At 44.0% G+C, this 1153433-nt stretch overlaps 13 protein-coding genes, 1 long non-coding RNA gene and 2 other non-coding genes across 23 annotated transcripts in view; 12 read left to right on the top strand and 4 right to left on the bottom strand.

Moving 5' to 3' along the window:
• Positions 1 to 25291, top strand: part of ascc1 (activating signal cointegrator 1 complex subunit 1) — a 46690-nt gene extending 21399 nt beyond the window's left edge. For all 3 annotated transcript variants that reach the window (XM_041176386.1, XM_041176388.1, XM_041176389.1), the window contains exons 7-10: positions 2016 to 2135; positions 10692 to 10816; positions 12553 to 12632; positions 24841 to 25291. In XM_041176386.1, coding sequence (XP_041032320.1) covers positions 2016 to 2135; positions 10692 to 10816; positions 12553 to 12632; positions 24841 to 24957 — 442 coding nt within the window. In that variant the 3' untranslated portion in view covers positions 24958 to 25291. The remainder of the gene's footprint in view (positions 1 to 2015; positions 2136 to 10691; positions 10817 to 12552; positions 12633 to 24840) is intronic.
• A 15083-nt stretch (positions 25292 to 40374) lies between these two features.
• On the top strand, positions 40375 to 108362 carry spock2 (SPARC (osteonectin), cwcv and kazal like domains proteoglycan 2). 2 transcript variants are annotated; one of them, XM_041176133.1, is made up of 11 exons: positions 40375 to 40625; positions 60032 to 60040; positions 71965 to 72007; positions 80903 to 81017; positions 86089 to 86194; positions 93467 to 93581; positions 99294 to 99410; positions 101149 to 101367; positions 102025 to 102087; positions 105972 to 106109; positions 107363 to 108362. In XM_041176133.1, the coding sequence occupies exons 1-11, from the start codon at positions 40455 to 40457 to the stop codon at positions 107506 to 107508; spliced, it is 1242 nt and encodes a 413-aa protein (XP_041032067.1). In that variant the 5' UTR covers positions 40375 to 40454; the 3' UTR covers positions 107509 to 108362. The 2 variants fall into 2 exon arrangements, with proteins under 2 accessions (XP_041032067.1, XP_041032068.1); XM_041176134.1 differs by lacking the exon at positions 60032 to 60040.
• A 39165-nt stretch (positions 108363 to 147527) lies between these two features.
• Positions 147528 to 153286, top strand: ddit4 (DNA-damage-inducible transcript 4). The gene is made up of 2 exons (XM_041176135.1): positions 147528 to 147784; positions 152384 to 153286. Exons 1-2 carry the CDS (start codon positions 147571 to 147573, stop codon positions 152863 to 152865), a joined length of 696 nt encoding a protein of 231 aa, XP_041032069.1. The 5' UTR covers positions 147528 to 147570; the 3' UTR covers positions 152866 to 153286.
• Positions 153287 to 156756: 3470 nt separating this feature from the next.
• On the bottom strand, positions 156757 to 175815 carry tysnd1 (trypsin like peroxisomal matrix peptidase 1). Of its 3 annotated transcripts, none has more exons than XM_041176131.1 (4): positions 174440 to 175814; positions 172656 to 172786; positions 159630 to 159815; positions 156757 to 157438 (listed from the first exon to the last, which is right to left on the bottom strand). In XM_041176131.1, the coding sequence occupies exons 1-4, from the start codon at positions 175774 to 175776 to the stop codon at positions 157299 to 157301; spliced, it is 1794 nt and encodes a 597-aa protein (XP_041032065.1). In that variant the 5' UTR covers positions 175777 to 175814; the 3' UTR covers positions 156757 to 157298. The 3 variants fall into 3 exon arrangements, with proteins under 3 accessions (XP_041032065.1, XP_041032064.1, XP_041032066.1); XM_041176130.1 differs by having other exon boundaries at positions 156757 to 157516; positions 174440 to 175810; XM_041176132.1 differs by lacking the exons at positions 156757 to 157438; positions 159630 to 159815 and adding an exon at positions 170692 to 172232 and having other exon boundaries at positions 174440 to 175815.
• A 5537-nt stretch (positions 175816 to 181352) lies between these two features.
• Positions 181353 to 201464, bottom strand: LOC121270750 (GTP-binding protein SAR1a). Its single transcript, XM_041176136.1, has 7 exons — positions 201381 to 201464; positions 196713 to 196787; positions 195439 to 195558; positions 193543 to 193608; positions 189456 to 189559; positions 188408 to 188539; positions 181353 to 183813 (listed from the first exon to the last, which is right to left on the bottom strand). Exons 2-7 carry the CDS (start codon positions 196768 to 196770, stop codon positions 183697 to 183699), a joined length of 597 nt encoding a protein of 198 aa, XP_041032070.1. The 5' UTR covers positions 196771 to 196787; positions 201381 to 201464; the 3' UTR covers positions 181353 to 183696.
• A 418-nt stretch (positions 201465 to 201882) lies between these two features.
• LOC121270751 (protein transport protein Sec24A-like) lies at positions 201883 to 252719 on the top strand. Its single transcript, XM_041176137.1, has 21 exons — positions 201883 to 202057; positions 208854 to 208971; positions 221846 to 221958; positions 223006 to 223178; positions 224652 to 224754; positions 226516 to 226642; positions 227878 to 227987; positions 230366 to 230478; positions 231392 to 231510; positions 233307 to 233362; positions 234494 to 234694; positions 236671 to 236794; positions 237930 to 238088; positions 238575 to 238748; positions 240280 to 240390; positions 243056 to 243231; positions 245800 to 245952; positions 246124 to 246228; positions 248634 to 248726; positions 250362 to 250465; positions 251750 to 252719. Exons 2-21 carry the CDS (start codon positions 208908 to 208910, stop codon positions 251862 to 251864), a joined length of 2493 nt encoding a protein of 830 aa, XP_041032071.1. The 5' UTR covers positions 201883 to 202057; positions 208854 to 208907; the 3' UTR covers positions 251865 to 252719.
• A 9420-nt stretch (positions 252720 to 262139) lies between these two features.
• LOC121270798 (heterogeneous nuclear ribonucleoprotein D-like) lies at positions 262140 to 291629 on the top strand. The gene is made up of 8 exons (XM_041176236.1): positions 262140 to 262477; positions 272922 to 273090; positions 283477 to 283635; positions 284289 to 284420; positions 284629 to 284713; positions 286513 to 286680; positions 289174 to 289285; positions 291254 to 291629. The coding sequence occupies exons 1-7, from the start codon at positions 262140 to 262142 to the stop codon at positions 289248 to 289250; spliced, it is 1128 nt and encodes a 375-aa protein (XP_041032170.1). The 3' UTR covers positions 289251 to 289285; positions 291254 to 291629.
• Positions 291630 to 295790: 4161 nt separating this feature from the next.
• Positions 295791 to 308313, top strand: bloc1s2 (biogenesis of lysosomal organelles complex-1, subunit 2). The gene is made up of 5 exons (XM_041176551.1): positions 295791 to 295936; positions 301199 to 301315; positions 301929 to 302048; positions 304566 to 304670; positions 305324 to 308313. Exons 2-5 carry the CDS (start codon positions 301273 to 301275, stop codon positions 305353 to 305355), a joined length of 300 nt encoding a protein of 99 aa, XP_041032485.1. The 5' UTR covers positions 295791 to 295936; positions 301199 to 301272; the 3' UTR covers positions 305356 to 308313.
• An 8192-nt stretch (positions 308314 to 316505) lies between these two features.
• On the top strand, positions 316506 to 335778 carry LOC121270884 (calcium-binding mitochondrial carrier protein SCaMC-1-like). 2 transcript variants are annotated; one of them, XM_041176447.1, is made up of 11 exons: positions 316506 to 316638; positions 317045 to 317214; positions 319236 to 319338; positions 320194 to 320281; positions 323235 to 323346; positions 324019 to 324174; positions 325531 to 325683; positions 327421 to 327528; positions 332551 to 332718; positions 333392 to 333542; positions 335526 to 335778. In XM_041176447.1, exons 2-11 carry the CDS (start codon positions 317056 to 317058, stop codon positions 335708 to 335710), a joined length of 1383 nt encoding a protein of 460 aa, XP_041032381.1. In that variant the 5' UTR covers positions 316506 to 316638; positions 317045 to 317055; the 3' UTR covers positions 335711 to 335778. The 2 variants fall into 2 exon arrangements, with proteins under 2 accessions (XP_041032381.1, XP_041032382.1); XM_041176448.1 differs by lacking the exon at positions 333392 to 333542 and having other exon boundaries at positions 332551 to 332627; positions 335526 to 335710.
• Positions 335779 to 341468: 5690 nt separating this feature from the next.
• Positions 341469 to 1045655, bottom strand: cdh23 (cadherin-related 23). The gene is made up of 68 exons (XM_041176120.1): positions 1045574 to 1045655; positions 1041395 to 1041475; positions 916050 to 916192; positions 911826 to 911873; positions 903897 to 903989; positions 873642 to 873836; positions 869328 to 869456; positions 850537 to 850615; positions 795069 to 795181; positions 776226 to 776414; positions 768274 to 768423; positions 753045 to 753203; positions 672184 to 672248; positions 658451 to 658688; positions 648214 to 648319; positions 645112 to 645239; positions 637864 to 637936; positions 636004 to 636120; positions 633957 to 634069; positions 626421 to 626528; positions 620720 to 620909; positions 617408 to 617553; positions 615749 to 615968; positions 611649 to 611801; positions 604521 to 604634; positions 598983 to 599131; positions 541526 to 541586; positions 538706 to 538854; positions 537683 to 537818; positions 535193 to 535581; positions 534053 to 534154; positions 532974 to 532976; positions 520324 to 520473; positions 519685 to 519813; positions 517849 to 517977; positions 511007 to 511234; positions 428411 to 428632; positions 427929 to 428048; positions 425664 to 425844; positions 423516 to 423649; positions 421641 to 421850; positions 419515 to 419622; positions 414928 to 415030; positions 412818 to 412943; positions 411028 to 411231; positions 408551 to 409012; positions 407925 to 408041; positions 405539 to 405763; positions 404876 to 405045; positions 401022 to 401159; positions 395650 to 395769; positions 381986 to 382163; positions 379824 to 380035; positions 378300 to 378491; positions 375805 to 375918; positions 366612 to 366738; positions 364599 to 364850; positions 362549 to 362710; positions 361149 to 361405; positions 360139 to 360236; positions 356872 to 356992; positions 353645 to 353724; positions 351540 to 351580; positions 347588 to 347648; positions 346700 to 346829; positions 345553 to 345675; positions 344858 to 344968; positions 341469 to 341871 (listed from the first exon to the last, which is right to left on the bottom strand). Exons 1-68 carry the CDS (start codon positions 1045635 to 1045637, stop codon positions 341548 to 341550), a joined length of 10062 nt encoding a protein of 3353 aa, XP_041032054.1. The 5' UTR covers positions 1045638 to 1045655; the 3' UTR covers positions 341469 to 341547.
• Positions 434824 to 444437, top strand: LOC121270742. Its single transcript, XR_005941599.1, has 3 exons — positions 434824 to 434959; positions 438700 to 438905; positions 444091 to 444437. It is a non-coding gene; the product is annotated as an uncharacterized LOC121270742 (long non-coding RNA).
• On the top strand, positions 444568 to 483543 carry vsir (V-set immunoregulatory receptor). Its single transcript, XM_041176121.1, has 7 exons — positions 444568 to 445222; positions 469330 to 469737; positions 472556 to 472624; positions 475058 to 475165; positions 477773 to 477800; positions 478833 to 479008; positions 482080 to 483543. The coding sequence occupies exons 1-7, from the start codon at positions 445126 to 445128 to the stop codon at positions 482103 to 482105; spliced, it is 912 nt and encodes a 303-aa protein (XP_041032055.1). The 5' UTR covers positions 444568 to 445125; the 3' UTR covers positions 482106 to 483543.
• On the top strand, positions 579615 to 580783 carry LOC121270741 (uncharacterized protein C10orf105-like). The gene has a single exon (XM_041176122.1). The coding sequence runs from the start codon at positions 579617 to 579619 to the stop codon at positions 580031 to 580033; it is 417 nt and encodes a 138-aa protein (XP_041032056.1). The 5' UTR covers positions 579615 to 579616; the 3' UTR covers positions 580034 to 580783.
• On the top strand, positions 856125 to 856226 carry LOC121270954. The gene has a single exon (XR_005941646.1). It is a non-coding gene; the product is annotated as a U6 spliceosomal RNA (small nuclear RNA).
• Positions 1045656 to 1050056: 4401 nt separating the features above from the next.
• On the top strand, positions 1050057 to 1050129 carry trnak-cuu. The gene has a single exon. It is a non-coding gene; the product is annotated as a tRNA-Lys (tRNA).
• A 55777-nt stretch (positions 1050130 to 1105906) lies between these two features.
• Positions 1105907 to 1131506, bottom strand: slc29a3 (solute carrier family 29 member 3). 2 transcript variants are annotated; one of them, XM_041176464.1, is made up of 6 exons: positions 1131420 to 1131506; positions 1116302 to 1116622; positions 1114590 to 1114672; positions 1110563 to 1110789; positions 1109505 to 1109667; positions 1105907 to 1107746 (listed from the first exon to the last, which is right to left on the bottom strand). In XM_041176464.1, exons 2-6 carry the CDS (start codon positions 1116554 to 1116556, stop codon positions 1107071 to 1107073), a joined length of 1404 nt encoding a protein of 467 aa, XP_041032398.1. In that variant the 5' UTR covers positions 1116557 to 1116622; positions 1131420 to 1131506; the 3' UTR covers positions 1105907 to 1107070. The 2 variants fall into 2 exon arrangements, with proteins under 2 accessions (XP_041032398.1, XP_041032397.1); XM_041176463.1 differs by lacking the exon at positions 1131420 to 1131506 and adding an exon at positions 1125117 to 1125228.
• Positions 1131507 to 1153433: the final 21927 nt, after the last annotated feature.

The raw sequence follows: 1153433 nt of genomic DNA, 5'->3' as shown, positions 1-1153433 counted from the left end.
CTGTAAGAAAGTTGAATCTACAGGAGCTTAAATGACTCAACATATCCAGGCGGTTTATATTCTGTATACACAATAACTGTTTAAAACTGTGAAAACAAAACTTTACAAACCTCCTATTTTCATGCTGTGTCATGCAGTGATGCTCCTATTGCGTGCAGTAATTTAATTTGTATAAGGACAAGTCGGTTTGGGTCCTTGTCCCATATGAATATTTCAGCAGCTGTGGTTTCTGTAGTGTTTTTATGTAGTATTTTGCTCTCGATCAGGAAGCAAAGATTACAACTGCATTTAAAGGGGAAATGAGACTGCCTTGAAATTGCCTTTGGAAATTTATGAACAGGTAATCAACATGACTCCTCAACTAAGAAACTATATAGTGCTATGGGAAAGGTTGAACATGTTGGACCTTTACCCATTTAATGTAATTTAATTTACCCATTGGAGTTTAGAAGAATTATCGAAACATATATAATCCTGGCAAGGGAGTCAAGGGTTATTGGAGGGCAGATAGGAAAGTAGAGTTAAGATCACAATCAGGTCAGCCATGATCTTACTGAATGGTGGAACAGGCTTGAAGGGCCAAATGGCCTACTCCTGCTCCTAAGTGCTATGTTACTATGAGACAGTGCAGGGGAACCCCTTAGGATTTCAACCACAATGTAGGCCATCACAGCGGTGGAAACACCTTGGTGGCCTTTCTGGTGATCTCACTCAATGTTTGCAGTGTAAGCACAAATTGACCAATTGAGCATATCAGGCCAATCTTTTAAAGGGAATTGGATAAGTATATGAACAGCAAGAATGTAATAAGGTTATAGAGAAAGGACAGCAAAATGTGATTAGAATTGACAAGGCCATTGAAGAGCTATCACCCGCTTTGTTGTAAGATAGATACCTTTGTGCTGTAAATTCTGTCATCCATAATAACTCGTAAAAGAATATGTTTCAAAGCATGCACATGTCTTTTGTACTTCGCATTGACTGCCACTCTTTTGAATAGCTGTATATGCATTGAAGAGAGTGAACTGAACTGCAATGAGCATGGCTTCAATTGCAAAGGGAAGGAGCTAAGAAGAAAGAGTAGACAACAATCTAATAAAGACAAAGAAAGAACTTGTATTAACATGACACTTTTCAAGATCTCAGTATATCCCAAAGTCAATGAATTACTTTTGAAATGTAGTCACTCATGCAATGTGGAAAACATGGCAGCCAATTTGTACATAGTAAGCTCCCACAAACAGCAATGCGATGACCTGATTACCTGCTTTTATGTGATGTTGGTTGAGGGATAAATCTTGTCCAGGACACTGGGGCGTACTCCCTGTTTTTCTTCAAATAGTGCCATTGGATCTTTCACTCCCTCTTGGAAGAGCAGATTGGGCCTTGGTTTAGCATCTCATCTGAAATATGACACCTCTAATAGTGCGGCACTCCCTTTGTACTGCATTGGAGTGTCAGCCTGGATTATGTGTTTAGATCTCTGGAGTGGGACCTGAACCCATAGATTTTTAACTCCGATGTGAAAGTGGTACCATTGTCCAAGGAAAGTTGAAGGGGTGAACCTCAGGCATATAAAGCATAAAATAGAGTTGGTGAGGGTAGCTTTGAATGCTATTCTGTTCAAGTCAAGTCTAGATCAACTCAATTATCTACCATTGAATAACTATTTTATAATATCCATTTTTATTTCATTTACACTAATTTAAATTTGCATGATCTACTGACTAATGAGTTGATCTACTAGGTAAGACAATGAAATCAAAGACATTGAAGTACAAATGGCCTTTTCTCATCCCTTATTCTTATTTTCTTGTGCCCCTGTTCAGATGAAGCTCATTAAACAGTTCATGGCTCGCTTTTGTAATTTTATGTATTTTGTTTTCTGATGCCTTTATGATGAGATTCTCTTGTTTAAATCTGATATCCCAGTCTTCGAGCAGTTGCTGTGGCTTTATCTGTGCTGAGTGCTTTACATGTCCTCTGACTGCCTTGTGTGATCCTCCTTCTTCCAGTAAACTTACTGATGGAAAGCCGCTCATTGTGAGGATGGAAGGGATTGAATACATGAATGATGACCCAAGTATGGTCGATGTTCTTTATGGAAAGATTCAAATGAAGAATGGAACAGACAAGTAAGTAATAAAGAACTTGACAGTTCATTCTACCACTATCTGGTTTCTGAGGAAAACTGAGAGTTGAGGTTAGTTCCCCTGTACACTGGAGATGGTAAAATAAATACACCCTCCCCTCTCCTTTCTCCCACCCAGTAATCAAACATCTAATTTCCTGTTCAACAGTCTTGCAGTAATCAATGGCTCAAAAAAAAACCCAGCTATTCATATTGTAGCTATTTGGAAACCTTGTTGTGCACAATTGTTTTTATGCAGCAAGTACTGGTCTGCAATGCCTGAAAGGGTGGTGGAAGCAGATCGAATAATAATTTGCCAGAGGGAAGGGGAAGGATTTGCAGGACTCTGGGGAAAGAGCAGGTGAGTGGGACTAATTGGATAGCTACCACAGATGTGCTGGATGGAAGACGGAATGGGTTACTCCTATGCTATGTAATTCTGTGATTCTGTGAAGTAGTGGCTGCGTTTTCCAGGTGACAGCCATTGCATTTCAAAGTAATTCATTTGGACTTTTCTGAGACCTTGGTGAAAGAAAGAAAAGAAAAAGAGTTGCATTTATATAGCATTTTTCACAACCACTGGATATCGCAAGCACTTTACGGCCCATTAATTACTTTTTTAAATGTGGACCCTGCTGTAATGCAGGATACCCAGCATCCACTTGTGCATAGAAAACTCTTACAAACAGCAATATGCTAATGACCAGATATTCTGTTTTTGTGATGTTGATGGATAAATATCGACCCAGGCACTATGAATAACCTCTGCTCTTCTTTGAAATAGTGTCATGCGATCTTGTACCTTCACCCGAGCAGGTGGATGGATGATGTGCAAGCTTCTCTTTATTTGCTGTTGTTTTCCCTTGTATTTTTCTGATTGATCCATCGTCATTTGCAAGGCTGTTGTTTTTCAGTTTTCACAGGGTTGGGGTTGTGGGGGGCACTGACAGCCGGAGCAGTGAAACATAATTTTTGGAACACTGGAAAAGTTCCCTGAATCCCGTGAAATTGAGACGGAGTAAAATCATAAAATGCTGGAAGTACTCAGCAGGTCAGTCAGCATCTGTGATGATAAAAAACAGTCTGACCCTTCTGATGAAGCCACGAACTTCCAGCATTTTCTGTTTTTACTATACACTCGTCGTTTCCTTTTCATCTTGCAGTAGATCATGGGCCTTTGGTTGTTTTCTTCATGGCTGTTGAGTGAAAGGCACTGAAACTGCAAAATGGCTAAAAGAAGGTCTTTAAACGAGTGAAATATACTAAAATGTGTTGCATACACATACTTAAACCAGGCTATCAACTGACTGCACAAAAATTAAGGGCAGTTAATTTAGAATTGGAATGCACAGAGCTGAAGAGTACCATAAGTCTGTAATTTACTGATGGGAACAAGACATCTGGAGATAGAGGATGAATCCCATGACTATTTCCTTTCCTATGGGATAATTCCTGGTCTGAAATATCTCTGCTTATGGTTGGAACCTCGTTAAGTCGGGAGACACTGCATCCATTCAGCTGGGTGAGATCCCAAATCCAAGAAGCATTCAGTCTGAATAACTGTTAAAATGGTGCTTGTAATGGTAAAAAGTCAAAGCTTAAGGCTCGTTATCTGAATGCATGCAGCACTTGTGACAAGATGGATGAGTTGAGGCACAAATAGAAATAAATGAATATGACTTGATAGCTATTACAGAGACATGGCTGCAGGTGACCAAGACTGAGAATTCAATATTCAAGGGTATTCAACGTTCTGGAAAAATAGGCAAAAAGGAAAAGGATTTGGGATAGCTTTGTTAATAAAGGAAGGTATCAGTGTGGTGGTGAGTAGTGATACAGGTGCAATAGATTGTGATGTGGAATCAGTTTGGGTGGAGATAAGGAATAGCAAGGGGAAGAAGTCATGGGTGGGAGTCACCTAAAGGCCCCCGAAGAGTTGCCTCACTGTAGGACAAAGTATAAATAGGGAAATTATGGAGGCGTGTAAGAAGGTTGCTACAATTTTCATGGGTGATTTTAATATTGACTAGACAAATCAGATTGGTGGAGTAACATTGAAGACGAATTTGTAGAGTGCGTCAGGGATTGTTTCTTAGAGCAAAACGTTGCAGAACCTACCCAGGAACAGGCTACTTTACGTCTAGTAATGTGTAATGAGGTGGGATTAATAAGCGATATTGTAGTTAAGATCCTCTAGGGGGTAGTGTTCATGGTAGAATTTCAAATTCAGTTTGAGGCGAGCAACTCGGGTCTCAAACCAGTGTCCTCAAATTAAATAAGGCCAATTTCAGAGGTATGAAGAAAGAGTTGCCTAAAGCGGGCTGGGAAAACAGACTAAGGAGAAGGTCAGTGGATGAGCAGTGGCAGACATTTAAGCAGATATCCCATAACAGCAAAAATTTATCTCTGTCAAAAAGGACTCGATGAGAAGGATGAACCACCTGTGGTTATAAAGGTGGTCAAGGAGAGTATCCAATCAAAAACTAAGGCATACAAAGTGGTGAAATCTAGTGATAAGCCAGAGGATTGGGAATGTTTTAGGAACCAGCAGCAGATGACTAAAAAGCTAATAAAGAGGAAGAAAATTGATTATGAAAGTAAATTGGCAAGAAATATAAAAACAAACAGCAAGAGCTTCTACATGTATATAAAAAGAAAGAGTAGCTAAATTGAGCATGGGATCCTTGGAGGATGCATCTGGAGAATTGATAATGGGGAGCAGGGAAATGGCAGGTAATTTAAGACAATGTTTTGCACCGGTCCTCACGATGGAGGACACTATAAACAATGCAAAGATATCAGATATGCAATGAGCTAATGGGAGGAAAGATCTTATAACGCTCTCTATCACGAGGGACAAAGTATTTGCGAAACTAATGGGACTAAAGGCAGACAAGTCACCAGGGCCTGATGGCCTGTATCCAAGGGTTTTAAAGGAAGTGACTGCAGAGATAGTGGAGGCATTGGTCAAAATATCCTAGAACTCACTGGATTCTGGGATGGTCCCAGCAGATTGGAAAACCGCTGATATGACACCTCTGTTCAAGAAGGGAGGGGGACAAAAAGCTGGAAACTATTGGCCAGTTGGCCTAACATCTGTAGTTGGGAAAATGCTAGAGTCCATTATTAAGGAAGAAATAACAGGACATTTGGAAAAGCTTAATGCAATCAAACAGAGTCAACATGGTTTTCTGAAAGGGAAATCATGTTTGATAAATTTGCTAGAGTCCTTTGAGGATACAACAAGCAGAGTTGATGAAGAGGAACCGGCGGATATAGTGTATTTGGGTTTCCAGAAAACATTCGATAAGGTGCCACATAAAAGGTTATTGCACAAGATAGGAGCTCACAGTATTGGGGTAATGTACTAGCATGGATTGATTCACACACACAAGACAAAGAGTCGGGATTAATGGGTCTTTTTCAGGTTGGAAAGATGTAACTATTGGAGTGCCATGAGGATCAGTCCTAGGGCCTCAATTATTTACTATCTATATTAATGACCTGGAGGAGGGGGCAGAGTGTAATGTATCCAAATTTTCTGACGATACAAAAATAGGTGGGGGGGGCATGTTGTGATGAGGCCATAAGGAATCTGCAAGGGGATATAGACAGGTTGAGTGAGTGAGTGGGCAAAAACTTGGCAGATGGAGTTTAATGTAGGAAAGTGTGAGGTCATGCACTTTGGTAGGAAGAATCAAAAGACAGACTATTATTTAAATGGAGAGAGACTCCCAAAAAAAATGCAGCACCGAGGGATCTGGGTGTTCTTGTGCATGAAACACAAAAGGTTAGCATGCAGGTGCAGCAAATAATTAAGAAAGCAAATGGGATTTTGGCCTGTATTGCTAAGGGGTTGGAGTTTAAAAATAGGGAAGTCCTGTTGCAACTGTACAGGGGGTTGGTGAGGCCGCACCTGGAGTATTGTGTACAGTTTCAGTCTCTGTATTTAGAAAGGATATACTGGCATTGGAGGCTGTTCAAAAGAGATTCACTAGACTGATTCCTGGGATGAAGGGGTTGACTTATCAAGAATGGCTAAACAGGTTAGACCTTTATTCATTAGAGCTTAGAAGAATGAGGGGTGATCTTATTGAAATGTACAAGATTCTGAGGGGTCTTGACAGGGTAGATGTTGAAAAGCTGTTTCCACTAGTGGGGAATCTCGAACTCAGGGACATAGTTACAGGATAAGGGGGCACTCATTTAAAACTGAGATGCGAAAGAATTTCTTCTCTCAGAGGGGAGTGAACAGAGGGACAGAGGTGGGAATCTGTTTGTGGAGCCAGAAGAAATGGGAGAGATACTAAATGAATACTTCTCATCAGTCTTCACCAAAGAGAAGGACTTAGCGGTCGATTTGTCTAGCGAAGAGTGTGTAGATAGCCTGGATCATGTGGAGATCAAAAAAGAGGAGGTGTTAGGCGTCTTGAAGAATATTAAGGTGGATAAGTCCCCAGGGCCAGATGGGATCTACCCCAGAGTACTGAGGGAGGCAAGGAAGGAGATTGCTGGGGCCTTGACAGAAATCTTTGTATCCTTACTGGCTACAGGTGAGGTCCCAGAGGACTGGAGAATGGCCAATTTGGTTCCATTGTTTAAGAAGGGTAGCAGGGATAATCCAGGAAATTACAGGCCGGTGAGCCTTACGTCAGTGGTAGGGAAATTATTGGAGAAGGTTCTTTGTGACAGGATTCACTACCATTTGGAAGCAAATGGGCGTATTAGTGAAAGGCAGCATGGTTTTGTGAAGGGGAAGCCGTGTCTCACTAACTTGATCGAGTTTTTCGAGAAAGTGACAAAGATGATCGATGATGGAAGGGCAGTGGATGTTATCTACATGGATTTCAGTAAGGCCTTTGATAAGGTCCCTCATGGCAGACTGGTACAGAAGGTAAAGTCGCACAGGATCAGAGGTGAGCTGGCAAAATGGATACAGAATTGGCTTGGTCATAGAAGACAGAGGGTAGCAGTGGAAGGGTGCTTTTCTGAATGGCGAGCTGTGACTAGTGGTGTTCCGCAGGGATCAGTGCTGGGACCTTTGCTGTTTGTAGTATACGTAAATGATTTGGAGGAAAATGTAACTGGGGTAATTAGTAAGTTTGCAGACGGCACTAAGGTTGGAGGAGTTGTAGATAGTGAAGAGGATTGTCAAAGGATACAACAGGATATAGAACAGTTGGAGACTTAGGTGGGGAAATAGCAGATGGAGTTTAATCCGGACAAATGCAAGGTAATGCATTTTGGAAGGTCTAATACAGGCAAGAATTATACAGTAAATGGCAGAACGCTTAAGTGCATTGACGGGCAGAGGGATCTGGGTGTATAGGTCCACAGGTCACTGAAAGTGGCTACGCAGGTGGATAAGGTAGTCAGAAAGGCATATGACATGCTTGCCTTCATTGGCAGGGGTATTGAGTATAAAAGCTGAGAAGTCATGCTGCAGCTGTATAGAACCTTGGTCAGGCATCTAAGAAACAATCCCTGGTGCACTCTACAAATTCGTCTTCAATGTTATCCACCAATCTGATTTGTCTAGTCAATATTAAAATCACCCATGAAAATTGTAGCATCTTGGAATATTGTGTGCAATTCTGGTCGCCACATTACCAGAAGGATATGGAGGCCTTGGTGAGGATGCAGAGGAGGTTTACCAGAATGCTGCCTGGTCTGGAGGTTATTAGCTATGAGGAGAAGTTGGAGAAACTCAGATTGTTCTCACTAGAGCAACGGAGATTGAGGGGCGTCTTGATAGAAGTTTACAAAATTATGAGTGGCATGGACAGAATAGATAGAAGCTTTTTCCCAGGGTGGAAGAATCAATCACTAAGGGACATAGATTTAAGGTGAGAGGAGAAAACTTTAGAGGAGATGTGTGGGGCAAGTTTTTTATGCAGGGGGTAGTGAGTGTCTGGAATTCGCTGCCAGAGGAGGTGGTGGAAGCAGGTACGATAGTGGTGTTTAAGAGGCAGCTTGACAAATACATGAATAGGATGGGAACAGAGGGATACGGACCCCGGAAGTGCAAAATGTTTTAGTTGACGGGCAATATGATCAGCGCAGGCTTGGAAGGCTGAAGGGCCTGTTCCTGTGCTGTACTTTTCTTTGTTCTTTGAATGTCTGGAATTCTTTACCCCAGAGAGTTGTGGAGGCTAAATCGCTGAAAATATTTCAAGGGGAGGTAGATCAATTTTTGAAATATCGGGGAGTTGAGGGCTATGAGGAGCTGGCACGAAAGAGGAGTTGAGGCCTGGAGCAGATCAGCCATGATCTTATTGAATGGCGGGGCAGGCATGAGGGGCCGAATGGCCTACTTCTCCTATTTCGTTTGTAATTTTGGTGGAGAAGTCACTCCTTGTGGTAGTTTAATGCTCCAACGCTGCATTACTGGACAGTGCAAAGATCTGTTTTAGCAATAGCTCCCCAGTGTAATGCAGTGAATTCTCGGTCAGGCACTGTTAAAGGCATCCTGTTTATAGTTGCTTATTTACATGGAAAATGGAAGTAATTCTCACCTACGCAGGGAACCTAATAACTATGCTGCTCTACATGCCTTACTGATCAGAATCTCTCCCTACTCCAGGGACTTCTGCATTGTGGCACTGTAAGTCAGATTGGCTGTGGTCTCTGGATCCCACATGGTTTTAGTAATGCTGCTTGCTGATCCTTGCAAGTCAGATGGTATGAGAGATTGCTGGGTTTCCGATTTGGGACTTGGAATTATTTGGGGACTGATCCTCCTGCTGTAGCTCATCGCAGTGTGACCATACCTTCTACCTTGCTTTGTCCACCTAAAGGATCAAGTTACAGACATCAATTGTACACAGTGTATTCCTACTGTGACCAGAGTTTCTGTGGGACAAGGCAAAGCCATTCTCTACTGAAAGCGACTTTACTCGTGTTGCTGGCGCACAGTTTTAGTCATGTCCTTTTGAATGTCTCTGAAATTGGAACTGTTTATAACAATTTATATTTATAAATTGCAGTGTATGTTTTTTTTTAATTCATTCATGGGTTGTGAGCATCGCTGGCAAGATCAGCATTTATTGCCCATTCCGAATTTACTTTGAAAAGCTACCTTCAACCAATGAAACCTCTGTGATATGGGTACCCACACTGCTGTTTGGGTGCAAGTTCCAGGATTTTGAACCAACAGCTGTGAAGGAACAGTGATATATTTCCAAGTCTGGATCGTGTGTGACATGGAGGAGAACTTGTAGGTGGGGGTGTCCCAAGCACCTGTTGCCCTTGTTCTTCTCAGTGGTAAGGCCATGGGTTTGGAGCATGCCCTCAAAGGAGCCTTGACGAATTTTTGCAGTGCACCTCCTAAATAATGCGCACTGCTGCCACTGTGCATTGGTGGTGGAGGGAGTGATTGCCTTACATTGGCTTTAAGGTATGATTCTGAGTGTATGACTATTATCAGGCTGTTGCTTGACAAGCCTGTGGGGGAGCTCTCCAAATTTTAATACAAGTCCCCAGATGTTATTGAGGTGGACTTTGCAAAGTTGGCTGGCCAGGGAGTCTTTTGTCATTTCTGTTGCCTAAGTCGATGTCAGGTGGACGTCCAGCTTTGGTCTTGTTGGAGTTTTCTATAGCGATTTGATACAACTGAATCAAACAGCCTAGGAAGTCAGCAGGCAGTAAAGAGTCATGGTCAGCCATGTGCTGGAAAGAACATTGGAGCCTTTACCTTCACTTTCCGTTCCTCCACACTACAACATGCATGTAAAAGTGCATGTTGCCGCAGCAACTTGGACTCCCTGAGTGAGCTGTAGCACACCAGCACCTTCTGGGCAATGGCACCATCCAATGTAGCAATGAACCCCATTGACTTAAAAAGCTCCTAAGTTTGATCGCCTGATATGTGCTGAATTAGCAATTAGGGGACTCAGTGCCCAGGACTATGAAGGGACAAAATCAGCCAATCTTTTACTAATCCCTATTGCAGATGGATTTTGGATGAAATAGGCTAGAGTGAGTAATGATGTACCTGAAGGAGAAATAACCCACCAACAAGTGCTATCTGGTACTGATGCTTTATAAAAATGAAATAAATGGGGAAGCCTGGAGGGAAATGATCATTATCTCAGAATGCAAACTGAGCTTACTAGGAGCAAATTGAGGAGACTGTAGACACAGAGTGTTTAAAAGGGAGATCCTTGTGAAACAATGATAATTCAAGGATTATGGAGAAAGGGCAGAGAGTTGTGGTTAAAAGGTTAGGCATGCCTTAATCAACAGAGTTGCAAGGAAGCCTTGACAGGCTCAACAGCTGATTCGCGTTCCTCTGTCTCAAGAAATGGGGGTTGAGCGTTTCCATACTTGCTAACAATACTAGCTCATAGGCTTTTAGGTGAGATAGACAATGGTTAGTTCCTTACTACCTTCTCTTTCCCACCTCCTCCTAGAGTAGGAAAAATAAAACACCTTGGAGCGAAAGCTGACCAAATACGATAGCAGGTGAGGTAGGCTGCTGTAAAACCACACATCTGTCATCTTCTGGCTTTTGTGCATGTTCCTATTTTTTTTATGTAATCTATTATTCCTCTGTGCCTAGATTGCAGCTGATTGCAGATGGACTGTTGGATCGATTTGTTGCCTCGGGGTTGATGGAGAAGGAATGGGACAAGGTGAAACTCCATGCTACTTTGATGAACACTCTTTTCAGAAGGGACCCAACAGGTACATGTGAAATGCTCATCCCATTCCACTCACCATACCCAATGCAATATCATTCCATGCCATCCACTCACACACAGCGTGACCAATACTCATCTATTCACCCAAAGAATCTTAACGTGCCAGCGTACAACATGCTGTATAGGCCATGATATTAACCCCTTAGATTTAAAGGTACAGGTATAAAGAAGCTTCCCAGCACTTGCATAACAGGTGTATCACATCTGCAGATCGAAAAGGCAAGTTAATGTTTCAAATATATATATCATGGAATAGTACAGCACAGAAGGAGGCCATTCAGCCCATTGAATCTGTGCCAAGTCTTTTGAAGAGCAATCTAGTTAGTCTCAATCCCTGGCTGCTTCTCCATATCCTAGCAATTTTCTTCTCCAATTTCCTATCAGGCAGTGCATTTCACTTCTCAATCACCCTTTAGTTCTGATATTGGGCTTACGCCTGAAATGTTCATCTGCTTCCTTAATGACTTACGTGTAGTGATGTTGCAACAAATGCGGAAATATTTTTTTAAAGTGTTTCGCGGTTTCATTAAAAATGCTGGAAAGGGGGAACCATTCCCGTTTTGCTCATCCAAATCCAGCATCTACTTTTTGCACTTCATTCATGCCTAAACTGGCTGAAGATCCACAACTTGTTTCACCTCCACCCTTGGTGTGATGCACAAGAGGTAATTCAAGAGGTACATTTATTAAGTAGGCTGACATGGTCCACTTCAAAATATGTACTTTCAGCAGCTCCTCCACTATGATATGTGCACATGAATACGGCACTAATCTAATTCTGTGGTTTGCTGGAGATGGCAAGGGGTGGAGGGCGGGGATGTTGAAACTGTGCAGCTGCGCAGGATGCTGATATCAGTCTTGAGCTGCCTATTTGTTTTAGGCCTCCAAGAAACAGATGAAATTTTAATCCCTTTTTATCTGGAATGAGACTTGTTTTCTGTTGGGTTTTTGATAAGATTAGTGTGTTCTTTCTCGGTCCCTCTTGAGGTTGTTCAGGGTGGTTTCAGAGTTCTGATAAGCCTGCACGGACATAAATTGCCAGTAAAGGATAGTCAGTTTGAGTGAGCAGCTGGAGGGTGGACAGCACCTGTGAAGCCATCCCCCAGCAGGTGCTGATGCCTGCAGAAGGCAGGGGGTGGGGGGGGGGGAGAAAGTTGGCACAGAAGTAAAGGTAGCTGGGACAGCAATACCAGTGTCTTCCAATGCAAAGAGCTTTCCTTGGCTGAGTTTTGCAGACATTCCAAGGTCCAGATCAACATGCTGAGGGGCACACTAAGGCTTGGGGCAGCTGCCACAAAGGCTCAATGTGGGAAAAGCCGCTATCTCAGGCTCTCCTGCCATAGTTTACTGAGGGGCTGGAAGCAATATTTTCAGCCTGTACGCTTTGTATGAAACGTACGTTGTAAATATAGGGCTGTATCTGAGGTGTCTCATTGCACTTAGAGTGCCACATACTGTAATGAAAGAAATTGCACTGTACTGCACTTTATGTAATCCAAAATTTAGACTGTTACCTATCTTTACAAGATTTATATATAAAATATGTTGTTGGGAAATGCGAAAGGTAGCTGGAATGTCAATACCAAAGTCACAGCATTTGAGTTTTGCACTAAAGCTAGGGATATTTCTGAGCAGTATTCATATGCTCTGTTTTTTTTGTGATTCCCGTTTGGGGGCTGTGATAATCTTTGTTTAACGCAAACCTTTGTCGGTCTTTAGTGGAAGGTCGAACCAGTGCCACTCCGGGGAAGCAGAACTTGCGTGAAAGAGAATCCTTTGATGCACGAAATGTATTAAAGGTCAGTAACTTGGTGTCAAGCTCCAATTAGGAAACCGAATCCTTGTTTACTTACCTCTTAGTACAATTATAGTATGTGAACTGCAATATGAAAAATACTCTGAGCAGCTCTCAATTGGGCCAGTGGCTATTTGCTCTTGCTGTTGCAATGGTGAGCCATACAAAAGCATTCCTGGTCTTTGCTGATTTTGGCTGTGGTTGGGGTTCAGCAATTGATCGCATTGCTTTTTTTTGCCACTGCAAATCTGTTAAGTATACAGGTGGAGCAGGCTTCTACTTATGGTGCAATTAGTCCAGTCTTCAATACTCAAAATTGTTTTTTCCCAAATATTTAGAAGTATGTGTCAATCATGGTTCAGTGGGAAGCACTTTTGCCTCCGAGTCAGAAGGTTGCGGGTTTAATTCCCGCTCCGGAGACTTGAGCTCAAGAAGTGCTCTGTTGTCGGAGGTTCCATCTTTCGGATTTTTAAAAAAGTTGTTAATGGGATGTAGTGTCGCTGGCTAGACCAGCATTTATTGCCCATCCCTAATTGCCCAATAAATGCTGGGATATTGGATGAGATGTCAAACCAAGGACCCCCTCAAGTGGACATGAAATATCCAATCACAATATTTTGTAGAAATGGAGGAGAGTTCTCCCCAGTGACCTGGCCAACATGTTATCATCCCAACACCCAGAAACACATTACCTGGCCATTACCACATTACCATTCGTGGGAGCTTGCTGTGTGCGAATTGAGTGGCACATTTCCAACATTACAACAGTGAATGCATTTCAATAGCACTTCATTGGCTGTAAAGTGCTTTAGGGAAGTTGTGAAGTTATGAAAGGTACTATATAAACATAAGTATTTCTTTATATATAAATTCAGAATAATTGCATTTTAGTAGCAGAACCATCTATGAACATCAGATCTGACGATGTGAACAGTGGAGGATGGTCCGTTTATTTCTAAAGGTCTTCTTGGCATGGTTGGCCTCGTCTCAGAGTCAAAGAGTTGAGAGTTTGAGCTGCACAGCAGGCTCTGAGCAGATACATTCAGCTGCTGTAATACTGAGGGAGTACTGTATTGTCAAAGATGCTTTTCTTCAAATAAGACAAATTGAGTTCCAGTTGCCTGTAACGTTGTATGTTAAAGATGCTAGATCACCATTCAAAGGGGAAAACTGAATTCTCCCAATTCCTGGTCAACATTGCTCTCTAAACTCATTTATCTTGTGAGATGCTTGTGGATTTAGTAAAGAATCACTGCATTATTTGCTTATCTAATAGTCTCTATACTAGTATAAAATACTAAAGGGATGTTTTGACACAAAAGCCTTGACATAAATACATTTTCTCAAAATGACCAAAGTGTTTTATTTCTGACTATCTCATGCTTCACTGTTTAATTTATTTTCTTTTAAGTTTCTCCCCTACGCTCTACTAGTCACCAGCTGAATGGGTGAACAGACAGCCTATTCTAATATTCCCTGATGTATAGTTGGCCACCAGGAAGTACATGAACGCAACCAGAGGATGGGAGGGATGGTGATGCTCCATTTGAGTATCTGAGCCAAGATTCTGAACTTGCTATATGGGAATTGTAAGAAGGATTCCCCTTTTAAGTCCTACTCCATAGAGCTCCTTATTGCTGAGGATTTTAGTGACAGGATAAATACTGAGAGGATGTTTCCATATGTAGGGGCATGCAGAACTAGAAGCACAGTTGAAAACTAAGAGGTCTCCCATTTAAGGCGGAGCTGAGGAAGATTCTTTTCTCTTAGACGTTCGTTAGTCTTTGGAATTCTCTTCCACAGAGAGCAGTGGAGGCTGGACCATTGAATATATTCAAGGCTGAGTTAGATAGATTTTGATTGACAAGTGAGTTAGGGGTTATGAGGGGTAGGCAGGAAAGTGAAGTTAAGGGCACAATCAGATCAGCTGTGACCTTATTGAATGCAAGAGCAGGCTGGGTGGACCAAATGGCCACCACCTGTTCCTATTTCTTATGAGGTACAGGGTCTTTCAAAGCCACTGGCTCACTCACCCCTATCAGGCAGCAGATTTGTACAGCAAATTGTTTTCAGACAGAAGAAAATGATTGAAATCTTTCATCCTGTGAAAGGTGAGCTAAGATTGCAGTTTCACTGCAGTGAAAAGTCATCATATTTGACGATGATGTCCTAATAAAAATAATTACAGCTCCTTTTTAAATGGTTAAAAACTGGAAAGTTTGAAATCAAGCTGTTCAGCAGACTTAGCAAGGAATTCTTACAAAGCCATAATCACATACCCTTTCCATAGCTAATTGGACCAGATGGTAAAAGTGGAGCATCAGCAATTATTTGTTAAAAGTCAAAACATTTTGGGAGCAACCTTGACACCAAATCAAGGGAAACACAAAAGCTTCTGAGCAGCAACGAAATGCCATCATTTATATTCTAAACAATATTATTCAAACAATTAAACAAAGCGCAGAGTCATTCTGAAGAAATTAAAAGATTATGTTACAGCTCCTGTTATTTTTCACTGGGACTAAGAAGTTGGGCTTGACAATAGATCCAAGATATAAGGGAAAATAATATTCTTCAAAAACAACCTGTCAATCACTCACTTTATTTTTAAAGATTAATATTTGGGCTGTGTGGCGTTTGAAACGACAAAGATGCTAGGGCATCGTTGGCATCCTTCCATCTGATGATGGACATGCAGGAAATCAAATCCGTTGGGGATGGGGTCACTTAATATGGCGCACTTCTGCCGATGGTGAAGAAACCAGCCCACGAGAGGCAGGTTCTGCCACAAGTGCCGTATATGAAATAGTTATCAGGTTGTTATTTTCAGTGTTGGTGCCTCTTGCCAAGCTGCTGTAGCCGCTAACCATCATGGTGGTACATGCCAGTCCACAGGTGATGACGTCATTTCCCTCTGTTGTCAGCTAGTTTCTTCCAGGTGCGAAAATTGATGTTTAGGGCCTTCAGGTCGCGCTTGCAAACATCCTTGAAGTGGAGCTTTGGGCATCCTACTTGTCTTCTGGCTTTGGCTACCTCGCCATACAGCAAATCGTTGGGTATATGTCCATCTTCCAACCTGCGGACAGGCCCAATCAGTGAAGGTGCCTCTGCTTGATGAATGCCAGCATACTTGGGACATTTGGCTTTGAGAAGACAGTGATGCGAAAAGTAACCTTAACCAGTTCAACCTTAATACAGATGTGCATTAGGCTATTCTATGCAGTGGGCTGTGCAATCCTGTTTGTGAGTCCTGCTAAGCATAAGAGACCTAGAAATTACTCTGAGGAATTGGGCAGAGAGCAGCTGCAAGATCAGGTAATGAGTATTGAAAAATGACAAGCTCTCCTGGGTAACATCCCTGTTATTTATCCTCTTGTGTATAGTTATTGCATTTGAAGGAAAGCTTTTATACTTCTATCTTAATACATAGTAAATGAGGCATTTTCTCCATAGAAGAGATATGAGGAGTGAGTTGTCCTTGGATTTAGGGCTTCAGATGTTGTTTACGCAGTGTGCAAGATTAGTTTATGATATACTGTTTATCCCTTTATTTTATAGCAATCTATAATATGTTAGCTATTTTACATTTGTGCACACTTTTGCCTGCACAACTTGACTTCTAATCATATTTTTGACGCAGTTTTTGTGTCAACGTTTTTCGGCAGCTTAAATTTCTCTGTCTCCATTCTCGGCTGGTTGTTTTCCCCAGTCTTGCAGTTATTTTTTTCAGTTTACTGCAGTGCCTATTAAATTGCTGAAAAATTATGAATTTTGGCAACCCGTGGAAAGCCGACTGTGATAATCTTCACCTCTCTCCCTCCAAGACAGTCGCGTCAATCAAGATGGTATCACAAGCCGATCAAAACGTTTGTCCCTGACTAACCCAACTGAGGCAATTTGCACATCAGCAAAGTTTTGTACTATGACGATGATTCAGAATGAGATTCACAGTGTGGTTTGTAATCTTCATTTTTGTCTTCAGGATATCTTCCAGAGTCCTTCACAGTTGTGCCTGTCTAAAGCAGGCTTGATGATTGCAAGCACTGAAGAGGGGCAACTGAATGTTTCACTTCCTGATTCAACAAAACCAGGAAGCTGATCCTTTCAATCATAAATATTTCCTCCACAAACATTTTACTTGTATTTTTTTTCTGGTAGACTGAACCATTTTAATTGTTCTACATGAATTTTTGCACTAGCTGCTAATTGACAGTCACTTCCAATCCCTCTCTTGCTTAATTACATTGTTGGTTCCATCAAGGCACAGTGAGCAAACAACAACCTTTTGCGAGCCAATCTTGAATTGTTCTGATATTTTTAGATATGCACTGGACCTTATCCTTCACAGTATTCTGACCAAGAGGCATTTCTGCTCCCCACTGCACTGCTTGATTTTGTCCTTGCCGGGGAAAGTCACTGAACAATGTGTCAGCACTACTCTGTGTAACACTCTTGATAAGTTCACCATCTGTGAGAGATTTGCCGTGCTTCAGAATGCAGCATGTCATTTTTGAAGCTTGCTGCTAACAGATAATGTGGTTTGTTTTGCTCACTGAATCCACTGGGCCAGCTACACTATAGCACAGCTCCTGTGCTAAGTATACTTTTCCTTGTTGCTTAACACATTCACAGTATTGTGGCTCATCACCAAAAATCATTTCAAGTTCTAGAAACAATGTAGATACAAAAGTTGTTTCCCTGCACTCAGTCATTCTGAACCTTTCTGCTCACTACACTTGAATTTCTTGCCACTATCGTAGGCATCGTCGAATTTTGATTTTTTACTTTGTTCGTTGCCAGCTGTTGTTTCTTCACAAGTGTCTGTGACCCAGTGAGCACATTGTTGTTTTAAATTTCAAACCTCCGATGTCTGGGAATTCTGCAGCGAGTAACTCACCCCCTGATTCCCCAAAGCCTGTCCACCATCTACAAACCATAAGTCAGGAGTGTGATGGAACATTCCCCACTTGCCTGGATGAGTTGCAGCTCCAGCAACACTCAAGAAACCCAACACCATTGAAGGCAAAGCAGCTCACTTGATTCGCACCCTATCCATCACCTTAAGCATTCACTCGGTGCACCACCACACAACATGACTGCAGTCTGTTTCACCTACAAGATGCACTGCAGCAATTTGCCAAGGCTCCTTCAACAGCACCTTCTAAACATGCAATCTCTACTACCTAGAAGGACAAGGGCAATAGATGCATGGAAACACCAGCACCTGCAAGTTTCCCTCCAGGTGCCCCTCCAAGTCATACACCATCCTCTCTAGGAAACTATGTCGCCATTCCTTCACTGTCACTGAAATCCTGGAACTCCCTCCCAAACGGCAGTCTGGGTGTACCTACACCTCACAGACTGCAGCGGTACAAGAAGACAGCTCACCACCATCTTCTGAAGGGCATTGAGGGATTGGCAATAAATGCTAGCCCTGCAAACGACATCCACATCCGGTGAAAGAATAAAAAAGCAAAACTGCTCACCCTCATTCAAGTGATACTGTCTTAAAAGGATCAGTAGTGTTATGTCAGTTGGAACTGTGATTAACCTGGTGTATAAGACCACAATGCTGAATTCCTATAAAATAGCACATAGTGGGAGCAGCATAGTGGGCTCTGAAGAAGAGTCATACAAACTCGAAATGTTAACTGTTTTTCTCTCCACAGATGCTGTTAGACCTGTTGCGTTTTTCCAGCATTTTCTGTTTTTGTTTCAGATTTCCAGCATCTGCAATATTTTGCTTTTAACATAGTGGGAGCAATTAGCTTTGTACTGATGTTTATGTAAGATGCTACTTGTCTATTCTAGGCCCCGTACTTGTTTGGTTGTGACTTCATGATTGACATTTGAGGCAGCCAGTTTAAAAGTGTGGCACTTTGAGATGTGACTGAAGCTCACGAGACACCAGACTTTTATAGGTAGATAGATAAACAGCATCCATGACAGTATCGGTAGGAGTGACCACTGCACAGTCCTTGTGGCAAAGAAGTCCTGTCTTCACACTGAGGATATCCTCCATCGTGTTGTGTGGCACTACCACCATACTAAATGGGGTAGATTTTGAACAGATCTAGCAATTCAAGACTGGGCAACCATGAGGCACTGTGAGTCATCATCAGCAGCAGAATTGTACTCATCCACAACCTGTAACCTCATGGCCTGGCATATCCCCCACACTGCCATCTCCATCAAGCCAGGGGATCAACCCTGGTTCAATGAAGAGTGCAGGAGGGCATGTCAGGAGCAGCACCAGGCAAACCTAACAATGAGGTGTCAACCTGATGAAGCTACAACACAGGACTACTTGCATGCCAAACAGCATAAGCAGCAAGTGATAGACAGAGCTAAGCAATCCCACAACCAACGGATCAGATCTAAGCTCTGCAGTCCTGCCACATCCATCGTGAATGGTGGTGGACAATTAAACAACTCACTGGAGGAGGAGGCTCCATAAGTATCTTCATATTCAATGATGGGGGAGCCCAGCATGCCAGTGCAAAAGATAAGGGTGAAGCACTTGCTACAATCTTCAGCCAGAAGTGCCCAATGGGTGAGCCATCTCGGCCTCCTCCAGAGGTCCCAGCATCACAGATGCCAGTCTTCAGCCAATTCAATTCACTCCACGTGATATCAAGAAATGGCTGAAGACCCTAGATACTGTAGAAGCTATGGGCCTTGAAAACATTCGGCAATTGTAATGAAGACTTGTGCTTCGGAACTTGCCGCGCCCCTAGCCAAGCTGTTCCAGTACAGCTACAACACTGGCATCTCCCCGGCTATGTGGAAAATTGCCCAGGTATGTCCTCAACACACAAATCAGGACAAATCCATCCTGGCCGATTACCACCCCATCAGCTTACTCTCAATCATTAGTGAAGTGATGGAAGGGTTCATCAACAGTACTATCCAGTGGTACTTGATTAACAATAACCTCACTGATCTTCAGTTTGGTTTCTGCCAGGGCCATTCAGCTCCTGACCTCATTACAGCCTTGGTTCAAACATGGACATAAGAGCTGACTTCCAGACCTGAAGTGAGAGTGACTACCCTTGATATCAAGACACCATTTAACCGAGTGTGGCATCAAGGAGACCTCGTAAAACTGGAGTCAACGGGAATCAGGGAGAAAACTCTCCACTGGTTGGAGTCATACCTAGCACAAAAGAAGATGGTTGTGGTTGTTGGAGGTCAGTCATCTCAGCTTCAGGACATCACTGCAGGAGTTCCTCAGGGTAATGTCCTAAGCCCAATTATCTTCAGCTCCTTCACCAATGACCTTCCCTCCATCATATGGTGAGAAGTAAGGATGCTCACTGATAATTGCACAATGTTCAGCACCATTTGCGACTCCTCAGATACTGAAGCAGTCCATGTCCAAAAGCAGCAAGACTTGGACAACATCCAGGCTTGGGCTGACAAGTGGCAAGTAACATTCACGCCACACAAGTGCCAGGCAATGATCATCTCCAACAAGATAGAATCTAACCATTGCCCCTTGACATTCAATGGCATTACCATTGATTTATCCCCCACTATCAACATTTTGGGGTTATCATTGACCAGAAACTGAACTAGACTAGCCATATAAATACTGTGGCTACAAGAGCAGACCAGGGGCTATGAATCCTGCACTGAATAACTCACCTCCTCACTCCCCAAAGCCTGCCTTCTACAAGGCACAAGTATGATAGAATACTCTCCACTTGCCTGGATGAGTGCAGCTCCAACAACACTGAAGAAGCTTTTCACCACCCAGGATAAAGCAGCCGCTTGATTGGCACCCCATCCACAAACATTGATTCCCTCCACCACTGACACACAGTAGCAGCAGTGTGCACCATGTACAAGATGCACTGCAGGAACTCATCATGGCTCTTTAGACAACATCTTCCAAACCCACGACCACTACCATCTAGAAGGACAAGGGCAGCAGATAGATAGGAACACCACCACCTGGAAGTTCCCCTCCAAGCCACTCACCATCCTGACTTGGAAATATATTGTCATTCCTTTGCTGTCACTGAGTCAAAATTCTGGAACTCCTCCCTAACTGCACTGTGAATGTATCTGCACAACATGGACTGCAGTGGTTCAGGAAGGCAGCTCACCACCACCTTCTCAAGGGCAACTAGGGATGGACAATAAATGCTGGCCTAGCCAGCAAAGCCCACACTCCTTGATTTAAAAAAAACACATTTTATCTTGTATGACATGCATTCACCATTGTGGTACTAGGCCAGCAGGAGAGTGAATGCTTTCACATCTAATGAGTATTCCATCAAATAAATTGCTGACATTAAAAACAAATGGACCTATTTGAGCTGTGTGAGAAAGGCCTGGTGATGAGGCTTCCTCTGGTGTGATATTTGCTATCCCCCATAGGTGGCCGAACACTGACTACATCGAACCTGGAGCAATCAGCTTTGGATTTGTTCAGAAAGCGCCATTGCGTTTTAAATGGTACTGAGCTGAAATAGCAGCTAAGGCAAAGAGTTCACTTCTTTCTCCTTCTGTGGTAGGTGAATCATATTAACTTGTGTTTTATATTTTTAAGAAACATACCCTCTGTCAATATAAAAGCAAAATACCGCGCATGTTGGAAATCTGAAGTTAAAACAGAAAATGCCGGACCTGCAGAGTTTTTCCAGCAACGTCCATGGAGAGTTAACGTTTCAAATCCGTATGACGTCTTCAGAGCTAAAGAGAAGTAGAAATGTGATGGAATTTAAACTGTTAAAGAGGGGGTGGAGCAGATGTAGCAAACTTGATAGGTGGGAGCTCAGGAGAGATTTACAAAGATGTCATGGACACAAGACAAAGGGAGTGTTAACGCTAGTGTTAAAGACTAAAGAAGGTGCTGATTGTTTCATAAAGATAAAATAGCAGAATGTGTTAACAACAGAACAACGGCCAGTGCTCTGTGAAAGCAAAACATAAGAACGAGTGACAGAAATGTTGGGGGAAAAAGACTTTAAAAATAGGAAAAAATGAATAAATAAAAATAATTTTAAAATAAATAAAAATTGGATTAAAGAATGCATAAAGATGGAGGCAAGAGTTCATGCTCTGAAGTTGTTGAATTCAGCGTTAAGTCTGGAAGTCTGTAAAGTGCCTAGTCGGAAAATGAGGTGCTGTTCCTCCAGTTTGTGTTGGGCTTCACTGCAACATTGCAGCAGACCAAGGACGGACATGTGGGCATGAGAGCAGGGTGGTGAGAGCAAGCGACAGGAAGGTCTGGGTCATGCTTGTGGACTGAGCGAAGGTCTTCCGTAAAGCTGTCAGCCACTCTTGCGTTTAGTCTCCCCAATGTAGAGGAGACCACTTTGGGAGCAGCGAATACTGTAGACCAAATTGAAGGAGGTGCAAGTGAAATGCTGCTTCACCAGAAAGGATTTTTTTGAAAGGAGTGATTGAGCCTCTGTCAACCTAGGAAAAGGGTACTGGATGAAATTGAGGTATTTACATGAAAGTACTCATGTAGATTGGATTGGAAACAAACAGTTTCACGGATGATATTAGTGCAGAAGAATATTTTGGAGTAGTGAAAGCTCGTTGGATCTAACAAGCCCTTCCCTTTTTCCAAAGATTCCAACTCCTTTCCCACTATATCCCTCATCCTCCAGAAGCTTATTCAATTACCATTTGAGATTAAGTATCCTTCCTTAATAGTTTTTGCTGAAGCTCTTAATACCCTTTAGGTGAGCAAGTTCCACCTGACCAATAGAGTCCTAAATTCCTCATTTTAACTTGGTATTTTACCTTCTCAGCACTATGAGCATTTTAACCATGATCGAACTTTCTATTTTCCAAAGAAACCTTCTCTCATAACTTAAATTCCTCTTGGTGCCGAATGCTTGTTGTATTTGCCAACATGATAATCTCTGTACTCTATAAAATTAATTTTGTGAAGTGCTTTGATCTGGTAACAAGATGCATAACAATAAATAGTATTATTTTATTATTGTTCTCTGGACTAAAATTACAAGTGCCCACTTCACTGAGCTTGTGTGACCATGGAGATTGCCAGGGATGGGCAATAAACGTTGGACTCACTAGGGACACCGATAACTGCAGAATAGTTTTGTTTTCAATAAGATTCATTGCTGACAGAGAGCCAATTTAGTCAGGAACGGCTGCCCAGGTAATGTCAATTTCTTTTGATTCTGAGAATTTATTGAACATCTTGTCAAATCCTTTTCACTATAACTGGCAGCTTTCACAATGTTGACTGTTACACCTCACCCACATTGTAAGATGTTCAGTTTTCCTGTGGTAAAGCTACTAGGCCATGGTTTCTGACTCTTGAGGTGTTCATTACAACATTACAAGTGAGTTGTTATAATGTGAGATACTTGGCTCTGAAGAATCTGTGATAGATTGAATGGAACTGTATCTTGTAACCGGCTAACCTGATTCAGCCCTTAACTGGTCAACTTCAGGGCTTTAAAAATGGTGTTATGAAGAGATTGCGCTCAAAGTAAGAGAGAAATTCTAACTAGAAAGAATGTGTTTCTCAAAATTCCCAAGGGGAATGTACTTTGTTTTAAATTACCAAGGGAGGCTAAAATAATTTGTTAAAATGTAAGTGATTGTGTCTTTTATTCCAAACCCCTTGCATTCAGTATTTCTTGTTCCATGATTTTTGCAAAGCTCCTATTTATTCAGAAGAGCACCATGTTATAATATTTTATGTGTAGGATTCGAAGAGTAGTTGTTCAGGGCATCTGATGTGTAAGAGTACAAGATTCCAGTTTAGCAGGATAAGGATCAAATCTCTAGTCACAGTAGTTGATGTGCAAATGAATGAGGTTCTTAGGGCACAGTGGTGTAATTGTTAAAGTTGAGATTTTTGTTTAAGGGATCCTCTGAAAATATTGACACATTCTTATGGACCTCCTAACCTCCCTTGCAAAAGGAATAAACAGCTACCCAAGATAAAACTGTGCTATCTTTATGAAATTCAATATTATTAGCAAATAGCAAAATAAATAACACTCTTGTAAATCAACAAATACAAGCAAAATACAAACTTCTGCAGACATTGTGCTCACCAATGTATCCGACATCAGAAAAATAGAAACCTGGTGACAGGATGAACCTCCAAGGACCATCATACGCACATGCATACAAACATATGGATTAGGATTAGGAATAGGCCATTCGAGCCTGCTCTGCCATTAAGTATGATCATGGCTGATCTGATTGTTAGCTCAGCTCCACATTCCTGCCTACCCCCGATAACCTTTCACCTCCTTGCTTATCAAGAATCTATCTACCTCTGCCTTTCAAGTATTCACAGACTCTGCTTCCATTGCTTTTTAAGGAAGAGAGTTCTCTTCATCTCTGTCCTAAATGGGTGACCCCTTATTTTTAAACTGTTGCCCCTAGTTCTAGATTCTCCCACAAGAGGAAACATCCTCGCCACATCAACCCTGTCAAGACCCCTCAGGATGTTATATGTTTCAATCAAGCCGCCTGTTACTCTTCTAAACTCCAGCAGATACAAGCCTAGTCTATCCAACTTTTCCTCATAAGACAAGCCGCCCAGTCCAGGTATTAGTTTAGTAAACCTTTTCTGAAGCCGCCTTTATCCTGTGGAGTTATGTATGAAAATCTAGGGTTAAAGTAACAGTCACAATATCTGGTGTGCAAACTATATGAGTTTTATTTATTCAACAACGTAAGAATTATAGAAAACAATTGATTTACATAGTGTCTTTCATGACCTCAGGACATCCTAAAGTGCTTTAAGTGTAGTCACTGTTGTAATGTAGGAAAGCAGCAGCCAGTTTGTGCATGGCAAGCTCTCACAAGATGCAGTGTGATAATGACCAGATAATCTGTTTTTAATAATCTTGATTGAAGGATAAAAGTTGGTCAGGGAACTTGGGATAACTTTCCTGCTCCTCTGGAAGAGACTTTTTATGTCCAACTGAGATTGCAGACCAGGCCCTTGGTTTAATGTTGCATCTGAATGAATGGCACCTCTGGGTGTACAGCGTTCCCTCGGTACTGCAATAGTGCCAAGTTGGTCTCCTGAGTGTTGATCATAGCACAGAGTTCCTGTTTAGCTGGGAATATTCCCGATTCCCACTGCCCCACTCCCCCGTTGAGTTGTACAAAACTTACGATAGTTTTAAGTGCACCCAAAAGACAAATGACCCTCCCTTCTGCAGGATGAAATATTAATACTTTGCTTTCCATTGCAGAAATGTGAAAATTACCGTTTTGGTGATGTGGAGCTGAATGCCGTGCACATCTCCCAGAGGTTTTCCACCGACAGCTCTGGGTTCTACTCTTCGTCTGGCGCCATTAACTTTTCGTAGTGTGTGGTAATGTTGGATCAACGGGTCTGCAGAATAACGCTCTACACCCACCCCAAAAAAATTACGGAAAGGTGAGTCTTGCTACAACACAGCAGGACAAACTCACCTGCTGGTCAACTCCAAATTCTCAATTGGGACCCTTGTTTCTTCTGGGGTAAAGGAGCTGAATTGAAGCAACCTTGCAAGAATATCCTGCTGGAACAGTGACGGTGATGCATGAGAGACTGTAGGAGAAGAGCTGTTTTCACATCAGATACCTCTACATGTCTTCAAAAATCATTCCAGCCTTTCACAGTCAAATATTTGCAATGATATATTAAACTGGGGGTGAATATTTCTTGACTCGGAGTGAGATGTTGATGTTGAAAAATGGAGCACTTTCCTATTTGCTCGAGCCAAGTATCCCCAGTTCAAGTATAGCATGGCCAAATGTAAAGTGAGGGTCCTCTTACTTTGTCTGAATGGTGCACCTCAGAAGAATACCTCTTACTGCATCAGTCTGACATTCCTTTCCATTCCCTGCCCCTGTTCTCTCTAGGTCAGGTTGCCATTTTATTTTTGACTTGGACTGAATTGAGACTGGCCACACGTATTTTGTGTTTGACCCTAGGGGGTCGACAGACAGGGGGAAGCTTCTTCAAGACCATTGTCAATCCAGACTAGATTCAGAACCAAATGCCAGAAGCCCAGTGCTCCACTCAGTCCCCTGATTGCTGTAAACTGTCCGTCGAACAGTTGCAGCAAGTATTTTGTTGCAGCAAGTTGTGATAAGTTAATAATGGAGCCTGGCAGATGTGGTTATCATGTAGCAAATAAATCACCGCAGACAAGCAAAGCCTAATGTAATTCCCTGCAGAGTATAGTCTGTTTTGGGATTTTTTTTTTTCCCCTTGTCCTACATCAGACACAGTTGTGAAAATCGAGGACAAGGTACAGGGTAACCGTTTGGAAATATGAACTCAACCCTGTACAGTACTGCAGATTCCCTGGAGGAGAAAGAAAGGAGTTAAATGGTGCATATTGTTTACCCAGGCAGGTCACTCCAAATGGCTTCAACTTCTTCCCACTCACCCTCTGAACCCCCTCCCCACACCCGACCAAACCCCATAAAGGGTTCTATTTGCACAATTCCTGTAGAGGAATTGTAGACTTAGTGTCACACTGTGGAGCTTTGTGTGTCACTAAAAATTCAAAACTCAAGCTGCAGGTACTAACCAATCAGGATTTATTCACCAAAAAAATGCAGCTGAAAAGAGCCCTTTCCAAAGCTCCAGACTCTCAAAATTTAAACTGGACAAAGTGAGTGCTAATAGAACAACCTTGCCTGACCTTTTTGCACTAGAATTGATGGGTATTCCCTTGGGTCACTGGTTACAGTTTGAACATCACCCTTTTGGGACAAGTCCTCTCACTGCCTTTCAAGTGGTTGGATTTATGAATATCAAAAGGAAATTGGAGCCAAACCCAAATCTGCTTTTTGATCCTTATTGTCAATTTATTCCAAAACACCTGGAGAGACTATAAAGAGAGAGACTGCAAATGCAGTGCCACAAGGATAAATGGCCATGAATGCCATGCAGTGGCTGCTGCCATGTTGCTTCCATACAGGCCACTGGAATGTGGCCTTTGCTGCATTGCTACTGGTCTGGCGATTCCTCAATTGTAGCATTCTCATCCTTGCTTCACCACTCCCTATCTCTGTAACCTTCTGAAGCCCTACAACACTCCCAAGATCTCTGTACTACTACGATTTTGCCTGTCATGCATACCCTATTTTAATCATCTATAGCCACTCTGTTTTCAGCTGCCTAACTTCTGGCAGTCCCTCCCTAAACCACTCGGCCTCCCTACCCTTCTCTCCTCCTTGAAGATGCTTCTTAAAATCTAACTCTGACCAAGTCTTTGGTCACCTATCTTGATATCTCCTCACATGGCTCGGTGTCAAACTCTGTCTGATAACACAGAGTGCCTTGGGCTTTTTAACCATGTTCAATGTATTATATAAATACAAGTTATTAATGCTATTTGGAGGCCTGGAGGGGGAAGTATAGTTCCAAATTGGGGGAGATGGTAGCATAGCAGTTATATCACTGAACGAGTAACCCAGAGGCCCCAGGCTAATGCTTGTGGGACATGGGTTCAGATCTTACTATGGCAATTGGTAGAGTTTAAATTCAATTAATAAGTCTGGAATATAAAGCTGTCTCAGTAATGGTGACCATGAAGCTGTCATCAATGGTTGTAAAGACCCATCTGGTTCGCTAATGTCCTTTAGGAAAGGAAATCTGCCATCCTTACCTGGTCTGGCCTACGTCTGCCTCCAGACCCACAGCAATGTGGCTGACTCTTAACTGTCCTCTGAAATGTTCAGATCAAGGACAATTAGGGATGGGCAACAAATGCTGGCTTTGCCAGCAACACCCCCATCCCATGAAAGAATAAAGGGAAAAAAAATCTCAACCACACGTGTCATTCTAGCTGCCATGGAGCCCTCATTGTGATATCAAAAGCGTGGTTTACACAGCACCAGGGGCCTGAGCCACTATTGCAGAACCAATTCTCGATGCAATTCTCCGTTTTAAATGCATCATTAGATCCAATTTGCAGCCAAGCCACCATCTGCTGGAGCATTTAAAATAAATGAGCTTTCTGCTGCTGTTACTAGCTGCCACACTGCCTCCCTCAGCAGTTCGATAAGTTCATACGAATTGAAGATAATTATCGTCATCACTGTCGCTCTGTCAGCAGCCAAGGGAAAAGTATTGGAAACAAAAACAAAATAATGCGGAGGCTGGAAATCGGAAATTAAAAACAAAAAATGCTGGAAAACACTCTGCAAGCAAGTCAATATTTCAGGCCAATGACTTTTCATCAGAACCAGAAAATGTTAAAGACAAAGAGCGTTTGAACAAGTGCAGAGAGAGGGAAAAGATATGGCGGAAGACAGAACTGATTAAATAAATGGTGCAAGGCAAATTAAGGTGATGACAGGACATAAGATGGGACCAGAGCGGTGCAAATGGTTGCAGAAGAATAGTAGAGAGGTTTGGAAATATTAACTAACTGGGCAAAGAGAAGGATCCGTGGCCAGGGAATGTGGTGGAGATAGTTGGGCAGTCCCCAGGAGTATGGACCATTCCAGCGACTGTGTACTAATTGGGTCCTATCCTGAGGATCTGTCCATATCTCTGCCATTCCCAGCGGCTCTTCTTCCATTACCAGCTATCTGAGAAAAAAATGGGACAGTTGGTTAAGGTCTAAATTTGTTAACTCTGATGTTACAGCTGAATGTCTGAGGTGCCTAGTGGAAAGATGTGTTATTCCTCAAGCTTGTGTTATGAAAATAATAAAATCCTTTTGAGTGATTCTACTCGTACCATTGCAGTGCTTCACTCACCTCCCTAGCCCACATAGGGCTACCTAAAACACTACCTAAAAAAAGATTAAATCCTTGATGAGAATGGATCTCAAACTCCCATTCTTCCAGATATAAATGCAGTAGTATACCGGCATTCAGGTAGCTGGCTGACTTTTGTGGGAGCTACTTTACCACACAGTCTTAAGTGGTTCAGGAAGGTTCATCACCCCCTTCTGAAGGCCTACCAGAGATGGGCAATAAATGGCCAGTGGCAACACATGCTGAGAATTAGTTTTTTTAAAAGCAGCCACAGTTGACTTTCAACTTTTGAATGAACCTGTGTTCAAATGGTTATAACGTTTTTCTGTGCCAGATGGTGGATGTTATTCTTTATTTGTTCTGGGGATGTGTCATGGTCACATTCATGAGCCACAAGGACAATTGATGAGTTTGCTAGTCTGCCTCATAAATTATTCATCAACCGTGTAGCTTGAGACTGAAGTCGTGCTAATGCCAGATCAAATTGGGGTGCATGTTCCCTTGCCTGAAAATGAGTTGGATGAACCAGTTGTGTTTTTATGATAACGTAGCTGGAGTCAGTCGGCCAGTTTATCAGATTTATTGAATTATAACTTGCTATGATGTGCTTTGGACTCCCAGTCTCTGAATTGCTAGTGCAGTATTATAACCACTACACTACTACCATACCTTGAGATAAGGATCACAATATTAAATTTATATTAGTGCGTCTCTATTACTTCTTTAGTGAATGAAGGTCACAGTCTGCCTGCAAAGTCCATCAGCCCTAGGGCAAACCCATAACATCTGCAAGAGTGTCTTCCTTACCATTTTGGTGTCAACATTAATTAATTCTGAGCAATTTCCACCATTTCAGCAGAGTAAAGTCTGTCTAACATATCTGTCTGACTCTGATGGAGCCAAGCGCTGCCTGTAGCTGTCTTCAGATCCGCAGTAATTGTTGAGCCAACTTAACTCCTGGAGCTCCATTAGCGTTTTCAGATTGATGTTTACTGGAATCAATTATGAAGATATTTAAATTGCCAGAGAAAATTGGCACGAAGAAAAAATATTAAGATGTTCTGCCTGAAGCTATCTGAAATATTCTCTGCACTGCACAAAAAATACATCTACACAAACTGAGATGTTGAGTTCTTTTTGTAAGAATAATAATTGTGTCTGCTTGCCTCAATTGTAGGCAATTTGGTCAGATTAAGAAATATTCCCACTCCAACATTTGAACTCATATGCTCCAGTGCATTACTGATGGAGGTGCTGCATTGTCTTAGGGACTGTCCTTCAGTTGAGGCATTAAACTGTGACCCAGCCTGTTAGGAATACAGTAAGAGTGGGCTATTTAGCCCCTCCAGCTTGCTCTGTCATTCAAGTAGATAGATTAAGGCTGATCTGCACCTTAGTACTATTTATCTGCCTTTTCTCTGTATCCCTTCATATTCGAATGAAACCCCTATCAATCTCATGCTTGAAACCACCCTTTGTCCTAGTGCACACAACAACAACTTGCATTTATATAGTGCCTTTAATGTAGTAAAACATCCCAAGGCGCTTCACAGGTGTTTTATATACTAAACTTGAAGCAACAAGGAGGTGAAAGGTTATTGGGGGTAGGCAGGAATGTGGAGTTGAAGTTACATTCAGATCAGCCGTGATCTTATTGAATGGTGGAACAGACTCGATGGTCCAAGTTGCTTACTCCTGCTCCTAATTCGTATGTTCATATAAGGAGATTTAGGACTTGGTCAAAGCGGTAGTTTTTAAGGGCAATCTTAAAGGAGAAAAGAGGTCCTCAACAGCTGAAGGCACAGCTGTCAATGCTGGAGTAAAATCGGGGAAGAACAGCAGCCTATTGGGGGAGAAGGTTCCATATTTCTATAACCCTGTTCAAATAGATGTGTCAGTATTTGAAGAAAAGCAAGGAAGTTCTCTTTTCCTAGCAAACACTCCTCACTGACAGAATAGCTACAACATTGGCATCTACCTGGCTACGTGGGAAATTGCCCAGGTATGTTCTGTACACAAAAATCAGGACAAATCCAACCCAACCAATTACCGCCCCATCTGTCTACTCTTAATCATCAGTAAAGTAATGGAAGGGGTCATCAACAGTGCTATCAAGTGCAATAACCTGCTCACTGACACTCAATTTGGGTTCCGCCAGGGGAGGCGATGGTGTAGTGGTATCGCTGGACTAGTAATCCAGAAACCTAAGCATAATGCCCTGGGGACCCTGGTTTGAATCCTGCCATGGTAGATAGTGTTTGAATTCAATAAAAATCTGGAATTAAAATGATGACCTGGTTCTAACCATCTGGTTAACCACCTAACCGTCACTGGGTCAAAATCCTGGAACTCCCTTCCTAACAGCAGTATGGGTGTACTACAACACATGGACTGCAGTGGTTCAAGAAGGCAGCTCATCACCACCTTCTCAAGGGCAATTAGGGATGGGCAATGCATGCTGGCCCAGCCAGCGATGATCACAACCCGTGAATGAATAAACAAGAACACCAAGGAAAAAAAGATGATCTTGTTGCAACTTTGATCTAGACGTAGACACAAGAGCTGAATACTAGAGGAGAGCTGACAGCGCTTTTGACATCAAGACAGTAACCAACCAGAGTTTGGCACCAAGGAACCCTCACAAAACTGAGCTCAACATTAAAATCCTCCAGTGGCTGGAGTTGTTTCTGACACGAAGGTAGATGGTTATGGTTGATGGCTAGTCATCACAGCCCCAGATTATCACTGGTGTTCCCCGAGGTCTTGCTCAGTCCAACCACCTTCATTTGTTTCCTCAGTGACCTTCCCTCTGTCAAAAGGTCAGAAGTGGAGTTGCTCATATGCTGCTACTATTTTTTGGTTGAGTATCCAGCTTGGCTTTCTTTCCCCTTTATTCATTCAGAGGATGTCGGCATTGGTGGTTAGGCCAGTGTTTATAGTCAGCACAGAGCGGCTTGCTGGGCAATTTTGCACACTGAGGGGACAGTTAAGAGTCAACCACATTGCCGTGGGCCTACAATTACACACAGGCCAACCAGGTAAGGACAGCAAATTTCCTTCCCTAAATGTGAGCCAAATGAGTCTTTATATTTAATAATTACACAGTCACCATTCCTAGCACTAGTCATTTATTCCAGATATATTTATTAACTAAATTTAAATTTCCCAGATGCCATATGGCATTTGAATTCCTGTCCCTGAATAATTTTTTGATTTGTTCATGGGTATCGCTAGGCCAGCATCTATTGCCCACCCCTAATTGCCCTTGAGAAGGTTGTGGGGAGCTGCCTTCTTGAACTGCTGCAGTCCATCTGTTATAGGAGCACCCAGAGTGTCGTTTGGAAGGGAGTTCCAGGGTTTTGACTCAGTGACAATGAAGGAACAGTGTTATAGTTCCAAGTCAGGATGGTGTGGCACTCAGAGGAGAACTTGCAGGTGGTGGTGTTCCCATACATCTGCTGCTCTTGTCCTTCTAAGTGGTAGATGTTGTGAGTTTGGAAGGTGTTGTCAAAGGAGCCTTGGTGAGTTGCTGCAGTGCATCTTGTAGATGGTACACACACTGCTGTCACTGTGCATCGGTGGTGGAGAGAGTGAATTGTTTATGGTGGCGGATGGGGTGTCAATCATGCGGCTGCTTTGTCCTGGATGGTGTTCAGCTTCTTCAGTGTTGTTGGAACTGCACTCTTCCAGGAAAGTGTGGAGCATTCCATCACATTAGTCCAGGCCCCTGGATTACAAATCAAGTAACATTACCACTATGCTAGTGTTTCTAATGGCTACAGTGGCCAGTAAGCTGGGTTTCACATTGCTGGACTGTATGGAATTTTGGTGTACACCTTCAGAGTCACTTTCCATTAATATGCACCAAATAGAATCAGGGCTCATTACCTGGACTTTGAAGGCTGGATTGGCCGGGAATGGGAGCTACATGTGGTCCCCAGGCCTCAATGTGGACATTCTTGGTGTACTCAATTAGTATGTTATGTATTAGTAATGTGTATATATGCATGAATCCCTTGCATTTATATAGTGTCTTGCACAAACACAGGACATCCCAAAGTGTTTTACAGCCAATGAAATACTTTTGAAATGTAGTCACTGTTGTAATGTGGGGAATGCTACAGCCAATTTGTGGACAGCAAACACAATGACATAATCACCAGATAGTCTAATTATAGTGATGTTCGTTATTGGTCAGGGTATCATGGATAACTCCCCTGTTCCTCCTTGAAATAGTGTCTTGGGAATCTTTTACATCCACCTGAGAGAACAGGTGGGGCCTCAGTTTAATGTCCCATCTGAAATATGGCACATACAACACAGTAGCACTCCCTCTGTACTGCACTGGAGTATCACATAATCACAGAAATATGACAGCACAGAAGGAAGCTATTCAGCTCATCGTGTCTGCACCAGCTCTCCGAATGAGCAATACACTTAGTGCCATTCTCCCTGTAACCCTGCACATTCTTCCTCATTAGATAACTGCCTAATTCCTTTTTGAATGCTTCAGTTGAAACTACCTCCATCACACTGTCAGGCAAAGCATTCCAAACCTCAACCACTTTGCTGTATGAAGGCGTTTTTGCTCATGTCACTTTTGCTTCTTCTATCAGGTTAGATATTGTGACCAAGTCTCTGGAGTGGGACCTAAACTCACTAACCTCTGATTCAGAGGCAAGAATGCTATCCACTGAGTCACTGCTGATACAAAACTACTTCCCACTCATTCCTCTTGCATAGAATAACAATGCACCTCACGGCTTTTTGGGTGCTGTAGAAAATAAATTTTAAATGGCTTCAAGATCTTGACGATTCCAATTGTGCAGTCCATTGGCGATGGACCAAGTAGCCTTTTAGCATTCACTATTTTCAAATGTTCTTAGACAGAAGACTAATTGCAACTTTAGTTCTGTGAAAAGATTGACTTCATGGCAGTCAACATCAGGTAGTGGTTGTGCTCTACATGAATCTTCCTGCCTGTTGCTGACATTGATGGAGTGTTTCTGCCTAACCTTGGATATAAAGTGTTTGTCTCCTAAGCTTTGCAAAGAAGACCTTCTGTTAAGGATTATACTCTCATGGTACAATTTTGTCAAACATGGAAGTTGCAGAATATATAAAAGAATGTGTTAGCCCTTCGTATCCTACAGCACCATTCTCCTTTAATATTCTAAATGCAGTCAATTCCGCTGCCAAATTTCACCCAGAATCAATTGCACATTAAAATTCTAATCCCTTCTGTGCAAAGTATATGTTTCTGTTTGGTACTATCTGTTGTTTTTGTACAGAATGGCTTTCTAAATGGATGCTAAATGAATTGTGGTGCAAAGATTTGCTAATTGACCAATTTTAGCTGAAGTTTATAGAGATTCTGATCCAACTGTCTCTTAGTGCCAAGAGCACATTGCATTTCTTGGCAAAGGGTCTGTGTGTTCATCAGGATTCAACAGTGCGATATTAATTTGAGTAATAATCAGAAACTCTTTTCAATCTTAGGAGTTTTGCCACACTTTTAAAAATGAGGAAGGTGCTTTTTTAACTTCCAAATGTGTTTTCTTTGTTTCAGCCAAGGTCAGAAATTTTATTTGCAAATGCAAAGATTTTTTAATTACTTAATAATTGTAGCCATTGTGATTAAAAGTGGCAGATTTCTTTTTTATTCATTGTCTGTGAGCATCACTGGCTAAGCCAGCATTTATTGCCCATCCCTAATTGCCCTTCAGAAGGCATTTAAGAGTCAATCATATTGTGGGTCTGGACTCACATGGAGGCCAGACCAGGTGAGGACAGCAGATTTCCTTCCCTAAAGGACATTAGTGAACCAGATGGGTTTCTATAATAATCGGCAGTGGTTTCATGGTCATCTTCAGACTTTTAATTCCAGATATTTATTGAATTCACATTTTACCATTTGCCCTGATGGGATTCAAACCCAGCTCCCCAGAGCATTACCCTGGGTCTCTGGATTACTAGCCAGTGACAATACCACTATGCCACCGTCTCCCCCATTGCCACCAATCGATCTCAGTTTTCCTGCGTTAAAATGGTACAGGGCCAATGATCGGACAGCATCTTGAGTATGGTGTCCAGTTTTGGTCACAGATAATACAGGAGAAACATTCAAGTCCTGGAGGCAGACACACAAGACTAATCCTTAGATGATTCAGATATGAAGATAGACTAAAGAAAATTGGATATTGAGTGGTATTGTCACTGCACTAGTATTGCAGAGACCCAAGGTAATGCTCTGGGGACCTGGGTTCAGATCCCACCATGGCAGATGGTCAAATTCAATAAAAATCTGGAATAAAAACTCTGATAATGACTGCAAAATGATTGTGATTTTTTAAATAACCCATCTGGTTCACTACTGCCCTTTAGGGAAGGAAACTTTCTTTACCTGGTCTAAATGTGGCTCCTGGCTCCAGACTCCAGACCCACAGCAATGTGGTTGACTCTTAAACAAGAACATGGGTAAAAATGCCCAGCCAGTGATGCCCATGTCCCAAGCACAAATAAAAAAAAAATTAGGAGTCTGGAGTTGGAGCATTTGAAGGCGATTATCGGACTGAAGGAGATTGGAGAGGTAGTGGGGTGTAAGGCCCATGGAGGGTTTTAATTTAATGTGTTGAGTAAAAATCAGCAAGGGTCCAGCGTGATAGGTGAGCAGGGTTTGTGCAACTGGAGAAATGGAGTTTTGGACATTTTGGAAGTTATAGCAGGAGTAGGGTTGCAAACCCTCCAGGATTGGCTTAGAGTCTCCAGGAATTGAAGATCAATCTCCAGGACACTGCCGTGTGCGACCCTGGAGAAAGATCATTAAAAATGATAGTTTTATTTTGTTTGAACATTTCACTTTACCAGATATAAAAATATTGAAAATGGGAGAGAAAAAAAAGGCTGTTTTGCTGACAGTCAATCATCATCCAATTGGGTAATGAGTCTTTTTGCTTTCCAATTGGTGTAGGAAGGTAGTACGTCACAAAGATGGGTGTGATGGCCGACTAATGCCTGGAGTGTGGGGGAAAGTCATGTGATGAAACCTCCAGGTTTCCATTTAATCACAGTTGGAAACCCTAAGAGGGAGAAGAATGATAAGTCAGCAAGGCAGAAGTAAGATATATATTATGAGGGTGTAGACAACAGAGGGGTCTAGATAGGGCTGGAGGCAGGTAAGATAGTGAAAGTGAAACTAAGTGATTGTAGTGATGGGTGCTCATGGTTAAAGAGGATGTGAACAGTACGGTTTGGCCTGAGAGAGTGCCTGTAGAGGGAATGGAGTTCATTATGAGGGCTGTTGACTGAGCTGGAGAAAATAGTGACTCATCTGAGGCTAAGTGTCAGGCAGGCAAGAATAGAAGCAGTTGGCAAGTCAAAAAAAGTGGTGAAGGGATCGAACTGTTTGTCACTAGCATTCAGATGGAATCCATCATTGTGTCGGCATGATGGATGGTTTTGCCAAGAAGCAGCACATATATCAAGAAAAGGAGAGGACAAATGATAGATCTTTGGAGGACTTCCCAGATGGAGATGTACAGGTTGCATTCAGATAGGTTGGAAAGCAACCATACAAGGGGTTGTCCACAGGATGGACAACAAAGGAGAGGCACTGGAGGAGAATGACTTGAGCAACCATCTTTAATGTTGCAGAAAGTACAAAGGGGAATAATACGCCACAGCTACAGAGGATGTTATCACGATTTGGGCTCTATGAAAAATGACTGCAGGTTCAAAACATAGCTGTAGGACTAATATCAGGGAGCTCTTTGTAGATAAAATGATCTTCATTAGGAATAGATTCCAAGTAGATTGGTAAAGCTAAACATCCTGGAATAATTTAAGGAACAGCTGGATTCTATTATAAGGGAACTGTAGATTTCTATTGGATTAGCCAGTTAATGTATCCTGAATGGCTCTTGAATGTGTGCTACCTTGTGAACTACACTTACAGCAGAAATCTGAAGTGGTGCATCCTCATTTTGTGGTCTGGGTGTCTCCGGTAGACTGTTCCAAACCTTTCTGTGTAAAAAGAAAGACTTGCATTTCAATAGTGCCCCTTATAATTTCAGGACATCCCCAAGTGCTTTACAGCCAATGAAGTACTTTTGAAGCATAGGCACTGTTGTAACGTAGGAAAGACAGCAACCAAGTTGCACACAGCAAGATCCCACAAATAGCAACGTGGAATGACCAGATTATCATTTTTTTAGTGATGTTGATTGAGCGATGAATGTTGGTCAGGAGGTTGGGGAAAGCTCCCTTATTCTTTTTCAAAATAGTGGCTCTTCTATGTCCACCTGAGAGGGCACATGAAGCCTCATTTAGGATCTCACTTGAAAGACAGCACCTCAAAAAGTGTAGTAATCCTTCAGTATTGCTCTGGAACATTCCAAAGAACAAAAAAAATCAAAACAGCTATGCAATTATTTTGATATTTTGCTGTTGTCATTTTCAATTACTGACCCCTCATCTCATGAAAGCACTAATTCAAGTTGGTGTTAAGGTTAGCATTAGGATTAGACCATTCCTCATGGGTATGCATGGATAGGGAGTCAGTGGGCTATTTGGCTTTGGAAGGAAGCACAGCTGATTCTCACCCTGCCCTCGCCCCTTGTGCGTAAACAGGCAATCATTTTAGCAGCAACCTCCGATCAGAAGCAGGAACCTAGTTTGAATGATTTTCTTCTTGAAATATATAAGCCTTACTTTATTCTCTTTTATGCTTGAAACTCCATAGAAGGTCAACTGCTTCCCATGTACACTTGACAGGCACCATATTTTTGTCTGCAATCATTCCTCAGCCAGTTGCGCACACTCACTCTGCTCTAGGCTTGAAAGAGTTTGGAGACGAGCGACAAGTATGATTCCAGGGGTTCGGGTTAGGATGATAGGCTCAGGCAACTGGCCTTAATTTTGCTGGAGAGGCGTGAAATCGGAACAAATAGGTTTGTTTAGTTTGAGAAGTGAGAAGAGAAATTGTTAATACAATCACAAAGTTCATAAGCTCTGAGCAGAGTTACGGAGAGTAGAATATTTTTTGCCAGCAGAAGCTGAGGAACAGATTCCTGAGAGAAGGAGTTAATTATGGGTCAACTGGCGCTATTAAAAGGAACTTGAAAAAGTCAGTTGAGAATTACAGAGACATTAATAGATCTGTTTTACTCACCTAGGGGTTAGCAAAAAAGTCTAGAGATATCTGCTGAGACGGAGGGCGGGGGGGATTTATGGTTGTGGTAATCAAATAGCAACAACTTCCATTTATATAGTGCCTTTAATGTATTAAAATGTCCCAGATGCTTCACCTGAACATTATAAAACATAATATGACACTGGAACACATAAGGCAACATTAGGGCAAGTGATCAAAAGCTTGGTCATAGAGGTAGGTTTTAAGGGTCATCTTAAAGGAGAAAAGAGGGGCCGAGAGCTTTAAGGAGGGAATTCCAGAGTGAAGGACCTAGGGCGGGATTTTCCATACCCTCCCGCTGCTGGGATCTTCCAGTCCCACCACAAGTCAATGGGCTTCTGGCTGGGGCACCACCTCACCCGCGGCGGGTCCCACCCGTGACAGGGCCAGAAAATCCCAGGCCCTAGGCAGCTGAAGGCACGGGCACCAATGGTGGGGCGATTAAAATCAAGGGTACTCAAGTGGCCAGAATTAGATGAGTGCACATATTTCAGAGGGTAGTGGGTGCTGAAGGAAGTATGGAAGGGTGAAGTAGGGGAGGTACGCAAGGATGAGAATTTTAAAATTGATGTGTTGCTTTGACCAGGAGCCAGTGTTGTTCAGTGAAATGTAATGTAACGTAAATACAATTAAGTTTTGGAATAGTACATTTTGCAAATCATGGTATCATTTTTCTGTAGTACTGGCTGCATTCAATGCCAGAGCAGATTGGCTGATATATAAATATAAAAGAGATATAATATAAAATAAAGGATACAATTTTAAGGGGGTGCAGGAGTAAAGGGACCTGGGTGTATATGTGCATAGATCATTGAAGGTGGCAGGATAGGTGGAGAAAGCATTTAATAAAGCATACAATATCCTGGGCTTTATTAATAGGGGCATAGAGTACAAGAGCAAGGAGGTTATGCTGAGCTATACAAGACATTAGTTAGACCTCAGCTGGAGTACTGTGTACAGCTCTGAGTGCCACACCATAGGAAGGATATGAACGCATTAGGAAGAGTGCAGAAGAGGTTTACAGGGTTGGTTCCAGGGATGAGAAACTTCAGTTATGAAGATAGATTGGAGAGGTTGGGACTGTTCTCCTTGGAGTGGAGAAGGCTAAACAGAGATTTGATAGAGGTGTTCAAAATCATTAGGGGGCTGGATAGAGTAGACGTTCCTGCTCGTTAAGGGTTCAAGAACGAGAGGGCACAGACTTAAAGTGATTTGCAAAAGAAGCAAATGCGATGTGAGAAAAACTTTTTCACACAGCGAGTGGTTCGAGTCTGTAATGCACTGTCTGGGAGTGTGGTGGGGGCAGGTTCATTCGATGCTTTAAAGGGCATTAGAACATCATTTGAATAGAAACAATGTGCAAGGGTACAGGGAAAAGGCAGGAGAATGGTACTAAGTCATAATGCTCAGCCGGAGGGCTGGTGCAGACACAATGGGCTGAATGGCCTCCTTCTGTGCCATAATAATTCTATGATATGTAATGTTGATACGAATGTTACTCATTCCTGATCAATGTAGGCACTGATTATAAGGTATTTTAGAGGGTATGTGTTAATGATTGGAATCTCTAACATAGTTGTCTTCACCTCTCTTCATCCTGTCTCCAAGTGAGACAAAAACATGAAGTTTGCATTTCTATATTACCTTTCACAGCCTCAGAACATCCCAAAGGGTTCTACAGCCAAGGGGATTGCAATGTAGGGAACACAGCAGTTCCCATAAACAGCAGCGTGATCATGAGCAGATCATCTGGTTTTGTGGCCTCAACTGAGAAATAACTTTTGGCCACAACATCAGGGGAAGCCCCTGGTCTTCTTCAAAAGAGCGCCACATCCACCTGAACAGGGCAGACAGAATTAACATCACATTCGAGAGATAGCACCTTCAACAGTGCAGCACTCCCTCAGTACTGCACTGCAGTGTCTGTCTTGATTTTTGTGTACAAGTGCTGGAGTGGGACTGAAACCACAGCCTCTTCACTCACAGACAGAATTAGGCAGATTTTTGAAAGACAAGGGAGTCAAGGGTTATGGGGGGGGAGAGGGTAGGCAGAAGGCAAAGTCGGGTAGGGACACAGCCAAGATCTCATTGAATGGTAGTGCAGGCTTGAAGGGCCAAATAGCTTACTCCTGCTTCTAAATCCGACATTCAGAGGCAAGGATGCTACCGACTGAATCAGAGCGAACCTCTTTAATAGCTGCTAATAATGGACCGGCAAGGAGATGGAGATCTTACTGGAGGCAGATAGTGATGAGCAACTCCATTCACTTCATCAACACTTCCACAGAATGGTCAATTGATTTATACACACACATTCCTGATTTTGCTGGAACATTTCTACAGGAATGCAAACAACTCTCCCAAAGAGCATTTTTATTCACCATTTCCTATGCTAATTAGCAATCGATATTGCAAATATAAAGAAGCCTTTGTTTTTATTTATAAAGTCTTTTTATGTTGCATGTATGATCTTAAAGCCAGTGTCCGAAAGTTAACACCTCTGTAGCGTTTTCCTCTAAGTTTCTCTTCTGATCTGAAGAAGCTGACAAAAAATACACCTTATTCACAAAATATCTGAAAGGGGATGACAAAACATTTCAAAATGGCCATGACAAAGTGTAATGATGTTCAAATTTTCTACATGGAGCATGTTGCACTCTTGAGGTGCTTCAATGAAATGAAATGAAGATGCTGGACTTGTACACGCGTGTGTCAAGAGTGTTTATGTGTGTGTGAGTTAGAGCGAGGTGCTGTGTATAATGTGACGCAGACTCGTACAGTCTCAGATTAAAAAGGAGGGGAGGGGGGGGTGGTGGTTGGTGGGTGGTGACAGTGCCTGGGAAATATAATCAGCTCACATTTCACAGCAACCAACCTGCGGGATAAGTCACATCACTGAGGCCTCGGACAATGCTGAAGGCGCTGAACTTTCTCCTTATCCCTCTGCTACTGGCTGGGGCAGCCGACAAGGACAATCCCGAAAAAGGGGGGAATAACGGGAATTTTTTGGAGGATGAGCAATGGCTGTCGGGCGTTTCTCAGTACAGCCAGCAGATCAGAGACTGGAACCGGTTCAGAGACGTGAGTTTCCCCACCTAGAATTTCAACCAGATGCATTGACGTGAAGACAAGAAACTGACCTATTCCCATTTGAAATACAGCAGAGAAATAGGGGGTTTAAAAAAAAACATTTTTTTAAAAAGAAAAAAAATCAAACCTGTTCAGAAAATGATTACAAACGGCAGATGGTTTGAGGAGCAGATGAATTTGTAGCGGGGAAGCTCATTGCTGCTAGAATAATGGGATTATTATGGAAATGCACCAATATTGTCTGTCTGTCTGAATTCACCTGTCGATAGTGAGAATATTGTCCATTGCACCATTTATATATAGAGGCGGAGCGGGGGTGGTGGGGGGGGGTTAGTTCGGTATAAATTCTTGGAGGATTCAAACCGATTTGTTTGCATCTGCCAATAGGTATATTAATGTTGTAACAGATGTTTATATTTATACTTTAGCATCAGAGAGTTCGTTTATCCTTTATCCCTGCATCTGTTGTGATAGGTTCTGGGGGTGGTTGGGGGGAGAAAACAATGTTTTTTTTTGGCTGTCGGGATTAAATGCTCGTATCTGCAATGAGACTCTTCTCCTCCCCCCCCCAGGGAATGAAACGCAAGCCTTGAAGGGAGCCACATAATGTTCGCCAGCATATCGGGCTCTTCCGAAGCTATGCTTGAGCTCAGTCCCGGCCATATCCCTGCGTCAATACATCCTCCTCCCCCAACCCCAGCGCACAGAACCGGCAGGTTTGAATCTGTTAATAAGCCCGATTGTCGTTACCCCACCCCTCAACCACTCCCGCCATTGTTTTATTTTTAATAACTTTAATGAAGATCGCAGAGGAGGCTAAAGTCTTTTAAGTAGGTCATCCGCAAGGCTCTGGTGGCTGCCTGGGAACAGTGGTCCCCTGCATGATGACATCTTCCAAGAATAGTGCTAGGTGTCGGGGTTGATACGCACTGTTTTTTTTCTTTAAAGGAATGGTATTAGAGGGTCGTCTCCCTTTTATTCTGTATGCTATTTCAGCCAGCCACCGTTCTTGAATTAGCAAAATGCTGGGACACAGCAGCTCAGTGCGAGCAGACAGGGTGTGTACCTTACTTTCAGCTGCTTCACGGTGCATACCTGAGGGATCAGAACTTGTCCCTTATCTGTGGGGATGGTGACTTACCTGCCGGCCAGTTCCCTTTCTTTTTTTGCAAAGGGAGGTCTTGTGGCGCAGTGGGTAAAATCTCCAAGTCAGAAGCTCCGGATTCGAGTCCCATCCCAAGGAAGGTGCGTCCATAATGGGGAGACTATTAAATAAGAGCAAAATACTGCAGATGCTGGAAATCTGAAGTGAAAACAGAAAGTGCTGGAAAAAAAAATTCTGCAGGCCTGGCAGCATGGGTGGAGAGAGAAGCAGAGTTAACGTTTCGAGTCCAATATGACTCTTCGGCGCAGAGTTTCGAAACGTTAACTGAGTTTCTCTACAGGTGCTGCCAGACAGGTTGAGTATCAGCCTTGCGCAAATCCTTTCCAACACACGCCAACGACAGGCGGTGAGAGCGGGCGAGATTCCTGGTCAGCCACATGATGGGAAGAACATTGGAGCCTCTACCATCACTGTCCATAGCTCCAGATGACAACACGCATGTAGAAGTGCATGTTGCCACAGCAACTCGGACTCCCTGAGTGCAGGGTAACACACCAGCACAGCTTATTAAATAGTTTGGGAACAGCCTCCCTCTGAAAAGTATTAAACACACTGTTTATTTTTTAAAAATCCTTGAACTTATAGATTGCCTTTCAAGAACTCGGGATGTCTCTTCACAGCCAATGAAGGACTTTTTTAAAAAAATACAATCACTATTGTAATGTAGGGAAACATATAATGTAGGCAGACAATTTATGCACAGCAAGGTCCCACAAACAGCCATGTGATCATAATCAAATAACCTGTTTTCACAATGTTGATTATCGAGTAATATTGGCCACAACATGAGTGAGAGCTCTTCAATGATCCCTCACATCCCAAAACACTCAAACCTCAAGAGAAGCAATTAGAAGTCAGAGCTAGTTTATTCCACTACTGACTATTCGCTACTAACGGAAAGGGGTTATTGATTCTGGATCACTTCATGCTTTTTTTAAAAAAAGAGGAACTGGCTCAATATGCATTTAGAAAAAAGGGTTAACAGTTATGCAAATGTCAATAGATCTGTTTAATTCACCATGTGACTAGGAAGGGAATCTCTAGGGTGGGGAAGGGATTGAGCCAGTTATCCATTGGAGTGTAAAAGGAGCCTGTTCGATGGGCTGAATGGCCTTTTCTTAGTGCAGATTTTATGTTTTCACTCTGGTCCCCAGTTGCCAAGTTTGGGATGCAGTTCTGTTTTCCATAATTGTGTCAAATTCATTCCCTACACACACAATGCTGTGATGCACCTTGCTGTAAGCCAAAACCATCTGTGCCCTTGTGCATGCAGACACCATTGGACAGCTTCACCAATCACAACTCGATGTCAGTGATGCCTAGTAGACGTGATTTGGCACACTGAGACTGCAACACATCCCTATGTTGAGCACATGTAAACTAATTCAATGCCCAATCACAATAATATTATGTTAAAAAAAGTTGCAGATGCAGGGAAACATCTGATTCCTGAAAGGGCCTGAGTGATAAGAAATCACCCACCCAACTACTGATACCTTAACTTTGAGCCAAACACACTGATCCTCTCTGCCTTGCTTTTTAAAAAGAGCAGCATTGCAAAAATTCACAAACGTGTAAACAACATGATAGTCTGGTAGGCAAATGCTCAGAATAGAATATTTCTCCAAGAAGTCCCCTTGACAGCAACACATTCACTTCAACCTGTGATCTGAGCTCTGTTTGTACATCAAGTTTCATTTAATTAAAATGGTTTAAGAAGATAGATATTCACGGCTTACAAACTTGTGATTGTGAGGCTGTCACAAAACATTAAAATAAAAAACTGAAACATGCATATGGTTCGTGCCACTTAGGACCCCAAAACACCTTACAGCCAATTAAGAACTCTTGAACTGTGAACACTGTTGTAATGTTCTGGCAACCACAACAGTGCAACACACTTGTGAATTGGTGCACACACTGTGAGTTTAAGGGCAACTTTCTCCCTCCTTCATCCATTCCTCCCCCCTCAGCAGGGAGTGAGCTATGACCCTTAGAAGCAAACCTGCATCTTCTGGATACAGTTAGCTGCATATCAGAGGCGATGCTGAGTGAGTGACTTGGTTTGAAGCACTTAACATACAAATCTTTTTGACAGTATTATTCCCAGAGCAGCCAAGATCAGTGATAATGACATAAGCTTAGAAATTACTGGAGCTGATATTGGTGGAGGAACACTTAACTCATTTGTGTGAAATTCTCCCACCTGCTATTTTAACAGGCATCACATCTTATGCATTAGTAGCTCCATCAGTTATCAGCAATAACTCAGCAATAGCAATGTCACTTCGGGGGAAGAAAGTTGTGGGTTCGAGACCCACTCCAGAAACTTAAGCGCTGAATCTGGGCTGACACTCCCAGTAGAGTACTGACAGAGTGCTGCACTGTTGGAGGTACTGCATTTCTGGTGAGACCTCAAATTATTTGTCCTCATAGGTGGATGTAAAAGATTGCACAGCCTCTATTTGAAGAAGACTGGGGGAGTTCTTTGCAGTGTTGTTGCAAATAATTATCCTTCAAACAACATTACTGAAGCCGATGATCCGATCATTATCACATTGCTGCTTGTGGAACTTTGCTGTGTTTGTATTAGCTGCTGCATTTCCTATATTTCAACTTTGTCTATATTTCATTACTGTTGCAGCATTTTTGGACATCCTGAGATCACGAAAGGTGCTATATAAATGCAAGTCGTCTTTGATTAAAGGAGTGTATAGAAAAATGGCATCACAATGGATCATTAATATCACCAATTAATTCCTATCCCCAAGTAGCAAATAATAATGATTGGTGAAAATGGCAGACACCTACCAGACTCTGAGGAACCTTTATAGTAAACGTGACTTCCATTAAATGTACTGAACTATCTAGTCATAACAGGGAACTTTGGAGAATTGTGCGAGATCCTTGAAGATCCACTTCAGAGACACTAGTGAGTCAGTGGGGGTTATTTTGATTTGGGTAGGGGGGTAAAATGGACAATGTCAATTCAGCCACACATTATACCTCTTTCCCAGTTTTCTTTTGATTGACTTTAAACAGAAGAGATATATATCGGGCAGCTGAATTAATATCGCCGAGTTACCCAAAGTCAAAATTAACCCCAATGGGATTTTGTTTCATTGAGATAAACTTGCATTTTTACACAGCAGCTTTTCATGTCTCGAGCATCGTGAGTGGTCAGGTGCTTTGAAGTGCAGTGATTGTGGCCTGGTAAGCAAATGTGGCTGTCGTATTTTGTGCACAGCAAGATCCCACAAAGAGCAATCTGATGAATGACTAATTAATCGCTTTCTGGATGGAATGTTGGGCAGGATACTGGGAGATTTCCCAGCTTTTGTTTTAATGTCATTTTGGGACCTTTATCACCAGGCAAGAGATTGTTTTAATTTCTCACTTCAAGGGTAGATCTAATGGATACAGATTCATTCTCTGTAGAGAATCAACAAAAGAACCAGGGGGAGATGAGAATTTCTTTTATGCGGGGAGTTGTTATGGTCTGGAGTGTGCTGTCTGAAAGGGTGGTGGAAGGAGATTCGATAGTAACTTCCCAAAAGATAATTGGATAAGTACTTGAAAAGAAAAATTTGCAGGGCTATGGGGAAAGAGCAGAGGGGTGGGACTGATTGGACACCTCTTTCACAGAGCTGGCACAGACACGATGGGTTGAACAGCCGCCTTTTGTGCTGTAAGATTCTGTGAATTCAGAGTGAAAGAGGGTAAGGGCTGGGCATTCTTCGTTCTGTCCTCAGTTCCAATGATTCCTACTTCTTTAGGAAAAGGGTCCAAGAAACTACATCTGTTGGGAAAATCATAGTAACCCATTTCTCCCAGAATGACAGAGGGATCGATTTTGGTTTCCTCAATATGCTCTTTCCTATTTCACCGTTGACCTGTACCCTTGCTTTCTATCACTGACGTTATCTATTTGATTGATCCTTTCTTGACTGTGAAAATGCTCCACTTGTTTCTTTCAAGCTCCACAGCTGCTGTCCTTTTGCCTCCTTCCTCAATTGTATTCAAAGGCTCATCTCACAACCTCTTGGTGAAGCACATTTATCTCAGGATTTTTTAATGTTGCTCAAATTTTAAATTTTTTTCCCCTGCTGTTACTTGTATATTAATTGTGTTTAATTATAGGCAGTTGGTGGGCATTAACTGGAGATTCACTTATGCCCCAGTAAGTAGACACAGACTGAAACTGTGCCAAGAAAGCAAAATACTGCAGCTGCTGGGAATCTGAAATAAAGATCAAAAAATGCTGGAAATACTCAGCAGGCCAAGCAACATCTCTGGAGAGAAAAATAATCAACATTTCAAATCAATGATCCTTCATCAGAACCGGTCCAAGACTGCGGTTGTTGGATGAGGAGGTTCTTGCTTGTAACCATGTAAATAAATGCTCCTAAAAGTGTGTAAGTCCAGTTACATCCTTCACCAAGGAGCTACCTGGAATATAACACCGACATGTTGACATCAAGCTTTTAAAATCCAAACTTGCAGTCAGCAAATGACTAGTTCTTGAGTTATCATTTATTGAAAATAGTTGTTTGGTAGCACAGGACTTGAGTATTGCTGAAAAAAAAGAGACATACCATCCAAGCTTTCATCTTGCACTCATCAGGACAGATAATGAGATTACCAACAGAAAAGGGAACAACAATTTATACTGCATAAGGGGAAAGTGCTGATTGGTAGTCTACCAATCAAAGTCCACTTGCCAATCAATCAGCACAATCCCCTCATGCAGTATAAATTGTTGTTCCCTTTACTATTGGCAATCTTGCGATCTGTCCTGATGAGTGCAAGATGAAAAGCTTGGACAGCATGTCTCCTTTTTTATTATTCATTCACGGGATGAGGGTTTCACTGGCTGGGCTAGCATTTATTGCCCATCCCTAGTTGCCCTTGAGAAGGTGCTGGTGAGCTGCTTTCTTGAACTACTGCAGTTCATGTGGTGCAGGTACACCCACAGTGCTGTTAGGAAGGGAGTTTCAGGATTTTGACCCAGTGACAGTGAAGGAACAGCGATATATTTCCAAGTCAAGATGGTGAGTAACTTGGAGGGGAGCTTCCAGATGGTGGTGTTCTTATCTATCTGCTGTCTTTGTCCTTCCAGATGGAAGTGGTCATGAGTTTGGAAGGTGCTGTCGAAGGACCATACTTATTTATTGCTACTTGAGTTAAACCGAGGACCCGTCTGCCCTCTAATATAAAGATCCCACGGCTTTATTTCAAAGAAGCCCAAAGGAATTATCCCTGTTGTCCTGACCAACATTTATCCCTCAATCAACATCACAAAAACGGATTATCTGGCTATTATAAATTTGCTGTATATGGGAGCTTGCTGTGCACAAATTGGCTGCCGCATTTCCTTCATTACAACAGTGGTTACACTTCAGAAGTACTTCATTGGCTGTAAAGCACTTAGGGGCATCCTGACGGGGTGAAATGCACTTTCTTGTCCCTAGTTTAGATTTCAGAATTTCATTTTGGTTTCTCAACAGAAGCATGCCTCAAATTGTTTTCTCTAAATCCCTTTCTAGTATAAGCCTATTGGATTGGAACAGCACCAGAGACTCTGGTTGATTTTCCACCCCCATCCTAGTCCAAGATCAGTGTAAAGGGCATTATTGTCACCTTGCCTAAGATTAGCAAGGTCAGCATAGATTCCCTGGAAGGTGCCATGTCAAGCCCTAAGAGCAATTCTCCAGTTTCCCTTCTCTGTCGGACTACAAGGTGACAGCTCCCCCTGGGAGTGTTTGAGGTCATGAGTGGAGCATGTTGGAGAGGCGACAGCCTTTGGCGTGACCCCATGTCCAGTCATTCTGTGCTGCTTTCACTCGGATCTATCCCGCCAAGGTCACATTGTTAGTGACGACACACTAACACGGCAGTCCATCTGGCTACAATGTGTAGAAATCCTTTTGGACTTCTTAAAATAAAATGACAAGTGCACAGCAGTGGCTCTTGAGTGAGTGCCAATCCTGACGTTTTGGAAATGAGTTGCAGGCAGCTCTCGCTATTGTTTCCACCCCCACTGTCTAACCCATTTCCATGGCAGCAAGCTGCACAAGCGTAGATCTCCTCTCTGCACAAGCTGCAGTGCCTGTGTACCTGAGCTCGGATGAACGCAGAAGCTGTTGTACCTGGACATTCTGCTGCCTTGTGTACTGAAAATGAATAAAAGCATCGCCTGGTGGGTTTTGGACATAACAAACTGTAGCCCCTTATCACAAATATTTCACAAATGCCCCAGAGCACTTTCACATGCAGTGAATTCCTTTGACGTGCTTGGGCTGTTTTAATGTGGCAGCCGCCTTGTGCACAGCAAGATCCCAACAATAACCGTGATACAAATCAGGGTTCTAAGTCAGCGGTATGTGGACCCCTGGGGGCCCATAGAAAATTTCCAGGCAGTTGCAAAATGATGCACAAGCTGAAGGTGGGAGTGGAGTGCAGCTGTTGTGTAGCAGCACAGAGTGGGTTGCCTGCCTCCTCAAAGAGGGGAGCATGTAGGGAGATAGGTGCACCGAGAGCAGCACAAAAGTAAATACCTGTTTTCTTAAAAGACCTTATTTAAACACTTGTCGGGTTCATAATTATAATTTCAATGGTGGTGGGGGTCTGTGATGACTAATCAGTTTGAAAAGAAACCCTTTCAACTGAAAAGAAGGTTGAGAACCACTGGTATAAAGGGTCAGTCAAACCATTTTTTGGCTTTGAGGGTTGAATGTTGGCCAGTGCACCCTGCACATAGTACCATTGGATCAGTGATATTCGCCTGAACCTCACTTGGTGAATAAGCAGCCATGTCGAAGCCAGCAATGCTGCCTCTCGCGTTGGTAAGTTTGAATGCTATGAATTTCCAGGATTGTGACTCTTGCAGGTTTCGGAGAAACATTGTTTTTGCAAAAACATCCTGTTAGAAAATGCAATGTGTGCAGCAGGTTACTGACCTGAGAGCTCAGTCAGACACACTGTGAGAAATGCAGGTTTTGGAGGCCTTATGGTGGAATGGATTTTTATGATTTGAAATTGTTATTGTCAGAAGTTTGTAGCCGTCTTTGTACGTTGATGTCAGGAGACATTTTGTCCACTGTGGCTATCTTGTGTTGATGGGATCATATCATAGGAACCTTAGGTTGACTGTCTCTGCCTATTTCGGAATGGTTAAGAGCTGCTTAGCCTGGGGAAACATTGAAATCTATTGATGTAGGGAACAAAAGCAACTCACGCTCTCATAATATAATGAGTGATTTGGTGTGCAAATAAGGCAGGGATAAAGCATAGACTATTAGAATGTTCTCAGAGTGAGACACATTCATTGTTACCACAAGGCCACTCAAGATTGTTCACCTCAAGTCTTGTGGATGTTAACAAGTTGTACCTGTCTTTAACTAACTGTCTTATAAGTAGAAATGCATTTTAACTTCTTGTATTATATCTTCTCTAATAACAGTAGTGAACATATATACTTTGGATAAAGCTTCCTATGATCTTTTGTGTATCGAAGCAAGAAAGTTATCTGTATCAAACACTGGTTGGTCTCACCTGGGGATATTGTGTGCAGTTCTGGGCACCACACTATTAGGAAGGATGTGAAGGCTTTAGAGAGGGTGCAGAAAAGACTCAAGAATGATTCTGGGGATGAGCAACTTCAGCTCTCTGGATAGATTGGAGAAGTTGGGACTGTTCTCCTTGGAGAAGAAAAGGTCCAGAGGAGTAAAAACAGAAAGTGCTGGAAAAACACAGTAGGCCAGGCAGTATCTGTGGAGATGGAATTGGACTCAATGTTAACTCTGTTTCTCTCTCCACAGATGCTGCTTGACCTGCTGAGGTTTCCCAGCATTTTCTGTTTTATTTCAGATTTCCAGCATCCGTAGTACTTTGCTTTTATTTTAAGGTGGAGAAGAGATTTGATAAAGGTGCTGAAAATTATGAGGGATCTGGACAGAGTAGGTGGGGAGAAAGTGTTCTCTTTGGTAAAGGATCAAAAACCAGAGAACACTGAATCAAAGTGATTTGGCAAAAGAAGCAACAGCAGCATCATAGCATTCCAAAAGTACTAAATAATCAAGGGGCAAAAGAGGGGGAGGAAACAAATACAATAACTATCACTCGAGAAAATGTATGAGGGAAACCAATGGAGCTAAAGGCCAATAAGTCCCCAGGACCTGATGGGTTGCATCCTAGGATATTAAAGGAAGTAGCTACATAAATATTGGATACACTGGTAGTAATCTTCTAAGAATCCTTAGATTCTGGAAAAGTCCCAGAGGATTGGAAAACTGCCAATGTAATGCCCTTATTCAGAAAGGGAGGGAAACAAAAACCAGGTAACTATAGACCAGTTAGCTTAACATCCATCACTGGGAAAATGTTAGCGTCTATTATAAAGGATGTAATAGCAGAGCATTTAGAAATGCATAATATAACCAAGCAGAGTCAGCATGGCTTCATGAAGGGGAAATCATGCCTGACAAGTTTATTAGAATTCTTTGAGGAGGTAAAAAGCAGGATGGATAAAGGGGAACCAGTAGATGTAATATATTTGGATTTCCAAAAGGTGCTCAATAAGGTACTGCACATAAGGCCACTTGATAAGATAAGAGCCCATGGTGTTGGGGGTAGTATATTAGCATGGATAGAGGATTGGCTAACTAATAGAAGACAGAGGGCAGAATTTTACATTCAGCATGCGGGGTCATGCCTGACATGCCGGAATGTAAAATGACACGTGATGATGTCAGGCGTGTGTTCTGACGTCATCGCGAACTCGCGGATATTTTGTTCAGTGGATACGCGCTAGAGTTGGCTGCATGCCCGCCGGTAATTGAAAGGCCTATTTAGACCATTAACTAGGTAATTAGGTTGGACGGGCAGCATAAAATTCAACTTAACGGTTGATGGGCAGGTGAAACAGCCAAGCAGCCTTTACAATTTTTAGGAAACCTCACCCACGAGCGGGATGAGGTTTCCTAGAGCTAATACTGATGAAATAAAAATTTTATTTTGAAAATAAAAGCACGTCCCATCTCATATGACACAGTCATATGAGGGGACACGTTTCATTTAATTTTTAATGTCCTTATATATTTTTTTAAAAAGCGTTTCAATCTCCGAGGCAGCTCCGTGCCTCAGGGTGATTGAAGCACTCATTCATGCACATGCGTGAAAGACAGCTGGATCCAACTCTCCCTCCTCCCCCCATCCGCACAGGTAACGCTCAGTGCTATTGCTTGCGATCCACGCAGGACAGGCCTTAATTGGCACGCCTGCATGGAATCGCAGTGCGGGGCCAATCGCAGGCGGCGGTCGGCTCCATGACCACTCCCACCGAGATCACCTGACGAGAGTTAGATAAGGGGGCCATTTTCAGGATGGCAACCTGTAACTAGTGGAGTACCACAGGGATCAGTGCTGGGACTTCAACTATTTACAATATACATTAATGATTTAGATGAGGAAAGTGAATGTACTATCGCCAAGTTTGTGGATGACACAAAAATAGGTGGGAAGGCAAGGGGTAAGGATGACACGAAGAGTCTACAAAGGGCAACAGACAGGTTAAGTGAGTGGGCAAAAATTTGGCAGATGGAATATCATGTGGGAAAATGTGAGGTTATGCACTTTGGAAGGAAGAATAGAGGAGCTGAATATTATTCACTTATTCACATGGAGAAAGACTGCAGAAAGCTGCAGCACAGAGGGATTTGGGGGTCCTTGTGCATGAATCCCAAAAAGCTAACATACAAGTTCAACAGATAATAGGGAAGGCAAATGGAATGTTGGTCTTTATTTCAAAGGGAATGGAGTATTAAAAATAGGGAAGCCTTGCTAAAACTATACAAGGCACTAGTTAGACCACACCTAGATTACTGTGAACAGTTTTGGTCCCCTGATCTAAGGAAAGATATACTGGCATTGGAGGCTGTCCAGAGAAGGTTCATCAGGTTGATCCTGGGTATGAAGGGATTTTCTTATGAGGAGAGGTTGTGTAGGTTGGGCCTGTGCTCATTGGAATTTAGAAGAATGAGAGGCAACCTTATGAAACATATAAGATTCTTAAGGGGCTTGACTGGGTAGATGCTGAGAGGTTGTTTCCCCTTGTGGGAAAGCCTAGGACCAGAGGGCATAATCCCAGAATAAGGGGTCACCCATTTAAAACAGAGATGAGGAGGAATATCCTCTCTGAGTGCAGTGAATCTGTGGAAATCTTTACCACAGAGGACTGTAGAGGTTGAGTTGTTAAGTATCTTCAAGGCTGAGATGGACAGATTTTTAATCAGTAAGGGAATCAAGGGTTACGGGGAAAAGGCAGGAAAGGGGAGTTGAGGATTATCAGATCAGCCATGATCTCATTGAATTGTGGAACAGACTCGATGGGCTGAATGACCTACATCTGCTCCTACGTCTTATGGTCTTATGAGGAAAAATCATTTTATGAAGTGACTGATTAGGATCTGGAATGCACTGCCTGGAAGTCTGGTGGAGGCAGGTTCAACTGTGACCTTCAAAAAAGAATGGGATATTACTTGGAGAGAAAAAGTTTTCAGAGCTACAGGGAAAAGATGGAGGAGTGGGATGAAGCGCTTTGCTCTTACAAAAAGCCAGCATGGAGGCTGAATGGCCTCCTCCTGTGCTGTAACCATTTTATGATTCTAAGACCAAATGTAATATAAATTAGGAAGGAGGCACACAAAACCAGTGCTCCTTGTGACTGGACATGAGTCACTGTCCATGGTGCCAAGTCTGTCTAGTATTAGTTGTGTAATTGATAGGGTAAGGGTTGGCAAAGGAGAAGCCTGTCCATTCTTCCAAGAGTGGTTTCCTACCCTGTCCTTTGGATTTGATGTTCAACATCTGCCTGCTCCTGTGGTACAGATGCCACTATTCAAATTTCAATGCGCCCAAAACTAGATTAACTGGTCATTCATTTCATTGTTACTCGCAGGATCTTGCCCCAACAATGACAGTGACCACATTTCAAAGTCTTTCATTGGCTATAAAACACTTTTGGAGCATCCTGAGGCTGTGAAAAACACAATAAAAATGCAAGTTATTTTATGCAGTTCCTGATTGTAGCATCAAGAGAAACATTTTACAAACAAAATGGATGCAGCAACATATTAATGGCAGGAAGCAAACCAATCGAAAGTTAAACATTTCCACAAGCAACTCTGTAGAGGAGCCCAAGGAAAAGATTGTCTTGGCTGAATCATAAGTATTCATCAAAGTCGAGGCATTCTTGTTCCAGAGACTGCTGGTGTAATAGATGCCTACTGTTGAGTCAGGCTCCCGTGACCTTAGTTCAGTGTACAACAGAAGCATTTCACACAATAGCTAATTGCTTTTGCTGAACTACATTAGTGTCTGAACCTAATTGTATGTAATGCTGCTGCAAGAAATTTAATTAAATGGTCCTTCACCTGCATAAATTTGCAATTTTCAATATCATGAAGCCAAATTATTTTGTACATCCTACCATCACATTGGCTGGGAGTATCTAATCAATGTGTCACCTTGTATCAAGGAACCTTGGGACCATGTTGAAGACTAAATCCGTGCTCCCATTAATTTCCACAAATTGCTCACACTATCAGACCTTTATATTCTCATTTAGGTTTACAAAGGAAAAGACTTGCATTTATCAAGCGCCTTTCACAACCTTAAGAGGTCATGAAATGCTTTGTAGCCAATGAAGTATTTCTTGAAGTGTAATCACTGTTGAAATGTGCCAGATAAATTGCACACAGCACAGATGAATGGCAACAAAAACAGCAATGAGATAATCTGTTTTGGTGATGCTGGTTAGGAGATAAACATTTTGTCAGGACTGAGGGGATAACTTCCCTGCCTTTTTTTGAATGGTGCCATTAGATCTTTTACATTCTCCTGAGAGGCCACACAGGCTATTAGTTTAAAGTCTCCTCCAAAAGGCAGTACCTTTGACAGTGCAACACTCCCACAGTACTGTGCAGGGATTGTTGATCTGGATTATAATTTGAAATCTCCGAAGTTGGCCTTGAACTCTAAAATTTCTGACACTGAATTGAGTGCGCTACCTACTGAAACACGGCTAAGATTTTGCGTTTCTGTTTTAGGTTTAGCCACTGATAAAGCCACAGTGGTTAAAAGGGGCCCTTTCTGAGCCTCCAGGAGGACGGAACTGGATACATCGGTAAATAACAGCTATCGGTGCAAAGAGCATTGAGTTGGTTGGTCTGCTGTGACTCCTGGGCCACAGGTGGCTCTCGGGCCTGCTGTAGGAGTAGTGGGCTGTTTAAAGCCCCTCTCACGTGAGACACCAGTGAGTATAGTTCATGTTCCGTCATGCTAGCCCATCCAGGCAGATCAGTGAAACATCACAGTCGTTACACAGCTGATGAAGTTGATTGTTGACACTGAGGCCTGTGTTAGCACTCCCTTGGTTGCTCCAGCTGTGCTGACTAATGAGACCAGCAACAACTAGTGTTTATATAGCACTTTTAACAAAGCAAAATATCCCAAGGTGCTTCACATAGAAATTGGCACCAAGCATAAGGGCAGGTGTCAAAGAAGTAGGTTTGAAGGGGAGGAAATTTCAGAGCTTAAGCCCTAAATGGCTGAAGACATGGCCGTCAACAGCGGAGAGAACCGAGGACATACTTCATCAATATATCTCAGTATCAGACCAAAGGGGCTCTTTCACCCTGGAACATAACATAAGAACATAAGAAATAGGAGCTGGAGTAAGCCGAGGCCATTAGGCTCCTGGAGTCTGTTCCACTGTTCAGCAAGGTCAGGCCTTACTGAGGTGAGAGTGACTGCCCTTGACATCAAGGCAGCATTTGACTGTGTGTGGCATCAAGGAGCCCTAGCAACACTGGAGTCAATGGGAATTGGTGGGGGGGCGGGGGGGGGGGGGGTGCTCCCTGCTGATTGGAGTAATACCTAGCACAAAGGAAGATGGTTGTGGTTGTCAGGGGTCAATCATCTCAGTTCCAGGACATCACAGCAAGAGTTCCTCAGAGTAGTGTCCAGGCCCAACCATCTTTCAGCTGCTTCATCAATGAGCTTCCTTCCATCATAAGGTCAGAAGTGGGGATGTTTGCTGATGATTGCACAATGTTCAGCACTATTCGCAACTCCTCAGATATTGAAGTAGTCCATGTCCAAATGCAGCAAGACCTGGACAATATCCAGGCTTGGGCTGACAAGTGGCATATAACATTCACTCCACACAAGTGCCAGGCAATGACCTAACAAGAGAGAATCTAACCATTACCCTTGAAATTCAATTTTTAAAAATTTATTCATGGGCTGTGGGTGTGGCTGGCTAGACCAGCATTTATTGCCCATCCCTAATTGTCCTTGAGAAGATGGTGGTGAGCTGCCTTCTTGAACCACTGCAGCCCATGTGGTGTAGGTACAGTGACAGTGTTGTTAGGGAGGGAGTTCCAGGATTTTGATCCAGCGACAGTGAAGGAACAGCGATATATTTCCAAATCAGGATGGTGAGTGACTTTGAGGGGAACTTCCAGGTGGCGGTGGTCCCATGTACCTGCTGCCCTTGTCCTTCTAGATGGTAGTGGTCATGGGTTTGGAAGATGCTGTCTAAGGAGCCCTGGTGTGTTTCTGCAGTGCATCTTGTAGAAGGTACACACTGCTGCAGCTGTGGGTTACCATTGACCAGAAACTGAACTGGACTAACCATATAAATACAGTGGCTACAAGAGCAAGTCAAAGGCTAGGAATCCTGTGATGAGTAACTCACCTCCTGACTCCACAAAGTCTGTCCACATCTACAAGGCACAAGTCAGGAGTGTGATGGAATACTCCCCACTTGCCTGGATGAGTGCAGCTCCCACAACACTCAAGAAGCTTGACACCATCCAGGACAAAGCAGCCTGCTTGATTGGTACCACATCTACAAACATTCAATCCCTCCACCACCGCCGCACAGTAGCAGCAGAGTGTACCATTTACAAGAGGCACTGCAGGAATTCACCAAGGCTCCTTAGACAGCACCTTCCAAACCCACAACCACTACCATCCATCAGGACAAGGGCAGCAGGTAGATGGCTCCATCACCACCTGTAAGTTCCAAGTCACTCACCATCTTGACTTGGAAGCATATCATTGTCAAAATCCTGGAACTCCCTCCCTAACAGCACTGTAGGTGTACCTACACCACAGGGACTGCATCAGTTCAAGAAGGCAGCTCACCACCACCTTCTCAAGGGCAACTAAGGATGGGCAATAAATGCTGGCCCAGCCAGTGAAGCTCACATCTAGTGAATTAATTTTTTAAAATGGCATTACAATCACTGAATCCCTCACTATCAACATCCTGGGGGTTACCATTGACCTGACACTGAACTGGACTAGCCATATAAATACTGTGGCTACAAGAGCAGGTCAGACGCTAGGAATTCTGCAGTGAGTAACTCACCTCCTGATTCCCCAAAGCCTGTCCACCATCTACAAGGCACAAGTCAGGAGTGTGATGGAATACTCCCCACTTGCCTGGATGATTGCAGCTCCAATAACACTCAAAAAGCTTGACACCATCCAGGACAAAGCAGTCCGCTTGATTGGTATCCCATCTTCAAACATTCACTCCTTCCACCATCAATGCACAGTAGCAGCAGTGTGTACCATCTACAAAATGCACTGTAGGAACTCACCAGGCCTCCTTAAACAGCACCTTCCAAACTCACAACCATTGCCATCTAGAAGGACAAGGACAGCAGACATATAGGAACAGCACCACCTGGAAGTTCCCCTCCAAGCCACTCACCATCCTGATTTGGAAATAATCACCATTCTTTCACTGTCACTGGGTCAAAATCCTGGGACTCCCTCCCTAACAGCACTATGAGTGTACCTGCTCCACATGGACTGCAGCGGCTCAAGAAGGCAGCTCACCACCACCATCTCAAGAGCGATTAGGGATGGGCAATAAATGCTGGCCCAGCCAGTGAAGCCTATATTCGTGAAAGAATTTTTTAAAAATCGGATTGTGGCCTTAACTTCAGTTTCCTGTCTGTCTCCACATAACCTTTGACTCCCTTGTTGATCAAAAATCTGTCTACCTCAACCTTGAGTTTATTCAATGAGCCACTGCTCCCCGGGATGGAGAATTTGAGAAATTAACCATCATTTGAGAGAAGAAATTCCTGCTCATTGCCATCTTGAATGGGAGACCCCTCATATTTAAACTGTGTTCCCTGGTTCTGGAATCCCCACAAAGGGAAGCATCTTCCCATTTACCCTTTCAAGCTCCCTCTGAATCTTATGTTTCAATAAGATCACCTCCTGAGTCTTCTAAACCCCAATGAGTATTGGCCCAAGGTGCTCAATCTTTCTTCATAAGAACATACGATTAAGAGCAGGAGTAGGCCATTCAGCCCCTCGAGCCTGCTCCACCAATCAATAAGATAATGGCTGATCTGACTGTGGCCTGAACTCCACATTCCACCTACCCCCAATAGCCTTTGACTCCTTTGTTAGTCAAGAATCTATCTACCTCTGCCTTAAAAATATTCAATGACCCTGTCTCCACCACTCTCCGGCGAAGAGAGTTCCAAAGATTCATAACCCTCTGAGAGAAAAAAATTCTTCTCTTCTCCGTCTTAAATGGGAGACCACTTCTTTTTAAACTGTGTCCTCTCGTTCTAGTCTCTCCCACCAGGGGAAATATCCTCTCAGCATCAACTCTGTCAAGTCCCCTCAGGATCTTGTTTCAATAGGATCACCTCTCAATCTCCTAAACTCCAATGGATACAGGCCCAGCCTATCCAACCTTTCCTCATGAGACAAGCCCTTTGTTCCAGGAATTGGTCTAGTGAACTTAGTGATCCTGAGCTGCTGGATTTTCAGGCAGGTAAAAGTGCCACCATCTCAGGGCAATGTTAAAGGTTGGACTCCCCATTTAACCTTTGCATTTGAAGCAAATGGACAAATAAGTAGCTAACAATGGGGAGATGCTTTTAACTGTTAGTATGAACAGTTCCTCACTTCCTCATGCTTTCACATGATGGCCAATCCTAGGTCTGAGATGCAAGGCTCTTTGATGGCTCACAAGAAACACACGGTAGTTGGGCCGGTCAAAATGCTCAACTTAAGCTGCCTTTAACCCTCCATGATCTCACTCGCTTCCCCACAAGTCACTAGGTGTCTCCATATTGCTATTCCACACAGGAAGAAATTGAACCCAAGCCCTAAAAACCCACAGCCCACAGTAAGGGGGAGATTCCTCCCATTCACGGTGCCACTTGAACAAGGTAATGGGTGAAATGGTTCTGGTAATTCAGGTTTATTGTGGGAAATTAAAAAAAGGACAATTAAAAATTAAATTAAAATTTAAAAATTAAAAATTTAAAAATCATTCGCCAATTGGCAAATTCTGTTTAGAAAGATTTCTGTTAAACATCGCCTCAAATCTCAAACCCTCTCAAACCATGTCAAATCTAATGAGCTACATGGAGGTGTAGTGGCTGCTGTTAAACGCAAATACAGCAGCCATTTTAAGCAAAGCAAGATCCCACTATTAGTGATGAATTACCATTAAATCTGTGTTTTTGGTGGAGTTGGTTGAGGGAGAAATGTTGGCCCTTTGGGATGTGAGGAAAACATAAGCCCTTGAACATCCTTTCCAAGCTCAGATTGAATATTAGTGTTAAGAAACAGATCAGACATAACAACAATCATTCTTCCATGGTGAGAGGCGCACCGTTTAACCGTTAATTTAGCATTCAAGGATTCATTTGAGATTTCATAAGCATACTTTAATAATGCAAAATTCAGCATGACCTTGGATATGCTGAGGAGGATTGCTTTGCCTGACAGCTCTCAGCTGAAGGTGAAATCGGCATTATTTTAAAACACAGACTTGAGACCTGGTTTCTTCATCAGAGATAAGTTCCTTAATTTGAGCAGCCTAATTCAGCGGCTGCTGCCTGGGTTCCCTCACGGCACAGAGGGTAAAGGGATCACATTGCGTTGTACTGAGCCTCACAGGACAGAATCGCCTTGGTTACAGTAGGGCGTAGGGAAGCTCAATCTTAAGATTAGAGCTCAGTTGTTCGGGAGTGAAATGTGGAAGCATTTTTTTCACACAAAGAGCCGTAGAAGTGGGGCAGCTCTCTTTCTCCACCTCCCCACTCCCACCACTCCAATCTCAAAGGGCTGGGGTTGAAAGAGATGGGGTCAAATGAAATTTTCAAGACTGGGGCTGACATTTTTATCCGGCAAGGGTATCAGGGATTTGGACTTGAGGTGCTGATTTGCCATAATTTAATAGATTGGTGGAACAGGTCGAAGGGGCTGAATAGCCTCCTCCTGTCCCGCCCTGATGTTCTAGTTGAGACATCACAACACAGGCGATTGGCAACACATATGTTGATTAAATGGATCCTGATTATGGGACTGGTATCAGTTTTATATTTATCCAGATACTAAGCTGTCATTGTGGCTCAATGCAGTCATTTCATTTCCTCAGTAACTATCTGCAGTAATAGTGAAATCATTAGTTAATCAAGTAGTTAACTGGTTTAAGCCCTGGGTGTATATCTCTGCCATCTTGTCTCTCCCCTCCCCTCCCCACCCCTGCCCAGCCTTTCCCTATCTCCCCCCCCCCCAACCAAACCACTTGGCACACCTCCTCATGACAAAGATGGGCTTCCATCTGCCATTCGCAAACTTCCAACCAATCTTCAAGGCAACAAACCAAGACCTGGGAGGGTGGGATTAGGCCATGGGTCAACTCATTGGGCAGCACTGACCTGGTGGAGCAGGTGGCCTCCTTCCGTACTGTAAATTTCTGTGATTCTGAGACTTGAAGGTGAGGGTGCAACCCACTGGACCAAGGCTGGCAATAGCCCAGGGGTTGCTGTAGATTGTTAGCGTACCACGGTGGAGAAACTGGACGCACTCCTTCTGGTCACGTCACACCACTATCGTAAGTCACTATCAGCAGTTGGATCTGGCTTAGTGTCGCTGTACCTGGTGATCATGTGCCTTTATTAAGGGGATTGCCTGCAATGGGCCCAAGCTTTAACCTTGATCTGTTGGAGGAACTGGACGCAGTCTGGCATATTTCCCATGAGGTGGGGTCCACTCATAGCCTGAATTGAAGGGATTGTCTTATATTGGTTTGACTTAGTGTAAATTTATTTCCTCCTAACTTACTAATTGTTTTATTTTTCTTTCCCACGCTTTCTCTCCATCTTGTGCTGCCGGTCAGGAAGTGGAGGTTAGTGGTTGTTCTACTCTAGTGAATTGCTAATTCGTGATTACCGTAAATATTCTAGTATATGGTTTAGTTCCTGATTACCACAAATACTCTTATTTCTGTTACTGTAATTCTGTAATACACCTTTTAATTACCATAAATACTGCTGTATTACAAAAGAGAAATAGAACCTTATTTAAATTCAAAACAGAGACATTTGAACAAAGAAGCTGTATTTAATTATGTCCGCCAGATCTTATTTCCAAAATGGCTGCTCATATTTCTTATGGATCTGGCCAGCAGATACAAACATGGTTACCTCTCAGTATTAGGCATCCACCCTGTGCAACCTAGGGCATCAGCTGTGGATCAATAGCTAGTACTGTTGCCTCTTGCCCAGGAGATTTTGAATTTAATGTCCACTGTAGAGATTTAAGTACAAAAGCTAGACTTACTGCAGTACTGAGGGAGTGCTGCGCTGTTGGAGGTACCATTTCTGGCTGAGTAGTTGAGTGAAGATCTGTTATACAAATGACTGCTGACGTCACTGTTACATCATGGCCTACATCAGTCATTACCATAACCATTCTATGAATCCATTACATCTCCCCTAAGTATGCTATCAGCTTTTTTAATAACTGTTACCTATTTTTCAAACTATTTATATTGCATTTACTTTAAACCATTTACATTGCATTGACTCTACCACCTCCTCCCCACAAAGTCAGGGGTTAAGCCTTTATGGTGCCTTCACCACTCTGCTGGACTGCATTGCTCTGACTGCTACATGGTGGTCCTGAAGTGGGTCTTTGGGTGGGTCAGCATCTCGCAAGCCGCTTGAAGTGTCCTTGGGGTCTCCATCACATGTCTTGCAGTAATCGAAGGCCTGTGTTCTCCTTAACACCAATGAAATCAGGGCTCTCCTGTTGCATTGGAAAGTACCAGATGCTGTTTGGAACAGGTATGACCTTGGTTGCTCCCATTCTTTGAAGGACCACACCTTCTGATTTCCAATCTCGGATCCAAACTCTTTGGTCCAATGTTGAGGGTGTTAGGGTCCTGGCCCTATATCTGGAGTTGTAGTTGTGTTTCTCACAGAGGCCAGTCTCCCTGTTCCTTACCCTCTTGTGGTTGGCATGGGCTACATTGGTTCGGAGGTTCCTTGCGTCTTTAAACCTCAGCCCATGAGCAGCGTAACTGGTGAGAATCCATTAGCTAGAGGTGTAGCATGGTGGTGCAACAGGGCTGAGTGCCAGGCTGAATTCTTGGTCATTAGGGCCTTGATGGTCCTCGCCACTCGTTCAGCCACCCGTTAGCTTGTGGATGGAGAGGGGGAACTAGTGACACAAGCGATCCCATTGTCATCAGCAAATTTCCTAAAGTGGTCATTGGCAAATTGTGGACCGTTATCGGAGACAGTTTCATCTGGAAATCTGTGTGTATAGAACATGGTCTGATCACCAATTCTGCTGTAGTGGCCACTTCCAACCACCTGGCGTAGTAACCTACAGCAACAAGGTATGTCTTGCCCTGATAATCAAAAGAGGTTGAGCCCCACTTTTTGCCACGGTCGGTGTGGGAAGCGGATTGATACCAGGGCCTCTGTGGATCTCTGGCTGTTAATTTTGTAGGTGTAGCAGGAGAGAATGAAATCTTGGCAGCCTGCCCAGCCACCACAGAGATTGCAGTGCTCGTGCTCCGCACTTTGCAATTTCCAAGCGGCCTCCATGGAGCCTTTCGAGGATCTCTTCTCACATGGACTTAGGAATGACCAGGCGGTGATCAAAAACCAAGAGGTCATCCACTATAGTTAAGTGTCTGCACTATTCATGGTATTTACAGAGGAGCTGGTCCACAGGACTATATTTAAACCAACCTTTCTGGCAGAGTTCACATACTTGGGCACATTCCACATCCTCTTTTTGTGCACTTTAGATGTTTTGCGGCTTTTTGGCAGTGATCGGCAAGAAGTTCATTATGGTCAAAGAGAATGCTTCTACTTGGGAGTCAAATGTGAAATCCTGGGCAGCAGCTTGGTCCACTGTAGCTCTGGAGAGAGTGGCAGCTGTGGTCTGCCACTTACTGTATACTGGTGACGCTTCAGCATCAACCGAAGGCAGAACCTTTGAATGCTTAGGGGCATTTTAACAATCTCTGTGGAATTCAAGAGGGTAATGAACAGTTTGTGATTGGTCTCTATGTGGAAGGGTAAGCCAATTAGGTAGTTGAAGAACCTCACTACTGCCCATGTGACTACCAGTGCTTCCTTTTCTATGGAGGCATAGAGTTGCTTTGTTTCTGTCAATGCCCTGGAGGCAAAGTGTGCAGGCTCCCTCTGGATTTGAATGAGAACAGCTCCAAGACTATTTGAAAATGCATCGGCAGCCACCACTGTGAGCAATGTTGGATCATAATGTACCAAGCACATTTGGAGAGACCAGTCTTTCCTGGACATGTCAAAATGCATTGGTTTGCTCTGTGTTGGCTTTTTTGTAGAAGATCCCTTCTGTGTTGGTGGCTAGGTTTGAGATAAGTTTGCCAACCTGATTTACCATTCCGAGGAACCTCTGGATGTCTGTAGCACACTTTGGTTGGGGGAAGTTGCTGATGACATTCGTTTTTTGATAGCCTTTAATTTGAATGATGTGCCCCAGAAATTTGATGGTGGTTTAGGCAAATTCGGCACTTCTCATTTAAAATGAGACCTGCCTCTTGTAGGGCCTTGAGAACCTCCCAAACCCCGTGGTCATGCTCCTCTCTGATGAACCCATCGGTAAGGACATCACCCATGTGACATACTATTCCTTGTTTACCTTCTAAGATACTGGACATGGTTCGCTCGGTATCTCTGGAGCTGATGAGATGCCAACGCGAAGGTAGTTAAAGTGTCCAAATGGCATGATAAAGGTTGTTAACAGCCTAGATTCCCAGTCAAGGGGTATTTGCCAAAACCTGCTATTAGCATCAAGTTTGGTGAAGGGGATGCCGTTGGCAAGCTATGCCAGGCTGTCGTCCACAGATGCCATTGGGTGGACTTCCCTCTGTTTAGTTGTGTGCGGTTAGCGCACAGCCTGAGCTGACTGTTCGTGGACTATTGCCCAAGCACCATCGGGATGGTTCCGTGACTGGGGATATGACGCTTCTGTGCAGCATGTGGTCAAGTTCCGCTTTGGTTCTCGGCAGTAGAGGATGCGGTACCCTCCTGGAGGTAAATGAGCACACCGACGTAGTTCTGGAAGCAGTGTAGTATGGTCTTTGTTTTTTCAGATTACCAAGCCCCTGGAAGAGTTGTGGGAATTCTCAGCAGAGTTCAGTCCCATTGTCTGGTTGAAATAAATGTATCCACTTTTCGTAGGATGTCCAGTTGCACGCATTCCTGCCAGGTAAAGAGACACTTTGATTGTACAAAATATAGAGGGTCTCTGATCTGTCGCCCATTGTGGCAAAGAGTGGCTGTGATCTGACCTTTCATCTGCAGATTCGTTCCCCTGGACCTTGAAGTTTAATATTTGATGGCTGGACAAGAACTATGTTGTGCCATGCTAAATGATCGGCCAGTATGGAAACACCAATGCCAGTACCAAGCTTAAAGCAGTTTTTAAAACCTTTACCTTCCAAAGTGATGGACCAGCAGTCTTATTGATGGTCTTGTACTACTCCCAGAAAATCTGAGATGGTGTTTGTTTGTGGCCCCTATTCTGCGTGACTTGTAAGTCGTAATTATTCCGTTTTCATATTTATTCTGCTGTTTTCTCCTCTTGTTGGATGTTTTGAATAAACTGAATTGCTGGAAGTGTCCTGACCTCCCACATCAGAAGCAGTCTGCACCCCCTGTTGGGCAGTCTCGCTGGCTGTGCCATCTCTTTGCAGCACAGTGTAAGCTCCTCAAGATGGCTGCTGTAGGGTTTCCCGCCCTTTTGGCAGGTGTGGTGAGCTTTTGCGTGCATGGGTTTTATGTCTTGAGCCCATGAGTTCATTAGTCGAGGAAACTCAAATTGCACGCCTTCATGTACACTTGTTAGTTGAAGCTCACTATCAACAATGGAGAGAGACCAACATAAGAACAAACTGTGATTGTTTATTGCAACAGAGGGCAGAGCACTCAATCCTTGCATGTTCCTACAACCACCTCCAGTTCTAGATTTACAGTTAACCAGTAGCCCATGATGTGTAGTGATTGGTCAGTACTGTTACATGGTTGGTCCACTTGCATTCTCTTAAAGGTACATGGTACTCCACTTTACCATATCCCTCCCCCTTTACTTAAAAAACACAGTTGACAAACTTAATAACATGTGAACTATTTACACTAATGACTATTTACAAATCGTCTCTCAAGAGGCTTTCTCAGACACGTTGAGAGTCGTAGTTCAATAACCTCAGCTGGTTTTTCCCAGATCCCCTTTTCAGGGGACAGTTGTCCACTAGGTTCCTCAGTGGATGATTTCACCATCTCCCGGGTGCTGTCACATTCACTCCTGCTGCCCCTCCTCTCAGAGCTGAAACAGATAAGGGACAACAAGCACAAAGCAACACAGAGAGAAAAGATTGTTTTTCTTTTCGAGGATTGTCAATAATTCCTCTTTTCCTTCCTGCGTGTCCTGTATCTTGGTCTTTTCTTTAATTTCGCTATTGGCTGGATTAGACTCAGGCGTGAGCTGCACATGAGTGAGCTCAGTAGTTGGGTTTTCCGACAGCTCTTCTGAGGACCCAGGGCCTTCTAGTTTTAAAACTTCATGGCTTTTATGCAGCTGCTGTTTCAGCTCTTTCAATTCTTTCCTATTCCCATTAATAGTTTCCTGGGGAATTTCATATCGTTGCCCCTTCTCAGCAAATTCGTGCCTTAGCTCGGCCAGAGACAGGTTTAACTCTTCCTTTTCTTCTTTATATCCTTTTAGTGCCACAAATTGGGATCTAATTGAATTTTGTAGCGCACGAAAGTCCTTTAAGAGTCTTTCCTTTTTTCAAAGGATGCTGACTTAAGATTGAACTGAAGCTTCCAGTCTTAAAGGATATTTCCTTTATTCAAGTATCTGAATGTATGTTCTCCAATGACGGACATCGACACTCCAGTGTCAACTTCCATCTAACCGGGTTGTCCATTGACTATAATGGCTTATTGGATTTGTTCGGTTCTACCCACTTTCAGGTTATATAATGAATGGGTGTTTGTCTGAATCTATTTCTTCTGGTTCTTTCATGAGAAATGTGTCACGATTTCTCCCTTTGTCTTTAAAATGCTGTCTCAGCCTACCTCTGCAGTGCTGTCTTATGTGACCATAGTGGTGGCAGTATAAATGTTCGGCTTGTTTGAATTGTCAATCGCCCACTGAATGCCTGGATGCATTTCTCTCATTCATTTTGTGGGTTTTCACTGTGGTACCGCTGTTTTTTACTGATCTGAACATAAGGGGCATTTCCCGTCTCTCTGTGGGGTCCAATGTTTTCGCACCTTGTAGTTGCTGGTCTGTCCCACCCACCAGATGGACGGCACCATTTTGTGCATTTCTTATAGCTTCCAAATTTCTAACAGCACTCTCCATGGCTGTGGCTAATTCTAATGCCTTATTGAAGTCTAGATTAGTTTTGGCTAGCAAACGTCTTTGAATAATATCATCTCCAATCCCGCATATCAGTCGGTCTCTCAACATATCACTAATGAAAGTTCCGAATTCGCAATGTTCAGTTAATGCCTTTAAAACAGCCACATAGTCAGCTATTGTCTCCCCCGGAAGCCCTGTTGCTTGAATTGAACTTGAAGCGCCGCATAGTAACTGAGGGATTTGGTCTCAGGTGGCTCTGAGTTTTTATTAACTCATCAAAAGTCTTCAAGTCTGGGACGCTGGGTGACGTGAGGCTGTGGATCAGCCCGTACGTTTTGCTCCCGCATGAGGACAAAAGAATCGGCCTCTTCTTCTCCCCCGCGATGTTAGCGGTAAAAAAGAACATGAGGCGTTCGACATACTGAAACCAGTCCTCTGAAATGGGATTGAATGGATCGACACGCCGGAACTGCGGCATCATGAATGACTGCAAGGGGACTGCGCTTCCCATGGCTTCCCAGTTAATGATGAATTCAGGTGTATAACTTACCGTGGCTTCCTTGACTGCCATCGGTCAATTCGTGTTTTGCCTTCCGCAGAGTTGCCTTCTCTCTGGGGTCTCTTTATAATTTTCCGCCCGTGGCTATTTTTCTTGCATGTACCCTTTTAAATGTATTGCCGCTTTAAGAGCAGTCACTTTTTTAACTCTGTCTCTGCAGTTGTCGGCTTTTCTGTGCTGGGTTTCCTGCTCTTTTCAAGTTTTTGGTGGGATCCCCGTGGTCGAGATTCTGCAGGGGTTTTTTCTTTTCTCTCTTCTTTTTAAATTTAAAACTGCAGCACTGCTTTCTACTCTGATTGCCATCTATTTTACAACGTAAGTACAGATTCTCTTTCTAATGTTTTGCTCATTCAGGGTGCTATGTTTTTTCCTCTTCGCCAGTTTTATGTCTTGAGCCCATGAGTTCACTAGTTGTGTAAACTCAAATTGCGCGCCATCATATACACTTGTGGCTGATGCTCGCTATCAAGAAAGGAGAGAGACCGACATAAGAACAAACTGTGATTTTCTTATTGCAACAGAGGGCAGAGCACTCAATCCTTGCATGTTCCTACAACCACCTCCAGCTCTAGACTTACAGCTAACCAGTAGCCCACGATGTGCAGTGATTGCTCAGTACTGTCACATGGTTAGTCCACTTGCATTCACTTAAAGGTACATGGCACTTCACTTCATCACAGTGGGGCTACCATGCTTGGGCCTAAATGGTGAGTGGACATCTCCGAAACCTTGGTGTGTTGGCCGGTGAGAGGCCAATTTCACTTGGTTGGTTCGGCCTGACTAGCACCGTGAAGTGGCCAATTGAGTGTGTGATTGTCCTTCAAGGCCTTATGTTAGCAACAACCAGCTACAGTGAACGAGTCAGTAAGGAGCGATTTGATGGATTCTCCTGGTTTGTGGGATCTGTGGTTGAAGCGCCCTCGCTCAGCACCGAAGTTCCATTTTGGAGTAAAAAAAAAACACGTCGAAGGCTTTTAAGACTGATTCAAAGTCTGTGGAACTTCTACCCCCTGCCTGAGATGGCTCTCACCAATGATAGGCTCTAGGGTGAAGTGGAATGAACTAGCCTGGTGCTTCTGCTCTTTGGTAAGGAGACCTGAGGCTGCTCAATACCTCCAGATGTTACCCTCACCTCATCTTCCCTGGTCCGCCCCTGTGCAGGTCCTCAAGACTTTCAAACAGGCGGGGTCGGGGAGTGACTTTGTTGAGTGCAGCCATTGCTTCCTATTGGCCTCCTGCTTAGGAACACATGCGGGCTGTTGTTCCGATCAGGGCTTGTTCCAGTTGCGGCCTGTGGGTAATCCATCAATGGTACCAATTCTGGGTTAGACTGGTGTCACCACCGCTGCTGCCATGTTTCATATACTGGCGGCATGGTGTATCTTATCCAGAGAGACTGTAGCCTGGCTCAGGTAGTTACCTCAAACTGGTTTATTTACATGATGAGCTACTGAGTAGGCACATCTCCGAGTGCTGCCTGCTCTGTCTGCTGTACAGAGCCTCTAGCACATGACTACTGACATCACTATTACATAATAGCCCATAGCACTCATTACCATAACTATTCTATTAACCCCTTACAGGCTATAATGGTAGCTAGTTGTTTTCTTCCCGTTCAGTCTGTGCATCGCTCTCCTGCACTGGTGGATCCTTGGTCACCCCCTCCCTCCTCTAGGTCCATATGATGCCTTTCCAGCAAATGGAAACTCAGTCTCGTCTGATTAGCAGAGAAAGCTCTGGCCCTCGCCCTCAAGATGCCTATCTTCACAGATCAGCAAACATGTGCAGGCTGTGGGTGGCATATCCCTCTCGCTTCTTTTTAATTAAAAAAACACCTCCTCCTCAATGGAACAAATTAACACTCAGATGCTGAAACAGCCCAGGGTGTTGTTCTCAAGCCTTTACAACACCAATTAGAGAGCTCAGTCCAGAAGCTTATATTTGTTTGTGGCGTCCATCGTATGGACCTCAGCAGCTAAAGTCAATGCAATGCAGCAGTATTGACTGATGGTGACCGAGGCTGTAACACACAAGATTGCAGTGCCAAGGGAGTACTGCACTGTTAGAGCTGTTGTGTTTCAGTTGAGACATTAAACGGAGACCCTGTCTGCTCTCTAAGGCGAACATAAAAGATACCATGGCACTATATCAAAGATGGGCAGGGGAGTTCCCCCCGATAACCAACATGGCTAAAGTAGATTATCTGATCATTATCACATTGATGTTTGTGAGAGCTTGCTATGCAATATTTGGTTGCTGCCTTTCCTATACTACAACAGTGACTACACATCAAAAAGTACTTCATTGGCTGTAAAGTCTTTTGGAACGTTCTGAGGTTGTGAAAATCGCTATAGAGACAAAAATCTTTTTTTTTATAACTGCCACACATATAAACATCAACAATTGAATAGACAATTACAAATATACTTAAGTAGCAAATAATGATTGTATGTGGTCTCAAGACATGCATTTAGTTAGTCTGAAGTATGTCTTTAGGGCGTTAATTCCAGGTGGATCTGCTGACTTAGGCTATGCTTCCACGGTTGATGACGTTATCTGAAGCGCTCGATTGAGTTACTGCATCATAAATCACTTCTCCCCATCAATTATTCTCTCTGTGGTGTCTGGTGCATTCTCTCCAGACAGAAAAATGATCAATAAACACACGCTTTCAGAGTTGTCTTAGCCCAGCAGCCCATTAGAGAAAGACTGCAGCAGCTTCAGCCCATTGATGGATTTCAGCTTCCCAGGAACAGAGTCGATAATGTCAGAAAAACAGGGCAATGCTCGGAACTGCAGCCTGGTGATGGCATTGAGCAAAATTGGACCAAACACATAAATGTGTTTGCAAGAGATTTCTTGGCCCATTACTTTAATGGGATATCAAACCCATTTATTTCAAAAGCATTAAAACTGCAAAAATTGGACTCATCAACATGAGTTAAGATTTCAATAGTTAATAACCCATCCCAAAAGTTCTGGGGTTATATACTTGAATACCAAACAAGCACATGTTGTTTCTAATTTAGTTAGCAATATATTGGTATCTCTAAAATGGATAAATTATATTTGCTAAAAATCTTGTATCGGCACATTTTTAATTGTCTTCACACCCAGCAATCACCCCATTGTAAACAACACTAAGTGAGATACAATAATGTAAGAGATTATTTATTTATATACTAATGTAATTTTACTTCTAAATGTTACTTTCCAATTTATTTTCTGACTGGTGAAAAGCTAGAAACAAGTGGAGGTCCAATGAGACTTGCAGGGCCAGGTACACAGCTTATTAAAATGTTATGAACGGCTACAGAAAATAATTAAAAAGGCTAATGGAATGTTGGCCTTCAGTAGTGAAACACACAAGGGGGTGGAAGTCATGCTTCAGTGATACAAAGCCCTGGTTAGACCTCACCTGGAGTTACTGTGAGCATTTTTGGGCACCACACCTTAGAAAGGGTATATTAGCCTTGAAGGGAGTGCAGCATGGATTTACCAGAATGCTACCTGGACTCCAAGAGTTAAACTACATGGAGAGATTAAACAAACTAGCATTATACTCCCTGGAATTTAAAAGGTTAATACGCGATTAGATCAAAGTTTTTGAGCTATTAAGGGGAACAGAGAGAGTAGATTGGGAGATTGGTGAAGTGTCTAGGAGTTAGAGGCAAAATTTACTGTAGGAAACACTTGCACCACTCCTTCATTGCATGTAGAAGTTTGGAACTCTCCCCTGTAAATGGCAATTCATGCTGGATCAATTAATTTTAAAACTGAGATTGATCAATTTTTTTTGTTAACTAAAGTTATTAAGGACAGTGGGGCAAAGGTGGATAAATGGAGTTAGGTTTCAGATTTGCCATGATCTCACGGAATGGCGGAACAGGCTCGATGGGCTGAATGGCCTCCTCCCATTCCTGCATTCCTAAATGACACTACACGCTGTACTTTAAACAATCATGACTCCTTTTTCTCAGTAATATATTGAGTCAGTTCTTTTGTACATACTTGCTTGCCCTTGTTCTGTGGTGGCCTATCTCTCCTTGTTTATTGTAAACCTATTGCTTTTAACAGTCAGTTAGCTTAAGCCCTGAAATTATTAGCCTTTGAAAGCTTGGTCCATTCATTTGAAATTCATCCCAGCTGTTATTTATTAGAGTGCACCTGTTTAAGTCGATCAGCATTTTGAAATACACTGAGTGTGTGCTGATATTGGCACAGCACGGTTTCAGGGGCTTAATATTAAGGTGTCAGGTCAGAGCACTGCTACACCAGTTCTGAGCCACTGGACATTTCGGGGACTCCTCTGGCCGGGTAATGTGGTCTAATTTCACTTTCTCTCTGGTTGCTGGCGTCATATGGTCTTTGGTCCCTTGGTGACCTTTTTGCTGATACCCCTATTTAATTTGCTTCTTTGCAGTGAGTGCCCTGAGGGGTAGTCCCCAGTTTGCATGGTTCCACTATTGGCCGTCATGCCCTCAGTCACCTGGGCCTTAAGCTCCGAAATTCCCTCTTCACCTCTCTCTCCCCTCCTTTTTTTAAGATGCTTCTTAAAACCCACCTCTTTGGCCTAGCCTCTGGCCAGTTGTCCTAATATCTCCTCATTTGGTTCAGTGTCGATTTTTTTGTACAGTTGCTCTCTTTAAAATGCTTTGGAATGTATTATTACGTTATAGGTCTATATAAATGCAAGTTGTTGTCTTCGCAGGAAGCATCATAATATACAGGATAGATCATAATATAACCTAGGGAGATCCTAGACATTGCTCCCTGTCCATTTACAGGCAGCTCTCCTGCGATTTGACCCTTGGTACCTTTCAAGTGTTCCAAACCTTGTGTTCACATTAACCTGGAACATATCTGGTAATGTAGATCTTATAAAGAAAGGAGGGAGTAGCATTTATAAAGTTTTTTTTTTTTGCAGGGCATCCCAAAGTGTTTCACAGCCAATTAATGAAGTTTCAAATGTTATCATCTAGTGTCATGTTGTCAAACTTATGCAATGCAGACAAGCCCTTGGATTAATGTTTCATGAAAAGAGGCATCTCCAACAATGGATCATTCCCTCAGTGCTGCACTGAATTAGCAACCTAAGTTATGTGGCAAAGTCCTAGAATGAGGCATGAACTGATGGACCTTCTGTCTTACATGCATGAATGCCATCACTGAGCCAATCAGATGGTCATGTAGTATGTAATATATTCTCCATCATGCCTCCACCAAAAAAGAATCTATAAACTGTACGGTTAATTGCATCAAGTGTTGAGTTGATGCTGTGGAGAAAATTAATATGGCTTGAGGAGATGCATCTGGCTTTGCAACATCAGTTCATTACAAGTATCAGTGAATAAGCAGAAATCTTCTCTTGTTTTGTGCTTTTCCTGGCGACAGGTGTGCATGGTGTCAGGGAAGTGGGAGGAATACAATTTCCGTCTTACTCCCATCCTTCCACCGTTGCAATCACTTTTAATTTGGTGTTCACACAGAAAACAGGTTAAAATTGAATCCAATAATTTGTGTGCTGGAGAATTGTTGAAAGAGTCAGAGCAATATCCTGGGATGATGTGGGAGGGAGAGAGGGATCTGTGGGCACAAGCCCAAAAAAATTAATTTCATATTTAAAATTATCAGGAGTAAAGAATGCAACAGTTGGTGAATGCAACAAGCTACTGAACTCCGAGAATAACGAATTGTCCCTGAGATTTGATAAGGTGTCACATGAATGCAAGTCTTGTATTGCTTTTAAAGTATGTCAGAGCTGCAGTAAGAGATAGTGGATTGATGGTGTATACATGATTAATATTCTCTTTGAATTACAATATCTTTCTCCTTTTGTGCAGGATGACTACATCAGAAGCTGGGATCAGAAGCCTTTTGATGAAGGTGAGTCCCTCTATTTAAGGGAGGATATACTTTACTTGCATTGGAGGCAGTACAGCGATTGTTCCTAAGATGAAAGGCTGAGTAAATTGGGCCTATATTCCCTGGAATTTAGAAGAATAAGAGGTGATCTCATTGAAACGCTTAAGATTCTTAAGGGGCTTGACAGGGTAGACACTGAGAGATGGTTTCCCTTGGCTGCGAATATAGAACACAGTCCAGGATAAGGATCCAGTAATTTAGGGCTGAGACTAGGAGAAATTTCTTTATGCAAAGACTTGTGAATCTTTGGAATCCTCTACCCAGAGGGTTGTGGAGGCTCCATCATTGACCATATTTAAGATTGGGATAGACAGCCTTTTTGTCTCGGGGAATCGAGGGATATGGGAAGTGGACGGGAAAGTGGAGTTGATCCAGAAGTCAGCCTTGATCATACTGAGTGGTAGAGCAGGCTTGAGAGGCTGTAAGATCTACTCCTGCTCTTATCTCTTGTGCCCTTATGCTCTGTGAATGTTGAGGAACCTTTTGGTGATTTTTGGGACCAAGGCCATGCCAGAATTTCATGAAACCTGGTTACTTAACAATTCTGTAGTTTTAGCACAGTGTCCTTCACTTCTAGTCCTGTACCTCAGTTGCAGGCTAGGCTGATGCTGTGTGTGCGTGTGTGTCTGCGTGCATATGTCTGTGTCTGTCTCTCTCTCTGCCTGTGTGTCTCTCTCTCTCTCTCTCTCTCTCTGCCTGTGTGTGTCTCTCTGTCTCTCTCTCTCTCTCTGTGTCTCACTCTCTCTCTGTGTCTCTCTATCTGTGTCTGTGTGTGTCTCTCTTTCTCTCTCTCTCTCTCTGCCTGTGTCTCTCGCTGCGTCTCTTGCTGCGTCTCTCTGTGTCTCTCGCTGCGTCTCTGTCATCTGTGAGTTCTCTCAATCGGCTAGGGGCATGAGTCAATGTTATGAAACCATGTCTTATTAATGACTATTAAGGTGGTAAGAGAGCAGCAAGTTGGATAATTACTCTGGAAAAGCAGAATGAGTTTGGTGTCAAATGCTCAGTGTAGGAAATGCAAGCTCCCTGTGCTTAGCTAAATCGGTCCTACAAATATCTAGGATCTGAGGGATCACCAGGGTAGGGTCTCTCCAATTACTTTGCCCCTATTGGAGCTTTTCTATCTGGTTTTGTTAGAATGTTAGATACTTTCAGGGCATCTCATGGATTCAAATGTATCACAGATCCAGCTTTAGCGACCAGCTGTTAGATTTGGCTCACCACTCTCATTTCAGGGAGGGCTGCTTGTGGATGTAGCATGAGATGGAGCTTTCTGAAATGCCACCCATCATCCTTCTATACCAAACATATAGTTGGGAGAACTGAGCCAGTGACAGAAGAACAAAATGTAGAAAAGGCCTATTAATGGCCACAGACAGCAATGGCCACAGACGGATAGTGGTACTGGTTGAGGGATAGGTATTGGTCCAGGACAGAATTCTGTCCTGTAACCCAGCACCAGACAAAGCAAGGTGATGAAATGCCTCCTGCGTGTGGCCAATCAGCTCTGAGTGGACAATGGAATTGTCAGAGAATGGCTCATCTAAGGAGTGACAGTATCAGATTGGTGGTTTTTCTTGGAGTCTCTCGCTAATCCTATTAACATGAGGGGTTCAGCCTGAGCAAAGAGGTGGGGCAGAGAATAAAGGGATAACAAGGAACGGTAGAATTCGCCGCACATCTCTGGCCTCCTCCACCCACCCCCAATCCCCCCCCCCCCACCCCCACCCCACATCGGTCTGCTGTTTCCTGCCATGACAGAGATTAACACAGCAACACGCAGCTGCCAGTGTTAAATGGATCAGTGCCTCAGCTGGTTGCTGGACAGCGTTGTGTAGCCTGGTGTTGGGACCTGCTTGTCCTTCTCAGCTATCGGAAATCAATTGTAAATGCACAAAATAAATCAGCTGAGCTTCACAGCCAGAGACGTGTGGGATGGTGCAGGGCTAAATGAGTGGAGGAGCCCTGCGAGAGAACTAAAGGTCGGTGTGAAGCACCTTAAACAGTCATTGATTATGCTGCAGAAGAGACAGACCCCACAGAGGGACTGGGGTGGGCTATAAAGTTGGGAGTTTTGGGGCCACAGACAGGCTCTCGACAGCATTAACGTTTCGGGTCCAATATGACTTCTTCTGAAGAAGCTTCATGTAGGACTCGAAACGTTAACTCTCTTTCTCTCTCCACAGATGCTGCCAGACCTGCTGAGTTTTTCCAGCATTTTCTGTTTTTATTACAGATCTGCAGCATCTGCTTTTATCTGGACAGGACTCTCGCTCTTAGTGAGACACAGCCATTTTATATTTGACCCGCAGCCAAACTCTGCTGAGCTGAAGCTTCAGAAACCCGGCTAGATTGGCATAATATAAGAACGCCTCCAAGATGCCTTTCGTGTTGGCTTTCGCTTATTGGTTAATACTGATGTCGCCCAACAGAAGGGTTTCATACAATCTGGTGCAAATCCATTTAGACTGAAGCTGACATGGTCTCCGCAGTTGCGATTGATTGGATGCCTCTGCCAAAGAGCTGACACAGGCACAACGGACCAAGTGGCCTCCCTCTGTGTTATATCATTCTATGCTGCCCCCCTCCAGCACTACTGTAGCCATTCTAGGGCCTGCCTTGAGTGGCATTTCCAGTTCGGCTGCTCTGTGTTATGGGACATGCCCTCCTATAAGCAGTGTTGAAACTGTCCTCATGGCCAGCAGACAGGGGGCTCTCTCATTCTAGGGCCAAGTGATTGGGCTGGGCATTTTACAACACTGATTACACTTCAAAGTCTGTAGATGGGATGATCTGGGAGATTAGATGTTGCGTAAATGTGACTCCCCGACACACTGCAAGCCTTTGGGAAGTCAAGTGATATGGTCACCTTTTGCCCTGTGTGTATTGCGTAGGTACCAGCAGTTAGCAGTTTGCTATACATTACCCAGATAGCAACTGATGTTGGTGAATTGTTAATTTTTACCCGAGGTGTAGTTTGTAGTTATGTGAATCATTACAGTGAGACCCATGGCCAAGAGCGGACATGAGTAATACGCTACCCTGGTGCTAGTATGCAGTGCGTATAAAGCAGTTGACACTGAGATGTGCATCAGTCCTACAGCCCTGCCATGAGTAGATAGGTGCGGTTTATTCCCTGTGTACTGAACACGTACAGCAGGTAACACTGAGATGTGAACTGTGAAGTCTCAGCCAGGAGGGAATGTTTAGCATTTAGCAGTCCTCCTGTCTACTTGGAAAATGGTGATTACTAATGGCCAGTTGAATCATAAAAATGGATAACTTGGCATGGAACAGAATACTTCATCAAAGCTATAGGGACTGTCATCCAGCAAATCAATTAGCAACGTCCTTATGGCAGCTAAAGGATAATATTTGTTGCTACTGGATGAGATTATGCTTGTATTGCAATGAACTTGTATTTTTTTTATATTGGATGCTTTGCTTATTTATAATTTCTCTTTTGTTTTCCCTCTCCTTTCTGGAATATTGTTGGCCCTTCCTGTTCCAGAGATGCCAGGCATTCTACACTGTATAGTCCAGAATGCCCAGTCTGTTAATAGCACTCTCACAATCTTCTAACGCAGAAATTACATAGTTACTTGGAAAAATTGTGAGACCACAAGGAAAGATTGGGGAAACAAGCCTACTAGATCGCTTTTCAAAAGAGCCGACACTGGCTTGATGGGCCAAGTGGCCTCCTTCTGTGCTGTGCTATTCCATGGTTCTGTGAAATTGCTTCAAACTAATCAGCATGAGTAGCACCAAGGGACTAAGGTTCAAACTCGTCACAGAAAATTTAGGTCTAGTGTCTCAAAATATTCTTCTTTGCGCAGAAAGTGATCGGCACTTGGAATGGATTCCTGATCGGGAAGCGGGCGGGAGAACATTTAAATCATCAACGTCATCAAATGAAAATAAAATGAGGTGCTGTGAAGTGGGGGAGAGTGGGGTCCTTCCAGATAGATGGATTACAATGGCCTAATTGGCCTTCCTCATCAAATTAATGTTGGTGACAATTTAAATTAGGTTTACTTATGATTAAAAACAATTATCCACCTTCACTAGCTGAGTCACTTAGTAAGAGGCAATTGAGCCGTTTAGTTGTCACACAGCAATTTGGGCACCCAGTTTGTGCACAGCAAGATCCCACAAAGAGCAACACGATGATGACCACGTGATTTGTTTCAGGTGTTGAATGAGGGATGAATGTTAGCCAGGATGCCGGGGAGAACACCCCTGTTCTTTTTCATAAGGGCAAAGGAAATAGAAGCAGGAGTAGACCATTTGGCCCATCGAGCCTGCTCCACCATTCAGTAAGATCATGGCTGGTCTAATTGTGGCTTTAACTCCACTTTCCTGCCTGTCCCCCCAAGCTTTAACCCTGTTGCCAATCATAAATCTGTCTAAGTCATTGAATATACGCAATTACCCAGCCTCCACTGCTCTCTGAGGGAGAGAATTCCAAACACTAATGACCCCCTGACAGAAGGAATTCCTCTTCATCTCCATCTTCATTGGGAGACCCCTTATCTTTATACTGTGCCCCCTAATTCCCCAAGAGAGGAAACATCCTCACAGCATCTACCCTGTCACAATCTGTTTCAGTAGGATTACCCCTCATTCTTCTAAACTGTAATGAGTATAGACTCAACCTTTCCTCGTAAAATATCCCCTTCATCCCAGGAATCAGTCTAGAGAACCTCCTCTGAACTACTTCCAATGCATGTATGTCCCTCCTTAAGTAAGGGAACCAAAACTATGCACAGTACTTTGTGTGGTCTCACCAATGCTCTGTACAGTTGTAGCAAGACTTCCCTACTTATACCCCATCCCCCTTGCTATAAAAACCAATTTTGAATAGTGACTTGGAGTCTTTCACCAGAGAGCAGGCTGTTTAACATCCATCCGTAGTATGGCTCCTCTGACATTGCAGCACTCCCTCGCCGCACTGGAGTGCTTGGATTATGTGCTCGACTTCCTGAAGTGGGGCTTGAATGCACATCTTCTGACTCAGAAGTGAGAGTGCTATCTCGTGATTGGTTACCACACCAAGGAAGACGATCTGATTTTCTGACCAATGAATGTTCCTGTGCACAGGGATATAAAAGGATTTGTATCCATGAAATACCATAAAACCTCTCAGCCGGGAAATATATTCCCAGTAACTTCTCTATTTAACTAGGCTTTAATGATTGTTTAATGAAGTCATTAAAGTTTAAGGACTCATATTTCTCACTGCCTTTTAGACAGCTCCTACATTCAGACATTTAGTGGCAGTAGTGGTTCAAGCTGTAACAATCCAACACAGCTCCTCTAAACACCATGAGCTAATTTACCATCCATACCACTGACTGCAGTGACCTTCCTTCCTCTGGTTGTTTAACAACAGCAATTTGCATTTGTATAGCATGTTTAACACAATAAACATGCCCCAAGCTGCTTCACAGAAACATTACCAGACAAGAAATAACTGACGCCACTCTAAAGCCACTCACCATCCTGACTTGGAAATATATCGCTGTTCCTTCACTGTCGCTGGGTCAAAATCCTGGAACTCCCTCCCTAACAGCACTGTGGGTGTACCTACACCACAGGGACTGCAGCAGTTCAAGAAGGCAGCTCACCACCATCTTCTCAAGGGCAACTAGGGATTGACAATAAATGCTGACCCAGCCAGTGACACTCACATCCCATGAATGAATGAGAAAAAAACTAGAACAGGCAGCAGAAAGCTTGGTCAAGGAGTAGGTTTTATGGGACATCTTAAAGAAGGAGAGAGAAGCAGAGAGTTTTAGGAAGGGAATTCTGGAGCTAAGGGCTGAGAAGGCTGAAGACATGGCCACCCATGGCAGGAAGATGGAAGTGGGGTGTGCAAGTGGCCAGAGTTAGACGAATGTAGAGTTCTTGAGGGTTGTTAGACTGGAGGATATTACAGAGATGGGGAGGAGCGAGGCCATGGGAGGATTTGAACACAAGGTTGAAATTTTTAAAATCGAGGCATTGTCCACACCAGGAGCCACTGTGTGTCAGTAAACACGGGGTAATGGGGAGTGGTGCGGTGGGGGAGGGTGGTGGGGTTTGATGAGTGAGCGCAGCTTGGTGTGAGTTAGGACACGGGGAGCAGAGTTTTGGAAGAGCTCAAATTTACAGAGGCTATCTGGATATTGGAGCATTCAAGTCCGGAGGCAATGAAGTCACAAACGAGGGTTTCACCAGCCGATGGACAGAGAGAGGTGAGGGCTGGCAGGGCATATTGGACAGACAGTGTTGGGACAGGGGAGGAGTTTTAATTCTGCCATTCCTGAGACTGTATTGCATGGAATCTGTTAAGTCCACCCATCGAACATTGTCAGACACACTGGAGGTTTCAATTGTATTTAAGAGGAGGCATTTTCAGGACATTGCCAAACTGAGAGGACAGGCATGGTACATCCTCCCAGGCATCTTTGCACAAGGCGGGTCTGAACGTAATGTGTCAGAGTCGTGTGTGACTGCGTAGGAATAAGGGCCTGATGCTACTTGGGCTCCCAATTCTGGTTGGACATATTCCTGGAGATGACATCACTTGACCTCCCCCCTCCAATTGCCCCCATGTTCCCACATTGGTCAGCTGACATGTCCAGATTCTCAAGCCACAGCCAATCAGGGAGTAAATAGACTCTCTATTAGCCAATTGGATGATTAAAACCAAAATGTTCAGATAATTTTTTTAAGAAACCATACTTTTTATTGCGCACATGGTATCTCTCCAGGGTGTTACTGGCAGCAGTGTCCTGGGGATTAATCTTTAATTACTGGAGACTCCAGGGCAATGATGGAAGGTTGGTAACCTTTGATTCTATTTTACGACATTCTCATTGATAAATGATTTCACTGCGGAAGAGAGGCTGACCTTAAAACCTTAGCCTGCCGCCATGCCTACGGTCCCTTTGCACTCGCGGTGTCATTGAGTGCCTGACACTCCAACGGAAGAATCGAGCTCCAAGTGAGGCCAAGGAAGAGCTTAGAACGTTCCAAAGAAAATCTGAAAAGAATGCAGGAACATTCGAAAAGCTGAAGCTGTTGCTTGTTTTTTTGGGCCATGCGTATGCTGTTGTATGGTTGTTGCATTATCTGATAGCAGTTCACTGGGAGCCCAGTAAAATCTCAGCATTAATACGGTGCAGCAGAATGTTGACTGTAGTCTTGGCTGCAATGCTTACACTCTCCCCTGCAGTGTCATGTTGAGCTTTCCAAATATGTGCTACAACAACAGCAACATTAATAGAACCATTCCAGAAGGAAGCAATTCAGGCTATTGAGCCTGTACTGGCCCTTTGAAAGAGCTACCCAATTAGCTCCACAGCCCACCACTCCCGGCTTGCTCTTTACCTCATAGCCCTGAATTGTTTTTTTTTCCCCCTTTCTGATTATTTATCCAATTCTCCTTTGAAAGTTGCTGTTGAATCTGCTTCCACTGCCCTTTCAGGCAGAACGTGCATTGTAATAAACAACATGCTGTGTTCTGAAAGAACTTTTCTACCCCCTGCCTTTTTTTTTTGCCAGCAACAAGTACTTGCGACATCCTCCTTAGCTCTGCTGACTGGATTGTGACTCAGACATCACAAGATCATTCTGAGACACAAAAGGATCAGGTTCCCACTCATTTGCAATCTTTAGGGAAAACCTCTGTGTTCTTAAACTTCTAGACCAGACTGTAGTCACTGCAGACATTAAACCTTGAACTTCAGATATTGTGAGTTCTCTCTGGAATGGGTGCCAGATGTTTACACTTAAGGCTCATTCCAGAACGTTCGTTCCTTCATCCAGGGCCCGTCTTTAAGTAGAGAATGCTGGTTTCTCTTTGTAAACCAAAACCAGAATCATCTGTAAGTGAGCCTTTGAAATGTGTGATTTCTCAGAGTGTGAGATTTCCAAAGCTTTTTAAAAAGAAAATACATTTCCCTCAATGAATAAACAGGACTGAATCTCATCCCCTAGGAAGAGCCAGAATTCTAGAAACCCCACCCTCGCCGCAGATCAGAAACCAGAATATTTAGCTGTCGGTTTTCTCATTGTTGACCCATGATGGGGACTGAGTTGTTGTCACCCCATCAGACCAATTTCAAAGCCCCAAGCTGGTTTGTCAACAGTTTCTGTCAATGAGACACAAGGGGATCATCCAAGCCAGGGAGTGGAGGGAGGAGCTGGGAGGGAGGGGAGAGTAGAGGGAAAGAGTGGAATGGGAGGGAGGGAAGAGGATCAGAGGGTGGAAGTGAGGATGGGGGAAACAGGAAAAATCACAAAAGCTAATCCTTGATATCAAAGAATTTGGTTTTGAGATTAGACGTAGGAACATAGGAGCAGAACTAGGCCATTCAGTTCCTCAAGCCTGCCCTGCCATTCAATTAGATCATGACTAATGTTCTACCTCAATGCCATTTTCCTGCACTATCTCCATATCCCTTAATATCTTGACTAACTAGAAATCTATCTATCTCTGCCTTGATGCTAAAGCATAGACTTTAGCCATGAAGGGAATGGTTGAGAGAAGATCATTTTACAGAGGTAAACAAGATTATATATGGAATAGAAAATTCTGATGGTGCTTTGTTTGAAATGAAGACTGCAGGACAAGGGCAATGGGTACAAACTGATAAAACCTAAATGATTGCATAGTTTTGAGGTCCTGGAGTAAAGTGAGTTTGAGTCGGAGAGTGAACTCATTTGAGTGTGGAGGATGGTGTGTTTGCATTTTAAGGGGATCCCTAACCAACAAGGTACTGACAGATAAAGAGGCATGGAAGGTCACAACTTAGAGATTGGCTGTGTCTTTATTCTCCCGTTTGTAAGTAACTTGTGCAATTTCCTCTGCAGCACTGGATCCCACCAAGGACCCCTGTCAAAAGGTGAAATGCAGTCGACACAAAGTGTGCGTCTCCCAGGGCCAGCTGAGGGCCATGTGCATTAGCCGCAAGAAACTACAGCACAGGTTAGACCCCGCGTGCAGCACACACCAACACATTCACTCGCTCACTGCAAGAAGCACTTGTACAGATGTGTTCTCATTATGTGCACTCCCTCAGACTCGGACACTGCTTTTTGAGCTGTGCAGAACTTGTGTAAAAATGACCCCTGATAATGAAACAGAATCCTTTTTAAAAGCAGACTGTATTGATTGTTCTTCATTATTAATGCGCTGTGTGTCTCCTCTGGGACTATAATTGTCCTTGAGTGTAGCAAATGTCTTGTTATGGTTGGAAATATGGGCAACATTGGAGATTTTCTTCCTTGTGTGCTGGGCTAAAGCAAAACTTATTTCTTTTGATTCACAGGATGGTGGGATGTGCTGGAACAGACTCCCAGAGGAGGTGTTTGATTCCGCCTCATTCGGGCTCTTAAAATGGAGTGAATAAGTTATGTGTTGATATAGGGGACTGAGGGTTATTGAGAAAATAATGTAGTATTTCTTTTTCGGTAAGACAGAGGAAGGGATTTAGATTTCTTACAATTGGAGAATTAATGCACTGGCCCCTGGGCAGCTTGTGAGTATCCTTCAAGGGTTGAACATTTCTTTAGTTTTCCCCTTGATGTGGAGGGGAACTGGCCTTTGGCAATCCTCCGCAGGCTCCAATAACAACTTGTATTTACACAGCATCTTTAATAAAATGTAAAGTAAAGGTGCTTCACAGGAGCATGGTAAAACAAAATATGACGCTGAGCCACATTTGGAGACATTAGGACAGATGACCAAAATCTGGGTTAACAAAGTGTCTTGAAGGAAGAAAGAGAGGTGGGGAGGGTTAGGGAAGGAATTCCTGAGCTTAGAGTCCAGGCAACTGAAGGCACGGCTGTCAATGGTGGAGCAGTAGAAATCTGGGATACTTGGTCAGAATTAGAGGAGCACAGATGTCTCGGAGGATTGTGGGGCTGGAGGAGATTACAGAGGTTGAGAGGGCTGAAGCCATGGAGGGATTTAAAAGCAAGAATCAGAATTTTTTAAAAATGAGGATGTTGCTTGACTGGGAGCCAATGTAGGTCAGTGAGCACAGGGCTGATAGAAGAGCAGGACCTGGCACGAGTCAAGACATGGCCAGCAGAGACTTGATCTCAGGTATACGGAGGGTAGAGTTGAGAGATCAGGCAAGAGTGCATTGGAACAGTTGAGTCCACAGGTAACGAAGGCATGGATGAGGGTTTCAGCAGCAGATGAGCTGAGACTGAGGCGAAGTTGGGCAAATGTTACAATAAATGATAACTGTGTGCTGAAGGATGATGCATGTCCTGCTAGACTCCACCGTCTTAATCTTTCTTGACAGCCTAGTCTCTCTTTTTTGGGTCCACTTAGCTCAGTGGTATTTGCTAGAAAATTAGTGAGGGCTGTATATGTGATATTGAAAAATTTTGATTTGCTGCCTGAGAGTGGAGGGGGGAGGGTGGGTAGAAGTGGGGGAAGAGTTGTCAGGGAGGAGAGTTGTGAGCGTAGGGTTGGGGGATTGCAAGAGTGGGGAGTGATGGTTTCTTTCAACAATCATTTTGCAGGCTCTTGGACGCAGTGGTACGGCCCTCGGAACTCATTCCCTTAGGCCGCGCCCTCTGAACCACGGCGAGGGGAAAAAAATCACACGCAGGCATGTCATGGGGTCTCGAGCCAACCTCAGAGTTGTCCCGTCAGAGAGTCTCTGCTTCCCAGTCGTTGCTTCGGAAGAAGAGGAGGAGCTCAAAATCTCAGTTGCTCATGGGTTCGCAACCCACAGCTTTGGGAACCTCAAGCTTAGGCAGTCAATTTATCATCATATTCCGGTACAAAAAACAGCCCTGGGAAATGTAGCGAGAAGGGCCGCAGGAAAGTCACGTGCGAGTTGCATGTGACCCAGGGACTGCAAAGTGAAGCCCAATACTTTCACTATTGGCTACCACACCACGAATCAGAACGTTGGCTCAAAATTGTATTAAACTAGTTCAGACCCTCGGTTAGACTCCCCTTGGAGTATCGTGCACACTTCTGGTCCCTATGGGCAGAATTTTCCCGTTGGCGTGTGGGGATGGGCCCCACATGCAGACGTGTAAAATAACGCGTGGTGACTCCTGGTGTGCGTCCCGATGTCACAGCTCGTCATTCAGACTTTCAGCCGACTTGGCTGCCCGCCTGCCAAACTGTCAAGGGCCTATTAGGGCCATTTAAATATTAATTAAAGTTATTAACCGAGCCCAGGCGGCCTTCGCATTTTTCATGGAGCCTCATCCACAGGTGGGATGAGATTCCATGAAGGGTTTGTAAATTAAATAAGTTTTTTCATTGATGTTCCTTGACACGTCCCAGCCCACGTGACACTGTCACATGAGGGGACATGTCTTAAAATAATTTCTTTTCTTTATTTAAACTTCTAAACCTTAAACTAATCTCCTTGAGGCGCAGAGGTGCCCCAGGAAGATTTCTGCACTATTTTGCGCGCGAGCGTGAAAGAGCGCAGGCCTCGACTCAGGGAATCCCCTCCACGCCCGCACAGGGAGCGCTGAGCGCTTCCAGGCGCACCTCATGCTGGGTGGGCCTTAATTGACCCGCCCACATAAAATGGCGGCGTGGACCCGATCAGGGTTGCCGATCAGGTTTGCGCCTGCTCCCATCTGTCCCCACATAATTCCCCCCCAACGAGGGGGAAATTCTCCCCATGTTATAAAAAGGATGTAGAAGCTCCTGAGAAGGTGAACAAAAGAGATTTGAAAAAATGATACCAGAGCTGAGAGGCTAGGGCTCTTTTTTTATCCTCTCAAAGAGAAGACTGAGAAGTGACCTGATCGAGGTTCTTGAAATTTATAAAGCGGTTTGGTAGAGTAGGCGTAGAAAAGTTGTTTCCATTTGTGGGAGGGTTCGAAACTAGGCCCAGTAGATATCATCACTGATAAATCCAAATAGGAATCAAGCGACACCTGTGTGTGAGGCTCGTGAAACTCGGGCTGGGTTTTCCAGCCCTGCCCATCGCGGGACCGCAAATTCCCACCCAAAGCCAACAGACCTTTGGCTGGTCTGTCACATTTTCCATCCCACCTGTGACAATTCCTGCTGCGGAAAATCCCAGCCCTGGAGTGTGGAACTCATCACCGCTTGGCATAGTGGAGGTGACTAGCAAAGGTTCATTAAAGAGGGTAGAAGGAATGGAAGAATATGTTGATCTCGGGGAGAAGGAATGGGAAAAGGCTCGTGTGGAGCATGAACACTAGCATAGATTGGTGGGGCCGAATGGCCTGTTTCTGTGCTGCACTTTCTATGTGGTGATTAAGTCTGAAGTGACTGCAGCTGTGTAAGTTTGAACGGCTGTAACTTCGGCAGAGAATTCGGCACATATTCAGCACTGTGGCCCTGTAAATTGCCACTATCTCTGGCAAAGACATCGGATAAAACCTCTTCAGCTTATGCCTGACACGTGATGGAGCAGTATTGGAAATTTAAGTGAACTGGGTTGCCCTATCCAGGTAGCCTGAATTTCTACAAAAGAGCTGTACAGATCTAAAGTCATCGCTGATTGATCAATAATTGCTCTAGATAGGAACATAGAATTGGTAGAAAAGAGCAGGCCAAGATCCACCCACTTCTCCTTCTACCACACTGATAAGTCGCTTGATTCAATGATAATGGAGCTGTTGACTAATCACCATAATCAGTCATTATCAATGAGTCCACAACAGACCCAGGCAGGAGCTACAGAAAACCCCTAATGGTGGAAAGCTTTGAAAACCTTAATTGACTTATCCCATTCAAAATTGCCACATTTACCTCATTTCGTGGCTCACATTGCATTGTGGAACACTATATATTAGTCATTTTCTGAAATCTTATCTAATTTGTATTTAAGTTGATCAATGCCATCAGATTTCCCCCATCTCCCTAGATAACCTGTTCCATAAGTTGGTCATTCACTGATGTGGTACTGGGCTGTAATAGGCCATGTTAAAGATTGCTACATCCTAGGGTTGCTAACCCTCCAGGACTGGCCTGGAGTCTCCAGGAATTGAAGGTCAATCTCCAGGACACTGCTGTGTGCGACCCTGGAAAAACATCATCGGGACGTTAAAAAAGAGTTTTAAAAAATTTTTCCTTGAATATTCCTCTTTACCAGATATAGAAGCATTGAAAATTGTGGGAGGGGTTGGGTGGGGGGGTCGGGGGAGGCTGTTTGGCTGACAGTCAATCATCATCCAATCAGGTAATGAGTCTTTTTGCTTTCCAATTGGTGGTGGAAGGCCGTGCGTCACAAGGATGGGTGTGCTGGCCGACTAATGACTGGAGTGTGGGGGCCAGTCATGTGATGAATCCTCCAGGAATACATTTAATTGCAATTGGCAACCCTACTACATTCCTACTCCTGCTTCCCACTTCATGCATTGTCCTCCGGGAGCTTTGCAAGCCTTTTGCCACAGGGATAACCTCCAGGCCGCCTATGCTGGGTGCTCCTGTCGGGGGCTAGCATTGAGAGGTTGCACGGTCTGAGGGGGTGGGAAGAATGTACGTTTTGCCAGCATGTATTCTCAGTGAGCACAGCTCTCTATCCTGGAAGATGATGCAGAAAATCTCCCTGCGTATTTTGAAATTCTGTATCCTCCAATATAAACAAGGATTCAGTCTTGGAATCTACGTACAGAAAGGGGCCATCTGACCCTTCATCCCTTTGCTAGATTCTTCACAATCTGATCCTTTTGCCTGTACTTGCTCCTGAATTCATTTTTAAATGATGCTCTAACCTCTGCCCCCTTTGCCATTTCTAACAACCCTGAGTGAATTTTTAAAAAAAATCTATTCTTAATTTTTCCTATGATAACAGCAATCCGATTGTTCTTGTTACGCATTTACCAATCTTGCACCATTTTACCCTCTTGAAACTTTTCAGAATTTTGAAAACCTCTGAGATTTTCTCCGCTTCTTGCAAACAGAATAGTCCCATAAGGAGGCTCAGTTACTCAGTCAAGCTGTCAAGGGGAAGGTTTGGCTCCTCCATGCGAGCGAGGGAGGGGTGTACCAGTGTTTCTGAATGTGCTTCTCACTGCTAAATATCTGTTTGTTTTAGAATCAAGCAGTCTTCTTTGGGGCATGAGGATAGCACCTGCAAACCATGCCAAGCAGTTCAAACATCCCCTGTGTGTGGCTCAGATGGGCACACTTACTCATCACAGGTAAGATTGGCAACCTGCAGCTCACAATGGCAGGAATGGTCTGGAAGGCGCTGCCTGAAAGGTGGGGGTGGTGCTGCAGAAGCAGATTCAATAATAACTTTCAAGGGGAACTTGGGTAAATGCTTGAAGGAGCTATGGGGCAACAGCTGAGAACGGAGACTAATTGGATAACTCTTTTCAAGAGTTGACACAGGTTTGATGGGTCAAGCGCCCTCTTTCTGTGCTGTGCCACTCTGACAGCACAAAGGCCCCGTTTGAAGTGGCATTGTGACTGGACTAGTATTCCAGAGACCCAGGGAATGCTCTGGGAACCCAGGTTCGAATCCCACCACAGCAGATGGTACAATTTAAATCCAATAAAAATCTGGAATTAAAAGTCTGATGATGACCACGAAACCATTGTCGATTGTCGTAAAAACCCATCTGGTTCGCTAATGTCCTTTAGGGAAAGAAATCTGCCATCCTTACCTGGTCTGACCTACATGTGACTCCAGATCCACAGCAATGTGGTCGATTCTTAAATGCCCTCCGAACAAGGGCAATTAGGGGTGGGCAATAATTGCTGGCCTAGCCAGTGAAATAAAAAATAGCCAGGCTAACTTTTTTTTTACACAGTTTTTAATAATGTAACCCTGGCAGCTAATTAGAAAGTATTTTGAGTTGCTGGGAAAGTTTTCCTGTACAGTTTTTTATTCATTGATGGGATGTGGGCATCACCAGTATTTATTGCCCATCCCTAATTGCCCTTGTTCAGAGGGCATTTAAGAGTCAATCACATTGCTGTGGGTCTGGAGTCACATGTAGGCCAGACCAGGTAAGGATGGCAGATTTCCTTCCCTAAAGGGCATTAATGAACCAGATTGGTTTTACAACAATCGGCAATAGTTTCATGGTCACCATCAGATCTTTCAATTCCAGATTTTTTTTAGTGAATTCAAATTTCACCATCTGCCATGGTGGGATTCGAACCCAGGTCCCCAGAACTTTACCCTGAGTCTCTGTGACAATCTCTGAGCCTTTAGATTTAATGGCATTGCTCATCTTGGAGTCTGGCCCTTTATCTGGCCCTGCAGATCAAGGGGAGTGGGGCATATCCATGTGACTGTGTATTCCTTCCCTCTTCTCTTGTTACTTATGTTTTAAGTGTCTCTTCTCTGCTCTGTTAAGTTTCTTTTCTCTTCTGTTTATTCTGCTTTGCTTTTGGAGCGTGGGTGGGTGGTTGGGTTGGGGGATGGATCTAGTTCATGGATCTTTTGCCAGGGGGAGGGTCAGTCTACATGCTCACAATTTCCTTTGTGCTTCCAATAAACATTGGTCTCCATTGGGAGATTGTATCACCCTTTATGCTCCTCATGCTTCTACTTCCTTCATTTAGTTTTGCTTTGTGTGTTGATAATAGCTGGTGCCCAAGTCAACCACTTGAATAGGAGCTCAAGTCACGAATAGGACACAGCAGGTTGGTGAGGGGGGAGTGTGGGGGGGGGGGGGTTTGGTGGTAGGTTCCTTCCCTGATGGATGTTAATGAGTCAAATTAGCAGATCAATTGAATTTAGTTCCATGGTTTAACGGGGTGGTATTTGAACTCCAGTGACTTGCTAATCCAGTCCTCCAACCACAGGGATACATTACCCTTAGGTTACTGGTCAACCTATTCAAAGGGCAAAGTTAAACGGCATTACATGTTGACCAGGTTGTCTGGGCTCTCTGAAGGAACTGGTATAATGTAGCCATCATGAGTGTTGGTACTTATGAGGTTGTATTAATATTAATATCGAAGGGTCATGAGGACTCGAAACGTCAACTCTTTTCTTCTCCGCCGATGCTGCCAGACCTGCTGAGTTTTTCCAGGTAATTCTGTTTTTGTTTTGGATTAATATTTGCTCCATAGCTGGTTCTTACGTTATCACATCTGTGATTATGATATTTTTAACAATTAGTGAGTTTTGTTTTTCATTCAGTGTGTGGCCATCGCTGGCTAGACCAGCATTTATTGCCCATCCCTAGTTGCCCTTGAGAAGCCTGAACGGCTGCAGTCCATGTGGTGTAGGTACACCCACAGTGCTGTTAGGGAGGGAGTGCCAGGATTTTGGCCCAGCGACACAGTAGGAACGGTGATATATTTCCAAGTCAGGATGGTGTGCGACTCGGAGGGGAACTTGCTGGTGGTGGTGTTCCCGTGTATCTGCTGCCCTTGTCCGTCCAGGTGGTAGAGGCTGTGGGCTCAGAAGGTGCTGTCAGAGGAGCCCTGTTGAGGACTTCACTCAATCCCATTTATCACAGGAAGGCTTGTGTGCTGTTTGTGAACGTCCTTTTTCACTTTTCCGTTTAAAGTCTGGCTCAAGGTTCTCCGTTTGTACTGATTTTAGTGTCCCTCCATGGCCATGCCTAACCTTAACCCTGCAACCTCCTCCAGCACCATGCCCCAGCTCAGTCCCTGTGCTTCCCAGCCACCCTTTGGTCTGTGGAGTCTTTGGTCATCGAGATCCTTTGCTGACTGGACATCTGTCACCACCTGCAAAACCCAGCTCTTCAACCCCACTGCCAGATGTCTCCTGTCATTTCCCTCCCACAACCAGCCCAGTCTCGTATGCCCCCCAACTTCTAAGAAAGAAAGCCTTGCATTTATAGAACGCCTTTCACACACCCAGGGCGTTCTAAACTGATTTACAACCAGCTAAATACTTTCTGAAGCGCAGTCACTGTTGTGGTATGGGAAACACAGCAGTTAATTTGTGCACCGCAAGCTCCCACAAACAGCAGCGTGAGAATGATCAGATTACCAGTTTTAGTGCTGTTGGTCGCAGGATTGTTATTGGTCAGGACACCACAGAGAAATCCTCTGCTCTTCTGTGAAATAGTGTTGTGGAATATTTGGCATCTACCTGAGAGGGTAGGCAGGGCTTTGGCCTTGATCACTGGGGAATGTTAGTCTTGATTTTGTGTTCAGCTCCCTGGAGTGGTGCTAGAAACCACAGCCTGTCATTCAGAGTGCAACATCCTGCTCATCAAGTCACAGCTAACACCTCAGTACCAAGCGTTGTGACACACATTGATTAGGCTCAGAGGTCAGCGTGGGAAGACTACGCAGACGGCAAATCACATGTGTTAATCTCAGTGTTTGATTTTCTGGACCGGAAATGTTAATACGTTCCGCCCTCTTAATTAGATTGGACCACTTCTTTTGCGTTAATGGTTTTGCTGCAAGGGTCACGTAGCAGTGTCTGTCATGATAGCTTTGGGTTTATGCCCAGTAGCACTCAATTGACCCAGAATTGAAATGACTTTCTGAAGGAGAAAAATGACAGGAGAGAATTGAAGGAAATGAATTAAAACCATAACTGCCGCATTTAATTAATTAGCCAACAACTCGTTCTCCAAAATGAACAATTTCACAAAGTAGATGCATTCAAATGAGATCATCCATTGATTGGTTCTATTTTCACTTTATCTCTTGCACTCTGTCTCTCTTTCTCTCTCCCCTGACCTCTGTCACCCGTCTCCCCCTAATCCCTCTTCCCACCCCCCTCTCCCCCACCCCCCCTCTCTCCCCTCCACTTTCTGCCCCCTCTCTCTCCCTCTCACTCTCACTCTCTCTTCCTCTCACTCTGTCTCTGCCTTACTCTCCTTCCCTCTCCAATCCACTCTCCCTCTCTCTCCCCCACTTTCTCTTTTTCCCCCAACTCTCTCTCACCCTCAATCCCTCTCTTCCCCCACTCTCTTTCTCTTGCCCCCACTCTCTCTCTCTTGCCCCCACTCTCTCTCTCTTGCCCCCACTCTCTCTCTCTCGCCCCACTCTCTCTCTCTTGCCCCACTCTCTCTCTCTCGCCCCACTCTCTCTCTCGCCCCACTCTCTCTCTCTCGCCCCACTCTCTCTCTCTCGCCCCACTCTCTCCCTCGGCCCCCCCTCTCTCTCTCTCGCCCCACTCTCTCTCTCTCGCCCCACTCTCTCTCTCGCCCCACTCTCTCTCTCTCGCCCCACTCTCTCTCTCTCGCCCCACTCTCTCTCTCTCGCCCCACTCTCTCTCTCGCCCCACTCTCTCTCTCGCCCCACTCTCTCTCTCTCGCCCCACTCTCTCTCTCTCGCCCCACTCTCTCTCTCTCGCCCCACTCTCTCTCTCGCCCCACTCTCTCTCTCGCCCCCCACTCTCTCTCTCTTGCCACCCCCACTCTCTCTCCCTCTCGCACCCCCCACTCTCTCTCTCGCCTCCCCCTCTCTCTCCCTCGGCCCCCCCTCTCTCTCTCTCGCCCCCCACTCTCTCTCTCGCTCTCTCTCGCCCCCACTCTCTCTCTCACCCCCCACTCTCTCTCTTGCCCCCCCACTGTCTCTCTCTCTCTCCCTCTCTCGCCCCCCCCCACTCTCTTTCCCTCACCCCCCACTCTCTCTCCCTCGCCCCCCCCACTCTCTCTCTCGCTCGCCCCCCCCACTCTCTCTCCCTGGCCCCCGCACTCTCTCTCCCTTGCCCCCCCCCCCACTCTCTCTTCCTCACCCCCCCCTCTCTCCCTCGTCCCCCGGCTCTCTCTCCCTCGCCCCCCACTCTCTCTCTCTCTCGCCCCCACTCTCTCCCTCTCTCGCACCCCCCACTCTCTCTCTTGCCACCCCCTCCCCCTCGCCCCCCCCCCTCTCTCCCTCGCCCCCCCCTCTCTCCCTCGCCCCCCGGCTCTCTCTCCCTCGCCCCCCCCTCTCTCCCTCGTCCCCCGGCTCTCTCTCCCTCGCCCCCCACTCTCTCCCTCTCTCGCACCCCCCACTCTCTCTCTTGCCACCCCCTCCCCCTCGCCCCCCCCCCTCTCTCCCTCGCCCCCCGGCTCTCTCTCCCTCGCCCCCCCCTCTCTCCCTCGCCCCCCGGCTCTCTCTCCCTCGTCCCCCCACTCTCTCTCCCTCGCCCCCCACTCTCTCTCCCTTGCCCCCCACTCTCTCTCTCTCGCCCCCACTCTCTCCCTCTCTCGCCACCCCCACTCTCTCTCTCTCGACCCCCCCCACACTCTCTCTCTCTCTCGCACCCCCCACTCTCTCTCCCTCTCGCACCTCCACTCTCTCTCTCGCCTCCCCCTCTCTCTCCCTCGGCCCCCCCTCTCTCTCTCTCGCCCCCCACTCTCTCTCTCTCTCGCACCCACTCTCTCTCTCTCGCCCCCCACTCTCTCTCTTGCCCCCCACTGTCCCTCTCTCTCCCTCTCTCGCCCCCCCCACTCTCTCTCCCTCGCTCCCCACTCTCTCTCCCTCGCACCCCCACTCTCTCTCTCGTCCCCCACTCTCTCTCTCTCTCTCGCCCCCCCACTCTCTCTCTCTCTCTCTCGCCCCCCACTCTCTCTCTTGCCCCCCACTGTCCCTCTCTCTCCCTCTCTCGCCCCCCCACTCTCTCTCCCTCGCTCCCCACTCTCTCTCCCTCGCACTCCCCACTCTCTCTCTCGTCCCCCACTCTCTCTCTCTCTCTCGCTCCCCCCACTCTCTCTCTCTCTCTCGCACCCCCACTCTCTCTCTCGTCCCCCACTCTCTCTCTCTCTCGCCCCCACTCTCTCTCTCTCGCCCCCCACTCTCTCTCTTGCCCCCCACTGTCCCTCTCTCTCCCTCTCTCGCCCCCCCACTCTCTCTCCCTCGCTCCCCACTCTCTCTCCCTCGCACCCCCACTCTCTCTCTCGTCCCCCACTCTCTCTCTCTCTCTCGCCCCCCCACTCTCTCTCTCTCCCTCGCACCCCCACTCTCTCTCTCGTCCCCCACTCTCTCTCTCTCCCTCGCACCCCCACTCTCTCTCTCGTCCCCCACTCTCTCTCTCTCTCGCCCCCCCACTCTCTCTCTTGCCACCCCCTCTCTCTCGCCACCCCCACTCTCTTTCTCGACCCCCCCCACACTCTCTCTTTCTCGCGCCCCCCACTCTCACTCCCTCTCGCACCCCCACTCTCTCTCTCTCATCCCCCACTCTCTCTCTCTCTCGTCCCCCACTCTCTCTCTCTCGCCCCCCACTCTCTCTCTCTCTCGCCCCCCATTCTCTCTCTCTCGCCCCCCCACTCTCTCTCTCTCTCGCCCCCCCACTGTCTCTCTCTCCCTCTCTCGCCCCCCCCACTCTCCCTCGCTCCCCACTCTCTCTCCCTCGCACCCCACTCTCTCTCCCTCGCACCCCGCTCTCTCTCCCTCGCACCCCGCTCTCTCTCCCTCGCACCCCGCTCTCTCTCCCTCGCACCCCCACTCTCTCTCCCTCGCCCCCCCACTCTCTCTCCCTCACCCCCCCACTCTCTCTCTCATCCCCCACTCTCTCTCTCTCTCTCTCTCCCACCCCCCACCCTCTCCCTCTCTCTCTCTATCGCCCCCACTCTCTCTCTCTCGCCCCCCACTCTCTCTCTCTCTCTCTTGCCCCCCACTCTCTCTCTCTCTGGCTCCCCACTCTCTCTCTCTCTCTCTCTCTCGCCCCCCCAACTCTCTCTCTCTCCCCCCCACTCTCTCTCTCCCCCCACTCTCTCTCTCTCTCCCCTACTCTCTCTCTCTCCCCCCACTCTCTCTCTCTCCCCCTACTCTCTCTCTCTCTCCCCCCCACTTTCTCTCTCTCCCCCCCACTCTCTCTCTCCCCCCCACTCTCTCTCTCTCTCCCCTACTCTCTCTCTCTCCCCCCACTCTCTCTCTCTCCCCCCACTTTCTCTCTCTCTCCCCCCCACTTTCTCTCTCTCCCCCCCACTCTCTCTCTCTCCCCCCTACTCTCTCTCTCTCTCCCCCCTACTCTCTCTCTCTCCCCCACTCTCTCTCTCTCCCCCCCACTTTCTCTCTCTCTCCCCCCCCACTTTCTCTCTCTCCCCCCCCACTCTCTCTCTCCCCCCCACTCTCTCTCTCCCCCCCCACTCTCTCTCTCCCCCCCCACTCTCTCTCTCCCCCCCCCACTCTCTCTCTCCCCCCCCCACTCTCTCTCTCCCCCCCACTCTCTCTCTCCCCCCCACTCGCTCTCCCCCTCCCTCCCTCCCTCTCTCTCTCTCTCGCCCTCCTTCTCTCCCTCTCTCTCCCTCTCTCCCTCTCTCTCCCTCTCTCTCTCTCGCCCTCCCTCTCTCCCTCTCTCTCTCGCCCTCCCTCTCTCTCTCTCGCCCTCCCTCTCTCTCTCTCGCCCTCTCTCTCTCTCTCTCTCTTTCTCTCTCGCCCTCCTTCTCTCTCTCTCTCTCGCCCTCCCCCTCTCTCTTGCCCTCCCTCTCTCTCTCTCGCCCTCCCTCCCCCTCCCTCTCTCTCTTGCCCTCCCTCCCTCTCCCTTGCTCCCTCACCCTCCCTCCCTCTCTCTCTCTCACTCTCCTCCCCTTCCACAGTGTAAGCTGGATCTACAGGTATGTCTGACTGGGAAACAGCTCAGCCAGCAGTGTGAAGGCAAATGTCCATGTCCAACAGACCGTACTCCGACCTCTGACCCCAGGAGCAAATCAGGTGAATGCCAGGCGCGGCTACATTAATAATAATGTCAATGACAGGCCTTGTCACAGTCAGACCAGCCGGGCACAAGCTCAGTGTCCGTTGACGGTTGTCATTGAGTCTACTCAAGAATGGGATTGATAGGTGTTTTTTTTGGACACTAAGGGAATCGAGGGATGTGGGGATAGGGCAGAAAAGGGGAGTTAATGTAAGAAATCAGTCATGATTGCATTGTATGGCAGAGCAAGTTAAGGCCTAATCCTGCTCCTTTTTAAAAAAAATTCTTAACCATTATTCAAAGTCCTAATATAGTTAAGCCAGAAAGTTATAGTTGAGGAAGATTAGTGTGTTAGAATGTCCTCATCGCTCCCCGGCCTTGATGGCTGAGATCAGGGTTTCACGCTGCAAGAGGATAAGCTGTAAAATCCAGCCCCATGTCACTGTCAACGGTAGCCTGACCGCGTAGTGAGAGCAGCCAATCCCTCATCTCACTCTCCGCCCACCATTTTTGCTGCTTCTGTGCGCTTGTCCTGAGTCGACCTTTTGAAGGAAGGTGCTAAAGTCAGAAAAAAGTCAACATCTCAGCTGCGCTTGTGAGGCACCCACTTCAGCTTTGGCGCAGTTTTGTGTATGTATATAAACGGGCCGCAATGTTCCCCTGCTCACCCACCGAAATAAATCTTAGCCCTGAATTTTACTCTTGTTGAGCCCAGGACCGGTCAGGATCAGCCCCCGATTGCGATGTCACACTGGCTGGCCAGTTAAGGCCCGTCTAGCATGAAACATGTCCTCCCAATGGTTGGGAAGGGCCGGGCGGGGTCGAGGTCCCGTAGGGTTCCGGGTCCAATGGCGACCCGGCGGCCGGTTTAAAAACGGCCCAGGCAGCCCCTTGAAGGCTGCCAGGGAAGAACATATCTTCTGCGTTCTGAACACCGAAGTTATGGCCTCAAGTGCGGCTGGAGACGCCAGGCGGGAGGGCAGGTGGGGAGGGCACTCACCGCACCCCCGGTTTCTCAGACGAGCGCCTCGCGGTCCTCCTGGAGGGGGTGGCTGCCAGGAGGGACACCCTTGTCCACAGAGACGGGAGGAGGAGGCCACCGCACCTCACCCAGAGGGCATGGGAGGAGGTGGCAGCCTGGGTGAGCAGCCATGACGTGGTGTGGTGCACCTGGGTCCAGTGCTGCAAAAGGTTTAACAACCTGCTGCAGTCAGGAAGGGTGAGTACCGTGTTGGTATGGATCAGCATGTTGAAGTGTTAAGGGCTGGTCATGTCCCCATGGAGATTAGGGGTCTTAGAGTCTGAGAGCCAACTGTCAATGGTGCCGGAGCTGGCCGAGGGGGTGAGCCCTGTCTGCTTGGACTGAGTGCCTTGTGGCTCGAGGGCCACGACTCGGATGTGCCCTGTGAGGTGTTCCTCAGCTGGGGTTGGCCAGGCTGCAGTGGCGCTGCAGGTAGAGGGTGGACTCATCAATGCCCCTCTGTCCTTTCAGGAGAAGACATCCCATAACAACATTGAGAGGTCACGGACAGGCAGAGGCCCCGCTAACCGCCTACTCCTAACAGGACACAAGCAGGACATCTTGGAGCTGGACAGGCGCTAAGCATCTCGGTCAGCCGGCCACAGAGAGGCTGGGGTGTCAGACGAAGGTCAGAGTGCAGTGCACAGAGGTGAGAGTTTCGGATGGTGCAAACATTCTTGTGTAGTCTCTTCACTGATGGGAGCCTGAAAACTGGATTCCCCATTGATCATTGAAAGAAGATGGCACCATGATGCAGATCTCCATTGTCTCACCAGGGTGCCTGGCATGCACAGTGTCAGTATGATGACTTAAATTAATGACGTGTCCTTGTTCTCCCTTAGATTCGCTCGCACCCAATCGCAGGACCCTGAAGACCCACCCCTGACACCAGAGGCCTTCCAGGCTTCAGTTACCCCTGCACCACACCCGCTCTCTGAACCAGGCACCAGCGCAGATACCAGCACCTTGGTGGGCATTAGACCCTTGGCTGGAATGTCGGAGCACAGCGGTGAGGGCACTTCACATTCGCTTGAGGTGCAGGCAGAGGTAGAGTGCCCAGGGTGCTGGCAGTCGGAGGACTGCTGGAGACCGGAATGAGGCTGAGTCGAAGGCAGATGAAGAGCCTCTGGAGTCATCCATTAGGAGGCAGATGCTGGATGTCCAGCAGGATGTGTGGAAGGATCTGGCAGAGATCTATGAGGGTATGCATGCCATGGACTCTAGTGGAGGAGTCCATGCAGAGCATCAGCACTGCATTGACCCTCATGGCTGAGCGCACTGCCTCCTCCATTGAGAGAGTGGGTGACTTTCATGGAGAGCCAGCTTCAGGGACAGAATGAGGGGTTCCTGGGGTTGTGCTCGGACCTGCAAGCCCTCACATAGGCAATGACCTCAGGTGTGGGAGATGGATGAGGCACCCAGTATCCCAGCTTGGTGCCCGCCCATCAATGGTGAGCAGAGAGCTCCAGAGTGACCTCACGTTGGCACAAGGTCTGCTTGTCTCTGTGGGCTCCTCTCAGAGCGCTCTGGTTGACAGCAGCAGCTCCTCCGTCCCTCTGCCAGTGACCGTGGCATCTGATGAGGGTGCAGTGACTGGGGAGATGTCAGCCATGGCACTGGCCGCTCCGTCCCAGGCGGGACCAGCACAGGCTCCACTGGCCAGAGGACGACTGCCAAGTTCATCAAGGCCAACAAGACGCCAGAGTCAGCAGGCTGTCTCCAATGTTGGTGCCAGCGAGGGGGATGGCACCAAGACATGGCACTCGCAAGTGTAAGTTTAGCACAAGAGCGACTGGCCACAGGTGATCTTCTGTTGTGTAAAGTTTTGTTTATCTTTACTGGTCAGGGAATGAAGACCAGAGAAGGTGATGTTAATTTTCTTGGATTGTCAAAATGAGATAAATTTTGGTTTCCTCCTAATGTCCTGAGTTTGCTTCAGCTTTTTATTTTTTTGGTGCTGGGTACGCCCGTATGTAATGCTGGACATGAGTGGCTCTAAACTTTATTGCACAGGCACTGTGTGGACTTTGGGGTCAAATGAAAGGGTCATTTCAGACATCCCGGGATGGAGGGAGCCGTTCTGGTGTGAGGTGGAAGCTGATCTTTGGCAGCCGAGCTGAAGGAGCGCTGGATCAAGGTGTCTCTGGTGTCCCTGCCTCTCTGGAGGTTACAGAGATCTGCCTTCCCTCAGCATTTTCCTCACTGTGCTCCTCTTCTGACTCACTACTGGATTCATCCTCTGGGGCCTGTGCAGCTGCTTCAACATCCTCTTCCTCCAGTGGTTCCCCCTTTGCCAGTGCCAGATTGTGGGGAGCACAGCAACGCAACCACTGTCAATGACACCCGCTCTGAGGAGTATTGTAGTGCTCCCCTGAACGGTCCAGGCATCGGAATCACATCTTCAGAAGACCTATGTTCCTCTCTATTACTGTGCTTGTGGAGGCCTGACTCCTGTTATACCGCTGCTCAACCTCTGTTCTTGGGTGGCAGAGAGGAGTCGTAAGCCACCTCTTCAAGGAATAACCCTTGTCACCCAGCAGCCATCCATCCAGTTGGGCTGGAGCACTGAAGAGCCTCGGCACCTGGGAGTGTCTCAGGATGTAAGTGTCATGGGAGTTGCCAGGGTACCTTGCACAGGCTTGTAGAATCAGCATCCTGTGGTCACACACTATCTGCATGTTCATGGAGTGAATCCTTTCCTGTTGACGAAGGCACCCGGCTGACCCACTGGCGCCTTGATGCCCACGTGTGTACAGTCGATGGCACCCTGGACGCAGGGGAACCCAGCAATCGCTGCAAAGCCTCTGGCTCACTCAGCCTGGCTGGCCTCGTCCGTATGGTAAAGAATTAAGATCAGTACCTGCCTGAACAGAGCTTCTGTCACCAGCTTCACACAACCGTGGACAGGTGATTGGGAGACTCCACAAAAATCCCCCGCTGACCCCTGGAAAGAGCTGGGGGCATAGAAGTTGAGGGCCATTGTGACCTTCAGAGCCACTGGCATGGAGTGTCCACCCACACAGTCAGAGCTGATCTCAGGCACAATCATCTGGCAGATGGAGGTCATGGTCTCCCTTAAGAGGCAGAGCCTCCTTCAGCACTGCACCTCAGACCTATTGAGGTAGCTGCATCGCCGCCTGTAAACCCTGGCAGCGGGATAGTGGTGTCTTCTGTGGCCCCTTCTGCCTTGCATTAGCTGCTGGCCCTGTGCCCCTTGTGTCTGCGCCTCTCCTCCCACAGATCCCTCCCCTGGAAGCTGCACTGGGACACCTGACCTCCTCTCCCTTCTTCCCCTCTCTTCCTCCTCAGAGGAGGTGCCTCCAGCGGAGACCACAATCCCCATTCCCAGGATAACAGAAGGCTGTCTGATATCTGAAAGGTATCCACACAGTCAAAGTCCTCTGGGAGCCTTGGAGACACCAATGAATCCTGAAATGAAGCCTGGAAATGCTAAAAATGAAGCTCAACTGTTCAAATGGCAACAAGCAGCAAACTAGCTCCTAAACTCCTCACTACTCACACTGGCAGTGCTGCTGAAACAATTTTATCCCTCCCTTAGATGAGGTTTTGCAAAGTGTGGGCTGCCCACCTGCCCGTTTTGCCCATGCGACGAGCACGAAGTCACACGGGCAACGTAAAATTGGGTTCAGTTGGGTTTTTAATGGCCTTAAGTGGCCTCTGAATTGATGGTGGATGCGGCTGAAACTCCTGCGTGTGCCCTCCGACCTGAAGATTGCGCGCGTGCAGGATGATGTCAGGATGCTCGCCCGATGTCTCCTCACGCTACTGTACACCTGATTGGGTCGGGTGTGTGCCAGCTCGCGAGGTGTAAAATTCTGCCCTTAATTTTACATCTTGTCTAAATCTCTAATTCAATTGAACTAACACTGGATCTGAGCAATAATTATGAATGTTTAACTATGTGGCTCCAAATCTCCAGGCTTTCTCACCCCAGGACTCGAATGCACAATGCAGGCTAATGTGGTTTGATTAAACACTTGTATTCCATATTCTTAAAATCATTTGGATGAAATAATTAATTCATCTCCCTTTTAATACTTCCAGTATTCTTCTAATATGCCCCTAGTTACTAATTGTGTAATCCATAGCTTTGGATTTGTCATTTGATTATTGGTGCATGAACAATTAGTGCAAATTTACTTTCCCTCTCTTTTAAATGTTAAGCTTTGGACATAAAAATTGGTAAATGAAACAAGATTCACTCCATCCACTTTGCCTTCCACCATCCTGGTAGTGAACAATGCAATGATAATGGAGTTGTTGACTGATTGCAGTGATCAACTTCTATTGGTTAGTCTACCACAGACTGAGATGAGGTGAGGAGAAGCTGAGTGGCAGAGAGTTTTGGAAACTTGAGGATGGTGAATGACATAGGCAGGAGATATTGCATTGATTGCCCATTTTACCGTCTGCATGATGTTCAGTTCCATTGACTTCAAAGAGCTAAGTGTCAGATATGTTGTATATCTAGTGACCAATGGACCTGTTTTGCTTTTCCCTCCCTCGCCCAATGTTCATTTTCAATCCTCATAGATGTAAAGTCCTTCTCAAGCACACAGCACTTGGAACACATCCTGTCTCAAACAGGCAACATGTTCAACATTCACATCCCAGCATCCCATAGCATCATTTCACACTTAACACTCCACAAAGTATTGTTTCATTTGCTCTCTCTTTCCCTCTCTAGCTGGCTGCACAGGCCAGGATCTGGCAGATCTCGGCGACCGACTAAGGGATTGGTTTCAACTACTGCATGAAAATGCCAAACAGAATAGTTCAGGGAGCCCTGGGAGCGTGTCTGATGGTGAGTTTCTGAGACATTCTCTAGTGGATAGAACAGGCAGAGAATTGTTGGTGCGTACATAACTAGACATGACTGGCACACTGTACCAGTGCACAGATTACACATGCCAACATATGCCGCACTCAGTACTGTGCCAGTGTGAGCATTGTGTGCACCTGTACTCAGACCTGAGACTAATACCAACGAGACCCACATTGATATTGATCCACGATTGCTACACACAGTAGCTGCACTGGTATTGTTGTGGGACTAATATACATTGTACCTAAAATAAAAGCAAAACGCTGGAGATCTGAAATAAAATCAGGAAGTGCTGGAAAAACTCAGCAAGTCTGGCAGTATCTGTGGAGAGAGAAAGAGTTTCGAGTCCAATATTCTTTGGAACTTCAGGCTTCTGATGAAGAGCCATAAACGTTGGCTCTGTACCTCTCTCTACAGGTAATGCCAGACCTGTTGAGTTTTTCCAGCATTTTCTGTTTTTACTGTACATTATACCTGTTCTGGCAGTGTACTGACACTGGGTACACTGTTCTGGGACTCATTTACACAATTGCCCAACAGCTCTAGCCTCCATTCCCCTACGTGGGCTGTTTGATGGCATACATTTAAGATGATTGGCAAAAGAACCAGGGGTGCTTTATGAAGAAGGATTTTACCTGAGGAGTGTTTAGGATTTAGAATGTACTGCCTGAAAGTTATTTTTATTCATTGGATGTGGGTGTCGCTGGCTAGGCCAGCATTTATTGCCCATCCCTAATTGCCCTTGTTCAGAAGGCATTTAAGTGTCACAGTGCTGTGGGTCTGGAGTCACATGTAGGCCAGACCAGGTAAGGACAGCAAAGTTTCCTCCCCTAAAAGGGTAAGTGAACCAGTTGGGTTTTTATGACAATCAACAATGGTTATCATTAGACTTTTAATTCTAGATTTTTTTTATTGAACTAAAATTCCCCCATCTGCCCTGGCAGGATTCAAACCCGGGTCCCCAGGGCATTACCCTGGCTCTCTGGATTGCCAGTCCAGTGACAATATAACTGCACCTTCGCCTCCCCTATTATAGATTCCGATAGATCCCCTATCGATTCAATACTAGCTTTAAAAAAAGAATTGGATAAATACTTGAAGGAGAAAAATTGCAGCGATTATGGGGAGGAACAGGGGCAGTGGGACTAATTGGATTGTTCTTCGAAAGAGCCAGTGAAGACTTGATGGAACAAATGGCTTCCTTCTATGTTATGTTATTCTATGATACCACAAGTGCTAAAATTCTCCAAGATCTTTAGAGTAAAGGGGAGGAGAATTCACAAACATTTCACCAATTAGGCTCCGAATTTTGGACTGGATTTGACCTGCATCTTCTCCAATTCCCAGCATCACCTCCAACGCCCATCCACCAACCCGAAACCACCAGAAAACAGATTAACTGGCCACTCATGGTATTGTGGGGTCTTGCTGTGTACAACCTGGCTGCGGTGCTGGCCAATTGCTACATTTTCATTCAGTGTGAAGTACTTTGAGACGTTTCACAGTCTGACACTTAAAGTGTTGGCAAGAGCAAATCCTTCCATATTCATTATGCGGCTGTGTTTCTGCCAAGTCCATCTGGAGATTGCATTATATCCAATCTTTCAGAAAATGTTTTTAATGGAAATAGTGCCTTGGTTGACCCAAGGTTTATAGTTATTTCGTAGTCATATCTGGCATTTCTCTCTTAGTCATAATCTCTGCTCTTTTTCTTTAGTGTTGGATAAAAGTATGGTGGCCAGCTGTAGAGATTCGATTGGATGGATGTTTTCCAAGCTGGATACAGATGTGGACCTATTCCTGGATGAGGCGGAGCTTGCAGCCATCAACCTGGACAAATACGAGGTCTGCGTGAGACCTTTCTTCAACTCCTGCGACACCTACAGGGATGGACACGTTTCCATGGCGGAGTGGTGCTTCTGTTTCTGGAGAGAAAGTAGGTTGTACGGTGATAATATGCTCGCGTTTGTGTACGGTCCCTTACTTACTTCAGCAAGTGTTCTGTCTGTGCAGACCAGTGAACAAACATATATTTAAAATTATATACACAAACTAAGCTCAGTGAGTAGATTTTCAACTTGCTGTTGCAGATCAAACCATTTCTAGCATCTGCCCAATTTTCGTTTGTGGTTACATAGCCCAAAACCACCTTCTTTTGCTATTGTCTTCCTCCTTTCAAAGCCTCCTCCGTCTTTTGGGTCAAACGTTCAGTCTCTCCCCTCAAATTCTTCTAGTTGCTGTTTTGTAGCCACCCGTTCGCAAGCTTTCAATCTTGGGATGTGGGTGTTGCTGCACTTCTCCAATTCCAATCTCTTGTGCATCTCCAATTTTAATTGCTCCACCATTGGTGGCCATGTCTTGAGCCACTTACCTAAGCTGTAGAATTCCTTCCCTACACCTCCCCAACTCTCCTCCTCTGAGAACCTCCTGAAAACCTCCCTCTTTATCCGCCCCGATATCCCCTTATGTGGCCCGGTGTCAAACTTTGTTTTGGGTAGTGCTCCTGTGAAGCGCCTAGGGACGTTTTGATGTGTTACTGGCGCTATGCAAATGCAAGTTGTTTTTGTTGAATGATCTCTTTGTGTTGCCACAGAGCCCCCCTGCCTGGCTGAGCTTGAGAGGATACAACTGCAAGAGGCAGTGCGGAAAGTGCCTGGTGAGTCTGAGCTGGAAACTGTAATTTTTCTCACACCCCCCACCCCCCCCCAGGGATTCAATAACTTACAGCCTCAAGATTTTGAATCTCAGCCAAATGAGCTCTTCTGTGCAAAAAAAGTATCTGAAGCACATCCCCTTTGCCTCAGAGTAGCAGATAGAATGATTAAATGCTTCAAAACTGCATGCTAGTGAAAAGCATTATACAAATGCAAGTTACCTTCTGATTTTGCAAATATAACCTAAGTATTGGATGCTGAGACAGGTACATTTTGAGGAAAGCTTGTGGAACTCAAAAAGGGTAAATAGGTGATCTCACAAATATCTTGACAATACTGCCTGACTAGGCTCGCATCGGATGAACAGGTCAGGTGTCTTCAGAGCTTCCCAGCACAGGGGTACAGATGACCATCGTCTGCTTGCTCAGTGGTTATGGTCCTGGACTAGCAACCTGGTTAAACTCACCATGACAAAGCTGTGATATCAAAGTCAGTAAGTCTGGCGGTTTATGGGCTTGCATCTGGAAAATGACACATGGAAGGCTGGTCATATTGTCCAAACCCAACTGGTTCATTAATGCCCTTGTCACACACTTAAAGAAAGAAGTTGCATTTATTTAGCACTTTTCATGACCTCTGGACAATGAAGCACCTCTTAAAATGTAGTCATTAAACTAATATGGGATCTCCCACAAGCAGCAATTAAATAATGACCAGATCATTTATTCTTTCATGGGATTTGGATGTCACTGGCAAGGTCCTTGAACTAAGTGGCTTGCCAGACCATTCAGAGGGCAGTTAAGAGTCAACCACATTGCTGGGAATCCAGAGTCACACACAGGCCAGACCAGGTAAGGATGGCAGATTTCTTTCTCCAAAGGACATTGGTGAACCAGATGGGTTTTTCTACAACAATCAATGATAGTTTCATGGTCACTATTACTGAGAGTAGCTTTGTACTCCAGATTTTATTAACTGAAATCAAATTTCACCAACTGCTATGTTGGGATTTGAACCTGTGTCCCCAAAGAATTAACCTTGGCCACTGGAATTGAGTGACATTGCCACTATGCCACTGTCATCTCAATTTAGCACTTAAGTATTGCATAGGACACTGGGGAGAACTCCTCCGTTCTTCTTCAAAATAGTGCCATGGGATCTTTCATACCACCAGAGAGGGCAAACGAGGCCTTGGTTTAACATGTCCTCCAATTGGAGGCAGCTCCTACAGTGCCTTAGTACCACACTGGAAGTGTCGGCCAAGTTTGCATGTTCATGTCTCTTGAGTGGGACTTACCAATGAAGTATCTAAACCAAAGGCCCACACTGATAAAGCGATGTCTGTTATCTCTAAAGTATGCTTCTGGGGACAAATAATGGCCAAGATTTTATGTAGGGGATATGGTCCCGCCCAACGACCAGAACATCAGGAGTCAAACGCTGGGTTTAAGGACAGTTGGAAGTGTAGTGGTAATATCATTGGACTAGTAATCCAGAGGTAGCTGGTGGAATTTAAATTCAATTAATTAAATTGAAATATAAAGCTAGCCTCAGTAATAGTGACCATGAAACTATCATCAATTGTTGTAAAAGTCCCTCTGGTTCACTAATGTCCTTGAGGGAAGGAAACCTGCCATCCTTACTTGGTCTGGCCTACATGTGACTCCAGACCCACAGCAATGTGGTTGACTATTAACTGCCCTCTGGCTGAGCAACAGCCACAGTTCAAGGGCAATTAGGGATGGACAACAAATGCTGACCTTGTCAGTGACACCCACATCCCATCAAAGACTCCAGCAGCCCTGATTGCCATGACCTAATTTTATGTTGTTCAGTTAATTAATTGCCTTGTAGGTGCCAGTGAGGAATTGTGGGGGGTGGGAATATTCTGACAGGGACTGCCCACCATGGGCCACGATCAGGAGAGACCCCAGCCCCTGAGCCCACGAAGGCAAAGTGCCCCCCTCCAGCAGCTGTGGAAAGAGGCCCTTAAGTGGCCATTAGTTGGTCACTTCGGGACCTCAATTGGCCTTTGGGTGTGCAGGCCAGCTGATACCTACTCCATCGCTGGTAAAATACCAGAGGAGGTAGGAAAGGGACGGCATGCTACCCCCTGCCATCCCACCCAATTTTGCATTCCTGCCCATCCTCAACCCTTCCTGCTAGCCCGCTCCCAGATAGAGCATGAAATTTAGACAAAAATCCAAATTCTGCATTTAGCCCTTGGATCTAGGGTGTCTTCAACATGCATCCCTCTCTTGGATTTCCCCTCAGTCTTTTTGGAGATGCCCAAATAACTTGTCTTGAATCATTAACTCAGTGGAAGATTGGGTTGAGTGTGTGCGCATGTGTGTGTGTGTGTGTGTGTGTGTGTGTGTGTGTGTGTGTATGTGTGGGGGCGTATGTGTGTTGCAGGGATGGGGGGAGGGTATTTTGGTTGTGAACCTGTATCCACTCTCCGTTATACTGCAACACACGATCCTCAGGCAGTGTACAAGGCTTTTCCATTTGCCCTGACATCTTGTGCAATGATATTTGGCTCAGGACTTCAGTTTGGAAAGTGTTCCAGCATCAATGTTTGCAAAAGCAAATCAGTTTATAGGCTGTTCAGCAGATAAGTGACGGTTAATGATTGGGACCATCAATTCAGAGAACTGGTTATTTGCGGTTTGAGAAGGTTTAAGCCACGGTAAACCAAGGAGTAGATTAGATTGTTTCTGTAGTTTATCTCTAAAACACATTAGCAAACATCAAAAAACACGTAACTCCGGCTTGTTTAGTAGAATGGCCTGTAAACTGGGATAGCCTTTACCTTGCAAAGCAGAAAGAGTTTGGTGAGCAGAATAGGTGAATAATTCTAGTTCTGTTTTTACTGAGTGGCCGATATTGAGTGGAGTATTGGGGAATACATCCTTCTAATACTGTCCACTTTCCCATGAAAACCAAGGAATTGTTCCTTTGATTGAACATACGGGATTGGTTTAAGACAACATAGATTTGAATTCCCTATTTGTGTTTGATGATCATCGCACTGCACAACCCCAATCAGTTTAAGTAGGTTGTGTTGTTAATTTTTGTGCCTTTGTAGCAGCTGTCATTCAAAAGTAATTTGTTGTTTACAAATTCATTGGCATTTAGACATATGTACTTGGCACTGGGTGTCAGCTGGGGCTCAGTGAGTAGCACTCTTGCCTCCTGTATCTGAAAGTTGTTGGTTCCATTCCTACTCCAGGCACTTGAGCATGTAATCTAGGCTGACACTCAGTGCAGTACTGGTGAGATGTTGAACTGAGGCCCTGTCTGCCCTCTGAGATAGACGTAAAAGATTTCCTGGCCTATTTTGAAAAAGGGCTGGGGAGTTATCTCAGATATCCCTCAACCAATCCCTCAATTCAAGTTATCCACTTTGAGGAATAATCATCACTATTTGTGGGTCTTGTGATTTTCATAATGATATAAAGGCACCAATCACTCAAGGGATTGTGTAAACATGTTGTGGGTTCATTTATTGAGATGAGGCACATGGGGACATGTTTACAAAGACATAAAGCTTGAAGCCACATCCGCAGCAGAGCTGTGTCTCTGTGTGTCTGCTCAAAAGCAAAAGTGAAACTAAAACTGGACCGCATGACACGCTTCCTTTCTAGTGATGTCATGCTGCAATTCCTTAATGGCATATTACAACAGTGGGAGCTTGCTGTGTGCAAATTGGCTGCTGCATTTCCTGCATTAGAACAGTGCTTGCACTTCAAAGGCATTTCATTGGCTGTGAAGTGGTTTGGAATGCTCTGAGGTCATGAGATGCGTTATGCAATGTAAATTCTTTAACTCTTTTAAAGCGTTGATGGCTAAGTTCCTGTCTGACTAACCCCTCTCTCTGCTTTAGGTACTTACATTCCCAGTTGCGATGAGGATGGTTACTATAGGAAGCTCCAGTGCAATACTTATTCTGGCGAGTGTTGGTGTGTTGACCAGCAAGGTGGTGAGGTGACAGGAACTCGGGTTAAAGGAGACCCTGACTGTGGTAATAACCTCATCTTCCATTTTGCTTTGATCTGATTCTTGCCATTCCACGACTCAGGGAAACCCATCTTGAACTTTGGGGCTGAAACATTTATTCGTTTCTGGCGGATTTTGGGGATAAATTGCTAGGCCAGGTACTGCAAACTGTTGCTGAAAGGTTGTCGACCTGAAACATTAACTCTGTTTTTCCCTCCACAGATGCTGCCTGACCTGCTGAGTATTTCTGGCAATCTCTGTTTTGATCTCATTAATTTGGGCTTGTGCCCCCATTTATTTAGAAGTTTGAGGAATGATCTAATGGAGGTTTTTAAAACGTTAATAGGTTTCGGTAGGGTAGATCGGGAGAAACCGTTTCTTTTAGAATCAAGAGTGAAGGGATATAATCTGAAAATTAAAGCCAGCCCCTTAAGGAGGGAAATCATGAAGTATTCATTCGCACAAAGGGTCATAAACTCAAGTCCCAAAAAGCTTTGAGACGCTGATGGTGAATTGGAGGTTTCAAAACCTGAGATCAGTAGATTCTTGTTTAAGAAGAGTATCCAAAGGTATGAATAAAGGTGGGTAAATGGATTAAGGTACACATCAGCTATGGTCTAATTGACTGACAGGGTGAATTTGAGGGGCAGAATGGCCTCCTCCTAATTCCTCAAGTTCCTATGTTGCTATCTTGTGCTATTTAAGGTGGCAAGGGATGTCAGTGTCGGGACAGTGAATACTTATTTTGGGCATGTTACCCTTGTGCGTGTCAGTTGCTCTTTCTAAAGATGTGAACCTTCCAGGATTGTCCGGGACTCCCTCCACAGAAACTAATCAGACTAGGAGGACAATCTTTAACCTCTTAGTGATAAGAAATATTGGAGATAGTAAAAAAAAAAGACTTTTTGACTGGCAGTCAGGAGTATTTAATTGGGTAATGAAGAGTTTGCTTGCTTACCAATTGGTGAGAAATGGAGGGGCTCCATGATGATTGACATCTTGGGCAACCAATGGCATGAGTATGGGGGTGGGGCAGTTGTGGTGAGAGATTACATGATGGAACCTCTGAAAACTTGTCCAACCTGAGCACCTCCTTTTCTCCCACCCCCCCCCCACCATTCTCTTTGTCCTGCCATTGTCTTTCCCTCCCTCTGTCCATCCCTTCTCTTCCTCCCCTTTCACACAGGTCCTACATACCTTGGCCTTATTGATATCTTTCCTCCACTGTGCGATGATCTGTGCCCTGTGACTAAACCTGATTTTCTGCCACTTTCACAGATGATTTGATCAGTTTCTCTGGTGATTTTGGCAGCGGAGTTGGTTGGGAGGATGAGGAAGAGAAAGAGGCAGACGAGACTGCAGAAGAAACAGAGGAGGAAGAGGGTGAAGCCGGGGAGATGGACGGTGGTGGTTACATTTGGTAAAGCAGCAACAGCAGTACGATAAGCACTGCTAAATATTTGGCCCTTGTTTTCCACCCTTCATGAAGCACCTTTACTCTTTCTGATTAACTCATCCTCTGTCACACAATGTACACTACCAGTTTCCAGTGACAACTAGTGAATATGTAATTCACACTACTCACTGCACCACTCGATATTGCTTTATCACACTGACACTAAGGGGCACAAAAAGTTACCGGCAGTGAGTGGCCAGGCTCCCCTGTGATGTTGCTGACCAGGACAAACATACCATTTTATACTTCACAGTACAGAATGCATCGCAGTCAAAGCAGAGGGACAGGGGGAGAGGTCTGAGGGAGTCATTGCTGTCGGAGACATTTGAGCATCAATACAGTGAAATCGAGAGGGAGGTGACAGCTGTTCATTCTAAAGTAACGTTAGTGGAAGGTGTAGTGAGCAATATCAGTTCCTCAACCCACCCTCCCTTCACCCACCACACCCTCACTCACCTCACCTACCCCCCCCTCACCCACCTGCCTCTCACCCACTGCACCATCAGTCACCATTCTTTTACCCACCATCCTGTCACCCACCATCCTCTTAGTCACTGCAGCCCTCATGCACTGTCTTACAATGTCAGTCCCTCGCCCAGTGCCCTTTCGACACCGCCCATCCGTGTGTGCCAGTAATTACGGCATTTCTATAAGTTTGCATTAAATTTGACGTGAAACTCTGATTACTTCCAAAGTGGGGAATAAATCACACTCCGCATGGTGCAACATTTCTGCTGAGTGTTTAATGTGGGAGAGGGAGCAGGGAGAGGCAGTGGTGTAGTGGTAGTGTCACTGGGCTACTATTCCAGAGACCAGGGTAAGTAATGGCAGATGGTGAGGCTTGCATTCAATAAAAATCTAGAATTGACCATGAAACCATTGTTGATTGTTATTAAAAACCCATTTAGTTCACTAATGCTGTCCTTACCTGGTCTACATGTGACTCTAGACCCACAGCAATGTGGTTGCCTCTTAACTGGCCAGGGGCCATTAGGAATGGGCAATAATTGCTGTCCTAGCCAGTGATGCCCACATCCCATGAATGAATAAAAAAAGTGGGAGAGCCTCCACAGGGATTCAAGTACATTTGTGAATGCAGTTTGCCAGCATCATCCACAGCCTTGGATACTTTGTGTGGGGAAATGCCACTTAACCCAACCTCTTTGAGGTAAAATCAGCAGTCCGGACACTTAGTGTAAAGTGCAGGTCTGTTTCCTGTCAACAGAGATACTCCCTCCAAACACTGGAGTGATATCAGTACCACTCTGGGGGGTTTGAGTATGAGGAATACACCCCAGGTTTAAAAGTGTCCAACTTTGAGTCAGAGACATGTTTAATACAATGTGCCCAGGACAGAATTGTCAAAGAGGCCTATTTAATATTTCAGTTTCAGAAACAGATTGTGTTTCTCTCTGGAAGCTATTTGCAGGACTGATTATAGCACTAAAAAGGTATGACTGAAAATAAACGCCTGAGTGAAACATTATCGTTAACAGAAGACTTGTCCTGTAGAACACTAACTGGGTGTTAGTAATTCCTGTTACTCAATCAGGCAGTGTGGATATACAAGTGTCAGTGGGAGTGATGGCCTGTTGCTATGAAACTAGTGATGCATAAGTTTGTATTCCTGCTCACACATGTGTTAAAGTTACATCCACTGTCCTCCCCACTATCTCACTAACCACTGGTTAAAAGGATGTCTGTGAATTTGAGATTATACACCCATGCATGATTACAATACTGTTGCTGAATTACTCCACAAGGGGAGCATGTGTGACTGATGCAGGAAGAGGGTACATATGCATGCATTCTGACACACATCATACACATGCACGGAGGTTCACATACATGTTCGTACAAACATTCAACATGTATACATGCACATTCTGACAACATGCACATTCACACACACATGTTCACACTCACATGTTTTCACGTGCACTTTCATACACAACACACATTCACACACATGCATGACATGCACACACACGTTCTTTTTCCAAAAATGTACTTTATTCGTAAAATTTGTAAAGGTGCATTAAAGAGCAGTTCAAAGTTCCCATTATATAAAGTGCAATACAGATCCGTTTTTGTCAGTACAGTATGTGACACTCTGAGGTGCCTCACTACACTTAACGTTTACAGTTTATAATTAGAATATTTATTTTGTGTCAAATATACAGTCGAAGTTTCCAGCCCCTCGGTATGCTATGACAGAAGAGCCTTAGACAGTGGCCTTTCCCATTTGAACCTTTGTGGTAGCTGTCCCAAGCTCTGGTGCATCCCTCAGCCCCTCATCCTGGACCTTGAGTAATGTGCCAGTCTGCAACTCTCGATCATGAACACCTCCTTGCACTGGAAGACCAGCAGGTTTCAGGCAGATCAAAGAGCGCCTTTCACCCAATTCACACTTCCTTGCACACATTCAAATTCACAGACACACATAATCCAACAAACCTACTCCATACACTCACACCAATCTCTTATTGTGGTGGTCATAACTTCCATTACTCAACTCACATTGACAGATGTAGGAGATGCAGGATTCACCACTAGATTGGTAGGAGGGAGAATTTAAGATCACAGAGAAGATCCAGATGATTTAACCTACCCCAATTGTCATTGGTGTTCATGGAAATTTCCTTCCTGGGTATTACTAGTGAAACCCTAAACAGGCTCTTTTGTAATGTTAGTGAATACCAGAGCAAATTCTCATAAACATCTTTAGAATATGCCAACAATCAGGGCAGAATAGTAACAGCTTTGCTCTGCATGAGTTCCTCCTATACCTGTCACAGGTACAAAGGAGTGAAGGACAGGTTCAGTACTGATGTCAGGAGGGACTTCACAGGGAGACCAATAGCAGCAACAATCTTGATGGCCACAAAGCTCTGGAGTTGCTCAAGGGAAAGTTAAGAGCTGCGATGGGATAGATTTTCAGCTTCCATCGGAAAGATGTGCTGAACTGTTTTCTTTGCCTTCATGCCGATCAGTGCTTGATGCCGTCTACAGATGAGATGAGTACAAAATTTTCCAGTCAAACACCACCCCCACCCCCTCTCACCTGCCTCACCTTTCAGGGAGTTGTTCACAAACTAAAGGAGTTACAGGGATGGTGCTTGTCCTGTACCTCAGTGGAGTCACAGACCTCCAGAGAAACCCACTCCCACACTGACCCCCAGAGAAACCCACTCCCACACTGATCCTCACACCAGCCCACATCTACACTGACCCTCACACCAGCCCACACCCACACTGATCCTCACACCAGCCCACACCTACACTGACCCTCACACCAGCCCACACCTACACTGACCCTCACGCATGAGCACACACACCAACCCATACAATGACCTACATGTACTGACCGTTCTGCACTAGCACACGCACACTAACGCACACCCACACTGACTGTCACATCAGCCCACACCCACTCTGACCCTCACACCAACCCACACCCACTCTGACCCTCACACCAACCCACACCCACTCTGACCCTCACACCAACCCACACTCACTCTGACCCTCACACCAACCCACACTCACTCTGACCCTCACACCAACCCACACCTGCACTGACCCTCACACCAACCCCACCCACTCTGACCCTCACACCAACCCACACCTGCACTGACCCTCATGCACTAGCACATGCACACCAATCTACAGTGACCCTCATGCACTAGCACACACACACCGACCACACGCACTGACCATCCCGCATTAGCACACGCACACCAGCCCACACCCACACTGACCCTTACAGTGAGCCACACAGTGACCCACACACCAACACACTCACAGCTCTTTTGCTGATGTTTAGGATAAGAGGCTACAGGTATTTGTTCTGGACTTTTCAAGGTGCTCTGACATCAGACACTCTGCAGAGTAATTTTCACTTTGGGGAATAGTGTAGGTTGCACAATATCACCTGTCCATTAACCATTGCCCACAATTTCATTGACTTCAATAGGAAGGAGAGTTAGCAGAGGGGTTTAACAGGTGAACCAATCTAGTGTCCATTTTACATGCTTCCCCCAAAGTTAAAATAGTTTGCGAAATACACTGAGGTAATGTTCCTGTGGAATGGTGCAAAAATAGCATCAAAGGTAACAGTGCATGGAATCATCAACAACTTGCATTTATATAGCACCTTTAATGTAATGATTCATATTAAGCCCCAGTCCAGGCCTATTCCTCAGGTGTGCAGTTCAAAGAGCACTAGGCAACCAGTGTAGGGCAACAGTATAAATTTCAGGAGGTAGTACTCTTGCTTAAGTCAGATAACCATGAGTTCAATTCCTGCTTCAGGGATTTGAGTGCATCGTCCAGGCTGACTGTCCGGTGTGGTACTGAGGGAGTGCTGCACTGTCAGTGGCATCATCTTTAAGGCAGGATGTATTTTCTATCTGTCCTCTTGTGTGGATGTGAAAGATCCCATGGCACTATTTGAAGAAGAGGAGGGGAGTTCTCCTCAATGTCCTGGTCAATATTTTCCCGTCAACCAACACCAAAAAACAGATAATCTGGTCATTATGATGTGGCTATGGGGCTTTGACTTGTAAAGGCTGGTAGTGCATTACTGGGATAGAGGATTTAATAACAAAATCTTGAAACTCTTTAAACACTGCACTGAAATTCTTTGCTGGTCATAATTACCTAAGCATCCTTCAGAGCTCTCGCCATGGAGAAGAGCTGCTTGATTGAGCTTCCTGTCATTCAGTGTGACCAGTTTGAATTGACCTTATACCTACACAGTTCTGCCCATCTTCCAGCTATTGTTCTCTAATTAGGTGACATTTGTAGCTTAGAGCACTGGGTACCAAGCAATTGGCCTCTTAATTGTAGCAGTCACTGCTTTCTCCAATTAATTACTCCAAACGCACTCAGTAATGTATATTATTTTTCTCGTCAGAGCAATCAATCACTTATTTGGATGTGACAGCCTTCATTTGTCTGTAAATGATGTAGTCAGAGTCTTAATTCTAGGCCCTGTGAATTAGATTTTTAATTTCCGGAGTGCAGATCATTTCGCAAGGACCAAGTGTTACTCGAGAAATGTGAGTCCATTGTGATGTCTATTCTTGTCCAACACGTTACTGAAGTTTGAAGAATGAACAAAAAGTGCTATACAGTACCTAATAATAGAGGTTAAAGAGTTTAGCACTGCTTGAGGTAATGGAAGGAATTTACATGTTTCTTAAATTTGCGGGGGGGGGGTCAACAAGTAGGAATGGGAGGGGAGGGTCTGTAATGGAATAATCAGACTTAAACACGGGATGGGACAAATATTTAACCTTGTGCTCTGAATTTTATTTTAAATTGTAAAGGGAGGGGTGAGTGATGCAATATGGCTGGACCATTAGGGTTTGGTTCTCCTTCAAACATACAAAACAAATCCTTTTTAATGTTAACGAACTCAAAGGCAAATCGAGCAATGGAGCCTCCATCTTAACATAAGTTTTGCCGCGTTGATATATAGTTTACAAGAAAGCTTTTAAGAAGTTTAGAGTAAAGTTGTGTTTGCATGCCCGTCTTTCATAGGAGCTAAAGTGCAATACATGTCCGCTTAAGTTGTATAAACGGAGTGCAGAGTAAAGTAGCAAATTAGAGGGTGCATTGTGAAACCATGGAGTAACTCCAAATAGAGAGCAATCCCATTCTTGCACAGTGCTGGAGATAGTTCGAGAGGTTGGGTGGGTTGAGGGAAGGTTGGAGGGACCCCCTCCATTGATGTCATATGATAGTAGTGAGGAGTTTTGACTTGATTCTCTCTGTGACAATGGACTTGTCTGTAATGCTCTAATAATCTGTATATGGATCAATCTCATTCCCATTTTTCACACACTGGGTAGATTAATGTATGCCTTCAGATCCATGGGACTTACTCAGAATGTATAAATCTTGTTGTACTGAATGTTAACTGCTTGGAGATGTCTTATTCTCAATATTTACATTGTATTTGATAATAAAATAACCCATTTATCTGAGCACTTTTGTGTTTTGTCACTGGGTATGCTTAACACAGGGTCTTGTCATCACGGTATCGCTGCTTCATTTCGCTAATTGCTGTTCCTTCTTTTATGTTCAAATTTTCCGTTCCAGCTATTCTAGTTGCACAGTTCCTTATTTTCAAATTCTTTAAATTTGATTGGCTGATGTGTAAATTTATTCCAGCCCTATTAGATTAATTCCAGTTTCAAGCCAGTTGTCTGAAATGCAAATTTACCAATTCTGATTTGAATCCATTCACTAATTCACCAATGGTCATCAAGACATTCCTCAGAAAACAGAAGGTTGAACCAATTAAATTACAAAAAATAAATTTGGAAACTTTTTTTGTGCCTCGATTACTTTCAGTCTACAGCAAAGAAACAGGCCATTCAGCTTAACTGGCTCTAAGCTGGTGTATATGCTCCATATTTTCATGTTATAATGATATAAGGCAGCAATCACAAAATATGTTGTAGGTTCACTTATTTGGAATAGGCGCAGAACAACAGCTATAGATAGGCAGAAAGCTTCAAGACAACAGCAGCAGAGCTACGTGTGTGTACTCTGCTCAAAGGCAAAAGTGAAACTAAGACGGGATCAAATGACATACTTCCCTTATAGTGATGTCATGCTGCTAACCCTTAAAGGTACAACACATATGAACCTCCTCCATTATTTCATCTCATCCTATCAACATATCTTTCTATTCCTTTCTCCCTCACATATTTACCTTAAATGCGAAAATGCTATTCACCTCATGTGGTTCTGGGTTTCACATTCTCACCACTCTCTGGGTAAATAAGTTTCTCCTGAATTCCCTGCTGGATTTATTAGCAACTATCTTATATCCATGGACCCCAGTTTTGGACTCGCTCACAAGTAGAAACTATTTTCCAATTTTTTCCATCTCAGCCAACTGACAACTATCTAAACATAAGACTGCAAACATCAAAGCAAGAATTCCATATTTGATACACCTTTACTCTGTCAAGTGCCCTCGTTAAAGTTTTTAATTAAAGGTCTCAGCTCTTCTCAATAACCAAGATCTGGCAGGTGATTGTTTTTTCCCACTCTGGTGCTTGCAGTTCTGGGGATGATGCAATCTGTGCATGTCAGAGTGATTCTGTGTACAGCACAAAGCATTTCTTTGTTAATACTGTAATGAGATTTCTGTGCTTATTTACTTTCCCAAATCTGCTAAATGGACTTTTACAGCTCCATTCTAGTAAAATTTCACATTCACACTATTATCAAACACCTTTCATTGTTGCATTGTGTATAGAATTGCATTACATGGAATTTGTTGCACAATAACAGCTCATTTGGTTTATGCTCGCATGAACCTCCTCCCACCCTATTTCATCTCATTCCAATATCCTTCTGTTACTTTCCTGCTCATCTGTTAATCTAGCTTCCCCTTAAATGCATCTATGCTATTTGTCCCAGCTACTGTGTGGTAGCCATTTCCACAATTTCGGCACACTCTACGTGAGCTGTTTTTGTTGAATTCCTTATTGGATTTATTCGTGCCTATCTTGTGGCCCCTCATTTTGAGCACCCCAACAAAAGAGGACACACCTCTACATCTGCCCTATTGAACCCTGTCACAACCTTAAAGCTTTCCATCTTTGTCCTCTGTTTTCTACAGGAGAGACCCCAAACTGTTCAACCTTTTCTGGTAGTTATAACCTCTCAGTTATGGTATCATCGTTGTAAACCATTTTTACACCTTCTCCAATACTTTTTTTTATCCTTTTCATTATACAGAGATCAGAATTGCAGAACAAAGATTCTTTATACGTTTGTAACATAACTTCACTGTTTTTCAATTCTACTCCTTTAGAAATGAACTCCACTGCAATATAATAGGAGAGCAACTTGCTCATATGTTTTAAGATATTGAGAAAGATATTAAGAGAAACAAGGGTTTTCTGCTCTTTTTCTCTGTCTCTGTAACTTCCTCTAGCCCTACAGCCCTCTCTGCGCTTGCCCAATTCTGGCCTCTTGCACATATCCGATTTGCATCACTGCATCACTGGCAACCGTAGCTTCAACTATCTAGGCCCTGAGCTCTGAAATTCCCTCTGTAAACTCTCTACCTCTCTCTACTTCTTTAAGAGGCTCGTTATAACCTACCTTGTTGGCCTGCCCTTACTCTGTGCCTTGGTTGTCAGGAAAGTAACAGAAATTTTGCTTGATAAAACTGCTCTAGTGTGCCTTGGAAGTTTGACTACACCAAAAGTGTCATAAAAGGTGTTGATCTTCTTAGCCTGACCTAGTACCAATCACTGCACGGGAGTTAGGGATTTACAAGGAGCTACCCATGTACAGAAATTTCATCTCCCTCTTTTGTACAGGACTACAGGAAGAATCTGAGCAAATAAATATGTTTAATGGGACAGTGCACGGTTAAACAGTGTCATCTTAGCAACCAACTATCATAGCTGCAGAATCTGGACTACCTGTAAACAATGGCACAGAAGGTCCACATTCTAGTAATATGTCCAGGCCAATATTCAACCCACACCCAACATTTCAATTATCATATTGCTGTTTGTGGGAGCTTGCTGTGCATTAATTGGCTGCCAAGTTCCTTACGCTGCCACAGTGGCTCCATTTCAAAAAGTGCTACATTGGCTGTGAAGTGCTTTGGGATCTCATTTGCTTGTGAAAGGTGCTATGTAAATGCAAGTATTACTTGCTTTATAGCACACAGTGCCATAATGGGCTACTTACTTCCTGTGATAAATTTCCTGACATTCCACACCACTGGAAAGAGCTGACCGGAAGCGGGCAGTTCATCTAAAAACAGCTCAGTTATCAAGGGAATTCATTTTACACATTTCACCAAGTGAGCTATAGGGAACGTGAATAAAGGGCACCTTGGGATCAAAGGGACAAGGGTACAGTTTGCTGGCCTAGCAATAAGACTTAGGTGCTTTCCAACAGCTAGTGATGCATGAGGCAGACAAAGCACATGCTTATGCCTGTTTCTATAGCTTGATTATCCCTGGAACAGGTCATTAGCCTGAAGATAGAGGCTATAGCTTGAGGGATGCCACTCGTTGCCAAGCACAGCTAACCAGGAGACTCTCCTGCTCTTACTGCCTGATGTGGGTGTATTGGAAGGATTTATAGGCTGACAATCAACTGGTTTGGCCACATTATGAACACACCTTCCACAGCTATCAAGTCCTGGGGTGGGACTCAAACCCAGAGAGTTTCTGGTTCAGAGGCAGGGGATGCTACCCATTCCACCATAAGACCATCCTAGCAAAAAGAGGTTGTATTAAAGAGTAAATTCAAGAGGGGAGAAAAAGGTCTACACATGAAAAAATTTATTTTTTTTATTCATAGGACGTGAGTGTTGCTGGCTAGGCCAGTATTTATTGCCCTTCAGAAGGTGGTGGCAGGCTGTCTTCTTGAAGCACTGCAATCCACATGGTGTAGGCCAGACCAGGGAAAGACAGCAGATTTCCTTCCCTAAAGGAGGCTACTGAACCAAGTGGGTTTTCACAACAATTGCTTCATGGTCATCATTAGCATTTTAATTCCAGATATTTGATTCAAATTCCACCATCTGCTGTGGTGGGATTTGGACCCAGGACTGCAGGAGACATTACTGTGGGTTTCCTGAGCCAGTGAAACCAGCCCTATACCACCACTATCTCCCCCTATACAAAGGAGCACTATGTACACCTCTACACCCTCCCTTTGTTAAGAGCAGGCACTAGGACCCAGTGAGACTGTTCGGTCTGGCTTGCTGCCTATAAAGCAGTCTCAGAGGCCAATGTTAGCTGAGCTGTGCTGCTCCTTCAGGCTCCGGACAGACAGTGGGGGGTGGAGGAAGAAGAAAACAAGAAAAACAAGTCATGTGCATCAACTAGTTCAATCCACTCGTTATAAAAAGAAACTTTTTAAACTCAGTGCGAACATGGCACAAGAAGAGGCTGAAAATAAACATTTATTCTTCCTTCCTTTAGGAACCAATCTATTTATTACCAAAGCATTCTGTGCACATATAATTTAAATAGCATTCACAGGGAAGTATAATCTCCTTTCTCCAGGGTTTCTATGGAACTGAAGTTCCTACAGATAATAGCTGGAGAAACTCTGGAATTTTTACCCCAGTATGTATAAAAGGAAAAAGTTGCATTTATATAGCACCTTTTGAAACCGCAGGGCGTTCCAAATTGCTTTACGGCCAATGAAGTACTTTTGAAGTGTATTTTAGAAAACACGGCAGCCAGTTTGCACACAGAGAGCTCCCACAAACAGTAACGGGACAATGACGAGATAATCTGTTTCCGTGTTGTTGATTGAGGGATAACCATTGGCCAGGAGTAGATTGGTCCCTGGGGTGAGGGGATTGTCCTGTGATGAAAGGCTGAGTAAATTTGGTTTATATCCCCTGGTGTTTAGAAGAGTCAGAAGCGATCTCATTGAAACACCTGAGATTCTGATGGGGCTTGACAGGGTAGACATTGAGGGGTTGTAGCCCCTGGCTGGGGAATCTAGGACACGGGGGGCACAGTCTCAGAATAAGGGGCCTATCATTTAGGACTGAGATGAGGAGAAATTTCTTCATTCAAAGGGTTGCAAACCTTCCTACCCCACAGGGGATGTGGATGTTCTCAGCAGCCAGGCTTGAATGTACAACCTGGCTGTCTCAGCAACTAGAGTGCTACCCTCTGACCTAATTTTGCTCATGTCAATGCTCGGAGCTGGAGATTTGAGGAAGAAACAGCTGTCCTGCCGTCCAAACTTCAGAAATAACCAATGTTAATCCTATCACATCAGACTCTGAGGTTCACTTTTCAATTCGTCTACCTCTCTGCTGGTGATAATGATGTGAAGATATGTAAGAGGGTTGTATGAGGAGACACTGAAGCATGTATATCCTTGGGCTCCTGGGTATGAAGTTAAGCACAGGATAGAAGCCGTGCTCTTTGATTCCCAGATGCCACAGCATAAAAGGTTAGGTATGAGATAGCAACCATGTGCCTGTAACCTTGAGTGTCAAGATTCGACATTTGATGCTTTGCGTGAAACTGAACTCAAAACAGCTCCCAGAAGTGTATGTGTTTCTGTACAACTGTGCGTGAGGTGTGTGTTGCATCCTCAGTGAGCCCTCTCTCTTCTGGATCGGTGATATGCCAGTTCCTGTCCTGAGCTGGAAGCCTTCTTATTTTCAAATTCTACCTCAGTCAGTCATCTTCAGCAATGAGGAGTGATTGGATAGGCTTAGAATAAGAACAGAAAATGCTGGAAAAACTCAGCAGGCTTGGCAGCATCTGTGAACTCTGAAGAAGAGTCATACGGATGTGAAACATTAACTCTCTTTCTCTCTCCAAAGATACTGCACGGCCTGCTGAGATTTTCCAGCATTTTCTGTTTTGATTTCAGATTTCCAACATTTGTAGTATTTTGCTTTTATTTTATTGGATAGGTTTGGGTTGTTTTCTTTGGAACAGAGGAGGCTAAGGGAGATTTAACTGAGGCCTGTAAATTAATGAGGGGTCTAGGTAGAGTGGATAAGAAGGACCTATTTTTCTTAGCAGAGAAGTCAATAACCAGGAGGCACAGATTTTAAAATATTTGGGAGTAAGTCAGAGGTGAGTTGATGAGGAATCTTTTCACCCAGAGAGTGGGTGGGGGTCTGGAGCTCACTGACTGAAAGGGTGATAGAGTGAGAAAGTCTCATCATAATTTAAAAATACTTAAATATGAACTTGTGGTGCTGTAACCTCCAGAGCTCCGGACCAAGAGCCGGAAGGTGGGATTAGCCTGGATAGCTCTTTCTCAGCTGACACTGATGTGATGGGCTGACTGGCCTCCCTCTGTGCCTTGAGGTTTCTATGTCTCTGTGTTTTTTTATTACAGGGCAGAAATTCCAATGACTTCACTCAACAACGAGCAAGAGAAGTGGAACTAATTGGATAGCTCTTCTGAAGAGCTGGAACTAATACGACAGGCTGAATGGCTTCCTTCTGTGCTGTATGATTCTATTGATATCAGTTGAATGCCACACTGAGATTCTTTCCAACCTGTCCTTTGCCCCAATGTCCATGGTTTGAAGTATCCTTGCACTTTTAGTCTTGGTGCAGTGATAATGCGCTTTCTTTGAAATCAGCAGATTGTGAGTTCAAACCACACGGAAGGACATGAGCATTCTCTAAGAGTGTATGGCATTGCTGCCTTTCAGGTGAGAAGTTAAACTGAGGCCCCCATCTACATGTTGGATATAAAAAATCCCAGGGTGCAGTTCGAAGGAGCAGCATGGGAGTTTCCCAAAGTCCTCATCTCTGATCAACATAATCAAAACACACCAACTGCTTATTTCTCTACTTGCTGTTTGTGGAACTTTGCTGTGTGCAATTTGGTGCCTGTATTTGCCAACAAAACAACGTTGACTATACTTAAAAACTTGTCTGTAATCAGGGAGGGCAATTTCTTTCCATTAATGTAGTAAAGTCAGTTATTACTGCTTGAGTGACAGTGGTCATATCAGTAAACATAAGTCATCCAGCATTGAGGTGAAGGGTGGAGTTCAGTAATGGAATGGTTTTGTTACTGGACTATTAATCCAAGGAACATAATTCAAATCTCATCATGGCAGATTGAATATTTAAATTCAGTTTACAAACGCTGGAATAAAAACTGGGATCAGTAAAAGTAACCATGAAGTTGTTGGATTGTTACAAAATCCCAACTGGTTCATTAATGTCCTTTAGGGAAGGAGATCTTCCATCTTTAATTAGTCTTGGTTTATACTGATGGTAGCATAATGGTAATGCCACTAGGCTTATAATCCAGGCTCATGCTTTAGGGACATGGATTCAAATCCTACCGTAGCAGCTGGTGGAATTTAAATTCAATTAATAAAAAAGTCTCAATTAAGGTAACTATGAAACTATCACCAATTATCATAAATTTCCATCTGGTTCACCAATGCCCCTTTAGGATGCATGTGCACTGGCCAAATGGTAAGGTGTTGGGCTTGTAAACCAGGACCTGTGGGTTCAAATCCTGTCAACATCCCTGTGACAAAGATGAAAAACAATGCCCTTTTAGGGAAGAAAATCTACCATCCTTACCCCAAAACTGACATGTGATTCCAAACCCACAACAATGTGGTTGCTCTTTGACATGGTCTGGTAAACTACTCAGTTCAAAGGCAATTAGGGATGGGTAACAAGTGTTGGCTTTGCTTGTGATGTCCTTATCCCATGCAAGAAAAAAAAATCTGATTCCAATTCCTGTACTAACAAAGATTGCTCTAATCCCAAGAATAAATTTTTAAAAAATGGTTTTGGTGGCAATTGTTTAAAGATGAATGTTATCTAAAGGGACTTCTTACCCTTTCTCAAATTATATCACGGGATGTTAACTGCCACTTAACCGGGCAGACAGGGTCTCATTAAAACACCTCATCCAAAGACAGTGCTGCACCCTCTCAGCACTGCACTGGAGTATTAGTTTGGATTGTCCAGAGTCTCAACATCTTGAGTTCTTTTTTACTCTTTCACGGGATGTGGGTATAGCTGGCTAGGCCAACATTTATTGCCCCTCCCTGATCTCCCTTCAGGAGATGGTGGTGAGCTGCCTTCTTGAACTGCTGCAGTCCATGTGGAATGTGTGAGGTGAACAATGGCCTTGACTGGAAAATGTGGGGAGCAACAACTTGCGTCCATATAGTGCCTTTAACCTGATAAAACATCCCAAAACACTTCACAGGAGCATTATCAAACAAAATTGAGCACCCTGCAAGCCACATAAGGAGATATTAACAAAAAGCTGGTCAAAAAAATAAGCTTTAAGGAATGTTGTTTTTACGTCTTGAGTCTATGAGTTCACTAGTTGAGTTGATGCTCGCTGTCAATAATGGAGAGAGACGGACAAAGGAACAAACTGTGATTGTTTATTGCAACAGAGAGCAGAGCACTCAATCCTTGCATGTTCCTACAACCACCTCCAACTCTAGACTTACAGTTAACCAGTAGCCCGTGCTGTACATTGATTGGTCAGTACTGTCACATAGTTAGTCCACTTGCATTCTCTTAAAGGTACATGGTACTCCACTTATGTAAGGGAGGAAAAATAAAGAGGTTTAGAGAGGAATGCCCAGAGCTTAGGGTCTAGACACCTGGTGAAGTCACTGGTGAAGTGATTAAAGTCGGGGAAGTGCAAGAAACCAGAATTGGAGGAATGCAGAGATCTTGGAAGGACTGGAGGAGGTTATAGAGATATACAGATGGATGGACTTGAGAATGAGGTTCAGATCAGAAGCCAATTCAGGTTAGCGAGCTGCATGAAATAGGCACATTGAATCCGTACTCTCATGTCTCTGTCTGGGAGTTGACTGCAGGAGATGCTTTAATTAACTGGCTTAGTGGTCTCCTGTTTCTTGCTGGTAGTATAGTTCAGCATCAGAGTTTCTGCAGGTGCAGAGAGACAGCTGCTAGAAATTAAACACCAAAAGCATGTTATGCCCAAATACAGAGAGCAACTAGTCTTTGAAATTCATCAGATTAGCTGGGGAAGAGACCGGAAGAGATCTGAAAATGGTAGACACAACACTGGCCATATTCAGTATCTGTTTGTGGCAGTCACCAAAACAGATGATGTGGGAATATAGCTTGGTTATTGGTTGTGGGATCTTAATGTATGCAAAATGGCTGTCACATTTGCCTATATAAGGACAGTGACCATGCTTCAAAAAGAATTTCACTGGTATTGCTGGAAAAAGAAAGACACTGTCAAAGCTTTTCATCTTGCACTCATCAGGACACACACAAGAATGCCAAATTTCAAAGGGAACAGCATGAAAGAAGAGTACTGATTGGTTGGCAAGTAGGCTCTGATTGGTCTAGGTGTTGGCATGGAGAATCCAACAGGGAACTATTGCCCCCAAGCTTTTGTTTAATTAAAAAACAAAAGTAATGCCTGAACATGTTCCGTTTGCCTGCAGAGGACAGGTCCCAGCTTATGAATATATGTTAGTTCTAGCAAACGTAAGTGAGCCATGCTGCAAATCATCTAAATTAATTGGTCGTAAAGAGCTTTGAGATGTTTTGAGGTTGTGAAAGGTGCTATATAAATGCAGGTTTTTCTTTTTTTCAAAGATAAATTAATTGGCTGCAAGCCACTTTGGGATGTCCTGAGGATGAAAAGGATGAAAAGATAAATGCAAGTTGTTTCTTTTTAAGCAGGAGCAGTTAAAATCTATATTTCTGTAGCATGCACCCGTTTAATCTGTATCTGCCTGGTGTACACTCGCTCTTATTATAAACACTAATATTAGAGGCACTGTTCTACCCATGGGAACATGTGTATGAAACTGAGCCATGTGCAATCCAGTGAGGTGTTATCAACTGCCAATCAAGTGGGCAGAAGCCTCTTCATTGCTCACCAACTGTCTGCTGCTCTCACATAACATCTCATGTGCCATCAAGTTTTGAACGAAGATCTTTCAGAAAGAAAATGAGCCCTCATTACAACAGATGGAGCAAGACTGGTGCCAATGTATATTAACTAATGCTCAGTCCCTGGCCTTGGGAGTTGATGCTACAAGGTCCAGAGTTGAAAAACAGGATATTCGCCACTTGGCTGCAGAAACACCATGGGATGCATTTACTTTCACTAACTGGGTGTAAAATTATCATGAAACTTTTAAAATGTTGATGCAATGCCAAGCCCAACTGGAAGCAAGATCAAAACTGAACAGATAACGATACGAAAATAGTTTTGGGGCAGCAAATTAGAAAGGATGGTTTTTGACATTGTTGCCTGTTGCAGCGGTGCCTGATCCGATATACAGTATCCCCTGCTTTAGACTTGCACCCAAAGTCAAATTGATGCCGTAAGAGAGGATGTTGTTCAGTGCAAAATCACAAAGTTAGGCCTGTCCTGTTACCGTGCCCAGGGTCTTGAATTGTTGAGAGTTTGAGATCCACTCTCGAAGCACATAATCTAGGCTGATGTGCCAATGCAGTACTGAGGGAGTGCTGTATTGTCAGAGAAGTAATCCTTTGGCTGAGACTTTGAAGCAAAGTTCCACATGCCTATTCAAATGGACATTGAAGATCCCATTGTATTATCCGAAGAGAAGGGAGTGTCCCAGCTATCATCTCTCCCTCACCCAAACCACTAGAAAAAGATTAACCATTTCATTGCTGGCATTTTATCCACAAGGTAACAGTCAGTGCATCACAAAGGAAAGAAAAGAACTTGCATCTGCATAGCCCCTTTCCCAACCTCAGGACATCCCAAAGCACTTTGCAGCCAACAAAGTAATCACTGTCGTCATTGTTACATCAATGCACATTCAATCAAGGAAGGAGCTGGAGCCAGTCTTTTTTAACATAGATTTATTCACAAAACGCACATACCATAGGTTCAGACTCCCTTTTCCTTCTATTCACTCCAGTCCCAGGTGGAAACCAGTTCTTATATATATTTAAGAATAATGCCTTAACTTTTCCCCAATTAGTAACATCTGCTCTCACTTACAACTAGAGCTTGCATTTAATTATCAATGGATTTGCAACATTAACAGTAATGTAGGGAATCGTAGTCACCATTTACACACAGCAAGATTCCACAATTAGCAATAATGACCAGATCAAGTGCTGTTTCTGGTATTGGTTGAGTGATAAATATTAGCCAGGACACTGTGGAGGAATCTACAGCACTTCTTCGAAATAGCGCCATGGGATCTTTTACATCCACCTGAGAGGACAGGCGAGGCCTCGGTTTTAACACTTCATCTGAACTATCCACCTGGATTTTGTGCTCATATCTCTCGAGTGGGGCTTTGACCCATGACTTTCTGTCTTAATAGGGGCAAGAGTGTTACCCACGTAGCTGATAGCTTGTCACCTGACAGCATGTGTTTAACGCTTTGAGATGGTTCTGGGGGATCTGATAACACACATTATAAAATCAAATCCACTTTTTCTTATTGCAGTACCCAAAGGGTTAAAGTGTTCCTATAACCAGTTCCAGCTGCTTCTTCGAGCTGAGCAGTATGTTATGTATTTACAGTGGGAGGATTCAATGCAGTTCTCAGACATCTGGATCTGAACTGAATGTGCATACTCAGCATTTTCACTCACCTCTGACCCTGATCTGGTTCACTGAGTTCAGGAGCCTGGCTGGTGTTGAATTACCTGCCAGTTTGCATGTGCTGTGAGTCTGAAAGAGACAAATAAGAGAGCTGCTGACTGCCACTCACGCCGCCTGTCAAGCAAAGTGTAGCAGCTTCCAATCAGTGGGGTATGTACAGTAGTTGCCAACAGCAAAAACAGCCATGGCTGAGTGGGAAACACTAATAGTGATTTAGACAGATTATGGATCCATGTTCCACTCCAGAGACACAAAATCTAAGCTAGCACTCCCCAGTACAATACTAAGGGAGTGCTGCACTGTCAGAGGTGCCCACTTTCATATGAGACTTTAAACTGTGGCTCCATCTGCCCTCTCAGATTATGTAAAAGATTCCATGGCCACTATTTCAAAGAAGAGCAGGGGAGATATCCCCAGTACCCAAGCCAATATAATATCCCTCAACCAACATCATTAACATAGATTATCTAATGTTATCTCATGGCTTTAGGTGGGACCTGTTTGTGAACAGTTTGTACTTGCTTACTTACACTGGTTTCCGGTCAAACAAGGCCTTGATTTTAAAATTGACATCCTTGTTTTTAAGTCCCTCGATGGTCTCAACCTCCTATCTCCAGCCCCACAAGCCCCACAAGACTCCAAGATAGCTGCGCTCCCCGGATTCTGGCCTTTTGAGCATTCCCTGATTTTAATTGCTGCACTATTGGTGGCCGTGCTTTCAGTTGCCTAGACCCCAACCTCTCCACCTCTCTTTCCTCCTTAAGACACTCTTTAATACCCACCTCTTTGACCAAAACTTTTGGGTATCTGACTTAATACCTCCAGATGGCTCAGTATCATATTTTGGTTTATAACACTCCTGTATACAGCTTGGGGCATTTCATGACTTTAAAGGTGTTATATAAATACAACCTTGTTGTTGTTGACCTTGTCTAGGGTCAATTTTCTGCTATTTTTCTTACATCATTTACACTTCATTGGCTCTGAAGTACAATGGGATGCCATGAAAGGCACTACATAAACGCAAGATTGTTTGTTCTTTTCTCCTCTCCTCTGAAGGTGTTGACTACTTGCCGTGGTCCCATTCCTCCGGCGCTGTTGGCCTTGAGCACTTCACACAAACAGTTACTATTCTAATGTGATCCTGGACTATGTGCATTGGCAGAAACCAACGACACAAGGGATATTGTAACTAGGCCCCTTCTTTCTCCCAGCCAAGTTCCCACCACACACACACCCATCTTCCCACCCACCCACCCATACACCCACTTTCCTGCAAGGGACAACAGCCGGAGCTGTTTCCGTTTTGGGTTTGGTGGTAAACCAAAAGCAGCAGTTCCCGAAGTAAACTTACTCTGTTTGCGAAGGCCTTTATGCTTTCAATCAGTTTGTTATTATGAACCTAACAAAAGGGAACAGAATCAGAGAATCATAGAATGGTTACAGCATAGGAGGAGGCCATTCAGTACCTCATACCTGTGCCAGCTCTCTGCAAGTGCAATATAGCTAGTCCCACTCCCCTGCCCGTTTCCCTGTAGCCCTGCAGCTTCTTTTCCCCTTTGGGTCCTTATCCAATTGCCTTTTCAACGCCATTATTCAATCTGCATCCACCACCCTTTAAGCAGTGGATAACCACTCGCTGTGTAAAAAAGAATCATAGAATGGTTACAGCACGGAAGAAGCTCATTTGGCTTCATGTCTGTGCCAGCTCCCGGAAGATTTTCCTTATGTCGCCCTTGGGTCTTTTGTCAATCACGTTAAAATCGGTGACCTCTGGCTATTGGCCCCTCTGCCACAATAAGAGCCATTTCTCTCTATCCTGGCCCCTAATGATTTTGAGCACCTCTATCAAATCCCTTCTCCTCTCCAAGGAGGATAACCCCAGCCTCTCCATGTAACTGAGGTCCCGTATCCCTGGAACCATTCTCAGGGATCTTTTCTGCACCTTCTCTGAAGTCTCCACATCCTTCCTAAAGATGAGGTAGGGAGTGGATTGTGTTCCAGTTGAATTTATGTTCCAATGAAGCAGATTAGATAGAACTAGGGGGTCACATTTTGATTTATACCAGGCCAGATCCATGTTCGACATCAGGAGGTATTTCTCTTCTTGGAGAAGAGTGGGCCCGTGGGATAGGCTGCCATCTCATTTGGTTGACACTGATTCACTGAATTCCCTTAAGCGAGAGCCGATCCTGTTTCTGACCTGGTGCAAAGATCACTTCGTACAAAAGGTAGATATGGCTGGGAATTGACAGGGCCAGAGGGATTTCCTGGACCAATTTTGATCACCTAACAGAGTCGGAGAGAAATTTCCTAAATTTCTTCACCCCCCGCCCCCCCAACACACACACACACCAGTAGACTTTTTTGTCTGGGTTTTTCACCACTCCCAGGAGATCAGGTAGTTTCGGGGCAGGGTGGAGAGCATATATATTGTCATTCACAAGGTTTGACAATTGTGTGGGACAAGCTGGGTGGACTGGAGCCTCTTTTCCGGTCTATTATTGCTTGTATGTTGGTAACAAGTTTAGTTTGGTAACAAACACAGGAAATAGTTCAAAATGCTGAGCAGTATCTGTGGGGAAACAGAAGTCTGTCAGGCCTAAGGTCTGAAGAGTAGAGTTGCCAACCCTCCAGGACTATCCTGGACTCTGTGGGAAATAAAGATTAAGCTCCTGGACACTGTTGTGATCAACACCCAAGGGAGACATCATGGGGGCATTAAAAATAAAGTGTGTTTCATTCACTCTGAATACTTTTTAGTTAGAAAAAGATTAAAGATGAGAAAAGTAAGTTGTAGAACTGCACAGGGGGTTTAAGGTCACATCATGAAACTTGCAGCAATATCGCCAACCACAATAAATGTGGATTAACTAAGGGTCTTTCGATCCAAAACATTGACTGTCTGCCTTCTGTTTCTTCATAGAAGTTGTCTGACCAGCTGAGTATTTCCAGCTTCTTCGGTTTTTCTATGTATTTCCATCATCTGCAATATTTTTTTTAACATTTTGTTAAAAAAGATTATTTTGTTCTGGAGCTAGTGTTATCAGATTGGCACCAGTGGTAGGAGTACAGTCTTAAGCGCACTTTGGACCCAGTCAATGAGCAGCATAAACCGAGGGCCTTCACCATTTGTTGGTGCAGCAGCACTGAGGCAATTTGCCCCCCTACAGCCAGCCCTAAATCCACGCTAACATTCCAGTGCCGTACTGAGGGAGTGTTAGTATCGGAGGTGCAGTATTTTGGATAACATTAAACGGAGGTCCCGTCTGCCTTCTCGGGTGGGTGTAGGGAGGGGAGATGGTGGTGCAGTGGTAATCCAGAGGCCCAGGCTAATGCTCTGAGACAAAATCCCACCATGGTAGCTGGTGGAATTTGAATTCAATGCATAAATCTGGAATATGAAGCTAGTCTCAGTAATGGTGACCATGAAACTATCATCAGTTATTGTAAAAACCCTTCTGGTTCACAAATGCCCTTTAGGGAAGGAAATCTGCCATCCTTAACCAGTCTGGCCTATATGTGACTCTAGATTCACAGCAATGTGGTTGACTCTTAACTGCCCTCTGAAATGGCCGAACAAGTTACTCAGTTCAAGGGAAATTGGGGATGGGCAACGAATGCTGGTCTTGCCAGTGACATCCACATCTCATGAAAGAATAACAAAGAAAAAAATGTGAAAGATTTCATGGCATTATTTCGAAGAAGAGCAAGGGGGACTTAACCCTGGTGTCTGAGCCAATATTGATCCCTGAACCAATATAATTGAAACAGATTAACCAGTCATTATCACATTGCTGTTTGTGGGAGCTTGCTGTGTGCAAATTGGATACTGTATTTCTTATATTACAACAGTGACTCCACTTCATTGGCCATAAAGCACTTCAAGATGTCGTGAGGTGGTGAAAGGTTCTGTCTAAATGCAAGCATTCCTTTTATCTTTCCTTGTGTTGACTGATATCAGACTATATCTGACAGAGGGATTTGGGAGTCCTTGTGCATGAATACCAAAAAGTTCAATAGGTAATAGGGAAGGCAAATGGAATGTTGGTCTTTATTTGCAGTGTGGCTAACTGGAATTGTCATGTAGATTGGCTACAAGTTGATGGTAATGGGATTTAAAATGGGGAGTCTAGGAATGAGCAATATTTTCAGCTCCTTGGCTGCCATAATGATTACTTTAATGTTAGAGTCTATTATAAAGGATGTAATAGCAGAGCATTTAGAATTACATAATCTAATCAAGCAGAGTCAGGATGGCTTCATGAAGGGGAAATCATACTTGACAAATTTATTGGAATTCTTTGAGAAGGTAACAAGCAGGATAGATAAAGGGGAACCAGTGGATATAATATATTTGGATTTCCAAAAGGCATTTGATAAGGTACCGCACATAAGGCTACTTAATAAGATAAGAGCCCATGGTATTGGAGATAGTGTATTAGCATGGATAGAGGATTGACTAACTTATAAAAGATAGAGTTGGGATAAGGGGGGCATTTTCAGGATGGTAACCTGTAACTAGTGGAGTGCCACAGGGATCAGTTCTGGGGCCACAATTATTTACAATATATATTAATGATTTAAATGAGGGAAGTGAATGTACTATCACCAAATTTGCGGATGATACAAAAATAGGTGGGAAGGCAAGTGTTGAGGATGACACAATGTGTCTACAGAGGGATATAGACAGGTTAAATGATTAGGCAAAAAAGTGGCAGATGGAATATAATGTGGGAAAATATGAGGTTATGCATTTTGGCAGGAAGAATAGAGGAGCTGAATATTATTTAAATGCAGAAAGACTGCAGAAAGCTACAGCACAGAGGGATTTGGGAGTCCTTGTGCATGAATCCCAAAAAGTTCAACAGGTAATAGGGAAGGCAAATGGAATGTTGGTCTTTATTTCAAAGGGAATGGAGTATAAAAATAGGAAAGTCTTGCTAAAACTATACAAGGCACTAGTTAGACCACACCTTATTTTGGTCCCCTTATTTGAGGAAAGATATACTGGCATTGGAGGCAGTCCAGAGAAGGTTCACTAGGTTGATCCTGGGTATGAAGGGATTTTCTTACAAGGAGAATTGAGTAGGTTGGGCCTGTGTTCATTGGAGTTTAGAAGAATGGGAGGCGACCTTATTGAAACATATAAGATTCTTAGGGGGCTTGACAGGGTAGATGCTGTGAGGTTGTTTCCCCTCGTGGGAAAGACTAGGACCAGAGGGCATAATCTCAGAGTCAGGGGTCACCCATTAAAAACAGAGATGAGGAGGAATTTCTTCTCACAGAGGGTAGTTAATCTGTGGACTTCTTTACCGCAGAGGGCTGTAGAAGTTGGGCCCTTAAATATACTCAAGGCGGAGGTGGACAGATTTTTAATCAGTAAGGGTTATGGGGAAAAGGCAGGAAAGTGGAGTTGAGGATTATCAGATCAGCTGTGATCTCATTGAATGGCAGAGCAGACTCGATGGGCCGAATGGCCTACTTCTGCTCCTACGTCTTATGGTCTTACAACCTGTGAAAAAGTGTTCTCAATGTTCTCCTTAAAGAAGCTTTTTTGCCACAATTAATGTGCTTTGATATGGCTCTTGTTAGTTAAACTCTAAATGATGACTGTCCTGAAACGTCTCAGTACCTTTAACTGATGTAACATTGCACTATGAGACACACCTGCCACCTCCCAGAAGCACAAGCATTGTATGGACTTGCTCAATATAAAAGCTGTTGAGACTTGCTAAAACTGGTTGCTGGGTAGACATATTTTTGGGCAGGGTTGGGGGCGATTGGAATGGGAGTTCCTGTGATGAAACCTCCAAGAATATTTGAAATCATAGTTGGCAACCTTGCCAGCTAAGAAGTTTTCCTTAGGGGAGAGGCTGACATAGTGGTAATGTCACTGGACTAGTAACCCAGAGATCTAGGCTAATGCCCAGGGGACACAGGTTCATATCCCACCACAACAGCTGATGGAATTTGAATTCAATTACTAAAATCTGGAATGTAGAGCTAGTCTCAGTAATGGTGACCATGAAACTATTATTGATTGTTGTTAAAAACCCTCCTGGTTCACTAGTGTCCTTTTAGGGAAAGGAAAGCTGCTGTCCTTATCTAGTTTGACCCACATGTGACTCCAGATCCACAGTTGACTCTTAACTGCCCTCTGAAATGGCCTAGTGAGCCATTCAGTTCAAGGGCAATTAGGGACAGGCAACAAATGCTGGCCGTGTCAGTGTCTCCCACACCCCATGAAAGAATAAAGAAAAAGGACTTGACTATGCTCAATGAGATGTTCAAAATTGAACATTTTTGTTACAGTAGATAAGAAAATGTTTCCACAGGCAGGAGGGTCAGTAACCAGAGGACACCGATTGAAGATAATTGGCAAAAGAACCAGAGAGGAGATGAGGAGGCTTTTTTGAAAAAAAAAATGCAGCTTTTGTTATGATTTGGAAAGTGCTGCCCGAGAGGGTGGTGGAAACAATTGTCATGTAGAGGATTAGAGAAATACTTTGCAGGCTCTCTGAAAGAGTGAGGTTGGGGGGCGGGTACTAATTAGATAGCTCTTTCAGAGAGGCAGCAGAGGCTCGATGTGCAGAATGGCTTCCTTTAGTGCAGTGGTCTGATATCCTGAGAGAGAGTTGAAAATGTTGAGCAACTGAAATCTGTTCCTCTATAGCTGCTGCCTGCCCTTATGGGTAGCCGAGTGCTGTGAGTGTTGCAATCAAAGCTGCAATCAGTTGCACAAATTCCCTGCATCTAGGAACTGACAGCAGTGACAGTGTCACGGGTTTTGTGCAATGGACCTAGAAAAATATCAAACGTCGCAGATCTTTCTGGTTCCAGCAGACAGTTATGGTGAAGTTACCTTCACCTTTCCTTGTACTTTTGTATTACACAGTGGAGCCCAGCCTTACTGACACCAGCTTAACCAGTTGTCTGAGGAACAGCACTTCATCTTTCAATTAGGCGCTTTACAACCTTCTGGACTCAACACTGAATTCAATAATAAAAGCAAAATATTGCAGATGCTGAAGATCTGAAATAAAAACAGAAAATGCTGGAAAACCTCAGCAGATCTGGCAGCATCTGTGGAGAGAGAAACAGAGTTAACATTTTGAGTCCAACATGACTCTTCTTCCATTTTTTAGTTATCTTCCAATTTTTATTATTGAGTCCAACAACTTTAGATCATAACTTCAACTCCCATTTTTCAGATGGCTTGTGTTGTGGCATTCACATGTCCTTTAGATCCATCTTTTTGTTTCTTCACTTGTTCCATTATCATCTCCTTTTGCCTTGCAAAATCACCCCCTTTGTCACTTAACTGCTCCTGTCTTCTACCCTCCTCGTCCTTCCACTATGTTGTTCTCTTCCCCCTTTCTCTGCCTCTCTGCTTGCTTATAAGTCACTTTTCTAATCTTCTTGCCAAAGTGGACAAGTTTTCACTTTCCAAATTGACAAATATTTGCCCACTCGTTTAACCAATCCAAATCCCTTCATAGACTCTTTATGGCTGCTTGACAACTTACTTTCCTATCTATCTTTGTGTTAAGTAATTTAATATTTTTCTTCCTCTGTTTGGCACAGTGGCTACATTTGAAAAGTATTTCATAGGCTATAAAGTGTTTTAAAACAACAGCTTGCGTTTATATAGCACCTTAAATCCCAAGGTACTTCACAGAAGTGTTTATTAAACAAAATTTAGCCCTGAAACACTTAAAGAGACTTTAGGATATAGCGAGGTACATTTCAAGGGGAGGGAGAAGGGAGTGGAGAGGTTTAGGGACAGAGTTCAAAGCTCATGGTTCAAGCAACTAAAGACAGATTGCTAATGGTTGAGCAATGAATTGGAGGAGTGTAGAGGCCTCAGAGAGTTGTAGGGCTAAAGGATACAGAGATAGGGAGAGGTGACCCCATGGAAGGATTTGAACACAAGGATGAGAATTTTAAATTGGAGGTGTTTGAAGACTAGGAGGCAATGTGCATCAGTGAGCACGTAGGTTACGGGTGCCTTGAGAATGTGGAAGACAATAAATAAATAAAGGCTTTCTTTTCTTGCAGTAAGTACTTAATTCAAGGAATCATGTGAAATCGATTGTCAGCACAATTTAATTGAATTTCTTAAGTGTTTAGCTCCTGGGTCTATAGGAAGTGATGTTTCACAACCTCACCTGATGCTGGTGTGATGATATGCACAATCTGATGCACCAGAGTGACTAACGTGACCAATGTCGTAGACAGGCCACAGAAACCACATTTTGCATGTTACATTGGTTCTGCTGTCTACTTTACAGTAACCAAACATGCCGCAATCAGACTGATGACTCATTGTGAATTACAGGCAGCTCCTAACTCACCCACTGAGTGTTTTATCTGTAGCATTAGTAATATTCCTGTTTACTAAGAACAGAGAGAGAAAGAGAGAGAGAGAGAGAGAGACAATGAGGTGATACTCTTACCTCTATCTACATTTGCAGATTTTTTGCTAAAGCTGGTTTTATTTTTTGCTCATGTTTCTGCTTCCTGACAAGAGTTTTTTATACAGTCTGTAGCAACAGTGGACTTAAACTTGCAAATGTAACTAAGGATCATGGCAGCAAAGACTTCATCTTTGCCTGTCGTGAACCCTGTAAGCTTGGTGTCCTAGTTGAACTCAGATTCTGACCACATATCACGACCAGCCAAGACCACCTACTTCAGACTCTGTAACTTCTCCCATCCCTCATCCTCCCTCAGCTCATAAAGGGCTGAACAGTCATCATACAATTGTTATCTCTAGACTCGTCCATTGCAATACTGACCTAACTGGCCACCCATATTCTATAACCATGAGCCAATCTGAAACTGTGCTGGCCATATCCTAACTTGCACCAAGTCCCATTTACCCATCAGACCTTTACTGGCTAACATAACATTGGCTCTTGGTTGTGCAACACTTCAAATTAAAAATTTTCATGCTTGTTTTCAAATCCCTCCATGCCCTCACCCTCCCTATCTCTGGAACCTCTCTCAGCTCTACAACCCTCCAAGATCCCTGTGCTGCTCCAATTCAGGCCTATGGTGCATCCTCCAATTCCTTTGCCTTTTAATGGTGATAATGTCTTCAGCTGCCTGGGTCCTAAACTCAGGAATTTCTTCCTAGACGTACCCACGTCTCTTGACCAAGCTTTGTGTCATCTGTCCTTATATGGCTCAGTTTCAAGTTATGCTCTTGGGAGCACCTTGGGATGTTTTATGTTAAAGGCACTAGTAAATACAAGTAATTGTTTGTTGTTGATGTTGATAGGGTTAAAAATAATGCTGCCATCTCATTTTTCACTCATTTTACACTATTGCATAAAGTTGAGAATTATCGCAATGTATTATTGTAATATCATGTGCTGGATCAGAAGCACCAATGTGCGATGTCACATCACACCATCCGATTATGTTCACACTGATTGGATGTTATGTGGTGGATCAATGGGTAGCACTCTTGACTCTGAGTCACAAGATCATTGAGTCAATGCTCCCAAGAGACTTAATCCCATAATCTAGGATGACAATGCAGTACCAAGAGAGTGTTGCACCATCAGAGATGCTACCTTTCCTGTATAAGATCCCATGGTGCTATCTGAAGAAGAACAGAGGAAGTTCTTTCTTGTGCATCCTGGACAATATTCATTCATCAACTAACATTCTCTAAGCAGATTATTTTATTATCACATCGCTGTTTTTGGGACCTTGTTCTGCGGAAACTGGTTTGCTAGGTTTTCTGATAGAATAACATTGACTATGTCTAAGTAACATGTTGTCTGTAAAGTATATTGTGAAATCCCAGGAATGTGAAAGATGCTATAGAAATTATTCTTTAATTCTCAATTCATGACAGTCTGAGTCATTGACCCTCCCTTCTTGCCTGAGTGAGAGGACAGGCTGGGGACCAGTTCTGGGGACCTTTCAGTGACATTTTTAGGGAAATTTTCTATCTTTATCCAATTGGGGAATTACTTTTCGAAAAGTATCAACCGTTATTGGGTAGTGATATGGGAGTTAGTTTATGTGGCAGAAAGGTCCCACGCATCAACCTGGTAAGTTACCAGTTAATCAGATCTCATTTCGATATTTATTGATGGAGAAATCTATTGCTCTGTCCTCTCAGGTCACTTACAATCTGGGGACATTTACCATCAGAGGCTATGTCTGCAAATCTGGCAGCAGTTCACTGGACACCAAGTTGATCTAGTTATTGTCATATTGCTGTTTGTGGTAGCTTCCCGTGCACAAATTAGCTGCTACTTTCTTAAAGCATCAACACTTCAAAAGAACTTCATTGGCTGTCAAGCACTTGGCATATCCTGAGATTGTGAAAAGTGCTATATAAATGCAAATTGTCCTTTTTGTTTTGTTTTACGAGTAAGTGCTTCTCTTCCATTTTAGAGACATGAGACAATGGCAGAAAGTCTTGTATTTATACTGCACTATCACATCTCTGGTAAACAACTTCAAGCACTTCATAATTAATGACTTTGAACTGCAGTGAATGGTTTTCTGTGTGCAAGCACAGCAGCAAATTTAGAACTAACAGATCTGTGATAATGCTCCTATGAAGTGCCTTGGAATGTTTTACTAATTAAGTCACTAGATAAATGCAAGGTGTTATTGTTCTGCACCAATCAGAAACTGCTCAAAACCAAAAACCACAGGTGGAAAGTTTTTTTCATTAAACCAGCCAATGAACAAGAATCTAAGATTCGAATGTGCCTATTTATCTGGGATCTTTAAAAAAAACACTTCAGTTTGCAAAAATTAACCGAGGAGTGTTTTGATACGTTGAACTTAATGTAATGTGGGACCTGTTATAATTATTAAAATATTGGTCAGTAAGAGCTAAAACACTGCAATTAAATGTGCATCTTAAAGATGTTGCATATCAAAGTGTTCCTGCACTGAGCAAAACAAGCTCTTTGCTCTCCTCTCAGGGGTGTCTGGACCCAAAGGATGTGGTTTTGTTCTGCAAAATATTGTACAAATGGGCCAAATTACACAACTCACTGCACCTGGGTCCTAGTGTCATTATCAGTTGACTCAGTTACGTCACTTGATTTCTAAACTGCATATATTTATTTATGTTTATGTTAAAGTCCAGAGTGTATTTTCCTCTCAATTTTCTTCCACATTCTCTTCTGAAGGCTCCTACACTGTGCAAATCACAGAACCTCCAAATATTATAAACATTACATAATATTTACAGTAAAGGAACAGGCTTAACAGATGCATGCATGCAGGTATGTGTGCTCCAACAGCCTCATCGTATTCCTCTTTGTATAAGCCCATCAATATGTCCTTCTATTCCTCTCTCGTTCATGTGATGATCCATCTTCCCCTTAAATGTATCTACACCATTCACCTCAACTACTCCTTGTGGTAACAAGTTTCACATTCACCACTCTCTGGAGAAAGATGTTTCTCTAGAATTCTCTATTTCACTTAATAGTGATAATCTTATATTCATAGGGCCTAGTTCAGGTCTCACCCACAAGCAGAACCATCTTCACTACTTCTATCTTGGTAAAAGCTTTCATAATCTTAAAGACCTATATCTGTCTACTCCTCCCCAGCCTGTGCAAACTTTCTTGATGGCTATAACCTCTAGGTTCTGGGATAACTCTAGTAAATCATGTTTGTACCTTCTCCAGTACCTCTATATCCTTTTTATGATATGGGGCCAGGATTGTTTAAAATACTCCAAGTGTGGTGTAACCAAGGTTCTGTACAAGTTTAAATAATTTCTCTGCTTTTCAACTCTATTCCTCTAGAAATAAGCTTAGTGCTTCATTTGCTTTTTTATGGCCTTATTAACGAGTACCCACTACTTTTTAATGGTTTGTGTACTGGTACTCCCAGATTTCTCTATTCCTTTATCCAATTTAGACACTTATTTTCCAAGGAGTATTGGGCCTCCTTATGCTTCCTACCAAAATGTACCACTTCATGCTATCTATGTTGCAGTTCATTGGTCAATTACATGCCTGTTCTGTAAATTTATTAAAGTCTTCTTGCATTTTTTCACTTTCATCTGCACATTTTGAAATTGTACTTCCAAATCCCAAGTCCAAATCATTGATGTAAGTGGTGAACAACAATGTTTTCAGATTTGATCCTTGTGGAGAACCGCATCCCACCATTTGCCAATGTAAATAACTACCTTTAACCTCTGCTCTCCATTTTCTGTTTTGTTGCTATGTATATTAAGTATGTAAGTTCATGAGTGTCACCTGGCTGTAATTGGTCATGGATGCATCACATATATCCTCAGCCAGTATCTAAACACATATTGGTGTACATAGGCTTCCAAAAGGCATTTGATAAAGTGCCAAATAACAAGCTTGTCACAAAGGCAACACCCATGAAATGAAAGGGACAGTAACAGTATGGATCCAAAGTTGGCTGAATGACAGGAGACAGAGAGTAGTGGTGAACAGTTGTTGCTCACACTTGGGCCAGGTATACAGTGGGGTTCCCCCAGGGGTCCCTGTTGGGATTCCTGCACTTCTTGATCTTTATTAATGACTTTCTGATGACACCAAACATGGAAGCACTGTGAAGTGGGAGGAGGACAGTGAAAAACCTCTGGAGGTCTTGGACTGACAGGTGGTATGGTGGACATGTGGCAGATGAAATTTAGTGCAGAGATGTGCAAAGTGATATATTTTAGTAGGAAGAATTAGGGAAGACAATATAAAATAAAGGATACAATTCTAAAACAGATGCAGGAGCAGAGGGACCTGGGGGTAACTGCACTAATTGTTGAAGGTGGCAGGGCAGGTTGAGAAAATATTTAATAAAGCATATGGGATCCTGGGCTTTATAAATAAAAGAAGAAAGTACAAAAGCAAGTAAGTTATAGTGAACCTTAATAAAGCACTTGTTTGGCCTCAACTGGAGTATCCCTATTTGTCGATAAGTGCAGCTCCAACAACACTCAAGGAGCTTAACATCATCCAGGACAAAGCAGTTCGCTTGATTGGCACCCCTTCCACAAACATTCACTCCCTCCGCCATCAACGCAGTGGCAGCAGTGTGTACCAACTACAAGATGCACTGCAGTGAGCCACCAAGGCTCTTTAGACAGCACCTTCCAAATCCACGACTGCTACCATCTAGGACAAGGGCAGCAGACACATGGGAACACCATCAGCTGGAAGTTCCCCTCCAAGCCACACACCATCCTGATTTGGAAATATATCGCTGTTCCTTCACTGTTGCTGGGTCAAATTCCTGGAACTTCTTCCGTAACAGTACTCTGGATGTACCTACACCACATGGACTGCAGCAGTTCAAGAAGGCAGCTGCACCACCACCTTCTCAAGGGCAGTTAGGGATGGGCAAAAATTGCTGGCCTAGCCAGCGATACTCATATCCCATAAATGAATTTAAAAAGTGTTCAATACTGAGCACCACACTTCAGGAAGGATGTGAAAGCAGTAGAGAGGGTGAGAAAAGATTTACGGGAATGGTTCCCAGAATGAGGGACTTCAGATAAGTGGATAGACAGGAAAAGCTGGGACTGTTAGACTATGGGCCAAGTGCTGGTAAATGGGATTAGGTAGGCAGGTCAGGTGTTTCTCACGTATCGGTGCAGACTCGATGGGCCAAAGGGCCTCTTCTGCACTGTGTGATTCTGTGACTCTGTTCTTCCAAGAGAAAAAGTTGAGAGGAGATTTGATTGAGATATTCAAATTCATGAGGGGCCTGGACAAAGTAGATAGAGAGAAACTGTTCCAATGGAAGTAAGGGCTGTGAGACTGGGGACAGGATTTAAAGTGATTGGCCAAAGAATCAATGGCAACATGAGGAAAAACATTTTTATCTAGCGAGTGGTCAGGATCTGGAATGTACTTGAAATTGTGGTGGAGGAAGATTCAATTGTACCTTTCAAAAAGGAATTGATAATTATCTCAAGAGAAAATATTTGCAGGACTATGGGGAAAGGGTGTGACTAGCGGTGTTGCTCTTGGAGAGAGCAAGCATGGACAGAAGGGCTGAATGTGTTGTAATTATTCTATAATTCTATATATATATAGCAGGATCACAGGATAAAGACCAGAAGTGGAAAATTGGGTAAACAGCTGCAATTTCACACCAGCTTGGGTCTTTCAGAGAGCTTTAAGTTTTAAAAAATATATAATTATCACCTTGTTAATAATGTTAAAGGCAATGTAATTCCTCTCTCTCAGATTTTCCCATGGTACATGGGGTCCTCATAATGTTGGTTGATTACCCTTCTCCATTCATATCGACCATCATTTTTGGATTTAGCGGGTAAATTTTACAGCCAGACGCCCTTCTTTCCCCTCCCCACCTTTCTTTATCCAGGCTAGGGGATACACACCAGCTTGTCTACGCTAGGGGCTGGGTTTTTCCCCTGTGGCTAACAAAGCCTGGAGTGGGATTCGTACGCAGAGCATTCTGACGCAGAGGCAGGGGTGCTACCGCCTGACCACAAGCCTCCAGGCAATATGATCAAAGAAAATAATTATATACTGACTGGATTATATGTCATATACACGAGTGAATGTATCAGCTTTAGTCACTAACCCCCTTTCTGCTTTCAAAAATGACCTTACAATAAAACCTTCGCTTCAACCAGGCTTTGGACCATCCCATTAACTTTTTTGTTTGTTTCTTTGTCGCTGCTACTGTGTTTGTGCTGTCAGTCTTCATTCCGTAATTGCGTTAGAAATGTACGTTAGTTCAAACAAATAAAAATTGTGAGGTGTAAGATTTTACCTGTAAACGAAACGGGAAGGGTCGCAATCCTATTTGAAACAGATCTTTATTTTTTTTTAATTAATAATGGAGACCAGGGAGTTTGCTGGAAAAAAAGTGTTCTGAATTATACAGAGCATGTGTGGACTGCACATTCGGGTGCGACTAAAATAGAAAATAGTACTAGGACCCGACGGCCAGCTTTTCCCCGTAAGCTGAATTGGTTTCGTGTGTTACTGTATGTGATTTGCATGTTCTGGGCTCTAGTCTCAAAGCAAGCTTACCCCTACACCCACCAACACCCTCCTTCCACTACCATTTATCTTCGATAGATTACCTTTGAACTTACTCAATACAACTCCTCAGGGACAAAAGAGAACAATTTAAACATTGCCGGGCTCAAAAACAATTGAATCTCTTTTAAGAAACAATGGTGAAAATGACTTGTAATCGTGGAGTAAATGAAGGCCTTGCCTAGGAAGCTGCCAGCACATGTAGAACAGTCAAAATGCACAAAATATGCTGCATTTATACAATGCTATACAGCACTACATCCCTGTGTTTATGTTTTAGCACAATACAAAGACTTGGATTTAAGGCTTAAGCTCATTCAAAACTCAGTTTACCATATCCTAACGCCTTGATTTAAAAAATATTTTTTTTCAAGTCCCTCATCCTTGGTCTCTCCCTATCTCTATAACCGGCTGCAGCCCGATCTCTGCACTCCTCCAGTTCTGCCCCCTTGCGAAACCCTGATTTTAATTGCCCCACCATTGGCGGCCGTACCTTCAGCTGCCTGGGCCCTAGACTCTAGAATTCCACCCCCTCCCCTAACTCTCTGCCTCTGTCTCCTTTAATCCTAAATTTTTGACCCTGTCCAAATATCTCATGTGGCTCAGTGATGTCAAATTTTGTTTGATAATGTTCCTATGGAGTTGGGGCATATAAATGCAAATTGTTGTTATGGTTTTTGATATAATGCGTTATCCTTATGGTGCATACACACTACATCTATAGCGATAAAAACAGCTGACATAATGCATGTAGGATATTTCTGATAAAGTGTTCACGCTACAAATTTAGAATCTGTGTAAAGCTGGTTTCCAATGTGACGTGAGTCTTCACTACCTCGCTGAATCTTTGTTGCACTATCAGGTCAGGTCCTTATTCCTATACCCCAGCACTGGGGAATAGTTCTGTGGAAGGGTCATGAGGACTCGAAACGTCAACTCTTTTCTTCTCCGCCGATGCTGCCAGACCTGCTGAGTTTTTCCAGGTAATTCTGTTTTTGTTTTACATCTATAGTGATGTTGTGTAATAGCATAATGTACTATTCCCCAGTGCTGGGGTATAGGAATAAGGTAAAAACAAAAAAACTGCGGATGCTGGAAATCCAAAACAAAAACAGAATTACCTGGAAAAACTCAGCAGGTCTGGCAGCATCGGCGGAGAAGAAAAGAGTTGACGTTTCGAGTCCTCATGACCCTTCGACAGAATAAGGACCTGACCTGATAGTGCAACAAAGATTCAGCAAGGTAGTGAAGACTCACTTCACATTGGAAACCAGCTTCACACAGACTCTAAACTTGTGGCGTGAACTCTTTATCAGAAATATCCTACATGCATTTCGTCAGCTGTCATGCAGTGATAACTTCTCTGAGTCAGAAGGTCATGGGTTCAAGTTCCGCTCCAGAGAATTGAGCACATCAACTACACTAACATTCGAGTGTAGTCCTGAGAGGGTGCTGCACTATCAGAGGTGTTATCTTTTAGATGTGATGTTAAACTGAGGTCCCGTTTGCCCTCTCAGCTGGTATTAAAAGATCTCAGATATTTGAAGAGGAAAGGAATTCTCCCTGGTGTCCTGGTCAATATTTCTCCCTCAACCAATACCTAAACATGGTGAATTATCACATTGCTATGTGTGGGAACTTGCTGTGTGCAAACTGGTTGCCATGCTTCCTGCATTACAACAGTGATAATGCTTCAAAAATGACTGAATTGGCTGTAAAGCACATTGAGATGTCCTGATGTGCTGTAAAATCCCATAAACTGTCCTGAACAGTGATACCAAGCTGGTATATATAAATACTATTTTGCACTGCTGTATTTGTAAAGCTTTTAAGACTGCCTTCTGTACCCTGCGCCCACACTCCCCTGCCACCAAGAGTTGAAGACATTGAATACATTGGTGCAATCTACAAGGGGTTTTCACCTTCTGGTACAATATGTGAGACGAATTGATAAGAGCCGTTGACCATGAAGAGAATCACAACAGTGCTTTGTCCTGTTATCACTTGACACTCCCATTCTTCACATAGCGTTCACAATTGCATTTACCAGCTGAAAGATATCCCTTCTCACCTATCACCTTAATAATCCTAGCTTCATGGTGCAGCTGATTAAGCAAAACCAAAGCCAGTATCACTAACACTGCACTTTACCTAATATAAATGCAGTTCCATACAACACAATATTCATATCCCACATAAGCATGTACAATATTATTGATATATTACTTTGCAAAGGAAGTATGGTATTGATATATATTATATATAATTGTTTGGGGGGGGTGTCTTGTGGTGTAGTGGCCCTGCCTCTGAGTCACAAACTCTGTGTTCAAGACCCATCCCAGGACTTCATAGTCATAACACAGCCAAACAGGTTGATTATCAACCTGCAAATCCTTCCAACAGAGGCCAATGGCAGGCGGTAAGAGCGGGAGAGATCCCTGGTCAGCCACATGATGGAAATAATGTTACAGCCTCCATCACTATCCATAGCTCCTGACTACAACATGCATATAAAAGTTGCCATAGCAACTTAGATTCCCTGAGTGAACTGTAACACACCATCATTATAGAATTGTTCCACTTTATAGATTACTGTATGTATAAACTGTGATTTCCGTACAATTAATGAAAATAGAAATCAGAATTCATCTCTTCTCCTAGTAAGAAACTAAATAGCAATTAATTATCATCCAGCCTTGCTTTCTTATCTGATTTGATACAAATCTGGGAACAATGATACCTTTGCTTCATCGGCAGTCTTTCTCTTTTTGCATGCAGCATCAGACTCGTTTGTGAATCCAGATTTACATTCTACATGGATCTTTACATTTCTACTATGCAAGCTGAAACTAATTTAAAAAAAAAGTTTATCCTAATTTACCTCTTGTAGGTTTATGACCTACCTTGTATAAGCGCCGATTTCATGTGAAACATGAGTAATACTGGAGTAATTGTGTCAATACTGTTTGTATAAATGTTACTGCAGCCTACCCAGTATGGATTTGATGCAAGATGTTGTTCTTTTACAGAATATCTGACGGGTATCTGTTTCCTGCAGCAAATCCTTTAACGGGCAAATAATTTTTGAGCAATTCCAATGTTGTCCCTTTTACAGGTTTGTTGCCAGGTGTTGTGACAGGCAAATTCACCACAAATGTTTAGACGTGTTCTAATTTTGAACATGCATACTAAGCTCCTTCAATGTTTCATATACCATGAAACTTCCCCCATCTCAAATCGCTCACTGCTTAATCTATTTTTTTGGACAATAATGTACTGCACATTAAACAATTATAGTCACCCACTTATGTTCCAGATATAATCCTAACAATAATGCCTCTTTACTGTTTTTAAGAAGGCCAGTTCATTTGCAAAAATCTTAGAATAAATTTAAGAAACACCCCCCCCCAGTCTGGTGAGTTGATTTTTTTGCTGAACTATATATTGTATAAATGCCTAGATTATTAATCCAGAGAATGTGCATTGGTTGAAGGAGTCTGGAAGGAGGTGTAAGATACAGGGTTAAGAACAAGATAAACTTCTTTACATGGAGGGTCTTGAGGGGGCTGGGTTCACTATCAGAAATAGTGATTGAAGAGATCATGTCAACATTTAAGAATATTTTAGATTGGTGGTTGAAGAAAGGAGAATGAAGGGGTATGACTCAAAGGATTAGGATGGACTACTGATTGTGTGGAGGCTAAACAGCAACAGAAACAGGTTAGGTTTAACATTGTACTTACTATGTAATGACCTATTCTGACAATTCAGTACTACACCGAGGGAATGCTGCATTATCCTAGGTGATATCTTTTGGATAAAGTTATTCAATGTGTGGTTGTTTTCCAAATCCCTGTCAATCTCTTCTGCAATTCCATGCTTGAATCACTCTGATCTGATTTTTGTCCCTGCCGCAGTATCAAAATTATTGAAACCAAAGTCTTTGTGACTTTGACCATGAGGTCATCTTTCCTTGAATTCTGCTGTAGCTTTCATTATTGTTGACCACATCATTCTCCTCCACCCTTTCTTCTTCTACTGTCTAGCTCGGTGGGACTAACCTTGATTGGTTCCATGCTTAACTCCAAACAAATCAGAGCCTTCCCTGCACTGTTACTTTACCCTCTCCTCTTTCTCATCAACATGCTACTCCTTGACGACATGGATTAGCTTCTACGTGTTTACTGATAAACACACATATCCATCTCTTTTAATTACCTCTCTCAAACCCTCCACTATTCCAGGGTTGGCAGGCTGTTTGTCCAGTATTGAATTCTGTAATTTTCTACAGCTATACATTAGGAGGACTGAGGCCATAATCCTGAGCAATCTCCCACCAACTTTGTGGTCCCTAACCACTGATTCCATTCTCCAACTAGTTATTGTCTCAGGCTGAACAAGACTCTTTGACACCAAGGGATCCTATTTGACCTGAAGCTCAGCTTCTGACCCCATAACATGTTCTTTTCAATGGCTGCCTACTTTCACATTCATATAACTTTACCGCTTGCCCTGACTATCAGCTGCTGAAATCCTCAAACATGCTTTTGCCAGATCCACATCTGACTCTCTTGGCTGGCCTTCAATCCTCCAAAAATTTCAGCTCATCGTAAACACTGCTACTGGTATCCTACTCACCTATCACTCCTCGCCTCACTGACCAATACTAGCTCCTGATGCCTCAGTATTTTAATTTGAAATTCTTACCTTACCTAAATTCCTTTATTGGCTCACTCTGGTTTATCTCTGATCTTCACCAGCTCAACAACCCCTCCACCAAACTCTCTGTCCTTCCCACTCCTGTGCATTGTCCCACGCTTTGCTCCACCACTGGCAGATATGCCTTCTGAAGTCCAGGCTGAACTAGAATTCCTTGCCTAAACCCCTCCATTCACTCTCCTCCTTTAAAAGGAGGAAAAACCTGCATTTATATATCGTCTTTCATGACCTCAGGACATCCCAAAGCACTTTGTTTTTGAAGGGTAGTCACTGTTGTAATATAGGAAGCACAACATCCAATTTGTAAACAGCAAGATCCCACAAACAGCATTGTGATAATGACCTAGTAATGTTAACTTTTTAGTGCTGTTGATTGAGGGATATATATTAATCAGGACACTGGGAAGAACTACCTTGCTTTCCTTTGCAATAGTTCCATGGGATCTTTAACTTCCACCTGAGTGGGCAAATGGGACCTCAGTTTTAACATAATTTCAATAGGCAGCACCTCTGGCAGTGCAGTACCCCCCTCACTAATGCATTGGGGTACAAAGCTATATTTTAAGTTTCTTGGAAGAGGGTCTTAGACCATAAGACATAGGAGCAGAAATTAGGTCATTCGGCCCCATTGAGTCTGCTCCGCCATTCAATCATGGCTGATAAGTTTCTCAACCCCATTCTCCTGCCTTCTCCCCGTAACCTTTGATTTCCTTACCAGTCAGGAACCTATCTATCTTGGTCTTAAATACACTCAATGACCTGGCCTCCACAGCCTTCTGTGGCAATGAATTCCATAGATTCACCACTCTCTGGCTAAAGAAGTTTCTCCTCATCTCTGTTCTAAAAGGTCTTCCCTTTACTCTGAGGCTGTGCCCTCGGGTCCTAGTCTCTCCTACTAGTGGAAACATCTTCCCCACGTCCACTGTATCCAGGCCTTTCAGTATTCTGTAAGTTTCAATCAGATCCCCCCTCATCCTTCTAAACTCCATCGAGTATAGACCCAGAGTCCTCAAACGTTCCTCATATGTTAAGCCTTTCATTCCTGGGATCATTCTTGTGAACCTCTTCTGGACCCTCTCCAGGGCCAGCACATCCTTCCTGAGATATGGGGCCCAAAATTGCTCACAATATTCTAATGTGTTCTGACCAGAGCCTTATAGAGCCTCAGCAGCACATCCCTGCTTTTATATTCTAGTCCTCTCGAATTAAATGCCAACATTGCATTTGCCTTCCTAACTACGACTCAACCTGCAAGTTAACCTTAAGAGAATCCTGGACTAGGACTCTCAAGTCCCTTTGCACTCCAGACTTCTAAATTCTCTCCCCATTTAGGAAATAGTCTATGATCTTCTGACTTACAAACAAGAGTACTACCCAGCGAACCACAGCTGACATTTGAAAATCTGCCTTAAATCCCACCTCTATGATCAATCTTTTACTCATCCATCCTAAATCCCTCCACGTCTCTGCGTTCGCAAAACCTTGATTACACCTCACTGAAGTACCTTGGGGCATTTTTCTATTTTAAAAGCGCTACTTAATTGCACGTTACTGTTGTTCAGATAACAAAACTGAGGTCCCACCTGCCTTTTCCTGGCACAAGGAGATGTTAAACAGCCTTCCGTTCTGTTGGAAGAGCAGGGAATTCTTATTGGCCAACATGCCCTCCTCAGCCAGCTTCAATGACAACTGATCGAACTAGTCATTGCTACTGATACAAAAACAAAAATAGCTGGAAAAACTCAGCAGGTCTGACAGCATCTGCGGAGAGGAACACGGTTAACGTTTCCAGTCCGCCAGAACTGATGCGTTTGTGCCGTGACAAGACGACTGGCAACTTGGTCTCCATCACAATGCCAGTGTTGCAAACGAATCGTTGTACCAAATGCTTGGAGATGCTTCAGCGATTTGATAACAACTCGCAGCATTTCTGAACTAACAGTGCAAACTGAAGTTAAAATGCAACTCAGCTGTAAATCCTATTCCAACAGATGGGGGTGGGGGGAGGCAGGCGGCATTTTGCCTTACAAAGGAAGGGGCGGGGGGGGGGGGAACTAAATCCGAAGATTGCAAATCAAAGTTTTCCCCCTTCACCTACTTCCCCACCCCCCTCCCCCCCCCCACTAATACATCTGCTTCGCATCACTTTGACATTACCATGCAGATTATGTTGTGAAGATTTCTGTAAACCCTCCCGCCCCCCCCTCCCTCCTCCAGGGAATGCATACTGTACCGAGCTGGATTGATTAATAACATGCCCGAACACAACCCTCCCCTTGCTGGCGCCATGCCAGTGACTCTTTGCACCCCCTCAACTCTCTCCTTCACACAAACTGTTCTATCTGCCGCTGGCTCCCAGCCCAGAGCAAACTGCGAAAAACAAAACACACCGCAAGTTGTTGCAAAACTGAAACAAAAGATACACACACAGACCCAGAGAAAAATACTGCAAAACCTTAGGCAGCACCTGTAGAGCCAAGCAAAGGTTATAAGTGAAAAGTTATAACTTGTTTTTTTTTTGTGTGTGTGTGCGTTGTTGTTTTCCAGGCGGTACACAGATGTTGTTGATACTGAGAGTTTCCTGTGTTCTGTGCCGCACGAGTTCCAGCACAAATTGTCCCCGGGACATAGACAGGCTGCTCTGCGCAGGCGCAGTGGGGACTGGGATGCGGGGGGGGGGGGGGGGGGGGGGTGGGGTGGGAAGGAAGGAGAGAGGCCTCAGCCGTGGTGGGCGGGGCCGAAGTAGGGATTCGGAACGTGGGGAACGTGCGGCGAGCGCTGATTGGCTGAGCCGCTCCCGTACATGGAGCGCGGCTCCTTATACAGAGCGGAGGGCGGGGCCGGGGCCGAGTGGGCGGGGCCGGGGGGGGGGGGGCAGACAGGCGGCCCTATATAAAGCTGGGAAGGCAGCCGGTTTTTTTTTTGTTGCTTTGGGTTCTCAGCTCCGAGGGCGGAAGGGAGGGAGGGAAGGAAGGAAGGAAGGAAGGAAGGGGAAGCGGCTGAGTTTGTGTCGGGCGTTCGGGGGGGGGGGGGGGGGGAGGAGGAGGCGACTTTGCCGGTCTCTCTTTTTATATTAAAACCACCCCCGCCCCCCCCACCCCCCCACCCCCCCACCCAATCCACCTTTTCCCCTTCTCCATTCAGCGATGTGCCACGGACGCGCTGCGGCTCCTCCACCCCCGCTGCTTCCTTCCCCCTGGGGGAAGCTGCTGCAGAAGATCGCCGACCTGACCGGCGGCTCCGTCCCTCCGGGCCAGCAGCACCACCAGCATCAGGCGGCGGCGGCGGCGGCGGCGGCGGCGGCAGCCCCGCACCATCACAAAGCGCCTGAGAGCGAGCCTGGGCTGGACGCGGACAGCGGTGAGTGGGGAGGTGGGGTGGGGTGGGGTGAGGTGGGGAGGGGTTGCAGGAGATCCAGCCCCATCGCCCCTGGAAACGTTAACTCTCTCCCTGTGCTACAGACGCTGCCCGAACGGGGTTTTGCAGCGTTTTCTGCCCTTTTTTTTTTAATTTCAGATACTTGGAGGGTCTTCACTAGCTCCCTTGCTCTGGATGCTTCCCAAACCCCTCACTGTCAAACTCCCTTTGAGCATTGCTTTTTGCCCCTACTTTATCCGTTTGACGGAACTTGCCATAAGTTTTCATCATCTTCTTCAATGTTATGCTGCTGCCCTCCGTCGTTAATCTCTGACCCAGTTCTCCTTATTAAATGTGTAAATCGCGTTTTAATGTGCTCTTCTCATTCCGTGTTAAGCTTGTCTTGTTTCTCATGAATTCCCTGTTGCTTTTTTTTTTTAAGTTTCTATCTAGTTTTAATGTGTCTGCAGATTACGAGAGTTTGTCCAGTGTAATGTCAATTTCTTGTTGCCTTTAGAGCTCTGGCCTGATTTTAATGTTTCTCTCTCCCTCTTTTTTTTTAATGTTTCTCTCTCCCTCTTTTTTTTTAATGTTTCTCTCTCCCTCTTTTTTTTTAATGTTTCTCTCTCCCTCTTTTTTTTTAATGTTTCTCTCTCCCTCTTTTTTTTTAATGTTTCTCTCTCCCTCTTTTTTTTAATGTTTCTCTCTCCCTCTTTTTTTTAATGTTTCTCTCTCCCTCTTTTTTAATGTTTCTCTCTCCCTCTTTTTTAATGTTTCTCTCTCCCTCTTTTTTAATGTTTCTCTCTCCCTCTTTTTTAATGTTTCTCTCTCCCTCTTTTTTAATGTTTCTCTCTCCCTCTTTTTTAATTTTTCTCTCTCCCTCTTTTTTAATGTTCTCTCTCCCTCTTTTTTAAATGTTTCTCTCTCCCTCTTTTTTATGTTTCTCTCTCCTCTTTTTTAATGTTTCTCTCTCCCTCTTTTTTATGTTTCTCTCTCCCTCTTTTTTAATGTTTCTCTCTCCCTCTTTTTTAATGTTTCTCTCTCCCTCTTTTTTAATGTTTCTCTCTCCCTCTTTTTTAATGTTTCTCTCTCCTCTTTTTAATGTTTCTCTCTCCCTCTTTTTTAATGTTTCTCTCTCCCTCTTTTTTAATGTTTCTCTCTCCCTCTTTTTTAATGTTTCTCTCTCCTCTTTTTTAATGTTTCTCTCTCCCTCTTTTTTAATGTTTCTCTCTCCCTCTTTTTTAATGTTTCTCTCTCCCTCTTTTTTAATGTTTCTCTCTCCCTCTTTTTTAATGTTTCTCTCTCCCTCTTTTTTAATGTTTCTCTCTCCCTCTTTTTTAATGTTTCTCTCTCCCTCTTTTTTAATGTTTCTCTCTCCCTCTTTTTTAATGTTTCTCTCTCCCTCTTTTTTAATGTTTCTCTCTCCCTCTTTTTTAATGTTTCTCTCTCCCTCTTTTTTAATGTTTCTCTCTCCCTCTTTTTTAATGTTTCTCTCTCCCTCTTTTTTAATGTTTCTCTCTCCCTCTTTTTTAATGTTTCTCTCTCCCTCTTTTTTAATGTTTCTCTCTCCCTCTTTTTTAATGTTTCTCTCTCCCTCTTTTTTAATGTTTCTCTCTCCCTCTTTTTTTAATGTTTCTCTCTCCCTCTTTTTTAATGTTTCTCTCTCCCTCTTTTTTAATGTTTCTCTCTCCCTCTTTTTTAATGTTTCTCTCTCCCTCTTTTTTTAATGTTTCTCTCTCCCTCTTTTTTAATGTTTCTCTCTCCCTCTTTTTTAATGTTTCTCTCTCCCTCTTTTTTAATGTTTCTCTCTCCCTCTTTTTTAATGTTTCTCTCTCCCTCTTTTTTAATGTTTCTCTCTCCCTCTTTTTTAATGTTTCTCTCTCCCTCTTTTTTAATGTTTCTCTCTCCCTCTTTTTTAATGTTTCTCTCTCCCTCTTTTTTAATGTTTCTCTCTCCCTCTTTTTTAATGTTTCTCTCTCCCTCTTTTTTAATGTTTCTCTCTCCCTCTTTTTTAATGTTTCTCTCTCCCTCTTTTTTAATGTTTCTCTCTCCCTCTTTTTTAATGTTTCTCTCTCCCTCTTTTTTAATGTTTCTCTCTCCCTCTTTTTTAATGTTTCTCTCTCCCTCTTTTTTAATGTTTCTCTCTCCCTCTTTTTTAATGTTTCTCTCTCCCTCTTTTTTAATGTTTCTCTCTCCCTCTTTTTTAATGTTTCTCTCTCCCTCTTTTTTAATGTTTCTCTCTCCCTCTTTTTTAATGTTTCTCTCTCCCTCTTTTTTAATGTTTCTCTCTCCCTCTTTTTTAATGTTTCTCTCTCCCTCTTTTTTAATGTTTCTCTCTCCCTCTTTTTTAATGTTTCTCTCTCCCTCTTTTTTAATGTTTCTCTCTCCCTCTTTTTTAATGTTTCTCTCTCCCTCTTTTTTAATGTTTCTCTCTCCCTCTTTTTTAATGTTTCTCTCTCCCTCTTTTTTAATGTTTCTCTCTCCCTCTTTTTTAATGTTTCTCTCTCCCTCTTTTTTAATGTTTCTCTCTCCCTCTTTTTTAATGTTTCTCTCTCCCTCTTTTTTAATGTTTCTCTCTCCCTCTTTTTTAATGTTTCTCTCTCCCTCTTTTTTAATGTTTCTCTCTCCCTCTTTTTTAATGTTTCTCTCTCCCTCTTTTTTAATGTTTCTCTCTCCCTCTTTTTTTAATGTTTCTCTCTCCCTCTTTTTTAATGTTTCTCTCTCCCTCTTTTTTAATGTTTCTCTCTCCCTCTTTTTTAATGTTTCTCTCTCCCTCTTTTTTAATGTTTCTCTCTCCCTCTTTTTTAATGTTTCTCTCTCCCTCTTTTTTAATGTTTCTCTCTCCCTCTTTTTTAATGTTTCTCTCTCCCTCTTTTTTAATGTTTCTCTCTCCCTCTTTTTTAATGTTTCTCTCTCCCTCTTTTTTAATGTTTCTCTCTCCCTCTTTTTTAATGTTTCTCTCTCCCTCTTTTTTAATGTTTCTCTCTCCCTCTTTTTTAATGTTTCTCTCTCCCTCTTTTTTAATGTTTCTCTCTCCCTCTTTTTTAATGTTTCTCTCTCCCTCTTTTTTAATGTTTCTCTCTCCCTCTTTTTTAATGTTTCTCTCTCCCTCTTTTTTAATGTTTCTCTCTCCCTCTTTTTTAATGTTTCTCTCTCCCTCTTTTTTTAATGTTTCTCTCTCCCTCTTTTTTAATGTTTCTCTCTCCCTCTTTTTTAATGTTTCTCTCTCCCTCTTTTTTAATGTTTCTCTCTCCCTCTTTTTTAATGTTTCTCTCTCCCTCTTTTTTTTAATGTTTCTCTCTCCCTCTTTTTTTTAATGTTTCTCTCTCCCTCTTTTTTTAATGTTTCTCTCTCCCTCTTTTTTTAATGTTTCTCTCTCCCTCTTTTTTAATGTTTCTCTCTCCCTCTTTTTTTAATGTTTCTCTCTCCCTCTTTTTTTAATGTTTCTCTCTCCCTCTTTTTTAATGTTTCTCTCTCCCTCTTTTTTTAATGTTTCTCTCTCCCTCTTTTTTTAATGTTTCTCTCTCCCTCTTTTTTTAATGTTTCTCTCTCCCTCTTTTTTTAATGTTTCTCTCTCCCTCTTTTTTTAATGTTTCTCTCTCCCTCTTTTTTTAATGTTTCTCTCCCTCTCTTTTTTTAATGTTTCTCTCCCTCTGTTTTTTAATGTTTCTCTCCCTCTGTTTTTTAATGTTTCTCTCCCTCTGTTTTTTAATGTTTCTCTCTCCCTCTTTTTTAATGTTTCTCTCTCCCTCTTTTTTTTTAATGTTTCTCTCTCCCTCTTTTTTTTTAATGTTTCTCTCTCCCTCTTTTTTTTTAATGTTTCTCTCTCCCTCTTTTTTTTTAATGTTTCTCTCTCCCTCTTTTTTTTTAATGTTTCTCTCTCCCTCTTTTTTTTTAATGTTTCTCTCTCCCTCTTTTTTTTTAATGTTTCTCTCTCCCTCTTTTTTTTTAATGTTTCTCTCTCCCTCTTTTTTTTTAATGTTTCTCTCTCCCTCTTTTTTTTTAATGTTTCTCTCTCCCTCTTTTTTTTAATGTTTCTCTCTCCCTCTTTTTTTTTAATGTTTCTCTCTCCCTCTTTTTTTTTAATGTTTCTCTCTCCCTCTTTTTTTTTAATGTTTCTCTCTCCCTCTTTTTTTTAATGTTTCTCTCTCCCTCTTTTTTTTTAATGTTTCTCTCTCCCTCTTTTTTTTTTAATGTTTCTCTCTCCCTCTTTTTTTTTAATGTTTCTCTCTCCCTCTTTTTTTTTAATGTTTCTCTCTCCCTCTTTTTTTTAATGTTTCTCTCTCCCTCTTTTTTTTTAATGTTTCTCTCTCCCTCTTTTTTTTTAATGTTTCTCTCTCCCTCTTTTTTTTTAATGTTTCTCTCTCCCTCTTTTTTTTAATGTTTCTCTCTCCCTCTTTTTTTTTAATGTTTCTCTCTCCCTCTTTTTTTTTAATGTTTCTCTCTCCCTCTTTTTTTTTAATGTTTCTCTCTCCCTCTTTTTTTTTAATGTTTCTCTCTCCCTCTTTTTTTTTAATGTTTCTCTCTCCCTCTTTTTTTTTAATGTTTCTCTCTCCCTCTTTTTTTTTAATGTTTCTCTCTCCCTCTTTTTTTTTGGTGCAGATTACGGGAGTTTTGATTCAGACAATGACTCGATCATTGACGATCCCTTCGAGGAGTTCCTGTGCGCCGACGTGATCCATTTGATCGAGCGGAGCCTGACCGAGGCCAAGCACGGCGCCCTTCACTGCTTCAAGCTCCTTATCCCGGACCAGTTGACCGCCCAGGTGGCCGACGAGTTGCTGCGGCTGGCGGCCAGCGAGCCGTGCGGGCTGCGGGGCGCAGTGCTGTACCTGAGTGTGGAGGACCAGGATGGCTGCAAGGAGGTGGATCGGATCGTGGTGGACAGCAGCCTGCCGCCCACCTTCGAGCTCACCCTGGTCCTGAGACTGGAAGCGGGCTTGTGGTCCAAAATCCAGGACCTCTTGAGCTCAGGCCCCTCGTTCACCCCCGGCTACAGCCAGGCCCTTCGGCTCAGCCCCCGATTCCGAATCATTAAGAGAAAACTGTACAGCTCCACTGAAGTCTTCATTGAAGAATGCTGAGAAGGTGAAGTGGATGGACACCGACAGGACAAAGACCAACCGGGCCAGAAACAAGGTCCCACCTGGACTGGAAAGACCTGATCCCGAGAAAAGGTCACTCATTAACCAGGTTTAACCCTGCACACCAGCTGAGAACTAAGTTAATGGATAGGAGCTGGTTCACAAGTTGCCTTTTCTTGAAGTGCAGTGTTAATCTCTGGAGCTAGTTCTGTACTGTCGAGGGGCTATTGCTGTCTCTGTCTGAAGGGCTTCAGTTACAGACATGGTGCTATGTGTGTTCACTAGTGGATGCCCCTAACTGGGGAACAAGTGGGTCTGCAGGGCAGTCTACCAGAAGGACAGATTTGTATACAATAACTTTTTTGATACTTTGTTCTTTCAGTATAGTTTGTACTCTTTAAATAAAAGAACCTCTCTTGGAGCTTTTTGTTGTTTAATTTGCTTAAGACTACGTCAGTGATGACATAGCATCAAATGCTAGTGGAAGTTGACTGGTTTTTTACTACCTCAAAGGATATGACTTCAAATTCTTGTGTAAACCTGTTCCTGGGGCTGGACATTTGGTTCAGATTAAGAATTGCATCAGCCATGTCTCTGTTACTGGTGTATGTGTCCTAGTGCTTGTAGCCTGAGGGTTTTAGACATTCCAATACTCTTACTGGTGATTCTGACTTTAAATCATAACACCAATTAATTGCAATAGCCCTGCCATTTAGATTATTTTCCACTTCTTCCTTGATGGTGAAACCAGTTTTTTTTTTCCTGTGTAAACTACTGGGTCTTCTGGCTGTCAACATTTGCTCATAGTCTTTGTTCCCTTGCCCCATGAATTCTCTTCAATGGCTCTTTTCCATCCTCCCTTCACCCTGCTCCACTAATATTTTCCCTCCAAGCTACTATATGGCCTGTACATTAGCTGAAATCTGAAGTGGATCATATTAAGTTTAGCCTTGTGCTGACAGGAGTAACAAGGTCTGGATATTGATGGAACCTGTGCCTGTCTCCTCACCTGTCTGCTTGAGTAGCTTTATATGGGATATTAGAACCACCCACCAAGAATTATCACAGCAGCCAGAGACATAAATGTCTGTAAAGTGCCTTAAAGATGGTTTTATAACATTAACAGTGCTATTTAAATGCAAGTTATGTAGATCCACTCTTTGGTCCTTTTGTGAACTGTTGGTCAGCATCTGATTGAGGCTAGCGTTCTATAGCCACAGACTGAAGTTCTAGTTTAACTTTGTACTAGTAGTACAATATAGTGTTAAATTACAATCACAAGCTATTTTTATGTTGGGAAAGCTTTTCTGGAGAAAAGCTAGTGGACTTAGTATTAAAATGTCTAATTGAATGAGCTCAATATACTTTGTTCCACAAAAACAGTACTAATACCTTTAACTTCACTGATTTATGAAGGGACTAGTGTTCTAATCTTTTTCCCAGGTCATTAATTTGTAATAGTTCATCAACCTAGTTTTTAACTCAGAATTGTTCACCAGTTTTAAAAAGAATCTATGGCATCTTGCATTCATAAATTGCTTTTATTGCAAAATAATCCCAAGCAGTTTAGAAAGATGCTAAATGGCATACTGAGATTATTGAAGTCTGTAACTCCACTATACAGACTGCTTGTGGTTAGAGCACTAGGGTAGGGAGAGGAAATCACTCATAACACACACTCCTGCTGTTGATACAGTCTCTACTGCAACATGTATAAATGGTGGTCATAACGTTAGGCTTGGCTGTGACTATTGACACCTCAATGATTCATTAAGCTTTTGGTCACCTATCCTGATATTTCCTTCAATATCTGTGACAAACTGATAATTGCACCTTGGGATATTATTACATTAACAGCATTATATAAATGCATGTTGTCCAGGCTTAACAATGGCTATGTGGGTGAGGAGGAAGAGAATGTTTTAAAAAAAAAAAAATAACAATGGTTGAGTTCCTTTTGGATGCAATAACCATGCAGTAGGTGTAACAAAAGCAATAAAATTATGCTGTTCCTTGAATATTCTGTCCAATATCTGATAATTTATGGAACTACAGGCAGATAAATAGTACAGCTGGGAGCTTGGATAGTTCTAATAGTGCAGATTAAAATTATGCTGTATGTAGTGAGAGATCATGTGACACCTTATCAAAGGAGGGAAGCAAATCATTGGTCCAAATGTTGCACTTGAGTCTATGGATCATCTAATTGGTTACTTTGTGTCTCTGACAAAATGGTTTCTGGGAGAAAGTTGATGCGTGCCAGACTGTTAAAAAGGAACCAGCTGTTCTGAAATGTGTGCTCTGCTATGCCCAAACATGGAACTAAACTATGAGCTTCCCTGATAGTGTAGTGGGTGAAGGCTGTGTCAGTTAACTCACCAAAAGATAACATTTCTGTAACCCTATAAGTTTATTTCCCTCAAGTCCCATCCAATTTCCTTTTGAAAGCATTGAGCATCTCCAACACCCTCGTAAACAGTGAGTTCCAGACCACTACCAGTGTGTTTTTTTAAAAAAAAACTTCCCCTCATTCCCCCTTGCATATCTTGCCCAAAATCTTAAATCTCTGTCCCCTTTTGTAGTCCTTGCGCCATCAGTCAATGGGAATAGCTTTTCTTTGTCTATCTTATCCAAACCTGTCATAATCTTGTACACTTCAATTATATCTCCCCTCAATCTTCTTTGCCTCAAGGAGAACAACTGCAATTTCTCCAGCCTAACCTTGTAGCTAAATCACCACCACCTCCCCAGCCTGCCCCTTCCACTCCTAGAAGCATTCTGGTAAATCTCGTCTGCACCCTCTCAAGGATCCTCACATCCTTCCTAAAGTGTGGTGACTGGAACTGGATACAATACTCTAGTTGTGGGCAAACCAGAGCTTTGTAAAATGCAGCATAACTCCCCTGTCTTTTTTTAATTCAATACTCCTACAGTGAAGTCCAACTCATGCTGGGTGGAGTATTTACCCATTGGAACCAATGACAGGGTTTTTGGGACACTGAATTGCTTTAAAATATTTCAGAAATAGTGTATATCAGATCTAATTTCTGGCTTGGATCCAAATTGGATGAATTACATATGTTGCTGATAATTTAAAGTTGTTTTCTTAATGCAAAACAAATGTAAGTTTCCAATAATTTGTCAGGAACAATGTAAAAAACACTGGGAATTTGGTGGTAGGGGGTTTTGTCTGAATTAAGAAACTTTGAACTGGGAGTAGATTATTTTCCTCCTATCTCTCAAAGTAAGAAAACGTGTACATTTACTTAGCACCCATGTCTCAGAACATCTCATTCAATACAATCATGGCTGATTTCCACCTCCACTTCACCTCCCCACACTATCCCTATATCCCTTAATTCCTCAAGTATCCAAAGATCTATCGATCTCTGACTTGATTGTACTCAACAACTGAGCATCCACAGCACTCTGGGTAGACGATTCCAAAGCTACACGAGCCACTGACTGAATATATTTCTTCTTAGTTCAATTCTGAGCCCTAATTCTGAGAGTGTGACCCCTAGTTCTGGATTCCCCAACCAGGGGAGACAGCCTGTCAGAACTACCCTGTCAAGTCCTTTTAAGAATTTTACATGTTTCAGCGAAATTACTTCTCATCCTTCTAAATTCCTGGTACGTAAAATACTCTTAGATCCCTTTTGCCCCACGTTGAGGAAGGAATAATATACCTGGGAGCTTGGACAATAATTAAAATGTGGTGGACTAACAACATTATACTGACGTTGTGTCCCCTGATGCTGTAGATCATTTTACTGTCAAGTACAACCTTATCAAAAGCTTTCTGAGACTCCTTGAGATCACACCTATTACATTTCCCCTATCAACCATATCTGTCACCTCCTCAAAAGAGCACCAGGACATGCAGGCACAAACCTTTGGTACGATTTATTCTGTTTAACTTTGTTTGAAAACACATTCTTCTGTACTCCCTGTTATGGTTTGAAACATGCTCATCAATTCCTTTTCTTTGGTCCTGTCATGTGATCAGAAGGAATACTTTATAATTTTACATCAGCAAACCACAGTTACAATGGAGTTAGCCCATGGAAAGACAGGGCGTCATATTGCTTAAGAGATTCATGACAGCATTTTATACAAAATAATCAGAACCCAAACAACAATCTTGTTGAAAGATTCAAGTCACATTGAAGACTAAGAAAGCAAAGTTCAAGTTTATAATCATCATCCAAGCATCAGAGATGGGATCACTGCCTTGCAATTATCTTCATGTTTCTTATATTTAAGACTTAATTTGCATCAGGTTATCTATAAACATTGGGTTCTAGTATAGTCCAGGTCATCTTGTGTGGAACCAGGGGAACCAAGCTCCTGTCTACTGGATTAATCTCCCAACAGTCTGGGACCTTTCACAATGAGGGGTCAAACCAATATCCTCGGTGACCTCCTCAGAATTACAGTTTGCTCTTCTGAGGAGCTGAGAAGCTGTCCTGGAGTTGCCAAACTGCACGCAGCCGATCACTCACTTTGTTCAGTCCCTCAAAGACTGTGGCATCCCTCGTTTGGTTGTAGACAGAAAGCAGAGGCCACAGGACTGTAATAGGAAGGCAGAAGTTAAGGTGGGGATAGGTGGCTCCTGCGCTGTTGTTTCGGGCATTGCTGGATACAATTCCTGGATGGAAAAATGACACAGGTTTGACACTGGAGGATACTAATACATTCAAATCAAGATGAAACTTTAAATGTGCCATCCATGCAAAAACTTACAACCTTGGGGGTGGGGATGGGTGGGTGGGTGAGTGGGAGGAGAAGGAAGGATGGTACAGCAAAATGAGGTGGCAACGTGGCATTTACCACTCAACAACAAAAATGACTTGCATTTGTACAGTGCCTTATCCAACCACAGGACGTTCCAAAGCACTTAACAGTCAAGGAAGAACTTCTGAACTGTAGATACTTTTGTAATGTAGGAAACGTGGCAGCCGAATACAGCAAGCCCCCATAAACAGCAATGAACAATGTTACCATCTCTGCAGAGACTGATAACTTATAAAAAGATATTTGAATTCAGTGACTGAAAAGATTGCACAAGATTTCAAGTTTCAAGTCTTTAACTGTAATAAGCCAACTAAAAGCAACATTGAGTAACACTAGCTTTGTTTTTTTTATTCACTCATGAGATATGGGCTTCGCTGGCTGGGCGAGCACTTATTGCCCATGCCTAGTTGCCCTTGAGATGGTGGTGGTGACCACTGCAGTCCATGAGGTTTGGGTACACCCACGGTGCTGTTTAGGAAGGAGTTCCAGGATTCTGACCCACTGACAGTGAAGGAACGGCGATATATTTCCAAGTCAGGATGGTGGGTGACTTGGAGGGGAACTTCCAGGTGGTGATGTTACATCTATCTGCTGCCCTTGTCCTTCTAGATGGCAGTAGTCGTGGGTTTGGAAGGTGCTGTTGAAGGAGCCTTGGTGAATTCCTGCAGTGCATCTTGTAGATGGGACACACTGCTGCTACTGTGTGCCGGTGGTGGAGGGAGTGAGCATTTGTAGATGTGGTGCCAATCAAGTGGGCTGCTTTGTCCTGGATGGTGTCAAGCTTCTTGAGTGTTGTGGGAGCTGCACTCATTCAGGCAAGTGGGGAGTATTCCTTCACACTTGTTTGTAGACAACTTATACTTTGAACTACAGAAAAGATCCTCCATATGACTTTTAATATGACCAACAATCCAACGTCACAACTGTACTTCACTCTGTTCCTTAAACGGTCACTTTGTTCTTTTGGAACCAGTCCAAAGCTATTCTCCACTCCTGATGGCCTGCTTCCTTTACCCTTTCCCAGTTAGGTAACTTCCAATCCCAGGACTGACTTTCACTATGAGGGTTGCACTGAAGATTCCTTCTCTCTAGCCCAGGCTAGATAAATCTACCTGTCTCCTTTAAATCCTCAAGAACTTGGTCTTTTCAATCTGCGTTCAGTGTGAGTCATCATTTTCTTGGTGAAGGACTGGCTGCCTCTATTTTTTTTTGCTCTCTCTCTCAGATTGACTTGGGTCTGTGAGATTCAGTGATAGCTTAGGGAACAAAACAAAAATAGCTGGAAAAACTCAGGTCTGACAGCATCTGTGGAGAGGAAGACAGAGTTAACGTTTCGAGTCTGTATGACTCTTCATCAGAACTGGCTTAAGGAACCCTGTAATCCGATACTACAATGACTTTCTATGGATTCTTCCCCTCCCAAAGCCTATCTCCATGACAATGTGAATCACATGGGCCTTATAACCATGTCGAAATGCTAAGTAGCTATCCTCTAAACCCTCAATTCTATTCTATCTTGGAATTAAACAGGCAGTTTAAAGTATAAAACCTGACATTCTTAACACCTTCCTGTGAGAAGTCTACCCACAGTCAGCACAGATGCTCTTGCCATTCATTGTCCACAGGCGTGAACATCAAGCATCTGCTCATCAATTCTCTTGACTTCGGCCTCTCTTGTCCCCATAGCAGCCAAGCCACTCAGGCTTGTTGTTGGTCAGAATTCAGAGCAGGTCACATGATCTCCTTCACTCCTCCATTTCACCTTAAATTAAAGATACAATCCCAAAACATAACAATCTTCTAAGCTTCATAATTAACAACAGATAATGTTTATTTTTTTAGTGACATTGACTGTGGGATAAATATTGGGCAGGAAACCAGGGATAACACCCCTACTCTGCTTCGAATAATTGACTAAAAGACGTCCTTCACAAACTCTAACCATTAAGCAATGAAAGCCAACCTACCCAGCAACTCTCCACTGCTCCTTCTGAAGACAGGCCCGCCACTGGCCCCAGCATGAACTGCACAGGTTGTCTGGAGCATCACAGGCTGGTTTTCCACAGTGATCACAGCAGACAGAACTCCAGCTGTCACCGAAGGTCCACAGCTTTGCCCAAACACCCCGTAGCCAATGACACAGACATCCTCTCCTGTTGGCAAAGAGACACAGCTTCACTGAAGGTATTACATAGAATGTACAGCACAGAAACAGGCCATTTGGCTCAACTGATGTTTATACTCCTCCAAACCTCCTTCCACCCCTACTTTAACCCAATCATCATATCCTATTCCCTATCACCTTATGAGTTTATCTAGTTTCCCCTTAAATGTATCTATGCTATTCACCTCAATCACTCCAGGTGGTAGCGAGTTCCACATTCTCACCACTTTCTGCACAAAGAAATTTCTCCTGATATCCTTGTTGAATTTATTAACCTCTACCTTGTATTTATCTTGTATTTGTCTTGTGTCTATCTTGTATTTGAAGAGGAGAGTGTTGAGAGGAGGACCCTGGGACAGGCAGTCAGCAGCATCTAGAGGAGAGCAGAGGAGCTATAAAAACAGTGTGCAAGAAATGGCGGGGAAGAGACCTTGATCACGGCTGCCTCTACATGTGAGTGTGTGTTGTTTTTGTTGGTATCATTTATTTGACTGGAGGTTTTCAGCAAAGGCTATGGCCCTTTTGCCCTTTGGTATTGGAAGCTCTTCTGTGGTTGTCTGTTCTCCTTTGAAGGGGATTCAGTGCCTAACATTGTGAACTTAAAGAGGGGATGGTTGCAACCAGTCGAACACCATACCAGGGGGTAGGTAACACTGTTAGAGTGGCTGTGAAAGATAGCGAAGGAGGTAACCCATTCTTCTTTAAGACAATCCTTTTGGAATCCTGTGGATTTGAAGCTGTGGAGAACTGCTGTCTGCACAACTTTCCCAGCGCTAAATATTTCTATATGGCCTTCAAGAATGTTGCTGCCTGCGTCAAGTTCCTGAAGGTGTTCAAGAAGAGAGACCAGCCACAGATGAAAATCCTCCCGGTGGAGCAACCCTTTCCTCTGCCGTTTGGTGACCGTGCACCTCTACAACCCCCATGTTCCTGTCTTTGATGTGCTCACCTTCCTCACCAGGTACGTCAACAAGGTTGGGAACTGCACCGAGGTCAAGGACACCTTCGGGATTTGGACCAGCAAACGCCAGGTCAAGGTCCCACTCAAGATGGACAGTGAGGGAGCAATCCTCCACCCTCCTTCCAGCTCCGCTATCGGGGGAAGCTGTGGCTACCTTGTCTACGTCGGGCAGCCCAAACTTTGTCGCTCGTGCGGCAAATCTGGTCATGTGGCGGCCAACTGCAGCGCCGCCCTCTGCAAGAACTGCGAACTGGAAGGGCACCAGACAAAGGACTGCAAACAGACTAAGTGCTGAAATCTGTGTGGCAAGGAGGGCCACCTCCACAGGACCTGCCCCAAACGCTGCCTCACTTACGCACAGGCGGCCAAAACCAACAAGGGGCAAGCAGACGAAACAGTAAGTGTCACCACCACCAAGGAGACTTGCAAACAACCACCCACCAAGGCCTCCAGCGAGCACAATGGGACAAAGGAGGACACAGAGAGAGAGACAGAGGAAGGAAAAGATTGAAGCAGCAGTCGGCCAAACAACTGCACCCTTTCCCGAAGAAGGGAACAAGCAATTCCTTAAACGGTTGGCAAGAGGTGACTCCCGTCCAACACGGATGACAGGGGCTGCTGCTCTTCGGACAAAGAAGGGCAAGGACCGCACCAACAGAAGCAGCAAAGCTCTAGGGAGCTGGGGGAGGAAACAGCCGAGCTCCAGAACATTGGAGACAATGAAGAGACCAGCACACCCCAACTTCAACCTCAACTGGAAAAGGCCATAGCACCCGAGCCCCAGGAAGATGGGAGCAGTGAAACGCTCAGCGCACCCCAGCCCCGGGAAGCAGGTTGCAGCAACCCCCCCCAGAAGGAGAATGGATTGGAGAGTCTTCTCCTGCAGAGAATAATTCAAACCTCGCTCCTTGCACGACCCAACCCACCTCCCCCACAACTCCCCCGATGTCACCTGAGCGGAACATCTCCAACGGAGCGGTTCAGGGCAGCTTCCTTATCCCATCCAAAGTGAGACAATTTGCGAACACTGGGTATGCAGGAGCAGACCAAAGGAGTGGAGCTATCAAAGACAACAGGTCTGGTAAGCAACAAAATGTTTTAAAAATGGGGATAAAGATTGGATCTATTAATGTGCGTAGTGGTAAAAGTACTACGCAATGTGTTGCGACCTTGGATTACCTTGCCAACGTCAAAGCTGACCTGCTGTCTCTGCAGGAATGTGTGATACTGCACCTCAGCTCCTACAGCCAATGGTCACAATGGTGGCCCCATGGGCCATCGATCTGGTCGGGAGGAAATGTATCACGTTCCTCTGGCCTGGGTATTCTGCTGCGGAGAGGCAACTGCATCATCTCCGAGGTTAAGGATGTAATGGGCGGGCGCCTCCTCGTATTGTACAAGAATGCTCCACTCCGGTTAATTAACATGTACGCTCTGGCTCAAAACAGCAAGTGACTGGCAGTCCTTCAGCAGCTCCCACTGCTGCTGGTGGCTTCCAGGCTGGTTATTTTGGGTGGTGACTTCAACTGACGGAAACAGTAAAGGATGCTAAGCTGCACGACGTCTTCAGCAACCCTGCAGATGGAGCGAAGCGGAGATACATCTGGTTGCAACCAGACTGGTCCATCCATTCCATGAGAGACTTCCTGTTTGCCTCCTGAGCATTCACAGTCAGATCCACTGATGTCAAGCCGGTGTTCTTCTCTGACCACTGCCTCCTACTGGCTGATAGTCACTTAAGGAAGACCAGTGGGTTGGCAGGGGGCATGAAAGCTGAACATACAACTGTTGATCCCAGAGCACATTGAGGAACTCAAGAGAGATTACAAAGATTGGAGAACCGTGAAGCCTCTCTTTGAGTCCCTGACACACGGTGGGAAGTGATTAAGAAGAACATCAAGAAGATTTTCATCCTCAAAGCTGTTCAGAAGGCTAGAAAGGAACAGAGGGAAATATCTCGACTCCAGAAAAACAGGCAGAACCTGCTGCAGCTGCAGTCAATGGGGGTCGATGTCAAGGAGGAACTCCAAGAGGTGAAGAGTCAGCAAGCCTCGCTCTTTGCCTCAGAGGCCTCCAAGATCACCTTCCAGTCCAGAGTCCGCTCTGTGGAGCAAGATGAGACATGTTCAGATTTCTTCTTCCAAAAGGTACACAGAGAGAGCTCTGTGATCAGCAGCCTGAAGGAAGAAGATGACTCAGTAAAGTCATCGCAGTCCGACATTTTGAGGATCAGCAAATTCCTTTGTGCCATATTGTATGACATGAAGCCCACAGAAAGCACAGCCTCCCAGTCCTTCCTGTCCTTTATCACGGAGGTCTTAGACGACAACACACGGGAGAGTCTGGACAAACTGCTAACTCCTGACGAACTGACTGAGGCCCTTGAGTCCTTCAAGAACAGTAAAACTCCCGGAAGTGATGGCTTACAGGCTGACTTGTATTCGGCTCTGTGGGACTGGATCGGCCCGGACCTGCTGGAAGTGTACGAGAGTATGCTCCTGGCCGGCAGCATGTCAGAATCCATGAGGAAAGGCATCATCACCCTCATCTACAAGCAGAAGGGGGAAAGGGAGGAAATTAGAAATTGGCAACCCGTCTCACTAATGCATGTGGACTATAAGATTCTGTCAAGGTCATCGTCAATCGGGTCAAATCTGCTCTGAAATTGGTGATCTATTCTGACCAGACCTGCGCTGTACACAGCAGGAAGATCTCTAACAGCCTTGCGCTACTCAGAGATGCGATTGTCTATGTACAGGACAGGGGTGTGGACACCTGCCTCATCAGCCTGGATCAGGAGAAGGCCCTTGACAGAGTATCGCACACCTACATGATGGATGTGCTCTCCAAAATGGGGTTTGGGGAGGGAATCCACAACTGGATCCAACTGCTCTACACTAACATCAGTAGTGCAGTTTCAATCAATGGGTGGGAATCAGAAAGCTTTCCTATTAAATCTGGAGTCAGGCAGGGCTGCCCTCTCTCCCGTCCTGTTCGTGTGTTGCATAGAACCCTTTGCTGAGTCCATCTGGAAGGATCGGGCATAGGAGGAGTGACAATACCAGGCAGTGGAGGCACTCAGGTCAAAGCGTCCCTGTACATGAACGATGTCACCGTCTTCTGCTCGGATCCCCTGTCGGTGCGCAGACTGAGCCCCATCAGCGACCAGTTCAAACTGGCCTCGAGAGCCAAGCTAAATCGTGGCAATAGTGAGGCCATATTCTTTGGGTGCTGGACTGACCGATCCTTTGTCCCTTTCACTGTCAGGGCTGACGGCCTGAAGGTGCTGGGGATATGGTTCAGAGGGACCAGGGCACGCGTTAGAAACTGGAAGGAGCGAGTGGCTTTGGTGAAAAGAAAACTGGGCATGTGGGAGCGACGCTCCCTCTCCATTGCGGGTAAGAACCTGGTCATCAGGTGTGAGGCACCCTCGGTGTTGCTGTACGTGGCGCAGGTCTGGCCCATTCCTCACTCCCGCGCTGTGGCGATCACCCGAGCCATCTTCCACATTGTCTGGAGGTTAAAAATGGATCATGTCCACAGGGACGCAACGTACAAGCCTCTAGATAAAGGGGGAAAAAATGTGCCCAACATCACCCTCACACTGATGGCCACCTTTGTGTGCGGCTGCATCAAGCTGTGCATAGACCCTCGGTACGCAAACACCAAGTGTCACTACGTGCTGAGGTTCTACCTGTCCCCGGTGTTGCGAAGGATGGGTCTGGCCATGCTGCTGCTGAACACTCCAAGTAGTTGGACCATCTATTCCCCCATGGAAAAGGTTTATATAGAAAAACACCTTTGACTACAAAGGTGGTCGGCACCTAATGTCTTAGAGGCCCTGCGGGAAAAGGAGAGGGTGGATCCTGTGGGATGGTTCCCCGAGCAGACAGACAAAGTCATTTGGCAGAATACCTCATCACCAGAACTTTCCAACAAGATGTAGCTTGGCTGGTGGTGAGAAAGGCCCTCCCCGTCAGATCCTTCCTACACGCCAGGAGTCTCACCCCCTCTGCACGTTGCCCTCGAGGTGGCTGTGGTGGGGAAGAGACCGTTGTTCACCTCCTTGTGGATTGTGCCTTTGCAACGAAGGTCTGGAGAGAGATGCAGTGGTTTCTGTCGAGGTTCATCCCGAGCAGTTCTGTGACACAGGACTCTGTGCTCTATGGACTGTTCCCAGGGACACACACCGAGACAAACATCAACTGCAGCTGGAGGATCATCAACTTGGTGAAAGACGCTCTTTGGTCTGCCCGAAACTTGTTGGTTTTCCAGTGCAAAGAGTTGTCCCCGACCGAGTGTTGCAGACTGGCACATTCCAAGGTCCAGGACTACGTGCTGAGGGACGCACTAAAGCTTGGGGCAGCCGCTGCAAAGGCCCAATGGGGAAGGGTCGCTGTCTAAGACCTTTCTGCCATAGTGCACCGAGGGGCTGGGAATTGTATAGACCCCCTTGGACTGTATGACTCCCATTGAATGTATGCAGTGAATATTACATGTATCACAACTGTATTGAAGCACGTCAGGGTGCAACATGATCGATGTAAACAACTTAAACACCATTGCACTGTCTGACTGACTGTTATGACCATTATCAAATGTCTATAATGTTCCTTGATTGTATTGAAGCACTTCAGGGTACGACATGATCTATGTGGAAAACCTGAATATGATTGCACTTTTTGTGATGTTCTTTCAGATATTTTATGAATAGAATATAGTTTTGCAAATAAAAAGAAGAAATGGCAAAGTTTGAGAGCGGAAGTGACTGAGGGAATTTGGGGTGGAGGGGGAAGGTGCTCCTTTCCTTTTCTACCTTTCCTCAGAAAGAAGAGCGGCAGCCTTGGTAAGTAGGACCTGGTGAGTAAATTAGAAAAGTGTAATATTTTTAAACAAGTGGCTATACCTGGTTTTAACTGAGAAGTGCCAGGAATAAGAGAAATTTAGGGCCAATATAATAAAGTAATATAAATAATCCAAAGTATAATAAAGTTAATGTAAGGGAAGTAGAGTTAAGACATGGCAGGGCAGCTCAGTTGAATGGAATGTGCGTCCTGTAATACGTGTGAAGTCATGGACACTACCGGTGACCTAGCCGATCATATGTGCAGGAAGTATCACCAGCTGCAGGAACTTGAGCTCCGGGTTTCAGAGCTCGAGCAGCGGCTGGGAGTCACTGTGGCGCTTCTCCGAGGCTGAGAGCTACGTGGATAGCACATTCAAAGAGGTGGTCACACCTCAGCTTAAGGGCTTGGAGACAGAGAGGGAATGGCTGACCACCAGGCAGTCCAAGAGAAGCAGACAGATTGTGCAGGAGTCCCCTGGGGTCCCGCTCACAAATCGGTTTTCCGTTTTGGAAGCTGGTGAGGGCACTGGTTCCTCAGAGGAGCGCAGTCAGAGCCAAGTTTGTGGCACCACGAGCGGCTCGGCTGTACAGGAGGGGAGGAAGAAGAAAGGAAGAGCTATAGCGATAGGGGATTCATTGGTTAGGGGAACAGACAGGCATTTCTGTGGCCATTGACGTGAATCCAGGATGGTACGTTGCCGCCCTGGTGCCAGGGTCAAGGATGTCACAGAGCGGCTGCAGGACATACTTCTGTGGGAGGGTGAACAGCCAGAGTTTGTGGTCTACATTGGTATGAATGACTTAGGTAGGAAGGGGAATGTGGTCCTGCAAACAGAGTTTGGGGAGCTAGGTAGAAGATAGCAAGCAGGACCTCAAATGTAGTGATCTCCGGATTGTTCCCAGTGCCACGTGCCAGGGAGTACAGAAAGAGGAGGATAAGGCGGATGAATGCGTGGCTGGAAAGATGGTGCAGAAGGAAGGGCTTTAGATTCCTGGGACACTGGGACTGGCTCTGGGGGAGATGGCACCTGTGCAAGCCAGACAGGTTGCACCTGAACAGAGAAGGGACTGAGTTCCTTGTGGGGTGTTCTGCCAATGCTGTTGGGAGGGCTTTAAACTAACTCACAGGGGTATGGGAACCAAGAGAAAACATTAGAGAGGAAAACCAGAGAGCACAAAATACTGGGAGGGACTGATAGCACAAGTATAGAGAATGGTAAGTTAATAGGTGAAGGCAGGCTGAGGGAGAAAGTAACAAAACCTAAATCAGGGTTACTATGCATGTATGTGAATGCATGGAGTATAGTAAATAAGACTGGGGAGTTACCATGTGGAAATGTAATGTTGTGGTGATAACAGAGACCGGGCTCAAGAAAGGGCAGAACTGGGTGTTAAATATTCCCAGGTACGAGGTGTTCAGAAGAGATAGGAAAGGAAGGAAAGGAAGTGGGATGGCGGTATTGGTTAAGGAGAGCATCACAGTGCCGGGGAAAGAGGACATCCCAGAGGGTTCAAGGGCAGAATCAATTTGGCTAGAGCTAAGGAACAAAAAGGATGCAATTACATTGCTCGATGTAGTTTATAGACTGCCAACTAGTGGGAAGGACGTAGAAGAAGAAATCTGCAGGGAAATTACAGAGAGATGCAAGCATTATAGAGTAGTTAAAACGGGGGACTTTAATTACCCAAATGTAGACTGGGACAGTGGTAGTGTAAAGGGCAGAGAGGAGCAAGAGTTCCTAGATTGTATGCGGGAAAACTTTCTACAGCAGTATGTGCCAATCCAACAAGAAAAGACGCACTGTTGACCTGGTTCTTGGAAATGAGGTGGGCTAAGCAGATCTAGTGTCAGTGGGGGAACATTTAGGTGACAGCGATCATTGTATTGTACATTTTAGGATGATAATAGAAAAGGACGATAGGCAATTCAGAGTAAGAATAATTAACTGGACGAGAGCCAACTTCAATGGGGCAAGTACAGAGCTGGGTCAGATGGACTGGAACGAAAGGTTGGCGGGAAACACTGTTGCTAAACAGTGGGCTACCTTCAAAAATGAACTGGTTCGGGCACAGTCAAAGGATATTCCATCAAAAGGGAAAGGTAAGGCAAACAAGTCCAGAGCTCCCTGGATGAAAAAGGAGATAGAAATTAAGTTAAAAAAGAAAAAGTGTGCTTAAGACAGGTGTCAAATAGAAAATACAATTGAGAACTAAGAGGAATACAGAAGGTTCAGAGGGGAGGTGAAAAAGCATATTAGAGAAGTGAAGAAGGATTATGAGAAAAGACTGGCAGTCAACATAAAGGGGAATCCCAAAGTCTTCTATAGGCATATAAATAGTAAAAGGGTGGGAAAAGGGGCAATAGGGCCGATTAGGGACCTAAAAGTGAATTTACACATGGACGAAGGGGGCATGGCTGAGGTAATAAATGAATACTTTACATCCGTCTTTACCAAGGAGGTAGATGATACCCAGGCCATGGTGACAGAAGAGGGAACTCTGTCACCAGAAGGGCTCAAAATTGATAAGGAGGAAGTGTTGAATAGACTGTGGGTATATAACTTTGACAAGGCACTGGGACCGGACGAGATGCATCCAAGGATATTGAAGGAAGTGGGAGTAGAAATTGCAGAGGCCCTGGCCATAACTTTTCAGTCTTCACTAGACTCAGGGGAGGTGCCAGAGGATTGGAGAACTGCAAACATTACACTCTTGTTCAAAAAAGATTGTAAGGATAAGCCCAGCAATTTCGGAGCAGTCAGTGGTGGGCAAGATTCTAGAAACAATTACTCGGGATAGAATTAGTAGTCACATGGAAAAATATGAGTTGATAAGGAAGATCCAGCATGGATTTCTAGAGGAGAAATCATGTTTAACTAACTTGCTGGAGTTTTTTGAAGAGATAACAGAAAAGGTCGATGAGGGTAATGTTGTTGACGTGGTGCACAAGGACTTTCAAAAAGCATTTGATACAGTGCCACACAACAGATTTGTGAGAAAAGTTATTGCTCATGGAATAAAAGGGACAGTGGCAACATGGATACAAAACTGGCTGAAAAACAGGAAGCAGGGAGTAATGGTCAATGGATATTTTTCGGGCTGCAGGAAGGTTTGTACTGGAGTTCCCCAGGGGCCGGTATTAGAACCCTTCCTTTTCCTGATATATATTAATGATCTAGATCTTGGTGTGCAGGGGACCATTTCAAAGTTTGTGGATGATAGGAAGCTTGGGAGTATTGTGAACGGTGAGGAGGACGGTGTGGAACTTCAAAAGGACATAGACAAATTGGTGGAGTGGGCAGATAGGTGGCAGATGAAGTTCAATGTGGAGAATTGTGAGGTGATGCATTTTGGCAGGAAGAACATGGACAGACAATATAAAATAAGGGGCAAAATTTTGAAGGGTGTGCAGGAGCAGAAAGACCTGGGGGTATATGTGCATTGATTATTGAAGGTGGCAGGACAGGTGGAGAGAGCAGTTAATAAAGCATATAGTATCCTGGGCTTTATTAATAGAGGCACAGAGCACAGGAGCAGGGAGGTTATGCTGAATTTATATAAGACACTGGTTAGACCTCAGCTGGAATATTGTGTATAGTTCTGGGTGGCACATTATAGGAAGGATGTGAACACACTAGAGAGAGTGCAGAAGAGGTTTACAAGAATAGTTCCTGGGATGAGAAACTTCAGTTATTAAGATAGATTGGAGAGGTTGAGACTGTTCTCCTTGGAGAGAAGAAAGCTAAGAAGAGATTTGATAGAGATGTTCAAAATCATGAGGCGGCTGGATAGAGTAGATAGGGAGAAACTGTTCCTGCTCATAAATGGATAAAGAATGAGAGGGCACAGATTTAAAGTGATTTGCAAAAGAAGCAAATGTGACATGAGAAAAAACTTTTTCACACAACGAATGGTTTGGGCCTGGAATGCACTGCCTGGTGTGGTGGAGGCAGGTTCAATCGACGCAATCAAAAGGGCATTAGACGATTATTTGAATGGAAACAATGTGCAAGGGAAAAGGCAGGGCAATGGCATTAGGTCATTCGGAGAGCTGGTGCTGACATGATGGGCTGAATGGCCTCCTTCTGTGCCATTAAAACTTTGTGATTCATGATGCCTAATTTTGGATTTTCCCCACAAGTGGAAACATCATCTCTACTTCTACACTATCAATCCCCTTACATAGTTTTAAAGACCTTTGTTAGGTCACCTCGCATCCTTTACCTTGCTAGAGAAAAGAGCCCCAAGGTTAGAAATTCATCTTGGGACGGCATTAGATTTGCCACAAGTTCAGTCAAAAGAATTAAATATCGGGCAATCAATTACACAGTCCAAGACAAATTTCTAGCCCCCTGTTGTTCAATCTTTCCTGATAGTTATAAGCTCTCTGTTCAGGAATCATCCTCGTAAATCTTTTCTGCACCTTCTCCAGTTCACCCACATTCTTTTTTGCCACATGGAAACCAGAAACGAGTGCTGTCTAACCCAGGTTCGATACAAGTTTAATATAATTTCTCTATTCTTCAATTATGTCCCTCCAAAAGGGAACCCCCAAGGTTGGCTTGCATTTTATGGCTGTGTTAACCTGCGTTGCTACAGATTGTTGAATCAGTACCCCCAGATCTCTTTGCTCCTCTGTCCCAAGGGGTATGTGCCCCCCATGTTCCTAACAAAATGCAGCACGTCACACTTAGCAAAATTGAAATAAATTTGCCATTTAGACATCCATCCTTCAAGTTTATTAACGACTTCCTATATCTTGTATTTTTAACTGTACCTCCCCCCCCAATTTGGTGTCATCTACAAAGTTTGAGATTGTATTTTAGATTCGCAAACCCTAATCGTTGAGGTAAATTGTGACCCCCAACATCAATACCCATGAAACACCAGTTCCCACTTTCTGTCAGTCTAACTGACTACCTTTAACCCATCTAAATGTGTCGTATTATTTCCCATTCATACAATAAACAGATTTTGTTTAGGGAGATAGTATCTAGAGAAATGAGAAGCGTGCATTTAAATAGTGCTTCAGCGTACAAAAAATAAAACCCTTCACGCGAAATGGAGTAGTTTGAATGTGTGCCAATATGAACACTGCAAGATCCCATACACACAAACCCAATAAACAAGCAGTTTATCTGTTTTTGTTGCTAATTGCTGAGGAATGTTGTTAGGAAACCTGACTTTGCGCCTTGTTCAAAAACCAGCACCTGCAACAGTGCAGCACTCCCTCAGCACTGCCCTGTAGTTAACCAACAATTTGTTCTCATGTCTTGACATGGGGTTTGAGCCCAGGAGCTTCTGATGGTGGTAGTGCTACCAGCTGAGAGAACAGGAGGAAAGTCTCCTTTCTACTAGCTGCAAGGGAACTGAAACAGCCTGATCTCAACTCGTTTATTTTTGAGCTGAGCAAGCTTCCAAGTCCCTGTTCCATAGCCAGCAAACTCAATGGCTGTGTTCCCATTCTTCACTGGGAGCTAGTCTCGGAGGACAGGCTGCTCTCCCCCTTTGTCACAAAGACTCTGGCAGCACTCAGCTGGGCTAGCCTTGCTTTGTTTCCTCTTTTCTGACAGTCAGCTTTAGTCCAGCGGTTAAACCTCACGTTCAGTGAGCTGTGGTGTAGCATTCTCATCTCCGAGTCAGGAAGCCGTGGGTGCAAGTCCCGATCCAGGACTTGAGCGCAAAAATGACACCCCCGTGCTGGAAGTGGCACCCTAAGCCGAGGCCTCTCCGATGGATATAAGAGACCCCGTGGCACTATTCGGTGAAGGACAGGGGAGGTCTTCCTGGTGCCCTGATCAATATTCTTCCCTCAACCAAATGATCTGGTCGTTATAAATTCAAGCCCGTCTTTCTTATATTCTTGTAAGTAGTTTACACCTCATAACACTGTTATCAGAGGGAGGCATACTCAGCTGTGAGGCTGGTTTTGGGGAATGCTAAGCAATGTAACACCGGTGTTGTTCTCAGCCTGGCATGATGTACATTGCTGGGCTGTATACTCAAGGCCATTTTACACAGCTATGTTTTAATTTGGATTCTGTTGTGTCTGTGACCTGGCTCCTGACATTTAAATCCAGCTCTCATCCTGGCAGATTATACAGAGACAAAGTTTTTCATGCTGAGTCTGCAGTTGGGATTTGTTACTCCAAATGGCATTTTTGAACTAAAACTGAACTGTCGCTCTGTACCTGGCACTGGGTGCAAAATATTCAAAGCATTTAATTCCTCAACACCAACTTTTCTCATCCTGAAAAAAATACACATTGTATGTAATTTTAGCGCAAATACTGCTTTAACCACATAGAACTTTTCTCTCAAATCGATCTCACACTTTTAAAAAAAAAATGCAATCTACCCTGTTAATAAATGTAAACTTTAACAGACAGCAAACAACCCCTTGTATAAATGGGTTCTCACACAGTGACAGGAAGATAAGGTTTTTTTTAAATCAAACTCTGCTAGATGCCTTTGTCCCTCATTAGTTACAATGCAATGTCATGCTTTATGATGCACGTTGTCTCTGTACCATCTGTGCATTCACTCGGGGAGCTCCCTCTTTCACAATCAGGAGGTGAGCATGTCGACAGTATAGACATCTGGGAGAAAGTTAAATGTACTTTAGTCAACATGTAGCAGTTTCCGTATCAGCACCATTGTTAACTGACCCTGTGAGTTAGCTCTTGAATTCTTATACTAAAACCCACTCCATTATCTCAACAGCAGACTCACAGGCCCATAAATACTCGATCTATAGACACAAATTCATTAAAAGAAAGACTGACTCCATAACTCAAAGTAAAAGGAAATAAATAATCAGCCCGATATGCAGCAATGTTAAAAAAAATTCAAATCCTCAATAAATTGAGTCTGTAGTACATTAATAAATGCATGCTGTTGTTGATTAAGCAGTGAATTTATAGAATAATGAATGTTTGGGCCAAATGTATATGTTTTAAAATTCTGGCTACTAAATTATTTTTCTTTAGTCAGCCTATTTGCCTTTCTTGTCTTCTCCTTACCTGTGCTAAATCCAGAAGCAATAGCAGGTGTTTTGACAGTCAAAAGGTCTTCTTCCAGTTCCACCACTGCCACATCGAAGGCTGAATTCTCCTTTGTAGCAAACAACACTGTTCCCTTTAATGCAATGTAGCTGTAGGTAAACATAGGGAAGAGTTAAACAAAACCTCATTTTCAACCTGTACCAACTTTACTGGTCTAATCAACAGTGAGACAAGTAAAAGGAGAGAAATCCAGGATCAGAAGGTCCTGGATGTGTAGCCTGATGTGAACGGATTTGTCTGACCTCAGTAAGGCAGCAGTGTCTATGGATTAAGGATGGGAAGAGTTGGTCAGGGTTTCAGTTCCTGATTCCCTCCGCACTCACTCAAGGCTCTAGGCAGCAACAGGACTGGGCTCACCAGTGAGTTCCTCATATGCAGTAGTGATACTTACTGTTGAAGCTCACGCATGAGCAATGGCCATTTGGACATGGTGTCATATGCCAAGAAGGAGCTAACACCTCAAGGGGGGGAAGAGGAGGAGAGGAAAACCTAATATCAACCTCAAAAATGTTAGAAACTTCTATTGAAACTTTATGAAGTTGTTTTATAACTTTTGGTATAAACATTTTGGACAAGTTACTGATGTGATTGAGTCATTTCCATACTAATTAGCTGTCTTACTCATAGACACTTAAGTAAGCTGCCAGAGAGAGCTGATTGCCTGTGAAACTTTACCCAAGCAAGGAGTCAACACTGTTGGCTTCATGGTATCTGTTTCTCTAACTCTGAAAGTTTTGTGTTTCAAAAAAGGCTAATCACAATACAAAAATGTGCAACATTAGCTGAGGCTATTTAAGAGATGGCCTCCTGGCTCCATTAACTTGAACTCACCCAAACTTTTGCTGCCTATATTCCCAGCTTGCACCAAGTCCCATTGACCCATCAACCTTGTGCTTGCTGACCTACTGGCTCCTGGTCTAGCACCATCTTGATTTTAAAATTCTCATCTTTGTATTCAAATCCCTCCAATGTCTCACCCTTTCCTACCTCTAAAACCACCTGCAGTCCTACAACTCTCCAAGATCTCTGCGCACCTCAAATTTTGGCCTCTTACACAAACTTAATTTTAACCACAGCATCATTGATGGTCGCAGCTTCAGCTGCCTGGGCTCTATGTTCTGGAACTCCTTCCCCAAACCTCGCTACTTCTCCCTCCTCCTTCAAGACACTCTTTAAAACCGATCTCTTTGACCAAGCTTTAGGTCACCTGTCTTACTATCTCACTATGTGACTTGGTGTCAAATTTTGTTTGCAACGCTTTACTACGTTAAAAGTCCTATATAAATGGAAGTAGTTACAGTAAGAAAGATCCAGATATAACAATTATCATGTATCACTGAACCCTACCAAAATGTATCATGTACAATGAATTATTTTGAAATGTGGTGATTGTAGAAAAACAGTCCATTATCAGAACTTCAGGCACGTACTGCCCTGGATTTTCTGATCGCTGTTTGGAATTTACGGACCACAAGCACCCAGGTTCTGATGTGTGCTCCTCACTGCTGTGAGCCTTTTCCAAAGGTGTGGACTCTAAAATGAACTCTTTTGCACACAAGAGCTGGGGAGAGGTTTGAACCCATAATCTCTGACTATGAAGGAGAATGCTATGTACTAGCTAAGATGAAGCACACATTGCTGGAACAAGAAAGGATTCAAGGCTGTTCCACATATCCAGGCTTAACACATTTTGCCAAGACCATAATTTTACACTACTGTCCAGCCATGCAGAGGACTCCTACCTGTTGGAGTCCGACTGTATTTTCACTTTGACAGCTGATGCTCGGCTTAGCACATGCCGACATGTAAGAATCAACCTGGGACTGACAATCACTCCTGATCCCCACACTCTATCACAGTCCAGAAGAGCTACTGCGCCAAGCAGACGAGATAAACCGTGCTGCCCTGGGTTAGCTGGGGGCAGGTGACCCGATACTGGGCAAAATGACATCTTCGTGCCGCTTTTGTCAAATCCATTCAAAATCCTTCTGACAGCCTGAAATATGCAGGTGACGGAACACACCAATGTCAGTCCAACCCACTCATTGGCTTTCCAGCAAAGCGGTGCCACGATTAAACCAGCTAAATAATAAAGGTCTTGAGATTTGACATAAATGCCACCTCCTTCAGTCCCGGGCAGACAGCGGGCATCGGTCAGGATCATTGCGTTCCTCTCTCCTGCCAGATTACTCACGATTCCTTTACTGAACGTGTTCATGAAGATCTCGGGGCAGAAGGAGGCAAAGGGTGAAGCACAACTGAACAGGGACTGACCTTTCCTCAAATACTCACTCCTCACGTACTGCAGAGTTCCTCCACCCAGGGCATCATTGGCCCACCCAGGGCATTGCAGCAAGCCGAACCAGACCAGGTCTAGGAGCTCAGACTGAAGCACCTGTTCCTTGTCTTCACTGTAGAAATACCATTTGTCTGACTTGCTGAATAAGGTTTGGAAGATGTCTTGAAATTCTGGGCAAGGGAAGACCATCAGCATCTCAGCTTGGCTGGAGCTCTGGAACTTACCCAGACCAGGAGTCACTACTGAAGGTAACACTGGGTTCAAGTCAGAACTGGGGGGTTCTGATACAGGCCCCAGTGCCGTTGCATAACTGGAAGCTAAAGGCAATTGAGGGTTGGATTTGCCTCTAGAGCTGATTCCGGGGAGTTGGACATGGATCTGCAGATCTTTGTGGAAAGCTTCAGGTCGCAGGAATGGCTTGTCACTCAGACCCTGCTGCCCTGGGCGTTGGACGAAAGGGAAGAAGATGTGGCCGTGGCAAAGGACGAGTCCCCGGGTGCGGTCGAGGAGCAGACCGCTGCAGCTCCACGCTCCGTCCCACTGGGCATCAGGAGCGAGGGGGTGTCCAGCCGACAGCGCTGGGACCCCGCTCGGAGTCTCCTCCCCTGCAGCCCGGCCACTCCAGCTCTGCAAAGAGGCAGAGACAATGCAGCTGCAGCTCTCCGGGGAAATCATAGGAAGCAGGGGTTGCTCCGCATCATAGACAAACTCGCTCCCCGATGAAGAGTGAGGAGCGTTGCAAAACTTAATGTCCAACCCGGAAGCTAATGCATTCAACATCCCATATTGGCAGCAACTGGGGTCAACAGCAGCATTGCTGATAATCGCCTTCCAGTCCTGCAAACCTCAGTTTCAGTTTCACACAGCATTACACCGAGTGTACCAGCAGCACAGGAAGAGCCCATTTAGCTGGAAAAGCCTCCAATGATCCTTCAATTCCCTTCTCCCTCCTGTGTTTCTCGTCTCTCCTTGAAGCCAGCCAATAACAATCTTGAATTTTGAATAATCCACCTAATTTTTAATGTGCATGGACCCATTGTGTTGGCTTAATGGTGTCATTTTGCACCAAGCAATTTTGGGGAGGGGCGAAGATGAACAGGAATTTAGGGATAAGGGTTGCCAGCTCTCCAGGATTAGCCTCGAGTCTCCGGGAGTTGAAGATTAATCTCCAGGGCACAGTCGGGACCAACACCCTTGAGGAAAACCAAAGGGACATTGAGAAAATTGTGTTCTTTTAGTCACTTTCTTTAAACAGCTACTTATCAAATATAAGAACATTGCAGACGGGGAAAAAAATGGCTGTTTGATTCACAGTCAAAAAACATCCAAGGTAAGGCAGAGCTAAAAACAAAAAACTGCGGATGCTGGAAATCCAAAACAAAAACAGAATTACCTGGAAAAACTCAGCAGCTCTGGCAGCATCGGTGGAGAAGAAAAGTGTTGACGTTTCGAGTCCTCATGACCCTTCGACAGAACTAGGTGAATGCAAGGAAGCCTGTTGGCAAGCCAACTGGCATTGGGATGGCACGTGTTCGCTTATATTGTTCTATTATTCGTAAAGGACTTGGAGTTAATTCTTATGTGAGCTTATATCTTGGGGTGCCCTCCTCATGAGCCTGGCCAAGGTGGCCATCAACAGGTGCAGGCAGCAGGCGGTCGAGGGGGCTGTCCAGACTGACTGTCTACCCCTCTACCGCTGCTACGTTCACGGCCGGGTAGCTCTGAAGAGGGATCTCACGGTGTCCACCAGTGCGCTAGAGTCCGATCAGTGGGCACCTCGGGGGGGGTGCTGGGGTGCATCGTCAGCCCCCGGAACGACATTTTGATTTAATTTTGTAAGTTTTCTTTCACGTTTTTATTTTAGTTACTGTTACCCCACCAGAGGCTGTCACCTCCTCCGATTTATTAATTTTTAGTTTCATTTATTGTTTTTTTTATGTTTCTCAGAAGGGTATATCCAGGGGTGCCACATTCACTGTCGCACTGCAGTCATGTGCCAAGTAACAATGTATCAGTCTACAAGCCACATGGAGAGATACAAGAAAATTACTTTTTATTAATCCACGGGATGTGGGCTTCGCTGGCTGGGCCAGCTTTATTACCCATCCCTAATTGCCCTTGAGAAGGTGGTGGTGAGCTGCCTTTTTGAACTGCTGCAGTCCATGTGGTGTAGGTACACCCACAGTGCTGTTAGGGAGTTCCAGGATTTTGACCCAGCGACAGTGAAGGAACGGCGATATATTTCCAAGTCAGGATGGTGTGTGGATTGGAGGGGAACTTGCAGGAGGTTGTGTTCCCATGTGTCTGTTCCCTTGTCCTTCAAGATGGTAGAGGGCATGGGTTTGGAAGGTGCTGCCTAAGGAGCCACAGTGAGTTTCTGTAGTGCATCTTGGAGATGGTACACACTGCTGCTACTGTTCGTCGGTGGTGGAGGGAGAGAATGTTTGTGGATGTGGTGCCAGTCAAGCGGACTGCACATTAAAAATTAGGTGGATTATTCAAAATTCAAGATTGTTATTAGCTGGGTTCAAGGAGAGACGAGAAACACAGGAGGGAGAAGGGAATTGAAGGATCATTGGAGGCTTTTCCAGCTAAATGGGCTATTCCTGTGCTGCTGGTAGACTTGATGTAATGTTGTGTGAAACTGAAACTGAGTTTACAGGACTGGAAAGCGATTATCAGCAATGCTGCTGTTGACCCCAGTTGCTGCCATATGGGATGTTGAATGCATTAGCTTCCGGGTTGTAAATTTGTCCTGGATGGTGTCAAACTTCTTGAGTGTTGTTGCAGCTGCACTCATCTAGGCAACTGGAGAGTATTCCATCACACTCCTGACTTGTGCCTTGTGGATGGTGGACATGCTTTGGGGAGCCAGGTGAGTTACTCATCATACAATTCCTAGCCTCTGACCTGCTCTTGTAGCCACAGTGTTTATATGGCTAGTCCAGTTAAGTTTCTGGTCAATGGTAACCACCAGGATGTTGAAAGTGGGGGATACCGCGATGGTAATGCCATTGAATGTCAAGGGACAATGGTTAGATCCTCTCTTATTGGAATGGTGATTGTTGGAGATGGAGATAGAGATGGCACAAATGTTACTTGCTACTTGTCAGCCCAAGGCTGGATATTCACTGCTTCAGTATCTGAGGAGTTGCGAATGGTGCTGAACATTGGGCAATCATCAGCGAACATCCCCACTTCTGACCTTATGATGGAAGGAAGGTCATTGATGAAGCAGCTGAAGATGGATGGGCCTAAGATACTACCCTGAGGAACTCCTGCAGTCAATGAAGCATAAGCATTTTCAGTCTAAAGTCTAATTATTTCTAACCTATGAGAACCAGAAAAATAACTACTGGACAACAATGGCAGGCTGGTGGGGTGGGGAGGGGGTGGTGGGGGGGTAGGGAGGTATGAGGTCATGTGATAAAACCTCCAGGAATATATTCAACATTAATGTGGAGTGGACAGTGGGGTGTGAAGAGTAGCCAGGGACATTGTCGTATGTGTTACCAAAGGAAAATGGAAAAGATTGTAGAGTGATGGTTCCCAAAAGCATTGGAACACTAATGAAATTCCTTGTGTAAAATGGAATTTGACTTGCTTAATGACCATAAAATGAAAGTGCTTTACTTGTGGTAACCCATCAGAGCCAAGGGAGTCCCCCTTACTCCTACCACAACTAACTTTAGCTACACTTTGCATCACCAGCATGTTGCCATAGTTGCCACCCCCTGGAATTGGCTGAGGGTGGAGAGTGGTTCTGTCATTTGCGATAACTTCAGACAGATGCTATAGAAAGAAAAGCTTGTGTTTATATTGTGCTTCTCAGTCTCCCAGGATGTCAAAGTGTGTCACTGCTGAAGTACTTTTTGAAGCATGTCACTGTTGTATTGTAGAGAACACTGCAAGCCAATTTGTGCAGAGCAAGCTCCCACAAACAACAACTAAGATAAGTCTATAAGAACAAAAAACTGTGGGTGCTGGAAATCCAAAACAAAAACAGAAATGCCTGGAAAAACTCAGCAGGTCTGGCAGCATCGGTGGAGAAGAGCAAAGTTGACGTTTCGAGTCCTCATCACCCTTCAGCAGAACGTCAACTTTGCTCTTCTTCGCCGATGCTGCCAGACCTGCTGAGTTTTTCCAGGTATTTCTGTTTTTGTTTTTAACTAAGGTAAGTCACCAGATAATCTTGTTTCGGTGGCGTTGGTTGATAGATAAATATTAACAAGGATACTTGGGGAGAACGCCCTTGCACTTCTACTAGACCTTTTATGTCTTCAGCTGAGGCCGTTGGTCATCCACAGAAAACCTCAAACAATCCAACAGTTCTTCAAAAAAGCACTGTGCCACCAGAGTACACAATGCACTCAAAGTCACTAAATTGAAGCTCAAACCCATTGCTTGCTGCCTCGGTGCAAGGCTGAGAGCACTGAGTAAGAAGGATGTTATAAATAGAATTATTCACTTGTGGTTGTAAGTACATTGCAAATAGCTCAGTTTCCGTGGGAAACCTCCAAGCCACTAATTTTCAATGTGTGTGGGCCCAGCTGCCTTGTAAGCTAAAAACTAGCACATAAGAACATAAGTAGGAAGAGCAGGAAGTGGCCGTAAAGCTCCTTGAATCTGCTCCACCGTTCGATAAGATCATAGCTGATCTTCTACCGGAACGCCACTCTCCCACCCTATTGCCAAATCCTTGATTCCCTTAATATTCAAAAATCTATGGGACTGAGTCTTCAATATGCTCGGTGTAGAGAATTCCAAAGATTAACAGTGAACAATTTTCTCTTTTCACATCTAAATGGTTGGTCCCCTATCCTGAGACAATCCCAGTGCTCAGGGGGTGTTGTGCTGCACGCTAAAGCGTGCTGCTCTTTGAAGGTGGATTAACTCCAGGGTCCTGTCTGTTCCAGTGGACATTAAAGGTCCTTTGTAAAGAAGCAGGAAAACGCCTCAATAACACTCCTCCATCAACAAATACACCCCAAAAACAATCTTAACTGGGCATCCATCTCACTGCTGCCTGAGAAAGCCTGGCTGCTATGTAACAAATTACCATTGTACAGTAGTTATCCTAAGGTAAAGCAGTGAGATTCAGAAATGGGATGAGGTGAAGTATTGATGGAAGTCCTTTATAAAAGTACCACCAGAAGGCAAGATGGTGGTGTAGTGACAACATCAGCAGACTAGTAATCCCGAGACCCAGGCTAATGTTCTGGGGACACGGGTTGAAATCCCACCACGGCAGTTGGTGGAATTTAAATTCAATGAATAAAATCTGGAATTAAAAGCTGCTCTCTGTGATTCTGACCGTGAAACTATCACTGATTGTCATAAGATCCCATCTAGTTTACCAATGCCGTTTAGGGAAGGAAATCTGCCATCCTTACCTGGTCTGACCGACATGCAACTCCAGATGTCACAGATTTAGGTGGATTGCTTTTTAAAATTTATTATAGGTAATTAATTTATATCAGAAACAAAAAGACATTTTCATATTATAAACATTAATACTACAAGAACATGTTTATTTGAAACACATTAAAATGTGTCATAAAATCATCAAAATAGTCTTCCCCTGAGAAACCAAAACTTATCCTCCAGGGAGGTTGTGCTGAACCTTTATAAAACTCTAGTTAGGCCACAACTAGAGTATTGCATCCAGTTCTGGTCACCACACTTTAGGAAGAATGTGAGGATCCTTGAGCAGGTGCATAGGAAATTACCAGACTGATTCCAAGGATGAGGGATTAGCCACAAGGTTAGGTTGCAGAAGCTGAGGTTGTTCTTCTTGGAGCAAAGGAGGTTGAGGGGTATAGCTGATAGAGGTGTACAAGATTATGTCAAGTTTAGATATAGTAGCCAAAGAAAAACTGCTCCCATTAGCTTATGCTGTAAGGACAAGGGGACACACATTGAAGGTTTTGGGCAAAAGATGCAGGGGAGATGCGAAGAACTTCTTTAAGCAGTGAGTGGTAATGACCTCGAACTTGCTGTCTTTGAGAATGGTGGAAGTGGAGACTATGAATGATTTCAAAAGGAAAAGGGCACTTGAGGGAAATAAACATGTAGGGCTGTGGGGATGGAGTGGGGGAATGGGTCTGATTGAATTGCTCTAGAGAGCTGGCATGGACTTGATGGGCCAAATGGCTGCCTTCTGTGCCATAGCAACTCTATGACCCACAGCAATGTAGTTGACTCTTAACTGCCCCTGAAATGGCCTAGCAACCTACTCAGTTCTAGGGCAATCAGGAATAGGCAATAAATGCTGACCTTGCCAGCGATGCCAACATCAAGAAAGAATAAATACAAAAAAAAACTACTCATTCAGAATGTTAGTCAAGACACCAAGATATATAATTATGTTTATTTCAAATAAAGCAATGATTTATAATACATTTATACATGTTGCAGGTTATCTTTCTACCAAATAGAGAATGATCAGCGTGAGGGTAAGAACAGTTTTGTTTCCAATAATGAGTTGATGAAGGCATCAGATTGGCAAAGGGTTAAAGCAGTCTCCAACACTCTCTCAAACAGTGGAGAGCAATGACCACAAACATGTAGAGCTGCAATAACTGAGTAATACTGCAGATGTACAGTACCAACCTGTTGCGTTAGGCCTGAAAGTTTTAGGGAGAAGGGGAAAGAAAATGTCAAGTTTTGCATTCAATGCTGAGGAGACAGGCAAGTCCCCAGATAATTGGCCTAAGAATGGATTACTGTAGATGCCCCTCAAGAGTAAACACCACACTTCTGGGGTAAGGAAAACATTTTCTTTATCCCAATCACTCATATTGAGCAAACAATTGTCCTTTTTTTTAAAAAAAAAGTGTACGAGGCTGGATGCGAGTAAACAAAATATAACATTCCCATTAATTGGCTTCCACTGTATGTCCATTCCAGGAAGCATTGCATCTTTGTCTGCTCTTGCTGCATGGGGCCTAACAGAGGAGAACAGCTTGTTTGGTGTTTCCAAGAAAGCCATTTGCTCCTGGGCTGGGAGAAGGTACAATTTCTAATTCCAGAATAAAGTAAAACCGCCATACAGAATGCCTCCATTCCTTCAATAACTTTGAAGGAACATCACCATTATGAGCAACAGACAAAAGCTTATAGAGAAGCAAAAAAAAATAGCAATATAGTGTTGACTGGCCACTGCTTTAATTTCTCAGGGGGAAAGGCTGTCTGGTTGCTGTCCACATCAAATGAATGCTGCTCAATTTCACATCATAAGCATATCCTAGTCAATGAACAGAAATTCAAAGTTCCATGTTCAATCCACAACCACTGTTACTGTTAACATGTGTAAACTGTTAAAATGCAAATGTAAAACAGTTCCCCACATTATGCAGCCTGCATAATGTCGTGTTGTCTCCACGATCACACTAAAAGCATCAACTGTACAAATTAGTTCATATTTTAGAAAAGCTTTACAATAAAAAGTGTGCATGAAATTGTGCAATTCGCCCAAATATCAACAAGTCCCATCGCAAATTCATGACGTTAACAGCTCGTGTTAAATTATTTGAAATTACTCGCTAATCACGTTTAAAACTGTGACTCCACATTACATGCCACCCGGCCGTGACTTACTTTGTGCATTTCCCCACTCCCAAAGTTTTTCCATGCCACATGGAAAATGAAACCTTGTTGCCCGACACATCATTCAGTCATAAAATTAAATCTCTATTCACAAAAAATGTTGTATTTTCTGATTTTGCCATTATTTACGTTAAAAAAAAAACTGGGCGTGCAGATTTCAAGAGGGCGAAATATCCTGGTTCTGATTAAAAGCTTGGCAAAGAGCCATCTCAATGCCAAAATCCAACCTGTATGACACACTGATATCATAACCACAGGTCAACGGATTCTCAAAATAATTAACCAAATTACATGCACATTTACAAATCATCGACAGGATTGTAACCAGTCCGTATGCCACTAATGTACCTTCAAATATTAACGCCGCGTATGTAAACAGCACACCCCGCTTAGTGTCAATTGGTAGCTGAAAGAACTTTCACACAATAGTTCTCGCAGACTCGTCTCATAGGAACTACACAAAACAGAATCGTCACAGTTTTGCTGGCCACATTTGAATGTACCCAGGACCGTACAGAATGTTCAAATTCAGCCTCAGACTGTTCAAAACTTATACAGAAATGGCTCTGGAGACAAGCTATGTTAGTACAGACAAAGACAAGTGAGAAAAGTTTTTTGACTTGTGAATGCAATTTAGACTACCATTTGATTTGGCTAAAATGCTTTGAGGGGTGGCCATACAGCTGCTATTCTATTCTGTCAACAATGTCTTGGGGCACAGAGGGACAGACATACCTGTACAGCTTCAGGGACTACCGTGCATCTCAAAAATGGGTCAAAAAAAAGAAAAAAATCATACATTTCTCGGACTGCTGCGCAGCCTAATTCAAGTGTGAATTCTCAGCAACATTTATGTCAGAGCTGTAAAAAGATTACACTTGCGAAAGTAATTCCGATTTTAATCTAGGTACAAACACCCAACTGAAAATTATATTTAAAAATGCAGCAGATCTGAATTCTCTCCTGGTTGGCATTGCGATCTTGTCAACAGATGTATGTCCATTTTTTAAAAAAAAAACATAAGGAAACAAAAAAAATACTTAGACAGCTGCAAACTAGTTCAGTCCAGAGTGGCATAGTTTTGTCTCAAGTTCAGTCAATATATTGCGAAAGCCAGCGAAATCCTTCTCCATAACCCTGACGCTTCAGCACACTGCACATAAACACCTCGAGCGGCCGGGTGTTTAACTCCTTCAGTGGCACAGTCCCCTGGAACAGAACAGCAAGGTAATTTAATATCCCCCAAAAACATGCAGGACAGTTCCAATTCTAGTTACAGACCATATTACTCATAAACAAGGTGACTCATGAAAACAATGATCACCTCCGCTCAGCCGGACCACTTTCAGCCACAAGTCAGTCATCACACAGCTCTCTTGGGAGCAGCTGGTTTGATTTTAATACGCGCTGTTTCAAGTATTGTTGGGATTGTATAGAGACAAGTGAATGATAGAGTAGGTTACTGGGCCACCAGTGCACTCTCCAGACTATCAACCATATTAATAACTCTCATATATAATCCCAAATGTACCCTGCAGCATCCTAAACTTCTAGTCTAATATGCCACTATGTATAATAAAACCCAACAGCGAGTGTACTTTAACAGTCAGATCATAATCCAGCCTGAATGTGCATGCTTGGTAACTCTGCAATTTACATCAAGCAGCCATAAGATGCACAGATGATGTGAATCAAGGATTTTGATGACAAGCTGGAAATCTTGCCAAGACATTCTTCCCGCCACAACTATGGCTGGCCAAGTTATTTGTTTTGTCACATTGGCCCCCTGTACTCAAGCTCAGCACTACATACTTTAAACAGAATTAGTATCTTCCCTCATTTCTTCAGCTTCTTGAGGTGCATCAAGTTCCAAGTAAACTTTCAAACCTCCACCATTGCTTAAGTCAGCTGATTACAAGGCCCCCCCCACCCCCCCCCGCCTCTGGCGAACAAAGCCACTGTCATGAGAGAGTACAGTCTCCGTTTCTGCTCCTCTCCCTTAGAACACAACCAAGATTAGAACCCAAAGCACTGACAGGAGCAGGTAGGAAGAAAGTGGACATTTTCAGGATGCAGTAAAGCACAACACAGCCAATGGATTATTTCTGAAGTGCAGTTGTTCAACTATAACTGGCATTCAATCCCCTTTATCATAACAAAACATTCCAAGACACTTTATAGGAGCGTCAGACAAAATTTGACCTGAGGCTACAAGTCTAGTCAAAGTAGTATATTTTAAAGAGAGATTTAGAATAGGAGAGAGATAGAAAGGGGAAAGGTTTGTGGAGGGAATTCCAGAGCTTAGGGTCTAGCCAGCTGAAGGCACAGCCACCAAGATGGAATGTTTGTGATGTGGAGAAAACACTGGGTCCCCACACTGCATTGCAGCTCTTGGCACCCAGAACAAGGGAAGCAGCCTCACAGTGTTAGTCACATGTCACCAAATGTCATCGCGATTTACAATTATAACCAATCTTAAAACCAGTTTGAGGATGTCCAACAGTCTAATTAGGTCATTTCTAAGCCTGAATAAGTTACTGATTGGCTTTGCTTTTCAAATAGGTTAATAATGGAAACACAGCCATTAACAAAACTGGAGCAACTCCTTGGCTTTCAAACATTTACTTCACAATGTGCACAAAAAGTGGTGTGTCCCACTTTCCCATCACACATCAGTGCGCAATATTGAGGACATGAATTAATTTCAGCTTTTCAGATGAGTGTTAACACAGACCACATACCAGTCAGTGTCAATAAATCACCTCTCGGTAACAGATGGCCAGCTGGAGTTGCAAGACAGAGATTCAATCAGGTGCGACAATGTAGAGTTACAAGAGTGAAACCGTTATAAATAGCTCCAGGGTTGAAGGCTGAACGACAAGCTCACTGCCAGGTAAAGGCCATGCTTTCTATAGTCACAAGGTTTATTAATTACTGGTTGATCTAACATGCTGTAGCACATGGGTAGTCAAGTGAAACAGGATTGGAGGACAGGGGATAATTGCACCAGGACACACACAGATACTTCAGGTTTTAGTTTCATATATTATCATTTATGTATTTCCGCCATCAATTTCTATATTCACATTTATAATAACTTCCCAAGTAAACTTTTCATGCTGTAATCACACTCTCCTTCCAGTAATGGCCCTCCAACCAGCCAGATTCAGAGCAGGGGGAGACAATGGGAGGAGAGTCAGCCAGCAAGTACTGCAACTATAATCTGGTGACAGCACCATATTCCCACAATTTAGATATTAATCTGTAAAGCAACAATTACAGAGCAGTTAAATCTATACTTTAGCTTTGGTAGGGGAGGGGTAGTGAGGACCACTTCTAATTCCATATAAAGATTTTTTTTTAAAATTTAGCAAAGCTGGTTGGTTTTACATAATGAAGTGCTTACATGTAGCCCATGCTGTGAAATGTAGCTCATCTGAGGCTGAGCACTGCAGTGAGTGTTCTGGCCAGGCAGAGCCAATTTTACAGTACTCAGTTCCTGCCTCTCTGGTTAGATGTGAGCTCTGCATCATGCAAGGGCAGAGCAGCCTCCCGTGAAATAGAACTAGGGAGATAGAGATGTAGTGGTAGTATCACTGGACGAGTAATCTGGAGACCCAGGCTAATGTCCTGGGGATGTGGGTTCAAATCCCATGACAGAAGCTGGTGGGATTTGAATTCAATTAATAAATTTGGAATTATAAAGCTTGTCTCAGTAATAGTGACCATGACAGCTTTCATCGATTGTTATAAAAATCCATCTGGTTCACTAATGTCCTTTAAGATCCTTCCTTTAGGGAGGGAATTCTGCTATCCTTACCTGGTCTGGCCCACATGTGACTCCAGACCCATTGTGGTTGACTTGTAACTGCCCTCTGAAACAGACGAGCAAACCATTCAGTTTAAGGACACTTATGGATGGGCAAATGCTGGCCTTGCCAATGATGCACATATCCCATGAAAGAATAAAAAAAAGAAACAGAAATGATGTTGGTGGTGGGGGAAGACTCTAAACATTCGAGTTAAGGTCAGGTAGAGACACCGGGTTTTGACGCCATTCTCCATTTACACTCCATCTCAAGCTAAGTTGTAAAATTAAGTATTCTGTCAATTTAGTGTGTGTGAGGTGAAAACCACCTGTCAGACACTAAACTTCCAGTGTGAATACATCCTATGAGGCCATGTTAGATAACCTGGTCACAAGAAACAAAGTAATAAATTATCACAGTAAATAGGTAGTAAAAGATAGAAAGACTTGAATTTATAAAGCACTTTTCAAGCCATCTCAAAGCTCTTTTTAAAACCAATCAAGTACTTTTCAAAAAAATTGCAGTCACTGTTGTGAGGTAGGAAATGCGGCAGCCAATTTGCAGACAGCTAGGCCCCACAAAACACAATGAAGTAATGACCAGATAATTTGTTTGTATTGAAGGATAAATATTGGCCAGGTCACCTGGGATTCTCCCATGTTCTTCTTCGAATAGTGCCATGGAATCTGAGGGGGTAGACGGGGCCTCCGTTTAACATCTCATCTGAAAGACGTCACCTCCCTTGGCACTGCCTGGAGACTGTTGGCCTAAATTTTTGTGCTCAAGTCTCTGGAGTGGAATTTGAACCTCAGGCTTCTGACTCGGGAGGTGAGTGAATGCTACCCCTTGAGCAATAACCGAGTGTCTAAAAATGTGCCCAGCAAACAAAAATCCACCCACTTACCATCATGGCAAAGCCTCCTGCTTTGCAAGATCTTAAAAGTGCATCGTTCTCGAAAGGTCAAACAGGCACAAAAGACAGAAGTAAGACAACCCTTTGATCTACCTACAGTCTTATCGACAGAGGTGCTTAACTTTCAAGTTGCTAAACAGCCCACGCAGATTTTATCTGCCAATTTAAAAAGCATCAGTGAACAACCAGTAAACTGTCAAGTTTTATTCAGTGCTGAGATTGACCTAGTTTTGTTTTTACAGCATTCCTACCTCCATTTACCTTCCTGACTGAGCTGCGGAGTCAGCAGTAATAGGTGCCCCTATGTACTTGCTGCAAATTGTTGCAGGAATGACGCACTCAGTTCAATAAATTTAGCCTCCTCAATCGGTCACCGATGTATATAAAAGTTCACAATTACCAGGTTCAGTTGCTGGTCTGTGTCGAGTTGAATGGTCTCCACCGCAACTGGTTTCAGTGCCTATGGGTCAGGGGAGGAAAACAACCAAAAAAAGCTCGTGCTCTCTTGGTCAGGGATGAGCTCCTTGGAAAGTTCAGGTGTGTGGGGCGGAGGCAGGGTCAGGGTTGCCTGCACCACTGACTACCCCACCAGCTGTTAGAACATCCTGCTAACACTCTCCATCCTGACTGTCTCTCACATAGACTGGCCACGAACAAGGTACCAAGCCCATGGGATCATTCCCCAGCAAGAATCAGCACCTTCAGTTATTCTCTTTTAAGAGATCACTACACCCACACTTACAGTTGATTAAAGTCATGTGCTCAATAAAAAAAAATGTTTATTTCTGTGGAAAATAGACAGCTACTCCAGTGCAGTACTGAGGGAATCCTGCATTGTTAAAAGGTGTGACATTAAATCGAGGCTGCATCTGTACGCTCCAGTGGATGTTTAACTTCCCTTGGCATGACCCAAAGAATGTTGGAGAAATGGTAATCATTCCTTACTCAGCCAACACAAAATAACAGGTTAATTGGTCATTCTTCCAGGTTTGCCTACACAAGAATCGCTTCACTTCCACAAGTAATTTGAAGATAGATGATCAGGCTTTACAAATGATGGTCTTTCTTTTCTTAACTTTACCTTTCCTGTTGTTTGTCCGTACAGGCCAAAGATTTCCCGAAGCTTCTCCTCACTGATGGCCTCTGATCGGTCGATTTTGTTACCCAGGATAAGAACGGGAACGTTGGATATTGTTTCATCTGTCATTAATGCCTGGAAGGGGGGGGAGAGAGAGAAAAGGAGAGTGTGAGAGAGAGAAAAGGAGAGTGTGAGAGAGAGAAAAGGAGTGTGAGAGAGAGAAAAGGAGTGTGAGAGAGAGAAAAGGAGTATGAGAGAGAGAAAAGGAGTGTGTGTGTGTGTGTGTGTGTGTGTGAGAGAGAGAGACACACACAGAATGGAAGGTAGGGTTTTTATTTCAAAAACATGCTTTACATTTGCTCATGGAATCAAGAGTCAGCCTGTGACTGAAACACAACTGTCAACAGTGGCTTATTGCAAAATGAATGACACCAGGCAGCATAATTTGCAAGAGACCAGATCACTGGCAACACTTCACTTTCGATACACTATGAGTCATAGTTAGACACTTGCTTTTAGTGTTGTCAGTATTGAATGCATTTTGAAGCTCAGGGTTAGTATTTATCGCTTTTTTGGTTCCATTTCCTTCCTCTGTGATGCTGTCACTGAAGCAAAGAATAATGTCACAGCTGATTTTAAAGGTATGGGATAGGTACGGCTGAGTTGTGCCTCTTTCTGTACGTAGGAACAGGAGGCAGATATTCAGCTGCTCAAGCGTGTTCCACCACCATTCAATGAGATCGTGGCTGAACTGTACTGTAACTCTGTCCATACTTATTGAGCTGTTGGGCAGTGATAAGTTGCCCCAATTCTTGTGTGTCACTAACCCAAAGGAACTGAGGCTGTGTGTGAGCTAACTGAGCACAAATCAGAAATCAAAATACCCCACATTCCTGATGTATACAGCTCAGTCATCAGGACATTGAGTAGAGGGAGAGGTGGGAAGGATCCCCTTTGGATATGGCATCCAAAGCCACCTTGTAACATGTTCTCAACTTTCTGTGCAAGGGTGCTCATCTAGCCAGGAACTCTTCAACATTGTTCAACTTACATCAAGCTCAACTTTAGATTCAGCAAGTCGTGTATGATCTGCACAGTCAACCAGGAAAACAATCCCATTAATGGCAGGGAGGTAGTTCTTCCAGACTCGCCGGGCTGTAAATAAGCAGTAACATTTAAATATAAGATAGTCACCAACAAATCCAATGAGGAAGTCAGGAGGGACTTCTTTACCCAGAGAGTAGTGAGAATGTGGAATTCGCTACCACATGGAGCAGCTGCAAATAGTCTACAGGGATTTAAAGGGGAGCTAGGTAAACATATGAGGGGGGATGAAGGAATAGAAGGATAGGCAGATAGGACGAGATTAAAAGGGATGGGAGGAGGTTTGGGTGCACCATTAACACCACCATGGACTAGTTGGGCCAAATGGTCTGTTGCTACGATTTTTATTTAACGCTAAGTAAAACTAAGACCAATCAACATTATTGTTTCATTTGAAATGAAGCATGGAAAATTGTTCATTTGAATAAAAGACCACATGCCAGGTGCTGGAAAGTGGGGTTAAAATGAGCAGATGGCTTCCTTTTTCTCTTTTTGGCCAGTGCAGACATGATGGGCTGAATGGACTCTTTCTGTGTCGTAACTTCTCTATGGTTCTAAAAAGAAAACCCAACAGATTGCTAACATTTGCAGGCTTTTTCCATCTTTCGAATGAAGGCTCTTGAATTTGTGTGAATTGTATAAAAAAAATCCACCAAGAGCTCTCTCAATTTATGGCTCATGTGCCTCAGAATGGGTAGGTGAAGCAATGGTCAGTCCTACTCTACAGAAGCATCCAGCCGACACCAGAATTTCACAGGCCAGGCAGTCAGAGTCTTTGAATGGAAAGTGTAGTTGATATAGGTGAGGTCCTGGAATTCTCTTCTTTGCAGCACTGTGGGTTTACCTGCACCACATGGACTGCAGTGGTTTAAGGAGGCAACTCAAAACCACCTTTCCAAGGGCAATCAGGGATGGGCAACGATGCCCATGAAAGAGTACAAAAAAAGGAGCACAGGAACTGACTGTATTGTGAAGCGTTATAAGATGCTCTGAGAGAGGTGATAAGGTTTTAGAAATACTTGAATGCAAATGAAAAAATAAAATCTGCACCAAATGTGACCCTCTTCACACTTTCCTGCCAGTTTTCTCCCACTTACCCCACACCCCCACATAAAAGGCTCTTTGTTTGGATACAGTCCCATGGACTTTATCCAAGTGTCCACTTGCAGCATGTGAGCAAGGCAAACCAAGGCACCAACAGCAACTTGCACTTAATACAGTGCCTTTAGCGCGAAGTGCTTCACAGGAGCGGAGTCAAGGCAAGATTTGACACTGAGCCAACAAAGGAAATGTATATGAACATACGAACAAGGAGCAAGATTGGCCATTCAGCCCCTTGAGGCTACTCCGTCATTTAATAAGGTCATGGCTGATATGATAGTAACCCATGGCTGATATGATAGTAACCTCAAATCTGTATTCTAACTACCCCAAATAACCTATCAACCCCTTGCTTACCAAGAATCTATCCACCTCTGCCTTAAAAATACTCAAAGGCTCTGCTTCCATGGCCTTTTCAGGAAGGGAGTTCCAAAGACTCATCACCTCAGAGTAAAAATTTCGCCTCATCTCCATTTTTAATGGGCAACCCCTTATTTTTAAACAGTGACCTTGCGTTCTAGATTCTCCCAAAAGAGAAAACATCCTCTTCACATCCATCTTGTCAACACCCCTGAGGATCTTGTTTCAACCAAATCGACTCTTACTCTTCTAAACTCCAGTGGATACAAGCTTAGCCTGTCCAACCTTTTCTCATAAGACAACCCGCCCACTCCAGGTATTAGTCTGGAAAACCTTTGAACTGCTTCCAACGCATTTACATCTTTCCTTAAATAAGGAGACCAATACTGTACACAAAACTCCAGATATGGTCTCACTAGTGCTCTGTAAAAGTGAAGCATAACCTCCCTCCTTTTGTATTCAATTCTCCTCGCAATAAATGATAACATTCTATTAGTTTTCCTAATTACTTGCTGTACCTGCATACTAGCCTTTTGCGATTCATGAACTAAGACACCCAGATCCCTCTGCATCTCAGAGTTCTGCAATCTCTCACCATTTAGATATGTTTTATTCTTCCTGCCAAAATGGACAAGTTCACATTTTCCCAAATTATACTCCATTTGCCAGATCTTTGCCCACTTACTTTATCTATATCTTTTTGTATCCTCATGTCCTCTTCACAACTTAATTTCTTACCTATCTTTGTGACATCAGCAAACTTGGCAACCATCCCATTCATCCCTTCATCCAAGTCATTTATATAAATTGTAAATAGTTGAGGTCCCAGCAATGATCCCTTTGGCACAACACTCATTACATCTTGCCAACCTGGAAAGACCCATTTATGCCTGCTCTTTGCTTCCCGTTAGGCAGCCAATCTTCGATCCATACCAATATGTTACCTGCGATACCATGAGCTTTTATTTTCCACAATAACCTCTGATGTGGCACTTTATCAGATGCCTTCTGGAAATCTAAGTACAGTACATCCACCAGTTCCCCTTTATCCACAGCACATGTTACTTCCTCAAAAAGCTCCAATAAGTTGGTTAAACATGATGTCCCTTTCACAAAACCATGTTGACAATGCCTGATTACCGTGAACTTATCCTAGTGCCCTGCTATAGCTTCTTTAGTAATAGCTTCTAACATTTTCCCTATGACAGAAGTTAAACTAACTGGCCTGTAGTTTCCCACTTTCTGTCTCCCTCTCTTTTTGAATAATGGAGTTACATTTGCTATCTTCCAACCTAATGGGACCTTCCCGGATTCTAGGAAGTTTCGGAAAATTAAACCCAATGCACCAACTATGTCACTAGCCACTTCTTTTAAGACGCTAAGACAAAGTCCATCAGGACCCACGCACTTGTCAGCCCGCAGCTCCAACAATTTACTCAGTACAACTTCTCTGGTTAATGTTATTTTCCTGAGTTCCTCCCTATTTTCCATTTCCTGATTTATAGCAGCTGCTTCTGGGATGTTACTTGTATCCTCTATAGTGGAGACTGGTGCAAAATACCTGGTAAATTCACTGCCATTTCCTTGTTTCCCATTATCAATTTTTCAGACTCACTTTTAGGATCAACGCTCACTTTGTTATCTCGTTCCTTTTTAAAATATTTATAGAAACTCTGTTTTTACACTTCTGGCTAGCTTTGTCCCATGCTCTAATCTTTCCCTCCTTATTCTTTTACTCATCTTTTACTGTTCCTTATATTCTATCCAGTCTTCTGGCCTTCCACCTACCTTTGCACAATTACATTCTTCTTCTTTAAGTTTGATACGATCTTTAACCTTTCTACCCCTTGGACTTTTTCTTACTCGTTGGAATGTATCCTGTGTATTCTGAAATATCCCCTTAAATGTTTGCCACGGCATCTCTATTAACCTATACCTTAACCTAATTTGCAAATGCACTTTAGCCAGCTCTGCTTTCATGCCCTCATAATTTCCCTTATTTAAGTTTAAAAACATAGTCTGGGGCCCACTCCTCTCTCCCTCAAACTGAATGCAAAATTCAATCATATTATGGTCGCTGCTACCTACGGGTGCCTTAACTATGAGGTCATTAATTAATCTCATCTCATTGCACAATACTAGCCTGCTCTTTGGTTGGCTCCAGAAAGTGCTGTTCTAAGAAACTATTCCAGAAACATTCTATGAACTACTCATCTAGGCTACCTTTGCCCATCCGACTTTTCCAATCTATAAGACGGGTGATCAAAATGTTAGTCAAAGAAGTCAGCTTGAAGGCAAGCTAAATCCCTTTCTTCTTCACCAAAGGATGTGTGGACTTCCAGGAAGGGTTGTTGGATTGTGATTAGAAGCAAGAATTTTGGTTCATTATTACTTATCCTCCTGAATCTGAGGGCACTAATACACGTTACAGCTTGGTTGAGATAGACATATTTTCCAATTTAACTCGCTGGCATATTACACTAAACAAGCTGATGCTGATCAGGACAGATTGAAATATGACACATTCTGATGCAAAAAATATTCAGACGCTTTCTTCATTCCCAGCACCATACCTTGCGCATGACCTCCAAGGTCAAACGTAGTGAACGTCATTCCCGCAATTGTCAGCTCTTCTGATGCTACGACAATAAAAAGAGACCAGTTAGGAGAAGCAACCCTAGAGACCTGCAAGTAAGCTTGATGAACAAATAAACACAGAAGTGTATCCATATGCATATACAAAAAGCCAGGAGCAACTTCCAGTGGTCTGTTCAACTGTGAGCTGGATCTGCAACTGTTTGTGCACAGGTTGCTCAATCGCAACTGATCAACGGGTGTTCATTCACCTTGTGACAGTGCAGGGACTTTGAGAGAGCAGATACAAATTTTAGTCATGCTATTTGTAAACCTGCATGTGACTATAGCTCACAGCATCCCATGTTGTGGCACACTAGCACCTGCATTAGCAAAGCTCTGTGTCAGGATGGAGGATCATCAGCTCCAGATCCGTATACCTACACCTCAAACATTACCTCTGCAACTGAGGACAATTCCCTTTCTCCTGATGTTTGCGGAACTGGGGCGGTGGTGGGTGGGGGTGCGCACATGGCAGGGAGATGATGGTGTAGTGATAATATCACTGGACCAGTAATCCAGAGGCCCAGGCTAATGGTCTGGGAGCATAGGTTCAAATCCCACCACAGCTGCTGGTGAAATTTAACTTGAATCAATAAATCTGGAATTGAAAATTAGTCTCAGTAATGGTGACCATGAAACTATCATTAATTGTCCATGTGGTTCACTAAATGTCCTTTAGGGAGGGAAATCTGCCATCCTTTACTCGGTTTAGCCTACATGTGACTCCAGACCCACGCAATGCTAGCCTCATCAGTGACACCCACAACCCATGAAAGAATAAAGAAAAATAACAGGGCATCAATGAGAAGGGCCGGGGGGGGGGGGGCAATGTTTGCTATGGAGATTGAATTCAGAAATATGCAAACACAGCATCTTTTTTTTTTAATTCTTTCACGGGATGTGGGTGTCTCTGGCTAGGCCAGTATTTATTGCCCATCCCTAATTGTCCTTGAGAAGGTGGTGGTGAGCTGCTTTCTTGAACCGCTGCAGTCCAGTGGTGTAGGTACACCCACATTGCTGTTAGGGATGGAGTTCCAAGATTTTGACCCAGTGACAGTGAAGGAACGGCAATATATTTCCAAGTCAGGATGGTGAGTGACTTGGAGGGGGAACTTCCAGGTGGTGGTGTTCCCATCTATCTGCTGCCCTTTTCCTTCCAGGTGGTAGAGGTCGCTGGTTTGGAAAGTGCTGTTGAAAGAGAACCTTCATGGAGTTAAGTGACATTTTCTTACAAATTTCCTTTTATTTCCCATCTCCTGAATGTGTTGTTTACTGCAGTATGCTTCCATTGGTGCTGGCATCCCTCTGGTAACTTGCACACAGAGGCTGCTCCATGCCCGAATCTAGAAAGTTTTAGCAGGCTACTCACCCACAAACACTGCCACATACAAGCTGAATCCTATCTTTCCAGCAGGTGGCCATTAGCAACAGAATTTCTGGCCAATTCATTTCGTGGTCCCAGCCTGGAATTCTTTGAGGTTGATAGCAACACCCCAAATGCTTCCCCCTCATTCAGTTAATTCAGCCCCAACCAAGAATCAAATGTGGGGTCTTCTGGTCTGTATGACTCAAAACTACATGAGGTACAAGCTTTATGCCATTTCTGTTCACTTAGTTGCAATATTCAAGGGGCTAGGGTTGAACACTGCTATGGTTGTTTACTGTGTTTACTTTACTCACGAAAGCCATCAGTGGGATGGGAGAAAGTGAGGAACATATACAAATAGATTAGAGTTCTGCATCAGCCAAATGAGTGCTCAGCTTTTGCAAAGAGAGAATCCTGGCACTGGCTGACAGCGAGCCCATGACATGATTCAATTGTAAGTACTTACTGGGATGTAATGTAGGAACATGCTGCCCCAGTCTGTTATCTTTCAGCATGTGCAATAAGGTGGTTTTGCCAGCATTATCCAAGCCCAGGAAGACCAATTTTCCCGATTTTTTATATAGCCCTGACAAAGAAAAACCATAATATATGCATTATAATTTGCTTTTGTTAGACATGTTTCTCAGTTTAACCAGCTGGCATATTGATCCCAAGGCATTATTTCAAAGAAGAGCAGGGGAGCTCTCCCCAGAATCCTGGCCAATATTTATCACTCAATCAACATAACTAAAAATAGATTATCTGGTCATTATCACCTTGCTTCTTCTGGAAGCAAATTGGTTGCCACATTTGTTGCATTACAACAATAATTAAACTTCAAAAAAAAAGTGCTTCATTGGCTGTAAAGCCCTTTTGAGATGTGTTGAGTCATGAAAGATGCTATACAAATGCGTCATTATTTTCTTTTTATTACGAACCTCTCATTCATTAAAAACTTTTCAATTCTAGCAGAGTGCTGTTATGCTGCTTATGGTAGGACAGAGGAAGATGTGCTGCTTCCCATATAGCGTAACAATGTCATTCAGCTGTGTCTCTTTAAAGGCACAAGTTTTATTTACTGAATCATCTCAACTGTCCTTGCACAGGTCCTTAGATCGGTTAACAATCAACAAACTTAATAGAAACTGTGATGACAACAAAAGTTTGCATGTGTGACATTTGAAGTGCGACAATTCTCCACCTCTTCAGCATGACTGAAACATAGTCACTTCACATCTATAACTGCTAGCTTAGAGCTTGATCAGTTACTAACAGACAGAATATCAAAAGCACTCAATGTTAATGTTACATTGGAGTCTCGTAGTTGCAACAGCGCGATTCAAGTGCCAGCAGCTCTAGAGTTACACTTTTAACTGTGAATTGCACTAATGGGTGAAAGAGCTCACAATATACGGAGCTCCACCACTCCATTCATTTTTAATGTGCAGCGTGTACCTTCCCAAATCACTGAGTTTATCAAGCATAAAATCTAACGTAAGCACTTTTTGCAATCTGGTTTCATGTGACATTGGAGTTATACTGCATATAGTGCAAAGCCCATGCGGTTTGTGGCATCTTTTCCAATGGGCTCTCGCACTCCTATGTCCCGGAGTCAGTTTAGGATCAGATGGTGGAGTCATGAGATCGCTTTAGCATTGCTCCCATCCACAGTCTACAGTCACCAAAGACAGAGGGAGGGGGGTAACACGAAAAACAATACAGTGGCTCGGAGCCACTTACCCAGGAACTGTAGCATGCTGGTGAAGCCATTGTACAGCCAGTCGAAAATGCCCGACATTGCTGAATCGGACACACCTGCAATGGGAAAAAGACAAATTCAGATCAGAGAAGATTCCCTGAAAATTGAATACAAGGTTACAGTAGAGGAATAGGAGTGGGTCATTCAGCCCCTTGAGCCTGTTCTGTCATTCACTATCATAGCTGGTCCATATCCCAATTCCATCCACCTGCCTTGGCCTTATACCCCTTTATTAGCAAAAATCTAACAATCACAGGTTTAAAATTAATTCAGCTGCCAACTACTGCTTTTTGTGGGAGAGCACTTCACATTTCTACCATCCTTTGCAGGAAGAAGTGTTTCTGAACTTCTCCCCTGAATTGGATTTAAGGTAATGTCCTCCTGGACTTCACTACCAGCAGAAAGTTTCTCTCTAGCTACCCTTTCAATCTCCGAACAGGTCAGATACAGCCTTCAGTTCTATGAGCTTTAATTTTAGCTGACAGTCTTTCATATGGAACCTTATTGAATGCCTTCTGGAAATCCATATAAACTACATCCATAGGCATTACCATGTCTACTACTCTGGCTACTTCCAACTCTATGTTGGCTCCCTCTATAGGAGGACTAAATTGACAGAGATGGTATCCAAGTTGAATAATGTTGACTGGAGGTTCAATCCTGCAACAAGTGGAACAATTGTAGCGTTGACGAAAAATGGAGCAACTTTAAAGCCTCTTATGCAGAGAGAAGACATTTATTCCCTTTGGGTAATTGTTCACGTCCAAAGGCAAATCAAACAAGAGCAGAAATATTTTAACATCTATAAGGGTGAATAATGCAAGAGGACAAGGACTTAACTGAGGGTGACGAAATCTGCTCCTATATTGACCAGGAGGAGCCTGGAGAAGTGGTTCACTATGGTAATGACAGCAAGGTCTCTTTTGGCAATATTGGAGTCGGGGAGATGCGGGGTGGGTGGGCGGGTGGGTGGGGGGGGTTTTGAAGATTCTCGAGTTCCAAGATATAACTGAGGTTTTAAATAAATACTTTTCATCACACTTCACTGCTGGAGATCGCACTGTTTGCTGCAGTTTAAGATTGACACTGGAACTGAATGCGTAGATTTGAATGTGAAAATAGGTCTTTACAACTGTTCAGTGCCTTAAAACTGACGGGGCTAAAAAATATGGGCAACGTTTTGTGACTGAATGGTTCATATATTTAGCGCCACACTGAATTCTGGGTTCGTCCCTGGAGTGAGAGGCCCACTGGTGCCAACACTCCAAAGGTATTTATTCTGAACTAAGAAACAATAGGGCTATTAGTTCAGCTGGATGAGGGGAGGGGGGATGGGAGTGAAGAGGGGGATGGGGAAGGTGAGAGTGGGGGGAATAGGGAAGGTGAGAGTGGGGGGAATAGGGAAGGTGAGGGTGGGAACGGGTGGAGAAGGAGAGGAGGGGAGAAGAGTAGAGGAAGCCGGGTGGGGGTGGGGGAGAGGGGGGAGGGAGGGGAGAAGAGTAGGGGAAGCGAGAAGGTGGGGGGGAGAGAAGAGTAGAGGAAGACGGGGGGGGGGGGGGGGGGGGGGGGGAAGGGAGAAGAGTAGAGGTAGGGGGGGAGAAGAGTAGAGGAAGGGGGGGGGAGAAGAGTAGAGGAAGGGGGGGAGAAGAGTAGAGGGAGGGGGGGGGGAGAAGAGTAGAGGAGGGGGGGGGAGAAGAGTAGAGGGAGGGGGGGGGAGAAGAGTAGAGGGAGGGGGGGGGGAGAAGAGTAGAGGGAGGGGGGGGAGAGAAGAGTAGAGGGAGGGGGGGGGGAGAAGAGTAGAGGGAGGGGGGGGGGAAGAGTAGAGGGAGGGGGGGGGAGAAGAGTAGAGGGAGGGGGGGGGAGAAGAGTAGAGGGAGGGGGGGGGGAGAAGAGTAGAGGGAGGGGGGGGGAGAAGAGTAGAGGGAGGGGGGGGAGAAGAGTAGAGGGAGGGGGGGGGAGAAGAGTAGAGGGAGGGGGGGGGGAGAAGAGTAGAGGGAGGGGGGGGGAGAAGAGTAGAGGGAGGGGGGGGGGGAGAAGAGTAGAGGGAGGGGGGGGGAGAAGAGTAGAGGGAGGGGGGGGAGAAGAGTAGAGGGAGGCGGGGGGGAGAAGAGAAGAGGGAGGGGGGGGGGAGAAGAGTAGAGGGAGGGGGGGGGAGAAGAGTAGAGGGGGGGGGGGGGAGAAGAGTAGAGGGAGGGGGGGGGAGAAGAGTAGAGGGAGGGGGGGGGGAGAAGAGTAGAGGGAGGGGGGGGGAGAAGAGTAGAGGGAGGGGGGGGGGGAGAAGAGTAGAGGGAGGGGGGGGGAGAAGAGTAGAGGGAGGGGGGGGGAGAAGAGTAGAGGGAGGGGGGGGGAGAAGAGTAGAGGGAGGGGGGGGGAGAAGAGTAGAGGGAGGGGGGGGGAGAAGAGTAGAGGGGGGGGGGGAGAAGAGTAGAGGGAGGGGGGGGGGAGAAGAGTAGAGGGAGGGGGGGGAGAAGAGTAGAGGGAGGGGGGGGGAGAAGAGTAGAGGGAGGGGGGGGAGAAGAGTAGAGGGAGGGGGGGGAGAAGAGTAGAGGGAGGGGGGGAGAAGAGTAGAGGGGGGGGGGAGAAGAGTAGAGGGAGGGGGGGAGAAGAGTAGAGGGAGGGGGGGGAGAAGAGTAGAGGGAGGGGGGGGGAGAAGAGTAGAGGGAGGGGGGGGGAGAAGAGTAGAGGGAGGGGGGGGGAGAAGAGTAGAGGGAGGGGGGGGGAGAAGAGTAGAGGGAGGGGGGGGGAGAAGAGTAGAGGGAGGGGGGGGGAGAAGAGTAGAGGGAGGGGGGGGGAGAAGAGTAGAGGGAGGGGGGGGGAGAAGAGTAGAGGGAGGGGGGGGAGAAGAGTAGAGGGAGGGGGGGGAGAAGAGTAGAGGGAGGGGGGGGAGAAGAGTAGAGGGAGGGGGGGGGGAGAAGAGTAGAGGGAGGGGGGGGGAGAAGAGTAGAGGGAGGGGGGGGGGAGAAGAGTAGAGGGAGGGGGGGGGAGAAGAGTAGAGGGAGGGGGGGGGAGAAGAGTAGAGGGAGGGGGGGGGAGAAGAGTAGAGGGAGGGGGGGGGAGAAGAGTAGAGGGAGGGGGGGGGAGAAGAGTAGAGGGGGGGGGGAGAAGAGTAGAGGGGGGGGGGAGAAGAGTAGAGGGAGGGGGGGGAGAAGAGTAGAGGGAGGGGGGGGAGAAGAGTAGAGGGAGGGGGGGGAGAAGAGTAGAGGGAGGGGGGGGAGAAGAGTAGAGGAGGGGGGGGAGAAGAGTAGAGGGAGGGGGGGGGAGAAGAGTAGAGGGAGGGGGGGGGAGAAGAGTAGAGGGGGGGGGGGGAGAAGAGTAGAGGGAGGGGGGGGGGAGAAGAGTAGAGGGAGGGGGGGGGAGAAGAGTAGAGGGAGGGGGGGGGAGAAGAGTAGAGGGAGGGGGGGGAGAAGAGTAGAGGGAGGGGGGGGGGGGGGGGAGTAGAGGAAGCCGGGGGTGGGGGTGGGGGGGAGTAGAGGAAGCCGGGGGTGGGGGTGGGGGGGGGGGGGGGAGTAGAGGAAGCCGGGGGGGGAGGGGGGGGGGGGGGGAGTAGAGGAAGCCGGGGGGGGGGGGGGGGGGGTGGGGGGTAGAGGAAGCCGGGGGGGGGGGGGAGTAGAGGAAGCCGGGGGTGGGGGTGGGGGGGGAGAGTAGAGGAAGCCGGGGGTGGGGGTGAGGGGTGGGGGTGGGGGGGGTGGAGTAGAGGAAGCCGGGGGGGGGGGGGGGTAGAGGAAGCCGGGGGGGGGGGGGGGGGGGGGGGGGGGTAGAGGAAGCCGGGGGTGGGGGTGAGGGGGGGGGGGGGGGGGGGGTGAGGGTGAGGGGGGGGTGGGGGTGAGGGTGAGGGGGGGTGGGGGTGAGGGGGGGGTGGGGTGGGGTGGGGGGGGGGAGTAGAGGAAGCCGGGCGGGGGGGGGGGGGGGGGGGGAGAGAGTAGAGGAAGCCGGGGGTGGGGGTGAGGGGGGGTGGGGGTGAGGGGGGGGTGGGGGTGAGGGGGGGTGGGGGTGAGGGGGGGTGGGGGTGAGGGGGGGGTGGGGGGAGTAGAGGAAGCCGGGGGTGGGGGTTGGGGTGGGGGTGGGGGTGGGGGTGAGGGGGGGGTGGGGGTGAGGGGGGGTGGGGGTGAGGGGGGGTGGGGGTGAGGGGGGGTGGGGGTGAGGGGGGGGTGGGGGGAGTAGAGGAAGCCGGGGGTGGGGGTTGGGGTGGGGGTGGGGGTGAGGGTGAGGGGGGGGTGGGGGTGGGGGTGAGGGGGGGGGGGTGGGGGGGTGGGGGTTGGGGTGGAGGGGGGGGTGGGGGGAGTAGAGGAAGCCCGGCGGGGGGAGAGCCGATTTCTACCAGGTGAACTTTGGGAGCAGCGGCAGCTCCACCCGGTGTTCCTGCCCCAGCCCGGACACGGAGACTGAGCACAGCAGGTGGCCCTTCGGCCCAGCCGGTCTGTGCTGCCTCATTGAGGGATCCGTCCCCCCCCCCCCCAGCTCCTGAAACCCGGTCGCTTTTGGGAATTTCACCCACTGGATCCGCTCCGGGTCCATTGCTCCCGATTCACCGCCGATGGTGTCCCCCCTGCCCCTGCTCCCACCCCCCCCCCCCCCCACCCCCCCACCCTCACCCCTCACCCCTCACCCCTCACCCGGCCCCCGGGCCCCGAGCCCCGAGCCCCACTCACCGGCAGCAACTGCCCTCCGCCCCGCACCGGAAACACAGAGACTGGATCCGGGGTCAGCGACAGTCAGCTGACCCAGAGAGAGAGAGAGAGAGAGAGGGAGGGAAGGGGGAATAGGAAAGGGAGAGAGAGGGAGAAGGGGAAATGGGAGTAAGAAAGCAAATAGGAAAGCAGGAGGAAAAGGAGAAAGAAGAAATAGGAGATGAAGGGAGATTGCAATAAAGCAAAAGTAGGAAAAGAAAAGAAGGGAGAAAAGGCAAGCAAAAGAAAGAAGAGATGGGAAAGGGAAAGGCCAAAGGAAGCACGAACAGGGAGGGAGAGGGGAAAAAGAAAGGAAATAGGGAAAAGAAAGGGAGGGAACAAAGGAAAGATAGGAAAGGAAGAGAGTGGAAATCAAAGGAATAAAAGAAGGGGGGAATGGGAAGAAAGGGATGAAATATAAATAAGGCAAATGGAAATATGGAGTGAGGATTTTAGGTGGGAACATTATTTGAGGAGAGGAAGAGGCTGGAAGGGAAATAAATAGGAGACAGAGAGATAGGGAAAATCGGGAGGGAGAGGGAATAAAGAAGCTGAGGAAAGCATGGACACAGAGGAAGATAGAAAGCACAATTGGAGAGGGAGGGCAAGGCACAGCCATAGATAAGTCAACATATACTTAGGGATGGAGAGGAAGTCTGGTAAGTGCAGAATCCCCAAGCAGTAATGTAGCTGGAGTTGGTCGGTTGTTTTGGGAGTGACCTTTAGACTGATTGGAAGGTGCAGTTGCCACTGTTCCCTCTTGAGGATTTCTGGGCTGCATTGGTCCCATCGGTGATGTAGCTGGAACGAACCAACATGTGAGGAAGAAGAGACCCAGCTTGAGGACTCTCTATGATGAGATTCAGCCTGATATTAGGGGAATATAATGGAGGCTTCCTGCATTGCTGTCAGGATTCATTCAGTTATTGCCCTGAAGCAATACTCAGGAGAAAGGAATAGTCTCCTGTTTATCTGTCTGCTGACCTCATTATGCACAATTATTCCATTAACAGGTGACAGACTCCCAGTCTTTGATAGCTGTATTACATAGACCAACATAGAACTTATAGCACAGGAACAGGCCATTTGGCTGAACCAGCCCATACCGGTGTGTTTGCTCCATACAGGTCTTCTCCCACCCTACTTCATCTAACATTTACCCTCTATTGCTTTCTCCCTCATGTACTCTGGTCTCAGCCTAACTGTTTCTATGCTATTGACCTTAACCATTCCCTTTGGTATTGAGTTTCACGTTCTCAGCACCCTTGAGTAAAGAAGTTTCTCTGAATTCCTGATTGGACTTATTGGTGACTATCTTATATTTATGGCCCCTCATGTATTACATACATAAGAATGACATTCAGCCTCCTGATACCCCCATCCTTGGGTTCCCAAGGGCATAATCTACATAGCTGATCTCTCCAATCGAGGTGGTTTGATCTTCTGCAGTCAATTCCTAAAACAGAGCAGGAAATTCAAACAGTTTGATAGCATGGTAGGCTCGGAGAATACTTATTCTTTGGATTTGGTGTGTTTGTATTGTATAATGCTTTAAATATGGCCCATAGGAATCATTGGTGTACATCCAAGCGGCCCACAGGGACTAAACTTTGGACACTGGCGTTTTTGGGACATGGATTAAAATCAACAGTTTGCATTCATGTGACCTGCTTGGCAGGAGTGTAAGGAGACAAAAATTAACACTATGGAAAAGAAGGAAATATTAGGAAGGTTCACTAGGTTGTTTCCTCGGATGAAGGGGGTTGCCTCATGAGGCAAAGTTGAGCAAGTTGGGCCTCAATTAGAGTTTAGATAAATGAGAGGTGATCTTAATGAAACATTCTGTGGGGGCTTGACAAAGTAGATTCTGAGAGGATGTTTTCTCTTGTGGGGGATTCTAGGGGACAGAGTTTAAAGATAAGGGTCTCCCTCCATTAAAGACGGGGGATGAAGAGAAATTTCTTCTCTCAAAGGATCGTTAGCCTTGGAATTCTCTTCCACAGAGACCAGTGGGGGCTTGGTCATTACATATATTCAAGGCTGAGTTAGACAGATTTTTGATTGACAAGAGAGCCAAGGATTATGGGGGGCAAACAAGAAAGTGCTGATAAAGCCACAATCATGGTCTTATTGAGTTGGGTAGGAGGCTTGATGGGCCGAATGGCCTACTCCTGCTTCTATTTATTACGACCGAAAGCTTGGTCAAATAGTTAGATTTTAAGGAGCGTGCTAAAGGTGGAGAGAGACGAGGGAGGTTGAGGGAAGGAATTTCAGATATTACGGCCTAGACAGCTGGAGGCAAGCATGGCAGCGGTGCAGCGATTAAAACCAAGGTCAGAATTAAAGTACATAGAATTCTCGAAGGATTGTGAGGCTGGAGGAAGTTACAGAGATAAGGAGGAGCAAAGCCATGAAGGGATTTGAATAGGAATTTAAAAAAGAATCATTGCTGAACTGGGAACCAGGGTAGATCAGCGAGCACAGGGGTGAATAGGGCAAATAATATATTAAACTCACCTTGCAGGTCGGTAAAATAAAGTGAAAGTGAAAATATCGGACAGATGCATATGCATTTACTAATCTAAATATTATGCAAGTGCTGACAGTCCATTGAAAAGATATGCACAGCAAATATTAGTCAATAGCTGAGATCAAAGCTCCAGATTTGATCTGTGTTCTGTGTGGAACAATCTTTAATGATTCGGAGTCTGTGGTCAGGATTGGCCTGCAACCCCTGTTTCAAATGAACATTTCAGGCTTGGCTAATGCCTCTCTCAAAAAAGGAAAAACTTGCATTTACCTAGCACCTTATACAACCACCGATGTCCCAAAACGCTTTACATGAAGTACGTTTGATGTGCAGTCACTGCTTTGCGCACATCAAGCTCCCAGAAACAGCAATGTGATAATCACCAGTTAATCCGTTTTCGTGATGTCAATTGAGGGATAAATTTTGGCCAGGCCATCAGGGAGAACTCTCCTGTTCTTCTTTGAAATAGTGCTGTGGAATTTATTTTATATCTGCCTGAGAGAGCAGATGGGGGGCCTTGGTTTAATGTCTCAATCCAAAAGACAGCACCTCTGACAATGCAGCACTCCCTCAGTACTGCACTGTATTGTCAGCCTAGCTTGTCATGCATGGGCCTGGAGTGGGACTTGAACCCACAATCTTGTGATTCAGAGGTGATAACATTACCTTCAGCTGACAAAATTGAATTGCATTGTGGTATTTTAGTGTTGAGTCTCACATACAATAAAACAGCAACTGGACCAAGGTTACCAGAGAGGGCTGGGCATTGAACTCCAGCTAGAAATCAGTTCCTTCAGGCAAGGAATAAAAGTTCTTGAGCAAGTAAAATAGATTAATCCTAGGAACATTAACCTTCAGAGTCTTTATAGTCGGAATGGAATCCATGTGAATTTTCTGGAAATGTTACAGACAAGTCATGTTACCCCACAACATCTCAGATGAATGTAAGATTTGTGCCACTAGTATCTTACGTGGAGTCCTTTCCAATTATTGGTCACTCTTTGTGTGAGCAAGTTTTTCCTGAGAACTGCTCTAAACTAGGTATCTGCTAGTTTTAATTTGTGTCCCAGTTGTCACAAATCCTTCTAACCACCCAATAATTTGTTTCCAACTGTGAATCATTAGACTGATTGTTTAGCCGCCATTTCCTCCTGTTATCTGACCTTGGGGAGGAGCCTGAAATCTGCGAGTTGCTGCTAAACTGTAGAAATAAAGCTACTTTTTAGCTGATCTTGGCTTCTTAGCCTGTGTAGAGCAAGTGGACCTCCTAATCTTAGGAGTCTGTGCAACAGAATAAAAACACGAGGTATCACTTTTGGCTCTAGCACTTACCTCTGAGTTCAAGTTTCACTCCAGAGACCTGAGCACATGATCTACTGGAAGCTGATACTCTCAGGGCAGTACTGAGGGAGTGCTGCACTGTTGAAGGTGGCGTCATTCAGATAAAACATTAAGCTGAGGTTCCAAATGCTCTCTCAACTGGATGTAAAAGTTTTATCCCCAAAAATATACAGTAATCATGAAATTTATAAAGGTACATTACAAAACTTTTCAAATTGAATATTTCAGGAAACGTAATAAAATTCAACTTTTCTCCACACAACATGTTCCACCCTGAGGTGCCTCAATACAATTTCAATACTCTTGATATTTACAATATATGTTCCATGTCAGTCAGACCCAGGATAATGCTCTGGGGACCTGGGTTCGAATCCCACCACGGCAGATGGTGAAATTTGAATTCGATAGAAATCTGTAATTAAAAGTCTGATGATGACCATGAAACCATTGTCAATTGTTGTAAAAACCCATCTGGTTCACTCATGTCCTTTAGGGAAGGAAATTTGCCATCCCTACCTGGTCTGGCCTACATGTGACTCCAGACCCACAGCAATGTGGTTGACTCTTAAATGCCCTCTGAACAAGGGCAATTAGGGGATGGGCAATAAATTCTGGTCTAGGCAACGATGCTCACATCCCGTGAACGAATAAAAAAAAACATACAGCCCGAGGGGTTCTACACAATTTCCAGTCCCTTGGTGTACCATGGTTGAAAGGCTTTAGACAGTGGCTTCCCCCACTGCATCTCTGTGGTAGCTGTCTCAAGCTTTAGTGCATCCCTCAGCACGTGGTCCTGGACCTTGGAATGTTCCAGTCTGAAACACTCAGTTGTAGATGACTCTTAAAGATCCCACAACACTATTTGAAGAAGAGCAGTGGACTTCTATTTCACCTTGGCCAGGACAGCAGAATCAGAGGACATTGTCTGCACTTTATAGTCAATTCAAACTAATCTATAGAAGCAATATGTCATTGAGTGAGTGGTCAATCTGTGAAAGGGACTCACTCGAGAGATGATGGAAGCAGATAATATTCAACCAAATGCAAATTAGATAAATTACTTTCAAGAAATAATATCATAGGATACAATATATGAGTAATTTGAAACAATGTGGTATGTTTAGGACGCTCGAGTAAAATCTCATTTGGCTCATTAATGAACTTAGGAAAAGGAAATCTGCCATCCTTACCTGGTCTAGTCTATATATGACTCCAGACCCACAGCAATGTGGTTGACTCTTAACTACCATCTGAAATGGCCGAACAAGCCACTCAGTTGTATTCCAGAAGGAGGGCCACCAACACCGTCTCAAGGGCAATGAAGGATGCTCAATAAATGCTGCTCTTGCCAGCGATCCCCATGTTCCATGACTGATTAAGAAAAGGTGACTGGACCTGTGGTTCCCAAAGGTCTTCATCACATGGGTTTTCCTAGCACGAGTCTGGACCTGTTGTAGATTAACCGACAGAGATTGATCACTCTGACTAGTCAACAGTTGGAGTACTATATGACTAAGAAATGGATATAGACGAGTTTTTATCAGTCTGTAGTTTCTGTGTTGTAGAGATAACATCATGGTTTTGGTTACGTGTCTCTGACCTGAAAATCAGTTGAAATTGCTCAGTTAAATCACTTTGGCATTGTGATGTAATGCCTTTCTGTTGTCACATAGTTACAGCCAACCAATGAGCATTGGCTATTGTGGACGAAATGACTGATGAGTACTTTTGGTCACGTTGTTCCATGGACCAAACACAGACAATGAGCATCAGCTGACTGCTGTTACCAGGTACCAATGAGCCAATACCATATAAATCGAAGTCTGCTGATTTCCCACTGTCCGCCTACCCAAACTTTATTACCATTGGTACCGAACCTTATCAAACAAGGAATATCCAGGAGCATCCTGTGCACAACAGCAACTAATAAGATAACTGGAAAATGACACAATCAGGAGAGTCACATCGCCGATAGTTGAAAGATTGCAAGATTTTTGTCAGGCAATAAGATTCCTGGAATGCGATGCCAACATTTGAAAAATTGGAAAAAAGTTTATGTACTAATTTTTATATATTATTTCTCGACATTTTGTGTATTTAATTGAGAGCTTGCTTGTTGGTTCTACTCCAACAAGGAGATCGTCTTTCAATATTGGGCCCTCAGAGACTTATAAAGATATGACAGAGATTTCCAAAGTCAGTTTGGGAAGTCTTTATAGAGATGGTTGAAGACTTCAGTGATAGAATGCATTTCTATTCAATCAGCTTTTTACTCCAGAGTGTTTTCATATATATATAATAAGCCAAATAACTAACGAAGAATTTCAGACCACATCCTTCATATCCTAGAGGAAAATATTGGCTAAATTCATTGGTAGTCAGAGAGAACATGTTCCACTTTGGACTTTAAAAGAAAATATATAAAGAAGAGAAGTTCATTCATACTCATCTGTCAGAGAAGCAAATAGTCATTTTGTAATTACCAGGGCTATTTTAGTCACAGGAGGAATAATCATTTTAGTTGTGTTGTAATTCATTGGTAAGTTTTCGGAGATATTTAGACCTAGTTTTTTTATGTAGCCTAGTCTTTTGTTCCCAAATGTTATTCATCTTTTAGTTTCAGTCCAGAGAAAACTCTTTCAAATATTTGCCAGCACGTTTTGCATCCTGTTCCATTTTCTTTTAAATGAGTACAATTTCAGGCAGATTGTAAAGCTGGCTGATCATTCGCTATCGCCCAGATTGTACTGCCCACCAAACCTAATTTTACCATTTTCATTCATTTCAATTTGGCGACTACCAAAGTATACTTTAATCCCAAAAATTGATTTACATTTTTGTTTTGGTCTCCCCTCTTTATCTCAATTTTTAGTTACAGCTTCATTTTTGAAAAAGTACAGCTCTAACTTAACTTGCCTGGGACAAAAAAAATCAATAATTTATTCATTACCTATTGTTTTTCCTCATTTTGGTTGACAACGTTCACACAATAAAGCTGAGAGTATGCTGTTTATAAGGGAAGCAAAATAGTGCCATGTAAAATTGAATTTGGGTGTAAAGCTAAAAAGGGCAAATAAATGAAAGGTGGGTTCACTTATACAATACAATTTTTGAATATGTTTGAGAAATGATGAATCAAAGACACTCAAATCACAAAACATGGTGTCTCCAAACAAAAGATCAATCCTGTTATTTCAAGCCCCTGCCGAATTAATTTAGAAACAAAGCATATTGGAAAAGAATACATTATTTGATTGCCATAGTCAGTGACCCACTACAATACACAGAATGCCCTCATTTTTAATCTGGGCTAAGACTGACAATGAGATAATCAACATCTCCCTTCCCTGTAACATAAAACCTCTATGGCAACGAGGGTGGGGGTGGTAGTGGGGGGGTGTGTGGGTGGCGGGGTGCTGTGTAGGTGGTGGGAGATGGCGCAGCACCTTACACAGCCATCCTGGAGACTAACTGAGGTTGCACATTGCCAAGGTACGTAGCATGTATAATGTGAAAGGGGAGAGTGGGTGGAGTTACTCGCACTGTTTATCAAAAGACTGAGACGCATTTGCCAACTTTTGCAGGAGACCCTGGGACAAAGAGGATGGTTCTGGCAGAATGTTGAGATTCACCCAGTTATGATGCCAGCCTTTTTCAAATCCACTAAGCATTTAAAGAGGAAAGTCCACCCTGTGCCCTTGGGTAAGTGCTTGCCCTTTATGTGATTCTTGAGATGTTTTTGGCTCATTACAGGCTAATGTAGAAGTTTGGATTTTAAAAAATTTGCTGTGTATAACATAATGCCACTTCAGTGACATCAGTTGTGACTAATTTAGAACTAGACGAGTCAGTCTCAGAATAAAGGGTCAGACATTTAGGACTGAGATGAGGAGAAATTTCTTCACCCTAAGGGTAGTGAAGAGCTGTGAATTCTTTATCGATTATAATCAAGACAGACCGATAGATTTGGGGGCACGGAGGAGGTTAAGGGATATGGAAGTGGTACGGGAAGGTGTAGTTGAGAGGGAAGATCAGCCATCATTATTGAATGGTAGAGGCAGCTTGTAGGATGGAATTACCTCCTCCTGCTCCTATTTCCAATGGAACATTCCTGTCGGCCAACACTGGGAAGACGTAATGTTTGCTGAGAAATAAAAACAGAAAGTGCTGGAAAAACTCAGCTGGTGTGACAGCATTTGTGGAGAGAAACAGAGTTAATGTTTCGAATCCAATATGATTCTTCTGAAGAAGAAATGTTAATTCTATTTCTCTCTCCACAGTTGCTCCCAGACTGGCTGAGTCTTTCCAGCACTTTCTGTTTTTATTTCAGATCCCCAGCACCTGCAGTATTTTGCTTTTATTTTAATATTTGCTCAGATCTGTGTTGAGGGAATCGGAAATGACACAATTACACCTTTGGCTATTACCAGTTCCTTTCTCATTGTAGAGAATTGTTCTTTTGATTTGATCCATTCCAGGTGACTTCAGCATATGGATTACGACCACGTCATAATTTCTTTAACAGTCTCTGTATTTTTCTCTCTCATCCCCATTTATGACTTTTATTCCATTCCCCTCTTTAGGTTTCTCTTGTCTCCTGTCCTAGTCAATATTTATCCCTCAATCAACATCATTAAATAACATTATCTGGCCATTATCATATTGCTGTTTGTGGGAGCTTGCTGTGTGCAAATTGGCTGCTGCTTTACTAAAGTGCAACAGGGACTAAACTTCAAAAGTACTTTATTGGCTGTAAAACACTTTGGGACCCCTTGAGGTTGTGAAAGGTTCTATATAATTACAAGTGGTTCTTTCTTTAGGAACTGTTAGTTAGAATGGGATGCCATTTTTACTCCAAGCTGTGTAGACCATCTGACTAATCTCATGTCCCCTTGTGCCACCGATGGGAGATTTGTGAGAATGCTGCCTAGTGATTTGTTTTCCAAACTGCTGCCCATCTCTCCCATGGAAGAGGAAGGAACCTCACCTGTCCTTATGTGTCTCCGAGGGTGGGGAGAGAGCTTCACCTGCCTTCGCTGAGTTCCTGCTTGTGGGAATATCTCACCTACACCCCACCCCCCACTTTGATGTATCCCCAAGGGTGAGGAAAGAGTTTCATCTGATCTTGATATGTCCCTAGGGGGAATATGGGGGGATTCCTCACCTGTCCTTGTTGTTGCTGGTTTAAGAATATATCTAAATCAATTAGATTTCATGTGTCAGACTTTCACGTGTGAAAGGTGTACAAGAAACAAAACCTATATTTATATACTGTCAGATCTCCCATGGCATTACTCATGGGATTTGCTGTTTTAAAACAATATAAGTACTTCAGAAAATATCTCACCATGGCCACTGATTTACAGTCCTATTCTGCCATGTCAGATCAACAAAGTGCGACGGAGAAAGCTCGTGTTGATGGAAGTGCGTGCTATAAACAAACCAGTATATATTACTGGTGAATGTTCAGCTTTGTTCATGGTTAGTTGGAGGAAGTAGTATATCTTGTCAGTGTTGTAACAGGCCAGGGGAAGTTGCAACTGCACGTCTGTATGAAAGTTAAAGTAACGTGTCTTCTTGCAATATTGATGTTTATAGCACCACCCTATGGAGGAAATAAGAATAGAAGTTATTACAATATTACCAAAACATAAGGGTTGACAGATATATGTATCTATATGGTTTCAAATAATCTGCATATAAATTACAAAGTAAGACTTGTTTATAGCACATGCTCTACTTTATATGTGTCCATAATTTTAATAGTAAAAGTAATATACTTCAGCAGAGCTCATTTACTCTCATTGAACTCAATCAAAAAGCATTTTGCCAATTACTGACATATTTCACTATCTCTCTCCATATCTCTCAAATGCCTATCACATCCTCAGACTCTCAATGAGCAGTGTCATTGGAGATCTGCCAGTATTATTTAGTGCTACTCCGACTGTGAACAATGTCATAGGAGGGCTACTAATATTCTGTCCGCTCTCTATGAGCAACACCATAGCAGGTCAGATGGTATGCCATTTGATTTCACTGAGTAATGCCACAGGAAGTATGCTAGTATTTGTAATGAATTATTCTGACTCACTATGAGCAATGCCACGAGAGGTCTGCTAGTATTCCGAGTTTCAACTCACTGTGACCAATGCCACAAGAGATCTGCTAGTATTGCAAGTTTCAATTCATTGTGAGCAATGTCACAAGCGGTCTGCTAGCATTCTGAGTTTCAACTCCCTGTGAGCAATTCCACTTGAGTTCTGCTAGTGTTCTGAGTTGCAACTCACTATGAGCAATGCATGTGAGAGGTCTGCTAGTATTCCGAGTTTCAACTCACTGTGAGCAATGCCATGGGTGGTCTTCTTGTATTCTGAGTTTCAGCTCACTGTGAGCAATGCCATGTGAGGTCTGTTAGTATTCCGAATTTCAGCTTATTGTGAGCAATGCCACCTGAGTTCTGCTAGTGTTCTGAGTTTCAACTCACTGTGAGCAATGCCATGCGAGAACTGCTAGTATTCCGAGTTTCAGCTCATTATGAGCAATGCTACATGAGTTCTGCTAGTATTCCAAGTTTCAACTCACTGTCAGCGTTACTTTATGCTGGTGCTATTGCTTTACAATGGACATGCTAACATAGAACATTACAAGATAGACAGGCAGGGTGATAGGACTTCAGACTTAATCAATTAAGTGATGTACTAGCCTGCATGTTAATATCTACCAATGCCCTATCTTAAGATTTTATAAAGATCAATGAGGTTTTAATGTACTTTATTGAAACTCTTCAGGGGCCACAATTAGAAACTGGGGAAATTACAAGTCAGGTTTAGTTATGGGAATAATTTCACACTTAAAGTTGAGTCTATGTGAATAAGCATATAATCCAGGCTGACACTCCAGTGCAGTATTGAGCTAGTGCTTCAGTGCCGGAGGAGCGTCTTTCTGATGGGACTTAAAACCGAGGTCCCATCTGCTCTCTTGTGGACACAAAATATCTGATGGCACTATTTTGAAGAAAGGAGTTTTCCCCAGTGTCTGGCCAATATTTATCCGTCAACCAAAGTCACAAAAACAGATTATCACATTGCTACTTGAGGGAGCTGTCTGTTCACAAATTGGCTGCTGTGCTTCTGATGTTGCAACAGTGACTACACTTCAACAGTACTTAATTGGCCATAAAACACTTTAACATTGTGAAAGGTGCTATATAAATGAAAGTCTATCTTCCTTTTTCCCCTTAATAATTTTCCAACCCAAGTACTATCTAGTCACAGTGAGTCACACTCATGCCTCTGAAGCTGGAAGTTGTGCATTCAAGTTGCGCTACCAAAGCTGAGCACATCATTTTTACTCTGAAGTACAGACTCATGAATTTTTGAATGAATCATTAAACTAAGGCTGGCATGGCACTATTTGAAGAAGAGGAGGTGAGTTCACATTGTGCCCGGGCCAATGTTTATCTCAATTGTGTTACCAGGTGCCAAAATTGTTGTCTGCATTTAATTTTGTAACAACATTCTTTTTTAAAAAGCAATCTATTAGCGGTGAAGTATTTTGGGCCTTTGTGAAAGGTGCTATATATATGAAAAGAGTTTGCTTTTTTTGCTTCTGCTTTGTATTTATTCTTTCTGTGAAGTGCACCATAGAATGATACAGCACAGGAGGAGGCCATATGCCTGTGCTGGCTCTTTGGTAGAGTTATCCAATTAATCTCAGTTGCCAATCTTTCCTCATGGAATGCTACATTGTTGGAGGTGACCTCTTTTGTGTGAGACATTAAACCTTGTCTGCCCTCTCAGGTGGATGTAAAAGATCCCAAGGCACTGTTTTGAAGAAGAGCAGGGGGGTTCTCACTAATGTCCAATCCAATATTTATCCTTCAATCAACATAAAAAAACAGATCATCTGGTTGTCACATTGCTGTTTGTGGGAGCTTGCTGTATGTAAATTGGCTGCTGCATTTTTTACACTTTACAGTGACTGCACTTCAAAAAGTCCTTGGTTGGGGTAAAGCACTTTAAGATGTCTGGTAGTTGTGAATGGCGCTATATAGATGGAAATCTGTCTGTCTCTCATAGCCCTGTAGGTATTTCCATTCAAATATTTATCCAGCTCCCTTTTGAAAGTTTCAAATGAATCTGTTTCCACCACCCTTTTAGGTGGTGCATTCCAGATCATAACAATTTCTGTGTAAAAACAGTTTCTTCCTGTTCTTTTGCCAAGCACCTTAAATACGTGTTTTCTGTTTATCAATCCCCTGCCACTGGAAACAGTTTCTCCCTATTTATTCTATCGAAACCCTTCAAAGTTTTTACTACCTCTACCAACTCTCCCTTTAACCTGCTCTGCTCTAAGGAGAACAAGCCCATCTTCTCCAGTCTCCCCACATAAATTAATTCCCGCATCCCTGGTACCACCTGATAAATCTCCTTTGCACCCTCTCTAAGGCTGTGACACCTTTCCCAAAGTGTGGTGGCCCAGAATTGTTAACGGGGAAGTGATGGTGTAGTGGTAATATTGCTGAGCCAGCAATCCGGAGACCCAGGCTAATGCTCTGGGATTCTGCCCAATGCGGTTTCCTCTACATCGGAGAGACCAAACGCAGACTGGGCGACCGCTTTGCAGAACACCTTCGGTCTGTCCGCAAGCATTACCCAGACCTCCCTGTCGCTTGCCATTTCAACACTCCACCCTGCTCTCATGCCCACATGTCCGTCCTTGGCCTGCTGCATTGTTCCAGTGAAGCTCAACGCAAACTGGAGGAACAGCGCCTCATCTTCCGACTAGGCAGTTTACAGCCTTCCGGACTGAATATTGAGTTCAACAATTTTAGATCATGAACTCTCTCCTTCATCCCCACCCCCTTTTCGATCCCCCCCTTTTTGTTCCAATAATTTATATAGATTATTCTTTTCCCACCTATTTCCATTATTTTTAAATGAATTTCCATCCATTGTTTTATCTCTACCTTTTAGCCTTTTTCAATTCTTTCACCCCACCCCACCCCCACTAGGGCTATCTGTACCTTGCTTATCCTGCTTTCTACACTTAATTAGCACATTCCTTTAGATAATATCACCATCTTCAACATCTCCTTGTCCTTTTGTCTGTGACATCTTTTGGTTATCTCCACCCATCACTGGCCCTCTATCCAGCTCTACCTGTCCCACCCCCCCCACCCTTAAACTAGCTTATATTTCATCTCTCTTCTATTTTTACTTAGTTCTGTTGAAGGGTCATTTGGACTCGAAACGTTAACTGTGTTCCTCTCCGCAGATGCTGCCAGACCTGCTGAGTTTTTCCAGGTACTTTTGTTTTTGTAATACTCTGGGGATATGGGTTCAAATCCCACCATGGCAGCTAGCAGAGTTTAAATTCAGTTAATAAAATCTGGAATCAGAAAACTAGTCTCAGTAATGGTGACCATGAAAACTATTGTTGATTGTCATTAAAAACCCATCTGCTTCACAGAGAAAATCTGCCATCCTTACCTGCGTGTGACTCCAGACTCACAGCAATGTGAGTGACCCTTAATTGCCCCTTGAAATTGCCTAGCAAGCCACTCAGTTCAAGGGCATTAGGTATAGGCAACAAGTGACAGCCGCAACCCATTAAAGAATAAATAAAAACAAAAATATTCCAGCCGAGGCCTAACCAGTGTTTTATCAAGGTCTAAGGGATACACTGCTATGAAGATGCTGTCTTATGGTAAGGTGCAGCCTGTTCCAGTACATGCACCAGAGAAACAAAATGAGGTTAAGGAATTAAAGGTGAATTTCCTTAAAAGTATCAGCTGGTACATATAGTGGGTGAAATTGGTGATAAGGTGATCGTGCAAAATGAGCGATAACCATTTGATAGGTTCACCTAGTTTTCTAGTAAATTTCCAATTTCACACCTGTCCAGTCCTTTAGTGTCAGTCTTTGGTCATGGGGCCCGTCTTTAGGCCCAAACCCTGCTCCCATTGAGTATCAAATCCAGTTGGAATCGCAGACACAGATCCCATACAAAATTAGCATGAAGAATGAGACTGAAGAGCTAGTAGCTGAAAACTGTAGAAGATGGTGAGGGAGCAGTGAATGTGGAGAAGATTGCTCATTGGTTGGCCCTAAGGAATGTTGCCATGGTGACAGAGCATGGTTGGCTTGTGCAGATGCTCAATCTATTGAGAAGATTTGCGGAAAAGAGATTACACTGATGAACGCGGCTGAATCAGATTAACTCACAGAGCTAAATATAAAGGCACCCATGGAACATAGGCAGGGCTGGCCAGATAAAATTAGTTCTTTAGGGAGGAAGAAAGCTCAGACTCATTGACGTAGCATGGAGATTGAAACTATGAAGTGGGTATTATCCATCACCAATGTAGCTGTCCAGATTTGTGATCCCAGATGGTTAATGGCTATTCTGCTCCTGGACTAGATGTTGAATCCAGTGTGGGATAATGGTTTGTAACCTCCTACAAACCTCCGAGACCTCTGCAGTCACCCAATTCTGGCCTCTTGTGTAGCTTCGGATTTTCATTGCTCCACCAATGGTGGCCTTGCTTTCAGCTACCTGGGCATTAAGCTCTAGAATTCTCTTCCTAAATTTCTTCACCTTTTTTATTATTAATTCACAGGATGTGGGCTTCGCTGGCTGGGCTAGCATTTATTGCCCATCCCTGGTTGCCCTTGAGAAGGTGGTGGTGAGCTGCCTTCTTGAACTGCTGCAGCCCATGAGGTGTAGGTACACCCACAGTGCTGTTAGGAAGGGAGTTCCAGGATTTTGACCCCGCGACAGTGTAGGAACAGCCAATATGTTTCCAAGTCAGGATGGTGAGTGGCTTGGAGGAGAACTTCCAGGTGGTGGTGTTCCTGTATGTCTGCTGCCCTTGTCCTTCTAGATGGTAGTGGTCGTGGCTTTGGAAGGTGCTGTCGAAGGAGCCTTGGTGAACTCCTGCAGTGCATCTTGTAGATGGTACACACTGCTGTTACTGTGTCTTAGTGGCAGAGGGAGTGAATGTTTGTGGATGTGATACCCATCATGTGGGCTGCTTTGTCCTGAACAGTGTCAAGCTTATTGAATGTTGTGGGAGCTGCATTCATCCAGGCAAGTGGGGAGTATTCCAAAACATTCCTGACTTGCGCCTTGGACAGGCTTTGGGGAGTCAGGAGGTGAGTTACTCGTCGCACTATTCCTAGCCTGTGACCTGCTCTTGTAGCCACAGTATTTGTATGGCTAGTCCAGTTCAGTTTCTGGTCAATGGTAACCCCCCAGGATGATACCTCTTCCTTCTCCTTTAAGATACTCCTCAGAGCTGTGACCAAGCTTTTGCTCACTGTCCTTGTATCACTCTGTGTCTCGATGTCAACTTTATAATGCTGCTGTGCCTTGAGATGTTTTGCAACTTTAAAGTCACTGTAGAAATGGAAGTTGTTATTGTTGTAGGCAGCAAATCCCTACAAGTAGGTCAGAGCTCTCTCAACTGTTCATGTAGCCTCTTATGTCTATGTCTTTGAACTGTGGCCAAATCTTCACCAGCTACACACTAAATATTCTGTAAATTATTTTCCTCTCCATCCCAGTTAGTTAATCTCTGGAATTGTGCTGTTAAAAAATGCCAGATAATTTGATGTGTTTTTCTCACCTCTGCTCACTCAGTCGTTGTGGGCTGCAAATACTTACTGGCTGCCAACTTTCAACAAGCAGGATTTTTGAGAAGCTGGAGTGAGATTGAAGTTAGTGGATACTTGTGAGTGAATTGTAGGGTAATTCACTCTGAATTATCACGTAATCCTGAATAACCCACTACTTGTGAGAATTCAATGTTGTGAGGATCTTTTTTGGGCGGCGGTGGGGGGGGGAAGTTTTAATGTTTTGTGATGCTACAATATGGGTAATATTAACTACGAACATGTGAATTAGGAGCAGGAGTAGGCCACTCTAGTATAAAGAAGATTCAGACATGCAGTGCAAGGAGTGATTGATTTGATACCGTCCCTTTTACATATTATCTAAAGTGAAAATTATTCCTTTCGTGAGATGAAGCAATTCGTGACAGTCCCAAATACTAAAAAAAAATTACCTGGTCGTTATCGTATTGCTGTTTGTGTGAGCTTGTTGTGCTTGTGTTCCTACATTGCAACAGTGGCTACACCTTGTGAAAGGTACTTAGTGATGCACAAGTTCTTTCTTGGACATGACAACACTTTCATGCAGTGCCCTGGGCCAAACTGAAGTCTGCTGCCACTGGTCGTAGCCTGAGTGACAGATCAGACACGATACACTGACGGATTTTAGTAGGTATGTGCAGACTGCCCTGAGGCTCATCTGTGCTTGTTGCTGTGCCTGTTACTATTTCTGTAGCTATGCCAACGAGGTGCAAATGAGTAGGTTATTGCGGTGAGGGAGGTGACACAATCTGCTACTGGTATAAATGATTGATGCTGTACGGTTCTAATTAAAATTTTGCCATCTGCATTGTTTGTATTGTGGATGGTGTATCTGTTTCATGTGCCATTACTCTCTGAAATCAGTGCTTCTGTTGGATAGCTTTAATCTACTGGGGGAGTGCTGTGAGGAGGGAGGAACCAACTACTGCAAAGCATACTGCAGACCGATGTATAATGCATTCTGCTCAATCTCTCTCACTTAGGCTCATGTTGGGAAATCTTTAAAATGCAGTGAAATAATTCCTCGTGATTCAGGCTCAAGCGTGTTGTCCAAACTCCTTTCAGGTGAAGCAGCATTTCACTTGCATTTCCCTCAGTTTGGTCTACTGCATTCGCTGCTCCCAATGCGGTTTCCTCTACATTGGAGAGACCAAACACAGACTGGGTGACCACTTTGCAGAACACCTTCGGTCTGCCTGCAAGCATGACCCAGGTCTCCCTGTCGCTTGCCATTTCAACACTCCACCCTGCTCTCATGCCCACATGTCCGTACTTGGCCTGCTGCATTGTTCCAGTGAAGCTCAACGCAAACTGGAGGAACAGCACCTCATCTTCCGAATAGGCAGTTTACAGCCTTCCGGACTAAATATTGAGTTCAACAACTTCAGATCATGAGCTCTCTCCTCCAAATTCACCCCTTTTTGATCCCCTTTTTTCAAATATTTATTTTTTAATTTTTAATATTTTTTGCCCCACCTATTTTTATTATTTTTAAAATTTATTTCCATTTATTGTTTCATCCCCACATTTTAACCTTTATTTCCACACCGTCCCCTCCCCCCACCCCACCCCCACTAGGGCCATCTGTCACTTGCTCATCCTGCTTTCTACTTTTAATGTCACCATCAGCACCTCCTTTAGCCAGTATCACCACCATCAACACCCCTTCGACCTTTTGTCTATGATATCTTTTGCAGTCTCTTCTTTGCCTCCACCTATCACTGGCCTTCTATCCAGCTCCACCTGGCCCCCCCCGCCCCGCCCCTCCTAAACAGTATATATTTCATCACATTTTCACTTCTCTTCTGTTCTGAAGAAGAGTCACCTGGACTCAAAACGTTAACTCTGTCTTCCTCTCCACAGATGCTGTCAGACCTGCTGAGTTTTTCCAGCAATTTTTGTTCTTGTATCAGATTTCCAGCATCAGCAGTATTTTGCTTTTATGCAAGTTTATTGCTCAGACCCCAATAATTGTTATGGTAGATTCATACAATCTTGTTTCCTGCTGACCCAAAGTGATCAAACTTGGCCTCTGTAGATGTAGATGTTCTGACTGTCCAGTGAGCTCTGAGCTTAGAGGGCCTGTTCCCTGATATATTATGTATCCTTTTGTTGTGAGTTATACCAGAGTGTACATTGAAGTGAGTTCCTTCTCATCCAAACTCTAGCCTTGACAAAATGTTGTCTTGATTGATATAGTTTCTATTTCCATTGTCCTGGCCAATAACTGATGTTAACACAAATTGAAATACTGATAATCACGTTCAGATGTTATTAACTTTAGGACCCAGTTAAATTCTAACATCTCCATCTCTTTTCTCTCCCCCTTCTGCCAGTCTAAACGGGTACTCCTATTTACTGGCTGTAAAGCCTATTATTATTCAGTTGCTGTCTCTCGCTTTGAGGATGATGTCTACTCAGGCTGTGAATTCCTGCATTGGTCTTCATGTGACTAAACAAGCCAATTCTCGACTGCAGATCTTTAGTCACATGGGACAGGACGTCCCACGAGGCAGTGGATCCAGAGTGCAGGATTCGCTTCCTTTTCTTTCCTTCTCTGCCACATTGCTGTCCCATCGTTAAGGGGTTTGGACTCAAAGCGTGATGCAACTTGATGGACAAGTTGTCGCCACTTTGAGCGATTGGTAGCAAGTTCCTCCAAGTCATTAATGTCAATGCTGTGGTGCTTCAAGGAGAGCTTCAGAGTGTCTTTGTAGTGTTTTCCTTTTCCTATTAGGTATTCTAGCACACGCTACAGAATGCACCGATTTATTTATTTCTCTCTCTATAACTCTCTCATGCTCTCTCTCTCTTTATCTGTCTGTCCCCCTCCCTCTTTATCTCTCTCCTCCTCTCTCTATCTTCGTCAGGCTTAGTTCAGTCAGTAAAACGCTCGTCTCTGAGTCAGAATACTATAGGTTCTAAGTCCCATGTTGAGACCTTCCTAAGTGCAAATTGGCTGTTACATTGTCAACATAGACAACAGTTCAAAAATAATGAATTGGCGACAGTGTGCTTCGGGATATTCTAAGGATGTCACAGAATAAACCAAATAGTGCAGGTTCTTTGCTTGCTCCCAGTCTGTCTCTGCTTTCTGCTCCCTCCCAGTCTGTGTGGTCTCTGCTCACTCTCAACCATTTCCTGCTCTCCGCTTTCTCCCAGTATTTCTGCTCCCTGCTCACTCCAGATATGTCTCTAGTCACTCCCAATCTTTCTCTGCTCCTTCCCAGCCTGTCTCTGCTCACTCCTAGTCCATCTCAGCTCTCTGCTCACTTCCAGTCTGTCTGCTGTCCGCTTGCTCCCAGTCTGTCTGCTCCAAGTCTGCCTCTGCTCACTCCCAATCTATCTGCTGTCTGCTCACTCCTGTCTGTCTGCTCACTGTCTGCTCCTTGGCCCATCCTTCTTCAGACCCCATGCTTCCTGACAGTTTTGGTCTCCCCTCTGGTAATCCTTCTCTAAACCGCCTCCAACGAGAGGAGACCAAAACCGCACATGGTATTCGAGGTGCGGTCTCACCAATGCCCTGTATAACTGAAGCATAACATCCTTACTTTTATGTTCAATTCATTTCATAATAAAGGATAACATTAAATTAGCCTTCTTGATTACATGCTGTACCTGCATACTAACTTTTTGTGACTCATGCATGAAAACACCTAGATCCCACTGCACCTCTGGATTCTGCAATCATTCTCCTTTTAGGTAATACTCTGCTTTTTTATTCTTACTGCCAAAGTGAACAACTTCACGTTTTCCCACATTATGCTCCAGCTGCCAGATTTTTGCCCACTCCCTTAACTCATCTATATCCCTCTGCAAACTCCTTATGTCTTCTTCACAACATACTTTCCTACATATCTTTGTGTCGTCTGCAAATTTAGCTACCATATCTTCGCTCCCCTCATCTAAGCCATTGATATAAATTGTAAAAAGTTGAGGCCCCAGCACAGACCCCTGTGGGACTCCACTTGTCACATCCTGCCAATGAGACAAAGACCCATTTATGCATACTCTCTGTTTTCTGCCAGCCAGCCAATCCTCTCTCCAGGCTAATATGCTACCCCCTGCACCATGAGCATTTATTTTCCGCAATAGCCTTTGATGTGGTACTTTATTAAATGCCTTCTGAAAACCCAAGTACAGCTTGTCTACAGTCTCCCTTTTCAAAGAACTCTAATAAATTTGTTAAAGATGATTTTTCTTTCACAAAACCATGCTGACTTTTCCTGATTGCCTTGTATTTCTCTAAGTGCCCAGCTATAACCTCTTTAATGATCGACACTTAATACCTTCCCCATGACAAATGTCAAGCTAACTGGCCTATAATTTACTGTTTTCTGCTCTCCCTCCTTTCTTGAATAGAGGGGTTATATTTGCTACTTTCCAGTCTGATGGAACCTTTCCAAAATCTAGGGAATTTTGGAAAATTAACACCAACGCATCTACTGCCTCATTAGCCACCTCTTTTAAGACTCTAGGGTGAAGTCCATCAGGACCCAGAGACTTGTAAGCCTGCAGCTCCATCAGTTTGCTCAGTACCACTTCCCTAGTGATTGCAATTTAACTAAGTTCCTCTCTCCCTTCCACCTCCTGATTTACAGCTATCACTGATATGTTTTTTATATCCTCAAGGTGAAGGCAGAAGCAAAATAATTGTTCATTTCATCCACCATTTCCTTATTATCTACTAACTCCCCATTCTTATTCTCTAGAGAGCAACACCCACTTTACTTACTCTTTTCCTGTTTAAGTACCTGTAGAAACTCTTGCTATCCGTTTTTACATTTCTAGCTAGCTTCTTCTCATACTCTAATTTCTTACTCCTGATTAACCTTTTAGTCATTCTCTGCTATTCTTTATATTCTGAACAATCATCTGACGTGCCAACTATCTGAACTTGTTCTTGTTGTCCATTCCAGTTCATCATTCAGGTACTAATGAGTCCATTGGATCTCAGTCACACACCTGTCCAGGGCAAAGTCTGCAGAACAAGTCATCCTGGACAGAGGTTCTGAGGAGTTCGGCAGTGCAGGTTGGTAGAATCACAGAATGGTTACAGCACAGAAGGAGGCCATTTGACCTCCCACAGATTCTGCCTTATGGAGGATGGGAAGGTTATGCAAGTCCTGCCAGAGAAGCTTTGGCAAGTTGCCGAGTGCATCCAGTGGCTCGTGGGCACTGCAGCCATGGTGTGCCGCTGACTGAGGGAGTGGATGTTTAAGGCAGTGCATGGCGTGCCAACCAAGTACACACCAAATGAAAGCAAGTCAATTTTTGTTTCCAATTTGTTTCTCTCCTGTCTTTCTGGGTAGAGAGCACCTTCCAGTATCTCAGCCATGGGGTTATTCATCATATGGGACTCCCCCAGACACTGAGTCATTTGTGGAGATTGTTACAACACCGGCTGACCCTGCTCTTGCAATAACACTCTCACAAGTGCACTTTCCACCATTAGAATCGGGGCAGGGATGGGTAGACTGAGATGGCACCCTGGTGGGTTTTTAAAATTCCATCTTTGAGTATTGCTGAAAAAAAGAGATGTTGCTGAAACTTTTCGTCTTGCACTCATCAGGACAGATGGCAAGAATGCCAAATTTTAAAGGGAGCAACAATTTATACTGCATAAGAAAAGGAAGTTGATTCATTGGCAAGCTGGCTCTGATTGGTTGAGATGTTGCCATGGAGAATGCACCGGGGAACTATTGTAACCCCATTTTCTTGTTTATTTCAAAAAACGTGCAATGGACATGTTCCTTTTGCTTTTAGAGGTCAGGTCCCTGCATGTGAATATATGCAGCTTCTAGCACGTGTAAGTGAGCCACATTGTGAGCCCGACTGACAATTTTTAAACCTTTCTCAGCCCCAATCCCTGCCATGGCCAAGAGCAGGAATCCAACCTAGTACGAGAAAGAGGCCAACTCCATCACCGCCTTCTCAGGTGGCAACCGGCAATGGGTAATGAATGCAGTTTTGCCAGCGACACCCACATCCCATGAATGGATACGTATAAAGGCTCTGCTCCCATTTCTCCACCTTTTCCGAGTCTCCTGTGCAATGATTTTATCTGTTGTCCTGACAGGAGACATTCTGCATGGAGCAGCCACAAGAGTCGACAGCCAACCTGAACCTACAGCAAGGCCATGTGTGGCCCATCAATCTCCTGCAGCAAAGGGATGTTCCGCGGGCAGAACCAGCTACAGCACCTGAGCCAAACCTGAGCACTCACCTCCGGAAATTGAACTGCTGCTCGGAGTAAGAACTGTGTGGGCTCTATGAATAACATCCAAAGAAAGCCAGGCTTACATGTATCCGACACCTTTCCCAGCTGCAGGACATCCCAAAATGCTTCACAGCCAAGTACTTTTATTTTGAAGTGTGGTCATTTCTATAATGTAGGGAGGGTAGCAGCCAGTTTGTGCGCATTGAAGTCCCACAAATGGCAATGAGGTAATGACTGGACCATTCAATTTTATTGATCTTGGTGAAGAGATAAATATTGGCCAGGACACAGGGTAAAACTCCCCTGCTCTTCAGACAGCAGGGGGGACTTGGTTAACACCTCACCCTTAGCCTGGCCACACTTACAATACCATGTCCCGTTTATCTTCCCTCACATATTGATGCCAAGACCCTGCCTGAGGTAGGCTAGTTGATTTCTACCTAGTTTAAGGGATTTTAGCTATTAGAACAGAGAACTAGAGGTTCTTACTTGGGAAATGTGTGGAGTATGTCCGCCTGTAAGGATTGAGGGTGAGTCTTGGTAAACCTTGTGCAGTGCAAGCAGTAATTACTCACTGTCAGATATTCTGGGATAATTTCAACCATCCCCTGCCCTGAGTGGAGTACCAGTTCTTGTGTGTTATGTTCCCTTGCTGCCTGCCCTCCCCCCACATCTGATGAACACATAGCATATGAGAGCAGTCCCTCATTTCCTTCAAAGCATTTGCCATTTATCAGGGAGCTTTCTAATCTCATGCTTGCTGTGCCTGAGATATTAGACTATTAAATAGTTGGCCATTCATTGCCAAAACAGTTTGTGATACTTGGCAGTATAAACATTCTTGCTGGGAATGATAAACACACCCGATTTACAGTTTAAACTACAGAAACAGAAGCGAACAGTCTTCCCTATACCTTTCACACAGGATGTCCTAAATTAAAATTCTGTTTAAGTCAATGGTGCAGAAGAGGGAGTACAGGGATGAACCTGTTTGTTAGCTACGTATAGGGTGGAATCTTCTGATCCTGCCTGCAGCAGGAGGTTTGGCGGGAGGGGGAGCCTAATTTGAGGCCAAACATCAGTTTCCCAACGGTGGGATGAACCTTAGGAATTAATTTCTCAGGAATTTAAAGGCAGGTTAAAAGCAGGTCGAGCTTCCCAATGAACAATGTGGAGAAGCCCTTCTGCATGCATTAGTATCTCATGTATACTCACCGGAATTAAGCTCCCCCCTCCAAATTTATTTCCCCGACAGTCAGAGATTAGAACATTCACTTTTACGATTGCACAATAAGTGGCGTGCACCTGGAGAACTTGGGTATAGTAAAGGTAAACTGGACTGAGATACATCTTAGTTAGACAGCCTGCCCAATTCACAGTCGGTGTATGTGATACAGATTGACATGGGCAGTGAACTTGCACAACACCGGGGTATTTTCTGTGTGTAGAACTCACAATGCAACAATGCTGCAATAATTGTTGTGTTTTCCTGTTTGCTTCTCTAGTGTGTTTCAGTGCACACTGGTGAATATTCCACAGACTCTGGCACTGCTGAAACAGGTGAAACTTCCTCTGGGTCTTATCTTCCAACCCTTCAAGGATTCCAAGGTAAGTCGAATGGAATGGATGCACATTCTCTCGGGTCCTTAACCATTAATTGTAGCTTCATTTCTGAATCAGTTGACATTTTTGTTCAGTAAAGGGATCAAAGGATATTATGGTAAGGGGAGACCGGGCTGTGATGCAGATCAGCCATGATCTAACAAAATGGGGAGAACAGGCTTGAAGGGCTGACTAGTCCATACCCGTCCCTATGTGCTACATTCCTGATATATGGGCGCATCTACATTGCTCCCACATCTGCTCCTTCTCAAAAGTGATAACATCCTTCCGCTGATTAGGTGAGCAGAACTGCCCAGTGTACTGGCCAGAGCCTTGTACAGCAACACCCAACTTTCTTAGCTTTCCAAGCAATCTTGATCTGCTATTGCTCAATCTGTCCGTAATTAGCCATAGTTCGGAAGGAACCGTAGGCAGCTCTCTCTGTTTAGAGAGAGAGAGACAAGTGGTAATAGCTTGAGAGGCACCATTCAAGTATGGCTGACCAGGAATTTCTCCCACTCTTTCCACCTGCCTTTGGCATATTGGAAGGGTTAGCGGGTTGATAATCAGCCTGTTTGGCTGCGTCAGGAACGCCCTTTCCATGGCCAAGAGGTCCTGGATTGGGACTTGAACCAGCCCAGAAGGATAAACAGTTCAAAATTGTCAAAGGCCAGTAAAAACCAAGACCTCTGGAGTTCCATTTTCAGGTGTACAAGACCAGTTTGAACAAATTTTACTGGTATCGTTAATTTCCAGTTTTTTCCTTAATGTCTGGCTCAGAGGCAGAGGCACTACTCTCTGAGCCACCGGATCTCACTATAATTCCACTGTAAATAATTAATCGTTCCTGATGGAATATCCTGCACCTTTGTCAATTTACCTTCCAAAAGACCATGCAGATACGGCTCCACTCGGGTTGCCAACACTGGTTGGACCTGGAGGGTCATCACATGACTTCTTGCCGCCAAGTACCCCATGCCCACATATCCACCATTGGTCACTCGATACATGCATCGTCGTGGTGCCCGCCTTCCTACAGCCAATTGGAAGATGGGGCAGACTCTTCACTACTCAGCTGGATAATTCCTGCCTCAGTAAAACTACCTTCTTTTTCCCCATGTCCGATATTTTGATAATAATATTCAAAAGTCTTCAAAGAATTCTATCTTTACAAACAGTTTTTTTTAATTGTCGCCTGTCTTTGGTCATTGTACTTTAGAAGAATAAGAGGTAATCTTCCTGAAACGTATAAGATACTGAGGGGGCTTGACAGGGTGGATGCTGAAAGGATGTTTTTCCTTGTGGGGGAATCTAGAACTGGGAACAAAATTTAAAGATAAGGGGTCTCCCATTTATGAAAGAGATGAGGAGGAATTTCTTCTTTCAGAGGGTCATTAGTCTTTGGAATTCTCTTCCACGGAGAGCAATGGAGGCTGGGTCATTGAATGTATTCAACGGTGAATTAGACAGATTTTTGATTGACAATTCAGGGAGTCAAGGGTTATGAACAACAGGCAAGGAAGTTGCGTTAAGGCCACCATCAGATTAGCTGTGGTCTTGTTGAAAGATGGAGTAGACTCATTGGGCTGAATGACCCACTCCAGCCCCAGTTTCTTATGATTTTATGCTGACAGCTATATCCCGGAGGTTAGTCTTTCAATCCTGGAGTGTTGATGACCCTAAGCTAGGTTAAGGAACAGTGATAAGGCGACATTGTTTGGAATAAATAGTACAATGTTGATAACATGTTACCTGCTGCTTTTCCAGGAGCCTCCACTGCTGATCACTGATGTGCCCCCTCGCTGTTCAACGTGTCAGACCTACATCAACCCTTTCATCACCTTCATTGACCAGCAACACTGGAAATGCAACACTTGTTTCTCGCTCAATGATGGTAGGAGCACTTGTAGGCAATTGACTTGATCTCCTCTGGGAGCATTCAGAGGCCAAACCAAAATTTAGGTTGATGTTCAAGTTTCAGCCGTGAATAATGGATACCTTGGGAACATGTAGTTGATCAAAGAGTTCAGATATCATCACAAGGCACCAGGAGAAAGCCCAAATAGTTTGAAACTACAATTCAAACATGACATCTGATAGTTGCCTTCATATACAGAACCCAGCAGAGTCAATGGCCAGTTTTATCCTTTTGCTCCGTAATGAGGGTTGTCCACATGTAAATTGTCAGGGATGAAGGTGCCTATAGGCAGTACGTGATTAGTAACTGCTATAGTCACACATGTTTATCAACTGATGGGAATTTCAAATTGTCCTGCGTTTAATTTCTCTAGATGTCCAGCTTGGTTTCATGAGTAACACTCTCCCGATTTTCCATAAGCTTAATGACTAGAAGTCTCAGGGGAATGTAACTGGTGTAGAGGCCCAGTCAAATTGGTCTCTGCCTCTTCCTTCTGTCCATGGCAATACTGAGGATAATTAGCCAACAATCTGGCTGCCCTGCATAAGACCAACTAACCAATTGGGAGTGCCATTTCGAGGTGAAGCATGGAGGCAGCCTAGTTTTAATATGATAAATGTTCTCCACTATCTGGAAGGGTGTAGCGCCAACAACAATTAGGAAGCTCAACACCAACAGGCAGCCCAATCACCTGCTAGTGTCCCAAGGGGGTTCAAAGTTGTTCATCAAAGCCAAGCAGCAGAACACTAGTGAGGTAACTAAAATGCAGCGAGAACCTTGGTTTTGTGGCAGTCTCTGAAGGACAGGAGATGTCCTGTGAAGGACAGGCAAGATGAAGGAGCTTAGGCAGAAAATTCCAGGGATGGGCCGGTGGGGCAGGGGGAGGAGGGGGACCGGATGGTGAGGAATTGATGCCTAAACCTCTGCTGCCAATAGCATGGTGGCAGGAAGTGGGGGGGTGACCATACAGTAGAGCTGGAAGAGTGGAGAGTGTAGGCAACAGACGAGGTTGTGAAGGTAAAAAGAGGCAAGGTAGCGAAGGGCTTTGTAGCCCAACACAGAGGTTTTAAGATTAGCTCACTGAATGGCTGGTCACTGGAGGAGGATGGTAAGGATCGGGGTGAAAGGTGAGCAGGACCTGGTAAAGGAGAGGGCGCAACAGAGAAGATCAGATCAGTTGGAGTTCACTATCCAATCCTTTCTTCTTCCAGTTCCAGGGAATTTCCTCTTTGATCCCATGACAGGCAGTTACTGTAACCCGCACAGTCGGCCGGAACTGCAGCATGCAGCACTGGAGTTCATGGTACCTCTGGAATATCAGGTACAAGCTGATTCATTGCAGAACACCCATGCCAGCGATACCCTTTACACATTTATCCAGTCTTGTCTGTACCAGCTCTCTGGAAAGCCTCCTCCAGTTAGTCCCCCTGCAATTTTTCCCCTTCAGTTGCTGTTCAATTCCCTTTAGAAAGACATGATTGAATCTTCCACTATATCCTGAGGCAATTAATTCAGACCCTAATAATCCACTATATAAAAAGATTTTTCCTCATGTGCCTTTGTTTTTTTATGACTGTACATATCACCTGTACCAGCTATACTTTGTCCCACTGTACACACCACCTGTGCCAGCTACATCCTGTCCCACTGTACACATTACCTGTACCCTCTACACCCTGTCCCACTGTACATATCACCTGTACCAGCTACACCCTGTCCCACTGTACATATCACCTGTACCAGCTACACCCTGTCCCACTGTACACATTACCTGTGCCCCCGACACTCTGTCCCACTGTAATAATCACCTGTACCCTCTACACCCTTTCCCACTGTAAATATCACCTGTACCAGCTAGACCCTGTCCCACTGTACAAATTACCTGTACCCCCTACACCTGTCCCACTGTACAAATTACCTGTACCAGCTACACCCTGTCCCATTGTACGCATTACCTGTACCTCCTACATCCTTTTCCCCTGTATATATCACCTGTACCAGCTATACTTTGTCCCACTGTACACACCACCTGTGCCAGCTACATCCTGTCCCACTGTACACATTACCTGTACCCTCTACACCCTGTCCCACTGTACACACCACCTGTGCCAGCTACACCCTGTCCCACTGTACAAATCACCTGTACCAGCTACACCCTATCCCACTGTAAATATCACCTGTACCAGCTACACCCTGTCCCACTGTACACATTACCTGTATCCCCTACACCCTGTCCCACTGTACATATCACCTGTACCAACTATACCCTTTCCCACTGTACATATCACCTGCACCATCTACACTCTGTCCCACTGTACATATCACCTGTACCAGCTACACCCTGTCCCACTGTACATATCACCTGTACCAGCTACACCCTATCCCACTGTACACATTACCTGTGCCCCCGACACTCTGTCCCACTGTATTTATCACCTGTACCCTCTACACCCTTTCCCACTGTAAATATCACCTGTACCAGCTACACCCTGTCCCACTGTACAAATTACCTGTACCCCCTACACCTGTCCCACTGTACACATTACCTGTACCCCTTACACCCTGTCCCACTGTACAAATTACCTGTACCAGCTACACCCTGTCCCATTGTACGCATTACCTGTACCTCCTACATCCTTTCCCCCTGTATATATCACCTGTACCAGCTACACCCTGTCCCACTGTACAAATTACCTGTACCCCCTACACCTGTCCCACTGTACACATTACCTGTACCCCCTACACCCTGTCCCACTGTACAAATTACCTGTACCAGCTACACCCTGTCCCATTGTACGCATTACCTGTACCTCCTACATCCTTTTCCCCTGTATATATCACCTGTACCAGCTACACCCTGTCCCACTGTACAAATTACCTGTACCCCTGCACCCTTTCCCACTGTACATATCACCTGTACCAGCTACACCCTGCCCAACTGTACACATTACCTGTACCCACTACACCCTGTCCCACTGTACATATCACCTGTACCAACTATACCCTTTCCCACTGTACATATCACCTGCACCATCTATACTCTGTCCCACTGTACATATCACCTGTACCAGCTACACCCTGTCCCACTGTACACATTACCTGTACCCCCGACACCCTGTCCCACTGTACATATCACCTGTACCAGCTACACCCTTTCCCACTGTACATATCACCTGTACCAGCTACATTCTGTCCCACTGTACAACTCACCTCTTCTAGATACATCCTCTACCACTGCACAGAATAACTGTGCCAGGTACACCCTCCCTTAATGCACAGTGTACCCTCTGTCAATGTGCAGACCATCTGTGCCAGGTAGACCCTCTGTCATTATGTTAAACATCTGTACCAGGTAGGCTGGTCTACCAGCACTTGACCAATCCTTCTCCATAACTGCGCCTGGCTGGCAGAAGCTTGGGATCGGCCATGGGTGGGGGAGGGCCAGAGTGGGGTGGGGGAAGGTGAGTGCTATCTGCTTTGCTTAACTTTCATTCGCTCCTGTGAGCATTGGCACGCCTGTACTCCGTGACCTCGTTCGAGTGGACAGCTGAGGTGAATTACTTCCACCCATAACAGTGGCCACACCTCCCCACTGCCCATCCATAAACCACTGATTACTGTGACATAATTGGTGCATCGCTTCGATTGACAGGAGATTGATTTCCCTGATTGTTCTCTGTTATCTCTGTCCTTGCCCAGGCTGGGCGCCCTCGGCCTGTAACATACCTGTTTGTGTTTGATGTTAGTTACAACGCGGTGGAAACTGGTTATCTGGGAATTGTCTGCAAAACCCTGCTGGAGAACATAGACAGGTGAGGCATTGAGTATCTGCCTGCTTAATCCATTTTCCAAATTGAATGAACATTTGGCCATCAATCTGGGTCCATGTCAAAATGTTTTTAATGTGAAGTATCAGATCTCTTAAGTCAAAGGGTTGTGGGTTCCTGGCCAATATTCCACATAGAGCAAACAGCACCAAAAATCATTAGCCTTACATTGTTGAATATTGGATCTTGCTGTGTACAGAAGGGATGTCACTGTGCTTGCGGGTGAAGCATTTTGGTGAAGACATCAGGGAGCTCCATGGAATATCACATGAACCATTCAATCAGGCCGCTGGGACCAAAGTCTAATGCCTGATGGACAGCACCTCAGACAAAGTAGCACTCCATTGTACTGGAGGCTGAGGCTGGATTTATGTGCTTGGGGACAAACAGTGATGGACAGTAAAAGACCCTCTTTGTCCATTCAGCCTGACCCCCACAGCTGCGATGTCTAGTTCATCACAGAACACACACTCTAAATTCAATCCGGATCCAAGGTGTCTCCACTGGAGAGGCAAAATAAAAACATTAAAAACCCAGGCCAGTTATGGAAAAAATATCTAGAAAATTAGGCATTCAAAATCAGTGCAGGAAACCAGCCTGCCCTGATTAATATTGAATGGAGCTCAAACTCACAACTTTCTAACCTAATTTTATTGGATAAGATAGAGATCATGGAGAGGTAGATGGCTGATGGACATTTAAAGGAGTGGCATGACAGATTGAGTGGACCTTTTCTCATTCCATGCTTGTCCCCGCTTACATGAGTTCAAATCCCAGATCTCTCCCCCTCGAGCGGTCCCACTGCACTTAAAACAGGCTACCACAGGAAAACAGCTGCAGTTCCTTTAGTGGGGACCGATCGCACTTCCAACCCTGTTTTCCTGTTTCTGTTACCCAGGTTACCAGGTGATTCACGGACCCGCATTGGGTTCATTACATTTGACAGCACGGTGAACTTCTACCACTTGCACAGCAGTCTGTCTCGACCCCGCATGATGGTTGTGGCTGATGTTGATGGTAAGTTGTTATTTAGTGGGGCTAGAACCAATTTGTTTCATTGCATTAATACACGTTTGTTAATGGTAGACTGGTTTGGTTCAATAGAACCTGGACTGAGCATCTGTCCCTTGTTGATGTTTGGGTGCTGCCCTCTCAGCTCCAGGTAATCCTGAAAACCAATACTCCAGCAGGCAGGGTAGCTGCACAAACATTAGGAGGCTCATCAGTATTCAGTTTTGGTAAGCTGTGTGATTAGAGCTGGTTAAATACCACTGTGCACATTGGGGGATCCTTAGGCTTTGTTCCAGGCCACCCCATGCCTAAGCTTTCTGGGCCTGAGTGAGTGAGCCTGGGTTTTCCTTGTGCCATTTCTGAGTCTGTTGTGGACTACATCGCTAGAAATTGATTGCTAGGATTAGTCAGCAACTCCATTATTGTTAGAACATAGAATCACAGATTGTTACAGCACAGAAGGCCATTTGGCCCATTGTACATGTTCCAGCTCTTTGTTTCCTGCTCTTTCCCCAAAGCCCAGCAAATCTTTCCCTTTCAAGTGGTATCCAATTTCCATTTGAAAGTTCTTATTGAATCTGCTTTCCCCAGCCTTTCAGGCAATGCAATCCAGCCTGCTGTGTAAATGTCTCTTCCCCTCACGTTGCTTCTGGTTCTTTTCCAATCACCTTAAATCCGTGGACCTCTGGTTATCAACTCTTCTGCCACTTGGAACAGCTTTTGCCTATTTAATTCATCAAAACCCCTTCAAGATTTTGAACAACTCTCTTAAATCTCCCCTTTAGCTGCTCCCGTGACTATTAGGTTAATAGAAGGCTAACGAAATGGACTTTGGTCTAGTAATTCCTGGAATTGGTGAAAAAAAAGTGAGCACTTCATATTAACTAAAGAGGCAATCAGGTGAAAACGATAGTACTTAAGTTCTGGGACTCTTAATCATGATAATGGATTTCATTGCGTGTGTGAATTTTCAGAACAAAAAAAAATGGAAAAGGAAAATGGTCACATACCCAAGGACTTTCTGTATAGTCATTTGGTAATACGAACTTGAGTATTGCTGACACAAAACAGCAACGTATGGTGAGGTAGCTGGAGCCAGACAACCAGTAGGATCATCAAAGCTCTGCTTCGAGGATGCTTGCATGCGAGACTTGAAGGACCACTCTTCCTTAAACCCACATTTTTGATCATACTTTGCATCACCCCTCTCCTGATATCATCTTCATTGGCTCAGCATCCATTTTCTTCCAATCATCCCTCTGTGAAGTGCGTTGGGACGTTTTTCCATGTTAAAAAGTGCTATGTAAATGTAAGTTGTTGTTGTTAATGCCACACCCTTTTTATTCGTTCATGGGATCCGGACATCTCCGTCAAAGCCAGCATTTATTGTCCATCCCTAATTTGCCTTTGAGAAGGTGGTGATGAGCTGCCTTCTTCAACCACTGCAGTCCGTGTGGTGTAGGTACACCCACAGTGTTGTTAGAGAGGGAGTTCCAAGATTTTGACCCAGCGACAGTGAAGGAACAGCCAATATATTTCCAAGACCAGGATGGTGTGTGGCTTGGAGGGTACTTGCAGGTGGTGGTTTTCCCATGCATCTGCTGCCCTTGTTCTTTTAGTTGGTGGAAGTCACAGATTTGCAAGGTGTTGTCGGAGGTGGTGTGGCAAGTTGCTGTGGTGCGTCTTGTGGATGGTACATATTGCAGCCACCTTGAATCTTGAATCGAGACGCACAGGTTAAGCTTCCATTGCTGCACTGTTTGCAGTCTTTGCAATGATCACACTTGTTGGTCTTGTTTCAGATATTTTTATCCCAAGTGAAGATAAGTTGTTGGTGAATCTGCAACAAAGCCGGCAGGTAATGTGATTCTCCTTTCATGTTGTAATGCAACTTAATAGAGTTGTAACTAAGTCATTTTTTTTCCAAGTCAAAGCCAAGTCACAAGACTTTGTAAAGTGAAAGTCACTAACATGTCCTCTTACTCTTTTTGATTTACTTCCCTGTACTCTGAAAATCTGATATAGATTAAAATGCAAACATGGGAGTTGAAGAAGCCTTTACTTTGTTCCATTTGTTGACTGAGCAATAATAATCCTAGCCTGTGGCCTATTCCTATTGTTATATGAACTTTGCCTACTTTCTGGACACAAATTCCCTGACATTAGTGACTGGATAATTGATTGTAATTTTAATGGTAACCCAAACGTTCCAAGGGCCCTCTTCTTGGTCAGTTGAGCTTTCCATTTCCTCACCTCTTCCAATGCCCCTCCTAACAAATCAACCCTGAGAGGTCGTGGGTGTCAGCAACTGTCTCCCAGTTGTATGTGTCAACTTCATATTGCACCAACTTCATATTGCGCATGTAAATGTCTTTGTAGCATGTACTCGTGCACTAACTGCATGTAATAGAATTGTGCAGACATACTAACCTCATGTTTTTCTTAACCAAATAAGAGTGCTTCACAACTAAGCACTTTAAGAACTCCACCAAGTCTTCTAAAAGGCTACCCTGCGTGGTCTGATGATGACAGATGGGGCTGTAACTGAGAGCTCGCTCGTGGTCTTCCAGTCCTCTCTACTCCACACTTCCTGCCAAAGTAGGATGGAACTTGACCAGCTCATCCACAAGTTCTGCAAAGTCTTACAAACCCTGTTTGTGAGCGACACTGGCACTAGTCTCATGATGACTGCAAATACAGGGTCGGAATAGTGCATTTATCAATAAAGATTATTCATCAGATGTTTCACTACCTTGTTATTCCACATGCATATACAATGAGGGAAAGGTAGTGAATATCCGGAAACCCAACAACATACATTTGTCTAACTTACCCTTATATGGTTTTAGATAAATGACCAGTAAAATGTCTGAATCAGGGTTGTAAAATTATTCAAAGATCCATATGATTAGCTGATTCATGGCTACATGTTTGAATGTGTCTGTCCCTGTTATAATTTGTCTACTAATTCTCCACTCCTTTGCCATAGCTTGTTATCTCTTTGCTTGAGGAATTCCCAGTTGCATTCAGGGAGACTCAGAAGAGGCAGTGCGCGTTTGGACCTGCATTGCAGGCTGCTCAGAAACTCCTGAGGTATTGTGGTGGGCGTGTGTCTGCTTTTCTGACCCAGTTACCCAATGTAGGCTGTGGGTCCTTGCAACCCCGGGAAGACCCTGGCGATAGTACTCTGGTAGGTTGAGCTTTCTTCTATGGCCCATTACCTTAATGGAGGAATCTTATTGTTCAGAAAGTGATGGTCGTAAAAATTAGTTAGAATTACGTAAGATGCACAGCTCAGAAACAGGCCAGTTGGCTCAGTTGGTTCCTGATATATGAGCCACCTTACATCCCTCTTCAGTAACCCTATCAGCATATCCCTCTATTCCTTTCTCCTCTTGTGCTTATCTAGCTTCCCCAATACTATTTGCTTCAACTACACTTTGCGATAGTGAGTTCCACATTCAAACCACCCTTTGGGTGAAGAAGTTTCTCCTGAATTCCTTATTTGGCTATATTAGTGGCTATCTTATACTTAATGTGGGGAGACAGTGGTGTAGTGAAAATGTCACTGGACAAATAACCAGAGGCCCAGGCAGCTGTTGGAATTTGAATTCAGTTAATAAATCTGGAATTGAAAGCTAGACTCAGTAATGGGGACCATGGCAACCATCATTGATTGTCGTAAAAACCTCATCTGGTTCACTAACGCCCTTCAGGAAGGAAATTGCTGTCCTTACCTGGCCTGGTCTGGCCTACATGTGACTCCAGGCCCACAGCAATGTGGTTGACTCTTAACTGCCCTCTGAAATGACCTAGCAAGCCATTCAGTTCAAGGGCAATTAGGGATGGGCAACAAATGCTGGCATTGCCAGTGACACCCACATCCCATGAAAGAATTAAAAAAAAGATTCCTAGTTTCGATCTCTGTCACAAGTGGAAACATCTTCTCCACCTCAATCCTGTCAAACCTTTTCATAATCTTGAAAACTTCTATCAGGTCAACCCTCAGCCTTTTCTTTTCTAGCAAAGAGAGCCCCAGCTTGTTTAATCTTTGCTGATAGCTATTCAGCTCTGTTTTTGTCCTCATGAAGTTTCTTCTCATCTGCTTCTATATCCTTGCCATAATGTAGAGACTAGAGCTGCTCACTAACCACGGTTTTACTAATGTTTAACATAACTTCCCTGCTTTTCAATTCCGTCCCTCGTGAAATAAACCCCAGTGCTTGTTTTGTTTTGGCCTTCTTAACCTGCGTCACTAGTTTTAGTATATAATAAAAACAGAAAATGCTGGAAAAACTCAGCAGGTCTGGCAGCATCTGTGGAGAGAGAAACAGAGTTAACATTTCAAGTCCGTATGATTTTTCCTCAGAGCTTTCATCACTGCTTTTAGTGTAAGTTGTGAGATGTCGATGGTGTTTCCTTTCCCACAGTGAACTTTCCAACCCTTGTTACCCCTAAGCTGCAAATGCCTCATCTCACAATCTTTCATAGTGTGAACTTTCAATACACATTAAAAAAACATATGTGGTCTAGAAAAGACATACATGTGGCTCTGAATACAAAGTGGAGTGACCACATGTGGAGTGCTGTGTACAGTTTGGGTCTCCTTACTTAAGAAAGGATGTAACTGCATTAGTATCACTCAACTAATTCCTGGGATGAGGGGGTTATTTTATGAGAAGAGATTGGACAGGTTGGGCATGTATCCACTGAAGTTTAGAGCAAGGGGAGGTGATCTTATTGAACTTAAAAGATCCTGAGGGGATTTGACAGGGTGGATACCGAGACAATATTTACCCTTGTGAGAGATAGAAACAAGCATAGGGGACTTAGTTTAAAAATAAGGAGTCTCTCATTTAAGACAGATGAATCTTTTTTTCTCTCAGAGGGTTGTTAGTCCATGGAATTCTCTTCCTTAGAGAGCCGTGGAGGCTGGGTCATTGAATATTTTTAAGGCTGAGTTGGGGAGATTATTGACTGATGAGGGAGTCAAAGGTTATAGGGGGCAAGCAGGAAAGTAGAGTTGAGGCCACAATCAGATCAGCCATGATCTTATCAAATAGCAGAGCAGCTTGAGGGGCTGAATGGCCTACTCCTGCTCCTAATTTGTATATTCAAATGTGCTCAAATTTAATGACCTTTTCTTTTCATTTCTGTCTTCACAAGGGAGCTAAGCACCTTGGTCCAGCCATCGATTTCTATAAGGTGCTTGCACTGGAGTTCTGTGGCCAGCAGATAGGAGTGGATTTATTCTTGTTGAGTCAGCGATACACTGACCTGGCCTCCATAGGTGAGTGTAGTAATGGCCACTTCAACAACAACAACAACAACAATAACAACAATTTGTATTCGTGTTACATCTTTAGCATAATAAAATATTCCAAAATGCTTTACAAGTCACTTCAGAGAATGTCTGGGGATGTTTTGCCACAGCACCTTACAGCACAGAAGGAGCCATTCAGCCCATCATGTCTGTGCTGGCTCTTTGAAAGATGTGTCCAATTAATCCCACATTCCCTGCCTTTCCCCATAAACCCTGCACATTTTTCCACTTTAAGTAATATCCACTTACAATTGAATTTCCTTTCACTGTCTCTTCATGCAGCATGTTCCAGATCTCAGCAACTTGTAACATATAACATATCAGCACAGGCATGGTCATAAGATATTCCAATAACTTATTTATCTTTTAGTTCACTTCAGAAAAATTCATTTAATCTTAATAGCTTCACAAGTCCAATATTAAAGGCATTATATAAATGCAAGTGAATGGTTGCTATTGTTTTTAGAATACCCTTTTTGGTTGCTGAAGTGGCTTAGTTACATTGCAAAATGCTGAACATTGTGGTGCAGAGTATCAGAGACTGGGTCCCCTTTACTAAGAAAGAAAGAAAGGAGGATTTGCATTTATACAGAGCTTTTCATGACTTCAGGGAGTCTCAAAGTGCCCAGTTTGTATGTCAAAGTACAATTCATTATTGTAATGTAGGAAACACTGCAGTCAATATGCACACCGCAAGCTCCTAGCAATTGTAGTGAGAAAAATGGCCAGCTAATCTGTTTTAATGATTGGCAGAAGGATAAAAATTGTTTTGGATTTTAGGATTAATGCTGCCGCTCTTCGAAATAATGCAACAGGATCTCATACATCCACCTGAGAGGCAGATGGGGAGCATTTAGTCATGATGGCTCTGGCCAAAATACCGTGGGGAAAACTAGGTGGGCTGGCTGGTCTTTTCCTACTTCTCAGTTTTGTTTGTTCCATTGGGAAGAGTGAGATGGTGAGAGACAAGCTCATGGGATTGGGAGACATGGGGGAGGAGAGCTGATTAAAGGGCAAGGTTAGTGAAGAGGTTGCTAACTTTCTGGCTGATGTTGTGAAAGAGCCGGTTAAGTAACTATACTTAGCTGATGTGTTTCTGCAGCTTGTCTTCCCAGGTACACATGTGGCTATGTGTACTATTACCCAGCGTTCCATCATATCCACAGCTCAGCCCTGGTGGAGAAACTCCAGGAAGAATTCCGAAGCCACCTGACCGGCTCCATTGGATACGAGGGGTTGCTGAGGATTCGATACACACAAGGTGAGCAGATGAGTGATCCTGAACCAAAATGTACAGACATATGGCCATTGCAACACAGAAAGAGGACAATCAGCCCATCGAGTCTGTGCCTATGACTGAACATTCCTTCCCAAAAGGCAGCGCACAGCCAAAGGAAACGTCCATCCCGACTGCCTGACCTCTCTTCCTTGTCTATCTCCATGTCCAGGAGTCCCTGGAGAGGGAGCATGCAGTGTCCGCCAGTATGTAAGAGGCTGTTCATGACCAATAGGCACAGGAAGGTGTCATTGAGCAAGTCAATGGCAATACTGTTTGATAAAGTTTTGTTTCCTGTGTTTCATTTCCCAGTCCAAATTGAACCTTTTTCATTGGTGCTCCTTCAAAAAAGGTGGGCGGGCTTATCTGTTGATTTGATTCCATTGGTGATGCAGTCACCCGTGTGGACCATCCAAAAGACCAAGGACACATTCGTCACAGTGACCATCATTTCAAATCTCTGATTTTTAGGCCTCGTGCTGGAAACCTTCCATGGAAACTCGTTCCTGCAGACAACGCAGATGCTGTCCCTGCCCTGTGTCCGCCCTCAGGCAGAGTTTGCCTTTCAGATGATGATAGACGGGGCTGTAACTGAGAGCTTGCTCGTGGTCTTCCAGTCCTCTCTACTCTACACTTCCTGCCAAGGTAAGATGGAGCTTGTGCAGCTCCTCCACAAGTTCTGCAAATGTTCTCATGGCAGCCTTCAACCCTGCCAAGGAAGTGAGACAGGCTGAGCTGCCCGCTCAACTTGCTACCCAATAGGGAATCACTAGGTCTTAGCTTGCTGCCTAGATTGGAACAACATGACTAACGTTGTGATCCTTTCTGAGCAGCCCATGCTTTTACTCACATACTTTTTGAGCTGCAGGGAAAACAAGGGTTACTTTTTTAAGTGGAGAGGATGTGTTTCTGCTGATGACAGTGTGCAGCATGTGGTATTTCCTTCTTTTTGCATCCAGCTCCAACATCAAGTTTGTTTTTCTTTAGTCATTTGAATAGTACAGAACTTGAGTTCTGCTGAAAAAAGAGACATTTTTTGTCGCAGCTTTACATCAGGGCAACTTGCAAGAAAATACCAATGTCAGGGGAAGCAACATGTTTATACTGTATGAGAAGAGAGTGCTGATTGGTTGGCACGTGGGATTTTAAACCCAAGACCCCAGATCATTACCCTGGACCTCTTGATTACTAGGCTAGTGACATTACCACTACACCACCATGTCCCCCACGCTCTCAGATCTGACAGGGCAGTTAGATGAGCAGGCCGTAAAAGCCACAGTCTTCTCCAACCCAAAGTTGAAGGGACATGTTGATGGATACCAAGAAGTGGGTTTTGCCTCTATCATAGCATCCATCATTGAATGATAAATCACAGAAGGCAGCCATTCAGCCCATCCTGCCTGTTCCAGCTTTTTGTAAAAGAAATCCAGGGGACCCACTTCGCTATCTTTTCCCAAAACCCTGTAAATATTTTACTTCAGGTATATATCCAGTTATGGGAGATCTATTGGCACAGTGAGTAGCATCGCTGTCACTGATCTAGAAGCTCCAGGTTCAACTCACGCTCCAGGACTTGACAGACAAGGAAGGCACATTCATAGTGCAGCCAAACAGGTTCATTGGCGACCAGCAAATCCTCCCAATAGGCCTCTGGCAGATGGTAAGAGTCTCCTGGTCAGCCAGCCATGCGTGATGTGGAATGATGCCCTCAAGATCCAGGCTTGTGACCTGTTCCCGGACAAACCAGCTATGGGAGCTTTGTCTGCCTCACATGCCGCGAGGTATGGGAAGGGAAAAGAAGAAGGTAGATCCAGTTGCCTTTTGAAAGTTAATATTAAATCTGCTTCCACCGCCCTTTCAGGCGGCACATTCCGTGCTTCCTCATGCCACCTCTGGTTGCTTTGCCAATCTACGTCCTCTGGTCACCAACCCCTCTGCGACTAGAAATAGATTTTCCTATCCGAACTCTTAATGATTTTGAACGCTTCTAACAAATCTTCCCTTAACCTTCTCTATTCTGAGGTGAAGAACTCCAGCTACTCTGCATTCCTCTATCACAGGTCCCCACCCGCCCCACCCAACCTGCCCTCACCCCCCCCTGACTTCATTATTTTGACGAGGGGTTTGTGGAGCATGACTGGTTGTGGGTGACGTTTAGAGTATGCTTGTTTTTCAGGTGAACGGCGGGTTCGAATCTACACGTACTGCCTGCCGGTTGTCAGCTCCCTGAGTGAAGTTTATGCAGGGGTCAATATGGCGGCTATGATGGGAATTCTTTCAAAAATGGGTAAGATATCATGTTAGCTGTGATAAAATAAGCAAGAACACAAGCAGAGTAAGAAGTATCATTGAATGGAGAAATCACTTGCAGCAGGGCTGCTCACCCTGTGGTCTCCCCCTCCCCACCATAAGCAGAATGATACCTGTGGACTAAAAGGGTTAAATTATGAGGGCAGGCTGCACACTCTCAGCTTGTATTCCCATGAGTATAGACCATTAGGAGTGAACTAATTGAAGCGTTTAAATCGTTCAAGGAGTTGGTAGGGTAAATAGAGAGGAACTATTTCCTCTGGTGCAGTAAGCCCAGAACAAGGGGCATAACCTTAAAATTAGGACCTGGCCATTTGGAGTGATGTTAGGAAGCACTCTTCACAGAAAGGGTAGCGGAAATCTGGTACTCTTTTCCCCAAAAATATGTTAAGGTTGGGGGGTCATTTGAAAATGTTTTTGTTAGGTAAGGGTAGTACAGGCTAAAGAACCAAGGCAGGTAAATTGGGTTAAGATACTGATCAGCCATAATCTCATTGAATGGTGAATAGGTTCAAGGGGCTGAATAGACTCCTCCTTTTCCTATATTCCTAATCCCTTGCGGCTGGAGCCAGTGGACCGGCCAACACAGTCCTATTTGAGCTTATACTTATTATTTACCGTTTGAATTTTGTGGGCCTGGTGGTTTGGAAATTAAGGGATGTTTTTATAATCATTGTCTCGTTGGCAAATAAATCCTAAAGCCAAACCCCAAGATCTATTAGTAGCAGATATCTTGAATTATATGGGAATGCAGAGTTAAATGGCAGAAGTGGGCATAAGGCTCCTCCTACATGGCCGATGACAACGAAAACTTGGGCACCCCTGGAATGGTCGAGGAGCGGCCGGAGCAGCGTCTGGTGGTGATACAATATTTTACGATTGGGTGGGTTGATAACAGTGCGTTTCATTTAATTCTTTCACTGGATGTGGGCATCGCTGGCTGGGCCAGCATTTATTGCCCATCCCTAATTGCCCCATGAGAAGGTGGTGGTGAGCTGCCTTCTTGAACCACTGCAGTCCATGTGGTGTAGGTACACCCACAGTGCTGTTAGGGAGGGAGCTCCAGGATTTTGACCCAGCGACAGTGAAGGATCATGGAAGACGGGACCTACAACAATGCTCAGCAACAACTTATGTTTATATAGAAACAAAGAAAATAGGAGAAGGAGTAGGCCATTCAGCCCTTCGAGCCTGCTCCACCATCCATTATGATCATGGCTGATCATCCAACTCAATAACCTGCTCCTGCTTTCTCCCCATATCCTTTGATCCTTTTCACCCTAAGAGCTACAAGAACTCCTTCTTGAAAACATACAATGTTTTGGCCTCAACTACTTTCTGTGGTAGCGAATTCCACAGGCTCACCACTCTCTGGGTGAAGAAATTTCTCCTCATCTCAATCCTAAATGGTCTACCCCATATCCTCAGACTTTGACCCCTGGTTCTGGACTCCCCCACCATCGGGAACATCCTTCCTGCACCTACCCTGTCTAGTCCTGTTAGAATTTTATAGGTTTCTAAGAGATCCCCCCTCATCCTTCTGAACTCCAGCGAATATAATCCTAACCGACTCAATCTCTCCTCATATGTCAGTCCTGCATCTCAGGAATCAGTCTGGTAAACCTTCGCTGCACTCCCTCTATAGCAAAAACCTTTAATGTGGTAAAATGTCCCGAGGTGCTTCACAGGAGCATTAACAAACAAAATTAGACTGAACCACATAAGGAGATATTGGTATAGGTGACAGCTCAGTCAAAGAGGTAGGTTCTAAGGAACTTCTTAAAAGAGGGAAAGGAAGTGGAGGGTTTAGGGAAGGCGTTCCAAAACTTAGGGCCCAGAATTTGAGGAAAGTAAATATCACAGAAGGTTGCGGGGCTGGAGGAGATTACAGAGATAGGGAAGAGTGAGGCCATGGAGAGATTTGAAAACAGAGATGAAATTTTTTAATTGTGCCATTGCTGGAATGGAAACCAGTGGAGGTTAATGAGCATCTAGGGAGGCAATGGTGTAGGGGTATTATCATTGGACTAGCTATCCAGAGACCCGGGGGAATGCTCTGGGGACCCAGATTCGAATCCCACCACATCAGATGGTGGAATTTGAATTCAATAAAAATATGGAATTGTAGAATGATTGTTGTAAAAACCCTTCTGGTTCACTAATGTCCTTTAGGGAAGGAAATCTGCCGTCCTTTTCTGGCCTACATGTGACTCCAGACCCATAGCAATGTGGTTGGCCTTAAATGCCTTCTGTTAGGGATGAGCAATAAATGCTGCCTCCACATCCAGTAAAGGGCATGGAGCCATACATCAGGTGAGCGTAGATGGGAAAAGCAATCTTAGTACTGGGGAAATGAGGTGGAGTCAGATTAAGAGCTAGGACAATGGACGATAAAGATTAGAGGATTAAGAGCTAGGTCAATGGATGGACGATAAAGATTAAAAGCCAATGCTTTGATATTTTGTGGTTAATATTACTTGAAGCTATTTCTGATATGTAATGAGATTTATGATTTATGGTTATGATTGAGGGAGTTGAAAACTTTGTAAAGAGTGAGCAGCTCAGGGGGACTGAGATGTCCTGTAGCTAATCATTTTGTGTCTCCTTATCTTTATGTGATCTTTCTCTATATTTACCTGCAGCAGTGGATCATTCAATGAGGCTCAGCCTCGCTTACACCCGAGATGAGTTGATTAGAGTTCTCATTGATGCTCTCCTTGCCTATCGCGTCTCAGCATGCAGTCCAAAGCAGCCCGCATTCTCCATCCCCCGCAGTCTACAGCAACTTCCACTGTATGTCCTTGCCCTACTAAAGCAGGTGAGAGGTCACAGAATAAGAAACTGTTATGACCGGTCCCCGGGTGTGGTCCCCCAGTTTGTTAACTTCCCGAACGGGACCCCATTTTTGTTATGCCCCTGGGCGAGGAGGAATGAGCTGTCTCCCCTTCTTTATTCAACCCCCTCAGTTGGTTGCAACAAGGTTAATTTAAAAGGGATTCCCCCCGCCACCCCCCCCCACACCGTGGATACCTTTTCTTAGTCCAAATGTATTTATTTTTTAGAGGAGCCAATGTAAACAGGCTCTCTAGAGCTAAAGGTAAATTAAATTTGTTAGTTACTGAAACCTGAGAAAATTAATAAAAATACAACACACATACACATAGATCAGAAATGAGAAGTTGAGTCCAAATAAAAAATAGAAAGTATATACAAATCAGTGTTTGGCTTGTCCGTGAGGCATAGATGGCAATTTGTTGTGGCCGTTAAGTTGGGTAATTCTGGTAGAGCTGATTTTGGCAGATTTGCAGTTGGTTTGGAGACACTTGCTTCTGCAGAGTGGCTGAAGAGGCTGTCCTATTTCCTTTTTGATTGTGGCTTCTGCTAAGCCTTGCCCCCAGCAACAGAGAGAGAGAGAGACTTTGCCTGCAACTGCAGGGTGACTAGTTGGTATTCTTGTGTTGTCACTCTCACAGCACACATTACACTCCTCTGCAGCTAACTTTTTGAACCCATTTTCCCTGTGTATTCGATGAGGGGAAATAGTTATCTTGCATCCACCTAAGAACTATTTACACATTCTGAGATATAAATCAACAGGAGATGGATTTTTGGGTAACTGCTGAGACATGCAACTCAGCCTTTTGTCTCCGCAACCACAGGAGATTAAAGTTCAGTCTTTTGCATCTTTCCTTTCTCCCTTTCAAGTGTCTCTGCTTAAACAAGGCCATGACACCTTTTAAGGTACAACATTCCATGATCTCTCAGGACAGGTCTGACTGTATAACCCACATTGGAATTTTCCAGAAAGTGGTCACTTTACATCATCAGCCATCTTTTGCTCAGTGTCCTTGCTTGTATTTCTTTAAAAACACTCAAGTCTTCCTTAAAAAGTTCAATATGCCTGTAAGTAACACGTGGCGGTAATTGGCTTTTCATGACAAAACCGAGGAACAGGATTAAGCCGTTTGGCCCCTTCAGATCATTGTGGTACAGGTTTTTCATGAAGATTTAACATGACATAGGGGCATAGGTACAAGAGGAGGCCATTCCGCCCCTTCAGATCATGGTGACCATGGCTTGTCACAAAGAGTTAACATGACATAGTGGCATTGGAACAGGAGGAGGCCATTCTCTGCCTGCACGTCATTGTGGCAAAGGCTTTTCGTGGAGATTTAACATGACACAGAGGAATAGGAACAGGAGCCTTTCATGCCTGTTCCACCATTGAATTGTATCAAGGAGATTTATGTAACAAACAAGCGCTTTTGAAGTTAAAGAGTGAATGATCAAATAATTTGTCCCATGAAGGCAGCCCCTTTCAACAATCGTTGAAACTGTGAGGTTCACTCTGACTGGTTAATGCACAGTTGCTGGTTTTTGATGAGAAAAGAGTAAAATTCATTTCTGTTGCACGATTTCAAACTGGCATGTTTACCCATAATCAAACTCTGTAACTGTGTGTTTGATCTCAGGAGAGAGAGAGAGAGGGGATGAATGGTTTTAGATTTTGCTGATTCACAGAGAAAATAGGGAGTTTGTTTAACACACTGCCTGGGGAGAGAGTGGAGACAGACAATATCAGCAAATTCAAAAAGGAGCTGAATATTTTTTTGGGTGAAGAATATCATGGATAAAGCATGGTAAGGTATAGTCTGAAGGTTGGTATTGACCAGGTGGCTGCAGTGGTCTTGTGTGTACTATTCTGTTCCTATCACAACCTTTCCGCTATTCAACTTTGACCTGCTGACCTCTGTTTTCCCTGTGTCAAGTGAATAATTCAACTATCTCAGTCAAGACCTTGCATGTAAATCTCTGACCCTGTTCATGTCCTGCCAGGTATTTGTATGATCCCTTTTCGAAGAAATTTGCTGGAATAAGATTGAATGGTTCCACATAACCCACTATGCAAAGTTCCTGAGAAAACGCGTCCAGGAAGTAATAATATTTGATAAAAACAGAAAGTACTGGAAAAACTCAGCAGTTTTTCGAGCATTTTCTGTTTTATTTCAGATTTACAGCATCTGCACTACTTTGCTTTTTTAAAAAATAATAATACTTGATGATTGTTTTAACTGTAGAGATAAGTTTAGTTTTGGTTTAAGTATCCTCTTTGGACCAGGAAGTTTCACTGTTATTTCTTGATGAAGAAATTGCATCCCAGTTTTGATCCATTTTGCTCTTCCTTGAAATCATGGCGCCCAGCATTGGTGGGGAGGGTGCAGGGGAGGTGGAGTCTCTCTCCACTCTGCTGGAGGCTTTGGGTATGTTTTAATGCTCGATAAACAGACTCTGTATAACCAAATTTCTAGGCCCCTGTGTAAAGAAATATACCCTGACCTCTGTCCTCTAATATGGACGTCTGAACCTGTTCCATCTCGTCTTGCAGCCTGCCTTTCAGACAGATGCAGCCATGAACCTGGACGAGCGGGTTTTCACCATGTCCCAGCTGATGATACAGCCGCTGACCTTTGTTTTGCGGATGGTTTACCCCGATCTGTACAGGATTGACGATTACCTCCACAGCGAGTCTGCTGACAACGTGAGTGCCTTGGTTACCGTGTGGTGTGATTGATTCCCTGAGTTCTGTTTCGTTCCATCAATGCTAAGGCAGAGAGAGTGAGTGAGAGAGTGAGTGAGAGAGAGAGAGATGGAGGTGGTGAGATTAGCAGATTGTCGTGCTGTTTCTAATCCCTTTCTTTCCCCATGACAGGTCGCCCTGGAGGCAGGCAAGGGATCAGTGAAGAGACCAGCCTTGATACCGCTCATGGCAGAGAATCTTACTCTGCAAGGAGCCTTCTTAATCGATTGTGGTAATGTAAGTGTTAATAGAAAATGAAAACCCTTCAGAAGCAGAGCAAGAGGATTTGCATTCTTATAGTTTCCAGTCACATCCCAGAAACAGCTTAAAACACTTCAAGGACAACTAATTACTTTGATGTGCAGGGACTGTTGTTATGTAGGCAAGTACTGACTGTAAAAGTTTCTATAGGTATGTGAAGAGAAAAAGATTGGTGAAGACAAATGTAGGTCCCTTACAGTCAGAAACAGGGGAATTTATAATGGGAAGCAAAGAAATGGCTGACCAACTAAATACATACTTTAGTTCTGTTTTCACAAAGGAGGACACTAATAACATACCAGAAATGTTGGGGAACACAGGGTTTAGTGAGAGGGAGGAACTGAAAGGAATCAGCATTAGTAGGGAATTTGTGTTGGGGAAATTGATGGGATGAAGACCGATAAATCCCCGGGGCCTGATAACCTACATCCCAGAGTACTTAAGGAAGTGGCCCTAGAAAGAGTGGTCATCTTCCGAGATTCTATAGACTCTGGAACAGTTCCTACAGATTGGAGGGTAGCTAATGCAACCGCACTATTTAAAAACGGAGACAGAGAGAAAACAGGGAATTATAGACCAGTCAGCCTGACATTGGTAGTGGGGAAAATTCTAGAGTCGATTATAAAAGATTTAATAGCTGAGCACGTAGAAAACAGTGGCAGAATCAGACAGAGTCAGCATGGATTTAAGAAAGGGAAATCATGCTTGACAAATCTACTGGAATTTTTCGAGTATGTAACTAGGAGAGTTAATGAGGGGAAGGAAGCCAGTGGATGTGGTTTATTTAGACTTTCAGAAGGCTTTCGACAAAGTCCCACATAAGAGATTAGCGTGTAAAATTAAGGCGCATGGGATTGGGGGTAGTGTATTGAGATGGATAGAAAACTGGTTGGCAGACAGGAAACAAAGAGTAGGAATAAACGGGTCTTTTTCCGAATGGCAGGCAGTGACTAGTGGGGTACCGCAGGGATCGGTGCTGGGACCCCAGCTATTCACAATATATATTAATGATTTAGATGAGGGAATTAAATGTAATATCTCCAAATTTGCAGATGACACAAAGCTGGGTGGGAGGGTGAGCTGTGAGGAGGATGCAGAGATGCTTCAGTGTGATTTGGACAAGCTGAGTGAGTGATACAATGCATGGCAGATCCAGTATAATGTGGATAAACGTGAGTTTATCCATTTTGGTAGCAAAAACAGGAAGGCAGATTATTATCTGAATGGCTATAAATTGAGAGAGGGGAATGTGCAATGAGACCTGGGTGTCCTTATACACCAGTCGCTGAAGGTAAGCATGCAGGTGCAGCAGACGGTAAAGAAGGCAAATGGTATGTTGGCCTTCATAGCCAGAGGATTCAAGTACAGGAACGGGGATGTCTTGCTGCAATTGTACAGGGCCTTGATGAGACCACACGTGGAATATTGTGTGCAGTTTTGGTCTCCTTATCTGAGGAAGGATGTTCTTGCTATAAAGGGAGTGCAGCAAAGGTTTACCTAACTGATTCCTGAGATGGCGGGACTGACATATGAGGACAGATTGAGGCGATTAGGATTATATTCGCTGGAGTTCAGAAGAATGAGGGGGGATCTCAAAGAAACCTATAAAATTCTAACAGGATCAGACAGGGTAGATGCAGGAAGGATGTTCCTGATGGTGGGGGAGTCCAGAACAAGGAGTCACAGTCTGAGAATACGGGGTAGACCATTTACGACTGAGATGAGAAATTTCTCCACCCAGAGAGTGGTGAGCCTATGGAATTCATTACCACAGAAAGTAGTTGAGGCCAAAACATTGTATGTTTTCAAGAAGGAGTTAGATATAGCTCTTGGGGCGAACGGGATCAAAGGATATGGGGAGAAAGTGGGATCAGGCTATTGAGTTGGATGATCAGCCATGATCATGGTGAATGGTGGAGCAGGTTCGAAGGGCCAAATGGCCGACCCGTGCCCCTAGTTTCTATGTTTCTGTGGATCATTTCGGGTAAGAACACAGTATTTATGTTCTTATATGGGTGGAGGGGCGGTGCACTGTCTCTGGGTAAGGGGCTGATCATTTAGGATTGAATTGTGGAGAGATTTCTTCCATCAGGAATCTTTGGAATTCTCTACCCCAGAAAGTTGTGGATGCTCCATCATTGAATATATTTAAGTTTGAGGTAGATAGATGTTTGTTTTCTCAGGGATGAAGGGATATGGGGAGGTGAGCGGGTGGGACAGTGGTGTTGAAGCCCAAGATCAGTCATGATCGTACTGAATGGTGGGTCCAACTCAACGGGCCACATGGTTAACTCCTGCCTCTATCTCTTATGTTCTTATAACTGTTGCTGATTCTGCAGTGATTGGGTGCCCAAGGCTATTCTATGTTCTTCTATCTTCAGGTTCTATATATCTGGGTCGGTAGGCACTGCAGCACCAGTTTCCTGGATGGTGTGTTAGGCGTGAGCAGCTACACCTTGCTACCAGGTACACTGGTAAGTCCTGACCCTCCTGTCACCCGTCGGTGTCTCCAAGCTGCTTTTTTAGCAAGCCTTTACCACACTTGAAGTACTGTGCACAGTTCTGGCCTCCTTATTACAGAAACAATATAGAAGCATTGGAGAAAATGCAAGAACATTCCCAGGATTAAAAAGAGATTGTAACTATAAGGAAAATTGAATAGAGTTTTCTCCAGGATAGGAGCGGCTGAGGGGTGATGGGGAGAACTGATAGACCAATGTTTTTCATTGCAAGGCCCTCGAGCCAGTGGCAGCTCCCTTCGACACTAAGTGCAGCTCCCCGATTGCATCTATCCATTTTCAGTAACGGCTTTGTCCTCAGAGGGTCGTGGTGAGCTGGAGCCCAGCCCAGCGTTATATTCCTATTTATTTTATTTTTAACATTAAAAAATGTCTACCGAACCTATCAAAAGTCAGCCTTCTTTACATGTCACATTGACCACATGGTATAATGTGCGCCAATAAGTATATCTAAGTATGTTCAGTAACAGTTATATTACCATAGCAACCACCATAGAGTTAGCAGAGTATTCAACTGTTGGTGTTGTGTATTTTCTTTTGGCCCAAGTGAATTGCTGGAGTAGTAAGCAATGATAATTTAGTAGTTGAAGTGGCTCTCATGCTGCAGGTTTTTTGCTGAAGTGGCTGTTGGCTTGAAAAATAGTGAAGACAATTGCGATAGACACTTTTTATTATGATGGGGTTTGACAGGGTAGAGTAGAGAAGATATTTTCACTTGTTGGAGAGACCCAAACTAGGGACCATAAATATAAGATAGTCACTGATAAATCCAATGGGCAATTTGATTAAACTTTTTTATCTAGAGAGTGGTGAGGTGTGGAACTCACGACCACATAGAAAAGTTGAGGCATGTATTCAAGAGGAAGCCAGTTAAGTGCTCTTTCTATCAATTAATATTTTTCTTCAAATAATTTAATTCTCTCTTAAATGTTGTGACTTTCTTCGTTTCAACAGCCACTGGTGGTGATGTATTCCATATCTTAATAGCCCTTTGCATGAAATAAAGATTCAATCCCCTCCTATCATTCTTCAATTCTATATTCATGCCCCCAACTACCAACTCATGTAAATAATCTTTCTCTATTTACTGTCTCAAATCATTTCACAATTTAAACACTCGGTTAGATTCCCTTTGCTGCAGCCAATACAGCTTCTGCCATTTTTTAAGTTCCTCATGATAGCTCTGTCCCCTCACCCCTGGGATCATCTCCAGTTTACACAGGCTAGACTGTCTCCATTGCTTCAAAATAGTGAGGTGCTCGTTATTCCAGCTGGAGCCCAAATTATGTTTTGGGGAACTTGTTACCGTGCTCTTTTCTCTCTCCCTCTCCTCCTCCCATTTTATTTCATTCTGTATTGTGTGATATTGCAGCGCGTTTGTCAGTGAGCTGAGTTTCTGGGCCTGGGATTCCCTTGGAGATCTTTCTGCTCCGTAGCCATAGCTTTGTTGGAGCTGCTCAGATCAGAGTTGGGAAGACACTCTGGAGATGCAGGATCATTTCCAAGGAAATTCCAGGCCTTTTGCGTCTATGGCGAGCACTGGAAAATCCTGAGCACATAATAAATATTAATACTGCTGGTGTGTTTCAGACCTTGCTGCCCATTCTACAGAATCCCGCTTCTAAACTCCTCCAGGCATTACTGGGATCCTTAAGGAAGGAGAGACTTTACCATGCACCTTGCTTCATCATCAAGTGAGTCCAAGCTTTCACAGATTGTCATTCAATCCCATTTGACAGAATGTTACCTAAACTTTTTTCATGAATTGTCCTTTGTGCTTCTTTGTACACGAGACTGGTCGTTGCAGCATCAAAAGGATCTCCCCACTGGGAAAACCCAGTCTTGGTTCCCAGTCACATTCCAGTCACCTCCCCCACACCCCCTCCCCCACAGAATGTCTTTTTACACCTGAGCAGCTGAGAGTGGATGAGTGAATCCTCCCCCAATATCAGCCAGTCTCCTCAAAACAAATTACCCAGGCTCAAAAAGAGGTGATGTCACCACAGACCCCCTCAGATTGTGGGTCTACAGCCACAAACCATCCTTGGGCTTAGCGCCAGTCTCCAAACAATCTCAGTGCGCAGGGGCACCGCAAGGTGCCAACATGATCTATGTAGAAAACTTGAATATGATTGCACTGTCTGTTATGACCATTTTGAAATGCCGGTGATGTTCCTTTGATTGTATTGAAGCACCTCAGGGTGCAACATGATTTATGTAAAAAACTTAAATATTATTACACTTTTTGTAATGGCCATTTTGAAATGTTTTGTAATGTTCTTTTAGATATTTTATGAATATAATATATTTCTGCAAAAAAAAAAATCTTGATGTGTAGGGTCTGGTCCCCACTCCAGCTGTGTATTGAGAATCTGCATAAGATCATTTTTGGGCTGAATAGCCATTTTGGTGGTATAATTCTGAGTATGTATGTGGAGACACTGGAGAGGCTGGGATTATTCTCCTTAGGGTGGGTTACGTTAATATTTAATAATTCAAAATTTTATTAAGGTTATTTATAGAGGATCCAGCAGGAGGGTCAGTAACCAGAGGGCAGAGATTTAAGATAGAGTCAAAAGAGGGGAGATGAAGAGAATTTTTTTTATATGCCGTGAGTTATGATCTGGAATGCACTGCATGGAAGGGCAGTGGAAGCAGATTCAATTGTAACTTTCAAAAGAGACTTGAAAGGAAGAAATTTGCAGGGCTTTGGGGAAAGAGCAGGGGTGTGGAGTTAATTAGATGGTTGCACCAAAGAGCAGGCACAGGCATGATGGAACGAATAACAACAATAACTTCCATCGTTTATATAGTGTCTTTAACATAGTACAATGGCCCAAGGCGTTTTGCAGGAGTGTGACCAAATGAAATTTGACAACTTCTGTGCTGCAAGAGCGATCGTGTTTTGCGGCATCTTGCAGAACAAGGACAGATGATTTGCTGCCTTAAATTGATTCTCTTGATCTCTTTCTTGCCAGGGATGATAGTACCTCACGGTCCGTGTTCATCAAGCGTCTAGTGGATGACCGCACTGAGACGGCAATGTCGTACTATGAATTTCTGCTTCACCTGAAAGAACGGGTGTGTAAGTGATGTGCTTTCCCACAGGGAAAGAGGACTGGTTCACAGCGGCTCCCTCAAACAGCATAGGCTCTTGAAATATAATTTCCTCCTTCACCTGCAGTGCTGGAATTTCAATGTTATTCTAACCAGGAAAGTTCTGAAATAAAATGGAAAATGCTGGAAATGTACCGCACAAGAGGCCCCTTGGTTTCTGTTCAATGAAAAGACAAGTTAACTCTGAAGGCCAGTGAACCCTGTAAATGGGAGTGAGCAAAATGGGGAAGGGTGGGGAGAACAGTAATCAGGTCAAGTAAGAAAACTCCAGCCCCACCCCGACCCAGCTAACAGAGAGCGTGCGGGATTCACAACGTTCAAACAGATTGTTTGAAAATTGGAATTGTGTTGAAAACTGTTGCACAATCTGTTTGTGGCTGCATATAGTGACATCACAAATCCAGGCCAGAAGGGAAATGATTGGGTAATTGGCATGTCAATCATCCCAGAGACCGCATTGCTATAAGGGACTGGGACTGATTTTGTACACATATTCTGATATATGGTATTGCTTTCTATTAACCCCTGTGATAGTTACTACTATGCACACCAAGGCACTGACCACTCAAGATGGGATCAGTAACACAATAACGTGGATTCTTTACTTAGGGATGGTTCAGCCATGTACAGAGAGGTCTGCATGATACAGGTCTTCAGATTGCCAGCATACAGAAGTCACATGGTTTGTTACATCACATCCCTTACACTGCTGGAAGTTGGAAACAAAACCATAACTCTTACTGATGTACCAAAACATGTAGCTGTCCTCCACTCAATGCATCTTGCTGAAGAAATACTCTTGCTTTAATCAGCAATCTCTGTTCTAGTTTTAGTCATGATTTCTGTTTCAATAGATTCTGTTTGCTATGGTATATAGTGAATCAGTTTAAATAGACTCTTGCTGTTTCTTGTAAAATGGCCTCTGTTTGTTATTTTAAGTAAAGCAGATTCTGTTCGCTGTAAGTCTGGTATAAATTCCCCTCCTTCATTTCACAGGTGTCAATACACACACTGTCTATCCATTATCAGATTTTCTGCTCCTGTACAATGTAATGTTTAGATACACAGAGGCCATCTTGTATGCAGTCTTGGACACCTCAGTATAGGAAGGATATTTGAGCCAGGGAAAGTGTACAGCAGGGATTCGTCTTAACAGTACCAGCCTAGCTGGGCTGAATGGCCTGCTGTTGTCCTGTAAATTCTCTGTAAAATCAGAAGAGGGCTCTCCAGGACTTTAGCATGCAATATAAGCTAGCAATGAAGGAGTGCTGCACGACTATATTCAGGTAAGATATTAAATTGAGGCCCTGTCTCCCTATTCAGGTAAAGGTAAGAACAGGCTGTGGAACGATTCAAAGAGAGGAGAGTTCTCTCAGTGTCCTGATTAGTATTTAATCTTCGACTAACAAAAACACTGGCTATTTATCTCATTGCTATTTGTGGAACTGGTTGACTGAGACATGTGATAAATGACTGACTGGATAATCCAAGAGGAATAAGCACTTAAATAAAAGCAAAATGGACGCTGAAAATCAGAAATAAAAACATTGGACTCAAAACGTTAACTTTGTTTCTCTCTCCACAGGTGCTACCTGACCTGCTGAGTTTTTCCAGTACTCTTTGTTTTTTATATTAGGGACGAGCACTTGTTGTAGATTTAGGTGAAGAAAACCAGGTAAATGAAGCTAGTTTGTAATGTCAGTCCGATACCGTGATAATCACCAAACAAACCTGGTACTGCGGTAGTGCCCATATGCTGCCTATTTCTGGCACTGTGGTAGTCCTGTGGTACATTGAGGAGACTTTGGATGAACAACTAATGGCAAAAGTGAAGGGAGGTAGAGTTACCCCATCAACTATAGGTTAATGAAGTATTAAATTGCTCATATCTTTGCATCACACTTGGTGGTCCTCCATGCCTACTCCCCTCCCAGATGAGACAGCCAACCCACTCCGTGGACCACACTTTAAGAACCACTGATCTATAAAATTTATAATTCATTTGGAATTCATAATTTAACCCTTGGAGTCTGGGTATTATTTTTGTGACTCTGCGCTGCACCTCCTCGAAGACCAATATGTCCTTGCTGAGATGCAGTGCCCAGAACTGAGTGCAGTTACTTCAGATGGGGTCAACTTGAACATTTCTGATGCAGAATGAAACCAATGAGGAATTCGACACCATAATTCATTATTCCATTCTTTACAAAATCCCACAACGTCTTGTGGATTTTCTTTGAAAGTAGTGGTTTAATTCCTTTTACACATAAATCAAAGATGGTAGGTGAGGCATCAGGGAGGTGGTGGCATAATGGTATTAGCACTGGACTATTATGATCATTATTATTATGATTGTTATCATCCAGGGTAATGCTCTGGAGACCCGGGTTCGTATCCCACCACATCAGACGGTGGAATTTGAATTCAACAAAAATACCTGGAATTAAAAGTCTAATGATGACCAGGAAATCATGTTGATTGTTGTAAAAACCCATCTGGTTCACTAATGACCTTTAGAGAATGAAATGTGCCATCCTTATCTGGCCTACATGTGACTCCAGATCTTACATGCCCCTGTGAAAAGTCCTAGCGAGCCATTCAGTTGCATCAAACTGCTAAGAACAAATAAATAAGAATGAAGCAATAAGGACAAACTGTGAGAGACCAGTGTCCAGAGGGCAAGAGACTGAGTGACTGGTTTCCAGCGAGTTGCAGACTGTGCGTGACTGATGTCCAGAAAGCAACAGGCTGTGAGTGATCAGTGTCCTGGAAAGGACAACAGCAAACTTAGCCCTGTTGACCCTGCAAAATCCTCCTAACTAACAGCTGGGGGCTTGTGTCAAAAATTGGAAGAGCTGTCTCACAGATTAGTCGAGCAACAACCTGACATAGTCATAATCATGGAATCATACCTTCAAGATAATTTTTAAAAATTAATTCACGGGATGTGGGCTTCGCTGACTGGGCCAGTATTTATTGCCCTTCCCTAGTTACCATTAGCACCAAGCCAGGGGATAAATCCTGGTTCAATGAAGAGTGCAGGAGGGCATGCCAGGAGCAGCACCAGGCATACCTAACAATGAGGTGTCAACCTGGTGAAGCTACAACACAGGATTGCTTGCATGCCAAATTGTATAAGCAGCAGGTGATAGACAGAGCTAAGCGATTCCACAACCAACGGATCAGATCTAAGCTCTGCAGTCATGCCACATTTTAAAAATTCATTCATAGGATGTGGGCTTCGCTGGCTAGGCCAGCATTTAATGCCCACCCCTTAGTTGCCCATGAGAAGGTGGTGGTGAGCTGCCTTCTTGAACCGCTGCAGTCCATGTGGTGTAGGTACACCCACAGTGCTGTTAAAGAGGGAGTTCCAGGATTTTGACCCAGCGACAGTGAAGGAACTGCGATATATTTCCACTTCAGGATGTTGAATGACTTGGAGGGGAACTTCCAGGTGGTGGTCTTCTCATCTATCTGCTGCCCTTGTCCTTCTAGATGGTAGTGGTCATGGGTTTGGAAGGTGCTGTCTAAGGAGCCTTGGTGAAGTTCTGCAGTGCATCTTGTAGATACACACTGCTGCTAGTGTGCGTTGATGGTGAGGGGAGTGAATGTTTGTGGATGTGGTGCCATTCAAGTGGGCTGCTTTGGCCTAGATGGTGTCAAGCTTGTTGAGTGTTGTGGGAGCTGCATCCAGGCAAGTGGGGAGTATTCCATCACACTCCTGACTTTTCCATTGTAGATCGTGGACAGGCTTTGGGGAGTCAGGAGGTGAGTTACCTGTCGCAGGATTCCTAGCCTCTGACCTGCTCTTATAGTCATAGTATTTATATGGCTAGTCCAGTTCAGTTTCTGATCAATGGTAACCCCCAGGATGTTGATAGTGGGGGATTCAGCAATGGTAATGCCATTAAACATCAAGGGGCAATGGTTAGATTCTCCCTTGTTGGAGATGGTCATTGCCTGGCACTTACATGGCGCAAATGTTACTTGCCACTTGTCAGTCCAAGTCTGGATATTGTTCAGGTCTTGCTGCATTTGGACACGGACTGCTTCAGTATCTGAGGAGTCACAAATGGTGCTGAACACTGTGCAATCATCAGCGAACATCCCCATTTCTGACCTTATGATGGAGGGAAGGTCATTGATGAAGCAGCTGAAGATGGTTAGGTCTAGGACACTACCTTGAACTCCTGCAATGATGTCCTGGAGCTGAGATGACTGACTTGCAACAACCACAACCATCTTCCTTTGTCCTAGGTATGATTTCAACCAGTGGAGATCTCTCCCCCCACCACCCCCCCACCGATTCCCATTGATTCCAGTTTTGCTAGGGCTCCTTGATGCCACACTCAGTCAAATACGGCCTTGGTGTCAAGGGCAGTTGCTCTCACCTTGTCTTGTGAGTTCAGCTCTTTTGTCCATGTTTGATCCAAGGCTGTAATGAGATCAGGAGCTGAGTGGCTCTGGCGGAACCCAAATCCAGCATCAGTGAGCAGGTTATTACTAAGCAAGTGCTGCTTGATGACTCCTTTCATTACTTTACTGATGGTTGAGAGTAGACTGATGGGGTGGTAATTGGCTGGGTTGGATTTGTCCTGCTTTTTGTGTACAGGATATACCTGGACAATTTTCTACATAGCCTGGTAGATGCCAGTGTTGTAGCTGTACTGGAACAGCTTGGCTAGAGGCGCAGCAAGTTCTGGAGCACAAGTCTTCATACTATTGCTGGAATGTTGTCAGGGCCCATAGCCTTTGCACTACCCAGTGCCTTCAGCTGTTTCTTGATATCACGTGGAGTGAATTGAATTGGCTCAAGACTGGCACCTGTGATGCTGGGGACCTCTGGAGGAGGCCAAGATGGATCATCCTCTCAGCACTTCTGGTTGAAGATTATTGCAAATGCTTCAGCATTATCTTTTGCACTGATGTGCTGGGCTCCCCCATCATTGAGGAAGGGGATATTTGTGGAGCCTCCTCCTCCAGTGAGTTGTTTAATTGTCCACCACCATTCACGACTGAATGTGGCAAGACTGCAGAGTTAGATCTGATTAATTTGGATTGCTTAGCTCTGTCTATCACTTGCTGCTTATGCTGTTTGGCACGCAAGTAGTCCTGTGTTGTAGCTTCGCCAGGTTGACACCTCATTGTTAGGTATGCCTGGTGCTGCTCCTGGCATGCCCTCCTGCACTCTTCATTGAAACAGGCTTGATCCCCTGGCTTGGTGGTAATGGTAGAGTGGGGGATATGCTGGGCCTTGAGGTTACAGATTGTGTTTGAGTACAATTCTGCTGCTGCTGGTGACTCACAGTGCCTCATGGATGCCTAGTCTTGAGTTGCTAGATTGGTTCGAAATCTACCCCACTGAGCACGGCAGAAGTGCCACACAACTCAACAGAGGCTATTCTCAATGTGAATTGTGCCTCCACAATGACTGTAAAGTGGTTACTCCTACTGATACTGTCATGGACAGGTGCATCTGCAGCAGGCAGGTTGGTGAGGATAGGTATGTCTTTCCCTCTTGTTGGTTCCTTCACCACCTGCCACAGACCCAGTCTGGCAGCCACGTCCTTTAGGACTTGACCAGCTCGGTCAGTAGTGGTGCAACGAGCCACTCTTTGTGATGGACATTGAAGTCCCCCGCCCAGAGTATACATTCTGCACCATTGCCATCCTCAGTGCTTCCTCCAAGTGGTGTTCAACATGATTCATCAACTGAGGGTGGGCGGTAAGCAGACTTCATGGGGTCAAGAGTTGATGTTGAGGACTCCCAGGGCAACAACCTTCCCACTGTATACCACTGTGCCGCCTCCACTGCTGGTGATGGTGGTGTCTGGGACATTATCTGTAAGATATGATTCCGTGAGCATGACTATGTCAGGCTGTTGCTGTGAGACAGCTCTTCCAAAACACGATGTTAGTAAGGAGGACTTTGCAGTGTTGACAGGGCTGAGTTTGCCATTGTCGTTTCCGATGCTGGGTGGGCCATCCGCTTTCATTCCTTTTTTGAGGCTTTGTAACGATTTGATACAATTGAGTGGCTTGCTAGGCCATTTCAGAGGGCATTTAAGAGTCAACTATATTACTGTGGATCTGGAGCCACATGCAGGCAGATTTTCTTCCCTAAAGGGCATTAGTGAACCAGATGGGCTTTTACAACAATCAACAATGGTTTCATGGTCATCATTAGACTTTTAATTCCAGATTTTTGTTGAATCCAAATTCCACCATCTGCTGTGACAGGATCCAAAACTGGGTCCCCAGAGCATTACCCTGGGGGATTACTATTCCAGCAACAATACAACTACACCACTGCCACCCCCAGCAGAGTTGGCAGCACAGTGGTATACAATCGTGAGGGAGTTGCCCTGGGAGTCCTCAACATCGACTCCGGACACCATGAAGTCTCATGGCACCAGTTCAAATATGGGCCAGGAAACCTCCTGCTGATTACCATATAATGCCCACCCCTCAGCTGATGAATCACTACTCTCCCATGTTGAACACCACTTGGAAGAAGCACAGAAGGTGGCAAGGGCACAGAATGTACTCTGGGTTGGGGACTTCAATGTCCATCACTAAGATGGCTCGGTAGCAGCACTACTGACCAAGCTGGTCTAAAGGACATAGCTGCTAAACTGGGCCTGTGGAAGGTGGTGAGGGAACCAACAAGAGGGAAAAACAAACTTGACCTCATCCTCACCAAACTGCTTGCTGCAGATGCATTTGTCCATGACAGTATTGGTAGGAGTGACCACTGCATGATCCTTGTGGAGACCAAGTCCCACCTTCCCATTGAGGGTACCCTCTATCGTATTGTGTGGCACTACCACTGTGTTAAATGGGATGGATTTGAACAGATCTAGCAACTCAAGACTGGGCAACCATGAGGCGCTGTGGGCCATCAGCAGCAGCAGAATTGTACTTGAACACAATCTGTAACCATGGCCCCGCATCCCCCAATCTACTATAACCACCAAGCCAGGGGATCAACCCTGGTTCAATGAAGCGTGCAGAAGGGCCAATCATGTGGGCTGCTTTGTCCTGGATGGTAACATGCTTGTTGAGTGTTGTGGGAGCTGCACTCATCCAGGCAACTGGGGAGTATTCCATCACACTCCTGACTTGTGCCTTGGAGATGGTGGACAGGCTTTGGGGAGTCAGGAGGTGAGTTACTCATCGCAGGATTTCTATCCTCTGGCTCTTGTAGCCACAGTATTTATATGGCTAGTCCAGTTCAGTTTCTGGTCAATGGTAACCCCCAGGATGTTGATAGTGGGGGATTCAGTGATAGTAATGGCATTGAACATCAATGGGTGATGGTTAGATTCTCTCTTGTTGGAGATGGCCATTGCCTGGCACTTGTGTGGCGTGAAACTTATCAATGTCACAAAAGACATCCTCTATGATGGTGATCGTGCAGCATTATCCCTCCTTGTCCTGTCTGTAGTCTTTGATATGGTTCCTCACACTATCCTCTTCCAATGCCTCTCCTCCACTATCCAGCTGAATAGGTCTTCCCTACTGGGCTCCATTCTTATTTAGTAAGTCATAGCTAGAATACTTCCCCCAATGGCTTCTCTTCCTGCTCCCACACTGTTAATTCTGGTGTCCTCCAAGGATGTATCCTTGACCCCCTCAAATTTCCCACCTACATGCTGCGCCTCAGCATCACCATTGGAAAACACAACCTTAAGTTCCACGAGTACAGTGACTACGTCTGGCTGTACCTCACCACACCTCTCTCGATCCTTCCACTGCCTCTTATTTGTAATGGTGTTTATCCAATGCCCAATATTGGATGAATAGAAATTTTAAATATTGGGAAGTTCAAAGCCATTATCTTCAATCCTTGCAACAAACTCTATTTCCTAATCATGATTTCATCCCTTTCCAGGGCTACTGTCAGATTGTCTCTGATAGCCAAGCTGTTGGCAACTTCTGTGTTGTGTCTGACCCTCAGCTGAGCTTCCAATCACATTTCCTCTCCATTATCAAGACTGTCTACTTCCATCTCTGTAATATCACACGTCTCTGCCCTGCCTCAGCTCAACTGCTGCTGAAACTCTATCCATGCTTTTGTCACCTCTAGACTTGGCTATTCCAATGACTTTCTGACTGACCTCCCATCCCCCACCACTCATAAACTTGAGCTCACCCAAAACACTGCTGTCTGTATCTTAACTCGCGCCAAGTCCCGTTCACCCATGACTCCCTGTGCTCGCTGACCTACATTGGCTCCTAGACCAGCAATGCCTCAAATTTTAAATTCTCATCCTTCTGTTCAAGGCTCTCCATGGCCTTTTTAATCTCTGTAACCTTCTTCAGCCCTACAAACCTCTGAGATCTTTGTACTCCTCCAATTCAGGTCTCTTGTGCATGCCTGATTTTTATCACACCACCATTGGCACCTGTGCCTTCAGCTGCCTAGGTTTTCAGCTCTAAAATTCCCTCCCTAAATCTCTCCACCTCTGCTCCTTTAAGATGCTCCTTAAATACTACCCCTTTGACTGAGGTTTTGGTCATAAAACACTCGTGTGAAGTGCCTCGATATGTTTTGCTAAGTTAAAGGCATTACATGAATGCAAGTTTCTGTTGTTAAATATGCTGTGTCTTGCATCATCCAAACTAGCTTTCACCCCACTCACAATCACTATAACGTACATGTAAATAGGTTGTAAAGACGATTTAATAACAGATAGAAATTTTCAGCACAGGAGGCCATTCAGCCCATTGTGCCTCTCAGCTCTTTGAAAGGCCGATTCAATTTGTCCCACTCCCTCCCTCATATCTCAGCAACTTTTTCCTTTGCAAGGATTTATCCAATCCCCTTTGGAAAGTTAGGGTTGAATCAGCTTCAAACACCGTTTCAGGCAGTGCATTCTAGATCATAACAACTCACTGCATAAAAAATTCTCATAATCTGCCTGGCTATTTGCCAATTATATAAAATCTGTGTCCTCTGGTTACTGATCCTGCTGTTAGCAGAAACAGGCGGAATCTAAAAACAGCCAATATTGGAAATCTGGAGCAAAAGGAGAAAATGCTGGTGATACACAGTATGCCAGTCAGAAGTATACCCTTTCATGAAAACTCAAAACAAAAAAAACAATTATCAAGCATTTTAATGGAATTGGAATACAGGGAAGAGTGCTGTGAAACAGGGAGGGTGTATCTCTTAAAAATAAGCTGTAATTGATTTAACAGAGAGAAAAAAAAATCAGGATGTCAGATGGCTGAGACAAAAAATGTTCGATGGCTGAGACAATCTTTATAAAAGAGGCAAAGATTGTGTGGGTAGAGATGGTCTGTGGGGGGGGGGGGGGCGGAGGAGAGGAGATACGACATTTAACAGATCTGCTTATGGATTTATCCATCAACAAGCCAACAGGAACTTTTTCCTCTGCTGCTGCTGCTGCTCGTAGCTACTCCGACTAGGAGATCTGCTGTCATGGTTTGTCACGCTCGTCTTGTCCATGCTGCGTCCTCACACGTCCACTGTGGCTCGGCTGCAAGCGCTCTGTGCCCTCCGTCATCGAACTATGCCTTTGTCGACCCCCCCCCCGCCCTCCTTTCCGCTGCCCTCCACTTTGCCGTCTACAGGAGATCTCTGCAGCTTTTCAGCTCTGACCAAATGGCTGAAATACTGACCTTTTCTGCAAGTAACTTTTTAGCGCTATTTTCGCTTTTGCTATTTCAAGTAGCTCTTTGCTTTGCTTATAGTCTTGTGGTTCTCCACCCACAGTTTTAAAAAAAAAACCTAATAAGGCACCCTCACAAGGCTCGCGCCTGACTCCTGCTCTAAATCATTCATTGAACTGATGGGGATGTGGCAACATCAATAGAGCATCTGGATTGTAGCAAAAGAGACTTGATGTCACTGCTCCGCCCCCCTGTTTCACGCTGATTGGACGTCCCATCTTCAGCAGCGTGATCCAATTGGCTCAGGCGTGTCATTGTTCTCTCCCTCTTCCTCTTCTGATTGGCTTGGCCCGACGACAATCAGAGCCCCTTCCATCCTCCCCCTCCTCCCCCCCACTTTCCCCATTTCGAACCCCGGGGCGCTCCGCGGGCGGGGATTGGTCCGCCCGTTTGGTCCCGCCCCCTCGATCTGGATTGGCTGCGGCGGGAGGGGCTTCCGGCTGGCGATTGGTTGGACGGGCCCATCAATCAAGGAGGGGGGGGGGGGCGGTGGGTCCGCAAACCCCGCCCCCTTCGCCCCGCTCGCGTTTTGTTCTCCCAGGGCTTCTCAAGATGGCGGACGCGGCTCAATTCGCGGAAAACGGCAGCGCCGGGGCGGCCGCCGACGGCTTCGACGGCGCCTTCTACAGCTTCGGCGGGCAGGGAGGGAGCGAGTCCTCGTTCGGCGGCGGCGGCGGAGGAGGTGGAGGAGGAGGAGGAGGACCCGAGTCGAAATCCTCGGCGGCGGGGGCGGGCGAGGCCGGCGGCCAGGCCTCGGGGCGGGTGGGAGACGGGAGCCGGGATCAGCAGCAGCAGCAGCAGTCGGCGGCGGTGGTGGCGGCGCCGCCGCCCCCGGTCAAGGAGGTGGAAGGCTCGAAGATTAACGCCAGCAAGAACGAGGAGGACGAGGGGTGAGTGGCGGGGCGGGATGGAGGGGAGGCTGGGGGCTTCAGTTGAGCTCCGAGGCCTGGCATGGAGCTGACCCCGGGTTGACCCCTTGTTTGGAGCCCCTGATCCTGTGGCCGCTCCTTCATCGGTGTGAGCCTCAGGATTTAAAATCAGTAATTCAAACCCTCACATCCAGAAGCTTAATGCTCAAATGCACTGAGTTTTGTTTTTATTGGCTCCCTTCCCGCTGCAGCACAGCACATGTTGTGTAAGGTGACTGAAGATGTGCAAACTTGCATTTATATAGCGCCTTTACAGCCCACGAAATACTCTTTTTTAAATTGTAGTAAATGTGATGTCCAATTTGCACCCAGCAAGCTCCCACAAACAACAGGCCTCGTGGCTGTATTTTTTTTTTTCAGTGATGTTGCTTGAAGGGTAATTTTTGGCCAAGATGCCAGAGAGAGCTCCTCTGCTCTTCCTTGAATAACTCCAGGACTCCTTCGGTACTGCACTGGAGCGTCAGCCTGAATTTTCTACTCAAATCCTGGAATGGAACTTGAACTCAGCGCCTTCTGACTTGGAGGCAAAGGTGCTACCCACTGCGCTGTGGCTGAGACTGATCCATATCGATGCTAATAGTCTTCTGCCCTTTCCTCCAAGTATTCTGTTGCTTTCATTTATAATCTTAGCTGTTACACAGTCATGTATCCTTGTGACAATGTGTGAGAGAAAAGTATAGATAAGTAGTGGAAATCTGCAGTAAAAACTAAAGCCATATTTTGTCAGATCTGAAAATATTTATCATTTCAAATACTGGTAGGTACTGTGCACCTGCAACAGCTTTCTATTTTTGTTTAATGAGAGTTTTTTTTATAGAATCTATGCTGGTTCTTAAAAGAGCTATCCAATTAGTCCTTTTCCCTGTGCTTGCCCCCATAGTTCTGCAAGCTTTCCATTTCAAGTATTTATCTAGTCCCCTTTTGAAAATTAGTATTGAATTTGCTTCTGTCACCCTTTTTGGCAGTGCATTTCCGACCATAACGTAAGAACCAGGAGTAGGCAATTCAGCCCCTCGAGCCTGCCCCACCATTCGTTACAATCATGGCTGATCTCATTTCAGCCTCAGCTCCAATTTCCTGCCCTCTCCCCATAACCTTTCAACCCATTGTTAATTAAAAATCTGTTTGTCTCCTCCAATTTATTCAGCGTCCTGGCATCCACTGCACCCTGAGATAGTGAATTCCACAGATTCACGACCCTTTGAGAAAAGTAATTCCTCCTCGTCTCTGATTTAAATCTACCACCCCTTAGCCTAAAACTATGGCCTCTTGTTCTAGAATGCCCAACAAGGGGAAACATCTGCTCCACGTCTACTTTGTCTATCCGCCTAAGCATCTTATATACCTCAATTAGATCTCCTCTCATCCTTTAAGCTTGCTGCTTAAAACTTCTCATCTCCCCTCTGGTTCTTTTGCCAATTATCTTAAATCTGTATCCTCTGGTTACTGACCCTGCTGCCTATGAAAATCATTGTTGCTCATCAAAAAAAAACCTCTAAAGAATTTCCCCTTGATCCCCCTCTGCTCTGAGGAAAATCCCAGCTTCTCTAATTTCTCCACAGTTGAAGTTTACTAAATCATCTCTGCCAAATGGCGATGGTGTTTTTAATGCATTCTTTTTCGGGTTACAATGTAGGGCTGATCTGATGCTCTGTCACTGTGCTGAAGCGCAGACTGAGCTGGTCTGAGGGGCAAGCAATGTGATTAATCGGCAGCTGTGCCCTGAGCAAAACTGCATAAAGCTTCTTAAGCTCTGTTAAATAATGAGACATTGAAATAGTTTCCACTTTAAAGAAAAATCAGATTTTGTAAGTTGTTATCTACCTAGGAATCATGTTGGACGATAGCTACATTAAAAACCAATGTAATCACTGCAAGTTTGAGTGGTTATCATTTGTTGGAATTGTTAGAATTTTGGTGAGACCTATTTTTCAAACTTTTGCATATGTTACTTGTGCTACTGCAGTGCGCTGTATTTGTTTGGGTTTATTGATTTAATGCAAATAGCATCGTTTTGAAAAACTTAAAATGTTCACTTCATTGCAGCAAGTGTTGAAGTTGACAATATCAACTGTTTCAGTTTGAAGTTCTGTTGTTCTGACGTTTTGTAGAGTTGGTGCAGCAAAATGCTGACTAATCTACTCTTCAGATGTTGGGTGTAGGCGTGATGTCTAGGACACAGTAACTTTCAGAAGCCAGATTGCAAAGTTTATTGTGTAGTGTCGTTGGTCAGAGCGAAGCCTTCAGTTGAGTTTGGATACTGTCCTGAATTGCTCAGGTGGCTTGACTGCATTATTTATGCCATGATCTTATTGATTAGAATGGATCCTTATTCCCAAATGGGCTATGATGTGTATATGTGATGTATGTAATCCCTTTTCAAAAAGAACACTATGCTGTGAAAGTTTACAAAACGTGCTGACGCTGCAAGGCCAATTTTGATATTGCTGCAAGTTAGAATGGGAAAAAAATTCCATGTTTAGAATTTTTGAGTTATTGGGACTAATTAACCCTTGAACAGCTGGCTTCAAGGAATTTTCAGCCTCCTGGGTTGACTATTTTTTGTTTGCTCAGCTCACAGTCTTTGAAAGTGCTAATTCCAGTCGTTATGCTGTTCAGACAACAAATAAGACCATAAGACATAGGAGCAGAAATTAGGCCAATCGGCCCATCGAGTCTGCTCAGCCATTCAATCATGGCTGATAAGTTTCTCAACTCCATTCTCCCGCCTTCTCCCTGTAACCTTTGATCCCCTTACCAATCAAGAACCTATCTGTCTAGGTCTTAAATACACTCAATGACCTGGCCTTCACAGCCTTCTGTGGCAACGAATTCCATAGATTCATCACTCTCTGGCTAAAGAAGTTTCTCCTCATCTCTGATCTAAAAGGTCTTCCCTTTACTCTGAGGCTGTGCCCTCGGGTCCTAGTCTCTCCTACTAATGGAAACATCTTCCCCACGTCCACTCTATCCAGGCCTTTCAGTATTCTGTAAGTTTCAATCAGATCCCCCCCTGATCCTTTTAAACTCCATCGAGTATAGACCCAGAGTCCTCAAACGTTCCTCATATGTTAAGCCTTTCATTCCTGGGATCATTCTCGCGAACCTCCTCTGGACCCTCTCCAGGGCCAGCGCTTCCTTCCTGATATACGAGGCCCAAAATTGCTCACAATCTTCTAAATGTGGTCTGACCAGAGCCTTATAAAGCCTCAGCAGCACATCCCTGCTTTTATATTCTAGTCATCTCGAAATAAATGCCAACATTGCATTTGCCTCCCTAACTACCGACTCAACCTGCAAGCTAACCTTAAGAGAATCCTGGACTAGGGCTCCCAAGTCCCTTTGCACTCCAGACTTCTGAATTCTCTCCCCATTTAGAAAATAATCCATGCCTCTATTCTTCCTACCAAAGTGCCTGACCTCACACTTGCCCACATTGTATTCCATCTGCCACTTCTTTACCCATTCTCCGAACCTGTCCAAATCCTTCTGCAGCCTCCCCGCCTCAATACCACCTGTCCCTCCACCTATCTTTGTATCATCTGCAAGCTTGGCCAGGATGCCCTCAGTTCCTTAAATATATTTTGTTAATGCAACAACCCTAAGCTAAAGAACAATTTTACATAAATATGAAAATATTTTGGCTCACCCTGTTATTTTTTTCCCTTTCACCGTTTTATTTTAACTAGTTTCATTTACAGGTACTACTTCTGTTCTAACTTTTCTGACTTAAGTTTAAAATACTTCACTCCTGTTTCCTGTTGGAGAGTTCTTTTATGCCAAATCAGAAGAATCAGTAAGAGCATGGCCGGTCAGCTCATTAAACCTTCCTTCAGTAGTCCAGCACTACTGTTCTTATAATGGACTCTAATTTTTTACTTAATCTAAGGGAAGATTTTGTACAAACGCTTCTTGATGCTCTAAAGGTTGAGCAAACTCTGGAATGTTAATTCAGTGCAATCGTTATTCAGTCTTGTGTAGAAAACACTTCCTGACCCACCCAGCCCACAGGAAAACATTGTATTCCGTGGAGTATTTGATTGTTCCAGTCTGTCTGCATGTCTGTTTGAACTACCATCCCATTCTAACCATCCAGTTTTTTTTCTGAAAGTGTAAATGATGCAGCATCAGCTATTTTAGCTGAGGATCTGATCCATCTAATTTATAAATAGGTTTACACTTGATTGGACATTGTTTAGTTTAGAACCTCTGTCTCCTAGTTCTACAGTCAGTGCTAATCAGAGTTGTTTCCATCTGCATTGTCCATCCTCTCAGCATTTAAACAAAACCCAGCTTGGAACTGTCTTCTCTTTGAAATTGTTTTGGTTATACTAATCTCTCTCTTTGAGAAATGGGGCACAGTGCAGTGCTAAATGCTCCAATGTACGGTTATTAAAGGATACCTGTTTTTTGCCCTTTTGAAAAAGGGTTGTTTTTGGTGCTGCTGCCTCACTAATGAAAAAATCCTAAATCAGAGCAACTAACCTGTTAGTTACAGGAATTTAAGGTGTGTGCAGATTATTGGAAACATGGACTGAAGTTGGATGGGTGACCTGGAGTGTATGCATCTATGCAGCTCACAGTCAAAAGCTTGGAAACCCCTAACTCCAAGCCCCCGAGTTCTGATAGAATCTCTGCTGCTTGAGTCATCCGTTGAATCAGTGAACACCATTTTTCTAGTGGTGTAAACAAGGTCAGCAATGGTTATTTCACATTTCACACACAAACTGCAGTGGTTCAAGAAGGCAGCTCGCCACCACTTTTTTGAGGGCAATTAGGGATGGGCAATAAATGCTGGCTTAGCCAGCAACACCCACATCCCATGAATGAATAAAAAAAAATTCAATGTACTAAAAGATGCCCTGTCATTTGATCAGCTTTATTGATTGCCTACTGAATTTCTGGTCAACATGAAACAACCATGATGAATTGCTTTTCCTTTCTGCCTTCTCTAATAGGTATTCTTTTATCAGATACATGTGTTCAGTACTTCCTGTTCCAATATGGATAATTTAACCCCTGATATGGTAAAACTGATCTGCCATTTAACTCATCTGCTTAATTAATTAATTACTCTAAATGTTCTCTCACTGCTTTTATTTCACACAATACATAAGCTAGTGGCATTTCAACATAATGGAAGCAGATTTTTTTTGACCAGCTTTTTTGTTTTGACTAACTCTTGTCAGTGGTGGCCTTGGCATATCCAGTGAGTTTACTTATGGGTAAAGTATGGTCCCCATTTAGTGAGACCCCATGGCATTGGGAACTATATTGCTGCTTCTGACAGTGATTATGCCTCAGGCATAACTTGTATTTATGCACACATTGTGGAGAGGAGCTGTGCTGGTTGCCATGTATGGAAAAATGTGATTTTGAAGGCATTTACTATGTCCTGATGTTCCCATGAGAACGTGTCGTTTTTTAATGCTAAATGAAGATGGTTTGAGGGAAAAGTACAAATCCAGTACCAAGAGCAATGATAGTTGTGTTTCAACCTGAGACTAGTTGAGGCTGCTGTTCAAACTGTTGATTTGTGCTCTTCTAAGTAGAGACCACATCTTGCTTTCACCTTTTTTCTATTCATATTACCTGCAGTGACCTATTACTTCAGTAAAAATGTTCCTATGGCAGCTGTCTGCTTCAACATTGTGCTCAAGATTTGATCACTCCTTTTGGATTCAAAATTTTGTATGAATTCACTGGTAATCTCTGCTCTTTGCCTCCAAATTCTTGTTGAAGAGACTGGAACTTTGAGCATATACAGATGGTACTAGAATGGGAATATTAACTTGAACGGGTGCATAGCAGTGGCTTGGTTGTAACTCGAGGCTGGCGGTCCAGAACTCTCATCCCTCCATGCCAAATTGCAAAGTTGAATTCAATCAAACTAGTAGTTTGTGGGTTGGAAAATAATTGTTGCTTAAAAAAAGTCCCAGGGAAGGAAACCTGGCACCCTACCTGGTCTGCTTGACATGTGACTTTGGTCCACGATACTGAAATAGCCTAGCAAACCACTGAATTGTACAAATGCATCAACAATAATTGCAGCCTTGCCAGTGGCACCCACAGTCTGAGAACCAATCATCATTATTGTACTGTGCGTTCTATAAGAGCAGTTTGTAGTTATTGTAAAATATAAAATGATATATGTATGCTTTACTTAGATGCTTGCTCTGTATTGATAGCCTTGGCTGAAGATAACTTTGCCTGCCTAATTTTCATACTTGCCCCTAAATCGTATGCAGATTTTGGCCATTAGTCAAAGATGTGGATGCACTATTGACAGAATGTTCAGTGCACGGCTAACTCCAAACAGCTTTCATTGTAAACTCTGGAGTCCTGCATTAGATTTGACTGCCCTTAGCTTGACCACATACAAGGTCTTTACCAGGCAGTGAAGTGACTTTCTGCCAAAAACTGTAATAATTGCAGGCAGAAAAGGAGGACTCTGGTTTACACCAGCCTGTCACTGCAGATCCTGAAGATGGGAAGTCAGCCTGCTGTGAACATAGCTATTTGAGATAGAGCCTCATATGAGGATTGAGAATATGCTGATGTCTATACCTGGTGCAGAACCCCAGAGCTTACAACAATCAACTCAATTTTTGGGGCATTGAGGGTTACATGGAGCCATCACATGTTATCAATTGTATAACTGAGCTTGGTATCGTAGTTGCTGCAAGGAGTCACCATGTTTGCCTTCCATAATTGGGTTGAATGGGAGAAAGTGGATACTGCTGAGTTACTGAATTTTGAACTGGTTTAACCATCTGTATCACCTGATCTGGCTGGTCCACATCATGCGTCATCTGGCCTCATTATCTCCACTATCGAGTGTCTCATTTAACACCTATCTATGCCCCTTATGTCCTCAATTTCAACGAGTGCAATGACTCTGTCACTATGTTTAAAACCATCTGTTTAGCTGCCTCTGCTGCTGCTATCCCTGTCTGTCCAGCAAAGGCAAAGCACCTTGCAGACTCCATTGCCTTATCTAATGCATACTGAGATCAGCTTGTCCATGAGACCCATCTCTTGCTGCATTGGTTCTCACCCCCACTAAAACAATAGAGCACCCAACTTTCCTTCCTGGCTCACATGTTAGCCAACATTATAATTCACTCCCCCTCTTGAGGTACTGTGCTTTTTTTTTTGAATATCACCATTATAATCTCTGTTTTCCATGACTCCATGTTTGAATCCTTTGAATTAGGTTTCTTTTCCAACAGAATCTTAAGTCACGGTTGAGATCCTCTTTGACTAATGGCGTACCATCCCTCCCTGGCTCTGCAGCCTATGACACTGTGGACCACATCCTCCTCCAACTCTTCTATTTTCCAGCTCAATGGGGCTGTTCTTGTTTGGGTCCATTCACACCTATCCAGTTGTAGATAAAACATTTAAAATAATAGTTTTATTCCTACCCCTGGATTGTTACTTACCTTTGTCCTCCTCTCCTGGCATTGAATTAAACAATAGCTGTTCAACTCAGCTCACTAAGTTCAAACTGATGAATAGAAGTCTTTCCTTTTTGAAATCTATTTGGGTAGTTTTGTTGCAGTTCTTGGTAGGCATGGGCAGAGAGTACACAACTGCCTCTAATTTGGCACTAATTGACAATCTTATCCTGAGACACCGCAGGATGGCTGCCATGGGGAAACTGGAATGAACGGAATTGAAGGCAAGTACTGTTAAAACTGCTTGTAGGGAGAATGATGAGGAGCGCAGAGTATCAGAGTTGCAGACTTGAGTCGAGTATAGTATAAATACTGTAGGAATGGTGTCTTTGTTGAATGGTCTGACTGAGTTCTGCGCAGGATCCAAATCATCGTAGAAAGAGTTTAAACGAGGTAGATTTGTTCTAGCCCAGTAACCACCATAAAAGTTGCTTGATAATTTGATCACTATATGCTCGATGCTTGTGACTGAAAGCAGCAACTTAGAATGTAGAAAAAGCCCCAAGACAAATCACAGTTGAAAGTGGAGAGAGGGCAACAAGTTCAAAGGGATTGGGTGGGAGTGAGGTGGAGTGGGATAGAGTTCACAGATTGGGGAAAAGATGGCTGTAACTCTGTCACCAATGATGGAGTGGGAGAGGGATGTGAGAACACACAGTTGACCAGTTTAGAAGAATGGATGGTGTAGACAGATCCTTGGGGCTGGTGTGTTTTACAAAGATGCGGAGTGCTGAGGGCATGAAGGGATTTGAAGGTGGATTTTGAAGTTGCTATGTAGTGGAGTATAGAACCAGTGAAGATTGGCCAGCATGGAGGTGATGGATGAGCAGGCTTTTGTGTGGGATAGGGTTCTCTGCAAGTTGAAATTTATATAGGGTGGGGTTTGGCAGGGCAGCAAAGAAAGTCCCTGCTCTATGCTCTTTTCTAATCCTTGAGCCAAAAGATTATGTTGTCATTTCATGTACTAACATTCTTGCTCCATTTATATCCTAGTACTGGGCCATGCTTCAAGTTCTGACTTCCAAATCTATGCTGCAATTCAGATGGGACAAATTCTGAATACTTGTAGCAGTTTTATAATATGGGGCATGTAAACTATTTTAAAAGCCACTCAGAGCTTTGTAATATACATTAATTTGAAATTATTTACTACGATGTGAAAAAATTTAGGCTGTGCCTTGCATTCCATTTCCTTTTTTCTCCACTATTCTGTCTTATTTATTCTCCCCTCCCTTCCTAACAGCATTGTGGGTGTACCTATACCGCATGAACTACAGTGGTTCAAGAAGGCACTCACCACCACCTTTTCGAGGGCATTTCAGGATGGGTAATACTGGCTGAGCCAGTGATTCGCTCGTTCCATGGGCGATTAAATCCTATTAATTTATGGCTAATTTCATTACTACATCACCATTTCTTAAAGTGACGTTAAATCATTCATTTTGTTCTGCCTCAGTTTTATTACCTGTTTTGGAGACAGGAATAAGTTTAATTCAAATCGAAGACTGGACTCTTGTTTTAATGGCTGATTTTCAACTCAAAGAATGGATTCTGAAAATTTACAGTGCGGGAGCGAAGTAAATAGGCTTTGAAAAGCTTCGTGACTCTGTGTGACAGTCAGCCCTCTTGTTAATGACTGGGTGTTCTTCCCTTTAAAGGCACTAATGCCCTTCATGAGCCATGGTTTCCCCAGTATATCTCACTACATGCAGGCTTGCCAACTTGGGATTTACATTTGCAATCAAGCTTGCTATCAGCTAAATCCAATTTGAATCCCATTCTGGACAAATTTAACATTGGGCCCAGAAGATTATCACACCGTTGGCACTATCTTGCAAAGCTGGACTTGGCAAACATCCGGCTTCGTTAGTGGGCTCAGTAACTCACACTTGACATGTTAAAACTGCAATTAAAAGATAAGGTTCTGATTAAAAAAAAAAAATTAACTTTTAATCATTTCAGTAATTTGTACTGTAGTTTTTGCCACCCATTTTGGACAATACTTTGTGCACTATGCTTTAATCATGGAAGTAAAGTATGTATACTTGTCAGTCCAGGGAATTTTTTGGTAGCAAGGCCCAGGAGGCAAATCTGTCACTGAGCAGAGATTAATAAACTAGGTTTTAACATATGCCCTTTCACTCTCTGGCTAACCAGGAAGAGCCACACAAAGTGAAAGACCAGTTGGACATTATAAACTCAAGGGCAATTCAGGGAAGATTTCACAAAATGCTATCCACACTGGTTAGCTGGGCTGTGCATATCATCACTTGCATTATCAATAATTGACAGCAGAACATCAGGACTTTGTGGAGTTTCGTGTTAGTTTGTGAACCTAGCTTCTCAGAATCTCACCTCCATATCTTGCACTATCTTGGTCTGTTTTATTGTAATGTGGGATTGAATCAGTAAGGAATAACGTTAAGTTGCCTCCTGCAATTATTGACTGCATTCTGCAAATGTACAAATAAACAAAATGAATAAACAAAGCTTCCATCATGTCAGCTCTTTAATTCTCTCTGTTTTCAGACCTGTTTGAAGCAGTTTTCATTTGTGTGCAGGACGTGGTCAGTACTCGTGTATTTGAAGTTACAGCTCTCAATCCTTAAACTATGGGGAAAGTGCCTGATGCAAAGCCCTTGAAGGGTCAGTGCCCTTGGTTTTATTCCTTGCTGAATGAATAGCCATGTGGAGTTTGATGGAGAGAGCCCATATTTGTAGGTAAAGTAACATTGGTAACGTTAGCTTGAGATCCAGAACAGAGAAAGTACAAAGTGGACATTCATCTCATATATAGCCAAGGGTTAAGGTTGCACTGAGGTGGCAGTGGAGGAGACTACCAACATTGGCAATGCTGTCCCACAACCACACCTAAGTTACTATATTTGTACTGGCGCTGTTTTAAAAACTGATTTGCCCTTCCTTTTTATATTATCATTGTGCAGGAAGATGTTTGTTGGTGGACTCAGCTGGGAAACAAGCAAGAAAGATTTAAGGGACTACTTTTCTAAATATGGAGAGATTGTAGACTGCGTAATCAAAATGGATCCTGTGACTGGGCGTTCGCGAGGATTTGGGTTTATCCTCTTCAAGGATCCTGAAAGTGTAGACAAGGTAGGATTCTGTATTCACTGCCAGTTCTTAACCTGACTCTATCCAGGTTAAATGAGGAATCCTAACTACTACTTGAAATGACTCATGTGACACTGCATAAGGTTCAATGGTAGGGCTTTTGGTTTCCATTTTATTTTCTCTCCCTTTTTTCAGGTCTACTGATGCCAACACCATTCTTCACCCAAGGTGGTGGACAGACAAGCTGCTCCTGGGCTTCTTCCAAAGCCACTTGAGCTTGTGTGATTGTAACATTATTCTTGTTTGTTAGATTTCCCATCTTCCTGCAGAGTTTGCATTGAAAACCATTTAAGAAAAAAGGAATAAAATTGTATTGATATGGTGCATTATATGTTAGGGCACCCAAATTATTTCACGTTTACTTTAAAGAGTAGTGATTGTTTTGTAGGCAAATGCAGCTGCCATTTTGTTTGTGGCAGGGTCCAACAAACAACAATGAGATGAATGTCTAGTAATCTGGTTTTTGTGTTGCTTGAGGGAGAAATGATGACCACAGTACCTGTAGAACTTTATTTTTGGCTAATACTTGATCTTCAATGCCTCCCTAAGCAGGCAGTTTGAGAGTGTCTCATCTGAAGAATGACACCTCTCAACAGTACAGCACTTCTCAGTGCTTCAGTAGACTATCATTCCAGGTTATCTGCTCAAGTCCATGAGTGCAGCGTGAATGCAAAACCATTTGACTCCTGAGATAAGGCGTCTACAATACCTGGAAGACTGATCATCTGAGAGAGATCTGAAGGGTGCTCACTGCCATGTGTTGCATTTGTCAACTATCTTGGCGGATTCGTCTGATCAGAACTAACGAGCTGCCCTCATTGGGTAGGATGAAATATGACAATCCTCATGGTCAGCTCTGAGTTGCTTGCCTAGCAACTGAATGATTGTGGTTCTGAACAAATCTTAAGTATCTTTAAAACCTGCCATTCACTGTGTAAAATCCAGAGTTAGCTCAGATTTTCTTTTAAAAAGACAGTCCTCCATTTTTTGAGATTTTCAGTGGGTGTGTAGATGTTGGGTAATAGTTGACCATTTCCTTCTCTCTCCCTTTCCAGTCAAAGTGATCACTTTGAAGAACGAGTGTGCCCTGAGGTAGTGACACAAAAGAATATTTGTATGTTTAAGCTTGCAAATGTAATTTTTAGAATTTGTTTGGGAGCATTAGCCCCAGGGACTATGAGGGTGAAAACAAAATAAAACTTGTTTGCCACCATATACTACTCACTGAATTTGGACTGGGGGCCAGATCTCTAACAAGTTCATTGTTTTAAAGATTAAATTCTTTTCATGAATCATGAGGTTTGGATTGTAGTTTTGTGCAGTTATGGGTAGGAATTTCTATAGTATCAATCTGTGATACAATATGCTGATACTCTAACTGGCATCATCCAACACTTGGGCATTTTACACACGGTAAGTTAAATTTTACTGCAATTAGATGGCGCTTAGTGTCATTGGAATAGGAGAAGGCAATTCAGCCTGCTCTGCCATTCAACATGATCATGGCTGATCGAACATTTCAATGCCTTTTACTCACACTATCCCCATAACCTTTTACGTTATTGATAATCAGAAATCTATCAATCTCTACCTTGAACATAGAAGCTAGGAGCAAGAGTAGGCCACCCTCTGAGTGAAGAAATATTTCCCCATCTCAGTCCTAAATGGCCTGCCATTCTCGGTATCAGCCTAGTGAACCTTTGCTGCACTCCCTCTATGGCAAGTATATCCTTTCTTATGTAGGGAGACCAAAACTGCACGTAATACTTCAGGTGTGATCTCGCCAATGCCCTGTATTACTGCAATAAGATATCACTACTTCCGGATTCAAATCCTCTTGCAATGAAGGCCAACATACTATTTGTCTTCCTAATTGCTTGCTGCACCTGCCTATTTATTTTCACTGACTAGTGTACAAGGACATCCAGATCCCTTTGTACATCCACATTTCCCAATATATCACCATTTAAGTAATATTCTGCCTTTCTGTTTTTCATACCGAAGTGTATGACTTCACATTTATCCACGTTATACTGCATTTGCCATGTGTTTGCCCCCACATACAACTTGTTTAAATCGCCCTGAAGCCTCCTTGCATCCTCTTCACAACCCTGTCCAGTTTTATGTCATCAACAAACTTGGAAATATTGCATTTGGTTCCCTTGTCCAAGTCATTTATATATCGTGAATAGCCAGGGCCCAAGAACTGATCCCTGTGGTACGCCACTAGTCACCGCCTGCCACCCAAAAAAAGACCCATTTATTCCCACTCACTGTCAACCAATTCTGAATCCATGCCAGTAATATTACCCCCGGTGCCAAGTGCTTTAATTTTGCCCATTAGCCTCTTATGTGGGATCTTATCAAAAGCCGCCTTGAAATCCAAATACACCACATCCACTGGTTCTCCCTTATCTAGTCTACTAGTTACATCCTCAAAAAAACTCCAGTAGATTAGTTAAACATGATTTCCCTTTCATAAACCCATGCTGACTTTGTCTAATCCCGTTAATGCTTTCCAAGTGTTTTGTTACCATGTCTTTTATAATAGACTCTTAGCATTTTCCCACTACTGATGTTAGTCTAACAGCCTGTAATTCTGTTTTTACTCTCCTTTTTTAAATAGTGGGGTTACATTTGCCACCTTCCATAATTTTGTAGGAACTGCTCCAGAGTCTATAGAATTTTTTGGAAGATGACTACCAATGCATCCAGTATTTTCAGGGCCACTTCTTTTAGTACTCTGGGATGTAGATTCAGACCCTGGGGATTTTTCAGCCTTTAATCCCATTAATTTCTCTAGCACCGTATTTTTTACCAATACTAATTTTCTTCAATTCCTCCCTCTCACTAGTCCCTTGGTTCCTAACATTTCTGGGAAATTATTTGTATTCTTTTGTGAAGACAACCAAAGTATGTGTTCAATTCTGCCATTTCTTTATTCCCCATTATAATTTCCCCCATTTCTTACTGCAAGGTACCTATTCAATAAACATATTCAATGACTGAACTTCCACAGCCTTCTGGGGTAAAGAATTCCAAAGATTCACAACTCTGAGTAAATACATTTCTCCTTATCTTGGTCCTAAGTGGCTTCCCTCTTATTTTGAAATTGTGTCCCCTGGTTCTAGACTCCCCAGTCAGGGGAAACATCTTACCTGTATCTACCCTGTCTATTCCTTTTGTAGGTTTCAATGAAATCGTCTCTCATTCTTCGAAATTCTAGAGAATACAGGCCCCAGTTTCCCCAATCTCTCATCATAAGACAGTCCTGTCATTCCTTGAACAAGTCTGGTGAACCTTCGTTGCACTCCCTCTATGGCAGTAATATCGTTTCTGAGGTAAGAGGACCAAAACTGCACACAGTACTCCAGATGCAGTCTAACCAAGCTCCTATACGATGAAGTAAGACTTCACTACTCTTGTATTCAAACCCTCTTGCGATAAAGGCTAACATTCCATTAGCCTCCCTAGTTGTCTGCCACACCTGCATGTTGGCTTTCAGTGACTTATGAACAAGGGCACCCAAGTCCCTTTGTACATGAAGTCTTTCTAATCTCTTACCTTCTAAGAAATACTCTGCACATCTGTTCCTTCTACCAAAGTAGATAACCTCACATTTTTCCATCATCTGCCATGATGTTGCCCACTCACTAAGTCTGTCCAAATCCTGTAGCAGCTTTACATCTTCCTCACAACACACATTCCCGTCTAGCTTTGTATCATCCGCGAACTTGGAAATATTACATTTGGTCCCCACATAAATCATTGATGTATATTGTGAACAGCTGGTGTCCAAGTACTGATCCTTACGGTACCCCACTAGTCTCAGCCTGCCAACGTGAGAATGACCGGTTTATTCCTACTTTGATTTCTGCCTATTAGCCAATCCTTAATCCATGCCAGTATATTGCCTCTTATCCCATGTACTTTTATTTTGCTAATCAACCTCTATTGGGGGACTTTTTCAAAAGCCTTCTGAAAATCCAAGTATACCACATCCGTCGGCTCTTCTTTATCAATTTTGTTAGTTACATCCTCAAAAAACTGCAGATTCATCAAACGTGATTTCCCATTTGCAAACCCATGCTGACTATGCCCAATCATGATTATCGAAGTATCCATTTATCACATCCTTATAATAGATTCTGGCAATTTCCTTACTACTGATGTAAGGCTATTTCCCTGTTTGCTCTCTCCCTCCCTCAAACAGTGGGGTTACATTTTGCTACCTTTCAATCTTCAGGAACCATTCCAGAATCTATAGAATTCTGGAAAATGATCACCAATGCATCTGCTATCTCTATAGCAATCTCTTTCAACACTCTGGGATGCAGAATATCAGGCCCTGGGGACCTAACTTTCAGGCCCATTAATTTCTCCAATACAACCTTCTTCCTTATGATTTCTCCAGTACTTAAGACTAAAAGAACACAAACAATTAGTTATATTCCTATCTGACAGTTACAGTATCTAATAAAATAGAAACAAAATCACATGATTTTTGCATTCAGCCTCAAACTTGCTTTGCAGTTCTATTAGATCAAGGCTAATCTGTACCACAACTTAATTTGCTGTATCTGTTTTAGTTCTGTGTCCCTGGATATACTTGCCTAACAAAAACCTGTATAACTTATTGGGGAAAATTGGGTTCAGACTTCTTCCCTTTATGTGAGGGAAAAAAATCCTTCCTGATTTTATTCTTAACTAACTCAGCTGTAGCTTTAAGATTATGCCTACTTCTGCACTTTCCCCCAATTTCCCCGTATCTACCACATCAAATCGCCTTAAACATTTTGAACATCTTTAATTAGAGTACCTCTCAACCATCCAAAATTTAAAAAAAATACAAACCAAATTTATGCAACCTGTCCTCATAATGTAACCCATTCAGGCCTGATATTCTAAATAATCTGCCCTTCACCCTCTCCAAGGCCAGTATTTCTTTCCTGCAGTGTTTATCAGCCAGTGGGGTTATATTTGAAATGCAGTTACTGTTAATGTTGCCAAGCCAATTTGTACAATGAGATGGTGGCCAGTTGATCTGTTGTCAGTGGTGGATAAGTGAGAAATGTTAAAATGGTAGAGTGGATTTTCACTTTCGGCTGAATGATGTGGGCTTAGCTTTAAAAGTAAGCACCTTCAACAATGCCACATTCCCTCAGTGCTGTATTGGCCTAGATTGTTTTCAGGTCTGAGCTGGGAATTAATTACTCATGACCTTTTGACATGAGAGTTGTTGAACGCTATCAGTACACCAAGCTGACACTGTAAGATAATGTGCTGGAACTCTTGATTTTCTGCAGTTGGGTGTGGATTTATGCTCACAGCTTGTAATTTGTGTTGCTGCACAAGTAGGACCTAAATCAGCTTGGTGCCACTGTAGAAAGAATACTGAAGGGGTGAATATGGATGCTAGAATCACATGTGCGTGGAAGAAAAGGCCCTCTTGTCAGGATAGCTTAACCAGAATAAGATGTGGGAGACCAAAGAAAGAAAGTTTAAAAATAGTTATAATTTAAAAATGTCAGGAAGCTGGAAATACAAGCCAAGAGCTATAAATTTCAAGAATGGTTTACTCCATTGCCCAAGTTTCAAAGCAATGAAGAAGTGTATAAGAACTACAACAAGACAGTAGTTGTGGTAGTTGTAATCCCAGTGGAAATTAATGGCAGCAAATTCATGCATATTGTCTCCTTTTACACTATTGTTTGGTCAGGAAGGCATAGCTTTTGACCCTCTGCATTATGGGACTTTTCCTCATCCCTACCTTCAGTGTTTTGACTCATTGAATAAGTGACCTGGTTTTGTATGTTTGTTGGGTTTTGATGCTCGGTCATTCTTACAACATCGCTTCTGATGGTGGAAATTTCATGCTGGTTATGTAACTGCCAGAAGCCTTCTGGCAACTTGTCACAAAGTGGAAGGGCCCTGGACAGCACTGATGGCTCAGTTTCAGCAAAAGCTGATTCTGATCTTGTATTTAATTTTCATCAGAGATCACTATTGAACTACTGGAATTGGAACCAGCTATTTTTCTCTCCATCACCAACACAGCCCTCCACAAAAACAAGCAATATTGTGTTTTTTCATTGCTCGTAGAGCAGAGGGGGAACAAAAACAGATGTTAATCTATGTTGACTTCTGGAGTATTCAGCTATGTGTGCCCCTTGTGTTAATGGAATCTATACATAAGGCAATTCTTAAGCTAAGTGAAGCATTGCTTGTGATGAGTCAGTTTCTTCTGAAATTCACTCTTGAAATTAATATGTGGCAGCCCTGTGGCCATTATGACTCTTAAACTTGGAGCAGGTAGTGGAATTTGATACAAAAGCTTATTTAATCAATGGCAAAACTGGGGGTGGCGGGATACATGTGTACTCCTGATCACACTCCTTTCCTTGGGGATGTCATGTAAAACCCGAGGGGCAAAATCAATTGAATGTGATGAAAGGAAATTGTATACTGATGCATTAGACTGTGAAACCAAATAAACATTTTGTATTGTTACCTATTTCAACTGAGATTTTAATAAAGCATATTGTTAGCAAACAGTTGGCAAGCATCATCCAGATTATAAACACGTGCAACATGTCAGCACCCATTAATTGTGGGGCATCGGAGCCCCAAATGTAAGTTTATCTGGCCATTTATCATCTCATATTCCATTACATTATAGCATAGCCTCCGAAGGCAGTCGGCCCATATAAGCAGGAGCTCCCATGCCTCTGGAGTGTGGAACACCATGCTGCTCTTTCAGCCATGTGGGCTGGAAAACCATGTGCAGAGGGCAGCACAGGATATAATAACCCCCTGTGTTACATGGGGAGGCTGGTGACCAAAAGTATAAATAATTTTAAGCAGTGCTTATCTATAGTTGATCCTTTCTGGATCCCACCTCCTCCTCTCGCTCCTCCTCTTCCCCCCCGCCCAAAGTATAAACAGCGTGAACTCAGAACATTTATATTGCAGAAGAAGCTCTGTGATGTAATCGGCTTTTAATAATGTAATAGTTACCATTTTGGCCTTTCCCAACACTTAGCTTGTGATTGCAGCAAAATTGTTTTCTTAAGCTGATGCCAGTTCCTGTGCACTGAAATGTAGCCTTCATATATAGTGTCTGAGGCAACCTGTAACTCCCCTTTTTTATATTAATTGGTGCCTTTCGCAACTACCAGGCACCCTATAGTGCTTTTGAAGTGTAGCCACCACTGTAATGGTGGAGAGATGGCAACCACTTTGTGAACAGCAAGTCCCACAAACAGCAATGGGACATTCAGACAATCTGCTTTAGTGGCGCTGGGTGAAGGATAAATATTGTGTGGCAACTTTTATGCTCATCTAAGAGGGCAGGTGGTGCCTTGGTTTAACACCTGAACAATGGCATCTCTGACAGTGCAGAGATCCCTCAGTATTGCATTGCAGCGTTAGGATAGATTTGTTTTATTGTACTGGCCGTTGATCATATTGGGATGCCTACCTACTTTTCCTTTAAATGTTAGGAAATACCAAACATTATATTAAACTAACATTTTATTTGTTCTCAGGACATAGGTGATGTCGACAAGGTAGCATTTATTGTCTATCTCAGTTGTGCTAGGTAGATGGGGTTGTGTGCTGTTGCTTTGTACTACTGGAGTCCCTGTGATGATGGTGCTCCCACAATATTGTCAAACAAAGGATTCCAAAGGATTTTGAAACGTGATTGATAGGATGGCAAAATATGTTTGTCAGGTTGTTTTGTGACTTTGATGTGATGGTGTTCTCCTTGGTTGTGTGATTCAGAAATGCAATCAAAGTAATGTTGGAGAGTGCTTTAGTGCAATCTGCAGCCACAGTGCACCAGTAATGGAGCCCAGTAGCAGGAAAGGCAATCGAGCAAACTGCCCTGTCCTGGATTGTGTTGAATCTGAGTGCTGCTGCATTTGCTCTCATTTGGATGACAGGTGAATACTTCGCACTGCTGACTTAAAGATGATGGAGAAGCTTTGAGGTCAGGAGGTGAGTCATTCATTGCGGAGGCGCCAGCCTCTGATCAGCTCTTGTAGTAGAAGTACTAATGTGGCTGGTCTAGCTAGTCATTTCGTTGGTGACTCCAAGATGCTGATGGTCCCTTTGAAGATCGAGTTGGAAATAGTCATTGTATAGCGCATTTTAAAAAATATTCTTTCAGAGGACGTGGATGTCGTTGGCTAGGCCAGCATTTTTGAAAATGTTCATGTTCATTAAGGAAGTTGTTCATCCTTAATTGCCCTTAAGAAAGTGGTGGTGAGCTGCCTTCATGAACTGCTGCAGTCCATGTGGTACACCCACAGTGCTGTTAAGGAGGGAGCTCCAGGATTTTGACCCAGCGATATGAAGGAACAGTGATATAGTTACAAGTCAGGATGTTGTGTGGCTTGGAGGGGAAACTTGCAGGTGGCTATGTTCCCATCCATCTGCTACCCTTGTCCTTCTAGGTGGTAGAGGTTGCAGGTTTGGGAGGTGCTGTCGAAGGAGCCTTGGTGAGTTGCTGTAGTGCATCTTGTAGGTGGTACGCACACTGCTGCCTGTCGGTAGTGGAGGGAGTGAATGCTTAAGGTGGTGGATGGGGTGCCAATCAAGTGGGCTGCTTTGTCCTGGATGGTGTTGAGCCCCATCAGTGTTGCTGGAGCTGCAGTCATCCAGGCAGGTGGAGAGTATTCCATCACACTCCTGACTTGTCTCTTGTAGATGGTGGACAGGCTTTGGGGAGTCAGGAGGTGAGTTACTCCGCAGAATTCCCAGCCTCTGACCTGCTCTTGCAGCACTGTATTTATATGGTTGGTCCAGTTCAGTTTCTAGTCAATGGTAACCCCCCAGGATGTTGATGGTGGGAGATTCAGTGAAGGTAATACCATTGAACGTCAAGAGGGGGATGGTTGGATTCTCTCTTGTTGGAGATGGTCATTGCCCGGCACTTGTGTGCTGCGAATGTTACTTGCTACTTATCAGCTCAAGCCTTAATGTTGTCCAAGTCTTGCTGTGTATAGGCATGCTTCAGTGGTGTGAATGTTTGCTGTTGTCCAAACCTGTATGCTGCTCTATGGTAGGCTGGCATAGACTGCGTCATTGTTGGAGGAGTTGTAACTGAAGCTGAAGAATAGAATGCTTGGCAAACAGCCCCCTTCTGAAGGAGAGGAAATAGCTGAGGTGATTGAAGAATAAATTGAATAATATATGGCAGCTGGAAGACTGAATGGGTTACTTAAATTGCCGTGCTGGAAGCAAAGATGGAATCCATCTTTTAATGATTAAAATGCACTTTTGGAAAGTTTGATGTTCTGTAGATCTTCAGAATGTGAAGTTGTGGTGGATTATGTAAATGATTAATCCAGAGTTTAGGTGAAATGGGAGTGGAGTAACTGGCAATAATTTAGTCCACTGGGGTGCCTTTTATGCTCCAGCTGACCTTGAGGATCAAATGTCACTCTGAATTCGGTAGGGCCTGTACCATGTAAAATGGAGTGTTGATGCTTGGTCAACATTGTTTTACCCTCAAACACGTTGGTTCGTTCATCAGAGAAATTGATTTTGCTTGTTCTGTTTTGGTGATTTTCAGAGCTTTTGATACACTAGCCTAACCATGTAACAACCTTTATCTTGATTCCTAGGCAACAATAGCAGTATTTTTGTTAAAATGAATTAAAAGATATCCTTTTAGATTAGGTGCTTTTTTTTTAATGTGCCCCTGGGTCTGGTCAGTTAGATCTATTTACCATCCATGCGCAGGAATAATATGCTATCCTTTAAAGGTTGAAAACAAAAACAACTTTGACGTATTACTCTGTTTACCTAGTCACATGAAAAATATCACATCCACCTTACTTTGTAACAGCCATGCCCTGAGCTTGGAAGCTTTAGGTTGTCTAAATATTTAGCACTCATGACGATAAAACTTGCTGCGAAAAACCAAACTTGGTTAACCTTGAATTGTTGGCCGAAACTTTGAGTATTACTGAAACTGAGTTATACTTTATTGCAGCTCTATTTTTAACATATGAATTTCAATGTATCTCTTTAACACAAAAATTAAGGGTAAGCCAGTTTTGACTATTTGGAACAGTTCAATATCAAGGATGCTGAGCTTTGACTGCTGTGTGATGATACAAGCACATATTGAAGTCCATTAATTAGTCAGTGACCTTCAAGCGTGAGTTAATGTCATAGGCCTTCAATTACTTGAAGATGAAAATTTAAAAAAATAAATAAAATGATCAATCTTCCAAAGACTTGTGTTTAAAAGGATTTTACTTGTAAATTTCAATTTCCACTTTCAAATAAAATAGGATTGAAGTGTGATCCATTCACCTAACAACATATAAATTAGTCTTTTGTTTTAACATTCAGGTATTGAATAAGGAACACAAACTTGATGGGAGAGTTATTGATCCCAAGAAAGCTCAAGCTATGAAGGGCAAGGAGCAAATCAAGAAGATCTTTGTTGGTGGTTTGGATCCTGATTGTCCAGAAGAAAAAGTGAGAGAATATTTTGGAACTTTTGGAGAGGTAAGACCTTGGTTTATTCAACAACTAGTGGGATACATATGTATGTAAATCTATTTTGTGTAGTAAATATAGTCAGCATTGAGAAATAAGTCTTCTCGTATGGAAACTTGAATCAATAAATTGATTGACTACTTCCATTTGCTGAAGATTTTAAATGTTCAATTTTTGTTGTATTGTTTTATCCCGGTTCCATAGTACCGACCATTCCCCAACTGATTACCATTTTAAAGTGCTGTTATTACAGAGTTTTTGTTTAATAGGAGCTGTGTGGGTTAATTTGCCTTTTAAAATGTCCATATTTCTTTGTTCTAAAGCTCCTGTTTAAATGTTAAGTTTGGTTGAAATTCCCCTCTGCGGTGCTTTCAGTCCTATCATAAGCACAGTCATCTCCTTTTATTCTACAGGATATTTAAGTCGGAGGGTGTACTATTTGGAGTCATATTTCCTGATTGTTGAATAATAGTTTGTAATGGACCCTGGTCTCTAAAAGGGAAAGGAAAAGCAAAAGCTTTATTTTGGAGCTACTTTGCTTATGAAGTCCTGTTGCGCTCAATGAGGTTACATAAAAGAGCAAAAAGTTGTTGCCTTGAAATTTAGAAACATTACTGCACACCTTTACTTAAACAAAATAATTAGTTTTGTCTACTTCATAGATCGAATCCATTGAGCTCCCCATGGACACGAAGACCAACAAGAGAAGAGGATTCTGTTTCATCACATTCAAAGAGGATAATCCAGTGAAGACAATAATGGAAAAGAAGTTCCACGATGTTGGAACGAGCAAGGTGTGGCACATTTTGCAATTGTGGGTGGTCATGTAGCAAATGCTTTTGACTTTTTCAGATATATACGTTTCTCATGTCAGGAATAAGTGTAGATCCAATGATTGTCTACATGATTCCATACAAGTTCGAATGTATTTCTTTATAAAATCTGTAGTGTCTGGCATATGTTGACAAACTTAATTGCTTCTCTGTGTGTTTCTTCCTAAAGGTCGAAATCAAATTGGCCCAACCTAAGGAAGTGTACCAGCAGCAGCAGTGGGGAGGCCGAGGTGGATTCACCGGAAGAGGAAGAGGTAGAGGAGGTATAATGTATTGCGATCTTAGCAATGGGAAGCTTCCCCTGTACAGCGGAGGTCATGACTTAGAGCTCCTATTGTAGAGGCACAATCCTTGAATTATAGCAGTTATAACATGGGTTTGTAGAAATAGCCACTGCTATATGCAAGTTTGTCGAAATATCTTTTGAGCAGTGTAAGAGAAATTGGTGATTCCCTAGAAATGAAAAATTCAAAAGAATTGAATAAAGCCATAAGATCAAAACCTGAGGCTTACAAAAGCCACCTGAGTTCACAAGACTAAAATTTTGAAATTATTTCCACGTGTTCATTTTACAATGTTGTATATATGTGAAGTTTTTCTAACATTATGCTCATCAAGGTGAGAGATGTTAACTGGTCAGAAATGGACCACTTGTCCATTTAGGACACTTATGAGCACTCCTCGCCTACTGAGAGTAAGATGATGGTTCTTGGCTGTATCCATGTTCTTAGATCCAAGTTCTCTGACCCCAACTGCATGAATGTAATACTTCCCATTTTATTATGGCTGCCTAGATTGTCCACACAGAGGTTAATAGATTAATGTACCATATGGTAGAAATTGGAGCCATGGAGTACATGTTCTTAATTTTGATTCTTGTTCCCTGCTGAACTTGTTGATCATGGCTGGGGCAGTGGACATAATGGCCATTCTTCCCATGTCAGTATATCTGCCTATGCTGTTAACTGTGGTCACTTGGGAAAAGTGTACTGCTGATGGGGATGTTTGTGTCGAAAAAGTTTGTATTTAAAAAGCACTTCAGGGAGTCCCAAATCACCTGCAATTAAGGGAAAGTGTGGCCACCGCCATACAGGCAAGAGTTTCTTTCATTAAATCCCATACACAACTATCAGATGAATGGAATAAAAACAAAAAACTGTGGATGCTGGAATAATTTATCTGATTTTGTTGGTGAGAGAGAGGAATGTTAGCCACAACATTGTAAAACTCCTGACTAATCAATAATGTCGCAGGGTAATGCAACCCAAACAGGTGGGCAGCCCTCCACCTGCCCTTTTACCCAAAAGATAAGACTTCTCACAATGTGGCAGTACCTCAGTATTGTCTATGAATTTCAGCTTGGATTGTCTGTTAAAGTTCTGAGAAGGGCTCAAATCTGCAGTCTTCTGCTTTGTGATAAGAGTGTGACTTCCTCAGCCAAGCTAGTGCTTTCTTCCCTTCCCCTCTGATAGTCAGCCATCTAGCTCGCAGCTGTAGTTGGGAATAGAAGTAAGTGGATTCCTCCAGGAAAGATGCAATGTGCCCTGTGCTACATGAAAATTTGTAGTGTTCTCCTGCAGGTACATGGAGACCCACTTGACCTGGGTTCTTCCACTTATTTTTGCACATAAAAGAATATAAGTAATAACAGGCCATTCGGCCCTGCAAGTCTGCTTTGCCATTCAGTAAATTCATGGCTGATCTCCCTCAGTTTTATGTTCCATACTATCCCATTTCCTTTACTTCCCTTAGTCTTCAAAAATCTGTTGATTGCTGTCTTGAGTATGTTCAACTGAGCATCCCGAGCCCTTCAGGATAGAGGATTCCAAAGATTCAAAGCCCATTGAGTGAAGAACTTTCTCCTCATCTCAGTCTTAACTGGCTGACCCCTTATTTTGAGACATAGTTCTACAGTCCCCAGCCAAGGGAAACACATTTCCAACATACCCTATCGAACCCTTTTAAGGATAGGCAAATTTAATTTGTCAGATGCTATAACTATGTATGATTTTGCTGTTTTGAATTGCTAACTGTTTGTGTTTGCCATTTCTAGGACAAAGCCAGACCTGGAGTCAAAGCTACAACAGTAACTATTGGAACCCAAGTTATGGAAATTATAACTATGGCTATAACCAGAATTATGGTGGATATAGTGGCTATGACTACCCTGCATACAACTATGGCTATTATGGTTATGGACAGGGATATGGTGATTATAACAGTAAGTTTCATAGACCAGGAGTTGCTTCTCAATAGTTATTGACAAAGCCCAGTAAGTAGTCCCTTGGTCTGTCAATCTGCTGAGTTGCCGATGTCAACTAATCTGCAGTGGAGAGGCAAAATGGAGAGCGACTTGCTATGTCTCTCGAGCAAGTGATTTGAGTGATGTTGGCAGACTTCACTCTGATAGTGGGTCACAGACCAACCCACAGTAAGTACGTGGCCTGGAGAAACCTGAAAAGGGAAGATGGTGGAAATACCTCCTTTTTAAAAAAGCATGCAGTTTCACCCAAAACTTTGCTTGGACCTCCTGATGGCTCATCTGGCTGTCAGTAGCTGAACCATATACACTAGGAAAGCTGTTGGGTGCAATTAGTTCATCTCCATTTTGGACAGTGGTAGGTATTAAAGAAAGACTTGCATTTCAAAGGCACCTTTCCCATTCTTGACACATCTCAAAGTGCTTTGCAGCTAATTAATTTTTGGAGTGTAGCCACTGACGTGATTAAAAACACAGCCGATTTGTGCACAGCCAAGTTCCACAGCAATGTTCAGTGTTGTTCAGAGCATTGTATTAGGTATTGGTTGAGGGATAAATATTGGCCAGGATGCTGGGGAGAGCTTCGCTGCTTTTTCAGGAGTGCCTTGGGATCTTTCTCGCCTGCCTGACGGGCTCATCCGAAAGAGGGCGCCTCTGACAATGAAGCACTCCCTCAGTACTGCACAAGAGTGTTGGCTTAGATTTCATGCTCAAGTCCCTGGAGTGGGACTTTGCCCCACAATCTGACTCCAAGGCGAGAGTCCCACCTCTGAGTCACAGCTGATGGCTTATACTGGAATTGGCCTCAAACGCCCCAGGAGAGCCCAAGAGGGCATGTTGTCCAGGGTTTCTGCTCCTGTTTTGCTATCTCATCAGTCCCTTCAGTAGATATTGCATGAGAACAGGATCGGGATTGGCTGCAATGCCTCATGTTGCCAAATAACTTAGCTCACATAGCCGAGGTAAGCCTTGGGAATAGAAGCCTACCAGTGCCAGTGGAACAATAAAGCAACAAGGAGTTAATGCCTCTGTGAGATGGGAATAAGAAATTGCCCTCCCTTAGTTTTTTGTGTCCTTACTTTAGGCCTCAGTAACTTCTGCTAACTCGCTGTTATGCCTTGGAAAGTTTATAATGTTTCAAGAATCACCTCTCTCTTAAATTGTGTATTTACCCTGTCATGCTTGCCCTGCTTCCCCGGAGTTATTTGTGTTGTGAAATTCTGGGATCTCCTTAATGGTCCTGTTGCCCAATCCCCCAAAACTCCTTAGGAAATGATCTTTAAAGATAACACATCAGAAAAAGATTGCACCAAATGTGGACCACAGTGGAGACCAATTATAGTGATTGATTACTCACCCAACATTGGTTGCTGAGCATAGCTGAAATAAGGCTTAAAGGATTAAAGTTAAATCTTGGATAGATGTTGAACTTCCAGGGGTGTTTATTTAAATGCAATAAATCTTTAGCCTGTGAAAGGGAACTATTTGGTGCTCTTGGGGAGCAGTCCACAACAGAATTACACAGCTACAGCTCTGCTTAAACTGTCAGCATACCATATAAAATAACAGTGACCACAGAGAGCATTGTTTGGAAAAATATCTGTAAATTCAAATGAACCACAAGTGCCTGCTGCCAGCACTGCTCTGCTGTTCAAATTGGTTAGAGCAGTGCTGTGAACAGACAGATCATTTCCATTTGAATTGAACTTCTAGGCATTCTCAACGTTTGCAACAAAGGAATCTTTCTTCCTTCCTTGCATACGCTGATCACACTTGATGGAAAGAATGCAGGCTTAATCTAAATAGGGTTGGCAAACTGGATTTGATCTATACGTTTGTGTGATTGCAAGCAGAAGATTCCTCGTTACAGTCTCACAATTAATGCCGTGATGAACATGACTTGAAAATGGTCAATTTTGTCAAATGCCCGGATAAAGTTGTGCCTTATTCCACGCGTCTTGACAAGCAGGTTTAGAGATTGCATACCATCCTCACCATACCCAAAGCCAATTTAGTACTCCTGAGGTGTAGTGGCTCCTGTTATGTAGGCAGGCATGGCAGTCATTGCTAAAACAGCAATGGGATAAATGGCCATTCTGTTTTTGGTGCTGGCTTGAGGGATGGATGTTGCCCAGAGTTTTGCTCCTCCAAATAGTGCCATGGAATCTTCCATATCCATCAGAGTAGACAGATTAGGCCTCTGCTTACCATCTCATTTGGAAGATGGCACGTCCAACTGTTGAACTCTACTTCATTGTAAGCGTCAACCTAGATTTTGTGTTTGGGTCCGAGAAGGGGCTTAGAACTCTTTGCCCCCTGACTGAAGAAGTACTGCCGGCTGAGCCAAACCGACGCTTCCGAGCAAAGGTGTTGGGTGAACAGAAGTTTAGTTCAAAAGGTAGTCAACAGCTTGAGAGTTGACAAATCCTTTTCTTCAACTAATTTTACTTTCAGGTCAACCAGGCACCTATGGTAAAGCTCCTAGGAGAGGAGGAGGAGGAAGTGGCCAAACTCAGTATAGGCCTTACTAGATGACTTGGCCTTTCTGAAGCTCTCCATGATCAAGGTAAAGCCTATGTTTCACAGGTATTAGAGGAAAACATGTACAATTGTAATTGAAAAGCTAGTTCAATGCTTTTTGGTTTCAAAATGGTTAAAATTGCCCTTGCTCTTTGAAGATACCAAAACTTTCTGTATATGTGCATATATAAAAGCTCCTGACCACAAATTTATCTAAAACTATTTCTATTCCAATAACCTGAAGATAGATTATTTGAATCTGTTGTGGAAACTTTTTAAGTGACTAGTTAGATGTTATTTCACTAATTTTCATGAAGTTTTGTAGCCCTTAAAGACGTATGCTGCTGTTGTGCCATGTAAAATAACGGCCTCCGTTGGTTGGCTGGAGAGACTAGAACGATCTTAATAGGTTTTAATGTATTCTGGCAATTTTTGTTTGTGTAGAAGAGTAAAGTTGAACTCTCGTTTGCTAAAAGTCTGAATCTTGCTTTTTTTGAATTGTTCAATCTGGGATTATGGCTACGAACTTGGATTTTTCTTTAAAATAGGGTTATTCTGCTATTTGACTCTTCTAATTTCACTGATCACTCTGACGGGTAAAAGTGATGTTTCTAAACACACTTGGGGCAGTGGGGAAGTTTTGAATGGATCCCAGCCAAGCATGCGAATGGGGAAAGGAAGGAGGAGAGAGCGAGAGGACAACTGGTACCTTGGTCTGATCCATTGAACTGCAGACTCCCAGTAATGTACGAAAAATTGATAGCTTGCTTCGTTTTGAATTGTTCATTGTCTGTGGACCACAACTCTCCCTGATTGCGACCATCTTGTAGGTATGAAAACAATTCCAGCATGCAAGTAAAAGCTAAATTGTGGACTTCTGAAGCGGGTAAAGATTGCAATATTATTAAGAAAGACATTCAGAGCTTGGGCAGAACTGATTTGGTATGCGTCACCATAACTATTTGCCTCTAGATTGAACTAGCTCTTTAATCTGTGTTTAGTAATCTAGATTCATAAATCAATTATATTTTTATGATGCAATTATACTGCATTTATTGTAAGCATTAAATATGGGTATAACATTTTTTACTCTCCCATTTAACGCTTTCTTTTGAATTTTTACATAAATATATACAGCAGTAAATAGTGTAAGGATAACCTAGTCCTATTTGAGCACTTAATGAGTAAAAGATCTCAGGTAATGTACCATAATGGGTTTTAAGAATATCAGAGCAACAGCCTGATAAGAATTCTACCAGTCTAATTCTGACTTGTACCGTTATGTTTGTACCTGCCAGTGGGAGCTTCATTGCAGGCCATGTCACCATGACCACACGATTCGCACAAGCCTGCACATTGTGGACAGAATTCGAGATGCCCTGTGGTATGGTCTCTTCCAACCTTCTGTCTCACCATAAAGATTAAAAGACAGTTTTTAAAAAAAAACTCTAATTATACACTTTCATTCACGCAGACATTGTTTTTCCTTTTTTTAAAAATAAAATTATTTAGTGATATTTTCTTTACAGGCTCAAGTTAAGTGGTAATATAGCCATGACCTCCTGTTTCTTCAGTGGATAAAGCCGTTCTTACACATTGCGCTTTCTATTAATAGTGTGTAATTTGATAATGTACTACCAATTGCTAAATAATGCTTGCTTTTTTTCTTTCTATAGCACAGTAGTGATGAGTGAATCATGTCTGTAATGTTAATGGACTTGTATATTACAGCATCTGCCGTGTGTGAAATATAGTTTATGTATTGTAAATGCAGTTGGCTTAACGACTGAAGGCTGGGCCCAAGAGCATGGAGGACTTGGATAATTCCTTGAAGATACTACCATTCAAACAAAAACATAGTTTTGCTCCTCAAATCTGCTAAACAAATATTGACAAATAGAGTAAACATGTCTCGGCCAGCCCAGTACTTCACACGGTTAGTGTGTGCTCTCTTACTTGAATAAAAACTGAGGTAAAAGCTTAACCTTGCTGTGTTGTCCCTTCTGTTTTCCAGGCGGCAACAAGCTATTATAACAAGAGGGAATAGACATCTTTTGAAATCCTTTAAGAAGTGAAGAGACCTGTCACAGATTTTGTTTTGCATTATGGGCAGTGTTGGATCTGGTGGACTTTTTTGCGTTTCCTTTGTAATTTTTAAAATGCAAGTAATATTTGACTGTGACATTTTTTTTGTAAAGGGGACAAAGTTCTTGTGTGAAGTTTTTAAACTAATATAATGTACCACCATTTAGTTTTACTGCTGGTGAGCACATCGTGGATCAGTGTGGCAGATGTAAGGGGAAAATGTTTTTTTTTGTTGTATGAGCTCTGTGAAATATTTCCATTTGTAACTCCTCCTGCGTGATTAAATAAAAACGTTTGTACATGTTCATTGCATCTGTTTAATTTTAAATCTTCTGCCCTCTTCATCATGGGCCAAGATCCTGGGGCTCCCTCCCCAACAATACTGGGTTCACCTACACCACATGGACTGCAGCAGTTCAAGAAGGCAGCTCATGACCATCACCTTAAAGGCAGTTAGGGATGGATAATAAATGCAGGCCTAGCCAGCGATGCCCACACCCCATGAATGTGTGAAAAAAATTACTTGTATTTTACAGATCTACTGTGTGTGGAATATAAATATATTTTAATGGCATTGAGGATATTTTCACAGCTGAGTGGCATATTTAGGGTAGGATGAGTTTACTGCAATAACCTGTCTTTAACTGTTCTCATTTGAAGTTTTATTTAGAAGTTTTGGGTTTTGATTACTATATGTATATGCACTTCTTGTGGTGAGGTTTGATTTTGAGTTTGTTGGGAACAGGTTGGAGATGAGGCTTTTCCAGAAAAATTAGTTGATTTGGTTAGTTTGCTTGCTAGATTCATAAACATACTGCTTGGAAATCAGAAATTTATAGCACTGAAGGAGGCTGATCGGTCTGTTCTGTCTGAGCCGACCCAAAAAAAAACTACTCTGCTTAATGCCACTTTCCATCTCTTGGTTCATAGCTTTGCAGGTAATAGCACTTCAAGTGTACATCCAAGTATTTTTTAAAGTGCAATGAGGGTTTCTGCCTCTAGCACTCTTTTTCAGGCTTTTTTTTTCACTTTTTCCAGATCCCACCACCTTCTTGGTGCCAATGTTTCTTCTCCACTTCTTCCAACCCTTCCATCAGTTAAATCTATTCCCCTTGGTTATTGACCCCTCTGCTAACGGAGGGGAGAGAAACTGGGAGCCATTGTCCTCAGTTTATCACCATGCTTTAATAGAATTTTCGAGTTCTTGAGGGGAAACCACATATATGTAGTTCCTTATCGCATTCTCAGGATGTTGCAAAATGATTTAAATAGAATTAAAGGGACTAAATTAGTTAAGGAAATGATTTTATATTACAAATAACATGGATAAACAGTGGTACAGAAAAAATGGGCTGCATGTAAACAGGACAAGGGCCAAGGAGATGAGTTTATATAGAGAAAGACATGAAAATACATTATACATTAGAAACGTGAAGGGAATAGAGAAGTGACTTCAACACCACAGCTTGCAAGATGGTCAAGAGAAAAATACAGAAAGCAAACAAATCCAGAGATTAAAGCTACCAGGATCAATGACTCCAGGTAAATGTCTACCTAAATACTGTCACTTTTATCATAGTGATAGCGGTCTTACAGCTTGAGTCAAAAGGTTGTGTTGGTAAAGGTCAGAGATACAGAAGGGTGAGACCCAGGAGAGGTGGCCTTTTATCATCCTTTACATGTCACTTTATAGGCAAATTGTTCATAATTAGTCAAAAAATAAGAATTAATTCACATCTTCCCTAATTAGTGACTGGAAATACTCAGGTCTGGCAGCATCTGTGGAGAGAGTAACGGTTAATATTTCCAGTTGAATATGACTTCTTCAGAACTGGGTTCTAGGGAAAGAGTCACATTTAACTCAAAACTTTAACCCTGTTTCTCTCTCCATGGATGCTGCCCTACCTGAGTATATCCAGCAGGTTTTTACTTCAGATTTCCAGCATCCACAGTATTTTGCTTTTAAATTAATGACGAGCTCAGTGTAGAATTTTATGGCACAGTCAAATCATTTGGCTGATAATCTATGCTCAGATGAATTTCCTGCCACTATTTTGCCTTCATGTACTTAACCAATGTCACATTACTTGTCCAACACTTCAAACAAAGATTGAGATGGAATGCAAAAAATTTGTAAGAGCGCTGTATCCTGAAGAACGTAATGAAACCAGTTTTTCAATGTTGATAGCAATGAACGTAATGAAACCAGTTTTTCAATGTTGATAGCAATGCTGGAATAAACTGCTGCCGAAACTAATTAAATGGCAACCCTGAAAAGTATTGCTATGACTGCCAAGATAAAGGCAAAATACTCCGGGTGCTGAAAATCTGAAACAAACAACAGCAGGTCATAGCAAACACGGTAGATGCTGGAAAAACTCAGCAGGTCTGACAGCATATGTCTGTCAGAGAGAAGAGCAGTACTTCAAGTTCGGGTTGACATTACTGGAAGAGAGGTGGCAGTGAATTAAACGCTGTCAGACCTGCTGAGTCTTTCCAGCATTATGTGTTTGCTATGACTACTGTTGTACCTAAGTTGACATTGAAGGTAGGCATGAGATTGGGTGGATGGGGAATTGTGTCTGTTATAAAGTAAATTAACTTGCAGTTTGCAAGAGATTTTAAGTTTTTTTAAAAAAAAACCTTTGAACTCAAGTGCAACTTCTCTTTGGGATATTATAGAATGACATAAAAGCAGAATCTGTTGGAAATAGCACAGGAACTCCAACTAAGCAGCTGATGCCAGCATTAATGTGCTTTGTGTTGCATTCTTCCAGCATTTTACAATTTATATTTTCCCTTTTTTGTGTTAATCACAAGGGAATGGAACTTGTGGCTGTAACATTGTAATGTGACAATCCTGTGGAATTGATCCTTGCAAGGCTGTCTAGCTTCGGCAGAATGTTGCCAAGACCCGGAGTGCTAGATTATGAGGAGAGATTAGACAAACCAAGCTTGTACCCCTGTTATATTGAGGGTTAAGTGTGACTTTAAGGGTTTTGAAAGCAATTAATAGAGAAAAGTAGTTCAACACTCAGGGATTTAACCTCAGCATCAGAACCAGGCCATTCAGGTGGTAAGCTGGGAAATATCTTTTTCATAAAAGCAAAAAACTGTGGATGCTGGAAATCCAAAACAAAAATAAAAATACCTGGAAAAACTCAGCAGGTTTGACAGCATCTGTGGAGAGGAATACCTTTAATGTTTCGAGTCCATATGACTGCAACAGAACTAAGGATAAATAGAAGAGAGGTGAAACATAAGCTGGTTTAAGGGGGGTGGGAGAAGTAGAGCTGGATAGACGGCCAGTGATAGGTGAAGATTGCCAAAAGATGTCAGACAAAAGGACAAAGGTGTTGATGGTGGTGATATTAGCTAAGAAATGTGCTAATAGCTGACATTAAGGGTAGAAAGGACGAGCAAGGTACAGATAGCCCTAGTGGAGTGGGGGGAAGGGATCGAAATAGGCTAAAAGGTAGAGATGAAACAATGGATAGAAATACATAAGTATCTTTTTCAATTCATTCATGGGAAATGGGCAACAATTGCCTTTGAGAAGGTGGTGGTGAGCCATCACCATAGTGCATGTGTAGAAACACCGACTATGCTGTTCGGAAAAGTGTTCCAGGGTTTGGGACTCAGTGACAGTGAACAAATGACGATATAGGTTTTCAAAATTCATTCATGGGACATTGGCTTCGTTGGCTGGGCCAGCCTTTATTGCCCATCCCTAGTTGCCCTTGGGAAGGGAGCGGTGAGGTGCCAAATCAGGTGGTGTGCGATTTGGAAGGAAGCTGGCTGGCGGTGGTGTTCCTATGTGCGCACAAGGTTCAACTCTTTCCACAAACCACCCCCCCCCCCCCCCCCCCCCAAAAAAAAGTTGATGCTAGCTCATAATCATCATAAATATAGGATTCACTTTTATTTTTTGCTGCAATGTGTAGCTGCTACCAGAGCTGCTGCCACGGTACGTCAGTCGGTCTTGCTCCATCCTCAAACATCTACTGTAGCTGATCTGCAGCCACTCTTTGTGTGCGCCATCCAACTATGCCTAGATCTGTTGCCCCCCTGGAAGGGATGGCTGTAGCTTTTCCAGTTCTGATCAACTGGCCAAAATAATGACATTTTCTTTCCTGGCTGTCACTTTATTTAGAGTTCCTTTTGCTCTTGCGATTTCAAGCAGCTCTTTGTTTTGTGTTATGGTCGCAGGGGAAGGGGCTGGAGATGGGGGACCAGGGCTGCAGATCAGCCTTGGTCTGATTGAAGGGCTTGGCTGGGTCTCTATCACGTGCCACATTCACCGGCGGGGCGGGGCGGGGCGGGGCGGGGCGGGGCGGGCGGGATGTCACGTGCCGACGCAGCCGCCGCCTGATTGGTCGGGCGGAAGCGACGCGGCAGGTCCCCCGGCGTGGCTGATTGGTCGGAGGTCACGTGAGCCTGGGGGGAGGGAAGATGGCGGCGGCGGCGGCGGCGGCAGCAGCAGCGGAGGGACAGGGACAGGGACAGGGACAGGGACAGCGGGAGGAAGCGGCCCCTCCTGGCAGAGTCACCGACTCCGGAGCGGGGAGCAGCGAGGAGGAGGCGGTGGGGGGAGGAGGACCGAGGAGGACGGGTGAGCAGGACGGGGAGGCTGGGGATTCGCTGAGGAGAGTCAAAACCCCCCCTTTCTCCCCCTCCCCTCCCCCTCCCCCTTCCCCCCCCTCCCTCTCCCCTCCCCCCTTCCCCCCCCCCTCTCCCCCCTTCCCCCCCCCCTCTCCCCCCTCCCCCCCCTCCCTCTCCCCCTTCCCCCCCCCTCCCTCTCCCCTCCCCCCCTCCCCTCCCCCCTCCCCTCTCCCCCCTTCCCCTCTCCCCCTTCCCCCCTCCCCCTCCTCCCCCTCCTCTCCCCCTCCCCCTCCTCCCCCTCCTCCCCCTTCCCCCTCCCCCCCTTCCCCCCTTCCCCCTCCTCCCTTCCCCCTCCCCCTCCCCCTCCCCTCTCCCCCCTTCCCCTCTCCCCCCTCCCCCTCTCCCCCTCCTCCCCTCCTCCCTCCCCCTCCTCCCCCTCCCCCCCTCCCCCCTTCCCCCTCCCTCCCCTTCCCCCTCCCCCTCCCCCCCTCCCCCCCTCCCCCCCCTCCCCCCTCCCCCTCCTCCCCCTCCCCCTCCCCCCCTCCCCCCCTCCCCCTCCCCCTCCCTCTCCCCCTCCCTCCCCCTCCCTCTCCCCCTTCCTCCCCCTCCCTCTCCCTCCCCCTCCCCCCCCCTCCCCCTCCCCCTTCCTCCCCCTCCCTCTCCCTCCCCCTCCCCCTCCCTCCCCTCCCCTCTCTCCCTCCCTTCTTCCCCCTCCCCCTCCCTCCCCCTCCCCCTCCCTCCCCCTCCCCCTCCCTCCCCTTCCCTCCCCCTCCCCCTCCCTCCCCCTCCCTCCCCCTCCTCCCCCTCCCTCCCCCTCCCCCTCCCTGCCCCTCCCCCTCCCTGCCCCTCCCCCTCCCCCTCCCTCCCCCTCCCTGCCCCTCCCCCTCCCTGCCCCTCCCCCTCCCTCCCCCTCCCCGCCCCTCCCCCTCCCCCTTCCTCCCCCTCCCCCTTCCTCCCCCTCCCCCTTCCTCCCCTCCCCCTCCCCCTTCCTCCCCCTCCCCCTTCCTCCCCCTCCCCCTCCCCCTTCCTCCCCTCCCTCTCCCCCTCCTCCCCCTCCCTCTCCCCCTTCCTCCCCCTCCCTCTCCCCTTCCTCCCCCTCCCTCTCCCCTTCCTCCCCCTCCCTCTCCCCCTTCCTCCCCCTCCCTCTCCCCCTTCCTCCCCCTCCCTCTCCCCCTTCCTCCCCTCCCTCTTCCCCTTCCTCCCCTCCCTCTCCCCCTTCCTCCCCTCCCTCACCCCCTTCCTCCCCTCCCTCTCCCCCTTCCTCCCCTCCCTCTCCCCCTTCCTCCCTCTCCCTCTCCCCCTTCCTCCCCCTCCCCCTCCCCTCCCCCTTCCTCCCCCTCCCCCTTCCTCCCCTCCCACATCCTCCCCCTCCCCCTTCCTCACCCTCCCCCTCCCACATCCTCCCCCTCCCCCTCCCACATCCTCCCCCTCCCACATCCTCCCCCTCCCCCTCCCACATCCTCCCCCTCCCCCTACCACATCCTCCCCCTCCCACATCCTCCCCCTCCCTCCCACTCCCTCCCCCTCCCCCCCCCTCCCTCCCCCTCCCTCCCCCTCCCTCCCCCTCCCTCTCCCTCCCTCCCCCTCCCTCCCCTTTCCTCCCCCTCCCTCCCCTTTCCTCCCCCTCCCTCCCCTTTCCTCCCCCTCCCTCCCCTTTCCTCCCCCTCCCTCCCCTTTCCTCCCCCTCCCTCCCCTTTCCTCCCCCTCCCTCCCCTTTCCTCCCCCTCCCTCCCCTTTCCTCCCCCTCCCTCCCCTTTCCTCCCCCTCCCTCCCCTTTCCTCCCCCTCCCTCCCCTTTCCTCCCCCTCCCTCCCCTTTCCTCCCCCTCCCTCCCCTTTCCTCCCCCTCCCTCCCCTTTCCTCCCCCTCCCTCGGCCCTTCCCTCCCATTCCCTCGGCCCTTCCCTCCCATTCCCTCGGCCCTTCCCTCCCATTCCCTCCCCCTCCCTCCCCTCCCTCACCCTCCCTCCCCATCCCTCCCCCTCCCTCCCCCTCCCTCCCCCCAATCCTTCCCCCGTCTCCTCCCCCCAACCCTTCCCCCCGTCTCCTCCCCCCAACCCTTCCCCCCGTCTCCTCCCCCCAACCCTTCCCCCCGTCTCCTCCCCCCAACCCTTCCCCCCGTCTCCTCCCCCCAACCCTTCCCCCCGTCTCCTCCCCCCAACCCTTCCCCCCGTCTCCTCCCCCCAACCCTTCCCCCCGTCTCCTCCCCCCAACCCTTCCCCCCGTCTCCTCCCCCCAACCCTTCCCCCCGTCTCCTCCCCCCAACCCTTCCCCCCGTCTCCTCCCCCCAACCCTTCCCCCCGTCTCCTCCCCCCAACCCTTCCCCCCGTCTCCTCCCCCCAACCCTTCCCCCCGTCTCCTCCCCCCCAACCCTTCCCCCCGTCTCCTCCCCCGTCCCCCCCAACCCTTCCCCCCGTCTCCTCCCCCCAACCCTTCCCCCCGTCTCCTCCCCCCAACCCTTCCCCCCGTCTCCTCCCCCCAACCCTTCCCCCGTCTCCTCCCCCCAACCCTTCCCCCCGTCTCCTCCCCCCAACCCTTCCCCCCGTCTCCTCCCCCCAACCCTTCCCCCCGTCTCCTCCCCCAACCCTTCCCCCCGTCTCCTCCCCCCAACCCTTCCCCCCGTCTCCTCCCCCCAACCCTTCCCCCCGTCTCCTCCCCCCAACCCTTCCCCCCGTCTCCTCCCCCCAACCCTTCCCCCCGTCTCCTCCCCCCAACCCTTCCCCCCGTCTCCTCCCCCCAACCCTTCCCCCCGTCTCCCTCCCCCCAACCCTTCCCCCCGTCTCCTCCCCCCAACCCTTCCCCCCCTCTCCTCCCCCCAACCCTTCCCCCCGTCTCCTCCCCCCAACCCTTCCCCCCGTCTCCTCCCCCCAACCCTTCCCCCCGTCTCCTCCCCCCAACCCTTCCCCCCTCCCCCTCCCCCCAACCCTTCCCCCCTCCCCCTCCCCCCAACCCTTCCCCCCTCCCCCTCCCCCCAACCCTTCCCCCTCCCCCTCCCCCCAACCCTTCCCCCCCTCCCCCTCCCCCCAACCCTTCCCCCCTCCCCCTCCCCCAACCCTTCCCCCCTCCCCCTCCCCCCAACCCTTCCCCCCTCCCCCTCCCCCCAACCCTTCCCCCCTCCCCCTCCCCCAACCCTTCCCCCCTCCCCCTCCCCCCAACCCTTCCCCCCTCCCCCCAACCCTTCCCCCCTCCCCCTCCCCCCAACCCTTCCCCCCTCCCCCTCCCCCCAACCCTTCCCCCCTCCCCCTCCCCCCAACCCTTCCCCCCTCCCCCTCCCCCCAACCCTTCCCCCCTCCCCCTCCCCCCAACCCTTCCCCCCTCCCCCCTCCCCCCAACCCTTCCCCCTCCCCCTCCCCCCAACCCTTCCCCCCTCCCCCTCCCCCCAACCCTTCCCCCCTCCCCCTCCCCCCAACCCTTCCCCCCTCCCCCTCCCCCCAACCCTTCCCCCCTCCCCCTCCCCCCAACCCTTCCCCCCTCCCCCTCCCCCCAACCCTCCCCCCAACCCCTCCCCCCTCCCCCCTCCCCCCAACCCTTCCCCCTCCCCCCTCCCCCCAACCCTTCCCCCCTCCCCCCTCCCCCCAACCCTTCCCCCCTCCCCCCCTCCCCCCAACCCTTCCCCCCTCCCCCCTCCCCCCAACCCTTCCCCCCTCCCCCTCCCCCCAACCCTTCCCCCCTCCCCCCAACCCTTCCCCCCTTCCCCCCTCCCCCCTCCCCCCAACCCTTCCCCCCTCCCCCCTCCCCCCAACCCTTCCCCCCTCCCCCTCTCCTCTCTCCTTCCCCCAACCCTTCCCCCTTCCCTGTCTCCTTCCCCCAACCCTTCCCCCTCCCCCTCTCTCCTCTTCCCCCCCTCCCCCTCTCTCCTCTTCCCCCTCCCCCTCTCTCCTCTTCCCCCTCCCCCTCTCTCCTCTTCCCCCCCTCTCCCTCTCTCCTCTTCCCCCCCTCTCCCTCTCTCCTCTTCCCCCCCTCTCCCTCTCTCCTCTTCCCCCCCTCTCCTCTCTCCTCTTCCCCCCCTCCCCCTCTCTCCTCTTCCCCCCTCCCCCTCTCTCCTCTTCCCCCCCTCCCCCTCTCTCCTCTTCCCCCCCTCCCCCTCTCTCCTCTTCCCCCCCTCCCCCTCTCTCCTCTTCCCTCCCCCCCTCCCCCTCGCTCCTCTTCCCCCCCCTCCCCCTCTCTCCTCTTCCCCCCCTCCCCTCTCTCCTCTTCCCCCCCTCCCCCTCTCTCCTCTTCCCCCTCCCCCTCTCTCCTCTTCCCCCCCTCCCCCTCTCTCCTCTTCCCCCCCTCCCCCTCTCTCCTCTTCCCCCCCTCCCCCTCTCTCCTCTTCCCCCCCTCCCCCTCTCTCCTCTTCCCCCCTCCCCCTCTCTCCTCTTCCCCCCCTCCCCCTCTCTCCTCTTCCCCCCCTCCCCCTCTCTCCTCTTCCCCCCCCCCCCCTCTCTCCTCTTCCCCCCCCTCCCCCTCTCTCTCCTCTTCCCCCCCTCCCCCTCTCTCCTCTTCCCCCCCTCCCCCTCTCTCCTCTTCCCCCCCTCCCCCCTCTCTCCTCTTCCCCCCCTCCCCCTCTCTCCTCTTCCCCCCCTCCCCCTCTCTCCTCTTCCCCCCCCTCCCCCTCTCTCCTCTTCCCCCCCTCCCCCTCTCTCCTCTTCCCCCCTCCCCCTCTCTCCTCTTCCCCCCCTCCCCCTCTCTCCTCTTCCCCCCTCCCCCTCTCTCCTCTTCCCCCCCCTCCCCCTCTCTCCTCTTCCCCCCCTCCCCCTCTCTCCTCTTCCCCCCCCTCCCCCTCTCTCCTCTTCCCCCCCTCCCCCCTCTCTCCTCTTTCCCCCCTCCCCCTCTCTCCTCTTCCCCCCCCTCCCCCTCTCTCCTCTTCCCCCCCTCCCCCTCTCTCCTCTTCCCCCCCTCCCCCTCTCTCCTCTTCCCCCCTCCCCCTCTCTCCTCTTCCCCCCCCTCCCCCTCTCTCCTCTTCCCCCCCTCCCCCTCTCTCCTCTTCCCCCCCTCCCCCTCTCTCCTCTTCCCCCCCTCCCCCTCTCTCCTCTTCCCCCCCTCCCCCTCTCTCCTCTTCCCCCCCCTCCCCCTCTCTCCTCTTCCCCCCCCTCCCCCTCTCTCCTCTTCCCCCCCCTCCCCCTCTCTCCTCTTCCCCCCCTCCCCCTCTCTCCTCTTCCCCCCCCTCCCCCTCTCTCCTCTTCCCCCCCCTCCCCCTCTCTCCTCTCTCTCTCTCTCTCTCTCTCTCCCCCCCCACCCCCCCAAATTGTTGTCCCTTTCAGTCATTAATGTTACAATTTTACTTTGCCAATAGATGATTTTGGAGTGGAAACAGCAGAGGAAGCCACGGAACCTTCCGAACCAGACATCAATGAGCTGTGTAAGGACATGTTTACCAAGATGTCTGTCTACCTGCAAGGAGAGCTCACAGGTGAGTTCGATATTGGTTGTGCAGCAATCAAACTGCAGAGCCATGCTCTATGCTGGGGCTAGCATTTATTGCCTGTCCCTCATTGCCCTTGTACATTTGAGAGTCAACCACATTGCTGTGGGTCTGGAGTTGCATGTAGGCCAGATCAGGTATGGATGGCAGATTTCCTTCTGTGAATGGCATTAGTGATCCAAATGGGTCTTTACGACAATCGACAATGGTTTCATGGTCATTATCACTTTTAGTTCCAGATTTTTATTAAATTCAAATTCCACCATATGCCATGATGGGATTTGAACCCAGATCTCCAGAGCATTGTCCTGGGTCTCTGGATTACCAGTCCAGTGACAATACTATAATGTACAATAGAGATGCTATGGTTGGCGATCTGAAGAATGAGCTCAAATAGGCTGGAAGACTACATGGAAACCAATCTTCAACTTGCTGATTGTTGCCATGAAGTTTGAAGTTGGACATTGCTCATGTCCCTATTGAATAAGGAGTAGTAAACTTGTACCTTTTTCTGTCTTTGACAGGTTTACTGCTGAGCTATACATTACAAACAGAATTCATCACTGAGTTACTGATGCGTGTTAATCTCTTTCTGCCTTAGCTACCTGTGAAGATTACAAACTCTTGGAGAACATGAACAAACTGACCGGCCTTAAATACCTGGAGATGAAGGAGATTGCTGTTAATATTAACCGTAACCTCAAAGATCTCAATCAGAAATGTGAGTGTTTGGGCATCTCAATTTTCAATAAGTGAGTAGTTAATGGGAGTTGCTCATGGATGAGCTGGTGCTTGGGTTGTAAAGTTTAGCTGCTAATACCATTTGGCCACAAGCTTAGATTCCTTTGTAGGGGCTGTTTAAATACGTTTTGTGGCTTAAGTAGAGGGAGTTCTCCAGACTAGAAGCTGCTTGATGCCTTATCTTGACAGTTGTCAAGTTATACTGAGGTTTATAAACAGCAAGAGTTGGCTGGATTTCTTCAAATGCAATGGATGCTAGGAGCAACTCTTGGAACAAAAATGTTGGGGTTTCCCTGCACAAAGTAACTTTCTCAAGATGAGTGAGGATCACAATTGCCAATCTGAGCATTTTTGAATTTACTGGCGTAGAAATCCAGTGCTTCAGGCAATGGTCATAACTTGCAGGTAAAGCTCCAGTGGAGGTAGAAAAATTGCTAAACAGCACGCTGAGTTTATAATAAATACAGAAAACGCTGGAAAAAACTCAGCAGGCCTGACAGTATCTGTGGAGAGAGAAACAGAGGTAACATTTCGAGTCTGTATGACTCTTCAAAGCTCTGAAACTCAGTGTTAATTTAGTTTCTCTCTCCACAGATGCTGTCAGACCTGCTGAGTTTTTCCAGCATTTTCTGTTCTTATTTCAGATTTCTGGGAGAGAGTTACAGGATTTTGGTCCAGCAACAATGAAGGAATGGTGATGTAGTTCCAAGTGTGGCTTGGAGGGGAACTTGCAGGTAGTGGTGTTTCCATGCATCTGCTGCCCTTGTCCTTCAAGGTGGTAGAGGTTGCAGGTTTGGAATGTGCTGTCAGAGGAGCCTCGATGAGTTGCTGTAGTGTATCTTGTGATGGTACACACTGCTGTCACTGTGCCAGTGGTGGAGGGGGTGCCAGTCAATCAGGCTTCTTTGTCCTGGATGATGTTCAGCTTGTGTTGTTGGAGCTGTACTCATCCAGGCAAGTGGAGAATATTCCATCACATTCCTTACTTGTGCCTTGTAGATATTGGACAGTCCTTGGGGAATCAGGAGACAAGATGCTTGCAAAATTCCCAACCTCTGAACCTGCTCCTTGCAGTAATAGCATTTATTTGGTTAAGTTTCTAGTTAAATTTCAGGTTGATGGTAAAGCTGTGGAATGTCATGGGAGTTGGTTAGGTGTTCCCTTGTTGGAGATGTTTATTGCTGACACTTAAATGGCAAATAACGTTCGCACCACCCATCATCCCTAACCTGAATGTTGTCCAGGTCTTGCTGCATGCAGGCATGGGCTGGTTCATTATCTGAGGAGTTGTGAATGAAGCAGAACAGCGCGCAATCATCAGTGAACGTCCCCAATCTGGCCTTTATATTGGAGGGAAGGTCATTGAAATGGTTAGGCCTACATCGTTGTCTTGAGGAACTCCTGCAATAATGTCCAGGGGCTAAAGATATGCCTTCCAACAAGCACGGGCATCTTCTTTTGCGCTAGGCATGAGTCCAACCAGTGCAAAGATTTTACACCCTGCCCCCATGATTCCCATTGACTTTAGTTTTGCTAGGGCACCTTGATGACGCACTCGATCAAGGGCAGTCCCCCACCTTACATCAGCTTCTCTCAGTTGATGATTTTCTCACTAACTGAGTCAAAATCAAGGACTGAGCCCTGATCTAGGGCCTGGATGCCAAAACTAGGCTGATACTGAAGTGCAGTACTGAGATGACGCAGGGCTGGGGGTGCTGTCTTTCAGATGACTTGCTCAAATCAGATCCTTTTTGCTCCTAAATTGGAGTCATCATTTGATGTTGAGACAAAAGCTATAATGACAAGTAAGCCATCGACTTACAATTGGCTTGAGGCATTATGTGGCACTCAGCTATCATAAGATCAAATCCAAGAACCAGAGTGCACTGGTCATGTATACCGCTGTGTTTGAGTGGTGGGATTCTGCACAATAGTTTCTAATCTTTCAAGCAGGCTGTTGGGAGAGAAACTAATCCAGGACTTGGAAGCCTCATTTCTGTTTTCATCTCCAAGTGACAGTAGACTTAAAACAGTCTGAAGGCATGTAGCTGAGCAACTTACAAACCTCCTGAAGTTTCTGTTTTACAGTGATAGTGCTAAAGGACTCTATCATAGGTGATGCTGATATGAGCAGTTTTCAGTAATGGTGCCCAACACAGAAGGTTGTGTTTGAATTTGGAATAGCATAGGCCATGCAGCAGATATTTTTTTTGTTGAATACAATGTGTATAGACAAAAGCAGCAGGACAGAGAAAACATTTGTGATCAATATAGTGAAGCCATTTGGACTGCTATGATTGGGCGTGTTCTCTTTAAGCAATCGTACTTAAAACTTTTGCTGGTTATTTAGGTTGTCTCTAACAAAATGCATTTGTGCCCTACCCCCTCTTTACAGACGTAGAACCAGTTTTCTGCAGATTATTTGATAATGATATTTTAGATGTCTTGTGTAGCCCTGAGTGGTTGATTTGAAATCTACATGGTGTTTATCTTTTAGATGCCAGTCTGCAGCCATACCTTGAACAGATTAATCAGATTGAGGAGCAAGTCACAGCACTGGAACAAGCAGCCTACAGACTGGATGCATACTCCAAAAAGCTAGGTGGTAATTTATGCTCTTTGCTTGCAATCTTTGCTACTTCTGCCAGCACTCTCGGGTAACTTTGGGGAAAGTATTAAAAGCAAAATTGTATTTATTGGGATCATATTTTATAAAATTTTTTTGAGCTACACATGCATCAACTCCTATAAAACTCCTAATTCTTAGGGGCTCAATTAGTTTCCAGACTCCTGTTTCCAAACCTGAAGTATGGCTTGGAATTCCCGACTGTTGAGTTTATGACCTCAATTCTGGATGTCCCTGTGTTTAAAATGTTTGCCTATTTGTAAGCTGTAGTGCTTCAAACATAATTATAGGACATACTGTGAGATGGCGCAACACTGAGAGTAATATATATACTGTACAAGTTGCTTAGGGTGGACGAAGAGAATTACATGACATATCCCAGGGCTTGTATTGAAAAATTCCATGTTTCTTACCTTGGGTACCATTGCTCCTTTTGGTGGTCAGCTGTGGCCTTTATCTGTTCTGTGAAACTAATATACAATGCCATGCAGGCAAACCTTGCCAAGCTCCTGCGAGCAAAGATATTTGCAGACCTATATGACTGATAAAGCAAATCCTTATTGAAGCCTGTTCTGTGTAGTATTCCTCCTCTTGAAGATTCTAACTGCCTTGTTCCATTCTAATTACAGAAGCCAAGTTTAAGAAATTAGAGAAACGATGACTCCTACAGATTTGACGATGACACAAATGTTGTACATTCACCTATGGATAGAAGAAGCACAAGTCATTGACAAAAGAACTAGAGAACTGATGAACTTTCATTTGCTGATGAGATTATTGGTGGGCTCTGCAGTGACCAGTCTACAAAGATTGAACAATGGCTGTGTTGTGGCAGTCTTTTTCCCTCCAACCTGTATGTATAGGAAGTAGTTGAGCTAAGAGGTTTTGGACCTTAAGCCACTATTACCACTGCTTCAGGGCAATGGCTAACCTTTGTTGTGAAAACTGCTTTAAAAAAAAAAGGTTGTTGAATTGAATTTTCATTATTTAAATGGATTGCTCCTCCTCTACTGCTAGGACAAAACTACCTGGACCCATTTCAACAAGAGCATAAGAATGAAATGAGAAAGGGTCCACAAGCCATAAATCCACATCTTCCGTGGGCAGAACCTCAAAATCTTGTGCATCGGCAGGTGGTAGTTAACAATGATTGTATCGGTAAATTAAGAAAAGTACTTATTAAATAGTATATTAGTTCTTATCCAAATGGATTTCCTTGTGACAGTGCACAAATTCTCACATTAGTGATGCTGGTGACTGGTGCAAATTTTTTCTTTAGAAAATGAACTTGGTGTATACAAAAATCGAAACCTAGCAGTAACATGAATGAAAGCATTCAGACCATCTGCAAAAGTCTGAAGTGTGGTCACTTATGAAAACTAAAGTGATCTTTATCTTGTAAATATTAAACTAAAGTGTAGGTTTGCAAATTCTGTTGGCGACTGCCATTGGTTACAGTTAAACATTCAGAATGTAAGCTCAGCGTCTGTACTGAATCAATTCTAACAGAAGCCTTTTCTGCATTAATGGGATCTACCATGGCATTCTGAAAATCAGTTTATAGTACATGAGTTGCTAATCTGTGATTTTCAGATCCATATCTTTGACTAGATAAAGCAAATTATTTTCCCTCACTAAATATTCAATTACCCTGAGAAATGCTGGCGGCACTTGTATTTCTAATCACCTCCTCCCTGCTTGCTGTTCTAATAGATGGTATTAATTTTTCTCCCTCCTTGTTCTGGCACAGCTGTGGTTTTTAGCATTGCTTGGTAACTTGTGCCCTGCTTGGCACTTGATTGCAAGTCTTTGTCATTGCTTGAACCCTCTACCTCTTTGAATCCACGAGGGTTGTGTTCTTTCTGCTCTCTGACCTTCGGACACTGTTTCCTCAGTGGGTCTTTGAAGCTCCTGAGTCCTGCCAGAAATTTGCATAACTGTTAGACGCTTTTGATGTCCTAGAAAGCCAATAGGTCAGGCGTCTACACTTGCCAACCTTTTTAAGGAGCTCCACAACTTTGGCAATTTCGTTTAATCTGTCTGCTGCATTAATGGGCAGGCAGTGACAGTGATGTCCCCAACGTGGAGAGTTAGATAGGAATCTAGTTTGTATAATAGTCAAAGCATGAACTGGTGTTTATGCTTCACGTGACCCTCTTCCCACTCACTAATGTATCCTATATGTCTCTCCCTTGTGTTCATCTAGCTTTCCCTTAAATGCCTCTGGCTGCAGCTAGTGATAGTACTTTCCACATTCTCTAACCATTCTATGGATAAAGAAATTTCTGTGACATCCCTATTGAGGATATTGGTGACCATGTTGTATTTCTAGCCCCTAGTTTGGATCTCGCCCACTAGTCGAAACATCATCTCTCAGTTTGTCCTATCAGACACTTCCATAAGATTAATGACCTCTCCTTATAGGCTCCTTCAACCTTATTTAATCAAGGAAAGAGCCTGTCCAGTCTTTCCTGCTGGATATAACTTCAGTTCTGGGATCTTCCTAGTAAATCTGCACTTTCTCCACTGCCTCTAAACATCATCCCTGGCTACTCCTGGTTAAGTTTCCACAGCTTCACCTTTTGTTGCACAACGCTGTGCTGTCATAAGAGATGTGACATTCACTGTCCTGTGTTTAAAATAGAATTTTTTTTAACTTCGGGTGCTCAGTTTATGTACTGTCAATCTTTTGGCGATGGTGGAGCAGAAGTGTGATATTGAACTTGATGTCTTTTGATCAGTATCATATAACAATAGAATCTCAAGTGTAAATCCATTTGAGAATAGACTTGTCTCTTACTTCAGCAAATCTTGTTTGTAACTTTATTAACAGTCTTTAAGCTGGCACAAGTGATCTCACCATGTGCAACTGTGATTAATAGTTGCAATTGTACTTAATATATAAGCTATTAAATTATAAACTTTTGTATTTAAAAATATATGTTTTGAATTCTGCTTTAAGAGCAGTGTGATGTAACAGAGGGTCTACGATGCTGTTAAAAGGTTGTATTGGACTTGACTGAGGATCTGAACTTTGGACTTGAGAAGCCTATGTGCGTGCACACTGTCTTGTGATTCATCAGTACATGCTGCTTCTTCTGAGGGTCCATGCTGAACTCTTCTGTTCCCTTACTTTTAATCTTGCTACGCCATGCTCTAGCTGTAGAAGGGATAAGTATTTGTGGCTGACTCACTGGCATGGCGTGTTTGCCCTATAGCAGTGGAGGTCAGCAATGGTGCAACGTTATCAGAATTAAACATACAATTTCTCTACACCTCACTGCGCTATTAAGGTGCTGACTCATGTTACCATTGTGTCCAGTAAGCCCAGTTAATATGCCACTTAATATTTACACAACTCAGGCAACTTAATGGAGAAATGCTCTTAAACAGCTTATGGTGGTCCTTTTAGAAGAAGGTATTGTGAATAATATTACATGGTTTGAATGTGGGTTTGCAAAGACATGATAGGCTGAATGGCTTACTGTGTTGATCATTCCATGCTCTGGTTCATTTTGTGCAGTGAGTAGATGTTTATAAAATGCTGGCCCATGTAACTACATTTTTGCTGTAAAGTGTATTGCAGCTGATGAAACCAAATAAAACAAATTATATTGCCCCTTTTTTAATCTTTGTAAAAATGTGGGCATTCACTACTTTTTATTCATTCATGTGATGCGGGTGTTGCTGGCTGGGCCAGCATTTATTACCCATCTCTAATTCCCCTTAAGAAGGTGGTGGTGACAGTTGAGTCCCTTGCTAGGCCATTTCCTTTTTTAAAGGACATTAGTGAAATGGATGGGTTCTTACGACAATCGACAATGATTGTCATCAGACTTCTAATTCCATATTTTTTTATTGAATTCAAGTTTCACCATCTGTCATGGATTCAAACCCGGGTCCCCAGAGCATTACCCTGGGTCTCTGAATTATTAGTCCAGTGACGATACCACTATGCCACCACCTTCCCCCACTGACTGCATCAATAAAAGTATTAGATCTGCCTACATTGGAGATTAGCCTATCGTACAAATGTGCTCACATTGAGACCAGGTTAGGAAGATGTGCTGCTGTAGTGAAGAATTACCAGTACTTCTGGTAAAGCAGTGAAGACCTTGCTGTGGATTCCAAATCGCTTATCTGTGGAATCAATTTTCTTTTAAGATAGATGATTGATGAGTCAATTCAGTGAAATTCATGTTTTGGTTATGGGGATTCTGAAATGCGAGGCACGTTTGTTCTTGTTTGGACTAAGGCTGTAATGAGGTCAGGAGCTGAGTGGCTCTGGCAGAACCCAAATTAGGTGTCTGAGCAGCGGAGTAAATGCTGCTTGATAGCACTGCCGATGACATCCATCATTTTGCTGATAATCGAGAGTGGACTGATGGGTCGGTAAATGGCCGGGTTGGATTTGTCCTGCTTTTTGTGGACAGGACATACCTGGGCACTTTTCCACGTTGCCAGATACCAGTGTTGAAGCTGTAATGGAACAGCTTGGCTAGGGGCGTGACAAGTTCTGGAGCACAATTCTTCAGTGCTATTGCTGGAATGTTGTCGGGGCCCAGTGCCTTCAGCCGTTTCTTGATATCACGCGGAGTGAATTGAATTGGTTGAAGACTGGCATCTGTCTTGCTGGGGACTAGGGGAGGCGGAAATGGATCACCCACTCAGCGCCTCTGGCTGAAGATGGACTCAGCTGGCTCAGCCAGTAGTGGTGCTACCAAGCCCCTCTTAGTGATGGATATTGAAGTCCCCCACCCAGAGTACATTCTGTGCCCTTGCCACCCTCGGTACTTCCTCCAAGTTGTGTTCAACATGGCGTACTGATTCATCAGCTGAGGGTGGGTGGTATGTGAATTATCTGGAGTTTCCTTGCCCATGTTTGGTCTGATGCTATGAGACTACATGGGGGTCCATAGTTGATGTTGAAGACTCTCAGGGCAACTCACTCCCAACTGAATACCACTGCTGCCACCTCTGGTGGGACAGGACGTACCCAGGGATGGTGGTGGTGTCTGGGACTTTGTTAGGTATGATTCTGTGAGAATGACTGTGTCAGGCTGTTGGCTCAACTAGTCTGTGGGACAGACCTCCCAATTTTGGCACAAGCCCCCAGATGCCAGTAATTCTTTCGAGTACAAACCCGTTTCCATCTGGTTCAGATGAAGTTACATTGTTTCATAGTTTGCCATTGTGAGATTGGAACTCAGGAGGACTTTGTAGGGTCAACAGGGCTTGGCATGTCATCGTCGTTTCCGGTGCTTAGGTTGATGCTGGGTGATCCATCCAGTTTCATTCCTTTTAGACTTCATAGCAGTTTGACATTCAACTCAATGGTTTGCTAGGCCATTTCAGAGGACATTTAAGAGTCAATTACATTGCTGTGTGTCTGGGGTCACATGTAGGCCAGACCAGGTAAGGACGGCAGATTTCCTTCCCTAAAGTGCATTAGTGAACCAGGTGGATTTTTACACCAGTTGGCAATGGCTTTGTGGTCACTATTAGATTTTAATTCCAGATTTATTAACTGAATTTAAATTCCACCAGCTGCTGTGGTGGGATTGAACCCGAGTCCCCAGAACATTCACTCTGGCTGGAGGACTTCAATTTTTGTTACCAAGTGTGGCTTGGTAGCACCACTACTGACTCAAAATAAAAATACCTGGAAAAGCTCAGCAGGTCTGACAGCATCTGCGGACAGGAACACAGTTAACGTTTCAAGTCCATCTGACTCTTCATCAGAACTGAGGAAATATAGAAATGAGGTGAAATATAAGCTGGTAGAGGGGGGGTGGGACAGGTAGAGCTGGATAGAGGGCCAGTGATAGGTGGAGGCAAAGAAGAGATTGCCAAGGATGTCATAGGTAAAAGGACAAAGGGGGTGTTGACAGCGGTGATATTAACTAAGGAATGTGCTAATGATGACATTAAGGGGAGAAAGGATGAGCAAGTGACAGATAGCCCTAGCGGGGGTGGGGTGGGGGGAAGGGATCGAAATAGGCTAAAAGGTCGAGATGAAATAATGGATGGAAATACATTTTAAAATAATGGAAATAGGTGGGAAAAGAACCAGCAGCCTGATATAGTCATTCTCACAGAATCATACCTAACAAAGTCCGAGACACCACCACCATCCCTGGGTACATCCTGTCCCACCATCAGGACAGACCCACCAGAGGTGGCAGCAGTGGTATACAGTTGGGAGTGAGTTGCCCTGGGAGTCTTCAACATCAACTCTGGACCCCCCTGTAGTCTCATAGAAATAGAAAAGATAAATTATTGGAAAAGGGGGGATCAGAAAGGGGGTGGGGACGGAGGAGAGAGTTCATGATCTGAAGTTATTGAACTCAAAATTCAGTCCGGCAGGCTGTAAAGTGCGTAGTCAGAAGATGAGGTGCTGTTCCTCCAGTTTGCGTTGAGCTTCACTGGAACATTGCAGCAGGCTAAGGATGGACATGTGGGCATGACAGCAGGGTGGAGTGTTGAGACGGCAAGTGACAGGGAGGTCTGGGACATGCTTGCAGACAGACCGAAGGTGTTCTGCAAAACGGTCACCCAGTCTGACCAACCTGGCTGAGCCCTAAATGTCATAGCTTATGGATTGCTAGTCCGGTGACATTACATTACGCCACCACCTTCCCACAAGGTAAACCAGGGTGAGGAAGAACCGTTTAGCTCACGTAACTGCAGACCCACCTCACTGTTAGACCAGCTCGATAGTTTCTTTCTGTTGTTGCATGGCTTCAGGGTCTTTGCCTTTCCTAACACACCTGGGTCCATTCTACATGCTGATCTTTATAGAAAAAAATTGAATAGCCATCCTGAATGTGCCTTTTCTGCTCAATGCTCTTTCTTAGTAATTAGTTTCTATTTCATATGATGCAAGGTTGCCTTTTTCTACGGTTTATCACATTCTATGTCTGTTATGTAATTTCCTTTGAAGGTTGAGCAGCCCAAGTTTCTTCAGATTTTTCATGATTGATCCCTGCTATTGGACAATCTTGTGCTGATAAGTAGCCTGGTTTTGCTATGTTTAGCCATGCTGATGAGTTTTTGAGACTGGGCCAGTTCTGGTTTTGACTGATGCGGTATCATACAGTCTGTTTCAGATCTCTTCAGATTTTTTCCATGAAATTTGCGACAACTGGTATATATTCAGCATGCAAATCCTGTAATGAGGGGACCAACTAATCAAATCAGTTTATAGTGAAAACATTAATTTATTTAATATTTTGATAAATGGAATAATGGCCTGTCAGATGGGGGGAAGGGGGGTGCGGAAATTTAGAACTTATAACACACCACATGGCTTCTTTCTGAAGAGTGGGTAAGGTTTGGAATGCATTGCCAGAGAGTGTGGTGAAGGCAGGTTCAATTGAAGCATTCAAAAGGGAATAAGACTGTTATCTGAAAAGGACAAATGTACAAGGTTATGGGGAGGAAGCAGGAGAATCGCATTAAGTGAATTGCTCATTCAGAGAACCAGTGCAGACACGATGGGTTGAAAAGCCTCCTTTTGCACTGTAACAATTCTGTAAGCCGGATATCAAACTGCTTTGCAAACTCTTGGTAGGGCCACTAGATGGAGTTCCTGCCAAGCCTTTAAGTGTATTCTGAGTTGCTCTCTTCACACAGGATACATATACACATTAAATAGCCAGTGGGGTATATAATAGGATAACACGAATTAGGCATTATCTATTGAGATTTGAGATGCCTTGGACAAGGAAGAGAAACAGTGATATGTTATGCTTTTGCCATTCCTGGTTTCATCATCTATGGCAATCTAAAGTTTTCCCCAGTTCCACATTATGGTATTGGGGAAAATTCTTTGGGATGCTTACCATATGCACTACACTCATTTCTAGTTTACCTTCTAATCAACCTAGTTAAGACCTATCAACCTATTCAAAAAGGCAGCTCACCACCACCACCACCCCAAGGGCAACTAGGGATGGGCAATAAATGCTGGCCCAGCCAGCAAAGCCCACACCCCCATGAATGAATAAAAATAAATCTAATTTCCCTTTAATCTTTCCATGGTCTCTTTTTTTTTACCCTCTCTGAGCCTTTGTGAAACTCACTGCACTTCCATTTCAAGCTAAAACTGATCTTTACACATTAAAAACAAGCATGCAAAAATAAATAGTACACAATGTCAAAACTTTAGAACTGTCCATAGGCATTAATTTACCCGCTTGAGCCATATCTGGGTTATTGGAGACTCTTCGGAAAATTCGAGTCCAGATACTCTGAAATGGCAACCAATGACTAAGTGTGACCAAGTTAGCCTGTCGCTGGGATGAGGACGATGTCCTATGATGAGAGGCTGAGTTTTTTCATACGTTCAAGGGATGTGGGCTTTGCTGGCTGGGCCAGCATTTATTGCTCATCCCTAACTGCCCTTGATAAGATGACGGTGAGCTGCCTTCTTGAATCGCTGAAGTCCATGTGGTGTAGGTACACCCACAGTGCTGTTCGGGGAGGGAAGTTCCAAGATTTTGATCCAGCAACAGTGAAGGAACGGCGATATATTTCCAAATCAGGATGGTGAGTGGCTTGGAGGGGAACTTCCAGGTGGTGGTGTCAGGAGAGTATAATAATTCTCATAATATTATTGTTATTTATTGTAAAAGTAGGTTAATAGTGGGGTTTGGGTAGTTTCTGTGTGTGTGGGGGGTTTAATTACATTGGAGACAGCTGATCTGGAGGCTTCAATTCTTCAAAATCTAGGCTTGAAATGCTAAATAGGTAAACATGGCTGAAGTTTTAAAATGAGGTGAAGAGAAGTTCCATTTTTAGATAAATCAGGGAAGCTTGAATTTCAAAGAGATGGTAGGATGATATACCTAGCCAGAGAAGCTAGGCCAAGCAGCGTGTTTATTTTTTCTAAAGGTTACTGACAATATTAGCACCATGAATAGATTTATATTATGAGAAAGGTAATGTTCCAAAGACATATGGGAACAATTGAATTTGCATTAAAAGGTAGAAACATGTACAAAGGAGAAGAGACTATGTGTCAGAGAGAAAGGCATTGCAAGGTCTCCTAGAAGTGTGATAAAGTCTCCAGTATTTGTGCATTAAGCTGCTGTCTACAGAAACCAAAGCTGGGAAAAACCACTTTGAATTCTATTGTCCAGGGTATTGTGTTAACTGGCTGGAATCTATTTAAAATCTAATTTTTTGCTTACTGTTGCCTTAAATGGGGTTATAACTGGAAGCCAGATTAATTAGGGGTTTTAGGAGTTATTATAGTAATTTATAGACCTGTGTATGTACTTGAAATTTTTTCTTTTGTTAATAAATGTTTAATTTAGTTTCCTAAAAAATTTCAAGTCTTAGTGGACTTGTTACACCGAATTCAGGGCATGCATCTCGAAATAAAACGCAAATTGCTAAATCGTTGTGACTATATGATCAAGGTTCCCTCATGTATTTAATCCGCTGGGACACGTCATCTACCGCTTCATAAGTGTTGCCCTGTGTCTGCTGCCCTTGTCCTTTTAGATGGTAGTGGTTGTTGGTTTGGAAAGTGCTGTCTAAGGAGCCTTGGTGAATTCCTGCAGTGCATCTTGTAGATGGTACACACTGCTGCTACTGTGCATTGGTTATGGTGGGAGTGAATGTTTGTGGCTTGGGCTGCTTTGTCCTGGATGGTGTCAACCTTCTTGTGTTGTTGGAGCTGTACTCATCCGGGCAAGGGGAGACTATTCCATCACACTCCTGACTTGTACCTACTAGATTGTGGACAGGCTTTGGGGAGTCAGGCAGAGAGTTACTTGCCAAAGGATTCCTAGCCTCTGACCTGTTCTTGTAGCCACAGTACTTATATGGCTAGTCCAGTTCAATTTCTGGTCAGTGGTAACCTCTAGGATGTTGTTAGTGGGGGATTCAGCGATGGTAATGCCATTGAATGTCAAGGATCGATGGTTAGATTTTCTCTTGTTGGAGATGGTCATTGCCTGGCACTTGTGTGGCGCAAATGTTACTTGGCACTTGTCAGCCCAAGCCTGGATGTTGGTCTTGCTGCATTTGGACATGGACTGCTTCAGTATCTGAGGAATCGCGAATGGTGCTGAACATTGTGTAATCATCAGCGAACATCCCCATTTGTGACTTTATGATGGAAGGAAGGACATTGATGAAGTAGCTGAAGATAGTTGGGTCTAGGACACTACCCTAAACTCCTGCAGTGATGCCCTGGAGCTGAGATGACTGACCTCCAACAATTACAACTACAATCATTTAGGACTGAGATGAGGAGAAATTATTTCACTCAAAATGTTGCAAGTCTCTGGAATTCTGTACCTCAGAGGGTTGTGGATGCTCCATCGTTCAATACATTTAAGGCTGGGTTAGACAGATTTTTGGTTTCAGAGAATTAAGGGATATGGGGAGCAGGTGGGAATATGGGGTTTAAATCCAAGATCAGTCATGACTGTATTGAATGGTGGAGCAGGCTTGATGGATCATATGGTCAATTCCTGCTCCTATTTCTTGCGCTCTTGTGACCTGCCCAAGTCTTGGTCTGGAACTGAAACCTGCAACCTTCTGTCTGGTGTTTCTTCCAGAGTGCTTCCCCTGGAACTAAGCTAGCTTTTATTCACAGGTATCAAAATGAAGTAAACCATGTACCAGGTATTGATCATCATTAATGAAACCAATACAGACAGAGAGCTGTTTATTGTTCCTCCCCCTCCAAGCACTCCCTTTGGTTGATTCCAGTGCGATGTCACTGCAGCATTGTGACATCTCCAAGAATCGAAAAATCTTTCTCAGTCAATAAAATGGAAGATGCCTTTGGTTGGTGAGATGTTAGCATTTACAGTGATGGGATCGGGACCATAACATGTTCTTGAGCGTTTATTTTACCAAGAAAGGATCCCAGATTCTCTGGTACCATAGTGGAATATTTGATAGCTTTTGAACTTTGGATAACCGTGGGATTATACTGTCCTGGAAGCTGAGGTCGTCATTGTTTGGATATTTAAACATTGCCCTCTTGACTTATTTATGCACATCTATTGCTTGATATATTAAAAGGCTTGTATTTAACGTAGGGTTGTCAACTCTGGTTGGATGTTTTCCTGGTGATCATATTACATTATGCTCCCACCCTGCCCCATCACTTCTCACCTGATCTGCCAGCACAGACAGACTTTTTATCAATCAGCTAATTCTTGATGCAACCTTTTATTTTAACCCATCTTCAATGTTTTAATGACTAAAATGTGGTAGCGAATGATGTGAGGCTGCTGGATCCCTTAAATCTCTTGCCGCTCCCAGCTAAACTCAGGTTTTAACGCATGCTGAATAGCTTCATTACCAGAAGATTACCTGATAATTGGAAACTTCACAGTTTCTCCAAGGTTTTTTTTTCTATCACGAGATAACAGGGCTTTTAGTTACCATTGGCTGCCAATGTAATTGGTTATCTATTTCTTGATGGGATGTGGGGCATCACTGACAAGGCCAGCATTTATTATCCTTGAGTGGTTCTGGTGAGACATCACCTTAAACCGCTGCAGTCCAAGTAGGTACATCCACTGTACTTATGGGCAAGGTAAAGCAAGCGGCACATGCATATCAGGCGTTCAGACATTTTCTGTGATATGTTCGCTGGCATCTTCCGGCCCACTGGCCAGAAACTTAGTGCAGCCATTTATTAATCAGTATTTATAGTTAAGGAATTTGTGTTTTTTCGGGCCATGTAATTTAATGCTATTAAATTAAAACAGCAGTTTGGATGAAGTGTTGCTATCCCTTTTGATACCACCATGAACATCTATTTTCCTATTTGTAGCTCTGAATGTCCACCTGTGTAGGCAGATAAGGCTTCCATTGAAACAGCCCATTTAAAGGACTGCACCTCTGATGCTTCTCCAGAACGTCTGTCCCCATTGTATTCACATGGACTTTCAACCTGCATCCTGAACTAAAGGTGAGCATGTTGCTGACGGAGAGTGACCTCTGCACACTGGATGTTCATGTAGTTGCCATTGGTCAGAAGCAGATGCATGATAGCTATTTCCTTGCCCCTCCTTTGAAATGCAATTAGCCACAATTAACTTTGACATTCAGTTGTCTGGGGAGCTTTCCAAGAACGGATGAAACTCGCTGGGAGAGAGTTTGAGGCAAACTGCATACACATTGAAGCTGAAAGTTGTACAGTGGTGTACCTGAACTAGTATGCTGTTCAGTTAACAGGAATATGTTTCAGTTTTCAAAGTCAAGTATTAGCGGCCTTTCCTATTGCTTAACAGGGGTGTGGATCAGATGAAGTAGAACCTGCTAATTGCTTTATTCAAAATCTGTGGGGTGTTGGAAATTTCTCTCTTGTGTTTTAGGAGCCCTCGCAATGTTCCTGTTTATGAAAGAGATTTTCCAACGAAGTGCCTCGGGTGAGCCATCAGCGACACTTGATCTTTGGGGAGATCTTTACAAGAGGCTAAATGTCCACGGGGATGGTCGTATAGATGCTAAAGAATTAATGCTTGAATTGGAAAAAATTTCAAAGGTACAGTGCTGTTAAATGTGAAGAAGCCACCTTATTTAAAATGTCAGTATATTATAAGACAAAGCATGAGTTATACCTGTGAAGAATTCGGTCTATATTTTTGGTTACAAACTCTAGCCTTGAAGATCTGAGCAGGAGGCCAATCAAATCTTCAAGCCTGTTCCATTATTTAATGTGATCATGGCTGATCTGTATCATGACATCCACCTGCCTTAACCCCTTAGATTTTGCTAGCCAAGGGCATAAAAGCTATCTGCCTCGTGAAGCGATTAATGGAGCTAGCTTCAACTCTTTTGCATATTGCTACCACCCTTTGCTTACAGTGGTTTCTAACTTTTCTCCTGAATGGCCTGGCTTTCAGTTTAAGGTTCTGTCCCCTTGTCCTAGTCTTCCCCTGGAAATGTTTCTCCCTATATACCATGCCAATTCTTATCAAAGTCCCAAAAACTTCACACAGATTGGTGATATTAGTGTGTGTTTAATAAGGGCTGTGCCCACTATTTTAACATCATTGCTTGATTTAAAACTGAAAAGTGCTAACTGATATTGGCTACAGTAGCATCCAGGCTTCCAAGGGAGCCCAAATTTATAAATTGCTCTCTAAATGTGACTACATTTTGGAAGTTGATATTGTAAAATTAAATATGATATGGGATTGGGACTTCTGTAGTTTATGTACATGATTAAAGATGCAGTTATGATGACTTCTACTGCCGTGAATATTCTTGGGAAATAATGTTCGTTTTTATGTCTTTACTGATGGCTAGCCCTGTGTTGTGCATAGACTGCTCTCTGTGATATGCAACGTAATGAAATGGAGGGTTGGGGAAAGACTAACTGGTTCACCAAGCCTGCCCCACACCATGGTGACTTGGAACATTGTGACCAACCATTCTCTCTACCCCATAATTTCCTGGTGGAGGCAGGAGATTCCCAGAACCAGGAACAGAATGTATTCTTTGGGTAATGAAAGCAAGTCCAGAAAATCTCATGGGCCAAGCCACTTGCCTTCCATTTGATGGGATCTCTGCCCCAGTCAAAAAGCAGTCCAGCTCCTCTTTAAAGTCAGTGCAGAATCAGCACCCATCACACTGACTGAATTCTCTCTAGGAAAAGAACCACCACCAAACATCCAGTCAATTACTATCCTTGTGTAGTTGAAACTCATGTCCTCATTCCTCAATCTGTCAAACTGGAATAATCTATTATATAACCTATGAACTTGAACTTGCTCCACCAATCAGTAGCCACTCTAACAGTCCCTTTAATTATTTCATAGACCTCTGGGTCATCTCTAAATATATGCTGTTACAAAGTGCATAGATTTAAGGTTCTTGATCCTCTGAGAAGCTGTGATTCTTTAAACTAGGAATCATCCTTGTTGCTCTCCTCTGGACCTTCTCACCAACCATGTAGTGCCCCAGATGTAGTCTGACTGGCAAGCTCTAGTGTGCTTCAATTTATGCTGATTGGTTAACAGGGTATTGGATTCAGTGTGGAGAAGCTGCAGCTAAGTTGTGAAGCTTGCATTGGTGAAGGGAATTTCCTGTTAAGTTGATTAGCAGGGGAAATGTCCTACGACAGTAAAGCACTCACCTATTAGCATCACTAGTAGGAATTGCTTTGCTGTAACTGTTCCTATTGCAACTGGTGTAAATGAAAACAGTTGCAATAACTCCAAAAAAAGAGTTGATCTTCCTCAATTGAGAAAAAGAATGTTTAATTTCCTGGGCACAATGATGCAAGTTTGCAATTATAAAAATATAAAGATGTTATTATACATTGTTATGTCAAGAGTAAAACTGAGGACAGGATGGTGTACTTTGTTAGCACACTTTCCTTCACCACCTCAGGCACCCTGGTGTAACTCCATCTCTAACTGGAATGCATGTTGCCCCCCCCTCTCTTTTCTAGCTGTGTCTCTCTCCTCACCCTTCTCCTTACTCCCAGAAGAAATGAATTGAGTTGAGCAAATTAAAATTATTTTTAAATTTCTTTTTCCAAATAAAATGACTTTAAAGGACGGTTTGGAAGGTAGAGACTTTGAAGCATTCCGGATATTCCTAATGAAGCACAACATGAAACTAATGCTCGGCTTTGGAAAAGTTTCAAAGAACAGAAGTGGTGAGTCCAGTGTTAACCTAAAGGTGCTTTTGTGCTACTGGAGTGTGACTGACTGCTGACGGTTGCTTTGTTTGGCTAGGTTCACAGGAAGCATGCAGTCATTTTGTAGAAATGTCCAACTATGAATGGATGTTAAGTAGGATTGGGAACTCTTGATGTTTCTGTATATGGCTCAGGGTTAAACCACATGATGCTGACTCTCTTTGGAATCCTAGAACCATCATTATTTATGGGGGTGGTTGGGAGTAGGAGAGGTCTCTTGCAAGACTTTTGGAGAACATTGCACCAAGTGTACAAATGAACTCCATAAATCTTCCGATTTGTGAACCAGCAGCAAATTACCATGAGACCTGCCAGGTTGTTATAGAAAAACACCAAACTAGTTAATCTGTGTCCTTCTGTCTTACACGTGGCTCCAGTTCCACATTCAGTGGTTGATTCTTATGTCTCCAGGTAGGTGTAATAAATGCTGCATTGTCAACCTTAACTGTGTGCACTTAGATTGTGCCATTTCCCCTCTTGCTACAACCCCTCAAACAAGTTTTAAGTTCTGATGAAAGGTCACCACCTGAAATGTTAACTGTTTTTCTTGCCACAGAGGTTGCCTGACCTCAATATTTTCACCATTTTCTGTTTCTCATTTGGCTATCCAGCATCTGGCAGCAGTTTGCTTTGTTTTTTTTTCTCTCAATACAGTTGAACTAATGTGAATTAGAAGCAGAAAATGCTGGAAATACACAGGTCAGGCAACATCTGGAGAAAAACACCTGAGCGTTTGCAGCATTTTCTGTCTTTATTTCTGATTTCCAGCATCTGTAGTATTTTGATTTTGTGTTAATATATGTATGTTTGTAGGCAATATAAGCAGGTGGAGGATTATGCATCTCATGGGAAGGCTGCATGTCAGTCTTAATCTTTATCATGCAAAGAAAATTCTTCAACAGTAAGTCAATTGAAATTATGCAAGAAATGTTTATTAAAATAAATCCTAATTGCACAAAGTTCAAAGCCGCCCATTTAAGACCCCATCACAGCACCTGACATTTTTAACAGGGTCCTAGATTGTAGACTCCATTACTTGACTTGACCAGCTTTTATTCTGTAGCATAATTTTTCCAAAGTTGTATCATAATAAGAGACCTCAAGAAATCAGGAAGTCACCCTATTAATTATTCAAGTCAAGAGTGTGATGGAATATTCCCCACTTGCCTGGATGAGAGTGGCTCTAACAACATTCAAGAAGTTCCACACCATCCAAGACAAAGCAGTTTGCTTGATTGGACCCCATCCACCATCTTAGACGTTCACTCTATCCACTGATGACACATAGTGAATGCAGTGTGCACCATCTGCAAGATGTACTGATCAAACTCACCAAAACTCCTTCGTCACCACCTTCCTAACAGACACCACCACCTAAAAGTTCCCTTCCAAGCCACATGCCATCCTGACTTGGAACTATATCGCCGTTCCTTCATTGTTGCTGGATAAAAATCCTAGAACTACCTCTCTCAAATAGCACTGTGGGTGTACCTGCAATAGATGAACTGCAGTGGTTTAAGAAGGTGGCTTACTTTTGTTAGGAAATAGAGATAGTTTAAGTTATATTGGTATTTGTGGGTGTTAGGAATGAGTTTTAGGTTTAATGTTTAAGTTTGATTTGTATTTCTGTATCTGTGTGTTAAGAAAAAGTCAAGTTGAGTTTTAGTTTCACTTTGAAAGGTGCCTGCATTTCTAATGAGAGTTTATGACTGTGAGAGAAGCTAAGCAAACACAAGAGTAGAAAAACTATGCTGTTGCCTAGCAACAGGGGTCCAGACAGGCAGGTGCCTTCCACAGACACACACAAGAAATTAGAAATGGCAGTTTTTGATTTCAATGTTGAAGGCAGCTGCCAGGCAGAGGCAGCCTACAAGGCTCAGATAGAGAGTTCCAAGCTAAAGAAGAAAGTCCCCAGGAATACAGGGGAGTAGAACAGGAGAAAGTCCCAAGCAGACCTTCTAGACGAAGGAAGTACAGGAACCTGGAAAAGATCCTGTTAAGTGAAGTTAAGAATGAGGGGCAGAGAAAAGCTCCAAGCTTCCAGCTTAAAACATTAGTAGACACATATGAAGAATTCACATTGAGTTTTTCCTAGAGTTTTACAATACATATTATTGGCTTACTTCAGAAGAACATGGAAATTATCCAATATTTTAAAAGGTTACTGGAAATGGCATTTTGTACCCAAAAGTTATCTTGTTTTGAGGAAACTTTGACTATTTTGGGAATAGTTAAATCGAGCGAAGTGCTTACAGAAAGAATGTTTCCACTTGCTGAAAAGCATAACTGGAGGTCATCAATATAAAATAGCCACCAAGAAATTAAATAGGGAATCTGGAAGAAACTTCCTTACCCAAAAGGTGGTGAGAAGGTGGCACTCACTATCACAGGGACCGGTTGAAGCAAATAGAATAGATGCATTTGAAGGGAAGTTGGATAAGCATATGAAGGAGAAAGGAATAGATGGTTACAATGGCAGGCTTAGATGAGACGGGGGGAGGCTTGAGTCAAGGATAAACGCTGGCATGGACTTGTTGGGCTGAAAGGCCCATTTGTGCCATTTATCCAAAGTAATACTATGAATGTAACTGTTAGATTTTCATTCCAAGATTGTAGCAATATTTGGTGTATTGCCTAAATGGTAACACTAAATGCCCCACTGAATTGATCATTTTTTATAATACTACATGAAGTATAAATTTATGAATTAATGGATGGCTGAACTTCAGTAAGTGTTTGCCACTGATCTGCATTAATGTGTGGAGAATAAGTGGTGTTCAGTAATTGCATTTCCCTCTCTCAGGAAGGAAAACCTGAATTAGAAATGGTTTATTACTGTCTGTCTTCCATCCTTTGTGAACTTGTGTTTGTCTAAAACTCTCCTGCCTATAACTTGACTCGCACCAAGTCTTGTTCACCCATCCACCCCTCTGCTTCCTGATTCATGCTGAAGACTGGTCTGACAACAGCACAATTTCAAAATCCTCATCTTTGTTTTGAAATCCATCATAGTCTTGCCCTTTCCTATCTCTGTAGCCACCCCTAGCCCTCCACACCTTTGGAAACTCAGTTCCCCTTCAATTCTGGCACATCCGCTGTGTTAATTGTTGCACCATTGGAAGCCGTGCTTTCATCTTCCTACAACCCGAGCTCTGGAAGTCCCTCCATATAAACCATCTGCCTGTCAACCTGTTTCCTCCTTTAAGGCATCCACCAAGCTTCTGGTCATATGTCCTGAAATCTCCTTGTGTGGCTTTGATATCAGATTTGTATTAATAATGCTCTTAAGTGACTTGCCACGTTCTGTTATTTAAGTCACTCTTTCAATGAAAGTTGCTGGCCAACCTCCATTTTGGTACTGGGTTGAGACGACCCAGTTTCACTTCATGGGATCATAAAACCATCAAAGATGTGAGGTGGATTTGAATCTCGGTTCTGGAGGCAAAGTAGTTCTCCTTGGGTGGAGTCTTGGAGATCTTCAGGATGTTCCAAATTGTTTCACAGCTAATACACTACATTAGCAACTGCCCTCGTGCGCAGCAGTGGTCACTCTAATAAAGTAATGCAGGCAAGCGTGGCTGCAAATTTGTGCACAGCAGTGAGATAAATGACCAGTTCAACTCACTGTTCTTGGTATTGGTTGGGGGCGCATGCTGGTCAGGACCCAGGGAGAATTCCCTGCACACTTTGGTCAGTGTCATAGGATCTTTACACTGGAAAAGCACAAACTAGTGAACTGACTGTGCCATTATGTAAAATGTTTTAATGTTCAGTGTGTCAATTTATGTATTTACAAAAACAATACAGAAGATGTCAAGAAACCCAATACTGCTCTTTCTATTGCAATTAATCAGCTTGGACGAGAATGATTATATGGACATGGACTGGAATGAGTGGCGGAAGAACTACATAATGAGAGTGGAGGATAACATGCGAACTATGATTGACATCTGGCGATTCAACAGTGTATGTAGAGTATCCAAAATGAATCCTCAGGTTAAACAGTGAGTGATTGCAGCCCTTGATAAATGCATATGCCACTTTGGAAAGACTGCATTTATACTGCAGTTAGTCTCTTGGTGACATTTCAAAGTGCTTTGCAGGCAGCGAAGTACCCTTTATACTCACTGATGCCTGCTTTATGCAGGGTTAGCTAATAATGGGCTCTAAAGTTCAAATGTGGTATAAAAATGTGACCTTAAAACAGCTGAAGTGCTCACACTCTGAAAATGAAAATCATTTGAGATTAGTTAGAAAAAGGAGTTATTCCTAGGATTATTGTCTGCTGAAATATCACAGAGCTGCAAGCAAGGAAGATTACAAGAAGATCTATAAGTTGGATGAGGTTTGTGTGTAGGCAAGTTGCTGCCTTTTGCACCCTTGCTGTTGTTAACGCTGTTAGTTTCCTCCAGCCCTGGAAAGTGATGTGAGTTCAGTGACATGCTCAAGAATGCAAGTTGAAGTTATTCTGGAAGTTTTGCACCACAGTGTACATTTTACATTTAACATTTAGCAATTTTTACTAACTCTTTTTTTAAACTGCAAGAGCTGTGGAAGTGCAACAAAGTTTATTCAAAAAATTCATTTTCCATCTTGATGATTCCCTTCCCTATTTTTCTGCCCTGCCCCACCCTGCAGATCTTTTCTATCAATGATGACATAACCAATTGTGAGGAATTCTTGGAGAACGAGGAACCAGAGAAGTGGTGGGGCCATCTGATTGCAGGAGGCACAGCTGGTGGTGTCTCACGAACAGTGACTGCTCCATTTGACCGACTAAGGGTGCTGATGCAGGTAGGGTTGTTTATTGTCATTATGCTTGTAATTTTGAAACTTGCCATTCATGCTTTCCAAATGATCAATCGGCTTTTTTTGCTTCTAACTTGGAGTTACTTTGCTATAACCATGCTTTCGGTACACCCCAAAAGTTGACCTCACTGTTCACCATGAACTGCACTAATATTATAGGAGTTCAGCATTGGGAGGGGTGCGAGTGTCTCTTCAGATGTTTGCTGCCTTATCATAAGGGAATGGTATTGCAGGCTTATGAAAATGCAGCTGTGTTGATTTTAAGGGGGTTGGTTTCTGTCATCCCAACAGAGGTTTGATGGGCCAAATGGTCTCATTTTGTCTTGTATCATTCTATGAAAAGGAGCGTTAGTTACCTATGATTTTGCCCCTCCAGCCTGAAAATAATGAATGAAAAAGGGAAAATATATCTTGGCTAGGCGACTACTCTCAGGAAGGAACTATCACCAAATTCAAGATGCTGGAGCGTCTGGTTTAAGATTCCTGAGTGTGCTAGTCAGGATGTGGATATTGAGGATATATGTGGATAGAAACAAGTTACCTTTTGAGTTTTAAGGGCACAGAAAGCAAACAGTCAGCCCAGTGAGCCTGTTTTGACCACCCATTTCAATCCCATTTTCCACAGTCCCTTCAGTAATTAGACGAAGTGAAGGTGGCATTTTATCTTGGCTTCCTGTGTCCTGGAGGCTGAAATTAACAAGTAATCTACTGATATCTGGTTGGAGCATGTAGTAAAGGGTGACAGTTACCCAAATTCACACAGTAGTGCTAAATATCACAACCCTGCTGTCAGTTTGGTCACATGGGGAAAGAGCAAGGCAGTGGGTCTAACGGGACAACTCTCTCCAAGAGCAGGACACAGGCTCGATGGTCGCTGTGCTGGGCATTTCTAAGTTTTACACCTTGGATCCACTGTAATGAACCTCTTCAACGTTTTCAAGACCTTTACTGGGTTGTCTTTTTCCTGAAGAAAGGAGCCCCAGCCTGTTCATTCCTTGTTATAACCTCTCATACAATATCATTCGGTGGCTTGTGTTTATTTGAAACAAACAGGGTATTGAGCAGATAATTGATGTAATGTTTTACATACAGACATAAATTGTACTGTATCAAATGAGCTGGCATCATGAAATTTGAAATCTTTTGCCAGGTTAATACAAAAATGAAATATTAGCATTGTATAAATTTAGTGCTTCGTCCAATGTTTGCCTATATTCATTCTTCTACACTGGTACATCGGTAACTAGCAGCTGGTGGTGGAAGTGACTATTTCAGCTCTTAGTCAGCATTAGCTAATTAACCTGTAATCAGAATAGTTTTTTTTGGTGCTGTTTTCTCCAGGTTTATTCTTCGCGAGATAATAAATTGAAGATTTCTGGTGGCATCAAATCAATGATTGTGGAGGGAGGTGTAAGTTCAATGTGGAGAGGGAATCTAACTAATATTCTCAAAATTGGGCCTGAGCTGGCATTCAAATTCATGGCCTATGAGGAGGTATGTATGATAATGAATTCTAGCTTTGTCTTGGTGCTGCAGTTTGTTGCAACTGTAAAATAATAAAACGCTGGATGCACCTTGAATGGATCCAGAAACCAATGAGCACTTTTGAACCTGTGGCACTTTTGACCATATGGCAATTATTTATTTACTCATGCAATGTGGGTGTCACTGACAAGGCCAACATTTGTTACACATCCCTAATCACCCTTGAGAGCAGTTAAGAGTCAACCACATTGCTGTGGATCTGGAGTCACATGTAGGCCAGATAAGGATGGCAGATTAAAAACAAAAAACTGTGGATGCTGGAAATCCAAAACAAAAACAGAATTACCTGGAAAAACTCAGCAGGTCTGGCAGCATCGGCGGAGAAGAAAAGAGTTGACATTTCGATTCCTTATGACCCTTCCACAGAACTGAGTGAATATAGGGAGAGGGGTGAAATATAAGCTGGTTTAAGGTGGGGGGGTGGGGTGGGGGGGGGGGTGGTGGTGTGGTTGTAGGGACAAGCAAGCAGTGATAGGCGCAGAGAGGAACAAAACTTCTTCAAGGTAGGCATTTCTTGAAGAGGAGTGGCAGTCAATTAAACATCCCTTCCCTAAAGGACATTAGTGAACCAGATGGGTTTTTATGACAATAGTTCCACAGTCACCATTACTGAGGCTAGCTTTCAATTCCAGATTTTGTTAATCAATTGAATTCAAATTCCACCAGCTGCCACATTGGGATTTGAACCCCTGTCCCCAGGATATTAGCAGTGATATTACCACTATGCCACCATCTCCCCAACAATTATATGCTGACCTGAGAAGCAATGTTCCCACTAAAGCTGTGCAGCAATTTGAAAGTCGGCCCCTTGAAATTTTTTGCAAGACTGCATTATTAAATAAATGGCCTCCACATTGAAAAAAAAATATTAGGAGCATTGCTGGGAAGTGCTCTCTACTGAGCAGAAGTTAGTGGCTTTGAAGGAACTGTGCCGGTCAAACATCTATTTAGCAACTAAACAATGCGTGATCTGTGGTATAGTACAATGTTTTGGTCATTATGGATCGCTATCATCTGACTTTATTAGGAGCTTGGGGAGATCCATGGGTGCAGTAAGATTTTGCACCTGGTGCAGGTATTACACCTCAGTACCATTTTAAAAGTGCCATATCCAGGTGACACACTTTCATCTGGCTTGAATATCATTTGTAACGGTTGCAGTATCTTCAAAGTATACAAAGGATGGGAGTTGGTTATTTCCTTGATGAACTGCCCTCCAGCCAAAGGCTGGGGTGTGAAGTATTTAGAAAGGGCTGTCAGTTCACAAACTCGATTGGCACGTTCTGGCATTTCAGAGTTAGGGGACGGTTGCAGGGAGAAATGTTAGGATACAGGTTGCCAGACCGCGTAAAACAACTTTAAAAAGGTCTATTTTTGAAATATTAATACTGCTACTTCCCATTAAAGTAACAAATGGAAAGAAACCAATCTTTTAGAACAAAAATGTTAAAGCACAAAGTCCAAGTATCAGCTATGCGTCACTAGGAGAAACAAGAGGATGAACTTAGTTTTATTAAGAGTTGGGGAGCCGTCCAGTATTTAATAACAAGTCTGGTTGAAGTAGTTTTGATAGATGGAGCGAGCTTTTTTTTTACATGCTGCTTTGAGAAGTAACAAATGGCAAATTAGGTTTCAGAACCAAGTTTTCCTCGTGGTTGCTAATTTATTTCTGAAATGTGTTCGCAGCTGAAGACTGTAATAGCAGTTGAACCAGAACATTTGGGAATTAAAGAGAGATTTCTTGCAGGGTCAATGGCTGGTGCATTCTCTCAAACAGCCACTTACCCAGTTGAGGTATGGAAAAAAATTGTATTATGTTAAGTGACTCAAGTGGGTGGGGGCAATTCTTTGTATTAATTCTGAAAGGGTTGATGCAACATTATTTCTTTAAACAAAATTGAAAAGAAGCCCTCCCCATTACTTTGAAGTTTCCAACAGAACCAACATCTCCTTAATAGCTGCCATCAAATAAATGCAAGCAGACCAATTAGTTACTGCAGAAATACGGTGGATGGTCAACGACAGTGGCAAACCTGGCGACCCTGCAAAGTCCCCTTACTAACATTTGGGGGCTTGTGCCAAAATTGGGAGAGCTGCCTCATAGACTAGTCACGCAACAGCCTGACATAGTCATACTCACAGAATCATACCTTACAGATAATGTCCCAGACACCACTATCCTGGCAGGACAGATCCAGCAGAGGTGGTGGCACACTCAGGAGGGAGTTGCCCTGGAAGTCATCAACATCAACTCTGGTCCTCATGAAGCCTCAAGGCGTCAGGTCAATCCTGGGCAAGGAAACCTGATTACCATGTACCACCCTCCCTCAGCTGATGAATCAGTGCTCCTCCATGTTGAACACTGCTTGGAGGAAGCACTGAGGGTGGCAAGGCCGCAGAATGTACTCTGATTGGGGGACTTCAATGTCCATCACCAAAAGTGGCTCGGTAACACCAGTGCTGCCTGAACTGGCTAAGTCCTAAAGGACGTAGCTGCAGGGGAGCCAAGAGGGAATAACATACTTGACCTGATCCTCACCAACTTGCCTGCCCCAGATGCATCTGTGTATGACCGTATCAGTAGGAGTGACCACCGCACAGTTTTTGTGGAGACAAAGTCCCATCTTCACATTGAGGATACCCTCCATCGTGTTGTGTGGCACTACCACCGTGCCAAACCTTATAGTTTTCAAACAGACCTAGCAACTCAAGACTGGGCAACCACGAGGCACTGTGGGCCATCAGCAGCAGCAGAATTGTACTCAACCACAATCTGTGACCTCATGTCCTAGCATAGACCCCACTCTACCATTACCATCAAGCCAGAGGATCAACCTTGGTTCAATGAACAGTGCAGGAGGGCATGTCAGGAGCAGCACCAGACATACCTAAAAATGAGTGTCAACCTGGTGAAGCCACAACACAGGAATACTTGCATGTCAAACAGCATAAGCAGCAAGTGATAGACAGAATTAAGCGATTCCATAATCAACCGGTCAGATCTAAGCTCTGCAGTCCTGCCACATCCAGTCATGAATGGTGTTGGACAATTAAACAACTCACTGGAGGAGGAGGCTCCACAAATATCCCCAATCTCAATGAAGGGGGAGCCCAGCACATCAGTGCACAAGGTAAGGCTGAAGCATTCGCAAAGATCTTCAGCCAGAAGTGCCGAGTGGATGATCAATCTCGGCCCCTCCAGAGGTCCCCAGCATCACAGATGCCAGTCTTCAGCCAGTTTAGTTCACTCCAGGTGATATTAAAAAAACTGCTGAAGGCACTGGACACTGCAAAGTCTATGGATCCTGAGAATATTCCGGCAATAACACTTGTGCAATTTGTGCTCCAGAACTTGCTGCATCCCTAGCCAAGCTGTTCCAGTATAGCTACAACACTAGCATCTACCCGACTATGTGGAAAATTGCCCAGGTATGTTCTGTACACAAAAAGCAGGACAAGCCCAACCTGGCCAATTATGGCCCCCCATCAGTCTACTCTTGAACATCAGTAAAGTGATGGAAGGGATTATCAACAGTGCTATCAAGTGGCACTTGCTTAGCAATAACCTGCTCAGTTTGAGCTCTGCCAGGATAACTCAGCTCCTGACCTCATTACCTTGGTTCAAATGTGGACCCGAGGTGAGGTGAGCATGACTTTCCTTAACATCAAGGCAGCATTTGACTGAGTGTGGCATCAAAGAGCCCTAGCAAAATTGGAGTCAATGGGAATTGGGGAAAACTCTCTGCTGGTTGAAGTCATACCTAGCACAAAGGAAGATGGTTGTGGTTGTTGGAGGTCAATCATCTCAGCTCCAGGACATCACTGCAGGAGTTCCTCAGGGTCATGTCCTCGGCCCAACCATCTTCAGCTGCTTTATTAATGACCTTCTTTCCATTTAAGGTCAGAAGTGGGGATGTTCACTGGTGTTTGCACAATGTTCATCACCATTCATGATGACTGAAATTCTAAAGCAGTCCATGTCCAAAATCAGCAAGACCTGGACAATATCCAGGCTTGGGCTGACAAGTGGCAAGTAACATTCACACCACACAAGTGCCAGGCAATGATCATCTCCAACAAGGGAGAATCTAACCATCGCCTTTTGACATTCAATGGCATTACCATTGCTGAATCTCCCACCATCAACACCCTGGAGTTACCATTGACCAGAAATTGAACTGGACCAGCCATATACTGTGGCTACAAGAGCAGGTCAGAGGCTAGGAATCCTGCTGACTCCTGCCTGCCCAAAGCCTGTTCACCACCTACAAGGCACAAGTCAGGAATGTGAAAGCATACTCTCCCCTTACCTGGATGAGTACAGCTCCAATAACACTCGAAGCTCAACACCATCCGGGACAAAGCAGCTCACTTGTTTGGCACCAAATCCATAAACATTCACTCTCTCCACCATTGGCACACAGTGACAGCAGCGTGTACCATCTGCAAGATGCATAGGAACTCACCAAGGCTCCTTAGATGGCATCTTCCAAGCCCATGACCGCTGCCATCTGAAAGGACAAGGGCAGCAGACACATGGGAACACCACCACCTGCAAGTTCCTTCCAAGCTACTCAACCATCCTGACTTGGAAATATATCAGCTGTTCCTTCACTGTTGCTGGCTCAAAATCCTGGAACTCACTCCCTAACTATCACTCCCTAATTGTGACTAACAGCACGTGGACTGCAGCGTTTCAAGAAGGCAGCTCACCACCACTTCTCAGGGGCAGTTAGGGATGGGCAATAAATGCTGACCTAACCAACGATGCCCACATCCCATGAATAAAAGTAAATAAGTACCTCTGTGTGTACACACAAATCCACATTTATTTGTTCATGGGAATGTGGCCATCACTGTCAGCATTTATTGCCTATCCCTAATTACTCTTGTTCAGAGGGCATTTTAAGAACCAGTCTGGAGTCACATGTAGGCCAGACCAGGTAAGGGCAGCAGATTTCCTTCCTGAAAGGACATTAGTGAACCAGATAGGTTTTTATGACAATCAGCAATGGTTTCATGGTCATCATCAGATTTCAATTCTAGATTTTTATTAAATTTGAATTTCACCACCTGCCATAGTGGGATTTAAACCCTGGGCCTCTAGAATACCAGTCCAGTGACAATACCACTACGCCACCACCTCCCCTAAATAAAAAGGATTCATGACATAAATCTACTTACTCTACTGCTATGTCTAATTGCAAATTAATTTGAGTTCCTACCATGAGGAATATTATTTAATGCTTAAACTTGGGTTCAATTTCTTAATTACCTCTTTGTAATTGAAAGCAATCTCAACTTAACTTGACCACAAATGTATAGCACTGCTCACTGCTGATGGTTGCTTAATGTCACTGTCATTAATATTTGGGTCAAGTTTAAACTGTCCACAGAGAAAGGTGAACAGATATTGCATCTGAGTTGATGCTTTGAGCTGAACAAAAGGAGGCTGTTAAGATCCACGCATGTAGGCTGAGATGCTAATGGAATATCCCTCCGAGCCCCACACCATCCTGACTTGGAGTTATATTGCTGTTCCTTCACTGTCATTGGGTTAAAATCTTGGAATTCCCTTCCTAACTGCACTGTGTGTACCCACACCAGATGTGCAACAGCAGTTTCAAGGCAGCGGCTCACCACCATCTTCTCGAAGGCAATTTGGGATGAGTAATGAATGCTGGTTTTGCCAACAACGCCCGTCTCCCATGAAAGATTTGAAAAACACCCTTGAGTTCCTTTCTGTGCTTCAGTAGAGGTGTTGAGCCTTTTTTTAAATGGGTTAATGCCTGTATGAGAAATCTCATGAATAAATACGCACGCAAAGGAATGGACGAGACCATTTAGCCCTTTGAGCCAGTTCTGCCATTCAGTTAGATCATGACTGATATGTACCCTAACTCCATTTGCCTATCCCCTCCTCACTGTAACCCTTAATACGCTGGCCTAAAAAAATCAATCTCTCTTGATATTTTCAATTAGCCTCTAGCCTTCACAACTTTTTGGGGGAGTGTTCCAGATTTCCACTCCTCTGTGGAGAAGTGCTTCCTGACATCACCCTTAGCCATAATTTTAAGGTTATACATGCCCTTGTTCCGGTCTCACCCAGAGGAAATAGTTTCTCTCTCTCGACCCTATCAAATCCTTCAATCATCTTAAGATACCTCAATTGTATCACCTCATAATCTTCTACACTCAAGGGAATATAAGCCTAAAATGTGAGACCTGTCATTTTAGCTGTAATATCATGCTATTGGATCTGTCCTGCACTCTTTCAAAGGCCAGTATAAGGAGGTGCAGCATCAGAAATAAACTCTGCAGTGTACTCTAAATGCAGTCTGACCAAAATGGAGTCTTAATGAGGGCTTTTTATATAAACCAATATAACTACTTTGGTATTTCAGTTCCCTTGCAATAACGGCCAATATCCTATTAGCCGTTCCTGTCAACTACCTTTTTAGTAATTTGTATACTTGTGCATATTTTGGACAGATTAACATGCAGTAGGTCGGTTGGTGCCAGACCAAATTAATTCAGCACTCAGAGCAATGGGAAGGCATCAATTAGAGGCCACACCCACAAGGGATCTCAGTTACAATTGCAAGATAGTGAATAAATTACTTGAATATAACCTTGAATAATTGGTATGCCTTTTGAAGACTCTACCTGGAGCATAGACTTTAATTGGAGTATGAGAGTTGACGACTAGGAAGTAGCGATACTCTTGCACCCTTTAATTTAGTGCTAAACTCTGAAATGTTATTAAATGTGGATCATTGGGATTAATGACTCTGCAATTGGTTTTGCTTTTATTAGATGCTGAAAACAAGAATGATGTTGCGGAAAACAGGGGAACCTCGAGAACTCTACAGCCATGTCAGCAATATATTCAAGTATGAAGGAGTTTCCACCTTCTACAGGGGCTATGTCCCAAATATCCTAGGAATCATCCCCTATGCTGGTATTGACTTGGCTGTGTATGAGGTTGGTGTTTGTTTGGGCAGGTGCAGAAGAGAATGCTAACAACTTGTACTTGCATTAAAGTGCCTTCAAATTAGAAATGTCATGAGCAGCATTAGAGTGTTGGGAGGGGTGGGGGGGGCGGGGAAAGAGAATGAACTTGGATTAAAATGGTACCTTTCAGAACACCCCCTCTGTGCAGTCAATTAAGTACTTGGTAAAGTGTAGTGACTGCTGTGAGTTGGGAAATAGAGCAGTGAATTTTCAAGAATGCAATGAGATAAGTGACCAAGTCTGTTTTAGTGTTGTTAGTTTGCTGTTCATGCCTCACATAGCAAAGTAGTTGAAGCAGCAAGACCAGGACTCTCCTTTTAAGACACTCTTCGAGCCTACCTCATTGATCAAACTTTTGGTCACCAATCATATCTCCTTATGTGGCTAGGTGTCAGTTTTTGTCTAATGTTCATGTGAAGTGCCTTGGGATATTTTACTTTCTGAAAGGTGCTATATAAATGTAAGCACAATAACACTTGAACAGATCACCTGTAATTAGATTAAATCCCTCGATAAAACTTCTAATTTCCATCTTTACTAGCGCACTGATTTCTATGATGTGTATTCTTAGTAGTCTTTGTGCGATTTGCCTTCTAAGTCCATTATTGCTGTTTGTTTGAGAGTCCTAATTTTGTTCTGACAGACCCTGAAGAACTTGTGGGTACAGAGATACACAACGGAGAACGAGAGGCCCAACATGTTGCTGGTGGTGGGCAGTGCCACCACTTCGAATATATTTGGCCAATTGGCCAGTTACCCACTGATGCTAATGCACACTCGCATGCAGGCAGAAGGTGAGTGTAGCAGAGAACAGAGGTTCTCAGAAAATAGAGCAGCTGTTGATTTGGCATTCAGTACTGAGCAAAAAGACTTGTCTTTATAAAGCATGTTTTGGTGACTTCAGAATGTTCCAAACACCATGCCCAAATGACTACATTTTTTGAAATGTAGTCAGTGTTGTGAAGTAGGAAGTGTGGCGATAATTGGGAATAGGAAGTGAGAGGAACATTAAATACTTTAGAGATTTTAACTCACTCAAAACCAATCCACCTCCTCAGTTTAAAATCAGACCCTTTGTATCTGTCTTCACGTTTAGATACAAACATTTCAGTAGTGGTGAACTTGGGGTCCAATGGGAATGAGGAATTTGAAGGAATTAGTAAAGGAAATGGAGAAGTTAAAAGTAAGCAAATCCTCCTGGAGTTCATGGCCTGCATCTGAGCATTCGAAGAGGTAGCGACTAAGGTAGTGGATATGTTGGCTTTGATCCTCCAGAATTGCCTAGGTTGGAAAGTAGCAAACATAACCACACTCTTTAAGAAAACAGGAGGAAGAAAACTGGGAACGAAGTTAGCCTGTCATTAGTGGTCGGGAAATGTTAGAATCTATTATTAGGGATGTGGTAATGGCATTTAAATCATTAGGCAGAGTCAACAAGGATTTTATGAAAAGGAAAGTGTTTGACAAATGTTTTTTTTTGAGGTTGTAACCAGCAGTGTAAATAACAGTGGAACCAGCGGATGTGATGTATTTGGATTTTAAGCCACACAAGAGGATTACATAATTAGAGTTCTTAGGATTTTGGGTAAAATTAGCATGGATTAAGGATTGGTTGACTGACAGAAAACAAGGAATCACTGATCACTTTTGGATCAACAATTTACAATCTACATTGACTCATGAGGAGAAGCAGTGTAATGCATCCAAGTTTACTGACTATACAAAGCTAGGTGATAAATTAAGTGGTGATGAGCACACAGGCTACAAAATTATCTAGACAGGTTAAATGAGTGGGCAGGAATTTAACGTGCAAAAATGTGAGGCTGGTAGGAAAAATAGACAAGCAGAATATTTAACTGGTGAGGCTGGGAAATGTTGGTATTCAGAGAGATTGGAATGCCCTCATCCACAGATAAACATGCAAGTCCAGTAAACAATGAGGAAGCTTATGTAAGGCTTTATTGTGAAGAGATAGGAGTGTGAGAGAAAAAAAACTCTTTACTGAGATATTTAGGGTTTTGAAACCACACCTGGAGTATTATGTACAGTTTAGGTCTCCTTGCCCAAGGAAGGATTGAATTACCTTTAAAGAGAGTGCAATAAATATTTACTAGACTGATTCTTAGAATAAGAGGATTGTCCTAGGAGAAAAGATTGTATAGAGTAGGCCCATGTTCCTTTGAATTTAGAAGAATAAGGTGTAATCTAATTAAAGCAGAAACTCTGAAAGGGCTTGAAGAGGTAGATGCTCTGGTGTTTCGGGGGGTGGAGGGGTACAGGGTGTGGTGGGAAGATTGTCACAGTCCCAGGATTAGAGGTCAGCCATTTAAGACTGAGAAATTTCTTCACTCTTGAGAGTTGGAATTCCCTGCCCCTGAGAGCTGTGGGCCCCCAATCAATGAGTATATTCGAGACAGAGATTGATAGATTGAGTGATGCTGGATGGAGTGTGAAAGTGGAGTTGGGTAATTAGCCATCATCTTATTGAATAATTGTGCAGGCATCAAGAGCTGAATAGCCTACTCCTCCTGTTAAATTTGATGGTACTACCAACTAAACCCTGGCTGACAACTAAGGATTCCTAGTTCCACTCTTCATGATTGCCTTATACACGAGCACAAATGGGTAACTTATATATATACTGAACAGTGAATGTTATTTGCCAAAGCAAAAAAACTCATTTGCCACTCGAATAGAGCTGGAAGTTTAGCTTGTGTTTGTTCAGAAATGATTGTTTGTTCACATACACTGATCTGTTAGTTTTTATTTGTATTTAGTCATCGCAAAGGGAATGAGAAGGCCAAGGATGAGGGAATACTTCTGGAATATTTTGGCTAAGGATGGCTTTCTCGGGTTCTACTGTGGATTTACCGCAAACTTGCTCAAAGCCATTCCATCCGTCTGCATCAGCTACGTACTGTATGAATACCTGAAGACACATATAGGCCTCTCCTCCCATTAAGAACTGCCAGCCAACACCTCAAAATGAGCATAGTGGTATTTTTCAGTTGGATTTTGCAGGAGCATGGTGCTCAATCCTACACCCCAGTGCACTTTATATAAAAGAAGTTAAAATTAAATAAACTGTTAATTTATTTTCACTGTTTGAGTTGCAGTTTATTTACACAGGAATATGTGTTTTATAATAGTGCACTGATGTGCTTAATTTGTCACGCAGGTGAAAGGGCCCAGCAAACCGGGAACCTCCTGGAGAGGTGAGTGTGGGGATAGTGGAAGTCAAGCGCAATTTATTCCTCTCTGCACCATCTTGCTCACCAACTCCCCCTTAGCTCCAATTCTGGCCTCTTAAGCACCCCCAATTTCTATAACTCTACCATTGGTGGCCGTGCTGTTAGCTGCCTAGGCTTTGGAATTTTTTAAACTTCTCTGCCTTTTCTTTTTGAGAAGTATCTTAAAACCTCTTTGAAGTTAACCTATCCAATATCTCCTTAGGGGCTCGATGTTTAGTTCTGTTTGATGGTCACGTGAAGCAGATTTGAGTGTTTCATTAAGGTAAGGGTGCTGTATAAATTCCAAGTTGGTTGATATCTATACCTACATCGATCAGTTCCCTTTTCGGCAATGCTCAACTGATGAAACACAAGGCTGTAGCGTAACAGCCACTGGTGTGAATTTTACTATTTAAACGTGTTGTTTATTGAAGAAAAAGGCGGGTGTAAGCCTTCATATTTGTACCGATGCAGGATGAGTGAAGTGACCTTGCTGTTAGTTCTTTGGAATTGGCAGTAACGGACAAATGTGAGAGGAAGGTAAACAGAGATTAGGAGCTTTCCCTTTCAGTTCGAAGAGTGAAAATGGAAGGCTTTCATGTTGTCTGTGTTGAGAGTTGTGGCCTTCCATCCTTGTGCTCTCTTTACCTAAGGATGCCAGTTAGGACTGGACAGTGGGCAGCAGTTCGTTGCTTACTTGAGTGGAAACTGGTTTTGTCTTATTGAAAACGTTCATAGACGCTTATAAAATGCCATAATTCCTGGAGCGCGCAAGTTATTTTGTACGATGGAATGGCCCCATCAGCCACGGCACCATACTTTTTCGAAGGGGACGGTCTGGAGCAGGAGCCCTTGTGTGGCACATACAAACATTGACTTTTCAGGTCGATGATCTTCCGCCATTCTGATGAAAAGTCAGTGACCGAAGAAAGTTAAGACCTTATTCAGGAAGTGTGCGAGAATCATTGGGATTCTCTACCTGAGGGTTGTGGATGTTCCATCGCTGAGTATAACTGAAGGCTCGAATAGACAGATTTTTGGTGTCTCAGAATTGAAGCATAGGTGGAGGGGCTGGCAAAGTGCAATTAGGGAGAAGATACATCGTGATCATAATTAGGGAGAAGATACATCGTGATCATAATTAGGGAGAAGATACATCGTGATCATAATGAATCACAGAACAGGCTTGAGGGCCGAAATGATGATCTTCTATTTCTTGCGTTGACTCTTTTCCTCTCTCTCCACAGATGCTACCTTACCTGTTTCCAACATGGTGCTGTTTCTGATTTCCTGCATTGTTTTCTTTTGTCTATGTGAGCTCTTGGGCTGAATCACCTGCTCCTGGGCTTAAATTACTTTGTGAGGTGCCAGCAGGTGGTAACTTCCCTCAAGGCGGCTTCCTGCACTGCTAGTGTATTTATCAGTACTTGGGATTCTGTGCAATTGAAGATTTTATGTTTGAAATTGGAGAATGACTGGAGAAAAATTACCTGAATTTGAACACAGGAATGTTGTCGGTGGGCAGGGGAGTGGAATACATGGCTTAATTTTCATGCCCAGAATCGTTTAAAGTTGGGGCTCACTTAAATGCCACCAGTTCACCTCCCACTTAAATTGGTTGGGGGGGGGGGGGGGGGGGGCGGAACAGATAAGTGATGGGATAATTTTTGTAAGGGGGAGGTTGTGGGAATTCCTGATGAGGCACAGAGGAGCATTTTACATTTATCTGGAGGGGCTGCTTCTGTCACTGCTTCCAAAGGCACCCTTGCCAATCTAGGCTGATATTCCAATGCTGTGGGAGTGCTGCACTGTTGGGAAGCTTTGAAACTAAATGTTAACACTAAGGCTCAGACTTCCCTATAGGTTGGACTTAAATGATCCAATGGCCTTAATTTGAAAGAGCGGAGAGGAGCTTTTCCACGGGCCCATGGGTCTCTCCTCACTGCCATGGTGTTCTCAGACTATTTGTTTGACATCTACTCCTGGATGAGCTGTAAATTCCTCCAGCTAACCATTGAAAACCATCGTCTTCAGCCCCTGCCACAAACTCTATAATTCCAACCATTCCTATTGTAATTTTCTCAGGTTTAACCAGACCGCCCCTAAGTGCTTGCACCACAAAGGCACAATATTTCAACAGCAAAATCAGCAACACAGAAGTTCATTCCACTCGAGGTGACCAATTGGTCTGCTTGTGTCTGTGCCAGAACAAATCAAAACAAATCTTACTCTCTTCTCTCCATAAGCCCTTTGAAGAGTTACACAACTGTGTAACCCATTGAATCTAATATTTTACTTTGCTCCCTTTTTAAAATGATACATGTATCGTGCAGTGGATATTTTTTAATTCAATGTCTTGCTTTGCTTTTTCTAATTGACTGTTCAGGCCAACAGAGCTAATTGGAAGTTGTCCAAGGAGAGTTGACCCCAGCTGCTTCCATTCAGAAAGCTGGACAGGGAGCTGGCAGAACCCTGTAAGCTGGAGCTCTGTCCATCAGTGTTATTGCGAAGGTTGTGCTTTAGATGCAAGCAAGGTTCTCACCAGAAGTTCTTGGCAATGCAATGAGTATAATTCAGGTGGCTCCTTAATATGCCAGATCTTCTCACCGTGTCTCACTCAATGAATTATTTGCAATAGTGACTTGGGTAGATGGATTCGAGACCACTTTGGTGTTTGGTTGTGTTGACTGATGTCTAAGGCGCTGGATCAACTGTCTCGCACCATGCAAACTGCTATAGGATCCTTACCACCCACAAAAGACAGTTTTTGCTTCAACATTGAGAGTTGGTAAAGACTTGGAAAACCGACATTAATGGTGTATCTCACTCCATTCCCAGTTCTTCAATCCCCTGTGCATAACAGTTTCAAAGGAATTACACATCATAACTCATGGGCACCTGACCTGATTTCATCTCCATATTCTCCAACACAGAGCCTGTGGTGAAGAATGATTATGTAATACAGGTTGAGATAAAATTAGTCAAAATCATGAGGCACAATTCAAATCAGTATTTTTGTGGTTAGACAAACAAAATTAACATTCAAGGTTCCAGTTAATCTCTCTCATCTTAGCACCTAGCCAGATGATGCACATTAACAATTTATAGCAAATCTATTTACAAGTCTGTAAAAATTTACACATTTATTAAAAAAAAACACCAGCAACTTTGTACCCAACTGTAGCCTTGAAATTGTGCAGGGAGTTAGTGTTCACTGCTTCCCTGTTGAGAGGAATTTCCACCTTATAACAGTTTTAAATAATGTTGGCATGAAGTTGATTTTTTAGCACTGGACACTGGTAGCCCACAATAACTTCAGGGCACTTGTGAAGCCCAAAATGTGTAACATTTGACTTAGTTTCTTGGGTGTTAACTGAGTTACCTCCCTAAAACCCCCCTCTCTTATGCTCCTTGAATCCTACCTCCTGAGCAAACTTTTAGTGATCAATCCTGATGGATCCTCCTTTGGGTTTGTTTTCTGAAGTGCCTTTTGGGCAAGTTGTTCATTTCAGCCACTCTGCCTTCAGTTGTCAGGGCTGTAATATGGCTATTGTAAACTGTTGTAATATTGGCCCAACCCCACGATCTGGGTGCTTACTGTGAACAGTAAATGTTGGTGTGCTTAGTACTGATTCCTGGGATAGGGGTAGGGGTCACCACTGGTAACTTGCTCCTGCCTGTGGGTTAAGTTGCCATTTACATCCATTTTCCAAATAGGGGTGTGGTACTCAGCGCAGTTTCTGGTAATGAAGATAATGCCAGGGAAATGTTGGTGTTTTAAAGAAGTTACCAGGCTGAGGGGAATCATGTTGACGTGTACCTGGACCTTTGGAAAGTCTTTGATGTGGGACCTTGTGATAATTGTCTTGACAGGGTAGCAATTTGCATTGGTGGGAGTTTGCTATGCTGGATTAGAAACTGGGTCAGTCCCACAGGCAAAGTTGAAGTGAATCAGGCAGGAGGCAAGTTACCAGTGGTGACCTACCTCCTCACCCTCCCAAGGAATCAGTACTAGGCATTTGCTTTAAGCAAATGGTGTTGGGCTAAGGTCAGTAAATTTGTCTGTTAACATATGTGTTATGATGGTTGAGACATACAAACAAATGGACCAAACATTGGCATTTAAAGTGGAAAATAGTACAGGATGCATAGAGATAGGGCCAACAAAGAATACATTGAAGTTGAAAGGAGTTCTGAGACTGTAGGATGCAAGTGTTGCATGGAGTGCCTAGCTTTTCTGTATTGCTCCTGAACCTTAGCCAAAACAAAGAGGGTGTTGGGTTGTATGAAGAAATCACTTGACATGTACTGCATCATTGCACAAGTTGCTGGTTCAAACACATCTGGAGTACTGGTATTGGTCCCGTTACTGTGGTGATAGAATGGCCTTGGGAAAATGTCAGAAAGAGAGCTAAAATTCGAAGCTTAAAGAACTGGTTTGTTTCATTCAAGGCAGTGTAGAGGCAGAAGAGACTTGACAGGAAGTGAGTGAAAAAAATGTTAAGGACAAGTCTGTATGCCTACAGAGAGCATGATGGTTTGTCAGAATTGGGAGTACCTGTGGTGGACAAGAGTTTAAAATAAGTCGGACTAGGTACGATATTGATGGGTTGTCTCTTTAATGAGCTCCTGAAATGTGTTATCAAAGCAAAATTCAGCAGGTCTAGCAGCATCTGTGGAGAGAAAGGTCGTATGGGACTCGATGTTAACTCTGTTTCTCTCACCACAGATGCTGCTGGACCGGCTGAGTTCTTCCAGCATTTTCTGTTTCTTTTCTGAAATGTATTGTTTGGCTATTGGCGCTGCTCATTTTCAATAAGGGGTGGGCTGGTTTCTAATAGGGGGCAGAGAATTTTCCAAATGTTTTGTTGCACTTATAGCCGTGCACTCTTTTCTGGGAAGTTACGAGTATGGGCTCGGAAATGTTTGGGTAGGAGTGTGTAGCAGGCTTGATTCGCCAGCAGGTGGTGCCCTCCCAGTCAGTTTTGTATCTTTGTAATATCCAGTTTAGAGTCTAGTATTGCTCATTTAAGATACTTGTTATTTATTCTGTTGGTTTCACGATATCATACTGAAGGAGAAAAAAATAAATGCTTGATTTCTGTGGTTAATTATTTTGCTGTTAAGTATTTTTACTATGACTTTATGAAATCAATGGAGGAAGTGTATGTTCCATGTAATAGATTATACACTACACTATAACTTAGCTTTACATTGGAGCCCAGTGTACTCCAGGACCCTGCTTCAAATATTGGCTGGACTTGTAGCATTGCTTCTCCTGGACTCCTCCATACATGCAAAGTCAAGCAGGAGTGCACTTTTGGATGGTGAGTGGGGGTGGGGTGGGGCAGAAGAGGGTGTTGGTGGCAGTGGTTTTTTAAAAAGGGAAGCTGTTGCTGTTGTCATTGGGGGTGGTGGGTGGGGGTCTCATCATTGATTGTGGGGCAGAAAAGAGTGGGGTGTGGCAGAATGGTCCCGCAAAAAAAAAAGTGATCCTAGACAACATTTGTTTATTTTCAACAGCTACCCTCCAACAATTGTTTGTGTTCAGGGCTCCTGGATCTTGCTGTCAAAGTTCTGTGATCTCCAGTGGAATCTCCATCACCCTTTCTTTTGCCTTGTGCAACGGAGTGGACTTTGCAGACTCTGTCTTGGCATTCCTGTCCACATAGCTCCCACTCTCTGTGTTCAGGGTTTCCAGGGATCTTACCAAGACCCTCTGGTCATCCTCTGGCAAACTGTTTAGATCGGAGGCCAGCAAGGTGCCAGTGCTGCCATGCACTACATGGATGCCATCAGGGCCTTTCAGTTCCACTGGGTGCCGATGCTTGAACCTCAGAGTTCCACGACCAGGAGGCTTCTCATCATCGTCTTCCATGTCACTGGGAATCAGCTGCTGGGGGAGGGGCAGGGAGAAGTGGATGAAAACCGGAATATTAGTCTAGTGCAGATCTTTAGCTTGCACTAAGCACACACCCATCTCGATCACTGAGCTCAGCAAGTTGTAAAATTTCAAGTACACAGGCAGCAGCTTCCAGGATTTCAACACTGGTACTAGTGACCTGCTGAATTTTGGTTAGAAGAATGAGACCATATGCAGCCTGGGCTGGAACATGCTGAATGGGGTACTGCAGATACACAAACCATTATTGTCAGTCAATGGGAGCTCAAGAATTCAGAAGCATCCACTCAACTCTGATCTCCATATTACAAAAACATAGAGACACTCGAACATCCAACCCGTGCTGATATCACTATGGAGAGATTGAAATTTTCCCCTAGGGAAGAGAAGGCTGAGGGAATCTCTAGACCAAGTGCCAAGTAATACATTTTGCAGAGGTAGACGTGAAGAAACTATTTCTACTTTCAGAAAAATTCAAATGGAGGATAAATAAATTGAGGATGGCGTGGAATAAGGCTGCACTTATACCTTCATACCTCAAATGAGATCATTTGTGAAATAAGTGGGATTTTCAGTTGTAGGGAGCACTACCTCGATACAGATGTCATCATCTCTCCTTTCATTCTTTAAACCAAAAGATCAAATGTATATGTTCTGTAAGCTAAGAGAGTACTGTAGCTATCACCCATCAGTAAGCATCATATTCCCTGGTTTATGTTCCTGACTGCAATTGGGAGCCTTCTGTTCCTGCACAGTGTTCCACAATCTCACTCCCACCTGTCACCTTTCAGCTACTTTGCTATCTACTGTTGTGAGCATGTTTTTTCTAAAAAAAAAATACAATTTTCTAATTCTTTTTCTGGCCAGATTTTAATAAACTGTAATCCCATTAAGACAATGGAGGGACGCCAGCTACAATATACAAACTTACATTCTATCATGTGGGATGAAAAGGAACAGCCATTTAAACCATTTGGTAGTGTGAAGTAGACCCCATCTCCTGTGGCTTTATCCTGATCAGACATTAACATGCAATTACCTGTTCTAAAAACAATGAATGCAGCAAACCTGGATTAATCAAATTCCCCTTGAATTAAGCAGCCACCAGGACTTTAAGGATTATCTACCTAGCCAGAGAGGTCAGAATACTGGGCTGAAAACAGGTCAAAACGGTTTGCCTTCTCTGTGTCTCTCTTGAAAGTATTGTGCCCAGAATTGCAAAGTAACCATTCTGAGAAGAGATATCTACCGCAAACAGAAATTTTTTGGGAATAAAACGTGGAAATCTGCTCCATACGACTAAACCCAGGAGGCAACTGAACAGCTGCAGCTGCAGCGTGGAATCACCATATCGAGACAGTCAAAGAACGGCTACCCATATACTCCTTTGTTTTATCTTCAGGAACTGTAAAAGATCCTTAAGCCTATCCTCTTATTCCACCATCAGTACTAGTGTGTGTGTGGGGCCTAGGGAATGTGAGAGACATATGAGTGGTGGTTGTGATTTACCTAGTTTTTTAAAATTTAGAAAACAGTTTCAATAAACTTATTTTGTCCTTCGTTTAACCTCAGAAAACCTACCTGACTAATTCTTTATAACCTGAAAGCATAAATAGTTGGACTCCCACAGTATCAGCAGAGCACAGCCTCTCTAACTTCACAAAAAAACCCTGTTATGGTCAGATCTGGAGTGGTAGCATAGGGGAGTCATTTCACCGCTCCTCACACGGTCATAACACTATATTCAAGAGGCTCAATGTATGATATTAGGTGATGATGTCAGGAGCAACACGTTAAAGAAAAGGAGGAAAGAGGCCCAAGGATGGAACTTGGAAGGACTGAGAATTGAGGCGCTGTGAAAAGCGAGACCATTGTTGAAGGTGCTGTGGTTACAATGGGCAGAGTTGAACCACATGCACATTGTCCCAGAGCAGTTGGACAACAGAGGGATCAATAGTCAAATTGCAAAGATTCAAACAGCGACTTAGCTGTCCCCTTCCCTTTAACCAACATTTCTGTAACACATCCTTTAAACACTACATTTTATCCCTCTGGTCATACAGTAGATAAGGCAAGTATTGTAATTGATTTGTTAAGAGAATGTCTATTTTTTAACAATCTGTGGTAATATCAAGCATTACTACAACTGAGCTGAGGAACATTTTGAAAGATACAAACTGAGCTTGATGATTCGGATGGGCTGGTACTTAAAAAGGAAAGTGAGATTCTGAAAGTAGAAACACAATACAGAGGGATCCATTTCAAACCAACCTCTCCTTGTTACCCAGCTGCTTGGATTACAACCCTTTTGGTCTCTCACATTAGCTTGTAAAGTGCTGCAGGCAAATGGGTCAAAAAGTGCATAGGGATTGATGCAAATTGGAATCATTTTACATTAGTAGGTCCCTGGTGACATTGTGCCTGGAGCCAGAGCAGGTCAGTGACTGGTGAGAGGAGGAACACTCCCTCCAAGTAAGTCAAATGCTTCTCCAGGCTCACAGCTACAGTGTGAATCATGATTTGGTGTGGTCTTACCAGAAATGCACTGGCAGTTCACATTCAACAGTCCTCGTCACAATCCAAGAATGTCCAAGATTGCTGCAGGTTTTGGTTCGTTATCATGAAGGTCTTGTGAGTTCACTAGTTTTGCAGAATAAATCACGGATAACTGCAGTGAAGTGTAAGATTGTTTTGAGCAGGGGAGTGGATTCACATTAAGATTTTAGGTTGTAATCCAATCCAGGGGCCGTCTGAAGGGGAGTGATAGATATGAAGAGGAATGTATGATGATTAGCTTTGAGCCCTGCAGTTAGAGTGGTGTCATGCCCTCTCCTCCAGCTCCCTGTTCACTATGTTAGCCTCACGAACTCATGGCACTTCATACTGAACGACATGACACCCGGTTTCCACACTCGACTGATTAAAGTGACAAGCCACACTTCACACTGCAAACTGGCCAGTTTCACACCAGCTGTACCTCCACCATGGATGACCGATCCCCACTGGCAGCGGACTTGTGAGCCAGGCGAGCAGCAAACAGCCTCTTCAGCCGCAGGTAGTCATCCAGAACCACTTTCAAGAGGGAGCCCTTGAGGTAATGCACAGCAGGTAAAACACACACTGCTTCATGAATACTTGGGAGCTCAGCTAAACCTTCACAGCTACACGCTCTCAATCTCACTGTTCAATATTTGTGGAGGTCCTAGCCCCTTCTAAATAGTAGTTCCTTCGGAAATCTAGTCTTCACGGGAAAATTAGTAGCAGCATAACAATGATAAAGCACAGGAGACCATTTGGCCCCTCGTGCCTGCATCAACTACCTAATGAATCCCATTTGCTTTTACTTTCCGCTTGTGTTCCTCCACTTCCCTTGTGACAGTCATTATTGAATCTGCTTTGATCACCTTCTCAGGCAGTGCATTCCACCTCATAGCAGCTCACTGTGTTACTCAGATTTTCCTCAACTCACCTCTGGTTGCCAATCCTTGTTTCTCCTTATTCACTACAATATTTACATTTTCCAATTTTTAAAAAAAAACATACAAAGTATTGGCAGGGGTAATTTTTGTTCAACCCCCAATGTGCTAGATCCATCTCATTCCATCATCTTGCTCAATATACTACAACGGTTTACAAATACTTTGAATTATAAGAATGCAGAGTCCAACATACCTTAATGGGGCCTTCTCTCATGATCTGTCCAAGTTTCGCAATACTGTCGTACTCCTGTATGGCTGCACGCAAATATCGATCGTCCTCCAGCTTAGATGTGGGTGGTTCACGGCCAAATGTACCCTTTAAAGGAAAGGTTAGATTTGTTGAGATCTCAGATGTTATACCGATTTAAAGAAGGGTTCGGTTGTTACTCTTGTAAGCTCAACGTGGACTGGGGTGACAGGACATGACTGCTGCGTGCTTTTTGCAATTAAAAATCAGTTTCAGGAGAAACATCCATGCAGCACCTTCTGCCATTAGCTTATCCTTCATAGATGGGTCGTTGTGGGTTCACTAGTCTGTGATTGACATGCAGACCGAGAGGGTGAGATCCCTGTTTATTGCACAAGGGGCTCTCGCAGAATCATAGACTTTACAATGCTAAACAAAAACAGAATTACCTGGAAAAACTCAGCAGGTCTGGCAGCATCGGCGGAGAAGAAAAGAGTTGACGTTTCGAGTCCTCATGACCCTTTGTCAGCAGGTCTGGCAGCATCGGCGGAGAAGAAAAGAGTTGACGTTTCGAGTCCTCATGACCCTTTGTCAGCAGGTCTGGCAGCATCGGCGGAGAAGAAAAGAGTTGACGTTTCGAGTCCTCATGACCCTTCGACAGAAGGGTCATGAGGACTCGAAATGTCAACTCTTTTCTTCTCCGCCGATGCTGCCAGACCTGCTGATTTTTTCCAGGTAATTCTGTTTTTGTTTTGGATTTCCAGCATCCACAGTTTTTTGTTTTTATGACTTTACAATGCTGCTCATTCTGGGATTGTTGGCACTATTGGAAAGATGCCTAAAGTTAGAGTGGTGGCCTTGAGGAGACGAGTGTTCTCCCCATCCCATCGTTCAAAATAAATCAGCACCTTAGATTGTGAATAACCAATTGGAATTAGATATCTGACTGACTATTTTGTCAGGAATTCTTAATAAGTAAGTACATCCTCAACAGTGTTTATAGAATATCAAATGTATCTGATATCAAATATCAAATGTTTATAGAATATCAAATGTATCTGCTCCCTTCAGCTCCTGTTACAATACATTTGAGCAGAAAGTTGCAGTTTAACAATCAGCACAAAGGGACCATAATCATGGCAAGTGAACATACATGGGTCCTGGCTGGACTGTTCCAGAGATCAGTGATGTCACTGAGATTCTCTGGCAGGTCATCTTCATGTTCAGCCTGAGCAGCGAGTTCCAGGTTCCTGCAGAAAGGATCGAGCCAGACTGGGTTTGCCCTGCAACAAGAGATTTTCACTGTGAGTGAGACTGGTGCCTTACATATAGCAGGATTAAGGTAGTATTAAAAGCCTGTACATTTTCCAGTATTGCCCCTTTGATCATGCTTTGGGGTACCATCCTAAAATCGCGTCATGTGGCTCAGTGTACAATTCTGATCACACTCGTGAAGTTCATATGGAATTTCCCAAGATAAAGGCTTTATGTAACCCTAGGTTGCTTCATCAGGCATAATCTAACTCAAACCTGAGGTGGAAAACCTCAAATGACTTACCGAACATCTGTAGCAAGTAGCTTTTAATCAAGGTAGAATTAATTTGGTGAAATTCCCCCAAAGTCCTAGGATCAGGTGACACAAACAGTACTTTCATGCAACATAAAATGGGCTCGAAATAGGTTTCGAGAAGGAGAACATAGATTAATTGTCAGTCAGGAAAAGGTTATCTGGTCTATCTCATTTTTCACATGCAGTTCTGATGACAATGCATCAGGATTAAGACACTCCCTATCCATTAGATGTGATCTCCTGGGAGAGGTGAAATACTGGATCAAAAATGTCAATTTGAGGGAAAACAAAGGGAACATCCCTCTCCATTTGCAATGACCAAACACCTATTGCCAATTAGCTGGTTGGGAACACAGGTTCCTGAGATTTTAGCTTCACAACGCCCCAATTTATTTATGTCTGCCCCAATTCATTCTTTACTTTCTCATCAGTGAAGTGGGATGTGGAAGTGGAGGCTGTCATGTCACTTACCCTTCGAATGAATACTTGTTCGTGTTTGGCATGTCCAGTATGTCCATAAACCCTTGGTTACCTAAACAGAAACACATGTAACTTCAATGACTGCTCATGATGTTGAGGCTCTCAACATGTGCTGCACTCTGCTCCTGTCCCTTCAGGACATTGAGCACAAAAATGAGCAGAAAGCAACACACAGAATTATGCAAAGAGGGAAAAACAGTCGGACTACAAATAGATTCCACTAAATGAAAAGGAAGCTATGATCAGGTGGTGCTTTTGGGAGATTAGGGAAGTTTGATATGAATACTGATGAACTAACTCCCATGATTATTATATTAACTAGGGCTTTCGACTAGAAATAGTGAATTGTCCTTTAGTGTTGCTTATGGTGAACTAAAGGATTAGCTGTTTTATAAGGACATAATTCTTAAACCATGCAATACACAATGGCCAGGATTTTCTGGTCCCTTCAGGGACTGTCATGGGACTGGGCACTGTCATGGATGGGGCAGGAAATTCTGAACAGCAGCCAAAAGTCAATCTCCAAATTTTCCTGTCCTGCCTGTGATAATTCCGCCACTTGCAGGACCAGAAAATCCCGCCCTATGTATTTGCAGCTCAGATTGAACAGAGTCTCTATGAGGCCTCAAAGTCTAAATGTTGTTACATAAACACAGGATAAGGTCACACGTAGCTTGTGTAGTCAGAGAATTTGCAGTTTATGCCTAGCTCGCCATCCAGTGTGGAAACTAGCATTTGTTTGACAATGGCAGCAATCCATTAAAGCCCTATAAACTGTGAGATAGCAGAGGAGATGGTAAATACAAAGTGCTTTACAAGCTACAGATGTGTTGCAGTCACTGTAGGAGATTGCAGCAGCAAATTTGTACAAAGCAAGATTCCACAGATGACAAGTAAACAAATGCCCACATAATCTGTTTCTTAGTAAAACTGATTGAGTAAGGAACATTGGCCATATCACTGGGAGAATCTCCTGCTCTTCTTTGAATGGGAACATGGGATCTAATCCACCTAATCCAGCAGACAATGCCTCTGGCTGTGCAGTACATCTTTAGAACATCACTTAAGCGTTAGACAAAATAAGTGCATAAGTCCATAAGAAGTAAAGGCAGGAGAGGGCCTATGGCCTGCTGAGCCTGCTCCACCATTCCCCATATGATCATGGCTGATCTTGGACTTCAAATCCACTCTCCTGCCTGCTCCCCATAACCCTTCATTCCCTGAAAGAACAAAGATCTGTCTAACTCAGCCTTAAATGTATTCAACTGTGGAGTATCCACAACCCTATGGGGTAGAGAATTCCAAAGATTCACAACCCTTTGAGTGAAGAAAGTTCTCCTCACCTCAGTCCAAAATGATCAGCCTTTATCCTGAGACTGTGCCCCCTTGTTCTAGGTTCCCCAGCCAGGGAAACAACATCTCAGTATCTACCTTTTCAGGATCTTGGATGTTTCAATGAGATCACTACTCGTTCTTCTAAACTTCAGAGAATACAGGCCCAATTTACTCAGCCTCTCATCAAAGAGTAACCCTCTCATGTCAGCGAGCAATATAAAGAGCCTTCCCTGTACTGCCTCCAATGCAAATTTATCCTTCCTTAAAAATGCAGACCAAAATTGCAAGGAGTACTCCAGGTTTGGTCTTACCAAAGCCCTGTACAATTGTAGCACCACTTCTTTATTCCTGTACTCCAATCCCCTTGTAATAAAGGCCAATATGCCATTTGCCTTCCTAACTGTTCCTTAGTCATCCTCTTGCTCTTAAAACTGATAAAACATCTTTGGGTTTTCTTTGATTTTACCTGCCAATATTTTTTCATATCTTCTCTTTGTTTTCCTGATTCCTTTTTTAACTTCACCCCTGTATTTTCTATACTCCCCTAGGCTCTCAAGCGTGTTAATTTTTTTGCGACTGTTATAAGCTTTCTTTTTCTGCTTTATTTTATGCTCTATGCCTCTAGGTAACCAGGCAGCTCGAGATTTGGCAGTGCCACCCTTTAACTTTGTGGGGGTCGGTCTACACTGTGCCTGGAGGACCTCACTTTTGAATGCCTCCCACTGGTCTGTTACTGTTCAAGTAGCTGTAACCAGTCCACTTTCGCCAGATCACCTCTCAGCTTCATAAAATTTGTCCTTCTCCAATTTAGAACTCTTACTCCTGTTCTACCTTTATCCCTTTCCATAATGATGCTAAATCTAACTACCTCCAAAGTGGTCACTCATTCAAACTTCATCATTTTACCCAGCTTAATTTCCTAAGACTAAATCTAGAATTTCACCCCCTCTCATTGGGCTTGTTACGTGCTGGGTAAAATAGTTCTCTTGAATGCAGTTCAAGAATTTTGTGCCCTTGGTGCCCTTCACACTGTTTGTATCCCAGTTGATATTAGGATAGTTGAAGTCCCCAACTATTAACCCTCTTTTGTTTTCGCAATCAGAAATTTGCCTACGTATTTGCTCTTCTATCTCCCGCTCACTATTTGGGGGTCTATGGTACACTCCCAATAAGTGTGGCTGCCCCCTTTTTTATTTATGAGCTCAACATATATGACCTCACTTGATGATTCATTTGGTGTATCATCCCCCCTCACAGCTGTGATTGATTCTTTAACCAATAATGTTACAGCCCCACCTTTTTAAGTCCCCTCTCTATCCTGCTTGAAAACTCTATATCCAGGGATGTTGAGCTGCTATTTTTGCCCGTTTAAGCCAAGCTTCTGTTTATAGCAATGATACCATTCTGCCATGTGTCTGTGCCCTCATCTCATCGGGCTCTGTTTGTGATACCCCTTGCATTTAAATATATACCTCTTAACACTACCGAATCCCTGCGCTGTACACTTTTTAACCTTTGCTTTTTTTTTGTCTTTCTGAGTCACTTGCTAATTTTCTATCTCTCGCTTCCTGTTCTGTATTTGTCCTATCTGAATCTGCCCTCACGTTCCCATCCCCTGCCAATCTATTTTAAATTTTCTCCAACAACACTGGCAAATCTTCTTGCAAGGACATGTGTGCCGGTTCTGTTCAGGTGTACACCATCATATCCTGTACAAATCCCGCCTTCCCCAGAACTGGTCCCAATGCTCCATGAATCTGAAGCCCTCTGTCCCTTGCATGTCAACTTTCCGAGTTCCTTGTATGAGAACACCCAAGTCCTCTGAACAACAACATTTCCAAGTTTCACAACTTTAAAAAAAAATTCTGCTTTCCTATTCTTACAACCAAAGTGAGTAAACTCTCACTTCCCCTACATTATACTACATCTGCCATCTTGTTGCCCACTCACTTAACCAGTCTATGTCTCTTTGCAGCCTCTCTGTGTCCTCCTCACAACTTGCATTTCCACCTAGCTTTGTAGTGTCAGAAAACTTAGATACATTATTCTCTGTCTCTGTCTAAATCATTTATATGGATTGTAAATAGCTAAAGGCCTCGCACTAATCCTTGCAGCACTCCACTAGTCAGTCACAACCTGCCAACTTGAAAATGTCTGTTTAACCCTCTTTGCTTCCTATCCACTAATCAATCCTCCATCCATGTTAAACTACACCCACCAGCATTTTCTGACTCTTGCAATCCCTGATCTCCGCCCCTATTGATTCAATTTCATGACGTACTGAGCCCAGATCCTTTCTCACTCATGTCCTTATATTATCAGGGTTACCCCTCCTCTTTTGCCATTTTGTCTGTCTTTTCAAAATAGTGTAAACCCGGGAATATTTATTTCCCAACCTTGGTCATCATGTAACCATGTCTCTGTAATGATGATTAAATCATTTATCCATCTTTGTGCCACTAGTTTATTTATCTTAATGCTGATGTTTCGCTGTGGGGCCTTTCACCCTCAACCTGCTGATCCCAAACTTTGCAGTGTTACTTACTGATCATATTTTTTAACATGTAATGTGCTTGAAAACACTGACAAGTCTGAGTACTTTGCTTACCAGTGGAGCCTGCTACAATAGCCTTCAGCTTTCTCTTGTGTCTGTTGGCAATAAACAAAGACTGTTTCAATATTTAGAATAAAGAGGGAAGCACTTGTCACCACAGATTGAGGTCATTACAGGCAAGATCAGCAAGTACTGCGCCCATGTGTAAAGCAGATGAGTTGTTGAGGGGAGATTAGAGAAGTCTTCCAGCCTAGATTCGGGGTGATCACGTTGAACTATGTAAGTACTAAATGGCCTGGGTGAGTGGAAGCCAGGTTATTAATTTGAGGGGAAGTACCATTTGCATAATGAGGGCATAGTTATAAAATTATTTCAAAACACCTTAAATTCACTCCTCCCTCCCCGTGTGTTACATGGATAGATTAGAGAAGAGAAGGTTGAGAGAATCTTTGATGAATCATGAGGGCTTTAGTCAGAGTAGATAAAGGGAAGCTGTTCCCGTTAGCGGAACAGCTGAGAGCCAGAGGACACTCATTTTGAGACCTTGTCACACAGTGAGTGGTTAGGAACTGGAAAGGGCTGCCTGAGAGTGTGGTGGAAGATTGGATGAAGACCTGAAGAAGGAAAAAGAATGCTTCTCTACCGGTAAAGGTCGGGGAGTTGGCGCTAGCTGAGTTGCTCTGGCAGAGAGTCGGCACAGGCATAATGAGCTGAATGGCCACCTCCTGTGCTGTAACCATTCAAAGAACGATAAGAGGGAGACAAACATTTGTAATAATCTGCTAGGGAGGAAGACTGGAGTCAGCTGACTTCAAATTACAGTTGGATTAGATGCAGAGGTGGAGAAAAAGCCTTTTCCTGCCCTTAACATAAATGCTAAACAGCACTGTGTCACAGATGAAGCTCAATGCTTAACTAACTGGCGTGGGGGTTACCACTGTCTGGTGCTGTACACTCGATAGGCCAGTCAACTGTTAACTTGCCAGATTTGCTAAGGCTGACTGCTGTTCTTGGACCAGTTCCGCCCAGGGGCTGTGGCAAGTTGACTTTGTTTGTGTGAGATCCATGTGTCAGCAGTTATTGACACCGGTACTCGACTAAACCCAATACAAAGGCAGCTGTCGAAACAGGCACTGTTTGCGCAGTGGGTTTGCCTAGAAACATGGCTTCAGAGCTGGCTGAGCCCTTATGGATCCATGGTTCAGTTAGGGTGCAGGTTACGTTGGATGACATGTACTTAAAATATATTGTTTTATTCTGCCTTAACCGGGGGACATGCTGTGAGTGACAGAGATAAAGTAATTTAACCTTCATCTTCACAAGCTCCACTCAAAAATATTGTCAACAACCATCCGGTGACGGTGATCCCCTTTGAAAGGACTGGGTCTCGTTCCATCACAGTGCCTGAAACTCATTGCGTCTCTGCACGGGCTGTATATACTCATGTACAACGTGAGTCAAATATAAGGCACCCCAGGCAGCACTTTGAATTTTGACATGGGAACAAATCAGGGCAACAAGGGAATGATGTGCCCATTATAATCCTTTCCACTGACTTGTGGATGGGGTCCGTAAACAGACAGCTGATCCATTAAAATCCTTTTCACACCCCTACTTCGGATGAAATTTCTGTCCCTCCCCCAAAAATACAAGACTCTTAACATCACAAAGATACCATTCCCCTCAGTCACAACTCTCGCCATGTGATATTTGAGTGGTGACTCCACCATCAGTCCTGGCTTCCGCTGCTGCTTTTAAGCCTCCTCACTCCCTGAATCCAACCTGTCTCTGAGTAAAGCAGCAGCAGTGGGTGTTGGCATTCACCCTATCACAGAGCTGTTGAAGCACAGCAGGAGCTGGACCGAACAGGCTGCTGTGGTACCGCAGAGTCTTCTTTTTGAAGGAATTTCCTCTACACCGAATAAAACCCCGGTTAGCCTCTGCCTGTACGATGACCAACTTCTGTTTCACTCAAGCATGGCATCCTCCGAGCTGTTCCCATTCTTCCGCTCTAACTTGCTGGAAGGCTGCAAAGTTATGATGGCGAAGCAGGAATGGCTTCGAGGAAATCCCACGCCCGGCATCTCACACACGCAAATGCATCCAATGGTTTATTTCATTGTTTGTGTAATATAAATGTGGATGATGATGGCACTTACACTGTTCTGTAATACCAATTCATGAAGATGAACAGCATGGTAGCCAGGAACAGTAAAATTGCAAGAATAATTATCGCCATCTGCAAAAGGGGAAGAGAGAGAGAGAGAGCTCGGATTTGTACAGCACCTTCCATTACCTCTAAATATCACTAAGTGTTTCACATACAATACATCCTTTTCTGCAGTATCGTCACTATGTCATTTTTTTATTCGTTCATGGGATGGGGGCATCATTGGCTAAGCCATTTATTGCCCACCCCTAATTGCCACCCACTGAGTGGCTGGCTAGGCCATTTCACAGTCAGCCACGTTGCTGAGAGTCTGCAGGCCAGACCAGGTAAGGACAGCAGGTTTCCTTCCATAAAGGACATTAGTGAACTAGGTGGGTTTTTAGGACAATCAGCAAAGGTTTCGTGGTCATCATTAGACTTTTAATTCCAGATTTTTTTTATTGAATTCACATTTCACCATCTGCTGTAGTGGGATTCAAACCCAGAGCATTACCCTGGGTCTCTGGATTAACAGTCCAGTGACAATACCACTATGCCACCACCATGTTAAATGCAAAGTGCATGTTCATGCAGTGGATACTATTATAAATGTTTATTCATTGACTAATCATAGACTAATTGATGGAGATTGATTGTTATGATTCACCACCAATTCTGTTGCATCATTAGACTGCCAGGACAGAAGATGGCAAACTTATTTAATGCTCCACTGAGTAAGATTTACAAATACCAACATGCGAATTTTGTGCCGAGAGACACTAATGCAGTGAACCTTTCCAGTTTTTGGAGCTGAATTAAAGATTCCTGGGGCCTTGGTGACCAGCAATAGTCATAGCATCTTCTCAATCAGCTCAGAAAACCCCATCTGACCCATTAACATGCAGTGAGTAATAAAACATGTGAAGAAATCAGTCCATGAAGTAATAACACTGCAATAATAACCATAACTTATGTTTGTATAGCGTCTTAAACATGATGAAATGTCTCGAGGCAATTCCCAGGAGCGTCATAAAACAAAGTCCGAGCCACATCAGGAGATAGTGGGTCAGATGACCAAATGCTTGGTCAAAGAGGTAGGTTTTAAGAAGGTTTTAAGGAAGCAATCGTATCATAATGCATAGAACGTACAGCACAGAAACAGGCCAAGAGCCCGACTTGAACATGGCTGTTCCTATTCTCTATGTTTCTGCTTTGCTTCTGTGTCCCTAAAACCCTTCGTCCACTAAAGATCTATCAATCTCAGTTTTGAAATTTTCAACTGGCCTCCAGCCTCAATCTTTTTTGTGGGGGAGAGAGTTCCACTACCCTATATGTGAAGGACTGCTTCCTGACATCACTGCTGAACAGCCTAGCTCTAATACAAAGGTTCTGCCTTCATCCAGCAGAGGAAGCATATATCTTGTCAAATCCTTTTAATCATCTTAAACATGGCTTAATTTGGTGCCTTTACTGGCCGTGATAGTTCGTGTTATCAGCAAGTGATGGTACTAGTAGGGGACTTGGTGATACAAAAAATGACAGTGGATTGACAAGGCCTTGGAATCACATCTCTTGCATGTGCTCTCAACTAGTCGTGAGAAGCAACTTGATGAGGAATGCAAAAAATAACATGATAAAAATAATACACTGCATCCCACCACCAAGGACAATTTCTGTATTGGTTCAAGTATAAGTTGCACCTTTTTTTAAAGGGCAGCAAATAAATGATGGGGTAGAAATTTGGGTGCTCTAATTTTTTTTGCGTACGGGGTGCTGTCCTTGGGCCAAAACAGGGAGGCCCAAAATTGGGGCCCGATATTGGGCCTTGAGTCTCAGTACATGTGTGGAAATTAAGAGCCAACTCAGCTGGTGAAGGACTGCTTCCCTTGGGTAATTGTAGAGGTGGTGGGGTAGAGAGGTTGATAGCCAGTTTTAGGTGTGGACACTGCATACTGACTTTTATGTCCTTCACCGATATGGCACCACAGTTGTGCCTTGTTACCAGTGTGCGTTTCTTGAACACTGTTATGACTGATGCAGTTGGTAAAGTGGAGTTATTTAAAAATCCCAGAGGGAAACTTTAAACAACTGTCATAACCTATAATTTTAAGTGTTATGTTAGAGATGCGACTCTAACTTCAGGAATCAGACCATCAGTTCTCGAGGTTTTACATTAAACTAAGGAAAACATTTTATTAGTTTACACAGGTTAAAATATATATATATATATATACACATAGCTACAAATGATTACTATCATAACTTTTAAACAAATTCCCAAACTAATCTCCATTAAGATAACAGCCACCCATAGACTTAACCAAACACCAGGCAAAGCATTTTTACTTTACGAATTCAAAATGAAGTTCTTTTCACTGTGGAGCCAGTTGGAGGCTTACATCTGCCTTTTGATATTACATCTGCCCTGTACACCTGAAAACTACTGAAGTTATACCTACCACCACTAATCAAATTCAAATTCACATTGTCTCACTGGCCTCTTTGAACTTCAACTTTTAACAGTGAAACCCCATTCATAGTGCCAATTTTATTAGTAATATAAACATATTGCTTGGTAGCTGCTAGAAAACTGTCAGTTTTCACCCCACTTCTTGATTGCTCTATTCAAAAACTGCAAATGCACGCTATCTCCCTTACATATCAAAACTAGTACATATCAAAGGCACCCAGACTAGCTGGCTTTAATCCAATTAAGACACACTTGCAGACTAAACCTCTATTTTAAAAGAAAAATATTTTCTTATTATATACATTATTAGCTTCAAGACAAACATTGCGATGGAGGTTGTTTAGCACCCCCCCCGGAAAAGAGTTGCTACATGGACAAATTTTTAGGGTGGGCGGGGTGGGGTCTGCAGCTAGGATCGTAGAATGGTTCCAGCATAGAAAAAGGCCATTCACCCCATCATGTCCTTGCCTGCTATCTGTAAGAGTCACTCAGCTAGTCCTACTCCCCTGTTGCCTTGCAATTTTTTTTTCTCTTCACATAACTATCCAATTCCCTTTGGAAAGCCACAACTGAATTTGTTTACATACAACTGAATTTTTCGCAGACAGAGATGACATTTGGAATGCAACCTACATACAGGTAGCTACTGGCCTATCATTGTGGTAAGTGCCTTAAAGTTTCTTTTGGCAGCCTAGGTTCCAGTCTGCATCCGAATGACAGAAAACCTGTGACTTACATTAACGCCTAGCCATAGAATTCAACGTTACCTGTAAAGACGTCATGTCGTTAGCTGCCCTAACGTTAACGGCCGGCTGGACATCGAGGATGTTGTAATTCCGGAAGAGATTTCTCAGCTGCTCCTTATTTTCATCAATCATCTGGATTATCCTGTAACAGAATCTCACAGTGTTGAAGGCTCAACATTCTGACTTTCCTTCTGTGGGGACAATCAAGGGCATGGTGTGATGGAGCATTCAACCATCATACCACACAGGTCCCAGGTTTGATTCCCAGTCTGTTCAGGACAATTGATCGCAGTTATGGCAGGGGTGGAACTGCCACATTTAGCTTCAGCATTCCAGGAAAATAATAGCCAAAGTCCATATTCCTGATGTTTATCTGTTGACTTGCTACTCAGATGTGCAACAAGGTCAGGACCACACTCAACTGTCTTATTTGCCTCTCCTTTCTCTGTGCGAAGGTGAAACGTGGGTGAGATCCCAGAGTGAGAGCGTGTACATGTGGGAGGGTGATATAGGAGGGCCCAGAACTAGATAAAGATCACAAGGAAAGGATTCCAATAGTCTCAGCCTCTCTTTCACACAGGTAGGACTTGCATTTATCTAGTGTTTTTCACCACCTCATGTTGTCCCAAAGTGCTTTAAAGCCAATGAAGTCCTTTGGATGTGGAAACACCACAGTCAATTTGAGCACATCAAGCCCCCAGCGCCCACAACATGATAATGACCAGATAACCCGTTTGGGTGACGTTGGTTAAGGGATAAAAATTGACCAGGACATGAGGGAAACTTCCCTACTTTTCTCAGTTGTAGTTTCCCAGGATCTTTTCATGCACCCGGCAGGGTAGAAGGGGCCTTGTTACAAAGTCTAATCTTCAGCACTGCAACACTTCCTCAGTATTGCACTGGCACTATCAGCTTCGATTCTGCCCTGGAGTCTTCTGAATCAGAGGAGAGAGTGTTACAGCTAACAGCAGATAGGTTGGCTCACTACGTTAAATGTAATAATTCGTAACAGTGCTTCTAAAGAACGTGTACCTGATTCACTCTGCTCCAATGCCACAATTCTTCTCCGTTAGTGCAGGTCACATAGCATAAATCTAAGTACGCTGGTTACAAGAGCAGGTCAGAGTCTAGGAATCCTGCAGTGAGTAATTCACTTCCTGACTCCTCCCCAAAGCCTGTCCACCATCTACAAGGCACAAGTCAGGAGTGTGATGGAATACTCCCCAGTTGCCTGGATGAGTGCAGCTGCAACAACATTCAAGAACCCCTTCCACAAACATTCACTCCCTCCACGACCGACGCACAGTAGCAGCAGTGTGTACCATCTACAAGATTCACGACAGAAACACACCAAGGTTCCTAAGACAGTACCTTCCAAATCTACAACCTCTACCATCTAGAAGGACAAGGGCAGCAGGTGCACGGGAACACCACCACCTGCAAGTTCCCCTCCAATCCACACACCATCCTAACTTGGAAATATATCGCTGTTCCTTCAATGTCGCTGGGTCAAATTCCTAACAGCGCTGTGGCTGTACTTAGACCACATGGACTGCAGTGTTTCAAGGCGGCAGCTCATCACCACCTTCTCAGGGGCAATTAGGGATGGGCAATCAGTGGTATCCTTGCCAGTGATACTCACATTCTAAGAATAAAAAGTAGAATTCAACAGTGACTAGACAGTCATTAGCAAGAACAGAATGGTCCACTGTGGCTGAGGTTGAGCTCTGCTTTTGGGACAGGGTAGAGGAAGTTTCATCCTACCTGAAATTGGCACCATATATGGCAGATAAATACTGTATTGCAAACAGCCAAGCTCTCATCTCCATGAACCCAGGTTCTGTTAGAAGTTTAAGAATGCTGAGGAAATGTCTGAATATTCATGATCTAAGACTCAGTGCATATAACAGAATATTTGTCCCATTATCCGACTGTAAATGGTTCATGTACAAGTTTAATAGTGTTGGAATACAGGGAAATTCCTGCCTCCTCATATGCATCACTCCGATAAAGAAAGAGATTGCCCCCCTCCGGGTCCCAGAGTGACTTTCCCCCTGCATCACATCCCTGTTAAAGGAAGTGAATCTATTTCTGGGCTCACTGTGACAGTGGAGTCGAAGTTTGCTACAATAGAGGGTCATTCATTCATTGGTGAGTGAAGTGTGAGCAATTCCTCAATTAACTCGTGTAGTTTCCTTAATCTTTTTTTAAATCATGCACCTGTTTCCCCTTTCCCCTGTTCCAAATAAAATATCTCTCTGACATAATTCGATTAGATTTTCAGTTTTTAAATGAGTCAGCATCGTCTCCTTGGTCTTTGATAAACTGTCTTCTGAGACCAGGAGAACAAATTGGCCTCTTCTCAGTCCAAAGGTCCAAGATTCACAACAATCCGGTTCTGAAGCGGATTCATATCGGACCTGAAATGTTAACTCTGCTTCTTTCTCCACAGTTGTTAGCAGGCCTGCTGAGGCTTCCTGGAACTTCCCGTTTTTATTTTGGAACAATCCTCTTTCTTGTCCAGTTGAACGATTTCCAAAACCATGTTGCCTTTTTGGTAATGGAGTGTCCGAAATCAGACAGGATATTCTCTTGCATCATCTCCCCAGGCTGTACACTCTGCTGGTATCACTTCCCTCCATCCAAGATCCACAATTCTGTTTCGAACATTATTGTTCTCGACGAGCTGACAACTGTTGCTTTGCAGGTTTTTAACGTTTCGGCAACTGGTTTGTAGACTTTTCATGGGTTCATTTAAATTAAAAAAAAAACCAAATCCATCATAGCATTTCCATTGACTGCAAAGTGGTCTGGGGCACCCTGAGGTTGTGAAAGGTGCTAAATAAATGCAAGTTCTTTCTTTTTCCTTCCAGCCACCTCAAACAGAGTCAGCTGCATTTATTGCAGCCATCGCATAACTTGCTCCTTTCTGTAAGGTGACAATTACGCCTTGGATTTCTTCCACATAATGTCTCCCGTTAATTTTTCATCTCCCTTTTTGTTCCAGGCACCAGATTTCCAAGTTGAAACTTCAGATTAAACTTCTGGAGAGTTTTTTTTTTTACCATGTTAAGGGCGTTATTATAAATGCAAGCTGTTTTCAGCCAATCAGGGCATTTTTCCTTTAACTGCCCACATTCCACTTCTATGCAACTTTCTGTGAACTATTGGGCAAATAGAGAACCTATGAAAACAGGCGCCTTTGCGAGTTTGATGGGATCATCAGTACCCAGCTCTAATCGCAGAGGTAAAGACAGCCCACACCCTGGAGTAAAGCAGTCAACTCACCTCTCCACATCCAAGATCCGGTTAGTTTCCCTGTTCACCACATGGATCAGAACATCCGTCTGGGCAAAATTGACCCGGCCCTTCTGATCAACGTGAAACTGTAAAGAAAGACACAAAACATCAACTCTTGTCAGTACCGAAGGAGTTTTGCTGTGTTCAGTTCTTTCACCCATCAGTGACCCTTGGCTGCAGGATATTGTCTCGTTATCAGTTGACTGATCCTAAGTTTGCTGAGAACTCTCCTGCAATCCAATCTCTGCTATTCGCTGCACTGGTTCTCAGTCACGTGCTGATTTAGACCAGCCTGTTAGCCATCCGTCCACCTGCTCCAGACTGTTGCCAACTCCGGCTGGGCATGTTCCTGGAGGTGCTTCACGTGATCACCTGCCTTCAACACAGCCGCTATCGGTTGCCTGACACATGGATTGTCATGGTGCCCTGCCATCACATGGCCAATGGGAAAGCTACTTGTCTCCTCATTACCCAATTGGGTGATTCTTGACAGCCAATCAAACAGCAATTTTAATCCCCAATTATCTAACATTTCTGCAACTGGTGAACAAGAGTTAAAGACATTTTTTTTTAAAAAAGCACAATTTATTTTTAAGGCCCCTTTGATTTTCCTTCTCAGGTACTTGCAGCAGTATGCTGGACATTAAGCTTTAACTCTCAGTGGCTCCAGGACAGTCCCGGAGGGTTGGCAACCCTACTCAAGCCCTGCACACCAGTGTGTTACTCTGCGCTTTCAGCTGTCCTTTCCTCTGCATTCCCTCTGCCTGCATTCAGCAGCCTTGGGCTGGGGGGGTGGCATTTGAACTTTCACTCTCTGGATGCTTAGTCGCGGCCTCTGCATTACCCATCCAGTGACATAATTGCCATACCACCCTACATAAAACAGTTGGTGCATTAAAATATTATCTCATTGCCAAATATGGGTGAGGATGATGCGCTCGCCACTCTTGGTCTGAGTGAGCTTCAGTGGCCTGAATAAGTTGCCAAGAGTCCATTACCTGTACGTCATCTGTGTTAACTATGGCTCCAGTGATGTTGGAAAGCAACTTAATGAACTCCTCTTCAAACTCCCGCACCCTCTCTGGGATCTCATTGATGACAATCTTGACACGCTGGTCATCTCTCAAAATGTAAATCCCGATCACCGATGTATCGTTGTGTCCAGCCAGGTCTGAAACCATGATGTCCACCAGAAAATAGCCAGGGTTGTAGGCTGTGAAGAGGTCAAATGTCCTCACAATGCCATCCTGCTCCCCTGCAAAACGAGCAGAAGTTATCAGCACTTCAGAATGTGAATGTTGTAAAGAATCCTATTCTTACAAGTCCATATCCAATAGATATTGGACACAGGTGCATGGAGGTTAATCACTTTTACAAACTCAAATAACTATGATTTGATTAAAAATCAAATTGTCTAATTAGACTTTATGAAATTCCTTAATCTACTTTGACACTATATGAGGAATGAGGATAGGATATCTTATATTTTTGATCTTTTCAGTTTCTTTTGTAAATATGTCAGTTTTTTGGGAGAGAATCGAAGATGATAAAGTCAAGATTCTTCATGGATAGCCCAGAAGTCTCTCGCCACCAAACTAACAGTATGCACCACTGGCAACACACTTTCCCGCTGTAACCCTCTAACTCCTATTGCCTCTGAGCCCAATAGAAAAGCAAGGGAGAAAGTGGGATTGGGGGAAGGCCTGATTTATGAACCTCCTCACTCTGATCTTCAGTGGAATTCGTTCATTTCTGCAAATCTCCCCCTACGGCTTCAAGGAGGATACCCAAGCTGAAGCACTGGGGCCACATGAGACAAGTCTGGACTGTACACTCCAGATACCTCAGTTCCTGTTCATTTGTAACAACTTACAATTATTAGCACCTTTAACAAAGTATAACTTCCCTCCCAGGAGGGTAACCAGGCAAAATTTGACACTGAGCCGATAAATAGGTATTACAACAGGTGACTAAATACCTGCTCAAAGAAGTAGGTTTTAAGCACTGTCTTAAAGGAGGAGAGAGAGGTGCAGGGGCAGAGGTTTAAGGAGGGAATTCCAGAGCTAGGCCCCAGGAGGCTGCAGGCAAGGTGGCCAGTGATCATTTTCTTCCTTAAAAGCCAGCTTTGATCAATCCTCTGAAGATCCCTTTTAATATCTCCTCCCTGGCATTTGGTTTTATTCCATTATACTCCTGTGAAGTGCCTTGGGCTGTTTCTCTACATGCCAAGTTTGTATTAAAATCTGAGACAAAGGAAATTCATGCCAACTTGTTAAGTCCCAACTTTGGCACACAGTCATATCAAGAGCTTGGTGTTAAGGTCCCACAGCAGCAAGTGTGGCTGGCAAGACAGAGGGACACCATGGTCTACTGAACCGCATATCTCTCAAGATCCTACCAATTATGAAGACATTCCCAACATCTTCAGATTCGTTGAACTGTAGCTGAATGTAGCGGATGTTAACAATTTGATAGAAGATGAGGCTGTTGTTTCCAATATCAGCATCATAAGCCTCCACTCTGATCAGCTCAGAACCTACTTTAGCATCGGTAGCAACACCTACAGGCAGCAAGAAGATCCGTTAGTACCAGTGGAATTTGCAGGCAATCACAATCACAATGCCAGGAAAGCAACACCTTACAGATATTTATAGCCTTGGGCTGGGAACAAGCCACTCAACCCAAACAAGCTCATCTTTTCCTGTAGGTGAATCCCAGCAACAGAAATGGAGCTTAGTCTTTCAAAATAGCGACTTGGATGCGAACACAGATGTCAACAACAGGACTGCCTTGTTTAGATGAGGGTTATCCAAAACGTTAGGCGCATGCCTCATGGCTAATTGGGAATTCAGAAATGGCTGAGTTGAAATCCTGATTAGAGAATACTAGATGTCGTCATTGGTCCTGTGGCCTCAATACTCACATCCTCATGTGAATGGAAACCTTTTTTTGCATTTGAGGTGAAATGCTGAGATAGGAAACATAGTGTAGGGGTTTTGCACTTCCTTCATTACTCATCAGAGGTAGATGCCTGTTAGGTACATTTACCTGTGCCGTCTGAGTGTACAGAAGGTTTCTTTTACTGAAATTAATGTGGGTTAGTGTTTTCAAATCACATCTGCAGCGAGGCAGCTGTTTCTACTGGGCAACAAAGTTTTTGATTTAGTTTGGGCCAAACTATCAATTAACAAGACAGATGATCTTTTCTGGCAGACACAAGATTATCAAAGGTTTGATCAAACTGGTTATTGTTTGACTGCAGTGCTTTTTAAAGCATCATGCAGACACCAAACTGGCTATGGCATTAGCTTTTACACATTTAATAGAGGACTTTCCTTACTTCAATGAATGCTGGGAAAGCCTATTCTCCATTCTTTCATTTTCTCTGAATAGTTACTAACTTTCTAACAAGCAAAGCACGGCAAGCAGCTGAATTTACCATAAAAGACAGAAAGCTGTCCAAACCTGGGAGCTTTGACAGTGCTTTGAAAGAGACCTGTCTCAACACACCATAGTCACACTTGCAGTTATTTTACTGTGAACGTAAAGCTACTAACTTTCCCTCTCAAATCTGTGATTAGTTTAGCTGCTACAGCATCCCCAGTTTAAGCATTTAATTTAGGGAATAATGAAAAAAGACAATAGGAAAACAGTGTCTAAAAGTTTATATTCAGCCTACAGAACAGAAACAGGTCATTCAATCCAACTGGTCAATACCACTGTTTATAGAAGCCTCCTCCCACTGTACCTCACCACACCCTATCAGCATATCCTTCCATTGCTTTCTCTTTTGTGTGTCTAGCTAGCTTTGAAATGTATCTATGCCATTTGCCTCAACCACTCTGTGCAGTACCAAGTTTTAAATTCTCACCATTCTCTGGATAAAGAAGTTTCTCCTGAATTAATACCTGAGATTTATGGCCTCCACTTTTAGACGACCAACACATGGGAACATCTTTTCCATGTCTACCAGAGAGGACTTTTAAGATAATGAAAGTGTTTGCTATTAGGTCACCCCTCCGCTTTCTCTTTACCAGAGTAAAACAGCCCCAGATTGTTCAGCCTTTCCTCTCAGTTCCGGTATCATCCTTGTGAATTTATTTAGCACTTTGTCTGGTGCCTCTATCCAGTTTTTTTTTAAACATGGAGGCCAGAACAGTGCACAGCTCTCCAAGTTTCACCACAGAAAAATCTATACAAGGTTAATGTGACTTCTCTGCTTTTCAGTTCTATCCGTGTTGAAATGAACCACAGTGCTACGTATGTTTTTTTAAAAAGGCCTTATTAACTTGTGTTGCTACCTTCAGCGGTTTATGTCTTTGTGCTCCTAGATGTCTTTGCTTCTCTACCTCATTCAGACACTTATTATTCAAGCAGTATACGTCCTTGTTCTTCCTACCAAAATGTGCCAACTCATGGGGTGTCGATACTGAAATTTGAGAACGCACCGGCTGTGTATTCCGACTTTATGAACCTGGGCGGCTGGTCATCGATGTCCTCCAGGAAGATGCGGACTTCCTGTAGGGTGAGGTCAGTGCTGGGGTCGAAAAGTTGGCTGTACCCCCTCGGAGGCCTCCAGTTCGGGTTACTGGAGGCCTTGACAATGATGGTGTAGAATGGGTTGGTTTCTCGGTCCAGATCATTCAACACCTTAAGCAGCCCATCCCGCTTCAGATGGAAGTTATTATCTGGATCTCCAGCTACATTAACAAATAAGTTGAATAAGTTATTTCATCTTGTGCGGTCAATGGCAATTACATTAAATGGTGATGCTGCATTACTGTAGATTAAAAACGTGTTAACCTCTTCATACATCCACCTCTGGGGTATGGTTGCTAACTCTGGTTCAACGTCTTCCTGGACGTTTCATCACATGACCTGCCACCAAAGTCCCAGCCGCCCACACTCCTGCCATTGGTTGCCCAACATGTTAATCCTTGTGATGTCCCATCTTCCCACACCAATTGAAAAATTAACAGGCTCTTCATTACCCAATTTGTTAGTCAAAGAACAATTTTTCTCATGTCCACTATCCTAATATAATTAATAAACTGAAATGTTCAAGAATGTTTGTTATTATTCCCTGTGATTTTACAACTGCACAGTTCACAGCTGTATCCTTACAGGTGTTGTTATAATTCCTGGTGATGCCAAGGCTACCTGTGAATGTTTGCCATCCTATTCTGTGTCTAGAGCTCAAATCCAGCTGGGATCTTTTCGCTATTTTTTCATGGGATGTGTGCATCGCTGGCAAGGCCATCATTTATTGCCTATTCCTAATTGCCCTTGAGAAGGTGATGGAGAGCTGATTTCTTGAACCACTGCACTCCATGTGGTGTAGGTACACCCAAAGTGCTGTTAGGGAGGGAGTTCCAGGATTTTGACCCAGCAACAGTGAAGGAACGGCCGATATATTTCCAAGTCACGGTGGTGTGTGTCTTGGAGGGGAACTTGCAGGTGGTGGTGTTCCTATGCTTCTGCTGTCCTTATCCTTCTAGATGGTAGAAGTCACGGGCTTGGAAGGTGCTGTCAAAGGAGCCTTGGTGAGTTGCTGCAGTGTATCTTGTAGATGGTCCACACACTGCTGCTACTGTGCGTTGGTGGTGGGGGGAGTGAACATTTGAAGTGGAATTAAAGGAAAAGAAGTTATCTATGTTCATTGGCAGTAAGGATTATAGATTAAATTAATTTGAGAAGCTTAGGTCCATTGTAGGGCACCATCCATAATTGGGCACAGGTACTGGTGTGGAAGGGAAATGATGCAGTAAATATTGCTTGCCAAAGATTCTAGAATGAAGTACAGGATTGAGGGTGAAGGTTGCAAGTGGGGCAAACTGGCGTGTGTTTCAATATCACAACGTTCATTTGTACAGCACCTTTAAGGTGAGAAATATTCCAACACTTCAAGGATGGATGTTGGAAACAGATGTTGTGTCATGCAGAGAGAGATCAAGAAGTGCAACGGACAGCTTGGCTGAAGAAATGGGTTTCAAGACTCCAAAATATCTGGACCGAAGTGTCTGAAGTCTCTGCTACCAAAGGAGGGGTTTGAACAGAAGGCAGCCTTTAAGAGTGGTTAAAGGACTGGAGGAACTCACAGAAGTAGGTGTGCAAGGTTGTGGAGCGCGATGATTTGAATGACGAGGATATGGGATTTCAACAAAATCAATGATGTTAGTAGTCAGTGAAAGTCAGCGAGGGTAGGCAATGGTCATGGATGAATGGGACACGGTGCAGGACAGGTTTCAAGATGGCAGAGCTTTGGAGAAATTAGATTTTATGGAAGTAGGGGATAGGATGCTGGCAAGGAGTGTGCTGGATTAGCGCAGTCTGGAAGTGTCAAAGCTACAATCATTTCAGTGTCAGAGCAGGAGGTGCTGGCAACGATTACATGAGCTAGTTGACCAGATGCAAGGTTTAGGCAAGCAATGAGGGCACAACTCAACTGCCTGGGAACCAACCTGCTAGGAAGTAATAGACCACAGCATTGGATCCTTCATCAGCATCGATCGCTCCCGTTACATTCCCCACAACAGTAGATGGATCAGAGTGTTCGGGCACAAAGAGCAGCTGGTACTGCAAACTCCTCTAATAAAACACAGGTGCAACACTGGGTTAGCAACGTACCGTATAGTGAGAGAGAGTGAAAAAGGAGTGAGAACATTTAAAGCTGAAGCATCCATTCAACGTCCTTAGCACTAACAATAATCCTTCCAGCCAGCCTTCGTTCCCCTCCCCATGAGAAATGTTTTCCAATTCAGGGGTATTGTTCAACGTGCACTCTTCCCTATGTAACTATAAAGTGTGTGAACCTCTTGGTGATCTTTCTGGGATTTGATAAGGAGCTAAAAGTAAATGAACAACTTTCTTTTCAGCACAGGAAAATGCACCAATGGAATGTATTGTTGCAGCTGCAGTAAAAAGAAAATTTGCATTCTGACATTCACCAAGTGAGATATTTCTGAGAGATGTGTTAGGAACGTAAAAACAATTGGAGCAGGACTAGGCTACAACGGCTTATGGATAGGTCAAGTGAGGGGGCAAAGATCTGGCAAGTGGGAAAATGTGAAATTGTCCATTTTGGCAGGAAAAATTAAAAAAGAAATGTATTATCTAAATGGTGAGAGTTTGCAGAGCTCTGAAATGCAGAGGGATCTGGGTATCCTGGTACATGGATCGCAAAAGGCTAGTATGCAGGTACGGCAAATAGAGTCAGAGGGCCGAATTTTATGTTTGTCAGGCGGGTGGGCCTGACCCAATTGGCAGCCGGCGTGGAGCCGATCGCTGCCGGTGAAATGGGCCTCGCCACCATTTTGTGCGGATTGATCAGCTTCTGATGGGGTTACGCTCTGATCTGCAAGCCCTCACAGCGCTAATGGCCACAGGTGGTCATTGGCAATGTGGGAGATGTTCTGGGCACCAAGTGTCCCGGCTCGGTGCCCATCCGTCTAGAGTGAGCAGGGAGATTCAATGTGACCTCACGTCAGTGCAGCAGCAGCTGTTTGTCATCACCGTGAGCTCCTCTCAGGGCGCTCCAGATGAGGGCAGCAGCTCCTCTGCCCCTCTGCCAGTGACTGTTGCATTCGCTGAGGCTGTGTCAACTGGGGAGGTGCCAGCTCTGGAATGGGCCACTCCCCCCGCCCCCAGGTGGGGCCAGCTCAGGCTCCACAGGCCACAGAACGTCCGCCAAGGTGATCGAGGCCAACAGGACAGCAGAGTCAGCAGCTGTCTCACAAGCCACTCCGAGCGATGGGGCAGCACCAAGACGAGGCACCCGCAAACATAAGCATAAGGCACGTTAGGCACACCACAGGTTTCTCACTGGTGCTTTTCTGTTGCCCCGAGATCAGGGAATTTATATTTGTCAACGTCAGAGTAATGTTTTGTTTTTTGTGGCACCATCTGATGGATGGGAATAAAGTCCACATTTGTCTCCTTTGTGCTGCATCTGTGTGTTTCACAGACATCTCAAGAGTGTTTGAGTGGATATTGATATTTAAGTGCTAAGCCCTTAGTTGCAGCTGATGAAGTGGAAGATGTAGCACTTAAGTGCCGTGTATGGATGCGCCAGGCAATGCTGCTCCTGCTGATCCAAGTGTGAGGAGCTAGCTGAAGGTTCGTTGGATTAAAGTGTCCTGGGTGTCCCTGCCTCCTTGGTATAGTTGCGGGTCGGCGTGCTGCCCCTCATCATTGCCCTGTGCTTCCTCAATCTCTGAGCCACTGCTGGGGTCATTGTGTGCAGCTGCATCCACCATGTCAAGGTCTTCATCTTCAACTGTGTCCCCCCTTTCCAGCGCAAGATTGTGCAGAGCGCAGCATGCAACCACTATCACAGAGACACGATCTGGGGGGTACTGGAGTGCGCCCCCTGAGCGTTCAGGCATGGAAGCACATCTTGAGAAGACCGATGGTTCTCTCCACCACAGCCCTTGTGGAGCCGTGGCTCCTATTGTAGTGCTCCTCAGCTTCTGTTCTTGGGTAGCGGAGAGGCGTCATGAGCCACCTTCTGAGGGGATAGCCCTTGTCACCCAGCAGCCACCCATCCAGCCGGGCTGGAGCACTGAAGAGCCCCGGCACCTGGGAGTGTCTGAGGATGTAGACATCGTGGGAGCTGCCTGGGTACCTTGCACAGACTTGTAGAATCAGCATCCTGTGGTCACACACTATCTGCACGTTCATGGAGTGGAAGCCCTTCCTGTTGATGAAGGCACCGGGCTCACCTGCTGGCACCTTGATAGCCACATGTGTACAGTCTATAGCACCCTGGACACGGGGGAAGCCAGCAATGGCCGCGAAGCCTCTGGCTCACTGTGTCTGGCTGGCCTGGTCACAGCAGAGGTGGATGAAGGTCAATGCCCGTCTGAACAGAGCGTCTGTGACCTGCTTGACACAAGTGTGAACAGTTGATTGGGAGACACCACAAAGATCACCCACCGACCCCAGGAAGGAGCCAGATGCACAGAAGTGGAGGGCAACTGTGACCTTCAGAGCTGCTGGCATGGGGTGTTCACCCACACAGGGGAGATCTCAGGCCCAATCATCTGACAGATGTACTTGACTGTTTCCCTTGACAGTTGGAGCCTCCTTTGGCACTGCACCTCAGTCATACTGAGGTAGCTGCTTCGCCGCCTGTATACCCTGGCAGCAGGATAGTGGCGTCTTTTGCGGCCCCTTCCACCTTGGACAACCTCTTGGCCCTGCGCCCCTTGTGCCTGCGCCTGGCCTCCCAAAGGTGGCTCCCCTGGAGGCTGATTGTCCACTCCTGGCCTCCTCCTTATTCTAGCCCTCCCTCCTCAGAGGAGCTGCCTCCAGTGGAGATGTCAGAACCCATACCCAGGCTAAAAGGAGGCCTCCGGAAAATTCCAGGCCCGGTAAAGATTCCCGACTGCAAAGTGCTGAGCTGAAGCTTCAAAGTACAGAGAAAGCTGCTGGAATTGGTTCTGAACTGCTTCAGATCACACAGGCAAGTTTAAAATACTTGCTGCAATAAATACTTCACATAAAACATTGACAACCCCACTGAGCCCACATATCCAGCCCGTGGATGAGGTTTGTTAGAAAGTCACTCACTCGCCTGCCTGTTGCGTCCGTGCACCAAGCCGAAGATTGCATGGGCGCCTCAAAATCAGTCGATTGTTGAGTTAAGGGCCTTAACAAACCCTTTAATTAATGGCAGGCGCACGTTGCACTTCATCGTGTGCCCGCCCAGCTAAATATCGTGATGACGTGCGGAGACATCAGGACGCTCGCCCGATGTCGGCGCGCGACATTTTAAGCGCTGATGTGTGGGGTCTGCCACCCGACATAAAATTCTGCTCATGGTCATTCAGGTGTACAGCACAGGAAAAGGCCCTTCGGCCCATCGGGCAAGGATTTTCTCGTCGGCGGGTGGGGGCGGGGCCTGCTCACCAACATGTAAAGCGATGCGCGGTGATGTCAGGCGGAACTCTCGATTTCACCACGCCCCATTTAAATTTTCCGGTAGGTGGGGGAGGGGGGGGGGGGGGGCTGCAAAATCAGCTGTGCGCCCACCGACCTGTCAATGGCCAATTGAGGCCACTGACAGGGTCAATTAAGTAATTAAAGGACCTGCCCGTCCAACCTTAAGGTTGGCAGGTTGGCCAGGAGCCCCGGCGCGAATTAGGACAAACACGAAACCTCGTCCACGGGCGGGAGGAGGTGTCACGTAGGGTTTTAAAGAATTTTAATCAAGTTGTGAAAATTATGGACGTGTCCCAACTCATACGACATTGTCACATGAGGGGACAAATTAGGGAAATTTTATTTTTCTATTTTTAGGTTTTTTACATTTTCAGCCAATCTCCCTGAGGCTCACTCACTCTCGATTTTGGGATCCCCCCACTGCTCGCACAGGGAATACATAACACTTCTGTGCGGATGTCACTCTGGGCAGGCTTTAATTGGCCGGCCCATGTAAAATGGCACCAAGCCCCCGAATGGGGGCGCCAATTGGAAGCGGGCCTGTGTGCGCCCGCCCTTCAACTTGGCCCCCGACGGGGGGAAAATTCAGCCCGTCGAGTCTGCGCCGGTCAAACAAGTACCTAACTATTCTAATCCCATTTTACCGCACTAGGCCCATAGTCTTGTATGCCATGGCATCGCAAGTACACATCCAAATACTTCTTAAATGTTATGAGGGTTTCTGCCTCTGCTACCCTTTCAGGCAGTGAGTTCCAGATTCCCACCACCCTCTGGGTGAAAATATTCTTCCTCACATCCCCTCTAAACCTCCTGCCCCTTACCTTAAATCTATGCCCCTGGTTATTGATCCATCCACCAGGGGGAAAAGTTCCTTCTGTCTACCCTATCTATGCCCCTCATAATTTTATACACCTCAATTATGTCCCCCCATCAATTTCCTCTGCTCCAGGGAAAATAACCCCAGTCTATCCAATCTCTCCTCATAACTAAAACTCTCCAGACCAGGCAACATCCTGGTAAATCTCCTCTGCACTCTGTCCAGTGCAATCACATCCTTCCTATAATGGGGATTCCAGAACTGCACGCAATACTCTAAGTGTGGCCTAACTAGTGTTTTATACAGTTGCAGCATAACCTCCCTGCTCTTATATTCTATATCTCAGTGAAAAAATGCAAGTATCCCATATGCCTTCTTAACCACCTTATCTACATGTCTCGCTCCCTTCAGGGACTGGTGGATAACAAGGTCCCTCTGATCCTCGGTACTTCCCAGGGTCCTATCATTCATCGTGTATTCCCATGCCTTGTTTGTCCTGCCCAAGTGCATCACCTCACACTTATCCGGATTAAATTCCATTTGCCACTGATCAGCCCATTTGACCAGCCCGTCTGTATCCTCCTGTAATCTAAGACTATCCTCCTCACTATTTACCACCCCACCAATTTTCGTGTCATCTGCGAACTTACTGATCAACCCTCCTCCACTCAAGTCTAAGTCGTTTATATATACCACAAACAGCAAGGGACCCAACACCGATCCCTGTGGAACCCCACTGGAATAATTAGGAAAGCTAATAGAATGCTATTGTTTATTGCAAGGGGGATTGAATACAAAAGTAGGGAGGTTATGCTTCAGTTATACAGGGCATTGGTAACACCACATCTGGAGTACTGTGTACGGTATTGGTCTCCTTATTTAAGGAAGGGTGTAAGTGCGTTGGAAGCAGTTCAGAGAAGGTTTACTAGACTAATACCTGGATTGGCAGGGTTGTCTTATGAGGAAAGGCTGGAGAAGCCAGGCTTACATCCGCTGGAATTTAGAAGAGTTAGAGGTGACTTGATTGAAACATGAGGCCAAATTTTTCACTTGGTGTGCAGGCACATGCCCGACCCGCTTGAGCATGAAATAGCGCGAGATGACATCAGGAGAGTCAACAGTGTGCCCGCTGACAATTAAAAGGCTTATTAAGGTCATTAAGGTTATAATTGGCAGAGATTTTTTGTTGTCAGTCCAATGGTGCAGTTGGCGGGCGGGTAAACCGATCAGGCGGCCTTTGCCTTTTTGAGGAAACCTCATCCAAGGGCGGGATGAGGTTTCCGATACTAATTTAAAAAAAAAATTGTGGGGACAGAATTTATCATCACCCATATGTGCAGGTGACTGATTCTGACGCGCGGACATATTTTTTGGAATTTTAAAATCTTTATTTGTTGCTTTTTGGTTCTTCAGCTCCATGAGGCAGCTCTCTGCTTTCCGGGGGCTTTCAGTGAGCTGGCCGGTGATTGGCCAGCCAGCATGAAATGGTGGTCAGGGGCCGACGGTGGCCGGCGGTCTGTTCCCCAGCCGCTCCCGGACCTGCTGATCGCAGGCACCCTCCCCGAACAAAAAATCCTGCTCGTAAAAGATCCTGAGGGGTCTTGATGTGGAGAGGATGTTTCCTCTTGTGGGAGAACCTAGAACAAGGGGGTCACCCATTTAACACAGAGATGAGGAGGAATGTTTTCTCTCAGAGAGTCGTGAGTCTTTGGCACTTTCTTCCTCAAAAGGTGGTGGAAGCAGAGTCTTTGAATATTTTTAAGGCAGAGCTAGATCGATTCTTGATAAGCAAGGGTGGGGGGGGGGTGAAAGGTTTTTGGGAGTAGGTTGGAATGTGGAGCTCAGATTACAGTCAGATCAGCCATGTTCTTATTGAATGGCAGAGCAGCCTTGAAGGGCCAAGTGGTCCACTCCTGCTCCTTGTCCATACTGTACGCCATTCAGCCCTTTGAGCCTGCTCCGCTATTCAGTAAGGTCATGGCTAGACTCCTACCACTACTCCAGTTTCTCACCCTATCCCCAAAGACTTTGATTCCTTTGATGTCCAAGTATTTGTTGATCTCAGTCTTGAAACATAATCTGTGACCGAGCATTCACAGCTCTCTGTGAGAATTCCAGAGATTCACAACTCTTTGATTGAAGAGGTTTCTCCTCAACTGAGTCCGAAATGGCCAATGCCTTATCCTGAGACTGAGACTCCTAGTTCCAGATTCTCCAGGCAGGGGAAACAACCTCCAAGCATCTACCCTGTCAAACCCTCTCATTTCAATGAAATTACCTCTCTTTTTAAATTCAGAGAATGTTGGATCATTCTACTTGATCGGTAACAAGGGCTATACAAGCTATTCTTTTGGTCTGGCACTGTAGAACAAACATCAGGGGAAAGGTAAGAACTAGTTCTAGAACTAGTTCTGCTGAAGGGTCATGAGGACTCGAAACGTCAACTCTTTTCTTCTCCGCCGATGCTGCCAGACTTGCTGAGTTTTTCCAGGTAATTCTGCTTTTGATTTGGATTTCCAGCATCCACAGTTTTTTGTTTTTATCAGGGGAAAGGTACCTGATTAACTCTTAATGTTTCTTGAAGCAGGCTTGCAAGCCAACCAGTTGTGAAAAATTTATATTGTACCTCAATACAAAATGGAGGAGGAACCTTTATGCTAACAAGATGCTAAGTATGTGGAACAGATCACCAGTCCAGGTGGGGAACTAAGAAACTTTAAAGAGTTTCAAGAGGAAACTCAGCAGGTTCTTGTCAATGAATTTCACAGTCATTAAAAACACACTAAGGGACTGGAGATAGGTGGGCTAGATGGACTGAAGGGTTACTCCTACCTCAAACTATTACTCTGTAATTTATTGTGTTTCTCAGAAATGTCTCGGTGAACTATCTTCACGTGTGGAGATATGTAGGCAGTAATTCTGCCCAGAGAAAGCTCCTGCAAACAATGACGTGAATGATCGTAGTTGGCAGAATTAGCTGATGAAGAGAGAAAAGACTCGCATTTATGTAGCGCTTTTCATGACCACTGGACGTCTCAAAGTGCTTTACAGCCAATGAAATGTTTTTGAAGTGTAGTCATTGTCACAATGCAGGCAGTTTGTGCACAGCAGGATCCCCCAAAGCAATGTGATTATGACCAGATAATCTGTTTCAGTGATGTTGTTTGAGGGATAAATACTAACCAGATTTCAGGGAGAACTCCCCTGCTCTCTACTTTGCGATAGTGCCATGGGATCGTTTACATCCACCTGAGCAGGCAGACAGATGGAACCTTGGTCTATCACCTCAACTGAAAGATGGCACCCTCGACAGTGTAGCACTTGCTCAGTACTGTGCTGAACTGTCAGGCTGATGAAGAGAACTCCCCAGGTCCTCTTCAAATAGTAACATAAGAGCTATAACACCCACTTAATCCACTGGATTAGACAGATTTGGGGGTGTGGTGGGGTCGCTGTTTAATATTCTATCTGAAAGACAGTGCCTCAGACAATACAGGACTCTCTCAGTACTGCAGGGAGGTGCCAACATCGAATATGCACTGAAGCCCTTGGATTTGGGCCTTGAAGCCAAAACCTTTTGACTCTGTGTTCAACAGTCCTTCTGACTGAACCACAGCTGATGAAGGTTACAAATGTGCTGCCTGGTGCTTTCATCCTCAAGATTTGTGCTAAATATGATTAACAAACACAGCGTTTTCTAACAGAGAAAAGAAAACACTGATTCAGCAAAGAGATGACGTGGCCTGTGGGTTGGTGAGCTGCAGCTTTGCCTGTGCCCGACCACACTTTGTGAACAACCAATTTCCCTTAAAGGGAGAGAGGACAAATGCTGTCAACAGCAATGGTGAGACATTAGGATGCAGCCCTCTCCGTTAAGCCAGTGAATAGGTCTAGCTGCCTATTCAGCAGGTGATGTATAAAGTGGGGTGGGTGAGACAAGTACACAGGATTCAAAGGAGCCATTTTTCAGAAGGTTGAAGAAGCACCGACAAAGATGGAAGAAAATAAGCAAATTGTGCCCAAAATTGCGCTGGTATTGAGAATATTGCTGAACACAAAACCTGTCACGAACCAGTACAATTAGGCAGGGTCGCACTGGAAAATCCCATCTCACTTTCACACAGATTTCCATGCTCCCCTTGTCCCTCTGAAGTTCTATTCTTGTATGAGTCACAGCAACTGGCTCTCTTTTGACCAATGGTGGTTAATGGGAGGTTCAAAAGAAGTGTTAAAAACGATGCAGGTTTTTGATCAGGGTAGTTTGGAAGAAACCATTTTGGCTGGTGGGTGGCTCAGGAACCAGAGGACACTGATTTAAGATATTAGACAAAAATACCAAACGGAAGATGAAGACTATCTTTTTTTACGCAGTGAGTGGTTAGGATCTGGAATGCACTCTCTGAGAGTGTGGTGGAGGCAGATTCAGTGGTGGATGTGAAAAAAAAATTGAACAAGCAACTGATGGAGAAAAACTTGCAGGACTACAGGTACATATGAACAAGGAGCAGGAATAGGCCACTCAGCCCCTCGAGCCTGCTCCGCCAGTGGAACCAGCTAAGTTGCTCTTGCAGAGGGCTGGCATGGGCTCGATGGGCCAAATGGCTTCCTGTGATGTAATCATTCTATAATTCTCTGAAAGGGTAAATTCAACTGTAACTTTCAGAAAGGAATTTCACGTGAACTTGAAATGGAAAAATTAGCAGGGCTGTGGGGAAATAACAGGAGAATGGGACCAATCAGCAACACTTTCAGAAAGCCAGCACAGGCATAATAGTCTGAATGGCCTCCATCTGTGTTGCAAGATCCTTATGTGCAATATAGACAATTCCTCACAGTTTTGGAACCTGTTACCGGGTATCTGTCTGTATTTACTATATTTATCAAAATGCTCTTACCGGTGGTTTGAGAAAGAGTGGTTCATTGTCATCAATATCATCCAGCGCTACCTGCAGAAGCTGTGTGGTTTCATAGGGAACAGGCTGCCCAAGGTCATATGCCAGGAGAATCAGCTAAAAAGAAAACATAAAGAGAAAACATAAAGAAACTATGAGGGAAAGACTCACTGATACCATTCTGCTCTTTCACTATAACACTGTTCTATAATGGCAAATCTATTCCCAGCCAGAAACAGAGATGATTGGCTAATTTCCCTCCTCAATCATGCAATGGAGTGAATGAGATTGATTTAATTCAGACAATGTGTGTGATGAAACTATCCTCCACCCACTGCACTTTGCTGTCGGAATAACCTTGCTTTTATTGGGAGATTCTTGCTGTAGTCGAGTTCTGTTTGCTGTAGTTCATCGTGAACTTTTTTAAATAGACCCTGTTCACTGTGAGTCCTGCCATTATTCCTGCTCTGCCTCCAGTTCATTCGTTGACACAGTGATGTCAATTCTCACTTGGATAACAAAGGTGGAGATACATGGCGCCTCCTCTTCCAAACTACTGATTAGCTGCGGCTGGGTTTTCACTGCTAGCAATGAGACAGGATCAAAATAATCACACACCTATATTGGGAAACCATGCTTGAACGGTGATAATGAAGCCAAGTACGGACTCAATATTGAGTTTAACAACTTCAGATCATGAACTCTCTCCTCCATCCCCACCCCCTTTCCAATCCCCCTTTTTCCAATAATTTATAAGTTTTAAAATATATTCTTCTTTTCCCACCTATTTTAAAATTTATTTTGATCTATCATTATATCTCCATCCATTTCGATCCCTTCCCCCCACCCCACCCCCACAAGGGCCATCTGCCACTTGCTTGTCCTGCTTGCTACCCTTAATGTCACCATTAACACATTCCTTAGATAATATCACCACCGTCAAGACCCCTTTGCCCTTTTGTCTATGACATCTTTGGCAATCTCTTCTTTGCCTCCACCTATCACTGGCCCTCTATCGAGGTCCTCCTGTCCCACCCCCCCTTAAACCAGCTTATATTTCACCTCATTTCTGTTTTTCCTTAGTTCTGATGAAGAGTCATATGGACTCGAAACGTTAACCGTGTTCCTCTCTACAGATGCTGTCAGACCTGCTGAGTTTTGCCAGCTATTTTTGTTTTTGTTACAAAGCAAAATTTACTTGTTCTTAGTATTCAGTGTGAACAGTGGCCAAAAGCCATCTATCCAAGTTTGCTTAATGACTCTTAAGCCTGCAGTTAAACTTGCATTCAGTGTGTGGCATGGCTGATCAGACCTGGGCTATACTGCTGCTTGCATCTGGCATTACCAGGCAGGAGGGAGATCTGCACAAGTGTTACGCTCAATCGCAGTGGTTTTCAAACATTTGGGAGCATGGGTGGGAATGGTTCCTCACCCTTGCAACGAAATAAGACAAAGCAAGGGACTTGACTGAGCACTCTTTTACACCAGGCATCACAATGAGCGGTAGTTATACTCTATACAGTGAGAAGATTAAGAGCAGTGAGACAGGCTCTAGGAAGCGAGACAGCATGCTTATCACATCTGCATTTGGAGGTCAGATAAGTGTTGCGATGGTGTTGTTTGCAGAACATGTCTTTTAAAGAAGTCTTCGTAGTGTTCTAAATGTTAACAGCAAGTCTTTATTAACTACTTGTAACAATATACAAATGTACAGTGAAGGGCACAGGCATGGAGCTCTCTGTCCAGCTCCAGGACTTAACATGTCTCTGGCTAACACAACACTGACCCTAGGTCTAGGTCATGAGCCTTCTTACATCAGTGTGTAGGCAGCACTGTGCTGTTCTCAGTCCCACCCTGTATATACCAGATTGTTCTGCTACAATAAAGAGCTGAATTATAATCAGTTCTGATGAAAGGTTTTCAACCTGAAAGGTTATCTTTGTCTCCCTCTCCACAGATGTTCCCTGACCTGCTGTGTATTTCCATCTTTTTCTGGTTTTACCCTGGTTATATCACTGATTGCTTGAATCAATGCAGGCCCCAAAGCTGCTTGGCATTGTTACAAAGGTGACACGGTAATAGCTATCTCACGGGTCAGGGTTTTGACTTTTGAGGTGACCAAACATTTAATTGAACTTCACGACCAGTTTAGCTCCAGCTCATCGTTTGAGGGCCAGGCACCGGACATTGCAAAGAGTTTTGAACTTCAAGGTCAGATTAGTTACTTCTCTCATGCTTTACACAGAATTTACAGCACGAGAAAGGCCATTCATCCAATGGGACCATGCTGCACCTATCCTCTCGACAAGTCTCCTCCCAGTCATCTTCATATAACCCTGTCAGCACAACCACAAGAAACAATATCAACATATTTCTGGGCAGCTTTCAGTAAAGCACATGAAGATGGATCTCGGATCCAAATGTTCCTTCCCACTATAATCAGAAGTGCGGCATGTATAAGGATGGGGATTACAGGGTACGCTAAACCAATCACTCACATTATAGACAGCCTGCCTCTCCCTGTCCAGTCTGACTGTGGTACTGATGATTCCACTGAGGGGGTCGATGCTGAAATACTCCCAATCTCTGTTGACTGCTGTCTTCAGAAAGCCATATCTGACCGCTCCATTCAAACCTTCATCGTTGTCAGTGGCCAGGACCTCATACACATTGAATCCTGCATCTCTCTCCTAGGAAACAAGAGTGAGCACAATAAATGCTTGAGGTGTCACAGTCTCGAGTCATGGGTCAATTTCTGAGCTGCAAGGTTTCATGCTGGTATAGATAGTGCTGGAAAAATTAGAAGGGAACCAAATACATTTACTTGATTGAAACATATAAAATCCTGAGGGGTCTTGGCAGGGCGGATATGGAGAGGATATTTCCTCTTGTGGGAGAATCTCCAACTATTTAAAAATAAGGGGTCGCCCATTTAAAACGGAGATGAGGTGAAACTTTTTCCCTCAGAGGGTCGTGAGTCTTTGGAACTCTCTTCCTGAAAAGGTGGTGGAAGCAGAGTCTCTGAATATTTTTAAGGCAGAGGTGGATAGATTCTTGGTAAGCAGGGGGGTGATAGGTTATTGGGGGTAGGCGGGATGCAGGTTTCAGGTTACTATCAGATTAGCCGTGATCTTATTAAATGGCAGAGCAGGCTTGAGAGGCTGAGTGGCCTTCTCCTGCTCCTTGTTTGTATGTTCGTATTTCTTTTGGGCTATAAAAACAATTGAGCAGTAGAGGAGATGTTTACATTTGCAGATGAATCTAGTGAATGCCAACCATATTTTCCAGTTGTTTATATTTCTATGGGTACAGACAAGATATATGCATTGGTGCCAATGTGCACTGTGCCAATGAAACTAGGCTCTGGATAGAATGGAATTGATGGACTGAATGGCCTTTTATTAGCTCCAGATTTTTATGTTCTCCTTCCCCTTTCTGATAATCTGATACATTCTCTGCAACGAGATATGCAAAACTAAAAAAAGAACTACTGACCCATTTCTAATGCTGTCTTTCAAGAGTTTAGAATTCTTCTTTATTCTTAACCAATATCTTCTTGTTTAAGAGAGAATTGTTTTGGAGAAGAGAAGGTTGAGAAGAGATTTGATAGGGGTGTTCAAAATCATGAGGGGCCTGGACAGGGTGGACAGGGAGAAACTGCTCCCACTCATGAAAGGATCGAGGGTGAGGGGGCACAGATTTAAAGTAAAAAGGAGCAAAAGTGACATGAGGAAAAACGTTCTGTGCAGCGAGTGGTCAGGATCTGGAACGCTCTGCCTGAGAGTGAAGTTAAGATGAAGCATTCACAAAGGAATTAGACTCTTACCTGAAAAGGAAGGATGTGCAGGGAGAAGACAGGGGAGTGGCACTAAGCGATTGCTCATTCGGAGAGCTGGTGCTGACACAATGGGCCGAATGGCCTCCTTCTGTGCTGCAACAATTCTATGATTCTGTGAAGCTTTTCTGTTACTGGTCTGTCTGAGCGTTTCTCACTATTAGCAAATCTGCACCGAGAGTCTTACCTCCATAACATGCAGTATTGTCCCATTGGGAGGCCTGATAAACACAGGCCGATTGTCATTCACGTCAATCACTTCAATCTTCAGCAAAGCTGACCCCCAAAGCGGTAGCTCGCCTTGGTCAGTGGCGACAACTGTCAAATTAAACCTCTCGTAGGATTCCAGGAGCCGGGTGGTGGTAATCATGGCTGTGTCCTCATCAATCCTAAAAGCCTCTGAAAGGAACAGAGAAAAGGATGACCCAATGTAACCTTTCCAGTGTTTGTTGGACCTCCTTTTTGGCACATAGGCCATGTTGTGCAGTGAAAACTGATCCAGGTGAATTTCTAGGACGCAGTGTTTGAGTATAAGGGAGAGAGGGGGAGAGGATATGTAGGTGGGTATGGTGCAATTTTTTTTATTCATTCATGGGATATGGGCTTCGCTGGCAGCATTTATTGCTCATTCCTAGTTGCCCTTGAGAAGGTGCTGGTGAGCTGCCTTCTTGAACCGCTGCAGTCCATGTGGTGTAGGTACACCCACAGTGCTGTTAGGAAGGGAGTTCCAGGATTTTGACCCAGTGACAGTGAAGGAACGGTGATATATTTCCAAGTCAGGATGGTAAGTGGCTTGGAGGGGAACCTCCAGGTGGTGGTGTTCCCATCTATCTGCTGCCCTTGTCCTTCAAGATGGTAGTGGTCGTGAGTTTGGAAGGTGCTGTCTAAGGAGCCTTGGTGAATTCCTGCAGTGCATCTTGTAGATGGGACACACTGATGGGTATGTTCCTGGACGTGGAATCCAAAGCCTGGGCTCAAAATCTGAAAATATTAGTTCATTACCTCATCAGTGACCTGAATTCAGTTAATTAAATATATCTGGAAAAAAGTAAGGGATGACCATAAAGCTAACAGATGGTTGTCAAAACCCATCTGGTTCACTAATGTCCTTTAGGGAAGGGAATCTGCTGTCCTTACCTGGTCTGGCCTACATGTGACTCCAGACCCACCGCAATGTGGTTGACTCTTCACTGCCCTCTGAAATGGCCTAGCAAGCTACACAGTTATGTTCAAGAAGGTGACTCCTCACCACCTCCTCAAGGACAACTAGGGATGGGCAATAAATGCTGGCCTCGCCAATGACATGCACATACCGTGAATGAATAAATATAAATAAAAAGGGGACAGAGAGATGGACTGAGAGGAAGAGGGGGAGTGGAGAGAAGGGCAAGCGGTGGGGAAGAGAGAGCTACGCTTAGAGAGTAGCATATTGTGTGCAAGGCACACAGAGTACGAGACAATAAAAAGAGCAGGTTGAGGCATTCGCTAAAGTAGGAAGAGGAAATTTATTCACAAATACCGACAACAATAATTTTTAGCCTTTCAGGTCAATCAATGGTAGATTGTTATGGTGCATAATCGTTATACTTAATATTCATTGCGAAGAGTTTTAATAAGACATATTGGATTTTTGCTTGACTCTAATTGCTATACTTGCACAGGGGGCTAGTTTATTCTCCCACTAATGGTAATCTGAAATGTTGATATGATTTATTTACTGCAAGTAGTTTGGAACTCTGCTTGGCCAGTTCAGCACCACTGCAAGATATTGGATATGTGCAACAATTGTTTGTGGGGGGGGGGGGTGACATGTTAATAAATATTACATTTCCATAAGGTTGGATGGGCAGGGCCTTTAATTAGCTTAATTATCCTGTCAATGGCCTCAATTGGTCATTGACAGGTCGGCGGGTGGACAGCCCACCTTCCTGAATATTTAAATGGGGCGGGATGAGGTGGGGGGTTCCTCCCAACGTCATTTTCCCGTGGGCAAGTTGGGCCCCACTCCCAAATTGCTGACGGAATAATTCTGGCCACTGATTGGAGGTGAGGCCCCCCCCCCCACCCCCCCCACCCCACCCCCCACCACCCCCATCCCCCCATCCCCAACCAGATGAAAGGAGAAGAAAGCCCATCAAAGCAAGCTAAGCCATCCCTCTTGGATAAAACTACAAGATGCTGTGGGGAAGATTTGGGAAGAGATTAGCACCATTCTCTACCAACTTTGGAGCAATGAGGCACCTGGGGCAACACACAAACTAAGAGCTTTGAAGAGCAGAGGGAGCAGAAATATGTTCAAATAAAATGTACATCGTTCCCTTAAAGGGATTATATAACTAGTTATCTTACCTACACCAGGCCCCTGTATACTATACTTTAACACTGCATTTTCACCCTCATCCAGATCTGTCGCAGTCATGGTTACCACAGATGCCCCTCCTGGCTCATTCTCATAAACACTGGTGCTAAACACATTCTTGGAGAACTGGGGACGATAGTCATTAACATCCAGAACAGTCACCAGCACCTGTAGCGACAAATAACAACTGCATTAGTCCTTACGACAAGCTGTAGCTTAAGTCAGCTCAAAAATGCTTCTGCTGCACCTGCACCTCAATGTGATAGTGTAATGGCATACATTTTTACTTCTGTTGAACTGTTGTAAAGACCATAACTTTTTATTGCCTGTTGGACTGTGGATTAAGATTACAATGGCTGCAGTTTGAAAGACACATCCACTGGAACAGGATGAGAGATGTGTACAATGTTGCAATCCTGGAACAGTGTGTGCCATGAAAGACAGGATGGTGCCAGAAAGGAGTCCTGGACCAAGGGAACTGCCTGGCAACAACGTTTTAATTGGCTCCCGACCAGGTGGCCAGGTTTTGTGTGAGGACAGGGCAGCAGAATAGCTCCCAGCCTGAAAGTAGTAAGACTTAAAACCTCTTTCTCCTGTGTGTGGAAGATTCCAATAATTCCACAATAATAGCTAGCTGGCTTTTTCTCCTCATATATTCATAACCTGCTCTCTCTCTGAAAACCCCTGTCAAGAGGCAAAGGAAAAATCGCTGTTAGAGACATTGAAAGGCAAGTGCTCAACCAGTGAACTAAATATTGAAAGTGCTGGAAGACCACATTGTGTCATCAACAAGAACGGCAAGGAACTTAGAAGACATCAATCAAAACCAACCCATTCAATCCTGTACTCCAGAATTGGTGTTATTGAACTGTTTTATCCCACCCTTAAAATCCATGATTTGTGTGTCTTATATGTCGTGTGTGTGTGTGTGTGTGTGTGTGTGTGTGTGTACGTACAGGGATTTAAGGAGGGGGTAGAGTTCAAGTTGTAGTGTTAGAAGTTTGCAGTTCATATTTCTTTCTTCTGCCACTAGTTAATGACGGTTTGTTCAATAAACAGTTATTTACTTATTCAGTTTACAAACCTGGTGCTCGTATTCTGTTAACCTAAATTAAACAGTTTGGTAGAATTGGGGAAATCAGGTGGTTTGGTCAAACCTTTCACATTTGTCGTGGTTCAGGGAGCAGTGGGACGTGATATCACAGCACACTATCCCCAGTGGGTCATGACAAAGTTTGGGGGCTCGAGTCCGGGATATTTTGGAACAAAAGACAACGACGATTTGGGTGCAGGTTTCGTAAGTAATAAAAGTTAAAACGAAACACCAGCTTTGTACTGTCAAAAATAAGATGGCACTGGAAACTGCTAAAGCTTTCCCGCAAGTGGAAGAGATGTCCCTGACAATTTTACAAGCGATCCCAAAAGCCAAGTTAATCGAATTGGCAAGTAAGTTAAGAGTAGGATTGCCTGCCAAAGCTGGAAGGCAGAGATAATCAAAGAGATGGCACAGCATTTGAAATTGGAAGGAATACCTGAGAGACCGAATTCTCCAAGGGGTGGTTCGTTGGAATGGACTCAAATTCAGTTGCAAATGGGAAAAAATGGAACTAGAGACAGCAGAAAAAGAAAGAGCATTCCAAAGGGGCCAGGTAGAAAAGGAAAGAGAAAGGACATTTCAAGGGGAGTTAGAAATGACAAAGTTAGAAAAGGAGGAAAGAGAAAAAGAGAGACAATTCCAACTTAAAACGCTGACAGTTTTAAAAAGAGACACCAGTAGGTGAGGCAGGACTTATTTCCAGATCAGAACCCAGTGGGGAGATGTTTAAATTTGTACAAGCTCTTCCAAAATTTGAGGAAAGGGATGTTGAAGCTTTCCTTATTTCTTTTGAGAAGGTAGCTAAACAGATGAACTGGCCAAAGGAAATCTGGACATTGCCCATGCAGAGCAAATAGATAGGTAGAGCACAGGAAATGTTTGCTTCACTGTCAGAGGAGATTTCTAGGGATTAAGAGGTGGTGAAAAGGCCATTTTGAGCGCATATGAGTTGGTCCCTGAAGTATACAGACCAAAGTTTTGAAATTTAAGGAAAGAGCCTGGGCAAACTTACTTGAATTTGAGTTGAAACTACCTATGAAGTTCTCAGGGAGACCATTCTCTTGAAGTGTTTAAAAACTCCCTACCTTCTGTAATAAGAACCCATGTTGAAGTCCAAAGGGTTGCAACTGCTAGACAGGCAGCAGTAATGGCTGCTGATTATGAGCTGATCCATAAAACTAAACTTTTTTTTCCATCACCCCCATAAATTTGAAAAGGATGGAAAGACGGAGAGTGAAAGGAAGGCAAGTAGCCAGGATAAAGAATGGATAGCTGGGAATACCTTGAGATCTCCTCCCCAGATCAGGAAATGAAGTACTGAGAGTGGAGATGAAAGTCAAAGGCCTAAGTGTTTCCATTGTAATAAAGTGGGGCACGTTCGTTCAGAATGCCGGAAGCCCGGGGACTTACTGGAGTTTGTAACAGTGAGTCCGAAAAGGGAACTCAAAAAGAAAATGCCATGGATCAAATTGAAGCGTTAACCACAAATAAGGGTCTGGAGGTAAACACTGCTGTGAATGCAGGTGAAGTGAATAAGGTGAATGAGAGATATAAAGGGTTTTTGTCTAAAGGAAAGAGAACCCTTTTCTCATCAAATGATGCCGCTAACCCCATAACTATTTTAAGGGACACAGGTACTAGTCAAACACTTTCACTGGAGAAGGATCTAGTTTTCCCTGCAGAGTTCAATGAAAGCTAAAGTATTGGTAAGCGGGATAAGTGAAAAGTATATCCCGGTTCCACGGTACAAAGTACAATTGAAATGTGATTTGTTGTCTGGATCGGTAGTTGTAGGAGTGGTTAAGAAATTACCCGTGGATGGAGTTGATTTACTCCTGGGGAATGATTTGGCAGAGTGAAGGTTATAGTTTGGCCCATAATTACAGAAAGTAAGAGAGAGGCTAAAGGGACAACAGTTACAAGAACAAGTTCCTGGTATTTTTCCATCGTGTGTGGTGACCAGGGCAATAGCTAAACAAAGTCCATCAGCAGAGGTCAAAGTAATACCACGAGCAGATGTTAGAGTAGCCGAAAATTTCTTTAAGGATAAGAATAATTCAAAGAAAGTGTTTGGCAGGTCTTTATTAATTGAGAATCAGAAAGCTGATCCAGGGTTAAACAAGTCAGCACAGTCAGCTCACACTGAAGCTGAGGCAGAAGGAGTTTCGGAGTACTATTACATTAAAAACGGAATTCTGATGAGGAAGTGGAGACACCCTCACAGACCTGTGGATGAGGGATGGACGGTTGTTCATCAGATCATATTGCCCCAATGTCATAAGGAGATATGGCAAGTAGCACATGAAATCCCTATGACAGGGCATGTAGGAATATGGAAAACCCAAGCATCGATAAACAGGCATTTCACCTGGCCAAGGCTTCATAAGGATGTAGTGCAATTTTGTAAAACATGCCATACATGTCAGGTAGTAGGTAAACCTCAACATGTAATCAAGCCAGCACCTTTAATACTCATTCAAGTTTTTGAAGAACCATTCAGTCGGGTATTAGTAGATTGTGTAGGATCATTACCCAAAACAAAAGCAGGACATCAGCATATCCTTACAATCATGCATATGACAACCTGATTTCCAGAAGCTATTCCTTTAAGGACAATTACAGCTAAGGTGGTAGTGGAAAAGTTAACTCAGTTTTTCACTCATTATGGCCTAGCAATTGAAATACAATCTGACCAAGGTTCTAACTTCATGTCTCAAATTTTCCAGGACATAACCAGCAATGTGGGTATCAAACACCTAAAGTCTACCGCTTATCACCCACAGACACAGGGAGCTTTAGAGAGATATCATCAGACTCTCAAAACCATGATTAAGACCTATTGCTGTGAATATCCAAAGGATTGGAACAAAAGGTTAGATTTCTTACTATTTGCTACTAGAGATTCTTCAAATGAAACTACTAGATTTAGTCTATTTGAATTGATCTATGGTCCATGAAATAAGAGATCCATTAGAAGTGATTAAGGAAAAGTTCCTAAAGCAGAAACATGAATCCTCCATGTTGGATTATGTGTCCTTGTTTCTAGAAAGACTCACAGCAGCATGTAAAGTAGCACAAGAGCACTTAAAAAATTCCCAAGCCAAAATGAAAGAATAGGCAGAAAAATATGCGACAACTAGAATGTTCCAAGCAGCAGACAAAGTATTGGTATTACTACCTTTGCAGGTTGAACCCCTGAAAATGAAATCCAGTGACCCCTACAAGATAGTTAGGAGAGTTAGTAAAGTGGCTTATCTGATACATACTTCTGAGTGTAGGTAGAAGAAATGGTTATGTCACATAAACATGCTGAAGCATTATCATCGCAGAGAAGATAAGATGGAGCAAGTGTGCCAGGTGGTAGGAGTAGCGGAGGATGAGAGACAATAAGGGCAAGGTAGAAGGAGAAGTAGACAGTGCCCAAAGCGAACCTCCTATGAATTCACCAATATGACAATACTGGGACAGTTAGACAGTGTGTTCTCATATTAAGAGGAAGGACCAAGGAAAGATCTAAGGTTACTTAGGAAGTAGAAGGGAATTTGTAGGGATACACCTGGATGTACTATATTAGCTAAAACATGACGTGGATGTGGACATAGGAGAGTCAGTGCCGATAAAACAACATCATTATCAGCTGAGCCCAGAAAAACAAGCTCAGTTGGAAACAGAGATTCGATATATTCTGGACAATCAATTGATTAAGCCTAGTCAAAGTGGCTGGAGTTCACCAGTTGTATTGATTCCTAAGCCGGATGGATCTACTAGACTTTGTATAGGTTACAGGAGAGTGAAAGTAGTAATGAGAACAGATTTATACTCAATTCCTCGGTTAGAAGATTATATCGATAGGGTTGGCAGTGCCTCATTTCTTTCAAAAATGGATTGACTGAAGGGGTACTGGCAAGTGCCATTAACATCAAGGGCTAAAGAAATATCCACCTTTGTTACACCAAGCGGCTTGTATCAATGTCGAGTCATGCTGTTTGGGTTTAAAAACGCCCCAGCTACATTTCAGAGACTTATGAATCAATCGTAGCTGAAATCCCCAACTGTGTAGTTTATTTAAACAATATCATCATATATAGAAACACATGGAAAGAACATGTAAAACAATTAGAGGACCTGTTTAAGCAATTGCAGATGGGTGGCTTAATCATAAATCTAGCCAAAAATGAATTTGCAAAAGCAAGGGTAACTTACCTGGGTCACATTGTAGGACAAGGGCAAGTGTTGCCAAGAACAGCAAAACTGAACGCTCTAACAGAATTCCCCATTCCTAAAATTAAACAAGAAATCCTGAGATTTTTGGGAATGCGTGGGTTTTATTGGAAGTTTGTGCCTAACTTCAGCACAGTAGCTGTACCTCTCACCAATTTGTTAAGAAAACAGGCAAAAGTGGTATGGTCAGCAGAATGCCAAGCAGCCTTTGGAAAGCTGAAGGCAATCTTAATAAATGAACCAGTGTTGGCCACCCCTGACTTTACCAAATCTTGTAAAATGGCAATTGATGCTAGCGACTTGGGGGTAGGTGCAGTCCTATTACAAGATGATCAATTAGGGGTAGAAAAGCTGGTGGGGTACTTTTCCAAGAAACTAAATCAATTTCAGAGGAAGTACTCATGGTAGAAAAAGAAACTCTAGCATTGTTGTTGTCTCTTCAACACTTTGAAGTTTATGTCCGGCACGATAACAAACAAACACTAATCTACACTGACCATAATCCGCTGATGTTCTCTGAACAGTTTAAAACTTGAAATGCAAAACTGTTTAGGTGGAGTCTGTTGTTTCAAGCATTCATTGTAAAGATTGTTCACATTGCCAGTAAAGATAGTGTGACCGCAGATGCTTGTCCCAGGTGTAAAATACTAAAATAAGTTAAAGGGCTAAGAAATTCTGAAGATTGTATAAGATTGTATAAGGGGGAGGAAGGATGAATGAAAGTAAGTCTCATGTTTTGTTGTCCATGTGTCAAATGCCTCGTGATGAAATGCATTTTGAAATGGCGTTTCATCTCTTTTAAGAGTGGAGACATGTAAGGAGCATATTTTTTGTTTCTGTTGGACTGTTGTAAAGAACATGTCTTTTTATTTTTTGTTGAACTGTGGATTAAGATTACAATGGCTGCAGTTTGAAAGACATGTCCACCGGAACAAGATGAGAGGTGTGTACAATGTTGCAGACCTGGAACAGAGTGTGCAATGAAAAACAGGATGGTGCTGGAAAGGAGTGCTGGACCAAGGGAGCTGCCTGGAAACACCATTTTAATTGGTTCCTGATCGGGTGACTAGGTTTTGTGTGAGGACAGGGCAGCAGAATAGCTTCTAGCCTGAAAGGAATAAGACTTAAAACCTCCTTCTCCTGTGTGTGGAAGATGCCGGTAATTCCACAGTAATAGCTAGCTAGCTTTTTCTCCTCATATCTCTATAACCTGCTCTCTCTCTGAAAACCCCTGTCAAGAGGTAAAGGGGAAAATCACTGTTGGAGACATTGAAAGGCAAGTACTCCACCAGTGAACTAAATACTGAAAATGCTAGAAGACCACCTTGTGTCATCAACAAAGAACTGAAAGGAATTTGGAAGACATTGATCAACATCAACCCATCGAATCCTGTGCTCTAGAATCGGTGTTATTGAACTGTTTTATCCCACCCTTAAAATCCACAATTTGTGAGTCTTATGTGTCATATGTGTGTGTGTGTTTGTGTGTGTGTATAGGGATTTAAGAAGGGGGTAGAGTTTAAATTATAGTGTTAGAAGTTAGCAGTTCATATTTCTTTCTTTTGCCACTGGTTAAGGACACTTTGTTTAATAAACAGTTATTTACTTATTAAGTTTACAAACCTGATACTCATATTCTGTTAACCTAAATTAAACAGTTAGGTAGAATTGGGGAAATCTGGTGGTTTGGTCAAACTTTTCACATTTGTCACGGCTCAGGGAGCAGCGGGACTGATATTACAGCACACTATCCCCAGTGGGTCATGGCAATTGTGATAGCATAAGTTCAGAGCCCATGCCCCAATGTGATCTGAACCAAGTGGCTTAGAATCCTCTGCATCCCTTTTAATTCAGCAGTTTGAAGGACTGGGGGAGTCAGGGAGAGGAGGAGGATGTGGGGAGGGGGCAGAGAAGAGGAGGGGAGGGGGATTGGGAAGGGGCTGCAGTAGGAAACCCCGACAGCATGTAAAAGGTGGAGCACAAAGAGATGGAGCTGCCAGTCACCAGAGCACCTCAGGCACACTTAACGCATTGGGCAGCCAGGGTGGAAAAATGGCCCAAACTACATGGCTGAGTTTCAAAACAGATTTGCTTTTCATTTGCTGCAAGCCAGTCTTAAAAGGGCAAAATGGCTCTTCCAGACAAGTCTATTTCCTGGCGGTCCCCACAGGCTGGGTGTGAATGTGCCTGTATCTTTGCAATGGTTCATATTCATTAATTCAAGATGATTTGAGCTGCAAATATATCAATGTATAGTGATGAAGAGTCTGTGTAGAATTCCAATCACTGCATAACTGTGGCATAAACAAAAAGATGCAAGTTAATTATTCCTGATGACTAGAGACTGGAGGCAAGTTCTGCTGATCCGTTTCGTCTGACACACAACCTAATCACGGCAGTCTGCAAAGAAATGTGTGGAGAGCCCAGTACTCGTCTGTTAGTCTCTTGAAACATTAAAACCGAGGCTTTATCTGGTTTCCTGGATGTAAAAGATTCCATGGCACTATTTTAAAGAAGGGCAGGGGAATTCTCCCTGGTGTCCTGACCAGTGTTTATCCTCAACCACCATCATGAAAACAGATTGTCCGTTCATTATCACATTGTTGTTTGTGGCAGCTTGCTGTGTGCAGACAAGTTGTCGTTTATCCTACATTTTACAACAGTGACTACACTTCAAAAGTAATTCATTGGCTGTAGAGCACTCTGGGACATCCTGAGGTAGTGAAAGGTGCTCTACCAATGCAGGTAGAGAGGTTAGGCAGGGATTGTCAGAGGTAAACCTCAGGGAACAATGGGATTGGGAAATCTTGGAAACTAAACTCCACCATCCCCCAACTCCGTAACTTTAAATAAGTAAAAGTACAGAGCTGCAGCTTACTAACAAAAAAGATTGATGTCCTCTCGCTATGGTTCTGCCAATCACTTGGGAGAGTGCTCAAAGCCCTTTGTTATTAGTCTGCAAAAAAACGTGACACATTACAAAAGTAACCACTTCCTCTTTCACTTCTCAGAAGAGAGTGAAGCAATCCTAGGAAAGTGGTTAAGCTTTTTTTTAAAAAAAAAGGTGCGAAAGAGGCAGAACAACCTTTGGCTGGGTGTCCATTGAAACACCAGTGGTCAGGGGGAGAGGTGAGATTTTGCCACCTCTGGGCTTTGCCTAATCAAATCCCTGATTATTTGGATGAGATGTTAAACTGAGGCGGCGTCGGCTCTCTCAGATGGGCATGAAGGGTCCCAAGGCCACTCATGGAGCGCTTCCTGATGTCCTGCAGCCAGTACCTATACCATTGTTAAAAAAAATCTGGTGAATATCTCATTGCTGTTTGTGGGAGCTTGCTGTGTGCAAATTGACAGCCACATTTCCCACTTTAGGAGAATGACTACAGTTCAAGAAGTGCTTCATCAGCTTCAAAGGGCTTTAGGATGGTCTGAGATTGTGCAAGGTGCTATATAAATGTAAATCTTACATTATTAGAGTGAGGCAGTTAGACATAGTGACCTGATCTTGGAGTGTGACAGGAAGGAGGCAGGGAGGCAGTTTTCCTTGGCTGGCGATTTTTTAATTCATTCATGGGATGTGGACTTTGCTGGCTGGGCCAGCATTTATTGCCCATCCCTTGTTGCCCTTGAGAAGATGGTGGTGAACTGCCTTCTTGAACCACTACAGTCCATGTGGTGTAGGTACACCCACAGTGCTGTTAAGGACAGTGTTCCAGGATTTTGACCCAGCGACAGTGAAAGAATGATGATATACTTCCAATCAGGATGGCGAATGACTTGGAGGGGAACTTCCAGGTGGTGGTGTTCCCATCTATCTGCTGCCCTTGTCCTTCTAGATGGTAGTGGTTGTGGGTTTGGAAGGTGCTGTTGAAGGAGCCTTGGTGAGTTTCTGCGGTGCATCTTGTAGATGGTACACACTGCTGCTAAAATGCATCGGTGGTGGAGGGAGTGAATATTTGTGGACGTGGTGCCAATCAAGTGGACTGCTTCGTCCTGGAGGGTGTCCAGCTTCTTGGAGATATTCCCAATCTAGACTAAGATCGGGGGTCAGCCTTGCAGGACTGAGATGGCCAGAAATTTCTTCATTCGGAGGCTTTTGAATGTTTGAATGCCTCAGCCCAACAGTCCAGTCACTGAGTAATTAAAAGGCTCTGGATACTAAGAGGATCAAGGGATATGGGGATAAGTGGACTTGAGGTAGAGGATCGGCCATGAACGTACTGAGTGATGGAGCAGGGTTTAGATTAGTACGGTCTGCTCCCATTCCTATTTCTCATGTCCAGCTGGCCTCAATTTTTTGGCTGCTTGTGGTAGGTTCCAAAGGTAAAGTAGGAAGATTGCAGCTGATGGCCATCAACATTGTGTGTGCCTGAGTTAGTAACTTTAGGAACAGCAGGAGGCTATCCAGCCCCTTGAACCTGACCTGCCGCTCAGTTAAATTATGGCTGATCTGTATGTCAACTCCACCTATCCGACTTTGGTCCCAATCGCTCACTACTTATACCCATCGATCTATTCTACAAATCGACCTCAGCCTTCCAAGCTGCAACTGTGGCAGCGGCGCAGTCCTTTTGGGATCTTGCGCTTGGCGGTGAAAAGGACTACAGGGAAGCTTTTCCAGGATTGTGGAGAATCGGAGGTAGAGCTCAGTTATTCTGATTTCCTGCTAATTGAAATTAAAATAAATCACTGGAGACATCATCTGTGCTGAGAAGCGGATGCGCGTTGACCTGGATCCTGAGAGTCGATCAATATTGACAATCGAGAGTCTGTTGTTGAACCATTCACAGCCGATCAGAAAGCTCAGTATACGAAGTAAGAATCATGATCAAAAATATATCAAATAAATTGAAAGGGTCCGTTCACCTGGCAACATTTTCTGACATTTAGCCCTCTCACTGATGTCATTAGCACGTCGTGTCCTTTCCTGTATGATGTTTCAATCTGTGGGCAGCAGACTGGCGTGGGAAGAATGTTCTAGAACAGGAAAGAAGCCTTGGACAGAGATAGGACTGTGATGAAAGTGCCCTGCTGCATCCTGTTCCTTTTAAAGTTTATTTTGAAACGTTTAAAAATATTATTTGAATTTATCGGTTATGTATTCCTAGCTTACTGTCAGTGCCAAGCAATGGAATGGAGGCGAGGCTCTTGGTTAGCATAAAAATTGCAGATAACATTCTGAAGAGGCAGCGCCAAAATCTGGAGATTAGTCCTTGACTTTCATTTCACCTTTGGCTGCTCTTACTGCTTTTCTAAGTGATACTGTCATTTTGTGCGCAATGTGTTTGCTGGCCTATAGCTTTCAGAATGGTAACACATTAATTTTAAAATCCCTATCCTGGTCTTCAAATCCCTCAATAGCCTCACCCTCTCCCTATATTTCTGTAACCTCCTCCAGGATCTGGAATGCACAGCCTGAGGAGGCAGGCTCGATTGTGGATTGCGAAAGGGAACTGAGTAATTATCTGGATAGAGATTTGCAGAGCTTGGGGGGGGGCGGGGGGGGGGCAGTGGGAACAAGTGAATTCTCCTGCAGAGAGCTGGCATAGACACAGATGGGCCAAATGGTCTCCTTCTCCACGATGATTCTGTTCCAAACTTTGCGATATCTCTGCACTCCTCCAACTCTCACCTCGTCAGTATACTGATCTTAATCGGTCCACCCTTGGCAGCCGTGACTTCAGTTGTTTGGTTCCTAAGCTCTGGACACCACTCCCTAAACCTTTCCACCTCTCTCTCCTCCTACGAGACTCTCCTTAATCCCTACCTTTCTGACCGAAGCTTTGGTCGGCTGCCATAATGTCCTCCTTATGTGGCTCAATGTCAAGTTTTGTTAGGTAATTCTCTTGCAAAATGCCTTAGGACATTTTATTATGTTATGGTACTATATAAGGTAAGTTCCCAGAAGGAAAAAAAGTTAAAATTGGGAAATAAGAGTACTGGTCTGAACTGTATTGAGCTGTTGTTGCAAATTGGGAATGGGTGTATGTTCCCAACCTCTCTGGCATCTTGCTTGCGACTACTCCCATTCAATTTGCCCAAGATCAGGACAGCTTCATGTTAGAGCAGATCTTCATCCATCTGTCTTGGTTAGCTCCTATCCAGGTTAGAGGTTGAAGATCAAAGTTCAGAAGCACTGTACTGCCCAGTAAGTCCCTCATGGTGTTCATACATTCTCTTTAGGGTTTCTTAGGCCCATTTTCCTTTGAGATAATTAGCAATAAGGTGAATGCAAGACTCTTATGTTTTTGGTTTGGGGGCCGAGGTAGAACTTGGGTACGTGTGTGACGTACCAGTATGACTCGGTTGTGTTCTTGCCTCTGTATCAAAACGGGAAGCAGTGGCATAGTGGCATTGTCACCAACTAGTGTCACAGAGACCCAGGGTAATGCTCTGGGCACCTGGGTTTGATCCCACCATGGCAGATGGTGAAATTTAAATTCAATAAAAAATCTGGAATTAAAAGTCTGATGACGAACATGAAACCACTGCTGACTGTCATAAAAACCCATTCTGGTTTACTAATGTCCTTGAGGGAAGGAAATCTGCTGTCCTTACCTGGTCTGGCCTACATGTGTCTCCAGACCCACAGCAATGCTGTTCTCTTAAATGCCCTCTGAACAAGGGCAATTAGGGATGGGCAATAAATGCTGGCCTAGCCAGCGACACCCAGAACAAATAATAAAAAGGATATAGGTTTGAGCACCATCTCAGTTGTGAGATCACAACCTGAGTCACATAATGGCAGTGCTGAGGGACTGACGTACAGCCACATAAGTTGTTGAACTGAGTTCTGCCCCAGCAGTTCAGGTGGACTGTGTCATTATTCAAAGGAGGTCAAAGACAGAATGGCTGCATCTTTATTTAAGCTTCAAGGGCAATAGCAATTTTAAATTCACTAGTATTAAGTATTATAGTGAGAGCCAAGTCAAAGATAGATAAATTTAACACATCTTATTGTTAAGTATTTTTATCTCGCAGTGACATTTGAACAGTTTCCCCTTCTTGTGGTCAATCGTCTTTGTTCATCGATGGAAGATTTATGTAGACACAAGGTTCTGGAACCTTGGACTGGAGCTGGAAGGATATTGAAACACGTTGTGTAGGATTCCCTTCAATTTGCTTATTATACTTTGAAATACTTGGTATGTTGATGACCAAATCAGCACCTTTACTTGGACATTTGTCGCAACATGTTCAATAAACCAAATGCTTCAACTGTTTGAGCAATACTCACATTTTTAAATATACATCACGTTAAATTATCTTGAAAATCGTTTGATTCCTTTGAATTATGCGCCTGTGTTCCCTTCACAGTCGGCAGTGTGTTCTATTTGGGGGGTATTGTTACATGCTGTGGGGCTGTTGTACTTGCCCATAAAACCTCAATCTGCATCTTCTACAATGCTTTTAACATCAACTGGAAGGTTAAAGGAGAAAGCTTATTGATCCACGGGGGAAGGGGTTAGAAGGGGAGAATAAAAGCTTGGTTGAAAAGATTGGTGTTGAGATGGATGCTCATAGAGAAGGGATGAGATGAAGGGGCTTTGGGAGGGAGTGCCAGAGAGTGGGCTAAAGGGTATCTTACTAGTGTTGAAATGAAGGGAAGAGAGGAGGATGTGAGAGAAGATATGAGGCTAGAGGCCATTGCAACAACAGGTCTTGGACTGAGGCCCAGAAGGTGTTGAGAACAAGAATGGTGAACATCAAAACAGGAGGAGGATGTTTTGCTCCCTGAGCCTGTTCCAGCATTCAGGTACATCATGGCTGATCTGTATCTTAACTCCACTTATGCATCTTTGTCCTGTAGCCCACAATAGATTTGCCGATGAAGATTTCTAAACTTCAGTTGTGAAATTTCCAATTTCCCAACCTTAACGGCTTTGGGGTGGGGTCGGGGTGGAGAGGGAAAGAGTTTCAGATTTCCACTACCCTGTGTGTGAAGAAGTGCTTCCTGACATCACAGCTGAATGGCCAGGGTCTAATTTTAAGGTTCTGCCTCCTTGTTCTGGACTCCCTCCACCAGAGGAAGCAGTTTCACTCTATCTGCCCTATCAAATCCTTTAATTGTCTTAAACACCTCAATCAGATTATACATTAATCATCTATACTCAAGGGAATACAAAACCTAGTCCTTATAACTTAATCTTTTTAGTCTTGGTATTATTTTGGTGGTTCTGTGTTGGCCAATATTTCCTTCCTACAGTGCGGTGCCCAGTGTGGTAACTACAGAGGATTCAGTGTCAGAATATTTTTTGTGTAATAGCATCCCCTTGTAGATTCACCCAGGAGCTGGAAACAATTGGAATCGCCTGTCAGGAGGTGTGGAGGAGTTACCTGGACAGCATTCTCTCTGCGATTACTTGGATTATCACCTGGGTTGTCCTTGGCAACGGCTGTTAGTGTGTAGTGATCCTTTTTCTCTCGATCAAGGGCAGCCAGAATGTAAATGTCCCCCTTTATGTAAAAAAGAACATAAAATAATTATCATTGCAATTTCTACTCATTTGCAATAATCTTCACATTTTAACCATGTCTCCCTATCCCATTAACACAATGGGATGTAACTCCTTAGTGCATTATCAGCAATGTTAACAGCTCGGCAACATGTAATTGTCTACTTGAAAAGTACTTCATTAAATTAATAACATATTCTAAATTATTCATGTAATTTAAATACAAGTTTAGCTGCACTGATCTTTAAATATGTGGGATTAAAACATCTTCAGTTTTGTGAAGAGACTGGACAAACTGGGATTGTTGTTCTTACAGTGGAGAACATCAAGAGGAGATTTGATTGAAGTGTTCAAAATTATGAAGGAATTTGACAGAATAAATAAAGAGAAACTGTTCCCACTGGCGGAAGGGATACCGTTTAAGGTGATTAAGTGGTAAAAGAACTAGAGGTGAGATGATGTGAAAGGTTTTTATGCAGCAAGTTGTTACAATCTGGAGCGCACTGCCTGAAAGGTTGATGGAAGCAGATTCAATATGCTCCTCCTGCGCTATGTGGGAAGTCATGGACACTTCCAGTGTCCCTGGCAACCATGTGTGCATGAAGTGTGTCTAGCTGCAGCTGCAGGCTAACTGCATTTCGGAGCTGGAGCTGCAGGTGGATTCACTGTGGATCATCTGAGACGCTGAGGTTATGGTGTCAGCATGTTCAGTGGGGTGGTCACACCGCAGGTAAAGACTGAATAGGCAGAAAGGGGATGGGTGACCACCAGGCAGCGTAGAGGAAGACAGGTAGTACAGGAGTCCCCTGTGGCCATCTCCCTCTCTAACAGATATACCGTTTTGGGTACTGTTGGGGGAGACGACTTCTCAGGGGAAAGCAGCAGGAGCCAAGTCCACGGCACCACGGGTGGCTGTGCTGCACAAGAGGGGAGGAAGAAGAGAGGCAGAGCTATAGTGTTAGAGGGTTCAATAGTAAAGGGAACAGACAGGCATTTCTGCAGCTGCAAAAGAGACTCCAGGATGGTATGTTGCCTCCTGGTGCCAGGGTCAAGGATGTCTCAGAGAGGCCAGGGGGCATTCTGAAGGGGGAAGGTGAACAGCCAGTAGCTGTGGTACATATTGGTACCAACGACATATGTAAAAAAAAAAAGGTGGAGGTCCTACAATCTCCCGAATATAGGGAGTTAGGATGTCAATTAAAAAGTAGGACCTCAAAGGTAGTCATCTCAGGATTACTATCAGTGCCACGTGCTAGTGAGAGTAGAAATAACAGGATATATCAGATGAATACATGGCTGAAGAAATGGTGTATAGGGGAAGGATTCAGAATCCTGGGACATTGGGACTGGTTCTAGGGAAAGTGGACAGGTTGCATCTGGGCAGGATGGGGACCAATGTCCTCGGAGGGAGTGGTGGGGGAGAGGGGGAGGGGGTGTTTGCTAGTGCTGTCAGGGAGGGTTTAAACTAGAATGGCAGGGGGATGGGAACCTGAGCAGGGAGGCAGAGGAGTGGGGGGGAACAATGATAGAAACGAAAGACAGAAAATTAAGAAGCAAAAGTGGAAGGCAGAGAAAACAGGGGCGAAAAGCAAATGGAGTCATAGTGCAAAATAAAGTTAAGATGACTATTAAGGTTAAAAAGACTAACAAGGTTAAAAAGACAAGTCTAAAGGCATCTTAACATGTGGAGCATTCACAATAAGGTAGATGAATTAACAGCGCAAATAGATATAAATGGTTATGATATAGTTGCAATTACAGAGACATGGCTGCTGGGTGATCAAGGATGGGAACTGAACGTCCAGGGGTATTCAATATTTAGGAAGGACAGACAAATAGGGAAAGGAGGTGGGGTAGCACTGTTAGTAAAGGAGGAAATCAATGCAATAGTGAGGAAGGATATTGGCTCGGAAAATCATGATATAGAATCTGTTTGGGTGGAGATAAGACCCACCAAAGGGCATAAAATGTTAGTGGGAGTTGTCTATAGGCCCCCAAACAGTAATGAAGATGTAAGGGAAGGCATTAAGCAGGAAATTAGAGACATATGCAGTAAGAGTACAACTGTAATCATGGGTGACCTTAATCTAGATATAGATTGGACAAACCAAACTAGCAATAATACTGTGGAGGAGGATTTTCTGAAGTGTGTACGTGATGGTTTTTTTAGACCAATTTGTTGAGGGTATTGTGCCAGAAGAAAGGATTAACTAACAATCTTGTTTTGCGGGGTCCCTTGGTGAAGAGCGACCATAAAATGATAGAATTGTCCATTAAGATGGAGAGTGAAGAAGTTGAATCCAAAACTAGGGCCCTGAATCTAAATAAAGGGAACTACGAGGGTATAAGGTGCAAGTTGCCAATGATGGATTGGGGGAACATTACTAAAAGCGTTGACAGTGGATAGCTAATGGCTAATATTTAAGGAATGTATGCATGAATTACAACAATTATTCATTCCTGTCTGGCACAAAAATAAAACAGGAAAGGTGGCTCAACCATAGCTTACAAAACAAATTAGGGATAATATTAGATCCAAACAGGTGACATATAAAATTGCTAGAAAAAGCAGCAAGCCTGAGGATTGGGAGCAGTTTAAAATTCAGCAAAAGTGTGCACAAAGATTGATCAAGAAGAGGAAACTGGAGTATGAGAGTAAACTTGCAGGGAACATAACAACTGACTGTAAAAGCTTCTATAAGTATGTGAAGAGAAAAAGATTGGCGAAGACAAATGTTGGTCCCTTACAGTCAGAAACGGGGGAAATTATAATGGGGAACAAAGAAATGGCAGAAGAATTGAACACATACTTTGGTTCTGTCTTCACAAAAGAGGACACAAATAATTTCCCAGAAATGTTAGGGAACCAAGGGTCTAGTGAGAGGGAGGAATTGAAGAAAATCAGTATTAGTAAAAAAAATGGTGCTAGAGAAATTAACGGGGTTAAAGGCTGAAAAATCCCCAGGGCCTGATAATCTACATCCCAGAGTACTAAAGCAAATGGCCCTGGAAATATTGGATGCATTGGTCGTCATCTTCCAAAATTCTATAGACTCTGGAGCAGTTCCTACAGATTGTGGAGGGTGGCAAATGTAACCCCAGTTAGCCTAACGTCAGCAGTGGGGAAAATGCTAGAGTCTATTATAAAAGACGTGATAACAGGACACTTAGAAAATATCAACAGGGCTAGCCAAAGTCAGCATGGGTTTATGAAAGGGAAATCATGTTTAACTAATCTACTGGAGTTTTTTGAGGATGTAACTAGTAGAGTAGATAAAGGAGAACAAGTGGATGTGGTGAATTTGGGTTTCCAAAAGGCTTTCGATAAGGTCCCACATAAGAGGCTAGTGGGCAAAATTAAAGCACAAGGGATCGAGGGAGTAATATACTGGCATGGATTGACAATTGGTTGACAGGCCGGAAACAGAGAGTGGGAATAAATGGGTCTTTTTCTGGATGGCAGATGGTGACTAGTGGTTACCATTGGCATCAGTGCTTGGACTCCAGCTATTCATGATATAAATATATAAATGACTTGGATGAGGAAACCAAATGCAATATTTCCAAGTTTGCTGACAACACAAAACTGGGCAGGGTGGTGAGTTGTGAGGAGGATACAAGGAGGCTTCAGGGCGATTTAGACAAGTTGTGTGTGTGGGCATATGTGGATAAATGTGAAGTTATACGCTTCGGTATGAAAAACAGAAAGGCAGAGTATTATTTAAATGGTGATATATTGGGAAACGTGGATGTGCAAAAGAATCTGGGTGTCCTTGTACACCAGTCAGTGAAAGTAAACAGGGAGGTGCAACAAGCAATCAGGAAGGCAAATGATATGTTGGCCATCATTGCAAGAGGATTTGAGTTTGGAAGTAGGGATGTCTTACTGCAGTTATATAGGGCCTTGGTGAGACCACACCTGGAGTAGTGCTTGCAGATTTGGTCTCCCTACCTAAGAAAGGATATACTTTCCATAGAGGGAGTGCAGCGAAGGTTCACTAGGCTGATACCGGGGATGGCAGGACTGTCGTGTGAGGAAAGATTGGTTCAACTGGGCCTGTATTCAATAGTGTTTAGAAGAATGAGAGGGGATCTGATTGAAATGTATAAAATTCTAACAGGGCTAGATAGACTGGATGCAGGGAGGATGTTTCCCCTGGCTGGGGGGTCTAGAACCAGCGGCCACAAGCTCAGGATACGGGGTAGGCCATTTAGGACTGAGATGAGGAAACATTTCTTCATTCAAAGGGTGGTCAACCTGTGGAATTCTCCACCACAGAGGCTGTGGAGGCTGGGTCACTGAGATCACTATACTCAAGAAATAAATTGATCAATTTTTGGTTATTAGGGGCATCAAGGGGTATGGAGAGAAAGCAGGAATGTGGCATTGAGATAGAGGATTAGCTATGATCATATTGAATGGCGGAGAAGACTCAAAGGGTTGAAAGGCCTACTCCTACTCGTAGTTTCTATAATAACTTTCAAAGGCTAATTGCATAAATACTTGAAGGGGAGAAATTTTGCAGGGTTATGGGGGCAGGGGCAAGGGAATGGAACGAATTGGATAGCTCTTTCGAAGAATTGGCACAGAGATGTTGGGCTGAATGACCTCTTTCAGTGTTGCATAATTCCATAATCTAGGTACTGAAATAACAGATGTAAACCCTAAGGTTAAAGTTTGAAAAAATAAAGCCCAGTTAAAGAAATTATGAGCGACCTTTTAAAACTTTGTTTTTGGGGTGGGTATGACATGGGCAAATCCACATTCACGGCTCATCCCTGGTTGCTCTTTTATAGCGATTGATAACAGCAGAGTGGACCGCCTGAGAGCAAATTATGAGTCAACCCTGTAGAATGGGGTGGGAGTGGTGTTTAGGCCAGACTAGGTATGGGTGGCAAGTTCTGTTCTCTGAATGAATCAACCAGTTGGTGTTTTATTACAATCTGGCATTTTTCATGGTCGATTGTTCTGTGACAAGTTGTAGGGAGCACAAGTGCTGGCATGGACTGGTTGGGCTGAATGGCCTGTTTCTGTGCTGTATATTCTACCTAACTCTAAACCCTGGAACAGCACTGTGGGTGTACCTCCACCATATAGGCTGCAGTGGTTCAAGAGGGCAGTTTGCCACCACATTCTCCAAGGGCAATTAGGGACGGGCAATAAAGACGGACCTCACAATAAGAGCCTGTATCCCCAGGAAGTATGCTTTTCTCAAAAGGATCCTTTTAAACGCTTTATAAAATAGGCCCTACCGTCGTGGGGTTGATTCCGAACCTTCCCTCTCCGTCCACAAGGCTGTATTCAATCTGCGAGAACCTGCCATTGTCTGCATCCTCGGCACTAACTTGGAGAATCACGATGCCCAAGGAGGTATCTTCAGGCACTGTCTTCTGTACGATCACCCAGTTAGAGAAAGAGAAATTAGTTAGTGCCAGCGCCTCACATGACAGCAGCATGCGAGGGAACAGTCAGAAGCTACAAAGACCAGCAAAGGCCCGTGTTACCTTGAGAGGCGTGATTGGTTGTCATTACCGATTTTGCCTGTGGTACAGGGAATATCGAGAGTGGCTGCTCCACTCTCACTTCAACGGGAATGCAAGCTGGGAGGGATGGCTGCCAATTCGCTATCGTCTGTTGTGCGCCTTTGCACAAAGTCGAGCTCCATCCGCAGTGGGTGCATTGTGGATAGGAGATACCTTCTGAAGGCCGTGGTTGAGGATGGCAGCTCCCAGTGTTGATACAGGTCCGATGTCCAGCCTTGGGGCGGAGGCCATGTCGTATTTTGGATCTTCCCGGATTTTGGTGGAACAGGCAGGTTCCCTTCTTTTTAAAAAGGAGGGTAAATGGGTCGTAACTCTGAACAGGACAGCTCCTGGCAGCAAATCAGTGAACAAATGCTACCACGCAAATGTAAGTGCACGACTTTGGTGGGGGGGGGGGTGGGGGGTTCATTCCCGAACTTTTCGAAACGCCTTGCTGGCCTTACTGTCACTGAAGTCACGTCCCTTCGCAACGGCTTGAAGCTGTGAGTTTGAACATTTTCTGGTTCTCGTATCTATCACAAGTCTGGCATTTCTTTGTCTCTTCCTTGTGCTTGCTGCTTTGTATAGAAGGCGCAGTCCCGCACAATACGAGGGGGAGAGGTTTACGCTCGAGCCGGCCGGCCGGCGCCCGACCCACTTGAGCGTAAATTAGTGCGAGATGATGTCGGGCGAGCGTCCCGATATTATCGCGCACTTGCGTGATGTTTCGGTCAGTGGGCACACGAGGGTGCCGGAGCTGTGCCCGCTGTTAATTAACAGGCCAGTTAAGCCCATTAAAAGGGCAACTGACCAATATTTCTCGTTGCCCGTGCGATTTTGCGCTCGTCGTACGGGCAAACCGGGCAGCCGACAATTTCAAACACCTCACCCACAGAGGGGATAAAAAGGGTCGGCAGCGTTGCCAGTGTGAGTGGTGAGGAGTTTGGTAGGTATTGTGCTGCTGGTGACTTCTTAATATTTGGCAGCTTCATCTCTATCTGGGCCTTCATTGTTAGCATTTCTAGGCTTCATCTTAGAACTCTTTTGTGTCTCCGAGGATGCCGGAGCTTTCAGACCGTGTGGACCCTTCCAGGAATCAGACAGCATTCTGCTACCCTGGCAGTGGGGATTGTGGTCTCCGCTGGAGGCACCTCCTCTGAGGAGGATGAGAGGGGCAGAAGGGGGAGGAGGGCAGGTGTCCCCAATGCAGCTTCCAGGGGAGGAACCTGTGGGAGGAGAGGGGCAGACACAGGGGGCACAGGGTCAGCAAGAAGTCGAAGGTGTTAGGGGCTGCAGAAGACGCCACTATCCTGCCACCAGGGCTTACAGGAGGTGATGCAGCTACCTCAATATGAACGAGGTGCAATGCCGAAGTGACCTCTATTTACCAGATGATTGGGCCTGAGATCATCTCCGACTGTGTGGGTGGACACCCCATGCCAGTGGCTCTGATGGTCACAGTGGCCCTCAGCTCCTATGCATCCGGCTCTTTCCAGAGATGGGGGGTCTGTGTGGAGTGTTCCAATCAGCTGTCCACGGTTGTGTGAAGCTGGTGACAGAAGCTCTGTTCAGGCAGGTACTGACCTTTATTCTTTACCATACGGACGAGGCCAGCCAGGCTGAGCGAGCCAGAGGCTTTGCAGTGATTGCTGGGTTCCCCCGTGTCCAGGGTACCATCGACTGTACACATGTGGCCATCAAGGCGCCAGTGGGTCAGCCGGGTGCCTTTGTCAACAGGAAGGGATTCACTCCATGAACGTGCAGATAGTGTGTGATCACAGGATGCTGATTCTACAAGTCTATGGCAGCTCCCATAATGAGTATATCCTGAGACACTCCCAGGTGCCGAGGCTCTTCAGTGCTTTAATCTGACTGGATGGATGGTTGCTGGGTGACAAGAGCTATCCCGTTGGAGAGGTGGCTCATGACGCCTCTTCACCTCCCAAGAACAGGGGCAGAGCAGCGGTATAATAGGAGCCTCCACAAGGGCGGTGATAGAGAGAACTGCAGGGTCCTCTGAAAATTCGCTTGCGATGCCTGGACCTTTCAGGGGGAGCATGACAATACCCCCGAGAGCGGGTGTCACTGATCATGGTTGTATTGCTGTGCTCCCCACAATCTGGCACTGGCAAGGGGGGACCCACTGGAGGAAGAGGATGTTGACACAGCTCCACAGGCCCCAGAGGATGAACCCAGTAGTGAGTCAGAAGAGGACCACAGTGAGGAGAATGTTGAGGACATGGAGGCAGATCTCTGTAACCTCCAGGGAGGCAGGGACACCTTGATCCAATGCTCCTTCAGCTAGGCTGACAAATAAGCACTACCACCTCATGCCAGGGCTGACACCTCCATCCCAGGTGTCTGCAATGACCCTTTCCTTTGACCCCAAAGTCCACTCAGTGCCTGTGCAATCAAGTTTCGAGCCACCCACGCCCAGCATTACACACTGGCGTACCCTGCACCACATTAAATCAAAAAAGATGAATCATACTCAGGCCATTATGACAAAAGAAAATTTATCTCATGTTGACAGTCCAAGCAAATTAACAGAACCTTCTCTGGTCTTCAACCACAGACCAGTAAAACATAAACAAAACATTGAACAACAGAAGATAACATGCTGGCCCTGCCTGGGAGGAAGCGGCCAGTTCTACAGCTGGCATCTCCCCAGTCACCGCAGCCTCATCAGATGCCACGATCACTGGCAGAGGGGTGGAGGAGTTGCTGCCATCATGCAGAGCACCCTGAGAGGAACTGCAGAGATGACAGGCAACTCGTGTGCCAACGTGAGGTCGCTCTGGACCTCCCTGCACACTACTGATGGACGGGGTACCTAGCTGGGATGCCGGGTGCCCAATCCATCTCCCACACTGACACTGACCACCTGAGGTCATTGCCTGTGTGAGGGCTTGCAGTTCCGAGTGCAACCCCAGGAACCCCTCATTCTGTTCCTGGAGCTCCCTCTCCACGAGAGTTTGTGCAATGCTCGCAGATTCAGTTGTCTGGGATCAGTCTGAGATTGGCCTCTTTGTTCCCACGCTAACTCTAATCCGGGAGTTGTGCCCAGATCTCCCAGGAGAAAAATGCCTAGTTTTTGGACCGCTGGATTTTGGATATTGTACCTGTATTCCAATTATTCAGCCTACAACCTACCATTTTGTGCATTTCTATAAGGCACAGGTGTAATGTCAAATCTTGCCATCAGGAGGGTTTGACAGGGTCAATGCGGTTATTTCCCCTGGTTGAAGATTCTAGAATTAGGGGTCATGGTCTCAGGATAAGGGGTCAGCTGCTCCAGGCAGAGATAAGGAGAATTTTTTTTTTACACTCACCTCTATTTCAGAGGGACTGTGGATGCTCAGTCATGAGTCTACTCAAGGTTGAGATCAACAGTTCTTTGTGCACTTAGGGATATGGGGATAGGGTGAGATAGTGCAGTTGAGTTAGAAGTTCAGCTGTGATCTTATTGAACGGAGGAGCAGGTTCGAGGGGCCATACAGCCCACTCCTGCTCCAACTTCTTATCTTCTGACGTTTGACAATTAGTCATGAGTTACATGTTACTCACAGGGATGACACAGTTACCTGGTAGGAAGACTCCACGAAGACAGGGTTGTTATCGTTGATGTCCACGATCTGTAAATAAACCGGAGCCTCTACAGATCGAGGCGGTGATCCATGATCCACCGCTCGCAATGTGAAATTCAGCCACTGAACCTCTTCGTAATCCACCGTCCTGCTTGCAACTATTTTCCCTGCCAGGAGAAGTGGGAATGGGATGGGGGTGGGGTGGGGGGGGAAGGTGGGTGATGATGTGGAAAGTCTGTATTAAAGACAATTGCTCAGATGACATCAGTTCTGCCGTGTATCAAATCCCCATCCAGGGCTTAAATAGAAGTTTTCAAACTATTTTGTGCTGAATCCCCATAAACATTGACAATCACTGCATTTCATATATCCAAATTATCGAGGACACCAAGTTAAATATTGCCGGAAACAGAGACATGCTGATGAAGCTTTTCATTTTATACTCATCAGGGCAGACGCAAGAGTATTAAATTTCAAAGAGTGCAAGTTAGGTGGCAGTGAATAGTGTATATGAGAGCAGCAAATTGCAAAGGGACATTGATAGATTAAGTGAGTTGGGTAAACTGTGACAGATGGCGTTCAATGATGGCAAGTGTGTTGTGACCTACTCTGGACCTAATATTGATAGGGTATTTTCAAAATTCCCTCCTCAGTGTTCACCTGCTGCAGGATCCTCCAGTCTGATGTAGTCCCCAGGAGGAAGATTCAGGAGTTCGTAGTTGACCAGTCCATTGGGGCCTTTATCAGGATCTACGGCCGATACAGACAGCAGTGTTGTGCCAGTCGTTGCTCCTTCCAGAATCCTCTCAGTGAAAATATTCACCCCAAATGGTCTGAACCGGGGAGGATTGTCATTCACGTCCAGGACATTTACTGTTAGCTTTGCTGAAATAGGCCAAAGAAATAGATGGATTTAATACAAAAACAAAAATACCTGGAAAAACTCAGCAGGTCTGGCAGCATCTGCGGAGAGGAACATAGTTAGCGTTTCGAGTCCGGATGACCCTTTAACAGAACTAAGTAAAAATAGAAGAGAGGTGAAATATGATGGATTTAATAGATTGGAGCTGCGATGTTGAGATGGACCAGCCATGATCTTACTGAATGGTGAGCTGGCTCGAAGGACCAAATAGCCTATACCTGCTTCTATTTCGGATGTTCTTGTTCCCTTGACCTGACCGTACCACCCCTCATAATTAATCTTTATGTGATAAACTTCTTGAAGTATGTTGTAAATTTGTCTTCCACTGCACAGAACTAATACACAGTCCTTAAATAATCACGGTGTTATCTTCTCTGCAATCCTCCTTCAAAGTCCATTTTAAGTACTGAATGCACTCCAATGGCATAATGTCACTGGACTAGTAATCCAGAGGCCCAGGCTGATGCTCTGGAGGCACTGGTTCAAATCCCACCATGGCAGCTGGTGGAATTCAAATTCAATTCATAAATCTGGAATTGAAAACTAGTCTCAGTGATGGTGACCATGACAACTATCATTGCTTGTTGCAAAAACCCATCTGGTTCACTAATGCCCTTTGGGGAAGGATATCTGCCATTCTTACCTGGTCTGGCCTACACGTGATTCCAGACCTACAGCAATGTGGCTGACTCTTAACTGCCCTCTGAAATGGCCTAGCAAACTTCTCAAGTTCAAGGGCAATTAGGGATGGGTAATAATGCTGGCCTGGCCAGTGACGCCCACATTCTATGAAAGAATAAAAAAAGAAATGTGATGAGCTTTCCAATTTCAACCCTAAATTTGCCTTGTACCAGTTGGAGTCTGTGCCCCTTTGTCCCCCTTAGATAAAACTCCACCATTTTGGATACCCCTCTAAGGTCACCTCCTTTTAAAGATGCCATTTTCTAGTCCTTCCTGTTAATTCAGTCACTTGGTGGCTAGGGATCAGTCCTGAGACTGTTCTGGGACTTGATTCCTTCCCTTACATCTTAAAAATATTAGGTTCAGTTCTGTGATATTTAAGATTCTAGATGGAGCCTTGTTTGAATATTTATTATAAATATTACAGAAGTTACAAGCCAGCATAAATAAGTTAAATTGGAATGGAATTAAGCAGCTGTTGGTATACAATCTAAGTAACACCGCAAGTTCTGAGATGATCAGTCTCTTGGCATTTTGCCTTCAGTATCTCCAGTTTTGCTCCAGGAATACGCTGACATCTTACCCTCGGAGTTCTGGCTTATATGCTTTAAATACGATTGAAAAGGACACTATCAAGATTGTTTATTGTCTCTCGTCTAACAGCTAGCAGTAGATAGTTCTAATACCATCCCCATGATAATACAACACCTTACCTCTTGTCAATAAAACCATCTGGTAAAACATAAGATAACAAGAATGCCTCACTTCCTCCTCAATTCTTAAAGGACGTAGTTGGCTAGCAGGAGGCCATAAAGCACGTCAAGCCTGCTCTGCCATTAATACGATCACGGCTGATCTTGGGCTTCAACTCCACCTTCCTGCCCACGCCCCATATCCCTTAATTCCCCAAGAGACCAAAAATCTGTCTATCCCAGCCTTAAATATATTCAGTGAAGGAGAACCCACGACCCATCTGGATTCACAACACTTTGAGTGAAGATATTTCTCCTCATCTCAGTTCTACATAATTGGCCCCTTATCCTGAGGCTGTACCCCCTTGTTCTAAACTCCCCAGTCAGGGGAAACAACCTCTCAGTGTCTACCCTTTCAAGCCCCTCCATAATCTTAAAAGATTCAACAAAATCACCTCATTCTTCCGAATTCCAGAGAATAGAAACCCAATTTACTCAGGCTCTCATTATAGGCAACCCTCTCATGCCAGGGTCCAACCTGGTGAACCTTCATTGTACTGTCTCCTATATTCTTTAAACTCATGGCTTTATTCCAAAATAGCAGCTTTCTTCATGTACAGAAGCTTTCAAAGCATTTCACTTCCATAGCAAGACTGGACACAGTTCAACACAGAAATTAAGAGATGTCTCTTCCCACATGAACTGTGCTGTTCTGAACTGACCACATACAAATTGAGTGAGCAAATCTTACCATTGGGAATGCTGACAGAATGACTGATTACATCACTGGCATTGTCATGTACTGATATCGTAAGTTCGTAGGTAGCTACCAGCTCCCTATTCAAAGGAGTTTTTACAAACACAGCACCTGGACAAAAAAAATAACAAGCATGTTAGTGGGATAAATGCTCTCTGTGCCGGGGGTGAGGTTTATTATCACTGGATGGGATGCACACTAACAGTCTTCACTCTTCCCTCTCTTGGGAGAGATGTTCATCATTGTGACAGGTGATCCAGATGTTAGATCAAAATCATCTTTGTGATCAGCAGTAGTCTCAGGTGCGAGGAGGAGCTGATCGAATCCAAAATCACTATCACTCTAGGCAGTATTGATTATTTTTGAACTGGTTTGCTTGGCTTCTCATTCATGGGGTTATTTGTTTTTAAAAATGCAATATCCTCGTAAAAGTTAAGCAAGTACTACATGTGCTGGAATTCTGAAATAAGAATAGGAAATCTGGAAACACTCAGCAAGCCAGACAGCATTGACGGAGAGAGAAATAGAGTTAAAGTTTTGGGGCAAAGACCTTTCTCCAGAAATGCCAGACCTGCTGAGTATTTCCAGTGTTTTCTGTTTTTGCTCCTCGTAAAGCTTACCTGTTTGAAAATTGATGTCAAAGGCCCTTTGCTGTTCCTGTACCTCTTCATCAGTGTCATCCTTGGCAACAAGCTCGATGATGTAATACTCCAGTTGGGGTTGCAGGTCCCGATCTGTAGCTGTGATGTTTGCTATGATAGTACCAATTGTCACTGACTCACTGATGCTTATGGTCTGGACAGGGTTAATAAACTCGGGGCGGCAATCATTGCTGTCATCAATTACAATATTCACAATGGCACTTGCTGACAGTGGTGGGGTACCACGGTCCATCGCTACCACAATCAGTGTGTAGGAGCCCCTTTCCTCTCGGTCTACCGTTACACCACTAGCCACTTTAATAACTCCCCTGCGGGGGTCAATGATAAACTTATCCTGGGCGCCTCCCTCTATCCGGTATCTCAGTTGCTGGTTCACACCAATATCTGCATCTGTGGCTGTTACCCGGCCAACACTGAAACCTACAACACAAGAAAACACAGCAATGCATCAATCTTCTTCAGGTTAAGGAAAATATTAAGATTCTCTCAGATGGAGTAGGGAATCAAGGGATATGGGGAGCAGGTGGGAAAGTGGAGTTGTAAACCAAGATCACTATGGTCATACTGAATGGTGGGCTCGATGAGCCACATGGTCCACTCCTATCTCCTGTGCCCACTCATGAGCTTGTCAGCTTTTAGTGTTAAGCCTTTGGGGGAGGTGGTGGTATAGTGGTATTGTCACTGGACTGGTATTCCAGGGACCTAGGTCCAAATCCCACCACAGCACATAGCAGAATTTGAATTTAATAAAAAGTCCAGTATTAAAAGTCTGATGATGACCATGAAACCATTGCCAATTGGTAATTAAAAACCCATCTGGTTCACTAATGTCCTTTAGGGAAGGAAATCTGCCATCCTTACTTGGTCTGGCCTACACATGACTCCAGACCCACAACACCCTCTAAAAAAATGCCCTCTGAACAAGGGCAATTAGGGATGGGCAATGAATGCCATCCAATGAATAAAGAAATAAAATTTCTCAGTTCCCTTTCCATGGTCATTGTAATTATTTTGAGTTCCTCCCCTTCACCCCCTGATTCATAATTATTTCTGGTTATGGATGTCATTTGTATCCTCTACAGCGAAGAGGATCAGTTCATCCGCCATTTCCTTATTTCCCATTATTAATTCCCCATTCTCACTCTCTAGAGGACCAAGGCTCACTTCACTTATTCTTTTCCTTTTTAAATACCTATAGAAACTCTTACTATCTGTTTTTATATTTCTAGCTAGCTTTCTCTCATATTCTAATTTCTCTCTCCTTATTAATCTTTTAGCCATTCTTTGCTGTTCTTTTTAATCTGTCCAATCTTCTGAGCTGCCACTCATCTTTGCGGAATTCATGCAATCATGGAAAGTTTACGGCACAGCAAGAGGCCACTTGGCCCATCCTGTCTGCACCAGCCAAGAAACGAGCCACCCAGCCTAATTCCACTTTCTAGCATTTGGTCCATAGCCCTGTAGGTTACGGCACTTGAGGTGCATATTTAGACACCTTTTAAATGAGTTGAAGGTTTCTGCCTCTACTACTCTTTCAGGCAGTGAGCACCAGACCCTCACAACCTTCTGGGTGAAAAGACTCTCCCACATCCCCCCTAGATCTAGTTTGGCCTGCTCTCTGTTTGCTGTTAAAATGTGCTGCTTTAAAAAACTGTCCCGTAAAACACTCTGTTAACTCATCATCCAGGCTACTTTTGCCATTTTGTCTTGTCCAATCTATATGTAGATGTCTATATGTATACGTTATGTGTCTATTTGTAGGCAATTTCATTTGGGATCCTTGCAGCCAGCAGAGAGGTAGATGTGCCATCCTATCAGATCCAGCCCCCAGACATCATGGATCTCTTAGCCGCCAAAACTTTCAACAAGGAGATTTTAGAAGAATTATGCTATCTTATGTTCCAAGGAGGTGGGATGGACCATTTGTGAGTTTATACCATGAGCTCTGCAATCTGTCCGATGCGAGTATTTGGCAGTTTAATCCATGGTTGCAAGTGGCACTGGTTAAGTCAAGGAGCAAGATTAAATACATCAAACTTGAGAACACAACAGAGGACACGGGTGCAAAAACAGATAAACGGTAGAAGGTAGGATGGGGAATGAGATGGAAGAGGCCACCACCCATATTGGGCTAACACTCATCTATATTCTTCTAATTTCCTGGTAGCACCAATGAAAGAGTGTACAAATACAAGGAAATTTATGAGGCTTACTCCCTTGTCGCATTCAATTTAGTACACACTAAATGTGGGCAATTTCCGACTCTCCAAGATATAGCTATAGCTTCCAAGTTATCTGACATTTGTCAACTAGCCAGGCTAGGAATAGCAGTTCACAGAATCTCAGAATGACAAAGTGCAGAAGAGGCCCTTTAACCCATCGAGTCTGCGCTAACAGATCACTGACACTTATGACCCTGTAATAACTTATTTCACCTGAGGGGCTGTTTTCCTGAACGTGGACTGTCATTGAAGGAGGGGTGAAGACTGGTGTGTTGTCATTTTGATCCAAGACTGTTATTACAAGCCCAGCCACACTGTTCAGCAGGCCAATATCTTCTGCTATCAAGGTAAACTCCAGGCTTGCATTGGGTAACAACTCCCTGTCAATGCTTTTTCCTGGTGCCACAGAAACAATCCCTGGAAAATGTTTAAAGGACAAAAGTCATCAAATGCATTAATTAAAATGATCACATCATTGGTGATAGGTAAGATAGTTACAGAATATCTGAGCAATTCCTAGAAGCTAATATAAATCAATTCTACCCCAAAAATGCAATGAATAAACCTCTGCAATGAATAGCCTCTGTTCCATCCAAAGTATTGCTCAGTCTGTGTGGAAAAAGTGCCTCCTATCATCAGTCCTCATCTTGCCTTTTACCAGCAGTTGACAGCTCTGGCTATGTTTAGTACCTTGATATTGTTGCTGAACCTCAAGAAGGTCCCCTCTCATTGTCCTCTTTTCAAGGTTAAGGACTTCTTTTTAAACCCTTCAACCATCCCTGACTCACATCCCTTTCTCTTCACTGGACATTCTTGGATTTTTATTATTGGAAAACTAGTCAAATTTAACTATTTCCTTCTTTGATGCAATATTTTTGTTGCATTACACACATGGGATAGTAAGGCTGGAAGGACCCAATAGCTAGGGTCCTGAACTTCACATTCAATGGACAATTTTGAAGAAGAATCATATTGGACTTGAAACTCTCTTTCTCTCTCCACAGATGCTGCCAGACCTGCTGAATTTTTCCAGCATCCGCAGTATTTTGCTTTAATCCAAAGCACATGTGCCCACCGAGGTTCAAAGCCCTGCAGATTTTAGCTTGCATCCGAATGACTCAGTACAATGTTGGAAACAGTTCCAATGTTGGAACTCAATTTCCTGATGGGTCCAAGCATGTGGTACAGAAATCCATTTAAGAGGGTTATGGGTCATAGAATCTTAGAATACAGATTAGTATTTTTTAAATTTTGGTTCTGGTCAAATAGTCTCTTCCAGATCTGCATAACCCTTGAATCTTACCTCACCCTGGATGTGTTATGTGCCTACATATCAGGGAGTGGAGTTTCCATCATAAACTGAGAGTGAGAGTGAAACTCAAGGGGATAAGATCTTGGTTTGTGTGAGAGTAAAATGGCCGATAGCGAGTTTGCTATTTTCCATCTCTCCCTGAATATTTTTTATTACTATTGACCTCAACTGATGGATTGCCATTTTTTGCATAAGACATTAGCCCGAGGAATAAACCATCTGGCTGTTCCTCAGTTAATACTGCAATCATAGGGTCTGGCGCATACAGGGTTAATGTGGGACTGAGTACAGTACCGCTCGCATAGTGATGTAAGAAGGCACATGACCCAGAGCCAAGGTCAGTCTAGAGATGGACAGAGATGTGTAAAGACCTAGGTTGCAGTCAGCTCCATACTTCTACCCTCTACTGTATATATGTATATAGTCATGAATTGTTAATAAAGACTTGCTGTTAATGTACTCAAGACTATGAATCCTACTACATGGTGTCCGAAGCCTGGTTGCCTGGTCATCCTTCTCATTGCAGTTTGTAAGCAAATTGACAGCAACATCTGCCCACTTAACAATCAGTGGGCATCAGAATAATTCAGCGGTTGTGAAATGCTCGAGGATGTTTCTGCAGGATTTGTTAAACACTATGAAATAAAAGTCTTTCTTTCTCGGTCTGTATAACAGAAGGGGAATAACTCACCAGTGTTCCTGTCTACGGTGAAGAATTCAGTCCTGTTACCCTGTAATCGATAAGTGACCACAGCATTTGGTCCTTCATCATTATCGAATGCTAAAATGGGCCCATTTATCATGGTTATTTGTGTGCCTAGAAATTAAACAATTAGGTAAGATGCTTTGGTTTTGGTCAGTGACACATTAATTTTTGAACAGTTTCTGTATATTTGACAGTGATACTACTGAAATCAGTTCTTAAGATCATAATATAATACGGGCAAGTAGGGTAGAGCTTTGTGGTTTAGGCTTCCCCTTGTTTGAATCTGTCCAATTTTGCTGAGTTCGCTTCAAGAGATGGACAATTATTCTGACTCCTTGTTCAACCATGGCCCAGTGGGTAGTGCTCCTTGCCTGAGTCAAAAGGTTGTGGGTTCAATTTCCACTCCAGAAACTTGAGCATAGAATAGATATTGCTGGCTGACACCCAGTGCAGTGCTAAAGGACAGCACATTCCTTGGATGCTGGCTGAGGAGTTACTATTGGTCAGTACTTCCCTCCTCTGCAAAACAGAATTGAGATTGCCAAAATTCTTCTCTCTGATGGCTGTACCATTGGGGGTTCCATCTTTCAGATGTGGCAGGCATTGAACTGAGGTCCTATCTCAGGTGGACTGAAGAGATGCCATGGTACTGCTCTGAAGAGATATAGCGTTCTCCCCAGTGTGCTAGCTAATATTAACCTGCTGAACCAATGCAGTTTTGGTCTCCATATTTAAGAAAGGATATACTTGCACTGGAAGTGATACAGCCAAAGTTCACTAAATTGGTCCTTGGGATGAGGGGGTTTGTCCTATGATGAGAGGCTGAGTAAATTGGGCCTATATTCTCTGGAGTTTAGAAGAATGAGAGGTGATCCCACTGAAATACAAAAGATCCTGAAGGGGCTCGATAGGGGGATGCTGATAGATTGTTTCTGCTGGTTGGGGGAATCACATGGGGGCACAGTCTCAGGACAAGAGCACAATTATTTAGGACTGAATTGAGGAGAAATTACTTCACTCAAATTGTTGTGACTCATTGGAATTTTCTACCCCAGAATATTGTGGGTGCTTCATTGTTGAATATATTTCAGGCTGGGATACACAGATTTTTGGTTTTTCAGGGAACAGGCAGGAAATTGGAGTTGAAGCCCAAGATCAGTCATGATCGTACTGAAGGGTGAAGCAGGCTCGATGGGCCGAATGGTCTTCTCCTGCTCCTATTTCTTGTGTTATCACATTAGTGTTTGTGGGAGCATGCTGTGCACCAATTAGCTGCTGCATTTCCTACACTACAACAGTGACTACACTTCAAAAAGTGCTTCATTGTCTGTAAAATGGTTTGGAATCTCTCAAGGCATGAAAGGTGCCATAGAAATACAAGTCTTTCTGGTAGCAATGAAACTTCAGCTGGTTTCTGTTTGGGAGTTAGGATGATAGGATCAGGAGGAGACCATCCAGCCCACTCAGTTACGTCTGTTCTTCCATTCAGTGAGGTCTGGTTGATCTGTATCCTAACTCCAAATTCCTTGGCTCGCTAAAATCTATTGATCTCGGAGTTAAAATGAAGATTAGTGGGAGAGAGTTCCACATTTCTACCAACCTTTGCATGAAGAAATGTTTCTAGCTTCTCCCCTGAATGGTCTGGCTCTGATTTTAAGGTTATGCTCCCTCCAAAAGTGGAAAATGTTTCCCTCGATCTACCCGATTAATTCTTTTTCAAATCCTGAAAACCTCAATCCCAGATTACAACAGTAACTATGCTTAAAAAAATATTTCATTATCGGCTATAGAAATGCAAGGCTTTCTTTTTCTCAATCAAATTACCTCTTAACTTTCCATATTTTAGGGAATACATGCCTAATTTATGCAATCTCTCCTCATAATTTAACAGAAGTAAGTAGAATGGAGAGTTTTCCACACAAAGTCATGGGGATCTCTAGCTGTTGACAGGATTGCTGGAAACTTGCTGACAAAATAGAGCTGGCTGGAGGTTTTGGAAATCAGGTTAACATTCTTGATTATCCATATTCCAGAAAATTCAGAACGGAGCCTAACTTTGTCCAGTTCCATACTTTGTTTGTATCGAGAGACCTACCTGCTTCTGGATTCTCGAGAATTTTAGCTTGATATGATCTCTGAGTAAACACAGGCTGGTTATCATTCTCATCCGAGATTGAGACAGTCAGTAAGTCAGAATCCTGGTAAGACAGAGACAATATTCTGAAACCATATATATGTACATGAAGAGTCTGAGCACCTCAGAACTCACTGAAGAGAAAACCTTATAGCCTAGTCACTCCATCACTGAGGTTGTCTTGTGGTACAATGGGTAGCACCCCTGCCTCTTAAGCCAGAAGCTCCTGGTTCAAATGCCCCTCTGGAACTTGTCAGCCACAGAAGGAGCATTCATGGCTTGGTTCAAACAGGTTGATAATCAGCCTGCTAATCTTTCCAGCACTTCCCCAAGAAAGGAAAAAGTGTGTATGAAGACATGAAATAAACAAACTCCATCAATACTCCTTGTGATTGGTTTGATATGGGTCATTTTTTTCATGCGGTCCCATTCGTTCAGAATTTCCTTCTTAAAGTCCCCCTCTCTGTCACATGCCTGCCCAATCTTCTGCCAGTCGCACAAAACAAACAATGGGAATAGGAACTTGTCGGTAAATACAATGAAAGTTATGACTCAAAGGGGGAGAAGGATTTGGATCCCACTCTGTTTCTTGGGCGTAGTACCAGACGCCTGGTTCCGACAAAAGATCATTGACCTGAAGCATTGGGTGGGATTCCACGCTGGCGGGATTTGATGGTCCTGCCAAAGCCAATTGACTTTTGAATGGCCCGCTGCTTTGATGGGGCCATAAAATTCCACCCAATAACTCTGTTTCCCTCTCCACGGACACTGTCTGACCTGCTGAGAATTTCCAACTTTTTCTTTTTTATTACCAAATTCATGGCACTGTCTCCTGCACCTCAAGGGCACCATGGTTGGATTGGCTGATTTTTCAGGCACTCCTGGCAATGGCTGCTTTGAATAGATACAAGGTCCCTTATATATGTAAATGAAGGGCCTGGTGCCTGGTTTAGGATTCTTTTCCTAAATTGGACACTGCTGAGTGGAGCAGGTGCTGGGAAAATATGGGTAAACACTGCCAGTAAAGTAAGCAAAAGTTTGAAGTTGAAATTTGATGTGTAGCCAGGAGGAGTGGAGGACCCCGTACAGGGGGAACAGGGATGCTCCTTCCCACTAGGAGTGAGGATCCTCCTCCCAGCTCTTTAGCAGTCCAGGGATTGCTGCTGCTCCACAATCGACTGCCCCCTTCTCATGGTCCTTTACGATGGGGCTTATCCGAGGTCCTTTAACAGTCCGGCAACACCTTGACTTTAAAATTTTCACAGTTGTTTTCCAATCCCTCCTTGGCCTTGCTCTATCCTATCTCTGTAATCTCCTCCAGTCCCATACCTCTGTGGAACCTCTGCGCTCCTCCAATCCTGGCCTCTAGTATGTCCTCGATTTTAATCGCTCCACCACTGCTAGCTGTGCTGTCAATGCCTCGAGCCCAATCTCTGGAATTCCTTCCCCAAAACTCTTCGCCTCTCTGCCTATAAGATGCTTCTTCAAGTCTACCTCCTCCCCTAATATCCCCTTCTGTGGCTCAGTGTCAAATTCTGTTTGATTGCACCTGTGTGAAACAACCTGAGAGGTTTGACTATGTTAATGACACTACATAAATGCAAGTTGTCATTGTCAGTTGAAGCCCAAAATTTAACCCTTGAAATGGACGAGCTGTCTCGAGGTGGGACAGGTACCGTTCACACAATGTATTGAAATGAAGTTTGAGACCCAATTCCGGGTGAGTCTCAGGACACCTGGTTTGGGTATGCCCAGTTGGTTATGCACCTGAAAGTGATTTATTTGCAATTTCTACACCCAAATGTCCCCAGATTGCTCTGCTCTGCTTAGAAAAGCAGATACACACCTGCAGCAGAAATTGTCAATAATTCACTGAAAAATACGCATTAATAATCGATATGAGCTGATTATCCCATCAGGGCATGTATCACAGACACGTTGACAGTCTGTTCCTGCATTGGACTCTACTCCAAGCTTAGAAGTGGATACAAAACAGCCACTTAAAAAGGATCATTAACAGCAAAATATCCTGGAATGAGTTCAAAAAAGTAATCCAATCCTGAGTTTCAGATGTCTGATGAAATAAATTAAGTTTTGAATATTGCTGAAAAGAGACGTATGTTGCTGAAGCTTTTCATCTTGCACTCATCAGGACAAATGCAAGAATTCCAAATTTCAAACAATCACTCCAAGTTGTACTACAGGAGAAAAAGATGCTGAATGATTGGCAAGTCAACTTTGGTTGGCCAAAGAGTTAACGGAGATAGCAAAGGGGAACGAGAGGTTCCCCAAGCTCCGAGGTAATTCAAAACAGACACAAGGTTTAACATCTTCCTTTTGTTTGCAAAGAATAGGTCCCTGCGTATGAATATAAGCATAAATGAGCCATATTATGCAATGACTGAGCATCCACAGCTCTCTGTGGCAGAGAAATTAAATTTTGATCTTATGGCTCGTAAAGTCATCAGCATTCTCTGAATAGTGAATCATGAGAATTCCAGTTCAGAAGATGACAATTGGCTTCATCATACCTGGGCTGGCTCCATGTCAGATCAATCTACCTAAATATCATTATCCTGCTCATTAGTATCTTCCTTCTTCTCGTGATTATCTAATTCCTTCCTCAATGCTGTGATTGACCTGACATGGATTAATTTTATATTCTAGGAACATGGGAACAGGAGGAGTCCATTCAGCCTCTCGGGCATATTCTACAATGCAATTAGATCATGATCAATATCTCCCTTAGTTCAATCTTGGTTCTGTACCTTTAATAACCCTGCCAAGTGAAAACCCTATCAATTCTAATAAGGTTTTGAGTCCAAAAATTTCATTCGACCCTAACCCTAACTTTTAAAAGACTGGTATCAAGGAGAGTCATATGGACTCGAAATGTTAACTCTATTTCTCTCTCTACAGATGCTGCCAGACCTGCTGAGTTTTCTCTCAATTTTTATTTTTATTATCTGAGTTTATGCTCCTTTGTTCCTGACCTGCTGCAAAGTGGAGATAATCTTTCACTTTTTAACCTTCCAAAATTCTGAAGTTAGCTTTTATTACATTCTATTTTAACATTCTCTGCTCCAACAAACTCATCTTCACATCTCTCCTCATAATTACATCCTCCAATCCCTGATACCGTTTCTACGGTCCTATGGGCAGAATTTTACGTTTGGCGTGTGGGCGCGTGTCCCGATGTCATCGCAAACTCGTGCGATGTTTTGTTCGGCAGCTGTGCGCCGGAGTTAGCTGTGTGTCCGCCGATAATTGAAAGGCCCATTAAGGCCATTAATAGGTAATTAAGTTGAATTTTCCACTGCCCATCCAAACTTACAGTGGATGGGCAGGCGAAAAGGCCAAGTGGCCTTTACATTTTTTAAGAAACCTCATCCACGAGCGGGACGAGGTTTCCGAAAGCCAATGCAACTTAAATAAATTTTCAAAATAAATACTTGTCCCATCTCGTGTGACCCAGTCACATAAGGGGACATGTTTCATTAAATGTTTCGTGTCTTTATCTATTTTTTTAAAAAGCACTTCAACCTCCCTGAGGCACGGAGCCCGCACAGGTAGCGCTCAGCGCCGCCGCTCGACATCCACGCAGGGTGGGCCGTCCTTTGGCACGTCCGCGTGAAATGGCAGTGCGGAGTCGATCGCAGACAGTGGTCGGCTCCGAGACTGCCCCCGCCCACTCCCAACGAGCCCGCCTGACCAATGTCCAATTCTGGCCCACGTTGTCTGTAATGTTTAAAGTAACTAGTAAAACAACCACAGGTGAGTTGAAGAGACTTTTTGCGCGGTGAGTTGTCCTAATCTGGAATCCACTGCCTAAAGAGGTCGTGGAACAGATTCACCGACAGTTCGGACTTAAGTGGAAACAGACAGACATTTGAAGGAGAAACATCTGCAAGGCTACGGGGACGGAGTTGAGGAGTGCGATAAACTCAATTGGTCTTTCAAAACTCTAGACAGTAATCAAACTGTGGCAGACACAGTAACGTGGCAGGGCAGATTCGGGGGCATAGACCAGAATTTCCGGCAGGGCTGGATGATCCAGCGCCAGGTGGGGCTGGAAAATCCCGCCCATCGTCTCAGGAGGAGGGGGGCAGCTGCCTAGGGCTGAGATGAGGAGGAAGTTCTTCACTCAGAGGCTGGAGAATCTTTGATTTGTCTACCCCAGAGGGCCGTCGCTGCTCAGTTGTTGAGTATATTCAAGGCTGACATTGATATATACTTGGACTCAAAATGAATCAAGGAAAAGGGAGGGGAACAGGACGAGAAAGTGAAGTTTAGATCGAGGATCAGGCATAGATTTATTAAATGGGGGAAGCAGGCTCGAGGGCCCATGTGGTCTACTCCTGCACTTATTCATAATGATCTAAACTACTCTATATCATTTTATGATTCCATATAAATATTAATAATAAATACACACATCCTAGTGAAATTATAATAAAAAAAATTATCTTCGATGGATCTCTAAATGCTAAGATGATAATGTGGTTATTAGCAGCAAACAGCCTGTCTGATAGTGTTTAAAATAATTACTCTTCGAGCATGTCTAGGATTTTCTGGGTTGTCTTTGACTGTGATGGTGAGTTGATACTCAGCCGTCTGCTCCCTATCCAATGGTCTGCTGACATAGATGGCACCAGTCTGTAACAAAAATCACAGGAGACATTAACATGAGCAAGGGATCACAAATAATCAGTTCACATACCCATGCAAGAAGCATTTCTAATCACACTTCAGTCAAGGTGATGTGCACAAATCCTGGAGTGGAGTGGAACCCACGACCTTCGGACACATATGCTGCAGACTGACCCATGCTGGTATGCCTTTTATACTGAAAGAAACCTTACTTTAACACAGCCAACACCAACAATACTTCAGCAATAATTTGCATTTACATAGCACTTTTCATATAGCAGCACATTCCAAAATGCTTTGCAAAAGCATTATGAGAAAAACTGACCCTGACCCAAACGGGGAGACATTATGGCAAGTCAAAAAGCAATGTTTTAACAAGTAACTTAAGATCATAGGCTCACAAGAAGCAGGAGTAGACCATCTGGCCCATCAAGACTGCTCTGCCATTCGATATGATCATGGCTAATCTGGTTGTGGCCTCAACTCTACTCTCCTGCCTGCCACACCCCACCCCCAACCCCTATAACCCTCGACTCCCATGTATATCAACAATCTGTCTAATTCAGCTTGGAATGTGTTCAATGACCCAGCCTTCAATGCACACTGGGGAAGTGAATTCCAAAGGCTAATGACCCTCAGAGAAGGAATTCCTCCCCATCTCCAACTTAAAGGGGAGAACCTTTATTTTTTAAAATGTGACTCTTAGTTCTAGATTCTCCCACGAGGGGAAACATCCTCTAAGCATCTACCTATTAAGCCCCGTCAAAACCTTACAAGTTTCAATAAGATCACCTCTCATTCTTCTAAACTCCAATGAGCATCGGCCCAACCTGCTCAACCTTTCCTCATAAGACAATCCCTTCATCCCGGGAACCAGCCTAATGAACCTTCTCTGAACTGCTTCCAAGGCAATTATATCCTTTCTTAAGTAAGGAGACCAAAACTGTACCCAGTGCTCCAGGTGCAGTCTCACCAATTCCATGTCCAGCTGTGGCAAGACTTCCATTTTTTGAGATTCCATCATCCTTGCAATAAAGGCAACAGTCCATTTGCTGTACCCATATGCTAACTTCTTATGATTCAAGTACAAGGGCATCTAGATCTCTCACCATTCTGCAGTGTCTCTCCATTTAAATAATATTCTGCTTTTCTACTCTTCTTGCTCAAGGAAACAACCTCACATTTTCCCACATTATACTCTGCCAATTCTTTTCTCCTCTCGCTTAACCTTCCTATATAGTTTTGCAGACTCGTTGTATCTTCCTCACAACTTGCTTTCCTACTTGTCTTCATATTATCCGCAAACTTGGTTACAATAAGTCTAGTGCTTCATCCAAGTCACTAATATAGATCGTAATAGTTGAGGCCCTGGCATTGATTTCTGTGACATTTCATTAGTTAGAGTTTGCCCAACTGAAAATCCATTTACCCCGACTCCCTGATTCCTGTTAGTTAGTCACTTCTCTATCCCATCGCCATGGGCTCTTATCTTATGCAATAACTATTTATGCGGGACCTTATCCAATGCCTTTTGGAAATCCAAATACGCCACATCCACTGGTTTATTCCTTTATCCACCCTACTTGTTACATCCTCGAAGAATTCTAATAAATATGTCAAACATTATTTCCCTCTCACAAAACCATGCCGGTCCTGCCTGATTTTCTTCATGTCCTGTTACTACCTCCTTAATAATGAATTCTAGCATGTTCCCAGTGATGGATGTGGAGATATTAGAAGGGGAGAGCTTTAGGCCTAGATGTATGAAGGTATGGCATTAAAAGAATGCAGATATCTAGGAGGGCTGTAGGGCTGGAGGAGGTCACAGAAACAGGAGGGGTGAGGTCGTGGAGGGATTTGAACATTTGGTTAACAATTTTATCTGCTGTACTAGGAAACAATGTAGGACAGTGAGCACAGAGCACAGGGGGCGATGGGTTAATGAAACTTAGCGCTTCATGTTTGTTTCATTATTAACATTAGTGATTTCACATCCATGCAGTTGAGCCAATAAATTACTTAACTGTTTCATTAATGAAAAAGGCATTTTTAATGTTTCCTGTGGTGATGCTAAAGGTGAGGAGAGCATTGCAGCCACTGTCAATATCGGTAGCCAGGACTCGGGCAATGCTTGTGGATACGGCTGTGTTTTCACTGATGGTGCAGTTCCGTGGCATGTTCTGGAGCACAGGATCATTATCATTTATATCCAGGACACGCACTTCGACCAGTATCTGCATGAAATAGAATCACAGAATCTTACAGTACATGAAGAGTTCATTCAACTGCTTCTGCCAGCTCCTTGAAAAAGCAATCTAATTAGTCTCGCTCACCCCTGCTCCTTCTCCCATAGTCCTACAAATTTCTCTAGTTCAAGTACCTATCTTCAGAAAGTTATTATCGAATCTGCTTCATCTTTCAGGCAGCGCATTCCAGATCTTAACAACTAACTCGCTGTGTAAAAACTTGCTCCTCATCTGCTCTCTCTGCAATTACCTTAAACCTGAGACCTCTGCTCACTGACCCTTCAACCAGTGGAAACAGATTCTCCTTATTTACTTTATCAAAGGCCATCTAGATTTTGAACACCTGCATTAAATCTCCCCTGAACCTTCCCTGCTCAAAGGAGAACAATTTCAGCTTCTCCAGTCTCTCAATGGAACTGAAGTTCCTCATCCCTGGTACCATCCTAGTAAATCTCCAGGCATTGACCTCCAGATTCAGATGTAATACTCCAGCTGAGTCACAGAAAGAAAAGGGACATTAGAATCAGCAGTAATAACACTCCACGTCCTTACAATCAATCTGAAGGGAGGTGATGGTGTAATGGTATTGTCACTGGGCTAGTGATCCAAAGACCCAGGGGAATGCTCTGGGGACCTGGGTTCAAATCCCACCATGGCAGATGGTGGAATTTGAATTCAATAAAAAATCTAGAATCAAAAGTCTAATGATGACCATGAAACTACTGTCAATTGTCAGTTCATTAATGCCCTTTAGATAAGGAAATCTGTCTGTCCTACACATGACTCCAGACCCAGAATGTGGTTGACTCTTACTCTAGTAAGCCACTCAGATCTAGGGCAATAAATGCTGGCCCAGACAGCAAAGCCCACATCCCATGAGGTCATTAATGAATAAAAAAAAATTATCTAAATATCTTGAAAATTGTATGTCAGTTCATACATGTCATGTCATAAATGCCAATCAGGCCTATAAAGCTCAAGAATGTGGCTTGCAGGTTAAAGGATTCTTGAATGAAATTTGGGCCTGGTAGTTAAGATTGGTATGATATTGTGGATGAAACTTCTAATTTGCTGTCGTGAATGTTTGAGGATCTTCAATTTAATCACTCGGTACAGTCCACAGAATTCACTATTATGTCGATTTATCTCAATATCCTGGCTCGTGACTTCTTCTCTGGTGGGTGAAGGGGAAATGTCCTGGAGCAACTGTCAGAAAACTTCTAGCGATGCTAGACCTCTCCACGGTGCCTTTGAGCAGTCTGATCTGAGTCATAATCCCTGAAAATTCCTAATGACTGAAACAACAGCCTATTGTGTGGGAGTAACTGAAGGAAAAGAGAGAGAGGAGGGAAGAGTGAAAGAACAAGAGTAGAAAAGAAAGAAAAAAAGCAATGAGAGAGAGAAAGGAATTGAGCAAGGAGGAAAGCAGACAGACTTTAAAATCTTGTTTGATGGACTGAGAACAAAGGGATAATGGAAGGAGAGATGTACGCAGATTAATCTGCCTATACTTACCTACAGTGCAGGCCATTGCCTGATAGAAATAACTGTCTAAAAACCTGTGCGATCAACAAGTGAAGGTTGGTGGCAGGAATATGTCATGTGCTAATATCAGAACAAGGTATTGGGAGTATAAACAGGTTAAGGACTAACCATACTGCTCAGAGCTGGTGTTCCTCTGTCTTTGCCCATAATGGTTAGGTTATAAAATGCAACACTTTCCCGATCTAACTCAGCTTCTCTTCTCACACGAAGCTCCCCTTCCACTGGAGAAATAATGAATTCATCTGTAAATCAAAAAAAGGGAATGTTGGTTGGAAAGCCTGTCTCTGTTCCTCAGGCAATATCTACCAAACATGTAAAGTCCATTGTGTATAAAATGACACTGGGATTGTTCACAGAGTGGCAGCGAATAAGGAGCTGCACACATCAGAATTTGTTCCTCTCCTCTGTTGATCTCTCCATTCTCCTTTTCTCTCTTTCCTACCATTTTGCAAAATGACATAACCCTTGTGTATTGTATCAGCTGCAAATCTTCCTATCCTAAGTCTCTTGCAATTGCACCGTGCACAGGACATGCACAGTATGGCAAGAAATGATATAAATTAGGTAGCAAATGTCCTCTGAAGGATTGTGAACGCTTTCATAATTCAAAAATGTTCTCAATTCTTCTTAAAGGGGAACTGTGCTTTTCTAAATTGCCACATAGGGTAGAATCTTACCTAAGGCGGGCAGGCTGGGCAGGAGCAGGTGCGGAGCCAATCACTGCCAGCGATCGGCTGCGTGCTGCCATTTTATGCAGGTGGGCCAATTGAGGCCCACCCAGCGTAACATGTGACCAGTAGCACCCAGCACTATCTGTGCAGGTGGGGGAACGAGGGGGAGTTGGGCCTGCTCTCTTAGAGCGCAGCAATCTCCGAGGCATGGAGCTGCCTCAGGGAGATTGAGTAGATAATAAAAGTTTTTAAATAATAAAGTAAGAAATTATTTAAAAACGTCCCCTCATGCGACAGTGTCACATGAGCTGGGGCACGTTTGTGAAATTTACAAAACTTATTTATTAATTTTATAAAACCTTCAGGAAACCTCATCCCTGTTAATAAGGTCAATTGCGTTCTTAATGGCCTTAATAGGCCATTGACAGTTCAGCAGGTGCCCGCCGAACACAATATCGAAATGACGTGCAATGATGTCAGGGCGCACATCCGACATCATCTCACATCATCTTACACATCGGCCCTCTCCCCGCACACCGATAACAATATTCTGCCCATATGGGTCTTTGGTTATCACCCTCAGAATGAATCTATCCATCATGGACAACATCTTCTTGCTTTAGTGGGCCTGACTTCTGTGCTACAATTGACTTTGATCAGCAACCATGGGTGGTGCTTGAAGGCTACGACTTTTGCCAAAACTGATTGAACTGGATGGGCACTGCATGCACTCTGTTACCCGTAGCTCAATGGGGAGCACTTACACCTCTGAGTCAGAAGCTTGTGGGTTCAAGTTCCACTTGAGCACAGGAATCTAGGTTGACACTTCTAATTCAGTACTAAGGGGGTGCTGCACTGTTGGAGCTGCTGTCTTTCAGATGAAATGTTAGGCAGATCTCTCAGGTGGACGTAAAAGATCCCATGGCACTATTTTGAAGTATGGCAGAGGAGATCTCCTTGGTTTCCTGGCCAATATTTATCCCTCAATCAACATCACAAAAAAAAAATCTTATCATTATCTCAATGTTGTTTGTAGCAGCTTGCTGTATACAAATCCCAAGTTTAGAACATTTGACTGCATTTCAGAAGTACTTCATTGGCTGCTAACTGCATTGGGACATCCTTTGGGTTGTGAAAGGTGCAATGCAAATCATAGAATGGTTACAGCACAGAAGGAGGCCATTCAGTCCATCGTGTCTGTGTTGGCACTCTGAAGGTGCAAGTCTTTTTCTAATACGTTACTCCACACTACTGACAGTTAAAGACTCATGCTCTATTTCAACTTGACACAGTAAGGGGCCTTCTGAATATTCCAAATCCCCAAATCGTGGTTGCTTGCACGATCTTATAGAATTCTTTTGCCCCTTTGTTTTCATGGTCCATTCAGTTACTTCATCTCACTCTCCCTCATGTGCTCGCTTCCCCTTGAGGATGTTCAAACTATTGGCCTCAACTTTTCATCAAAGTTAAAACACAAGCTTTAATTATTTGCTATTGAACCCATTAATATTTTTTGTGGAGTGTGTAGATCATTTTTTAGCTCCCTTGCTTTACAGATTGCATAACTTACTTTGCTCAAACTTACTAAGGGGATCTCCTGCTATGATGCTATATTCTACTTGCCCATTTGGGCCCGAATCTTCATCTTCCGCAAGGAACGTCCACACTCTTGGACCCGGTTGACCCTCAGTGATGTCAAATGGACCCTCGTAAGTATGAGGAAACCTTGGAGTTACATCATTAACATCATTCACATTGACACTTACCTGCAACAGGAGAAAAAAACACATTTATCATTTAAATTCTAATGATTGAAACGTTTTGTGCAAATGTTTATGTTTCAAGAGCAAACTTGGTTTCGATTTCTGTCTTGGGTATTGTGATCTGATTAAACCTCACTCCAATCGAAGAGGTGGAATCAAAGGTGCTTTCTCCCCGATCACAGTTAGTGACCCAAGTGTACTACTGTCCCTCACAAGTAACAATTATTGCGAGTAACTCACTTCCTGACTCCCCAAAGCTGTCCACCATCTACAAGGCACAAGTCAGGAGTGTGATGGAATACTCTCCACCTGCCTGGATGAGTGCAACTCCAACAAGGCTCAAGTTGACACCATCCAGGACAAAGCAGCCTACTTTGATACCCTATTCAGCATCCACTCCCTCCACCACTGATGCACAGTCACAGCAGTGTTTACCATCTATGAGATACACAGCAGCAACTCACCAAGGCTCCTTCAACAGCACCTTCCAAGCCTGTGACCTCTGCAACCTAGAAGGAGAAGGGCAACAGAGACATGGGAACACCAGTGCCTGGAAGTTCCCCTTCAAGCCCCTCACCATCCTGACTTGGAAATATATCGCTGTTCCTTCACTGTCACTGGGTCAAAATCCTGGAACTCCCTCTCTAACAGCACTGTGGGCGTACCTACACCACACGGACTGCAGCGGTTCAAGAAGGCAGCTCACCACCACTTTCTCAAGGGCAATTAGGGATGGGCAATAAATGCTGGCCCAGCCAGTGATGCCCACATCCATGAACAAATATTTTTTTAAAAATTCAATTCAAATAAAAAGAGCAGTTTGTTAGATTAGACAAATTAAATCATTCACCGATGCCATTGGTCTACGAGAAACCATAAACTCTGTCACTGGCTGGAGGCAAAAAGAGAGGGGTCACTGGCCAAGGTTTGATCAGATGATCTTATTGAAGCATACAAGATCCTGGGGAGACTTGACAGAATAGATGCAGAGAGGATGTTTCCCTTGTAGGGGAGCCTAGAGCTTGGGGACACAGTTTAAAAAATGAGAGTTCTCCCATTTAAGACTGAGATGAGGAGAATTTTTTTCCCTGAGGAGCTCAGTAATCTTTGGAATTCTCTTCCCCAGATAGCAGTGGAGGCTGAGTCAATGCATATTTTCAAGGCCAGTTAGACAGATTTTTGATCAACAAGGGAGTCAAGGGTTATGCAGGGCAGTCAGGAAAGTAGAGTCAAGACCACATGCAGAGCAGTCATGATCTTAACAAATGGTGAAGCAGTCTTGAGGTACCGAATGGCCTGCTCCTAGTTCCTGTGTGGCTCATCCAAGGGCTGCCGTGAGGCCAACAACCAATTTGCTGATTGGTTCATCACCACTGCTTAAGATAGGTACAAATTAAGTGTTGATTTAAATTGTGTGGTCTGCATGTCTCCAGAGTCAGCGAGGGAGCCCAAGAACCCAAGATGCTTGGAGAGTTCTGCCCTAATGCAGCGACTTACCAACTTATCAGACTCCAGACAGGGTGGGGTTCTGAGCTTAGGTCAATTAGACCTTAAAATCTAATTCCAAAGTATCTGTCCCTACACCCACTTTTTGTACTTTTTTATTCCTCCCACTAACTGTATGTGGCAATCCGCATGCTCCATTGCATCAGTACCTCCCAAACTCTGGCTACATCTGTCAATCAATTCATTAAGCTTGAAGATAGTTGATTAGCATAACCAGAATGAATCTGAAGTAAATGAATGAACGAAGGCCATTGTTCCAGCACAGACATGGCCCTTTAGGAACTTAAGGTCCCTGGAATGTAATGCCATCCCAGAATTGAATATTATATTTCAGGAATTAACTTCTTGAATTGATGGTCTAAAACACACAGCCTTGCTCGTTAACTATACAGCAGAATGATGTCCATGTACCCCTCTAATATGTAGATGCTATATTAATGCAAGTCCCTCCAATTTTCTTCAAAGTAAACTGCAGGGACCAAGCAGATGGTGTGAGCATCCCCTTGATGATGTTTCACTTTCAGCCTTAATGAATAGGTGGCTCTTGAGTCAAAGCTTTTCCTTTCTGTTGAAATACTTACTGTGGCAGTGGAGGTCAGGCGGCGGAGTGGATTCGGACACTGGTCAGTGGCTGTAACGATGAGGATGTAGCGGCCATGGCAAATCTCATAGTCCAATTCCTTCACTGCTTTGATCTGACCCTAGAACAAGGAATTAATATGACTGCACTTAACTTTATCTCCACAAACCTAGGAACTTCTGAAACTTTGATTGGGGAGTCTTCTTCATGTGACAAGAGAGTGTGCACTTACTCTTGCTCTCCTGATGTCAAAAATCTGCAGCTCACAGAACAGAGCTCTCTATATGTTTCCAATGTATAAACTGGTGCCTCCAAACAGAGGAAAGCTTTATGACTACATTCACAATTTCGCCTTGCACGGTGAGCCTAGTGATTTTCCTTCCACCTCACCATCCCCTCCCCAAACCCAACACATAACAAAGTCACATCTCTAACCTCCTCCTGATTGTAAAGGGAATTTCAACTGTAACCTTGAATACTCACTGTGACATTGTGGATAGTGAATGTGTTATAGATATTCCCATCCACAATATTGTATGTAACAGTCCCATTGAGGCCTTCATCTTGATCCGCTGCACTCACTGTTATGTTGAAAGAATTCAAGGTAGATGGCCCTTCATCTAAAGTGATTTCATACTGTTGTTGCTGAAATGCCGGATGATTGTCATTCTCATCCAAAATACTTACACGTATTGTAGTTGTCGCCTGTAATGAACAGAATACGGGTTAGTCATAGAATTGTACAACACAGGAGGCTATTTGGCACAGTGGTACTCATTGTTAATTGGACAGTAATTATATGCAGGTGGTGCTCCGGGGATTCACCTATGCTCCTACAAATAGGAGCAGACTGAACCTGTGGCTGTGGGGTTAGAAGGTGCATGTTTGTAATGTGTATCTAAGAATAACTTATGCAACGGTGGAAAGATTGGCTCCAGTTTTGTCCTTCACTGCCTGCCTTCATTGAATAGAACATGTGTGCTGACTCTTTACAAGAGCTATCCAATTTTTCCTACTTCCTCAGGCTTTCCCCATATCACAGAATCATACAGCCCAGAAGAGGCCCTTCGGCCCATCGAGTCTACACTGACACGTGAAAAACACCTGACCTACCTACCTAATCCCATTTACCAGCACTTGGCCCATAGTCTTGAATGTTATGATGTACGAAGTGCTCATCCAGGTACTTTTTAAAGGATGTGAGGCAACCTGCCCCCACCACCCTCCCAGGCAGCACAAAATCCAGGACTCCTTTCTGGCACCACCCTCTCTTTAATGGCACACTCTGTTCCAGGTCTGCAACATTATATATATTTCTCATCCCATTCCAGTGGACATGTCTCTCAAGCTGCAGCCATTGCAAACCCAATCCTTAGTTCAACAGAAAATAAAAAGATATGTTCCTTACTCTGCAGAGATAGCAGAGACATTGTTTATAATGTTCCAAAATTCCTTAGATTCTGGAAGGGTTATCGTGGATTGGAAATAGCTAATATGACACCTTTATTCAAGAAAGGAAAGAAACAGAAAGCAGGAAACGACAGACCAGTTAGACTAACATCTGTTATAGGGAAATTTCTAGAATCCATTCTTAAGGAGGCTAAAGCAAGATACTTTGAATATCATAATTTGATCAGGCGGAGCCAACATGGGTTTGTGAAAGGGAAATCATGTTTAACTAATTTATTTTGAGTTTTTTAAGGGAATAACAAGCAAGGTGTATAATGGGGAACCTGTAGATGTGCTGTACTTGGCTTTCCAGAGGGCATTTGATAAGGTGCCACATCAAATGTTGCCATTCAAGATAATATTGCATGGTGTAGGGGGTAACATATTTGCATGGATAAAAGATTGATTAGCTAACAGGAAGCAAACAGTAAAGATAAATGGGCCTTTTTCAGGTTGGCAAGCTGTAACTAATGGAGGGCCACAGGGATCACTGCTGGGGCGTCAACTATTTACAATCTATATCAATGATTGGATAAGGGCCGAAGGGGCAGAATCTATGGTAGCTAAATTTGTTGATAACACCGAGATAGGTAGGAAATTAAGTTGTCAAGAGGAGGTAGAGAGACTGCAAAGGGATATAGACAGGATAAGTGAGTGGGCAAAAACTAGGCAGATGGAGTATAATGTGAGAAAATGTGAACATGTACACTTTTTTAGGAAGAATAGAAAAGCAGTATGCACTTTAAATGGAGAGAGATTTCAGAACTCGGTGGTACAGAGGGATCTGAGTGTGCTGACACATGAAGCACAAAAGGTTTGTCTGCAGGTACAATTATTAGGAAGGTAAATGAGATGTTGTCACTTGTTTCGAGGGGAATGGAACATGTAAGTAGGGAAATTTTATTGCAGCTGTACAGGGCCTTGGTGAAACCAGATCTGGAGTACTGTGTACAGTTTTGGTTTCCTTATTTGAAAAAGCTGTAATTGCACTAGAAACAGTTCAGAGAAGGTTCATTTGACTCATTCCTAGTAAGAGGGCCAATCTTATGAAGAAAGGTTGAACAGGTTGGGCCTATACCCATTGGAGTTTAGAAGAATGAGAGGTGACCTTATTGAAACAAAAGATCTTGAAGGGATTTGATAGGTGGATAGCAGAAGGACGTTTCCTCTTGTGGGGGAGACTAGAACCAGGGGATACAGTTTAAAAATAAGATGTCTAGTGTTTAAAACGGAGAGAAGGAGAATTTTTTTGCTCAAGGGATCATTAGTCTCTGGAATTCTCTACTCCAGAAAGCAGTGGAGGCTGGATCATTGAATTTATCCAAGGCAGAATTAGACAGATTTTTGATAGACAAGGGAGTCATGGGTTATGAGGGTCAAATAGCAAAGTGGAGTTGAGACCACAACCAGATCAGACATGATCTTATTGAATGGTAGAGCAGGCTTGAACAGCTGAATGGCTTACTCCTGCTCCTAAATCCTATGTTCCTGTAAAGTTTAAGACACTCGTCTTAAACCTACCGTTCTTTCCTTCGAACTGAACGCAAAATTCAATCATGTTATGATCACTGCTACCTAGGGGTGCCTTTACTATAAGGTTATTAATTCATCCCTCTTGTTTCACACTACCAGATCTAGAAAAGCCTGCTCTCTGGTTGGCTCTAACACGTGCTGCTATAAGAAATTGTCCAGAAAACACTCTATGAACTCATCTTCCAGGCTATCTTTGCCAATCTGATTCCCAGCCGTTGTTACCTTGCAGCCAAGTCTCTGTAATGGCTATCAGGTCATACATATTTATTTCTATTTGAGCTGTCAATTAATTTGTTTTGTTACGATTGTTACGTGCTTTCAGACACAGAGCCTTTAACTTGGCCTTTTTACCATTTTTGCAATCTCCGGTCTTATCTGCTGGTGCACTTTTAAGTTTAGCCCTGCAAATTTTTCCTTTTCAAGTATACATTCCATTTCCTTTTGAAAGTAACAATTGAATCTGCTTCTGTCACCCATTCCAGCAAGATCATGATAACTCAGGGTGAGATTGGAAGGGTTGGTTCCAAGGCTCTTTCGACAGCACCTCCCACGATCTCTACCATCTAGAGGCCAAGGGCAGCAGATGCATGCAAACACCACCACCTGCAAGTTCCTCTCCAAGTCACTCACCACCCTGGCTTGGAAATATATCAGCCGTTCCTTCACCGTCACTGGGTCAAAATCCTGAAACTCCCTTCCTAACAGCGCTGTGGGTGTACCTACACCACATGGACTGCAATGGTTCAAGAAGGCAGCTCACCACCAACTCCTCAAGGGCAATTAGGGATGGGCAATAAATGCTGGCCTAGCCAGCAATGGTCACGTCCCATGAATGAATAAAAAAAAGTTTATATGCAGAAGAAAGCTTCTGCCACATTTATAGAAGTGTAAAGTATTCCTATAGGGGAATACACTTTCTACAGGGCCAAAATGCAACTTTGCCAGGGGGTTAAAGCTAAATGAAAAGCAACATTCTGGAAATTTCTCTACAGGAACCAAAATTGAAAGCTGCCTTTCGTTCCCAAACAAGTTCATGTTTGTCCCATGACAAAGGTAGCAAAGATACAACCATAACCCATGAACTTCCCCTCACTGGTTTTCAGTCCAGATGAGGACCCTCTATAGATAATAACAAACTCCCACAGGCTCTCTTGCAAACCCTGATCCACTTCAAGAATAAGAAAAGCCTCAAACCCATCCATGCCCGAATTATCCACCAGACCAATCATCAAGAAAAACTCCAGGAATCCATAAGGCAAACTCAAGAAGGCCATGGACAAACTTGACACATCAGAGGTGAAAGACAATGGCCAGTCCTCCTCTTCAAAATTTTAGTCTGCTCCTCACTCAGTCTGGTCATCTCTGCCAGACTGGGGACTCTCCCTCTTGGTTAGAGTTGATTTCACACCAGACTGTTCCAATCATGGCCTGTGTGCACCAACTTTCTTTCCTTTCTTCTCTGCCTCTGGTTTAGCAACAATATCTGGTTCTCACAATCTTATCAACATGGTTCATGCTGATTTGCTGATCTTCTGCATGGAGAGATTAGAAGTAAAGGTCATAGTCTTAGGATAAGGGGTCAAACATTTCAGATTGAGATAAGGAGAAATTTCTTTGCTCAGAGTTGTGTATCTTTGGAACTCTCTAGTTCAGAGGCTTGTTGTTGAGTATATTCAAGACTGAGATCGACAGATTTTCTCAGGGAACCAAAGAATGTGGGGGCAAGTTGGAAAGGTGGAATTGAGGTAGCAGATCAGCCATAATCTTATCAAATGGCCAAGCAGACTCAAGGGGCCAGCTGGCCTACTCCTGCTTCTATTTCTTACGTTTATAACTCGTTCCTGTTTATTTTCACTTAAGTCCGACAAGATCCCCTTCTTAACTCCTTAACTAATCCACCAATCAAAGACAAGAAACCAACAGTGAACAAAGAGGCGAATCCGGGAAAGACTGAAAGAGACTGCAAGTGAGAAAAAGAATGAGAGAGAGAAAGAGAGAGAGAGAAGCCTTTCTTTATAACTGGATAGATCCAATAACCCCTACCAGAAAGCCCTTACATTTTCTGACCCTGGGAGAGAAGTTGTGCCCCTCAACAATAGCTGTGTCAACGTGGCCCAGTTGGTAGCTTGCTTCTGTGTCAGGAGGTTCAGGTTTTAAAGCCCACTCCACAAGGCTGATGCTCCAGTGCAGCACTGGTCAGGGCAGCTGCACTGCTGAATGTGCAGTCTTTCAGATAAGAGATTAAATCAAGGCCTTGTATGTCCAACTGACAAGATCCCACAGCAATGAAACCAGAAAGTGCTGGAAAATCTCATCTGTGGAGAGAGACACAGAGTTAACCTTTGGAGTCTGCTTGACCCTTCTTCAGAACTGAAGAGAGGCAGAAACGTGATGGGTTTTATGCTGTTGAAAAAGGGCAGGGTGGGGGGGAGAGACTGTCAGGTGAGCAAAAAGGCAAGGTCAGGGATAGGTCAAAGGGCAGGGGAGATTAAATTAGAAAGATGTTATGGAACAAAAGGCAAAAAGAGTGGGAAAGGGATAGTAGTAAAGGAACAAAGCATTGGTGCAGAGTAGGTGTTAGTAGCAGAATAAGGTCATAGCTGTCTGAAAGCAAAACAGAAGAATAAAAGTCAGGGCTGTCTGATAGCATACCTGAGAACAAGATACAAACTGGCACTAAGGGAAAAAACGTACAAGATGGAAGAAAGAGTTCATGGTTTGAAGTTGTTGAACTCAATGTTGCGTTCAGAAAGCTGTAAAGTGGCTAATTGGAAGATGAGGTGCTGTTCCTCCAGTTTGCATTGGGCTTCACTGGAACATTGCAGCAGGCCAAGGACAGGAATGTGACCATGAGAGCAGGGTGGAGTGTTGAAATGGGAAGCCAAATGCAGACTGGGTGATAGCTTTGCAGAACACCTCTGTTCAGTCCGCAAGCATGACCCCAATCCTAACTCGAAACGTTAACTTGGTTTCTCTCTCCACAGATGCTGCCAGACCAGCTGAGTTTTTCCAGCACTTTCTGTCTTTATTCCAGATCTTCAGCATCCACAGTATTTTGCTTTTATCTCACAGCACTATTTTGAAGTGGAGCAGGGGATTTATCCCCAGTGTTTTGGCCATTATTTATACTTCAATCAGTATGACAGAAACACATTGTCTGATCATTATCACACCGCTGTGTATGGGAGTTTCTGTGTGCAAAACTGGCTGCTGAATTTCCTACGTTACAACTGTGCCTATACTTCAAAAATTCTTCGTTGACTGTAAAGTGCTTTGGGACATCCTGAGGTTGTGAAAGGCGCTATATAAATGCGAGCTTGTTTTTCCCACCACGGTGGACATCTCAAGGCCACAAAGACAGCATCACCATGTCTCGTGCTTGATTGACTTCCATGGGAACAGGGAGAGGAACAGGGGAAGAGGAAGAGATAAAAACAGAAAATGCTGGAAATATTCGGGAGGTCAGGCAGCATCTGGAAGAGAGGGCGAGACAGAGTTAACGGGGAGAATTTTCTGGTCGGCGAGCAGGGGTGGGGCCCGCTAGCCGACACATAAAATGACGCACGGTGACATCGGGGGCGCGTCATTTAGATTTTCAGTTTGGCAAGCGCGCAGCCGAATCGGCTACAGGCCAGCTGAACGCTCAAAGGCCTATTTAAAACTAATGGAATCAATTAAATGAGCTGCCCGTACAACCTTAAGGGCGGGATGAGGCTTCATGAAGTGTTTATAAATTAAATAAATTTTTGAATGAATGTTCCTTGACATGACCCAGCTCGTGTGAAACTGTCAACACGAGGGGACATGCCTTTATTTAAATGTCTGAACCTTAAACAAATCTTCCTGAGGCACAGGGAACGCACAACGCTTCCGGGTGAGCGTCACGCTGGGCGGGGCCTTAATTGGCCCGCTGATGTAAAACGGTGGCGCACACCCGATCGGGGTCGTGCTCACTTCCGCCAGCCCCCGCACAACCCCTCCCGGTGGGGAGGGGGGAGACATTCAGCCCAATGTTTCAGGTCTTCGCCCTTTCATCAGGATTGTGAAAAGGTAAGAGAGGTAATAGGTTTTAACCCAGTGAAATGGGGGAGGGTGAAAAGTGAACAAAAGGAAAGGTCTGTGATAGAGTGAAAGAGAGGTGAGGTTCAATGATTAAATAAGAAAGAGTTGATGGCAGAGCCAAAGGGAGTGGTAACGGGACGGAAAAGAAACAAAAAGCCGTGTGAAGAGAAGGTGTGAACGGCAGGATGACAAACAGCTGCTGTCCGCAAGCAAAAACAAGAGAAAAACAATATTCAGATCAAAACGCGAAGAAAAATGAAGCAAAATGGGGGCAGGGTTTACGATCTGAAATTGTTGAGCTCAGTATGGAGTAAAACACTAATCGAAACACAAAGTGCTTTCCTTGAGCATGTGTTGATCTTCATTCTCTCTCCAAGGCTGCTGCCAAATCCTGCTGAGCATTTCTGGCATTTTCTGTTTTTATTTCAGATTTACATAGTATTTTGCTTTTGTATTGGAACAGGTCATTCAGTCCTTCCAGCTTGTTTTGCCCTTCAGGTTGGTGGGGGGGGGGTGGGTGGGTGGGGATGCTGGTGTGGTCAGAATGTCACTGAACTAGTAAACTAGAGGCCCAGTATTACGATCCCAGTTGCTGTTTACACTGGACAAGTCAGATCCCAGAGTGAAACTTGGCTTGATAGATCCTAGCTTTTTTCGGGGGGGAAACAGCGGAGGAAAATGACAGAAAAAATTCACAGGAGCCTGCTGATGAACTTTTAATACAAAGGATAAAATATTTATTAAAACAAGAAAAGCAAACCATATACACCAGATAAAAAGGTTGGAAAGATCTCACTACAAACACAAAAAGGCACTTTAAACTCACGCTATTCCTTTATCCAAGTAACATCTTTACAGACACACAAAACAGTGAGGAGTTACCACTAATTTGATACAAAGCCTTCTTGCTTGGCACTGGCACGGTTGCAAACAGTATTCTTCCAGTGAATTCCTGGGCATTCACTTGATGCTTCTCACCCAACTTGTATCTCTCCCCAAAACACCCAAAAACTGCACTCCAAACTCACTGGCCAGGATTTTCCCCTCGGTGATTTGGGGGCGGGGCCAGCTCGCCGAGGGGAAAATGACGCGGGATGATGTCGGGCGGAACCCCCGACGTCATCCCGGTCCCTTTAAATTTTCAGGAAGGCGGGGGGCACAGCGAAATCAGCTGGTCCGCCCGCCGACCTGTCAATGGTCAATTGAGGCCATTGACAGGATCATTAAAGTAATTATAGGACCTGCCCGTCCAAGCTTCAGGCTGGCGGGTAGGCCAGGAGCCCCAGCGGCTTCTGATAATACAGGAAACTTCATCCACCAGCGGGATGAGGTTTCATGTCCTTTTTTGAAAACTTTAATAAATGTAATGTCACATGAGGGGGAAATGTTAATAATATTTTTATTTTTCTACTTTTAAAGCTTTTTAGACTGTCACTAATCTCCCTGAGACAGGACTTTGCCTCAGGGAGCAGTGTGCACTTTGACAGATGGGGAATCCCTCCCCCCCACCGCCCCCACACAGGAAGCACATAGCGCATGGCGCTTCCTATTGGACAGGCCGCTGAACGGGCCTTAATTGGCCCGCCCACTCAAAATGGCGGGGGGTCCGCTGTCTGTCCACCACCGAGCCGGTGGGGCCCACACGCCCACCAAGGGCAAAATTCTGCCCACTGTTTCTCCAACTGCAGAGCAAACAAATGAGTTCCTTAAATTCAGTCCTCCAGCAGCACCTCTGCTAAACTGATTGCTTTACCCAGTCCCATAACTGATTATTCAGTTAGCTACTGTTCCCACTAGTCTTGCAGTTTTTCTTCTCAGACAGCTTAGCATCTCTGTCTTTTCTCTCTGACACACAATGAACTTTCCTCTCTTAACTCCTGTCTTTTCTGTGTCTGTGCCCTTGGATCACTGCCGCTAGGCAACAGTAAGGTTTTTCTACTTTGTGTTTTTTTTCCCCCCAGAATCACTGAATTTTCAACCCCTTTTAACCCATCTCTTTCACTTCAGAGGTTTTAAGGCCTCATTAAAAATGCACATATATATATATATACACACACACACACCTGAAACCTTTCAGTGATAAGTCTATCCAGGCTCCCAGGCACCAAGGTTCATAAACAAAACCTAAGTCAAACTGAAACCTTTTTTTTTCACCTTTCTTAATAAATATACATAAATTCAACTTAAAATTATACATTATACATTATGCATACCACCAGCCTAATGCTCTGGGGACATGGCAGCTGGTGGAATTTAAATTCAATTAATTATAATAAAAATCTGGAATCAATAATGGTGACCATGAAACTATCAGCGATTGTCATAAAAACCTTCACCAATGTCCTTTTAGGAAGGAAATCTGCCATCCTTACCTGGTCTGGCCTACACATGACTCTGGTCTCATAGCAATGTGGTTGGCTCTTGACTGCCCCCAAGGGCAATAAGGGATGGGCAACAAATGCTGGCCTTGCCAGTGATGCCAACAGACCTTGGCCAAATTTTTTTTTTAAATTAGATCATGACTTATCTATATTTTAGCCTTATCCATCTGTCTTGGCTCTGTAATCCTCACTGTCAATATTGAAATTTCCTTGTTTTTGTACTCTTTGCTTGTATTTATAAAGTCAAAGGTTCCATACGCATTTTTTTTGAAAGACAGTCTTTTCACCATGCCTTGCCAGGTTTGAAGGTCTTTGAGAGTAAATCTTCCAATCTCTCTTTTCCTGCACTCCAATTTGAAAGTGTATTTTTCGATTTATATTGCCTATCCCCTCCAATATATTGCCTATCCCCTCCAATGTGCGACTGAAGATAAATGTGCAGTTACTGTACTTTTGGCAAAGATAAACAGCAATACTCTTGTCTACACTGTAATAGAATGAGCATTCACAATCAAAAGATTGACAAGGTTTCCGGGTAGAATTTTTGCGAGGTCTGTGGATCAAGGGGAAATGAGGCTTTGTGGGGGGGGGAATGGTGGGGGGAGGGGATTTTTGTGGATGTCCAGGTGATGTACACCTGAACCCCTGAACATGCACAAAGTCAACTTCCACTCGCAGCTTCTACAGCATCCCTGGGGTGCTTTGCTTCGTGAAACGCAAATTCCACCACTCCACAACCACAGTGAATGAAATGCTGCATCTAACACTAGACTGACCACGCCTTGGGTACCGCATAGCTGCTTGGGACCCATATACTGTTAAAAACATTACCTTCTGAGGAACTTCAATGCCAGGCAGCTTGCTTTGATACAAACAGTTAAACGTGAGGCACCAGTGCCTCCTCAGTTGGTCACATCGCTAGGTTGGCACAGTCTCCAGGAAAAAAGAAAGGCCCCACTGGCTGATGTGCCTCTGTAAAATCCTGAATCAACAGTTAAATATTTCTAAGCAGTACATCAAGCCCAAAAGTGACCAAGCTCAACGAGTTTCCAATCAGCAGCCCCAATTTGCTTCCTTTGCTAACTCCTTCCATCCCACCCCTCCCCTGAGGTCTATTAAAGTCTGGAATAACCTCCCACAATCTTTAATCTCCATGCCCTCCAAGGACTTAACTTAGGAAAATCTGTTGAACTTTTAAAAAAAATTAATGCGACCAATCGGCCACACTCATTGTCCACCTCCTGAGAAAATTCCCTAAATATCTATGGACAGAAACCTTACCAAGTATCAAATTTTCACAGTCCACAGCTGATTACCCATTCTGTGTACTCCCTGGCCCCACTCTAGGCTTGGCTGTCGGAGGCCGTGCAGGGTGGGGATGGGAAACAGTGCGTCAGAAGCTCTTGGCTAACTGCTCTAAAATCTGAAGTGATGTGGCTGCTTAATGCTGAAGAACTGCATGTGTGGAGGCCAAAGAAATAAATAAGCGTGGCAGTCAGAGACCCAGTGGCTGCCAGGATAAACATGCAGATGTACAGGAAACCGAGTCTGAGGTAAGTGTTGAAACAGCTAGACGTGTGGCATGCTTCTGCAACGGGGGTTACGTACAAGGACGGCTGCTGTGTTTCTTACTCCAGGGTACTCCATTCTTAACAAAAACAAGTTACATTTGTATAGCGCCCTGCAACATAGCAAAACATCACAAGGTTCTTCACAGGTGTGTTATCACAACAAAATTTGACACTGAACAGATTATTGGAACAGATAAACAAAATGACTGTTCACATGACGAGTTTCTAATATTAGCCAAGGTGTTGGAGGCTTGTGGACTGGGCACTTAGCTTTAACATGATAACCATACTGCAGTGTTACCTCCCAGAAACTGGATCCGTTACCTAGGCCTCAAACTCTGGGATTTCCTCCCCAAGCCTCTCTGCCTCTCTTCTCCTTTAAGACGCCCCTTAAAACCTACCTCTTTGACCAAGCTTGTCCTAATATCTCCTTATGTGGCTCAGTGTCAAATTTTGCGAATCCTGTGAAGCGCCTCGGGTAGAAAAGAATGCAAGTTGTTGTTGTGGAGATGCTTAAAATAATGAAGAGATGGGACGGAGAAGATAAAAATCAGGCTGCTTCCAATGGCTGAGTTGGGTTATGGGGTGTGGTGGGGTGGGGGGGAAAAACAGGGTCTAGACCAAGGGGATGTAAAGGTTACATGCAAGAGCTTTGGGGGAGCTTAGAGAGTAGGGGAAAGGAATCTTACACGGAGGATTACAAGGCTCTGAAATGCACTATGAGAATTAGTGATGGAAGCAGAGGCTATACTAATATACATGAAGGGTTGGATTGCTGGCTGAAGGATAGGGGGAATAAGAGTATATGGCATATGGAATGAAGATTATGGTTCATGTTGTTGGGTTGAGTGACCCATTTGTGTTGCACTTTTTATTCAACTCTGTTTCTGATTTTGTAGGTCTGTATTCATTTTATTTAGACACTGACAAGTCTAGAACATTTCATACTTTCAGTTGAACTTGTATTCTGAAGGCTTTGATCCTTGAATGAGTTTGCAGCTCATGCTGTAAAATGGAACTAGCTACCTGAGCACCGCTGTCCTCTCTGCTGCTGAATGGGTAGTTCCCTGAAGAGTCACTAAATTACTGTAAAGTAAAAACACACAATTTGAAACAGGAGACTTTTCAACATCAGAAGCTCAATGGGAAATGGCCTCAAGTTTGTAGACGATACCAAACTTGGAAAAAGAAGGCAGTTTGGATCCTCAAGGCATGTAACAGAGAAGCAGGCAGCATGGACATGAACCAATTCCCTTACCAACAGGTAAACACCTTCAATACATTCTGAAGGCGGCAAAAATCTGATAGTTTCCAGCCGTAATCATTCGCCATGTGTTTCGAAGGGTTGTAGAGGCATTATTTTCAATCTTGGTTACTCCCATTTAGATGAGCGTCCTATCAGGTAGTCTGTTTCACTTGTCAATCATTGCTGATCTCCCATGTCAGAAACCCAGAATGCAAACCTTCCGAGTATTTGCTTACAAATGAAAGCAATCGGTGTGTGTTTCCACAAAGGGAGTCCAAGACAGTAAAGCTTTTGAATCTGAATGATAGCATCAACTCCTGATTTATAAAAAACTGAATAGAAAAGGTAATCCAGGAACACATCTTCAAGCTAAACTCTGACAGTAGGACAGGTGTTCAAGTTTGAAAAAGGCAAAAAAATGATCAAACTGCAGACTTTCAGTTAGATAGATGAGTGTAGCCATGGTGAGTGGAGCCAATAATGATTGACAAGTGGAACAAACTACCTGGTAGGATACTAATCTAGATGGGAGTAACCAAGATTGAAAATAATGCCTCCACAACCCTTTGAAACACATGGCGAATGATTACGGCTGGAAACTATTGGATTTTTGTCTTTTTCAAAATGTGTTGGAGGTTTTTATCTGTTTGTAAGGGAACTGATTCATGTCCATGCAGCCTGCTATTCACAACTCAGGTAATTGTTAGTCAAACATGGATATGCCTGTTTCAACACCCTTTAGTCCAATGGGGAAACAATACAAATGGATCCCCCAGATTCTAATGAACGGTATGAGGCCAAGCCATTTCCTTCCAGGCAGATGTTTTAATCCTGGTCCTGTTGTGTTCTGAAGTCAATACCCTGTAATAACGTTAATTATGCGCAAAGTTTGTCACACTGTGCAAAAGGAACAGATTTCGCAAATCTCATTATGAAACTATTTTACTTCCACTTCCTCCTGTTGCTGCAAAAATGTTCCTGTTAAGTGAAGCTAGGAGAATGTTGCATCCTAGCATTCACATTCAGCAGGTTCAGGGTACAACACAAAAGACAAAAAATGAAAAGCTGAGCATTTTATAAAGGTCAGCTAGGTCCCAGAATATCCTGCCATCTTGAACACAATGTACTGATATTTTCTTTTTCTTCATCCTTACAATTTACGCAATTTCCCAGCAGGAGTTTTACTGGCAGTCAGATTGCCCTTTAATGATGTTAGCTTGAGAAGGATGCCCTGTAATATTACAGAAGACCAGTGATATATCATCAGAACAGAGGCACTCTGTTTTCACATAGTTACAACCCTCTTGTGTACATTGTAGAGCAATGCACAGTGTGTATAAAATATCCCGTCCAGCAAAATGTTCCAGGTCACACTTCAGGTGACAGACTTGGGTGTAATATCTGCCAAATATTTGTATCAAACTTGCCTGGTTGGCTCACTTTTAATATGAAACAATGACCAATCATAACTGAGAATAAGTAGGGTTGCAAGGAAGTAGGTAATTTTCCGATGGAAAACTATGAGGGAGTACAAACTCAGCTAATGTGACCAACTAAACCATGCCCCATCTCCCCCTCAGGTGGATGTAAAAGACCCCCAAGGCGCTATTGTGAAGAGGAGCAGGGGAATTATCCCCAATGTCCTGCCCAATATTTATCCCTCAATCAACATCACACACAACAGCTTTACTAGTCATTAGCTCATTACTGTTTGCGGGAGCTTGCTGTGTGCAAAATGGGTGCTGCATTTCCTGCATTACAATGGTGACTACAATTCAAAAATACTTCGTTGGCTGAACAGAGCATTGAGATATCCAGAGGTTGTGAAAGATGCTGCATGTAGAAATGCAGGACTGTCTTCTGCATCAGAAGCCCCACCAGTTTGGTCTCACTCAACCCCCGATAGCACTAAGCACTGCTGCGTGACTCGGGCATAGAGGTCAGATCCTGGTGGAAGTGAGACCTAGATGTTGTATTCTAACTGCAAACAGCACAAGCAGCAAAGAGTTCCCCCTGTTTCTTTGTAACTCTTAGCTGCTTGAGATTCCATGGAATTTTACAGCACTGAGACCGATCATTCATCCCGACTGGTCTATCCTGGCACTTATGTTCCTCTCAAGTCTCCTTCCAACCTTCTTCACTTCACCCTACTGACAAAGTCTTCTATTGTCCTTGAAGGTACCTACGCTACTGACTTCAGACAGTCATGTGGCAGTGAGCTCCATATTCTCATGGCAATGGTTGGCTATACAAAATAGCGTCGAGTTTCCGAGTGAATTTCCAGACTATACACAATTCCCCCATTCACTGGGGCCAAGGTCCTGGAAATGCTCCCTCCCCCCCCCTGCCAATTCCTGACCCTGAGAATTGGAACTGTTGTCAGAAGTGTACTAGCTTGGTCTCCTGTAATTCTGTACCATTGCGTAACAGCAATCGCATGCACGTCAATTCACTTTGTCCTGACTAAAGTGGCTGACAGCTTGTTTATTTAAAATAGGGCAGAGTTGCCAAGCCTCCAGGATTGTCCAGGAATTAGCGATTAATCTCCAGGACAAGGCTGTGAGCAACGCTGGGGAGAATAATCATGGAGAGCAACACAAAAATAAATGGTTTTAAATAAAATTTTCCCTGATCATCGTTGTTGATTAGCTTTAAATTTATTCGAGGTGGAAAAAGGCTGTTTGACTTCCACAAAAGTGACCATATCAATCTGGGCATCATCTACCCTCTCAGGTGAAGAGCAGCTGAAGAGATTCCCCCAGAGTTCTGACCAATATTTATTCCTCAATCAACATGGCAAAAAACAAATGATCAGATCATGATCTCATTGCTGTTTGTGGGAGCTTGCTGTGCTCAACTGGGTCCTGCATTTCCCATGTTACAGCACAGACTACACTTCAAAAATACTTCATTAGCTGGAAAGCGCTTTGTGACAACCTGAGGTTGCAAAAGGTGCTCTATAAATGCAAGTCTGTCAAAAAACCCATCAGTTTGGCCTCTCCCCGGTGCACAGCACTAAGTGCTGCTGAGCGACACAGGTATACTTGCCAATTGGGGTTAGATCTTGGTGCAAGTGGGGCCTAGGTACCGAGCAAGTGCCAGTTTTCACTGGCACACATTGACAACCATAGCAGCAAAGAATTTCCCCCATTTTGTAACTTGAATTTTCTTGGGATGCCATAGAGTTTTACTGCACGGGGATCATTTAATCAGGTATTGAAGAGCTTGTCCTCGTCAATCCTGAACCCTTTTTGTCCTGCTGTATCTTACTGTATTGATATGTAAGCTTATCTTGTCCTGTTTAAATATCATCTCTCTCTTTGGTCCCTTGTGAGATGTCACTTTTTTGGCTGCAGGTGTACACATGAGCTTGTGTCCACCATGCTCTCTGGCCCAGTAATTGCTTAACTCCCTCCGGTAGTGTATCCAAACTGAGATGGCTCAGCTTCAGAAGGATCTCCCACCAGGCATGGGATCTGGGTTGATGACAGATGGGGTAGTGAGCTTGTCTGTATCTGGCAAACCCCGAAAGAAGCACAGTGTGGGATTTATTGTGTGTCAGCAAAAGTTTCGGTTCACAAATTAGAGGCAGCAAAGCTAGGGTTAGCTCGCCAATGATGGGAACTGGACCCTTGGACCGAAGTTACAAAACAGCCTTTGTTTTCACAATTATAATAATTCCACCAGAGAGAAATGATTATTTTGTTTTAAGAAGGAGAAATGCTTTGTAATGTCACTTCAGAACACAAAATGCTCATGCAGGGGAGCAGGGCAGGAGTTTGGTGCACCACACTCAGTGCCCCACCTCAAGTACTGCTTGCAAAAAAATCACCTGTACCAAACATTCACTTCTCCTCTTTAGAAATTCATCACTGCTGGAAAAATATACTCATGTAGACTTTTACTTTCCCACTGCAACAGAAGCGATTCAACGTTAAATGATCTGAAGCAATGGCTAGCCCATGCCTCACCCAGCTCTCCAGAATTGCCCAGGAGTCACCAGGAGTGGACAATTAACTCTCTGGACACCGCTGCAAGCAGCACCCAAGGAGAACAACCATTGGAGCATGAAAACAAATTGTGATTTAAAAAAAAAAAAATTCTTTGAACACTCGTTAATAATTACCAGAGATGGAAATAAAAAGGTTGTCTGATTGGGAGAGGCAATTGGAGACGCAAGGTCCTGTGATTAAACCTCCAGGGACACGTCCAATGAGATGAAAGCAAAATACTGCGGATGCTGGAAATCAGAAATAAAAACAGAAAATGCTGGAAAAACTCAGCAGGTCTGGCAGCATCTGTGGAGAGAGAGACAGAGTTAACGTTTCGAGTCCGTATGACTCTTCTTCAGAGCTCTGAAGAGTCATACGGACTTGAAATGTTAACTCTGTTTCTCTCTCCACAGATGCTGCCAGACCTGCAGAGCTTTTCCAGCATTTTCTGTTTTTATTTTGCATGTCCAATGAGTGTTGGCAATCCCAGTCTCACTGCACTGAGTGTAGCTCTGTCCTCATGATATGAAGTTGCACAGAGGGGTGTTACTGGCCTGCCAGTGTTCCCCAACCTGTAGGTTAAGCTTGTCCTACCTTTCCAGGCTGGTGGACACATTTATATTATCTTATCTCCGTCAATGGGGTAGAGAAGCAATCAACTGGGAATAGGCAGCAACTTAAATCTTCCAACTTCAAAAACAACCTCTCCTGCTGCCTGTGAGCAGCAATGCCAATCACTGAAGCAAGAGCCAATTAAAACGAGTATTTTGATTCCGCCTTCATGCAAACGCTAGTTTCCAGTTCCTTGCAGTGTTTTAGTTCACAGTCAGTAACATAAGGATTCGCCCTCAGACTCAGCTTGAAGTCGTGCCAAGAGCTTGCACAGTAAACATCACCGGAGATTTCTCTTTCTGACTGTTGCACACTCACACACGCAAGGAAGTTAGCAGATGAAAGGAGATTGATGCAGGGAGGGAGGAAGCTAATAATGGATATTCAGAGCAAGATAACCCGATTCTTCGTCTGGACTGTCATCCTGCTTCTCAATACTGTTACACAAGGTAAGCTTGAGAAGTGGGACAATAAGGCGGCGCTTTGCATGACTGTAACAATTGGAGAGGAGTTTTTGATTGTCACAGGATTGTTGTATTGGGATGGTGCCAATTCAGAGAAGTGCAATTTCAAATTCGGCTTAATCTCACTGCAGGTTTGAAATAGCAATTCTGTTTTTTTTAACCAACTTGTGGTGTTCTCATTTTATTCACACTGGTGCCCCCAAAAACAACACTGGATTTTACACTGTGATCACCAGACAAAATGTGCATCAAAATAACTGTACATCTGACCACACACATTCCCCTGTTGATTGGGGTGCTGAAGGCAGGGAGTGCTTCACTTAAGGAAGTTAAATTTAATACGAATTTAAAGGGAACGTGAAGTTTCCTCAAACCTGATTGGATACGAGTGAAACTCTGTAATTCCCCTGTTTCCCCCACAACAGACATTTCTTACAACCCATAGAAAAATAACGCTGCCAACTAAATTCCGTCTGCTGGATGCCAGGGGTCTTGAACATTTGAAACTAGCACTGTTCAATAACACTGTTGCCACCCTATTGTTCTGGGTGGAGAACTAGGCACCGTGGCCGAATATGACTCTTTCAACCTTCCACACCCACCCCACCCATAAATCACAAAAACTTTACATACCCATTTTGACAGTTCTAAAATTAGTGCCAAATAGTAACAGCTTCACTGCTTGACAGCTTCACTCAGCTAACAGGATCAATATACAACTAAAATAATTCCAATTCTGCCTAAAGAGAAGTGCCAGCAGAGAGGGTGCAGTACAGCGGATGTGTATGTTCAGCTAGTAGCACTCTCACCTCTGAGTCAGGAGAGCTGTGGGTTCAAGTCTCACTCCAGAGACCTGGGAACAAAAATGTAGACAGACATTCCCTGTGCTGTACTGAGAGAGTGCTGCACTGTTGGAGGTGCCACTTGTCAGATGGGATGTTGAACTGAGGCCCCCGTCTGCCCCTTCAGGTGGGCATAAAAGATCCCAAGCACTATATTGAAAAAGAGCAGGAAGTTCTCCCCGGTGTAGTGGCCAGTATTTGTCCCTCAACTGACGTCACTAAGAGTAAATTATCTGGTCATTATCATGCTGCTGTCTGTGGGAGCTTGCTGTGCACAAATTGGCTGCCACATTTCCAACATTACAACATTGACTACTGGTTGGCTGTAAGATTGGGGTACCCTAAGGTTGTGAAAGGTGATATATAAATAGAAGTTATTTTTTTTTCTCTCTTGTGTTGCTGATGGGTAGTGTGGGATCTGTGGACTTTTGTGATGTGGTTGCTGCTCAACTGCCCTGTCCTTTTGAAGGCAATGGCCTTGAATAAGCTCTGAATAAGCAAATGCAGGTAATTATAGATGCTTATAAACTGCAGAGATTAATTGCAAATTGCTTGTAAATGTCAAGCTCTGGACTAAAGACTTTTTCTCTTTGCATTTGCATTAATAACAGTGACACTTAAGAATGTGAAAAGGCCATCCTTTGGTCTATATGCACTCCCACACACAGACTTACACCCACCCACACAGGACAGCTAGCATCCTACTCACAATGTACTAACTGTTTTACAAGAGCTCTTTCCCCTTCTAGTCAACTACAGATCTTACTATCTGGAAAAACTCCCTCATTTGTATAGCAAGCTTGGGGAGTTAAAATGGCAGCTAACATCTGTGACTCGAGACATGTAACAGAACAGCTAAAAACAAAAGGGTTATTCACCCTCCAAAGAATAATGCACTTTCAGAAAGCATCGGATAAAACCTCCTGAAACACTTCAACCTGTGTCTCACTCTCTGACTATTTTTCTACTTTTTTTTAACAAGTTTGTTGTAAGAAGTTTGGACGGCTGAATGTCAAATTTGGGTTTTTAATTAATGCACGTTTTCCTCTATTATCTGTGGAGCTGACAAGCTGGATTAACATTGTATTTGTGAGTTGTCCCTCGATATAAGGCGTTTTGATTAAGGGACATCAAATGGGAAAACAAAACCCTATGGGCTTTGAAGTTACATTGTGCAATCCTGTGGTAAAAGTGTGTCATGCATTTGTTAATTCTAAACCTTTGTGCATCGCCGACTTGAATCCACAAATGCTGGCCATGCCTTCAGCTGCCTAAGCCCTGAACTCTGGAATTCTCTCCCTAAATCGCTTGATGCCTTTTATTTAAGGACACTCCTCAAGATCCATCTCTTTGGTCAAGCTTTGGGTCACGTGCCCCAGTTATCTCATTATTTGGCTCAGTGTCAAATTTTGTCAGCCAACGCTGCTGTGAAGTGATTTTGGCATTTTACTATGTTAAAGACGCTATATTCATGCAAGTTGTTTTTGTAAGAGATTCCCTTATCTGCTGTTATAATAAAAATATCCAGCCAATTAATACAGCAGATGTTGATACTACACAATGTCATTTCAAGGCTATCTGATGTTTTTGTCCTGGTTTTTAAAATCTCATAAAAGCAGTTTCAGTAATGACTTGGCACTGAGGGATTGGTCTTTGAAAGTGAGTCAAAAATATCAAAAGCTTAGTTCAGTAAATACAGACTCCAAATGTTTGTGTACAGCCAAGGAAGGCAGGTTGGAACCGAAGTCTTTTAGTAAAAGGTTGTTCCCTTCCTCAATCCTTTTCTAAAGCAACATATGTTTCCTCATTCAACAATAAATTAAAGAAGCAGGTCATATTACAGCAAAAGCTTAGTCTAAGTTCTACATTCACAGATCAAACAACCTGCCCCCATATACAGCCCACACACATCCTCCAAAGACCACTGCACAGGAACTTTCAACATTACTCTTCAATGAACTTCTACCTAAATTTACATAAAGTATCATCCTCACCCCCTACCTCAACCAAACTCATTTTGAGCCAAAGCATGAGTCATTCATCTGGCTGCGCATGCGTACACGCGCACGCACACACACACACGCTGGTTAAGGTATGGAAATATAATAGGGATTGGCCCTCCCACCTCCTCTTTGGTGAAAGAAGTGACTTATACTGGCTCAACACCTTCTCTGGGTGAGCCTGACTGGAACTGGAAACATCTACATGCACTCCATCACCTACCAACTTTAAACTTACCAACGAAGATACTTTCAGCAATCCACTCAATTAACTTTAAAGTAAACATTGTCCCCTTAACCTTCCAACTTTCCCCATCCTCCCTCACAATTGTGCTGGTGCCCAGGTTAGGAAACACTGTGCGGAAAATATACATAATGGTTTTAAATATCAAACAACTTAAGACTTCTGGCAGTCAATCATATTGGGTACATTTCTCTGCTCATATGTTACGTCCTGGTTCCGGAAACTGAAGTTGAAACATTTTCCACACTGCTGTCAGGCCATTGAGTGTTCTCGAACAGCACCATTAAAAAAAAAAACAAATAATGTGCATAATGTTACTCCCCTTAATGAATCAATTTGATTTCCCAAGTTTTGTTTCTGACTGTGGCCCTTGGCCTACAGGGTGGTGGAAATTGTGGGTTTGGGAGGGACTGTGAAAAAGCCTTGGTGCATTCTGCAGTGCATCTTGTAGATTGTACATACTGCTGCCAGTGAGAGAGAGAGAGAGAGAATCTTAGGAACGACACAAACTCACAAAGTAATGAAGAAGTTTGACATCTCACTTTACTGACTTGGCTGTTTACACTTTAGGAAGTACTGGAGGCTTTGAGAGGGTACAGAAGTAATTTACTAGAATGATTCCAGGGGTAAGAAATTACAGTTATGTGGACAGATTAGAGATGCTGAGGTTGTTTTCCTAAGATCAGAGAGGCTGGGAGAAATCTAATAGAGGTGCTTAGTTACTCATCACTTCATGATTTTAAGGAGAAACTGTTTCCAATGTCTGATGGGTCAATAAACAGAGGGCACAGATGTATGGTGATTGCTTGATCAGCCATAATCTTATTGAATGGTGGAGCAGGCTCGAGGGGCCGAATGGCCTGCCTCCCACCATCCCCCCAGCTCCAATTTATTTCTTATGCAAACGGCCAGTGGTGGCATAAGGAAAAATCTTCTACACAATGGGAGAGTGGCTTTGATCTGGAATGCACTGGCTGGTTGGGTGGTGAAACAGATTCAGCATTCAAAACAGAATTGGATCAATACTTAAAGGAGAAAAATTGGCAAGGATTTGGGGAAAGCTTGGGGAAGTGGGACTAACTGGTCACTTGTTGAAGAAGCGAGCACAGATGTGATGGGCCGAGCGGCCTTCTTCACTTACAGTACTACTCTATGACTCTATGGTACGGTCATGATTTGGACTTCAGCATGCACCTCTGTTCACTCACACCTCCCATATATTGTTGGCGATCATCATCAAATCACTCACGGCCTCATGCTCACTTAGAGTGATAGCGTTATACAGCACAGAAACAGGCCCTTTGGCCCATCGTGTCTGTGCTGGCCAACAAGAACCTGTTTCTCTCCAATAATTGCTAATGCATCTTTTCTAAAGCAGAGATAAGGGACAAAAACTTCAGTGCATCACGTAACAGAAGTTAAACATGCCACAAAAGCAATGGAACTATTGGAGTGAATGGTCTAGGTACGTGTTGCTGAAGCTGGTTATGTTACGATGACCATCCCAGGACAGTTCCAAATTCTGTCTCCTCTGCATCAGTGGAAAGGGGTAAAAATTGCAACATGCCAAATGTTGTTACTAAGTTGAACTCAGAGTAACTCATTTCCTGAAGAACATTTTATTTCAATTGAAAATCTTTAGATTATTCAAAGTGCGATGATGATGAGTCAGCAATTATTATTCAGCTCAATAATATTCATAAGATACCAATGCTCCCAATCCCAATTAACAATTCTTCAAAAAGCTAGACTTCCATGTCTTATAACAAGCTTGGTGGAAGATGGAGGGAGATGCAGCCCCAATGGGTTAAATATTAGATGGAAATTTACCATCCAATTACTTTTTGTGCAATAGGAATGCCATTTAGGGAAGATGGAATTATTAAGCAGCATTAAATTGAATGCACAATCGATGTGGATGAGGAAGGTCATTCAGTCCATTCAGCTATCCAAATATTTGGACCCAAGGGCAATTTGGAATGGGTTACAAATGCTAGCCTTGCCAGCAACACTCTCATCCTCAGAAAGAATGAAAGAAAGACCCAACATTCCAGCTAGCCATCATAACATCAGGTTGACGCTAAAATAATTCCTTGGTCTTTCCCTCTATTACATATTTCATGCATTGAAAAGATTTAAATTTATATCTCAGCGACCCAGGTTGTCTCAAAGAGTTTTACGGGCATTGAGGTGAGGTCACTGTTGTAAAATAGGAAACCCGACAGCCAATTTGCGCACAGCAAGCTTCCACAGGCAGCAATGTGCTTATGATCAGGCAACCTGTTTTTGTGATGCTGATCGAGGGACAAATATTGGGCAGGACACCAGGGAGAATGCCCCTGCTCTTCTATGAACAGTCTCGCACCGTCTTTTACAGCCAACTGACAGGGCAGACGGGGTGTCCAACAGCTTCGTCCTTCCTTGATACTGCACCGGAGTGTCAGGTTATGTGCTCAAGTCCCAAGTTGGGATCTTAGAAGCCACAACATTGTGCCTCAGGAGGCGAGAGTGCTCCCACTGTGTTGTGGCTGATACCTCAATTAATTAACTTTTTTATTGAAGCTTCTTGCCTTCTCTCTCCTTTGACTCTGTACTTCACAGTGGAGCCCTACAGGTCAACAGTAACTGTTGACAAAAGTAAGACAGCAGTTACATTCCTGTGACATGAACACATGAACAGGGAGGCCATTCAGCCCCTCCAACCTGCCATTCAATGAGATCATGGCTGATCCGTGGCTTAATTCCATATATGTGCCTTTGCCCCATATCCTGCAATACTTTTGGTTAACAAAAGTCTATCGGATTTAAGATGAACAATTCACCCAACGTAAATTGTTGCTTGTGGAAGAGAGTTAACTTCAACCCTAGTCTCAGCCTCATTTTTAGACTATGCCCCTTAGTCCTGGATTCACCAATCATTGAGGATAAGGGGAACCCTATCATGGTTCTGTGAGGGAGGAGAAGAGGTGAGAGCAGAAGAGCGGGAAATGGATCAGAAACTGCCTGATGACCACAGTAGGTAGTGGGGGGTAATCCCCAGTCCAGGAAGAAGGAAGATTTAGCAGAAGTGCTGTTGTGGGAGGTAGCATTATGAGAGCAGATGCACCAGAGAAAGGAGAATGGAATGAAGTCTTTACAGGAAGCAGGGCGTGAGGAGGTTTGGTCGAGGTAGCTGTGAGAGTCAGTAAACCTATCATAAATATTAGTTGACAGCCTATCCCCAGAAATGAAGAAGTCAAGGAAGGGAATGGAAGTGTTGGAATTGGACCATGTGAAGGTGAGAGAAAGGTGAAAATTGGAAGCAAAGTTGCTGAATTTTTCAAATTCTGGTCAAGAGCAGGAAGTGACACTATTGCAGTCATCGATGTACTGGAAAAAGAGTTGGGGGAGGGGGCCTGAATAGGACTGGAACAAGGAATGTTCCACATCACTGAAAGACAGGCATAACTAGAGCCCATGTGGGTATCCATAGCAACACGTTTTATTTGGAGAAAGTGAGACAAATTAAAGGAGAAATTATTCAATGAGAGAACAGAGTTTGTGTATACTTTTGTTGTCATTTAACACTCTGAGTTAGGTATCATTCCAGTAAATCTTCGCTGCACTCCCTCTAAGGCCAATACATCCTTCCAAAACTGAGATGACAGGACTGCTTACAATATTCACGGTGTGGTCCAACAGAAGGAAATGATTATTATGAAAACAATTTTAAAAATATGAGGGGTTTTGATAAAGCATGAGGGAGAAACTATATCCTCAAGTGAGTCAGATATCATAGATATAAAATAATTGGCAAAGGAACTCATGAAAAAATGAGGAGACATTTCTTCACACAGAGAGTTGTAAAGATCCAGATGGACCTGAAAGGGTTGTGGAGCCAAATTCCCAAAAAAAAAATCTACTTGAAGAGAATTAATTTGCAGATTTACAGGGAAAGTGCTGGGGTGAGACGCTAACTTGGTCAGCTCTTTCACAGAACAACTACTGGTTCAGGCCATATGGTCTCCTTCTCAAGATTCTATCCCGAAAGTACCTATCGTCAATGGATAATTTCCTGAGCAAATGCGTAGGGGTCAAATGATGGCTTCAACACTCTTAAGTAGCTGCCTTCAACCTTTAACCACGGTTAAGCTGGCTGCTGTGTGAAGACTAATGGGGGGAGAAGAAGTGAGATACAAACAATCACTACACAAACAATAGTTGGACTTGGGCTTAAGGCTCCTGGTTCCAGCCAGAACATTGATTTCTGAGTGTACCACAACAGGAAACGAACTAAAAGAAGATACACTAAAGTTTCTGTGAACCCTGCCCCCTAACCATACATTAAATAACAAGAGAGTTACACTATGTCAACAGTAGAATTTCACAATAACTACATTTTTAAATCAATGCTCCATTATGTCAATGGCACCTTATATTGTCTCTTAGGATGCTCTACAGCTCAGTGAATGAATACCGCTCTTGAACTGAAGTCATTACTGCTTCATTGAAGAGTGCAGCAGCCATTTTGCACAGCAAGATCTCATGAGCAGCAAAGAGATGAAAGACCAGTTCGATCATTTGAGGTGCTGTTGGTTGAGAGAGTGATATTTGCCAGTGCACCGAGAGTGCTCCCTGCTCTAATCTGTACATCACCATAAGATCTCTCAAAGAACCATTGCGACAGAGGTCCTGGTTTATTGTCTCATTTTTAGAAATGAATCACTCTATTACATTTGATTATTTGTAGTCACAGAGGGGATTCTTGTACAGGAAGGCCATTTCTTAAATACCATGAAATTGAGTCTTAAATATGCTTCTGTTGCCAATTTGGCTGCTGTCCATTTTCCTAGGGCTAACCCTCTATCTCTTGACAAAAAATTATTACAGATTGTGAAGTTCAGTCTAAACACTTACAAGCCAGGAGCAGTCAATAGTTTCAGCATTTCCTTCCAGACATTAGGCTCAATTATCTCGGAATCACTAAACTCCAATATAGTTGCTCAGTGGAGCAAGCTCAACACAATCTTAATTGGAGCAACCCAACGTGGCACTCTGAAAGATTCAGAATGGATCAATGGCAGAGGAAGAGAGGTTGGCTCAGGGTGAATTTGCTGGGACAGTATAGAAGGAGCCTGTCTAAATCGTACCCACTTAATTGTGGAGCACTCAGAAAGAGCTGCCAAGCCTCCCGGAGGCAATAAGAATGAAAGGTGACTTTCTTGCTGTTTACAACTCTGGAGAGAGATGACTGGAACGGTCCATAAGGTGTGCGCTTTTAGAATTTTTTCTTACAATAATTCTGGTTATTAGTTATGAAAATATTGGAGATGGGGGAGGAAAAGGCTGTTGCTCCGACAGTTGAAAATTATCCCCATTAAGTTTCAAAGCGTCCGTTTCCTATTGGCCCGGGCAGGCAGGATGCTGCAAAGCTGAATAGCACAGGAGTGATGGGATCACTGGAGGTACTAAATCCTCCAGGATAACTGGGAATTTGCTGTGTACAAACTGGCTGCCTTGTTCCCTTGGTTCCCAGAAAAATGCTTCATTGGCTGTAAGGTGCTTTGGGAGGTATTAAGCTTCTGTAAGCCACTATTTCATGATAGCTCTTTCTTTTTGTTGTTGATGTCTTGTCATATATGGGATTGTGGGAGTTCTACGCATTTGATGGTTTTGTTACTTTGCTTTTCGGCAAGGTACAGATGGCTGGAAGTACAGAAAAAAAAACCTTCCAATTAGTTACTGACTCAAGTGTATTTTTACTAAATCTCTTTGAAACCAATCCTCACACAATGATGTATCTGCTTTCCAAGGTAATCCCGAGGAGGGTGGTATTCACCTCTGGTAGAGGCAGCACCGAAACCTCCACTGAGGCCGTTCTGTTGCCGATCCCCATTATGTGCGCGACAGCAACTCCGGATTGACTCCCCTTCCGATTTTCCCTTCTTGTTGTGGGAAGCGCTAAAAACTGAAACAAACTGGGGGTGTCCCCATAGGGGAAGCACCTACCCTCTGCTTTAGTGCATGTCCATATTTGCATGGTACAGATTGAGGAGTCGGTGGTGTAGAAGAATCGCAGCCAAAAACCCACATCCCACCTCTGCGTCACTGCCAATTCATGTACCAACTCACTGTGCCACCCCTCCAGCAAAATTCACAATGGATTTTAAGCAGACGATTTCCATTCCCTTCAGGAAGTATCACGACTCGGCATTTGAGGAACTTGATCCATTTTGGAGCAAGGAAGTTCCTCCCCGCCGCACTCTTATCAACTGGGAGGAAAGCAGACACAAAACCGAGAATTATTTTCGACAAAAAACAATTAGAAAACAAGATCGCATAAACGATTGCCGCTTACACTGATGTGATTCACTCCAACAACAGATGTAACCAATGACTTACTTTTGAAGTGTAGTCACTGTTGGAATATAGGAAATCGGGCAGCCAATTTGCACACCCCCACAAACAGCAAAGTGATAATGACTAGATAATCTGTTTCTTTGATGTTGGTCGAGGGATTAATATTGGCCAGGACACCAGGGACAACTCCCCTGTTCTTCTCTGACATTGGCCCATCAATCTTTTGCATCCATCTACAGGGCAGACTGTGGCTCTGCTGCACCCAGAGGGGCAGAGTGAGCAGCTGAGCCTGACTGGGAGAAGATTTAATGTGCGGATGTTCCTTTCAGAAGCATTAGTTCACAGATTGTTCAAGCTTGGTTGTTTAGCACAATAACACTGATATGTACCGGAGCCAGGGATTTACAAGCATCTGTCAACCTAAGACCGTAAGACATAGGAGCAGAAATTAGACCATTCTTCCCATCGAGGCTGCTCAGCCATTCAATCATGGCTGATAAGTTTCTCAACCCCATTCTCTCGCTTTCTCCCCGTTACCTTTGATCCCCTTACCAATCAAGAACTTATCTATCTCGGTCTTAAACACACTCAATGGCCTGGTGTCCACAACCTTCTGTGGCAATGAATTCCATAGATTCACCACTCTCTGGCTAAAGAAGTTTCTCCTCATCTCTGTTCTAAAAGGTCTTCCCTTTACTCTGAGGCTGTGCCCTCGGGTCCTAGTCTCTCCTAGTAATGGAAACATCTTCCCCACGTCCACTCTATCCAGGCCTTTCAGTATTCTGTAAGATTCAATCAGATCCCCCCTCATCCTTCTAAACTCCATCGAGTATAGACCCAGAGTCCTCAAATGTTCCTCTTATGTTCAGCCTTTCATTCCTGGGATCATTCTCGTGAACCTCCTCTGGACCCTCTCCGGGGCCAGAACATCCTTCCTGAGATACGGGGCCCAAAATTGCTCACAATATTCTAAATGTGGTCTGACCAGAGCCTTGTAAAGCCTCAGCAGCACATCCCTGCTTTTATATTCTAGTCCTCTCGAAATAAATGCCAACATTGCATTTGTCTTCCTAACTACCGACTCAACCTGCAAGTTAACCTTAAGAGAATCCTGGAATAGGATTCCCAAGTCCCTTTGCACTCCAGATTTCTGACTTCTCTCCCCATTTAGAAAATAGTCTATGCCTCTATTCTTCCCACCAAAGTGCCTGACCTCAGACTTCCCCACATCTGCTACTTCTTTGCCCATTCTCCTAACCTGTCTAAATCCTTCTGCAGCCTCCCTGCCTTTTCAATACTACCTGTCCCTCCACCTATCTTTGTATCATCTGCAAACTTAGCCAGGATGCCCTCAGTTCCTTCATCTAGATCTTTAATGTATAAATTGAAAGGTTGTGGTCCCAACACTGACCCCCGCGGAACTCCACTAGTCACCGGCCGCCATCCTGAGAAGGACCCCCTTATCCCCACTCTCTGCCTCCTGCCAGACAGCCAATCTTCTATCCATGCTAGGACCTTGCCTCTAACACCATGGGCTCTTATCTTACTGAGCAGCCTCCTGTGCAGTACCTTGTCAAAGGCCTTCTGGAAGTCCAAGTAGTTAACATCCATTGGCTCTCCTTTGTCTAACCTACTCGTTACCTCCTCAAAGAATTCTAACAGATTTGTCAGGCATGACCTCCCCTCGATGAAACCATGCTGACTTTGCCCTATTTTACCATGCACTTCCAAGTATTCTGAAATCTCATCCTTAATAATGGACTCTAAAATCTTACCAACGACCGAGGTCAGGCTAATCGGCCTGTAATTTCCCGTCTTTTGCCTCACTCCTTTCTTAAACAGGGGGGTTACATTAGTGATTTTCCAGTCCTCTGGGACCCTCCCTGACTCCAGTGATTCCTGAAAGATCACCACTAACGCCTCCACTATCTCTTCAGCTATCTCCTTCAGAACTCTGGGTATAATCCATCTGGCCCAGGTGATTTATCCACCTTCAGACCTTTCAATTTTCATAGCACCTTCTCCTTGGTAATGGCCACCATACTCACCTCTGTCCCCCAACTCTCTTGAACTTGGGGGATGTTACTCGTGTCTTCCATCGTGAAGACTGACGCAAAGTACCTATTCAGTTCCTCCGCCATTTCTTTGTTCCCCACTACTACTTCTAAGGAACCCCCATCAGCGATGAGCCTCTTGACCTCAGGTGGTCAACTTAGACCATATTCCCCACAGGGAGCACCTGAACACTGACTTTAAATGGATGGGGCCAGGTAAGACATCACTCTGCTTCAGGAACCAAACATCACTTCAACACAATCATAGAGTCAGACCAGCACAGAAAGGAGGCAATCCTTGCTCTGGCGCTACACCCATCCACACATACCCACCCGCTCACACACTCATGCACACAGTCCCCCCACCTATACATGCATGCCCACCCACCCAAACCCATCCCCACCCACACACCACCACCACCCATCCCCACCCACACACACACAACCCCACCATCACCCATCCCCAACCACACACACCCCCACCACAACCCATCTCCACCCACCCACACACAACCCCACCACCACCACCACCCATCCCCACCCACCCACACACACCCCCACCACCACCCATCCCCACCCACCCACACACACCCCCACCACAACCCATCTCCACCCACCCACACACAACTCCACCACCACCACCCATCCCCACCCACCCACACACACCCCCACCACCACCCATCCCCACCCAACCACACACACCCCCACCACCACCCATCTCCACCCACACACATCCCCACCACCACCCATCCCCACCCACCCACACACAACCCCACCACCACCCATCTCCACCCACCCACACACACCCCCACCACTACCCATCTCCACCCACCCACACACACCCCCACCACCACCCATCCCCACCCACACACACACAACTCCACCCCCACCCATCCCCACCCACCCACACACACCCCCACCACCACCCATCCCCACCCACCCACACACACCCCCACCACCACCCATCCCCACCCACCCACACACACCCCCACCACCACCCATCCCCACCCACCCACACACAACTCCACCCCCACCCATCCCCACCCACCCACACACACCCCCACCACCACCCATCCCCACCCACCCACACACACCCCCACCACCACCCATCCCCACCCACCCACACACACACCCACCACCACCCATCCCCACCCACCCACACACACCCCCACCACCACCCATCTCCACCCACCCACACACACCCCCACCACCACCCATCCCCACCCACCCACACACACCCCCACCACCACCCATCCCCACCCACCCACACACACCCCCACCACAACCCATCTCCACCCACCCACACACAACTCCACCACCACCACCCATCCCCACCCACCCACACACACCCCCACCACCACCCATCCCCACCCACCCACACACACCCCCACCACCACCCATCTCCACCCACACACACCCCCACTACCACCCATCCCCACCCACCCACACACAACCCCACCACCACCCATCCCCACCCACCCACACACACCCCCACCACCACCCATCCCCACCCACCCACACACACCCCCACCACAACCCATCTCCACCCACCCACACACAACTCCACCACCACCACCCATCCCCACCCACCCACACACACCCCCACCACCACCCATCCCCACCCAACCACACACACCCCCACCACCACCCATCTCCACCCACACACATCCCCACCACCACCCATCCCCACCCACCCACACACAACCCCACCACCACCCATCTCCACCCACCCACACACACCCCCACCACTACCCATCTCCACCCACCCACACACACCCCCACCACCACCCATCCCCACCCACACACACACAACTCCACCCCCACCCATCCCCACCCACCCACACACACCCCCACCACCACCCATCCCCACCCACCCACACACACCCCCACCACCACCCATCCCCACCCACCCACACACACCCCCACCACCACCCATCCCCACCCACCCACACACAACTCCACCCCCACCCATCCCCACCCACCCACACACACCCCCACCACCACCCATCCCCACCCACCCACACACACCCCCACCACCACCCATCCCCACCCACCCACACACACACCCACCACCACCCATCCCCACCCACCCACACACACCCCCACCACCACCCATCTCCACCCACCCACACACACCCCCACCACCACCCATCCCCACCCACCCACACACACCCCCACCACCACCCATCCCCACCCACCCACACACACCCCCACCACAACCCATCTCCACCCACCCACACACAACTCCACCACCACCACCCATCCCCACCCACCCACACACACCCCCACCACCACCCATCCCCACCCACCCACACACACCCCCACCACCACCCATCTCCACCCACACACACCCCCACTACCACCCATCCCCACCCACCCACACACAACCCCACCACCACCCATCTCCACCCACCCACACACACCCCCACCACTACCCATCTCCACCCACCCACACACACCCCCACCACCACCCATCCCCACCCACCCACACACAACTCCACCACCACCACCCATCCCCACCCAACCACACACACCCCCACCACAACCCATCTCCACCCACCCACACACAACCCCACCCCCACCACCACCCATCCCCACCCACACACACCCCCACCACCACCACCCATCTCCACCCACCCACACACACCCCCACCACCACCACCACCCATCCCCACCCACCCACACACACCCCCACCACCACCCATCCCCACCCACCCACACACAACTCCACCACCACCACCCATCCCCACCCACCCACACACACCCCCACCACCACCCATCCCCACCCACCCACACACACCCCCACCACCACCCATCTCCACCCACCCACACACACCCCCACCACCACCCATCTCCACCCACCCACACACACCCCCACCACCACCCATCCCCACCCACCCACACACACCCCCACCACCACCCATCTCCACCCACCCACACACACCCCCACCACCACCCATCTCCACTCACCCACACACAACTCCACCACCACCCATCCCCGCCCACCCACACACACCCCCACCACCACCCATCTCCACCCACCCACACACACCCCCACCACCACCCATCCCCACCCACCCACACACACCCCCACCACCACCCATCCCCACCCACCCACACACACCCCCACCACCACCCATCTCCACCCACACACACCCCCACCACCACCCATCTCCACCCACAAGCACAGCCCTCCCCACCCACCCACAATCCCTGTAAATGGCTTCATTTTGAAAATCTCTTAAACCTCTGGCAAATGGCTTAGGTTCCAAGCGGCTCGGTGAAGGAAGAGCGCTGAACAGGCAACAGGCAGGGCTGCTGCGCCTTCTACCAATCAACGGAACCTCCATCAGGTTTACTTTTGGACAACAATTCTACTTTTCGTCGCTTGCAGCAATCTTTGCTGACACACCACCTCAAGGATTAGCTAGTGTTCATGACTTGTGACATTATAATGGAGAGCAGCTCTGAAAGGACTTGTCACGTCAGAACACTTCCAGCTAACCTCCGACGAGGGAAAGACAGGCCTTGTGTTGATAAAGCACCAGATCACGTGGTACTGAACTGCCTTAAAGTATTTCCGATACAATGGGTCCAGTCACTGTGGTTAAGCGGGTATTCTGTGCAAAGGAAGACCTCATAAACAGCAGAGATGAAAAGCCCCATTGTTAATGTTATTTGACCATGGAACACCTTTTCCTCTGAACAGAGTTACAGTTGTGAGCATTTAATACATGAAAGGTGCTAAACAGAAAATATCCCTTCAGTCACAAAGGGCAGGTGCTTTCTCACATCCCTTACAGAACTACTCCTGGTAAAAGGAGTTTTGTATGAATCATTTGTCAGCTTTCTTAAAATTAAAATAGCTTTCCCTCCCTGTCCCTCCTGTATTTCACAAGAATCTCTCGTCTTGCAATGATTTCTTAGTTTCCCTCCAATACCCATCCTCCACAACAGCTGCTCAGCAACCTCTCTGTGCTGTCAGGTTTCTTGCTTGGAAACAAACACTGAACCTCCTGGAAAAGGGGCCTAAAAAGGGTTCCCCTTAAAATGTTCCCATCCGCTGCTCTTGCTGGCTGCCTCTCTGTCCCAGCTGAAACCTTCAAATGCCTTTTTCTGTACAACTTTAACCAAGGTACTTATTCCTTTTTGGGGATGCGAGATTAGTTTTTAAAATTTACTTGTGGCTTTAGAGTTTTGACAATACATTGTCCAAACTATTCTCGGGTAGCAGTAAATATCAGCAATAATTTATACATATATACATATTAAAGGTTTACAGATAATATATTCCGAGCTTTCGCTACGGCTAGAATCTTCTCCCTGCCCCCTCTCGCCGGTGCATAAAATGATGCGCGGTGATGTCAGGCGTGTGTCCTGATGTCACCGTATGTCATTCCGATTTTCAGTTTGGTGGGTGCGCACCAGAGTCAGCTGCTGAGGTCTTTAATAATCTAATTAAACCGATTGTCTGGCCTGCCCATCCAACCTTAATGTTGGTGGGGGGGCAGGCGAAGATCCCAGGCGGCCTTCGCATTTCTCATGAAACCTCATCCACGGGTGGGATGAGGTTTCATGAAGGGTTTATAAATTAAATACAAATTTTTATTAAAATACATAAACATGTCCCAGCTCGTGTGACACTGTCACCTGAGGGGACATGTCAGAGTAATTCTTTTTTCCTTTTTTTCGATGTTTCATAATGAAATTAATCTCCCTGAGGCAGCTCCGTGCCTCGGAGAGTTCTGCGCAGGCCCCGACTCTCCCTCCTCCCCCACCCCCGTCCGCACAGGGAGCACTCAGAGCTTCCGGGTGTGCGTCACGCTAGGCTGGCCTTATTTGGTCTGCCCACATAAAATGACAGCGCACAGCCGATTGCAGGCGGTGATCCGCCCTGTGCCCGCTCCCGCCCAGCTCACCCGGCGGGGGAAAATTCTCCCCTATGTCCACGTCACAAATGATTTGTCATATTTTGCAATTGAGCCAAATCCCTTGGCATTCAATAAAAGCACTTTGCTACTATTGGATCACAATGAATCATTCACTACACTTCACCACTTATTTTAATTTTGTTTCTCGAAATGCAACAACAACTTGCATTTATATAGCACTTTCAATGTAAAACTTCCCAAGATGCTTCATACGAGCACTGTCTACAAAATTTAACTTCAAGCCGCATAAGGAGATATTGGAACAAGAGGCAAAAAGACTTGGTCAAAGACATAGGTTTTAAGGAGCATCTTAAAGGAAGAGCAAAAGATTTAGGGAGGAAATTCCAGGGCTTGGGGTCTGGGCAGCTAAAAGAACAGTCTCCAATCATGGCACAATTACAGTCGGGGAGCATGCAAGAGGCCAGAATTGGACAAGTACAGAGATCTCGGAGGCGATTACAAAAATAGGATAGGGTGAGGCCAGCCCAGGATTTGAAAACAAGGATGAAAATTTTAAAATGGACGCATTTCTGGACTGGGAGCCTTAGTAGGTTAGCGAGCAGAGGAGTGATGGGTGCATGTGACTTGTTGTAAGCAGGGGTACAGGCAGCAGAGTTTTGGATGTGGGCCCTCAAATTCATGAAGTGTGGAAGGTGGGAGGCTGGCCAGGAGTGTCTTCAAAAGAGCTAAGTCTAGAGGGAACAAAAGTGTGGATGAAGGTTTCAGTGGTACACAAGTGGAAGCAGAGGCTGAAATTGTGTGTTGAATTTTACACTATTTTATGGGATAAATTATATCAAGTGGAAACAGAACACTGTGGTGCACCAGCTCTCAATGAACCCTTAGTTTTGAACTGGTTATGAATGGCTAAATTAACACGCAGAGAGCATTCAAAAGGAGCAGATTAAGATTAGCCTTTGGGCATGAGTTGGGCTCTGAGAGTTAGACACAAAGACAGATATTGAGCAGAGGCAAATTCCTGCTTCCAGATAGAGATTTCCAAAATGTCCTTCTTTTATAGAACTGACTCATACAAATTCTTTCACTGCTCATACACAGACCATATGTTGTAAACATTATGGGTAAAAGATATTTTTGAAAATCTGTTTATGCAGGTCTCTGAGTGTAATGATTGTACACCGAGTCCACCACTCAAAGCCTTTTCCTTTGGAATCACAGGACTGCTGTACAGAAAAATGAATTCAAGGGGCAGCAACCAACATTGTAAAGTTAACAGTAAAAGCTTCACTTTGCAAAAGCATCACTGGTATTGAGAGTATGCTGTACAAACATTAAGAGCAATTTCAACAACCTATATGGCGCCTCTAACATAATAGAATGTCCCAACAATACTTCACAGGAGTGTTATAGGATAATACTACATGAGAACAGTCATCTGTGCCATCCAGTCATAAAGAACTGGCCAATGGTGAAGCGGAGTTGATGCACACATGTGCCGTGCTCTCTCTTGGTGGGTGGCGTGTGACTCACAGCGCACAGTATAACTATGATCTTGTTGGCTGTGCTTTCCACTCTACAGTTACTGGTCTCAGCCCAGAGTGCAGCTTTCAGTAAATCCTTCTGCATCTACCCACACACCATGCTTCTGTTTGTCTCTCTCTCTCTCTCTCTGGGTCATACTTTTTGACCAGGGGTTCTATAGTCCCAAACTATATAAAACAAACCCCTGCCCATGTTGTCTAATAGTAATATCAATATGCCATCATTATCTGATACAAAAACATAATTACCTGGAAAAACTCAGCAGGTCTGGCAGCATCGGCGGAGAAGAAAAGAGTTGACGTTTCGAACTAAGTTCTGTCGAAGGGTCATGAGGACTCGAAACGTCAACTCTTTTCTTCTCCGCCGATGCTGCCAGACCTGCTGAGTTTTTCCAGGTAATTCTGTTTTTGTTTTGGATTTCCAGCATCCGCAGTTTTTTTGTTTTTATCATGATCCGATGCTGTGTTCACAGATTCATCTCGCTTACCTTTTGGGGATTTTTATCATTAAAGTTGACTCAGAGGAAGACTTGCTATCTGCCCTCATGACATTAACACACAGACCAGTTTCATGTCAGCATGTAAAATATAATCTTATCCATCAACTTGTGGCATTCTTTAGTAATCTGATCAGAATGTTGTGGGTTAGAGTCTAACACTAGGGCATAAGCTAGCTTGACACGACAGAGCATTTGTGAGTGAGGGCAAGTTGAATCCTGGCCTCTGCCTGCCTGTTCTTGTAGATACATGGCAGTAGGATCAACGTGTGCAGGTCCGCATTCTTCCTTGAGCTAAAATCATGAGAATAGACGAACTGATCATTCATTTCATTGTTCCATGTCCATGCCTGTATCGTGCTTTGTGCTCTTTCTCTGGCAGCTGTCCATCTCACACCTTGGTGCTCAGTGAAAATGGAGTGTCCTCTCCAGGACGCAATTTATGGAGAACTGGGGCTGCCCAAACATCAGGTTGCCCCTCCTGACCTCCTCAGTGGGTCCAAGGGAATGTTGGGCACTACCATTTGGCACCGGCTTGGTTGCAAGAGTTGCTGGAACGATGATTCAGTTGGGCATCAGGATTGCATCAGATAATCTTACAGGTTATTGAAAATGTTAAAAAGATTTGATAGGGTAGCTATGGCGAAACAACTTCCTCTTGTGAGGAGAATCAAGAACAAGAGAACTTGGTTGCAAAATTAGAGTTTAGGAGTGAAATTTAGAATGTGCTTCAAAGGTAGTGGAAATCCGGAACACTCTCCTCCAAAATGCTGCAGACCAATCGGAGGTTTCAGGTCTGAGGCTGGTAGATTTTTGTTAGTTAAAGGAATCAAAGGGTATGAAACAGCGCCAGGTAAATGGAGTTGAGGGGCAGATCAGCTCCAGGGGCTGAATGGCCTCCTCCAGCTCCCCTTCCAAGACGAGTGATTGGAGACTTGTAAACAATTTAAGCTGCCAACATTCCTCTCTCAATCGATAATGCCAAGAAATGTTAAGCCAGGTCATACATTTCATTCCTTTTTAATGGAATTTGTTCCGAGCAAAATGGCTGCTGTGTTTGACTGCACAACAATCGCTGTTCTCCACTGGAGTTTAGAGATGACTGTTGGTAACGTAATTGGATGAAGGCAGTTCTATTGTATTCATTCATTTGTCAGTTACTTTTATGCAACCATTATTTATTTTACATCACAAAGAAATGATGCTGTTAAATATTTGATGCTAATATGACCAACAGAACTTTTGAGAATGTCATACGCAATCGCTTACAGATGTGACAAGATGCTAGATAGATTTCAGGTCTTCCTGATGTTAAAACTGACCCCTTGATATCTCGGGTATATTGTGAAGGGTATCCTCAATTTCTTTAACACTAAGGCTTTTAACTACCTGGAAATACTGACCCAATCCTATGCTCCTCACCCATCTTTCAGAAAGGCACTGTCAGCCATATATAGGAAAACTGTAAGGCAATGATGAGAGAGGTGAATAGCAATTGAAAGTATGTGTCAGTCCATCACAGGATAGAAAAATACTGAAACCCTATGACAAAAAGAGGATAATATAAGGTACTTGTGGAGATGCCTAGGTTTTGGGGAAGCTAGTTTAAAAGTCTTGGGTTTAAGGAGGGATTGGCTACCTTGCAAAGCCAATTGAGAGAACCTATGTTCCTGCACATCAAGAGTGGAAGGATTTAGTCCTGGTGATGAATCAGGGTAAATGGAATGCAGCACGTAGGTCAACCTGATATGGACCAGCTGTTTCCTTATTCCTGGATCTCCAGGGACAGCAACAGGCCACTTCCTTCAAGCTTGGAAGCTTAGGTTGTCTAGGGCTGTGCATGTTATGTTAGAGGGAAAAAAAAAATCAAAGGTCAATTTAAAGGAGGCAATTAATAGCAGATGCCAGAAACGCCATTTAGGAGGATTAAGATGGGGACGCTGCTCAGTGATAACATGCGTCTTGGCTGAAATAAAGTTCAATTTTAGGGAATTGGGATTACTATAGAAAACCTGTACCTTAAAGGGCCTGCACTATCACAGAAAGAAACAAATGAAAACCCTTCACTTGTATTGTACCACATTATGCTTCACATCCCAGGAATAACTTCTGGACTGCAGTGGCTGTAATTTTATCTAGGCAAACGAGGCAGTCAATTTTCACGCAGCAAGATCACAGAAATAGTTAAACGCCTTGTGCTGGTGATGGTCAAAGAGGAAATGCCCTATTTGAGAGAACGAGTGCCATGTGGGATCTGCTCTAACCACTTGAACAGGTAGACGGGGCCCTCGTTTTATTCTTTCATGGGATGTGGGTGTTGCTGGCAAGGTTAACATGTGTTGCCCATCCATAACTGCCCTTGACGGCAGAGTGACTTGCTAGGCCATTTTAGAGGGCAGTTAAAAGTTGACCACATTGCAGTGGGTCTGGAGTCACAATTTGCTGCTCTGCTTAGCTACTGATCTGAAGGGGTGTTCATGAGACACTTATATTAAAAAAAATCAATCATCACCCATAGATTAACTGCTGAAAACCAGTGATTTCAATGGTAGTATGAGCTTTCTGGGTGATGGAGATCGCTGTCAGCAGGCTGTGGCTTCAAGTCCCATGTCAGGACTTGAGCACAAATATCAAAGCTGACAGTCCAGTGCAGTACTGAGGGTGAGCCATGCTGTTGGAGGTGCCGACTTTTGGATGAACGAAATGTCAGTCCTCTCAGGCAGATGTAAAAGACCCAAATGCACTGTATAAAAGAGCAGGGGAGTTCTCCCTGGTGTCCTGGTTGTTATTTACCCCCCAGTCACATCACTGAAACAAGATTATCTGGTCATTATCACATTGCTGTTTATGGGACCTTGCTGCGTGCAAACTGGCCACTGTGTTTCCTACATTACAGCAGTGACTATACTTCAGAAGTACTTCACTGGCTGGAAAGCACCTTGTGACATCCCGAGGTGGTGAAAGGCGCTATAGAAATGCAAGTCTCTTTCTTTCTAACCCTCTGGGTGAAGAGGTTTACAGAGCAGTGATGGGGATACATTTTGAAATTGAAAAGAGGAATGAACAGCTTACTAATGATTAGCCAGATGGACGACAGACCAGACACAGACTAGTCATCATTGCATCAAAATCAGTTTAGATTCAACTACCGATGATGAAGAAATGAAAGGGGATACGGAGCTACTGTGTGATCACTAAAACCAATGCAGGTACTTGATAATAAGCACTAGCCTTCAAACAGCAGCAAATGCTTGTAGTGGCCGGAGGGTGGGTAACTACAGGTCAAAGGTGATTGATTGGCAAAAGAACCAGAGGCAGCATTGACCAGTTGGGCTGAATGGCCTTTTCCTGTGCTGTAAATTTTATTAAGCATGTCATCTTTTTGTTTACTCAGTGAGTTGTTGTGATTTGGAATGCACTGTGTGAAAGTCTGGTGGAAGCAGACAAAAGGAATTTTCAAAACAGAACTGGAAAGACATTTACAGAACTATGGGGAAAAGAATAGAGTGGGGTTAACTGAACAGGTCTAGCAAAGGGCAGCAGGTGGGATGGGCTGAATGGCCTCCTCTGTGCAGTAACACATTCTTATATGCACTGCTGTTTTAAGCTTTGTTTACCGGTCAGTGTTCCAGATATTTAGCTGCACAGGAAAGCTACTTTGCAACCTTGAGTTCAGGTTGAGAGAACAAAACACCATGACTTGAAATGGTGCACTGGGAACACTTGGTGCAATAAGGCTGTGTTCATTAATTACATGTGTAAAAAAGTGTCCATTAGACTTTAGACGTGTGAGGGAGACAGGCAGAAGCATTGCAGCACAAAACTGAACTGCTAGATGTAGAAGTTAATAAAAGAAAGGCAATCACTTCCTGCTGGCTTCCGAACCAGAGGCAAGGATTTACAAATATCTGTCAGCCGACAAGTAACTCTTCACAGCAGTGCAGGTTGTGCCTTTTTTAAAAAAAAACAACTGAAGTTTGTACAGAGCTGTGTCTTGGAAAACCATTACACATTGTTTCATGTAGCAAAACAGTCTCGTTATAAAACAGCCCATCATCAGTTTAATCATGAGACACCCCCTAGTTCAAAGAAGTACTGGAAATGCTTGTATCTCTCCCTCCTCCCCTATGCTTTTCAATTATGTGCCAACGCAATAAACTTGAGTTGAATTCATGTCTCGCCAAAACATAATGACTACCTGTAGAAAGTATGCGGCAGAGCTAAACACAGACCAGTAAATGCCAACTTTTCGCACTGAAGGTGCCTTTAAGGTCATTTTTTTTCTACTCTGGTCTGGACACAATGAACTCAGTCTGCCCTTTGTCCCAGGAAAAGGCTGATGAGGCACATTAGATGTAAAAAGGTTTTGGAGACAAAAATTTCTGGGGTAAACTTGTCTTCTTGGTAGGACGCTCTTGTCACTGGGACTATTTTGAAAAAGAACAGGGGTGTTATTCCCGGGATCATGAGCAATACCTGTCCCTCGACCAACATCATAATAATTGCTGCTTGTGGCATCTTTCTGTGCGCCTGCCATGTTACTTGCCTTTCAACATTGACTACACCTCCAAAGTATGTAATTGGCTGTAAAGGGTTTTGGCACATCCTGAAACCTGAAATTGTGGAAGGCGTTGTATAAACGGAAGTTCTATCTTTCAAATAAAGCAAGGTGAAGCTTTGTGTGAGACAACTGGAAATGGGACTAGAAGATTTGAGCCTGACCTGCTCTCATTATGGGACCCTCACCTCACTGAATGTTCTGTAAAATCTACTTATCCGATCCTGGGGGAGTGCTGCGTTGCTGCAAGGCCCAGAGACTGGCCTTGGGTGAAGGGACTAGACCCCAGACCTCACTCATAAATGCCCTAGTTTACTCAGCCATATTTAGAGTGAGTCAGCGTGCACTGATCTTTCATCCCCCTGCCTTCTGTTCATTGTTTCTCACCTCTGAGTCAGAAGTCTGTGGCTTCAAATCCCAAACCCTAGAGACTTGATGACAATAATCTTGGTGACGTTTACAGTGCGGTGCTGAAGTAGTGGTGCACTGCTGGAAGTGCCCTTTTTCGGATGAGTCAAGTAAAACGCAGGCCCTGTCTGTCCTCTTAGGCGGACAGAAAAGATCCCAAGGCACTATGTCGAAGAAGAGTAGGGGAGCTTTTTTATTTATTCATTCAAGGGATGAGAGCTTCACTGGCTATGCCAGTATTTGTTGCCCATCCCTAATTGCCCTTGAGATTGTGGTGGGGAGCTCCTTCTTGAACCGCTGCAGTCCATGTGGTGTAGATATTTCCTGTGGCCAATACTTATCCCCCAATCAACATCACAAAAAAAAAATATCACCTGGTCATGGCCACATTGCTGTTTGTGGGATCTTGCTGTGCGCAAATTGGCTGCCATGTTTCCTACATCAGTGGCTACACTTCAAAAATCCTTCACTGTCTGCAAAGTGTTTTGGGGCATCCTGGGGTTGGGAAAGTTGCTATATAAAATGCAAGGCTTTCTTTCCCCTGTAAAGCAGGGGCGAGCTTCGTAGTTCACCACAAATTGTTTCAAGGGGGAAATCCACGACACACTGCGTTTGGAGCACCGACATGCCACAGCCAAGCACAACAGTGAAGGCTGCATTTATGTTACAATCATCTTTCTTTGTTCTGAATTTTATGCATGTTTCCTCCCTCTGCAGATCAGGCGACAGTGCTGAAGGTATCGAGTGATCACGTGGTCTACACATGCCCAGAGGGACTGAATGTCACCTTTAGGTGCAGCATCTCTGGACACCTAAAGGAGAGGCATGACTTCTTGGCCAAGTTATGGTACTTCAGCCGCAGCAAGAACACCGCATGCAAAGAGAAGGTTCATATCCGGAACACCTCGGTCAAATGGGAGACCTACAATCAGTACAAGGGCCAAGGAGTCTACATGAGCTCAGATCACAAGGGCATGTTCTGGGTCACACTGATCAACCTGGTGCCAGACGACGAGGGAGTTTACTGCTGCATTGTAGATGAGCTGCACAGAGTGAAAGAAAACAAACACCACCCAAAAATTCAGTTGACTGTGCACGGGACCATGGAGCTCAAGGTCACCCCTGGTATGTTTCTGTAGAAAATGACTTTTCCATGGTCGGGTTGTTCTCTATACCTCCCCATTGATCCAAGCATCGGGGCTCTCACTGGGACCCTATCCAATATTTTCCCCTCAACCAAGATCACAAAAAAACAGCTGGTCTGGTCATTCATCTCATCAGCCGTTTGTGGGATCTTGCTGTGCACAAAGTGCTTGCTATGTTTCCTATTTTTCAGCAATGATTACACTTCAGAAGTGCATCATTGGCTGTAAAATGTTTTGGGAATCCTCGCTTTGGAAAGAAATAGTTGAACAGCAATGTGATGAAGTCCGCTGCTCACTGTGCAGGGACAACAACTGGCATTTCATTTTCAGTTATTCTTTCATGGGATGTGGGTGTCTCTGGCAAGGCCAGCATTTTTTGCTCATTCCCAACTGCCCTTGACTTGAGTGGTTTGCTGGACCATTTCAGAGGGCAGTAAAGAGTCAACCACATTGCTGTGGGTCTGGAGTCACATGCAGGCCAGACCAGGTAAGGACGGCAAATTTCCTTCCCTAAAGGGCATTAGTGAACCGGATAACAACAACAATCAATGATAATTCCATGGTCACTATTACTGAGAATAGCTTTCAATTCCACATTTATTAATTGAATTTAAATTCCACCAGCTGCCATGGTGGGATTTGAACCCATATCCCCAGAGCATTGGCCTAGGCCTCTGGATTACTAGTCCAGTGGCATCACCATCTCCCCTAATATAGCCCCATTAACTTAGTGAAATATCGCAAAGTGCTTCACAGAAACGTTAACATGCAAAATTTGACACCAAACCACTTCAGGAGATTTTTAGGGTAGCTGCCCAAGAGTTTAGGCAAAGAGGTGGGTAGGTTAACTGCAGCTACTGTGGACAGGCTGAATATCCTCCCTCTTCACTTTGCGAAGAGACACAATTCTCTTGGAAAGGTGATCCCCTAAATTGAATCAAAATTCTGTCAATGATTGAAAGTGTTGAACTAATTATGCCAAATAGTATCTGAGCTACCTCGCTGTAAATCTCCCATTTCTACATAAGTGGAGACAGATGCGACTGTAGGGTAATCGTCAGAAGATGTAACTTTTCATTTCTCAATAAATTTCAGTACCTGAAGGGACGATTCAACACAATTTAACTGTCAGCACGACTCAGGGTGAGCCAATCAGGCTTGTGACACAATCACTATTCTTTGCTAACAATGCATCTGGAATATTAGCTTTTGGCATGTTTTTTTATTCCTTCATGGGATGTGGGCTTCGCTGGCCAGGCCAGTATTTATTGCCCATCCCTAATTGCCCTTGAGAAGATGGTGGTGAGCTGCCTTCTTGAACCACTGCAGTCCATGTGCTGTAGGCACACTCACAGTACTATAAGAGAGGGAGTTCCAGGATTTTAACCCAGCGACAGTGAAGCAACGGCGATATAGTTTCAAGTAAGGATGGTGTGTGGCGATATTCCCATCTATCTGCTGCCCTTGTCCTTCTAGATGGTAGTGATCTTGGGTTTGGAAGGTGCTGTCTAAGGAGCCTTGGTGAGTTCCTGCAGCACATCTTGTAGATGGTACACACTGCTGCTACTGTGGAGGGAGTGAATGTTTGTGGATGGGGTGCTAATCAAGCGGGGCTGTTTTGTCCTGGATGGTGCCAAGCTTCTTAAGTGTTGTTGGAGCCGCACCCATCCAGGCAAATGGAGAGTATTTCATCACACTCCTGACTTATGCCTTATAGATGGTGGACAGGCTTTGGGGAGTCAGGAGGTGAGTTACACGTTGCAGGATTCCTAGCCTCTAACCTGCTCTTGTAACCACAGTATTTATATAGCTAGTACAGTTCCGTTTCTGGTCAATGGTAATCCCCAGGATGTTGATAGTGGGGGATTCAGTGATGGCAATGCCATTGAACCTCAAGGGGCGATGGTTAGATTCTCTCTTGCTGGAGATGGTCATTGCCTGGCATGAACGTTACTTGGGGACAATACAATTCAAACAAGCTTCTGCGTAGATAGAGAGGAGGTATACTCTTCTCCCCAAATGAGAGAGGCCATTACAGTGTTTGATCGGAGTCCCTAGCATCACCTCCATAACAGCCAACAGCTACAAGCTCTCTCTGCTCCTACTGGACAATCCCAAATTTTGCAGCATCCTCCTGTACACCTCATTCAGTGCAAACCTGCAGGTGATGTAACATTGGCCAAAAGGCTGGTCCCTGTTGCTGCACTAAGTTTGAGCAAAGGTTTAGAGAAACCCAAGACATTTCAGCCTTAAGAGGTAGAGGAGACACAGAATGGAACAGAAAGCTACCTTAAGTTACACAATTGCAGGAGAAGAAGTACACAGGTGTAATGGTTGTCCCCATATCTTAGCCCAGATTTATCCCTCAATCAACAGCAGTAAAATTAATTATCTGGTTATTTATTACATCGCTGTTTTGGGATCTGGCTGTGCAAAATTTGATTACGTAGCATCAGTGATGATTCTTCAGAAAGTAGTTAGTTGGCTGTAAAGTGCTTTAGGACATTGGGGTCACGAAAGTTGCTGCATAAATGCATGTTCTTTCTTCCTTTAAACTGGTAAAAGGAAAAACTCAGGACTGATGTTTTTGCACAAAGTGTCATCAGTACCTGGATAATCTGCCAATTAAGGCAAAAGGGGCAAAATGTCTGGAATTATTTGACAGTTGGATAGAAGGATGAGCTCGGTGGGTCAAAGGGCCTCACTCATTTGTGTGTATATAAAGGGGCCAATGCCTATGTCTGACACTGTGTCATGAAGAAATTGCTGCAATGTTCTCTTACATTTTTTTAAAACAGGAAATGGAACTCACACCTCTGATCAAAAGTGCACTTTTCATGATGCAAGTGCAGAGTCAGGCACGGAAGGTAAGACATTTGCTCATTTTATTTTGTGAATAACTATTCCTTCTATACCCCTCTACAGTCTTTTGAACTACATCGCTCTTTTCAACACCTCTCTTTCACTGTCCGGCTGGTTGGGGCTGCCCTTCCTTAGCTTGTTCCGCTTGTCCCTATCTGATCATCTCCTGCAGCGGCTTCTCTTCCCGTCCCTGCACCATCGCACCCCGGGGTCCTTCAGTACGCCCTCCTCATCCTCTTCCTCGCCTCCCTGCTGCCCCTCGGTGGTATCATCTACAGGCAGAGGGCAGAATCTTTCACCCCGTGGGCAGGCACGCAGCTGACTGGAATGGGAGTGAAATAGTGAGCAACGACACCGGGCGGGCAACCTGACGTCATGGCGCACTCTGGCAATCTTTTGGTCAGCAGGCCGTGCGAGAGGGGTCAGTGCGCCCACTGGCAATTAAGAGACCTATGAAGGCCCTTAAGTAATTGAGTTGCATTTTCTGCTGTCCGTTCAACCGCTGGGTTGGCGGGCGGGTGAATGGGCCAGGCGGCCTTTGCATTGTTAACGAAACCTTATCCACGGGCGGGATGAGGTTTCCAACGCTTACTAAAAAAAAAACACAGTAAAAGTTTTTTAACATCCTTTTTTTTAACATGTCCCTCTTCGTGTGACTGAGTCACATGTGGGGACATCTTTATCTCATATGCAAGAAGTTTATTTTTGAAGTTAAAATCCTTCAGTTCCCTGAGGCAGCCCTGTGCCTTCAGGGAGCTGCCAGTGTGCGCTACCACCACCCCCACCCCGCGCATGCACACACTTCAGCGCCCGTGGTCTCCTGCCCAACCACCCCCCCCACCCCCCCAACCCTGGCAGTGCCGAGGCTATTAGTGCACCTTTCACGCTTGCTAATCGGCCAGCCAACGTAAAATGACGGTTGGAGCCTGATCGTGGGTGGCGGTCAGTCTTGTGGCTGTTCCCACGCCCGCCTGGCAAGGGGAACATCTTCCCCAAAGGATAAGCAGCTGTACAGATATTGATGTCACCCAGTTCTATCGACTCTATTGACACTTCCCCTAAAACTGCGCTGGCTGATTGCTTGTCCACAATCATTGAATCACAGAGTGGTACAGTGCAGAAGGTGGCCTTTCAGCCCATCCAATCTGTGCCAGCTCTTTTGAAGAGCAATCCAGTTAGTTCCACTTCCACGTTCTTTCCTTATGTCCCTGGCATTTTTTTTTCTCCTTCAAGTATATGTCCAAATCCCTTTTGAAAACTAATATTGAACAGTATCCACTGCTTGATCAGCCGGTGCTTTTCAAATCTTAACCACTTGCTGCATAAGGAAGTGTTTCAACCTGTCACATTTGGTTCTAAAATCTGTTCCCTCTGGTTATCAACCCTTCAGCCATTGAGAAGAGTTTCTCTTTATTTACTGTAACTAAATAATTTTAAACACTTCGATTCAATTTCCTCTTAACCTTCTCTGTTCTAAGGAGAACAGTGAGCCACAATTTCCTCCCAGCCGTATACTGGGAATACCAAAGCTACCATCATCTTTAGCACTGCCACAAATTCCATCCTGTCAGGCCAAATCAACCTGTTTGCAGCCAAGTGACCCACAGCTTCTCACCCATTGCATGGGGCCCGAGATGACAAGAGCATCGCTTCAAATGGGAAACCTCCGCTTTACTGCACACCTCAGGGCATATTCACTGGTTAAGTACTCTCGATGAGATGTCACAATTATAAGGAAGATCTCATACACATAAGTTTTCAGACCTTGCTTTGTAACTGAAATATGTTTTTTTCTGAAGCACGTTGCAAGTTCCAATATATTTACTCTGTATTGCCTTTGGGCACTTGTTATTATGCTGCCCTCCCGTATTGGAACTATTATCACCTTCAGAATGACTCGGTGAAACTGAAAAAAGCACTGGAAAAAATATTACATGACAAACAGCCCTGATTAAACAAGATATTATTACTCAATGCATAACCTGTTAACCACAATTTTCTATTCTACATCATTAATGCTGCGTCCTTAATGGGTCAACTATCTGCCTCATTCAGCCTTGAATACATTCAATGAACCAGCCTCCACTGCCCTCTGGGGAAGAGAATTCCAAACACTAAAGAAATCTCAGTCTTACATGGGAGACCCCCTTTTTTTAAGCTGTGTTCTAGATACCCCCCATGAGGGGAAACATTCTCTCAGCATCTACCCTGTCAAGCCCACAAACTGGGTAAATATTTGAAGGGCAAAAATGTATAGGGCTACAGGGAAAGAGTTGGATTAATCGGATAGCTCTACCACAGGCACAATGGCCTCCTTCTGTGCTTTAGAGTCCTTTGGTAATGTTGCAGATGTGTTTACTCCTCAGTTCAGCGGCTGTATGTGTCACTGTGGTGTAATCCACATAGGTTAACCCTTCGTGTTCTGATTATTTCCCTAGCCACAGCTGCTGCACTGGCCACCATGGGATGTGTGATTGGCATCTTGTCACTGCCCTTGATTATGCTCCTCATTTACAAACAGAGGCAGGGTGCAGCCACCCGGAGAAGTAAGTGAAAAACCAACTAGTGCTCACAGCAACTCTACAAATCACAGGCTTCACAATGCCAATTGCAATAAATAAAATTTATTTTATTTTAAATAAAATGCAAACACCCTGGACAGGTGTTGTTGCTTAGGGCGAGGTGAGTACTTCAGAGTTGCGACCCAGTTGTTACGGACATACAGGATGTGTATACGCTTGCAGCAATGCTTCGCAAATATTGGTCCATTCCTAGGGAGGTTTTGCAATTGCTGATAGACTCCTGGGGACCCCCTGCAATTGCTCACACACTCCCGGGGACCCCCTGGAATTGCGGACACACTCCCGGGGACCCCCTGGAATTGCGGACACACTCCCGGGGACCCCCTGGAATTGTGGACACACTCCCGGGGACCCCCTGGAATTGCGGACACACTCCCGGGGACCCCCTGGAATTGCGGACACACTCCCGGGGACCCCCTGGAATTGCGGACACACTCCCGGGGACCCCCTGGAATTGCGGACACACTCCCGGGGAACCCCTGGAATTGCGGACACACTCCCGGGGACCCCCTGGAATTGCGGACACACTCCCGGGGACCCCCTGGAATTGCGGACACCCTCCCGGGGACGCCCTGCAATTTCTGCCACATTCTTTGGGACCCCCCCCATAGTCACCGACACACTCTCAGGTCCACCCATGTGTATTTCTGCTTTATTTCCCTGTGAAGTTGAGCAGAAATTACAGTGACTGATTTTCTGGTGCCACTTGTGTGATGACAGGTATTTGCCTCCAACCAGGTTTCTGGCACTTTAATGACAGGGGAGTGTCCACTTCATCACCAGATACTTCTGAAAATTAGGCTGAGTGACATTATTGACCCTCTATGGGTTCTCCTGTTTACAGTAATGAAGGTCTCCAAATGTCATCAAATGTAAGGGATCTGCATTTATGAAGAACCCTCATTTGGCCCAAGTCTTCTGAGGTGTGACAATCACCATTGGATTGCCATTCCACTGCTACTTTTCTCCGCCAAGCCAGAACTCCACATTTTTGGCCAGGACCTCCGATCCCAGCTTCCCCGAAATGCGGAGCGTACCTGAAATGGAACAGCTTCTGCATGGGTGCTGGATCGTTGGGGGAGATGAGCTACGTCCGCTATTAATGGCATTAGCTCCTGTATTCTGGTAAGTCAAGAGTTTGGGGCATTTAAACTCTTTACTCACCAGAATATGGCAGCCGGCGTTGTATAAAGTGGGTGTGGCTCATCTTCCTCCTTGCCTTGCGCTATGACGATGCTTTGAGGCATTTAAAGCTTTTCTGAAAAGCTATGGAACGAAGCTAAGTGGGTAAGGGGTTGGGTGGGTGTGGTGGGTGAGTCGATAGAATGGCAGGTAGGTTGGAGTGGTGGTTGGGTGGGGGGAAAATTGGGTGGTTGTGGGTGGAGTCAGGTCGTTGGGGGGTTCGGAGGGTCAGGGGATAGTCGGGGCGTGGGGACTGGTCCGGTCAAGTCAGAGGGGCGGAAGTCAGGGAAGTTCAAGGGGGTCAGTATGAGTGATTGGGGGATAAGGAGGCTAGACTAGGTTTTTTTTAAAACTGTCTAACATCTCCTGGATAACTATCCAGGTAAGTAAGTCAGAACCATCTGAAGTCTCCGAGTTGGAGACTATTTGCAAGGCTCTGGGGAGCTGAAGTATTGCCCATTGGAAGTTGAAACTTCTTGGGAAATTCCCATGGAGTCAGTGCCTTGCGGCATCTTGCAGGGTACTGTGGGTCTCGGACCATCCGGAGGCTGGGAAATCTGGGCCCTTGTGTTTCAGAGCTCGTATTTCACACATAATGAACGACCCTGGAAATTCTGTATTTCTGTTATGTAGGCAAACAGGGAATCCATTTTATATACAGCAAGATGCCACATAGAGCAGCAAATTGGAATAGGAATGAGCTGCTAATCTGTTTCTGCTGGTGTTGGCTGAGGGAAGAATATTCTTGTTCATAGTGTTTGATGTCTACCTGAATAATTACAAGAGCAAGACAGGGCCATGGTTTGAAATTGTATTTGTAGTGCAGCTCCTCAAAGCTGCACTCCAGTCAGTGTCAACCTAGGTTAAGAATGCTTGTACTTGTGGTTTAAGTGTGGGAGAAAGTATAACCTAATCAGCATAATTTAACAGGCAATATCCCCACCAATGTTTGATGAAAGCGTTATAGAAATAGCAGAGGTTTCAGATGATTGTAATCAGGCATCTGACAAAACTTTCCTGCTCCACCTCTACACTGTCTCATGACACAGCCAGAGTAGTAGAAAGCAAGCTGCAGTCAGCAATGTTGTCAAAAATTATGAGTGGAAACAGACCTTTAACCTGTAATGGAATAGTACAGATACACTTAAGGGGAAGCTAGATAAGCACAAGACAGCAATGAATAGAAGGCTATGCTGCTAGTGTGTGATGAAGCCTCAAGTGGAGCATCAACGTCAGTATAGATCAGTTGGGTGAAATGGCCTGTTTCTGTGCTGTAAACTCAATGTAATTAATGTGTAATTTGTAAAGCTTTAAATCAGTTGCGCCCTTGCTGCTGCAATCTGCACATGAAATCTTTTTAATTCTTATCTCACTTGTCTCTCATTGCAGGAGCCCATGAGCTTGTCCGGATGGATAGGTATGTTTTTTATCCTCAAAATTTTCTTTTGAACTTTAGGAAGCTTTCTCCTTTTCTTTGCCCTGTTGTACAGGATAGAGTCAGGGTTCCAGGGCCAGCATTTTACAGCCCCTCCCGCCTGGCAGGATATTATGGTTCTGCCGAACTGAATGGAGATTTAAATGGCTCACTGCATCTGCCGGGTGGGGGTGGGGGGAAGGGGGGTTAATGGGGAGACAAGCCATTGCGAGGCCATAAAATCCTGGCGCAGACCTTAGTTCAGTTCAAGTCAAAGAGTGTCCACTAGCAAGTACTTACAGTAAAGGCAGGGAGGGTAAATGGGCAAATCACTGATAAATCTTATTTTTAATGTTATTTCTCTCCTGTTACCACATAGCCACATACACATGGGGTATTTAGTGGAGTGGACCGGTACTTCACCACTCTACTATCATGTTGCACGAGCACTCAAAGGAACTCGATTCATCCATTCTACATAGGGTTAATTAAATTGGAGATTTGCTACCTCCCAGAGGGGGAAGAGGGGTAGAGTCACCCTAGGCTACTCTCATGGCAGCTAAGAACAGGAGTGATGAAGGTCTTTCTGCAGAGCAGCTCTCCGCCCTCTCGTTAATACAGAGTGGATCCAGGACCAGACCACAACTTGTTGCTGGGATTATTGTCATGACGTTTGGCTTGTCCAGTTATTCTTTGCTTTTTACTTCTTCCCCATTGGTGTGTCCATTTTAAATAGCACTGGCCTGAAGGAACAGGGCAACACAGTTGATTGATTGGTGGGAAGTATCACAGGGCGAGTAGAAGTTTGAACTTGATGTAGGTTATCCTGCTCTTTGGGTTTATGGATACCCAGCAAGATAAACGAAAATTAGACCATCATAATTTCCTGCAAAATATAAGATAACGATGCAGAAAACTGGGGAAATAACCCTGAGACGATCAAACCTGTTTTGCACTAATTGGGAGAATTAAATAAGCTCAGGTCCAATACGAGAGAATGAAGAATTCGGTCACCTTTGTTTTCCTGTTTTACAGTGAGGCTATAGGTGTGGAGAATCCAGTATTTGAGGAAATTCCAGCTCAAAATTCAGAAGTGAAACCAAGAGCACCAGGCATCACCCGACTTCAATCAGAATCTGATCGCCATCTCCTCTCTGAACCCAACACTCCACTTTCTCCTGAGACAGTGCCACGCTTCTTTCCAGTACTGGGTAAGTTTACTTCCTTCTGTCTTTTGCATGCGTGGGCACTTTATAAAATCTGTCATGCGTGTCTAGGGTAGCAAACAGTGGGATTTCCTGCAAATGTTTTACTTGGGCAACCTCTGAATTCTTGGGTATCAGTCTTGGCTCAGTGGGTAGCACTCTGATCACTCCAGGAACCTCAGCACAAAAATCTACTCTGACATACCCAGTGCCAGTACTGAGGAAGTGCTGCACTGCTGAGGGGTTCCATCTTTCAGAAGACATGTCAAACTGAGGCTGCCTACCCTCTCGGGCGGACGTAAATGGGAGAGAAGTTGGAGAGTAGAGAGAGCAAGACAGAGAGAGTGAGGCAGGGAAGAGGAAAGAGAGAACAGCCTGAGCTTGAGGGCAGAGAGTGTTCTTGTGTCAGAACTCTGCTGAAGATTATTTTTTGTTATTCATTCTTGGGATGTGGGTGTCGCTGGCTAGGCCAGCATTTGTTGCCCATCTCAAATTACCCTTGTTCAGAGGTCAGCTAAGAATTAACCACATTACTGTGGGTCTGGAGTCACATGTAGGTCAGACCAGGTAAGGACAGCAGATTTCCTTCCCTAAAAGTACATTAGTGAACGAGATGGGTTTTTACAACAATTGACAATGGTTTCATGGTCATCATTAAACTTTTAATTCCAGATTTATTTTTAATTGAACTCAAATTCCACCATCTGCTGTGGCGGGATTCGAACCCAGGTCCCCACAGGATTACCCTGCGTCTCTGGATTACTAGTCCAGCGACAATACATTATTGCCTCCCCCATTTCTTGTGTGAAACATTTCCCAAGAAATATTTTTCAAATTTACTCAAACACATTTTTAACCTACTTGTTGAAGAGAGAAGGAAAGAGACACTCATTTGATTTGGGAACAGGATTAGACCATGCATAGTTATTCAATTTACATTTTATCCTGGTTAGATTTGAACATGCCATAACCCAAATGAAACCAGAGTTCAATGGAGAGGTGAAAATACTGCACTCAGCGAGCTGTACAAACTGCGCACATACCTGGGCTGGCAGTGGTATTGTGGTTAACAATCAGAAACTTTTACAGAGATGGTGAGGCTGTGCACACTAACCAATGCATCACAGTAAGAAATTACACGTCGAGTATTACTTAAATGTTGAGTGCATTTCTAAATCTATTGAACCGAAGGCTCAAAAACAACCTGTATTTACTTGGCGCCTATAAGGGAGTAAAAAGTCCCTAGGTGTTTCTGAGAAACGTTATCAAATATAATTTGACACTGAGCCATATTGGGAGATATTAGGACAGGAAACCATAAGCTTGATCAAAGAGATAAGTTTTAAGCAGGAGGGAGATAGACAGGTGAAGAAGTTTAGGGAGGAAATTCCAGAGCTTAGTCTCCAGGCGGCTGAAGGCATGGCCGCCAATGGGGGAGTGATTAAAATCCGAAATGCGCAAAAGGCTGGATTGGAGGAGAGCAGAGCCTTCGGAGGGTTGTAGAGCCAGAGGTGGTTAGCAAGAAAGGAAACAGAAGTAATCCAATGCTTCATTGGGTGAAGATATCTGATTGCTATGTATGAGAGACAGTGCAAATGCAGAGTGGGTAATTTTGACTTTGTGTGACAGTGTACAATGGATGATAGCGACTTGTTGGCAGGTTTTACATCCTGCCCTATGTTTTTGTTCTGTTGAGCACCACTTCCTGGTGACCTTGGGCACACAAAGAGAAAAACCAGCAACCCCTCTCACCTTGACAAACACACGATTACACAGTAGTCCCATTATGTAGAAAATAAGCGGTACACTTACAATGTCAATTCGGGAACAGAAACTAATGCAGCAAAGAGGTTGAAAGTTGTGCAGAGATAAAAAGAGAGATATTTTTAATAAAAAAACCCAAAAGGTAGCAGGAAATACAGGTATTCTATTTCACAATTAAAGCCACTTCTTTGATGAGAAGTATCTCACAGACACAGGATGCCACTGAAAACCACTTCCTACTAAGAAAGTATCAAGGACAAAATGACCTCAGAACTGAAATTGGTAGTATTGTTCAACATTTTTGCTCTCACTCTCAGTGGAAATCTCCTTACTACATAACCACATTACAACTTCATCAACCCTAAACTTTGGTGAAACTGATGTGCTATATGTGAATGTGCCATTTTTCATGAACGAATGGCTGGCCACTGCCAATATACTACATTTATTACTGAATATTGCCAAAGCTTTTCATCTCACACTCGTCAGGGCAAATGCAAGAATGCCAAATTTCAAACGATCACAACAATTTATACTACAGGACAAAAGTGTGCTGGTTGGTTGGCAAGTTGACTCTGATTGGCTGAGGTGTTGCCATGGAGGAAGTAACGGTCAACTATAGGCTCCCAAGCTACTGGGTCATTCAAAGAAGGCTTGAACGTATTCCTTTTGTTTGCAGAAAATGGATCCCTATGTACGTGATAACCTGGCTGTTTTTCTGTTTTTAATTAAATCCTTAAAAAGTTGTTGAGAGAGCATCTTCAAGTTGAAGCAGCTTCTCAGTTCCTTACCCTTAACTGCAGTCGGCTGCTCCTCTGAAGTTGGAAGGCCTTTGTGAGCTCATCTGCTGCCCTTAACTGGATAGGGTGGTTAACCTCCATGCCCATTAAGGAACTGCCCTGGTCAAAACCCCAGGTTAGTGACGGTTTGCTCCCCCTAGGGGCTGGTTCAGGACCTCCCGTTTCTCACCTCCGAGGTGAAAATTCAGCCCTTTATAGGAAGGACCTCCCTCTTTCTCCAAAGGCTCAACCAGCTTGGATAAAACTTAGTCGTAATCTTGGGAGAACAGAAGTCCAACTGAGTTTTCAATGCTTCATGATAACTTAAGGAATTTTTCCACCATCGTGGGCACCAGACAAAATTGTTGCTTCAAAGAGGGTTTGTGCATCACTGCTGATCTACAGGTAAATAATCCATAATTGGAATTATCAGTAACGTTGACAAGGGTAGGCAGAAGTAGTAGGGACCACAATTCTACAATTGAACAACAAATCCCTAAGTTGACTCTACTTTTACTCTTTTTCCTTTGACAGAACTAGTGCCCGACTCCCCGAAGTGATGCAGGCATAAACTGGCATGTGCCACGTTTGGGATCATGGCTGTTGTGGCAGATGACTAGAAAGGTGATACCATCTGACAGAAAACAATGATGAACAGACACAAAACGAAATGCATTCCACTCATGTAACTTCCAGCAGTTTTATGTAAAAATCAGGCTATGTTGGAAATCGCCAACAGTTAGTATTACCGCCAATACATTTAAGTATATTGGTGTTAGTTGGCTAAATTGCTTACAAAGCTAATTAAGCAATTAGCTGATGTAATGTGTGTCTGCCTACGCATGGAATATCTGTACAGATCTCCTCAGCTGTAATCTCCCTCCTCCCCTCTTGACCCGCAATAACCAGATGTGAACAATCACTGTCTAACACTTGACTCATTTGGACCCTCAAAACCCAGATTCTGAGCCAGATCCGGTCTCTGTCAGAGAGGCATGCCTCACATAAGAACAGGAGAAATAGGAGCAGGGGTAGACCATATGGCTCTTTGAGGCTGCTCCACCATTCAGTACAAGGAAGGCTGATCATTGACCTCATGCCTGAGATGAAAATCTCACAGGGATGTGCCCCACGGCAGCTGATGCGGATGAGTGTGCATGTGCAAGTGTACAACTCACTGCTTTCAAGGAGATGATTTAATTATGTCAAAAAATGCTCTTCCAAACAAGCACATTCCTGCATAGCAACAGTATTTTGTCAGAACTACCTCTCTAGGAAATTTTAGTCTTCTGTCACTGGCTTTTGTGTCGTCATGCCAACATGAACAATTTCCACCCAAACACACTCAAGTGGGTTGGGAAGGGAGGAGGGGTTGGGAAGAGATGAATAACTTGGTCCAACACCTGAGATCCTGTGAGTTTCTATACTTAACACATGACGAATGATTCATTCCCAAATCTGGTGTAAGCCCCTAGCGTCAGTGAAAATGCTGGCTTCTAAATAACTAGTTACTTACCTCACTGATCAAATGAAGTTCCATGTGGAGGTAACTTGCTAAACTTTGACAACAACAGGAGCGCTGTATTTTTAAAGCCGGCTATTTCTATTGTGACATTGTGGGGTTCGAGTGGTCAGTGTTTCCCATTTAGCAACATTTCACTTTCTAGAACAGTCTCCAGTGGGTTGTGCCATCACAGCTGCAAGTACGAATTATTTTCTGTCAGTATTATTGTTGATGTTGGTGGTAACATTAATTTTTCTTTTCTATATAACCAAAGAGCAAATTTCAATCAATTACAGTGTTTATGGGTGCTTAGGGTGAAACAGGATTCCTGAATGATTGAGACAAGCACTGATTAGTTTTAAAAATCAGAAGTCACTAAAAATTTTTACCTAGAGCTTGATGTAGAAAGTTACAGGTATGTTTAATGGTTCTGATCCAGTTTTTGGTTAAAGCTATCAATATAAACCTGAAACAATGAACCCTTTCTTTTCAAATGCACATTGTTTGAAAATTTTTTGCTGTGCTCCAAACAACGTATACATCACAACAACTTGACAAATACCTGCACTGGAGGTAGCTTTTAAGCAGCACCTTAAAAGGAGGAGTACGAGATGTGGAGAGATTCCAGAGCTTAAGGGCCCAGAGAGCATGGCTGCCAATGATGGAGTGATGAAATTTGAGGATGCGCAAGAGGCAAGAATTGGAGGAGTGCAGAGCTGGAGTATATTACAGAGCTGGGATGGGGGGGAGGAGTTGGATGGCATAAGATGATGGAGGGAATTTGAAAGCAATTTAAAATGGAGGTGTCAAACAGCATGTTCTGTAATACACTAAGGTGCACAGAACAGTTGTGGGCTATTATTGCAAAAGGTTGGATGTGCATGCAAAGCATTTTTTCTCAGAGCAACATGTTTTTCAGTTTCATAGTTGAAACCAAGAAGCAGCAGTGTTCTGAACAGCAGTGTATTTGAATAACAGGGGCTGGTGAACGTTTTCTTGGTTTTACAAGATGGGTAACTAAACAGGTCATTTGGATCTCAATGTAGGAATGGGAAGGGGCTTTTCTTTATATTATTCCATTAGAGGCAATATTCTAATGAATGCTCCCGGTGAGGAGCCTTACAGCTGAGGCACAAATCAGAAGTCTGGCTGCAGTTTTATTTTTAATTTGTTTTTTTTTCCTCAATTGCCCTTGTCAGAGGGCATTTTTTGTTTTGAAGAATCACATTGCTGTGGGTCTGGAGTCACGTGTAGGCCAGACCAGGTAAGGACAGCAGATTTCCTTCCCTAAAAGACATCAGTAAACCAGGTGGGTTTTTATTGGATGGTTCCGGTCATCATCAGACTTTTAATTCCAGTTTTTTTTTAAAAATTGAGTTCAAATTCCACCATCGGCTGTGGTGGGATTCAAAGCGTTACCCTGGGTCCCTGGTCCAGTGACAATACCACTACGCCACCACCTCCCCTTAGTGTAGAACTACCATTAGGATGTAAAGACTGAAAATATATCAGGTTAAAGCTGAGTCTTTTAGCCCAATACTGCAGCTAGTTTTGACTGGAAAGTGCTGCCAGAGAGAGTGGTTGAAGCAGATTCAATAGTAGCTTTCAAAAGGGACTTGGATAAATACATGAAGTGGAAAAATTTGCAGGACTACAAGGAAAGAGCTGGGGGAATGGGACTAATTGGATACCTCTTTCAAAGAACTGGCACAGTTGGGCTGAATGGCTTCCTTTGGTGTATCATTCTTTGATTCTATAATCACTGTAAAGCTACATATTTTTCCTTTTAATGTCCTAGATCATCTAGTCAAATTATACACACTTTCAAATGAACTAATTCAAAGTTTGAAAATTTGCTATTGGTTTGGCTGGGGTGGGGTGGGTGGGGGGTGGGTGCGAGGAGAAGATGGGGCGGGGTGGCTGGGGGAAATACAGCTCTGGCTACTTATAGTCCAGCATGGATTTCTGCTCAGCAGTTTTATTTGCCAATCTACACAGTCCCAAACTGTAAGTGAACGCGCGTGGCAAAGCCATCAGAAAAATGGTCAACAATCATCACTTGGAGATCAAACCTGGTCTCAAACTTCCTTTCAGGGCCGGGCAATATGCAGGAGGATTTATTGCAGTCGTTCCGAAAAGCTGCTTCAGTTTTATTTTACGAAAATTGAACCAATGTTTATACTGGTGGAGTGCTTTAAGCTATTTAAATGGAATTCAGAAAACAAAATATCAGACTTACATAGCAGGTTTCTGTTATGTCTTTAAGCTTTAGAAAATAAAGGATGGTTAAAACTCTTCACACCTAAAGTCTGGTGTACATAACCAAACCTGGGGAGGTTAAACTATCAGCTGAAATGTTTATATTTACCTATTAATATTTCATGGGCACAAGATTGGTCAATAAAACACTGGTTATAGGTAAGCAGACGAGAGACACCAGCTTTGTGAGCTGCAAAGATCACCTTTTACTTGTTGCAGATGAGGTTAAAATTGATTTCAAACAGAGAGAAACACTATTAGCTTTGTGCAAGATTACCGTCAAGAGCCACATCAAACAACTAGAATGTTGTTTCACAGGGAGCAGCATGGGAGTGATTTGAGCTGGCAACTATATGTTGGAGGAGTCATTAAGATCAATCACCCACAGCGTGGCTGTTTCAGTCATTTCCTCTTAAGACCTGCTCACCCTACAGACTGACCATTAATGGCTGTAATTGAACAACGCGTCTTTAACATAGTAAAACATCCCAAGGCTCTACACAGGAGCCTTATCAGACAATACCATAGGTGTAAGTGCTTTTACTGTGGCACTTCTGACAGCTCAGCGCTGCTGGTTGCACTGCCAGAGACAGTGAAGTTGCGGCCACAAAGGAAGGGCAATGAAGGTGAGGAGCAAAAGGTGTGAGTGAAGAGCTACATATGAAGAGATATCATTCAGGTTTGCAGCAATTGTGCAACATCCTGCCTTCCACAGCAAGTTACAGCTGCAAGAGCTGCAGTGAACATAGCTGTGAGGGTCAGAAAGGCAAAATCTGCAATTGCTGTACACCTGGATTAAAAACCGATAATATGCAGCAGGTACGCCAGCATCTGGAAACAGAAAGGATCAGCTTACTGCTTCAGGTGTGCATCTTTTATCAGAACTACATCAGTCTTCATCCTTCAGAATCTGATGCACCTCCTGTACATTTCCGGCACTTTTAGTTTTTAAGAACAGATACACCTCACAGGTAGGGGGAGAATTTTCAAGAGAGTTAAAGAGAGTATTGGCTTTAACATGAATCTGATCAGTCAAAACTGTAAACTTCACTTGGCCTCTGCTTAAAATGTTTTCAATGAATCATTTTGCCCTTGAAAAAATGGTATTAATAGGAATTTTACTTATTTAGAATACGTGGTCTGTGATAAGGTTCCTTCAGGAACGACTGAACAACTTGGATCCCATGGGATTCGGGAATCCTTACCCTGGATCGCTCGCTGTGATTGTCCATTTGTCCATCAGCCTTTTTACACACTGGGGCAGGGTTCTTCCCTCTGTGCCATGTCTAACAAACACAAACATGCTGATCAGCAACAGGTTCATGATTTCACAGGAAATATCTACGCTTCCACCATGGTTTGGAACTAACTAATAATTCCCCAAATGTGAGGGTAAGTGTGTGGAGTGCACACAAGCTTTGTTTCACCATGTTTAATCTCTCGCCAAGGCTGAAGCAGTAAGCACTCCTTCAGGCCACTGCACACCCCCTTTCCGTTTACTCCAGTCTTACCTACTTAAGCAAGCAAACTGCTCATGCAACCAGAGCAGTACAGGAGGCCCATCTGCAACATCTGAAGTGCTGTCCTTTGCGTGAAATATAAAATGCTGCCTGTCTGTCGGATGGTAGATGTCAGCAGCGGTACACTCTTCACACAGTTAGAAGGTTGTGGGTTTGAATTCACTTCAGAGGCTTGAGCATAGCTGCTATGTTAACAGGCCCAGTGCAGTACTGATGGAGTGCTAAACTGGCAGAGGTGCTGTCTTTTGGATGAGATGTTAAACCAAGGCCCCACCTGCCCTCTCAGGCAGACATAAAATATCCCACGACACTAGCTCGAAGAACAGCAGTGGAGTAATCCCCAGCGTCCAGGCCAATATTTATCCCTCAACCAACAGCAAGCGATCCAGGGTAAGGATTCTCGAATCCCATAGGATCCTAGCTGTTCAGTCATTCCTGAAGGAACCTTATCACAGACCACATATTCTAAATAAGTAAAATTCCTATTAATACCATTTGTTCAAGGGCAAAATGATTCATTGAAAACATTTTAAGCAGAGGCCAAGTGAAGTTTACAGTTTTGACTGATCAGATTCATGTTAAAGCCAACACTCTCTTTAACTCTCTTGAAAATTCTCCCCCTACCTGTGAGGTGTACCTGTTCTTAAAAACACAGAGACACATCATCTAATCATTATCACATTGTTGTTTGTTGGAGCTTGCTGTGCAAATATTGGCTGCTGCGTTTCTTACGTTAAAACAGTTTCGTTGGATCTTAAGTGTTTTGGGACATGCTGGGATTGTGAAAGGCACCATTCTTAAATAGAAGCTTCTTCTTTCTGTTTGGATGTGGAAGGTGTCATGGTGCTATTCAAAGTTCTCCTGGTGCCTCGTTTAGCTTTCTTCCTGCAACCACAATCACCAAAGCTTCATAAACTGGCGGTAATGGTATTGTCACTGGACTGGTAAATCCAAATCTCATGGTAATGCTCTGGGGATCTGGGTTCGAATCCTGCCACGACAGATGGTGGAATTTGAAGTCAATAAATATCTGGAATTAAAAGTCTAATGGTGACCATGAAGCCATTGTCAATTGTCATAAAAACCCGCCTGGTTCACCAATGTCCTTTAGGGAAGGAAATCTGCTGCCCTCACCTGGTCTGGCCATGTGATGCCAGACCCACAGCAACGGGGCTGACTTTTAAAAATGCCCTCTGAACAAAGGCAATTAGGGATGGGTAATAAATGCTGGCCTAGTCAACGACGTCCATATCCTGTGAATGAATTTTAAAAAAAATTCTGCTCATGGGTATACTCAGTGAGGGATGGGAAGCAAGAGCAAAATAGCTGCCATGGTTGTTGGCAAAACAGTTGTGACACCTTGGCTAATTGTGCGAGGAGTGCTTTGAGATGCTTCCATGAGGCCAAGGGTTGTATAGGGCTATATAAATACAAGATGTTCTCTCAGGCTGACTTTAGGGTCCAATTTCAACTGCTTTTATGATTTCTAAGTTGGGGATCTGCACATTTCTTGTCCTGGCCATGCAATAGTGGGAGTCACCAGTTAATAGTTTATCTGTTGGTGACTAATTGTTATTAGTGCAGGGGTAATAAGAAACATGTGAAAGGCATTATATGCATTTGGCACTTGCGGGGAGGGAAGTTCGATTACACAAAACAAACTCTCTCCTCTCTCCCTGTAAACAATGGACGAGACTTTCCAGCTCCACCCACCCCCGGGATCGTCTGGTGCTGCCGAAAGTCAATGGACTGGTGTCTGGGCCGCCGCATTCCCCCCAGCGGAGCCCACCATAGGGAGGCCGGAAAATCCCAGCCAATATCTTTCTGCATGGACAAATCAACAAAGATGACTATTGTGCTAAAAATGTTCCATCATTCAGAGCAATTGCAAATCAAAGTTTTTCTATAGGCAGTGTAATCCTAATAGGGCTTCTGATTACTGTATGGCTACTATGAGGGGACAACACATGACTGATAGCTAATGGTTCCAACAATAAAATTCTGCTCTGACTTGGTCGAGAATTGATGGCTTATAAAGAATGTAAATTATCAGATTTTTATTTTACTGAATTTTCATAACATTTTTGCTCTCCCTCTCCGAATTAACCTGTTCTACTGTAACCTTTCATCCTATAAGGATGATGTATAATATTCTTATTTGATACTGTGCAATTATAAATAGCTTAGACCCTTGGGCATAATGTACGCATTATATATTTTATGTAATAAAAAATGTACAATCTATATTTGTTAACAACGTCTGTTAATTATTCAAAAATACATGTAAATTACTTTGAATATGAAGTCATTTTATAGTATGTTTTTAATTAAATTTAAAGTTGTATGATTTTTTATATCAAAATTAATTTCCTAAGAGTTAAAAAGAATTTCAGAAATAAAACTTTTTGTTCTACTTTTACAGACAGCTTCACCTGTGTAAACTCTGTCCTTGCACTCATTATTGGTTGTGGTATGGAGATGAGACAAAAGCCTTGAAGTTGGGCTCTTTCAACCCTATTCTAAGGGAGTGTTTTCCTGTTTATCAAATTGATTCTGTTTATGTTGCATAAGATATCAGGGTGGGTTCTGCAAATGAGTGATCTCAATACATTAGAACGAATGGGTCATGTTTTCAGATTCCAAATATTTTTCTATGATATCTTTGAATAAGGATTCCAATAACTTCCCTTTCACCGACTTTAAACTATCTTATCTTAAATGTAAGGTATTCACCGATAAACCCAATAAGGAGTTGAGGAGAAATTTCCTTACCCAGAGAACTGAGAATGTGGAACTCGCTGCTAAAGAGAGTAAACTGAGGCAAATCGCATGGATGCACAAGGCATTTAAGGGGAAGCTGGATACATACCTGAGGGAAAAAAGCATGGAAGATTATGCCTCATAGGGTTAGATAAAGTCGGATGGGAGAAGGCATAAGCACCAGCTTGGACCAACTGGTCCCAATGGCTTGTTTCTGTGCTGTAAAATTCAACATATAAAGGGCATTGTGCAGCACAAGCTGTGCTACATACCTAGTTTCCAAATATACATTATTTTAATGGGAAACTCAATCAGGAGTGCTAATATGTATATCAACCACTCTGAATAAAATCAGAGGACCTTTGTAAACAGACCTTTTGTAAAGGGGATTCTTGCTGCTTCAGAAAGTCTTTGTCCACTTTGTGGTTAAGACAGGACACTGCTGCCTTTGTTCTAACTCACACCCCATCCCGTTCACCCATTACCCGTGGTCACAATGGCTCCTGGTTAAGTCACACCTCAATTTTACAACTCTCATCTTTGTTTACAAATCCCTCCAGGGCCTCATCCTTCCCTATCTCTGTAATCTCCTCCAGCCTTAGAGTATTCTAAAATACCTGCATTTCTCCAATTTCAGCCTCATGAGTGTCCCCAATTTTAACTGCTCCACCACCAGCGGCTGGGTCTAAGCTCTGGAATTCTCTCCCTAAACCTCATCTCTACCCTCTTTCTCCTTTAAGATGCCATTGATAACCTATCCCACTAATCAAGCTTTTGGTCATCTGCCCTAATATCTTCGAATATGGCTCAGTGTCGCATATTGTCTGATAATGGCCTCATTAGATGCCTTGAGGCACTTGACTATGTTAAAAGTGTTATACAAATCCAAGGTACAGTTGTTGTGAACTTCTCTGGGTCTATGCCAAGTGTGATGTATGTGTAAATGTGAGAGAGGTTGGCCAAATTCTAATGTTTATTGCCTCTCTGCGTTCCTTTTGAAACTGCTGAGAAGCTGAAAGTTGATGTGCTATGTTTATGTCTGTGGGTGGAGTGGGGGCGGTGTTAGAGGTGAGGACATTGGTAGGGGGCAGGGGGGAGAAGCACTGTTAAAAGCTAGAGCTATAATTTCACTTTCTTGTTTCAATAGTCAGAAAGCAGAAATATGCCATGGTGTTGAGAACTGGAATATTATAACTCTGCAAAAGCAGAAACGTTCAGTTTCACAACAACAATCCCAACTTCAGTTTGGAGAACCCTTTTTAGAATTTGCACCAAAAAAGGCAAAAGGGATCAATTTTAAACTTATCCGCCCAGTAGATACCACGTGGAGGGTCAGATAATGATGAGTGGGTTCCCACACTTTCCCACATTGCCCTGACCCTTGTGCACCATTTCGATCCCCAGGCAAATTGGGTTCCTGCCTAAAATAGGATGGGGGCTCGTGAGTTAATGCAAACCAAGGTCCCGGAACGTCAATAGGTCTCTTTATAATTGAGCCCTAAGTGAGGAAACTAGCACAGTTTCACCCACTGCCAGGCAAAAGAGGCCATTCCAATTTAAATGTAAAACCTTTCACTGTGGGGAAGGAAAGTACAGCAGAACCTCTATGGGCCTTCCAATGAATGCTGTTTCATGTGCCTGTAATGGAACCCCACCTGCAGCACTGTGTTCAGTTCTGGGTACATCACCTCAGCATGCTGTGGTCTTTTGCATTGAGTCACACAAGCATGCCGATGAGTTTTGGGGCATATCCCATGCTGGTTAAGCAAAATATAAATGTCAAACGCTACTTGAAGTGGCAAATGTGGAAACTCATCATCATCCAGGGTCATGGGGGAAAGAAACATGACCAATTCACCTGCAATAGAAGTTGAAGGGCATTCATTGTTATTCACCAACAGAAGCTGCTGATGGTGGATCTGTGCAGTGTCTTAAAAATAACACGCGCTAATCTCTTGCTAAGTAGATTTTCTGTTTGGAATTGTTAAAATTATCCATTTAAGAAAGCGCCTTGTAACAGAAAAGTCTAGATGTTCTGATTGGCATCACTTTCACACCAGCAGGGACCCTTCTCGACTGGTGCCTATTGAGCACACTACCAGAAGCAGGAGTAGGCAGGAAAATCTAAAGCATGAAACTCGAGTGCAAATTGCGTGAAAGAGAGAAAATGGCCTGAAGAGGAAAAAGGAATCAGCCAAGATTTTCCGGCCCCGGTGCAGCGGCTTCCCCCACGGCAGGTGTGGTGAGCCACCCGCATTTCCATTGACTTTGGCGGGACTAGAAGATCCTGCCAACGGGAGGGTTGGAAAATTCCAGCTATCGAGTCTGCAGCCGGGAGACAGGCCACTCCAACCAACTGGTCTGTGCTGGTGTTCATGCTCCAAACGAGCCTCCCCCCCAACTCATTTCATTAAACCCTATCAGCATATCCTTCCATTTCTTTCTCTCTCACATGTTTATCCAGCTTCCCCTTAAATAACATCAACACCATTTGCCTCAACTACTTCAGGTGGTGGTCAGTTCCATATTCTCATAACTCTCTGGGTGAAGAGTTTTATCCTCTGTTCCCTATTCAGGTATGTTAGTGATTATCTTATGTTTGTGGCCCTAGTCTGGTGGTACCTGCAAATGGAGGCATCTTCTCTTTGTCTACCCCATCAAACCTTTTCATAATCCTGAAGGCCTCCCTCACGTCACCCCTCAGGCTTCTCTTCTCCAGAGAAAAAGAGCTCCTGCCTGTTCAGCCTTTCCTGATGAATATATCCTATCCATTCTGGTATCATCCTTGTGTGTTTTTTTTTTCTGCACCTTCTCCAACACCTCAATATCCTTTTCTGCAATACGGAGAGCTGGGCCTGAGTTTTCAGGTCAGCGGGCAGGCACCATCAGCAGGCCTGGCGTTGCCACCTGTGATCAGCCCACGACCGTGATCTCAGGCTGGCCGGCCAATTAAGGCCCGGTGAGCGGGAAACGCAGCTTCCCAATGGTCGGGAAGGGCTGGGCGTGGGCGGGGCTGTCGTGTGCCGGGTCCAATGTTTAAAAACCGCACAGGTGGCCCCTTGAAGGCTGCCGGTGAAGAAGTGTGCAGCCTGTGTTAGAGACAGCACCTATGGCCTTGGTAGAAGCCAGAGACGATAGGCGGGTGGACAGGTCGGGTGGACACTTGGCCCACCACCCCCCTCCCCCCAGCTTTTTGGATGAGTGCCTTGCCGTGCTCCTGGAAGAGCTGGTTGCCAGGAGGGACGTGTTTGTACCAAGGGACGGAAGGAGGAGGCCACCATACCTGATGAAGAAAGCCTGGGAGGAGGTGGCGGCCTAGGTCAGCAGCCATGACACGGTGCGGCGCACATGAGTGCAGTGTCGCAAGCGGTTCAATGACTTGCTTCGCTCAGGAAGGGTGAGTATGGTGTTGGAATGGATCAGTGTGTTGAAGTGTTAAGGGCTGGTCGAACCTCCATGGAGCTCAGGGGTGTTAGAGTCCAAGTGCCAACTGTCAATGACCCCGGAGCTGGCCAAGGGGGGTGAGCCCTGGCTGCTTGGACTGGGTGCCTTGTGGCTCGAGGGCCACAACTCAGGTGTGACTTGCAAGATGCTCCTCAGCTGGGGTTGGCCAGGCTGCACTGGCGCCGCCGGTAGAGAGCGGACTAATCATTGCTCCTCTGTCCTTTCAGGAGAAGATGAACCATAGCCAATTGGAGAGGTCACAGAGAAGCAGAGGAGACCCGCCCAACCTGCTGCTGCTGACCAGGAACCCTTGAGCTGGAGAGCCGGCACGCTCCCTGTGCAAGTGGCCACAGAGAGGCTGGGGTGTCAGATGAAGGTCAGAGTGCAGCGCACAGAGGTGAGAGTTTCGGATGGTGCAAACATTCTTGTGTAGTCTCTTCATTGATGGGAGCCTGAAAACTGCAGTCTCCATTGATCATTGAAAGAAGATGGCACCGTGATGCAGATCTCCATTGTCTCACCAGGGTGCCTGGCATGCACAGTGACAGAGTGATGATTTAAACTAATGTCCTTGTTCTCCCTTAGATTCGCCAGCACACACTCAGTTGCAGAATCCCGAAGAGCCACCCCTGACACCAGAGGGCCGCCGGACTTCATCTGCATCTGTGTCACACCCGCTCTCTGAACCAGGCACCAGCGCAGATACCAGCACCTTGGTGGTCGTTAGATCATCAGCTACATCATCGGTGCACATTCATGAGGGCAATTGACAATTGCTTGAGGTGCAGGCGGAGGCAGAGAGTGCCCAGGGCGCTGGCAGTCAGAGGACAGCTGGAGACCAGGACGAAGCTGAGTCAAAGGCAGGTGATGAGCCTCTGGAGTCGTCCATTAAGCGGCAGATGCTGGACATCCAGCAGGATATGTGGGAGAATCTGGCGGAGATACATGAGGGTCTGCGTGCCATGGTTTCTGTTGTGGAGGAGTCCATGTGGAGCATGAGCACTGTGTTGACCGTCATGGCTGAGCGCTCTGCCTCCTCCAATGAGAGAATGGCGTCTCTCATGGAGAGGCAGATCCAGGGACAGAATGAGGGGTTCCTGGGGTTGTGCTCAGATCTGCAAGCCCTCACACAGGCAATGACCTCAGGTGGTCAGTGTCAGTGTGGGAGATGGATGATGCACCCAGTATCCCAGCTAGGTGCCCGTCCATCAATGATGAGCAGAGAAGTTCAGAGCGACCTTACGTTGGCACACGACCTGCTTGTCGTCTCTGTGGGCTCCTCTCAGGGCGCTCCGGATGACAGCCAGTTCCTCCGTCCCTCTGCCAGTGACCGTGGCAACTGATGAGGCTGCGGGGACTGGGGAGATGTCAGACGTGGCACTGACCGCTCCCTCCCAGGCGGGACCAGCACAGGCTCCACTGGCCATAGGACGACTGCCAAGTTCATCAAGGCCAACAGGACAGCAGAGTCAGCAGGCTGTCTCCAATGTTGGTGCCAGCAAGGGGGGAGCACCAGAATGTAGCACTCGCAAACGTAAGTTTAAGGCACCATGAGCACAAGAGGGACTGTTCACGGGTGACCTTCTGTTCAATTATGTTTGGTTTATATGCCTACTGGTGTGGACATCAACACCTTGTCACCCAGCAGCCATCCAATCAGTCAGGCTGGAGCATTGAAGAGCCTCGGCACCAGGGAGTGTCTCAGGATAGGACCATAAGATGTAGGAGCAGAAGTAGGCCATTCGGTTCATCAAGTCTGTTCTGCCATTCAATGAGATCATGGCTGATCTAATAATCCTCAACTCCATTTTCCTGCTTTTTCCCCCATAAGCCTTGATTCCCATCCTGATTAAAAATCTATCTCAGCCTTGAATATACTTAACGTCCAGCCTCTCCAGCCCACTGCAGTAAAGAATTCCACAGATTCACTGCTCTCAGAAAAGAAATTCCTCCTCATCTCTGACTTAAATGGGTGACCCCTTACTCTGAGATTATGCCCTCTGGTCCTAGACTCTCCCACAAGGGGAAGCAACATCTCAGCATCTACCCTGTCAAGCCCCCTAAGAATCTTATATGTTTCAATAAGGTCGCCTTCTAAACTCCAATGAGTACAGATCCAACCTACTCAACCTCTCCTCATAAGAAAATCCCCCCATACCTGGGATCAACCTAGTGAACGTTCTCTGGACTGCCTCCAATGCCAGTAAATCAACCTTTAGCCCCATTAGTTTCTCTAGTACTTTTTCCCTAGTGATAGTTATTGTATTTATTTCCTACACCTCTTTTGCCCCTTGATTATTTAGTATTTTTGGAATGCTATTAGTATCATCTACTGTGAAGACTGATGCAAAGTATTTATTCAACTCCTCTGTCATTTCCTGGTTCCTCATTATTATTTCCCCAGTCTCATTCTCTAAGTGGCCTATGTTCACTTTGGGCTCCCCCTTCCTTTTTATATATTTTTAAAAATTCTTACTGTCTGTTTTATATTACTTTCTGGTTTACCCTCAAAGTTTATTTTCTTCCTCCTTATTTTTTTTTTGTTTTTAAAACTTTCCCAATCTCTGGGATACCACTAATCTTTGCCACATTGTATATTTTTTCTTTCAATTTGATACTATCCTTAACTTCCTTGGTTAACCATGGTTGGTTTATCCCCTTCCTAATGTCCTTCTTTCTCACTGGGACATAGCGTTTTTGTGAATCATGAGCTATTTTCTTAAATGTCTGCCATTGTTCATTAACTGTCTTTTCTGCGAATGTCCTCTCCCAGTCCACTCCCTTCAACTCCGCCCTCCTTCCTTTAAAATTACCCGTATTTAATTTTAGTGCAAGTTTCTCACTCTCAAACTAAATGCTAAATTCTATCCATGTTATGGTCACTGTTTCCAAGGGGATCTTTTACTCTGAGATCATCTATTAAACCTGCCTCATTACACATTAACCGATCCAAGATAGCCTGATCACTGGTTAGATCCACAACATATTGTTCGAGGAAACTGTCCCGAATACACTCCATGAATTCTTGCCTGTGGCTACCTCTGCCAATTTGATATAAGGATACAAGCGTCATGGGAGCTGCCAGGATACCTTGCATAGACTTGCAGAATCTGCATCCTGTGGTCGCACACCATCTGCACGTTCATGGAGTGAATCCCTTCCTGTTGATGAAGGCACCCGGCTGACCCGCTGGTGCCTTGATGGCCACATGTGTGCAGTCGATTGTACCCTGGATGTGGGGGAACCCAGCAATCGCTGCAAAGCCTCTGGCTCGCTCAGCCTGGCTGGCTCTGTCCTTACAGAAGTGAATAAAGGTCAGTATCTGCCTGAACAGAGCTTCTGTCACCAGCTTCACACAACCGTGGACAGCTGATTGGGAGACTCCACACAGATCCCCCATTGACCCCTGGAAAGAGCCGGAGACATAGAAGTTGACGGCCGTTGCGATCTTCAGTGCCACTGGCATGGGGTGTCCACCCACACAGTCGGAGCTGATCTCAGGCACAATCACCTGACAGAGGCCACAGTCTCCCTGGAGAGGCGGAGCCTCCTTCCGCATTGCACCTCGAACATGTTGAGGTAGCTGCATCACCACCTGTAAACCCTGGCAGCAGGATAGTGGCATCTTCTGGGGCCCCTTCTGCTGGCCCTGCACCCCTTGTGCCTGCACCTCTCCTCCCACAGGTCCCTCCCCTGGAAGTTGCATCGGGAAACCTGGCCCCCTCTCCCTTCTGCCCCTCCTCAGAGAAGGTGTCATCAAAGAAGAAAACAATCCCCATTACCAGGATTACAGAAGGCTGCCTGATAGCTGCCAGGGTCCACATGGTCTGAATCCTCTGGGGGCCTTGGGGACAGCAATGAGTCCTGAAATGAAGCCTGGAAATGCTAAGAATGAAGCCCTTAACAGAGATGAAGCTGCCAAGTACCAATAAATAACCAGCAGGGAACTATCTCCAAAACTCCTCACTACTCACACTGGCCATGCCGCTGACCCTTATTATCCCACCCTTGGACGAGGTTTTGTAAAATGTTGGCTCCCTGCCTGCCCGCTTTGCCCATGTGATGAGCAGGAAATCGCCCAGGCAACGTGACATCTTGGTCAACTGCCTTTTTAATGGCCTTAACTGGCCTCTTAATTGTCGGCGGGCACAGCTGTTGCCCATGTGTGCCCGCCGACAAATATCGCGCGAGATGACATTGGGACATTCACCCAAAGTCATCTTGCGCGATTTCACATCTGATCAAGTCCGACTCGGGCCCACCCGATCAGCAAAAAATTCTGTCCCTTAGTTCTGCATGGATCAGGCATGGTCTAACCAAGGTTCAATACAAGTTTAACATGGTTTCTCAAAATAATTTTAACATTTGTGGTCAGAAAGAGATGCAACTTAACAGTCACAATGTGGAGTTTTCAGAGCTCAGGTGGGCTGAGGCTTTTTGTAGTTAATGATAATGATCGGCCCTTCAATTCTGCAGCAACTATGCAGCAATGCAACAGCCCCTGATCGCTGTAGCAGGTTGTCACCGTACGCTGCAGTGATTCCAAGTTGGTGTGCTGCATCCACAATACTGTCCAATATCACAAGGATCCAGTTTCTTTACCCATTACTGAAATTGGAAAGCAGTCAACTGTTGACTAATTCCACAACTGTGGACCTGAGCAGAAAGAAAGTGGATTACAGGAGTATTTAATCACAAAAGCAATACAAGTGAAGCAGGCCACTCAGCCCATCAATCACTACAAGTGAAACAGGCCACCCGGCCCATCAAGCAATATAAGTGACACAGGCTACTCCACTCAGCCCATCAATCAAGGAGGAAGCTTTGTTCCCCTATGGCAGCATCCACTGATTCTTGACTTTTGCGTCCAGTCCATGTAATGGCTTGGTGAAGACTGCCTTCTTGATATCCATCCTAGATTTGGTTCCTTTGAGTTTGACCGTGTGTGTGCCCTCTTGGCTAAATGATATTTGTTTTGAAGGATTCAACTTGTCCACCTGATTCCGATTTTGTGCATGTTGTTCTCAACGAAATTGGGTTATTCACAAATACTTTTCTAAACTGGGTGGCAGAAGTCAAATTTGAGAAATAAAAATATTGCACCTGTATGGAGCCCTGATGACATACAGCAAGTACTAATACAAAGCAAGGAGGATTTAATCTTATAAGAGTTTCAAGTTTACTGGGGCAAGGCATAATCCTTCCTGCCTGATTTTCACAGAATCATGGAATCTTACAGGATAGGAGGCTATTCAGCCCATCATACCTGTGCTGTCCAATTCGGTGCCACACTCAGCTTTTTCCTCATAACCCCAAGAATTAGTCCTCTTCCAGTACATGTCCAATTGCCTTTTAGACGTTCCTATGGGACTTGATTCTACCACCCTTTCAGGTAGTGCGTTCCACTTCATTACAATCCTCCATGTGAAGAAATTTCTCCTCAATTCCCCTTGTAAAAAATGGCATTTTTCAGAAGATTAAAGAACTCTCATGGAGTTAGTAGATACAGCATGAGGCCACTTTTCTCTCTCATAAACACAAAAACAATCCCTAGTTGAGGCAAAACAAAGAAGGTGCACTTAAAGAGTTTTGTGGTGCCTTGTGTACCCTCTTATCTATATGAGTGCCTGGCAGGAGTTAATAAATGGCATCCAATGTGAGATAAGCTAAACGATAAACTCAGCCAAAGTGATGGACGGGGGGAGGTGACACCTTGGGCACCTGTCCTTTGATCATTGGCCAGGGCTATCCGGACAAGTGATTGACATAGGGCTAACAACAAGCCCCTAGAATTAACCTATATTAAGGACTGCTCAGGGATTAAGGGAGCAGTCTTCATCAGCCAACCGCCTTCCTCAGATGGCTGGGGACCAGGGGAAGAGCTTCCTGGCAACTTGGTTAGTTTGAGTAGAAAAAGAATAAAAGAGAAGAACAGAACAGACAAGGGATTGCTGACCTAACCTGCAGAAATAGGCTTCATCCATCCGTTCACTCTCTGGAACCAGTAAGTGTCCTCACCTATCATAGATCATATACTTGGTCTGTCTATTTAGCTAATGCATCATATTTAACCTGTTGCTTCTTAATAGCTCACTTGATAAACTACTTTTAAAGCATCTATGATCTTGACCACCTTTTTTTGGGTAACCTGTGACTTCCGAACTCAACCTAAACCTTTACACCCTCTAGTTATTTTGCCAATTATTTTAAAATTACGATCTCTGGCTCCTGACCCACTTGCCAGAAGAAATAGTTTCTCTGTAATTGTTCTGTCAAAATCACTTATTTTAACTTTGTTTTTCCTTCCATATGTTGTTCTGTGTCCCAATATGCCAAGAGGAAAACCTGTCCCATTCCATCATGAAGTTAGATTTGCTAAGGTTCTAATTACTTATGGTGGGGAACACTCTGGTGATAACAAGCAGCTTGAATCATGACTATTTTCTTGGTATGTTGATTTGAAAAACCATTTGGAACGATCTCAAAGGAAATGGAAATGTTGAGACACAGGAAACTTGCACTGAATTTGTTACTCAAATGCAGATTGCAATTGTGCATAAGCCTGTCTACCTTGCTACTTTTGAGATTTCCTGTTCTTAAATTCTGTTCATGAGGCAGGTATTATTATTTTAAATATCCCCCCCACATAGTCCAGGACATGTGAGCCACTCGTAAGAGTAAAAACAAGGATTTGTACAAAAATAGCTCTTGCCAACACCAATTGGGTGATCACAAAAAAATAAAATGACCACAAGAAAGGGGATTGAGGGCGAAGGAGATGTTAACAGATCTGATTTATTTACATCGCTGTTTGTTGGATCTTCTCTGTGTAAAAATGGTTACTGATGCCGATTCACTGCATTTGAAAATGAAGGCCCAGGATTTGAACCAATTTTGAGATATTTGAGAGAGACATTAAGAAATGCGTTAACAAGTTGAGAAGGCTGGTCAAAAGCAAATAGGCTTCCTTGGCTTTATTAATAGGGAAATAGAGTACACAAGCAAGGGACTTATGCTAAACCTTTATGAAATACTGGTTATGACCTAACTGGAGTAGTGTGTCCAATTCTCGGGAGGATTTCAGAGAGGATGCCGAGGCCTTTGAGAGGTGCAGAGAGATTTACTGAAATAGTGCCATGGATAAGGGACTTCAGTTGTGTGGACAGATTGAAGAAGCTGGGGTTATTCTTCTCAGACCAGAGGAGGTGCAGGGAGATTTGACAGCGGCGTTCAAAATCAAGAAAGGTTTTGATAGACTAAGTAAAAGGAAACTATTTCCAGTGGCAGGAGGGTCGATAACTAGAGGACACCGATATGAGGTGATTGGCAAAGAACCAGAGGCACAATGAGGAAATTTTGTGCGCAGCAGGTTGTTGTGATCTGGAAGGTGTTGGCTGACAGGGTGGTGGGAGCAGATTGAATAGCAACTTTCAGAAGAGAAATGGATAAATACTTGAAGGGAAAACACCTATAGGACTACGGGGAAGGAACTTTTGGGTGGTGCTATGACATTATTGCCATGGCTCTGCACTTTCCCCATGGCCCTTTAAAAGTGATAGAAAGCCAGGATGGGGAGGGAATTCCAGGGCTTAGGGCCCAGGCAGTGAAAGGCATGGCCTCAAAGCTGGGGAGATCTGCAAGAGGCTAGAATTAGAGGAACATAGAGAGGGGTTGTAGGGCTGGAGGAGTCACAGAGATAGGGAGGGGCAAGGCCATGGAGGGTTTTGGGAACTAGAATAAGAACTTGAAATCTAGTAAAATTGTTCACTTGTTTTCCCCTGACTTTCATTTTCTTTTTCATCTTTTTCTTAATTCTGAAATATAGATAAAGGTCTTTCCCCACTGGTAGCTTTAGGGAATCTCGTAAGATGTTGCTGTTGGCTTTAAATAAACCCTGACAGCCAAGCTCAACTTGAAAGCAGCTAATGTGACCATAAAACCTTAACATTAGCTCTGATGGAGGTGAATGAAATTCTAAACTGGCAGAACTTCCATTTTCATTTTATAACTCTAGCACAGGGGTTATCATTTCAGCCCAGATGCGCAAATACTATAAAGCAAATATTAAACAAAAGTGCATTTTTTTTTTCAGTTCTTGTACAATTAACTCCTCTGAGGTGCATTGACAGTTGTTATGCAGGTGAACACAGATGTCTTTTAAGCCTAGCCAGATCAATCAGATGGATGATAGCTGGTGATCCTTCTTCCGAATGTTTTGGGGAAGATACTTCTTTTCAATGCTTGCCAACTTAACCACATTTCGTCACATCACCCTGCCTAGAGGAAGTGACTGTCTGAGCATTAGCACAGATCAGCAGAGCAGATCATTATACTGGAAAACTGAGTCATTGGGCTTTTATGATGCTGAGGTTTTTTTTTCTTCATTCACGGGATGTGGACTTCGCTGGCTGGGCCAACATTTATTGCCCATCCCTAGTTGCCCTTGAGAAGGTGATGGTGAGCTGCCTTCTTGAACCACTGCAGCCCATGTGGTGTAGGTACACCCATGGTGCTGTAAGGAAGGGAGTTCCAGGATTTTGACCCAGCGACAGTGAAGGAACGGTGATATATTTCCAAGCCAGGATGGTGAGTGACTTGGAGGGGAACCTCCAAGTAGTGGTGTTCCCATCTATCTGCTGCCCTTGTCCTTCTAGGTGGTAGTGATCATGGGTTTGGAAGGTGCTGTTGGAGGAGCCGTGGTGAATTCCTGCAATCTATCTTGTAGATGATACACACTGCTGCTACTGTGCGTTGATGGTGGAGGGAGTGAATGTTTGCGGATGGGGTACCAATCAAGCAGGCTGCTTTGTCCTGGACGGTGTCCAGCTTCTTCAGTGTTCTGAGAGCTGCACTCAACCAGGCAAGTTGAGGGGGGGTGGGGGTATTCCATCACACTCCTGATTTGTACCTCGTAGATTGTGGACAGGCTTTGTGGAGTCAGGAGGTGAGTTACTCATCACAGGATTCCTAACTCTGACCTGTTCTTGTAGCCACAGTATTTAAATGGCTAGTCCAGTTCAGTTTCTGGTCAATGGTAACCCCCAGGATGTTGATAGTGGATTCAGTGATGGTAATGCCATTGAACAACATGGGGTGATGGTTAGAATCTCTCTTGTTGGAGATGGTCATAGTCTGACACTTGTCTGGCGCGAATGTCACTTGCCACTTGTCAGCCGAAGCTTGGATATTGTCCAGGTCTTGCTGCATTTGGACATGAACTGTTTCAGTATCTGAGGAGTCACGAATGGTGCTGAACATTGTGCAATTATCAGCGAACATCCCCATTTCTGACCTTATGATGGAAAGAATGTCATTGATGGAGCAGCTGAAGGTAGTTGGGCTGAGGACATGTGTACATGAATTTCTGGCTAGGCCTCAGCTGGAGCAATGTATGTATTGGGGCGGTTCGGTTAGCTCAGTTGGCTGGACAGCTGGTTTGCGTTGCAGAATGATGCCAACTGTATGGGTTCAACTCCTGTACCAGGTGAGGTCATCCATGAAGGCCCTACCTTCTCAGCCTTGCCTGAGGTATGGTGACCCTCAGTTAAACTCATTACCAGTCGTCTCTCTCTAATGAGACTATGGTGACTTTCACTGTAAGTGATTTTGGGCTGGATGTTTAGGTCCTAGACAGGGTGCAGAAGAGATTTACCAGGATGATACCAGGGGTGAGGGAGTTCAGTTATTGGATAAGCTGGGGATTGTTCTCCTTGGAGTTAATAGTATATAATAAGGAAATGGCAGAAGAAATGAACAAATACTTTGCTTCTGTGTTCACTATAGAGGATACAAAAAACATTCCATTAGTAGCTGCAAATCAGGAGGTGAATGGGAGGAAGGAACTTGGTAAAATTGAAATCACTAGGGAAACGGTACTGAGCAGTGGCTGGCAGGTCTCCAGGTCCCAACGGACCATGTCCTAGGGTCTTAAAAGAGGTGGCTAATGAGGTAGTCGATGCGCTGGTGTCAATTTTCCAAAATTCACTAGATTCTGGGAAGGTTCCATCAGATTGGAAAATAGCAAATATAACCTCTCTATTCAAGAAGGGAGGGAGGCAGAAAACTGGAAACTATAGGCCAGTTAGCTTGATGTGGGGAAGTTATTAGAATCGATCATTAAGGAGGTTTTGGCTGAGCACTTAGAAGAGCTCAAGTCAATAGGGTCAGCATGGTTTTGTGAAAGGAAAATCATGTTTAACCAATTTATTGGAGTTTCTTTGAAGGAGTAACATGTGCAGTGGATAAAGTATGTAGACATACTGTACTTGGATTTCCAGAAGGCATTTTATAAAGTGCCACATCAAAGATTATTACAGAAAATAAAAGCGCATGGTGTAGGGGGTAACTTATTAGCATGGATAGAAGATTGGCTGGCTGGCAGAAAGCAGAGAGTATGCACAAATGGGTCTTTTTCTGATTGGCAGGATGTGACGGGTGGAGTCCCGCAGGGGTCTGTACTGGGGCCTCAGATTTACATCAATGACTTAGATGAGGGGAGTGAAGACACGGTAGCTAAATTTGCAGGTGACACTAAGTTAGGTAGGAAAGTATGTTGAGAAGAGGACATGAGGAGGTTGCAGATGGATATAGATAGGTTGAGTGGGTGGGGAAAGATCTGGCAAATGGAGTTTAATGCGGGAAAATATGAAGTTGTTCACTTTGGCAAGAGGAACAAAAAAGCAGAGTATTACTTAAATGGAGAACAGCTGCATAATTCTGAGCTGCAGAGGGATCTGGGTGTTCTAGTACGAGTCACAAGAAGTTAGTACGCAGGTACAGCAAATGATTAAGAAGGCTAATGAATGTTATCCTTTATTACGACAGGGATTGAACATAAAAGTAAGGATGTGATGCTTCAGTTATACAGGGCATTGGTGAGACCGCACCTCGAATACTGTGTGCAGTTTTGGTCTCCTTATTTAAGGAAGGATGTAAGTGCATTGGAGGCAGTTCAGAGGAGGTTTACTTGATTGATACCTGGAATGAACCATCAAATAAAGTTTCAAAAAGTCGGAAAATGTTGGTGGGCGCGCTTCCAACTTTGGCGTGCACCCGCCGATCGAAATATCGCGCCAGCGCAGGATGATGTCGGGATGCTCATCCAACATCATCTTACTCGATTTCACATCTGATCGGGTCAGGAGCACGCCTGCCCGATCAGTGTCAAATTCTGTCCCTAGTCTCACTGCTTCAGACTTTCAATGGTAATTCTGGATTTATGTCCCCTTGTTACTGATTCACTGACCAATGAAATTAACCTTTCGCTCTTCGTTGTCTCAAATGCTTAGGTAATTTTAAGCACATCTATCAGATTTTTATTATTCCTCACTATCCCAGCAAATGCAGCCCTAGCTTTTCAAAACTCTGATGGTAACTAATTTACACACACCAGGAACAAGAAGCTGGATCACTTTAAAAACTGGAGTACATTATTGTGAGTCAGATTAAATCAAATCAATTTTCATCAACTTCAGGGCAATTCTATACCCAACATGTGTTTCGGCTTCTGAACAGTCGTCCGCTTGAACCACTTGACTTCATACTTGGCAGCAATTTATTTCCTGTTTCGATTAATCTCTGTTAGATTAACCACTTGGTGCTGAGCAATTAATCCCATGCTTACTAATGACCTTAAAAGGCATTATAGATACAGGCAGCAAGTGAGATGAAAAAGTTTTCACTCAGAGGGTAGTCAATCTGTGGAATCCTCTACCACAGAAGGTGGTGGAGGCCGGGTCACTGAGTATATTCAAGAAAGAAATTGATAAAACTTTGGATATTAGAGTCATCAAGGGGTGTGGAGAGAAATCGGGAGTATGACATTGAGATAGAGGATCAGCCATGATCATACTGAATGGCAGAGCAGGCTCAAAGGGCCAAATGGCCTACTCCTGTTCTTAGTTTCTATGTTTCAGTCAAATGTCCACCCTCAAAAAGCCAATTCACCTTTTGACCACAAGATAGATTTGGATGAACAAAGCTCATTATTCAGTCTCTTCTTCCTAAGAGAGCAGTTGAACCATCTTCTGTGATCAGCCATGATCTAGTTGAATGGCTGAGCAGACCTGAGAGGCTGAATGGCCTTTTTGTAGTCCTTTTTAAAATGAGTCCAGTGTCCTAGCCTCAACCATTCTCCCAGATGTTTATTCACACTGTGTTAAGGTAGAGAGGAAGCGCTTGTACATAGTAAAGAACTTCTGGGAAACATTGATAAACTTCTGTAAACTGGCTGAAATTGTTGATTATCCTATACATGTTGCAATATTCTGCTCACAGTGGATGAACTTAAATACAGTCAGCACAGTGCGCTCATGAGATTTGGCAGTCCCTATAGTCCAAGGAATTCCTTCCATATTCAAATTGGAAGCCACTTTGTCAGAGTCTTTTCACTTAATTTTTACAATCCTTGGACACAAGAATGGAAAGGCTCCTCGGACAGCAGCTTTCCTCAGGACTGAGATGGCAGAAACCTTTTGGTTGTTTTGTGCGTGGCCTTATCATCCCCGCTTTTTGTCTCTTTACGGAAGAGGAGCTGCTGGCTATTTTGAGCACGTCTTAATGTTGTGTCTAGACAGTGGTTCACACTTCTAATTATTGCGACTCATTCAAGAAGACACAACCAATCTGAACAGATGTAAGGCATGAGCACTGGTATAATAAATGTCTGCCCTCAGGAAACAGAGAGGTGCTGCTATATAACAAGGAAATGCCAATATCTGATAAGCACCCACACCTGCCCAGGTGAATTTAAATATCGTCCTTAATGTAACAAAACGTCCCAAAGTGTTTCACAGGAGCTTCATACATTTGATACTGAGCCACATAGAAGATATTAGGAACAGGTGGTAGGTTTTATGCAGCGTCTTGAAGGAGGAGAGACGGAATGGTTTAGGGAGGGAATTGAACAGCTTCGGGCCACAGCACTGAAGGCAGTGTTACCAACAGTGGAGCAATGGAAATTGGGAACGCACAATAGACCAGAATTGGAGGAATGCAGAGATCTCGGAGAGTTGTAAGGCTGGAGGCTGTTTCACCACCCAGAAGTGGAATGGGGCAGGGGGTCACTCAAAATGCAAATTAGGTAGGTTCCTCCCAGGAAACAACATTGTGAGTTGCAGTATTCGAGTAATTTCGGACTTAATATATGACAAGTACAGGATGTCTGAAAGGAGTAGGTGACTTTGGACCAATGGTTCCTCAACCTCCCCACCACTGGGGGCTCTTCCACAATGCTGGTGTGTTGTAGGCTAAAGATTGATTGCTATGATTGGCTATTAACTCTATTGCCATGTCGTGTCACCAAGAGGATAAACTAGATGGATTTTGGTCCTTCCTTCTTCCAGCAATTCCTATGTTCCTAGGCTACTAAAGGTGTATGAATTGGATATTTCAATAGTCAGGCTGCTGGTTCCACACCATTTAGCAAGAATGCCATTCGCTTATTAACTTCTCAAAGACCAATACAGCGATTCCTAGAAACAACTGGGTTACAAATACCCTTCTGCTGCTAAAAAAAAATTCTTACTGTTCCTTTCTGCCTATTTTTGCTCTCTTTTAATCCACTTTCTTTCTCGCTCTTTGTTCCTGTCTCAGTCTCTATCCTCCGCTTGACTGTAATTCATCCCGTTTCCTTTTCAATTCTGAACCTTTCCCTATCTCATTCTTCGATTGGTTCAGGGGATAAGCCAATGGGCATGCTGTTTCACATGGTCCAAGATGCAACACTGGCAGCACTGCGCCCTTATTGGATCACCAAGTAAGCAACGTATGCCGCAAGAATATGGCAGTGTCAAAGGTAAGCAAAAAGAAAACCCAAGTAATGTTGTTTTCTGGCAAACACATATTCTTTCTGTCAACAAACAAACCTGCAGGGCTATCGGGATCGAGTGGGGGGATGGGACTGACTGGATTGGTCAATGGAAGGCTAGCATGGACTCAATGGGAAGAATGGCCTCCTTCTGTGCCGTAAATGACTTTATATTCATCCAGCAATCCCTACATATGACTTCTGTGAGCAACAGGCATTTAAACAGATTTGTGGGTTTGAGGATGTTTCATAATGCAATCATATTGTGCAAGATCAGAAGCATTCAGAGTCACCAAGTTACAGAAATATCTTTGCTTTGCCTTGTACAACATTGCACCTGTTATTACACAGCTAACAGTGTGGGTCAAATGTACTAATATAGCACAATGAGTAGTCAGCAATGAGAAAGATTCTAAATATGTTGAACTTCAAGTTACTCCGATGCAAACTTACACTTAGTCACTAAGATAAAAGCAAAATACTGCGGATGCTGGAAATCTGAAACTAAAACAGAAAATGTTGGAAAAACTCAGCAGGTCTAACAGCATCTGCTTTTTCTGGCAGCTTTATATGTCTCCTCTTTGGATCTAATACCATCTCTAATTTCTTTTGTAATCCATGGTTGAGCCACCTTTCCTGTTTTATTGCACCAGACAGGAATGAATAATTGTTGTAATTCATGCATACTTTCCATTGTCAACCCTTTTAGTAAGGTTCCCCCAATCCATCATTGGCAGCTCGCACTTCATACCCTCGTAGTTCCCTTTATTTAGATTCAGGGCCCTAGTTTCGGATTCAACTTCTTCACTCTCCTTCTTAATGGACAATTCTATCATTTTATGGTCGCTCTTCCCCAAGGGACCCCGCACAACAAGATTGTTAATTTATCCTTTCTCATTGCACAATACCAAGTCTATGATAGCCCATTCTCTAGTTGGTTCCTCAACAATTTGGTCTAAAAAACCATCACGTACACACTCCAGAAAATCCTCCTCCACAGTATTATTGCTAGTTTGGTTTGTCCAATCTATATGTAAATTAAAGTCACCCATGATCACAGTTGTACCCTTATTGCATACGTCTCTAATTTCCTGTTTATTGCCTCCCCTTACCTCTCCGTTACTGTTTGGGGGCCTACAGACAACCCTCACCAACATTTTCTGCCCCTTGGTGTGTCTTATCTCCACCCAAACAGATTCTATATCATGATTTTCTGAACCAATATCCTTCCTCACTACTGCATTGATTTCCTCCTTTACTAACAGTGCTACCCCACCTCCTTTCCCTATCTGTCTGGCCTTCCTAAATACTGAATACCCCTGGACGTTCAGTCCCATCCTTGGTCACCCTGCAGCCATGTCTCCGTGATTGCAATTATATTTGCGCTGTTAATTCATCTAACTTGTTGCGAATGCTCGGTGCATTAAGATACAATACCTTTCGACTTGTCTTTTTAACCTTGCTAGTCATCTTAGTTTTATTTTGCACTATGACCCCATTTGCCTTTCGCCCCTGTTTTCTCTGCCTTCCACTTTTGCTTCTTACTTTTCTGTCTTTTGTTTCTATCATTGTTCCCCCTACCTCTGCCCCCCCTGCTCAGGTTCCCATCCCCTGTGCCATTCTAGCTTAAAACCTTCAGGAGTCACCGGGAATTATAGATTAATCTCCTGGACAATAATATTCATAAACCCAGGAGAAAAATCATAGGGGCATTGGAAGGATTGTGTTTTTTAAAAGTTTTCTTTAAACACTTATAATTAATAATTGTTTATAAATTTAAAAATATTGGAGATGGGGGAGAAAAGGCTGTTTGACTGGGTGAGGTGGGTGGTCATGTAATGAGGAATACATCCATCCAAAATGGATCACCATTCATTAATATTCTAAAATTTAAAAAAACATTAAGAAAAGTATGAGGTGATAGAAGGATTGTGTGCTTTAATTTTCTTTTTATGTTAAAATGTTGTCGAGAATTGATTACCTCAAATGAGTAGGGGAATTCTCCCAACAGCCAAACACTCACCATGACCCCAACTCTCAGGCTTGTGTGAAGCAATCCATAAAATAGCAAGGTTTTAAAAGTTACTTCACTGAAAACTTTACAGCATAAATCAGTGAAAATTAAAACCACATTTCTGGAGAATTCCTAAGAACACAGGAAGTTGAGAGATTTCACAAACTTGGCTCAGAATCATTTTTTAAAATTCTTTCATGGGGTGTGGATGTCACTGGCAGGGCCAGCATTTGTTGCCCATCCCTAATTGCCCTTGAACAGAATGATTTGCTAGGCCATTTCAGAGGGCAGTTAAGAGTCAACCCTATTGCTGTGGGTCTGGAGTCACATGTAGGCCAGAGCAGGTAAGGACAGCAGATTTCCTTCCCTAAAAGACATCAGTGAACCAGGTGGGGTTTTTTTGCCCCATGACAATCGAAGTTAGTTGTCATGGTCACCATCACTGAGATTCACTTTATATTCCAGATTTATGAACTGAATTCAAATTCCACCAGCTGCCATGGTGGGATTTGAGCCCGTGTCCCCAGAGCATTAGCCTGGGTCTTGAGGTCACTAGCCAATGACATTACCACTACGCCACCAATCATGAAGGATTATTGATAAGGAGAAACAGTTTCTTGTGGCAGAAGAGTTACGAATAGGAAGACACAGGTTTAAGGAGATTAGCAAAAAGCAGCAGAAGCAACATGACCCTGATTCTCAGACAGCTGAGGGGGGTCAGTAAAATAACAATGTTTTAAGAGTTTCTTCATTGGAAATTTTGTAGCATAGTGAAAATAAAGACAGTATTCCTTGATTACTGACCATGCATGAGGCTTCCCCCACTGCTAAAAAGACCATAACTCTTGTATAAGCCAAGGATTGAGTTCCTTTCTACCAAATATTAGCTTTTCTGTTGCCTGATACAAGAATATTCAAACTCTGGTTTGTCTTATTTCTACCAGCCCACTGCCATCTGTTGTTGCTCTGCTGTTCATCTGTTGCTTTATTTAAACTGAAACTCTCCCTGCTGGTTCCAGTTCCAACTCCCACCGCTGATTTACAACCCCCTCTTCCCTGGATCCTTCATCCAAAGCCCGACTGGCTTTAAGATCAGCAGCAGGAGCCGGGCTTGAGGGAGGGAGAGATGGTTTGACTTCACGTGTCGTGGTACGGTGGGGGTGGAGCAAGATTAGGTGGCAAATGGGTCCTGTTCAAGACACTGCCGCACCTAGAGGGAAACTGGAGGAATTACACAAGCCTCCTGACCCTGTGTTGAGAGCTGGTACAAGCCAACCCTGCTCACACTTTCAGCCTGAAACAGATTTCACAGCCTGTGCGAGACTGGAGGAGATGGGGTTTGGTCTCCTTAGAATGTAGGAGGTTAGGAGGTTTCATAAAGGGGGTTCAAAATCGTGAAGGGTTTTGATAAGAACAGAGAAGGAGAAACCGTTTCTGGTGGCAGAAGAGTCATTTATAGGAAGACACAGATTTAAGGGGATTAACAAAAGTACCAGAAGCAATATGACTCCAACTCTCAGACTTGTCAGGGGATCAGTAAAATAACAATATTTTAACAGTTTCTTCATTGGAAACTCTGCAGCATATATTAGTGAAAATAAAAACTGTATTAATTATCGACCATATATCAAGTATACAGCAATTCATGCATAAGGTTTCCCCCAAGTATTAAAAAGACCCATTACTCTTGTACAAGCAAAGGACTGAGTTCCTTTCTACTAAAATTTAATTTCCTGTTGACTGACATTCACAAGAATATTTAAACTCTGTCTTATATCTATCTACCAGCCACTGCCATCTGCTGTTGCTCTTTTTTTGAATATACAGCGAGTTGCTGTGATCTGGAATGTATGGCTTGAGAGGTGGTGGAAGAGGATTCAATGTCAACATTCAAAACGAAGTTTAGTTACATGAAGGGGAAAAGTTGTGCAAGGTTATGGGGAGCGAGCTGAGGAGCAGTTGAACTCGCTATGAGGTATATCGTTGCTTTGCTTTTCCTGAAGATGCTATTGAAAGGCTGATTCAGTCAGTCATTCTAATTGGATAACTTGTGAGCAAAGTGCTGGCGCAGGCATGAAGGGCTGAATGGCCTCCTCCTGTGCTGTTATTATTACATACACATTGATGCATATCATGGAAGGGAGTGGGCTTACCGAGAGCGAAGGGGTCCCATCATCTTCCACTGTTACTGTCAGCTGGTAGAAAGCTCGCCCCTCCCGATCTGGAGGAGATGGGCGTGTGACAATCTCTCCTGTCAGCCTGTCGATTCTGAAGGTGAGATCTTCATTGCCCCGGGTGATGTAGTAGTACAGCACGGCATTGATGCCAGTGTCCATGTCGGTGGCTCTGACTCTGGTGACTGCAGTACCTCCTCCAACATTCTGAAAAAATATACAAACCCTGTTAAAAAGGACCCCGGCAGATTGTGTGTGTGTGTGTGTGTGTGTGTGTGTGTGTGTGTGTGTGTGTGTGTGTGTGTGTCTGTGTGTGTGTGTGTGTGTGTGTAAACACAGTTTCACAACAACAATACCAGAGTTAAAAGAGTTACATTATAAGGACTGCTTCCAGAAGCTTGGGGGTTTTTTGCCCTTCAGTTTAGAAGGTAGTGGGGTGATCTCATTGAGTTTTTCAAAATGATAAAAGTGTTTCTCACGTGTCGGTGCAGACTCGATGGGCCAAAGGGCCTCTCCTGCAATGTGTGATTCTGTGATTCGCTAGGGGTGATACAAATAAGCTATTTTTAGTTGTGGGAATCTTCACAATCTTAAAATTAGAGTTTGACCATTCAGGGGAAAGGGCAGTGGAATTCTCTCCTCTAAAGGCTGTTTGTTGGTGCAAGATCAATTGAAAACTTTACTGCTGAGATAGACATATTTCTGTTTGGTCAGGATGTCTAGTATATGGATCAAAGGCAGGCAAATGGAGTTGAGGTCCAGATCATCCGTGATGTTAACAGGCTGGCTCGAAAGCTGCATGGCCTTCTGCTGTTCCTATACTTTGTGTCCAAGAGATGGTGGCATGTTGGTAGCGTCACTGGATTAGTAATCCAGAGGCCCAGGCTAATGCTCTGGGGGTACTGGTTCAAAGCCTCAGATAGTGAAATTTAAATTCAATTAATAAATCGAAAATATAAAACTCAATAGTGGTGACCATGACAGCTATCATTAACTATTGTAAAAACCCATCTGGTTCACTAATGCCCTTTAGAGAAAGAATTCTACCATCCTTACCTGGTCTGACCTACATGTGACTCCAGATCCACAGCAATGTGGTTGGCTCTGAATTGGCTGAGCCAGACACTCAGTTCAAGTGCAATTAGGGATGGGCAAATATTGGCTTTGACAGTGATGCCCACATCTCATTGATAAATTCAAGGACTTACCCCAAAACAACCTGTCACCCATCTATTCCATCACCTTCATAGTTGTCTACCTCAATGCCTCCACGTCCCTGAGGGCATTGATTTTAAAATCCTTACCTTTTGAATTCACATACTCTTTGGTCTTATCCCCTATTAACCCTGAACTCTGGAGAGAGTGCAGAAAATGTTTAACAAGAATGGTTCCAGGGATGAGAAACTTCAGCTATGAGGATAGATTGGAGAGGTTGGGACTGTTCTCCTTGGAGAGAAGGCGGCTAACAGGAGATTTGATAGAGATGTTCAAAATCATGAGGGGGCTGGACAGAGTAAATAGGGAGAAACTGTTCCTGCTCGTATAAGGATTAAGAATGAGAGGGCACAGATTTAAAATGACTTGCAAACGAAGCAAATGTGACATGAGAAAAAACATTATCACACAACGAGTTGCTCAGGTCAGGAACGCACTGTCTGGAAGTGTGGTGGAGGCAGGTTCAATCAAGGCATTCAGGAGGGTATTAGATGATTATTTGAATAGAAACAATGTGCCGGGGTACAGGGAAAAGGCAGGGCAATGGCACTAGGTCATAATGCTCATTGGAGAGCCGGTGCAGACATGATGGGCCGAATGGTCTCCTTCTCTGCCATTAAAATTCTGTGATTGTGCGAAAATTCCCACATTCTAAATATTTCTCAGCCTTTCCACCTCTGGTCGACTGTTTGTCCCCCCAACCCGCAACCCCCCCCCCCCCCCCCCCCCCCCCTCCCCCATCCCATCTTTTCTCTATTGTCAGTGGCAGAGGATTCAGATACCTCACTCTGGAGTTTCCTCGCTCCTGGCATTGTCCCTCCGCCTTAAAAAAATCCCTTTAATGCCTCACCTGCACATACCTTCCCAAAATACCTCAACTCCCCAGACCTTCCCAAACTTCAAGACTGAATCCCAATTGGCAAAACCCTTTGGATGATCCATATGTTAAGGTGCCATGGCGATAAAAAGTTTCTCTTGTTGCTGTTGCAAATTATACTCTGATATTATTTGATGAATGCTCAGTATGGACATTTTTGAATTCTGTGGCCTGCTGTTGCCGATACTTTAAATACATCAGCACCTCTCGACAAAATAATGGACCACAGATCCAAAACGCTGCTGTCCTTATCCTAAATTGCACCAAGTCCTGCTCACTCCTTTACAGAGAGCATGGACTTGCTGGGCTGAATGGCCTCCATGACCACAGGTCACATTCACAGAATTGTTACTGCACAGGTGGCCTTTTTGGCCCATCATGTGTGCACTCGCTCTCTGAATGAACAACTCCTCTAGATCTATTCTCCTGCCTTCCTTGGTAACCCTGCCCACTCTTCCTTTTCAGATAACAGCCTAATTAACTTTGGAATGCTTCAGTTGAACCTGCCACCACCACACTCTCAGGCACAACACTGCAGACTCTAACCACTCGTTGCGTGAAAACGTTTTTCCTCATATCGCTAATGCTTCTTTTACTAATTACTTCAAAACCGTACCCTCACGTTCTCGATCCTGCCGCCAATGGGAACAGTTTCTCCCTAATTACTCTGTCCAGACTTATCAATGATGTTGATATCAAATCTCCTCTCAGCTTTCTTTTCTCTCAGAAAAAAACAGTCCTAGCTTCTCCAGTCTGTCTTCATAACTGAAGTTCCTCATCCCTGGGATCATTCCCGTGAATCTTTTCTGCGCTCTCTCCAAAATTGACTCTGTGACTTCCTCCTTCGTTGATGCATCTCTCTCCTGTTTTAAGATGCTCCTTGAAGTCCTAACTCTTTAACCAGGGGCCAGATACAGGCAGGCGGCCAGGAAAAATGCCTGGGGTATCTTCAGTGCTTCTAAGGGAGGGGGGTGATCAGATGAGGTGTGGGGTAATTCCTGGCAAGAATAATTTTACATTGGCTGCGAATGGAGCAGATTTGATTGGCTAAAATTGCCTTAGCTCACTTCCGGGACTTTTTTTTTTCATTCATTCATGGGGTTTGGGCTTCGCTGGCTGGACCAGCATTTAATGCCCATCCCTAATTGCCCTTGAGAAGGTGATGGTGAGCTGCCTTCTTGAACCTCTGCAGTCCATGTGGTGTAGGTACATTCACAGTGCTGTTAGGGAGGGAGTACCAGGATTTTGACCCAGCGACAGTGAAGGAACAGCGATATATTTCCCAGTCAGGATGGTGAGTGACTTGGAGTATAACTTCCAGGTGGTGGTGTTCCCATCTATCTGCTGCCCTTGTCCTTCTAGACAGAGGTGGTCGTGGGTTTGGAAGGTGCTGTCAAATGAGGCTTGGTGAATTTCTGCAGTGCATCAGTTGATGGTACACACTGCTGCTCCTGTGCATTGGCAGTGGAGGGAGTGAACGTTTGTGGATGTGGTGCCAATCAAGCGGGTTGCGTTGTCCTGGGCGGTGTCAAGCTTTTTGAGTGTTGTTTGAGCTGCACTCACCCAGGCTAATGCAGACGTTCCATCACACTCCTGACTTGTGCCTTGTAGATGGTGGACAGGCTTTGGGGAGTCAAGAGGTGAGTTACTCGTCGCACGATTCCTAGCCTCTGATCTGCTCTTGTAGCCACAGTATTTATATGGCTAGTCCAGTTCAGTTTCTGGTCATTGGTAATCCCCAGGATGTTGATAGCGGGGAATTCAGTGATGGTAATGCCGTTGAACATTAAAGGGCGATGGTTGGATTTTCTCTTGTTGGAGATGGTCATTGCCTGACACTTGTGTGGTGTGAATGTTACTTGCCACTTGTCAGCCCAAGCCTGGATATTGTCCAGGTCTTGCTGCATTTGGACATGGACTGCTTCAGTATCTGAGGAGTTGCAAATGTCCTGAACGTTGTGCGATCATCAGCAAACATCCCCACTTGTGACCTTATGATGGAAGGAAGGTCATTGATGAAGCAGCTGAAGATGGTTGGGCCTAGGACACTACCTTGAGGAACACCTGTGGTGATGTCCTGGAGTTGAGATAACTGATCTCCAACCATCTTCATTTGTGCTAGGTATGACTCAAACCAGTGGAGAGTTTTCCCCCTGATTCTCATTGACTCCAGTTTTGCTGGGGCTCCTTGATGCCACACTCGGTCAAGTGCGGCCTTGATGTCAAGGGCAGTCACTCTCACCTCACCTTGGGAGTTCAGCTCTTTCATCCATGTTTGAACGAAGGCTGTAATGAGATCAGGAGCTGAGTGGCAGAACCCAAACTGGGCATCAGTGAGCAGGTTATTGCTAAATTCCTAACGAACCAATGAAAAGATATAACTTGCACCAATAACTAAAGCCTATCAAGCTTGGAGCCAGTTCCATAGACAATTCCAAAGATTCACAATCCTTTGAGTGAAGACATTTATCCTGCTCTCACTGAGAGGAGTGAATAAAAAGATAGGAAAATATTCCTGTCCTCAGTATATTGCTTTCATTCCTTGACTCAAGGAGAAGGGAATGCAAATAATAGTTATCTATACTGATCTGTTTTCCAATTATGTTGGTTCCACATTAGATTGCATCGAAATTCAATACAGATTGTTAACAACCTTGAAATAAAGGACAAAGTTTAATATCTATTCATCAAAAATAATCAATGGAAAAAAATTGTCCTTTTTGTGCATGCATAATTCTAAGATGCAAACAGATTTGCAAAGTAGGTAAAAGGCAATCAGGTGTGAATCTTTGATCTGGAGCAGAGGGGTGTGAAATTCTTTCATCAGGTGTGAAATTGGAGAAAGCAGATGCTGTTTGCGTTCATGGCATTTCATGTTAAAATTAAAAAAAAACAGCTGATGTCCTGCAGAGAAACAACCCAGTGAGCAGCAAACTGGAGCTTGAGGAACTAAACATTCTCAGTGCCTTGGTGTCCAGTGTTAAGCTTTGGAAGTTTTACTGGTTTACTGCTGCCACTGGGGAGAGATCCTTCCCAAAGATCAGTCAGCCATGGCTCAGCTGGTAACACACTTGCTCCTGAATCACAAGGTTGCTGGTTGAAGCCCCACCCCAGGACTTGAACACAAAAATCAAGGCTGACAGCCCAGTGCAGTACTGAGGGAGTACTACACTGTCAGAGGTGCCATCTTTATCTTGCAACTCCCTTCCTAACAGCACTGTGGGTGGCTTACCACCACCTTCTCAAGGGCAGTTAGGGATGGGCAATAAATGCTGGCCTAGCCAGTGGTGCCCAGACCCTGGGAAAGAATTTTTTAAAAAGTCCAATCTCAGAGCTTGTTTTTGCGCGAGCTGGGGTGCATCGCGATCCACGGAAATGACATTTTGATGTAATTTTGTAATTTTCCTTTCACATTTTTTGTTTTAGTTACAGTGCCCCACCAGGGGCTGTCACCCCATATTGGTTTTCAGTTTAATTTGTTGATTTTGTTTCTCAAAAGAGTATAAAGAGGGGCTGCTGAGACACTGGATGAGTTATGCTGCATCCTGTGATTAAATGCACTATCCAGGAATGGAATATAAGCCAAAAATGCTGGAAAGACTCAGCAGGTCTGACAGCATCTGTGGAGAGAGAGACGGAGTTAACATTTCGAGTTCGTATGGTCCTTCTTCAGAGCCATAGTAAGTCATACGGACTCGAAACGTTAACTTGGTTTCTCTCTCCACAGATGCTGTCAGACCTGCTAAGTCTTCCCAGCATTTTCTGTTTTTATTTCATATTTCCAGCATCTGCAGTATTTTGCTTTTGCTTTATCAAGAAATGGATTTGCATATGGTTTCATACTTCACCAACTGGCTTCGGATCTATTTATCAGTGCCTGTTCACTTTCTGGAGAGAAGCAAGTAGTATTCTGGTCAAAGTGCCTCCCTCAATCAACACCACTGAAAACAGATCACCTGACTATTCATGTGCTCTTTGAGGGACTCTGCTGTGTGTAAAATGATGCTGGATTTCCCTGTGTAGCAACAGTGGCCCCCTCATTATGAAAAGTATTTCATTTGTTCTGAAGCGCTTGATGGATGTCCTGAGGATATAATAAGGCGCTTTATAAATGCAAGTTTATATTGATCTTCCTTTGATACTTCAGATGCATTTTCCTAAAGCTTCTCCCGCCTCTGAACTTTGCTGTTCCCACACTGAGCCCTTTTCCATCGAAGGATGTTGGCATCACTGTCATCCCTGACCTCAAATGGAACACCCATATCCCTTCCCTCACTGAAGCTCCCTCCAAATTGTCTGCTTTGCCGTTCATGGCTTCCCTTTCTCATCTCCAGCCTTCCACCACTCTCGCCATCACAACATATCTTCTCTTCATTTTCTAAGTGATCACCTCAGTTTACCTTTAAGGCAACTGCCTTGATAATGTGCTTTGGGACACTTGAAGTGCGGCACTTGACTGAAGCTGACTGGGTTCTGCTACATTAGCAGATATATGAACCCACTTAAAATATCCCACAACGTATGGAAGGATCCATCAAATAGGACCTACATTTTGTTAGATTGTGAAGACCATCAGAGATGTTAACAATGCAATTTAAACTCATTCCGATTTATTCACTAACAAAGATGTTAATTCCAAGACACTGGGTAAATCTTTGACTCTCTCCAATTTCTGCCACCAACATTTGCTGTTTTCACAGAATCCAGTGGAACAGGCAGCAGAATTTACCTCGTAAATGCTGATGTTGTAGTTCTCAGGGTTTGCGATAACTGGGGCATTGTCATTGACATCCACGGCTGTGATGGTTAGAATGTGATTTGTTTTACGAGGCTGTAAACCATTGTCAAAGGCCTGAATCTGCAAAAAAGAAAATGGCAGATCCTGTAGCTTAATCTGTCCACTGTAATAAGCTGATTTAAACATCTCTACTTGTGCTTATTGAGGAAAATGGACAAGGTCATTGTTCTCTAGCTTTGGTTAAAAAACAGGTGCAAATGGTATTGTCAATGGACTAGTATTCCAGAGGCCCAGGGTAATTCTCTGCGAACTTGGGTTTGAATCTCACCACGGCAGATGGTGAAACCTGAATCCAATAAAAATCTGGAATTAAAAGTCTAATGGTGACCATGAAGCCATTGCCAATGGTCATAAAAACCCATCGGGTTCACTAATGGCCTTTAGGGAAGGGAATCTGCTGTCCTTATCTGGTCTGGCCTACATGTGACTCCAGACCCCAGTCCCACGGTTGACTATTAAAGGGCAATTAGGGGCGGTTAATAAATGCTGGCCCAGCCAGCAATGCCCACATCCCATGAATGAATAATAAAAACAACCCTTTGTAACAGAAAAGGAAGTTGGCTGTGTCATTGCAAGCCACTAGCCCAGCTGATGGAGAACGATTCTGTGCTTTTAACAGAAAACAGAGCGCGAAAAGGGCACAGAACACAGGGAATGCTTGATCATGATCAAGGAGCACGCAAACATCTTAAAGCAGCGTGCAGTCTTGCCCTTGCCCTTGCTGTACTAGCAGTGGGTGGCTGACACCAATTGGGAATCAGGATCCACACCGCATCCTTGCAGCTACCAGAAGGTGAAGCTTCCTTTGATTTATGAACGTGAGCAGGTACTTGGGAAAAACCAGTAGCTGCAGCCGGCCCTGCCGGTTTCACCAGTATACAAGAGTCAGCTTTCACAGCACGACATTTACTAGGTGAGGTATGCCTCGCTTCCCAATAATGGTTCCAATGATCTACAGATCATCTGCAAACTGATAGTGGAGGGTTTAGGAAATGTCATTTCGGGATACAGTCACAGTTACTTCCAGAAACAAAAATTAGCCTCACCTGTTTTGTGAGTTTCCGAAATGCCCACCATTTTCAAAAGGAGATGGAGGGGCTGTTTATTCACCAATTACCTCCATCCTGATTGGGTGGTTTCTTCTACTCTGCCCTTTATGGGGACTGTGGGATGGGTGCACTTCTCACCATCACCTGCCCTTCCAAACACTGAGCAGCTAGAAGTGGCAACTTGGGAACGATGGGGGTGGGTGGTACTGAACCACTAACAAGGAGGCAGGAAGGGGCGGGAATCTTGCCTCCATGACAGAAACCCCATTTGCACGTATAAACTGGGGTCCTGCCATATTCTCAAAGTTACAGTGGAGAGAGGGGAGAAACGTTGAGGAAATTCGGCCCCCAGAATGAAGACCATGGAGGTGATCTTGACTTCGCTTGATCATGTAAAACGCATGATAGCGGCTCAACAACCTATTAAATAGCCTCTCCTGACTTTTGTGTCCGGTGAAGTGAATGGAAGAAGGTAGTGGGGTTGCTAATCTGGAAAGGTGAGATCAAATAGGACAGAATGACCTTCTTCATCTAAGTCTCCCAAATCATCATGTGGGCTGGAATGGATAGGCATAAAAAGACAGGGCGTTGCCTTGAGATGTGATGGCTAGACTGAGTTACTGAAGATCCATGAGAAGCCTTCACTTAATGGACAAAGGCCAACTACATGGACTGGCTGAACGATAAATGGGCACCCAGTGACACTCATTGAACTTACCGTCAATACGTATTGATCAATCTGTTCTCTGTCCATGGGTCGAGCAAGGTAGATCTCTCCACGGCTAGTGTTGGCTGTCCTAATCCTGAAGGTTTCGTTAGTATTTCCAGACAGAATGGTGAAGTTAACCTGCAGTTTATAAAGACACAAAATTATTTTTGCACGATAAAGATGGAAATAGATCATTGACACTGCTGGTTTTAAGAAAACTGCCCTGAGAGAATGTTCTTCACAGTATATGATATTTACTGCTTAGACTCCTTTATCTGGTTTGATTCACAAGATAGACATGGATGATTAAAGCTACTTGGCCCAGCTTAGCTAAAGTCATTTGGGTTTCCTTAATGTGAATGCATTACTAATCGATCTTCTGTGGCATTGCTCATGAGTAGACTTGAGTGTGGAGTATGCTTGTAATGCTCATCTGCTAACTTGACCTAACCCTTTAAAGCCACTGCCACGTACTCCCCTACGTAGACATGATTTAGATGGATCCTAAGTTCAAGGAGAGGTTATTTATTGCTGTCACCTAAAAGCCTCTTTAGATTGGAGGCTGCTTGTTGACCTATCAACTTCCAAAATCAAAGGAGGTGGAAAACTTCCATTACAATGAAACAATGAGAATGAGGCAGCTCATACCAGTCCGTTCTTCTTCACATCCAGATCATGGGCAAAGACAACAGCCACCCTCTTCCCAACAGGAACGTCCTCCAGAACCTCCACAGAGGAATCCGAAGTAGCATCAAACACTGGACTGTTGTCATTCTCATCTTCAATATTAATGATTACCTGTTGGATGAAAAGTGAGATGGCAAATAAATATAGAGCCTATAACGGGAAAAGGCCATTTAACTCATTAAGCCTCTTCCACTGAAGGTACATGGGTGTTCATTCTGTTATCGATTGCTCTTATCCCCTATCTGTTCATTCCCTTCTTTGATGAGGGACCAATCTTCCTAAATTGTGAAAATTCTCAATCAATGATGCTAATATCTCTATAAATCTCAGTCCCCTTTCTTACCAGCATTCAATGAAGCTTCTTCTAAAGGTGAAAAGTTACTCAATCTTCACTCCATCTTGTTTTTTCTGTCATATACAAAGTGTTTTCAAACTTGCATTTCTCTAATTATTATTTTTAGATGTTCTTCTAACAATATAATTTGGAGAGACACATGAAGACACGTTCATGGTGCTGCATTAGGGAGGCTATGCTGTACACTGCTGAGATACACAGTGAAGGTTTGTTGTACACTGCTGAGATACACAGTGAAGGTTTGTTGTACACTGCTGAGATACACAGTGAAGGTTTGTTGTATACTGCTGAGATACACAGTGAAGGTTTGTTGTACACTGCTGAGATACACAGTGAAGGTTTGTTGTACACTGCTGAGATACACAGTGAAGGTTTGTTGTACACTGCTGAGATACACAGTGAACATTTGTTGTACACTGCTGAGATACACAGTGAAGGTTTGTTGTACAGTGCTGTGGTATACAGTGAAGATTTGTTGTACACTGCTGAGATACAAGGTGAAGGTTTGCTGTACACTGCTGAGATACACAGTGAAGGTTTGTTGTACACTGCTGAGATACACAGTGAAGGTTTGTTGTACACTGCTGTGGTACACAGTGAAGATTTGTTGTACACTGCTGTGGTACATAGTGAAGGTTTGTTGTACACTGCTGAGATACACAGTGAAGGTTTGTTGTACACTGCTGAGATACACAGTGAAGGTTTGTTGTATACTGCTGAGATACACAGTGAAGGTTTGTTGTACACTGCTGAGATATACAGTGAAGGTTTGTTGTACATTGCTGAGATACACAGTGAAGGTTTGTTGTATGCTGCTGAGATACCCAGCGAAGGTTTGCTGTACACTGGTGAAATACACATTGAAGGTTTGCTGTACACTGCTGAGATACCCAGTGAAGGTTTGCTGTACACTGGTGAAATACACAGTGAAGGTTTGTTGTACACTGCTGAGATACACAGTGAAGGTTTGCATCCTGCCATTTACTGATACAGCAGGCGATGAATTCTTACCCGACCATCAGAGGGAGGCATTGGAGTGCTCGGAGTATGAGGGAAATAGATGATGCCTGGACAAGGCAGCCCTGTGACAGAGCAGCACACAAATCCTTAGAAATAGGTCTGTCTGTGTAATAATTATGGTTTTATTTAGTTGTAATGTACCTTTAAGAATAATCCTTGTTAAGGAAGATCACATGATTTGTTGTAACCAATAACAGAGTAGTGAAGGCTACCTCAGCAGTCAGTGTAGCGATAGAGTTGAAGTTCAAAGCACACATGTAGTTGCTGCTGAGTATATTGTAAATAAACTTCATGTTTCCACCAAAAAAGTGCCTGCAGATCAACTCTATCACTAATAGTACAACTTGGCTACCCTACAACAAACTGGCGATAAGGATAAAATAGGATTGAACAGAAGAAATCAGCACCATACCTTGCCCAGTGATTGTAAGTAGCAAGCTCTGTTAGAATTGAAGAAGTTATCTCCCCTCAAAATGCCACAATTTGGAAGAATTGATCCTTTTGAGCCAATTACAGATGATTGGTCTCAATGCTCAGAATGTTTCACATTCTTTTTTCAAGCGAATTAGATTATGGGGGAAGAGAAGAGGCAAGCGATCCTCTTGAGTACTTGTGGGAGCAAAATCTACAGCTTGATTTGAGGTTTGATGGCACCCAGTGACCTAGATTTGAAGAATTTTGATGAATTGGTAGACCTTGTCACTTTCACTTTCAACCCAAGTCCTCAGTCATGATGGTTTAGGTTCAATTCGCGAAATAGAGCCCCGGGTGAGAGAAATACATGCTACGTGGCAAATTTGAAGCAGCTAACGGAACATTGTGACTCTGGACGACATGCTCAGGGATCATTTACAATGTGGTGTGAAAGAGGACACTAGTCAAAAAAGATTATTGTTTGAAGTGAATCAGGATTTCAAGAAGGCGCTAGAGACAGCGCTGGTCATGGAAAGCACAGTAAGAAATTCAAAAGCAATACAGGGTGCGCAAAATGGTGCCACTCTCCACACCGGGTGGAAAACCTCAGCCGAAAGAGGTGTGAAAAAGTGAGACTCTGCCGAGAAGCAGGAAACAGCCGGAGATTGAAGAAAAATAACTTAGCAGTGAAATCAAAGAATAATTTTAATAGAGGTGGAAACAAGTGTTTTGGCGATGGCTAAAAAAATCGAATGCTATTATTGTCACAGAAATGGACATATGATGAGACAGTGCAAGGAGAGATTGAAGCAGGCTTGTACACAAAAGAAAAAGCCCAATGAAATCTACAATGTAGAAGAGCCTGAAACAACAAATTCAGACTTTTACTCATTGTTTAATCTGGAAGTTCGAAAGACAGAACCAATATTTGTCACAATGAAAGTAAATGGCAGACCTGTTAGAATGGAAGTGGACACGTGACTTTCCACTACAGTAACTGGGGAATGTGCCCTCGGATATCGGAATTTTGCTGAACGTCAATTAAGTTTAGAAGAAACAGCCACCAAGCTAACAACATACACGGGTGAAGACATTCAAACAAAAGGCTGTCCATTATGGAAGCCAATCGACAAAGGTACCCTTGATGGTGGGAGCAGGTGAAGGGCCAAGCCTTCTGGGGTGAAATTGGTTAAAGGAGGTTAAGTTAGAATGGACCGCAATTTTCCAGTTGAGAGCAAGTGGGCTACCAGAGCTACTTAGAAAGTACGTCACTGTCTTTAAGGACAAACTGGGGAAAATCCAGGGCCTACAGGCCAAGGTTCATGTGGATCTGGAAGCAACCCCTTGCTTCATGAAGGTGAGACCGGTGCCATACCTGCAAGAACAGGTCAACATTGACTAGAGAAACTGGGCGTTATACAACCTGTTCAGATCTCTGAATAGGCAGCACCCATGGTGATGGTTAATAAAGTAGCCAAGCTAGACAGGCACCCCATTCCAAAAAGTGAAGACCTGTATGCCAAGCTGGCAGGAGGGACAATGTGTGACATGAGTATGTTCACCAACAAGTAGAGTTGGGTAATGCCTCCCGGGAATTTGTCTCAATTTATTCCCACAGAGGGTTGTACCAATTTACACAATTGCCTTTTGGTGTCTCCTCTGCTTGTGCCATCTCTCAGAGAACAATGGAAAGCTTCCTGCAGGGTCTGCCCCAGGTTGTAGTCTATTTAGACGATGTACTGGTGAAAGGATTCACTGAGAAAGAGCATTTGGCAAACTTAGAAGTCCTAAAACGTTTCTCTCAAGCAGGGGTGTGTTTAAAAAAAGAAAAGTGCATGTTCCAGAAGAGGGAGGTAATCTATTTGGGTCACCGGGTAGATTCACAGGACCTCCACCAGGACGAGGAGAAAGCGAGAGTCATAAGAGAGGCACCGGTGCCAAAGAACACCTCAGAACTCAAATCATTCCTAGGAATGGTCAACTATTATGGGCGGTTCTTACCCAATTTGTCTACAGTGCTGGCCCCCCCTGCATTCTCTATTTAAAAAGAACCAACGTTGGTCTTGGGAGGTACCTCAGAAGGAAGCTTTCATAAAGGTGAAACAATTGTTACACTCGCGCAATCTATTAGTGCATAAAGACCAGACAAATAAGTTGGTGCTGACATGTGGCACATCTCCCTATGAATTGGGAGCAGTACTCTTTCATCAGATGGACGATAGCATGGAACGGCCAATAGGTTACGTATCAAGAGCGCTGACCACAGCGGAAAAGGGATACTTGCAGATAGAAAAAGGCCTGTCCATCATCTCTGGCATCAAGAAATTTCACCAGTATGTTCACAGCCGCCATTTTACAATCGTTTCAGACCACAAACCATTGCTAGGGTTGTTTAGTGAGGACCAGGATACACCACCCATAGCCTCAGCAAGAATACAACGATGGGCTTTAGTTCTGGCAGCATACGAATACACTTTCATACATAGGCTGGGCAATCAAATCGCAAACCCGACGCCCATTGTCGTTTGCCTTTACAAGAAAATTATGAGCACATCCCATTTCCACAGGAACTTGTTTTACTGTTAAATTTCTTAGATTCCTCGCTGGTATGTGCTTGACAAATCAGATCAAGTACGAGAACAATTGCTACAGAGTTGGTCAGAGGAGCCTGAATCTGATGAAATGAAACCGTACTTCAAAAGAAGACATGAAATAACCAGCGAGGATGGCATCTTATTGTGGGGAGCACGAGTGATAGTTCCTCCAAAGGGAAGGCAGCCACTTATAATTGAACTACACAGTGCCCATCCAGGAATTTCCCGAATGAAGACCATAGCACGCAGCTATCTATGGTGACCCGGGATAGATGGTGGGATAGAGAGTTTAGAGAAGCACTGTGTACAATGTCAGCTGCTGCACAAGTTTCCAGTGACAGCTCCGTTACACCCATGGGAATGGTCGGGTAGATCTTGGGTACGGTTACACATTGTTCCCAGGAAAGGTCCAACGTAGTCAATGTTTCTGCTCATTGTCGATGCCCGTTCAAAATGATTGGACGTATATGAGGTGAAGTCACCAACATCGGCCACTACAATTGAGAAACTACGTCAGCGTTTTGCCATTCACAGACTACCAGAAGTAATTGTTTCTGATAACGGCACAGCATTTACGAGTGCTGAGTTTCAACGGTTTATCAGCCTCAACAGTATCACTCATGCGTAAACTGCACCGTCCCCACCCTTCCTCAAATGGACTGGCCGAAAGGGCAGTTCAAACGTTCAAGACAGGCATGAGAAAGCCGGTGATTCCTTAGCAACCAAACAAGCACGCTTTCTCTTTCATTACAGGACCACCCCTCACACAACAACAGGTGTCACACCTGCGGAGTTATTGTTGAAACGCCGTCTCAGGGTGAGATTGAGCCTAATAATGCTGAATTTAGAGGGGAAGGTGGAAACGAGTCAGGGAAGTCAGAAAACTAGACACGACTGGCATAGTCACAAGAGGAAATTTACCATGGGAGAGCCGGTATACATGAGAAACTTCGGGGAAGGACCAAACTAGTTACCGGGTGAAATAAGTGCAGTGACCGGACCTCTATCTTACCATGTGGAGGTGCACGGCCAGATCATCCATAAAAATGTGGACCATTTAAGGAAGAGAGGGACAAATCACTAAGATTTAGTTTCACCAGTGATCATGACCAGGTCTACATTTCCTGTTGAGGATACTCAACCCAGGACTGACATGTCTGCTGTTCCTGTAAGAGCTGAGGTTACAGAACTGCAAGTGCCCACAGGAACACCCTGATGTTCAGGCAACTCTGGAAAAGGAGGTTACTGACAAAGAATCTAAAGTTGTGGAGCTGCAATGCTCCACACATATCAGGAAACCACCTGAAAGACTGAACTTGTGAATTTCTTACCCAGTGTAAATATTATGTTGTCTTGAAAAATATGTACCTGTAAATATAATATGTATAGCTGGGTTAAAGGGGGAGGAATGTAGTAATTATGGTTTTATTTAGTTGTAATGTACCTTTAAGAATAATATTTGTTAAGGAAGATCACATGATCTGTAGCAAGCAATAAGAGAGTAGCGCAGGCTACCTTGGCAGTCAGTGTAGAGATAGAGTTGGAGTTCAAAGCACACATGTAATTGCTGCTGAGTATATTGTAAATAAACTTCATGTTTCCACCCAAGAAGTGTCTGCAGATCAACTCTATCACTAATAGCACCACTCGGCCACCCTACAACAGTCTGCCTTCAGCTCATTGATTAGACACTTGGCATGGAAGACTTGAAGCATGGCAAATATACTCAAGTGAGGAAGGGAAGTCAGAAAGCGAAGTATGAAGAAACATTGGAGCAATTGTTCGGCAGGTCTCAGTTTGAGGTACATGGGTCAAAACAACAATGATGGCTTCCATTCATAAAACACCTTTAACACAGTAAAATGACCCAACACACATCATGGGAGCATTGTGACAAAAATCTAACAACCAGCTATTTAAGATGACTTTAGGACAGGTGACCCAAAGTTTGGTCAAAGATGTAGCAGCGTCTTAGAGGAGGAGAGAGGTAGAGAGCTTTGGGCAAGGAATTCCAATGCTGCCTTTCATTGAAACTTGAAAGGATGGAACTTGACACAGGGCATCCAGCTCATCTTTCTGGCCTCTTTGGTGTGCGCCAGGGAGCACCTGTGGCCACTAATAACATTTTAACAAACATTTTCACATAGCTCAAGCTGCAGATGCTAAAAATCCTTGGCGTTTTGACCTGAGATTCATCCACCATGAAGGCAGCAGGGCTAAGAGCAGCCCTTTCCAAACCTCTAGTCCAACCAAGCTCAGGACAAATAAACAAGTAAGGAACATGAGGCAAATAGAGTGGAGTTACTTGGAATTTGGGTGAGGCGTGTAGCTTTGGACAACAGGAAATAAAGAAGATGATTTCCTTCCTTGAAGTGATGCATGAGTTGCTTCACTCGTTTTTCAACTCACTCTCAAAAAAAAATTTAAATGTTATACATTAAAAAGAGCCATTGAAGAAAAAATTAAACGGAGGTCAACTGGAACGTCAGACATCTGTCATGACAGGAAGCTTGTGGCAGCATAATACAGAATGAAAGCAGCAAGTGCCCCTCTGTAGCTTCATTTCCGAAAGTAGATAAGTGGTAACACGCACTTGCAAAGAGGCTGAAAGGAAGATCTAACAGCTTATCTTGTCCTGCAGAAATACCTCAAAATGCATCAAATGCAAAGATTGGCTTGGAGGTTCACTCACAGTTACTTAGGAAATCGACTTTTTAAGTGGTAAATATTTAGCGCAGAATATAGAACGGGTACAGCACAGAATGAGGCCATTCAGCCGTCATGTCCGTTCCATCTCTCTTAGGGCAACTCAGCTGGCCTCACTCCCCATCGCGTTGAAAACTCTTCCCCTCTGGACAATGATCCAATTCCCTTTTGGAAGCCACGATTGAATCTGCCTTTACCACACTCTCAGACCATGCATCCCAAATCCAACTCAACCTAAACCTTGTGATTTTGTAGGTAAACCAGAAAACTATCAAATCCTGTATTTTATCAATCAAGATAAATGCAAGATGGTTTGCCAATGACGTTCAAACGTTTCTTGGGCTCCAATCCAGTGCTCGAGTCGCCAGCCTCTACATCGAGTTCAACAAATTCTGAAAATAACCAGGGCTCCCATCTATTTCAGAAACCACCTGCTGGTGATGGATTTACTGCTCCCATTTACAGCTCTTCCAGACCCATCTTTTGTTTTGTCGCTTATCCTATTACCACCTCTTCTTGCCTTGCACCATCATCCCTTTTATCATTTAAATTTGCAGGACTGCGGAGGTTGGGAGGGGAATTGGGGCTGACTGGGTTACTCTAGAGAGAGGCCGGCATGGAATGAACAGGCCAACTGGCCTTCTTCAGTGCTCTAATGACACGACTCTATGACAGACAACTCCACCTCTTGACTTTGTTCCTGCTACATACATCTCTATCATTTGCCAGTTCTAGTGAAAGGTCATGGACCTGAAAACTTAACCCCGTTTCTCTTTCAGCCTGGCTCATTCACCAGCAATCCCACCCCAGTCAGAAGGCTGTGGGTTTGCTTTCCACTTCAGGCACCTCGAATCATAGAAAGTTTACAGCACAGAAAGATGCCACTCGGCCCATTGCATTTGCGTCAGCCGGGAAACGAGTCAGCAGCGCGCCCGCTGACAATTAAAGGGCCTGTTAAGACCATTAAATTATCAAATAAGTTGAATTTTTCATTGTCTGTCCAACCTAACGGTTGGTGGGCAGGCGAAAAGGCCAAGCAGCTTTTGCATTTTTTAAGGAAACCTCAACCTAAATCAAATGAAAAATAAAATAAAACATTTTAAAACTTAATTAATAACATGTCCCTGCTCATGTGACAGAGTCACATGAGGGGACATGTTTCGTTACATTTTTATTTTCTTTATTTTTTTATAACTCTTCATCTCCCTGAGGCAGCTCCGTGCCTCAGGGAGATTCTCAAGCGCACACTCGCTCACCCTCCTCCCCTCACCCACACAGGCAGCGCTGAGCGCTGGCCTTAATGACCCCACCAGCGTGAAATCATCTTCCGGCCCTGATCGCGGGCAGCGGTCGGCTTTCCAACCACCCCCAATGAGCTCACCCAACCTGGGTGAAATTCTGCCCGTAGAATCATAGGAAGTTTACTTGAGCACATAAATCTAGGCTGACACGCCGGTACTGAGAGAGTGCCGCACGGTTGGAGCTGCTGTCTTTCAGGTGAGAAGTTAAAATAAGGCCCTGTCGGATCTCTCAGGCAGACACAAAATATCTCATGGCGCCGTTTCGAAGAAAAGCAGGCAAGTTATCATCGGTGTCTTGCCCAATATCTATCCCTCAATCAACATCACAAAAAAGTTGATCATTTGGGTCATGATTACATTGCTGCTTGTGGGAGCTTGCTGTTGAAAATTGGCTAATGCCCTTCCGATATGACCACAAGTACGTCATTGGCTGCACAGCGCTGGGCGACATCATCAAAAGCAGCATATGTAGTTACAAAGAATGATGTCAATACAAGTTCCTTATTTCTTTAAGATGCTTAAGAGAACCAGCCGAGAACCCTTTCCATTTACTCCTGTCCCTGTTGGAATTATCCCACAGGAATTTCCACCCAACTTCAGGAGGGGATCACAACATTGGACCTTGGGGATTCAACGGCAAACAAATGAAACGACAACAGTAACATAATCAGAGAGTAGCTCGGAAAGACGTCACTGTCTGACTTTGCCTAGCAGAGTCCCTCAGTATCACTCCCAGAGCTCGACGTATTTCTAATCGCTGTTCCAACTCCCCCAGTGATCAGAAGCGCTGAGTAGCAATTAACTTGCAGCCTTTCCTTGTTTTCTTTTCGAGGAGCTGGATCATTTAAACTCTGCAGGTTCCATGTACAATGTTTCTGTTGTTTTTAATTTGCTCAGGCTGATGTTATGGTACTGATTGAAGACGGCTAATTTCAGCAGTGCACGGTATATCTGATCACAGCTTCGAAAATGAAAGGAAAGCCCCCACATTCTCACAGCAAAGTATGAATTTCCAGTTTCCCATGAAGCACTAATACAAAGAACCCAGAAATGAGTGTTGTCAGTTGTTAGTGGAGAAATGTTTCATGCATCCATCTGATGTTCTTTTGTCTGCCATTTTAATGCAGTTGCCAGTCCTGTTGTCCTGGAGAGCCTCAAGTTTATTTTTTCTTCCTCCCTAGCTGAATACAAGGTCACAGTCTCAGGACAAGGTATCGGCTATTTAGCGTTGTGATAAGGAGAAATGTCATCAATCGGAGGGCTCTGAATCTTTGGGATTCTCTAACCCTCTTGGTGGATTTTTTAAAAATGCATTCACGGGATGTGGGCTTTGCTGGCTGGGCCAGCATTTATTGCCCATCCCTAGTTGCCCTTGAGAAGGTGGTGGTGAGCTGCCTTCTTGAGCTGTTGCAGTCCATGTGGTGTAGGTAAACCCACAGTGCTGTTAGGGGGGGAGTTCCAGGACTTTGACCCAGCGATATTGAAGGAACAGCCGATATATTTCCAAGTCAGGATGGTGAGTGACTTGGAGGAGAACTGCCAGGTGGTGGTGTTCCCATCTATCTGCTGTCCTTGTCCTTCTAGATGGTAGTGGTCGTGGGTTTGGAAGGTGCTGTCGAAGGAGCCTTGGTGAATTCCTGCAGTGCATCTTGTAGATGGTTCACATTGCTGTTACTGTGCCTCGGTGATGGAGGGTGTGAATGTTTGTGGATGTGGTGCCAATCAAGTGGGCTACTTTGTCCTGGATGGTGTGAAGCTTCTTGAATGTTGTGGGAGCTGCACTCACCCAGGGATGTGGAGAGTATTCCATCACACTCCTGACTTGTGCCTTGTAGATGGTGGACAGGCTTTGTGGAGTCAGGAGGTGAGTTACTCATTGTAGGATTCCTTGCCTCTTACCTGCTCTTATAGCCACTGTATTTATATGTCTAGTCCAGTTCAGTTTCTGGTCAATGGTAACCTCCAGGATGTTGATATTGGGGGATTCAGTGCTGGCAATGCCACTGAACGTCAAGGGGCGATGGTTAACTTCTCTCTTGTTGGAGATGGTCATTGCCTGGCACTTGTGTGGTGCGAATGTTACTTGCCAGTTGTCAGCCCAAGTCTGGATATTGTCCAGGTCTTGCTGCATTTGGACATGGACTGCTTCAATATCTGAGGAGTCACAAATGGTGAACTTTGTGCGATCATCACTGAACATCCCCATTTGTGACTTTATGATGGAAGGAAGGTTATTGATGAAGCAGCTGAAGATGGTTGGGCCGAGGACACTACCCTGAGGAACTCCTGCAGTGATGTACTGCAGCTGAGGTGACTGACTTCCAACAACCCCAACCATCTTCCTTTGTGCTCGGTATGACTCCAACCAGTGGAGAGTTTTCCCCCTGATTCCCACTGACTCCAACTTTGCTAGGGTTGTTCAGCTCTTGAGTATATTCAGGACAAACAGCAATTGCATACTAAGAGAATTAAGCATTATGGGGATAATGTATGAAGACAAAGTTGAGGAAGAAGATCAGCCATTACTTTATTGATTCAGAATCACAGAATTATTACAGTGCAGAAGGAGGCCATTTGGCCCATCATGTCTGCACTGGCTCTCTGAATGAGCATTGTGACTTAGTGCCTTAGCGCCTCCTCCCTTTCCTGTACCCTTGCACATTGCGGAACAGACTCAAATGGTCTATCCTGCTTCTATTTCTTATGTTTCTTTGAAATTAACATGGAAGTTAGAGTTGAAACACACAAATATGGGCAACAAGTGGGTCATTATAATAAAAGCAAAATATTGCGCATGCTGGAAATCTGAAATTAAAACAGAACGTGCTGGAAAAAAAACTCAGCCAGCCTGGCAGTGTCCATGGAGAGGTAACAGAGTTAATGTTCCGAGTCCAATATGACTCTTCCTCGGAACATATAGGTCATAGAGCTTTAATTATAAGCAAAGCTTGTCAAAATACAGATTGATCCACAAACACTACTTGCAGATTGGGTTCTCCTGGAGGTCATCAGGGTCACAGAATTTCTGGCTATTCAGCACACTAAATCTGTACTAGTGCAAGATTATCAATGGAACCACAACCCACAACCCCTTCTATGCTCTTGGCATTAGAATGTTTAAACAAGGATCTTGCGAGATTTGTAAACAACAGGCAGAAAGAAGAGACATTCTTAATCTTAATCCCCACAGGGATCAACACTTGATTGCAATTGTTTATCAAACCTAGCCGTTCCACCAAATCTCAATTTGTTACAATGCCCGAGAGTGTAATGTCTCTTTCCAAAGAGGCACAATATTTTACGGAAGTTTGTTGGTGTGTCGCGGGATTGCCTTTGTGTTTTTCCAGAAAACGGGTTCTGGGCCCGATTTCATAAACCCATCAGTAATGGCTTTTGTGAATCTGCACCTTCCCAATCAGTGTCACTGCACTCAACATAAACTCCTGGTGGCACAGCTCCTGCGTTTTAGAACAAAAGGATTGGCAACTCTTTTCCTGAGGCAAAAGTGAAGAAAGGCTTGTATTTATAAGGTGTCTTTTACAACCTCAAGGCATTCCAGAGCCCCTTACAGCCAATGAGGTGCTTTTTGAAGTGTAGTCACTGTTGCAATGTAGAAAACGAGGCAGCCAATTTGCACACAGCAAGGTCCCACAAATGACAATGAGGATAATGACTAGATAATTATTCTTTTGACTGAGGGGTAAATATTGGACAGCAGATCAGGGACAATTTCCTTATCCTTCTTTAGGAGAGCGCCCTGAGATATTTAATTAAAAAAAAAAATTCATTCATGGGATGTGGGTTTTGCAGGCAGGGCCAGCGTTTATTGCCCATCTCCGACTCCTTTCAAGAAGGTGGTTGTGAGCTGCCTTCCTGAATCGCTGCCTTCCAGGTGCTGAAGTTGCACTCACAATGCTGTTAGACAGGGAGTTTCAGGATTTTGACCCAATGACAATGAAAGACCAACAATATATTTCTAAGTCAGGATGGTGTGTGACTTGGGAGGGGAGCCTGCAGGTGGGGGTGTTCCTATACACCTGCTGCTCTTCTCCTTCTAGATGGTAGAGGTTGCGGGTTTGGTATGTGCTGTTGGAGAAGGTTTGGGATCTTTTATACCCACCTGAGAGAGCAAACATTACCTGCTAACATGCAACATACATGGGTCCACTAACACAGAACAAGTTAATCCACACAAAACAACAAGTGATACAAATAATTTACCTTCTGTTCATCCACGATAAGACAGAAACAAAAGAAATGGTTTATTAGTTAAACATGTCACATCGATCATTGTAAAATGATTGAAGAGCTTCAGTATTATGAAATTTCAGCCTGGGTAACAATGTGACGCTTTTTCCAATTAATTTTGCTGCCTGTATTATAGCTTTTGAAAAGTTCTGAGGAAAGAGACAAGTTTTACATCAGCCATGTTACAAAATACTGCGGCTAAGAAATTTTGTTGGAAGGGCCCTTGTCCTTTGTCAGAACGGTGAAGGCGACAGCTCATCTGATACAGAGCTCACACCTCATTATATCTGAGCCAATTAGTCACCTCAGCCATCCCGAAGACCAGTGAAAGTTTGGGCTGCTTCCATTAAAGCGGCAGCCCTCAGACTGAGTGGGCCCAGGACTGGGTCAGGTATTGGGGGTGGGTGAGGAAGGTGGGTAGGATTTGGGGCGTAGAGGATGGAGGGGCTGGGGAGGATCGAGGGTTTTAGAGAGGGTGGGTGGGGAGAATGGGGGTGTTGGAAGAGGGGGTGGGGAGGATTGGGGTGGGGGGGGGTTGATGTTTGGGAGAGGAGGGTGGGGAGAATGGGGTTGTTGGAAGAGGGGGTGGGGAGGATTGAGGTTGGGGGAGATCAGGGTTTGGGAGAGGAAGGTGGGGAGGATGGGGGCATTAGGGAGGAGTTGGGGTTTAGGAGACAAGGGTAGGAGGATCGGGGGTTGAAAGTGGAGAATGGGGAGGGTCAGGGGTTGGGGGTAGTTGTGCTTGGAGAGAGTAAATATGAAGCTGGTGGGAGTATTCTGATCAGATGTGTGTGCATGTGTTTTCTATCCACCAGTTTGGGGACTTGGTAGATCACTTAGCACCTGAAAAATGGGTGCAACACCACTCAGTTTCTAGACCCATGAATCTCATGTAAAGCCTGTTCTTCTCCTGAACAGTGGGTCCCAAGAGTCTACAGTCAGAATATTAATGACAGCTATCAGAGTTTGTGAATAAAATCTGGATTTACTTTTAGTTATATTATTAATTACATACAATGACATTTTGATTTGAATGAAATATAAATTCTTACCACAGTGGAGTCCTTCTTGGGTCCTCCATCATCTGCTATGACGGTGATCAGATAATAATCTCCCTTCTCCCTATCAACCTGTCCTCGGACAGTTATCACACCCTGTAATAGGCAAAGGGAGGAGAGTCAGTGAAACGCACACTACCCAAAATATAGGTTCAACATCTAACATCCTGTTAGGGAGCTGAGTTTTAGATTTTTGACATACCCAAAAATCTTAAAAAGGAACTGGATATATACTCAAAAATTAATATTTATTTCAAAAATAGTTGCGATTATTCTCCTTAGAGAGGATTTAATAGAGATGTTCAAAATCGTGAAGTGTTTTGGTGGAGCAAATGAGGAGAAGCTGTTTCCACTGTCGGTAACCAGAGGACACACCTTTAAGATGAACCAGAGAGCAGGTGAAGTCTAAAAAAATGATGCAGCGAGTTGTTGTGACCTGGGATGTACTGACTGATTCAATGGTAACTTTCAAATGGGAATTGGATAAAATTTGAAAAGGGAGGTTCTGCACGGCTGAGTGGAAAGGACAGGGGAGTGGAACTGGGTGGATAGCTCTTTCAAAGACCCACCACTGGCACGGTGGGCTGAATGGTCTCCTTCAATGCTGTATTATGTTTCTCTGGTGAGACTTTCATCTGGGAGGAGCAATTTTTTTTTTCTTCTTTCATGGGACCTGGGCGTCGCTGGCTAGGCCAGCATTTACTGCACATCTCGAGAAAGTGGTGGTGAGCTGCCTTCTTGAGCCGCTGCAGTCCCTGTGGGGTAGGTACACCCACCATGCTGTTAGGGAGGGAGTTCCAGGATTTTGACTCTGTGACAGCGAGGAAATGGCGAAACATTTCGAACATAGTAGAAAAGAAATGAAAGCCCGGGAGGGCTGCGTGTCTTTAGCAGAATCTGTCTGACTCTCCTTCCATTGAAATAATGGAAGGAAAGTTCAGCAACTTCTGGAAGGAGCTTGTGGCCTTTTCTCTCTCTCTCCACTTGACTCAAGCAATGCGCAACATGCACAATGTGGAGATAAATATCTAACCTCTGGTGCCACAAGAAGGATGCCCAAGAATGAGAGTGAAACTTTGAGCTTAAGACACCATGAAGCGATTCAGGATTCAAACACAATTCTGATATACTCACAGTGACTCTGTTTATTTGGAATAAGGACAGGGTCCGGGCAGAGGTGTCAGGGTCAAACCTATAGGTGATCAGGTTCATGTTATCAGCAGAGCGAGCTTGGATCTGGACCACTTCAGTCCCAGTTGCGATATTTTCTCTAAGCGTAGCTTCATATGATGCATTTGTAAACTGCACAGGCTCATCCAACTCATTTAATAAGGTGATGTAGACAGTGCAGTAACCCCTGTTGTAAGGTGGGGCTTGGTCTGTGGCAGAGATATTCATGAGATAGCTGGTTCTGGTTTCATAATCGAGGTAATTCACTGTAGTGATAAGGCCTGTACTCTCATCAATGGCAAACTTCCTCTCTGATCCGGATAAGATCATGTAGGCTACCATGCCTCCATCCCCTAGGAAATAAATAGAGAAACATTTAAACACTGCAACGGGTAACTTCTTAATACCCCTATCCTGCTCCATTCAAAGACCATGAATAATCGTCCTATCAAGGACACCATCCCTACAAATCCTGTCCTTGAAGAGTGCTAAGTCGCATCTAAATATCTCCCTCAAGAAAAATCAAGCCATGCCATTGTAATGCTGAAGGTTTGAAAAATATTGGGGCTCATTTCAATGCATCAAAGATTCAACAGACTGGTTCCTGGGATCAGGGGATTGTTCTATGAGAAGAGACTGAGTAGACTAGGCCTGTACTCACTGGAGTTTAGAAGAGTGTGAGGTGATTCCATTGAAACATATAACATTCTTTTCAAAGGGCTTGATAGGCTACACACTGGGAGGATTATCCCCTGGCTGGGAAACCTAGAATATGGGGTCAAAGTCTCAGAATAAGGGGTTGGCCATTTAGGACTGAGATGAGGAGAGATTTGTTCAAAGGGTTATGAACCTTTGGAATTCTCAATGCCAAGCAACTGTGGATGCTCAAGTCGTTGAGTATATTCAAGTCAGAGATCGCTAGATTTTTGGGCACTAGGGGAATCAAGGGATATGGCAATAGTGGGGTAGAGTTAAGGCCACAATCAGGTCAGCCATGATTTTAGTGAATGCCAGAGCAGGCTTGAGGGGCCGAATGGCCTTCTTCTAACTCCTCCTTCTTATGTCGTTACGATAAGGGGAATACTAATTTAAGGGTTTTCAGGATTACAGGGGTTTTCAAAAGGTTACATAATTGAAGACTGTTTCCACTGGTTAATGGATGAGAAACAAAGGGACATGAAATCGGCTGGAAGAACGGAGGAGGAACTTACAATAAATGTTTACACACAAAGAGTTATGTGAACAAAGAATACTCTTCACAAGCGCTTTTGTGACAGGAACTTGATCATATAAATGGAGGTTTTACATTGAATAGGGTAATTCTTTTAAAGAGGAAAATAAAAAGGCACAGGCATTAGGACATGGGATTAGAATAGAAAGCTCCTCTGAAGTGTTAGCGCTGGCATGATGGGCTGAATGGCCTTCTGCCCCATCTTTCCACTCAGTGGACATAAAAGATCCCAAGGCACTACTTAGAAGGGCAGGGAAGTGACCTCCTGTGTCCCAGTCAATAATTATCACTCAAACAACATTATTAAGATAGACTATCTGGCAATTATTACATTGCTGCTTGTGGGAGCTTGCTGTGCATATGTTGGCTATTCTGTTTCCCTATCTTACAACAGTGACTCCTCCTTCTTCAGGTACCATGCCCTAAGAAGGCACTGGCAACCATGCATGTCCATTGGATATGTCCACGATTACACCTGGCAAAGGACTGCAGTGGTCATTGTGCAGTATGGCTGACCAAGAAACTCTCCCACTCTAACCACCTGCCATCAGGCACATTGGAAGGATTTACAGGCTGATAGCCAATCCACTTGGCCACGTTATGAATGCACCTTCCACACACCTTCCACCAAGTCCTGATGTGAGACTTGAACCCAGAACTTCTGACTCAGAGGTAGGGACGCGACCCACTGCGCCACAAGACCTGCCCACAACAGTGACTACACTTCAAAATGTATTTCGTTGGCTGGAAAATGCTTTGGGAAGGTTTGAAAGGTGCTATATAGCCACCAAAACTGTCACTTGTGGTTCGGTTCCTCATTGGTCACAGAAAGCTTCCAAAGTGCCAATGGACACGGTGTGGACAAAATTCATGGCTGCCTGTGTGTGTACACGAGGGGGAAAGCAGCCTACCTCTCTCCTCCTTCAAGGTGCTCCTTAAAATCTACCTCTTTGACCAATTCTTTGGTCACCTGTCCTTAAAACTCCTTATGTCAATTGGTGTTTGCTAACTGCAAAGCTCCATGGGATGTTAAAGGCTACATAAATACAAAATGTTGCCACTGTTGCCTATTTCCCTCACATCTGGGACTTTGGCAAGGCTGATTTAACCAGGACTGGGTCCATCTGGGATCCCTGTAGCCTGTTTGCCCTGCATTCCAGGTGGCCACACTATTCAGCGTTCGTTTAAAAGACTCCCAGTTTAAGCTGGAAGAGTAGTATTACCCGTGTCTCTGTCGCTTGCTCTGACGACAATGACTGATGTGCCGATCCCTGCAGTTTCTCTCAGCCCTAGTCGGTTGTACTGTTGCTGTGTAAAAACTGGTGTTTCATCATTCACATCCTCCACGTATATGATCACCTAGACAGAGGAAAGGTCAAGCCACGCACATGAAAATGCAAGAAGAGTGGCCAAACGATCAAGAATCTGTTTGTTCCTAAAAAGCCACACTGTTTAAGTGGTTGAATCCAAACCGTCTACAATCGACTTTCTTTATGCTGAACACAGATCAACCAAAAAAGTAGATTTACATCAGTCTTAGTGAGCCAGATTTAACAGCGTAAACACTGGCTTGCACAGCATCTGGGTTACCACAGCTCCATAATAAACTGCTGACATAACCATGAGTGGAATTCCCGAGATACTTTGTAAAAACATCATGGACAAGTGGAAATCATAATCGAAAAGACTCAAGGAATACTGGCCCTTTTATTGAGAGGGTCAGAACACAAGAGCTTAGAATCATTCTGCAGGTCCATTGTGTCCGTTTCTGGGCACCACCCTTTGCTTGCAACTCCAAATGTTAAGTTACAAGCAGGGGTTAGACAAACTAGAGTTGAATTCCCTGGAATTTAGAGGAGTAAGGGATGTGGTTTGATCAAAGTTTTCAAGGTATTAAGGGGGAGCGGATAGGGTAGATAGAGAGAGGACTATTCCTGGCGTTAGAAGTTTAGAACTTTCTTTGATAAACAGTAATTGATGCTGAGCGAATTGTTAATTTTAAATCTCTGATTGATAGATTTTCGTTACTTATAGGTATTAAGGGCTATGGGGCAAAGGTGACTATATGGAGTTCGATTTAGATATCAGACGTGATCCCACTGAATGGTAGAACAGGCTTGTGGCCTCTTCCGGACTCTATATTTCTAAAAGATTATAAACCCTGTCCTAGGGCTACATGGATGGGAAGACCCACAGCATTACATGGACAGCTCGAGTCTGCATACAGACCGAAGATTTGCCCTTACTCTCACAGAGCTCCTCATCCTTCCAAAGTCATGATTGTAGGCCTCCACCTCCAACACATGGGTAGTACTGCTCTCTCTGTCCAAGGGGCGGGAACCTCTGGAGATAAGTCCAGTAGCTTGGTCCATCTGGAAGTTATCATTGGCATTTCCTGAAAAGAAAACGGAAAATTGAGTGGTTGATATTAGAGTTAAAAATATGTCCCCTTGACCAACCTTCCTTCAACTACTGAAAATGATAACTTCTTTTCTTGTTGAATTCCTGTGAAGTAGATTCATTAGACAGGATGTAACATGTTACAGGATGCAGACTGCACCAGCTTGACAGTTACTCAAAATCATTGCAATTCTCGGAAGAGGACTTTGCAGATAAGCAGAGTCTTTATTCCAGCCATCGCTTGGGAAAACTGAGCCTTAACTCTTGCTATTGCAGAAGAAAAGTTCCACACTCTTTATTTCTCCTTTCTGTTTTGAGCATGATTTATAATTTGCTACTGAAGCCACTTCACTCTGAAGTAACTCTTACAAAACTGAAGGAGTTTACAGAAGGATGCCATTTTCCCACCCCTGTTAGAGCAACCCAAGATGAATCACACTGCCCAGCTCTCTCCCCACAGACCTGTGTATTCCTCCACTTCTGGCAATTATCCACTTAGCCCTTAAAAGAAACAATGGCCTTTGTCTCAAGTGCTCTCTCTGGCAGATTCTTATGCACTTACTCTAAGGCAAGAAACCTTTGTGCCAGGGGTAACTGAGGAAGACAGGACAAAGATAGGCTAAAATGGTGAGGGAATACATTTTGGAAAGATGAAGAGAAACGGGAGTAAGATTAGAGCGGAGGAAAAGAAAGACTCTTGGTGTGTGGCTGCACAAGGCAGCAGCACAAACCATAAAGTCATAAGAAGTGCAATGGGATCTCTGGTTTTGTAGCCGGAGGGTCAGAGTTCAGGAATCACTGATTGGGACAAAAATGCATCTCACAAATCAGGAGGGCCAATTTTGAAACACATTTCTGTACAGCACAGTGAACTCCATCTTAATTTGTCACCTCATAGATAAATATTAATATTTACTTCCAAGATCATGCTTTACAAAGGAATTTTCCAAGGCCGGGATTTTCCGCCTCTGCTGTGGGGGATGCGGCAAACCAGCCAAAAGTCCATTGGCTTCCAGTGGGACTGGAAGATCCTGGTGGTGGGCAGGGCTGGGAAATCTCTGCCCAAATATTTAAATATGTAAAGAACAACTTGCATTTACATAGGGCCTTCAACATAGTAAAATGTCCTAACCTGCTTCGTAGGAGTGTTATCAGGGCTGATTAAAAAGCCATATAAGGAAATACTTGGACAGACAGCCAAAAGTTTGGACAAAGTAGTAGGTTTTAAGGAGAATCTCAAAGGAGGAGTGAGACATGCAAAGGCAGAAAAGTTTAGGGAGGAAATTCCAGAACTTAGGAATGCATGGGCCGCCAATGATTGGGGGGGGTGGGGGGGGGGGGCAGGGTGTGTGTGTGGGATGAACAAGTGGTCAGCATTAGCAGAGGTTTTACTCCCGAGTTCCACTCTATACAAACTCCGCCTCAGCCAAAACTCTGTCCCATTCAATCCATTGCATATTTGGTCCCATCCACAATCATCCCTATTCTCAATGATCTCTACTGCCTCCCTGTCACCACTTGCATTCAATGTAAAAATCCTCATCCTCCGTCCATCACCCTCTGCCTTGGGTACAAATCATTCTAACCTCTGAAACCTTCTCCGGCCTTACATCCCCTTTGAATTCTGGCTCCTTGTGACATGTCCTGACCCCACTAGGGGTGGGGAGCTTAATTGCCGTGCCTGTACACTTTGGAAACCATTCCTCAACCTTGTGGCATCTCTTGCTAACTTTTTAAACAACTCTTCAAATCCTCTCTCTTTGAACTGGCGTTTGGTTTTCTCAACTGACTTTTCTTCCACCAATCTCTCAGTCTTTATTTCTGTCCCTCAAAATAAGTTAAGAATTCAACTTTGGATAACAGTTCAGTGGGGGGGAGGAGCTGCTATAGCGTATTCGAGAAACAAATCCATTTTAACTCTAACAACACAAAGGTGTTTACAGCAGTTAAAAAAATACGCCAATTCTTTGACATAACAGCCTGGAAATTACTGGCAGCATTAAAGAGCAAATGACTGTTCAACCCATTCTATGACATTGCTCCATTCTGTATTGTAAATGCAGAGATTTGCCCATTTATTTTGATGTTAAATGACGGGGTACAAGAATGCTCTCGGAATGTATTGAGCCTTCAAGCATCATTAATACTGACCAAACCTGCAGAACTATCAACTTATAATGCTCACTTGTCTAAAATAAAGCAAAGGCATATGGCACCAAAGATTATCTGTTGGTTTATTGTAATTGTTCATGAAGCCCAAACTCCAATGTCGGCATAATAACCACGCTGCTGCGGTACTTCTTTGCCACAAAGAGAGAAATTGCATTTATATAGAATCTTTTAAAAACTCAAGATGTTTCAAAGGATGGCACTTCTGGCAGTGCAGCACTCCCTCAGTACTGCAATGGAATGACAACCTGGATTGTGTGTTTAAGTGTCTAGAGCAGGCCCTGAGCCCACAAGTTCAAGTGGGCTGCGTCACTGAAGGAAATCCTTTAACTGAACGCTATCTAAACTGATGTGGCTTTTCTAATTGGTTGGAGTGAATCTGGACAGCCAAACCCTGTCAAGGAAGTCTTCTGTTTCTTAATTAAATAGCTCATTCAATTAAATTCTGATGCTTCCTGCTAAGTAAGGTAAATGGAGCAGAGACAAGTCAACGTTACCTGAGAGGATTCTGTACAAAACCTTCCCATTAACTCCTTCATCTGCATCAGTGGCTTCCACCTATTAAAACAGAGGAAAGCCAGATTCAGCAAAAAGAATTCACACTGGGTAGAAAGCATGGTGTGTCATGCTCTGACAGACTGAAGGCACCCATGTTATCGTTGAACTGAACTCAATTTCGCTTATCAGGAATAAAAAGGACTTGCATTTGTAGACTTATCAGGCCCCTCAGAAACACTCAAAAGTTTTTATTCATTCAGTCTTGGTAGTCTGGTGTCGCTGGCTGGGCCAGCATTTATTGCCCATCCCTACCTGCCCTGGAGAAGGTGGTGGTGAGCCACCTCCTTGAACCTGTAAATCCGTTAGGTGTGGGTACATCCATGTGGCTGTGAAGGAGAATTTCCAGAATTTTGACCTAGTGAGGAGGAAGAAATGACTGATACATTTCAGCTCAGGGCAGTGAGTGAATTGGAGAGGAAATTGCATTCCCATGTGTCAGCTCCCTTTGTCCTTTTAGGTAGTAGAAGTCGTGGGTTTAGAAGGTGCTGTTGGAGGAGCCTTACAGAGTTCCTACAGTGCATCTTTTAGGTGGTATACGCAGCTGCCACTGTGCGCTTTTGAAGGAGGGTGTGATTCACATACAATGTGTGACAGTGAAGTGCAGTGATTGTTCCACAGGCAAATGTGGCACAGGCACTTTCCACACAGCAAGACCCCACAACCATCAATGAAATGACTGGCCAGTGAATCGGTTTTTAACTGAGGGGGGAAACATTGGTCGGGTGACTGTTAGGAGGTTTTGCTCACCAATTTCAAATTTGAGAATCGTGCAGTACTATCATCTTTCAGCAAAGATTTTTTAGGCCTGAGGCTTTGACCCAGTGAGAAATAAAAACATGAAAAGCAGACTCCATTAATGACAAGCAAAGCCAAGGGTAATAGATCATTTGCAAAGCGAAGCAAGCGACAAGTTAAGACAAAGGTGTTGAGTGGTGCAGGTTTGACAACTTATTAGTTAGTTGAGAAAACGTTTGATTCCGGCAGGTGATGATATACTTCAGAAACACTGTCCATTGACCCCTTCATTCAGGGACTTCAGTGTTTGGAATTTGCTGGGCAATGTTAGAACAGCGCTCTGATGATTATTTTGTTGTCCTCTCTTGAGTTTCATTGTAATTGTTGAGCGAATTCCCCAAGTAAGACACGGGAGTGCCCACTACTGGTTAGAGGCACCTGAAGATTGGCCTGTGGTACTTCCTGGTTTTGGTGTGGAAGTAGATTTAGTTTAGGAATACATCTCGGATTCTAACTATTGTGAAGCATCTTCTAACGCCTAATGTTTCTATAATATGCACCGAGGAGCCATTGCCCTGGTTATTGATCCAAATCGCCCTCCTCACCACCGTGTAGTTTCTCTGTCCCTGTGAGAATGGGTATATCCCACCTGTCGACAGAGAAACAGAGTTAATGCTTCGAGTCGAATACGACTCTGCTTCAGAGCCAGTTTCGAACAGTAATATTGGACTTGAAACGTTAACTCTGTTTCTCCCTTCATACATGCTGCCAGACCTGCTGAGATTTCCCAGCACTTTTTAAATTTCAGATTTCCATTATACGCAGTATTTTGCTTTTATATCCATATGTGCCTATTTATGCTCATATGTATGTTGACATGTGTGTATGTTGGCACTAGAGCATGAACAGTTCTAGGAATGTGTGTGTGTGCATGCATGTGCATTTTTGTCATGTTCCCCCCCTAGCTTGCAGTCCACTTTAAGTCTGTTCCACTTATGCTATGTGCCATAGTTTTTTTCACATGACTTTTCAGTGCTGGCTGGATAATCTTGGTGCATCACCAATTATTTTTTTTGCAGGGTATTGGAACTGTCTCTCCATGACAGCAGCTGCCTGCTGTTTTCCCTCCTAATTATTTTGTTGGGTTAAATGTTGCTCTTGTGAGCTGTTCTCCAAACAGTTAGAGCAATAAAAAGTGGTGACCAATACCAGCATCAGTTAAAGGCACCACTGGGATTCAAACCCATATAAAGTCTCCTCTCTTTGCAAAGCTGCTGCTTAAGTCAGCAAGCCACAGTTCCCCATGCTCCTTTTACAGAACCCTCACCAAGGCCACATGCTTACTTTCCCGTTTCTAGCTCTGATGTCAACTACATCTGAAAGGAAAGGGAGAAAAAAAAAAGAAACCAAGTCACATAAAACACCCATAAAAGATTGTGTGTTAATGGTGAGCATCTAATATTGCCCCAAGCAGTGTACTGTGCTTTAAGATTTGAACCCTCATTAGAAGCCAGATCAAGCCCATTCCGGAGGTCAGTTTTAGGAGTAGGCGTCTTTGTGCTTTTCTGTGAACTTCTCCACAAGATTTAGCATAAGGAGTTGTGCATCTGTGTATGCAAATACACTTCAGGTACTCCTCTGTCCTAACATTCAAATGACAGCACTAGCTACCTGAAAAAACACACTATGATTACAGAAAGTTATTTTAAATGAGTGTGCAGCAACAGAAATAACCTCCTCAATGTGGATATGGTCTTGGCTTGAATCACTAATACTCGCAGTGCATTAAGTCTGACAACTCTGTGTAAAATGAGATCTTCCTACTCAGTGTAGATGAGATCTTCCTACTCTGTGTAAAATGAGATCTTCCTACTGAATCTCTTTCACTTAATCTTATGCCTACATCCCCTCCCTCAAGACCCCTCAAATACTGGATACAGTTTGTGTCTACTATATCCTGACCCTTTGCCATTTTAAACACACCTCTATCACATGACCTCATAACTGCCTCTGTCTTAATAAAAACATCCCCATTTTTTGAGTCTTTCTTTCTAATTGTATTTCCTCGAAGCAGGCAACATCCTAATAAAACTGTGCTGTATTCTCTCTGTTGCCACATTACCAAGCTATTGAGACACCTGGGTGTTACACAGAATCTATTTGTGTAAAAAGAGGATTCAGGGGCTAAGCAGACTGAAGTTTTTTTTTTGCATTGTTTCAAATACCTGTTTTAATGTTTAGACAATTCTATTGAGACCATTTAATCATTTTCGCCATGTTGATAGGCATTGTTGAGCCTCTAGGTGGAGCTGCAATATTACATGCACAAGTGAACACATAAACTGGGTGCATAAAATTGACAATGGGGTTAAAAGACAGGTGATGCATACTCGTGATGCTCAAATAGAGTTTTATCACCTTTATCCACTTAAGAAAACTCTATTGTTGGATGTGAAGTGAAAGTACAGTTATCAGCACACAAAGAAACTGCTTAGGTACCCTTGCCTAAAAGTGCTGCAACCGAATCTGAAGAATAGACTGAAATTCACTGTTCCATTAAAAGCCAGTAAATTGAAGTTGGGCTGTCAGTTTGTCCCTCTCCCCTTCCCACACCTGTATTACCAGTTATGCTCCAACACCTGTTTTAATCTACTGCTCTTGGCCAGACCCAAGACAAATGCATTACTTGTAACGCATCTCAAACCTGCCCTTTTCCCTCCCTACCATTTTTTTCCATCTCAAAATTGCTGTCTGCTTTCAACATACAACTTACAGGGAGCTCTCAAAAAGCTTTTGTACCCAGAGCACAAAGCACTTCATTCACTTTGCAAATAACAAGGTTTTAAAAAGATGACCACTTACACGTATTGAAGGTATACTTAAGTCCCCGACTCTTGCCGATCTGACAAGTCTCAGGAATTTACAGCTGGCATTATTTGTACCATTCGGCTACTGATCTTCTACTCATATTCAAATCACAGTGCATTAATAGGGATTCCATTAAATCCCTTAAAGTTTACGAGTGGTGATCCACTAGGATTCAGGCCATGATGGATTCACCATTTAACAAAAGGCTTGCTCCTGTAAAGGGGAAATGGGAGCATTGGAAGGTTGGGGATTAGAATGACTGAACAACCTTTGTCAGCTGTTGCGATTTTTCACGGGCTCTCTGATCATAGCTAGCCCATCCACGATTCTTCTCACTTGTGCCTCTTCCAGTTGTTAGTCTCCAAAATTTGCTGCTCTCTCGAGTGCAACATTTCCCCCGTGGGCCTCTTGGCTCAGCCACAAAGCTCAAATGGGGATCAGAGACCGGCACTGTGTGGGGAACAGTCACCTATCTCAACTTATTTCCCGAACTGGCGAGTGAGTAAGTGGCCAGGAGGTGGGACTGCCGACCAATTAAGGACATTGCATAGCCTCTTGGAGCCAGAGCTAATATGAGGTTTTTTACAACAGCTGATGACAGTTGCCATGGTCACCATTACCGGGATTATTCCAGATTTATCTATTGTGTTTAATTTCCACCAACTGCCCCTGGTGGGACTTGAACCCAAGTCTGCAGACCGTTAGTCTGGGCTTCTGGATTACTAGTCCAGTGACGTTACCACTGTGGACTTAGTGGGTCTCATCTGATCTGGCACTAGGTGCGGCCCCAGCAATCTAGGCTGGTGGAGAATTGGCCAACACTCCTATTCCTGCTGAAGGGAAGTTTGTGTGTCTGTGTGGGCACCAGGTAAAGGCCAGACTAGTTTTGTCTACAACTCCCCCCAAAGCTGAGTAACCTGCCAAAACTGTGTCTGGGCTCGTATGCAAAGAGCAGCCTCTTCAATGAGGCAATGCTGGGTATCCTGTGCCCATGAAACCAACTCTTGGAAAAGGAGAGGTGAAGCCCAAGGAGAAGGAAGCAGAATAAAACAAAGAGCTATTTTGGTAGAGAAGAGAGTTTGGGGGGGGGGGTGTGGGTAATGCACGAGGGAAGGATGTTGATAGCTTAAAAAAAATGGTTTTTTACAGTCTTTCCATTCTGGAGCAGAATTAATGAGGTTTAAGGTCCCTGCCTTGACTATTGGGATTACATTGCCAAATGTTCCAGAACCCACGCATGAATTGAAACATTAATTGTCGATTCTTTCCTCGCTTCAACACCTTTTACTTGAAGCTCAATTACCCAAACCTTTTCCTCTCAATTGATTCTTTATTGCAGTAAATCTACCTCAAAATTCCAACAGTTATTTGAGAAGTTGAGCAAAAAAATTAATTGGTCATTTTTTTGAAACCACCCAAGAGCCTGGATATATTTTAAGCAAATCTCACTTTCCTTTATCTAATTCTGATTGTGTCAGCTATTAAAGTAATTAACTCCCAACAGTTTATTATTTTTTTCCTAATAGGCAAAAATTAACAATGTATTAAGGTTGGAGGAGAGAAAATCATGGAGCTAACTTCGGGCACCCTATTGTTCAATTCTGGCACGTAGGAAATGTGTACACATCACCTTCAGCCTCATGTTGCTTTGTTGTCAAGTTGACACATGTCTCGGTGCAACTGTCCGTAAGCAAAGAGAATGTACATCACATCTCTATTTCTAAACAGCTCAATCAGTTATTCGATAAAAAGCATGGATTCCCAAGCTTGAAATAAAGAACTTGCATGTATATTGTGCCTTTCATGTCCCCAGGGCATTGCAAAGCGCTTCACAGTCAATTAAATACCAATTTGTACATAACAAAGTCTCAGGCAGCAATGAGCTAAACGACCAGATAATCTGTTGTTACAGAGGTTGATTGAGGGATAAATATTGGCCAGAATACTGGGGAGAACCCCCAGACCTTCTTCATAATCAAGTCAAGGGCTCTGTCACGTCCACCAGAGAGAGTAGACGGGTCCTCTGTTTCACGTCTTATCTGAATGAATTTATCGTTCCCTCAGTACTGCAATTAAATTCTCTTCAATTCAATAATGTAGGCAGATGCAGTCACCAGTTTTCACAAAACGAGGTTCACAAACAGCAATTAATAACCAGCTTTAGTGATGATAGTTGAAGGGTATTAGCTTTGACACTAGGCAGATGGGGCCTCAATTTAATGTCTCATCAAGACAACAGTACACCTGACAGTGCAGCACTCTCTTAGCACGGTACAGTCCAGTTTAGGTGCTCAGGTCTCTTTAGTGAGGCTGGAACCCATGACCTTCTCACTCAATGCAAACTTCTATCAAGTCAATGTCGATACAGTACCCTACTCCTCCGAGATTTCAACTGAGTAACTTGTTCCTGCCTCTTTGCCAATTCCTTCTGGGGTGACTATCCCTCTAACTTTCCCTCAAAATCCGTGGGTAACTGATCCCTGCTTGCTGTGGCTGAGATTGGAAACTCACTGAAGTGCATGGGGCAAAACGCACTGAATTATCACCTGGCGCTGCAACACCAACTCACGTATTTGCTATTGACTCCACTGTTCAGATTTAGAGTTTGCCTGGAAGGTGGCCAAGCAGGGTCCTGCCCACTACAGCCCTATTCCATCAGAGCTTCCCTGAAAATGTGCGAAAGAGGCTCCCGACAACTATTTGCCCTCCCTCCTTATCAGGAAATGTTTGGCGCCTTCCACGGGAGTATAGCTGACATAAGCAACACTGGGAGCAATGGAGCCCAAAACACATGCACCACATAGTAATACAAGGCATTTACAGAACAGAAAAGACTATTCAGGTCAATAGTCCTATGCTGGTGTTTATCCTCCCTTCTTCATCTCATCCTTTCAAAATATCCTCCTATTAATTTCTCCCTCGTGTCTATTTAGCTTTCCCTTAAATGCATCAATGCAATTTACCTCAACCACAGAGATAAAAACAAAAAAACTGCGGATGCTGGAAATCCAAAACAAAAACAGAATTACCTGGAAAAACTCAGCAGGTCTGGCAGCATCGGCGGAGAAGAAAAGAGTTGACGTTTCGAGTCCTCATGACCCTTCGACAGAACTTGAGTTCGAGTCCAAGAAAGAGTTGAAATATAAGCTGGTTTAAGGTGTGTGTGTGGGGGGCGGAGAGATAGAGAGAGAGAGAGGTGGGGAGTGGGGGGGGTGTGGTTGTAGGGACAAACAAGCAGTGATAGAAGCAGATCATCAAAAGATGTCAACGACAATAGTACAATAGAACACATAGGTGTTAAAGTTAAAGTTGGTGATATTATCTAAACGAATGTGCTAATTAAGAATGGATGGTAGGGCACTCAAGGTATAGCTCTAGTGGGGGTTTTTTTTATATAATGGAAATAGGTGGGAAAAGGAAAATCTTTATAATTTATTGGAAAAAAAAGGAAGGAGGTAACAGAAAGGGGGTGGGGATGGGGGAGGGAGCTCACGACCTAAAGTTGTTGAATTCAATATTCAGTCCGGAAGGCTGTAAAGTGCCTAGTCGGAAGATGAGGTGTTGTTCCTCCAGTTTACGTTGGGCTTCACTGGAACAATGCAGCAAGCCAAGGACAGACATGTGGGCAAGAGAGCAGGGTGGAGTGTTAAAATGGCAAGCGACAGGGAGGTTTGGGTCATTCTTGCGGACAGACCACAGGTGTTCTGCAAAGCGGTCGCCCAGTTTACGTTTGGTCTCTCCAATGTAGAGGAGACCACATTGGGAGCAACGAATGCAATAGACTAAATTGGGGGAAATGCAAGTGAAATGCTGCTTCACTTGAAAGGAGTGTTTGGGTCCTTGGACGGTGAGGAGAGAGGAAGTGAAGGGGCAGGTGTTGCATCTTTTGCGTGGGCATGGGGTGGTGCCATAGGAGGGGGTTGAGGAGTAGGGGGTGATGGAGGAGTGGACCAGGGTGTCCCGGAGGGAGCGATCCCTACGGAATGCCGATAAGGAGGGTGAAGGGAAGATGTGTTTGGTGGTGGCATCATGCTGGAGTTGGCGGAAATGGCGGAGGATGATCCTTTGAATGCGGAGGCTGGTGGGGTGATAAGTGAGGACAAGGGGGACCCTATCATGTTTCTGGGAGGGAGGAGAAGGCGTGAGGGCGGATGCGCGGGAGATGGGCCGGACACGGTTGAGGGCCCTGTCAACGACCGTGGGTGGAAAACCTCGGTTAAGGAAGAAGGAGGACATGTCAGAGGAACTGTTTTTGAATGTAGCATCATCGGAACAGATGCGACGGAGGCGAAGGAACTGAGAGAATGGGATGGAGTCCTTACAGGAAGCAGGATGTGAGGAGCTGTAGTCGAGATAGCTGTGGGAGTCGGTGGGTTTGTAATGGATATTGGTGGACAGTCTATCACCAGAGATTGAGACAGAGAGGTCAAGGAAGGGAAGGGAAGTGTCAGAGATGGACCACGTGAAAATGATGGAGGGGTGGAGATTGGAAGCAAAATTAATAAATTTTTCCAAGTCCCGACGAGAGCATGAAGCGGCACCGAAGTAATCATCGATGTACCGGAGAAAGAGTTGTGGAAGGGGGCCGGAGTAGGACTGCAACAAGGAATGTTCCACATACCCCATAAAGAGACAGGCATAGCTGGGGCCCATGCGGGTACCCATAGCCACACCTTTTATTTGGAGGAAGTGAGAGGAGTTGAAGGAGAAATTGTTCAGCGTGAGAACAAGTTCAGCCAGACGGAGGAGAGTAGTGGTGGATGGGGATTGTTCGGGCCTCTGTTCGAGGAAGAAGCTAAGGGCCCTCAGACCATCCTGGTGGGGGATGGAGGTGTAGAGGGATTGGACGTCCATGGTGAAGAGGAAGCGGTTGGGGCCAGGGAACTGGAAATTGTTGATGTGACGTAAGGTGTCAGAGGAATCACGGATGTAGGTGGGAAGGGACTGGACAAGGGGAGAAAGAAGGGAGTCAAGATAACGAGAAATGAGTTCTGTGGGGCAGGAGCAAGCTGAGACGATCGGTCTACCGGGGCAGTTCTGTTTGTGGATTTTGGGTAGGAGATAGAAGCGGGCCGTCCGAGGTTGGGCGACTATCAGGTTGGAAGCTGTGGGAGGGAGATCCCCAGAGGAGATGAGGTCAGTGACAGTCCTGGAAACAATGGCTTGATGTTCAGTGGTGGGGTCATGGTCCAGGGAGAGGTAGGAGGAAGTGTCTGCGAGTTGACGCTCAGCCTCCGCGAGGTAGAGGTCAGTGCGCCAGACAACAACAGCACCACCCTTGTCAGCGGGTTTGATGACAATGTCAGGGTTGGATCTGAGAGAATGGAGTGCAGTAAGTTCAGAGAGAGACAGGTTAGAATGGGTGAGAGGAGCAGAGAAATTGAGACGACTAATGTCGCGCCGACAGTTCTCAATGAAAAGATCGAGAGAAGGTAAGAATCCAGAGGGAGGGGTCCAGGTGGAGGGAGAATATTGAAGATGGGTAAAAGGATCCGTTGAACTGGGAGAGGACTCCTGCCCAAAGAAGTGAGCCCGGAGACGAAGACGGCGGAAGAAGAGCTCAGTATCATGCCGAGCCCGAAATTCATTGAGGTGAGGGCGTAAGGGTATGAAACTAAGTCCTTTGCTGAGCACTGAACGTTCAGCATCGGAGAGGGGAAGGTCAGGGGGTATAATGAATACACGGCTGGGGTTGGGATTGGAAGAAAGGGTGGGGACGGAGGGACAGGCAGGGGTGGAGGGTCCTAGATGGGTGTTGGTGTCAATGACCTGTTGGAGCTTGCGTTCCTTAGCACTTGAGAGAAAGAGAAAGTTTCTTGTTGAGGCGTCGGATGAGACGAAGAATAAAATGAAACTGGGGGCACGTGCAGCTTTGAAAAAGGGTACAGCAGTGCTGCTGGAGGGAGAGGTCGAGTGTGTTCATATGGCGGCGCATGGCACTGAGTGTGGATTTCAGAATGTGACGGGAACAGCAGTCCGAGAAACGTTTTATGTCCCAGAGATACCTGTAATCCTGGGTGGGTTCGAAACATGAGGGGTGGAATTTCAGTTGAAATCCACGTGGGGTAAGTCGGAGATGGAGACAGTCACTGAGAAAGGAGATATGGCTGTGAAAGCGGGTTTTAGTAAACACCTTGTCAAACACTAGGAGAGAAATGGAAAGCAAGGAAGGTGAGCAAGACAACAGAGAGATACGGAAATCTTATCGCAGAGAGGAACAGAACTTCTTCAAGGAGGTAGGCATTTCTTGAAGAGCAGTGGCAGTCAATTAAACACAGAGATAAAAACAAAAAAACTGCGGATGCTGGAAATCCAAAACAAAAACAGAATTACCTGGAAAAACTCAGCAGGTCTGGCAGCATCGGAGGAGAAGAAAAGAGTTGACGTTTTGAGTCCTCATGACCCTTCGACAGAACTTGAGTTCGAGTCCAAGAAAGAGTTGACCGCTTTGCAGAACACCTGCGGTCTGTCCGCAAGAATGACCCCAAACCTCCCTGTCGCTTGCCATTTTAACACTCCACCCTGCTCTCTTGCCCACATGTCTGTCCTTGGCTTGCTGCATTGTTCCAGTGAAGCCCAACGTAAACTGGAGGAACAACACCTCATCTTCCGACTAGGCACTTTACAGCCTTCCGGACTGAATATTGAATTCAACAACTTTAGGTCGTGAGCTCCCTCCCCCATCCCCACCCCCCTTCTGTTACCCCCTTCCTTTTTTTTCCAATAAATTATAAAGATTTTCCTTTTCCCACCTATTTCCATTATATAAAAAAAAACCCCCACTAGAGCCATACCTTGAGTGCCCTACCATCCATTCTTAATTAGCACATTCGTTTAGATAATATCACCAACTTTAACTTTAACACCTATGTGTTCTATTGTACTATTGTCGTTGACATCTTTTGATGATCTGCTTTTATCACTGCTTGTTTGTCCCTACAACCACACCACCCCCCCCGACCTCTCTCTCTCTCTATCTCTCCGCCCCCCACACACACACCTTAAACCAGCTTATATTTCAACTCTTTCTTGGACTCGAACTCAAGTTCTGTCGAAGGGTCATGAGGACTCGAAACGTCAACTCTTTTCTTCTCCGCCGATGCTGCCAGACCTGCTGAGTTTTTCCAGGTAATTCTGTTTTTGTTACCTCAACCACTCCTTGTAGCAAATTCCACATTCTAATCACTGAGTACAGAGTTTCTCCTGAATTCCTATTAAATTTAGTAGTGACCGTCTTAAATTTGACAGCCCCCAATTCTGGTCTCACCTGCAAGTAAATATATCTCTCTAAATACACCTACCCTAACGAACATTAAAGACCACTATCAGGTCACCCCTCAGTCTTTTCTTTCCCCCCAGAGAAAAGAGCTGTAGTTTGTTCAGTCTTTCCTGATAATTCTAACCTCTCAACACTGGTATTCTACTAAATCTATTTTGTGTCTTCAGCGCTGCCTTAGGGTCTTTTTTTATAATATGGCGACTCAGCATTGATCCAAGAATGGGTCTGACCAATGTTCCAAGTTCAATATAACTTCATGCTCTTCTCCCTAGGAATGACATCCTACTGAAGCAAGATTCTAACGCCCCATATTGGATAATGTTGTTTTATTCCAAACTGCTTTAGCAAGTTTCTCCATCAATCTGTGCTGCCATGAATGCAAACAATGACTGCTCTAATTCACCCTGTGATACATACTCTTTCCCACTTTCTGTTCGAATACATACTGATACTCACTCTCTCTCTCTCTCGCATACACACTTTTTGCTCTAATTCATCCTCTGATACTGTCTCCATCTCCTTCTCACTGATACTTTCTCTGATTGTTGTGTGGATTGGGGGTGGGTGAAGGGTTGCTCACTTCCATTATTCATTAGCTGAAGAACGTACTCTCCAGAGCAACAAGATTTCGACTGTCTCACTGATTTCACCAGTGTAAGAGTGCAGAAATTTTGCAGGTAACTCCAGCACTAGGTGCACTCTTGAATCCTAAAAGAAAAATTGAAAATCACATTTTTTTGCTCCACCTGTCAACTCTCTCTTTGCTGTTTTCTGTGTTCACTGCTTCACTTTGTGTACTATATCATCGATCATTGTACCTGACCTTACTTCATCTTATTAACAGTAAGTTAAAGCTATATTATTGATGATTGTTTCCCTGTTATTTCCTAGTGTCGCTCGCTAACTTGACAGGATAGGCAGGGAAGATATTCCAATCCTGAGCTGCCAACTGTAAGGGGAATGAGGTGAACAATCACCTTGTGAGCAGAGGGGCAGTGGATGGTATATGGAGCAAACCCACCATTACTTTTGGAGGGCAAGATTTGAATGAGGATTAAGCAATGTATATTGGAGTCCTCATCGCATACCACCCATTTAGATATACAGAGTTTGTACAGTCCTCATTCCTGTTTGATCATCATTACAATGCACACTGTTTGGTGTGTACACACACACACATATATATGTGTGTGTGTGTGTATATATTCGCCATAATGATATACATACTTTATCCACATTTGCATTTGTTCCACATTTTTGTGAAATGTAATTTTATCCCTTTATAAACGTAATTATTAACAACACAGATTTATCAAGGGTTTGGCAGCCCAGGGGTTACAGTATCCAAGGGTTGAGTGTTCAAACGAAGAGATATTAATGTCTATAAAGTTACTGGAAATTATTTTTTAAATCGGAATTATAGTGGGGTCTGTGTCTGTGTGTGTGTCTTAATTGGATTAAAGCCAGCTAGTGATGTATAGTAGTTTGAGATGTTAATTAGATAAACAGTAAGGAGGAGACGGTAAAGTGTAAATTTGCATTTGTTGAATAAAGCATTCAAGAATGGGAGTAAACTCTTGCACCGAGCTGGGAGACATCAAACAATGTGTTTATACTACTAATAAAATTAGTGGGATGAAAAGGTTATTGTTAGAAGATGTGGATACAATGGAAAATTTACATTCAAAGGAAAAGTAGGAATAAAACAGAAAGGAGTTTGTGTGTATAAGTCAGAGGCATTTATGATCCAAGCAGCCTGCAAGCCTACAACTGTGTCTGCAAAGCAACCAAATTGCAAGGAACCTCATTTTGAATTCGTAAGGTCAAAAGTGCTTTGGCCTGGTGTCTGTTTAAAGTCAATGGGTTACTGTGGCCTTGGTGGAGATTTACCTGGGGTTGATTAATTTGGGGATTTGTTTAAAAGCTATTACGGTAGTAATTTGTAGACACGTGTACGTGTTTAATTTGTTGCTAAATTAATAAATGTTTAACTTAGTTTTATATAAAAATCCTCTTGGGGCTCGGTGGTCTTCCTCCTGAATTCAGAGCTGCATCTCAAACATACCAATTGAAAATATAGGTTATGACAGTTGTTTAAGCTTCTCTCTGGGGTTGAAGCAACTTAGCCTTTACCAACTGCTGTGTCATAACACCCACTTTCCTACCCCACCATCAACAGCAAGTTGTGAAACTGAAGTTAATTAACCTGTTTTTTTTCCTGAAAAAGGGTCATAAAGACTCGAAATGTTAACTTTGTTTTTTTTCTCTCTCCACAGGCGCTGTCAGACCTGCTGAGTTTTTCCAGCATTTTTTGTTTTTGTTTCAGATTTCCAGCATCCGCAGTATTTTGCTTTTATGGTTTTTTTGTGACTTGGCACCAGAAAATTCAACACAAAGGCTTCCAAATCATCCTAAAAATCCACCCTGGGTCATGAATGCTCTTCAGTGGAGAGAGCCTGGCTTCACTGTGCAGTGTGGCCCTACATATGACCAGTCCCACACTGTGCAATAGGCTCTTAATGCTCTCCCAAGTGGTCTAAACTTCCACCCAGTTGCAAATAATTGCTACAAAGTTCAATAATAAGAAGCAAATTGGATGAACCTAACAACATAGGATAAGGCAAAACCAAGTACAGGCTGAAAAGTTCTCATCAACAACTCTGGACCTGGTGCCCAAGTTGAGAAAGATCAGTCTGCAGAACAGTCAAACAATAGCTTATTTACAGAATCACATTTATCAGTCATTGTCCTAGATGCCACTACTCTGTATGGGTGGGTGTGCCTTGTCCCACTGACAGGACCTTCTCAAAGGTGAGTGCACAGTGATACACAGTCCACTGAGAATGACTGAGAGTCCTTTGACTCCAGTCCATTAAAGTCTCCTGGTTTCAGGTTGAACAAGGGCAAGAAACCTCCTTGCTGCCCACCTTCAAATGATGAATCAGTAAAACTCCATGTTGAACATCAGTTTTGAAGCGTTGCCATTGTGGGAAATGTGGCAGCCAATTTATGCACATCGAGGTCCCAGAAACAGCAAAAAATTATTTGCTTTAGTAAAGTTTGTTGAGGATAAATATTGACTGGGACACCAGGATGAACATGGCAGCAATTCTGGGAACTCCCCAGCTCTTCATTGAGCTCCTGCAATGCAACTGATAATGTTGATCTGAGAGGCAGTTTAACTCCCTTGAGGAAGGCAGCACCTCAGATAGTGCGGCACTCCCTCAGTACTTCACAGGAGTGCCAGCCTCATTTTTGTCCTCTCATCGCTGAAGAGGGACTTTAAACTACAATCTTCTGATGCTAAAAGGTGAGAAAGCTACAGGTAAGCCAGGGCCAATGTCTAAATTGCACGAGGCATTAAACCAATGACCATCTCTGCCTTCTCAGGTGCACATAAAGGATTCCCTGACATCCTTCTGGAGAAAGGAAGGGGAGTTCTCACTGGTTCCTTGGCACTAATTATGTCCCTTAGCCAACATCACTCAAAAACAGACAGTCTGACCATCAACACATTACTGTTTGTGGGAGCTGCCTATGCAGAAACTGGCTCCCACATTTCACACTTTACAACAATGACCACAGTTCAAAAGTTCACCATTTGTAAATTGCTATGGGATGTGCTGAGGTTGTGAAAAGTGCTATATAAATGCAAGTTTATCTTCCTTTTCAAATCAGGCTGCTGAAATGGGCAACCAAATCACCATCACCTGTTTTACATGACCACACAAAGTCAAGCTCTCTTTTTAAGTTTTCAATCCAACATGCTAGCCTAAGCTTCCTCTTTTCAGACAGAGAACACAGATAAGTCCAGGATACTGTTCGAGTCAAAATATAGTATAGGATTATTAAAAAACAGAAAACACAAATACTGCAAGCGTAAGGGACTAATGACGCCATTGAGCGCATGAGTGGAACAGCCTGAATACCTCTTAATGATGTGATGCTTCATTTACTGTGTGGGGATGTTTCAGGAGTCTACTACACATGACTGGGTGTCAGTTAAATTGCAATTTTACTTCCACCAAAGTTTATCACTTTTCTAGTTCTTAATGGATTCTTAATGGGCATTCGAGATAACAGTGCAGTTACCAAGGAAACTGCAGACAGCCTCAGATCTATCTATGCTGGGGCAGGGCTATCAAAGGTCTTTACCTTCATGGGCTACACAAGTGCTTGGCAGGGAGCTTTGGAGACCACTTCAACAACAGAAAATTAAAATCGTATTTTTACAAATTTGCACCATTTCAAGCTGTGGATAACCAGTGGTGTTGTTGCTCTGATTTTGTATTTAACTGCACACAGTCCTTTCCCAGATCTCAAAACCTTAAAAACTTGCAGGCAGGAGAATCTAAGTACAAATAAAACCAAGTTGCCTCTTGGAGCGCAATAAAAACCACACGTTATGCTTTTACGAAACAGAAAATGAGGAACTGGGCTCTTTGGAAACTTTTAGATCTTTGATTTTTCTTTTTGACAACTCCAGGGTGTTCTACAAATTTTTAGAAATTGTCTAATTTCATGGCTTGTGTCTGTGATTCTTCCCTTTGTGTGCTTAATGTCACAGTTATTCCAGAAATTCAATAGAACATCTGCATTCTCCAGAGTAAGTAATTCTCAATAGGACTCCATTTCTGCTCATTTACCGTCAAGGTCTGAAGTCACAATTATTAACATTTATTAGTGCTCATTATAATAAATTGGCATATAGAACGAAGTTTGTGGAGGTGGTGGATTTGAATGATTTTAACCATGGTCTTGCTGACAAAGATAAATGAAGATGCTAATTTGCAGACATGGCAGTCTCTTTGCTTTAGGATACAAGGGGCCAATCACCACCAAGAGAAGTCCCAGATACCTCAAATATCCACAAGTCAGATTATCATCACCAGAGTCTCCATCTGTACTCAATAATTCTATGCAAAACTGTCTCAGTCTTATCCCACTGTACACTCCCATGTCGTGCAAATGTCCCCTCCTTACTCTGCCTCAATTCTGGTTTCAGTAAAATACCCTTTTAATACATGTGTACAATTTCACACAAGCACAATTTATCCACAGTCTCTCTGGCTGAGACCCGTGGCTGCCTATAGAGATACCATTATTCCCACGAAGACAGAGATAATTGGGTAGTGCTCACGTCAGTCACACCTGGAGACCACCCTGCTATCAATGACATGAATTGGTTTCATGCATGTAAATAGTACGTAACTATCCTCCACTCACTGCACTTTGCTAAAGAAATCAAATGGCTTTTAACCGGGAGACATTGCTGTAAGTTTCAATCAACCTACATTAAAACTGTAAACGTTGTAAAGCACTTTAGGATGTCCCAAAATCATAAAAGGTACTATACAAATGCAGGTCTTACATTCTTTATCAGCTGTTTTCTGAAGCTCATTCAGACTCATTTTAATAGACTCTGTCGTCAGTTTGCTGTAGTGCACTGATTAAATAGATTCTGTAGATTGTTTGCTATACTGCACTCGTTAAATAGTCTCTGCACTGTTTAAATAGACTCTGTAGACTATTTGCTATAGTGCCTTATTCAAGTAGACGCTAGACTGTTTGTTACAGTGTGCTGTTTAAATAGATTCTGTAGACTGTTTGCTATAGTGCACTGTTTAAACAGACTCTGTAGAATATCTGATATAGTGCATTCTTTAGATGGACTGTTTGCTGAGTAAATAGACTCTGTTTTCTGTGTCCTGCTCTAAGCCCTGCCCTGCCTTTAACCCATTGGTTGACACAGTGGTATTATTAACCACTCTGATGATCTGCTAGCTTGTACTAAATTATACGGGTAGCTTCATATTGTGGAATCTCAACTACCAGGAGCTAAGGTGAAGCTGCTTAAAATAATTTCACATACAAACCACAAAGAGATAAGGTTTAATTCAGTCAGTCCTTCACTCTGTTATATTGTACTTGTGCCCATAAACATACAGAATCTGCGTAGTTTTGATGGTGCAGATTTGCTTGCTCTCAGTGTACTCTCCTCTTCTGGGTGCCAGGTGTTTAACTAGAAAGAGCAGATTTCTATCTGACAAGATAATGGGAACAGTCATTGTTATGATCAACATTAGTGTTCCAGGATGTAAGCTGATTTAAATACAAGAGCTATACTTTCTTGGAGTGACAGTCAATATAAGTCACAATTCTGAAACCAAATTGGGCAATAGTTGTTCTGGACGAGTTAATATTCAGCTGGTCTCAGCATCTCTGTGAATGTTAATGGTTACAATGGGAGTTTTAGTTTTTCACATGAAAAGTGGTTCCTTGGCAATGTCAGTGCCCACGGAACTGTACCTCAGCATGATGCCTGTACGAGGGGAGGGGAGAAATAGAAATTGGGTGGGGGGAAGGGGCAAATAAAATCCAACTTCATTAGCAATCTCACACATCTTGATGATCAAAACTGTCAGTGGGAGAGCTTTGCCAGAACCTGTATTCCAAACTCAGTGCAACATTTCATTACAGGGCTCTGTCATCCTCTCAGCTGGAAGTATATTACCTCTTTCTTCATGAGCCGAGCTGACAAGATGCTGGTAACCTGACTGAAGTCTTGCCAGCTCTCTTGTACTACTCCTTAAAGCAGAAGTGCCCTGGTTTTCAGTCTACATGAGAGCGCAAATATTAGGAGAAACTGAGAATTGGAATGAACATTCCTGTCCATTTGTATAAATCTTAAACAAAAACAAAAATACCTGGAAAAACTCAGCAGGTCTGGCAGCATCTGCAGTTAGCGTTTTGAGTCCGAATGACCCTTTAACAGAACTAAGTAAAAATAGAAAAGAGGTGAAACATAAGCTGGTTTTAGTGGGCAGGTGGGCGGGGGGGGAACAGGTAGAGCTGGATAGAGGGCCAGTGATAGGTGGAGATTGCCAAAAGATGTCATAGACAAAAGGACAAAGAGGTGTTGAAGGTGGTGATATTATCTAAAGAATGTGCTAATTAAGGGTAGAAAGCAGGACAAGCAAGGTACAGATAGCCCTAGTGGGGGTGGGGTGGGGGGAAGGGATCAAAATAGGCTAAAAGGTAGAGATAAAACAATGGATTTAAAAATAATGGAAGTAGGTGAGAAAAGAAAAATCTATATAAAATTATTGGAAAAAAAAGTGGAGGGCGGGGGGATCGGAAAGGGGGTGGGAATGGAGGAGAGTTCATGATCTAAAATTGTTGAACTCAATATTCAGTCTGGAAGGCTGTAAAGTGCCTAGTCGGAAGATGAGGTGCTGTTCCTCCAGTTTGCGTTGAGCTTCACTGGAACAATGCAGCAGGCCAAGGACAGACATGTAGGCAAGAGAGCAGGGTGGAATGTTGAAATGGCAAGCGACAGGGAGGTCTGGGTCATGCTTGTGGACAGACCGAAGGTGTTCTGCAAAGCGGTCACCGAGTCTGCATTTGGTCTCTCCAATGTAGAGGAAACCGCATTGGGAGCAGTGAATGCAGTAGACTATGTTGAGGGAAGTGCAAGTGAAATGCTGCTTCACTTGAAATGAGTATTTGGGCCCTTGGACGGTGAGGAGAGGGGAAGTAAAGGGGCAGGTGTTGCACCTTCTGTGGTTGCATGGGAAGGTGCCAAGGGAGGGGGTTGAGGTGTAGGGGGTGATGGAGGAGTGGACCAGGGTGTCCCGGAGGGAACGATCCCTGCGGAATGCTGCCAGGGTGGGTGAAGGGAAGATGTGTTTGGTGGTGGCATCATGCTGGAGTAGGTGAAAATGGCGGAGGATGATCCTTTGAATGCGGAGGCTGGTGGGGTGATAAGTGAGGACAAGGGGGACCCTATCATGGTTCTGGGAGGGAGGAGAAGGTGTGAGGGTGGATGCGCGGGAGATGGGCCGGACACGGTTGAGGGCCCTGTCAACCACCGTGGAAGGAAAACCTTGGTTAAGGAAGAAGGTGGACAAGTCAGAGGAACTGTTTTTGAAAGTGGCATCATCAGAACAGATGCGACGGAGGCGAACGAACTAAGAGAATGGGATGGAGTCCTTACAGGGAGCAGGGTGTGAGGAGCTGTAGTCGAGGTAACTGTGGGAGTCGGTAGGCTTGTAATGGATATTGGTGGACAGTCTATCACCAGAAATTGAGACAGAGAGGTCAAGGGAAGGGAAGTGTCAGAGATGGACCACGTGAAAATGATGGAGGGGTGGAAATTGGAAGCAAAATTAATAAATTTTTCCAGGTCCAGCCGAGATCATGAAGCAGCACCGAAGTAATCATCGATGTACTGGAGAAAGAGTTGTGGAAGGGGGCCGGAGAAGGACTGGAACAAGGAATATTCTACATACCCCATAAAGAGACAGGCATAGCTGGGGCCCATGCGGGTACCCACAGCCACACCTTTTATTTGGAGGAAGTGAGAGGAGTTAAAGGAGAAATTGTTCAGTGTGAGAACAAGTTCAGCCAGACGGAGGAGAGTAGTGGTGGATGGGGATTGTTCGGGCCTCTGTTCGAGGAAGAAGCTAAGGGCCCTCAGACCATCCTGGTGGGGGATGGAGGTGTAGAGGGATTGGACGTCCATGGTGAAGTGGAGGCCAGGGAATTGGAAATTGTTGATATGATGTAGAGTATCAGAGGAATCATGGATGTAGATAGGAAGAGACTGGACAAGGGAAGAGAGAACGGAGTCAAGAAAGCAAGAAATGAGTTCCGTGGGGTAGGAGCAGGCTGACACGATCGGTCTGCCGGGACAGTCCTGTTTGTGGATTTTGGGTAGGAGGTAGAAGAGGGCCGTCCGAGGTTGGAAGCTGAGGAAGGAAGATCTCCAGAGGAGATGAGGTCAGTAACAGTCCTGGAAACAATGGCTCCATGTTCGGTGGTGGGGTCATGGTCCAGGGTGAGGTAGGAGGAAGTGTCTGCGAGTTGTATAAATCTTATGTTGCTGAATGGAACAGACCCTCGGGAGGAGGGCACCTGATCTAATATCTGTCTGCTAATGAAAGCAAAGAGAAAGACTTTCAATTAGTGTCAGCCGTGGCTCAGTAGGTAACCCTCTTGCTTCCGAGTCACAAGGTTCAACTCCCAGTCCAGGGACTGGAGCACAAAATTTAGGCTGGTACTCCAGTGCAGTACTGAGGGAGTGCTGCGCTGTCAGAGGTGCCGTCTTTCAGGTGAGACCTGCCTGCCCTCTCGGTTGTATGTAAAAGACACCATGGCCTCATTTCAAAGAAGAGCAGTGGAATTCTTTCTGGTGATCAATATTTATCCCTCGATCAGCACCAGAAAAACAGGTTACCTGGTCATTATTACACTGCTGTTTGAGGGAGCTTGCTGTGTACATTTTGGCTGTCACATTCCCTACATTACAAGTGACTACACTTCAAGAGTACTTCGTTGGCTGTGAAGCACTTTGGGACATCCTATGGTTGCAAAAGGCATTTATATCAATGCAAGTTTTTATGCCTTTATGCAGTGCTTTTTAACAACCCCATGATGTCCCAGAGAGCCCTACAGCCAACTCTGAAGTGTAGTCACTGTTGTAACGTGGGAATCAGCTGGAGATGTTCAGTCAGTATCCTATAAATAAAGCTCTGGGATTCACTTCCCAAACCTCCCCTCCTCATCTTTTAAGACTTTGCTTAAAACCTGCTGCTTTGGTCAAGCCTTTGGACACCTGTCCTAATGTCTCGTAGCTTGTTGGCAAATTGTTTCCTGTTATTGCTCCTGTGATATATCTTGGGATGTTTAACTACATTAAAGGTGCTATATAAATGCAAGTTGTTATCGGTGCCTTCGCATGACTGGCTCCTCAGCCAATCCCTGGGTTTTCTGTTATCAGCAATCCAAACCCACATCCCTGTACCCTTTATTGTAGGGTTGCTAACTCTCCCGGATGGGCTTGGAATCTCCAGGGATTGAAGATCAATGCTGTGTGCAACCCTGGAGCAAAATCACTGGGGCATTAATTCTTTTTGTGTCATGTTTTTTTGATCATTACTCTTTACCAGATATGAAAATATTAAAAATGGGGGGAAACAGGCTGTTTGGTGTAGGAAGGCCGTATGTCACAAAGATGGGTGTGTTGGCTGGAGCGGGGGGATGGGGGAGGGGGGGGCAAGTCATGTGATGAAATCTCCAGGAATACATTTAATCCCAGTTGGCAACCATACTTAATTCCCTTTAAGGGAAGTAGGGAAGTTTCTTTTGCAAGATTTACTGTGACTATGTAAGCTAAATGATGTTTTCATTCCATGAAATCCTGACACATTTTAGCAGCATTTGGAGGTTTGCTCTCTACGTCTAGTCTGTGGGTAAAAATGGAAATCCAGCTGTTTCAGCGTACACTGATGGAATAACACAACATCCCATTTCAGTTTGAGAGTCAGAGATTTTTACTGGTGTTTTGGGGTTTGCATTCTGTAATTCCATAACAATTGCAAATGGGTGATCCTGATCTGCTTTTGCTCCTTAAACCATACCTCGCACAGTCCGTGACATGTCACAAAAAAAAAGGACGGAATCAACGTAGAGGAAGTGCCTGTGCACCATTTAAACTTTTAGACACTGAGATGCGAAGAAATGGGCGGGGGCTGTTTCGCTGATGAATTAGGTCTTTGGGGTCCATTGTGGGATATGTCTACAACCTCACACTGATAAAAGGAGATCAGCCTTCACAGCCAGCTAGAGTTGCCAGTGATGATTAGAGAGCAAACAGGTTCTTCATGGCCTGTCAGTCAAACAGCCCTCTCTCTCCCCCACCCATCTCCAATACTTTTCTCACTAATGCCTACGAGGGTGGTGCAAGCGGAGATGATCGTTGAGTTCAAAAGGAAATCGGATGGGTGCTTGAGTGGGATAAACTTGCAGAGCTATGGGGATAGAGCAGGAGGGAAAGGGACTGACTGGACTGCTCTGCAGAGAGCCAGCATGGACTCAATGGACTGAATGACCCCCTCTGTGTTGTGATAACTCTAACTCTAAGGTAAGTGTTCCAAAAATAACAGATAAGACATGCCTTTTTTGTTTGCAAACGCCCCTCTGATATTTCTCCTGTGTTTTGCTGGCACCAGGGTTTCTTGGAGATTAATCTCCAATTCCTGAACACTCCATGACAACCCAGGTCTTGGCAACCCCGACACCCAGCTGATCATCATCAGCAGCAGCAGCAACTACAGCTACAGACACTCAGGCACCGGCTGCAGAGTTTAACAGCTCCGGAACATTCCATTCCACAGGCACCGGGAAGGGAATCCAACTCACTACGCTGGCAGTGAGGCTGACAAAAACTTTACGCCCTGCCTATGAGGGAGGACAAGTGAGAAAGGGATCACACGGAAGCCAGCGGTTTCCGCTCGAGCTGTGCGGACGTGGCTGTAACTCACAAAAGCAGTTGGCAGAGATTTTAGTGCTCAGCCTCCCTCTCGACATTGTGACTTACCAAGTGCATTTGAACAGAAGCAAGAGAAGCTCTGTCTGCCTCAGAGAGAAGTGAGAGTGTTGACAAGTGACAGTGCTTTCAGCAACTGGTAATGAGATTCAGGTAAAGAAACTAGATTGATCTTTTATCTTTAACTTTGCCAGTGCGCAGGGAACCTTACTGTCTGCCTGTACTGGAGAGAGTTATTTTATATTTTTTATTATTGGATTTTTATGGAATATTCTGCCAGGGCAGTACACTTTTAATCTTGCAGGAAAGAACTGATTAACCTCGCAAAACTTGTGCTGACAAATTTGTTACCCTGGCAAATTGCTTTTTGATAACTTTCAACCTGTTATTCTATCATACCCCTCACATAGCAAAATGCTGCAGAGGCTCCTCAAGTTTGGGACCTCCGCAGTGCAGGGAAGGGTTTGGATTAACAAAAGTGACCAACTGCAGCTGAAGCCTTTAAGGTGCATTTTCAAATCGTGAAAAAATGTAAAAGGAAAGAATTGCATTTATATAGCAACTTTCACAACCTCAGGATGTCCTCAAGATATTTTGCAGCCAATGGAGTGCTTTTGAAGTGCACCCTGTTGTAATATAGGAAGGGAGGGGTTCAATTTATGCACAACAAGCTTCAACAAACAGCAACGCGATAATGACCTGATCATCTGTCTTAGTGATATTGGTTCAGGGATAAATATTGGTCAGGACGCCAGGAAGAACTCGCCTCCTCTTCAAATAATGCCTGGGATCTTTTATTTCCACCTGAGAGGGCAGACAGGCCTTGGTCTAACATCTCATCCGGGAGCTGTCACCGCCTCTGACAGTGCAGAACTCCCTTGGTACTGCACTGGAATGTCAGCCTGATTTTGTGCTCACGTCTCTCAAGTGGGACTTGAACCCACAACTTTTAGACTCGCGGTGTTAACCGAGTCATGGCTGAAACCTAATGTAACTAGACAAATGGATTCAGGGAGAGACTTCCAAGGGGGCGGAGGTTGGATAATTTTCCCAGTCTCCCCATAGGGGCTATGACAGGAAACTGGGAAAACTCCTGAAAAATTTCAGGGTCATTGTGAGATCTTCAGGACAACAACGTGGTGAAGGTAAAAGTCTGAGTTGAACTCAAGTGAGAATCCAAAACGCTATGACCTATTAAAAAATTCAAACTTGGATCATTTTGGATAATGATGTGTGCTGCATAACACACGGACAAAACTTCCCAATGGACACAGCTAGTCACTATTTTCTTTATCCTCGCCGACAGTTTCAAACTTTCTTCCCCATGATTCCTGATAGTCCAGGGAACGTTCTCAACTCCTGACAGTCCGTCAGTGTCTGCAAATGGGGCTCCCCTGAATTTAACTTCATTCATTGTTGCAGCACTGAACACATATTAAAACCACCCAAATGTGAGAACATTGCACAAGGACCTGGTGATCTAGTACTGCCCAACTGGTGATCGACTGGTCCTCATGTGGGATCTGGTGCCAACCTCATTACCTATCTGTGGTCACCTGGTGATAGAAACATAGAAAGATTTACAGCACAGGAGGGTGGCCCTCGGCTCATCATGTTCGTACCAGACCTACAGGTCTTTTACAAGTGATCGACTCGTGCTGATCCAGGTGTTCTGGCCTGGTGACCTTCTAGTGCACATCAGATGATCTCAGCCTGATCTGCTGACCTAACTGGGAGTGGAAAGCAGCAGTGAGGTTGAGTGAGGGGCAACTGAAGGGTTGGGAGGAAATTGGCAAATGAACACAGCATTCAACGTGGGCAGGGAGGATTATTTTTCGGTGGTTTTAACTCTAGAAAGATTGACAATTTAACCCTTACGGTTGTGGACTGGCAAATGGATACGGTCTCGAAGCTGTGGAACTGTCTGCAAGATGGCTACAAAGAAGGACAAACTGTGCCAGCTGTCAAACAGCAGTTTAACTATCTTGTAATCAGTAATTACACATCAGTCTTTGAACATGAAATATTCGCAAAGGAACGGTGTGCTGGAGCATGCAATGTTATTCAAGTGGATATTAATTCCTTGAATGCTTTCTTACATTACAGGACACTAAAGCCTGAAGTTATCCTGTGGGATAATATCAAGTGGATAGCTTAATACTTTGTTACTTCAGCAGAGGGGTTGACCCTTTTTGGAATAAACCAATGCTTCAGGCCACCAGTGGGGACCCATGGGAATGGTCCCTCACACTGTAAACCAGGAATAGAGGAAACCGGGGTTGGTGAGGGTCCACACGATGACAAGTATCTTTCACAGAGTAAAATCAAACACACGAAGAATCCTCAAAACACTGCATACTCACACCCAGATATAAAAAAAACTCAAAACTTTTCCTAAACACTTATATATTCTGTTCATCTTTTTTTCTTCTGCATCGCTATCAAACAATATTTTGCCACCTTTGTCCATTATATACCCATTGTCTGTTGTTATCCCTTTCCATCTGTCAAATATTTCAACGTCTGGTTTATTGCTCTCATTTTGTGATTTCCTCCCAGTTCCAGTACTTCATAGGAACACAGGAGTATCACAGGTCTCATGATACCATTCCCCTTGCGCCTGCCTACACCACTATTTTCTTTTCAATTTCATCACGCCCAGGTGTGTTTTTCTTTCCTCTTTCTGTCGTCATTGCCAGGATCTCATTGGCCATCCACTCCGCAACTCATTTTCTTTTCTGGTTTTGTAATATTTTCTTTGCAGCATGTTGCACACTAACTCCCACATTTTCCCATTCGCTTTCTGTTTCTTGTTCTGAGACCTCTGTTTGTTCCGTCTTCTCAATGCTGAGACATTCGTACTTGCTTTGAGTGGGCGCCTCTCTGATGTTTTCATCCTTCAACACGTCACGGTACAAATGGTTGCACATCTCTTTTGCTTTTGGTATTTTCAGCTTCATTTTAATTTTTGTCGCAAGGGGGCAAGGATCTGAAGTAATATCCACCCCGGGATGTGTGTGAATGCTCTTTATACTGTCTCTAAAGTGTTGTTTCACCAATACATTATCTATTCGATTTCTACACACATTTTACCAGTAAGACATATCCTTCTGCGAGGATGACCCAACCAATGGTGAAATTCTCCTGTCATAGGTCAGTTGGTGAAGCTGAGCCACAGAGAGGCAAATTTAACATAAAAGGGTTGAAGTGATTTCTAATACTCAGCGTCTACAGGGAACGTTAACAAGACCTTAGATTCAGTAAAAGTAGCTCCCACTCAGGAAACCCAAAAATAAATACAGACTTCCATAGGAATCTGGTCAGGAATAAAGAGGCTGAATAAAAGGCTTTCAATGTTGTATCATTTTGGGGGCGATACCAACTGGACAGTGGAAAAACTTTCTGGCTGGAAAATACAACATTCCGTGTGCAACAGAACAGCCACTGTCTGCTAATAAAGCGCCTTTGTAGATGAGAGAGGTCGACACAAACTCTAGCCTGTAAACACTCATCTCCTGATCTTTGTTCCCACCACATCCAAACAGGTCTGTCAAACACAAGCAACATTCACAGTGTTGTTTAAGTGTGAACTACGCCACTTCAGCACATGGTTGAAGAATAAAATAAACACCCTGCATTTGCATAACACCTTTAACCAACTTAAAACGTTCCAGAGTTCTTTGCAGGAGAGACTATCAGACAAATATTTGACACCGAGCCACATAAGACACGTGACCAAAACATTTGACCAAAAAGGTAGGCTTGAAGGAGAAGGGAGACGCAGGGAGGTGGAGAAATTTAGGGAGGGAATTCCAGAGCTTAGGGCCCGACAGCTGACGATGTGGTGAAACGTGCATGTCAAACTTCACAGGGCCAGCAGTGTTCCTTCAGCATCATAATATAATGGCTTCCTGTGCCTTTCTTGCTTAACTTATGCTCTTGGCTAATAACCTGTTATTTCCAATGTCCTCTTGCCAACTACTGGGTTCAGGCGTCAATTAAGAGAACTTGCTGAGAGAAGAGCCCTCAAGAGAAAGGCTGATAGCTCCACAAATTGCAAATCTCCTCTTGATTCATTGCTCAGTGGTAGAATAAAAACATGCTTCAGTGACATGAGAGGGACAGCAAGAGACAGGGAGAGAGTGAGAGAGAGAGAGAGTGAGACAGAGAGAGAGAGTGATAGAGAGTGTGAGTGAGAGTGAGTGAATGAGACAGAGACAGTGGGAGAAAGAGAGAGCACAAAGGAGAGAGACGGGGGAGAGTGAGACAGAGAGAGAGAGAGTGAGTGAGAGTGTGAGAGTGAGTGAGTGAGACAGAGACAGAAAGAGCGAGCGCAAAGGAGAGGGACAGGGAGAGAGTGAGACAGAGAGAGAATGAGTGAATGAGAGTGAGTGAATGAGAGAGAGAGAGAGCGAGCAAGACAGAGAGAGTGAGCGAGAGAGAGAGAGAGAAAGACAGAGATAGAGATAGAGCAAGAGGGAGAGAGACAGACACAGAATGAGAGTGAGCGCAAGAGGGAGTGGGAGAGAGTGTAAGAGAGAGAGCGCAAGGCAGAGAGCACAAGAGAGAGATATATAGAGAGAGAGACAAAGTGAAAGAGAAAGGAAAAAGCGAAATGAAGATAAGAGGCAAAGATACATAAAGAGAACAAGTCAGAGTGAATTAAAAAATCAACAAAGGAAAAGCACAAGAGAGACTGCAGGAGAGACAAAAACACAGAACAAGATAAAGTAGGATGGGGATGAGATCTTGAGTGATGTTTATCAAAGAGCAAATATTCTGAATAATTAATATCCTGTAACACAACAAATAAAGTGAGAGAAATCAACTTTAAGAAAAAACACCAGCCAAAAAAGAGAATAAAACTGGGTGAAGACAGCCTTAGGCTTGGTATGTAGGAGCAGTTCAGGTTTAGCTTCATTGGTGGCTGTGGTGGGGTCAAGACTCCATGTCTCTAGAAAATTGGGATTTCTTTCTGGGAATGTTACTGTTCTGTATCTTTCTGCAAAAGTATCATGTTTTAATTCTTTTGTCTTTCTTTTTAACTATATAATGTCAAAGGGCAAGGGGTCTCAGCCTGAGGGAGGCGAGTACTAGGTTAAGGAATCAGCAATGTCTGCTTGTGAGAGAGTGGGAGGGGAACTTCAAACGCTAATTCAGTGCAAAGACTTAAAGTTCTAGTTCATGATACTAAGGCGACAGAAACAGAGGCAGATTCAGTCATCTATGTAAATTAGTGACTGCAGTTCCAAGTAATTAATTGCATGTGATGCATTTGGAGGAGTTTTTGTGTGATGTGGTAAAGTTCTTTGCTAAACTGGGAGAGGAGAATGAGATCTGTCCAGTGAAGCAAGTCAGTAGAAATAAAAGAATACCATTGGAATCTTTCACTTCTTGGCTAGTCCCACTCCACACTCTCGCAGCCGAGGATGGGAGCTTTGAATTCCATGCTGTTCGTGGTTCAGTGGGTAGCACACTCGCCTCTGAGTCAGTAGGCTGTAGGTTTAAGTCCCATTTCAGAGGCTTCAGCCAAAATTCAGGTTCACACTCCAGTGCCTGCTCCCTGAGGTGGATGTTAAAGATTCCATGGCATAATATCACAGAAAAGCAGGGGAGTCCTCCCTGGTAGCCTGGCCGATAATTATCCCTTAACCAACATCATTAACACAGGTTAAAAAACAAAAACAGAATTACCTGGAAAAACTCAGCAGGTCTGGCAGCATCGGCGGAGAAGAAAAGAGTTGACGTTTCGAGTCCTCATGACCCTTCGACAGAACTTGAGTGAGTCCAAGAAAGGGGTGAAGTATAAGCTGGTTTAAGGTGTGTGTGTGTGTGTGTGTGTGTTGGGGGGGAGGGTTTGGGTGGGGGGAGAGAGAGAGAAGTGGAGGGGGGGGGTTGGTGTGGTTGTAGGGACAAACAAGCAGTGATAGAAGCAGATCATCAAAAGATGTCACAAACAACAGAACAAAAGAACACATAGGTGTTAAAGTTGGTGATATTATCTAAACGAATGTGCTAATTAAGAATGGATGGTAGGGCTGCTGTCTTGCCCACATGTCTGTCCTTGGCTTGCTGCATTGTTCCAGTGAAGCCCAACGTAAACTGGAGGAACAGCACCTCATCTTCCGACTAGGGACTTTACAGCCTTCCGGACTGAATATTGAATTCAACAACTTTAGGTCTTGAGCTCCCTCCTCCATCCCCACCCCCTTTCTGTTTTCCCCTTCCTTTTGTTTTTTCCAATAAATTATACAGATTTTTCTTTTCCCACCTATTTCCATTATTTTAAAATATTTTTAGATCTTTTATGCTCCCCCCATCCCCACTAGAGCTATACCTTGAGTGCCCTACCATCCATTCTTAATTAGCACATTCGTTTAGATAACATCACCAACTTTAACACCTATGTGTTCTTTTGTTCTGTTGTTTGTGGCATCTTTTGATGATCTGCTCCAACACTGCTTGTTTGTCCCTACAACCACACCAACCCCCTCCACTTCTCTCTCTCTCCCCCCACCCAAACCACCCGGGGAACCACCACCCCCCCCCCCCCCACCACCCCCCCCCCCCACCCCCCACACACACACACACACACACACACACACACACACACACACACACACACACACACACACACACACACACACACACACGCCTTAAACCAGCTTATATTTCACCCCTTTCTTGGGCTCACTCAAGTTCTGTCGAAGGGTCATGAGGGCTCGAAACGTCAACTCTTTTCTTCTCCGCCGATGCTGCCAGACCTGCTGAGTTTTTCCAGGTAATTCTGTTTTTGTTTTGGATTTCCAGCATCCGCAGTTTTTTTTGTTTTTATCATTAACACAGGTTACCTGGTTATTATCGCATTGCTGGTTGTGGGAGCTTGCTGTGTACAAATTGGCTGCCATGTTACCTACAATACAACAGTGACTATATTTCATCAGCTGTAGAGTGCTTTGGCACATCCTGAGGTCATGAAAGGTGCTATATAAATGTAAGTCTTTCTTTCTTTTATTGCTTTAATGGTGAGTTGTTCTCCTCTAGCCTACACCCTCTTGGATTTATTTTCAACTCAGCATGGTGAACTATTCTGTCGTACCCAGCACACAGAGCTGACTCTGTTCCAAGCACAGAGAGGAGTCCTGAGATTACAGTTAATCTCCAATTGCTGTGATACTTGAACTGAAAATGAGAGCTAAGGTTTTAGTTACTTTGATTAATTCCCTGAACACTGTGATGAATGGAAATTGATGTCAAGTGGAGCTGCACATCACTGTAATCATCTTTATTAACTGCACCGAGTTCTCTCTCCAACAACACGGATCCACAGAAAAAGCTCCTTATGTGGTAGTATCCCCCGGAGTACCCCGTGGAAACAGAGTCCAGAGGGAAGGCAGCACAGGCTATTGCAGTAACTGTCAAGACCAAGGGGTAGGGGAGACATGTGGCGAGGGCCAAAATATCCCCAAGAAATTTCCCTCCCCCAGGGAAACCCTCCTGGTGGAGGTCCTGCGGTGCAGTGGATAGTGTCCCTGCCTCTGAGCCAGAAGCTCCGGGCTCCGGTTCTCATTCCAGGGCTTCATGGCCAAGGAAGGTGCGTTCATAAAGCAGCCAGACAGGTTGAGTATCAGCCTGCAAACCCTTTCTAACACACACCAATGGCAGGCAGTAAGAGCGGGAGGGATTCCTGGTCAGCCATGTGATGGGAAGAACATTGGAACCCCTACCGTCACAAAGCATAGTTCTAGGCTACAACAGGCACGTAGAAGGGTGTGTTGCCACAGCAACTCGGACTCCCTGAGTGAACTGGAACACACCACCAGAGTGGGAGGAGGCTTGTGTGCAACATAAACGCTGACATATATCTGTTGCGCCAAATGGCCTGTCTCTGTGCTGTAAATTCTATGTATGATCTTGAGGATAATTATGACTTTGGGTGAAAATGTAATTTGGATGCTAGCAGATTAGCTGCACACTGTACATCTGTCCCAACTAAACTCAATCAAAACTAAAATCAGGAGAGATGTATTACAGACGGCAGCTCCATTATTAGCCATTTCACACTACTGCCCCAAATCAAAAGAAACCCTCGATTCTCTCAAATCCTGAATGATAATGAAGTGCGGTCTCATCCTGAAGTACTCTGAGCCAGCAACTTCAAATATTTTTTAAAGTCGCATCAAAGAGAGGATGCTAAGCTGGTTTGAGGCGATTTTTAAAATCTCAGTCCCAATTACCACCCCATCAGCTTATTCTCGATCATCAATAAAGTGAAGGAAAGGGTCATCAACAGTGCTGTCAAGCGGCACTTGCTTATCAATAACCTGCTCACTGACACCCAGTTTGGGTTCCACCAGGGTCACTCAGCTCCTGATCTCATTACAGTCTTGGTTCGAACATGGACAAAAGAGCTGAATCCCAGAGGTGAGGTGAGAGTGACTATAATTGACAATAAGGCTGCGTTTGACCGAGTGTGGCATCAAGGAGTCCTAGCATAACTGGAGTCATTGGGAATCAGGGGAAAACTCTTCACTGGCTGGAGTCATACCTAGCACAAAGGAATATGGATGTGGTTGTTGGAGGTCAATCATCTCGGCTCCAGGACATCACTACAGTAGTTCCTCAGGGTAGTGTCCTGGGCCCAACCATCTTCAGCTGCTTCATTAATGACCTTCCCTCCATCATAAGGTCAGAATTGGGGATGTTCGCTGATGATTGCACAATGTTCAGCACCATTCGCGACTCCTCAGATACTGAAGCAGTCCATGTCCAAATGCAGCAAGACCTGGACAAAAGCGAGGTTTGGGGCTGACAAGTGGCAAGTAACATTCACTCCCACACAAGTGCCAGGCAATGACCATCTCCAACAAGGAAGAATCTAGCCATCGCCCCTTGACACTCAATGGCATTACCATTGCTGAATACCCCACTATCAATATCCTGGAGGGTTACCATTAACCAGGGGGGAGGCTGTGGCGTAGTGGTACTGTCACTGGAATGGTGTTCTGAAGAACCAGGGTAATGCTCTGGGGACCTGGGAAATTTGAATTCAATAAAAATTTGGAATTAAAAGTCCATGAAAACCATTGTCAATTGTTGTAAAAAGCCATCTGGTTCACTAATGTTGTTTAGGGAAGGAAATCTGCCATCCTTACCTGGTCTGTCCTACATGACTCTTAAAAAAATGCCCTCTGAATAAAGGCAATTAGGGATGGTCTAGCCAGCGACATCCACATCCCGCGAATGAATTTAAAAAAAGCTGAACTGGACTAGTCACAGTGGTTACAAGAGCAGGTCAGAGACTAGGTATCCTGCAGTGAGTAACTCACCTCCTGACTCCCCGAAGTCTGTCCACCATTTACAAGCCACAAGTCAGGAGTGTGATGGAATTCTCTCCATTTGCCTGGATGAGGCAAGAAACTTGACACCATCCAGGACAAAGCAGCCCGCTTGATTGGCACCACATTCACTCCCTCCACCACCCGATGCACTAGTGGCAGCAGTGTGTACCATCTACAAGATGCATCGCAGGAACTCACCAAGGCTCCTAGACAGCATCTTCCAAATCCATGACTGCTATCATCTAGAAGGATAAGGGCAACAGATAGATGGGAACACCACCACTTGGAAGTTCCCCTCCAAGTCGCTCATCATCCTGACTTGGAAATATATCGCCGTTCCTTCACTGTCGCTGGGTCAAAATCCTGGAACTCCCTCCCTAACAGCACTGTGGGTGTATCTACACCACATGGACTGCAGCGGTTCAAGAAGGCAGCTCACCACCTTCTCAAGGGCAATTAGGGATGGGCAATAAATGCTGGTCTGGCCAGCCATGTCCACATCCTGTGAGCGATTAAAAAGAACTTCACGGGAGGTAGGACTTAAAAAAAATAAAGAAATGGCAGAAACACTCATCAGGTCAGGCAGTACCTGCTGCAAGAACAGACAGATTGAGATTTCAGATGTGGACTCGTCATCAGAACTGAAAGATAGTGGAACGAGGGGGAAACAAATAAACACACGGACACGAACACACGCCACAGCAGCTGAGGCAATCCACAACATTCCTAAACAATCCACAACATTCTAAATAAAGGTCAATTTGCCCCATCTCCCAATGTTAATGAACCCTTTAAAAAAATTCCAGGATCCAGGTCCACATCTGCACCAAAAGCTAATCAGTTCTTCCTTGGGTCATACCCGATCTGTGTACCAAGTTTCATTGAAATCCATTCATTAGTTTTCCAGGTATCTTATTTACAGACAGGGGCAGAAACATTATCCTCTGTTCGCCTTCAGTGACAGAAGTAATTAACAGGAGACACTGGATAATTCCGAGAAACATGTCTGCATTTATGATGTGTTCCAGAGTGACGACTCTCTGAGTTTTGGAAGCATACGGGTTGTTCTGTTAATCTTAATATTTTCCTGAAGGAAGAAAAACATTCCTTCCGGATAGTCTGATACTTTGGCACCAAAAAAAAATAAACACAGTGAAAGGCTGAGCATTAAAGACAACAGAGTAACAGCGAGGTGCGTTCAGTTCGACCTTGAGACTCGGGTCTATATTTCATCACACTTAACTAGTGGGAGGATCTGAAGGATTGACCATTAATCACTGAATGACATACCTCACAAAGTTGTGGTGTTGGTTAAGTGACAGGAAACGTGTGATTAAAAAGCTGTGGGATTTGATTAGCATCATTCTAGTAAGCTGACCTGATAATTCACGTGAGTTATGGTCAATTCCAGGTGTGGTTTTAAATCAATTTCTTTGCTCTTGGCCATGCATTCTGTTTATATTGCACATTGGTTGCTCTTTCTTAAGCTTATCGAATCTCTATATGAGCTCCACAGGTCCCTGGGCCCCAGTACGTCCAAACCTTAAAGAACAGATAGCAAATTTGTTCCCAATCCCGTGTCAGTGATACTCCAAATTGCCATTAGTATTTGTAAGAGATCACTTGGAGACTGATCCTACTCTGATTTTCTGCCCAGATTCCTTGAGAAGCCTCTCACTTGAAAGCCATGATTTAGTCCCTCTCAAGCTTCACATGCCGTGCTCTCTCCTCGCTTTTAAGAGTTTTATTCTTTGCTCACAGCACAGCACACTGTACGGTGACTGATCGTGGCGTTTGAAGCAGAAGCACTGGCCAGTGTACCAGGAGAACTTTATTCTTCCTTCAAACAAAGTCAGATGTGACATTTTATCTGGGTCTGACTGGCTACACTATTGTTACACAATACAATCCTGAAGTGCCAACCCAGATTCTGTGCTCAAGGCCAGGGTGAGGCTCGAACCCACAACCTGAGTCAAGAAAGAGTGGCACCTGCTGAAAGAATGAGAAAAGGACTTATATTTACATAGCGCCTCTCAGGACTTTCTGACTCCACAGCCAATGAAGTACTTTTGCAAGGATGTCACTGTTGTAATGCAAGAAATGTGGCAGCTAATTTGCACACAGCAAGATCCCATTAACAGTAACGTGATAATGATATAATGATGATGGCAGAATACTGGTCAGGACACCCATGAGAACACTCCTACTCTTCTTTAAAACAGCGGCCTTGTGATCCTTCACATTCACCTGAGGGAGCAGAGCGCGCCTTGGTTCAATTTCTCTTCCAAAACACAGCATTTTCCAACAGGCAGTGCTGGAGGGTCAGCTGAGACTTTATTTGTCAGGACTCTAACCTACAACCTTGTGGCTCAGGAGTGAGAATGCTAACACTGAGCTATGGCTGGCACTCAGATGAATTGACGTGTTGAGGAAGAGATAAGAATGGCTCACATTTAGTGTAAATGGGAAATTATATCAACAACTTCCGAACAGCCCCAATATTCCTTGAAACACATCTGCTTGCCTTCAAGCAGCCACAAATGCTGGACAAGGAACTCTCCAAATAACTTCAGAGAATAATCTCTTGCCAACAGGACTCTGGCTGAATGAATTTGGAGTTGACCAACACAATGCACATGCTAAGCTGCACATTGATGTGATATTGAATTCATCGCTGAGCTGTCGACAACTGCGCCATCAAAACAATCTTATCTGACTGAAATATAGATCCTCAGACATTTTATGATGACCATTTTGAGTTGACTCTGCTCTGAAAGCGTGATCTCAGCTACATGTAGTGACTTGCTTTCTGGGCTGCGCATGAACAACATTCATAATGAGTTTCAAAAATATGTGTAGCCTGGGTACCGTGCAATGAAATATCAATTTACTAATACTGAATGTCAAAAATACTGAAACGGTCTTGAAGAAATGGTAACGAAAACTTCAACCGATCTCAGAATAAAAGCTAAAACGCACAGTTGTTTTCCTTCAGTTCGGTGGAGAGACTGGAGGAGTTGGGATAAAAACAAAATACTGCAGATGCTGGAGAGTGGAAATAAAAATAAAGGTACTGAAAAATGAGAGTTGGTCTGGCAGCATCTGTAGAGAGAGAAACATGGTTAATGTTTCGAGTCCGATATCACTTTTCTTCGGAAACCTGGAAACTGGGTACTGAAGAAGAGTTGTGTTAGGCTCAAAATGTTAACTCTGTTTCTCTCCCCATAGATGCTGCCAGACATGCTGAGCTTTTCCAGTGCTTTTTATATTCATTCCTGGAGAAGCTGCAATTGTTCTCCTTGGAGCAAGGGGGTTAAGGGGAAATTTAATAGAGGCGTTCAAAACCATTAAGGGTTTTGCTCGGGTAAGTGAAAAGGAGCTTTTTACTATCAGCAGGAGGGTTGGTAGCCAGACGACTGTTTAAGATAGTTGGTAAAAGAACCAGAGGCACAGTGAGTTGTTGTGATCTGGAATGCACAACCTGAAATGGGGGTGGAAGCAGATGGAACAATAACCTTCAAAAGGGAATTGGATACTTACCTGAAAAGGAAAGATTTGCAGGGTATGGGAAAAGGATAGGGAAATAACGCTAATTGGATCGCTCTTTCAAAGAGCCAGCACAAGCATGATGGGCCAAATGGGCTCCTTTTCTGCTGTGTTATTTTATGGTTCTCAAGGCTTTGGCTATGTCTACAGGCAAGATTCCTCTTTTCAATGCAGTGTTTTGTCTAATTAAGTTAACAAGTCTAAGCTCAGTTTTAGCCAGACTTTGAGGGTGTCAATGGGTAACTGTCTATAAAAAGGGGAATTGTGGGGCAGTTACCTAATTAATATACATTACTCTCACTACCCCACTCCCTTTGCCACTCTGCTAGTTCAGAGGGCCTGACATGACCTAACTTTGGAAATCTTAACCTTGTGCCTGTGGGCCCAAAGCATCCAATCATTTCTAATCCCACTTAAGTTGGCAATTTCACTCAAGGAGACATGAAACATGGCTTGTGCAATGAATATAAACATCACACTGATATGGCCACAGGTGACATTTGGAAGCTAAAAGCTAGAACACATGACTGTCCTGCTTATTCCATATCTGATTTGAGAGTGCTTGAAACTGGCAACAGATGCTAAAGCGAGGAGGGAAAGAAGTGTTCCATTTCTCCTTGTCGAGATGCCACCTTAAGACAACGTGAAAAATTATCCAAAAAGTATTTGAAGCAAAATCAAACAGTCATTTGATAGTTACAGAACTTGAGTATTGCTGAAAAAAAGAGACACTGTATCAAAACTTTTCATCCTGTACTCATCAGGCCAGCTCGCAAGAAATTATCAGCAGTAACGGGGGAAACAACAATTTATACTGCATGAGAAGAGAGGCTGGTTGGCAAGTGGATTCCGATTGGCGAGGACATTAACATGGGCAATGCAGCATGGAACAGTTAACTGCCCAGCCTTGTTCAAATTCAAACCGAGCAGGTTGACTCTGGGTGGTCAAGGCGTTGCCCTGGGGAATGAACCAGGGAATGACTCTTTCCTAAGCGCTTTATCAGTTGAAAAGGCTGCAATGTGTGGACATGTTCCTTTTGACTGCAAAGGACAAGGCCCTGCGTGTGAATATATGTGGCTTCCAGTATGTGTGAGTGAGTCACACTGCGAGCCCCACTGAAAATTAAACTAGTTTTCAGTGCAATTCTTGGCGCAATCAGGATTGTTCAACAGGTGTTGTCCAACCTTGAAATCTACCTTGAATAAAACCTTGAACACATCTAGTGTTGGACACCACGTTTTGAGTTTTGCAAGCACAGGCTGGTCAGCACAAGCCTATCTTCATTGGTCAAGATACATGCTAGGATTCTACCATGCGCTATAAGATTAGCCTTATCGGCAATCTTGTAAATAGGGGCTGAGCCATTTGCTCACCATGCAATTTTGATGCTGAAATAAGAGTGCATCAAAGACATCCTGCAGGATAACGGCTACCCTGATCAGATCATTGTTCACTATATACCACACACACGAACGGGCCTAAGGCTGACTGTTTCGGTCCCGAAAATTGCCCAGTCCACCTCAGATTACCCTGGAAGGGTAAGGTGTCTCAAAAATTATAGCGACAGGCGTGGTATTCTAACAGGATGCTGCTGTCATGCCAAAAGGATGTTCTGCCTATCACACAAATGAGCAACGTGGTGTGTGAATTTCAGTGCTGGCGTGACGCCAGGTATATAGGCCATACGTTCCAACGCCTGTCGAGTTGTATCAAACAGCATGTCCCTGCGGCTGTTCGTAAAAGGCAAAGTGCTGACCATCCCTACCTTCATGAAGGTTTGAAATTAGTTACCATGCTTAGTGATTGTAAAACATGGGCCGATGTTGAGTGGTTTATAACGGAGTAATCTTCATGCGCTGCTGTCCCAAAAGAGTTTACGATGTGGGGCAAAAGGGATTCCTTCAGTTCTATAACTCCTTTGTCTTTGATGCAAGTACAAAGTGTTAACTGAGCCAGGTAAAGGAGTCAAGACAACACACTAAGGAAGGTGAAATTAATTGCATTTTCTCTTCCTTTTGGAAGCTATTTTGTTCAACCTATAAGTTATTCAACCCCTTCTACCACAAGGCATTATTTAAGAAAAAGCCCAACATTGGAAGGGATGAGGCAAAAAGAATCTTTTTGACCTCTGACAGCATTTCCTACAATTGAAGACATGAAGATAACAAGTTAGGTTCAGAGAAAGACAACCCTTTGACCAATGCAGTTTGAACCTTATAGAATATGAACTCTACCCATGACAGTTTCTGAGGCAAATAGGGCTTCAGTTTCAAGTTTCACTGAAAGGACAGTACATTTAAGTACAGTTCTCCGTGATTTGATACGCACCGTCTTATGCCATCAAGGTACTTTGATTCAAATTTCTAAACAGTTTTCCGGTCATGCACAGCAATTGTGTCAGGCTGGCCTGGCTGGTTGCACTCTGGGTTAGAAGATTGTGGGTTCGAATCCCACCCCAGGGGTTAAAGATACTGGCTAACACTTGAATGTAGCCCAGGCAGATAGCTGCAGTGTCAGGGATCCTTCGGAGGAGATGTTATACCAAGTTCCTGTCTAGGTGAATGATTATAAAGAAAGGCTGTAATGGGAATTCAGTGGGATTGAGATCACACGAGCTGAAGAACCTGCTTCATCTCAGCTAATTTTATGATGTTGCATCCATATGGACATCTAAAGCTGATGGGCAGGAAAAGACAAGCTGGTCCATCAAGTCTGTCCCACACTCAATGGCTGGAGCATCATGGCTAGACACTTCTTTACTCCCTCCTTCCAACCTCCTCCTAGCTAATTAATGTGCTCTTCTTGACAAAAAGACGAAGTTTGAGCTTAAAGGGGTTGAATCACCTTTTCTCATCCTTGTTGGTTCTCAATTAGCAAGACAAAAATTAAAGGTGTTAACTTGTTTTTCTTTAAACTCAAAAAACAGGAACCATGAACTCAGAGACCAAGAATGGGACAACTGCAGTGCCGAGTATTCTTAATCTGCTCCTGACCACCGCAGAGACATTTCAGAGGACTGATGCGTCAGTTGAAAAGGGAGACCCTCTGCCAACCATCATAGCCTTGATATGCATATTCCTTCTCTTGGCGACATGCGTGAGCTTTGTAGCTTTGTGTAATCCTGCGGGTCTGGATGCTTCCCGCTACGGCCCCTATGAGTGTATGCCATATCACATCGAGGACTCCAGCGAGCCCCGGTTAAAACTGTGGAAGCGTTTGGACTCCCTGAGGCGGTCGATAAACAGCTTCAGGTGGAATCGATCCCTCCCTCAGCCTCCTCAGGCTTTTACAAGTCATCGCCAGACGGAGCAGAATGATTCAGAACTCACAGAGTCGACAAAAATGTAAATATCCAGTGAGTGTAAAGTTTGCACGTAGACTTGCTTAGTACAGAGAAGCCAGTGAGCAGAAGTAATAAAAGATTAACTACTGCTGCAATCAATACTCCAGGGACCAACAAAGGCAAAATTCAAAAATGAGGATTCAAAGAGCATACTTCAGAATGCTGAACAGACTGCAATTTGAGCAGCGGCCAATATTAACAAGAAAAACACAGTGAGCTTCGATGACTGAGTCCGTGGTTAACCTTTAGGCTAGAAGACAATAGTAAGCTAAAGGACACTGCTTGGAAGTTATTAGCTATCAAATGTTCCCTGTCTCACTTCAATATTGAACCATAATCTCATTACAAGTGGTAGTTACCATTAGTATCACTCCCCTCCCCCATTCTGCTCATTGGCCATACAGACTGACAGCACATGTTGCCCAATATCAGTTTCATATTCAATCCCTGAGGGGTTAGATTTGGGACTGCAACCAAGCACAACAGCTTCTGAGGGCGGTTGAATTGCAAGATAGCAATGCAGACTGGACTGAAGCCCTTGTTGATTCAATCTGAAAAACTCGAGTCAGTTTAGTAACATCCTCCAAAACAAAAATGATAAATTATTGCAAATGTGAGTCAGGAATTTCAAGCTTCCTGCATCCAACTGGAAATTAAGCAGGGACCTAGCTTCACATTAAAGGGAGCTAGCTGCCATATTTCTCATACAATAAAATGCTGTTGACAAACCATTTTGTAAATAAAGCTGGCAATGATTCTCTCACTTGTAGCAGTGCGAGTGGCAGTGATAATCAGTACTAGTGTGAGGTGGCCAGAGTAATGTGGGCCATTCTGTGGATTCATGCTTATTCAGCAACAGAAAATTGTCCTGAATGGGCAGACAAAGGATGGACAATATTTCTCCCATTTCCACTCTACACTTCCTGTTAAAAGAGTTATTAAATAACATAGAACATGGAAGTATAGAGTGAGGAATGACCAGTCACCTCATCAGACACCATGCACAGTCCATCACTTATGCCAGGGGCTCCCAAACATGGGTTGTGACCCCCGGTGGGGTCACAAGCTCTCTCTCCGCCCAATTCTGCAATGGTGACTGTCGAGTGAACACTATGGCTCCACAGACATGTCACAGGGTCGAAGGCCTCTGACATGCGCGTGTGATTTGTTCTTACCATTGTTCGGTGGGCGTGGCTTAAGGGAATGAAATCAGAGGCTCCAGCGCTGCCTGAATGAGAACCTGCAAAAAGATCTGTGGAAAAAAGCTATTGGACTCCCCCCTCCCCGCTCCCCCCCACCCTCACAACTCTTCCTCCCCAGTAGCCCACTCTCAAAACTCTTCCCCCTCCCCACCTCACTTTGCTTTCAGAGAGCTCTCATTCTGGGGTCACGCCAACTTTGGAGGTGCAAAATGGGGTCACAGTGGGAAGAAGTTTGGGAAGCACTGACTTACACTACCCAACTCACTTAATCCCCTAAAGTCAGAATAGATTAAAATTAAAATCAGCAAGATCCTCAAACCGTCTACAACTACACAAGATAATCAGGCAAAGCTCCAGGATATTAATCTAATCCCGATAGCTCCTACTACCGCACATCATAAATGACTTAACTATCATCCCAGAAGCACAGAGATCAACGTGCCAAAGAGATCACTGAGGTGTTAGTGCGCACAACATCCAAACTTGGATAAATAAAAACAAAAAGTGCTGGTAAAGCTCAGTGGTCTGGCAGCATCTGTGGAGGGACAAGCAGAGTTAACGTTTTGAGTCCCATATGACTCTCTTCTTTGGAACTGGGTAATCTGACACTTAGTGAAACTGGGTTTTTCTTTCAACTAAGTGTAATCCTCGCTGGCGAAAGGAAGGGAAATTTTCCAATTGGTCCTTTGAGATGCACAAGATGAGCTATATCTTACAATTGTATAGATCCTACAATAATAATTCAACGACAACTCATATTCATCGTGCAGGCAGGTGTTTCAAAGGCACTTCATAAGGAGATTTCTGAGAGAAGTGGGAGAGGAGGTTTCCGGGAGACGGTTGGAGGCACATTTGAAGAGGTCGGCTTTGCGCAGGATTTTGAAGCTGGCGCGATATAGAAAGGGAAGTGCATTAGTGAGAGAGTTCCTGTGTGCTTGGGGAGGTGGTGCGGGATAACTGATTGGTAAGGTTTCCATGATAGATGTCAATGAGGAAAGCTATTTAGTGGCTATCTTTGAGGTACACTCTGCCTTGCAGCTTGAACTGGAATAATTCAGTATCCTGAAAGCCTACTTGTGGAAGAAATAAAAATGAAAACATATAATCTTAAGCAACAAGACAACAAAAGACACCTCAGGCAATTTTAAATAGCAGTGGAAATTGTTTTCTCTTAAAGTTTAAACAGCAAAAGTGAATTTGATCATTGATAAAGAGTTATGCCAAATGGATTCCCTCAAAATAATTAATCCTTGTCCTTCCAAGAGAAGCTGGATAAATATCTCCAGAATAACAGGGTAGAAGGTCCTAATTATAGATATTTGGAGATGTTACTGATGCTTTTAAGCACTTTCTATCAACTGACAGGGTAGGATCTTCAGATAGTTTATATGCATGAGCAGAGAAAACCAGCAGGAAGCCTTTGTTATGTTCATGCTGCCCTGACTCAGAGATCTATAAAATGCCAAAAAACACAATTTTCTTTCTCAATCATTTGATGTGGCAAGTCCAAATTTCTCCCAAAAATCAGCAATGAAATCCCAAGGTTCAGTACAGGGGTGCGGGAAGAGTTAATTTGAATGCCCTCACACTCCCAGTGAGGAGCTAAACTCAAAGGGAATGAAGGCTGCAGAACTGACACTTGCTCTATCTCCAAGTTTGAGCTCCCCTCCAGCGAAAATCTCTGCAGGAGTGCGGGATTAATGAATTCACCCTTTGGTGTAGACCATTGTTGTATATCTCCAAATTTTATTTCCAGTGAAGTCAATGGGAAGAGAGGTATAATGAGCTGGTGATTTGCTATCACCCATTATATATTATCACACAGAGTCAAGATCTACCCTCAGCTTCTAATTTAACATACCATTGAACAATACAACCTTGCAATGAATATTACCTGTCACCATCCCTTCTTGTAATATTTTCCTCTATTTGGTGTAAACAAGAGATCAACATTATCTCTACCTTATTTTATGGATTAGTTTAAAAGAATACAACTAAAACATAGCTTGGTTCAGTCAGACCAAATTGATTCACCTTCCATTAAGTAGCTGCCTGCGCCCAGGTAAGTTTATGGTGCATTCAGGTATGTCCACCGAAGGCTTGAAATGTGGTGCTTTTTGATCATTCTTCAGACATCTACATGTCACCCGTCAGTGACACTTAAACATTTGAATGTGGTCAGATAAACATTTTCCAGGTGAGAACTCGAAGAGAACAGTCATCTCACTGTTCCGTAAACACTGAGCTTCCTCCCTCGAGGCTGGATAAGTGAAGCAGTGCTTTGTGCTGAATATTACAAGGAGCGAATGAATCACAACGATTAATTACAGGAACACTTTCCACAACACTGAGCAATGTTAAGGTCACTGTGGTTGTAAAAAAAATAAAATCCCAAAGATGCTTTTGAGCACTTTGTGGTCAGGACCAGGATGTAGTTTGTGTACCTGCTGAACTTTTCTTTAATGATTTTTTGAGGATAGAAGAATAAGCCTTTAAGGTCACTGTTTTGTTTCATTTGGTCCATCTCCAAATCAGCACTGAAATCTCAATTTTCAGAAAGGGGATAGAATGAAAGTAATTTCCGGTTTGCCAAAGGTAGGAAACATTCCTTACTAAAACATACTCTTCCTACTGAGTTAAATTATGAAGACTTTGGGATGTTCATAGTGTTCACAAATATAGGCCTCAGACCAGCTACTCTACATCAGTTTTTAAGCTCCACATAAGCCTCTTTCAACTCTTCTTCATCTAACCCGATCAACATATCCTTCTATTCCCTTCTCCCTCAAGTGATTATCTAGTTTTCCGTTAAATATATCTAGCCTATTAGCCTCAACCACTCTATCCAACAGCAAGGTCCACATTCCCACCACTTCCTGGGTAAAGAAGTTTCTCCTGAATCCCCCATTGGATTTAGCGCCCATCTTACATTTACGACCTTCAGTTTCAGTCTCCTCCACAGGTGGAAGCATCTTCCCAATGTCTATCCTATCAAACACTTTCTAAAGTTCAACGCCTCTGTCAGGTCACTTCACAGGATCCTCTTTGCTATAGAAAAGAACTGCAGCCTGTTCAATGCAAATTTAGTTATGGCAAGTTGCAGTCACAAGTGAAGTATACTGTAATAAAGACATAAAACGCTGGGTAGCACAGAGGTCCAACAGCATCTGACAAGACAGCTTCGTGTTTCAGAGGTCTGCTTGTTGTCTTTTCTCTTCACAGACAACGTGTATTTCTCTAGCATTTGACGTTTTCAAGATTTCTGGTGTTCAGTAATATTTTTTAAACACACAAAGTGCTGGCGTTCATATCAGTGAAATCACTGCACCATACCGAGAGTCTAACCAAAATATTTTTACTGGAAGAGTGACCACAGTATAACAAAGCCACTGGTGAGTCAGGATAAACAGATGAATATTCTTGCTTGGATCCAAGTTTTGAACATTCTGATCAAACCCGTTAGATCATATTTTAAAACATTTAAAGAAAAAATAAAAACATCCATCAAAATTCAAGCATAAAAGACACACAATTACATGAGCCAAAAAGTGATACAAAAATCGATGGTAAAATTAGAAACTAGAAAGGCTAACTGCAGTGAAGTGACAGGGTGGCAGACAGCAGAAATTATTTAGCTGTGTCCAATTGAACATGAATTCATTCTCAGACTGTCAACATCAAGGATGTGCGAACTAACAGCACTCGCTACACAAAGGATGAAGAGAATGAAAGACTTCAACTGTAAATATATGCACACAAGATTTAATTAGCTGGAAGGGCTCTCCTTCATGTCTTAAAGGATAATTTAACACTTGAAAATTGTTCTTATAAATTTGGGTAGGTTTTACTGTAACTATGTTGAGTACTTGGTGTTTTAATTACCTATAACCCATAAACGAAAGAAATAACTAGCATTTAAACCCACACCACAGGATATCCCAGAGGGCTCTGCAGCCAATCAAGGGCTTTGGAATTGTAGTCACTGTTGCAATGTGGGGAATGCAGCAACCAATACCCACACAGCCCACAGCACAAACAAGATAATGAGACCTTCACTGCTCTTTTTCGAATATATGATCTGTTTTGTTCACTTGAGGGGGAAAAGTGTGCCTTGGTTTAATGTCTCATTTGACTATGCAGCACTGCACTGAGTGTCAGCCTGGAATATATGCTCAGAAGTGGTTCGAGAACCCACAATCCTCAGATTCAGAGGAGAGAGCGCTACCATTGACCCAAGGCTGACATTTAACAGCAAAATACAACATCATGGAAGCCCAAAGTTACAGGTAAGCAAGCATGGGGTGCTCAACTCGAGGAATAACCAATAGCAGAGGAAGGACCAACATAATTAAGCTGAAAGCAATGCAATGCGAAGGTTGGGGTAATTGTAATTTTGGAAATAGCGTGAAACAGGGACTGGTTGCTGGTCCTCCTTCTCTCCTGATTATTGACAGGTGAGGAAAATGGAGAAAGCTGTTTACCGAGAGGTCAAACCAATAACAGCCAACTTACACCATCCCCAAAAGTTAAAATTAACCCCAATTCTCCTTCAAACACAATCTTCCCCCAACACTCATACTTTGTAAAATCTAAAACAGAAAATGCTGTGAATAGTTAGAAAATAGTGGGCAAGATGTTGGAAACCAGATTAAAAGTTCAAAGAAGTTCATGGTGGGTGGGCGAGAGGGGGAGGGGGAGTGGGTGGAGATGAAACGGAATCTTGCTGACCCACAAAATGGGTGTTCAAATACCCGAGGTATGTAACAAACAGCTGATCTACCCTCCACTTTGCACCTCTGCCAAAGTTCAAATTTACATCCAATGTTACAGAGATAAAAACAAAAAAACTGCGGATGCTGGAAATCCAAAACAAAAACAGAATTACCTGGAAAAACTCAGCAGGTCTGGCAGCATCGGCGGAGAAGAAAAGAGTTGACGTTTCGAGTCCTCATGACCCTTCGACAGAACTTGAGTTCGAGTCCAGGAAAGAGCTGAAATATAAGCTGGTTTAAGGTGTGTGTGTGGGGGGCGGAGAGATAGAGAGACAGAGAGGTGGAGGGGGTTGGTGTGGTTGTAGCGACAAACAAGCAGTGATAGAAGCAGATCATCAAAAGATGTCAACAACAATAGTACAATAGAACACATAGGTGTTAAAGTTAAAGTTGGTGATATTATCTAAACGAATGTGCTAATTAAGAATGGATGGTAGGGCACTCAAGGTATAGCTCTAGTGGGTTTTTTTTTTTATTTTTTATATAATGGAAATAGGTGGGAAAAGGAAAATCTTTATAATTTATTGGGAAAAAAAAAGAAGGGGGAAACAGAAAGGGGGTGGGGATGGGGGAGGGGACTCACGACCTAAAGTTGTTGAATTCAATATTCAGTCCGGAAGGCTGTAAAGTCCCTAGTCGGAAGATGAGGTGTTGTTCCTCCAGTTTGCGTTGGGCTTCACTGGAACAATGCAGCAAGCCAAGGACAGACATGTGGGCAAGAGAGCAGGGTGGAGTGTTAAAATGGCAAGCGACAGGGAGGTTTGGGTCATTCTTGCGGACAGACCGCAGGTGTTCTGCAAAGCGGTCGCCCAGTTTACGTTTGGTCTCTCCAATGTAGAGGAGACCACATTGGGAGCAACGAATGCAGTAGACTAAGTTGGGGGAAATGCAAGTGAAATGCTGCTTCACTTGAAAGGAGTGTTTGGGTCCTTGGACGGTGAGGAGAGAGGAAGTGAAGGGGCAGGTGTTGCATCTTTTGCGTGGGCAAGGGGTTGTGCCATAGGAGGGGTTGAGGAGTAGGGGGTGATGGAGGAGTGGACCAGGGTGTCCCGGAGGGAGCGATCCCTACGGAATGCCGATAAGGGGGGTGAAGGGAAGATGTGTTTGGTAGTGGCATCATGCTGGAGTTGGCGGAAATGGCGGAGGATGATCCTTTGAATGCGGAGGCTGGTGGGGTGATAAGTGAGGACAAGGGGGACCCTATCATGTTTCTGGGAGGGAGGAGAAGGAGTGAGGGCGGATGCGCGGGAGATGGGCCGGACACGGTTGAGGGCCCTGTCAACGACTGTGGGTGGAAAACCTCAGTTAAGGAAGAAGGAGGACATGTCAGAGGAACTGTTTTTGAATGTAGCATCATCGGAACAGATGCGACGGAGGCGAAGGAACTGAGAGAATGGGATGGAGTCCTTACAGGAAGTGGGGTGTGAGGAGCTGTAGTCGAGATAGCTGTGGGTGTCGGTGGGTTTGTAATGGATATTGGTGGACAGTCTATCACCAGAGATTGAGACAGAGAGGTCAAGGAAGGGAAGGGAAGTGTCAGAGATGGACCACGTGAAAATGATGGAGGGGTGGAGATTGGAAGCAAAATTAATAAATTTTTCCAAGTCCTGACGAGAGCATGAAGCAGCACCGAAATAATCATCGATGTACCGGAGAAAGAGTTGTGGAAGGGGGCCGGAGTAGGACTGCAACAAGGAATGTTCCACATACCCCATAAAGAGACAGGCATAGCTGGGGCCCATGCGGGTACCCATAGCCACACCTTTTATTTGGAGGAAGTGAGAGGAGTTGAAGGAGAAATTGTTCAGCGTGAGAACAAGTTCAGCCAGACGGAGGAGAGTAGTGGTGGATGGGGATTGTTCGGGCCTCTGTTCGAGGAAGAAGCTAAGGGCCCTCAGACCATCCTGGTGGGGGATGGAGGTGTAGAGGGATTGGACGTCCATGGTGAAGAGGAAGCGGTAGGGGCCAGGGAACTGGAAATTGTTGATGTGACGTAAGGTGTCAGAGGAATCACGGATGTAGGTGGGAAGGGACTGGACAAGGGGAGAGAGAAGGGAGTCAAGATAACGAGAAATGAGTTCTGTGGGGCAGGAGCAAGCTGAGACGATCGGTCTACCGGGGCAGTTCTGTTTGTGGATTTTGGGTAGGAGATAGAAGCGGGCCGTCCGAGGTTGGGCAACTATCAGGTTGGAAGCTGTGGGAGGGAGATCCCCAGAGGAGATGAGGTCAGTGACAGTCCTGGAAACAATGGCTTGATGTTCAGTGGTGGGGTCATGGTCCAGGGAGAGGTAGGAGGAAGTGTCTGCGAGTTGACGCTCAGCCTCCGCGTGGTAGAGGTCAGTGCGCCAGACAACAACAGCACCACCCTTGTCAGCGGGTTTGATGACAATGTCAGGGTTGGACCTGAGAGAATGGAGTGCAGTAAGTTCAGAGAGAGACAGGTTAGAATGGGTGAGAGGAGCAGAGAAATTGAGACGACTAATGTCGCGCCGACAGTTCTCAATGAAAAGATCGAGAGAAGGTAAGAATCCAGAGGGAGGGGTCCAGGTGGAGGGAGAATATTGAAGATGGGTAAAAGGATCCGTTGAACTGGGAGAGGACTCCTGCCCAAAGAAGTGAGCCCGGAGACGAAGACGGCGGAAGAAGAGTTCAGTATCATGCCGAGCCCGAAATTCATTGAGGTGAGGGCGTAAGGGTATGAAACTAAGTCCTTTGCTGAGCACTGAACGTTCAGCATCGGAGAGGGGAAGGTCAGGGGGTATAGTGAATACACGGCTGGGGTTGGGATTGGAAGATGGGGTGGGGACGGAGGGACAGGCAGGGGTGGAGGGTCCTAGATGGGTGTTGGTGTCGATGAGTTGTTGGAGCTTGCGTTCCTTAGCACTTGAGAGAAAGAGAAAAAGTTTCTTGTTGAGGCGTCGGATGAGCCGAAGGATAAAATGAAACTGGGGGCACGCGCAGCTTTGAAAAAGGGTACGGCGGTGCTGCTGGAGGGAGAGGTCGAGTGTGTTCATATGGCGGAGCATGGCACTGAGAGTGGATTTCAGAATGTGACGGGAACAGCAGTCCGAGAAACGTTTTATGTCCCGGAGATACCTGTAATCCTGGGTGGGTTCGAAACATGAGGGGTGGAATTTCAGTTGAAATCCATGTGGGGTAAGTCGGAGACGGAGACAGTCACTGAGAAAGGAGATATGGCTGTGAAAGCGGGTTTTAGTAAACACCTTGTCAAACACTAGGAGAGAAATGGAAAGCAATGAAGGTGAACAAGGCAACAGAGAAATCCAGAAATCTTGTCGCAGAGAGGAACAGAACTTCTTCAAGGAGGTAGGCATTTCTTGAAGAGCAGTGGCAGTCAATTAAACACAGAGATAAAAACAAAAAAACTGCGGATGCTGGAAATCCAAAACAAAAACAGAATTACCTGGAAAAACTCAGCAGGTCTGGCAGCATCGGCGGAGAAGAAAAGAGTTGACGTTTCGAGTCCTCATGACCCTTCGACAGAACTTGAGTTCGAGTCCAGGAAAGAGCTGAAATATAAGCTGGTTTTAGGTGTGTGTGTGGGGGGCGGAGAGATAGAGAGACAGAGAGGTGGAGGGGGTTGGTGTGGTTGTAGCGACAAACAAGCAGTGATAGAAGCAGATCATCAAAAGATGTCAACAACAATAGTACAATAGAACACATAGGTGTTAAAGTTAAAGTTGGTGATATTATCTAAACGAATGTGCTAATTAAGAATGGATGGTAGGGCACTCAAGGTATAGCTCTAGTGGGTTTTTTTTTTTTTATTTTTTATATAATGGAAATAGGTGGGAAAAGGAAAATCTTTATAATTTATTGGGAAAAAAAAGAAGGGGGAAACAGAAAGGGGGTGGGGATGGGGGAGGGGACTCACGACCTAAAGTTGTTGAATTCAATATTCAGTCCGGAAGGCTGTAAAGTCCCTAGTCGGAAGATGAGGTGTTGTTCCTCCAGTTTGCGTTGGGCTTCACTGGAACAATGCAGCAAGCCAAGGACAGACATGTGGGCAAGAGAGCAGGGTGGAGTGTTAAAATGGCAAGCGACAGGGAGGTTTGGGTCATTCTTGCGGACAGACCGCAGGTGTTCTGCAAAGCGGTCGCCCAGTTTACGTTTGGTCTCTCCAATGTAGAGGAGACCACATTGGGAGCAACGAATGCAGTAGACTAAGTTGGGGGAAATGCAAGTGAAATGCTGCTTCACTTGAAAGGAGTGTTTGGGTCCTTGGACGGTGAGGAGAGAGGAAGTGAAGGGGCAGGTGTTGCATCTTTTGCGTGGGCAAGGGGTTGTGCCATAGGAGGGGGTTGAGGAGTAGGGGGTGATGGAGGAGTGGACCAGGGTGTCTTTCCTGGACTCGAACTCAAGTTCTGTCGAAGGGTCATGAGGACTCGAAACGTCAACTCTTTTCTTCTCCGCCGATGCTGCCAGACCTGCTGAGTTTTTCCAGGTAATTCTGTTTTTGTTTTGGATTTCCAGCATCCGCAGTTTTTTTGTTTTTATCTCTGTGTTTAATTGACTGCCACTGCTCTTCAAGAAATGCCTACCTCCTTGAAGAAGTTCTGTTCCTCTCTGCGACAAGATTTCTGGATTTCTCTGTTGCCTTGTTCACCTTCATTGCTTTCCATTTCTCTCCTAGTGTTTGACAAGGTGTTTACTAAAACCCGCTTTCACAGCCATATCTCCTTTCTCAGTGACTGTCTCCGTCTCCGACTTACCCCACATGGATTTCAACTGAAATTCCACCCCTCATGTTTCGAACCCACCCAGGATTACAGGTATCTCCGGGACATAAAACGTTTCTCGGACTGCTGTTCCCGTCACATTCTGAAATCCACTCTCAGTGCCATGCGCCGCCATATGAACACACTCGACCTCTCCCTCCAGCAGCACCGCCGTACCCTTTTTCAAAGCTGCGCGTGCCCCCAGTTTCATTTTATCCTTCGGCTCATCCGACGCCTCAACAAGAAACTTTTTCTCTTTCTTTCAAGTGCTAAGGAACGCAAGCTCCAACAACTCATCGACACCAACACCCATCTAGGACCCTCCACCCCTGCCTGTCCCTCCGTCCCCACCCCATCTTCCAATCCCAGCCCCAGCCGTGTATTCACTATACCCCCTGACCTTCCCCTCTCCGATGCTGAACGTTCAGTGCTCAGCAAAGGACTTAGTTTCATACCCTTACGCCCTCACCTCAATGAATTTCGGGCTCGGCATGATACTGAACTCTTCTTCCGCCGTCTTCGTCTCCGGGCTCACTTCTTTGGGCAGGAGTCCTCTCCCAGTTCAACGGATCCTTTTACCCATCTTCAATATTCTCCCTCCACCTGGACCCCTCCCTCTGGATTCTTACCTTCTCTCGATCTTTTCATTGAGAACTGTCGGCGCGACATTAGTCGTCTCAATTTCTCTGCTCCTCTCACCCATTCTAACCTGTCTCTCTCTGAACTTACTGCACTCCATTCTCTCAGGTCCAACCCTGACATTGTCATCAAACCCGCTGACAAGGGTGGTGCTGTTGTTGTCTGGCGCACTGACCTCTACCACGCGGAGGCTGAGCGTCAACTCGCAGACACTTCCTCCTACCTCTCCCTGGACCATGACCCCACCACTGAACATCAAGCCATTGTTTCCAGGACTGTCACTGACCTCATCTCCTCTGGGGATCTCCCTCCCACAGCTTCCAACCTGATAGTTGCCCAACCTCGGACGGCCCGCTTCTATCTCCTACCCAAAATCCACAAACAGAACTGCCCCGGTAGACCGATCGTCTCAGCTTGCTCCTGCCCCACAGAACTCATTTCTCGTTATCTTGACTCCCTTCTCTCTCCCCTTGTCCAGTCCCTTCCCACCTACATCCGTGATTCCTCTGACACCTTACGTCACATCAACAATTTCCAGTTCCCTGGCCCCTACCGCTTCCTCTTCACCATGGACGTCCAATCCCTCTACACCTCCATCCCCCACCAGGATGGTCTGAGGGCCCTTAGCTTCTTCCTCGAACAGAGGCCCGAACAATCCCCATCCACCACTACTCTCCTCCGTCTGGCTGAACTTGTTCTCACGCTGAACAATTTCTCCTTCAACTCCTCTCACTTCCTCCAAATAAAAGGTGTGGCTATGGGTACCCGCATGGGCCCCAGCTATGCCTGTCTCTTTATGGGGTATGTGGAACATTCCTTGTTGCAGTCCTACTCCGGCCCCCTTCCACAACTCTTTCTCCGGTACATCGATGATTATTTCGGTGCTGCTTCATGCTCTCGTCAGGACTTGGAAAAATTTATTAATTTTGCTTCCAATCTCCACCCCTCCATCATTTTCACGTGGTCCATCTCTGACACTTCCCTTCCCTTCCTTGACCTCTCTGTCTCAATCTCTGGTGATAGACTGTCCACCAATATCCATTACAAACCCACCGACACCCACAGCTATCTCGACTACAGCTCCTCACACCCCACTTCCTGTAAGGACTCCATCCCATTCTCTCAGTTCCTTCGCCTCCGTCGCATCTGTTCCGATGATGCTACATTCAAAAACAGTTCCTCTGACATGTCCTCCTTCTTCCTTAACCGAGGTTTTCCACCCACAGTCGTTGACAGGGCCCTCAACCGTGTCCGGCCCATCTCCCGCGCATCCGCCCTCACTCCTTCTCCTCCCTCCCAGAAACATGATAGGGTCCCCCTTGTCCTCACTTATCACCCCACCAGCCTCCGCATTCAAAGGATCATCCTCCGCCATTTCCGCCAACTCCAGCATGATGCCACTACCAAACACATCTTCCCTTCACCCCCCTTATCGGCATTCCGTAGGGATCGCTCCCTCCGGGACACCCTGGTCCACTCCTCCATCACCCCCTACTCCTCAACCCCCTCCTATGGCACAACCCCTTGCCCACGCAAAAGATGCAACACCTGCCCCTTCACTTCCTCTCTCCTCACCGTCCAAGGACCCAAACACTCCTTTCAAGTGAAGCAGCATTTCACTTGCATTTCCCCCAACTTAGTCTACTGCATTCGTTGCTCCCAATGTGGTCTCCTCTACATTGGAGAGACCAAACGTAAACTGGGCGACCGCTTTGCAGAACACCTGCGGTCTGTCCGCAAGAATGACCCAAACCTCCCTGTCGCTTGCCATTTTAACACTCCACCCTGCTCTCTTGCCCACATGTCTGTCCTTGGCTTGCTGCATTGTTCCAGTGAAGCCCAACGCAAACTGGAGGAACAACACCTCATCTTCCGACTAGGGACTTTACAGCCTTCCGGACTGAATATTGAATTCAACAACTTTAGGTCGTGAGTCCCCTCCCCCATCCCCACCCCCTTTCTGTTTCCCCCTTCTTTTTTTTTTCCCAATAAATTATAAAGATTTTCCTTTTCCCACCTATTTCCATTATATAAAAAATAAAAAAAAACCCACTAGAGCTATACCTTGAGTGCCCTACCATCCATTCTTAATTAGCACATTCGTTTAGATAATATCACCAACTTTAACTTTAACACCTATGTGTTCTATTGTACTATTGTTGTTGACATCTTTTGATGATCTGCTTCTATCACTGCTTGTTTGTCGCTACAACCACACCAACCCCCTCCACCTCTCTGTCTCTCTATCTCTCCGCCCCCCACACACACACCTTAAACCAGCTTATATTTCAGCTCTTTCCTGGACTCGAACTCAAGTTCTGTCGAAGGGTCATGAGGACTCGAAACGTCAACTCTTTTCTTCTCCGCCGATGCTGCCAGACCTGCTGAGTTTTTCCAGGTAATTCTGTTTTTGTTTCCAATGTTACAAGTGGTTTGAGTGAGAGTCTGCACCTAAAACTTTAACTCCACTCTGCAACCTCCACAGATGTTGTGAGAGTTTTTGTTTCAGCTAAACAGCATCGGCAATTTTCTGCTCACCATTTACTCATTGTTTATCAAGGAGGAGAGAAGCAGCTTGGTGATGTGACAATAATTGCACTTCGGCATCAGTGAGAGGTTTCTCCGGCTGTGCATTGGCTCAGAAAAATAATCCCAATCGGACAACAGGCTGTCCTATAACAAAGGGTCTTCTGTCTTCAAACTACAGCCAACAAGTACCATTCTACATTATAAAAACTGTCGTCATTATGTTGGCCTCAGACTACACTACACCACTCAGCTTATCACTAATCAACATTCCAACAATGCCATGTAGTTTGGACTATGAATGATTTCACAGGGAAATATGTATTTATTCGCAATTCTCACACACTAAGCAATGATCAAATTGCTGCTACTCTATTCTAGCTCTTCCCTTGTGAAAAGAACAAAACACTTCTGCTGATCTTACAACTCATCTGTTCTTGGCTCTCTCATGTGTCTCAAAGTGCTTCACACAAAAATAATTAATTGCTTTGGAGTGCAGTGACCATCGTTAAGTAAATCAATGTAATTAAATTGAACAGCCATTTTCCACACAACAAAGCCCCCACAAAGATGAATAACCAATTAGTGTGTTTCAGTGGTGTTTGTTCAGCAAAGAACATTGGGCAGAAGACCAAGAGCTCTCTGCTCTTCTCTTACTAGTACCATGGGACCTTTTACATGTCCACCTGAGCAAAGAGACAGTACCTCAGTTTGACATCTCATCTGAAAGACAGCAGGCTCTGGCAACACAGCACTCCCTCAGTAGGGTACTGGAATTTTGGCCCTTGTCATGCGAAGTCCCAGTGTGGGGGCTTCAATCAACAATATTCTGATAAAGAGTAAGAGATAAGCAGACCCTAATATGCAGGGATTGGGGTGAAGAAGAGTGAACCTTCATGATCAACATCTCGGATTAACACATTCTGGATGCACCCACCAGTGACCTCCATCCCTGACCCCAACGGAGCAGGCGCTGGTCATCTTGTTTAAATATTGTCATGAGACACTGATGCCACCATGATGCAGTAGTGGATGGGATGTGGCATTCCAGAAGTGGATTACACTTGGAGCTCTGTGTCAAGCCCAGTACAGGCATGTCATATTATGAACTTTCAGTCAATACTTTTAAAAATTGGGCACAACCAAGTGTTAAGGTGGCTGCTGCAAATCATGTGACTTTTGGCATGTGGACTACAGACAGTATCAAGTCTCCAGTGAATAGCTAATTAAAAACGGACATAGGTGTGGGTACCTCACAGCCATTTGTGGAATTCACACACCTCTTTGTTTAAGGATGGGCCAACACTTAAAGACCACTGCATTTCCAGACTGCCTGTCTCCGTGTTTCATATTGGATGAAAGGTAAAATCAAAACTCAATGGTCACTATCAACTTCCCATTGCATCATGGTGGCCTTCGCCATCTAAACTAGACTGGGTCGGCCTCAGAAGTGCAAACTGAGCAGTCATGTGATTGTAGCTAGAGGGACTGCACCCTTATTACCCCAGGACCCAGCAGATCCATCAGTCATCAGCCAATCTGAGAACCAGACTCTGAAACTAGCAGTAAGTCATTTGCAGCCAAAGTGCTTAACCTATTTCACTTTCAAAGTTCACCAGCCTCCTAGATATTTGACTACAAGAAAACCTTTCAACCTGGAGTGAACCCTTGGCTTCACAAGACCCTCCCTTCAACTTTAAGTCATCATATCCATTCAAGAAGCCACAGGCCTGCCACCCGAGAGACTGGGAACTGTAAATCAGAGAGTGAATTAACTGTAATCTGTAAAGGTGCACTAACTTTATCTGTGTCCAATCTTTGTACGTGTATATGTGTAAGTGTGTACATGTATGTCTGTGAGTGTGGGCTGAATTTTACGGCTCACAGGTGGACAAGCATTCGACCCAATCGGGTGTAAAATAGCGCGAGATGATGCTGGGCGAGCATCCTGACATTGTCCCGCGCTCCTGTGATATTTTGGTCGGTGGGTGCACACAAAAGTCAGAAGCGTGCCCGCCGACAATTAAGTGGGAAATTAAGCATTAGCAGCGCAACTAACTCCGATTTTTTTGCTGCCCGTCCAACCTTACGTTTGGCGGGCGGGCAAATCGGCCTTTGCATCTTTCATCAAACCTCATTCACGGGCGGGATGAGACCTCCATGAAAATATAAATAAGTTTCTGTGGACAACATTGTCATTAGCTAAATTTTCAGGTGATTGATTATGAAACATGGGCACTTTTTTCAGCTTTTGAAACCTTTAGGTTTGCTTTTTCAGGTCTTCCGCTCCCTGAGGCAGCGCTCTGCCTTCAGGGAGCTGTCAGCGCTGGTCCACGTCCATGTTGACACCCTCTTCCCGCTACCAGCTCAGCCGCGCTGACTTTTTCAGCGCAAGCTTCACGTTGGCTGGCCACTAATTGGCCGGCCAGTGTGAAATCGTGGTTGGGGGCTGACAGCGGCCCGGTTTCTGGCAGATCCCAAGCCTGCCGATCGTGCCCGCCCTCCGAGCTGAAAGTTCAGGCCCGCGTGTGCGTATGCGTGTGCGTGTCCGTGTGCATGTGACTGTGAGTGTGACGGTGCATTAGCTTGGGGTTAACATGTCTGAGAATAAAAATATTTATGTATTCTAAACTCTCAAAATCTTGCTGCTGAATTATTTAATTGGAATACACACTCTAAGGGTAACAAAAGATACACAATTCTGATTACAGGCAGTAAGGGCACAAACACATTCTGTCCCTGACATCTGCCACGCTCTACTGAGGGGTCTGCGTACTTCCCTGGATCCATTTTTTGCTGCATTTCAGCAACAGTTTTAAAGAAATAAGTCTGAGACATAAACATTCTTTCTTCAATGTTCTTGGCCAAGGGTGTGCATTTCATTCCATTTACTAAAACATCTGAACAGCCAGCCACTGAGTAATAACCAGATCTAATGCTCCTGAGTTTGGAATAATTAATAGCAACAGACCAACTGGCTTCACTGAAACATCAGTGTACCACTTGTTCCACTCTCCCTCCCCAGTGTATGGTATCTCATGGAAAAGGATCTCCAGTTAGGAAACAGAGAGAAACAAAAATCTGACTGCTCCATACCTGGAGATGGCACTGGGAACCTCAAATCACCATGTCTCAAACTAATCTTTTCTCGGAGTGAAATCTATTGCCAATGTTTTGGGTGGGTTGCTGCAAAAACTCTCAAGGCTTGGCAGCGATCATGGTGCTAGGACCAGGCATGAGAGCCCTTGTGCAGGAAAACTACATGACTTCACTTTTCATTGGAGTGACAGGCCAGAGGAATGGAAGCAAACAGGCCAATCTCTAATGACCCAGATTACACACTTGAACCCACCGCTTCAGTATGTCAGCTGCCAACTGAGCCAAGCTAACACCTGAGTTTGATCATAGGAGGGAAGCATGCCAGGCAGGTCTGACTGGAAGATGTGTTATCTGGCTCAGAATGATCGCGCATTCATTATTTCTGATTCATTAACTGATATCTGACGCTGCCCAAGAGAGTCAGCTTTCAGGTCAAGCAGGGTTGGAGGACAGGGAGACACTTAAACTAGGCGGGAAAGAGGAGAGGTGGTAGTCAGAAGGGCAGTGGGAATGGGGCGGGGGGGAGTGAGAGAAACTAAGGACAGCATCCTTCCCTCCCCTCTGCAACTGAGAGGGGAGAGAAGCGAGATGAGGCAAAACGTGGTGGTGGGGGTGGAGGAAGGAGCAAATGGGGGGGGGAAGCCAAAATGGTGGAGGAGAAAGGATGGAAAAATAAGGGATGGGAGAAGGAGGGGCAGGGAAGAGGAAAGGGTGAAAAGAGGGGGATGGGAAAGGAGGAGTAGGGGATGAGGAAGAGGGGAAGGCGAGGAGAGGTGTTCAAAGATGAACAGTAAAGGGGAGAAATGAAGAGGATGGGTCAAGAGGAACAGTGGAAGGAAGAGGAAATAAGTGAGAAAGGGTGAGAGGGCAAGTGGGGGGTGGGGGGGAGGTGGTGGGTGGTAAAGAAAGGGAGAGGGATTCTGGCATTAGTCTGCCTCAGTGGAGTGAATGCAATCTTAGCTGGAGGCTTTTTCATGAAATTGGGAGGAGTTTATTGGTGGGGCGGGGCAGAGCGAGAGGGGGAGAGTGGTCAAGTATGACTTTTGCTTCAGCATAAGGGCACAGAATGAAATGGCTTTTTGCTTCAATGTAAAAATGGGCAGAGTTCAATCTTTGTCTCAGTGAGTGGATGGGTACTCTTTGCCCCGAGGCAGGTTACAGGTGGGTGGAGAGTGGTGGGTGTGCTTAGTCCGTGGACAGTGGGCAGTTTTCAGGGGATTGGACGATTTATGGGTCTGCGGCTGTACCTGGTCGAGATGTTACACCAAGGCTTCATGTGCCCGCTTAGATAGACATTGAAGATCCCACTGCAATACCGGACAAAGTGCAGGCAGCTGTCCCAATGTCCTTCCACAAACACCACCACTAGGTTAACTGGCCATTCATCCTATTGCTGTTTGTGGGATCTTGCTGTATGTAAAGAGTTGTTACCTTTACCTCGACAGTCACTGTGTTTCAAAACCATTTCTTTAGTTGCTGGACATCCTGAAACAGGTGATGTGCTGTTACACAAATTAAAACTCTCTAACTCTCCACAACACGAGGAAGGTGTGATGATCAACAACAACAACAACTTGCATTTATATAGTAGCAAAAGTCCCAAAGTGTTTCATAGGAGTTAAACGAAGCAAAATTTGACAATGATCCACCTAAGGAAATATTAGGGCCAGATGACCAAAGGCTTGGTCAAAGGGGTAGGTTTTAAGGAGTGTCTTAAAGGAGGAGGGAGCAGTGAGAAGGTTTAGGGATGGAATTATAGAGCTTAGGACCAAGATGGCTGAAGGCACGGATGCCAAGGGATGGAGGAAGTGGAGGGGTGTGAGTGGACAACAGAGGACAAAGATTAGAACTGCAGCAGACCTCAGAAGGTTGTGGGGCTGGAGGAGGTAACAGAGATTGTTAGTTAATCAAGTTTCAGCGTTACGATTCAGGACTGCTCCTCAGATTGTCCAGTCAGCAGCATCCAATTCAACTCACCTGCACCACACTGACAGATGCTGTGATGTTTTCGAGGACACTGGCCTCAAAGGAGTTCTGCAGGAAGATGGGTCGGTTATCATTCACGTCCAACACCACGATGTACACCGTCGCGGTCCCAGTCTTTCTGCTTCCTGCTGGTCCATTATCTGTACAAAGACCACAGCAGATCATCAACTCCCTCAATTCCACCAAATAACCATTCTTCTTGCTTCTCCAAATGTACCTGCTACAAAATTGTAAATATGCTCTTTATAAGCAGGTCTAAAATTTTGCTCGAACACAGGAAATCACTCCCTTCTCAGAGCCATCAAAACCGTCAGATTACAAGTACAGTTGTTGCTCGTGATGTCGTCTCCTCTATGCTGAGGAGATCGAGCGCAGGTTGTGAGATCATTTTTCTGAATACCTCTGTTCAGTCCACAAGCGTGACTCTGTGCTTTCAGGCACCTGTCATTTCAATTCTCTGTCCCTGCTCTCGTTCTGATCTCTCTGTTCTCAGCCTCTTACATTGTCCTCACAGAGCTTACATTGTCCTCACAGAGCTTACAGGAATCACACGGAACAGCACCTCATCTTTCCATTACGCATCTTCTGAACTCAACAATGGCTTCAACAATTGCACATCATAACCACGGCTCCCATTTGTTTGGACCACAACTGCAGGTAACCATCCCATTATTGCCATTTACACCTCTTCTAGACACCTCCTCCACCTTTTAAAAAAAAATGTGTTTCATTACCATATCCTTTTGCCCTTACACCACCATCCCTTTTGACATTTAAATCTCCACTGCCCTTCACCGTATCACAGACCTTCCTTCGTGTTCTTGGCCTCCTCTGGCCTCTCTTCCCGGCCTCTCTACCTGTTTAAAACCTGTCACAACGTTAAACTTTTCCTCGTTCTGATGAAGGGTGATGGCCTGGAACGTTGAGCGGAGTTTTCACCTCCGGGAACTAAGGCCAAAATTTTCCACTCGGTGTGCGGACAAGCGCCTGACGCCCTTGGGCCTAAAATGATGTGCAACATTTCAGCCGGTGGGAGTTGGCAGCGTGCCTGCCGACGATGAAGCGGCCTATTAAGGCCCTTAAATCAACTAATTGGTTGGAATTTTTCACTGCTCGTCTAACCGCCCGGTTGGTGGGAGAAAAGGCCGAGTGGCCTTTGCATTTTTGGTGAAACCTCTTCCACGGGCGGGATGGGGTTTCGACCAGTGATTAAAATAACAAAACTTTTTAAACCCATATTTAACATGCCCCTGTTCATGTGACAGAGTCACATGAGGGGACAGGTTTACATTATTTTAAGAATCTTTATTTTTGTTGATAAAAATCTCCTGTGCCTCAGGGAGCTATTACCGCGCAGCACCCACGTGTATGGGTCAAATTCAGCGCTTGTGCTCCTCCTGCCCCCATCCTGGCAGCGCTGAGAGCTGCAGCACGCTTTTCACGCTGGCTGGGCATCCCTCTGCCTGCCAATCCTCCCCTCCCTCCGCTATTCCCTTCATCCTCATGTCTCTGCCTAATTCCCCCCCTCCCCACCTTCCCCATGCTGCTCCCTGTTGGTATAGAACAGTCCTGTCTGTCTGCACCCCACAGCACCCAGTGTGAACAGCCCTGTCTGCACCCCACAGCACCCAGTGTGAACAGCCCTGTCTGCACCCCACAGCACTCAGTGTGAACAGCCCTGTCTGCACCCCACAGCACCCAGTGTGAACAGCCCTGTCTGCACCCCACAGCACCCAGTGCGCGCAGTCCTGTCTGCACCCCACAGCACTCAGTGCGAACAGCCCTGTCTGCACCCCACAGCACCCAGTGTGAACAGCCCTGTCTGCACCCCACAGCGTCCAGTGCGCGCAGTCCTGTCTGCACCCCACCAGTGTCGCCTGAGAGGGCAGCTTTGGCAGTGATGAGCTGGAGCAGCAGTCTTGATGGTAGGCTTTCAATGGTGTATGCACCTCCAAGTTACGAATGAAGTGAAGGTGGGCAACTGCACACCACTTATATCCGGCCGTGAATCAGACCTGTCTAATTACCTGATGGCGTGGTACATGATTAGGAGGGAGAACCTGATTCTGGCGAGTTGCTTTTTGAATGAGCAGTTGCTAATGCTGCAAATGTGGTTCCTGACGTGGATCAGCGGGTAAGTTGACTCATCATTAGGCCACCTTGAAAGTGCTGAGGGGAAAATTCCGACTTGTTTTCCTGCCAGCGGAAATCCAACTTCTGGCACTCCGAATTTTCCGCTCCCGCCCACTAGGATTCCCGCTGTTGGTGGGACCCGGAAAATTCCGCCCGTTAACTCCGTTTCTCTCTCCAAAGGTGCTGCCTGACCTAGGCAGTGTTTCCTGCATTCTCTGTTATTACGTCTGTAATTATTATGATGTTATTTCAGCGTCTGTAGTGTTTTACTTTTGATACATTGCTGAGAGGAAACCTTATGTCTGTCCTCCTGGGGTTTGACTAGCACACAAATCATCTCTTACATTCCCATATTCTCTCCGTTTTCACTGCCGACGCCACTCAATAAATAACTTTCCACGTGAAATTAAACCCAAGAGACTTAGATTCCCCTTTTGCTTCTGTCCCATGGAAACCTTTGCTTCTCAAAAGGCTTTCTTTTATGACAATAGCGTGTTAGGCCGGAAATTAATAAACTGGCGCTTGGCATTACTTAAATCACGTCTGTTGGCAAGTTTACACAGACATAAAGTGCTCTGCGAATGACTCTGGACCAGAGGGAAGGGGTTAGGGTTCAGTTTGCCATAAGACAGGCCCATCCAACTGGCCTCGAAACAGAATTGGTTCTGTAAACCCTTATTTCAGCATCTCCTGTTAGAGTTTAGCTTAGGGGGGCCTACTGGGTGAAGAGCCTCTCTACCCCATCGTCACCAGCAGGAATAGTGCCAGAAAGTGCAGGATCCAAGTGTTCTCAGTAGCACAGAACATGCACAGTAGGACAGCAAATCATGAGGGATGAGTGCTATAGAAAAAACATCTGTTGGGGGTGGTTCAAATCTGCTATTATCAGTTGTAAACCATGTTGAGACAGAATTTTTTTCAAATAAAACACGGAATAAGATTGTGACTTGAGAAAGGGGCACTGAAGAGAATGGGGGTTGAGCAGGGGACAGTGATTAGATCAGGTGGAGATGAACACTGGCACAAAGACAATGAGCTGAACCACTCTGCTGGAGCCTTGGATCATTCCGAGTTCACATCTTTCAGAGACCCCCAAAGTGCTTCACAGCCACTGGTGGATTTCAGAAGTGCAGGTCCTGCTTCAGACGTTAATGAAAGAAAGTTGTTGAAGTGGTGTCAGAAGGTTTCACAAGCAAACTTTACTGCTGGCAACAAAAAATGATGAAGACATAAACATTTATTGCCTCAAGTCCCTTTACTGTAGGTTGTTTTTGGAAATTGCTCTTCAAAGAATTATTTGAAGAGATGCTTGGTTTTTTTTTATAGCTCACAATACCAAGTACAGGATGTGGAGCTTACATGGCCTGTTTCTTTCATATAACCCTGTAATGCCCCCAACTTAGCCACTAACTGCCTCTTAAATGGCTCCAAAACAAAAACAAAAACACCTGGAAAAACTCAGCAGGTCTGGCAGTATCTGTGGAGAGGAACAGAGTTAACTGCAGTTTGGTTAACTGTGTTTCTCTCCGCAGATGCTGCCAGACCTGCTGAGTTTTTCCAGGTATTTTTGTTTTTGTTTTGGATTTCCAGCATCCGCAGTTTTTTGCTTTTATCTTAAACGGCTCCAGTGTTTTCGCCTTCACTCTGTTCCCCATTGACCTTCCCCCATACTGATAACTCAGTATGAAGACTTCCCCCGATATCAGACCTGAATTCAGCCCATTACCGTGTCCCGAAATCTGCTCATCACGGCTGAACTTGAAAGCGTGTTCCAATTAGCCTTCTCCATGCTGTTTACTGAGCTGTGCATGGCCGGAGGGTCCCCTCTCAGTCACCTCCTACTGAAGTTGAAGGGTCTAAATTTGCTAGTTCATTTCCTGGTTAATCCACGCTCATGACTCTCCTCTGCATAGCCTGCACGACTTGAATGCTTCAGTGACCGGAATAAATGTAGCTCTTAAGGGCTAGTCTGACCCGAGCACTATGCCACTAGCCAGAAGCCTTGTCTAGCATTTGTCTGATTGCTGCCAAGGCTATTTTGTTGCACTCAAGTTGTGCAGGAACTTTTGTAAAATCCAATTTGAGTTATGAGATGCGCAACCATTTCTTAATATTTCTTTTCAAAAAAGATTTTGTGCCCCAATAGGACAGCATGACAACAATGATTCTTATTAATAATGAATGTCAAAAATAATAATACTGAAAAGTAATCTGACATAATTTGAAAGGATCAAACCACTCGGCAGAAGCCAACTTATGTCACATCCTATCAGCCATTTATGTGATAATCTGAGATTGTCATCAACTCAAATAACCCCTCTTGCTCTGATTTCTTCTGCTGTTGGAAATGCCCACAAGTAGGTTTCTGGCATTTTTAAAGAGCAAAATCACCTTTACTTTCTCCCTTCTTTTAGAACTCTTTGGTCCACACACCAATCCCCGGCCAAACAACCAATCCAATATCGACTTCTAACAGAGGTCTCAGTGGGTAGCACTCTCACCCCTGAGTCAGAGTGTTGTGGGTTCAAGTCATACTCCAGGAACTTGAACACAAAAACCTCTAAGCTGTCACTTCAGAGCAGTACACCTATCAGTGGGGCTGTTCTCCTTGGAGAGAAGGCGGTTAAGAGGAGATTTGATGGAGATGTTCAAAATCATGAAGGGGGCTGGGCAGAGTAGATGTGAAACTGTTCCTGCTCATAAAAGGATAAAGAATGAGAGGGCACAGATTTAAAGTGATTTGCAAAAGAAACAAATGTGAGGTGAGAAAAAACTTTTTCACACAGCGAGAGGTTCAGGTCTGGAATGCACTGCCTGGAAGTGTGGTGGAGGTAGGTTCAATCGAGGCATTTAAGAGGACATTAAATGATTATTTGAATAGAACCAACTCGCAGGGGTACGGTGAAAAGGCAGGGTGATGGCACTAGGTCATATTGCTCATTTGGAGAGACGGTGCAGACACGATGGGCCGAATGGCCTCCTTCTGTGCCGTTAAAATTTGTGATTCTGTGAAAAGTGAACCCTTAACAACTCTGTCTAATTAAAACAAAAACCTTGCACTCACGCAGCACTGTTAATGTTGGAAAAGGTCCCAAAGCACTTTGCAGGAGCATTATCAGACAAAAACTGACACCGAGCCTAATAAGGAGACATTAGGATGGGGGGGTTAAGTGTTGAGCTTTAAGGAGCATCCTAAAGGAGGAGGGAGGGGTTTACGGAGAGAATTCCAGTGGGATGGGCCCAAGCAGCTTAATGCGGCAGCGATTAAATTCAAGGATATGCAAGAGGTGAGAGTTGGCGGAGCAGAGATTAAAGAGATTCCTTATTCTGGTCTTTTAAATGACAGTGTTACATTCTATATTTTTGGTATTTGAAAACTGCTAACAAGCTACTCACCAATAGCTTCCAAAATAAGTGTGTAAGAAACTTGGGTTTCTCTGTCCAGGTTCACCACAGTCCTGACTATTCCATCCCGAAAGCCAACGCTGAATTTTCCATCATCATTTCCACCTGAAAGATCAAGCTGCATTACTATTTTTAAGACTGAAGTGCTGGCTTCAGGCTAAGCAGAGATTTGAGAGATTCAGCCAGACAGATCTGAGATCCTGCAAGATAACAGGAACCAGACGGATTGTTAATGTCAGAGATAAAAACAAAAAAACTGTGGATGCTGGAAATCCAAAACAAAAACAAAAACAGAATTACCTGGAAAAACTCAGCAGGTCTGGCAGCATCGGCGGAGAAGAAAAGAGTTGACGTTTCGAGTCTCATGATAGTTCTGTCGAAGGGTCATGAGGACTCGAAACGTCAACTCTTTTCTTCTCCGCCAATGCTGCCAGACCTGCTGGATTGTTAATGTCACTCGCTTCACATACACTGTAACATGTTTTCCTAGTATACTTGTCAACAGTCTATCATTTCTATTGGTCAAAAGTCTAAGCTGATGGGGGATATCTTCGGGAACCCTTCCTCAGTTCCGTGTTACTCCCACCTACAGTTCAAGTGAGTCCAATGTCATTCCTAAAACCATAGAAACAAGATCAGCATTTGTACTTAAAAGACCCATTTCCATCAGTAATGTAAATACTTGTTTACTCCTGCTATCAGTTGCTCATGTTTGGGTACGCAGATCCCATTGGCAGAGCAACCTTCTTCAGCTTATTTAAATGATTACATTGACTGAATGGAAAAACTTATCTTCTCTTTCTTCAATGAACCACTCTCCCTCAAAAAAGTGCAACGTTCATAAATTATCTACAAAAGGACCACCCATGACAGTTCTGCCACAATGCTAACCTTTAAGTTGCAGGGAAGTCTGAGGGGTTAGGTTTTCGTTTTAATCTCTATTCATGAACATCCAAACCCAATGCTGCTGAAGAGCAAAGCCTGTTCTTTGTTATGGCTGTGAAGTTTAAGAATGAAGTTTGGAATGTTCTCAGGCTGGTGTGCACCAGCTTTACTGCAGTTGGCCAGAACCTGACCTGTGATCAGAACTTCACCACCCAGTTACACTGCAACTTTCAGACTAACCTAAAAACAAATGGTGTTTAAGTCCTTAGTGGCTAACAAAGTTCCAATCGATAAACATCAACCATAAGAACATAAGAAATAGGAGCAGGAGTAGGCCATTCGGCCCCTCAAGCCTGCCCCGCCATTCAATAAGACCATGGCTGATCTGCCCCAGGCCTCAACTCCTCTTTCGTGCCAGCTCCTCACAGCCCTCAACTCCCCGATATTTCAAAAATCTATCTACCTCCTCTTTAAATACTTTCAGTGATCTCGCCTCCACAACTCTCTGGGGTAGAGAATTCCAGACATTCACTACCCTCTGAGAGAAGAAGTTCCTTTGTATCTCAGTTTTAAATGAGTGTCCCCTTATTCTGTAACTATGTCCCCTAGTTTGCGATTCCCTGACTAGTGGAAACACCTTCTCAACACCTACCCTGTCAAGCCCCTCAGAATCTTATACATCTCAATAAGATCACCCCTCATTGTTCTAAACTCTAATAAATAAAGGCCTAACCTGTTTAGCCATTCTTGATAAGTCAACCCCTTCATTCTAGGAATTAACCTAGTGAATCTCTTTTGAACTAACTCCTAAATCAGTATATCCTTTCTTAAATTGAGGGACCAAAACTGTACACAGTACTCCAGGTGCTGCCTCACCAACACCCTGTACAGTTGTAACAAGATTTCCCTATTTTTAAACTCCCGAGCCCCTAGCATAACAGGCCAAAATTCCATTTGTCTTCTTAATTACTCGCTGCACCTGCATGCTAACTTTTTGTGTTTCATGCACAAGAACACCCAGATCCCTCAGTGCTGCATATTTGGAGTCTCTCTCCATTTAAATAATAGTCTGCCTTTTGATACTTCTACCAAAATGCATGACCTCATACTTTCTGACATTAAACTCCATCTGCCAAGTTTTTGCCCACTCACTCAACTTATCTATATCCCCTTGCAGATTCCTTATGCCCTCATCACAACATGCCCTTCCGAAGTATCATCAGCAAATTAGGTACATTACACTCTGCCCCCTCCTCCAAGTCACTAATAGAGATAGTAAATAATTGAGGCTATAATATCATGCTAATAGCAAATCTTCTGCAACATTTGCTGACATATCATTATCAATTTTGAAGGACGTAAGAAAAGAGGGACTTGGATTTATATAGCATCTTTCACAATGTTCCAAAGTGCTTCACAATTAATGAAGTACTCGCTCGTGTTACATAGGAAAGCAGCAGCCAATTTGTACACAGCAAGCTCCCAGAAACAGCAATGCAACAATGATTGGATAACTTATTTTATTGATGCTCATTGAGGACACTCAGGAGAGCTCCCTGCTCTTCTTCCAATAGTGCCATGGGATTTTTAAGCCCACCTGACAGAAATTAGGCAGAAACTGAACTTAACAACAAAGGCATCACTTCTGACAGTGCAGCACTCCCTCAATAGTACCCCGGAATGTAAGCCTAGATTATGTGCTCAAGTCGCTGGAGAGAGATTTGAACCCACAAACCTTCTGACTCAGGGGTGAAAGTACCACCCACTGAGCCATTGCTGGCACCTCAACAAAAGCAATGGGAAAGGTGCAGGATAGTTTCACTTGGCTGTTATCAAAGCTAGGGACTATTATAATGAAGAGAGACTTGAGACGTTAAAGGTTGTTTTGAAACTATAACTGAGATGTAATGGATGATCTGATGAAGGTTTACAAGATTACGAGTTTCTAATATGGTACATATTAGAATTCTTTCCACTGGTTAGCGAGATGGTAATGAGAGGGGTGCACAGTTAGATGGTCACCAATAAAATTAAGGGTGTAGGCAAAAAAAAAAAGTCTTTACATAGATTGCTAAGAATTTGAAATTCTCCATCACAAACTATTGTTGAAGGGGAGTGTGTAAACAAAGGTTTAAAGGGTATTAGGAAGTTTCTTGTAGCGATGGATGGGTATGAGAGCTAAGTAGGATGATACTGAATTTGGCAGATCACATGGTTTATCACAGGCTTTGTGGGCCGAATGGCCTGTTTCTGTACCACAACATTCTATGATTCCTCAAATGCTGTTTGGAAACAATCTAAAGCCATGCAAATGACAGTGGAGTGCAACTCAGAATTATTAATCCAGTTCAAGATGAACTGATGTTACATTTTGTTGGGGCAACATTAGGAGATTGTTTGGAACATTTAAACAAAGCTTGGGGATTTCAATGTCCCACGAGCAGGTCCCCGAGCCCCCTTCACCCACCCCACTCACCATCAAGTTAACATTGGGCTTTAAGTTTCAACAATTTACAAACTCAACATCTGAGTTGCAGCAAAGCAATTTGGAGAATTGGCTGCACTGGGAGCCAACTTGTTAACTGAAGAACAAGATCAAAGACCCTTGAGTCAACCCAATGTCTTCAACATGACCTCATTTTACTATTTCATCATTGATCCTGTCGAGCAGCTTTTCAAAATGCTGTTCCTGCCCAATGTGTCCAGGTAAAATCTCTCTCTGCTCCATACAATTGAATGAAAATGCCAGAGAGGAAGGTGATATGATTACATCCGTAATGGGATGGGGGCAGTGACAGTATAATTTTCACCTTATTACTGCCACATCTTGGGTCTTTTGCGGCTTTCAAATGTCACTGTCTGACATCAAAAAATGCTGATTAATACACAAGGAGGTTTCAGCCCGAGAGGCTCCTCAATCAAGATTTACTCTAGCTACGTTTGAATGAACAATTATCCTCAAACTTCTGGTTGAATGTGGAGCTTGAAGAGTTCTCCCTTTACTCCAGATTGGTCGAAACCTTAGACTCACTGAATCTTGCAGAGCAGAAGGAAGCTTTTCAGCCAATTGTGGCTCTTTCAAGGAACTATTCAATTAATCCCCACTTTTACCCCATAATCCTACAATATTTCTTTTTATCAAGTATTTATCCAATTCTCTTTTGAAAGTTATTATGGAATCTGTTTCCACTGCACTTTCAGACAATGAAATGCAGACCATCATCTGTTTACTGTTCTCTCTCGTAACAACATACAAACCTAACGCCATCAGTATCAACAGAATCTTACCTTAAAAAATATGAAAGTCAATTTCTCTCAGTTGCCAACCCCAATTTCTAACCTCAAATTTCCTTATAAACAGATTTTGAATTTAAAAAGGATCACTGCAGTGCAAATAGCTTTAACAGAAGGTGATAGAATCAATGAAAATCCTTCCTTCCCATTCCAGTGAAAGATTAAATCCCTCATGTCATTTAAGCTAAGCCTCATCATTTAAGGATCCATTAAATATCATTTAAATGGAACCGTGTTCAGTGATATACCTGGTGCAATTGGATTTACAGCTCCCTCCAACCAACAACTTAAATATCACTCTGCATTTATGACTGCTGGGCTTTAGTTAGGGATGAATAAATTAAATACTTGATATTGAAGAACATGAAACTTAGAGCTCCCAATGAGACATGAGATTTCAAGATATGAAAGTGACTATTTAGCAGCTAGTAAAAACACAACACTTAATGTATATACTGGAAGGTTCCACAACCAGCCAAAGCAAGGGTGACTAGATAATCTGTTTCTGGAGTTAATAAAAATGGAAAGTGCTGTACAAAACTCAGAGTCAGGCTGCATGTGTGGAGCAAGAGAAATAGAGTTAGGGTTTCAGATTGATGACTTTGCATTACAACTACGTTAACTCTGTTTCTCCCTCCCCAGATGCTGCCTGACCTGCTGCGTGTTTCCAATATTTTCTTGGCTTATTTCAGATTTCTATTGTCATAAGGGAGGAATTCTGGCCCAAAGGAACTTGCTGCTCTTCTCCAAATGGCACCCTGCGATCTCTTACATCCACTTTGTCCACCATCTACAAGGCACAAGTCAGGAGTGTGATGGAATACTCTCCACTTGCCTGGATGAGTGCAGCTCCCACAACACTCAGGAAGCTCAACAACATCCAGGACACAGCAGCCCACTTTTGGCACCCCATCCACCACCCTGTACATTCACTCCCTCCACCGCCAATGCACGGTAGCAGCAGTGTGTACCTTCTACAAGGTGCACTGCAGCAAATCACCAAGGCTCCTTGAACAGCACCTTCCAAACCCACTACCATCTAGAAGGACAAGGGCAGCAGATGCATGGGAACACAACAACCTTCAAGTTCCCCTCCAAGCCACTCACAGAATCACAGAATCTCAGTGTAGAAGAGGCCCTTCGGCCCACTGAGTCTGCACCGACACATGAAAAACACCTGACCTAGCTACCTAATCCTGTTTACCAGCACTTGGCCCATAGCCTTGATTCACCATCCTGACTTGGAAATATATCGGCGTTCCTTCAGTGTTGCTGGGTCAAAATCCTGGAACTCCCTTCCTAACAGCACTTTGGGCGTACCTACACTACATGGACTGCAGAGTTTGTAGGTGGCAGCTCACCACCACCTTCTCAAGGGGAACTAGGGATGGGCAATAAATGCTGGGCAAGCCAGCAGCGCCACTTCCCATCAACCAATGAATAAAAAAAAAGCAGATGCAGCCGTATCACATAGTAGGCTCCAGTAACAAGGCAGCACTCCCTCAGTGTTGCACTGAAATGTTAGCCTAAGTTTTGTCCTCTTGTTTTGGATGGGTTGAATTTCTAAATCTCTGACTGAGGGGTAAACATTACCACCACTGAGCTAAATCTACACCCAGATTAGATAGTTTCTGACAAAGTGTCGAAAATGATAGGAGATATTTCCACACGCTCAGAATCTCGGAGTTGTTACAGCGCAGAAGGAGGCTATTCGGCTCATGGTGTCTCTCCGAATGAACAATTCCCTGAGCGTCTTTTTTCCGCCTTCTCCCCATAACCCTGCCCATTCTTCCTTTGCAGATAACAGTCTAACTCCCTTCCAAATACTTCAATGGAACCTGTCTCCGCTACCCTCTCAGGTAGTGCATTCCAGACCCCAACCACTTGCTGCGTGAAAAAGTTTTTCTCATGTCACCTTTGCTTTCTTTGCCAATTACTTTAAATGTGTGCCCTCTCAATTTTCATCCTTTCATCGGTGGGAGCAATTTCTCCCTGTCTACTCTGTTCAGACCCCTCCTGATTTTGAATACCTTTATCAAACCTCCTCTCTCAGCCTTCTTTTCTCCAAGGAAAACAGTCCCAACTTCTCCGATCTAACTTCGTAACTGAAGTTCCTGTTGTACATCAACTGGTGAGATTTTTGTTACTTGGAATCCACGGCACAGAAACAGGCCATTCGGCCCAGCCAGTCTATGCCGGTGTTTCTGCTCCACACAAGTCTCCTTCTATCTCTTCTCATCTAAATCGATCGTCATAACCCTCTATTCCCTTCTCTATCATTTTGCTTGCCTAACTCCCCTTTAAATGCATTGATACTATTCACTTGAACCACTCCCCACGGTAGTGAGTTCCACATTCATGTCACTCCTAAAGGTATTAAGGGCTATGGAACCAAGGTGGGGGGGTGGAGTTAGGATGCAGATCCACCATGATCTAAATGAATGATAGAAGTGTCTCAAGGGGCTGATTGGCCTCCTCCAGTCTCTACTGCAGTGAGTAACTTTTTTTTCTGATTAAATGTTGCTGATGGAAACAGCAATACACAGAGGAATGTATGCTGTGTTTTGGATATTCTTCAGGCTAAGTGGCTGAGGTTGGTGCAAGCTGATGGGAATTGCTGGCTCGAGAGTAGTTGAACATCAGCTCTTGACAGATCACACAATCTCTGCTCACCAGCATTTTAATTCAGATTTCTAATTACAAACACTGTGAGTGAGCAGAGTACACATGGTGCTGACTGCAGGAGCAGCTGGTATTTAATCATCTCTGCCAGGCAGAGAGTGATGGGGCAACAGAACTTCATAAAAGGAAAGCTATTGGTTAAACTTGGTGAGGACCAGGATGGAAGGAAGGTGCCAAGTGAGACGAGAATTTATGGGATGTTGCTTCATGGTAATACACAGGCCCTCCTCATCATGATGCTCTGTGTGAGGGGCCCACCTGTAATGAAGTAGCTCAGCTCTGCGTTAAGGCCAGTATCAGCATCGGTACAGTTGAGACGCACAACCCTGTGATCCCTGGGCACGTCCTCTGATAGGGAGATATTGTAAACAGCCGGGTGAAACGTCGGAATCTCATCATTTACATCCAGCACTGAAACCAGACAAAAAAAAAGGGAAATCAAGCTCGATGTTACAAGCTACACCAGAGAAAGGTAGACAGCTTCAGGGCAGCCGGAAGAAATGAACCCCCTTGAGTACTGCTGAAGAGAGAGACATGTTGCCAAAGCTTTGTGTCTCACGCTCATCAGGGCAAATGCAGGAATGCCAAATTTAGTCTTCATCCTGGAATACAAGACAAGAAGCCTTGGCAAAATGCCTTTCTTTTCAGCAATGTTTAAATGAGCCCTCACTGATCAGCCAAGTGTGAATGAGCTCTGAGCTGCTGTGGATACAGTCTCCTCCCACAATAAAACGTTAGCTACAAGCAAGTGCATGTGTGCTTATTCAAATTTCCTTCTCTGCTTTCTATCTCTCCCAGGAGATTTCAAAGTGTGGGGAATTTGGGGGTGGGGGGAGTGGAAACACATGTCTGGTGGGTCTTGTACATCTGGCTATTCTAAGTGTGAGACAGATTTGATGGTCCAGGTGGCATTTCTCTGTCCACTAATTTCTTAAGAAATTATCAAGAAAAGGCCTTTCAGCCCATTAAGTCTGCTCTTCACACTCATGCATGATTATCTCAACCATGGACTCCCTCACTACAGCCTCATCCACCCCTCACTACAGCCTCATCCACACCTCAGTACACCCTCATCCACCCCTCACTACACCCTCATCCACCCCTCACTACACCCTCATCCACCCCTCACTACACCCTCATCCACACCTCACTACACCCTCATCCACCCCTCACTACACCCTCATCCACCCCTCACTACACCCTCATCCACCCCTCACTACACCCTCATCCACCCCTCACTACACCCTCATCCACACCTCACTACACCCTCATCCACCCCTCACTACACCCTCATCCACCCCTCACTACACCCTCATCCACACCTCACTACACCCTCATCCACCCCTCACTACACCCTCATCCACCCCTCACTACAGCCTCATCCACACCTCAGTACACCCTCATCCACCCCTCACTACACCCTCATCCAACCCTCACTACACCCTCATCCACCCCTCACTACAGCCTCATCCACCCCTCACTACAGCCTCATCCACACCTCACTACACCCTCATCCACCCCTCACTACACCCTCATCCACCCCTCACTACACCCTCATCCACCCCTCACTACACCCTCATCCACCCCTCACTACAGCCTCATCCACCCCTCACTACACCCTCATCCACACCTCAGTACACCCTCATCCACCCCTCACTACAGCCTCATCCACCCCTCACTACACCCTCATCCACCCCTCACTACACCCTCATCCACCCCTCACCACACCCTCATCCACCCCTCACTACAGCCTCATCCACCCCTCACTACAGCCTCATCCACCCCTCATTACACCCTCATCCACCCCTCACTACAGCCTCATCCACCCCTCACTACAGCCTCATCCACCCCTCACTACAGCCTCATCCACCCCTCATTACACCCTCATCCACCCCTCACTACACCCTCATCCACCCCTCACTACACCCTCATCCACCCCTCACTACAGCCTCATCCACACCTCAGTACACCCTCATCCACCCCTCACTACACCCTCATCCACCCCTCACTACACCCTCATCCACCCCTCACTACAGCCTCATCCACCCCTCATTACACCCTCATCCACCCTTCACTACACCCTCATCCACCCCTCATTACACCCTCATCCACCCCTCATTACACCCTCATCCACCCCTCACTACATCCTCATCCACCCCTCTTCCCCCCTCACTACACCCTCATCCACCCCTTTACCCCTCACTACAGCCTCATCCACCCCTCACTACACCCTCATCCACCCCTCACTACACCCTCATCCACCCCCTCTCCCTCACTACACCCTCATCTACCCCTCTCCCCCTCACTACACCCTCATCCACCCCTCTCCCCCCTCTCTACACCCTCATCCACCCCTCTCCCCCTCACTACACCCTCATCCACCCCTCTTCCCCTCACTACACCCTCATCCACCCCTCACTACACCCTCATCTACCCCTCACTACACCCTCATCCACTCCTCACTACACCTCATCCACCCCTCTCCCCCCTCACTACACCCTCATCCACCCCTCTCTCCCTCACTACACCCTCATCCACCCCTCTCTCCCTCACTACACCCTCATCTACCCCTCTCCCCCTCACTACACCCTCATCCACCCCTCAATACACCCTCATCCACCCCTCACTACACCCTCATCCAACCCTCTCCCCCCTCACTACACCCTCATCTACCCCTCACTACACCCTCATCTACCCCTCACTACACCCTCATCCACTCCTCACTACACCTCATCTACGCCTCTCCCCCCTCACTACACCCTCATCCACCCCTCTCTCCCTCACTACACCTTCATCTACCCCTCTCCCCCTCACTACACCCTCATCCACCCCTCACTACACCCTCATCCACCTCTCACTACACTCTCATCCACCCCTCTCCCCCCTCACTACACCCTCATCCACCCCTCACTACACCCTCATCCACCCCTCACTACACCCTCATCCACCCCTCTCCCCCCTCACTACACCCTCATCCACCCTTCACTACACCCTCATCCACCCCTCACTACACCCTCATCTACCCCTCACTACACCCTCATCCACCCCTCTCTCCCTCACTACACCCTCATCCACCCCTCACTACACCCTCATCCACCCCTCTCTCCCTCACTACACCCTCATCCACCCCTCTCCCCCCTCACTACACCCTCATCCACCCCTCACCAAACCCTCATCCACCCCTCTCCCCCTCACTACACCCTCATCCACCTCTCTCCCCCCTCACTACACCCTCATCCACCCCTCTCTCCCCCACCCCTCACACAAGATCACTGCACTCTTTTTGAAACCCTCAAATCAATCAAAACTGATTGATTAATACAACAAAAGCAAAAATAGCTGGAAAAACTCAGCAGATCTGACAGCCTCTGTGGAGAGAAAGAGTTAATGTTCCAAGTCTAGATGACTCTTCTTCAGAAGAACGGTCAGCTCTTTCTCTCCACAGATGCTGTCAGACCTGCTGAGTTTTTCCAGCTATTTTTGTTTCAGTTTTCCAGGAACTGCAGTATTTCGCTTTTATCAGATTGATTAATATATCTGTGAACTTCAGTTCCCTTGGACATCAGGCGTTGCCCCTGTTCTTTTTCAGTGAGCCAGAATTAATTCTATTCAGGGTGGGAAATGGGAATGGCCGGAGCTGCTGTTCATGTGCATCACCCGGTGGCCTGGTCAAGCCTGATCCCGATGGATACTGTCCACTGTGCTCTCAGCTGGGGCAATCGTATGGCTGCCCAAGGAAGCGAAGAACAAACTCAAAAATAAATTTAGACGGTGGTGGAAAATAGAACACAAATAACTCACAAGAAAAAACACACAGCTTGCACAGTTAATCATTTAAAAATATTAACAAAACAAATGCTGTAATTCAAGTGAAAACATAAATTGCTGGGAATAGGCTTGAAGGAAGGGAAATGCGCTAACATTTTGAATGTAGGTCTTTAGCTGTAAATTTGCGACCGGATGTTTCAGCTGAGGAACTTTAACTCATTGCTTTATCGAAACTGCTGGGCCTACAGGCCATTTGGTTTAGTATTTCACCATTTGTTGGTGTTTTTGTGTAGAATAAAACATCTGATTTAAAAAAAGTTAAATCAACGCTTCTAGTTTCTCCAAGTTGTAAGCTGCTCTAACCAGAAAACAATTTAATCACAGCACTGGAGAGCGACCACAGAGAAATAAATACCTCGACGGACGCTTTAAGTGAATAACATGCTGGTGAGCTGATCTAATTCTTAAAGGTGCACTCTTGCCTTGCAAATTTGGAAAGCTGCTCAGGCATGTAAAATAATGTTCTCCCATCACCTAAATTTGCCATGTGTCCATGGCCTACTGCACTTTTCAAAGCTATTGTTGCTTACCCCTTACTGTCAGGGTGCTGGTGGAGCTCCTTGGCACCATTCCCGCATCGCTGGCTATCAATCTCAAATAGTATTCCGATATCCTCTCTCGATCCAACGCCGCAGTGGAAGTGATTAAGCCTGTGCTGGAGTTGAGTACAAAGTCCAATCTGGGCATGCCGACTTGCATGGAGTATGTCACCATTCCATTGGAACTTTCATCAGGATCTAGCACAGATACCTAGCGACAGAAAAGAGGGAAGCATCTGAAAAGGAACAAGGGTACAGACAACCTTGGGGGGGGGGTTACGCTTGCAGATCATAGGAACGACAAGGAGGCCACTCAGCCCCAAAAGGGAGGAGGGAGTGCACAAAGCACCACAGGCTTGATTGATGAACATAGGAATATAGGAGCAGGGGTAGGCCATTCAGCTCCTTGAGTCTGCTCCTCCATGTAACTAGATTATGACTGATCTTCTATCTCAAACAGCATCTTCCCATTTTATCCCTGTAGCCCTTAAAACCATTTTGTCCCTAGAAAGCCATCGACATCTGCGTTGAACAAACACAATGACTGAGCCTCCACTGCACTCTGGGGTAGAGAATTCCTACCCTCTCACTGAAGAAATTCCTCCTCATCTCAGTCCGAAATGACCTACCTCGTATTCTGAGACTGTGTCTCCTGGTTCTAGACACTCCCCAACCAGGGGAAACATGCTTCCTGCACCTGCCCTGTAAGAAGTTTGTACATTTCAATGGGGGAGGTTGCAGGGACAGGATAGGTTACCACCCTGGAGGAAGTTGAGGACAAGAGTAAGGAGCATAAGAATAGGAATAGGCCATTCAGCCCCTTGAGGCTGCTGCACCAGTCAATTTGATCATGGCTGACCTGTATCTTAACTCAATTTATGTGCCTTGGCTCGTAACCATTAACACCCTTGTCTAATGATCATCATCTACCAATCTCAGCTTTGAAGCTTTCAATTGATCCCCAACAGCGACAGCCTTTTGTGGGAGAATGTTCCAGATTTCTGAAAGAACAGAAATGATTTCAGGAATGATCAAAGTTAAGAGCATCAGTTTGCTGCTCTAGGTCACAAGCATTCCCTCCTCATAAACCCTGACAGATTCAGATTTTGCACTGTCAGAGCTCACAAAGTTCTCTCCACTGCTGGCTGAACCATTCCAACTGGGAACACAGGACCACAGGGGGGGCAGAGTTTCCTGGCTCATGCACCCAATGAGCTCTCCTCCTCCGGAGAACAGGGAATTGGGCCTTGTCCATGACTCTAGTGGGAGTGCTTGAATGCCTTTCCTGTTCATACGGAGGAGTCAATTCATTATAAACAAACTGATCAACTTCTCCCTTTAAACAGTGGCCAAAGCAATCTGGTATGCACACACCAGAATAAAAGAAGGTTCTCTGTTATTGTTCCACTAACTGCATTCACTAATGAACCGTTTTCCACATACGTAGCACTTAAGGACATTTGCAATTGTGGCATTACTGAAGGCAGGACAAGTGAAAGCTTATCCCAACGTTTAATAATCCAATCCTGCACACTCATTAACTAAACATCACGCACTGTCACATGGAGGCTATGCAGTTTGACAAAACCCATACAATTTTTTAAACAAGGAAGTGTTCTGCAAGTACCTAACAACATCTGGAGCAGTTACCTGGAAAATGGACGAGGCAATTGGCAGATCCTCCAGCACTTCAGCAGTGAACGGCAGGTTTTGGAAAACAGGGTCATTGTCATTTAGATCCAGCAAGTTCACAGTAACGGTGGTGCTACTGCTGGCTTGTAGGGAAGGCCTTCCCTCTGCAACAGGATAAAAGAATAAGGCATACAGGAACATGACAACCTAAGAAATAGGAGCAGCTGTGGACCATATGGTTCCTCCAGCCTTGCTCCGGCATTCAACAAGATCCTGGTCGACCTTCTACCTCAACTCCACTTTCATTCACTATCCCCACATTCCTCAATGCTCTTGGTGCCCAAAAGTCTATCGGCCTCAGCCTTGAATATATTCAATGACTGAGTATCCAGAGCTCCCTGGAGTAGAGAATTTCAAAGGTTCTCAAGCCTCGGAGTGAAGAAATTTCTCTTCATTTCAGTTCGAAATGGCTGGATTTTGCAATGTACCTGACTGAGAGCTACAGTATAAATATACTCTTAATCCACCAACTCAACTCATTCAGCTGTAATCATGACATTATTCAGTTACAAACTGAGGCAGTGACAGCGACCAAAAGGCTTCGATGGGATCAGCCCTACTACAATGAAGACCAAAGGCATACTGCAGTGATGGAGTATATCCCATTCGCTAAGAACTTCCTTGTGGGGTCTCCACTGTGAAGGGGCTTTCGTCTACATCTGACTGTTGTGATCAGACTGTCACAAACATTTGTTTAGGTTTCCAGAGTGATGAGAAAATTTCAATCAAAAATTTGAAAACAGAGGACAATGAGACAGTGAATCAAAAGAATCAGAAAGAGTTTCTACATCACACTAAAGCCAGAATCTCTCATTAGGAAAAGGAGGATGTATTGATCGGTGAGCTAATTAAGGATGTGAGGAAACTCATGCAGAGCATGGACATCTGCATTTACCAGTTCGGTTAATGTCATGCAAATTCTATATAATACCATGCAGATTACATGACAATGCCCTTCACAACAGTCACTACACTTCAAAGTCTGCAAAGCGTTTTGAGCTTTGAAGGTAGCGTCATGAAGATATAAAATTTTCATAAAATTATTGTGATCTATTGTAAAGGTAGGTTAATAATGAGGTTTGGATTAGTTTCTGTATGCGTGTGGGATTTAATTGAATTGGAGACAGCTGGTTTGGAGGCTTTGAGTTATCAACAAAGAAGCTAGGTTTGAAATGCTAAATACGTAAATATGGCTGAAGTTTTAGAATATGAGATGTAAGAAAAATTTGTGTTTATAGATAAATTAGATTAGTTTGAATTTTAAAGAGGTAGTAAGATGTTACACATAACCAGAAGAAACTAAGAAAAACAGTGTGTTTATAGTTCCCAAAGGTTGTTGATAAAATTAGTATGATGAAAGATTTATATTATGAGAAAAGTAAAGTTGGAAAGGCATATGGGAACAATTGAATTTACATTAGAAAGGCAGGAACATGTATAAAAGAGATGAGGCTGTGTTTTAGAGGAGAAGGCATTCTAAGATATAACACAAGCGTGAAAAGCCTCCAGCCTCTATGCATCAAGATGCTGTTTACAGGAACCAAAACTGAGAAAACTCACTTTGAACCTCACTGTCCAGGGTATTGTGTTGCTTTGCCTGGGTCTATTTAAATCTATCTGTTTTTACAATTGCCTTAACAGAGGTCTAACTAGGAGCCAGATTAATTAGGGGTTTTAGGAGTTACTATAGTAGTAATTTGTAGACCTATGTATGTGCTTAAAATCTTTTCTTCTGTTAATAAATGTTTAATTTAGCTTTGAAAACATGTCTAAGTCTTGGTGGGCTTATTACTACTGAGTTCAAGGCACGCATCTCAAAACAAAATACAAATTGCAAAATTATGACCACGTGATCAAGTTTCCCTTGTGCATTTGATCAGCCTGACACACGTCATCTTCCACATCATAACAGTAATGTTATATGAACACAAGTCTTTGTTTCTTTGTAAGTAAATTCCGCTGAGTCTTGGTCTAGCCATCGTCAGTGGGTCCCACATACAAAACCTCTGGTATGCTGCATGCTAATGATTGAGAGAATTGCTTCCTAGACCTTGTGGAAATTTCCTGCAGAATTTTAACCAAACTAGTGTTTCACACTGCAAGGATCAAGGCCTATATAGCGCATTTTCCCAACTGCTTATCCAGCTGCTGTGCAGACTTAGAGCAAAGAAGGGAAGAGATTCCGAATTACAGCACATCAAGTTGCCCAGATAAGACGCTGGCCCATTAGTGGGTTGCCAATCACACAGTGCACACAACAGATAAGCTTGGAAGCAGCGCCAATAGGATGACTGACAAGCAAAAAGCCCAGTGTGAAAAGAGAAAAAAGGAACATGGTTTCCTTGATGCAGCAAGGAGTCACTTTTAAAGTGCACTGTCAGCCCAATTCTGGCACTCAACTATAGCAAGGGGAGGGAAACCACCTTGATCTGTTGTGGGGGTGTGGTGGCATTGCAAACATGTCCTTTTTGAATGCATTGAAAATGCTCCTAAACACAGTGGTCAGAATTTCTCTTTCCCACCTCCTCGGCACAAATCCGTGGGTTGGATTAGAATGGACCGTCAAGAGGGGAATTATACAAAGAGGAGCCATTGCTGATAATCAAACAAGGATGAACTGATATCCGTCATCAAACTGCATGAATAGTAATGGAATGAATCTATATTTATGTAATGTTTTTCATGTCGGCAGGTTACCTTAAAAGGCTTTATTGTCAATGAAGTAAGTTTGCGGTGCAGTCACCATTATGTAAACAAACACAACTGCTAATTTAAGCACAAAGTCCCACCCTTTTAAATGCTTCAGGTTAGCTTCAGGTGATCCCACATTCTTATCTGAGGCAATACATCTAAATTCCTGTACTCTCAAATTCTCTCTCTAGTCACTTTGGCAAGCCCCTTTCACCTTCAAAATCCATCTCCTTGACCATGGCTTTGGTCATCTGCTCTTAATCACCTTCCTGGGCTTCTTTGCTACTTCTTGCAAGCTAGTGCTGCGTTTTGAGAGAAGTACTACCTCGACATCTATCGTTGATGACTAAAGGCCGGAATCTCATCAGAACGTTCAATCAACTGCAACAAACCTTCCATACTTCACACTCAATTTCCATGTCATGTGAATTGGCTTCAGCAAGCATGTTCCTGGTCTATGCACTAATTTTCTATTCATAAACAAAATGGACATGAAATCTTTTGAGTGAATATGGAAGGTGATTACAGGTCAGCGGGTCATTATGTCTTAATTGCTCAGTGAGATCCCCAATAACTCACGGTCTGTGACCGATACAACGATTTTCCTCATCATTTCAGCACCGCTGGAATCCGTATTCTCTCGGTCCAACACCGCACCAGATGTGCGGATCTTCCCCGTGGTCCTGTTGATTCGATAGAATGGATTGGGAGGGTTGATGGTGTACACAACAGAACCATTCTCAGCAAGGTCTGGGTCAAAGGCAGACACCTGTAAAAGAGAGGCATTCGACGCTGTTATCTGGTCTTACTCAACAAGGGGAGGTATTTAATAAGAGGTGGATAAATTAAGGTTAAATACATCCTGACTAGGAGCAAAGGGTTGCATCTATGACGAAGGGATTTATTGGGGCGGAGGTGCAGTGGGGGGGTGAAAGCAAGATCAGCAAAAAGAGAAGCCTATGATAAATATAGAGAGCATGATATTGAAGAAAACTAGGAGAATTATACAAAGTACAAAAAGGGAGCGAATAATGAAATTGGAAAGGCTTAAAGATAAAAGATCAATAAAAGGTCACCAAGAAAGGGAAGATGATTGGCTCTTATAAAGAACAAAATGATTAGCTCTGCTGGCCTTGAGATGAGATGTTAAGCCCAGGCCCTGACTGCCGCTTTGTCTGGATGCTCAGAGGGAGTCCTCTTGCTGTTATAACTGTTACGATCCCAGCTGATGTTTATACTGGACAAGTCAGATCCCAGAGTGAAACTTAGTTTGATAGGTCCTAATTTTTATTTTGTTTATAGAAACCATGGAGGAAAGTTACTGAACAAATTCACAGGAGTCTGCTGATGATCTTTTAAAACAAAGAATAAAACATTTATTAAACAAGAAGAATGAACTATATTACACCAGACAAAACGGTTGGTAAGATCTCAGTGCAAGCACATGAAAATGATTCAAATATTCACCGTCCCTTCACTCCAGCTATATCTTTACAGGCACATACAAATTCAGAAAGATAAAGCAATTGTCCATAACTATGTCATCTAATATTCAGGGTAAGTATGCAGCACACGTGCACCAATTGATGAGCTGTGGACAGACACACCACCCTCCAAAGTAAATGACAGATGTGACCAAAGCAGGTTCTATGGATTTCTCAACAACCCATTCAGACACTTGTCGCACCGAGAGCCAACCGGTCTCACTGAAGCTCTGTCTTTCGCACAAGGGTTTCCAAACACCACACTGGAAGAATTTTCCTTAGAATTCTCTTCAAATGGTACTCCCACTCGGACGGCTTCAACCAGGATCCAACCTCAGGGTTTCAGTCTCGTCTTCCGAAATTCCTTTCCCCTGGATTTCCGAGTACACACAAGCTTCACCTTCCAAGCACCACTTTCGGATCTTTGGCCATGCCAAGCAGAACGCCACTGCTCCAAACAGTACCTTTTCCCTTATAGCTCGCAGCACGGAGTCACCAACATTCGGCTGTCCTCTCAGGTCTTAGGGTTTCTCTCCAGCCCACTTCGCTTCAAGATTGTTCTTTGCAGCTCTCTCTCTAAGTTGGAGCCCGTTGCTCCGCTCTCCCTTTTCTCAACTTTACTTAACAGGATCTGTTTCTGATCTCTGTCTTTGTCCTTTACTTGGGATCTTCTTCTGGGTCCTGTTTCTCCTCCACTCTCTGGCTTGGGATCTTGCTCTTTGTTTGGGGCCTGCTCCCTGTCCCCCTCCCAGTGTCCTGCTCCCTGGGACACCATCTCTGCATTGGCGCTCCTCTTCAGGTCACCTGACCTCCAGCTTGGCACCATTCCGCTTCTTTTTCTTCTGCACATGTGCGCAGGGCCGTTTCTCGGCCTGAAGACGTGAAAGGCGCCAACTGCGCATGTGGGGCCAGTCCCCGGCTGTCACGTGTGAAAGTCCAGAAGGTGGCCAGGAGCTGTGGTTCCTGGCCTCCACTCTCCTGATCTCCGACTTCTAGCTAAGGTTAAGCTCCTCAGGGTTCGCCACATAACCAATACCCACACACACACAAAAAAAATGAACTGACTATTCTACTTAGTATTTCTGGAATCTTGCTGTGCACAGAATGGTTGCTGCATTTGTTTATATAGAAGATGCTTATTAGAGAGAGAGGGGATATTATTAGAGAGAGAGGGGATAAGGAAACTTAACTCACTGCAACACCGCTAACCTCACCACTGAACAGCTTGTTTACAAACGGCATGAATAATAATGCAATATCAGTAACAAAAAAATATTTTTAAGACTGACACCCTGTCAAACTCTGTAGCTACGAGATGCCACTTCTACAAAAACATCATCAAGGAAATTAGCTGTCACAACTAGCTTTCACTCTGCCAAAATAGCCAACCTGCTCTGTAATGGTTTGTTTCACAAGGCGACTAAACCCTCAATTTAACTGTTCTGCCATGAAAATATGGAGATTCACAGCCTCCACTAACACTGATATGAGCATAATCAGAGATGTGTTATAATGTTTAATTCTTCAATTATCTTTTGCCTAGGCAACACAGACTTTATGGCTGTGTGTACATCACCACACCACAGTGACATGTAATCAATAATTCAGATGCGGGGATTTTTCACTGCAAGTCAAGCAGTGCTTTTAAATCAAACCTACCTAACATTCACATGAATACACTGATAACATTTACAAAGCACTCATCTTGTAACGTACTGAGTACACTGAATCCTAATAAACTACTGTGCAATAAATCTCGTCTATGCTTCTGCACAAGGGAAAGGGGAAAATTAGCAATCCATCAGGAAGTATGTTTACACACAAGGGTGTAACACTTTCATTAGTTAAAGCACCTTGTCACATTTCTCAGAAACAACCTCATTCTGCATCACAAGCCATGAATAAAGTAGAGCAAATCCTGCTTTACAGAGATATATGGCAACCAAATAAAGCATACAGTAAGAAGGTGAACAGTAAGTTACTCTGTTTTAGAGGGTTTTGATTGGGGAATGATTGTTGGTCAGGATATCGGGAGCTTTCTCTGCTCCTCCTTCTACAGGGCTAGAGGGCCTTCAACATCGAACTGAACAAGAGACTTCAGTTTGACAGCTCATCCAAAAGGATCACACCTGAGACAATGCAGCACAAAGTCAGTTTTTCACTCATGTGCTAGCTTAGATTGAGCGCTGGCAACTTGGGGAAGAGGTTCGAACCCACACCTTTCTGATTCAAGCCTGCCGAGATTTTAATGTGCTCCTGGGTTTCAGATGAGTATTTAATCTCTCTCTCGATTTCAGATGTCCCTTAACTCACTTGATTATATTTTGTTTAATGGAGGCAATTATTTATAGGTAGGAAAGCAAGTTATGAAGAGGGCATAAGGGGGCTACAAAGCGATGTAGATAGATTAGGTGAGTGGACAAAGATCTGGCAAATGGAGTATAATGTGGGAGGATGTGAAATTGTCCATTTTGGCAGGAAGCATAAAAGAGAAGCATATTATCTAAATGCTGAGAGATTGCAGAGCTCTGAGATGCAGAGGGATCTGGGTGTCCTAGTGCATGAATCACAAAAGGCTAGTACATAGGTGCAGCAAGTAATTAGCAAAGTTAGTAGAATGTTATCGTTTATTGTGAGGGGAGTTGAACGCAAGAGTAGAGAGGTTATGCTTCAGTTATACAGGGCACTGGTGAGGCTAGTGGTGTACATTATTGCTCTCCTTATTTAAGGATGGATGTAAATGAGTTGGAAGCAGTTCAGAGAAGGTTTACTAAACTAATACCTGGAATGGGCGGGTTGTCTTATGATGAAAAGTTGGGCAGACTAGGCTTTTATCCACTGGAGTTTAGAAGAGTAAGAGGTGACTTGATTGAAATGTATAAGACCTTGAGTGGTCTTGACAGGGTGGATGTGGATAGGATGTTTCCCCTCTTGTGGGAGAATATAGAACTAGAGGTCACTGTTTAAAAATAAGGGTTCAATCATTTAAGACAGAAATGAGGAGAAATTTTTTCTCAGAGGACCATGATTCTTCAGAACTCTCTTCCTCAAAAGGTGGTGGAGGCAGACTCTGAATATTTTTAAGGCAGAGGTAGATAGGTTCTTGATAAGCAAGGGGGGTGAAAGGTTGTCGGGGGTAGGCAGGAATGTGGAGTGGAGGCTAAAATCAGATCAGCCAGGATTTAGTGAATGGTGGAGTAGGTTTGAAGCATTGACTGGTCTACTCCTGCTCCTAATTCCTATGTCTGTATGGTCAAATCCCTCCATAGCCTCATCCCTGCCTAGGTCTGTAACCACCTCTAGCCATACAACCTTCTGCGACCTCCGATCTCCTCCAATTCTGGTCTCTCTCTGATCAATTTCAATCCATTTTCCATTAGCAATCTTGCCTTTAGATGCCTGGGCCCTGCTGTTGGGAAATCCCTCCCTAAACCCCTCTGCCCCTCTCTCTCCTCTTCCAAAACACTCCTTAAAACCTACATCTTCCACCAAGCTTCTGCTCACCTGTCCGAATATCTCCTTATGTGATTTGGTGTCAAATTCTGTTTGATAATGCTCTTGTGACGCACATTGGGGCATTTCAGATGCTATATAAATGCAAATTGTTGAGTGGCCCTGAGTTCAGCAGATCCAGAGAACCTTTTAGGATGTCTGCAGCACTGAGAAATAGAGGTTTCATACAGTTCCTTGACTCTCACTCTGTATTTAGTACAACGATTACAGCTTTATCAGTGGAGAGGATAGTGGGTATGTTAAGTGCAACTGCCCTACTAGATAATGTTAATGTTGGAATCATGCTACAATGGAGTGAATGCTTTAGTTTGTAATTGGGAGCAGCTACCACCAACTGGGGAAAGATTAGGGAATTATTCCAAGTGTATAAAAACCAGTTTACACCGAGTGTAGGGGAGGAACAAGGGAGTCTGTGCCTGTGCTCTGTGGTCTTTTGAATAAACCTGGATTAAGGAAAAGATTGGCTCCAGATTCAACCTTTCCTCAATGTGTGAACAGTGACTTTAACAGATAAGAGGGACATAGTGTGAGGGAAGCACATCCTCAGTGCCATTCCCAGTAAGAGTTGGGCAAGCCTGCAAGCTTTTTGAAAAGCCAATGGATTGTGTCTGAAAGGTTTTTCTGTTCATTCACTGTGACAGGTGAAATAAATACCAACCACAGGAAGCCAACCTGCAATCGGTGCAGCATAACATGTAATTTCCCATAACCCAAGGGAGTGTTGAACTCAATCCCATTTGGAACACTCTGCAGTGCCATCCTCAATCTTGCCTTTATTGATTTGCGTTAGATGCATTCTAAGCTGAACAAGGCAGCTTCCTGGGCTTGTACTTGTATCAGGATTATGAAAATATCTAAGAGAATCCACTTACGATGTCGCTAATACAAAGTGGCCAGGGAGAAATCTTCACCCTTCGGCATTGCATGTCCTTTAAAAGAAAAGGCCACAGGTGGACAAAAATTGGTTTGAGATTGGGCAATTGAAGGCCATGCACAAGTGCTGCAAAATGGCATCTCTGGGCATTCTGCACAATCTGACTCTGTCAGGGTCAGCCATCTTTTAACATACTGAATTATACTTTCTGGGTCACTCCAGCCAGCCAGCCCAACCACGGAAATATTCAATTCAGACAAACACAATTGCTGCCTTCAGCCAGGCAGCTGCGCTGGTGTTTTGGGGGCACCTGTGAATCCAAGCTGAAGTGTATCTGTGATTTTACTGTTCACTTCCCAGAGCAGATTCAGACACTCACCTACTCAGTGTGGCACTGAAAAATACTTACAGTGATCACATCTGTGTCAATGGGTGACATTTCAACCACATTGGCTAAGTATGGCTCATCCTTCCAAATGGGACGATTATCATTTATGTCAAGTAGAGTTATATTCACCTGAAACAGTTCACAAAATGTCTTAGGTTAGCAAAGTACAGTTACATGAAAGAGACAATCCCTTGGTTAGTTAACACCTGCTGGAAGTTACATTTAAATCACTATTTCCTGAACTCTTGCTGTTCAACATTCTGGGACTCTTCAAACTTCACAGATTTCCTTTGATATAAGAGGCCTCAACTGTCACAAAGTGAAGTGTGAAAAATTCTTTACTCTCTCATCCCAACTTTGTGTTTTAACCCTGCCTGCTCGGGTGTCCCTTCCCAGCACACTGTTGCTAAACTGCAAGGATGAGCAAGTGTCCTGTCTCCAGACCTTGGCCAACATTACCCTTCAACGCAGCCACTAAGCAAGTCTCGAGAGAGCAACACAGGCCAACTTATGCCCTGGCTTCCCCCTACCTCAATCTGGTACCTCATTAAACAGAGCTCCGCCAGGAATATCCCACGTGTTCCATTGGTTTCGGTGGAATGAAAACTGGGACAAGGTGAAATCCACCATGCCAGGTCACTGCCTGGGCAGCAAAGTTGAAAATGATCATCTTGCCACAACCCCCTCAAATCCACCCTGTCCTGTTAATGGGGCAGACTGGACATCCTGTCTGTCTATGGTGCTGCGCATTAGTGCACTAATGCACTATTGGCCTGGGTTGTCAATCTTTGGGTGCGTAAATCAATGGTTTCACTTGTAGTGAATCAGTGATGCCCGAGGCTAATTTCAGTCTTGCTCAAGTTTACGTTCAAGTGGATTATGTCTTGCTAACTCTTAAGGAACTGCAATGCCCAAGATACAAAAATCTGTCACTGGTATGTATAAAATATATATTTCAACTGTGCAGATTTAAGGAAATAAATTCACAGTGTGCCCAGAAACTCAAGGGCACCCTTTTGACCTGTAAGTACATGAAAACGACAGCCTTTGATGCATCATATTTGGACTGTAGAAGATGGTTCAGGTCCAATTACAAAGCTTCAGAAACCAAGTTTGACTAGATATTCTGATATGGTATTTGGAAGAGGCGATGGTATGGTGGTATTGTCACTGGACTAATGTCCCAGAGACCCAGGGTAATGCTCTGGGGACCCGGGTTCGGATCCCACCATGGTAGATGGTGAAATTTAAATTCAATAAAAATCCAGAATTAAAAGTCTGATGACGACCATGAAACCATTGCCGATTGTCATAAAAACCCATTTGGTCCACTAATGTCCTTTAGGGAAGGAAATCTGCCATCCCTACCTGGTCTGGCCTCCATGTGACTCCAGACCCACAGCAACGTGATTGACTCTTAAATGCCCTCTGAACAAGGGGGATCAATGAGGGATGGGCAATAAATGCTGATGCCAGTGATGCCCACATCCCATTAAGTCGTGTTTCACTTTCAGAGGCGCTGTCCTTCAGATAGTTACAGAATCACAGAATTGTTATGATATTTAACCCATTGTGTCTGCATCAATTCTCTGAAGGAGCATTATGACTCAGTGCCATTCTCCTGCCTTTTCCCTGAACCCTTGCACATTGTCTCCATTTAAATAATCATCTAATGCCCTCTTGAAAGCCTCGATTGAACCTGCCTCCACCACACTTCCAGGCAGTGCATTCCAGACTCAAACCACTCGTTAAATTAGAAAGTTTTTCTCACATCGCATTTGCTTCTTTTGACAATTACTTTGAATCTGTGCCCTCTTGTTCTCGATCCTTTTACGAGCAGGAACAATTTCTCCTTATCTATTCTATCCAGCCCCCTCATGATTTTGAACACCTCTATCAAATCTCCTCTTAGCCTTCTCATCTCCAAGGAGAACAGTCCCAATTTCTTCAATCTATCTCCATAATTGAAGTTTCTCAACCCAGGAACCATTCTTATAAACCTCTTCTGCACTGTCTCCAACATGTTCACATCCTTTCTAAAGTATGGTGCCCAGAACTGTACACAATACTCCAGGGCTCATTATGGTTAAAGCAATATCCTTGGTGCTTGTTTTGATGGTCCAGGTGGATATTTAAAGTGCATCAAAATATTCAAGTAAGGGCAAAGGCAATTCTTGGTGCCCTGGCCAATGTTCATTATTCAACCAGCACCACTATAGAATATAATAAATGCAAAATACTGCGGATGCTGGAAATCTAAAACAAAAACAAAAATTGCTGGAAAAACTCAGCAGGTCTGACAGCATCTGTGGAGAGAAAGAGTTAACGTTTCGAGTCCAGATGACTCTTCAGAACTTGGAACTTTTCTACAGAATAATTGGTTATTAATCTCAATGTGGTTCATGGAGCCTCTTGCTCCAAAAGAACATCTGCCTATTGTGGTGGGTAACAACATTGTATTGGAGAGAAAAGAAAATAACTTAAATTTATATAGAATGTCCACAATGTCCCAAAATCCTTTACAACCAATGAAATATCACTGAATTACAGTCACTGTTGCAATGTAGGAAATTGGCAACAAATTTACTATTGGCCAAGACACCAGGGAGAAGTCTCTTGTTCTTCTTTAAAACGCTGCCATGGGATCTTACATATCCACCTGAGGGAGCAGGCGGGCCCTTGGTTTACCATCTTGAAAAAATCACACCTCTGACAGTGCAGCACTCCCTCAGTACTGCACTAGGGAATCCAGCCCAGATTACACGCTCAGGAGTCTGGAGTAGGACTTGAACTCACCACTGTGGGATAAGGGTGTTCGACAGAGTAAGGGTTAATGTTGGACTGGAGAACAGTACCACCCACAGTATGAAACAGAGCGTCACATGAGACTAGACGGTCTATGGCATGGGGTCTGGAAGGGGCTGGCATGGAGACAGCACCCACACATGGGCAGTGGCTTGGGTGTGTACTTAGTTAAGGGTTACCAATAACCGGTTTATGTTGAACCATACAAGCTTCCAGACCCCTGCATGAAACACCAAACAGCCTTGACAACAACGATTACATGACTCAGGGTGTGGGTGCTGCCCTTGGCTGACATCTTTTAAAAAAAAAGGGATTGTTCTGGGTCTCGCTCTCTCTGTTTTATTTTCCTTTGAGTAAGTAGTCATCATAGGCAGCCTGGTTCCTTCTGTTGTGGCCTAGTCAGAGCAGCACAAAATCATTCATTGTGGGTGCAGTGCTTCAAGATGCACCTGAGAAATGTAATAAGCTTCTACAAAATCCACGCCTTTCTTCTCTTCAATTGTGTTAAGAGTAGTAACACCCGTCAGCGATACGTTTGCTGTTTCTGGTTTATTTCTTGTCCATAGCCTCTAGTTCTCCGGGAATACTCACCTATCTGTCTACACCTGCCCAACAGACAAAATGCCCTCAAAAAGACCTTGTGATCACTATCTATTAAAAAGCCAAAATCCTTCTGTAGCCCTTGCAGCAAAGTAATGCCCAAGCTCTGACTGATCGTATCAACCCTGAAAATCTCTCATGCACAGCCACCCCTGACAGGAGAGAGAAACTGCAGGAGAGGTTCTACAATGTAATGACAGAAGCCGATTGGATTGAAGTGGTTTATCGCCAACCTCACAATGGTTCCTGTGACAACAAAGTTTAGTCAATTTCAGTTCTGGTCTTTCGTCAACTGTTAAGTGAGAAAGAATGAAGTGCCTCACACATCAGTTAAAAGAAAACCATTTGCAAGCTTTGGATAAAACTCCAAAAGTGCACATATTAATTAGAGTGGAAAGTTATTCAGCGAACTTCATTCCACAGCGGAAGAATCACAGCTCTGTACTGACAATTCCCTCATCAATGAGCGAGGCGAGGAATAAAAATTGGCAGGAGTTTTTGTTTTAAAAAAAAGAGCTGAACTTTGAGGGGAAAAGTGATGGAAAGGATTATTTGACAGCATGTTTTAAAATGCTGAGATGGATGGGTATCGCTGCTCCAAGCTGAACACTTAATTTGGCCTGTGAGCACAGAACTATAGACGCAAGGATAAAATGAATAAGCTTCGAGCAAGATTGGAGGTTGGAAGCAGAATTCCTCTGAAGGTCATGCATGAGTGGTGATGGATCCTGGATAAAACAGTCAGTGCTGTTCTGGTTTAAAATAAATATTCAATCAACATCTGATGTAAAATAAGCAAGATAAAATAAAAGGGTGCTATTCTAAAAGGGGTGCAAGAGCAGAAGGACCTGGTGGTTTTATATGCTCAAATTGTTGAAGATGGGAGGGTAGGTCAAGAAAGCAGTTAATCCTGAGCTTTACAAACAGAGGCATAGAGTACAAAAATAAGGGGACTATGGTGAACCTTTATAAAACACTGGTTCAGCCTTAACAATCGTATTCTATCCAATTCCGGGCACCATATTTTTGGAAAGATGGGGAGCATTTAGGTTGAATGCACAAAAAGAACGATTCTAGGAATAAGGGATGGCAGAATACATGGATTGATCGGAGAAGCAGGGGTTGTTCACCTTACAGAAGGTCGAGAGGAGATTAATCAAGGTGTTCTAAAATCATGAGGGGTCTGGACAGAGTGGATAGGGAGAAATTCCAGATTGCGTATCCTTTATCCGAAACCCTCCAATCCGATTGCATTTCGGAGAATTTTGGTTTTCAGATACCGCATACAAACTTGTATTACAATAGTCTAAGCCTAGGGTAGCTATAGTCTAAATTAAATAGAATGACTAGAAAAGTAAGATGCATCACTGAATAATAAATACAGGGCACCTGTAATAAATTTCTTTTTGACATTGTTCATCACAAAAATTGCAAGGTAAACCGTGCAGACAAACAACTGGACTTCCCAAGCTAAAGGTCAATGAGGTTCAAAAAAGTGTGGTTTTTGTATGTGTTCAGTTTTCACAGTTACAGATAAAGGATACTTGAGCTGTATTCTCATTGGTGGTAGGGTTGAGAACCAGAGGACACCAATTTAAGATAGACGGCAAACGAACCAAACGAACTTGGGGAAAACCTTTTGAACATAGCGAGTGGTTAGAATCTGGAATTCACTGCCTGAGAGTGTGGTGGAGGAAAATTATGTTGTGGCTTTCAAAAGGGAATTGGATAACAATCTGAAGACATGTCATTGACAGGGCTATATAGGGAAAGAGTGGGGGAGTGGCACGAACTAAAGTGCTCTGACAGGGAGCTGGCAGGGCCAGGGTGGGCTGAATGACCTCGCTCTGTGCTGTAACCATTCTGTGATAATAGAGAGATCATAGGGTTAAGTACAGATAAGGCAAACCAGATTCCTTTTGCAACCTACCAACAGAAAATGTTTGAAATAAGCAGCAGGGCAGTCACCTGAAAGACTAATCCCACAATCCTTTTCAGGTGTTGACTGGACTACAACATTTCAGTGTTTTCCAATTCAGATTTCCAAAAATCTTGGGTTTCTTCTTTCGCTGCCACTTGCTTGTCACTGTGGAGCTGCTATTACAGAGCTCACTCCTGATCTGTGAAGCTCAAATGGGAGCCAGCCATTTTAAATTCGGTACTGCCTAGCTGAGGTGCCATATTATACAAAAGATATAGAGACATTGGAGGCAGTGCAGAGAAACTTTACAAGGATGATATCAGAAATGCAGGGATATATCTATCAGGAGTGGACAACCAGGCTGGGTCTGCTCTCTTGAAAAGAGAAGGCTGAGGGGGGGGATCTAAGAGGGTCTTTAAAATGATGCAATGCTTTGACAGAGCAGACACTGGTGATGTTTACACTTGTAGGAGGAGCAAAACTAGGAGCCAGCAATATAAAATAGTCATCAAGAAATCCAACAGGGAATTCAAAAGAAACTTCCTTACTCGAAGAGCGGTGAAAATGTGGAACTGGCTGTCACAGGGAGTGGTTGAAATCACAGTATAGATGCATTTAAGGGGAGGCTAGAAAAGACCTTGACAGAGAAGGAAATGGAGGATTGGGTTGATAACGAGGTGAGGAAAGCCAGGAGAAAGCTTCGGTCGAGCACAAATGCCAACAGGGACTGGGTGTGTGCTGTTTATCCAATGTAATCCGACGAAACCCATTCTCCAATTACTAGCTTCAGACAGTAAATACCATGAAATGGTTAAGCAGTTAATTAATTCACACAGATTCCCTTCCTGAACAATAAACCCCACAGCACTGCTTTCCTCCTAAGGTATAAATGACCAAAGAATTTTCTTACAGTCAATTCCAAATTAACGCTCACTAAATTCACTCGGTAGCACGTGAGATTCAGAAGGTTTGGAGTGCGGCACTGAGGGAGTTCTGCATGGTTAACAGTGCAGCTTTAATGCTGAGATGTCAGACCAATTTGCCTGCTTGCTCAAGTGGACCATTTGAAGAACAGCAGAAAGTTTTCCTGGTGGCCTGGCCAGCAATCTGCCCTTAACCAAGATAATCAACAGATTAACTCACTGTTCAATTGTTCACTGTTTTGCTCTGCCCTATAGCTTATGAAGTTATTGCACTTCATAACAAAGGTAATCCACGGGTTGCAACGTGCTTGATAAGGATCTTTACATAAAACCCAGGTTTTCTTTGTTCAAAGTAACAGCAATATGAGCCCAAACTCATGATAAATCATGAGGATTACTTGAGGAGGGATGTAGTTGCATTGGAGGCGGTTCAGAGGAGGTTCACTAGATTGATTCCAGAGATGTGGGGCTTGTCTTATGAGAAGAGATTGAGCAGTTTAGGCCTATACTCACTAGAGTTTAGAAGGATGGGAGGAGACCTAATTGAGGTATATAAGATGCTAAAGGGGATAGACAAAGTAGACGTGGAGGGGATGTTTCCCCTTGTGGGGCATTCGAGAACGAGAGGCTATAGTTTTAGGCTAAGGGGTGGTAGATTTAAATCAGAGATGAGGAGGAATTACTTTTCTCAAAGGGTCGTGAATCTGTGGAATTCAGTACCTCAGAGTGCAGTGGATGCCGGGACGCTGTATAAACTTAAGGAGGAGATAGACAGATTTTTAATCAGTAACAGGTTGGAAGGTTATGGGGAGAGGGCAGGAAATTGGAGTTGAGGCCGAAATGAGATCAGCCATGATCGTATTGAATGGTGGGGCAGGCTCGAGGGGCTGAATTGCCTACTCCTGCCCCTAGTTCTTATGTTATGTTCTTATAAGCACTTGTCAGTGAATGAGGAACACCTCTGACCGCGGTGTGCAGCACCACCAAGCTAGCTTTTCGACTACCCGCAGATGTTAGCTGCTTTCTTTTTATTGTTGTGTTGCTGGCATATCTCAACGTGCGAGTCTACAAATGGAAGTTTATCAGCTTTGTTAAGGCTGCCCGCATGAAGATACAAAGAAATGCATCTTCGTGACCATTAGCTTTAGTCTGGTTTGAGACTGCTGCCCGCTGTAGCAGATTCATGTGCCAGGGCTGATGTTATACCGTGGCATTTAACTCACTAACAAAGCCAGTTTGTACTGGAGGAGTGCCACCCACTTTGTGACGTGTTTACTGCAGGTGGGGAGATATCGCTGTATCACTCACAGTGGCTATCCCAGTTTTCTGATTATTTGCGACTCCGCCATCCACAGCTCGGACAATCAGGATGTATTCAAATTTAGTTTCTCTGTCCAGCAGGGAAGTAGTCGTTATTTCCCCTACAGGAAAATGTACCAAATATCACAACATTGCACCAAGAGTAAAACTATCAATACATTCATTACAAGAGGAGCTAAAAACATTTCCTGAGAAAGGAGTTACAGAACCAGGATGGAGTTAAGATACAGCTCAGTCATGAGCTGACTGAATAGCAGAATAGGCTGCAGGGGCTGAATGGCATCCTCCTGTTCCTAGGTTTTGCAACAACAGGAGCATCACACCATGCAATGTGTCAATTTTCTGCAAAGGCAAGGCTTTATGTAGTTCAATCTTTCCCTTTAAGGTCACAAATTGCTGTGAATATTGCTTAGGCCAATTCGAGACAAGCTGTTGTTGGTGAAGGGAGCTGGAAAATTCAAAAGCTCTTGTCAATTCTCGGGCACATCATAAGAAACTAGAATAAGTGTTACTGAACAAAGACATGTTGCTGAAGCTTTTTGTCTTGCACTCATCATGACAATTCACAAGAATACCAAATGCAAAGGGAATAACAATTTATACTGCATGTGGAGAGAGTGCTGATTAATTGGCCACTGGACTCTGATTGGTAAGGGTGTTGCCATGGAGAATGCACCAGTTAACTGATGACTGACAGTGCATTCTCCATGGCAACATCCCTACCAATCAGAGTCCACTTGCCTACCAATCAGTGCTCTCTTCTCATGCAGTATAAATTGTTGTTCCCTTTATATTTTGTATTCTTGCGAACGGTCCTGATGAGTGCAAGAAGAAAAGTTTCAACAACGTGTCTTTTTTCAGCAATACTCAAATTCTGCGCTACCAAACTATTTGTAAACTGGAATAATGCAGCTAGCTTTCACTTTTTACCTTCGTTTCAAATATTTGACATTCTAAAGCATGATGGGTGCACAGAGGAATGAAGAAAAAAATTACATTGTTCATCAGTGGGAAAAATTAATTGAAGGACCATGTTTTTTTCCTGAAATTACAATCACTGCAAGATTTACTTTTTAAATAACTGCTCCATCGGACCTCTAAGCTCATCGCTGCCTGCTCTCCTCCTGGGACAGCTGGACTGGGGGCTTTTGATTCCATCAGTTGTCTCCCTGCAGTTTGCTTTGGAAAACTGAACCAAGCTTCAGGTGGATGGGAAGATGCAGCTACACTCTACTCTGTCCACCTGCACCCACAGTGCAACAGGCAACAGGGTAGCCCATCCAGTGAATACCAACATAGTGTCCCTTGTTTGGCAGCCTTCTGTCTTATGAGACAATGGTTTGCACTTTTGTGGTCAATTCTGTGTTAAACTTCTTTTCTCCCCCTCTCTCAGGACGCAAGACTGGGCAAAATTTATGGGAACCGTGGGCTGCCCAAACATCAGTGTGACCCTCTTGTCCTCCCCAGCTGAGTCCAAAGGAATGGAAAAGACTACATTTGGCACTGGCTTGGTCACAGGAGTTGCTGGCAAGATGACATATTTAGACATTAGCCCACCTTTGGGCTCCAATCCAGATTTTTTTTGTCAGGTTTTACTCCCTTTGCCTTCAGCTCTCCCGAGGTATCACCCAGGTAGTGGAGCTATTTGCCCGTAGCTGGGAGTTTGGTTCATGAGCACCAGGGAGTGTCCACATGCTGGCTGGGCTGCACACTGCTTGTCTGGAGACCAAAGGATGGATATAAGTCACCATATTTTCAATGGGTTGTTTGTGGAATTGCAACATTAACACAAGAGTAATCCAGAATGCTTCAAGATGGATAATAAGGACACTTTCTGAATTAGAAAAAGGAGAGACGGAAGGAGCCATTTGCAATCAGGTAAATGAGGTTCTCGGTCACTTCTAGTGACCACACAGGCGCTTCTGCTGTTGAGTTTTCTTGACCAAATCATTACCTTGCTCAACAAGACTTTGGTTTAATCTTTGGCTACAATGGGATAAGTTGGTCATTTGCCATTAGGAAGGTGACAGTTTACCTGAGCGAGTATTGATGCGGAATTGTGATGAACCCTCCAGAGAGTAGATTATCGACTCCTGGCCGTACTCCTGAGATTGGTCCAAATCAGATGCTGTTACAAACAATACTGTGGCTCCTGAGAGAGAGAGAGAGAGAGAGAGAAGCAGATTGGGATCACATGAACATATGGAAATGATGGGCAGGAATGAACCAGATGGCACATCAAGTCTGTCCCCCAGCATGATGTCTGGGTTCATTACGGCTAAACACTTGTTATGTTCCCCAGTTCACATATTCAGCTGCTTGTGTGCCAGCATGGACATTTGCCAGTTTGTACCTAGCCCTGGCCTGACCCCAAATCATGGGATTGGAAGGAAAGTTATAAAGGAGATAGACCCTCCTCAGGCATGGCCCCCACTGCAGGGACTAGATTGGGAAGGGGAGGGGGAGAAGTTTTAAAGTAACACAGCTTGATCTGCTTTGCAAGGGGGCTGGGGAGAGAAGAGATGAGAATAGGTTGAGGGAGACCAAGTAGGAGAGGGGAACAGGTACAGGGTGAGATAGCGTGTGACATGTACAGACTGGAAGAGAGAAACAGAACCAGGTACCGAGAGGGACAGAGTGAGTGAGTGACTGAGAGAGAGGGTGAGAGTGTGAAAGAGAGAGAGGGTGAGAGAGACACACACTGACAGGCATGTAGAGAGAGAGAGAGAGACACATGTTCAGAGTGAGAGGGAAAGAGAGCACGAGAGGGGAAGAGGGAGAGAGAGACAGGTACTGTGTGTGCGCATGCGTTTTTAAGAGAGTGAGTGAGTGAATGAATAAGAGAGAGAGAGAGATAGAGGCAGAAGTTTTAAACTAACTTACCCATTTCAATATAACTGCTTTCCTAACTTGCTACCACATGGTGTAGTATTCCTTATGACCTTAGCTCGGATGAATGGCACAGATGGAGTGAGGGGAATACTAGATGAGTATGTGAGGGAGAAAGGAACAGAAGGAGATGCTGATAGGCTGAGATGAAGATGGTTGGGAGGAGGCTTGTTTGGAATATAAACAGCCGAGACCATTTGGGCCAAATGGCCCTTTCCTGTGCTGCAAATACTTTGTACTTCAGTAGAGTTTCAGTATCTTCCTAATTCAGAATTTTGCATTCAGGGCAGAATTTTTGCTGAGCGTCCCGACATCATTAAACACCCGGATGGTATTTCAGTCGGTGCTAAACTTGGGAACGTGCCCAGCGACAATTAAGAGGGCAAGTAAGCCCAGTAAACGATGCAATTTACAGAGATTTTTCATTGCCCGTCCAACGTTATGGTTGGTGGGCGTGTGAATCGGCCAGGTAGCCTTTACGTTTTTCACAAAACCTCTTCCACTGGTGGGTGAGGTTTCTGTGACAAATTTAAAAAAAAATATTTCTGTGGACAATATTTTCATTACCTCCCTTTTCAGGTGACTAATTAGGAAGCTTGGATGCATTTTTCTGGCTTCCGTGACCTTTCTTTTAGGTTGTTCAGGCCTTCAGTTCCCCAAGGCCGCTCTCTGCTTTCAGGGAGCTTTCTGTAAGCGCTCACCCCACACACACACACCCGCTCTGACGTCAGCGCTCGCCCCCACCCCCACCCCAGCAGCGCTGAGCATTTCAGCGCGTGCTTGACACTGGCTGCCCCTTAATCGGCCGGCCAGCCGGCGTAAATTCCCGGTGGGCGGTCCATTCCCCGGCCGATCCTGAACCCGCCAATCATGCCTGTCAACCGACTGGTCTAAGTGTGTGAATCCCTCCCTTAGCTCGCCCTTGGCGGACACTATTCTCACCATGCTACCAGCAGCTCCCAGAGAATCAATGCAAACCAGGATAGCAATTTTACATCAGTCTCACCTGCTATGATATTTTCAGAGACTGCTATGATATAGGAAGATTGGCTGAAAGTGGGAGAATTGTCATTCTCATCCTGCAAGGCAGACAGATATGGATGAATTACACAAGTTAAAACTTCATCGGAAATCACATCCAGAATAAAACACGAGAACATTTAAGATAGGAGTGGGCCATTTGGCCCATCGAGCCTGTTCCGCCATTCAAAAAAGGTCACGGCCGACCTTTCACCTCAGCTCCGCTTTCCCAACCTGTTCCAATACCGTTTAATTCTCTCACACATTTATAATAACAGGGCTTCCTCCCTGCGATGAGACTCATCATCAGGTGTGGTTATTCAGAGAAGAGGTCACCATAACACGCTGATCTGCAGTTAATAATGCACTTAGTTTGAGAAAGTTGGAAGCTGCCTGCGGACTTTGAGAAAGAAGTGATTGTTTTTCCCCAGAAAGAGTTAGCAAATCCTATGGGAGCCTGCTCACAGCGAGTTACACATTGCATGTAGGTGGGGAGGGGGTGAAGCGTTGGGTTGCAGAAGTGGATGAGGGGCTTACTTCTCTGCTAAAAGGATACAGAATCAAATTGAGGGAGGAAAAATCATAATCAGTGAACCATATGATAAGGGTTGGGCCCTGGGTTATAAACAGCTTTCCTTCCCTTGAACTTCATCGAGATGATTTTAGCCGTTTCCCTGACAAGACAGGGTTACATAAATAAATAAAAAATCACATCTCTCTGAGGGCCAGGATGTTTACGGTCCATCTGTTTAACATATGGATTTTTGTAGCAAAGGCCAAGAAATAAATTAAACTGAAGTAAATATTAAAATAAGTTACATCTAATGAATATCTAACAGAAATTAGCAGTATTAAATGGCTCTCCCTAAATAAGCATCATTAAACTCATGATTTTTATTCTGTAGCATCCTCTGAACTTGAATAATGGTGCAGTCCTCCCAGATTGCAACACAATACTGATTTAGCGGCGTCCCTTATTTGTCTGTTCCGGCAAATGTTAAACATCTCATTGCACCATTCAAAGCTTGACCAGTTTCTTGAACAACATTCCTCCTCGAGCAATAACAGTTTAATTGAGCGCACATCCCATTGTCAGTTATGGGGCTTTGTAAAAATCGCATGGTGTTCTGCCTACATAATGACAGTAACTTTGCTTCTAAGTAGTGAATTGTAAGTGAAACACTCTGCTGGACATGATCAGGTACTAAAGGTAAATTCGCCATTCTGGCCCTTTGGACCTTCCTGAGATTCTGAGGTACATTTAACATAAAGTTCAGTAAATAATTACAGATAGAATCTGAGACTTCAGGGCAGTACTGAGAGAGTGCTCCAGCGTAAGCAGGCCATCTTTAGGAAGAGACATTCAACTAAAATAAACGTTATCAATCCTGTAATACCATTCAAAGATGAACAATTGGGAGCTCTTTGTTAAGTCTTGGTGAATATTTATCCCTCAACCAACATCACAATGTAAAAAAATCAGATTATCTGCTCGTCCATCTCATGGCTGTGAGGGAGAGCAGTTTCCAAAGTTGCTGCCACATGTTCTATCTACATTGCAAGGGTGACTACACTTCAAAAGTACTCCATTGACTGGAAGGCGCTTTGGTGCATCTTGAGGTTGTGAAAGGAGCTATATAAATGCAGGTTTGCCACTGGGTTACACAAACCAGTGCAGCAAGAGCAGTAAATGGCTAAAAATTTATTCAGAGCTCTGGTGGCAGAATTTCGGAAAGGCACAAAGATCTGCAACAAACTCCTTCATTTATGAAATCAATCCCAGTCTCCAGCTTCAGACAGTAATGGTCCCCTTGGAGAAAAAAAAAATCCTCTCTTAACTATCAGCGGAGGCAAAAGATTAGTTTAAGTGATTCTTAACCTGCATTTATTGTAATGAAAACCCTCCATTCATCAGTCTGAGATACCATAGCTGTAAATACACTTTCCCAATCAAATAGCTCGAGATTTTGATCACCAAGGCTAAAAGATGGTGACAATTAAAGCTGTACATTAAAAGTACAATTTGTTATTTCATGGACTGTTAGAGAGTGAAATTGATGTGTCTACACCTCACCATAGCACCAGCAGCAATTTCTGCTGTGCCAAATAATGAACCATGTGCCCAGCAGGGTCTGTATTTGGCGGATGCCATCTGAAGGTATTCTAATGCTGAAGGGTGGTCACAGTTGAGGAAGGTTTCATCTATGTAACAAATATGTTAACCCCTTCTTTACAAACATGCTTATTATTTTGTGAAACATAACCCACAGAGGAACAGCCACTACAATATATTAGAAGTCTTACATCTCTGCTCACTTTCTATGAGACCACTAGAGGGTGTGATTACTGTGTGACAAGTATACAGAGGCACGTCCCATTATAAGTTCAGACACAGGAGATCTTATAGGAATATAAGAGCCAAGGGAGGGATGGGGGGTGGGGGGGCATGATCCAATTAGCCTTCCCCACCCTCCAACCCCAATTGACCTGAATGCCACACTTGCTTCTGATTGTCCATAAGCCATGGCTCAGTTGATAGTGCACTTGCCTTGGAGTCAAAAGGTTGTGGGTTCAAAACCCACTCCAAAGACTTGAGCACAAAATTCAAGGCTGACACTTCAGTGCTGCACTGTTAAACTAAGAACCTCTCAGGGGAGGCCAATATTTCTCCCTCCTTCCTTAAATGGATTATTTGGTCATTAACACATTGTTTCAGGTGGCATTGATTAGCACTCAAAAACAACAAACTTGCATTTAAATAGCACCTGCAACATCTCAAGATACTTTACAGTGGTGCCATTGAAGAAAAAGGTTGGCAATGAAGAACCATGGGATGTCCTGAGATTGTGAAAGGCACTAGATTAATGCAAGTCATTCTATGTGCAACGCCAAGGGACATCAAGTAGATTAAAGAGAATACAAAGGACATCCTCCAAACTGCCCAACTAAACCACTTGTCAAGATGAGTCAATTTAATCAGGAATATTCTTCTCAGTTTTGTACATTTTCATTTCCAGTACCGTGCTCAGTGCTTGCAGTCTGCACATTTTTATATCCAACAACATCAAGTAAATTTTGTTTCTAAAGCTACTCAGTCAATTCCCTTTAGTTTAAACGTTGAAAGCAAATTGAACAGAACAAGAGCTACCCCGATCCGATAATCATTGTGACAGATCAGTAGATGGGCTGTCCAACTTTAGTGAGAGTAAATACAGCCCGACGAAAAATCGAGAGTTTCACAGATCAGTCAAGTTGGTTGAAGAACCAGAGAAAGTTCAGCAGTAACCTCAAGCTGAAGATGGACATCGAATGAGGAAGGCCATTCAGCTGATCTTGGGACTTCCGTCCCTAGACTCCCTTCATCATAATACCAAAATGTTTCTTAAATATTGGGATGCTTGAGGATAATTTTCCATTGTTATGTTCCAGATGAACGCCAATAATTCACTGGGGGAAATGGGAACAGGAAGAGGCCATTCAGCCCCTCGATCCTGTTCTGCCGTTCAATAAGATAGGCTGATCCATTACCTAGTTCCATGTTCCTGCTGCTTCCCCATATCATTTGGTGCCTTTGGTTAACAAAAAAAAATCTAAAAATCTCCGATTTAAAGTTTACAAATTGATCTACACCAATGGCCATTTGTGGAGAGTTCTAAACACCGACCACTCCGTGTGTAAAAGTGTTTCACTCCTCAAAAGAGTGCAAGGCCTCTGGTGTCCAGCTTTGAACACTGTGCATTCTCAGCATTACAAGTAAAAGAGCTTCTAATTAGTATTCCAAAACACAGAGCTTCTCCGTGGCTTATTTTCTGAAGCTTTCTTTCAGTCAGAAAATAACAGCAAACTGAACTTGGAAAGGCTAATCCATGACTTTCTTTTGCTGACAGCTGGGCTGGGGAACCATGAACTGATTAATGATCTGCTGAAGCTGCAACAGCAAAATACTACTTTTGATAAGATTGGGATTGAGTCTTCAGAAACAGATTTTTTAAGGATTTGACTCGTACGTGCCTGCATTCTGCAGGATATAGAGTTGGGAAACCTCCTTCGTTCAATACAAACAAGTCAAGACCTAAGCCAGCTGAGACTTGATCTATGTTCCAAACGTGATTTTATTTGATTAATATAAAACAACTCGTACATAAAACAACAAAATTACGAGGTAGATTTATATCGTGCCTTTAACATAGAAAAATGTCCAAAGGCACTTGGTAGAAGCATTGTATGACAAAAAAATGGACAGCAAGCTAACAAGTGGGTTCTTAGAAGTGGGGTGGGAGGTGGTGTGGTAGGAGGGAGTCAGAACCACAAGGTGAGGGATTCACCTTCTTCTCAACCCACCCTGTCCCCATATAATAGACGCCATGTGGTGCCATATCACTGAGATCATCAGCTGATGGCTGGACAAATGGCTGGGGAGATGGTGGTATTGTTACTGGGCTAACAAACCAGAGGCTCTAGTTAATGCCTTGGGGCACTGGCTCATACCTCACCATGGCAGCTGGTGGTATTTAAAATTTAATTAATTATTTTCCATTTTTATGTTCCAGATGAACTCCAAGAGCTCACTGGGACATAGGAACAGGAAGCGGCCATTCAGCCCTTCGATCCTGTTCTGCCATTCAATGAGATAGGCTGATCCATGACCAAGTTCCATGTTACTGCCTCTCCCCTATATCATTTGACATCTTTATTAACCAACAATTTAAATATCTCTGACTTAAAGTTTACAAATTGATCTAGCACCAATTGCCATTTGTGGAGGGGAGTTCTAAGCTCCGACCAATCTGAGTGTAAAAGTGCATCAACCCTCAAGAGAGTGCAAGATCTCTGGTGTCCAGCCTTGAACACTGCGCATTCTGGACTGAAAGCTCGTCTCAGTAACAGCGTCATGAAACTGCCGTGGATTATTGTAAAAACCCATTTTAAAAAATTCATTCATTCACAGGATATGGGCTTCATTGGCTGGGCCAGCATTTATTGCCCATCCCTAATTGCCCTTGAGAAGGTGGTGGTGAGCTGCCTTCTTGAACCATGTGGTGTGGGTACACCCACAGTGCTGTTAGGGAGGGAGTTCCAGGATTTTGACCCAGTGACAGTGAAGGAACAGCGATATATTTCCAAGTCAGGATGGTGAGTGGCTTGGAGGGGCACTTTCAGGTGGTGGTGTTCCCATCTATCTGCTGCCCTTGTCCTACTAGATGGCAGTGGTCGTGAGTTTGGAAGATGCTGTCTAAGGAGCCTTAGTGAATTTCTGCAGTCACTAATGTCTGGTTCCCTAATGTCCTTTAGGGGAGGAAATCTGCCATCCTTACCCGGTCTGGCCTACATGTGACACCAGGCTCTCAACAATGTGGTTGACTCTTAATTGCCCTCTGGAATGGCCCAGCAAACCACTCAGTTCAAGGGCAATTAGGGATGGGCAACAAATGCTGGCCTTGCCACATCTCATGCAAGAATTTTAAGAAAATGTACCTGGTGCATTGGAACATATCCAAATATATCCAAATGTAAGTAAACAGAATATTAAGAGGATAACAACTTGCACACTAAATGACAAAATTGACCAAAGGCAAGCTTAAAGAATTTACTTTCACAGTAAAAGCAGAACCAATTACAGTTTTAAAAGATCCCCCAGTAAATGAGAGCTTCATTCAGTACATACTGTACAAAACTAAGAGCAGACAGTTCGCTTTAGCAACTCCCACTATCCTGCTTAATCGCAGACATTCATCGCAGCCCAGGCAGTCTTCCTTTTTCCGAAACAGGCTTTCAAATTAAGAATCAATAAGGCGTTAAGTCGCTGTGAAGGCTAATTATGCAAAGCAGCCATGGCAACCCAGCTGTGTCATCCACAACTAAAACCAGATACTTCAGCATCAGCCACCCAATACTGTAACTCAGCAAGGAAAGTGGGGCAATGAAGATAGAAAGGCAGAGTGAAGAATAATTTATAAATTGGAAGTATAAGTTGTTAAGTTAGAATTCCACTCTGGCAAGCAGCCAAGTGTCTGACTAAAGGCCAGGCAGGCTCTGAATTAACTAATTGGATTTCAGTTACCTGGATGAATGGCATTTTTGCCTTTGGAATCCATGACGAGGTGAGCTAATTATGAGCTGAGCTTCCAGGTTAATTTAGTAATAAAAGCCACAAGCTTGACTCCAAAAAATGATGCAACAACCCTTTAATAAACCTTAATGCAAAGCTTGTTTCATGCTTTAATTACAAAAATAAGTCTCTCCAACCAGTCACTTGGTGTGGAGATGCTGCTTCGCCAAGCCCTTGTACAATATCAAGGCCATAGATCTTGCTCAATAATGCAGCTCAATCCCCGACTAGCTTGAGGTTTATGTCTCCTGGATTGTTCAATGAGCAGCTCGTCACTGTGATCGAGTAAAGACTTGTTCATTTGCTGACAGTTTCACTTCAGGCTTAGATGTTCAAGAGTTCAAACCCCAAATCTGCAGTTTGGACTCATAGTTTAACATTCCAGTGTTGGTATCAAGTAGATGCTGCACTGTCACGCTGACTTCTGACTGAGATTTCTCATCTTAATTCACAATTCCAAACAAATGTGAAAAATCCCATGGTACTATCTGAAGAAGCCTTATTTTTCTCCTCTCTTGGCCTGTGTTCCAACTTCAACCAACATCATTAGAAATAAATGAACTGATCATTTGAAGTGTGATAAAGGGATGGCCTTGTTGGTAACTAACAACCATTATTGCCTTTCACAATGGCTGCCTTGTATAATTCATTAATTTTTGCAGATGAGACGTTAAGGTGGGGCCATGTCTGCCCCATCAGGTGGATGTCAAAGATCCCCTGGCCACTATTTTGAGGGACAGTAAGGGAGTTTTCCCTGGTGCCCTGGGCAATACTAATCTCACAAGCAACATCATTAAAAAAAATTATCTGGTCATTATCATACTGCTGTTTGTGGGATCTTGCTGTGTACAAATTGGCTGTCTATGCTACAACAATGATTGCACTTCAAAAGCACTTCATTGACTGCAAGGCCATGAGGTTGAGGCGGGCCCTATATAAATGCAAACCTTTCTTTTTTTTCTAAAATAGCATAAAGTTTATCTGTGCAGAAGTATTGACTGAGATCTCACAACTGCTTCACGAGAGATAATGGGGACCATGGCTAAATTCAAGCAGTGGCCTTGAATGAACCTGGGTTACTGCAGATAACGGAAAAGCTGACAACATAGATTAATATGTACTTACAAAAACTTCGACAGTCACAGGGACTGTGCTGTACAGAGGAGTCGTCCCAGCGTCTTTTGCCATGATGGTCAAATAGATAAAACCTCCTGGTACCTGCTCAAAGTCAATGGGCCTTGTGACAATAATAACTGGAACAGAGAAAGGCATTGAGGAAGATTATTGCTGGTCAATACTTCATAAAAATCACCAGCCATGGAATCTAACACAACTGTACGTTATCTTTTCAATTTTTAATTTAGTATTCCCAGCAATAGATAGCAATTTAATTTCTTTATGCTACCGTAAAAGATCAATAGCCTTCTTCATTACTAAATATATCAGCAGAGACATGAATTTATACCAGGAGATGTTTTTAATTAATTCAAAACGTGGGTTAAAAATCAAGAGCATATTAAATATCTGTCCACCACCAGCACCAACAATAATTTTTAGATTATCAGTCAGAGCATCAAGTCAAAGGCTATGCTATTTAAAAAAGACAATCAGTTGTGATTAGTAGCTGATTTATGAATGAAAAATTTTCAACTGCAAGAAATTTGTGTAGTCGTTGCTGTGTGACGCAGGAATCTTGACAGACAGGAAGAGTACGCTAGATACACACAAGATTGGCTTTCTTCGTCTAATCCAGATCTCCCTGTACTTCACATCAATTGCTATTAAAAGGATAGATGCAGTGGCTAGTTGACTGCCAAATTTAATCTTAAGAGTTTAAAGTTTAGAGAAGAAGCAATTACAAGACTCAAGATTTTTTTAACCAGCTGCCTCCAGCAAACGCATGTACGAGATGCAGTGTAGAGATGCAGTGAATAAGATAGTGGATACAGTGTATGAGATACAATGTGAGAGATACAGTGAATCGATAGTATATGAGATACAGTGAATGAGGTACAGTGCATGAGATACAACATTTGGTTACAGTGAACGAGGTGCAGCAAATGAGATAGTGGATACTGTGTATGAGATACAGTCAAGCGATAGCATATGAGGTACAGTGTATGGACGGTGTAAGAGACACCGTGAATGAGACAGTGGATACAGTGTATGAGATACAATGTGTGAGATACAGTGAACCGACAGTGTATGAGATATAGTGTATGAGATACAATGTATGGATACAGCAAATGAGATACAGCGTATAGATAGTGTATGGGACACAGTGTACATACCTCAAGTCTTTTTAATCATGGTGAATCTATTTTCTTTATTGCTGACCTAGTCTTGGAAGTACTGGCCTAGCTTATTTTAAATCTGAGTCCTTTTAACAAGTAAACATTTCTTCCAAAAATGCTATATCAAGAACATGGGGTCACAGTCTCAGCTTTGTCCATATACTAAGCTTCCAATCTAAATAACATAAAAAATAGGAGCAGGAGTCGACCATTTGGCTCCAAGTCTGCTCTATTGCTCAATAAGATCAGGGCTCATCTTCTACCTCAACTGCACTTTCCCACACTATCCCCAAATCCCTTCATTCTCTTGGTGCTAAAATATCTATTTATCTCTGTCTTGAACATGATCAACGACTGTGCATCCACAGCAATCTGGGACAGACAATTCTAAAGATTCAATACCCACTGAGTGAAGAAATTTCTCCTTGTCTCAGTCTGAAACGACCGACCCCTTATGCTGAGACTGTGACCCCATGTTCTAGATTCCGTAACCAGGGGAAACGACATCTCAGCATCGAACCCCGTCACTCCCTGGAGGAATTTTATAAACAATGCTGCAGCCCTGTCACAAAGAGTCTCACTGGGTCTTCATTACACAACTTCTTGTAGTTGGTTTCAGAGCAGATCGGTAGAGAATTGTGAGCAGTTCACTTAGCAATGCTTTGTTCACTCCCTCTCAATCAGTGATTGTACTTGACAGAAGAAGAATGAGCAAGATACAAAGCACAGAAAAGAGATTTCTAACAGCCATTAGCTCGACAACCTGGTATTCTCACATTCGGAATAATCACAGAAGGTGAAGGATTAGACCAAATCCTGTCCATCCAGTTTCATCTTAAAATATTTTTAACAGACTGTGAAAATTTTAACAGGTAGAAGACACTCAATGCTTTTGTGATCGCACTGTTAGCATGCAGTTTATGCCCTGAACAACACAACAGGGATTTATGTTTAATCAGTGTGTGTAATTACACTGCACTGAAAACTTAAAAATAATGACCCTTCAGTTGCACTGTGACTGAATTTATGTTAATACTTCAGCAAACCATTCAAAGTGAATATTTTCTTTATTTGGACCATTTTATATGATAAATGCACAGTTGGAGTCAGGCATCTGGTCCTTTTTACATCAGTTGAAGTCAGCAGTGAGAAGGATCCCAGAATCTGGAAGAGGAAGGGGCTCATATAATGCAGATTTACTAAAGCTCTAGTTGACTAAGATTAGAGGTGCCGGGCGCGGCTCAGTCAGTAGGTTTCTCTTGTTGCCGAGCCAGAAGGTTTGGGTTCAAGTCTCACCCCAGTGACCTGAGCACAACAATTTACATTAACAGTCTCAGCTCAGTACTGAGGAAGAGCCGCACTGAATGAAGTGATGTCTTTCTCTTGGGATGTTAGACTGAGGCCCCGCTTCCCTTCTCCGGTGGATGTAAAAGATCCCACAGCGCTTTTGTTTTTGACGGGGGTTCAGGCAATCTTTCCCATGTTCTGGCCAACCGTTAACCCTCAACTAACATAATTTAAAGCAGATTGTCTGGTCATAATCACATTTATGGGAGCTTGCTGCACGTGAATTGGCTGCTGTGTTTCTGCATTTTAACCCTGCTTTTTGTATTACAACAGTGACTACAATTCATTAGCAGTAAAGCGCTTTGGGACATCTTGAGGTTATGAAAGGCGCTATAGAAATGAAGGCTCTTCTAAGAAAGCTGCTTTCTACGAAGTGCTGTCCCATCTGTGCTCTTGAACATTTGCATTAGACAGCAGGGCCAGAGGCACTGGTTTCCAACTTGCAGTCTGAAAGTGGAAGGGTGACCCTATAAGGAATCGCAGGGCAAATGCCAACTCCTAAACCCATATCTATGAACATCCTTACAACCTCCCATATCCCTGCCCCTGACAGGGTTCGGTCCTAAGGCCAAAGTGTAGGTCTTACCCCCGTAACCTTCCGATACCCTGATATCGAAGTAGCTGCTCAGGACTGAGGTGTTAAAGATGCTGTAAGTGATCTGGTTGTTTGGAGGTGAATCGTCATCAATCGCCTGCATTAAAAAGAAAACAAAATGCACGTGTCAGTGGCTGATGAGGAACACAGGGGAAAATAAAAACTCAGTGCTGCCTTTCTACTGAAGAAGCAGACAACAGCCCAAATTTCGAAGTGCTCAGAGTTCTGATAAAAGGTCATCGATCTGAAACGTGAACTCTGTCTCTCTCTCTCCACAGGTGTTGCCGGACCTGCTGAGTATTGCCAGCATTTTCTATTATCCCCAAATTTCTGTGGTGCTCTTCAGCTACAGAAAGAATTGACGGACAATAAGCTGGCGAAAGGCTAGGAGGACAGGGTTAAACTAAGTTGAAGAGAAGTCTTTGAGGACGGTTGTGTTTAAGGCTGAGGTAATGAGGGAGCAGCAGTACAGTAACTGAAAGAGTCAGTGGGATTTGGCAAAGAGCTATGACTTCACTTGTGGAAAAAATGGTTACTATTCAGGTGTCTTCTCAAGGTAGAGTGAATATAATCTACAGACAGAGCCGAGGTTCCTGTTGTGAAGGATACTTTATCGGTGACTATTGCAAATTAAAAGTACGTTTTAAACTCCACAGGTTATAAAAGTAACCACCATCACACCTCTTCAACCAAAGCCCAAACCCCTGATTCAAACCTGCTTTAGTTTCTTCATCCTGTCTTTGAGGAGTAAGAAAAAAGAATTGCAATTTGAAAAGCTATCGCAAATAAGGCTCAATACATTTTGTAATGCCTCAGAAAGACAAGACTTATCCATCCCATAGTTTCATCGCCTTCAGTTGTGTTCTTGCCTCTTGCTAACTTCAGTTAGACTTTGTTTCATCCTGGGGATCCTCTCCTCTGCTACCTCTTCCTTGCATCTTCTTTCTAATTGATTCCCAGTTGCTCAGGCCCTGCTTTTACTTTGAAGGTAAGAAACTTGCAGTTTTCAACTGTCAACACAGTATCCCCAGCCAAATTTCCTTTACACAGGTATATTGACTTACCTGAATAGATGGAGGAATGGATTAATCAGACTTCTATAATGGGGATAGTCAATATGTTTCAAGATTACACTTCAAAGTTCCCTCAATCTGAAGTAACTAGTTCACAAGGTGGAGTAAGGTCACCTTAATCCAGGTGCAGAACCACAGAGGACTAAATCCTGCCAGGTGTGCTTCCATCAGCCCGGTGTTTGTTACCTAGATTAGCCCTGCCCCGAGGCTGTGCTGTCGGTGTGTAATTAACACATTTATGGTTTAGCAATAAATTACCAAGAGTGGAAATCTTCTTCCGCAGAATCTTTTCCTCACCAGGGTAGCGTTCAAGCAATGAGTGCAGGACTGTAGAGAACAATGCAGTAAACATCATCTCTGTCCTGGATCAATTATCTCCTCTTCCCTACATCAAACATCACCAGTTTCCTCAGCCAAACACAGTCCCTTCCTTTCATCAAATATCCCCTCCCTTCTCCCAATCATGGCACCTCCCAAACTAGATTCTGAAGTATCTGCTTTCCAACAGTTAGGAGCTATAATCTTCAGCCATGTACAGAAAGTAGTTGTGGCAGAAACTCTGCAATTTCAACCCTGAAAATGCTATTGCTCTGCAGAGCTCGTGCTTGTAGAACGAGAGGTGGGGAACCCACGGCCCACGGGCTGGATCCAGCCTGTTGCTCAATTTTATTTGGCCAAGATTTCTAAAAACATAGACCTACGACAGTAGTGCCTTCAAAATAGCATTTATCATCGTTGTTACTAATTTGCTTCGGATAAAAGCATCAGATAAATTACAATAGTAATATTTACCAATGTTATATTCAGATTCAGCCGTCGCATTAAAACAACGGGTGAGTTTCTGTATTTTCTCCAAAAAAAACTACACTAAGTTGATTTCTGTGTGTGTGTGTGTGTGTGTGGCGGGGGGGGGGGGGGGGGGGGGGGGGGGGGGGGGGGGGGGGTGGGTGCGTGCCGGGGGGGGGGGGGTGGGTGGGTGCCGTGACTGATTTTATCTGTGTGTGAATGGTCCGTGGTACGACAAAGTTTCCCCACCCCCGTTGCAGAATCTGGTGCCTTCTGCACCTGGGCCTTGTCAGATGAATGACAAGGATCATTTCCAGTCTCATTATGACCCTAAGGGCAGGTAACAGGAGTTAGAATTGTCTTTCAGCTAAGACTTTCAGCGTTAAAATTATAAGAAGTTGCACTCCCTGTGCATTTAGATGTGGAAGGTTCCTGCAGTGCCCATTACATTTCAAAGTGCCAAAATTATAGAAGACAGAATAGAGTGATTTCAAACTACAGTCAATTACAAGTTAATTGATTTTGCCTAGAAAGTTCTGACCTTGAGCCTGAAATTTCTAAATAGCTGACATCTTGCAACTTCTCCTCATCTACAGAAATTAATCTGTCATTGACCCCAGGGTATTTCCAGCAATTAGACTTTGTAACCTTAAAGGATCAGACCCTCTTAAACACAGGTCCAACTCTCAGAAGAATTACACCGTGTACAGAGTAGAGTTTCATGCACTTGCTAGGAACAATGCCCAGGGAATTCTGCTAGATAGCAAATTACAACAGGACCGTAAGCTGTGGAAAAGAGGCAGACGACTTATCTCCCCTTAATAATATAAAAGCTAAAAACTGCGGATGCTGGAAATCCGAAACAATAACAGAAACAGAAATACCTGGAAAAACTCAGCAGGTCTGGCAGCATCGGTGGAGAAGAGCACAGTTGACATTTCGAGTCCTCATGACCCTTCAACAGAACTGAGTAAAAATAGGAAAGGGGTGAAATATAAGCTAGTTTTGGGGGGGGGGGGGGTGGGATTTGTTGGGACAAGCAGCCAGTAATAGGTGGAGATAACCAAAAGCTGTCACAGACAAAAGAACAAAGAGGTGTTGAAAGTGGTGATATTATCTAAAGGAATGTGCTAATTAAGAGTAGAAGGCAGGAAAAAATCTGGAAAAGATTTTTCTTTTCCCAACTATTTCCATTATTTTTACATGTATTTCCACCCATTATTTATCTCTACCTTTTAGTATTCCCCCACCCCCACTAGGGCTATCTGTACCTTATCTGTCCTGCCTTCTACTCTTAATTAGCACATTACTTTAGATAATATCACCACCTTCAACACCTCTTTGTTCTTTTGTCTGCGACAGCTTTTGGTTATCTCCACCAACACTGGCTGCTTGTCCCAACAACGCACCCCCCCCTCCCTTAGACCAGCTTACATTTCACCCCTTTCCTATTTTTACTTAGTTCTGTTGAAGGGTCATGAGGACTCGAAACGTCAACTGTGCTCTTCTCCACCGATGCTGCCAGACCTGCTGAGTTTTTCCAGGTATTTCAGTTTTTGTTTTTGTCACTTATCTCCCCTTCCCAAGTTAGCTGAGCTATCTGCTTGTCACTCTTTCCAACCTCAACCGCCTGTGGCGATGTCCATGGTGAGTCTCGGGATATTGTGTTTTATGACAGGGAAGCGTGATCATAGTGTGACAGGGAATCTGTTATGGGAAAAATATATAATTCAAATAGCTGATGTATGCTTTATGAATGACTTTTAAAATAGTTCAGTTATAGGCCATATGTATGCATATACAATCATCAGCCATGAGGCATCTGGAGAAGTTAAGTTCTGTTACCATATGAGATGCTTTCAGGTATGGGATAAATTATATGGGATATCTTTTACTATATGGGATACTGTGATTTTTACTGATATTTTTAGGATTGACTGCATGGATTCCATTCACTATCTTCACCATGAGATAGATGATTCAGGAAAATTAAATTTCTGCCAGATCGGTAAAGTTGTAATCTATGTTCTTCGCAGGATAATGTAGCACAGAGACCATTCAGCCCACTAAGCTTGCAGTAGCTCTGTCCAATTATCCCCACTCTACTGCTCTTTCCTCATAGCCCATTCAGGTATCCCTGCAATTCCCTTTTGAAAGTAATCAGGAAGCTGTTTCCTACATCCTCTCAGATCGTACTTTCTAGTTCAGAGCAACTCGGTGCACAAATGAAATTCTCATCAGCATTCAGTGTTACCTGGTTAACATTTCCTCTTTTCCTCTAGCTGGCACTTATAACAATGGGTCACAGGGAATAGGGTCCTTTATTACTTTAAATAGTTCGCACTTCTGTAAGGCCTTCACACAGAGGCCCCAAGGTGGCAAATAATCTCATTTTACCTCCTCCGAATTGTATATGGGCTGCAAATTAGAATTGGTGCCAGGTTCACAATGTTACTCAATTCAAAAGCCAATTAAAGAGACTCGTGAATTTAGCTGACACACCTCTTGCCTCCGTCCAAGTCACACAAGACGTGGAGAGAGACTGTGACCACGGGCTCTAAAACATAAATATCTTGTCTCCTTTGCCAATCACAAAGCGTGACCAACCTTAAATCATGCAATGCCTCGCCTCACTCAACCCAAGAACTTTTCACTTTCTTCTTGATTCCCATGTGAATCCAACAGATCTATTCCTGCCTTTAATGAAACTGAGGGTCGAACTTCTGCCCCTCAGTGGGAGGAAGACCTGTGCTTGAGAAGTGCCAGCTGCTCTGATTGGTCAGCAGCTCGAGCAGTCCCAGTAGTGCCAGAACTCGGCAGTAGGCGTCGTTGGGAATGCAAACTGTCTCACAGAGACTGGAGGTCGACACTGGGCCGAGGAAAGCCCTGGGCTTTTAGAACAGGAAGGGGTAGGACACACCCTAGGGTGGGGGTGGTGGGTTTTGGAGGTCAAGCTGGGAGGCACAAGGAGGGGAGGGGGGGGTGTAACATCCTGAGGGGGTGCAGAGGGCACCACTCCCCCCTCCCACCTTCACTCCAAATGGTGTGCATCTCTTCCTTCCCACCTTTTCACCATCTTGGTTTAACAAATGGCTTTCCCACTGCCCAGTGGAGGCAAATTGTGGGCCTTAAGTTGGTAATAATCAGCCACCTAACACCCACAATAGGCCAAAAGGTGGGCGGGCTAATGAGCACGTTACCGACCCGCTGTGTTATAGGGGGTGGGTGGGGAAGGCAGCAGTCTAGCAACTCGACATATTTTACATGACAAAAACACACCTGGCAGCAGAGTATGAAATCCAGCCCATTAACTCTGGTTCTCTCTCCACAGATGTGGCCGCGCCTGATTGTTTGCCACTTAACAATCTGATTGTCTGCCACCTGATCGTCTGCCCTATGAATTGCTTCTTGGGTCGAAGGCAGGAGGGACAAATAGTCTTCCCTGTGCTCAGATCCCACCACCTTGTACATTCGTTCCCTCCATCACCGACCGCAAGATGCAATGCAGGAATTTGCCAAGGCTCCCTTGACAGCAGATTCCAAATCTGTGACCTCTACCGCCTGAAAGGACATGGGAACACCACCGCCTGCAAGTTCCCCCTCCAAATCGCACGCCACCCTGACTTGGAACCATATTGTCGCCATTCCCTCAGCATCTGGAATTCCCTCCCGAGCAGCCCTGTGGGTGTATCAACAGCAGGTACACTGCAGTGGTTCAGGGCCGCAGCTCCCCACCAGCTTCTCAATGGCGATTAGCGATGGGCAATAGATGCTGGCCTTGTCCCATCAGATCCCATCAAAGAATAAAAAAGGTCAGATGTGATCGAACTGAAAAGGATAGAACAGGGCTTGGGAAGGGCTGAATGTCCTCCTCCTGTTCCTTAGGTGGTAAATATTATTGATATGTGGATGCTGTTGTAACATGCATGGCCCTTCGTTGTGGGTTCTGTGCTTGGCAAACAAAGACAAGGGTTTGCCAAATGATGCTTCTGAAGAGACAATGCCCCTTTCAGCTGAAATTTCCTCTCTTAAGCATCCCATCAGCTTCACAGGTCACATCATATATTTAAAAAGTGCTTTTGAAGTAACACATAATAGTTCCACCTGCTCCCTCTATGCCTTTAATAAATTAAACTGCCATGCAATCCAACACATTGTCAATTACATTAACATCACAATCGTGTCTTAATCAGATACAATGACCAAAATGACAACAGATTTGGGGAAAGCTGACAGTGCAGTAAATAGCTTTTTTAAAAAAAAACAAGTAATTAAGTCTCAGTCAGTCTAGTTTTATCTGAGAAAAATCACAGATAAAGGCGGAGGCTTGTAATTGAAGAACTCCCAGGCTGTGTGTCGATGCCCATGGTCGCGCAGCCACATAACGCTGCTCACCCTTCCTTTCAACCGAGCGGCTGCAAAAGCTTCAAAATGCAGCGACAGGAACAAACCTACAGAAATTGCTCAGCAAGTCAGGCATGGCAGCTGTGGAGAGAAGTGACGAGTTGATTATTTCGACCAAACCCGTGAACCCAGGACAAAGGCGGGCGCAATCCCAAGACTTGGGGTTAGGCTCATTCAGGAGAGAATTCAGGAAGCGCTAACTCACAGAAAAGGGAGCGGAAAATGTGGAACTCTCTCCCCATAAAAGCTGCGGATGCTGGGGTCTAATTGATAGATTTTTGTTAGCTAACGGTATCAAGGGATGTGGAGCGTAAATGGATTTGAGGTTCAAGCCAGCCAGTGTCCAATGGAAAGATGGGGCAGGTTCAAGAGGCTGAACAGTCCACTCCTGTTACTAAGTTCCTGATAATCTCAAATTCTCGTGCCAGTTTCAAGCAATCTCATCCATTGCCACTAGGCACGGTGTTGAGTTGATTGTTCCAAATTTGACCGAACGCTCTGGACCAATGCCAGAAAACCTTGACTGAGGATTGGGTTGAAAGAAAACTTGTACTCAAAAGCCACCAAGCAGAAATCACAAAATGAGCAAATCAAATTTTCCCAGAATCATAGAATTGCTACAGTGCAGGAGGTGGCCATTCAGCCCATCATGTCTGTACCAGCTCTCCAAAGGAGCATTATGATTCAGTGCCATTCTCCTGCCTTTTCCCTGTAACCCTGCACATTGTTTCTATGTAAGTAATCATCCAACGCCCTCTTGAATGCCTCGATTGAACCTGCCTCCACCACACTTCCAGGCAGTGCACTCCAGACCCGAACCACTTGCTGTGTGAAAAAGATTTTTCTCACATCGCATTTGCTTCTTTTGCAAATCACTTTAAATCTGTGCCCTCTCGTTCTCGATCCTTCAACGAGTGGGAACAGTTTCTCCCTATTTACACTGTCCAGCCCCCTCACGATTTTGAACACCTCTGTCAAATCTCCTCTTAGCCTTCTCCTCTCCAAGGAGAACAGTCCCAAACTCGCAGATATCATAACTGAAGTTTCTCATCCCTGGAACCACTTCTGCACTCTCTCCAATGCATTCACATCCTTCTTGTAATATAGTGCCCAGAACTACACACAATACTCCAGCTGAGGTCTAACTACTGTCTTATATAAATTCAGCATAACCTCCCTGCTCTCACACACTATGTCCCTATTAATGAAGCCTAGAATACCGTATGCTTTAGAAACAGCTCTCTCTACCTGTCCTGCCACCTTTAATGACTTATGTACATATACACCCAGGTCACTCTGCTCCTGCACACCCATTAGAGTTGAACCCCTTATTTCATATTGTCTCCCTGTTGTAAGAGTGGCCGAGTTGCTACTATTGATGATAAGAGTTGATCAGCAGACGCTTCTTGGGTGGAAACACAGGGCAGGATTTATACCCCGTTGGGCGGGTGTGGTGGGTGGGCCTGGAAGTGGCTGCGAAACCTGTAATCGGGTCCCGACAAATTCTGCCTATAATTCTACCATATACTCAGCAGCAACTACACGTGTGCTTTCAACTCCAACTCTATCTCTACACTGACACTGAGATAGCCTGAGCTACTCTCCCATTGGTTACTACAGATCATGTGATCTTTCCTAACAAGTATTATTCTTAAAGGTACATTACACACTAAATAAAACCATAATTACTACGCTCTCCATGTTCTTCCTGCCAGAATGAACTTCTCTGCATTAAATTTCATTTGCTACCTGCCTGTCCACACCACCCACTTGTCTATGTCCTTTTGAAGTTCTATACTGTCTTCCTCACAGTTTAAACTGCTTCCAAGTTTTGTATCATTTGCAAACTGTGAAATTGTTCTAGATCATTAATATATATCAGGAAAAGCAAGGGTCCCAATACTGACCCCTGGGGAACTCCACTACAAACCTTCATCCAGTCTGAAAAATATCCATTAACCATTACTCACTGTTTCCTATTACTCAGCCAATTTTGTATCCACGTTGCTACTGTCCCTTTTATTCCATGAGCCATAACTTTTCTCACAAGTCTGTTGTGTATCAAATACCTTTTGAAAGTCCATGTATGCATCATCAACAGCTTCACCTTCATCAACGCTCTCTGTTGCCTCTTCAAAAAAACTCCAACAAATAAGTTAAACATGATTTTCCCTTAATAAGTCCACATTGGCTTTGGCTAACCAACCTACATTTTTCCATGTGACTATTAATTCTATCCCAAATAATTGTTTCTAGAATCTTGCCCACCACTGAAATCAAACTGACTGGTCTGTAATTGCTGGGCTTATCCTTACAACCTTTTTTGAACAAGGGGGTAATGTTTGCAGTTCTCCAGCCCTCTGGCACCTCCCCTGAGTTGAAGGGAAGACTGAAAGATTATGGCCAGGGCCCCTGCAATTTCCACTCTCACTTCCTTCAATATCCTTGGATGTATCTCGTCCGGTCCAGGAGCCTTGTCAACTTTAAATACCGACAGTTTATCCAATAACTCCTCACCAATTCGGACTCTTTCTAGTGACAGAGTTTAATTCTCCGTCACCATGGCCTGGTTAGCATCTGCTTCCTGGGTTAACACTAGTTCAGTCTGCTCCCTTTCTTACCCAAGTCATCTGTGCCCTGCCACACCAAATATCACCCCATCCCACCTCCATGTGAAAATACAAAAGCTGCCAGAACTGCTGAGTATCCCTAGCATTATCTGTTTATATTCCATATTAATAATCATCAGCAAATTGATAAAGACTTGGCAGATAATACAGTGGAAGCATTTCTACGTAAGCAGTTGTTTGGTCTTTGAATCTTGCTGAAAAGAGAGACATGTTGCTGAAACTTTTGGTCTTGCGCAAATGCAAGAGTGTCAATTTTCAAATAATCACAACAATTTATACTACAGAATTCCTGCACAGAGAGATGTATTGTTGGAGGCGCTGCCTCTCTGGAGAGATATTAAACCGAGGTCTCTCTCAGGTGGATGGTAAAAAAATCCCATGGTGCTATTTTAAAGAGGAGCAGGAGCATTCTCCCTGGTGTCCCAGTCAATCAACATCACAAAACAGATTACTTGGTCATCATCATGTTGTCTGTGGGAACTTGCCTGCTGCATTTCCAATATTACAACAGTGACTACACTTCAAAAAGTAATGCACTGGTTGTAAAGCACTTAGGGATGTCCTGATGTTGTGTAAAATGCTATACAAAATAACATCTTTTTTGAATTAATTCCAACCAAGCCTTCGTTAGCTGTTGACAGAAATAATATATTGCACCCAGAGTGTAATGTCATTATGCATTACACAATTTAACTTCTGTGGGAGAACAGAATCCAAAACTGAAGCAGGGAAAACTTGGCCAATCAAACTGAACTACTGTGTGAAAAAGGTGCTGAAAGTAATTGATCACAGTGAATGGGATTTATTTAAAAATTATTAATTAAGGGACAAGTGTGATACAATGAGACACAAGCCAGGCACAATAATTGTAAGTATACTGCACTTAAAAGAAGCTATTGTATTCATTCAAAGACATACCTTCACAAAACACTGCTGGTCTTTCGAAACAAAGTCCTAGAAGCGATGCCGACTGACATCAGCAAAACATATTTAAAGATTTGAAGATCTCCCTGCCTTCTATTTTAAGTGAGGCATCAACCAATTCAATACAACACCCATGTTAAAACACTGTGAATGTATATTTGTGTGTGTGTGTGTGTGTGTGTGTGTGTGTGCGCGCATTTGTTCACGTAGCTGCATATGTGTGCGTGTTCATGTGCTCAGGTACACGTGCTCATGTTCATGCGTTTGTGTGTGTGTGTCCCTGTGTGTATGTCCGCATTTGTGGGTCCGCATTCGTGTCCATGTGTGTGTGTAAGAACGTGGACCAATGTCAGCATCACCATGTGGTTCCTATCCTATCCCTACTATTCTGTACAAAACTGTTTCACTTACTCGAACTCTGACCACTTGCACTGGAGCAGCCTCATTCTCTCGAATCGTTCCCAGATAGGTTTCCTTCTGAAAGGTGGGCACATTGTCATTAATGTCCAACACATTAATGCGCAAACGTCCTGTAGTTTCCTCACCGCCGCCATCCTTAGCTATAACGGTTAAAGTGTATCGTCGAGTTGCCTCAAAGTCTAATCTCCTGATTAGCGTGACCATGCCAGTATCCTTGTCAATAGCAAACCTGCCAGAGGACAAAGGAAGTTAATGCAACAAAGCACAAAATACATGAAAAATAACAAGAGGGTTGCACCTCATTGGAATATAGTTTTAATTAACAATCTTATTCATTGTTTGTAGCTCATGTGTAATATAAATACAAGTCATGCGGTCAATAAACAGAGTAACAAAGCAGGACATTACCCTCTCTTCCCCCAAAAATAATATTTCACATAAATGTAAACTGTAGATGGATAAACAAATTTAGTTTGTCTCATTTTAATTATCATATCCTTAAAATTACAGTGCAATATTAGCATACAAATACCGAATGCTGGTGCATTAAGCTATTTTACCAGCTATTTAAAATAACATCTGCCTTTAAAATGAGAAAGTTATTTCTTACAAATGCACAAAGCATTTTAATGCTAATATTCACAATATCCTATTTCAGGGCCCAACTCTGTGTATCTGTAGTCAGAAGAGCATGGAATGAGTAAATTCCACAGATCCACTTGGCAATGTGTTACGAAATATCACAAGTTAAGTTTCAATAAAGAGATCCATTCTGAATATACATTCAGTTGAAATAAAGACTAATTTTCACACATAACCTAATGCCTCGCCTGTTAACAAGAGTAGAAGGTACATCACATGGAGTTTTACAAGATAGTGTGTGGATCATGCGCTACATCTTGGAAGGCATAGAGGAACGGAATACCATAACTAACTGGTGGACCAGTTACGTGATGAGAGTGGCAAGATCTAAAAGGAGATACATGGACGACATTGAAGAGATGCCAACTTGGCGACTCCAGTTTAAAAACCCAGGCTCTCTGACTTTTTCCAGAGATATCCAAAACATGGAAATCTCCACACTTAAGGACTTGAAGGTTAGGATTTCCTAGACATTGAATTACACAGAAGGTATAGAACAGAAACAGGATATTTGACTCAACCGGGCCATTCTGGAGCTTATATTTCACATGAGACTCCTCCTATCCCTCTATAACCTTATCAGTATAAACCTTGATTCCTTTCACTCTCATGTGTTTATCTTGCTTCATTTGAAATGCATCCATACAATTCCCCCCAACCACTCCCAAATAGCAAGTTTCACATTCTAACCACTCTCTGGGTAAAGAAGTTTCTTATTGGATTTATCAGTGACCAATTTACAATTCTAGCTGCTGTTTTTAGTGTATCCCACTGCTGGAAACATTTTCTCCACTTTACTGAAGGCCTGCATAATGCTGAAGATCTCTAGCAGGCCACCCTTCAAGCCTTTCTTTTGCAAAGAAAAAGCCTTTCTAGATTTTGTGGAGCCTCAGTTTTGATAACATTCTTGTAAATCCTTCCCCAGTGCCTCGATAAAACGGAGACCGGGACCGCTGACATTAGTCTGAGTGAGGTCTAACCAAGATTCGATACAGATTTAACGCAGCCTGTCTGCTTATCAATTCTAGCCCTCTGGAAATTACCCCCACTGCTTTATTTGTTTTTATTATGGCCCTACTAACCTCACTATTTCTTATCAAGCTACAAACCATGGGAGAATAGCAATCCTAAGTTTATGAATAGTCTTCACGCCAACATGCTAAGCTACGTTTTGGTTTCAGGCTGGGAAGGAGTCCTGCACCAATCATGTCTTTAACTTTAGAAATGAAACCTCCACAGAATAAAGACAAGCAAATTATGCCTGTTAGTCCACTGCACATCAAGCAGGCATGCAATGTATGATTGCTACATTCTCTATGGCTGAATATCAAAAGAACCTTTTGCTGCAACTGAATCAGATGCCAAGGGTTTAATTGATTTCTTCATTTCACTAACTCCCTTTGGTCCTGGGAACATGCTTTGTAAACCTCTGGACTGTGAAATCAAGGTGAAAAAAAAACAATTATTTACTTGTGATTCCCATTCCTAAAAATTAATATTCTAGAGCTAATTATTAACAGGGACGTGAGTGGTTATTTCAATAAAGCAAATTTAAAAACTACATTTCTATGGTTGAAGAAAGGCAGCCAATCATTAACAGCTGATTAATCTTTCATGAGATCACACCATGTTAATGATATGCAATATACATATTTACATTATGTAAATTCCAACACACAGGAAAATTTGATGACAAAAGCGCCATGTGGGGCATTCTTAAGACTGTCAAGTGGGAAATGGATAGGCTGCCTATTTAAAATATTAACTGGAACACAACCAATATTGAACTGAATGAAGTGCAGGGGTAATATGAATTTGTGATGAAGCTTAGAATGATGATCATATTAAATAAACCCTGAAATCCTGCATAAAACCGGTCTCTCGCTCTCAGATACAAACCATTTTTTAAAAAAATAGTTAATCCTTTAGGCTCGTCGTCGGGATTTGAATTGTATTTATTGTAGGATACTCTTAACAGTGTAACAAACAGGAGAAAAATAGGTAGCTGGTGACAGTTACAAGGCAATAATTCAGTTGAGTGGCTTGCAAAGAGTCATAAAAGCACAGCTTGAGCGGTTTATGACCATAGAGATTCCAGGATTGAATTATTTCCTTAAATTTCACTGCCAGGTTCCCACTGTAGTCAGTTTAAAACACTTTTCTAAACTCAACTGTTAGATGGAAGGACAGGGATTGTAGTGGCTGCCATGTCGGTGACAGGACGATAAAGGGAGTGATGAAGGGAATACAAGTTCTCAATTACCAAGGAAAGGATTTAAAAGATTTTTGACACATTACAGCAACACCAATAATATTAGCACAACCAGTTAACATTTCATCAAGTTTTTATCAACACAACATGGACAACGATTTTGCTATGAAACCATAATTATTCTGTCTTTTCGAAAAAAAGATATGCATTGACTTGTTAATTCGTTTGCTAAGTGTTTTATTCAACTAAAATTCCAAACCAAAATAAGGTTAGCTGATGATAGGGTCCCCCTTGTTCTCACTTTTCACCCCACCAGCCCCCGCACTCAAAAGATCATCCTCCATCATTTCCGCCAACTCCAGCATGATGCCAGCACCGAACACATCTTCCTGTCACCCGCTGTTGGCATACCGTAGGGACCGTTCCCTCCAGGACACCCTGGTCCACTCCTCCCTCATCCCCAAATCCCCAATACCTCATCCCCTTCCCATGCAATCACAGGAGGTGCAACACCTGCCCCTTTATCTCCTCCCTCCTCACCGTCCAAGGGCCCAAACACTCCTTTCAGGTGAAGCAGTGCTTCACTTACACCTCCTTCAATTTGGTCTACAGTACTCACTGCTCCCAATGCGGTCTCCTCTACACTGGGGAGACCAAAGGCAGACTTGGTGACCACTTTGTGGAACACCTTCAGTATGTCTGCAAGTATGACCCAGACCTTCCTATCATTTGCCATTTCAACAATCCACCCTGCTCTCATGCCCACGTGTCCGTCCTTGGCTTGCTGCATTGTTCCAGTGAAGCTCAACGCAAACTGGAGGAACAGCACCTCATCTTCCGACTAGGCACTTTACAGCCTTCCGGACTGAATAGTGAGTTCAACAACTTCAGACCATGAACTGTCTCCTCTATCTTCACTCCTTTTTAATCCCTTTTTAAAATTTATTTTTATTTTTTATCCATCTTTTCATTTTTATTCATTCAGTCATTGTTTTATCCCCTTTTCCATCCTTCTTCCCCAACCACCATCCCCTCCCCTCCACCCCACCCTCAATAGGACCATCTGTTACTTGTTCCATGTTGTTCTTTCACAGAGTGCTTACCCTTGTTCTGCTATTATCACATTCTGCTTTCTTACCTTTATGCCACTATCAGCACATTCTTTAGCTCTTACCACTACCATTAACAGTCTCTGTGTCTTTTTGTCCATGACATCTTTGTCAATCTCTCCTTCGCCCCCACCTATCACTGGCCTTCTATCCAGCTTCACTTGCTCCACTCCCCCTCAAACAATATAAATTCCATCACAGTTCTCTCTCTCTTTGGCTCTGAAGAAGGGTCATGCGGACTCGAAACGTTAACTCTGTCGCTCTCTCTCCAAAGATGCTGTCAGACCTGCTGAGTTTTTCCAGCAGTTTCTGTTTTTATTTCAGATTTATGACATCTGCAGTATTTTGCCTTTATTTTAGTGTTTAATTCACTGCTGCTTCTCTTCCAGGAATGCCTACCTTGAAGAAGTACTGCTCTTCTCTCTGACAGGATTTCCATTTGTCTCTTTCACCCTGTTCAGCTTCATTGCTTTCCATTTCCCTCCTAGTGTTTGACAAGGTGTTTACTAAAACTCACTTCCACAGCCATACCTCCTTCCTCAGCGACTGTCTCCGTCTCTGACTTATCCGATGTGGATTCCAACTGAAGATCCATCCCTCATGTTTCGAATCCACCCAGGATTAGAGGTATCTTTGGGACAATCAATGTTCCTCGGACTGTCGTTCTCGCCACATCCAGAGATCCACACTGAGAACACACTCAACCCCTCTCCTCCGCCTCCTCCAGCAGCACCGATTCACCCTACCTCAAAACTGTCCTTGTCCCCAGTTTCATTTTATTCGCTATCTCATCAGAGGTCTTAACAAGGACATTTTTCTCTTCCTTTCAGGTGTTAAACACAAGCTCCAACAACTCATTGATACGAATGCCCATCCAGGACACTCCACCCCTTCCCGTCCCTCTGACCCCATCCCTTCTTCTAATCCCAGCCCCAGCCGTGTATTCACCATACCCTCTGACCTTCCCCTCTCTGATGCTGAATGTTCAGTACTCAGCAAAGGAATCAGTTTCATACCTTTACACCCTCACCTCAATGAATTTCGGGCTCAGTACGATACTGCGCTCTTCTGCTGACTCACTTCTTTGGGTAGGAGTCTCCTCACGCCTGTTCAATGGATCCTTTCACCCGCCTTCAGTAGTCTCCCTTCACCTGGACCCCTCCCTCTGGCTCTTGCCTGCTCTTGATCTTTTCATTGAGAACTGTCGGTGTGACATCAGCCATCTTAATTTCTCTGCTCCTCTCACCCACTCTAACCTGTCTCCTTCTGAACTTGCTGCACTCCTTTTTCTTAAGTCCAACCCTGACTTTGTCATCAAACTTGCCAACAAGGGTGGTGGTTGTTGTTGACTGGCGCACCCTGGAATACTGTGTGCAGCTTTGGTCTCCTTATCTGAGGGAGGATGTTCTTGCTATAGAGGGAGTGCAGCGAAGGTTTACCAGACTGATTCCTGGGATGGTGGGACTGAAATATATGAGGAGAGATTAAGGCGATTAGGATTATATTCGCTGAAGTTCAGAAGAATGAGGGGGGATCTCATAGAAACCTATAAAATTATAACAGGACTAAACAGGGTAGATGCAGGAAGGATGTTCCCAATGGTGGGGGAGTCCAGGACAAGGGGTCACAGTCTGAGAATACGGGGTAGACCATTTAGGACTGAGATGAGGAGAAATTTCTTCACCCAGAGAGTGGTGAGCCTGTGGAATTCGCTATCATAGAAAGTAGTTGAGGCCAAAACATTGTAAGTTTTCAAGGAGAAGTTAGATATAGCTCTTGGGGTGAAAGGGATCAAAGGGCATGAGGAGAAAACGGGAGCAGGCTATTGAGTTGGATGATCAGCCATGATCATAATGAATGGCGGAGCAGGCTCGAAGGGCCGAATGGCCTACTCCTGCTCCTATTTTTTATGTTTCTATGTTACTGACCTCTACCTTGTAGAAGCTGAGCGCCAATTCTCAGAACTTCTTCCTATCTTCCCCTTGACAATGACCCCACCACCGAACATCAAGCCATTGTTTTCAGGACTGTCACTGACCTCATCTCCTCTGGAGATCTTCCTTCCACAGCTTCCAACCTCAATGCACCAACCTCGGACGGCCCGCTTCTACCTCCTCCCCAAAATCCACAAACAGGACTGTCCCGGCAGACCGATCATGTCAGCCTGTTCCTGCCCCACAGAACGCATTTCTTTCTGTCTTCATTCTGTTCTCTCTCCCCTTGTCCAGCCTCTTCCCACCTACATCTGCGATTCCTCTGATGTCTTATGTCATAACAACAATTTCCAGTCCCCTGGCCCTAACTGCCTCCTCTTCACCATGGATGTCCAATCCCTCTACACCTCCATCCCCCACCAGGATGGTCTGAGGGCTCTCCGCTTCTTCCTTGAACAGAGGCTGGAACAATCCCCATCCGCCACTACTCTCCCCCGTCTGGCTGAACTTGTTCCCCCACTGAACAATTTCCCTTTAAACTTGTCTCACTTTCTCCAAATAAAAGGTGTGACTATGGGTATCTGGAACATTCCTTATTCCAGTCCTACTCAGGCCCCCTCCCACAACTCTTTTCTCAGTACATCAATGACTGTTTCAGTGCTGCTTCATGCTCTCATCCGGACCTGGAAGAATTCATCAATTTTGCTCCCAATTTCCACCCCTCTATTACCTTCAATTGGTCCATCTCCGACACTTCAATTCCTTTCCTTGGCCTCTCTGTCTCCATTTCTGGTGATAGGCTGTCCATCAATATTCATCACAAGCCCACCGTCTCCCACAGCTACCTCGACTGCACTTCCTCATACCCTGCTTCCTGGAAAGACTCCATCCCATTTTCTCAGTTCCTTCGCCTCCGTCTCATCTGTTCTGATGATGCCATTTTCCAAAATGGCACTTCTGACACGCCTTCCATCTTCCTTAGCCAAGGTTTCCCACCCTGTGGTTGACAGGGTCCTCAGCCGTGTCCGACGTATCTCCCGCACCTCTGTCCTTACACCTTAACCCTCCCTCCCAGAACCATGTTAGGGTCCACCTTGTGCTCATTTTTCACCCCACCAGCTTCCACACTCAAACAATCATCCTCCACCATTTCCGCCAACTCCAGCATGATACCACCAACAAACACATCTTCTGCCCTTACCTCGTCAGCATTCCATAGGGACCATTCCCTCTGGGATACCCTGGTTCACTCTTCCATCATCCCTAACACTCTTCCCATGCAATCACAGAAGGTGCAACACCTGCCCCTTTACCTCCTCCCTCCTCACCATCCAAGGGCCCAAACACTCTTTTCAGATGAAGCAGCGCTTCACTTGCACCTCTTTCAATTTAGTCTACTGCATTCGCTGCTCCCAATGCGGTCCCCTCTACATTGTAGAGACCAAACGCAGACTGGGTGACTGCTTTGCGGAACACCTTCGGTCTGTTCGCAAGCATGACCCAGACTTCCCTGTCGCTTGCCATTTCAACACACCATCCTGCTCTCTTGCCCACATGTCCATCCTTGGCCTGCTGCAATGTTCCAGTGAAGCTCAACGCAAACTGGGGGAACAGCACCTCATCTTCTGACTAGGCACTTTACAGCCTTCTGGACTTAACATCGAGTTCACCAGCTTCAGACCATGAACTCGCTCCTCTATCTCCACCCCTTTTTAAAATTTATTTTTTATCCACCTATTTTCATTTTTATTCATATATTCATTGTTTTATCCCCTTTTTACATCCTTTTTCCCCAAACGCCACCCCCTCCCCTCTTTTGGACCATCTGTTACTTGTTCCATGTTGTTCTTTCACAGAGTGCTTACCCTTGTTCTACTATTAACACATTCTTCTTTCTTACCTTTATGCCACTATCAGCATCTCCTTTAGTCCTTACCACTACCATTAACACTTCCTTTTGTCCTTTTCTTCATGACATCTTTGTCAATCTCTCCTTTGCTTCCACCTATTGCCGGCCTTCTGTCCAGCTTCACCTGCTCCACCTCCTTTAAACAATATAAATTTCATCACATTTCTACCTCTCTTCAGCTCTGAAGAAGAGTCATACAGACTCGAAACGTTAACCGTTTCTCTCTCCACAGATGCTGTCAGACCTGCTGAGTTTTTCCAGCACTTTCTGCTTTTATATGTGATAATAGGAGGCCCATTAAAGCTGAATCGATTTACTTGGTACAAATCTTTATCAACAATAGGACAAGCAAGTTGGCACAGTAAAATTCGATGACAAATTGACACAAAACTGCATTGGAGGAAATGAAAGACTTGCATTTCTGTAGCACCTTTGACAACCTCAGCATGTCTCAAAGTACTTTGCAACCAATTAAGTATATCTCAAGGGTAATGTAGGAAAGGCAGCAGACAATATGAAGAGCAAGCTGCCACAATGAAATAAATGGACAGATCATTTGCTTTAAGTGTTGTTTGAGGGATCACTAATTGGCCAGGGCACTGAACACCTCTACTCTTCTTTCAATAGTGCCATGGGATCGCTTGCCCGAGAAGGCAGGTGGTTTCATCAAAAAAAAAAGATGGTACTTCAGACAGTGCAGCACCCCTTCAGTTCTGCAGAATGGGACACAAACTTCCTGGAAGAAGTGAGAGGTGCTGCCCACTGAACAACAGAGGCATCTACATTGTACCACAGTTCATCAAAATTTAGTACGAGTTACTCCAGTAGCAATGAACATTCTGATACCCAAGTAATAACAAATCCCTTGCCCCACTGATAAATACCAATAAAAGATAGGTTCATCAAGGGCTGCATCGAACATCTTGTGTAAAGCGCAAAACCAAAACCGTGGAAGAGCAAGATCAATGACAGTATTTAACTGTGAACCATACTTAAATGTTTGGGCAATATTGTAATGAAATGTGATGCATGTGCAATATCCTCGAAGCAAAATAAATTAATTTTACATTTCGCCATGTAGTCTGGCAAGTGTGGAATTGCATAGAATTGTTTTTTTCATTATTTGTACATTATACAGTAATTGATGTGTTTTGTCACTTAACTGGCAACTATTTAATATGAAGAACTGAGAAAATTTGGAAGCACTTCTACACAATGCTAGAAATGTATAATGATTATACACTATAGAATTTACAACTCCTTTTTAAAAGGGAACTGTCCACTTGGATTCCATTTTCCGTATGTTTTAGTATTTTTGCTTTTCACATACCTATTTTCTTTATGTGAAAACGTTTTTTCATAAAATTGAAACAAAACTGTTTGGTTCACGGGTATTTCAGGTCTGGGTCCTGTTTCTCCCCCTTGTTGCGCTGCTGCTTCACCAGCTCCCCTCGAAAGTGATGGACACACAGTAGGGTTGTCCCTGTGATTCTGTGAATTGGTATTGCCTTCAAAGCCTCACACGAGTGCAGATCATTTACACAAGAGCTTTGATGATGGGAGCAGGGTCCCTGAGCACGGAAGGCGCGTCCCATTATCCAGGTATCCAGCAGGTGTCACCAGGTACTGACCCCCACCTCCACCACCAACAGCACAACAATCACTGGGGATTGGCGGGGTGGAGAGAGAGGAAGAGGGATTAAGTGTGTAAGGGGTCTGTTCCCAAAATAATTTGGCCATAAGTCATATCCCCCAGCACCGTGAAGTTAATGCAGTTGGGGAAAGCACTGTGCAGCTGGGAAGCACTGGTAACTTTGGCCTCTCCAACCTCAGGCACCAGAGGCAACTGCAATTTGTTGATTCAGTACAGACTGAGGATCAAACTTATAAATACCAATTTCTGACCATGGCTCAGCGGTAGCACTCCTACCTCTGAATCATAAGGTTCAGGGTTCAACTCCCACTTGAGCACAAACACCTACGCTGTTGGAAGTGTCATCTTTCAGATGAGATGTTAAACTGAAGCTCCACCTGCCCTCAGGTTGATGCAAAAGAGCCCAAGGCTTTGTTTTGAAGAGCAGCCCCAGTGTCCTGGTCAATATTTATCTCTCAATCAACATCATTAGAAACAGAAACAGAAATACCTGGAAAAACTCAGCAGGTCTGGCAGCATCGGTGGAGAAGAGCACAGTTGACGTTTGAAGTCCTCATGACCCTTCAACAGAACTAACTAAAAATAGGAAAGGAGTGAAATATAAGCTGGTTTAAGGGGGGGGGGGGGGGCGCAGTGGTTTGTTGGAACAAGCAGCCAGTGATAGGTGGAGATAACCAAAATATGTCACAGACAAAAGAACAAAGAGGTGTTGAAGGTGGTGATATTATTTAAAGGAATGTGCTAATTAAGAGTAGAGAGCAGGACACGCAAGGTACAGATAGCTCAAGTGGGGGTGGGGTGAAATAATACTAAAAGGGCATAAAAGGTATAGATAAACAATGGGTGGAAATGGGGATGGGGATGGAGGAGAGAGTTCATGATCTAAAATTGTTGAACTCAATATTCAGTCTGGAAAGCTTGGCAGCATCGGCGGAGAAGATGCTGTCAGACCTGCTGAGTTTTTCCAGGTATTTCTGTTTCTGTTTTAGTTTTGGATTTCCAGCATCCACAGTTTTTTGTTTTTATCATTAGAAACAGATTATCTGGTTGTTAGCACATTCCTGTTGATGGGAAGTTGCTGTGCTCCCTACATTATAACAATGGCTACACTTCAAAAGTAATTCATTGTTTGCAAAGTGCTTCAAGGTGTCCTGAGGTCATGAAATGTGTAATATAAATACAAGTCTTTCGTTTTTGTTTTAACTGCTCACTTGTTAACCTTATTGACCCATCAGAAAAAGCCTTGAAAAAGTTCCCTTCTACAATGAAAAACATAATTAGCCACTTCATCGTGTGCCCTGTTTGTTGGCTAGTATAAAGTCACGGGATAAAAAATATATTTGTCACTATGTAGGGTGTCAGCTGTGGCTTTATGGGTAGCACCCTCTGAGTCAGAAGGTTGCGGGTTCATGTCCCGTTCTGGAGCCTTCAATGCATAATCTAGGCTGACACGCCAGGCTGCACTGAGGGAGAGCTGCACTGTTGCAGATGCCATCTTTTGGATGAGGCATTATACCAAGGCCCTCGCAGAAGGTCTTGAGAGCTGTCCAATATCTGTCCTCAACCAACATCAGTAAAACAGCACAACGCAAGCTTGAGGAGCAGCACCACATCTTCCCATTAGGCAACTTAAAGCCTTCGGGACTCAACATGAGTTCAGCAATTTCAGACCATGAAATCTGTCCCCTATTTTGATTTTTTTTGCCATGTGCTGTGTGAATCTTGTCTTTCATGCTTTTGCTCTTGGACAGAGCTGTTCATTATTCTGCCATTTACACTCGCTCTGGACCAATGCTGTTTCTTCAATATAATCCACTCCCTTTGCCTTTTGTTCCATGACATCTTTGCCATTTAATCTCTCCCGCCCTCTGTCCTATCCCAGGCCTTCCCTTTTGTTCTTCTTTCCCTCTCCCCCACCCCCCCCCCCCCTGGTTTCAATGGCGTGAAACACACCACATTTCTACCCTCCAGTTCTGAAGAGTCCTGTTTGGCAGGAAACGTTAACTCTGTTTCTCTCTTCAGGAATACTGCCAGACCTGCTGGGTATTTCTCGCACTTTGCTTTTATATCAGTGTGCCAAATTATCTGATCATTGCTGTTTGTGGGATCTTGCTGTGCAAAAAAATGGCTGCCGCGGTTCTTACATTTCACTACACTTCAGATGTGGCTGTAAAGCTCTAGAGGAATGTTCCGAGGTTGTGAAAGGGGGTATATAAATGCACATTTCCCTTTCTATTTTCATGAACATTTTGCACAAGGTTTACCCTTGGGTGCAAAATCAAACTGATTGATTAAACTCAAGTTTCAGAGGCTTGTGCTGGGCATTTGCAGCGATTTGGCATTGGCATTGCCAAGGATTAGATTTATATCTATGCAATTCTCCACATCGTTACAGCTGTGCCAGTTGTCACGTGAGGAGTGAGATCACTGAACTAACAGGCGTGTTTCCAATTTATTGTATCTCCAGTCACCAGTTTGCAACAATTGAGTAAATTAAGTTCCATTTTTACTTGATGGTATTTCTACCAGTTTAGTGCAGTCCTGTCCATTTTCAACTCAAAGCTGCAAATCTGTGGCCTCGCTTGGGGAAACTGAAGTAACAGGAACATTGAGAGGGAAAGTATGTTTACACAGAGAAGCTTTGCAGACAATTTGAGCCACCACAATGAGGAACAAATTTGAACATTTTTAAAAACTCTTTGAGGGCTGTTTGGATTTTGGATGTCAATCAGGAAATATTGATTCAGCCACCGGTTTTAAAACAATCTCGGTAGTTGATTTGAAAGACAATGAAAATGGGATAAATGTGAAACAGGCAGCCGAATCAATACAACCTGTATTCATATATTACCAAAAGTCCGAATTACCGTCCCTTGTATCTCCAACGACAGCAGAGAAATAAATGTTTACATGCTGTTTCTTTCCCCAAGTAAAATTGTCCACTTATCTCCAAGTGGAATCAAATGGGCACCTTTTACATTTTAGCAGGTGGCACATTTTGATATTGCCTGCTGTAAAATCTTTTCAGATTTGCGTTTAAGTAGAAGATGTCCCACACACAAATAAAAGACCACAAATACAAAACAAAATGCCTATGTGAAGTGGAACCAGAAGTCAGGATTAATTCAGGGAAAAGCACTCTCAAGAGATTAAATAATCCATGTTCTTCATTCATTAGAAAACAGTCATGCATTTTATTGTGCCTTTCACATCTTCAGGACATTTTAAAACACTTCACACAGACGATAAATTACTTTTGAAGTGTAGTCACTGTTGCTTTTGCAGGCAAACCTGACAGCCAATTTGCGTGGAGCAAGATCTCAGAGACAGCTAATCTATTCTGGCAGTGTTGTTTGAGAGAACAGTGTTGGCGAAGGCATTGGGAGATTTCCCTGCTCTCCTTCACAAAGAGTACCGTGGGATCATTTATATCCACTTGAAGAGGCAATTCATTAGTTCAATGTTGCATCCAAGAGACAAAAACTCCCAACAATGCAGGTCACCCTCTGCGGTGGACTAAAATGGCAGCCTTGATTACAACCTCGAATCCTGGAGAGAGGTTTGGAATCACAATCTTCTCAGAGGCAAGAGTGCAAACACTGAAGCCTGGTTACGCTAAGACCAGTAAATAATGCCTGTGGAGGGAAAAGGTTGCGTGTATATATTCAGGTGTGCACTTGGGCAGCAGGGGTGGGGAGAGCAGGAGGGAAAAATCAGCACAGGTTAAGTTGTAAGTCAGATATTATAACTACTGGAGATGACCAGGCCGAGAGACAGTAACTTACCAGGTGCCAGTCGAAGGATCCATCCATACTCATACTAAATTTAGTAATGTTTTGATGCCATAAAAGGGAAGAGAATTGGTGGGGTAACTTGTCACATGGCACAGGTCCCACACACACTGATTCCCACTCGGGTACAGGTTCCACACACACTGAGACACACTGGGGTACGGGTCCCACACATGCTGACTTTCACTGGGGTACGGGTCCCACTCACACCGACTCTCACTGGGGTACGTATTCCACACACACTGACTCTCACTGGGGGATTCCACACATACTGAGTCTCACTTGCGTACAGGAGCCACACATGCTGACTCTCACTGTGGGGGGGGGGGGGGGGGGGGGGGGGGGGGCGGTTCCAAACACTTATTCCAGAATTGATTACATGACACCATTAATTGTACAGTTTGTAAAACTGACTGGCACAGACCACACAGCTACTGATTCTGAAACTCTTATTATCCACAGCAAGTTCCTACCTGTCAGATTCATCACTGAAAAAATAATTGACATTTCCGTAGCTTCCAATATCATTATCTGTTGCCTGAAGAAAAGAACAATGAAATACAACATTAATATTAGAACACAGAAGTACAATAGGCACCACGGCATCACTGATGTACACGTCCTGTACCTTCAGTTCACATATCTAACGATTTGCTCATGAATAAAGCTCATGAGCTATACAAATTCAGTAGGGAAAATGCAGGCAAACATGGTACATGTCATAAACAGCACTGGTAAGTTTGAATTAACCTAGCTAGTTAACTTGATAATGAGAAGGACTAGAGGCACACAGACAAATTTCATGAGCATCAAGCAAAGTTAAAAAAAAAATCTTTGTCCCCTTCCCAACCACCTCACAGGCTAATTGAACAGACACCCATAGTTCATAGAATCATAGAATGGATACATCACGGACGGCGGCCATTCGCCGCCCCCCCCCCCCCCCCACCCCCCCCCCCCCCACCCCCCGTGTGACCGAGTAACCACTGCAGAACGCTGTCTGATCCCATGGCTAATCTGTGAATATTTCTGACATGTGAATAGAAACTGAAACCCAAATTTCTTTTGCCATCTTTACCAGTATCCACATGTATTTAGGTGTTACCCTTGTTTCCGCCTCTGCATTAACAGTACAGTAAGTCCCCGCTTAACATTGCTGTTGCATTCCTGAAAAGTGCAACTTTAAGCGAATCAGATTTCCCTATTACAACCAATGTAAAAGCTGTAGTTAGGTTCTGTAGGACCTTCCCATCAGGAACAACATTAAAACATTACATCCTGTAAGTGGAAATACTTTACATTGCTAACTTCCTATATTTGTAAGTGAAATAGCTCTTAAAATAAAATAAATTTAAAAATATAAAAGAAATACGCTAACTCTTTCTACTTACCTCCAACTCGTCACACATCCTGCTCCCTGATGCTCCCTCTCACCACCCCTCCCACTTGCTGCTTTCCTGTCCTGAAACCTTGGTGTGAATGCAGGCTCGGGAGGTGAGCAGCGAGAGGCAGGAAACAACCTGAGGTGTGAGAGCAGCTTCAAGGTGCGGGGTCAGGGAGGTGAGCCGCAGGCTGGAGAGGGGTTGAGCAGGAGGGATGGGGCACAGGAGCTGCCACTTCAAAACGGCACCGATCGGGTCACGAGGTCCTACGCCAGACCTGGCGTGAAATGACATTAAGTCAAAACTCCCGATGCAAAATGCGAATACCTGCTCCATAAACTGACTGGCGTTAAAGTGGAATGGCTTAAAAAGGGGTAGACTTAAAATAGGGACTTAATTGTATGAGGCCAGTATCCAGTGCAGCATTGGGGTCAGTAATGTTTCAGTTCCAATCCCTGGATTGCACTGAGTCAGCTGGTTGGTGCGGCCCAAGCATTTGACCTGCCCAAGCTTAGGGAGAGAAAACTCAGCAACATTTCCCGGCTCCTGGTGCTTTGGAATCTAGCGAGGGCAGAATGGGACTTTGGTGGTGTTGCTTCCCTACAATTGGACAGCCCGTGAACCGGATCTTACTCTTCAAAGTTATTCCAGTGGAACACAAAGGGCAGAATTTTCCGTGCCCGTTGGCTGGCAGGTTTGGTGGCGTGAGCGGACAATATGGCAAGAAGGCCAAAAATCGGCCTTACGCTATCGTGAAACCAGTTTGCGAGCGTCTGCTCTGCCCGTCAATGGTTGGCAATGTTTCCCGCCGTCGGAAACCTCATTGTTAATAGATCAGCATGTCATTACAAGCTCAGTTCACTGGAATCATCACCCCCGCCCCCCCACCCCCCCCCCAGGCCCCCCACCCCCACACTGGATCATCTGAGCCACGCCGACACATTTCACACTGAACGTCAGCAATGTGCACCTGGCGAGCTGCACTTTGCTCGGGACTTGGTTTGTTTTGGCAACACTCACGATCATCAGCGCCAGGTTTCACAGGCAGCACCTCATCACTTATATGGGGGCTCACGGGCAGGTCTCCACTTACCAGACCAGCCATTAGGCGGGGGCGGCTTTTCAACAGCTGCAGGGCCAGGGCTTGCTTGGGGAAGGGGGAGAAGTGGCCTCAGGCAAGGGAAGAGGCTGCAGGACGAGGGCTGTACTGGGGAACGGGGTATCCCAGGGTGTGTGTGGGGGCCACATGTTGATCTGTACGAGTGTCTTCATGATGGTGAGGGCTGAGGAGGCAGCAGTCTCCAGAGGAGATGAGGCTAGATGGAGACGTGAGGGTGAGTGTGAGAGAGTGAATGGTGATGTCCCTTGAGCTGGCAGTGAGTGAGATGCCAGTGAATGTGTGATGGGCTTGTGAGTGTGTGGGTTTAGAGTGATGAGATGGTTGTATTACCCTGTGGCATGAATTCATCCTCTTTCTGCATTGGATGGCCAACCTCTTCTGCGCAGCATTGGCACTGACCACCCCTGCCATCGCCTCCCAAGCCGGAGTGGTGAGGTTGCAGGACCTCCTGCAGTCAGAGCGGGAGTAGAGGACATCGCAGCAGGCCTCCATGATGTCCAAAAGGCGCTTGAGTGATGCGTCAATAAACCAAGTCTTCTTGCCATTTGGGGCAATGTCTTCTGTGCAGCAGTCCTGGGCTGGAAGCAGTGAGAGGTGCGTGCGTGAGGCTGCAATTTAAATCTAGCACTTGGTGTTAGGAAGTGTCAGGGTGATGGCATGGCGGGCAAACGAGAGCCCGCCCGCCACCAAAACAGCGTGTTCCCCAGAAATGCACGATGGAGTGGGATTGGGACGATACGGCGTGAAAAGCCACCATTGCGGCCAGCGGGTAAAACTTTCTTTTTCTCTCCCGCTACCACACTTAGTGCAAATCTGGGCCGATTCCGCCCAAAGAGCAGTTTCTCAACTCTCACTGCAATGACGGACATCTGGGATCTTGCATCATGTGACTCACAAAGTGCTTGGCTGGGTTTCTGTTGGTGTAAGTAGTTTACTCTCAAAGTAAGAAACATATGTCCATGAGTTTTATGCAAAAAAGAATGATCTAATTTGTGTAGCATTGGTAATTACTTTGGGGTTAGCTGGGGGGGGGGAATATGCAATTTAATTGTACATTCAGGACGAACACCTGAGCATGATCGATCGCAGTTACTGCTCTCTTTCTTCTTATCATTTATACTCTTTTCCTTTTCCAGTCTATTACCATGAAGTCTAGCTAAGAATTCTCAGTTTCTCTCCGCACTACCAGTTGCACAACACCATGAAACATTGGTATGGACTTGATGGGCTGAATGGTCTGCTCCTGTGCCTTCATGACTCTAAGTCCTCAGGCTGGCCACTCAAGCTTTCCATTGAGCTTTTTAGTGACAACTTTTACACTGGCAAATTGGAAATACCATCCCCTAACCACTGTTCCCAGGGAGCACAGGGTCAGTGTAGACCAGTTTCTTACGACAATGTTCCCTCTTCGTACTCACTGCTGCAAGTGAAACATTCCAAGGTCAGGTAAAGCTCGATGAAATGGATACAAAATTCATACAAAGCCTTTGGTCACAAAGCTCCCACTATTCTATCGTAAGATGGTATTATAACTCCAAACCTTAGTGGAGCTTATAATATTAAACCAGTGCAACACCTCCATTTCTTTACAGCCAGATTTTCAGATTGAGGCTATCAATTTAATTCCAATTATTGCTGAATTATGGGCAGGTTTGAGCTGTTGACATTATTCCTCCACAGCGGAGTTGACTGATCAAATTCATTTCACTTAAGACTCGCAAAGCTAGCAGAGAGATAAACCTTTCATCTCGTCAGAAAAGGTTGGATTCTAACCCAGGGCTGATCTTGCAATTTCTGTGCTCCTGACTTATCTGAAATTCTTTTCACTCTCTCTCTCTCTCTGAGTAACTTGGTTATCATTCTCTACATAATCCACTCACACAATCCTGAGGCTGCTGTGACTAAAAATCAAGGCCACTTAAATCATTTGGTATGAAATTTGCACAGATGCTGTCAAATTCTGGATTTTCCTTATATTCATGCAATGTACAATTCTTAAACATTCATGCTTAAAAAGCATCAAAATCACCATATTCTCACTGCCCATAAAACAAAGGACAGACATCCCAATGGGTTCTCTATGCCAACTAAGTTTTTAGGATGGTCCGGAAGAGTCTCACAACTCCAAGGTTCATTTATGCTCTAACTTAACTCTATGTTAAGTAATTTCTGATTTCAGTTAGCTTTAAAAATGGTGTTGAAGCACCAGATTCATTGAATTTCATTTCATAATTTACCATGACAGGATTTGAACCTTCAACTTGAAACTCACCAAGGCTCCTTCAGCACCTTTCAAACCCACAACCTCTACCATCTAGAAGGACAGGGGCAGCAGACACATGGGAACACCACCACCTGGAAGTTCCCCTCCAAGCCACTCATCATCCTAACTTGGAAATATATATCGCCGTTCCTTCACTGTAGGTCAAAGTCCTGGAACTTAGTGGAAGGACTTAGCAGTCCATTTGTCTAGGGAAGAGTGTGTAGATAGCCTGGATCATGTGGAGATCAAAAAAGAGGTGTTAGGCGTCTTGAAGAATATTAAGGTGGATAAGTCCCCAGGGCCAGATGGGATCTGCACCTGAGTACTGAGGGAGGCAAGGGAGGAGATTGCTGGGGCCTTGACAGAAATCTTTGTATCCTCACTGGCTATGGGTGAGGTCCCAGAGGACTGGAGAATGGCCAATGTTGTTCCATTGTTTAACAAGGGTAGCAGGGATAATCCAGGAAATTACAGGCCGGTAAGCCTTATGTCAGTGGTAGGGAAATTATTGGAGAAGATTCTTTGTGACAGGATTTACTACCATTTGGAAGCAAATGGACGTATTAGTGAGAGGCAGCATGGTTTTGTAAAGGGGATGTTGTGTCTCACTAACTTGATCGAGTTTTTCGAGTAAGTGACGATGGAAGGGCAGTGGATGTTATATACATGGATTTCAGTAAGGCCTTTGACAAGGTCCCTCATGGCAGACTGGTACAGAAGGTAAAGTTGCACGGGATCAGAGGTGAGCTGGCAAGATGGATACAGAATTGGCTTGGTCATAGAAGACAGAGGGTAGCAGTGGAAGGATGCTTTTCTGAATGGAGAGCTGTGACTAGTGGAGTTCCGCAGGGATCAGTGCTGGGACCTTTGCTGTTTGTAGTATACATAAATGATTTGGAAGAAAATGTAACTGGGCTAATTAGTAAGTTTGCAGACGACACTAAAGTTGGAGGAGTTGCAGATAGTGAAGAGGATTGTCAAAGGATACAACGGGATATAGATCGGTTGGAGACTTGGGCGGAGAAATGGCAGATGGAGTTTAATCCGGACAAATGCGAGGTAATGCATTTTGGAAGGTCTAATACAGGCAGGAATTATACAGTAAATGGCAGAACCCTTAAGTGCATCGATGGGCAGAGGGATCTGGGTGTACAGGTCCACAGGTCACTGAAGTAGCAATGCAGGTGGATAAGGTAGTCAGGAAGGCATATGACATGCTTGCCTTCATTGGCAGAGGTATTCAGCATTAAAGCTGGGAAGTCATGCTGTAGCTGTATAGAACCTTGGTTAGGCCACACTTGGAATATTGCGTTCAATTCTGGTCACCACATTACCAGAAGGATATGGGGGCGTTGGAGAGGGTGCAGAGGAGGTTTACCAGGATGCTGCCTGGTCTGGAGGTTATTAGTTATGAGGAGAGGTTGGAGAAACTCGGATTGTTCTCACTAGAGCGACTGAGATTGAGGGGCGACTTGATAGAAGTTTACAAAATTATGAGTGGCATGGACAGAAGCTTTTTCCCAGGGTGGAAGAGTCAATTACTAGGGGACATAGATTTAAGGTGAGAGGAGAAAACTATAGAGGAGATGTGCGGGGCAAGTTTTTTACTCAGAGGGTAGTGAGTGTCTGGAATTCACTGCCAGAGGAGGTGGTGGAAGCAGGTACGATAGTGGTGTTTAAGAGGTAGCTTGACAAATACATGACTAGGATGGGAATAGAGGGATACAGACCCTGGAAGTGCAAAATGTTTTAGTTGACTGGCAATATTATCGGCGCAGGCTTGGAGGGCCGAAGGGCCTGTTCCTGTGCCGTACTTTTCTTTGTTCTTCTTTGTAACTCCCTCCCTAACAGCATGGTGGGTGTACCTACACCACAGAGACTGCAGCGGCTCAAGTCAGCAGCTCACCATCACCTTCTCAAGGGCAATTAGGGATGGGCAATAAATGCTATCCTAGCCAGCGATGCTCACATTCAGCCAAAGAATAAATTAAAAAAATAAGTGGCTGGGTTTCTTGTCTAATATTGTAGCCACTACACCATTGTATCAGGTTGTATCTCTGCCATTCTGAAAACCTCAACAAAAGGTCAACACTACAAATGCAAATAAATCTTTATCTTCAACAATATGCATAACAAATTGCATTTGTAATACATTTATTCAAGAGTTGGCGTTCTGTAGGTTGGGACTATCATAACCGAATTGCACAGGTGGTCACTTGGCACATCACAGCCCTACCAACTCTCAGAATGAGCTGACAGTTAGTTCCACTCCCCCAATCTTTCCATATAGCCCTGAAAACTTAGAAGTATTTATCCAATCCCCTCTTCAAGCTGTTACTGAACCCACTTCAACTACCCTTTCAGACACTGCATTCCAAATCATAAAAACGGCAGAAGTTTTGTTTTTTTTCACCTCACTCCTGTTTTTTTTTTGCCTATCATTTTAACTCTAGGTCCCTGGGTTACCAACCAGTTTCTCCACATTTACCAGCATCAAAACCCCATATCAATTTGAACACCTTCATTAAATCTTCCCTTCACCTTTTGTGCTCCAAGAATAGCTTCCCCAGTCTCTTGGGATAACAAATTCTTGATTCATAGTACTGCCCCATAGTATCTGCTCCACCCTCTCTCCAAGGGCATCTGGAATTAGTTGAGGACAAATCAGTGATTAATAAAAGTTTAGCTTAATTTACAAACGTGTAGATTTGATAGCACCGCCACGATCACATCTCCATAAAATTTGAAACCAAGTTTGCTAACAATGATTACAACTATGATGATAAAACCATCCATCTTTACTGGAGGCAGTTCACTGCATGCATACTGACCATTCCCCCAGTATATGTTTGCTTTCATTCACAACCTCTAGCTTGTGAAGGCATGACCTAAGGAACTGTCATGAGAAATTCACTGAATGCCATAAGCACTTTGTCAGCCACTAGATTTGAGGGAGTCTGCAAACAGGATGACAGAGCATATATTTTACTAATGATCAGCCTGAGGAATCACCGTGTGCAAAGAAGGATTCTCAATTATTTAATAGCTCACGTTAATCATATTGTAAAAAGTAAGAATAATTTACTACACTGGGTCCAAATTTCCCTTGTTTTGTGCGCGTTCAACAGTTGTTATGTTTGAACTTCAGCTCAAGCGATAGCCTCCCTCCTCTGACAGGGTTCAGGGTGTGAGCACCTAAACTGACACTTACAGTGCAGTGCTGAGGGGGTGTTGCACTGCCAGAGGTGCCGTCATTGAGGTGTGAGATTTAACTGCTTGACTCCACCTGCTTTCTCCAATGGTTATGTAAAAACCCTTGACACTGCTTTGAATAAGAGCAGGGAAATTTCCCTGGTGTTCTAGCCATGCCTCAACCCAATATCACCAGAGCAGATTGCCTGGTCATTTCTGACAAATTGACTGTCACATTTTCTGATATTGTGACCACACTTCACAAAAGTGCATCATTGAATGTGAAGTGCTCGGACTGCCTGAAGTCATCAAAAGCGCTATATAAAGGTAAATTTCTTTCTTTCTATGCCCATTGCTTGTGCATTGCATGCTGCTAAAGAGGACAAAGATGGCTGAGAACAGTGATCCATTCAGTTAGCCACTCTCTCTTGCCAGTGTGTTTCAGTAATTGCAGATGGTTTCCTGGATAAAGATTTAAAACCATTGCGTTTTTTTTTAATCATTCCTAATGAGAGGAGATTGTTGTCAGTAAATCTGTTCTGAAAACATGGCATTAGTATGATACAACAGTCTTCAAACCTTTCTGTCTGGGGTACTATCTGCAGAGACTGTTAATCAACTGGAGAGTCGCTGCAAATAGCAACGCACTCTCAGATATGATTCTCTGCAAATACTAATACATCCCTTGCAAATACATACAAACTTCTGGCTGTTCCCCGCAAATACCAATACACTCCTGGCTATTCTTACCTTTTGGAAGCCAACATTATTTGTTCAGTGAAAACAGTGGTATATCACAGTGAAACGGTGGTATATCACAGTGAAAACGGTGGTATATCACAGTGAAAACGGTGGTATATCACAGTGAAAACGGTGGTATATCACAGTGAAAACGGTGGTATATCACAGTGAAAACGGTGGTATATCACAGTGAAAACAGTGGTATATCACAGTAGAAGATGCCTATAAGGATTCAGCAACTGAAATAACATAATAAGGATAGGGGGACAAAAAAATAAAACACAGAGTCTTGAGATCCTGAACGCATGGGCCTTGCCAGAGGAAATCTGATGACCCTTGTAGTCCAGCCCAGCCCGATTGGAAAGTTTACTCCTAAAGACAAAAATACAAATCTCTGCCCATAAACAATTTCCTATAACATTTGAGTGACCTAGTGGAATTCATTGAAGATAACAAAAACACCCTTTCACTTTATACACTGAACTGATGATAAGGAGGAAATGTTCAATGTGTAGAAACTTTATTCTTCCTAGAGAAGGTAAACAATATTTTGAGCCCTAATGGGTGATAACACACATGTTGATTATCCTTCAACGCTCTAATCATTGACATACGATAAATTCAAGGGATCATTCACACCTGCAGAAAAATAACTCAATCACAATGACTTGCACATTTCTCTGCAACCAATGCTAAAAATTTAACCTTACTGGTAATAGTCACAATGGGCTAGAAGTTCTCCTTGGTCAGCATGCAAAATTCCATCACTTCGACTGACTGTTGTACCCCTCATTTGCTGATCAGCTCCACTGAAGCTGGTAGAACTGAATATCAGGAGGAGTGTCTAACAGGTGATGATGTGCCGCTCAAGACTAATTTCTCTCCGATTGTCTCTTCGTGTTTACTGGTCACAACTTACGGTGTGTCTTTTGTTTGAATGTGGGGACGTTGGAGGTTCATCCGGAGATCAGCTCCAAAGCAAACTTAGTGCTAAATCTGAAGCAAGTGCCATCCCAGGATTAGAGGACAACGTGCTGCTTGTGTATTGCTCACTACTCTCATCACCTCTGATTCAGAAACGCTCCACAGCTCTGACTGCACAATTTCTTCCAATTTGTGTGCAATTACCTCCAGCCACTCTCATCCATTGAAGGCTTGGCTGTGAGCCTGTCATTTTGGACAAGCCTCAGATAAAATTACGCCTTGTTCAAGGAGCAGCCAACCAGCTGATGCGTGTGCCTTCTCCCCCTTTCACGCAAACAGGGTAGTACTACTTCTGGATCACTGAAAATGGAGAAACCTATTCATTATCGAACATTCATGTAAGGCCACAGTGGCATAACCAATATAATAAAAGCTGACAGAATGCTTTTAGATAAAGAGCTTCTGCTTTTATTTAAACTATGAATAAAATTGATGGAAAGCAAATTGCTTTTGCCAGAAGCTCTTTTTTAAAAGAGTCATAAAGGAATCCAATTATTAAATGTCAGAAAATTGTCAGAAGCTGTGATGACCTGCAGCCATCATACACAACTGAATTCTATTACTGCCTGTACCAGTTCAAACTGAAGATTTACAGAACAGAGGTGAAAGGTAGACACCTGTGGTCAGCTTGTCCAAGTGAATTAGACTAAAGGTTGGCTTCAGCTCTTGGCTGTTAGATAAATTACACTTCACAGGTCCGCAACTGGTATATTTTCACTGTACGACGTGCAATTAATTTGTGTCCCAAAAACAATTTCAAGCACTTCACATGCAATTAATTATTGTGAAGTGCAGTGATTGTTTTAGATCAAATGCAGCAGCTATTTCACCACGTTACAAAACTTAAAACCAGTGACGAAACGAGTGCCCGGTTCAGGTCGCAGGTTAAAGGGTGATTGCTGTCAAAATTCCTGGAAAACACCTGACTCCTCTTTGAATGATGCCACTGGTGTGGAATGGGGCACCTGTCAGAGTTTAGACTTTCTTCCCCCACCACCACCGATCCCCAACCAACTCTTCTCACATAGTCCTAGCAAGGCTGCTCTTTCCAGGACTAGATGGAGTCATGAACATGAATCTCTGCTGTTTATGCATTAGAGTTGCCACCTTTAACAATGAACCCCCAATCAGCTGTCAATTGGGTACACCTGTAAGCAAAGAGGTGTGGCACATTGTAAAAGAGTAACAACATTTGCTGGATATATAAACAGGATTGACTACTTAAAATTAAAAAAAAGGATCCAAAATTCTTGCAACCTTTTTAGCAAATTCTTTGTAGCAACAGCAGCTTGCACTTATATAGCACCTCCAGTAAACTGTTCCAAGGCACTTTATGGGACCGTTATCAAATAACATCTGACACCAAACCATGACAATGGATGTTCGGGCATCTGAACAAAGAGGTAGGTTTTAAGGAATGTTTTAAAGGAGGAGAGAGAGAGAGAGAGAGAGAGACAGAGACAGAGAGACAGAGGGGTTTAGGGAGAGAATTCAAGGCTAAAGGCCAAGACAGTTGAAGGTATGGCTGCCAACAGAGCTTCAGTGAAAATCAGGATGTGCAGGTGTTCAGAATTGCAGCAGGGAAGAGATCCCAGAGGGTTGCACGTCGGCAGGAGGTTTACCAAGATAGGGAGGGGCAAAGCCATAGGGGCATCTGAAAGCAAGGAGGAGAACTTAAAAATCAAGGAGTTGCCAGACTGGGAGCCAATGTAGATCAGTGATAAGAATCTCCAATGGGACTGACCTGAGGTGGCTATTCATGGAGTTTCTCATCCATCCTAGTCAAAGGCTAGATGGAAGGAAGACTGTAGGGCATTAGCTAGCCTTTTGTTTGGTGTAAACACAATCCCATTGAAGGTTGTTCCAAAACAATATTCAATAGGTTCATATCAGAGTAAATAATGGATCAATGAGACTGGAAATAATTCCTGTCTCAGTATTGCTCACTCTAAGTTATGTATTTCTTGACAGTTGATGAAAGAGAATATTACATATTCCACCCTCCCCCCCACCCTGCCATTACCTCAGGAAGGATACAAGGCAACAGACCCCATTAAATTGAAGAGAATTATATAAATGTGAGCCAGACAAAAGGTAATTACAATGCAATTAGCCATATGTAGATCATTTACACGTTAACTTTGATACAGAGCAAAGGTATTTCAATGAAAGCCAACGCAGGATCAGCTGGGGTTACCTCTGCCAACTGGATTTCCCTCAATGACCTACAATTGGGAAAAAAACAAAGGCAGGAAAACGTATGCGAATCTAAATCCTATTCATTTGATTCCAATAGGATTCATTAGCAACAGTGAACATGATATGTAGTTAATTTTCAAATGTGGGGTAAAAAGCATATAGTTTGCTTGTCCAAATATTTTATTTATATTACTGAATCACTGAACATTGCGATGGCAATACATCGCGAGATGCATTTTACCCAGTAAGTCTATCTCAGAAGATAGGGAAATGTTCTATCTTCACATCAACCAATTAGCAACTTGACTGCTAATGGCTTATTATTAATATTTGGAGTTGTGCTTTCACTCGGATATTCTTTGATCTGTTTCACATCGTACTCCTGTGTCCCTCTCCCAGATCTATTTTATTCATTATCACTAATTTTAAACTGGGGGCAGCATTTTCCAGGCAAAGCTCCAGAACTGCTGTATCCTTTGGAATGCTCTACCCCAGAGACTTGTGGATGCTCAGTTATTCAGTGCATTCAAGACTGGAATCAACAGGTTTTTGGACACTAAAGGAATTAAGGGATATGGAAATAGTGGGGGTGGACCGGGGAAAAAAGAGTGGAATTGATGGATGATCAGCCATGACATTATTGCACGGGCTGTATTCTTGCTCGTTTTTATGTTCTAATCCGGACTGTGCCTCCTTTGGAATATGTTGATTAGATGGGGTCAGCCTGCAGCATGAAAGTCTCTCCAGTTAGGCTGCATGGAGGGCAGAGACAGATCATAAATGGCTAGCATTAATGAACGATGAATTCAGATCGTACTGACTCGAAAAATCTATCGTTATTCCAAATCTTCAGGTTGTGCCTCGCCATTTATTAAGCATGGTAAACTCATTATACTACTGCTCGCACTAAAAACAGATAGTTCAGAGCCCCTCGATCCACACAAGAACAATGTAGACTGCTATCAAGGCAACCAGTGAACTGAGGTGACACCAGCTTCCGCTTGGTATTCATTGATTCGATGCTCAGGTGCTGTTAGACAGTTCAATAGTGAGCAGAGACGCAAATCCACAATGCAATACCTCAAACCTTAACTGAAATTTTTTTTTTTAGGATACATCTCAAATTGAACAGATTGACGAGCTCTGTTACTCTTTGTCGTATGAATTAATCAGAACTGCAAGCAGGAGTGAGAACAAAGGAAATGGTGAATTATGTGGAAAGATGACAGCTGACGCTGTGAAGGTGCACCTTTTCCAATCACGGAGTTAATCCATGAATGCCCGCTTTAAGCATCAGCAAACTTTAATCATATTAATATATAAAAAAGAAAAGAGAAACAGAGTTAACGTTTCAGGTTTTCACTTTCACAACAGAACCAGCGCCCAGAGTATGGTTTCTCTCTTCACAGATGCCGCCAGACTTGAATAGTTTTAACATTTTCTGTTTTTATTCAGTCGTATTTTGCTTTTGTACATAAGAGCGTATGACATAGGAGAATGGCCATTTGGCCCCTCGAGCCTGCATTCAACAAGATCATGGTTGATCTCCAGCCTCAATTCCAGCTCCACTATTGCCATATCCCTTAATTCCCTTAGTACCAAAAATTTGTTGATCTCCGAACTGAATAAACTCAACAACGGAGCATCCACAGCTCTCTGGCGTAGAGAATTCCAAAAGCTTCACAACCCTTTGAGTGAAATAATTTCTCCTCATCTCAGTCCATAATAGCTGATCCCTTAACCTAAGACTGTGACTCTAGTTCTGGACACACCAACCAGAGGAAACATTCTCAGCCTTGACCCTGACAAACCCCTGAAGAATCTTGTGTTTTATAATAAGATTTCTGTTTAACATGCTGGCGTTGTGGTGTATCTTACGTAGAGACACTGTAGCCTGACTTGTGCAGTTACTTCGAGCTGCCTTATTTGCACTATGTAAACTATATAAATGATGAGCTGCTAAGCCTGCACATCTTCTCTAAGTGCTGCCTGCTCCATCTGCTGTACAGTGTCTAGCACGTGACTGCTGATGTTACTGTTGCACCATGATTTACATCACTTATTACCATTACTACTCTATTAACCCATTACACTGCAATCCCCTCTCATGAATATGGGTCTAGTATACTCAATCTCTCCTCATGGAACAATCCCTTCATCCCAGGAACCAGCTCAGTGAATTTATATTGCAGTCCCTCTAAAAACAAGTATATATCGTTCCTTGGGTAAGGAGACCAAAACTGTTCACAATACTCCAGGTGGGGCCTTACCAATGTCCTATACAACTGCAGTAACATATTCTCCAATCCCTTTGTAGCATCATTTACTTTTCCATATATGTACCTTCAAAACTGGTTAATGCCTAAGAAAGAAAGCACACAGAATCACAGAATTTTAATAGCACAAGAGGAGGCCATTCAGCCCATCATGTCGGCACCGGCTCTCCAAATGAGCATTGTAACCTAGTGCCATTGCCCCGCCTTTTCCCCGTACCCCGGCACATTGTTTCTATTCAAATAATCATTTAATGCCCTCTTGAATGCCTCAATTTAACCTGCCTCCACCACACTTCCGGGCAGTGCACTCCAGGCGCAAATCGTTCATTGTGTAAGAGAGTTATTTCTCACGTCATATTTGCTTCTTTTGCAAATCACTTTAAATCTGTGCCTTCTCGTTCTTGATATTTTTATGAGCAGGAACAGTTTCTCCCTATCTACTCTGTCCAGCCCCATGATTTTGAACATCTCTATCAAATCTCCTCTCAGCCTTCTTCTCTCCAAGGAGAACAGTCTCAACCTCTCCAATCTATCCTCATTGCTTAAGTTTCTCATCCCTGGAACCATTCTTGTAAATCTCTTCTGCACTCTCTCCAATGTGTTCACATCCTTCCCATAATGTGGCGCCCAGAACTGTACACAATATTCTAGCTGAGGTCAAACGAGTGTCTTTTATAAATTTAGCATAACCTCTTGCTTTTTTATTCTGTGCCTCTATTAATAAAACCCAGGATACTATATGCTTTATTAACTGCTTTCTCCACCTGTCTTGCCACCTTCAATGATCTATGCAAAAAAATACCCAGGTCTTTCTGCTCCTGCACCCCCTTCAAAATTTCACCCCTTGTTTTATATTGGCTGTCCTTCCTTCCTGGTAGGTTCTTCCTACCAAAATGTATCACCCCACACTTCTCCGCAATGAACTTCATCTGCCACCTATCTGCCCACTCCACCAACTTGTCTATGTCCTTTTGAAGTTCCACACTGTCCTCCTCACAATTCATAACACTCCCAAGCTTCTTATCATCCACAAACTTTGAAATGGTCTCCTGCACACCAAGATCTAGATCATTAATATATATCAGGAAAAGCAAGGACCCTAATACTGACCCCTGGGGAACTCCACTACAAACCTTCCTCCATTGACCATTACTCCCTGCTTCCTATTTTTCAGCCAGTTTTGTATCCAAGTTGCCACTGTCCCTTTTATTCCATGAGCAATAACTTTTCTCACAAATCTGTTGTGTGGCACTGTATCAAATGCCTTTTGAAAGCCCATGTACACCACATCAACAGCATTACCCTCATTGACCCTTGCTTCAAAAAAACTCCAATAAGCTAGTTAAACACGATTTCCCCTTTTGAAATTCATGCTGGCCCTTCCTTAGTAACCCATATTTTTCCAAGTGACTACTAATTCTATCCCAAATAATTATTCCTGGAATCTTGCCCACCACTGAAGTTAAACTGACTGATCTGTAATTGCTGGGCTTATCCTTACAACCTTTTTTGAACAAGGGTGTAATGTTTGCAATTCTCCAGCCCTCTGGTACCAGTCCTGAGTCTAGGGAAGACTAAAAAATTATGACCAGTGCCCCTGCAATTTCCACTCACTTCCTTCAATATCCTTGGATGCATCTCATCCAGTCCTGGTGTCTTGTCAACTTTAAGTACCAACAGTCTATTCAACACTTCCTCCTTATCAATTTTGAGCCCTTCTGGTGACAGAGTTCCCTCTTCTGTCACCATGGCCTGGGTATCATCTACCTCCTTGGTAAAGACGGATGCAAAGTATTCATTTAATACCTCAGCCATGGTCCCTTGCCCATGTGTAAATTCCCATTTAGGTCCCTAATCAGCCCTACTCCTCCTTTTAACCACCTTTTTACTATTTATATGCCTATAGAAGACTTTGGGATTCCCCTTTATGTTGGCTGCCAATCTTTTATCATAATCCTTCTTCGCTTCTCTAATATGCTTTTTCACCTCCCCTCTGAACCTCCTGTATTCCTCTTAGTTCTCTATTGTATTTTCTATTAGGTATCTGCCATAAGCACACTTTTTCTTCTTTATCTTAATTTCTATCTCCTTTTTCATCCAGGGAGCTTTGGATTTGTTTGCCCTACCTTTCCCTTTCAAGTGGAATATACCTTGACTGTGCCCGAACCAATTCTTTTTTGAAGGTAGCCCATTGTTCAGCCACAGATTTTCCCACACACACAGAAGGTTGTAGTTAAATGCACTTAAATTTTGCCGGTTTGAAATAAACCCAAAATATGTTTGAAAAACAACTTTCTTGGGATCTAATTTACTCTTCTCAAACTCCGAGCAAGTTAAACGAATGTTGATACTCATCTACACCTCAGCCAAAATCACCTCCTTTATTTCAACTGAAAAGGCCCTGAGAAATCAGCCATCTCAATATTACAAACACTCTGCTGTCCCACTCCCAATCTAGGATGCCAGTTTTCAGAGAATCGGGATATATTATTTTAATCCAAGCTCACTCCACCATATATTGCCATTGCTATACGCAAATAGGGAGGGAGAGACCAAGAGCCTGAGAAATGGTAAACAAATAGTGCCGAGTGAATAAGAAAGAAGCTCAATGAGCAAGTTTGGAGAGCAATAGAGACTCTGAAACACAGAGGGTGGGCTCACTGGCAATGTCTTACAGATTGTAGTCAAGGACGTTAGGTAAAAAAGGAATATGTTTTCATGAGTTTACAAGGTAGCCAATAGTGAGGAGGAGTGAACTGGCTCCTCTCTGTTCAGCCTCCTCGGTTGGTCAAAACATAAGTTTTGTTTTCATGAGGAGATGCCCTATCCAAATCCACGTGTATTTCATTATTAATGCAGTGAGCAATATGGAGCCAATCAAACAAAGGTTTTCTTGAGTTAAAGAAAAGACCAAATTTATTAGCCCCAAAACCAGATGGAAAAGTTAATAAAACACAATGCCATGCAGACAGGTATTAGAAATGAGAAGTCAGAGTTCAATGAAAGACAGTTAAAAGAATATACGGTTAAGCATCCTTTGATTGTCCTTGAGGTGTAGATTTAAATGTTGTGGTTGATTTGGATTAGCTGGTTTCATGGACACGGTCAGGTGTATAAACTGTTGCAATTATTATTTGATCTCGGTTCACTGGTAGATTTCTAGTAATGTTAGTTTCCGAACTGGGTAATACACTTGTTCCAAGAGAGACAGAAAGAGAGAGAGAAAGAGAGAAAGAAAGAAAGAGAGAAAGAGAGAGAAAGAAAGTGAGATTGAAAAAGAAAGAGAGAGAACATTCAACCTGTTCCCTCAGCTGAAAACTTTCTTACAATCTCTCTGCAGTGGCTACAGCCTGGCCTGATATACTTCACCCATTCCAAGGGGTTTTGGGTGGGTCTGTCTGTAGCAGCCTTTGTTTAAATATCCAGCGCTCTGCATTTCAATGTCCCTTCCTCAAGCTGTGATGGGCTTTGATGGGTCTCTGAATTATAGGAAATGTCTCTCTCTTCACACTTCCCTGAGGCTGACCTGTTTTTCACCTTCACCTTGGAAAGTGGCCTTGCATTTTTAGGTAGTTTGCTTTTTCTAATTTCAAATTGCAAAATTTCCAGTTAGTTGAAAGTTTGAAAATCGTATTTTCAAAAAAATAAAGAGGCAAAACCTCTTGACAATAGTTAAGCAGAGAATCTAACAGGCATTTTGTCTACTCCTGGGCTTGATGTGGGTGCCTCACGCCCACCATACGAATCAATATCATATCTTATGTGTGCTGTGTGTGTGCATCAATTTGCCCCTGGGTTTCTGATTCGGAGGCTATTTTGTTCTGCCTGACTCAACAGCTTGCATTTATATAGCGCCTTTAACATACAAAATTGATCCATAGCACTTCACAGACTTGATATTACTAAACATTTATCACAGCATAAATCCTGCCCCTTAAGGCCTACTTAAACTTTTGTATCACTGTCTGTGAGCTCAATAATGATGTCCTTACTAGGAATGACAGATACAGAGAAAACAGAAGACTGCAGCCCATTGTAAAATGCCACCCTCTGTAAAGTATAAAATTATTTTTTCATAAGTAAGCCACATAAAGCAACAGCCAAAGTGTACGAGCACCAATGAAAGTTTGTTAATGTGTCCAATTGTTATTCTACATTTCCACTTTTAAGAGACCAACACTAATCAAAGGTACACTCTTCAGGGCTATCATGTGACCCTTTGTTACATCGAAATAGCAATTTCCTCTCAGTCATTTTCCAAGTCCCCAGTACATTCAATTAAGTGGCTTAAATCAACATCTAAGTAGATCATTACTTGCCTCCACACTCTCAACAGACTGTACACAAATCCATTCTGGATCAAAAATCTAAGCCTCAGCTGAAGGCATTTTTTTTTCCAATGTGCTGTTCTGATTTCAGTAGAGTGCAACAATTTCCAAGTACACAAAAAAGTCCATAAAATCAGGTGAAAGCACGCTGGTGCTCCATGTTAACTGCATTCGGTATACTTTACAGAGGGTGGCATTTATGCTGTGAAAGGCCTGGATAGAGTGGACGTGGGGAAGATGTTTCCATTAGTAGGAGAGATTAGGACACAAGGGCACAGCCTCAGAGTAAAGATAGATAGGTTATTGATTGGTAAGGGGATCAAAGGTTACGGGGAGAAGGCAGGAGAATGGGGTTGAGAAACTTATCAGCCATGATTGAATGGCGGAGCAGACTCGATGGGCCGAATGGCCTAATTTCTGCTCCTATGTTTTATGGTCTTATAACCCACTTATCCCAGGATTCAACCTAGTGAACCTTCTGTGAACTGCCTCAAATGCAAGTACGCCCCTCCTAAAATAAAGAGACTAAAACATTCACAGTACAACAAGTGTGGTCCCACCAGCACCCTGTACAGTGATAGTAAAAATCCGTCTTTTATCCTCCACCCCCTTGCAACTTTCTATTTGCCTTTCTAATTACTTGCTGTACCTGCAAGCTAACTTTTTGTGATTCATGTACCAGGAACACCCAGCTCCCTCTGTACTGCAGCATTCTGCTGTCTCTCTCCATTTAAATAAGATTCTGTTGTTATATTTTCCCTTTCAACATTCCTATCCAAAACCCATTGAAAACAGTTGGGAGCCCAGAAGCTATAGCACAAATTGATGTAGGCTGTAAACTGCAGTTGGCAGTTTTCATGGGTCAACACTGAACACATGCGTGAGACGTGACTCCAGCTGTTGCTGTAGTAGATGTTTAACTTGCTTCCCAGGATTAATTCCTGAAAATGGACAAAAGGGATCAACAACAGCAATTTATAGTGTGAGGTGTTTTATTCTCTCTTATTATCTTCAGTGGGCTTCATGTTATTTACTTTTTTCTTCATTGTTATTTGAACCTTACGCATTTTCTACAAACCCAGGAAATATTTCCATCCATGAGAAGTCCCTGTCATTTTTGCTTAGTGGCTTTATTTAATTTAGTTAATTTTACTGATTTGTTTGTGAAGGAAAATACAAATTTGGAAAGAACATCAATTTCTGGTCAGTTTTATTCACAGCTGTAACAGTACTTTAAGATTCATTGCTGTGCTATAAAGTGTAGTGTGCAGGTTCCTCTTCATGAACAAATGATCAGTGCTCTTAATTCCAAGGATTTATTCATTGGACCTTCTTAGCTTTTATAATCCAGTGTAGAGCACAGATTTGTGGGATTTTCAATATCACTTTGACTTACTCATTTAAGATCCATATTTATCCAGGAGGCTAAAGTCTACAACTGCGATCAGATTATCACCTTGCTGCTGTGCATGTGTGCTGTGTGATAAGAATTCTGTATTTCGAGAGCCAACCTTTATATTTTGACTTCTGCCTTGAGAGTTTGTGCTTTTCAAACAATTCTTTCTTGGCGGGGAGGGGTGTTTCTGTAAATATCGACCCACTCGCACGGACCCCCTGCAGATATCCAGCCACTCACACAGACCCCCTGCAGATATCGACTCATCTCTGAAGAAGAGTTGTATGGACTGGAAACGTTAACTCTGTTTCTCTCTCCACAGATGCTGCAAGGCCTACTGAGTTTTTCCAGCATTTTCTGTTTTTATAGCCTATAATATTGGCCTTTCCTACTCTGCAAATGACTAATCACTGGTAATCTGGCCTGCTCCATAAATTATAAAAAAACACACAGCCTAACCAGAGTAAAGGGAAGACCTTTTAGATCAGAGAGAAGGAGAAACTTCTTTAGCCAGAGAGTGCTGAATCTATGGAATTCATTGCGACAGAAGGCTGTGGAGGCCAGGTCATTGAGTGTATTTAAGATTGAGATAGATAGGTTCTTGATGTATGTATTGTGTGTTCCAGTTTTAGTTTCACTTTTGCTTTAAGCAGCAGAGCAAATAACAGCTCCTAGTGCTCCAGGTTTTACAACAACATACGACTGTTCTCATCTGCCTAATCTTAATAAACAAATCCACAACGTGTGTACCCAATCTGCTACGAGTGACTGGTGCCTTGTGTCTTCTACAGCAAATAAGCTCAAGAGCCTATATCATTATAATAACACGACAGACTCGGCATTAGGTATCATAAACCTTGGAAACCAACCCATGACCAAGAATGTCCATTCAAATATTTTATATCTCGGGTCATGCAATTGCCCCTGATAAAAGATGATTTCCCCTGTGCTACGTGAAGTGAACTGATAAACCCATTGATCAGCGGAGCAATTCACCGTATAAAACACATGGAGGAAGCATATGCCTGATGACAAGCGTGCAAATCTCACAATGATCATTTCCAAGTAGATTTAAAGGTCAAATGAAGAAACCAAATCATATTCTGAACTCTTCTTCTCCTCCCATGAGAATGTGTTAAACAGTGTTAATGGGAACGTTTGAGGATAATTACTTAAGTGTTTTGATGTCATGCACTAAAGGTATAAGATTAACAACACAGAATTCACATAACTCATGGTTGCTAGAACATACCAAGACATGGCTAAAAATCCTTGTGGGGAAGAGGACTTCAGCATATGGTGAATAAGGAGTGCTGTATCGGAAAGCAAAGGTATCTAACCATTCTGCCTTATTAATGATTGTTTAACAAATGTATTAAATTAAATCTATGCCAGAGCCTACTGAAAGCCCTTCAAAAACGTACAGCTTTGTCAACAACTAGTGTGACGACAGTTGTGCTTGCTAATATAACAGGGCAATCTAAAAGCAATTCAGAGTGTAAAAGCACTCTGACGATGCAATACAGCATTGTAATAAATGCAAGTGGTTCTGCTCTTTTTGGGAAGGATTGACAAAAGTTCTCAAATGCAAAACATTTATATTTGACGCAGAGCTCGGGGTTTTGGACAGTGACTCTGAATTATCTATTCTTCTATTTATATAGACTTCCAATGTCCCCAAGTCACATACAATGAATTGTTTTGAAGTGGAGTGATTTTGTGCTCATGGAAAATGCAGCAGCCATTATGTGCACAGCAAGCTCCCACAAATAGCAACAAAGTGCTACAATATTTAACAAAAGGCAGAGTTAAAACTGATGTTTCTTTTATGCATGCCCGTTCAACATGGCCAGGTTATTTTTAAACGCTTGCGTATCAAGGTCGCCCAGAAGATTCATCACTTTTTAAACACACAATATTTGCACCATGTAATGCACAAGGTAGTATTCTGCTGCTCGGGAGAACAACTCGGGAGAATACCTCTGCTGTTGAGTTGGAGGAATATGTAACTAGTTTGTCTCCTTCTGAAAGGCCATTAGTTCTGTTTCCTGCAACTAGATACATCTTTGAGCCAACAGCGGGCTTTGCTGGGGATCTTTCTCCAGAAGCTGCTGTTCAACAACCTCCTTCTCAAGGCAGGATTTTTTTCTCTTGTTTTGATTAATTCACAGGACGTGGCTGTCACCGGCACGGCCAGCATTTGTTGCCGAGAGAGTGCGGTGGTGGTGGGCCGCCTCCTCGAGTGCAATGGAGTGGCTTGCTCAGCCATTTCGGAGAGCAGTTAAGAGTCAACCGTACTGCCGTGGATCTGGAGTCATGTGTAGGCCGGACCGAGTAAGGGCAGCAGATTTCTTTCCCTAGAGCAAAACCACATAGGCCCTTACGACAATCCGCTGGTTTCGTAAGTCACCATTACTGAAACGAGTTTTTCATTCCAGACTTAACTAACTGAATTTAAATTTCTACCACTCGCATGGTGGGATCTGAACTCCCGTCTCTGGGTCGTTAGTCCAGGCCTTTAGATTATTAATCTAGTATTATAACCGCATCCCAAATGGACCATTTTCACCCTTTTTTGTGATTAAAAAAACCATATATAAATTTTCAGGTGCACAGTACCGACTTGCTGTTTACCTGCAGATTTGCTCGAGCTTGACTGGCGTCTGAAGCAAAGCTGCAACATTTAAGATAATAAACCTCACCTTGTCCTTTAAGGTCAATGTCTAAGCCACAGAACAAAGCAAATCCAATCCAAAGGTCGATGACAGGCTACTGGCTGTTATAGCCAGATTGTCTCGGCCAGAGAAAACTGGTTACATCGAGAGTTGTCCAGCTGTCGGCTGTTAGTGTTTCCGAACAAGGTGTGGTGCCCGGGATGTGGTAGGTGCAAGACATGTCACACCCGCTAGCTGATATTCTGTGGACGGGATTTTCTGGTCCTGCCAGCAGTGGCCAAAATCACAGGCGGGACAGGGAAGTTTGGAGAACGGCCAAAAGTCAATTGGCATTTGGACACGCCCCAAATTTTCCTTTCCCGCCTGTGATGTTGCCTTCCTTTGGTGGGAGTGGAAAATCCCGCTACACACGCTGGGTCAGAAAGTTTAGTCAGTAACCTTCACGTCTCTCAGGTATTTGTGTTTTCCCTTTCTCTCACATTTCTTTACCCTTCGTTCTTACTGCTCCTCTCTCGGTCTTTTTCTTTTTTACCTTCAGGTGAGAGGTGGTAGTGAAAGGAGCCACCAATGGCCAGGCCGCATTTGGGGTGGGAGTGGCGGAGAAAATGCAGCTCTCCAACCACCCCCTCCCCTCCCGCCTCAAATACATGCTCTCTCCTCTATCCTTTACCTCATCATCTCACCGCTCCATCTCTTCTCCCTTGGACTACCCACTTGATTCCAGGCGTCCTCCCCCTTCCCTTTCTCTGTTGTTATTCACCAATTCCTAATGGGCTCCTTTGAAGGTAGGGGACTTCCTCAACCAGTTTTCCCTCTTCTTGTCTTTCCTGTCTCCTTTAAAAATGCCTTGCTTGCTTTCAAAATTCAACTTTCTTTTTTTAAAAAAGAATGAGTAAAGGAACGATCTTTCTCTCTGTCCTTTCTGCTTTCTCGTTCTCAACGTTAGAGCCTTTATTTCACAGGTGAAAGCCAATAGTATTGACCTTTAACTATCAACACAAGGCTGGCAAGATAATTATTTGGTTGAAAGTCAACTGCTGTTTCCTTTAAACTATCTTCAGATCAAATGAAGACACACACTCTTCACTGTCACATCCCCCTCAGTTTAACATACTTTACAAATTTTATACAGCATAAAGCATAAGCGATAACTGCTGTCACAGAATTGTTACAGCTCAGGAGGCCATTCAGCCCATCGTGTCTGCCCTGGCCCTCTGAATGAGCAATTCACCTAGTTCCATTCTTCCACCCTCTCCCCGTAACCCTGCATTTTCTTCCTTTTCCGATAACAATCTTATTCCCTTTTGAATGCCTCTATTGAACCCGCCTCCACCACACTCTCAGGCGGAGCATTCCAGACCCTAACCACTCGCTGCACGAAAAAGTTTTTCCTCATGTTTTGCTTCTTTTACCAATTATTTTAAATCTGTGACCACTCATTCTCGATCCTTCCAACAGTGGGAACAGTTTCTCCCTATCTACTCTGCCCAGATCCCTCATGATTTGAAACACCTCTATCAAATCTCCTCTCGGCCTTCTCTTCAAGGAGAACAGTTCCAACTTCTCTAATGTATCTTCATAACTGAACTTCCTCATCTCTGTGACCATTCTCATGAATCTTTCCTGCAATCTCTCCAATGCCTTCACATCCTACCCAAAGTACAGTGCCCAGAACTGGACACAATACTTCAGCAGAGGCTGAACTAGTATCTTATACAAGTTCAACAAAACCTACTTTCTCTTGTGCCCTATGCCACTGTTAATAAAGCCTAGGATACTATTTGCTTTATTAACCGCATTCTCAACCTGCCCTGCCACCTTCGATGACTTGTGCACATATACACCCAGGTCCCTTTGCCCCTGCACCCTTTTTATTTTATATTGTCTCTCCATGTTCTTCCTATCAAAATGAATCACTTTACATCTCTCCACATTGAACATCATCTGTCTCTTGTCTGTCGATTTCACCAACTTGTCAATGTCCTTTTGTAGTTCCACACCATCCTGCTCACAGCTCACCAAGGTCTAGGTCATTCATAAATCTGTTATCATGGATTTGTCTTGGGATTCGTTAGCTTCTTAGTCTAGGGGAGTGTTGGAGGCAATGGTCTTTGTTCAAAAGACATTTATTTACATGCTATTTACAAAGGTTAAATAAGACCAAGTTATAGCCAGGGCTGCTCTCCGAGATGCTACTCAATCATCTTCTCTCAGTGAGTGACACCACCTTATGCACATGCTCAGTAGCTATTATTAGAGTTAACCCTTTACTCAACATATCCCTTAGAGTCTTTATTCCCAAACACACATTGCCCTAAACTTGCCCCCACCAACTCCCCCCATCCCCCAAGGTTTCTTCTCTTAAAGGGGAAGTCACTTTGGTGGTTTCACTAGTTTCCCTGAACGAGTGCAGAACTCCTTCTTGGGTGCGTGGGAGTCCTGCTGCTCCGAGGCCAGTTTGAGGGGGTTCTCACTCCTGGTTTCCATCATTCCTGGTTTAGCAGCTGTGACACTTTCTTCAGGTTCAGGGTGCTCTCCATGCTATTAATGGTTTTCTGTCCACTGAGGGTAGGGCAGATCTGTTTGGTCAAGTGATGTCCAACTGTGTCCTGGCCAGGCATGATCTTGGTTGCTGCAATTTCTCAATTACCATACCTGCACGGTTCTGGTCTCTCATCCATACCCATTCACCTCTTCTAAGAATCAGGAGAAGAATCAGAAGCCCTGTGCCTCTGGTTGAACACACGAGCTTGACTCGCTCGGCAGGCTTCTTCCTTCCTCCTAGCTCAATCATGGTTTTCCCCCATGACATTCGGCAGCCAGATGTGGGGCAGGAAAGGAAGTTGGGCCCATCAGTAGCTCACTTAAGGCAAATCCATTATGTAACGGCTTCGAATGATAAGTTAAGTAGAGCAAGCTCAAAGTCATAATTCTTCTTCAAGGTATCTCTGACGGTGCGTACTCCTTGCTCAGCTTTGCCGTTAGGCTGGGGGTATTTTGGGGTACTCAAGGCATGCGCAAATCCATACGATTTTATGAAGGATTGAAAGCACTCGTTGGCGAATTGTGGTCCATTTTCAAAGATGGCTACGTCTGGAACGCTGCGTCGAGAACTCTTTCTTCAAGGAAGTAATAACAGCTTCAGAGGGAGGCCGTAGCTTTTGCAACCCTATCTGGAGGGAATAGTTGTCCACCACCATAGGAAAAATTTTCCCTTTATAGTCAAACAAATCCAGGCCAAAGTCTCTATTTACCAATGCACTCAAAGTGCTTTTAAAATGCTCTAACCTTTTCCTTCTGTTTTCAGATTTGAAAAAATGTTTTTATCAAAATATTCCATCAGTGGAGTTGAGTGATGCAGCCTGGGGAACTAGGTACACTTCCATTGCACATGGCTGCACATAAGCTTTAAGTCTCAGATTTGGATGAAATATCAATTCTAATCCCAAGCTTTTGGCAGAAGGATACTAAGTTAGCCTGAGGCTTTTGAGTTTAAAAACTTTAATGAGGAAGTTAAAAAGCACAAAAGAAAATCCGATAGACACATATGGTTTTGTTATCCCAATTTGGGGGGAGGTGGTGGCATAGTGGTATTGTCACTGGACTTATAATCCAGAGACCCCAGGTAATTCTCTGGGGACCCAGGTTCAAATCCCACCATGCCAGATAGTGAAATTTGAATCTAATAAAAATCTGGAGTCACTAATGTCTCTTAATGAAGGAAATCTGCTGTCCTTACCTGGTATGGTCTACATGTGACTCCAGACCCACAGCACTTAGGGATGGGTAATAAATGCTGGCCTAGCCAGCAATGCCCTTATCCCACAAAAGAAATACATATTTTTGGTTTTTCTTTTGTTTAAAACCTTGGCTTGCTCATTGAAATTTTCAGTTAATGAGACAAAATGCGGATGAAACTAGAAATCATTTCAAGCGATTAGTGCACAGCTGGCATTCCTATGACAAATTTTACATGGGCAAAACCCACCACCAGTGGAAACGTAGGTATTTCCAGTGGAAAAAGCTGATGCACAAAGTGTGACAGAAACATGATAACAAAAAGTCACGTTGTTCAGACAGGAAATGCTGTCTGATTTTCTGAAACGTCTCTTTATCCTTTAATTCATAAAATTATCTTTTAAAAGTAATTTTACACATGCTGCAAACTTCCTTTGTAGTTTCACCAACTTGTGCACCTAATGCAGTCTTTTATTATACACCATTAGATCCCCCTTACACCCAGGCTGCTCTCGACCATGATAAGGTTCAGATAACTTTCTCAATAGGATTTAAAAAGAGCTCGTGAAGGACTTAGCAAAACGCTTTCTCAGAAAGTCTTATGCAGCGAAAATTTGCAGTCCATCATGAGAATTTCCGATTCAGTTTGGTAGGATCTGCCCTGTTCCCTGGGCAAGTGATTTCTCTATTTTTTTTTTTTGTAGCATTCATTATCTAATCATTTGGGCAGAATTCACATCAGAACAGAAAAATCAATCCACGACCGATTTCCACTGAGTTCCGGCTGCTAGACTGCACCGAAGTAATAATGTAGCTGTCCTTCACAGGGCTGGGACATCAGACATCAATAAACAGCCATTTAAAATGCAAAATGGTGAGCATTTCCAGTTGTCAATCTCCTGAAAGCACTCAGCAGACATTTAACCATTTTCTGGTGATTCATTAATTAATGAACCCAGCGCATCGTTGGTTTCCTAGAAAACCACAATAAATTGTCTGCGTCTCGTTCCATTATTTTATATTTCACAAATACGTCAGTGTTTTATTTTTCCCTCCCCTTTAATTCACTTTCTTCGGGAACCTTCCATTACTTAACGTTTGAAACTGGTCGCAATCTTCAGCAGTAGAAATACCCACGACAACCTTTATGTCCCTGTGGCAGCTAGAGAAAATGTCCTGCTTTATTACAGTGTGGCTGCCAATATTCAAATTACTGTTCCATTCCCCTCCGCAGATTAGTTTCCTATTTAGACAAGATGAGATAAATACATTGGTGGCTGTGCTGAGCAAGTCTGATTGGCATTTTACCTATTTAACTGCAATCAACAGTGGTAAGGTAATCATTTTTCAAAAGCCCTGAAGTCCTCATGCAAACAATATTGCTGCACACTGACCATCCTGAAGGACAGATTCGTGAAGGGATTGGCACAGTTTTCCATCGACGCTCATGTCCCACCACCCCAGTCAGGAAACCTGCCACCCTTACCCGGTCTGGTCCTGTGTGTGACTCCAGTCCCACACCAATGTGGCTGACTTTTAACCACCCTCTGAGCCCTAGTAAGACAATCAGTTGTGACAACCAGGGGTGGGCAAAACGCCAGCCTCCCCTGTAACCAGGGAATGAATTCAAAGGAAGACGTTTCTAATAAAACAAGACTTTGAATTCACTGCCGACAATCAAGTTGCTGTTTATGAATTTGAAATTGAGGTTAAAACATTTAATATATTTCTTTATCACGTCTCCCAGAAGCACCCAGGCATTTAGAATTACTTGGCATTGCAATGAGTGTTGTTAAGCAGCAGCTATATGCATACATCATGATTGAATGAATGATGAGGACAGTCGCCAGGTAAGGTGTTTTGGTGGTGCTAGTTGATGGGGGATTTCTGACAAAGACCTCAGGATAATTCCCTGCTCTTTTTAAGAAAGTTAAGCGGACTAAATCTCAACTTAATTTCTCATCTGAAGAAAAACACTCATCAGAGGTCTGGAGTATCACACGGGATCATCTTTCCTTCTTCATTCTCAGCATGTGGGTATCAATGTCAGCTCTGGAATTTATTGGCTAACCCTAGGTGCCCCTGAGGTGGTGGTGCCAGGCCTTCTTTTCGAGCCCCTGCGAACCACCTGCTCTGACGATGACAAAGCTGAGAGTTATGAAGTTCCAAGATCTCGGGTTAGCGACATTGAAGGAACAGTGGTATACGCTCAAGTCAGGCTGATGCATAACTTGGAGGGGACCTTGGAACTGGCGGTGTTCTCTTGCACCTGTTGCCCTTGCCGCGTACACGGAGGTGGTCGTGGTTACTGGAGGTGCTGTCAAAGAAGCCTCGGCGAATTGCCACAATGTGACCTGCAAATAGCACACACTGCTGCCACTGAGTTGGTGGTGGAGTGAGTGAACGTTTAAAGTGGTGGACGGGGTGTCGATTAAGCACCTCTGCTTTGTCCTGAACACTGTACTCCAATCCTTGAGTGGGGCTTGAAATGACTCTGCATCGTGAACAAGAATATTACTAACCGGGTCCAGATGACAGGTAACAAAGTATGATGGGAAAGATGGGCAATCATAAACCTGACGAACACAAAATGCACATCTGAGAAATGAAAAATAATTTAACCCTCTTTGGCAAAACAAGGAAGCTTTAAATCACCTGAGATAATCTTGAAGGAGAGAATGCTTCTTCCTTGATGTTCTTGTCAACTCTCCGATGAGATAAGACTTACTGGATAATTTATAGGAGGATGATTGATTTAGTTGGATAGCTTTTTTAAAGAGGCAAGGCAAGCATAACCGGCTGCATGGCACCTTCTGTGCTGTATTCACTCTATAACTTTACGAATGAAGTATGTCTTAAAATGACAGGCATGGACAGGGTGGATAGGGAACAGCTGCACCCCTTAGTTGAAGGGTCAGTCACGAGGGGGCAGAAGTTCAAGGTGAGGGGGAGGAAAAACTTTTTTACCCAGAGGGTGGTGACAGTCTGGAATGTGCTGCCTGGGAGGGTGGTGGAGGCGGGTTGCCTCACATCCTTTAAAAAGTACCTGGATGAGCACTTGGCACATCATAACATTCAAGGCTATGGGCCAAGTGCTGGTAAATGGGGTTAGGTAGGTAGGTCATGTGTTTCTCATGTGTCGGTGCGGACTTGATGGGCCGAAGGGCCTCTTCTGCACTGTGATTCTGTGAAGCAGGAGATACCCGTGGAAGGAAGCTCCTAAAATGATATCCTCTTTCCAAATGATCAGATAGCATCCTTCACGACATTCCAAAGTGCTTTACAGCCCATGAAGTATTTCGGAGGTGTAGACACTGTTCTAATGTAGGAAACTCAGTAGTCGATTTGCACACAGCAAGTCCCCACAGACAGGAATGTGACAACGTGATGTCGTTTGAAGGATAAATGTTGGCCAGGGAACTGGAGTATCTCTCTGCTCTTCTTCAAGATAAAAAAGCCTAAGGTGCACTAGGTCCACCTGAGAGGACAATGGACGCCTCAGTTGAATATCTCAACTGAAAGACAGCACCTCTGATAATACAAAGCTCCCTCAGTTCTGGGAGTGGTCAGCCTAGGTTTTTATGCTCAAGTCTCTGGAATGGGACTTGAACTCCTATCTTCAGACTCAGAAGCAAGAGTGAGCCATGGCTGATGTGATGATATGACGTCCAAACTGCCCCCGAGTTGAAAAAGTAAATGAACCTTCCAATTTATCAACAGCAACAGTATTTAAACTGTAACTATTGTTATATGAAGATGGCTTTAAAGAATCAGCTAGATTACACGTAAATCAGCTTCAGGATTAGAATCATGTTATGTATTACACAGTATATTGCTCCTTGCCTCGTAAGACATTATACCATCTAACAGGACATGAACTCACATTAGGAAGACGTCATAATTTCCATAATGTTACTGGAATTTATTGTAAAATAGAGTGATAGAGGGATGTGTGTGCGCGCGAGAGAGAGAGAGACTTAATTGAATTAGGTCTGGGTGCTTTGATGTAAGATAAGTTAGGTTTGAAATGTTAATTAGGTACACATGGGGAAGTTTTAGAATGTGAAGTGTAAAGGGGTCAATTTGCATTTTTAAATAAACCAGACTAAATTGCTTTCAAAAGGAGAGAAATGTGTCACCTAGTCAGGTGAAGTTTAGAAACAGTGTGTTTATTTTTTTCCCAAAGATAATGGTAAAACTTAGTGCTATGAGAGGTTTTTCTTTATCAGAAAGATAAAGCCAAAGACATAGTGAAACAATGGGAATTTGCATTCAGTGGGGCAAATATGTATAAAGGAGTGAAGGCTGTGTAGGGATAGGCTTTTTAAGTTTTAACAAGGGTGAAACGCCTTCAGCCTGTATGTACCAAACTACTGCCCCCAGGGACTGAAGTTAAGAGAACTCACTTTAAATTCGACTATTCAGGGTATCGTTTACTTTGCCTGGGCCTTTTAAAATCTGTCGGCAGAAATTCACCCTTGTCAGGCGGGCTTAGTGGGGAGGGGAGGGCAGGCAGGGGAGGTTGGGAAGCTGACCACGATCAGGAAGCTGACCACAATCAGGAAGCTGACCACGATCGGGAAGCTGACCACGATCGGGAAGCTGACCACGATCGGGGCTGGAAGGTGATTTCACACTGACAAGCAAATTAAGGCCTACCCAGCGTGAAACGTGAGCGGGGCGAATGCCGGCTTCATAACAGGCACAAAGCTACCTCAGGGAGATGAAGAGTTATATATAAAAAAATAAAGAAATTAAAAATGTAACGGAACATTTCCCCTCATGTGACTCTGTCACATGAGCAGGGACACGCTATTAATTAAGATTTAAAGCGTTTATTTTATTTTTATTTGCTTTCGGAATCCTCACCCCCGCCTGCGGATGAGGTTTCCTAAAATGTGCAAAGGCTGCTTGGCTTTTTCGGCTGCCTGGCCAACCTTAAGCTCGGATGGGCATCAAAAAATTCAAGTTAATTGATAATTCAACGGCCTTAACAGGCCTTTAATTGTCAGCTGGCGTGCTGCTGACACCAGGGTGCACCCGCCAAACGAAATGTCGTGCGACTGCGCGTTGACATCGGGAAGCTCGTCTGATATCAACGCGCATCATTTTAAGCTTGAGTGGGTCGGGCACAAGCCTGCCCATCGAGCTAAGAAATTTGCCCTACGTCTCTTACAGTTGCCTTCACAAAAGTTGTGACTGGGAGTTAAATTAATTAGGGGACTTAGAAATTATTGTAGTAGTCATTTTTAATACATATGTGCCTACAATCTTTCCTTTTATTAATGAATGTTTAATTTAGCTTTATAAAAACCTCTTAAGACTCCGTGGTCTTATTACTGAATTCAAAGCCCGCATCTCAAAACATACAAATTGAAAATTAGTTGTGACAGTTGTTTCAAGTTTCCCTCTGGGATTGGAAGAGCTCAGCATTTACCATCTGCTGTGCATTAACACCATGGGAAATAACTGAAATATGACAGTTAACTTTTAAAATCCCTTGTCCTCAATGGGAAGAAGAAGCCAAAGGTAAGGCAACAACATTGCAGCCTGACACTAACCTCATTTCCTTTGTGTAAAGGCTCTTCACCAGGAGTGCCAGACTGATAGATTCACCCTTGACACTCAGTCATTGTGTCGGCTAAGGAGTAAAATTCATACGAAATGCAGCAAACATTTTCTGGAGCAAAATCACTTATGCCAGTGGCCAAGTTAATGTCCTTTCATTCTGATGAAGAGTCATCAGGCATGAATTCTGTTTCTCTCACCACAGATGCCTGACCTGCTAAGATTTTTCCAGCATTTTCTGTTTTTATTTAACATTTTCTTCTTAAGTTAATCTTCCAACACTAGTCACTTTCAGGACCCACCTGTGCGCAGCTGCCTTGCCAAAATAAATAGCTCAAGCTTATTGCTCTTTGGCCAAAAACCAGATATTAACTCTCGGGTAAAAATTGAGTTTCACCTGTAATCCAGCTTAAACTGTTAAGAGCCAACAGAAGCTGGACAAAGCCCCAGCTAAAAGCTGAGTCTATGCATGACTAAATAAATATACAGCATGTGAGCAGTAAATCCTGGGCACTCTGTGACTCAGCACAAGTTCCTCTGCAGATCCAAGGTTGCTAAATACGCCTGAACTCACGGTCGAAGCCATTCCATCACATCTAATGGCACTAAACAAAATAATCAAATATTTAAACACTTGGAATCTCAGAGATTTGCCCCCATTGGGAAAAAAACAATACGGTCTGTGCAAATACACTCACCGGCTGTTAATGCAGCTGGGATGCTACCTTCACAGTAACAAAGTACCACTGAATGAATAATAAGACTTAAATTTACTTTGCGGGCTCGCACAAGGAAATAAGGCGCAAGACCAAATCGCAAGTGAATTATGAATTTCATCTGAACTGGCAGATTAAATTACCATCTTATTGCTCTGATTTTTTTTTCAAACATTTCTTTTAACAATATCTTCTATAGTGTTCATAACATGGAAATTCTAATCACAGCTAAACACGGTGCTGAAATTATATCAATTGAAGACTGGCGATATCATTGTGAAGTCATCACTGAGATATAATACTTCCACCTGATTCACAAGTGGCTATAATGAGGTAATTATCCTGCAAAGTTAGATCAGAATTAGAGGAATTAAGATTCTAATGTCGATTATGTCTGCATTTATTACAGTATATTTCATAAACTTACTGACTTGTATTTCTTTCCTGCCAATTGAATGTATTAAAGGTCATGGAACCAAATTGGGTAAACAGATTCAAGGTCACCCAATTGAATGGCATAACAAGCTTGAGGAGCTGACAGTCCTATGCCAGTTCTCATGCAAGTGCAAAAAATAACTTCAATTAAATTTAACCAGGTTTCCAGATTTGCAAAGATACAAAGATTGGTAGTATGGAAGCGATGTAGACGTTACAAAGAGACGTTGATAGATTAATGGGCGAAACTGTGGCAGGTGGTTAAGGGTTTGGACCAAAGGATAAATCCAAGTATTATTCAAATGATGGCGCTCCAAAGAGATTATGGGATCCATGTAAACAGGTCACAACATTCAGTAGTCGGGTACAAAAAAGGCATCAAAAAGCCTGATGGAATGCGAGCTTTAGAGGATGAGGACATAAGGAGAATTTCTTGCCATAGCTAAACAAAGCCCTGGCTAGACTACGTCTGGAATACTATGGACGGTTCTGAGCACCACACTATTGAAAGTGTGCACTGGCCTTGAAGGAAATGTTTCAGAACTCAAAGGGTTAGTTTATGAGGAGATACTACATAAACTAGGCTTGCATTTCCTGGAAGATAGAAGGTTAAGGGGTGACTGATAGGGGTTTTCTGGATTTTGGAAAGGAATTGATAGGGTCAGAGGAGAAATACCTTTTGGTGGACAGGTCTCAGGGCATACATTTTTCATAGCTCTGATTTCAAAACTGTATCAAAAGTTTCTCACTAAAACGGTGGTAGAAGTCAGAAAACTCTCCCACACAGAGCAGTTGGTGCTAGCCCAATTAATCATTTTAAACCTGACATTGCTAGATTTTTAAAACAAAAACAGAATTACCTGGAAAAACTCAGCAGGTCTGGCAGCATCGGCGGAGAAGAAAAGAGTTGACGTTTCGAGTCCTCATGACCCTTCGAAGGGTCATGAGGACTCGAAACGTCAACTCTTTTCTTCTCCGCCGATGCTGCCAGACCTGCTGAGTTTTTCCAGGTAATTCTGTTTTTGTTTTGGATTTCCAGCATCCGCAGTTTTTTTGTTTTTATTGCTAGATTTTTGCTGGCCCAGGGGCCTCAGGAGTATAGAGCCAAGGTTGGTGGATCGATCAGCCATGATGTTACCGACTGGCAAAACAGGCTCCAGGGGCTGAATGGCCAACTCCTGTTTATTTCAGTTTCTGGGATTCTCAGGCTGATGGTGCAGGCATGCTGCAACAACAACTTGCACTCATGCCTTTAATGCAACAAAACATGCTGTAAAACTTCACAAAAATATAATCAAACATCATTTGACATTGAGTTGTCCAAGGAGGCATTAGCTTGATCAAAGGGGAAGGCTCTTAGGAGTGTTTTAAAGCAGCAAAAACAGGCCGAGGGACAAAAAGGAAGGAGTTCCAGAGCCTTGTGCCTGGCAGCTGAAGGCAAGGCAGCCAATGGTGGAGTGACTAAAATCAGGTACACGCGAGAGGCTAGAATTGTAGAAGAGCAGATATTTGGAAGGACTGTTGGACTGGGGGTGGTTACAGAAACAGGAAGAGGCGAGGCTATGGAGGGATTTGAAAAGAAACATGAGAATTTTAAAATCAAGGTGCTGCTTGACCAGGAGCCAATGTAGGTCAGCAAGCAAACGGAGTGATGGGTGAACAAGGCTTGGTGCAAGTCAGAACACAGGCAGCAGACTTTTGGATGGCCTTACAGAGTGTTAGTTTAAACGCAACCTGAACCTGGAGGTCAGCCTTGATTTGACAGCAGAGTGAGAATCTCTGGGGACACCATCTTGTTCTGCTTTGCTTCCGAGCCAGCTCAGGCCTCAACATCTGGTTTACAATACACAAGGTTAACATCTGTGCAAAGCCTGAAACTGTTTCACACCAACGCTAAACTTCAAGCATAAAGGCACCATTAGTGTGCCATTTCTGGAGAATAATTATAAGCCTAGAGGCTGCAACACGAGATATGTACAAGTATGAAATTATTTTTTCAGGGCATTGAATCTGCTTAAAACGAATGAACGTTAATTCTTCCATTAATACAAATGAAGGAATAATTTCCAATACAGGCACATTGGTTGCATGCTTATACCACAGGGTAATTTCTATGCTATATTCATTCTACATACAAACCCATCAGAAGAACTAGAGCACAAAGGAATGTGGAGCTGGTTAAGTGAAAAAAAAGCAAACAGGAGAAACTCGTTAAAGGAAGTTTCTCTATATTTAACTTGGACACAAATTGAATCAAATCACTATTGGTGGCCGCACCTTCAGTTGCCTGGGACCCAGGCTCTGGAATACCCTCCCTATACTTCTCTGCCTCACTTTCCTCTTTTAAGACGCTCCATAAAACCCACCTCTTTGACTAAGCTTTGGCTCATCTGTCCTACCAACTCTTATGTGGCTAATTGTCAAACTGTGCTTTATAACGCTCTTCTGAAGTTCCTTGGGACATTTTATTTTTAAAACACAGTGTCTCCTGCCAATATAAGATGGCTGCCGATACCGTCTACACATGCGCAGAAAGCCAATGACGTCATCTGCAGGAGAGGCAGTGCTGGCTGGGTCATATTTGGACCCTGAAGCCGTCCACCCAGTTTCTGAGCCCCAATGGGATGGCCTCCCCGTGAGTTCCAGGATTGGGATACGGAGGGAGGGGAGGTTCCTGACCCACCCGGTGACGGCCACAATTCCAAATTACAACCTCCATATCCCGCATTTTCAGCTCTGATGATTTGTTCCCAGTGACAGTCCAGGGTTAAGGGGAAGAGGCTCCGGAGCAGGAGGTTCAGAAACTGAGGGGAGGCCGTTTCCACCACCAACCCCCTCCCCCTCTGGGGGACCCAGAAGCTGAGTGAAGGCTTCAGGGTCTGAATAAGATCCAACCGGAAGAAACCCCGGAGCTGCGGCAAACGCAGGATCTGGAGGTTGTAATCCGGAAGCACTGCCATCACTGGGTGGATCAGACGCCTCCCCTCCCTCCCCATCCTGATTCCCGGCTCCACCCTCCCCTCCATCCCACCGATTCGGAGAAGGTGAAGCTGTTTTAGTCACTCTCTTTAATAACCGTTTGATAAATATCTCTGCTCCTGGCCGCTGCCTCCTCCATCGCTCACAATGATGTCACAGAGTAAAGCAGTACAGGCACGGCACTGGCATCAAGCGCAACCTTTTTTGAATGTTAGAGAGCACCTCATTCAGCACGAGCGCTGAATAACAAACTGTTGCTGAATTATGGGGAAATTAAGTCTTCTGCACACTCCGCCAGGGATAGGTTTTAGTGAATGAAACGTGTTTCAAAATACCATCATTGTGATTGGCAGGTCTTGTGGAGGGGTGGTAGCATCCCTACCTCTGGGTTCAAGGCCCACCATCAGGACTTGGTTGGCTACAGAAGGTGCATTCATAATGTGGCCATGCAGGTAGATTATCAGCCTGTAAATCCTTGGCAGATGGTAAGAGTGGGACTGTGTTCCAGTCAGCCATTCTGCACAGAGCAACAGCAAACCACTGCGGCACTTTGCCAAGCATAATCACGGACACATCCAATGGAAGTCCATGGTTACCAATACCCTCTTAGGGCATGGTACCTGAAGGAGGAGGAGAAGGATTACAGTGATCACCATGATTTTAAATCTAAGGCAGCAAGAACTCCCAGGGTCTATGCACTAGAGGTCAGTCTTGAGTCCAATTGACAAAAACACAAGCAATTCAGCCACAGATACCAAAAATGTCTAGTTACAACAACTGATCAGTACAAAGATCTTAAACACACAAAACAAACTGGAGAAAATGTAGAATCAGCTTATACATCTTTTGCAGGGAATGGGGAAGACCCTTACACATTTAAACTCATTTCAGCAAAGAACTGAGATCATTTCTGTGGGTCAAGTTCTTGCAAAAATTGTGTCCCTTGAGATGTATATTTCTCCCACCTTTTCTTTCTGCACAAGAGTGTGGATGCTTTTTTACAGTTTGACACAGTGGAAAGCAGGGGATGAGGGAGAATGCAGGAGAGTTATTGGACATACTGACAAGCAATGGACAAAGCAGTCAGACTTAGACCCAGGAAAAATGGATGGTGCTTTGGAGAGGTCCAGTGGCTTGTTCCATGATGATCACGGTACGAAATGCCTGGGTTGAAGCAAACACACCCAGGTCCAATCAAAATCTGATGTAACGCCTATCTCCATCTCTCGTTCACCAACATATATCCATTACTATGCAACAGAGGGCGAAAGAATATTTGCAACTGAACACTTAAGACACACCAAAGACCCACGGACTGCTGTCTCTGTTTGTGTTTGGCGAAATCTAAAGGAAAATATGGTGACAATTTTGTAAGCGTACATGGCAGAAACCCGAAATAGACTGAGCCCTATTTTAACTCTGTGGAAGTGAATGAATACTGAGCAAGTTAAAATCTCACCCATTGCGTCTGGGGGTGGGTTCACCTAGACTAACAAGGCTTGGGACATCGAGCAATCTTATAATTTTTGACTTATTGCCGCCCCATTCACACCACTGAACTGGACAACTGCAAGAGGTAAATTGCCCCCTCACCTCCCACCCCACCCTAAGTGGGTTTGTGATGAACTAAAGTGTAGCATTTGGCCTTGACCATGGTTACTTACACCTGATTTGCCTCAAGAAAACAGTGAACAGTGTCCGTGAATATTGCGATGCTGCATTTAAATCAAGATTTTGCTTCCATCAATTGTGCACAAAACTGATGCGGTTTATTGCTGGATTAACAAGCTTTCAAACATTGATGCTCATTAAGGGGCTCGTTAGCTGCTCGAGAGGTGTCGAAGATTCATTATCATGGGGAGGACCATGACTGGTTGAATGTATTTCCATCCCACTGGGGACTCAATGTTCTCAGGAATTATTCACTTCAAAACAGCAGTTTCATTGGCAGGTTAAACAATAAAGAAAAGCAGACTTTTCTCTCATTTTTTTTTAAACCAACAGGGAGAATTAAAGTCTCGATCTGATTTCATATTCTTTCCGCAGCATCACTATTTCTGAAAGATCATTGCATATTAACTTTCATTGCTGCGTAGCAGAAGAGGCGAGCGATAACAGATAAGTACAGTGTGCCCCGTCAAACCAACACAGACCTGCTTCTAAACAGGCCGACTTTGCCCAGGAAATGTGAGAATTTGCAATAAAATTAAACCACAGTGAGAACTTATCTTTCCTGGAGGAGAAATGGTGCAGCTTCATTTGGTGCAAAGTTACAGAATTCAAAATTAATGTCTTTTGTAAGAGATAGCCATCATGGGAAAAAGCAATTTACTTTCTCTAAATAATTCCTAATACATTGATTTACATTGTTGGTGAAAGGAACAGTCAGTCACTGCAATATTCTTGGGATACTTCAAAGGAAGTAAGCATTACCACTGCGTTTACAGCCCATGATCTTATTGAATGGTGCAGAGCAACCTCAAAGTGCCAAATGGCCCACTCCTGCTCCTAATTCTGATGTAACCTGGCAGGCTCGTGTGAGGTATGGGTTTTCATGGTGATTCGTTTCAAAGTATTATTCTGAGATATTGCAGAGATTGACTCGAGGGGATTATAAAGATCTCCTGCTATCTCATAATGGCTGCATATGAAAATTATTTCTGCCTTATTACCATCTTCAGTCAAGAATATCAGAGGAATTCGAATCAATGGGCAACGTAGGTTCGAATACAGCGTTCTGCAGAAAGTAAATCAGGAAGCAACAGATTGCAGCTCTGTTGAGCGGCTGATTGGAGTGGCTAATATTCTGTTAGCCACTGGTCCTTGATGTTGGTTCTGTTTGCACAGCTGCGTGGAGATGAAGAATAGCTCTAGGCAGACTGCCAAAATTAATTTTTTACTTGGCATTCTGCCAACTTTGGGCAGACTACTAAAGAATGCACATGGAGCTAGAGAGGGCAAGGAGGGGGGTGCAGTTGGGGTAAACATGGAAAATAATTTAAACTATTAATAAAAACATAATTAAGTGACAGTTTATAATGAAAGGAAACGAGCAGCTTATAGAAAATTAACCTTTAATGTGCCAATGTCTTACTTCCATTGAGTGCACATTACAGAACCTGGCTAGTTGGCCCAACTAGTCCATGCTAGTTTATATGTTCCGCATGAACCTTCCCTTCATCTCCCCCTACCCGCATATCCTTCTATTCCTTTCTCCCTCATGGGTTTATCTAGCTTCCCCTTGCATCGACACCAATTGTCTCAGCTCCTCCACACGGCAGCAAGTTCCACATTCTCACCACAGGGTAAAGAAGTTTCTCCTGAGTTCACGATTGTATTTATATTGTTTTTATATTGTATTTATATTGTATTTATATTTATTATCTTATATTGACAATCTTTAGTTGTCGACTCCCCCCCCCGTCAAGGGGGCAGATTTTCTCTTAGTCTACACTATCAAACGCTTTCATAATTTTAAAGGCTTCTGTCGGGTCAGCCCTCAGCCTTCCGTTTATCAGAGCTATGAACCTCAGCCTGTTCAGGCCTTTCCTGATCCTCTCCTATATCACACCCTCTCGCATTTACATAGCAGTTCACATGAACTTGGATGTTGCGAGGCGCTTCATCAGTGAATGGAAAACTTTTCAAGTACAGGCCTTGTTATAATAAATGCAGCAGCTAATTAGTGAACAGTAAGATCACACAAACACCAGTTCAAGAAAAAAAGCAGACTGTGCACATAGCTACTCAGTACATTCATCCGGTCACAGAGTATGATGTGCTGGGAAAGCTTACTGCGTGCTTAAACGTGGTTAGCTGTGCGGGGGTATGTCTATAAGACCAGCAGCTTTCCAGAGGTGTGGCACAGCAAGAACTCTTAGCTATGGGCTTGTGTCTTTAAACCCACCACTGAAGTACTTACTGAGGGAATCCAGGTACTTTTTTCCCCAAGATCAATACAGGATTGCACATTGCTGGCTCCAGGTCAGAAGAATCCAGGATGAATACCTGGCTTTCTTGCATTTTATTTTTTTTGGAATGTAATGAACTTGAGTATTGTTGGTGGGCACATGCCCCACGTGTTAGAGGTTTTGTCACCACCCCAAAAGATGATTTTGTGGTGTTTGAGAGATTCTGTAATTTTAAAACAGAACTTGTCTTGACTTTGATAGTCCAGCACGGTTTCCTGGTTAGGACACCCTTCTACCCCGAGTAGGTTCCACTTGCATCCTTCAGGGTACCAGCTACATCTCACTCAATGTACTTGCCTCCAAACTCCACACTGGATCCCTTTGAGGTTGAGGAAGCCACAACCCCCAACACAGGGGATCCTCCCTGGCCTCACAGAGCAGGTCACACTGTTGAGGCTCTGCCCGACCCCCAAAACAAAGGCAAAGGAAATGGCATCACCAATTCATGACCCAGATAATCTGAATCCTGGCACAGCTTGTGATCGTCTGCCCGAATGGGAAGGAAATTTGGAAGTCGGAACCTTCATAGTTTTGAAAGACTTTACCTCGACTGACATCAATATGAAATAAGTGCAATAAACTGAGACCTTCCATGTGACAGAAAAACCCAACAAGCTCATGACTGGCAGTGTGGATGGTTGATTAACAGCGACATGAATAATTTTTCAAAATTCTTTACCCACCAAGTGGCAAGACTCTGGAACCCACTACCACAAAGTGAATGACATTGATGCATTCAAGGGCTACCTAGATAAGTAGATGAGGGAGAAAGAAAGAGATGATTTGTGGGTGGGGTAAGATTAATTAAGGAGCATTAGCACCGGCAGGGACCAGCTTGGCCAAATGGTCTGTTTCTTGCTGCAGACTCAAAGTAACATAAAATTGTTAAATCTTAATGAGATAATTTAGAGCACAGTGCTTTACTTTTTCCCATAGTGTGATGCATTTCCCCAGCCTCTCTCCAGATATAATTGGCTGCTCCCTATAATGAAAACCCCGTCAAATATAGTGAAGAATAGTTGATGGGGGTGATTAATCCCAAACATGGTTTTTTTATGAGCTATGGATCCAGTATGAAACTTACATGCCAGAGCTCTTTATAAAAACACAGCAGACTTTACGCACATTTCCAAACATCAGACTTTGCTACAGAAGTTAAACATTTTTTAAAAAGGGGAAAGCCTCAAAGCTTGATAGGTGCTCATGAACTGCAACCTGAAATTTGCAAACATTTTCCAAACTGCACAATTTACTTGTCAAACAGTAATTAATCTCTGATTAACACAAGACACTGTTTAGTTAAGAATTAAATAGAGATCTAAGAAACCCATTGCATAAAAACAGCAATATACGGTGTCTGAGATTTTGTGGCACAGTTTGTAGTGTCCCTGCCCCTCTGAGCCAGAAGCTCCAGGACTTGATGGCCAAAGAAGGTGTGTTCATAACATGGTCAAACAGGCTGAGTATCAAGCAGTAATTCCTTCCAACACATGCCAATGGTAGGTGATAACAGTGGTCAGGCATGTGATCAAGAGTATGTTGGGGCCTCTACTGTCAATAGCCATAGCTCCCAGACTGCAACATGCATGTAAAAGTACATGTTGCTGCAGCAACATGGACTCAATGATTAGTGACATGCTGCCATCATATCACATCTATGCGGCCCACGGCCCTGTCCTTACTAAATAATGTGCTGTCTCAGTTAAGCTGAGCGCAGGAGAGCTAGTAGTAATCGTAAAATGGCAGTATGCTCCTGAATATATCAGTTGCTGTACAAAGGGAGCATTTAGTCCTGTACAGTAGGCATGAACTTGTGTCATCAAGTGCCTAAAAACAGCCTGTACTTCAAAAGCCGCAGCAAATATGTTATCTTTTCCAGCCTTGCTGCACAATCAACTTGTTTGGAGTACAAAATAAATGTCAAGTACTGAAACAGCCAAGATTCACAAATAAATGTCTGCAGCAACTGAAATAGAGAAGTTAACAGTTTTCTTTAATTTATACAATGGTGCTAAATTAAACTGGAGTCTTGCCAAATATATCATGAACTAAATGATTCCTTCGCCGGTAATGACTTGTTTAATAATTGACAATACAAATGACTTTGAATAAATGGTCCTTGGTGTAATCAGATCCATTTTATTTGTTAGCTTGTCGGTTAAAGGACAGATGTTGTTTTGGAGTAGGTTTAAAACTATGTGCATCAGTAAGTTAAAAAATACCGAGCTGGAACCTTCTGAGGTTGTGAGGAAAGTATGAGCAAGTCAGACTTGTACTCATTGGAGTTTGGCAGAACGAGAGGGATCTTTTTGAAATGTTTAAAATTCTGGGAGTGGGGGAATGGCTTTGACAGGGTAGACGCTAAAAGGATATTTCCACTCATGGAGGAACCTGGACTGAAGGGGTGCAGTTTAAAAAAAAAGGGTCTCCCGTTTAAGATGGAGCTGAGGAGAAATGGCTTCTCTCAGAGGTTCATTAATCTTCAGAATTCTCTACCAGAACAAGCAGAGGAGGTAGTATGTGGGTCATTGAATATACTCAAGGCTGAGTTAGACATATTTTTGATCAACAGGGGAGTCAAGGGTTATGGGGGGACAGGCAGGAAAGTGCAGTGAAGGCCACAATCAGGTCAACCGTGATATTATTGAATGTTAGAGCAGGCTTGAGGGGCCGAAAGGCCTACACCAGTTCCTGTTTCTTATGTTTTTATGTTAATAGGGCACAGGCATTCCAGCAAGGCAACATCTTCCCGATCACAACCATTACGGTTCATAGATCAGGTCAGCTAGAATATTCCCCATCGTCTTCCTAGTGAGCACAACCTTGAAACTTCATACCCACATACTTCTGGAAAATTTACTTTAATTTTAATTTATTCTCACGGTAAGGGCATTGCTGGCAAGGCTAGAGTTTAGTGCCCATCCACAGTTTCCCCAACGTGGTGGGCCTTTTTAAACAGCTCGTTCTTTATTGTGCTTCGATACAAACGAGCAGCTTGCCATTCCACTTCAGGAGCGGTAGCGAGTCAATGTGGATTCTGTAGGACCAGCCTGACATCGAGATCAGACTGGGTAAGGTCAGCCGGTTTCCCTCCATAAAGGAGCAGCAGCCAGGTCATCAAGCAGGATATTGATTTTATTTTTGATTTTGGGTTGGCTGTTGTACGTACAATGCGCAAGTTTACTCCACGCTAAAAGCAAACTACCCAGGGCGCCATTCGGCCCCTGGTGGCTGTGCCAGCTCTTTGAAAGAGTAACTTAATTAGTCTCATTTCTCAGGCTATTTCACCACAGCCCTGCAAATTTTCCCTTTTAAACTGGAGATCCAATTCACTTTTGCAAGTTGTTGAATCTGCTTCCACCAGCCTTTCCAGACCATCATAACTTGTTCATTACAAAAAGCAATCCCTTTTCTCCAGTACTCCTGTTTTTTGCCCTTTCTACGATTAGAAACTGCTTCTCTCCACGTACCCCATCAAAACCACTCAATTGTGAGAACTGAATCCATTATTTTACCGAGTATTACAGTGAGACTTGGAAGTCTGCAGCTACCTGCATGTGCTTTAAACCCTTTCTGAAAGCTGGTTCGCCAGCTTTAAAAAGATACTGGAACTTTCCCAGTGATCACCAACTCCTTCAGTGAGTTACTCAGAGCTTACTCGATTTAGCCGGTAACACTTTTCAACACTGATGTCAGATTTTAAATATTTTTACCTATGCCAATAGGACAATCAACACGGTTAAGTGATAAATAATAACGCTTTTGCTGAGTAGCTCCTCATTACATCAAGAATCTCAAAGTCTTTCAATTCACTTAATGACCATCATTACATGGTCAAGCCATTTGCAGGGCCAAGAGTGAATACAGTATTAGTTGGGGTTGCTAGGGTGGCCAAGGGACTGGAAGAACTCTCTGCCATTCTTGGAACAATATCATAGGATCTGAGCAAGTTAACAGGGGCCTTAGAATCAATGTCTCACAAGACGCACAGCACGTCCACCATATAACCAAAGTTAAATGTACTGAAGTCTTGGAGAGGGGTTTGAGCCTACAGCTTGCTAATCCAGAGGCAAGCGCACTTCAAACCAAGCCAAACATAGACAAAGGCAAAGGAAAAGGCCAAGTGCAAGATATCGCCCTGTTACAAAAACACAACCATCTTTAAGCACAAAATGACATCTATAATGGTGGCTCTGTACTTGTAGAAACACACTCTGGGAGGCTTCTTAGCCAAACAGAAAGAACTTTATTTAGACAAGAGCTTCCGTGGCTGCTTGTATCCAGCCAGCCCCTCATACAGCCATTTTATTCCTAGGAAACCCCTCCCTAGAATTTATTCCTCCCACGCTAGCCACACATTGGTTGAACAAATCACATGACCCCTTCTCAGCTGAACTGATCTTAAAGTGACAGTCACCACAGTACCCTACGACCAAGATCATCCCAATCTACCTGCAAAAATATGATCATTATTCATCAAAACTGCCCATTCTAAATGAACAGTACAAGGTGAGGGGCCAACGTGTTCCCAACACTTACGGCTATTGCTTTCATTAGGCAATCATGAACAAGGACACTCTACATATTTAAACTCCCAATTCCTTCAAAACTACTTCACAGACAAGACTTGTAAGAACATGCATTGCTTTCACATTTTTTACATCTTCTGATGTCTAAAAGTGCTTATGGCCAATTATTTTTTTTGTTAAATCCAGACTGCTGTTTTCTCTGCAAATATAGCACAGCAAGATCCCACAAACAGCAAATGAGATAAATGACCAGCTAATCTGTCTTGTTTGAACACTGAGGTGTTGGTGAGGAACCTTCCATACTCTTCGCCGAAATGAAAGATGAGGTGCTGGTTTGTTGGCACATCTGAAAGACAGCACCTCTGCCAATACAGCACTCCTTCAGTCCCATGCTCAAGTGCTGGTATGATTAGCATAATCAACGTGGACGCAACTTGGGCGGTTAACTTGTCAGGAATAACTCTCAACAATAGCAACAACTTGCATTTATATAGCACCTATAATATGTGTGCCAAGAAACTTCACAGGAACGTTACCAAACAATCTTTGACACTGAGCCACAAAAGGAGATACTAGGGCAGGTGGCCTAGCCAAAAGGTAGGTTTGAAGGAGGAGGTGGGGCACATACAGGTTGAGGGAGGGAATTCCAGTGCTTAGGGCTGAGGCAGCTGAAGTCATGGCAATCAATGATGAAGCAATTAAAGTTGGAGATGCACAAAAGGCCAGATTTGGAGGAGCACAGGTATCTTGGAAGGTTGTAGGGTTGGAGGAGATTAGAGAGATAGGGAGGGAAGAGGCAACTGGGGTGACCTGAAAACAAAGATGAGAATTTTAAAATTGAAATGTTACCAATGTAGACAATATAAACTCCATGCAAACTGTTAAATACAAGCTTACACCAAGAGATTGAAGCTGGGCTCCCCAATCTCCTTAAGTTAGGAAAAATGTCTTGACTGCTCAGGAAACCAGGGTCAATCTTCACTTCCATTATCTTTTTAAAAAAAATCATTTACTGTTAGTTTATCTTAAGCTCAGGAATCCTAGGCGCAGATTTTTGCCGTGATTGAGAAAACCGCAGAAATGGCTGAAATTTCCAAGCTAACCCTCCCTCCTCCCCCACAAACCCGGCATTTCCCATCTTTGTGGGGTGGGAGCGGAGTCATTTGCACAATTTACGGAGACAGCTGGCCATTTAAAATCACCAGCTGCCGCCTCTGAAATGAGATTTTGGTTGGCCAGGAGTGTGAAACCCGGAGTGCGCAGATTAGACCAGGTAAGAGGAGATCTGAACTTGGTGGGTTTGTTTGGACAGCCAGGGCACCCCTTTGGGATGATTAAAAGTGAACAGGCACTAAGTTTGCATAGGAGTTATGAGGGGCCATGGGGATGGGTAGAAGGGTGTGGGTTCACATGGATTGGGCACAGGGAGTGTGTGGAGAGAGGGTGAGGGCTAGAGGGTTGTTTATTTCCTTTTATTCTTAGTTATTTAAACACAATGCCAAAGCAGAATCTAGTCTTCAGCCCAGACCACCTCTGCACCCGACAGCCTCTGTACTCATTCCGGGGTGACCCACCCTGACTCCTATTTCAGCCCCCCCAACTCTCCAACTGAAAATCTGACCTGCAGGCGGGACATTGTTAAAGGTCAGGCTTGAGGAGCCAGGAAATCTCCTGAGTCTCGCAGCCGAATTGGGGCCAAACATCTGGGACCTCGTGTAAGGCCAGGATAGATGTAGCAAAGTAAATTAATAGAATATAAGAAACAGGAGCAGAAGACCATATGGCCTCTCGAGCCTGCTCTGCCATTCAATACAATCATGGCTCATCTTCGGCTTCAACCCCACTTCCCTCCCTGCTCTTCATATTCCTTGAATTCATTGACAGACCAAAAATCTGTCTATCCCAGCCTTAAATATAGTCAACAAGAGAGAGTCCACAGCCCTCTGGGGTACAGAATTCCAAGGATTCGCAACCCTTTGAGTGAAGACATTCCTCCTTATCCCAATCCCCAACGGTCGGCCCCTTATTGACTCTGCCACCAAAGGTGAGCGGAGTTAATGTTTATGCCCCTGTTCATCTATTCGTACACAATATATCTCAAAAGCTAGTGGGCAGATTTCAACAAAACCTGTTACACAGATAGGGTACGGCCCAAGGAATAACTGATTAGTTTTTGGGAAAGATGCAGATCTGGATTCAGGAATATTTTTTAATCAATCCATTAACATTGGGAGATAGGGTGAATTGACTTTTTTTTTAAAGAATGTTGTGGGTGCTTGTGGATTGTCTCAGCTGCTGTGGTGGAATTTGTTGCAGCTGTCATAATGTGTGCAGAGTTTTCAGAGCAGGTTGTTGGATATGGATTGGCCTGAAGCCTGCTCAGTGAGATGGAAGCTCTTAATAAAAGATTTCTTTTCTCGGCTTTGTAGTTATAGAGTGTCAACCAGGCAGGGAAAACCTCAAGGAAAAACTGCGTAATTGTAATAATGTTGAGCTATGCAGTGTGACAGAGGTATGGGCTCTACTGGGTGCACTCTTCATTCATTCTGAGACTGTGCCCCCATGTTCTAGTTTCCCCAGCCAAGGGAAGCATCCTCTCGGTGTCTGCCCTGTCAAGTCCCTTCAGTATCTTGCATGTTTCACCTCTCATTCTTCTAAACTCCAGAGAACGCAGGCCCAAATCACCATACATACTTGTGTAAAGGTTGAGCTACTGAGACCAAACTTGTAGCCAAAATGTAGGGATGGGGGTCGACTTATACACGAGTAATATTTGAGGGGTCAAAATCCACCCTCTCAGTACCTGTTTACGGCGCTACATCAGCTGTTCACACAGTTGCCAGGCCAGAGACTGTTCCTGCCAACCCCACCCCCAAAACTAGTGTAAAAGGAAGCAAAAAGTATTTTAATTATTCTGCGCAGACACGAGGACCTGTACCAGCCAACTTCGAATGAGTTGGCTTGTACCAAAGTGAGTTTAACTCCAGCAGTGAGTGGATAGCGGGGAGGAAGAGTTTAGCTTTTTTGGCCAAAAGTCAGGGGGTCGATTTTTACATGAGATGAACTATTACTCAAGTACATATGGTACTCAGCCTCTCCGCATAGGGACCCTCCCAGAGACCAAAATGGTGAACCTTCATGAACTGCCTCCAATGCAAGTATATCCTTCCTTCAATATGGAGACCAAAACAGCACACACTATTCCAGGTGTGGTCTCACTAAGCCCTGTACAACTGTAGCCAGATTTCTTCATTCTTGTACTTCAATCCCCTTGCAATAAAGGACAACATGCCATTTGCCTTCCTAATGGCTGCTGTACCTGGATGCTAACTTTGTGCTATTTTACAATTATACCCAAGTCCCTCTGAGTATCAACAGTTACAAATTTCACACCTTTTTCATGCTGAATTGGCCAGCTTAGACACCAGAGCATGACGGGTAGGGAAAGTGACCTTTTACAAGATGCCACCATAGAACAATCATCGAGCGTCAGGTACCAAATTTCATAAAAATGGATTTAAAGCTATATTCATGTAGATTCTCAGAAATGTTCCAAAATACGTCACATACGATTAATTACTTTAAGCGACATCGCTGCTTAGGTGCCAGCATTTTGCAAACCACAAAGGTGAACATGTTTTTATTAAGGGATGAACATTGGCCAAGACACTGAAAGCCCTCCCTGCTCTATGTTGAACAACGCTGTCAGACCATTATCATCCCTTGAACCATCATGGCTTAGGTAACATGGCTTCATGCTGCTTGTGAAGGACAAGCACCTCTGACAAGACACTATTACAATGGGACATCGGTCGAGAACAAGCTCTCAAATCCTGGCGTGCGGCTTGAAACGGCAAGTTCCTGAATTACTGCAAACTGAGCTCAGCTGATAGCTTACAGCCCGTGGGGAAAGACCAATGACATATTAAAATGCATAATGCCACTTCAGTCATTAGAAGCAAGATTTTCCTTCAATTGCATCGTGTTCATTTAATGAACATTTTAAAGGAATTTGACAGGTACGAGAACCCTCTCCAGTTCATTCTTATTAATGGCGTCCACTGAATAAACAACTCATAAATCATAATACAGCCAAAATGTGGCTACGAATAGGAGAGAGATGAACAATCGCAGGAAACAAAGGGGTAAAAACTAGTGAAGGAACTACTTAGGTTGTTCGGTTTCACGTGTGAATTAATCTTCTCGGCCCAAGATATAATAAATCGGTATTTGACACCACTAGTCCTTCAAAAGGCAGAGTTAAAAAGACAATTTAATCACAGTAAATTGTTTCTTTATAGACCGCAAATAATAATGACACAGTGCTTTATAATCAACTAAAGTGGTACTTAATGGCCTGAATTTTCAGCCTGGCGGCAGGCACGATCGGTGGACCCGGGAGCAGTCGGGAAATGGACCGTCAACTAAGATCGGCCCCTGACCGCGATTTTACGCTGGCTGGCCAGTCAACGGCTATCCAGCCTGGAGGGCACTCTGATACGATCGGCGCTGCCTGGGTTGGGGGTGGGAGGAGGGCAAGCCCTGAAGTCAGTGCGGGCGCGCAGAGTGAAAGCTCCCTGAAGGCAGAGAGCTGCCTCTGGGGAGCTGAAGGATTTAAATACCCCAAAATAAAGATTTTAAAAACTGGGAAAAAAAATGCCCATGCATTGGAGACAGTCGCCTGAACATACACAACATCAAAATTCTGTCCAAGCATTTTAATTTTTTAAAATTTTATGACAGAACTCTCATCCCACCTTTGGATGAGGCTTCCTGAAAAATGCAAAAGCCACCTGGCTGCTGCCAGCCATAAGGTTAGATGTGCTGTGAAAAATGCCAGTTAATTGCGGTGTTAATGGGCTTAATAGCCCTCTTAGTTATCGGTGGGTGCATTTCTGAGTTTAGAGCATGCCCGCTGACTGGAATATCGTGCGAGTGTGCAATAACATCAGGGCGCGCGCCTGACATCATCACGCGCTATTTTACACTCCAGCATGTCGAATAATGATCTCAAACTGTTGAGATGTATCAGTCATGTTATTCACAATCAATTGATTTTGATTAACCCCATGCATCCGTTAAATACTTGTTGCTAATATGGATGAAAGCAGATTGCCAAACTAAGAGTTCAACTGCACACTAAAGCTAAATTAAATATTTCCCACAAACCTCGCGTTGTCAGGCAGGAGTAGCTTAGAGAGATTGGGAGGAGAGGCGCTATAGTGGGATTTGATAACAAGGATGAGAATTAAGTAGTTCAATCAACCAGGCAGGTCTACAGCATTTGCAAGAATATTAATCATTGCCCCGTTAATCAGGTTCAGCAGAGAGTGAGATAAAAGCAAAATACTGCAGATGCTGGAAGTCTGAAACAAAAATAAAAATAGAAAATGCTGGAAAAACTCAACAGGACTGACAGCACCTGTGGAGAGAAAGTCAGAGCTGACGTTTTGAGTACGTATGACTCTTCTTCAGAACAGAGTGAGACCTGTGACTGGAATTTCGTCCCACCTGCTTTCAGATTTCCATGCAAGCCAATTCCAACTGCTCTACTGTAGGTGCACCAGCAGCATACTTTCCCAGCTTGTTACTCAGTTTAGCTGATTAAATTCCATCAACCGCCCTGCACACACCTGGAATTCCCTAATCCTTGCCTCCTGTCAACACGTACGCATGTTCTCAGGACACGGGTGGGTTGGATATGTATCGGAATGTGTGCCAAATGAGGCGACATCTTGTGATGTGACATAAATGCAAATTCTCTTCCTTAATCAAAATGAAAATGTACCAGTGAAATGATCACAATGATTTGTACACCCGAGACTCCCAGTTGACCAACAAAGCAATCTTCCACGATTACTTGAATTGTTAGATTAAAGCTGCGCTGGTTTATAATGGCAGTTTACGAATGGTTTTTTCTCCCTTCAGAAAAAACATAACGCTGCGACAGCTCAATCCTGGCACAGAAACCGAACACCATTATCACCCTCTTCAGGTGATTTCCAAGTTGTGAAAAGCATCAGTCGTTTCTGTGTCAAAAGGTTCAACAAGCACATTATTGAGAAAGGTGGCAAAGCAGTGATGTTACTGGACTAGTAATCCAGAGGCCCGGCCTAATGGTGGAGACAGGGGTCCAAATCCCATCATGCCAGCTGGGGAAATTAAATTCAATTAATTAAACCCAAAAAAAAAACCCCTCGGTAATGGTGATCATGAAACTACAAGATTGTCAGGAAAAACCCAACGGGATCATTAATGTCCTTTGGGGAAGGAAATCTGCCATCCTTACCTGGTCTGGCCTAGTCTTACTCCAGACCCACTGCACTTAATTGCCCTCTGAAATGGCCTGACAAGCTACTCAGTTGTCACCACCACCTTCTCAAGAGCACTTAGGGATGGGCAATTAATGCTGGCTTTCCCAGTGCTGCCTTACCCTGTCAATGAACAAATTTAAAAAAAGAAATTCTGACATTAACAAATTGTTAACAATGCTGTAAACTTTCCTTTGTTTCCATTTGCTTTCGTTACTTGCGCATCCACACTTGATAGACGGAGTGAGGCAGCTTTAAAAAGTATATATTTTTCAAATGCTCTGATTTCTTGCCTCATTTATATACGCTGCACTTACTGCATCAGGAAGCTAACCGGAAACAAAAAAGAAAGGCTAACTTGACAACAAAACTAAGCTCTCCAATGCCACACCATTTAGCATTATCACCGCCAATAGTGCTTTGGTACATTTGTTTTGCAAGCATCGTTTTCTAAGATACAAGTAGAAATTGAGCTCTGCTACCTGAATAGGTAAACTAGTTGTTTTGCACCAACGGGGTCAGAATGGACATCAACTACATTTTTAATGGCTGTAGTAGCTACTTTATCAGCCTTCCTCATCATTTCATTTAACTTTATAAATATTTGTGCTAACATTTCTTCCCTCTTGTTGAATTTCCATTTGCTCATGCCCAAATTGAAAAGGCTTTTGGAAACCCACAGGTTTCACTGCCTAGTAGAGAATTGAGCTAGTGAGCAAATGGGAAGCTCGTCTGGCTGCCAAAGGTCACAGCACTTGCAGAGCTCGTCCTCCTGAATTTTGCCTCCCTTTCCCTCCCGTCAGGCTTCAATTGATTAAGGCAGATTGTCAGCCTTCCAACCAGCGACTGCTTGTCGGTCAGAGGTGCTTTCTCCTGGGGCGCAGAAACCATCGCCCAAGCACACCACCAATTATTGGGAACGCGACAAGGATTTCAGGATGCGGGTCAGGGTGAAGCTCTGCATCAGACTGCAGTTAGGAGAAAGCATTTGCATTCGTATCACGTCACAAGTTCTTGCTTCATTTAGCAGTCAATGTGGCCTTTCCCACGTGGGAAAGCAGCAACTATGTTGTACGCAGCAAGATTCCACAAACAGCAACGAGGAGGTTGGCAACTCAATCTATTTGTCCTGGTGACGTGGCTGAAGGGCAGATGGTGTCATGGCCTATTTAATATCCACATGAACCGCGTAAGAAGCAGGCAAAGTCGCAGCTTAACCCCTCATCTGACATTTGCACACGGCAAGATCCCACAACCAGCATTGAGTCACATGACTGTTTCAGTGACGCTGGTTGGCCAGGACACAGGAGGGGACTCCCTTGCTCGTCTTCATAATAATACCATGGTATCTTTCACATCCACTCGAGAGGACCAATGTTGAATGTCTCATCCACAGGTTGGCGCTTTTGACAGTGCAATACTCCCTCAAAAGCATTGCTAGCAAAGGGTGCAATGGATAAGACCGAGGTAAAATGCATCAATTTATTGGTAGGCCTTCAAACGATAAATAAAACGCGCTCTCCGGAGACATTACAGTTAGGAAAATGGTGTGTCTCTGTAAAGTATGCTTACCTATGATCAGCAACTGGTAAGGGTTAGGAAAAGAGTAAATAGGAGCAAAGGTCCACAGTTAAGCTTGTAACATGTCCAGAATATGCAACCAGCTGCCTGAACAAATTATACACCCAGGTTCACTTTGCATTGAGTTCTGAGCTCAATTGGTGTGAGATGGCGTGCACAAGGTGGACTCTCATCACTCGCTCTAAGTGTGCTCCTGAGTCTGAATGGTTCCTGATCCCGGACAAGCAAAGTCAGCTTTGCACCCAAAACCAGTGCACTTGCTTCAGAAGTGCAGCCAAAATGATCAAGAGTTCTATCTTTGTTCAGCACACTGGCTGACGTGGCTTCACAAGCAATTCTTTTATAAACCACCGCAACAATAATTCATGATGACCGTTCTGATGAAAAGGCTATTGACCTGAAATATTAACTCGGTTGCTGCCAGACATGCTGAGTGTTTCTAACGTTTTCTGTTTTTTGTACTCACAATTACAATGTTTGATTTACAGGGCATCAACTATTTGGTTAACTTAGCATCAGATGGCACAAAAGGAGGCCATTTGGCACATTGTGTCTCTGTCAGCCATTTGTAAGAGGTATTCAATTATCCTTTTCTTTGTTCCTTTATGTAAAGTGGAGGTCACTGGCAGGGCTGAGTGACTTGCTAGGTCATTTCAAAGGACATTTAAGAGTCAACCACTTTGCTGTGGATCTGGAAATCACACATGGGCCAGACCGAGTAAGGATTTCTTCCTCAGTGAACCAGATGGGTTTTTACGATTGACAATAATTGCCATGGTCAACATTACTGAAATTGGCTTTCAATTCCTGATTTACTAACTGAATTTAAAATTGTTCCATTTGCCGTGGTAGGATTTGAACCCACGTTCCCATAGCATTAGCCTGAGCCCCTGGATTACTAGTCCAGTGACACTGCCATTACACCACCCTCGTCTCCTAATTACTCCCCTTACTGTGCTTTTCAACCTTCCTCCACAATCCTGCAATATTTTCCCCTTCAAGGATCTATCCAGTTCCCTTTTGAAAGTTATGATTGAATCAGTTCCTCCCACCATTTCAGACAGCGCGCTCCGGATCACAACTTGCTGCGTGGAAAAAAAATATCCTCCTCATCTCCCCTTTATGCCAATATCCTCAACTCAAGTGTTCCTGTGGTACGGACCTGCTTGTCAGTGACAACAGTTTCTCCCTCTTCGCTCGATCGAATTTCTGAACGTCACCACTAAACTTCCTCTTAACCTTTTCTGTGCCAAGGAAAATGGTCCCAGTTTTGCTCATTTGTAATTAAGTTAGAGTTTGGGCCAGTCTCACTGATGGTACCAGGCGTCGGGCAAAGGGCTGACGTATTGTGAACCCATGCCTCCACCTGACCCTCTCCAACACAGCCTAGCTCTGTACCCTCTATCTGCACATTTTCCCAAACCAGTTCGGTTTATTTAGATTGTTCCTTTTCAGGAAATAGGAACATTTTAAAAAGTGTGGTAATCTGCTCTTTTTTTCAATGACAACATCTTCAGTAATAAAACAAACTTTCAATTGGTGGGGGCAGCAATTCTATCAATTAATTATACAATTAAAACCAAAAGTACGTAAAAATATAAGAAATAGGAACAGTAGACTATCCAGCCATTTGAGCCTGCTTTCCCATCCAATATAATCATGTATTTGTGCGATTAACTGATTAAAATTCTTAACAAGCGTTAATCACAGTCAACCATTTTTTTTAAACTTGCTTGACAGCCCTAATAAAATATCAACATCTCAAGTTTTACTTGCACATCCTCTAATAGGTTTCAATGCAGAACCAGCTCATTCCTGCATTGAAAAACACCGCACTGGGCAACAAAATCATATCGTGATTTTAAGGTCAAAACTGAAATCAAGTTTGCCGGCAGTAGGTGGTGAGCTCGTCCACATCATGATTCTAACGAAAGGAGCTCAGGGACATTCATTTCAATGGAACAGCTGCCTGTCACTTGAAGCAACACATGTTGAGGACTTTAAATTTCATACCTTTATTGGGCCAAATGACAGGAGCTCAAAATGACAAAATCCCAGGAGCACTCCTGAGTTAAGAGGCTTCGATTAGGTCTCTCTCATGCAACCGAAGACTAATGATGAAAATATAAACAGCTGGCTATCAAGTCCACTGGTCGGCTCATTAGCTTCTCCTTATATCGCTTGTCAATCTCCTGACGTGTGCCGTGTGGAGGAGCAAGTGAAGTAGGGTTAGAGTCTGAAGGCTATTAGGACTGGGGCATGTGGATATATCTGTAACCATGCATTAAGGGCAATTCCCTAACTTTTCAGTGGTATCATGAAATGAGCGACAATGAATCAGCTACACATTATCACTCCCCATTTTTATATGAGCCACGGGCAGCTGATCTCATCCAATCCATCACTTACTATCGTCCCGTGCCAATATTACTTTCCAGTTCTTATCCTTTCAGTAACCTCCAATAGGGGGAGTCTGTAATTACAGCACTATAAGTACATACAAGCAACTCCCATTATAAATACAGATGCAGGAAATTCAAAGGGAACTTTACCTAGAGCGCGCTTAGAATGTGGAACTTGCTACCTCAAGGTGTAGTTGAGGCAATTAGCATCAAGGGGAAGCTGGATAAATACATGCAAAAGTAATAGTACGTAATGATAAGGTGAGATCAAGAGGGGTGGTAGAAAGCTCGTGTGGAGCATAAACTCTAGCATGGAAGAGTTCTCAGAAACGGTAGCTTGATGGTTATGGTACTGGGCTAGTAGTCTAGAAACCTGGACTAATAAGCTGCAGAGGCTCTGAAGAAGAGTTGTATGGACTCGAAATGTTAACTTGGTTTCTCTCTCCACAGGTGTTGTCAGACCTGCTGAGTCTTTCCAGCACTTTCTGTTTTTGTATTAATAAGCTGGAGATGAGGTCAAAATTTTTTTCCATTCATGAGATGTGGGCTTCACTGGCTGGGCCAGCATTTATTGTCCTTCCCTAACTGCCCTTGAGAAGTTGGTGGTGAGCTGCCTTCTTGAACCGCTGCAGTCCATGTGGTGTAGGTACACCCACAGTGCTGTGAGGGAGGGAGTTCCAGGATTTTGACCCAAAATCCATTGAATTAATAATCTGAAACAAAAAGTTAGTATTCAGTAATAACGAACATGAAACTACTGAATTCTTGTACAAAACCCATCTGGGTTCACCAATGTCCTTTAGGGAAGGTAATCTGATATCTTCACCCTGCTCTGGTCCACATGTGACTCCATTCCCACATTTAACTGCCCTCAAATGACTGAGCAAGCCGCTCATTTATCACCACCCCCTTCTCAAGGGCAATTAGGGGTGGGCAATAAATGAAGGCTTTTGCTCGCGATGGACAAATCCCATAAATGAAAAAGAGAAAAAAAAATCAGGCCAAATGGCTTGTTCCTGTGCTTTGGCCACTTTCGGTTGACCATTATTTCCTTGTACCCCGCTGTTCTTTATTCATGTCACTCCTCTGACCTACACAGTCATCTCCCCATGTCCCGTCAATGCTCATCGTTCACACATGGAAACAAGGAGTAAAAACAAAAGTGCCTGGCATTTATCACACAAAACAAACAGATGGTCAGAGAGAAATCGCAGAGTGTGATGCCCTGGTTTGCACTGGCCTCGAACCAACTTGGGATTGCACACTGGGCTGCAACTTCACCTCCACCACCTGCCTCTCCACACAGCACATGGAAACAGAAAGAGAGACAAACCGTGAATAGTTACTTAGACCAAGGCAAGTCCCATTTTCTTCACAATCATCCTGTGATGCAAATTTGGAAGAGGGTGTCAATCCGAATGGGCCAGTTGCACAGAGTTGTGGCAGTTACACTATCAGAGGTAAAAGTCTATACAAGGAGAGGCTAATAAGGTTAAGCAGCTCACTAAATCATTTCCTTCTAGTATTCTAGCTGTTCTAAGTTATCACTGGAACAAATCTGATAAGAATCACATTGATATCTGTGGGACCTAGCTGCGTGCAAATTGGCTGCTGTATTTCCCTCGGTAGTCCACTTCAAAAAATTCTCAAATGGCTGTGAAATATTTTTAGGCTTCCTGAGGTCATGAAAGGTGCTATATAAAGGCAAGTTATTTTGCTTAACCCATTTGTAACTTGAACAGCCTAAAATTCTTGGGGTCCTGATTTTTCATTCCCCATGCCCAGCAGGAATGGTACTGTAGTGCTTGGAAAATCACTCTGCAGAACTTTCCGAGCCCACCACCAGTACCTATTCATGGTCTGACTGCTGCCTGAATGCTGGGGTACTTGAAACGGGCGGTCCAAGTTAGGGTCACCAGCGCTGATTGGACATATTGGTGGGGAGGTTCTATTGCACACCCTTCACGCCCCCCCACCAACCTCCCAGCCCAAACCATCTTTGCCCCATCCCCAAATCTTTTTACAGCTACCTTATTCAATTTTTTGTGGAGGAAACAGAGAGAGTAGACAATGGTAATGCAGTCGATGTAATTTATCTGGATTTTCAAAAGGCTTTCTATAAGGTTCCCCACAATAGCCTAATATATAAAGTCAGAGGCCACGGAGTCAAGGGGAATGGAATGTTAGCTGGCTTCAAGACAAAGCAGAGAGTGGGAGTAAATGGTAGTTATTCAAGTGGCAGAAGGTGGGAAGTGCTGTTCCAAATGGATTAGTGCTGGGACCACTGCTATAATTTACATTAAAGGTTTGGATTTTGGAATGAAAAACACAATTTCTAAATGTGCAGATGAGACCAAATTGGGGGGTGGGGCAGGGCTGATAGTCAATACTGAGGAGGTCGGCAACAAGTTATAGGAGAGCATTAGTAAACTTGCAGAATGGGCAAATATTTGGCAAGTGATGTTCATGTTCAACACATAAATGTGTTACATTTAGACAGGAAGAACTGGGAGGTCAACTAATGCTTGGAAAGTGCAAGTCTAGGTGGGGTAGAGAAACAAAGGAACCTCAGAGTACAAAGGTATCAATCACAAAGCTGTTCCTCAGGTTAAAGAAGATATAAAAGGAGCAAAACAAACACTCTGCGTTATTTCTAGCTGAATAGAGTTGAAAAGTAAGGAAGTTATGTTAAACTTTATCGAAACTTGGTTAGACCGCATTTAAGAGTACTGGGTGCAATTCTATTCAGTGTCTTATGAAAAGGACATAGAGGGTGAAGAGATGGGTATACAGATCAGGAAAGGATTGAGAAGCTAAGCCTCTTTTCTCTTGATAAAAGAAGGCCTATTAGAGGTGTTTAAGATTAAGAAAGGTTTTGATAGAATGGATACAGAGAGAATGTTTCCACTTGTGGGGATAAGCAAAACTAGAGGTCATCAACATGAGACAGTCACCAAGAAATCCAATAGGGAATTCAGGAGAAACAACTTGACCCAAAGGGTGGCGAGCTCATCATTGTCAGCTGTCCCTCGATTCGAGGATGACATCTACTCAGGATCTCAAGTTCCTGCCTTGGGTCTTCATGTGTCCGAACAGGTCAATTCTCGACCCGTAGATCTTTGGGCACATAGGGGAAGGACTTCCCATGAGGGAGTGGGATCCGGAGCGCAGGATTTGCTTCCTTTTCTTTCCCTCATCTTTAAAGGGGTTGGATTTAAAGCGTGATGCAGCTTGATGGGCAGGTTGTCACCATTTTGAACGACTGGCAGCAAGCTCCGCCCAACCATTCATGGCAATGCCGCCATTTTTGAAGGAGAGCTTCAGAGTAACTTTGAAGCATTTTTGTTGTCCTCCCCTGGAAAGCCGGCCATCTGAGAGTTGAGAAAACAGGCCCTGGTGGGGGAGACACTTTTCAGTCATTTGGGCACAGCGTCCAGTCCATCAAAGTTGGTCTTGGAGGAGTTTTGCCTGAATGCTTGTGGGGCTGGCTTCAAGAAGGACATTAGCGCTTGTTTGGCTGTCCTTCCATCAAACCCAGAGGATACAGTGGAAGCATTGCTGGGGGAATTTCTCTAGCCCTCTTATGTGATGCTGATATATAGTTCAGGTCTCACTACAGTACAGGAGTGTGGTAACGACAGCTGCTCTGTACACCAGGACTTCTGTTCACTTGTGAAGGTCTTTGTTGTCAAACAATCACTGCCGTAGTTTGTGGAAGGCTGAGCTGGTGCAGCTGATCCGGCATTGGATCTCCTAGTCAATGGTGGTCCTTTGAAAGAGGTGACTGTCAAGGTATGGGAAGTGCTCAACATATTCCAGAGTCTCTTCTTCAACATATATAGAGGGTGGAATATTTGACTGATCAGGTGTGGGTTGATATACGAGTTTAGTTTTGGCCACATTCACAGGCAAACCAAGTCTCTTGTCTGCAGAATTGAAGAGATCGAACATAGCTTACAACTCTGGTGCAGAGTTGGCAATGACACTGCAGTAATCCACAAACTGAAGATCATTTATGTCCAAGGTGGTCAGTTCAGTTTTGGCACAAAGGCAACTGGGGTTAGAGAGATTTCCATCTAGACAGTACTTAATACTCATACCAAACAGCAGCTCATCTTTGATGAGATGAATAGCCACTGCCAAATAGATTGTAAATAGTATGGGGCTATCACACAGCCTTGCTTGATTCTGGTCTGAATTTTGAAGGTGGCTGCTTCAGATCTCCCACTCAAGGCAGTTGCAGTCATATCATCACGAAGCAGTTGGAGGTTTGTGAAGATGTTTCTCAGACATCCAAATCTCTGGAGCACAATCCACAAAGCCTCGCAATTTACAGAGTCAAATGCTTGGGTGAGGCCGAGGACCATGTGGTGTTTTCGACATTTTTCTGGTAACAAAGACTGTGTCAGAGGTTCCTCTGGAAGGTCTAAAACCACAGCCTCTCTGGGAGAATATCCTCAGCCACAGGAAGTAGGCGATTCAGGAGAATGCGGATCAGGATTTTCTCTGCTACAGACAGCAGGGAAATACCTCGATAGTTTCCACAGCATGATTTACCTCCCTTCAAGAAGTCAAGATGACAGCATTCCAACGCGAGGAAAGATCCGGAATATAAAGGACAAGTGGTGGGAAGAGAAAGCCCGAGAGATCCAACAGTATGTTGACCATCATGACATGCAAAGTTTTTTTTTGAAGGTGCCAGGGCCATCTATTGACCAAGATCAAATGGTCAAAATCCCCTTCGCTCACAGGATGGTGCCTCTCTTAAGGATGACAATGCCATTCATCAACACTGGAAAGAACATTTCCAACAACTTCTCAATGGTGAAGGTGCAGTTGATAGTCTCTACGCTTTCCCCCAGTACCCTGTGATGGAATGCAGGGGTGAATCACCATTGATGGGAGAGTGGCAACAAGCAATCAAGCAGATGAAAAAGAACAAAGCCTGCGGCCCCAATGGTATTCCAGCTGAGGTCGTGAAAGCCGGTGGGCTTCTGCTCACATCAAGAATCCATTACACTCATCCTATGAATTTGGAAGGAAAAAGAACCTCCGCCCCCAACTTCAGGAGTGCGACAATTGTAACTATTAGTTGTTTGGTAGTACAGAACTTGAGCATTTTTGAAAGAAAGAGACATGCTGTCTAAGCTTTTCATCTTACACTCATCAGTACAGATTCGTAAGAATACCAACTGTGAAGAGAATAACAATTTATACTACATGAGGTGATAGTCCTGATTGGTTGGCAAGTGGACTCTGATTGGTAGAGGTGTTGCCTCCACTTTGCTTTCATGGCAATGCATCTACCAATGAGAACCCACTTGCCAGCCAATCAGCACTCTCTTCTCATGCAGTATAAATTATTGTTTCATTCACAACTGGTATTCCTGCGAATCTGTACTGATGAGTGCATGAAGAAAAGCTTTAACAGTTTGCCTCTTTTTACAGCAATTGTAACTATCTTCAAGAGTGGTGTGAATGTAGAACGACAAGAAGTGGCCGTGAATGGTATAGATATATTTAAGGAGAAGTTAGGTAAGCAGTTGAGGGTGAAGTGTTTTGAGGGTTACATTGATAGATTTTGATGAAAAAAGATGGGAGGAGGCTCAAGCGGAGCATAAACACCAGCATGGACATGTTGGGCCTGTGTCTGTGCTATATACTCTGAACAACAGTGGTCAAAGAACATTTTCAAAAACAATTTTTTCAAGTGTCTTGATAATTTTTCTTCGTTGTCATTCACCAAAGTTTCGAGTTGATTAATGTCCAATTGTTGGAGACGCCAGGAGATTTGGCCACCCCTATCTCAATTGCTTCCCAGAAGTAGGTGAGAATTTCATTGTAGCAGTGAAATCAGGATTCGATTCCGCCATCCGGACTCTAATGCCATTTTTGGTCAAAATAGCCAAAGTGAAACACAGCCCTGGGCAGTACATGGCAAACATGCACACCTAATCTTTGATAAGCAGACAGAAAGAAGCGGACAAGACAGAAACCATGCAATAAAGTGCTTATAATATAAGATATAAAGGAGCATTTAAATGTTGAGGCCTTTCCCCCAATCCCAAGTCAGTGAAAGTTGCTCTGCTTATCAAAATGATCAAGATGTAACAACCAATTTCACAAGCACAGAATACAGTAGCAGAGTGATGTTTATGGCAATCAATGTTACAACTCAATTACCAACCATTTATCAGTGAATGCATTATAGGTGCGTGCCTGTGAGATTTCTACATGTCCTTTGATGGTTTATTAAAGGGCATCTCAAAATGAGGCTATAATGCAGTGGTGCACTCAATTTCTTGGAAATAGAACGATGAAGGACAATCAGAAAGATCCTATTTCTACTGAGGCCATGATGACAGCCTGTTAAGAATGGCAAATCAGAAGATGCATTGGAACGGAATGAACAGAAGGACGAGCTCACACGCTCTCTCAGGATTGCTTTGCCATTCAATACGATCATGGCTGACCTTATACCTGAACCTCACTTGCCCGTCTTATTCCTCAATTCCCTTGGTGCCCAAAACTCTCTCAATCTCAGAATTGAATATACTCAATAACTGAGAATCCACAATCCTCTGGGGTAGAGAATCCCTCTGCGTGAAGAAATTTCTCCTCAATCTCAATCCTAAATGGCCAACATGTTACTCCAAGACTATGACGCCTAGTTCTCGACTCTCCAGCCAGGGGCAAGCAACTTTTCAGTATCAACCTTGTCAAACCGTCTAAAAATGTTATGCGGTTCAACGAAATCATCTCTCATTCTCCTAAATCCTATGGATCATGGGCTCATCTCTTCTCACAGGACTTCCCTCTCAACCCAGAAATCAATCCAGTGAACCTTTGTTGAACCTCTTCAAGGCGAGTATATCCTTCCTTGGGTAAGGAGGCCAAACCTGTATGCAACATTCCAGGTATGGTCCCAGTAAAGCCAAATTCATGTGGAAATGGAACTTATTAAATTTCCATAATTTCACTACATCTGTTGGACTATGGTGTTTTCAGTCCTTCTGACACAGCAGAGATAAAACCACCAGGCCTATAACATTGCTGATCATTTGAGCTGCAACGAGTGTCAGAGTTACTCGAAAGTAATTAAAAGGGCCAATTATTGCAAGTTACCTACTTTCTTCAAATTTATTCAGCCCAGGTACCGATAAATTTATAAGGACTTTTTTTTTCTTTCCAAGACAAATTAACCACTCTCATGCGCAAAGATTCAGATAATGCTGGAGCGTCTATAATCATCTACAGTTTATTCCACATTGCAGTGAAATAAGTTAGCAATATATTTCCAGAACATGAAGCACAATGCCGCAGATTCTGAAAATCTGACAAAATTCAAAGATATGCTGGGAATGTTCAGCAAGTCTGGCAGCATCTGTGGAGAGAGAAACAGAGTTAATACTTCAGTTCTGCCGAAATGTCAGTTAACTCCTTTTCTATCCGCGGTTGTTGCCTGATGAGCTAAGCACGGCAAGTTACAGCATTTCCTGGTTTTATCATGTTACAATCTCAGGGGAGGCCAGTAGCATATTTAATTTTTTAGTATCCAAAACTCCAGGCATTTAACTGAAAGAAGCCACAAGATTCACGGTTTTAAACAAATTAGTTCTACTGCACCAAAATTAAAGAACATGAATCCTAAAAGCTACGCTATTTCAAATAGTCAGAGTACAATGAGCTCAATTACTTTAAACCTAAACCAACCTTCTTCGCTCCACTTTCTTTCCCTTTCGATGTACTCCCCCAATAACTCAAGTCAGATATCTATTTGGATGATGAATTGCTTGGCCTGAGCACTGCTTCAAAGATTCCTATAAGAGTTGAGATTTCTTTGGTCTTCCACTTTTGACAAGATTGTCCCTTCAAATCTCCCCCAACCACCCTACAGTTGTAAATTCCCTGTTCAATACTAGTGTCTCAAGCAACTTAAGCATAGCTACCTTGGGTCATGCTCTCCTGGTTCAAATTTCCTTTAACTCTGAAATGTTGCATCTAAAACACTCTCTCTCTCTCTCTCACACAGCTGTTATATCAGAAGTTCAAATCACTGTTGGCAGTCCTTCAGTTAACAAGAGTTTTACTCTCTTTTAGCCATCACACACAATTTCAACTGAACTTTGATTGAGAGATGCTCTTTCTTCTTGTTATGGCACAGCAGATGGTAAATGCTGAGTTGTTAAGGCAAACCTGAAACAGCCGCTATAACTTGTTTTGCAATTTGTATACATTTCGAGATGTGTGCCTTGAATTCAGTAGTAATAAGACCACCAAGACTAAAAGGTTTCATAAAACTGGATTAACATTTATTAATAAGAGAAATACCTGTCTATGTCCCCTTACAGATTCCTTATGTCATCATCACAACATACCCTCCCACCTATTTTTGCATCATCAGCAAATTTAGATACACTGCACTCTGCCCTCTCCTCCAAGTCATTAATATACATAGTAAATAATCGATGCCCTAGAACTGATCCTTGTGGCACTCCACTAGCTACGTCTTTCCAAACTGAAAAAGACCCATTAATCCCAACTCTCTGACTTCTGTGTGTTAACCAATTCTCAATCCATACTAACATGTTACCCCCAATACCATGAGCTCCTATCTTGTGCAATAACCTTTTATGTGGCACCTTATCGAATGCCTTCCAGAAATCCAAATACACATCATCTACCGGTTCCCCTTTATCAACTCTGCTTGCAATATCCTCAAAGAACTCTAGCAAATTTGTCTAGCAAATTGTTTATCTCCCAGGCAACATGGTCACATGATCACTTACTGGGAGCCAGGTGTTTTATCATAATTCTCTTTTCAGAGAAATCTGGATCCTAGAGGAAACAATTCCCCAAGAACCTGGTCCCAACCTGATTTTGAAGGCGAACCTACATTCAGTTCAAGGGGGAGAACTTTAAACCTCACTGGCCTGAGTGTACTCCGTGCAGTGTCAAGAGTCGTTCAAAAAACTGAAAAGCCTTTTTAAAGAGAGCGTGAGTTAATTTAAATGTTCCGTGACCAGCCCTTGGGCGCGTTATGAATTTAGTAGCTAGGACTGGCACTGTGGATAGTTGTGCATAGCTCCAACCTGTCTGTAAGAACTAGCCTTTGGCCAAAAAAAAAAAAATGCCAGGAGGTACTGTTAGCTGGAAACCAATGTCCTTCTAATCTCAGGCTCTTGGCAAAGTGTAACTGCAACCTTAAGTGATGACGATGCAAAAACCCCTCCTTAGCTTTGTACCCCCAACTCGATTTTTTTTTCTCATTGAGTAATTTCGGAAGGGAGCCCGGAAAGGTGAGTGCCACTTCAAAAATGTGATGTCCCACTGAACAAATGCCCAAAGGCTTGCTAAACACAATTAGTAATGCATCATTACTTAGGCTGGGCTGGAAAATTAACCCATTTCCTATTCGCAAAGACAGGAACAATAAATATTAGTTGAGGGGAAGTTAAAGCAACGTTTGTCAACAACAACTTGAATTTATATAGCGACTTTAACAATGGGTAGGATTTTCCAGCCCTGCCCACCACTGGGATTGTCCACTCCTGCCCGAAAGCCAATGGGCTTTTGGCTGGGCTGCTGAATCTCCAGTGGCAGGTCCTGGACGGGGATGGAGAGGCTGGAAGATCTCGGTCATTGTATAATCACATGTGGATTCACAGGAGTGAAACGGTCAGAAATTGACACTGAACAAAAGCAGGTGGCACTGGAACAGGTGAACAAAAACTCAGTCACAAAGGTGGGTTCAGTCAGAGTGTATTAAAGGAGGGAGAGTAGTTCAGGGAAGAAGCTGCAAAGCATAGGGCCTAGATCGCTGAAGGTACAGCCGCCAATTGTGCAGCACTGAAGATTGGGGATGAACAAAAGGCCTGAATTGGAGAGTTCTGTGAGGCATCCAGGACGTAAGGTGGTTACAGACAGAGAAGGAGGAGGTTGGAGAGGGATTTGAACATAAGGGTGAAACATTTAAAGCTGGGGCCTTGCCAGACCAGTAGAAAATGTCTGTGAGCACAGGGGTGATTGGTGATTGGGACTTGGTGCAAGTTAGGAAACGCACAGCAGAGATTAGGATGAGTTCAAGTTTGTGGAGTTTAATCTGAACTGTTCCTGCTTGTGTGCTTTAGTCTACCTCTCTGTTCATTAAACTTGTGACAAAGAGGGTGCTATTTTTGGCAAGGAAAATATATAAGCAGGGGGTGGGGCTCCGACATTATCCCTCCCCATTTAAATCTTCAGGAAGGTGGGCCTGCAAAAAAATCAGCTATCCGCCCGCTGACCTGTCAGTGGCCAATTGAGGCCATTGACAGGATCATTAAAACAATTAAAGGACCTGCCCGTCCAACCTTAAGGTTGGTGGGTTGGCCAGGAACCCCAGAGGCAAATAGAGAAAACATGAAACCTTGTCCACCGGCGGGATGAGGCTTCATGTAAGGTTTAAAAAAGTTTAATAAAGTTTTAGTGAAATTTATTAACATTTCCCATCTCATGTGACATTGTCACATGAGGGGGGCATGTTAAAGATTTTTTTATTTTTCTATTTTTAATGTTTATACAACTTTCAGCGATCTACCTGAGGCTGCACTTAGCCTCAGGTGGATGTGAGCTCTTTTGTGCGCATGCGTGAAAGAGTGCACTCTCGCATTTGGGGAATCCACCCCACCCCCCCCCCCCCACACCCCCACCGCCGCACAGGGAGCGCATAGCCCTTCCCGCCGGGTGTCACGCTGGGGCCCGCTTCTCCGGCGGGGATCGGCTCCCCACCCGCCGGAGATTGGGTCTGGCCTGCCCGCCCGGTGGGCAGAAAACTCTGGCCAGTGAGTACGGTGGAAGCGGGACTCTGCCTGGCTTTCAACTGCTAAAAGGTCATCAACCTGAAAGGTTAATTCTGTTTCTCTTTCCACAAACGCTGGGAGACTTGCTGAGGATTTCCAGCATTTTCTAAATTTCTCTTTTGCATTTTTCCATTTACAAGGCCAAGCATTTTGCACTTAAAATGGAACCCCTGGTGCTGTGCCAGGAGAGGAACTCATGCGTTTGAGGCTTCTGACTTAAGCTACAAGTAATACCATCTGGAGTTAACAAGAAGGTGACCCATCTCTTTCACGTCACTGTCTGTAATGAAAAGAAAATCAGAATAACCTTGTTTGGCTATACCTCCAGGGTTGTTGAAATAATAATGCAGACAAGTTCATCACTGTGATTGCTGACGTATGGGCATTTCTTAACTATGCATGCTATGGGCTTTAGAAAGAGTACAGAGAAGATTTACTGCAGATCTTCTTTTAGGTGGCGAGACGAGAGAAGCTGGGACCGCTCTCCTTAGTGCAGGGAAGGTTAAGGGGGGAGATTTAACAGAATGTTCAAAATCATGAAGTGTTTTGATTGATTGAATAAGGAGAAAGTGTTTCCAGTGGCAGGTGGGTCAGTAACCGGAGGACACAAATTTAAGATGGATTACAAAGCTGCAGGGGAGATAAGGAGAGATGTTTTCGCTCAGAGTTATGATGATGTGGAGCGCACCACTTGATCGGGAGTGGAAACTGATTGATTAACTTTCAGAAACAAAATGGTCAGAGACTTGAAAAGGAAGATCTTGTAGGGCAGTGAAGTAGGTCTTATTGAATAGCTCTTGCAATGAGCTAGGACAATCACAACAGGCTGAATGGCCTCTCTTGGTGCTGTACAATAATAAGTGTCGGTGCTTTGTCTCTAATTCATTGCTGACAGCTCTCTTACAACGAGCAACAAACAATGGCATCAGAAAACAATAGAACTACTGTCACCCGGACAGACAGGAAAGCAGGAATTAGTCAACATAATGCTGAACATATTCCTCTATCTGCTCTCTTCATAGAAGTATTATCCCAAGAAAGGTTAATTCCCCTCAAAGTATTAGCAAGAAGTACTTGATCAGAGTGTGTAAAACAACTGGGCAATGAGAAGCCAATTAGTGACTTTGACAATTGTAAAAGAAAGATCAGTTTTTTCCTAATATTACTGTGGGATACTTTAAAGCAGAATTGTCGGGGGTTGTGTTGTGTGTATGCGTGTGTGTGTGTGTGTGTGTGTGTGTGTGTGTGTGTGTGTGTCTAGTTTAATTAAACTGCAGACAGTCAGAATGCAAGGTTTGAATCATCAAAAGGGATTGGGTGTAAAACAGGCATTTGAAATGGAGATGGATAAGCTAGGATGAAGTCTCCGCAGATACAGTCTAAATGGAATTTGCAAAGAGACATGGTAAAATATTTGCAACTGGCAAGATAAATAAGGCAAAATTATTAGGCTTATTTTATCAGGAAGTGCTGGCCCTAATGACAACACGAAAGATTTTTATATTCTGGGAAAAGTAACTTCCAAAGGCATGTTGAAACAATGGGATTTACAGATCAAAAGGTAGGAATAATATTTAAAGAAAGTTGGAAAACTGTGTTGGGTGTGGCCGTGTTAGATCTTGGAAGGTGCACTGAGTGAAACAGACCTGTGGAAAAGCTTCTAGCCATCTTTGCTGTTCCAGGAAGCAAGGTTTTGTTAAAAGCTTTGGCGCTCGATTGTTGAATAAAAGGGAGAAAAGAGCTGTGAAATCCATCCCTTACAGCAGTAGTAGGTGCTTGTGGTAATATTGCTGGATGTTTTATAGATTAAGAAACTATTTGGAGTGTTGCCTGAAAGGGATGTGTAGTTGAGAGTTTAGTTAAGTAGAAATCATGTGAGAATTGTTATAAAACTAAACTTAACTATGTAACTGTAGCCCTATGCATTTAAGTTTTCTTTTCTTTTGTTAACTATTGTTTTAATTTAATTTTTAAAATCTCTAACGGTGGTAATGGAGGACTCATTACTTCTAACCCCAGTGCACAAACGTTCTTGTGATAAATACAAATTGCAAAATTGTTGTGATAACGTGGCCACATTTCCCTTTGGGATTTGGTCAGCCTGGCAAACACCACCTGCCATATCATAACAAAATAAGGCGTAACCAGTCACTTACTTAGGTCAGGAGCAGTGCTAAGCTCCAGAAGGAGGCTAAACATGCGGAAAAGCTAGCCGGGAAAGCCCAAGATAGCTGTAATTTTTAAGAAATTGAAATCACAGTACACTCGAGTATCTGACCTGTTTTAAGTTGGCACAGCAGTCGAGGTGAGATACTGAGATTTAAGGCTTTTTAATCCATTTCATTCCCAAATTGGATTTTTCACTTCACTTCCAAAGTAGAGGTCTCACAAATTGGAAATGCCATCGGTTTAACTCCCAATAAAATTCAATCAAAGGTTACAGAGAGGGAAGCATCATCAGCAACCAGTTCATTAGAAACTAGATTTAATAGTGCTGGTGCAACAATAGGAGGTCATTACAGGTAGCTTCTGTGAAAAGAAAACTGTTTAAATTACTTAAAATTTAATGTGCCCATAGAGATGCATAAATATTTTATTACATGTTACTTTCAAAGTCGTAATAATTTTGTTCGCCTCTTGTGACCATAAGCACAAATGATGAAATACCCTCCTCTTAAAAGGCATGCAGATTCTACCGAGGGGGAGGAATAAAATAAAGCATTGCTATTAGTTGAGAGATGAATGCCTCTCAGGGAGAGGCCCCCGCTCAAAAACAAATAATAAAACAAGCCCTTTAATATCTACCTGAAGCCAATGTCAGTGTAACATATTATCCAAGGAATATGTCCAAAAGGTCCACGGTCCCTCATTGCTGCACCGGTCTACCAGCCTAGATTGTGTGTTCATGTTGTGTAGAGAGGGACTTGATCATCTGATTGCAGCGCTGCTGTTTCAGTTCCTTAGGCCAGGGTTTTTACCTTGTTGGGCGGGCTTAGCGAGCAGACAGGCCTGGGGACGGCCGCAAAGCTGACCCGCCACTCACAATTGGGCTCCGGCATCGATTTCACGCTAGCTGGCCGATTAACAGCCAGCCAGCATGAAACCCACGCTGCAGCGCTCAGTGTCGCCGGGGGTGAGGGGGCAAGAGGAGGGCGAGGGTGGAGATTCGCACATGCATGTGAGTACGCGCAATGAAAGCTGCCTCAGGAGGCTGAAGATTTAAAAACATCAAAATAGGAAATCCACCACCGTTAAAACCATCTATCTCCTCAGGGACACGTTATGAATGAAATTTAAAAATTTTGATTCAATTTTTAGTTGCTATTGGAAACTTCGTCCTGCCTGTGGGTGGGGTTTCCTAAAAAAAAAATCCAAAGGCTGCTTGGCGTTTCCACCTGACGCCAACTGTAAGGTTGGGCAGGCAGCGAAGAATTTCAGTCAATTCTTACGTTAGTGGCCTTAAAGGGCCTGTTAATTGTCGGCGGGCGTGCTGCCGATCCCGCACATGTCAAAATAGACGGCGGGACACTCGCTCGACATCACCGCACATCATTTTACTCGAGTGGGTTGGGAGCAGGGCCCAAGTGCTCAACGCAAATTCCTGCCCTTAAAAAATGACAGCCATCATGGACTTTCCCCAATTAGTTTTTCCTCACATTTAATCTCCTTCTGAAGTTCAGTGCTGCTCCCGATGTACGCAAGCGGCCGGTTAAACCTTATTGCCAAAGTCGCTGTTTGGCTTCTCGCTGATCTACACGCTCTCATCTTGCAATTAAGCCAAGGGAAGTGAACTCTCTGTTTGAGATGGAGTTTAATTCAGTGTAAGGCATCACACGTCATTCCTGAACCTATGAGGTGGGAATGGAAAATGTAATTATCGAGAACATGCTGTTTGATGGCCAGCTCCAAGCTTGCATTCAAGTATACTCAACATGTCAGGGGAGCTGCATTACACCCACCTTAATAGGACCAGACGATTAGGCTTACGTTTTCACATTGAGAACTTTTAACTCTTAAGGACTTGGGAGAATAGACAAGCCACACTGGACAGTGATCACACGTGATGTGACCATTTTGGACACCTACGTTTTTAAACATATTCGCAAGACCATTTTGTGAGAACGACTTTAAAAAATGTGACCCCGATGATTTGAAATTACCTGCTCTATGATAAAACAAGATAACAATTACTGTCTATGCTCACGTACAATACACAGCTTTCCCATTTCATGCTAAAGACCAGCAAGAGTGAGATATCTGAGCATTTGCTATTTAATGAAGAGCCTCATGGGCGAGTGCAATCATGGACTCTTAGTTCTAAACCTCAAATATCAATGGTTGATTCCACATTTTAATTGGCCCCCAAATATGCTTTAAGCCCAATGATGCCCATGAGCCCAGAGCTATATTCCTCTGCCCTGGCTAGTAGAGGTTAATAACAATTTTAATTTTTGTGTTGTCTCACTCGTAAAGAACCTATAAAGAACTTTAAAAGGGGATTAAACACAAATGTTAGCAATGCTGACAGTCTACCATTTACAAAGAGACAGGAATATTATACCAAATAAAGCACAATACACCCAAAAATTCTGCTGCCCTAATCTGTAACTTGCACCAAGTTGTGCACTCTCACCCAATACCCTGTGTGCTCACTGACCTACAATAGCTCCTGGCACAGCAGTGCCGTGATTTTAAACTAATCATGCTTGCTTTCAAATCTTTCTGTGGCCTCATCCCTCCCTATTTCTGTAAACTACTGAAATTCTATAACCCTCTGGGATCTCTGTACTCTGCCAATTCTGGACTTTTTGCGATTTGTGAGTTTCGTTGTTCCACTGTTGGCAGCCCTAAGCTCTGGAATTCCCTGCCTAAAACCTCTCCCTCTCTTCTCCTTTCAGATGCTCCTTATAATCTACGGCCAGAATTTTCCTCTCCCGTTTGCAGCGGGCGGGATCAGAAAATATCAGGAGATCGCGTAAATCGGTTTCACGTTGTTGTGAAACCAGTCTGCAATCGCTCGCTCCGCCCGTCAACTTACTTTGGCAACCTAATTTCAATACTTTAGCATCTCAGTGTAAACCCTGCTTGCTGGAATCATCCCGCCCGCCCCCCCCCACCACCTGCGCTGGATTATCCGGGCACGTTGGTGTGATTGCGTGCTGATGTGTTTCACAACTGAACAGAAACGCTGCGCTTTGCTTAGGGCTTCGAGGTTTGTTTGCCTACCTTGCTTCGGACAGCACTTGCAGTCATCAGTGCCAGGATTTGCAGCAGGCAGCACCACAGCACTTATAGGGGGGAGCTCACAGGCAGGTCTCCACCTACCAGGCCAGTGGTCTGGCAGGGGCGGCCTTTCAACAGCGGCAGGGTCTAGGGCTTTCTTGGGGAAGGGGAATATCCCAGGGTGTGTGTGTGTGAGGGGCACATGTTGATCTGTGCAAGTGGCCTCAAGATGGTGAGGGCTGAGGAGGCAGCCTCCAGAGGAGATGAGGCCGGATGGAGATGTGAGGGTGTGTGTGAGAGAGTGAGTGGTGATGTCCCTTGAGCTGGTAATGAGTGAGATGCCAGTGAATGTCCGATGGGCTTCAGTGTGTGAGGTTAGAGTGATGAGATGGTTGCCTTACCCTGGCAGCACGGCTGAGAACATTCACCCTCTTTCTGCACTGGATGGCCAAACTCTTCTGTGCAGCGTTGGCACTGACCACCACTGTCACCGCCTCCCAAGCCAGAGCCGGTGAGATTGCCGGACCTCCTGCGGCCTGAACGAGGGTGGAGGACATCACGATGGGTTTCCAAAAGGCATCCCAGTGATGGGTCACTGAAATCTTCTTGGCTTTCAGGGCCATGTCTTCACTGGAGCAGCCCTGGGCTGCAAGCATCGAGAACTGTGTGGGCGGCTGCAGGTTAGATATGGCTCCCGGCGTGAGGTAACAGCGTGGTGGGTGATTCAGAGGCCAATCGCCGGTGATACACCGTGTTTCCTGTGGCTGCATAATTAATGAGGTGGGAAGCGGATGATATGACTCAAAAATCCGCCCTTCCGGCCGGCCGGCAAAACAGCACTTTTCATGCCCTCCATCGTACTTAGTACAATTGAGGGGCAAGTTTCACCTCACCTCTTTGACCAGGCTTTTGGGCACCTATCCGAATATCTCTTTATGTGGCTCGGTGTCAAAGAGCTGTCTGATTACATTTCTGTGAAATTGCTTGGGCCATTTTACCACATTCAGGGGTGCAATGTGGATCCAAGTTGTTGCTGCTGCTGAAGTCCAGTAACTTCACGTGTTTCTTTAAGGCCATTATGTTCAACTGTTACGCCTCCCTTGCCAGGGCAATGGGAGGCGACCTGTTCCCACGCAGATTTTCAAGAAAATTAGAGACCGGATGGACCTATTCTTTGAAAATGTGACGCTGAAACTTACATGCAGTAGTGACCCCTGAAATGAAGCATATGGATCGCAAAGATAATGATAAATAAATTACTAATTAGCAATGTGAGGGTTTGTTGCAGGTGACATCTTAGTCTTAAGCTTCTGACTGTCAAGCCTAGCCTCAGTCAATACAGCTCAGAAGCAACAGCCAGTTGGTATTCAACTTTTCTGATAACCATCTCCACTTTGCAGATGCATAAACATGATACAGAAAGGAGCGTGCAATCTGTCACTTCAGGTAAAACAGATAAGTGTCCGCCTCCGATTACACTGACCATATTCTGTCCATTTAAACACCTACTCCCTGTATCAGTTTTCATCATCCTTTGATATAACGAGCACCAGATGGTAATGGCACAAGATGCCATCAAAAGAGCCATCCGCTAAATTATTCCACACTAATCTTTTGCATCTGTAATGCCTTCAGTGTGCATTGCAATGATGTAGGAGCGCAGTTCCAGTGGAGTGGACGCTCATCTCTGCAGCTGACTGCCTGAGCCTCAGAGGATGTCCTCAAAACCTCTATCCCTCTGTGCAACATCAGAAACGCTTTTTTGGACTTTTTCTCTGATTGGCGTTTCTAACAGTCCAGCCAGGAATTCCAGGAGGAATTCCAATCCCTCACACTCCCTTGGCCCCACTGGGCAGGACTGGGGTTTTCATATAACAACTAGCAAAAGATCGGAGGGTGAAATTTTGCCTCAGTCGATGGCAATGTCAGAACAGTTGCCAATACTGCAATGAAACTGAACATTTGATGCTGCGCATAAGAAGCAGCCCAACAAATTTCTACCCCTAGAAGGGGTGATGAGGCAAAATATCTCTGCTCAAAGTCCACGGGAATCTGGAACTCCAGGCTTGACAGGGCAGTGAGTGGAAGCTTGTGATGGAAGCTCCCTCGATAAGGTCAAAGGCCAGCTGGGCGGGTGCTTGTGGGTGAGGAACTTGAAGAGTCATGGAGAAAAACTGGGAATGTGGGACGAAGCACCAGTGCCCCTTCAATGAACAGGCACAGCTAAGATGGGCTGAATGGCCTCCTCCTGTGGTGGAAATTTCTCTATTTCCACAGATGGGATCTCTTAAGGAAATTGGCCAATCCACAACTTGTAATAAAACCTCGTCTCACATTGTTTCGAACCATCTATTTCAGCTGCATATTCTCAACCTGTTGAACTTCACTGCCGTGTAGGGCAGGGGTGGGGGACTCACAGCCTGTGGGCCTTTGTTCAATTTCATCCAGCCAGCAACAAGATTTCTAAAAATATAGACCTATGACAGTAGGGCCTTAAAAACGGCATTTATCATCATCGTTACAAATTTGTTTTGGAAAACAGTGTCAGCTAAATTACTATAATAATATTTAACAACATAATATTCAAACTCAGCCATTGCACTAAAATAGCGGATGAGTTGAACGTTTTTTCATTCTCTCTTTTAAAAAATAAAATAAATTAAGTTCACAGAATCTCACAGTGCAGAAGAGGCCCTTCGGCCCATCGAGTCTGCACGCGTGGCCCACGATTGATTTTGTCTGTGGTGTGCAGGACCCGTGATATGTAAGAGTTTCCCTGCCCCTGGTGCAAAAGTATCAGGTAATTATAGTTCTTAAACTGCAAGAATCAGAAAATAAATTAAACATGGAACAATGTTTTCAAGAAGCACTAAAGTGAATCCAAACAGAATTTGTCTTTTGCAAAACAAATCCCAGCCTCATGATTCTATCCTTCCAAGATATTGATTTAAAATACTTCTTTAATGAATATTCTCCACCAATACATCTTGAAAGAAGATTTTGTTCCAGGGATTAGAACATAATATTTCATTAAGACAGAGAGAATGAAAGCACGGAAGTTCAACATAGTAAATCCAATTATAAAGGTGCCCCTTCAGTGCTGAGGGATTCTATGGATACAGAGACAGAGAAGGATGCGAAAGACGTGATGGAGAGACAAAATCGGCCATAGTCAGCATACGTGTGGAACAGGTCTGAGAGGTTATAAGGGCTATAAGGTGTTTACTGAAAAAATTAAAATATTGTAGCGTATAACTCAAGGCCAGAAGAAACTGCAGGGGATATTGTGGGAAATAAAATTCGATGTCAGTAACTGTGAAGTGGCAGCATTTTAGTGAGATTAACACAGGAACCGATGTCTGCTGGTTGGCGAGTCTAAAACAAGTGAACGTAGTTTAAAAAAGAGAGATAGGCCTTTCCGGTGTAAAGACAAAAAAACACTTCTTCACATTAAGGGTGGGGTAAGTACGGAACTCTCTTCTGAAAATGGCGATTGATGCTAAATCAATTGTGAATTTTAAACCTGAGGTGGATATATTTTTGGCTGCCAAAGTTATTAAGGGATGTGGGGCAAAGGAGGACGTATGGAGTTAGGTCAAACATTAGCCATGGTATCAATGAATGAATCATTGAAGACGTGAGGGGTGAAGTGGCTTCCGCCTATTCCTACGAGTAGTAATTATACTTGGGATGGGGGATATCTGAGGGCTGTGCAAGGACTGGAGGATTGAGAGGTTACGGGTGACAATACCTGACGGACGTAAGGGCATGAAAAACTGAGTAGAGTTTTGTGGCAAGAGGGCTGAAATAGCCAAGTTGAAATATAATGTTGAATCTACATGAAGGCACAATTGAAGCACTGTGTAAAGTTTTGCGTTGCAGGCCATAGGAAGGGTCTTTAAGGGTTGGTGGGGCTGCAGAGATAAAAACAAAGAACTGAGGATGCTGGAAATCCAAAACAAAAACAGAAACAGAAATACCTGGAAAAACTCAGCAGGTCTGGCAGCATTGGCGGAGAAGAGCACAGATGACATTTCAGGTCCTCATGACCCTTCCACAGAACTAAGTGAAAATAGGAAAGGGGTGAAATATAAGCTGGTATCACCAGGGGCTACAGTATAGAATCACCAGCACACTGCCTGGTAAAAACGAAACACAAATACAAGGAAAGCCTTGGAAAATTAGCTTTATTTTCAATGTACAGAGCATTCTAAAGGGGAACTTGATGAATGTTTTAACATTGAGGGAAATTGGACAGAGTAGACGAAACAGAATGTTTCCAGCGATCGAGAATTTGAGAACAGGGAGACATAGGTACAAGACAAAATGTGAGAGATTGAGGACAAAAAGCAGGAGGAAACTATTTTACACAGATTTATTGATTGAGGCAGAGACCATGCCAATGTTGAAAAATAGGTAAAAGAGGTGGCTAAAGGATAGTGACAATAAAATTGCATAGGAATACTCAGGACTAGGACTTCGTTTCAAGTGGAGGGTAACCACCGACACTGACTTATCGGACCAAACATCCTTTTTGTAAGTTCTGTGGTAATTCTACAAACACGCATTAAATACGAAGGATGGAATATTCTATCTCAGTATAGAGGCTTGTGAACCTGTAGAATTGTCTCCCGCCAAAGACTGTGGAGGCCAAGTCACTGAGTATATTTAAGAAGGAAATCGATAGGTTTCTAGACTTTAAAGGTAACAAGGGGTATGGGGAGAGAGCGGGACCAAGGCGTTGAGATAGAGGATCTGCCATGATCATACTGAATGGCGGGGCAGGCTTGAGGGGCCGAGTGACCTACTGCCGCTTCTATTTTTGTGTTTTCTATAACTTCAGCCAATGCTTCAAGTATTAAGTAACCGCTTGGAGGTAGCTTACTGTCCTTTTTTTTTTCCTGCTGGCTGCTTGTGTTTAAAATCTGAAGAAAGAACATTATTGCTGTTAATGGCTGAGCAATTAGATTTTCGAGCATCTGTTTCAAGTAATTATACCTGCCAAATGTAGCCATCTTGTGTGCAATTTCTAATTCAAAACCATCTGTTCATAAAATAATCACAACTGAAAATAATTCTGCTTCTCTATCTTATCCACAAAACAAAAGCAAATAAAACTATATGGCTATGAGGGTTATGTGAGAGCACTTCTTAATGTAAATTTTAAATTTCACTTTTGTAACAATAAATAAAGAATAATGGATTCCTGGGGGTGATAAGGAGGCAATGAGTGTTCAAAAGAGACCTCAACTCTTGAGAGTGAAGTTGAAAGAATTTAGAATTATCATTTAAAGATGCAAATGGAGTTACAGTTTACAAATGAGCCTCTGTTATCTATTCTAAGTAATAATCTGCATTGTTTTCAATGGATGTGCTCAGTTGCATACTGCTAGAAGTGGATAGGCCAACTGCTAGTGCACACAAAGTCAATGAAACACACTGTTACAAATAAGCTGGCCAAACATGGGGATGCACCTTGAGGGTAGCGGATAAAAATAAAGAACACATTCACTTTTACCTGCTCGGAAAAGACTTGTATTTATATAGCACCTTTCACAACCTCAATGTCCTAAGCAGCCAATCAAGTATTTTAGAAATGTAAACACTGTTGGAATGTAATAAACCAACTAATGTTGTCATGGAACACAATTATAAGACCAGATTTGTTTGCAGATTTTGGGCAACCAACCAAAAGCAAATGAATGCCTTGGAGAGACTTTACAGAAATGAGAGCAAGAATGGTCTAGAAACAGATTCAGACTATATTTGAATCGGTAACAAGGTTAAAAGGGAGCAAAATAAAATGAAAATAATGGGTATGGAGAATATAAAGTAAGTTCTCCTCCAGATTGGACCCAACTTTTATAATTGCAAAGAATGTATGTCTTAGCCCACTCCGCTATCCGGAGAGATCTTGGGGGTGGTTGCACGGAACAGGTGGCATTGAAACAAGATGACTGCTATGGACAATCGCCTATGGTGAATACCACCCACGTTGTTTTATTTTATATTTGGTCATGGACATCACTGGCTAGGCCAGCATTTATTGCCCTCCCTAACTGCCCTTGATCCCTAAAAGGGCATTAGTGAACCATCATTAGACTTTATAATTCCAGATTTTCATTGAATTCAAATTCGGGATTCAAACTTGGGTCTCTGGGTCACTAGACCAGCGACAGTACCACCATGTCATCGCCTCCCACTTACTCTGGTGTTTATAACATTGGGGTCCATTTTGATTTTTGAGCGGCCCCTTGCCATTCTGAGGCTTGAGTATCATTTGCATCAGCAGGCTGCCCAAAAAACCCCTCGGCAGCGCTCAGCAAATCAGAGGGGATGGTGGGATGACGATCGCAGGGTGATTATAGGGGCAACAGTGACCCAAATTATTATTCTGGGCTACCTGGGAGCGTTCACGCTACTCTGGGGCCTGTAGAAGTGAGACTCAGTTTTAGAGCCCTTTTCTCTTCCAGCATCCATGGAACTGGTCGAAATCTGCACCGCGCAGGTTCTTACCAGTTTCTAGCTAATAGGACCACAACCCTCCACGATCTGCCACAAATGAGCCCACTGGTGTTTTTACACCACAGGATCCTGATTCCCACATTAAAAGGGGCCAATGCTTCAATGAAGCAAGTGTGAGGAAACCCTTGTGGCATGATTCTTTTGAAATGGAACCTGACACATCACTTCTGTGAATGAGGACAGTAAAGCTATTACTTGATTCCCACGTTTAGCTGTGCATATACTGATGCCGGAGGTCACTGTCCAATTTTCTCCTTAAATTACGGTTAGCTCTGATAGAGAAACAGTTATTCCTACCACCAACTCTGGGCCACTAATCCAGGTCAATAAGGCATACTATGGGCAAGCTGCCAGCGACTTGCAATGATACAGCAGCTTATCAGGTCTCTCTGAAATGACTCAAATGAGTCATCATGTAATTCAATAACTGTCATCATTCCCTCCTGAATGGGGGCCGGCGGTAATGGAAGTGATGCACCCGGCTCCATTCCAAAAAGGACTGGCTACAAAGTTTCCCTCACACTTGCCTCATTGAAGCACTGGCTCCTCGGGCATGAAATCATCAGTGGGCTCATTCACAGCAGCTTATGGAGGGTTGTGGTCGTATTGGCTAGAAACTGTTAAGAGTTGTCACTGGACTAGTAATCTAGAGACCCAGGTTCGAATCCCACTACAGCAGATGGTGGAATTTGAATTCAATAAATATCTGGGATTAAAAGTCTAATGATGACCATGAAATCATTGCCAATTGTCGGAAAAACCCATCACTTATGCCCTTTAGGGAAGGAAATCTGCTGTCCTTACCTGGTCTGGTCTACAAGTGACCCAGACCCACAGCAATGTGGTTGACTCTTAACCGCCCCCTGAAATGGCCTAACAAGCCACTCAGTTGTATCAAACTGCTAAAAACAAATCAATAAGGAAGGAAACCAGATGGGCTACCCGGCATCAACCAGAAACGACAACAGCAAACTCAGCCTAGTTGACCCTGCAAAGTCCTCCTGACTAACAGCTGGGGGCTAGAGCCAAAATTGGGAGAGCTGTCTCACAAATTAGTCAAGCAACAGCCCAACATAGTCATCCTCACTCAATCATACCTTACAGGTCATGTCCCAGACACCACCATCACCATCCCTGGGAATGTCCTATCCCACTGGCAGGACAGACCCAGCAGAGGTGGCGGCACAGTGGTATACAGTTGGGAGGGAGTTGCCCTGGGAGTCCTCAACATCGACTTCGGACCCCACGAAGTCTCTTGACATCAGGTCAAACATGGGCAAGGAAACCTCCTGCTGGTTACCACGTACCGCCCTCCTTCAGCTGATGAATCTGTGCTCCTCCATGTTGAACACCACGTGGAGGAAGCACCGAGGGTGGCAAGGGCACAGAATATACTCTGGGTGGGGAACTTCAATGTCCATCACCAAGAATGGCTCAGTAGCACCAGTACAGACCGAGCTGGCTGAGTCCTAAAGGCTATAGCTGCTAGACTGGGTCTGCGGCAGCTGGTGAGGGAACCAACAAGAGGGAAAAACATACTTGACCTCATCCTCACCAACCTGCCTGCCGCAGATGCATCTGTCCATGACAGTATCGGTAGGAGTGACCACCGCACAGTCCCTGTGGAGACAAAGTCCTGTCTTCACATTGAGGATACCCTCCATCATGTGCTCCAGAACTTGCGGTATCCCTAGCCAAATTGTCCCAGTACAGCTACAACACTGGCATCTACCTGGCTATGTGGAAAATGACCCAGGTATGTCTTGTACAAAAAAAAGCAGAACAAATCCAACACGGCCAATTAGCACCCCATCAGTCTACTCTCCATCATCAGTAAAGTAATGGAGGGGGTCATCAACAGTGCTATCAAACGGCACTTGCCTCACAATAATCTGCTCACTGGCGCACAGTTTGGGTTCCACCAGGGTCACTCAGCTCCTGACCTCATTACAGTCTTGGTTCAAACATGGACAAAAGAACTGAACTCCCAAGGTGAGGTGAGAGTGACTACCATTGACATCAAGGCTGCATTTGACTTAGTGTGGTATCAAGGAGCCCCAGCTAAACTGGACTCAAAGGGAATCAGGGCAAACTCTCCCCGCTGGTTGGAGTCATACCTAGCACAAAGGAAGATGGTTATGGTCAACCATCTCACTTCCAGGACATCACTGCATGAGTTCCTCAGAGTAGTGTCCTTGGCTCACCATCTTCAGCTGCTTCATCAATGTGTATGGTCCCCCATACATAAGACACAGGTCAGGAGTGTGATGGAATACTCCCCACTTGCCTGGATGAGTGCAACTCCAACAACACTTGAGAAGCTTGGCGCCGTCCAGGAAAAAGCAGCCCACTCGATGAGCACCCCAACCACAAACATTCACTCCCTCCATCACTGATGCACAGTAGCAGCATTGTGTACCATCTATAAGATGCACTGCAGGAACCTACCAAGGCTCCTTAGGCAGCACCTTCCAAACCCATGTCCACTACCATCCAGCAGGACAAAGGCAGCAGGCACATGGGAACACCACCACCTGGAAGTTCCCCTCGAAGTCACACACCATCCTCACTTGGAAATATATCGCCGTTCCTTCAGTGTCGCTGGGTCAAAATCCTGGAACCTCCTCCTTAACAGCACTGTGGGTGTACCTACACATGGACCTCACTGGTTCAAGAAGGCAGTTCACCCCTAGTTCCTCAAGGGCAATTAGAGGTGGGCAATAAATGCTGGCCCAGCCAGTGATGCTCACATCCCATGAATGAAACAAAAAATTCAAGCAAGCACATCAAGTTCCAGAAAACCACAATGCTCAGTTAATGTATCTGGATGGTGTTGCAACACTGGGAAAATCCTATGGCTGTGTCTTGGCACAGTAGCCTAGAGCATGTGATGTCCAACCGACACCCCAGAACAGTGCAACAGGATATAAATTTAACTTGTCATTTGAAAAACACCACCTCTGACAGAGCAGCACACCCTCAGCATTACCACTGTTCAGTCAGCCGAGATGACATGTTCCGATCCTGGAATAGTCCTGAACTCACCGCTAACAGATATCAGCTGCATCAGCAACCTTTAGACTCATATCCACTGCAGAGAATTTCTAATTCGGACACAAGCGTCCCTATCAGAAATCCAACACATACAAGCCAGCAACAGAACAACAGAAACCTCCTGAGATGGACCACAATTAGCACAATAATGTGACCTAAATTAGATTCAGTGGCAACATGACCAATTCCATAGGACGAGGTACAATTACTGCAAATCACTCTTTTTGAGGACCATCTGTAGATCCATCCAGAACACATCGTTGGAAGATTTCCCCACTTTCACATATCAAATCCTTAGCGAGCAAGAGAAATGCCTTTTACCCCACTTGTGTGTCAAATTTTAGCCTAAGCTGTGCCCTCTTATAGCTTGCAACTATTAATAACGACAAAATTTAGTAGATAATTATGAACATCTCTCAGAGGTATTCAAAAACAAAACTTTCTATATACAGCTGTGGTGTACAACATGAGCAGACACTCCAGGAAGCCAACACCTATATTAACGGCCAATCCCCAATGATCTTAGTTGATGCAGTCGATTATTGAAATAGATTGGGATGGTTCAAAGGTGGTTTTGTTCGTTTAACTTTGCTCACAGTATGCACAATTTGGTACATGTACACCAAAATCATTGATGTCTTAGTCACTTCCTGGCAAATGAGCGTGTTCACATGAATCAAACAAGGCCAGATAACCAGCAAATTTATATTCACAGCAAACTGCATATAACATTTCTTAATCATCCTGTGAAATTAGCCGGTATGACAAGAATGGCCATTGATTATTTGGAGGATAATTATACGTTAAGTAACACCAGTTTCACAATTCACTTCTGACATAAAATTATTTCTCAGCTGCCGATGAAAAAGATCAGGAAGAAATGAAGACCCGTTAATTAAGGTACTTACGATAACGCCAACAACAGAGACTCCGACAGATGCATTCTCTAACAAGCTCACGTTGTAGAGTGGCTGGCTGAATATCGGCCTGTTGTCGTTTTCGTTCACTAGGTCAATCTTGACCCAAGCAAAACCAACATGTTCGGAGGATGTCTCGTTTGCAAAAAGCTGTTTTAAAATAGAAATAAAGAGCGTGTGAGGTTGCAGAGGAGAGGCAATTAGATAATTACTTATAACACTGCAGCAGAGATTCAAAAAATCAATGAGATGCAATATTTTCAAGGACAAGAGACTGTTGCATCTTCATGAAGCTCGCATTTAGATTCAACATAGACTGCCTAGACAACAGCAAAAATCAAATAGTACCTCTCTTCCTTTAACTATCTTTTTCATTTCTGATTTCATCAGTCCTTTTCTTTCTGTTTGTGCTCCACTCTCTGCCTAACACACCAAGTTTCCAAATCTTCCTCACTCCATCTCTACCCTTCCATCTCCTTTCTCTGTACATTTCCTATTTTGTCTGTCAGCATGTCACAGTTGCTCATTGATTAAGTTTGCTGTCTTTTTCATGATTAAAGGCATGGGGTGGGGAGGGGGGGAGGTGGGGGGGGGGGGGGGGGGGTGGCGGATGTGGTTGGAAACAGACAGTAAGAAGAGGCACTTTGGGTCAATATTAAACTCCTACTCAATGGGTGGCGAAGCATCAGCGGGGGGTAGTTCAGGGAATGTGTAACTGCACCCACACTGCCATTTTTATACTGGAGGATTTTGTAAGATGCGTGTCCTGCTCGAGAGAGATGGGACATTTCCTGAAAGTATTTAAAATAGGCTCCCTCAGTCTCATGAACAGCTTGATTTAAATTCATCCGTTGCCCAGTGGGACATTCTCAAGGTCAACAGAGCTCAAATTTTGCAACAAAGTTTTACTCAACAGTTCATTTCCCATTAAAATTAGTTAATTCCAACACTCATAAAAACAAGAGGCTCTCTCTTTTTGCAGCGTTTCCCCTTAACTGAAGACAGAACTCTTGCTAAATGGTGGAATTGGCTCAGGGGGTTGAAGGGTCCACTCTTGTTCTGACCTTACCCTCTGCTATACCTGAGATTACTGAACTGAGAAGCTGTACCTGGGTCTTTCTAATCTCTGTGGTTTAAATAATGCATCGAGTGATGTGTGCGTGCAATGGGCCATTAAGAAAACTTGATTTCTTTTTCTATTCATTCACGGAATGTGGGCTTCGCTGACTAGGCCAGCATTTATTGCCCACCCCTAGTTGCCCTTGAGAAGGTGGTGGTGAGCTGCCTTCTTGAACCACTGTAGTCCCTGTGGTGTAGGTACACCCACAGTGCTGTTAGGGAGGGAGTTCCAGGATTTTGACCCAGTGACAGTGAAGGAATGGCGATATATTTCCAAGGATAGTGAGTGACTTGGAGGGGAACTTCCAGGCAGTGATGTTCCCATGCATCTGCCGTTTTTGTTCTACTAGATGGTAGTGGTCATGGGTTTGGAAGGTGCTGTCAAAGGAGCCTTGGTGAATTCTTGCAGTGCATCTTGTAGATGGTACACTCTGCTGCTACTGTGCGTTGGTGGTGGAGAGAGTGAATATTTGTAGATGTGGTGCCAATCAAGTGGGCTGCTTTGTCCTGGATGGTGCCAAGCTTCTTGAGTGTTGTGGAAGCTGCACTCATCCAGGCAAGTGGGGAGAATTCCATCGCACTCCTGACTTGTACCTTGTAGATGCTGGACAGGCTTTGTGGGGTCAAGAGGTGAGTTACTTGTCACAGGATTCCCAGTCTCTGACCTGCTCTTGTGGCCACAGTATTTATATGACTAGTCCAGTTCAGTTTCTGGTCAATGGTAACCTCCAGGATGTTGATAGTGGGGGATTCAGTGATGGTAATGCCAGTGAAGATCAGGGGGCGATGATTGGGCTCTCTCTTGTTGGTGATGGTCATTGCCTGAAACTTGTATGGTGTGAATGTTACTTATCACTTGGCAGCCCAAGCCTGGATATTGTCGAGGTCTTGCTGCATTTGCACATGGACTGCTTCCAATTAGTTTTGCCAGATTTACAGGTCAAATTATGCCAGCTTGTACAACTCACTTCAACATGGACACGGTGATAAACCCATGCCATCCCTCACATTCGGGTTAGCAAGTGAGAAGCAATTCTGAGCTGCAGCCCCACAAATTGCCTTGAGGAACCAAGACAGGAGAACATGTCATCTTCCCCTTACTTTTTAGAAAGGGACAAGAGTGGAGAAATCATTAAAATATACATTTACAGGTTACATTTTCTTTTACTCCAGTGCTACATCTTGCAACACTGAGAACTGTCAGCATGAAGCCTGCATTGTTTTCAGAATATACGGCTGTTTACATTATAGCTTCCAATTACTTACCTTGATATACGAATCTAAACTATTTGAATGTTCAGCAAATTTCCATTACCTTGGTAAATGGATAGAACTACACAGTATTTTTTTCTTAATTAAGACCCAAAGGCATGAATGTTTATGTATGAGTGTGTGAGAAACAAACATTAACAATTGCTGTACAAAATATTAAAACGTGCAGAAAGCTAATTTGGCTTGAGGCCATGAAACTTTGGAAAATAACCCACAGAGCAGGGCCACTGAACACACACTGGCGAGAGACGACGGAAGCAAAAGCAGAAAATGCTGAAAAAACTCAGCAGGTCTGGTAGCATCTGCGGAGAGTGAAACAGAGTTAAAGTCTCAGCTTGATGACCTTTCATCAGAACTGAGGGAAGTTAGACATGTTTTCAGCAGGTAAAATGGGTGGGGGGGGGGGGTGGAAGAGTGGAAAAACAACAAAAGGGGGGATGGTCAGTGATAGGTTGGAAGATGGGAGACATGAACTGACAGAAGTGTTGGTGGTGCAGAGTGAAACTGAATGGTTAAGAGACTAAAGATGTGTCTACAGCAGCTGCGAATCACAGAAGGATGGACAGCCATTTGAAAGAAAAACAAGAGCAAAAGATTCTGATGTAATGTGTAAAGGTAAGGAAACAAAATGATTGCAGTGATTACAATCTAAAATTGTTGAATTCAATGTTGAATCCAGAACGCTGTAAAATGCATTCTCTGTGCTGAAACTCCAGACAAAAACTGGTGCATTTTTTGGAGGAGGAATAAGGAGGTCAGTCACCCCCTTTCTAAGAATCTAAATTGAATAGAGGCACAAACTGACCTTAAAGGACAGATTCACTAAGCATCAGAAATACCAAAGCAGTTAACAAAGCTATCAGAAATGCAAATTATAGTAAGTCCTCATTTAATGTTGTTGTTGTGTTCTTGAAAATCACAATTTTAAATGAAACAATTTTAAGCGAATCACATTTTCCCATTCAAACCAATGTAAAAGTTGTAGATAGGTTCTGTAGGACCTTCCCCATCAGAGAGAAAACATTAAAACATCATACCCTTTAAGCTGAAAGGCTTTACCTACTAAATTCCCATATTGGTAAATGAAATAACTTTTAAATTAAACTTGAAAGTATAAAAGAATTATGGTAACTTTCTACTTACAACACTTCCCGTTCACTGCCGATCCTGCTCACCACACATCTCACTCTCTGACCCTCTTTGTGACTGTGGACTCTTCCTCTCACCTGCCCTCCCACATGCAGCCTCTCCCACTCCCATACCCACCCTCTGGCCGATTTTACCCTCCTGCCAACCCTCTCGTTACCCTCTCCTGAACCCTCGCTGCGAGTGCGAGCTCTGGAGTTGAGCGGCGAGAGCGGGGGGATGGGGGAGAAGCTTTGAGTCGCAGGGGGTACGTTCTCTTCAAGCGGGTTTGTGATCAGCTTCATTTTATTTTCGATCAGAAATCTCCCTTCCCACCTCTGTCCTGAATTAAAGCCACTAGGAGCATCTTCCACATCCATAACTCAGGCAGCGGCACAGCTAGCGAGTTTGCAATCTTGCTGGTTTTATCGCCGTGAAGTGAAGTCATGTCCCGGCCTAGTGTCCTGAACGTATTCCGGACAGCCACAGAGCAGGGAACTCAGGGGAAACCTCTTTACTCAAAGCGTGGTGAGAACCTGGAACTGACTACCACCTTGAGGTGACCAGCTTGACAGATTTTGGGGAAAGCTGTATAAATACATCAGGGAGGAACAAATAAAGAATACGCTGATTAAATAAAACAGAAAGTGCTGGAAATACTCAGGTCTGTGGAGAGAGGAACAGAGTTACTGCTTCAAGTTGAAAAATGACTTCTTCAGAATGGATATGCTGATGGAGTTGGACGAAGAGGGCACGGAGAAGGTTCATGTGCAAGTTGGGCTGAGTGGCCTGTTCCTGTGCTGTATATTCCAAGTGAATAATCTCCCTGCTGTGCAGTCTCTGGGTATTCAGCGGACAGCTCCAGTAGCTGCACCACAATTACAGTCCTACCAAAGGATTAAGTTATCAACACCCCAAGTCAACTCCTTTATAAAAAAATCTACCTTTACTCACATCATTACACTGGTTGACGAGGCAATTATAAACACATGCAAACAAGCATACTGTGCACATATGGGCTCATAATATTGGTTAATGAAGGATCCCTGTTCTCTTAGCATTCAGAGGCAATGTCTGCCTCAGATTTGTCTGTTTTATAAATAAGAATAATTAAGCTGTTCTATGTCTTAACAGCTATGTGCCATAAAGACACTTTAGATTGTTAAACTATTAAAAAAGGTGAAGGAACAATTAAGCAACACAAAGCAAAATAAGCCACAGAAGGAGAGAGCATCAACTCAAATTTGTGTGTTTGCATCAGTGGCTATTACCTAGGTAAACCTAGCAGGCATCCTGGCTACAACAAGATCCCACATAAAGCAATGGGATAAACGATCAAATGATATGCCACTGACGTGCTGATTATGAAAAAAACATTGGCTCAGGACACCTGGAAAACTCCTCCCCTTTGAATATTGCAAAGGAATCATTAATCCTTTCCTTTTGAGGAAATGGGACTTTATTTTCCTGCCTCACCTGAGGGGGCACTGCCGACTTTGAAAACAAGCTTCACAAGTCCTTGGGTTCCACCTGATTCATCATCAGGAGCGGAGCATTAACATCTTTAGCACGGAGAGGAGTAATTCACAAATAACCCATAAAGTTTCCTGATTGAATGATACCCAATCATGGGACTGATCTTGAAAACGCAGCACTTCAGATCCCAAGCTATGAACTGCTTTTCACTCGGGTACAGGTACAGCTGGAAGCAAATAGGTCAGAGGCAGCATCCACTCCAGCAGAACGCAAATTGCTTTCTGATGAGATTCCGTGCTGTGCACACGCTTCATACTGACGGCATTTTGTATAGCATCTGTCCTGGTGTAAAGGGGACAGTGTGTGTACATACTTCATACTGTGGGGCGTTGTTTGCTTGCAGCATTTTACAGCACAAAGCCATTCTGATTGGTATCCGAAGCCCATACTGGATTATTCTCTAGGTGCCTGAATTAAGTTGGGCTTTAAGATTCACACTTGAATGTCAAAATTCCTCCCAAACGGTTTCCCCTGTTATTTTGCACCCTCCGGTTGCTTTTGTTTGATGTCATCTCCATGGAAGCCAGGCACACTCTGCACAGTCTGAATTCCCCTTGCTCACCCTGCCGGGTGGCACTCCGCACCCCCCCCCCCCATGTGGAATCACCAGGGACCGATTGTGCATTCAAACGCTCCGTGGCAGAACATGCTGACACTTTGATCTTGGCTTGACATCCCTGACGATTCAAAGCCTGAACAGTTCCCTTTTCACCGAGGACGTTAGTCCCTTGACATCCCCGACTCTCAATGGGGGCAGCCAGCAGGTCCCCTGCTTCTTGCTTGAACACAGCCCAAATGAACCTACTTTAGCGTCAGCGTGCAGGCCATAGTTCCTGGCCAAGCTACACTTCCATCAAGAAAATTTATCCACAGTATAAATATATAGAAATACATTATACTGATCTTAGTTGAATTGACCATTTCCACATTCAACTCCACCCAAAATGCTTCCAGTCATTTTGCCAATATGACCTTCACCAGGGGCCCATCTCACATATTGCTTCAGCCAACCCTCCAGAACTCAATATAATAAAAGGAAAATACTGCGGATGTTGGAAATCTGAAACAAAAGCAGAAAAGGCTGGAAAAACTCAGCAGGTCTGACAGCATCTGTGGAGAGGGAAACAGAGTTTCCAGAATTCATCATCTTGCAGCTGGACCCTCCTTGTCCATTGTCACAATTTAGTTTTAATCAGTGTCGTAGGACTTAACATTTCCATGTAGTTCACTTTCTTGTTCACCCCCATAAGTTCACTTCTCAGCCACCTCCCTTCAGGGCTGAAAAGCCCAAATTTCTTCAGTCTTCCCTCTGCCACAGTCAGTGGATTCCAAGACTGTGAGCGGAATCACTCCAGATTCGCTGTAAGTGCAGTAGTGGGTGTGAAGAAAGATGGTTTGTCCTCCAGCCACATAGGCGGGTTTTCACGCCGTCACGTCTCCTTCCCACCTGACAAGTGGTCCAGTCGCTGCTGCGTGGTCTCTGATTGGACCGCTAACGCCGTTTCCTCGCCACTTCCTCCTGACAGGCGCCATATTTAAAATGCTTCTCAACGCTTGCAGCCCGGGACTGCTCCAGTGAAGACATGGCCCCAAAAGCCGGGAAGATTGCATTCCCCGATTCAGTGACGCCTCCCTGGGACGCCTTCTGGGCACCATGGAGGGGGCCATCGCAGTGTCCTCTATTCCCGCTCTAGTCACAGCGGCCCATCAGTCTCATCACTCCGGCTTTGGGGGGGCGGTGACAGTGGTGGTCAGTGCCAATGCTGCATAGAAGAGGTTGGCCACCTAGTGCAGAAAATGGATGAATAATCTTATCCGTGTCACCAGGGTAAGTCAGCCATCTCATCACTCCCAACTCACCCAGTCACAAGCCCATCACACATTCACTGACATCTCACTCATTGCCAGCTCAAGGGACGTTGACTCTCTCTCTCTCTCACACACCCTCACATCTCCATTTGCCCTCACCCCCCCCCTCCACCGGAGACTGCCACTCAAGGCTCCACCCAGCACACACGCACGCCTGACGTCCTTCTCAATAGGCCTGGCATGTGCCCTGCTCACGTCACTCTTTCCACCTGTCTTTATGCAGGACAAGATCGCGCACTATCACCGGGAGAGGTCCCAGGCTATGGGTGGAGTGCCGGACATCAAGGTCCTCGCTCCATTCGACAGGTGCGTATTCCTGTGGTGACAGTGAGGTTGGTGGCGAGCACTCACATGAGGATCCTGCACATCACCCCATCTCTCAACGCAACTCTGATTCCACTGTTGTGTGTTCAACGTAGCTGCCAAGCTGCACTCTCTCTCCTAGGCACATCTGACACATCACCCTAAGGTAACCTTGTGCCTGACCCCAGCACCAAGAGCACCTCAGACGAGGATCCCATGGGCAGCACCATTGAAGACCCATCACGGTGTTCACCCACACCCTCCACCAGCGCATTGACACACACCTCAGTGGGACCTAGATGTAGAGCAACCTCAGGGTCACAATCTGGCGAGCACACCACACAAGCTGTTCCATGGCCGGAGGACATCAGAGGTCACCGGCACTTGGAGGACTGCTGGAGTCAAGGAATCTGCTGAGTCCAAGTCAGATGATGTGTCTCTGGACTTGGTCCTCAATCAGTTGGTGGAGCTGCAAAGACAATCACGGGAACATCAGGAAGGGACGGCTGGTACACTCCTCAGATTGTAGGCAATAATGGAGGAGTCCTTCCGCCTTCAGCCCAAGGTGATAGCGCCAGCATGCCAACGCATCGAGGTAAACACGGGTAGGATGGAAGCCAACATGGCGATCTTAGCCTAGGGTATCAGTCCTGCACTGCTGCATGGGCTGAACGCCAGTTGTTCCTCTCTCCACAGATGCAGCCAGACCTGCCAAGTTTTCCCAACATTTTCTGTTTTTATGTCAGATTTCTAGCATCCGCAGTATTTTAGTTCCATCATCAACATGACCTCTTTTGACTTGTTCGCTGCTTTGCTTATGTAGTTCATATTATAGAGAATCATAGAACGATATAATAGTGGGGGGGAGGTCATTGGGCCCACCTTCCCTTTGCCAGCTCTAAGAAAAAGCTATCCGAATAGTCCCAATACCAGCTCTTACCCCACATCCCTGTCAACATTTTCCTTTGAAGTATTCATCCAATTCCCTTTTGAAAGTTACGACTGAATCTGCTTCCACCATTTTGTCAGACTGTGCATTCCTGGTCTCAACACCACATTCAGTGTAATTTCTTGCTCCTCATGCCTAATTTTTGCCAATCATTTTAAATCTGTGCCCTTTGGTTATCAACCTGTCACTGGAAACAGTTGCTCTTTACTTACTCTCTTAGAACTGTTCATAATTTTGAAAACCTCTATCAAATCTTCTATGAGCAGAACAACCCCAGCTCCTCCACACAACTGAAGACTCTCATCCCTGGCACCGCTCTATTCAATCTCCTCTCCACCCTCACCAAGGACTTGCCGTTCTACTCATCGTGTGGTGCCCAGCACTGGACACAATACTCTGGCTGAAGACTAACTAATGATTTATAAAGGTTTAGTGCAACTTCCTTGCTTTTGTACTCCTTAACTCTATTAATAAAACCAAGGATTCCATTTGCTTTTCTGTTGAATTTACTTTTTTAAACTTTATTGAAGAGATTGGAAGTGTTGACACTGAGAGGTTTATTTGCTCTTGCAAGTTCAATTTGATCCTTCACCAATGTATTTCCTGAGGCTCTTCATTCTCTTCTTCTGATATGCACTGTTTTACACACCAATGTTAACTTCAATCTGTCCTTCATCTGCCCATTGAGTATATTGACCCAGAAGGCTGCAAGGAAATACGGAGCGTATTGCTGTGAGCTGCTAACTGCGATTGTCCCAGTAACGTTTTCAATTTAAGGAGTCTTTTTATAATAGCCCAACACGTGAGAATTTAGTAGAACACGCTTACATTTTTAAAAAAATCCCAAAGTGCTTCAAGGAGGCGAGAGGGAAAGCATGGACAGGGAGGGAAAGGAGTGACGAGGAAGGGAAACCAAAAGCTTGGTTCAAAGAGTTAAATTTTCCAAGAGTCTTAAAAGGAGAGAGCAAAGCAGAGAAGTGGAGCGACTAGGGTGAGGGAAGGCCAACTGGCTGGAGGCAGGACTGCCAATATTGAGATGAAGAGAATTCCAGTCAGTACATTCAGAGTAATAACTCCCTGAGGACACTTCCTGAAGGTGTGATAACACAATCAAAGCAAGTCAGAAGTTCAACTAAATTCAATCCCATAAACTGTAGGACACAAAGGTATCAATGTAACCCTATTCCTTACATGTTTCAGGTTCTCAGTTGAGTACTTAAATGATGCAATTTACATGTACTTCAGCACCTGTAATGTAGTATTGCTAGATTGGTTTTTAATTTTAATATAATTTTAAATCAGCATTACCTTTTCCTTTAATATCCCTATCTACCACTTTCCTGTTACCTGCTGAATTTGTCTATTTTTGTTACTATATGATTGTTACATGTTTGCATGTTTTTAAACTTGATTGCTCAGTCTATGTATGAATACTTTGCTGTAAATTGCATTGCAATTCAGCCTTGGGGCCAAATAAAATCTCCTTCTGCACTTCAAACAGTCCCTCGGGATCAACAATGGCTTGATTCCACTCTGGTTCAATGGGTCCTGAGATGATTGATGTCCAATATGTGATCTGTAGACTTTGCCACATGTGGGGCAGGTGGTGCTTGAAGGGCTGGGTAGATGTGTTGTCTGGAAGTTTGAGCAATCCCTCGGTGCCTCAACCTCGCCTCTGCACGTTCCCAAAGTCTCCCGATGTGTCCAGTGCCTTCCCGAAGGAGCCTTCTCCATTTTGGTCGGCCACAAGCCAGGGACTCTGATGAGTCAATGGGGACATTTGACCTCTTCAGGGATGTTTCGAGCACATCCCTAAATAATCATTTCCACTGTCCTCCTGGGAGTCCCCTGCCATGGCTGAGTTCCAAGTAGAACAGTTGCTTCAGGAGTCTGCTGTCAGGCATGTAAATGACATGTCCATCCCAGTGGGGCTGGCAAGCTGTCTCGGGAGAGGACGCTGCTGTTGGACCATGTTTCTGGCCCCTGGATTTGGGGGACCTTGTGAAGGTGTGGCTGGTGGTGCTTCTCCAGTGCTTTGAGGTGCCTGCTGTAGGTTTTCCAGGTCTCCGAAGCATGTAGGAGCTTGGAGATCACTGCTGCCCAGTAAACCATAATCCCAAAACACCATTATTGCTATTATAAGTCTTTTCTTAATACCATCTGAGAGGATATACAACCGGTTAAAATTTTGGAATTACATTGTACATGATCTAGAGGGAGACCAGTAACTTGCACAAAGAAATTTGAATTCCCAGTTATTAAATGAAAGAAATATGCCACAAAGGTTTCACATTTTAATGAAAATTTTTCCTGTACATGAGTTAAAGCAAGTGCTACTAATTTAACACTAAATATTTTGTAAACACTTGTTTTTTTAAGTCGCAAATCTCAATAGTACAATCCTTGTTCACCCAAGGGCTCCCCCATACCTTACAGAATCTTGGGCAGAATTTTATGGCTCCGTTTCAGCGTGATCATAAAATCCCGCTGCTGTCAAATTTCACCCCTTGAGTTCCTTCACTTTTTCTCCGACCAAACCAAGGCAGAGCTCTCCGAAATCCACTCCGATTCTCCTCAGTGTTCCTGCTGCTGTCCAGGGTATGAAATTTCTTCGGGTCCTTCCGGCTAGGCGACCGTCTAGCTCTCTTTAAGCACCTCACGATTTTGGACACCCCCAGCTCAGGCATGGACCTCCCTGCGCTCTTGCTCAATGACACCCAACATGGCCCTCTGCTAATGGCCCACAGCTTCTGGAAAATTCTCTCTTTGCTTTTCGAGGCTGCTTCCAGGATCCAAGTGCAACTGTTGGCAGCATCCTCTCTCTGCCTGTCTCCAAGCTGTTGCAGCTCAAGACGTAACCAAAACAGGAGTATACCTCCCCTACAACCCATCCCCATGACAAAATGGCACACCAAGGATATCCTGGATAGAGGTTTCAACTAATTAAATTAAATTCCCAAACCTGTCCTTCGATCTAACAAGTATATAGATACTTTAAGACATCCACTTGTTTACCAGTTGCTTTCCAACCTTTACCTGATTGAGAAAATGACATGAATAATTTAAATGTCTTATGTAGACATCTTGTCTTCACCGAGAAGCTCAGAAGGGGACTATCCATTCTTTAATGATTTCCCACTTCCAGTTCTGATATTAAATAAACACTCTTTCAAGGACAATTACTTAAGATTTGTTTAACAGTTTCTCATCAGGTTCGTTGTTATCTCACTTATAAAAACTTCAATCCCCAGCCTAAAAGCTTTATTCCTAAAACACATAAATCATGAAATTAGACATTTTCACAACAGTATAATATCTTTAAGACATTCATGTCAAATTCTTTATCCCGTTATTCAGATAGGGTTACACACAAACATCGGAACATGGAGCATGTGTAGCCTCTTGGCCCCTCAAGCCTGCTTCGCCATTCAATAAAATCATGGGACATCTGATTGTAACCTCCCGCCTAGTCCTGATAACGTTACACCGCCTTGTTAATCAAGAATCTATCTACCTTTGCCTTAAAAGGATTCAAAGACTCTGCTTCCACTGCCTTTTGAGGAAAAGAGTTCCAAAGGCACACAATATTCAGAAAAAAAATTCTCATCTCTGAATTAAATGAGCGAACCCTTATTTTTAAACAGTGACCCCTAGTTCTAGATTTTCCCACAAGAAGAAACATCCTCTCCACATCTACCCTGTCAAGACCTTTCAGGGTCTTAAAGGTTTCAATCAAGTTGCCTCTTACTCTTCTAACTTCCAGTGGATACAAGTCTAACCTGTCAAATCGTTCCTCACAAGACAACCTGCCCATTCCTGGCATTAGTCTAGTAAACCTTCTCTGAACTGCTCCTAACACATTTACATCCTTCCTTAAATAAGGAGATCAATACTGTACACACCACTCCAGATATGGCCTCACTGGTGCTCTGTATACCTGAAGCATAACCTCCTTACTTTGTATTCAACTCCCCTCACAATAAATGATAACATTCTATTGGCTTTCCTAATTATTTGCTGTACCTACATACTAATGTTTTGTGATTCATGCACCAGGACACCCAGATCCCTCTGAATCTCTGAGCTCTGCAATCTCTCACCATTTAGATAATATGCTTTTTTTCTATTCTTCCTGCAAAAATGGACAATTTCACATTTGCCCACATTATACCTCATTTGTCAGATCTTTGTCCACTCACTTAACCTATGTCACTTTGTAGCCTCCTTTTGTCCTCTTCACAGTTTACTTTCCTACCTATCTTTGAGTCATCAGCAAATTTAGCAACCATCCCATCTATCCCATCGTCGAAGTCACTTGTATAAATTGTAAAGAGTTGAGGCCCCAGCAATGATTCCTGTGGCACACCACTCGTTACATCTTGCCCAACCAGTAAAGACCCATTTATCGCTACCCTCTGTTTCCTGTTAACTAGCCAATCTTTTATCCATGCCTATACATTACCCCCTACACCATGAGCTCTCATTTTTTGCTAGTTCCTACTTATTTCAAACGTGTAAATGTTTCTGTTGAAATGAAGGACTCGGGAGCCAAAAACCATGGGGACACTCAAGAGATAGTTAGATAGCGTGACGATCTTAACACCGTAACAAATGTAGGTTCACGTAGATCAATTGCACAATAACATCGCACAATATTGGCTCCAACTTTCAGTTAATCCCTCTGACTGAGCAGGGTTTTTACTAATTTGGTCATGGGTGAAAGAGTGGATGCAATTTCTGCCCACACTGATTCAGCGGCAAACTGGTGGAGGGAATTGTTCAGCCAATCTTTACTCACAGGGATGAAAATCGGTTGGGATTTACAAGGAAGCAGGGATCAGGTCTGCCAGGTGGTAGGGATGCCAATTCTAGCTGGGTGCATTCCTGGACATCCCACCTCCAACCCCACCCCACCACCCCCATGCTCCCACCATCCTCCATACACCACTGGTTTTACACAGTGAACTGGAAAGGGAACAGCACACTCTATTATCCAGCTGGATTGACCTTAAATAAAAACAGAAAACACTGGAAAAACTCAGCAAGTCAGGCAGCCTCTATGGAGGCAAATTGAGTTACCGTTTCAGGTCAATGATCTTTCTTCAGGACTGAGAAAAGTCAGAGAAGTAACAGGTTTTAAGCCAGGGGCGGGTGTGACAAGGAGAAGAGGAAGGTTTCTAATCTTGCCCCATTACAGTTCCCCTTTGGTCCTGGGAAACTAACTCTTCTGTCATTCAATCTTCCCTGTCTTTCACCCTATCACAGACTTTTCCTTTTACCTATTTCATCTCGAACTTCTCTCAGTTCTAAGGAAGGGTCATCGACCTGAAACGTTAACTCTGGGCAGAATCTTGCCCTTGTCGGGCGGGCGAGAAGCCGCTCGCTGCCCGTAATCGAGGCCAGAAGGCGATTTCACGCTAGGCGGGTCAATGAAGGCTTGCCCCAGTGTGAAACGTGAGCGGCTGCGCTCAGTGCTGCCTGTGTGGGGGAGTGGAGGGGGATCGCGAGCACAGGAGCTCGCTTCATAATCTCCCCGAGGCACAGAATCGCCTCAGGGACATGAAGCTTTTCCAAAAAAAAAATAAAGAAATACATAATGTAATAAAACATATCCCCTCATGGGACTCTGTCATGTGAGCAGAGGCATGTTATAATTAAATTTTAAATTAAAAAAAAAATTATTTGCTTTAGGAAACCTCATCCTGCCTGTGGATGAGGTTTCCTGAAAAGTGCAAAAGGCCGCTTGGCCTTTTCGCCTGCCCGCCGGCTGTAAAGTTGGACGGGCAGAGAAAAATTTAATTTAATAACTTTGCTCGTGGCCTATAACATGCCTATAACAGGCCTATAATATGCTTATAACAGGCCTATAACATGCCTATAACAGGCCTATAATATGCTTATAACAGGCCTATAACATGCCTATAACAGGCCTATAATATGCTTATAACAGGCCTATAACATGCCTATAACAGGCCTATAATATGCTTATAACAGGCCTATAACATGCCTATAACATGCCTATAACAGGCCTATAACAGGCCTATAACAGGCCTCTAACAGGCCTATAATATGCTTATAACATGCCTATAACAGGCCTATAACATGCCTATAACAGGCCTATAATATGCTTATAACAGGCCTATAACATGCCTATAACAGGCCTATAATATGCTTATAACAGGCCTATAACATGCCTACAACAGGCCTATAAGAGGCCTACACCTAAGGCCTCTAACAGGCCTATAACATGCCTATAACATGCCAATAACATGCCTATAACAGGCCTATGAGGCCTACAACAGACCTATAACAGGCCTATAACATGCCTATAACATGCCTATAACAGGCCTATAACAGGCCTATAACAGGCCCTTTTAATTACCAGTGGGTGTGCTGCTGACTCTGGCGCGTGCCCACCGAATTAAGTATCACCCGACTGCGCGTTGATGTCAGGCTGCTCACCCGATGTCAACGCGCGACATTTTACGCCCGAGCAGGTCAGGCGTGCGCTCGCCCACTCAGCTAAAAAATTTGTCCTCTGTTTCTGTCCCCACAGGGGCTACCAGACTTGCTGAATAGTTCCAGCATTTTCTGTTTTAATTTGAGATTTCCAGCGTTCTGCTTTTGGATTAATCCTGATATGTTTGCGAGACAGCTTTTCACCTCCACCCACCCCCAATATTTTTTTTTTACCGACTAATAAGTGAAAAGCATTCAAAGCCAATGACAAATAAAACCCACAATTTTGTTCCACGGTCACTGATTTTTCCCTTGAATGTTGCTTGTGGTGATGTTCTGGAGATTGATCTTCGTTCCTTTAAAACCCCGGGACAATCCTGGCAGCCCTACCCTCCGATGAAGGGAAAAATGACCCCCCCACCCCACCCCGGCTGGAGTTTATGGAGTTCAGCTGCAGATCAGCCATTGAATGGCAGAGCAGGCTTGAGTGGCAAAATAACGTTACCCTATTCTTAAGTTGCAATAACTGGGTGCTCCCTGTTTCAACAAAAAGTCACCCCCGAAACGAAGACTGATCAAACAACTTACAGAAAACTCATAGTGAGAGATGCGCTCATAATCCAAGGGCACAGCCACTCGGACCCGGATGTCTATCCTCCCCTGGCCGGATGTCGGCGAAATGGTAAAATGGTCTGAGTTGTTCCCCACTAGCTGGATGTCAAACATGCTGTTGGGAGCCTGGAAAGGAAACGGGAAGAGAAACGGAATTGGATACTTGTTGCGGCAATTTGGAACGACAGCAGATCTGCACCTTGAACATGAATCAGAAATTAGCCTGAGAACCAGAGAGAAAAGGAGGGTTAGGGATGGGGGATGGGGGACAAAAATGATGTCAGAGGTAACACAATATAATGGCACAGCTCAACAGCATATAATCAAAATTCTTCAGAATCTAGTAGAAACCATCAAGAAAAGGTGTACAATTTCACGCATGGAGTGTTGCTAATGGCTAAACTGTCTGACTGTGACTGTCTGCAGCGACTGGGCCCTTAGCCCAGGGCTGCTCAGGTTACTGAGGAGTGGCTCATCGTCAATGAGAAATTCCACTTCGTCAAGGAGCAAGCCAGTTGTCAGGGTATAACTCGTAAATCACAGACACACACACATACCCCCCACTAGCACACACACACACACCCCACTGGCACACACACACCCCACTGGTGCACACACCGCCCCCCCCACTGACACACACACACACCCCACTGGCACACACACACCCCACTGGCGCACAAACCCCCCACCCCCCCCACTGACACACACACATACAACCCCCAATGGCACACACCCAATGGTAAATACACATGCCCCAATGGCACACACACACACCCCCCAATGGCACACACACACACCCTCAATGGCACACACACACACCTCAATGGCACACACACACACCCTCAATGGCACACACACACACCCTCAATGGCACACACACACACCCCCAGTGGCACACACACACACCCCCAATGGCACACACACACACCCCCAATGGCACACACACACTTCAATGGCACACACACACACCCCCAATGGCGCACACACACACACCCCCAATGGCACACACACACACACCCTCAATGGCACACACACACACCCTCAATGGCACACACACACACCCCCAATGGCACACACACACACCCCCAATGGCACACACACACACACCCCCAATGGCACACACACACACACCCCCAATGGCGCACACACACACACCCCCAATGGCACACACACACACACCCTCAATGGCACACACTCACACCCCCAATGGCGCACACACACACACACCCCCAATGGCACACACACACACACCCTCAATGGCACACACACACACCCTCAATGCCACACACACACACACCCCCAACGGCACACACACACACCCTCAATGGCACACACACACACCCCCCCAATGGCACACACACACACCCCAACATGAGGGAAGAGCAGCAGCAGAGTCTGTCTGAGTTCCTGCAAGGAGTAAGAAATGAAAAGTGGAATCAGAGGGCGGAGGGAAAAAAAATCCCTTTTTAAATTAAAGTAACAGATGAACCAAAAATCGATAAAACAAATGAATAATTTCAGCACCAACAGCCAGTTTCCAACAGATTTCAAACCAGTGGCTGTGTAAATAATACACAGGAAATAGGATTTCCTGGATCACTGCATGAACAGTGGGAATGTATTGTAGTTCTGTATTATTGCAGAACCTAAACTTTTTAAGATAGCTTTTGCATCTAATTTACTGCCCTTTCCATCATCTCCCCCACCACCCCAATTTTAAAAATGATTAATCATTCGTTCTGCTCTCCCAATACCAAACACCGTCATCAATGGGAGCAGGCAGTGTGAGCTATCGCTGCCAAAGGTGTGTCAGCCAGCAACAGACCATGGGCAACTCAAGTGACACGGCACATCGCACATCGACCCACCATTCAGACTCCCTCTTCCTTCCTGGGACTCATTTCTACTTTGGAACCAGCCAAGCTTGAGGGCTGAGGTGATTCTCTGCACCCAGCGGGGGACACAGTGGCAAGGGGTTGTCCTTTGAGAAAAGAGGCTGCAGTGAAAGCGCTGGTGCCCTCTGGAGTTTAGAAGATGAGAGGTGGTTGTGTTGAAAATGTACCGAGTTCTTAGAAAGCTTGGCAGCACTAATGCTGAGGCACTCTTCACACTGCCGGAGAATCACAGTCTCAGGAGTGCAGTCGGCTATTTCAGGCAGACATGAGGAGGAATTTCAAAACAAAAACAGAATTACCTGGAAAAACTCAGCAGGTCTGGCAGCATCGGCGGAGAAGAAAAGAGTTGACGTTTCGAGTCCTCATGACCCTTCTTTACTCAGGGGGCTGTGGATGATCAGTTGCTGAGTTTATTTAAATAACCTTTTGGGCATGAGGGGAGTCAAAAGAAAAGGGGACAAGGCAGGAAAGTGGAGCTAGATGATCAGCCAGGATTTTACTGAATATCGCAGCAGGCTCGAGAGCTCCTATGGGCTGTTCCTGCTCCTATTTCTTAAGTTCTTATTTTCTGAATGGGGAATCCACAGTTGTAGGAAGCACAGGTTAGAGAATCAGGATATAATTCAGTGGCTCTGCTCACAGAACCATCCCTCTGATCTGAGATAATACGATCCCCCTCTGCCCAGCTCCCCTCTCCCCAATGCTTTATCCCAGCATTTCGATTCCACGACTCAATTTTTAAATTTTATTTCCACGAACCCGATTGATATCTTCTAAATTTTCCCGATCTTCCAGGCTGAGTGGTCACGAGTAGGCGGACAATTGGGTCTCAGACTTCACACCATCAGGCTGTGTCCCGATGCTACACATCCCACAGCAAGAGGCCACAAAGTCATTGGGACGGAGCTGAAATAATCCCCAACGTGCAGTGATAGCGTAACTCCTCCTGCCACAAAATAACTCCCTGACGCAATCCCAAAGCAGCCTAACTGCTCGCAGTTGCAATGGATACATTAATAAATGTAAAGCAACTGAAAATCTGTAAGAAACTTTGATTCTTCTCTGAGTAATAAGTGGGTCAAAGAGGACCTGGTGGCCTGACAAACACCTTTCAGGGCAAACTACCAATGTGGTTTTCTACTCTTCATTCTGCAGCAAAACTAAACATTTTGCCACGTTTCACACACCAAACAGCAGTGGAAAGATGTACTTCCAGCTCTGGAGTCAGTTATGAATGAATACCAGTGCTTCATGGTTCTAGGGATTGGATAAGCACCTACTACCGTAGAAGATAACACCTTATTCCTGCGTGAATTCATTGAAAAGCAATCACTCTGTTCTTCTAAATGCAGGTGCCCACCCACTCTTAGCCCCACCTCCATCTACCCAAAAGTAAACCACCCTCATCCCACCATTGCCCACCTGTCCCTTCCCTACCACCATCACACAGAGGCCCCCATCTCCAAACCACCCCCCCCACCCATACCAACTCCACCCACACAGACCCCCACCCATATTTACCAAACCCACCCACCCAAAAGCTGTCACTCATACTAACTCCACCACCTACTCTTCCAACCCCACCCATCCACACTCAAGGTGGCAGAGTGGTAGTGTCACTGGGCTAATATTCTGGGACATGGGTTCAAATCCCACCATGGCAGATGGCGAAATTCAAATTCAATACTAAAAATCTGGAGTCGAGCCTGACGATGACCATGGTTCCATTGCCGATCGCCCGTAAAAACCCACCTAGGGAGAGAAATCTGCCGCCCTCACCTGGTCTGACCTACATGTGACTCCAGACCCACAGCAATGGGGTTGACTCTTAAGTGCCCTCTGAACAGGGGCAATTAGGGATGGGCAATAAATGCTGGCCCAGCCAGGGATGCCCACACCCTATGAATGAATAAAAGTAAGTAAATTAACCAATTAGAAAAAATACCCACCTCCATCCACACACCCTCCCCCCACTCAACCTCATGGGGCCCTCGCTGTGCACAATTTGGTAATTTGGCAAAACCAACAACAACAGCGGCTGCTCTTCAAAGATATTTAATCGGCTATAAAGCGCCTTGCAAAGCCCCGAAGCGGCGGAAAGCAGCGGGTCAACTCAAACCCACTTCCCGCTCAGTTTCCAAGACCATCGGCCTCCGACCACCTCGTGGGAGCGACCGTAACACTCGCTCCCCTGGCTGGCCTCTGCAAAGGCAATGGCCGAGCATCCACAGGTTCCCCTGCGGGGGCGGGGGGGGGGGGGGGGGGGGGGGGGGGGGGGGGGGGGGGCCGGGCGGGAGTTTGAAATTCCTCACGCGGCGCGTTCATGGGGGTTCGATGAGGGAAGCGTCTCCCAGCATCGCGTAGGCAGAGAGGCAACGCGCTGGTGGCAGGATTTTATGTACGGTGGGTGGGTGCACACCGGACTTGAGCGGGCGTCAAATCGCGCGAGATGATGTCGGGCGAGCGTCCTGACGTCATCGCGCAATATTTCGCTTGGTGGGCGCGTGCCCACCCCGCCGGCCGACAATTAAGCGGGCAACTAAGCCCATTAACAGGGCAACGCCCAGCGATTTCTTGAGGCCTGTCCACCCTCAGGGTTGGCGGACGGGCGAGTCGGCCAGGCAGGCTTTACATTTGTCACGGACCCTCAAGCAAGGGCGGGATGTTAGGAAATAAAATGAGAAGAACTATCTGGGGGCCAGCATTTTTGTTTTTATATGAGGTACGCTTTCCAGGTGCTTGATTGTGCTGCGTGGGCAGTGTTTCTCTTGCCGCTTTATTGTGCTTTCTTTTATTATTTGCAGGTCCGCAGCTCGCTGGGGCAGCTGGCTGCCTTCGGGGAGCTCTCTCTCTTTCTCTCACAGCGCTCGCCCACTCCCGCGGTGATGTCATCAACCCCCCCCCCCAACCGACAGCGCTGAGCTCCTCGGTGCCCGCTTCCCGCCGGCTGACCTCTAATTGGCCGGCCAGCGTGAGATCGCGGTTGTGGGCAGACCGCGGTCAAGGGCCTGCTTCCCGACCACTCCAGGGCCCGCTGTCCGCGTGTGCCCAACGAGGGAAAAATTCAGGCCCCCCCCCTCCATGAGTGGCACCAACAGCAAGCTGCCCGCTCTCCGTCTCTGCCAGGGCAATGCGGACAATCGGGGGATGGAAAATTGATTACAAAATGCTGCAGGGGAGGTGGAGAAAAATAGTTTAAAAAAAAAAATTGGGAAAATAAAGTCAACCATGAAGCCTTTTGTGAACTTGTGAAAGATTGGCCGGGTGGTTAACAGTGAGGTTGAGTGTTTTGAGCTACAGGAAGATATAAACGGGATGGTCAAACGGGCAGATAAGTGGCAGATGGAATTTAACCCTGAAAAGTGTGAGGTGATACACTTTGGAAGGAGTAATTTGACAAGGAAGTATTGAATGAACGGCATGACACTAGGAAGTTCTGAGGAACAAAGGGACCTTGGCATGTGTGTCCATAGAGCTCTGAAGGCGGAGGGGCATGTTAGTGGGGTGGTGAAAAAGTCATTTGGGACACTTGCCTTTATCAGTCGAGGTATAGATTACAAAAGTAGGGAGGTCATGTTGGAGTTGTATAGAACCTTGGTGAGGCCACAGCTGGAGTACTGTGTGCAGTTCTGGTCGCCACATTATAGGAAGGATGTGATTGCACTGGAGGGGGTGCAGAGGAGATTCACCAAGATGTTGCCTGGGATAAAACATTTAAGTTATGAAGAGAGGTTGGATAAACTTGGGTTGTTTTCGTTGGAGCAGAGAAGACTGAGGGACGACCTGATCGAGGTGTACAAGATTATGAGGGGCATGGACAGGGTGGATAGGGAGCAGCTGTTCCTCTTAGTTGAAGGGTCAGTCACGAGGGGGCATAAGTTCAAGGTGAGGGGCAGGAGGTTTAGGGGGAACGTGAGGAAAAATCTTTTTACCCAGAGGGTGGTGACGGTCTGGAATGCGCTGCCTGGGAGGGTGGTGGAGGTGGGTTGCCTCACATCCTTTAAAAAGTACCTGGATGAGCACTTGGCACCTCATAACATTCAAGGCTATGGGCCAAGTGCTGGTAAATGGGAATCGGTAAGTAGGTCAGGTATTTCTTACATGTCGGTGCAGACTTGATGGGCCGAAGGGCCTCTTCTGCCCTGTGTGATTCTGTGAACTCTGAAAAATATTCAACATTCCCTTTCTGGTCTGAGTTATACGTTTTTGACTAATTAAGGACCCAACAGCAGTATTCCTGGCAAGTTCTTTATCCATTATATTATCAAGTAAAGCTTCAACAAAAAGAATCATTATAATTTTGCTATTTATCTGTTACTGGGTGTTTGGCATTGAATTCCCGCTCAAATTCCTTACAGGGTGACACCTGAGCGATCAATCAGTCTCAATAAGCTTTCAGCTTATCTCTGTTTGATGGGTGAAGCCATTGATCTTTTTACCCCTTCGATCTACATGCTGGTGTATCGCTAAGCAATCCACACCAAATTACATCGTACTCCAAGCGATCCGGGAGTGCAGAGCTTCCTGCGATGTTGAAAGCAAATTTCCAAATGGCCTCTGGATGAAATGGAAGTTACCCTCCGGGGTCACAAAGGAACAAGCAAAACTCTCTTTCTCAAAACTAATACTTGAAGTGTTTGGACTTCCACTAGCTGTGTCTGAAATAATTAAATCAAATTCAATAACAGAATACCAGGTTATAAACCGTGAAAATATAATTTAGTTGGTGTCTATATTAAGCCAGAAACAAATAGCTTCCCCCATAAATGCATCTTCAGTGTGATGTTCCCAGACGGAATATACTTTAATTTATTCATCGGTCCAAAACTCACCTTTTGTGACTGAGTGCCTGTTTCTCCTTTTATCTCATCGACAAACTTTGCCATACACCCCAGGAGCCAGATCCATTATGTACAGCACTGTAATGGTTACATTACTGGATCCAGAGGCCTGGGTTAATGATCCACAGACAAGAGTTCAGTCCCACCATGACAGCTGGGGAATTTAAGCTCAATTAATACATCAGCATAAAGCTAGTGTCAGTGATGGTGACCAAGAAATGGCCAGACTGTTGTAAAAACACATCCGATTCACTCACTCCCTTCAGGAAGGGAATCTGCCACTCTTATAGGGTCTGATCCCTTTAGTCTTTTCTGGTCATGTGCATCCTTATCTTCCATTGAAGGTGACCATGACACAATGGCATAGTAATGAGTTGGCAGCACTCGTGCAAACAGCTCCTCAAATCCGATAGATACAGATGATGCACATCGACAGTCAGGAGAAATGCAATGGCAACAACTGCTTCCATTTACATAGCATCCTCAATCCAGTCAAATTGCTCCAAGGCATTTCACTGCAGGGTTATCAGACAAAATTTAACATTGAGTCACATGAGGAAATATTAGGACAGGTGACAAAATGCTTTGCCTAAGAAGTAGCTTTTTAAGAAGTATCTTAAAGGAGGAGGAATGAGGAGGTAGAGAGATGGAGAGGTTTAGTGGGGCAATTCCAGACCTTAGGGCCAAGAGAGCTGAAAGCATGGCTGATAACGGTGGAAGGATAGAAATGAGGGATGCTAAAGAAGTCAGAATTTGAGGAGTGCAGAGATCTTGGAGAGTTTTAGGGCTGGATGAGGTTACAGAGATAGTAGGGGGGGAAATCTAGGGGGAATTAGAAAACAAGGATGAGAATTTTAATGCTGCACTTGGGAATGGGAAATCAGCCAGCAGACAGTGTACAACATGGCTTGATGTATGACATCCACACCACAACATCGCCACAGGCACACACCCTTAACACAACTGCAATATCTATCTCAATATCCATATAAACTGTCCATCTAGTTTTCCAATTACTGACACAGATTGTCCATGTACATTGACTCCTCCATAATGATGGATGCAGAACTGACTTGAGTTTACAAGGTACAAGGCCAGAGGTTGACGGAGCAGCACACAACAGCTGTGTGACTGGAGGTAGCTGTCAGTTATTATTCAGGTTATACCTGCAAAGCTCGACATCGGTACTTACATCATCTTTATCTTGCACTTGGACGAAGAGCGGGAGTGCAAAGCCCACCTGTGCCAATTCAGTAATGCTGACACTGTACTCAGAGCGGTTGAACTCTGGTGGGTTGTCATTGACATCAATCACCAATATATTAAAGGTTGTGGAAACTGTAGCATTTGACGGTGTCCGGTCTTCATTCAGTTCAGTGCCCTGTTCAGAGAGGGGAAAACAAAAAAAATTAAGGAAAAGTAATGCATTTGCATGCCATTCTGTAAAGCATTTGAAAGCTTCTACATTTGAGTGCAACGACTATTGTTACATAGGCAAGTGTGCAACCAATTGACACACAGCAAGGTCCCACAAGCAGTAATGAAGTGAATGATCAGTCAAAGATATTAAGGGGAACAGATAGGAAGATCAAGAGAAACTTCCCAATAGTTGGGGAGCCTAGAACTAAGAGGCAAAGTCTAAAAATTAGAGCCAAACTTTTCAGGAGTAAAATTAGGAAAAATGCTGTCATGCAAAAGGTGGTAGAAATTTTGAACTCTCTTCCGCAAATGGCAGTTGACACTAGGTGAATTGTTAATTTTACATCAGGGATTAATACAATTTTGCTATCTGAAAGCATTAAAGGACAAAGGTGCATTAATGCTGTTGGCTCACAGATCAACCATGATCTCGCTAACTGGTGGAACTGGCCCAAATGGCCTGATCCTGAGCTGTTCAATGGAGGAATGTTTGCCAGGACACTGGGAGAAGCTCCATGGTCTTTCTTGGAATAATTATCGGGGATCTTCAACGCCTACTGTAAGAGACAGGTGGGGTTGGGTTAGCGCCTTAGTCAAAGGGCAGCTCCTCAACAATCGCACTGGGACAGCAGCACACTGTCAGCCTGGGTTATGATAGATCATATTTGTGACAAAACTAATTATTGCCAGAATACAGCCATAATATAAAGCGACAGCAATTCCGAAAAGCCAGCTTGTAGCAATTTCTGCTCCACTTTCTCGGTCTGAGCAAGTAACATTTGTTGAAGTGCAAAGCATTCTTTTTAAATACTTATCCAACTGTTAGGCTGCTATAATCAATGAGAACTGCAGCCCACGTCGTAAATCCATATTTAACAAATATATATTCAGCAGGCCACCCGTTCTCATATTGATTTTAATTAAAAAAAAATTCCTAGCATCATAATGGATCATAAATCCAAAAAAGTCAGTCAGCACTTTTTATGGTGGGCATATGCTTCATTGCACAGTTTATTATAACTTTCAGGCTTAATTTAGCGACTGAATGTAGAGGCAAAAATAGAAACAAGCAAACCTAGATGCAGGTGGGTGGAGAGGCTACAATTATTGGGGTTGTGGGGATGGAATGAATCAAATCCTATTTTTTATGGTGGAACGCTCCAGGAATTTTACTGATATTTTGGGGGAGTACAATCCATGGATCAGCCCAATTATCTGTAGCTTGGAAGTCATTTCCCAAGGGCTCTGCTCTTCCTTTGGGTCATTGGCTTACAACTAGTGAATAAGTCAAGTTTCTGGTTATTTTTGTTGGCACTTTAGGGAACCCACTTCAGTGAATCCACCCATTTTACCATCAACACCGAACTGCAGTGGTCTTTGGCGATCACAAAAATCAAAGCTTTAGGATTCCTTCAATCATTGAGCTATCAGCTGTGGCTTGGTAACACACACACACAGACAGACAGACACACACACACACAGACACAGACACACACAGACACAGGCACAGGCACACACAGTGCTGTTGGAGGGGGAGGGGGTTGCTTTTGGATGAGGCATTAAACCATCTGCCCCTCAGGTTAATGTAAAATATCCCACAGCCACTATTTTGAAGAAACACAGGGGTACTGTCCCAATGCCCTGGCCAACATTATCCCTCAAATTGCATCACTAAAAGACAGATAATCTGGTCATTATCATATTGCTGCTTTTTTTTTTGGGGGGGGGTGGAGCTTGTTGTCTGCAAATTGGCTGCAGTGTTTCCTACATAACAACAGTGACTACACTTCAAATGCATTTCATTGGCTTGAAGCTCTTTGGAGTTCCTGTGGTAATGAAAGGCGCTTTATAAATGCAAGTCTTTTTATTATTTCTTTGGCATTCTGTTGTTGAATTTTGCTCTATTTAGGAAGTTGTAACACAGGAGGTCATTCAGCCCATCATCACCTGTGCCTGCTCTCTGAAAGGACTATCCAATTAGTCCCACTCCACTGTTCTTTGCCGCCATCCCCCAACAACCCTCTCAATTATCGATCCAAATTCAATCACCCTTTTAGGTGTTTTCCAGCTCATAACTCCTTGGGCGGGATTTTCCACACGCTCACGCCGCTGGGATCTTCCGGTCCCGCCCCAAGTCAATGGATTTCTGGCCCTCGACGGGGGCTGGAAAATCTCAGCCAGTGTGTGAATAGAATTCCCGTCTCCCCAACAGTTCTTGTGCACATTATCCGAAATGCTTGTCTCCTCCGCTTGCTGACCCTCTTCCGAAGGGTAACAGTTTCTCCTCAGTTATTCTATCAAAACCGTTCCCGATTTTAAGCACATCTATCAAATCTCCCCTCTACTCGAAGGAGGACATCCCATTGTCTCGTCTCTCCACATCACCAAAATCCCTCAAGCCTGGAATTATTCTAATATAGAAACAGCGCAGATGAGCATTTTCAGGTTGGCCTGGTCGTATGAGATCAACATATAAAATGCATTTAAATCGTTTTAAAAATTCATTCATGGGATGTGAACATCGCTGGCTGGGCCAGCATTTATTGCCCATCCTTAATTGCCCTTGAGAAGGTGGTGGTGAGCTGCCTTCTTGAACCGCTGCAGCCCATGTGGTGTAGGTACACCCACAGCGTTGTTAGGGAGGGAGTTCCAGGATTTTGACCCAGTGACAGTGAAGGAACAGTGATATATTTCCAAATCAGGATGATGAGTGACTTGGAGGGGAACTTCCAGGCGGTGGTGTTCCCATCTACCTGCTGCCCTGTCCTTCTAGGTGGTAGTGGTTGTGGGTTTGGAAGATGCTGTCTAAGGAGAATCGCCATGTGTACTTTACCATGCTTTATATATTAATATGTTATTTAGATATTTATATTGAACCACACAAAGTTTTACAAATCCAGGCCTGTGTTGCCTCAAATGACTGATCCTGTTGTGTCATTCTAAGTCCAGACTGATTGATCATATCAGCCTAACATGATTGGACAGTTGTAGAGTTAGGGGGCTCAAATAGGTCCCTACAATCCTGCTGCTTAAGTTTTTAGACCACAATCTTGATTGTTAAAATCTGTCAAAACACTGCACTCCAGTAATTAGGTTAAGATGTCAAGTATTTGATGAGAGAGCAGAGTGAATTCCAATTCTCACTGAAATCCCCTGGAAGACAAGTTGAATCAGTGGTAGTCAAATTAGTCAGGTCAGTTTTTGGGAATACAATCTCCCCAGTAGTCCAGAACACTCTCTTGGTCAAATAGACAGTGGGCGATTGATGGAAATGGAAGAGATTAACAGGAAGCAACTTTCCAAAGGATGAAGTGTAATGGAGAGGGGTAGACACAGAGTAAAGGGATGGATTGGGTTGGGGGGGGGGGAGGAGAAGCAGGATTAAAGGGACAGGAGAAGCAGGATAAAATGGGGAGGTGAGCAGGGGAAATGGGATTAATGGGGCAGGGGGTAGGGAAGCAGGGTGAACAAGGCTGATAGGGGAACTTTATGTGCAACGCTGAAGCTGCATTGTAAACTATTCATGTATCTTAGCCTTTCTGAGGATACCTGTGGCTTGTGACTTTGCTGCTTCTGAAACGACCCAATCACGGATCCAAAGTGCGTATGAACAGTTACAACCGGGTGCTGTCTGGGGCTGAATGACAACTGCAGCTTCTCCCACAAAGTGGGAAGGGGAAGGAAGTCAGGTATAAAAGCGCCAGCCTGGAAAGAGGGCTGAGGAAGGCAGGTCGGAGAGAAACTGAGAGCAAGAGGGACATGCACGTGACCGAGAAAGCACGCAAGGAACAGCGCAGGTGCAAGAACGAGCACACAGAGGGGGAGCATGAACAAAAAAGAGATGGAAAGAAACATGTTGCTAGCCTGTACTTCAATTACTGCTGAGATTCACAGTATTGCGCTCAACAACAATCATGGATGAATGTCTATTTTCAGAAGAAGCATGGGGTTTTGGTTATCCCAGGCTGCATATAGGTCTTCAGAGTATGTAGCAGTGAATTCAAACTTGACCCTGAAACAATTAGCTGATTTACTTCACAGCAAGAGTTATGTGGCTGAGGTCAATCTGCATTGTCAAGACCTAACCTTTTGGGAAATGATAGCAGTCGGACTTAAATCAGTGACCAGAATTAAACTGTTTCGATGATCCACACGTTACACAAAATGAGGCAGAAAGGGAGCTGCACAGACGCAGGAAGAGTGCGTTGAAGCTGAATGTTTCTCTCGCAACTCGAATCAGTAGCCAGGCAAAGAGTGAAAACATCACCTCGGAGGACAGTGTAGAACGAAATGCATCAGAACTAGGTTCTTTAATTACTTGCGTACGTACGTCCCCTTAAAATATTCCTCTAAAACACTTTTGCTCGCTATTATAACAGAGAGATATTCACCAATTTAAAATGAATAGGTTAAAATTAAGGGTTTACCCCTGAGTTAAATAACAAAGGAATTTCATAACAATAGCCCACAGGACAATATTTGAAAAGCCTCATGTCCAGGCCCCACCCCCAAAATAATCCAATTTCCAGAACTTTCACTTTTGTTTCAGTCTTTAAAGCTCTAGGATCAATATTTTGATATTCAGTACAGGATTTCCCACCAGACATTTTTTTTTAGAAAAAACCTTTTTTTGGCAAAAGCTGCACACGCAAAGGAAATCTTCTTGGCCAACAAAGACAGCAGTTTCACCACATTACTTCCCAGCAGTAAGAAGGAAAGAGAAATAACTTGCGTGGATATAGCAGCTTTCACGTTCTCAGGATGTCCACAAATGCTTTACAAACAATGAGGTAATTTTGAAGTGTAGTGACTGCTATTAGGCAGGAAACATAGCAGCCAATTTGCACACAGCAAGATCCCACAAACTGCATGGTGATAATGATCAGACAATCATTTTTTTTTTTAGTGACGTTGATCGAGGGATAAATGTTGGCTAGAACACAGAACAGTTACAGAGCAGGAGGCAGCCATTCAGCCCCTCTTGCCTGCACTGGCTCTCTGTGAATGAGCAATTCATCTGGTTCCATTCCCCTGCCTTCTCCCCATAACCCTGCACCTTCTTCCTTTTCAGATAGCTGTCTTATTCCATTTCGAATGCTTCAGTTGAACCTGCCTTCACCCTGCTCTTGGGCAGTGCGTTCCAGACCTTAACCACTCTTCGAAAGAACCAGGGCTTTAAAGAACGTCATGTGTGGTCAGAGTTCTAAGTCTTTATTCCCCCTAACAGGCTTTTACTCCATTTCACAAAATACTAAATAAATTAGCGTGTTCGCTATAAACTGATTTTATTAGTTGGTCCCCTCACTGGGGAGATACTCTCTGCTCTTCTTCAAAATAGTGCCATTCGATTTGTTACGGCCACCTGAGAGAGATGGGGGGGCTTTTGGTTTAAGTCTCATGAGTGAGAACTTTTACCATTTACTCAATGTGGATGTTATCAATTTCCAGGCAATATTTGTACAGAAACCACAATGCCCAAGTTACATTCTTCAAACTCTCTTTTGGTTCTTGTTTATTTAATACCCATTCCCATCTCCTTGCATCTCTTCCCATTGGCCAGGTTTAAGAGCCAGGGTGACAACTTGCTTGCACACTTCTGCCCAAGTTAACCTGCCGCTCACACTACCACAAGGTGGATGAGGGTTTCCTCTCATTTCCCACCTTCCTGCTCAAACCTCTGCAGGTGGCACCAGCAAGATAGATTTTGTGTCTTGGATAAATGAGTTCGTTGGCCAACCGAACTCTAACTGCATGCCTTCCTCTGTTCTCCTCAATTGTTGCTTGCAATCAGTAATGGGGAGAGACTGATGTAAGAATAAACAGTGATGGTTTATTGATACATAGGACAGAGCACTGGGTCATATGTGCTCACTCAGAAACCTCCAGAACTAGACTTACAGTTCCTAGTTGCCCATGCTGTACAGTGATTCGTCAGTGCTGTCACATGATCAGTACACTTGTATTCTCTTAAAGGGACAGGGTACCTCACTTTACCACAATGGGCAAACCCAATATTTAACTAACTGTGTGAGAAACGCCACAGCCTGTGGCAGGGTGCATGACAGCATTGCTACGCTGAATGACCAGATCACCTTTTTAAGGGAAAAAAAAAATCAGCCGATGTAATTGCCGACAGGAGGTTTCTCCTGCTCAATCCACATGGGGAGGCAGTGACGTAGTGGTATTGTCACTGGACTGGTAATCCAGAGACCCCGGGTAATGCGCTGGGAACCCGGGTCCCAATCCCACCATGGCAGATGGTGGAATTTAAATTCAATAAAAATCTGGAATTAAAAGTCTAACGATGACCACGAAACCATTGCCGATTGTTGTAAAAACCCATCTGGTTTGCTAATGTCCTTGAGGGAAGGAAATCTGCTGTCCTTACCCGTTCAGGCCTACATGTGACTCCAGACCCAAAGCAACGTGGCTGACTCTCAGATGCCCTCTGAACAAGGGCAATTAGGGATGGGCAATAAATGTTGGCCTAGCCAGCCACATCCTGTGAATGAATTTTAAAAAAAAGATGTAGAGTGAAAAAGGAAGTGCAGCTGATGGAAAGACATGGCGGCTGCAAAGCTGGCAAAAGACCCGCCCTGCCTCTTTTCAGGAAGGTCGCTGAGCTACGAGACAAGCAAGGCAGCGGCGGGGCCCTCCCGAGAATCAGGACTCCAGGGGTGGAAGTCCCGCCTGCCGAGAGCTGCCGGCCAATCAGAGACCTGGCAGCTCTTGCGCTCAGCAGCACCACGGAAGGGGGTGGTGGCTGCCGCTGGAACAACAGGCTCCAGAGCCCCGGGATCACAGGGCGAGCCAGGCCAGAGGGAGGTCGGGAGGGGTTCTGCAGGGTTGGCATCCAGGGCAGGTGATGGCTGTCAACGGACTCCCCCCCTTCCTAATTTTGAATCCCTCGATCAGGCACCAAGGGAGCCAACAATCGGACTGCACGGGTTTTGGCTGCTGTGCATACTGCAGCTGGGTTAACACCAGAGGCGGTGAGATGTGGTCCTTTAGAGGTCGATAATTAGCCATTTACAGGCCTCAGCTGGTAGTGGACGGGAAGGTCGACCATGGGTCTTCTTGCCCACAACTTAATTCTGGCAGAAGCAGGAAAGAGGCAGTATTCGGCTAGGTCACCATCCAACACCTAATTAATCGACCTTTTCACCTCTAGGGAAAATACCAAGGGAGAGCAGAAGATTCTGCTGGCAGCCTCATGAGCCTGTTCCACCATTGTAACAGATAATCACTGATTTTGTACCCCGCCTCCATTTACATGCCTTTGTCTGTTCTCCTACCTAAATAAAAAGCTATCGATCTTAGCATTGACAGCTCCAATTATACCGGCAATCAGAGCCTTCTGTTGGAAGACTTCTAGATTTCCACTACCCTTCTCCCAAATAGCTGAGCTCTAATTTTAAGTTTAGACTCTCTCGCTCTGGATTCCCCAACTGCAGGAAACAGTATAATTACCCAACTGAATTCCTTTAGGTACGTACCTAGGCATTGATCCTTTCAAACTGATTAATCAAGGAAGGGCAGGATATGTTTCTTCACTCACCAATGTATACCGCAGCTCTAAGATGGCTGACCCAGTGCGTCTGCAATGTTCTAAATGATTGACTGGAGGGCTACATAAACAGCTCAAACTATATTAGGCTCGACAAGCTTTCACTTGGAATTTTGTTACAGCATTACGCACTGACTGCAGTCTGTTCAGGCATGGAATTGATAAGAACTGTGTGTGTGTGTGTGTGTGTGTGTGTGTGTGTGTGTGTGTGTGTGAGAGTGAGCGTGTGTGTGCGGTGTGTGCGCATGCAGTGTGTGTGTGTGTGAGTGAGAATGTGTGTGTGTGTGTGTGTGTGAGAGAGTGAGCGTGTGTGTGTGTGCGCATGCAGTGTGTGTGTGTGTGTGTGAGAGTGAGCATGTGTGTGTGTGTGTGTGAAAGAGTGAGCGTGTGTGTGTGTGTGAGCGTGTGTGTGCGCGTGCAGTGTGTGTGTGTGAGTGAGCGTGTGTGTGTGTGTGAGAGTGAGCGTGTGTGTGTGTGTGTGAGAGAGTGAGCGTGTGTGTGTGTGAGAGAGTGAGCGTGTGTGTGTGTGAGCGTGTGTGTGCGCGTGCAGTGTGCGTGTGTGGGCGTGTCTGTGTGTGGGGAGCAAATCCGTACACATACAACAGTTACAACACACAGAACGATATCATTGTGTGAAGATCTTCGAGATGTTTCTAGTGGTGCAATAAGACACAATATAAAGGGAAGTCTTTCTACAGGGGGGAAATGTAGCTGATGAAAATTCACAGTGCATTCAAAATATTTTCCCCAAGGAAGGCTTAGTTAGACTCAAGCATCTATCATCCAGTTCTGGCCTTGCTGTTAGCATGCTGCCGGATTCCAGTTATTGTCAGGTTACCTCGGAATATTTCACTGTTAAATGTTTCTTCAAATTTCGAAGCGTTGTAAATTCTGTCCAAGGCTGCAAAGATGCTAAAATTAGGGGTATACTCATGCAAGACGAGGAGTTAGTCTGACATATCCAACCCTCACACCTCTCTACAGGTGAAAGAGTTAGGGGCCTAGTAAGGGATGAGGGGTTGAGAATAAGGGGACATAATCTTAGAATTTAAACTAAGTGAATCAGCTAAAATGTCTTCGTGCCTAAGGTTGCAAGAATCTGGATGCCTGCTTAAAATGCCTTGGATATGAAGTCAAGTAAAGTGTTTTGAAGGGAGACGGATACACTTGCTTGGGAACTAAGGGGAATTGCATGTCCCCAGTAAGAACCCTGACTCGCATAAATCTTGGGCTGGAGAACTTGGACTATGACGCCACTTATCAGCACAGCTCCCAGCTGGATATTTGGGAACAGAGCAGGGAGGCAGAGAATTGGGCTTAAAGAGATGGAACTGCCATTGCTTAGAAAAATAACAGAGAGGGCTTAATGGTCTCTTTCTATTTCTTTTTTCAAATGGTCCTGTTAGTACACAGATGTTTTTGTGCATGTTCATTTTGTGCTGCTTTCATTAAGGTGAGGGCTGAGAGGTGGCACTCTTTTCAATTTTGGCTTCTGATTTTAATATCAAGCACTCACAGCTCATACATAACACGCTCATAATGCACCAGGCTTCCAATTCTCCCACTCTGCAATTTGCTTTAACATTAGCCTCTGAAGGCAGCGTTGCAAAATCTTGGCGAGTCACTGTTCTAAACTACCTTCTCCAGGGGTGGAAGCGATATTTATGTGTGAGCAAACTGCTCCCTGCTCTACTGCGCAGGACAGGTTTCCCATTCATGTTCTCAACATTAAGAATTAAACAGATGAAATTCACTAAGGTTTAAGTGCACCTAGATGCCATTTCAATTTCACACACCAATCGTTCTGATCTTTGCTCTGAGTGACTAAATTTGGGGACTCTGTCGTGGCAGTTTTCGAGCGGCGGACAGGCAAGGACCCGTAAATGTGGCAGCAGTTACACTTGCCTTTGGACGCTTTGCCAGCGCCTGCAGTGAGAACATTCACTTTCACCCAAAACGCAAGGTTAGTTTCTTTGATGGCAGAGAATGTCGTCGGGAGAAAAAGTGTGGGGAATTGAAAAGTGGGTCATCTGGTGCTGTCAGCTGTTAAAAACTCTGATCATCACAAAGCTGTCACCGCAAGCAGGGGGCAAAAAAATGGGTGCATCAAGGCCAAGAGGCAGGATGGTGATATTTCAAGCTGCAACTCTAGATGTGTTATTCAAGGAGATGTTGGAAGGAAGGTCCTTTCTGGTGCTGAGGGGCATTTGCGCTTCGAAAAAGAGCACAAGGGCATTGTGACTGGAAGTGGCATAAAAAAATCACTAATATTCCCTCCGTGTTTCCTGGCAAAGTAGCAGTTTTTTAAACATCCTTTCATTGGATGTGGACATCGCTGGCTAGATCAGCATTTATTGCCCACCCCTAATTGCCCTTGAGAAGGTGATGGTGAGCTGCCTTCTTGAACCACTGCAGTCCATGTGGTGTAGGTACATTCACAGTGCTGTTAGGGAGGGAGTTCCAGGATTTTGACGCTCTTGCTATTGAACATGTGATTGGCTCACTGGAGTAGATGTGTCAGATTGTGTGCAGGTCCAGATAAGCCACAACACCAAGACCCATGGCACCTTTGGTCTCATGGTATTCTGTTCACTTAGCTCAAGGAGGTCATCCATGCCTCGATGTGGAACACCGAAACTCAGCCGCTATCTCCTCATTGCTTTCTACCTTTGGGAGGACACTTCAGAAGCACAAGAGACGTGTTCCATACTCTGTCACCAAAAAGGAAGTTCCAGGATAAAGCACTGTAGACACCCCTGAACAAAAGACTTCAAGATACAGCAACATTTGGGTTAACTGGCATTCTAATGTGTTATTCCCATTCAGAATGAGGTGGGGAAATTCCGGAGAGACACTTTTTTTTTAAGGGCACGGATATAAAGTTGGAGCAATGCCCATCGTCTTGGTCTTCTCCAGGCTTTTGGGTCTATGTAGATGATGGCTGTACTTGGAATGTCACCAGCTACTGTTAAGACTCTGGCTGAGCAAACAGTTGGCTGACCACAGACATTATGATCCCTGATCGTTATCCTTTTGGATGACTTGTTTAACCAGCAATGCTCCTTTGCAGGGCGAGGTTCCATAAGATGCGTCAGGCTAAAATCAGGATTTCTTAGCCTGCCTTCATCACATGCCTATTCTGTTTCTGCCTTTCCTCTTTCAGAACCAGTATATTCAATTACAGTTCTCTCCGTTAACACCCATAAGGTGGTAAATGACGCACAGCCTTAAGGTGCGAATAGTAAGTGAGACTTCAAGGCACCGTTAAATAAGTAACAGCATTACTGGGTCAATAGGCATTACAAAATGCGATTACCAACAGATTATCCTTAAAGGTACTCAAACCAATATGATTAAACAAGCCAACGAATCAAGTGACTGTTGCATATGAACTTTTAACAAGGCGGTACAGGCAACATTAATAGGAAAGTAGATCACTTATTGTTCTGGATCTGTAGGAGCTTGCACAATACCTTGTCTGCTGATCCCTGAACCTTGGACGCTTGACAGTGTGGGACACTTAGCATGACAGTACATCAAAGACAATGGGTGCATGACAGGTCACAGTGCCCAATGGCACAATTTACCCACTGCCATTGTGCCACACTTCTAATGGCATCAAATATCATATTAACGGCCCCACTGTGAGAACCAACCTCACTCACCAGGCCCGCCTCAAGTTATATCGTTTCAATCAGAATAACTTGTGCGAGAATTTAGACACACAGAGAAAAAAGTGAAGGGGAAGAAAAAAAATTAAAGGGAGATAGAGAAGCAAAGAAGGGACTTTAAACATTTAGGCCTTAAAACATCTCTTAAGCTTCTCCCACCCAATGAAGTACTCAGAATTTCAAAGGTAGTCATTAGCTATGTAAACAGAGATGTATAAAACTTGGATTACTCTTAAATTTTGCCGTGAAGGGAACTGAAAAAAATAATCATGCAAGCTTACAGGTAACTTATATCCCAGGTTATGCTATCAAGATATAAGGGGCACCAGCACCTAAATAAATAGGATCCCTTCTGCAACAATTACTTGCAGAATTAACTGAAGCTTTTTCTAGCTGTTTGAAGTGTAACTATGCCTGCATTTCAGATTAAATAAAACAACTTCTACATTTTGGTACTTGTAGTATAAGATGCTAATGTATGGTGCAGATGATGATGTACCGCTGACACATATCAGTCATGTGTTAAGACTCTCATGAGAGAGATTGGAATGATACCTAACAGTTGCATGCCTACTCTGTAGCCTGTTTAGAAGTAGCGATAATAGGAGTAGTAATAAACAAGTATTGCTGAAAGGAGACGTGTCTAAACATTTCATCTGCACTCATCAGGACACTTTGCAAAAGCACCAAAATACTGGGGGAAACAACAATTTATATTATTTGTGAAGAGAGTGCTGATTGGTTGGCAAGTGGCGTTGTAATGGGGAATGCACCAGTGATGGTGACTGACATGGTATTCTTGCACGTGTCCTGATGAGTGCAAGATGAAAAGCTTTGACGTGTCTCTTTTTTCAGCAGTAAACAAGTGTCAAGCAGATATCAGTGTCCGTCTACAGTCTGTCTAAGAAACAAGTCCCGTGCCGAGAGTCCAAGACAGAAGGACCCAAGCTCAAAACATGGTGGCAGCGATGAAGACATTGATGTGAAAGACACATCAGTGTTACTGAAGGAACCACAAGAGTAAAGGAACCTTAGAAAGCAGCTGGAGAAATTTTGGTGGAAGGAGACAAACTGGAGGGAGGGAGGTAACAATGACTGTACCTGGGGAGCAGTCCCTGTCCTTGCTCCAACTATTTGATCGCCTTTAGGCCCCTCAGAGAGGCAGTAGGAGTTATGGAAACGCCATTTCCTTGAGTGCCGAGCAGCATCAGGTCTTCAGGAAAAAAGAGCTGAAGCTTCAAGTTAGCTCCTTTCTTTATGCAGTAGGTCCAGTAGCAGACAACATTCTCTTAAGGCAGGCTGTGCAGGAGTCCACTGCAGATTTTGATTCTATTATAAAGGCCTTTGATACCTTTTTCAACCCGCCACACAGCCCTGTTATCGAGCAGGTGATTGTGCGTGGAGCAGTCCCACCTCTAAGCGGCGAATTGTGCTACAATTCGTAGCAACTCCAAGGCTTCAAATGACTCTGCAGATTGACTAGGCCCTCGGACAGTGACTCCACCCATACGGAAGCCAACCAAACCAACCGAAAGGACGGGAAACTCCACGCCGGCAGCCATTTTGAGATGCTTGTGTTGTGGCGCAGAAACTCAACATAGACGCCAAGCTGGGGAGGGGGACTGCTTCCAGTGTGGCAAAACTGGACATTTCAAACAACTCTGCAAATCCAGCAGTTTTAATCGAAGTCACAGGCTAGCGAGTATTTACGAAACACATCTCTTCCAAGAAATGGAAAGTCCAGAAAACAACGACCCGACAGAATTCCTAGGGGAGGTAGATAGCCTTAATCCAGACTACTGGTCAATAAGGGTACAAGGATCAAGGCTTTGGTACCTCTTAAAATTGGTACTGGAGCTTCTGGGAGGGTTTCAGCTGATGATCCTTTATCCATCAAACATCAAATTACAAGGTCCAGGTGGAATTGGCCTTCCAATTGGTGGCAGGATTATTGTACCTCCTAGCTACAAGGGACACAGATTGTTGACTCTCTCCATGTTCTTTGCAATCAACATATATCCTCATTGAGTGGTGATGCTGACATACTTCCAGGAATCCTAGAAAAATAAACAGGCGATGCTCATCACTTGAATGACCCACTGTCCATCATACGACAGTCTTCAGCTTTTTATTTAGAAGCAGTGAAAACTCAGTCTTTAGGAGCTGAGGAAGTTTATACACTCAGCAGTAAGTTTCTTTCTTTCAGAGACACCATCCACAAGACGTAGGTCAGATATCGAAGTTATGAATCTCTCAATAAGGCCAGAGGTGGAGGATAGAGAAGGCACCGCAGCAGACAATGACCATCCCCATGAAGACCTACTGGACCTGTGCGTGATGAGGAACAATCCCTCGCAGTTCTGAATGATCCCTTGGAGGCTGAGATGCTGGAGAATAATACGTCTTTCCCAGTGACGGATGCACCTTATGATGTCTCTGTTGTCTTTCTAGAAGAATCAGCTGTGCTTTTAGTGACTGAGCAGCATTCGGATCTTAGTTCCACCGAATCTCCCAACGTATTGCCTACTTTATCTCCTGTTCTCCATGGAGAGTCTTTGAGGTGACGCTTTGCCTGAATTCAAGTTAGACTCCATGGAGGATCGCACTGCTAAAGAGTGGGTACCTTCCCAGGAGTGAAAGGTAATTGGCACCCATCAGTCCCAGCTGAAAGTAGTCTTCTCTTCAGAGCTGGAGGCCAGCACAGAAGCTGAGGCAGGATCTTGAACACTTCCGAAGCTGCAGAATCCTGTACAGCAGTCTTGTCCCAACTGTTTACAGGAAATTTCTCTCATTACAGGAGATGATGGGTTTTTTTTGTCTCCACATCTGCAGCAATTCTTCCCATTTCTCACAGTCGAGCAACCTCATTCAGAGAGAAGTGTGGCTCTCTTACCACTCCTTACAGCAAGTAGACAACCCTCCCAAAAAATCATTGGGAAATCATCTCTTCGTCCAGGTATGGTGGTCTTACAGGAAGTTGGTTGTTTTTTCCTATATCGTCTAAGTTCATTGAAATCTCAGATCTTCAATGCCTTTTCAGTCTTTGATACAGTGGATGATACAGCTCTGACAGTCTTCCCTGGAGTTGAAGATCATTCCTCTTCTGAAGCTTCTTCCCAGAGTCCTTCTAGGGAGCATCACGTTCTTCAGAGTGTCCTGATTCTCCTTTTCCAGTCCCAGAGGGTCCAAAGATCGATTCTCCTCAGTCTTCTCTTTTGCATCAGACTATCATTGTGCTTGCAGTTCAGTCATCCTGAAACCTACACTCTGCTTCCCAGCTATGCTGCCAGCAATGCAACTAAAGTGTTGTCCTACTCTGCAGATGATGACATCCTAACAGATGCAGAAGAAAGTTCTCATGTCTCATCCCTACGGGCCGAGAATATTGTAGGAAATTGAACCCCCAGCACTGAGACTTAGGGAGGGGAAAGAGTAGGAATTGGAGCTGAATAGAATCAGTAGCTATGTAAAAAGAAGTTACAGAAATATAATGTAACTACTTAAAGACATAGTTTCACGTTGTTGTTAAAAAGTAGGATAGCATGCATGGGGGAGGTGTAGTACAAGGGATGGAGTATGCTAATGTATGATGTGGATGATGATGTACCACTGACACTAGCCAGTCATGTGTTAGACTCTCATGAGAGAGATTGGAATGATGCCTGAGAGCAATGTACCTACTCTGTAATCTGTTTAGATGTGGTGCTAATAAACAGCAGGTACCAGAGTATGTCTACAGTATGTCTAAGAACCATGCCTCACGCCTAGATGCCTTGACAGAAGGACCCAATCTGGGAACCCCAGTACTGACTTTCAGTCCTCATCCCTGGACACCTGCTAGTCACAGGAACCAAGGGAAAAGCACCAGCCAGCAGCATTTATCTTTCCTGACTCTTCGTGCACACTGATGAATAGAATCATTTAATTCTGAACAGGTTTTGAGTTAATTGGATTTTCACAAGTAGATTTGGAAGAAAAAAAAATGCAGCCAACTCCATGGAGATGCTGCAGCTTCAAGCAGCCTGAGCTTCCATTCTATAAGTGCTTGCTGCTCAATCATTGTTTCTGCTGCTCGCATTGGCTTAGGTAGCCTAGTTCAGGAAACAGCCAGGGACCTTCCAGCATCTTACAATCTCAATGCAGCAGAGAAGGGAGCGATGTCTTAGGGTTTAAGAGAGATACAGACTCTGAATAAGGCTTTTCAGGGGCAGTCCAAACAACGGCTGATTGGCCACACACCGAACAGACACAACAGGAGCTCCACTGAGCTCTCAACTGCATCATTAATTTTCACACTCTTCCAAGTCCATTGCAAAGACGGCAGAACTAACCATAATCGCTAGCGTGGATACTTATTAGATGGGAGGCGCTGCTGTGGCATCACTCATAAATTGGAGGACATATTAGGGGTGAATTTCATCACAGCACTAACCCCCATCACCCTAACTTCAGCAGAGACTGGGAAGGAAGTGCATCCTTTGAACTGGTTCTAGGAAATTGAAGCCAATCAATCTCTTCCCCTCAGGCAACTATATATATATATATATATATATATAGATATATAAAATATATATTGTTATATATTTACATGCATCACACAGTCATTCAAACACAGCAAGCTAGATAGAGGGAATGGCTTAGATAAACACAGAGAGTATGACATAGAAATGAACAAACAGATATACAACATAGACAGATAGATACTCAGATTCATACAGCTGAATACACTGATACAGAAATATAGACAGGGATGTTAAAACACAAATAGATACAGACATACAGTTCGATACACACACACAGGCCCTAGATTCACTAACACAGGTAGATAAATATAGGCATATAGCAGTACAACTGGATGGAGATACTTAAATATATCAAGGTACAGAGCGATGTACAGATACAAATCTTTACAAGGCAGAACCACCGACAGATAACAAACAAGCCAATATGAGACAGAAAGATGCTGTTACACATAGGAACATGTATAGATAGAAACACATATACTGAAAAATGAGAGAGACAGACAGAAAAATAGAAACAAATGTCTTTGCTGCTAAAAAAGTCCATTAAACTGCATGACATATATGTGTACAAAACCCTTTTGAAGTCACTGAGGTGAAAGAACCTGTTAGTGGCTAAAATCTCTTTTTTGCCACATTAATGCGCTGGCAGCTTGAACCATGACACCAAGAACAGAATTCTTGGGCAGCAATTTGGAAAAAGAACTGAGGAGAAAAAAAATTGCACAAAATGTTGCTTGTGACCATTGAGAAACAGGACCGATTATTTCCCTTGGATTTTTTTTTAACAAGATGTATCACTGTTTCCACTTGGAGATGTGCTAATGTGCTTTGCTATTGCTTCTCAAGATATAAGCACATTAGACTCTTGGACTTCAGTAATTACAGCTCCCAATAAACTGCTTACACATTTGCACACCCCTCAGCAGTACATTAAATACTCCCATCAATACAGAAGGATGCTCTCAATGCCAGAAAGAAACAATCGAATGTGAGGAAAGGCTTGGCTAAATTCCCAGACCTGAAATGCAGCTCACTGGCTCATGAAGCTATACCTACCATGCTGGGGTTGACTCATCATTAATATCCGGCATTGTTCTATGACACAAATATCACAGTTGGGCTTTCATCAGAACAGAATGCATACGCATTGATGTAACAAGCCTACTTTACATCTCATTAAACATGTGCAAAATGAATCATCCTGTGCCTGCATCCACAATGGGAAGCCCTCACCTGGAGAGGGAGGAGGGGCGACCATCAAGCCTGCAGCAAGGGTGTGTAAGAGATCATCTACCAAGAGTCTCAAATTGTGAGGTGTATTAATAAGGTAAACGGGAAATAATGATTATACAATGGACAGGAAGACAATACTAAGAGGGTAAATTATCAGATTAAGAGAATAGAACAAAAAGACCATTTTTGGCAGAGGATCTGGAATTTCTTCCCAGGAACAATGATGGAAATAGAATGAGAGATTTTAAAAAGAGATTGGTAAATATTTTTTTAAAAAAGGGAATCATAAGAGGGAATGGGGCAAGAATAGGGTGAAGCGGATGCAGTGGGCTGAATGGTCTATTTCTGCTTTGCTCCTGGTCAGTACATTTTGAGTATAGTGTATCACAGAATGATCAGAATATACGAGGAGGCCACTTACATGTCCGCACCACTCTCCGCAAGAATAATTCAGGTAGCCCCGCACCCCTGCCCTTTCCCTGTAACCCTGCAAATCTTTCACCCTCAGGCGCTTTAACCATTCCCCTTTAAAAGCCCCCAATTGATTCTGCCTCCCCCACCCAGTGCATTCCAGCTCATCAGGAGTATCCATTGATACACAACATGTAAATAACCTCTGCATAAGTTTATAAGATATCGAGAAGGAATGAGAAAGTCCCCTGAGCACATTTTCTGCTTGACCCGACACTGTGCTGAGCCAAAGTGCAGAGATAATGCTTCCTCCCAAAATCTCACAGCAACACCCACCCACTCCGCAGCCCCCCCCCCCCCGCCCCCAATCCACCCCCCCCGCACCCTTCACCCTCCAGAGTCAGACTGCGAGCAAGCCCAGAGTTATACTGTGACTCTTACAAAGCAATGCTGTAAATTCAGCCATGGAAACCAATCTGACGAGCAACACTAGTATTGGTAATTTCAAGGTAAAAGGGTTAGCGAGGGAGCTGATCATTTTCCACCCGTAATGATTCACTGGGCTCCGATTCCGAAGCGTCACAATTCCAAATGTAAAGGATGAGCACAAAAATCCCCTCCTTGAGGTGTTTTAGTATTAGGAGAGTTCTTTGTTACATAAGACCCATTGGTTTGTGATAGTTTCAATAATGGGTTATGGGGAAAAGCACAAAAGCGGCATTGAGAATCATCAAATCAGCTGTGATCTCATCGAACGGCAGAGCAGATTTGATGGGCTGAATGGCCTACTTCTGCTCCTACGTCTTATGTATGAAATATCTTTCCCTGCTTTTTAACAGGAGGTGCTAAATGAATGAGTTAATACACTTGTTAAAATCATGGACCGATTAATTTCAAAAAGCAAGTCATTAAGGAACAGAACAATAAAGTTCACTTCGTATTTAACAGGCACTCAGCAACATTCCCTCTAATTTTTTCTTTCCAAATTTGGGGGCAGTTTCTTTTTGTGTGTGGTACTATCCACATGCAGTAATTTAAAGGGCCTAGGCTTGTGCCTTTGCAATTCCAGTAGATCTTGGCAAAACATCCAGTGTTCATTTTATTTCCCTTGAAGGGCAGCAGCAGTGCTGACCAAGGCAGTTCTCAACATTCATTTGTACCGAATCTCGCTTGCTTTTGCTGATGAAAGGGTCTCAGTTGGAATCACTCACCCTTACAGTCAATATAAACCCTGAGCTGTAGAGGGGATTTTCTCGATCCAAGGGGCCGTTGAGAGTCAGAGCTCCACTGATGTAATCTAAGGCAAAGATGCTGTTGGTATTACCTGTGAAAATAAAAGCAGCCCAGTCTATTAGTCACCCAGAGCAGATGGACAAGCTGCAATAAGCTAAAAAAAAAAACACTGAACAGGCTTCATCATCTACCTGGTTTCTTTGAGACAGACTGTGTCTACTGTAACAGCAAGAACACAGTTATCTTGTGACAGGCTAAACAATAGCATACAATAACAGAAACTGTACTGCAAAGACTGTCTAAATGTTTAATAAGCCAAGCTTGGACTGAATCCTAACAAGTCAGTGAAGGCAAATAAACTAAACCATCACAACTGCTACAAATTCAGGGCAAACAAATCTACCCACTCATTTCATTTGCATCGAAGGCTACACACCATCTTTCCGATGGAAGACACCCCCCAGTTCTGTAACACCCCAATGAAAAATCCTTTGTTTACCTGTTGAATGAGCGCATCAATTGGTACATGGGCTGACTCGGAAACACCACACAAATGATCTCGATTACAGGGTGGAGTTAACACACCGAGAAATCCCCAGGGACAAAACACCCTGAAGCAGTCAGGAAGCTCAGACTTGGCAACCGCTGCTCAAGGTTCCAGTTGAAGGGTTAAGGTGGCACTGCAGCAGACTGTGGTCAAAGTCTCCACGATCAATACGGGACAGGCAAGAGCGGGCAGCGGCACAAGTCATGATGGGCCAAATAGTCTCCGCTTGTGGTACACCTTTTTCTGAATCACAACTTTACAGTACAGGGGGATATTGTACCAGAGATATATCCGGTTAGCCTTCCTTCTCTGCCATATTACTCCAGTTAGGCTGGTGTTCAGTGGGATACGCTCATAATTTCAGTTTCCTGCCCTTTCCAATATACCTTCTTTAAGTATGAATCCACTCTTTCTTCATTAACTCATCCACCAATTTTTTTTTGTTTGTGGGATGTGGGCGTTGCTGGCTAGGCCAGCATTTATTGCCAATCCCTAGTTGCCCTTGCTCAGAGGGCACTTTTAAGAGTCAACCACATTTCTGTGTGTCTGGAGTCACATGTAGGCCAGACCAGGCAAGGTCAGCAGATTTCCTTCCCTAAAGGACACTGGTGAACCAGATGAGTTTTTATGACAATCGACGATAGTTTCATGGTCATCAGTGGACTTTTAATTCGAGATTTTTACTGAATTCAAATTCCACCAATTGACATGGTGGGATTCGAACATAGATCCCCAGAGCATTACCCTGGGTCTGTGGATTACCAGTCAGTCTCTAGACTACCAATCCAGTGACAATGCCACCACACCACTGCCTCCCTCCTTCTCCTCTTGTTGGGGGTTTGGCTTCATGGACACCAAATCTTGTCCAATATCACATCCAAGGGAATATTGTTTTTAAGATGATCATCCACGATCTTATTGAATGGCGGAGCAGGCTTGAGGGGCCGAGTGGCCTATTCCTGCTCCTAATTCGTATGTTCGATGTATATCATCTCTGAATGACTCCTGTCCTCCAGCCCATCATAGGTTTTCCACACCACCCTCCCACTTTTCCCTGCCTCTTCTACTTTTTCATCGTGCTAAATCTCTAGCTTCTTCTAGTTCTGATGAAAGGTCATTGATCTGAAATGTTAACTCCATTTCTCTCTCCACAGATGCTGCCTGACCCACGTTACCAGCACTCTCTGTTTTTTTTTATACTTATGACAAACTGGAAGAAGTGAAACTAATAAAAGTGATCACACTGGCAGCCCCGATGGTGCTGTGCTATTTGCAAACTATCCGAGTGTCTCGGAAGATTCTTAATGAAACTTTGTGCTCCCTTCAAAAACATTTCCCTTTTATTATTTATGTTTTGACACAGACTTCAATTGCAGAGAGGAGATATGCAGCATATTCTGCAACAGCAGTAACAAAGATACAAAAGGTTTATTACTACAAACGTTCACATTTTGGAAGCAGCTCTATTCAATTTGAACAGAGTTTGATAAGTCCCTTGCTGCCTACATCAAAAGGTAGACAGTTTGAACACTGGCTGAATGCGAAAGCCACACAGGAGAAGACATACTCGCCACTTCAACACACAGCATGGTTCTGAGCCCTAAACAAATCTACTTTTCATTAAAATTAGCCCCACCAAAAACTGCTACATTAACAAGGTAACAAGCTGATGCCTAACAATCCACAATGACGACACATCCATCAACATTCTGGGATGACCACAGACCAGAAAATTAACCAGGCCAGCCACATGATTACTGGTCGAAGGTTGGGAATTTTGGGGAAGGTATCTCACCTCCCCACTCCCCAAAGCCTGTCCACCTTCTACAAGGCACAAGTCAGGAGTGTGATGGGATTTGCCTGGATAAGTGCAGCTCCCACAACGCTCAAGAAGTTCAACACCATTCAGGGCAAAGCAGCCACTTGATCGGCACCCCATCCACCAGCTTAAACATTCACTCCCTCCAGCCACCAGTGCACAATGGCAGCAGTGTGTACCATCTACAAGATACTCTGCAGCAAGTCACCAAGGCTCCTTCAACAGCACCTTCTAAATCTATGATCTATGACCACCCAGAAGGACAAAGGCAGCAAACGCATTGGAACACCAGCATCTGCAAGCTCCCCTCCTAGTCACACTCCACCCTGAGTTGTAACTTCATCGCCGTTCCTTCACTGTTGTTAGGCAAAAATCCTGGAACTCCCTTCCTAACAGCATTGTGGGTGCACATACACTACATGAACAGCAATGGTTCAAGAAGGCACCTCACCACTATCTTTCAAGGGCAATTAGGGATGGGCAATAAATGTTGGCCTAGCCAGTGAAGCCCACATCCCATGAATGAATTAAAAAACACATGAATAATGATCACTTAAAGAAGGGAATGATCAAGGTGTTTGTGCCCATGACATTGTACCACAGCAAGAGTTGGCACCTACTGGGGAGCCGGCGAAATTGAAGGGTTATCAAAAAACAAGACAAGATGGCAGCCTTTTCTAGAAGCAATTAATTTTACACAAACACTCAAAAACACGTGCGAGTGTAGGGCTTTAATTTTCAAAAGTTCTTTTTGCAAAGGATTTACAGCAAAAACTTACAGTAAAGATTGAGTGTGAATGCAAGTGTTCCAAGAGATGTAATTAGAATGGAAAGCACACTGAGCCAGGGAAAGACCTGTTAGGAGAAGTGAGCAAATGTTTGGTTGAGGATCATAAGAATTAGGAGGAGTAGGCCATTTGGCCCATCAAGCCTGCTCTGCTATTCGATAAGATTATGGTGGATCTGACTGTGGCCTTAACTCCACTTTCCTGCTTCATCCCATAACCTTCCCTAGTCGATCAAAAACCTATCTAACTCAGCCTTGACTATATCCAATGACTCAGCCTCCACTGCTCTCTCTGGTAGTGAAGTCCAAAGATTAACGACCTTCCGAGAGAAGAAATTCTTCCTCTTCTCCATCTTAAATGGGAGCCCTCTTATTTTTAAACTGTATCCCTAATTCTAGATTTCCTCTTAAGATTAACTTGCAGGATGAGTCGGTAGTTGGGAAGGCAAATGCAATGTTGGCACTTATTTTGAGAGGACTAGGATATAAAAGCAGGGATGTGCTGCTGAGGCTTTATAAGGCTCTGGTCAGAACACATTTAGAATATTGTGAGCAATTTTGGGCCCCGTATCTCAGGAAGGATGTTCTGGCCCTGGAGAGGGTCCAGAGGAGGTTCACGAGAACGATCCCAGGAATGAAAGGCTTAACGTTTAAGGAACGTTTGAGGACTCTGGATCTATACTCGATGGAGTTTAGAAGGATGAGGGGGGATCTGATTGAAACTTACAGAATACTGAAAGGCCTGGATAGAGTGGACGTGGGGAAGATGTTTCCATTAGTAGGAGAGACTAGGACCCGAGGGCACAGCCTCAGAGTAAAGGGAAGACCTTTTAGAACAGAGATGAGGAGAAACTTCTTTAGCCAGAGGGTGGTGAATCTATGGAATTCATTGCCACAGAAGGCTGTGGGGGCCAGGTCATTGAGTGTATTTAAGACCGAGATAGATAGGTTCTTGATTGGTAAGGGGATCAAAGGTTACGGGGAGAAGGCGGGAGAATGGGATTGAGAAACTTATCAGCCATGATTGAATGGCGGAGCAGACTCAATGGGCCGAATGGCCTAATTTCTGTTCCTATGTCTTATGGTCTTATGGGGCACACTCTCTCAACATCTACCCTGTCAAGCCCCCTCAATTTTATAAATTTCAGTAAGATTACCTCTCATTCTTCTAAACTCCAATGAGTATCAGCTGAACCTGCTCAATCTTTCCTTATAAGGCAACACCTTCATCCCAGGAATCAGCCAAGTGAACCTTGTCTGCAATGCTTCCAATGCAAGTATATCCCTCCTTAAGTAAAGAAACCAGAACGTACCCGGTATTTCAGACATGGTCTCACCAAAGCCCTGTAAAGTTGCAGCAAGACTTCGACCGTAAAGCCATAAGATGCAGGAGCATAAGTAGACCATTTGGCCCATCTGGTCTGCTCTGCCATTCAATGAGATCATGGCTGATCTGATAATCTTCAATTCCACTTTCCAGCCTTTTCCTCATAACCCTTGATTCCCTTACTGACTAAAAATCTGTCTATCTCAGCCTTGAATATGCTCAACGACCCAGCCTCTACAGCCCTCTGCAGTAAAGAATTCCACAGATTCACTACCCTCAGAGAAGAAATTCCTCCTTATCTCTGTTTTAAATGAGTGACCCCTTCACTCTGAGATTATGCCCCCTGGTCCTAGACTCTCCCATGAGGGGAAACAACCAATGAGCATCTACCCTGTCAAGCCCCCTAAGAATCTTATATGTTTCAATAAGGTCACCTCTCATTCTTCTAAATTCCAATGAGTACAGGTCCAACCTACTCAACCTCTCCTGATAAGAAAATCCCTTCATACCCAGGATCAACCTAGTGAACATTCTCTGGACTGCCTCCAATGCCAGTATATCTTTCCTTAGAGAAGGGGACCAAAACAGCTCACAGTAATATAGGTATGGTACTTTGTATGGTTTTAGCAAGACTTCCTTATTTTTATACTTCATTTCCTTTGAAATAAAGGCCAACATTCCATTTGTTCTCCCTATTACCTCCTGAACTTGTATGCTAGCTTTTTGTGATTCATGTACGAGGACCCCCAAATCCCTCTGTGCTGCAGCTTTCTGCAGTCTTTCTCCATTTAAATAATATTCAGCTCCTCTATTCTTCCTGCCAAAACGTATAACCTCACATTTTCCCACATTATATTCCATCTGCCAAGTTTTTGCCCACTTGCTTAACCTGTAGACTCTTTGTGTCACCCTCACCACTTGCCTTCCCACCTATTTTTGTGTCATCCACAAACTTGGCAATAGTGCATTCACTTTCCTCATCTAAATCATTAATATATATTGTAAATAATTGTGGCCCCAACACTGATCCCTGTGGCACTCCACGAGTTACAGGTTGCCATCCTGAAAATGCCCCCCTTTATCCCAACTCTGTCTTCTTTTAGTTAGCCAATCCTCTATCCATGGTAATATACTACCCCCATGGGTTTTTATCTTATTAAGTAGCCTAATGTGCAGTACCTTATTGAACAACTTTTGGAAATCCAAATATGTTACATCTACTGGTTCCCCTTTATTTATCCTGCTTGTTACCTCCTCAAAGAATTCTAATAAATTTTGTCAGGCATGATTTCCCCTTCATGAAGCCATGCTGATTCTGCTTGATTATATTATGTATTTCTAAATGCTCTGCTATTACATTCTTTAAAATAGATTCTAACATTTTCCCAATAACAGATGTTAAGCTAACTGGCTGAAAGTTACCTGTTTTTGTCTCTCTCCCTTTTTGAATAAGGGTGTTACATTGGCAGTTTTCCAATCCTCTGGAACTTTTCCAGAATCTAAGGATTCTTGGAAGATTACTACCAGTGCATCCACTATCTCTGTAGCTACTTCTTTTAATATCCTAGGGTGCAACCCATCACGTCCAGGAGACTTATCGGCCTTTAGCCCCATTAGTTTCCCTAGTACTTTCTCTCTAGTGATAATTATATTTATTTCCTCCCCCTCTTTTGCCCCTCGATATTTGGTGTTTTTGGAATGCTATTAGTGCCTTCTACCCTGAAGATTGATGGAAAGTATTTATTCAACTCCTCTGCCATTTCCTAGTTCCCCATTATTATTTCCCCAGCCTCATTCTCTAAGGGACCTATGTTCACTTTTACTTCTCTCTTCCTTTTTATATATTTAAAGAAGCTCTTACTATCCATTTTTATATTACTTGCTAGTTTACTCAGTTAATTTTCTCCCTCTATTATTTTTTTGGTCATCTTTTGTTGGTTTTTAAAACTTTCCCAATCCTCTGGTTTACCACTAATCTTTGCCACATTGTATGCTTTTTCTTTCAATTTGATAACATCTTAAACTTTCTTGGTTAACCATGGTTGGATTATCCCCTTCCTAGAATCCTTCTTCCTCACTGGGACATATCTTTGTGAGTCATGAACTACTTTCTTAAACATTTGCCAATCTTCATCAGCTACCTTTTCTACTAAACTCCTTTCCCTGACTTCCATACTTTTATATTCCAATCCCCCTGCAATAAAGGCTAACGTTCCAATTGCCTTCCTAATTACTTGCTGCACCTGCATACTAACTTTTTGTGATTCGTGTGCAAGAGCACCCAGATCCCTCTGTACCAAAGCATTCTTCAACGCCTCTCCATTTAATTAATATTCTACTTCTCTGTTCTTCCTACCCAAATGGACAACCTCACATTTTCTCATATTATACTCCATCTGAAAAATTTTTGCCTACACACTACTTCAATCCCTTTGAAGATTCTTGGTTTCCTTCTCATAACTTGCTTTCCTACCAATCTTTGAATTGTTAGTGAATTTGGCTACAATACAGTTGGTCCCTTTATCCAAGTCATTAATGTAGATTTTAAATAGTTGAGACCCCAACACGGATGCCTGTAACATTCCACTTGTTAGTTAAGCTGAAAATGACCCATAAATCCCTATTCTTTTTCCCCTTAGCCAATTCTCCATCTATGCTAATATATCATCCCCAATGCCATGAGCTCTTGTTTTGTACAATCTTTCATATGGCACCTTATCGAATGCCTTCTGGAAATTCAAATACACTACATCTATTGGTTCCCCTTTATCACAATGTTTGTTACGTCTTCAAAGAGCTCTAATAAACTGTCAAACATGATTTCCCTTCAACAAAACAATGTTGACTGCCTGATTGTATTATGATTTTCCAAATGTCTTGCTACTGCCTCCTTAATAATGGGTTCTAGCATTTTACCAATGCCCGATTGTTAGGCTAGCTGGCCTATAGTTTCCTTTTTGTCTCTCTCCTTTCTTGAACAGAGGCATTACATGTGAAGTTTTCCAAACCACCGGGACCTTACTAGAATCTAGGGAATTTTGGAAGGTTACAAGCAATACATCCACTACCTGCAGCCACTTCTTTTAAGACCCTAGAATTCAGGCCATCAGGTGCAGTGAACTTGTCAGCCTCTAGTCCATTAGTTTTCCCAGTACTTTTTCACTATTGATTGTGATAGTTTTAACTGCCTCCTTCCCTTTTGCCTCCTGATTTTCTGCTATTCCTGGGATGCCTGTCTTCAGCTGTGAAGACAGATACAGATACAGAATACGTGTTCAAAATCCCAGCCATCTCCTCGTTTCCCCAATATTAATTCCCCAGTCTCACCCTCTAAGGGGCCAACACTTAGTCGAGCTATTCTTTTCCTTTTTATATACCTGTAGAAACTTTTACTGTGTGTTTTTATATTTCTTGCTAGTTTTCTCTCATCCGCAGATTTCTTCCTCTGTTTTTTTTTAAGTCATCCTTTGCTGATTTCTAAAATTTTCCCAATCTTCTGGCCTACCAGTAATCTTTGCAGCATTGTACAGCCTTTCTTTCAATTTGATTCCATCTTTAACTCCCTTGGTTCAACACAGATGATGCATCTTTCTTGTGGAGTCTTTCTTAATGGAATATATCTTTGTTGGTTTTTCAGCGTGGAGAGGGGAAGAGAGAGAGGAAGGAGTTTAGTTTGGCGATTTCAGAGCGTAGGGCCCAAGTATATGAAGACAAGGCCGACAATGAATGAGAAAAGCTAGAGGGAAATGCGTAAGATGCCAGAGCTGGAGGACTAGAGTTTTCAGGAAGCACGTTTGTAGGATTTAGAGGGTTCGTACAATGACAATGACTTGCATTTATTAAGCACCTTTAGTGGAATAATGCATCTGAAGGCACTTCACACGAGCATTATCAAACAGACTTTGACAGCAGATCACACATTAGACAGATGAACAAAAGCTTGGTCAGAGGAGTAGATTTTAAGAAGTGTCTCAAAGGAGGAGAGAGGGATAGAGACGAGAAAAGGCTTAGGGAAGGAATTCCACAGCTTAAGGTTTTGAAAGCAGAAAGCAAGGCCCTCAGCTCAGGAAATTTCCCCCCCACGCCCCCCCCACCCCAAAGCTCTCCATCTCTCAATCACCCCCTCCCTCCCTGAAAGCCTCCCTTAAAATCCACCCCTTTGATCAAGTCCTAATATGTCATGTGACTTGATGCCAAATTTTGGTTGATGTATTAGAGGTGCTAAATAAATCCAAATTGTTGCTGGAAAGTTTTTAAAACTTATTTCATTTTTTCTGAACTTTCTAGACGTGAGCACTTTTTGTTCCTGTTTAGGCTTTTTTTTTATTTGTTGTTGTTGCTCTCTTCGTCTCTTATTCCCACTGGTGCTCCTTGCAACTTTCCAGCTTTCAGCTGCTATCGTGCATGTGGCAGCCGATGTGGGCAGGCTCGAAACCCCCTTGGAGAGTTCAACTGGCACTGCTAAACTTGAAGGAGGTGGAGCAGCGCCAAGACGGCAAAAAGAGCAGCTGGTGATCGCACCTCGGCTATGCTATTTCCCAAAGGCTTGCATTTACTGACTCAAACAATCTTTCTGGGGCATGTCAGATAAAACGTGTCTTTAACCTCTCCAGATCACCAAGGGGCCATCAAAGAGCTGTGCCAACTCCCGGGAAGTTGGCACGAAGACAACCTCTGAACATTGTGACGGCGCACAGTCCTGGGGGCACACATTAAGTTTTTACCCCACCAGATGCTACTAAACCAACAAGGTGATGGACAACATCAGCATCCGATGCATTAAAGCAAATGGCAGTTTTGTTCATAAGTCTCATGTGGGCTGTGTCTCAAATTTTGTTTGATGCCGATCCTGGGTCATCTTACTATGCTCCAGATTCTGCAGAAATGCAAGTTATTGTTTAAGCAGGCCCCTGGATCAGAACAGGGGAGTCACTCGAAGGTAAAAAACATTTGCTTTAAATGCAAGAAGCTTAAATGAGGGGCCAAGGCAGAGCACAATCAAGATTGGAAACAGCCGGGGAGAAAACAAATTAAATCTAATATTAGTGAACGAGGGAGAGAAAATTGACCCTTCTGACAAAAAAGTTTGATTTATTGCTAGGATAGCGTAAGGAGCTCACAAATAGGAAGAGTAGGAGTAGGCCAGATGCTGCTTCAAGGCTGCTTTGCCATTCAGCAAGATCATAGCTGATCTTCGACCTCAGTTCCACTTTCCCACCCCAACTCCATATCCCTAAGATTTAGTTAAATTCCAAGGATGTTGGCATCATGGGATGTTGGCATCACTGGCTGGGCCAGAATTTATTGCCCATCCCTAATTGCACTTGAGAAGGTGGTGGTGCATTGCCTTCTTGGACCGCTGCAGTCCATGTGGTGTAGGTACACCCACAGCGCTGTTAGGGAGTTCCAGGATCTTGATCCAGCACCAGTGAAGGAACAGCGAAGAGTTCCAAGTCAGGATGGTGCGTGACTTGGAAGGAGCCTTGGTGAGTTGCTGCAGTGCGTCTTGGATGTGTACACTATCTGCTGCCATTGTGTGTCAGTGGTGAAGGGAGGGAATGTTTATGAATGGGGTGCCAATCAAACAGGCTGTTTTGTCCTGGATGGTGTCAAGCTTCTTGAGTGTCATTGCATTGTTTCATAGTTTGCCATTGTGAGATTTGAACTCTTGATCTTGGGGTTACAAACCCAGTACCATAACCACTTGGCTATTCAGGCCAAGCTTTGATTGTCATTGCAGATGCACTCATCCAGGCAAGTGGAGAGTATTCCATAACACTCCTGACCTGAACCTTGTACATGGTGGCAGACTTTGTGGATTCAGGAAGGGAGTTACTCACCACAGGGCTCCTAGCTTCCGACCTGCTCTTGTAGCCACAATACTTACCATGGCTAGTCTAGTTCAGTTTCTGGTCAATGGTAACCCCCAGGATGTTGATAGTGGGGGATTCAGCAATGGTAATGCTATGAAATGACAAGGGGCGATGGTTAGATTCTCTCTTGTTGAAGATGGTCATTGCCTGGCAGTTGTGTGGCATGAATGCTGTTTGCCACTTGTCAGCCCAAGCCTTTATATTGTCCAGGTCTTGCTGCATTTGGACATGCACTGCTTCTGTATCTGAGCAGTCGCGAATGGTGATGAACATTGTGTAATCATCAGCGAACATCCCCACTTCTGACCTTATGATGGAAGGAAGGTCATTGATGAAGCAGCTGAAGATGGTTGGACCGAGGACACTACCCTGAGGAACTCCTGCAGTGATGTCCTGGAACCGAGATGACTGACCTCCAACAACCACAACCATCTTCCTTTGTGCTAGGCATGACTCCAACCAGCAGAGAGTTCTCCCCCTGATTCCCATTGACACCAGTTTTGCGAGGGCTCCTTGATGCCACACTCGGTCAAATGCTGCCTTGATGTCAAGGGCAGTCGCTCTCACCTCACCTCAGGAGTTCAGCTCTTGTCCATCTTTGAACCAAGGCTGTAATGAGGTCCAGAGCTGAGTGACCCTGGCAGAATCCAAAATGTGCTTCAGTGAGCAGCTGATTGCTGAGTAAGTGCCACTTGATAGCACTGTTAATGACGCCTTCCATCACTTTACTAATGATGGAGGGTAGGCTGAAGGGGTGGTAAATGGTTGGGTTGGATTTGTCCTGCATTGTACAGGACATATCTGGCCAATTTTCCACATAGCTGGATAGATGCCAGTGTTATACTGGAACAGCTTGGCTAGGGATGCGGCAAGTTCTGGAGCACAAGACTTCAGTACTATAGACGGAATATTGTTAGGGCCCATAGTCTTTGCAGTATCCAGTGCCTTCAGCCATTTCTTGGTATCACCTGGAGTGAATCGAATTGGCTGAAGACTAGCATCTGTGATGCTGGGGACTCCAGAGGAGGTCAATGATAGGGCATTCACAAACCTCTGTGAATGAGAAATCAAATTACAAATAATGGCACATTGCTGGAGACTCCCTTACTCAATTTCTGAAAGGGTGAGCAATTCAAAAAGATCAGTGCCATAGAATCATATGGTTACAGCCCCCAAAAAGGCCATTCAGCCCATTGTGCCCATGCTAGCTCTCTGCAAGAGCAATTCACCTACTGCTGCTCTCCCATCCCCTTTCCCATTATTTTACCTTATGCTGTCATTGATCCTTTTGCCATTTACCTCCAATCTGTATCCTCTAGTCGTTGATCCTTCCACCAATGGGAACAGTTTCTCCCAATCTATACTATCCAGACCCCTCAAGATTTTGAGCACCTGTACCAAATCTCCTCACAACCTTCTCTTCGCCAAGGAGAACAGTCCCAACTTCTCAAAACCCATGTACCTGAAGTTCCTCAACCTTAGAACCATTCTTGTGAGTTTTTTGCAACCTCTCTTAAAGCCTTTACATCCTTCCTAAAGTGTGGTGCCCAGAATTCAAAGCAATACTCCAGCTGAGGCTAAACCATTGGGGAAGACAAGATTTTAAAGAGATGGCAGAATGGGATACAAAGCCAAAAGTGTAAGGTAGAATGCACAATGACGTCCTTCCTAAATAACACAGAACTGTTGAATTAGCAAACTACTTGGCATTACTTCAAACACCCATCATGTTGGAAACTTTTAGGTTGGTTTGCATGTAGCTAGGATGCAGCAGATTGAAGGATCAATCGACATGCCAAGGCAGCCAAAAAAAAAAGCGGTACCTTGGACTAAATCTTTGTCACAAACTCTCCTAGTTCAAAGGTTTGAACATTGTGAGTATAAAACAGGGTTAATTCTGTAATTTCAGCACATTTGAAAGCAGCATTGGTCAGAGATAATGCCACCACATTGTACCTCCAGTTCTCTGTTACACAGTCCGGGAGAGCAGACCATTCAACGGGGGGTGTGCCTCTCAAAAACTGAGAGCATGACCCCCATAATAATTCAGATTAACCCCAGTAAGTGAAGCTCTGTGAAAAGTGTTCTAAAAATGAGTGTTTAGTCCACCGTTATGAAATAAAATAAGGGACATTTTCACCATGGGACCACTGGGGTGCTGGTGACCATGAGGGGAAGTGGGGGGGGGGGGGGGGGGGGGGGGGGGGTGTGAATAGTTGCTGCTGACTGAAAGAGTGGGGGGTCCATGAGAGTGTGGGGCTGGGGGTGTGATGGGGATTACGAAGTGAGAATGTGGGGTGAGGAGGGGTCTTCAGGCCATAACAGCAAGGCAGGTGCGGCGAGTGCAAATTAAAATCAATTATAATTTACAACTTATCTTGCTAAGTCACCACGTGTCATCTCTCTGCTGGCCAAATCACTCAAGTGCAGTGCAACTCAAATCACTCAAATCCACCCTGGAGACTCCCAGGATCAGTCTTCTCCAGGCTGCCCTAGAAATGTGGGACAAAAGGTTTCCTTTAAGGGGCACGTGACAGATATTGAAAATAAAGGACAATCCCTTAAAATACAGGACAGGTGCTCACCCTGGTCCAGTCGCTTGTGGATCTCAATGATTCAGAAAAGATGTTTTAAAACTGTTGTGCAGTACACTGGTGAAGTGTGTAAACATTCTGTTTCCAAAGAAGCGGCAGCACATTGAGCATCATCCATAGTTTAATGCCATTAATGTTAAAAATAATCCAAAGGCTTTCCACAGAGTAAGTGAGAATAAGATGCCTTTGTTGGGGTTTTGTAAAAATGGGTTTTAAGTAGGTTTTAAAGAAAAACTTGCATTTACAATACAGCTATTCCCAATCTCAGAGTGCCTCAAAGCACTTTGGTGCCAATTAAATGCTTTTGAAGTATAGTCACTATATTCAGACCGAGGCGGTTGGTGGCGGGGGCGGGGGGGTCAGACTGAGGCTGGGGGGGAGGGGTGGGGGTGTAGCCTGAGACGCGCAGGGGGACATAGAAGTGCAGACACGCACCCAGGTGCAAACACACAGAGACAGAAAGATACAGGCACAGACCCTCGCAGGAGAGGGAGAAAGAGATCAGCAAGGTGCACACTGCCACAACTTTGTGCTCTGTATGAATTTTGACTGGATTTTAACATCTCCATAAACCATCAAAACATGACTCATTCAAAGAACAAAACCTCCAACAATGCAGCACCCTCTCAGCACTGCTCTGTGCTCAAAACCCGATGTGAGAGCTTGAATTCACCCCCCTCTGACTTGAGCAGGAAATTACTGAAATTATACAACGCCAGGTCTCAATCCAACTCGTCTACTTTCACATGTACGAAACTGGGTGAGGAAAACAGTTAAAGAATCATTTGTCCTTTACTCCACTTGAAGCTCCATTATACCTTCAAACACTTTGTCTTGATAAAGCATGATTTTTCTCACAAAAACAAGTGACCCTTTCAGAGTGTTGGACCGATGTTAGTCATCAATACTCTCACGCACAGAACACAAAATAACAGACTGTGATACCGTCACATGAATATCTAAGGCATAGGCATCATTCTCTATGTCCAAGTATTTTAACAGAAGCATTAAATCCAGGTTAATGGCTCGCAAGAAATTTTAAAGGAACACATTAAACATGTGCAATGTAATATTGGATTGTAACATTTGCAGACTTAAAACTTTAAAAGTTTCTTAAAGCAGGCTAACGTCACTGATCGGAAAGTTCTCTGCTGCTTTCAAGCACCCAAAGTTTGCAATATAATTTTTCTCATGTGTTAGAAAGCTAAGGCTCTCCCCAGTTGCATTAAAAGGAGTGCCAAAATATATTTCCAACAGCAGAATAAAACCAAGTTCCTATGGAATTGAAAATATTGCCACCGCTACTGATTCTGATCCAAAACACAAAGGGCAAATGTGTATTAGGCTAACAAACAAACAAGAGGCTAGAATAATTTGTGTTCAGGCTTCATATCATTCATGATTTTTTCCTTCTACTTCCCTCTCAGATATCTTAGCATAATATTTGGGCCAATGCTTTAATGGAGTACTGATGGAGTGCTGCACTGCCACAGCACCAACTTTGAATGAGACACGGAACCAAGTCTATCCTCTCAAATGGAAGCAACAAAAATCCCATGGCATTGTTTCAAAGAGTGGATGAGCATTAAAGATGCATTAAGCATCACAAAGTTGAAAGGGCATTTAGAGAGAATAGGTTTCCAACTTTAACAACCGACACATGAGAGGAAATCTTTGTCACGTGAGAATGTAACTATCTCCCCATGACTTTCAATGTCATTACCATCACTGAATCCCCCACTATCAACATTTTGGTGGGGGGTTACCATCAACCAGGAACTGAACTGGACCGGCCATATAACTGGACCACTCTACAAGAGGTCAGAGGCTGGGAATTCTGTGCTGAGTAGCTCACCTCCTGACTCGCCAAAGAATGCCGACCATCTACAAGGCAGGAGCTGGTTAGTCCACAGCTAGAGTATTGTGTGCAGTTCTGGAATCCGCATTATAGGAAGGATGTGATTGCACTAGAGAGGGTGCAGAGGAGATTTACCAGGATGTTGCCTGGGCTGGACAGTTTTAGTTATGAGGAGAGATTGGATAGACTGAGGTTATTTTCCCTGGAGCAGAGGAGATTGAGGGGGGTCATGACTGAGGTGTATAACATTATGAGGGGCATGGATAGCATAGACAGAAAGGAACTTCCCCCTTGATGGAGGGATCAATAACCAGGGGGCATAGATTTAAGGTAAGGGGCAGGAGGTTTAGAGGGGATGTGAGGAAGAATGTTTTCACCCAGAGGGTGGTGGGAATCTGGAACTCACTGTCTGAAAGGGTGGTAGAGGCAGAGACCCTCATAACATTTAAGAAGTATTTGGGCGTGGACTTGCAATGCCATAGCATACAAGACTATGGGCCTAGTGCTGGCAAATGGGATTAGAATAGTTAGGTGCTTGTTTGACCGGCGCAGACTCAACGGGCCTTAGAGACTTTTTCTGTGCCTTAGACCTCTATGACTCTATGATTCTATGAGTAAGGAATGTGATGGAATACTCACCTGCCTGGATGAGTGCAGCTCCAACAAGACTCAAGAAGCTTGACACCATCCAGGACAAAGTAGCCCATTTGATTGGCACCCCATCCACCACCTTCAACATCCACTGCCTTCACCACCGACGCACAGTGGCAGCAGTGTTTACTGTCTACAAGATATACAGCAGCAACTCACCAAGGCTCCTTCAACAGCACCTTCCAAATCCATGACATCTACTAGCTAGAAGGACAAGGGCAGCAGATAGATGGGAACACCACCGCCTAGAAGTTCCCCAAGTCACTCGCCATCCTGGCTTGGAAATATATCGGCCGTTCCTTTACTGTCGCTGGGTCAAAACCCTGGAGCTCCCTCCCTAACAGCACTGTGGGTGTACCTACAGCACATGGACTGCAGCAGCTCAAGAAGGCAACTCACCACCACCTTCTCAAGGGCAATTAGGGATGGGCAATAAATGCTGGGCCCAGCCAGCGATGCCCACATCCCGTGAAAGAATAAATGAAAAAAACGCATGAAACACACAAAAAAAAAACCCATTGATTATAAGTGGATTGAGAACCAGAGGACAAAGTTTTAAAGTGTCTTACAAAAGAAGCAAATGTGAGGTGAGAAAAATATTTTTCACACAGCGAGTAGTTAGGGTTTGGAATGCACTGTCTGGAAATGTGGTGGAGGCAGGTTCAGTTGAAGCGTTCAGGAGGGCATTTGGATGATTATCTGAATAGAAACAATGTGCAGGGTTATGGGTAAAAGGCAGGAGATTGGTATTAAGTTAAAATGCTCAGAGAGCCAGTGCAGACACGATGGGCTGAATGGCCTCCTTCTACACTTAACAATTCTGTGATTCTGGATTAACCTTTTTTCAGGTCCCACATTTTTCCCACCGGCTCTGTAAATGGTGCCTTGGGATCTTGAGTATCCATCCACCTGACCTGGTGCCACGCTGGAATTCTTATTTACAATCTTGTCTTTATGGCATGGGGCTCAAACCCAGAACCTTGCAACTCTAGTTGAACTAACTCTACACTGTTTGTAAGCACAAGGATGCAGCTCTCCCAATTTTATTGGAACAACTGGAGATGGCACACGAAATAGCTCAGACCAGAATGAATACCAATCAGTTCAGCAATAACTCCATGTAACAAGGTGTCCATCAACTGACAATTACAAAACCAGACACATTCAGATGTGCTTTTCACAATTAAGACAGCTTTCAATAGGAATTGAAAATGTGAATTGGATTTGTTTGGAATTTAGTTTGCTAGAATGATGGGAAGTGTGTTTGCATTTTCCACCACACTAGCATAAACTGACAACCTTGAATACACTGACTGTTATGCGAGTGATGGTGTACAATCTAACAGAAAATGATGGCTCCAAATTGGTTTGTTCACTTCACTGCCCTGACCAGAATTACAGTCTAGAATTGTTCACGTCAGTAACAATATTCACTCACCTGTACAAAACCACAGAGCAAATCTAATGCAACTTATTACCCCCCAACCTTTTATAATAGTTTTGCTACGCATATAAATGTCTGACCACAGAAATTCTTAAAGTTAGGCCTTAGCCCAAGAAACCAAACTTGAAGCAGAAGTTGTTCATGGCAATGCAAGACGGAGGAGGTGGGGGTGAAAGTTAAATGGAGGAAGATTGACACAGGAGAACTAGTAAAGAACAAAGAGGAAAAATAGTAAGTGAGTGGTTCACCTGCTTCTGTATCATATCAACTGTTTGCAGATCTCTAGAGCCACTGTGGGCTGCTCCAGCTTCCTGCCCTATCCTTGAGCTCACTTGCTCCGACACTTCATCGCACTCTGTCCCTCTTGTTATGCTCCTGATAGCCAGTTGGTTAAGGAAGAAACCAGAGCCAGTATTTACTTGGAATGGATTTATTCACAGAGTGAAACATTACAGGTGTATATCTCCTAATTCCACACCACATGTCAGTAAGTGTCCCGTTACATGTGTCCAAGTAACCATCCAATCAATGCCCTCTACCTTTATGTACTTGACGTCAATTGATACAATCAACACCTCTGACCATACCAAGCCTTTTGTTTCAATTTTATTTTTCTTATATGTTGGTAGTCACAACTTGCCTTCTCTCCATTTCCCAGATATAATTACAAAGAATACACTGTATAGAAGCAGACCATTTTTAGGTTAATATGTAGAGGATCCAACAAGGGATGGCGCAGTGCTGGACCTAATTCTGTGGAATGAAGCTGGACAGGTGGCTGAGGTGGTGGTGGGGGAGCATTTTATTGATAGCGACCACAACATGGTACAATTTAAGCTTGTTATGGACAAAGAAATAGACAAGATGCAAAAAAATGTTTTGGATGGGGGAAGAATGGATTTTAATAAAATAAGGCAGGATCTGGCCAAGGTAGACTGGGAAATCTACAGAAGAGCAGTGGGGGGCATTCAAAAAGGAAATGGGGAGGGTACAGACTCAACATGTTTCCTCCATGGTGATAGGAAGGAGTAACAAGCCCAGAGAACCATGGATGACCAGAGATATTCAGGATACGATGAGGAGGAAAAGAGAGGCTTTTAGAAGGTACAAGGGGAGCAAATGAGAGGAGGCATTCGTGGAGCACAGACAGTGCAGGGTGGAGCTTAAGAAAACAATTATGAGAGCAAAGAGGGCATATGAGAAAGCTTTGGCTTGTAAAAGTAGGGAAAATCCCAAGATATTCTATAAGTATATCAATGGGAAGAGGATAACTAGGGAAAGAGTAGGGCCCATAAGGGACCAAGGGGGCAATCTATGGGTGGAGCCAGATGACATCGCTAGAGTGTTGAACGAATACTTCACATCATCTTCACCCAAGAGAATGAGGATGAAGGTATGGAACTCAGGGAGAGAGACTGCAAGATTCTTGAGCAAATTGATATAGGGAGTGACAAGGTATTGGAGGTGTTGGCAGGCTTAAAAGTGGACAAATCTCCAGGTCCGGATGATTTGTGTCCCAGGCTGCTGAGGGAGACAAGGGAGGAGATCGCAGGGGCTCTGACCCAAATTTTTAATTCCTCTCTGGCCACAGGGGAGGTGCCAGAGGACAGGAGAACAGCTAATTTGGTTCCGCTATTTAAGAAGGGTTGTAGAGAGAAACCAGGCAACTACAGGCCAGTGAGTCTCACATCTGTAGTAGGGAAACTATTGGAGAAAGTTCTGAAGGAGAGTATCTATCTCCACTTGGAGAGGCAAGGTTTGATCAGGGATAGTCAGCATGGTTTTGTCAGAGGGAGGTCATGCCTAACAAATTTGATTGAATTTTTGGAGGAGGTGACCAGGTGTGTAGATGAGGGGAGTGCAGTTGATGTGGTTTATATGGATTTCAGCAAAGCCTTTGACAAGGTCCCACATGGGAGACCTATAAAGAAGGCAAATGCACATGGGATACAGGATAATTTGATAAGGTGGATTCAAAATTGGCTTAGTTGTAGGAAGCAGAAGGTGATGACAGAAGGCTGCTTTAGTGACTGGAAGCCAGTGTCCAGTGGCTTACCACAGGGATCTGTGCTGGGTCCCCTATTATTCATCATTTATGTAAATGACATAGATGACTATGTGGGGGGCATGATTAGTAAGCTTGCGGATGACACAAAGATTGGCCGGGTGGTTAACAGTGAGGTTGAGTGTCTTGGGCTACAGGAAGATATAGATGGGATGGTCAAATGGGCAGGTAAGTGACAGATGGAATTTAATCCTGAAAAGTGTGAGGTGATACATTTTGGAAGGAGTAATTTGACAAGGAAGTATTCAATGAATGGCATGACACTAGGAAGTTCTGAGGAACAAAGGGACCTTGGCGTGTGTCCATAGATCTCTGAAGGCGGAGGGGCATGTTAGTGGGGTGGTGAAAAAGGCATATGGGACACTTGCCTTTATCAATGGAGGCATAGATTACAAAAGTAGGGAGGTCATGTTGGAGTTGTATAGAACCTTGGTGAGGCCACAGCTGGAGTACTGTGTGCAGTTCTGGTCACCGGATTACAGGAAGGATGTGATTGCACTGGAGGGGGTGCAGAGGAGATTCACCAGGATGTTGCCTGGGATGAAACATTTAAGTTATGAAGAGAGGTTGGATGGACTTGGGTTGTTTTCGTTGGAGCAGAGAAGACTGAGGGGTGACCTGATTGAGATGTACAAGATTATGAGGGGCATGGACAGGGTGGATAGGGAGCAGCTGTTCCCCTTACTTGAAGGGTCAGTCACAAGGGGACACAAGTTCAAGGTGAGGGGCAGGAGGTTTAGGGGGGATGTGAGGAAAAACCTTTTTACCCAGAGGGTGGTGACGGTCTAGAATGCGTTCCCTGGGAGGGTGGTGGAGGTGGGTTGCCTCACATCCGTTAAAAAGTACCTGGATGAGCACTTAGCACATCATAACATTCAAGGCTATGGGCCAAGTGCTGGTAAATGGGGTTAGGTAGATAGGTCAGGTGTTTCTTACGTGTTGGTGCAGACTCAATGGGCCAAAGGGCCTCTTCTGCACTGTGTGATTCTGTGATTTGACCCATCAAGTCTGCGCTGGTGCTTATACTCTGCACGACTCTCTTCTCATTCTACCAACTCATCTTAGCCTTTAAGCAAATCTTCCTACTCATTTTCTTTGGCTTTATTTTTAAAAACATCTAAACTACTTGTGAAACAATTCCTGTGGTCGTGAATACCACATTCTAATCAGTGAAGATACTTCTTCCTATCTCCCCAATGGAATTATCGGTAATGATCTTGTAACTATCTCCTGACATCTCCCTATCCAGCCCATTCATTACTCTCAAGACATCAATCAGGTCACACTAAGTCTTTTATAAAGGAGAAGATTCAACCTTTTCAATCTTTCCCAATAGCTGTAAAACTCTCAGTGCTCATGCCATCCTTGTAAATCTATTTTGCATTTTCTGCAGTGTTTCCTTTTCCTTTTTATGAAATGGAGACCAGAAAGATGTATGGTTATCTCAGTGATGACCAACCAGGGACCTGAACAAATTTAGCATAACTTCACTAACCCTAACCCGAATTCTATACTCCCTTGAATTAAGTGCCAGTGCTCTCTTCTAACCCATTCAAGTTTCTCATTTGCTCAGGGGTAAGTGTCCTTTCTGTTTTTACAATCAAAATGCACCTCCTCACATTTCTCTCTAGTAAAAACTCATTTGCCATTAACCGCCCATATTAAAAGATATTAAAATTTAATTTAGACCTCCCAGACTGCCCAGCCAGGGGTCCAGAAAGGAAGGGGGAGAAGCAGGAGAACGGAGCGTGAGGTGAAAATATTAAGGGAGAGAGACAGAGAAAGTGTTGGGAGGAGAGACGGATACTACCCAGAATTAGGGCTTGAGCTTTTAGTTTTTGAAGTCTTTCTCTTCAGATCTCCCTACCTATATCTTTGACTGCTTTCTATTTCTCTACCTGCTTTCAACAGCCTTGGTCATCCCCTGTAACTCTTCCAACAGTGATCTGTGTTCACTGCTTAGCTCTATGCTGCCATACCACAACCTTAATTTCCTGAAATTTTGAACCGAAACCATTTTACCAATAGTTATGAAATGTGACAGGTAAAACTACCTAACTCCATGCAAGGAACAGTCAACAGGAGTGAGGACTGGAGAGTCGGCTCCAGGTGTGAGCTTCATCCCGTGTCTAACATGCAGTCCTTGTCCACTGGGAGAGACTTCCACAAATGGAGCTGTGAATTCTGCCCTTTGCCCTGGTGCAATCTACGCAAAGCCAATTTTTAGTGCAATGTCAGAGAATTGATGTTGAAGGAAATCAAGCACTAAAGTTGTGGTGCTTGGTAATTCAGTGCTGAATTAAGACCAACAATATTAAAAAGCTTCCTGCAGTTTCAATAATCAAATTTGTTTGCATAATATTTTCCTTTCTGGAAAATTACCGTGCTGTCGTTAAAGGTGATGTACCATACGTACTGAATCTGCTATTGATGAGAGAGTTCAGGATGTTTGTACCAATACCTGATGTGTGGCTAGTTTGCATTAGAAACACATTCAAGGTTCTTCCCTCCTCAGCTTCCCGAACATAACTGCTCATGACTTTCAAGGAACATGAAGGAAAAGTCCATCAGGCCTGTTAGTGTCAGAGAATTTATTATTCAAAATTTGCTCTGTCAGGCTCTTCACCTGAAATAAATGTTTTTTGATGTGGTTCACAGAGCTTTCAACAGCCACAGTTATCATTATATAAATTACCTTTCCATGCTGTCCCTACCAGTCATCTAATACACTGCTGATAACCTTGAATTTTCTCAGAGAATCACTATGACTTTGGCTCAATTTTAACAGAAACACCAACAGCATAAAATATATTATTTCAGTTCTCTTGGTCTTCTATCTATCCAGATGTGTAATTCATCTCCATCACAACATATATGTATAATACATTTTCCAAATATATCCATAGAAATTGCAGCATAGGAGCTTAATGATCAATTCTTATGAAATACTCACTAATCATAACCAATTATTTACAGAACATGCCAACTCAACAGGCAAACACAGTGACATTAGAATTTTCAACATTACTTACCCAAGGCTACCTTGATAGTCATTCACCCACCTCTAACCCTCACTTCACAGAGTCCATCTGGGGTTAGTTCACAAAGACATTTGACTCCATCTCAATTCTGACAGAAATCTGCTTCCCTCTAACCTAGTTAAGTTGGTAAACTTCATTGATACCTCCAAGCTATAAAGAGCTAAAGGCCCAACATTAATAGAATGCCTTTCATGACCTCAGCATGTCCCAAAGTGCTTTACAGCCAATTAAGTACTTTTGAAACAAAACCAGAAAATGCTGGAAAAACTCAGCAGGTCTAACAGCGTCTGTGGAGAGAAAGACAGAGTTTTGTACAACACGAGGGGGAAGACAGGGCTATGGTTTAACATCTCATCTAAAAGACAACACCTCCAACAGTGCAGCAGTCTCTCAGTACTGCACTTGGAGTGCTGACATTTCACTTTGACACCTCTGTCCTCGGCCTACTGTACTGCTCCAGTGAAGCCCAACGCAGGCTTACTGAACATCACCTCATCTGATTAGGCACTTCACAGCCTTCCAGGTGCAACACTGAGTTCAACAATTTCAGACAATATTCACTGCTCCGTTTCTCCCTTTCCTTGACTTGTTTTGGATTTTTTGCTTTCAGCACACCTGCTCCAGGCACCTCTTTTCTTCCTTTTCTTGCCCCACCATTGTTTCCTTTGGCCCTGGAAGGCTAACTCTTCTGTCATTCAGTCTCTCCTGTCTTCCATACATCACAGATCTTCCTCTTGTCCTTGCCTCACCCACTCCTTGCTCAAAACCTATTACATCTCTAACCTTTCCCAGTTCTGGTGGACAAGTCACAGGCCTGAAACGTTAACTCTGTTTCTCTCTCCACAGACGCTGCCACAACCTGTTGAGAATTTCCAGCATTTTCTTCTTTTACTCCACTGGGAGTGTCAACCTAAATTTTGTGCTCAAGTCTCTGGAGCGGGACTTGAACCCACAACCTCCCGACTCAGAGGTGAGAGTTCGACCCGGGGCTGAAGCGGATAGTTCAAATTGACACTCCACCCTCTTCCCTTTCCCAGGGTTTATCCTGCCAGTGGCTCTCAGTTAAACCCGGCACTTCCTCTCTCCCCTGTCCCAAGATGCCGCTCTCACCTTCCACCCCTACCCAGCACCAATTACAGCTTCTCCCCTGCCCTTCATTTCCACCCACTTTATCCCATACTGCCTTCACTGCTATCCATTGCCTCCCATGTCAAGTTTTACCAGGGTCAAAAGGACGGGCAGGGCAGCTATGGTCTTATAATGGTTACTGGGGTTACAATCCGGAGGCCGAGTGTTCAAATCCCAGTAGGGGGAATTTGAGTTCAGCTAAAACAATTTTTAAAAATGAAAATAAACATGAGCTTGAGGCTATCAGAATAACTTTACAAACCAATTGGTCTAATGACCTTGAGGGAAGGAAATCTGCCGTTCTTGCTTGTTCTGGTCTATATGGGACTCCAATTCCACACCAACATGGAAGACTCTGAAGTGGACCAGTAGGCTACTCAGTTAGATCAAACCGGGGCACCTAAGCGAAGCTAGTAAACACTAACCTTTTCATTGCCACCCACATCGCAAGGATGATTTAGAACAAAAAGCTTAGTGCAGTCTGTGCATGTGTTCAATCCTGCAATCACAATTTACATGGGGAGACAATGTAGCCAAGATCCAGAATATTCTTAAGGTTTGTTTTTTTCAAAAAATTCATTCATGGGATGTGGGCGTCGCTGGCTAGGCCAGAACTTATTGTCCATCCCTAATTACCCCTTGAGAAGGTGGTGGTGAGCTGCCTTCTTGAACCACTGCAGTCCATGTGGTGTAGGTACACTCACAGTGCTGTTAGGGAGGGTGTTCCAGGATTTTGACCCAGCGACAGTGAAGGAACGGCCGATATATTTCCAAGTCAGGATGGCGAATGACTTGGAGGGGAACACAGGTGGTGTTGGTTCCCATGTGTCTGCTATCCTTGTCCTTCTAGGTGGTAGTGGTCATGGATTTGGAAGGTGCTGTATAAGAAGGCTGCAGTACATCAAGGTATAAAAGGAAAGCTGTTAGCACACTGGAAGGATAGTAAGTGTGCAAACTTTACCGTTAATTATTAATTCTATTTTTAGGGATAAGAGTAACACTTGTGAGAAACCTGTCGAATTTATGGTGGACTGCACTTTACTTGCTGTCTGAATCTTCAGGGGAAAGGTTCTGTAGAATTGCTAAGTAAAAACAAATTGATTACAAAGAAACCGAGATTACACACACACACACGCACTAACATTCAGGGTGAAAAGTAGCAATGCACAGTTAGTCAAATGCTGGGTAGAGATTCCATGCAGCCTTCAAAATTCATGCTGCAAGTTCCAGCAGAAAAGGTGCAAAAGGCTCTTTGCAACACTAATAGATTCCATTTATATTCCACCTAAATCACAGCGAAATCACAGGCCCTGCAGAAATTCCCAGCAACAATGTTCATGCAGCTTCCAACTGACACAAGGTTATGTAGTCAGAACAACAGTAAACGTAAGCAGTTTCTGGACATCAAGTGTCACCTACTGTGCTTCTGCAGTCATTGGCAACAACTGATTCATGTGATGAAATATCACCTCACATTTACCACTAGGCATCCACAATAAAGACCAACTAAAACGTCATACTTTAAGATTCAGTATCCAATATAATCCGATAATGCTCTTTGACTGTCAAAAACTGTGTAATCCTCTCTCTTCCATTAAGGGCGACCCTCTATAGTGCTACTTCATTAAACACTGAATTGGTTGGATCCTATCTCATTAAATGTCTAATCTTTGCAGTCCTACCTCATTAAACAAGGTATCTGTGCGGTCCCACAGCACACAGAGCTACGCGTTTGTTTTCAGCAAAGATGTCAAGGGGAGAAAAATGCCTGAATGCAACTAACAGGGAACTAAGTTAACAACAAAAATATATTATTTATCTGTAATATCTAAACAGTGGCTCTGGATTTAAAGTCATGATCCAGCAGGCTGGCTGGCTAGTAAGGAAGAGACATCATCCATTCAAAATTATTTTCAGGATGTTGATGACATTGGCATGGCTTTAGCTGCCCCCAAGGTGATGATAGTGGGTCTTCCTGAAGTGCTTGTGGTGATGGCAGCATTAGATAGGGGATACCAGGATTTTCACTCTGCAGTGATGGAGGAATGGAGGGGGATTTACACTTTAGGACGTGGCACGATGTGGATGGAAAGCGAGAGGTCACGCTGCCCCCATGTTAAGGTGCTCTTGCCCTTCTCGCTGGCATTGTCAAAGAAAGCTCAGTCCATCTCAGGCAGATGGGATGAAAGTTTCCACACTCCATGACAAGGTACAAAGTAAAAGCAAAACGAGTTGGTGGAAGTGTCAAGGAAATTCTTCATAGGTTTGGCAAAAGCCATAAAATGCTACGTTTTACTGACAAACTCACTGGGCAGGACCTCAAGATAGGTTGAGTAAGAATGGAAACGTTCTAGTTGGCAGGAGCTAAGTTAAAAAGTGGAACCTCCAGGGTAATAGTCTCGGGATTACTACCTGAGCCACGGACAAACTGGCATAGGGTAAATGAAGTCAAGGAGTTAAACGTGTGGCTCAAAGATTGGTGTGGGAGGAATGGGTTTCAATTCATGGGGCACTGGCATCAGTACTGGGTTGGGAGGGAGCTGTTCTGGTGGGATGGGCTTCACTTGTGTCCTGGCAAATCGAATAACTGGGCTGTAGAGAGGGCTTTAAACTAAATGGGGGAGGGTGGGGGTGGCTGGAAAGGGGATACATAGGCTTGCAAAGCAAAAGGATATGGCAGCCTTGCAGGGTACCTATTTAAGTAACGATACTCAGAGTGTGACAGGAAGGGACAGTGTACGAACATTTAAAAAAAGCAGCAAATAGGGTCAAAGGGGGAAAAAAATGGTAAAAAGGCAAAATTAATGGCTCTTTACTCAAATGCACATAATGTTTGGAACAAAATAAATGAATTAACGGCATAAATAGAGGTTAATGGGTATGACCATGGGCATTACAGAGACGTGGTTACAATGAGATCAAGGCTGGGAACTAAATATTCAGGAGTATGTGACTTTCCGAAAGGACTGGCAGGAAGGAAAGGGTGGTGGGGTAGCTTTGTTAGTGCGAGATGGAATAAGTACGACAGCACGAAAGGACCTTGGATCGGAAGATGTAGAATCCAATTGGTGGAGGTAAAAAATAACAAGGGGAAGACGACACTGGTGGGAGTAGTCTATAGGCCCCCGGACAGTAGCTAAACTGTAAGACAGAGAATAAATCAGGAGATAATGAGGGCATGTAAAAAAGACAGTACATTAAATCATGGGTGACTTTAATCTTCCTGTAGATTGGGAAAATCAAATTGGCAGAGGTAGCCACAAGCGAGAATTCATAGTGTTTTCAAGACAGTTTCTGAGAACAATATGTTGTGGATCCAACCAGGGATCAGGCTATTTTGGATCCGGTCATGTGTAATGAGGCAGGTTTAATAAATGATCTCAGAGTAAAAGATACCCTAGGAAACAGTGAATATAATATGGTAGGATTTAGCATTCGGTTTGAGAGTGAGAAACTTGGGTTGGAAACAACTGTGCTAAAATTAAATGGGAGTAATTAGAGAGGAATGAGGGCAGAGTTTGCTGGAGCGGACTGGGAAAGGATGTTAGCGGAAAAAATAGTTGATGAACAATGGCAGACGTTTAAGAAAATAGTTCATGACACACAAAAATGTATCCCAGCGAAGGAGGAGGATTCAACAAAGGGGGATAAACCAACCATGGTTAACCAAGCAAAGTAAGGATAGTGTCAAACTAAAAGAAAAGACATACAATGTGGCAAAGATTCGTGATAAGTCAGAGGCTTGGGAACGTTTTAAAAACCAACAAAAGATGACCAAAAAAAGGAGAAAATAAACTTTGAAGGTAAACTAGTAAGTAATGTAAAAATGGAAAGTAAGGACTTCTTTAAATCCATAAAAAGGAAGAGAGAGACCAAAGTGAACATAGGCCCCCTACAGAATGAGACTGGGGGAAAAATAATAGGGAAATGGCAGGGGAACTGAAGAAATGCTTTGCTTCAGTATTCATGGTAGAAGATACTAATAGCATTCAATATGAAATAATCGAGGGGTAAAAGGGGAGGAAATAAATACAATAACTATCACTGGAGAAAAAGTACTAAGGAAACTAATGGGGCTGAAGGCCGATAGGTCCCCTGGACCTGATGGGTTCCATCCTAGGACATTAAAGGAAGTAGCTACACAAAAAGTGGATGCACTGGTAGTAAACTTCCAAGAATCCTTAGATTCTGGACAAGTCCCAGAGGATTGGAAAACTGCCAATGTCAGACCCTTATTCAAAAAGGGAGGGAGACAAAAAACAGGTAACTATAGACCAGTTAGCTTAATATCTGTCAATGGGAAAAGGTTAGAGTTTATTATAAAGGATGTAATAGCAGAGCATTTAGAATTACATATTCTGATCAAGCAGAGTCAGCATGGTTTCAAGAAGGGGAAATCATGCCTGACAAAGTTATAAGAATTCTTTGAGGAGATAACTAGCAGGATAGATAAAGGGGAACCATGAGATGTAATATATTTGGATTTCCAAAAGGCATTCGATAAGGTACCGCACATAAGGCTACTTAATAAGAGCCCATGGTGTTGGGGGTAGTATATTACCATGGATAGAGGATTGGCTAACTAAATGAAGACAGAGTTGGGATAAAGGGGGGCATTTTCAGGATGGTAACCTGTAACTCGTGGAGTGCCACAGGGATCAGTGCTGGCGCCACAATTATTTACAGTATATATTAATGACTTGGATGAGGGAAGTGAATGTACTATCGCCAAATTTGTGGATGACACAAAAATAGGTGGGAAGGCAAGTGATGAGGATGACACAAGGTGTCTACAGAGGGACATAGATAGGTTTGGTGAGTGGGCAAAAAAGTGGCTGATGGAATATAAAGCGGGGAAATGTGAGGTTATTTAAATGGAGAAAGACTGCAGAAAGCTGAAGCACAGAGGGATTTGGGGGTCCTTGTGCATGAATCCCAAAGTTCAGCAGGTAATAGCTAATCTTCCCACCAAGTTGAAAGTGTGAGAGATCAAGCCTGACACTGAGAGTTGAGCGGATAGTGGGATAGTGTCTAGGTTCAGCTGCCAGCACAGAGGTGCCAACCTCCAGATGAAATATCAATCTGAGGCCCAACTGCTTATTTAAGAGGGAACTGAAGATCACATGGCACTGAGAGAGAGAGAGAGAGAGAGCCCGAGAGCGTGCTCTCCTGGCACTCTGACTAACATTCCTTTATTAATCAACACTAGCAAAAGAACAGGCCAACTGATGACTTATCTCATGGTTTGGTTTCTTAACCCATCCTTTGGTCCCTCCCGATGAGGTTGCCGGTTCAAAGTGGATTTTTGTTTGTTTTTATTTTGCTGTGCCCACTATGAATTTAGTTGGAGTTCGCTAAACTCATTTTGTTCTGTAAATCGCTGAACGAAGGATAATTTCCCTCCTGTCACCGTCTTGCTGTTTACAAAATGACAGCTGCATTTATCTACACGGCAGACTGTGATGCTCAAGATACTTCATTGTACGTGTAGTTCTGTGGAGATGTTTCTGTGGAATTCAGCAAAACATTGTTTTCTAAACACAAGTCTCGCTTTACATACTGCGTCTCCCCCTCGTTCCAATTCATGTACCAGTACTAGACAACAGAAATTGCATCTAACAAACTGCCATAATATAGGTTCTGATTAATTGCTTTTTGAAATAGAGGAACAGCAAGTTAACCTTCATTCAGTCTTGCTAACTTAATTAGCTTACAAGAAGTTCCCTGTGACACTGCCCCATGAAGGCTCAAATCAAATATTTCCAATTTAAAGACTACAGGGATTCAAGTGACTCTCTCAATGACCCACCTTTTAACAACATTCCCAATATAAAATACACATGATGCCCATGCTGCATTTTTCAAACAGTTTGCCTCCTGTTCATTCAATTGTTGTGCTGGAGCCTGAACCTATTGTTGATGCAATCAATAGTTCTCAGGAGCCAAGAATAGCTCCACCAAAATTGCTCCTTAAATCAATGCACCACAAACACCTTACTTCATTTTTATGCCTCTCGCTTGCCCATGCTGCACATTTTCAGGGGATAAGGGGCAGGATTCTGCCCTTGTCGGGGCGGGCTGGGTGGAGTTGGTCAGCACCCACGATCGGGGCCGCACTGCGATTTCACACTGGCAGGCCAATTAAGGCCCGGCCAGCGTGAAACGCGGGCTTCAGCACTGCCTGTGAGGGGATGGGGTGAGGGGACGAGGGCGAGCACAAACCTCATGCACGTGCGTGCTTGAAAATCTCCTTGAGGCACAGAGCTGCCTCAGGGAGACGAACAGTTTTTCAAAATGAAAAATAACGATCTTAAAAATGTTACAAAACATGTCCCCTCATGCGACTCTGTCAACATGAGCGAGGACATGGTATTAAATAAATTTTAAACATTTTTTTATTTTATTTTTATTTGATGTTGGAAACCTCATCCCACCCGTGGATGAGGTTTCCAAAAAAATGCAAACGACACCTGGCCTTTTCGCCTGCCCTCCAACTGTAAGGTTGGACGGGCAGTGAAAAATTTCTTTTAATTTCCTCTCCAATGGCCTTAACAGGCCTTTTAACTGTTGGCGGGCACGCTGCTGAATCCGGCGCACGCCTACAGACCGAAATATTACCCAAGTGCACGGTGACGACAGGACACTCGCCCAACGTCTTCACACGTCATTTTACACATGGTCAGGCGCGCGCCCACCCAACGAGCTAAAAATTCAGCCCAAGGAAATACTTAAAAAAAACACAAAATGGGCAAAGGTTATGCTCATTGGTTACAGAGCGTGGGACTAAGTGGCCACAATTAAGATCTCAAAATCACCAGAAAAATGGAACAAGTGCTTCTATAAATTACCTTTGGAAATACTGACTTGGCAATATTTATCAACATTGTTGGCCAAAGTCAAACAGAAGCTTAAATAATGCAGCAGCCAAATTTTAACCAGCTTGGATCACCGGTTAGAATATTGGGCGCATTTAAATAGGAACGCTCCACTTTTAATTGGACATACTCGGCCCATTAATAGCTCAAAGTTGTTTGGGATCTTACTGACATCACAGGACCCCCAACTTGCAGAGGTTAATATAGCTCCTGTCTGCTTCTGTCAAATGGGCACTGCAACTTCAGGATGTCACCAAAATGGGGGGAGATCACACACTCAGACGTAATGCAGTGTTGAGTGCTGTGACGTGATTTTCAGCATACCAACACCTTGCTCTCTACCACAGCGAGAAAGTCTAAAATCAGATCCAGAGTGCTGCCTTACTCTTCTGTCAACTTGCCTCTGTGGCTGGAACTCCAGTTGCTGAACTTTAAGGTTGTAGTTTCAAGCAGTCGCTATAGCTTGAACAATACTCTAGATGAAACTACAGTGCAGTACTGAGATAGGACTGCATTGTTGGGGGGCTGACTTTCACTAAAGGTTAAACTATGGCTTGGCTGCTTGCCGAGTCAACAGGCCATCTACAGTGCCCACACTGGAGTGCTGCTTTGGACTGCATGGACTGTTGGAGTTTGGTGAGCGAGAGAATTCGGTGAAGAGGGGAAGGAGGTGCTCCTTTCTTTCTCTACCCTTCCTCAGCCTCCAGTAGCTGGCTCTAACTTAGCTACAGGGGAAGAAGCTGACTGGTGAGTAACTGGTAAGTTATTCTACTTATTCTAAATCTAACAATATTTTTTAAAGGTTACTACATGGCAGGTCAGCTCGGCTGAGTGGAATGCGCACCCTGCGGTATGTGGGAAGCCATGGACACACCATGTGTCCTAGGCGAACACATCTGCAGGAAGTGTCACCGGCTGCTGAAGTTGATCTCTGGGTTTTGGAACCTGAGCGGAGGCTGGGCTCACTGTGGTGCATCTGCGAGGCTGAGAACCACTTGGCCAGCACGTTTAAGGAGGTGGTCACGCCGCAGGTTAGGAATGTGCAGGCAGAGGGGGAATGGGTGACCACCAGGCTGACTAAGAGATCCAGGCAGGTAGTACAGGAGTCACCTGAGTGTACCCTGCTTGCTAATTGTTTTCCATTTTGGATACTGGCAAGGGCGATGTTTCCCCAGGGGAGTACAGCCAGAGCCAAGTCTGTGGCACTATAGGTGACTTAGCTGCACAGCAGAGGACGAAGAAGAATGGGAGATCAATAATGATAGTGGATTCCATAATCAAGGGTTCAGACAGGTGTTTCTACAGCAGTAGATGTGATTCCAGGCCGGTGCCAGGGTCAAGGGTGTCACGGAGCAGCTGCAGGACCTCCTGCTGGGGAGGGTGACCAGCCAGAGGTCATGGTCCACACTGGTACCAATGACATAAGGAGGCAGAGGGATGAGGTCCTGAAAGCAGATTTTAGGGGTTAGAAAGGAAATTAACAAACAGGACTTCAAAAGCAGTAATCTCAGGGTTACTCCCAGCACCTATGTGCTTAGTGAGCATAGGAATAGGAGGACTGAGCATTGGACATGTGGGCTGGAGAGTTGGTGTAGGAGGGAGGGCATCAAGTTTCTGAAGCATTGGAACTGATTCTGGGACAGGTGGGACCTGGACAAGATGGACGGGTTGCACCTTAACACCCTCACAGGGAGATTCGCTAGTGTTTGTCGGGGAGGGCGAGCGGGGGCGGGAACCTGAGGGGTAGTTCAAATTGTAAGGGAGTAAAACTGGTAACAAAGTCGAAAAGTGGTAAGTGAAATTAGAAGGCAGGCAAAACGAAGACGAGCATCCAGTAAACCTGGAATGCGGAATAATGTCAAAAAGACCAAGTTAAGGGCACTCTACCTGAATGCACACAACATTCGGAACAAGGTAGATGATTTAAAGGCACAAATAGTGATAAATGGGTATGATCTATTTGCCATTATGGAAACATGGATTAGGGTGACCAAGGCTGAGAACTGAATATTCAAGGATATTCAATGTTTAGTAAGGACAGGAAACAGGAAAAGGAGGCAGTGTTGCACTGATAATAAGGGATGGGATCAGTACATTAGTAAAGGAGGGTCTCGGGTTGGAAGAACAAAATGTGGAATCTGTTTGGGTGGAGTTAAGAAACAGCAAGGGGCAGCAAACATTGGTAGGAGTTGTTTATAAGCCACCAACAGTAGTGGTAATGTGGGGCATGGTATTAATCAGGAGATGAGAGAAGCGTGTAGCATGGGTAATACAGTCATCATGGGTGACTTCAATCTGCATATAGACTGGGTAAACCTAATGAGCACTGATGCTGTGGAAGACAAGTTTCTGGAGTGTGTTATGGTGGTTTTCTAGAATGGTATGTTGAGGAACCGACTAAAGAACAGGTGTTTTAGATCTAGTATTATGTAACGAGAAAGGACTAATTAAGAATATTGTTGTAAAAGAGCCTTTAGGGATGAGTGACCATAATATAATTGAATTTTACATTACTGAGGTAGTTCAATCTGAAGCCAGGGAGTTAAATTTGAACAGAAATTATGATGGTACAAGGGGGAAATTGGCTGAGGTGATTGGAAAAAAACATTAAAAGGTATGACTGTACATGTCTTTAAAGAATTTTTACATAGTTTACAGTAATTATATATTCCTTTAAGACACAAGAACTCCAAAAGTCAGTCAACAGTGGCTAACAAAGGAAGTTAAGGATTGTATAAGATTTAAAGAAAATACCTATAAAATTGCTAGCAATAGCAGTAAACCTGAGGGTTGGGAGGATTTTAGAGTACAGCAAAGGAGGACCAAAAGACTGATAAAGAAAGCGAGAATAGAATATGAATGAAAACTAGCCAAAAACATAAAATGGGCTGTAAAAGCTTCTATAGGTGCGTAAAAAGGAAGCGTTTGGCTCAGACAAATGAGAGTCCATTATACCGGCAGTCAGGAGAATTTATAATGGGGAATAGAGAAACGGCAGAGAAGCTAAATGATTACTTTAAGTCTGTTTTCACTGAAGAAGATACAAGAAATCTCCTGGAATTAGAGATCCAAGGGGCTACGAGAGAATGATGAATTGAAGGAAATTAGTATTAGTAAAAAGGTTGTATAGGAGAAATTAATGGGACTGAAGGTTGATAAGACCCTGGGACCTAATACTGTACATTCCAGAGAGTTGAAAGCGGTAGCTATGGAGATAGTGGATGCGTTGGTGACCATCTTTCAAAATTTAATAGATTCTGGAATGATTCCTGCAGATTGGAAGTTAGCAAATGCCATTCCACTATTTAAGAAGGGAGGGAGAGAGAAAACAGGGAACTATGGACCTGTTAGCCTTACACCAGCAGCAGGAAAAATGCTAGAATCTATTATAAAGGATGTGATAAATGCAAACTTCGATAATAATAATCTGATTGGGTATAGTCAGCAAGGATTTATGAATGGGAAATCATGTTTGACAAACCTGTTGGGGTTTTTTGAGGATGTTACTAACAGAATTGATTAAGGAGAGCTGATGGATGTAATATACTTGGATTTTCAGAATACTTTTGACAAAGTCCCCCAGAAGAGGCTGGTTAGCAAAATTAAAGCGCATGGAATAGGAGGCAATATACTGGCATGGATTAAGGATTGGCTAACAGGCAGAAATCAGAGTAGGAATAAATGGGTCATTCTCACGTTGGCAGGCTGTGACTAGTGGGATACCGCAAGGATCAGTACTTGGGCCCCAGCTGTTGAGAATGTTTGGATGTGGAGACCAAATGCAATATTTCCGAGTTTACGGATGATACAAAGCTAGGTGGGAATGTGTGTTGTGAAGAAGATGCAAAGCGACTTCAAGAGGATTTCGACAGACTTAGTGAGTGGGTAAGAACATGGCAGATGGATTATAATGTGGAAAAATGAGAGGTTATCCACTTTGGTAGGAGGAACAGATGCATAGAGTATTTCTTAGAAGGTAAGAGATTAGAAAGTAGATGTACAAAGGGACCTGGGTGCCCTTGTCCATAAGTGATTGAAGGCTAACATGCAGGTACAGTAGGCAATTAGGGTGGGGGGGGGCTGGGGTAATGGTATGTTAGTCTCTACTGTAAGAGTGTTTGAATACAACAGTGGTGAAGTCTTGCTTCAATTGTATAGAACCTTGGTTAGACTGCATCTGGAGTACTGTGTGCAGTTTTGGTCCCCTTACCTTAGGGAGGATATTATTGCCATAGAGGGAGTGCAGCGAAGATTCACCAGGCTTGTTCCTGGGATGACAGGACTCTCCTATGAACAGAGATTGGGGAAACTGAGCCTGTATTCTCTAGGGCTTCAAAGAATGGTCTTATTAAAACCTACAAAATATTTAAAGGGATAAGCAGGGTAGATGCAGGTAAGATGTACAGCCTAGTTGGGGAGTCTAGAACCAGAGGACACAACTTCAAAATCTGAGGGAAGCCACTTTTGACCGAGATTAGGAGAATTTTTTTTACCCAGGAGGGTTGTGAATGTTTGGAATTCTCTACCCCAGGGGGGCTGTGGTAGACTATGCTTAAAGTAGAGACTGACAGGTTTCTAAATACCGATGACATAAAGGGATATGGGGATAGTGTGGGGAAAAGGCACTGACATGGATAATCAGCCAAGATCATACTGAATGGCAGAGCAGGCTTGATGGGCTGAATGGCCTACTCCTGTTGCTATGTTCCTGTACTGAACAAGAACAGGTCTCATAAAAATAGATTCACTGGTCATTGACTGGGATCTTGCTGTGTGACAATTGACTGTTGCACTATAGCCTTCATAACACTGACTGCACTTCAAAAATCATTCAAGCAAAATTCAATAAGGCATTCTGGGACATCCTGAGGGCATGAAAGACAGTATAAATCCAAGTTCTTGTGTAAGGATGAATCCAGGCCTCCCTTAATATAACCCTAAAGGTTAATCCATTATTCTTTCGTTAGAAAATATACTTTAATGTTTTACTGTTTCTAAGCCCTAAAAACAGACACCAAAAAAGTAATTTGCAGCTATTTCCACATCACTTTGAAATGAAAGCAGGGAATGGAGTTTAAATGACTGGAATTAAGCTGTCCAGAGATGTGGTTTTATGCTTAAAGTGCACCGCAGTAAACAGAGACAGCTTTGACATTTGAAAATTATCCAAAGCGGAACCTCATCTTCCAATGACGGATCAGTTATGAACACAACTACAACATCAACCTGCATTTAAATAGCAGCTCTCGTACAGAGAGATGTCCAAGGGTTCTTCATGAAGGAGTCAAGAGTGCTGGGAGCTTGGGGAAAGATTAAGGGAGAGAGTGGGAAGCACAATCAATCGACTAGATAGGGTTTTTAAACAGGCTTTGGAGGAAAATAGGGCGAAAGAAAGACAAACCAGCTGTGGGAGTGTTCAAAACAGTAGTGGTGTTCAGACACTGAACAATCATTGCCAGGTGAAGAAGCGACAGGGATCAAAGGCTGAACAATAACTCAGAGCAGCAGATTTGGTTGGGACACTTGGTTGGAGAAGATTGCTCAGCTAAAAGGAGCCGAATCTAAACAAGATGGAAGACCCAGGGAAACAAAGCACAAAACCAGAAAATCCTCAAAGCGGGCATTGAGCATTTCCTCACATCTCACACCATTCATATTCCCTAGCCCACTTATGCCCTGGAATAAAACTCCAGGGTCAGGGTCAAACTGAACTCCCAACTGCCTAGCCGTCGCCACTCACCAAGATATTTCTGCAGCTGTCGATATAATCAGTTTCTCCCTCATCTCCAATTTTAAGGTCCTTGTCCTCAGCCCTTTACTCTCTTCCCATCTTGGTCACTCCTCCTGCAATGGCCCTCAAGTCCACAGAGTTACCATTCCATCAACAGAAATGGCCGGATCACAGCAGGAGCTACTCTTCTCTGCCCAAAATGCTCACTAATCCAAGATCATTGTACACAGCCAAAATAATCCAAGGCTTCTTTTGTCAAGCTAGCAAGCATTTCATTAAATCGCTCCTTCCTGCCCCTTCCATCCTTACATCTACAGTAAGTGCACAGACGTCTTTGCTGCTAAGATTACCTTTTAGCTGTCTCTGCCGTCTTCCCCGCTCCCTCTCGCCCATCAAGCCCCCTGCCCAAGGTCTCAACCCCTGAATTCAAATGTGAATTCCTGAGTTTCTATCCCATCTCCCCTCATGCCCTCTCCGGCTCAGCTCAATTTACAGTTCCACTACCTGCTCTTGATCCCCATTCCCATTAAGCTGCTGACAATTCCGTTTTCTGTTCCTGGTTCTGTAATGACAATCATTGCAAAGAGTTTCCACTTGGCAGACACCATTCCACTCCATCTTTCAAAGCTGCCATCTAGCCTCACGTCGGAGGAACTAGGTAATAATGGCATTATTGTTAATAATCAGCACCCACAAAGATTTAAGACGAATCAGAGACGGTTGTAGAATTGTTAAATTTTACAACACAGCAAGAGGCCATTCAGCCCCATCACTGCTGTGCCACTCTCTGTAGGAATTATTCACTTAGTCCCATTCCCCTGCCTTGCCTCATATCGGTTTAATATTTTCACTCTGAAATATTCATCCCTTTTCTTTTCTAAAATCCAGTGGGCATGGAATTATATTCGGCAGGTCCTGTTTGGCTCAGTTAATGGCAGATCCTTAAGAAGCAGATTTGCAGGAGAAAAAGCCCAACACACACACAAAAAAGTGGTATTCTATGTTTCAAACATCGATGCTATCAGGCTTGAAATATTAGTGCTGCATTCACTGGGGTAGGGAGTGAGATATTCACAGGAGTGTTCAAAATGAATGAAGAAGTTTGAGAGGGAAAGCAATGACAGGTTATTTAAACTAATGAATTGGTAACAAGGGAGAAGCTTAAAATCAGCACTAGAAGCGTAAAAGAAAAGTTTGTGGATGATTTTTCACTCAAAGGCTAGGCATAATATGAAGTATATCAACATCAGCTAGCTACTAAAGCGGTTTCAAATTATGTTTGAGAGGGTCTTGAGTTTCTGGATAAGAAAAAAATATTGAAGGATACAGAAAAGAGCAGGGAAATAGGATTAGAATAAATACCTCCAGTGTAGAGTCAGTTGTGACACAAGCTGATAGACCAAAACTGTCACCTTCTGTTCCTCAATGTCTGCAATTCTACAAAATCCTCCCCGGCAACTAAACACCTTGGAATATTTAGGTGTTTGAACAAACAGATCAGCAAATGTAACCATTAAAAATGCTTTTTTAACAGGCATATTCCACCAAGCCATGTATTATGAAGCACTGTGATCACTTCAGATTGAGTAAAATCCTCTTTCCACCATGCTGTTAGTTTGCTTCCCATTTACATTCTATAAAGGGATTTGCTGTGGTAAGCAGTGGGGGGCAGAGGGAGGAGGAGGCAGAATAAGTTAGTTCAGTGCAATGTTGCACAATGGCATGCCTGTTGCTGAAAGAAGAGAACATGTTGCTGAAGCTTTTCATCTTGAACTCATCAGGACAAATGCAAGAATGTCAAACGATCACAACAAGTTATACTACAGGAGGCAAGGTTGCTTGGCAAGTTGACACTGATTGGCTGAGGTGTTGCCATGGAGAAAGCAATGAGCAATTATAGGCTCCCCAAGCTGCCAGGTAATTCAAAAATGATGCTAGGCTTGAACATATTCCTTTTGTTTGCAGAAAGTGGGTCCCTGCGTATGAATGTATGTCACTTCGAGCAAGTATAAATGAGCCATAGTAGCATGTCTGATTTTGTCCAGGTCTACTGTAAGCTTCAATTACCTATCTGCCATTGCCAAGCCAGCCAATAGCACACAGTAAGCTAATCTAAGTGACTCTGGAGAAATAACTCATTCATATAACCATGCATGGCTGTCTGGACAGCTTTGGCCTTTTGCTGGGAGTTGGTGCGATTGGGGGCTCATGCAAGATCATGCTTCAGCTGAAATTTATGGGGATGCACGAAGTTGATGATAAGTTGCCACGTACTGCGCAGAAATTCTCAGTCTTTAGCAAGGCTCAAAATACATTTCAACCCTTTGCAAAGAGAAAAGGAAAGAGAGACAAACAAAGTTGAAGGAAACCCTGTGTGGAGGTGTGAAATTAAGATGGAAGGCAAGTGATGCAAGATGCAAGACGAAGTGCCTGATATCACTAGCAAAGGAAAGTGCCATTTTATGAGGAAGGTTCCGTGTTTCAGAAGAACACAAGTGTATTTTTTTTATTTTTTCATGCAACGTGAGCATCAATGACTAGGCCAGCATTTTTATTGCCCATCCCTAATTGCCCTTGAGAAGGGGTGATGAACCATCTTCTTGAACCACTGCAGTCCATGTGGTGTAGGTACACCCACAGTGCTGTTTGGGAGGGAGTTTCAGGATTTTGACCCAGCGACAGTGAAGGAGCGGCCGATATATTTCCAAGTCAGGATGGTGAGTGACGTGGAGGCGAGCTTGCAGATGGCAATGTTCCCATGCATCTGCTGCCCTCATCCTTCTAGGTGGCAGAGGTCATGGGTTTGGAAGGTGATGTCAAAGGAGCCTTGGAGAGTTTTTGCAATGCATCTTCTAGATGGTACACACTGCTACCACTGTGGGATGGTGGTGGAGGGAGTGGACATTGGGGTTGGTGAATGGGGTGCCAATCAAGCCGACTGCTTTGCCCTGGATGGTGTCGAGCTTCTTGAGTATTATTGGAGCTGCACTTGTGCAGGCAAGTGTGGAGTATTCCATTACACTCCTAACTTGTGCCTTGTAGATGGTGGACAGGCTTTGGGGAGTGAGATGGTGAGTTATTTGCCACAGAGTTCCCAGTCTCTGACCTGCTCTTTTCTTGCAGGAAATAATCACTGTGTACATGATCTGAGCAGAAGAAACAACATTCCTGAAGGGATCTGTCAAGTCCAAACGAGTTGTCGGTACCACATATCCAGTAGACACATACCCACACCTCAATTAGGTATATAATTGAGATGCAATATATAATTCATAAGTTTCAGCCATGGCTCAGTGGGGAGTACTTTCAGCTGAGCAAGAAAGTTGTGGGTTCAAGTCCCATTCCAGAGACTGAAGCACAAAAACTAAGGCTAACACTCCAGTGAGGGAGTGCTGCATTAGAGGTGCCAGTTTTTGGATGAGGCATTAAACAGCGGCCCCATCTGCCCTCTCAGGTGGATGCAAAAGATCCTACAGGCACAGTTTGATGAACAGCGGGGGAGTTCTCCTGATGGCCAATAACTATCCCCCCACCAACACCCAAAAAGATGATCCAGTCATATATTTCATTGCTGCTTGTGGGAGCTTGCTGTCCACAAATTGGCTGTTGCATTTCCTACATTCATGAGGTTCATAAAGCATTTTGGGGCATCCTGAGGTCATGAAAGGTGCTATATGAATATAAATCTTACTTCCCGGTTTGGCATTGGAGTTGATTGGATGGGTTTTGTAAACAGCTTTCTTGCAGCATTTTGTGTTTTTACACTCAGTTACAATCAGCAGTCTTCAGCTTCATTGGTTCTGGCACCAATGATGCTCCCTTTTACATAGAGCGGTTCAACAGTTTTTTTTAATCCTGCATTTTTTATCATATATATATTTCACCTCAGTACAATCACAGTGTCTGTGTGTGTGTGGGGCCCATAGCCAATATGCATTGTGCCACTCAGCAACAGCTTTGCCACTACTTTTGACATTCCATCTAATTGTAGCCTATCCTCCAAACAATTATGGCACTAAATTCAAAGCAAGTTAGAGCATATAATTGTATGCAGCCCACGTGATCCAACTGGCAAGACAGAGAACATTATTATTTATTCAAGTCGCTGGCTTCGGTGGACTAGAGTTAACGAGGGTATAATGTACTGTTACATTGAGCCTTTTAGCCATTAGTAAGGTTTGTAGTGCATATCCGTTCCTGTACCTGTTAGCTTTTGAGTAAGAGGCCAACATGGGCATATTTGGAGACAGGTGCAACATTATGTTTGAAGTGTTGTTTCTGCTTAACACCAAATAGCTGAAATTCGAGTGACATCCATTTTATGTGCAGCAGTAACAAAAACTGGATCACACTTTCAAACTTTATCCAAAATAGAAGAATAACGTTAAGAAGAATAACGTTATTTACCCATTAAGTTTACACAGGATCCCTTTGTGCTAACCCGCATTACCACCACCAGAGAGTGAAACAACATGATGTGGACACGTGGAACTTAATGTTTGCACTTTTACAATATTACAAGTTTTTGCCATTCCAGGTCCAGCCACAAGGCAGAAATGAACTTGTTGAAAAGCAATCTTGAAAAACTATAAGCTAAAGGAGGAACTCATTCACATTTATAGACATATGGCCAACTTGCAGACTGACTGCAATTGTGAAACTAGCTGTGTCACAGTGACTTCAAGCATGATGCGATTGGAGTGATATATATTTGAAACGTTTGCATTTACATAAAGCTTTATCATGGCTACCAGACATCCCAAAGTGTTTTACAGCCAATGAAGTGCTGTTGAAGTTCAGTCACTGTTGCAATGCAGAAGGCACAGTGGCTAGATTTTTGCACAGTAAGATCCCTCAAACAGCAGTGGGATAACAAAAAGATAATGTTTTAATGATTTGATTGAGGGATAAATACTGGCCAGGGTACTGGGGAAAATTCACTGCTTTTCTTCAAAATGTAGGAGTGGGTTCTTTCACATCAACCTGAGACGACTTAGGGACCCATGGTTTAGTATGTCTCATCCATAAGACAGCACACACCTCTGACAGCACAGCACTTCCTCAGTACTGCACTGGAGTGTCAGTCTTAAAGTTCAAGTCTCTAAAGTGGAACCTGAACCCACAACCTTGTGACTTGGTAAGGAAAGTGCTACCAACTGAGTAACAACTCACAGCTGGTAAATGGCCAGATAATATTTTTAGTGAAAAAGCAAACCATTGCATGTGCTGGAAATCTGAAAAAAAACCTGGAAAAACTTCACCGGTGCTGTCAGACCTGCTGAAAGAAAAACAGAGTTAATGTTTCGAGTCCGAATGACTAAAAAAAATAAACTTTTTACTGATGTTGCTCGAGGAATTACTATTGGTCAGGTGACCAGAGAAATCCCCTGCTCATCTTCCAAGTGGCTGTGGGGTCTTTTTCACCCACCTGAGGGGGGCAGACGGGGCCTCAGTTCAACTGCCTGTCCTGAAAACATCACCTCAATCAATGCAGGACTCCCTCAGTAATGCACTGAAATGTCCGACCATGTTGCACGCTCAAATTTAGTGTAATTACATTGCTCGTGCGTTTTGTAAAGAAAAAAAACCAGGATATGAGTATCTTTCTGACTCCGGGCTACATCTGGCAGCCGTGTCATGAGGCAGGAATAATGGAAAGGAAAATGTAGAGTCTGTTATAAATATATGGTGTCAGAGCTGATAATTATGGACTGCAATTGGAACACAGAGATAAAGAGCATAAAGGGAAGCGAGTGCCACATCTTAAAATCACTCACTGCCATAAGAAGGGAATACGCAGGTGAAGAACCTTTGGCTACAGTGTGTAGAAGTGAGTAGATTGAACTTGTGTTTGGAAGCATCATCACGCCTGAAACTGGCCAGAGCACCTGCTGAAAGTATCCAGGAGTCTATTCTGCATTTAAACAGCAACAGCAACAACATGATCAATGAATTAGGCAAAATAAAAACAGAAAACGCAAGAGATACTCAGCTGGTCTGGCAGCATCTCCGGGGAGAGAAACCGAGTTAACGTTTCAGTTCTGAGACCGTTCATTAGAAATGTAAGAGGTTTTGAGGAAGTTGTCAGGAGTGGAGAGGGGTGTTGGGAATAAGGAACGAAAGGAAAGGTTTGGGCGGGAGGACCAGAAAGATTACATAAAATAGGTGCATCATGGTGCAAATTTTCTCCCCTTAAGGTATTTTGGAAGATTCCTGCTGAATCTGCTTCCACCGCCCTTTCAGGCTGTGTATTCCAGATCATAACTCTCTGCCTGTGCTTCCATTGTGCAGCGCACAGTACTAAAATTGTAAAAATAACTCAGTGGCCATTGCCAGTGTTGCTGCTGCCCACTTGCACCTAATGGAAATGGACTGGCCCCAGGTTTCCCTTCTTCCATCCAATCACGCACCTCAGACCCAGTTAATAAATTTACCTGAGATCCTGAGCTCGGGATTTCTCAAAGTGAGGGACCTGGGAGGAAGACACCAAGTCTCTCCATCAGTCAATGGGCAGAACGGAACTGCAGTAACACTTCGGGCTATTGTAGCCCCTTGATCCTTTGTTGCATCCAAGATTTTCTATTGATTAATGCTTAACTGCAGTAAAGGCTCTATACACTGTGCGCGTAAACCTGTTAAATCATCCACATCCTACTTAAAGCCGGCAATTTGAATGTCACAATACATTAGATTTTCCAAATCATTGCAAGTGCTGGAAGAGTTGGCTTACAGCAGGTCCCAGGCCTAGGAATCCTATTCAAGTAAAGTCAACTAGAAATAAGGGTTATGGTACCAAAGCGACAGTAGCAGGGAAATGCGTTAACTCAAAATAATAGGAGTAATGATCCACCAAGGCAAATCTCAATGCTGCCTTGTTAAAGAACAAAAAATAATTTCTGGCATTTTCTTCACAAGAAAGGGAAAAACCTGCAGTCACCGTGCCATGTTTAATGCTGCATTACTCCTCACATTCGCCTTGTATAGGCTGGACCTCATCTCACAAATCATCATTAGTTGGCACATCAGCACACACTGCCTCACTGGAATATTCTGCTTGTCCACTGACCCCAACTATGACAAGACAACGCACATTATTTTTCCCTGAAGGATATGAATATCTTATTATAGTTACCACGGGAAGGAGGGTTGGGGTCAGAGATAGCTCTCTGGCTCTTCAATTTAACACATAGTGACTATAACTCAAGGTTTTGGAAAGCACCCAAGTCAGTCAATAAAATGAACTAAAAATTTTGCCCCATCAATTTGGTGTCAAAGTTTGCTAGATGTGCTGGCTGTTAGAAAAACATTGTGTATAATGGAAGTGGGCACAAGCATCCATGTTCTGAATCACTCAGTTCAGTCACAAGGAAGTGTTCAGACAGAAAAGGGGAGTTTATTTTTATAAACAGAGTGGCTGTTGGCCTACTCAGGATGCGTGATGCCTGCCCTCCTGACCATGTTTCTCTCACATGGTTATACAATCAATTGCTTTAAAATATAATAGTTAATATCAGCAATCACATCACCTCTAAGTCCAAGAAGTAGCTGCAGGATAAATAATCAGGTTAGCCAGTTTCCCTACCTCCACTGATGTTAGCTGGGCGGGGGTGGGGGGTGTGTGTCATCCAAGATACTGTGAAAACTCTGTGCTCTTTATTGAACAGTACCATGGGATTTCCAATATCGAGCTGAACTACTGGAGGAGTGAAAAGGAAGACTCATATTTATATAGCACCATTCAGGACCTCAGGATGTCCCAAAGCGTTTTACAGCCAATGAAATTCTTTTATCGCTTTAGGTAGATGTGATGGCTAAATTGCACACAGCAAGCTCTCACAAACAGCAAGGTGCCAAAGATAATTAAACAGATAATCTGTTTCGGTGATGTTGATTGAGGGGTAAATATTAGCCAGAACATCGGAGACAACTCCCCTGCTCATCTTCAAGATAGAACCATTGGGTCTTTTACATAAGAAATGGCATGTGGGCCTTGATTCAATGACCCATCTGAAAGATGGCACTATTGACAACATAATAGCCCCTCAGAACACTGGACAGTCAGCCTAGATTTTTGTACTCAAGTCCCTAAATTGGGACTTGAACCCACAACCATCTAACTTAGAGGCAAGAGTGCTACCCACTGAGCCACAGTTGAACAGTAAACTAACCCTTAGTTTAAAATCTCATGTATAGGACAACACCAGTGACAACACAACACTCCCTCAATAATGCAGCATCAGCTTAGACTACGTGCTCACTTATAAAGCAGGTTATGTACATTTGCGTACAGCACATATATGATCTAAGGTTATGGAATTGGAAAAAAATTGTCAGGCCACATACTTGGGAAACATAAATGTTCAGTATGCAACTGGAGAGTACTGCCGATCTTTATGGCTCTTTTTGTCTCTTACTCTAGCTATTGATTAGCCCATGTCTCTATAGAAGCCCTCTCTTCTTCAGTGAGCAACAGAAAATCACAACCTTGTCTACTGAGCTTAAACTATTAAGCAAGTTTATTCAATGCATTTTTATTAAAAGCAGAAATTATTCTGTCCAATTGCTTTTTTTCTCCTTTCATGGGTTGCAGGTGTAACTGGCAAGGCCAGCATTTGTTACTCATCCCTAATTGCCCCCGAGAGCAGTTAAGCGTCAATCACATTGCTGAGAGTCTGGAGTCACATTTAGGCCAGACCAGGCAAGAACAGCAGATTTCCTTCCCTAAAGGGCATTAGTGAGCCAGGTGGGTTTTTACAATCAGTGACAGATTCATGGTCACCATCACTGAAACTATCTTTTAATTCCAGGTTTTTAACAAAATCTTGGTTAGTGGAATTTAAACGTCACAAGCTGCCATAGACGGAATTTGAACCCACGTCCCAGACCATTAGCTTGGGCCTCAGGATTACTAGTCCGGTGACATTACCACGAAGCCATTGTGCTCTACTGGCTTGCTTGTAAGCAAAACCACAAACTGAGAGTTGAGCTGCTCTTTGTGTAAATAACTTTCATATATGCAGTCACGTTACTGGAACTGGACCAGTCTCAACTGCATCACTTAGAAGTTACAAGCTTATGCAGTCATGATTAAGCAGCTACAGTTATCACCAATTAAGAGTTATTGGGACTTTACTTCGGAATAACAGTTAAAAGCATTCAAAGGCATTCATACACATAACCAAATAAATTACATAACGTGTGTTTATTTATAAGGAGTTGGACTTGCTCCTCATGCTTGACAGACAAGTCAATGAAACTTGCAGCATTTACGCGAGAGTTAAAACTTGGGACCAAACCCGGATTAGCGATTGCGCTGAAGGAACTTGTACAAAATTAAAATCAAATCGCAGCCATTAGAAGTGGTTCACATGGTGGACCTTCCTGATACAGAGCAGCAGAATGTGAAAAGTTGCAACATCAGGAATGATACAACACTAGCTTTCTAATCCTGTAATGGCCAGGGGCTTATAGGTAGATGTGAAAATCTAAACCAAAGTGCTCAAGGGAGGTGGAGAATGAGCAGAAATAAAAGACACTTAGTGGCAAGATTCCCTTTAAGTATCAGTACACTTCTGCTATTTGCTAAGACACACATGCTGTGCTGTTTAAAAACCATATTCTGACAGGGTTACAGGAACATTTGTTGTTTAAAATCAGCTTTTTGTGCTTTTTCAATATCTTGACCTCCTCTCAATTGTATCACTCATTCAGATCATCATGGTTTGTGTGACCTGGTTATGAACTAGCAATGTCTAGACACCACTGAGTTACACTATAGATCATAAATGTGGTGCACCACCCAACCGTAACAGGCTGGTCATGCAAAAAGAACTTTTTAAATTAGGTTATAATATTCTGACTTTTACAAGGAACATTCGAGGGATTTTTTGTCTCATTCTGGAATTAAATTCTACATTTCTGCTGATATGGGATAAATAATTTCTTCTGCAGCCAGTTTACTTAATGTTGTGTGTTTCCCCTTATTACTTTTGTCAAGGATTTGATTTGAGATCCTCTTTGTGGACAAGGGGCATTTTTACTATCCCCCCTCTCCCATATAAAAAAAAAGGTAATAAAATATTGCCCATGTTTGGGAGAAAGGGTGTGAGTTGTGTAACTCTCAAGCCTCTGTGCCAGGTACAGTGAATGACATACCAACAAATTAGTTATAAGTACAACGGCTAAACTGATAGAAAATCCTTCATTTCTGGCGCTCGACAGTACATTCGAAGGAAAATGGGGCTCTACAGTTCTAAGCCATTGGAGACTGCTGGAAGCCATCGATTTGGAACAAGGAATCGGTTGCCCAGTGAGGACATTGGAGAGTTTATTGCGGCTTTGAAAAAGTTGTCCATCCATTGTAATTCTGGGGAATTTAAAGAGACAGCAATGTAGGTCAGAATTTCTGTGGTTTAAAAAATGAACACATTCGCACCAAGTTGCTGGCATTGGCAAAGTTAACTTTTGACATGACTTGTGGAATGGCATTGTCCATGGACATGGCAGAACGTGACTCAAGAGAAGTCAGAGTTAACAACCACCCAGTTGTCTGCTGAAGTAAATAAGCTGCAACTGAGTGAGCCAAAGGCTCCAACAACAGCAGTTAGTTGTAGCAGTGGTGCGGCAAAGTCAAATTGTCCATTTGTGAATGCAGAGTGCAGCAGCTGGAAGGAGGGTCACCTTGCCAAGGCATGTTGAAAGAATGTAAAGAGAAAACACTGGCTGGAGTCACTGCGTACAGTTGTCGATGAGGGGTTGGTTGAGATCTATACCATCCAAAGCACAAGAACATCTAGAAATTTGTAGTCGTGACGGAGCTCCAGTATACATGAAGGTCGACATGGGTGAATCAGTCAGCATGACTCCTGAATCACATCACCAAATGGGGAAATCAAGCATAGAATTATAAAGGAAAGAAAATTCCCGGAATGGGAAGTGTATCAGTTCCAGTCACATACAAGGAGCAAAGTGCAAAATTGCCCATCATTGTGGTGAAGGGGGAAAACCAGCCTCTTCAAGGAGAAACTGGTTAACAGCGCTGAAGTTCAACTGGAACAAGCTTTTTCACGTAGAAGTGAAATTCACAACGTGATCGGCAAGTACCCTCAGGTGTTTACTGGAACTGACAAACCAATTCAAGGATATAAGGCCAATGTATGGGCCCAGAGGAACGCAAGACCAGTTTAATGCAGGTCTCATCCAGTACCCAATGCTCAATGGAGAAAGAGCAAGAATTGAAAAACCTTCAGACTGAGAACACTATCTCTGAAGTAGAATAGAGTAATTGGGCCACTCCCATAGTGGGGCCACTACCAAAGTCAGATGGTAGAGTAGGAATATGTGGGGATTTTTAGGTAACTCTAAATCAGGTACTGGAATGTAATCCACCTGGTATTTTACCAAAAGTGGAGGATCTGTACACAATGTTGTCAAGAGACCAGACATTTTCAAGTTAGATCTGACAAATGCCTATCTTCAACTTGAGTTATACGATGAGTCTAGTCATATTTGACTATTAATATACACACGGGTCTATTTGAGTTTCACAGGCTGCCATCTGGTGTTTCTTCAGCCCCTGGAATTTTGTACCAAATGTACTAAGGAATTTAGGGAGTAGTGTGCTATTTGGATGACATACTTAGCCCAGCTTCAAATAGGCAGACTCATGATGACAGGCTGAATAGGGTGATCAAAGTTTGGAGGCATGGAGTTTGGGCAAAGGCACACAAATGTGAAATGTTTCAAAACTCTGTAGAGTATTTGGGTCACAGGGTAGACAAAGATGGGTTCCATCCTACCAAGAATAGGGTTCAAGCAATAAGAAATGTGTCATGCTCTCAGTATATTTCTGAGCTCAGATCTTTTTTGGGTTTAGTGAATTACTTCAGTAAATTCAAACAAAATTTGGCAACCTTATTGCATCCACTGAATGAACTCTTGAGGAAGACTATCCCATGGAATTGGACAAGGGATAAGGCATTCCAGTTGTGCAAAAGCAAATTGGTAGCTGGTACAACGCTTGCATATTATAATGTGTCCAAAAAGATTAAGCTAGCATGTGATGCCTTTCCATATGGAGTAGGTGCTGTGATCTCTCATCTGTTGGATAATGGTGAGGAGAGACTGACTGCAGTTGCCTCACACACCTTCGGTGTCAGTGAGTGATATAATGTCCACATAGAACATGAAGCATTGTCTTTGATTTTTGGGGTAAGATGATTTCCTATACACTTGTACGGTCATAATGTCTCACCAGGTACAGCTGTTTTAGAAAAGCAGTACAGAGGTTAATGAGCCAGGCAGAAAGGCTATTTGACGAGCAGATCTCTCTTGATGAAATCTACTCTCGAAGAATTTTGATAAAAGTGAAGAGTGACATGAACAATGACAATCATCCCTTGTCTCATTATTACTGTTAGGTGCATTCAGGGAATAAGTGCAGGACAAATCAGTTCCTGAGCTTGTTTGTGCCCTACTCTATAAGAACGTTTAACAGGAGTTTGATGTGCTGATGAGGATATGCACTCAGGGTTGGAGTCACTGTCACATTTTAATGCAATGGAATAGTTTTTAACACAGATTATAATTAAAGTTACATCTCTGTGATAGGATAATTTTCTTTTATTGTTTTTATTCATTTATATTACTGTAACAAAATAAGCAACATACCAGAAACAAATTTCCATATGGATAATAATAAAGTGAATTATTTCAACATCAAAGCTGATCATGAGCCACTGACAGCTATTTTGAGACCAAAGTCTCCAGTACCCACTCTAGCTGCAACCCAAAAGCAGACATGAGCTTTGATTTTGTCTGCTTATCAGTACAACATTAAATACAGACGATCGATGATCATTGTAATGCCAATGCGATGTCTAGATTGTCACTTTCACCAGAGGTAGAGCCCAACGGAGAAGAAGTAATTTTCTTTTCACACATACATGAGTTGCCGGTCAGAGCAGGTGACATTGGTAGAACAATTCACAGGTGTAGGGCTATATCATAAATGAGTTGCCAACACAGATGCTGGATTTAGAAATCAAGCCAGCTTTTACATGTAAGAATGAGTTGTCAGTTGATAAAAAAATTGTGTTGCGTGGAGAGCCAGAGTTGCAATTCCTGAAAGGTGCAGATCACAGTTGCTATGTCATCGCCATCATCAACACTTAGAGATGAGCTGAATAAAGAGTCTAATGGGACGCCCTCTTTGGTGGACAGGGCTAGATAAGGACATAGAAGAAACAGTGTAGAGCATATTAAGCAGCAGACAAGAAGCCACCATTGGTACCTTTGCAACTATGGAATTGGCCAGCTAAAGTGCGGCAGAGGCTGCACTTGGATGTTGCAGAATTTGAAGGGCAACAGCTGTTCATTGTGATAGATAGCCATTCATTGTGATAGCTAGCCATTCGAAGTGGGGTTAAGGAGTTTCTGATTAATCGAACTGCAAGTCCAGATATTTTGCATAGTTCGTTTGCTGCTTATGGGTTCCCAGAGGAAATTGTGTCCAACAATGGACCTCAGTTTTGTTCAGAAGAGTTTATAAAATTTATGAGAATGTACGGGGTAAAACACACTAGCATTCACCGTATCATCATGCTTCAAATGGAGCAAAGTGCACAGTACAAATTGTTAAGTATGTTCTTGTTAAGAAAATGCTAGATACAAACTAGAAGAAACATCAGTTGTCATTGAATCACAAACACATCAATCTGAACTGGATTTTCCTTTGCGTCTCAAGTGTGAAAAAGCAGTGAGCAAAGCTACAGTGACTCATATGAAGTGGTCAAACATGCAAGCTGTGTAATTACCTGGACCAAAGCTTGTGTTACTTCATCACTCATTGCTTTACAGGATGATGCCAGCTGAGAAAAGGCCATTTGGCTAATCAATCCTATTCTTCCAGAGACTATTTGACCTATCAGGGGTCTTTGCCCAACCTCTTTAATCAACTGAGAAAGGTCATTAGCCACAAGAAAAAAAAACTTCCACAGAAATTAACCTTCAACATTTATCCCTATCCTGAAAAGGTCATCTCACTAACCTACATAATTCACCTTTAATTCCATGGAATTAGCCACAAGAAACCACACTGGTCCTTAGAGTGTTCAATCACCTATAACTATTGCTCTTAACAGGCATTCAATCACTATTCTCAATCAGACGTTTATTCATTCATACATGGCTCTGTCTGAAGGCAGTTCCTTGGCTCATAATTGGTTGACACTCATTGTGAGCCATTTCCTTGGCAGTTTTTTGGCAGTGGTGGTTTGCTGTTGCCTCCCATTCTTGGGGGTAGGGCAAGGATGCAGGTTCCAAGTCTACCCCAGCCAGAACAGGAACTCAATCCATACTGCTGGTGTTATATTGAACCACAGACTAGTCATCTAGCCAGCTGAGCTAGCAGTACCCCTACTGTTGTTATACAGTTGTTTTCTGTAGTATTGTATGTTACACACTAATGGGCCTATGGAAAGGAGGAAACCAACAATTCCCCTCATTATCTAATCTGCCTTACAGCTTTTGATAAACTATATTTTCTTGTCCTCCAGCTCCATAGTCACAACTTAGGCTAAAAAGTCTTTACATCCACATCATTCATTTCTATTAACATTAAAGGAACCTAGATCATCTTCCCTCCTTCTCCAATGAAAACTGATTCAGTTCTCCACGTCACATTTTATAACTTTAAAGACCTCATTCATCTCAATATTCTCCCATACACTCATATTCTTCAGATGGCACAGACTCAGAATTACAAACAATATTTCACATGTGACCTCACTAATAAGATACACTGGGTTAAAATAACCAGTTTCAATTTATATTCAGAGGTACTCAAGATTCATCCAAGTACTTGAATAGTGGCGTTAAGAGCAGCTTCTCATTGATTGAACACTTTCAATGAGTGGCTTATGATCAAACCCAAATCCTTCGTCACTTTTGTGAATGGACATCAATCGTTGGCTTCAAGTGTTTCAAATATCAATCTGATTTGCTAAGGGAATGTCTATTACTCTGATTAAAGCTTGCGTTCATGGAATGAGATGCACAAGTTAAACAGGCGAGTACATTGGTTCTTAATCGTCCATCACTGCCGCGTACTTGCCTTTGAATAACATATGCTGAGGTATTTTGAAAAATCAGGAACTTCACATTTGTCCCTCAACCAACATCATTTAAGTAGATTATCTGGTCATCAGATCGATGTTTGTGGGAGCTTCTTGTGAACAAATGGCTGCCACATTTCTTACACTTCAAAGAGTATTTCATTGATTGTAAAACTCTTTGGAGCATTCTGTGGTCATGCAAGGCGCTTTATAAATGCAAATCAGTTTCTCCTTCACTAGGTGATCCTGAGCCTATAGTCTATTATTCATTTTAGGAATATAGATACATAAGAATCTTGCATCTACAGCATATCTTTCATGTCCCAGGCAACATATTTGAAAGTGTCACACTTGGTAATATATTCAAAACAATCTTATTGAAGATAAAGAAAGCAAATCATTCAACACTATATTTATTTAGCTGAACATAACACTGACAAATTACTACAACGAAACAGAACTGTAACAATTGTAACACGAGTTGTAACATTCCTGTTATGATAAAATACAAATAGTTAGATATTAGTGAACAATTCCTGGTCTTACTCGGATGTCGTTTGGAACATCGTGGAAACATTCAGATGTTGTTTTACATGAACTGCTCCTTTACAGACATAGTTCACAAAATCCCTGGGAGGAACTGGTCCGGAACGTTGGTAATGAAGCTGCTCGAGTTTCACATTCCAAATAGAAGAACCCACGGCTAAGTGAATGGCTTCCATTCCATGTTTCAAAGATTCTTTTGAACATATGCTCCAGTTTGTTATTTTGACATTGATTCTAAATTGGGTCATGGGATGAGATGACGATCCTGAGTTGAGATTGAGTAAAATGGGCCTGGATTCTCCAGAGTTTAGAAGACTGAAAGATGATATCATTGAAATAAAATGCTTAACAACCTTTATAGGGTAGATGCTGAGGCTGTTTCCTCAGGCTGGAGAATTGTTTTATTCTTTCATTGGAAGGGCATTTATTGCCCATCCTTTATTGCCCTTGAGGTGGTGGTGGTGGTGAGTTGCCAACTTGAACCGCTGCAGTCCATGTGGTGCAGGTAGGCTCACAGTCCCACAGGAGAATGTAGAACTAGGGACCATAGTCTCAGAATAAGGCGCAGTCATTTAGCACTGAGATGAGGAGAAATGTCTTCACTCAGAGGGTTGTGAATCTCTGGAATTCTCTACCCAGGAGTGTTGTGGATTCTCAGTTATTGATTATATTCAAGGCTAACAGCAATAGATCTTTGGGCACCAAGGAATATAGGAATATGGTGCTAAACGTAGAACCTCTTTATGGACAGTATAGGAGGCCTGGGGTGTCATGTGGTTCACTCCTGATCCTATTTCTTCATTTCTTAAGTGATGTCTTAGAGAATGATGGGCATGCTTTGAGGAAAGACTTTTGGAAATCTATAGTATGTTAAAAGTTGTGCCTATAACACACCCCTGCAAGTGTCAAACTTACTACTCTCATTTTCCCTTGTCACATTCTATCACCCTCACCTTCTGACTCAGCGTGCGCACAGACGCACATCTGCTCCTTTACATGAGAAGATGTGCTTGGTACAGTCGAGGTTACGCTGTGAGGAGGAGAGGTAATGCTAGGGTTTATTTTAAGAAATATAACTGTTACTTCAATTAATGTGATTATTATGGTGTGAGAATCAAAAGATTTTGCAAACGCTTTTTACACTCTGGAGATTCCAAAGACCTCAAGTTCTTCAAAAACGTACAGGGCATCAGTGGACAAAGCTTCTTAACAAAAGGAAGGAAGACAGGTGAAAAGGTGCAACATTTATTCAAATCCTAGAAAACACCTTTCTAACCTTTTCAGAAAATATTTCCAAGTATAATGGCCAATTTGCTCTTGTACTGTAGATTATATAAACTCATCAAAATACTAAATTCATAGTTTTATAGTTAGGGCTCTCTCAATAATCAGTTTTTTGTTCAAGAAATTATCACTATTGAAGAGTGCATCAAATAGAAGCTGAAGGCTACAAAGCTGAGGACATTCCGGTTTGCATCTTCACATCTCTTGGGACATATTTCTTACGTATTTTTTAATTTCATTAAGTGGCTGCAAGCTAAAGTTCACACATGTGCTTTTTAAAAGGGAAGATTAAGTTAAGGATAACAGTCACTAACCCAATTACTTACTCAACACAAGTCTTTCAAAATAAACAAAGCCCCAGAAAAACAAGCTAAAGGACAATAACAGTTTAGATTGAAGATTGGATATAATCTCTCACAGGCCCAAAACCTATGCAAGCAATAATCTATTACAATGGTACCACATGGAAAACAAGTGGTTTCTTGTAACACAACTTGATAATTCGTGCCTGACATAAAATTCAGCCCCCGTGGGCAAGCCCACACTTTTTATGAACTGAATGAGACCCTGTGATTAAAGCAATCTGGGTTAGTGTGCCCTGAGCAAGCAATAAACTCATCTGTTGTGTTTTGTATTGCAGGTAGGATTTCCACTACGTGCCCCAGTCTCCTCAGATGATGATTAATATCAGTTATTCCTCAAGGGATCAAACTACTAAATAGGTTTCTTGACAAATTGTCATCTGCAGTGATAAGCAGGAAAATTCAGTTCCCCAGCCAATTAAAATAACAGCAGCCTCTGAACTCGTCATCAAGCAGTTAAACCGACAAACTATTGAGCTGAATTCCCCTGAACAGGCATCCTCTTAGTCATTCGAATGGATGAGTGTCTGAAAATTTCCCGCCAGCCAATCCCCACCAATTACACAATTCCATCTAATTATTGAGATAATTGGATAATTTCCCTGTCAATCACACATGGAGACCTCAGTGTTTGCTGTGAGCAAACAGAATTGGTTTTGTGCACATAATTTGTATTATGCAGCTAACCTTTGTTTCAATTTATTCGTCCACAGGGTGTGAGCGTCCCCGACAATGCCAGCATTTTGTCCATCCCTAGTTGCTCTCGCGACAACTGAATGACATACTAGGCTAATCAGCAGGTAGCTAAGAGGCAGCCACATTGCTGTGGCAAAACAAAAACAGAATTACCTGGAAGAACTCAGCAGGTCTGGCAGCACTGGCGAAGAAGAACAAAGTTCACGTTTCGAGTCCTCATGACCGTTCAACAGAACTGAGTAAAATTAGGAGAGGGGTGAAATATAAGCTGATTTAAGGTGGGGGGGGAGGGCCCTTTGCCCCCACCTTTGCCCCCCCCCCCCGACCTTAAACCAGCTTATATTTCACCCCTCTCCTAATATTACTCAGTTCTGTTGAAGGGTCATGAGGACTCGAAACGTCAACTCTTTTCTTCTCCGCCAATGCTGCCAGACCTGCTGAGTTTTTCCAGGTAATTCTGTTTTTGTTTTGGATTTCCAGCATCCGCAGTTTTTTGTTTTTATCACATTGCCGTGGGTCTGGAGTCAAAAAGCAAGATCGATAGCGCATTTCTCTCCCGAAAAGACAACAGTGAACCAGATGGGTGTTTACTGACAATCCAGTAGTTTCATGGTCACCATTATTAATACTAAGTTTTTAATACCATGTTTATTTACTCCACTGAGATTTCCCAGATGTTATGGTGGGATCTGAACTCATGTCTCTGGATCATTAGTGCAAAGCGCTGCATTACCAGTCCAGTAACATAACCACTTGCTATTGTACCCTACCATAACATCCATTTACTGCATTTTTATGGAATAATAATCCTGCCTATATCAGCAGACTTTGTTGTAGTTTAGGTCATGAATTTTGTTTGCTGTATTTTATAGAGACTCTTTGCAAATAGAGAGCTTGTCTTGTGTCCCATCGTAAGTCCTCCCCCCACTTCCAACACATTGAGAGTGGTGTCAATAATTATTCAAAAAAAAAAATTGCAGCAAGCAGTTACAGAAACCCTGGGTATGTGTTTCAGTGTTTTCACCTTGAAATAGCCGTATTTGAACAACAAACCGTTGGTCTGAACTATAGTTCAGTCTTTGCTCAAGAAAATTCTTAGCTCGATCTCGCTTCTTCCCCCAGAAACAAGCCTGAACATCCAGGTGTCCAATTGACAATGAAACATACTGCCTATGGATGCTGTCCTTAGAACATTCACTAAAAGAGTTACCCTCAGAAATCCACAGCCCTGATTTCAGGTAAAAACTTGGAAACTACATTGTGAGATATTATTGCACAAATGCTGTAAAATTCTGTCTGAAATCCCTTTACTCCTTATTTTCCAGAGGCGTCATATTCCTGACAAAATAACCAAAGGAATTTCCTTGCGTGCTAAAATCATGCTGTACAGCTTCAAGACTGTACACAGAAGTATGCAATTAAAACAAAAATCCACAGGATTCCTCTCACAGCTATCAGGTTTTATTAATGTTTCGTAAGACGCTTCCACTTAGAAATAGCGACAAGCACCGTTAACAAGATGTTAACATCTATAATGATAATATCATGCAGCAGGGTCTATTACTCACTCCTTGCTTTTCAGATTTGTTATACATGATTTCAAATTGGTTTCATTACATATACAAAATTGAGTTTACTTGTCCTTTTTAAATAGCAAACATATTGCACGACTTGAAAAAGAAAAATGCAAGGCTAACTCTCTTACCCGAAACAATAGTGTAACCAATGCCTCGCGGCCTCCCTCTGTCCTGATCTAGTGCTGTAATAATCCGCACAGTCTTACCCTGAAAAATAAAGGTGAACATCGAATATTAAAGGGAGGAAAAAGAGTGAACTTGCATTTCATTTTTCACAACCACTGGATATCCCAAAGCACTCTGCAGACATTGAAGCCCCTTTCTTCTTGAAGTATAGTCACTGTTGGAATGTGTCAGCCGATTCAAGCATAGCAAGCTCCCACAAAGAACAGTGTGATAACACACCTCTTTTAGTGATGTTGCTCAAGAGATAAGTGTCACCCAGGGTACCGGGGAGAATTTTCCTGCTCCTTTCAAAATAGGGCCAAGGGAGCTTTTGCACACACCCCAGTGGCAGCTGGGACCGCATCTTAACTGAAGGACGGCACCTCTGACAGTGCAGCATTCCCTCGGTGGCTGCAGTCAATGAGGAAGTGGTGCTTTGGGAGCATCAGCCTAGATTTTGTGCTCATGTTTCCTTGAGCCCATTATCTACTCACTCAGATGTTAATACATTTAGTTAATGGGCAAGACTGCAGCCAATGAGTAAATCTAAGTGCTTGTACTCTGGATCCAAAGAAAAGAGCAGGGTATTTTCTAAATGGTGAAAAATCTGGAAATAGTGGAGTTCCAAAGAGAGCTGGGGTCCAGCTACACAGATCATTAAAATGTCATGAACAGGTCCAGAAAAGTAATCAAAAAGGCTAATGGAATGTTAACCATTACATCTAAAAAAAGAGCAGAATAAAAAGAGTGCAAGTAAAGTTACAATTATACAAAGCCCTGGTCAGACCACACCTGTAGCACTGAATCACAGAATCTGTACAGCGCAGAAAGGGGCAATCCGGCCCATCGAGCGTGCACTGGCTCTCTGAAAGAGCATTCTACCTAGTCCCTCTCCCCTGCCTTATCCCCGTAACCTTGTACGATCTCTCTTTTCAAATAGCAATCCCTTTTGAATACCATGATCAAACCTGCCTCCACCACCCACTTAGGACGTTTGTTCCAGACTCCAACCACGTTCTGGGTGAAAAAAAAAAATTCCTTACATCACCTTTACTCCTTCTGCCAATTATCTTGAATCATTAGTTCTTGATGCTGTCTTGAGTGGAACAGTTTCTCACTATTTACCCTGTCCATACCCCTCAGGATCTTGAATATCTCCATCAAGTCTCCTGTCAGCCTTCTTTTCTCCAAGAAAAACAGCGCCAGCGCTGCTGGAGTGGGTGTGGGAGGAGTATGAGTGCAGAAGTTCACACATGCAGGCGGGTGCATTCAGTAGAAGCTCCTTGAGGCACAGAGTTGCCTCAGGGGGCTGAAGATTTTTAACAATAAGAACGAAATTTTAAAAATAATGAAAACGCCCCCCTCATGTGACTCTCACATGAGCAGGAACATGTTAAAATATGAGCGTCAGAAGTTAAAAATTTTTTTTTTTAAATCACTGGTCAAAACCTCATCTCACCCATGGATTGTTTTGCCAAAAATCCAAAGGCCTCCTGGCTTTTACACCCACCCGCCAACCGAACAGTTGGATGGGCACCAAAAAATATGGGTCAGCTGGGTTCTTAAAGAGCCTTAATATGCCGCTTAATTAATGGCAGGCACAGGTCTCACTCCCACGCGCACCCGTTGACTGCAATATCCTGCGAGTGTGCGATGACATTGGAACGCTCGCCCACCCAACGTCATCGCGCGTCGTTTTACGTTTGTTCAGGTTGGGCGCGCACCCGCCCGACGAGCGCAATATTCTGCCCCATGTCTTCCGCTAAGTAAGCCCACCTGCTGTTTTAGGATCTTACCTTTCTAGCTGTTAGCCCCTTAAGTTGACATGGCCCCAACCTTTTAAGTGTAATAGTCTTCAAGCTGCTTTAGTTGCATTTATCTCATTTTCTACAGTTAAACTTTAATCTTCCCAGAAATAAAAATTGCCTCTAAAATATTGACATAAACCATGAACTAGATATTTGTCAGAAAATTTTTCTTTGAAGCGTGGAGTTTCATTAGACTGGCGTTATACCGCAGATGGTGCAAACTCAGCCCAGTGGGATCTCGCACTGTTTGACTTTTCTAGCCCTCAGGTGTCAGATGGTAACCAAAGAACCAAGCCACATTGCATACAAAACCTCTTAGATACAGAAATAGCAATATAACTGCATCCTTAAAACAAGAACATCTTAAAGCACAAACAAAAGCTTGAAGCAGCTTGATTACGATGTCCTTACAACCAAACACAAGCGGGAGAAAAAGGTCTTCCATTTATTAAACAAAATTAGTTTTTATAATTTAGTATAATCTATTTCCACATTTAGGCTTCTCTTGATAATTGATAAACAATGTTTTGCACTAACAACGTTTTATGGATTATCCAATTATTGGAACTAAGGGCAGGATTATCCTCCCCCCTCGTCGGGGGCGAAGTTGAATTGCGGGTGCGCACAGGCGTGCCTCTGATCGGGAGCACTATGCACGGGCGGGGAGGAATCACTAAATTGAGAGTGCGCTATTTCATGCACGTGGATGAAAGAGTGCACTCATCTCCCTGAGGCTAAGTGCTGCCTCAGGGAGATCAGCTGTTCTGTCACAAATAGTGAGAATAGAAAAAAATTCCTGACATGTCCCCTCATGTGACACTGTAACATGAGTTGGGACACGTCCATAACTTTTACAAAAACTTTAATAAATTTTTAAAAAATCAACATGAAACCTCATCCCGCCCGTGGATGAGGGTTTGATGCTTTTTCTAATTCCCGCCGGGGCGCTGGCCGACCTGCCAACCCTAAGGTTGGATGGGCGGGTCCATTAATTAGCCAAATGACTCTGTCAGTGGCCTCAATTGGTCATTGACAGGTCAGCGGGCGCACAGCTGATTTCGCTCTGCCCACTGCCTACAGGAAAATTTTAATGGGGCGCGGTGACCCCGTGAGTTCTGCACGACGTCACCATGCCTCATTTTACATGTCGGCAAGCAGGCCCCACCCCCTCGCTCGCCGATGGGAAAATCCTGCCCTAAGAAATCAAATTTTAAAATTCACAACTTGTTTTTCAGATCACTCCTATCTCTCCTCTAGCCCTACAACCCTCCAAGATCTCTGCGCTCTTCTGATTCCGGCCTCTGGCACATCCTTTATTTTCACTGTTTCAACATTAGCAGCCCTGCCTTCTGCTCTGTAATTCCCTCCCTAAACCCCTCTGCTTCTCTCTCCCCCTTTAACACATTCCGCATTCCCTCCCTGACCAACCTCTTGGGCATCTCCTGCCTTGACATCTCCTTAGGTGACCCACTGCCAAATTTCATTTGCAAAGGCTCCTGTGTGCCTTGGGACATCTTACAATATTAAATGCACTAAGCAGATGCTAGGTGGTACTGTTGCAAATAATGTGGCAAATGACATGATCAGGTAGTTTGAATTGCATGATCCAGTTAGGAGTAAACTGTATTGCACGTGTAAAACTTTCCATATTAATAGCTAAAAACCACAGCTGATACCCCTCGATTGACATATTCAACATACCACTACCACCAGACACTACTGGTAACCACCACTAACTACCAGTATAACCAACTGCCAGTAATTATCCTCACCCACTACCAGTAACTATTAATACCTCCAACCAATGCCACTGTCAATACCTATCACCATCTCCTGAAATCATAACCATCACCACTCACAAATAACCACTACAATTCCAAAAGCTATCACTAACTGCCTCTAACAACCACCACTGCCCATTACTGGTTACCACTGTCACCACCCATCCCCATTACCAACCATCCCCATTACTTACACCAATAATCATCACTAATATTTGTTACCAACAACCACCAGCAGTAACTGATGGCAACTACCACCATCAATCACTTCAGCCATGGCCAAACAGCAACACAAGCTATAGGATCTACAATTAGTGAACTGAACACAAAAGCTAATCACCATCTTAACAAATGGGGATAAAAAGGAAGAATTACATGTAACGCAAGCCAATTACATAGCACAAGGAGTGAACCAGTTACATCAAAGGGCAGTTTATTTTGAGAAGTGGAAAGAACAAAGCTATTAATTCCTGTTACTCTGAAGCAAGAAAAGAATGGAAAGGATAGGAATTATATCCTTGTTAGTCTGTGGCACTGGGAAGCATCCCGCTTTCCCTTGGTTATTTGGAAGAGCATTCAATTTTGTCAAGTGCTGAAGTTTTCAGGTTGCATAAAAGTGAAACAAAGCTGTTGCACAGATTATTTGGAGCCACACACCCAAGATTTGAAATTGAAATGAGAATTCTCATTGCAGCTCGTCTAGCTATGCAGACCTGCAATTTGGGTACATCGTGACTTGGAGCATAATCTGCAGTTGGTCCCAAAGCTCAGTGCAATGTATGCAGATGGTCGTCAACTTCCTTCAAAAGATTCTCAACAGGTTTCAGAGGAAACACTAGAGGGAAAACTCATTTGTTTCCTTGCTGATAGGAATTCTGTGCCATACCATGACATTCCTCTTAGTTGGCAGTGGATGCAAGTGTTCTAAAACAGAGCGCAAGAAATATGAACTCATTTTAAATTGATTACAAAAGACATTAATTATTTTTATAGAAAGTCAGTATTACTGATTAACTCCCCAAATTTTTATTGGAAAGGCAAAATAAAACACAACCTGTATTCACTCATGCAGAAAATATCAAATAGCACAATCATATTTTAATTACTGAACCATAAATACTTCAACATAAGTAATCCAAACAGGCAGGCAATGTGTTTCGAAATGTCAAAGGGCACAGTAAGCTTTTTGCTGTTCTCTTGTTCAACTTTTAATTGAAGCTCAACTCCGATTTTTTTTTAATGCTGATTCAACAATTCAAAATGAGAAAACGGATGGAGGCTGGGCAAATCAAAACAAGGTTTAAAATAAAATACTGCTGTTCTTTCTAGACAACTCCCGCTTCACCGCGGTAACAAACGCAGCAAGCCTTTCAATATCAAGAATTGAACAGTGCTTTCAGTGACCCAGTGAAAACTAGATTGCTCTGGCTATTTCTCAGTCCCATCAACCTGTCACACACATGATGAGTTCATCAATCCTTGGTCAAAATGGATCATTTCAGGTGAAGTAGGGAATTTGCACCTTCTTAGTTGGAGAAAAGGCAAAATGTAACAGTCTGTTTGTCTCAGAAACAAGCTCAACTCCTCACATGGGGAACAGGTGTCTCGTGAGCTCATACCCTCTGTTTGCTCTTTATTCCAGTGGGAACAGGGAAGAAAGGCAAACACTAATGAAAACTAGTGATACCAGAATGATGGCCGAGAGATTTTGCACCCCCCACCCCCCCACTTCTAGACAGGTGTGGGAAGCTTGGAGTAATCCCTGTGCCTAAATGGTCAGGCCCAAAGCATCTTTGTTATTGGGCCCATCTACATCAATCACCATCTCCTCTGCTGTCAGCAGAATGGCTTTCCTTCATTGCATATCTCCAAGAACTTTGATTCTCCCTCAACAAGTCTTCATGAAAACCAAAATATATCTAAAACTTAAATAATACTCTGGGGGTGTTCTTCTGGCATTGCGATGGAGCATCCCATCTTTGTCCAACAAGTACGATACAGAGAAGATTAGCATGGACTCTGTATAAGGATGACATGCAAATTTGTGAAAAAGAAACCAAGTCTCTGATGAGCTGTAGCTGTCTCCAGGTGAATCTTCAGCTCCGTCCACAAACTCCACATCCAAGTTGTTCACAACCTAAGTGTTCTGTTAGACCCCCAACTTAGCTTCCAACCCCATAGCTTCTCCATATGTCATACGACAATCTGTTTGCTGCTGAAATCTTCATCTATGTCTTTATCACCGCCAGACTCGATTATTCTAAAGCTGTGCTTACCAACCTCCCATTATTCACCTTCCATAAACTTCAGGTCATCCTATTATTGCTGCCCATATCATCTCACCCTAAATACCACTTGCCCTGTCCTCAATGACCTCCATTGAGGCATGATCCTTCCAACACCTCAATTTTAAAACTATCAATCCTGATTAAATTCTGCTTCACCCCCTCCTTGTCTCTGAAGCGTACTGCCTCTCATCTACACCACTATACCATACCTCTGCCCCATAACTCCAGCCCATCTTGTGTCCTTCAGTCTCTTTGTCCCACCACTGGGACAATCTTTCAACATTCGGCTACAGACTCGCCAATTCCCTCTCCAAAACCTCTCCTCTCAATCTCCTCCTTGAAACCCAACTCTTGACCATCTCTCACTTCTTTGATTCTGTATGGTTTCCCCATCATGTCTCTGAGATGTCTTGGAATGAATTCTTTTCTCTGTTTAAGCCACCAAATCAATAAGAGTTGTTCAGGTAGAATACAAAAACCTGTTTGCCATCTGATAAGCAAGCCTTCTAATCCCTCTAATCTCTCTCCCTCCACTGCAAACCTTCTTATCTATCTTATCCATATTACAGGCACTGTTCCTCAAGTTTGCTCCTCTGTTATTCTAAGCTCCAACACATTAACTTGCCCTATCCTGTATATAAATTGCTGACTCATCACAGTCATACTGCAACACTCATTCTTTTACAGAGTCTCAAAGCTGTGAAACCATTAACCTCTTCCAGTCTTCCTTTTCTCTTCAATCCATAACTCAAGCTTCACTGAAGTATCATGAAGTATTCTACGTTTCCCAATCTTGGTCATGTTTTGCACAATTTTGGTTGGACCTTCACTACAATTTCTTGACAGTAAAGAAAAACACATCCTTAAGTACTCATGCAAAAAGAATGTTTTACATGGAATTTTATCTCATTGAAAAGATGCTGATTTATGACTTACACCTCTGGTGCAATGTGCCATTAGACTTTGTCTCAGGTCCACTTGGTTCATTTATTTCATTGGAACAGGTAGAGCTGTTAACGGTCACTGGCTAAGGGGATCTAGAAGTGGTGACTGAGTCAAGGCTAAGTGGTCAAGCATGAGTTCACAATATCCAGTCTTTGAAACGACCAGTAGTCGTTACTTCAGTGTGAACTGAAATAATTATTTAATTTTTATTACGAGTAATTGTTACCAAATTAAATATAGGACTGCATTTTTCTAGCATCTCACCAAAAGATCATTGTAGGGAGCTATTCTTAACATCTTCTGTTGAAGAAGAGAATCATTAATCTTTACAATTACTAGTTATGCCTCAACTTGAGCATTATGTCCAATTCTGGGTGCCAGACCTTTAAGAAGGATGTCAAGGCTTTGAGAAGGGTGCAGAGGCGGTTTACAATAATGGTACAAGGGAAGAGAGGCTTCGGTTACATGGAGAGATCAGAGATCCTGGGGTAGTTCTCTTTAGAGCAGAGGAGGCTCATGGAGATTTGAAAGAGGTGTTCAAAAGCACGAGGGCTTTTAATAGAGTAGATAAGCAGACACTATTTCCATTGATGGGTGGGTCAGTACCAGGAGACAGAGATTTATCATTAGCAAAAGAATCAGATGGGAGATGAGAAAGAATCTTTTATCACAGCCAGTTATGAGGATCTGAAATACACTGCTTAAATGAATGGTGGAAGCAAATTCAAAATAACTTCTAAATGGGAATTGGATAAATACTTGAAACCAAAAAGAATACAAAGGGCTCAGAGCTAAAGTGTGGGACTAATTGAAGGAAAGAACTGGTGTCCTTACTAAAATTCCCAGTTCAACCAACCTCACTGAAAATAAGTTACTTGTCTCATTGGATATTTGATTGCAGAGCCTGTAATCATATAAATGGATAGTGCATTCACCTGCAGTAACTATGCTTCAAGAGAAATTCATTCTCAGAGGATTGTTAGAGATATCTGGGAGACAAGGTGCCACACAAATGCAAGTCTTGTTTACTTTTCCTCATTTGTTCAATGGAACATGGGTTAAGTATTTAATTGTGATCCACCCATGACAATGCTATTTGAATAAAATTGAGTCAGTAGGAATCTGGGATAGAAAATTTTGGCAAATTTTTAATCCCGAAGCAAAACAATTTATCATTCCACCAGCCATTTCTTCCAAATAGCACCATTTCTTTCCTTACCATTGAAAACAATGTTTGTATTGTCACAAACATTGACTGCAGAAAAGATGAGACACTGCAAGCTCAATAGCTGCAATTGAAATTCTAGGACAGTTTACTGCACATTGAGCCAGCTATCAAAATCAAAAGTGCATTTAGATTTAAACAGTGACATCCATAAATCCAAGGCCACTGACCTTTGTTGGAGGGCGGTGGAGTGTGTGTGTGTGTGTGTGTGGAGGGGGGTGGGTTCCAGGGACACTTAGTCATTTTGGTAATTGTATTTTCCAAATCAGCAACTGCATTAAAAAAAGGGGTATTACAGGAAATTGACGTAATGTCTAACATTCACCATTCCATTTCCAGAATTTATAGCAGGTAATTGGCTGCCCCAGGAGATTTGCCTCAAAATCTCTCGGTCACAGAAGAATTGACATTCTATTTTCTTAAAGTGGGTAAACAGTGACAACTGTGTCACAGTCTGGTTAACTGGTGTAACCAACTGGAGGGCAATTTTGGATGTCTGAAGCATATTTCAGAAGCCCTTCCTGTGAAGCCTATCAGACTATTGCTGTGTATACACATAGAATTGTAGTCACTACGATTTTTAGGCAGCAATTTCAGTGTCAGACGTGATAAGTGAACCATATCTATTTCATACAGTTAGACAGTTTAACATCTCTTTGTCGAGTATTATTTTTAACTTGTCTACCTAAGTTACCCATTCCCATTTCATACTTCAACTTGCAATATCCCTTAATTCCTAGCGCTTACAATCTTCTGGAATTTTCTACCTAATTTGTTTCCTTTTTAATCATGTCCTGATTTCATTACGATGTTCCTGTGAATAGTGATCCCTTCATATCAGGTCAGCGCTACATTATTTTTCGTTCGCTGGTTCGAGACTTCAAGGTTTTTGTGTGTGTGTGTGTGTGTGTGTGTGTGTGTGTGTGTGTGTGTGTGTGTGTGTGTGTGTGTGTGTGTGTGTGTCGGGGTTGGGAGTCATCCTCTCTGCCAATACTGACACCCTCCAAAGGAATCCCTCCCCCACAAATGCTAACATCCTCCAAGAGAGCCCCCCCACCCTGACCCCGGACAAATACTGGCAGAGTCCCAGTGACCCCTTTCAAATAGTGACGCACTCCCAGGAAGCCCCCCAAGTGCTGGCACACCCTGGGGACTCCTTCCGAATTTGCCAAAGGCTGTGTCGACTATCCAAAGGGGTATCATTGAAAGGAAAGTCTTGTTATTAGTACATATTAGCAAACAGCTTCTTGTGCTGTAAGTCCAGAAATGCAGAAATTTGATGAGACACAAAGCAACATGGTGACTTCACTGGCCGTAGTTTAAAGCCTGCTTTATAATGCAAACTCTAATAGGATTGCTGCTCTGTAATAACGTTGGAATTGCTTTGTAATAAAATCATAATCAATCAGTAAGTTATAAATACTCACTTTATGTTGCAAATTTAAAAATGCAAATTAAAAAATAAATGCCCTCTCCTAAAACTGCCATAAGTGTTAAAAGCTTTCTGAATTTGATTGATAATGCAGTCCCTTAAGGGATATATGTTTTTTATTCTGCAGGCTATGCATTAATGATAGAATCATAGTGTGCATTTGTTCATCCAATGGTTTGTCATTCTGTACTCTAACATGCTGAGAGGAATTAAATTGTTGTGTGCAATTAAGGGACATTCTAAAGATGGTAAAGGCACTTCAAGTACCCATCGATGTAAAACAACGTTCATGAACAAAGACTCTGGCTGGGAATTAATTATTATTTTTTTTACACGTGGTTATATATCACCTTTTCCGGCACACCTTACAGCCAATTAGGCATTTCTGAAATGTAGTCACTGCTGTAATGTAAGGACAAGGCAGCCCTTTTGGGGACACTAAGCTGCCAAAGCAGCAAAGCCACATGACAGGATAATCAGTTTTAGTGACACTGGTTGTGAGGTAGATATTAGTCAGGAGGCTGGGGAGAGCTCCTGTAACCTTCTTTGAATAATGCTATGGGTTCACTGACACCCACCTCCGAGGGCAAAGTGGCTGTCAGCTTACATTTCAACAAAAAATATGTCACCTTGGCTAGTCTCGCTCGGCAGTGAGGTGTCAGCAAGGTTGACATGTGCAAACCTCTGGAGTGGAGATTGAACTCATGACCTTTTGACTTGAGTTATGATTCTACAACACGAACAGGACCTTGCAGGTGGTGCCAACTCTCAGTTTTGCTGATTTTCCAGTTTGTCATCTATGAATCTGGACGTTAGCTGGAGTTGGGCTCCCAGGAACAGGACCCAGACAGCTACATAGAATGTACGGGACAGAAACAGGTGTAGAACCCAACCAGTCCGTGTCAGTGTTCATGCTCCACTTGCATCTCCTCCAATCTTTTCACATCAAAATTTACCATCGTAAACCCCAATTCCCTTCTCCCTCATTTGCTTGTCTATAATGTTGCCAAGTTTTAGTCATCACATTTACAGAATGATACAGTACAGGAAATGGCCATTTGGCCCATCATGTATGTGCTGGTACTAAGAGCTATCTAATCAGTCCCATGTCCCTTGGTCTTTCTCCATAGCCCTGCAATTTCTTTTTGAAAGCTACTATTGAATCTGTTGTCAGTGCCCTTGCAGACAACACATTCCAGATCATTACGCCCAGTGTAAAAGAAAATCTCAACTTCCGTCTGGATCTTTCGACAATTTCTAAAATCTGTGTCCTGCAGTCACCAGCGCTCCTGTCAATTGAAACAGGTTCTCCTCGTTTACTCTTATCAAAATGCCTCAACTTCGTACACCTCTATTTAATCTCCCTTAACCTCCTCCGATCCAAGGAGAACAACCTCAGCTTCTCCAGTCTCTCCAAATAACTAAAGTTCTTGACCTTTGGGACCAATCGAGCCAATCTTCTTTGCATCCTCTCAAAAACCTTGTTGTCCCTCCTGAAGTGCGATGTCCAGAATTAGCCCCAATACTCTTACTGGGATCGAGCCAGTGATTTATAGAGGTTTGGGGTAAATTCCTTCCACAGTCGTCGGTTGTGGAGTACTGAACTGCAAAACGCAGAGAGTGAGAACCGATCTGGCCAACCTGCTTCTGGTAGATTTATGCCCTTGTTGGGAGGCAAAATTCACAGGCCCTTTGGACCCATGATTCACAATATTGGGCAGAATTCTACGTTCCCATGGACAGGTGCATGCAACAATCCGCAGCGGGCCCGACGACAATTAAGAGGCCTATTAAGGCCATTAAAGTAGCAACTGGCGGCCAATTTTCAGTGCCCACCCCAGGAAGCCTTTGCATTTTTGTGAAAACATCATCCAAAGGTGGGACGAGGCTCCCGACATTAGCTAAAAAGTAAATTAAAATGTTTGGGCGGAATTTTTATTGCCTAGGCTTTGAGGTGAGTGAGTCCGAAGGCTGGACATTTTTTTTTCTGCATTTTAAAATCTTCATTTGATGGTTTTAAATCCTTCAGCTCCCTGAAGCCGCTCCTTGCCTTCTCTCCGCCTTCAGGGAGTTTCCTGTGAGCACTCCCCCACCCAACTCTCGCCCTCTCCCTGCCCCCCGCCCCGGCAGCGCTCTCAGTGCGCCTTTCGCACTGGCTGGCCCGTTATATTGGCCAGCCAGCATGAAATCACGGTCAGGGGGTTGGGGGCCAATCGAGGGAGGCGGGCTGTTTCCCAGCCACTCCCGGGCCCACCCACCGACCCTGCTCGGCCACCCGAAAATTCTGCCCATTGCAAAATGTCAAACCATGCACGGTGAGATCTGCTCCGTGAGAACTGGGTCCAGTTGGCGTTCAAATTCCCTCCAGAGACACGAGCAAAAAATCCAGGCCCACACACCGAGTGAGTGCTGCGCTGTCAGAGGTGCTGCCTTTAAGATGACATTTTAAATCAAGGTCCTGTCTCCCCGACTGAAGTGGACATAAAAATCCCATTACGCTACTCGGAAGAGAGGCAGGGTAGTTCGCTCTGCATGTCATGGTTAATATTTATCCCCGAACCAACATCTAATCAGGTCTGAACGTTGATCTATTGCTGTTTGTGGGAACTTGCCGTGTGCAAATTGGGTGCCACTTTTCCAACAACGACTGCATTTCAAAAAGTACTCCATTGGCTGCGCAGCACTTTGAGGTGTTCTGAGTGCTATATAAACGTATTTCTTTTCATGGTTCACTATAGCAAGAAATATTGATTGATACATTAAGCCTATTGGGAGATGTGAATTAGGAGATAAGTGATCCAAAAATACTCCTCACTACTGAACTTCCAACATGCTGTTGACTTTAAAAGAATGAGAAGTTATTCTGAGTATCTCAACATCTTGCCTAGACACTATACTCCTTTCATTGATTTTATGTAAATATACATATACACCATCTCAGAGCAAACTAATTTGCAATGAAGCAAAGCTTTCCTGTCACATTGTAGGAGTGGCAGTGAATATCAGTGTTAACAAAGAATCTTTCAAAGTTTTTGCTATTTTAGTTCTGACCCAGGTCCTGTTACCCCATCCAGCAACCCCCCCACCACCCCCATATCCTTCCAAACTCTCAATCTCATCACTTTGTCCCAGCACAATTGTTACCCTGCCCCCTCCCACCCTCAGACTAACCATTCGCTCCCAACCCTATCCTGCTGTCCTATCCCAGTCCAAATCCCATTGTTCTTTCTCAGTTCAGACCTGAGACTCTCTCATATCTCTTCACGTTCCATTAGATTCTCTGTTGGCAGGATCCGTTTGGGCAGTGATTCCAGATCAGTCACAGCAGCAGCAAGTCAACGACCTGCTTTCCATCTGTGTTTAACAAACTCCTCTGGCGACCAAGAAGACCCGATGGGATTGGATCAGAAGTTGGGAGGACAGAGCAGTTTCAAGAGGTTTTTAAGAGCAATGACAAGGCAAGTGATTTGTAGACATTTGCAAGGCAAAGGGTCTGGCCAATGTACAAAGGGTCAGCCAATGAATGACAGGACCTGCCACCATCTACGTAGCGATGACTAAGGGGAACAACGATAGCCCACAAACAGAGGAGCGAATGCGATATACTTGTACATAAAAAGTACAACTGAAGCCACAAGACCTTGGCATAGAGAATGTACCTAACTATAACTTGCAATATATGTGACAGAGCACAGAAAATGAAGAAGCTGTTGCATGTATCTTGGAAGAGAATGCACCCAGACCCTTCTATTATTCAGTATAAACAGAGAAGCATTGAAGTTTCACATCCCCAGTGTTAGTAATTACTCTGCCCAAAAGCGCATGGGTTGAATCTTAATCTCGCAAAGACTTGCACAGCAGACCCTCCATCCATTAACATAACATTTGAAGAATATGGCTGATTGGGCTTCATCGATACATGAGCACTTTATCTTTAATATCCATTCTAATTATCCTTAAATATTTAATTATAGGGATTAATGCGCAGCTGAGCAGGGCTGTATACAAAAATCAGGGCTTAATGAAGATAGTAACTGAAACACTCGGGAAGATTTTCTCTGAGCCAAGTATTGTTGAAGCATGGGTGCAGCATATTTAAATCTGTAACTAAGGAGAATTCCTATTTCTATCAACGGTTTAAAACTCGCACTTCCATCTCCCCTTGGAATTTCACAGCTTTGTAGAGCTTACGCTGAATCCAAGGGCTGAAATCGATCATTTCGACATAACAAGCAAATCACTGTAACACAATCGAAAACTCTTCGCTTAAATTGCTGCGAGTAAAAATAAAGCTTAACGGGAATTTCAAACAAACGCTCTAACACGCCCATTACACAAACGCTATTAACAACACCTGCATGCCTTAATCTTCCCACTATTTTGTAAAATGCATTCACCATGATAAACAAGATTAGATTTATATAGAAATCTGTCACATCTCTCAAAAATTGCATGATTTCACATACAATAAATTCATTCAAAGTGCAATGATTGCTGCTATGGAAGAAGACACAGCAGTCATCCAGCACACCAGTGACATCACAACAACGGTAGCAAGATGCTTGCTCGACTCATCTACTTCTTGTGGCAGCACCTTAGTCCAGACAAAGAGAAGCTCCCAGAGCTCCCCTGGGAACATCCACTTGTACCATGACAGCAACAGGTACAGGTTTTTTTTTAAACTCATGCTCGGGATGTGGGCATCGCTGGCTAGTGCAGCATTTATTGCCCGTCCCTAATTGCCCTTGAGAAGGTGGTGCCAAGCTGCCGTCTGGAAATGCTGCGGTCCATGTGATGCAGCTACACCCACGGTGCTGTTGAAAAGGGTTTTGACCCAGCTATGTACCTCAATCAAGGTGATGTGTAACTTGGAGGGAAATCTGGAGATGGTGGTGCTTTCATGTACCTGCTACCCTGAACCTTCTCAGTGGTGAAGGCAGTGGGTATGGGAAGTACTATCCAAGAGGCTGCCAAGTTGCTGCTGTGCATCTTGTTGATCGTGCACATGTCAAGCAGAGGGGTGGAGTGAACGTTTAAGGTGGTGGATGGACTGCCGAACAAGCACACTGCTTCGTCCCGGATGGGGTTAATCCCGAATCAGCTTCGTGTTGTTGATTTCTGTTGTGCCAGCCTTTGCTGTCGACAAATTGCATTTAACCGAAAAGAAAGGCTTGGATTTAGTTAACACTTTTTCCTGATCTCTGGGCGTCACCTGAATGCTTCACAGCCAATGAAGTACTTTTGAAGTGAAGCGGGTGCGTAATGAAGGTAGTGTGGGAGTCAATTTGTGCACGGTAAGCTCCCAACAACAGCAATCCAATAAATGACAATGTTCTAGGTGTTGGCTGAGTAGTAAGTATAGGCCAAGTCACGTTGCACTGGTGCTTTCGGGTTTTCATCGTCTTAACAGACCTGCACATGTACTTTGCCCAGGTCAGCAGCTCCAGCCGCATGCGTTCACAACAGAGATGGCTCGATTTCTTTTAGTTTGTGTGTCTAACATTTCTTTTCTAGGCAATGACATTCATTTCATGGCCCTCTGTCCTCCCTTTTCCACAACGGTTAATCTTCCTTCAAAAGAACAGTGCTGGTATGAAGAACTGTAGCTGTGAGGATAGACTGGAGGGGTTGGGACTGTTTTCCTTGGAGAAAAGGTAACTGAGAGGAGACTCGATAGAGGCATTCAAGATCCTGAGGGGTATGGACAAGGGTATATAGTGAGAAAAAGCTCCCACTCAGGAGAATGTCAAGAACTGAAGAGCACAGGTTCAAAATAATTGGCAAAAGGAGTAAATGTGATGAAAAAATTTTTCACCCAGAGGATGGAACAAAATTACTGAAAGGATGGTGGAGGCAGGCTTGACTGAGGTATTGAAAAGGGAATTTGATTGCTATTTGAAAAGAGAGAACGTGCAAGGTTACAGGGGTAAGGCAGGGGAGTGGGTCTAGGTGGAATGTGCTTTCAGAGAGCCAGTGCCGACTAGATGGGCTGAATGGCCTCCTCCTGCACTGTAAAGATACCGTGTCCAGCTTCTTGTATCATGCATAATGTCCCTCAATTAATTTAACAGTGATGCCTCACTGTTAGCTGAGATTAGGTTTTCAATTCCTGCAGTCGAACTCAAAGCCTCTTCCTTAGCGCTGAGGGGAGAATCTCAAAACAGTCAATTCAGATTTGAGCTACTGAAACAAAAGGCTTTGCCCCTTGAATAAACAGTCAAGTAAAAATAAATACCTGACCAATTACCTGCTTATGTTCTATTACTAGCAAAGGTATTAGAATCATTTGTAAATATTAAAAATTAAAACTACAAATTCTCCTTTGGTGCAGCTAGAGGTTTTACAAAAACAAGGATCTTACACCATTAGCATTGTCGGGGCCCTGCTACATCATCGCTAACCTCGGGTGTGGCAGTGCTGCCACCACCAGTAGGAGGTCATAATTACAGCGTGACACATTTATATAGACAGAATACATTGGAAGGTGGCCGTGCCAGAAAAATATATACTTTTTATTCATTCATTCACGGGATGTAGACTTCGCTGGCTGGGCCAGCGTTTATTGCCCATCCCTCGTTGGCCTTGAGAAGGTGGTGGTGAGCTGCCTTCTTGAACTGCTGCAGTCCATCTGGTGTAGGTACACTCACAGTGCTGTTAGGAAGGGAGTTGCAGGATTTTGTGAAGGAATGGAGATTTTTCCAAATCAGGATGGTGAGTGACTTAGAGGGGAACTTACAGGTGGTGGTGGACCCATCTATGTGCTGCCCTTATCCTTCTAGATGGTAGTGGTCTGGGGTTTGGAAGCCTGAATATTATCCAGGTCTTGCTGCATTTGGACATGGACTGCTTAGGTATCTGAGGAGTCACGAATGGTACTGAACATTGTGCAATCATCACGAACATACTCACTTCTGACCTTATGATGGAAGGAAGGTCATTGATGAAGCAGCTGAAAATGGTTACACCAAGGACACTACCCTGAGGAACTCCTGCATTAATGTCCTGAAAATGAGATGACTAACCTCCAACAACCACAACCATCTTCCTTTGTGCTAGGTATGACTCCAACCAGTGGAAAGTTTTCCCCCGATCCCCATTGACTGCAGTTTTGCCAGGGCTCCTTGATGCCGCACTCGATCAAATGCTGCCTTGTTGTCAAGGGCAGTCAGTCTCACCTCACCTCAGGAGTTCAGCTCTTCTGTTCATGTTTGACCTCAGGCTGTAATGAGGTCGAGAGCTGAGTGGCCCTGGCGGAATCCAAACTGAGTGTCAGTGAGCAGGTTATTGCTCAACCAAGTGCCATTTGATAGCACTGTTGATGACCCCTTCCATTACTTTACTGATGACGGAGAGTAGACTGATGGGGCGGTAATTGGCCGGGTTGGATTTGTCCTGCTTTTTGTGTACATGACATACCTGGGCAACTTTCCACATAGCCGGGTAGATGCCAGTGTTGTAGCTGCACTGGAACAGCTTGGCTAGGGGTGCGGCAGGTTCTGGAGCACAAGTCTTCAATACCATTGCCAGAATGTTGTTAGGGCCCATAGCCTTTGCAGTATCCAGTGCCTTCAGCCGTTTCTTGATATCGCATGGAATGAATCAAATTGGCTGAAGACTGGCATCTGTAATGCTGGAGACCTCCGGAGGAGGCCGAGATGGATCATCCACTCTGTACTTCTGGCTGAAGATCGCAGCAAATGCGCTGGGCTCCCCCATCATTGAGAATGGGGATATTTGTGGAGACTCCTCCTGCAGTCAGTTGTTTAATTGTCCACCACCACAGGACTACAGAGCTTGGATCTGATCTGTTGGTTGTGGAATCGCTTAGCTCTATCACTTGCTGCTTATGCTGTTTGGCACGCAAGTAGTCCTGTGTTGTAGCTTCAGCAGGTTGACACCTCATTTTTAGGTATGCCTGGTGCTGTTCCTGGCATGTCCTCCTGCACTCTTCATTGAACCAGGGTTGATCTCCTGGCTTGATGGTAATGGTAGAGTGGGGGATATGCCGGGCCTTGAGGTTACAGATTGTGTTCGAGTGCAATTCTGCTGCTGCTGATGTCCCACAGCGCCTCATGGATGCTCAGTCTTGAGTTGCTAGATATGTTCGAAATCTACCCCATTTAGCACGGTGGTAGTGCCACACAACACGATGGAGGGTATCCTCAATATGAAGGCAGGACTTCGTCTCCACAACAACTGTGTGGTGGTCTCTGCTACTGATACTGTCATGGACAGATGTATCTGTGGCAGGCAGGTTGGTAAGGTGAGGCCAAGTCTGTTTTTCCCTCTTGTTGGTTCCCTCACCACCTGCTGCAGACCCAGTCTAGCAGCTATGTCCTTTAGGACTCGGCCAGCTCGGTCGGTAGTGGTACTACCGAGCCACTCTTGGTGATGGACACTGAAGTCCCCCACTCAGAGTACATTCTGCACCCTTGCCACCCTCAGTGCTTCCTCCAAGTGGTATTCAACATGGAAAAGCACTGACTCGTCAGCTGAGGGAGGGTGGTACATGATAATCAGCAGGAGGTTTCCTTGCCCATTTTTGACTTGATGCCATCAGACTTCATGGGGTCCAGGGTTGATGTTGAGGACTCCCAGGGCAACTCCCTCCCAACTGTATACCACTGTGCTGCCATTTCTGCTGGATCTGTCCTGCTGGACCCAGGGGTGTTGAGGGTGGTGCCTGGGACATTATCTGTAAGGTATGACTCTGTGAGGGTGACTATGTCAGGCCATTGCTTGACTAGTCTGTGAGACAGCTCTCCCAATTTTGGCACTAGTCCCCAGCTGTTAGGAAGGAGAACTTTGCAGGGTTGACAGGGTTGAGATTGTCGTTGTCGTTTCCGGTGCCTGGGTTGATGCCGGGTGGTCCCTCTGGTTTAGTTCCTTTTTTGAGACTTTGCAGTAGTTTGATACAACTGAGTAGCTTGCTAGTGGGTGTGCTGTGGGTCTAGAATCACATGTAGGCCAGACCAGGTAAGGACGACTGATTTCTTTCCCTAAAAGACATTAGTGAGCCAGATGGGTTTTTACAAAAATCGACAATGGTTTCATGGTCATCATTAGGCTTTTTAATTCCAGATTTTTATTGAATTCAAATTCCACCATCTGCCATGGTGGGATTCAATCCAGGGCTCCCTGGGTTGGTAGCATTAGTAGTCCAGTGACAATACCACTACGCCACTGCCTCCCCTCAACCACAACCAACATGCATTTCTACAGCTTTTGAGAGTCAAATGCAATCCTAGAGACATACAAAAAAAGCTGCTACTTACTGGAGGGGAGTTCTCATAAATATTTGTGCTGTAAGGAAGATTTACAAATATAGGGTCCATATCCTGGATATCAGTTATAGTGATTGCAAGATTAGCAAGAGTGGAGAGAGGATGGTCTTTGTCCTGATCCTGAAATAAACAGAATAAATTCACATGTAATAGAAATAATTCCCACATATTGTTGAATAATGTTGTTTCTTATTTTTATAATGGTCCAATTTGTTTTGCAAATCCTGACTGAAAATTACCTGCATTTATACAGCACATTATTCACCTCTCAAGTGTCCGTAATGAATTACCTGTCAGGTGCAGTGAACTGGCAGGTTTAGGATACAGCAGCACACAAAGATCCCAAAACAGCAAAGAGATGAATGATCAATTCATCTTTTTGGTGACGTTGTTTAAGGGTGGGAATTTGGCCTGGACACCAGTAGAACTCTCTGTTACCACAATCGGCACCTTTTCTAATGTAGTGAGAAATATTGTGAAAATGGCCATCATCTTTCACTTTACTATAATGAAGCTGAATTGTTTCTAGTAGAGTCAGGTCTTGCCTAGACACTTGCTTAGTTGAGATTTTAAGCCATTTCCCAGCTACCTTTCGGAGCATGTGGGCTGGACGTTAAGATTCATTAGAATGGAGTGGAAATGCATTTCAAGTAACTGCTAAGCCTTGTCAGCTGAATTCATGAAGCGCTCCAGTTCAACTTATTCATTGGTATAAATCTAGTGAAATTGAAGTCAACGGAGGACAAATCAGGATTCTCCCGTGGTTGGAGTCACAACTGAAGAAAAGGTAGATGGCTGTGATTATCCAAGGCCAATCATTTCAGCCACAGGACAAAACTGCAGGAATTCCTCATCAAAGTGGCCCAAACATCATCAACAGTTCCATTGACGATCTCCCTTCCTTCGCAAGATCCATCCATTCTCGTCTCGCTCCAGGGAAAGAAGCTAGACTGACACTTCAGTGCTGCATTGAGAAGGCTGAGGAAGCACAGCACAGCACTGTCCGAGGCACTGACTTCAGGGTGTGACATTAAACAAAGACACTATTCACTGCCATCAAATGGCCAGAAACAATCCCACGGCACTACTCAAAGAGCAGGGGAGTTGTGCCAGTATCCTGACCAATATGTAGCCCTAAACTAACACCTAGGCCAAGTGAGCAGGGGTGGGCCCCGCTCACCCACGTGTAAAATGATGACATCGGGCCTGCAACTCAACGTCACTGCGCCTCATTCCAATTTTTAGTTCGGCGGACTTGCACCGGAGTCGGCTGTGCACCTGCCGAACTGTCAAAGGCCTAATAAGGCCATTTAAATATCAATTAAAATACTCAGCGGAGCTGCCCGTCCAACCTTAAGGTTAACGGGGGGGGGGGGGCGAAAAGCCCAGGCGGCCTTCGCATTTCTCATGGATCCTCATCCACGGGCGGGACGAGGTTTCTTGAAGTGTTTATAAATTGAATAAAACATTTTATTAAAGTTCATTGACATGTCCCAGGGGGGTGGGGGTGGGGGTTTAATTGGCCCGCCTACAAAAATGGCGGCGCGAGCCGATCGTGGGCATGTGATTGGCTGCGCACCCGTTCCCGCTCAGCCCCTCCCCCGACGGGGAGAAAACTGTCTGCCTAAAATAGGTTATCAGGTCATTCATTTAACTGCTGCTTGTGTGAACCTGTTGTGCACCAGTTGGCTCTCTCATTCCCTGCATTTTAACAGGAACCAACATCCCCTCTAAGTGTTTTCTTTGTGTGCAGCCTTTTCATTTGGATGCATGTTAGCTTTATAAACTATTGCTGCTTTATGTGTGGTACCATCTTGGGAACAACTTGTGAGTGTCCTGCACTGTGCCTCCAGGTGGCTGCATACACACAGCTAGTGACCACACTTCAAAAGCACTTCATTGGCTGTAAAGCACTTTGGGACACTCAGGTTGTGAAAGGGGCTAAATAAATGCAAGACTAATTCTGTACATCAAAGATATCCAGTTTTATTTGGTTTCTGCAGCACACTAGCCTAGTTACAAGTGACACCTGGACTGTTAGAAAACAATTGTTCAGGTTCCTTCCAAACAAAGTTTGGACATCGTTCAAGAAAAAAGCAGCACTATGATGGTCTGCATACACAAACAGGCTGACCTAATGCTCAAATAGACCTTAAAGGATGAGCTGTGTTTGTTAGGGAGATAACACTGGACTAGCATGTGATGGACAGCAGAAAATTAATGCTTAAGAAAGCTCTAAACCTCATTTCATGTGCCAGTTTAATCCTTAGTGGATGATCTACCTCCAAATTAAAAGATACTCATGAAGGCTTGTGATAAGCAACTGATCGCAATGCAAGTTACCGGCCATTGAGCCCAGTGACTTAATGGGATTGAGTTTGGTCTGTTTAATTTTTTAGGGTTTCCACTTCACTGAATTCACTCACTTGAAATCAGTAAACTACATGTTTAGACTTAGGACTCGGGTTCAAGGCCTGAATCTCGCTATGTTATCTGACCATATTTCCCTTACCTCAGGGACTGAAGGCCTGCTGAGTGCCTGAGAAATTTCATCCACTCTTATCAATGATCAGCTACAATCCACAACAACCCCATGCAGTGCTTCTCAACCTTTGGAAGGCAGACTCCTAGTTGAGGATCTGCAGAAAAAGGTGAGATGATTTGGAATGGAATTGACCCTTTCCCCCATTGCCACAGAACTGTCAGGAAAATGGCCAAGGTTAGGGGTGAAAGTGAGCCAATCACACTCTCAGCTCTGAGTCCGAAGGTTACGAACATACGAACTGGGAACAGGAGTAGGCCATTCAGCCCCTTGAGCCTGCTCTGCCATTCAATAAGATCCATGGCTGATCTGATTGGAACACCAGCCCCACATTCCTGCCTACCCCCCGATAACCAGCCCCTTGTTAATCAAGAATCTATCTAGCTATGCCTTAAAAATATTCACACTCTGCTTCCACCGCCTTTCGAGGAAGAGAGCCCCAAAGACACGCTCAGAAAAAAAATTCTCCAAATCTCTGACTTAAATGGGCTGTCCCTTATTTTTAAACAGGTCGACAGCTCCAGTAATCCAGGAACCCGAGCACAAAAAACAAGATCGCGGCTGACATTTCCAGTGCACTTCTGAAGAAGTGCTGCACTGTCAGAGGCACCACCTTTCAAACAGGAAGTAAAACCTGCCCTCAAGTTGCATAAAAGTTTCCGTGGGACTATTTTGAAGAGTTGATCAGGTTCTCCTTGGTGTCCTGGGAAATATTTACCTCTCAATCAACACCAGAAACAGGTTATTCGGTTGTTATCCATTTGCTGGGAGCTTCTTGTGCAAAAATTGGCTGCTGCGTTAGCTACATTACGACGGTACCTGCACTTCAAAATTATTTCATTGGCTGCAAAATGGTCTGGAACATCCTGAGGTCATGGAAGGTGCTGAATAAATGCAAATTTATTTTTCAAGAAGTCAGAGGACACATTTAGCCATTATAAATGAACGTCTCAAATGCATAGAGTCAAACTGGATCTTTTGTCTCCAGTGACAGAAGTCATTAGTGACTGCTAATTAAATTTTAAGTAAATGAATAATAGATGTCACTACCTGTGGGGTCCATTTGTCATTACTTCTAATTAATATGCTCACATTGGTAAAGAGCTCAAGCAAATCAGCTGCCAACCCCTTCTGTTGCAAAGAGGGCAAACGCATTCACATTAAATTTAAAAGATTCTGATTAGTTTATGTAAAACTTTTCTTATTGATTTTCTGTGGATGTTGTTAGTGATTGACCACATTCTATCGATTTCCTCACACCAGATGCTCCCTGCCTATCCTTCCTTACACTGAATCAATAAAATAGCCATCAGCCATCACTCTCCCTCAATGGAAGTCTCTCTCTCTGATTCTCTGCAATTTGCCAGATCTCCCACTCCTTCAAAGCCTCTCCTAAACCTTCAGATATATCTTTAGTGACTTCTAAATCTGCAGTTCAATGCTCGTTTCCTAAGAGTCAGCTGTGGCTCAGTGGGTAGCCCTCTTGGCCGTGAGTCAGGTGTTTGGGGATTCAAGTCACACTCTGGGGACTTGAGCACATAATCCAGGCTGAAATTCCAGTGGAGTACTGAGGGAGTGCGGTACTGTTGGAGGGTCGGTACTGAGGGAGTGCTGCACTGTTGGAGTTGCCGAGGCTCTGCTTGCTTGACACCTTAACCAATAGGAACCTGATCAGGGATTCGACAAGCAGGAGATCAAGTCTAACACTCAGAGTATGTCAGTTAAACAGCTCCCGTATAGAACAAAGGACATCAGATCCCTACCGTTCCATTGACTTGTAGCTGATAGGCTCGAGTCATCTCGTAATCCAGTGGTCTTTGAACAGTTACAACTCCTCTGGCGCCATCGATGGAAAAGAAGCGCGATGGAGGTTGGAAGGAATACAGCACACTGCCCCCTGTGCCCTGGTCCCGATCTGTAGCGTTCACAATGAAAATCGGCGTTCCCGTTGGAGTGTTCTGAAAGGGATGGTGGGGGGGGGGAGAAAGCAAACACACCAAAATGAGCAGGATAAAGTGACAACACCACGTTCAAGGAAAAGTTACATATGTTCTGCGTATTTTGAGTTCACATTTTGGCTACATTCAATTAAAATAAAGAAGAGTCACAAAAGCAAATGATGGTGTTTCTAAATCCCTGTCTAAGGACATTGAAACCTAAGAAAAGGAAGAGGTCATTTGGCCTTTTGAGTATTCTCTGTCATTCAAGAAGATCACAACTCCACTTTCCTACTTTATCCCCATTTTCCTCAATTCCCTTGGCATTCATAGGAACACAGGAAATAAAAACATGGGAAAGCCAGTCGACCCCTTGACTCTGCTTTGCCATTCAAATAGGTCAAAGCTGATCTTATACTTCAACGCCATTTTTCTGCACTATCCCCTTCTCCCTCGATATCTCTAACATCCCAAAATGTATTGATCAAAAATCATTCAAAAATCTATCCATCTCAGCCTTGAATATGCTCAACGAGTGAGCATCCACAATTCTCGAGGGTGGAGGATTCCGAAGATTCGCAACCCTGAGTGAATAAATTTCTCCTCATCTCAGTCCTAGCTGACCCCTCATTCTGAGACTGTGATCCCTGGTTCCTTACTTCCCAGTTAGATAGAAGCATCCACCCAGCATCTACCCCATCAATCCTCTTAAAAAAAAGTTACATGTTTCAATGAGATCACCTCTGACTCTTTTAAATTCCAGTTAACATAGGCTTAGCCTACTCAATCTCTCCTCATAGGTCAATGCCCTCATCCCAGAAATCTATCTAGTGAACCTTCCTCCAACCCAATATGAAAGCGTGATTATGTAAGGATGTGAAGGCTTAGAGAGGGTGTGGAAAAGATTCACCAGAATGGTTCCTGGGACTTAAGTTACCTATACAGGTTGGAGAAATTAGGATTATTTTCCTTGGAGAAGAGAAGATCAAGAGGAGATTTGATAGACACGTTCAAGATCATGAGGGGTCTGGACAGAGTAGATAGGGAGAAACCTTTCCCATTGGTGAAAGGATTGAGAACGAGAGGGCACCAACTTAAGCTGACTGGGAGAAGCAGAGGTGAGAATCTTTTTTAAGCAGTGAGTTCTGATCTGGAATTCACTGCCTGAAAAGGTGGAGGAAGCAGATTCACTGGAAACTCTCCAAAGGGTGTAAGCCAACATATTATTTATCTTTTTAATGTACAATCACTTCTTACCTATAACTGTTTCTTTATTTCTTTTATATTAATGAATGTAGGTCAATTGTGGTGTCACCCTGTGTGTGTGGAGTCTGTCTCATGGTGATAACACGGAACATCGAAGCATAAGAAGCCCCCAGATCGAAGGTAAATCTAAAGAACTGTACTGAACTGCACTGTGGGCTCAAAACACAAAGCATGATGGTTAATTTAGTCAAGTGAAAGCCTTGCTAGAATCAACAAGTTCTGTAAAATGACTTGCACCAGGGGAGGAAAGCAGACCGAGCTTCGTTAAGTGACAATAAATGTGCCACCTTCTCCCAGTTCTGGAGATTGATAACGGTGTTGGAGACAACACACAGTCAAGCTGGTTATGGTACCTCAAGTGCGACCTTCACAGGGGGCTGAGCCAGAGAACATCTAGAGAAAGTAAGGAGATGTACAGTGATGTAATTAAAAGCCAATTAAATGAATGAAAAGCAGGCTTTATCTTATATGGCACAGGGCCATGGCAAAGAAAAGGTACAAAGAAAGAGTCCACAGAAGCATCTCAGCTGCAGTGAGTTACAGCAATTTGGTCAGTCACTCAGAAGTCGCGTACAGTGGATTCGTTATCGGATTAACCAAGCAGATGGACTCCGACTTGCAGGGGAGCTAAACAAACCGGTATTACCGTAAGCATGTACTATTGCTTATTGTAAAGCAGTATCACCTTTGGTGAAACTCATCCAAGTTGTGTGTCAATGATATCCACAGTAAAGACAAATGAACCTTTAGATCAGGTAGGGGGTCTTACAAGGGCATTGGATAAATACTGGAAGGGTGAACATTTGCAGGACTATTGGGGGAAGAGCAGTGGAGTTGGACTAATTGGGTAGCTCTTTCAAAGAGGCAGCACAGGGTCCGAGGGGCTGAATGATCCCCTTCTGCACCGTCTCCTTATATTAAGCTATGCCTCCTCCGAAAGTCTTCAGTTCAGGTAAGTTGGACAACCTGAAAGCTGTCGGGTTGAATCTGCAACAGGAACATCAGCAGGTTTAGAAATGTAAATAACAATTCAAATTCTTTAGGAATCTTAGGTAAAAGTCCAATCAACGTCCACAGAAAAATGGCGAGGTTTGAAATAGCATTTACGAAGTGCCACAGGCAATGAGGGACACTAAAGTTCAGAAGAGAGATGTCTTTAGATCTTTCAAGCAGTGTTGCATGTTGGTTTTCTAAAAACCCTTAAAGATTTCATCTTAATTACAGTTCTGATCAGTAACTCTATCCCACATAAATCACCCAGGATTCCACGATGATTTATTATCGCTGCATTATTTATTTGAAACTTACACCGTAATTTCAGTTTTACCAGTTTGAGTGTAAGAGTTTGGCAGAAATTAATAAAATAAAAATCAGCAATAAAGGCACTAAATTGTGTCAGGAAGATGGAGCACAACATAATGATTAATTAACTGAGGTATAATGGGGCAACAAGAACATAGAAATAGGATTAGGCCATTCAGCCCATTAAGCCTGCTCCACCGTTCAACATGATCATGGCCGATCATCCATTTTCAATGTCTTTTCCCCACACTATCCCCATATCCCTTTATGTCACTGGTATTTAGAAGTCTGTCAATCTCTGCTTTAAACATACTCAATGATTGAGCTTCCACAGCCCTCTGGAGTAAAGAATTCCAAAGATTCACCACTCTCTTCAGAGAAAAAAAAATTCTCCTCATTTCAGTCCTAAGTGGCTTCCCCCTTATTTTGGAATTGTGTACCCTCGTTCTAGACTCCCCAACCAGGGAAACACCATACCTGCATCTACCCTCGCTATCCATCTCAGTATTTTAAGTTTCACTGAGATCACCTCTCATTCTTTAAAACGTACATCAGGTGCATGCAACTTATAATTAATACTAGGACTCAACATGCACATATTTTGGGATGTAGAGTGGCTGAGACACAAATCAAGTTTCCAATCTTCCCTACACCTAATTTTATGGTTCTCTGCTATGTTTATTTTTCTTTATCCTATCTGAAATCCGTCTCTCTATCAAATCTCCGAGTATCCACTCTCCGGGATCAGCTTCCATTTTCAGTCCTAGCTTTTTGACAAAGCTAGTTTGGATTTTTTTTTTATATTGCTGTGCTGTCTCTGTCCCATGAGTGAGTGAGCACTGATGACTATAGAAACCCCATCAGATGCCATCTTGTATTCAAAATGAGAGCTTCAATGTGCAGTCGCACATGGCCAGTGCTGGGAGATAAAACTGTGTGCGTGTGGGGATGAGCTGAAGATTAGGAGATGAAATTTAAGAGTTTAATAGAACAGAAGCTTATTAAAAAAAATCCAATTTCTCAGATCAAGCAATCAATTTAAAAGGTCAGATGTAAGGAGAATGGAAAGAGACTGCAGAATGCAGAGTGCAGAAAGGAGACCGACCTCAAAATAACAGGGTCGAGAGAGTCCAAGGCAAAACAAACAGAGCAGAGGACAGATTTATGGGAGAATGGAAATCTGCATAAAGACACAAAGGCGGAAGAGAAGGAATACAGGAAAGAAAAACAGAAAATGGAAAACGAATATATACAAGAACAAAAATTGCTGGAAAAACTCAGCAGGTCTGACAGCACCTGTGGAGAGAAACAGAGGTAACATTTTGAGTCCGTATGACTCTTCTTCAGAACTGAAGCTCATCCGGACTCGAAACGTTAACTCTCTCTTTCTCTCCGCAGGTGCTGTCAGACCTGCTGAGCTTTTCCAGCAATTTTTGTTTTTGTTTCAGATTTCCAGCTTTTATCTTAGAAAACAAATATATGGTGGTCACTTCTGACCATAATAAACATGACATTTTTATGCTTACAGGTCATGGTGCTACACTCGACACCCAGAACCCATGCAACTTAAATTTAAGGAAAATGCATACACTGAGGACAATGGCCTTTTCTGACCTATTTCTTTACACCTAAAAGCGCATTAAACCAATGAAATGTTTCTTTTACTTACCAATGGGAGAAAGCCAATTTTTCTCCTTGATAACCAAGGGTGGAATTTTAATCCCGGCGGGATTTTCCGGTCCCGCCGAAGCCAGTGGGCCTTCGAATGGTTCGGTGCATTTAGCGACTCCATCCCTGCTGCCAAGGGGCCACAAAATTCCGCCCCAACTGGCGAATGAAATTACAGGTGCGAATCATACATCGATGCTGAGTATTCCCGCTAGTTTGTTTGCAAGTCACCAGTTAGGGGGGAAAAAAAGAGGCATTCCCCAAGAAGAGAGGAGTTTATTGTCCAAGGGAAGGGCCAGGAATTGCTCCTCCATGTCCTGAGCAATATTCATCCTTCAACCAACATCACCAGAAACAGATCGCGTTGCCACTGAAGGAGCTTGCTGTGTGTAAATTGGCTGCCTGCTTCCCATATTATATCGATGACTAACATCAGGATTGGCTGGAAAACGCTTTGGACATCCTGAGGTCATGAAAGGTGCTATCGAAATGCAAGTTCTTTCTTTCCAAAGCAATTTTTGCCTCATTTATACTCGAAGCAAATAGAGAGAGCTGTTGGGCAACCTACCTTTTAACAATGGATTCAGAAATCCACGGCAACTTGCAATCAATACTGTTGTGGACAAGGATGTTAAGTAGCAACAGAGCCTTGGAGAGTCCAGTCATTGAAAGATAATTGCCTCAATACTGTACATTTCAGAAACACCGTCACATCAATTATGCTGCTTATCCCTCATCGCAGCTACACGAGAATCTCAGGAGAGGTGTAAGCTTCCACTACACATGATGCAGAAGGCTAGAGAAGCAAAAATCCTAGCAAGAATTTACTCTCTCTCCAGGGACGAGGGCTACGAAGCACGCCTGTCATGCTACATAAAAGAGATGTATAGGACACACATCATTTAATCGAACTGATGTAAAACAAATGCAACAAATAAAGGATCGACAGGTTTTGAATCCCCAAGGTAACTTGTACCATTAAAGGACTCCAATTGAAATGTTTTGTTTAAATTAAACAAAAAGGCTGCCTGCATCCCAAGGTTTTACAGAATCGGTTTAGGCAGCTATATCTAACCTTTTGCCCTTAAATCAATTGAGGGGAAAGAAAGCAGATTTCATCTCGCAGACAACGACGACTTTGGAAATGAGAAACCCTTTTGCAAAATATGCCTATTCTCGAAGGCACCAGTTTCCATATGAATATTTTATTGTTGGTTAACAGCGCTTGAGGAATTAAGAAAAAATATTGGACATGGAAACTATTAGCCTGGTAATAATGCAGGACCATGTAACATGTTAGTAGCAAATTCCTTTTATCTTAACGGAGGCAATAACCCACTTGTTTTAAATGCTTTCGTTCAACTGGTTGACACAGAATTTGACACAGCTGCACAGTGTTCCAATGTTAATATTACACCAGGCAATTTCCTGGCTTTTAAAAGGTACAATAAAACAGAAACTGTAGTTAACCTTTCCCCACTGTGGAATCACTCAGTTACAATATCCAGCTGTAAGACATACAAAGTTAGATTTAATAGAGACCGACAGAGTGCGGCAAGGGACTGAACTGTCTTCGGCTGCATTAGCCTCTATGCTTCAATTTGCATCATCCAGGCACTGCACATGGACACAAATCATTCAGAACCAAAAGCTGCATCTCCTGTCCGAGGAATCAACACGCACGGTTATTTGATGTGACTGAACAGCATTTCTGATTCTCCGAGTTGGAGCCAATGGTGTAACCAAGAAGCGAGTTGAAGGGTTGCGCGCTCAGTCACCACAGGATAAGGGTATAATTTAGGCTGGCACTTCAGCGCAGAAAGGAGAATTGCTGCATTGGCTGGAGAGGCCACCTTTCAGATGAGGCATCAAACAGAGCCTGTCTGTCTGTTCAAATGGGCGCAATGAATCACCTCAGGGGCCAATTAAGCTTGTAGCACTCCACGCCTCCCGGTCAGAAGGTTGCGAGTTCAAGCCCCACAGCAGGGACCCGAACTGAAAATCTAAGCTGACACTCCAGTGTAGCACTGAGGGAGTGGTGCACTGTCAGAGGTACTGTCTTACAGAAGAGGAGGCTGAGCCAAGGCTCTGTTCGCCCCCTCAGGTAAAAGATCCCAAGGGAAGAAAAGCACTGTAAGCAAGTTCTCTCCCATGTCCTGGTCAATATTTAGCCCTCAATCAACATCACGAAAAGGCAGGTGCTACTGAACTGGGATGTTGTTGTGTCTATTCCATTATTATCTGTACATTACAATAATGAGTACACGTCAAAAATACTTCACGCTCTGTAAAGTGCTTCAGATTTTATGCAAAATCCATATAAAATGCAAGTTACACTCTGCTTTTCCAAGAGTTGCAGGGAGTGCTCCTGGTATCCTGGCCAACATTCATCCCGCAGAAACAGTTTAACTGGAAATTCATTTCATTTCCATAAAAGCAAAATACTGTGGATGCTGGAAATTTGTAATAATAGAAAATGCAGGAAAAACTCAGCAGGTCGAGCAGCATCTGTGCAGAGAGAAAGGAAGTTAACATTCCGAGTCTGTCCGACTCTTCTTCATTTCTTTTCATATTAGTTCATTTGTTGTTTGTGGAACTTGGTTATGGACAGATCAGCAGCCATATTATCTACAGCGACAGTGCTTCGAAATTAATTAACCATCAAGGGAGTGCAGGACATCTTGAGGACATGAAAGATATGTTTGCAGCTTCTCTTTCTTCAACGTACACAAGTCTAGAAATAATCGAAGAAATGCAAAATAATAGAGCAGATAAACCCAATCTAGCAAACCATTATAATCGGACAGTTCGAGTGCGTGTAGTTGCTCAGTTACTTTAGTCACTGTTCTATGTAATTTTGAAATATTTCCTTAACAATTGGTATCTGCCAGCTCATCACTTAGGCAATCGATGAACTCCACACTGTACAAGACAGGAGCCTGCGAGATGCAGTTTGTAAGCTGAGATGGAGTTGATGTACTGTAAATAAATTTTAAATTTGGTTCCCTTTTCACTAAATCTTGAATTACTATGACCATAAAACAAAGTCAAATAAGGTCTTTCCACGCACAAATTGTATTGATATAGCACTTTCACTGTAAAACCAAATTTGCCACTGAGCCACATAAGTAGATACTGGGCCACAAGTCCAAAGGCTTGGTCAGATGCGGGTTTCAATGAAGATATTAAAGAAGAAAGGAGAGACGGAGAGATTTAGGGAGGGAATTCCAGAGCTTAGGGCACAGGCAGCTGAAGGTATGACTGGCAATAATACAGCGATGGAAACTGGGTAAGAGACCAGAATTGGAGGAGGGCAGAGAACTCTGAGGGTTGTAGGGATGGAAGAGTTTACAGGGATAGGGAGGGTTATAAAGGCTAGAGAAGGTAACAGAGATAGGCAGGGATGAGGTCATGGAGGGATTTGCAAACAGGGATGCAAATTCTTTTTAAAAAAAAGGAATTGTGACACGCACCACAAAGCCTTAGGAGGAGAGGGCTTAGGAAGAGTAACAGCACAGTTCCCATTGCTGCTTCTTAACTGCTGTTGCCATTACGAATGTTTAATCTGTCAGATGTTTGCTGAAGGCTCAGCTCTCAGTTTATCTTTTGGTTGACTGGTGCCTGTAGAAGTAGGAACTATACGAAATAACGTGCCAGAGAGAGGAAGCAAACCGGCGACACTGCATGTGAACAGTATGAGGGCACAGAATTCAGAATGGGTGCCGGGGTTGGGGGTAGGGAGGGTGGTGGAGGGCAAGTAACAGCTTTCAAGAAGTTTCGCAATTCCTATTTCTGAAAAAATGTAATGAGAAAGAAATATCTGTAATACAACCAATATGAGGAAGAAGTGATTTCAGGATACAATCTGAAACCAGGAGATGTTCATAAACCCTTTCAGTTTCATTCTTCGGATGTGATTTGAGCCAATTAAACGGTGTCTTGAACAATGCAGCCTATCAACATCCAGCTATCAACATCTTTTATACCAGTGTATCTCCCGTGACACTGCAGTGTCAGTGTTGGAGAATATAGTCTCTCTCTCTTTCTTACCTGTCCTTCAACTTCCAGCTGCTGTTTCTCTCTCCATGCCTCCTCTTCGGTTTCTGTCCCCCCATCCCGGACCCCATGCTTTCCTTTCCTCTCTGCTGTCTTGTGGGTCTATATCTTATTTGGAGTGTGGCACATTGGAAACACCTGAGGGGCTACTGGTGAGTAGGGGAACGAAGGCAAAATGTGCAGCCTCTGTCCTCAACTGTCAGCTTTCAATCACTCCTGTTATCCCTATTCTTCAATCCTGCTGTAAGGCTGGCACCTTCCTGTCCCCCTTAGTCCTGATTCCCATCACTCACTCTATCTCTTTCCCTTTAAACAGCCTGCTTAACTACTGTATTCCCCCCTCCTACTCAACTTCCTCATAACCCTCCAACCTCACTCCCAATTACTCTCCCAAAAGAGCCGAGCGACAAGATGCCAGAGGCTCCATCATCCCCTCTCGCCCTCTCTTAACCTCTTTCAACCTCCCTCACCACCCGCCCCCCCCAACCCCCCACCCCTTACCCATTTCCCTCAGGATTTCATGCTTTCAAAATAGCTCTTAAAAGAAAACTCACTAAGATTTTTATTTCTTCATTCATGGGATTTGGGTATTGCTAGACCAGCATTTGTTACCCAACCCTAATTGCCCTTGAGAAGATGGTGATGAGCTGCCTTCTTGAACCATTGCAGTCTATTGTAGGTACACCCACAGTGCTGTTAAGGAGTTGCAGGAGGACTTTGATCCAGTGACAGTGAAGAAACAATGATAAAGTTCCAAATCAGGATTGCATGCGACTCAGAGGGGAACATTGGTGGTGTTCCATGCATCTGCTTCCCTTGCCCTTCTATTTGGTAGAAGTCATGGGCTTGGAAGATGCTGCTGAAGGAGCCTTGGTGAGGTGCTGCAGTGCACCTTGTAGATGGTACACACACTGCTGCTACTGTGCGTCAGTTGGGGAGGGGGTGGATGTTCAAGGTGTTGGACAGGGTGCCAGTCAAATGGGCTACTTTGTCCGGTCAACAGCCAATCGCGTTGAAGTATCCTCACAGGCAGCAACCAGAAGTTAAAAGCACCAAATTAATTTAAATTTTCAGATAGTGGAATAAATGATTTTGGAGTAAAGTAGAAGCCAAAATAATTATAAACAAACTTAAAAATATTTTTTTTAAAGTATAGATTTTTTTTTATTATCGTGTAGAAATGTGGCATTTCACAAATATAAAATTAACTTTTCAGAGATGTTGATGGGGGTGTTTAGCAGTAATTATGAAGTTAGTATGCTGTTACAAACCCAGTTACATCGCATTCAACAAGGTGTCACTTGCTCAAGGGTTTTTACAATGAGCCAAACAGCGTCAAAGTGGGGGTCTTTGTAAATTCACTGACTGCTTAGAGACAACTTTTTAGGGAAACCTCAGCAGCATACCCTGCGGAGAAGCACAGAATCACTGGCAGCAGCTTTGAGATTTACGCATTATTCTGCAAATGTGAGGACTCCCAAAGTTGCTGCCAGTTTCAGTGCAGTAAAATGATGGTGAATCGAACGCTGACGGTTTCACCCTTACAAATACTTTGGACTCGGGACAATATGTTATCTAAAGTTTAGAGAACATGAAAGCAATTCTACATTATGCATGCAATCAGCTTAGTTCATCGCTCTTACTTACTCTCTCGTTACCTCCTTGCTTTGAAAAGACCCAAATAAATTTAATCAGAGTAAAGTTTTTGAAGTTTGTCCTCTAGCGCATCTTAAGATAATTTTGAAAGCAAATGGAACAGGATTTTCTGGTAGCAAGTGTAAAAATATTCCAGGGAAATAAGTGGCACTGATGTGGGTTGGGAAATTGGCTACACAAGAACCTGGAAGTGAACAGGTTACTCAGAGCATGAGAAAACGCAAGAAAAACCAATGCGTACACTTAATCCACATTACTTATTCTTAAAATATTCATTCTCCACAAATAAACATCACTGGCAAATTCATTGTCTATCCATTATTTGCATAGAATATGCAACTATTTTTAAAAGAATTGTGTATAAAATCATAACTTGTAAACCACAAATTTCAAATGCTAAAAAAAAAAGACAATTTTCTTTGGAAATGACATTTTGAGTCACGTGTGGAAAATCACGCATTGGTGTTAAAAACAGCCAATAAAAGTCTGGGTACATGATAATAATAAAAGGATCAGCTGTACAGGCTACAGGGAAATTTAACAGGCAAATATAAATACTGAGATAAAAACAAAAAAACTGCGGATGCTGGAAATCCAAAACAAAAACAAAAACAGAATTACCTGGAAAAACTCAGCAGGTCTGGCAGCATCGGCGGAGAAGAAAAGAGTTGACGTTTTGAGTCCTCATGACCCTTCGACAGAACTTGAGTTCGAGTCCAAGAAAGAGTTGAAATATAAGCTGGTTTAAGGTGTGTGTGTGGGGGGCGGAGAGAGAGAGAGAGAGAGAGAGAGAGAAGTGGAGTGGGGGTGTGGTTGTAGGGACAAACAAGCAGTGATAGAAGCAGATCATCAAAAGATGTCAACAACAATAGTACAAAAGAACACATAGGTGTTAAAGTTAAAGTTGGTGATATTATCTAAACGAATGTACTAATTAAGAATGGATGGTAGGGCACTCAAGGTATAGCTCTAGTGGGGGTGGGGAGAGCATAAAAGATTTAAAAAAATTTTTTTAAAAAAATAATGGAAATAGGTGGGAAAAGGAAAATCTTTATAATTTATTGGGAAAAAAAAAGGAAGGGGGAGACAGAAAGGGGGTAGGGATGGGGGAGGGAGCTCACGACCTAAAGTTGTTGAATTCAATATTCAGTCCGGAAGGCTGTAAAGTGCCTAGTCGGAAGATGAGGTGTTGTTCCTCCAGTTTGCGTTGGGCTTCACTGGAACAACGCAGCAAGCCAAGGACAGACATGTGGGCAAGAGAGCAGGGGTGGAGTGTTGAAATGGCAAGCGACAGGGGAGGTTGTACATTGGGATTCCCAAACAACAACGTTCCAAGACTGTTCTCAATGAATGCATGCAGGAATTTTAACATACGCAGACTATCTGCCTACATGTGCCAGAGGTTACAATGAACATGCCCTGGAGAGATGAAGATTATGTGGTAGCTTGTGCAGTTAAGACTAGAGATCGGCACAAGAGACCAGACTATCCCAACGCACTCATGGCTGCCCTCCCACGTTCTACCCTCTGCAAAACTCGAGGTTGTGCAAAACTCTGCTGCCCGTGGTCATAACTCACATCAAATGCCTTTCACCCATCACCCCCTGTGCTCACTGAAACTACAGCCACTCCCGATTAAACAACACTCCAATTTCAAATTTCTCATCCTTGTTTTCAAAGCCCCCAGCGGACCAGCCCTATCACCTCCTCCAGCCATACAGCCCTCGGGTGTCTTCATTCCTCTAAATCCAGTTTCTTGAGCATTCCCGATTTTAATTGCTCTGTCACTGGTTGTGGTGCCTTCAGCTGGCCAGCCTCTAAGATCTGGAATACTCTCCCCTAAACCTTATTCCCATTCCACCTCTCTCTCCTCTTTTAAGGCATGCCTCTTGGACCGCACCTCTGGTCATCTGCCCTAACATTTCCTTAATGTGGCTTGGAGCTATATAAATAAAGTTGCTGTTGATTCTCCACTTTGACAAGGGAAGTCCAGATGGTCAGGCAGTCTCACCCAAAGAAAAAATTCAAGCCTTCACTGCCGAGTACAGGTTTGGAATTGATGAAAGGCCTCAAGCAAAGCAGAAGTTTCGCTTCTTCCAACATAGAGATTTGAGTCCTTTAATAAGTTCAACATCACAGTCCAGTAAACAGAGCAACTCGCAACAATATTGCCACTTAATATAAATGGGCTATTTGCCCAAAAATGTATTAAGGAGGTGGTGAGGAGTGAATTAAACGCCTCACTGTGATTTAATACTGGCTTGTGTAAAGGCGAAATTCCAATTAAGCATTTTGCCTAGTAATTGTTTCCACGGCTGTGTTGTAACTGCTTAATTGAAAGGTTTTAATTTATGGATCAATTTCCCACATGGCCTCTTTCAATCTGACTGCTTCATGTTGAATACTCATCATACCTGTTACCCTGAAGAATGGTGGTAACGTGCCACTGATTCAATTCAGTGACGCAGTGAAAATCGAAGATGTGATCATTACAAATGGCATTCACAAAAAAAGGTTCCTGCAATTGTCTTCCTATCCTAAATAACATTAATGTGGTTGATAATTAAGTCTTCGAGCACGGGAATTGAATAATAGGCAAGTGACTTTATACTGTTAAAGGAAGCTCCCCAATAAGGTGTTTTTGTTTTGTTACTGTAAATATCTGGTTGTAAAGGGGAAACAGAAATCGTTATCTTAGGAGGTTCCATTCCTAATGTTAAGAGCTGACCCTAAACTTGATGGCCAGCATAAAACTGTTTCTTAACTAGACATGTTCATGGGGTAAATCTGCAAAGTATATCACATTAACTTTACAACATGCACTCTGTGATACACAGCTCACCTGCGGTACAAAGACAAACAGTCCGTCAGTAGCTTTGTCCTAAGGATCTTACTGGATAATTCCAAAATACCTTTTTCTCTAGTTACAATGTACTTACAGCACAGGAGCAGGTCATTCAGCCCAACAGGTCCACATCAGTGTTGATGCTCCACACAAGCATCGTCCCACCTTTCATCCAAATCCCATTAACATATCCTTCTATTTCTCTTCCATCCATCCAGCTTCCCTTGAATTGCGCCTATGCTCCTATGTTCAGCTAATCCCTGTGACAGCAAGTCCCATGTTCTAGCAACTCTCTGGGCAAATGGTTTCTCCTGAATTCCCAGTTGGATTCTAAGTGATACCTTAGACTAATGGACCCCGATTCTCATCTTGTCTACAACTGGAAACATTTTTCTCTACTGTTCACTCAATCAAGCCCTTTCATAATCATGAAGATATGTTTCAGTCTTCACTATTCTGGAGAAAACAGCCCCATCCCTGTTCAATCTTTACCGCCAGGGGTGTTTATTTAAAAGAGGAATAGTGACTAGGATAAACAAAATGTAGCCTGTTCAAACACTCAGCTCCATCATCTGTGGTACTTCTTTAAAAAAAAGCATTTCTATAGCTCCTTTCATGAGCAAAGGATAGCCACTGAAGTGAAGTATTTTTGAAGTGCAATCAATTTTATAATGTAATTTTATATACAAGGCAGCCAATTTGCACACAGCAAGCTCCCACAAACAGCACTCATGACAGCCAGGTAATCTGTTCTCATGATGTTGGTTGAGGGATAAATATTTAACAGGGAGGACAACCCACACCCCTCCCCCACCTCTACCCCTGCCCCGTTTTCAAAATAGTGCCATGGAATCTTTTTACATCCACAAAGGGGCTGGTGGGGCTGCAGTTTGACATCTCACCCCCAAAAAATGGCACCTCTGACAGTTCAGCACTTCCTCTGTACTGCCACTGAAATGTTAACCTAGATCAAGTGCGAAAATTTCGGGAGTGGGTCACGAGCCCATGACCTTCATACTCAAGAGGTGAAAGTGCTAAGCCAAGGGAAAGGGGTAAAATATAACTGAAATGAAGCTGAAATGAATTTCAATCGTGGTGTACTGAAGCTGTCTGTTACATTTTTTATATGTTAAATGTTTTTCGCTTTCTATAATGATATGGATCAGGAAAGTACATTTCAGGGATTTTTGGTAGGAAAGGACTTATTAATGATGAGGTGTAGGTACAACAAAAACATTGCATAATAAAACTGACGCACAGCAGGAACAGAAAATAATCAATTGGAAAAATAAAACCGCGGCTTAGTCAATGTGAAGAAAGTGGTCATGTCCAACACAATAACCCTTTGTGAAGATTCTTTTCACAAACTATAGAGTAAAATTGAATTTCAGACAGTCTGTACATTGCAATGAGATTTTTAAAGTCAAGCTTCAAACAACAGGCCCCATCGAGAATCTAGAGCCATCAAGATGAATGGGGGACAGGAAGGAGGGTAGAGACCTGTACAAAGAGATAACCTTGCTGTAAAATGGGACTTGTGCTCAACAGCAGGGATCTTCCACAGAACTCAGCAATTGGTATTTCTCAAAGACAGCAAAACTGACACAGAAAATAATGAAAATGAATGTTATTGTGATGCAAATATTTCATGCTGCCATCATGTTCATTTTAGAAATTAATCAACCTTCACTGGACCCCGGTGATCACTGACTATTACCAAAGTACCTTCCTTATAGTCAGTAAAGACATGGCAAGGGAAATCTCGTTCCAGCCCTGAGCAACGCGTATTTTAGTTAACTGCCAAAATGCTGCGTTTTGTTACTCAAAATTGAATCGTTTTTCTCATAAAAATCTAGAGTCAGTATTCTTAAATAGTTAAAAGCAAAAACTCTACATTGGAGAGACCAAACGCAGACTGGGTGACCGCTTTGCAGAACACCTTTGGTCTGTCTGAAAGCATTACCCAGACCTCCCTGTCACTTGCCATTTCAACACTCCACCCTGCTCTCTTGCCCACATGTCTGTCCTTGGCCTGCTGCAATGTTCCAGTGAAGCTCAACGCAAACTGGAGGAACACCACCTCATCTTCCGACTAGGCACTTTACAGCCTTCTGGTCTGAATATTGAGTTCAACAACTTCATATCATGAACTCTCGCCTCCATCCCCACCCCCTTTCCGATCCCCCCTTTTTCAAATAATTTATATAGATTTTTCTTTTCCCACCTATTTCCATTATTTTTAGTGTATTTCCATCCATTGTTTTATCTCTACCTTTTAGCCTATTTTGATTCCTTCACCCCACCCCACCCCCACTAGGGCTATCTGTACCTTGCTAGTCCTGCTTTCTACCCTTAATGTCATCTATTAGCATATTTCTTAGATAATATCACCACCTTCAACACCTCTTTGTCCTTTTGTCTATGACATCTTTTGGTTATCTTCACCTATCACTGGCCCTCTATCCAGCTCTACCTGTTCCACCTCACTGCCCCCCCACCCCCACCCCCCCACCCCTTAAACCATCTTATATTTCACCTCTCTTCTATTTTTCCTTAGTTCTGTTGAAGAGTCATACGGACTCGAATCGCTAACTGTGTTCCCTTCCACAGATGCTGTCAGACCTGCTGAGCTTTTCCAGGTATTTTTGTTTTTGTTCCTAAATAGTTAAATTAATTTCAGTTAAAAATCTGAAGGCAACATAATTTTGTCAACTCTCTCAACAATAAATTCCCATGATCCACTTGTATAAAGGAAACTGTGTAAGCTTGTCCTGCTGATCTTACTCCCCTTCACAATGGAAGTCTGCAGTGCCAGCATCGGCACTGGCAGGAGGGAGTAACTATACCGTGACAGGTTTACATAGGAAGTTACTGACATAAACATGGAATAAAGGCATTTGTGATGGAATTCTAACAATAAGGGCACAACCAATGGTTAAATTATATCTGTACACCGTGCTCCAATTAACCCTCAGCCTCGGACCTCGCTTTAGCAGAAGACTATAGCTGTACTTGACTCCCAGTGTACAACACGTTGGGAAACCGGCTGACAGCAAAAATATTTTGAGCTGAGAAGGTGTGGAACATCAAAATTTTCACCATCATACCTATCAATTTTCACAAATGCCACTATATCCTTGCCAATTTACCCAAACACTGCTCCACCATTGCTGGGTACCTGTTCAATTATTAAGCCACCTCCACATGTTTTGGCTTGTTGGGGAAACCAGTACTTCCACCCCACCACCCCCAAGGTAACCTTGCCCTCAGATGATAGGTTATGGGAAGAGTACATTATCACATTATTACATCATCTACTGTTTCTAAAACTCTAATAACCTCTGCCAGGCTTCACCTCTTCAGATTAGCCAAGTTCTCCAATACTCTCCCCATTACCATTGTAGGATCCGGGTCCATAATTCCCTGCCTCTGAGTTTTCTCCATTTTTAGACATTGTGTTCCCATTAATTCTCTCCCGGTACATCCTCTATTTGTGGAGCACTGAAAATATTAACCTCATCTTATATACATTTTTACAATTCCTTAAAGATCCGTTGAGTGGATCTCACCATGTACACATCACCTGTAGACATCGACTTTACTGACTTTCTTTACATGTCCTGTCATGACCTCCTTGTGAATTACAGATTTCCTTAATTTGAGTACACTTGAAATATTTCCATTATGATTGTCAAATTTAATTACACAAGGATGCTATGAACCCTGAAACCTTGAAATGATTCCGTGCGAATTCTAACATACAAACGCTTAGTGTGATCTAAGATACAAGTACATATCCTATCTTAACAAGTGTTAATCTGCATGAAGTCCCTGGATATAGTTACTGAAGTTCAATGTTTGTACGTGCAAGCTCTGGCTTAGCTTTCTGCTGGGAATAGATGAAGTTTGAATATTAGTCCGGCTGAAGGACTCTTTTTGTCTACCAGGCTACAATAGAAAACTCCTCCAGCTACCTGTACAATCTGTTGAAGACCACCAAGAGGTAAAAACTAAACAGGATTGATGTTTTTTTAGATCAACCTGAGGCATCAAGAATTTCACACAACTCACACTGCTCCGCTTCTTACCACCTATCCAGCAGTAGGTGTGAACCATTTTCTTCATTGTACCTGGGCCTGATCAACAGGGACAGGTAAATACAAACCTGATATTGGGCAAACTGACCCAATTTGTCCCACTCCAGGTTTGGAATTCAGTCAGGGAGAAAAATGCTTTCTTCACAATAACTGCAGAACAGAAGATCATGGATGCCAAAGCAATTAGGGTGTTTAAAAGAGAGATACTCACACAGGAACCATCGACACTTTGGACTTATATAGTGCCTTTAGCACTGTTAAACGTCCCAAGATGCTCTAAAGGGGCATTATCAGACAAAGTTTGACACTGAACCAGAGAAGGAGATATTAGGCAGGTCAACCGAAAGCTTCTTTTAAGGTGTCTCTTCAAGGGGGAGAGGGAGGTCAAGATGGGGAGAGGCTTAGAGAGGGAATTCCAGAGTTTGGGGAGAAAGGCAGCTGAAGGCACAGCCACCAATAGTGGGGCATAAGGGCATTAAAGGAATTGGGCTGAAAAAGAAAGATTCTATGACGTAACAAAAAGGCACATTGGACTCACTGGGTCAAATGGTCAATTCCTCTTTAATTGCTCCTTGAAGAGCTCATTTGTAATATCATTTTTTAAATTTATTGGTTCACAGGATGTGGGTATCACTAGTGAGGCAAGAATTTAGTGCCCGTCCCTTATTACTCTTGAGAAGGTGAGCTGTCTTCTTGAACCGCTGCAGTCCATGTGGTGTAGGTACACCCACAGTGCTGTTAGGGAGGGAGTTCCAGGATTTTGACACAGTGACAGTGAAGGAACAGCGGTATATTTCCAAGTTAGGTTGGTGTGTGATTTGGAGGGGAACTTGCAAGTGGTGATGTTGCCATGCATCTGCTGCCCTTGTCCTTCTGGGTGGTAGAGGTCACCAGTTTGGAAGGTGCTGTCGAACGAGCAAAATTACAAGAGATTAGCTGCAAAGAGTTCAACTCAGGGAGGCATCCACACTCTAGAAGTAGCTTCCTGCAAAGACAGCCAATATACCCCAGCAATGCCCATCATTAAAAAGTTTGTGTGGAATTACTGGAGCAGAAAGCAATTGAACCTCCAGCTTGGAAGTACATTGCTGATCCAAGTTCCTTAGCGAATGCTAATGTCAAGTCTCACTCTTATGAACTGAAGTTGAAATAAGACGGTTAAACATGCTCCATGTCGAGTTATTAAAATACAGACAAGTAAAATTAGTTGTTCCAAATTCAAATTTGCTCAGCAAGTGTGAACTTAATTAAAACACTCTCACTGTATGTACTCTTTGACATGTGGTAATAAATTAGCTTAATCAGTAAACCTAACCTCTGTTCCTTCATATAAAACAAAGGCAACTTTGATGCTCCCATCACTGTGACTTGTTACAGATTAGCCATGTAACACTGTTGCTCATAAATGAGTGATATTTGTTTTAATCAGAGTTAACATAACAGTTCTATGAAAAAAAACCTTCCCCTTGCTCCTCAATGTTTTTGAGCGGTAGTAACAAAAGGAACAGCAACGACCTGCATTTATTTGACATCTTTAATGAAGTAAATTGCCCGAAGGAAATTCATAGGAGCATTCTTAAACAAAATTCGACACCGAGCCATATGTGATGATATTAGAGTATATGGACCAAAAGCTTGGTCAAAGGGGAAGGTCCAAGTTCAAGGTGGGGGGGGTGGGGGTGGAAGCGGAGTATGACAGAGAGGAAGAGAAGTTTAGGCAGAGAATTTCAGAGCTAAGGGGACCTGGCAACTGAAGACAGAGCCGGCAATGGTGGAGCAATTCAGAACCAGGATTGGAGGAGCACAGAGATCGCAGAGGGTTGCAGGCCGGAAGAGGGCCAGCTTCCTCCTAGGTCTCTGGGCCTCCCGAGCTCCTGTTGCTTATCTTACAGCTCAATTTTGCTATCTGGAGGCCAAGCGGTTCAAACCCCACTGAGGACTGCAAACGCAGCCAATTATTGGAGCATTGAGCACCAAGAAGGAGCAGCATTTCTGCACCAATCAGAAAGCAATTTATAGGGAACAGTACTTTTAGTCCCAACCTAGCTCATTTCCAATCTCAACCACTCCAGAGGATGTGTAGAGATTAGAGACTGTATGAAAGGAAAGAAAAATCAAAATGCTTTAGTCATTCCATACCATTCTTCCAATAGTAAATGTTTCCAGATCAGACTGTCAGAAGCCTAGAAGGAGTTTATCCTTCTCCCCTTATGGCCAAGTTAAAGAGTATTCCAAGGAGCTACAGATGGAAAAGGGTAGCTCAAAATGTCATGGTCTAACTGCCTGAGGTATCCATTATTCCCAACACATCAGAATTCATTTATACACCATTCCCTCCAAAGCAAACTTTGACAGGTTTCCACTAGTCCCAGCTGGCCCATTTTGCAATGAACTATGCGTTTATTGTGGAGTTAAGAGTATATTATTATTTTGCAGGATGTGGATATCACCCATCCGCAGCGGCCAAGGTGCTGAGGGTGTGGTTTCCTCTTTGAAACACTGTGGTCCACGTGACAAAAATTCTCCCAGTGTTGTTTGGTTAAGTGTTCCGAATTCTTGACCCAGCGATGGTGAAGGTTTAAAAGCAGCTCGTTAACCTTTCCCAACTTATTCATCTTTCTTTAACCATCAAATTGAGTTTTGTTGTACAAGCCCACTAGGTATGGGAATTCTATACATCCCTTCGCTTCTCTGTCAAAATCTTCTCGTTTGATGACACTGCTGCTTTATTGCCGAGAATGAAAGCTGAAGGTCAGCGGAATATATATTTCAGTCCTTAACTAATGTGCTACAAAGACTGCAGGGCATCGTGACAGACAGAACACATTCTGCAAATTGGAAAGTCATAAAACTCTATTACCAAGAATCAAATATCAGTCAGAGGACAGTGATTAGCATAAGATGAATACATGCAAATTTAATGAGGTTTGTCACGTCTAACTTCATGAATTAGTTTCAGCTGTGTCAATACTCAATGGTCCTCTAAAATGACAAAAGAATCATTATGTTTTTGCAAGAAAATTTTATGGAATAGGTAAAGTCATTTTCATAATAAATTTATGAATATGCGCCATTATTTTATAAACCAAGCTATAAAATAATTTGTGGATCATAAATAATTTACCTCCATATACCAATATACCACCCAAGCTGATGTAGGTTTTTTGACTGAACTGCTTTGATCCCAAACTCTTAAGGGCCAGTTTGTTGCATCGTAAACACAGATTATCTGTAATTATACCATCCAGTCACATCTCATGTATCTTTGTGTTCATGAATACCATGAATTACTTTGCAGTGTGGTAATTGTTATGTGGCAAACATTTTGTCAATGGAAAGATCCCACAAAAAGAGATGACATTGATAATCAGTTGATACAACTCTTAAGTTTGAATACAACAACTTGCATTTACGTAGCTCCTTTGCTGGAACATGATCAAAGAAAAGTCTGCAACCAAGCAACCAAAAGGAGGTGTTAGGACAGGGCGCCAGAGGTAACACCTCAAAGAGGACAAGAGAAATAGGGAGGTGGGGAGATTGAGAGAGAGAATCCCAGAGTTTAGGGCCCAGGCAGCTGCCAATGGTGGAATGATTAAAATCAGGGATTTTAAGAGGGCAGAATTGGAGAAGCACGGAGATCACAGAGGGTTGTCGGACTGGAGGAGGGGTTGGGTGGCAGCAGGTGGGCACATAGCTGATCTCCACCTGCAATCAGCTGCGTGGCGCCATTGTGTGTGGGAAGGCCAGTCAAGGCCCGCCCAGCGTGACGCACAGCCAGAAGCGCTGAGCGCTCCCTGTGCAGGCCGGGGGGGGGAAGCTGAGTCGGGGCCTGTGCGTGAAAGAGCGCAGAAATCTCCCTGAGGCGGAGAGCTGCTGCAGGGGGACTCGTTTGATTTTTAAAAATTTTAAAGACGACAAAAAAAATTTTTTTAAGACATGTCCTGTCATGTGACAGTGTCTCATGAGCTGGGACATGTCAATGAATTTTATGAAAACATTTTATTAAACTTTACAGACCTTCATGAAACCTCATCCCGCCCGTGGATGAGGTTTTGTGATAAATGCGAAGGCTGCCTGGAGTCTTCGTCTGCAAACCCCACCGCCCCCCCAACCTTAAGGTTGGACGGGCAGCTCAGTTAAGTACTTTAATTGATATTTAAATGGCCTTAATAGGGCCTTTGACAGTTCGGCAGGTGAGCAGTCGACTCCGGTGCATGCCCGTTGAACCAAATATCTGAATGATGTGCAGTGACGTTGGGATGCATGCCTGATGTCACCACGCGTCACTTTATGCGTCATCGAGCGGGGCCCACCCCTGCTCACTGACCCAAAGATTCTGCCCATGAAATTCTGACAGGGATGGGGAGACTGGCTGCAGGGATGATATCTTCTGGCTGAGGGGTCTAGAACAAGGGGTCACCATCTCACGATACAGGGTAGACCATTTAGGACTATCTCTCTCTCTCTCTCTCTCTCTCTCTCTCACACACACACACACACACACACACACACACACAGACTCTCTCTCTCTCTCTCACATACACACACAGACAGGAGAAACCTCTTCACTCAGGGTGGTGAACCTATGGAATTCTCTACGACCGAGGCTGTGAAGGTTAAGTCACTAATATATTTAAGGAAATAGGTAGATTTCTGGTCTCTAAAGGCATCAAGGGGTATGGGGAGAGAGTGGGAGTACGGTGTTGAGGTAGAGGATCAACTATGATCATACTGAATGGCGGAGCACAGTTGAAGGGCTGAATGACCTATTCCTGCTCCTATTTTCTATGTTTCTATATTGATTGTAAGCCATACTGGGAACATACATAAAACCATTAACAGTCTAAATGAATCAATTCCAACCTTTTCACTAAAATTGCAATAGTAATCATAAACCTTCCACAGGGTATTCCAAGAAGCACAGGAACAAAAAGACTCTATCCCCTCAGTCATCCACATTACCATCTTTTTAAAAAAAACTCCTTCATGGGACGTGGATGATTAATAAAACATATGGGATTCTGGTCTTTACAAATAAGGGCACGGAGCTAAAAAGCAAGACTGTTATTATAAACCTGTATAAAACACTAGCTTGACCTCAACTGGAGTATTGGTGTCCAGCTCTTGGAACTGCACTTTTAGTAAGGGTGTGAAGTCATTCGAGATGATGCAGAAAAGATTCATGACAATGGTTCCAGGGTAAGGAACTTAGTTATGTGGATAGATGATAGAAGCTGGGGCTTGTCTCCTTAGAGAAGGGCCAGTATCTGTGCTCTTCCCTAATTGCCCTTAAACTGTGTGGCTTGCTAGGCTATTTCAAAGGGCAGTTAAGAGTCAACCACACTGCTGTGTGTCTAGAATCACATGTAGGCCAGACCAGGTAAGGACAGCAGATTTCCTTCCCTAAAGGACATTATAGTGAATCAACTGGGATTTTACAACAATCAATGATAATTGTCAGGTAAGACTAGCTTGATATTCCAGATTTATTAACTGAATTTAAATTCCACCAGTTGCTGTAGTGGGATTTGAACTCATGTTCCTAGAGCATTAGTCTGGGCCTCAGGGTTACTATTCCTGTGACCCAAGTCAGGGGTGAAACCCTGGCTCAACGAAGAGTGCAGGAGGGCATGCCAGGTACAGCACCAGGCATACGTAAAAATGAAGTGTTAACCTGGTAAAGCTACAACTCAGGACTCCTTGCATGCCAAACAGCATAAGCAGCAAGCGATAGACAGAGTAAGCTGTCCCACAGCCAATGGATCACATCCAATCTCTGCAGCCCTGCCGCATCCAGTCATGGGCAATTAAAAAACTCACCTGAGGAGGAGGCTCTAAAAATATCCCCATCCTCAATGATGGGGGAGCCCAGCATGTCAGTGCAAAAGACATTTGCAACAATTTTCAGCCAGAAGTGCCGAGTGGATGATCAATCTCATCCTCCCCTGCAAGTCCCCAGCCTCACAGAAGCCAGTCTTCACCCAATTCGATTCACTCCACATGATACCAAGAAACAATCGAAGGCACTGGATACGGTAAAGGTCATGGGTCCTAACAATATTCCAGCAATAGTGCTGAAAACCGGTGCTCCAGAACTCAGTTTGGGTTCCACCAAGGTCACTCAACTCTTGACCTCATTAAATGACAATATCCAGGCTTGGGCTGACAAGTGACAAATAACATTCACGCCACACAAGTGCCAGGTAATGACCATCTCCAACAAGAGAGAATCTAACCATTGCCCCTTGACATTCAATAGCATTACCATCACTAAATCCCCCACTATCAACATCCTGGGGGTTACTATTGACCAGAAACTGAACTGGACTAGCCATATAAATATTGTGGCTACAAGAGCAGGTCAGAGGCTAGGAATCCTGAGGCGAGTAACTCACCTCCTGACTCCCCAAAGTCTGTCCACCATCTACAAGGCACAAGTCAGGAGTGTGATGGAATACACTCCACTTGCCTAGATGAGTGCAGCTCCCACAACACTCGAGAAGCTTGACACCATCCAGGACAAAGCAGTCCACTTAACTGGCACCCCATCCACAACCGTTCACTCCCTCCACCACCGACGCACAGTAGCAGCAGAATTACTCATTGCAGGATTCCTAGCCTCTGAGCTGTTCTTGTAGCCGTAGTATTATATGGCAAGTCCAGTTCAGTTTCTGGTCAATGGTAATCCACAGGATGGTGATAGTGGGGGATTCAGTGGTGGTAATGCCATTGAACATCAAGGGGCGATGGTTAGATTCTCTCTTGTTGGAAATGGTCACTACCTGGCATTTGTGTGGCGTGGATGTTATTTGCCACTTGTCAGCCCAAGTCTGGATATTGTCTAGGTCTTGCTGCATATGGACATGGACTGCTTCAGTATCTGAGGAGTCATGAATGGTGCTGAACATTGTGCAATCATCAATCTATCCCATCTACAAGATGCACTGCAGCAACTCACCAAAGCTCTTTCGTTAGCACCTTCCAAACCCATGACTGCTACCATCTAGAAGGACAAGGGCAACAGATGCATGGGGACAGCACCACCTGGAAATTCCCCTCTAAGCCACTCACCATCCTGACTTGGAAATATATCGCCGTTCCTTCACTGTCGCTGGGTCAAAATCCTGAAACTTGCTCCCTAACAGCACTGTGGGTGTACCTACACCACATGGACTGCAGCGGTTCAAGGCGGCAGCTCACCACCACTTTCTCAAGGGCAATTAGGAGTGGGCAATAAATGCTGGCCCAGCCAGCAACGCTCACCACCTCTCACCTGGTTACCCACACAGTACATACCACATGTATATCATACTCTCTGGTTAGCTTCTCTCTTCTGCTTGGTAATCAGAAAACTTGGCAACAAAATAAAGGGTCCCCAAAACAGGATACAATTATAACTCATATAAATATAAAAACAAAAAAACTGCGGATGCTGGAAATCCAAAACAAAAACAGAATTACCTGGAAAAACTCAGCTGGTCTGGCAGCATCGGCGGAGAAGAAAAGAGTTGGCGTTTCGAGTCCTCATGACCCTTCGATAGAACTTGAGTTCGAGTCCAAGAAAGAGTTGAAATATAAGCTGGTTTAAGATGTGTGGGGAGGGCGGAGAGAGAGAGAGAGAGAGAGAAGTGGAGAGGGTTGGTGTGGTTGTAGGGACAAACAAGCAGTGATAGAAGCAGATCATCAAAAGATGTCACCAACAATAGAACAAAAGAACACATAGGTGTTAAAGTTGGTGATATTATCTAAACGAATGTGCTAATTAAGAATGGATAATATCACCAACTTTAACACCTATGTGTTCTTTTGTTCTATTGTTGGTGACATCTTTTGATGATCTGCTTCTATCACTGCTTGTTTGTCCCTACAACCACACCAACCCTCTCCACTTCTCTCTCTCTCTCTCTCTCTCCCCCACACACCTTAAACCAGCTTATATTTCAACTCTTTCTTGGACTCGAACTCAAGTTCTGTCGAAGGGTCATGAGGACTCGAAACATCAACTCTTTTCTTCTCCGCCGATGCTGCCAGACCTGCTGAGATTTTCCAGACAATTCTGTCTTTGTTTTACAATTATAACTCTACGCTTAGGTATAACGTAAGCCTTTGAAGCCAGTAATCTAATCACAAGGTTCAATTGTCAGTTAAACTGCTCGAGCTTTTGTTACTGTCGTTTGGGGTGTACATCCCACGCCACTGATTGGATTGCCACCTTTAATCATCCGAGGGCATTAGTCATTCACTCCACAATTCAGAGTTAACGGGGCAGCCTTCTTTGGTTCAGAGGCAATGCACTCAATTTTCTATTCAGCAACTATGTTCTAACTGAATCGATGTTAACTATTCATTCAAACTGATGTTTTATATGCCTGCTAAATTTGAGAACTCTTGCAGTGAATGATTTTTTATCATTTCAGTGTTTGCTTTCAGCAGGCAGGTTGTTACTTTGTTCCTGAATAATTTACAATCCCGTGGGATTTTACAAACATTCCACCTTAATTTCCCAACTCCAATCTAATCTCATCAATCCAGCCTTGTTGAAAACTTGTGCTTTCTGGACACATTGCAAGAAATTGATTTTGGGGCACCTGAAAACAGCAGTCTGTAACAATTGTTCAATAAACACGCATCCCCACTTGCCTAGATGAGTGCAGCTCCAATGACACTCAAGAAGCTTGACACCATCCAGGATAAAGCAGCCCACTTGTTTGGCACCCCATCCAACACTTTAAACATTCACTCCCTCCATCACCAATGCACAGTAGCAGCAGTGCGTACCATCTACAAGAAACACTGCAGCAATTCACCAAGGCTCCTTTCACAACACCTTAGAACCATAGAAAAGTTACAGCACAGAAGGAATTAGGAGCAGGAGTAGACCACTCAGCCCTTCAAGCCTGCTCTACCATTCAATAAGATCATGACTGATCTGAATGTAACCTCCCACCTACCCCTGATAACCTTTCACCCCCTTGCTAATCAAGAATCTATTCCTCACACCTTCTTCTCCCTCCCAGAAACATGATAGGTCCCCCTTGTCCTCACTTATCACCCCATCAGCCTCCACATTGAAAGGATCATCCTCCGCCATTTCCACCAACTCCAGCATGATGGCACCACCAAACGCATCTTCGGCAGCATTCCGTAGGGATAATTCCCACCGTGACACCCTGGTCCACTCCTCCATCACCCCCTACACCTCAACCCCCTCCCACGGCACCTTCCCATGCAACCGCAGAAGATGCAACACCTGCCCCTTTACTTCCCCTCTCTTCACCGTCCAAGGGCCCAAATACTCATTTCAAGTGAAGCAGCATTTCACCAGTACTTCCCTCAACTTAGTCTACTGTATTCGTTGCTCCCAATGCGGTTTCCTCTACATTGGAGAGACCAAACGCAGACTGGGTGACCGCTTTGCAGAACATCTTCGGTCTTTCTGCAAGCATTACCCAGACCTCCCTGTCACTTGCCATTTCAACACTCCACCCTGCTCTCATGCCCACATGTCCGTCCTTGGCCTGCTGCATTGTTCCAGTGAAGCTCAAAACAAACTGGAGGAACAGCACCTCATCTTCCGACTAGGCACTTTACAGCCTTCCGGACTGAATATTGAGTTCAACAATTTTAGATCATTAACTCTCTCCTCCATCCCCACCCCCTTTCTGATTTTTCCCCCACCTTTTTGTTTTTTCTAATAATTTATATAGATTTTACTTTTCCCATCGATTTCCATTATCTTTAAATGTATTTCCATCCATTGTTTTATCTCTACCTTTTACCCTTTTTCGATTCCTTCACCCCACCCCCACTAGTACCTTGTTTGTCCTGCTTTCTATCCTTAATTAGCACATTCCTCTGATAATATCACCACCTTCAACACCTCTTTGACCTTTTGTCTGTGACATCTTTTGGTTATCTCCACCTATCGCTGGCCCTCTATCCAGCTCTCTTGTCCCAACCCACAACCTGCCCCTTAAACCAGCTTATATTTCACCCCTTTTCTAGTTTTCCTTAGTTCTGTTGAAGGGTCATTCGGACTTGAAACGTTAACTGTTCCTCTCCGCAGGTGATGCCAGACCTGCTGAGTTTTTCCAGGTATTTTTGTTTTTGTTTTGGATTTCCAGCATCCGCAGTTTTTTGCTTTTATCAAGCATCTATCTGCCTCTGCCTTCAAAATATTCAAAGACTCTGCTTCCACCGCCTTTTGAGGAAGAGACTTCCGAAGACTCATGATCCTCAGAAAAAAATTGCTCCTCATCTCTGTCTTAAATGGGTGACCCCTTATTTTTAACCTGTGACCCCTAGTTCAAGATTCTCCCACAAGAGAAAACATCCTCTCCACATCCACCGTCAAGGCACATCTGGATCTTAGCTCAGCTGATCAACTCACCTCTTACCCTTCTAAACTTTAGTGGATACAAACCTAACCTGTCCAATCCTTCCTCATAAGGCAACCCGTCCATTCCTGGTATTAGTCTAGTAAAACCTTCTCTGAACTGCTTCTAACGCTTTTACATCTTTCCTGAAATAACGAGACCAATACTGTACACGGCACTCCAGATGTGGTCTCACCAGTGCCCTGTGTAACTGAAGCATAACCTCCCTACTTTTGTATTCAATTCGCCTCACAACAAATGATAACATTCTATTGACTTTCCTAATTACCTGCTGTACCTGCTTACTAACCTTTTGTGATTCATGCACTAGGACACCCAGATCCCTCTGAATCTCAGAGCTCTGCAATCTCTCACCATTTATATCATATGAACTGTTTTTTTTGACTACATTTACAATTAAAAATTTTAAACTCTGAAGTAAATACTCACATTTATTTTATGACATAATCTGAGGGTTAACCTACAACAACTTGTATTTATAAAGCACCTTCAACTTAGTAAAACATTCATAACAGAGTTCTCAGACAAAATCTGACACTGAACTAGAGAGATACGTGGACAGATGGTCAAACACTTGGTGAAAAAGGAGGTTTTAATGAGTGTCATAAAGAAAAGGGAGAGAGCTAAAGACTCAGACAGCTTCAGGGAGGGAATTCCAGAGCTTAGAGACTAGGAAGATGAAAGCATGGCCACCACTGGTGGAGCAATTAAGACCAGGGATGTTCAAGAGGCCAGAATTGGCAAAACATAGAGATCTCGGAGGCTTGTGGGGTTGGAGGTGGTTCCGGAGATAGGGAGAGGTGAAGCCACGGAGGGACTTGAACACAAAGATGAGCGTTTTCAAAATCAAGAATTTCTGGACAAATAGCAGAAAGCGTTTGTGTGCAAAATAAACTGGATCTTTCTTTGTGGGGGAAATCCACACACTCAGGACCCTGTGAAAACTCTTCGGGGACCCTACAAATACTGCCAGCATTCCCGGGACCTCCAATCTGAATTTCCAAAGGTAACATATATAGCAACAAAAATTACAGTGTAAGAAAGGGCACATTATCACATCTCTCAAAAGCCCCCGCACGTTGTCACAGAATTAAACTAGTTACAGATATTATTTGGATAAACGTGACTTCCATTTCTCACAATGTAAACTCCACAACTAGCATCAACATCAACAACCATTTAATCGATTTTCGGTGATGTTGGCTGACAGGAGAATCTTCTGCAAATAATGTCATAGGATCTTTCATTTTCATCTGAAACACTAGAACATCTGATCTAAAGGATGGCACCCTCAGCGCTGCAGACAGGATTATCTGCTTAGGTTCTGACTGGGCAAGAATGCTACCACTGTGTCAAGCGACCAGTGGATGACTTAATATGGAATTAAAATGAATCAAGACAGCACACTGTACAACCTGTCTCTGACAGACAGAAATCCGATGACCTCATGAACTCCTGGTAAATTACTGAAGACAGGACAATGATTGGTTTTAATACAAGGTTCCTAATAGTCATTTAGTAGTACAGAACTTGGAGTATTGCTGTAAAAAAATACTTCTTTGTCAAAGCTTTTCATCTCGCACTCATCAGAATAATTTGCAAGGATACCAAATGTAAGGGGAACAACAACTCATACTGTATGAGAAGAGAGCGCTGCTTGGTTGACAAGTGGACTCTGATTGGTAGAGGTGTTGCCATGAACAATGCACCAGTTGATGGTGACTAACAGTTAACTGCCAGGCATTGTTTGAAATTTAGACCAGGCAGCTTGACTCTGATTGGTCAATGCATTGCCCTGAGGAATGAACCAGCGAATGGCTGTCACTTATTTTGTTTAGCTTAAATAGACGCAATGTGTGTACCTGTTCTTTCTCTCTGCTAAGGACAGGGCCCTGTGTATTAAATGTAGCTTCTAGTACACTCAAATGCACCACACTGCAAACTTGATTGATAATCTTAAATTGGTTGTCAGCATAATTCTTAGCACACAGGGTTATTTAGCAAATGGTGGCCAATCTCAGAATCACATCTAATGTTGGACACTGTGTTTTGAGTTTTGCAAGCACGGGTTGGTTAGCTACGACCTGTACCTTGCCTGTTGCGAACAGCAAAAGGGTCATGCTGCTTGATACACTCTACCAATCTTTGGAATGTTCATCCCAAAGACTGGTGGATCATATCAAACAGCATGTCCCTTTGGCTGTTCACAATAGGCAAGGTACAGACCCGTACCCAACTAGCCCGTACTTGCAAAACTCAAAACAGTGTCCAACATTAGATGTGATTCTGCGATTGGCCAACATTTGCTAAATAATCCTGTGTGCTAAGAATTATATTGACAACCAATTTATCAATCAAACTTAGTGTGGTGCATTTGCGCGTACTAGAAGCTACATTTAATACACAGGGCCCTGTCCTTGGCAGACAGAAAGAACATGTACACACATTGCGTCTGCTTAAACTAAACAAAATAAGTGACAGCCATTCGCTGGTTCATTCCTCCGGGCAATGCTTTGATCAATCAGAGTCAAGCTGTCTGGTTTAAATTACAAACAATGCTTGGCAGTTAACTGTCAGTCACCATCAACTAGTTTATTCTCCATGACAATGCCTCTATCAATCAGAGTCCACTTGCCAACCAATCAGCATTCTCTTCTCATAATATGAATTGCTGTTCCCTTTATATTTGGTATTCTTGCAAATTGTCCTGATGAGTGGAGGACGAAAAGCTTCAACAAAAATAGTCTCTTTTTTTCAGCAATACACAAGCTTCTTCCTCAAGTTTGTCACCTACCTCAGGAATTCGGACACTATACGGCTGATTGTGGAACACGGGTGGATTGTCATTTACATCACCAACTTGAATATTGACAATGCCTTTAATCACCTGTAAATGAAGAGTCAAAAAATGTTGAGAAATTGTGCAAGATTTCACTTAATTATAAATGAATCAAATGAACATTGGCATTAATGGATTCCTCCACCTTACTAAAAAGTAGTGCTGCTTTTTGGTACGAGCCTAATAGCTTTTGCATTCATTAAGTTGTCATTTAAGATTTGTACACTACCCTGTTCCCACCAAAAATAGAAAAGCATTGTGCAATGAACTTATCAATATGCATTATGCTAAGTGTGAAACAGCTTGATTAATTCATGTAGATCACTCACTGTGAAACCGACTATGATATTGTATATCTAATCAGTACCAAGTAACCACAATTAGATACATCATCTTTCAGGAACACTGATGAAAAGCAAGTTCATTTAATATTTCACTGCAATATTTAAACTTGAACTGCACAGAACTGTGCCAAAAGTGGCTTCAATTTGTTTTTGTTTGAAATATTCCAGGGAAGGAATATAACCTGCTGTAATACTTAGACCACATCAATAGTTAACACCCCAGGCCTCCAGGGCTCATCATTATGGCCAGTTTGTTCTGGCTTAAACCAGCGATTTCAAATACTATTACCTGGTTAAAGGAATAAAAACAGCATGAGCATATCTATTGACTACAGTTTCACAAAAAAATAACAAGCATGTCTACTAAAGCTGGTGGATTTTGCTGGAAGTAGTTCTATTTGAACACTAGGTTCAGAGGTTTCTTTTAAGCTTGTAAAACAACTGTCCCCCAAATCTTGCAACAAGCGCACATAAGTGGCATGAATCACCTCCTTCTGTGTTGCATTATTGTTTGATTTGTAGTGACAACAAGCAGAAACAGCAGGAATGAAGAAAAATCCTCTCTCAGACCTGTCAACATAAATGGTTCCAAGAGCAGATAAAAAAACTCAAGTGTGTTCTTGTTTTAATTGGGAGAAACAGTTTCTATGAATCACAATCCCATCTTCCAGTAGAATCTCGCATCATCTGGTACAGGTCTGTATCACGTGTTTAAAATTGTTGGACTTTGGTGCATTCAACAATTAACACAGACAAGCAAAGACAATGGGGACATCCCTAGCAAAGGGCTAGTGAGGTCAGAGTCTGGGAATTCTGAGGCAAGTAACTCACCTCCTGACTCTCCAAAGCCTGTCCACCATCTACAAGGCACAAGGAGTGTGATGGAATACTCCCCACTTGCCTGGATGAGTGCAGCTCACACAACACTCAAGAAGCTTGACACCATTCAGGGCAAAACTGACCACCTGATTGGCACCACATCCACCACCACCTTAAGCATTCACTCCCCCCCCAACTATGACAGCAGTGTGTACCATCTACAAGATGCACTGCAGCAACTCACCAAGGCTCCTTCAACAGTACCTTCCAAACCCGTGACCTCTACCACCTACAAGGACAAGGGTAGTAGATGCATGGGAACACCGCCACCTGTAAGTTCCCCTCCAAGCCATACGCTACCCTGACTAGGAACCATATCACTGTTCCTTCACTGTTGCTGGGTCAAAATCATGGAACTTCCTAACAGCACTGTAGGTGTAACTACACACATGCATTCCAGTGGTTCAAGATGGCAGCTCACCACCACCTTCTCAAGTGCAATTAGGAGTGGGTAAAAAATGCTGGTCTTGCCAGTGACATTCCCATCCTATGAGAAAAATGCTGATGTCCATTGTTAACTTGCACGTGGTGGAAATGCACTCTAATTGCTGAAAATGAGGAAATTCTGAGGTTTTAATATTAAAATAGCAGTGACGGACTCCTCCAGTTTAATGAGGAGGGGAATTCATTGTCACACTGTTCACTTAAATGGATGAACTGAAAACAAATGACAGCAACAACTTACATTTATATAGCATCCCCAAGGCATTTCAAAGGAGCATTAGCAAAATTTGGCAGTGAGCCACTTAAGATGATAATAGGACAGATGACCAAAGTTTGGGCAAAGAGGTTGGTTTTAAGGTGTATCATAAAGGAGAAGAGAGAGGAGGAGAGGCTTAGGGAGAGAATTCCAGACCTTGGGGCCTAGGCAGCTGAAGTCATGGCTACCAATGGTGGGATGGTGGAAAACAGGGATGCACAAGAGGAGTGCGGAGGTGGTTACGGAACTCGGGAGAGATAAGCAGTTGAATTCATGAGTATTAGCACTTCACAAACAGTCTGAAAGAAGTGAATGTGTTCAAATAGCAATGCATCAAAAAATAAGCAAAGGCAAATGCGGCGTAGCTTTAACACAAATGCCATGGATTGGACACTGGTCTGTGGAGAAAAACAGTCTAATTTCACAGTGCAGGAGGGACAAAGAAGAGAAAGAGTACACAGTAGGAAACTTGTCAATAAATTAACTCTGCCTGAAAGACCTTTCAGATCCGGTCAGAAGATACAAGATCTAAAGAAAAGTGTTAAAGGTGAAAAGGATTTTACAAAGGTCTGACTGTTAATGGAATTCATATCTGTCCACATCAATGAACTACCAGCGAGATATGTATGCTGCAAGCAAGTGTGATGGAGAATTGATCAATAAAACATATGTAGCACTGTAAAATGTGAAGTAGGTAGAAATAGGTGACAGTTTGAAAACATTATCTCCACGTGAAAAAGAGACTTAACAGCTCCAGAAATTTCTTGTTGGAAAACATCGATATCCCAAACAATGCCCAGGCGTTGATAGTGAGTACATAGGATAGAGTACGAAGGTGGAACAGGCTGGGATTCTTTCCTCTTGAAAAGAGGACCCCGATAGAGGGTTTCAAAATTATGAAGGGTTTGGATTGAGTCAAAGTGGAGAAGGTGCTTTCACTTGTGAAAGAATCCAAAACTAGGGACCAACACCAAAGCTCCCTCTAATGGTTTTGGGGGATTCACAGGCAGTTTGTTTAACTGTGTGGCCCCTTTAAATTTTCGCACTGTAATTTAAAGGGGCCAACTGGCTTGTGGTCAGCGTATGGAATATCAGATCGATGTTCAGAGGAACCATTGGCTGTTAAGTATAAGATAGTCACTAGAAAAAAAATCCAGTTGAGGAATTTTGCCTATGAATGTTAAATTAAGAAGTTGAGACGTATTATGGGGAAGCTGAATGGGAGGAGGAATGGAAGAAAAGGCTGATGATGCAGGTTAGGTGGCCGTGTGTAACCTGTGCTTTGTAAAGCCGCAAATCCTACGCAATCCTGAAAATGGAAAACTGCAGAGCAAAGTGCATCAGTGATGGGCAGAACAGGAAGATGCTGCCATGATGCACAATTATTGTCAAAGCCATGGGTTTAACCACTCTCCTCTTATCTTTGCACACCAAACTGGCAGCAACACAGGAGCGGAGACCGCCACAGACAGTATAACCCTCGAGAATTCAAAGCCCTGACCAAGGATGAGCAAAGAATAATTGGGCTATTTGGCTGAGAGTCGCTAGAGGTCGTCAAAACTGGTGCCGACTGAGAAAATACACCAGTACAGGCAGAATTAAGAACATCTTCTGCAACATGTGCTCAATCAGCAGAGCCATACAGTGCCAAAGCTCAAAAAGAGCCTGCAGTAAGAGTAAATTAACCTAACAGATCAGACTGCCTATTACTGATTCAAATCCCAAGTGTTATCTGTGTAAAACAAGAGGAAGAGAGCAGCCTTGGAGAGATAGCAACAGCACTGATCACAAACCATGCTCACAGAGAAGCTAATTATTATCACACTCCTTCCTGTTCCTTCATGGAATGTCACAGAAAATAAAGGCACATTCTATTTGCGCCTCTTTTGGCTCCAAACTATTTTCTCACTAGGTTAGTGTGGCAGGAAAACTACAACAGTTTCTACATGCAGGCTTCTGTCCGAACCAAGCCTGTTTCAGGCCCGATGATGTGACCAGAGCTCAATCTGCAAATTCAAAGGCGGCATTTTTCAAATGGGCGCTCCCTTCACACATACAGGTTAAAATCAGGACTTCCCACATTTGTACACTGTCTTTAACCCAGGAAAAAGATGTCCCAAGGTGTTCCACCGGATCTCAAAATTTGACACTGAGCCGCATAAGGAGATATTGAGACTGGTGATCAAAGGCTTGGTCAAAGAGGTCATTTTGAAGAACTGCCTTAAAAGGAGAGTGGGGAGGGGGGAGCAGAGATTAACTGATGAAATTAGAGAATTGAAGAGCCTAGGCAGTTGAACATATGGCTCCAATGGTGGAGCAGTTCAAATCAGGGAAATGCAAGAGACCGGAAATGGGGGAGTGCAGAGATCTCAGAGGGAGGTTACAGAGTGGCAGGGGCCGTGGGAGGATTTGACTACAAGGATGAGAATCTGGGGTATGATGATGGGTCCCTCAGCAGGTAAAGCCGCACCAGAGATTTAACTGCTCACACCCAATATGTCTGAGAGGGGGGACTGGGAACAGAAGCACAGACTGTGCAGGTGGGGAAAATGGGAACAGACTGGGTATGAGAAGCAGAAGCACAGTTAAAGGCTAAATTTTCTTCGTCAAAGGTCTGGGAAAGTAAGATATGTACAGGTGAATTCCAGGGGACAGGGAAGGGTCATCAATTCGTTGTGTAGAATAGTGTTCGATACAAATATTATTCAGACCACAACAAGAGTCTGAGCTTTAGTGCGATAAACAGTTGGCTGAAAATAAATAGATAGGTTTATCGAAAAGAATGCTGTATAACTTTGTGTAATCAAACTCTTGCACAGAGAAAGTTATTTGGCAACACTTATCAGAAATAGTCGGAAAGGGAGACTAGGCTGTGCGATTTGCCACCAACTGCCACCTGGAATATTGCTTTCTCCTCCACAAACCAAAGAAAAAAAATATACTGAAGTAAAAAGAAAACAAATGATCCTTGGCTTTCCTTAGAAATGAACGACAATTAGGAAATGGACTATTTTTGAACCAATTATCAGCTGCAAGGAAGCTCTTCTGGGATAGCGAACTTTCCGCAAATCTTGATGTCCTGTCATTAACCCACTTCCAAATATTGAATTGGGCCTGCAACCCCCTCCAAATACAGACAAGTCCCAGAAACCCTCTTGAAAATATTAGCACAGTCCATTAGATCTACCACAAATATGAGGATAGTTCAGCTGCCTCTCCTCCCCCACCCTCTTTTACAAATTCCCTAGGACCTCCGAACTTCCAAAAGTGTCAGATGGAAAACACCAGTAAATAATCTGTGTTGGCAGCACGAATAATGTGCTAACTCAACAAGTGCAGAAATCTGATAAGCTCCATGATCTCTGGAATCTCCTCAAGTTAACCCAAAATGGTTTAGCTCAGTTAAACTCAAGTTATTCCGACTCTCGTTCCTCACACAGCTAAAAAGATTTGCTCTGCCTTTTTTTTTACATGCCTCACACCTCAGTAATGGTTGGAAAAATACAGTTTCAATTCAGCCCTGCAAATCAATAAATTTACTGAAAATAGGAACGAAATGTGCAACACTACTTGGCTAAGTGTAAGAAGCAATATTTCCTTATGTCTTCAGAACAACAATTTGATTACAAATTTACAAAATCCTTAAGGTGTCTATTTAGATCACAATATCTTGCATTTTCCTTCCAAATGTTTGCTGCAATCTGAAGAGAACAAACTGATGTAAAAATGCTGCCTTATGCAAGATGTGACAGCAATAAATGAATGTTGTCCACACTGCTTGGCTTGTCACAGTCTCCTGGTGTCAGCTCAGGATTGTTCTTTAGCTAAAACAAAAACAGAATTACCTGGAAAAACTCAGCAGGTCTGGCAGCATCGGCGGAGAAGAAAAGAGTTGACGTTTCGAGTCCTCATGACCCTTCGACAGAACTTGAGTTCGAGTCCAGGAAAGAGCTGAAATATAAGCTGGTTTAAGGTGTGTGTGTGGGGGGTGGAGAGATAGAGAGACAGAGAGGTGGAGGGGGTTGGTGTGGTTGTAGGGACAAACAAGCAATGATAGAAGCAGATCATCAAAAGATGTCAACGATTGTCGTTGACATCTTTTGATGATCTGCTTCTATCACTGCTTGTTTGTCCCTACAACCACACCAACCCCCTCCACCTCTCTGTCTCTCTATCTCTCCACCCCCCACACACACACCTTAAACCAGCTTATATTTCAGCTCTTTCCTGAACTCGAACTCAAGTTCTGTCGAAGGGTCATGAGGACTCGAAACGTCAACTCTTTTCTTCTCCGCCGATGCTGCCAGACCTGCTGAGTTTTTCCAGGTAATTCTGTTTTTGTTTTGGATTTCCAGCATCTGCAGTTTTTTTGTTTTTATTTTTGTTCTTTAGCTAGTCTCCCAATCCAACATCTCCAAGAGCTACAGAGTCACATCACGTGACATGCTTTCTATACCCAGACATACACCTTAGGTGGGTCAGGATAATTAAAGTGAGTAATGCAGACCTTGCAGAATGGACACTGCACTTATTGTAGAATTGTAGAATGATGCAGCACACAAAGGAGGCCACTGGGTTTTAGTGGTCACCCAGAAATGTCGACTGATCTCGTATACCATTACGGATGCCAGCAGAGTGAACGCTGGCCACACTGTACAGGCAAGCCAAGCATTTCTTGCAGATGCTCCCACTTATTTCAGGAAATGCCTGTAGGCCAGAAAATGGAAGTTACAAACACAGCTTTTCAGCACCAGCTGTAGATCTGTCATCTTGTCCTAAAATTCACCCCATTGTGAAAAAGCTACGCACTCCAGAACAAGGTGAACATTTGTGGAGCTACATCCACCACATCCGAGCACGTAAAAGGCTGACAAATTCTTTTTTTGCACTGCATTTTCTGTAATACATTTTCTCCAATGCACTATTTGTAACTACCCCTTCTCAGGATTGTGCAATTTTTTATTTCAGACTTCGGAGATTGGTACATAAAGCAGAAAAAAGACCCAAGAAACAGTCCAGAAATAGCTGGATGCCATGAAATGGGGAAGCTGTAGGCTTCTTCAGGGAGGGACAAGCAGCCTTCCTAACCTGGTGATGTAATGGTATTGTCACTGGACTGGTATTCTAGAGACCCAGGGTAACGCTCTTGAGACCCGGGTTCGAATCTCACCACGGCAAATGGTGAAATTTGAATTCAATAAAAATCTAGAATTGAACGTCTGATTATGACCACGAAACCATTGCCAATTGCTGTAAAAACCCATCTGGTTCACTAATATCCTTTAGGGAAGGAAATCTGCTGTCCTTACCTGGTCTGGCCTCCATGTCGGCTCTTAAAAAAATGCCCTCTGAACAAGGGTAATTAGAGATGGGCAATAAATGCTGGCCTAGGCAGCAATGCCCACATCCCATGAACAAATAAAGATAAATCATTGGGTCAGTTTATTATTCCTGTGATCTAAGAGTTCTAATGCCATTCTATAAGAGTGGGTATAACAATGGGCTATTACAGTAAGGCACTGTTGGGGAAATTACTACATATGCAAGGAAAGCAACACAAGGTGATTGGACATATCAACAAACAATTTGTGCAGGTGATTGGACAACCTTTTCCGACACCTGCCCCAACTGTTAGTCAAGCTAACACCTGGGGCAGGTCAAAAAGCGGAGGGGGAAAACAAAATACAGGGTCAAATTGAGGGAAACCCATTCAAAAATACAATCCCCAAATTATTTTAATCAAGCCAGTTTCTGAAGGCCATGTCCATCCTGTGTTGCATCATGAGACAAAATAATTCGCCAATGTTCTCCCCCACAATCACACAGATTGTCAAATCCCTTCTTAAAGGGCACATTTATCAAACTGATCGCAAATAACCAGCATTTCTTTTTTACTTGAGGGACAAGTAAGTTGAATTACTCAAGTCTTTACTTTGTTAGAAAAACAATTTTTTTACTTACACTTTGCTTGTCACTGACGGAGAACTCTACTTGAAGTTCCGAAATTTCCTGAAAAAGAAGGCATTCGGGAGTGATGATGCGGGAATTGTTAAAAATAACAACAGAAGTGTACAAGGTCACCGGTTTGGAGTTTTTTTTGCAGAGAATAAATAGGAAGACAGAATACAATCCCCAGACACTAAGAGCATTTCAAGCTAGCGACCGCAACATATTTCAGGATGAGATATAGTTGCATCAAAGTCCTGGACCTTTCTGCCTACCAGCACTATGGAAGTACCCCTCGTCACACGGACTGCAGTAGCTCATCACCACCTTTTCAAGAGCCATTAATGATGGGCACTAAATGAATGGACAAAAAAACTTGTTGACGTATAGTCTATGAGAAATAAGGTGGGTCAGAGACAGCAATTCTTTGTCCCAATAGTGAAACTATAATCAAAGATACTGGAAGCATTTGCATCATCATGGACCTTATATCACTAGGGTGCAATATATCAATTTTAGAAAAAGATCGGCAAGCACAACCTAGCACCAAGCAATGCAAAGGAACCATTTTTTCTCAATGGTCCAATTTTCATGCTCCCAATATTTTGACCAAAATTGCTGGTGTGTTACTAAGTATGGAACAGTATGTCTCACTTCCCTGGTATGACAGATCATCTTCAGCATTTCACATTCACCACTTTACTTTTTTAGATCCTAAGAACGAGGAGTAGGCCATTCGGCCTCTTGAGCCTGCTCCGTTATGCAATCAGATCATGGCTGATCTAATTGTGGCCTTAACTCCACCTTCCTCCCTGTCCCCCATAGCCCTCAACTCCCTTGTCGATCAAAAACCTGTCTAACTCAGCCTTGAATATTATTCAATGACCCAGCCTCCACTGCTCTCTGGGCAAGAGAACTCCAAAGACGAACAACCACTGAATAAAAAATTCCTCCTCATCCCCATCTTAAATGGCAGACCCCTTATTTTTAAACTGTGTCCCCTACTTCTAGATTCATAGAAACATAGAAAATAGGAGCAGGCCCTTTGAGTCTGCTCCGCCATTCAATATGATCATGGCTGATCCTCTATCTCAATGCCATACTCCTGCTCTCCCCCCTACCCCTGTATGGATGCATTTATCAAAATGCATCTACCCTGTCAAACCCCCTCAGGATCTTGTATGTTTTAATAAGTTACAGTTAATAACCCAAGGTGAGAAATAGAAAGCACCATCATAAACGTGCTTGTCTATAATCAGTACCACACATCATCTGGTTTACTAGAAGATCATACAGGAATCTTACACGAACACTGAGGTAATATTTAGGTGTAACGCACACGACAGGTATTTCCTCGGGTTACTGCCACAACCGAGAAGAGCCCGAATTAGTCACTCCCAGCAGCAGTGAGTTACATCCAAGTGTAGCAAAAACCCAGAAGTTTTCAACAAACTAACCAGGAGTGAAGTTGTCCATTTGTGGCTATGCAGCACCACAGGAACGGTACCAGAGACTCCCCAGGGCACTTGCCATTTGTCTCCAGCTTGGTTTCCAAGGCTGATCTCAGACATAAATTGCTTCCCAATTTATAAACCAAATCAGGGCCCGCTGTCAAATCCAATGTTTTCAGGAAAATGAGCAGCTGCAGGACCTTTTTTCCCCCTCACTTGTCCTATTTAAATTATAAATCTATTATGAAATCCTGGAAGATTATGCAAGGGAATGTATTTGATAAAAGGATGCTGCTTTTGAGTTTGAATTGAGCTGATTGAGAGATTTTACAATTCATATTATTTCATCTTCCACACATTCAGATAAGGCGAATGAAACCTAGCCCCACAAGTGGCTGACTTGCCATTTCTGTGCTACAAGATTGAACGGGGACATGACAAATGGCAACAATCAATTCAATTTACAAATATGGAACACTGAAGTAATTTCTTCTGCCCATCATCTTTTCACTTGGAATAATGAAATATATTCAATGCCATGTCACAGGGAGACAGAGAGAATGCAGTAAGACACATGATACATTTCTTGTTTCAAATACAAGTATAAGTGGAGAATTAGACGTGTCTCGAATGCACATGCACTAAATTAGCAGCTACTTGATGAGAAACCCTTGGCAAGTCTTCTCATGAAGTAAGGGACCCCTGGTAAACAAGAGACTCGTGGTGACCAGAAGGCATGTTTCTGATTTAAGAGAAATGTGTACTATAGTTGGGGAGTATCTCATGGTGATGGTTATAGTACCTGGAGTGTCAACCCAGGGATCACCGATTTATATCCCACCATGGCAGATTGAGAAACTCAAGTGAACTAATATAGTACAGGTACAGTGTCTCCAAACTGGCAAAATCAGCACCGAGGCCGAGCCAGATTTCAGATCTCGTCAGATGTCGGGTCAAGTTGGGTCAGGTGGGGTCAACGGTCGCTTGCAGGGTAGGAATGGACTGGCGAGTGAAGTGGCAAAGCCGATATCTAGTCAGGCCCTACACTATGCTAATAAGACATCCAGCCAAATTGTCCAGGTAAGTTTTCGTTTCAATTAAAATTGATGACTGGCACATTATAAAAATGAATGATTTCCGGTTTTTAGACAGCCAGATTTGAGACACTGCACTCTAGCAAATTGTAGGTTGGTATGTAAATAATTTATTATGAAAGATGTTAGTTAGATGCAAAACCCAACAGATTTACTAATGCCCTAGCAAGGTCATGCCTGCTCTGACCTACAGTCATTCTGATTAAATCACATTCTGAACATGCTTAGCATAGAATCCCATTTACAGTGAGTTTTAAAATAAATTTATACATTTTCCATAAAAGACTGGTAATTTTATTAAATATTGAAGATGTGAAGCTATAGTGAACCGAGTCTTTGGCTCCAACTTTGAAACTTTTGATTTTCCATCTTTGAAGAACATATTCCTCTACACCCATGACCCCTCTGCACACTGACCAACATAAGCTCCTGTTTAACAGCACCTCAATTTTAATCTTTTCACCCTTATCTCCGAATCCCTCAATGACTTTGCCAATTCCTTATCTCTAATCTCCTCTAAGCCAACAATTGAGATTGCTGTGCTCCTCCAAAGCTGGTCTCTCTAGCATCCTCAATTTTAATCACCTCAACACTGGTGGCTGTGCCTTCAGCTGCTTGGGCTCCAAGCTCTGGAATTCCCTCCGTAAGCCTCCTTGACTCTCAACTCTCCTTTAAAACACTCCTTAAAACTTCTTTAACCAAACTTTTATATCTTGTGTCTTGGTGTTAAACTTTGTTTGACAATGTTTCTGTGAAGGGGGTCTTGGGACATGTTGCTACATTAAAGCCACCATATAAATACAAGTTATTATGGTTCCACTAGAAATCCTAGCTTCAGGCTATATAGATTTTTTTTTCCAATCCTCTCATCTGCTTCCTCATTTCAACCAATCCATATTATCGCATATTTCTTCACGCATTTTCCCCCATTACAGGCAACAGGAGAGGGGTCACAAATATCCCGTCTGCAAGGGGAATGTTTGAATATTAGGACACAGAGGATAGAGAAGGGGACAGGAGGGCATAAAGAACAGGTGGAATTCTTTGCTGGGTGGGGGGGCCGGTTCTGCATATTTAAACAGAGCGCACTGTAACAGCACTCCCATGACATTTCCATGTTAGGATTGTGCTCAAGGAAAGTTAAGCTATGCAAGAGGCTTATTTATCCTTAAAAACATTTTTTTAAAAATCAAGTTAACCAAGACATTCTTGGCCATTACGATACGCAGGCAAAAGGAGTGATGAAAGCTGCAAACCATGTTAATCCACTGTAAAATACAACTGAATTGCTACAGGCACTTGTGGGAGTCTATTACTGCTAATTAGTGGACATTTGTTTTTCTATCGAATTGATGACTATTACTCACTGCAAATCATCAAGATCAAATTGGCAGTAATTTATTCCCAAGGGCTGAATGTAGCTTAATTAATAGATTCTTTAGTTAAGATAAATCACTGCACCTTAGAACGAAACCAGGGCTTGGCCTAAATAGCCAAGTGGTTATGGTACTGGGTTTGTAACCCCAAGATCAAGAGTTCAAATCTCACAATGGCAAACTATGAAACAATGTAACTTCATCTGAAACAGATGGAAAATGGGTTTGTACTCGAAAGAGTTAGAACGAAACCAGCATTAAGATGCAAGGTCTTGTGTTATACTGCACCTCCAGACTTGCCAAAAGCAATTAAATTACCTCTCTATCCAAAGGCTGGCGAAGCCAGACAACTCCAGTCTCACTTTCCACCGCAAAATACTTGCTGGCTTCTTCCCCGACAACACCAAACACAAGTGTATCGTTGTCCGGATCCCTCGCCCACAGTTTAGTAATGGAGGAGCCTGCAGATACATCAAAAGAAAATGATCAGTCAACAATTTCGTAACATCTTAAACATGCTGAGCAGAGGTTGGGTATATGCTCTACCACAATTGAACTAATGCAGAAGGTATTTATAGCAGAGATGTGTGTGTGGGGTGTGCGGTGTGTGCGTGCGTCTGGGTGTGTGTGTGTTCAAGCAGACCACATAAGCGTTTTCTCAAGCTTCAATTGGAGAAATTATGATTCCATGGCCTGGAGCTTCCATGAAGTGGGAATCACCATTGGATTACTGCTCAGCTCCTACTTATCTCTGTCCCGACGCTGCTCTGCATTTCTGGCTGGATCTTCCGAGGCCAGCGTCTAAACTAAAGAAGGGTCCAGTCCCACAAAGAACGCCATCTCAGCTGGAACATCGGAGGGGATGACAGGGTACTGTCCCCCTTTCCACAGCAGTAGCTGCCAGTAGGCAAGTTTAAATGCCCAGTGTGAACGTTAGTGAATGAGCGAGTGGATGAATGAGTGAATGTGGACGTGTCGGGGTGGGCGAGTCGGGATGGGTTGGCAGGTCGGGAGCTAGTCAGGTGGGGGTGGGGGTTAGTTTTGTGGCAAATTCCTGGAATGTATACAAGATGTTTTTCTAGAACAGTATGTTGAGGAACTAACTAGGGAACAGGCTATTTTAGATCTAGTATTGTGCAATGAGAAAGGGCTAATTAATGAACTTGCTGTAAAGGAATCTTTAGGGAAGAGTGAACATAATATGGTAGAATTCTACATTAAGTTTGAAAGTGATGTAGTTAAACCCAAAACTAGGGTCTTAAATCTAAACAAAGGGAAATACAAAGGTATGAAGGGCAAGTTGGCCATGGTAGATTGGGAAACTACATTAAAAGGTAGGATGGTAGGCAATGGATAGCATTTAAAGAATTATTACCTTGTTTACAACAAATATACACATTCTTTTGAGGCACAAAAACCCTACAGGAAAAGCAATCCAACCGTGACTAACAAGAGGAGTTAAAGATAATATTAGATATCAAAGGAAGAAGCTTATAAAGTTGCCAAAAAAAGGTACTAAGCCTAAGGATCAGGAGCATTTTAGAATTCAGTAAAGGAGGACCAAGAAGCTGAGAAAGAAAGGGAAAATTGAACACGAGAGTAAATTATTGAGAAACAAAAACAGACTGTAAAAGCTTCTGTAGGGATATAAAAAGGAAAAGATTAGCAAAGACAGATGCAGGCAGACAAGAGAATTTATAACAGGGAATAAGGGAATGGCAGGGAAACTAAACAAATACTTTGTGTCTGTCTTCACAGAGGAAGATACAAAAATCCTCCCAGAAGGAGAGAACCAAGAGGGTAGCTGAAATGAGGAACTGAAAGAAGTTAATATTAGTAAAAAAGTAGTACTGGAGAAATTAATGGGACAGAAAGTTGATAAATCCCCTGAGTATGATCTACATTCCAGAATATTGAAAGAGGTGGCTGTAAAGATAATGGATGTGTTGGTGGTCATCTTCCAAAATTCTGTAGATTCTGGAATGGTTCCTGCAAATCAGAAGGTGGCATATATAACCCCATTATCTAAGAAGGGAGGGAGAGAGAAAATGGATAACTACAGGCCTGTTAGCCTGACATCAGTAGTAGGAAAAGTGCTAGAATTGATTATAAAGGATGTGATAACTGGCCATTTAGAAAATAATGGTAGGATTTGGCAGAAACAACATGAATTTATAAAAGGGAAATTGTGTTTGACACACCTGTTGGACTTTTTGAGGACGTAACTAGCAGAATGGATAAGGGGGAACCAGTGAAGGTGGTGTATTTGGTCTTTGAGAAGGCTTTTGATAATGTCAAAATGTTAACAAAATTAGAGCACGTGGAACTGGGGTAAATATACTGACATGGATTGAGAACTGGTTAATGGACAGGGAACAGTAGGAATAAGCAGATCATTCCCATGTTGGCAGGCTGTGACTTGTGAGGTACCACAAGGATCAGTGCTTGTGTAAAAGCAAAATACTGTGGATGCTAGAAACCGGAAACAAAAACTGAAAATGCTGGAAAAACTCAGCAGGTTGGCAGCATCTGTGGAGAGAGAAACAGAGTTGACATTTCAAGTCCATATGACCCTTCTTCAGAGCTGAAGAGAAGTAGAAATGTGATGAAATTTATACTGCTTAAGGGGGGATGGAGCAGGTGAGCTGGATAGGCGGCCAATGATAGGTGGGGCCAAAGGAGAGATTGATAAAGATGTCATGGACAAAAGGACAAAGGGAGTGTTAATGGTGTTGAGAAGGACTAAAAAAGGTGCTGATAGTGGCATAAAGGTAAGAAAGCAGAATGTGATAATAACCCCCATCTATCACTGGCCTTCTATCCAGCTTCACCTGTTCCACCCTCCCGCCCCCCCCCCCCCCCCCAACACCCGCTTAAATTTCATCACATTTCTACTTCTCTTTAGCTCTGAAGAGTCATACAGACTTGAAACGTCAACTCCATTTCTCTCTCCACAGATGCTGTCAGGCCTGCTGAGCTTTTCCAACATTTTCTGTTTTTGGATCAGTGCTCAGGCCCCAGCTGTTCACAATCTGTATCAATGATTTGGACGTGGGGACCAAACATAATATTTCCAAATTTGCTGGTGATACAAAACAAGATGGGAATGTGAGTTTGAGGAGGATACAAAGAGGTTCCAAGGGGATTTAGACAAGCTAAATGAGTGGACAAGAACATGGCAGATCGAATATAATGTGGAAAAGTGTGAAGTTATCCACTTTGGTAGGAAAAACAGAAATTCAGAGTACCTCTTAAATGGTGAGAGGTTGGGAAGCATTGATGTCCAAAAGGGACCTGGGTGTCCTTGTTCACGAGTCACTGAAAGCTAACATGCAGGTGCAGCAAGCGATTAGCAAGGCAAATGGAATGTTAGCCTTTACTGCAAGAGGGTTTGAGTACCGGAGTAAAGACACCTTGCTCCAACTGTATAAAACCTAGAGACCGCACTTGGAGTATTGCGTACAGTTCTGGTCTCCTTACTTAAGGAAGGATATACTTGCCATAGAGGGAGTGCAACAAAGGTTCAGAAGACTGATTCCAATTGTCTTATGAGGAGACTGTATCTGCATTCTCTAGAATTTCGAAGAATCTGATTGAAACATACAAAATTCTTATAGGGCTCGACAGGGTAGATGCAGGAAGGATATTTCCCCTGGCCTGGGCGGGCGGGTGGTTGGGGGGGGCGGGGTCTAGAACTGGGGAACACAGTCTCAGAATAACAGGTAGCCCATTTAGGGCAGAGACGAGAAGGAATTTCTTCAGGCCCAGAAAGCGGTGGAAGCTCAGTCAGTGAGTATGTTCAACACAGAGATCGATAACTTTCTAGAAGGCAAAAATATTAAGGGATGTGGGGATACTGTGGAAAAAGGATGCTGAGGTAGATCAGCCATTATCTAGCTGAATGGCAGAGCAGGTTCGAAGGGCCAAATGGCCTACTCCTACTCCTACTTCCGATGTCTCCAACTCTAACTCAGAGTCGGAGACTCTTTCAGAAGGTCTTGGGGTGCAAAGGAATTGCCCATTGGAAGTTCAAACTTCCCAGGCAATTCCCACAGAGGTCAGCACATCGGAACTTCTGTGGGCTCCCAACGTGCACCTTGCATCGTATGTCCAGTGTCAGATGATCCAGAGACCGGAATGTGCCAACCAGCATCATTTGGTTTGAAGTGAACAGTTGCAATTTATTTCGCAACAGCCGCCAAATAATTATAACTTATTGTTACACAAAACAGCCCCAGTGCTTCATTGTGCTTCGTTTTTTTCTCTCAAAACACCTTGTAGTTTTGATCTTGTCAGAAGAATGGAGATTGTGTGACCTGAGAGAAACATTTAAGATCATGAAGAGGTGCGAAAGGGTAGACGTGGAGAAGACGTTTCCAGTTGTGCATGAGGACAGAACCAGGAACCATAAATACGAAGCAGTCACTAGTAAATCCAATAGGGAATTCAGGAGAATTACTCAGTGGTGAGAATGTGGAACTCACTACCAAGGTTAAGGTGAGTAGCAGAGATGCATTGAAGGGGAAGTTCGATAAACTACTGAGAGGAAAGGAATAGTTTATGTTAATAGGGTGAGATGAAAAGGGTTGGGAGGAGACTCATATGGAACACATCCATTGGGCTAACAGGTCTGTTCTTGTGCTCTAAATACTTTGTAATACTAGGGACACATTTAACGCACATGATTGTCTTACAAAACATGTATACTTTAACTTGGACTTCACCACATTACCCAAGCTGAGGCTCCAGTACAGCACTGAGGGAGTGCTGCCTAACCATAGATACTAAGTGAAGCCTCACCCACCTACTCCTGTAATTCAGCTAGGTGCAGATGATCTGCAGACACCATTCAAACCAGAGCAAGAAGCGCCACTAATACCCCAGCCAAGGATTTCTGCTTCCACTAATACTAAATGGTCTTTCAGCCATTGCTGTTTGTGGGTTCAAGCTTTGCACAATATGACCTGCTACATCTACTGACACAAGGATGATCCCACATTTTAAATCAATTCATTATAAATACTGCGATATGTTACCAAGCAATGCGATAAGTTGCTATATACATCCAAGTTTTCCATTTCTCTCTTTTTGGCTTTAGCTACGCAGCACAGATAGAAGAAAAGCCTTAACATTTTTGGATTTAAAATGTTAAATAGTGCAGTACTAAATAAATTTAGTCAGTAAAACTATGACAGCCTTTAGAGTTTGTAAGCATGTCCTCTCCATGGCTCTGCCACCTCAGTTAAGTACTTACACCCTCCAGAATTGGGCAGCGTGTCAATCCGTGATGTGCACTGTTGTACAATTACATCATTTCTGAAAGTCAGACCGACTTGGTGTTTCTCTCTGAAGACCGAGTCTCACCTCCCTCAAGTAGAGCTTGAGTTGTGGGGTTTTGGAGTTGTTCAACTGAATTAGGTTTAGTTTTGGTTTGATTATTGTATTGTAAAGAGTCATGAAAACTTAAATTAGAGATTAACTATATTGATGATGCTTTTGCTGAAGTAGTGGGATTTACTTGAGGATTCGGATTCCATTCACCGTAGAAGTAATTCTTATGTAAACATTACAAGATTTTTCTATTCCTGCACACTTGCTTTGATTTATAACAACTTTCATTTATATAGCACCTTTAATATAATAGAACATTTAAAGTCACTATACAGCAGTGTTTTCAAACAAATTTAACACCGGCCAAAAGCTTGGTCAAAGAGGTCGGTTTTAAGGAGCATCGTAAAGAAGAAAAGAGAGGTAGAGAGGCAGAGCGCGTTAGGGAGGGAACTCCAGGGCTTAGGGCCCAGGCAACTGAAGACATGGAAATCAGTAGCGTAAGCAATGAAAATCAGAGATGTGTATGAGGCCAGGTTTGGAACAACGCAGAGATCTTAGGATTGTAGGGGTGCAGGAGGTCACAGAGATAGGGGGGTGAGGACATGGAAGGATTTGAAAACAAGGATGACAATTTTAAAACTGACCACTGCTTGACTGTGAACCAACGTAGACCAGTGCGCAGGGGTTGAGCAAGAGGCGGTTGGGGACGGGGGGGGTGGGAAGAGCAGTGGTAAGCACAGATTAAATATATATCAGCAGGAGGCCCATGTGGAGCAAATGCACTCAACTCTGGACCGACAGGAAACACGGGTAATACCATTCCACAAACCACACTGCACTAGATTGTCAGGCTACAGAAAGTGCACCTGACGCTAAAATGACCATTGATGCAGATATAAACCAGTGCTTCGTTGGTCTGTTACGATTTGGATTTGCACTCGGTGCTGCATCAGCAAGAATTTCATGTTCATGCTCCTCGGCAGGGGGGGGGGCCTGCTAGGGAACCTGGACCTCACTCACCCTTGGCCTTTGTCCTAAACTTCACAATCAGAAATTAATTTCTCCACGTATAAATTAGTCATAGATAAAAATATAGTCAACTTTTAAGGGAGGAGGGGGTGTTTGATGATACTTAGACACACAATTGATCATCAAATGCCACATGGCCAAACATCCAGGGATCTGTCACATCAGAGTTGGCTCCCTATTCCAGAAGTTCCACTATATGACAAACTTCACTTGGCAATAATTCCATAACATTATGCTGCTATAAGAAAATAGCAATCAACAGACTGGATTGCAATCAGCATCAAGTGAGGACAAAGCCAGAAAATGTTCACAAGATACTTAATGGATTATGCAGTTAATTGCACAGCTTCAGAGAGATGAGAGACAAATGTGTCTTATTGCCTTTTAATTCTTCGATTTCAATTAGCTTTTCACCAGCATGTTTTTATTTAACTCTGCACTCAGATGCCGGATTAACTGGCATCAAAACTTAGAGATGTATTAAACTAAGCTTCAAAGTAATTTTCAATTTTGACAAATCCTTTTGCTCTTCTCTTGTTAGGACATTAGCAGTAATCTTCAGCGTTAAAGTGCAGGTTAGTGTCAGTTTTGACAATTCATTTATTGTACTCACTGCCTAGAGTATTGCTTCCAGTTTATTGCAATTTGGTATTAAATGTACTGTGAAGATACCCTGACAAGAATTTCTGCTCCTCTAAGAAGCCTCTACAGCCATATCAATGTGGCTGGACAAAGTCTGCAGCTCCACTGACTTGGTATTTTAATTCTTAAATATGGAAAATCTAAATCCTAGAAATAATCACAAGAACGTAGCCACTGAAGGCCGAGTGTGAGCTTCAATATTTCAACAGCTTGTATTTATATAGCGCCTTTAACATAGTAAAACATCACAAGGTGCTCCACAGATGTGACAAACAAAATGTGACACCAAAGCCACATAAGAAGCAAAAAACAAAAATAAAAATACAAATACCTGGAAATACTCAGCGGGTCTGACAGCATCTGCGGAGAGGAACACAGTTAACGTTTCGAGTCCGTATGACTCTTCAACAGAACCACATAGTAAGCAATTAGGACAGACAATGAGCATGGCCACAGGGACAGCATGAACCACTTTAAAGAAGTCTGGGTTGTTTTTTTTTAAAAAGTATTTTCTATCTTATTCTCCTTGGCAATAATTAACTTAAGAGCTGACTTTACTCTGCTCAGACGGTACATACAGAAAAGGAATGTTAACCCACCCAGCCACTTGTCTTCTGGTTATTGACCTATATGCCAATGGGAACAATTTTGCCCTATTTACTATGGTGGTGCAGTGGCAATGTCACTAGGCTAGTAATGCAAAGGCCCAGGGCTAATACTGTGGGAACATGGGTTCAAATCCCACCACGGCAGCTGTGGAATTTAAATACAAATAATTAATAAATTCAATAAAAACATCCAGAACTGAAAGCTAGTTTCAGTAACGGTGACCATGAAACTATCAATTGTTTTAAAAACCCATCTGGTTCATTAAGGTCCTTTGGAAAAGGAAATCTGACCTACATGTGACTCCGGACCCACATGGTGCTTGACCGTTAACTACCCTCTGAAATGGCCTTTCAAGCCACTCAGTTCAAGGGCAGTTAGGGATGGGCAACAAATTCTGGCCTTACCAGTGACGTCCACATCCCCATGAAAGGATTAAAAAAAAACTCCCTATGTTACATTCAATGGGAAGAGGGATAAACGCAAGGGAAAAATGAATAGAAGGACTTACACACCACCTCACGCTTAACCACGATGGGATTAATTTGCCATTTAAGTGCACATTCTATGAATTTATTCATATCTCGGGTCACAGTCTTCAATATTAACTGTTCGGAGTTCATACGAACATTGCTTGAGGAAGAAAGGTGGGAAGAGGCTCATACGGAATCGAAACGCTGGCACAGGCCAGTTAGGGTGACTGACCGGTTTCTGTGCTCTCACTGTTCTATCAAAATCCTTCATAAATTAACTCCTATATTAGATTTCACTCTTAACCTTCTGGTTTAAGGAGAACAATCGCAGTTTCTCTGATCCGGACACTAACTGTTAAATTCTTGAGAACTGGGTTTGAAAACTGCAGTGAGTAAACATACTTTTCTCCGCGACAGTAGATTCCAGAGGGGAACCGCAGTACAACAAAATGATAGGCGAGCATCATTTTGGGCCTGTGAGTGCTAAAAAGCCTTTCGAGAGGTCACCCACACCCACAAGACTGATATCACACCACGCTGGCTTCTCCCCATCAGCTCCCATCTCAACTTATCTGCCAATGGATCAAGGATGATGACAGAGAAGCAAAGGAGAAAAAGAGGGAGAAAAATATACACCAAGTGTAAGTTTGTTTTCAGCGTTGAATTTTTATACGTTTATCTGTTTAATCAGATTAGTATGGAGCCCTTCAACTCTCCTCGAAGTCTCACACTGCAGAAGATTTCACAGCGTCACTATATGGAAGGCTTATAGAGCATCTGTGCCTCAAACACCTCGTTAATTCAAAACAAGGATAAATACAAATTAAATTAATTACATTGGAGGTAGATCATTTATAAACTCCAGCAGAGATCTCCATGGGCATACTAGCCAGACATTGAAAACTGATGATAGAGAAGGAAGGTGCTGGAAGAGGCATCTGGACTGGTGGTTAAGAGCTGGAAGGGCCCATTATCGATTGAAATTTGTAGTTGTCCTCCTCATGTCGATGTATGATAGTCATAGAGTAGGTGGCTAGTTTTTGTCAGGTGTGCATGTAATTTCCTGCATTACTAGCCGTCATACTGAACTTGTCAAGTTGAATAACTTGGGTTCATGAGGCATAACTTTGTGTGCCCGCTGGTGTTGGCTGTGCTCGGCGGCATGAGTGGGCAATATGGTGAGAAGGCCAGAAATCGACGGTGTGAAACCAGTTTACGATCGTCTGCTTGGCTCATCGATGGTGCATGCGTTCCCCGCCACCTGAGGTTGGGAACCTCATTGTAATGTATCTGCATATCATGACAAGGCCAACCTTCCGGAATCATCCTCCCACCTTGGATTGTCCAGCTACTTGGGAAAACACGCCGGTGCAGGACACGTCCAGACAAGTGTGACGTGTGGAAGTCAGGACTTATCGCCAGCGCCTTGCTCACATCGCGGACGTCCAAGGGGCAGAGGATGCCGGAGCCCAACGCCAATGGCTCACTGGAGGAACGTCCACGGCATGCTGGGTGGATTCTCATGGACATGGCCCTGCCGTGAAGCAGAGCTTGGAAGTTGGAAAGTCACCGTTGAGGGTCTGCTCACAACGGATGATGGTCGAGGGGGTGGAGAGGAAGGTCCAGCTGTGTTTGGGAGAGGGAGATGTACTGAGGGGCAGGGAGGCCGAGGATCGGCTGGGAAAGGAAGAGGTGTCAGGGTGGGGTGAGGTTGGGGCCGGTTGGGGGTTGGGTTGGGTGGGGGGGGGGGATGAAGGTGTCAGGATGAGGTGAAGGTGGTGGGGGAGGGTGTACGGAGGAGGAGGAGGTAACGGGAGAAGACGGGAACTGGGGAGGTAGGTGTAAGGGGCGGGTGGAAGGTGTAAGGAAAGGAGCTCGGAGGCAGAAATGAGTGCGGAGAGGGCAGGGAGTCTGGGGGGCAGGAAGGAGCTCGTAGAGGGCAGGGACGAAGGCTAGAGGAAGTAGTAAGGCTGGAGGAAAGAGTGGGGGATGGGGAAGGATGAAGCATGGGGTGGAGTCCAGGAGTGGGGGGGGGGGCCAGGGTGGGGGAGATGTCCGGGTCAACGTGCATGGGCAGGGGCTCTGATGAGTCCATGACTTCCTCCTGGGGTGTAAACGGAGGGTGGATGTGGTAGGAGGGAATGACTGAGAGGAGAGTGAGGTGGTAGAGTGAGAGGGTGAGGGTTCGACAGTGGTAGAAGGGACGGCGGGGATGGTTGTTGCGGACTCGGAGGCAAACACGGACCCTGGGGTGGGAAGGAGGAGGCCGGGGAGGTTAACATGGATGGGGGTGGGATTTTTGGGAAGGAAGAGAACGTGCACATTCACCTGGACACCCCAGAAGGAAAAGGGCTGTGACTGGTAGGTCACAGAGGGGAGGTGGAAGGTGAAGCTGGGGGTTCAACAGTAATGGGGGACAGGAAATGGGTGACTGGGGGAAGGGGATGAAGGATGAAGGGGCAGCTCAGCAAAAAGTGAATCACAACCATGGCGTCTAAACTGAAAGTGAAACGAGAGTCAAGTGTGGACAAGGTCAGGTGCTGCATGGGAGTGAGATCAGTGGGTGGGCGGAGGTGCGAGGTGCGGGTCAGCTCAGATGGACACCTGAAAGTGAACGTCAGCAGGCAGCATTGAAAATGCTCAGGGCAGTGAGATGAGTGTGATATGGGAAGGATACGCGTGCATGGAGAGTGCAAGAGGCTCCGACAGGTCCTGCCACACACACGCTTCTCCCTCCAGAGTCACTCGTTGTCCAGCTGCTCCCTCTGCGGTGACAGAGGATGAGGTTGAGGGGTTCACAGGCAAAGGGGTCTTGGAGGGAATGGACAGCCTCAGATTCCTGGGTGGATGACCCAGGGTTGTCCAGCTGCTGCTGCTCCTCCTCCCTTTGGGTGCCCGAGGGCCCTGACCTGACTCCTTGAGGGGAAGGAGCACCTGGAGGGACATCGAGCTGCCCTGTTTCCCTCTCGCGTTGCCACTGCAGGAGCTCACTCATGGCTCCCGCGATGGAGTGCAGGTCTGTGTGCATCTCTGTATTCTGCTGGGCCAGGGTCTCAATGGCATCTGCCATCCTCCCCATGGAGACCTCCATACACGCACATAGGGGCACCACTTCATTGGAGGCCAGGCGTATGCACTCCTCCGACTTCCCAACAGCTCTGCGTGATGTTCTCCCGCCTTCTGCTGACTCTCCACGATGAGTCGGAAGGTCGAATCCAGAGGCTCGCCATCTGACTCGCAGACACCTCTTCCCCAGCAGTCCCTTGAGTGCCGGGGAGCTTAGCTGAACCTGCCTCCTCCTGCTGCGGACACGTGTCCGTGCAGTGACCACCAGATTGTGAACCCGAGCCTGCTCTGGATCTAGGTGCTACCAGGGTGTGTGTCTCTGCGCTGGCGAAGGGTGTGGGTGAGCGCTGTGATGGGTCTTCAATAAGGGTGTCATCAGATTCTGCTTCCCAGGTGCCTTTGAGACCTAAGTCGAGGACCTGTTTTGTGGACCCCTCGGCTGCTTCCCAAGTGTGGCTGCGAAAGCAAGGAGAGGTAACTAGTGTCTGGCAGGGGACTGCGGACCAGGGGAACTCACTCACATGGTTGTCTGATGGATGTTGTATTCTAGGATTCTCACTTGGTTGAGCCCCGCTGACCTCACCATCAGCACTGGAATTGTTCAAGTCATCACCAGCCAGGTGGATGACTCGATTTTCAAAGTCTGCGAGGACATTGATGCCAGCCATTCCTCCACCAGTCTACGACCTCTCCCTTTTGCTGTGTGCCAGCTTGTCCTGCAAGTAGACAGGTGGAGAGTGTAAGCAGGATGCCTGCCCGGCCAGATGAGAGGGATGCCTGGCATGTGTGGGTGGTGAGTGGTGCCACAGACAGGATGAGGACACAATTCACAGGGCAGATGAAGGTGTGCATGAGAGACCGAATGGTGATGTCCCTTGAACCGGCAGTGAGTGAGGTCCCTGTGGATGTGTGACGGATTTGAGAGTTGAGAGCGATGAGAAGAGTGACTTACCCTGGTGGAACAGAGGAGATCATTCATCCTCTTCCCGCACTGGGTGGCTGTCCTCTTTTGCAGGGCATTGGCACTGACCATCACTGCCACCACCTCCCATGCTGGATTGGTGACCTTGCTTGGTGGTCTTTGCCCAGAGCTGGGGGTGGAGCGCTTCACAGAGGAGCACCCACTGCATCCAGCAGGTGCCCAAGGGAGGCGTCGCTAAATTCGGAGGCAGCATGTTTCCTTTCTTTGGCAACTCTGACTTTGCAGCAGCTTCTGATGCCTTAGAGAGAGCTGTCTCTGTGCAGGGGCAGCCTTTAAATATGCCACCCGGAATACTGAAGGCCTGAGGTGATGACAGGGCAGGCGAATCGGAGACCAGCCTTGCCAGTGATCCTGCGTGTCTCCCGGGAATACATTATGAATGAGGCGGGGCCGCACCGGGAAAGGGACGATCTGGCACGAAAACCTGCCATTGCAGCCATGGGGAGGGGGGGCGGGGATGTCCTTTTCCCCCACCCGCTAACGTACTTTGTGCAATTCTGGGACGATTCCACCCGAGTTCTCTTCCAAATAGTAAGAATTAGCCTGACAACTATTACCATTTGTATGGTCTGACAACATCTGCGGAGAGGAATACAGGTAACATTTCAAGTCCGAATGACTCTTCATCAGACATTCGAACTCACGTTAACTGTGTCCCTCTCCGCAGATGCTGTCAGACCTGCTGAGTTTTTCCAGGTATTTTTTGTTTTTGTTTTTGTTTCGGATTTCCAGCATCCGCGGTATTTTACTTTTATCCATTCGTACGGTATTTGAAAAGGTCAAGGTTCCCAGTTCAGCTCCGGTCTCGGATGTGACGATCGCTGCGTCAGATTCCCTGCCTAAACTGTCAGAGGCTCTGGAATGTAGCTTCGCCCTTGATCCTAATTTGAGTTGACAGTGTTTAATAACTGCAATACCTCTTTGAAATGCTTTCTTCCACCAAGAATGTGGGACAGCATCAATAGTCGCTACTAAACTAGAAAGAAAATATAGTTTAGTCCAAAAATCTGCGATAGCCTTAAAGGATTTTTAGACAGCAGGTGCTGAAGATAAGTAAATGTAAATGCAGAAAAACACACAAAACAAAGAGAGTAAGCAAATAACAGGAATAGGACTGGTTATACAGCTACCTACCTCTGTTAGAATTGAAAGTTGCACCAAAATTGCAGAGCTCTTGAGCCATTGCCCACATGGGAGTAATGCACACAAGAGGACTGGCCTGACTTCAGGGCAGTTCAAAGAAAGTTGGTGGCGAAAGCTAATTCAGTTATAACTTTAAAAGAGAGTTGGATTAATAATTGAAGGGAAGATGTACCCGGGGGAGTGGAATTAACTGAATGGCTCCACCAAAGAGCTGGCACAGGCACAATGGGCCAAACGGTCTCCTGCGCTGTATGATTCTATGGGCGAAATTGTCCACCCATTTTGCACTAAGTGCGGTAGCAGGCGGATAAAACGACAATTTACCAGCCGGCCACAATGGCGGCTTCTCACGCGCCTCGTCCCCAAACCCGCCGCGTTAATTAAGCATTCCCCAGAAACACGTCGTTTCCAAGGCGGGCAGACTCATTGGCTCACCAGACCACCGCTTCGCTGCTTCAACACACCGCTGGCACACATCGCTGCGCTTCCACTCCAGGACCGCCACACGGGAGACAGGGTGGCCCTGAAAGGCAAAAAGACTGCAGCACCACCCCCTCCTCCCCCCCTGTTTAGTGACACATCCCTTGGGTGCCTTTTGAACACCGTTTAGGCCCGCTCTGGCTGCTGGATGGGCAGCTGCATCACTAATGCAGCATGGGAGGCAGTAGCAGCGGTGGTCAGCGCCAATGCCCTGCAAAAGAGGGCAGCCACTCAGTGCCGCTACAGGATGAATGGGTTCATCCATTCCGCCAGGGTAAGTCACTCTGCTCATCACTCAACTCACACACTCACAAACCCACCACACATCCACAGGGATCTCACACCTCAAGGGACAACCCCACTAACTCTCTCACACAACCTCACATCTCCATCAGGCTCATACCCTCTGGAGCTTGTGTCCTCATCCCATCCATGACTTTGCTCACCACACAAACATTCCATGCAGCGCCATGCGTCCTACTCTCACTCTCTCCATCTGTTTCCACACAGGAGAAGCCTGCTCACATCAGCAGGGAGAAGTGCCAGATCGAGGGTAGAGAGTGCACACGGGCTAGAGAGCCTTTGCCTGCAGGTTGATGATCTTCTGCTGCCACAGCACACACAGATCAGGTTGGCAGCTAGCTTTTTCACCCATTTCCTTGTGTGTTCCTGGAGGGGAAAAACACACATGTCTTTCGCACAGAATCTATTTTCTTTCAACTCAGATCATTTCCACATTCTGAAATATAACTCAACCGGAAATTGTTTTGAATGTCTGCTGAGCTGTGGCAATGAGCCTCCATTGTCTCCGCAACCACAGGAGATTAAAGTTCAGTCTTTGGCCTTTCATTTCTTCTAAGTGTCTCTGTCTGAAGTAGGCCTTGACACCGTTTTAAATGTGACATTCCATGTTCTTTCTGGACTAGTTGGTCAAGTATAATCCATATAGGAATTTTTCAGAAAGTGGTTACTTTACATTCTCAGCCATCACTTGCTCAGTGTTTTTGGTTGTATGTCTTTTTAAAATCACGTCTTCCTTAAAAAGTTCAATATGCCGGTAAGTAATTCGGGGCTGTGATCCACTGTCCTGACTCTTGCCGTTCATTAGTCCAAACCAGAGAGTTCAGTGACCCTGACACATGCACAACTCAGTTATAACAGACTTCAGGACAGACTTCAGAAGCTCCCCAGGCTCCAAGTACAATTATGCTTCCCAAACTTTTGCTGCCAAGGGGCGACAGACTCTCAGAACCCACGATCGAACTACCCAACCCTGCATTCAAACCTTCCTAAATCCCTCTGGAAGAGATCAGAAGGGCTGCAGAAGCAGTAACTTATCAACCTGTGGCAGGTACTGTACTTTGATGGAGAGCCCCCTGGGTCTGTCGGCATTCTCCCCAGACTGGGGAAGATGCAAGGCTGAAGATAAAAAGGCATTACCATCTGTTCTCATCTACAAAAATTAAACGGCCCAGCCCAGGAACAATGCTGAAAGATGTAGGCTAGTACTTGTGTCAGGCTATCCGTCCTGAGGGAATTCTGACCTCAAACACATAAAAACTCTTTAAAAATAAAAACACTGACAGTTGGACCCAGTTCATGTAGCTCACCGCACTATTGCACAAGTTCCTATCCCACTGGACTATACTCAGGCTCGGAGAGAGATCAGTGTTGACAGGTAACTCCAACTCCTGTTAACTTGAGCACTGAACAGAGCTTTGAACAGTTGGGTTGAGAGCAGGATATATATATCTGAATATATAAAACTACAGCATGAATATGCTCCCAATACTCTCACTGTATTTTCCCAATAATATTGTGCACAACTACAGAAACATTTCCAATGTAAAAAAAAGTTTATACATTTGACCTGAATTGGTGAATGTTTGACTCTGTTTCAATACATGGGTTTATAATGAGCAGCTCAGATTTAGGTTACTTTTTAAATCCTGTAATTTTTTTTTAAGAAGTACTTAAATAATGAAAAAGCAGTCAATGCTCTTTTGGGGCAGTGCCAAATAGATGTGTTTGAACTTGAAATCTGGCACGATACCAACATGTTATCATTCACTGAATGATGTAGCAGCTTCAACCTCCCGCTGTTAAGAGTCACACAAAGAGCACCTTGTGTTTCACTGATTTAAAGTTACAACTCCTTAATATACATCAGTCAGAAAGGTGGCAAATTGCCTCTTTTGGTCCATACCCTCCCATCAGGGGAGGGTGAATGTTCCTGTATAGTTACACCGAGGTTACACTGAATTTGCAGCAAAGAAACTGGTCATTTGGCCCAGCTGTTCCCATGCCAGCATTTATGTTCCACATAAACCTCCTCTCCATCCTGCTCCATCTAACTCTATTAACATAGCTTTCTATTCCTGGCACCCTCATGTCCTTGTCCCACTTCTCGTTCAATGCATCTCTGCTAATCACTTCCACTAGCCCCTGTTGGAGTCATTCCACATCCTAACTGCTCTCGAGTAAAGCTAATTCATGAATTAACTAACCACTTTAACACATGGACATGGAGCTTAGCCAGTATAGACAACAAGTTGCCTTTAAATAGTGCCTTTAAACTTAGTTAAGAACAAAATGCGAACATACAAATGAGGATCAGGAGTAGGCCACTGGGCCCCTCAAGCCTGCTCTACCATTCAATAAGATCATGGCTGATCTGACTGCAACCTCAACTTCTCATCCCTGTCTAACCCCGATAATCTTTCACCCTCTTGCTTATCAAGAATCTATCTCTGCCTTCAAAATATTCAAAGGCACAGCCTCAACTGCCTTTTGAGGAAGAGAATTCTAAAGTCTTACAACCCTCAGAGAAAAAAATTCCTCACCCCTGTCTCAAATGGACGGCCCCTTATTTTTAAACAGTAGCCCCTAGTTCTAGATTCTCCCACAAGAGGAAACATCCTCTCCACATCAACCCTGTCAAGTTCCCTCAGGATCTTATATTTTCAATCAAGTTGCCTTTTACTCTTCTAAATTTCAGTGGATACAAGCCTCGTCTGTCCAGCCTTTCCTCATAAGACAACCCGCCCATTCCAGGTATTAGTCTGGTAAACCTTCTCACCATTTAGATAATATGCTTTTTTTAATTCTTCCTGCCAAAATGGACAGCCTCACATTTTCCCACATTATACTCCATTTGCCAGATCTTTGCCCACTCACCTCACCTACCTATATCCCATTGCAGCCTCCTTTTGTCCTCTTCACAATTTACTTTCCTACCTTTGTGTCATCAGGAAATTTAGCAATCATACCTTTGGTCCCTGCATCCAAATCATTTATATAAATTGTAAAGAGTTGAGGCCCCAGCACTGATCCCTGTGACACGCCACTCGTCACATCCTGCCAATCAGAAAAAGACCCATTTATGCCTACCGTTTCCAGTTAGCCAATCAATCTTCTATCCATGCCAATATGTTACCCCCTGCACATTGAGCTTTGATTTTCCACAATAACCTTTGATGAAAATGCCTTTTCAGAATGCCTTTTGAAGTCTAAGTACAGTACATCCACCAGATCTCATTCATCCACAGCACCTGTTTCTTCTTCAAAGGACTCCAATAAACTGGTTAAACATGATTTCCCTTTCACAAAACCATGCTGACTCTGCCCTATTGCCATGAGTTCATCTAAGGGCCCAATTATAACATCTTTAATAATAGCTTCTAACATTTTCCATCTGATAGATCTTAAGCTAATTGGCCTGAAGTTTCCTGCTTTCTGTCTCCCTCCTTTTTGAATAAAGGAGTTACATTCGCTAAGTTCCAATCTAATGGCACTTTCCCCACAGTCTAGTGAATTTTGGAAAGTTAAAACTAACGCATCAACTATCTCACAAGCCACTTCTTTTAAGACTCTAGGTGTAATTTTCTTGAGTTCCTCCCTCCCTTCCAATTCCTAACTTACAGCCATTTCTGGGCTGTTACTTGTATCCTCTATAGAAAATGTCCCAAGGCATTTCATAGGAGCATCTTAGTCATATGTAGGGGGGGTGGGTGGCGAGCTTAAAACTGAACCACGTCAAACAGGGCCACACTTGATGTTATACAAAGGGGCTTCAATTCAGGATTAGCAGCATAAGAGGGAAGTATTTCATGCCAGGAGTATTTTAGAGGTTGGAATTCATTTCAAATGACTAAGCTAAGTGAATCACAGCATTTATGAGAGCATTAGATAAATACTTCAAGAAAAATATTCATGGATTAGGGAACTTGTATTAGCACCAGCATGAAGTTAACTCAGTCACAATGGCAAATAGCCTTCTTCAATATGATTCCATATCTCCCTCTCAATCCTACCATGATTTGTGACAAATTTCACCAGTTTTCTCCTCTTCCTTCAATATCGATTTCACATCTTATAAGCTTTTGTATATTAGATTTTGGTTGTGCCCACCTCATGACTGAATAAATCTATTTATTTAGCTGTTTTCCTCAGCAATCAAAGCTGAAACATAGCTGGATTCACCACCAAACAACAGGTAAAGCGAGGGGGCGCGGGACAGCGAGGGTGAAGGGGCGTGAGAGAGAGAGGGCGAGGGGGCGCGAGACAGCGAGGGTGAAGGGGCGCGAGAGAGCGAGGGCGAGGGGGGAGCGAGAGAGGGCGAGGGGGGAGCGAGACAGCGAGGGTGAAAGGGCGCGAGAGAGTGAGGGCGAAGGGGGAGCGAGAGAGCGAGGGGGGAGCGAGAGAGCGAGGGTGAAGGGGCGCAAGAGAGAGAGGGCGAGGGGGAGCGAGAGAGCGAGGGTGAGGGGGGAGCGAGAGAGCGAGGGCGAGGGGGGAGCGAGACAGCGAGGGTGAAGGGGCGTGAGAGAGAGAGGGCGAGGGGGCGCGAGACAGCGAGGGTGAAGGGGAGCGAGACAGCGAGGGTGAAGGGGCACGAGAGAGGGCGAGGGGGGAGCGAGACAGCGAGGGTGAAAGGGTGCGAGAGAGTGAGGGCGAGGGGGGAGCGAGAGAGCGAGGGGGGAGCGAGAGAGCGAGGGTGAAGGGGCGCAAAAGAGAGAGGGCGAGGGGGAGCGAGAGAGCGAGGGAGAGGGGGGAGCGAGAGAGTGAGGGAGAGGGGGGAGCGAGAGAGCGAGGGCGAGGGGGGAGCGAGAGAGCGAGGGGGGAGCGAGAGAGCAAGGGTGAAGGGGCGCGAGAGAGAGAGGGCGAGGGGGCGCGAGAGAGCGAGGGTGAGGGGGGAGCGAGAGAGCAAGGGCGAGGGGGGAGCGAGAGAGCGAGGGTGAGGGGGGAGCGAGAGAGCGAGGGCGAGGGGGGAGCGAGAGAGCGAGGGCAAGGGGGGAGCGAGAGAGCGAGGGGGGAGCGAGAGAGCGAGGGCGAGGGGGGAGCGAGAGAGCGAGGGCGAGCGGGAGAGCGAGGGTGAGGGGGGAGCGAGAGAGCGAGGGGGGAGCGAGAGAGCGAGGGCGAGGGGGGAGCGAGAGAGCGAGGGCGAGCGGGAGAGCGAGGGTGAGGGGGGAGCGAGAGAGCAAGGGCGAGGGGGGAGCGAGAGAGCGAGGGCGAGGGGGGAGCGAGAGGGGAGCGAGAGAGCGAGGGGGGAGCGAGAGAGCGAGGGGGGGGCGAGGGGGGGAGCGAGAGAGCGAGGGGGGAGCGAGAGAGCGAGGGTGAGGGGGGAGCGAGAGAATGAGGGCGAGGGGGAGGGAGAGAGCGAGGGGGGAGCGAGAGAGCGAGGGGGGAGCGAGAGAGCGAGGGTGAGGGGGGAGCGAGAGAATGAGGGCGAGGGGGAGGGAGAGAGCGAGGGTGAGGGGGGAGCGAGAGAGCGAGGGCGAGGGGGGAGCGAGAGAGCGAGGGCGAGGGGGGAGCGAGAGAGAGAGGGCGAGGGGGAGCGAGAGAACGAGGGCGAGCGAGACAGCGAGGGTGAGGGGGGAGCGAGACAGCGAGGGTGAGGGGGGAGCGAGAGAGCGAGGGCGAGGGGGGAGCGAGAGAGCGAGGGGGGAGCGAGAGAGCGAGGGTGAGGGGGGAGCGAGAGAAGAGGGCGAGGGGGAGGGAGAGAGCGAGGGGGGAGCGAGAGAGCGAGGGGGGGCGAGGGGGGGGAGCGAGAGAGCGAGGGGGGAGCGAGAGAGCGAGGGTGAGGGGGGAGCAAGAGAATGAGGGCGAGGGGGAGGGAGAGAGCGAGGGGGGAGCGAGAGAGCGAGGGGGGAGCGAGAGAGCGAGGGGGGAGCGAGAGAGCGAGGGGGGGCGAGGGGGGGAGCGAGAGAGCGAGGGGGGGAGCGAGAGAGCGAGGGTGAGGGGGGAGCGAGAGAATGAGGGCGAGGGGGAGGGAGAGAGCGAGGGGGGAGCGAGAGAGCGAGGGGGGAGCGAGAGAGCGAGGGGGGAGCGAGAGAGCGTGGGTGAGGGGGGAGCGAGAGAATGAGGGCGAGGGGGAGGGAGAGAGCGAGGGTGAGGGGGGAGCGAGAGAGCGAGGGCGAGGGGGGAGCGAGAGAGCGAGGGCGAGGGGGGAGCGAGAGAGAGAGGGCGAGGGGGGGAGCGAGAGAGCGAGGGGGGGCGAGGGGGGGAGCGAGAGAGCGAGGGCAAAGGGGGGAGAGAGACCGAGGGCAAAGGGGGGAGAGAGCGAGGGCAAAGGGGGGAGAGAGACCGAGGGCAAGGGGGCGTGAGAGAGCGAGGGTGAGGGAGGGTGAGGGAGGGTGAGAGCAAGGGCAAGGGGGGGAGAGAGCGCGAGGGCGAGCGAGAGAGCGAGGGCGAGCGAGAGAGCGCGAGGGCAAAAGGGGGAGAGAGCGAGGGGGAGCGAGAGAGTGAGGGCGAGGGGGGAGGGGATAGGAGGGGGAGGGCGAGAGGGGGAGAGAGGGAGGGGGAGAGAGGGAGGGAGTGAGAATGAGGGCGAGAGGGGGAGAGAGGGAGGGTGAGGAGGGAGAAAGGGAGGGCAAGAGGACGAGAGTGGGAAAGGGAGAGAGGGCAAGAGAGGGAGGGCGAGAGGGGCAGAGAGTTAGGGCGAGGTGGGGGCAAGAGAGTGAGGGTGAGGGAAGGCGACAGAGGGAGGGGGGTGGGAGGGGGAGAGAGGGAGGGTGAGATGGGGAGAAAGGGTGTGCGAGAGGGGGAGAGGGGAGGGGGAAGGAGGGCGAGAGAGAGAGAGGGGTGGGCGAGAGGGGCAGAGAGGCAGAGCGAGAGGGGGAGAGCGAGGGCGAGGGGGGAGAGCGAGTGAGGGCGAGGGGGGAGGGGGAGAGATGGAGGGTGAGAGGGAGAGAGAGGGAGGGCGAGAGGGGGAGAAAGGGTGGGCGAGAGGGGGAGGGAGAGAGAGGGAGGGCGAGGGGGAGAGATGGAGGGCGAGGGGGAGAGAGGGAGGGAGAGAGAGGAAGGGCAAGAGGGGGAGGGAGGGAGGGCGAGAGCGGGAGAGAGGCAGGGGAGAGAGGGAAAGCGGTAGGGGGAGAGCAAGATGGGGAAGGGGGAGTGGGGGAGAGCGAGAGGGGGCGAGAGGGAGGGAGGGTAAGAGGGAGAGACAGAGGGCAAGGGGGAGAGAGGGAGGGGGAGGGAGGGCGAGAGGGCGAGAGAGGGTGGGCGAGAGGAGGAGAGAACGAGGGCGAGAGGGGGAGAGAGGGAGGGCAAGAGGGGGAGAGAGGAAGGGGAGAGAGGGAGGGCGAGAGGTGGAGTGAGAGGGTGGGCGGGAGGTTGGGACAGGGAGGGCGAGGGAGGGCGAGAAGTGGGAGAGGGAGGGCAAGAGAGGGAGGGCGAGAGGGTGAGAGAGAGAAAGGGCGAGAGGGGGAGAGAGGGAGGGCGAGAGCGAGGGCGAGAGGGAGAAAGGGAGCGAAGAGGTGGGGGGAGAAAGAGAGCGAGGTCGAGCGGGGTGGGGGGTGGGGACAGCAGGAGCGAGCGGGGAGCAGTTGGAGTGAGAATGCAGCCCTAAAGTTGCCTGTAGCTTATGGATCGTGTGAAATGAGGAGACTATAGTAAAGAAGGGAAACAGCAGACAAGTCCCCTGGTTGTCTTCCCAGCTCTGTCACCTTTTACATCAACTCACGAGTGCAGACAGGACTGCTGTTTAACATCCCACCTGAAAGCTGGCGCCACCAACAATGCAGCACTCCAAGTACTGCAACAAAGAGCAGAGCATGTCATGAAGTTATTTGCAATATCCAGTAAGCTTAGAGTCAGCTCTGAAAAACGTGAGAAATGACAGCAGGGAACGTGAGAGTCGAGATAGTGGGATCATCGTCACTGAACCGAAGAAGCTAAGAGGAGATTTATTGAAAAATTTTAAAATTATAAAGACTGAATTTGTGAAGAGGAAAGCACTACATGACCTGGTTGCAGAATCAGCGATAAGGAGATATCAATTTAACATTGACGTTAAGTAATATTTACAGTGCAATAACAGGCTATTCAGCCAACAGGTCTGTGATATTTTTCCTCCATACAAACCTCATCCCAATTCTATTCACATATCCTTCTACTTTGCTACAAAACAAATATAAAATGAAAGTTGGTTGTTGGAATGGGGTTGAGTGGGAAGCGGGGAGGGAAGAGTATGGATCTATCGTAGTGATTCAACTCATAGAAACTTCACCAAGTGCTTCGTGACGACAGCATGCCGGGGATCTGAGGCAATGCAGAATGTGGAAGTAGGTTCTCTGGCTTTCTACAACGCCAGTTGCCAGTTTGCTTACGTATCAAATTTCAGCATGCCCAATTTTTAAAAGAAACCTATGATTGGATGGAATGATGATTAATTTGGTGGAAAGTCCAAAGGATTTTTAAACTGTCCCATCATTGTCACCAAAAGCGTGAAGAGAGGGATTAGGAGGAATTTATTTTTGCAGAATATTTTTGCAGCACAGAATGTTTTGCCACCAGGAATTGTTGAGAGGAGCTTTTAAGGGGAAAAAATCGATAGATATTTGAAACCAAGAAAGATGGAAGACTTAAGGGGTGAGAACAGGGCAGTGGGATTTATTGCCTTGGCAAAGAGCCAACACTGGCACAAAGGGGTTGAATAGCCTCCACCTACACTGTAAACCTGCTCGGTTGTATTTATTCTGTATTAGTTTTAGTTGCCAGCTTTGCATGTGTTTAGCAGATAGCATTTCTCACACTTCGGCAGCGCTCTGCCATAAAGTGAGACAAGCCCTCTGGGAGTCAGCACCAAACTTCACAGGCAATGCACAGAAACGCCACACACACAGTCCGGCACATCTCCAGTCTGACATTTCCTTCCTCATCCTCCTCCCCCACCCCAACAGTGAGACCAACCATAATCAATGGAACAAGACTTGAAAGTACAAAATATGTACATGGGGGAATGGGAGGGAGGTAAATAAAACAGCGCTTTGTGATTATGCATTGAAGGGAGACTCATGCAGAAGCAGGGCTCGGTAATTTCTCAGGGGGAAACGCAAGGGCAAAAAGGCAGAAAAGATTCAAGATGAAGGACCAAACGCCCAATCAATGGTATGGCTTTTGAATAAAAATGGAGAGAGGGTCGACAAGGCAGAAGGGTTTTGGCAGAGAGATTCTAGGATCACAACAGAGAGGCTGACGGATCAGTGTCTCATGATTAAGTGTAACCAGCAGGAGGTGAGCAGTAAACCAGGGCCTGCTGGATTGGAAATTATTGTGCACATCACTGAGGGAGAAAAGCTCAGCCAAGATAAGCAAGGTCAGGGATGCTCTGAAAGTGAAGACTACAGCCTTGAAGTGATGGAGAGCAGGGGCTGCAGATGGCAATGAGGCAATAGGACTTCTGCAAGAGGACTCTCACACGATTAGCAGAACTCTTAAATTGCCTCTTAAACAGCAAAAACAAATGAACAAACCCAAATTATATATCTCCAGTTTCTGAATGAGAATGAATCCAATGAGAATATCTGGAGGAGTAAAACTTATGGGAATATTCACAGTCCTCATCATCCTTTATTAAAGCATAATAGTTGAAAACATGTTGTGGTAGATTAATCATTTCAGTAGCATTACCTTTGGGGTGTTATCCTTCAATTTTTCTTTCCAATATGCATGAACTTATATTGTCCTCTTTCTATCTGAAATACTAAACGTGAAAGTGCAAACTGTTCATAATGATGCCACTGTTGGCAAGATTTTGTTTTTGTTTGGAAAAAAAAAGCATTTTTGCCAAATCATATTAAAAAAAATAAGTTTCTCGTTACTTGACAGTGCTACTCAATCAACCAACCACCCGATGCTGCTCTCCAATCCAAACACCAGATGCCACTGACTCTGACCTGCTCATTCGGTGTTCATCTGGGTCCCCATGAAGGGAGTTACCAGCTGGTATGAGGACCAGCTGATGGGCATTAAGCATTAATAGAACTTTCAATGTACTTTAAACAGACTCTCAGTATTTACCATCCGTCCACCTGCATTATACTGTATTGGGTTCTTGGGCCAAGCCAGCTGAACTCTGTTGAGCAATATCTTGCTGTAGCACGTTAAAAGCTCAGGGCTATCTCTTGGAAAAATGAATTTTTACATGAAACAACATTGCTGGAAGGAGCTTCTGCTTTTGAGTAATTTTGTAATTGGTGGTTTTTATGGTTTCATGAGCCCCAAACCAAAGATCAAAGAACAATTCCGGCGGGGAATAGCAAACAAAAATTAACCGGAGATCCAAGACACCATTTACAGTTTTCAAATCAGGATCGGTGGAATTGAGGAATGAGGTCTGTAAACACAATGAACCTGATTTATTTAGTCACCAGAAATGGGAACACCGCCGCCTGCAAGTTCCCCTCCAAGCCATACAACCACTTGACCTAGAAATATATCGCCGTTCCTTCACTGTCACTGGATCAAAATCCTGGAACTCCTTCCCTAACAGCACTGTGGGTGTACCTACGCCAGCTGCAGGTCAATACGGCAGCTCACCACCACCTTCAAGGGCAATTAGGGATGGGTAATAAGCCAGTGACTCTCACATCTCAACAAAGAGTAAAGAAACAACAGAAGTCAGTGAACACTGCTGCAGAGAGCTAACGCTTGCTCCACTGATTGCTAACAAGCATTTAAGTGAAGAGATCTGATAATCCTGTGTGTGAGTACTCTCTCGCACTAAGCCCTGCACACCCAGTAGGCTTCTGTTTCTGTTGAGTTCCCTTCATTCACAACTTCCCAGAACACCAGCAAAAATTCCATGTAATTCAGGTCCTTTAAATCAGTGACACCACCCACTCCCCCTCCCCCGCCCTGTCCACTTCACACAGTTCAATAACCCCCAAACTGTGAGACCTGATCATCAACAAACTCTGTAATGGGTGATGATTAAAATAGCAAAGATTTGCGTTTGTGTAGCGCCTTTCATGACCTTCACAACCAATGAGGTGCTTTTGAAGTGCTCACTGTTGTAATGTAGCCAAATTGTGCACAGCAAGCTCCCACAAACAGCAACATGATGATAGCCAGATAATCTGTTTTAATGATGTTGGTTAAGTCCTCTGCTCTTCAAAATAATACCTTGGTTTAACGTCTCATCCAAAAGACACACAGCTGAATATCAAAAGTAACAGTTCAATGCACTGCTTTTTGACATAAACTGAATTCAGTTGATAAAACCTGGAATTATAAAGCTAGTCTCAGTAATGGTGACCGTGAAACTGTCACTGATTGTTGTAAAAACCCATCTGGTTCATTAATGTCCTTTAGGGGAGGAAATCCACCATCCTTAAATGGTCTGGCCTACATGTGACTCCAGACCCACATGAATGTGGCCTAGCAAGCCACTCAGTTCAAGGGCCATTAGGGATGGGCAACAATCAGTCATGAGGGGACATAAGTTCAAGGTGAGGGGCAGGAGATTTAGGAGGGATGTGAGGGAAAATCTTTTTTACTCAGAGGGTGGTGACGGTCCGGAATGCGCTGCCTGGGAGGGTGGTGGAGGCGGGTTGCCTCACATCCTTTAAAAAGTACCTGGATGAGCACATGGCATCGTCATGACATTCAAGGCTATGGGCCAAGTGCTGGTAAATGGGATTAGTTAGGTAGGTCAGATGTTTCTTGTGTGTCAGTGCAGATTCGATGGGCCGAAGGGCCTCTTCAGCATTCTGTGATTCTGTGAAATGCTGGCCTTGTCCGTGACACCCACATCCCATGAAGGAATAAAAAAAAAGTAGCAAACTTCCCACAAATAGCAAGAGTTAAACCTAGATGTTCTGCTCGTATTTGTGTGGTGCTGATTCAAAGAAGCTGAAATAGAGAACAACTGAGTGTGGTCTTTGTTTGAAGTCTCTGATGTTGCAGCTGTCTCTCAATATTGTGAGCAAGGCCTGGAGTGGGGCTTCTGAAGCAGATCACAACCTTCTGACTCAGAACCTCGGGTTAATTAGAGCTTAGTTTCAGTTGATAATTATGGGTCAGTTTCTTTATGTTAATTATCAGTGAATTGGCCTCGTTGTCTCTCAACCTGTTCCTTTGTAAATGACTCAACTAAATCAGCTGCAGTGGTTATAGCTTGAGGAAGCTGAGACTTATGGATTAGATTTACAATCAAGGGAAAGGAGCAGAGTAAACAAGGCATTCCTAGCTCAGTGCTTAGCGGTCAATTCTCAGGTACTTCAAGTGACCTTAACTAAGAGGATCTTCGGGATAATGACAAACATTAATTTCTATCACTTATGTCTAGATGTGGCTTTTGGAAGGTTGTTTATGATCTACAGAACTAGCCATTGCCAAATAATTAATTTCACTGGCTTGTAGTGGAGCCACAAGTCTAAACAAGTAATGAACAGAACAAGTCTGCTCCTGGGCCTGACCAAGGTGACCATCCACAATCCAGTTAAGTCGTAGCCCATTGGCTGGGGGCCAGGGGGGTTGGTGGGTAGAGAAGAATCTCTGGCCACCTGGCTTCTCTTCCACAATCTTGCATACCAGGGTGGTCCCGGAAGGCACAGGAGCAGAAAAAAGCCTTGTGCAACTAGTGTCTCCCCCAGTGATCTGCCTCCACCACTGCATTTCCCACTTTCTGATGGCTGTTAATTGGCCAGCCAGTGTGAAAATGGCAGCAGCGGCCTGCTTCCCGGCCCCGCCAAACCCAGCCGACTGCTGACCCGGAAATTCTAACCCCCCCCCCCCCCCCAAGCCGGTGTTTGGCTTGTTGGGCTGTCGGGGGGGTGAGGGGGCCATGAGGTGCAAAGAGTCTGGGATACCTGCTGAATGCAGAGTTGGAATGAGCAGTGAAACGCGGAGCAGCAGGGAAAACGATACGATGGGGAGTCAGCAAGAGAACAATAAGGCCAAGACTTGAATTGCTCATGCACAGCTCGACTTCTATTCTTCCCCTCCTTCACAAGCAAATACAAGTGTTAATGGAAAGGCCTCTTCCTGACGTTTGCCAGAATAATGAACATTTTAAAACGACTGCTCGTTATGAAGGATTTCTCAGAATCTATAACCAGGAGAGACGGGTTTAAGACGATTAGCGAAACTATCAGGAAGGGGATGAGGAGAATTGTCTTTATTATTGCAATCTGGAATGCACTGCCTGAAAGGGTGGTGGGAGCAGCTACAACACTAAATTTCAAATGGGAATTGGATAAGTACTTGAAAAGGTATATTTACAGGCCAAGGGGAGAGAGTAGGGGTCTGGGGCTAATTGGACAGCTCTTTCTGAGAATTGGCATAGGCATGATGGGCAGAATGACTCTTTCTGAGAATTGGCATAGGCACGATGGGCAGAATGACCTCCAAGGAGGTCATTCTGCCCATCGTGCCTATGCCAATTCTCAGAAAGAGCTGTCCAATTAGCCCCAGACCCCTGCTTTCTCCCCTTGGCCTGTAAACGTCAACTCTTTTCTTCTCCGCCGATGCTGCCAGACCTGCTGAGTTTTTCCAGGTAATTCTGTTTTTGTTTTTGTTTTGGATTTCCAGCATCCGCAGTTTTTTTGTTTTTATCCTTCTGTGCTTGTTATGTTTGGATTGGCTGGGTGGATGGGAAACAAGATGGAATACTAACTATGTTTTAAAAAGAAATGCTAATCATATAGCACTCATTTAATCACAACAGCAGGACATCTTGCTTTTCAAAGAATAAACTGCTTATCATAATACTTCAAAGGCTGCAAGCAATCCTGAAATTTCACAGGTGGCAATGTGCCAGGTGTAAATCACAGTATCAGCCGTCTCAAAAACATTAAGTGTCATTAAACAATAAGGAAAAACAAAAATGCAGCCATTTAAAACAGGAGCTCAAAACAGACAGCATAGAACAAGGCCATTTCTAAGAGCCATCCGATTAGTCCCGCTCCCCTGCTCTTACCCCACGTTCCTGCAAATGTTTCCTTTTCAAGCGTGCACACCCATTTCCAGCCTTTCAGTCAATCCAATCCAAGCGGCAACAGCCGGGAAGAAATGGACATCGTGCTGCTGACTGATTACCCCAACTCAACTGGCGAAATACCACAAGAACACAGGGTGTTACCAACTGCAGAAAGTGCCCATCCTAAGTCGACTGATCGATGCAGAACAAGCCTAGGTGACATCGCAAGTCAAGGGTTGCAACAACATCTTACAGTGCCTTTAACATCTCGATATGCTTCACAGGAGAGTTAGCCAAAATTTGACACAGAGCCACGTAAGGAGTTATTGGGGCAGATGACCAGGAGTTTGGTCAAACAGGTGGGAGCATCTTAAAGAAGGAAAGTAAATGACATTGGATATATAGAAACAGACCATTCGGTCCAACGGCTCAGTGTTGGTGTTTATACTCTGTGCAAGCTCCCTCCCATTCTATCTACCACATCTCAGCCTTTCAATTCCCTTATCTCTCACGTATTCATCTAATTTCCTTCTGAAGTATCCAAGCTTTTTCCAGTACTTCCTGTGGTAGTGAGTTCACACTCGAACCACAATCGAGTAAAGGAATTTCTCATTTCCCTATTACGTCTATCAGTAACTACCATGTATTTACGGCCCCCTAGTTTTGGGCTCTTCCCACAAATGGAAACACTCTCTTCACATTTACCCTGCCCAATCCATTCAACATTTTAAAAATCTCTTATCAGGTCATCACTAAGTTTTTGCTTTTCTAAAGGAAAAAAGCTTCGACCTGTTCAATCTTTCCTGACAGCTGTAATCTCTCAGCTCTGGTGCCATCCTTATAAATCTTCTCTGCACTTTGGCCAGTGCTTCAATGTCCTTTTTAATGCACAGAGGCCAGAATTGTGCACAGTACTCAAATTGAGACCAAGTTTAACATAAATTCACCATTTTTGAATTCTATACCCCTTGAAATAAATCCTAGTGCTTTGTTTGCATTTTTAATTGTGTTGCTAATTTGTGATGCTGCATGTAACAATTTGTTACCCTGTATCCTTAGATCCCTACGCTCTACTAGGTCATTCAGTTGCTCATTTCCTAAAGTGTAAGTGATGCTTTTGTTTTTCCCTACCAAAGTGCATCATCTCACCTTTGTTAAAGTTCATTTACCTCATAACTGCCCAGTCTGCAAGTTTCCAAATGTTTTCTTATATTAGTGTCAGCTATATCGCCCAGTTAGTGGAGCGAAGTCATTAATGTAAATTATGTCCCTGCACCAATCCTTGTGCAACACTGCTTTCCATGTTCCTCCAATGTAAATAACTACCCTTTATTTGTGTGACAATTGTAAGAGTTACCTCAGCGTGATGCAAGCAGTTCATGTAAGCCTCTTATGAGGTTGTAAAGTCTAAGAGATGTTCAGGGAAAATACAACACCACCCTCTTTGTTCCCTCTCCTTTTGACTTATGCTCTCCCTTTGACCTACCAAATTAACAGCTCACCAAAGATTGCTCTTGCATCTTTCCAAATAGCTGGGGAAAATTCAAGTTCAGTAACCCATTTCCATGACAAGATTTCAGCCAGCTTTCCATTCACAATGGCAGAACCCAACTGGAGATGTGGTGGGAGACTGCGCACAGCTCCGAATGCATCATCAGGGTATGGTCACACCAAGCACAAAGGTTTCACGTTTTAAAAAAAAATAATAAAGCTACTCTTACCCGCACGGCAACATTATTGGCAAGTTTAATAAGGTTAAAGTGAATTTTCTTTATTATTTAGAAACCTTTGCAGTCGATATTCAAATGTCTAAATGGCTAATGTCAATAGAAATGGATAAAAATTGTTTTCAACAATCGTTCATATCTTTATTTTGCATTGCTGGATAATCTACTAAGCTGTACATCTGCTTTTGCCAACAATCAGATGTTGAAAGGCCAGACTTTCCATGTCCGCTGGCGTTGGGACGTGTTGACCGGTGTGAGAGGACAATATGGGGAGAAGACCCAAAATTATCCGCTCAGCCCATCAACGATGGGCTGTGTTCCCCACCATCGGATGTTGGGAGCCTCGTTGTGATACATCAGCAAATCATGAAGCCAGCCACCCGACTCATCCCCCCCCACACCTCCCCACCCCCAAGCCACTGGATCATTGACCTACGTTGGCAGGAAAACACACCCGGTGCAGAACATGCCAGAACACAGGATACAGCAATGGGGTCCGGGAGGAAGGTCCACGACATGTTGGGTGGATTCTCACAGTCATGGCTCTGCCATGAAGCAGCTCACGGGAGCTGGAAAGTCACCGAAGATACCCACAACGGATGATGGTTGAGGCTCTGGGAGAGAAAAGTCTTGGATCGACTGGGAGGGGAAGAGATGTGGGGGGGGGAGGAGAGATGAAGATGCCAGAGGAGTGACCTGGGGAGGTTGGTGTATGGTGGTAGGGAAGGGGTTCAGAGAGAGGAAGGAGACTGAGGGAGAAGGACTGCAGAGTGGGGAGGGAATCCGGGGGGAGGAAGGAGTGCAGAGAGGGGAGGGATAGGGATTAAGGGTGAAGGAAGATCTAATGGGCGGGGGGGGGGGTGGAATTATTCAGGAAGGGGGAAGGAGTATGGCTGGAAGGAGGAAGAGTCGGGGGGGCAGTAGGACAACGGGTGGTCGAAGAAGTAAGGGTGTCTAAGGGACTCAGGAAGGGGGAGGGACAAAGCGCATGGGGTGGGGGAAGAGTTTGGAGGCAGGGAGAGGACAGCGCGGAGTGGGTGGGGAGGTTGGGGGTGGTGGCTCCAGGTGGGCAGAAGGGGTTCAGAGGGGGGAATGTTCAGGTTGACAGGCTGACAGGCAAAGGGGGCTCAGAGAGCGAGGACAGCCTCTGAGATTCCCGAGCGAATGACCCAGGAGCCCAGCAGTTGCTCCTCCTCCCTTCGGGTGCCCGAAGGCCCCGGCCAGACTCCTTGAGGGGAAGGAACACCTACAGGGACATCGAGGTGCCCCGTTTCCCTCTCGCGTTGCCACTGCAAGAACTCACCCATGGCTCCCGCGATGGAGTGCAGGTCTGTGTGCATCTCTGTATTCTGCTGGGCCAGGGTCTCCATGACACCTGCCATCCTCCCCATGGAGACCTCCATACACGCACATAGGGGCACCACTTCATCAGGGAGCAGGCGGACACACTTCTCTGACACGCGTGTCACTCTGCTGAGGGCTTCCGACAGCCTCTGCGTGATGTTCCTACACCTTCTACTGACTCTCCATGATGAGTTGGAAGGCCAATTCCTGAGGCCTCTCGGATGCCTCTTCCACAATAGTCCTCCAAGTGCCGAGGAACTCACGTGAACCTGCCTCCTGTGGGCATGTGTCTGTGCAGTGACCACCAGATTGTGAACCTGAGCCTGCTCTGGATCTAGGTTCTGCTGGGGTGTGTGTCTCTGCGCTGGTGGAGGGTGAGGATAAGGGCTGAGATGGGTCTTCCAGGCTACTTATTTCCAGCTCTTCAATGGAGGAGGCGTCCTCTTGGCTGGAGGTGAGGACATGGATGGAGCTGAGGGACTGGCTGACTGAGGGTGTTGGGCACTTGGCAGAGCTCCCTGTGAACCAAAGTAGAGACAATTAGTGCGTGGAACAGAGTCAAAAGCAGGAGAGAGAGCACTCACTGTTGCATTGAGAGGGGGCTGATGTGGTGCAGGATCCTCATGAGGGTGTTCACCACCGACCTCATCATCACCACAGGCACGGTCCACATCCTTGCCAGTCAGTGCGACAGCACACTCCACAAAGTAAGCGAGGGACCTAATGTGGGCCACTCTGCCCCCGGTCTGGACTCATGTGCGCAGGCTTCTCCTGCATAGAAACAGATGGAGAGTGAGAGAGCAAGGCGCATGGCACTGCATGGAATATTTGTGTGGTGAGCGGAGCTATGGTGAGGATGAGGATGTGAGCTCAAGAGGGTATGAGCCTGATGGAGACGTGAGGGTGTGTGTGAGAGTTAGTGGTGTTGTCCCTTGAGGTGTGAGATCCCTGTGGATGTGAGATGGGTTTGTGAGTGTGTGAATTGAGTGCTGAGCGGAGTGACTTACCCTGGTGGAACGAATGAGCCCATTCATCCTATAGTGGCACTGGGTGGCTGTCCTCTTTTGCAGGGCATTGGCGCTGATCACCAGTGCTACCACCCCCAAGCTGGATTGGTGAGGCTACTGGCCAGAGCTGGTGTGCAGGACATCACAGCGATCCTCCACTGAATCCAAAAGGCGCTTGAGGGACGTGTCATTGAACCTGAGGGCTGCAGTGTTCTTGTCTTTCGGGGCCGTGTCTCCTTTGCAGCAGTCGTGGGCTGGAAGCGCTGAGAGGGGTGCGTGCAGCGGGACTTAAAACATGGTGCCTGGCATGGTGAAGTGGCGTGTTTCCCAGGAATGCATAATTACTGCAGAGGGTCTGGGATCATTAAGTCATGTTCAGGTTATGACATAGGAACAGGAGGAGGCCATTTAGTTCCTTGAGCCTCTTCGGTCACTCAATTAGATCATGTCTGAACTGGATCTGATCTCCATTTCCCCACCTCAATTCAAAGGGAATTGGGGGTGGTAATTAATGCTGGCTTTCCCAGCAACACTCGCATCCCATCAAACGAATAAAAGCAAAACTCAAGTCCCAGACTGCCTTGCCACTTGAATAGAATGGGCAACAAATTCTCCACAACACCATCCTGTTTCTGGCTATCAACCACGAACTAGCAATTCAAGGATTGCCATTGGTGCTTCAGGAATCTCAACAATTTGCTTCCTAAGACAACGTCAAGATTTTCGACAGGAGTTCAGAATGAGAATGTGGTGTAAACACAAGGTAAGGGTTCCCTCCACTGCTTATTACAGGAAACTTTCTTACAATTTTGTCTCCTGCTGAATGTAGAAACATTTAGACAGCTGTGCAAATTGTGAGAATATGCCTGCATGATTACGAAAGCCTAGGAGCCAATCCCCAGCCAGTCCTTGTGGAACAGGAGGGAGGAATTAACCAGACTAATGTACAGCGCCTGCTGCACAACTCACCTCATGGTTTCAATGAACAGATCAAATGGGTTTCAGGGCTGTAGAACAAAGACATGATTTATTCAATTTGTTCTTTACTCTGACGGTTCAAGCTCAGGCTGACCTCGAGGGATTCACTCAAGGCATTTAAACACCCGATCGTGTTTTATGCTGTTGATACTTGGATCCTGGTCAAGAATTCCCAGAACGAAGCCCTTTATAGTTTTGGCCACTGGCGAAACACAATTCAAACCCTTCTTGATTAAACCTCCGTCAGCCAAAGGCCAAATCAGATGCCAAGAGCCACAGGTTAATGAGTCCACATTGTTGGATCTTCTGGGCCAAAAGGGGTCTCAGCCATTCAAGTGAGTTCCTTCTCCACTGCTAAACAAATGGGAGACCAGAACGTGGTCAGCTAATGAAAAACAATCCACAAGGAAGTTCCTTCCATCCTCACCGAGAAGTGTTGGGAAAATGACAGTGAACTAACTGGACATTTCAATAGCGGCCCCGCGCATGGCTCCTTTGTCCATTGTGGTGGAATAGACATTTACATGTGTCGTCTTATATTCATACCAAAAATAATAAATCACCCCCAGCATTGCTCACAGCGGGCTGGGGGGGTGGGGGGAGATGGTGAGACATAATGAAGTAAACGGCTTGTAGGGAAGCGTTTTTCAATTGAACCAAATCAAAGTGTAATTTTTGAATGGTTCCAAATTTGAGCCAATTGCTATAAACCAATGTTGGGGAGGTTTACAGAAACTGGTGGTACAGGCTCCGAGACAGATGATTATGTAGCAAGAAGCAGTCCTTCCAAAGATGCTTTTGAACATGTTAGAGTCAGGATGCAGTTTATGTATATATGGTGATTCTTTTGTATAATGATAAAGATCCATTCTTCTTTCCTCAAGTTTTGGTCACAGTTTTTTTCATAATGAAGAGGAGTCATGTGGACTCAAAACGTTAACTCTGTTAACGTTCTCTCTCCACAGACGCTGCCAGACCTGCCGAGCTTTTTCAGAATTTTCTGCATTATATTTATTTCCATAATCGCCTAGTTTGTCTCCACTCTGGCCACAGAAATCTCAACAGCAATCCCAATTCCCAGGAAAGGGATGGAATGGGGTCGGGAGGGCTGTAATTTCACTATTTATCAAACGTGGAAAACATTAAAACATTATGCATTAAAATAACTTCACTTGGTAACAAGAATATATGAAGGCATTGAGATTTGCATAGAATTTACAGCACAGAAACAAGCCATTCAGCCCAACTGGTCCATGCTGGTGTTTATGCTCCAAATTAGCCTCCTCCTGTCTTACTTCATTTCATCCTAACTGCATATTCAGCATATTTTTATTTCTTTCTTCCCGATATGCATATCCAGCTCCGCTTCAAATCGCCTCAACTCCTTGCGGTGGTAAGCTGTACATTCTAACCACTACTGGATAAACAAGTTGCCCCAGGATACGCTTCTAGAGATGATCCTGTATTTGCAGCCCTTCATTTTGATTTCCCTCCCAAGTGGAGGTATCTTCTCCAAGCCTACCCTATCAAATCCTTTCATCACCTTAAAGACTGCTGTCAGGTTAGCCCTCAGCCTTTTCTTTTTGAAAGCCTCGGTCTGTTCAATGCTTCTTGATGGGCAGCACCTCTCAGTTCTGGTGTCACTGTTATCAATCTGTTATGCATTTCTCCAGTGTCTCTAGAGCACGAACGCTCTTTGAAATCAGAGTGAGCACTGTTAACAATTACCAGCCGCCGCTCCCACCTTCCAGGGCTTTTGAAAAGGCAACGTGGCAAAATCTAGCCCTGGCTTAGTAGCACCTTAGTTTCAAGCGTGTCATCTGCCACACATCCCACTTCCTGGTCTTCCCACGGCTACTGAATCAGCCTCTCCTTCAATGTCAGTGTAACCCCTGTTAGCCCCATGAAAGAAGCTGCCATCTGCCCTCAGGACCATCTGTTCTGCAGCTACACAACCAGCCTGTGTACGAAACAGAAAATCACTGTTTCAACTGTGTGATCTGCTTCATAGAGGACAAAAGTTCTACTTTGCTGAATGGTCAATCACGTATAAAGTTTCAGACACATCCATCTAAACCTCCAGGTAGTATCTGCATTATTCTCTACACTGTTAAAGGGGTATAAATTATTTTCCACCTACAACACAAAACGACCTGGCGGCTTTAGGACTCCCATTTAAAAACAGGAAAGGAAAGTAAAGGAACCTAGAACCAGGGAGCACAGTTTCAGAACAAGGGGTCTCCCATTTAAGACAGAGATGAGAAGGAAGGTCATTTTAGTCTTTGGAACTCTATTCCACGGAAAGCAGTGGAGGCTGGGCCACTGATTATATTCAGCGCTGAGTTAGATAGATTTTAGACCCTCGAAAGAGTCAAGGGTTAATGGTGGCTGATGGTGGGGGAGTGGGTGCAGGGGTACAGACAGGAAAGTGGAGGGAAGGGCATAATCAGATCAGCCATAATGTCACTGAATGGCAGAGCAGGCTCAAGGGGCCATTAGGCTACTCCTGCTCATTGTAGTTCTCTCTCTACAAATGCTGCCTGACTTGATGAGTATTTCTAGCATTTTGTGTTTTTATTTCCGAATTCCAGTTACCCTGAAGGTCAAGGCCAACTGGCCTTGGCAGAGCACGCCAATTAAATCGAAACGAAACCAAATTACACACAACTTCATTTCAGCGATGTAATGATAGACGTGCACTGTGTTACAGGATGCTCCTGTCCTTAAGATAGGCTGTCAGCAATGTCACAGGAAATCTACAGTTCACAAGCCTCCTGCTTGATTCTGTTTGGCAACCTTCGGTTTGCTCCATCTTCCAGCAAATGTTAACACAAAAACAACCAGCACAAGCTCAGCTTGGGCACCACAAAATAGAATCCACATATCACAGGGAATGTGTAAAATGGCCAGTAAATGCCACAAGCAGCTAAATCAAAAAGCAACACTGCTGAGCATCAAATCTCGAGTTGCTTTTACCCTGGTGACAGCTGCACATAACATAGCTCTCACCAAAGGTTAACCTTTTTCCGGCACGTTATGCAGGTCAGCAATGAGCACAATGCGCATGGAGGATGTGCTGCCGAGACAGGTGTGACTGTACATCTACCTTCGCACCATCTCCATTTTACACTGGAACTCATTAAGAAAAAGTCTGAGAAATTAGTCATGAATGAGTAAACTGGATTAATTGTATACAAGTGGTGGGCATTATCTGGGAATTTGCTTGTGCCCCTATTAATAGAACAGAGTGAAACAGTGGTGTTTGAGTTAGGAGATGCCCATATGTAATGTCTACCTCCAAATAAATGTTTAATAACCTGCGTAAAGATTGGATCCAGTTCTACCCTTCACCATCAGGCTTTCTGGAGTGCAACTAACTGATTTCTTTTCAAAAATTGAAGGAAATTAATTGCAGATTTTCATTCAGAGCCCTTCACAGAATAAAAAGAACTCGAACAGATCTCCCTAAGCTTTTAGGAAGAAGCACAAGCCCTGTATACTTCTGTAAACGAAATAAAATTTGGAAGGTGCAAGTCGGGATAATTTTGCATGGTTCCCCTCCTACACAGGAGACTTGTAGCATTGCCCTCCAATCACATGACTAGATTACCTTTTGGAAATTACCAGAGTAGGCAGGAGATTAGGCCAACAAGACTGTGTATAAATATGGAGCTCATTCCATGTATGGATTTAACCAGGATTACATTCCCACAAGGCTTAAGAATCCTTAAACATCTCACTTGAGCCCTGAGAACACTCAAAACACAGCAACAGCTGTGCTACTTCATACTTTAAAACAGGACTGAATGCCAGAAGTCAACAAAATATCATTGAAGTTTATTCACAATAAATCCAGTTTGCATACGTATAGAATTATTAAAGTTCACAGCATAGCTGTGTGCGCATACGTGCCCGTGTGTCAGATCTTTGTGACAGCAATCCAACACTAATTCCACTGCTGCTCTCTCCCCGAAGGCCTGCATCCTTCTCTGCTTCAAATGTTTAACGGCTTCTCTTTTAAAGGATGCAGCGTTCTCTGCCTGAACTGCTCCCCCTGGAAACGCATTGCACACATTAACATCTCTCACTCAGCACAACAGAAGTGATGTATCTTCCCTCCTCACTGTTTCATGATCGTACTGCTTCACCCTCAGCACCGACTCCTCTGCCAGAAAGAAGTCTTTTGTTATCCGCCTGAAACAATCTCAAGTGTATTTAGACGCAATATTGATCTGCAATACTTCCTCTGAAACACTTGAATACATTTATTTCACTGGTGAAGTACAGAGCTTCATCCTATTCACAAAAACACTGGCATCAAAACTATATGTTTAACACTTGCAGTAAAATAGATGAAAATTTACAGTTTTGTGTTAAGGACTGAAATTACATGGTGGAATGAGTGCTTATATGGCCATGGAATATTGTCTTACTGGCCTTGTAAATAAGGGCATTAAATATACCAAGCCACGCTAAACCTTAATCTCTTCTTAGGCCTTAGCTAGAGTAACGTGTACATAATTCACAATTTCAAACAACTCTAGCAACTCAAACAAAAATAAAAATACCTGGAAAAACTCAGCAGGTCTGGCAGCATCTGCAGAGAGGAAAACAATTAACGTTTCGAGTCTGAATGACTCTTCAACAGAACTAAGGAAGAATAGAAGAGAGGTGAAACATAAGCTGGTTTAAGGAGGGGTGGGACAGGTAGAGCTGGATAGAGGGCCAGTGATAGGTGGAGATAACCAAAAGATGTCACAGACAAAAGGACAAAGAGGTGTTGAAGGTGGTGATATTTTCTAAGGAATGTGTTAATTAAGGGTAGAAAGCAGGACGAGCAAGGTACAGATGGCCCTAGTGGGGGTGGGGTGGGGGGAAGGGATTGAAATAGGCTAAAAGGTAGAGATAAAACAATGGATGGAAATACATTTAAAAATAATGGAAATAGGTGGGGAAAGAAAAATCTATGTAAATTATTGGAAAAAAAGGGGGTGGGAATGGAGGAGAGAGTTCATGATCTAAAATTGTTGAACTCAATATTCAGTCCGGAAGGCTGTAAAGTGCCTAATCGGTAGATGAGGTGCTGTTCCTCCAGTTTGTGTTGAGCTTCACTAGAACAATGCAGCAGGCCAAGGACGGACATGTGGGCATGAGAGCAGGGTGGAGTGCTGAAATGGCAAGCGACAAGGAGGTCTGGGTAATGCTTGAGGACAAACCGAAGGTGTTCTGCAAAGCGGTCACCCAGTTTGCGTTTGGTCTCTCCAATGTAGAGGAAACCGCACTGGGAGCAGTGAATGCGGTAGACTAAGTTGAGGGAAGTGCAAGTGAAATGCTGCTTCACTTGAAAGGAGTGTTTGGGCCCTTGGACAGTGAGGAGGGGGGAAGTAAAGGGGCAGGTGCAACAAGCTTAATAGTCTAAAGCGTTTATGAATGCATTGGTGAGAACAATTAATCAAAAAGTTAAAGCTGGACTTGGCAGGCAATTTTTTCACCTTGTCAAAATACATGACTCTACTTCACTGCTTGTTTGTGAGATATGACAACAGTTTCGGTGCAAATTCATAGTACCATGCAGTAAATCCAAGCAAAGAACAGAAGTTCGTCATTTCTAGAAGATGTGGTACATCAACCATTTCAGAGATATTGGATGGTAATCCTTCTGGTGAAACCAGATAAGAAATTAAATTTCAACTTATTCTGTCAAAATTAGCTTTTGCTACTGGGAAAACAAGTAGCGCTCGAGCTTTCATATTTTACTGCTGGTTGTCGCTAACAACTACCTAATACAAATACAACTAACAGTCATTTGGTAGTACAGAACTCAAGTACTGTTGAAAAAAAATACATGCTATCAAATCTTTTGCATCAGTACAGATTTTGCAAGAATACCAATTGTAAAGGGAACAACAATTTATACTGCATGAGAAGAGAGTGCTGATTGGTTGGCAAGTGGACTCTTGAGTGGTAGAGGTGTTGCCATTGAGATTGCATCAGGGAACAGTTAACTGCCAAGTTTTTATTTAAATTCAAACCATGCAGGTCCACTCTAATTGGTCAAGACATTGCCATGGGGAATGAACCACAGAATGGCTGCCCCCCATGCAGTGTGGCTCACTTACGCATGCCAGCTGCTACATCATATATTCATGCAGAAGGCACTGTCCTTTGCAGATAGAAGGAGCATGTATATGCATTGCACCTTGTTCAACTAAACAAAAGCTTGCTGGTCCCTTTATAATGGGTATTCTTGCAAATTCTGTCCCGAGTGCAAGATGAGAAACTTCAACAGCATGTCTCTTTTTTCAGCAATACAAATATAACTGTGCAACTTCAACTTAATGTTCACTAATGATGGGAGCAAGAGGTGCTTGAGGGAGAGTTAAAATTCTAGTAAAACTATGGACAACAGGGTGCCATGGATAAACTTTCTAATGACTGAGATTATGCTCTGCACACAGCAAAATAGTTTTGTGACTTTCAAAAATCAATCATTCTAGCCCTAGGTCATTGCTGCAGGTATTCAAAGCTGTATCTTTGCCCCAGTTACCTTCCCTCCATCATTAAGTGAGGTGGCACTTTTTACCAACAATATGAATTCATTCAACAGTCTTGCAATAATGAAGCAGCCCATGCTAGCCTCCAGTCAGGCACTCTGGCTTGCTTTAGCAAATGACAAATAACAAGCGTACCACATGAGTGCCAGATACTGGCCATCTGTAAGAAAAACCGCAACCATCTCTCCCTGTCCTTACATAGAGTCATAGAGGTCTACAGCACAGAAAAAGGCCCTTCGGCCCATCAAGTCTGCGCCGGTCAAACAAATACCTAACTATTCTAATCCCATTTTCCAGCACTAGGTCCACAGCCGTGTATGCCATGGCATTGCAAGTGCACATCCAAATACTTCTACATAGCAGAACATCAATGTCTCCCCCCAACCCCACCACCGCACCCGCCCCACCACCCCTGTCAGCATGTTCAGCACCAAAAACCAAAACGATATCTGCAGCAACATGTCAAACATAGGCAAATAGGCTGTTGCATTTCCTACACTATCACAGTGACAACACTTCAAAAATACTGCATTGTTTACATTGTTTACATCCTAAGGACATGAAAGGCACTATGTAAATGCAAGTTCCTTTTTAAAACTTCGCCACTCAACTCATCATGATCCTTTGAGTCCGTCTGACTGTTCTTCAGAGACTCGAAACGTTAACTCAGTTTTTCTCTCCAGGCCTGCTGAGTTTTTCCAGCATTTTCTGTTTTTGTTCCAGATTTCCAGCATCTGCAGAATTTTGCTTTTATCATCATGATCCTTGTTTCTCCCAATGGACTCGAATGGCAGTGAAAATGTCTTCAAGCATTTAAGTTATTGACTGTACCTCCTACAAAATATTTAGGTTCCACTAGAATTCATACTTGGTGAACTAACTCCACAGTCTGGCAAAACACAAGTGCAGGATAAGCCGACAAAAAAAGCAAAGATTAAGCTTTTGATAATTTGCACTCTGAAACTGTCCCCCTCCTCATTATTCCACCTCCCCTCGTTTCCACAAACTAGCTCAAAATCTTTCTGTTCAGCCACACTTTTTGTCCTGATCCTAACCCCCGCAGCACCCCCCCTCCATTTCTTTCCTCACCGTTACTAGGTGTTCATCACAGCGAGAAACAGAGCAGTATCTTTTGAGATTTCTTCCCGCAGTGCAGAGGCTACTGCAATGCAAATTGTTGCGGTTGAGGAGTGGGATAATAAAAGGCAAGATTAGGCAGGAGAGCGAAAAGAAATCTGCAAACTTCTCTGGCGATATCCTTGAGCCTGCTGGAGGCTGGTTCAAGAACCATGAGGTTGACATTCCTGTCTTACACTCATCTCAACACGCAAATCGGACTGACACAACCCAAAAATGAGTCTTTAGGTGGGAGTCTGACGTCACTACTTTCACTGTTAGATGGTCTGAAAAGATCGCCCTTGAAGCAAAGGCTGTTAAATGAAGCTGCAGCATCAAGCCTTTCTTTATGATGAAAATTAAATTTATATCCTCGGAATGCAGCGCTCAATCAGCTTTGATCAGAGTTAGACATGTGTTGCTTGACAGTCAAGTAGATCTGCACCTACAGAACAGCTTAATTGAGAAAAACAAATGTTGAGTAGTTCAACAAACCCTGAAGGTACAACAACTGCCTTTCATAAATGGGCATCTGCTCAGCAGTGTGGCTCCGAGCCTAGTCACCATTTTAACGTGGATGGGGGATATCATCTTTGGTCGCCAAGTGTTGAGATTGGAAGCATGGTGAGACATTTACCCCAATAATATGGGTGCAGGCTTTACGGGCTGAATTACCTCCTTCTAAGCTGTACTATTCTTTATGATTCGGGGGTGAGTCAGGCCATGTTCTCAAGAGTGGCAGAGCAATAAATTCAACATTTTCTTGGCCAATCTTATGAAATAAATCAGAGGAAGACTGGGCAAAAAAAATGAATCTTTGATATTACCCTATTGCTGAAAGTGACTAAGAAGAATAGGTTTCCAGACGCAATTTATTTTCGAACTGTTACTTTGGCGGGGAAGAGAGGAGGTACACTTTAGCCCAAGTTAAACCAATACAGCTGATCAGCGAAATTAAAACCCTGGGAACCACCAACATTTTCACAAACAGCCGAACAACCTTTAAATGTTCTTGTTCCAAATTCCAGTGTACCAACTTATCATGGTCCCTGTTACTTGGACACATTACTTTGCCACAGAGTTCATGTTTCAATTTGCACGTATTTACACAAGCAACGCAGACAATCAAACTGTTTAAGGGCAGATGGTTCATAAGCTCTGCCATTTCTGTCATGAATTCTATTTTCCTAGCAACCAAAATGTCCTGAGTGACAAGATAAACGACTCAGCGCTGAGAGGCTCTAAGATGGTGTTTATAACGAATAAGAACCCCGGGCACCAGGTAGCCCTGAACAGTTGGAATCCATTCACCAGAAACGATTCGGGGAAAACCTGTAACAACACAGCTTCCACAGGTCGGTCACTCACTTCTGATATCTGTTAATCGGACTGCGCAGCTTTTAAGAGACAATCTAAAGTATGGATCAATCCAGTACTAAAGGTCAGGGGGTAGGGCTCTGGTCTTGGGAAAAAAATCACAAACCTATTATTCTCCAAATAGGTTTTTTGAGTTCATTGCACTCGTGTTCAAAGCAATTCTTTCCATCCAGATACAAGGTCAAGATACAAGGCCACAAACAGTCACCAATAAGACAGTCACCGCTATCTTTGGGTAAAGAAGTTTTTAAGAACAAAAACAGAATTACCTGGCAGGTCTGGCAGCATCGGCAGAGAAGAAGAGTTGACGTTTCGAGTCCTCATGACCCTTCAACAGTTTTTAAGAATATAGAACTTGCTACCATCAGGAGCAGTGAGGCAAGTAGCATGGATGGATTTGAGGGGAAGCCAGATAAGCATGAGGGAGAAAGGACCAGAAGGGAAAGTTACTTTTGAGGGTTTTAATGTTCTGTCCCTCAAAGAGTTAAATGAGTGAGCAAGGCATTTAAGACTAGAGATTCACTCGAATGAGATGCGATGTGTATTATTACAGTGGGTGGCCGGAACATTACATCATGAGCTTAAGACACGGCTACAAAAAGAAGGCAGTTAGAACAGGAGCAAAAAGAGTTAGAAATCCAAGCATTAGAATACGAGAGGAGAAGAAAAAGAGAGAGAGACACAGAGAAATAGAGAGAGAGAGAGAGAGAGAGACACCGAGTGAAAGACACAGAGAGAGAAAAGAAGAGGAAGCTGTCCAAAAAGAATGGAGTAAGAGACAGGAAAGAAAAAGGAATAAGGAGGAAGCTTTCTAGAAGAAGACTACGTGAATTAGGAAGGAAGATACTCAGGATAAACCACTTGAGTCAAAAGCTGAAAACGGTGGAGGAAACCAGTCAAGATCTGTGGGAATACAGAGAACCTAGAACGGCTCAGAGGCCTTAAAGGGGGCAATAGAGCCTGTAAGGGATGGAATAGCTAGGCAAGGGCTACTTGCAAGCAAAGAGGCAGGGAACACACAGTCAAAGTCTGCAGAGAGGCAGAGAGCTGGCGTACGCTAGTCAGAGTAGAAATAGCAGGATATATCGGATGAATGCGTGGCTGAAGAGATGGTGTGAGTGAGAAGGTTTCAGGTTCCTGGGACATTGGGACCGGTTCTGGGGGAGGTGGGGGCAGTACAAACTGGACGGGTTACACCTGGGCAGAACCAGGAGTGATGTCCTAGGGGAATATTTGCTAGAGTAGTTGGGGAGGGTTTAAACTAAAATGGCAGGGGGATGGGAACCTTTGCAAGGAGTCAGAGGAGGGGGAATTAAGGACATGAATAAAAGACAGAAAGAGGAATAAGAAAAGTGATAGGCAGAGAAATCAAAGTTAAGAATCAAACAGGGCCTCAGTGAAAAATAGTGGGAACAGGCCAAGTAATGTTAAAAAGACAAGCCTTAAGGCTTTGTGCCTTAACGCAAAGAGCATTTGCAATAAAGTGGATGAATTAACCGCAAAAATAGATGGACACAGGTATGATATAGTCAGGATTACGGAGACATGGATGCATGGTGACCAGGGATTGGAATTGAACATCCAGGGGTATTCAGTATTCAGGAAGGACAGACAAAAAGGAAAAAACAGTCGAGTTGCGTTGCTGGTTAAAGAGGAAATTAAAGCAATAGTGAGGAAAGATATTAGCTCCGACGATGTGGAATCTGTATGTGGAAACACTAAGGGGCAAAAAAGGTTAGTGGGAGTTGTATATAGACCCCCAAACTGTAGTGTTGGGAATGGCATTAAACAGGGAATTAGAGATGCATGTAATAAAGGAACATATGTAATTATGGGTGACTTTAATCAGCATTTAGATTGGGCAAATCAAATTAGTAACAATACCGTAGAGGAGGAATTCCTGGAGTGTATACAGGATGTTTTTCTGGATCAATACATTGAGGAACCAACTGGAGAACAGGCCATCCTAGATTGGGTATTGTGTAATGAGAAAGGAATAATTAGCAATCTAGTTGTGCGAGGCCCTTTGGGGATCAGCAACCATAATATGATAGAATTCTTCATCAAGATGGAGAGTGACGTAGTTGATTCAGAGACTAAGGTCCTGAATCTTAATAAAGGAAACTATGATGGTATGAGGCATGAGTTGGCTATGATGGATTGGGAAACGTTACTTAAAGGGATGACGGTGAATAGGCAATGGCAAACATTCAAAGAGCGCATGGGTGAACTGCAACAATTGTTTATTCCTGTCTGGTGCAAAAGTAAAACAGGAAAGGTGGCCAAACCATGGCTTACAAGGAAAATTAGAGATAGTATTTGATGCAAGGAAGAGGCATATAAATTGGCCAGAAAAAGCAACAGACCTGAGAATTGGGAGTTTAGAATTCAGCAAAGGAGGACCAAGGGATTGATTAAGAAGAGGAAAATAAAGTGCGAAAGTAAGCTTGCGGGGAACATAAAAACTGACTGTAAAAGTTTCTATAGGTATGTGAAGAGAAAAAGATTGGTGAAGACAAATGTAGGTCCCTTACAGTCAGAAATAGGGGATTTTATAATGAGGAATAAAGAAATGGCTGACCAACTAAATACATACTTTGATTCTGCCTTCACAAAGGAGGACACTAATAACATATCAGAAATGTTGGGGAACACAGGGTTTAGTGAGATGGAGGAACTGAAAGAAATCAGTATTAGTAGGGAAATGGTGTTGGGGAAATTGTTGGGATTGAAGGCCAATAAATCCCGGGGGCCTGATAATCTACATCCCAGATTACTTAAGGAGTGCCTAGAAATAGTGGATGCATTGTTGGTCATCTTCCGAGATTCTATAGACTCTGGAACAGTTCCTACAGATTGGAGGGTAGCTAATGTAACCCCACTATTTAAAAAGGGAGGCAGAGAGAAAACAGGGAATTATAGACCAGTCAGCCTGATGTTGGTAGCGGGGAAAATTCTAGAGTCGATTATAAAAGATTTAATAGCTGAGCACGTGGAAAACAGTGGTAGAATCGGACTGAGTCAGCTTGGAATTATGAAAGGGAAATCATGCTTGACAAATCTACTGGAATTTTTTGCGGATGTAACTAGAAGAGTTGATGAGGGGAAGCCAGTGGATGTGGTTTATTTGGACTTTCAGAAGGCGTTCGTCAAAGTCCCACATAAGAGATTGGCGTGTAAAATTAAAGCACTTGGGATTGGGGGTAATGTATTGAGATGGATAGAAAACTGGTTGGCAGACAGGAATCAAAGAGTAGGAATAAACGGGTCTTTTTCCAAATGGCAGGCAGTGACTAGTGGGGTACCACAGGGATCGGTGCTGGGACCCCAGCTATTCACAATATATATTAATGATTTAGATGAGGGAACTAAATGTAATATCTCCAAATTTGCAGATGACACAAAGCTGGGTGGGAGGGTGAGCTGTGAGGAGGATGCAGAGATGCTTCAGTGTGATTTGGACAAGCTGAGTGAGTGGGCAAATGCATGGCAGATGCAGTATCATGTGGATAAATGTGAGGTTATCCACTTTGATGGCAAAAACAGGAAGGCAGATTATTATCTGAATGGCTATAAATTGAGAGAGGGGGAATGTGCAACAAGACCAGTCACTGAAGGTAAGCATGCAGGTGCAGCAGGTGGTAAAGAAGGCAAATGGTATGTTGGCCTTCATAGCTAGAGGATTCGAGTACAGGAACAGGGATGTCTTGCTGCAATTATACAGGGCCTTGGTGAGACCACACCTGGAATATTGTGTGCAGTTTTGGTCTCCTTATCTGAGGAAGGATGTACTTGCTATAGAGGGAGTGCAGCGAAGGTTTACCTGACTGATTCCTGGGATGGCAGGACTGACATATGAGGTGAGATTAAGTCGTTTAGGATTATATTCGCTGGAGTTCAGAAGGATGAGGGGGGATCTCATAGAAACCTATAAAATTCTAACAGTTCTAGACAGGGTAGATGCAGGAAAGATGTTCCCGATGGTGGGGGAGTCCAGAACCAGGGGTCACAGACTGAGGATATGGGGTAGACCATTTAGGACTGAGATGAGGAGAAATTTCTTCACCCAGAGAGTGGTGAGCCTGTGGAATTCGTTACCACAGAAAGTAGTTGAGGCCAAAACATTGTTTGTTTTCAAGAAGGAGTTAGATATAGCTCATGGGACGAAAGGGATCAAAGGGTACGGGGAGAAAGCGGGAGCAGGTTATTGAGTTGGATGATCAGCCATGATCATAATGAATGGCGGAGCAGGCTCAAAGGGCCGAATGGCCTACTCCTGCTCCTAGTTTCTATGAGCCCAAAGGGCGGCGATAGAACCAGTGAGCGTTGGGATAGTTAAGAAACAGCTTCTCGAATTTAAAAAGGCCAAGGTTAGGTCTGTAGAGTTACCGAGAGCCCAGAAAAGACCAGTGGAATTTAAAACAGGCAAAGAGGGTGACCTGGAAATGGAACCAGTCGGTACATTTTTTGCAGAATTAAACCAGGGACCAGGCGAGTTCCAAGCAAGTAAGGAGATGGTTAGAGAGGTGCCATATCTGGCTGCAGAGTTACTGGAAGTTAAAAGGGTCAAAGACAGGCCGGCAGAAGCACAAAGAGACAAGGTAGAAACTAGGGAAGTTGAAAAGATCAAAGCTAGACCAGCAGTAATAAAAGAGGAAAGGTGAAAATTGAGGATAGGAATAGGCCAATGCTTGACAAATAACTTCATGCCAGATTTAAATGGGGCAAGGGGAGCTCCCAAGCAGAAAGGCAGATAGTGAAGGAAATGCCTCACCTGGTGGAAGAGCTACAAGGGAGCATGGCAGGAGCTGAAAGCCCACTTGGAGGTGGCATTATTTCCAGAGACGTGGGTCAGTTTAGGGGAACACAAAATCCCAAGACAACAGTGAGTGCTAATGAACCAGTGTCCAGTTTGACCGATATGTTTATGGTGCATATAAATGGGGAACAGGGAAACTCCCAAAGAGGCCAAGGAAGAACGAGGATGATATCCCACTTAGCTGAAGAGCCACAGGGCAAAAAACCCAAAGTTCCCCCAACCCCTGCGAATGAAGATATCCTCAAAGATACAGGGCAGAATAGGAAAGCAAAAAAAGTCTCAAACCAAGCAGAATGTTTTCAGAAGAAAGAAGCCTGCATCCTTGCAGGATGAGCCAGGGGTCTGGCTAGCCCACGGCACTTTACCAACTTTAGAGGGAGAGCAGGGAGGGTCCTAAGTAGGCATGCAGATGGTGAGGAGGATGCCTCGCCTAGCTGATGAGCTGCAGGGCAGTGCAACAGGTGCCCCAAGGGCAGTAATGTTTGGTAGGTTAGGGAAAGACCCTCTCCTGAGACAAAAGGAGGAAGAGAGGAGAGGAGAGTCTATCCTACAGTAGACAAAGCTTCTGGAGATCACAAGGAGAATTGAGGAACCCATGCAGGGGGGAGCCCTGGTAAACCAGATAAAACCAAACAAGCTTTAGGCCTCAGCCAGGATGATGTCGATGAAAAACTCACTCAAAGTGAAGTCACAGATCAAGAATTCCTACAGGAGGTGGAAGTCACAGCATGGCCTACTAACCACTTCTCAATTAGACCTGTAACAGTGCCTGGTTTGGGCCAGTAAATTCATGGGTTGCAGAGGTAGGTAAAGAGTTAAACCTGACAAGAACAGCTCAGCATAGCAGCCAAACAAATCTGCATAGTAACAGGTTTTGTGAAAGACAGTAGGAGACTAGTACCAGAGGCAGGCCCAATCAGTCCACCGCTTTTACTCAGTTTGAACTAGTTTATGGGCACCAAGTGCTGGGTCCGCTGAAACAAATCAAGGAGAGGCTTTGAGAACAGAAGGAGGTCTCCATGTTAGACTACGTAAGTGTGTTTCAGGAGCAATTCATGAGAGTCTGCGAGGTGGCCCAAAGACACAAAATAAAAACTCCCTGAGCAGCTTGGCCATTGTTAGCAATTTGGGAGTTAACAGTTAGGTAAAACACCCGAATCCCATTGACGATACTTAACCCAGCTTCACATCAAGGGGACTGACACAGGGTTACTGACCATCAGGACTATTACCAGAAACACAGCAATTTCGAAACCTTGACACCAAGCTAATATGTAAATCAATGGAACTGACCGCACCACCTAAAAATCACCCCATCGCCAGGAAATCAAATGGGATTGCAGAAGCTCTGTCCAGAACTTAAAGAGAACCGCTTAGAACTAGAGAGATGATATTGACCAAGGCCAGGAGAATGAGTGTGTGTGGGTGGATTTGTTGCTTTATTTTTTTTTCCCCTTTGTAATGAAATGAGAATTAATCTCATTTCATTCGTGGTGCGGGGGAAGTGTGGTAAAAAGCCGATTACTGGCACAAATTACTTATGGGTGTATTGAACTTTTTAAGGAAGACGTGTGTTTCTAAACATAGAAACACAGAAAATATAAACTAGGAGCAGGAGTAGGCCATTCAGCCCTTCGAGCCTGCTCCGCCATTCATTATGATCATGGCTGATCCTCTATCTCAACGGTATATTCCCAACTCCATACCCCTTGATGCCCCCAATATCCAAAAAATTATCAATTTCTTTCTTGAATATACTCAGTGACCTGTCCTCCACAGCCTTCCATGGCAGAGAATTCCACAGATTGACCAGGTTAAAGAAATACAAGCAAGGACACTGAACAAAAGATGGCTGATAATGCAAAGTGACCACTTTCTGGAAAATCCTTATATGGATTATACGGACAGGCCTGTCCTGAGAGAACATGGAATGAAACAACGGAAAAGGTGTCATGGCCTTCTTCAAGCAGAGACACTTGAAAGGAAGATAGAAAAGATGCAAAAGACTGAACTCTAATCTCCTGTGGTTGCAGAGCCAAAAGACTGATTACCACATCTCAGCAGTCATTGAAATCCATCGCCTGATGATTTATCTCTCAAATGTGTAAAGTGGTCAGCAATGAAAGAAAACAGATTCTGGGTGCAAGACATGGTTTCTTTTCCCTTACAGGAATACACAGGGAAAAATGGGTTAAAAAGCTAGCTGCAGAGCAGTGCAGTGTGCTGCTGCTGTGCTGTGAGAGTGATAGCACAAGAAGAACAATTAGTCACCCTGAAATTGCAGGAAAAGTCTCTCTCTCTATTGCTGAAGGTAAAGCTCAGCAGAAGCCACAATCAAAAAGGCAATCGGATAGCTTCTTCAGCTATTCCACAGAACCAAGTGTCTCCAAACCAACAGCAAAACTGCCAAAGTCAGCTCTACCAGGACCACCCAACTTAGCAGCCACAACGTACAATCATCTAGGCCTCACAGGCAAGCCAAAGACTGATTCATATATCTTTAGCTTTTATTTGGAACCTTAACTTCTCATTTCTGATCTGTGTGTATATGTGTTGCATTTTTATTATTTTTCTTGGGTTCTTAGTAACTAATAAACTTTTACTTTCTTTGACTCAAGAAAGCCTAGTTAAACTGGTTCCTTCTGAGCATTTGGACCGGGAAAGGTATCTACGGCAAGGGGTGGGGGAAAGAGAGAAGAGGGATCCCTTTTAAATTAACCTTGCTGTGACCAGCCATGAGTGTTGAATAAAGAAGGGGAGCCAGCTCATCCCTCCTCACCCCGGAGCACAAAATTGGGGTCCCGTTTGGGAAATTAACAAATTGAGGACCGTACTAAGGATTGATTGAAACACTAGGAAAGCAGCAGGTAGGACAAAAAAAGATGGTCTTTCTCAGATCATCACTCCATCTATCAGAACTCTGACACTAGTCTACCAAGGATGGTGGGAACAGGAGGCAGCCATTCAGCCTTTTGGGATATTCCATTAAGGATGAACAGTCTCTTAACTCCATCTACACCGCCTGGCTTCATAACCCTTAATACTGGCACCTAACAAAACACTATCTCAGCTCTGAAATTTTCAGTTGACCACTAGCCTGAACATTTTTCTGGTGGGAGCGGAGGGGGAATATACGAGAGTTACGACCTGGCATTTGACTGCCTGGTTTGAAAATTACATTTTGTAATGGAAGACCAGGTCCAAGCACCTGAGTAAAACTGAAACCAGCTTTTACTTGCAGTGTACTTTCAAACTGCTCATTCACTGAGTAAAGGACAAAATTGGAGACAGTCAAATCTTAACATAAGATTATTCACAAAACAGCAAAAACACAGGCACAAACTCCAATTTCCTCCCTACACACAGGTGGAAACCAGTTCTTATATAATGTCCTAATCTTTCCCCAATTAGTAACAGTTGCTGTCACTTACAAATTAGAGCTTGCACTTCATTGTAGCAGGATTCCAACATGAACACTAGTGGGAGAGATCAAATTTCTCATCTGAACAGTGAGTCACAGAGTTTGATGCAGCAATGCTCTGCTGAAGTTGCTTCCACTTTATTTCACTTTTACAGGATGTGGGCTTTGCAGGCTGGGCCAGCATTTATTGCCCATTCCTAATTGCACTTGAGAAAGTGGTGGTAAGCTGCAGTCCATGTGGTGTAGGAACACCCACGGTGCTGTTAGGGAGGGAGATCCAGGATTTTGATCCAGCGACAGTGAAGGAATGTTGATATATTTCCAAGTCAGGATGGTGAGTGGCTTGGAGGGGAACTTCCAGGTGTTGGTGTTCCCATGTGTTTGCTGCCCTTGTCCTTCTAGATGGAAGTGGTTGTGGGTTTAGTAGAGGCCATAGATGATCACAGCAAAAATGGAGGATCACTCCAAGAGCAACACCAAGGAGTCTTGGTGAGCTTCTGTAGTGCATCTTGTAGATGGTACACACTGCTGCTACTGTTCATCAGTGGTGGAGGGAGAGAATGTTTGTGGACGTGATGCCAATCAAGCAGGCTGCTTTGTCCTGGATGGTGTCAAGCTTCTTGAGTGTTGTGGGAGCTGCACTTATCCAGGTAAGTGAAGAGTGTTCCTTCACACTCCTGACTTGTGCCTTGTAGATGGTGGACAGGTTTTGGGCAGTCAGGTGGTGAATTACATGGCGCAGGATTCCTAGCCTCTGACTTGCTCTTATAGCCACAGTATTTATATCACTGGTCCAAATCAGTTTCTGGTCAATGGTCACCCCTAGGATGTTGATAGTGGGGGTTTCAGTGATGATAATGCCATTGAACATCAAGGGGCAATGGTTAGATTCTCACTTGTTGGAGATGTTCATTGCCTGGCACTTATGTGGCACGAATGTTATTTGCCAACTTGTCAGCCCAAGTCTGGATATTGTCCAGGTCTTGCTGCATTTGGACATGGACTGCTTCAGTAACTGAGGAGTCATGAATGGTGCTGAACATTGTGCAAATCATCAGCGAAGGTCATTGACGAAGCAGCTGAATAGGGTTGGGCCTAGAATACTCACACAGTTCAGTTCTAAATAGTTTCAGACAACATTACCTGAGAATGCATCTCCTATCCTGAAGTGCTCTTCAGGCCTCAACATCCAATCACAGTAACCAGAGCTTGTTCACGCTTTTGGATACTTCCCTCGGCAATTTGCATGGTGATTAATGTAGCTTTCTGAAACAAGTGATGCTGCTATCAGGATTATGAATGATGTGCCAGGTCCAGGCCATTCATAAAGTAGCCAAAGCTCCAGTGTTTTTATAGATGGATAATGTGCCACACAGTCATTGTGCTCTGCTGAAATTCAAAGTCAGTAAGGAAGATAATGAACCACTCGTCATTTTAACCAAAGAGTGAAAACGTCAAGATTAAACTCATGTTCACATATTCAAAACAGAAGCCAAAGAAGTTTGTGATTAACTCCACTGAATGTTCCTTAAAATATGAGGCTGCAGTTGAAGAAAGCTAGTCATATTCATTTCATAAACTCAGGTTCAAAAGTTTATTACCAGAAACATAACGTAGAGGCCATAGATGATCACAGCAAAAATGGAGGATCACTCCAAGAGCAACACCATCCGAATTGGAGTTAAATTTTGAGCTGAAATTTGCCATGGTTACGAGTCCTTTTGAAAAGCAATGAAATACGGTGTTTGTGCTTCTCCAGTGACACATTAGGTCTATTTTTATGGCAGAACAACAGTGCTTTGTTGTGTTGGTTGATTTGATCAACATAAAGGATTGCTCCATGATTTACTACAGCATACTGTCCCTGAAGGGTTTCTCTGATGAATAGTGCAGTAATCGCTCAAGACTATCAGCTCCCAATTGATGTTGGGAGCTCTGATGACAAAGAGCAGGAGGCAAATCTCAATGTTTCCTGTGGTTGAGGACTCCTAAAATTCTTACCCATAAATGCTGCTCGTGCCCTGGATTTCAAGCTGATTTTGAGGACATCCCAATTGTGAGCTTCAGGTACTCAACTAAAAATTGCTCAAAGGAACATTTCTCTAGGCATAGTGAGGAAAGCGAAATCCCAGCAAAGATAACCCCACAATTAAATGACAGAACTTGAGGATGGGAAGAAAGAAGGATGGATCAACTATTTCTTATGTGAGATTTAAGTCTTTTTGTCATTTTTTCACAGGATCTGGGCATTGCCGGCTAGGTCAGCATTTACTGTCTGTCCCTAATTACCCTCAAGAAGGTGGTGGTGAGCCGCTGCAGTCCATGTCGTGTAGGTACACCCACAGTGCCGTCAGGGAGGGATTCCAGGATTTTGACCCAGCGACAGTGAAGGAATGGCAGCATATTTCCAAGTCACAATGGTGACTGGTTTGGAGGGGAACCTTCAGGTGGTGGTGTTCCCATGTGTCTTTTGCCCTTGTCCTTCTAAGTGGTAGAGGTCACGGGTTTGGAAGGTGTTGTCTAAGGAGACATGTTGAGTTGCTGCAGTACATCTTGTAGATGGTACACACAGCTGCCACTGTGCGTCAGAGGTGGAGGGAGTGGACATTTAAGGTTGTGGATGGTGTGCCAATCAAGCAGGCTGCTTTGCCCTGGATGGTGTTGAGCTTCTTGATTCTTGTTCAAGCTGCACTCACCTAGGCAAGTGAGTATTCCATCACAATTTTAAAGTTTAAGAAAAAGGATTTGGTAGTTAGATACCCTCCAATCTGAAAGAACAATAGATTTTATTTAAAAAGTAACCTTGAGTTAATGCAACATACTTAACGAGATGAAACATTTCCTTTGCAATGGTTATATAACAGCATTAACCTACTGGGTAGTGAGAGATTCCAGATGATATCTCAATTATACCTGTGCAAAACAGAATCAGGTTGGCACAAACAGCTCACAATGGTGTTGAAGTTTGCAAAGCATACAAGGCAAGAGTGCGGAGTAGAGCAAGATCTTCACTTTGAATGAAAAGGATTTAAGGCAGTGGTAGTATTTCAAGCACCTCAATCACCTTGTATCGCAAGTGGAATTCTCATTTAGTTGTACAACCACACCAGCAGCAAAATGCTGCAGGAATTACTTTGAGAGGACAACAAACTCATTTTCTAATCTCCATTTATGAGGCAAGGGGTGGTGGGCTGTCATATCGCTGCAAGGCAAGAGAAAAATTGGAAGACAAGTGACTGATTTATCATTCCCAGTCAAGGTGCCAGGGAACAAATCACCCATGTTCTCTTCCCTGGGAGGGGAGGGGGTTTTGCAAAGACAGTGGGATTATTTTCCCAGTGTGCAACTCTGAAAAGCACTCGGGCTGGGATGAGCAGATAAACGGGCGATTACTTTGCACTGTAAGTATATAGCCTTTTAACGGTGCTGCTACCTTGTAGACTTGACCTCCTGAACTGCTCTCGATTATCAGGGAGGAGTTTTCCCAAAGCATTTCCCCTTCTGGCCCTGGGTTTTTCTGTCTCACCCAGGAGGTTACATGACTGCAGTGAGAGAGGGGATGGGTAGTGAAATATGCCACAGCCGTCATAGCACGGAGCAGGTTTGAGGCACTGGATCAGTTTCCTTTCCTTCAAGTCAATTTCCTACATTGACACAACTGGTGCCTGGGTCCAAGGAGAGGAGAGCCACAATAACCACCCTGTGTCGCTCTCCAATCTTCCCTTTAAAACATGCTCACGGGCTGCCCTAGGCCACAGGGGCAGGCAGCTCCAACACAGAACCACAGTGAGTCTCCAATGCCTGTGAATCATGGCCATTTAGATAATTGTCACGGGATGGGCAATAACCAAGACCAAGGTGTTAAAGAGTCAAAGACTGCACAATAATGTAAAAGTGCTTATGTGAATCTTTTAAGTAAAAGACTTGCTCTGATAAAGCATCATGACATCCCAAAGAGCTTCACAGCCAGTGACCTACTTTTGAAGTTGTCACTGTGGTAATGTAGGAAATGCAACAGCCAATTTGCACACAGCAAGCTCTCTCAAAAAGCAATGTGATAATGACCAGGTAGCCTGTTTTACATGATCAAAACAGAAAATGCTGGAAAATCTCAGCAGTTCTGGCAGGATCTGTGGAGAAACAGAGTTAACGTTTCGAGTCCATATGACTCTTCAGAGCTTCCATTACCCCTGACATCATGAGCTTTTATTTTCCACACTAACCTTTGATGTGGCACCTTATCAAAGGCCTTCTGGAAATCTAAGTACATCCACCGGTTCCCCTTTATCCACAGCACATGTTGCCTCAAAACAAATCCAATAAATTGCCTAAACATGATTTCCCTTTCACAAAACCACGCTGACTCTGCCTGATTACCTTGGATTTATCTAAGTGCCCTGCTATCACGTCTTTAATAATAGCTTCTAACATTTTCCTTATGGCAGATGTTAAGCTAACTGGCCTGTAGTTTCCTGCTTTCTGTCTCCCTTTTTATTTTAAAGAGTTACATTCATATTTTCCAATCTAAGGGAACCTTCCCCAAATTTAGGGAATTTTGGAAAATTAAAACCAATGCATCAACTATCTCACTAGCCACTTCTTTTGAGACCCTAGGATGAAGTCTATCAAGACCAGTTGACTTGTCAAGGCTGCAGCTCCAACAATTTACTCAGTACCTCTTCCCTGCAGATTGTAATTTTGAGTTCCTCCCCCCCATTTCCTCATTTACAGCTATTTCTGGGATGTTATTAGTATCCTGTATAGTGAAGACTGATGCAAAATACCTGTTCAATCCATCTGCCATCTCCTTATTTTCCATTATTAATTCCCCAGATTTACTTTCTGTAGGACCAAGGCTCAATTTCTGTTTCCTTTTTAAAATATCTATAAAAACTCTTACTGTTTTTATAATTCTAGCTAGCTTTCTCTTGTACTCTAAATTTTCCCTCCTTAATCATCTTTTGGTCATTCTTTGCTATTCTTTATACTCTGTCTCCTGACCTGCCAGCTATCCATACCCAATTATATGCTCTCTCTTTAAGTTTGAGACTAACTTTAACTTTGTTAGTTAACTATGGATGGTAGGTCTTCCCCTTGGAATTTTTCGCTCATCGAGATGTACCTGTCGAACAATGGAAAATGAAGTAAAACTCTTTGCGAAGCGCACTTGTGTCATCTGATGTTGCCATTCAATGGCAAAGATCTAGTTTGAGCCAGTGATATTCTGATGATATGTTAAACTGTTCTTCCAGCATAGCATACACTTTCAAACTCAATTTTTGGAACCTAAAGGTGGGAAGAAATTCGCAGGCCATCCGACATCAAATTTCGGTTTTGTTTAATTTAATAGAAGGTTAATTCCGTTGCTGTACTTTTTTAAAGGTAGGGCACTTTCTTCAATGATAGCAGTTTGCGTTTGCACAGCTAAAGTGGCCTTCTAGAAATTTGGGCAGAGGGATCCTGGAAGTGTCTCAACATTTGCAGGAGCATCCCCTACCCCAAAGAAAAAGACATGAAAACTCCTGGGTTATGAAGGGTCAAACATTCCTGCTGCGCTGTACATTTTAAAAAATTATTTGGAGCTGCTTCCCACCTCACGTTCCAGGAACTTACTCGCTGAAGTCTTTTACAGTGTAGCTCCTGATGCATTCCATCTCCCAGCGCAGCTGAGTTCACTTCCAGTTGATATTAAATATTCTTCAGCCAGCCCGATCTTGGAGAGGTCCAACAGCTGCTTTGGGGTATTCTCTGAACCATGAAAGCGAGTGGAGCCCATGTGGACCTCTTCAGCGTTTTACAGCCTGCAAGGCATTTCAACTCAAGTGTCCCACAGAAGAGACGGTCAGATGATTAATACTACACTCTAATTTTGCAATGCTTTGAAGAAGTCCACCATGGTTGATCTCCTAAAGGCAGCAACCGTTGCAGCACAAGGGACAGACAGCAGCGTCTCAATCAATGTATGAGAAGACGAGTGATTTTAAAATTCTCATCCTTCTTAGCAAATCCCTTCATGCCGCCACCCCCAACCCGCCTGTATAACCTCCTCCCTTTGAGGTTGTTGCTCTCCTCCCATTCTGACCTCTTACGCATCAGTCTTTCATCACTGTGCCTTCAGCTGCCTGGGCCCTAAGTTCTGAACCACGCTCCCTTTAAGATACTCCTTAAAAGCTCTCTCTTTGACCAAGCATTTGGTCACCTGACCTAATATCACATGTGGCTCATTATCAAATGTGGTTCAATAATCGTTCTTGCAAAGCACTTTGGGATAACTTACTGCATGAAAGGTGCTATATAAATGCAAGTTTTTACCTTTTTGGTAGCAACAACAGTAACCAATATAGTACACCAAGTGTTAAACATTTTACATCTATGCAGTCCTCCTTTTCCGTTGTAACTTCCAATAGCCTTTATTTGCCATGATCTGATGTTGCATAGCCGAGGGTTTGACAAAAGTAGATGCTGAGAGGTTAATTCCCCTGACTGGGGAGTCTGGATCATAGTATCTGGACCAGGGGTTGGCTATTTTGGACTGAGACAGGGAGAAATTTCTGCACTCCGTGGGTTGCGAATCTTTGCAATTCTCTACCCCAGAAAGCTGTCGATGATCAGATGCTGAGTATAGTCAAGACAAAGAGCAAAAGATTGTTGATAGCAGAAGAAAGCAAGGGATCTGGGGATAGGGAAGGAAAGTGGAGATGATACAGAAGTTCAACCATGATCTTATTCAATGATGGAGCAGGGTCGAAGGGCTGCAATTCCTTACTTTCTGAAGCATCTGATCTGGCAATCATTGATCTCCCCAACATCCACTTAAAAGCTTGAAATGTGGTAAATTGGTCAGTATTCAGAGCAATTGAGACTTCACTGAATACGCACCTGGTGTTGCTTCTAATTAAATAGTATCTTTGCACCCTGAGGTAACACTTTTTGTGGTATTGTGATAAACATCTGACCACTGCCCTGCCTTTAAGAACCTCCTGCCCTGCAAGAGGTTATGGAAAGTTTCTGTGCAGCCAGCTGGATTATGCTCCTGTTATAATTCCCCTCATTACCCAAACATTCTCCATGGGATCAGATCCAAAAAACACATTGGTTCAAAGAAATTTCACTCTGGTTGAAAGAAATTACATTTATGCATTAATGCATAAACCATTAGTTGAATTAAATTAATTTTTTTTTAAACATTTCAGTTTCCATCTGTCTCTTTAAATTGGAACTTAAATTGACTCTGTATAATGGACAGCTGGAAATAGGCTCTTCCCCCCAACATGATGGAATCAGCCTGTTAAAGGCCCTCATAAGCATTCCGGATACAAGCGTAATTGGACTGACGATGAGCAGTATGAATAAAATGGGTCCGCAGCCCGTAAGGAAATGACCACATGCCTGCAGGAGGGCCCAGGCTTTACTGCCGGCTGTCCAATTCCACCACTGCACTCACGTAACATTTACAAGGTAGAAACAGGCCACTTGGCTCAACTGGGCCACGGCGTTGTTTATGCTGCACACAAGTCTCCTCCCACCCCTTTTTATCCAACTCCAACATTTGTCCCTTCTATTCCTTCCTACCTCCCTCCTGCCCGTATTTATCTAGCTTCCCCCTTAAATGCATTTTCGCTATCCAGCTCAACTACTCCCTGTGGTAGAGAGTTCCACATTCTAACCTTTCTGTGAGTGAAGTGTTCCTGAATTCTCTCTCAGTGACCAGCTTAGATTTATGACTTATATCCAAATTCCACCAATATTCCTGATATCACCAGAGACAAAATGGCCATTAAGCAGTCAAACCCAAAAAGGTTATAAGTCCTGAAAACAGAAGATAGTCCAACAAGATGCCACAGTCATAAGTGCCACTGCAATGATCGATTAGTGCACAAGAGTCCTAGATCTCATCATTAACAAACTTCATACGTTTAGAAAATGTCCCAAGGACATTCAGCAGCATAATGCTATTACTGCTACTTAATCACCTTGAATCCAACACTGAAATCCTGAAGAGAGGACATGGGAGTCTAATTAGATTGCTGCTTCGATAATTCTTAATTTAACATCTAAAATAATCCAAGTCACTCAATTGATAACTCTGGTTAATAGCTGCATGCAGTGTCATAATGTAGATCAAGGAGGGTAGTATTGAGTAATCAGGTTGGTTCGGGCCAACTGGTCTCCTTCTGCACTGTAACGATTCTGTGATTCTGTTAGACCTTTGAAAGCAAACCAGCAAGCAGTTAAGACGAGTAAGATTGAAAATAATCCAGTAAAACGTACTTGAGAGTTTTGCTGGCCTCTTCTGACAATCAGGTAGTGTTTATATTAGCTTTATTATTGTAAGCATTCTTCTGAAAGCACACTCAAAATGGTTCTGGAGTTCCAGGTTGATGAACAGCATTAATATTTGATATCAGTTATTTTCAAACAGCACTTGCTAAAGCAAGCAATTATAAGTTGGCCAACTACAGACTCATTATGAAAACAAATCAGTTTCTCCTCTTGGAGTCACTATTCTGTTCAAGCTATTCTGCTTCCCACCCCACCCCACCCCCCCCATCCACCCAGTAAGGAGGTCAAATGGCTTCTGAATGGAAAGCCACGGCCTTATTCTGTTCTGCATTTAGATAAGTGGAGGCTGGTTAGCTCAGTTGACTAGATGGAATCCCCATGGTTCAGGTTAATGCCAACAATACAAGTTCAATTCCTGTTCCAGCGGAGGTAGATCTGGACCTTGCCTGAGTGTGGGAGGCAAGGTCAAACCGTCACCGACAAAAACTACCAACAAAGCAGCTCAGGATGAGCCAAGGACCTGTCTTAGGGCAGAACACAGAGTGGATTGGGATTTAGGAAGTGCAACGCAGGTATAGCACTAACCCTGGTGATGTGGAATGCCCACCATATCTCCCGTCTTTCACAGGGTAACAGTTTTCATTTAACATAAAAACAAGTCCTAAAGGGATGGTGGTGTAATCAATTTTCAAAAATAAAGACACTAAGCCAGAAGAGAAGGATGTTAAGGAGGGTTTGCCAAAAACTCAGATGAAGAGTTGGAAATGAATCTCAAAATCTTTAAGTAAGCTCTTAAAGCAGAGGGACTGGGGAGAGGATTGGGAGAGGAATTCCAGAGCTTGGAACCTGGGCATCAAATGGCAATGATCGGGCATAACAAAGGCGTGGTTGGAGGAACTGCAACTTCCCAGGATAGAGGGCGGGACCAGGAGTGGTTTTAGGGCTGAAGGATAAGAAAGAAAAGGAAGCTTCACTAATGAGTGAAGTATTGCGCCCCCAACACCCCCTTGTCATGGTAGGGGAGTGACAGCCAAGGTGTCAATAGCCATTGTAAAGTTTTGTGGCAAGGACAGAAAAATGTCTCACTGTTAAATACTTAAGCTTAATTACCATCACAGATTTACGTGTGAGTGAAATATGGTGCACAGAAGCAGAAACACATAAGGCAAAATACTAATGGCACAGAATCCGTGCGTTGGAATCAGTCTGCAAAAGCTTCATAAACTTTTCACTAAGTAATTACTGAAAAAAAACTCTTCCTAAATTAATTAGCTGAGCCTTTGCCTTGCTTGGTATACAGTCCGTATTCTTTCGAGATAGGTGTAGACATATTGAGACAAATGTGCTCAAAAACTGTAGTATGTTTGCACACTATTATTAATCAACTGTGATCAAGGAATCATCTGAAAGATAATTACTAGAAAGCTGGAAGTAAAAACATTCACATAACGCCCTCCAATTCCACTGAGATTAAAGCCTTTATTTCATCAATTTCTGATGACAGGCCACTGGTTTTCGCTCACCGTCTCCTGTTTCTATCGTAAGCCCAGATTTCAGAAATTGTGGAACCCAAGACAATTGTTCCTACTTTTAGTCACAGTCACCACCACTGAACAAGCAATGTCACCAGTGGTAGATTACGCAAACTGATGCGAAAAATTGCAACTTCTTTTGTCATGAGGAGCAGCTGAGGCAAGAGGTCAGTGCTTCTTTTAAAAAAGGAAATAAGAGGTGGATAAATATTTCATTTTGAGGCCATGGGGTGAGAGCAGAGCAGTGGCATTAACTTTGTATTGCTCTAGCCAAGTACCAGCACAGACATAATGGGCTGAGTGGCCTCATCCTTAAACGTCCATGGCTTCATGGAGTTGGTGACATCTGCTTCAGATATCTCCCAGGAACGAAGCAAATACCTTGTCAACCAAGATTCATCATAACCAGTCCAGTGAATTACAGAATATCCTGGAAGATGACTATTGCTGAAAACTCAGCAAATGCAGCAACACATTTTGTTTTGTCATGTTCTGACTAATGGTGCATTCTGCAATATTTTTGTATACGGATCAAGGATAATGGTTTTCAAACCAACACTTGGTTTCAATTTAAGTGGAATCTTCAAGCTCTGTTTCACACTAAGTATAGCCTGTTACATTCCATTCTAGACAGCTCAATCTCTGCTACGTCTATTCTGGTGAGACAAGATGTTTCAATTCAAAACAAAAAAAACTTTAACCCCAATTTTTCAGAAAAGTGCCAAGAAATGCCAGAGTGACAGATTCTCCAGCGGAGAGCTTGCCAGATGCAATGTTTGAAAAAGAGGAAATATATATGGGAAGGAAGGAATTCGGAGTTCCAAAAACTCAGGAATTTGGGATAAGAGTTAAAGGTTCCTCCAAATCAACAATTCCAAGCTTTTCCTTGCAGAATTAGCCATAAATGTAACATGCACCAGACGGCGAGTTACCCCTGTCTGCTCAAATTTGTCATGCAGTCATGTACTGTGTTTGTCAAGGCTCCTTTGCATATAGTGCTATGGGCCCTTTTTTGTCCACCCAAGAGGACAGGACAAGGCCTTAGTTTAACAACTCATCTGAAAACCAGCATCCCCGACAATGCAACACTCTCTCAATGCCTCGCTGGAGTGTCAACCTTAATTCCTGTAAACACACAAACTTCTGACTCCGAAGTGGAGTGTACTGGCACGGAATCAAACCGAATCATGGACTGCAGCATTCTATTGGATGAATCTTCAGATGTGCTGACTGCAACATTTTAACTGAAGACTTACCTAAAGCGCTGTTATCATTTAACGGGGTAAGTATTTATTGAAATGACAGTAGTTACACCATGTTAAACAATAAGAAAAATTTTATTGGTTTATTTTAATAATCGGAAATAATGAATCCACTGATGATCAAGGGAGTCTCTCCTTTAATTCTAAGTCGATGCTATTGAGCAACAGGGATACTTAACATGGGGTGATAATTGTGACTGCCAAAAGTACTTGTGTTTAAATTGTGTCTTATTGTGTGGCACAGAAGGGCTCTTCAAGGACTCTGAACCATGCAGTACAACTGTAAGACACAAAAGCACCACAGCTGAATAAGGTGATGCAGGGATACCATTTTAAAAGTTAACACTTCTGCAGCACAGATTCATGAGGCAAGGGTGCATCCCTGGGAAGTGGAGAGCGGAAGTCAGAATGGTTAAGATAATCGTCAGATCTGAAAATTGGTTTCACTGATCTCTGAATTCCTGATACTTGCCTCATTGCATGAAGCATATGCTGGGAGCACTAAACCAGAAAAATTGACTTAGTAATGTCTGAATTGAGGACAATAAAAACTAATTTCATTCTCAGTTTGGAACCTCTACCAGAGCTTGCAAAATAATTCCCAAGCAATATTATTCTTTGTAATGTATTATGGATGTGAGAGATGTGGTAAAATCCCTGATCGGATAATGTCACCACTGTTTGTACTGAAGGAATATTACACAACATTAAATAGAATGTCAACCACTTCCCAACTGGAGTCTAAAGGACAAGACAATAAATCTCTGCAGCTTGAACCCTGCAATCTAAACCACGTTATTAAAAAAAACGAGCAAAAATCCAACACCTAGACATCCAATATTCCAGGGAGAGGGAGGAAGTTAGATCAGATGGGAATTATATCAAATGATATACTATCAGCACACAAATACATTGCTGTTGCTTTTATGAATGAAAACAACATTCGACATGTCTTTTTATACGCCAATCCTTGCCTGTCTGAACTTGGTTTAGAACTAATCCAATGGTTGGTTAGACGCCTTGGCAAAGACTAAAGGAACCATTCACATCATAATTAGGAAGTAGCTGCATAAAAACCATCTCTCAATCACTACTGAAAAGAGGTCACCTATCAGAGGGAAGTATAGAATTTCTCTTAAAACAGCGGTATCCAAGATTGAGCTGAGGACTGGACTTTCCAAGAACAGTGTGAGAGGTGCAAATGACTATGCAGCACCATGAGCTACACTGGACAAAAAATGAAAGACCCAAACATGAAGTGAACCTGCTCAACTTGCCCCAACTCCATTCAATGGCATAACCATCACTGAATCCCCCACAATCAACATCTTGGGGGTTACCATTGACCAGAAACTGAGCTGGACTAGCCATATAAATATTGTGGCTACAAGAGCAGGTCAGAGGCTAGGAATCCTGCGGCGAGTAACTCACCTCCTGACTGCCCAAAGCCTGTCAACAAGGCACAAGTCAGGAGTGTGTTGGAATGCTCTCCACTTGCCTGGATCTGTTGCACAACACCCAAGAGCCTGGACACCGTCCAGGACAAAAGCAGCCTACTTGACTGGCACCCCTACCACTAGCATTCACTCCATCCACCACCGACGAACAGTGTGTACCATCTACAAGATGCACCACAGAAACTGACCAGGACTCCATAGGTGGCACCTTCCAAACCCACGACTGCTACCATCTAGAAGGACAAAGGCAGCAGGTAGATGGGAACACCACCGCCTGGAAGCTCCCCTCCAGGCCACACACCATCAATTATGAGGGGCATAGAAAGGATAGAGAGGATGGAACTTTTCCCCTTGGTGGAGGGATTAATAACCAGGGGGCATAGATTTAAGGTAAGGGGTTGGAAGGTTTAGAGGGGATGTGAAGAAGAATTTCCTCACCTGGGGTGTGGTGGGAATCTGGAACTCATTGCCTGAAAGGATGGAAGAAGCATAAATCCTCAAAACGTTTAAGAAGTGTTTGGATATGCACTTGCGAGCCATGGCATACAAGGCTATAGGCCTAGTGCCAGAAAATGGGATTAGAATAGTTAGGTACCTGTTTGACCAGCGCAGACTCGATGGGCCGAAGGGCCTTTTTCTGTGCTGTAAGCCTCTATGACCATCCTAACTTGGAAATATATCGCTGTTGCTTCAATGTTGCTGGGTCAAAATCCTGGAACTCCATTCCTAACAGCATCATGGGGGTACCTACACCACATGGACTGCAGCAATTCAAGAAGACAGCTCACCACCATCTTCTCAAGGGCAATTAGGGATGGGCAATAAATGCTGGCCTGGCCAGCAACTCCCACATTGTGTAAATGAATATTAAAAAGATCACCATTCCTCCATTATTTGATCTTCTTCCCAAGCTGACTTGCTTCACTTTCCTCCTCAGCAACAAGGGGACTGGGAGAACATGATTCAGCTTGGAGGTAAAAGTTGGTCACGATTCACCAGACCCAAGAACCAGAAGCAATATGAGGCAGTTTTACACTTTACACGAGTGGTTAGGATTCAGATGCCCTACAGCGTTCAATACTAGCTTTCAAAAGGGAACTGGATAAGTTCTTCAGAGAGATGGGGAAAGAGCAGGAGACTAACTGGACAGCTCTTCAAAAGAGCTGACACAGTCTCAATGGGCTGAATAGCCTCCTTCTGTGCTATTCTATGAACATGACGCTGCTTACCAATGCTAAAATTATCCTTGTGCACAATAGGGAATGAGCAGGATCTTCATGGGATCCCGTCATTTGGGACATCGCTGCTTTATAAAGCATTTATTATTTCACTGGAGAGCGGACGAGAGACGTGTGCCCATTTGTTCTGGGTTACAAGGTTCGAATATGGCAAAGAGAAAAACACCGGCCCTCAGTTTGAAGATTCTTCCCTTATGAAGATGACAGATTACTTGACAAATATCGTCCAAGCGAGCCTTGCAGTTCAACCACACTAATACACAAAACAGGACGATGAACCTGGAGGTCGTGTATATTAATTTTGCAGATTTATAACCAATTCAGTCATGGCTGGGGGAGCTCCTTTTCTTTCCAAAACGCATACTTGAAGGTCACGTCCTCGGCAAGTTGCGATGAACATTAACTAAAGCTTCACTTTATCAACCTTCAGTATTTCTACATTACAATTAGATATCATCACAAGAGCTGCATTTACAGACCGACATCACAACTATATTTGTACCCTCAGCACTAGCAGCATCTCGAGTGCACATTCTTTATGAAACACAAGAAATAAATAGCAATGCCGAAGGCAACATTCCACCTCAGAATTAATAATCTTTTTGTTTCAAAGTGGCCAACGTGTCTCCCACGTACAATTTGTTAGATATAATACAACTTTCCATCTGACTCTTCAGATTTACAAAGCTTGGTTTTGTTTTTAAAATGGTAGAAATTAATTTCTTTTGTTCCCTTCAGTTAGACATTGCTGGTAAATAATGAATGAAACACAGACATTTTAAAACTATTTATGTTGCACATACACAAAGCAAACACAGAGAGCAAAGGAATTTGGGTTAGTGGATAACTGGATCGGGACATGCAGATATAATTCAGTTCTTATGCTGCAGGCTGAAATTCTGTTCATTCCCATGTGTTCATTCACAATGGCAACTGCTTCCGTATTCTTGCCACAGTCAGCAACAGGGGGGTGGAAGGAGGTGGGTGTGCTACTCAAGAGTCCAGCATCGGAGAAACACGGTTCACTGAGAGTTGCAGGGGAGAGAGGAGATCACAGGGGATTGGCAAAGAAGTAATTTAAATGCATAAAGACAGAATGTTAAATGAGGGGTTGGCGGATCTAGAGTCAAAGCAGGTCAGTGAGGACAAGAGTGAGTGTATAGAACATAGAAAAGTTACAGTGCAGAAAGGACCATTCTACCCATCATGTCGGCGCTAGCCAAAAAAAAAGGAAAAAAAATGAGCCACTCATTTTTAATCCCACTTTCCAGCCCCTGGTCTATAGCCTTGCAGGTTATAGCAGATGCATATCCAGGGTAACTTTTAATGAGTTCAGCGTTTCAGCCTCAACCACCAACTTAGGCAGTGAATTCCAGATGCCCACCACCCTCTAGGTGAAAAAGTTTTTCCTCATGTCCCCTCTAATCCTTCTACCAAACACCTCAAATCTGTGCCCCCTGGTAATTGACCCCTCTGCTAGGGGAAACAAGTCTTTCCTGTCTACCCTATCTGGACCCCTCATAATTTTGTACACCTCAATTAGATGACCTCCTTAGCCTCCTTTGTTCTAAGGAAAACAACCCCAACCTATCCAATCTTTCCTCATGGCTGCTATTTTCCATTTATAATGGCAACATTCTTATAAATCTCCTCTGCGCTCTCCCCAGAGCAATTATATCCTTCCTGCAATGTGATGACCAGAACTGTGCACAAAATTCCAGCTGTGGCCTAACCAGCGTTTTATACAGTTCCAGTATTTCTTCCCTGCTTTTGTATTCACCCAGAAAAGGAAAGCATTCCATATGCTTTCTTTACTGCCTTATCCACCTGTCCTGCTACCTTCAAGGACCTGTGGACACGCACTCCAAGGTCTCTCACTTCCTCAGTCTCCCATTTATTGAGCATTCCCTTGCTTTGTTTGCCCTCCCCAAATGCATTACCTATGGTTAGTGGTTGTGTCATCAGCGCTACACCACAGGTCGGAGGGAATCTGTGTAGTAGGTCAGAAACAGAACAAAGAACGCAATCTGGGATGTCAGCTTTCAGTGGATTGGGCCCATGTTGATATTCATAAACCTAGCCTAGTGTCCAAGGTAAAAGCTAAGTAAAATTTACATTTGTTGCAAACGAAAGCCAAATTTACCAAAAAGGTTGCTCCTGTGGTTAGTACAGGAGTTGTTTCAAGTGCATTTCCTCTTTGTAGTACTTATAAATCAAAAATATTTTAAGGTATCGATATACAATTACACGTCTTGCATGAACCCTCTCTTCTGACCCACGTTTTTATCTCATTGTTATATCAACATTTAATAAGGAAGCTGCTTGAAAATACACTTTGAATTAAGATGTACGTAAACAGCTGCTTGTCAAGGCGCAGTTGGAAGCTATTGTCAGCAGGCGACACTGTGGAATCAGTTTCTGAAATTTCTCTTCCAAATCCATTAGTTTCATGCAGATAAAAAAAAAGTAACCACAGATGAAAATAATTCAAATCAATTTTTACTTCACAATAATTGCTGTCTGATTACACAAATTAGTGCCTAGAATTTTTTTTTACATTCAACGGGCAATATAAATGATGCTTCTTGATTAATCATCAAAATATTACTTCTTTCCAAATTTGAGGGATGAAAGAAAATTAAAGATTGGATCCAGAGATGTCCACGCATTGCTCTATAATGTCAGGATGCATGCTGCATGCTCTACGAGTCCTGTAATTGTCTCAGGTGCAAAGGTACATTTTGGAACCCAGCTTTTAGCCAGCAAATAAATGGAGGCTGTTAAATTTGGAATTATTATTAAAGAGACATGGTTCATCTTGAGACAGTGAAACCATCAGCAATCATCAGTCTTTCACCCTTTACTAAAAGCAGTGGACTGACACACAGTTAACCACACTGACATCCCCAAAAAGATGGAGTTCATCCAATCATATGCTGAGACATTGTTTATTAAAAGCAAGATCGGAATTATTCCCCTGCGCATATTTCCAACAAGTTTTACTATCCCGCTATCACAGTTGCTTGTAAGTGGCTGAAATCACAGCATTACACAGAGTTGTTCTTAAAATAAAATTGAAGAACCTATCTGGAGGTTTCAGAGAGAGAGTGTGACTGTGAACCCCATAAAGGAATATCTGTGAACCATGTAAAAGATTGTACGTGGTCATTCAGGGTATGTGACACACAATCTAGGCTGAGATTGCCGCCCAGGTCTCGGAGTGCTGTATTGTTGGAGGTGCCAGCTTTTACTTGGGATGCTCGACCAAAGTCACATTTGTGTGTTCTGGTGTTTTGACATGGACAAAGATCTATTTAATCTGGAACAGTCAACTCTCCTGAAAATTAAGTCAACATTTCCACTTCAATCAATAGCGCAGAACAGTTAACTACTCATTCACTTTATGAGTGATTGCTTGATCTAGCCATCCTTGCCCATAACAATCCCTGTGGCACTTCACATTGTATATGAAGTGCTTTGAAAGATGTGGCAAGGCGCAAGATAAATATCAGTCTTTCTTTCTGTGCACGGTAGCGCTAAGAAAAGGAAGGGTCTTAAAGGATAACTCACCCACTGAGAATGCTTCTTTTTTGCTGCTGAACATTTAAGGATCACTTTTCTTAAACTGAATAGAAATATTTAAGTTGAGTGCATGCTCAGTTTTAAGTGCAGTATCTGTTCTGATTTGCGCAGTTTGAAGAAAAACCATGTTAAACCCTATCTGCTTAACATCTACTATAGGCATGAATGTATGTTCTCTATAGTATTTCAGAAAACAGCTAACATTTATATCATCTAAGCATAGGGTTAATAAGACTTTGCTGAAGCCAATTAACATTATACAATGGGCGATTTCTCTTTAGGAACAGGAGGAGATCATTCAGCCCCTTGAGCCTGTTCGATCATTCATGGTCAACCACAACTCCATTTATCTGCCATAGCTCCATATCCCTCGACACTCTTTACAAATATTTGATAGGTGTTTATTTATATTGTAGTATTAATCTTTAAACTTGCTTAACAAGCAAAGGTTAGGTTAATTTATGGGAGCGGCCACTGAACTGTTGAACCTAGTCTGTCCCTACACCAACAGCCAGTTGAGTAATAAGGGCTGAATTATTGATTTGACATTGTGTGCACATCCCCAAATTCCAGAGAGCTGTGAATATTGACTGCAAGTTTCAAGCAAAGCTGTCTTCCCTGTAATATCTGAGCAGGTTTATAATTGGATTTTCTGTAGAATCAGAGATTAATTCTGTATCGTTCAGCACCTGTCAATGAAAGCCTTAAGAGTTAAAGGTTTCACTTTGTAGAATAGCAATTAAATATAACAAAAGTGAAACCAATGGTAAGGTAGCAAAGTCAGGGAGTTATGCTCATCTCAATAGAAAATGAGCTTGTTAAGTAAGGAAATTAGTTGATTAACTTATGTTATTTATAAGGAACAAGTTCAATTAAACTCTATTTACATGGAGTTGTATTCTATTTGGGTATCACCATGTAACAGAACATGTGGACTATTACATTGAGGGGGTGAGAGTAATGCACAAAATGTGAGCTCTCAGATATCTAGGATTCAATAAAGGTCAGCCTCTGTATTGAGCTCAGAACCACATGTTTTGAGGTCAACTGACCCATGTCCTGCTGTGGTTATAAGTAGTATCTGCTAAGTGCATGTTAAGTATGTCACGGACAAAACGTACGTGATCTCTTACTGACTTTAATCAGTATGTTTTGATGGAAAGAGGTGTGTCTTTCCTTACCCTTGGAGTGTGTATTCAAATTATATATTTCAGCAGCAAGCTTTCATGGGTTTAAAATAAAGAAGAATTTTTATTCTTGTACACCACCTCTGCACACACACACTGTGAAATTCAAAGATCAGATACAAAGATAGTGCACCTTTACAGATTACAGTTAATTCAGTCTCTGATTTACCATTTCTGGTCTCCCATGCAATGGTTTCTTAAATGGATTCAATGATTTAAAGTTGAAGCGAGGGTCCTGTAAAGCAAAAGGGTTCATAGCATAGAAACATAGAAAATAGGACAGGAGTAGGTCATTCATGTTGAGGTTTCTTGTAGTTGAATATCTTGGTTCTCAGGTGAACTTTGAAACTGGAACAGGTTAAGTACTTTTGCTGCTTGATGACTTGCAGCTAGTTTCAGAGTCTGGTTCATAGGCACATAGTTCTGATGAATCTGCTGGGTCCTGGGCTGATTAGGTTGTAGACCCTGAAGCCAGTTTCAGTCACGTGACTACCAAGTTAACACTTCTGAGGCCCACCCAGTCTAGTTTGGATGGGAGAGGCCACCGTGATAAAATGGGAAGTTGATGGTGGCCATTGAATTTCAATTTTCTCTTTTTATCCAATATGAAACATGGAGGCAGGCAGTCAGGAAACTCTATAGTCTTTAGGTGTTGACCTATCCTTAAACAATGAGATTTGGAAATTCCACAGATGGCTGTGATGTACCCTCACCAATGTCCATAATTAATTAGGTATTTGCTGGAGACTTGATACTGTCTGTCATCCAAATGTCAAATCACATGATTTGCAGCAGCCATCATAACAGCTTGTGTGTCTCCAATGTTCAGTATTGACTGAAAAGTTCATAATATGACATGCCTGTACTGGGCATGACAAGTACTATTTCAACAAACTGAACACTTGGTCTCAAAGTCCAAGAGCCTAATTGAGTTGAGGATAGAAGATCTAATCATAAATAAAAAATCACTCTCTAAACATCATGTCTTTCACATTCTCAAGACATCCCTAGGTGGTTCAGTCAATTAAGTGCGCTAGAAGTTGTCATATAGACCAACGTGACAGTTGCTAGCATGAAACCATAGCAACTTTAGCAGAAAAGCCTTTCAGACTATCTTGCTCCTGCTGGTGCCAGCTCCATGATAGCTGCCTACCTGTAAACTTATCTCCACACTCATCCTTCTCCTATTGTTTGGAAGGTTTGATCAAGTGTTATCCAATTTCCTTCAGGATACTAAGGAAATGAATCAAAGTCTGGGGGGATCAAGTGCAATAAAGTAAATGATGAGCTTAGACCTCAACACGACGGCTTAAAATAAAAGTTGGGCTTCTACGATCAACGTGCAGCTGTTACCATGACCATATCTTCAGTTTTATTAGTCTGCTTCATCAGGCAGTACGAATTACGGACAGCCAGCTGTTCCTATAATCTGGCCATATGCGCCTGTTGATTCTTCCCACTGCCTCTCACTGATATGGCTAATTATATTCACATTGAAACAAATTGACATCAGGAGACTTTACAGTCAAGGCAAAGAGACTTTCCTTTTAATATGGAGAGATAAAGGCATGTTAACATGTTGAAAAAAGCAGTTGCGATTGTGGATACAACAAAGGCAGCTGAATTTTATAACCAGTCAGGCTCATTTTCTGGATTATAAATAACTTAATTAGGTATAGGACTCATTAGCTGGAGGGCTTAATTAGATTAAAAAATAATATCAGTTTGGATAACTGCAGCAATTTCCGCAGACACAATAAAACCAATATTGACATCCACATTCGTAGAACAACTGGCTGGCATGAAAATGAGACAGCATCTGCACAAGAAGCAGATTCTGATCCAGTGGACACCTTCATTACCAAAAGGACATTAAAGCACGAGTCAGCTGTGCTCTGATATATACACAGCTTTCCAACTGCATTCAGCCAGAAGTCAAACAGCCACAGTCTCTGGCCCTTCCTCCTCATTCAATCACTTTCTGTATAATCCCAAATAAGGCGGTTCACAAATAAACCGAAAAAGTTTCTGAAATAAAAAAGGGACATGCTGTCGAAGCTTTTCATCTTGGACTCATCAGGACAGATACAAGAATGCCAAATTTCAAAGGGAGCAACAACTTATACTGCTCTATTGCTCCAGGACAACAGTTGAAGGGAATTGTTCACTTTCTGATGCAGTTTTAAGTCTATAACACAATCGGAATTAAACTCTGGAAGTATGGCCTTCCTAATCCCAAAGACTGGCAGATCATATCAGACAGCACGTCCCAGCCACTCTTTGCAACGAGCAAGGTACAGACCATAGCCAACCAGCCCGTGCTTGCAAACTCAAAACAGTGTCCAATATTAGATGTGATTCCACAAGTAGACAATGTTTGCTAAATATTCCTCAGTGTGCCACAAATTATGCTGACAACCAATTTAAGATGGTCAGTTGGGCTCACCATGCGGTGTGTTTTCGCATGTACTGGAAGCTACATATATTAATACACAGGGTTCTGTTCTTTGCAGACATGTACACACATTACACCTGTTTCAGCTAAACAAAAGTGATAGCCATTCACTGACTCATTCCTTAGGGCATTGCCATGACCAATCAGGGTCAAGTTGCCTGGTTCCAATTTCAAATAATGCTTGGCAGTTAATTGTCAGGCACCATCATTGGTGCATTCTCCATGGCAACGCCTCTACCAGAGTCCACTTGCCAACCAATCAGCACTCTCTTCTCACACTATATAAATTGTTGTTTTCCCCTTATATTGATATTCTTGAAGTGTCCTGACGAGTGCAAGACGAAAAGCTTCAACGCGTCCCTTTTTTCAGCAATACTCAAGTCCTGTACTAACAAACGACTACTTTTGAAGTGTAGTTACTAGCATAAGGTAGGAAACAAGGCAGCTGATTAACCGACATGCAGCAAACACCCACAAACAGCAAGGTGATAATGACCAGACAATCTGTTTTCATGATCTTGGAAAAGGGATAAATATTGGCCACAACATCAGGGAGAACTCTCCTGAGGTTGACCCCGCAACCTTCTGACTCAGAGGCGAGAGTACCATCAGCCCCTGCTGATTGACTGAAGTAATCACACTCAATAGGTTTTGAAATTTCTGTAGCCCCAATCTTTGAGACAAGGCAAATGCCTTGATATAATCCTTTCATAGTGAGGGGAGAAAATTGGGAGAGAGAATTAAGATCAGCAATAGCCAAAAATGTTGAGTTACTGTATCCAGAGGCTTACTGAAGTTACTCAATTGTTTGTTTTTTTGGGGGTCTTGCATGAAACAGTACAGTAGTTGGCGAATTAAAATCAGCAATAAAATCAGGAACTGTGAAAGCTAACAGAATCCCTCCACCTGGGTAAGGACTTCTGCTTCAGAATGAGCGCCTCAGATTAGAAGGAATGCAACAAACAATTGGAAAGCTAGCTGGCTGAATCATTAGCAGTTTCTGGCAAGTGATACAAAAAACCCTCATTTCATTTTAATGTGATCAACATAATGCCAAGTGCATCAGCTACAACACCGCTTCACGTTCAAGATGAGAGATGGTATTCCTGGTGAACTAAGCATTTCAGACTATTTTTTGCATCAAGCATCATCAGAAATGAGATCTTACATGAGTTTGACACTGCTTTGGTGTGGAAGAATGCCCCCTACAATGTGTATCCAATCAAAGTAAACTGTGCATTAATAAGGCAAAGGGGATCCTGGGGCTTTGTAAATACAGGCTTACAGGACAAAAGCGAGGAGATAATGAGGAAATAAAAACAGAAATTGTTGAAAGTCTCAGCAGGTCCGGCAGCATCTGCGGAGAGAGAAACAGTTAACATTTCAAGTCCAATCTGACTCTTCTTCGGAGCTGGAGTTCAACAACTCCAGACCATGAACTGTCTTCCAGTTGGAATCCCCTCCTGCCCGACCCCAAGTTCCAGTCTGCATCTTGTTCTCATGTTTTTGTTTTCAGACAGCACTGACCTCTTTCTCTGCTGTTAACACATTCTGCTATTTTGCTTCCAGACAGTGTTGACCTTTATTCTGCTATTAGCACTACTCTAGACCAAAGCGTTCATTTTTATGTTATCATTACCACTCCCTTGGTCTTGTGCTCCAAGACATCTTTGTCATTTAATCTCTCCTGCCCTCCAACCTATCCCTGATGTTCTATCTTGCTCCACCTGCCAATCCATACACCCCAGCCCCCACTCCTTACATTTTTAAGTAAGTGGAAGTGTCATGTTGGACCCGAAACATTAACTTGGTTTCTCTCTCCACAGATGCTGCCTGACCTGCTGAATTTTTCCAGAATGTTCTGTTTTGATTTCAGATTTCCAGCATGCGCAGTACTTTGTTTTTATTTTAGTGGTTATGAAGAAACTTGATAAAATTCTAGTTCAGCCTGAAGTGGAGTAGTGTTGTGAATGGCAATTAAACAACTCACTGGAGGACAGGGCCCCATGGATATCCCCATCCTCAATGATGGGGAAGCCCAGCACATCAGTGCAAAAGACAGTGCTGAAGCATTCGCGACAATCTTCATCTTTAATTGTTGAGCGGATGATCTATCTTGGCCTCCCCCGGAGGTCCCCAGCATCTTGGATGCCAGTCTTCAGCCAATTCAATCCACTCCATGTGATATCAAGAAACTGAAGGCACTGGATACTGCAAAGGCTATGGGCCCTGACAATATTCCGGCAATAGTATGAAGACTTGTGCCCCAGAACCTGCCACACCCCTAGCCAAGCTGTTCCAGTACAGCTACAACACTGGCATCTACCCAGAATGTGGAAAATTGCCCAGGTACGTCCTGTCCTCAAAAAGCAGAACAAATCCAATATACCCCATCAGTCTACTCTTGATCATCAGTAAAGTGACGGAAGGGGTCATTAACAGTGCTATCAAGTGGCACTTGCTTAGCAATCACCTGCTCACTGAAGCTCAGTTTAGGTTCTGCCAAGGTCACTCAGCTCCTGACCTCATTACAGCCTTGGTTCCAATATGGACAGAAGAGCTGAACTCCCGAGGTGAGGCGAGAGTGACTGTCCTGGACATCAAGGGAGCATCTGACCAAGTGTGACATCAAGGAGCCCTAGCAAAATGGGAGTAAATGGAAATCAGGGGAAAACTCTCCACTGGTTGGAGTCATACCTAGCACAAAGGAAGATGGTTGTGGTTGTTGGAGGTCAGTCATCTCAGTTCCAGGACATCACTGCAGGAGTTCCTCAGGGTAATGCCCTCAGCCCAGCCATCTTCAGCTGCTTCATCAATGACCTTCCTTCCTTCATAAGGTCAGAAAGTGGGGATGTTCGCTGATGATTGCACAATGTTCAGCACCATTCACGACTCCTCAGACACTGAAACTGTCCACATCCAAATGCAGCAAGGCCTGGACAATATCGAGGCTTGGGCTGACAAGTAGTAAGTAACATTCACGCCACACAAATGTCAGGCAATGACCATTTCCAGCAAAAGAGAATCTAACCATTGCGTGTTAACATTCAATGACATTACCATCGCCAAATCCCCTACCAATATCATCCTGAGGGTTACCACTGACCAGAAACTGAACTGGACGAGTCATACAAACACTGTGGGTGTGAGAGCAGGTCAGAGGTTAGGAATCCTGCGGTGAGTAACTCACCTCCTGACTCCCCAAAGCCTGTCCACCATCTACAAGCCACAAGTCAGCAGTGTGATGGAATACTCCCCACTTGCCAGGATGAGTGCAGCTCCCACAACACTCAAGAAGCTTGACACCATCCAGGACAAAGCAGCACTCCAACCACAAACATCCATCACCGACACACAGTGGCAGCAGTGTGTACCATCTACAAGAATAGGACTAGCAAAAGATATCTTTTGCAGAGAGGCAGCAGAAGCTTGTGTGCAGCAACCACTTGAGCAAAGTGGATCAAATCCAGGTCAAGCATGATGGGCTATGGGCCTCCCAACTTCAAGTGGCACTCCCTATTTTATCAATGGCACCTATCACTTTCCCAGATTAAGTGTGAGTGTAACTTCAAGTAGTGGTGAAATATAGCACAAGTATTCTATTATGGGTAGTTTTTGTTATGTGGACTCACTTCCAGACTGTAGTGGAGGTTGGTAAATTAGTTCACAAAAGGGCCTCTACCTGTGTTACCTGGGTCTCAATTGTTCTAAAGAGCCTGTATCTGAAACTGCATAAGGCCCAATGTTACCTCCAAGTGAACTTCAGAGTGTTAAAATCTCACTCCATGTTATTGCAGATGCTGACAGAGTTGCTGTACATTGTCATCGGGTGGAATTTTCCATGCCAGCTGGCATTGGGCGTGAACAGTGGCATGAGCGGACAATGTGGCGTGATGGGCCTGCTGGAATCGTTGTTCCCCTCCTCCAACTATCTGTCCATGTGGGTGGGAAAGCATGCCGATGTGTTTCACAACAGCACATGAAAGGGCACGTGCTTGGCAGCCTGCAGCTTGAGGGGAACTCAGGAGGTAAATGCACAGCATTCACCAGGGTTGCCTGTTGGACTTCATGCTTCAGGGGTGCTGGCGGAGGGGGTGTTGGGGTTAAAGGCAGCCCTGCCGTTGAATATAGCGCACAAGCATTCGAGGTGGGGGGATTGGGTGGGTGAGAGAAATGGCCACACATTAGGGAAACCTGTATAAAGTGACCATTCGTCTGTAGATGAGACAGTTCAAGCACAGCTGCATTGATATGATTGGGGTCAGGCTCAGAACTTATCTGCCCACTCAAGCAACACAGAGGCAAGAAGGTGCCACCAAGTGCTCCAGAGCTTCCCCATGATCGCCCCCCCACCATCCCCCATCCCATCCTCGCACAGAATGCATGAGCATTTTATTGGACCGCAGAACAGTTGGACGACACACAATGTACAATCTCCTCGCTGAAGCTGGCCATGGAGCTGTCACTGCTGGAGATGCTCACAACCCCTCACAATGTCAGCATCCCGGTTTGGACCAGTTTTCCCAATGGTTCAAGCTAACAGGGCAGCCATGCAGGGCACTAGTCTCTGGCCATCCAAGTGGTGGCCAGCGCTCTCCGGGAAACGTGAAGGGGCCTTCGCACTTAACCAGGACAGGTTCTGAGTACACTCATGCTAACCGTGTGTCTCTCTCTTTCATCTTGCAGGAGTACAACATCAGGATCGTGGAGCCTGGTGAACTAGCTGTATGCCTGATGGTAAACAGAGCACAAAGATGACGGAACAGAGAGCAACTGAGGCTCCTGGCTGCGCAGAAGCAGGAGCAGCAACCTCAGGAAGAAGGGGCAGCGGGGGCTCCCGCACACACTGATGAAGAGCCACAGCGAGCCCTCACTGGCGACACCCAGGTTCTATAGACACCGCCTTTCATTCCAGCAGATGACCAAGAACCAGTGCGGAAGACTGCGTATGTCATCTGATGGCAAGGGGAGACAATTAGTGCATGGCAGTGGCCTGTGAAACAGGACACATCACTAACGGCGTGGTTGTCTGATGGATGGTGCATTGCTGGACCCTCACTTGGTAGAGGACCACCAACCTCACCGTCAGCACAAATGGTCCAGATCCTCGCCAGCCAGCTGGATAGCTCGGTTTTCAAAGTCTGTGAGGACCTTGATTTTGGACATTCCTCCACCGGTGTGCGAACTCTCTGTTGTTGTGTGCTAGCTTGTCCTGCATGAATAAAAATGGAGCGAGTGTAAGCAGGATGCCTGCCAGGCCAGATGATAAGTATGCCTGGCATGTGTCGGTGGTGAGTGGTACCATGGATGGGATGGAGGACAATGATGATGTGTGAGAGGGTGAACAGTGACGTCCATTGAACTGGCAGTGAGTGAGGGCCCTGTGGCTATGTGATGGGTTTGTGAGTGTCTGAGTTGAGAGCGATGAGTAGAGTGACTTAAAAAACAAAAAAACTGCGGATGCTGGAAATCCAAAACAAAAACAGAATTACCTGGAAAATCTCAGCAGGTCTGGCAGCATCGGCGGAGAAGAAAAGAGTTGACGTTTCGAGTCCTCATGACTCTTCTCCGCCGATGCTGCCAGACCTGCTGACGAAGGGTCATGAGGACTCGAAACGTCAACTCTTTTCTTCTCCGCCGATGCTGCCAGACCTGCTGACGAAGGGTCATGAGGATCGAAACGTCAACTCTTTTCTTCTCCGCCGATGCTGCCAGACCTGCTGACGAAGGGTCATGAGGACTCGAAACGTCAACTCTTTTCTTCTCCGCCGATGCTGCCAGACCTGCTGACGAAGGGTCATGAGGACTCGAAACGTCAACTCTTTTCTTCTCCGCCGATGCTGCCAGACCTGCTGACGAAGGGTCATGAGGACTCGAAACGTCAACTCTTTTCTTCTCCGCCGATGCTGCCAGACCTGCTGAGTTTTTCCAGGTAATTCTGTTTTTGTTGAGAAGAGTGACTTACCCTGGCGGAACGGAGGAGATCACTCATCCTCTTGTGGCACTGGGTGGTGTCCTCTATTGCAGGGTGTTGGTGCTGATCGTCACTGCCACCACCTCCCAAGCAGGTTAGTGCTGTTGCTGCCCATCCTGCGTCCAGAGCGGGGGTAGAGGACATCCTGGCGGGCCTCTACAGCATTGAAAAGGCACTCGAGGGATGTGTCGCTGAGCCTGGGGGCTGCAGCCTTCTTCAGCTTCAGGGCCATGTCTTCCATACAGCAGTGGTGAGCTGGAAGCACTGAGATGTGCACTTGCAGCTGGACTTTAAACATGGTGCCCAGCACGATGCAGCAGCGGTGTGATAGAGGGCAGACAAATGAGAGCCTGCCCACCACAGAAATAGCCTGTTTCCCAGGAGTTCATTAATAACGTGTCGGATTTGGGACAATACAACATGAAAAGCTGCCATTGCAGCTGGCAGGTAACCCACCCGCTACCGCACTTAGTGCAAATCTGGGACAATACCACCCATCATTTTACTTTCTTAATCCCCAATTCCTCTAAATTGGTTCTGCCCCAGTTTGCCTCCATCAATAAGATTTCACTCTATACGCGATTCAAAGAAGTTAAAATCAGTTTATCAATGTTTGCTGAAGCATCTTTGTACGTATTGAAGGGAAGAGTGTTCACAGATCATGATGAGACATCTCCTGCAGATTAAATACACAGCCACAGGAATATGAGTATACCATGACAGCAAATATATCATTCAATATAGCAATTGCACCAGGTGGAACAGACTGCAATAGGCTTCATGCATTGAAAATTGGCAGTTTATTGTTGACTGGTTACATACACATTTCATGTTTATATCTTCTGTTTTTACAACTCACACTGTAGCTTCCCAACATTAACATATCCCACCCACTCTCCAAATCAGGGTTTTATCAGGTTCATTCCAGTATTTGAATATTGAACTTCTACTTTCTGTAAAACAAAGAGTTTGCCATTGAAACAGGAGTGATCACTATTCAGAAATCTTGTTCTCTGCTCCTTCCACTGAGCTGAGGGATGATAAGGCTGTTAATGCCTAGTGAGGCAGATTTATTCTGCTCTCCATTTACAGTAATTCCAATTTCCTTTTTTTTTAAAAGCACCTATGCTTAGATATTTTGCTATTAACCGTGAACCAAGGAAGTCAATAGCACCTCCCTACACCTAAGAAATTAATACTTCCAGCCTGCTAATAAAAACAAACCACTAAAGGCAATACCTTAATCAATTATTCCTTCCACAAGGATCTTTTCCACTCCAATTCATTTATTTTACCCTTTGTTCACAAGGTGTGGGCATCACTGGCTAGGCCAGGATTATTGCCCATCCCTCATTGTCCTTCAGAAGCTGGTGGTGAGCGGCCTTCTTGAACCGCTGCAGTCCATGTTACAACTGAATAGCTTGCTAGGCCATTACAGAGGGCAGTTCGGAGTCAACCACATTGCTGTGGGTCTGGAGTCACATGGAGGCCAGGCTGGGTAAGGGCGGCAGATTTACGTCCCTGAAGGACATTCGTGAACCAGATGGGTTTTTAACTACAAAAAGTTTTGTGGTGACCATTATTGGACCTAAGCTTTCAATTCCAGATTTTATTAATTGGCTGTAAATTCCACCAGCTGCGGTGGTGGGATTTGAACCAATGTCCACAGAGCATTAGCCTGGGCCTCTGGATTACTAGCCCAGTGACATTACCACTACACTACCATCTCCCCCAGATTGTGACATTTACCATGTTTGCATCTCAGAGTTAACAGTGGGTCTGCACTGATTCAAGTTAAGAAAATTATGCAAGTCCAGTGTGATAGCATGAGCATATTTCAGATTATACTCAATTTCCAAAAAGGTTTGCAAGAAATCGCACTGTGGAAAAATTACAAATTTTTCTCTTAAGAGCTTCCAGAAACAGGAACAGGCTATTTGCTCCAGAAGAATTTACTATACGATGTAATTTTACAGGGACAAAAAGCAGCTTTCAAGAAGATTAAGGGGCTGAAATTATTTTTGACTCAAAATGTATTTAGAGTGCAAACTGATGCAAGATAACCTTGACAGAGACAAATGATGATAATAAAGGGTAGGTGATGGGCTAGAAGATAACAGGAACAGTCAGACTTGTATCAAGCACTTGTTGCACTGGAAATGCTGTCAGGAAGGTGCCCGAATTTAAGCGCAATGCAAAGGTAAACCAGGAAGCTTAAGGAGGGTGCCAGCGCTGCAGACAATGCAGGACTAAAAGCCATGCTCTCAGAAACCTTCCTCAGTGCCTCAATCAGAACAGTGCTTTACTTTAACTGAGCAGTTGAACGATTCCATTGCACACGTTAAAATAATCTTTGAAATGCAGACACTATTGGTAAAGATACAAAACAGGCAGGGCTGGGGAAAGAGAGAAGTGGAGAAAGAGCTGGTGCAGTGTTTATAAAGCTATGGGGAAGTGGCGGCACCTGACTTGGTATTCCAGAGACCCAGGGCCATGCTCTGGGGACCTGGGTTCAAATCCCACTACGGCAGACGGTGTAATCTGAATTCAATGAAAATCTGGCATTAAAGGCCTAATGAAACTATTCACTTCAGGGAAGGAAATCTGCCTTCTTGACTCTTAAAATGCCCTCTGATGAGCTGGCCCAGGCAGCGACACCCACATCCACAATAAAAAAGGTGGCTGCTACTGGGTGCACAGGAAGATCCCACAACAGCAATGTGATGAATGACCAATTTATCTGTGCGTGCTGACAGGGGGACGTTGGCCAAGACAATGGGGTAACTTCTGTGGTGCTCTATACTGCACTAGGCTCTACAGTGTCCACTTCAAGGAGCAACGGATTCCCATTTCACTTGAAGAATGATCGTCGAGAGTCAGGACAAAAAGCTGATGGGCCAAATTACCTCTTCCTGGGGCTCCCAGTAATTTTGAAACAGCTGACAAAGTGGAGACCTAGAGCAGGAATGCACTGAAGGCAAACGAGGGAAATTTGCAATTAGAATCAATGTGGTTAAAGAAAGCAGCGTCTTCTCAACACTCTAAATGAACCATTTGGCAGAGGTAGGAATTCCGATTTTGCTGAGGAGCATCTTCACAGAACGATCACACCAATGCTATTCAGAAAACTATCGGCCCACAGTCCACAAGATCATAGAAGGCAGCAGGACAGGAGGAGGTCAATCATCTCACTGAATCTGTATTGACTCGAAGTGCAATCCAGTTAGTGTCACTCCCGCTCTTTCCCCACATCTCTGCAATTGTTTACGCCTTTAAGTATTTATTGATTTCTTTATCCTTTCGAAAGCTACTATTGAATCTGTCTCCACCAACCTATCAAGCAGCACATTGCAAATTCTAACCACACAGTACATAAAAAAGCTTTTTCCTCATCTCATCTCTGGCTCTTTTGCCAAATTTGGGCTCTCTAGAGTGATTGATTTTTTAGACACCGGAAACAGTTTCTCTTCATTGACACAGAAATCTTGCAACGATTTTAATTCACCTCTTCAATCCCCTCAGCCTTATCTACTGCCCTAAGGAGAACACCACAAAAGCAAAATGTTGCAGACACAGGAAAACTGAAATTTAAAAAAAAACAGAAAATGCTGGACATAGTCAGCATTTGTTAAGAGTTAAACAGAGCTAACATCTTAGGTCTGTGACCTTTTGTCAGAACATAGAGTGCAATAGGTTTTAAGCAAGTGAAAGCAATTTGGCAGAGGCTGTGGTAAGGGGGGATGGGGGAGAACAACTGGGAATATAACGCAGGGAGGAGAGGCTCGAGTGGGAGAATAACAGCACACAAAGAAATGCAAAAAGGACATCACAAACTGTATTTAATGCAGGAAGCAAGAATGTTGAATTAATTGAATCTTTAAGGAATCGTCATCATACACTAGCACTAAAATAAGAAACTGATACATTTGCTGGACTGTAAAACAATGTGTTAATTGCCCTAGGTAAGAAAATTACACACTTGAACAAATGCAGATTGTGCTATTGCTTTACAGAATATCTCTGTTCAGTCCACAAGTGTAATCCTGAGGTTGCACTTGCTTGCTTTTTCATTTTCCATTCCACTCCCACACTGACCACTGTCTGTGGCCTCTACATTGTTCCAATGATGCTCAATCTAAGCTTAAAAACAACACTTCACCTTTCAATTAGGCTCTTGACAAACTCCCAGACTCACTGAATTCAACAATTTCAGGTGCTGAACACTGGCTCGCTTTTCTCCCCCTGCAGATGGCAGCTGTTAGTAAGGATTCCACTGTTGCCAGTTCCACTACCTCCAGGCCCATCTTCTGTTTTAATTGCCCCATTATCATCACCCCTTTTGACATTAATCACACCTGCCCTTCACCTGTTCATAGGCCTTCCCTCTTATTCTTCCCCTCCCGTAGTCCTGCCCTGCTTTGGCTTAAAACCTGTTTGTGACGTCTAATTTTTTCCTAGTTCTAATGAAAGGTCATCAACTCAAAATGTTAACTTTGCTTCTTCTCTCCACACATGGTTCCTGACCCGAGTATACCCAATATCCATTATTCCCAATTGCAACCTCGTATTGGTCTAGAATTTGATTGTGATGGTTGTGTTGCTGTGTTACTAGACAGAGGTCCCCACTTTTATGAAGAACCTTCTGGGACAACTTAATGTAATTTGATTCCACCACATGCTTGGGCCGCAAGTAAAATTAAACTGATTTTGTTAATGGTGAATCTAACAATTATCTGTTATGCAATACTTCTCACTCACACACGCAGAGTTTCACATCAAGTTTTGTGATGAGCTTCATCCTATCAGATTCCGAACTTGTGTACGTTTGCACAACGACCAAAGAACAGTTTACAAATAGCCCCCTTGTATGTCCATTTAAACATGGGTTTATGTTGTATAAATCAATAAAGAATAGAAATCGCATTTACACAGACTTCAACTAACATATTTACAGACAAATTAATTACACATATCCAGCCAACACTAGAACATAAAAATGTCTCTATGTAAAGCAGTAATAATGGGTTAATTACTCATGTTATAAGCATAATTACAATACAGAAAAATTCACACAGCAATCTGAATATATGAAGTGGGACATTAGATATTATTCACACCTTGTCAACAAGAACATTTTGATCTGTAAATATTTACACGATACACAAGTTTTCAGACAGACTTGATGGATTACCCATAAACTTGGAACAGCAGTTCATTATCTTAAGTTTAAAAAAAAAAAATCATAAATGTGACGATGACATTCAGGCCATTTCAACTACTTTTTCCTATTCCTTTCTCCCCCTACACTACACATCATTCACATCCAAGAAGGTAGATGGTCAGCCAACTCTAGCCGCTGAACAATGCAATCAATTGGCCATTCAAATTTCGGTCCTTCATCGTTAGATAAATAAATGCCTGTGCTTCTCTGAGCTCTCTCTCTCTCTCAGGAAGATAGAGCCAAACTCAATCCCGTCAAATAGCAGATTTTTAAAAAATACATTAAAGTCAGAGACAATTCGGTGGTCACTGTTCCTAATTGAATAATCTCAAAGGACTATTTGACCCAATGATCATAATATTACAGTTGTCTATCGAAATATTTTGAGCTGGGTCTAATGTAAACATGCATGGTTTAACTTAACCAATTATGGAAAGAACAGGTCCCTTCTACTGTAGACGGCCTCCATTAAAATCATATTCACATTTCAACATGATACCTGGTGGAAAATGCAACCCTGGGGAACAGCAACTGTGATACACAGAGAAGCTCCTCAGACTATCGATTCAGTCTAATGGAGAACAACACAACTATTTAGCTATGGGCTCAAGCAGGAGGCTAACATTTATCCAAAGTAAATTCAACAGTTACCATTTGATCTTAAAACGACAAAAGCTTGATGAAAAAAAAATAATTATAGTCAATTTCAGCCCCTGCCAATTCTAAGGCATTAACTCAATATTTGTGGATATCTTTCAGCTACCAAATGTTGTTGAAAGACGTTGTGTACAAACAATGTCAGTAAACCCATAATGATCCCGAGCTACTTTCAATCCCTTTTACTCCAAATTTGTCTAAACATCTCCACTTCTTCAGCTAGGATTTACCAATACAATGTAACTTCTCAGGGATAAACATCAATATTTATTACAGTAAATCATTTACCTGAAGATTAAGATTGAAAGGGGTTAGACATGGAAAGGAATGATTGCACCTGCAAGCAACAGATGTGCTCTCACAGAAATGTATCCCTAGCCATTTAAACAACTGTTCTATACTCCTGTTTAGCTCTGAAGAAGAGTCATACAGACTCGAAACATAACTGTGTTTCCACAGATGCTACCAGACCCGCTGAATTTTTCCAGCATTTTCTGTTTTTATTTCAGGTTTCCAGCAACCACAGTATTTTGCTTTTATGTTCTATACAACTATCTGTCACTTGGAATACATTGGTCTATTTTTTTTTAAATCGCTTGAATCCAAGATCATTGTGAAGGTACGTTTCAAGGAAAAGTCATACAAGGTTGGAAACCATTTTAATGTTTCAATTGAAAACCCTTATTAAATACGGGATTAAAAAGTTATTTTAGAAAATCATGACTATTAGACAGCTGCTTAGCACATGTTACAGTTCATTATTTTAGCTGTGACAGATTACAGCTGATTGCATTGAAAGCAAAACATTTTTCACTTCAGTTCCAGAAGGCACTGGTTAAAGTTGCAGCATGTCAATACATTCAAGACTGACATCAAAATAGTTTTTGGTACCAAGGAAATCCAGGATATAGAGTTACTGCATGAAGGTATAGCGGAAGCAGAAGATGGTCAGCCATTATCTTATTGAATGATGAAGCAGGCTTGAAGGGCTGAATGGCCTTCTGCTGCTCCTATTCACATTCTTACGTTATGCTCATAAGTAGCTTTTGGGCAAAATTTGAAAACGCATCATTTCCCTAGCAGGATTTTCTGCGCGTTACTGTGACATCCAGGTGTGATGAATAATCCAAACTGTAATAGGAGGAAACCACAACAGCATCAGCTCTCTAGTCGGTTTAGTAACACACTGGTTATCTCACTGCCCCGAAAGGTTAAAACAAAAATAAAAAAAACTGAAAGAAAAACCAAGAATAGCAATATTGTGAGCATTTTCAAAAATGGGGGTAAACCCAACTCCTTCACACATTAGCATCTATATTGCCATGAAAACTCATCCTTTTACAAAAAAAGGGTAATGAAACAGTTGAAGAAATAAAATGTAAACCTCTTGACCCGGGTAAACTGTGTACAAAGAGGGTCAACATAGCCGTTATGGCTCTGGAAAAAAAAACATGTCTGGAAGAATGTGTTTTTAAAAGTGGACCTTGGTTTGCTTTGAGAAGAGAAGGACCAACTGCTTGAGAAGAAAGACAGCAGCCTTTTGCAATCTAGTGCCAGTCCACAGGCAGAGTGAATATAAGCTGCTAAGATGCTCTACATGCTGGAATAGAGTACCCTCGAGTATTCCATGAGTCCGCCTGAAAAGCAGCACCAGAGTCAGATTGTTTCGTGGTGAGACACCAACTGTATAATCCAGACACCAAGTCCAGCAAGCGTTTTTTAAGCTTACTTTTGAGCAAGGCTGTCCAGTCAGCAGGTCCAATGAATACGAAGTAAGCCAAAAATAAGTTTTGCTGGAGTTGTGCAAGTGCAATGAGCTGCTGTGATATATATAACAGGGCTCATCCTCACAGCTCATTGCATCCACGTATGGGCTGCCCAAGACACACAATAGAGACGTCCCTTTACACCTCATCTTACCCATGACCAGTTCTGCACAGCATAAATTGGTCAAACAGTTAGGCAAATTATTACAACCAGTTTTGAGCAAGTTTGCCACATAGGTGGTTAAAGATTTCTTCACATTTGCAAAGGCCATACAAGGCTTGCATATCGATAGCAGTGATGTGTCCATGTGCTCATTTGACATTGCTAGCCTATTCACCAATGTTCCACTTTAAAGACACCATGTATGCCCAAATAGATGGTGCTGCCATGGGATCCCCTCTAGGTCCAACTCTTGCAAACATATTTGTTGGGTTCCATGAGAAACGTGCCTTCGATGGAATGACACCTAACCTCCTATCCGCCCCCCCCCCTCATATTTCTGATATGTGGAAGATACATTTGCTATATTTAAATCCACAGCTGCATGTAACAATTTCCTTACGTTTATTAATGGGCTCCACCCTGTGCTTAAATTCACCTTTGAAATGGAAAAGTCACATGAAATCCCCTTCCTGGACTTCTAATTGAGAAATCTGTCAGTAGGTTCTCTACCACAGTCTACCACAAGCCTACCTTCAATGGTCAATATATGCATTGCGATTCTTACAGTTCCACACACTATAAGATTGGCCTTATCAGCAACCTTGTAAATAGGGCATGAGCCATTTGCTCACCATGCAAGCATGATGCTGAAATGGGGCACATCAAAGACAAGATAACAGCTACCCTGATCAGATCATTTCACACTGTATATCTCACAAACTTATGAACGAGCCTAAGGCCATCACTTTCAACCCTGAAAAGTGCCCAGTCTACCTCAGATTACCCTGGAAGGGTAAGGTATCTCACAAATTTGAGCAACAGGTGAAGTTTGCTGTTTCACGCTGCTGCTATGCAGTAGCAACACGAGTGGTATTCACCACTAACAGGATGCTGCCGTCAAGCCAAAAAGACGTTCTGCCCATCACACAAATGAGTAACGTGGTATAGGAATTTCAGTGCCAATGTGGGCATACATTCCAAAGACAGGTGGATCATATCAAACAGCATGTCCCAGCCACTGTTCACAATGGACAAGGTACAGACCATACCCAACCAGCCCGTGCTTGCAAAACTCAAAACACAGTGTCCAACAGTAGATGTGATTCTGTGATTGGACAACATTTGCTAAATAATCCTCAATATGCTAACAATTACACTGACAACCAACTTAAGATTGTCAGTCGAGCTCACATAATGGCGTATTTGCGTGTAATGGAAGCTACATATATTAACACATAAGGCCCTGTTCTTTGCAGACAGAAAGAACACTTACACACATTGTTTATCTGAAACAAGCACAAAATAAGTGATAACTCATTCATCAGGGAAATGCCTTGACCAATCAGGTTGCCTGGTTCAAATTTCAAATAATGTTCAGCAGTTATCTCCTTTTTAAGTGTTCGGCCAATTTTCTTTTGAAACTTATCACCAAACCTACTCCTGCCTTCCTTGCAGGATGTGCATTCCAGAGCTTACCAACTCACTGCTCTTAAAAAACATTCTCATCTCCCCTCTGCTTTGTTTGCCAATTCAGTTTTGACAGTGTTCATACAAGTACTCACTTTACATGTGGCACCATAGCTGGCACCAACACAATACAACTGTAGTTTACATCTTTGACAATATGTTTCCTAGATATCTATGCAAAACTGCACAGCTGGCTTTCAGTAACTTCTTCAACTAAGCAACACACAACGTGTTTTTCATCATAGTAACAGCACTTTTCCAACTCTGCTCCACCTTGCATTGCCTCCCTCCCCTACACTGAGAAACCAGTTTATTCCCCCCTTCCATGTCTCTGCAATTGTCTCCTGAATCTCTGCAGCATCTCTACATAACTAGCTATGAACATTCCGACACATGAGGCAAGTATCGTCCACTTCAATGGGCCTGTGTACAATATAGACTGAACACGTCTCAGAATAAACGCAATGGTGAGTGAAGAGATGAATTAGATACTTCGATGTAGATTAGACAAATGTGCATTTATAAAAAATTAGGTTTTCAGCTGCTAAAATGCACAAGCATAAGGAAACATTTGAATAGACAATAACAGAAGCAACAACAAACAAGTTAACACCAGAATTTGATGAGGTGCATTATTATAAATAGGGTGGTAACAATTACAACAGAGGCCAAACCGACATGCACAAGAACTTGTAACAAAAACTTATTCTACAAATGCTTCTTACTTATTCCATAAATGCTTTTTATTTTAAAAAAAGTTCATAATTTCCACAATGCAATTGAAACAACCAGTGCCACATTCTTAAAATTATGTTTGATGAGAAACGAAACACAGCCGGCTAAACACGTCACAAACCTGGCTATTATCTTGGGGATACCAAACCTTGGAATCGTCTGCTGGCATTTGGCTGGCAATTTTCCAAGGCAATTTGGAAATTCTTGGGCACAGATCACTGTTTCAGGATATTTCCTCCCTTGCACATTCTTTGGTTGACAGGTGCTCAGAGCAGAACACCAAAATGTCCCGACAACTATAAAGGATAATCCTAAACTACAGGTGTTAGCAGTGGCTGTAGCAGTAGCATGCTTGCCTTGGAGTCAGAAGGTTTTGGGTTCAAGTCCCACTCCAGAGACTCCAGCACATGATCCATAGCAACAACTCCACTGCAGTACTAAGGTGGTGTTACATTGTCAGAGGCACTGTCTTTCAGTTGAGACATCAAACTGAGGCCTTGTGGTGGATGTAAAAGACCCCACAGCACTATTTTGAAGAACAGCAGAGCTATTCCTGGTGTCCCAGTGAATATTCACTCCTGAAACAACAACATTAGACTCGGAAGTCAATAAAGGCTCCATGCAGGAGACAAACATGAGCATAGTGAGCTAGAGCTGTGCACAGGCAGGTTTCAGAGTCTGAACAGCTGCAAACATCACGTCTGCACTGATCATAGAATGGTTCTGGACTGATGAAATGACAGTCTAGAACATACGATATGGTCAATTACATTGTTGTCTGCTGTGTGCCAATTGACTGCTGTGTTTTCTTTAGTATAACAGTGACAACACTTCAAAATAACATTATTAGCTGTAAAGTGCTTTGGGACATCCTCAGAGAGGGAAAGGCACTACACAGCAGAGCTTTTCTTTCTTTACACACAGTGTAAAAGTGGTTGAACCTCATGCTCCTAAGTGAAAAAATTTCACAATTTGTCCAAGAAACAAAATATTGCAAAAACCACAAGCAGCACAAAAACGTAACTTGTATATCACTGCAGGAGCTTGCGAATTGAAAAATATTATTTGCTTGACACAAACATTCTGCTGGTTAACCTGGCGAGTGCAACAGGGAAATATAGAAAAAAAAATTTCATCAAGTATGATGGCAAGCTAGAAATGTTGGTTAATGTGGAAATTAAAGTTGGAAGCAATTCCTTTACGGAATTGGAATGCAGTCATCCATCCTCAGAGACCCAGATTCAGAAAGGCAACGTTGGAAGAAAGCCCTAGTCATTTCATAGAATGTGACAGACCTGAGCAAAAATGAGTTGCAACCATCTGAACCCAGACTTTAATGAGTGATTCCAGAGCACAAACCATCGCAGTCTTAATCGAAAGTACCACGTGAATGTCTCAAAAGGGAAATAGCTATGTCAGACAGACGCAGCAGAGTGCTTTTCAGAAGTTGGCAATTTTGGTAAGTTATTGGAGCAGAGGAAAGAGTGCTCGATTCTGCCTCTGGCATAACTATATCTATCCCCAGGTGCTTAATGCTGTCCCCAGATACGAAGGGCAGAAAACTGCTCGACTCACCAGACAGACATCCACCCAACTTGAGCAGCCCAAAAAAAAATAAACTCAACGACGAGGCTGACTGATGAATTATGTTATCTACAAGGGCAGAAAGTGCATTTACATAGCACCTTTCACAATCCCAGGGAATCTCAAGGCACTGCATAGTTTACGAAGCACTTCACTGTTATAATGCAGCAAGGTCCCACAAAAAACAAGGGCCAAATAACCTCATTTAATGAAGCTGGTTGAGGATTAAATGTTGGCCAGGACAACAGGAGAACTCACCTGCCATTCTTCAACTAGTGCCATGGATCTCTCATTGCCAGTCGAGATAGGGCCTCAATTTAACATCTCATCTGAGGGATGGCACACCTCTTGACAGTGCAGCACTCCTCCAATGGAGTGCCAGGTTCAATTATATGCGCAAATTCTTGGCAAATAATCTCCAAACTCCTGGAGTGGAGATTGAACCCATGACTCTGACACAACAGCGCCATCACTGAGCCACAATGGACACTGAAACTACCCTGTACCTCTCAGACATTGATCTTTCCGAACTGTCCAGTGATGAAAAAGGAAAAACGCCCAATCTGAATGCTTGGAGAATGGTAATAGGACATTCTTCATTTCCAAAATGAAACCAGAAAATGCTTTAAACAGACATACAAACATACGAATTAGGAGCAGGAGTCAGCCTCTCGAGCCTGCTCTGCATTCAATAAGATCATGGCTGATTTAATTTTAACCTCAACTTCATATTCCTGCCTACCCCCATAACCTTTTAACCCCTGGCTTATCAAGAAGCATTCTACTTCTGCCTTATTGATGGTCAAAGGCTCTGCCTCAAGCAGCTTCTGAGGAAGAGAATTCCAAAGACTCAGGACCATCAGAAAAAAAAATTACCTCATCCGTCTTAAACGGGCAGCCCCTTATTTTTAAACAGTGGCCCCGAGCTCTAGATTCTCCCACAAGAGGAAACATCCTTTCCACTTCCAACCTGTTAAGTGCCCTCAAGATCTCATATGTTTCAATCAAGTTGCTTCTTACACTTCTAAACACCAGCAGATACAAGCCTAGCTTGTCCAACCTTTCCTCATAAGGCAATCCACCCATTCCAGGTATTAGTCTGGTAAACCTTCTCTGAACCGCTTCTAATGTATTTACATCTTTCCTTAAATAACGAGACCGATACTGTACACAGTGCTCCAGATGCGGTCTCACTAATGCCCCGTATAGCTGAAGCATTACCTCCCTACTTTTCTATTCAATTCCCTTCACAATAAATGAAAACATTCTATTAGCATAATTACTTGCTACACCTAAATTATAAGCTTTTGCGATTCATGCGCTAGCACACCCAGATCCCTCTGCATCCTCTCACCATTTAGATAATATGCTTCTTTTTTATTAGTCCTGCCAAAATGGACCACCTCACATTTTCCCACATTATACTCCATTTGCCAGATCTTTTCCCACTCACCTCACCTACCTATATCCTTCTGTAGCCCTCATGTCCTAACCGTCGCCTTATGTCCTCTTCACACTTACTTTCCTACCTATCTTGGTCATCAGCAAATTCAGCAACCATACCTTTGGTCCCTTCATCCAAATAATTTATATAAATTGTAAAGAGTTAAGGCCCCAGCACTGATCCCTGTAACAAACCATTCACCACATCCTGCCAGGCAGAAAATTGCCCATTTATACCTACACTGTTCCCTGTTAGCCAGCCAATCTTCTATCCATGCCAATATGTTACCTCCCTAAACCATGAGTTTTTATTTTCGGTAATAACCTTTGATGATCAAATGCCTTCTGAAAATCTAAGTACAGTACATCCACTGGTTCCCCCTTATCCATAGCACCTATAACTTCTTCAATGAACTCCAATAAATTGATTAAACATGATTTCCCCTTCACAAAACAATGCTGACTCTGCCCGATATCCTTGAATTTATCTAAATGCCCTGTTGTTACATCTTCAGTAACAGCTTCTAACATTTTCCCTATGAACATAACATAGATTGCAAACTATAAATGACCGAATAATGCTTTGGTTATGGACTCATCACGTGTCAGTTCTGGGACCAGCTCCCCATCCCAAATGCATCTGCTATTTCTTTGAATGTTTTATGTTCATCATTTCAAATTCCTAACATTCATTGATAATTTCACAAAGTGTTTACAGCACAGAAACAGGCCATTCGGCCTAACTGGTCCATGCTGTTTTGCTCCACATGGGCTGCTCCATTTAAACTCATCAACATATTCCCCTATTCCTTTGGCTCTCATGTACATGGATAATCTAGTTCCCACTTAAATGCATCTACACTAGTCACCTGAGCCACTCCATGTGGTAGCGAGTTCCACACTCCCACCTCTCCGCGGGTAAAGAAATCTTTCCCCGAATTGACTATTGGATTTATTAGTGACCATCTTATTCTTCCTGTTCCTAGTTCTTGTCTCACCTTCAATTGATGCACCTCCTTTACATCTATTTACCTATTAAACCTTTGCATAATCTTAAAGGCCTCTAAGTCACCCTCCAGTATTCTCCTTCCCAGGAAAACAGCCCCAGCCTGCTAACCTTAGTCAGGAGGTAAACCTTTCAAATCTGCTATCATTCTTGTAAATCTAGGCACCTCATCCAGTGCCTCTTTATATTCTTATTATAATACAGAAGACAGAACAGTTCAGTGCTCCAAATAGTCTAACCGGGGTTCTATACTAGTTTAACACGTCTTTGCTTTTCGATTTTCTCTGAAGTGCGCTTTGTTTACATTTCATTAATCTTGCTGAGCAAAATCATGATTTTTTCAAGCGTGTAATATTTTGCAAACTTATTAATTCAGCCTTGTTATTACATCCTACCAGTTACGTCTGAGAGAAGCTTTCCATTCGCTAAAATATCCAGCAAGTTTATATACATTAATATGCTGTATCCATCCCTCTCACAAGCAAACAGTCAGGCCACCCACATGGTCTATATATACGCAACCCATATTCAGGATTAGACAGATGCTGCTAATCTCATTAGTAGAGTAAATATCCTGAACAGATGTAAACTCATTAATCATGCATGGCGGTTTCTTTTCACCCTTCAAGTCCCAAACCCAATCTTAAATTTCAGCAATTCACACGGAGTGGGACATCAGCAAATAAAACAAAGTCTTGCCTTTCGTGACCACAGAACCAGATATTCAACATCACACAAAACAAAAAACCAGGTTGAGGGTCAATATTGGCAAGGACGCCAGGGATAACTCGCCTGCTCTTCTCCGAAATAGTGCCTCGGGATCTTCTACATCCACCTGAGAGAGCAGATGGGATGTTTAATGTCACATCCAAAAGACCCACTCCCTCAGTTCTTCACTGGAGTGTCGGACTTGATTTTTATCCTCAAGCTTCTGGATCAGGGCTTGAACCCACAACCTTCTGATTGGGAGGGCTACCCACTGAGCCACAGCTGATGCTGACACTGTTTTTCTCCAGATCATCATGATGCATTCTTAGAGGTCTCTTCTTCTCTTAAGCAGTTCCTCAGGATCAAGGATGACTTGCTTCCAATGCGCGATCTGTAGACGCTGCCCCATGTGGGGCAAAGAGTTGGGTAGATGGGTTGTTTGGAGATTTGTGCGCTCCCTCCGATGCCTTGACTTTACCTCTGCAAATTCCCTATGAGGTCTCGATGTTTTCAGTGCCTTCCTGAATGCTCCTTCTGTGCTTTGGGAGCCATGGTCTCCCACCAGTTGGCAGTTAGATTTGACTTCTTCAGGGATGATTTGAAGACATTTCCACTGTTCTCCTGGGAGTCTCCAGCCATGACTAGGCTGAGAGAGAGGAACTGCTTCGGAAATCTGGCAGCAGGCATACGAACTACCCACCTACCCCGGAACTGTATCGAGTGATTAGCACCTCGATATTGGGCAAGTTGGCTTGGGAGAGGATGCTGCTGTTGGACCATCTTTCTTGCCACCGGATTTGGAGGATCTTGCGAAGTCACCGTTGGTGGTACTTTTTTCTCTCCCACCCCCCCCACCACCACCACCACCACCACCACCACCACCACCACCACCACCACCTCTCAGCTGTGCATGTTTTTGACACTGGTCTGCACCGTGAAACACTCACATCTGGTGCCAATCCAATCTCAGACATCGGGCAGGAGTGGAGCTGGTGAACCTGGCAGCAATTCAAATACCAGCAAATCTTCCTGCAGCAGAAGCAGCTGCGAGAATACAAGGTAAAATCAATGGTTTTTACACTTGCAAATGAACCTCATCTGCGACATGAGCTGGACACATGACCCCACAGCAGGAGGCTCTTTCAAAATCATCAGTCTGGTCATTTTCAAAGAGTGTTTGAAATTTCAAAGGACTAGACAAAAATGGATCCAGGTAAATTAGCTTTTCAAGAATGCAAGCATTTTGGAAAGGAGGAGGATTGGGGCTGTGGAGCAGGATGGAGAAGAAAGTGATCAGATTTTTGTACATCCTTCTCAGCCCAGATGGGAGAATTTCAGCATTCAGTTCATGACTAAGTCATCTTGTTTTTACATTAAGTCTGGTGGGTGTTAATGAGGGGCTCAGGAAAAGAAAAATTCATCACCTACCATGCAGAAATGCTCTGCATATTTATAGGTGTGAAAATAGCCCAGGTTAGTACTTAAACCTCATTCCTTTCAGGTATCTCGCAGGAGGGTATCACAAGAATCTGCTCCCAGTGCCAGATGTGAATTGACACTGTAGTTTTGTGATACTCTCTCTGACCCATGCCTTATCTAGCCAGACTCCACACCAGCAGAGTCTTGCAGCAACTGCCATTATGTCTATGTACTCCAGCATAAATAATTTCCAATGTCTCACTCTTTACGTCACATGCAAATCAAAAGTTTAACAAACCCCAAGAACCATAATAACCTACAGCATTGTTACTATGGCACATCCCTTTCTTCAAGCTTATTCTTCCAGTAGATGTGGATGTCGCTGGCAAGACCAGCATCTGTTGCCCATCCTTGGATGCACTTGAACTGAATGGCTTGTTTGGCCATTGTAGAGGGCAGTTAAGAGTCAACTACATGCCTGTAAGTCTGGAGTCACATGTAGAAGTATAGGAGCAGGAGTAGGTATTTCGGCCCCTTCGAGCCTGCTACGCCATTCAATAGAATCATGGCTCATCCTCTATCTCAATATCGTATTCCTGCTCTCTCCCCATACCCCTTGTCACCTTTACAGCCTAGAAATCTATTTCCTTCTTAAACATATTCAGTGTAGGCCAGGCCAGATAAGGATGGGAGATTTCCTTCCCCAAAGGGCATTTGTGAACCAGATGGGTTTTATGATCATTGATGATCACTATTATGACAATCATGGTCATTATTACTGATACTAGCTTTATTAACTAGCGGTTAAGATACTAGTGGTTAAGATTTTATTAACCACGGTGGGATTTGGACCCATGACCTCAAAGCATTAGCTTGGGCCCCTGGATTACTAGTCCAGTGACATTACCCACTACACCACCGTCTCCCCAAGTGACTGCTAGATAGATGGACTAAAGCTATGATTATACAACAACTTGTTTAACCTGACCATACACTAAATCCATTTTACATAAACTATTTATGGGGAGCTACAGGAGCTTTTCTTTTGCTCATTGTTCAAAGCAGGTAGAAATTCTGCAGAACCAGATGAGGAATTATAGCTGGGGAAAAGCTGAGGAGCTTCTAGATGAAAACTTGGTTTTCCTGCTCTGCCTGACAGCAGGTCCAAGATGAACAATCACTGTCGTCAGCAGCTGGCAGAAAAGCGAGTGCCCAGAATTTTCTCTGAGCTCCACCAAGTACCATAAGACCAAGGTACATAGGCTAATTTACAATTCAGGTTATACACACACAATAATGCAAAGAAAACAAAATGTAAAATATTATAAAAATCAGTCTACAAAAGGTTAAAATATCTTTTTTTGGGACTTGCTTCTTGCACAGTTCATTACGCAAGGTTTTTGGATGAACAAGAGAAGACCTTCACAATGCAATATTTTATGTGGGTGACACGATTCCTAGTCAACCACAGACAGTCCAGATGCCAACTCAATATTGAAGCTGAGCAGCCGGGTTGCAGGGGGAAGAGAGGGGAAGTTATATATGTCATAAAACCTTTCATGTATAAGTGTTAATGTTGAAAAATCAGCTGTTTTCCTCTCCAACGTCCAGATGGTCCAGCTACCAATGATAAATTTGTCCATTTCCCCTAATCTGCAAACTCACACAAGCTTACATTTCCAAACGAGGATGCCTTCAGTACTGAGTGATCTTTGACCCAGATAGTCTCAGTACAGACACCGATATCGACGAAGGGGACCACCAAACACGGATTGAAACAGTGAATGGATTTGACAATGTGCCTGTATTTGCCATTATCACAGAATCAAAGGAACTGCTTTACATTTAGAATCAGAGCAAAATAGCTCAGGTAGTGGTCATTTAGCCCATTGTGCCTGTACTAGTTTTTGAAAGGACTGACCAATTAATCCACTCTTCTGTTCCTTCTCCAATAGCCCTACAAACCTTTCCCCTCCAAGTATTTACCAAGCCCCTTTTGAAAGTTAATACTGAATCTGCTTTCGCCAGCCTTTCAAGCAGCACATTCAAGGTCATCATAAACCTCCATCTAAAAAACAGTCCTTACCACCTGTTCTGTTTGCCAGTTTTTCTTTTATTTTTTCATGGTTATGGACATCACCAGCAATGCCAACATTTGTTGCCCATCCCTAATTGCCCTTGAACTGATCATTTCAGAAGACTGTTAAGAGTCAAACACATTGTTGAGGGTCCAGAGCCATATGTAGGCTGGACAATTTCCTTCCCTAAAGGGCATTAGGGAACCAGGTGGGTCTTTTAAGACAATTGATGGTTTCATGGTCACCGTGCTAGGTCATTTCAGAGTCACCCACATTGCTGTGGGTCTGGAGTCACATGTAGGCCAGACCAGGTAAGGACAGCAGATTTCCTTCCCTGAAGGACATGAGTGAACCAGATGGGTCTTTTACGATAATGAACGATAGTTTTGTGGTCACTATTAGCTTTCAATTCCAGATTTATGCATTGAATGTAAATTCCACTAGCTGAACCCATGTTCCCAGGTCATTAGATCCAGATTACTGGCCCAGTGACATTACCCACTTCACCAGCAGCTCCCTTCACCCAATGAAACTAGATTTTCTGATCATTTGACCAGAAGTTATGAGATTTCCCACCTCACTCCTCTGGAGTATTCAAAGCACATTGATGTTTTCCAATCCTACTATAAACATTACTGGTAAGACATGGATGCCACGTGCTTCCGACAATTGCCATGGCAACGTTTGTCCTTGCTACTCACTGGCAATGTCCGGAATTGAGTGCTGCCCATATGAACAGTATCACAACATTCAGTTTGCTGCGTAAGCATTTACGGGAAAGACTTTTAGGGTGGTTTGCCTTAGTTGGAAGTACCATATAGATGTAAGCTGTTTGTGTGTCTACCAGAAACACAAGCCATGCTTGGTCATCATTGACAGGGTGCTGGGTCCAAGAGGAAGCAATGTCTTCAGGCTTAGAGCCTCACCAATCCTCAAGAATTAAATAAACAGCTGCTTTGGCATGTGGACTAGGAGGATGAGAGTCAGTTATTCCCACCTCACCTCCCTTGCAATTTCAGGTTCTGCACTAGAGTTGGGAGGGCAAACAATGGATGTGAAGTGATGGGGATGTGAATTAAGGTTTTGCAGGTTGAGTGACCACCATTGAGACACACATTTGAGCATTCATTTGTTTGAACAAGTCTCTTGATCAATCCGATGGAATGCTTTTACCGTTGCCAAATAATGACCAAAATCAGGATTTCCTCAGGTGAGGAACTTGTGAAAGGAGGGCATCAATCTGTGAAAGGTGCAAACACTTCAGGGTTTTCGCTTCTTTGAGAAAATTCCATGCCTGTGAGGAGTAGGGAGGGGGTGGGGGTGGGGGGGTTGGGGGGGGGTATTGTTGGGCTAAGAGGGGAGGCAGTGTCTAGGCATGATGCCCCAGCCATCAGCGTGGGGTAGGCTGAACAGGCAAGCTGGTGTCTCCTGGCTGTCGCTTTTGTTTGTTGGCCTGCAAAATGGCTTCAGCCAACACTGAACATTTGATATGTTTCCAAGTCATAAAAACTAGCACCAAAACTTCTCCCTTCTTAAAAGGCACCAGCTTTTTGATTTATTTATAAGTTTTAAACATTAGAAATGAACAGGTTTGGACAATTACATTTACAAATAACTTGTTATAATAATGTGAAAAAACATTATCCAAGTGCAGAGAAACTTCACTTCATCTGGTTTACAGTAAATCATGCCTCTGTTCTAACACAGCAAAGAATACAGTCCATCAGCTTCATAAACCTGCCAGATTCAAATAAAATGTGCCAGATTGGAGGTTGTTTTGTGCTACGCATTCAAGTCCACTGAAAACTAGGTTGAGCCTGCCCAAACTCATTTCACTTAATGACCCTTAACAGATAGAAAGATACTATTTTAATCATCCCCATCTGCGCTGAGTTTAAACCTAGTCTCAGAAGTAAAAGCAAAGTGACCCAACACACTAAATCTAAATCACCCGATTACTTCACAATCATTTCGTTATGATGTTGTTTGCTCTAATACCAAATGTGGACACCTGGGCCATAAAAGACACATATTCTAAATGACCAGCAATAAAGGCGCTCACTTAAATTATCATTTTTAGACATAAATATCCAATAAAAGAGCAGGTGGCCAGGAGTTTGTCTTTTAAAAAAGAGTGACACAACATTGTTGCTCATGCCTTGCCTCCTGCGGAATAGGACACCAGAAACTCTCGTCGGCGGCTGCGACATTGAAGACTGGTGACTTTGCCAATGCACCAAGCTGCCAGGATTACTCACCATCCAACTTAAAAATTCCCCACGAGAAAACAAAGCGAGGTGAACATTGCTACATCCACTGGATGGTTCCTTAAAATATGCAGGACCACCTTTTCAGACACACCAAAAACAAAACGGTAACTCAAACATTTTAACATCTGTCAAATGATGAGTTTCTAGCTAGAGTTGAGCAGTATTTCGATTGGAGATTTGAGGGAGGGAAGGAGGGAGATGCTAGCTTAAAGACTTTGCATGGAATGAATTAGCATTTGTTTTTATTCATTCACAGGATGTGGACATCGCTGCATTTATTACCCATCCCTAATTGCCCTCTAGGTGGTGGTGATGAGACACCTTCTTGAACCATTGCAGACCATTAGTACACCCATGGTGCTGTTAGGGAGGGAGTTCCAGGCTTTTGATCCAGCGACAGTGAAGGAACGGTGATATAGTTCCAAGTCAGGATGCTGTGTGACTTGGAGTGGAACTTGCAGGTGGTGTTCCCATGTGTCTGCTGCCCTTGTCCTTCTGTGTAGCAAAGGTCACAGGTTTGGAAGGTGCTATCTAAGATGCCTTGGTGAGTTCTTGAAATACATCTTGCAGATGGTACACACTGTTGCCACTCCGCGTCGGTGGTGGAGGGAGTGAATGTTTAAGGTGGTGGATGGGGTGCCTACAAGCGGGCTGCTTTGTCCTGGATGGTGCCAAGATTGAGTGTTGTTGCAGCTGCACTCATCCAGGCAAGTGGAGAGTATTCCATCATGCTCCTGACTTGTATCTTGTAGGTGGTGGACAGGCTTTGGGGAGTCAGGAGGTGAGTTACTCATCGCACCATTCGCTCTGACCTGTTCTTGTAGCCACAGTATTTATCTGGCTGGTCCAGTTCAGTTTCTGGCCAATAGTAACCCCCAGGATGTTGATAGTGGGGGATTCAGCAATAATAATGCCATTGAATGCCAAGGGCAGATGGTGAGTTTCTCTCTTGTTGGCGTTGGTCATTGCCTGGCACTTGTGTTGCAAACATTATTTGCCACTCACAGAAGGAAGGAAGGTCAGTGTTGAAGCAGAAGCTGGTTGGGCCAAGAACATTACCCTGAGAAACTCTTGCAGCGTATCCTGGGACTGAGATGATTGACCTTCAACAACCACAACCATCTTCATTTGTGCTAGGTACGACTAACCAGTGGAGAGTTTTCCCCAATTCCCATTGACTCCACTCTTGGCTGAGCTCCTTGACGCCACACTCGGTCAAATGCAGCCTTGATGTCAAGGGAGTCACTCTCACCTCAATGAGTCCAGCTCTTTTATCCATGTTTGGAGTAAGGCTGTAATGAGTTCAGGAGTCGAGTGGCCCTGGCAGAACCCAAACTGGGCATCAGTGAACAGGTCATTGCAGAGCAAGTGCTGCTTGATAGCACTGCCGATGACATCTTCCATCACTTTACTGATAATCGAGATTAGACTGATGGGTCGGTAAATGGCCAGGTTGGATTTTTCCCGCTTTTTGTGGACAGGACATACCTGGGCAATTTTTCACAAAGCCAGGTAGACACCAGTGTTGTAGCTGCACTGGAGCAGCTTGGCAAAGGGCGCAGCAAGTTCTGGAGCACAGTTCTTAAGTACTATTGCTGGAATGCTGTCAGGGCCCATACACTTTGCCGAATCCAGTGCCTTCAGCCGTTTCTTGATATCATGTGGGGTGAATCATGTGGGGCACCTGTGAAGCTGGGGACCGCCAAGGAGGCCGAAATGGATCATCAACTCGGCACCTCCGGCTGAAGATTGTGGCAAATGCTTCAGTCCTGTCTTTTGCACTGATGTGCTGGGCTCCCCCCATCATTGAGGTTGGGGATATTTATGAAGCCTCCTCCTCCAGTGAGTTGTTTAATTGTCCACCACCATTCCCGGCTGGATGTGGCAGGACTGCAGTCCTTAGATCTGATCCGTTGATTGTGCGATTGCTTAGCTTTGTTTAATCGAATGTTGCTAATGCTGTTTGGCATGCCAATGCTCGTGTGTTGTAGCTTCACCAGGTTGACACCTCATTTTCAGGCATACCTGGTGCTGCTCCTGACATGCCCTCCTGCACTCTCTATTGAACCAGGGTTGATCCCCTGGCTCAATGGTAACGGTAGAGTGGGGGATATGCTGAGCCCTGAGGTTACGGATTGTGGTTGTATGCAATGGCTCACAGCGCCTATCCCATTTAGCCCGGCGATAGTGCCACACAACACAATGGAGGGTATTCTCAATGTGAAGACGGGACTTCATCTCACAAGGACTGTGCAGTGGTCACTCCTATCAATACTGTCATGGACAGCTGCATCTGCAACAGGTAGATTGGTGAGGACAAAGTCAAATAGGTTTTTCCCACTTATTGTTCCCTCACCACCTGCTGAAGCCCCAGTCTAACAGTTATGAACTTTGGGGCTCGGCCATTAGTGGGGCTACCGAGCCATTCTTGGTGATGGACATTCGAATCCTCCAGCCAGAGTACATTCTGCACTCTTGCCACCCTCAGTGCATCCTCCAAGTGGCTTTCACATGGAGGAGCACTGATTCATCAGCTGAGGAGGGACAGTAGGTGGTAACCAGCAGGATTTCTCTTTGCCCATGTCTGACCTGATACATGAGACTTCATGGGGTCCGGAGCTGACATTGAGGACTCCCAGGGCAACTCCCTCCCAACTGTATAACGCTGTTGCCACCTCTGGTGGGTCTGACCTGCCAGTGGGACAGGACATACCCAGGGCTGGTGGTGGTGGTGCCCAGGACAGTGTGTGTTATGATTCTGTGAATATGACGATGTCAGGCAGATGCTTGACTATTCAATAGGACAGCTCTCCCAATTTTGGCACAAGCCCTTGAATGTTAATAAAGGAGGACTTTGCAGAGTTGACAGGGCTGTGTTTGCCATTGTTGTTTCTGGTCCCTAGGTTGATGCCAGGTGGATTGTCCAGTTTCATTCCTGATCAACTTTTCTGTCATGGTTTGATACAACTGATTGGTTTGTTGGGCCAGTTCAGAGTCAACCACATTGCTGTGGGTCTGCAGTTACATGTCAGCCAGACCAGGTAAGGACAGCAGATTTCTTTCCCTAATGGGCATCAGTGAATCAGATGGGGTTTTTATGACAATCGACAATGATTTCATAAAAACAAAAAAACTGCGGATGCTGGAAATCCAAAACAAAAAGAGAATTACCTGGAAAAACTCAGCAGGTCTGGCAGCATCGGCGGAGAAGAAAAGAGTTGACGTTTCGAGTCCTTATGACCCTTCGACAGAACTTGAGTTCGAGTCCAGGAAAGAGCTGAAATATAAGCTGGTTTAAGGTGTGTGTGTGGGGGGCGGAGAGATAGAGAGACAGAGAGGTGGAGGGGGTTGGTGTGATTGTCGCTACAACCACACCAACCCCCTCCACCTCTCTGTCTCTCTATCTCTCCGCCCCCCACACACACACCTTAAACCAGCTTATATTTCAGCTCTTTCCTGGACTCGAACTCAAGTTCTGTCGAAGGGTCATGAGGACTCGAAACGTCAACTCTTTTCTTCTCCGCCGATGCTGCCAGACCTGCTGAGTTTTTCCAGGTAATTCTGTTTTTGTGTTGACAATGATTTCATGGTCACCATTAGACGAGGTTTTAATTCCAGATTTATTAATTGAACTTAAGTTCCACCAGTTGCCGTGGTGGGATTTGAACCAGCGCCTCCAGAGTATTAGCCTGGGGCCTGGGATTACTAGCACAGTGACATTACCACAATATCACGGTCTCCCCTTGTAGAGCAGTACCTCGACATGTCAGTGAGCATGGCATCATTGATTGGTTACAGAGCAGAGGAGGCGGTTCAGTCCACCCTGCATGTGCTGGCTCTCCACAACAGTCATTTTATGCTTCGGAAGGTGCAGGGTGAATGACCGGTTAGTCTATTTCTGCTGGTGTTGACCAAGAGAGGAACACTAGCCAAGACAGGAGCACCTCAAGAAACCTCTCTCCAAATTGTGCTGTGTGTTCTTAATTTCCCCCAAGCTACCAGGACAAACCAAGAGAGGTTCAGATGATCATGGTGCTCTTCAGGAGGTGTCTCCTGCAATGTAGGCCACTCTCAGAATTGGCATTGGCAACCTATATCAAGCACTGGATTGAGGCTCAACCTTGGGTGTTGGCACAATTCCAGAGCGCAACAAAACTGCAAACTTCAGCGAAATAACAAGGCTTTTCCTCGTGTAACTGCACCTACCCAAATCTCCTCACTGCATGGGCCTGATATATGGAGTTATTATTTCCACATTTACCAGGACATCACCCTTTACTGAAAGATCAATAATAAATGTTCAGCTCAGTACAGCAGCTTTTCCATGAAATAAACTAAATTCACCGAGAGTAGAAAAGTCTATCAGTATTTATAGGTCTCCTGGGACTAAAGTTAAAATAGCGAATCTATTTGGTGACATAGGTGTTGGAAATCATATAAATAGAATAATAATTTCTGATGGTACAAAGTAGTACACGTATTTTAATCCCATAAGTCACTTGCGAAGTTTAGAGATTGCAAAGATAAAACTGGACACTGTTGCAACATTTAGACTCACTGTTAATATGTTAATTTCAATCAGACGTGAGAAATTTTGCTCGCTTTTTCATCCACTATGATGATGACCCGGCTGTCTATTTCTTTGAAGTGATACAAGCCAAGAGCTGGACAATTCTGGCATCTGTGGCTTCTTGAGGGAATATTTTTGCGGTTACAGTACAATCTCATCGAAGGGCAATGTTACACTCTATTTCATTCTCTCTCTTCTGCAGACTTTCCTTCTAGCCTCCCACACCAGGGTTAAACCCCAAAGCTTCCACGCGTCGACAATTCTCACTGATCTGAAGGCGAGGTGAGATGGTCGCGCTCATCTCTGTAGCTGACAGGAATGCGACAATGAATTCACTTGGCATGTAAGCAGGGCTTCCCCTCCCTCAAGATGCTCCTCAGCCAATTGAGAGAATTTGAAGTGGAATCGTTATTGGAGGGAAACGTGTCGTGTCAGGCCACTTGCACACACAAATCTCGCACAGGGCGTAACGAGGTGATTGATGCGATAATCTGTTTTTGGCAAGTGGTGTGCGTGCGCACACACAGCAATAAAATCGGCAGGGAGATCCCCGGAGCACTAATACCTAAAGAGAAATCCCAGGAGATGCATCAGTATACTTCAAGCAGATCCCCAACAGAGAAGTGTTTGAAAAGGAGGACTTGTATTAGCATTCTAGTTTGGCACATTCCAAGGTCCAGGACTACGTGCTGAGGGACGCACTAAAGCTTGGGGCAGCCTCTGCAAAGGCCCAATGGGGAAAGGTCGCTGTCTAATACCTTTCTGCCCACAGCGCACCAAGGGGCTGGGAATTGTACAGATCCCTTGGGCTGTACAGCTCACAATGAATGTCTGCATTGAATACTGATTGTATTATAATTGTATTGAAGCACCTCAGAGTGCAACATGATGTATGTTGATAACTCCAATCCCATTGTCTGATTGTCTGTAATGACCATATTGAAATGGTTGTATTCATTGATTGTATTGAAGCACCTTGTGATCCATGTGTAAAAGTTGAATCTGATTGCACTTTTTGTGATGGCCATTTAGAAATGTTTTGTAATGTTCTTCCAGATATTTTATGAATAAAGTATATTTTTCAAAAGAAATTTAGTTTGCAAAGAATAAGAAACTGCTTGTACAGAGATCACTGCTGCAAACATCCACCCAATACATAGCAGAAAAAATAGACAATAATTTAATATTAATTTATCTCTTAATTATCTGGGAAACTAGTGCTTCCCCGGGTCAGATGCAGACAGTTGCAAAACAATTGAGCAGAGAACTTGGCTGAATCCCCAACTTGCAGCCAACCTGAGACACACACACACAACTCACAGTAAGAGCAAGGTAATTCAGTAGAAGCTCTGAATTGTTCCAGAATCCATACGTGCTAAAGGTTTAACAGAAGCTCTGCTCATCATCCTGTGCATATAAATGATTTAGTCTCAGGACAGTTTAAATTGCTTGCCTCGCCTGAATAATGCTTTCAATGCCAGCGCCTGCAGTTGGTCAAGACACAGCACAGCCTAACTCTCTGCTCGAAGACAGCCTCACAACAGCTGCTCAGATACTTCTGTAAGCGTCTTCTTCAAAGAGAGTTCTACCCAATTAATGCTCTGCGACACTGTGATTCTGTTGCAAATTCAGAATGCAAGAAACTGCTCTGAAGAACAGTCACACAGATTTGAAATGTTAACTCTGTTTCTCTCTCCACAGACGCTACCAGACCTGCTGAGTTTGTCCAGCATTTTCTGTTTTTATTTCAGATTTCCAGCATCCGCAGTATTTTGCTTTTATATTATGCAAGAAAATCCGTTGGCAACGAGGTAGGGATAAGTCTCTTCTCCACCATGAATAACCCAAGAAGTGAACACCTACACTTCATTCCACAGTACAATTCCCCAAAATAAATTTCCAACTTGAGGATTTGCTTTAATGTTTGTAGGTCTGTGCAAAGCTACTTTCTGAACCTGAAGACCAACACAAGCACATTAAAATGGAAAACAGTGTCGATAGTAATTCGAGATCTAAAGCCAGAATCAGAGAATGGAATATGGGAATGAACAGAAAATTCTTGAAGCACTCAGCAGGTCTGGTAGTTTCTATGGGGAGAGAAACACAATGTTCCAGGTTGGCGATCTCTCATCAGAGCTGAAGAATGTTACAGATGTAAGTAACCTGCTTTTGTTTGCTCCCCAATGTCATCTTCTTCCCAGAAGGTTGACTGCAGTGGGTCTCCATCTCTGTTTGTCCTGTGCTGCCCTTACACATTGCACATTGTCAAGAAGATATAATGTCTATAATGTTACTGCAAATTATTATAAAATAGAGTTTAATGGTGTGTGTGCGTGTCTTAATTGGATTAGAGCCAGCTGGTCTGAAGGCTTTGACGTATAGAAGAGTAGTCGGTTTGAAACGTTAATTAGATAAACATTGGGAAGTTTAGAAACATACATGTCAAGGGGGCAATTTGCATTTTTAAATAAACCATTCAAAAGAATGGGTGAAATATTTTACCTAGCCAGGAGAAGCCATAAAATGTGTTTACTTTTTTCAAAGCTAACTAATAAAATTGGTATTGTGAAAGGGTCTTATTATTAGAAGAAGTAAAGTTCAAAAGACATAGTGATACAATGAAAATTTGCATTCAAAGTGGAGAATATGTGTAAAGGAAGAGAAGGTTATGGATAAAGAGAGACAAGAATTCCAAGATCTAAAGCCTCCAGCCTGTAAGCCTCAGGCCACTGTCTGCAAGGACCCAGAGCTGAAAGAAACTCAATTTGAATGCGACTGGCCAGAGGTCTGTTTAAATCTGTGTTTTACTGTTCCCTGAACTGAGGTGTAACTAGGAGTCAGATTAATTACGAGGTTTTAGCAGTTACTATAGTGGTAATTGTGTAGATATACTTGTGCTTACAATCTTTGCCTTAATAAATGTTTAATCTAGTTTTATAAAAACCTTGAGATTCAGTGGTCTTATTACTACCGAATTTAAATACAAATTGCAAAATAGGTTATGGCAGTTGTTTCAAGTTTCCCTCTGGGATTTGAAGAACTCAGCCTTTGCTATCGGCTTGGTCATAATAATAGTCAATTGCATCCAGCTCATTACATTTGTCACCCATTTTCTCCTCTGCTTCACTCTGCTGTGTTTTCTTTCAATTATCCCCTCCAAGGATTGGCTCTGTCTACCATCTGCTCAAATGATGTGACCAGAATATCGCATCTTTCCCTCTTTGATGTTATGCACCAATTTCCTCTTTTCTCCAGCCATTTCCAGCACTTCCTCATTAGCCTCTGTCTGTCTGTCTGTGTTGGGTATGCGGAACATCCTCCTATATGTCCACATCTCAAACGCATTTAGCTGATCAATAGAATCTTTCGTCCATGCCTCCGAGGCATATAACCCATTTTAAGCAGCTATACTGCATGATAAGTTGATGTACAGCTTCAATATTTAGTTGGTATTGGTGGAGCATATTTATATCAATGCTATTCCTCTCCTTGGTGTGTTCTGGGGCTCTGGTGTTTTCTTAGCTAAAGGAACACAAACCAGTCCAGGTTTGCAATTCAATGCAAACCCTGGAATAGAAGATGAAAAAAAAAGGTCTAATTTGATGAGAAGAAAACAGAGACCCCTAATTTTATTAATAATACAGGGGAGAATAAAAGACAATCACAGGTTTAGCCCAATGAATTTCAAAGCCAACAGCAAGGAAGTGGTCTTACAGAAAAAAGAAAATAAGACTTGCACATTTTAACAACTTTCGGGATATCCGATGGTCACTGTTGTAAACGCAACAGCCAATTTGCACACAGCAAGATCCCACAAACAGCAATGCCAGATAATCTGCTTTAGTGATGTTGGTTGAGGAATAAGTATTGGCCAGGACACTGGGGGAGAGCTTTCTCTGAATCAGTCCCATGGGATCTTTCTCCTCCACGTGTCAAGGCAGACTGAAACATCCGCCTCCACCCATTCGTCGAGTCTAACACCCCATCCGAGAAATGGTACCTCCGACAGTGCATTCCCTCAGTGCTGCCACTGGGACAACAGCCAGGGTTTTTGTGCTCAGGTCTCTGGAGTGAGAGTTGAGCCCACGCTGCTCTGGCTCGGAGATGAGAATGCTACTCACTGAGCCACAGCCCTCATGAAGAAAATGCTACTGAAAATGCTACTGGAATTGGAATTTGGAAGAAAATGCTACTGGAATTAACAGGTACCGAATACAAAGCCACAGTTGAGACTGCGATGAGGTTAATGCTGCGCCATTCATTACTTTAACCTTCCAGAGACAAATCTCAGTTCACCCTTCCATAAATTATGATTTCACAATATTTTCAATTCTAGCTTCCAAATCACCAAATCTTTCCACAGACATAGATAAGAATTTGTGGCTCCAAGTCAGCTTCAGATATTAAAATTAGCTACAGTTTTAGCTGATTACTTAAAAAAAACATTCACAGATATTGCTTTTTTTAAAAAACCATTTGAAGCAACACTCCCATTAAGTTACACACGCTGCAGCCTAGTACACACACAGCAGCCTAGTACACACACTGCAGCCTAGTACACACACAGCATCCTAGTACACACAGAGCAGCCTAGTATACACACTGCAGCCTAGTACACACACTGCAGCCTAGTTAGTACACACACTGCAGCCTAGTACACACACTGCAGCCTAGTACACACACTGCAGCCGAGTACACACACAGCAGCCTAGTACACACACAGCAGCCTAGTACACACACTGCAGCCTAGTTAGTACACACACAGCAGCCTAGTTAGTACACACACAGCAGCCTAGTTAGTACACACACAGCAGCCTAGTACACACACTGCAGCCTAGTTAGTACACACACAGCAGCCTAGTACACACTCTGCAGCCTAGTACACACACAGCAGCCTAGTACACACACAGCAGCCTAGTACACACACTGCAGCCTAGTTAGTACACACACAGCAGCCTAGTACACACACAGCAGCCTAGTACACACACTGCAGCCTAGTTAGTACACACACAGCAGCCTAGTTAGTACACACACAGCAGCCTAGTTAGTACACACACAGCAGCCTAGTACACACACAGCAGCCTAGTACACACACTGCAGCCTAGTTAGTACACACACTGCAGCCTAGTTAGTACACACACTGCAGCCTAGTACACACACTGCAGCCTATTTAGTACACACACTGCAGCCTAGTACACACACTGCAGCCTAGTTAGTACACACACTGCAGCCTAGTACACACACTGCAGCCTAGTTAGTACACACACTGCAGCCTAGTTAGTACACACACAGCAGCCTAGTACACACACACTGCAGCCTAGTACACACACACTGCAGCCTAGTACACACACTGCAGCCTAGTACACACTCACTGCAGCCTAGTACACACACTGCATCCCAGTACACACACACTGCAGCCTAGTACACACACTGCAGCCTAGTTAATACACACACTGCAGCCTAGTACACACACTGCAGCCTAGTACACACACTGCAGCCTAGTTAGTACACACACAGCAGCCTAGTACACACACTGCAGCCTAGTTAGTACACACACAGCAGCGTAGTACACACACTGCAGCCTAGTTAGTACACACACTGCAGCCTAGTACACACACTGCAGCCTAGTACACACACTGCAGCCTAGTTAGTACACACACAGCAGCCTAGTACACACACTGCAGCCTAGTTAGTACACACACTGCAGCCTAGTACACACACAGCAGCCTAGTTAGTATACACACTGCAGCCTAGTACACACACAGCAGCTTAGTACACACACTGCAGCCTAGTTAGTACACACACAGCAGCCTAGTACACACACAGCAGCCTAGTACACACACTGCAGCCTAGTTAGAACACACCCTGCAGCCTAGTACACACACAGCAGCCTAGTACACACACTGCAGCCTAGTTAGTACACACACAGCAGCCTAGTACACACACACTGCAGCCTAGTTAGTACACACACTGCAGCCTAGTACACACACAGCAGCCTAGTACACACACTGCAGCCTAGTTAGTACACACACAGCAGCCTAGTACACACACTGAAGCCTAGTACACACACTGCAGCCTAGCACACACACTGCAGCCTAGTACACATACAGCAGCCTAGTTAGTACACACACAGCAGCCTAGTACACACACTGCAGCCTAGTACACACACTGCAGCCTAGTTAGTACACACACAGCAGCCTAGTACACACACAGCAGCCTAGTACACACGCTGCAGCCTAGTACACACACAGCAGCCTAGTGCACATACTGCAGCCTAGTACACACGCTGCAGCCTAGTACACACGCTGCAGCCTAGTACACATACTGCAGCCTAGTACACACACTGCAGCCTAGTACATTCACAGCAGCCTAGTACACACGCTGCAGCCTAGTACACACGCTGCAGCCTAGTACACACACTGCAGCCTAGTTAGTACACACACTGCAGCCTAGTACACACACAGCAGCCTAGTTAGTACAGACACTGCAGCCTAGTACACACACAGCAGCTTAGTACACACACTGCAGCCTAGTACACACACTGCAGCCTAGTTAGTACACACACTGCAGCCTAGTTAGTACACACACAGCAGCCTAGTACACACACAGCAGCCTAGTACACACACTGCAGCCTAGTTAGTACACACCCTGCAGCCTAGTACACACACAGCAGCCTAGTACACACACTGCAGCCTAGTTAGTACACACACAGCAGCCTAGTACACACACACTGCAGCCTAGTTAGTACACACACTGCAGCCTAGTACACACACAGCAGCCTAGTACACACACTGCAGCCTAGTTAGTACACACACAGCAGCCTAGTACACACACTGAAGCCTAGTACACACACTGCAGCCTAGCACACACACTGCAGCCTAGTACACATACAGCAGCCTAGTTAGTACACACACAGCAGCCTAGTACACACACTGCAGCCTAGTACACACACTGCAGCCTAGTTAGTACACACACAGCAGCCTAGTACACACACAGCAGCCTAGTACACACACTGCAGCCTAGTTAGTACACACACAGCAGCCTAGTACACACGCTGCAGCCTAGTACACACACTGCAGCCTAGTACACACACTGCAGCCTAGTTAGTACATACACAGCAGCCTAGTACACACACAGCAGCCTAGTACACACGCTGCAGCCTAGTACACACACAGCAGCCTAGTGCACATACTGCAGCCTAGTACACACGCTGCAGCCTAGTACACACGCTGCAGCCTAGTACACATACTGCAGCCTAGTACACACACTGCAGCCTAGTACATTCACAGCAGCCTAGTACACACGCTGCAGCCTAGTACACACGCTGCAGCCTAGTACACACACTGCAGCCTAGTGGCTCTCATGTTGGGCTAAAGAGCTCAAACTCCCCAACTTGAGAAGTAAATTTCATAAAATCCAGACTGAGTCTCAGGTTAGCCCCAGGGAATAATATCGATCATGAAATCTGCCAGGTTCCTGTCCAAAAGCCAACTGATTCCTCGAATCCCTTCAGGGCAGGACCTGCCACTCCCACCCCGTCTGTACTGCACGTGACTCCAGTCCCGCGCAACGCAAGGACCCCACCTTTCCCGACCTGTCCTTTTGCGAACACAGCATTGCCCCCGGAGTCCGGTCAACAGTGACATTATCCTTCCTCCGTAAATCTGGAGCAAAGTCATTAGCCTTGTGCAGGGGCTAAAGCCAGCTCAGTGTGCAGAGAAACCACTCTCCTAAGCAAGAAGGCCAGAACCGGCATTAAAAAAATCACATAAAACTGAAATAGGACATGTTGTAAAACAGGCAAGAAAAAAACAATTGTAAAACTACAATATAATTTCTGGGTTCTATTTCGTCAACTACGTAACTTGAACTATGAATTTTTTGATATTAGAATTCCTCAATTAGATCTCGGAGCAGCTTTTTAAGGTGGAATACTACTTGCTCGTTCGTTTGTGAATAGCTGCGCTGGAGGATGTTTTGTACGTGCAGAGACATGTGGAAGTTGGAGGACTTTCTTCACTTAGCACTTGTTATGTTACAGGCTATTTATTGTGGATCATTGCTTCAGAGCGATCGGACATTTGCATTTTGAAAGCAAAATCCTTCCGCAGCAAAACTTTGCCACAGGACCTCTCAAAACTTCCCTTGTGCGGGACCTCTGTCGAATACTGACGCACTGCCCGAGAACCTCTGCTGTAAATGGTTTATCTAGCCCAAGGCCTCGATCCTCACAATCTGAACTAGCACTACAACCCACTGAGGTCTCTGCCAATGTAGCCAATTTCCATCGTTCCACCATTGGTGGCCACGCCTTCAGTTTTAGGCCCTAAGCTCTGTAAACTCCCCCACCTCCCCCCCCCCCACCCCCAACCCCCCCACTCCTCCCCAAAAATCACGAGCTGAGGGTGCACAACTTCCCCCTGGACACTCATAGGCGAAGTGGCCACTTCCAAAAAGAAATTTTTTCAAGGTAATCGTATACATCTCTTCCTATTTCAAGAATGAAGCAAATCTTTTGGAACCGAATATAAACAAACAATCAAAAGCAGAACGAAATCAGAATGTTGCTGAAAAAGAGAGACACGTCTATGCTTTTCATCTTACACTCCTCAGGGCACCTCACCAGAGTACCAAAATAAGGGGAAAACAACAATTTATACTGTATGTGAAGAGAGTGCTGATTGGTTGGCAAGTGGCATGGCCATGGAGAATGCACCAGTCATGGTGACTGCCAGTTAACTGCCAAGCATTGTTTGAAATTCAAACCAGGCGGCTTGACCCTGATTGGTCGAGGCATTGCCCTGAGGAATGAGTCAGCGAATGGCTGTCACTTATTTATTTAGTTGAAACAGACCTAATGTATTGCCTGTAAAGAATGCTTTCCAAACATCAACAAGTTGAAGACATTGTGTTCTCCACTGTTGCCTCCCAAGCATTTTTGGATGAAAGTTAACTAAACACGATTGTAATGTATTTCAAACACTAAAATTGCCACTAGATCAGAAAACAACTGTTGATGCACAGAATTTATTCTGGAAACATACGCAACTTGCACATGTGCAGAACTTAAAGCTGCATGCAATTAAACTGCTCAATTGTTCACTGATAAAGATAATCAAAGCCCAGGCCGGCTGGCATTGCCCATGGCAACAAATAATGCAAGACACCAAAGGCAATTCAATTTTGCTTAATTTCTTACTTTGAACTTTAGCAATTTCAGGAGGAACAATGAAAACAGATGAAAACTTGCCAGAGCAGCAAGCTCTGGGCAAAATATAATTCGCTGCCATCTGCTGGCCAGAGTCTGCAGCTGCAACAGAGCTAAAATGCCGCAAGTGACGGAAGCCCGAAATAAAAACGCAACATGCTTGAACCACTCGGCAGGTCAGGAAGCATCTGCGGAGACAGAGGAAACAGAACTCATGAAAGGTCATCGACCTGAAACGCTGACTCTGTTTTGCTCCACACAGATGCTGCCAGACCTGCCGAGTATTTTTAGCGTTTTCCGTTTTCGTCTCCAGAGAGGGTCCACGACTTTAATCGTCAAACAACATCGAAAATTCTATGAAAGCGCCATTTAAAATTGTCACAGGAAAAGCCACTTGGTAAGTGCAGCAGTTTAAGTGGGAACAATTGCAATCAAATAATATGCATAACATTTTTTAAATAGGATAAATTAATTTTATTTATATATAAACTTGGATTTTTGCAAACTTCCACATGCTTGTACAAGGGGGAAGATAGGCTCTGGATCTCTTCCTAAAATCTCAGAGTCAGTATGTCACCAGGCTAAACCTTGAGCCATTCTTCATATTATTCCACTCTTATCAGGGAAAACAGAGAGAAAGACTTGCATTGATATAGCGCCACTTCCACCCTCAAAACATCAATGCAAAGACTTGCATTGATATAGCGCCACTGCCATCCTCAAAACGTCCCAAGGTGCTGCATCTCCAATGAAGTGCTTTTGAAGTGTAGTCACTACTTTAATGTAACATGGCAACAACCAATTGGAACACAGCAAGCACCCACAAACAGCATGTGATAAGGACCAGGTAACCTGTTCTAATCTTGTTGGTTGTGGGATAAATATTGGCCGTCAGCACATCAGGGAGAACTCCCCTGCTCTTCGAAACAGTGCAGAGAGCTTTACGACCCCTCCCGCCAGTGGAATTTTCTGTTCCCTCTGAAGTCAATAGGCTTTTGAACAGCCCGCTGTGTTTTATAGCTCCGCCCCTGCATAAAATTCTGCTCAGTGTCACAGGACCCACAGTCTAAACTCACACAAAAGTCACGTTTTTGAGACACCAAAAATCACAGGGTCAACTTTTACACAGGTAATGTTTGAGGCATTGACATGTGGATGCAAGTGAGATCCAAACAAGACTGTCACCATGGAATAAAAAGTACAAACCAGCATTAAAGAATTTATATTCTCCTTCATAATCTGATTTTAATAATTTGAATAAATAGGAACAAAATAGTTAAATGTATAAATGTTTCAATTGCTTATTGACTGGTTGCCATTTTTATCAGCATTTCTAAATTTACAATGCAATTGAATCATTAACATCCCCAGGAATATACTTCAGTTCTGAAATTTTGGGGCTTTGATCCTAAGGTTGACTTTTAAATATGTTGTGTAAAAAAATTACAGTTAGAGGCCAAAATTCATGGTCAACTTTTATGAGATCAGCTTTTACATGAATATATACTGTATTGGACCTGCCTCAAAGAGCAGTTCAATGTTTCATTCAAAAGACAGCACCTCCAACAGTGTGGCACTCCCCCAGCAGTGACAGCCTGGATTATGTGCTCAAGTTGAACTGGACTTAGAAGTTCTGACTCGGAGGCAAGTGCTCCCATTCAGCCGGTGTTAACATGGCTAAAAGTACAAACATTCCAGTGGATAAGCAGTATATTGAACATAAATGTGACGGTTTTCAAGAATTCACAGCAGAATTCCTTTGAATTCAAGGAGTTTCCTTTCAATCACAGGAGACCTGTACTGGGTTGCAACATGCTGGTTCGCCACTTTTAATTGAGCGGCTGTTGTTGACAAGAGGGAAATCTGAATCTTCTAGAATGATTCTACCTGGTGTTACAAGTAGGATGGAATGCAAATTTCAAACCTTTCTAAACTTGAAGAAAGATCAAAGCAAAATACTGCAGATGCTGGAAATCTGAGACAAAAACAGAAAACGCTGGAAAAGCTCAGCAAGTCTAGCAGCATCTGTAGAGAGAGAAGCAGAGCTTCCAGTCTACATGACCCCTCTTCAGAGCTGAAGAGAAATGGAAATGTAATGAAATTTATACTGTTTAAAGGGGATGGGGCAGGTGGAGCCAGATAGAAGGAAGGATCATACGGACTCCAAACATTAACTCTGTTCCTCTCTCCACAGACGCTGCTGGGCCTGCTGAGTTTTTCCAGCACTCTGTTTTGGTTTCAGACTTCCAGCCTCCGCAGTATTTTGCTCTTAGCTTTGCACCAAGCAGACCATTTTCTCTGGTGGTACACCATGGATAAAGTAAAATAAGGTTTTCATCTTAGGGCACGATGCACACTAAAACATCAATAGCCAAAGCATTCTTAAACCCTCCACATGGGAAGGGTTGCTGTCCAGGAAACTTAACTTTCTGAATCAGCTTTGCTTCTGTGTCTTGCTCGCTTCCCATTTCTCCAAATGTTATGAGAATGTCCCCAGTCTTCTAAAGACATTGGGAACAGAATCCGAGCTATGTCGCTGTTCTTGGTCACTCTTAACTAGCCGCTCCACCTCCCTTTCACCCTGAACCTCAGCTTGCCACCATGTGTCATGTCTTCCCGATTTCATTCCAAATCGACTGTGTCCAATCGGTAACAAGAATTTCACCGAAACGCTGCTGCCCCCCCACGTCCGCCATATAAAGAAGAAAAATTTTTAAAATAAATCACCTTTCAAATGGAAGTTCAATTTCAGGATCACAGCAAGAAACTCAGTCAGAATCAGTAACCTTCAAAATCACTTTACTCTGCTCTCCATTGCTGAAAGCAAAATCCTGACTTGTTAGCATCATGTCAAAAAAAAATACCATGTTTATACCAGCAGCCAACATTTTTGGAGGAATATTTTAACTGTATATACAAGATGAGAAAGCTAACACTGACAGCGATTTCCAATTACAGGCAAGTCTATGTAACTAACACCAGAGTTCACCCGCTGATAGCGACAAGCCAATGAAAATGGTTGCACTAGAAAACCAATGCTTAGCTCATACCAACAACAAATGCAGGCATCTCCAACCTGTCTTTTGGCTGACCATTATTTGGATAGTGTTTCCCTACAACACACATCACGCTTGGACAATCTGCCACCAGGACCTCATCAATGTCACTTTGAAACAGGCCGTGGACAAAAAGTGCCGATTCTCTCTCCACCATCCTTCCAATCCTCTGCTCAGCACCATCTCCCTCAACATGGCGCAGCAAGTTAGGGAACCCCAATGAGAAGAAACATATCCCAGCCCCTCGGAGGTCCAGCACTTGGACATGGACGTTCTAATGTTCTGACCCTCCTGTGCCATCAAGATCTGATTCGACGATCTCCAATATGAAATAATTCAATGTCATAATTCCCATGAGATGCTTTTGTTTCGCATGGTTCTCGGGAACATCTTTATGTGAAAAAGGTGCACCTTGCACAGTGCCAATACAGTGTTGTTGCTGTGAAAGGATCCAGTCACAGCACTAGAAAGTGCTAGTATGCTACAGAATTCACATTATGAGTCAGTGATATTTTCAGTGCCATAAATGTCACTGAATGATGGTCAGACTCGAGTTGCCTGGTAAGTTCTGCACTCTTGCTACATTCAGCTGCAGCGAAGATTTCTAGATCCACTAATCTGAATATTCTGCAGCTTTATGCAACAGCTTCAAATTCCAATACAACTTCACCTGCAGCGGATTTTCTTTCGATACCTTGCTGATCTTTATCTTCCTTGCAAAATTTGTTTGGCTGTATTTTCCACAAAGAGCTAATTCTCTCTCTCTCACACACACCCATCTCCCAGGTCGTTGGAAGTGACAGAAAATAGGAATGATGAACAATTTTGGCACAGTTGCAGGATGCACAGTGTCAGGAGTCTCAAATGATGTGCCCAAGGACAGTGAAGAGTCAACAACCTGAAGATGCTGGCATTTTTTTCAGTCTCCTTTAAGACGGTCTGGACATGTGGGAACCCTACAGGTCATATACACTTCAAAGACTAATGGCTACTGGGTACAATTTGCAATTTTAACATGGAGTGTGTAAACGTTCTGGAGGTGCTATTGATCTTACTGACAATAGCACGGAAAGCTTTGCAATTACAGAGCTTTGGCTTTAGAACTGTACCTCGTCTGTCACGTTAAGAAAACGCGGAGATGCTTCAGTTTATGTTCAGCGAATGTGCCGCCCCAATCAACAGATTCATTTTGTTATACTGAAGCAGAGCAATGAACCAGTGCAAATATTAAACTTGAACCGACCAACCACTCGGGGTCTTTGGTAAAGGAACAGAATTCACCTTTAGCTTCATAGTCAAATCACAAGTTCTCACTTTGGAAGTGATCGGGTCACAGGGCCAGTTATATTTTCCTCCTATTAAGACAATCAGATTGCTGCCTGGCATGGACACATCAACCTGCTGGGAACAGGATTATTTGCTTGAGCTCGACTGAACTCTCATTCTTTGTCAAAGGACAGAGAAGATAGTTTTGCTGCACAATACACATCACCATGCAACAAATTCAACTATTCAATCCCCCGGGTGTTTCTGATCACAGTAAGCCTTTACCAGTTATTTAGCTTCCAGCTCACTCCCCTTAACCCTGGCAGTAACCACACGCTCCTCAATTGCTCTTGGTGGTTTTCACATGTTCCCGATGACTGGCTGCCTGTGGTTTATTGGATTATCAGGCCTCCGGTTATGTTGGTCAACCACACATGCAGCAAGATTTTCGTACTAGACAAATAATATTTGTAGCAATCATATTCCTTTTTTTAAAAAAAACTTGCAAGAAAAAATTCAGGAACCCAATTTGATGCAATTTAGTAAATGAACCCAAGTCCCTCAAAGTGTGCAAGACTTCAAAACAAAAATTATGACATTGCTCAAATGTCTCAAAACACTTCATATACTGTAAATTACCATTAATCTTGGGAAATTTCACATTGATAAAAAGGCACAGAAACAGGCCATTCAGCCCAACCAGTCCATGCCAGTATTGGTGCTCCAATCAAGCCTCCTCCCACCTATCCTCATCTAACTTTCTGTTCTCTCGTGTACTTATCTAGCTTCCCCTTATATACATCGATTGCATTTGCTTCAACCACTGCCTGTGGTAGTGAGTCCACTTTCTGACTATTCTCCAGGTTAAGGAGTTACTTAGAATTCCCTATTTCATTTCTGTTGTTGACAACCTTCCATCTACAGCTTCTAGTTTTGCTCCTCCCTCACCTACTCTATCAAAACCTACCCAGAACTTGAAAGGCCTCTTTGAAAGATTTTTTTCTTTTGTTTATGGAGACAGGCACAACTTTAGAAATACCAGAAACGGTCAAGAGTAAGAAAGCCAGGTCATCTCCTTTTAATGACGGAGGCTGAGGGAGGAATGTTGTCCAAGGCCAGGATTTTTACCCGGTCGGGCGGGCCCGGAAGCGGTTGCAAAAGCTGGCCGTCACCCACAAACAGGCCAATTCCGGCTGGCCAATTAGCAGCCAGCACGAAACTCACGCTGCAGCGCTGCGGGGGGGGGGGGGGGTGGCGAGGAGGGGGAGGGCGGATGTTTGTACATGTGCACACTGCTCCCTGAGGCACAGAGCTGAAGATTTATAACATTGAAAATAAAGAAGTTAGCAATGTTAAAAACATCTCCCCTCGTGGGACTCCGTTATAAATGAATTTGAAAAATTATTTAAAAATTATTAATTCCTCTGGGAAACCTCATCCTGCCCGTGGATGAGGTTTCCTAAAAAAAAATGCCAAGGCTACTTGGCCTTTCCGCCTGCCCGTCGACCGTAAGGTTGGAGAAGGGTCATGAGGACTCGAAACGTCAACTCTTTTCTTCTCCGCCAATGCTGCCAGACCTGCTGAGTTTTTCCAGGTAATTCTGTTTTCGTTAGCGAAAAATTTCATTCAGTTAAAATCTTAACAACCTTAATAAGCCTGCTAATTGTCAGTGGGCGTGCTGCCAACTCCCACGCTCACCAGCCAACTGAAATATCACGCAAGTGCGCGATGACGTTAGCATCCTCGCCCGACATCATCGCGCATCATTTGTTGGGTTGGGTGCCCACCCTCCCGCTCAGCGCCAATTTCTGCCTCAAGACTCACCAAACACTGAAGCAGTAGCTGCTTCAGCTTTAACTCGTTCGAAGGATGGCACCTCAGGCAGGTCTACACTGCAGCTGACTGTGCTGATCAGCTAAGGATACCAGCTCAAGTCCAGCAGTGAGGCTTAAGCCATCGTCTTCCAACTCAAATACGAAGTGCGAGTAAATGGGCCAAGTTGACACTTAAGTAGAGCCACCGTGGGCAGCACGGGGTGTGTGAGTGTGTGTGTGTGTGTGTGTGTGTGTGTGTGTGTGTGTGTGTGTGCCCTGCGATGGACTGGCGTCCCATCCTGGGTGTACCCTGCCTAGTGCTCACTGCCTATTGGGATAGGCTCTGACTCCCCACGACCCTAAATTGGATGAAGCAGTTCTGGGGAAGTGAGTGAATGAGAAGACTGACTTACTTCATGCCCAAACTTAGTCACCATATGACTTTTCAGTTTTGTATTAAACATCTATGAAGTATAGGTTGGCCGATTTAAAAACTAGACTAAAATTCCCACAAGTGCAAAGCACTCAAATTAGTACTACAGACAATACTTATATTCTCATTAATTTTCTTCTATTAAGAAATGTTAATGCAAAGTGCTGAGTTAAGATGTGAATGTCTGACCAATAGATTTTATCAATGTCAGGCATTAATATTGATAATGTATATTTCACCAGCAATTTACTTTAAAGGATACAGTTCACTTTACAGGTATTCTGACATGCTTAACTTGCAAATGAGTTTCAAAAACATTCCACATTGAGAATATGTTTAACATAATGTAAAGACGACTGTCAAACCAGCTGCTTCCAAATTATAGTTTAGAATAAAGCATGTCAAAGCAATTGACCCAACACCAGAGAGAACTATTAAAATGGTACAAAACATGTTTTTGTTCAGAGCTAGTGGATTTCAATTTTCTTTTGCATTGAGTAATGCTCATTACATCCCAATTGCTGCTTCAGGTGCAAATAAAGAGAGAGCCTTCGATCCCAAAGTAATTTTGATGCTACTTTTTACTGCCTTAACAGCAAGCAACAAAAAGGAAGACTTGCATTTATGTAGTGTCTTTCATGATCTCAGGGCATTCCACAATGCTTTGCAACCAATCAAGCTCTTAGGAATTGCTATACAGTGGGAAATACAGAAGACAATTTTCAGCCAGAAAGGTCTCACAAATTGCAATGTTATAATGATCAAATCATCAGTGTGAGTGATGTTACTTGGAACCTGAACCCAAAGCCAAGAAGCAAGAGCAAAAACCACTGAGCCAAGGCAGACTTTCATTTCATTGGGATCAAAGTACAAAAGACACAAAAATATTGCAATGGATTGTGACTGGTGAGATAAATTCTTCAATTTGAAGTCTTGAGTGCAGACTACACCCATAAGCCACTTAAAGTTCACACTTGCTGTTCGATATCCTCTGAACACCTTAACTTTCCCAGCTATCCACAATCTCATAGAATCTGGAGTGACTTGGCTATAGCTGGTTACAAAAAGCAACTAGAAAACAATTTATTTTCATTATTAAGGTAAATATACCCCTAAGCATGCATTTCATTTAAGGATCAATTGACTAATGAAGTCAAATTCCATGTGCAGGGTAATTCCATACTTTACAGTGACTGAATAACTCAAATTCCAGTGTTATTTCATGGAATTCCAAGATTTTTTGTTAGCAAATTGCACTAGACTGTATTGAGGGACTAAGACCTCACCTTGCTTTTTTCATATAAAATGCCTGGAGATATGCTCATTGCTATGTCTAAAAATTTCATGCTGGACAAAGATCTAAAATGGCTGAATCTACAGTTTTGTGACCCAAACAAGTGCTACCTGGCAGCATTGGTGAAACTCGCACATCATTATCCCTGAAGAGCCACACACATTGTGAGCTGCCCTGAGCAAATTCAAAGAGAGCAAGACAAAGGTCATCTGCATGTCATAACTCAGGCTGGCCATCAGGAGTCTGCTCGTCTGCTGAAACAAAGGGCTCCACAACCTTCCTTTCAATTCTTAATGGTTGAGACAGTTAACAATCTCCAGGGCCCATACAAGGGATACACGTCCTTTATTGTCTGACTAGCAGCCTCACAGGCAAGGAGCTCTGACCCAGGCTGGACACCTGTTCCCCGTCTACACTGTTTCTGCTGGATATTCTGTATCATCGTCTAGAAGACCAATTCTTCCCTGCATACCTATGTGATCATATAAAGTCAACACCACCTTAAAAGTGGATTGTACAGCATCGGTTTTCAACCCACTGATCTCAGTCAAGAAATCTGGACTTTGATTCTGGATCCACAAGAACCAATATTTATTTTCTCTGTGGCTTCTTCACTATAAAATCTTCTTTTCTCGATCCCTCTTTTACTCGATGAGCACAGGCTGGGGGTGGTGGGGGTGGGGGGGGGGCAATGCGAGCCCTCTTTTCACATTTTGAATGTGTACAAATAAACTAACCCTTTGAGTTCATCCCATCTTGAATTTGCTGTGGTGTTATTAATAGAATACTGGATTGCACCAAAATCGAGGGGTTGCGAAACACACCACCACTCATAAAGAGGGAAACAAATGAAAACACTTTTCTGCTTGCAGATGGATGGCGAGAGGAGAAATTAGTGCTGTTTAAGTTAATCCTCCTCCCGCTGTAACAGTATTCTATCCAGCTTTCACTTTGAAAACAACAAGCCAGGCTCCATCACTGTTTGGTTTGAGTGGATTCAGTGTCCTTGCCCAATTTCTCCAGAAATTTAGCTAAGGATCTTTAATTAAGGTAACACTGCCCAGATTTTGTTTCAACGTGTGTGTTCCAAAGAGGCAACAGAAAGACAAAAAGGGACACCAATTTAGATAAAGGACATTTTGGAAAGCAAAGACAGGATTCAGCATGCTTTGAGGTAAGGAAGTGGTGACTTTCCAGAACTTGCGGAGCACTAGCTATATACATTATAAACATAACCTATTTCTTATGATCAGTCTCTCACTGTGCAATATGCAAGAAGATTAGAGTACAGTAAAAGAAACATGTACAATGTGATCCAGTAATTCTAGTTGAGGATTAACTTCCAGTAGATCGCCTGACTTCACTTTGCTGATGAAACCCACATTGATGTCTTCGTCAACTCAAGGTAACACTTGCCCACGTTGGCCTCTTCAGCTTCACTCTAGGCAGACACCAACTGATTCAATGTATCCCATCGAGAAGACAGACCCACACATCAAACCAATTCTGTCCAAAGCAATCTTCACCGCCTCCCTGGTCCCTCAGCAGAGCGGTTTCCAAATTCTCAGCTTAGTCTTCGAATCCCACCATGACCTCACTCCAACCTCTACATTCATTTCCAGCTATATCTCCCAGCACACACTCTTACTCCTTCCAGAGACCCAGGGTAATGCTCTGGGGACCTGGGCTCGAATCCTGCCACGGCAGATGGTGAAATTTGAATTCAATAAAAATCTGGAATTAAAAGTCTAATGATGGCCATGAAACCATTGTCGGTTGATGTAAAAAAAACCCATCTGGTTCACTAATGTCCTTCAGGGAAGGAAATCTGCTGTTCTTACCTGGTCTGGCCTACATGTGACTTCAGACCCACAGCAATGTGGTTGTCTCTTTAATGCCCTCTGAACAAGGGCAATTAGGGATGGGCAATAAATGCTGGCCCAGCCAGCGATGCCCAAATCCCATGAACAGATTTTTTTTTAAAACCCAGGATGTTGATAGTGGGGAATTCTCTTGTGACTGTCATTGCCTGGCGCTTGTGTGGTGCGAATGTTAATTGCAATGATTAATATTATTTCCCTTGCACTTGACAACAGAAATCACATGAACATTATAAAGAACTTTTGTTTATACATTACATACAGTTTACAGCACTGAAACAGGCCATTTGGCCAAAGTAGCCGATGCTTGTTTTTATGACCTACACAAGCCATCTCGCACCTTACTTCATCTCACCCAAACAGCATTTCCTTATATTCCTTTCTCCCTCATGTAGAGATGTAACTTCTCCATAAAAGCATTAATGCTAGGCAACTCGACCACTGCATGTGGCAGCAAGTGTGAAGGGTGTAGTAGCTTTAACCTAGCTAAATATTCAAGATAGTGGGTTTAATCCCAAGCAGTAACTTGTGGAAGATGGCTGTTGCTTTTAAGGAAGTCTCCAAATGTGAGAAGGGCAATAGCAAGACAGAGTGGATAGGGAAAGAGTGTTCAAAATGTGCAAGTACAATAGCAGAGGGCTCCACAACTGATGCTGAACTGTAATGGGTAGGGCCAAGAGCAGACCTGAAGTAGAAAACATACATGTTTGTTTTCTTTCTAAGCAAACAGGCTGATAACAAGGAAGTCTTGTCTTGTAAGTCAGAGAAGAAAAGCAATGCCAACTGTGACCATCACTTCCATAATGATAGTGCCCTAGCTTAATGATGCATGCTATAGCCAGGCTAGATCCATTTGCAGCCACTTTGTGTCTTCCTCACAACTTGCATTCTCACCTAACTTATCATCAGCAAACTTGGATACATTACACTCAGTCCCCTCGTCTATGTCATTGACATGGACTGACCTTAGCTTTTGACAACCACTGATTCATGTGGTATCCCACTAGCTAAAACCTGCCAACCCAAAACTTATTCCTACTCTGTTTTCTGTCTGTTAAGTTCAACATCGAGACACTCCAAAAAGTCTCAAGTTTGATCCTGAATTATGAGGAAAGGCTGGAGACAATTGGGGTTTTTTTTAAGTTTTAGTAAAAAAAAGGCTTCTGATGGGGTGATCTACAAGAGATATATGTGGTATAGAAAAGTTAAATCTAAACTCCCACAATAATGAAATGGAACAAAGGTCTACAGGGTAGAACTAATAAAAGGCAAATTTTGAACTGATATCAAGTATTGTCTGAAGATGAGCTTCCATCAATATTTGGAATGGGAGGTGGTGCAGGACCCTTGTGGCTCCATGGAAGACTTGCTGATCCCCACTTGGCCTCCAACACCATCCCCCAACCTCTAACACATCTCCACCTCTCAAAATCCTTTTTTGCCAGTGACCTGCTGGGGGAAACTCAGTGAACGTCTGTAACTTGCTGGCCACACGTTAATGACGCCCAACATCAGGGATGCCTCAGGTCTATCTGCTCCAGCACAAGCATTGTTACTGACACCCAGCTCACACCAACAGGAACCAATTACTAGACTATTGTCTGATAATTGCTTTCCTTGTTTCTACGTTTGTGTAAAATGAAGCATATTGTTTCTGATCTCAAGGCCACTGATTGAAGTTGACAGAATGAGTCAAATTCCATTTTCATTACAGGTGATGCCAGGACTTGGTTGTTATTTTGGGGATAACATTTTACAATTCTGTCAGTTATAATTAGAGCCATTTGCTTATGGTGACTGAACAAGTCAAAACCCATCATTGAAACATCCAGTTTCCCCTGGTAAACTGAAAATTAACTTCCACAACTCCATCCACTTTTACATGCTTACTACAAGTTAGTGGCTTTGATCGTACTTTCACAAGAGTCCTCCCCAGTGCACTGGCCAATATTTATCCCTTCAGTAACATCAATAAGACAGAATGTGAGATCATTAGCAGATTATTGTTTGTGAAAATTCACTGAATATTTGTCCATCCTAACAATAACTACACTTCAAAAAAATAGACTGAGAAACACTATGTCCCAAGGTTTGCAAGAGATACTATATAAATGCAAGCCTTTCTTTCTATGCTAAGTGTGAGTACACAGGAGACCCTGAAAAATTACATGTAATTGAAAATGAAGACAAGAGGAAAATACTGAATAGAGGGGTGAGGAGGAGATATATTGACAGCACTGGAGGCTTTTCTAATACTAATTGGAGCTATTCAGGAGGTTAATCACAGATCTCTTCATCCCTGGCAAGATTTGAAAAGGAACCTGGTATATGTTCCCTGATAGTTATTAATATGTAGTATGATGAGTACAATGCTTTAACCTAGAAAATCAGAGTACCAGTGAAACAAATAATAATGGAAGTGGTTTGGTGTTTTTTTATTTTATAAGATGTAAAAACTCCTACAACAAAAGCCATATTCCATGAAATCACCTGCTTCAAGTAGACATAAAGCAGCTGTGAGACCTGTACCTATCCTTACAAATTCAGAGTATCACTTCAATAATCAATACTCAATTATACAACAGCTTGCATTTAGATAGCATCTTTGGCACAGTAAAGCACTTCACAGGAACATTTTTTAAAAATTTGACACAGGGCTACATAATGATATATTAGGGCAAGTGACCAAAAGCTTAATCAAAAAAGATAGGTTTTAAGGAGGGTTGTAAAAGGAGGAGAGAGGTAGAGGGGAGTTAATTGCAGAGCTTAGGGCTGAGGGAGCTGGAAAACCAGCGTCAATGGGGTAGTGATGAAAAAGAAAGAGTGGGCGAGTGCAGAGCTCTCGGGGTAGGAGGTGAAGAGACAGCACGTGCGAGAAAGCAAACACAGATGAAAGAAACACAACTCTAAATGGATCAGTGCAATAAACAAAATTGCTAAAGGCCTACTGGAGTACAGTGAAAAAAAAAACACACAGACTGCAACAGCAGCATCCATAAAAGAACATATAACCAAAGCAAAGAATGAAAGAGAGAGAGAGCACGAGATATTAGTTTTGCTTTAGGAGCCAAACGCAGCAGTAAGAAATTCATTTAGTATTATAACAGCAAGTGGGTTATCAAAGAAGGAATAAGATCTCTCATGGGTGCCAACAGGATTGAAGCAGAGGATGAATTAAAAATAGTTCACATGAAGGAAGAGATTAGTCCCTGGAAGCATTTAATAGAGACGACACGAGTAACATGCCCCCACCACAGGAGGCTCTGCATCTAAACTAATGACAATCACTTGTATCGACATCATACACAGATCAAAAAGCTCAAAGCTGAGGAACTCGCCACAGGCTCGACACTTTAAAACCAGAAGCGAATGAGAGATTCAGGACAAAATCCAAGAGGCTGCTGACAATCCTTGTAATGAACTCCATCAGTTCAGAACTAGAAATAAGCCAACGTGCTACCTCATTTTGAGAGACAATGCAAACAAAACTGGGCAACTTAGTCTCACACCCAGTAACCAACAAAATACTGGAGTCGCTCGTTAGGAACAAATTTGTTGATTATCTAAATGAAGTGACCTCATCAGGAAATAAAGTGCAGATCTTGTCGACACCAAGTCCATGTTTCCATCTCTAGGTGTTGAATTGTAATTATTACCCTTGTTTCTAAACACATGTCAATGTAATCTCAGCAGTCATTTCAAGATAAATCAGAACAAGTATAGTTTGAAGAGCCCTTAAGTGTTTGATGTTTGCATTAATCTGCGGCTTGCCAGAGACATGACGTTAAATAAACTAACTGAACATTTAAATGCTGTATTTTGTAACTAGAGAAACCCACACAAATGTTGCACTGTATATATTTCCCAAATGGTTGAAAAGCAAACCATACATCTGCTTTTTGTTTATCAAAACTTCTGCTATTTTAGATTTGCTTCTATCTTGTCTCCATACATCAAGCACTGGTCTATTAAGCAACATGTTCCATATCTCAATCAATGCCAAAGTCTTGCACAATACTGCAGGTACGGTCTCACCAAGAGCTTTGAATAACTGGAGATATACAGAAAAATACAGCAGCCATTGTGAGCCCATCAGCCACAAACAGCAATGGGATCAGTTACCAGTTAATTTATCCCTGGTGACGCTGGGTTGGAGGTGGCTGAGGCACTGGGAGGGTGTTCAACAGAAACTCCAACAATCATCCTGACCACTGGAATGGGTCCGAAGGCCAGCACCTTAGACACTCACTCAGCATCATGATATTTCTATAAGCAACTGCATTTGAACAATTTCTAAACAGTTCACACTTCAACTGACAAACAAATGGGAGCAAGATTGGTTTTAAAAAACAGTACTCACCAACAGAGGCATTTTCATATATTAAAATATATTGATCAAAGTAGTAATTCAAGAAATAAGGCAGTCGATTATACGATTGACCTGCAAAAAAAATTAAAATGTGAATTCCAGCACCAGGATTTTTTTGCTCGGCTATGTTATGCGAGTACAGCCATAGTTTGCATCAGCTCTTAACCAGCAGCCAGTTCTAATACACCATTAGTTTTATAGAGATGAGAAACTTTTTCTGAGGATTGAGTCTCTTTGGAACTCTCTTCCTCAAAAGGCGGTGGAAGCAGACTCTTTGAATATTTTTAAGGCATAGCTCGATAGATTCTTGATTAACAAAGGGGTGAAAGGTTATTGGGGTGGGGGAGACAGGAATGTGGGGTTGAGGTTACAATCAGATCAGCCATGACCTTACTGAATGGTGGAGCAGGCTCGAGGGGCCGAGTGGCCTACTCCTGCTCCTAATTCGTATGTTCGTATGTACTTCTTACATATTTTGAATCAACCAGGTTGACAATCCACCTGGAACTAACTCTCCTTTTCGTCTAACCATTTCAGACATGTCAAAAAGGAAGCTCAAATGGGTATGCCAAACAAAAATATCAGACAGAAAGACTGACTTGCATTTATATGGCTTGTTTCATGACCTCAAGACGTCTCAAAGCACTTTACAGACAATGAAGTACTTTTTGGAAGTGCAGTCACTGTTGCAATGCAGGAAATGGAACAGCCAATTCACACCCAGCAAGATCCCACAAACAGCAAATATGATAATGACTAGATAATCTGTTTTTCTTATAAACATCCAATATTTTCTAGGACAGTGGGATAACTTCACTTCAAAGTAGTGCCATATGATCTTTTATGTCCAACCAAGAGGGAAGGCAGTATAATGCCTCACCTCAGTATAATGTCTCACTCAAAAGGCTGCACCTCTGACTGCAGCACCCACTCAGCACTGCAATGTTAAACTGAGACCACGCATGTCCTCTCAAGTGGAAAAGACAAGAACCCACAGCATTATTTTGAAGAGGAGCAGAATAGTTTTCCCCAGTTTCCTGGCTAATACTGATCACTCAACCAATATCGGAAAAACAGATTGTCAGAACATCACAGTGCATTTTGTGGGATCACTGTAGCAAACTGGCTGCCAGTGCCAAAGTGGTTTTGCTAGAAAGATATTTAACAGGCTATAAAGTGCTTAGAGCCTTCCGAAGATTATGAAAGGGGCTATATGAATGCAAGTTTACCTTTCTTTTCCTAACTCAAAGGAAAATCAAGCACCAGAAATATGATAATAAATCACACTTTCATGAAGCCCACAGCCTCACTAGTCCAAGAAACCTGCAACCTTGGAGTTCAGATCAACAGAAATTCCTTCAACATCTGGCAGAATCGCTTTTTAACGAAAGGGAATAATCTGTGATCAAGAAGCATCTAGATCAACCTAAGACGATCAGATGAAACACATTACCACAGTTAAAACTTGAAGCTAAATGAGAGAATAACAGTAATGAAGACATCACATAAGATGTATTGCCCATATTCTGATATTACAATATGCAGCCAGCAGTTTCTGTTGAAAACTACTTCTGACTCAGTAACCCGGAAAATAACTTTTGACCCTTGTCACTCAACACAATTCAGTTCACTGAACTATCCTACTCCATAATTACACGTCTTTTCATTTGATTGAATACTGATGATACTATAAGCAATCATAATCAGCCCTTAACCTATTTAACAGTAAAACAGGATGGGAAAAGTTGTCATGAGTTTAAACCAAGCATTTTAGTAAAGTCGGAATGTAGTGAATAGAGAAAGAGAACCATTGACCAAAAATTAATTGTTAAAAAGCCTAATGATGTCCTTTTATTTTTAGTGAATTTTCCCCCATTGGGGTTCCTAGAATGGAGGTCCTCTCGATGCCAGACAGCGATTCTGATTTCAAGTTGTTCATGATAAAATCATGGGAAATTGAGGACAAGCCCTGAAGATCACGTACCCAGTCCCCACTCCTCTCAAGACAGGAATGTGCTCCGACACTCACCTCCCAAACTTAATCCTTGGAGGTTTGCCTCAAGTAGCATTTTCCAGACAGAAAAAAAAGGATCATTCAAATACCAATTACCAACTCGCCAGCACTTTTCATTTTGTCATTTAAATAGAGATGTTCTCCTTAGAGGGGGAAAGGTTACGAGGAGGATTGATAGAGGTATGCAAGATCATGAGAGAGCAAATAAGGGAGAAACTGTTCCCAGTGGCAGAAAGGCTTTTAAAAATAGACACAGCAAGTTGTTGTAATCTGGAATGCCGTGCCTGCAAAGGAGATGGAAGGAGATTCAACTGTGACATACAAAGAAAGAACTGGATAAACACAAAGGGAGAAAATCTTCCAGCACTGGGGGGAGAAAAAGAGAATTGGGCTAAAGTGGATAGCTCTACCAATGGGCTGAAGGGCCACTTCCTATCATTTGATATGTTTTATTCTTTCCTGGTTGCCCATTCCTAATTGCCACTGAACTGAATGGCTTGTTAAACCATTTAAGAGGAACAGTTAAGAGGCAACCACATTGTTGTGGGGTCAGGGGTCATGTATAGGCCAGACCAAGTAAGGGTAACAGATTTCCTTCCCTCAAGGGCATCAGTGAACCAGATGGACATTTTCAACAATTGTTGATAGTTCCATGGTCACCATGAACTAGTTATTCAGGATTTCAATTTCAAATTTATTAATTGAATTAATAAATGGTGGGATTTGAACCTGTGTCTCCAGATCATTAGCCTGAGCCTCTGGGTTACCAGTCCAGGGACATTACCACAACACCAATGTCTCCTCCATCTTTGCCTTGCTCCTTTCACCTGAACTGCAGAACTAGGGGGGTCAACTGACCTGCCAAAACTTTGACCAATCAGAACCCAGATGCTACTGGTCCTCAAATAATTAATCCCAAAATCCAAACCAATTGCATTTTAGAACGTTCAGTCAGTAATCAGAATACAGAAACAGCTCTGCTGTGTCACTTCAGATCAATCGTTTGTAGAAAGCAACAGATTCCATGAACGAACTGGCCAAGGCAATGCTCATGAAGCCAAGTATAAACAATGAGTCCATATTCAGAGCTGGACAGAAGCAACCTTTCAAACCAAACTCACGCCAGGAAATGATCTCAAGCCCAATCTCAAATGAGCAATTGTCAAATTGAAAAGGTTGAACAGGATTTTTGTTTTCAATCAGTTCAACTACAACACAGAATTTCAAGCTAATTAAACCTCAAGGTTAATGAAATCCTTATATTATAACTCATCATTATGACTTATATGACTTAATTCCTATATCAAATCTTGCAGTCCGACAGTACAATTACTGTACTACTGCATGCTGAGTGAAGGAAAGTTTCCTTACAACACTTCTAAATAACAAACAAAATCTGACGATGGTCCATATTACAAGCACCTTAATGGTTTGTCACATGGTTTCAGAAACAAAGAGGTCACATAACACACAAAGGGTGGAATTTTCTGACCCCATCTACCGATGGGATTTTCCGGTCCCGCCAAAGTAAATGGACTTTTGAATGGCTCGCTGCATTTTACAGCTCCACCCCCATGAAAAAAAACACCTGTACTTCTACAGCACCTTTCTAGATGCCCCTAGGTCAATGAAATACATTTCTGTAACTGTGATGCAGGAAAAGTGGCAGCCAATATGCGCAGAGGAAGATCCAACATGCAATGTCATCATGTGTTTAAGTGGTGCTGGTTGAGTGATAAACATTAGCCAAGACAACTAGGAGAACTCCCCTGCTCTGGACAAAAAGCACTGGGATCTTTAACGGCCACAGAGGGAGTCTTGGTTTAACATTTCACCTGAGAGGCAGCACCTCTGACAGTGCAGCACTCCCTCAGTACTAACACTAGTGTGTCAGCGTACAACTTGTGCTCAAGTATCTGGAGTATGACTTGAACCCACAACTTTTTGATGCAGGGGCAGAGGTACTACCCACTGAGCCACAGCGGACACTCTGATGATTGGTCAATTATTGCTCATTGGCTTTTCCCCAACACAAACTCTATACAATAAAACAACATGGTGGACATAGTTCAGATGAACTGACTTGCAATTACTTTTCCAGCCACAAACATAAAAAAAATTTTTCAAATGGCATTAAGCTTTCTGATGGCACTTACCCAGAGATAGAGACTGCAGAAAAAGTAACAACTCAAAGACACAGCTGCACGGATTGACCTTCATTTCAGACAGTAAGCACCTGCGTCCTATTGGAGAGTGGAGGAGAGGGAAAAAAAAACAATTAATGCAAATTATAAAAGGATTGCCAAGCAACACATTCACACAAAATAAAAAAAATCAACTACAGAGCTGTCACTCAAAGCTGTCAAAGAAGGGGTGATGGTGACGTGGTGGTAACATCAGTCAACTAATAACCCCAAGGCCCAGGCTAATGCTGTGACAACTTGGGTTCAAATCCCACCATGGCAGCTGGTAGAATTAAAATTGAATTGAATAAATCTGGAATAAAAAGATAGTCATCATGGTATTAGGTGACCATGACAGCTATTGTAAAAACCCAACCCGTCTGGCTCACTAAGGTCCTTTAGGGAAGAAGGAAATCTGCTGTCCTGTCCCGGCCTAACTGACTCCAGAGCCACAGCAATGTGGTAAACTCTTAACTGCCCTCAAAATGGCTTAACAAGCCACTCAGTCCAAGGGCAAATAGGGATGGGCAACAAATGCTGGCCTTTCCAACAACACATCCCAAAGAACAAGAAAAAAAAACAACAAATTTGCACAGTATTGCTTTGTTTTAGTGATAGAAGTGTTGAACACATTCATGACTTTATTCCGTCACAGGAAGTGTCATTGTGATATTATAGATTTTGTAAAACAGCTAATCTCTCTTTTAAATGGACACAAGGAGCCTTACAAAATGGCTGCCAAGAATCACAATTGCAACGTTTGTCAAGCTTCTAGAAGGCTCCAAATGGATTAAAATAGACATACCCAATCATGTGAAGACATTTGAAATTCAATGTGCATTTCCACAAAAGGTAAGCAGAAACTCATTGACATCGGCTTCCCTAAAGGTGTGAATAGCTCTTTCCTATCTCACCATACCTGCAAGAATGGGATCCATTTAAGTTAATGGTCGCGACATTTAAAAGGTTAATTACGTCAGCTAAAAGACAATGGATGGGACTATGCCTCAGACTTGGCTAATCCAATACCTAATATGACTCTCCCTGACTCAAGAGTTTGGGACAGCAGCCATTTTGAGTTTTGAACTGTACTAAGTCTGGCTGAGAGGAGCCATTTTGTGCAGAACCCCAGGAAGACATCATCCAAGAGGGTTCTTGGCCAAGGGAGGGCAACGAGCAAGGTTATCCGAAACCAACTACTATTCTGTCGAAAGGCAATCTGCAAGTGACATAACTGCAGAACTAGTGAGGAACAAGAAAACCTTTTCTCTCTCCCAAAACCCTGCTGTGCTGTTGAGTCCACCTACAAAGGCAACAGCTGATTATTCAACCACAGAGTAACACAATCCCAGCTATGCCAATACTGGACAAGTCAGATCCCAGAGTGAACCCTGACTTGTTAGATCCTAACTTTGTTTGTTGTTTGAAACCATGGAGGAAAGTTACTGAATAAATTCACAGGAGCCTGCAGATGAACTTTTAACACAAAGACTAAAACACTTATTTCACAAAAAAAAAATCTACATTAAACCATACAAAAAGGTTGGAAAGATCTCAATACCAACATAAGCCGACCATTCAAATTCACATGATTCCTTTCCCCAGCAATATCTTCTTGGATGCAAAAATTTAGAAAGATAAAACAATATCTATCTTATACTCTAATATTCAGGGTAAGTATGAGGTACATGTGAATTAATGGGTGAACTATGGTCAGACACATCACACTTCAAAATAAATGACAGATGTTACCAAAGCAGATTCCATGGATTTCTCAACAACCCACCCAGATGTTTGTCATACTGTGAGCCAACCAGTCTCATGGAAACACTCTCTCTCTCTCGGGGGTTTCAATCTCCACATTTGAAGATCTCGCCTTGAAATTCTCTCCAAACGTTGCTCCCATTCAGATGGCTTCAACCAGGATCCACCTCCAGAGACCCCTTTCCCTGGATCTCCGAGTCCACACAAGCTTCACCTTTCAAGCACACTTTCAGATATCTAGCTATACCAAGCAGGACACCACAGCTCCAAAAGGCCCACAGTGAGGGGTCCCCAACCTTCGGCTGTCCTCTCAGATGTTCTGCGCTTTACTCAAGCCAACTTTGCTGCAAGTCGGCTCCGTGCAGGCCTTTTCCCTTTAACTCGGAGCCCATTTCCCTGCTCCTTTCTCTCAACTTTACTTACTAAGATGTCTCTGATCCCTGTCTTTGCCCCCTGCCTGGGACTTTCTTCTGGGACCTCTTTCTGTTCTGCTCCCTGACCTGGGACCTTCTCCCTGTGCCCCACCCCGGTGTCCTACTCTTTGGGACACACTCTGCAAGATGGCGCTCTGTTTCATGTTACCTGGCCTGCAGCTTCACTCGTCTCACTTCTTTGCTTCTTTTTATTGTGCATAAGTGAACAGGGCCAGCTCCCAGCCTACAGACGGTAAAAGACACCAACTGTGCATGTGCAGCCACTTCCCAGCCGGGGCATGCACACAAGACCAGAGTTTCCAACCTTTGACTGCCAATTTAAATTAAAAGGTAAGACTTTGCGTTTCTTAGCAAGAAGCCATCGCAGCTGCCGGACACAACTCTTCAAACTCCAACCCTTCAACTTCAAGCTATGGACCGACAACGGTATCTTAATGGGCTGAACTGAATTTCTTCTTCATCAGTGTCTTTTATCCTTTTATGCATTTAATCTTGGTACATATTTAGTTAGTACCTTTATTACTTTCACTTAAGTAACTAGAAGCTTTGAAACAAAAACAGAAAATGGTGGAAAACTCAGGTGTCGCAGCCTCCGTGAGTTAACGTTTCAGGTCTGAATGACCCTTCATCAGCGTGGGTCATACACACACACGTCAAATCCTCACACTAATTTCTACACATTCATTTCACTATAAAGGTTTAAGTTAGGCACTGAAGTTGAAAGTAGGTTAGTATAATTCGAAGAAACAAAACTACTTTTATAGAAAGGTGCTTCACAGCTAATTGTTTTGAAATGTAAAAGCGATCGTCTTGCAGATAAATGCAGCAACCAATTTGCATATAGCAAAGGCCCATGACCAGCAAGGAAATGAAATGCTCAACAAATCTGGTCTGCTGATGTTCTTCGAAGGGTAAAATGTTTATTTTCCTCTAAAAGCACCATGGGATGAGGCTGTGTCTCAGCTTAACATCACATCCTAAAGATGGCACCTCCGACAATGCTTACACCCTCAGTGCAGAAATGAAGTATCAGTTGACATTAGGCACCCAAACCTTGGAACTGAATTTGAACCTGCAAATTTGTGACTCTGATTGCATGCAGCAAAAATAAGTATTCACCCTGAAATTACTAGACAAAACTTATGCTGACTGCGTAATAGACCTCTCTATCAGGAACTCAACTGCTATCAAATGCACACTGTTCCTTTCTGACCCAGCAGAATAAATCACCCTTGCTTTAGCACATTTTCTCTTCAATTCCTGATGTTGTTTAGTGGAACAACCCTATGAAAGTGGGGAGCAAAGTAAATTTTTGGCAAAAAAAACCACAGGCTTGCTCATTAGGAGCAAGTGCTTATTAGTTACTTCAATCTGCATTTAATAGCCTGTAATGCTCAAATGAACTGTACGTATTTAACTTAAATCAAATGTTTTTAAATATGGCTGTGATTTGTTCCGCCATTAAAATGTAAGCTAGAAATGTCAACTTTTCACTATGGGCTGAATTTGGCAGTCAGTGGCAAAAGAATGGCACTTGCTGTTCACTACACAAGAGTTTCTGTGGGATTTTCTGTAGAAACTTGCTGGGTCTTTGATGCAATGCAGCATCATCCAGCTTGAGTGGGGGTGGGTGGGGCGGGTGGGGGGGGCGGGGGGGTGGTGGTTCTATGGCATGTCAGATGAGAGCAAGCAACACTCAACCAGGCTGAAGGATCCTTACTGAGACAGGCAGTGTAAATTAGGTCATTGACAGAAAGTGATATAAAGTGAGAGTGCATGCGAAAGCAAGAGCTGTCCAACACAGATTAGTAGCTGAAGGAATGAGACTCCACATTTGTATATATTTTCAGCGCCAGAGATCTGTCAGCCAATAATTATGACTTATCACACTCACTTACAGATGATTGCACTGAGCTATAACTTTTTCTGTTTTGTCAGTAACTAGTGGCTAAGTACCACAACTTAACGCCCTTGCATGTGGTACAGTTAACAGTCTAGCCTGTGGATAAACAGGGCAAATCAGATAGCAAAATGCCGATTTCCACAATTAACTGTGCATGATGGCAGAGATTGCTGTCTGATTTACTCCTTAATAACGGTGAGTGCTCAGTCTCAGTGTTATCCTCAATGTAAAATTCAGGCCAACAGAAAAAAAATAGACCAGCCATTTACAATGCAGATCAAACCCAGCTCAATTCACCCTCATCTTCCAACCAACAGAAAATAAGCAAGAAGCAACTACATTCTGTTCTTGACATTCCCAGCTAGCTCAGTCGGTAGAGCATGAGACTCTTAATCTCAGGGTCGTGGGTTCGACCCCCACGTTGGGCGCTGCAATATTCTAAAAATCCGATTAAGAATCGTACGATCTAGAAGCATTGACTCTATGTCGCTTGGCCTAAACAGCCAAGTGGTTATGGTACTGGGTTTGTAACCCCAAGATCAAGAGTTCAAATCTCACAACGGCAAACTATGAAACAATGTAACTTCATCTGAAACAGATGGAAACAGGTTTACTCAAAAAAAGAGTATCAAGAGTTCAAATCTCACAATGGCAAACTATGAAACAATGTAAATTCATCTGAAACAGATGGAAATGGGTTTGTACTCGAAAGAGTTACATTCTGTTCTTCATAACGATCTTGGCAGAGACCAGCAACATCTTTGGAAAATAAAGAAATTCAAAATCCCAGTTATTTACAGAAAGAATGAAGCCACAAGACTCCATGGTTTGAAACAGATGATTTATTTGACAAGAGTCAAACAAATCAAACACTAAATATTGTTAGATAGCCTCCAAAATCTAACATCCAGAATCAATATCAGTTAAACATGAATTAACAGGCAAAATGCAGTCAAATATAAACCAAACTGCATGTGAAATGGCAGATATAACTAAGACAGATCTTACAAATTGGCGCAGCAGTAGGTAGCTGATCAAACTCAATTGCAAAGTTCTTCAAAACTGTCTTTCTGAAGAGTTTCAGCTCATCTTCTTCAAGGATGTTGTTTGATCCCCAACCGACAGGAGCACACAACCAACCTGAGTTCCACAGAAACAGTCTTCATCACCAATGGCGCATGGTCGTCACCACCAATGGCACACAACTGCAGAACCTCCACACAGTCTGGATGGTGTAGATCCCCGCGCCCCCCCCCCAATATTACCTTCAAACAACAAAAAAGAGCTGCTTTATTCTCAGCTTCTGGATCTGGACTCTGCCTTCTTCAACTTGCCTGTGCCACACCACTGAACTCATCAACTGCTACTACTGAGCCTGGATAGCTCTACATTACTTCAACCAGCTTCAGTCTGCTCAGAGGGTTCAGTTTCTAAATTTCAGTTTCAGTTTATATTTCCTCAGAAGCTGGGAGGGCCAGTTTCCTTTCTCGGTTCCCTTTCTCCATCTCCTCCTTCAGTTTCTGTTCTCAGTTAGGGTCTGCCTCAAAAAAGCACGAGCCTGCCAACCATGGATTCCATGGCATCCTTTAAAACTGTTCACAGCAGCATGGGAGGTGTCCAGTGAGACTGCAGAGTTACACAGATCTTATGGCACAGAAACAGGCCACTTAGCTCAATTTGCCCTTGCTGGTGTTTACGCTCCACACAAACCACCTCTCATTCATCTCACCATTTCAGCAAACCTTCTAGTCCATTCTCCCTCCTGTGTTTATCTAGTTTCCCCTTAACATGCAGCTATGGTATTCACCTCAGCTATTTCATGTGGTAATGAGTTCCACATCCTCACCACCCACAGGGTAAAGAAATTTTCTTTTGCTATGTATCTATCTGCTCACGTGCTTCAACCACTGAAAGGCACACAGAAGAAAAACAACATTAAAAAGAAAACAGTTTTCACCTTTTAACCCACCTCAATCTTCTATCTATCCGTCCCCCGACGACAATTCGGTTTGACTTTCTTTTGAACTTTTAAGTGAGTCAGTGCATTCTACAGACACAGTCGTCTGGTACAGTGTAGCTTGTGATGTCCCTAACATTACTCAGTGTGAAACAAGCACTCTGTCAAGAGAGACAGAAACTGCCCTAGCGTGCTTGGCCTATCTTTTTAAGAATTTCCTTTCCTATTTTAAATCTGCCCATTTAATTCTGCATTTGCACAACAATGAAATACCTAACAGTAAAGAAATTCAATGGCAGGAACACAGACTTAGAATTCAGTGTCACTGGGGCTCAACTGTCCTGATCTTTTGGGAAATCTGTCAGGTTGTCCGAGCTCCTTTTACTGTTTCTCAGCCGACAGCTTCCTGCCGATTCACAATCCAGCAAAGTGCTGCTTTCCGCAGTGAAAATTAACAGAATAGCCCAAGGCTGTTCTGCACTGCGCGGGTTCCTTTTTTAATTGCTTAACCCCAACTGAATAAATGACACACACTCAGGGACCCAACCCCGTAAATACTGACACCCTCCTTGCAATTTCTGCCACCACCGACACACTCCCAGGGTCCCCAATGCTTACGTCAGAGGAACAGACTCCCTTTGTCCAGCTGCACATGCACAATTCCCAATTCACACGACCTCAGCTCCTGATGTAAGAGAATAGAATGTCCACCTGTAGTTGCCTTCCAAGTAATTCAAGTCATATTAATAATTAATCTGAAAACGATTGATCCTGACACCAGGTTGGCAAGTGTGCACGGTTCCGTGCTCAGCACAGGCACCCCTCTAGGAGCTGCTAAAAACATGAGACATTTAAAGTGCATGAGCCTGCAACTTACAAAAACGTGCCGAGTGCAATTTAAGTTACATTCAGTTCTGAAGGAGAGTCATATTTGCCTCAAAATGTGAACTCTGATTCTCTTTCCAAAACTGCTGCCAGGTCTGCTGAATATTTCCAGCGCTTTCTGTTTTTATTCAAGTTACGTTCTCACTGACATCCGGCCCAACCAACCATCTTACCACGTTCCACATTCAGCACAAAGTGACCGAGTGAACAAAGTAGCAAAGCACTGACACACGGGGACATCCACCATTAGGACAATTTTTTTCCTCGGTCATTCTTTCTTCCTGCCATCGAGTGTCGACATGTGCTGCTCTCCACCAACAGAAAGGGCAAATGGCAAGATTTGGAAATTTGAGAACAAAACAGCGGGCCAGTCTGTCTCCTGGTGAACTGATGCTGATCTGGAATCAAATTCCTGTGCTGCCCCTCTCATTTCAATACTCTCAAACTGTGCATCTCCAGCATCTGCGTCCCCAAGTATTTTGAATCAAGTCAGAGCAAACATTTTCAGAATGGATTTCCTCCTAAAATGTCCAATTAATTTAAATCAGCCTAACTGAGATAAGGGGTGATTTGGTGAATTCGGAATGTTAAGTTCCAAAGATTATGAAATATACCATTCCTTCAGAACATAATTAATGCCGATCCCCGTTTATTTTATGCACAAAGGTCACATATTGGCAAATGGTGATGGGAAGGTCCCAAACAGGAAGTGCCCAATTTCCACCCAGCCCACTGACAGAGGACAAAAACGTTGGGTCAGAGAAGGCGACTGAGATCAGGGGAGAATCTAAATTGCCTCTATTTTTGTTTCCCAGCAACGAGTTCAAGAATGGCAGTGTATGCCAACCGTCACCTATTCTACTGTCCCTACCCGAGAGTGCTGAGAAAAGAACGGGCCATCATATGGGCAAAGCGGTTTTTCCTCTCCTTCCAGAGTCAATACGAAGCTCAGAACATTATTACTCTATAGAGTTCAGCTGCAGGGTCATCTGCAACTACTCGAGTAGCCTCACCCCATGTCTCAGTCTCTCTCATAAACCGTGCACAACCTGTCACATTTAGACAACTTAAAATGCAAGAGGGTACAGACCAGCTTGAGATTTACAATTGGCTATCAGGGAGTTTAATTTTCCTGTCAGAGTTTTTTAAGCATGCTAAATGATATAGCCTGGTCATTCATAGGATTTTTTTTTCTTTTAAGCAAGGCTGAATTTGGCTCAATAGTAAACTTTCCCCTGCGTATTGTTGAGTCTATACAGCAATCAGCAATAGCTGTAATACCTCACATCAAGTGAACAAGAAGGAAAAATATTCAATTTCTGAACAAGTCATTATGTTTTTGTTACATTTCCGCTACAAACACTTCACACTCAGTATGACAGCCCAAAACAGAAAATAAGTGGTATTATTGCCTTACCAGGCAGATGTACCTCTATTATTTAAACCGAAATGGAAACGAGATAGGGATGGCGGTTTAAAAAAATGACAGGTACAATAAATGGCAACTGCAGTGGGGAAAAGAATTAAGCAATGGTTCCAAACACACGCTGTGTTTAATAAGGCAGGAAGAAATAACTTGCATCCATAAAAGCACCTTTCATGACTTCAGAACATCCCAAAACAGTTCAGCCAGTAGAGAATTTCAGCATAGACACTGCTGTAATCTAGGCAGACATGGCAGCTGATGTGTAGACAACAAACTCCCACAAGCAGCAACACAATAAACGAACAGAGAAACTGCTTCACTGATGTTTGTTGAGGGATACAGCACACCCGGAGATCTTCCTGGCAATGGGACCTTTTACAGCCACTCAAGAGAGCAGGCAGAGTCTCAACGTAACATCCTCATAAAGAATTTATTGAACTCATTACTGCATCTGATCTGAAGAGAGAATGTTGTTTTGCTTGTCAAGTCATTTTATTTCAATTAGCAAATGTGATAGAAATTAATTGTGCAGCAAGTCCAGTTTTTATACAAGCACAAGCTTTAGAACAGACTGAGCTTGCATCTAATGCAGACAGTTATAGGAAATGAATTTGCTTGAAAGTTTTCTAAGCTGGGGTGATACCACTTACCTTTTGCCACTCAGTCTCTATCAATCAATCACATTCAGAATTGGATTAGTTACCCAATGACTTGAAGATGCCCCTCTGTATCATTTGGGTCTGTTAATCACTTTTATTATCTCTGGTGATTTAATGGATGGCTCTTGTGGAGAGCTGGCACAGACACGATGGGCTGAATGGCCATTTTGCTGCACAGTATCATGCTAGGAATGTTAGTGCTTTGGCAATAAATATACCAACTAAGGCAAACCTCAATGAATGAGTTTGCTAAAACTGAAATTTGGACTGTACCAGGGAAGGGTTAAATTGGGGTGCAAATCTCAAATTAGTGCAGTTGAGAGTTATGCTTAATGTTCAATTTTACTCTGAAATAAAGAGATCACTGCAATTTAATTAAACTCAGTAGGTGCAAATATACACTGTTGCTGCAAACAATGTTCAATTGGACTTTCTTCAAAACCCCATTTAAGACTCAGGGTACAATTACAATATACCACCCAGCAGGACAATCTCCTTTGTAAAACTGACAGCAAAACTTCAAAGCACTTCCTGCTCTGCAGCACTGCAAAAGCTATTAAATAATTGTAGGCTGGTGTTGACTGGGCTCTGGAGGACTATGGCAAGATGCCCCAATACAATGTTGCCTCACACCACTTTGTTTTGTCACTGTATGGAGTATGTAACGCCAATGTGGCATTAAGCTGTGCTTAAAAGGCATTACCTTGTAAGCGCTTTATAAACATTTAACTCAGATCAGTTTGTAAATGTACAGTCAGTCCCACTCAAACTCTCTACACATTACAGAACATTGTTGCTGGGACTGAAACCCTGTTATTAGTGGGATGAAAACGAACAAATATTACCAAATGCACACTTATTCCATGAAACGAGAGAGATCTTGCATTTCTCTAGTGCCTTTCACAACCTGAGTATATTCCAAAACTCAGTACTTTACAACCAAATGTAGTCATTGTTGCAATTTAGGAAAATGCAGCAGCCAATTTGTGGACAGGAAGCTCTTACAAACAGCAATATGACCAGATAATCTAGTTCTGTGATGTTGGTAGAAGGATAAATATTGATGATGACACCAGGGAGAGCTCCCCTGCTCTTCTGCAAAATACTGACCACGAGGACAGCAGGGGCCTCAGATTAACATGCCATCCAAAAGACAGCACCTCTGACAGTGCAGCACTCCCTCAGTATTGCACCTGAGTGGGACTGGCACCACGACTCTCTGACTTGGGGGCAAGTGTGCCCTCACTGCCCACAGCTGACACAAAAGGGCATCAAGACCCAGATACAGAATGTGCTGGTGGTCAGGAAGATCCGATTCATAGGCAGGAAAACAGATACACAGTCCTGCCGGGTACAAATTAATGTTGTAACATTGTACAGTAGCCGAGGAGGCTCAGCAGTAACAATGAATATCTCAATTAGTGTCAATAAGCAGTTGTTTGGGGCCTTCTCACCATCCATCCCCTGACTAATAACCATAAGAATGATTGGCTACCTAATCCTCTGAACTCCAGCCAGCAGCTGAGACCATTTGCCGAAGCTTTCCTTTGATGTTTGTGTCTCCAGGACTGTGCAATGAGATGACAGAACACCTCCAAACACTCCCCGAAGAACAATGAAGCAGCCCGTGCAGGCCATACTAGGTCGACAACTTAAGAAATATCCAGAGGGTCTTATTGCGGAGGCAATCAACAGACAGTAACTCCACTAAATACCTTCGCTGAAATAATTGCAATTCTTCCAAATCCAACACATCTATTAGTCAGCCGCATCACGAAGATCCATAATTCATATACAGGGAAATTCTACACGGCAGCTTTCTTACTGGTATATGCAAATATAATGTTCCTAAACCCCCGATAATAGGAATCTGACGAAGGTACGGTGGAGTTGTAGGTTCTGTGACAAGAGGCTTTGCAAAATACTGCAAGTTCCATGGACATGTATTCTTGTGGGTGGGTGGGGGGGAGAAGAGAGATTAATCAATAGCAGGAGGTTTTTGCCGTAACCCCACTTCGAATAAGAATAATTCACAATAACGAGGATTTTTTTTTCTTTGCTTTGACATATCAAGCCAGGATTTTATGACTGTCTTTTCTCTGACTGACATACAAACCTGCCCGGCTTTCCCGGCAGATTTCTGCTCGTTATAATGCAAAATAAAATAGGCACAGTTCCCTCCTCTAGATCCCACCCTGCAGCCAAATCCCTGCATGCAATCCCCAGCAGCGAGTTAACTTCCAAAATAATAATTACCCAATATGGACTGCCGTCTCCAGAGTTGCTTTCGCCTCTCAGAGTGATGATGCTGTTAAAGCAGGTGATGGGATGGGCAGACTCAGTCTCTAACGGGGGGGGGAGTAACCAGGGTCTGCAGCAGCCTCTCCTGTACCAGGGTCGGGATTAGAAGATTAAACTGGTGCCCATTAGGTCTGAACAGAAAGGAAAGCGCGACCCCTTCCTCCAGCCAGGGATTAATGATTTCAGGTTAATAATAATTCACTTCCAGAAAGGAAAGGGGGGGGGGGGCGGTGGGAAATAACATGGGAGAAGAAATGGGTGTTTAAAAGTAGTTTAAATTGAAAACTGGAAGGAGCCAAACGTTATGACTTTCGCCCAGTATTTACGAACGAACAATATTTTTTTTAAAATGTCCCAATTTGTGTGAATGTAGGGAGACCATTTTAAAAAGGGAAACAGTATTTTAAGGGGATGCTTTGTTTTTTTTTTAAAAAAAAAGGACAGAATGTTTAATATTTTTACAAAAAGGTACATTTTTTTTTAAAAGGATGCAAGGGATGTGAAGTAACAACAGGACGTTCAGATTGTAACAAAACTACTTCACTGAGAGAGAGAGAGCGAGAAATAGATAAATTTGCAATGATACATTCCGCTACCTTTCACTCGCCCGAGGCTACGCTGCACCGACCAGGAGCTGCTGCTGATGTACCTGTTGAAGGAGAGAGGGAAGAGCGAGAGAGAGAGCCTTGTCCTTTCCTTCCAGTGCAGGGGTTTCAGTGAGGGGCTGCTGCTGGCTGCATCTTCCCCGGCATCTGCTGCCGAGTTCTCCAGCAGTTCTTAAGTCTCCCCCCGCCACCCCCACCCCGACCCCCCTGCTCAAGGAGAAGCTGCTGAACGGGGACCACACACTCGACAACAGCCCCAGATACCTGGCAGCGAAGCTTCCCCCTGTCAATCAACGTGCAGGGAGGGAGGGGGCGTGTGGTGTTGGGGCGTGCGGGCCGGCTTCCTTTTCAATGATTGGACCTTGGACACGTCAATCAATCATTTCCAGGTGGCGCCCCGAAACAAGGGGCGGGGTTACCCTCCTGTCAATCATTCCCCAGAGGCGTGTGTCGACTGCAGGAGAGTTGAAACCCTGGAATTGGCAGGTGCAATCATGTAAAGTTTGTAAAATCAGGATTTTTTTTTGGGGGGGGGGGGGGGTGGGGGAAATAAAGCGACTGCAAAATGCAGATTCGCTATGGTCCAAACGTAATCCTTGGTTTGGATTCCCCGCCACACCGCCCCCCCCCCCCCAAAAAAAAAACTAAGTGCTGAACGTTTGCAGAAATCTACCATTCCTCGGAATAGGGAGAGGCAAGACTGGAGCTTAATATTCGTTAGGATTAGGTTGCAATAGTTCACACGTTTACAACCTCAACCAGCCTTTCAACCACAAACAGTCCCATGTCGAATGTTAGCAACCAAGAGGGGTTTCCATTTTCCAGACACGTAGGGCTGATTAAACTCGCAACTGCTCGACCACAAGAAGAACAAATTGGGAATAAATGGCAGATTACAATTAGTTGCGACTGGAAGACTAACATTTTGCGAGATGTGGACTGCACTTCAACCTGTACAGTCAGTCTCGGGCCTGTCAAGGACACCACCAAAACACGAACTGATTACCTACATAAATTATGCAAATCTCGAATAACAATTTGACGTAAATGGTGTAAAATAAAAAAGGTGAACCTGTTCTGTAACAGAGGGGACAGACAATGCGAACCTGTTCTGTAACAGAGGGGACAGACAATGTGAACCTCTTACGTAACAGAGGGGACAGACAATGCGAACCTGTTCTGTAACAGAGGGGACAGACAATGTGAACCTCTTACGTAACAGAGGGGACAGACAATGTGATCTGATCTGTAACAGAGGGCACAGACAATGTGATCTGATCTGTAACAGAGGGGACAATGTAAACCTGTTCTGTAACAGAAGGGACAGACAATGTAACCTGCTCTGTAACAGAGGGGACAGGCAATGTGATCTGTTCTGTTACAGAGGAGAGAGACAGTTGTGAACCTGTTCTGTAACAGAGATGACAGGCAATGTGAATCTGTTCTGTAACAGAGGGGACAGACAATGTGAACCTCTTCTGTAACAGAGGGGACAGACAATGTGAACCTGTTCTGTAACAGAGGGTACAGACAATATGAATCTGTTCTGTAACAGAGGGTACAGACAATGTAAACCTGTTCTGTAACAGAAGGGACAGACAATGTAACATGCTCTGTAACAGAGGGGACAGACAGTTGTGAATCTGCTCTGTTACAGAGGGGACAGAAAATGTGACCTTTTCTGTAACAGAGGGGGCAGACAATGTGACCTGTTCTGTAACAGAGGGGACAGACAATGTGAACCTGTTCTGTAACAGAGGGGACAGACAATGCAACCTGTTCCATAACACAGGGGACAGACAATGTGAACCTGTTCTGTAACAGAAAGAACAGACAATGTAACCTGTTCTGTAACAGAGACAGACAGTTGTGAACCTGTTCTGTAACAGAAAGAACAGACAATGTAACCTGTTCTGTAACAGAGACAGACAGTTGTGAACCTGTTCTGTAACAGAGGGGACAGGCAATGTGATCTGTTCTGTAACAGAGGAGACAGACAGTTGTGAACCTGTTCTGTAACAGAGATGACAGGCAATGTGAACCTGTTCTGTAACTTGGGGAAAGACAATATGAACCTGTTCTGTAACAGATGGGAGAGATAATGTAATCTGTTCTGTAACAGAGACAGACAGTTGTGAATCTGTTCTGTAAAAGAGAGGACAGAAAATGTGACCTTTTCTGTAACAGAGGGGACAGACAATGTGCTCTGTTCTGTAACAGAGGAGGCAGACAGTTGTGAATCTGTTCTGTTACAGATGGGACAGACAATGTGGCCTGTTCTGTAACACAGGGGGACAGACAGTGTGATCTGTTCTGTAACAGAGGAGACAGACAGTTGTGAATCTGTTCTGTTACAGAGGGCACAGACAATGTGAACCTGTTCTGTAACAGAAGGGACAGTAAATGTGAACCTGTTCTGTAACAGAGGGTGACAGACAATGTGAACCTGTTCTGTAACAGAGGGTGACAGACAATGTGAACCTGTTCTGTAACAGAGGGGACAGACAATGTGAACCTGTTCTGTAATAGAAGGAACAGACAGCTGTGAACCTGTTCTGTAACAGAGGAGACAGACAGTGTGAACCTGTTCTGTAACAGATGGGAGAGGCAATTTGATTTGTTCTTTAAGGGAGGGGACAGACAATGTGACCTTTTCTTTAATAGAGGGGACAGACAGTTGTAAAAACTGAAATATCAAAAAGGTTTAATCAAAAAACAAGCAAAACCCATTTATTAAAGACACCCACAGGATTTAGCCACAAGTGTTAGAAAATGCAAGGGAACACATATTTGTGATGTGACGATTTTATAATTTGAAAAGAACCGTAACAGCAACAATATTAACACATAAATGAAATAAATAACACAAGTCATTTAACATCCAAGCAAGAAAGATCTGTTACAAATTTGGATAGATCTGCCTTCCTCTTTCAGGCATTGACTCTACCAGTCGGAATGATTAGTAGCTCTCTTCTTAAATCACAAGTTTTTTTTTCTATACAGCAGCTTATTAAATACAAAAATTCTTTCATCGCTTTTTTGAAAAGTTAACTGGATCAGGTGGATTTTGCATGTCTCCAGCCACAGCAAGCGTACATCGGAAAATTTCAGCTCCCGCGCCCACAATATTTCATGACGAATCCCCAACTAAAAGGGTTTCAGCACCGGCAAAACTTGGAAAATCTGCTTGAAAATCAGTGTACACTTCAGCATTCTGACTGCTAAGCAGTTGAGACGCTAAGATCCATAGAGCAAAAAATTCAAGGTCATTTACTGCAACCAATAACACTGAACCCACCCCAAGGAATACGTTTTCCTCTTAATTTCCAATCAGGACACAGTGATAGGAGAGTTTAAACGCTAAAACAAAAAAAAAAAAGAAAAATTGTTGAAAATAGTCAGCAGTGATGTCAGGCAGCATCTACGGAGAGAGAAACAGAGTTAATGTTTCAGGTCAATAACCCTTCTTCAGAACCACAGAGTTTAGAATCTGGGTTACTTCTGAAAGGTAGACAGCAATAGGACTTGGTTCACACAGTAGCTTATCAGGACCTTACCACAAATGACTATTGATTCAACAGCTATAACCAAATTTAAAGGGTCTTGGGTGAAGCATTGGAAAGGAACATTAAAGGATATTGAGAAAAACAGAAAAATGGGATTGACGATAAAGCTGATTCCCACTCTCTAGCTACATTTATGTCCGACAGCACATTGTGTTACACTGTATTGGAATTCCATGCCAGCTACCATATTGACCATTTTGACTTTATTCAATTGTAATGCGTTATTAATAAGATATGCTCTATCCCCTTCCAAGAAACACATTTCCTTATACAGATGTATATCTCTTGAAGGTGGCCACCTGGTCTCAGCTGTAGCACTCTTATCTCAGAAACAGAATGCCAGGGGTTCAAGCCCCACCCCAGAATTTTCGGAACATACTCTAGACTGACACTTCAGTGCACTACTGAGATTGCTCCAAACATCAGAACATAGCAACAGTAGGCCATTCATCCACTTCAGCCTGTTCTGCTATTGCCTAACCCAATATCAGAACCAAGTGGAGCAAAACTCTCTGGAGAAGGGAGGCTCACTCCATTTTGCTTTGGAATCAGTTCATACCCAATTTGTACGCTGAGTTTCAAGTTGATGCAAAGCAGATTTAGCTTCAAATCAATGGGAAAGTTGTGGAGTGTGGCCAGATTGTATGAAAAATAGTTGGGCCAAAGTTCGGGAAGTTTTACTCTGCATCTCTGCACCTTAATTGAGAGTGCTTAATGCGGAGACTGGGTAACTAAAATAGAAAATCTTCCATTCACCAAGATTAACAGCCCTCACTTTGGTGAACACACAATTTACAGAAAGTAATTAAAAAAACCAATAACTTAATGTACAGCAGCATTGTGGATCTGTCAATGCTTCCCCAGCCAATCATTGTTTCGCTCAGCTTTTGAATAAAATACAAATAAAAATATACTTAAAGAACATACAATACAAAAATTGTAATGCATACTGTTTGAAATATTAAAAATTAATAAACATACATAAATCTAGTGTGCATAATGCAAAAAGTATATATTCTACATATTGAAATGCATAACAAACTCTTAATGCGATGTTGATATGGATGCAAAAGCCATCAAATGTAATGCATAATACATGAATATCTAAAATAATTTTAAATTAACTATATTAAAATACTTTAAGAGCAGTACCAATGAAACTCCCTTTTATTCCCCTCTCTTGAATAATATTTGCATTGCCATTATATTGAAATATTCCTCATGTTTTAAAGTTTCCTTCAGTTATGTTCACTTAATGGCATTTCTCCTCTTTTAGTCTTCCCTGATTTTGGAGAGATTCTCCAAAACAACTTTCAATCCACAAGTCAAATTGTTACTAATCTCATTACTTACACTGATTGCCACAATTGTGCGTGCATGCTTGTTCAATCCATACTAACACCTGTCAGACAAAGAAGACTCGTGTTTGTACAGCATGTGACTACATTTCATCAAGTGCTTGATGTACAGCAAATTACTTTTGATTGGCTGTTACATAGGCAAATGTGGGGACCCATTTGTACATAGTAAGATCCCACCATTGAGGTGAATGATCTATTGATCTGGTTTTGATGGTGTTGGTTGAGAGACAACCCCAGAGGAACTCTTCAAATAGTAACAGAGAATCTTTAAAGGCCACTCCAAGCACCGGAACAGGGTCTCTAGTTGACATCTCATCTGAAAAATGGCACCCATAGCAATATAGCAGTCCCTCAGTACTGCACTGGAATGTCAGCTTAAACTAAAAATATTAACTATGGCTTTTAATGGAAACATTTCAGTTCTTTATATGAACGCAACAGGTAGATTCCAGCTCACCGCTTCACATTCCCTATGTGTACCTAGAAAGTCCCATGCCAAGCAATAAAATGTTCCCTTAGCAACCATGCTAACACCAAATGAACAAAAGGCCCAAACAAAGTAATTAAGTGGTCCCTCTGGTAGAAACCATGACAACAGATCTACTTCTGTTGGTTCAAAAAAAAGTGATGCCAAGTCATCCCTTTGTGCCTCAGTAAAAAAACCTATGGTAAATCACACTGTGGTGGAGTTGCTGGAAGAAGGTATTTTTCCATGATACTGTAGCCATGAGTATGGGGCAGGTCTGATGCACCTTTCCTGCCCATCAATTTTGCATGTTTGTAAAATTCATTTCATTTTATGAACTTACGGACATTCGAGTTAGGAGCAGGAGTAGGCCACTTGGCCCCTTGAGCCTGCTCCGCCATTCAATAAGAGCGTGGCTGACCTGATTATAATCTCAAGTCCACATCCCTGCCTACCCCCGATAACCTACCACCCCCTTGCTTATCAAGAATCGATCTAGCACTGTCTTAAAAATATTCAGATTCTGCTTCCACCGCCTTTTGAGGAAGAGAATTCCAAAGATTCACAACCCTCTGAGAGAAAAAAATTCTCGTCATCTCTGAGTTAAATGAGTGACCCCTTATTTTTAAATAGTGACCCCTAATTCTAGATTCTCCCACAAGAGGAAACATCCTCTCCACATCCACCCTGTCAAGTTCCCTCAGGATCTTATATGTTTTAATCAAGTCATTTCTTATTCTTCTAAACTCCAGCAGATACAAGCCTAGCCCGTCCAACCTTTCATAAGACCATAAGACACAGGAGCAGAAACTAGGCCATTTGGTCCATCGAGTCTGCTCTGCCATTCAGTCATGGCTGATAAGTTTTTCAACCCCATTCTCCCGCCTTCTCCCCGTAACCTTTGATCTCCTTACCAATCAAAAACCTATCTATCTCGGTCTTAAATACACTCAATGACCTGGCCTCCACAGCCTTCTGTGGCAATGAATTCCATAGATTCACCACTCTCTGGCTAAAGAAGTTTCTCCTCACCTCTGTTCTAAAAGGTCTTCCCTTTACTCTGAGGCTGTGCCCTCATGTCCTAGTCTCTCCTACTAATGGAAACATCTTCCCCATGTCCACTATATCCAGGCCTTTCAGAATTCTGTAAGTTTCACTTCCTCATAAGACACCTGCCCATTCCAGATATTATTCTAGTAAACTTTCCCTGAACTGCTTCCAATTCATTTACATTCTTCCTTAAATAAGGAGACCAAAACTGTAACAGTACTCCAGATGTGGTCTCACCAACCCCTGTATAACTGAAACGTAACCTCTCTACTTTTGTATTCAATTCCCCTTGCAATAAACTTTAACATCCTATTAGCTTTCTTAATTACTTGCTGTACCTGCTTACCAACCTTTTGCAATTCATGCACTAGGACACCCAGATCCCTTTGCATCTCAGAGCTCTGCAATATCTCACCATTTATGCTTCTTTTTTATTCTTCCTGTCAAAATGGACAATTTCACAATTTCCAATATTATACTCCATTTGCCAGACCTTTGCCCATTCACTTAACCTATCTATATCCCTTTATCATCTCCTTATGTCCTCTTCACAACTTACTTTCCTACCTATCTTTGTCTCATCAGCAAATTTAACAACCATACTTTCAGTCCCTTCATCCAAGTTATTTATATAAATTGCAAACATTTGAGGCCCCAGCACTGATCCCTATGGCACACCACTTGTTACATCTTGCCAACCAGAAAATGACCCATTTATGCCTACTCTCTGTTTCCTGTTAACTAGCCAATCTTCTATCCATGCCAATATGCTACCCCCTATACCATGAGCTTTTATTTTCTGCAATAACCTTTGATGAGGCACCTTAACAAATGCCTTCTGGAAATCTAAGTATAGTACATCCACTAGTTTCCCTTTATCCGCTGCACATGCTACTTCTTCAAAGGACTTCAATAAATTAGTTAAATATGATTTCCCTCTCACAAAACCATGTTGACTCTGCCTGTTTACCTTGAATATGTCCATTTAAAATGTCTTTAATAATAACTTCTAATATTTTCCCTATGACAGATGTTAAGCTAACTGGCTTCTTGAATAAAAGAGTTATATTTTCCAATCTAATGGAACCTTCCTGAATCTAGGAAAGTTTGGAAAATTAAAACCAATGCATCAACTATCTCACTAACCACTTATTTTAATACCCTAGAATTTAGTCCATCGGGAGCCAGGGACTTCTCAGCCCGTAGCTCCAACAGTTTGCTCAGTACCATTTCCCTGATGATTGTAATTTTCTTGAGTTCCTCCCTTACTTATCTGATATTAAAATCTTCCATGATTATTACTGCACCTTTCTGTCAAGCTCCCACTATTTCTTCCTATATGCCCTGTCCTAGCATGTGGTTACTGTTAGAAGGCCTGTACACAACTCCTACAAATGATTTCTTGTCTTTATCATTTCTCATTTCTACCCAAACCACTTCTACATCCTGATTTCCTGAATTTAGGTCATCCCTTTCTTTTGTTCTAATACCATCATTCAATAACAGAGCCACCTCTTCAACTTTTCTTAGCACCCTGTCCTTCCTAAATGCCATGTTCCCTTCAATATTCATATCTCAATCTACGTCATCCTGCGGACATATCTCTATAATGGCTATCAGATTGTATTTATTTAATTCTACTTGCACTATCTGTTCATCTGTTTCATTTCAAAAGCTTTGTGCATTCAGATGTAGAGCCTTTAGTTTTATCCTTTTATTATTTTTGCAACCTCTAGCATTATCTACTGATTTACTCTTAGATTTGTACTCTCTGTCCCTTTCTGCCATGATCTGTCTATCCTTTCCCACATTAATAGCTTTCTCTCTTGCCTTGCTGCTACTCTTTAATTTACCACATCTTCTCAAATTGATCCCTTGCCTCCATCTTTATGAATAATTAAAGACCGATTTTACACCTTACAATATTGCTCATCTGTAATTTTAAAAAATTCATTCATGGGATGTGCACATCGCTGGCCTGGTCAGTATTTATATTGCCCATCCCTAATTGCCCTTGAGAAGGTGGTGGTGAGCTGCCTTCTTGAACCTCTGCAATCCATGTGGTGTAGGTACACCCACAGTGCTGTTAGGGAGGGAGTTCCAGGATTTTGACCCAGCGACAGTGAAGGAATGATGTCATATATCCAAGTTGGGATGATGGGTGACTTGGAGGGGAACATGGAGTTGATGCCCTTGTCCATTTAGATAGTGGAGATGGTGGGTTTGTTTCTGTAAAGTAATTGGGACGCACCCTGTCACAAATTCTACATGTAGCAATGGGCTGGCCAAGTACCACAGCTTTGCTTAGAATATTCTAGAGGCAATTAAAATGGAATATTTTGAAGAAAGGGTGGTGACTTGATAGGGATTTTTTGTCTCTGAAAGTGTAAGATAGATGTAAAAAAGATATTTCCACTTTCGGGAAGACTAGACCACAGGCCAGAAATATCAGACAGTCACTAATAAGTCCAATAAGGAATTCAGGAGAAACGTCTTTACCCAAAGAGTGGTTAGAATGTGGAACTTGCTGCTTAAAGGAGTAGTTGAGGTGAATAACATGGTTGTATTTAAGGGGAAGCTTGGTAAACATATGAGGGAAATAGGGATAGAAATGTTGAGAGGTTTAGATGAAGACAGGTGGGAGGAGGCAGGCAGCATAGACAAGTAGCAATGGGCTGAATGGCCTGTTCCTGTGCTGTAATTACTATGTAATATTAGATAACAATTAATCACTAAGCATCTACCACAGCAAATCACTTGCCTTGCCCCAAATAGATTTCCATCTTGTCTTATGTGTCTTTTGATCATACTCATAATTGGATGAATATTGGGAGCGTAGAATGTATTTTTATTCTTTAATAATATCTCCCTGGCAAATTTTATTTTGTGCTAAGAACGTACTTGGCAGCAAGCACATGATTTTGAGACCTACGCTGAAAACTGAGCACTTAATCGTGGCCAACAGTCCATTGCACCGCTGCCAGAGTGCTGCATTGTCAGAGGTGCTGTCCTTTCCGTGGAACATTAAACTGAGACCCCCACACCTGTTTCACCAGTGGCTCAGGTGAACGTCAAAGATCCCACTTACTTTTCAAATGAGAACATGGAGTTTTACCCAATGTCCTGGCAAACCTTCTTCCCCAGTCACACCAAAAATAAAGAATTCATTATATGCTATTTTTCTGATCTTACTCTGTGCCAAAATAGCTGCCACTTTTATCTGCGAAAACATAGTCACAGAACTTCCGAGTAATTAATTGCAAGTGAAACACTTGAGATGTGATATGATTGCAATTCGTTCTTTTCTCAATCAATGCTTTGAGAATAGTCTCATTAATAATGTGTCATGGGGATAACATACATTTCTTTCCTCATTTGCATTGTAAATACATTTTGAAAGAGCAGCTTGGGAAGAAAGTTGAGAAGAAACGGTTCTAGGTGGTTACTGGGGAAGACTCAATGCCAGAATCGATCATTTTGTTTAGATACATTTAATATAGAGGGAAGTATTACATTGATATAGCCTCAGGATGTCCCAAATGACTTTAGAACCAATGGAGTACTTTTTCGAAGAGTAGTCACTGTTGTAATGTAGGGAAAATGGCAGCCAGAAGGAAGAAACATTAAAACCTGGGAAATAGGAATACTGGTCCAAACTGGCTTTGTCTACCTTCAAATGGAACACCAGTAAAAATTGGGAAATAAAAGTACTGGTCCAAACAGTTTTTTGCCTTCTGGGAGCCAATTTGCACACAGGAAGCTCACACTAACAGCAATGAGATAATGACCTATGATCTATTTTTTGAGATACTCTTTGAGGGATAAATATTAACCAGGACACTGGATGAACACCCCTGCTCTTCTTCATATAGTGCCATTGGATCTTTTGTAGCCAGCTAAGAGTGCCGACCGGGAGTGGTGGGGGGGGGCTTGATTTTGCATCTCATGTGAAAGATGTTGTTTCTGACAGTGCAGTGCTCCCTCAATACTGCACTGGGAGTGTCAGCCTGTATTTTGTGCTTAACACTCTCTTCTGACTCAGAGTCAATGAGCCAAGGCTGATACCTGAAATTCTGAAACAGGTAAAAACTTAAGCATAACATGAGTATTCTCCAGTAACATTAAGTGCAATAATTCATGCTAGCACCACTATTCAGATCATGATACAATACATCCAGCAATTAAACTGCTAGCAGTGAAAATTGAACATTTATGAACACAATTGAATAATGCTTGTTTTCTATGTATTACATGAAGTTAACTTGACTCAGTTACTTCTGATTACAAAAAAAATTGTGGACTCAAAGCTCAGTCCAAGATTTGACCGCACAATTCAAGTTTATACTTAGGTGCAGTGCTGCAGGAGTGCGGTACGGTTGGTGGTGCTGTCTTTCAGATACAATAATGAACTGAGATTTGTTCCAGAGTTTCAAGCAGATGCAGGAAATCTCACAACGCTATTCACAGAAGAGCAACTACCCTGGAAGCCTGCTCAATATTATCCCTTTAACTAATAACCCCGCCATGAACAGGCTAATCGGCCAGGTGGACTTTACATTTTTCATGAAACCTCATCCAAGGGCGGGATGAAACCTCCGTTAGGAAATGAAATAAAAATAAATATCTGGGGACAGCATTTTTACGTGTTATGTATTCATGTGCTTGATTGTGCTGCGTGGACATTTTTTTGCAGCTTTTTTATGCTTTATTTTATTAGTTGCAGGCCTGCAGCTCCTTAAGGCAGCTGTCTGCCTTCAGAGAGCTCTCTCGCAGCTCTCGCCCATGCCTGCGGTGATGTTGTCACCCACCCTCCTCCCATCCCCACCACCCCAGCAGTGCTGAGCTCTTCGGTGTGTGAAATCGCAGCCGGGGGCCCATTTCCCAGCCACTTCTGGGCCCGCTGATCAAGCGCGCCCGATGAGGGAAAGATTCAGGCCGGTGGAACAAATTTCAGTTGCAATACTTGACTTCCAAATGATTTAATCAGCCTGTCCATCTCTATACTGAATTTATCCACCGGCATCAAACACTTCTTCTGCTATGATCTGTGCCTGCAGAATATGTTTTCCAATCTCAAAGAAAGAAAGAACACATACAAACTGATAAAACCAGTCAACTCTGTAGTAAATGCAATACGCAATCCGATTCAGTGGCTAATGGAAAAATGTCATTGGTTTATTTGTCGTCCAACCATCACATTGACTGTCTACACACCAACAAGGCATGCAATCCCAAACATCACTCCCTTCTGTTTCACAGGAGATCACAGAGAGTGAGCAATCCAATCTACATAATCTGTGTGGGTTGCAAATCTCTCAGTAAAGTGGAGCAAAAACATTCCTTACAAACCCGAAATGCCAATATCAAAATCTCTAGCCCTCCCCTCGTGTGAGTGTCATCACGCACCAAGGACATGCAGTGAGGGACGGCTGATGTCATAGACAGACAGCTACCTCTGGCCCACAAGTGGAATAAAATCTAGCTAACAATTTAAAAATAAACAATGAGAGACACACCACAATGATCTCAATCTTGTAATCTAATCTGGGGCACAGATGATGTTCATGAAGCTCTGCAGCACCGTATTATTTCAAATTATTTATAAGATACCTACTAATTGCTTCCCAGTATCCAGTTTTTACACAGAATATGTTCTCGGTCACAAGTGTTGACAAAATCTTAAAAGTCGTCAGTAGTTATTCAGAGAAATTAACCTGTGCTAAAAGCAAGATTATCATCACACGGTTTTGGCAAGTTCGCAACAAATTACCAGTTTACTATCAACAAATTATCAGTTTGTATGAAGGTATGCACTAGTCAACAATTTGCATTTATATAGCACCTTTCTTGGAGTGAAACATCCCAAGGTGCTTCATAGAGAAATATTTTCTCTCAGTAGGTTGTGTGGCTTTGGAACTCTTTGCCTCAGAAGGTGGTGGAGGTGGGATCATTGAATAGTTTTAAGGCAGAGGTAGATAGATTCTTGTTAGGCAAGGGCATCAAAGGTTATCAGGGTTAGATGGGGATGCGGAAATCAAAACCCAAGGAGATCAGCCATGATATTATTGAATGGGGAGCAGGCTCGAGGGGCCAGGTGGTCTACTCCTGTTCCTAGTTCTTATGTTCTTATAGAGGTGTGGGCAGATGAAAATGCATGTCAAGCAAAAAGGGGAGATATGACGAAGAATAACCTAAAGCTTGGTCAAAGAAGTAGGCTCTAAGGATGAACTTAAAGAAGTAGAGGGTAATGGAGAGGCACAGGGGTTTAACAGGTAAGTCCAGAGCTGGGTCTAGATGGTTGAAACGCACAACTCCCAATGATGAGGTGTAGAGATGGTTGGATATCCAAGAGACCGGGATGGAGGAATGGAGAATTCTGAGGGTGCTATAGGATTGGAGGAGGTTGTAGACTTAGGAAGGGGTAATACCACTGAGCCATTTAACACAAGAATGAAAGCTTAAAATTTGAGGCACTGGGGGACCTGAAGCCAATGCAAGTGAGCAAGGAGAGGATGAGTGCGACTTGGTGCCAGGTTCAGATATGGACTGCAAAGTTTTGGATGAGCTGAAGTTTATGGAAGGTGGAAGATGTGAGCCCATTCAGGATAGCTTTGGGTTAGCTAGACCTGGAGGTGACAAATGCATGGATAAGAATTTCAGTAGCAGATGGGCTAAGGAAGAGGTGAAGAGGTGTGATTACAGAGACGGAAGTTGGTGTTTTTCTTGTGAGAGAGTGGGATTGGGTCAAAAGTTCAGCTTAGAGTTAAATAGGACAACTAGATCTCCACTAGTTAAGCAAAGTTAGAGGCCAGAGGCGGAGATGGAATCGGTGTGGAGTTTGTGGTTGGGTTTGAAGTTGATAGGTTTGGTCTTTTCAATGTTTAGCTGGAGGAAATCACAGCTTATTGAAGACTGGATGTCACACAGAGGCAGTGAGGGGTTGACCAAGATGGTGGAGATGTATAAGAAATCTGACTGTCATGTTTTTGATGATGTTGCCAATGGGTGGCATGGCAACAATCAATAAATGCAAATTAGTGTCATAGAAAGGAAGCTCATTTCAGGTCAGTCTATCTCAACATATTTTGCAATTGGACTGCACTGGAATAGTTTGGAGGTTTGCTGGAGGGCAAGTGTTTGGTTTGATATCCGAGCATGATCGAGTACACACTTGAAAAATTGAACTCAACAGACACTTACCTAAGAAGCAAAGGTGCATTTTTTCACTCATGTCAACCTAAGACTTGTCTGCTCTGCATGGTTTACATCTGGGAGCTGAGCTCGAAATTCAACTCAGATACAACAGAGATATTTGACAGAGGAAAACTGCAAAGGAATGGAGATTGAAAAAGACTTTTCCTGATTCAGGTCAGCAGCTGGGAAATATAATAATTTTAAAGGAACTGGTAGCTTCAAGGATTATATAAATTTAATATAAAATCACAGTGTAATGCTAAAATTGAATCTGTAGAATTTGAGCATTGTATGAGAAAAACTGTGCTTAATATTGGCAACAGTAATTTTTCATTGCAAACTGTGGGTGACAGTGAATTTATCACTTTTGCTCTTGTTGTATTTATTCATTTGTTTGGAATTTACATCATTGCATAGTGCCTTCGTGAACCATAACATTTTCATTTTAAGATGTATGGGCCCTGGGGGGTCCAAATTGGTCTTGTGAGTGTCAGCTGTGGCTTATAGTGGGTAGCACACTCTTGCCTCTGAGTCAGAGGGTTGTGGGTTGAAGGCTCACTCCAGAAGCTTGAGCACAACACTGGATCTGGCATTCCCAGTGCAGTATGAGGGAGTTGCACTTTGCGAGGTACTCATATTTCAAGTGAGATGTGATAGGGAGCAGAGGTAGGTTGGTGGGGTGGGGTGGTGGTGTGTGGAGAGTGGGGGGCAATTGCCCAAAAATCCAGGATTGAAGGAGTGGAGGGGCTGGGAGTGCTTTAGGGCTGGAGGAGGTTTCAGAGATAGGGAGGGACAAGACTATGATGGAATTCAACCCGTGGATGAGGGTTTCTGTAGTAGATAGGCTAAGGGAGGCTGAGATGGGTTGTTATGGAGGTGGAAGTGGGCAATCTTTATGATGGAGTGAATTTGGTATCAGCTCGGAGGTGAACAAGACACTAAGATTGCCAATAGTCTGGTTCAACCCAATAGAAAAGGTTGAGAGTTTATGGCGGGAGTTTCAAAGATGATGGGATCAACATTCTTGACCGTGTGTCAATGTTTCCGGGATTCCTCAGGAGTGTGGAAAAATTTTTAGAAAATCCCCAGAAGCATGTCAGTATTTGAAATGGGCATTCTCCTTTGCGTTTGCAAGAGCTGCTTGGGAACGTGCCAGTATGTTTGCACACAGTGGTAAACATTTGCAAAGAGAGTTGTCCAGAAATATGCCATCATTCCCCAAAAGTGTTTGCAAGGGATTGCCAGAGGCTGTGACAAGATCTGCAGGATGTTGCCCTCACAAATATGTTTTAAAAGCAACAGGCTAAATTATGGATGCCATTTCGCTCACTGTATGACTCACCATGTTTACGTGGACAGACACATTGAAGGCTGCAACAGTCAAACTATTTAATACTTTATTCCCTCAAGTGGGAACTTCCTCTGGAGAGAGGCAGCAAGCAACTCACTTTACAGGACATGGAGCCTTAAACTGTTCTCTGTGCTTCCATAACTATTAAAACAAAATAAAATGTTTTAATATTAAGCTGGGAATTCCACAATTTCCAACCCTATATTTCTGAACATTAAAAATTAAAATCCTACATTTTACATTTCCACTTCAGTTATGTTTTATAAATGTTCTAAAATATCTTTTTGCAGCCCTCCCTAATATTTTAGTGATGATTCTAAATGATCCAGTCCTCCTTGTCTAAAAGTATACAACATTCATATTTAACTTGACTAACATATTTTGAATTCCGTGAGGACTATCAAATTTTCCAGAACATTTTATGTTTTGGTGTTTTGCCTCTTGCTAACAATTTGCTGGAGCCAAAGCCTTAATCAGTGCAAAATTTCCCAGGACCCTCCATGAAGGAGAAGAGAAATGGTTGCTGAGCAAGGATTCAAAAGAGTTGCCTGGAGCTATGGTTAAGGAGTTAGGTTTGAACAAACACCTGAATGTGTGGAGAAGTCACAAAGGAAGGCAAGGTGGGGGTTGGTGGGTGGGGGTGCGATGTTTGGAAAAGAGTTTCCAGAGTGCATGCACGACATGAGCACACACAGTAGATCAGAGTGGAAGCCATGAAGAGAGTCAGAAAGCAGGACAGAGCTCTTCACTGTATCGGCAATGGAAGCCAGTTGTGAGTTGGGTGGATGGGTGAATGTTTAGCATCAGTAACAGTGTATGAAGAATTGTATTTTGTGGAGAGTTGTGAGTACTGATGCCAACTCTCCATCCTAAGATTTTCAGCAATTAAAAATTAATTTCAAGGGAACTGCTGTGAGCAAATACTGGAGAGAAAGATCCTAGGGGCATTGGGAAAAACATTTTTCACTTCCTTTGAGCATTTTTGTTTATCAGTTATATAAAAACAATGGAAATGGGATAAAAAAAAAAGACTGTTTAACTGACAGCCAAACAACATCCAACGGGACAATGAAGATGCTTGCTGCTTTGCAATTGGCTATGGGAAGGTGGGACACCATGACGATAAACACATCGTGTGACCAATGGTGGGAGCTTGGGGGCGGGCTGGTTAGAGCCAAATGGTGAACCCTCCAGGAATACATCCAACCAGAGTTGGCAACTGGATGTCCTTGCATGACCTACTGGATCTATTTGTAGCTAAGATTGTGAATGATAGAGCAATTGAGTTGGTGAAAGAAGGTAATGCTCGGTCCAAATAAGAGGTGAGTGCATGTACTCACAGTTTTAATAAGGTCATTGTATCTGTATTTAATTTCCATGTTCTAATTTGTTGCTCCCTTGCATGCTAGCCAACAGCTTACAGAATTAATCAAAGCATCACCTCTGCAGCATGAAACTTCCGCTGGGCAGACATTAGGGAGAGGTGGTGGAATAGCATTAATGTCACTGGACCAGTAATCCAGAGACCCAGGTTAATGCTCTAGGGACACGAATTCAAATCCCACCACGGCAGCTGGTAGAATTTAAATTCAATGAATAAATCTGGAATTTAAAAAGCTAGTCTTGATGATGGTGACCCTGAAACCATTGTCAATTGTTCTATCTGGGTCACTAATGCCCTTTAGGGAAGGAAATCTGCCATCCTTACCTGGTCTGGCCTACATGTGACTCCAGACCCACAGCAATGTGGCTGACTCTTAAACGCTCTCTGGAATGGCCCAGCAAGACACTCGGCTACATCAAAACCGCTGGAAAGTTGACAAGAAGAAATGAAACCGGGTGGATTACCCAGCAACAACCGAGGCACCAGAAACAACAGTGGCAAACTCAGCCTTGTCGACTCTGCAAAGTCCTCCTTACTAACATGTGGGGGCTTGTACCAAAATTGGGAGAGCTGTTTCACAGACTAGTCATGCAACACCCTGACATACTCATGGAATCATACCTTACAGGCAAAGTTCCAGACACCACCATCACCATTCCTTGGTATGTCCTGTCCCACTAGCAGGACAGGCCCAGCAGAAGTGGCGATACAGTGGTATACAGTCGGGTGGGAGTTGCCCTGGGAGTTCTCAACATCGACTGTGGACCCCATGAAGTCTCATGGCATCAGGTCAAACCTGGGCAAGGAAACCACCTGCTGATTACCAACCCCAACACCACCCCCCCACCCTCCCCTCCCCCCACCAACCTGCAGCCCCCTCAGGTGATGAATTAGTGTTCCTCCATGTTGAAAACCACTTGGAGGAAACTGAGGGTGGCAAGGGCACAGAATGTACTCTGGCAGCATGACTTCAATGTCCATCACCAAGAGTGACCGAGCTGGCTGAGTCCTAAAGGACGTTCGCTGCTAGACTGGGTCTGCAGCAGGTGCTGAGGGAACCTACTGAGGGAAAAATCTACTTGATCTCATCCCAACCAATCTACCTGTCTCAGATGCAGCTGTCCATGATAGTATTGGTAGGAGTGACCATTGCACAGTCCTTGTGGAGACAACGTCCCGCTTTCACACTGAGGATACCCTCCATCGTGTTGTGTGGCATTACCATCGTGCTCAATGGGATAGGTTTCAAATAGATCTAGCAACTCAAAACTGAGCAACCTTGAGGTGCTGTGGGCCATCAGCAGCAGCAGCAGAATTGTATACAACCACAATCTGTAAGCTCATGGCCTGGCACATCTCCCACTCTGCCATTACCTCAAAGTAGCTGATCAATCCTAGTACAATGAAGAGCGCAGGATGGCACGCCAGGAGCAGCACCTAAAAGTGAGGTGTTAACTTGGAGAAGCTACAACATAGGGCTACATGCAGGCCAAACAGCGGAAGCAGTCTTTGATAGACAGAGCTAAGCGATCCCATAACCAACAGATCAGATCTAAGCTCTGCAGTCCTGCCACATCCAACCATGAATGGTGGTGGACAATTAACCAACTCACTGGAGAAGGAGGCTCCACAAATATCCCCATCCTCAATGATAGAGGAGCCCAGCACATCAGTGCAAGAGATAAGGCTGAAGCATTTGCAACAATCTTCAGCCAGAAGTGCCAAGTGGATGGTTCATCTTGGCTTCCTCCTGAAGTCCCAGCATCACAGATACCAGTCTTCAGCCAATTCGACTCACTCCATGTGATATCAAAAAATGGCTGAAGGCACTGCATACAGCAAAGGCTATGGGCCCTTACAACATTTTGGCAATAGTACTGAAGACTTGTGCTCCAGAACTAGCTGCGCCCCTAGCCAAGCTGTTCCAGTACAGCTACAACACTGGCATCTATTCGGCAATATGGAAAATTGCCCAGGTATGTCCTGTACACAAAGAGCAGGACAACTCCAACCCAGCCAATTACCACCCCATCAGTCTACTCTCGATCATCAGAAAAGTAATGGAAGGGGTCATCGACTGCAGCTTCCAAACCTTCAACCTCCGCTATCTAGAAGGACAAGGGCAGCAGATAGATCTGTCTATCTTAGCCTGAAATATATTCAGTGATGGAACAATCCTCTGGGGTAGAGAATTCCAAAGATTGATAACCCTTTGAATAATTTAATTTCTCATCATCTCAGTCCTAAACAATTGGCTCCTTACCCTGAGACTGTGCCCCCACCCCCCCACCCCCCCATTCCCAGAAACAACAACTCAGTCTCTACCCTGTCAGGGCCTTTCAGAATTTTTGCATGTTTTAGTGAGATTGCCTCTCATTCTTCTGAAACCCAGCAAATTTAGGCCAACAGTATATTGTAGAGGCTCACTACTCCAAGGGAATAGAAAGAACACCCAACATTCCAGTCTATTCCTCCTCTTGAGGTTTTAAATGCTACAGATGGAGCAATCTTTGGCCTGTAGAACCATTGGTGTAATCAGCTGAGAACTGAAAAGTAGCCGTATTGTCTCAAATATTACATTAGTAAACAGTGCTTCATGAGTAACTAATGGACAGAGTTCAGATTTACGAAGCTATGATGCATCAGAAATGTACATGATTAGAGACGTGACATATTTTGCCTTATTAACTCATATATTATTTAACCTGATTCAGCGATGCGTGATTAACTGAATGTTCAAACAGAGTCACAGCTTGGTGAAGCTACAGAACTGCACCCCTGAATGGTACAAGTCATCTTTGTATCAGCAATTTCCCAAAATTGTCCATGTTGGCTCTCAGCCAGGTCAATACAGAGAGCCATAGGGCACCTGGGATTCCTGCAGGAATCACTCCACACAGTTATTATACAGGGTCCAAGGAGCCAGTCACAACACAACATAGGCAGAGACAATGGGACTTGTATGGCAGTTGGCAATGTTGTGTCGTTAGGGTTACCAGCCTTCCAGCATTGTCCTGGAGTCTTCACCAATGAATGTGATCCAGACAAAAAGCACAGAGGCATTAATTGAGAACTGAGATGATGAGAAGAGAGCCAGTGCAGACTCAATGGGCTGAATAGCCTCCTTCTGCATTGTAAAGATACTGCAATACTGTGAAATTACAGCTTTGTTACTCTGAACTCTATCCATTTGTTACTCATGAAGCACTGTTCAGAAATGTAATGTTTGAGACACCACGGCTACTTTAAGAGTTCTCGGCTGACTATACCAATGGCTCTACAGGCCAAAGACTGCTCCATCTGCAGCATTTAAGACTGCAAGAGGTGGAATATATTGGGATATTGGGTGTTCCTTCTATCCCCTTGGGGTAGTGAGCCTCTACAATGTACTGTCAGCCTAAACTCTCTGGAGTTTAGAAGAATGAGAGTCAAACTCACTGAAACAGCCAAGATTCTGAAGGGCCCTGACAGGGTAGAGACTGAGTTGTTGTTTCTGCTGGTCAGAGAATCTATAACATGGAGGCATGGTCTCAGGATAAAGGACCAATCATTTAGGACAGAGATAAGGAGAAATTTCTTCACTCAAAGAGTTGTGAATCCAGAGGGGTGTGGTTGCTCCATCGTTGAATATATTTCAGGTTGGGATAGACAGGTTTTTTGGAATCTCAGGGAATCAAGGGATATGGAGAGCAGACAGGACATTGGAGTTGTGGCCTAAGGTGATTTACAATCTACATAGGGTGTTGTTTCAGTTTGACTGTTACTAGGGTTGCCAACCCTCCTGGATTGGCCTGGAGTTTCCAAGAATTGAAGATCTATCTCCAGGACATTGCTGTGTTCAACTCTGGAGAAAAATTATAGGGACATTAAAAAAGATTGCTTTTTGTCATTTTCTTTGAACATTTCTCTTTACCAGATATAAAAACATTAAAAATGGGGACAACAAGGCTGTTTGGCTGTTAGTCAAGCATCATCCGATTGGGTAATGAGTCTTTTTGCTTTCCAATTGGTGTAGGAACGCAGTGCATCACAGGGATGGATGTGTTGGTCGACTAATGGCTGGATTGTGGGGGTAAATCATGTGATGAAACCTCCAGAAATATGCTTAATCACAGTTGGCAACCCTAACTGCAGCACAGATATTGTGGAGGTCGTAACTCACATCACTTCAATCTCTCTCTTCCACAAGCAAACCATCAAATTGAAGATTGGCCAGGGGAAATAATCCAACAGACACAAAGCAAGGTGGGGGCTTAGAAAAAAAAACTCATCTTCCCTTCACCAAGAGAATTGAATGGACTCCCACATATTATTGAGAGGGGAGATTGAGAGTCAAGAAGATAGTAACGGAATTTCTACTTTAACTTTTTAAAGTGGAGATGGAGGAAGAAAACTTTCCAAGGTGGGTGAGGAGCAGGTGGTGGGAGTGAGGGTAAGAAGGGAGAAGGTCAGAAAGTATGGGCAGAATTGTCTCAGATTTGCGCTACGAAGTGCGGTAGCGAACGGCAGCTTTTCGCACCATATTGACCCAAACACAGTGCATTAATTATACATTCCCGGGAAACGCGCCGTTTCCATGGCAGCCGGCTCTCATTCGCCCACCATGCCATCACCTCGCCACTTCATCACGCGCCACACTTAAAGTGCAGCCACGCCCACACGTCTCAGTACTCCCGGCTCAGGAAGACAGGATGGCCCCGAGAGGCAAAAAAAATGCAGCCCCCCCGCGTCAGTGATGTGTCCCTCTGCCGTGATGTCTTTCGCCCCCACGTGGGCCATAGGATGGGCAGCGGCATCACCAATCCAGCATGGGAGAGGGTGGCAGTGGTCATCAGCGCCAATGCCCTGCAAAAAAAGACAGCCACCCAGTGCCACAACAGGCTGAATGGTCTCTTCCGCTCCGCCAGGGCAAGTCACCCTTCTCATCGCTCACAACTCACACACTCACAAACACATCCACAGGGATCTCACATCTCAAGGGACAACACCACTAACTCCCTCACACACCCTCACATCTCCATCAGACTCATATCCACTCGAACCCGTGTCCTCATCCTGTCCGTGGCTCTGCAGTGCCGTGTGTCCTGCTCACACTCTGTAGGAGAGTGTTTTCATGTAGGAGAAGCTGGCTCACATCAGCAGGGAGAGGTCCCACACCAGGGCTGGAGTGGCCCATATTAGGGCACTCACTCACTTTGCGGAGTGTGCCATTGCACTGACTGGTGGGGACGTGGACCATGCCTGCAGTGACAGTGAAGTTGGAGGCAAACACCCCCATAAGGATCCTGTGCCAAGTCATCCCTCTCTCAACACAGTTGTGAGTGCTCTCTCAGTTTTTGACACTGCTGCCATGCACTAATTATCTCTACTTTGGATCACAGGGAGCTCTGCCAAGTGACCGACACCCTCAGCCAGCCAGTCCCTCAGCTCCATCCAGGTCCTCACCTCCAGCCAAGAGGACACCTCCTCCATTGAAGAGCTGGAAATAAGCAGCCTGGAAGACCCGTCACAGCGCTTCCCCACACCCTCCACCAGCGCAGAGACACACACCGCAGTGGGACTGAGATCTAGAGCAGGCTTGGGCTCACAATCTGGTGGTCACAGCACGGGCACGTGTCCGCAGCAGGAGGAGGCAGGTTCAGCTGAGACCCCCAGCACTCGGATGACTGGGGAAGAGGCGTCTGAGAGGTCTGAGTCAAATGACAAGCCTCTGGATTTGGCCTTCCTACTCATCCTGGAGAGTCAGCTGGAGGTGTATGAACGTCATGCAGAGCTGTCGAAAGCCCTCAGCAGGGTGGCACGCGAGTTGGAGGAGCGCGTCTGCTTGCTCTCTGATGAAGTGATGGCCACATGTACACGTATGGAGGTCTCCATGGGGAAGATGGAGACCCTGGTCCAGCAGAATGCAGAGATGTGTGCAAACCTGCACTCCATCGCGGGAGCCATGAGTGAGCTCCTGCAGTGGCAACGCAAGAGGGAAACAGGGCAGCTCGATATCCCTCCAGGTGCTCCTTCCCCTCAAGGAGTCAGGTCAGGACCCTCGGGCACCCAAAGGGAGGAGGAGCAGCAGCAGCTGGACAACCCTGAGTCATCCACCCAGGAATCTGAGGCTGTCCATTCCCTCCGAGTCCCCTTTGCCTGTGAACCCCTCAACCTCGTCCTCTGTCACCGCAGAGGGAGCAGCTGGACAACGAGTGACTCTGGAGGGAGAAGTGTGTGTGTGGCAGGACCTGTCGGAGCCTCTTGCAAACACTCTCCATGCACGCGTATCCTTCCCATATCACACTCATCTCACTGCCCTGAGCATTTTCAATGCTGCCTGCTGACGTTCACTTTCAGGTGTCCATCTGAGCTGACCCGCACCTCGCACCTCCGCCCACCCACATCTCACTCCCATGCAGCACCTGACCTTGTCCACACGACTCTCGTTTCACTTTCAGTTTAGACACCATGGTTGTGATTTACTTTTTGCTGAGCTTCCCCATCCTTCCCCTTCCCCCAGTCACCCATTTCCTGTCCCCCATTACTGTTGAACCCCCAGCTTCACCTTCCACCTCCCCTCTGTGACCTACCAGCCACAGCCCTTTTCCTTCTGGGGTGTCCAGGTGAATGTGCACGTTCTCTTCCTTCCCAAAAATCCCACCCCCATCCATGTTAACCTCCCCGGCCTCCTCCTTCCCATCCCAGGGTCCGTGTTTGCCTCTGAGTCCCCACCAACCATCCCCGCCGTCCCTTCTACCACTGTCGAACCCTCACCCTCTCACTCTACCACCTCACTCTCCCCTCGATCATTCTCATCATTTGCTCATGCCATGCTCCCCGGGAGGCAGTCATGGACCCATCAGACCCCTCCATTGCACATTCACCCTAGACATCTTCCCTCTGGTCCCCTTCCCTTCCCTTCCCCCACCCCACCGCCAATCCCCTTCCGCCTCCAGACCCCTTCCCCCCTCCAGAATGCCTTGCCCTCTCTGGACCCCTTCTCCCCCACTTAGTCCACTCACCCCCAGACTCATCTGCCCCCTTGCTTAGTCCCTCCCCCTTCCTGACTCCATCAGACACCCATACTTCCTCCAGCACCCTTCGTCTTCCACCCTCCTGACTCCTTCCTCCAGCCTCACCTCTTCCTCTAGCCTTACTCCTGCCCCCTTCATGACTCCCCTCAGGCACCCTCACTTCTTGATGAGATGGAATTTCTTCACTCAGAGTGTGGTGAGTCTTTGGAATTATCTATGCCACATAGCTGAGGATGCTCGATCATTGAGTGTGTTCAAGACACAGATGTTAAAGCTATCTAGGGGTATGGAGATGATGCAGGAAAATTGTGTTGAGGTGGAAGATCAGCCATGATCTAACTGGGTGGCAGAGCAGGCTTGAGGGGCCGAATGGCCTCCTGCCACTCCCATTTCCTAGGTTCCTAAAATAGAATCATCAATGACTCTGGATTGACTGGTTCGATGGGCCAGATGGCCTTTGCTTGCCCTGTCACTAGGAACAAGACACCCTGACGCTCACTGTAATATTAAGACAAGTTACGGTGACATTAAAGACTGAGAGCTATACACTCGCTGCTTATAGAACCTGAATCCTGGGAGTAGCAGCTTTAAATCAAACCCATTTATCAGTTATATTTTATAATATATGAAACAGATTATCTATATTATATATCATATGTTATAATGTTTTTTAGCCTCCATTTTGCCAGTAGGACTTATTACTTGCCAGTGAAAATACCACAGCAGATGCCAGTGATTAGTGCATCTGAGAGTCTCAGTATTTTAAGAGGGTACCCCAGAGTGTGTCAATGTTTACAGGAGATTCCAGGAGGATCTCAGTGCTTACAGAGGGTCTCAGTATTTGGAAACAGTCCCCAGGAGTGCGTCAGTTTGTGCAGAGGATCTCAGGAGTACATCAATTTGTAAGGATCTATAGAAGTTCAAAAGCATTTGAAAGTGTCTTTCATTATTTGGCGAGTATCTTCACACAGAAAACCTCCGTTGTGGATCCTTCTCCTGCCTTATCCTGAAACCACAGTGAGAAGTTGTTTCATTTGAAACCATCTAAATTATTTCGAGCAGAGTTTTGCTGACCAAGTGAAGTTTTATTTTCTGACTAAAATGATCTTCTGATCAAAGAGAAATTGTTAAAGCAACATTTGCTTCTGAGGACAGTAATCTGACCACTTTCTAAGTCATCGCACACTGCAGCAACCTCTGGTTATTTAAAATCAGCCCATCTCTCCCTCATTCTCTCCATCTTTATGCCAGTTAAAAAAAAGTGTATTTTACAACTAACTCGAACATACGCTCTGTTCCAAAAGCCAGATCCCTGAGCAATGTATCTTAGTCTTTGAGTTCAGAGTGCCCTGAGCAATAAGAACAGGAGGAGGCCACCTAGCCCCTCGAGCCTGTTCCGCTACTCAATTACTATCACGGTTGATTCATACCTTAAATCTGTATGCCAGCCTTGGTCCCAAAACCCTTAATATCCTTGCCTATCAGAGATCTCCCGATCTGAGTTTTGAAATTTTCAGTTGACGCGGGGTTTCACCAGCTTTTCATACAAAGGTCTTCCAACTTTCCACTACCCTTTGTGTGAAGCTTTCCACCAAACTGTAGCGCAGAGAGCGATATAACTACAGATGGATTAATCCCAGTTGCGATTGACATGCAAAGTAGTGATCAGGTTGTTGATTTATTGGGTACTTTTCTCTTTTACGCTTTTTATAAAAGGTTACAGTAAAAACTTGTACGTGACAAAGTGTGACAATGGCACAGCTGAAAGCACAGATATCTGTGCTGTAACAACTCTGTGATCCATAATCTTTTGAAAATCTTCCATCCGTCAGCACTCTCTATCTACTTTACTTATTAGCATCACATTTTTGTCATGCTTTTGTGTCAACTTTTTCCATTAAAAGTTCCTTTGCTCACACTTGGAATGGAAATCGCCTCTATAAGATGATGGTGCCGGCTTCACATTGGGAACTCATTAAAAAATCTTCCCAGTCTCAGCAGGTAGCCCTCTTTCCTCTGAGTCCAAAGGTTGTGAGTTCAAAGCCCATTCCAAAGACCCAAGCAGATAAACCAGCCTGGCACTCCCAGGACAGTGAAAGAGTGCTGCACTGTTGGAGGTGCCATCTTTCAGGTTGGATATTAAACCAAGGCCTAGCTTGCTGTCTCAGGTGATGTAAGAAGCCCATGATCCTGTTTCGAAGAAGAACTGGGAGGCCTCCCATTGTGCTAGCCAATACTTATTCCTCAGCCAAGATGTCAAAAAGAATTTGTTTTTATTTCATTGTTATGGGATCTTGCAATTGGCAATTTGGCTGCTGCACTTCCTGCTTAATAACAGTGACTGTAGTGTTCAATGACTCAATTTTTCTGCATTTGATTATGTGAACCTGGTAACTGGTCTATGCTCACTGTGATTGATTTTTAAAGTCTGGGTGTGGACTCAGAGAAAAGTAAACAGACCCCACAGAACAAAAATAAAAATACTTGGAAAAGCTCAGCAGGTCTGACAGCATCTGTGGAGAGGAACACAGTTAACATTTTGAGTCCGTATGACTCTTCAACAGACACCACAGAAGCTACATGTAAGCATGAGTATAGACATTTTGTGATTGCCGAGATATTTTAAAACCACTGTAAATAAACCTGTTGTACACTTAGAAACTAGTTTCATCTCTGCATTGCTCTGAGGTCAATCAAGTATATAAAATATACAATGGTGACTACAGTTCAAAATAACTTCAGCCATCACCGCACTGAATGACAGAGCAGGCTTGAAGGGCTGAATGGTCTACTCCTGCTCTTATTCCTTATTTTCTTCAGAAGTAGGGTGGTGGGAGATGGCTCGTGAGTAATGTCAGTACAGATCAGATGGGCTGAATGGCCAGTTTCTATACTGTACTTGGTGCCCTATTTTTGCACAGCAGAGAGTGTCCCATTGCTTCTACCAATCTCTCAGCCTAGTAGAACTATCCAGGCTTGACAAGATACAACAAGACAACAGGTTGCCCTGTATAGCGAAAGCATCACATTAATCATATATCATTGTGCCAGAAACTTTGATCAACACTGTTTGTACGTAAACTCTCCAAATGCAGGACAAGATGATCATTACCATTCACCATATACTGTGCTGTCAGGGGCCCAAAGGATTCTTCATTTCATCGCTCTCCCACTCAATCCGGTAATGAGTTGCCATGTCACATAAACTAAGGAATGCCCTTTGACACCACCTATTATTCTGAATGTGCAGCAGCCTGTTGCTCATCTCCAACTGAGCGATGTGGGCTACATTCTGTATTGCTACTGCAACCTCTCAACCTCAGACTGCAATAAGGGAAGTACAAGCCTAGTCAGTTTGAACAAGTGGAGGAGAGGGGTCCAACACGTTACTTATCACCACAGCTAAATGAATGTTCAACTCACTAAAGAGAAATTTGTCATTATGATGAGCCTTTTGGTGGGAATGTATAAATTCTATGACAAACATCACATAGCATTTTGTTTCACCAGCTTCCTCCTCAGTTTTGATTCTCTGACATTTTAATTTCTCAGCCAAGTGGCTACAGTAGTCTAGTGGTTCTGTACTGGATGGTCAGGTTTGAGGTGAAAAACTTGCAAAATCAAAATAAATATGTCTGGTACTTTGTTGGGTTGGCACCGGGATGCAACCATGAAAGCTGCTGGATTGTCATGACAATCCAACTCGGTCAATCATGTTCTCCAGTGTAGGGAACCCATTCACTGCTACCCTGTCAACCCTAAATATAACTCCAGCCCACGTCCACCTATTTGGCATTCAATGCCCTTTGAAGAGGCCTGGCAACCGATTTGGTCATGAGAACAGCTGCCAGTCACCTGCCACCATCCCCGTGAGGGATGGACAACAGCTGCAGTCTTGCCTGTATCCCGCACATCCCAAATCGAGTCATCGGAAAGCACTTCAACCTTGGGGGTGTTTTACTCAAGTTCGGTCCTGCTCCCTCCTGACATCTTATAAGTTTGCTTCTACTCTGCCTCAGCTTATGTTGGAAAGGTCAGCTACAGAATTCAGTCATTCAAAAATGCACCCTGGGCTGCAAAGTGTGTTGGAATGCTGTGAAAGTCACTAAATAAATGCAAGTTCTTTCTTTCGTATTCCAATGATATTCTTTACTAAAACTCAAATGCCAATCTCGCACTTGGCAAAATGTAAATCTCTCGATTGACAACATATTGTCAAATTCAAGTCAATAATAGTGAGGCATTGTGTCTTGGTAAAAGAATTATGCTTTGAATGGGGGAAGGTTGGGTGATGTGGAAGAGCAGAGGGATTTGGAGATTCATGTTCACAAGGCATGAAAAGCAGCAATGCAAATGGACAGAGCTATAAAACCAATGGGAAACCTGCTCTTAAGCCACAAGGCGTGGATTATTAAAGGCGAGGTGATGAATTCAGGTAAAACTTTGGCAAGGCCACAGTTGGTGGACAATGTGCAGTTTTGAGATCTGCTCTGTGGGAAAGATGTTGCGGCATGCAGTGCAGAATGCTGCCTGGTGTGCGGAAAGTCAAATACAAAAGCTTGGTTACAGTGTTATTTATTGATGGGGTTTATAATTATGAAGGGGTGGGGCAAAGTAGAAAGAAGCAGACTGTTTCCAGTGTTTGAGAGATTCAGAGTGAGGGTATTTAGATCTAAGATGATATGAAAGGGCTGAAGAAATACACTGTAGGATATGACACTGTGGGATTCACATCCGGAGATCATGATTGAAGCAGGGATTATGTGAACTGTCAAGAACAGGATATGTAAGTGATTGAAGGAGAAAGGGAGAAAATGATATGGGAACTGAATGGATGCATGGGCTTAGCATGACCGCTCATTTGTAGAATAAACACCAAGGTGGATTGCTTGTTTGAACATCCTGTTTTTGTGTTGCTATTTCTGTGTAATTAGTCCCAAAGTGCTCTCTTCCAAATGCATGGTAAAAAAAATTCTTAAAGTAGTAGCAGATCTCTATCTGGTGTCTTAAAATGAGAACAAGAGGAAGGGGTTCACTGCCTGAGCTCTAATTTAACCAGTAAAGGTTCAATGTAAATAGCCATTTGCCAGTGTACCAGAGAACTGGGTCCAGACTAGAGTATTCAGACCAAGGTGTAGACAAGGAGCCACACCTATAACAACCGAGCACAGTCAGCCTTCAGGTGGCACAGATTGAAAACTTTTGATTTAATCTACATGTCTCAGGTATAAGGAGGGCAAGAGGTAACATGTTAAAGCCAGTGGACATATTCGAGCTTTGGAACAATAAAAGGGGTAGGAGCAGGAGTAGGATATAAGCCTCGTCAAGCCTGCTCTGCCAATCAATAAGGTCATGGCTGATCTTCTGCGTTATGACCTGAGGATGTTCCAGAGAGCTTTATGTTTGAAATGCAGCCACTGCTGCTAAGCGGAAAAGGTGACAACCAATTTGCACACAACCAACTCCCACGAAAAGCGAGATGATAAATGATCAAAAAATCTATTTTGATGGCCGGGGGGGCGTTGTCGGGGGGGGGGGGGGGTGGGGGGGGGGTTGCGGGGGATGGTGGGAGAACTCCCCTGTTCTCTTCGAATAATGCCATGGGATCTTTTACCTCCATGTGAGGGGACAGAATGGGGCCTCATTTTAACACGTGTCCAAACGATGGCACCTCTGATAATGCAGCACTTCCTCAGCACTGCACTGGACTGTCAAAACCAGATGGTGTACCAGCAGCTCTGGATTGGGGCTTTAATCCACAACCTTCTGACTCAGAGCGTTGCCCAAAGAGCATGGCTGATACATATGTATATTTTCTGGTGGTGTGGGCTATGGGATATTCAATGTGCTACACCAGATAAATCGTTCGTGTGTGTGTGTCTTGCTGTTACTTGTAGCCCCATCTAATAATTTAACTTGATGCAATGTCAGAATGTTAAACATTAAAAGAATGCAGTGTTCTACGTCTTTTAGAACCTTATCATTGTTGATTAGTGTCTCTCTTTAAACCATCAGACATACTTATTTTTAATAAGACAGGAAGAATTTTAAAAACTCTCCCTTAAATGTCTTATTAAATCACTGAAGGTTCTAGTCTTGGACAACTAGAAATTAAAATAAATTGCAGTTGGAGAGAAGCAGTCAGCTATCATCTGAAGGATGATCTTTCCAATTCTTCCACACTAAGCAGGTCTTAAGTTTGCTCTCTTGGATAAAACCCTCAGAATCTAATACACCCTGCCTAAGAGTTAGGGTCAGGTTAAGGAGAATCTCTGGGGGACAGTATTACAGGAGGTTACACAACCTCAAACACATATTAAATAGCTACCTGCTCCTAATAGGGAGTGCTTTCAAGGGGCTGAAACAGATGGAAAAAATAAATCGGAGATAAATATTCATGGTGCCCTCTGGAAAAAAGGAATATATTCTGGTAGAAATGTAAATGTAGCAGGGAGGGAGCTGAGAGTTAAATCAACACAGTATAAGATTTAGTCCTTAAGTCTACTGGACCATTTCATGAAGGAGCTTAAAAGAGAATTAATAATGATTGACACCTACAAGTTTGAGAATGTGCACATAGATCTCTCAAAACAATGCAGTCTCCCAAAAGCAAAGGGCCTAGATATAGAAATCATGGTCATCCTCTCGAATAATTTTGCCACCTTACTTCAGCTCATCCTAACATCTCTATGAATGTATGTATGTATGAACGAAAGAATAGAAACTGGCCTAAGCTATCCTTGTTAATCATAACTAGACAGTGCATACTGCAGAATTTAATTATATTACGGTAGATCTAAGTTGGAACGCATTTAACATTATCAGAAATAACACAATTATGTGACTAGAAGCTAGTGAGTGTTTTCTAATTCCTTGGAAAAGAATGATGAGGCTGTTAGTTTGACATCTAATAGTTAGGATTTTACCTCCCTTGGCCTGTGAACAGAATTCAAACCATTCTGCCACTGCAGGCACATGACTGCCAAGGGAAGTTGTGGAGGGAGGTGGAATTGAAATAAAAGATCAGCCATGATTTTGTTGAATGGCACATGAGGCTCAAAGGGTCAAGTGGCCTTTTCCTGCTCCTATATCTTGTGTGTTGCTCTTATAGCTAAAAGGCATATTATATTTGCATGGCGACTGAATTGCCTATGGTGGCCCTAGACCCCTCTCCTCTTTCACCTGAACACTGTACATGACTGAGACTTCCTGTTAGCAAAGTCACGGGAGGTCAACTCCTTTATCATGAATGGCAGAGATTCCCAGCACAATCCTATTCCGTTGCCCTTGCTATTGTTGACTGCCTCCCTTCTATTGTGTAGCATATTACAAACTTTCTGTTGAATACTGACAGTCCTCATCTCAGATACAAACCTCTTGTGAACGAGCTTCTGAATTTTCCTTCATAAATCAATGTACAATATCAACCACAATACCTCAGCCACTAACTCAGTTAGATTCCCAAAGAGCTCATTAGGTGCAGATACCTTTCATATACTCCAGTTAGCTTGGATTTATTGTCAATAGATGGTCTAGAATGACATCCTTTACAATAGATTCTAACTATTAGATGTCAAACTAACAGCCTCATCATTCTTTTCCAAGGAATTGGAAAACACTCACTAGCTTCTAGTCACATAATTGTGTTATTTCTGATAATGTTAAATGCTTTCCAACTTAGATCTACCTTAATTTCATTAAATTCTCAGGGGTGCACTGTCTAGTTATGATTAACAAGGATAGCTAAGAGCTAAAAACAAAAAAACTGTGGATGCTGGAAATCCAAAACAAGAACAGAATTACCTGGAAAAACTCAGCAGGTCTGGCAGCATCGGTGGAGAAGAAAAGAGTTGACGTTTCGAGTCCTCATGACCCTTCAACAGAACGAGTTCTGTTGAAGGGTCATGAGGACTCAAAACGTCAACTCTTTTCTTCTCCGCCGATGCTGCCAGACCTGCTGAGTTTTTCCAGGTAATTCTGTTTTTGTTAAGGATAGCTAAGGCCAGTTTCTATTCTTTCATTCATACATACATTCATAGAGATGTTAGGGTGAGCTGAAATAAGGTGGAAAAAGGCTCCTTTAAAGCATAGACACCATTGGTGGTCAGAACCCTCAGGCACCTCAGCTCGGGTGGATAGGCGTCAGTGGAAAATAGAAACTGAGACTGTTGTGAAGATGGACCTTTCACCCCATTCCAAAGCTCAGGATAGCTGTTTGAAGTCATTGAAAATCATGAGACATAACAGAGGTAAATTTCATTGCTGACAGCTGTTACCCTCTCTCGAATTCAGATACATTGCTCACTCCCCAGTTTGTGTCTACAGATTAGAAAACTATCTTCAAATAGAAGATCAGTGAAAAGCTGTTTAAAGTTTTCATCATGTCGCTACCACTATCTCACTTCACTCACCCTTATGGGCCTCAAGTTCTTAAATATTTTACCTGTGCTAAACATACCTAACTAATCTTAATTTCTAGGACTCCCTTTATGTGCCATTAATATCTAAACATTCTCATATTTGAACTAAGCTTCTGGCAAAAATTTTTTGCATACTGTCATCATTAAGGAAATATGGACATTTTTAGGCTCATCTGTCTCACTTTAACCTTTAATAAACAAGTTTTAAAAAGTCAGTCCAAACTCCAATTGACCTGAAGATCTGCCCAAGACCAGTTAGCCTCTGAATGGCCCAGGAAAGCACAACAATTACATCTCATCACTTTAAAGGGGACATTTCAGCAACAAACTGCTGCATTTCCACAGCAGAGTAATGCAGCGTGTTACACAGTAACAATAATATTCCTATCCTTGGAAACAGCTGATCAATGGACCTACCATGAGCAGTGCCACGGGAGGTCTTCCACTCAAAGTGTAGATAAAATTGTGATGGTGTTTCTTGTTTGCTATGTATAAAAACACATTTTAGTGTATATTCCAGACATATACATATATCTCAAGACCTTCACTGAAGTAATTGCTGCCTCTGTCACTCCCCATCAAGCATTTTGCCATGTGTTTTTGGTTGTGAATCGATTTCCAAACTTACTTGGAGTTTCATCTTCCACCCCACCACCCCCACCACCCCACACCCCCCAAGGCAAGATTGTGATTGGTCATTGTTGCTCTCTGACAGAATGATAATGATCAATGAATGGTTCAGACAAATGACTGAGCAAAAAGAAAGACTTGCATTTATATAGCACCTTTCACGACCACAGGAAGTCCCAAACTGCTTTACAGCCAATGAAGTACTTTTGAAGTGTAGTCTCTGTTGTAACATAGAAAACACGGCACAGCCAGTTTGCATGTAGCAAGCTCCCACAGCAATGCGATATTGACCAGGTAATCTGGTTTAGTGATGTTGATTGAGGGAATACATTTTGGCCAGGGCACTAGGGATGACTCCCTTGCTCTTCATCAAAATAGTCCATGGACTCTTTTACATCCACCTGAGCAGGCTGATGGGGCCTCGGTTTAAAGTCTCATCTAAAAGATGGCCCGCCTGGCAGTGCTGCATTCTCTCTGTACTGTACTGAGGACGGAGTGCACCGAGGTCCTCAGGGTAGTGTCCTCGGCCCAACCATCTTCAGCTGCTTCATCAATGACCTTCCTTCCATCATAAGGTCAGAAGTGGGGATGTTTGCTGATGATTACACAATGTTCAGCACCGTTTGCGACTCCTCAGATACTAAAGCAGTCCATGTCCAAATGCAGCAAGACCTGAACAATATCCAGGCTTGGGCTGACAAGTGGCAAGTAACATTCGCACCACACAAGTGTCAGGCAATGACCATCTCCAACAAGAGAGAATTTAACTATCGCCCCTGACATTCAATGGCATCACCATCACTGAATCCTCCACGATCAACATCCCGGGGGTTACCATTGACCAAAAATTGAACTGGACCAGCCATATAAATACTGTAGCTACAAGGGCAGGTAAGAGGCTAGGAATCCTGCTAGGAGTAACTCACCTCCTGACTCCCCAAAACCTGTCCACCATCTACAAGGCACATGTCAGGGGTGTGATTGTGGTAAAGTGGAGTGCTATGTACCTTTAAGAGAACGTAGTTAATTGGCCACGTGACTGAACTGACTAATTGCTGTACAGCGCGGGCTACTTTGGTAACTGTAAGTCTAGAGCTGGAGGTAATTGAAGAAGCACACATTGTGTAACTGTTCCGTTCTTAGTTCAAATAAACCACCAGTGTTTGTTATGTAAATCAGTCTCTCTCTTCTTATGTCGTTTCAAGCACTGACTAATGTATAAATATCAAGGGGGCAGCTTGTGTTTGTGGGACACAGAAAAACCGATAACCCAAAACATAAAACTGGCGACAAGGATAAACTGGATCAATTGACGGCAATCAAGAAAGCCAAGGCAAGCCAGCTCCATTACTTTGTCACTACCTTGAAGGTGTTTGAATGTGCAGTCTCCTTAGTCATTGAATCGCCGTGGTTTGGGCATCTTGAACCATTCGACCCCGTTTCCGATGGCTGTTCTCATTACCTTCTTCTTTACCATTAACCACATTGTGGGGGGGACAAGAAGAGGGCGATTATTTTGTCCACATGCGGGAGCAAAACATAAGGGCTGATCCGCAGCCTCACGTCACCAAACACCAGCACCCCCCGCCCTGATACAAAGGGCAGAAATCTCCCCCCATTCGGCTTGCCAAGCCGAAAATTCTTCCCCAGGACTTTCGACGATTTAGTAAATATTGTCAAAAACCACTTGAAGCCAAAGCCCTCAGTCACTTTGCAGCGTTTTAAATTCAATCCGAGGAATAGGTTTCCAGGAGAGACAATCGCTGGCTATGTAGCTGCTTTAAAGGAATTAATGGAACATTGAGAGTTCGGAACTTCAGTTAATGACATGCTGAGAGATCGATTGATATGCAGAATCGTGGACGATGCTACTCCAAAGCGATTGCTCTCTGAATCTAATCCAGACTTCAGTAAGGCATTAGAGTTGGCAATAGCCATGGAGAGGCCATTAGAGACTCGGAGGTAATAAAAGATGCACAAAATGGCACCGTCCATCTTGTAGGGAGGGAAGGACCAGTAACAAAAGGTACAAAAACGTCAGACTCTGCAGAAAGGCAGGGAACACCCACTAGGTACAGACTGTTGAAGAACAACAGTACGACAGTGAAAACCCATGATATTAATGAGAGAAATGCATTCAGGCAGTCTGCAGGCGATTGACAGTTCAGAAATGTCAAATGCTTTTTCTGCCACCACAATGGTCACATGATGTGGCACTGTAAAGCTAGGGTGAGACAGCATTTTAAAAACAAAGTTAGAAATCGTGAAATCTGTCTCGTTGAAGAACCAGTGGAAGCAGAATCTGACATCTATTCATTACACAGGCCTGAAAGTGGGTGGGACTGGGCCACTCCAGGTAGTCATTTGAATCAACGAACAACCCATCAAGATGGAAGTTGATGCTGGGGCATCAGTGTGTCATAGGAGAACATGTGTTCAGATACTTGAATAAAGGAGTCCATCCCTTGGAAGAATCGGGCACTAAATTAAAAACATATACGAGCGAAGAAATAAGAGTGAAAGGGGTATGTCAGGTGCTAGTGCAGTATGCGGACCAGTCTGCAAGTCTACCCCTTATACGAGTAGCTGGAGAGGGCCCCAGTTTAATTGTCACAACAGGCTCAGAAAGATTAAATTGCAATGGGCCGAGATTTTTCAAATCAGAACGAGAAACTTACAGGAATTGTGACAAAAGTAAACTTCCATTTTCAGTGACGAGCTAGGAAAGGTTCGTGGGCTACAAGCCAAAATCAATGTAGACCTTAACACAACCCCCAGATTTATCAGAGCCAGACCAGTCCCTTATGCTCTACGGGACAAGGTTGAGACCGAGCTGAACAGGCTGGAAAAGTTGGATATCTTAAAACCGGTGCAATTTTTCGAGTGGGAGGCACCCATAGTACCCGAACTGAAGCCAGACCAAAGTGTTGGCTTATGCAGTGACTATAAGTTAACTGTAAACAGAGTGGTCAAACTTGATAGACACCCGATACTGAAGATTGACGAGTTATATTCAAAATTGGCAGGGAGCATCACATATTCAAAACTTGATATGAGCCAGACCACCAGCAGGTAGATAAAAACAAAAAAACAAAAAAACTAAAAACAAAAAAAAAACAAAAAAACTGTAGATGCTGGAAATCCAAAACAAAAACAGAATTACCTGAAAAACTCAGCAGGTCTGGCAGCATCAGCGGAGAAGATAAGAGTTGACGTTTCGAGTCCTCATGATCCTTCGACAGAACCCTTCTCTCGAACTCAAGTTCTGTCAAAGGGTCATGAGGACTCGAAACGTCAACTCTTTTCTTCTTCACCAGCAGGTAGAGTTGGAAGAAGGATCTAGAGAATTTGTGACCATCAATACACATCGAGGATTGTATCAATACACTCGACTACCCTTTGGGTCTCATTGGCATGTGCTATTTTCCAGCGTACCATGGAAAATCTGCTTCAGGGACTGCCCCATGTCGTCGTTTATCTGGGTGATGCCTTAGTCACTGGACTAACTCACAAAGAACACTTAGCTAATTTGGAGGAGGTGCTGAAACGCTTCTCACAAGCGTGGGATGTGTTTGAAGTGAGAAAAATGTCTTTTCCAAGCCAAAGAAGTAGTTCACTTGGGCCATAAGATTGACACGCAGGGCCTGCATCCTGTGGTAGAAAAGGTGAAGGGTATTTGCAATGCATCTGCGCCGAGAAACACTACAGACTAAAGGCCTTCTTAGAGATGATAAACTGCTATGGGCGATTTCTCCCGCATCTATCAACCGTACTGGCTCCATTACACGCAGTGCTTAAGAAAAACGATAAATGGGTTTGGCAAGCTCCGCACCAGGTAGGTAAAGCAATTGCTGAGATTATCGCCCCTACTGGTCCACTTTGACTCCAAAAAAAAAAATTGATTTTAGCTTGTGATGTGTCCCCATATAGATTAGGGGCTGTACTCTCACATGGGATGGCTCCAAACGACCATTGGTTATACATCTCGCACGCTCAGTGCTGTAGAGCAACGATATTCTCAAAATGAGAAAGAGGGCTTGTCCGTCGTGTGCGGTGTTCAGAAATTCCAGCAATACCTTCACGGTTGCCATTTTCACATTAAATCCGGCTACAAGCCTCTGCTGGGATTATTTGGAGATGATAAGGCAATACCGCTCACCACACCACCACCCCCCCCCCCACCTCTTATCTACCTCTTATACCCTGTTAGTCTTATTTCACCCCAGCCCCACTAGAGCTATACCTTGTGTGCCCTGCCATCCATTCTTAATTAGCACATTCTCTTAGATAATATCACCACCTTCAACACCTCTTTGTTCTTTTGTCTGTGACATCTTTTGATTATCTGCTCCTATCGCTGCTTACTTGTCCCTACACCACCCCCCCCCCACCAACTTCTCTCCCCCCATCCCCCCGCCCCTCACCTTAAATCAGTTTATATTTCACCCCTCTCCAAATTTTACTCAGTTCTGTTGAAGGGTCATGAGGACCCAAAACGTCAACTTTGCTTTTCTCCGCCGATGCTGCCAGAACTGCTGAGTTTTTCCAGGTAATTCTGTTTTTGTTTTAAAATGTAATACTTTTGGAACTTAGGGGAAAAGAAGATGTGATTATGAAGGAGCTGTGTATTGTGCTACCCTTATTTTCCCTTTAACTCCTGTGTGATGGATTGCCTTGCGTTCTGCTCAGGTAGCTGTCCAGCACTTCGCCTGGGGAGTGAAGCTAACAACGTTGGATTGACAAGCATTCTTGAGACTTGTGCTTGTGACCTTCCCCACAAGTTGGACATAGAGTGTCTTAACAGCTTGAGCTGTCAGGTTACCTGCCAGAGCCACTGTGTGCACTTTATCCATCATCCAAAAAACAATTTAAGAGTGCACACAACTGTCCTGCACAGTCACTTAAAAAGGTTTTGTGGGATCATCTGAAATTGTAATTTTTACAAGAGTATAAGGAACTCTCGTTTGCTCAGCACCTGCTCAAATATCACACACTAAATTCAGCCTATTCCCAATATCCTTTGCACCCTTGCTAGCATTATAACTCTTGATTGCAATTGCTGTTGATTTATGGATTATTTAAATGCACCCTATACAGTCCTTTCCATTTTCCACATTTTTTTTACATAATTCATTAAGTTATATGACATGAAGTATTTTGTTTGTAATATGAACCCATTTCATTTGCATAAATCCATTCATTTGTATGAGATTAAGACCCTCAGATCAATCTGTTTGCAAAAATGCATTGTCTTTCACTCTTTCCCATTAATCTAATATATCTGCAGCCCCCAAGAGATCACAACATTGTAGTGGCCATTGCTCTGGTCACTAAGTGTTGTGCTGTCACGTTTACATTCAGAAATAACAAATGGGTGTTGCTGCTGTCGTGCACAGTTACCACAGTAATTCTTCGCCCACAGAAAAGCAATTCCTTCATCTACCGATGCTAAGTCTTACACCTGTGCACACTTCATGATATTAAACTTCATTTGGTTATCATACACATGAGAGAGAAATGAATAAAAGGATACATAGCAACAGGGTGAGATGAAGAGGAGTGGAAGGAGGCTTATGTGGAGCATAAATACCAACATGGAACTTTGGGCTGAATGGCCTGTTTCTATGCTGTAAATTCGAAGCAATTTTCCACATCAACATATAACATGGAAAATGCCCATGTAATCTACCAGTTAGAATGCAAATTCCCCTCATTATGCTGTAATTATGTACTGTGTCCATTACAGGATCACAGTACAGAAGAGGCCCTTCGGCCCATCGAGTCTGCACCGACACGTGAGAAACACCTGACCTACCTACCTAATTCCATTTGCCAGCACTTGGCCCATAGCCTTGAATGTTATAATGTGCCAAGTGCTCATCCAGGTACTTTTTAAAGGATGTGAGGCAACCCACCTCCAACACCCTCCCAGGCAGCGCATTCCGGACCGTCACCACCCTCTGGGTAAAAAAGCTTTTCCTCACATCCCCCCTAAACCTCCTGCCCCTCACCTTGAACTTATGCCCCCTTGTGACAGACCCTTCAACTAAGGGGAACAGCTGCTCCCTATCCACCCTGCCCATGCCCCTCATAATCTCATACACCTCGATCAGGTCGCCCCTCAGTCTTCTCTGCTCTAATGAAAACAACCCAAGTTTATCCAACTTCTCTTCATAACTTAAATGTTTCATCCCAGGCAACATCCTGGTGAATCTCCTCTGCAACCCCCTCCAGTGCAATCACATCCTTCCTGTAATGTGGCGACCAGAACTGCACCCAGTACTCCAGCTGTGGCCTCACCAAGGTTCTGTACAACTCCTAACATGTTGCTCCAAAATCGCTCCACCATATTCTGTGCCCCGTGACACTGAGTGAGCAATACCACGGGAGGTCTACAACTGGTTTGCCACTTTCAGTTTGAAAGCACAAATTTGTAAGGATCCCAATCAAGGACAGGGGAGATGGGGAACAACTGCAGTTCAGTTCAATGGCGTATTATTCCATATAATAAGGGCTCATTTCAACATCAGCCAAATATAAGAACGTCAATGATTTTGTAGGGAGTTTCCAGATGGGCTTGGTCCTAGCACACGGTAGCAGCAGCCCCTCCTCTAAACTCCAGTTGGGTATTAATGACAGCTGACGTATCTCACATGGGCAAATATTGGCAGTTGCGTCACGTTTTGTTGTGAAGTTTTAATTTAAATTGATAAAATGTCAGGAAGAGTTGGCGATGCAACACCCGTGCAAAAGAGTTGGCTAATAGTTTTGCAGGGCAATTTGCTTCTTTGTGGCAGTAGCTCCACAGCAGATGGAAGGATAAAGTGGGAGTATTGCCAGTTCACATTGAGCTTTGTCATCGAAATGTAAATAACTTTAATGGAGCTGCCGTTGACAATATAGGCAAAAGGAACATTGCTGCCTTTGCTTAGTCCAGTGGTATAAGGGCACCACCAAGAGGCAGAAGCTAAGAACAGCAAGGAAATTCTCCAAAAAGGTGCCCTGTGTAATATTGTTCATGTTCTGTGCCTGCTATATGTCACTTAAGAAATTGGATCAATTTTCTTTATCCATTCACAGGATGTGGGCATCGCTGGCTGGGCCAGCATTTATTGCCCATCCCTGATTGCCCTTGAGAAGGTGGTGGTGAGCTGCCTTCTTGAACAACTGCAGTCCATGTGGTGTAGGTACACCCACAGTGCTGTTAGGGAGAGGGTTCCAGGAATTTGACCCAGCGACAGTGAAGGAACAGCGATATATTTCCACGTCAGGATGGTGAGTGGCTTGGAGGGGAACTTCCAGGTGGTGTCCTTTGTTATATTAATGCATAATATATTTAATTCAAAAGCACCTATACATTCACGATCAACACACGTCCAGGAATATAAGCGAAACCTTATAGCAGAGATCACTTTGCCCTGCTCTCGAACAGAGCAGTTGCTTGACGCACAATGAAATCGGCCTGAACATGGGAATGAGGTGATTGGAAACCAATTATCTGAAAAACAATTGTTTCAGCTGTGACTCCAGGGCAGCACTTTTTGCCCCTGAGTTAGGAGGTTGTGGACTCAAGGCCTGCTGGAGGGATTTGAGCACAAAATCTGGGCTGATGCTGCCTAGGAGCAGATGCAGTACCGAGGGAGTGCTGCGCTGATGAAGCTGCCATCTTTCACACCAGGCATTAAACAAAGGCTGCATCTGCTCTCTCAGATGGACGTAAAACGTCCCATGGCATGATTCAAAAGAGAACAGGGGATTTCTCCCCGGTGTCCTGACCAAATCCTATCCCTTAGCCAACACGAGATTATCTAGTCATTTATCGCATTGCCATTTGTGGGAGCTTGCTGGGCGCACATTGACTGTCGGGCTTTCTACATGGTTTACAACAGGGACTAACACTTCATAGGCCTGAATCTTCTGGTCAGGGGTGGACCCCACTCTCCGACGGGTAAAATGAAGCTCGGAGACATTGGGTATGCATCCCGATGTTACCACGCGCCATTCCAATCTTCGGTTAGGCGGGCGTGCACCGGAGTTGGCTGTGCGCCGGCTGAACCGTCGAAGGCCTGTGAAGGCCATTAATGATCTAATTGAACTGATTGTCTGGGCTGCCCGTCCAACCTTAAGGTTAACGGGCAGACGAAGAACCCAGGCGGCCTTCGCATTTCTCATGAAACCTCATCCACGGGCGGGATGAGGTTTCATGAAGTGTTTATAAATTGAATAAAAATTTTTATTAAAATTCATTGACATGTCCCAGCTCATGTGACACTGTCACATGAGGGGGGTCATGTATGATTTTTTTTTTATTCAATTCTTCATAATGAAAGTAGCCTCCCTGAGGCAGCTGTGTGCCTCGGAGATTTCTGCACTCTTTCACGCGCACGCCCTGACTCTCCCTCCTCCCCCCTCCCACACAGGTATTGCTGAGCACTACCGGGTGCACGTCACGCTGAGCGCTACCTTAATTGGCCCACCCACATAAAATGGTGGCGCGCAGCCGATCGCGGGCGGTGATTGGCTGCGCGCCTGCCCACGCCCACCCTGCCTGATGAGGAGAAAATTCTCCCCATAAAGTACTTCACTCAGTGCAAAACGCTTTGGGACATCCCGAGATTGCGAATGGTGCCATATAAATGCAAGTTTTTTCACCTGTGACAAGAAATTGTATCAAAAGAAGTTAGGTGTAAAATGGCATTTGAAATGCTAATGTGTAACCATGGATGAGGTCTTAGCATGTAGGGTGTGAAGGAACTTTGCATTTTTAGATAAGTGAAGGAGTTGTTTGGGTTTCAAGGGGATGGTAGGATGTTTACAACTAACATGATAAGTAGGACAAGGTTATTATACTTACTTTTCCTAAAAGGTACTAACCATATTGGCAACATGAAGGATTTTTATATTATGGGGAAAGTACATTCCAAAGACATATGGGACTATGGAATTTACAGATTAAAAAAAGAATATATATAAAGGAAGGAGGGAAGGAAGTCTTTCCATGTTTACAGGATGGGGCAGGCAAATATATTAAAATTTTAAGAGACACAGGGACTAGTCCATCCTTAAAGTTATGGGACAGTGATATTTGCTGCTCAGAGGGAGTATTCATGGAGATGCTAAATTGGTTGCATTGTAGATGAATTTAAAGAGTAAGTGGAAAACTGGTGAGGTGATTGTTGGAGTAATGGAAAAATAGCCCAGTGCAGAGGTTCAATTTATTTTAGGTAATCACATGGCTGGTTCACAGATGTTGGTGATGCCTACTGTAGTTGAGCAGCCTGTGGAGTTACAGCAGAAGGATCCACGAATAAAGCAGTTATATCAGGCAGCCTACTCAGAAACAGAGGCAGAATGTATTCCTGAATACGTTAGAGGTAATGTGTTAATGAGAAAGTGGAGGTCATCTCAGCAAATGAAAAATGGATGGTACTGCATCAGAAACTTAGACCATCTGGATACAGAAATTAGATATTGAGAGTGGCTCATGAAATTCCATTGGGGAACATTTAGGAATTAAGACTCAGGAGAAAATACAAAAATATTTCTACTGGCCTGGATTGCCAGGAGATGTAGTCAAATTCTGTAGAACATGTCACACATCAGGTGACAGGGAAACCTCAAGCAGTGATTAAACCGGCATCTTCAATTCCGATACAAGCATTTGAGGAACCTTTTACTAGGGTCTTGACTGATTGTGTATGGCCACTCTCTAAGTCTAAAAGTGGAAATCAGTACTTGCTGACAATAATGGATATGTGTGTAAAGTTTCTGGAAGTGATACCTTTGCAAAATATCGCAGCAAAGAGAATTGTGGAAGAGTTGACTAAATTATTTACCAGATATGGTTCACTAAGAGAAATACAATTGGATCAAGGTTCAAATTTCATGTCACAGCTGTTTAAGGAAATAACCAACAGCTTGGTGATAAAACAGTTTAAGTCAACAGCTTATCATTCCGAATCATAAAGTGCTTTGGAAAGATCAAACTTTAAAAAAAAACTATGATGAGGGTTTATAGTCAAGACTATCCACAGGATTGGGATAGGGGAATTCCATTCTTGTTATTTGCTATTAGGGATGCGCCTAATGAATCGACAGGAGTTAGTCCTTTTGAATTAGTCTATGGTCATAAGGTAAGGGGGCCACTTATGTTGATTCAAGAGAAGTTATTGGATCAGAATTCATAAAGTACTCTCCTGGATTATGTGACAAACTTCAGAGAATTATTGAACAGAGCATGTGAGTTAGCTAAGGAACATTTAAAAATATCACAGCAGGTGACGAAGGCAAAGGCAGATAAGAGAACCATAGCTCGTAGTTTTGTTGCTGGGAGAAAGGTGTTAGCTTTACTCCCAGTACTGGGTGAAACATCACAGGCAAGGTTTAGTGGGCCTTACAGAATTGGAAGGAAACTGAGTGAGGTAAATTATTTAATGAATACTCCAGATAGAAGAAAGAAGCAGAGGATGTGTCATGTAAATATGCTTAAAAAGGACTTTGACAGGGAAGTGACCAAAAGGAGGTATTAGCGGTGGTAGATAAAGAGGTAGAAATGAAGGGTTCTGAAATTGATTTTCCTCTAATCAAATTGGATAATGAGGGGGTACTTAAAAATGTAAACGTAATTTTGAGTTACCTTCCAGACAAGTGTCAAAGTGATTTGGAGAAGCTATTGCACTCACACAAAGTTATTTGTGGGAATACACTAGGGAGGACAAATTTAGCTCCACATGATATAAAGGTGGGAGATGCAGTTTCAATAAGGCAACATCCTTATAGATTAAGTCCAGCAAAATTATGACAAGTGCAGAAAGAAATTGAATTCATGCTTCAAAATGACCATCATTGAGTCTAGTTGCAGTAACTGGAGTTTGCCGTGATGGTACAGAAACTGGATGGAAACCAAAGACTTTGTGTGTGGATTATTGAAAAGTAAATTCAGTGATTAAAGCGGATTCTTATCCTATTCCATGGTTGGAAGATTGCATTGAGAAAATGAGATAAATTTTATCACAAAGATTGGCTTGCTGAGAGGATATTGACAAGTACTGTTTTCGGACACAGCGAAGGAGGTATCAGCTTTTGTTGCGCCAGATGGACTAAGTCAGTTTATAGTTATGCCATTTGGTATTAAAAATGCACAAAGTAATTGTGGGGCTGAGCAATTGTGCGGTTTATATTGACGACTTGATAGTTTTCAGTCAAACGTGGGAGATGCTTTTACAACATCTGAAAGAACTGTTTGATCGACTGCAAGAAACTAATTTGGTGGTGAACTTGGCTAAAGAGTGAGTTGCAAAAGTGCAAGTTACATATCTAGGCCTTTCCTTGGACATGGTAAGGTGGCTCCAAGACATATGAAAATAAAAGCCATGCCTACAACAAAATAAGAAGTTTTGAGATTTTTGGATTTGAGTGGATTTTACTGGAAGTTTGTATCAAATTTTAGCAGTGTGCTTGCTCCATTGACTGAACGATTAAAACACTAACAAGAAGTTTCAATGGACACAGGAGTGTCCAAATGCATTGGATAGTTTAAAAACTGTATTGATGGTGACACCAGTTCTAACAGTACCTAATTATGCAAGCAATTTAAGTTGGCAATTGACGCAAGTGATGTAGGCATTGGTGCTGTACTGTTGCAAGATGATGAAACCAACAGGATATTTTTCACAAAAGCTGAATGTACATCAGAAAAGATATTCAACCATTGAAAAGACTCGAGGTCGTGGTGCTGGCTTGGCAGCATTTTGAGGTTTATGAAGCAAGCAATTCTTCACAAATAATTGTTTATACAGATCACAATCCTTTAAAATGTCTGGATAAATTTCGAGCCTGAAATGCAAGACTGTTCAGATGGAGTTTATTACTGCAACTGTTTAATTTACAGGTTATGCATGTGGCTGGAGAAAACTTAATTGATGCATTGTGAAAAGATTAAAACTCAAAGTGGACATTTAAACCCTGGACACCGGACTGAAATGCCCTCTGCTGATACAAAGAATTTGTATATATTGCTATGTCAATGCATTCAATTGATAAAGTAATGGTTCGTGTATATAGATAAGTATAGTAAATAATGTAAGATGGGTTGAGAAAGTGAAGCCATCTTTTAAAATTATGACGGTTCATGATTCCATAAGGATGGAGGTGTCACAAAACAATAATAATTTTCATAATATTGTTGTGGTTTATTGTAAAGTAGGTTTCTGGGTGTAAGTGTAGATGGTTCTGTCTGTGTGATTTAATTCAATTAGAGTTAGACAGGCTGCAAGCTTGAAATTATTAAAAGTTAGGGGGAAAAGGCATTTGAAATGTTAAGTAAACATAGATGAGGTCTAAACATGTAGGGTGTGAAGGACATTTGCATTTTTAGATAAGTGAAGGGGTTGTTTGGGTTTCAAAGAGGTGTTAGGATGTTTACAACTAACAAGATAAATAGGACAAAGTTATTATGTTCATTTTTCCCAAAAGGCACTGACCAGATTGGCAAAATTTTTATATTATGGGAAAAGTACATTCCAAAGACATGTGGAACAATGGAATTTACAGATTAAAGAGAGACAAGCATATATAAAGAAGGAAGGAAGGTTATGTTGGGGACATATAAGAACTAAAAGGAGCATGTAAAACAGCCTCCGGGAAGCCTCTAGCCACGTTTGCAAAAGTCAGCTGTGTCCAGGAACTAAAGTTGGAGAAAAACCTTTGGAATTCCACAGTCGAGTGGGTGCTGTGGTAAATTTGCTGGCTTGCTATTTAAATCTAAAACCTATTTTGTACTGTTGCCTTAAATGGAGTATGTAGTTTGGGGGGGTCAGTTTAATTAGGAATTTTGTGATTGTTTTTATAAGTAACTGTAACTTTATGCATATGCTCAAAATCTTTTGTGTTAAATGTTTTAATTTCGTTTTTTTTTAATTTCTAAAAGGTATTAGTGGACTCATTACTTCTGAATTCAGTGCCCAAATCTTCTCATAATAAATACAAATTGCAAAAGCGTCGTGACAGCGTGGCCAAGTTTCCCTTGTGGGTTCAGCCTGCCATGCACACATCACCTGTCATGTCATAACAACCTTCTTTGCCTCTCTACTTCTCTCTTCTTTGAGACGCTCCTTAAAGTCTACCTATTTGACCAAGCTTTTGATAATCTGTCCTAATATCCCCTACAGTGGTTGTGTCAAATTTTGTTTGATAAATGCTTCTGTGAAGCCCCTTGGGGGTTTTACTAAAAGCACAAGTTGTAGCTGTTTGCTATCAATATCACCATTTTGAACTTTCTATTGCTCAAATTTATCACCCTCATGCCCTACAAAACCCTTGCTGCTAAAAACAATGTAATTTAGGAGGGTGACATCGGCTCATCGGCACCTACACATAAGAAACACCTGACCTACCTCCCTAATCCCATTTACCAGCACTTGGACCATAGCCTTGAATGTTGTGACGTGCCAAGCGCTCATCCAGGTACTTTTTAAAAGGGTGTGGGGCAACCCGCCTCCACCACCCTCCCAGGCAGCAAGTGTGAAATTCCAAATAGGTTTCATTCAGGGAATCAATTTCCTGTTCATCACCGCAGTAAGATTCTGCAAGGCAATCTCTCACTTGTTTAGCATTCCAAGATTGTCATTATTCTTCAGGGAACTTACCAGGGTTCCAAAGATTGTGCTCCAACACCTGTTAGACGAAGGCATGTTGCACTCCAGCAATTTTAAATCCTAAAAATCTATAGGACGGGTTAAGTATCCATTGACTTGACAGAACACACAGGGAAAGCTACAAAAATGCTAAATTCTGTTGGAACAAATCTTTAAAAAAAGGTTGGTTAGCATAGGAGTTTTCTTGGAGTACAATTAGCCATCTAAAACTGTGAAATTTCAAAACAAATTTATGTCTCCTTAAAATTCCAGGAAAAATTTACTAAAGGAAGTGACATCCATTCACGCAAGCTGAACTGCTCGAATGAGTTACAGGAGAATTTCAGCTCCCACATTGCAAATATCTGTTTGAAATGCCCAAAGTTAACAGATGTTTAAAGGTCTCACACTTTGTGTAGCTTTACCCAATGGGATTGGCGAAGGCATGGTTGGGAAATGATTACACATCCATTGACTTGGGATTAAAAACTCGTCTTTTCCTTAAACACAGATCAACGGTTAGCCAAATCGCTTAAGAGTTGGGATCTAATTAACAGTATAGACTCTGGCTAGCTTGGCTCCGTAATTAATTAATCCAACTGCCTCTTGAGAACGTCTCTCCATATCTTATCCCTCAAGTGTCTAATTTATTCGTTGATTCGAAGTCCACTTATTGGAGATGGAGGGTTAGAAATTGCTGGGGCAATTATTTGTGATGCAGCCTTTAATTTTAAGCTTTGGTTTTAATTTCAAAAAAGAAAATGATCGTGTAGTTGAAGAACGGGTGAATGAACAGCCAAGGGCTGACTGTGTCAATAATAGGTCAACGCTTTGAAGTGTGAAACTATTGAGAAACTACTAGTTAAAAGAATTAAGTGCATCATACTAATTGATAAATGAGCCCTCAGATTATCACTTATAACTATGGTCACTGAAGAAGTGCTTTTACTTCAAGAGACTTGGGGATTTTGAACCACAGCTTTTAGGATTTAGGGGATTTCAAGACACAATCAAGCATAAATATAATGGAGGAAGGGGATGGCGAAGAGATTCTCCCATAAGCAAGGGGGAGCCTGCATCCCACCTACTTTTCAATATAAACAGACAACCGGTGTTTTGCCTATAACATTGGGCTTGAATTCCCGATAGTTGGAGCAACTGGTTTACAAGTGAGTGATAAAGTCAAATTCTACTTTGTTATGTAGTACACTTGGTGCTGTTTTTGGGATGACATACCACAATTCCATATAGTTAGGAGAGATGATGGAGTAGTGATAATGTCATTGGACTAGTAATCCATTGCCCCAGGCATGGGTTCAAATCCCACCATGGAACTGGTGGAATTTAAATTCAATGAATAAAACCTGGAATTGAAATTGAGTCTCAGTGATGGTGACCATGAAAGCATCATTAATTGGCGTAAAAACTGCCTGGTCTACATATGATGCCAGACCCACAATGTGGTTGACTTTTAACTGACCTCTGAAATGGTCCAGAAAGCCATTCAGTTGAAGGGCAATTTGGAATGGGCAACAAATACTGGCCCTGCCAGCAACACCCACATCCCATGAAAGAATTAAAAAAAAAAAATATTTTCCCCTGGAAACCAGAGGACATAATTTAGAAGCGTTTGAACTAGCGTGTCAATGTGCAGTGCCATGCTGGGGGTCATACATGCTGGGGTCTGCGATTCTCCATTTGCTGGGTTCCTAATCTCAACCACAATGGAATGTGCAGAGTGAGCACTCATGTCTTTCTCCAGAGGAAGGGTCAGCAAAGTTCTCACACACATCTTCAATTAACAAGATGAGGAGGGATCATGAAACATGTAGCCTGTCTTCCCATCCAAAAATAATAAAATTAGAGCACAAATTATTAAGTAATTGGGCTGATGCATCCATTCCAACCACTATCGCCAACCTGCTTCAACTTGGTCCATGTTGCTTAACCATGTGCATGGTTAAGGAAGTGAGCGCAAAACACTGCAACAGATCTCTGAGCGCAGGATGAATACAGATAAAGAAAGGCATTCACCCCCATCTAATCCCACATATTGAGAAAGTAGCGTCCCAACACCCTACAATAAACTCTTGCCTGATGGAGGGTTTTCACTATCACGCTACCTGAACATCTGTTCCAAATGTTAATTAGTGTGTGTGTGATGGTAATGTTCCTTTTGTCAGTTTGAACTCATGCCCCCTAACCAAACCAATGTGGTTTAACTTGAAACACCGAACCATATTCAAAACAGCAGCCCAGTCGATGTGGCAGAGAATAAAGAAACAGTTCTCCAACTTTAGTTAAAATGTTAAAAATAGACCTGTATTTATTTTTGGCAGTTTTTTCACACTGGTCTCCCAGGTGAAATTTCCAGAATGCTTAAATAAAAGCAAAATACCGTGGAAGCTGGAAGTCTGAAATAAAACCGAAAATGCTGAAAAGACTCAGCAGGTCTGGCAGTATCTGTGGAGCATCAGAGACGAAGAAGAGTCATATGAACTCGAAATGTTAACTCTGTTTCTCTCTCCACAGATGCTGAGTCTTTCAACATTTTTTGCTTTTTTCCCCAGAATGCTTGTTGTGTATACATTTGGTTAATGGTAAACCAATAAAATTCATAATTGTGTCTGACCAGATTTTATAGACTGTCAGCTCAATATTAATCCCAGAAATTGAATTCGTACCAACTTAAGTTCTAATGAAAGAAAACTCACTTTCTTAAACTTCAAAAGCACCAAACGTTGTCCAATTACAAACTGATCCCCTTTGAAAGACGGAAGCTATTTGACTTTGAAAATTGCTTTTGACAGCACATCCTGTGTGCTCCAAAAGATTAAAAAAGTATAAAATAGATGCCTAAAAACCTAAGCCTACAATTTTGTTTCTTTGAATCAGCCCTAGGGATACAGGTGGTTGCATGGTTAATGAAAACTGATGTATGCCGGGGATGGCTCAGGGTTTAAAACACTCTGCCTGAAGTCCTTAGATAGGGAATCAAATCCAAAGGTGGATGGGTTGGCTACCACTTCCCTTCACTGTTATTATAGGGAGACTTGACTATTCTTCTCCCACTCCACGAAGGGTTAAGAATGCTGCACAATGTGGACTGATGTCCTGGGATTAGAGCTAAGGAACACCCAGGAAATATTTCCCTTCGTTTGACAAAACTGTAAATCGTTTCTTAATGAGCAGGGACCCGATAGTTACACATAGAACAGAAAGGCAGAGTGGGAAACGTCCATCAGATTTGGGCTGGGATTGCTCAAGAGGGCACCATTTGATCAATGAGTCATCACACAACTCGGAATACTGAGTTCGTTTCCCTGCCTAGTGATGATAACCTTTTATGGTACAGTTGGCCAGTAGTCCAACTACATTCCCCACAAGGTGGCTGAAAGTCCAATCCTGGTCCACTGCGCTTCTCAATTAATTTAACATTTCACAATTGATCCAAATACTCTTTGCTATATCAGATGAACGACAAGAACAGAGCAAGCAGAACCGAGAGCAAGACCGAGAGTGAGGAAGAATGACATCACAACACCAGTTGGCTCACATAATTCCTTTGGCACAATTCTTGGGCCATAAATCATAGGCAAAGTCCCCAAGTATCCATTGGTAAGGCCCAGAGCAGAGATGAAGACAGCAGGGTAAACATCCCAATTGAAGAAAACTGTGTGTAAATGTTCTCGCGGTTGGTAATTACAGAATATGAACAAGGGTAAGAACAAGGTCCGCAAAAGCACCAAGATGGGAAGAGCTTTACTCTTCGGCCCAGGGATTTGGATCCAAGCAGTTATCTGTCGGCCAGTCCAGTCAGCAAAGTTATACAGGAGGAAGCAGGTCAGAGGTACAAAGTACTTATTGGTCCACACGCTATCTGAGTCCTTTGAAACAGATTTGATGCTGGATGAGATGGAAGGGAAGATAATGATGGAAATGAAGAAGGTGTAGAACACACTGAAGCCCACGACTGCGGTCTTTCTCAGGATGGGCTTCAATGGAGGAACAGTGCCCGTGTTGCTAGCCAGGGAAACACTCCCAACTGAGCCATTTAAGGAGGTAGTGTCATTGCTGAGCGAGTCAATATGGTTACCTCCACTATGTTGCATTCTCTCACGCAGACTCTTCAGGTAGTAGCTAAAGATAAAGGACAAAAGTGTTAAGTTTAAAGCAGAAATTAAGAAAGGACACATAATTGCCAAATACATACATTCTTATCTTGCTAATATTAAACTTACTGAAAAGAGGCAACGTTTACATGGACAAATCTGGAAACTCTCTCTTTGCGAAGCGCTCATCGACTTAATGCCACACGTCACGAGAAAGTAACTAGAAATTCAACCTGGCAGCTAATGTGGTGTCAGTTTGAAGGGAGTGCTGCCAGTGAAATTTGTGGGTTCAAATCTCACCCCAGGTCTTCACCCCAAGTTGCTAAAGTGAGTGTGGTGCTGCACTGTCACTGATCCTGTCCTGCTGTGGTGGTCTGAGTGAACTTGAAAGATCCCATGATTCCAAGATATAGCGATGGACACAGCTCTGTGTCCTCAACCAATCCTGTGAAACAGAGTTTAACTGACCATTGCCATTTGTGAGATCTTGCTTCCAACAGCATCTGCACTATACTCCAATTCATTCAATGTGAGGCACTTGGCAATGTGATAAGGAGCAATGGAAATACAGATCTCCTTCTTTCTGATAGTTATTGCAGACACTAAAAACGCAAAACACGAACTATTTCGGCTTTTTTCTAAGACAGATGTTTATTAAGTTGTAAGCTGACCCAATAACAAAAAAGAACTATAGTTTCTGGAATGTTTTATTTAGGATCAAGTCTGATCGGATGCCATAACATTACCAGTTAACAAGTGTACAACAGCGAGGGTTGGTTGCACAGTGGATTACAATTGACTCTGATGGACTGCACGCCTAGAGGGATTCTGGAAAACTCAATGTGTGTTGGTCCTTAACACAAAACCACTTTGAATTGATGGGAAATGCGAAGGTGCAGTTAGTGGCATTTAACTTGGACTCTGATGCAAGTGTGTTATTGAATTGTGGGAGTTTCACTCTGCACATCACGATAGCTAACTTGTGCAACACACAAGTGGGAAAGTATTCCATTTGACACTTTTACCATCCCTCATCTGAGCCAGAACAAACTAATTCAGCCAATTATAATTAGCGCAGTCATTAATATGAAAGGGAAGTGTCCAAATTGATTAAGAAGCAAGAAAACAACAGGCTAGGAATGTTTTCTTTTCTATTAGTCTCATTCATCTCTTGTGACAACAAATCAACAGTTGATAGGATTGTAACTAACACCCGATTAACGATTTACAGCGGCTGCCTACATATTAATTATGCTGGAGGAGAGAATGCAATCACTGTGCGGGATGTTGCGTATGATAATTGGAATGTCTTTCCACTTCACACTCAGTGCACCAATGTGATATTTCCCAATCACTTCAAGGGAGCTTCCCTTGCCAATGTACTCCTGGCCACCTTTGTGTCGTAGATTTGTACACACTTGAAATTGGGTTACCACTGCATCCTCCCACCATTCATGGGATGTGGGCATCGCTGGCTAGACCAGCATTAATTACCCATCCCTAATTGCTCTCAAGGTGGTGGTGGTGAGCTGCCTTCTTGAACCACTGCAGTCCAACTGGTGCAAGTACACCACAGTGCTCTTAGGGAGGGAGTTTCAGGATTTTGACCCAGCACCAATGAAGGGACGGCGATATATTTCCAAGTCAGGATGGCGAGTGGCTTGGAGGGGAACTTTCAGGTTGTGGTGTTCCCATGAATTCATATTGGAATTATTGCGATATCAATCGTCAAGGAAATGATGGAGAGATTCCAATTGCTAGAAGAAAGAAGGAGAAACATGCTTACCTGGAATATGGGATCCAGGGCAAAGTCATGTAGAGGACAATACAGATAATGAGGAAAATGTCAGCAGTAAGAAAATAGGCCAGTGCACTGTCGGAAATGGACTCAGCAGTAGCAAGGTCCACCACTGAAGCCAGCGCACTAAACGTCCCTCCCATGGCTTGTCCTGTAGAAGAAGCAAGAAAAGTGAACATGAAGTCATTCATTGAGAACAGAGCATTTCATATCTTTCCAAATGTAAATGCAAACACGCAATTGTTCCACAGCTGAGAAACTATGAGCTACAAACTGTTGGCTTTTTCATCATTCAAATGCTCCATCAAGACAGGGAAGAACCAAGAATAGCTCCAGGGAGAAAGGAGTATAATTATGTGACCATATTGGAGAAGCTGGGATTGCTCTCCTTAGAGTAGAGAACAGCAAGGTGATAGTTGATAGAAGTGCTCAAAATCATGATTATTTTAGATGGAATAAATAGAGAGAAACAGTTTCCAGTGGTTGAAAGGTTGATAACCAGAGGACAGAGATTTCAGGTGATGGGCAAAGGAACTGGAGATGACTTGAGGAAAAGCTTTATACACAATGAGTCGTTCAGATTTGGAATTCACTGCCTGACAGAGTGGTGGATACAGAGTCAGTATTAGCCTTCAAAAGAGAGCTGGATGATATGGGGAGAAAGTGGGGGTGTGGGGCTGACTAGGTTGCTTTTCGAAAGAGACAGCAGCCTTGATGGGCTGAATGGCCTCCTTCTGTGCTATACTGTTCCATGGTTCTAAGATGTTTCCACTTCTGTGGGGCGATCTAGGGGCCATACATATAAGACAGTCACTAATAAACTCAATAAAGATTACTCAGAGAATGTGGAACTTGCTACCACATGGAGCAGTGAGGCTAATAGCAATGCCACATTAAAGGAGGTGCTAGATAAACACATGAGCAAGAACAGGAGGAGATATTGATGGAGTTTGATGAAGAGGAGTGGGAGGAGAGTCCGAAGGAGGAGTATAAAGACTGGCATTGACCAATTAGGCTGAATGACTTGTTCCTGTGCTGTAACCTACCTGAAATTAAAGCTTGTGAATTCCTCATGGGAAACCTTCCAACTTCTCCAAAAATACTGCCCAAAAACACATTGGACGCTCCACTAACGATGACCACACAGGCCATGGTCAGACCAAAGAATTCGTATATCCATGAAGATGTGTCCACTTTCACCAGAATGGTGGTCACGCAAAATATAATGAGCATGATAGATAGGGAAGAGAGCACACGGACTTTAGCAGAGATCCTAAAATGGAAAGAAGAAATGTGCAAAGACAATACTGAACCATTCCAATCCAGGTCCCCACACAAAGAGCAATGCAGGAAATGAACATTCACAGTACAATCCTAAAGGGGGTCTAGGTACAAAAACCTCTGAAAACGACCAGACACACTGAGAAGACTGTTAAAAGAGCATCCTTATTTTTACTCCTGGAGGAATGGGGTACAAAAGCAAGGAGGTTAAGCCAAATCTGGTTAGCCCTCAGCTGCAGTATTGTATCCAATCCTGGGCACCACACTTTAAGAAGGGTGTCAAAGCCTTAGAGAGAGAGTGCGGAGGAGGTTTACAAGAAAAGTACAAGGGATGCGGGACTTCAGTTATGTGGATGGACTGAAGATGCTGAGGTTGTCCAGTGGAGAAAGTTAAGGGGAGTTTTGATCGAGTTGTTCAATATCACGAATGGTTTTTTATAAAAGTAAATAAGCAGATACAGATTCCACTGGCAAGAAGGGTGGAGAACCAGAGGGCACAGCGTTAAGGCAATTCGCAAAAGGACAGAGATGACATGAGGGGGGAGAAAGAAATGAAGCAAAGAGTTGAGATCTGGAGTGGGATCTGCCTGAAAGGATGGTGGAAGCAGATTCAGTTGTAACTTTCAAAAGGAAATCCTGCAAATACTGAAAGGGAAGGTATTGCAGGACTCTGGGGAAAGAGTAAGGGAATGGATTCAACTGGATAGCTGTACCAAAGAGCTGACAGAAGCACAATGGACCGAGTGAGCTCCTTCTGTGCTGTATTGATTCCGTAATTGAATAAAAAGTATGTAAAATCCGCACACACTTAACCATGACATTCGGTGAAGTAAAATCAGTTCAAATGAGAAGGTATAATGGTCAACATTATATTAAAAAACTATGCAGCTTGAAAGGTCAAATATTTTGGGGCCCTGATGTCTGAGATGTTCAATTGAATCCTTTGATAGATTCCTGCTTTGTAATGAGTCAAATTAATATTGCTGCATGACTTTCAAATCTTTTAAAGCAGAATCTATCTGCCCACGAATTTTTTTTAATTAGAAGATAGTTACCAATAAATTCAGATAGGCAATTAAGGAGAAATTTCTTTAGTCATAGAGAGATCAGAATGTGGAACTTCTTGCCACAGGAACTGCTTGAGGTAATCAGCCTCGATACAATTGAGAAGCAAACTAAGTGAATACGAGAGGGAAAGAGGAATAGAAAGATGTGCTGAAAGGTTGAGGTGAGATAGGTGAAATGAGAGGAGTTTTGTGTGGAGTATAAACACTGACATAAACTAGCTGGGCTGAATGTCATATTTATGGGCTGGAAACCCTACCTATTTCTATACAATTCTCCAATATCCATCATCTTGCTTACCTAGCCACAAAATCTTCAACGTAGAAAAATGAATGAACTTCATTTATATACAGCCTGTCACATCTTAAAGTGCTTTACTACCAATGGATTATTTCTGAAGTGCAGTCACTTCTGTTTTGTCCTGTTAATATCAATTTGAAGCAAACAAGGCCTACAAGCACCTGTCAGCTGAGTATTGAGTTAATACCATTTTGGTTGAAGGGTGTCGGCTGGGATAATGGGACAATTTAAAAATCCACAGAACCACAGAATCTCTACAGTGCAGCAGGAGGCCATTTGGCCCATCGAGTCTGCACTGGCTCTCGTGAAATGGAAAAGGTTTATTGGTCAATTTTATTTTATCATAGGATCATACATCTCAAAAGGAGACCATTCAGCCCATCATGCCTATGCTGGCTTTCTAAAAGATTTAGTCAATAGTTACTCTCCAGTATTCTTTCCATAGAGCTGCAAATTTTTCTTTATGAAATTAAATGAAAGGTTTGGGCTTCAGACAGGTATGGTGTCAGGAGGCCCTTTTGGAATAAACACCCTATCACCTTTCATCCTATTTTTAAATTAATTGATTGTCTTAACCTTGGCTGCCCTTCCTCACAACCCACCCCAGCTGTCAGTCACTAAGTTTGCTTCTTTTTCACCCATTTCCTCTTTGACCTACATGGTTCTTATCCTCCAGGAATATTTGCTGAGGTAAACACAGGTTTTACTGCCTCCTTCAGGAAGTCAGCCCTTAATAGAGGCACCACACCACCACCAGCAGCTCCTCTCCCTTTGGTGCATCACAGAATGCCAGCTTTTCCCATCATTGAAACAATCTTTTCCAAAAATAGGAAAGTGGGAGGTGGCGCAATATGCACGACCTGGGAGAGCACTTGAAAAGCCAAGACAAACATGGGTAATTTTTGAATGGCTACAGAGTCAATTTATGTTGATATTACTGACAGGCTTATAATCACCAATTTACTTCTTTGAACACAAAGACAGTGCAAAGAGGAAGAGAACTTCGCACTCAGCAAACATAACCTTTTTTACAAACTCACCTCCCAGGATGCAGGCCATGAGCAGCCGGGGTTTTGGATAAGATTTACTACTAACATAGCCAGTCCCTTCACAACCAATGCTCACATGCTGTATGTGCGAAGGTGGGAGAACAAATCATCTAACATTGCGAGGCCAATTGGATTTAACCACTTTCACGTGTTTATTTAGATTGGGCAGGGTTGGAAAATTAGTTAGAAGCTGAACGATGCACTAAACAGTGGTTGCTTGGTAGAACTTGAGTATTGCTGCAAAAAGAAAAGAGACAAGGTGTTGAAGGTTTTTGTCTCTCACTCATTAGGACAAACACAAGAATACCAAATCTCCAAGGGAACAACAATTTATACTGCATGAGAAAATGGTGCTGATTGGTTGGCAAGTTGACTCTGATTAGTCAAGGTGTTGCCATGAGGAAAGTACCAGAGAACTGCTGTCAGGCATTGCATCTTTGTTGAATTAAACAAAAGCATGGGGGACAATAATTGCTGCATTCTCCATGGCAATGCCTTGTCCAATCAGAGTACACTTATAATCTATCAGCACTTTTTTCTCTTGCAGTATGAACTGTTGCTTCTCTTTGAAATTTGGCATTCTTTTATCTGTCCTGAGTACAGAATGAAAAGCTTCAACAGCATGTCTCCCTTTTCAGTAATACTCACACATTGAACAGTCTGCTACAGCCCAAGACTGTGACTGTTGCCAAAGATGAATCTTTCCATTGTTCAACTTGAGGAAGGTGTTCTTCCAAGACAGAAACTATGGAGAGAGTCAGAGACCCTGAAGAGGTAGAGCTTGGTGTCACCAGTGTGTATCTGGAAGAATCTGAGAATGATAGGCTGGTCTGGGAGATTGCACAGACTGTAATCCATGAACTTGCTGATCTTCCATATGATGTGATCTCTGCCCGAACCAAGGGAGGAGAGGATATAATCTGAGTGAGAAAGAATTAACTAAGGATCTATTCAACCAAGAAGTAAATGTTAAGGGGAGGTTAATAAATTATGTCAACAGCAATGAGTTGTTGAGGAAAAATAGTGGAATATTTCTACAGTAAAGAAGGAAATGGAAGATTTTTTTCCCCTGCAAAGGTACATTGGAGTATGGAATGCATCAACACAAATGGTGATTGAAGCCAATCAAAATGTTTATTTGGGAATGAGAAGTAAATTTGAGAAACACAGAATGGGGAGCTCTTTCGGACCAGGACTGGCACAGAGACAGTGGTGTTGGAATTTCTATGGCAGCACGATATTCTCCCAAAATATCTTCTCAAACAGGATCAACAAAACTACAGCTGTGATGAATTGCAATCTATCTTACTATGCAACATTTTGTCAAAACCAGTTAAACAGGAACCAGGAGGAGTCAGATCCTGTCACCAACACTTACTTGTTCACTAGGAGATAATTAATCACCAGGCACAGCACAGAGGGTAGAGTTGATGCAAGCGATAGGTAACTCTCAAAATAATTCTAGAAAATGAACCAGAACAATCATAAGCTTCACCAATTTGCTGCAGTGCTTAGTGCACTGGACCATACCACTCTCCATATTACTAAAAGGATATTAAGGTGGTGAAAAAAAGACAGCACCAGAACTGAAGAGGTTATAACTATCAGGAAAGGCTGAACAAACTGGGGTTCATTTCTCTAGGAAGGAAGGAAAAGGCTGAGGGGTGCCCTGTTGGTGACCTTTGAAATGATCATGCAGACAGGCTTGATGTAGACAAGATGTTTCCATTTGTAGGGGAGTCCTAAACAAGGAACCATAAATATTGGGTAATGGTGTGTTAGTTCATTCAGGGAGTCCGAGTTGCAGTGGCAACATGCAGTTTTTAACATGTATATTGTTGTCTGGAGCTATGGATAGTGATGGGAGAGGGCTCCAACCATTCTTTCCATCACATGGCTGACCAGGAATCTCTCCCGATCTTACTACCTGCCATCGATGTGCGTTGGAAGGATTTGCAGGTTGATACTCAACCAGTTTAGCCACATTATGAATGCATCTTCCTTGGCCGTCAAGTCCTGGAGTGAGACACGAACCCAGAGCTCCTGGCTCAGAGGCAGGGTTGCTGCCCACTGCGCCACAAGACCTCAATAGAAGATAGTCAGTAAATCTAATAAGGAATTCAGGAGAAAGTTCGGAGAGTGTTGAGAACGTGGAAACCACTACCACAAGGAGTGGCTGAGTCGAACAGCATGGGTACGTGAGAAAGGAATAGATGATTTTACTGTAACGAAGTTGGGGAGGAAGCATGGACAGGCGGACATACTGTTTCTGTGTCTGGATGGCCTCTTTCTGTGCCCTAAATTCTATAAAACTGCTGATGGGAGTGAGCTGGTAAAAACATGAAAGGAGAGAGAAAAGAAAAAGTATTGATTGATTCCAGGAAACTGGGGGGAGAGGATATTGTTGGACAGATGCTGAGTAATGACGATCCTCACCTTGTCAATTTTTTGATAAGATTTGGAGTTGAATTCGGTGGGTCTGCCTCGAGTCTGAGGTTTCTTTTTGTTTTTCCTGGGCAACTGCATTGATTGCCCACCAGCAGCTGAGAAAGTGGTGCAAGCGAGAGGCCACTTTCAAACTCAACCACAGAACATGGGGCTAAGGTCACGCTTAGGTCAAAGTGGCAGCCTGCCTTTAAATTAAATGAACGAGTTGGGATTTTATGGCAATCTTGTCTCTTTTAAAGCATGTTTGTTGGATTCAGTTTAATTTGCTGCAGTGGGATTTTTCTGTTTAATCATTCATGGGATGTGGGTGTCCCTGGCTAGGCCAGCATTTACTGCCCAGCTATAATTACCCTTCTTGAACCACTGTATTCCATGTAGCATAGATATGCCCACCGTGCTGTTGGGGAAAGAGCTCCAGGGTTTTGACACAGTATTGTGGGAACGGCAATATATTTCTGAGTCAGGGTGGTGTGTGACTTGCATGGGAACTTCCCCCTGGACTAACAACCCACTGTTTGTGAATTAAACTCATGCAAGGTGGGTAGCTAACCCAGTACAGGTATTATAACTTCTACGCCACATGACATTATACTCCAAATGAAAGCTACTGCAGACACAATGGCACAAAACAGTGATACTCACGCCAAGGTCATTGTGCTGGGGAGAATGATCTGTCCCATTGCTCAACTTGTACAACCAGTAGTGTTTTGCCGTGCAGAAGAAGTTCCATGGCAACAAGGAGCCAATCCCAAGGAAGAAGAAAATTATATACACACCGTTGAACCTATCGGGAGGAGCCTCGTGGAAGCGATTTCTGACTAATGGTGTGAGGATCAGAGGATCCTCCTCTTCTGTCTGTGAGCTATGGGCCCTGTACAAAGAGTCTTGACTTTCCATTGTCTCTGAAGTGGAGCCAATGCCTGTGGAGCTCTCCTTGACAACCTCTTTTTGAGTTTCCTAAGGCTGAAATGCAACGTAAGAAACGAAAGAGAGGGTTAATAAACTAGACAGAAGACAATGTGAATACAACAGTCAGATACTCACCACGAGCCGATGGCTCCATGTTAAATGCAACCTCTTAAACACCGAATTTCATCATTTGTACTAGTCCTTTGGGAGTCACAACTCCATTCGCCCATGATGAAACAGCGCTAGCCTGTGGACCCAGGATGGATTAAACTATATTTCTAACACCCCTGTCCCTAATATCCTTTTTTCTGCCACTCTTCTGGGAAATGCAATACTGTTGTTTGGTCCAATATTCAGTGCCAACACCAAACTAGGTCACAAGTTGTCAAACCAGGTGTATTATGGGTGGTTTTCATTCTGGTGTGGTTATCTGAGAATTTACGCTTTTAAGAAAAGAAACCAACTTTGGAAAAAGAAAATCTTCATCGTTTTAGGAGTAAAATAAGCTGTTAAAAATTGGATTTAAAATGGACCAGATTCAAGATCACTGAGAAGTGTGTGTGGCAAACAGGTAACTCGAATGGGCTGACTATTTTTATGATGAACATTATTTAATGAAACCTCCAAAGTTAGCAGGCACAAGAGGTCGAATGGCCTCCTATTTCTTACGGGGAGTTGCTACAACAGAATCTTCTGTTAGACCAACAATGCTTGCTCAACGTTTTCAGGCTCTGAACCTGCCCTGGCAGGGTAGCAGAGTCTCTTCAAAGGGTCTCGCCACTTACTGCGATGCCACTAGTCTTTCTTTACAAACGATGTGAAACTCTTTCTGCTCCTTTCCACTGTTCGCTTCTGCCTTTCTAGGTATCAACTATCTCAGCCCCAGCTCATTGCTGCTGAAACTCGACAGCCTTGGCCGATGTTCCCTTCACCAGCCTCCCGCCCTCCATAATCTAAAGCTCATCCAAAACTCTGCTGCCTGGATCCTAAATTGCACCGATTTTCACCCATGTTCACTGAACTACATTGGCTTCCCAGTCCCATAATGCTTCGATTTTAAAATTTACATCCTTGTTTTCAAATTCCTCAATGGCCTCAACCCTCCTATTTCTGGAACTTTCTCCGGCCCCACAACCTTCCCTGGTCTCCACGCTCCTCCAAATCTGGCCTCTTGCGCATCCTCCACGTGCTTCACCTCATCATTGGCGGCTGTGACTTCAGCTGCCTGGGCCCTAAGCTGCGGAATTCCCTCCCTAAGCCGGTCCACCTCTCGGCCTCTCTCTCTCCTCCATTCAACACCCTCCTTGAAACCTCCTTCTGTGAGCAAGCTTTCACTCACCTGATCTAACTTCTCCTTTTGCGGGTCAGTGTCAAAATGTGTTTGGTGACGAGCATGTGAAGCACTTACCTGAGCGTGACCTCAGTTATGTCTCTCCCCCTCCCCCCCCCAAAAAAATGGCAGCTGCTTTAGTGCACTTTTAAAAAGCACTTGCTAAATCCATGCCCTACTATTCACTGGCACACGTCCGCTCAGATCAGTGGTATCACTTCTGCTCGACTTGTTCAAGCCTCTCTCCGGGGCTTGACGTGCCAGTGCAGTAACTGTCAGGAGGTTGTGTCCCTAGGGGAAGAATTTCTCTCTCGTAGGGCGGGCGCGACCTGAATGAGAGTAAAAGAATGCGCGATGATGTCGGGCGCTCTCGCGATATTTCGCTTGGCGGGCGCGCACAAGAGGCAGCAGCGGACCCGCCGACAACTAAGAGGCCTGTTAAGGCCTTGAACCAATGAATTTAATCGGATTTTTCGCTGCCCGTTCATCCACACCGTTGGCGGGGCAGGCGTAAAGGCCAGGCGGCTTTTGGATTTTTTTTAATGAAACCTCACCCATGGGCGGGGTGAGGTCTCCAACAGGAATTAAAAAGAAAATTAAATAAAAATGTTGAAATCTCATTTATAACATGTCTCCCTGTTCATGTCGCATGAGGGGACATGTTGTTTACATTTTTAAATTCTTCATTTATGGTCTTAAAAATCTTTAGCTCCCCGAGGCAGGTCTGTGCCTTCAGGGAGCTTCCTTTAAGTGGACCCGCTCGCACGCTCAAACATCTGCGCTTGCCCTTCTCCCACCCCTGGCAGTGCCCAGCGTTGTCGTGGCCGTTAGTTGGCCAGCCAGCGTGAAACCGTGGTCACGGCCCGATCGCGGGCGGACTGGCGACCATTCCCAGGCCCACCCACCGCGCCAGCCTGACGAGGTAAAAATCGTGCCCTCGGTTTCTGCTGATGCTGTCATTTCATAATGAAACCACATCAGACTCACGCTAGACCCCGCTAAAGCAGAATTAGTTCCACCAGTGCACTATACAATTGAAATATAGAAATTACTCAGGCATTTTTTTTTTAGTAAAAGTGAACTAAAAGTGATTACTCAGAATTTACAGCATAGTAACAAGTCACTGGACAGACCCAACAGGTCTGATATTTATGCTCTGCACAAACATGATGAGGAACTTGTCAAAAGTGTCTTGCTGTGGGTGGTCAGGTTGGGACACGTTCCCAACAGTCAGTCAGAGTCACAATGCTCAGTGCTATCGTTCTCTTTGCAAAACTCATGGGTAATACAGATGAAAGCTAAAGCAATAAGGGAATGAAACAGATTTATAATTTGCTCGCAAGTTTGTTCCTGTAAATTGCGATAACGAGCCAGCCGTGCATTAACCCGGGCTGAATATTGGCATTCCAGAAGGTTGTGGGCTCAACAGCCACTTCAGAAGTTCCATCACAGAATCTAGGCTGACACTCCCAGTATATTAATGAACTGAGGGAGTGCTATACTGTTGGAGGTGTCATCTTTTGCACAAGATTTTAAACCGCAGCTCTGAGTGCCCTCTCGGATGGATGCAAAAGATCCCACGACAGTATTTTTAGCCAAGTTCGGAAGTTCTCCGGGAGTCCTGCTCATTATTTACAATTCTACCAGCATCACCAAAAAATTCTTCACCAGATCTAAAACACTTCATTGACTAAAGGCAAGTTCTCGCTTTAATCTTTGACACTAAAATGAGTAACATTTTCACATTAATGGCACAATATAGTGAAATAATCACACTCGAGGAACAAGACTGAAGTAAAAGATCTGTCCTGCCAAGATAAACATAACAAAATAAAACTATTCTCATGCTTTTACAGAACATTCCACGCCATCAAAGCCCCCAAAACATTGCACTAGGAATCAGAGAACACCAAACAGGAGGTTTGAGAAGCGTTACGAAATTAACAGAGGGGGAGATGGTAGTGTAGTGGTAATGCCACAGAACTGGTAATCCAGAGGCCCAGGCTAATGCTCTGGGGACACAGGTTCAAATCCCACCACCGCAACTGGTGGAATTTGAATTCAGATAATATATCTGGAATATAAAAGATAGAGCCAGTAATGGTGATCATGCCAACTATCGTTGATCATCATTAAAAAACCCATCGGGTTCACTAATGTCCTTTAGGGAAGGAAATCTGCTGTCCTTACCCAGTCTGGCCTACATGTGACTCCAGACCCACAGCAACAAGTGACCACTCACATCCCGTGAAAGAATAAAGAGAAAAAAAAAACATTGAGATGAAGAGGAAAGTTTAACAGGTTGGGAGAAAGATGATAATTCCAAACGGTTCAGGAAGAGAACTCAGTTGGCACAGGTGTGATGGTCACCTCACTCAACTTGAAAGGAAAGTTTGAGTAGAACAATGGATTTATTGGGAAGTTCACAGAATCGAGAATAACAATGTGCTCAAATTCCTCCGGTAATCTTTATAAGGGCTGCTCAAACATGAGCTGAATGAACAAAGTTGAAAACTTACAAAAGTAACTAGAAGTTACTAAAGTAACAGTCAATGCCTGTAACTAGTATAATTGCAAGCCAATTAAGCCCCATCCCTAAATTCCTTTTCCTTATAGTCCTGCACATTTGTCCCCTTCAGATACATTTTTTTTAAGCAAAACAAATGCAAATTCAGAATATACACAAACCTGTTAAGGTTGAATTTTGATTATGAGAAAGACTCATATACCGATCTATTGCTCTCTAGGAAAACTGTAGTCATACTGCACAAACTGCACTTCCCAGGCCTTTAGGAGAAAACAAGGAGACTCTGGAAGCTTGGGGGGGGTGGGGGGGGAAATAAGGCTGAGAAAATATGTCACAAGCTTCTCAGAGGACAACAGACACATAGTTAGAGATCTGAGTGGGGATGTGGTCAATGTCACGTTCACAAATTCACTCAAGAACATTTGTGTCCTAGTAATCTGGTAACAAGCTTAATGTATCCAGTGACAGTTACATAATTCATGTATCCCAGTTATATACTGTAGTAATACCCATTCATACCCCAGGGAGACACGGACACCCCCCTGTGTCCAGACCCCAGGGAGACACGGACACCCCCCCGTGTCCAGACCCCAGGGGGACACGGACACCCCCGTGTCTCAACCCCAGGGGGACACGGACACCCCCGTGTCTCAACCCCAGGGGGACACGGACACCCCCGTGTCTCTAGCCCAGGGGGACACGGACACCCCCGTGTCTCTAGCCCAGGGGGACACGGACACCCCCGTGTCTCTAGCCCAGGGGGACACGGACACCCCCGTGTCTCTAGCCCAGGGGGACACGGACACCCCCGTGTCTCTAGCCCAGGGGGACACGGACACCCCCGTGTCTCTAGCCCAGGGGGACACGGACACCCCCGTGTCTCTAGCCCAGGGGGACACGGACACCCCCGTGTCTCTAGCCCAGGGGGACACGGACACCCCCGTGTCTCTAGCCCAGGGGGACACGGACACCCCCGTGTCTCTAGCCCAGGGGGACACGGACACCCCCGTGTCTCTAGCCCAGGGGGACACGGACACCCCCGTGTCTCTAGCCCAGGGGGACACGGACACCCCCGTGTCTCTAGCCCAGGGGGACACGGACACCCCCGTGTCTCTAGACCAGGGGGACACGGACACCCCCGTGTCTCTAGCCCAGGGGGACACGGACACCCCCGTGTCTCTAGCCCAGGGGGACACGGACACCCCCGTGTCTCTAGCCCAGGGGGACACGGACACCCCCGTGTCTCTAGCCCAGGGGGACACGGACACCCCCGTGTCTCTAGCCCAGGGGGACACGGACACCCCCGTGTCTCTAGCCCAGGGGGACACGGACACCCCCGTGTCTCTAGCCCAGGGGGACACGGACACCCCCGTGTCTCTAGCCCAGGGGGACACGGACACCCCCGTGTCTCTAGCCCAGGGGGACACGGACACCCCCGTGTCTCTAGCCCAGGGGGACACGGACACCCCCGTGTCTCTAGCCCAGGGGGACACGGACACCCCCGTGTCTCTAGCCCAGGGGGACACGGACACCCCCGTGTCTCTAGCCCAGGGGGACACGGACACCCCCGTGTCTCTAGCCCAGGGGGACACGGACACCCCCGTGTCTCTAGCCCAGGGGGACACGGACACCCCCGTGTCTCTAGCCCAGGGGGACACGGACACCCCCGTGTCTCTAGCCCAGGGGGACACGGACACCCCCGTGTCTCTAGCCCAGGGGGACACGGACACCCCCGTGTCTCTAGCCCAGGGGGACACGGACACCCCCGTGTCTCTAGCCCAGGGGGACACGGACACCCCCGTGTCTCTAGCCCAGGGGGACACGGACACCCCCGTGTCTCTAGCCCAGGGGGACACGGACACCCCCGTGTCTCTAGCCCAGGGGGACACGGACACCCCCGTGTCTCTAGCCCAGGGGGACACGGACACCCCCGTGTCTCTAGCCCAGGGGGACACGGACACCCCCGTGTCTCTAGACCAGGGGGACACGGACACCCCCGTGTCTCTAGACCAGGGGGACACGGACACCCCCGTGTCTCTAGCCCAGGGGGACACGGACACCCCCGTGTCTCTAGCCCAGGGGGACACGGACACCCCCGTGTCTCTAGACCAGGGGGACACGGACACCCCCGTGTCTCTAGCCCAGGGGGACACGGACACCCCCGTGTCTCTAGCCCAGGGGGACACGGACACCCCCGTGTCTCTAGCCCAGGGGGACACGGACACCCCCGTGTCTCTAGCCCAGGGGGACACGGACACCCCCGTGTCTCTAGCCCAGGGGGACACGGACACCCCCGTGTCTCTAGCCCAGGGGGACACGGACACCCCCGTGTCTCTAGCCCAGGGGGACACGGACACCCCCGTGTCTCTAGCCCAGGGGGACACGGACACCCCCGTGTCTCTACCCCAGGGGGACACGGACACCCCCGTGTCTCTAGCCCAGGGGGACACGGACACCCCCGTGTCTCTAGCCCAGGGGGACACGGACACCCCCGTGTCTCTAGCCCAGGGGGACACGGACACCCCCGTGTCTCTAGCCCAGGGGGACACGGACACCCCCGTGTCTCTAGCCCAGGGGGACACGGACCCCCCCGTGTCTCTAGCCCAGGGGGACACGGACACCCCCGTGTCTCTACCCCAGGGGGACACGGACCCCCCCGTGTCTCTAGCCCAGGGGGACACGGACCCCCCCGTGTCTCTAGCCCAGGGGGACACGGACCCCCCCGTGTCTCTAGCCCAGGGGGACACGGACACCCCCGTGTCTCTAGCCCAGGGGGACACGGACACCCCCGTGTCTCTAGCCCAGGGGGACACGGACACCCCCGTGTCTCTAGCCCAGGGGGACACGGACACCCCCGTGTCTCTAGCCCAGGGGGACACGGACACCCCCGTGTCTCTAGCCCAGGGGGACACGGACACCCCCGTGTCTCTAGCCCAGGGGGACACGGACACCCCCGTGTCTCTAGCCCAGGGGGACACGGACACCCCCGTGTCTCTAGCCCAGGGGGACACGGACACCCCCGTGTCTCTAGCCCAGGGGGACACGGACACCCCCGTGTCTCTAGCCCAGGGGGACACGGACACCCCCGTGTCTCTAGCCCAGGGGGACACGGACACCCCCGTGTCTCTACCCCAGGGGGACACGGACACCCCCGTGTCTCTAGCCCAGGGGGACACGGACACCCCCGTGTCTCTAGCCCAGGGGGACACGGACACCCCCGTGTCTCTAGCCCAGGGGGACACGGACACCCCCGTGTCTCTAGCCCAGGGGGACACGGACACCCCCGTGTCTCTAGCCCAGGGGGACACGGACACCCCCGTGTCTCTAGCCCAGGGGGACACGGACACCCCCGTGTCTCTAGCCCAGGGGGACACGGACACCCCCGTGTCTCTAGCCCAGGGGGACACGGACACCCCCGTGTCTCTAGCCCAGGGGGACACGGACACCCCCGTGTCTCTAGCCCAGGGGGACACGGACACCCCCGTGTCTCTAGCCCAGGGGGACACGGACACCCCCGTGTCTCTAGCCCAGGGGGACACGGACACCCCCGTGTCTCTAGCCCAGGGGGACACGGACACCCCCGTGTCTCTAGCCCAGGGGGACACGGACACCCCCGTGTCTCTACCCCAGGGGGACACGGACACCCCCCGTGTCTCTACCCCAGGGGGACACGGACACCCCCGTGTCTCTAGCCCAGGGGGACACGGACACCCCCGTGTCTCTAGCCCAGGGGGACACGGACACCCCCGTGTCTCTAGCCCAGGGGGACACGGACACCCCCGTGTCTCTAGCCCAGGGGGACACGGACACCCCCGTGTCTCTAGCCCAGGGGGACACGGACACCCCCGTTTCTCTAGCCCAGGGGGACACGGACACCCCCGTGTCTCTACCCCAGGGGGACACGGACACCCCCGTGTCTCTAGCCCAGGGGGACACGGACACCCCCGTGTCTCTAGCCCAGGGGGACACGGACACCCCCCGTGTCTCTAGCCCAGGGGGACACGGACACCCCCGTGTCTCTAGCCCAGGGGGACACGGACACCCCCGTGTCTCTAGCCCAGGGGGACACGGACACCCCCGTGTCTCTAGCCCAGGGGGACACGGACACCCCCGTGTCTCTAGCCCAGGGGGACACGGACACCCCCGTGTCTCTAGCCCAGGGGGACACGGACACCCCCGTGTCTCTAGCCCAGGGGGACACGGACACCCCCGTGTCTCTAGCCCAGGGGGACACGGACACCCCCGTGTCTCTAGCCCAGGGGGACACGGACACCCCCGTGTCTCTAGCCCAGGGGGACACGGACACCCCCGTGTCTCTAGCCCAGGGGGACACGGACACCCCCGTGTCTCTAGCCCAGGGGGACACGGACACCCCCGTGTCTCTAGCCCAGGGGGACACGGACACCCCCGTGTCTCTACCCCAGGGGGACACGGACACCCCCGTGTCTCTACCCCAGGGGGACACGGACACCCCCGTGTCTCTAGCCCAGGGGGACACGGACACCCCCGTGTCTCTAGCCCAGGGGGACACGGACACCCCCGTGTCTCTAGCCCAGGGGGACACAGACCCCCCCTTTGTACTTTGTTTGGATTGTGCAGGTTTACACAGAGACAGAGAGAGACCCGGAGCCGAGGCCAGGGTCCCGAGCAGAGACTGGAAGCGGGTCTGGAGGCGGATTTCCGCCACTCACCCCGGCTGCTGTCGCCGAGCTCCGCACTGGGGCTATCGGCCCATCGCTGCCTCCGGAGTCGGTGCGGGAGTCCCGCCGCCGGCCGCGCCGCCCGCCAAACGCCACGCCACGCCGCGCCGCGCCGCGCCGCCCGCCAAACGCCGCGCCGCACGCTCCCAGCCTCCCGGCCTCCGGCCCCGCTCGGCCCAGTTTACGCCCCTCTCTCCGCCCCCAGCAGCAACCAGCCAATCAGCAGGCTGCAATCCGGATCTGGGCGGTTTCCCCGCCCCCCCCAACCTCTCGCTGCACAAATGTTCAAACAAATCCTGAGATTTCCCAGGATCTCTACATTTCCTGTTGTACAGTTGGCATTGGGCTGCTCTCCCTGTCTATTTAGTGAAATTAAAACAAAAAAAAAATGCTGCAAATACTCCAGAAAACAGAATGAAAGGTCAGCAACCTGCAACTTGAGCTCTGGTTTTTTCAAGATTTCCCTTGCAGAGATGAAGATAATCCCAGTGCAGTCTGAAGTCCAGTTTTCACAATGTCCAGGCAGCAGAGCAGCCCATGCAACTATGTCCCTACATGCTCATCGGTCCATATCTGTGGATCTCCAAAGGCAGCCGGAATGTGGATTCACAGCCCAAACCCTAACCCTAACCCCAACCCCAACCCCAACCCCAACCCTGGTTTTTCTGCCCGTTGTGAACCATACTGATTTTCGGGGTTCCAGAAACCCGACTGAGAATGCTGAAACCCATCGGTGTTCCCTCGTAAAAGCACCGATCAACGTTGGCTCCTGATCCGACAATGCCCCGTTATTTTAGAATCACGCGCAAACCCTTCCGTGGCCTCGCCCCCTTCCCAACTCTGTGACCTGCTCCAGCCCTACAACCCTCGGAGATCTCTGCACTCCTCCCATTCTGGCCTCTTACACATTCCCCGTTTTATTCACTCCAACGTTGGTGGCCAACGCCTTCAGCTGCCTCGGCCTGAAACTCTGGACTGACCTCCTCGGCCATCCTCGCCTCTCTACCTCTCTCTCCTCCTTTAAGTCGCTCCTTAAAAGCTATCTCTTTGACCGAGCTTTAGGTCAGCTGCCCTAACATCATCTTATACGCGTTGGTGTCAATTATTGTCCATTAAGTTCCTGGGGAGCTCCTTGGGATGGTTCAATGTGCTTAAGGCACTCTGTTTGGGGACTTTCACGTTTATCTCACTGCTCTGTGCAAACCCCATACCATTAATGCAGAAATATAAATTCAGAATATAAAGCACAAACCACAGTCGGCAAACTCATGGGGATGGGGAGCACTGACAGAACAATTAATTAACATTTGTTCTGCTTTGCATTGCACAGCACAATTTGCATGTTCTCACTATAAACAAATGTGCCTGTTCCCACTTGGCAGCTGCAAGATAATTAGATAATTTATATGATGGATTGACTTAACAAATTACTGGTGCAGGCGGGAGCTGATACACACTCACTGTTCATTGACAAAATATAATATCACTCTGTTTGTGCATTCTTCGCTATACCAGGTTTTACATGCTTCTCTTCCCCTCTCCTCTTCTGCTGTAACCTTTACACCTCCTCTGAACCCATGTTTTGTCTTCTTATTATCCCCAAGATCTCTGTGCTCCTCCAATCCTGTACCTCTGCAATTTCCGTTGCTCCACCATTGGCAACTGTGCCTTCAGCTGGCTGGGCCCCAACCCTCATGAATTCCTTTCTTAAACCTTTCCTCGTTTAAGGCAATCCTTAAAACCTGTCTATTTAATCAAACGGTTGGGTCATCTGTCCTAACATCTAGCTCAGTGTCAAATATTTGTTTGATAAAAATTCCTGTTAAGTGCCTAGGGATATTTTATCCAGTTAAGGTGCTATGTAAATTCAAGTTATTGTTCTTGTAGTCCGAATATCACCTTTGCTATACAATCGCTCCTGTCCTCCAGGTCAATCATTTCCTTTCCTGACCCTTTTCCCTAGCTCAGTATCAATTTAAAAGCTGTTCACCTTCACCTTGTAACATCTTCCAGTTATGATGAAAGGTCACAGACCTGAAACGTTATCTCTGTTTCTCTCTTCACAGGCCTGCCTGACCTGCTGAATATTTCCAGCATTTTCTGCTTTTATTTCAGACCTCCTGCACATTTGCAGTATTTTGCTTTTGTCTGTGATGGTAAGACTTGAGTACACCCAGTAAGAAAGTGGAGAGGCTGGAGAAGCTGGGATTGTTCTCCTTAGAGGAGAGAGGGTGAAGAGGAGACTTGATAAAGGTTTTTAAAATGTTGGAGGGTTTTGACTGAGTAATTATGGAAATCTGTTACAATGTCCATCAAGACCGATAGCTTTTAAAAAGAGCTTTGATGGGAAATCACAAAAAAAAATCCCAAAAGGAGTGTGCTATTGATAGGTGTCAGGTAGATAATACAATTAAGAACCAGGCTGAATATAAAAGGCTCAGAGGGGAGGTGAAAAAGCATATAGAGAAGCAAAGAGAAAGAATGAAAAGAGACTAGCAGCTAACATAAAAGGAAATCCCAAATTCCAAAATCTTCTATTGGCATATAAATGGAAAAAGGGCAGCAGAAGGAAGAGTAGGGCTGATTAGGGACCAAAAAGGGGATTTACATATGGAGGCAGAGAGTATAGCTGAGGTATTAAATTAATATTTTGCATCTGTTTTTACCAGGAAGAAGGTGCCACTCAGGTAATTCAGACACTTGAAGGATTTAAAACTGATAAGGAGGAGGTATTGGAGAGGCTGTCTTTACTTAAAGTTGATAAGGCACCAAGACTGGATGACGTGCATCTAAGGTAGACTGAGGGAAGTGAGAGTAGAAATTGTGGAGGTACTGGCCATAATTTTCCAGTCTTCCTTACACTCAGGGGTGGTGCCAGAGGACTGGAGTATTGCAAATGTTTCACCCTTGTTCAAAAAAGGGTGTAAAGATAAGCCCGGCAACTACAGGCCAGTCAGTTTAACCTCGGTGATGGGGAAACTTCTGGAAACTACAATACGAGACAAAATTAATAGTCACATGCACAAATGTGGATTTATTAAGGAAAGCCAACACAGATTTGTTAGGGGAAAATTGTGGTTAACCAACTTGAGAGTTTTTTGAAGAGGTAAAAGAGAGGGTTGATGAGGGTAATGCTGTTGATGTGGTATACAAGGACTTCCAAGAGATATTTGATACAGTGCCACACAACAGACCTGTGAATAAAGTTATAGCTCATGCAATAGGAGGGACAGTAGCAACATGGATACAAAATTGGCTGAGTGACAGGAAATACAGACTAGTTGTTAATGGATGTTTTTCTGGCTGGAGGACAGTTTGTAGTGGAGTTCCTCAAGGGACAGTTGCTTTTCCTGATAAATATTATTGAGATAGACCTTTGTGTACAAGGCACAATTTCAAAACTCACAGATGATACAAAACTTGGAAGCATTGTGAATTGTGAGAAGAATGGTGTAGAACTTAAAAAGGACATAGTCAAGTTAGTGTAATGGGGAGACAAATGGCAGATGAAGGTTAATATAGAGAAATATAAATTTTGGTAGGTTCATTTTGGTAGGAAGAACATGGAGAGATAATATAAAATAAAAGGGGTGCAGGAGCAGAGGTACCTGGATGTATATGTGCATAAGTCATTGAAGGTGGCAGGACAGGTTGAGAAAGTAGGTAATAAAGTTTACTGAATCCTAGGCTTTATTATTAGGGGCAAAGAGTACAAGAGCAAGGAGGCTATGTTGAACTTGTATAAGACATTAGTTAAGCCTCTACTGGAGTATTGCGTCCAGTTCTGGGCACCACACTTTAGGAAGATTGTGATGGCATTAGAGAGAGTGCAGAAAAGATTCATGAGAATAGTTCCAGGGATGAGGAACTTCAGTTACAAAGATAGATTGGAATCACCCTGGTGATTCCTTACCCTGGCCATATCAGGGACAAATCTTCCAGTATCCTTATATGTCCATGGGTTCTGTCTGTTTGACCAGAGACCAGCTTTTCCACTTGGATTCTGTCTGGTAGCCAACAGGGAAATAGCCCTTTCCCCTCTGCTGACCATTCCAGCTGCTGCCCCTGTCTCTCTCTCTCTCTCTCTCTCTCTCTCACACACATTGGCTTATGCTTGGCAGAACTGACAGGAGGTCATATGCTTCCTTTTTACATTGAATTAAAAGAGGTAATTTAAAACATAACCATCTTCTTATAAAACCTAACATTCTTAAATTCTTTCCAAGTGAGTTTGTGAGTTGGTAAAAAGTGAATCAGAGACCATATGAGGAAACATATTTTCTACACAACAAGTTGTTATGAACTGGAATACACTGCTTGAATGGGGGGGTGGGGGGGGAGGAAGAGATGTGTCATGTGATGATATTGTGAGACTTTTAGAAAAAAACTGTATTTTTAAAAACTACACTTTAAAAGACTGAATATCAAGATGGCCCCCGAGAAATTGCCAGACAGTTTTGTTCAATAAACTACTTTTATCTCTCGAGAAGATCCTCGTTCTGATATTAACTCAACGTTTGTCAGACTAGGAGATAAACAAAGCTTCGCTGGCAACTTGGTTGTAAAAAATGTGAATTCACCTTTTCAGAAAACAAAAGATATCAGCGCACTGAAACCACAGGCGGGAGAAGAATCCAACTGCCTAATGGGATTACCACAATACCTTATTCGGGACCGTGATTTGACTGATGTGAGGTCATATGATAGAGTGGCCATCTTGGTTCCCTGCTAAATATATAGCAGAAGATACAAACTGCCTTTCAGAAACATCTTCAGGGAGACTGAATATTATCAGAGAGGGAGGTCCTGGATGGATTGCTGCAATCAACTACCAGTTAAAGTGCCATAACCCTGTAGCTTGAAAGAGACACCAGGACACTCCCTCCCATGCCCTGTTCCGGTCTTCAAGCCTACCTAAGAAACCAGATCACCTTTAGGGGCCTTCGCAGCTGCTGAGATATATCTGCAATTTCAAAGCCTTCACTTTAGTCAACCTAACAACATGAGTACGAAGCAACAGGCCTGAACCGAAACAGAGACCGAGTGAAATTCCATTTTTATAATTACCATCTTACCTTCACCTGTAACTAATTTTGTACGTGTGTGAAACTATGAGTGAGACATTGTTATTTTATTAACTTCCAGGGAAAAGGGTGTGGGGAAAATAAACCAACCTTTTTCTTTTCAAATGCAAAAGCTTGCTGCTTGGTTATTTAAAAATTGACTCAATCACTCAGAGAGTAAGAAAACACAGATCCACATACAAATATATTTGATCACGGGCAATAAAAGGTAACATTTTAAATTTGTCTATGAGAGGTGGAAGAAGACTTAATAATAACCCTCAAAAGAGAATTGAATAAATACTTGAAGTGGAAAATTGCAGGGCTATGGGGAAAGAGCAGGGGCATGGGATAATTGGATAGTTCCTTCAAAGAGCTAGCACAGGTATGAGGGGCTCAATGGCCTCCTTCCATGTTGCATCATTCTGTGATTCTGATCCTGCAGCAACACTAACAGGGACTAGTCCCACCCCATGAAGCCAGTAGAGACAGTAGCCCTTTAGACAGTACCACAAGCTGCTTTTTCTATCTAATACTAAGATAGGAACGTAGCAAGTGGGAGCAGGAGTAGGCCATTTGGCCCCTTGAGACTGCTTTGCCATTCAACTAGATCAGGGCTGACCTTCTACCTCAATGGCATTTTCCCCATATCCCTCGATGCCTTTAATATCTAAAAATCTGTCAATCTGTCTTGGACATACACAATTGGGCAGGATTTTTTGGCCCTGCCAGTGACGGGCATCATCACAGGTCGGACGGGAAAATTTGGAGAGTGGACAAAATTGGTTTATGGACGCTCTCCAAATTTTTCTGTCCCGCCCGCGATGGGAAATCTTGGAAAATCCCACCCAATGATGAGCCTCGCGATAAAAGAACTCTTCGCTACAGCAAACTGAGGCCGATTTAAATCCACATCTAAATTGCATAGGATTTACAGCACAGAACCAGGCCTTTCAGCCAATTATTCTATGCTGGCATTTAAGCTCCACACAAGCCTCTTCCTATTTAACATTATATATTAAAGGCATTTCCCTAATTGAGACAAACAGAGGTCACCTTTTTTGTGTGGATATAGGATACCGAAGAGCTTGGTGCCGACAGCAACTCCTCTACCCAGAACTTAATAACATCAAGGTCTCTCTCAATATTGAACTGCCAGTGAAATCTTCATGCTTATACACTTAATGACTGCTGTTTGAAGAGCAAACAATTATTCAACTAGAGACATTACCTTCTGGTCAACACTGGAGCAAATCTACCAGTACTTCCATAACACAGCAACACTGAACACATTTTCAATAATACATTAAGGACAAGACTATCCTTGTCTCCTTCATAATGAACTTGAGGAAGTACATGAATCTGGCTAGTGAATAGGTCAATAAACCAATATCAGCAATATTCAGCCAACAAACAGGATATTATCTCAGCAAATTAACTCTTCAGTGTCAGCATTTTACATTTTGAAGATACGTAATCTCTTTGATAAGTATATTAAGGCAGACAAATGAAGTCAATAGAATTCAGTGGAGACAAAGGGGGGAAGCGGAGATAAAGAATTATTACTGGTCTCTGTAAATCTTTAAATTGAAATTATCATTGGGAATAGTCAACAGCAAAAATCTTCCCACTATGGTTATAGTGTCATTAGCACAGAGAGACCAGAGGAAATCTTCCCAGGAATTGCTCTCATTGTAACATAAAGCATCATAAAACCCCAGGTGGTTTGCTAATGTGCTTCAGGAAAGGGATCCCGCCAACGCCTCCTAATCTGGTCCACATCTAACTCCAACCACACATCACATGATTGGGTCTTAATACTTTGACAAACCACTCCATGGCTCAGTTGAAGCCATTCTCATCGCTGAGTCAAAAGTTGGGGGAAGGCTTGAGTCCCCACTCCAGATATGTGGACACAAAATCCAGACTGTTAATCCCAGTGCAATACTGGGGGAGAGCAGCAGTGTCAGTAGTGCTGTCTGTTTGAATGAGATGTTAAGCACAAGCCACATCTGCCCTCTCGGATGTATGTAAAAGATCCCAGGGCGCTAACTGAAGTTGAAAAAAATCGGGTGAGTTCTCCTTGATGTCCTGGCAATAGTCGTCTCTCAACCAACTTCACATGAAAATAAAAACAAAAAACTGCGGATGCTGGAAATCCAAAACAAAAACAGAATTACCTGGAGAAACTCAGCAGGTCTGGCAGCATCGGCGGAGAAGAAAAGAGTTGACGTTTCGAGTCCTCATGACCCTTCAACAGAACTGATTTTTCTTTACAAGGAGAGGGGTGAAATATAAGCTGGTTTAAGGTGGGGGAGGGGGAGAGAGAAGTGGAGGGGGGGTGTTGTTGTAGGGACAAGCAAGCAGTGATAGGAGCAGATCATCAAGTGACATCTTTTGATGATCTGCTCCTATCACTGCTTGCTTGTCCCTACAACAACACCCCCCTCCTCTCTCTCTCTCTCCCCCCCACCACCTTAAAGCAGCTTATATTTCACCCCTCTCCTTGTAAAGAAAAATCAGTTCTGTCGAAGGGTCATGAGGACTCGAAACGTCAACTCTTTTCTTCTCCACCGATGCTGCTAGACCTGCTGAGTTTTTCCAGGTAATTCTGTTTTTGTTTCACGTGAAACTAGATGATCTAGTCATTTATCACATTGCTGTTTGTGGGAGCTTGCTGTTCACAAAGGGTTACTGCCTTTCAAAAGTATTTTGTTGCTTGTAAAGTGCCTTAGGATAATGAAAGATATGATGGAAAAGCAGATCTGTTTTGCAGTGAGTGTGAATACCAACCAACCAGGATCCCTGTTAACAAGTATCACAAATAACCAACACCCATGTACTTAAGCCAATTGCAGATTTGTGAAACTCAGCAAACTTTCTCTTCCTCATCACAGTGAAAATGCAAAACATTCAATTAAATTACAAATAACAGCCTCGCAATAAACAAAATGCAAGAAGTCAAAAACTTCCAGCTCTCTTTTGTGAGGCAGAAGAAGGTTTCAGTCCTTTGTTTGGTGCATAATGTCAATGATATTTACAAAAGATTTTTATACACAAAAAGAATCCAGAACAATTCCTCATGACAGATACTGAGACAACACAGCAAAAAAAACAGGAAATGGTGAAGGCAGAAATTTCACCGCAGACAGAAACTCCAGCTCTGACAGAAACTCCAAGTCTACTCACCCACAACACTCCCACATACAAACATTGGAAAACCTTCACTGCCAGGCATCAGTTAGCACAATCACCTCAAAATCACAAGGTCATGGGTTCAGTCTCCAATCTAGGTATTTGAACACAAATTCCAGGCTGACACTCCCAGTGTAGTACTATGGGAGTACTACACTGTCGGAGGTGCCACCTTTTGGACACTAAACTGGGCCCTGACCTGTTCTCTCAAGTGAAGGTAAAAGATTCCATGGCACCATTTCAAAGAAGGGTAAGGAAATTATTCCTGGTGCCTTGGCCAAATTTATCCCTAGGCTAACGTCACAAAGCAGATTATCTAACCATTACCACGTTGCTGTTATGGGACCTTGCTCTGCGCAAATTGGTTACTAATTGTCAAATGACTACACTTCAAAAGTAAATAATTGGCTGTAAAGTGTTTTGGTAGTTCCTGAGCTTGTAAAAGGTGCTCCCTAAATGTAAGCCTTTCTGTTAACATTTGCGCTTGGAAAGAATCATATTGCAAAGAATCCCATTGCATCTGTCAGAAATATCGCAAAACACTTCCCCATCTGCCAACCAACCTGAATTAGCTCAAATCAAGAAGACTAGCTTGAATCAATTAACTACATCACAACAAATCTTAAAAATCAGTCCTTTTTTTCATTATTTCACAGGATGTGGGCATTGCTGGTTATGCCAGCATTTGTTACCCAAAACCCTAATTGCCCTTGAGGTGGTGTGTTAGTTAGGAATATAACTCCTTGTGAAGATGGCAGGTTCAAATGAAAGCAAGGTGAGATGTGGACATTTTATTTCTTTCATTGCTAAATGGGGAAAAACACCCTGAAATACACCAAACACCATTCTGAGCAAATGGGGGATTTAGAAGTTAGTAAAAGCGGATGCCAGCTCGAGCTGGAAATCATTCCTTTCCGACGTTATTTAATAAGGACACGTTGGAGCATCGGATAAAATGTCAAAACTGAGATTGATAGATTTATGTTAGGTAAGGGTACGAAGCGATGTGGAACAAGGGTGGGTAGCTGGAGTGAAGATATGGATCAGCCATGATCTAACTGAATGGCAGAACAGACTCAAGGGGTTGAATGGCCTCCTCTGACCTTCATAATCTTGTCCCTTCATAATCCTGTCCCTTCATAATCCTGTCCCTTCATAATCCTGTCCCTTCAAGCCAAAAAGTGATTTGCTCTGGAAACCATTAAGGTTGTTTTGAACTGGACAATGAAATGTTCAAGTGACAGTTTCCTTCATGGATTTGTCACTTGGAAGCATTGGCAAAGAGGACCGGTGCTCAGTTAGCACTGTCCGCAGGACCGACAGGCAATGCTAACTCACCACAGCATCATCTTCACCCCTGGGTGAGTTCAGAGGTGGGTGGGAGATTACCTGGATTCTGGGCATGCTAAACTGGTTATTTTAAATGAAACATCTTCATTTTTCTGATCAGTTCAGGGGTGATAAGGGTGAACAAATATTGTTGGACCTTCTGAAGAAGGGTCACCCCACACCCACCCCCAAACACCCTCCACCCCCATCACCCACACCCCCACCACACCCACACCCCCACCCCCACACCCACCCCACCCCCCCCAACCCACAGCCCCCAAACCCTCCACCCACAACACCCATCGCCCCACCACCCCCCACCACCTACACCCCCCCCCACCCCCTCACCCACACCCCCCCACCCCCATCACCCACATCCCCCACCACACCCACACCACCACCCCCACACCCACCCCACCCCCCTCACCCACAGCCCCCAAACCCTCCACCCACAACCCCCATCGCCCCACCACCCCCCCACCACCTACACCCGCCCCACCCCCTCACCCACACCCCCGCACCCCCATCACCCACATCCCCCCACCACACCCACACACGCCCACCACCCACACCACCCCAGCCCCTCACCCACAGCCCCCAAACCCTCCACCCACACACCCCCACCACCCCAACAGCCCCCACCCCTCCCAACTCCCACCACCCACACCCTTCCACACCCCCCCACCTCCTCCCCCACCACCCACACCCCCCTCCCCACCCCCCCACCACCCTCCCCACAACCTCATCACCCCATCCCACCCACACCCCCCAGTGGTATTGGAGTTATCAACATACATCATGTTGCACTCTGAGGTGCTTCAATACAATTATAATACAATCAGTATTCAATGCAGACATTCATTGTGAGCTGTACAGCCCAAGGGATCTGTACAGTTCCCAGCCCCTTGGTGCGCTGTGGGCAGAAAGGTCTTAGACAGCGACCCTTCCCCATTGCGCCTTTGTGGCGGCTGCCCCAAGCTTAACTGTGTCCCTCAGCACGTAGTCCTGGACCTTGGAATGTGCCAGTCTGCAACTCTCGGTCGGGGACAACTCTTTGCGCTGGAAGACCAACAAGTTTGGGGCAGACCAAAGAGCGCCTTTCACCGAGTTGATGATCCTCCAGCTGCAGTTGACGTTTGTCTCGGTGTGTGTCCCTGGGAACAGCCCATAGAGCACAGAGTCCTGTGTCACAGAACTGCTCGGGATGAACCTCGACAGAAACCACCGCATCTCTCTCCAGACCTTCGTTGCAAAGGCACAATCCACAAGGAGGTCAACAACGGTCTCGTCCCCACCACAGCCACCTCGAGGGCAACGTGCAGAGGGGGTGAGACTCCTGGCATGTAGGAAGGATCTGACAGGGAGGGCCTTTCTCACCACCAACAAGCTACATCTTGGTGCTTGTTGGAAAGTTCTGGCGATGAGGCATTCTGCCAAATGACTTTGACAGTCTGCTCAGGGAACCATCCCACAGGATCCACCCTCTCCTTTTCCCGCAGGGCCTCTAAGGCATTACGTGCCGACCACTGCCTGATGGACTTGTGGTCAAAGGTGTTTCTCTGCATAAATTTTCCCACGAGGGACAGGTGGTACCGCATGGTCCAACTACTTGGAGCGTTCCGCGGCAGCGTGGCCAGACCCATCCTTCGCAACACCGGAGACAGGTAGAACCTCAGCACGTAGTGACACTTGGTGTTTGCGTACCTGGGGTCTACACACAGCTTGATGCAGCCACACACAAAGGTGGCCATCAGGATGAGGGCGATGTTGGGCACGTTTTTTCCCCTTTATCTAGAGGCTTGTACATCGCGTCCCTGCGGACACGATCCATTTTCAACCTCCAGATAAAGCGGAAGATGGCTTGGGTGATCGCCACCACACAGGAGTGTGGAATGGGCCAGACCTGCGCCACGTACAGCAACAGCGAGAGTGCCTCACACCTGATGACCAGGTTCTTACCCGCAATGGAGAGGGAGCGTCGCTCCCACATGCTCAGTTTCCTTTTCACCATAGACACTCGCTCCTTCCAGTTTCTAACGCATGCCCCGGTCCCTCTGAACCATATCCCCAGCACCTTCAGGCCGTCAGCCCTGACGGTGAAGGGGACAAAGGCTCGGTCAGCCCAGTTCACAAAGAACATGGCCTCGCTCTTCCCATGATTTACCTTGGCTCCTGAGGCCAGTTCGAACCGGTCGCAGATGTGGATCAGTCTGCGCAACGACAGGGGATCCGAGCAGAAGATGGTGACATCGTCCATGTACATGGAGGCTTTGACCTGAGTGCCTCCACTGCCTGGGATCGTCACTCCTCTTATGTCTGGATCCTTCCTGATGGACTCAGCAAAGTATTCTATGCAACACACAAACAGGACAGGGAAGAGAGGGCAGCCCTGCCTGACTAACTAAGGCCTCCAGGTAACTAAGCCACAGGTGAAATGACCTGGCATTAATTGTCATTCACGTGTTGTTTCCCCTCCCTCTCTTCCTATTCCTAACATTTCACTGCACCTCAAACCCTCAACGTGACCATGTCTCAGGATTCACTCACCACATGAACAACTGTGAGCATGACGAAGTTGCACAATTGCTGAATTGGAAAACCAGCGATTGAATAGTAGAAACAAACATTGCTGACAAGACTGAAGTAAAGCTCTCACATGCAGATTTAACATGGTGGTGAGGGGATTGGCTGCTGGAAATCTCTGGATGCCCCACAGCATCCAGTCCTCTGCCTAGTCAGTATCTGGCCGCACCCCACCGCGCCCCCCCCACCCCCCACCACCACCTCCCCCCGCACCATCCCCCAACCCCACCACCTCCCCCACCCCCAATCCCCAGGAGTGTTCATGGTAGGGAGTTTGGCAATATGGTTTTATAGATGGATAAAGGGAGATTTCAGCTGGATGAGGAACCCAGATGCACACCATTGAATGTTGTGATCTGAAGAAGATACCAGATGGACTTAAGAATTGAAGATCCCTGAATCTGCACAGTGCCTCGCTTGTTGTAAGGTAGAAACAAGGTTGTCACTGACAAAGCAGCTTTGTGACCCACATTATCCAGGCTGAATGAACAATACAGTTGGAGGAAGGTCACCCCAGAGGCACTTCTGGACATTTTGAAGATGTTTCATTGTCTCACCCAGGAACTTTAAATAGCATTAAGTGCACACCGTCCATTGGAGGGAACAAGCTGAAGGGGCCGAACGGCCCTCACTTAACTTCCTGCAGCTCCGCTGAAGGCTCATATGTTATAAGTTTATAAATAATATACGCAAAGAAACACAGGCATTGGTTTAATGCCTCGACGCCAGGTTGGAAAATCAAATCATACCAGCTCCAAGTTTGTCACTGGAACCGCTCTGCCTGCAGTCCCAGGCTGTGCTCCGATTGTGTGAAACTCTTGTGCTGGGAACACAAACCTAAGAATCCAGCCCCTCCTGTGACTGTATCCAACACCAGCATTGCAGCAAGGATCTTATATCAATGTTCGTGTGACCCCTCAATGTCCTCAAGTGGTTATATATTGTAACTGCACACTTGTGGCAAAATATGTCTAAATTTTTTTAAAAAAAGGACTTTAAGCAAGGGAAATACTTAAACAGACCAAATGAAGGGATATTTAAGAGGATGAGGGCAGTGGGAGAGGAAGGAAGGAGATGGGGGAAAGGGAGATGGGGAAAGGGAAGAAGGGGAATGGGTAGAGGAAAGGGGAGAGAAAGGAGGGAAGGAAAGGGGAAGGGGAGAAAGGAGGGGAATGGGGGGGAGTAGGAGAGTGGGAGGGGGAGAGGTGGAGACTGGAATAATGGAGAATAGGAGATGAAAGGAGTCTGAGAGGGAAGGGGAGGGGGAGGGTGAAGAAAACATTTTTCCACGTGTTGTAATGTAATTTATTTTGCGAGTTGCTTTTATTTCTGTTTTCTAAGACACTCCCTGTACAGACTAAGGGGAAAATCAGGACCTTCCCGAGCTTTTACCTCACTCCCAGGAAGCTGTGAGGGTACATCAGCCTAAAATCCTGTAGCTTTTTATCTTGTTCTATATTGACTAGAATATCAGAAACTGGATTATGTGCCTCATCTTGGACCTTAGTGCTACACTGGAGTGTTGACCTGGGTTTCTGTACTCAAGTCTATATAAATGCAAGTTGTTGTTGTTGTTACAGCAGTCTGGCTTGATGGCTTCTGATTGAAAGATATGAACATACGAATTAGGAGCAGAAGCCCCTCGAGCCTGCTCCGCCATTCAATAAGATCATGGCTGATCTGATTGTGGCCTCAACTCCACATTCCCATCTAACCCTGATAGCCTTTCACCCCCTTGATTATCAAGAATCTATCTAGCTCTGCCTTAAAAATATTCAAAGACTCTGCTTCCACCACCTTTTGAGGAAGAGAGTTCCAAAGACTCATGACGTTCAGAGAGAAAAAAATGTTTCCTCATCTCTGTCTTAAATGGGCGACCCCTTATTTTTAAACAGTGACCCCTAGTTCTAGATTCCCTCACAGGAGGAAACATCCTCTCCACATCCACCCTGTCGAGACCCCTCAGGATCTTATACATTTCAATCAAGTCGCCTTTTACTCTTCTAAACTCCAGTGGAGATAACCCCAGCCTGTCCGACCTTTCATCATAAGACAACCCGCCCATTCCAGGTATTAGTTTAGTAAAACCTTCTCTGAACTGCTTCCAACTGCTTACATCCTTCCTTACAAGGTGACCAATATGTACCCAGTACTCCAGATGTGGTCTCACCAATGCTCTGTATAACTGAAGCATAGCCTCCTTACTTTTGTATTCAATTTCTCTTGCAATAAACAGCAACATTCTATTAGCGTTCCTAATTACTTGCATACTCACCTTTTGCGATTCATACACAGATCCTTCTGCATCTCAGAGCTCTGTAATCTCTCACCATTTTTTATTCATCCTGCCAAAATGGACAATTTCACATTTCCCCATATTATACTCCACTTGCCAGATCTTTGCCCACTCACTTGGCCTAGCTCTATCCCTTTGTACCCTCCTTATGTCCACTTCACAACTTACTTTCCTATCTATCTTTGTGTCATCAGCAAATTTAGCAACAATACCTTTGGGTCATTTATATAAATTGTAAAAAATTGAGGCCCCAGCACTGATCCCTGTGGCACACCACTCGTCACATCCTGCCAACCAGAAAATGACCCATTTATGCTTATTCCCTGTTTTCTGTTAGCTAGTCAATGTCCTATCCATGCTACTATATTACCCCCTACACCATGAGCTTTTATTTTCCACAATAACCTTGGATGTGGCACCTTATCAAATGCCTTCTAGAAATCTAAGTACAGTACATCCACTGGTTTCCGTTTATCCACAAAACGTATTACTTCTTCAAAGAAGTCCAATAAATTGGTTAAACATGATTTCCCTTTCACAAAACCATGTTGACTCTGCCTGATTGCCCTGCTATAATACCTTTAATAATAGCTTCTAATATTTTCCCTATGACAGATATTAAGCTAACTGGCCTGTGCTACTACAGCACAAAATGGACACATCTCAATCAACAGTCTGCTAGTGGTTTCAGCACAATTGACAACAGCAACTTGCATTTATACAGCACCTTAAATGTAGTAAAACATCCCAAAAGATTTCACAGGAGCACTGTCAAATAAATTCTGAAGCTGAGCCACATTAGGGCAGTATTAGGGCGGGTGACCAAGACTTTGGCTAAAGACATATGTTTTAAGGAGTGTCTTAAAGGATGAGAGAGAGGTAGAGAGGCAGAGAGGGTTAGGGAGGGAATTCCAGAGATTAAGGTACAGGTACTGAATTATTATAATCGGGATGCATAAGGGCCAGAATTGGAGGAGTGCAGCGATCTCAGAGGCTGGAAGAAATGTAAACTGACGCTGGCCTTAAGCTGACACTGGCCTTAATTCATGCAGCAGCTGTCCCAATTTCAACATGCCAGGCACAGCCTGATGAATCAGCACTGGACACTCTCAAAAACCTCAACGTCCTCTCTGTTTATGTGCAGTGAACTCTAACCGAGGTTGAAGAATCGTTGAATCTGACAGTGCAGAGGGAGGCCAATTAGACCATCATACCTGTGCTGGCCCATTGAAAGAACTTTCCAAATCATTCCTAACCCCAGCCTTTTCTTCATAATCCTGAAAATTAGTCATTTTCAAGAAGATGTCCAGTTGCCTTTTGAAAGTTCTTATGGAATCTGATTCCACTACCATTTCAGGAATACAGTGCAGATTTTAACTCTCTGTGTGCTGTTATGATCCTTGGCCAGACCCCCAAGCTGTCACTAAGATCTGACTAGGGACCAATGACATTTTATTTAAAGTAGACAATGTTTGAGATTCAAGACACTTGCTCAGTGAATAAAACCACAAGATTCTATGGGTTTGAACAAATGAAAATAAACTTTACTATACAAGGTCAGAAAGATAAAACAACTTATAATGTCTATCTTATACTATAATATTCAGGGTAAGTATGAGGTACAAGTGAATTAAGAAGTCAACTGGGGTTAAACACACCAACTACGCAATAAGTGGCAGATGTGACCAAGACAGAGTTCATGAATTTCTTAACAAATCACCCAGGCATCAGTAATAATGTGGATAAATCAATTTCACTGAAACTCTGTCTCTCTCATGAGGGACTCCAATCTTTACCTTCAAAGACCTTGCCTTGAATTCTCTCTAACTTGGGTGGTATCAACAACAGTACACCTTGCAGGGTTTCAATCCCATCTCATCAGATTCCATTCCCCCAGATTCCCAAGTATACACTCAAGCACCAGCTCACAAGCACAATTTCAGATCTTCAACTGCACCAAGCAAAACATTATGACTCCAAAGGGGTACCTTTGCCCCCAGTGGTCCACAGCACAGAGTTACCAACCTTCGGCTGCTTCTTGAATCTTCAGGGCTTCTGTTGAGCTCTTTTTGATTACCAGGGTTCCTTTGGGCCCTCTTCACTAAAAGTCTGCTATTCGTAGCCCTTTTCCTATCTGGAGACTTTTTCTCTGGTCCTCTCTTTTTGTCTGAACTGCGGCCTCTACTTGACCCTGTAGATGATATGAGACTCTTCTTATTGGACCTCTCCCTGTCCCCTCTCCCCTTTGGGACCTCTCCCTATCCCCTCCCTCCTTTGGGACCTCTCGCTCTCTGCCCCCACTCCCCTTTGGGACCTCTCCCTATCCTCTCCCTCCTTTGGGACCTCTCCCTATCCCCATCTCCCTCTTCCCTTTGGGACCTTTCTCTCTGTCCCCTCTCCCTTTGGAACCTCTTTCCCTGTCCTCTGTCTCCTTTGGGACCTCTCTCGTTCCCCTCCCTCCTTTGGAACCTCTCCCTTTCCTGGGACACTATTTCCTGATGACACGCCGCTTGCGCTCACCTGACCTGGGGTTTCCTTATGCACAGACGTGCTGGGTCCCATGAACGTGAAAATGCTGAACTGCACGTGTGCAAAAACTCCAAAGCTGGGGGCTGGAATTCCTGACCTCCGTTCTCAAAGGTCAGGCAAGTTTGACTTTCAGAACAGTGAAGAATATTCGCATTTGCCCCACTCACAATTCTGTCAATGATTTTATATCTGTGACCTCTAGTTACTGACTCACATGCCAGAGAAAAATAACCCAGAGGTTTATCACATTTTATCCAATCATCATTACCTAGTAATGTGGAGATCCAGGATAATGCTCTGGGGACCTGGGTTCCAATCCCACCACGGCAGATGGTGAAATTTGAATTCGATAGAAATCTGGAATTAGAAATCTAATGATGACCATGAAACCATTGCCAATTGTTGTGAAAACCCATCTGGTTCACTATTGTCTTTTAGGGAAGGAAATCTGCCCTCCTTACCTGGTCTGGCCTACATGTGACTCCAGACCCACAGCATGTGGTTGACTCTTAAATGCCCTCTGAACAAGGGCAATTAAGGAGGGCAATAAATGCTGGCCTAGCCAGCGATGCCCACATCCCATGAATGTACAAAGAAAACCTGTCGGTTTTAAGATTGTTCACCTCCTGTGATTTAAAAAAACCCAATGAAATTCTCCATTTTAACAGCTTTATTCACATGTGGTACCATCTTTAATTTCCTGTGAACTTGCTTGCCTCAAATCCCTCTGCTTTTCCACAGCAGTCAGCCTGCTCCATTCAGAGTTTAGTTACTGTTGTTTTGTGTGATATTGTCTCACACTTACTGATGCCAAATTCCATCCAGCACTTTTTAGTCCATTTCCCTTTTCCACTGTTCAATCTCTTCTTTTCAGCTACTTTCTAAAGATAAATAACTGCCTATCCAATGAGGCAATAGAAAATAAACAGTACAATTCTGTAGGGCGCATAGGAGCAGAGGGACCTGCGTGTGCACAATATGAACATGTATACATGCAGAAATCATTGAAGGTTACAGGGCAGGTTGGTAAAGTGATTAATAAGACATAAGGAATCCTGGGCTTTACAATGGAGCATAAAAATAAGGAAATTGTGGTAAACGTTTACAAAGCACTGGTTCAACCTGAACCGCAATATCCTGTCTAACTCTGGGTGCCACATTCTAAGAAGGGTGTGAAGATATTAGGGAGGGTTCCAGAGAGGCTTCAGTTACAATGGATAGACTGGAGAGGCTGGGGCTGTTCTCCTTAGAGATGCTTGTGAGGAGGTTGGATGGAGGTGTTCAAAATTGCGAGGGGCCTGGACAGAGCAGAGAGGGAGAAACTGCCCCCATTGGTGGAAGGGTCAAGAATCAAAGGGCACCAGCTTAAGGTGATTGGCAAAAGAGCCAAAGGTGACACAAGGAAAAACTTATTTATGCAGTGAGTGGTTAGGTTCTGGAGTGCACTGCCTGAAAGTGTGGTGGAGACAGATTCAATCAAAGCTTTCGAAAGGGACTTGGATAATTACCTGAAGAGAGAAACTCAGTATAGCAATGAGGAAAAAGACAGGCAAATGGCACCAGGTGAGTTGTTCAGCCGGCATGATGAGCTGAATGGCCTCATTCTGCCAAATAAGCATCTTATGCTTTTATCTACAATGTAGACAACCCTTGCTCTCAACCTATATGCAAATCACTGATACACAGTGAATTTAAGTTAACCCTTGAACTGAACTCTGGGAGACACCATTAACCAACCCTAAAATGTTCGAGGATCTGCCTTTAATTCCCACTTACTGGTTTCAGCCTTCCTTATTAAATTTATAACCCAGATTGCTAACCATCCCTCATACCACACCTCTTCGTCTACCCCAGTATTCTCCGCCCTAGAACCCTGTCAACAACAACTTGCATTTATATAGTGTCTTTAACGTATTAACATGTCCCAAGATGCTTCACAGGAGAGTTACCAAGCAGAATCTGATACCGAGCCACATAAGGGGATATTAGGGCAGGGGACTTGGTTAAGGAGGTAGGTTTTAAGCAGTATATTAAAGGAGGAAAGTAAGATAGAGAGGCAGAGAGGTTTAGGTAGGGAATTCCAAAACTTTGGATCCAGACAGCTGAAGACATGGCCCCCAGTCTTGGAGCAATAGAATTCTGGGATGGGCAAGAGTCCAGAATTGGATTTTGCAAACATCTCAGATAAGACAAATTTTGTTTGATAATCACTCCTGTGACATTTAACCAAATTAAAGGTGCTTATATAAATGTAAGATATTGTTGTGTAGATTGATGTTATTGTGTCAATGAATTCATGTCCCAAGAGATTATGAATAAGCTCTAGGTGACTGGAATTATAACAAAATCAATGTAATGTTGACAAAATCCAATCCTTTTTTCCTTTAAATCACCTCTAATGGTGGAATTTTGACTGAAAAATGCTGTTTTAACTTGATTCACTTACCCTTTAGAAACAATTTGTCAGGGCTGCTATTTATAGTGAGGGAGGAAACTCTATGACATCACACTTCATGGAACACTGACCATGATATCTCTAGTCAACACGAAAAGGGGAAGTGGTGACCAACAGATGTGATTGCTTCTTGAGCCTCATTCTCATTTTCCTTCCTTGACTTAAAGTGATCCTTGCGATTGGAAAATGGGGCCAGAAATGATTCGAGAGCACAGCAGTTGAATATTGCGGAGGAAAAGAGAACGCCGTTGATGGTTTTTTGTCTCGCATTCACCAGGACAGAAGCAAGAGTGCCAGATTTCGAAGGGAAGAAAGACTTACACTGCAGGAGAAACGGGTGCTGACCTCGGCAAGTTAACGCTTAGCCTCACTTGCTAAGCCAGTTTACTCCTCAGCACAGCAAGAGCCCAGCTCCTTTCGATGAGTCAAAACCTGCAGCCTACCTGACTTCAAATGTAATTTAATTGTACACAGGGAGACCTGACTACTTACCCCCATAAACCTACTTTGCAATAAACCAGAAAAATATTATGAAAATTATTATACTTTCATGACAAGCACTGAAAGGGTTAATGTGTATCAGGGGCAACAGTACCACCCACATGATGATGTAAAGGGAGTCACATGACTAGCCTGGTAGTATGTCTGAATGGAGATAGCTCAGGGCCTGGACTGACTGGACAGTCGAGACTGACTGTCTGGTATACCTGTGCAGGATAGGTATATTCTACTTACTGTTCAGGCCTCCATACCTCTGAACCTCTTCCTTAGGCAGCCACAAAAAACATTCAACCACAACCAGGAGAAAATTCACGGAGACATTTGCGAAATTCTGTGTTTTTTTTGTTCGGTTCCGTTTGAAGTCTTCATCCTACTAGTTATAAAAGTGTTAGAGATGAGGAAAAGAATCATCCAATTGGATAATAAGGACTGCGTTTGCTTTCTGATTGGCGAGGGAAGGCATAACTGGTGATGATGGACATGTCAGGCCACCAATGGTGCGGCAGTGGGATGGGGGCTGGGGCAGGGGGAGGTGGGGGTGGTGGGGGGTGGGCGCGGGGGTGTCTAGGGATGTGCCCAACCAGAGTTGGCAACCCAACTTGCCAGACCTGCTTTTGTAACGTGGTTTGCTGCAGAAAATGCAGTCACTTCGGTGCCAGCTTGGCTGAGTGGTGCCCCTGGTTGTTGGCTCAATTCCTGAAGCAGGATTGGAGAACACCGTCCATACACCAGCGCTACGGTCAAGTGAGGCCTCAAATTGAGACAACAACAACAACAACATTATAAAATGCATTATAAAACAGATAATGACTGGACCCTGCCTGGTGTTTCAGTGTTTCAAGTGTTTCAAGTGTTTCAAGTGAGGCCTCAAATTGAGACAACAACAACAACAACAACTTATACTTACATAGCACCTTTAACGTAATGGAATGCCCCAAGGTAATTCACAGGTGCGTTATAAAACAAATAATGACTGGACCCTGCCTGGTGTTTTAAAAAAGGGGCACAGCACTCTGTCCCCTGATCGCGCATCTTCCCTCAACCCAACACTGGGAAAGCACACGAACTGGCCATTTCATCGTTAGCCGTGGGATCTTGCTGTGCACAAACCAGTTGTCACATTTGTCTGCGTAAGCAGCTGCTGCAATTCAAAGTAATTAATCGTATGCTGGGCACTTTGGGAGGAGACAGGATACTATATTAATGTAATTTTCTTTGACAGAAACACAGTTTGATGTGTACTTGTTTTTATTTTACAGAATATGTTTTATTGGTTTACAAAGTGACCTCTTTGCTATAGGACCAGGCTTTTAAACAATTCTGTGCTAATAACTTGTGCAGGCACAAACTGTAAGTGCTGATAGACATCGCTGCATTGTCTTAAACACTAAAGCATTCCATTTATCAGTGAGGAATGTTACGTAATGAGCCTCTGGGCTGAAATGGCACCAAGCTACCTCGTCAAGAGTCATTTTTCTTTACTTAAGCCCAATTTTACTGACAATTTACTTCAACTCTGTCAAAGCATATCTAAGCTGCCTCCAAAAAAGCGCTTTAATTTTTGCAGCTTGCACTGTTTGGAGACGAGGATTCCATTTCGAAAATCCGATTTGTGACTGGCTCCCTTTACCTCACAGCTGGCTCCTGGCCATTAAATGGCTGTGCTCCCTGGGCCTAACCAGATTTAAACCTTTTTTACAGCCTTGATTGCCATCTGCAGTGCGATCATTAGCTCCCTTTAACTGGCGGAGAACTTGGCTCCTGCACAGCAGCAGGACAAAGGGTAAAACAAACAAGGTTGACTTTGATGAAGCTGATGGCTCCTGAGGTCTCCAATTTCAGTCGGAGAGGATAGGTCTGGTATCGAATCGGCATAAATTAGGCCCGTTAGTAGATCACACACACAAAAAAAAATGCAGAGGCTTCTCAGCAACTGGGAGCTCTTCATCAACCAGGCCGTTGTTCAGAGCCTGCTCCCTGATTGAATTAAGTAATAAAATTTTGTCAGTACTTAAATAAAAGCTGACAAGAGCTAGTGCCCGTCTGCCGGAGACAAGGTAATTACTTATCAATTTTTCCATTTGAGCAGCTGAAGGCAGAGTAAATTTAATTGACATTGCGTGGAACAGTTAATAGTACCGTGTTTGTCGAGTGTCAACAAGACATTTTAAAAAAAGGCAAACATGTGTCGGTCTCAGGCTGAGTGAGAAATCAGTAATTATGGATCCAATTCTACTCATCAGCGCTGCTCGCAGACGATTGCTGAGGCTGGAGCCTGGTGAAAGCTCACCGCAGACTGCCGGTCACAGGCTAGGAACGATCAGGAAACACGCCACACAAATGGGAAGAATTCCCCTCGTTTATTTTTACATGGATGGGGCACGGGATAGGTTGCGTTCTGAGGCCCTACCCCAAGTTACTCTTGGGGTGTGGGTGCCACTGGCAAGGTTGGTACAACGGTGATGCTGTTGGGCTGCCGTCTCCTTGAAACGCTGCAGGACCCTGGGCACCTTGCTGCCTCTTGTTGTGGCTTGATACCACCAAATGCCCGCTTAGAAACACATAATGAATAAAATATATTTTTCCAAAAACGGGGGGAAAAAAACTTAGAGACATATTGGCCAGTGCAGACAAGGACAGCCGATTTCCTTAGAGGGACCATAAGGATTAGGAGCAGGAGTAGGCCATATGGCTCCTTGGGCCTACTCTGCCATTCATTAAGATGATGGCTGATCTTCATCCACTTTCCCGCCCGCTCCCCATATCCCATAATTCCCTTGGTGCCCAAAAATCTGCCAATCACAGCCTTGAACATACTCAACGGCCGAACAGCCACAACCCTCTGGCGTGGGGAGCTTGAAAGATTCACAACCCTCCGAGCGAAGAAATTTCTCCTCATCTCAGGCCTAAATGGCCCAGCCACTTACCCTGAGACTATGAGTCTCAGACTCTCCGGCCAGGAGGAAACAGCCTCTCGGCAGCTACCCTTGTCAAATCCTCTGAGAGTTTTTTTTGTATTTCTAAGCCCCAGAGCAAATAGGCCCTTTCTATTCAAAGCAATTTCCAAAGGAAATTAAGAAAGTCAAAAACAAAAATAAAAATACCTGGAAAAACTCAGCAGGTCTGGCAGCATCTGCGGAGAGGGACACAGTTAACGTTTCGAGTCCGTATGACTCTTCAACAGAACTAAGTAAAAATAGCTGAGAGGTGAAATATAAGCTGGTTTAAGGGGGTGGGGGGTGGCACTTAAGAAAGAAGGACTTGCATTTATATAGCACCTTTCACATACTCAAGATATCCCAAACCGTTTTACAGTCACTTAAGTACTTTTGAAGTGTAATAACCTAGTCAGGTTTTCATGGTGATCCAACAGCTTCACTTTTTTTTGGTAAAAAAACTAATACTTTTTTTAGTTTCTGGATTTTTAAAAAAAAAACTGAATTCAAATTCTTGAACTGCTGTGGTGGGATTTGAAATCCTGACTCTTAGTCCTGGTTTTGAGATCACAAGTCCAGCAATGTAATCATGAAAGTAACATACCCTATACGAGGTGACAGCGCATTGAGGGGTCGAGCTGAATGGCAAAGGGAAAAGTTAGATTTGAACAGTCGAATCCAAAGATATTTCAATTGCGGCCTGATCTGTGTAATTCTGTCTGTTGTCTACAGAGGGCAGTATTGCTCCATATTATTTTATCTCCTCCCAATTTTTTTTTGCTGTTAACACAATTGACAATTAATACAATTGCACTTAAAGCCTGGGATTTGGATGGAAGTGCTATTCCACCTGGCAAGCATCGTACCTCATCGCCCTGCACCTGGTCTATTCCAAATTTATTTGTTTAGCAACATTAAATGCAAATGGTTCATCTGTAAGGGAAGCTCGCAACCTGGGGACAAGCGCGGTCTGAAAGCCATGTCTCGAGCCCACCAGACAGGGGCAGAAACCAACCCCCGGACGGGTCTGAATGGAGAAGTCTCTGTCCCCAAGCGGTCTCAACATTTGAGGGGACAGAGTCAGGAGCCGATAGGACTAGCAAACGTGCCACTCAGCCAGTGCCCTAAGCCACACCTCCGACTCCAACAGTGTAGCATCTGAAATTGGATTGGCAAATCCAAGATTTAGCTGAGCATCATGTAAGAGACGACAGAAACCTAGACAGTAAATGATCGATCTCCTTGCCAAACACTCATCTGATGCAGCGACAGGGGAATCCGACCATTTTTAACAATTAGATGCGGCTTGAGTTTAAATTTGTAACTCGTGAGTTTCCCGGGTTACCTTGGACAACAACAAAAAAAGGGGTGTAAATCTTCGAGGCCCATGTCTGGTCCACTGTGGTGGTGGTGGAAATGGGCACCAGTTACTTTAAAGGTGAGAATGGAGGGTGGGAAGGGAGGTGGTGGCGGGGGTGGGGGTGGTGTAAGAAGGGTATTAGGGAGTACGGAGGGAAGAGGAGCCGGCTGAATATATCCCCGGTTGCGAAACACTGACCCAAAAGGCGCTATGTCGGAAACTGCCATATGCATATGTGCACACAGCAGGTGGACTACAGCGGGTCAGGAAGGCAGCTCACCACCTCCTTCTCAAGGGCCACTAGGGACAAGTAATAAATGCTGGCCCAGCCAGCAAAGCCCACATCCCGTGAATGATTAAAAAATAATATATGGGACATGCAGCCCACAGAACAGGAAGTTTGTGACAAACGACATTATGGTGAACATTGTAACGTTAAACGGAAATATCGTCCCAAACTGATAGTTATGTTAAAGCGAAACAACGTTGACTAAGTCAACTTTAAGCGGGGACTTACTATATGGTCCACAAAAACTAACAACACACCAGCACACAACAACCATTCTATGATTCTGTATCATACTCTGCTTGAAGCTAGCCAGTGTATCTCACTCCAGTGATTCCCAGAATACAATATCACATGTGCTACGTAGTACACATTCAGAAAGCAATTTCATCATTATGTCAGTATGATGGGAGATGTGGATTAATGTTAATCCTTTAAGAGCTTCTCTATCCGTGATTAACATTCAATTATGGGGAAAAATCAATTGAAAGCACAGGACGTGGGGTCAAAACATTGGGTTAACCTGATTTTCTGCCTTCGTGGGATTTCGACCATTGTGTGTGGAACTTTGTGCAGTTGGAATCATTTCCAGGAAGTTGCGAGTGTTTTTGCTTCGAGTGCGATCGGCACTCTGTGTGCAAACATCGCATTCGTTTTCCAAGTTAAGTGTTTTGCCCTAGTTTCTGCGGAAACTCAGGTGCAGGTTGAATGCACAACCAGCTTGTGTTGCTCTGGTTTGCCTGACATTGGCCCACTGTTGGCTCTTGACCAATATTTGTCCCTCAGCCACCCGCACCAAAATCAGATTACGGCAATGCCTCCATGGTAACACCACCCACCAATCAGAGTTCGCTTGCCAACCAATCAGCACTCTCTTCGCATGCAGTATAAATCGTTGTTTGCTTTGAGATTTGGTATTCTTGCGATTCTGTCCTGATGAGTGCAGGAAGAAAAGCTTTGACAGCTTGTCTCTTTTTCTTCAACAATACTCAAAAACAGATGAACTTGATTGTTTGATTTAGCTGTTGTTTGTGGTTCCTTGCTGCGGGTAACACCATAGAAAAACAGTCATTGTACATGAAATGTCTCGAATGTTTGAGGTGCTTCACAGTGAAGTGCTTCAGAGAATGCTGGTCTCTCACAAATATATTTCATTATTATGACTGCAAAATTTAACTTAAGATACATGTTCCATGCTATTTCTGATTGGTTTAGAAATAGCTTATTCTGAACAAAATGGAGTCCCGGACATCATTGTGTTTCTGACGTGTCGGTGTGGACTCGATGGGCCGAAGGGCCTCTTCTGCATTTTGTGATTCTGTGATTCAACGATTAAGATTGCTTTATTCAAATGACCTAATAAATTAAACTTTTGGCACTAATTTCCTATGTTGTCGCGCTGTTTACGAATGATTAGAAAGTAGAAAAAAAAACCTCTGAACAAAGGGGAAAAGTATTTTTAGGCATTTTGTACAACGCAATGTCAAAAGACATTTAAACATACCTGCAGAACTGCATGAAATGCAAGCATAAAAATAAATGGAAATATTGTTGGATTTGTTGGTCAATAGAATAATTCATAGCCCTGCTTCCTGACTGTAACAGTGGCCAGCAAAGGGTTAGTGAAAGGCAGCAACTGTCCATAAAATTCCAACGCCTGGTAAATGCTAATTGCAATGATTTAATGTAAAACTTTGGACTGGAAGGTTTCTGAGGCTTACAGCGAACGTGAGCAGCCTTCAGCAGTCTCGATATTGAGAGGAGACACTGTGGGCTTTACTTTGTTAACATGTAAATCACAGGGAACAGCAACTGCTCACCAAACAAGATCAAAACCTGTATCATTCCCGATGTACACCTGCCAAAACAGGCTCAGTAATACTCGTCTCGAGGTACAAGATGTAGCTTTTGAATTCCCTACTTTTTTGTGCTGCTTTGATGAGAAATTATTCTGTAATGGGGCTAATAACAGGCTGAATAACCCACATTACACAAACAGGTTATCTGGTCATTATCACATTGCTGTTTGTGGGAGCTTGCTGTGCGCAAATTGGCTGTCGTGTTCCCTACATAACAGCAGTGACTACACTTCAAAAATACTTCATTGGCTGTAAAGTGCTTTGAGAAATCCCTAGGTTGTGAAAGGTGTTATATAAATGCAAGCCCTTTCTTTCTTTTATACTCCAGCATGGGCTTGATGGGTCTCTGTATCATGAATGACATTTGGCCTTATGTTAGCTTGCTGTGAACTGCCTTGGAATGTTTACTGTGCTAAAGACTCAATACAAATACGTGCTAACATAATAGGTTGTGGCATGAAAGGCCACTTGGTCCATCTACATGGAGGAATGTTACTAGTATCTCCACCAAAGAGCCGACACAGACGCAGTGGGCTGAATGGCCTCCCTTCCTACAGCCATCCATAGTGTTAGGAAATAGGGATAGTTTAAGTAAGTTATAATGGTATTTGCGGGTGTTAGGAATGAATTTTATCTTTCTGGTTTAAGTTTGATTTGAATTTCTGTATTTGTATTTTAAGAAAGGTCAAATGGAGTTTTAGTTTCACTTTAAAAAGGTGCTTGCATTTCTAATGAAGAGTTTTATGATCCCTAAAGAGAAGGTAAACATACAAGGATAGAAGAATTGGACTGTTGCCTAGCAACAGGGGACCAGAAAGGCAGGTCCCTGCCACAGACATACACACAGAAGAAGAGAAACAGCAATTGTTTTGGAAGCTGTTTGAGTGCAGTTGTTTCTGAAAGTTGCTGCCAGGAGAGACTGGAGCTAAGGGGCAGATAGCCAAAAGCTAAAGAAAAAACACAAAAATCCAGGGGAGTGGAAGAAGGGAAAGTCCAAAGGAGAACTTCTAGACAAAGGAAGTACAGGAACTTGGGAAAAAGGTCCTGTTAAAGAAGTTAAGAGTGAGGGGCAGAGAGAAAAGCTCCAAGTTTCAGATTTAAAGAGACAAAAGCTGCAGAAAGCAGATTTAAAGCGGGAACAGCTTGCAAGAGGCAAGAAGGTCTGAAGAGATAACTGAATATCTGTTACTCTTTGCTATGGGCATGTGAAGCAGTGGTGTACTGTTGATGGCTGAGTCAGAGAGACAGAGTGCGTGGAAGACAGCTTGAATGCATGTGGTGACCCAAGGAAGAGGAGAGTTTGAAACCCTGGAGGTGAACCCTTGCAAAAGACGTCTGAGAGAAAGTTTTGGTTTGGGAGAAGATTCCAAGGTGGGGCTTGGAGAGTGAAGATTGGAAACTTTCATGTGAAGGACAGAATTCAGTGAGACCGGTTGGTTCATGGTGTGACAAGTGTTTGGGGGGAGTTGAGGAGAGATCCATAGCATCTGGTTGAGATGGCATCTGTCACTTGGTTTCAGAGTGTGGTGTATCTGACCACAGGATGCATAGGTTTACGTGTATACTTACTGTGTACATTAGAGTATAAGATAGCTTTTGTAACTTGTGCTATCTTTACAAATCTGTATATATCTGTAAAGATCTAGTTGTGGGTGAAGGAGTATTGTAAGAGAGTTCATCTTTTCTTGTTGAATATCTGTTTTATTCTTTTGTTAAAAGTTCGTCAGCTGACTCCTGTGCCTCTGTCCAGTAGCTACTCTCCACATAGCTACACAAACAAATAAAAGTTAGGATCTATCAATCTGGGCTCCACTCTGGGATCAGCCTTGTTCAGGGGTAACTTCAGCTGGGATCGTAACAATAGACACTGGAAAACCAGTTTAACCCTATGTTTTCAGCCCACGTTTTGCTTTGAC

This window comes from Carcharodon carcharias, chromosome 28 (genome assembly GCF_017639515.1).
Source record: "Carcharodon carcharias isolate sCarCar2 chromosome 28, sCarCar2.pri, whole genome shotgun sequence".
NCBI classification, from domain to species: Eukaryota; Metazoa; Chordata; class Chondrichthyes; order Lamniformes; family Lamnidae; genus Carcharodon; species Carcharodon carcharias.
This window is presented reverse-complemented; position numbering and strand designations above follow the sequence as displayed.

Coding starts and splice junctions, on each gene's coding strand:
- spock2 (XM_041176133.1), top strand. CDS start 40,455: ATGCTGAAGGCGCTGAACTTTCTCCTTATCCCTCTGCTACTGGCTGGG. Junction 81,018..86,088: donor CGCAAGAAACTACAGCACAG/GTTAGACCCCGC, acceptor TGTTTGTTTTAG/AATCAAGCAGTCTTCTTTGG. Junction 102,088..105,971: donor GGCAGTGCGGAAAGTGCCTG/GTGAGTCTGAGC, acceptor TCTCTGCTTTAG/GTACTTACATTCCCAGTTGC.
- ddit4 (XM_041176135.1), top strand. CDS start 147,571: ATGTGCCACGGACGCGCTGCGGCTCCTCCACCCCCGCTGCTTCCTTCC. Junction 147,785..152,383: donor TGGGCTGGACGCGGACAGCG/GTGAGTGGGGAG, acceptor TTTTTGGTGCAG/ATTACGGGAGTTTTGATTCA.
- tysnd1 (XM_041176130.1), bottom strand. CDS start 175,776: ATGTTGAATGCATTAGCTTCCGGGTTGGACATTAAGTTTTGCAACGCT. Junction 159,816..172,655: donor TGCTTCTGGATTTAGCACAG/GTAAGGAGAAGA, acceptor CTTTGCCAACAG/GAGAGGATGTCTGTGTCATT. Junction 157,517..159,629: donor GAGCAGTGGAGAGTTGCTGG/GTAGGTTGGCTT, acceptor TTTTCCATCCAG/GAATTGTATCCAGCAATGCC.
- LOC121270750 (XM_041176136.1), bottom strand. CDS start 196,770: ATGTCGGGCATTTTCGACTGGCTGTACAATGGCTTCACCAGCATGCTA. Junction 195,559..196,712: donor CAGCATGCTACAGTTCCTGG/GTAAGTGGCTCC, acceptor TTTCTTTGTCAG/GGCTATATAAAAAATCGGGA. Junction 189,560..193,542: donor CCTTGGAGGTCATGCGCAAG/GTATGGTGCTGG, acceptor GCTTATTTACAG/CCCGGCGAGTCTGGAAGAAC.
- LOC121270751 (XM_041176137.1), top strand. CDS start 208,908: ATGATGCCAGCCTTTTTCAAATCCACTAAGCATTTAAAGAGGAAAGTC. Junction 226,643..227,877: donor TTGTTTCTCGCTCAATGATG/GTAGGAGCACTT, acceptor TTCTTCTTCCAG/TTCCAGGGAATTTCCTCTTT. Junction 245,953..246,123: donor ACAGCGAGTCTGCTGACAAC/GTGAGTGCCTTG, acceptor TCCCCATGACAG/GTCGCCCTGGAGGCAGGCAA.
- LOC121270798 (XM_041176236.1), top strand. CDS start 262,140: ATGGCGGACGCGGCTCAATTCGCGGAAAACGGCAGCGCCGGGGCGGCC. Junction 273,091..283,476: donor ATCCTGAAAGTGTAGACAAG/GTAGGATTCTGT, acceptor TTTAACATTCAG/GTATTGAATAAGGAACACAA. Junction 283,636..284,288: donor ATTTTGGAACTTTTGGAGAG/GTAAGACCTTGG, acceptor TCTACTTCATAG/ATCGAATCCATTGAGCTCCC.
- bloc1s2 (XM_041176551.1), top strand. CDS start 301,273: ATGTTTACCAAGATGTCTGTCTACCTGCAAGGAGAGCTCACAG. Junction 301,316..301,928: donor CCTGCAAGGAGAGCTCACAG/GTGAGTTCGATA, acceptor TTTCTGCCTTAG/CTACCTGTGAAGATTACAAA. Junction 304,671..305,323: donor TGCATACTCCAAAAAGCTAG/GTGGTAATTTAT, acceptor TTCTAATTACAG/AAGCCAAGTTTAAGAAATTA.
- LOC121270884 (XM_041176447.1), top strand. CDS start 317,056: ATGTTCCTGTTTATGAAAGAGATTTTCCAACGAAGTGCCTCGGGTGAG. Junction 319,339..320,193: donor AGTTTCAAAGAACAGAAGTG/GTGAGTCCAGTG, acceptor GTATGTTTGTAG/GCAATATAAGCAGGTGGAGG. Junction 333,543..335,525: donor CACTCGCATGCAGGCAGAAG/GTGAGTGTAGCA, acceptor ATTTGTATTTAG/TCATCGCAAAGGGAATGAGA.
- vsir (XM_041176121.1), top strand. CDS start 445,126: ATGCAGGGAGGGAGGAAGCTAATAATGGATATTCAGAGCAAGATAACC. Junction 445,223..469,329: donor TCTCAATACTGTTACACAAG/GTAAGCTTGAGA, acceptor CTCCCTCTGCAG/ATCAGGCGACAGTGCTGAAG. Junction 472,625..475,057: donor TGCAGAGTCAGGCACGGAAG/GTAAGACATTTG, acceptor TTATTTCCCTAG/CCACAGCTGCTGCACTGGCC.
- LOC121270741 (XM_041176122.1), top strand. CDS start 579,617: ATGAACTCAGAGACCAAGAATGGGACAACTGCAGTGCCGAGTATTCTT.
- cdh23 (XM_041176120.1), bottom strand. CDS start 1,045,637: ATGAAGGTCAATCCGTGCAGCTGTGTCTTTGAGTTGTTACTTTTTCTG. Junction 517,978..519,684: donor TTGATCAATACGTATTGACG/GTAAGTTCAATG, acceptor TCTTTTTTGCAG/ATTCAGGCCTTTGACAATGG. Junction 408,042..408,550: donor TGACATCAATTTTCAAACAG/GTAAGCTTTACG, acceptor TTTTTTGTCCAG/GTGCTGTGTTTGTAAAAACT.
- slc29a3 (XM_041176464.1), bottom strand. CDS start 1,116,556: ATGGAAAGTCAAGACTCTTTGTACAGGGCCCATAGCTCACAGACAGAA. Junction 1,114,673..1,116,301: donor CCCAGCACAATGACCTTGGC/GTGAGTATCACT, acceptor TTCATTTTCTAG/AATTATTTTGAGAGTTACCT. Junction 1,110,790..1,114,589: donor AATTATCTCCTAGTGAACAA/GTAAGTGTTGGT, acceptor TTTCCATTTTAG/GATCTCTGCTAAAGTCCGTG.